We start from the raw sequence: 1,153,433 nt of genomic DNA on the forward strand, positions 1-1,153,433 counted from the left end.
GGGATAAAAGTTCATGTATTTAGTCTCTTTCCAGGGGCTGAGGGGAGGTCTGGTGTGGACCTCTAGTGTGTCAGTATGAGTCGTTTGGATTTTGCTAAATAAAGACATTTTTGTAGGGTGTCAGCATCCCTGTGCCATTGTGCATTGTGCTGCAGAGCGGCAGCAGAAAATGGCCAGCAGATCCCCATGCACATCAGCAAACAGTTAACAATGGGTAGGCAGCGAGTGACTCACGCCTGTCAGTAAGAGCTATCAGCAGGCAGGAAAAACCCGTCTCGCCTGTCCCACCACTCTCACACACACACATATATACACACCACACACACACAGAACATACAAACACACAGAGCACAAAACACCTACTCACTCACACACCCACACACACAAACAAGCAAAGAAAACATCTGATCTCACTTCCACCCAGTGAACCCTGTGGCAGTCTTTTAATATGTCAATTTCTACCAAAACTTCACGTAATATTCACAGGTATTTACTACTTCAAAGTGGGTAACACCACTGGATGACTCTATTTCTATTTAATCATTGTGTGGCATCGGTTATTACACATTTTGTGTTTTTGACAGTCCGTGAGGTTCTGAACACCACTGGAAGAGGTAAGTGTACTCGAACACACACCCTGAGTGAGATAAGGTTCATAGGATTCAGAGATGTGTCACACTGACACCATTTCGAACAGCTCAGATTAAATCTAATGGATAATAAATGCAGCATATACTGTTTAAACATCAACATTTATGAACATGTTACCTATTTAATGAGAACATAAATCAACACTATGAAAAAATAAAGTCAGTTCAACCTAAAATGATAAGCGAATCGATTACACAGCAGTCTTTCAGTTAACTCAGTTTAGTTTAATACAATTTCCCCCACTTACTGAATTTAGAATAACTGCTTCCTTCTCTCAGTCCCCAGGTCATGTAATGCTGTGGTGTTCCCAGAATTCAAACCCTACCATCTCCTCACAATCAGGTGTTTAGACAGATGTGTCAGCACAGAGCTGTGAATTTTTTTTATCCAGTATAGTAAGAATAAAGCTTTATAGGGACCCAACTGTCCATCTACTCTCTTGTCAGGTGAAGAGCCAACATAACTTCGCATCTCAGTAATGCCTCAGTAATGCTCCACAGTCAGAAGTTCACTATGTAATAAGGGCTAAACGTAGCCAACAGTTGGAAATTAACAAATGCAGGTTATTAAAAAAGTGAGTTATGAGAACTTACTTACTCATTTACAAAAATAACACACCAGAGCAAAACAACATTGCCCAAACATATGTCCATTAGCTTCTTCACAACTCTATTACAGAATTAATGTTCACTAGTAAATAACAGCAATGAAATCTATATTAATACTAACAGTTTTTGGTAGTCTAGTGGAGTGGCACATGCAAAAAATAAATAAAAAGGAAGGAAAGGAAAACACTACTCGAAATTACCATTAATTTGTATCTTTGTTATCATTTTTAATTTTTAAGACGGACTGCTTCATATATTAACACTGGAAAAATACAGGACTACTTGTCTGGTGAAAGAAGCTAGCTGGGCCTATATCAGAATACTGTGTCTTTCCCCCAATCCCCCCACACAAAAGAAAACTGTATGAGTGTATTAATATACTCATTCAGAATAAATCTTAAAAAAGGTATTGTTACAAAGTGTTTGTATGAAATCTAAAAAAGCATGCTGTGGACACAAAAACGCTCAGTGTAAAGTGATTTTTGATGAAATCAAGAAAATTATCAGATAGCCTCCACTGCTATTTTAAGTTTTAATCCACCTCACCTACAGTATTTTTTATCATGAAGTCATGAAGTTGCATAATTTCACATTACTGTAAAAATACAGGACTGCTTATGTGATGAAAGAGGTTCATAGTCATGAGCTAGCCACAGGCCTTAGTAATCATGCTAAGCTAATAGACCACACGGCTATCTGTAGTCTAGCTGCCTGTGCGGAGGGGGTTAAGGGTATTTATGAATTAATCTGTTTTGCTGCAAGTGGAAAAGGGGTTTAATGACCAGTTGCCAACATGCTGAAATCACCAATTTAATGCCTTTAATAGCCTTCACTGTGTGCTACGAGGCTATGAGTCATTAGCATTAGCACAGAAAAGCCAGAACTGACACCGCTGAGGTCAGATAATGGGCGTAGTGATCTGCTGATACGATGAATCATTTGATTTTGATGAGTTTTAGAATTTTTTAAAGGTCAGTCAGCTGGTTATCTTTCAGAAAGTGTTTCTGTCTCCCAGAGGATTAGACGCTGCTCCATCGCGTAAGTGCCTGGCATTCCACAGAGGATTTGGGCAGGAGCAGAGCAGGGGCTTTCAGGAGGAAACTAGTCTGGTTCCCATGACAGCTTCATGAATGTAGTGAGTATATAGAAAAAAAATCTCATTCATGGCAATGAAAGCTTAATTACATGTTCCAGTGTCTGTATAACTGATCATAAAGCAGCTCATACCATACGAACTGTACAGCAGCCTCTGTGAAGACAATAGTGTAAAACCAGATCTCATTAAGTGATCTCAGTCTCATTAAGTCTGCTTGTGTGATTGATTGTTAGAATTATAACTGAACTTTAGTTCTTAAGTTGCGGGTTTAAGTTGTGTACAATGGACTCTTGAGTCTCAGTTGGAAAATAAAGTTTGTTCTCTTCTTTTCCACTGTACCCTTTTGGTGTGTGCTTATGTAATATGAGGAAAATGTGTGTTAAAACTCCCATAACACACCACAAAACCCAGCCACATTCACACCCACACACAGCAAGCAACAGAGAGAAACAACAGAGTCAATGTCCAAAGGTTAAATCCCGCACTCAAGTTCACTGTAATGTTCTGGTTCTGCCAGTTTGATCAACACTGACCTCTAGTGGTGGAGTTCAGCAAAAGCAGATTTGTTTAGATACTGGAGGCTGTTACAACCACATAGACGACACAGTTTTTAATTAAGAGACCACTTTAGTTTCTGAATCAGTTTCATTGATTTTGCTATTTATAGGTAAATGTTTGAGTAAAATAAACATTGTTGATTTATTCTATAAACTACAGACAACATTTCTCCTAAATTCCAAATAAAAATATTTATTGTCATTTAGAGCATTTGTTTGCAGAAAAAATGAGAAAGGGCTGAATTAACATAAAAGAGCTTTCAGATATCAAACAATACAAAACAAAACAAGTTTATATTCATTAAGTTTTAAGAGTTCAGAAAATCTATATTTGGCGCAATAACCCTGTTTTTTAATCGCAGTTTTCATGCATCTTGGCATGTTCTCCTCCACCAGTCCTACACACTGCTCTTGGATAACGTTATGCCACTCCTGGTGCAAAAATCTAAGCAGTTCTGCTTGGTTTGATGGCTTGTGATTATCCATCTTCCTCTTGCTTATATTGCAGAGGTTTTCAATTAGGTGAAATCAAAGAAACTCATCAATTTAGGTGGTAGCTTATTTTTTTCTATAGCTGTATGTACAAATATATGTTTGTGAACACCCATTCTAACAGATGCATTCAGCTACTTTAAGCTGTAGAAAGCCTTTCCTGGACAATAGAAACAGTTACTCCAGCACAAGCAGGCTAAACTCTTGATACCCTTGATTTCAGTAGAAACAATGATGTCCCACAACTTTTGTAGATATAGTGTATTCAGAAAAGTATATCACTATTTAGTGCGCACTATATTTGTAAGCTGTAGTCAGAGAGCAGTCCATGACTGTCCATAGTGTGGCCTGCAGGCCTAAGAAGCCCTAAAGGAACCCTAACCCCATAATTGATGAATGCTACAATAAATTATATTGTGGTATTTTTTTTACAAAATATAATGCAAAGTTTAGTGTGAAGTGTAAACACATTACATATAGCGTAAAATGTACACTACTGTTTTATCTTTTGGTACACCATGTAGCCATATAAATGATTACCTGTGGCAGTAAACTATTTCATAATATTCTGTGATAAAAAAAAACATGTAAAAGAAGATGGTTTAAGCATGTTGGTATTTAAAAAAAACTATTTTTTTAACCAGGAATGGACAACCAGTAACAAGAAACATTATGAACTTAAGGAACACTGAGCAAAGATGTTTTCCAAGATGATTTCTGAGGAGAGTCTGAATTTGTTTTCATTCTAGGTGTTTCAACACACTGCATAACTGAGCACATTTAGGTTATATAAAATCCAACCCGTTCACAAACATGCCTCTCAGACAGGTTCCACCGGAGGCCACTTTAATGAAGTGTTTGAGCAGGGGCCAGTCTCTAAAACCAAGAGACCCCTGGGATTCAGGCCACTGGGTAAACAGTCTACATAAACAGGCCTCTGAGGGGGCGTACAGCGACAGGAAGTGCTGGAAGATGCAGGAGTCTGATGACCCTGGCCTGACACTCTGTGTTTTCACTGGCAGCATGCGCTGTGTAGAGAGACACACTCAGTCCCCAGACAAACGCTGGACACCACGCTCCCGGCCCCAACCGGCCACAAACCAAACACTTGCAGCAGACCATGTTACACCAGGGCTTAGAGTGTGTACTGAAAAAAGTGATTCAGGATTCAAATGGGTTCAGTGGTTGCACACACACAAGTATAAAAACTGTATCTATTGTCAATTATGTAAAGCTTAGCAAACTTTTTTTATTGTGTAAATATACATTAGTAATGTGCATTTATTTGGCTTTTTGTCTTCTGAATGACAGTAGCTCCAGGACCTAAAATACAATGTGGCATATTCACATGTACAATCTTTAAGAAATAATAAGTTACTACATAAAATAAGTTGGTTACTACTGATAATTAATAAGCAGGTACTGTCAATCAGTAACTAGTCTGATGAAAAAGAAAACAGCATAGACAACATATGGTATGTTTTTGTTTATGATTGATGGTTTGGCTTGTCTATAAGCATGATAAGCCTCATGTGTGCTTAATATTTTTATTTATAATATTTATATAAGCCTTCCAAATGTCTAGAATAGATTAAGCATATTTAGTCAGTAAAAGATTTAAATGGCTCTGCTTTCCTGGTTGTTTTCTATTATGCTGTTGTCATATTTGGTTGAAGCAATGTTCGTTCCATTAACCCTTTGATGACCTGTGTGTCATATTGAAATGAGATGATACACTAAATAATAAGTAATATTTTAGTAAATGATAAGTAATATATAATAGTAATACTAAGTAATAATTGAAAGCAAGAATTATAATGTACCAGATTTCACTTTTCGTCAACAAATATATGCCTGGGGTTAAAAGTACTATAATTAGTTCTAATTAGTAAATTCACTTTTTCTTTCAAGTATTAAAAAAAAAAGTTCTTAATAACTTTTTTATACATGCAATCTACTACAAGCATTTGTACTTTAAAAAACAGCAAAACAGGTTTCAGAATTTAGAAATTTTGGGATGATTGCTCAGGGGCTGTTTTCCTCCCCAAAGCATGAATTTTGAGATAAACAGAAAACAAGTCAGACGTGATCATTTCTCTCATGTCTCAGAAATGTTATTGTTCTGTGGAAACTTTGCAGAGGTTTTAGCCTCGAGGGCTTCTTCCCATAACTCTCCTGCCACTCACCTGGGAAACACGCTTGTGTCTACATGACTGCATTAGTGTCAGTATTTGAAAAGCAGCTTCAGTCTCTGCACTTCTCCTTTCAAGTCCTGTCAGAAGGTCTCAGGAGGAGCCTGCAGGGTCCTGCAGTGTTGAGACTGTTTAATATAAAAGCACAGAACAGAACGAGATGAAACCCTTATTATCTAAATCCCCTTTACACTCTCTATCAGACAGTGTGGGGTTTAACACCTCCTCTCACTGTTAAACTGCAAAATGTGCTTCATCACTTTTCGCACAGACTTATGATAATCGGCTCACTTCTAAAGTTAGAAACAGATGGCCACATCAAGCAGCTTTGGAGGTGCCCAGATAAAGCTTTCAGTAGTATTAAAAAAGGGAGTAATAATCTTTATTTACAGCAGTTTTACCATTTGTTACTATATTGCGAACCCTACCATTTAAATTTCATTTAAATGAATACTCTAAATTGATTTATATGTGTATGTATATGTATTGTAAAGGATTGTGTGTGTGCAAATATATGTATGACTGTGCCCAGATATGGATTGGCACTCTGTCCTGGGTAAATACTGTAGTGCCTTATGCAGTCCTCCAGATGGATGATTTTTTTTCGGTATGAATGGTTGTGTTTAAATATGTAAATTGGGTTTCTAGAAAGGCACTATATAAGTGTAACTTCATTTATTTATTCATTCATTTTATTGATCAGCATGGATATTTAGATTTTTTTTATTCTCAGTATAATCACTGGATGAAAACACTGTTACTGTTCTATAATGCTAATGGAGTGTGGATTTGCCTTCATTAACACTCTCATTTGTGAAATTGTGTTCCACAAATGTAGGAGGAGCCAAGTAGCACAAATACCAATTCTCTCACAGGGTTGTTGGCTCAATATTAAAAGCAGCTGAGGTGCCCATATTGGGTCATTGAGCACAGACCCTAACCCTTTAAAAAACTACTTTTTGAAAGAAAAAAAACATAAAAAAAAAAAATTGATAAAGTGGCCACCTTCTTTTGTTAGTAATGCAACTGTTTTTTTAATGGTTGATGGAACTGCCAAGTTGTCAATGCAAGGTTGTGACACACAGATAAACACGAAGACTGTCATGTTTATAAGCTCTTAATTGTTGGGTGGAGACGCAGTTGTTTACTCTGTGGTCTCAGTGCCTAACTGAGGAAGAACATGTAAAAGCAATAAAACACTTTCACAATCAGCAATCACTGCATTTATCTTATCAGCTGTTTAAACCACTGGACCTTGCTACTATGATGCTCTTGGAACATTTCTTGAATTTACAGTAAAGGGTGCATCCCAAAAGATATGACAGATATCAGAAACGGAAAATACCCTTACATATAACTCATTTATTTTAATCATTATCCATATCACTCTTATCCATATCAATATATCTCTGCACAGATCATATTCCCTGTCTCACGCAAAAAGTTTTTGTCTCCAGAGTGCAAGTTTACATTGGGAGGAAAAATGCAAATAGAAGTCACCATTAAAAAAGATGGTTCATTATGAAATGTTAATATAGATCACAAAAGCAGATCAAACTAAAGTTTACTTCAGTTTAGAATGGTTACTAAAGGTTACTAGGGTTCACTGAAGGTTAAATGGTCACTGTGTGCATAAATTTCTTGCTGATTTTTTAGGGGCAACACAAAAAATGAACTGTATTATAAAAAGTATAAATAATTGAAGCAAAAATACTTTATTTCCATCTTTTAGAGTTTCAAAATAACAAAATAATTTGTATTTAAGAGGAGGATTTTTTTCTAATTTTTCTTTTCAAAAGGCTTCTAGTTCTGTAATATTCATGGATCAAATAAACTGCACTTTTGATATTCATCCACAGATTGTCAATGATGTTTAGGTTAGCAGAGTTTGAGGGGCAACGCAAAATAGTTTTTATAGACTATTGTGATGTTTGCTTCCATAATTTGCTGGAATTTCATTGAATTCATTCTTTTCTCTACCAGGAAAATGCTCCCCCTGCCACAAACTACCCCACAAGCCCAAAGCATGATCATTCTACTCTGTACTTACAATTTGATGAGCAATTATTTTGGAATGTTTTTATTGTTATTTAGACTTTAATTGTACATTCATTTTTCCAGTGTAAACAGTAAACAGTTCTTTTAAAATGCTTTGTTTATAACACAGAGTGACAAGCTGCTGTACTGAATCAGAGTACTTAAAGCCTTGAAATTTGAAATAGCCTGCTTAAAATGCTTAACTGTATGCTTTTTGGAGATCATTTCATTTTAATAGTAACATAAATAGATTTTCACAATACACAGTATTTGTTGCAATACATAAATAAAAATAAATATAATACTGCATGGATTAAATGAATAGTGCACATTTGAATCAAATGAAATCTTTTTATCAGTTGTCATGAGTTATCACACGTCTGTTACACACCTTGTCACACTGTCTTCACAGACCAACCTAACTGCAGACAGTCTGACACTGTGCTGATAAAAAACTGCATGCATGTGCGGTTAAAAACCAGATCTGCTCTACATTTTTTCTATATGTGGGTCACAGACAGTAAGTACTCTCTTGTCATATCATATTAACATGATAATATTAGAGAGAGTTCTTATATTTCTATGTTTGAGTCATCTAACCCTATTTAATTCATTGCTGACTTGACTTGACAGGATTTAATCAGCAGGTTGATTTTATCAGTGAGCTTCAGCCTTCTTGTGCTTAGACAAATAGTCCAGTAGTGCAGTAATCCAGCATCACCAGAATATTCTTCTTTTCTAGATTATAATAAATATATCATCAACTATCAGATTAAAACATCTGCATAATCTGAACATCTGTCCCAAAAAACAATTGTATACAAATATCTACAGAGATTTATATCAATCCAACATTAATTGTTATCCCTATAAATAACCTTTGCACATTTGAATGTCTGTAAAGAAAATCTTATCAATATTTAGCAATACTCTTGTTGGCTGGCATAATCAGAGATATTATAGTAGCTCAGTAAATAAAAATGTAGGAATGTTAAAAACTAAATGTAATTTTTACAGTACTTGTATTTCTTAGTTTCTGTAATACATGATTCATTTGAAAATTCCTGCCTTTAAGAATAGTTTATTTATGTATTGTTAAAGGCCAGTTCCTTAATGACTTGTAACTTAAAAAAGTTACTTCACACATGGAGTAAAACACCTGATGGTAGATGCATTGCTGGTTTAACGTACGGGTACTTTGCATAACTCTGGTTCTCTGAAACATTTTTTTTGTGCCTGGGCATGAAAACACCAATGGGTGTGTATTAGGCAGTGCTAACTAACAGTCCAATCACATCCATGATTTTAGAGCCCCTGCTTCACCTAATAAACTGCAGCCATGCCCATCCATTCTACAGCATGCCCTTCCCCAAGTGAAATGCAAGGAGGGAAATATGATAAGATACCACTCTCATGTTTCAGAGAATCAAAGTTACACCAGTAACTACACCTTACCTTTCAACACCCAACCGGTGTCTCACTATAGGAAAGTGTGGGAAATAGCTCAAAATATTTCAAACTCAAGCACACATTCCCATTCATGTTGCAAGAAAAAGTGATTGGCCGCAACAATGAACAATGAGACACACCTACTGATTCTTTAATCGAACTCTGAAAGGAGCTGAGGAGGGATTTAACCCCTGAATGAGACAAAGATTGAGAATGAGAAGGACAGTCAAAATAATAATAAAAAAACTACCTTGTCTTATTTATAGGAGGAGAGTCCAAGGGGAACCAGACAAGGAGTCTCAAGATACGTAGCTCATTTTTTTTTTTTTACCTGTGAGCTGTGTGAATGTGCCAAATACGATTTTTTAAAATCAGATTTGAGTCACTTTCATATGTGATCCTAAATCGGATATGTATCTGATCCATGGACATGTGACATGAATGAACGTAACCAGTCAAATCAGAATTCATACGTCTTTTTGCTTACCAATGAGCTACATGCTTCTCTCTCGTATCCCGTTCTCTTAGTGCAGCTGTGCAGCTATAGCAGCAAAAACAGCAAAAGCAAACCACCTGACCTTTTTTCTCCTCCTTGACCAGAGCATGAACTTCAGATCAGCTGTTTATTCTCCACTCAAACAAAAGATGCTCCACATATGAGCTGCTAACGCATCCATTTCACCTTTATAAAGCTGAGTCGTCTTTCAAATGTGACGTTTTTTGTTGTTGGTGAAGAAGGCGATGTTTATACACGTATTAATGTGCGCATGTGAGGCGTTTCAGAGACAAACTTGTTCACATTTCACAGTACACACAGATACAGCTCACTTACATACTGTATGTGAATGTAAATCATCAAGACACCCAAATCTCATCTGAGCATAAAATCGTATTTGAGAAATGTGGCTTGTAATGTGAACGTAGCCTGTGTCTCTCTGCACTGGGGTTCAGCGAAGCATCATCACAGGGGTAATAAATAACTCAGCAAAAATCTCACAACATTTGGGATAGTTCCTCAGAGACGACAGATTGACAGAGCCTTCCTGTATAAATGGAAGTGATGTCACCGAATATTCCAACTGTTAAACTGGTGAGCCAAATCTCCTCCATGCCATTTAGAAAAGCTTGCGATGGTTTGCTTTATAATCTTTTAATCTGGCAGACTTCCCATCAAAAATATCATGCTCCACTCCTTGGCTGCCTGGGAAGTAGAACAGTTGAAGAGGAGGTTAGTTGCAGCTTAACTGCAAACCTCAATCATATCATTATCGCCAGGGGAGGAAGGCTTACTTAGTGTGCTAGCAGGCCATGGCATTTGAGCTGACAGGAAGATGGCATTGTTACCCTTGTCATCCTCTGGCTCCTCATTCAGAAGCCTAAAAGATGTTTAATGTCTCCTTTCCCACCTCTTCTTCACATTCTGCTGTGAGAAACTGCTGCTCTTCTGTCGAGAGGACGTTGGGGCTTTCATGGTGATGGAAACACTTAGAGGAAACAGCAATGCACCTTTGTCGCTCTAGGAAGGCTGCCGTCATAGTGAAAATGTGGCCACAACTACAGTTTATGGGCTGGCTTGAGCATGCTTAACACCAGATTCAGATCAATATAACGTTGTAACACATTAGCTAAAAGAAGCTATTAAAAAGAAGCCAACTCAGTTTTAGTTTTATCAGTCCACAGAGCCTTATTCTAAAATGAAGCTGGCTTGTTCAAATGTACTTTAGCATACCTCAAGTGCGCTGAATAGTTAAATGATGTACAGTGACACCATATTCAGATTAAGAAAATGTTGTGGTTCTCCTCTGCTTATCAGAGATTTTTTTTAGTCTGCCACTTCGGGCCTTAACTAGAACTGTGCCTGAGGTCTTCTCTTTGACAGCTGAAATCTCTGAGAGAGCTTTTTGAATCCTTTTCCTAAACTATGATGTTGAACAATCTTTGTTTTCAGGCCAATTGAGTGTTTTGTTTTGAGGCTCCCAGGATGCAACTTTTTAGAGAAGATGCAAAGAGGACAAAAACTTGCAGTTGGCTCCTAAACCCTTTCTCATAACTGGATTCACCTGTGTATGTAGGTCAAGGGTCACTGAGCTTACCAAACAAATTCTGTTCTCCAATAATTAGTGCTAAAGTTATTCAAATTTGGTTTATATAATTATTGCGCACTTTCAGTAAATCCTATAAACTTCATGTCACTTATTAAACATCACTGTGTTCATCTGCTATATAATATTTTTAACTGAAATTGCTTATCCAAACAACCAATGATTTATAAAGTAAAGTCAGGAAAATGATCAGGGATGCCCAAATTTTTCATACCACTGTATAAGGCCGAATTTAATTAACTTTCAATGGATAATTCATCAAGCACAAACAAGCTAATACTGTTTATAACTAAAGCTTGTTCAACCCAGAGACCCTCGACCGAATAACTGTCACATGAACACTACAGGTAGATCATTCTCCGTTAAAGCACTTGTGTGGTGTGTTATTGGCCCTTTGCTGTTTTGACCATTACATGTATTTCATCTGATAACAAGTGGTTTCATTGATTCTATTTAAATTCAGAATGAATAAAACAAAATAGTCATTCATTAACACAGATCTAAAAAGCTCCTAACCTCTGTTTTTGTTCTCTGGCCAACTAAATGGCAACTGTGTGTCATCTAACCTTTGCACTGTGAGCACGAGCCAGCTGTAATGAGACAGACCGAACAACACAGAGACTGACAAACCCTAATATTCTTCATTTGACTCCAGCTGAATAGAAAAGGCACTCAAACACATTACCATGCACGTGAGGTACAAACAATGCACTAATGCTGCAATCACAGCTATGATTCTCTTAGGTAATCACACTTTTTTATTGAACTCAGGTCTTTTTATTATGTAAGTTTCACTCATAGTTACAGAATTAAGCTTAACTCGTGCTATAAACAAATTATAAAAATACTTCCTGATCCCTAACTCAAGCAAAGTGCTGTTAAAGATGAGCTCCACTGATAAGATACAAACTTTTCTATTGACACTTTTATGGCCTCCATTTGAACTTTGACCTCCAGCGTGACTGAGGGATCTATAAGAAGCCTGTGAGGAGTATAACACCACAGGCACTCCCACTGCGCTTACAATAAGTGCAGCTTTCTTTCTTTCTGTGCTACAGGACTTTTAATCTGCAAACATGATCAGCCGAAATACCAAAAACGTTCTTGTGGTGTCTTTTGGATTTTTGTCCTTGTTCACCGCTTATGGAGGACTGCAGAGTCTACAGGTAATAACAACTCCATCCAGAAAATACAGAACAATGATAAATAAAAAATGTAGCTTAAGGTGCTGAAATGATTATTAATATATTCATTGTGTATGAATACATATGAAAAGTCTTAATGCAGTAATTACATTTGTAGTACAGGCTGAAGTACTGTAAGACCAAAAATAGCTTGTAAGTATTTAAGTACAAAATGTACTGTAATTATCCATTTAATAGACCATTATTAGGTAGATATTATATAGGTAATTATGTAAAAAGCAACGTCATTCTGAACTTATATATTTTATAACTTATATATATTTTGTAATCATTGTTATAAAATTTCACAGGCATTTTTTAAGAGGACCTAAATAACTGCAGACATGAGTTCATAGCTGCAGCCACAGAAAGTGTAATTTGGATGTTGAAAACACAGTAAATAGAACTGCATTATAGAAATTACATATTGTTATCGCTTACATGACTAAGAAGCCGATTACATAATGATTTATGGAATTTTTTTTTAAGGACTAATGCCAAAATAATGTCAGTTACTTCATAAAATATTGCAGGAAACCCAAATTTCTTGATCATATAAAGCACTTGTAATGACAGTGTATAGATTTAGAAGTATGAATTAGTTTAGTCTTTACATATTTTAGGGACATTTATTTTAATCTACAGCATCAATCTAATAACTAAGAACCAATAATTCAAATAAACTCTAACAATTAACAAACATTTGAAATAAAATGTTAATTTTGAATGTACGTGCATGGGTGCTGAAAACCTGTTGTTCTTTATGATGTGTCACAGAGCAGTCTAAATGCTGAAGCAGGAATGGGTGTGATATCGCTGAGTGTCATCTATGGAACCATTATTCTGTCTTCCATGTTTCTGCCGCCCATTATGATCAAAAATCTGGGCTGCAAATGGACCATCTTTATCTCAATGGCCTGTTACATCTCCTATTCTTTTGGCAATCTCTTCCCTGGATGGTGAGTGTGACCAAATCTGCTCATAAACGTGTATGATGTATCAAATCCATTGTACAGTTTATATTTTACACTAAAGTTGAACCATGAAGTAATTATTATGGGTAAAGCCCAATTATAAAACCCAAATATAACACTATTTTAATAAATAAATGACTATCAGTACTAGTTCACATTCCCCTCTTTCTAAGGCACATTGGATTATTGTTTGATTCTTACTAACTGGTTGCCATAATGAGGAATTAGTGGAGTTAGAGGACTAGTACAAGTAATTCAGTAAAATGACAATATACACTCATCAAACACTCTATACTGCTAAAAAGTCAAGTTCTTTGAGGAACATTTAAGGGGTTAGTCAATTTGAAGCTCTGGACCATTTAAGATGTGTTGAGGTTCCTCAAAGCACTTTAAGAATGCACAGGTACTGGGTACGGATTCCCTTTTCTCTCAAAACAGCTTTTTGTGAAATGGATTATGCAAGAATCTGGAAAAAGGATTCTGGTCCATGATGACAGATTTTTAGCAGCACTTTCATCTTCCATTCTACCACATTACTGGGTGTTGGATTAAGATCTGGTGACTGGTAAGATCACTGAGGAACAGATGAAAGTAGATGTTAGAAGAGGGTAAACTGTGGTCATGAAAGGATGCACATGGTCAGCAGCAACAATGTTGTGCCAATGAATAGATTACTGGCAGTGTATAATTGAATGTGTATTGGACTTCCTAGAGGCTTTTAAACTTAAATTCATAGCAGTTATAAAAATGATCAAACCAATCAATCCAGGAACAAACAATCATGCCAAAGTCACATAACATATTTTCCCTCATTCAGATTTCAGATGTGAACAGTACCTGCGATGCTGTCCCGTATATGCCTGATTTTGTGCATGATTGGCTCATTATATAATAGCATGGATTAGTGTACAGGTCTGCCTATTAAAGTATTTTTAGAGATAAAGTATGATAAAAGCACGTTTTTGCATTTGTAGGGGTAAAATTACTTTAAACCGTGTGTCTTTCTGTGTTTTATTATCATTACAGGCCGAGTCTGATTGCCACCTCAGCTATTCTGGGTTTAGGAGGATCTCCTCTTTGGTCTGCAAAATGCACCTACCTCACTATAAGTGGAAACAACCAAGCAGCAAAAGAAAACAAGAAAGGCCAGGACGTCATAAACCAGTACTTTGGCACCTTCTTCCTCATCTTCCAATCATCTGCTGTCTGGGGAAACCTTATGTCATCTCTTATATTTGGACAGGACTCTAACATAGGTAAGTGTAAAAAAAAACACATTCTGTGCTTGTTCTCTTTGACCAAGTGTGATAATTCAAGGAGTCGGTAGTTTAGTAGGTAAACCTACCTCACATCTACACATAATGGTCAGGTTATAAGAAACATCTGCCTCTAAAGTTCAGTTGTTTCTGCAGTTATTAGAAGCCCCTTAATAGCTCTTATAGCCATTAGTGGCCCATTTTTTTATGAGTGATGGCTGATCTATGGCACAGCAGCACATTGACATGATAGCAGTGTGTACATATCACTGGAGTGAGTGTTTGTGGAATAGTAGCATGTCACTTCTGGGTTAAGAACTGTATACTAACCTAGAATATCCAGCCAGCAGTGGTTCTGTGGTATAAACCTACAAAGCGTAAATAGTTGACAAAAAGGTGCCATTAAATGACCAATTCCTTTAAGAAAATAAACAAATATTAACCATTTCTCTTTTGGAAATTTGGCCGTTTTTTTTTTTACATACCGGTAAATAAAAAAATGCTTAATTTGTATTTATCAAATAACTCAAATAATAACTAAGAAAGGAAAAACAGTTGATTTACGATTATTCTTTGGAAAGGGTTAATAACTAACCTATTTTTGTTGGGGGCAAGGTGGAATGTTCACATTTAAAATAAACTTGTAACTCAGTCTAAAGATTATTTTTGTGTTTCTCTTTCTCCAAGCTGACATTCCTGAGGAGAATCTTCAGTACTGTGGTGCAGCTCTCTGTAATGAAAACTTCACAACCACAGGAAACTTCACCCAGCCAGAGCAAAACCTGCGCAACATACTGATGGGCTGCTATATTGGTAAATAGCCTCAACTTCCACCTTACTGGTCTTCATAGTTATTTTATTTATTTCTCATTTATTTTGTACAAATTAATGTAGGTTAGTTTTAAAAGAACACATTAGGATATGTTTGTTATTATAGTTCATATATAAAAACATTTTAAAAATCTATAAATTCTGTATGCAAGGTAAAGGCACTGCATGGCATAAAATAAAAGTGACTAAATTGAGCTCATGTCTGTAGGTGTGGGGGTTTTGGCCATGGTCCTTGTTGCATTATTCCTGGATAACATTGATGGAGAGACAGCTCGGGAATTTCGAAGGAGCAGAGGAAATAAGTCTTTCTGCAGCACCTTTCTGGCCACGTTTAGTCTTTTGAGAGATAAAAGGCTGTTAATGCTTATTCCTTTAACCATGTACAGTGGATTTGAACAAAGCTTCCTTGCTGGGGAATACACTAAGGTAAGCAAATCTGAAAATGTATTAAGCATGTAATATTATATTACATATAGGCAATTTGTTTTTACATTTTTTAATGTCAAACATCATTTCAATGTCAACACGAACATTAGCTCCACTGCTCAATGCTGGGGGATTTAAACCCCATTTACCCAACATGGTGCTGAGTAAGTCATGTTTTTCTGCTTTGGAGAGTTGTATTCTATCATCCTAACCACATTTTGTGAGTGTGAGAAGGATGAACTTCAAAAAAAAAATTGTTGTAGACAAAAATGCCTTTCATGACAGAATTTCTTGTTTGGCAGTGACACAATGCATGACCTCAGAGCCATTTTGCTGTATGCATAGTTTGTCTACGTACACTTTAACTGAACTTTACAACCTTTAAATTAAAAGTTTTGTAAACAATGGGGAGGATATAGTGAGAATTAGTTAATGTAAATAAAAAAATATTTTATGGTCTCTGCTTTCTGGTATGCTTTCTGGCAGTTTAAAAGAATGTATGGGCGCCAAGTGGTCCAGCAAGCTATAGTGCTGCCAATATGATCGGGAAAGTGATTAAATTAACATTCCTATGTTCTAGTTGAATAAAATCATGAGTTAAAGCAATAGCTTGGTTTAGTAAGCAATGCAAACAGTATACAAAATTCTCAAGTTAATGCCAACTGACAACTCATCAGAGTGCTGCTAAAGGTCAGCTTGTTTTAAATCAATGTCTTTATAATATGTGAGTCATTATTATATGATACAGTGACATCATTAACAATAAGACATTAGTAATCAATGTAATTGAAAAATGTATTGGAACTGATGGAAGTTCATATTACTGTTTTACTGTACAGAATTACGTCACCTGTGCACTGGGAATCCATTATGTCGGTTTTTCGATGATCTGCTTCGGAGCTGTAAATTCACTGAGCTCCTATCTGTTTGGGAGGCTGGCTCAGTACACTGGAAGAATTGCCCTCTTTTGCCTGGGTAAGACCATCTCTGATTAGACATCATAGCTATTGAGAGAACCTTTAAATGATTTTCCTAGATGGAAAGCTGTATATGCTATAATCTACTGTACCAATTTTACTTCAGTTTATTATTGTAAAATACAAACGTGTCTACACAATATAAATAAACATAAGTTGCTTTTCAGAAAAAGTAAAAATAATAATAAAAAACAACTAATATTTATTATAGTAAAATACAAAATAAAGCTCTGGTAGTAGGTGGGGATAACTTCATTCAACTATCATTAATTTTATAATATTAATGGAACTTAAATAAGTTGTATTACAGCCCAAACACTGAAGCCGCTTTACCGCTGCAGGTTTGTCGAGTGGTTCTGAGCTCAGAGAGGAGTTCAGTTCAGGTGTTTACTAACCGAACCGGGGTTAATCTCTCCGTACCCGGGGACACAGCGCCGCTCAGCGGGAGGGAGTAGCGGGATCTGCCTGAAGGCTCGCGGCCGGGCCGAGTCCTTAGCGCCGCTGTAGACCTATTCACTGCTAGCATTGTTAAGCTAACAGGTCAGAACCAGCCAGAAACAGAGCGGCGGCACGGCGTTTAAAACCTCCTGGCCCTGAAGTGGAAAAGCTTTAAGGCTGCAGCTCGCCTGTGAGTTTTAGTTCTGGACCGGTCCGAGAGTCCCGCACTGTGACGCTTCGCCATTTCCCACAAACCATAAATCGCGGGTTGTGCTGCTGTGAGCGAGTGGATTTTCATTAGTGGGCGGGGCTTATTTACAGCAGCCAATAACCGACTAGTTCCCACCCACCCGTAAAAAGAGGGTCTAAACTGATCCAAAAGCGCAGAGAGAGAGAGAAGCGCAAATGAGCAAAAATTATTGAAAGCGCAAACAGAGAGAAGCGCAACTGAGCAAAAAAAAAAAAAAATACTTAAAGCCCAAACAGATTTCTTCTGAATCAAAAACACAAAACGGAATATTAAACTCTCCATTCAATAATAAATACTCCGTTTACAGACATGATTGATTTTTTTTTATCAATAATAGTCATTTTGTTTTCAAATTTAAATTTTGTGGTTATGGATTATACTTTGGGTTCTCAAAACTGACGCCATATGTTTCATTCTAATGAAAAATCTATGTAAATTGGCTGGTAAACCAACATGTGAGCATTTTTACCTCGACTGACATCACATGTGCCATTAACTACTTATGCATTAAAGTAAAGAGTAAACTTAAAATTAAAAACCTAATCATTTGTAACTTTATATAACACCTCTAGCACATCACGTGAGGCAATCAACATTTTACACAGCTTAATTAATTGGCTCTGTGCCTAAAACTGAAAACAATAAAAACGTGTACTGGCTGGAACTCAAAAAAGACTGGACTAAAAACGTGTGACCCACATGGCAGATCAGGGTTAAAGCAAAATAAAAAGTTAAATTGTAAGCAATCCCACCATCTCACCTCTCTCCTCACAGCGGCTGTGGTAAACCTGAGCTGTGCTATTGCTCTGCTCTTATGGAGTCCTCATCCAGATCAGCTGCCTGTCTTCTTTGTGTTCCCTGCCCTCTGGGGCGTGGGTGATGCTGTATGGCAGACTCAAACCAACGGTAAGTCTATGCATCACCAACTAATATTGTTCTTTAGATAAGATTAGATTAGCTTCCAGTTTATTGATCCTAGAAGGAAACTCACTTTACGAGAAACCTTACGACATAAAGTTAAAGAGTCATTGGCCAATAAATTCTTGAGTGGCTTGATTAAGGTATATCGCTGACCAGCAGCTAAGAGACATAATAAAGGCCATGTGGCACTGTATGAGGTACAAATACAAATGAGGTAAGAATTTGTCAGGGTCTGTTTGCCTATTAAGGGTCAGCTTCACCACTCTTCACTTTGTATTTCTCCATGCAGCACTCTATGGAACTCTCTTCCCAAACCACAAGGAGGCAGCATTTGCCAACTATCGCATGTGGGAGTCCCTGGGTTTTGTGATTGCTTTTGCATACAGCACCTACATCTGTCTGTCCACCAAAATCTACATTCTTATATCAGTTCTGGCACTGACCATGGTAACTTACCTCTGGGTCGAGTACAACGAGTACAGGAATCCGACTCCACAAGTGAATTTAACTGACGACAAACTAGAGAAGGACTACAAAAGGATCACTGATTCTGGGACAATGGTTATTGCACAGACTAATTTGTAGGACAGAAACATAAACAGAAAACTAAATGATTTTTTACTAACATGAGAATTTTAGATTAAAACTCAGGATGACAGCTCTTAATAAAAAACAGCTGATTGGTTTAGCTGGTTTACCAAAATAATATACTTTGCTAATCTTGCCAAAAAGCATGACCAATCTAAAACCAGCCACCATTAAAAGATGGTCATAGCTGGATTTTGTAGTATTATCATTTTTTTCACATTATTTTGAAACTATTTTAAAGGAAATGTGATGTTATTTTTGTAGCCATGTCCATAATTTATCTGTTTTGTAAATAAATATTTGTGTAATTCAGTGCATTATGTATTTGTACAGCTGCTTGTAAATGACATATTACATGTTTGTGCTTTGATTAAAATGTGTTTGTGTTAAATAAAATCAAGAAACTATTAATAATAAAAATGTGGAACCTGATGGTTCTGTGTATGCACATGAAATGTATTTACTACATTTTTAAATGTCCTAAAATACAGGTTATGTGTGTGAAAAAGACTTGTAACCTGTCCTAAGTGTGCTGACAGTGAAATGAATGGTTACATGAGATTCTTGAGTTCTTTCAGATTTATTTTTGAATTAATCGAAAAATAAGCCTGAGATCCCCCTTTTCTATTTTCTATTTCCTGCTCTTTGTCTCACAGAGCAGGAAGGCGATTTGTTCTTGTACATATATTTTTGTGTACATTTTTGTTAGATTTAACGTGATAACACCATCTTCTCATTATGATAATCTTAGTTTCATTCATAGAAAAGTTAGTGCAAGAGTCTGGAAGAAAGGACCTGTGTCCATGTTGATTGAGGAGAAACAGACATGTTTTTGCAACACTGGGTTGCAACAGTGGTGTATGGTTACCAGTGATGGCAAGCATAAGCCACTGTTATAGACTCTGAGCACCAAGATGTGAAAAATATTAGTTATACATCTATATTGTGTACTAAATTGTCTTATTTAACTAATATTAAATCATTAATATTTGGCCATCTAACTTTGATTATTTTATTTACATTTAAGTACTTATCACTGGAAGCTACGGAACCTCTGATAGGTAAGTCAAGTCCTACACAAACATTTTTTATAACACACCAAAAACAGTTGTATGTTGTGTGTTCTATAATCACTTATTATTTTTGTACTACTGAGGTTTTGACCAGCAAGGAGCGGCAATTTATTTTTCCATACCCTTCCAGGCGCCTAGTTAAAAAAAGGCAAAAGGAGCTAAATGCTAGTGAAGGACTTTCAGGCACCTAATGAAAAAAGTGTTCAAACCATATTTGAACACTAGGGTTCAGCCTAACCCAACAGTGTTGGGCCTGAAAAAATAATAACACCAGCGCAGTTATCCAGCAACAATTAGGTAATATAGCTAGTTAGTTAATTAGGTTAGTGTTAATCAAATTAATGGTATTCTAAATAAAAACTGGAGCTAGCTAACTACAATACAAAAATAAAAAAAATCTATATAATATAAAAATATGTAATAAAAAATCCTTCTCTATTTAAATCTGTATTGTTTAATTAAAGGTGTTTTTTCTTGCCTGTTACATGACCTTTAGTAGAAGCTTGGTTTGGTCTCTCTGGATTCTTTTTGTATTATGAAAATAGCATATGTTATAAAATGTTACCCTAATTACATCTTCCTGCTTTATATCTCTTTACATCTTTATACTATTCTAATTAATCATGAATAAAAAAATAAATATTTTTGCATCAGCGCTGCAAAGGACAGTTTTTTTAAATCATGTATTCTATATTATATTATACATATACAGAGAATACATGTCCAAAACATCTCCTATATTTTTATTTCCCTACCCATGTCAATGTTTAAATGAATAATTAAAGGGCTACATTTTAAAATCAACAGATTTTAAAATCAAACAGAATATTATTAATCATTAACTTTTTCATTCTACTTTAAACAAAAACAGATATTTTCAAGTAACTTTTATTCTGCACTAAATTAATTACGGACCTGGCCACTGTCTTATGAAACACAACACTGAGACCTGTAATGTAATATATTTATTAACAGACTTGAAAAACTTGATTTAGCTACAGTCGCCATGGTGAAGAGAGGGCAAGGCAGACAACAGGCATCAACCTTTTTTTCCCAGGTCAAGCCTTCATCACTTTTTTTCCCACCAGTCCCTTAAAGAAAGGCCAGTCTGTTATCCTGCTTATTGTGAAGAACTGCCAATCTATTGAAAATGAAAACACAAGAAATGCTAAATTGATGTCTGGCTGTGGGGCAAATATGACCCACAAACAGCTTTTAATCAGCCCTCTATTATATAACTATTAAAAATACATTATTAGTGGCCCACTGGCACATTTTATAGATTAACCCTTTCACAAGATTTTCTTACACCAGACGGTTGCAGTAGAACATAAATGTATATAGTATGTTGTTTAAGAGCCGTTCATTCAAATGTCTGCAAATTAATTTACAGAACAGAATGTAGTGATGGTTACGGCAAATAAGTGCAAAATTGTCAGTGAGAACCACTGTATTCCAGAAAGATAGGAGTGTACTTTTGAAAACATGACAAATCAAACAGTATATTATTTTTAGAATACTGTTATGCTGTTAAATTCCATAGGTATCTGTGCTTCCTACAGGTACTTATATTTTTGATAGTGCTAAAAATATCTGTGTATACACTAAACAAAAATATAAACGCATCACTTTTGGTTTCCCATTTGTCATGAATTTTTTTTTATGGACACAAAAGGATTTTTTCTCTCATTTTGTTCACAATTGGGTCTAAATCTGTGTTAGTGAGCACTTCTCCTTTGCTGGGGATAAACCATCCACCAGTCACAGGTGTGGCATATCAAGCTGCTGATTAGACAGTGATTATTACACAGGTGTATCTTGGGCTGGCCACAGTAAAAGGCAACTCTAGAATGTGCAGGTTTACAGTGTGAGAATCTGGGAGTTAAGAAAACCAGTCAGTATTTGGTGTATTATGGAGTCAAAGTGGAGATACTCAAAGTGAAATATTACTGTAGTAAAAGTTTTACCTTTAGACTTCCACCTAAGCACAACAGCATTTGCCTTCAAATGTACTTAAAATATGACATACACAACTTTACAGTGCTTACAAAAAAAAATTAACAGCAACCAAATTTATTTCATTTATATTGCCCCACACTGTTAAATATGTATGTGTATGTGTAAATATGAAGTTTCAGTTCAAGGAAAAAAATCAGTCCTGAGAATTCAGTGGTGGTGGTCTCCTCACTGGTAAGATCATAGTCTTCTTAACCACTACATCTTTGAAATATGAGGACAGATTAATCATTCAAAACAAGAAAACACCACCAGAATCGTTTTAGGTTTGGATGGGTTAACATTAGGCAAATCACAGAGAATATCCAAAAGGTTGTAGACTCTATTCAGAAAATCTTGAGTTTACAAGATTACTAACTGATGTAGAAAAGAAACATTTCATTAATTTTGAGTAAATAAAAGTGATTATTCAATAATAAACTAGGCTAGTAAACTGAATCACTGTTTACAGAATCCCTGTTAAATGTTCTCCTGCTTTTTTTCCCCAAGGCCCGAGTTAGTTTGGTGTTAATTGTAAGGTTTTGGAGTAGCACACGGACACACAGTATCTGCTCTCTTAAAAAAAAGTTATTATTTAGTGCAACTTTTATTCAGTTCTATCTTGTAAGCTAAGCATTGAACCACTTACTTGCAGCAGCCTTGGTACACTCACAAACAGAACCAGCTGTACCAATTAGCCCTGTTATAGGGGAGATTCCCGCCTTAAGGAGTGGGACCTACCATTAATGAAGTTGGGGCAAGGGACACTATAGTATAATCTAATGTTTGTTCATTTTATTTGATAAGAACATTTATTTGTTTATGCTTCAATATATGTACAACCTGGGGTTACAGCCTTCGTGTTCATTTATTAAATTTTTCCATTTGAAGTGTATTTAAATGTTGATATGATAATATAGTTAATTAAAGCTACTCCAGTTGGATTGGCCTGAAGGGAGGGGCTAAGACTTTCTAAAGAGAAGGCACAGGAAGCACAAGATGAGGGGATAATTTGCTCTCTTGCAGAAGCAATGAAGCAATGAAGCAATGAAGCATCTGCTGCTTCTTCTGGTAAAAACTAGTGTATCTTTTTAAGTGTTAGTTAATTTTATTTTTTTCATTTATTACCCCTCTAGTGCTCCAATATTACAAAAAATGTGTATTGATGATAAAATTTGTATACATTTGTACGTGCAGAAAATAAAAAGATTTGTGTGATGTATTTTTTATTTTACCATTAAGACTTACTAAAATTATTGCCTCATTACTCCACAGGGTGGCGCTAATCAAAGTAAAGCTGCGGTGAAGATTATTGGTTGTTTAATTCTGTGAAACTCATTCCATAACTAATGACCGTGCGGGGAAGCGCTGCTCCTGAAAAGTAAAAGCTCACTTTCTCTGATCTGCCTTTTAAAGCTTTAACACAGACTACACTGCTCAACATCATCATACTGATAGAGTTTTCACCTCTTTAATTACTTTAATGATCCTCTGTGAAGAAGAATAATAATAAGAACCATAATAATTCAAAATGCAATCCAACCAGCGTTCGCTGTGTTGCGCCGAAAAGAGTCCCCTGCCAATCTCTGCAGCTGCGCTGTAGCATTATCTTAAAGCTAGCATTTTTCTCATTACGACTCTCAACCGATCTCGAAATTCTGAGGATCCAGTAATGTTTAGGAGTAAAATGTACACAGAGTAAAACTTACAGGGTTGTGAACATATTTAAAACAGAATGTGACAGAGGACAGTCTAATTCCAAACTCAGATTACACAACATTTTTGTCCCTCAAGATGTTCACTATGTCAGATTTAGAAGTTCTTTTGGGCTTTTGTGTTGTACTCGGGAACAGGCAACACTATGGCTGCGTCCGAAATCGCGTACTTAAGCAGTACGTACTGGATTGGGGTGAGTACGCACTGCTTGTCGAGCAAAGCAGTACGCTTTTTCAGTACGCCAGACCGCAGTACGCACGCAGCCTCGGACGCACTACATCCACCATCTTACCTCTGACGCCCTTTCACCTCTCACCCCTCCTAACCAGCGGCACACTTTACAGAGCTTTACCCTAATTAATTTAATTAAAATCCCCTCATTAATCAGCTCTTATTAATAAATAAACCCCCAAACTGTCCTATTTAATAAACACTGACTGTAAATAAAACTTAAAATGAATATTTCCTCAAATATGAAATATTTAATAATAAATATGAACAGACTGTTTAATATTCATGAAGTATATTAATAATACTTGCTTATGCAACAAAACAATTATCAAAAAGTTTCAAAGATAAATACCAAAATGTTAATTAATTCCTGCCTTTCCATTTCACCTCAGAATTTCCTTTTCTAGCATAAATATTTAAACACATGATCCTTATTGTTATACATTATCTTTTACTGACTGCATTAAACATAAAGGCAACATATATGCATTACTGATGTAAATAAAATATGCTAGAACCAGTCAGTTTCTGGAAAACTGGGGATCATATTTGGCAATAAAATGTAAATAAAAAAAATATTTGTTATTTTATTTAATATAATTTTTCCCTCACTTGCATATTTACACAAATACATTTCTCACAAAATACAAGAATGACAAGTCTTTAAAGTAGCTTTATTTATTTTTTTTATTCATTGTTCATTTTTCTCCCTCTCTTCATCTTCATCCTCTCGAGTAGGAAGGATAGTTGAATCTGAAACACACACAGATTAAAACAGTTTAGCTTGGTCATTAAACAAATATAATATAAATTCTGAACAACATAAAAGTCTTACCATCCTGGCTGGTTAGCTAGCTATTTAATAAAACTAAATAAAATGGTCAGATTTTGGTTATAATTTATTAATGTGATTTTTGCCAACCAGTCTGTCTGTCTGTTGAAAAGCCTCTCTGATATCAGCAGCCTTTTTTCTCAGATGAGTTTATACAGACTGATCAGTATTAAGTTAAAACTGCCCCAGCTCCTCAGCACTGCAGCAGTATACAGGGCTGTAGTGAGTTAGTAAACGCTGGTGCTGTAGAACAGAAGATTAATAAAGAGTTGTGATAAGTTTAATAACTCTGGCTAAGCTAACTGATCTCAGTAGCACAGGGCTAACGCTGCTCAGTAAAGCAGTTCAGATACGAAAATAAAGATATTCTGTCTGCAACAGCATTAATAACAAACCCACACCCCTATAACTCGCTACTTTAACTTAAACTAACCCTCATAAATCTTTCATTTACAGCCTGATATCACAAACAACCAAAACAGTTTATATATCTGAATCTCCTCACCTCATAAACTTCTCTCTCTCTCCACTCCTCTCCTCCACCGCTCCGCCGCTCACTGACGGGTCACTCAGCTCAGCGCGGCTCCCGGTGGATTGTGGGAAATATTAGCGGGTGAAGTGTGCTGGGCTTGTATACTTAAAAATGTCTCCCGGTGCAGTACGTCATCCGGGAACTTTTCGCGTACTCAAACTCGCCTACTGCGCATTCGGACACACTACCCGATCTCGCATACTGCTTTTGCATACTGTTTAGTATGGAAGTACGCGATTTCGGACGCAGCCTATGCTTTAGTCACCGACCATTCATCGTCCGCGTCCTTCCGTGAGTTCATAGGTCATCGCGGGGGAGAAGCATAGAATCTGACAATCATGGCTACAGAAGCTACACCCTTTGAGTGAAGGTTGCGCTTTTGTGCTCAAAAAACGTAAAAAGAAGAGGAAGAAGCGATTGTGGGTTCGCTCCTAAGTGACCCAAAGAGGACATCACATGCTTTGTGTACTACAGAGAGAACTTGAGGTATACTAAAGATGTAGCTACTTTAGCTAGGGTTTAGTGCCTGTAAACAGAATAAAGAATAAACAGAGTACAGGCAGGGGTATTGTTGCCACAGCTCAACAAACCTTTTTTTCCCATGTTTACATCTGTGCGCCACAGAACGCTCTGTCTTCCTATTGGTCAGCGTCAGGGAGCACGTCGCGGAGCATATCAAATTAGGTGATAAAAAACAAAAAAATCTAACATGGTAGTTTTTCCGTCAGATGCTCTGACAGCGTCGCTCACGTAAAATTACTGCTCGTTGGCTATATCACACTACGCGGATCTTTGCTCACGACACTGAAATTCGGATCCGACGCAGACAATTTGTCGGCTCTTACAAAATAGGGCTAAAATCGTGTGGTCTGATCCGGGCATTAGACGCAGAACCACAAATATGGGCATAAACAACATGGCGCCGACTACAAAATGATGACACACAAAACTTCAGTGGGCTATGGCAGAGGAGAAGGGACGTAACTGTAAGCACCTGTACATTTTTATAATAGAACTGCTGTGTGCTGAAACAATGCTTTAAGTTATTTTTAGGTGAGAATGTAGAGGTTCAGACTTCAGATATGGGGTTTATTTGTTAAGAAAGCGGGTAGGTGAAAATGTTGTCCTACGTTTTTGGAACAACGCTTTCAGCTCCTCATCAAGTACACAGCTGTACCAATTACACAACAACCGTCCTGCATCCTTCCTCCCGTCCTCGGGAGTCTGCACTCACGAGTCGAGCTTGCCAAGTCTGTACGGGAGTCCAGACTTGTGTACTTATGCATTGAGAAACAGCTATGATTCGGACACTCTGAGAAAAATGGCCTACTATAGTGCCCTTGTCACAGTTTAGCCCATGTCTGTCTCCCTCATTTGGTCTCTTGTGCTCCTGCCCCTCTGTTTACCTGTCATGTGTTCCCTGCCATGTGCTTGTGTTGTGTTTTTGTACCTGTTTCCGCCCTAGCCCCGCCCTAGTCCCGCCCTAACTATTAGTGTTCTCACCTGTGTCTTGTTTGTAACCCTGCCCCCTCGTTATCCAAGCCCAGGTGTTCCTCACTCTCCTCATGTATTTAAGCCCCTCTGTTTGAGCGTTCAGTGTTGAGTCTTTTGTATCCTTGTCCTCTGTATGTAAGTGTTCCAAGTTTGTTCAGGTTGTAATCTTTGTGTTCTCAGGTTATTTTATGTTTAGAGTTATATTTAGAGTTTCATGTTTCCTCAGTTTTTCTAGTCTTTGTCTTAGTTAGGTTTATATCCTTATCTTGGTTTTTTTTTAGTTATTGCGTTACCCGTGTTTTGTTTTCTGTTTTTTTAATCTAGTTTGTTTAAATAAATAATATTGTGCACTTACGTCCATTCCTCCATCCTCATTTGTGACATAAGACTCAACCTAAATATGGACGTAGCACAGTGGCATGCTACTCGGAAGGCGGACCTTGAATTTCTCCGGCTCCTCGCCGAGCAAATCCGAGGAGATATTCCGCTCCCAGCGCCTTTCCTCGGGTTGGAACCCTCCGAGCCTGCCCAAGCTGCACCCGCCGCTGCCCGAGCTCTACAGCCAGCTCCAGCTCAAGCACCAGCAGCTTCCGCTGCTCCAGCCTCAGCTCCAGCTCAAGAACCAGCAGCTTCCGCTGCTCCAGCCTCAGCTCCAGCTCAAGCACCAGCAGCTTCCGCTGCTCCAGCCTCAGCTCCAGCTCAAGAACCAGCAGCTTCTGCTGCTCCAGCCTCAGCTCCAGCTCAAGAACCAGCAGCTTCCGCTGCTCCAGCCTCAGCTCCAGCTCAAGCACCAGCAGCTTCCGCTGCTCCAGCCTCAGCTCCAGCTCAAGCACCAGCAGCTTCCGCTGCTCCAGCCTCAGCTCCAGCTCAAGAACCAGCAGCTTCTGTTGCTCCAGCCTCAGCTCCAGCTCAAGAACCAGCAGCTTCCGCTGCTCCAGCCTCAGCTCCAGCTCAAGCACCAGCAGCTTCCGCTGCTCCAGCCTCAGCTCCAGCTCAAGAACCAGCAGCTTCCGCTGCTCCAGCCTCAGCTCCAGCTCAAGCACCAGCAGCTTCCGCTGCTCCAGCCTCAGCTCCAGCTCAAGCACCAGCAGCTTCCGCTGCTCCAGCCTCAGCTCCAGCTCAAGAACCAGCAGCTTCCGCTGCTCCAGCCTCAGCTCCAGCTCAAGCACCAGCAGCTTCCGCTGCTCCAGCCTCAGCTCCAGCTCAAGCACCAGCAGCTTCCGCTGCTCCAGCCTCAGCTCCAGCTCAAGCACCAGCAGCTTCCGCTGCTCCAGCCTCAGCTCCAGCTCAAGCACCAGCAGCTTCCGCTGCTCCAGCCTCAGCTCCAGCTCAAGCACCAGCAGCTTCCGCTGCTCCAGCCTCAGCTCCAGCTCAAGAACCAGCAGCTTCCGCTGCTCCAGCCTCAGCTCCAGCTCAAGCAACAGCAGCTTCCGCTGCTCCAGCCTCAGCTCCAGCTCAAGCACCAGCAGCTTCCGCTGCTCCAGCCTCAGCTCCAGCTCAAGCACCAGCAGCTTCTGCTGCTCCAGCCTCAGCTCCAGCTCAAGAACGAGCAGCTTCCGCTGCTCCAGCCTCAGCTCCAGCACCTGCTGCTCCAGCCTCAGCTCCAGCACCTGCTGCTCCAGCCTCAGCTCCAGCACCTGCTGCTCCAGCCTCAGCTCCAGCACCTGCTGCTCCAGCCTCAGCTCCAGCACCTGCTGCTCCAGCCTCAGCTCCAGCACCTGCTGCCTCAGCCTCAGCTCCAGCACCTGCTGCCTCAGCCTCAGCTCCTGCTGCCTCAGCCTCAGCTCCAGCACCTGCTGCCTCAGCCTCAGCTCCAGCACCTGCTGCCTCAGCCTCAGCTCCAGCACCTGCTGCCTCAGCCTCAGCTCCAGCACCTGCTGCCTCAGCCTCAGCTCCAGCACCTGCTGCCTCAGCCTCAGCTCCAGCACCTGCTGCCCCAGCTCCAGCTCCAGCACCTGCTGCCCCAGCTCCAGCTCCAGCACCTGCTGCCCCAGCTCCAGCTCCAGCACCTGCTGCCCCAGCTCCAGCTCCAGCACCTGCTGCCCCAGCTCCAGCTCCAGCACCTGCTGCCCCAGCTCCAGCTCCAGCACCTGCTGCCCCAGCTCCAGCTCCAGCACCTGCTGCCCCAGCTCCAGCTCCAGCACCTGCTGCCTCAGCTCCAGCTCCAGCACCTGCTACCTCAGCTCCAGCTCCAGCACCTGCTGCCCCAGCTCCAGCTCCAGCACCTGCTGCCCCAGCTCCAGCTCCAGCACCTGCTGCCCCAGCTCCAGCTCCAGCACCTGCTGCCCCAGCTCCAGCTCCAGCACCTGCTGCCCCAGCTCCAGCTCCAGCACCTGCTGCCTCAGCTCCAGCTCCAGCACCTGCTGCCCCAGCTCCAGCTCCAGCACCTGCTGCCTCAGCTCCAGCTCCAGCACCTGCTGCCTCAGCTCCAGCTCCAGCACCTGCTGCCTCAGCTCCAGCTCCAGCACCTGCTGCTCCAGCTCCAGCTCCAGCACCTGCTGCCTCAGCTCCAGCTCCAGCACCTGCTGCCTCAGCTCCAGCTCCAGCACCTGCTGCTCCAGCTCCAGCAGCTGCTGCTCCAGCTCCAGCAGCTCCCGCTGCTTCAGCTCCAGCGCCAGCAGCTCCCGCTGCTCCAGCCTCAGCTCCAGCGCCAGCAGCTCCCGCTGCTCCAGCCTCAGCTCCAGCGCCAGCGCCAGCAGCTCCCGCTGCTCCAGCCTCAGCTCCAGCGCCAGCGCCAGCAGCTCCCGCTGCTCCAGCCTCAGCTCCAGCGCCAGCGCCAGCAGCTCCCGCTGCTCCAGCCTCAGCTCCAGCGCCAGCGCCAGCAGTGCCTGCCGCCCACGTGGTACCCACTGCTCCAGACCCTGTGCCCGCGGCTCCGGCCGCCTCTGACCCTGTGCCCGCGGCTCCGGCCGCCTCTGACCCTGTGCCCGCGGCTCCGGCCGCCTCTGACCCTGTGCCCGCGGCTCCGGCCGCCTCTGACCCTGTGCCCGCGGCTCCGGCCGCCTCTGACCCTGTGCCCGCGGCTCCGGCCGCCTCTGACCCTGTGCCCGCGGCTCCGGCCGCCTCTGACCCTGTGCCCGCGGCTCCGGCCGCCTCTGACCCTGTGCCCACTCCCAGAACTTTGTATGCCCCCAGGCCTATCCCCAGGCCTGCTCCCAGGTCACGGGCTCCTAGGCCCGCCCCAAGGCCCCCGGACCTCTGCCCAAGAACTGTGCCCAGGCTGGCCCCTCTAACTACCCCACAGACTTTAGCCAGTCCTGGGCATCCCCAAGTTTTGTTTGTTCCCATGTCTCTCCCTGTCCTGGTCCCAGTGTCTGTGTTTGTTCCCATTCCTGTCCCCGGTGGTTTTTCTGTTCCCATCCCGGTCACCGTATTTGTGTCAGTCCCAGTAAGTGTATTTGTCCCGGTTCCATCGCCCTGTCTTGTCCAGACCCAGTTTGTCCAGCCCAAGTCCTCTGTCCAGTCTAAGCCCCTTGCCCAGTCTAGGTCCCAGTCTCCGTCCCCTGTCCAGTCTTTCGTCCGATCTCCGTCCCCTGTCCAGTCTTTCGTCCAGTCTCCGTCCCCTGTCCAGTCTTTCGTCCAGTCTCCGTCCCCTGTCCAGTCTTTGTTCATGTCCCCTGCCCTTTCTGCATCCCTGCCCAATGTACAGCCCTCTGTCCAGTCTCAGTTCTCGTCCCCTGTCCAGTCTCTGTTTTTTCCACCTCCCCAGTCTCCATTCCGGTCCCAGTATGTTTCTCCTGTCTAGTCTCCTGTCTCAGTTCCTGCCCCTGTGTTCTTTCTCTGCTCTTGTCTAGCCTTGTCTTGTTTTTCTGTTCCCTCTCTCTCGGCGCCTCTGGTAGTGGCGCCGTTGAGGGGGGGTAATGTCACAGTTTAGCCCATGTCTGTCTCCCTCATTTGGTCTCTTGTGCTCCTGCCCCTCTGTTTACCTGTCATGTGTTCCCTGCCATGTGCTTGTGTTGTGTTTTTGTACCTGTTTCCGCCCTAGCCCCGCCCTAGTCCCGCCCTAACTATTAGTGTTCTCACCTGTGTCTTGTTTGTAACCCTGCCCCCTCGTTATCCAAGCCCAGGTGTTCCTCACTCTCCTCATGTATTTAAGCCCCTCTGTTTGAGCGTTCAGTGTTGAGTCTTTTGTATCCTTGTCCTCTGTATGTAAGTGTTCCAAGTTTGTTCAGGTTGTAATCTTTGTGTTCTCAGGTTATTTTATGTTTAGAGTTATATTTAGAGTTTCATGTTTCCTCAGTTTTTCTAGTCTTTGTCTTAGTTAGGTTTATATCCTTATCTTGGTTTTTTTTTAGTTATTGCGTTACCCGTGTTTTGTTTTCTGTTTTTTTAATCTAGTTTGTTTAAATAAATAATATTGTGCACTTACGTCCATTCCTCCATCCTCATTTGTGACAGCCCTAAATAGTAAATAAAGAGACATTTCAGTCACAGCCCTGGTATTTGCTTATTAGGAGTGTTTTATCCTCTTTAGTTACACGGATGCTGTAAAGTGTCATAGAGAATTGTCTTGTGATATATTGAGTATCACAGTATTGTGATGTCATCATTGTCATGGCCAATGTATTTTTATATCATATTGGGAGATTTCCTGTAATTGTAATGTCTTTCTTTAACCATTGCCAAATAATACTGGATTTTATCTTATCGTAAATTATTTTAAACTATTAAAAGGTTGCTCTCAGATCAGAGACTTAAGGATTTACAGTATTAATGAATTGATGAATCCAGCAGGTGGAACTCATCACGTTATTCTGGATTTACACAGCGCAAAAGCTGCCAGGAAACTACAGTACCAGTCAGAAGTTTGGTTCACTTCTTGTCGTGTTTTTTTTTCTTTAAATGTAATATTAAAGACTATATTAAAGCCAGACAGGAGCACATGTGGAATTATTTGGTAAACTAGACGTTTTAAATAAGCCAGAATATGTTTTATACTTTAGATTCTTCTAAGTACCACATTTATCTTTGAGGACAGATCAGCACACTTTCAGTATTTTAATCTCAGTGTCTTCATGAGGTAGAGTTATATGGAGATGATTTCTCAACATCTTGAAGGAGTTCCTGGAGGTGCTGAACAATAGTTGCTTTCTTTTCCTTTACCCTGTGAAGCTTCAGCTTATCCAAAATCACCTCAAATCACCATCTTAGTTGGGTTTAGATCAGGGGATTGTGGAAGCCAAACAAGCTGGTATCTACATAAGTCTGTATGTCTCCTAATTGTTTTTGTGTCTTTTAATATTAATATATAATATATAAATTAATTCCATTAATAAACAAAGAAAAACACTGAATGAGAAGGTGTGCCCATACTTTTGACTACTATATTTCTGAATATAGTCCTAATAAAAAAAAAATCTGAATATAGTCCTAATAAAAAACAGGGTTTTCCATACATTGCTGCTAAGATGTCTTGCTGTTACTATAGCAGTGTAATGATCATTGGAATGTGGTGTGTGTATCCTGGCAACCACAGATGACCTAAGTGGATGAACAAAAGAGGAGGAGGAACCTGTCAGACCTGAAGAGACCAGCAGAACACCTGTGGGAACAGCGTGAGCTCCAGGAGCAGGTAAGAGAGAGTCATCATGAGGCAATACCTGAATACTATACAGCTATCTCTAAACCAGATGTCTGATAGATAAACCCCTATGTGGGAATCAATGACCTGTCTGTTAAAAACTCTATGTGAAGGGTTATAAAGGTTCAGCTGGTTTGGGGTTTGATTTTAGACTGAATGGTGTAATCCTTCCTGTAAAGTGTTTAGTGGTATTCTAGAGTGTTTTTAAAAGATATAAAGATAGAAACCAAGTGTTTGCTACTCAAGTTTCCTAATTAAGAATATTTTCTCCAGTTTTTCAAAAGCACTTAAGATGTAGATGTAAGCAATATCAAAGTCTGAGCAATCTGTTGTAGAGAAACGTACCAAAACATACTTTATTACCATGTTGATAAATGCAATCGGGCTTATCCTACAGGAACCATGCCGTTTTATTTATTATTTCTATATTCATATACTACTCAAAACACCAAGCACCAAGTGAATCTATAAAGGTGTTTTCAGTTTTTATGTACAGTAATAATAAAGTATATTGTTTGTAATGATTCCCAACAACACCCTGTATTTACCTTTTCATTCAGAATGCATGTACATTAGGTGGATTTGTTAATGCTTAGATTTTAAAGGCATAAAGTCATCAGGTGTTAAGTTTCATTTTGCCACCACTGTGAACAATTCTAATGAGTTTCTGTGAGTTTCTAGAAAGGCTAATTTAAACTTAAAACACTTTGATTAAATTGACAAAATGGCACTGTCAGTATAAATTGGAGAATAAATGGAGTAAAATTAGATGATAGGTTAGATAGGTTGGAGCAGTAGCGACTCAGCAACTACATTTAATACCCGACTCACAAGCTGCCATTACTGGGCCCTTAACCCTCACTGCTGACTAATCACTGCAGTAATGGCTGCCTTTCACACTGGGCATGTGTGCTCATGGTATTTCACTGTGTCTTTACTGCATGGATGGGTTAAAGGCAAGGGCTTGTCTTGTCAAAAAAAAAACAGCCTGAATAACTTTAATTGTATCTGTAATTCAGCTTGGAACAAAAATCTGGGGAGAACCATTGGTGTAAATATTGAACAAAAACCTTTAAATCCTCAACAATGGCAATTTAACAGTATGAGAAAACAGAATGAGAAAAAAAAGTCAAAGTACAAAATACATAAGTCAGTATAAAATGTAAAGTTATTTTAAGACATTTACCCAAATAATTTATTAGTCCATTCATAATGGAATATAAAGAACTGTCAGATGCACATTATGTCAAAGTGAAAAACAGATGGGGACTTAAAAGGGGTATTGATTAGCTTTCTTTTCCCTGTCTGCTTTCTCTTGAAGGCACTGAAGTGTCCTCAATGGCCTTGCCTCTGGTATTTCGACTCCATGAGAAAGCACCAGAGGTGATTCGGGAAGTGCTGCTGGAGCGGGGCTGGGAGGAGTATGATTTGCAGGAGCACTCTATTGGCGCACCTCTGCCTTTCGCAACTTTGAATATGAGAACCTCTTACCCTGGCAGAGGCTGAACCATTACCCTAAAACGGCAAGCATTGCACGCAAGGACTGCCTGGCACGCAACTTGAGAAGAATGAGGGGTACTTATGGACCTGCTTTGTACGGTTTCAGCCCCACAGCTTTCATCCTCCCGAATGACTACACCAGGTTTCTGGAGGAGTACACCAAGACACGTCTGGAAAACAAGGGAAACACTGGAAAGCCAGGATACTGGATTTGTAAACCGGTGGATCTCTCCCGGGGAAGAGGCATCTTTGTCTTTGATGACATCAAGCACTTGACTTATGATTCATCTGTAATTGTACAGAAATATATAAGCAACCCTCTTCTAATTGCCGGTTACAAGTTTGACTTGCGGATCTATGTCTGTGTGAAGAGCTTCCGCCCTCTTACCATATACATGCACCAGGAGGGCCTAGTGCGTTTCGCTACGGAGAAATACAACCTGGCATCCCTAGACAACCTGTTCTCTCACCTAACAAACACCAGCATCAACAAATTTGGCCTTTTCTACAACACAGACAAAGAGCGGGTAGGTCAGGGGTGCAAGTGGACCCTGGGTAAATTCCGCAGCTTTCTTCAAAATCAAGGCATCAATGAACTTCTCTTCTGGCAAAAAATCAACAACATAGTAACACTGACCCTCCTTACAATCGCCCCATCCATTCCTGCCTGCCCTAATTGCATGGAACTGTTTGGCTTTGACATCCTCATCGATTCCAACTTTAAGCCATGGCTTTTAGAGGTCAATTTCAGCCCGGCACTTTCTCTGGACTGTGCTGCTGATACAACAGTCAAAAAAGGCATGATACATGACCTCATTGACTTGATGAATTACAGGAAGGTAGACGGTCTGAGACAGAGAAGACATCTCAGACAGAGACACATTCGAAGCTGCTGTCTTGGAAACCCATCTGTGCTTACAAAAAACCCAGCTGAATTTGTAACACCAAGGTCTGTGCATGTAAAGAAGAGGCAAAAGGAGAGGCGAAGGCACTGCAGCTTAAACGGTAAAAATCTTCCGCAGCCATCAGTGGAGAGAGGCAATAACGCTGTAGGCTGTGCTCTTAATCCGACCTGTCAGAAGTCAAAGCCATTCACTTGCAGGAACAAAAAATCACGTCCTCTTCTTAAACAAATAAAAAGCCCCTCTTGCTGGTCCAAATATGAAGACGTAGAGTCTGTTGAAGACTCTTCAACTAGGCACTCAACATCAAATGCATGCAGGCTACCACCCATCCATGCCCCCAAGTACAAGCCCTCAGTGTTCTCATGGGACCGGGGAACTCATGACAGGACCGTACCCCCCCATCGCGTGGGGGATTTCATACTGACGTTTCCTTTCAACGAGGTCACTCACAAAGCCTCACAGGACACCCTGGATGTAAGGACTGTGTTGCACGAGGTACATAAGCTCACGAGTCAGCTTACCTTCTCTCATATCCACAAAGAGAAGCGGGGGAGAGAGAACAATGGGTCTATGAAAAATAAATTTACAGCTTTACTCTGGGGTCCTAGAAACCCTCCACCTCTGAATGAATGCTTCTCCTCAAACTGAATAGATGGGTATAAAGCCTCCTCGTACTGGGCTGTGGAGGAGAACCTTTGGGAAGAGTTGGAGTGGCAGAAATAATTATCCATCATCATTACCAGATCTTACTAGGGTTCATGCCTGTAGCTAGATGCAATCCTATACTTACAACTGGGTTTCAAAATATACTGTTTGTATTGTATAATTTATGTTGAAACATAAAATATTAAATCTCAAAAATGTATAGACCCTTTCACATAATAGATATTTATTTGACACACAGAAAAAAAGCAGTAGCATATTGTTAAAAATGCTCTTCAATGCACAGCACAGTGATTTTATTCAGTTTTTGCTGCATATCATTAATTTACACTCTTCTTAAAGCATGTGTAAAAAGCATATTGTCAATATGATAAGAAAATGTGTCATGCTACAAAAAATGTCATATTGCCCAGCTTTATTCTTCTGAAGTTCTGAAGAATTGTAAGACGAACAGGTGTCTACAAATATTTGGACACAGCGGAGTTCTCTCCAGTAAAACCAGGGCATTGTAAGGTCATGAACGTCACAAGTCGTCACACGCATACTGTATCACGCTTTTGGTGCACAGAGCCAGCCTCCATGTCCGTGTCACAGCTTCATGAATAATGAGTTATTTGCTGCAACATTAGAGTCTCATTGATGCCAGGCTTAGTTAATTCTGACATATGTACAATTTATTTATTGAGTTCAGACTGAGGACAGAGTGTTATTTTAAGTTCATGTTCACACTACATCACAGCATGACTTAAAGGGCCTGAAGAATAAAGTCTGAGGTAAACACCCGCCAGCACCTCTATATTTTAATGTTACACACATTTGAAATCACAGTTAATAAAATGTATCATTTAATTTCATCGATGTCCAGTCTGGTTTTTGTCAGACCTTTTGTCAGTGATTATAGTGATTCCTTCATTTGTTTTTAAAGCTAACTCTTCCAGATAAGTATTTTATCTCTTGTCTTCCATTTAAATAGACAGTTTTAACAGTGCCATCTGGGTATATCCTCTGTTTGTACTGGGCGGTGTGGACCTCTCGTTGGCCGTTGGTGAACTCCACTGTTTTATCCCCATTTCTGTGGACACACCACAACAGGTAATGCATTTTACAAAAATGGTTATGAATGAATCTGAATTTACACCACAGATAAATAATAATAAATCACTTAAACATATTTTACCTTGACAGCTTGACAACAGTTCCATCAGGGAAAACGCTTTGCTGTCGGCCATCAGTGTATAGACTCTTCACTGTTCCATCAGGAAAGAATATCTCCCTCCTGCCATCAGGATGGTGCTTCTCTAGATAAAGAGGAGTCAATATGTTTTTATCAACAACCAGGTGGAATAATATATGAACATTTTACATATCTGTCACACATCTGTCTTACCTTTTTGGTTATTTGGAAACTGCAAAATCTCCAAGCCAGACGGGTAGGTTGAGTGAGTGGTTTTGGCGTCACAGTAATAGTACACCTTAAAGGAAATATTAGGTGAATCATCTCTCAGTCATTATAAGAAGAAAGCTGTCAAGTATTTCAGGAACCAGTGACAACTTCACGAGAATTTGGCAATATGTTAACAAGTGATGGATCTTCAGACGTTACTTTTGGGATGAGTTGGGAAATTCGCGATGACCTCACTTAAACAAATCTGCACAGCAATGCTCTAAAATCTAGTCGTCACATGCATACTGTATAGTAAAAAATCTTTACTGGACAGTAGAAAGAGTTACTTCAACAAAAAAAGCAGGATAAACTTTTTGTTTTAATATCCTTGATTTCATAAGAAAAAATGTATGAGCAGGTGTCCCAATACTTTTGTCCATATAGTATTTAAGTTCTTTCTAATATTTTCTAAATGTATGCAAATACTGGACTAAATGTAAAAGCTTAATTTATGACAAATACAAAAAGTAAAATGAATTTATTGTTTCAGTGCAGCTTCATAGGCTTAAATGAATTTGTAGAAGAACAATATATTTATGCAAATATGTTTTAGAGTAAATTTCAGAGTGATGCTACTTCAGAAAGACAGAAGAGTTATAATATTATAACAAAGGAATCAATAACAAATATTTTTGCAAGTTAAAATATAAAAATATCCGGATAAATTAGTTTGATAAGAAATACCAGTTAGGTACAGTACTGTTGTTTGTATATTCTGTATTTTTTGTTTGTGGTTTTCTTAATTTAGTCCAACACTGGATGCTTAATGTAAAACTTATTTTGACAACATTTCTGAGCAGAACTATATTGCAGGTCTATAGAAAATGATACATGACTGTAAAACCACTTCTTCTTAATGCAACAGCAGCCGTGAACACAAAGTAGTTCTGTAAAATAAGCACTACAGATGTGCTGATGCCATTATGACCTGCGTCAGGGCACCAGCACATAGACTTATTTGGGCATTTCTCAATTCAGCACAGGCTTGGAAAGTACTTGATAGTATTTAATTGTCTGGAGAAAAAGAACAGGCATAAATAACTTCTGGGTGGCCATCGAGTGGAATTCAAATAAAGCCTCTGGGTGAGCAGTGGTGCGAGTTAAGCCGTGTTCTACTATATGAAGTATTTAAGATCAATTTTGTTCCAACTCATATATTTCATGTGTGATATAATATAAAAAATGCACAATATTTAAAGTAAATTTAAATAATTAAAAGACTTCTTTACAATTGCATTCCTGCATTTCTTAAACGTTAAAACTTTAAAAGTTTCTTTAAAAATGATATGGTATTTTAAACAAGATTAGTTTTTAATTACTAATCATTTTAATTTTAAAATTTTAATTATTAATCTTTTGCTGTTTTAAAAATGCCCAAAGCAAGGTTCACCTATATTTTACACATTCTTCTTTGCAAAAAGCTTTAATTTCTGTAATTTGTTTGGGATATCTCATGCTGTATGAAAACTGTTCTTTTGAGGTATTTCACATATTTTTACTAAAGTGTTGGACTGTAAGAACATTGGAAACCTTCAGCTTGTGCCTCATGTCAAGGTGTTTAAGGATCATTATCCTGCTGTAGAGAGAGGATTGGTATGAGAGAAAAGTCATCACTTTGGTGCCCCTTTTGGAGCTGAATGCTATTTGGAGAATGATTATCTTATACCCATTAAAATATTCACAGTAACAGAAATGTTAACCAGTGGTTCTCATAGTTTGAATGTCAATCTAAATCTCAAACAATCTAAAAATAAAAATACTTTTAGTTTAAAAAAAACAAAGCTATGCAATGCTGATAAAACCTTATAGTGGGCTGTATTAAGTACAGTCAGCAATAAAACTGAAGTCTGATCAAGGCCTTTTTATTTTTATCTATTTCAGAGTTTTGGTCTTATATTTAATCCTCAAAGTAAGATGTAGTGCAAATTTAAAAAATGTACCCTTAACTGAGGGAAACATGACTTTTTTTGCCCAACTGATCACCAAAAGGCCAAACTAGTGATGTGCTGCGCTACTCTCACTTTGATTCCTCATATCACTGAGTACATACCACTGTCCCATCAGGCAGTAAGCGTTTAACATCTCCATTAAAGAATGTTACTGTGACTGATTTCTGATCCACACTGATCTCCTTCTTAGTTCCATTCCGGAAAACGATGACACGCGACCCATCTGAGAGAAGCTGTTCCACCTGCAGGATTAAAATAATTTTACATTTCATGCACAAAACTGCAATATATGTGTACTGCAACAAAACAATTAACTTAATTAAATACTGACACCCTTACCTTACCATCAGGATAGCGAGTCTCCTCTCTTATTACAGCTTTACTACATTGCACTGATACTGGTGTGTAGCTGCTCTTCTTGTCAGGACTCAGCAAACCTGCCTGAAATCATCAAAATAATAAAACAAACTCTTAAACTGTAGAGAATACAATATGCTCTATCAAAACAACAAATGTTTATAAATGTGTCCACAACACTTTGAATACATATTTATTTCTCATTTTGGTAAGTGTGTTTTTTAAAATAAGGGTTGTTATTTTAGTTTTTCTATATTATTAAAATAGCATTATTAAAATATTGGTTTATGTCATCACCTTAATGCTAATATATTACTAAGTACACAGGGGGATAGGGGGATAACCTAATTATGTAATGTTGTTACATGCAATCTGTTACTACCCAGGTGTACAGGTCACCGTTGCTCTTTTGTTTAAAGTTTTAACATTTGTTGCTTCAACTGGGTCACCTCTGAGAAATAACTGGTGCAGATATTAGAGGTGTGCCAAAAAATCGATTCACATAAGAATCTTGATTCTCATTTACTACGATTCAGAATCGATTTAAAATGTCCCAAAATAGATTCTGAGGGGCGGGTTTTAGACTGATTTTGGGCTGGGTATTTTTGTTGGACCTGGCAACCCTGGGGATAGCGCTTGTCCCTTCAAACGGAGATCTTCCAGACACACACAGAGCGTAGGTGTTTGAGAATCACCGGTAAGATGGCAGAACAAGCATTATATTACCTTAGATTAACGTGTAGTTTTAATGTTTTATGGCAGAATGCTTCATAACAAGCATAAAAAAGATCGCTAGTAGTTAGTTTCAGTAACTGTTAGCTAGCTAACTAGCTAACTTTCCAGTTCCACCTTAAATAACGCTACAGGTGGCAGCGGGCTGCAGCATTTAAGGCGGAACGGAAAAATAACAATAAGCTAATCAGAGCTAATTTCAGCTCCTCATCACAGAGGAATTAAGGAATGGACAATATGAATTAATTTCTCCACCTCCTGCTCCCTTTCTGAAGAAATACAACGACCTTAAATTAACTAGTTAATCAGCAGCTGCTCCTGAACTTTAGCGCTCCACTGCTATCATCACATCAGCCCAGCAGCGTCACCTACACACCACCGCTAGTAGCCTGGTAATAAATCAGTGTTATTTATTATTTATTTATTGTTCATTAACGTCATTGTGATATCCCAGTGATTCCTCTGTCACTAAGGACCCACATTCCTGCACATTTTATTGTTTTTGTAACACATTACCTGCTTCAGGACCAGTGTATATTTTGGAGGCTTTTTTCAATAAGATTCATAAGCCAGAAGCAGAAATTTTTATAAATCAAATCGTTTTGAATCAAAAATCGATTTTGAATCGAATCGTGGCCCCCAAAATCGGAATCGAATCGAATCGTGAGATAGTAAACGATTCCCACCCCTAGCAGATATATATAATTAAATATTTAGTTTTTAAAACTAACTAACACCAGCAACAACTGGGACTTCAACAGATTAAAAAATGTTCTGTATTGGAACCGAGTCGCTGCACTTTCCTCCGAGTGTGCTAACTACTCGACAATTCTGCATCAGCAGAAGTTCAAAAAGAGGCGGTGGTTGACTTCACATGTGTCGGAGGAAGCATGTGCTAGTCTTCACTCTCCTGGTGTTGTGGCATCACTAGTGATAGGGCATATATAGCTGAATAGCAGCTAAATGGGCGGGATAATTGGGAGAAAATAGAAAAAAATAGAAATGAATAGAAATTTATATATAAGAAAATAACTCTCAGTATATTACTTTGTGCAACCAAAGTGCCAAAGGTTTAACAATCTACCACGTAAGTATTTACTGTATCACGTGTTTAGTAGATACAGTACTTTTATGCAATCCTTTACCAGCTCTCAATACAGAGCAGGAACAGGAGCACGCAGTTTCACATTCTGCTTTCTTTTTACCCATGTACTGGTATTTGTGAGTAACTGAACAATACCTCCATCATGTCTGTAGAACCAGGCTCTGACTCAGAGGATGTTGTTTTCCCCATTGATGTACTGTGTGTTCCTTTTGACACAGAGCTCCGGCTCCTGTCACCTCTGACCCCGATCTGCCTCAGTGCAGGCCTGCATGAGCCCTGAGCACAGTGACACAGATAAAATAGCTGCCAGAGACAACCTCACGTTTCTTTATTATAAACTGAATCTGATATTATACAATAAGATCTTTGAGTATGAGTATTGAGTTTTGTGTCAAAGATCAGTGAAAGGTGGAAGGGCAAACCTTTCCTCCAGTATTACTCAATGGGATTGTTGCACTCTCATCTGGGCTATAAGTGGCTGTCGACGTTCTTGAATCTGAAGAGTCTCTTCCTTTTGAGAAACAAATAGTTATTAAGATTTACCCAAACAAATGAAATGTAATCAATTTTACTTAACAGCTCAACAGCTTGCCTAAACACAACAATTAACATTATAGGTCAGTGTCCTTTACACAAATGTTTGCATATATAGATATATTTGAGGAATGGTAAATGATAATAAAATAAATAATAAAAATAAATAATAATAAAAAATAAAAAAAAAGGTTCCTAGGGTTCTTAACATGATTAAGCTCTATGTATCTCTTGATCCTAGTCTACAAACTAGCTTTGGATATCTTAAGTAACTTTGAAGCACTGTTGTAAGTCGCTCTGGATAAGGGTGTCTGCTAAATACCATAAATGTAAATGTAAATGTAAATGCCTGCACAGCTTCAGATATAGAATGTCCCATCCATCTAGCACCAACTATCAGGCCTCACTCAAACTCCCATAATTCACACTATCTCGCCTCAGTTATAACACCTCACCACTCACCACAAATATGGGTGTTCCAAAGCTCCTGATTCTCCTAAGGTAACACTTCATGATCAAATTACATACTGTGATCGCGTGACTTGTGTCATGTCAGAGTATTAGTGTTTACTTTAAATGAAAAGATTATGATTTAGATTATGGTTTAGAAGAAAAAAATACTCAGGACTTACTCATAGACTGAGTCTCCCACTGTTTCTTTTCATGCAGAGTGTCACTTGAGTGTCTGCTCACCTGTGAATGAATAAATTAATTTGGAAATCAGTTATAACATTTATTATATGTACAAATGAAGCATTTACAGTAAATCTGAAAACAGTTACAGAGACAATTTGCTTAAGAAAGTTTGTTAAGTAATCTGTTATTTTTTTAGATTATTTTAGATAAAAAAAAAAAATCCAAGTAAAATGTACACTCTTAGGAAAATAAAGAGGCTAAACAGTCCCTAGAGTCATCCCTTGCTTGTTGTAGGGCTGCTGACACCCTTAGGGGTAATAATTTAATGCCTTTAGCTATAGAACTTGGGTTTACCATATTCTTACCAAGTTTTTTTTGTCCCCTTACACCATGTCACAATTTATCTGCAATCTGGATTTAAGCGTAATAGAGATACTCTGAGTGATTTAGATCATAAACTGATTTATGCAGATAAAGGCAAAATGAGAAAGCTTTCTTTCAGACAAGAAAGCAGCTGCCAAAATGCTGTTACTAAGCAGCAAACAAGTATTTGAAGCTGCTGGTAATGCAGTTGTGCATCAACCTACTATTCTGCCACCTCTAACCAGAGCTCACAAGTAGAAACAATGCAGTGGCCCAGACATACATAAAGACTAATTTTGTTTTAATCAAACAGACTTTTTCACTGATGAGTGTCGTGCAAGCCTGAATGGTCCAGATGGATGGAGTAGTGGATGATTGGTGGATGGCTGCGGCGTCAGCAAGGAGGGGGCGGAGTCGTGTTTTGGGCCGGAATCACGGGGAGAGAACTGGTAGCCCCTTTAGGGTCCCTGAAGGTGTGAAAATGACCTCAGAAAAGTATATAGAGTTTCTGACTGACCACTTTCTTCCATGGTACAAAAAGAAGAATCGTGCCCTCTGGAGCAAAATTATCTTCATGTTTGACAATGCACCATCTCATGCTGCAAAGAATACCTCTTTGTCATTGGCTGCTTTGGGCATAAATGGGCAAAAAAGGAGAGAAACTCATGGTGTGGCTCCATCTTCCCCTGAACTCAACCCTATAGAGAGCCTTTGGAGTATCATCAAGCAAAAGATCTATGAGGGTGGGAGGCAGTTCACATCAAAACAGCAGTTCTGGGAGGCTAATCTGACATCATGCAAAAACAATTCAAAAAAGTTCAATGGATGCAAGGATTGTGAAGGTGATATCTTGTTAAGATGTTTTTGATTGGAATAGCTTTTATTTTACTAAAAGTAAATGTTCAGTAAACTCTGAATATGCTGCAAATTAAAAAAAAATACCATTTAAAAATGTTTTAAATGTATAAATTGTTTTGAAACTCTGTTGTGTATAGTAATTTGGCACAGTTCATTTGAAGTATTTTACCTTTGAAAAAAAATACTGTGATCACTGTAAGGTTTGTTAGATAAATTCAATATATACTTTAATGGTGGACCACTTATTTTTAACAGTGTATGTAACTGACTGGAATTAGACACGGAAACTGTGCATAACTAACAAGTAGACTTTGGCTCTCAAAACATAATGAAACCCCTGCCACTGTTATGCTCCACATGATGATGCATTTTACTGACCCTGTCACATGATTCATTGAACAGCTGACTGGATTCATGAATTATAAAGACAGCAAACAATTGAAAAGTAAAATCAGATTTTAACTCTTATCTTGTGAAAGATGGCGAAAGGCGTATTCATTACACTGGTAGGAATTATTTATGAAATTCTGGCTCAATTAGCAGCGTGAAGCACCATGCATTATTACTGGAGTGCTTAACAAGCTCTTCAGACCACATTATACACTCGAATGAGTTAATCCAAATTAAATTTAGCTGTTGGCCAGGATTTGACAGGATTTGATTTACTGCTAAATACGTGTAGCCGGCAAGTCATTTGGAAATGAAAAAAGTCAGTTGCTAGTTGCCATGGTCTTAAGAGGTGTCTGCTCTATATTTTTACCTCTGCAATTTATTATTTACTGTTTAGTAACAACAGGGGAATTGCAATGTAAACTACAGTAAAATGCAATTTGTTATTATAAAATGATTACATTATTACCAAATTAATACCAATATGTAAAATATAGTGTTAGAGATACTGGTTCTTTTTGCTGGGATAAAAGTAACAACATCTACTCAGAAAACATACAATCAGAAAAAACACTGTAACACCTATCAGGCCATTGTGATGTATTGCTAACTGTGTTTGTATGATGTCTTATTTGTACTGTATACAAATTTGTATTGGTTGTATTTAGAAAAACAAAAAAAAAGGTCTTAGCATGCTGACTGTGTTCCCTGCTGTCGCTGCCTCCTTCCTCAAGCTGGGAGCAGGAGTGGAGCTCCTCCTGTAGGGAACTGATCCAGTACGAACAGCTATCTCTCTGCCTTCTGCACTCTGTGGAGGAACACATTCAGTAGAAAAATAGTGTGTGCAAAAAGCTGTGTGCAAAAAGCCTTGGTTTTCATAAACATAAGTTGTTTATATTCTATTCAAACCAATATTAGCAGCAGGGCTGGGCAATACTGTAAAAAAAACTCAATACCCTTCCAATATATGAATGGTTCTTGATTATTTTTAGCTGTCAAATAAAAACTAAAGAAAGCCTGCTGCAACTATTGTTTTAAAGAAGTCAAAACAAGGCACAGTCAAACTTCTATGATAATAATATCAAAACAAAAGGACGAATAGTATAATAATAAAATTAATAGTATAATTAAAACAGTTCGTTTGTGGTTTCCACACTTTCTTCTGAGGCTATTGTTAAGAATACAACTATTTATAAGGTCCAGAAGCTAAAATCCATAACTAAACATGAAAATAAACATGGCTGAACATCTTTACGTTACATATCAATTCTCAGCTACACCCTAAGGAAATGAAATGTGCTGTTTCTAAACCCAATCACATCCGCACGACACTGATGTCTCTGATGTGTTTGCATCATACTGGCAATGGCTATATTGGGTAATTCTGTTTTGGGAGAACAGAACAGCCTACACTGTTCTGTCACATGATGTGTGTATGGGCTGGGAGTATAATGCTGAATTCAAATCCCATTGACTTTATTTTAGACTGCAGCAATGGTGTTCCTGGGTCAATCTGACCGGGTACATGTTTAATTATTCAAAAGATGTCTGAAACCAAAAAAAAGAAGTGTGAATATTTTGTTACTAACTTAATTGCTAATTATTACATCAATATGTAGTGCAATGGTGTCCCATAACTCTAACAGGTAATGGTTGAATAAGGATAATTTACACTTTGTCTCTCTACTAAGACCAATATAAAAAATACTGCAGTTTTGTTTTAGATTTTGTTTTTGCAGGGGGTGGTTGCAAATATGTGAAATAAACCATTTTAATATTTTAGGTTGATTACACTATAATTAAGGTAAGCACAAGAAGTTTTATACTAAAAAAATACTTTAAACTATTTTTCCTAGATCCTCAAGGTTTAAAATGGGTCAAATTGACCTGTAACATAACACGAGGGTTAAATAATTAAATTACTGTTTTAACACTTACCATTTAAAATGTAAATTGCAATCAAGAATCATATACTTTAATAATATCAGTTAAAGTTAAAGAGATCAGATAAAATGAGAGAGGCAAGAAGTATGGTTCAGAATCCTTCCCCTTATTGTTTTTGTTCTGAAGACCAAAAAGGTGTGGCCTGGAAACAGTTGATCCACAGTAACGAGGCTGAGCAGAGTGAGCTTGAGCAACAGGCAAGCCAGTGGATGCAATGTGGGGCAAAAGAGAAATTCCACTTGTATTTGTTTGACTGCTCTCTCCACTTCTTCCTATTGTTTATAATCTTTATATCCAGTCCAAACACAGCATCAGGCCAAAACCTATTATCAGCCTGGATTCAATAAAAAAAGAATAGTGTGTGCCTGCTGACAGGCTTATATCTTGAATTAACTGCTATAAGTGCTGCAAATTTCTAAAATCTCTACAGAAACAGTCTAGTTCTTTACAAACTGAAGGGCAAAACAAAGCTTTGCAACGCTCCTATTCTCGTTGCTGCCATGAGGAAACTTGGCGGGGGTATAGTAGATCAGGTCCTGGTTGATACAACCACATCTGGCCTACAGTGCATGCAACAAAGTTCTGAGAGTGTGAATGGATTAAAGAAACTGTAAATAATCAAATGTCATTGTTAAAGAAAAGAATACATGTTTTTTTAATGTCATTATATCCAAAATTCAAAACACAATGAATGCTATCTGTTATGCCTACTGGAATTCTTCAGTCTCATGGCTTTAGCTATTGCAGCCACATAAATTTACACTTGGTAGTCAAACATCTCTCCTGTCTCCATGTGACAGAAACCTGGTTGCTGTGTATGGAACACGTAAATTCAGTAGTTATCTGTAGATTGGAGCCAAGTCCTACAGAAGAGTTGTGGAGAGCATCCTAAAAACTGCCTTACTTTCTGGTTTGGCAATTGCAACATCTCAAATTGCAAAACTTTACTGCGGATTATGAGGACAGCTAAAAAGGGGAAAAAACTTTTCTCCACATCATGGACATTTACACCACACACCATATGCACCAGTCACCAGCATATTGGACGACCCTGTCCATCCCCCACACAGTCTCTTTTCACTGATCCTGTCTGGTTAAAGGTACAGGAGCATTCAAGCCATTTCTTCAAACAGTTTCTTCCCCCAGACCACCAGACACACTCAACACACACTATACACAAACTGACTGTGTATACCTATACAGTAGGTCATGGCATGCTACAAACCTCTGCACTCTAACCTTACCACACACAAAGTACTTTATCAGCACTGCATAGTTCCCTCTATTAAATAGTTAATTGTCTAATGTCTGCCTTATTTGCCATACTCATTTTATTGTTCTAGTTTTATGTTTGCACTTTAATGTTTGAAGGTTGGCACTTTATGTTGTCTATATTGGCCTGTTTGTCCCATGTTGCACCATGGTCACACCACTGTGTACTGATTCAATAATAATAAAAGCCTCTTAACTTGACTTGAATTAAAAGCCCAATTAATTGAACAAAAAATGCATGCTGGTTTCAAACAGAAGGTTACAATCATGTAGCATTGTGCAACAGCCTCATGAAATTTGGTTAAAAAAAATATTATTTGTAAATATAAATAATTTTGTAATTGTTTTCAACTAAAGGATTTGAACCTGACAAAAGCAGAGATGTCTCTGCTAATTATCCAGAGATAAGAAGAGTAATAGGGTAACATTTCACCAGCGTTTTCAATTACCACTCTTAAATGTCACCAGTGATGGTTTATTTTCAAGCAGGTGTCTGGGTAAGAAATAATTGTTTGCTAGTATTGACCCACGCCCTTGATTGGGCAGAGAAGAAGAAAGAGGGGGAGCGAACTCAGAGTATTTGGGATGGAGTTCGGGGCAGCTTCGCTGTAAAGCGTGAAGCCGAAGCCCCAAAAATTAAATCAGAACTTTAGACCACTGCTAGGATTTAAGAAGCAACTGAGTGTTGGAAGTCCGACCTTGTAGTCTTTGAGAAAGCCAGAGGATGAACCGATGCAAGGGGAAGGCAGTGTGGAAGTCAAAGGAAAGAAAGGTAGGGAATAATTAAGTAAGGTATTTGAAGGTGCTGCCAGCCTATTCGAGTATAAGAATGAATGAGGTCCTTGGTGGCAGAAATCGGTTGAAGTGGAAAGGTAGTGTTGAGCGACTTAATGGAATGATGCACGTGTTGTACATGTAGTTTAAAGGCCCCAAAAGCAGCCACCGACCCGCATGCGCAGCAGGAGCGACCTGGTAAGGTAGAAGGGGTGCTCCTGATGGTCCAACAGAAGTGAGGGGGGGGGGGGCGATGGAGTGGGAAGACGGGGCGATGGAGTGGGAAGACTGTGTAGGAAGACGGGGCGATGGAGTGGGAAGACGGTGTGGGAAGACGGGGCGATGGAGTGGGAAGACGGGGCAAGGTAGTGGGAAGATGGAGTGGGAAGACGGAGTGGGAAGACGGGGCGATGGAGTGGGAAGACGGGGCGATGGAGTGGGAAGACGGGGCGATGGAGTGGGAAGACGGGGTGGGAAGATGGCAGCAACAGGAGATAAACAAAAGAGAGTAGGGAGGACAGACAGAATGAGGACAGTTGGAATGGCGGTGGGAAGATGGAGGATGGGAAGGGAGGACAGATGGACTGGTGTTGGGATGATGGAGGATGGGCAGGGAGGACAGATGAAATGGCGTTGGGATGATGGAGGATGGGCAGGGAGGACAGACCGACTGGTGTTGGGATGATGGAGGATGGGCAGGGAGGACGGATGGACTGGTGTTGGGATGATGGAGGATGGGCAGGGAGGACAGACCGACTGGTGTAGCGAAGATGGGTAAGGAGGCGAAGACGAGGGTGGCGGTGACAAAGGTTAGTACGGTGAGGGTGATTGTTACAACGGCAACGAAAGATTGGAATGAAGAGGGCGAGATTACGTCCCAGATGGTGGCGATTATGCGGGTGGTGAAGGTGCAAGCTATGAAGTTGCGGCGATGATGGCGATGACATAGGCAGAGATGGTGGCAATGATGCCGATGGTGGTGAAGATGGCCAAAGTGAGGGCAAGATGATGCCCAAGACGATGGCGGCGAAGGCAAAGAAAATGAAGACGAAGGCGGGAAGATTGCAGCGATGATGATGGCGATGACAGACAGAGATGGAGACAATGAGGATGGCCCTGAAAACTGTGGCAGAGGTGATGAAGGTGATGCGGGCAGAGATGGTGGCGATGGTGACCATGGTGATGAAGATGGCCATGCGAGGGCAAGGTGATGCCCAAGACGATGGCGATGAAGATGAAGACGAAGGCGAGAAGATCGCAGAGATGATGATGTCGATGACAGACAGAGACGACGACAATGAGGATGGCCATGACAACTGTGGCAGAGATGATGAAGGTGATGCAGGCAGAGATGGTGGCGATGGTGACCATGGTGGTGAAGATGGCCACAGTGAGGGCAAGGTGATGCCCACGACGATGGCGATGAAGATGAAGACGAAGGCGAGAAGATCGCAGCGATGATGATGTCGATGACAGACAGAGACGACGACAATGAGGATGGCCATGACAACTGTGGCAGAGATGATGAAGGTGATGCAGGCAGAGATGGTGGCGATGGTGATCATGGTGGCCAAAGCGAGGGCAAGGTGACGCCCAAGACGATGGCGATGAAGATGAAGACGAAGGTGAGAAGATCGCAGCGATGATGATGTCGATGACAGACAGAGACGACGACAATGAGGATGGCCATGACAACTGTGGCAGAGATGATGAAGGTGATGCAGGCAGAGATGGTGGCGATGGTGACCATGGTGGCCAAAGCGAGGGCAAGGTGACGCCCAAGACGATGGCGATGAAGATGAGGAAGATGGAGATGAAGGCGAGAAGATCGCAGCGATGATGGCGATGACAGAGACAAAGACAACGAGGATGGCCATGACAACAGTGGCAGAGATGAAGGTGATGCAGGAAGAGATGGGGGCGATGGTGACCATGGTGGCGAAGATGGCCATAGCGAGGGCAAGGTGATGCCCAAGACGATGGCAATGAAGACGAGAAAGATGAAGACGTAGGTGAGAAGATCACGCTGATGGGATGTAGGCAGAGAGTGCGGCAATGATGAGGATGAAGATGGCTACTACAATGACAATGATAGCCACGACGAAAACTATGGCAGCGACGATGAAGGCGATGCTGACAAAGGAGGCGGAGACGATTAAGGTGAAAATGGCCACGATGAGGATGAGATGATGCTCAGCATGGCGTTGATGAGAGCGAAGAAGGTGAAAGCAACGAATATGCAGGCCAGAAGATGGCGGTAACGGAGATGAAGGCGGTGATGTAGGCAGAGACAATGGCAATGGTGATGAAGACTATGGCTGAGATGAAGGCGATGCAGGCGGAGATGGTGGTGATGACGATGACGATAAAGAGGGCAATGACGAGAGCGAGATCACGCTCAAGACCATGGCGATGACGAAAGCAATGATGCAGGCGAAGCAGGTGAAAGTGATGAAGATGCCGGCGAGAAGATTGCGGCGATGATGGTGATGTGGGCAAAGATGGAGGTGATGATGGTGAAGACTGCCACGAAGATGACGACTACGATGGTGATGCAAAGATGGTGGTGATGACGACGATGGTGAAGATGGCCATGCGATGGTGATGATGGAGGTGAGTATGATGAGGGTGCCAAGGATCGTGGTGACGACAATGGCACAATACAATAGACAGAGCAGCGATGGTGGCAGAGATATGGAGGCAAAGACTGCAAGGGTGAAGATGCTGATGGCAAAGATGAATACGATGGTAAGATAAGTATAATGATGGCGAAAATGATCGCGATCATGGTGAGGAGGGTTATGATGGAAGCAGGGAGCATATGCGACCCACGCACTCTGTCCAGCTCAAAGGATAGACACCACGTTGGATAATTGTCTTAAATTCCGAAACGAGGTCAGCATTCGGAGGAACGCCAGTCCCGGGCCGCCAGCAAGCCGGCCCACGGCAGGGATATCACAGGCAGCTGGGGGTCTCCCGACATGCAGCCGTCTACACTGAAATTAGCAGCACGTGACCAGCAGGCGGCGCCAAATCAGCAGCAGTAATATCACAGTGGCCATGCTCGAGTACCGCCCAGTGAGGCTGCAGGGAGGCGGAGCCACACCAAGCCAGCGGGTCAGGCGGAAAAAGCATGCTGGAAGGGGAAACAGGAAAGGGCGGGCCACGGGAGCGGCGCGGGCGCTGGCAGAGGCAGTGGAAACGGCGTGGGCGCCGGTAGAGGCAGGGAGAGAAAGAAGATGCTGAGAGAGAGAGAGAGAGAGGAGGCGTGGCTACGCTCTAGAACGGCCCAGTGAGGCTGTAGGAAGGCGGAGCCACACCCAGCCAGCGGGTCGGGCGGAAAAGAAACACGGGCCGGAAGGGAAAAAGGAAGAGCGGGCCGCGGTAGCGGCACCGGCGTGGGCGCCGGTAGCGAGCTAGCGAGCGAGCGAGAGAGAGAGAGAGGGGCGCTGAACACATCTGCAGAAAAACCGCTGATCCACGGATAAGGAGGCACGCCGACAGAGAGAGAGAGAGAGAGAGAGAGGAGGCGTGGCTACGCTCAAGAACGGCCCAGTGAGGCTGCAGGAAGGCGGAGCCATACCCGGCCAGCGGGTTGGGTGGAAAAGAAACGCAGGTCGGAGCGGGCCGCGGTAGCGGCAGAGAGAGAAAGTGAGAGAAAGAGAAGGGCGAGAGAGAGAGAGAGGAGGCGCGTCCACGCTCGAAGCTCGATTATCGCCCAGAGAGGCAGTAGTAGGAGGAAATGCAAAACAGACGGCTCCAAGCAGTGCAGCGAGCCGCCGGAGGGGCGCGTGCAGCGCCGAAAAGGGTTGAAGAGGAGTCCGGCGAAGACGCGAGGAAGCCCTGTGAGTGTAGCAGGAGTGGTTCAGCGGAAACGCTGAGAGAGAGAGAGAGAGAGAGAGACCGCCGCGGATGACAGGGTCGCGGGGAGGCCTCGTGAAGGAAGCAGCAGCGGCGAAGAGAGAGGGAGAGAGACCGCCGAGGACGCGGAGATCGCGTGGAGGCCCCGCAGTGGCAGCAGGAGAGGATAAACAGCGGCAGCGTCGCTGGAGAGATGGCGGAAAGAGAGAGAACGCGGAGAACGCGTGGAGGCCCCGCAGGGGCAGGAGGAAGGGTTTAGCAGCTGCGGCAAGAGAGACCGCTCAAGGGCCGAGGAGACCATACGGGAGCTGCCAGACCAGGTAGAGGAGACGATAGCCACAGCAGCCGAGACAAGATAAAACCACTACCAGGGAAGGCAGCCTGGAGCAGAGGCAGTGGAGGAGTCAGGGTGGACGGGAGCAGCTGGTCGCAGGAGACAGACAGGTGCAGAACCATCGTGTGCCAGGTAAGGAGCGGTCGGCGACACCACATGCGAGGTTTGTTCAATGAGTAGGTAGAGAGGAAGTGACTGTTTAAATAGGGATGGAAGTGGGAGGAGTGAGGGCGTGGCTCACTCCCAAAACTTAGCCGTGAAGCCGAAGCCCCAAAAATTAAATCAGAACTTTAGACCACTGCTAGGATTTAAGAAGCAACTGAGTGTTGGAAGTCCGACCCTGTAGTCTTTGAGAAAGCCAGAGGATGAACCGATGCAAGGGGAAGGCAGTGTGGAAGTCAAAGGAAAGAAAGGTAGGGAATAATTAAGTAAGGTATTTGAAGGTGCTGCCAGCCTATTCGAGTATAAGAATGAATGAGGTCCTTGGTGGCAGAAATCGGTTGAAGTGGAAAGGTAGTGTTGAGCGACTTAATGGAATGATGCACGTGTTGTACATGTAGTTTAAAGGCCCCAAAAGCAGCCACCGACCCGCATGCGCAGCAGGAGCGACCTGGTAAGGTAGAAGGGGTGCTCCTGATGGTCCAACAGAAGTGAGGGGGGGGGGGGGGGGGGGCGATGGAGTGGGAAGACGGGGCGATGGAGTGGGAAGACTGTGTGGGAAGACGGGGCGATGGAGTGGGAAGACGGTGTGGGAAGACGGGGCGATGGAGTGGGAAGACGGGGCAAGGTAGTGGGAAGATGGAGTGGGAAGACGGAGTGGGAAGACGGGGCGATGGAGTGGGAAGACGGGGCGATGGAGTGGGAAGACGGGGCGATGGAGTGGGAAGACGGGGTGGGAAGATGGCAGCAACAGGAGATAAACAAAAGAGAGTAGGGAGGACAGACAGAATGAGGACAGTTGGAATGGCGGTGGGAAGATGGAGGATGGGAAGGGAGGACAGATGGACTGGTGTTGGGATGATGGAGGATGGGCAGGGAGGACAGATGAAATGGCGTTGGGATGATGGAGGATGGGCAGGGAGGACAGACCGACTGGTGTTGGGATGATGGAGGATGGGCAGGGAGGACGGATGGACTGGTGTTGGATGATGGAGGATGGGCAGGGAGGACAGACCGACTGGTGTAGCGAAGATGGGTAAGGAGGCGAAGACGAGGGTGGCGATGACAAAGGTTAGTACGGTGAGGGTGATTGTTACAACGGCAATGAAAGATTGGAATGAAGAGGGCGAGATTACGTCCCAGATGGTGGCGATTATGCGGGTGGTGAAGGTGCAAGCTATGAAGTTGCGGCGATGATGGCGATGACATAGGCAGAGATGGTGGCAATGATGCCGATGGTGGTGAAGATGGCCAAAGTGAGGGCAAGATGATGCCCAAGACGATGGCGGCGAAGGCAAAGAAAATGAAGACGAAGGCGGGAAGATTGCAGCGATGATGATGGCGATGACAGACAGAGATGGAGACAATGAGGATGGCCCTGAAAACTGTGGCAGAGGTGATGAAGGTGATGCGGGCAGAGATGGTGGCGATGGTGACCATGGTGATGAAGATGGCCATGCGAGGGCAAGGTGATGCCCAAGACGATGGCGATGAAGATGAAGACGAAGGCGAGAAGATCGCAGAGATGATGATGTCGATGACAGACAGAGACGACGACAATGAGGATGGCCATGACAACTGTGGCAGAGATGATGAAGGTGATGCAGGCAGAGATGGTGGCGATGGTGACCATGGTGGTGAAGATGGCCACAGTGAGGGCAAGGTGATGCCCACGACGATGGCGATGAAGATGAAGACGAAGGCGAGGTTTGTTCAATGAGTAGGTAGAGAGGAAGTGACTGTTTAAATAGGGATGGAAGTGGGAGGAGTGAGGGCGTGGCTCACTCCCAAAACTTAGTTATGACACATAACTCCACATAAAGCCATGTCAAGTACTGGAGTGATGGACAGTCACATGCTTGTTAATTTGCTAATTCATATATTAATTTCTTTTCAATTTAATTCAATTCAATTTCATTTCTATAGTGCTTTTTACAACAGAAGTTGTCACTAAGCAGCTTTACAGAGAAAAACAAGTCTATGCCTCTTATGAGCAGCACCACAGAGATGCCAATAATTGTGGTGACAATAGTGGCAAGGAAAAACTCCCTTACATTAAGAGGAAGAAACCTTAGAAATAACCAAGATTTAGACAGAGGAACCCATCCCCCTCGGGCTGACCTGCACGATACAAACAAACTCTATTTTTTAATGAAATTTGCTTAACTGTACTCCACCCACCCCCACACATGCAGTAGGGAAAATAATCATTTGACCCCCTGCTGTTTTTTTATAAATTTATAAAATTTTTTTACCATTTTCTCCCCGATTTACACGGCCAGTTACCCAACCCACTCACTAGGACCCCTATCACTAGTAATGCCCCAACACACCAGGAGGGTGAAGACTAACACATGCTTCCTCCCATACATGTGAAGTCAGCCACCACTTCTTTTCGAACTGCTGCTGATGCAGCATTGCCGAGCAGCCAGTACTTTTAATCTTGTAACATGCTGCATTCTCTATATGTCTAATGTAATGTATTGCATAGTCAAGGGCACTTGTTAAAGAACTAATGCCGGTTTTATTACAGTAGCTAACAGAACTGTGATGGGCCTTGTCATCAGTGGCCTCACTCTCTCTATAATGGTAGAATGTGTTCCCCTGGCTAGTGCATGATTAGTATAGTATGACTGCATCAGCTTGCTGGGCTCATGTATGCAGCTGCATATTAATGGGCTATTTTTTATAAAAAAGCACAAAAATTTGAACGATCAGTTGAGCAATTTTTGGGCAGTATAAATAACACTGTAAGCTATGTAATGTCTGCGGTAATGACTGTTTGTTCTCTGGAAAAGGTTTCTGTTTCAGCAGTAAACCAAAACCAGTGTGTTGTGTACTAATGTGAGACCACAACTGGGGCCACAACAAAACAGAACAACTCACACGTGTGCTGCAACCCACAGTAAGACACAACACTTTGACTGGTATTATGTGTAAGTGCATGTGTGTGTGTGGGACACAATTATTAGCCAACTCAATGTTTTGTACGTTAAGTTTTTATTATTATATAAATAATCAATTATTAAAGCTGTTAGTAACTGTGGCTGTGAAATAGACTTGAACAGACCACTTTTTGTTTTCTGTAATATTCCCATGCCGAATGGGATTAAACCACCACGTAACTTCCCACTAGGTACCGATAAATAGAAAATGATGCAAAAATAAGATAAACTAGATTTTTCCCCCACTATTTTTAAGATTCAGCAGCAGCAAACTATCTAAAGTGACTATCTGCCTAACAGGATACAGTAGCCTACATCTAAAAACATAAGAAATATTATTTTTAAAAGTTCTGTACTGTAGAACATACAGGCTTGCTTTAATATTGAGTGCTTTTACAAATACATCATGTCTAACAAACTACATACCTTGTTGCTGTGCCCGGGGCATCATCTGCAGTGCCATATAGACACTTTTAAAAGTTTAACTAGTAGAAAATGGGATCTTTAACACACACTTTATCAGCTAATCACTAGCTGAGTATCCATGCGTAGCTGTGTGAATTTCTTTTTTTATTTTACTCTGCAGCATCTGTTTCATCACAAGGCCAAGTTTAGATTGAGCCAAAGCTCAATTACTGAGTGTGCTTGTTCCTGGAACACTGGCTGCCCTCAAATACCAAGTTTTCTACTCTATGAATACAGAAAAAAGATCCTGCTAAGATTTGCTTCTCAGACAATGACGGAATATGTTTACTGTGCAGAAACTGTGAAGATCCTCACCATGCTTGGTGCTCCTGATTGAGGGGTGGATCTGCCACTGCTGTGGTTCTGTATTTTATACTCAGCAGACTGGGTAGACTGGTGCAGGAGGCGCTGGTTTTCTCTGGTGAGGGCATCCACACGACTCTGCAGTGCTCTGTGAACCTGCAACCACTCACTTTCTCTTTCTGTCAGCTGCCCTTTTAGAGACTGAATCTGTTGTCTGAGATCCTGTACACACACACACACATACATAATTTACACTATATTGTCAGAACCACCACTGATCTGGTTGTTTGTTATTGTAGTCAAATAATGCAACATCCACTCCTAAAGGTAACTATAACCGTACTAACCCTAAAGCTGACCTTAATCTTAAGCCTCACTCTATACAGAACATCATCGTCCAAACGCTGCTCTTTTACTATTTTCCAAACCAGTTTAGTCTAGTTAGGCTGGGGAGGACGGTTTTCACTGGAGTCAGTTTGTCATATTTTCCCATCATTGTGAAAACATTTAGTTCTCACAGAGAAAGTTGCACAAGAAGATACACAGGAAGTGTGACTGGCACTGATTACTGAAGATTTACAGTCATTTTTTACATTTCTCCACAATTCAGGCGCTGGGATGTAAACATAAAAATTCACAGGATTATGTTCTGTAATCCTAAAATACTGACTTCTTTACTTCTATAATGCGTTCTTAACCATCCCATGTAAAAATCTTCTGTGAAAGAGATTTTCAAAAGTACTGGTTCTTATGCCCACTACTATCAAAGATTTTGTATCAGTTTGTCATAAATTAAATGTTTTTTACTAGACCACTCTAAATAACTCTAAACATTAGAGCCCAGACCACGTTTTGAATATTGATTCCAAATAATTGAATAAGTTAAAATAATTGAGCAGTGTTTTTTTACTGTTGTTAAGATGCACATTACTTTTTCTGTATATATGACATTAAAATAAAAAATGACAAAAACAACTTGCATTTCATCATATTGTTCAAGAAATGGAATTAGAACTGGCTTTATGTAATATAATATTTAATTAAAGCAGATTAATTGTTAAAGGTTGAAACAGTATTTAATTGTAAAATGAGCTGGTTTTATCTTATGCACTTGGACAGCACACCAGCATGTTGAGATTGCATATTTACATATTCACACACTGTCCTGTGATGCACTCAGGATGATCACTATATGTCACTGAGAGACTTCATGAGTTAAAGTGAAGAACACAGTGCTGTAAGGAACTTTCCCACCTTTCCACATGTTTCACTATGAGCTCCTATAGGTAAAATATGAAGATATTTCAAAATGTCAGAGATTGTAGTGTAGAATATGATCATTGAATACACAATAAACTGCTTGTTTTTTACATTGTTAAAAATAAAGGTTCTGAATTTGTTATTGGATTCACACACACTCTTAATAAACGTTATTAATTGGTATTTAATCTTTGGAGAACGTGGTGCTTCATAAACTCACATATCTCGTGTATAGATTGTTTTGCGAACCATTGAAAGATTCTTTAGAGACCCAAAAATGATCTTCTATTGCTTTAAATAAGCCTTTTTAAAACGCAATATGTGTGTAATATTTACTTATTAGTAATAAACTGAATTTTATTATTATACAGAAGACTTACCTGGGACAGGGTGCCCTCCACAGGTGAGTAGTGTGAAGATCTTTGGGCGTCTTTATTAATAAAATGATCCATTTCAGCTCTATTCAAATGAAATCAGAGCACATTAAAAGTATATAATATTATTTATACATTGTAATAATAATGTAGCATATTATAAAAGTTTTATAAAATCTAAAACTACGTAAAATACAAAACTAGGAAAAGGAAGTTTTCTGATTTGTAAACCTATGTAAACTGTGTTGGAAATTGAACATTGTTGTATTTTATGTTTAATCCTCATTTAATGAAAATCAAAATTAATTGGGTTAAATTATGGTCTTTTTAAAGATCCCCTGTGCTTTAAATTTTTTTTCTTGAATGAATTTACAAAGTTCGTATGGTTTTATGTTCCAAAAGAAGGTATTATTGTTATAGTATTGTTTATTATCATTTCATGTGTTAATAAATTGCTATTCTAGAACTGGTCTGGGTTATTTTTGTAGTTCTTCGTACATCTGATATATTTGCACCCCACAGCGCAACTTCTGCATTTCCCAGTGCTTCAACAGCGCTGTGGTGCTGCTGTTTTGCTATATGGTTGTTCTAAACTAAACTAACATAGAATCGTTGGATTATCTGGATTAGTTATTTTATAGTGCTGTTTTTGCAATATTCAGTGATTACCCTGGTAATTTTGAACAAATCAAAACTGTTACAAAATTATCTAAACTGTATTAGAGACACCCATACTATAGATTCTATAAATTCTATGAATTATCCTTGTATCTGTAAAATACAAATTTCAATAATATTAAAGTTTATTTATGCTTCTCATTTTTTTATAATAGAACTCATTTTCTCTATGCCACACAGTCAACTGCACCAAAATCTTGGATTAGGTCATTTTATCTTAAAACGAAGAAAAAAGGAGACCAGTTTACCTAAGACATATTAAACATTCAACGATCTACTGTACTTATGATACAGTCTTAGCTCAGCCAGCCAAGTGCCCCGTAACCAACTCTTAAACTTTAATTGTTTTTTAGCAGGTTTTTCCTTATAGTGATAGTTATAGTATAGTTATATCCTAATAGTGTATTTACAGAATCTACAGCTAAATGTCAGTTACCACAGACAACGGCAATAACCTCATAACAACCTGATGACATTGTGACAATTGTTTCAGCATCTGAGCATTAGCTTCTTTTAAAACTGTTTTGAGTGGACAAACTGTCTCTTCAAGGAAACCTAATCACTGTCTATGATATCTGACAGCATGCTGCAGGTGCAGCAGACAAATATAAAATACTAAAATCCTATATCTTCTAAGGCACCTGATGAAAGTCAGTGCTTTGTCCTGCTCTGTTTTCATCTTGTCCATCATGAAGTTACTGGTAGCTGCAGCTTTCATATCCAAGCTACTGTTTCCCAACACTTTATTTAGCGTTTCACTTCCTGTAAAATGAAAGCAGAAGATAATTTTTATACAGTTCACAGTAGTGTAATCTACCATCAGTAATAGTGAACATCCAAAAACACATGTTTAATTTTATAATGATGATCCAACATATATGGTTTAAAGATATTGATCTTGTTTGTTAATCTATATATTAATATACATTATTCACAGCATGTGTCACTGACTGATGGCCAATATTGGATGCATTACATGAAATTCATTTTTTTTATATAATTTTATTTTTTCCCATTTTCTCCTCAATTTACATAGCCAATTACCCATTTAGAACCCAATTAGCCATTAGAACTCCCCCTATCACTAGTAATGCCCCAACACACCAGGAAGGCGAACATATACTTCCTCCGATACATGTGAAGCCAGCCACAGAGCTGCTGCTGATGCAGCATTGCAGAGTAGCATCACAAGCATAGCGGCTCGGCTCCGATACATCAGCTTACAGATGCCCTGTGTTGTGTGATGTGGGAAGAGAGTGCCATCTACCCACCCAGAGGGAGCAAGGCTAATTGTGCTCCCTCTGAGTGCCGGCGGCTTGACGGCAAAGCTGCATAAGCGGTAGTGCTTTAGAACGCTGGACCACTCGGCGCCCCATGAAATTCATTTTTTAGACGTTTGACTGCAGTTTTTCTGGGGCTTATATATTGTTAATACCACTATTGTACTATTGTACATATTGACTGAAACTGTGATATATACTGTAATATAAATGTATTACATATTGTCCAGCCCTAAATAGCAATTTGCACAAAGCCAAATTATCTTAGCTGAGATGTCGTTTTTTGTTATATAATAAAGAATGCAATCAAATATGTGGAATCAAAACTGACTGCCATTGAGGAAAAAATGCAAACGTCTACGTCTATTAGCATTGAGTACTTTGAAGGCCTAAAATATTTTTCCGTTTTTCACTTTAAAAATAATTCTTTATTTTAACAGTTTAAATATTGTCTTTAACACACTTTTTATTTTAAAATTGATTTAGTAAGATTCTGACACCATAGCTATTTATATTAACTTCTGCACCCCTTCTTCACAATTTGACCATTTGTATATAGGTGACCTTTAAAATAAAATGTGACCACAGTGTTTCATAAAGACAAACATTTCTCACCATTTGAGTGCTGAGTATTAAAGGCTTTGTCCCAGTGTTCTCTCTCTGCTTTCTCTTTTCTGGCAGATTTTATCTGGGGGAAAATCTTAGTGAGGAGGTTTGAGGAATCGCCAGTGGAATCTGTTGCTGTTTTACTTCTTGGTGAAACAGATCTTCTTGGTGTTACTGTGATATTATCAGACTCAGAGCAGTGTATACACTGGAGTTCAGAATCACTGAGCTCCTCAGAACCAGATGAGCTGGGAAAATGAGCTGAGATGAAGTGGAGAGCTCTGTCTCGGTCCAATGGACAATCCCCAGTCTCACTTGGGGCATCGCTGGCATAATCCTCATCAGATAAATACTGAATCTGACTGTCATAATTTGGTTTTGATGAATTCATGGGTGTTTCAGGTTTTAGAGATTGAGACTGGGCTTCATCATCATCATCATCATCATCAAGATCATCATCACTAATGCTGTCGCTAGAATCTCTACTAAGCAGCAACTGCATCATTTCAGCAGTCAGGCTTAACTCGTGCATGCTTGGTTCGGCACTGACAGTTGGATTATCCAGTACATTGTGTGAATGATCACACACTCTGACAATGCGGTCATTAATCTTCTTAAAGCTGACTCTTTTTTCATTTGAACACACTCTATGGTCACCTTTGCTGTCTGAATTTGTAGCAGAGCTTCGACTGAGTATTTTATTTTGGAACATGCTACTTCTTTTTGGTTCTTTGGAGGGATCTTCACTTTCCTGTGAAAAGCTGCTTTTAAGATCTGAAGTGTGAGACATAGGGAGACTCCTCTTCTTATCATTTGATGGATTTATATCATCAGGCCTCTGAACTTTGTACTTTGTTTCATGTATAGGAAGATTGTGGTTTGAAGGTTGTTTCACTGCAGATCTTTGATCTTTGGAGTATCTTTCTTCCCCTTTTGAGTTTATCAAGGAATCGATCAATGCTGGAATCCTCAATCTGTCTACTGTGCCATGCTGTATAGAAGAAGCAGAGTTTTCTTGCAGTTCAGCAGAGGTCATGTCCTTGATCTGCTGGCTTCTGGACTCAGGCTGGGTTTTCTGAATGCTGTCCCGGCTTTTCCAAAATCTAGATCTGCCATCCCCTTTACGAAGAAAACTCCTTTTCTCCGTCCCACTGACCTCAATTCTGATCTGTGACAGAGAGACACAGCACAATTACAGATGATCTATTAACACATATAACTGATGATTGCTTTAGGGTTCTTTATGTGCTTAAATAAGACACCTGAAACTGTCAGAGCAGGGATCTGAACCCATGACCTTTTAAACCCTGGATCATTTCTCCTAATAATAGACGAAACAAGACGACAAGAAAACTATATTTACCATAATTGTGTTGGACATACAGATGTAATGTAACCTCTATTACCAATCTGTACAGTGAATACACACATATTTTATTTGTTTGCATATACAATATAAAACATCAACAGGAAACAAAATATTTTCAGAAAAACAGCTAATTTGAAATACAGATCATTGATCAATATAATGTAACATTTTCTGTTTTTAAAGAAAACAGTGCCTCCAAATACTAACTAAGTTAAGTAAAGCTAAGCTAAGTAAACAAAACAAACACTGACAAACGAGCAAACGAGCGCTGGATGTTAATCCACAAAGATTTCTCTCCTGAAAACTATTTATTTGGATGAGTAACAGTGTTCTCAAGTCTCACGCTTTGAGCATGTGACACACGCATCTCAGCGAGTTCACACGCTCACACGCCACACATGGTATTTCTCACGCTTGCCAATCCATCGGCTGTATATTATAATGTACTCTCGTTGAGCCAATCAGAATATAGATCGCTCTGTTTTTAGGCAGACCTAGTCAAAGAGGGTGGAGTTTCAGCCAGAGTGTCAGGCACGAAGAACTGCCCGATTCAAAAGTTCTGAAACACACGTCGGTGAACAACTGAAGAACTGCGCGCACACCCACCAACCCACCCCCGTGTTGAACAACTGAAGACGAACAGCACACATCCAACCCCCCCCACCCCACCTACTTTGTTACAACTGAAAAAGAACTGCACGCACCCACCACTATCCCCCCCCGCCCCCCCGCCAATCTCACTCCCACCAAACTTCAAAACTTGAGAGCCCTGGTGAGTAAAGTGCTTCTGTTTATTTACAGTAAGCTTAGATTCCCAAATTGTTCCAGTACTAAAGCTGGAACATTAGCATTAGCGACTAACTGTAAGTGGGTTATGCTAATGTTGCTCCAGCAGTGCTAACCGGGGTTAGCAGCAGGCTACAGGCCGATAATACTCACCTGTGAACATGGAAATAGTGTTTAGCGGCTAATGCTAATGCTACTCCAGCCCCAGTGCTGGAGAACCAAACTGAAACTCCTGAATAACACTGCACTCCAAAGGAGTGGCTACTGCTCTACTGGATTATAAGGTGCACTGACTATTTTTGGGAAAATTAAAGGGTTTTAAATGCGCCTTATAGTGCGAAAAATACGGTATGCATACTCTCAATGAGTGATGAGATGGAGCAATATTTCACTAACTGTTTAGCTTTTGTTCTTAAAAAACACTTTTAGCAATGCAATAAGGCACATAATGAGCATGAACATTTTCTCTGCTTTAACAGCGGCAGTTCCAATATAGTGTGCAATATAGTGTGTAAGCGTTTGACTGCATTCTGCAGAGTATGCGCATGCGCAAACACACACAGTGGACAGTAAGCACACATGCATAGAGCAGTGGACAGCCAATGAGGGCTAAAAGTCTTGCTCAAGAGCCCAACAGCAGCAGGTTTTTGAATCCGGGAATCAAACCCACAACCCTGTCATCAATAACCTGTTGCTCTAATTGGGTTGTTGCCAACATTGCTAACATTCTCCAGTAGTCCTCTACTGATCCATTATGTGGTGGCACAGTGGTGGATTACTGGAGAATGTTGGCAGCAGGAACCTTTGTGGTGACCGGCAGCATAGAGATAAGAGAGATGAGTCAGCCATGGGAATGTCATGGATTCAATTCCCAGCACTGAGTAATTATTCCTATGCCTAATCAAGGTAATCAACGGGATGAACAAGTTTTAACTAAGTCTCCATTATGTTTTATACAAACTAAAAGACAAAAAACGATATTGTTGTAAATATGTGTATTTTAAATGTGAAAATGTTGTACTCGTTTTATATCACATAAAATTCAACATAAAATCTGTCAGTGTTCTAACGGTGTGTGAACCTAAGAGGTAAAGATCACACCTTTAAATAAAGTATATACCTGTTTATCACCTCCTGGAACTTCTTTATTCACTTTGAGCTGCTCTTCAACAAGATCTTCAAAAGTTTTCTCTTTCTCTTTTAGTCCTGGACGAATGGGTCTGAATAAAAGAAAAATATATATATTCATTTTAAGTTTTTATGTTTTCAGTGGACAACGATTACAGTTTTATAGTATCCCTAATTTTAACCTAAGCTGCGATTGAAATAGTTTACTTCTTAACTCATTCCTTATTTACTTTATAGCATTGGCTACATAATGAACTGGCCAAGATTTCTCTTATCCTAGGCCTAACCATGGTCTTAAAGCTTGTGGAAGGTTCTACTGCTTAAAATGAACCAAGCTTCATCAGATAAGATTTTGAGCCTCCAAAAACACGCATGTCTAATTTTTGAACACAGTAGCTGTCCTTCATAACATTTCCTTTATTAACATTTCATTATGTCTAAACTACTGAAATGCTTCAAAATTATTTACATTATCTTACATTGAAAGTTAGGAAATGATAAGCTTCTACTGTAAAGTTAATGTTTTTGAAGTGTATATTTTCTTTTGAACAGGCACAACAGAAGTCTATCAAAATAAAACTATTATTTTATTAATACCATATGTACAATTATTTACATAGTATAGTTATTACAAACTTTAATAGGCAACATTCACGTATTTCTTGGTCATATTGTTTATTTTGGTGTGCATGACCTTTCCTCTGGGTTTGCTGGCAGTTTTGTCCTGACTCCAAAGGGGCTGACAGAGCACTGCTCCTCCACAGGCTCTAAGCACTCCTCTTTGACAGGAGATAAGCTTCTCTGCTTTGTTCTGACAGGCTTCCAGGGCATGCAAGCTAAAACACAGGAAAAAAACTGTCTTTTTAAATGATGTGCTACAGTTAACTGTGCAAAAGATTACAAATCTGCACACATGAATAATTTTATCAAAGTATGAACTTTTCCTTTTTTCTTATCTCAATTAGAAACCAGACAGAATACGTTTTTGTATATATTTTTTGTGTGAATTGTTTTCTCCTAAATTTATAGCTTTTATTAGGTTGCCCAAATTTACAGCTTGTTGTGTTCTTAAGTTTAAACATCTAAGAGGAGCAATAAAGCAGGAGAAGGGGTCAAATACTCATGTCTGGATGTGAATCATTCTTTTTAAGTTCCAAACAAGCTTAGACTCGTCTGAACTGGTAACTGATGTACTGATGTAGGGAATCCAAAAATAGTATATAATGAAAGACAAAAAAATAGATCTATAGTAAGTTTGTTTGGAATATGTTTCCTAATGTTTAAAAAAAAAGAAAAACTGTAGAAAAAGTCTTATCATATTCATTAATCATCTAACTGTAATACCTAAAAACAAGCCAGAAAACATTATTAACATTCCTGCCTCTCATTGATTTCTTGCCCAAACACATATCTGTCATTTTAAATAACTGTACTTCATGTGCATTGACAAATGAAGCATTTACACTGTGTAAATGTCTTTATCTCTCCACTTGATCTTTATTGCACAATCGTAAACACATCATCTACTGTTACTGTGAAAAGAAAATCCCCAAAGAACCAGCTGAAAGAGGATCAGGAGAAAAAAAGTTAGGTTGTCTCAAAAGATGACAAACATGACACGGCCAGTAGTAGCTGGTGAAGATGATGATGACATTTTTCCATGGTGTTTTGGCTTTGGTCATTCTTGGGTAGGACAAGCTGCATATCTCTTGAGCCTGTTGTGACGTGCCTCCTCAGGCATGGGAAGTGCTCAGCCAACAAGTCTGAGCAACTTAAAACAGCAGCACTCTGAAGCACTCCACAGCCAGCAAGCTCCACACACAGCTTGGGAGAGACTGAACACTATGCATGCTGCTTTTCAAAGGATTTAAGGATATTTTTTGCTTTTTGTTGAGTTTGGAATAACAACTGCTTACATTTTACAACTCCTGGACCATTTAATTCTACACAAGGACAGACTTTGGAGCTCCAAGTGGACAATGGAAGCAATACACCCGAGTGACAACTGTACAGCCAGAAACCCGGATTTGTACATGTTCTACTTCTCTGTGATGATAGTGGAGTTTATCCTGGCTCTTCCTTTAAACATTTCGGTGATGTACGTCTTCATCTTCAAACTCAAATTCTGGAAATCTAAGAGCAACAACATTTTCTTGTTTAATCTTGTGCTGGCCGACATCCTGCTGCTCATATGTTTGCTAGTGAGGGCGGACAGCTTTCGCAAGGGTGAGAGACGCAGTGAAAATAATGTCACATGTAGAGCTGTTCTCTTCTTGCTGTTCCTTAACCGAGGAGCCAGCATTGCCTTTCTGACAGTTGTTTCCATCAACCGGTACTTCAGCGTGGTGCATCCGGGGATAAAGAACCCCCTAAAGGTTCTGAAACGATCCGTTATCATCTCCTGTCTGATCTGGGCCTTTCTGCTCCCTATGACCATACCAACCATGCTGAAGACCTTTGAGTGCTGCAACACTGATGAGGGCATGGAGGACAAAGTTGTCATCGACATCCTCAGGGAGGTGGTGTTCTTCAGCCAGGTCCTGATCCCTTTCGCTGTCCTCGTCTATTGCACCGTACGCATCATCAACAGGCTGAAGATGAAGTCGGTGGGTGACAGGACCAAGCTGCGAAGGGCAGTGTTCCTGGTGATCTCAGTCATGCTGGTCTTTTCTGTTTGTTTTTTGCCGTCTGCCATATCGAGAATGGTGCTGCTGATCATGAGAGGGAGGCAGGTACTTCGAGCGGAGGAAATCGCAGTGCAGGTGTACGACGGCCTTATGTGCCTTTCCTATTTGGATTGCCTGCTGGACCCAATTGTGTACTGTCTGAGCAGCACAAAGTTCAAAAATGTATATCTATCAACCTATCTTCCCTGTCTAGTGAAAGAAACAGATTCAGAAAATGAATGAAAGCGTGAAATATTTTTACAAAATTATTGAATGTAATAACTATAAATTGTAAGAAACTTGAACAAAAACAGTTTTAAACATGTTAACTACCTTTACAACAACAGAACTTTTAATTCAATTCTATTTAATAATCCTACAATTGTAATTTATGTATATGATAAGAAATATATCCCACAGATAGAAAGCACTGAGTCAATATGTGGCTCAATTGTTATCATTTGTGTGAACTGTATTACTAGCATTACTAGCAGTGGCATCTTGAATAACCACAGGTTTCTGTACATTTTTTAAGAGTTAAATGTAGAGATGTACATACTATACATAATAAGACCACAAGGAACTTAAGAGACTGTTGTATTTGCATTGTTTTGTCTTTCATTTTATACTCTTGTAAAAAAAAAAACTATGTACTGTAGATTTTGTGGTAAATGTTTTTTTTATATATTTTTGTTTGATATTATTTATAAATTCTAAGAATTGTAAATATTAGGAAATGAGCCATGTTTCTTCACAGAGTGCTGTGCCCGGTAAAACACTGGGATTCAAGTTTGAACACATTTGGCTACATTCTGACTGAAACAGATGGGTGGCAGGGTTGATTCTTTGCTCCACTGGGACAAAATGCAACAGTGCTTCAGCTGGAGGACTCCTGGAATTGGCCAATACATTTTCCACCCACAAATGTGTTATTTCATAACTGTTGCTAACTCTAAATAAACACTGTGTTCTTGTGTTCTGATGTAAGAACAAAAGCATGTCTTTTTCTCAGTTTCTTGGGAAAAACCATGAACTATTTTCAACAGACAACTACAGTGTTTATCTACAAAATGCAGAGCCCTGTTTAAACTGCTGCTCTACTGAGCTGAACTATGTTGTTGTAACTAATCTAAACTAGGCGGGTTGGCCACGTCAATGGCATAAGATCTTACCACTATGCTAACATTAGCTGAATTGCATAAGAAAATAAACAACCCTGGATCTGCCCTCACTGTGTGACACAAAATAAATATTTGAAATACAGTTTCTAATGAGGTCAATAGGTATTTTTGCTAGCATTTGTAAAGCTTCCTCAGCATTTGCAATGAAATAACAGTGTGCAAAGCATGCTTATGCTATTTCCGTGGGTTTTAAAATTTCTTTGATGAATAATTTTAAAATTCGAAATGTATTAGTGTCACACACTCTAAGAAAAGTAAGTACAGATTTGTACTTAAAAGGGTACAAAGCTTGTCGCTGGGGCTGTACCTTATATTGAGGTACAAAAAAGTACCTTTTAGTGAAAGTCCTTTTTTGTACCCATGTTTTTTTTGTGCCAGTAAAGATTAAAAAGATTAGAATCGTTAATATCAACTGAATATGGCTCAAAAACTTGATCGAAAATTGTCTGGCTTTAAAATAAAAAATGTGCAATTAAAATATATCTTGTTTATTAGTACAGTGATACAGAATACTGAATGTACCCTTTGGCTGGTTAAATGGTACAAATTTGTACTTATTTCTGTTAGAAATTACTTTGTACTTCAGAAGGAACAAATCTGACCCTGTAAAGACCAATATTGTACCTTTGAAGGTACAATTATGAAGAGTGTACCTTTGAGTACAAAAAAGTACTCATATCGTACCTCTGTTTTTTAGAGTGCATATACTCCACCTCCTCGCATTCCTGCTTTTTGGAGCATTGTAGAACCACTGTCACTAGATTTGAACATTTTCTAAAGCTGGGAGGGGTGCCTACAGAGATTTCATTTGCACAGGGCCCAGAAATATGTGGAACAGCCCACTTCTCAGCCAGCACCGTGTTTGCTCAGCGCTTAGCATTCTATTCAGACCGCACCAAACGGCTGCAGATCTAAAAGACCCCAGGGCAAATTTCAACAAGAAGAAGCAAGAGCTGATATGCAGAAAGAGCTGATATTGCCTGTGAGTGAATGAGCAATACTGTAACTGTAAAGATTATAAAATATACAGCATTTAAAAATTAAAATGTCATTAAAATGAACATCATTGATAAGACCTAGATCCTACTAGTTTGGTGTGATGACTGAAGCTCAGCACAGGCTACTTCTCCTGACTCCAATTTAACTCCAGTATGCCCCGTGGGGGAGGAATCTTTACTGGAATCCAGCACACAGTGAGAGTTTGGATCTGTTTCAGGATGCCTTCCAGGTGAATGACTCTGGCGCTGAGTTGAGAAAACGTGGGATAACATCAATCCTGAAACAGAAAGGAGACACCCCTGTCTGACTGCACCTGAACTGGACAGTAGAACTGGACAGAGTCTACTTTAACAGCAAACACAATTTAAACAAATGTGTATTGATTTGTATTTTTGTGAAAATAGATGGTAACATTATTTCACTGAAGCTGTGTGAGGTTTTCAGTTTCTGTGGCAAGCTTTCATTCCTCCCTGAAACTCATTTCAATAATTGGGTCTCGACTGAGTCATGTATGCAGCAAGTCTCTTCATGAAGCTTACTTTAATTAAAGTCAGTCATGCAAGGATTTACATGGGGTGGGAGTCTCCAAGGTTGATAAATATGTTCTTCTTAAATCAATGCATCTTAGATTTGCCCAACAGTAAAAATTATATTAGCACTGAATTGCTCTGTCCAAAATATTAAGAAAATAAACATATACCAATAGATTAATAATCTGTCCTAAATATTTATAAAATAAATACAATACAATAAAAATAATTAAGACTGGGCAGAGTCTTACACAAAGTGGCATTAATTAACTGCTTATTTTTGAAGAAATCAATACTGTTTTACACCAAAGGGTTGTTTAATGAAAACAAATATAATAGCAGCAAATGGTAGTAATGGCACATTCATGAACAATGATTCAATGTCCTTTTACTATCTGGGTTAGATTATTACTGCAATGAAATCCTTTGTGTAGAGAAACAGTATTAGTTCTCTATCACTAGAAAAAAAAGTTCAAAGCAGACATAAGGAGAGAATCCAGAATCAGTCCTAAGTAACTTAACAAGAAAAGATAAAACTGACATAAATTGTTGCTCTTTCTGTTGGTCTTTCACTATGTTAGGTCTCTAGAAAATTGTACTATGTGAATACACTGTAAACCTGGATGAGCTGAATTTACTTACATTATTTAAAGGAAACCGGATGCTTTAAAAATGGTAAAGTAATGCTTACGGACAATTCGAGTTAATTATATGTAAAATTGTTTTTTTTTTTTGTCGTTTCAATTAAAAAAAGGTTCAAATTTAGTCTCGAATTTAATTACATTATTATTTAAACATTTGACATATTTATAGAAAGCTAGATAAAGAAATAAAATGCTATAAGGTGAAAAGTAAAACACACAGCCAAAGAAGAGTCAACAGATCATAAAAGAATGCTTGCAATCACAGCCTACAATATAGAGCCCAGGCAGTTAATCTAAATATATTTGATTCACACGTGTGTTTAAGGTAGTGTGGGGAGAATGACTACACACTGATGGTGGGTGTCAGAAACTGGGGGGTACGCCCATTATGCAAACAGATTGTGCAAGAAGCCAACAGAAAAAGAGCTGACAAAAGACAACAGACAAAACTTAATTATTAGAAACTGATTTAACTTAAAAACACCATTTAAATGTATATGTGGAAATATTGGAAATATTTAATTTGACATAAAATAGATTTTTTTTTAGTTGAGTTCAAAACACATTATGGGTTTTTCGTGGGTGTTTAATTTATCCTGTTTTAAAATATTCATACATTCAAATATGTTCTCAAATTTGTACACTGTATAAAGAATTTCTAGTAATACAATAAAACCTCTATAGAGCTGTGAGATCACTTTTTTATATAAACTGGCTAAGAGTGGAGTTTCAGGTTTGTTCACATATATGTTACTGAGTGGAACAGAGTTAACTTTGACATTTCAGCTTCACTAAATGTTGCACAAAACTTCTTTGTCTTTGTTTTACTTAACATGTGCGTATTTATAAAAATTACATACTGATATCCCATGACTTTTGGCTTGCCTGCTGGGAATCCAACACTTTTTACACATGGTATGTCTGCATATTTAACCAACGGCAGATCAGCTCCACCTATTTACAACTAAAGTGAAGACGTGACTGTTAATTCTGGAAAGGCTTAACACTAACACTAACTGCTTAACAAGATGAAACACAGCTGTGAGGATTTAATAGCATTCAGCCACAACAGCTTTAGTAAGGTCGTTGAGGCACTAGATAGATGACCCGTTCTGCCACTGTAACTCATTCCTAATGTACTATACTGGATAAAGCTCCCTCATACCAAAGAGCACATCGTCGTTGTCCAATGAAAAACACTCTCCAAAACAGCAACTTTACAAAAAACCTTCTAAACTTTCAATGGAAGTCAATATAAAAAAATAATTGATTTCAGGTAATTTTGAAGAGTTTCCTTCGGTCTGTTCATCAAGAAATTGTACACAATTAGCACAGTGTAAGCGACGGTTGGTCTGTTCAAATTATGTAGTAAACTAAAAATAGACAAAAATGGAGATTTTGAAGTGTTTTTCATTGGATAGCAACGGCATGCTCCAGTTGATGCTTTGCTTCATGCCTTGGTGTGTAGCAGTGGACAAATAGCTGTTTTACTAAGCGTGAGGTGACGAAACTCAGAGATGTGGATCCATAGTCGTTCCAGACAAAAATAAAATCAAAGAGGACCCCCCATAAAAGAGGAAATTACCCCAGGACCACCAGAGAAACTAATCCCGTTCGGATAGGGCTTCAGGCTCATATGTGGCTCTTTACTAATTAAAAAGGGTGTCTCTTTAACTATAAACTATCAGTCTTAAAGGTACAATATCAAAAATAGCTTGTTTTGAAAAGCAGGAATCTAAAACTAAAATAACTCCCTATAGCAGAACGTTTTCAGTCTACCAAGATTCATAATCCCCACTGATCCACATTTTTGGGGGGAATGTTACACTGACCTTTAATGGTATAATGCATCATTTTAACCCGGCTTACAGTGTATGTGAGTGTGTGTGGTCTGTTTGTGTGAAGTCCTTAAAATAAACTTGATTATTTTGGAACGATACTGCTGACTCTTTAACATCTTGTACCTTCCACAGTGTCTGTACACAGATGTTACGCAGCATTGTAAGGTGAGTATTTCTTAATAACTGTCTCATTTGCTCATTACTCATTATGTGTAAATGCTTGAGTGACATGACCTCTTTCTGACCTACCTGGACTCAAGAAGGACAGTAATGCATTCTGCTGATCGCGAATAACTTTCTGCATCTGCTGTATCTGCAGCTGTAACACATGCGCATGCTGAACAAAGAGAAACAGACAATATTCAGGGGTACATTTCACAAATTTGAGGCAATATACTGCTGCAACCATTCCATCTGAAGATAGTTATAAAACAGTGACTGGAAAACACATTAAACAAACAGTATAACTTGTTATTAGATACTCTGAGGTGTTATTTTTATATAAAAGAGCAAAATGCATTCTGCCTCGATTAGTTGTACCTTTAAGCCATTTTCATATCATTTAATGTTTTTAATGTCTTTTTTTATGTAATTAAATTAAATTTAATGTTTTTTTTAATGTCTATTGTGGTGTTTATCAAAAAGATGCAGAAAAAAGGAAGCATTCCTTTATAAAACTTAATACTCGCAATACCGAGCAGTTTTTTTTTTTAACTTTAACCCTGTATTTCATTTTAACAGCTATGGTAAAAAGCTGCACATACTGACCTCCTGTGGTAACCCGTGTGTTCTGAGACTCTGACAGACACATGTGGTAATGTGTGGATCCAGCGCCCCCTGCTGGACACTCTGGTTCACCGCCTCTTCTGCAGAAATACAGCTACTGACTGGATATAATCCCTCAACAGGAGGATATTCCTTTCCTTCTTCACGTTTATCTCGGTGTTTTCCTGCGGTAGCTGTAGAAGACTGTTTTTCGGGTTCAGGAGGGGTAACAGAAGCCCCAGGTCGGGGTATTTTAGCAGACATTGCCCCTGCAGGTCACAATATCTAACTACTTTAGGTCAAAACAGCATCTGGAGAGAGAAACTGAGAGAAACCACCAGCTGGAAACACAGAAACGCCCCCAGACCAGCTCAGTCAAAACTAGCTAACAGTGTCTGACAGGAGGTAGTAGCCTCTTCAGCTCTGTAAGATTTTTGGAAGACCGACCTGTACTCTGCTGTTTCTTCGAGGTTGAGTAACCTGTTTCTGACCATAGCCTCTGTTAGCCGAGCTGCTCCTGTTTCAGTAGTTATAGAAACTGTAAACAGGCCCTGTTGAGACACACAGCCCAGCTTCTATTATTCTATTATTCAGTTTATGAATGTGTCTACACTCACTGAACCAAAGACCAGATACACTTTACTTCATTTGTTTTACTGAAGTCTGAGCAAGGCCCTCAGGGTGAGAGGTGACCACTCAGGGTGGGGTAGGGGGTGATACTAAAGAACCCAAAACAAACCCTCACTCATACAGACCCGCAGACACACTGTCTCTACTGCAGTTAAGCAGCCGTCTTTCTCCAAAACACGCTTAAATCATCCGCACGTAATATTCGCCGTTTTATAAACTATAATTTCACATAAGTCATCTGCTTTACAACATTCTAGCTTCTTTTTTATTGTCACATTACTGTCTTTAAAACATTTCCTACACTAGAAATGTTTCCTGTAAATGTTACAGAAATTTAAAGAGGATGTCCGTAAATTTCAAGTGCCCCTCGCTGCAGAACCACAAATCCAGGGGGTGGGGCTGGATCTGATCCAACTCTTCCTACGTCGTGTTTTCATTGGTCTGAAGCAGATCGGACTCTTCCCCATCCGGTTTTACTCACTCGCCTTTCGGAGTCAAGTAAACAATCACGAACGTGAATTAGTTTCGTTGGGTGATTTTACTTAATTGAAAATCTGATTGCTTCTGTTCTGTTCGCCGTTTTGATTGTGTATTAATATCTGTAATAATAAATGAACATGGTAGCTGGTAGATAAGACACTCATTGGCATCCTTTATTTTAATTATTTATTTTTTATTTTGTCTTTAGGCCCTTTTTATTAAAGATAAAAAATGAAATAGTTAATATTTATATAGGAAATGTACAGCATTTTATTAGGTTTGTAATCACAGACATGTTCCTTCTTTTAAATCTGTATTGTGTGATTTAAATGTGCTATGTAGCAAATAACATTTTGATCTATAAACGGTAAAAGTCTTAAGGTTGGGTTCCAGGATTTATTTGATAAGATAAAATAAGTCCTGGTCGGGAAACGTAAGCGACACGTGTTAAGTTTAACGACGAATTGAAATGCGATGACTTAAAACCAATGAAAAGAAGATATGGGTGGTCAGGAGGTCAGGCTCCACCCCTTGGATCAGATCCAGCCCCGCCCCCTGGACTTGTGGTTCTGCAGCGAGGGGTATCTCGTAAATTTTGGGATTCGGGGGATTGAGGGCCCTCTCTGGTGAGAATGTGTAATTGCACCGAGCATGCGGAAGAATCGTTTTAAACGGCGGGTGTGATGCGGTCTTCTTTCAGAGCGGATGAATCCGATTCCAGGTTAAATTCAGCCAGAGTGAGTGAGAGAGAGCGCGCGCTCAGTCAGAGGGAAAGGTCTTCAGAGGATGTAAGAGAGTTCTATACGGTTGTCAGATTTGTCAGTGTAAATACTGTATATTATTTTAAAATATGTTTTATTCCGATACACATTGTGATTTTTAGTTTAGGGTAAAAGCATCAGTAATGCAGGTTAATGTAAATTAATGTAAATTTCAGTGTGAAATAGTATTCTATGTTGTAAAGCATATTTTGTACATTTTAGATTGAATACTCTCACTGTGTAGAGAGCAAAATACTAAATATGGCGAAACGCACCTGGAAGGCATTCTTTGATGAGCGATCATGTGAGATTATTAAACAATCTTATTAAACAAACAGTCTTCACTAAGCAGCTGATAAAACACTAGCATTAAGTGTAAATAGACGGTCAGTTAGACTGTAGCTATTTATATTGTTTGCAATAATCATATATATTAGTGTCTTATTTATTTATTTATTTATAGTATTGTTAGAGCAATAAATACCAATTTAGTTAATGATAATTAGCAGAGGGCAAATGTTAATATGTTTTGTATTATATGTCTAGAATTACAGGAAGCTCTGTAGCCACTAGGGGGCGACTTATTGTCTATGTGAGAGGGAGAGAAAGTGAATACAGTCTGTGTAAACTGGGGCTAAGAGTTAAGGTGGCCCTGAAGTGCAAAACAAATTAACATGTCAGAAAACAAAATTACAAAAATTAAAACAAATTTACATACGAAAACAAAATTACCAAAGAAAAAAATATTTTACATCGGCAATATTAACTCTGCTTACTAAAACACAAAATCATTTTTTACAGATTATCTCTTATATCACTTACTTTATATACATAAACATCTCATTCATCATCTTTTGCTTTTTATTCATACATGCATATATTTTGCCTCTGATTTAGAAACAAAAAAACAGGAGTGAATTTCTACTTTTAACTAGTGTAAACAAACCTGTTTTGAAAATACACCTACCTATCTCAGTTGTACTTCACTGGTGGTGTTCCATAGACAAATTCTAACCACTTGTTCCTAAGCTCTGAATTACTGGGTAAAGCATAAAACACTGATGTGTTATTTGCACTAATAACACAGGAACAAACTGCCATTAAATTACTAGTAACAAGTTACAGCGAAAATTACATACTTACACTTTTTAACACTTTCTACAAAATGGATTTAAATGGAGGAACATATCAGGAACATATCAGAGTAAAAGGTAAATCTGAAAGTAGCAGCGGATACAAAAATAAAGATGAGTGATAAAAACGTGCAGAAAACAGAGCTTAGTTTTACTACTTTTCCTGCTACATTTAGGTTCACAATATCAAATTAGGAAAGAGGTTATAATGAACAGTGAAGGAACATGAAGTGAAATAATTAATTACAGGTTAACAGAGTTGTTAGTACTGATAGCAGCACCTTATTGTTAGAGTAGCTGACTTTTAATTAACACATATTTGAACTATATAAAAAAATCTGCTTTTGGATTAGAAGCAAATACTCTGGCATAAGATTCTGAACATTCTTTGTTGTTCTTTTCTTGTTCCTATACTGTTCGTGTTGTGTGCTTACACTTGCAAAACCTGGATGTTTTGTAAATGTAGTTTAGATAAGGTTGATTATTAACCTATTGATTTGAGACAGTCATGGAGCAGAAACTAATCTGAGGTAAACAATTTTTTGGTAGAAAATTATAATGACGTTAATTTAATAAGTAGCTTAAATGTCATGTTAAACCCTATTTAACAATGAAATCTGTAACATGTTAAATTTTTTATTGTAATTCTCTCACCTTCTCTCTCTGAGATGCTCATCTGTGACAGTAGATGTAAAGAGAATATATTTTCCCCATGCAGAAAAATCAGCTAATTAAAAACAGTTTAAAGCAAGTCAGATTGCACAAATGGCATTAAAAAACAGGTCAGATTCATATGATGACAAATCGTAATTGTGGGTTCGGACACAAAGGTAAACACAGGGTGACCTCTGCTCTATGTCCTTGCTGAGAGAATGATTGACAGAAGACTGAGATCTATTTGTCTTATTGACATGGTCTGAAAGAGTCAAAATCTGCACTGAAAGCATCTCCTGCACTGCTCTTCAGTGCTACAACATGGACTCAGGCAAAGCTCCTCTCTTGCTCTGCTTTCTCCTTTATACAGGTGAGCTGCTAAATTAACATAATACAGCAACACAGGCTATAGTGATTTTATAGTGTACTGTTGAAATGTCTATAAACGAGCTGAAGTTGCCAGATTATTGTTTTGTGAGCAAAGAGTAGTTGAGTGGCGTTCACGGTTTGAGTAATATTATTAACTTCTGTCATTAGCAGGTGTTTTTACAGGGCTGACTGAGAGTGCAGGTAAAGAACAGTTTTTCTCTTCAGAAATGGTAATTGTGTCCATGTTCACATATGTCCTCTTCTGTACTAAAGCTCTAGTCTGCCAGCAGGGTATTTTGGGGATTTTTTTGTATTTATTTCAACATAACCAAAACATGTAATCAGTTTGGGGGGGTGCAAACATATAAATATTTTAAATATATTTGTATTCTGTTCCCATAGATGTTCTGGATGCATACACTAAAACAGATGGTGCTTGGATACTCACTTTGATAAAAAATCATTACATTGTAAGATCAGTGCAAGAGTGTGCAGTTAAATGCAATACAGAGACATCATTTACATGCAGGTAATTTACTGTAATGTACGTGCTGAACCTCAACTGCAGTACTGACCTCTAGCTGTTATCCCAGTTGAGTCTACTCTAATATTGTTTGCAGGTCTTTTATGTACATTGAAAAAGATCAAGACTGCATAACAATACCAGCCAACTCTAAGATAGAGCCCATCCTCCGTAGAAGATCTATAACTCTATACGAGAAGATAGGTAAGATATTTCTTCTTCTTTACACGTATTCCTGCACATTCATTATGAACATTTGCATTTCCCTGCTGTAGTACACCGAACTGATTATGAGCTGCTTATGAGGTCTTTGGTTAAATAAATCAAATTAGAGTAGGTAGAGTGATTTACACAATAATGTATGCCATTATTTTTGTGTTATCACCTTTGTTAATGCTGTAGAAAAACATAAAAGTTTTTTTTAAAGAACCATACATAGCAGTTTTTCTATTATATAGCAAAACAATTTATCCTTGTAAATGGCCATTCTATAATATATTGTCTTTATGTATAAGAATTTTAGTAAAATAGTAAAAGTAGATGACTATTATTTCCTAGTCCCACAGTGAAGCCCTTGTGCTATCATTTGTCAATTTGCCCCTTGGTGTCCATCAGTTAATAAGTAATCTCCTCAAATCAGAAAACAGTTTGATCTGTGACACTAAACAAAGTCAAAAGGTGAAGAACATTGTCTAAACATGTCCCCTCAACCGGAGCATTGCACAAGTGGTTCATGTTCCATATGGTCAAAATAGACTTCACATTTGACTGTGCCATCTTTTTTCCAGAGAGCTCCTTACTTATTTAAAAAATATACTTATTTTTATATATTAATATAAATGCTGAACTTCCAAGGTCCCACAGTGGAAAATCCATGATATAGTTTTTTTTTTTTTTGCTAATGATTTGTGTTTTAGACACGAGTGTGATGTGTGCTTTCTCTTAAATTAATTTCCTTCCTATCCAGTGTATTTGCTGGAGTGTGTAATTGGCATTGGCACTGACTACAGAGGGACAAAATCCAAGACGAAATCAGGGACACTTTGTCAAAGATGGGAGAGTACATTCCCCCATAAGCCAAAGTATGTGTTTTTTCTTAAATTGTCAATTTTTATGCTCCAAAATGTTTCAGTCAGCAACTGAAAGTATGGCGAATAAACCTGTAATCTGTTATCAACTATATCGTTTTGCAGCATCACCCCCAGGTCGCATCCAAAAGCAGACCTGGAGTCAAATTTCTGTCGAAATCCAGATGGAGACAAGGGAGGCCCCTGGTGCTATACCACCGACCCGGCCAAGAGATGGGAAAACTGTGACATCCAAGACTGCACAGGTACAGGACCTACCCGCTTTTCACCATCAGTGAATTACATTACAGTACATTACAGTAATGTCATGTTCATAACATCTCTTGACACATGGTCCTTAATATCTGTAGAGGAATGCATGCACTGCAGTGGAGAGAACTACAGAGGCAAGATCTCCACCACTGAGAGTGGACTTACTTGCCAACGCTGGGACTCCCAGAAGCCCCATAACCATGGATACATGCCTTCAGTGTAAGCAAACAAAGGTTTTTACTACCCAATAATTATCTCACTTGTCCATTTTATGATGAAAACCTTGTGATTGTACTTAAAATTTTGACAAATTGCTTGAGTCACATTGCTTGAGTCATTATGCAGTCATGTTCTGTTTGTTTTACTGAACTTGTTATTTGGCAAGTTAGTTGAATCAGGCATCCAATATATAATAATATGTCTGTAAATGTTGTATTGTTACATGAGTGGATCCATTCAACACATACAGACACACTCATTTGGAGCACTGATCAGTAAGGATGTTTATTTCCCTCGCCCTGGACTGGAATCAAAAGGGAGCTCAGAGCATTTGGGCAGGAGTTTGAGGCAGCTTCGCTAGAAAGCGTGAAGCTGAAGCCCCCCCACAAGAAGAGATACGGGAAGGGAAAAGGAAAGGAGGAGGTAGAGAGGAAGTGAGGGTTTATATAGGGGGAAGCGTGGGAGGAGTAAAGGTATGGATCAATCTCCCAAAATTAAGCTATATTCATAACTCCACTCTATTAAAATGCCACCCTATTAAAAATGTATGGAATCGTCTGTAAATAGTGACTGATACTTAATACCTGACCTGATTTCACATACATTTTATACACTTAGGTAAAATAAGTGACTTTTTATACGTTATTGCTGTTCAATAACTTGCTTGTTTAGTTTGGCTACATCTGTAACCCTGCCTCAAGTAATAATGAAATAGTGAATGAATGAATTTTCCCCACATATTATTACTTTATATAAGTGGTTGGCCTCTTTTCTGCCCAGCATGCTCCTCAGTATGTTACTCTTGTTAAAATGTGTTTTCTATTGTTCTAAGGAGGTTTAAAATACTGTTTAAAACATATTCAGGTCTAATTTTTACATTATGTTGGCAGAATTGGAGTTAAAAAAAAGATACAAAAAAATTATATGAAGTTCAACACTATCATACATGCAACAAATATATGTTACTATGTGTTTTGTATGGTGCAGGTTTCCTGAGAAGTATCTGGAGGAAAACTACTGCAGGAACCCTGATGGGGAGCCTAAGCCCTGGTGTTTCACTGAGAGCCCCGCCAAACGCTGGGAGTTCTGCTCTGTTTCTCGCTGCAGTGAGCAGTTTTACACTTCTATTATCAGAAACACATGGTTTTAGTTCAATGAATACAACATTTGGCTTCATACACTGATCATGAACATGGACATGGACACTTATCACGGTTTATTAGATACCTTTGATACATATGATACATTTGACTCTTTATTTTCACAGCATCTCCGCCACCAACGATTTTACCTCAGCTGAATTGTACAACTGGAGATGGGAACACGTATAGAGGAACAGTTTCTGTCACAGAATCTGGAAAAACCTGCCAGTCCTGGGCATCTCAGCTCCCTCACAAACACTCAAGAACACCAGACAATTACCCATGCAAGTGAGTATTAATGTGTAATCAGCATAATGCTAGGCCAAGCTGTATTTAATTCTCGATTAATGGCCCCACAATGCACACTTTGCTTAATGGACAAATAGTTCATTAATGGTGTGCACCAATACATTTGCATGAAACTAAACATTAATTTGGGGTATCGTAGAAGATTTTCTTCTCTACTACATATAGACTACAGATAGACCAGTGTCCTACTTAACGTGATAATTCTCATGGGAAAACATATTATACTTAATTATGTTATTTAAAGATCAAGTCAACTCTACTTAACTTTATCTATCCACATTTTCACAAACATTTTATATACAAATAAAACAAGCATTTTCTATTGCATTGTTTTTTTACATTGATGTTGTTTGAGAACTTGCTTGTTTGGTTCTGCCGCATCTGTAACCCTAAAAGTCATAAAAAGATAGTAAGAATTTTCCACACATAATACTGTACATAAATGGTTAGCAGATATATTAAAAATATACCAACAGCAAATGTATATTTTATTTGTTTTTGAGTCTCTGCAACAGATTTGATCTATTGACATAGTTTGACAATCAAGTCCCTTCGGTCGTTTGTAATGACTTTTACACCATTGCAGTAATATGATAAACAAGGATATTTGACCTAAATATGTCAAATAAGTCTTTACATACTATGATAGCACTGGTATATTGAAAGTGTGGGCGTGTGTCTGTTTCAGAGGTCTTGATCAGAACTATTGCAGAAACCCTGACCACGAGAGAAAGCCCTGGTGTTACACAACTGATCCAGAGACCCGCTGGGAGTACTGCAACGTGGAGAGCTGTGGTAACGAGCCACGCCCTGGTCAGTTTCTCATACAATCTGGACTATTTCTTTTAGAATTAGCTATTATGCTTAGCATAGTTTCCACGTCACAGGGATGTGGGTGTTTTGGTGGCACTTCAGAGCTGATATGATTTAAATGTATTGCCAGATGAACCAGTTATCGCTCCAAACGAGGACTGTTATGAAGATAACGGGAGCTCATACCGTGGAGTAATGACAGAGACCATCAGTGGAAAGAAATGTCAGGCCTGGGCATCAATGGAACCTCATTCACATGTGAAGACACCTCAGAATTTCCCTACTGCGTAAGATGATTAAATGCATTTTTAAACCTATCTTGGGGTTGGCGCACAAATAGAGATTAGTCTGAACTTGATGCCATATATAGTACCAGTCAAAAGTTTGGACACACTTCTTTTTATTTAATGTGTTTTATTTTTTATAAAAAAAGTTAATATTGAAGACATTAAAGCTTTATTTTGTAAATATACAAAATGCTTTGAGGACAGATCTGCAAACACTCTTGGTATTTTAAGATCAGTGTCTTTATTGGGTAGAGTTACCTGAAATAGTTTTCTCAGAGTCTTGAAGGAGTTTCTGGAGGTGCTGAACAATAGTTGCTGCTTTTCCTTCACACTGTGAAGCTTCAGGTTATTCCAAATACTACAATCTCTCATTTCAGTTGGGTTTAAATCAAAGGATTGTGGACGTCAAACACTTTTGTTTACTACGTAATTCCATATGTGTTCCTTAATTGTTTTCTTGTCTTTAATATTAATCTACAGTGTAGAGAATACATTTAAGAAAGAAAAACATTAAATGAGAAGGAGTGTCCAAACATTTGACTGCTACTGTATATACTTAAATTAATATTGAAATAATTGGAACAGCAAATATGCAACTTTTAAATGAATGAACAGTTTCTACTTGCTGTACATCCATTTAAAACAGATTTATCAAATGTTTAAATCTAACAATTCAGTGCAATCTAATAACCAGCTGTCTTTTTCCTTAACTATATTTAGTTTATTTAGTTCTTTGATGAAGCAGGTAGTCTAAAAGGAAACCACCATGTTTACAGGGCCTGAAGTATTTTGTATTTGTATTTGTATCCAAACTGCAGAGACTTGAGAAGAAACCTGTGCAGGAATCCTGATGGGGACAGGGCTCCTTGGTGCTACACCACTGATCCCTCAGTGCGCTGGGAATACTGTAGAATAGAGCGCTGTGGCAGCACAACCGTATCATTGACACCTCCACCTGCCCTCAAACCCGTAGTTCCCCCAACACTCCTCACTCAGTCTGTACCCTCAGAGTTTGCAGGTGTGCCCTTTTGAAACGTAGCATGTAGCACTCTCGTGCTGTTTGTAGTTCTCATTCACACAAACCTTGTTAAATGTCTGACACTTTTCGCACTTGTTTGAAGATTGTAAGACAGGCAGTGGCATTAGCTACCGTGGTTCAGTATCCAAGACTGTTGCAGGAGTGACCTGTCAAGCTTGGTCCGCCAGCACCCCCCACCTTTCCAGTTTTACTCCTCAGGCACACCCAGACAAGGGACTGGATTCTAATGTAGGTAGTAGAACTTGTAGACACGAATAAGAAATATAAGACATGTAACTTATTGTATTAATATGCTTTTAACCGAATGGCTTTCCATAGAAATGCAGAAATCCTGATGGTGATGTAAATGGACCTTGGTGTTATACTACAGATCCTAATAAGAAATGGGACTACTGCCAGATTCCAGAATGTGGTAAGCACTGATTGAGTCTGATTGATTCAACATCATATTAAAGACTTTAATGTAATCTCCTGTTGACTTTTGAAACATGGGCTTTGCTATACACTGTTTTAGTTAAGACCAACTATAAAAGTAAAGTCTTTAAGTCTCAATTCATGAATATTTGTGGAAACCCCTTGAAATGAATCCATCCACCACTGTAAGCTGCAGCTAGTGTTGACACATACGTGCAAGCACACACACATTATCTAGTCCCTGTAGAGACGTATTGCCAAAAGAATAGGACTGTATGGAGCAGATAATACATAATACAAAGCTTGGGGTAGCCAATAGAGGGATATACAGCCCCCTGCTATTAATTTAAGGAGCAGTAGAACTGTGTTCTCTGAAGTAAAGGAGCTCCATCCAATATTTTAGATGGAGTTGTGGGAGTTTGGGAGTTGTGGGTGAGGTGCAGTAATGATCATCCACCCTCCTGACCTCACTAACACTCTTGTTGCTGAATGCAACCAAATCCACTCAACAATTGTAACAAAAATCTAAAATCTAGTAGAAATGCATCAAGAAGTGCTTCAATACATTTTGTCCATATTTTGGTGAAATCATATGTTACATATGTCATATATATATATATATATATATATATATATATATATATATATATATATATATATATATATATATTCCTGTTTAAAAGAGTAAACATGTTGTCACACTGTAGCTAAAATGGAAACATTAATTAAATTATATATTTATCTCATTGTTCCTCACACTGTGAACAACATTTCAGAACATAACAGAAAATGGTTTCTACAAAATCTCAGTGGTATTGGGCAAATTGGAGACCAATTTGGTCTTATGTGTCATAAGCCCTGAATCTCCAGTAAGTCAGAATTATGTCATTTTTTAGTAGTTACATAAAAATTAATGATGTGAGATTTATAGCTTTGGATACAGAATATCTGAAGTGCGGGCAGCCAGCAATAAAACCAAGGCGCTGCTTTGGGCGAATCGTCGGTGGCTGTGTCTCTAAGCCTCACTCCTGGCCTTGGCAAATCAGCCTTAGAAACAGGTAAGAAAGCACTACCCAAAAGGTTTTACGTGTGTAATGTATATTGTAGTCTATAACCTGGCTGCCTGTCTGTTCATTGAACTTGAAATACTACATTAACAGAAGAATAATATGTATCCTAAAAAACATTTTTGGAGAGAACTTTTTCAGTGCTTTGCTATATTTTGGCCTATAGGGTTGGTGTTCACTTCTGTGGTGGAACTTTAATTGATGCTCAGTGGGTCCTCACCGCAGCGCACTGCCTTGAGGCGTGAGTAGCACTTTGTGGCTCATGTAAAATTGTGGATTATGTATCTATATTTGTGTTCAGACTTCACAACACACACACAAAAAAAATCTAGTTCTAGGAGACCGTCTTTCTACAAAGTGTACATGGGAATACACACAGAAGCAGCGACGGAATCCTCCAAACAAATACGAGATGTGGAAAAGATTGTACTGGAACCAACTGGAAAGGATATTGCACTTCTTAAGCTAGACCGGTGAGAAAACCTCTTCTGTTGGATCTTTGGAATTTCATTGTGTTGGTAACTGTTTAATGCTGATGCAAAAGATATTATTTTTGTACTTACAGACATTAGCATGTAAAACCCATCTCAAATACTCGCTAATTAGGCCTGTCACGATAACAAAATTCTCAGGACGATATATTGTCCCAGAAATTATTGCGATAAATGATAATATTGTTATTTTAAAGCACCACTATAGAAAATGCTTTTTCCTGCTTTCTGGGCTCCCAAAGGTGCTTTAAGACAATATGCCACACTAACAATATACTAGCATAATAATACTATTACACAGTTAAGCTAACTTTATATTATTAAGAGCAGACATTGGGCTCCCAATATAAAAAATATTTTAATATCGTAAATAACTAAAACAAACAAAGTTCTGAAAAACTGCACGAAATATTAAACAGACTCTTATTCAAAAAATAAAGTAACAACAAATAGATTAAAGTAACATTTACATTGTTTATTTTTTACACATTGGCACTTTTTCTGATCATATATGTAACTATTATATGCTGTAAAACACACATTAGCTTAGTCCATATGATCGAAGACACACAGATAGCTCAGCAGCCCATAGCTCTTGCTACAAATGTATTTTTTAATGTAACTATCTGTTAAATTCTGAGCAAGAAACACCAGCATGTTTACCGTGTGGGGCTTGAGGCAGGATCAACAACAACAGGGGGAACAATTTTTATATTCAATATTCAGCTGGATGAATTGGGCTGGATGGTTGTGCTTTAAATAAGATCTCAGGTTAGTAAGTTAGAATAGCCAGCTTTTGTTTCCACTGTTGTGAAACCTTGTAAACATTCCGGCTGATGGTTCTCCTCGCTCATTTCGCTTAAAGCCAAAATACTCCCAAAATACTCCCACACCGGAGCCGCGGAATACGGCTTTAAAACTTACTCAAACGCTCTCTAAAGCTGTTTAGTTTTGAGAAAGTCCAAGTTGCCTCGAATCGTTCGCTAGCTAACACGTCTCCACACACACACTCCCCGCTGTGTGCGCGCGTATAGCGGCACCGTCACTGCTCACTCTCCCTGCTGCATAAATTCTGCACTGCACTCAGTTCCTAACCGATAGATGTCGCTGTCTGACAGATCCGGCGAGAGCCGGCGAGAGAGCAGCGGGACTCGCTCTCTAATGTAAACAAATCCACGTGGAAACACGCGGCTGTTATCGACTTCGGCAAAATTATCGCGATAAAAAAAAATTATCGGACGATAACTCGATAAGTTATTGCGACAGGCCTATCGCTAATTTGATAAGTACTTGATTGTTGAAATAAAGGACTTGTTTTACTATTTTGCTTCGCCATTTTTGGCACTGAAACCAAAAATTTAATTAGCAAAAAATTAACTTTCAAAGTAAATGATACCCATCAGAATCCAAGTTAAATGTACATTAACTACAGTCTAAATGTTGGTGATCTTCTTCTCTATAGTTTGTAAATTATCTCCACATGAGATATTTGCTCCTTCAAGCACAGCTTTGCAATTATCAAATAAAGATCTTTCTTATTTCAGTCCTGTAGTTTTAAATGAAAAGGTTTCGACTGCATGCCTACCAGACAAAGACTACATTGTACCAACTGGAACTGAATGCTATGTTACAGGATGGGGGGATACAAAAGGTTTGTATGAAAATGGTATTTATGTTGATCTTGGTAAAATTATTTTGATAATATTATTCGATTTCTTAATTTTTCACACACTTACTCTCTCTTTATGTCTTTACCCTGTTTATCAGGAACGGGGGGTGAAGGTGTTTTGAAGGAGACTGGTTTTCCCGTCATTGAAAACAAAGTGTGCAACCGTCCAGCCTACCTGAACAACCGGGTGAAGGACCATGAAATGTGTGCAGGAAACATTGAAGGAGGATCTGACAGCTGTCAGGTACAGAAAAAAATAAATGAACTACTTCCAATATGTGTAGCAGTGTCTTCATTTTAGTGTTATTGAGCTCTACTAAAGCATGAGTAGACTGATAAATCACTGTACTAATCATTATCTACTAATATTACTGAGCTCTACTAAAGCATAAGCAGTAGACTGATAAATCACTGTGCAGTTGAAAAGGAAATTAAAATGTATTATAAATGTATTCTCAATATGCATGCTATGTAGGTAATTGACAGTGTGTTCAGTGTTCCACCACTGCATATTCTACGCAATCTGTGTGTATTTACCACCCTTTCTCTCTCTCTCTCTCTCTTTCTTTCTTTTTTTCTTAGGGTGACAGTGGCGGTCCTCTTGTGTGTTTCTCACAGAAGACCTTTATTCTTCAGGGAGTGACTTCATGGGGACTTGGCTGTGCCAATGCCATGAAGCCTGGTGTGTATGCCCGTGTCTCCAAGTTTATTGACTGGATTGAAAAGGAGACTAAAGGGTAAAGGCCACTGAGTTAATTAAACGTGTACTCCATGTCAGTGTTTTTACATGGGAATCAGGAGATCCTGTTGATGTTCACCAATTGATGTTTGTGATTTTTTTTCCCTCCTTATTTTTTTTTTGTTTAAGTCTCATTATAAAGACTCCACTTCATGTCTACTGAATTTCCCCACACGAAGAAACAATTAAACTCGATACATTTAGCCTCTAAACAGTTTCTTTACTCAGAATACATTACAGTATGTTCAACCAGTAAAAGAACAACATATACATAATAACTAAGCAGGCCTTTACAGAGGAGAGCTTAGTAAATAAAATGTACATCCTAAACAGAAGTGAGAATTATTCAGCTTATTTTCATCGTTTTTTTTTTGTTTGTGCTCAAATCAGTATAAAATAATTTAGTGAAATTGTTATTTTACATTAAACTTTCAATTAAATATTCAGTAAGAATCTTCTGGAGCAGCCCCACAGCTCAGAGCACTGAATAGCAGACTGACCGTGCAGAAATTCCCATTGGGTTTATATTACAAAATACTTTTTAATTAGTTGTTGAATTAGATTCATTTAGATTTAAATGTATGCAGTACCAGTCAAAACATTAGATGCACATTCCCATTCAGTGTTTTTCTTTCATTTATTCTCTGCATTGCAGAATAATATTAAATACATGAAAACAGTTTATATAGACATATAAAATTACGTAGTAAGTACAAAAAAAAAAAGTTTATCCTGCACAATCCTCTGACCTAAACCCAACTGGAATGGTGATTGGGGATGATCTGGAGCTTCACAGTATGAAGGAAAAGCAGCAAGTATTGTTCAGCACCTCCAGAAACTCCTTTAAGACAGAAAATTATTCATGGTGACTCTCACTAATAAAGATACTGACATTAAAATACCCAGTGTGTGCAGATCAGTCCTCAAAGGTAAACGTGGAAGATCTAGAAGGGTCCCAAATATAAAACATATTCTGGTTTGTTTAACACTTTTTGTTTACAGAATAATTCTGCACGTCTTCCTGTATAGCTTTAATGTCTTCCATATTAAATGTACAATGTACAAAATCATAAAAAAAGAAAACACATTTAATGAGAAGAGGAGTGTTCCAAACTTTTGACTGGTACTGCATGTGTTATTAATTATTTAAGAGCAAATACAGTCCGCTTAGACAGTTACTGTCTCTTTGTTATTTGTCACAACTGAGGGAAGTAGATTCTCCAGCTGGTGACTCTTCATAGTATCTTCTTTGTTTCTGAAAGTATGATAATAACATATTTACATTGTTACATAATATCACAGCAACAGCTTACATATGAATAAATTACAACAACAAACAATAGAAGAACATGAACAGAGTACAGTGGGCATTTTGTAACTTAAGAGCATTTTTTACACATTCAATTGTTAGTTAAATCAATGTAATTTATTTGGACAGGTGGGAATACAGTTTGCACTTGTGTAGTTGATTTTGCACTTGGATGCAAAACAGCTACACAAAAACCCTTGAGAGGAAGTGGTCTTAGTCAACATGCAAATTAACTCTAGCGTAGATCTTTTGTGGTGATCTGACCCTGAACTACACCGAATCAACTACCAGGTTGTAACCAGGTTTAACCTTTGTTGAGACGTCTTTTACTTTACTGTGTGAAGACAAACCAAACCGGGGGGAAAATGCTCAAAGTTTACAAACCAGCCATCTGTGTGAAATTGTCTTTACTCTTACCGGTTTGGGTATTCAATGTCATCAATGGTTTCTGGAAGAGGCACTCCTTTGGTCTCGGGCAGTAGCAGCACCAGTCCACCAGCAACGAATGCTAGGACTCCTGTTAGACCAAATGTTCTATTACTGCCTGCATGTTTTTTTACACTCATGAAAAAAAAAATTCCACAACACAATACATTGAAGTCAGGTCTAGTTTATCTACAGAAAATGTATGTGGCTAATTTGTTTATATATTGTACTTTTATGGTAGAGTATCTAATCAGTATTGACACATAAGGCAAATTCCATTTTTCCTAAACTGCTGACTAACTGCAGTAGTGATCTGATTAAAGCACTACACTAATGCGATACATGTTGTTTATGTGCAGATTTACAGTAAAAACACACAGAGGCTTTCCCCACACCCAATGTCCTGTGCTCATATTTGCTGTAGCAGTTGCCAAGGTCCAGATTATCTGTCAGGGGCTTTCGAGGCATTGGTGACCACTCAGCGAGGTCCTGTATTTACGTGGCTACATTACCATCAAATTCTTAATTTATTATTTATTTTTAAACTGAAAAATGAACAAAAACAGTTCAGTTTGTTTACAGATTAAGTAAACACTGCACGCATGTTTAAGTCAGTCAGTAAATGTTAAACCATCATCTGACGATTAATAAATATTTTGCACAGATAATCAGGAGACTTCACTTAGCTAGCATGATAGCTAACATTTTGTTCACCACAGAACACACTCAAGTTTTTTAAACTGAAACTCCACTTATATTCTGTAAATGTTTAGATGAAAATGACAGCGTGACAGTGTGGTTAGAGCACAGAAATTGTTGTTTTTTCCCATGGTGTTAGGTTCTGAAGCTCACTTGCTAAACTAGCCTCTAGTACAGATACATGGAGTATCAGAGAGCTCAGTACAGCTGTTTTTAACTAACCTGAGTACACATAATATAAACTTATTTTTATATATAAACTTATTTTATATAAATAAACTGTCAAAGGGAGTGAAGTCAAAGGTATTGGCTAGATAACTAACTAATGTTAGCTAACAGACTTAATGCTAACACCACAGCACAGACTGTGTTCCAGCTAAAGGAGGCTCAAATCACACACTTTTAGATAAAGATAAAGCTTTAACATGCACAGAGGTGAATGATATCAGGAATGTTTTGAGGTACACCTTGCAAACTCTAATGTTCAGGGTTAGTGGCTTTCATTTGATTTAAACAGAGCACATTGCTAAACTTACAACATAGATGGTCTTCAAAGAGCAATGTCACATTTGGCAGAGAGTGCCGCCACCCTGTGGCCATCTTAAACACACATGAAAGAACTTTAGGTTACGACCGTAACCCCGGTTCTCTGATAGCATGAGTGAGGTATCTCACTATGGGATACGCCCCTCTCGCGTATTCCTCAGAAGCACTCTAACATTACGCCAGCCCTTACTGGCTGGCCAGGTCTGACGTCCGCGGGGGGAGGCACCCCCTATAAAAGCAGGTGCCCGAGCGGCAGAACGTCATTCAAAGTTAGCTATCTCTTCTCGCTCATTGCAAGAAGGGTGGTCCGGTGAGATACCTCACTCATGCTATCAGAGAACCGGGGTTACGGTCGTAACCTAAAGTTCTCTTTCAAGCATTCATTCGGTATCTCACTATGGGATATGCTTACTCCCGTATTGCCGGACAAGCCAACCTAGACGCTGCTTGACCTGACATCAGACTGGCGCGTCTTGAGCCAGCGCTGAGCTAGTGCTCAAAACAGCATGAGCCAAACGTGATGAAGTAACGTCAAGCCTGTAGAACCTCATAAAGGTTGTAGGTGATGACCAACAAGCGGCCGCACATAGCTCTTGTAAGGACACCCCTTTAAAAAGAGCCCATGATGTGGCAATACCCCTCGTAGAATGCGCACACAGACCATCGGGGGGGTTCAACCCTTTTGCTGAATAGGCCAAGCCTATAGCTTTTACAATCCAGTGTGAGAGACGCTGTTTTGTAATGGGCTTGCCCTTATGAGACCCGGACCAGGAAATAAATAGTTGATCTGATTTCCTGAATGACATGGTCCTGGTCAGATACGCTCTCAAAGCGCGCACAGGACATAGCATATGTAACCGCTGCTGTTCCGGAGACGAAAACGGCGGTGGGTGAAAAGCAGTGAGCTCCAACGGAAGACACGAATAAGACGTGTCCATAACCTTAGGAATGTACGCTGGGTTAGGTCGCAGAGAAACGTTAGAGTCACCTGGACCAAATTGCATACACGAAGAATGCACTGAAAAGGCGTGTAAGTCGCCAACTCGTTTGGCAGACACGAGCGCCATAAGCAGTGCTGTTTTAAGTGAAAGCATCTTCGAATCCACCTCCAGTAAAGGTTCGAATGGAGGTCCGGATAAAGCCTCTAGTACCAGAGGCAAATCCCACTTAGGAGATAAAGGTTTTGATACAGGGCGCAAGCGACGCACCCCGCGCATAAATCGACAAATGAGGGGGTGTTGCCCCAACGTTTTGCCATTAAGTCCTACGTGACACGCAGAAATAGCAGCTAGATACACTTTGATAGTGGAAAAAGCTCTACCATTTTCAAGAAGTGTTTGTAAAAATAACAAAACACTCCTTACAGAGCATTGGTATGGCACTTCATCTGTGTCAGTACACCAATCCTCAAACACACGCCACTTAGCATGATACAAAGTGCGTGTGGACGGTGCCCTAGCACTTTGGATGGTAGCTACTACATTCTGAGGCAGCCCACATGACGTCAAATTTAACCCTTCACGGGCCAAGCCCAGAGAGCTAGGCGCTCTGGGTGAGGGTGAAAGATTTCTCCCCGCGCCTGCGAGAGCAGATCCCTGCGCAGTGGGAGGGGCCATGGTTGAGCGTAAAGCATCTGCGTTATCTCCGCTAACCAAGTCTTTTGTGGCCAATTCGGTGCTATCAGAATAACTGATAGACCCGCCTCTCTCACTCTGATTAGAGTAGGGGATATCAGAGCTAGTGGAGGGAAAGCGTAAAGGAGGGCACGCGGCCACTCGTGTGCCAGCGCGTCCACTCCCAGCGGAGCATCCCTGTCCTTCAGTGAGAAAAACTGGTGGCACTGTGCGTTCTCCCTGGATGCGAACAGATCCACTGCTGGGAGACCGTACCGCTTCCAGACCATATTCACCACGTCTGGGTGAAGTTTCCACTCCCCATAGCGAGGGTGGCCCCTGGAGAGTAGGTCCGCCCCTCGATTTGACACTCCCGGCACATGCGTTGCTCTGAGTGAGAGGAGGTTGGCATTGCTCCAGATAATCAGTCTGTGTGCTAGCCTGTGAAGTTGTAGGGAGCGTAAGCCCCCCTGCTTGTTGATGTAAGCCACCACAGTCGTGTTGTCCGTACGGACCAACACATGAGAGTTTTCCACATACGGAAGAAAATGACGTAGAGCCAGGCATACTGCCCTGAGCTCCAGAACATTTACATGAGCCAAGCGTAAGCTCGGACTCCACTGTCCATTTACCGACCTCCCTTCGTGGGTGGCACCCCATCCCCATAGAGACGCATCGGTAGTGATTACTTTTCTGGCACTGATCGTGCCTAACGGTGCGCCCTGTGACAGGAAGCGCGGATGCTTCCACAGTCGCAGTGTCCGCGCACCCTGAGCTGACACAATAATTTTCCTGCGTGCGTACATTCGCGGGTCCAGACCGAGTTTCGCCACCCAGCGCTGAAACCCCCTCATATGTAGCCTCCCTAGGGGAATAGCAGCCAATGCTGACGCCATCAGACCCAAAAGTCTGTAGCACATCCTCAGCTCCACATAATTTCCCCTTCGAAACTGGGCGAGGCATGCCTGAAATGCCTCTACTCTGTCTGGGGAAAGCCGAGCTCTCATCGCCACTGAGTCTAGGGACAGTCCGATGAAAGTTACTGACTGGCTGGGGTTCAGCACACTTTTGGCCAAGTTGATTTGAAACCCCAGCCATGAGAGGTGTCTCATTAAGTATTCGGTGTGTGTCACGGCTTCTTCCTTTGACTTTGCAGCCAAAAGCCAGTCGTCCAAATACGTTGCCAGACGAATTCCATTCGCCCTGAGCGGCCCTATCGCTGCTTCTGTGCATTTGACAAAAACGCGCGGGCTCAGAGAGAGGCCGAACGGGAGTACCATATACTCGTATGTCCTCCCCTGAAAGGCGAATCTGAGAAACTTTCTGTGGGGAGGGTAAATGGGAATGTGAAAGTATGCATCTTTTAGATCGATGGTGGTGAACCAATCGTCTGGGCGTACAAACTTTAGCAGTGCTGAGTGAGTCAGCATCCGGAATTTGTACTGTCTGAGGTGTTTGTTTAACGCTCTCAGGTCCAGTATAGGTCTCATGCCCCCTCCCTTTTTGGGAACTATAAAATACCTCGAGTAGAAGCCGCTCCGGCTCTGCGTTGGAGGTACTACTTGAATCGCTCCTTTCTCTAAAAGAGAGGCTATCTCTGCTTCTAGAAAACTGGCAGCATTTCCCCTCGCCTGTGACCATATTATGTCTGAGAATCGAGGGGGGGTGTGTGAAAATTGGAGCCTGTACCCTTTCTCCACAGTTCTGAGCACCCATTGCGACGCGATACACGCGCGCCAGCGCGCTATTCGCTGTGTTACAGCTGGCTGCAGCGCCACCAGTGGAGCACTGCTGCCCTCTAGTGGAGGGCAGCACTGCCTCGCTCTGGCAGCTGCGCATGCGCGCGTGGCCGGCTCTGGTACAGAGCTTATGTGGCCCTGCGCCGCTAAGTGCACAGTGTTCCTTATGTTTTTCAACAATAGGGCATTTTTGTTTTGAAGTGCCCTCGGCCCGTGGCCTGGTTGCACAATGGGGTACAATTTTATTTTTGTTGAACACAGTGTGTTTTTGACAGTGGACAGGGGTTTTCTGAACTGAACAAAGTCCCACACTTCTGAACTGTGAGCCGCAACTGCAGGCTCTAGGGACTGGTCCCCCAGTGGGAGAGGGGCGTGTGTCTGGCAAACACGCTTTCCCTCCCCCGGCAGCGAGTTAGGTTGCCTGCGAGGCCCTCTTGCCCAGGCGGGCGCGAGGCGGCGCTTGTCGGCTTCCGTGCTGGTCCACTGGTGCAGCTGGCTTGTTACCCCATGCTCCTCCACTCTCAGCTTTGGGTTTTGCTGGTGGTCTGGGCTGTGGTGGGGTGGGTCGCTTTGGAATCCTGTAGCCAAGCGGAGCACGCGCTACCGCTTGTGCAAAGGATGGGCGGGGCGCTGAGGCAGGAGGTGGGTGCACTTTCCTGGGCAGACAGGTTTGCAGAGCCTCACCCTCCCGCTTCTTTTCCTCACAGCGGCGTTGCATAGCAGCCATAGCGGGGCCGAACAAGCCCTTTGGATCCACAGCAACATCCAGAAGCTGGACTTTTTCGCGGTGTGAGAGGCTAGACAAGTTGAGCCAGCGCGCTCTCTCCTGCGTGACCATGATACTCATCGCCCTTCCTGAAGCCTGGACAGCACAGCGATGTAGGCGAAGGCATAAGTCGGTCACCACGCACATCTCGTCCCAGAGCTTGTGCTCCGTGGTTCCGGCCATCTCCTCCTGAAGCTCAGCCTGATACGCCATCAGCATAGACGATGCGTTCAGAGCTCGCACACCGAGGGCAACGGATCTGTATGCCTTGTCGGTCATGGAGGACTGGAATCCGTCCGCCTTTGACGGGAAGCTAGGCGCGGATGTGGTCATGAAGGCTTTCTGGCCAGGATGGAGGTGGTGAGCGACCAGCGGCTCCACCTGCGGCAGATTGGACAGTCCATTCGCCTCCATTTCTGCGCAGTCCAGCGTAGCACCGCCCAGGACCGGGTTTTTCGATGAGAAAGGTTTCGGCCAGGTGCGGGTCATTTCTTCCAGGCACTCGGGGAATAGCGGAAGAACCTGTCTCTCCATACTTTTCACCCTGGGTAAGCGCTTGCCTTCATACCGAGAACCGGCCTTCTCGGGCAGAGCGCTGGGCCATGGAATGCCCAGTTTTCCTGCGGCGCGCTTGCATACGTCGTGCAGGCTCGCACCAGCAGCTGGGGAACCACCGACCTCGCCTTCCGCGCCTGAGCTACACTCGCGAGGGGCTTGAGGCATTGCTGCCTCCGTCGGTGGAAGGAACGGATCGTCATCGTCCTCGTAGGGGAGGATGTTGTCCGAACCGTCCAGTGAATCCAGCTCCGCGTCGAGGAGTTCATCCCGCTCCTCGCGCATGCAGCCGAGCTCGTCGAGCAACGGAGATACTTCATCCATGTGCTCGGCCCAGTTTGCACTGGTACTGGCTGCAGACACCTGAGGTTGACCCTCGGGAGCTGGAGGCGCCGCCATCATGGGGTCTCGATCGGTCAAACTAGCATGGCGTGCTAGTCGACGACGGAGACTTTTCATGGGCAGGCGGGCGCAGTGGATGCAAGAACCCGTGGGGGCTAGTGCGTCTTGGGCGTGTTGCAGCCCGAGGCACTCATTGCAGCAGGGGTGAGTATCTCTTGCAGAAATATTGTTCCCACATGAGCATAGCCGCCCCAGCTTCTCATCTCTCTCTGAGGGAGAAAGAGAAGCCATTGCTAGTTAGCTTTGCAGCTAAAGTAACTCTTAGCTTTCCGGCTAAGTGTAGTTGGCTAAGGCTAATGTTTGGTGACAAGCTAGCCGATAGCACAGGATATAGGGTTCAGCGTACTCTAGTTTGGTGACTAGCGAGTTGCACTGAGTGTTGACCACTGTTTGGAGACAGACTGGTTAGATAGTTGTTTGGAGACAAGCCTATCTTAATTGTGTCGAATGTCGCCGTAGTTAGGAATTAGCGCCCGGCGAGCGAGTGGTTAGCTCTGCTCTGTGGACAGTAGCGTAATTCCTTGGCAGCGTCGACTTGAGTCGCTTCTGAGCGAGAAGAGATGTTTGAATGACGTTCTGCCGCTCGGGCACCTGCTTTTATAGGGGGTGCCTCCCCCCGCGGACGTCAGACCTGGCCAGCCAGTAAGGGCTGGCGTAATGTTAGAGTGCTTCTGAGGAATACGCGAGAGGGGCGTATCCCATAGTGAGATACCGAATGAATGCTTGAAAGAGAACTAGCTATTTTGGATTTTATTAGCTAGACACAGAGCAGAAATTTGGCACGTCAGACACATCATATTTATAAAACACCATCCTAGTTTGGAGATACCGCTAAACTGTTCTAATACTGTGGTAAACTGTATTACCATTATCAGTGGCAGATTCAGGCTATTTAAAGAGCTAGGGTAGAAAAATAAGGCACCTTCTTCATGGTATGGGGCTTGCACATTCTAGAGGGGCTGTAGCTAAAACTAAAAAACATCAATAGATGAAATAGATGCAATTTTTTTTACAATCCCTGACAACAAATTACTCTGTCTTTTAACATATTTTAGAGCAGTTTATCCCATTATGAAAGTGCCTATAGGCAGGGGCGGATTTGGAAGTTCTGGGGCCCCAAGCAATATTTTTTTCCGGGGGCCCTGATCAAATGGATTATTTTGTATAGAAAAATGCAATATTGACTCACCTTGCACTATTTTCAATCTTCATACTACCCTCAGAATTGAACCATTTTTGTTTCAGGGTTGTGCCAAAGCTACCTTAGGCTACCTAAGCTTAACTTCGGTGTCAAACAAAAAAGAAATAATGCGTTTCGTTTTTGTTTTTTCCGCCAACCTTTGGGCCAGCAGGGGGCCCCCTGATCCCTGAGGGCTCCAAGCAATTGCATGGTTTGCGTCGTAGTAAAATCTGCCCCTGCCTATAAGGCACCACTTCACATTGTTACTACTGGTGGGCACTTAAAGAGGCCCCCAAGCTCACACTTTATCATGTTTATCATGTTAGCAACACATCTCATTTACTTACTCATTCACTATCTAGTAGAAGGTGGCATAGAAAGCACTTAATGGCACCATTTTTAAATCAAAGATCAGAAGGGCACCAATAGATGGGCACTTATCAAAATATTCATAATATTGAGGGACATTATCATATTTTATTGCAAGAAGGGGAATCCTTGCAGGCACTTAATCATTTCTTTCACTAGAAGAAGGGCAGACAGTAGGGCACTTAAAATTTTTTTGCCACTTCAGGGCATGGAGTTACTAGGGTGGGGCGGTTGCCCCCCTGTCACCCCCTATGAGTCCACCAGTGACCATTATACTGCATTAGAGTACACTTTGCCTTAAAAATCATGTTTCAGAACATTCATACTTACCAAAAATGATAAGTGGCAGCTCCAGCCAGATGACTGCTAATCTGTACAGCAGGAACGGGGCTATGATTCCGCCGATGTCACACAGTGTTGAACACACAGACACACCCAGATTCCTGCACCGACACAGTCATAATTAGTTACTAGGAAGGCTCTTATTTATCATATTGATCTCAAACCAGAGCACCAGTATGACATCACTTTGTGCAATATTTTAGAAACACATTGCTCTTACATTGTTTAGATTGGATGTACCTGATGAAGGTGGGGTACAGTTCGGTGTTTACAAATACCACCATTTCAAAGGCCATAGTGATGCCCAGCCTGCCAATGCAGGCCACCGCTGTCTTCAACCATAATACACCTGTGTAGATAATAGGTAAATCATGCACATGTATTGTAATGGATTAAATTTGTTAAGCTTTTAGTTCTCATTAACCTTTATTACTAAACTTACTCTCTGGAATGAATGCTGTGATAAGGCATGCAGCTCCAGACACTATGTTGGCTGCTGCGAATGGTAGGCGCCGGCCAATGCGCTCAATGGTAAAAAGGATGAGGAAGGCAGCAGGGAACTCCACAATCCCTGAAATGAGGAAGTCAATGTAGATGTTTCCTCGCAGAATCCCCAAACGCATGATCAGACCCTGATAGACCACCGCACTAGTGAACCTGGAGGAAAGAAGGGATCTTAAATCATTCAAAGCTCAACCTTAGAAATACTACCTTGCAGCTTCAGATGTTGGATGTTAGATACTGAAGCCCAGTTGTGTCCAATCTAACGTGCAAGAAGCTGGAATAGAAAGTAGAAGTACGTCTGATTTTACAGGTTTGGTCTCAGATTTTAAACAACTAATCAGGATCTACTGAGCTCCTGTTACACTGAAACGAATCCCTGCAACCACAAAAATCCCTTTGTGGATATGACTAGACATCTAGTGCTGTATAGACAAGCTATGGCTGAACAATATAGCAAAAATCTAAAAACCAATATACAGTATTTGATCATTTCGGTCAATACAATACGAATTTCCAAAATTAAAATGAACACTATAAAAGCTTCCACCCTTGGTCCACCTAAACACACATTGATAGAGCAGGGTGATATTGTAAAAATATTATATCAATATACTAAAAGACATTTTCACGATACTCAGTATTTATCATATTTTGACACACAAACTAAATGCATCAGAAAGATTCAGAAGGGTTATAGATTGATAACCCTTGCTGAAGTCTCGGGCTTGAAGATATGGCTAATTTTTTTACTACAAAATATTTCTTAATTTTCATCTGTACAATAATAATTATCCAATGATCAGTCAGTGAAAGATGTGGTAAATAATGTAAAATGAAATATTAGAAATATGTTCTGATTTTGAATTATTTTCCAGACCAACTGAGACAGACCTTCATCAGTGGTCTGTTTCTGCAGAGCTGCTCTTGAATGAATATTGACTAAATTTTAGTGGTTATTGACTCTGTAGAAAGTTGGTGATCTCTGCACACTATATACCTCAACATCCACTGACCCTGCTCTGTTATTTTATGCTGCCAGAGTGAGTTGCTTTTATTCCCAGTCACTTGCACTGTGTCATATATCACTGACAGTTGGCTGTGGAATATTTAGTAGCGAGCAAATTTTTATGACTGGACTTGTTGCACAGGTGCTACATCCTATCACGGTGACACGCTAGAATTCACTGGAGCACATGAGCTCCTAAAAGAGACCCATTCTTTCATTAACGTTTGTAGAAGTAGTCTGCATGTCAAGGTGTTTGGTTTTAAACATCAGTGTCCATTTAAGTGATTGGAACCTGAGATCAATGATTTCGATGGGTGAGCGAATAATTTTGGCAATAAAATATGGTAATTAGCTGTGGCAAAAACAGTCCAGTGATTAATAAAATAGAGAAAGGATGATGAAGTGTACAAGGGGCCAACAAAGGCAGTGATTAAGGAGTATAAGCTAAGAGAAAGTTCTAAACTGTAGATTGACTGCACTTCACATGTGAGCTGAACTTATCCAACGTACCAGTTGAAGCTGAGAATGAGGGTGTGCTTTCTTATCTTGGGGGTTCTGATCAAGTCCATAAAGGAGCCAGTGGAGGTTTCCGCATTATCATCTTTTAGGTTCTTTGGAGAAAGAAGAGTTATTTGATCACCTCATGCATTTTTGGTTCTATTTATGACTATAATAAATTAATCTAAAGTGTTTGTGTAATGATGTAATGTGTAAAAATGTCCAAGTCCAAGTCCAAGAGGTGTGAAATCAAATAAAACGCCACAGTTTATCTACACAAATTTGATTAGTCACAACCTCTCTTGTGTTTATTAGCACTATTCGTCTTAAAGAAAGCAAACATTAAATACCAAGTTACTATTGCTTGGTATCATCAAAGATAAGCAATCAATTATCACAAATATATTTTAAATAAAGTATTTCGCCAAAATGATTCTTTTACTTTACATATTACTAACCACACTCCACACTGAACAAAGGAAGCACCTTAATGTTTTGGGAGAGAGTCTTCTTATTCTCTTTGGCCATTGCCTGAGTGACCTCCACAGCTCTACTGGACTTGTTTTGAGAGAGAAGCCATCTTGGTGACTCTGGGACGAACCTGCAGAAACCGTCCGTGATTATTAAAACACACATCACAACAATCAGTGACTTCGAAACACAACCATATGAATGCTGTAATAGAACACCCTCACACCTCACCAGTAGTAGGACAGGAAGATGATATAGGGCACTGTGAAGGCCACCTGCAGCCAACGCCAATTGGGGATGAGGTAAGCAATGAGGGCCAGCAGGAGGAGGCCGAAGCTGAAGAACATCTGAAAGAGCACCCCCACCGTCCTCCTGTACTCCACCCCCACCAGCTCTGTGACTAAGCAACAACACAAAAGCCAAAACTGGGTTTAAAAAAAGCTCCTGCCACAGAAGAGGGGCCTTGTTTACCAGTTCTGAAAGACTGCTTAATGCTATTCCCAACATTACTGATCCAAAATATCAGTAAATGACGATGATGATGAAGTTTTGTAGATGTGCATGAGAAGAAAAAGGCACCTTGATTTGAGAGTACACTGTAAAACCCAGTTATGGTACCCAGATATGGTAACTGCACCACATGCAATATTCTCCTATATTAATGAATGTAGCTTTCACACCAGCTATGCATGTTACCACCATGTTACCAAAATAAAAAATACGCTTTGTGTCTATTTTTCACACGTGTAATAAAGAAAAAATACAGAATGCAGTACACACACAATACTGTGAATCTGTGATACTTACAAATTTACTCTGTTCATTAGCACCACCATGTGGAGTAATGAAGCAGTAACTAGAGTTACTCAAAATAGGGGGCTATTCTTAGTTTTGAGCACCAATGTTTCAATAAAAATATTTATATTTTATGGCATGTATCTATAATGCATTGCAAATGAAAACTATACAATATATTACAGTAGCAAGTTTGACCCACCCCTAATAATAACATATACTGCCCAGCCAAAAATAAAAAGGTCACATACACTAATATTTTTTTGGACAGCCTTTATCTTTGATTGCTGCACTCAGTCACTGTGGCATTGTTTCAGTAAGCTCCTACAATGCCACAAGATTTATTTCAATCCAGTGTTGCATTTATTTTTCACCAAGATCTTGCAGCATTAACGATGGTAGAGTCTGACCAACCGCTGCACAAAGTCTTCTCCAGCACATCCCAAAGATTCTGAATGAGATTAAGATCTGGACTCTGTGGTGAACAATCCATGTGTGAAAATGATGATCTCATGCTCCCTGAATCACTCTTTCACTATTCCAGCCCCATGAATCCTGATATTGTGATCTTGGAATGTACCCGTGCCATCAGGAGAAAAAATCCATTAATGAAATAACCTGATCTTTATTCAGTATATTCAGGTAGTCAGCTGACCTCATTCTTTCAGCACATACTGTTGCTGAATAAAAACTGAATAAAAAAGACCTGAATAACTGCAGCATCAACCCCACATCATTACTCCAGGTGGAGACTTTTTTGTTGGCTAGGCAAGTATATCAATAAACGGCCAAATAGTAACTTGTAGCAGCAGCACTACAAGTGTGGAAACTCTGTCAAGTTATGATGCTGTTGTGATACACATAGTTTGCTGTATAAAGAGACATTTAGAAAGAAAAGTGTCTACAATTCTGTTTTTTTTAAGCTGTTGGAGCCGTGAAGCCGTGAAGTATTTTAGCTTGCAGTGGCACTTCTGTTCAAAAGTCAATAGGTTTAAAGTAAAGATTAGCAGCATGCTTACTTACTCAGCACATATGCAGCCATCCAACCTCCCTTAACCCCGAAGCCATGAAGAGCTCTGAACACCACCAGTGAGATGTAGTTGGGGGATATGGCCACCAGAATTCCCGTAACTGCGTTCAGGATATTGGACAAAAGGAAGCTCATTTTTCTGCCAAACCTAGAAAGACACAACAGTTTATTTTCCACAGAACAACTGTAATAAGATTCATTCACCCTGTGTAATTTTGAATGAACCTGATTGTGCCATTTTTACCAAATGACAGAGGTATGTTAGGCTAAGTAGGCTAAAGCCCTGTCCGGACGGGATTAGTTTTTCAGGGGTCCTGGGGTAATTTTCTCTTTTATGGGGGGTCCCCTGTAATTTTATTCCTGTCCAGAACGACCATGTATGTGTTTTTCTCAGATGTCCTCTAAGAAAATTACAGGCTGAATTACCTACTGTTTTTTCTCTGAACTCCTTGGTCCTCTAGTAATTTCAGTCCCGTCCAGATGCACATTTCTGGGTTTCGTCACCTTGCGTTTAGTAGAATAGCTATTTGTCCACTGCTATGCACCGTAATTACACTTTTGGGCACGCGTTTCCAAGTAGATCCACCTAAACACAACACCTAGTGGAAATGGAGGAGCTACTGAACGTGATGTAATGTGACTGAGAAAGCAAAAACACTCACTGGTCCTGCTGTTTTTTCAATTATAGTCCAGATGCAGGAGTTTTATCACTGAATAGAAGTGTGAAATATTTTTCACAGACGTCCCCCTGAGAAACTAATCCCAATCCTGTCCGAATAGGGTTTAAGTCACAGTAATATGCAGCTTTGTCTTGTGTATGAGTGCAAACTAACAATACCTTGTAGCATAACCACAATAAATAAAGAAATCAAATGCTGAAAAAAAAACATTGTTTGATTTTTCTCTTTGCTGAGGACATTAAAGAATAAAAGAGAACAACAGAGTTCATACTTATCAGCCAGGTATCCGATGGTAATGCTGCCCACCAAGAAGCCAATGCCAAGCACTGCCTGAAACACGTCCACCAGCCAGGCATCATCACACACCAGATCAAACTGAAACACAGCACTCCTCGTCATCAAATATTACAATAATTCTTAACAATACATACTTCAAAATAAAGCCTGAATGGTGTTGAGCTTGAATGTACAGCTCTAGCAAGACCTGGGTCACACTTTATTTTGATGACCTCTATAGATGTTTGAAGCTGCTTGTTATGGTAACTGCCTGGTGAAACAGTGAACAGCAAAGGTGAGGTTTAGGGTTAGATTTGATATGATATGATGATATGATATCTAAACCATTCTAAATCCAAAGTCCTCTTTTGCAGCTGTAACAGCAGGTCTGGAACTCTGCAGTTAGTGAAATACTACTGATAGTTGATAGTGGAATTTGTAGGAGAGAAGCAATTTCACAAACTAACTTTTTACAGTGGTGGCATCCTATTCCATTAGCACACTAAAGTTCCCTGAGCTCTTTAGAAACACTCATACTTCCACTGATGCTTTTTCTCCTAATAAAAGAAAAAAGTGAAAGGAAAAGTTAAAATGTTATATTTCTCCACCAAAGAAAACTCCAGTCTTTTACGCATCTAATCATCTACCAGTATTCTTAAACAATACAGTGTTCTAAAGTTAGAAGTGAAGTTTAAGGCAAGAGTCTGCAGGATTGGAGCAGGTTAGTCACAACAGTTAGCCCACTAAGATTAGAGGCATGATGCCAACAGACACAGCTGCATTTGATTTGATCTGAGATGCTGGTGCTCTAGTGCAACAACTACTAAAAAAAAACCTCAATAAAATTTAAATACGACTTTTTATTACTTAAACTCTTATGTAACACTTATTTATATCATACGTGGACCACAAAACATTTTAAAAACAATATTTTTGGCATGTGAAACACTACCTTTTACATTTAAATGTATTTAAAAGTAATATGAACTTTATTCCATTTATTCTATATTTATAGTTTTAGACCATTTCAGTAAAAGCATTTTTTGATAAAAAAAAGTCCACTTAACATATAGCTCTTTTTTGAAACTGTACTTCACAGCAAAACTGGCTGCCCCTTAGAAATTAGAAAAATCATAAGCAACTTTTGTACAATGTTGTGGTGGTAAAATCCAGCCATGCATCATATGGAGTCCAGTCTTTATATATGCATTAAAAGGGCATAATAATAATAATAATAATAATATATATATATATATATATATATATATATATACATTATTATATTATATTATATTAAATATATCTAATAATATATTATATATATATATTATATATATATATATATATATATATATATATATATATATATATATATATATATATATATATATATAATCATTTATAATAATATAATAATACCCTATGCTGAAGTGTTCCCAAAAGAAAAAAAAGCATACAATCCCTTACCTCAGTAACAAAGGACTCTCTATGCTCGTAATCATAGTGCCAGCCATTCTTGCAGGCAGTTATTGGCAGTCCAGCTCTCTGCACCTCAGTGGTTTCACTGTCCAGACCATCACAGTTGAGGTCAGTGCTGTTCCAGTCCACATCATATCTCTGGCACTGACTGGGTCCCACACCAGCAGAGCTGTTGACTAAAGGTATGATGAACTGGCGGGCCTTCTCTGGACCCAAACCACAGTGCTTTTGAAGCTGCTCCAGCCCAGGATCTTGGCACCAGTGCTCCGGAGTGAAGCCCTGGAACACTACACCCACATATACACCTGCAAACGGCAAGGACACCATACACAGCAGTCCGAATATACGCTTCTGGAACCTGCCGAACTTGCCGGCCTCCTCCAAAATGTCGTCAAAAGTGGTCATGATGGAAGCTGTGTGTGTGAGTGCGAGCACACCAGGGCTGGCTCTTTCCAAATTTCAGCAACCAGGGGTATTTACACACATCCCAGTGCAGAGTCCAGAAATAAGGTTGACCCTCGAACCAGCCATGCTGAGATTGACCAACGATGTACTGAGGACAGGCGGAACCATGTTACTCTTTAATAGAGCAGACTTATATAATTAAAATTACATAATAGATCTGCCAAAAGTCACTGAATAGCTTAAAATGGCACATCCAGAACATTTACTTTTTTGTGTTGGCAGTATGAAAAGACATGCTTCTGCTGAATGAACACGTTCCTCCCATGTCGTGAGCCCCATAAACAGATATCGTCCTGAAAAACAGGTTTAAAAGCATGAGACAGAAACCATCACTTGCTTTCACAAATGCTTCTGTGGTCTCAGTTTAATTAAACATTTTATTCCATATTATATTCTAATCTCTTTTACATATTCATTTTTTAAATCACAAATTACTGTATAAAACATACAAATGTAGGTGCAACAATATGTAATAAATATGTATATAAAAATTTAATGAAGAAAAAATATTAAGTTTTTTTTATTGTCTCTGACACTTTTTCCAGCCTTTCTTTAACCTAACACATTGCTATGAAATATATGCTATAAGCAGTAGTAATTCACCCAAAATATATACATATATATATATTTTAACACAATCTAGCTGGTATATGAAGTATACATTTAATAAATTTAAATTTAATATTTACAAAGGATCAAAATTCAGTGGAGGCTTGCTTGCAAACTGATTCACATGAAATTGAACAGGGACAAACAAAACAAATAATGCTAAAGCTGCTAACTGCTAGAACTGGTAATATACCCCTCATAGAACAGCCATTTACTGAAAAAACAAACATCAATATCCAGTTAAATGGACAAAATATACAAGTATTTTTAGCATAGCTGGAACACAATTGATTAAAACAACACCCAATACCTATCTTCCCCCTAATATCATCCACTTTACCTTAATTTCTACCAAAATCTAAGCATTTATTCGATTCACAGCTCAACCTAGGTGTCTAAACATTAACTAGTATGATTTATTAACTAGTTTAAAGGGATTTTGGTGTGTTTTTAGCACAGAACTCACCTGAAAAACAGGTTTAAAAGCATAAGACGGAAGCCAGACTTGTTTCACGAATGCCTCTGGTTTGAGAAGAGAATTCAAGGCTACTGCAGCTTGTCACAGTTAATCACAGCATAAACAGCGCTCCAGCACCAGGAAACAGCAGGTGAACTTGCCCTAGAAATCCTTATAATTGAAGCACATTAAAAATAAGAGTGTTCCATGGCAGATTTAATTAAATTAATAAAAATATTAAATTAATTTTTTAACACAAATGTGACCACACATAATTAACTATTAACCAATATTTTGAAACATTTTCCACCTTCACTACATTAACATATGTACTGGATCGAATGAAGTTGAAGTGGGGTGAAATGTTGGGTGTGTTTGTGGAATGTAAAAGGGGGGAGATTCCCCAAACTAGTATGTGTGTGGCCCCAAAGGCTCCTATGGTGTTAAGATGAATGTGTGGCCTAAATTCAGGCTGGCTTAACACGGGGTAGGTAAGTGTGTGTGTTGGCATCCTATCTTGGTTGCATACACCTGCAAGAATCTGGTGAAATGGTCTACAATGAAAAGTACATATTCAAAGCCACCCTTACTTGGATTCAGGTTGAGAGTCATTAGACACAAGCTCAAAAGGTGAGGTGGTGGTAATGCTACCCATTGGTGCTCTTATATGTGTGACTGGTTTCTTTTGTTTTATACTGGGAGCAAAATCTAGTCACATATGCCTGTATTTCCCTTTTCATAAATGGCCAATAAAAATGCTCTCTAGCCAGGTTAGGGACTTTCTCTTTGCCCACATTCCCCATGTCATCATGCAAGTGTTTAAGGACCATCTTTTTGTACTGGGCTGGAAGTACAAGCTGGCATCTATGACTGGTTCTGCGATACAAAAGACCATTCCAAAAGAGTTTGTTCCATTCATGCATCATCCATTTGACTGCACCACTGACTCCTCGCTTTATGTAACTGGTCAGTACTTGTACAGGCTTGTTTCTTTGAGTTTCAATACTGGGCCAACAACGAGATCTAGATAAAGTTAATAATAGCATTAGCCTTGTCATCTTCTATTTCAATTGCTCCACTCAACAGGTTAGCAATTGTGGCCGGTATCTTTTCCCCACTCTGTTGCCACTTTGGAATGCTGCCCACCAAAAATGTCACTGGTATTGACAGATTTGGGTCACTATTGCCAGGCAGATTTAACCTGACCTGAACACAGCCATCAAAGAGAACTGTATCTTCATTAACAGCCAGCACATTTAGGGGTTTGGTGCCCAATAGTTCACTAAGTGGTCGAACTGTGTGATCGTGCAAATATATCCAGGATCCAGGATGTTGACTTGTGCTCCTGTATCAAGCAGAACACTGTCAGCATTCATGTAGCTCTTCAGCAAGCACTTACTACCCACTAACTCAGCAACCTTGTCATCTGTTGATGTGAAACTGTACACTGTACACTGGCATGGTTGAGCTCAGGCTGGCTCAACCCTGTCTGGTGCTGCAGGTATGGTTTGTTTTGTGGCAAGGGCTGGAAACAGCTTTTTCCTCTGGCCTGCTTCTTTAAACACCCCACAGCCCTGTGACCTTCTTCCCTACAAGCAATAGTGATTGCAGCTGTTCATTTGGGGCATCTGAAACTCTCACAGTACGTTGTGACAACGTCTTGCTCAATGTACACCTACAAAGAGGCTCTGGATTTCAGGCTTGAGCACTAAGCTTTTGTAGTCTTTTTGTTAGTTTTTTTTTTAACTGTAGTACTTCTCTCCTCTTTGTTCTTTGTTACAGACTCAAGCTGAGCACTGCAAGTTACAGTCACATTCTGACGTGGAGTCTAACCCAACCTACGCTGCCGCTCACTCTCGTCACTCTTTATTATTATCTTTATTATTTGTCTTAACTATATCTCATCTGAGATGTAGCGTCCAAACACAGACATAGAGCTCATACTCTATGTCTGTGTTTGGATGCATACATTACTTTTTGCTTCAAACCAATCAGTCTATTGCCTGGTGCTCATGAGCTCCTGGAAAAGCTCAGTAGTGCTCTTTTCACCCAATTGCATTGGAGAAAACTCTTAATCTCTGCCACAGTCAAATCAGCTTTTTTAACCAGCATCCTTAAAAAACTGTCCTGGTTTAATGATATGAAGCACACCTTGGATGATCTGTGTGTGGTTTGCTTTTAGTCCTTCATCAATTTGTTTATACAAACTGCTGTAGCTAATGTGAGAGGTGGTTTCACCTTATCAGACCCCCCATGAACTTTAAACTTGTAACTTTAAACTTATTGTAGGAATGACAGATCTCTAACTGAAACTACTGTTTCAGGTTTGTGGAGTGAGGAAGGTGTTTCGATCAAGGTTGGAGGTGTACTACCAGGTTGCCCTGTGTATGACTGTCTTATTAAGTTCAGAAGGGCCAGATGAAACTTTATATGTATGCCTTATTCTTCATAGCTAGTCAAAAACTGCTGGTATTCTGATATGCGAGTGCCGGGACTAGAGGCAGCCACTGGTAACCAATCACTGGTGGCATGTTCTCTTTTTGCATGTGAATGTAGTGGTGTGTGGCAAATTTAAAGTGTGTGATGGGGTCTGCTCTGAATAACATCAACTATAACCAAAGAACCCACTGGTGGACGCACGTCAGTAGATATACAGCACTGAATAAGGTCCCCTACAGCAGCTTTTCATTTCAGAAGATGTGAAAATCCCTTGTCTTCTAAGATAAAGCAAAGTATTACACTGCATATAGGTACAGATCAGTGTTCTCAAGTCTCACGCTTTGAGCGTGTGACACACGCACCTCAGCGAGTTCACACACTCACGCATGGTATTTCTCACGTTTGCCAATCCATCACCTGCATATTATAATGTACTCTCGTTGAGCCAATCAGAATATAGATAGCTCTGTTGTTAGGCAGACCTAGTAAGAGGGTGGAGTTTCAGTCAGTGTCAGGCGCGAAGAACTGTCTGATTCGCCACTTCTGAAACACACGTCGGTAAACAACTGAAGAAGAACTGCGCATTCCGCCCCATGAACAGGATACAGGTGTATGTGATACAAAACCTGTATTCTCTGCAGTAAAGTAACTTATTACATTCTGAAAATGTGTTTTAAAATCTCCTACAGGACACATGGATAAGCTACCTGTTCACTCTTTACTCCACTTAATCATTCCAGAGCAGTAACAGTAATCAACACAAATTCTGCATGTTTGAAAATAGACGTAAAAACTAGACAAAAATAACTAAACTAAAGCTTTGGAGGCCAAAAACTGTTTGATTTGTATTGATTTCAAAGAGTTACTTGACTTTTTTTTATTATACATTCTATTACAATTACGCAGTTCAGTAATGTTCCTTATCAAACATGAAAGCTTTTTATGTAATGCTTGAATAGAAATACTCAAGATTTAGTGGCGTAACATCAAGTAGAAAATTGACAAAAAATCCTGGCCTGTTAAGGGGTTAAATTGTGAATTGTAATCGAGAATCGCTCATATATTTAAAGAATGTCGAGATTATTTTTTTTACAATATCATCCAGCCCTAGTCTGCACTTAACCTAGAACATGCCATCACAGAGTGAAGACAGAATGTGCTTTAATAGCTGATCTCTTTTATTGAAATAATGCAATAATGTCTCAGCATCGACATTTTAAATACAAAAAAACAACACACAAACAAAGCAGTAAAGCATCTGACAAAACAGAAATCATAGCCGATCCAGAGCCTCAATTATTAAAAAAGAGAGACAACATCAGGAGAGGCTCTGGATCATCCACTCGTGATAAAAAAAAAAGTAAAATAGAAAAGAAAAAAGGCCGTACCGAACTTCTTATATGCATACATCAGTGGCAGACATTCCCGTTGATGCACTGGAAGAAATTAGTGACACAAACAGTCATCAGTCACACAGTCCAGCTTCTGCCCAGACGATAGACAAAGAGCAAATTCAGCTGGTGCATCATCTTCATCTTCATCAAAAGAGTCTTTGAGAAAACCCCAGAGCATGGGCAGTACCTTCCAGAAACGTACTCCTGATTTTAGCATTTTCACCTACAACAGACATGGAGTCGTGGCAAGAAGCAATGATGCATCTCGTTTCATGTTAATTCAATACTGGAGGATGTTTGTAATGGTTAGATTGGGAATGTGTGGTCAAGCCTTGTCAAATGTTCTCTCAAACTACTTCTGATCAAACCAAATACTTCTTAAACAACTCAGAATGCAAATCTATCAGAAAAAATGTTCAAATGTGCTTAATTGAAAATTTAGAGCAACAGCTAGTGGTGCCAGATTTGCATTCCTTATGCCAGAGAAGTCCTATCTCATAATCAAAAGCGCCGGGGTGGCTGCTGGTTTTTATTCTTAACAACCAGCAGTTTATCTGATTCCACCTGATTCTACAAGCTTCTGAGAGGCTGGAATAAAAAAACCTGTAGCCACACCAGTCCAATGTGGATAAGAGAGGACACCTCCACCATATGGCCATCACTTAAGAATAACTCAGCAAGTTTGCAACATTTTCCTTTGCAGTTTATAGGTATTACTGTATATAATTACCCTTAAGATGTAACCAAAGTTTATAGTGAATAGCAGGTTAACTCTGCAATCAGCACATGCATCACAGTCGTAAGTTTATGAAGAACAGCAATTAAGAGCGAAGGGCAAATGCTTTTGACTAAGTTGACTAAGGTGACTAAGCTGCTTTGCAAAAAAACACATTTCCTGAGTCACCCTCATTTAATGAACACACTTCCAGTGGATGATAAAACAACAAATTAACAAAAGACCAAAGTGCATTACACCCAAACGGTGTGCTGTAAGCTCATCTGTATGCATCTAGGTGTTTATATAAACTTTACATATTACGCCTGTGCAAAAAAACAAAAGAAAATTAATCAAATAAACTTAATTAAAAGAGAACTAACAAAAAAAACAATAGACGATACCCGATAAAACCATCACACTGTGATTGTAAATATGCTCAATTATAGACTGAGGCGTTTTAATATTGGGCGGAAAGTTGGCGGAGGGAAGGGAGGCATTAAACTGAGTCAAGCGTCCAAAGCCCAGCCTCATGGCACTAAAACCCATATACTGTGTGTAATGTTCTCTGTAAGGGATAGAGCATAGAGCATGCTTTTAGTTTGGCAGAAGGGACACTAAAGCAATGGAGGAGACATCCTCTTACTCAATAAATAGATGGATGGATTTAAAAAGGGACACAGCCCTCCCCCTGACACTATAGAGAAAAGGTCAATTTTAACCAGATTAACCACATTAATATGAAAGACAACTTAATGCAAATGCACAATGCTACATTTCCAGTCGAATAGAGAAAAATATTCTCTCTCAACACTCTCAGAAGGTTGTTTTCAACCCCCCAACACTGGATTTAGAAAATGTACCAAAACCATTAAATAAAGCCATAAATGATCTAGTATGTCTGATGGAGATTGAGCTTAATTTAGAGACACATAAATAACATCTCTGTACATTAAACAAATGCAAAAGTTCAGTTCAGCCCATAGAAAGAACAAAAAACTAAACAAAACACAAATAAAAATAATTTTTTAAATGATTAAAAAATAATATTTTCATCACAAAGGCATCGTTATAGAGTGGATGCATGAACCCATCTGCTCTTTGAAACACTGTACAGTAAACAGTTTACAGATAAATAGATTTTTCCCTTTAGAAAACCAGAAAGAGAACAAACTGTAGGAGCAAAAGGTTGGAGCGAAGTTGGACAGAGGTTCGATACAGGGAGTGGAACCAGTGTTATTAGACTTTGAGCAGGTCCTCATCGCTGTCCTCTGGGTCCAGCTGTGTTTTCCTCTGGAGCTTGGCCCCCGGTTTGGACGTGCTCCTGCTCCCAGTGTCCTCCAGAAGCCCCACCAGGTCCTCGTCGCTCTCGGCTCTCTGTCGGGCGGCCTGGAGCCGGGAGGAGGATGAGGAGGTGGGGCCTGTGCTCCGGCCAGAGTGGATCCGCACCCCCGGCACGGTCAGCACCTCGTCCTCGCTGTCCTGCTCGTCCAATGAGAAGGAGCGCAGGGCATCAGCGCTCACTGGCTTAGTGGTGACGTGGCCGTTCTCCTGCAGCCCTCGTGCTGGAGCCTCCACCTCTTCCATTAACCACTCCATCTCATCTTCACAGCCGTCCTCATCTGTGTTCACCTGCAACAGACAGAGTACTCTCATTCTGTACCTTATGAAATTCTAAGAACATGTACATTCACTCCCCCATAAACAGCTTTTTACATATAATCAGTTATCATCAATACCAATCAGCAGGTTTTTCTTTTTTAGTTTGTGACATTTAAGACTAAGCAGGTTTTACTGCTAAAAAGACACATACTAGTCTGAGACGCATTTACAGGAAACTTCACCTACAGGATTTACAGGAAATATCACCAAAAAAATGCTACTCTGCGAATTTGGGAGCGTGGTGTGCACACAGGAGAGGAACAAACTCATTCAGAGGGCGTGCTCTTTAAAAACAGACCATGGCGGCTGAACCCCACTATTCACTTCAAAACCCACGTCTACTGTTCTGAGATCAAAGTGCTAATAAACAGCACCAGAGTTAAGCTTTGCTCTAAAGATCAGTGTTTAGTTCAGCAGTAGACACGACCACAGGTGCGAGAACAGATTGGACACCGCTTCAGTCCAGGTTTACAGAAAATGGCAAGGCAAATATCTTGTGTGTGTAACAAACTTGGTGAAATGAAGTGATTCTAATTCTGAGATGCACTTTTTCCCCAAACCACACGGAATTTTAATATCACTTGTTGGCTACTTGAAGTGGAATTTATTTGGAAAATGTGTTAATGATCTGTTTTAATTAAAATAGTGTAATTTAAACTGTCCTTTAGTTGTTGATCTAAATGCTGCTAGAACTACTAGGCCACTCTATTAGACAGGATATGGGACTGAAGTGCCTGTGTAAAATCTGGAACATGTAGCTTTGTCTCAGAACTGTTTTTTTGTTATTACCTGATGGTATGAAAAATATCAAGATATATATATAGTTCATATCGCCACTCAGCAAAAAATAGACAATTATTTATCCATACTGCCCAGCACTACTATTAAAACACAATTTAGGGAAAGCTTTCACTTTATACAATGTAGGACACTGAAATTTAAAGATGACTGATACAGAATATACTCGAAATATTCATAAACTGCTGAATAATGTAGTTTAAGCAAAAAGAAGCAGTGTCTTTAAAATGTTTCAATTTCAGTGAGATGTTACCTTGGAGTATTTATAGGACACTTGATTTCCCTTCTTGCAGCAGCTGGTCACTTTCTGCAAAACAAGGCCCCTAAAAAAACAGAGCCACAAATCACAGAGCATAATTAACCCTCTATCAAGAGATGTTAAAAATAAAGGTCATTATAGGAGGGAGAAGGAGTTATGGGTATAACTGTGTATAAAAGTCTGTGTGTGGGTTTTTACCTTCTCTCCCGCTTGTGAAGCAGCAAAATAAGTAGACAGACTGTAAGCACTACAAGCAGCAGACTAAGCACTGTCCCCACAGCCTGACTCCGCCCTGACAGTCCAACACTGTCTTTACTGTTATCATCAATCTGTCTGCTTGAGGAGCTGTGGAGAGAAAAAAAAAAAAAAGTCACATGCTTAATGTTTCACCTCTTTCTGTTATGTAACAACTGAATGAACCCTGCACAGTTAATTATTAAACCCTCTTAATTAATATACAGAATCTTAAGTGGAGGTTAGACAAACTGAAACTTATACTATATGGACAAAAGAATTGTAAGACCAGTTCATTCATTTTTTCTTCCAAAATCAAGGGTATTTTAAAAAAGTATATTATATATATATACTTTTTTTTTTTAAATACCCATGATTTTGGAGGAAACAATGTATGAACTGGTCTTACAATTCTGTAGAGTGTAAGGAATGGCTTTCTACTTAAACAATAATACACTCAAGGTTGGTGCTATAATGTGTAATATTGGCACTGATGTGCTGCGGTCGTAGAAGTACCGTAGATCAGCTCAGCAGTGCCGATATTACAGGTTCCATCATTGCTGTTTATTAAAATAATTTGAAGTAAAGAGTACTAGAAAATATGATCTGTTTGCTTATAAACACTCAGCGAGTTTTATTGCTGCTCCGTGTGTAGCTGCGCTGTTTGGATTAAAAGTGATGCATCGTTGCTAGGTTACGCGTTTTAATGGCCAGTTTTTCCTTATGTGTACAATGTCCCTTTAAGAGACCCTTTCACCAAGTCCAAGTCTTATATGTGCTTTTGGTGTCTACTTAGTTTATGTATGAACTAATAAACGAGTGGAATACTGAAACAGTGAGTCAGAGTGTCTCATCTATTCCAGTGTGCTTCGTGTTTCACCTGCCCAATCTAGGCTGGAGCGTTACAACTGGCGCCCGAACAAAAACTAAGTAGACAACATAAGCACATATAGGGCGTGTTACTACAAAAATAAAATAAGCATGAGAAAGGAGCAAGCTATCAGCGTAAAGAGACTGTGTACACACAGCTAAATACTGGCCGTCACACTGTATGTGGCATACAAGTAATACATGGAGAGATTCGATTACAGTGCAGTACCGGCTAATAATGTTATATTACTCATAAAACGCCTCTCAGCCAATCATATTCCAGGGTCGGAACTAACTGTGGTATAATAGATTTAAAAGCACTGCTGTGAAGATTTAATTGCATCCAGTGACAAGAGTGTTAGTGAGGTCAGGATGTCAGATGATAACCACCCCACCTCAACATCTTCACATCCTCCACTCCCCAACTCATCAACTCATCTAAAAAGTATTGGATGGGGCACCATAATTACAAAGAACCTAGTTCCACTGCTCCCCAGCTTCATACCCCTCTAGCTTACATCTGAAATTAAGCATGCCGCCAATAAGTGCACATCAGCGTTTGTTTGGTTGATGCACGGTTACTTACAAAAGGGCGCACACTGAGGAGGTGTGCCAGACAAATAAGTACTGGCACCCATCAGTCTCCAACAGGAATTCTGGGATGCCTTCTCCAACGGCAGGGTTGCAGTGGAACAAGATTGCAGATGATACAGTTTTTGATGGGTCCCTGCCGCACTTAGATTCGGACGGCACCAGCACATCCAGGTTGTCCCCTACAAACACATTGTCAAACTAATTTAATACCAAGTAGCAGATATAACTGATTTACTGTACAAAAAAGTGTAGCATTTTAACCCTCTATAACAGGCAACAAAGCATATTTTGGTTATTACACCATTCCATACCACATCATACCTTATTTGTTATGTAATAATTTAGTTATTTAACTTTTAGGCATATCTACGTCTAGTACAATGATGTGTAGAAATGGGTCACAAATAAAATATGTATATGTGCAAGAATATCTAAATATTTATATTAAAAATATAAAAAATCATGTTGTAAGCTTACTAAAACAAGGTTTTTCCTTTGCTGTCTGAGGGCAACATTATGTAGATCACTTTGGTTAGGGTAATCATGATAAAGCAGTGGTGGTTCAAATAATTATCAAAACAAAAACTAATTCTGAAAAAAGTTCCCAAACAGACAATCTCCCAAATAAATATTGCATAGTGATTATTTTCTCCCTAAAAATATAATCCATGCCACAGAGGGTTGAACTGTTAAAAGAAACATATTATTAGACATTGAAATAATACTAAAAACTTATAATATGTGCATATAGTTTTTAGAGCTGATTACAGCAGTCACAAACTGTTCTGGTAGTGTGAATAAGATTTAAATGTGGTTAAAATGTGGCTTTATGTCACTGCTGCAATGCTGCTGTGAACTCTGGAGTCTTTTTACCTTTGATATAGTACTTGGCCCGGGTGGAAGAGCCAATCTTTCTGCAGTAGGAGGCATCCCTCTTCACCTGGCAGATATTAGCACCCAGGCACTGGGCCAAGGAGTTGTTGGTGATACCAGACAGCTGGATGTGGTAGATGTAGCGGTCACCGTTGGTTCGGATGTCTCCTGTAGCTTTGTGGAGTCTAAGTGCAAAAAGATAGAAACAACATTTAAAAGTTTAAAAAAGTAAAAAAAAAAAAAAAAAACTACATTCTTTTACTTTTAGGGCTGCTCATTTACTAAAAAAAATTAAATTAAATAAATAATGGCTAGCAACACCCCTGCATTTGATTTGGGTTTTCTATTTTGTTGCCATAAAAAAGCCACTACTTTTAGTGAGAGCTTGTACCACACAGTTAAGCTATGGTCACAACAAATTGTAAATGTATAGTTTGGCCAAAAGCTAGCTAAGCTAATTAAATTAAAAACTACTGGTACTTGAAAATTGTACTTAATGTTTGGCATGACCTTGGCACAAGTCTGCACTGTATCGTGCATAAAACACTCCTTAAATGAGTTAAGAGTGAATTTTTTGAAAAACACAGTTACACTGAATTAAGCTGCAATAATTGAATACCTGTAGTAGAGGGCTCCAAGGCTGAAGATGGCTCCTGTCTCTGGAAGCTTGATGGTGCCATTAACCATCTCCACCTCCTGCTGCTTCACAGCACAGGCTGCTCGAGTCTCCCACTCCACCCAGAATTCACATGCTGCCATATCCTCACTAAACAAAAACATTCAGGGAAAAAAAAAGTCACCTTTAAACTAAAACCCTGAAAGTGTCACAGAGTTCAGTGTGAAGCAGAACAAAAAAATAGTTTAACTGGATCACTCAACACTTGTTAACACATGTTAATCAACAGTCAGACCCAGAGATATATTTCGATTTATAAGTGACCTGTGCTGCACATTTTTTACTCAACTTAATCTTATACTATAAATTAATCTGTACAGCTAAATTTTGCCTACTCACCGCAGGAGTTTTGGATGGCCCACTGTGGTGCCGCACGTCAGTTGCACCACAGTTTTGGCTTTGTTAGAATTTCCACATACAGCATCGCCCATGGTGTAATTAACCTGAATATTTCCATCTGAGAGGATACAAAAGAGAGAGTTTATTTTTACTTATTTTCTTCATTGTGCATTATTAGGCTATGCACAGTGCAGGAGTAGACCTTTAGTGTGCTCTAAATGGGGAACTAACCAATTGCTACCATCGTCTGGGTGTGCACAAGTCCCAGATTCTCAGTCTTTCCATTGGCACGTCTGCGGCAAACTGCAGCTCCTTCTGGACAGTCCATCAGGCCACCATGGACTCCCTGGCACAGGTTCATGTAGTACCTGGAAGAATCGTGAGTTTAAACATGAGTAAAACTAATGTTTTTTTCTTTGTAAAAGAACAAGCATTTCATAATAACATGTCGACCAAAGCATTGAGCTTTAACAAAAACAAATCAATTACATTTCAATAGAATAATTACTGTTAAAAACATTTTTGTTCATGTGTGATCACATAAGAGACTAAGAAGAGATGCAGAAGTAACCGACAGGATTTCATAATCAACAGAACATCCACAACTGTAACTTAACAAATGTGAAGAAGTTAAAATAAAATCATTACCAATCAATCAAGACCCAAGAATATTTTAGAAGAAAAAATAAAATAAAAGTACTGCATGAAAAGTGGTCAAGAAGGGAAGTATTTATGTGGCAAACCATATATACCAACAGAGGGGTCAAGTAACAAAGTACACATATATTGTTACCTAACTTAAGTAGAACTAAAGGCTCCTGTGGTGCAGCCTAATCTTTAATGGCATTACTTTTACTTTTATACTCAAGTAGTTTTGAAACCACTACTTTTTCTTGGGTAAAAAGCTTGAGTTGATATTTCAACTTCTACAGAAGTATTTTAAACTCTAGTCAAATACTTTTACTCAAGTAATAATTGGGAATATTCTTGCTTTACTATTAGGCAAACTTGGTATTCAGAACCTGGACTTGGCTATGTTTTTTATACAATACATTCACTATGTTACTGGTGTGCGTGTGTGTTGGAACATTTAAAAAGAAGGCAAAATGAAGAAAAAAAAAAAACAGAGTGAGGGAAAAAAAAAGAGCAATACACATAGTACACAGTTTACTCACGCATCGTTCTGATTTCTGAACTTCCATGGTTCGGTGAGGGAGGACAGAGTGCGCAGGTCATAGGTTTGGTGCTGGCTCACCAGCTTGCACTCCATTTTCTTTGGTGGGCAGACCACATTGGTGCGCCACTGGAACATGCTAGAACAGCCCTGCGTTTCACTGATCAGCTGAGGTGTGCCTAGGCCTGCAGCACGATCACATGTGAATAGGATGGTCGACTGCCTTTTAGCAGTAACTGCAAAACACAAAAATATATTCACTTATTTACAGACACTGCACAGCAAACAGCTGTCAAAGAAAAACATCAATCAACAGGTCATACTGCTGCCTCTCAGCAAAAGCTAAAATCAATCTTACCACTGGAACAGAGGCCCCATTTCCTGTCTTTGTCAAAGCTGGCTGTGGTGGCACACCACTTTTTGCCTTCATGGTTGCCTTCAGTAGTACACTCCGTATAGGACTTTTTCATATGAATGAAAGGAAAAACACATGCGTCTCCCCCAACAGTCACTGTGTGAAGATAAAAGCAGCATTTAACAAATCAACCCAACATTGCAACTGTTGATACACGCTAAACTAACATGGTGATAAAGGATAAAGCTGATAAAGGGTATTCTAGACTATTTTATTGTATAGACCAAAACACACCAATATGGAATTCCTCATGTAAAAAAAATAATAATCTTTTAAATGGCTTTAAAACCATCTGACAGCAAATAATAATACTATACAACCAAATTTGAGAAAATAATACAAAATGTAATTAAACCACAATAGACACCACCAAATGGTGAGATTAATCTAGATTAATGTAGGCAAGAGTTAATCACACTTAACACTTAAAGTGTGTGTGTAAAATACAATACAGTTGTGTTGCAGACTTCAAGACCCCTGCTTTCTATCACCACCACTGTCAGTCCGTATATTAGACACAATCTTTTCACACCAAGCTACTCTGAATATTCATAAAATGAATTATCAATGATAACTGATTTAATAGTATGTAACAACTCAGATTTAAGAATTTATCTACCCTTAAAGCTTCAATCCCTTAAAATAAAAACAACCTATTAATGTGCATGAAAACCAGAGCCTAGACATCTTTGCTTATCATTTTGTTTTTGTACAGAAAATGGAGACAATCCACTTAATGGCTCAAACAAATAAATACAATTCCTCACCTGAAGGACAGGGGTCGCCACCTCCATACTGCATGATCACAGCCTGCTGCTCCCAGCTGTAGTTCAGACTCATGGCCTTGCTGATGCCAAAGGAATAGGCTGAACCACTGGACACCAGACACACTGGACTGTTCTCACAGCCTTTGTCCTTCACAGCACCACATACGTTGATCTTATAGGAGCCGGAGGAACCACTGACCTACAAAGTTTGACACAATGTACAGGTGTTGTCAAAAAGCCAAAGGTACCAAAAATAATAAGATGCAAGGTTTTTGTGAGACATCAGCAATATGAAAGTATTATATGTCTATAGAATATTTTCTAGAAAACAATATGCATGTATTTGAACTGCCCTCATAGGATATTTTTATTCAGAATATTTTAACCACCTCCTTTCTCGTCCTATTTTCCCACTTTTTACCTTCACTGACCACATAGTAGCACCAATCCTGTTCTCGGAGAACTACCTCCCTATAAACTTAATCACTAACGCTCAGAATCAAATCCCACCCAGGTTTTTTATTCTCAAATTATAATACCCAAGCACCCAGTTTCACTTAATCAACATGCAACAAATTAACTGAATTATAGTGACGTGTGCAGAATATACTATGTCCCACAAAAATGATCATAAAATCATTCAGTATAGGCCAAAAGCTACCTGAACATTCCTGGAGAGCTGTGTGAGATCAAAGGTGTACTGAAGTTGAGAGACATTTAGCGAGCAGCCGTTTGCGTGGACTGTTTCTGGACACACCACAGGAGTGGCCCATTCAAACACATACATGCAGTCCTGCTGACGAATCATGGCTGGAGAACCCTGCATTAACAAAAGAGAGAGCCACTCAGAAACTACACAGATAAAAAAAAAAAGAGGAGACGAGTGTGTTCCCACCAAGGGCGTAGGAGCAGGTTTGATATTGGGGGGGACACATTTGCCAATATGAACCCAAGCCCACCCTATAGTTTCTTAGAACAACATTTGTGGAAATTACTTTTAATCACAAATAATATTTTTTTTTCTGTATTTTGTTTTTTATTAGTTAACAAGGTGATTTTACAACCTAAACATGTTACTTCACATTACATTTACTGTTGTAAGAAAAAATTATGCATATACATATACATATGACAAAAATGATCAGTTATCACCTAATATTTAAAATAATATAACAAATTTGGTTATTATTATTATTATTATTATTATTATAATCATGTATTGGCATGTCAATTCTGTTGTATATTTACATTTTCTCCACTCTTTAAAAAAAATCCTACGCTTTTATTTTTCTATTAAGAGCTCTTCTAAAGATTGGTGTCCTTTTATGTAAAAGAATGTAACTTTACGTTTCATAAAGATTTTAATTATAAACGTCAGGACATGTAGCCTTACTGTGAACCCTGTTCTTACATATTCTACTGAATATTAACACTGTTCTACATATTCTAGAGCTTTCTCTGCTTTAAAGACATTTAATAAAGTAAGTGGTTGTATGATGTGTCTAATACACTGCTGGATATACATGATTAAACTCAGTAAACTCAGTAAATGACTGTTTATTAGCTGATCAGCTGGATCAGGTCATCAAAACACAATTTTGGGGCAGTGATCAGAGTTAAGAAACTGCTTTAAACTACAAACATAAAGTACTGTACTAAATTCTGACTATCCACTACATCTGGCTTCTAGATAACTAGTTAACTAAATGAATTTTTGTTCATTATTGCTCACAGTAAATCCTGTAATCCTAAATTAATAAAGACAGTTTAAAAATGAAACAGTAATTAGCTGATCAGGTACAGGGCAAGTTGAACATTACGTATATAGTTTATTTTTTCTTTAACGTTGACTTCCAATCTATCTAATTCCAAAGTTAAGCTAACTCACTAACACAGCTGCAGTTTATTAATCACAGTGGGTTTAAACTGTGTGCTGATTTAGAGTATTGTATTTTTAACCAGCTATCAGAAACATATAATCAAAGTTTATGTGGTTAGCCTATCGTTACCTTTCTTTTAGAAAAATCCCCGTATATCCAGATCTTAATCAGCTGAAGCTGCTGCAGCCCGATCCCGCTGCTAAATCTCACAGCGAGGGGGCGGGGCTTCCCCCACTAGCACACCGCGGGCCGTAAAACCAGCAAGCTGATTGGTTGTTTGTGCTGAGAGGCGGGACTTAATACCTGAACCGGCTCCGTGATTGGTCCGGTCTGTCTCCTCATTAATAGTACAGCTGATCTGAGCGAAACGATATAATTTTTGGGGGGGACAAATCCACCTGTTTCCAATATTGGGTGGGACATGTCCCACCCATCCCCCCCCCGGTTCCTACGCCAATGGTTCCCACACAGAACATAATAAACTCACCAAATCTGTGCCTCTCTGGCAGGTGAAGAGTATTTTGGAGGTGTAAGTAGCAGAGGGTTGAACAGCACAAGGTGTACTGCTGTTAAAAAAGATCTCCACCTAGAAAAACAGATCCATGTTCAATATATAAAAGTAAATATGAATCCTAATACTTCCCCCTATTTAAATAGAATATACAATTAACATACATACATAAAAAATTTATTTACCTCATCTGTGGCTCTATTGTATTTGGGACCAGATGTGATGCGTCCAATGTCCTGTGCAAGAAAACAATATGAAGATGGTTACCCAGATGGTTATCTAACCAGATCCAGCTTAAATGTAATTAAATCTATCTAAACTACACAACAACAAGTATTACATTGTAAAACAAAACTGTAAAACAAACTACACATTATATATAGTATATCTGGTGTAAATCTATTTATACAATTTAAAATGTATATATTATACACTGCTCAAAAAAATAAAGGGAACACTCAAATAACACAATAAAACTCCAAGTAAATCAAACTTCTGTGAAATTAAACTGTCCACTTAGGAAGCAACACTGATTGACAATCAATTTCACCTGCTGTTGTGCAAATAGAATAGACAACAGGTGGAAATTATTGGCAATTAGCAAGACACACTCAATAAAGGAGTGGTTCTGCAGGTGGGGACCACAGACCACTTCTCAGAACCTATGCTGTCTGGCTGATGTTTTGGTCAGTTTGGAATGTGGGTGGTGCTTTCACACTCGTGGCAGCATGAGACGGACTCTACAACCCCCACAAGTGGCTCAGGTAGTGCAGCTCATCCAGGATGGCACATCAATGCGAGCTGTGGCAAGAAGGTTTGCTGTGTCTGTCAGCGTAGTGTCCAGAGGCTGGAGGCGCTACCAGGAGACAGGCCAGTACACCAGGAGACTTGGAGGAGGCCATAGGAGGGCAACAACCCAGCAGCAGGACTGCTACCTCCGCCTTTGTGCAAGAAGGAACAGGAGGAGCACTGCCAGAGCCCTGCAAAATGACCTCCAGCAGGCCACAAATGTGCATGTGTCTGCACAAACGGTTAGAAACCGACTCCATGAGGATGGTATGAGGGCCCGACGTCCACAGATGGGGGTTGTGCTCACAGCCCAACACCGTGCAGGACGCTTGGCATTTGCCAGAGAACACCAGGATTGGCAAATTCGCCACTGGCGCCTTGTGCTCTTCACAGATGAAAGCAGGTTCACACTGAGCACATGACAGACGTGACAGAGTCTGGAGACGCCGTGGAGAGCGGTCTGCTGCCTGCAACATCCTTCAGCATGACCGGTTTGGCAGTGGGTCAGTAATGGTGTGGGGTGGCATTTCTTTGGAGGGCCGCACAGCCCTCCATGTGCTCACCAGAGGTAGCCTGACTGCCATTAGGTACCGAGATGAGATCCTCAGACCCCTTGTGAGACCGTATGCTGGTGCGGTTGGCCCTGGGTTCCTCCTAATGCAGGACAATGCTAGACCTCATGTGGCTGGAGTGTGTCAGCAGTTCCTGCAAGATGAAGGCATTGAAGCTATGGACTGGCCCGCCCGTTCCCCAGACCTGAATCCGATTGAGCACATCTGGGACATCATGTCTCGCTCCATCCACCAACGTCACGTTGCACCACAGACTGTCCAGGAGTTGGCGGATGCTTTAGTCCAGGTCTGGGAGGAGATCCCTCAGGAGACCCTCCGCCACCTCATCAGGAGCATGCCCAGGCGTTGTAGGGAGGTCATACAGGCACGTGGAGGCCACACACAATACTGAGCCTCATTTTGACTTGTTTTAAGGACATTACAATAAAGTTGGATCAGCCTGTAGTGTGTTTTTTGACTTTAATTTTGTGTGTGGCTCCAAATCCAGGCCTCCATTGGTTAATAAATTTCATTTCCATTGATGATTTTTGTGTGATTTTGTTGTCAGCACATTCAACTTTGTACAGAACAAAGTATTCAATGAGAATATTTCATTCATTCAGATCTAGGATGTGTTATTTGAGTGTTCCCTTTATTTTTTTGAGCAGTGTATATATTATGATTTCCATGTATCAATTATTATAAGAGTATGTGACAGAATTCAAACATATAAGACTATATTGGCGTATTATAGTTTCATTAATCATTCTGCAACATTAATTAATTTATAAAAAATGCCTGTAGGCCTTTCTAGACCGTTTTATGAAAGACTCTGATGAAATCCTGTCTGTAAAAAGGCAAATCTGGCCCACATAAACAGATTCTGATTTAATCACTTCAATAAAGTGTGAGAAATTGAGGAATGTATATACATGTTTTTGAAGACACGCTTAGTTGCATTATTTACTCACAATTGGATCTCCATCAGCAGGGTCCATACACACCGCTGCTCCAGGAGGACATGTGACCCCTGGAATGGGATTTAGAGGTTGGCAGATGTTGATGTAAAAGTCAGGGGACTTGTCCTTTTCCAAATCCTCATCTGTGGCGGTGTAGTACCCATTCAGGTGAATCAGGGGACTCAGGTCGAGCAGGTTTGTTCCATTAAAAACTGAACACTTCACCTAAACACAAACATAGAAAAGTCTGAGCAAGAAGACAGATAGTCAGCAGATCATATATAGTAAATGCAGATAGGGCCCAGCAGATTATTTGCAAATTATTCAGAAAATGTTGCAAGAACGCGAAATAACAATACTGAGTTCTCTAGGTCTGGGATTCAAAACCAAAGATCTAACTCAACTGCTAATTTAAACACAGAGATGCAAATATGAAAGAAACACTGCTACAGACATTGATGCACAGTAAAACACCACATTTCTTGTATTACCTGTTGCTCACAGGCTACAGGGGTGTGATAGGAGAAATAGTGGGTGCAGGTATCCTCGTCGTAGTCTACCAGCACAGGCACATCTGTGCCTCCTCCCTCAGATTTGCAGATAAAGCTGATGATGCTCTTGAGTCTCAGTGAGGGATTGGATTCACATATGTCTCCTCCCTCATAGGTGAGCTCCAGCACCTGGTCCTTATAAACCAGCTTCTTAGAGGCATTACCCCCATTCACAGCTGAGCTTGGATCCTTGATGCACACTCCTGCAGCACCAACAAAACAGTGTTAAAAATTCACTTACTGTCATCACAACATGCCATGCTATTAAAAAAAAAAAAAAGATTATATATATTATATCTTTCATCAAACCATTGAATAAAAAAAAAAAAAAAACACATGACAAATAGTGTAATTTGTAGTCCAGCTCATGCAGGGTTTATGCTTCAGACTTGCCTGTTCCTGGAGCACAGCCAGCATTTTTCATTGGCCCACACAGGTTGAGCCTATACATCTTTCTTGGGTTCTCTCTGTCATATACAGTGTATCCTTTAGATTTATTGAGCACATTCAAGTCAAAGAGATGTCCTGCACAGGGATAAAACAGAGGTAACAGCATTTAAGAAAGGCAACAAACAAAACATCCTTTTTTAGTAGAATTGTATTGCATTATTTCTAAATTTCCACATAATTTTGGTGTGCAAACAAGAATTGCATTAACTAATAGAATGACTCTTATTAGTTAGTTTTAAATTTTATTTGTAAAACAAATGCTACAGACGATACACATCGGACTATATAGCGCACCGGATTAAAAGGTATTTCATAAATAAGGCGCACTGGACTTTAAGTCACATTAAGTGGCACTAGTAAGAACGCCTACATCAAAGTGAGCAAGGGTCTTGCTCACTTCGTTTCCCTTCTAACGAGGAAGCTGGGAAGGGTGCCCGAGTAAACAAAACTATGAATTTTTATATATATAAAAAAAATCTTCTTTTAAAGTTTTCCCACATAAAGTCAAACGAGCACTGCATGTTAATCTACACAAATTTCTGTCCTGAAAACTTTTTATTTGGGTGAGTAAAGAGCTTTTGTTTATTTACAGTAAGCTTAAAATTCCAGTACTTTAAGTAAAAGTAAGCCTAGCCTGGGTTAGCAGCATAGCCCGCTGTGGTTAGCAGTCACGAAAAAAGAAAAATCAGTAATTAATAAATAAAAGACTCATATTATTAATTATATTAATATTTATTTTTCACAGAGTAAAATGTTTCTACATCAATTATTGTTATGAAGAAATATTATATAGCTTTATAATTTTAATGACTTCACAAAGTATGATGGATCAGACTTTATAATTTCTGCTCAAAGTGGACGATTAGTTCAGTCTCTTTAAAGCTCTACTGCCTGGACGCAAAATATTGTAGGTGACCGCATTAAACACCTTGTTCGAATGGCCCCTTTCCAGTGTATATAAAGTTGTACAGAAAACTAATTCACTGTATTAAAACTGGAAATTTCAGTTTCACCACAATACTCACCAGTGACTGGGTTAGTGACCTTACAGTCTCCATGCTCTGTGCGGTTAAGAGGGCAAGCAGCTGCTGTGAACCACATAAAGCTGTAGGTGCAGTCCTCAATTGCAAAGGTCTGAGTGGGTTCAGAGTCCTGCAACAGATGAACGTCACTCACGAAAACAGAACACACTTCCCTCACCACTTAACCATCTATCATTTCACACTGTCACACATGTTCAAAGCCTGCAGTTATCGAGCACACAGGTAATAATATATCTCACCACTTTCTCATGGTCACATTTGAAGCGGATGATGGTGGTTCTGTTTCGGTCTCCTCCAGGGCAGGAAGCCCCGTCTGTGTATTTCAGGACTAGGACATTGCTTTCCCACTGCGGGCTCTCCTTCGCCTCCCCCAGACTGACATACTCCTCACCATTCTTCAGACAAGCTGAAGCACTGCTTGGACAACCCCACATGCCTATAAAGCAGAAACACAAGAGACACAATGAATTCCACAGCTGACAGATCTGTATCCAACAGGACACCTCTGAGATGTGTTAAAATGGAAGATTGAATGAATAAAGCGTGCAATGTAATCATGTCAACAGGGACCAGAATCTCAAATTAATGTTTACAACATCTTTTAAAATCCATACCACAAGAAATTGATATATTCATAAGGATTCTTATTGTTGATATTCTTTGCGTCTTGATGCTTCTTGGCTGTGTGATTTAAACCAACTAGAGGGTAGAGGGTGACTCATTCTCAGATTTGCACTGAGCTTCCTGAACTTCAGTGGTGTTAAAAAGATTGTTTTTTTATGTGGGTGCAGAGAGGTTATCAGCTGTAGTCAATCAAGATTACTAACAGGAAATGATAGGTCTTGACTGTGGCACTGTGAAACAATATGCAAAACCTGAGAAAAAGAACCGTTTAAAACAATTTTGAAAGCCCAGTATGGTCATGATTTTTCATGTCCATAATTAGTGTACGCCAAATTCTGACTACGATTGTATATCTCTATGTGTAGCTACACCGTTCTAATGCAATAATAGCCACAAGTCATACTGATGTCTTTTGAGGGTTTATTTTTCTCTTCCTTCATCGGACACCGTGAAACCGTGTGCTCCTTTTAGACCCTGTGTTAGCTATGGTTGTTGTTCCCACTCCGCTGCTAAGTTAGTTGTCTCTCTGCCTCCAAGATGGTCCTGGCCCACAATTCCCCAGTTACCCGTGTAACTAACTCGCGTTACATGACTCCTTATGCTCCACAGTAAAGCAACACTGAACCAAGTATTCATTTTCCAATCAAATTTTACTTTAGAGACGTATATTTTTTAAACCTGTTCGTATTGATTTTTCGCCCTTTTAAAAAAACATAAAATTAAATGACAATGAATTTATAATGATAAATAAAAAACAAACATCCTTATTAACTTGTCACTCTGACAGTTACATTATGTATACCATTTTGTTGGTTCTGTTTAAATCAGTCAAGCACTTTTTTCCCTTCTGATAATGCTTCCAGGCATTTCTTATATCTTAATCTAATATTAGAGACAGCCTCTAAAAACTGAAAAGCTATTTTTTGTTTGTGTTTGATATAAACTCCCATATTTGTAGAATATTTAAAACTAAACAGTCCCACCATCGATTGTTATCGGCAATCGTCCAATCATACTGCAAGACAATCTGCATTAAACCCAAAGACACCCATATACTTTCTTGACTGACCGCTCATATAAGGACAAAACGAGAACACAATACTTTTTCAATCAGCTTTCTCCATCTGAGAACGATCTCTATCTGCTCTGCTATGCTTTACTTTTCATTAAAGAGAATCATCACTAGGATGCTTTTCAAAGAGTACTGACTCACCACTCTGTGGCACTAAAGATTTGCACACATTGATATAGTAGCGCTGATCCATGTTCCCAGACTGAGGCAGGACCACCCAGTTAGAGTTGTGCAGAGCCAGAGAGGACAGGTCATATGAGTTTCCATGGCCATCACTACATAAAGACAAGTGACAGTGAGTGATATGTAATCAAATCATAATGATACTGACATTCAACAGCACCAAAACCAAATTAAACCAAACAAAAGCAAAGGTTTATATCTCACATTTTTTCATTAGAAACCTCGATTCTAACAAATCTATTAAATCGGTGTTAATATGGACCAAGTTTTAATGTGTTATATGATAATGATGTGTCTGAATTAAATGCTTAATATTAACACAATTTCTTTCAAAACAGTGAAGCCTCTTCACACATCATATTTTATTCTTTTATTATAAAAAAAAACACTGGCAATGTTTATTAATTTAAGAAAATAGACTTTGATCAAGATTCAATTCATTGTGCAGTCATGACATTTATTAAATGTGATTTTTCCTCACTTATAGGTGCAGTCGGTAGTCTTAAACGGCAGACAGGCCAAAGCAGTGTGCCACTCAAACATATAGGTGCAGTCTGCTGTCTCCCGAATGAAAGCTGGCTTCCCCTGTAATGAACGAATCACACAGCATTTAAGAAAAATACACTTAAAAAAATAGAAAGCTATGCTGTCAGCTATGACCGATACATAAATACGGGTAGTTTGAGAAAAGAAAAACACATACTGGACTCTTGTTGTGGTCACAGGAGAAGAGGATGGCTGTTGATCGACTGTAAATCTTGTGGCAGGTTTCTCCATGTGTGTAGTTGATCATTATGACTCCATCATCAAATGTTAAGTTTTTAGTAGCCACCCCTGTTAGTTGGGAATGAGCATGTAGCATTAAATATGTCTTAATAGCAAACGCAGCAGCTAACTTACCAACATATGATGTATATAGAATAATATAATATAATTTACTGACCAGAAATCCTGTGACTCGATCCCTCTACTTGACAGGAGGCTACAGTGTTCTTTTCTCCATGCGGGCAGACTGAAGATGTAATGGGGCCGCACACTGCAAAGTGATATTCATACTGCGAACTCTTCACTTCGTAGTCGGTCCCAGCCAGCAAATTAAGGTTATACTCGTAGCCACTTCTGGGGTCCCTTACCTTACAGTCTGTGCCTAGAAGAAGAAAAAAATTGGGTTTAGAATTGGCACATACATCAAGATGCCATACAAAACAATCACAGAAAATCTTTGATACACAAAATATAAAAAACACTATCTAGATAGATTTTTATGTTATTAAAAATGTGCTTAGTTGGACAAAAAAAAAAACTATTCAACTGCAGTAAAAGCACTAGGAAAACTGAAAAATAGAGAAAAAAAAAATGGAGAGACAGCTTGATGTGACCTCAAATGAATTACAATTAATTGAACATTTTACCTTGATTACAAAGATTGACTTTTAAAAATACCACAAACACTTCACTTTTAATAGCTATAAACTGCATGAGATGCTTAGTTGGCTCTGTGTTTGATTTCTGTGACATGTTGCTTTAATGTCACAGATTGGACACTGTGGAGTCACGTGGCTACTAACATAACAGTATATATGAACAAACGAATACACACACAGAGGGAAAATATTAACACATTTAAAAATACATAAATTAATTATTTTAAAAAAAAATTAAATAAACTAAAGGGCCAGGACTATGCAGTTACTGAGTCAGCAGGACTTTTCACTTCAAACACCTTAGCACTCAGCAACCTGCTCTGTAGCTTTATGTAGTCTGACTATTTAAGACAGTGCTGGCCATAGTGAGTTGGTGTGATTCTTAAATTGTCCACTTTTCTCATGCCACTCACTCACAGCTGATCACAGCTGATTTGTGAAAGAAATTTCACAAACTGACTTGCTGCAACAACGGCAACCTGCTACAGGACCACGCTAAAATTCAGTGAACTCTTTAGAACATCCCATTCTTTCCCAGATGTTTGAAAAGTTAAGAGGTATAGCTAGGTACTTGGTTTTATACACAAGACAATAGGACAAAGCTTTGTTTTGTTTTATGCAATAAAATGTTGGGAAATTAAAACACAGGAGGTCAATAATCCAACGTGTTACAATATTAATAATTAGGGGTGTAACAGTACATGTATACTTTGCAAACAGTCATGGCACTATAGGAGTCCCTCTCCCTCCTTCTCTCCCTCCTTCTCTCCCTCCTTCTCTCCCTCCTTCTCTCCCTCCTTTCCAAAAAATATTTGTTGTTTAAGCAAATAAAGTAATGAAAGGTGAGGCTATACAGAATGCCCATCCTCTTTATTTTTTTCCCACCAACCGTACCGGAAACGTATTTAATTGAACCGAAACTTGAATTTTCTGTACCATTACACCCCTAGTAATAATGCTTTCAGCATCCATCATTGGAGTAACATAAAATTCTAGTCATGCTAAAAATGAATGCAGTGATGGTAGTCTTGCTTAAGGACTGGTATTGCATGGTAGGGCTGCCTTAGTAGAGAAATGGACTGCAGTGTGACTCAGGGAAGAAGTGGTGTGGAGTGACTGTGTAAGACACAATTTAATATAAACAAGTTCCTTTAAAACATGTGTGTATATATAATGTGACGAGTGTTAATATGACACTACATTATGAATCTCTAATGCATAAAATTATAGTTAGAAAATAATGAATGAAATTACTTTCCACCTACCAGTCACCCTTTTCACAGGACAAGCCTCTGAGGTCCTCCAGACGAAGACATACTCACAGCCATCTTTGCGATCAAATATAGGTGAGCCCTTTAATCAGAGGACAAACAAGTATGAAAGTAGAACAGAATTTCTTAAATAATAAATTAAATTACAATAAAATAGCATTTCTATAACCTTTGCAGGGAAGTAAGAAGCAATTACAAATTCTTATCAATGTGATGGGTGACTGAATAGGTAATAAAAATGCTTACCGGGCTGTCGTCACACTGGAAGATCACACGGGTTGAAAAGCGACCATTTGCACCACATTTATCTCCGTTGAGGTAGACGATGCTGATGGAGCCATCAGAAGCGGCCTGTAGGCTGGACTGCACGTATCCCAGGTTCAAACCTCTGCCATTAATCTGACCACAGGCTCCAATTACTCCAACTGTCAATGACAAATGAAGTTAGTGCTCCATCTGCCTGATTTTACTGGATAGTGCACATGATTAACTTCACTCTGGGAAAGTGTTGAAGCTGTTTGTTTAAATTTGTAGCACATCTTCATAATTTTCTTATTATGAACAGTAAAATGAAATCAAGACAACAGCAGAGAAACACAGACAGACTAAGGCTAAGAGTAACTTACTAGGGCAGCCCAGGATAAGGGGCAGAGGTTTGCAAACGTTGATAAAGAACTTCTGAGACTTGGCCTGATCTGAAGTGTCTAAGGGAACATGGGCCTTATTATCCAGACTGAGATCACTCAGGTCGTACTCATTTCCCTGAGAATCTGCAAGAATAAGAACACGTTAGGAGAGATGCAGAGACAAAACGGTCAGCTTTTAAATTTTTCACCTCAATATTATTAAGCAAAAGCAGAGCATATAAACCAGCAAGCAAAAACAAGTAACAACAATTTTGTTGTTACTATTTTACAAATATTTAGGTTCAAACATTATAAATAATCCTTTATTTTATTTTAGATAAATGTGCAGAAAGAATTCTGCATGTTAGTCTGTATGTTATCCATATGTTAATGCAGGTTTTAAATAATTTGTAATAAATCAAAATTAGAACATTTTAATTTGTAAAAAAAATAGGTTAAAAGAAAAAAGTCTGAGGCTATCAGAAAAATAAACATGTAAAAGTGTTTGAGAAACAGGAATAAAATCTAGAATGAAGTTCCAATAAAACTCAGTTGTATATAATTATTACTAATAAAAATCAACAAGCTTTTCATAAAATAAAATGAAGAAAAATATAAACCTGGAATAATATTCTCTGATTGCCACTGTATTTTATGTTTATCTACAGAAGCTATCATTGCTACATTTCAATTAAAAAATAAATGACCATATGTTTCGTTCAGCAAACATATTTTTTATGAGACAGTACACATGGAAAAAAAAAGACAAAAACCCCGTACCAGTCACACGGCAATCCACAGGTGCAGGCTCACATGCCAGAGCAGTGGAGAATTCAAACAGAACGTCATGCTGAACGTGTGAAGTTGTGGCGAGTTCCTCACGAATAAGCTTCAGTGAGCCCGTACTGGCATTCTGGTCACACACAAAGTTAATGGTGAAGGTGGCCCTGGTGCCTGGAACATAAGAGGAACAGTTCAGAAAATTAACAGACATTATCAATATTGATCAGGTGAAAAAGACAAATATGCAAACTCTTAACTTGCATTAACTCATAAGCAGTAATTTTTTTTATTTGCATTTAAATTATAAAAAAATTATACCCATCTGTTTGTCCAGCTCTCCTTTGTAAATCAGTGTGAGAAGCCCATCAGTGGAAAATTGCAGAGACCTCTCCACTCCTACAGGACTGTGAGGCTTCCCCTTCTCCAACACACAGCCTGCTATAGACTTACTTTCATCTGAACCACACTGAGACGCCTCGCCACATATATTCACCTGTAACAGTTACATATACACTTAACACAACGCCCCAATACTTTCATTTCCATTTTCATAAATTATTTTTAACATAAACATACTAATATATCTATATAATATCTATCTATATAAATTTGCTTTCTCTCAAAGAGATAAAAAAATATTACTATGAACAGATTTCCATTTGCAGTTGTGTTATATCCAGTTTTGGAGGCCAGGGGGGCAAGGTTGAACTCAAAGCCTGTGTTGGGGTCCTTCAAAGAACAGGTCTGGTCAGAGAAAAAAAAGAGAGAGAGAGAGAGAGAGAGAGAGAGAGAGAGAGAGAGAGAGAGAGAGAGAGAGAGAGAGAGAGAGAGAGAGAGAGAGAGAGAGAGAGAGAGAGAGAGAGAGAGAGAGAGAGAGAGAGAGGAAAAAAAAAAAACTTAGATATAATACACAATCTCTAGAGTTACATATGACAAATTAACCTGGGTCAGATATCTGTAATATGAACTACAATGTTAAACTCTGAGAATGTGATTTTTTTGCAACCTTCCTGAGTATGTTTACTTATGTAATGTCATTAGTAGAATTCGGAACTTTGGGAAACTTTGGTGATGATAAACAATAATTAATGTTTAGAGTAATGTGTCATATGAATTTGTTCATATTTTCCTGAAATGTTTATAAGAAATTATAGTATTTTAATAAATATGTATAAATTATATACTTACATATTTTCTATTTATTTATATTTAGTGTTATCTGCCTCAAAATGTGATTCTTTATGTATACAATATATATGTAGTTGTATTAAAAATTATATAGCATCCTTTAATAATTATACAGCATCCTTAAAAAAAATAAATCATCTATTCATCATTCTGAAATTATCTGACATTTCTTAAAATTCCTAAAAGTAAGTAAATGATTCAAAATATAATTCAATGCGTCTTGAAAAATAGTATGGATTAAGACCCAGTTAATTTAGAAATTTTAAGCAACAGACATAGAAGAACAACCATGAGCAAATCCAGCACTCACCTGGTTGGTAGCCACCGCAGTTGAGATCGGGCATGCTGCTTTTGTGTTCCACACAAAGTTAGTTGTGCAGTTTTGACTGGTCAAAAACCGTGGACCTGAAGACTGCACCTAAAGAATGCAAAAAAATCATTTGTTTAGCTATACAGAAACAACATGACTAGTTGTGACCCTGTAGGGACCAATTTGTAAAACAGAGATATGGTATTAATTTGTACTTTGTAAACTGCAATATATGCATTTAATGTAGATTTCCAAACTGCCAGACTGTTTTAGGTTTTCTTTCATATAAACTTAAATGACAAGAACTTACATTTGTTAATAATTACCAAATACTTAAAAACATTAAACTATAATGCTGCAGAGTGGAACAAAAAATACAAAAATAAACCCCCAAAATAAATCCAGGTCTAATCCTCACCGCAGATTGTTTAGAGCAGATGAGGTGAATGCGGGTTGTGTATGTGGTCATCACTCCATCAGCGTCACACGCTGAGCCGTTTGTATACTCCAGCATCAACTGGTTCTCCTCTACAATCACGGGCCCTTTTAGAGCCAAGCCCATGTTACTGACAGTCACTTTTTCAGTTGGCACCCCCTGTATAAACACATGTACCAAAACAATGAGTTACAGCCACAGAAATTGTAATAAGAACACTTACTCTTTTAAAAATGCCATGCCACAATATAAACAAAGGAAAGCCACAGTTCGAGACCAACATAAGAGCACCTTTCAAAAAAACACCAAAAACTTATATTCCCTGTTTTACAATTCTAATATACAAAGTTATAAATAAATAAACAATTAATAAAGGTGCTAATTAAAAGTGACACCACAGTAGAATGCATCTTTATCCAGACCTCTAACCCAACATTGCAACTAACCAGAAGGTAAGTATCTGCTGATAAAAGCAGTAGCAGCAAAGTGTCTGTTTTACAGCAGCAGATCTTACTTTTCTGTACAGAACTCTGGGAACAGACACTATTTTATTCTTTATTTAAGCAAGCAAGACATTAAGAACACTTTCTTATTTACAATGGCAGCCTGGCTACTCATCTGACCTGCTGAATCTCGTATGTCATCTCACAGACTGAGGCCAGCCGATCACACCCGGACACAGGTCTAAGAGGTCGACACACATTGATGTAATACTTCCTCCGATTGTTGGGGTCAGACAAATCCATGGCCTGCCAGTTGCTGGGCCCATTTGACCTTGACAAACTGCAGGAAGGAAAAGGAAAAGCTATTCACTGCAAGGCTAACTGAGGGAGAGGTTTAATGTTAAAAGATAAAATAGGCTCAGGAGGACTTCTGAAGTGGTGCATTTATGGTAGTATAATGGGGACATAGCTTTTGAGATCCAGAGATACATTTGTGTGTGTGTTTTGTGTTCGATATTGATTTGACCACAACCACAGATCGCAAATGACTTCACTTTTGTGCAAATTGAAAGCTTTATAGCTATGTATCTAAGGCAAGCCCCTTCTATACATTTCTTTCTGCTTTTGGGATCCAAGTCACTGATTAAATTATTATATAATATAATATAATATAATCGCTAGCTAGCTATTACCAACTTTAGCAGTAGTTCTCACTATTTAAAAACAGTAGATAGTCTTGAGTTTCTGTCAAGGCAGTGTGGCAGTGATTTCAATATTTTGCATCGCTCCTTTCCTAAAATATAAGGAGAGTTTTTTTGCACTTTGTTAAATATAAAAACTTGCTTGTATGATTGCTGCCACTTGCTATACATATAAAACAAAATAAAAAAAAACGTGTTGCCATTTTGTTTCTATTTACCTACAATTTAACAAAAAACACAAATCAAATGGTCTTCTATCTGTTATGTAAAAATCGAGAATCCTTCATACATTTGAAGAATATCAAGGTTTTTATTTTATTTTTTTACAATACCACCTAGCCAATTCTTCATGTTTATGTTTTATGTATCATTTGTCCTATTACTGGATACTTTTAAAGATTTTTTTTTCCAACATCAGCTGTAAACGGTGCTATACAAGTTAATTAGACTTATTGGTAACTTAACATTAGTCTCCTGTTTTAACAAATGCATTAAAGGTTGTGATTTCTAATGTTTCATAATGAATTAAACCAGTGGGCTTAGGGTTTCGTGAGTGCAACTGTAAACTGTAACAATAGTAAAGTGAGAAAAGCAGTGCTCACCTAGACAAGTCATACTGCTGTAAAGTATCAGGGTCCGTCACCACACACTCCTGGGGTCTTTCCGGACAGGCATAAGAAGTGTACCATCTGAAGTTGTAGGTAAAACCATCCTCAACCTAGGACAGGAAACAGATCACAACCCCAGATAATCACAACATTATTTTTCAATTGGCCGTGTAAATTGGGGAGAAAATGGGAAAAATTTGAAAAAAATAAAAATAAATAAATAAATAAATAGGGCAGTTGTCTTAGGTCTGAGCGTAAGCAAGCCAAAATAAGAAAAACACTATGTCCCTGTGGAGCACTATTACTCTGCAGCTTGGAAAAAAAAGCAAAAGTCCACTAAAAAGTGCTAATCTGTTAGCTTGCACAGCATTAATTCATCTAGAGAGTGAAACCTTAGTCAGCACACCCAGCACACTCACTCTCACTCTCACTCTCACTCGGGCAGTGTGTTTACCTGAAATTCAGGTTTTCCTGGTCCAGCCTCTCTGTCACACAGGAAGGAGATGTGTGTGGATCGCTGTGTGTGTTTTTTGTCGTTATACCGGGAGCCGTTCAGGTAGTCCAGCTGGATCATGCCATCGTAATACGACAGCTTAGAATTAAACTCGCCAAGGTTCCAGGACTTTGTCTTGCTGTGGAGGAAGGACACACAAGCTCAGAAAAACAAAAACAACAACAACAACAACAAGTTTTTATACTTTTAGTGAAATAAAGAATAGCCTTGCCTTTTGTCAACCTGACAGGCTCCTGCTGTCCCAGGACAACTCTCAGAATTAACACCCCCACAGACATTAATGAAGTAGTCATATTCATCATCAGATATATTGTAGTAACCTCCACCGGCCTTCCTTAGTGGCGTCAAATCAAATGAAAAACCTGGAAAGATAAAAGTACATATATTTATCTACCGTTATTGAAATGCATCCAACCAAGAGGAAGGATTAAAGCAGAACTGAATTAAATGGAATGTGTTATACATCTCCTTGTATTATTCAGGCAAATTAGTTTACTTCTGTATCTTTAAGACTGATACAATAAAATGACATCTTATGTTTGCACCGGAAGCACTGATTAATGGAAATGAATCATTCAGGAAAAGAGTCTATGGATTTTCAATCAAATGTTCAAAACTGCTCTAAACAGAAGTAGCTGTCATTCTTAAGTAAGAATTTACATTTCTGTCCATGCACACACACTCTACCTGAAACAACACAAAGACCATTTGATCTAAATGTGGTGTGGGGCAACCACATAATGATTCAGCATCCTAGACTGTACATTTGGCTGAATACTGTAAAAGACTGTATATAAACTACATACATTAATATATGAAGCACAGTGTGCTTACTGTGTCTGGTTTAACATGTGCTTTAAGGATTCTGCTCAGTATTTTTTGCCTTTGCTGATTAATTACATTCAAGATAATAAGAAAATTGGTGCACATTGGTGCAACGTTAAGACTTTGTAATAAACAGATAGTGGAGTTCGGTTTACCTGCAGTAGAGTCCTCCACTTTACAGTTATCTCCACTTGCTCTGGAAAGAACACAGGCCGCTGCTGTCTGCCACTCAAACTCATAAACACAGCCGTCAACGGACACACTCCTCATGATGGGGGCACTTTCAACATCCCCGGGCTTACACTTCAGAGTAATGATGGTCTGAATCTTTGTGTTTTTCCGGCACACATCTCCCTCAGTGTATACAAGCCTCAAGTTATTCCCCCGAGGCTCCTTCCGGGGTGAGGAGAGGAATTTACCCAGACTGATCGATTTTCCTTTTCCTGCAGAATAAAGGTGAGAGTTACTGTACCATTATCAACCTAGAAAAAAATTCAGCAAGACAAATCAACAGAACTGCTAACTACACTTTAGTGAGTGAAGGTATAGTTGCACTTACCCACAGCACAAATAGCTGCATCTTTGGGACAGGAGCTGGTTTCCTTCTGCTGGATGACCTTCTGGCATACGTTGATATAAAAACGCTTTTTTTCAGAGTCTGGAACATTAGCATCCACTGCATCCCAGTTCTGAATTGGATTTGGGGAATCTGATCCTAAAAGATTTGAAAGATTTGATGACATGGTACTTACACAAAACCATGATGTTAAATTTATAATTAAGAAATTAAGTAAAAAAAAATATGCTCGATTTCACACATTTACACATTTACAGCAGGAAAACAAATCCCACAAATGCCTGCTTTTTTGTGTGACATTCAGAATATGAACTCTATTGTGTGTTTTTAATTTATTTCACACATCACATATTTAGACACTACTGTGTAAAAGCCTTAGGCAGACACAGCATTTGTTCAAAACTGTTTCTCTCAGCATTAAGCGTTTTTTTTCCCATGTTACAATAGATGTTCAAAAAAATTAAGTGTTTTGTGAGTAAATTTATTGATATTCTGTTCAGTAAAACAGAGGTTTGGTTGCTAATTCCCCGTGAACTCCAGAAACAGAGATCAACATTTGTTTAGTTTCAGCAGCAGCTCACATCGTTTACTGTAATAAAGGACCTAAATACATAAATTACCGGTAGATGTTGGGTGGGAACTTGTAATGCTGTGCTTTCTAAGGAGAGAACTCCTAATGGTTAAACTAATGCACACATAACCAGTACCAGTATGTATCTGTACATCTTCTAAAATTGCTGTTTTTCAAACAAATTAACAATCACAGACCAAATGCCCAGCTTTACTAAATCTGCAAGATTTCTGAACAGTACTGTAAAATTACAGTCAAACATTCACTCAAATCACTGTTTACTCACTTGGATAGCGAGTGAGGGGAGAGAGGTCGTAATGCTTTTTTCCGTCTGTTACTCTGCACAACAAGTCTTTGTTATCGTTGACACATGCATAGGCAGTCTGCCACTTAAAGTAATAAGTGCAGTCAGTCTCTCCTGTAAACACTGGATGGCCATTCTCTGAAAAACAATACAAGATCAAAGCAATTATAAATGAATGGAAAAAAAAAATCAATATGAAAAGAAGCTGCACCAGCGCAGCTACAATGTCTCATACATTTTCTCATTCTCTTTAATGCTTAGAATTAGCATGAAGAGATTTAATATAATTTATTTCTAAATCAAAGTTAACTGAAACAATCGTACATACAGTTCCATCTAAACTTTCACAATCAGTGTCTACCTGGATTAAAAATGACCTTAAAAAAAAGAAAAACTACTTTGTAACTTTGTAACCAGCACTGTATTGACTAAAACTTGTCAGTAAAACTGACTGACCCTTGTCTTTCGACACTCAGCAGCACAAGACTGAATGGGAAAATGACTGACTGAGTGAGAGGTTGAGTCACTGACAGTACTAACCTGCAGTAGAGTTGCACTCAAAGTTGATGACGGTCATGCGCTGGAAGCCTGAGCTGCAGCTGCTTCCTCCTGGATAGATAAGAGTGAGTTCTCCGTCAGAGTACCTGGATCAGGACAGAAACCGAACACTGCTTCTTACAGCTTATCTGTTACAACAAAACAGTTTTACCATTATTTATGTCCACAGTCCTGCTTAATGCCTAATCATACAGTACAAATGACAGGCATGATATCTTATTATTTTTAGTTTAAATTCTTTGAAAATGTCATGATTAATTTATATTTTAAATATTATATTTTTGTAATCTTCATTTTCACCTTAAATGTTTAATCTTACTACGCATATATAAATAAGATCAGTATGGATGCCACAGAAATCAGTCATTTAGAATGGAATACAATTTCTGTGGAACTCATTCTTCTATATTTTTTGGTCTCCTATGTGTTTTGTCAATATAATGCACAACTTCTTATATGATTAAACCTTGTAACTTCTTCAACTTGCTTACACATCACATTGATCTGCTTTCTGAAAAGTCCTCAGGGGTTTAATAGTTTTAAAATTACAATCCGTCCACAATTTTGAGCTGCTTTCTAAAAGAAATGAGAAAGATAGAGTTGTCGAACCTCAGAATTTGATTCTCGTATCTCCCAGCTATCTTGTTCACTGTTCCATCATCCTTCACCTGACAGGAGGATATGAAACCTTTGGAGTCTTTGCATTCGCCAGCTGTGGTCCCCCCGCACACATTCAGATAGAAAATGTAGCTGTCCTTCCCGATCTTGGCCTCAGCTGTGTAGGGGGTTTCTCCAGCTGCATGAGACATTAGGACAGAATTTGTCATTCAATTAACTGTGAGAGGATGATCATAGAGAGGGAAAACCCTCCTCTAACACAATTACCAAATCGTTTAAATACATCAAATAGATGATTGGGTGAAATTTACATCAAACCCTAAATAGAGTCAATCTAGCTACTGTAGATACAGAAGCTTATAGCCACTAAGTATTGAGTAAACTGCAGGCCTACATCACATACTCATCTCCAACAGTACAGTTTTGTTAAGTAAATGTGCTTTCTGAAACTGAATGACATTAGGGACACGCTTTTGTGCCAATTTGTGAAACAACACATTGATGGTGCTTGTTTGAAGGAGTTCAATATTTCTAACATCCAGCACAATGTTATAAATGCAAATATCCCCTCATCCTAATTTGTTATCTGCACTGGAGGAGAAATTATTATTCTGGCAGGAACAGTTTCACTGGATATAACCATATGGGATTAAATATGTGCTTAGACCAGTAAGCGAACCAATGCCCAAGGACTTTTACTGGTGTAGCGCAGGATTATTTGATTGGGAATTAAACCCCAGTGTCACGAATTATGTAGTATTTTGGGCACGCGTTTCCACGGAGATCCACGTAAACACAACAGTGAGTGGAAATGGGTGAGCTACTGAACACAATGTCATGTGACCGAAAAAGCGCGGGGGGGAAGAAGGGAAGAAAGAAAAAAAAAAAAAAAAAAAAAAAAAATCACTGGTCCTCCTTAATTTTTTCAATTGCAGTCCGGACTCGAGAGTTTTATCACTGAGTAGAAGTGTGAAATATTTTTCACAGATGTCCCCCTGAGAAACTAAGCCGGTCCAGATAGGGCTTTACATGCAGGTAGTACTATTAATAGCCAGACTGAACTACTATAAAGTTGCAAACTTTAGTCATTAAACATCCATATGCCAATCAAATACTTTTGGGGAAAGTGGAAACTTCTATAAACTTGATTCCTCTTTTTAACAATAAATTTCTCCCACAGTTTTCAACATTTTAGTCCTCCATACTTCCTAACAGTGTCTTACAGCTGTGTGTGAGTTGTGTGAGGTCGACAGAGATGTCGTGCTGTTTGCTGGTCAGTGTGCAATTGTGGCTCTCTACGTAGTCTCTGTGGCAGGCATACTCTGTCACCCACTCAATCTCATAGCGGCAGTTCGTCTTGGCTGTCAGCTTGGGGTCGCTCCCCTGGAAAGGAATGGAGAAATCAATGTCAGCTTCAGGATGTGAACTTTGTCATCAGAGAAAAGGAATTATGTGGGGTAAAGATAAATGCAATCTTTCACATCTCCATATCCCCAGAGCTCTTAATGGGATACTTAGGTTGACTACAAATGTTTTAAAATGTTATATGTATACTGTAAGTATCAGTAAATTGAGGATGCTATACAAGCTCATGAATGCACTTGTTAATCATTTCCTTTATTCATACAAACATCATCATAGCAACCACAACTCTGAAAGTTATGAGTATCTCACCTGCTGTCTGCTGGTTGGACAGATGAAGGTGATGGTAACAGCAGGCTTGTGTCCATCACACAGCTCACTTTCAGCTTCACCTTCATACCGCAGCCTTAACCTGACATCCATAAAGCAGAAAGAGTCTGAGACTAGGGGCAAGCCATACATGTGATCATTTTTCACAACAATGTTTAAAAATAATAATTAATCCAGGGGTGATAGTGAAAAAAAATCCTGAGCCTGAACTTTTTTTTCCTGTTCCAACAGGGTGAGGAGGGGGGGGGGGGGGGGTTGTTGGGGAGGGACAACAGACTGCATATGTGACGTAACATAGGCATAAATGTTGACACATTATTCAAACATTTAATAGTCTGTGTATAACCTTATTGTCAAGTGACACATTTTAGATAACGTTTTCATTTTCATATTTACATTTTCTCCACTCTTGTAAAAAAAAGTGCACTTTTATTTTTTATTTTTCTACTGAGAGCTCTTCTTAAGATGGTGTCCTTGTGTAAAATAATGTAACTTTATGTTTCATAGAGATTTTTATAAACGTCAGGACATGTGGTCTTACTGTGAACTACAAATGAACAGAAGTCACATTACAGCAGTGTTTCTCAACCCTGATCCTGCATATTCTACTGCATATTAACACTGTTCTGCATATTCTACTGCATATTAACACTGTTCTGTATATTCTTCTGCATATTAACACTGTTCTGTATATTCTACTGCATATTAACACTGTTCTGCAGATATTCTTATGATTTTAGCCGATCTGATTCAGGAGTTTAGGGTTAAGCAGTTTATCAGAGCTGTGTGTGGATGAAACTGGTGAAACCGGTGAAACTGCTCACTTACAGGAAGCTGCAGTTCCTCATCCAACCACTAGCCAGAGCTGCAGCAGCACAAGCCCCCGCTGTCTTTACTCAGTCACAGCTACAGCCCAGCCACGGGCTACAGAGCTCAGCTCAGCCAGTCTGGAGCGTTTTTTTTTACACGTTTTTTTTAAGTTCATCTGTGTAGGAAAAGGTTTTAAAAACGGATAATACAGCTCTCTACAGTTCACCTTTCAGCCAAAGCAGCTAACAGCAGCAGTTGTCACGGAGGCACTGCTCGGATTACATTATAAACAGGTCAGTTAGCGCGCTGCTAACCTCATGATGTTTATAACTACGGAGTTTAGTGGACACACCACGGCTGCAAGGTTAGACTGTTGAAGGCTCCTGAAGACTATTAAAGGCTATTGGAGGTTATTGAAAGGGTTATTGGAGCAGAAATCAGTAAAGGCTGGTTAGATAAGTGATTCACCTCCTCGTCCTTTACTGCGGTGAAACTGCGACTAGCGCTGTCACAGTGATGTTTATTTAACGTCATTAAAACTGATTTTGTCAGGTATTGTCTTATAAATATTTACACAGAACTTATATCTCTCCTAAAAAGCGTTTATTTTGGTCACTAACATTCATGTTTATTTATTAGCAGCGTAAATTACCAGTGTTTGCTTTGGTGTGGATGTAATTAGGGGAATCTGTACCAGCCAGGTTTGCCAGGCACCTGTGTGGCATTAATGTGGCATTTGGCCCCGCCCAAGATCGGTATCGGCGATCGGCCCATCGTGGTGAAAGACGACCGGCGATCGGAATCGGCCCCAAAAACACTGATCGGTTCAGGAGGTGTAAAAAAAGGAGGTGAATTTTGGCAGTGCATCTGCGATTCTTTTGCTCTCTGCCCGTTTCTTTCGTTTAGCACAACCACTTTCATAACTCCGCTTCATTTTCACTGTGACAGCTGTCACTCTAGGTGAAAATCAAGATCAGGTGAAAATCTAGGTGAAATGAAGATCAGGTGGAAAACACAATTTTAGTTCAGTGATCAGGGTTAAGAAACTGCTTTAAACTACAAACATAAAGTACTGTACTAAATTCTGACTATCCACTACATCTGGCTTCTAGATAATTAGCTATATTCATTTTCTCCTGTAATCCTAAACTAATAACGACAGTGAAATATGTGAAATAGTGATTAGCTGATCAGGTACAGGGCAAGTTGAACATTACATATATAGTTTATTTATTTTCTAAAACCTTGACTCCCTATCAAGCTAACTCACTAACACAGCTGCAGTTTATTAATCACAGTGGGTTTAATCTGTGTGCTGATACAAGAAGTGTATTTTTAACCAGCTATCAGAAACATATCATCACAGTTTACGTGTTTAGCCTACCGTTATCTTTTTTTGAGAAAAATCTCCGTATATCCAGATCTGTTTTTAAATCAGCTGAAGCTGCTGCGTCCGATCCCGCTGCTAAATCTCACAGCAAGGGAGGGGCTTCCCCCGCTCCTCCGCAAAAAAAAAAAAAAAACAGCAAGCTGATTGGCTGTTTCTACTGAGAGGCGGGACTTAATACCTGAACCGGCTCTATTTATTTATTTTATTTATATATATATATATATTTTTATAGAGCCACGCTACGCCGGATTTCCGGCGCGGCGCCGGAACGCTATCACCCCTGTTAATCCGAGTTAAACAATTGCTGCTATTATGGTGCTCAATGCAAGCTTGCACTCCAGGTTCTTATTTAGAACTTTTAGCTGCCAAAATAAAGCTTTGAAATTGTCTGCAGCTGGATCAAAACTGTGAACCTACAACAGTGAACAAAAAGAATCAACCAACAAGAAAGCAGGACAGGATTGTACAGAACTACCAGCAGTTACAGTGTAATGCACTCATGCAACCACTGTCAGATGGCCTAAAGAACATAGTCCAACTAACGTTCAGCTGATAATTGATATTATCTTTTCAGGTGGAGTTTAAATGAAATAATCGCAAGGCCCAATAATAACAGAGGTTTTCCAAATGAAAAGAAAAAGAATCTGCTCTTTGTTGGAGAGTAAAATTAATGGGCTTGTTCAGAAAAAGCCCTTTAAATTTAGGCCTATGCTCAGATAACCGTTTATTGTGCTATCTAGAATAGAGTAAAGCTGAGTTTAACCGATACAGCACAGACTGAAGTTTTCTTTCCACACATTTATCCAGTGTATCCAACAAACCTTAAGATAAACAGAACAAGGCTACTGTCACACACTCCACAGCAGCCTTTATACACAGGTTTATAATGAAGTTGAGCCACTAGTGAGCAAATTGTGGATTTGCATTTACCTATCTTTAGAGATCAGCTCCAGAGGCTTCACTGGTTTACCCATGCTGAAGGATCTGCTGCGGTTAGTAAGACAGGCAGCAGAGTCTACAGGACACAGGCTCTCTGGTCGGTCTGCAAATGACAAAATATAGTGTTTGTTGAGAGGAAAAAAAAAAAAAACCTCTCTTCTAAAATATTCTGTAATTCTCATAAAAAACATAATACTAAAAATTATTAAAGATGATTTATATATACAAGTGAGAATGTGTTAGTCATAGCTTACATTTGCATGTATTTGTTATTCATACTCCTTCTGTGTTATTTGTTTACCAAACAGTGTAACTGTGTCATTGTTTTTTAACCTGGTCCTAGAGGCACCCTGCCCTGCACATTTGAGTGCTTTCCCTTCTCCCAACATTCCTCATCCAAACAATTAGTTTATCATTAACAAGCCCTTTTTTATAGCAGGAGGCTTGTTAAAAACAGGACATTCACAAAAATGCACAGAACAGGGTGCCTCCAGGACCAGGATAAAAAAACAATGACAATGTAGTATTTAATAGAGTTTTTCTCCTTTGAAAATAATATCTAAAGACACGTGGCAGACTGAGCGAATAAGGGTATCTGTCCTAAAACGCACTCAGTTCTATATTGTATTTGCTGGTCGATAGATGATAGATGACCAGACAGAATCTTCAGTAAAACATGCAATGCAAACCCAACTCACTCAAATTTCTGCATATGTTAATATAAAAGTCCACATCATCGTCTGAATCATCGACCAGGTAGCCGTCTGTCACTTTGATGAGAGGGTTGAGGTCGTGTTTTTTTCCATCAGAATCAAAGACGTAGCACGGCACCTTAACAAGGCAAGACAGAGCAAACAAAACAAAGAAATTAACTAGAAGCCTAAGGTTTCCACTTTACTGTTTCTATGTTTTTATGTGACACAAAAAACCTCATAAGAAAATTATTAGGATAAGTGTTATCTTAAGTAAAGGGGTCTGTTGTTTATACAAAAAGGTTATATACACACCCCTCCACCCAACCACAGCGTACTTACCTCATTTTGTGGTTTGAATTTCTCTCTTTTGCAGGCGACATATGATTTCCACTCAAAGTAATGCACACACTGCGAAACAGTGATGAACTCTGGTGTGCCCTTTGGTATAAAAAAATACATGAGAGCTGATGAGTGAAATGCTGTGCTGCAAGTTACAATCCCATTACAAAACAAGCACATAGATCAAACAGTGCACAAGGACGCGGTGACACTGTTTGAAAGGAGGATTTGGTTTATTTGCTGTGAACACAAAACACTCAATCTTCCTGTATTTCTCTTCTGGCCTAGAATTTTACAGCGACATTACATTTGTAATGTCAAAAAGCAGCTTTGTTTCTGAAATATAATCACTACTCATCTAAACATTTAGACAGGTTATCAGCAAGTGGCTGATATCTGGCATTAATGCATTTGTTAATTTAGCCTGCTTTTACCCTTGTTGCTACTCAAAGAAAGGCAAATAAAAGAAAAGTACATTCAAATTCTAGAGTTTATAAACTGAGTTTATGCAATATATAATATGCATTATATATTATATAGTTACATATTCTACACAATACTACCATACAAAAGTTTCCAAATGGATTTTGTCATTTTATACACAAACAGCAAGTGGGCTTTACTGGGCAAAGTGGGCAAAGCATTTCTAGGTATTTCAGGTGACTTAATAAAAAATAATTGGAATGCTGTGTAAAACATAAATCTAATTATAAGCAATATAAAATGATTAGCACATTTAAAGACCCATATTTTATTCACAATAGAACACAGAAAACATATTAGATGTTGGAAATAAGTTGAGGTGAGGCAACAAAACACTGGACAAATAAGTTGTACTAATAAAATACAGCTGCAATAAAAGCAACAGGGAACTAAAATACATGACTGAGTATAAAAAGATCTTTTTATAGAAGCAGAGTTTCTCAGGAGGAAAAACAGGAATCTGCAAAAAAAATAAAAACTGCCAAAAATGTTTTGCAAAAATAATTTTTAATGTAAAATTGCAAAGCCTTGCCACCATCTACAATACATAACTTCATCAACGCAATCAGAGAATCTAGAAATTTCTGTGTGCAAAGGGACAAGGTTGAGGGGCATGCTAGTGATCTTTGGGTCCTCAGGCAACGCTGCATAAAAAACAGGCATTACTGAAAATCACTGCATGGGATTTTATTTACAATGTTCTATTGTGAACAAATAAGGGATGCACAAATACATAAAGTATGGTTTATACTGCTTCACACAACATTTGAGAAAATGAGTGAGGAAACAAAACTGATGGTGTCAGTTTTTTACTAATAATCTCGTGATTACTCATCCAGCGGAGCACGCGGCACTTACTCCCTTGGTATGAGTAAGCAGAAATATTATCACCTCTGTACAGAAAGGGAACACTCAGGGGCTGCTAAAAGTATCAGCACAGGTGCTTGGATTACGATCTAGAGTTTGGGTCTCGGGAACAGGAAATAATTCAACAGAATCAGGTTTCATTTTTGCAGTACGATGAAACATATTCTTCCATCTGTGGCATTTCTTAGTCACTGTTAGCGGAAAGTGTGCAACTAAAGAGTTCCACAGGGTCTTACCATTGTTTTACCACACTGGAAACTGATGCTGCTCTGAACTTTGTTGGTTGCATCTTGGCACTTCTGAGTGCTGTTAAAAACAAGCACTCCATCAGAGGACGTCTGCAGGGCTAGCTCACCTAAACAGCAGCAGCATAACAAAAAACAGTAATCAGTCTACACACCCTTTAACGATATACATCTACATACAAACACCACTACAAATGTATAAAAAAACTTCAGCATATACCATTTTTTTTAAAATAATCTAAAAACAGGAGCTGTGTGAACAGATAAATAAGTCAACAGCTCTGATCCAAAGGAAATGACTCAATTTTCTTACTTGAAATTTGAGAACATTGCAGAACATCCAGTGATGTTTGAAGATAGAACAAGCATGAAGCAAAAGTCTGAAATCTCCTTTCATCCATATTTCTGATAGTTGATACTGAATAATAATTAATTAAGCATGTGTTTTTAAATAACATTACTAATGTCATTTTTTACGACCAGTAAAAAGGAATGATTGTCAACTTTTTTTTCTTATTTCAACAATTTTGAAAACTCCTATAAATAAGAAAATAATAAACAATTTAGTTTTTATTTTAATTATATTTTACTATAGATTTATTATTGATGTTGAAATTCTTTCTTTGTCACTTGAAGTCATTTACAGATCCGCTTTTTATTCCTAGTACCTGTAGCATTTCTTTTTTTTTATTATAGTGTCATTATTTACTTTAAATTAAAATCTAAAAAAATCGCTAGAGTAACACAGGACTAACATATCAGATGAGTCTCACACACTTTAGTGCAACCAACCAGTCTTTTTTTTTTTTTAAATACTGACACAGAATTTAAGATGTGTATTATAGACTTCCCTTTAAGTACCACAGAAAGTCCCAGAGTGCCAAAAAATATTAATATATGCCTTATGACCTCACTGTCAAGAAATGTCCTACATGTTCATAATTTACCCTTCCAGCCAAATGACCTGACTGACCCAGGGAAATAAACAGCCTGAGAATGTGACTCAATGAAGATGAATTTTGCTGTGTACTGTAAAGTGCCGGCCATCTAGAACCAGCCTTTGGTTTGCAAAAAAATATTATTTCTTACTGCCTGATTCATAGTGTTCCAATTCTCCTTAACCTAGAGCACTTTGCAGAGAGATATAATGTGGTATAGTTAGAAATCCTCAGACAACTGGAAAGTGCACTTGTCAAACAGTAAACGTGTGTCAGTGTATTATCGTTAGTCATATGACAGACATTACTGTTTACTATAGGAGACACCTGCTAAATGACAACTGTGACCTACTTACTGTTTAACTTGTGCTGTGATAAAATGAACAGCACAATAAAACTAAGCACCACACAGATAATAGGAATACTGTGTTCATAAAGCATAAATTGGCTTCTTGTTGTTGCTTGGGACAATTTATGGAAAGAAATTAACAGAAGCTGCAGACTTCTGCAAACTTCTGACTGCTCCTACAGCATAACCCAAAACCCCTCAATAAAACCAAAATATAATTTCAGCTTACTGAGAAGAACAACAGTTATGAAAGGTTGTTTACTACTGTGCAACAGGGCTGAGTAACAAAAATCCACAGTCTTACAACTCAACCAACACAGCTCACATAGCTTGATTGGATTACCTAATTTTGTTTTTTCTACTAATGCCACAAACCTAAATCTTAATTACTAATGTTAAGCAAGAAGTAAACTTTTTAATTCAGTTTCTTTACAACAAACTGAAACGCTCAGTCATTTCACTTAGAACTGTCTGGTTCACTGTCTGGTTCTGGGTAAAACGTGTGAATTCACACTAGGCGTGCTTCTATAGCGCATTTTTAGCTTTCCTACCTCCATTTTAATTAATGTTCCAGTGCACACTGGCTACGTCCTATATTACTTAGAATACAAAGGTATTGTGTCTTGCCACAGTTTATTGTGTCTTACAGCTAATTTGTTTCCCATATTTATACATGTGCATACATAAATAAAGAATAAACTCCAAAGAGGTTCAGTCCAAATCACACAATCAATTAAATAAATGCTTCAAAGCAGTACATACAATTATTTTTAACTTAGTGTTAAGATCTTGTTGACCCAAAGCAGCTCTTGTTCTGTACTGTGTAGAATGGTGTGATTTAGTAAAAACAAAATGTAGTTTACATTAGCTAAAATAGGTTTAAACTAACTGTGTATAATTGATAAATACATTCTTATCTATGGTCATGGGTACAATATGGAGCTGAATTATTAATAGCACAATTTATAGGCTGAGTTTGCAAATCCACCACTACATGAGCATTATATTCATGACTGTATAAAAAAAGACCAACCTTTTCATAAGATGAAGATTTAAACATTTTAAGTAAAACATTTAAAAGAGGAAGAGCATATATAAAAGAGGAAGATTATATATAAAAAGAGGATTATTATATGAGCCAAGCATTTTAAAGGAGAAAGATTCTACAAGAGGAACATTCCTGAAGCATGTTTTGAAGTAACATCAGCTTTAGCTATAGAATTTGAGTCAGAATGATCATTCAGACGTTGTTAAGATAATAGATTGATCTGGTTCATACTGAGGTCACTTGACTCTGGATGAGGAAAAACACTAAGCTGTGTTGTTCAGGGTTTGACCACCAGACAAGAACGAGGGCCTCATTTACAACCACGTTCACAGCATGTTATGGTCAGAGTTTGAAAGATAAATAATAAGTAACCAATTACATTATCACATGTGTAAGCAGAAATGTAATCTGGAGCACAGTACAACTCAAACAGGTTTTCAGTAGTCCTGGGGCTTATTTTAAGTTTCATAATGAACAGTCAATCTGTAAATAAGCCATTATCAAACCTTGCTGTGCTAATCCTTTAACTTAATTTTCTCTAAATTAAATCACATAGAATTCAAAAATTTGTATTTTACGCTTTTTAAAATACATACTTTAACAAATTACTAACATCTTTCCAGATATCATTCCTCAGGAAGACATAATAAAACAGAATCCAACAGGCTGCTTTAAAATAACTAATATAGTTCAGCATTTAAAAGAATATAAGCAAAGTTGATTTATTAAACTCATTTTCAAGGCTAGGTCTGTCGAAATCAAGTTTAAAAAAAAGCTCCTAATCCACACAAGAAAAAATAAGGTCAGTTTATATCCAGGAAAAACACACCCAAAAACACATGTATTTCAAACAATATCTAAAAAATAAAAAAAACAATTATCTTGCTCAGAACATTAGACAAAAACTTTACAGGCTACAGCAAATATGTTTGTGGGCAAATAGAATACAACAGACAAGAGAAACCTGAGATTAGCCACCAACATATCAGCACTTTTATGGAAATGGCTAAACAACAACAAAGAGAGTCACACTTTGACACATTTTCCATCTTCTATTAACTCATACATTCAAACTGCTAAGACAAGAAAATTCTATTATATTTGTCATGTAACTGCAACGAAAAAAAGTTAACTTCAGATACCATCCAATACCGACTGAAAAGCATTACTTTAAGTCAATTCTTACAACCAAGCAGCACCGGAGGAGCACTATTTCTGTTCTTCCTTTAGGCCTCCTAAGCAAGCCAAGTGTCTGTATGACAGACAGCAAAACAGTTTACTGGTCCATTTAGCCTTTTCCAACTTTTAAACAAACGGTATACAATTGTGGACATATCCATAATTATTGTGATTTTCAATTTCTGTGTATACTTATTTATACCACATTTATATACCTACTTTTAAGCACTCTTCACTAATGTATTCTCAAAAATAGTGTACTATACATACCTGCTGACCAGTTCCCTTTGCTGGCAAGATTCTGGGCACAGACTGCACTGCTGGCTCCACATTCGGTGTCGGGAGACGAAGCACAGAGCTTCATGGTGTATTTGACCTTGTTGTCCTGGTCAAAAGCCTCCCATTTATAGCTAGATGTGGAAATAAGAAAGCAGAACCATTACTCAGAACAAGGTCTTGGAAACGTGAGGAACATGTAGTTAATAGTTCTTGTGGGAAGTCACAAAATGATTACTACCCCACCATGAGACCTACAATGCATATCCAAAGATATTTATGGACCCCCACAAAAAAAAATTAAATCCTTCTATTATAAAGGTACGTTCATTGCTGACAGTAGATTTTAACCCAAAAGAGCCCTTGGTGATGTACGAGTCACAAATGCGTTAAAAGATGCGAAAAGTTTCTTACACCACTTTGTGTGTCATGTTAATAAGTTATAAAGCTCTTAAGTAACATATACTAAACATTCTGAGAGCATCACTACAGAACAGTGAGTGAATCTGGGTTCATCTATCTGACCTTTAGGGTTAGTGCTTGAGATAAAACTTGGTCCTTTTAAAAGTGTCTTCTATGCTTTCTTCCAACCATTTGAACAATTCACCTGCTTTAAATCAATGTTTATGGTTCATTTAACTAATTCTGACATTTCTAGAACATTTTTTTAAAATACAAGTTAGGAAATAGTGGTCATTAAATGTTACGTCAGGATTTTAACCATATAATATTAACAGGTATGTGGCCACAATAAGAAAAACATAACTGAGCTGCTCCCTGAATTTAATTGTAAATTTGGTACCAGGGTTTAGAAATGGGTCTGGGCTCTTCTGTGTAAACTGAACACACACACAAAAACAGTTTGTACAATCCCTTTAGATTATCTGGAGCTGTAGAGCAGCAACATTATGTACTTATGGTCACCCTGACCAACCCCCAACCATCAGGTAGAGGGGGTACATTCTGTGGTCTGTAATGCAGAGAAACTATGCTCTCTGGAGTGATTGAGCTACATCCCTTACCTCTTCGGTGAGTTGGAGCAGCTACCTAACCTCACTAATGCTCTCGTGGATTAGTAAACTGCCTAATATATCCATGATTTCAACTTTGACACACTGTGCATCACATGAGCAGGAAACGCTGCCTGATGCCTCACAAAGGCCATGTCAAACTGAATTAAGCGGAGGGGGCAGTGCAGCATCAACACTGCATGCAGCTACAGCTCAATCTATTTTTTATTACTGTTAGATACTAATGCATAATCTACATGCAATAGTTAAGACCGTCAGGCGCAGCAGCAGCAGCTAGCATCTTATCTACACCGGCAGTTGGTGAAGTGGGAGGCGTAGGCCGGCCAGTGCCCCCTGAGCTTTCTACAGATCTCACCTGCAAAGGTCTCGAAACCACGGGCTGCCATCGGTCCCCTCGGCCCGGCACACAGAGCGCCGCAGGGTGAAGAGGAGGAGGAGGAGGAAGGCGGCGTGGCGAGCCAGAGCCGGGCTACACGCTCCCATACTGCCCCTGTTCAGCTTCCTAAACACGACAGCGCAGTCAGAGCGCGATGTCCGACATGATACAGCAAGTCTGGATGGCAGGAACTGGCTGCCGCTGTTGCAATCACATGACGAGACGACACATGATAGTGGCCACGTGGTCTCGCTGCGCTTCGTCATCAGTGGCGTTCAGAAAAACACAGCGGGCGCATCCCGAATCGACATGCAGTGCACTACTTAGGTTGCACAGGTCCCGTATGTGAACATAGTATTAACGCTGCCTTCAAGTTAAATACGTAAATATTGTATAACACGAGATGATGAGTGCGCATAATCTTTACAATACAAACTGGCAGAAACTTGCATTTTTATAAAATATCTGTAAAAAAAGCTTTAAGTTTCTTTCTCATTGCTACACTAACACAATCAAGCACATTGTAAATATCTCACAGGCATATCTGTGCAACTTCTTTAAAACACCACTGTTGTTTATATTATGTCGGTGATTGTGTCACAGTAGGACTGTGATTTATCAACCCATCTACCCTGTAATCCTTTCAGTATGACACAGGACACAAACATGATCAATACTTCATAGTCTTAAACAACAGCTGCAGATTCATTCTGCTTTTAAATTTTTTGCAGTTTTAATTTAGGTAATTCAAAGGATTTAAAGATTCAGTTTATTAGTAAACCATCCCTCTTTTTTGCTGTGGCCTAATAATCAGAACCTTCTTTATAAAAGAAACTTACATCTACCTGCATAAAAACAGATATGAAATACCCATTAGCCCTAAATAAGATTTAATTTTCTCTGTGACTACAAAAGCTTTCCTAATAATGAAAAGCTTTATTTGCACTTATACTTTAACTATCTAAACTAATGCAATCTAAATCAACTTTTATTAGCTACAGTCATAATTCTGTGTATAATGCAGATAGAATGTTGTTATCTTGTTCATGAGTTTGTTTTCCAACATTGCTTAAATAAAATACTTGATTTCAAACATACATGAAAACAGACTGTTTCTCTAAGAGGAGTGTGCCCTACATAGTGCACGAGGGGGGGAGTAGACAGCCATTTGAGATACGCCCACCACAGTATTTTTTTTTTCAAACTGGCAGCTTAAAGCACCAGACAGACAACATTTTTGTTCACAAGCATACTAAATACTGAATATTAGGAATACAGAAATAATATAGTTTATAATATCATAATAAAAATATGCCCCAACATTTTTTGGAACACTTCTTATACAAACTATTCACTCCCCTTCAACCATGTCAGGATGGCCGAGCGGTCTAAGGCGCTGCGTTCAGGTCGCAGTCTCCCCTGGAGGCGTGGGTTCGAATCCCACTTCTGACAACACATTTTCTACTCCTCAGTTCCACACTTGTCTATATATTACACTTTTCTTTTGTAAAAACAGTTACCCATTTTCTGTGTTTATTTACTGAAATACATGCATTCCAGAAAGCTCTCAATGAACAATACAGAATTCAATTTGAACTGTAACACCACGTTACTTAGACAAAAAAGGACAGCTTCGTGCCCTAAAACATTAACAAATCAAAACATACACATTAAATTAACTTAAATCAGTCAAACATTCTTAAAATTACTCTTGATGATGATTATTCATTTAAATATATGCAAAAATGTAAAATTTCTTCTCCATGAAGAGTGGCAAAAAAACAACAACCCAACATTCCAAAAACACGTTATTTTAGGAATTCTATTATTCCAATTGTCAGTGGGCAAAGTAATGTTTATATTTATCAAACATTTTAACAAAATTATAACTATAAAATAAATCAAATACAACTGTTACATTATTAATTTTCAAACTCCAATTATGCAGTGACTCCTCTCAATACACCAGTCCAGTTTGTCCATGTCCTGACAAATTAAAGTAAGTTAATGAATACATTCAAATTTATTGTATACAATGGTCTATAAGGAGGCAGAGTTTTGCGGCAATTGTAAGCATTAATGTAAAAAAGGGTCACATTTACAGCTGGAATATGTAAATTAATACATGTATGTCTAATTAAGCATGAAGCATGCAAGGATATAAAAACTGTAATATATTTAAGATATTTTTAAAATTTCTCCACACAATCTTAGATTAAAAAGTCTAAGGTTTAGGCTTTATTAAAATGAATTTGAAGTTTTAACTTGAAAATTGTAATTTGTACTTACATCTCTTCATGCATCACATCAGTGTGCCTAAGAAAAAACATAAAAAAGACGAGCAAAATTAACTTAGCACTACTAATACAGGAACCACCAGGCGAAACCAATTCAAGATGAATGGGTACACTATTCAAATGAGGTACACTATATGGACAAAAGTATTGGAACACACCTCTTAAACATTAAATACAACAAATAAAAAAATCAATGCCATGAAATCTGCCTCAACAAACATGAGAAAGAATGGGTAATATGATGCAACTGTGAGCAACATTTTTATAAAATGGAAAAAATTAGTAACCAAAGCAACTCAGTCATTAAATATTAGACCATGTCAACATTTTGCTAATACAATAATCGCAGAGTGCCACACCTGCTGTAAAAGGAACAACAACACCACATTAATGTATATGAATTTACAATAGGATGTCATAAAAGCTCCTGCAGCTGCAATGTGTATTAGTCTCATTTAGTGTACCATATTTTTGCATTATAATGAGCATCATATCATAAGAAACACTATCACTGAATTATAAGGAACATTTTAAAAGACACTATAAGGAACTTATAGTTAACTAAGTTAAGTACATCTAAGCTACGTAAACAAAACTGTAATAAAAAAGACTTTCTTTTAAAGTCAAACGAGCGATGGGTGTAAATCTACACAGTTTTCTCTTGGGAAACTGTTTATTTGGGTGAGTAAAGCGCTTCTGTTTATTCACACTAAGCTTAGATTCCCAAATTTTTCCAACAATACACTGCAGCATTAGCTGCTTACCGCTCCAGCAGTGCTAGCCGGGGTTAGCAAGAGGCTACAGGCTGATAATACCCACCTCTGAACGGAAAAAATAGCGGTTAGCAGCTAATGCTAATGCTACTACAGCTCCGGTGCTGGAGAACTAAACTGAACCTCCTGAATAACACTGCAATTTGGCAGAGTGGCTTTACTGTTTCCTAATACCTGACTGGTAAAATTCATACATAAGACTGGATTATAAGGCGCACTGACCATTTTTGGGACAATGAAAGGATTTTAATTGCGACTTATGGTGCTTAAAATATGGTACTTCTAAACTAAACTAAATTAAACACCAGCAGCTTTGTTGTTCACAAAAACACTATGTGCATTAATTAAATTATTTTTTTAAATTTTATTCAGTTTATCATTAGACTGAAAAAGAAACATTTAAGAAAATTACCTAGGGTACTTACATTGACTTGAGTCAGATGATAAGTCATACGTTATGTGTCCCGACTCTGCACTGTCACAGTTTCTGCTGAAAGTGTACTTAGTTTCTCCCTCCAGACGACAGCCTTCAGCTATTTCTCCACTGGACTGGATGATGTTATCCACTGACCACATTTCCAAATCTCCTTGCAACAATTCATCATCTTTCCACTGGGCTTGTTCGCAGTTGCTGGGTCTACCCTCAGGAATACAGGCCACAGTGTTGATGTGCTGATGCTCTCTTAACTGCCCAAGCCTGTGCTGAAACCGGATTCCGAACATGCTGTCTGTGTAACATGCATGACTAGCATCGACCAGATCTTTGGCAATATTTCGGCCTTCCGTCACAACATCAATCTCCCACTGAGCATCTGAAACATAGTGCCTGAAGTAAATCTGAAGATTTCCTTGAGCCATGCATTTCTGGAAAAAGACCACAGCACTGTCAGACCACTGACTACCATTGGTTGATTTCACTCCTCTCAGCAAGCAGGGGTAGGTGATCTTGGGTAGTCTAGCAAGTTCTGATGGAAGTTTTTTAAGTTTGTTGACATCTTGCCGTGGAATATGTGCATAATGACCATAATCAACCAGATTTATGATCACTGAATCGTCATCACACTGCACCAGCTCTGCTCTGCACCATTTGTTCTTCTCACCACACCTTACCAAGCAACCTGTGCCACAAATCAGATGGCTCTCCGGCAATGGAGACAATACTTCTGGTAGGCCTTCCAGGATGTTTGATACAGCATTCATGGCGAGTAGCAAGTCCTCCAGGACAATGTAAAATTCACCAGGTGTGATTACTGCTGCAGCAAATCCAGAGTATTCAACATCCATTTGAACAGGCGCAAAGAACAGATGCTGTACCTGATCCTTGTCATCCATGAGGTCCTCTGTGTAGGTGTCTCCTAAAACCGACTGTTCGGACTCTCTGACATCCTGTTCTTCTGAGCTTTCATGTTCAGGATTCTTAACAGACCTGTCAGGAGTATCTAAACTGTTGTGTGATACACTGTGAGCTGTTTTCTCTGAATCACATGTTTCAGCTGGTTTATCAGGCTTCACCTGCAGATGCCCTTTTGATGAATTTTGCTGCTTTTGATCTTGTCCTTTGTTTGTATCTTTGTGTCTGATGTTTGTATTTAATTTTTGCAAATGATCTGCAGCTCTGCTTTTCAGTTTTTTCCCCAGGCTGTCTTTCTGGACCACTTTGTTGGTTGTTCTTCTTGTTTGCTTGTTCTTTCTGGTTTCTTCATTCATCCTGGGCTTTTCAGCTTGTGAAGTTACATGGTTCTGTTCCTTATTTTTAGCTACTACCTCTGTCATGTTCAGCTCTTGTTTTGATTTGCACTGCTCTGAAGCTGGAATCTCGTTATCTTTTCTGTCTGAGGGACAATGTTCTCCTGACTCTTGCAAAGGTTTGGTTCTAAAGCGCAGCACCCATGCATTGCCAAGATTTCGAACAAACTCAACTATCAAGGCTTTGTCATGTGCTTCCTTCATTAAACGATCAGTATCCTGAAATGCCTCAGGATTTGATAGTGTACATGGGATGCTTAATCTAGCATGTGTCAGGAACTGGCTCGTCAGCAGGTAAGCATTCTTTCTGTTGATAGTTGCTGTATTTCCATAGTCAACAAATTCAACTGTCAGAACACCACTGGATGCTATGTTGGTGACAACTGCTCGATATAATGCCATGTCATCTTCATATTTGGCTGCAACAAGGTCGCCAACATTTACTTCAGACACATGTTGCATGTTGTCTGTGAAAAGGCTGCTGTTTAGGTCCTCACCTATTTTAAGGATGGTCTGTTCATCCTTTTCCATTTGGATGAAGAACCTCTCAGCAGAGTTGCAATGAGAAATATACCCCACACCTCTGGAACCTGGTTTAATTTTGACATTTGGCAAATCCCTCATTTTTGGCAACACAGAGGTCTGTATTTTGAAGGTTCTTTTCATGTGGGATTTTTCACTTAGCACATTTCTACTGATTTGATTCTTTTTGCTCTTCTGGTCGTTTATTTCTTTGCTCTGGTCATCCTTTGAAAAGCGACTATTCTGGTTGTGATTTACATGGGACAGTTTGACTTTGGAAGCTTTCCTACAATGAGATTTTCCCTGCACTCTGCCTACAGATTTCACATGACCTCTATCCTTGGTCTTAAACTTTTTGCCCATGTCGGGCAAGTTCATATCTTCTTTGCTGCAGTCACTGCTACGCTTTCCACTAGAAACAGCATCTTTGTCTCCTTGAATGGCAAAAAGTTCTTTCACTTTCTCATTGATGTGCAGATTTCCATCAAACAGTTCACAAAGGAAATGTCCACTGTTGTTTTTTGCTACAAATTTGGCCTGAATTGCCCTGTTGATAATGGTCTTCTTAAGCCATGCATTGACTTCAGGCAAATGCTCTCTCTCTGGAACATCTGAGAGACTACACCTTAGAGCTTGCATAGGAATAGACAGTAAATTAACTGACTTCCTGGGTATGGGTAGAACGCTGTCTTTTTCAGCAACCTGCTTGTTCCCATAATCTACAAAGAACACATTCAGGTGCTGACTGGACTGAGCAGGCCAGGAAATTGCCCTGTACCACTTAGTGTCACCGAAATACTTGGCCAAACAAACCGGGCCAGTGTTGTCAGTGCTATGAGCCTGGCTCAACACTTTTTCACTTTCTTTTTGAATGCTTTCCATTAGCTCATCAATAATGATACTATTTCTGTCCAGCTGAAGATAGATTTCCCAAGGACCATCAACATGGGTAGCATATACCAACTCTTCACTTCCAATGCTGATGTTAAATGAGGAATAAACAAAAGAGCATGCCTGCGCAGATGGAACGAGCTCCTTTGGATAGCTGATTTCTACTGCAACTCCCTTTTCCACAAGGCACGAAGAGGCCTTCTGATGAGGTGTATGAAGGTCAACCACATTGCAGATCCCTTTATTTACCACAAAGAGCTGGGAATAGACGCTGCATGTCAGATTAGAGAAACTGCCAGAAACTAAGTCTTTGAAGAAAGTGCAAGCTTCTTTGGACCACACCTTTTCTTGAACTGGTTCGATTAAGTTGTACAAACTGCATCTGAATGCTTGTGTTTCAAGTTCAATAAACTCTGGCAGTAGTGCTCGAATGTTCTTCAAACTGTCTTTGACAACCATTCCGTAGTCAACTAGGATCACCTCAACGTCTTCATTGCTAACTTCTAGGGCTAATCCTCTGTACCACATATTATCCTGGTGAAACTTGACAGCACAGCATAGACTATGTGGCAGGAACACAGGAGAGTGTGTCTGGTAAAAATCCTGTAATTTATTAATTAATCTGTCCAAGTCATCCTTGTGTTTCTTGTTTTGACACCAAAAATCTGAAGGGGATGTGACATGTGTGCACAAAACGCTGATTTCAGATCCAAGCTGAATTTTTGGGGGTCTGAAAATGTCCTCAGCGTGAGACTCCCGAGTGTGGGCTTGCTTCTCAACTACAACATTTTGAGTACTGAAATGTTGCTCCTGCAACCTGCTGACGTCAGGTTTTTGTGCGACACTTTTGCAAGATTTTCTATTTTTTTTCTGAGGTGTTTTGTTTTTTTCATTTAGAAAATCAACAGGTGTTGCCGTCAGATCATTCTTCCAGTATCCAGCCAAGTTTTCCCTCATCATGAGCGATGTGATGCTCTCACAGTTCTCTGTCCCTTTCTCACACAGTTCCACAGCCAACGTGTCATTCCGCTTGTGTATAACATGGACCATCATTGCTTTATTTGAAATGGCTTTCCTGAAGAAATTATTTGTTGCCATCGTCCAGCAGTCGTCCAAAGGCATGGCATGTGCTAAGGAACAACTGATCACAAACGGTGGCTCCACAGCAAATTGACTGGGTATTTTCTTTATCAGCATGCTTGGCACTTTTTCTGTGTTCCCAAAGTCAATGAAAAAAACCTCAGCACCCTTTTCAAGAATATCCACCACAATAGCTCTGTAGTAATGCAAGTCTTGTTCATACATTGCACAGCAAAGTACACCAGGTTCTGGATCCTCAAGAACTTCCTCATTTAGTTTTAATCCACTGAAGTAGTCGGTCAGTTTATTCATCATATCCTCAAAACGATCATCGCACCTTGCAGTCCTAATCCAGAACTCATTTGGATTCTGGACAAACTCCACATAACCCTCAAACACAGAGCCATCTTGTATTTCTTCCAAAAGGAACAATTCTTCTGGGCTTTTCATTCCATTCATTTTGTTTACACAACACTCTGGGAAGTAATCCAAGATGTGCTCATACTTATTAACATCACTGTTTTTGAGCTCATCAAAATGCACAGTTTTGAGCTGTGCAAGCTCATCAACACTGCAGAGTGTGACTGGGAGGACATTCTGCTCTTTACTGCAACCGTCAACTGTGAAGACCACCTCCTTTCCCAGTAATGCACCCTTGAGAATGGCAAGTTGCTGGCACTTTGTGTTTTCATCACTGTCACTTTCACAAGAAAGTGAACATGGATAAGCCATGGTTGGTTTCAGGAGAAACTGAGATGGTAACTGAAGGACATTTTCAACTTTTACAAACTCACAGTACCCATAGTCCACAAACATGACTCTAACTTGTGAGCTGACTGGCAGGCACTGCACAAAACCTCTGTGCCATTTCTCATCTTTTCCCTTGACTGCACAGAGCAATCCCAAATTTTCAGCATCTCTGTGGTCCCTAGTCCTAGACTCGCATGCAATCGCTAGTTTTTCTGTCATCTCGATCAGGTCATTTGCCACAGATGAAGGCTGGCAGTAAAAAAGCTCAGGGTTTACTGCAGCTGTTACTCTAGCTTTTTCCTTTTGCCCAACAGCTAGTGTTGTTTGACTGAGTGATAAAATGTTTTCGAAACCTCTTAAACTTGAGGATTTGAAGGAGAATTCCTGAGCAGATCGCTTCTCAAGCAGCAAATCGGGGACAGACTGGCAACTTTGTTGGACTGGCATTTCTAGGAGCATTTCCACCAGTAACAGAAAGCTATCTGTATCCACAAGTCTGCCTAAGTGCAGTTGTACTAAGTCTTTAGTTATATCAGGTGCTTCAAGTAAAAAGACTTTGTATGGCAGGAGACCATGGATAAATCCTCTGATGTGAGTGCCGATCATGGAGGAAAAATACTTTTCTGACTCAGAGTCCCAGCATTCCTGAATTGGTAGCACATTAGCAAAGAACCCACACACAATCTTAGGTGGGAGCACAAGTAAAGCATCAGATATAGCAGCCAGATGGTCGGGACTAACTGTAAGAACATTGCCATAATCCAGAAGGAACACATCATGTAACTCTTCCTGTTTGTTCTGAACTCTTCCTCTGTACCACCGACTGGAGAGCACATCTTCCACTAAACAGAAATCACTGACTGACAAAGATGCCTGTGTTTTTTCGGCATTTTGAATTTCCACCTGAAGAATGTTGTAGTCCAACTCACAGATGGTGAGATACTGGCCTTGAAAATGTACCAATGTGTCCCCAGGATTGCAGTCAACATGTGTCAACTTTAGGTCCACGGGCCAAAGGGCAAATGGAACAGACAGCTGTGAATCCTTGTTTGACCTAAAGGGAAAAATTCATGAACAATGATCACCAGAACATTCATGCTTCTAAAAAGAAAAGATATGATTTACCCCAAACATACAGAAACAGTTTATATTTAACCGATTTATTGTTACGGTATTTTTTTAAACCAGCCATGTCACAACACTGTTCTCAATAAGTTATGTTATTTGTGTACATACTCTGTTACAATAGCATATTTTGTTGCCGTAGCAAAATTTAAAGGTAAATCTTAATTCATTAATTGCAAATAATGAAGAGTTTTTTGTATAAAAGAGAAAGTACATTGTTATTGGTTTTTTAAGATGCTGAAGTCAAAATTGAGCATTAAATCTCTTTAATTGCAGAGGGCTGAAGACCTTTTTTAAGAAAATGTGCATTTTTTACATTGTTTATACAAAAAATATATATATTAATAATTCATTTTCTTAATTTCCATTTCTTTTTAAATATCACTAGAAAATCGAATCTTGATCACAGTAACGTGAATACAATAGAATCGTGAGCATATCGTGTGCATCGTTACATCCCTACTATACAGGTTTGTACCCACTCTTCATGGACATGAATACCATTGTAATATTTGGCTTTCAATTATTTCTCTGAACTGTTTAAATTATGAACACGTGACCAAAATATATACATAAATATATACATAAACAGAAAGATTAAATTTTTTAGCCAAATTATTATCCATGGTGCTAAAGGGTCTAAACTGTCTTTTAACTTGCTAAGTGCTCTGAACTGTACCTATTAATAAACCTGACTATAGCTAGTAGCAGCTGAGCACCAACATGAACATGGTCTGATAGCAAAAAGAATCACTTTAAACAACTGTGCCTGGAAGGTTTGATTTAAATGGGTGAAATCTAAAATTAAATGGTACATTTACTCATGGTCACTATAAATATGTTTTTTATATATATATATATATATATATATATATATACATATACATATATATATATATATATATATATATATATATATATATATATATATATGTATATATATATATATATATACACTACCGTTCAAAAGTTTGGGGTCACATTGAAACGTCCTTATTTTTGAAGGAAAAGCACTGTACTTTTCAATGAAGATAATTTTAAACTAGTCCTAACTTTAAACAAATACAGTCTGTACATTGCTAATGTGGTAAATGACTATTCTAGCTGCAAATGTCTGGTTTTGGTGCAATATCTACATAGGTGTATAGAGGCCCATTTCCAGCAACTATCACTCCAGTGTTCTAATGGTACAATGTGTTTGCTCATTGGCTCAGAAGGCTAATTGATGATTAGAAAACCCTTGTGCAATCATGTTCACACACCTGAAAACAGTCTAGCTTATTACAGAAGCTACAAAACTGACCTTCCTTTGAGCAGATTGAGTTTCTGGAGCATCACATTTGTGGGGTCAATTAAACGCTCAAAATGGGCATCTGAAACTCGACAGTCTATTCTTGTTCTTAGAAATGAAGGCTATTCCATGCGAGAAATTGCTAAGAAATTGAAGATTTCCTACAACGGTGTGTACTACTCCCTTCAGAGAACAGCACAAACAGGCTCTAACCAGAGTAGAAAAAGAAGTGGGAGGCCGCGTTGCACAACTAAGCAAGAAGATGAGTACATTAGAGTCTCTAGTTTGAGAAACAGACGCCTCACAGGTCCCCAACTGGCATCTTCATTAAATAGTACCCGCAAAACACCAGTGTCAACATCTACAGTGAAGAGGCGGCTGCGGGATTTTGGGCTTCAGGGCAGAGTGGCAAAGAAAAAGCCATATCTGAGACTGGCTAATAAAAGAAAAAGATTAAGATGGGCAAAAGAACACAGACATTGGACAGAGGAAGACTGGAAAAAGTGTTGTGGACGGATGAATCCAAGTTTGAGGTGTTTGGATCACAAAGAAGAACGTTTGTGAGACGCAGAACAAATGAAAAGATGCTGGAAGAATGCCTGACGCCATCTGTTAAGCATGGTGGAGGTAATGTGATGGTCTGGGGTTGCTTTGGTGCTGGTAAGGTGGGAGATTTGTACAGGGTAAAAGGGATTCTGAATAAGGAAGGCTATCACTCCATTTTGTAACGTTGCCATACCCACTGGACAGCGCCTGATCGGAGCCAATTTCGTCCTACAACAGGACAATGACCCTAAACACACCTCCAAATTGTGCAAGAACTATTTACAGGAGAAGCAGGCAGCTGGTATTCTATTGGTAATGGAGTGGCCAGCGCAGTCACCAGATCTGAACCCCATTGAGCTGTTGTGGGAGCAGCTTGACCGTATGGTACGCCAGAAGTGCCCATCCAACCAATCCAATTTGTGGGAGCTGCTTCTAGAAGCGTGGGGTGCAATTTCTCCAGCTTACCTCAACAAATTAACAGCTAGAATGCCAAAGGTGTGCAATGCTGTAATTGCTGCAAATGGAGGATTCTTTGATGAAAGCAAAATTTGATGTAAAAACAATGTTATTTCAAATACAAATCATTATTTCTAACCTTGTCAATGTCTTGACTCTATTTTCTATTCATTTCACAACGTATGGTGGTGAATAAGTGTGACTTTTCATGGAAAACACAAAATTGTTTGAGTGACCCCAAACTTTTGAACTGTAGTGTATATATATATATATATATTTGTTACATATTCTGTATATAAAAGATTAAATGTTTCAGAATATTTAAGCTATTTTGACACTAATATTTATTATATTCCAATAGTCTTCTTGTCCTATGGATATATTTTATTCTTTATTTTTCTGACCATTGGGCTTGTCGATTTGGTTTATTATTTTACATTTTATACGTGTTTACTTTCCTCTGCTTGTATATGTAATGTACCTGAAACTCTAATGAAACTCCACAGGCAACATATTACGGTGGATAAACCTACCAGCAGAGGGCGCACGTGGCACCCCATCAGTCACCATTACCTCAATGAAAAATAACTTTGGTTTTGTTTTTATGTTGCAAAAAGTACCATTATTAATGTAGTAAAATAAAATAAATAAATAATTGAATAAATAAAACAACTATATAAATGGTCACACTAATCCTTTTTGTACTAACATTTAGTGTAAATATTCAATATATTTATTGAAATATAAAGTGTTTCAATGTTAATACTGAAATATTCCAAATATCAGGAACGCAAACAAATATTAATAACACAGGAAAAAAAAATTGCATTTACTTTACTGTGATTTACAGTGGTGTGAAAAAGTTTGGGCACCCCTGATCATTTTCATGATTTTATTTATAAATCATTGGTTGTTTGGATCAGTAATTTCAGTAAAATATATCAAATAGCAGACTAACACAGTGATATTTGAGTAGTGAAATGAAGTTTATTGGATTTACAGAAAGTGTGCAATAATTATTTAAACAAAATTAGGCAGGTGCATAAATTTGAGCACCCCAAAATTACATTAATATTTTGAAGAGCCTTCTTTTGCAGAAATAACATCCTCTAAACGCTTCCTATAGCTTCTAATGAGAGTCTGGCTTATGGTTGAAGGTATTTTGGATCATTCTTCTTTACTAAACATCTCCAGTTCAGTCAGGTTTGATGGTTTTTAATCATGAACAGCCCTCTTTAAATAACACCACAGATTTCAGTAATATTTCGGTCGGGTCTGAGATCATTCCAGAATGTTGTACTGGTGTCTTAGAATGCTGTGATATTTTTCCGCCATGCATACCGCACTCCAAATAACTCAATTTTTGATTCATCAGTACACAGCAACTCATTCCAAAAGGAAGCTGGCTTGTGAAATGTGCTTTAGCATACCTCAAACAGACTCTGTCTATTTCTGTTAGTGCTTCTTCTGCATTTCTCTCCCATACAGCCTCTCCTTGTGCAAAGTGCACAGAATAGCTTGACAATGCACAATGACACCATCTGCAGCAAGATAATGTAGGTCTTTGGAGCTGGTCTGTGGGTCACTGTGATTGTTCTCACCATCCTTCTCCTCTGATTATGAAAGACTTGTAGGTCAAGAGTCAATGAGCTTAATAAACAAATTTTGTGTTCCAATAATAAGTGCTAAAGGTTTTCAAATGACTAAAACAAGGGTGCACAAATTTATGCACCTGCCTAACTTTGTTTAAATAATTATTTCATGTAATTTCTCAAATATCACTGTGTTTGTCTGCTATATGATATATTTAGTGGAAATTACTGATCCGAACAGCCAATAATTTATAAAGAAAAATCATAAAAAATGATCAGGGGTGCCCAAACTTTTCATACCACTGTAGATGACACATTTGCACATATACATACATGTATTTGTATTTTTGTACCTACTGGCTGGACTACTGCAACGCGTTGTTGGCTGGAAGTCCACATAAATTACTCCATAAACTCCAGCTAGTTCAGAATGCAGCCGCAAGAGTGCTTACCAGAGCTAGAAAGTTCGATCACATTACACCTATTCTTTCATCCCTACATTGGCTACCTGTTAGATTTCGTATAGATTATAAAATACTTCTCCTGACGTATAAATCCCTCAATGGTCTGGCCCCGCATTATCTACAGGAACTCCTTACTCCTTACAATCCGCCACGTTCACTCCGCTCCCAAGACGCTGGCCTGTTATTTGTCCCGCGTATTAGAAAAAACTATGCAGGAGGAAGAGCGTTCTTTTATAAAGCTCCCCAACTTTGGAATAGCCTCCCTATTAATATACGGGACTCAGACACACTCTCAATCTTTAAATCTAGACTCAAAACATTTCTATTTGCTCAAGCTTTTGAGTAATGTCTCATTACAATTTTCTTCCTCTTAAAGCTTATCCAGCAAATATAAACCCTGTCCTAATCATCTGCTTTCTCTTTCTCTCCCCATGTCCTGAGCTGCTGCTACCAGTGCCCATCCCACTCCAGCAGAGTTTTCTAAAACCATTCTAACCCCTTTTTCTTCCCTCCCCTCTCTGTTCTCTCTCTCTATCTTTCTCACATGTGCTGAGACGCCTGGCCGGCCGGTCTTCCTGGATGTGTCCGTCTGTGGTTCCAGCTTTCAGGAATCAGCCCTGTCCTTCTACTCATCAGAATTATTTCACAACCCTTCTAACTTCTGCTTTTTTTTCTCTTCCTTTCCTTTCTGTTTTCTCTATCTATCTCTTTTACATGTATGGAGATGCCCTGTTCCTGATGTTCCCAGCCTGGCTCTCCACTGCCTGCTGTGTTGTTCTCCGGCTCTGCAACCCTGCACTTATTACCATTAACACACTCAGTATCTGTTTCTGTATTAGCCATAGCTCTATAGTTTGTGCCCATCACATTCTTATATTCATAAATTAGTACCTGTTATATTAGCCATAGTTCACATTAATTCTCTGTACTGTTTTTGTTCTGTTATTTGTTTGTTGTTTGTTTGTACTGAGCGGGTCAACCCGAGTAGGATGGGTTCCTCGGACTGAGTCTTGGTTCCTTCCAAGGTTTCTTCCTCTTAAAGGGAGTTTTTCCTTGCCACTGTGTCACCATAAAATTGGCATCTCTGTGGTGCTGCTCATAAGAGGCGTGGACCTGTTTTTCCAGTAAAGCGGCTTTGTGACAACCTTTGTTGTAAAAAGCGCTATATAAATAAAATTGAATTGAATTGAATTGTCTTTGCACCCTGTTTTTGGCACTGCATCCTTGTACATCTTACCTATGCTGCACTAAAGACTAACAGTATTTTGTTGTACTGTACAAGCCTGTATTAGTACAATGACAAAGTTTAAAAAAAACAGTATGTTGTTGCCTTTTTAGCTTTATTTGGTGTAACAAATACAATAACCGTGCATATCTAAATAAGATTTTTTTGAACATTGACTCTACATTTGTGAACAGCAATGGAGTTCATGCAAAATCAAACGCTCACCTGTCCACTTGTTTCCAGTCCATCTCAACGCCATTTACATGCAAAGTCCTAATGAACCTCCTTGCAATTGACCAAACATCTGCACACACAAATATGGCTGTCACTGAAAAGCGAAGTGACATTACAGAAACCATGCCAAAATAAAAAGCAAATGATCGGCTAAAATATTATCTAAATGCTGATTGCATATTTCAGTAAAAGATGGCCAATACCCATAGACAACTGAATGTTGCACACTCTAGTCACATGAATTGACCAGGTCAAAATCAGTCTACACCAGTTAAAAACATGGAAAAATAACTGTTGGAATTAGACAGAGGAGATGGAAAATTGAGTGTTTTGACACTGAAACATATATGGACAAGCAGCTTAGTATTTGAGAGACTGACCATGTTTTCTACAGTTATATTTCGATGTAACATTTTAGGGCCATGAACTGAAAAAAAAATGAACCGCGAATTTTCTGTACCGTTACACCCCCTAGCTATTATGTGATCAATCGTGGATTTTTTTATTAATGCCAGTTTTAAAAAAAAGTTCTGGACAAATGGGACGACTGACCATAGACCACATAGCTAGGTTCATGGATCGGATTGAATTTGCAGCGTGTGGATCGCCAGCACTGTCAGCGATCTGATTAAGTGTTACTTCACATTTTAAGCAAATTGCAAGGCATTATAACCACGTTCCACCTAAATATATAATTATATGTACTTAACTATAGGCAATTAACAACAGAACAGCATTTCAGCTAATTTACCCGACGTTACCTAAGCAGCTAACGCTAGTTGTCCTAGCTAGGTTACTCAAGGTAACTGCCCTGCTAACCTGCCTCGTTTCTACAGACAAAGATTTCACTGGCTTGGTAACTAACCCAGCTAGTGTTACTACTTTTGGTCACCATAGTTTTTTAACGAATGCTAGATATAAAATCTATTTGCCTTATGTTAATCACCTGCATTGTTTATCGCCGTAGGAATTAACTAATCGATTTCTAGCTGTGCGCTTAACGTTACATTTCTGCCTTCTCTCTCCCTCTTTTTCTTCCTCTGAGTGAACATACTTAGCGTTACATGGCTTCTAATTAGTATTACCACCTTAAATTTCCGTCTATGACTGATTGTACCATTTAAGATGGAAGAGGAATTTTAGCTAGCTTGCTGTTGCTACATGGGTGGCTTCTTATTAACATTTCCACCTTAAATTTCCGCCTATTTACCATTTAAGGTGGACCCAGAAATGTAGTGAGGCCTATAAGGATGAACTATTTAAGGTGGAACTGAAACTATAGGTACCTAATTAGCTTTACGTTGCTAAATAAGAGGCAATTTTCTGAGGGAACAAACAGACAAATACTAACGGTGGTTTAATGTTTCATGTAGCTAGAGTAGTGTTAGTAACGTTGTTGGCTAGCAACAGTTGTGGCTTTTTTTGCTAGCTAACTAACTTAACTAACCTAACTTACTTATCCTACACAGCTAGCGTTAGCTCGGTTAACTTAGTTAGCTAACTAACTTAGCTAAGCAACCTCTAGAAAACTCACTGAAGTTCGCCAGCTATTAACTAGTAATACTACGTATGTTTGGCTTTAAGGTAACTTTTAAAGCACTCACAAGAACAGCTCAACTTTATTTGATGCATTTTTATACACTTCATGCTTTTTAACGCTGATTTCGTTTACCTTTAGTGTGAACGCGGATTTCTCCCTGCGTGTACACTGCAGCTCACTCCCCCTGAATGCGGCTGTAACGGTGCTGCGCGAGGACCACAAGGATGGCGCGAAAAAAGGGCAGTGTGCGGTGAAGTGTGATGAAGTAACGTTAACATAAATATCATATTTATAATACACGTTTTTAACAGTTTAACAGAAGCTCAATAATTGAAAATACTAAAAAAAAAAAGCTAAAAAAAAAACCTGAACTCCAACATTTACATTTGTGCCACTTTCAGGAGCACTAAAATGTATTAAACTGCTATTTTGGAAATATGGTTTGTTTTTCTATGTGAAAATCACTTAAACTAATAGATACTGGCAAGACTGTTAATAATGAACACCTTATGCCAGATAACCAGACATGTATAAAATACTAGACACATAGACTTGAGTGAAAGTACAAGAGCTCTGTCAAAAAAGTGTCTTGAGTAGAACTTAAGTGGTTGTACTAAAGAATTCAAGATTTTGGTACTTAAGTATTGCACTGGATCAACAGATTTACTATTTACAGTAATTGGAAAGTAAAATTATTTATTTTCTTACAAAGCACACTTATATTGTTAGAAGACAATGCGTTTGACATGTAGGATTAATTAAAAAAGCTTAATTAAAAATGCAAAGGATTGTTGGTTTAAAACTTGTATTGGCTAAGCTTCACTGTTGGGTCCCTGAGCAAGGTCCTTAACCCTTACTGCTACCTGGGTGCCCACGTGAAAGCTGCCCATTGACTTGCTGTGTGCATTCAATGCAAGGATGAATTTAAGGCAAAGGTAAGCATGATTGACTTCATCTGGAAAAAAAAATGAAAAGCAGCAGAAGCACACACGTAGGACAGGTCCTGTTAGTCTGTAACAGATTATTGTGTTAATATTTTGTGCACTGTCCTGCTAAATCTGCTCTATTCAGATTAGCATTTAGAGTACAGTTTATAGTTGAAGTGTGCCAAATGCAAGTAGCTAGTAAAAAAAAAAAAAAAAAAAAAAAAAATATATATATATATATATATATATATATATATATATATATATATATATATATATATATATATATATATATATATATAGGAATGTCTTCCTATGTACTGGATCTACTATAATTAAAAATAAAGTGGATTGTTTGCATTTTTAAATCCTTATAATGTAAAATAAAAAAGCAAACAGGACATCTCCTCGACTATTTATAACCCCATCCCCACGCCATATTCATTAACGGAAAAAGGCCATCATAGCAACATTAATGACAACATGTAATTTGAGTGGTGGGCCATTCTCAGCAAAACAATGATATCAACATGGCTTGGTAAAGTCATTCTCTTACCCTGTTTAGTAGTCTGTTTCTAATCACATATGATCTTTTTTGGTGGACTCTCAAGCTAGTGGTGACCCTTAAATGCAAAAAAAAAAAAAAAAAAACAGTAGAAGGGGATAAAATCAGTAACCACAAACATACAAAGTGCATCTATATGGTAAAAACTTTCAGATGAAAAAAAAAAAATAGTGCTAAGGATATAAGGATGTGCATGATCTTGCTGCCCTAGCCCTGCTGAAAGCAGGCACTGCAGAATGAAGGCTCTGGATGGGGCTATAGTCCAGTGGAAAGGCCACAGAACAGGTTTGATGGAGACGATGGCCCCTCGGGTTAATCATTAATACACAGAATCTACTGCCAGTCTTCTGTAAATAAGATAAATGCCCCCAAGGCACTCACCTCAGTGACGTACTATTTCAGACACAGCACAGCTTTAATTAAGACAGGAAGGTGTAACGTATTCCAGCGGCTTGATGTTTGGATGTGGACAAAATGATTCTTTCTAAATTTCAGTTTGAATATTAGTGTAAAGGATGTTTGTGTACACTGTTTCATTTTGGTGTTAGTGATTTTTTTTCTCCAGAACCTGAGATGTGCACCATTACAGTACTGGACCAATGCATCAAACTGGAGTCTCTTTTTTAAAGTGTTTATTGAAAATATCTGGAACGGAGGAAGACTGAGTGTGTCCACAGCTCATCTTTTTGAATGAACCTGGTAACATGCCAATGAAAAGGAATAGTGGAAGTTCTGTGGAGAATAACATGTTTCATCAGCTTCAGCCACCACAGCCAAAGAGGACTTACAGTAATGCTGATGATTTCCACCCAGCAAACTCCAGTGAGCAGCAAGACCTTAGAAAAAACATGTTTTTCAAAGAAACGTTTGAGGAAGAGGAGGAGGATTCAGGAATTAAATCAGGTTAGTATTATCTTTTTCATATTTTTAGATTGGTCAGGATTAGAGCTTTAATCGGATCACATATTAGAGGCATGTTTATTTGTCTAACAGCACCGTCCATACACAGTGGAATAGATCTTATTTTGTCAGTTATAAATATATAGAAAGTTTTTTTTCGACAGTTCATATGATATACATAATTGTGCCACAGTAAAATATTTTTTTTATGGTATTATATTTTATGGTGGATGATGGTAAATTAATAAATGTCTAATGCTGGAATTTGTTATGTTTGTAAATCTCAGGTACAATGTTTATAAAACAAGAGTTTATAAAAATGGCATTTAATGCATATTAAGCTATTTTTCCATAAAGACAGCAGTAAGGAAAGTTGTTTATGATAAAATAATTATTACATTTTCAAAGCAGTATTTTAAAAAATGGCATTGATTAACCAGACCATTGAAAGTATAGTGCAATCTTTGTTTATTCATTTATTTGACAGAGGCAGAGGAAAGCAATGGAACCATATCCTCTGAAGATGACTTAGACCACCTTGAATACTCAAAGAACATTGCTCTGAAGCAAAGTGTCGAAAAGAAAAGCATCAGTCAAATCATCAAAGACAAGAAGAAACAGACCCAACTAACATTATTGTGGTACTTATTTCATTATCCTTATCCAGTTACACCAAGTTAGTTTTATCAAGCAATACTCAATAATATTACATTGACTTTACCTCAATTTCCATAAACAACTTATGCCCTATTTTGTACTTTTTACATTTTCATGAATTAGGCTTGAGGAAAACTATATAGTTTGTGAAGGTGTGTGCTTGCCTCGCTGTATCCTCTACGCTCATTACCTGGACTTCTGTCGGAAGGAGAAGCTAGATCCTGCTTGTGCCGCCACTTTCGGCAAAGTAAGCAGTGTTCCTTCAAATAGTAGAAAAATGATTTTAAGATTTTGTACACTGCAAAAAACAAAAGAAAATTTACATTTATTATTATTTACTGATTGTTTACTTTCTTTATTACTGTAGACTATACGGCAGAAATTTCCACTACTTACAACCCGGAGGCTCGGCACCAGAGGCCATTCAAAGTAAGACAAAGACAGATCACAGAGAGTGAGAGTGATACAAAAATGACTTTTTAATTAATTTGCCAGATCACCAGTTTTAGTCATGAACAGTGTTTAAATGTATTTTTTTATTGTTCCAGGTATCACTACTACGGTATAGGGATTAAGGAGAGCAGCTCCTATTATCATTCAGTTTATTCAGGAAAAGGTCTTACCAGGTAATTTTAAAGCTTCAACCAACAATGCATTTCTGCTTGTTTTTGCTCAGATCAGGAGATTCTAGGATTTAGAATTTTAAATATGTAAATTAATGCTTTATAGAAAAGTATAATGTACTTTTAAAAAAATGTAATAATTGCTATTTTTACTTAATGACTCTTTTATGCATTGTAACAGATTCTCTGGGAGCAAGCTCAAAAATGAGGTTGGCATTTTTAATAGTTGATGTTATGTTTATTGTTACTTAAATATAATGAGGAATTAAATATGAAATATTGTTATTTCTGTTAGTTCCTCAAAACATGTCTTCTTTTGCTAAATCACAGGGGGGCTTCACACGGAAATATTCACTTAGCTCTAAAACAGGAACATTACTACCAGAATTTCCAAGTGCACAGCATTTAGTACTTGATGACTCTGTTTCAAAGGAAAAGGTTTGTTTGCTGTTGTTCTAATGAATAAAATAGTTTATTTGATGTGTTCATCCTGTATATTTGCCGTTTTAATTAAGTGCTACTTTCTTTGTTGATGCGTTTCTTGTTTAGGTGGACACTTTGATAATGATGTACAAAACCCACTGTCAGTGCATTCTCGACAATGCTATCAGTGTCAACTTTGAAGAGGTACGCTAAAATTTTAACACCTACAGAAACAGTTAACTTGAACTTACTGTAAACAAAATATTTTTAAAAGCTTAAAATTTTATTATTAAATATATTACAGATCCAGAACTTCTTGCTTCATTTTTGGCAAGGCATGCCTGATCATCTCCTGCCTCTGTTGGAGAACCCAGTAATCGTGGACATCTTTTGCGTGTGTGACTCCATACTTTACAAGGTGCGTGTAATATGTTTGTGTGTTGGGACACAGCCGTGAAATAATATTTACTCATAAGAAACTGTTTGTTTTCTCAGGTACTGACTGATGTTCTAATTCCTGCTACAATGCAGGATATGCCAGAAAGGTTTGTTGAATCCCATTCTTACACAGAGTGTAAGAAAAAGACATTGTCAGACAGCATTGTTTAGCAACCTGCTGCTTAATTTATGAAATTTAAATATATAAAACTAATTCATAAAATGTTATATCAATGTTTAATGCTTTTCTATAATTTTGGTGCAATATGTCTAGTCTTTTGGCAGATATTCGAAACTTTGCAAAACACTGGGAGCACTGGATGGTGTCCTCTTTGGAGAATCTCCCAGATGTTCTCTCAGAAAAGAAGCTGCCCATAGCTCGTCGCTTTGTGTCCTCTTTGAAACGTCAGACTTCCTTCTTACACCTCGCACAGGTCAGGATTTCACTGTTGGGAAATGGAGAATTTGGCTTCTTCAATTCAGCTTCTTCTTAGTGAAAAACTGTAAACATTTAAAACTCATTTATAATGGTATAAAATGCTTTTAGTTCTAAAATAAAAAAGAGAAGATGTTACCAAAACTGGTGCTGGAGCCAAAAAACAAAAGGTGAAAAACTTCACACACTCAAATCCATGGTCATTTTATAGTGAGCAATAGTTTTGTGAAAAGAAAAATATTTTTATTTTATTTATGCTATTCTATAACTGTCAACGTCAAACTGACATGCCAAAAGTCATGGGACAACAATATGTAGCTTGATCATGAAGTGTTACTTTAGCAGAAGGCATGGGAACACGGTCACCTGTAAAAGTTGTAAGGTGTTATCTTGTGAGTGAGGTTAAACACATTCATTATTTTGTATAAGTTCAAATGAAAGTTTAAATGTTCAAAGTTGTGCGGGTATTTAACATTTCTTGATTAACAGTGTCACATGTGTACCAGGAATACACTTAGAAGAATGCTTTTTATGACATATTCCAAGACCACATGTGACACTCATTGTGGATCTTCTCAGTAGGTTTCTCTATTATGAACTATTTCAAACAAACCGGCAAATAAATTTGTTTACATTCCAAACACTCCATTGTGCAGACTATGACCCAAAAAATTGTTAGGTAATTTAGTTATTTTGTTTTTAAGGGTTGTTTTTCAATTTTTGTATGTAGATTGCAAGACCAGCACTTTTCGACCAAAACGTCGTGACCTCCATGGTGAATGATATTGACAAAGTAGATCTGAACAGCATCGGCTCCCAGGCACTGCTTTCAAATACAAGCGACCATGACTTGGATTTCTACTCTGAATGTGAGTCACTTCATACCATTATTTCACTGAGCTTTTGGAAATAGTGTATTATTAACATCTCTCATTGTGTCTGAAGACATTCATTCTGATACCTTTTCTCATCTTGTAGATGATTCTATTTCAGTGTTTCAAGAGTTAAAGGAGCTCCTGAGGAAAAACGCCACGGTAGAGTCTTTTATCGAGTGGCTGGACTCTGTGGTGGAACAGAAAGTCATCAAGGTTGGTTTTAACAAAGACACACAATCATTAAATCCATAGTAACATATAGTTAAAATTAAATCTCTACATTTTCTCGCTTTTTTCAGCCTAGCAAACAGAATGGCCGTTCGGTTAAAAAGCGGGCACAGGATTTTCTCCTCAAATGGAGTTTTTTCGGAGCACGTGTGATGCACAACCTCACCTTAAACAATGCTACTAGCTTCGGTAAGTTTCTTTCATCTTCCTTTTCTTGAGATACACCACCTGCCTCTTCTGGATTAATATTCAAGCTTCTTCTGGTAAATGCTGTAATTGCAGTTTAGGGTTTTACTTTTCCCACAGCGTTTACCCTCACTTCAGTTTGGCTACAAAAGCACAAGGTGCCGTAAAATGTAGTGACCCATCCTGAATAAACAGCTCTTTATCTCTCGGACACGTGTGCACTGATTAGGAAGAGTCTGTTCTAGTCATTTTAGCTTTTGATGGCCCTGCGGACACACACAAAGCCAAACAGCTTCACTTGGAGAAGCCAGCACATGACCTTACTGATCACACAGAAGGCTGGGATGGGAGCTATTGGAAGAAACAAGATGTTTAAGAAAAGCCCAGCAGAATGCTACTGTATTTTAACCTCTGACACCATTCAATCAGATCAGCCAGAAGTGCACTCCTTCACCTCTGCTTTCAGCTGCTTTTCAATGGCACCAGCAGCAAGTCTTTCACATTTAGCCTTGTACATTTAGAGCACTTTTCTTCTTCTTTGCTGCCACATATCTGAAGATTTTCTAGTCACAAGCAATATGTGAATGTTATGTTTAAAATGAAACATGAAGGATGTCAGCAAAGGGCAGGTCAAGCCTGTTTGCATTTCAGTTTTTCTGAGAGCTGAAAGCCCCTTTCCCACCAGGCCTGCATTCATACACTCTTCATCTGGACTTCATTCTGTTTCCATTTATTGGTCTTCCTGGCCAGTTTCTTCTGATATTAGCCAGTTGAGTGCTAGACAACATTCAGAGAAACTGCACTTAAGTGAAATAGTGAACACTCTATCAACATTTTGATTAATTAAATGTAGAAACGTTTAACAAAGTATTTAGCAAACACATTTTTTTTCTTATTATTAGTGGTGTTTGATGTGGTGAATAATTGGTGGTTACAGCCGTCACACAAAGACAAATTCAAGTAATTTTACACTGATTTGAATTTTGATGGTTTAATAAGAGAGAGAGAGAGAGAGAGAGAGAGAAAGAAATCTCACAGCTTTTGTACATTTTGTTTATTGTATAGTGAGTGTGGAAATGCAATCAAATGTACAATTATTCATGAAAAACACTGAGATAAAGTGGCTATTCAAAATTACATCATGAGATAACAAGAAATTGAACTGCACTGTAAAAAAAATCCAGTTGATAAAGGTTTGAAAGAATATGACTATCAATTTGATTGTTTAATCATTAACCATAACAAACGTCTGAGCAACAATAAATTGTATGTTGAATCAGCAAAAAAAAAAAAAACATTGGTAATGCTTTACAGTAAGGGTCACAAATAACAGTACTTTATTATTTGTGGCAATATTAAAGATTGTTAAATAGTTAAGTAATGTTTCAACTAATTATTAATTCACACTATATAATATTAAGACATTATTAAACATTAATAAATTGTAATGCTTAAGAATGTTGTAGATAATAACATTAACTGAGAAATTATAAGAAATGATTAATAATGTCTTAACTAGTGTCAGTTACCGGTAATAATTAGTTGAGATATTCTGTCGTAAGTACTGTTAAGTAATGTACCCCTTATTGTGAAGTGTTACCAAAACATTTGGGGAAATGTGGTACCATTTATTGTTTCACAGTTTAAGTTGAATTAAATGAACTCAGTTCTGGTTTTGTTGTCAAACTCTGATGCTTTTTTGTAGGTTTTAATTTAACATAAGGTTAAATTAGGTTAAATATTATTTTATTTTTTTTCCCTGATTCAGGTGTGCAAGGGAAAAAAATCACAGATTACAATTGTATAATAATATATCTAACTCTTTAATTTCCTTTTTCAGGCTCCTTTCATCTCATTAGGATGCTTTTGGATGAATATATATTGTTAGCAATTGAAACACAGTTCAATAATGACAAAGAGCAAGACCTCCAGAACCTCCTGCACAAGTACATGAGGAATGCAGGTAATGCAGTGTTTATTTCATTTCCATAAATGCTTCAAAACAGTTCCCTGTTCCCCTAAATGTAACTGTAATGTTTTGATAATAATGTTAATGGTGTTTTTCAGATGTGAGTAAAGCAACATTCACAGCTTCTCCTAGTTCATGCTTCCTGGCCAATCGCAGTAAAACTGGCATGATGTCCAGTGATTCCTCCGTTAAGAATGAGAGCCATCCAGAGTATGCGTATCTGCCCATGCCAGGTACGCCGCATGGACTGGGGGCCACTATGGTGGTGTATCAAGGAACGGAGCCAGACAGCTTCACTCTATCTGGTAATTTTCCCATTTAATTATCTGAAGTCTGAATTCTATCCCATTCACAGTGTCTTGGATGTGACAAACTAAGGGATACACCACAAGCTTTGAAATTGAATAAATGAATTGACCTAACAGTGTTTCTACACTTTAGATCATCCCATGAAGATGCACAGGATTATCTAAAATTAGAATCGTTTTATGCAATAATTTTATACATTGATCAAATTAATATTAATGGTTTGATATTATAGATAACTAAATTAAACTATTGCAACAATAGTATGGAAACGTATTTAAGTGTAAGTAAATATTTAAATATTTTCCAAACCCATATTAGCTGCGTTTTAAAGTTTTGAACAGTCTACTAAGGCTTCATGGAGATGTTATGTGGGAATGACACATATATGATAATGATATTGAGACACAAAACAGGTGTGCTTGTTATGAATAAATTTAAAACAAAAATTTTATCATTAAAATACATTTAAATTAGCTCTGCTTCATAGGCTTTGTTTTCTGCCATTTTTACCCAATGTTTTTAGTGCTATTTTTCTTTTTTCCTTTTTTGTTGGATGTATGCAGAGAATTGTGCATAACAATTGTAAGGGCAGCGAAGGATACATCAGTTGCATCCTTTAAATCACTCTTAACATCGTCTGTCCTCTCTCTATTCTCTGTTGAATACGGATGGTCCTTAATTTAGAACAGCCTTTTATAAAGTAATGGCAGAGAAATGTGAGCCACCTTGGCTACAGCCTTGACTATGAAGCACAGCTATTGTGCTGTTTAATCCTATTGTATGCTTTGTCAATTGTGTAAATCATTGCTGCTATGAGTCTTTGCTTTATTTTGTGAATATTAAAGCTTCTGTCTATATGTCTGTCCATCTCTCTATGTATTTTGTCTGTCTGTCTATTAAATGTGCCATTTTATTAATCAAGGACAACTGGACTACACCCAGAGCACTGGAACACTGATCACTCCTCCGATCTCTCCGGCCATGGCCAACCGAGGCAGCGTGATAAACCAAGGCCCAATGGCTGTGAGGTCACAGAGCAGCTGCCCCATCCAGCCTCACATGCCCTGCCAGGCTTTCCCTGAAGCCATGTGCCAAAACCTGCCCAACTCCACCTCCAGCTACTACCCCAGCTCCTCTGCCTACCAGACTTCCTGCCTTCCCCCAACCCACACTCCAACATCAGCGTACCAGGCTCGCGGAGACGGCGTGCGATACACATCCTTCAGTGGGCAGCAGCTGCCCAAGGACTGCTTCAGCAGCAGCTGCAGTGCCTTACCCTACAGCTCCAGAATATTTACCACTAGCTACTCGTGTTCTGCTGATCCCAACATGGAGGTCCAAGGAGTGCAGCTACTGGACACAGGAGGGTACAGCTCAGTAGGAGGAGGATGTTCAGGCCCAGTGTACACCAGCACAGCACACAGCGGTGAGAATATTAAGGTCTAATGTGACATTTTTTTTGTGAACAGATATTGACGTGGAGAATAATAAAAGCATATTTTAGCCATTCTGAGCAATAGTAAATCAATATCATCACTGTGACACAGAAAAGTTAAGGAATAAGCCTAATCTTGGACTGTACAGCACTGTAAATAGAGATTTTCCTTTGAAAGAGTTGTAGCATAGGACTAAGCCAAAACCTGTCTCGTAAAGCACCTAAAATTAAATATTTAAAGGAGAAGTAAATAAATATCTTAACCTTTAATTGAGTTTACTGTAAAAAGGATTTTATTCATTCAATCATGTTGGAGAATTTTTTTTGGTTCAATTAAACTTTATACAGTGCAGAACAACAACTGCCAGATTAAAAAAATTGTGAAAAATGGAGAAAAAAACGTTTTACTTTGAAATGTAAATTTTTTAAGGGTATCGTTTTTTTTTTTGTAAAATGTTTAATTTTTATTCATTTTATTGTAACTGACAGGCTACTATGGGAACAGTGGCTATGGGGACAGTCAGAGAATGGGCTCTCTGATTGACCAGCATGTGTCTGTGATCAGCAGCGTGAGCTCTATTCGCTCTGTCCCTGCGTACACTGACGTCCACGATCCTCTCAACATCCTGAATGACACGGGCAGGAAGGTAGCAGGTCCCTACTATCCCGAACAGCCTGCTTTAATGACACGCACAGCTGGTAAGGACAAACATTAGCAAAAAAAAAATTTTTGCATTGACCCGGCAAGATTAAAAATTAGGGCCCTTGACTAATTTTTAATGACAATTTTCTTGTTTGTTTTATCTTATTAACATTTTCTTTATTGAAAGTATCTTTCAGTTATCCAGTTGACCTTTATTTTAAGGTTTTTTCAGGCATGCACCGAGAATTTCTGGTAACATTTTATAATAAGGGTATATTAACAGTACTAAAAACAGAATATGTCATATAATTATTAATTGACACTAGTTAAGACATAGCAAATAAAACATTTTTATGTCTTAACTCTTAATTATTAAGCATTAAAGAATTGATCTAGTGGCAATTAGTAATCTGTTGAGACATTATTTAACTATCAAACAATGTTTATTACTGTCATAAAAAATATTAGTGACCCTTATTGTAAAGTGTTACTGAATTTCTTTTAAAATTTTAAAAACTATTAAACTAAACAGTAGTTGGGTTGCATTTTTTTAGAAGCAGGGTCAAATGTATTTTCTGTAATGTTTTTTGTAAGTAAGTTGCATTTACTACATAATTGACATTATTTATTTATTAACTGGAAAGTTTCCCTAGCTTGGATGCGGTACAGGTGCTCAAAAATAAGAAGCAGGTTCAGACCCAGCTTTGCAGTAAAACTACATTTCTTCTGCATCACTTCCTGTGTGCTATATTTTAACTGTCCCCAGAAAACATTTAAAAGTTTCATAAAACTATGAGTATTTTTACAATTACCACCGTGCCTTAAATGGCACTGTTCTTTTTCTGTCAGGGAAAAGTTTGAATTATTTCTACTGTTCATTTTGTGAGTTTTTGTTTTCTTTTTGTGTGTTTTAGGGTCTTCAATAGCCCCTCCTATCCCCTGCTCTGTCTCTCCCTGCATGTACAGCACTGCTGCTCAGTATCACCATTCCCAAGAAGCCCTGCTGCCTCACCAGAGCAGTGCTGAAGTGCAAGACATGGTGTCCTCCCTGCCCCCCATCAACACTGTCTTCATGGGGTCAGCTGGAGGACCACCCTGACTATTACTAAAATAAGACTGCAATATTGATTCTCCGCTTCTGCTAGACTGAGTCAAGGAGTGGCGGCAAGTCTATGATATAAATAGTTAAGGAGAGTACTTTTATCATATAATCATATAAATGTTACTTAAAATATTTTGTGTACTAAAAAAGTGAAGGTTTGATTTAACTTAATTTCAATACAGAATGTACACCATTTCCATTTAAATAAAATTATTAAAATACTGCAGGTTTTGCCCAAATTAAGCATTAAGCAAAGTGTTAGACTGCATTGTATTGATTTGATTCTGTATATTTTATTCAAGTTGAAATGATAAGCATCTTAATGAAGTTGTTTGAGTTACGATATTTTCATGCATCTGAGATTGTCTTAATAAATATATATATAATATATTATATTAAGTGAACCGTCCTTTGAATAGCAGAAATGTTCAAAGGATACCTAGAATTGTTTTAGCATCTTTAGAATTTGCCACATATATTTATTATATTTATACATTAACTGGTATGTAGGAGTCGTTCATTTTCTGGGTTCAAGTTTTGTCCAAAAGTCTGAGACCACTAGCAAAATGCATCCCTGCTACATAAATGAACAATGATTTATTTTAAGTCATATAATCAGAATAGCGATTTGAGTGAAAAGTAATACATTTTTCATAAAAGGTTTAAGGTAAATATCAGAATATTGCAGTATTTGGTGGATTAATTCTTCTATTCTTCTGCATGAGCTCAACAGGTTTGCATAAGGAGCAGATCTGATTTATCCGACAGTCCTTTTAGTATATTCTTCAATAGATTAGACTCTAACACAAATACGTCTGATCTTTCTCTGCATAGGCCCAACACAGTCAGCCTCACAAATGTTTTAAATGGTTTAATCTTATTTTTAAACAGTTTAAAAATAAATTAAAATGTTTTCTAGGTTTAATTAGAAAATAAAATATATTTGTGATGCTGTGATCTCAGACATTTGGACCCCCAATTTTTTATATGCACCAAGACAATTGAGAGCGGAACCTGAGAAACAGGCAGATAAAGAAGTAGAATTTGGATGCAGGAAAGTTCAGGACCTCAAACAGGCTGTCGTGTGTCATCCAGTCTTATCTTTACACTAAACAACTGTGTGAGAATACATGAGGCTTTAATAGGTAAGCCAGCCCCTCTGCGGTCCGGGCAGGAAACCCACCTGAAGAAGCTGTGGATCAAAGTGGGGTGTTATCTGCTCTGGGAGAGATTAGTTGATTTCTCCTTTGTACAGTGGGTTAAGATATGCCCTGATAAAGGTGTTGACCAAAACCAGAACCAATAGAGACGTTTAAGGCCACAAGCTGTTTATACATTGTGACCCTCCGAAAGGGAAAAGGGTGTTTTATCCTCTGCCTGTGTTCTCCAAATTGAGCTTTGTTAGTCTTTCAGCAGATGGAAGCTAATAAAACCATAATCAGTAACATTAGATTGGGCGCTGCATTTGTGTACAGAAATGATATGGTCTCAAAGCTGCTCACTGTATTTGAATATACGGAGCTGATACATGCCGGCTATGGGTTAGACGATGATTTCAGCATTTGTCCGTACTGTGTATAAAGGACGGAGAATTAATGATAAAACAGTCCCGCATTGTGCCGTCTTTTATCTACTCGAGGGGAAAATCCATTTCAGCCCTTGGACTGGAACAGATGGCATGAAATGTAATGATTACAAAATCCCGACGTTAAAATAGTTTAATTACAAAGTCAATAATGGTCCCAACAATTGCCAGGCCTGTAGTGTAAAAACAACAGAAGGCGGAACGCAAACTTTGGGACAATGTTTAACCAGAACTTTGCATTAGGCAGGGAGCCTCCATATGTACCACAGCCAGACCAAAGATCAACAGATCCGGTGCAATTACGCAGCACCTTCTAACCATCACCCTGACAGAGAGAGGGCTTTAGTGCTGCGCTGAGGCCCAGCGCTCAGTCACTGTCACATTTACTCACCTCCAGCCTGAGGAAAACATGAGTCACTCTCTTGTTCATAGTCACAATATTAGATTTAACTTTACTTATTCTAAAATTAAGTGCAGCACAGTAACAGCCTTTTCTTATTAGACACAGTACTGTGCAAAACAGAACATTTATTCATTTACTTTCCAAGCTATTAAAGAACAAGTTCTTCACATTTCAGGAGATATTTCTAAGAATATCTGATATAATCTAGTGCAAAGGTTTAAATAGCTCTGGCCAAGTGACACATTTTGTTGAATTTGTAAGACTAACACAGTAAGTTAACACATCAAGAAACTTAAATATGGAATTTGTTAAACTGCACATATTTCTTTATGGAATTTAACATACTGGAAAAGGTCAAGTATATTTAATGTGCTGTTATTTTTACCTAATATACAAAAAAATGTGCAGACCTCTGTAAAGAACGTGAGCTTATTATTTTTTTTTATTTTTCATTATTTGGAATTTGACTGCATCTGTTCAAGTAGATTATCTTATACAGTTTATTTAAATTTCTGGACACTCCTGGTCAAAAAAATATAGAGACAAAAGGACTCCTGACAACTGTACAAAACCTGTGCAGTCAGATAAACAGAAGAAAATCAGCCTACAGGTGTTTGGGTTTTTTTGTTTGACTGTGAGAAGACAGTTCAGTACTGTGTCTCTGAAAGAACGTAGAGTTAGTCATGAAGCTCTTGAGAGAGAGAGAAAACAGACAGCAGCAGACAAACATGATTTTAACTAATTTAATATATCTAAGAAGCTGCTGCTGTTGTTTTGCTGTGACCACCCTTAGAGTCCAGGCCTCAACAGCACGGAAGATGTCTGGAATGACTGGGATGGTGAGAACATATTAATGGGATGGAACATTGAGATGTGAATTAACCTCTGTGTGCATTTCTGTGCCCAAAGTCGGCAAATCGTTTAAAATTGGAATATTGGAATATTAGATTACATTAAATTAAGTACTGTGTGTCATTTCTATTTTATATATGATTTGTGCATTTACCTAGAATTAGACTTTACTTTCTCATCCCACCAGGGAAATTTACCATGGACATAATGTAATACAATACAGAGCAACATTAAACATTGACACCCATCACATTATTGAATGACCCAGCATTAGAAAATAAATGAATTAATGAATAAATTAATAAATAACCATGCCAAAAACACTGATTACCTGTTAGAATTAACACATGTGATAGGTACAGGTGCACATGTATTCCTGTATGTATTAAATCTGTACCTTGGCTTTCTAAATTTCTTTCCTGAAAGGAGGAGCTGATACTCTGGGAGAAAAACATGATCTGGATCAGAAATTATTCACTTTGCAAACCTAACAACAGACTCCTTATAAATCTAGACCTAATGAAATAAATGATAGATTTTCTTTTGCAAAGGACTATACCCTGAAAGCAGTGTAAAGTAGAACAGAGACAAAGCTTATTTATGATGATTTATGATGCGCTATTAAGAAATCGCCTTAATAGTAATAGCAAATAATTGTAAGGCATGTTATAATGAATATAAAATACATGCTGTTTTTTTTTCAGTTGTTCCAGCCATTAAAACATGTTTACATTAATGTCCGGGAGGTGTGTATACCTGAGGATACTTGAGAAGAGCTTATGAGTGGTGGATGGGATTGGGCTGGGCCCTGCAAGAAATCCTATGTACCATGCGCATGCGAAGGATTGTGTTATTCTTTCCTATATTATTTCACAATTAACAAAATCAAAATGCATTTTTATAAACATTTAAAAAATTCCAATATTTTTATTTATTAATTAATTTATCAGCCTTCGTTATTAATTCTAACCATCTTACACTGAATGATCGAGACTACACCACCGCAATTTGACTGCAGCTCGACTCTAGCCAGACTCGTGATTTTTTTCCAGACTCTGGAAATGTTTTTCTGCGACAGAGAAATCACTCGAAAATCGTTAGGTGTAAGGTCAGCATAAATGAGTCTGTATTAAAACGAAAGGTTGTTGATTGAGTACATCCTGTACTGTAAATTCTGCAGTGCTAGAGTTTACTTTATCAGCTTCCACTGTTCTCTCCAACTCAGAAACAGAACGATTGGTAGTACAAGGGTACACACAACCACTCAGATTACTCTTTGAATAGGCCGGGACAGCAAATGTATCACTGCATTAGCATTAACAGTGTTTCCTGTGCACTCGAGATGGCCGTGTTGAGGGGAAAAACTGTGCGTCAGCTGTAGCAACAGTTGCATGTGAGAAATTTGGCGGCATGTACAATACAGGCTATCAGCAACACCTTGCCTAATGGTGATGATGAGGAAAGTCTCAGAGTGGGTAGCGGTTACCACTCCTGTTCTTTCATATGACACATTTTTGATGCTGTGATCTAATGCTAAGTTTGTTAGATTACAGAATTAGATAAAATATAATGTACTGCTTAATAAATAAAAAAACAAGGGAATATTTTAAAAAAGCAAACTGGATCCCTAAAAATCTGGTTGGCCACCAACATGTAACAACACTCAAAGCTTTAATTATTAGGATAGAGGAGAGTTGTCTCTGACTTTTAAATGTTTTACACTTGTGTACACTGAGATAGCACATGCTGTATCACCTAGGACGTGAATCATGTCCAGTGACACGCACTATGTCCCATGCCTTCTAGCTTTGTACACACGACACTGTGGATCGAGGAATTGTACAGGCCCACACAATTCATGTAGCCTTGTCATTAGCATGCTGCCCAGCGTTCAGCCTCACTCACAAACTAACACCTCTCAACTTATACAGGTCTATTTCCAAGACTTTTCTTAAGGTAACACGTCACGGGCCCTGTTTTAGTGATCTATAGCATATCTGTCATTTGCGCATCCCACAGCTTGATTTAGGGTGTGTCATTGTGTCTTTGGTATCATGAGGGTGCAAAAAGTATGAACTAATTCTTTTTTGGGCGTAATGTGAAATAAACTAATCAGTGTGCCAGTTGTCATTCCCTTTAGGAGCCAGGTGAGCTCTGACTTTGGCGCGTTGATATCTTTACAGAGCGGCGCTTTTTCTTTAAAAATGCGTCTCAGCAAAGGATACTGACCTGTGTGTTATTTTTTCTTTATTCTGTTTAAGCCCATGTCAGTGTTTATGAGACCTCAGGCATACAACAGATTTCCCTAACTTTATTTACCTGCAAAGGTATACTGACAAAATAATCTGAAATTAATAAATTAGTGTTTATTATTGAAAAACTCAGTCATACACAATTAGAGAGAAATTTCAGGAAAATTTTCATAACATATAAAAAAGTGTCCATGCCCATAAATATGTTTATACATCTAAAAAAAATATTTACCAAAAAAATCCTGTTTTTAGTTGTCCAGTAGGAATGCTGTATTGCATTGTTTTTCATTTTCTCATCTTAGCAATGATTTTATTACTGCACTTAAATGCTGCAGTAGAGAGTGCAGTAAAACAATCTGTTCCAATACTGATAAGGCTTTGGAAATTTACATTTTTCAAAATCTCAGTTTATTTCAATAACTTCTTACTAGCTGTAAACTTTAAGAATTGTTTGCTAAAATCTTCCTCTTTTTTTAAATAATATGTTTTTTTATATAATGTACTAATTTGCTGTTGTTGTCGTTTTCGGTTTTTAGTTTTTAATTCATTTGTCTTAGTTCATTTGTGGCATTTGTTTATATATATATATATATATGTATATATATATATATATGTATATATATATATATATATATATACATATATATATATATAATATATATATAAATATATAAACTCATATAATATTATATGATACGACATGCTGTTTAGGCCCTGATAATTATTGAAAAAATTTAATCATGAATAAAAACACATGCATTTCACTGACAGCATTTTGACTGGCATGTTATACATTTGCTATAATTTAAAAGCGACTATGTGTCACACAGGAGTTTATTATTACTAGTTAAAACACAATGTGTGGTGCAACCACATTCAGTAAAAGGTTAGTTTGATACTAAGTATGTGTAAATAAGGATTTAGGATTTACACTGTGTTGTTTTGCCTCCTTCCACATGAGGGCAGTGTAGTGCTAGAAATCAGCCAGAACTAGATCTTAAAGCTTATCTTCCTAAAGACTTGTCTAGTCTCAGTCAGTTTATTCAGCCTGAACATATAGAGAAAAAACAGCAGCAAGCCAGTATTTTACTTTAACAAAACATTACCAGGTGTAAAACAGCATTTACATTATATTTACTTATAACATTTAATAGTCATACATGCACGACATAAAAAGTCAGTTTGCCACATAAAAGACATAAAACACAAGAAAAATGATTTCACTTCTGTGTCTAACTGACTAGCAAAAAAAAATCTCTTTGTCTTCATTGAATTTTTGTCTATTTGTCTGAAGAATACCAACAAATAGGTTTTCTCATATCATTCTTCCCCTCGATTACTATAAAAACAACACCTACTATACAACTTTGGAAGAGTGTGAGAAATCAGCTGGCATCACACATTAAATATTGTGTTTATCCATCAAATTTCAATCTAGAGTCATTATCTGTGACAAAGCATGCTGGAAAAAATAATAATACATAACAATATTAAAAGAGGTATTTCTCCAAATTAAAGTCAACTAAACTACTGTGGTGTTCATTTATTTATACTTTATTCTTATCATCTTATCTGATCCACTTTATTTAAAGTTATAATAATAACTGAGCTTACAGACACATTCTTCAGACACATTGTCTATGAAATTCTGATATTGTTCAATATTATGGAAAATATATATTTTAAGAAAAACATTGGTTTACTGCATCTTTTATAAACAGATTACAAAAATACACATTTTAGGCCAAATTTCTAATTTTAATCTAATTTCATTCACCACCACTGTGAACTATTTATTCTATGTTCGTTACTCAAGAACAGAGCATTTCACATCAATCCCACTCTCTTCACAGCTCCTTAATTATTCAATTATGCAGAATTCATGCAGAATGTCTGTGGAATTTCCCTTTAATTATGTGCAAGGAATTATAACTAGGTGTAATTCAGAAAATTAGTCATGAACACTAATGAAGGAAAATGACCCTTATGTGTCCTTTCAACCTTTCGAGCTCCTCGTACAGTTACAGAAGCCAAAGGCTGTCTATCAGTTTATAGGTTTTGACTAACGCAAAGCCCAAGAATTCCACAACTGCGTGTGCCTTAACCCGAAGCGAGCAGCAGGCCAGTGTAACTGTATTTGGAAAACAGCAGCAGACGTTGTAGGCATTTCTCTCATTGGTGGTAAATATCTGGGGGAATCTCTTTGCGTTCCATGCCAGGCACAGTCTGAGCTACTGCAGTGCTCTAGCAAAAGCCTTACTGCTCCCACAACAAGTGCACACAGGCCTCAGAGGAGCTGCAGGAAACCACTGCATATGCCAAACTAGCATTTTGTACATTTTGCCAACATGAAGAAAATGTCATCTGGGTATGATCAATGAACAAATGGAGCAAACATGACCACAAAAGAAGCACAAACTGCTGTTTGGAGAGGAGTGGACCAATAGAAAAATACTTTTAAAGAGTACTAAAATTAAATACTGCACTCAACATTATTGTTTTTTTTTTTATCAAAATTTGTTTTGTTAAAAAGAATACTTAGATTTTCCTTCTACTAAAAAATACACGTGTCTTGTAATAGGTGAAATTATTGCATTAAAAAAAACTAAAGAAAAGGTTTAAGACTTTTACATTTTAGCTTTTAGACTAGTTCATTTTAATGCATTCTCACCAGCTAAACTAATGGGGTTTTAATTGAATGAACTGTGTGTTTACTTACATAACCTGTGCTTCAGTTCAAAGGTGACAACCTTTAAAATGACAACTTTAAAATGACAACGTTCACGCTGAGCTAAAAAGCAGACGGCAGTCATATCCTCCTCTTTACTGCAGAGTATTCTATTTGAATATTCTATTTAATGCTTCTGCTGAGCTTTTAAAAGCCTCAAGGACGACGTGCTCTGGTGGTACACTTCTTTTTTGTATTTCTGTAACCTGTTTACAATATACAACGTGTTCCTTCTTTCATCAAATATTTACATTATTGGCTTTTTGAAAGGACTGGGTGATCAAATTAATGGAAAATCTGATGTTGTCGAAGGTTTAAGGCAACTATTTTGTAGGTTATACGTTCAAATTCATGGTGCTGACCTTTTCTTTTTACTCTTGCTGCTCATTATTGTCCAGCATGCTATCATTGAATAGCTGCCTCACTGTACATCACCGCACCCCTGCCTTTTACAGTAGAGTGCTTGATGGATCACTAATTCTCCTCTGATTGTGGTTGCATATTTTGATTGGTCTGTTCTACCTGATTTTTGACTTTGCCTATGCTAGTTTGGATTTGGATGTACTTGGATGTGATTTTAGTTGTAAGAATTTAAATTTAAAACACAAATGTTAATGTTTTATTTTTTCAAAATAATTTCATGCTGAGCAAAAAAAGTAAAATGTGTGTAAATGTCCTTAAACAGTTTGCCTGGATTTGAGGTACCACTGAACCAGTCAGAGAATCATTTAAGTGTTAAAGCAGGCATAGTTATATCTTTAATAAAGAAGATTGTTTTTTACTATTGTGGAGGTGCTTAGATTGGTAGCTCTCAGGGAGGTTGTTTCTGACTTAATCCCTGTTTAAATAAAGTTGGTGAACTGCACTATTGCTTGGTTTTATTACTCAGACCCTGTTAATGCTACAGTTATACTGTCACCATCCAAAAAACAAGAACCAAACAGTTTTTATCAAACAAACTATGTTTTTTTGTTTTTCACGTTTTAATTTGAGAAACTCAACAGCATCTTCTAAATGATAAATGTTCCATGGACCCCAAGTGTCTGTGTACACTTTATATGATTTAAAACAAAACTGAAAAATCCCTTAAAATTGAGGACTCACCAGGCAAGAAAAGTCAGAAGTCTCTTTCCCATTTTCAGAACCACAAAATATTTTACACTCCCCCCACATTTAAACAGGAAGCAAGTGACCTTGATTTACAAAAAAATGAAATAAAATAAAATAATGAAATGTGCAGATTTGACATTTAAAAAAATCTAGCATGTAAAGAAGTAGCGAAGTAAAGTTTTTCTGAGCAGAAAATAATGTGTTGTTTTCTGATCTTTTCTATTCACATCCAGTTCGGCCATTAGTCCCACCAAGTGGAAATGTAAACCCTCCACAAAACCACCCATGTGGCACTATACATATAGGAGGGCAGAACGCAGGATGAAACTCAGGTAAAAGTGACCATCCAAACATTCCTTCCCCAAAAAAAACAATACACTGTTTAAAACTTTGGAAGCTCAGAGCCACAATGCTAACAGACACACCAGCTGGACTCGATACGTTTGGAGCAGATAAATGAGCCGAGGGATGTGCTGTTAATTGTAGATGTTTAAAAATGATGTAACTATAGAATTAATGTGTAAAATGTTATTGTGGTGCTTCCTGGTAGAAAACATGTTTTCAGATAAAACCGTGGCTGTGTGTGTTTTGATGGAGTCTGGGAGACGAGGCAGCCTCTGTGTCACCCCTAAAGAACACAACTACAGTATTTCTGAGATGCTTAGGGTATGCAGTAGGTATGCAAATGTAGTGTAAGTTAGGTCTAAATCTCAGAGAGAAAGAGAACCCTGCATAATAATGGCAACCTGCTATGTAAAAATAAATTGCTGTATGTTTAGCCTCTGCAGCTTTGCATTTGCCATATGGTTAGAATTCTCATTCCACCTTAAAAGGCAATTAAACTTTTTATGTTCACATTTAAGGTGGAAAGTTTTAAGGTCAGAGTTTTAAGTAGAAACTGACCTTTCCTGCGATTTTGTTTTGTCCTGCTACTACCCCTTACTTGACATGTAATTAGTACATGTTTTTGCATTAATCAAGATCTGTAGCAGCTTAAAAACCTTAGTAAACAGTGTTAATGATGGTTGTATCCCCCTATATCAGTGACTCAAATTTAGGAAAAACCAATATTGCCACTGTGTTTTAATTTAGACACAAGTACATCCTATCCACCTATGGTCGTGTGCTATGGTCTTGGTGGTTGCACACTCGCCACTCAGCACTGGGAACTTGGGTTCAAGTCCCTATCTGGGTGGAGTTTACATGTTTCCCCTGTGTCTGTGTAAGTTTCCTCCCACAGTCCAATAACATACCAACTAGGTTCTTTAAATTACCCTATAATTGGTACTCTAAAACAGTCCTAGTGACTGTGTGTATGTGTGAATGTCTTTATGCCTTTATGCCCAGGTATGCATTGCCACTATGTCCTGGGTCTGTTTGGTTGTTGTGCCAAGTCAGTGATTGGCTGATTGGCTGCCACTTCTCGCTGGTAAGTGTGTGTGTATGTGTGTGTGTTAGTTGGTGCTGAGTGAGTTTTTTGAAGGTGCTATGTAATAAGAATACACTTTAAATTATATAATTTATTGTATTTCAGTATTTATGCTTAAATTATTAAACTTTTTTTCTCAACGCATCCCTGATATATGTTCAGCCTTACATAGGGGTTTACCTCCTACTGTATGGCCTAATAAACACGCTTTAAACACTAATGTCAGTGCCCTTTGTAAAAAATCAAACACAATAAAGTTAAAGTCTAATGTAAAATAAATTATGCAAATGCCTACTAAAGGGTGTTTATGTTTTATGGGAATTGTATGTAGTATGAAATTAAAATCAGTCCAACAGAAAAATCAATACCTCTTTGAGGGATGTAGTGCCTTTGCCCTTAACCGAAAGCCCAAATAATTGGGAGCGAATCCCATTGGCCTGTCTTAGACTTGTTAATAGTGTCTAAAATGAATAGTGCCTAATTGTGTTATCTGTTTTATGTAAACACTGAACGGTGTTCCAGCTGGTTCTTTTCTAGCCTCTGTCCCTGTATGATCTCTGTTTGACGTGCAGAATGAACCTTTACACACTAGTCCATTAGTGGGGAGAAGTGAAAGGGCCCTATTCACACACTTAATTTTAATCAGAGCGGGAGGTGAATTGTCCATTGAAGAACACTTGATGGAAATGGAATGAAAGCGCCTCCGATCAGATGGCTGCTTTCTTCTGTGTCCTCCCAGTTTCGACCAAGCCGTGACATCCTAGCTGTAAATTAGACTTCACGCAATTCTCATTGGGAAGCTCTGGGAGAGTAAATGTGACAAGTTGCTCTTGACTGTATTATAGCCTTTGACATTTTTCTTTAGGCGTGCCTGATTCGATTGTGTTCACAGGCCAACTTGGAACACGTCCTCATTTCTGTGCAGTTGTCATATTTGCCATCTCGACTACATGCAGGCAAACACACCGCAGTCAAGTGAATCCCTCGCCTCTTCCCTTCCCCTATTTTTTTGTTCCATGCCCTGAGCCCAACTGATCCATTTCAGTCAGCCTCTTTTGTGCTGATGCTCCAGTCTCTATGGCAGCCCAGATGAGCTTTAGTGGAGGTGGGACATGTGATGTCTGGAGAGACGGCCAGGTGTATAGGAGCTTTGTTGTTGGCTACTTCTTTAACAAGGTCTTGAAATATTGGGTGGACACAGTATTATATACATTATGACTAAGAGCCTTTATATCGTGGAAGGCCACTACCACATTCTCTGAAACGCACCTCATAACTGAGCGAATTTGAGTTATTTTGTACCTTAATATTATTAATTATTGAAGAAAAAACTAAACAAATCCTGGTGGAGGTATGAAGTTGTTATTATGTCATTATATGTATAATTATTTTAATACCAGAACATTTTTTCCCTCAGTCAACGCAACCTGTTCCTATGATGCTCTATCAAGCCTCTAGCAAAGAATAATTTAAGTGACAAGAATTCAACAATGTCCACACAGAAAATACAGCCCTTAGCTTTATACCTTTCAAGTAAATACGCTCGGGCACTTTTTCCCCCTTCATTCAGCTTCAGCCTTGAACAAACAAACAAAGCTTTGTGCTGCTGCACACAAAGCTGGGCATAACACTCCATAGGAAAGTGCCACATTTTATGAATGTTACTTCTGATAACATTATTAATAAAGGCCTACAAATACAAAAATGTCATTAAACATTTTTCAACCACTCCATTTTTTTATTTCTAAAGCAAGAAATATGAGGCATCTGCAGCAGACTGTTGGGTTCTTTTGAAATATTAATTACTATGGCAAACTCCCCCCAAAATAAGCTCAGGTATATACAGTACTGTGCCAAAATCAGACACCCTCAGTTTATTTACTCTAAAAATAATAGCTACAAGCTATTGTTTTTTTCAGTGTGGATACACATAGATATATAGTATAGGTACAGAGCAACAATAATTTTAACAGAAAATGACAGAAGTCTTAACAACAAAATGTAATGAGATTTTTGAGTTTTTAGCTTTACTATAGCATTTGTTCTTTTTTGAAGACTCACTCACATTGGAATCTGTAGGGAGATTTGTTTTATAAGTCTTAATTATGAATCTTTTGAGATCTGAACTCAGCCCTTCTTCTGAAAATAGCTGCTACAGGAGTGTCGTTTCTGCAATCTTTTTAATGACGGGTGTGTTGATCGTGATGGGTGCATCTACATCTTTTTAGGCCAATAATATTGAGTCATCTTTCTTAAGAAGGATGGACAGAAACACCCACTGATTTGTTAAAGCAATAATGTAGCTTGATTTCTTAAGAAACGAATTACTGTTTATTGAATGGTAGACAGTTTTGTGATATATCAAAAATTTTAAGCATTCTATTTTTCTCTCACGTAGACTAAAAATGAAAGGGAAAAAGAAAACGCACGTTTCTGATCCTCCTCCTGTTTCCACAATCATACCAACAGCAGCATGTGTGATTAAATGTCTAAATGTCTGATTTAAAATAAAACAGATAAAAGTACTCTGTAAAGGAGAACGAGGAGTCCAGCTTGCACTTAGCTTGCAGATAAAGCTATGAGATATACTCCTGCGAGATTTATGGCTTGCAAATGACTGAGATGTCAAAATAAAAGTTCTGTTTCTAATACTAATTAAACAAATATATTAGAGTAAAACTCTTATTAACCAAACATATTATATACATTATGTGAAATATATGCAACAGTTACATTACATACAGACAATACTAATCTGGCATCTCGCCTTTAATATAAACACACAAACAATCCAACAGCACCACAGCTAGCCTTTCTTCCTCCAGTCTAACCTGTGTCTGATTGTGAGCCTGCAGCATTAGCTTGTTAAATTAAAAAAAGACCAGTGTGCAGCAGCGTGGAGAATAAGTAATTGTATATTTGCACTTGGAGGAAGCTGCATTTTTTTAATTCTTAAAATTCAGTTAATGATCTACTTTCTTAGATTCTAACATTTTAGCAGAAATACACTTCTGTTTAAAATGTCAAACAAAACAAAACATTATGCTTTCAAATTTAGAGTTGCTTGGACTCATTTAAGATTGATTGAAGCCCCCTAAAATGGGCTGGCGATGCCCCTGGTCTGCATGTATTCACACATTTGCAGTCTCAGACATTGATGTGTTCTTGAGTGTGTGGCAGAAGTCTGTGTGTAGAAGATTTTTTCTGATCTTAGGAAGTAGTGATACTGTACATTGCTTATATCTTTTCCAATTAGAGTGTTTGCCGTCACTCTGAGATCCAAATGAGATCCAAACTCTGGTATTGAAAACTAGAGTGTTGTCTCAGTCCCAGGTACATAAGACCAGTAAAACACTGTACATATGTATATATATATTCTCAATAACACAATCAGGAATGCTGAGGTTTTAAAGAAAATGTATTAATTAATACACAAAAATTACATGGTTTTATATTAATGGTTTATAAACCTGATTTTTACTGTTTTTACTATATATATATATATATATATAAGTCTTGACATTTCAAACTATAGGTTTTCTTCATGCTCCACTCTGACTGTTTTTAGCTACTCCACCCTTGACGGTTTTAAAAGCATGAATCAAATTCTCATCTTCTTTTTTCAAACTCATAAAATTATTAGAATGATAATAATTCCTTGGGGGGTGACTGAAATGAAGCCTTCATAACTGCCATGAACAAAGAGCAAAATGATATATATATATATATATATATATATATATATATATATATATATATATATATATATATATATATATATGTATATATATTATTTCATATGAAAATTGCACCACAAGTTTAGGGAAATTTAAATTTGAAAGGTCAATTACCCAATTTCCGTTCACATGATCCCTCCATTTCACTAGAAATGACCCAAAACTAGGAGCATTTAGCATGTATGGAGGAAAGCGCAGAGACCCAGCTCTAATTAATCAGCTAACAGATGCCTGTGCTGGCCAACATCACACAAGGAGGGAAGTGCTGGGGAGAGAGTGCCATCTACCCACCCAGAAAGAGCAGGGACAATTGTGTTCTCTAAATGTAAAAAACATGCTACTCTCCAGAACTACAATTTCCAACATGCATCACATGATCACATGTTCGGACCAATTGCATCTCTTTCTCACGCTCATCATCCTGAGAACTCTAGAATTGTTTTCAGCTGTTGGTAATTTCCATGTGTATATAAACCTGGTTGTTTGTATTGCCACTGAAAAGCTGAAAACATACCAAGTGCTCTCTTACTGTTTGTATTTCTGTGTGTTGACCCTTTTTTCTCTCGTTTGATTTTTGGCTAGCCCTTTGACTGTATATTTGGCTCAGGTTTTCTCTTTTATCTGGTGATTTGGGTCTGATGTGTCAGTTTATTTTATTTTATTTTTTGGTTTTGACCATTGTGTGTTATGACTATGATATAATTCTTTGCCTCTTGTATTAAAACCTCATCAACTTTTACTGCAAGCATCTGACTTCAGTCTGTATCGTTACAGCCACACTAAATGTATTACTTATAACTATAGCTACCTCCACCCAGTACCACATCCTCACCATTTAATGAACCTTTGTTTAAGGTCTGTTCAGTGGGGATTCTTCTATCAACATATATCCCTACTGATGAATATTGAAGAGTTCCCAGTTTATACAGTTTTCCATATGTGGTTGATAATTTTGAACCTTGCTCGGTTATCTGGTTAGTCTTTTTTATTTTTTTATTTTTTCGCTCAGCTTAGTCTGCCTACATTGTTTGCTGCTTTTGACTTTGTCTGTCTGTTGACCTTCTCTTTTGACTTCTGTTTTTTGTGCTAATTGCCTGCTTGCACTTGGCTAATAAACCTGAAAAGCTCTCCATTTTAAAACACATTTACGGTGTGAAGAAGCTGCCCACGCCGCCTGCTCTTTTGACCAACAGACAGTCTCAACAGTGTGAAAATATTTTACCTTTCATGTAAAGCTAACTTATCAAGGATACATCTATATTGAAATTATGACTTTCACCATGTTTTGATGGGAGGCATTAAGAAATGTGCAGTGGCTCTGAATGAATTTGATTGTTTTTGGTCAAAGATTTTCCTGTGAATTAGTGAATTGAATTTCCGTTAATTCTCTGCTACCACATTTCCCCTAAGTTTCTACTTAATCCAGGAGTCTTTTGTCAACACAAAGTGATTACAGTGAAATCCTCAATGTCAGGGGCAATGCTTCTTTTTAGACATATCTACCTGCTTTCCATGCTCTTGTTTTACAGTCTGTATTGACTTACTACTCCACCTTGTCTAGCTTGACCTTCTATTATAAGTTGCTTAGAAACCCTGGAGAAAAGACTGAGATGCTTCATCCAAGTCTTTGTATCTCTCTGCTTTCATGCTGTTTTTGTCAGGCTCCATCTCGGTTCATTGTATGAAACCATCCCACTGGCTGCTTCCTGTCACCACCTCAGCTTTTGGTTTTTTAATATATTTCCTCTTCACACCTCTTTTTCCCCCACTTATTGTACATGTTGCATGTGTTAAATAATATTGCATGAATGCAGAAGCAGCACAGATGTGTTTTTTTTTTTTTACATGTTCCCTCAATAGCAGGTCTGACCCCAACCCGCCCATGTGCACACATATATTAAAGAAAAAGAAAAGAGCCCCCGTCCCATCCCGGCGGCTCAATGCGGACGCGTTGCCCCAACAAACAGCAGACGGAGTCTTCAGCAGGAATCGTTTTTTGATTTGCACCTGTTGCAGCGTGAGCGAGGGGAATATGTAGCATGCTGATCTTTCTTCCCTTAATGAGCCCATTTGTAGAATGCCTCCTCCGGGCCGGCGCCTTTTCCCTTTCATCCCACAGCCTGCCCTGCCTTTTGTGCTGCCCATCTCACCTAAAGGAGATAGCATTATATGAGCATTCAATTAAAGTCTTTGGAGACCGCAAAAAATGTTGGGAGTAGAGAAGAGGGAGGAAAAAAAACAGACTCATTCTTCAGGGAGGCATTGAGAAGCCTTGAAATGATTCTTAATTAGGAGATATGTTTAGATGTTTAATGAAGGAGATGCTGGGATAACGATATCGAGGCACCAGTTAACAAACACTCAGGTTATCCCGAAAGGAGCAAAGCTAAAATGTGAGAAATGTTTTTCAAATGGTGTATTTAAGCCTGCATAATTACGGCTTTAGAGGCGCAGAATGAATGACCTGTGTGACTTGTAGCTGCTGAATACCTGAGCAGCCCCCCAGAAACTGCTATGCCTCCTTCAGATGGTTCAGGCTGCTCAGACCGACAAGGCGGAATTTGCTCTTTCATTTCTATCACAGTGTCAAGGTACTCCTGAATGATTTGGGCCTTAATGAATCACAGGCCTTAATGCAAAAGATTAATTAATATAAATTCCGTTCCATAATGAGATCATTAGTATGTCTTCAGATGATATTAACGCGTTTGCGCGCATCACTAAATCTTCCAGTTTTTTATGTATATGTGGTTACAGATGATCCTCCATGCTACTTTTTTTTTAAACCACGGGTGGATTTTAGAGGAATAGTCCTTATCTCAGTTAAATAAAGGTCAACACACAGATTACATATTAGCGTCTGCCACAAGAGCCTTTGGCTGACCCCACTTGTGAAAAAGGCACACATACACACGAACACCCGCACACACATACACACACACATGCACACAGACACACTCAGCTCTTTGGTTCCTTGGTTCTCTTTTTCAGCTGTCCTACTAGAGTTACAGGGCCGTTTCTAACTTGGTGCCTGTCCGGCAGCATGGAGGCTCGGCCACATGACTGTTGATTCATGGGGACGCCCATAGAGCTGTCATTTTGAGGGCAGGTGTCGAGAAACTGGCCGGGCGCCTGAGCAAAGAAAAAGATTCTGACCTCATCCTGAAATACTGCAAGATGGTGGCCCGCTGGTCACAGGACCCAAGGTACTGACATAAAAGGGCTTTTCTAGGTACTGAAATGAAACCTGATCAAGTCTGAACACAAGTCATGTTCTGGAGTCTTATGAAGGGTCATAATGAATGACAGAAACGGTGGCTGTTTACTAAGGCTTTGTTTTTTTGAGCAACACTTGGAATACACTCTTTAATAAAGTATGTTTTTAAGTGGTTGGACTTGGGTGGTAGCTTTACCTCTAATGTTTCATTGCTTTATGACTTTTATTACTCCATACACTGTAAAATAAATGTATCTTCAATCAAATGAAAAATGTATATTGCTAGAAAGAAATCTTTTCTCAAATATTTCTTGCGAACTATTTTGTTGCTCAGACTGTTGTTATTAAGGCTTTTTGCTCAATCTGTTTGATAAAAATATTTATTCAAACTTTTGTGAGTAGGACTTTTTTTTACAGTGTAATTTGTAATTACTAATTGTTAATAAATACATGCAAAGCAATGCACACTGACTGAGATGTTCCTAAGTTATAACAACAGCGGGGGAAAATCCAGAAGCACAATAGTCTGAATACAGAGAAATACAGTTTCTTAATCCAGTTCTTAACCTGTTTTCCCAACTGTATTTCAGAAACCAGAGATCTGAAATGTAAAAAAGTATGTAAATGTAAGAGGTAAAAAGGGGGAGTTTAAAGTTGTTATAAAGCAAAAAACATGAATGATGTAACAAGTACACTGATAATAGTGATGTCACTGTTGTCAATATAATAAATACCTTTCCCTAGTAGGATGAACCTACCCACTGTGCATCTCTTGCAATGCAATACCAGAGTTTTAGCACTGCATTTACTTGCTGTATCTAGTTTTATTGAGATACCACTGGAAGCTGGAATTCCTGCCATACAGAATATGATCCAGCTAAGGCACACACAACATTATTTAGCACTTAGTGAATAACTACTGGCAACATATTTCAGAGCGGAACGAACCTATTACTCTCGGGGCTCGCTGGCAGAGGTGCCACATCACGAGGGGCGAATTCCTCAGGTTTGTTACTCAATTTAGTGTCAGATATTCATGCCGTCATTCCGGCTTTTGGCTTTCGGAGTCTGGCGTTGTCGGCTAAGCCGTCAGGGCCCATATGGGACTAGTTAAGTGAAACGAGGAGAGGGGTGGGGACCACACAAGGCTGCGTGATCCCTTCTCACTCTGCTCATTCAGTTTAGACTCTAGGATGGCGAATCAACTTCCAACTGTCAGTGACATAAACGACCGTGGCCCACATCCTGGAAAATTTTAATCATGAGAGCTGTTATGAGCCCCTCTCAGCCTCATCATACCCCCCCACCACCACCACCCTACCCTACAAACACACACACACACACACACTGATACGCTCACTCACTCACCCCTGAGGTCCTGCTGAAGGCTTGAAGGCATGGTGGTTTAAGCTTAAGATTCTCAAGATTCCCCACAACATTGCAGCAATGCTTCAGAGAGTTTCTGCAGCTTGTTATGGAAGATGCCTGGGATGGTTCCTCTAGTGTATATTTTCATTTAGTCTGAATGCTTGGCACACTCTCATCATAAACAGAAGCCTAGGTAGACATAGACAGAATAGTTGCTGTGCCCTCCCTGAGATGAAAGAAGCCCTTCATTAAGTTATCTCATTTACATAGCTGAGAGACAATTTTCAGGTCCCACACCAATTATTACAGTGTGTCTGGAGATTCAGATTCAGTCTAGAATCAATATAGACTAATGTACCACTGTGTCTGCAGGACATCCCAGCCAAGACTCTCCCTAAACTGTAAGGGGTGTAAGAAGTACCGTGTTAAAAATCTTTGACAACACTGATCACTAGCAAGAGACAAAGTGAAAAATCATAAGCATAAGTAATGCTTACTTTGAGACTGAATCTCTGATATATATATATATATATATATATATATATATATATATATATATATATATATATATATCAGAGATTCAGTCTCAAAGTAAGCATTAATTATTTTTATGTAAATATTTAATCATTCATTTATTACAGTAAGTTGTTTCATATGATTGTTTAGCAGTGTTTAATTAAATTTTAAATACCTGATTAAATAGTATATTTACATATCATATCATAACACTATAATTTGAAGGAAACACTAGAAACATTAGAAAACACTCATGTCTAAAAATGAACTAAACTGTATTTCATTCAATAAATGAAGCTGATAAACATATCTAATTATTATTTTTAGATGGAACAAAACAAAAAAATGTTTTTTTTTTTTTTTACAAATTAGAGATATAATATTAGATGTAGGTATTCACATTCACACACTCACACAAGTTTTCTTACATTTTTAATAAATATTTTGTAGGTGAGTTTAATAAAGCTTTAACCACTTAACCCATTCATGCTCTGAACTATAGTGCTACCATAATTTACAATATTTATAGGCCCTACAATATAACCCTGTTGGACCCCATAAATATGCTATAATTCCTTATCCTAGGGTTTAAAGACGTTCTGTAATGCTTATAAATGAGTCCAGGTATTGTCAAATCAAAGTAAAATATTTCAGTACATTATAAAATTGTTATTGGTTAGAGAATATGGTTTAAGATTAATATTTTAAAAAGTTTAAAAAATTGTATTTGAATTTTTTTTTGCAAAAATTTATTTTGAAATGAACCCTTGGAAGTAAACAATGCAACACTCTGTTAATCGGTTTTAGTTTGTTTTTTAGTTGTACAGAGCCCTCCCTGCAAAGGCTTTAGGATCATTAGTAGGATCAGCCTCAGGCTCTACAGAGCTTCTTTAAAAGTTTTGCCTGTAAATTGTGACATTCAGAAGCTTCCATACCACATTTGCTGCAAGGTGCTAAATGACAGGAGCTTTCACTGACTGCCTAATAAAAGTCACCAACACCATTCTGAGATGTACATAATCATCCAAACCAAAAGTGCTTAATTACACTAATGATTTAATATGATTCAATACAGAACAAAACAATTTGAAATGGTTTGTATTCTTCTCGTCCTGCTGACAGCGATTCCTGATCTGTAGTCCCAAGGTAGCTGTCAAACATATTGTTTTGCACCCAACTTGTGTGTATTCCATTCTCCCCGCGTCTGTCATGCACCTTGTTTCCAAGTATGGTCACTATGAGGGAGCTGTCACTGGGGGCCTTTGTGAGAAATTAATGGCCGACAGGGAAGGGCAAAGAAGTCGGGACAGCTGCCTCTGTCGCCACCTGAGAGGACTGCTCTGCTTCCTCCACTGTTCACTTCTCTAAATTTGTTTTTCTGCTAATCTGATTTTGCTGTCAGCAGCCATCTTTCATATTTTCAAAGATTTTTTTCTTGCTGTTTTTTATTTATATTTATATAAATATATTTACTTATTTATTTACTCAGCTGTTGTTATTTTATTAACAATAATAACCTGTACAGTAAACAACTGAACATGAACTGGATACAAAACCTATTTTACACTTTGGTTTGATATTTCAAATATTTTAGGAAAAACATGAAGTTGATATGATATATAATAATGATATATAATGACATATAATAAACTATAATGATCTATAAAGCATTAGCATTGTTGTTGAAATATCTTGAGATTTCCCCTATAGCTACATATTAGAGAACACATTAGATCTTGTATTATGCTGTTTTAGTCTATTTTAATAACTGAAATAATAATAATAAAAAAAGTTTAAGCATGTATCTGCAAACAGATTACTTTTACATGATTAAAATCATGCACACTTATGTACGTATATACAGCCTACACTATACACTGAGTGAGTTCTACAGCCTCCACACAGGCATCTCAGTCAATCAAGTGAAATGACACAGAACTTTAGGTTCCACTTCTCAGGACCCTCTCTTTGTAGTTTGGTGGGGCTTCTGCAGCTCTCAGCGGAGAATGTCAGGTAAGATGTTTGTCCATAAAGGAGGCGTTCACACGAGGTGCCTCCGCTCCAGCCGAACGTCCTTTCACATTCAGCTAGCCGTGGCAGTGGCTAAGTCATGCGAACACGGCGAGAATGGACAGCCGCCGATTTACACACATCTGTCCACACTGACCCCTATAAATACACCACAAGTGTGACTGGAGGGATGAAACCGGGCTGAAACTCTAGCCATGGCACGCCAATGGGCTTCCTTTTAAACAATCATATATACATTAAACACACAAAAGCAGATTTAGCAGCACAGTCATTTAGAACAAGTTTCAGAGCAAGACTGATGAAAAAAAATGGGTTTGATGAAATGTGTTTGGGCAAAAAAATGTACCGTCATTTATTTATTTATTTATTTATTTATTTATATTTTTTCTGTTAAATGAAAGCAGTTTGTCAAATAGTCGGGACAATGGGATTGAATGTGTGTTGAGGTTCAGCTCTTTCGTATTAGCACTGAATGATGGTTGCGATGCTGAGTTTTAATGCTGGAACGAGGGGGCTGTCTGAGGGGAGACGTGCTGTTTCAGAGCCCTAATGGTTCTGCATAAAAGAGGTGCTGAAATGTGAATCTCAATGGAGGGTTCAGGGAGCAAGGACGAGCCTGCCCATTTGGTCTGTACCGGCTTGTAAGGACAATCAAGTCACATTTATATTGTGCCACATTGTCGACTGCATGTGACAGCCTTCTTAGCTTGAAGCGTTGAGGCGTTCACAGTTCTTTGTTACAGTGTGTACGAGAGAGTCAGGCGGTGTAACGTGTATGATGTTTGCTCGGTTTGGGGGCATTCATAAATAAACCAACCGTATTTTGAAAGATGTCCTCGGTGAAAGAAGCACATTTGCTGATTTGTTATGCTCACGGAGACTTTTTGATTCCTTATTGATTTGTCACAGTTTATGTGATTTGCTGACAGATATTTGACATATTTTATGACCAATTTTTTAATTGCTAAATTTATTACATTAACACATCCGTATTTGAACACATTTTTGACATCCTTGTGAGAATGCTCTGTTAACACTCTTAATTGGCTAATATTTGTGGTTCATTTGAACAACTGCTGGTTGCTGAACCACATCTAAGGAATCTAACAGCATCTCTAAAGAAGGATTGGCCTGACAGTTAGCAAATATGCACCTTTATTTAACAACTTTGCAAATCTACATGAGAAGGCCTCACCACCACCCCTCCCTTAGTTCATCAACCCCCCCCAAAAGCTACTGATCCCCCCCCCAGCTGTCTCCCAGATCACAGCACAGGCTGGTGATGGATGGCACATGACCATGACACCGCCCCGCCGGCCTGCACGCCTTTGTTGGAAGTGAGCATGTGTTGTTACAAGCGGCCCGCCCTAATTTTAACTGCTAATGGGCTCTGCCCTGCCTGGATCCAGGTCCCTGCCAGAAATAGGCCTCTGACTGACAGTCATAGGTTTGACGAGGATCTGGGCCTCCAGCCAAAATACATTTGAGACGAGTGGAATTTCTTGCCCCTGTGAAAATGTGGCGCTAATATCTTCCTCCTCCGTGATATCTACCGTCCCGTGTCCCACATGTCCCACATGTCCCCTTGTAACCTGGGCGTCTTACCCCTCAGCCCTAAAACCTCTCCTCACCACCGGTTATAAATGCACCTCCTCCAGAAGAGGCCGCAGGAAGGAATGACCTCAAAGTGTATCAGATGCCAGGTGACGCTTGGGTGTTGACACAGGCCGAATATCAGGTGCCCGGCATGTTTGTCACTAAAACCAAACTAACTCGGTAGGCCACCATGGATGGCCAACAGATATAATGATGAGATTAGCAGGCAATTTCGTGAGCGAGTGCTATCAAAAGGGTGCTGTTTTAGATTAACATCTGAGAAATGCTAGGCAGCAAAGCTACATCCCTGCCAATCATTTCATCACTGATCCAAAGCGGTGAATTTCACCTAGAGACAGCCATGCAGAAGAAAAGGACCATGCTAATGGAACCCGGAGATGGAATATTTTATTTTTTATTTCTTGATGTCTTTTTTAACATCATTTGAAACCTTTAATTTCGGTCAAATACAAGACAGACTTTTCATTTCTTAATTTTTTAGCATGAAATAAAATGGAATATTATCCACTATCTTTTGTCCTTAGCTAATTCTAATTCTTAATGAACTATATTACTAAATAAAACTCCTTCTTATTTTCGTCAGTCCTGTTAATACACCTCTCTAGCACCCAAAATATATCAATAATGATTTGCAACTCTTCTTATACAAATATATTAATACATCAGGAACACCTGAGCTAGAAGAAGCACCAGTGGCACACCAGTCACTGAACTTTCAAGGTCTTCCCAGCACAAACTGTGCAAGTGCTTTCAGTGCTCCTGAGGTAGCCAAACAATGCTTTGGTACTATATAGTTATTCAAATGTGATTTAAATGGTTGGCCTTGCTATTCTTAGTGTTGAGAATAACTTGAAAAGCGAATGGAAATTGCATTTAACCAGACAAAATGACACATGACACTCTTACAGTCTGAGTTTGAACGTCTGGGAAGGAATTAAAAAACAAAATTAACACAGCCCATACTGAATAACAGGACACAATCAGTTTCTGTAATTAAATGGCCGTTTTGAATAGAAAAGTGATTAAGACTTACCTGCGCCTCCTTTTTGGCACATTGATATTGAGTTAACACGGAGGGCTAATCAGTTTTATTCAAGTTGGAGGTCATGAAAAATTTATTTTCTCTGTTTTTATTTTACCGTGGGCTTTTTTTTTGGAGATGTCTTTTATCTTGAGGTATCTCCAAACCAACAATTGTCTTTCTTTTAGATGTTTTTGTTTTTTTTCGGATAGGGTTTTTGACCGCACTGTTAAATCTAATTAATTACAGCTTATGTGCACTGATATGAAGTGCAACACATGCATATGGGCCTCTTTTTGAGCAGCCGTACTGTTAATTACAAATTATATTGACACATATTTTATTTTCAAACAGAACCTAACAATACATTTGTAATTCTATCTGCAGATATTTTAAAGCAAATGAAGATGACACAGTATTCAAATAAGGACAAAACTGCCTTTTAATGAAACATTCATCATGTGAATCATGTGAACTGTGAACTGTTTAGAGGTCATTGGCCACGCAGTGAAACTGAAGAGACGCTTGAAGTAAATGTACATGAAAGGATTCTGCAAACTAAAATCTACTAGAAGATACTGGTAAAAACATGCAATCATGCATAAAACAAGGAAAAAAAATCCAAGCATGTTGGATCAAATCTATCATGACACCAAGCCATGGATAGGCGATGTTTATGGCATGAAGCAGAAAACAGTTGTTCTTGCAGTCAGCTGACTGACCACCTTGGCCTGGATGCACAGAGTAAATAACTGAACACATTGCACTAAATCATAGTGAGGGCAGCTTTACATGAACGTCTAATCCAGTCATTGTTAAAAATACTTGCTAAGTTCTGGTGAGACATTCATGTAGAACTGCTAAGATCATTTTTTTACCTACCTACCTTTTAAATTAATCATGTTCACATAACCTGAATAGGGCAGGAATTTGAGATCACTTAATCTGATTAGGCCAAACTAAGTTTGAAACATATAGTATTAAGAACCACTAAGATTAACTTGGGTAAGATTAACTTTTCGGCATATTTTGAGTTCAAATAAATTGATTCGATTATACTGATAACAGTGACCCGGGTTATTACAATGAAATAAGATGAACTTTAGGATCTCCCTTATATTTGGCTAGTGTAACCCTGATGTCTAAAAAACACTTACCATTGGTTCCTGGGATCATCTGTTTGCATAATGGGTGTGACTTCAACCACTTTACTCGACATCAGTGTGTAGTCATTCCCCTGTCTTCTTCCCCATTCCCCTGTTCACAAATATGATGTATTGTAGTACAGCTGCCTGGCCTGGCCTCAGTGTTGACTGTAAGAGCCACATATCGATTTCTTTTCTTCTGAGAAACAGAAGACAGATTTAAAGTGTAATTTCTTTAGAAACCATGTAGTACTTGCTCTTTTTTGAAATACAGTAGGTCACTGCTAATTATATCTGCATGATGCACGTAAACTGTTCTTCTACCCTCATTGCCTGCATCAGCCATAAAAGAAAAAAGAAAAACGTGTGATTCAGGAAAAGCCCCCGACTGACGTCAACCTGTAAATTAGGATTCATGGCCCCGCCCACCTTGGTTTGTGAAGGGAGCATCACAGTCCTGTTAGCCAATCAGTGGTGATATATTTGCATTTAAAAATATTAATGTATAATAGCTAAAATCCTGTCGTTCTTACCCGCCCACTTTTTCAAGCAAACTAAAACAGCCTGAAACAGGAGCACCAGAGCACTTTTGCAGCAGGTTTCCACCACATATTAATATGACTGTAATCATAAAGGGCTATTGTTAAACTCTGTATTGATTTCCTCTAGAGGGAGGTCAGGTAAAGCATTGCTGTTTTGTGCATGTTTGTCAGTTTAGGAGTGTGAACTGTTCAGACTGTAATATTACACAAAGATAGCCTGAATAAATACCAAAAGCAGTTTTTAAATTATGATTTTATTTATTAAGAGAAAAAAACTATCCAAACCAACCTGGTCCTATATGAAAAAGTGACCTGCTTACAGAGATTAGTCCAAAAGGGAATGAACAACTCATCCAGGAGGTCCTAAAAGATCCTAGAAAAAAAATATTGCAAGGCAGAAAACACTGCTGACCAAAAAGTATACAAAGGCCCGTCTCACATTTGCCAAACATCATGAGGATACCCAAGAACTTTGAGAAATATTCTGTGGGCTGACAAGACAAAAGTGGAACTTTTTGTATATCCTGTTACATCTGGTGTAAAACTAACACATATTTTCAGTAAAAGAACATCATCCTGAATGTAAAACATGGTGGTGGTAGAGTGAACCTGTACAACAGGGACAGTGCACATTGAACAACATTTCAGTTTCGACATCAATGTAAATGTGCCAGAGTTAGCTAAAAAGCTAAAGATTTTCATCTGTAGTCCCTGGAAAAGGTTGATTTGAATATATATATTTTTTTTTTCCCTTAGTAAGTAAAATTAACATTTAAAACGTAGGTTACATTTGTCTAATATTAAAATGTTTCAAAATTACATTACAAAAAATGTAAATATGATATAAAATGCAAAAACAAAATAAAACTGGACTGGGCCAAAATACTTTTTCACTGTTAACCTCCTATTCTTCACAAACGCAGTCCAGTTCAGTTCTGTTAGCTAAAAAATGTCCCTTTTAACAAAAACTCTCTGAGAAAAAAGAAAAAGGTATAAACACTGATTACATCAATAGGAAGTCAGTTATGATTTTGTAACTGTAAATTTCAGACAGCAGGGAACAGCAGATACAGAATTGATGTATAAAGGATGGTATACAATTGAGTTCAGTCCTCAAGAGTTGCAGCAAGTTTGTGGAGTGCTGAATGCCTGCTGCAGTTGTTGAATAGTCTATGGTAGCTGCACTAGTCCTTGAAGTTTAAACTGTGATTGTTGATTTTGAATGGCTTTGTCTGGCTGGGCTGACATTCTTTTCATCATATGTTAGGTGCACTCTTAACTTTGTTAGGGCAGGACCTATAAATGTATGACCTGGTTTATTACAATGCAAGAATGTGACAGGAAGAACAGAGGTGTTTGAATGTGTTTGAACCCTTTGGAATTTTCTAGATTTCAGCATAAATATGAACTAAAAAGTCATCAGAAGTCCTTAAAGTAGATGAAGAGAATCCTGTTTAACAAATGAGACACTTGGCCATTTATTTATTGGTGAAAATGATCCAATATTTCATATTTTTGAGTGGCAAAAATATGTGAAAGAAATAAGGCGAAATTACAGTCAGGTGTTTCAAATCAGTGGGATGACAATCATAAACAGGAATCTATCAAAGTCTGCTCTTCATAAAACATGCTTGTAGAAGTGTATCATGGCATGAACAAAAGAGATTTCCATTATTACCCTCCCCAGTAATGGTTGACCAAAAAAGATCATTTCGAGAGCATGGCAGGTAATAGTTTGCTCTTGGAGCACAGGACCCAGGGTAACTTCTAAGCAACTGGAGGCCTCTTTTACATTGGCTAATGTTAATCTTCATGAGCCCCCCATCAGGAGAGCACTGAACCACAATGGTGTTCATGGCAGGGTTGTAAGGAGAAAGCCACTGCTTTACAAATGAACATTGCTACTCGTATGCAGTTTGTTATAGATCACACCATCTGGTGTCTAAAGGCCGGTAAAAATCAGAACCGTAGTAGATTTCCTTTCATCTTTTTTTTTATATATTTCTATAGACATGTGGGTAAATGCAAGAGGGTAGTGGAGTATGCAAGTCATGAAATTACATCTAAATCTAAACAGAACATTTACTATTTGTAATAAAGCTATATTGATATTTTTCATGTGGTAAAATAGAAAATCTAGTTATATTCATATATGTAGACATACAGTTTGAACATGTCTTATTATTAGTTTACTACATGGGGGATTTAATTATTTAAATGATCTATTATTATTATTATTATGCAGTTGTCATTAGTGTTCTAATATTAGAATGTATTTGTCAAAATTTAATATAAAACTATATTCATCTAAATAAATCAAAACCACTAATCATGTTTAATATTGCCCATATAACTACAAGAATGCCCCCAAAAATATATATATTCCATTACTGTTGCCTTGATGAAGATATTAAAGGGTTATGAATGGTTGGTAAAAGAGGCCTATTGTTTGCTGATATGCAGATGCATCAGACAAATTCTGCCTTTTTGTGAAGCTTTTCCTTATAAGAACACAAAAAGTGTAGAAAAAAATAACAATGTTTTAAAGAAATAGGAAAAAATATTCGTTACACCTTTATTAACTATTGAAAATAGACACATTAGGGTTTTCTGGTGTTTGTTGGAGTCAGAGTCAGTGTTCTCTGTGGCTAAGAGGCGTGTGGCGAGCGTGTCTAAAGCATGGTGTAGGGAGTATGAATGGAGACAGTGTGTTTGTGTGAGAGGGTATCAGTGAGTGTTCTGTGTGTGACAAGTGCAGTAGTAACCAAACTTACAGCTGACGCTGTGACGGCACTGAGTGAAAAGTTGATCCGGTCTGCATGGATTTCCACATTTCTCACCAACTCACAGGTCACAGCTTCTTCACTTCCCCGCAGCACCTTCCCCCCTGCTGATGCAAGGTTTCACTGCCGCCATTCATCTGTATCATATGTTCACCATGAATACCACCACTATAAGATCATCATTTTAATAGTTCCATAGATATCCACAATTTACTTCATGTGAGTCAAGTCTCAAGGCTTTGTAATTGATCCTTTTTAGCTTATTTTCATTATAAACTGAAGAAGCAGTTAATGAGTTTGCAAAATTGGAGCCTACTCCCTTTGGTTTGGTTTATTTGCAGCAAACTGCATCACAGCACCACATAGCAAGAAAGTAAATACAGGAAGGTCCTGTGTTTTGAACTAGTGCATATACTGTATCTGTCTAATTTAACTGAGCAATGGCAGAGATGGCATTAGTTCATAGTTGTAATAATTATCTGAGCAATATATCAAGTTGGCAACTGGCAATGGGATCGCTTTAGTTCAAACTTGGTCATAAAAAACAACAAATAGGTTGGATAGTTGGTAGTTGAGGCTGCGTGATGTTCTTACCACAAATACACCACTCCAGATTTTGTTTGGGGACGAACCAAGGCCACCTCTACTCTACAGTCTTTGTGCAGGTGGTCTAAGCCACACTTAAGCATGATTACTGTGTTCACACCTGCTCAAACGCATCACACCAACCATGAAAATAAACCAGAGTCTGATTTAACTAACTTAAAAGCACTGCTGTGAAAATGTGAAAATGAACCATTTTAGTTACTATTAGTCATTTTAGCCTCAATGCATTTTGTGTATCATTTAAAAGACAAAATGCTTGTTTCTCTATTATTTTGGATTTGGGTGTAGTGACTTTGATGATCTGATGTTTGGTTGTATTAAAATGCACCAGTGGCAGAACAAAATATATATGAACTAATAAACTGAAAAATCTCCCCATCAGTATGGTGCTGGAGCTCATAAGTATGAATCCATGTTTAGATTAAAGAGCCTGCTTTTTCACAACAACCCAAATCCATGTGCTGCCATAAATATATATTGTTTTACTCAAAATGAATTAAAAAGAAGTTAAAAAGAAGTTCTCTTTTCCAGTTGTAACACAAGAACTTGTTTCATAGTTTTCCAAATTACAGACAATTATTTGAGGTGGTTTAGACATTTATTTTCTTAAAATAAAAACTGCATTTAGTCCAGGTATCTCAGTTCTGTCCATCTGACTGAAGGATTTTCCGATTGAAAGGCCCATTATTTGGAGCTATATCAAATTTAAAAGTGCATTGAGCTGAAGAAAAATGGCACTGACTGTGTACTGTGATGAAACATGACACAAGTCACACAAAAGAAGAATGGAAATAAAAATACATTTTCAGAAATGTCATGTTTCAGTGTTTAGCCTGGAATTTCATGAGTTTATGCCATAAGTCAGTCAGTATGAGGTACAATTTCAACTCATTTTTAAGTTCCAAGTCTTTATCTCTGCATTAATCCAAAAGCAACATTGTTGACAGCTTACAAATCTATATATCTAAAATACTTTGTACAAAAGACACAAATCTACACACAACCTTTGCTGTCATTGCACTGTGTAAGCAGTTCTGATTGCCTCTCCACATGGTCAGCGGACTGTCAGTGCTCTGTAACAGTTAGCCCATATGCTATGCTCTGTGTGGCCAGGACAGGTGCCACACATCTCTCTAAAACAGACACTCTCTGTTTCGCATTTCACACTGGAACCCCCATATCCCCAACAGTTGCTGTGGTCACACCAAGTGCAGGGGTTCATGCTCATGTCACACCTCTACAATTCCACAATTGTACTGTACCTCATCAGAAACACGTGAACTGGCCCCTGACCATAGTTTCCTAATTAATTAAAACAGTATAAAGAAGTATTTTGCTAATGCGGCTATGTTACAAGTTATATATAACATGTTTTTTTTGTCTCAACAGATCTGAATACTCCACAATTGCTCAGCCCATGCTTGTCTCAGGCACACATCACACAACCAGAACCATGGTCCAAACAAACGCAGACCTCAGTCCACCTCCACGAGAAGTGTGGTTCACTGCTGGTGGAAGCACGTTTAAGATGGCCTGCACCTATCGATAGAGCACATCAGTTTTTTTTTTTATTTGTTTCCATGCCAATAATGTAACTGAAAGTAACAAGAAACCTAAAAAATGGGCTGGAGAATTGGACAATTTCTAAACCACAAACATTTTACAAGTAACAAACAAGTAACACTGATGAAGAAAATGCTCAAAAACTCAGCAACTAATCAATTCTAATATAGTTGGTGAAGTATTAAAATGCAATAGTGACTTTGGACGAAAGTGGTGTTGTTGATACTGGAGAGCAGCACATCACCACCGGACTCTGCTAGTTACAGCAATACAGCTGAACCAGGCTCTGTGAACAATGCCTCATTACTGTTGCTATTCTTGCGCCATTGGCTGCACAAGGAGAGCTTAGACTCAGAAAGTGAGAGGACAAATGCTCGGCTGAAAGATAACACTAGCTGACAAGCTTTTAGGATCTATTACTTCCAATGTCTGTTCCCTTAAAAACAACTTACACGTAAAAGTAAAATGTAGGCAAAATGACAAAATAGCACAGTTGTAAACGGGCCCAAACCAACGTCATACACTTATTTTTTATATGTTAAATATCCTTCAAATACTAAATAAATGCTTTCTTTGGCTGCTTTATTGGATCAATACAATTTATAGAAACCCAAACTCTGCTGTGGACTTCAGTGAATTTAGAGGGGTATGCTCAAGGAGAGTGCTACCGCTCTGAAGTGTCCACCGCACATGTGAATGTGATCACTATTTTGTTGAAATATTTCACACACTTTGCTCAAGTGCATGTTTGCATTCCTCACTCCCTTCAAACTTGCCTTGACAATGCTTTTGTATGCTGGTCCTTTCATCTCCTCTGTCCCCTGCCTCTCAGCTCCCCACACATGCCTTGAAGAGACTAGGCCAGATTACTTGCTAAATGGATAGCTAGGGCCAAGGGCCAAAGCCAGGGACCCCTAACTCTCCCAGTTTAGTCTTGAGACTGGTGGAACAAACTACCTTCCACTACCAGATCAGGAGAATCTCTCGCTATCTTTAAGAAACTCCTGAAGACAGAACTCTTCAAAGAGCACTTACTCTCCTAACACCTCTAACACACTAACTACTTCTAACCTCATTTCCTTCTTCCCCTCCTTCACTCCTCTATCCTATTATTCCCCTTTGACCTCCTTTTATCCCTATCCAAAGTTGTTTTTACCTTTAAACTTATTTTACATTGTACTTGACTATTGTAAGTCGCTTTGGACAAAAGCGTCTGCCAAATGGAATGGAATGTAATGTAATGTGACGGAAAACAGGAGGGAAGTAAAAGCTCGACATGAGACACTCTATTTCGCCCTTCTGTCAAATGTGTTGAATGCGCTGTTGTTTCAGCACGTTAGGTCCTATTAGCTGGGTATTACCACTCAACGATTCCTTGTCCTTAAGCTGTTTGGGTAGAAACAGAAACCCTGTCAGGTTACACAGTCAAAACCCCCCTTTGTTTCGGAGCTGTCAAATCAGAAATGGAGAGTTATGGCAAGCTGTAACTTAATCTGGGAACAGGTGTGGCACTGCCAATTTCGAAGTGAGAACAATATGTATGAAGTGTTATAATGAGCAAACAGTTGTTCGTCCTTTTACTGTACAGTCTTTAAATAAAGAATCTATTTAGATCCATTCAGGGAAATGTACACTTACTTATTCACACTTGTGTAAATGAAGGTATTACTATATTTACCAAACAATAAGCAATGTGAAAAAATCCACATAGTGTGGCTGGACAATGATGGCATTAGTTTACTGGTTTTCTTTAGTCATTAGTCATTATAGTAAAACAAACACAGTGACATCATGGATCACTTTGTTGTTCTGTTTGTATTATTGCCCCCACTACAGTGTGGTATTTTGTAGCCCCTTGTAGTCTTTCGCTCACAAGAGTGTCCTGAAGACAATGCCACTGGAATGCAGGCAGAACGAGAAGACACACTGCAACATGCATTCTGTTCCTCAAGTGTTACTTCCAGCTCAAGCCTGTGAGTCCTTTACTAATGCAAAACACAGCACTGTTAATTATGCCTAAACGACAATCTATTAAGACAAACAGCAACCAACCATGCTGTACTGTGTTGTATCACATTGTTTTAAGATTGATTATATGATATTGTATTGTGTGGTAACTTGGCATTAATTAACAACAGCATGTAGCATTGCGTTGTGTGTTGTAGCTACTGTTAGTTTCAAACACTGCGATAGATAGATAGATAGATAGATAGATAGATAGATAGATAGATAGATAGATAGATAGATAGATAGATAGATAGATAGATAGATAGATAGATAGATAGATAGATAGATAGATAGATAGATAGATAGATAGATAGATAGATAGATACAAAAAAATACTATCCTAAAAAAATAAAGGTCTGTATACAATGACGCACCTCCCAAAAATTCTGGACTTATAACATACTGGAATACTGGATAGTGGAATAACATTCCGGTAACTAATAAATGATATTTCAAAATCAGTTTAAAACTCTATTGACTATATTAAAGAACATCCTATTTGTCATTCTATGTAACAGCCATTATTGTTTGGTGAGAACTAAAAAATATCTGACATCCAGCACTCTGGACAGCGCTAGCTTGGCATAATGTGTGATGGACTCCACGAAGAGGTTACAGAGTGCCAGAATGCCAACCATTCCTGTCAAATTCCTGATTAAATCTTGATGAGCCTTAACCATGCCTATTACAGCTGCTCCACCACACAGCAAATGGATATGACAATACAAGTATCATTGCTGTAAGTGAGCAGAGCATCAGTGTTTTGTCAGTTGCGGTGTAATGTTGATTTTAAGCATCCTAATGATATATAGTGTCCTTTGACCCATTGAGACTATTTGACCTCTGACACTGGAATCTAAAGTGCTCGTGGTCACTGTGGAGTTGCTGTGGCCTGTTGAGGAGGAGAACTGAAGTATTCCTCACCATCCACTCTGTGAGTTTAACAGGTTGTACTGTTTAATATTTATGGTAAATAATTGACACAATTTGAGACATTTTAACCATTTTAAAACCTGAGCACTTTAATTTTTTTTATATAGTTTTATAATTTCAGAATTAGTTTCTCTAATGTTGCTATTTATACGTATATGTTTGAATAAAATGAACATTGTTGTTTTATTCTATACAGAAATAATTTCTCGCAAATTCCAAATAAAAATATTGTCATTTAGAGCATTTATTTGCAGAAAATGAGAAATGACTGAAATAACAAAAAATGTGCAAAGCTTTCAGACCTCAGATAATGCAAAGAAAGAAAACAAGTTCATATTCATAAAGTTTTAAGAGTACAGAAATCAACATTTGGTAGAATAACCCTGGTTTTTCATGCATATTGGCATGTTCTCCTCCACCAGTCTTACACACTGCTTTTGGATAACTTTATGCCACTCCTGGTGCAGCTCAGCTTGGTTTGATGGATTGTGATCATCCATCTTCCTCTTGATTATATTCCAGAGGTTATCAATTTGGTAAAATCAGAGAAACTTGTCATTTTAAGTGGTCTTTTATTTTTGTGTATATATGTTTGTATGTGTGTGTGTATATGTGTGTGTGCACATCAGACAAAACCACCCAGGATATGTGGGTGCAAGGAAGTGACCCACAAACAAACAAAAAACACACGAATGAATTACATGATAGAAATACTACAAACAATAAAAATAAACCAGACAGGCAGGATACCGTTAATAGTAATACTAATAACATCTATATAAATATAGATGTATATTATATTATATTTTCACAATAGAAAATAAACATGTACAGGGAGAAATATTCTAATTAATATAACGTATGTTTCCAGTCGTTTTTATTATTAATCATCACACCTCAGGGAGGTTTTTATCGTTTTCTAGCTGGAAGCTCCACGAGTCCGAGCGGTGTACGGTACGCTTCTTTCTGTTTTCCCGCCTGTATTCCGGCAGGCTCCGCCCACGTTCATTTGGATTGGTCCCTACTAGACCTTCATAACTTATATACATGGGCGAGTGGTTCGCTAATATGAAGCACCAACCAATCCGAGCGCAGCGTGGCGGAAAACGAGACGCTCTCAACCAATCATTGCAGAAGACGGCGTGACGTGCCGGAAAACGGGCGGGAAAACAAAACCCGGCCGGCTCCGCTGCGCCTGTGCTCAGTCCCGCCGCGCCTGTGCTCAGTCCCGCCGCGCTGTCTTACAGGAGAGGACATAAAACTTGCTCAGAGACTTTTTACCCGCAGCTCGACCCACCGCGCCTTTCTCCTCCAGACACCCAGAACTCCTCCGTCTCCAATGAAGCGCTACCTGGCCCTGCTGAGTGTTCGTGCGTGGTAAATTAGGCTCGTTTTTTGTCGCCATGAGCTGCCTGGATGTGATGTATCAAGTGTACGCTCCACCTCAGCCCTACTTCACCGCCACTTACAGCCCCTATCACCACCAGGTAGGACCCCAGCACCTCAGGACTCTTCAGGAGCACACACACTGTCTACAGGACTCTCAGGGCACACCGCGCTCCTCTCAGCAGCTCTTACTCCTCAGAAAAAAAAAACTTCACACTCAGGCCTGAGGCTTAGCTTTTACTCTTCGCTTTAAGATGAAATTAGTTTGGTGAACCTGCCAGAGTTTCATCTCACTAAAACACCAGCTATTACAACACCTTAAAGAGGTTCTTTATAATGCTTATTTAATAGCTTAATCATAAGCAGAGCTACGCATGAGCATACCGCACACAGCAAAAAAAAAAAGTCAATCTAAGCAATCTAAGTAATTTTAATAGTGTCTAATAATAATGTTGTCTAGCAGTAGGCTAATTCATATACACATATACCTTTAAAATAAATGCATTACTTATTTAAGTTCCACCAGCAAAAATACTCAATTATTTCGTTATGCTTATTGTTAAATTAGCTCCAGCAATTGGGTTGAATAGACTATATATTCAGGTACAACAGAGTAACTACCTTTTAGTGAAAGGGTTTTTTTACCCATGTTTTTTTGTGCCAGTAAAGATTATAAATATTTTAAACACTATCACCAACTGAATATGTGTCAAAAACTTGATGATCCCAAATTGTCTGGCTTTCAAATAAAAAATCTATAATTAAAATATATATTGTTAATTAGTACAGTGATACAGAATGCACCTTTTGACTGGTTTAATTGTACTAATCTGTACTTCCTTCTGTTAGTCTAAAGACTTTGTACTTCAGAGGAAACACATCTGACTCTGTAAAAAACAATATTTTACCTTTGAAGGTACAATTATGAAAAGTGTACCTTTGAGTACAAGAAATTAATTATATCATATCTCAGTTGTTTAGTGTGTGGATTACATTACCCTGGAGATGATTTATAATTATTTACTATTACTAGCTACATTATGCAGAGCCGTGACTTTACTGCTACACACTGTAGCACATAATACGTAGTGCTGCAGTCACTCTGATAGTGTTTAATTAATTCTTACACAAAATAATTATTTAAATTACATAAAATATCTTCTAATCATTGAGTTACTAGCAGGATACTCTGTTATTTATCCACTCCTACTTAGTGTTGCTGTAACTCCTATAACAGTGTAAATAAAAAAAAATATCACCTTGGTAGTAATTATTTACTACAACACTATGCAGAGTCACACACATGCTGACTTACACTACAGCCTACAGCACAGAAAACACAGTGCTGAATTCACTCTAATAGTGGTTAACTAATTCTTACACATAATAAGGATTCACATTACATCAGCTTGTAGGTCATTTATGTTTATTCATACTCATATGCAGAGCTGCAGGTTACGCAAGCTGATGTATCCTACACAGGCTACACAGCACTAATGTCACTCGCTCTGTGTGCTGAAGTCACTGTAGAGACTGCTGAATCATTTTTAATTATTTCTTAAAAGTGGGTATTAATCATTTTAAAAAAATTATTCACAATATCATTCACAAATGGAGAATATAGAGTACAGATTGACTTACAGTGTGCTGCAGGCTCTGCTGCAGAATACATAGTGCTGAATCACAATTAGAGTATTAATTGTAATTTAGATTAAATCATCTTTTTGTATTCTCACAAACATAAGATTATAATACTGTGCGACTGATATAATCTGATAATGTATTAAGATAAAATATCCAGTTAACTCCAACATTTGTTCTTATAATAATAATAATAATAATATAATATAAGTAATATGCAACAGTTATACAACTACATCCTTATAAAATCATTATCTTTATAAATATCCTTGAAAGTTAATTGCACACTTTTTAATCTGTCGACGCCTAAATCTGCACTGTTGTTTACTCTCAATGTCAAATAAAGTATGTAATATGTTACCAGCATGTATTGCGTCACCTGTGGGATGTTATTTATAATCTTCATTTGTAAACAAATGGGCTTACACTGTTCACATCAGACATGTTAGGTATTATCACATCAGTGTCCAATTAATTCTTAGTGTTAAATGAACTCCTACAGTGTTTACGATTACAATTATGGTTACATCATTGTTAGGATATTTATAGGTGCAGTCAGAGCTACATGAGCTGGCTGATATACTTTTAATACTGGAGATAAAACAGAGTTTCAGCAGTGGGTTCTTTTCTGTACTGGATAAACTGATTGGCAGATTCTTTTCTTAAATTAACTTTAGTTTTTATATTCATTCATAATAAGTTTAAATGTTTCAATATTAATTACCTATTGATAAGCATTTTAATGATGTGGAGACTGAATTAGTTAAAGGACAAAATAAAGCTGTTAGTGCTGAATACCTCAGTTCTGGGGGATTATAAAGAGCTGTTAAAACTGAAACGGGTGAAAGGAGAGAATGATAAAGAGAGGCTGATGGGGTGAACTGTCTTCTGATCTGGGTCACCGATGCTAAGCCCTGTTTAAAGTTCTGGCACTTTCCTAAAACCTCTCACAGCAAAGATGCTCTCTCCCTCTCACACACATTTATATGTGTGTATTTGAGCACAGGACTGGTTTAGTAGTTCACAAATTAGGCAGTTTTCAGGTTACACAAATATATATCCTGCTAAAAAAATCAGCAGGTCATTCAGAAAAAAACAAACCATATGTTGGTCAAGAGCAGGTTAATGATGTATGTTTTACAGCATAAACAGCTAATTTTGAGCTGTTCAAATAAAAAATAAAAAATTATATTTTTTCTGTGTTATAAGGCATTTATTTTGAAGCATTTCCTTATTGGGGAAAATTACAGTATATTTGTTTACACTTAATCACAATTACTAAAACTATGATAGGCCTAATGTACAGTTTTGTTTAAACGTGAGTTTATTCTGAAACATGTATATATTTTATATAAAACATAAATTAAAATATAAAATTAAACAGTATTAATTATTATTTTTTCATAAAGGAATCAATAAACTGATCCTAAATATACCTTTATAATAATCTTTCTTTTTTCTCTGTCTGTCTGTCTGTCTGTTAGAAACTCGCCTCTTTCTACTCGAAGATGCAGGAAGCGCAGGAAGCGGCGAGCGGCGGGAGCGCCTCGTTCTCCAGTTCGCACGCGCCGCCCGTTAAAGAAGAAGAGCCGCGCGACCCCGCGCCCGAGGCCGAGTACCTGAGCGCGCGCTGCGTGCTTTTTACCTACTTCCGAGGGGACATCAGCTCTGTGGTGGACGAGCACTTCAGCCGCGCGCTCAGCCAGGCCGCGGGACACGCCCACTCCTCCTCCAGCGGCGGCAAACCCGCGCGGGGCTCCAGCTCCTGGAAAGGTACTTTAATATTATTTGCTTATTAGAATTAAATTAATTACATTTACTAGTATTAATACTAATACTTACACTCTCCTGGTCCAGAGTTCTGGATATAGACCTATAGCAATATAGTACAGTACTGAGTGTCTCCAAATTAAAATTCACAAACAGAACTTAAACCTCTATTCACAACGGATTAAAACGGACTGTACAACCCTATCCACAAAGAGCCGGAGTGGCAGCAGGTTTTCATTATACAACCAGCAGCAACACCTGATTCCACTTGGTTCATCATTTGAGTTCATTTTCAACACAACACAACTGATCACAGCTGAGCTTCTGCTTTGCTGGAATAAAAACCTACAGCCACACCAGCCCTTTTCTGATAAGGTTGGGCCCTTTTTTATTTTATTGATACAAGAAGGAAATAAAATGTATCATGCTCTGTATAATTGGGGGCTGCTAATAATTTATTCTATTGTGATTATTATTTACCACCATGTTTTTGTTTTTTATTTGTCATTAACATGTATATATTGCTTGGCAGTTTGTGATTTACCTCTTTAAACACTAAAGAGCTGTATGATTGCAATAAGTCAATATTTTATCATACAATTAAGATCCTTTTAGTGTACGTACTTAAAATACACACTGTCCTAATGCAGTAAATGTCTATCTTTGTATTGGTTACAATGTTCACATACAGTATAATCTGACAGTACGGTTGGATGCAAATATATGCATCCCTGGACACAGAGTAGCCTCTGCAAAACAAACTTTTTTATGTTCTGTCTTCACACCTGGTCATTTTGTGTGACTAGTATCTGAATTGTGTAAAGTGATTAGATTTTAACCACATGTATTTACACTTCGTAGCCAAATGCACATTAGAGTAGTCTGAAATCTGATTGCTATGTGGGACAGAATGTGCACATTTCCTCACAGTAAGGCAGTTATTGCTGGTGTTTAGGTTCTAGTGAGAGGAGTTTTCCTTAAATGCACCGGTATAACACGTGTCTTAGACCATCCTGGATTTAAAATTAATGTTTGGTGTGTTTACACTTGTATTTGTTTGACATTTTCCACATGACAACTGTCTTGCTAGTTTTTCAGTAATTTCAAGTCAGGAATCTGAGGTTTTGCTTCTCTTAAAGTAGTTGATAATGGATTTTCAGGTATATTTTGGATCTTATTGTATGAGGCCAGACTCTTTTCCATTTATGTTTCTGGACTGCCTGCATCACATATTAACAGTAATCTGTACATTTATCTTTGCAGAATTTCTTATGCCACTGCCTACCATGTAACCCCAAAGTAAACATAAAGCTTTACAGTTGGCAAAGGGTTCTTTTCTTAAAACCCTTCTCCTTTCTCTAAGAAAACCTATTGTGAATTTTTAAAATTAAAACAGTACTTAAGTAACATTAAGCAGAATGTTAACAGTTTGGAGATAGAAAGGTTTGTTCTCACAGAGACAATATGTAAATCTGTCTTCTATCTTCTTCCCAGATGGTTCATTCCCAATGAGTCAGCGAAGCTTTCCTCCGTCATTCTGGAACAGCGCATATCAGCCTTCGGTCACAGCTTCTCTAAGCAGTGCTCTGGGTGCATCCCACTCAGAGCTTCCCTTTGGAGCTGACCCCTACTCCCCGACCTCCTTACACAGCCACCTCCACCAGACCACGCCGGAGCCATGGCACCCAACACACCATCACCACCACCACCACCCTTACTCGCTCAGCGGAGCCATCAGCTCCCAGAGCTCCGCCTACTCCCGGCCCTCCATGCACGACATGTACGGGACACACTTTGACCCCCGATACGGTTCTCTGCTGGTCCCTTCGGTGCGACCACACAGGCTGCCTGCTTCCACGGTGCCCGCACCCGGACCTTCACCCTGTGACATCAGCAAAACTGAGCCGGTCAGCTCTGCCTGGACTGGAGCCTTTACCGGGACGGGCTCGGACATGGGCCAGGGTCTCAGCCTGAATGTGGAGACAGGTAAGAAAAAAACTCCAAGTCAGAAAAAGTGAAGACAACATGGAAAATACAAATAAAAACATGCACTGTTAGTTCCATTACTTTGACTTTTGATTGCAGACAGAATTCAGTGTATTGTCTAGTCAGTTTAATTTTTAATATACATCCATTCCTGACCTGCAACACATTCCAAAAAACGTTAGGACAATAAAAATCACACATATCATATGATGATAGTCTTTTGGACTTAATAACAGTCTGGACTGTCCTTTTAATTGTACAGTGTCTATTTTTCTAAATATATACAGATTCATATACAGATTTGTGAAAGGCTTCATCTCAGGTGTCTCTGAGCTCCAAGAAGCCGATGCCACTCCTAAACATATTTAACTAAGGAATTTTTGTTAGCACAGTAAAGTTTCAAGTGGCATTTGTAAATGTAACTCACAGTTGTAGTGCTTGACAATGGTTTGCTAAATTGACTTGGCCAATGTTGCTCTATCAGCTATTAAGAAAAGTTCTTGATGAGATCTTTTTTTAGGCTTTTGTTCATGGCATTTGCGCACTGAAATTTCTCCCAATTCCTTGAATTGTTTAATGCATTTGTTCACTGTAGAGAGAAATATGCAACTCCGCTTCAATCTTTCTTTGAGAAACATGTTAACAAAAATGTTAACATTTTAATAATTCGCACATGAATGGGTGTATATTAATAAATGCATAAATCTAACGAGACAAAACCTGAAATCTCTTGAGTTTATATGGTCTGCAATCAAATACATGTAAAGTAAATGTAAGTAACATCATGTTTATTTATGTATTTTATATCATTTTTATTCTATCTCAACCTTTTCTGCTTGTAATTATTTATTAATTTATTATCCACCCTTAAAATGTTTCCAAGTGATTCTTGGCTTAGTTTTTTCCGTGTATTGAACCTATACAATACACCAAAAAGTGCAGGCATTTTAAACTTAAAGTGTTTTTAAACATCAGCTTAGTTTCTTTACATTCTGCCAAAAATCCATATTTATTGAATTATCATTGGAATCCCTTTCTTCTTACATATGGTTTTGTCTTTGTCTCAATGGGCCATGGACAGAGGTGAAGCATGATTTATTTGTTACATAGATCATAAAACCCTTAATTAAATAAGTCATCTGTTTTTAATTATGCTTTTAAAAGTAGTCCTTGAGTGCGTGCTTTTTGGCACCATTTATGAGAATGTTTGATTAGTACTTTGCAGTAATCCAGAGACACTCAGAAGGGTTGAGAGCACATAATGAAGCCTGAGGATGCTAACTGAATTGAAAATATATGTATGTGAAGATGGTTTGCTTTTGAATTCACAAGCCATTCAGATTTCAACAAGAGTGAGGTGCCCTGCCTTGTAGCAATATTTCAAATTGAAAAACCTTTCCCTTTGAAATTCCAGCGTGAGCAAAGTATGTTTATGAGGTTCTTTTTACTGAGACATCTTCTGAAGTCATTGATGTTTTTAAAGTCGTTGTTATGTGTAAGAATTTCCCTGATCTTTTAAAAGCCAAGGTCGGTGTGTTGTGTTATATCATGATGTATGTTGCAGACTTATTAATTGAGTTTTCAACCTCTGCCTTTGTGGCTTATGCTTTTCACCCTTTTCTTGTTTCGCGGCTTCCCACGCCTAAGAATTTGCTGTTTATTTCCCCCCACCTCTTTCTGTCTCCCTCTCTTTTCTTATCCTGCTTCTTCTGTTGTCTTCCTGTCCTCTCTTTCTTTCTATCTCTCTCTCTCTCTCTTTCTCTCTTACTCTCTCAGGTCTGCAGAGCCAGGATAAGAGCAAGGACTTATACTGGTTTTAGCGCCCTGCTGAACCTCCAGCCTTCCGCTGACTTCTTGTCTTTCTCTGCCTTTGTAGGCAACAGCAGGGCCCTTTTTCTGTAACAGATTCTGATTCTCACTTGCAGCTCGGCGCTACACGCTCTGCGGCGGAGGCATCCTGAGCTGAAATCATGCCAAAGTGGATGAACCCCCCAGGCCCAGGCTCCATGAGAGGCCCATACTGAGACACTAAAAGCTAACAGAGACTCCGGCTGAGAGATGGACAAAAAAACAGCATTAAACGGCCTTCCCGAAATACACAGCGGTGTGACCACGCGGCAGCTGTTCTCTCGCTGGCTCGCTCGCCGCTTGTTCTTTCTATCTCGCCGGCCTCAAAAGCTCTCAGCCTGTTCCAAAGTGGACACATGGTCCAAAAGAAAATAAAAAAGAACAAGCAACTTTGGCTTGGGAGGAGGGGGAAGAGACGCGCGAGAGCTTAAAAGTCAGAAGTGACCGGACGCCCTTTACATGGGGACCATGGCCAGTGCCAGAGGAGAGGCTGCTGTGTTATTGTGACTTTCTTTTTTTATTAGAAATTAGAGACTCTGATGAGAGAGCAGCATTCCCTGTCATGACAGAAGAGAGCAGGGGCTATTTGAAGCCACTTGACTCTATCTATATTGCTCTCAGCAGCTGTCATCGACAACTGTTTTGGAACTCCGCACGCACACTCACAATGGCAGTGTCACTGTGCAGTGTTTCGACCAAGCAGGGGCTCAGGATTTCATAAAAGGAGCATTTTGTCATTTCTGGACCCCCACCCACACAGGGAACAACTGGTTTGGCTTTTTTGATTTAAGGATGAATGACGGGGGTGGGTGAAAGGAAGTGCCTGTGGACGGACAGACACAGAAACACACACACACCACCTCTGTTTCAACTATCTGTGTTGCTGTATACACTATATGTGTGTGAATGTGACTAGTGCAAGGAACTGTGGACACATTGCCATAAAAGTCACATTCTTTTAATGTTGATTCTCTTTGACTGTCGGCCATCGCTGGCTCTGCACGACAGGTCCTAATGGTGTATTGTGGATATATTAATATATTGCATTGTAAAGTATTTCACATTGATAGTGCATTGAGGAGCCTTCAGTGTTATCTGTATTTCCTGTGTAATGTTGTATTCAATGGAACAGTGTAATTAAAACTGCAACTACATTCAAATGTGCTGAAGGCTTTCAGTATTTATCATATGCAGCAGTAAACGCATTTCTTTAACAGGTGAGTAGAGATGTTCATATTGACCTCATCTTATAAGTTATTCTATATAGTGCTACTACTATGACCTGTTGATTGATAAAGTCATTCAATCCAACCTTCAGATCTTTTAAAAGAATATGACACAAATGGAATAGTTTTCTTTCAGTCTTACCAATATACCATTGAGGTCTTTGTGTGTCCATTTTGTTGCATACATTATCAAGCGTAATAAATGCTGCATATATTGCGAATGCTGCTGCTATACTATGGGTATTCAGATAATTTCCAAGGTCAAGACAGCTGGGAGTTGGGAATATAAGCCAATATAAGAACAGTTTAAAGGACAGATGTGTGAAAGCAACAAGAAAAAACTTCTTAACTTTCAATGAAAGCCAGTGACTTGTATTGCATTTCTGTAGGTCTATTCATCATGAAATTCTGACACAATGAAAGAACAATGACCGTGCTCATATTATTTAAAAAATGTGTGATAGCAATGATATACTGTATTTCAAAACACCCTGTGCAGGTTATGTGAAAAGCGTTTTTTTCTGCCATGTGTTTTGTCTCTCAGCTGGTCTGTCCTTTTTGTAGTATGTGTGGTTTAGTCCTGGACAGCTGTAAATTAATATCAGTTTCTGACTGAGGTGATGAAAGAGGCAGCAGGGTGGATGGGACTTGTTTTAACTGGGGCGTCTAAAACAAAGATTGACTTTCTCAGTGTTCACTTAGTTTAGATAAGCATGTGTGAAATGAAAAGTAAAAGAAAATATCACAGATTCTTTTTAGGTGAAGCAAATAGCCTGATTACACTATGTAACTAAGTTAAATTTTGAAGCGAGTATTCCACACCTCATTTATAAAGCTAATTTCCCATCAGCATGCCTCAGCAGTTAGTTTTTAACAACACAAATACACAAATAGCCCTGATTCATATGTATATCCTTCTTATTCATAATTTTTCTCATATGTGGTCAGAGTTGTCTTCATTAGCGTATTAGTTTATTTATTAGCTATACAGCACATTTTCAGTCTGAACAGCTAAGATTAATGACTTACGTGCAACATAGTGTTGTGTATAGTCACAGCAGGGTTTTACAGGGAACAAGGAAAGAAGTGTGACAGATCTGAAATCTCCCGGGGGTCAAGAAACAACAACATATTTAAGAGAAAAAAAGAGAATAAAAAATCATGGATATTTTTATTCAGATGTTTTTTAAAATAATTGTCTTTAAACAATTTACTAGCTAAGCTGTTCTAGCATGTGACAGTCTCTTTACTCTGTGTATGAAAGCTGTGAACACATCTTCTGAGATGATCTGAAGGACTGAAATGTTTGTGCTTGACCAATTTTTCATCCACACATTTAGACCAAACATCAAATGATTTCTTGTAGATAGACAGTAATTGAGTGTAAAGCCTCACTTCAGACTTCCAGGACATTCCAGGTCATTCAATTATCACTCCATTATAGTGTACAAATTATATTTTATATTATTTATTTTCTAATAACATGGGGATCACATGGGGGGCACTATTAGTGTGGCAGTGGTAGTGATGGCCAGGCTATCATCCAACCCAATTAAAAAAAAACACCACAGCACTGTAGAAGAATGTTAATCGACATGTGTCTTCATACTTTCTACCAATCAAGCAATTAAACTGAGCACCCAGGGGGGGAGTTAGATATGTATGACTTATTATACACACAGACACACAACACCATGTGCTTTACCAGGGTGGAATGTTATGATAGTTATTCTTATCACATACCTATATCACATATTACGTGTTATTATCAGTTAGTTTTTCATTAGACAAAAATACTAATCAGGCTCCCGTGAGGATGTCTATTTTTATGCAATGTAATATATACTGATATTTAGTACATTAAGAACAGTTTTTCTCAAGTGCAGCATTAAACATTCTACTAATGTTAAGTGTCTTTCTTCAGCTGTTTGAAGTTGAGGTGTAATTGTAATCACATGGCAGAAAGGAACGGTGTTGTTGATCGGCCGGTGAATTAATTACAGAGCTCTTTTGCACCCTAAGCTGTACAAACACAGACAGAGCTTTTGAAAGCATTGCAGTGAACAGCTCTGGGCACAAAGCCACACACTGATCAGTGGTACTCAAAGGCCCTGACCTCATGCCAGCTCTGCTTGTGAGATGAGGTTTGAGGAATGCTGAATTGAATTTGTGAGGGGGACACAATTCAAGCTGTACAGGACCACCCTGCAGGTAGGCCTAATGCGTTATCTATTCTGTTTACAGTTATGCCCACATGACTTCCAATACAGCGTGCTATCATCATGTTGAAGCACTTCTCCACACAAGTGGATTGGGGTTATGGTCTGTGAGGGTCTGCATTAGAGGTGGGTGATATTTTACAATATAGTTAAACGCTAAAAAATACTTGATTTAATTTTTAAAATGTACTACTGCAACAAAATTAATGTTAATGTTTTGTTCGTAGTATAACCTTTTCAAATATTAAGCAGGAAGAAAAATATTTTGCAAAGAACAGTAACATTAGCTAATTAGCAAGTCTCAGAGTGATAGAAAAGGAAAAAGGCTAAACTCTGTAGAACCTTGACCCTGAAGAGTCCAGAGGAGATTCTTCACCAATTGTATTTTATTATTGTACTTAAGCGTTAATTAAGGATTTTTTTTTACTTTATTCAAGTTTTATGAAAACATAATTACGTATCCAAAAAAGAAACATATCTTACATTATTTTTATGTAGAAATTTTAAATACTTGTTATAAATCTTACAGACCAAAATATGTTTAAAATACTGTGCATTATTATATTATTATTTATAATGATTTCCTATCAGTAGAAAATAAGACTGCTTCTAACAACTTCAAGGAAAAGTGTCACAAAATTCACAGTTTAAATTAAATGTTTTTTGATAGAGCAAAAATAAACATGTTCTCTTTTGTATATTTTTTTTAGTTCATTTTTAGTGTATTTTTTCCATTATAATACAAATTAAAAAGAAAAAAATATTGGCTGAGGTACTGTTCTATGTACTATACAATACCAGTGCATACTGGATTGAGTGGAACTGAAAGATTCATTGAATTGTTACACCTGCACAGTATGTATGTGTGAGTATTTTTTAACATTTTGTTTTTTTGGAGATTAATGGGTCTTCCACTTTCTATGGGATGATTGTAAGTAGATTTTTACACCCCTAGAAGAAACTCAGTTTGACACCACTGTGCTAGATGTTAAAAGTAGTAAGAAGGAGTTTAAGCTACGGATCTTATCAGTTCTAATCAGTACCATACTTCATTTTTTGATAAGCTAGTATGACATTAATAGTATTCACACTCACCCATGTTCCCAGAAAAAAGAATAAACTTGTCTTATTAAACAGCTTTTACAGTAGTACGCCATAGAACTGCAGTACATTGGGTTAACCCTGTGAGGCACAGTGTTTGCTTTTCATTCCTGGGGGACATGTAACAATGTAGCTCACAGGAAGTGATGTAAGAACTGTAGTTTTTCTGCATTTTGCAATGAATTATTTGGGACTGTCTGATTAATGCATCCAAAATCTGTCAGAAAATGAACCTGATTCTCTTTGGCTTTTTTAGGTCTGAAAAAAAAACAACAGCATAGCAAAAAATTAGTAAATTATTTTTAAATAGATTAATTTAATAAATAGATTAAATAGATTAAAATATAAACTGCACAGCAGAAAATAGAAGATTCCTTACCTCACAAACTACAGTAGAAGTAGAACTGAAATTAATAGCATTAAAAATATTCAGCAATTAAGGACTGAATGGAACTGAGTGACCCTCATTCGCTTCTGCCCAACTCTGACAATACTTTTACCTGAATATGAGAGTGGGCTACTCTGTCCAGCTCTGGGAGTTTGTGTGATACTCGCTTATGCTAGCAGGCTGAGGCATGTAAACATTGCTAATGCCTGAGCTGTGGAGCGGCTCTATATGACATTCAGTCTATCCACAAGTGTCACATGGCTGGCGATTCTCACACCATCACTGCTGGCATTTTTCACATTAGTCAACATAGGCAGCGTGGATGTGGATTTGGAACTCCAGCAGCAGTGTACAGCAGGGTAGCATGACTATTCAGCACTAGTTAGCATTTCATTTTGTTGTTTTGCTCAAATCTATGGAGAGGAAATAGTCCACAAGATGCATTGCTTTTCCTCACTAACATTATTAGTGTTAAAAAAAATTATGCAAAACTACTATTAAATTATATTTCACTGCACTTGATCATTTTATTGAAAAACAATATGCAAGAATTTACATTTTCAACCAAACTCTGAATTTGTGCCAGAACCCAATCCTGAACTTATGGAAGGACAGAGAAATCAGTCAGAGTAAAACTTAAAAAGGGGAAGCGTCAGGTAAACAAATTAACCAACCACTCCCACACCACACCTTGAGAACCCGGTGCTCGGCTAGCTTCCACCTCCAGTGCGGACCCCAGACAACCGACCGGAGAACGATACTCTGGACTGATCATTTTGGGCTCAAAGGCAGTGTTCAAACTGGGTCAAACATACTAAAGCCCTGGAGAAAGCACACCCAAGACCGATAAGAGCAGTGTGAAAATGTCACAAGCGTGAGATCCGCTTGTTAAAATCTACTAAAATATGCAAAGAATGTACTCATCTGCCTTAATTTATAGACTTTGAGTGTGTATTTCCTCTCTTGTATCATATGATGAAATTCATTTTTTTCTGGTACAGCTATGAGTGCTGGTCAGTAGTGGGTTCTGATTGGACAGTGATTACATTTCATTTTGCCATGAACACCGCGCTGCTCCTAGACAAACTGCAATCCTGTTCATTATGATTTGCTTTTGAAAATTTGCAGTGCCACGCAGTGGATAGAATAAAATGCAGTTGAGGTAAGCTGAGCATTTTAAGAAATTTTGTCTGCAATTCTAACATAAATTTAGCGTTTGGTTTTGACAATATAAATTCTTGTCTATTGTTTTTTAATAAAGAGATCAAGTGCAGTGAAATTTAATGTAACAATGGATGTGCATTTCATTTTGGCACGTATTCTGCATGTTACTGAGGAAAAGCAATGCATCTTGTGGATTGCATTTACATTTTTCCACTCTAGTGTTTGCTTTTCAATTTGGAACTCATTCCTCTCCATACGTATCTACTGTAATTCCTACACTCAAATGGAAAAGTAATAGGAAATAATCCACACTCTTCATTTCTGTTGGAGTTAAGCAGTAGTTAAGGCAGATAATGCTATTGTGAAGGTCAGAGCATCAGTGACGCACTCAATAGCCTGAGGAATTGTGCTGATCCTCCACCTAAGACAAGCGCATTTATTAAACCTTCAGTACTGAGGCCTTCTGTAAAGCCTGGAGCTGTGTGTCCCCGAGACTGAACTGACAGCACCAAACTCCTGAACAAACAGCTGCTCCAACACACTGTCTCTGCATTCAGACAGTCAGATCAGCACACACTCATGCATTATTGTTTTACTGCACACAGATGGTTAGGAGTCACCTTAACCCAGCAGCAGTTCTCATTACCTCATCACTGCCTTACATGCAGTGTAACGGTTTAAGACTAGGTCCGGTTATTAAAATATATATTTTTATGTTTTTAATATAATTGTCTACACTTGTGTGAATATATTTGTAGTAACTAGTTCACATAATTCCATCTACTTACCATTTTTATGGATTTTCTGATTTATTTATTTTTAAATAATAATATTTTACTCAAGTATATTTATGCCATATCATCTTTGTGGGTTTAAGTGGGCTGAAGTGGGTTTAACGCTATTCTGAGCTTTAGCATTATAGTTCAAATTTATCTTAAACAGAGAAAAACCTAGATTTGCAAAGACTATCCACTACGATTCTAGTACTTGAGTGATACCTCAGAATTTACCACCTTTTTTTAAAGGACACTGGTATCAGGTAAATACAAGAACAGACAGAACTACAAGAATTAACAAAGAAAAAAACTACAAAACAGAAAACAAAAAAACAGCAACCTGACTGACATTGAATACCAACAAGACCAGACAAACTGAAACTGAAAACACAGGGGCTTAAATACACATAGAGGGAACAGGAAACAGGGAACACCTGGGGACAGAAAATGAGTGGGCGGGGCTATAAATGAACACAGCTGGGAGCAATAAAGAAATTAGCAGAGACAAGGAGAGACATGGAGAGCTAGGACAACAAACAATGGAGGGGAAAAACATGGAGGCTGACAATGGAGAGGACAAGGAGGTGGCAACTGGGAAGACACAAAAACCTGTGGGTCCTACGCTTTAGGACTGTGTCAGTGTGCATTTGTGATGTTTGGAGAGAGTTTGAATCATTCACTGCTTTTTAGCCCAAAGAGCCCATGGTGTTGTATGTGTCACAGATCCTTGTGTAAAGTTCCTTACAGAACTCTGTCCTTCAATTTAACTTTGTTTAATCTCTTAACTTTTCTTAAGTGAGATATACTGAACATCCTGAGAGCATCACAGTACAGGAACACACATTTTTTTTGAATCTGTGTTCCTTCATTTGACCTTACTTACAGCAATGTACTGTGCTTATAGCTCATCTCACCTACTAGCCACCAGTTAGCCGGTAACATTTATTTAAACTGCATTATGCCTAAATGGAAGCAAGGAAACAGATACAAAATAGCAATATTATTATTGTCATGGCGGACTGGGGTCAAGAACTTTCGATTTAGAACTTTATCTAATCTCCACCTCATCTAAAACACTGTTCTAACTTTATTAGTTAAAAAAACAGGTTAAAACACATCTTTTCTCACTTCAATAAACTTAAATACAAAATATTTATTTGTGTATGAGTTATTTTGTCTGTTTGCTAATTAATTCAATCTATTTAGGGTTTTTCTTCTTTTTTCTTTGAGGTAAAGTACTTTCTGTTTTTTTTAGTCCCCCTGCCCACTGTTTCTCTTTTTGGTCTCTTTCCCTTTTTCTTCTTGTACAAAATCTGTTAAGACAACCTCTAAACAGCATTCTTATTGAGGCCTTAAACTATTTACAGTCATGTGCCCACAACAAGAAATAAAACATTAATGAGCTGCTCACTGAATGTTTCTGATTCAGTTTCGAATTTGGTATCAGTGTTCAGAAATGGGTGTGGGCTCACATGGGTTAAGCAGTTCTCCTCTTTATAATGCTTTATGATGGACCCCACACACTAGCCAGCCGGACACTGTAGATAGGTTGGATCTGGTCTGTCCTGGTAATAAATTCTGAGTCAGTCATGAAGTCAGTAACATTAGGTTGATGTGTGTTTGGCAATGTTATATTTTAAAATCTGATATCTGTCATGTATTTGTAAAATTTGTAAAAATGTTTATTAAGACAACATATTTGAGCATCCAGTTCCTAGGTGTTAACTGTTAAAGTGTTGGGTATGATGTTACACTGTGCTTTATTATTTAGCCTACATGTCAAATGGAGCTGAACACGTTTTACAAAAGAGATGAATCCTAAGGTCTTGCACTTGAAATTCCTAACATAACTACAGCACTTTGCTACAGGCCTGGCTGTGGTTTCACACACACACAGAAAACAGTAGCTTGATCTTAGACAGTGTAGGCACTAAATGTAGACTATTTTACCTGTGTATGTTTTTTTCAAGGTTAGTTAAGGTAGTTGGGTGAGTAATTTAGGTAGCGTATACAGTAGGCCTCTATACCTCAGCTATGGGCTTTTGAGAAATAAGTGGTTTGGTGGAAATATGATATCTTTGAGCTTTTCTGCCTGCAGGTAAGAATTTAAATGGGTTTTATTGCCAAAATGTTGACATGTTGTCTTTAAGCAGAATGAGGTGCCACACGGAGAGCCTGAAGTCAGGCCAGTGTTTGAGTGGCACTTCACCTGCAGAGAACTGCAGCAAGGTCTTCTGTTTCTCTCTCAGAGGCATACGGCTGTGTTTACGTTTCCCATCATTTCCTTCTCGGGCTGCTGCCATGTGTAAACCTCCAGCAGCCGTGGTGTCCACTGCAGTGCTGTGTTCGGTCCAGCGGAGTGTAAATGAATGTGAGTACGCACATAAACACGAGACGTTTTCTTGGATTGGAGAGCACTGTTGAAATACAAGCTTTAACAAATCAACTGACAGCTAAATTAACAAATCAGGGAAAGTATCTCTTTTGCCACTCCTGCAATTACTGACCGAAACATGGACGGAGACGTGGGGGGGTTTGGGCTTTGGAAAAAACAGCTGTTGTGCTCGTCAGCCAAGTATTCAGTGCCTCTCTCTGCTAGCTGAATAAAACGGTTCAAAACACTCAGTAGTGTGACTTAAACTGATTTTATTTATGACACCTGTGGGAAATCCCTTGCGCTGTCACATTTAACGTGTTCCACTGTTAAACTGCGTGTCTTTATTGAATGTAATTCTTCCCGGTTTGCACAGAGAGGCACAGCTGACAGGCCCGTAGCCAGGGGGGATCAAAGGGTTCGTTCAGATCAGATGTAACTATGGCTTTTGATTGTCAGCTCTACACATGGATGGTATAGACCAATTTTCACATACATCATGCAGAAGTATAAATGTTTCGTTTATTCAGCGCCGGCCAGGGAATGCCATGATGGCTAAAGCATGATGTGAAGCTAAACCGAGGCAGCATTTGAAGTGGACTGCCACACATTGAGCCCACAGATTAAAGGAATTCTCCATCTCTGAGCATTAAGAAATGGAAAGACTAAATTATACTCATATGCACTGCAGTGCACTCACACTCACACGATACTTCCACATTCAAGAAGTCCTACATGTGTACACAGCAGTGCTGTGCTGGTTCATTTTTTGTATGTGTTAACCCTTAAAAGCCTCCCAGGGCTCAGACATGGGCCTGCATTTATGGCTTTTAATAAGGTTGAAAATAAAGGCAGTTTGTGATTCTTAACTATTTAAGTACAAATTAGGGAAAACTCACACTGTTACGTTTTAAGAACCTTGAGGAATTTTCAGGGGTTCCTCAAGTTGTTACTGTGGAGGAACATTTTAAGATACTTTGAGCAAAGTTCAAGCAAAGGTTTTCCTTTAGAAGATTCACCTTAAGTTTTCTTGAAGATTCCTCGAAGCACAAGTTTCATCACTAAAAGTGGCTCAAGGATATTATACTTAAAAAAAAAACATAGAAAAAGATGTTAAGTCTTAGAAAAGGCATTTTATTAGTCTACAGTTTGGACAGATAAACCAGCTGACAAATAAACCAGCTGACCAGCAACCAAGAAACTTACTTTACTTATAAGAAACCTCCTTATAGGCAGGTATATCCTCAGCAACATCTTTGCAGTGCCACCAGACAGTTATTTAATCACACAAGAATAAGCTCCATTATTGTGGAAAGACCAAAACTCAGATCAGAAAACTTATAATAGCTGAAAATAACTTGCTCTGGCTACTGTGCTTGTTCAGATCTCCACATCAGGGGAAGGCTTTCCCCCCTGTTTCTTGAAGTGCAGGACTTTTTTATCTGTCATGTTGATCATTACAGAAACTTCCATTCATATTTAAACCAGTGACCAGTCTTCTTAATCATAAAAACAGCTGTTATAGCATATTTAGCAAGCGGCAGCAAGCTACTCTCCTTATAGCTCATCTTGTTAACTAGCCACCAATCAATGTACTGTGCTTATAGTCCATCTCACTAACTAGCCACCAGTTAGCTGGTAACTTTTATTTAAACGGCATTATGGTTAAATTAAAGCAAGAAAACAGATAGAAAATAACAACATTATTATCGTCATGGTGGACTGGGGTCAAGGACTTTCGATTTGGGACATCTAAAACACTGTACTAACTCACTGTATCTGTATATGAGTTATTTTGTCTGTCTGTTAAATTTCAATCTATTTTGTGTTTTAGGGAAAGTACTTTCTGTTATTTTTACTTTCCCTGTCCAATCTTTATTTTTTTGTTTTTTTTTTCCTATTGCTTCTTGTTTAAATAATAAATGCAATTATAAAATTAATAAATAATGTGCTTTTATTTCCATATATGAGCTGTATATATAAAAATTGTCTCTTAACTTGTCTCTTAACAAATCTCTTTAGACAATTTCTTAACAGCATTCTTATTGAGTGTTGGGTATGTAATCTGATGAATCTACTTGAACTTGAAGAAATGCCTCATTAATCAGACCCATCTGATCACACCTGCTTAGAGCAGTCTTGAGCAGTTGTTTTCAGTGCCTTGCTAGCACACATCTGATTTACGAGACAGAAAGGCCCGCTGTGACCTTCTCAGGCAAGCTATGCGGTTTGCCCCCTGCTGCTTTAGAAGCCCTCGAAGGACACCGAAAGCTTGGCCTCTGGACGGGCACAGTTTGCCAACATTGCAGTGTCAAGTCTGATCTGTAGGATAAATTGTTCCCGTGGATTGTGATCACTATTTTTAATTTGATGGACATAGTGCTTCCACTGCCGCCAGATTCTTGAGAGTGTGTGGGTTGTGGTTGAGTGGTATATCTTCCTGCTAAAAGAGGTAAACCTTGCCTGACAGCAGCGGCTCCTCACACATAAATATCCTTAGCCCAGTGTGTTGAGAGTTTACACTAATTGGGGTGTTGCAACCACTCCATACTAGTTCTAAAACAGAAGCCGTTTTATGAGCTTGATACTAAATCAGAACTTTATCTTAACGGGGTGCCAAAGGCAGATTTAACCATTACTTTATAAATGCTGGTATAGATAGAATATGACTTAAACACATTTACATAACAGGTGTGAGACTTTGTTGGTACACATCAATTTATAGGACCACATCATTTTATAAAATTTATTTACAGTATCTGGTTAAATGGTACTTCATATACATCCTTAATAATAACCATTTAAAACTGTCAACAGTCTTGTCATGACCAAAAATAAATATGAGTATAAAGAGATATGTGGTAAATCTTATTTTGCATTATATAAAATCATGTCTGCTTAGCAATGTATTGAAGAGGTTCCAGGAAGGTTAGCCTGTACCGTTGTAGAAATAATTTTTCAGGAATTTTCTGAAAATGTGAGATTATAATTTGCAATAATGGGCAAATACATAGCTGAAAGAGTAAACTGCACAATACATAAAAAAAATATTTGAGAACATCCAGTCTTGGCAGCCTGAACATTCGAAAAATGTTAGCTGCAACTTTCAGAGAATGTTCTACTAGCCAAAAAGTGTTAGCTGGGAACTTGCATAGTCCTATATATCCATCATGAAAATATGCCTTCTGTGCCAACAGAATGTATTAAAAATGTATGATCTAGTACATATCTATTGTTGCTACACAGTACCAGTCAAAGGTTTGAACACACCTTTTTATTTACGCTTGTCTGCATTGTAAATTAATACTGAAGTCATCCAGATTATGAAGGAACACCTATGGAATCATGTAGTAACTTAAAAGTGTTAAACAAAGCAAAATACTATGTGAACCATTTATTTAATGGTTCTCATCTAAGGTGCTGCTTGGAATAATATGAAATATAAAACATATTCTGGTTTATCTAACATTTTTAGTTTACTAATTCCATATGTTTTTCTTCATAGTTGGGATGATTTTAGTATTAATCTATATAACAGAAAATTTAAAAACAATAAACGAACTAGTGTCCAAAACGTTTGACTGGTACTATATACTGGGTGTAGAAGCCCTCAGCAGGAGGGACCATTTGGGATTCAGCCTTATTTTGATGTTCATGATGAACATTCATATGAGTTTTGGATGATTGTTTTGGGGTGTTTCAGATGTCACATTAGTTTCGCATTAGAGACAGATATACTGTACTCAATATGAAAAATTTGAGACAGGTGTAAGTGTAACTTATAGGTATTAGAATACCTACACATTAAACTCAGCTGGTGACTCCGCTCTGTAACTTTACATGTTCTAACACTTAGTGACTGAGTTAGTGTGGTTTCTAAACACCTCAACCTATTAATAATACCACTCATAGCTGATCACAGTGAAATATGTAGGAGGGAAGAAATTTCACCAACTGACTCGCAGCAACAATGGCATCCTATTACAGTAGGAGCTGGAATTCAGTATAATCTTTAGTACAACTGTTTCTTTCACTAAAATATATTAAGGCAGTCTGCATGGCTAGGTGCTTGATTTTATAAACCCATGGCAATGACAATGAATTTAAAAACACCTGAATTTATTGATTATTAGGTGCGTCCCAATACTTTTGTCCACATAATATGAATCACCTTCCCACACAAATGTAAATCATCAAGTCAAGAAGTTTGGACTTAAGCAGACTAAAGCCTGTAATTTGAACACAACCAATGATCAGCTTTATTCACTCGACACTAAACCAGGGGCGGACAATCCCAGTCCAAGAGGACTGGATTTCTGCACACTTCTATGCTTTTCCATTTCAAGCACACCTGATTTCAACTCACCTTTTAACTGCTGCTTGTGATGGACTAATACCTGTGCATCCCAGCACTAAAGCTGCATTGTGGAAGTTGTGCAGACCAGTAACAGTTTCTTGGCAACATAAAACCTTAAAATGGCTTTTTCCACCACCGTTATGTTGAAGACATTCAGTGCATCCTCTCTTTTCAGTCTTCATGTAGTCGAGTTATTATTTGTTTCATGGCATGTCATCCAGAATGGCAGCCCATCAATTATCAGTGATACATCTTTGAAAATATATGTCCTTTCAGAACTTCCTGTTCACCCTGTCTACCAGTCTTGCTGGAGTGTAGGATGGAGACTTTGTACTGTAAAGCATCCAGAGAATTCAACCGCCTCTCTCTAGGTCAGCCACTCGAGTTCCGATTCAGTCCCCTGTTATCTCAAGATTATTAGAACTAACTTGTCATAAAAGAAATGCATTTAAAGACGCTACATGAAAACGTGTTTTAACCCAGTGCAGTCCATAATGCTCACACAAATTGTGTAACACTGCATAACCTGCATTTGCTACTGCCATATTCCACATGGTTCTTTCACTTTCACTGACAGTTCTGTATCTATCGGCTTGTCCAGAAATGCATGTGTAAAGCATGTCTGTTAAGATGAATTCTTTGTGTGAATTACACTTCCTGACAGCAGGGGGAGCTCAGAAGAAAGAAATTACATTCACTCAAAAAAACACAAGTAAACAGCTGTAGTTTTAGCCTAGTAAAAGTGCATCTCAATGTTTGTACTGAACTTTTAAATTTAGTCAACAGATAGTGATACACAAACTATACATACTAACTTTAACCACTATTGCATTTAAAACAATTGTACATAATGTCCTACATAGTTTCTCAGACACAAATATTTCAAATTGAATTAATTGTATTTAGTTGTTGATTTCAAATTTGTAAAAATCTCAGTTATACTGAGGTCCTCTTTTAAATACGTCAGTAATGTTTAGTGTGAAGTAGGAATGTGTGCTTGGAAGCTAAAGCGCTAGATCTCACACAATACCAGGATTAAGTATCAGCTACTCAGTGTGTCAACATCTCCATCCCTTCAAACGCCCGAGCACTTTTTCATGTCCTCTGACCTCTGGACTTGCAGTGATAATAGCAAACAAACATTGTCTTACCTGGCCAGGTAACCTGAGACCCCCCTGCTTCCTGCAGTGAAGCTCCTAAGAGCCCAGCTTCAGCCACCCCTGCCATTAGGCCTCTGCCCCAGGGTGATAAGCTTTATGGGATACAAAGGGGGAAGGGATACTGATGGGGGTCCTAATGGAACTCAACTGCATTAACCTGAAAGGTGCAGCTGCAGGGTGAAGAAAGGAAAACCTGACAGAAAATAAGAGGAAAAATAGCTGTAGGTGGAGGGGTGACTACTGAGGTGTGAAGAGGAGTGGAGGGAGTGGACATGAACTTTGTTATACAGTCAGGTCCAAAAGTATTTGGACAGCAGTTATTAAATTTTGAGCCTGTATAACACCTCAGTGGATTTAAAAACACCCAAGATGTGATTGAAGGGTAGACTTTAATTTAATGGATTTAACAAAAATATGGGGTAACACTTTACAATAAGGGTACACTTATTACCAGTCATTACGACACAATGTGTCAACTAATTAGTTCTTGACTCTAGTTAAAACTTTAAATCAATTAAAATGTCAGTTCCTATTATTTTGCTTCTAAACTGAAGAGCAGACACATATCTGAGTGGAGAATAGATCAAATATTTAGTGTTTAATGGTACCAGTGTGCTGGAACCACCGTCCCTTCTTAGCCTAATATATTCATTCTAAAAACTGGGGTGTCGGGTGGCTTTTCGCAGGAGTTCTTCTGACCATGGGTCTTTACGTACTTACGTCACACGTACAGCCTCTAAAAGAAGATCCAGCTCAGTTTTACTCAACGCAAGCGGCTGGTGGAGCAATGGAGATTTCAGAAGAGAAAACTCAGAGCTCAGAAGCTCATTCACTCATATTAAAAACATAGAAACAAAGGAGTGAAGTTTCTAACTGAGCTCTCTCTCTCTCTCTCGCTCTGACTGAACATAACCTGGAATCGGATTCATCCGCTCTGAAAGGAGACCACATCACTCCCGCCCAATTTAAAATGATTTTTCTGCATTTTTGGTGCAATTACCCATTCTCACCAGAGAGGGGCCTAAATCCCAAAATTTACGGACATCAGCTTTAAATTTTATTTATTTAAAGGCCCTATTTTATTGATCTATAGGACATCCATCAATTGTACACCATATAGCTTGATTTAGGGTATGTCAGTGTGTCTTTGCTATTATAACGACAGGAAAATATAGTCAGTGGTGCAACTGTGTTTTCTGTTGCCAAGATAGCAATAAACCAGAAATTTTCCTTTCAGACTACCATGGCCGTAGGTAAATTTGAAAACTCCATGGCTAATTAAATTGTGCAGGTGCAAGGCATGAACATAGACTGTTGGTGGGGTGTAAGCAATGAGCATTATAACACACTTTGCACAGTATGTATGATATGGCGTCTAGTGTTAAATTTGCATTTGGTATCCAATTATGGGAACTTCTGCTGTTCAAAGAGGTTGATGTGAGTTTAGGAGGCTGTCATTAGGCTCTAATAGCAGAAGAAGAAAAAAAAAACATTTGAGCCAAATCAACAATTTTGTGCATTATTAAAAATAAGCCAAAAAGCATGAGAGATAACACTTTTGAGCCTTTTAAAAATAAAAGAAAAAATAAAGCCTTGAATTAAAGCTGAAATTTGAACTACTGTCATATCTTAATTGCTCCATTTCAAATGTACTGTACTGAATATACTGAACATGAACGCTGGTTTATAATAAACATCTCAAGTCAAGCCTTGAAATGATGATGAACTGAAGAAGCATCTGAGTGGAGTGACCTCCATAGACAGAAAGGGTAAATCTGCATGAATGAGAGGGATGCAGCAGGTGACTGAAGAAGATAAATGATCATTCACAGCTACATCAATGTTTTGTGCTTCTGCAAATGAATTGACCATGGAAGAAGATAGCAAGATCATGCTGAGGACCTTCAGTTCCAGGAATTACAGTAATTAAGTCTGGAGTTCAGTTTCAGCCGATGGGCTGCAATCCATTTTGAGTTGTTAGCGAGACACGCAGAGATTAAGTTCTTAAATTGCTCGCTGTTTAACACCAGATGCAATATTTAGACTATGCATATTGACTTTCTACTGTTATTAATGTAAGGATAACGGGCTCTGAGTGGTCCAGCGGTCTAAGATCTGACAGAGTCATACTACTTGCCATCAGGTAACCAGAGTCTGAGAGATCACAATTGGCCTTGCTTACTCTGGGTGGGAAGATGAAGCTTTTTACTCTAGTGTGATGCTGGTCAGTGCAGGCACCTGTTAGCTGATGTATCAGAGCTGAGCAGGTGTGCTTTTCTCTGAGCGCGCTGACTACACCGTAACACTGCATCCGCAGCAGTATAAGAAGAGGCAGTAGCTGACTTTACGTGTATTAGAAGAGGCATGTGCTAGTCTTTACCTTCTTACTGTTAGGAACACTACACAACTATTAGACAATTATACAGTTATAGTAGCATTACTAGTGACAGAGGGAGTTCATGTGAGCATCCAGTAAGTAAGGTTGAATTTAAAACAAATTTTATATAAAAAAATGTAATTTAAAAATAACACTTCTTGTGAATTCCTCATTTTTAAAAACTAATTTAAATCATAAATTCACAGAAACCTCATAGGGAAAGAAAGGAGTGCATGATGAAAACAGCACAGTGTTGTGGTTGCTGTAGAAACCCTACAGCTTAAACTTTTATTATATCAGTTTCACAGTCACAGCCTTTTCTCATGCTTGATTCTAGGATTGCAGAGGCGGCAAGCGATCCAATGCAGTGTTGCCTAGTTAAGCTGGGTGATCCTTCTATGTTGTCAGGGTTGTTCTGGAGCAGGGAGAGGACGTGGAGGGCAGACACAAATGTAAGGTATTTATTAATAACAATATAAACAAGAAATCAAGCCAGAAATATAGAGAAATAAACATAGAAACAAGGAATACAAAGAAAACCAACATCCTAACAGACGTAACAACATACAAGAACCGACAAAGAAAACAGGAAATGCTGTGGTATAAATACACTGGACTGAACAGGAAACTGGAAACACCTGGGGAACAGGTAACGAAGGGGTGGAGCTACAAATGAATACAGGTGAAAACACTTAAGGCGGAGAAACAGGAGGAACGCACAGGATCATGCGGGGCATGGTACAGGCACAGAGGAGGAGTTAAGCATACAGAGACAGACTGAACAGGGCCAGGACGTGATATGTGGTTCATAATGCAATTAAATAAATATATATATTGTTGTAAGTGATATTTTTGGCATTATTCATTTATCTACTTTCATAAAAATACTATGCTATGTATAACATTAGTGACATCACAACTTTCACCCTGTTTATTTTTAAGGGATTAAAGACACTTACTGTTCAGAATGTTCAGATGTTCAGTAATTAATAACATTAATTTAATTAATAATTCTCATAATGTATCTTAGAAATAGATAAAAAAAATGAACTTCCATAATGTGTGCAACCCTAGATCAACCTTTTTTTTTATCAAAAAACAATTTTTACAAAAATTGTCCACCCTGTTGTTGATGCATGCATGACTTTGAAAACAAAGAGTAACTAAGCTGGGAAACAGGATTTCTTTATAATATGAAATCTTATAAATATGATAAAGATATTTATATCCAAATGTAAATTATTAGATCATTTTTTTCTAATAAAAAGGAAAAGGATCAGTTTTCTAATGATATCTGTAAAATAATGTATTTATTTTTCCTGAATTATTTCTATACATTACATTACATTACATTTGGCAGATGCTTTTGTCCAAAGCGACTTACCATAGTCAAGTACAAAAATAATAGAAGTTAAAGGTAAAACATTTTTAGACAGGGTTTAAAGGAGGTCGAAGGGAAATAATGGGATAGAGAAGTGAAGGAGGGGAAGAAGGAAAATACATACTGTACACATTAAGTATATTGTACTTACTGTTGTATTTAGAGACAGTAATGCTTATTTCTGCTTAACTCATACTGCACATGCTTTTATGAGGCCACTGATTGCACATTGTTATTAAAGAGATTCCTTCAATGCAGGGTCATGACATTCACCAAACCAGCTCTGACTCTTAGATTATTTATGCTGGATGGTGAAGCACTGTACCTGGACTGAACCATGCATTTCAATAGCAAATATGTCACCAGATTTGCCCTTGTGTTATGGAAAGCGGTCATGCGGGGGGAAGTATCAGAAGCAGTGTTTACTTGAGACATCTGGGGAAAAAAGCAGTCAATCAACAGCAATTAACTCTGATGTTCTTGTCTATGGTAATAAGATATCGTTTGATTTGACTGTTTAAAGTGTTTAACTGTATCCCTCCCAAAATGTTTTTTTTTATAGCCTGCAATAGAAACCTCTTTCTTTTAGACTTCTTTTGTACAAAGTCTTATGGCTCTCGTCCCTGTGGTGGATAAAACATTCATTACTCAGGGGAGGCGAGTACAGTACCAGTCAAAGATTTACGGACACTGCTTCTCATTTAATGTTTTTTTCTTTATTTTTATTATTTTCTATATTGCAGATTAATATTGAAGACATCATAGCTATGAGGGAACACAAATGCAATTATGAAGTGAACAAAAAAGTGTTACAAATAGCATATTTTATATAAATTACCACAGAGTTCAGTGAAAAACAGGAGATTCAGCCTGTAATTTTCTCAGAAGACGTCTGAGAAAAACACATACATGGTCGTTCTGGATGGGAATAAAATCACAGAGGACCCCCCCATAAAACAGAAACTGAGAAACTAATCCCGTCCAGATAGGGCTATATAACTATAACTTTACCTACATCATCAGATATTTCACACAGACTGAAAGTCTAAAAGAATTCTGAATTCTAAAAAATAAACGTGGAAGCTACTGTCACTGAAGTACACACAGTATTTTTTTAAGCTTTTCACTCCAATTTAAATATTGATTTAAAATGTTTAAATCTGACTGTTTCACTGTCTAAGCAGTAATTCATCCCTTCACATTACAGCAAGATCATCAGGATGTCAGCATGATTGAGAAATAACAGTGTCAGGTAAATAAGCTTATGGGGACCACAAGACTCATCTTAAGCAACTGACAGGCAATATGTGCATCTGTATCAACTAATGTAAGGGACTTACTGAATTGGGACCTGGCACTGACAGCACAGATGGTGCTAGAATTGCACACACAGGAGTAGAAAAACATTGGCCGACACGTTGCTGATCGTCACACCCGTATCGCTGGCGAGAGCCAGGATGTGGCAGGGTAAGCGGCGCTCAGTAACAGGTGGACATAGCGCCTGTCAGCCGGTAGGAGATTGATGCGCCGTGTTACTGCGCTGCTGGGTGTTGTCTTACGCCGCACACACAGCTGCACCACACTCTGAGGAGACGTCTTGTTTTTCACAACAACAGAAAGCTTAACCATTCCTTCCAAATAATAAACTTAAGCTATGTGGCATTGTTCTATTGTGTTCTGCAGGGATTTTTAAAACAAGGAAATAATCTTACAATAATTAAAACAGGCCCACCAGATAAGAAAATCATATTAAATCTTTTTGAAATAAGATACTTACAGAAGATTTAAACTTTTAGGCATAATTGGAATCAGCCAATTGTCTTGTATGTTGTGTTAACATATTATGTTCAAGAACCCAAAAGAAACAGAATAGTTTTAGCCTGGCATGAATAGTAAACAGAATAAGTAAACAGAAAGCCCATGCTCTGTACAATTGCGGAGAGCAGAAAAGCATCTGTAAATGCTCAACATGTCCAGCGTTTAAGGAACCTTTGCCCAACAACAGTAGTGATCTGTCAGCCACGAACAGAAAGCTGAGGTCGCAGTGAGAACAGGCTCACCCAAGCATGACAGTTGAAAAAAAATCATAATCTGGTCTGTTGAAGCTACTGTTCTGCTGAGGCACACAGATGTTGGGGTTGGACCCAATGCCCACCCCCCAACAGCTTGAATTTATGAACCCAACCTCCCTTGTGTGAACAGTGCAGGCTGAGGGAGGAGATACGTATGATGGTATGAGGAATATTCTCTTGGCACTCTACAATCCTGTCAAAATCAATCAGGCCTTAAATATCACAAACCTATAACTATGTGTATTGATGCTGACCATATACTGTAAATCCCTTAAAGACCAACACAGGTAATATGTTCCAGATATGGGCAGCACAAATGGTGATGACCATCGCTCATATACTGATGTAAGTGATGGTCCCCATCAGGGTCAGTGATGGAGCAGAAGGGGTTTAAACATGGAGTCTGGGCTGTACTGTGGTGATGGGGTCTTGATGGGATCTATGTGAGATTAAGGTGGGCGGTAATAGTGGGATTTAAAAGGCAAACTGTGTCCCAGTACAAATACATGTACACACACTCAAAGCCCATATCATCCTCTAACTGACCTAGCCCACAATACACCCATCTAAACCCGATAAAAGAGTGTCTTCTAACAGCTACTTCCAGCATGATAATGCACCATTTTCCAACATCTGGTGGAATCCATACCACCAGAATTTAGGCCATGTTGACAACCAAGAGGCCCTACCCAGCGGTGTTCCTAATATAGTGCACAGTGTATCTAGCAATTAAAACAGACTATTTTTTGCTAAAATGTATCTCTCTGCCTTTTTTACGAAGAAAAGACAACCTTCCAAAGTCGAAGAGAATATGTGTAAACAAAAACGAAATGTTTCCTAATGATTTTTGGTGTGGATTGAAAAGAACGAAAGAAGGAGGGGAAAATCACATTTGTTAAAATATTTGGACAATTTATTTACTTAAGCTTCATACAAGCAATCTGCCACATTCCAAAAAAAATAATCTTTCAGCTCAAACAGCGTGGCTGTTGGGTAATCAGTGAAAGCATGTCATCTTTTGTTAAATGTTGTTGTGCAACAAAGATCTGTGAATCAGTGCCACAAAGTCTGGACAAAATATAAAAATAATTGACGAAATGCCATCGGCTGTATGTTGAATAAAAATTCCATGGCGAATAAAGAGGCTCAGAGGGACCAAGCAGGACCTCAGAGGCCTCACTGCCACAAAAGCAAAGGGAAACACAAAAGTTTATCAGAAGAAAGACACTTAATTGCAGCAGCATCCTGCACATTTAATCCCGGAGATGCGCTAAGAGGGTGGTCTGACTCTCAGTTTGTCTGGTTTGTTTGGTTAAGGATGTCTTTAAGAAGTGCAGAGGTGCTGTGATATTTGAGGACTAGAATTTTAGCAATTTCAAAACACTGAACTTTGCTGTTTGTGGTTTAAATCAATGGTTTTTAGAGACACTCCAAATGGACAAAAGCTGTGTAAAAATGTTTATGGAGGCAAGACATATTTTTATTAAGTCCTGATTCCTTTACACCTGTTCCTTCATACTTCTTGTAAATTGGCAAGCTAACATTTTGAGGTAAAATATAATGTATTAAAATAACATCTGAAATCGAAATAAAGCACCAAATAAATATACTATACTTATTGTGCTTTGAACTGATTGTAATCAGTTGCTCACTCAGATACAGTACATAAATCCATTTCTACCAATAAAACTGTTTTAAACTCTTTATATTACTAGATGTGCTTCTGCCCAAAAACACTATATAACACCAAAATAAACACAAATAGAAATAAACACAAATAGCCATAATCACAGTAATGTGAATGTGCTGTTGGTCAGTAAACTTACTCGTATGTTGGTTGGAAGAACGCAATGAGAGGAGCACAGGCTTGGTTGCTGATTCTCTATACGTATTAGTTCCATTCCTTTAGCTGCTTACTGCACTTACTTTAAATAAATAAATTAATGATTAGATAAACTAGATGATGGATGGGACAGGATAATGTTGAGTTTAAATGTGCAGAAGAACTAGATGTTGGAAATACTAAGGAATACTAAGGAACTAATAAGAAAATATTAAGTACTAATTTAGTGCTAAGAAATATATAATAAATGCTTACTAGACAAAAAATACATATTATTTTCTCCTCTGACCTAAGAATCTTGCAAAAAAAGACAATGTATGACCATATTTTTGTGTTTTCCTTCAGCAGAAATAGCAGGAATAATCTTGAACTGTTTTACCAATTTTGTTTAGTTGTTTCTGTCCCCTAACAAACATGTATATTCCTGTCACGCCACCAAACTCAAACACACAACAGAGTAGACTGCTAATCCAATAAGAAAATATTTAATGCATGATTACAAATCTATAGTAAATCAAATTTACTAGAACTACTTTAAACCAAATACATTTTGCATTTTATATTATTATTATTATTATTATTATTATTATTATTATTATTATTATTAGTCATAGTATGAGTAATAGTAGTAATAAGTCCTCATTACAGATATTAACAATATGTAATTTTACTTGCAATATTGATTTTAAATTCTTCATAAACTAACATAAAAATAATTGATAAATCCACCTCCACCAGTGTATCAGAACAGCTGTTATCTTTCAACCTTGGAGCAAACAGAGGTATGCAGGTCTAACAAAGGCTCAGTGTGATCTTCAGGGAAGCTTCATTCACAGTTTTCATCTTAGACCTTATAGAAATGAACAAATGCATTAGATCTTCTCCTTTATGATAATGTCTTGCCTACATATCCACAGAATATCCATCACAGTGAGACTCTATGAGATGCCTTATTGGCTGTGTCTCCTTCTATGCTGAAGCTATTCCACTGCATTGCATTAAGGGATTTTTAAGCTGTTTTTTTTTGTATTCCTTGTTCAAAATGTGTAGAGCTAGGAGTCCTCTGGACAAAGATAATAAAATCAACTGTCAAAAAATATAAAATCCTGTGAATAAATATATTTTCGTTTTCTTGTATTCATATATAACCTTTCATCATTGGTTTCTGTAAATGAGGAAACAAATCGTTTTGACTGTGTAAAAGAGAATCTTACATGTGCAGAACAACCTTACATGTTCACCACTTTTCTCAATAATAAAAAAAAACTGTGTATAAATTAAAGACTTTACAGTCATGTGTAGGAACAATGCACTAGACACACTGACCCTGAGTTTTAGCACCATCTGGTGGACAAAGGTGTTGATTCTTAAATACTACGTATAGCTTTGGGAAAATACAAAGAGACCACTTTAAAAATATATATTTTACCAAATTGAAAACCTCTGAAATACAATCAAGAGGAAGATGGATGATCACAAGCCATTAAACCAAGCTGAACCGCTTGAATTTTTGCACCAGGAGTGGCATAAAGTTATCCAAAAGCAGTGTGTAAGACTGGTGAAGGAGAACATGACAAGATGCATGAAAACTGTGCTTAAAAACCAGGGTTATTCCACCAAATATTGATTTCTAAACTCCAAAAACTTCATGAAAATTTGCTTATTTTCTTTGCATTATATGAGGTCAGATATTTTTGTTATTTCAGTCATTTCTCATTTTCTGCAAATAAATGCTCTAGATGAAAAAAACATTTATTTGGAATTTGGGAAAATTTCTTTAGTTTATAAAATAAAACAACAACGTCCATTTTACTCACATTTTACTCACAACGTTCATCTTAATTTTTTTCCCAGAGCTGTATATTGAAACCCAGCTGTTGCCTAATATAAAAGACCAGGATGCAAACGAGATGATTCAAAATCTAAGCAAAATATTAAAAAGGTTAAAATAAATAAATAAATAAATAAATAAATACAATTTTGCTGTGACAATACTTTTGATATGTATCACAAGTGTGCATGTTTTAACATGCCAACAGTCCTGCACATTATATGAAAATAAGTAGGCTAACAACAGCTGCTCACACTATTCAAAGCCATTATAAACCAATGACCAAGACTGTTGGTTTGTGTGGAGTATTTTGGTAGGGTTGCTTATCTTTCTAAGCTACGTGAGATACACATTCTGTTAGCCTGCATGTAGCAACATTTGTATTTGAGCTCCAGTATCTTTAGAAAAATATATATAAACACAAAATGTTTTTTCTTACCTTATAAAAATGCTATTTCTTTCTCTAATAGAGAAATTATAATGAGCATAATCCTGAGTAGTATGCTGTTAGCATCTAGCATTTGCTAACCTAAGCTAAATAGCTTTAAAGCTCTGGTCAGAGTTGCCAGGTTCACGGTTTTCACGCTAAATTGGGCTTGTTTGTTCGAAATCCAGTCACGGGTGAAAATTTAGGGGTGGTAAAATGCGTTTTTTTTTTTTTTTGGCTACTTTTAAAAAATTACTGCGGCTGCCAAAAAACAAACAAAAAAAGTTTGTGTTGCCTTGAATGTTACATCAACACGGCGGGCAAACGTGTAAAAGACCACACTAAAATCAATCTTCCTTGATTACAACAGAGAGAGAGAAATCACAATGTATCCAGAAATCACCAGGAGATTAAAAAAATGTTAAAGAGGAGAGAAGAGAGTTTAGGAGGGGCAAGAACAAAAAAAAGTAGTCACTTTTTTTTTTTGCTAATTATGTTACTAATAAATGTTCTTGACTGGGAAATAAAACTGTTATAAAATAACTAATAAAACTCTAATGTTACAATATTATAAATAGCAATACTGATAGTATATCCCTTTTAAACAGAATATCAAGTCATACACTTATAGTTGATTTGCCATTTGCTTCAAATGTGTGACAGACATTTTGGGCTAGTTTATGCTTCTGAAGGGCGGGTTTTAGACTTTGGGCTGGATATTTTTGTGTAAAGAACTAAAAAAGGAAGCATGTCTTAGCTGTTCAATTACATTTAGGGAAAGGGGCAAAACTGGGTAAACTGGATTTGTAACCACTCCATGACCATTTCCACATCTTAAGGTTATCTAAAAAGCCTGCGGCCGGTGTTATTGTCTCTTGCTTGCTTTAACAGCTCTGTGTACAAAAGGACCATGTATCAAAAAGCATCCCACAGAGGGCTGTACCGCGCTGTATGAGCTGTTTGACCTTGCTGTTTCCCTGAATTCGTGTAATCTGTATTTCAATACTTACATTGACAGCGTTTTCGAAAAACAAAATAGTCAGCCGTGGTTTTGAACCGTTTGTCAATAGCTAACCTTCATGTTAAAAGGGTTCTACCAAGGTCTACAAAACATTCTCCCTTTGTGTTGTAGAGATGAACTTCCTGTGCTATGCCAGCAATCCTGCTTTTAATTAAAGAAAAATGTATCCGAAGGGCCGACACTTAAAGAGAAAGAATACATTTCTATTAATAGTGCTTTCACTTGTTTGCATGTTGTTGTTTTTTTGCACACTACTGTGAAAGAACATACAGTGGCGCCTTTGATAAACAAAAAAAAGTCTATGGAAAGGTGTGATACTTGAAAATTCTGTCAGGATAGAAATTAAAAGCACACTTCTCAATAAAACTACTAATAAGAAATAATATATTTTCTCTGAAGGAATGAGCTCACGTACATGCATATCATAAACCTCAAATCAAATTTTTACATATAATAAACATATTAAACAGACTTAGCACAGAGTGTTACTTTAGATCTACTGAGTAGATATAAAGCCAGAGGAAAACGATTTTCACAAATCACTTCAGGTTTGTGAAAAATAGTAGATTATGACTGTATTTTTGTTTAAGTAATTTTAATTTTAGCTAATAGAAACCAGTAAAACTAAAGTAAATTGTGCTTGACATCACAGTTTATAAACTTGTGCTTTAAATTACCACGCATTATGCATGTAATGAGATTTAGATCCTTATACTTAGATAAAAATCCTTATACATTTTTGTTTAAGATTATTAATCAATTAAACGTTAGAAACTTTTTATTAAAAAAAATTTCAGCCCTTTGGACAGTTATTAAACTATAGTTATTAAAATAGTATTTAAACTTAAGTCAACTTAGTTATTAAAATAGTTATCAAAAATAAATCAGTTTACGCTTTGCATATGAAACTTGATTAACCCCTTATACTCTTATACTCCAGTGCTAACTATCAGGTTGTGTGCCGGTCGCTTGCTCCTGCACTAACTGTGAACTATGCCTATGCTGGCTTTGCAGAATTTTGCTTCTGCTTTCTGTGAGTCGGTGTGACAGTTTCAGGTTTTGTCTCTGTTCCTGTCCCTGTCACCATGTTATGGTCAACATTATGATTACTGTTCTTCTTTCCAGTCTTGTCCAGTTTACATTCCAGTGCCCCATTTAGTCTTTTTTTTATCTTTTCCCCGTCTATGTTTAAGTGTTTTTAGTGCTGTTTCTTGCCAAATCTTCAGCCTCGGCCTCATGCTTGTGACTTTTCTCTGTAATCTCGTCTGTTAGTTATTTTTTTCTTCTTTACCAGCTCCAGTGGGGTTTGTTTTATTTACCTTGGAATTGCACATTTGGAAGGGGCCTTCTGTCACTGCCTTCTGTCTTGTTTGGTCCCTTTTCTTTGTCTGTTTTTTTATTTATTTATTTTATTTATGAACGTAAAACCTGTAAAGTCTACAAACATATAATTATGTGGCATTACAAATATTAAGGCAGCTATTTGAGCATATTTGAGTTAAGCTACTTTTTGGTGAGCTTACAATGTATGGTTTAATAAAGTTACCCTAACAATATGATGCATTACTTGTGAAATGCTTATGCAGTGTAAATACCAATTACGAAAGGGTGTAGAACTCTGAAAGTTTAAAATGTGTAGGAGAGCATAATAGATTTAATATCCCCATATTGGTGCATAATGTGCCTAAACCAAATGGCTACAAGAAGTCATGCCCTTCCTTGAAATGAACATACAGTACTGTGCAAATGTTTTAGGCACCTGTGGGGACTTCAGTAAAGAAAAAGCTTCTTATCTGTAGGGTAATGTTTATTAGCTCAGTAAAACACCAGCATTACAATAAATACGAACAGCAACCTCTCCTCATCATCTGAGTTTAATAGAGTTATTTCTAGTTCTCATCAGATCAACAACTGGTTTGGTAAATTGGTAAATTTGGTAAATCAGGTGAGCTGCTGATGAACTGAACATATACACATGCTGGCTGAGGAGCATCCAGGAGAAATCTGGAACTACACTTTGTTCTTCAGTTTGGCTCACAGGATATAACATACATAAATGAGAATTCCTTGTTGCGTTTTACTGTATTTATGTTTATTTGCATCTGTTTAAATCATATGTGGTGCTTTTTCAGGTAAAAAACTGAGATTGCTGAGATAAATTAATAAGGGTAATTTGCTTTGGTGCCTAAAACTTTTGTACAGTATACTGTATATAGAAGGTTTTGTATTCTAACTGTTCTATCAGCAGCTCACTTGGATTGCAATATCAAGTAGTCATGGTATGGTTTAACAGTTACATTCCGCAGAAGAATCCCTAAAGTCAACAGACATTTTCTCATAAAATGGATATTGTAGAACAGGTGGATGTGAATTGAATTCTTCATCAGGAAAGCATTTAAAAGATAAACTAACAACTGAAATACTGAAATACTGAAAAAAAGCCCCATGAAATCACCTTGAATAGAACATAATGGGCAGTGTTACTAAAATGTGGTTCACACAAGGTTTTAGCTTTTCATGACATCACAAAGCAAACATAGCCTTGAGATTAAAGTAGTACAAGTCTCAAGGGTTCTTATCATTGGAAGGAGACGTTTTAACATGTGAACCATAAATGAAATATTGATTTGGACTTGAAAGAAGCACAATTCAATTTTCCAAAAACCTTTCTGTCTCTATGAGGCAGGTTTTTATGACCTTAAACAACAATGTACATTTACTTAGGCTTCTTTAGAGAGAAGAGTAGTCAACATACACTTCAATACAAACTTTATACACCTACTTGTAGACCAGGGCTGTTAAACCTGCCTGCATTGGGCCAGAGTGGCAACAGGTTTTCAATTTAAACAGCCAGCAGAAAAACCTGATATTTCTTGTTTAATCACTTAACAACTTAAGGTTGACTGGAATGAAAACCTGCAGCCACACTGGTCCAATATGCTCAGACCTGACATCCCTGCTATAGATTGTACACTGTAAAAAAATGCTGTGAAATCTACAGTAATATACTGTGTTCCTGCACAAGTAACTACTGTAAATACTTATTTACAGTACAATATTTTACTCTGAATGCGGCCAAAACCACAGTAATTACCTTGAAAATGTCAAAATCACATTATCCTACTACTTTAGTAAATCACACTAATAATCCCACTACTGTAGAAAATCACAGTAATACACTGTAATAATCCACTAATGGACAATCAAAGGGGAGCAGTAGTCATTTGGATTCATATTGGATTCAACCCACCTACAACCTACAAAGAAGAAGAAGAAGAAGAAGAAGGAGAAGAAGAAGGAGAAGGAGAAGAAGAAGTTTGAAAATTGGAGCAGCACTGAATCCACCATGTAAGTAACACATTGCACAATGCTGTCTCTTGACTAACTACAATCTAAATCTAATTATATTTTTTTATGTCACAGTAATCAAAGTATTGAAATCAGAATAAGACTGCTAGATAAAAAAGCATGTTGCAAAAGAAACTAAGCGAGGGTAAATACTAATTTGACTGAAACGTTTGCCAGCTTGACCTGTTTACCTTTGAAAACTTGCTCTTAAATGTTCTTTGTTTGTCATATATTTATATTGAGAGTTTATTTTTCTATAAAAACATTGACTTGCCCTGAGAGCCTCTTATTAACATGATGTGCTTAACAAAACAGTTTGGTGATTCTCTATATTAACTTTCATTTTCATTTCTGTTTGGTTTCTTGTCAGAATGAATCCTGACTCCAGCAAGTGTTCAAGTTCAAGAAAATCCAGAAAACTGGAAGAACTGTAAAGCGGAAAACATCAGATATGAACCCATGCGTCATTTCTTTCATAAGAAATAGTTAAAGAGTGTTGTTCGCTGTTTGCTGGAACATTGTTTTTAAACATTTCAGTAATTTTCTCGCATTTATATTTTATTAACTAGAAATCCTCTGCTCATCTTTGTTCATCAAAGCATGTGTCCTAATTGTGTAATACACACTAATTATATATATATATATATATATATATATATATATATATATATATATATATATATATATATATTATATACCAATGTACATAATGTGGGTTTGGCTTGTTAGTACACCAAATTATAATGAACTAACCTGTTTTGTACTAACAGTAAGTGATGAATCATTCTTATGCCAACATAAGTCACTGCAAGTTCTCCAGCAGTTTTATTTATTTATTTATTTACTCCAGAAAGAAAGTTATTGAGCCTTTGCTTCTGCACTTCCATCATTATCTGCAATTATTTATGTGTTCTAGATGTGAGAATCTCCTTCCTTCCTAACCTACAGGTGGTTGTATGGGTAGTAAATATTTATGTATACTCAACTTTGACACTTTTATCTATACTACATACTTCTTATTTAAAAACTAGTTAGTATTAGTAATTATTGTGCAATCTGGACAATTATTACAAATTATTAGTAAAGAAAGTAAAGAAAAAGTATGATACATAAATGGAAATACCTTCACAGTAATGCCTGCATACATTATTTGATGATGTATAATGAATCAAATATACTACAGCATAAGTTTGGAGCACATCTGATTTCCACTGCAGGATCTGTGTGGCAAACTACACATAAGTAGCTTTTTATTGACAATTGTCTTTCATTACCAAGATTTGTGAACCTCACTGAAAGCTTTACCAAATATAAAATTTGGATAAATATAGGATAAACCAATGTAGAGGCTCTTTTAGGAAGCATTAAATGAACTAGATTTATCTATAATGATTCCCATTAGTTTGCAGCACCAGGTAAGTTCAGGCATTGTTGACAAAAGCTGTCATCACTGTTATTCTTTGTAACCTAACTGTGACAGGATTATTATGTTCACCTATCTCTGGCCTGTGCATGTAACTACCAGATTAATGCAGATGCATCTACTAGACATACCTAATTTTTTATCTTTTTTGTTTGTTTTGTCTTGTTTTTTTATATCTAATGGTCTTAATAACAGTATTTCAAAAACTACAGCTTTAGAGTTGTGCATGGTGTATTAGTTACAGGATAAATGGATACATTTGGTTATAGCCCTCTAGAGGGAGCTATGTCTTAAGAAATATTCCTTAAGCTTTTAGTTTCAGAACAGTGATTTCTTTCTCCTGTAGATTTACCTTTCTAGATTTCACCTAGAACACAAATCCATCTCATCCAACTGGACTTATGGACTTAATGTGTGAACTGAACTCTATAGCACTAATCTGAAAGAATGTTAATCTTAAAAAAATGTTCTGGCTCTGTAATCTAATCTACAGTCAATTCTAAATTTCACTGATATAATTCAGCATTATAATCTGTGAATAGTTTGCAGTAAAATACATTATTATATATGCTGTAACGCTTTATCAGATAATGTGAAGGTTTGTGCAACTAACATTAATGCCTAACTGATGCGATAGCTATAGAGCATTCTCTGTGTTCTGTATTCTCTGTGAACATCTAACATTGCTTGTTATTGACTCTTGTGTTCTGTTACTTCTTTTCAAAGAAAATGTTACACAGTGTCTTAAGCATATTATTCATATTCATGAGACAATAAGCATATTTCTTATTGTATCTGCTTAATATATGGTGAATACCATGTGTATACAGCATATGGACAAAATAATGAGACACCGGCTTAGTCATTGTTTGCTATGAAATCAAGAGTATAAAAAATAGTTTATCCTGCTTCTGCTGAAGTAACTCTCTCAGTTGCCCAGAAAAGTGTTTCTACTAGGAACATTTGGAGCGTTGAAATGAGATTGTGATTGCATCCCGCATCAAGTAAGGTATTGAGGTTAGGATGTTGGATGTTGGATGCTGAATACCCCAGCTCTTGCCCAACTCATCCCAATATAGTGTCAACAAAAGAAAAAAAGATGCACTAATGTGTTTCATTATTGGAGTGGGAGACAAAGCTCACCATGGTGCATCTACTATTGAGAGACATGTGGGTAAATTATTTTAATAATGTAGCCTGTTTAATATTACCATCCTTTATACCAGTATAAGTTGGGTTTTATCTGAAGTTGGTCAAACAATTAATTTGTATTCATTCATTCTTATATCTAGAATCACCTATTGCAGGGCAGGAATGACCTTCTATAACATTTGGATTAAATTAAAGCTACCGGTCTGCTTTTCATACACATGTTCTGTGTATATGTGGAGGCATAGACTGTATATAAAGATGGACGCCGTGTCGCCGTTCCCATTCATTCAATGAAAATGAAGCCAAAATCTTCCGCCATTTTGGCGATTCAGAGACCAGAGTCTGCGCAGTAGAGACCAGAGGAGGGAGAAAGACTGTGGAGAGACCGCCTACTCATTTAAATAACCCCGCCCCTGAGGGCTGCCTCGCGGTCACAGACTGCAGAGCGGGGCGGAGCGCAGCTGACGGTCTGTTATTGGTCCCGCCCATAAGCAGCCCTTTTACCATAACCACACCTTTTTTGAATAGAGCCGAATAAAGTTTTAAAAACCGAATTCTGTGGGGATATAACAATTTGACAATATAAGCAGAGGTTACACTAGCTGTTGCATTTAAATAATGGAGGTAGAATTACAGTATATTAGAAAAAAACGTGATTGAAAGTTGTCTGTTTTGCCATTGAAACCTATGGGGATGGGTGGAGTTACACAGCTTTCTGCAGCCGAACAGCAGGGGGCGCCCGACCTGTGGTGGCTTCACTTTTAAGAGACGATGCTCTGTCCAGCTATACACAGTCTATGTGTGGAGGTATATTGAATCCAGTAGCAGACTAGTCAGACCGTATAGTGACCGCAAGGTGGCGTCTTACGGCCAGTAAACGCTCAAGAATTAATTGTAGTGAGCGTGTGAGTGGTCGTGAGTACGTGCGCGAGTGTGTGTGTGTGCAGGGGAGGGGATATTCAGACAAACCCCGCCTCCTCTGGTGGGTCCGCCTTTCAGTTAAGCTGTAATGTAATACAGAATGTCGTGTGTTTATAACTTATACTAACAAAATAAATTAAAGTTTAAATTTTTGCTGTCAACTTCAACATTTGGTTTTCTTATATTACACACCTTTTATTTTTAATTACTTTATAAACTTTTGAATATTTAATTTAGCTTTTTAAGTATATCTTATCTAACATAATCATGAAATGCTAACAAAAACATACAGTGCTACTTTACAAAAGCTACATGTCATTTAGTATTTCCAAAACTATTCATTTTTGGTGGCATTTTAAATCTTGAATATAGTTTTTTAAATCTTTTTTGTTTGTTTTGTCTTGTTTTTTTATATCTAATGGTCTTAATAACAGTATTTCAAAAACTACAGCTTTAGAGTTGTGCATGGTGTATTAGTTACAGGATAAATGGATAAATTTGGTTATAGCCCTCTAGAGGGAGCTATGTCTTAAGAAATATTCCTTAAGCTTTTAGTTTCAGAACAGTGATTTCTTTCTCTTGTAGATTTACCTTTCTAGATTTCACCTAAAACACAAATCCATCTCATCCAACTGGACTTATGGACTTAATGTGTGAACGGAACTCTATAGAGCACTAATCTAAAAGAATGTTAATCTTTAAAAAATGTTCCGGCTCTGTAATCTGCTCTACAGTCAATTCTAAATTTCACTGATATAATTCAGCATTAAAATCTGTGAATAGTTTGCAGTATAATACATTATTATATACTACCATCGAAAAAACTTTTACTACACACTCATTTGTTCCCTTTATTTTTGGAATTTAAGCTCTTCATGTGGTCATTAACCGGAAATGGTACTAAATCCAGTGTACAATTGTTTTTCAGTAAACTGCCAATGCCTTGAAAACAAATGTAAACAAACTAAAAATGGATTTTCCTTCTTAAAAAAATGATAACCACTATATTAGTTTAATGTGTAGTTTCAATGTCTTATGGCCATTTTCTTCATAACAAAAAATAAATTATTGCTATAGTAGTTTGTCTCATTAGCTAGCTAGTTAGCTAACTTTCCCATTCCACCTCAAATGTTGCAACAGATTGCAGAGGCTGCACCATTTAAAATAGAACGGTAAAAATAAAAGAAAATAACAGTAAATAAAAGCTAATTTCAGCTCGCAAATTACAGAGGAATTAAGGAATGGATAATATTAATAAATTGTTGCACCACATGCACACATTTGAAGACATACGATGCCTTAAAGTTAACTAGATTAATTAACAGTAAAGGGTTGTTCCAATTCTTAGGAGGGAGGAATTCACCCCCTCCCCGTGTAACTCCAAAACAAAGGGAAGGGTTACACTCGAAAACAAGGGGTAGGGGTACAAAAGAGAAATGGGATTGGAACTACATCTGTGTTTCAGCAGTGAGAAGATGTAGGCCCAATCCCATTTCTCTTTTGTACCCCAACCCGTTATTTGTGAGTGTAACTCTTCCTATGGAACAGAGTTACAAGAAGTAGGGGTACAATTCTGCCCCTAACAATACTAGTTAACTTTGTGTCATCGTATTCAGAAAGAGGGAAGATGGTTCAGAAATGAATTAGTATTATCCAATTCTTCATTCCTCTGTAATGGGGTGCTGAAATGAGCTTTTATTTATTTTTTATTCCACCTTAAATGCTGCAGCCTTTGCTGTCTGATGCACCATTTATTGTGGAATGGGAGAGTTAGTTAAGCTAGCTACAGAGACGAGCGTCTAGCTAACGAATTAAAAATAAATATTTATGCCTGTTATGAAAAAATCATATTCATGTTCATATCCCCCCCCCCCCCCCCAAAAAAAAAATACTATTTCACATAAAAATGCAAATCGCACAGCAGGTGGGACATTAACCAATCGCATCGCAGAAGGCTGGGCCCTGTCAGCCAATCGCAGTGCGAGAGGCGGGACTTGTGTGAGTCCGGGCAGCAGGAACTCCACAGCGCTGTGTGAATGAGGAGTTCAGCGGCGGCGCCTCTCGAGAGCCGGGAAAATGGTCCCCTAAACCCCCTTAATGATTATTCCGGCGTGTTTACGGTTTACGGAGGTTTCGGGTTGAGATGTCCTCGAACGGCGTGTTTTATGGCCTGGTTTTCGTGTGTTCGACAGTTTTCTACCAGCTGGTCCTGACGGAGAAACCCGGTGAGTGAGCGCGGCTAACTGAGAGCTAAAGAGCTAACTAACCTAACTGACTGACTGACTGCGGGACTGAAGCTGTGGGATCAGATTTGAAGCAGTATGAGATAAACGCGGGATAGAAGCGTGTTTTGTGTGAAAGTCCTGTCTTTTAAATTCAGAGTAAAGCGTTACAGAAGCTACAGAGCTTTCTATAACTTGACTGAGTCCACAGCACTTGTTTGGAAATGTTAGGGAAAGCCGTTAAGCCGAGTTAACATAGTAACGTTAGTAGTAGTAGTAGTTAGGGGTTGACTCTTAACTTCGACTGTAAGTTATCTATCTGTGTATAAAACAGTGGTTTAAAGGAGTATATGCTGTTATTTCATTCATCATTGCCTGTTTAAAAGGAGTATTGTGTACCCCCTCAAAGGAAATTGGTCAAGTTGAATTGTAGAAATGTCTATCTTAATGTTATGGCACATTTTTGTGAATGAGAACTACCCTTAAACTATATAAAATTAGTATAAAGTCAGAAAACACAGTTAGTTAGGTTTAGTTAGGCTTAGCTGGCCTACATAATGAAGGTGAAAAGTTCCTCTTAACCTCTAACTAACTAGCACAGGTTACTGGCTCACCTAGCTAGCTTATAATAAGCCAAAAGCCTGTCCTGCTCAACTGCCTGAGCAAAACTGGCCTAAAACTGGTTTAGTCTGTGTTTCTCCATCATATGAATCTGTCCTACAGATTAGTCCTTTCCACTTAGTTTCCTGACAATTTTTTTTTTTAAGATTTTTTTCCCATGCCAGACATGACCAGGCTGACACAACAACATACCAGCCAACTCTATTGCTTTAGATCATTCTCCAGCTCTCTGCTTCCCTACATGTTTCACCTCCAGCCCTAAATCTAACTAGGGCTGCAACTAATGATTATTTGTGGTCGTTAACTAATCTGATGATTTTTTTTAATTACTTGATTAGTCAACAATTATTTCTGCCTTGTTCTCCATCTCTAAAAACAATTGAAACATCTGGACATGAAATTTAAAAAGGCATTTAAATGTATTTATGTTTTTTAAATGTGGAAAGTGCTGATATTTAGTGAGTAAATATGTATCTGTTGTGTTTGGGCACTTTTGGAGACACAGAATACGATGAGTATAACCGGTGTAAGTGAGCCATTTACCCATCTCCTATTGGGCTTCTGTTCCCAGCACTTTTTGTAATAGGGGACAAATTAACGATTAGTCAACAATGAAACTTGTGGTCGACAAACTTAAAAAGTAATCGACATTGATTTTATCGACTAATCATTGCAGCCCTAAATCTAACACACCTCATTTGGCTCATCAAAGACTTCTGAAAAAGCAGTAATTATACGGAGTCAGTAGGAAGGTAGAGCCTCAGGAGCAGGCTTACTGATCACTGTTTTAGACTGTTATCTTAGACTGTTACACTGACTGTGCTGCCACTCTGTCTGGGTCTTCCTCTTCCTCTAGGACACAAACTAGACTGGTTTAAATGGTTAAATCATGTACTCAGTAATCTGTTACTTATGTTTTGCTGTTACAATGCTGTTTGATGTCGATGTCTTTTGCTTTGGGAGTTTTCTTTACTTTCTTGTTACCAAAAAATCATGTGCTGCTCTGGGTCATTTTATGAAACTGCCTTGGGCAGATCAGCAATATTTATGTAAGTTAGTAGATCAATGAGGGCTCTGTGTGAGGAATCTAAAAAGGGAAAACATTTATTTTCAGTTTCTCTGTATTTTTAACCTCACATTTCTTTACTGCAATATGCCAACATGTCTTTCACTGTGATTAATGTTAAGAATCCTGATTTTTTATAATAGTTTACATTAGAGAAATAACAATTTGCATAAAAGCTGTGGAATCCAGTGGGTAAAAGACTTTCAATAAGCTATTGTTTTAAGACAGTATTTCAAAATATATACTCTTTTTTTTTAAATGTTTGAAAAGACACACCTAATTTGTAGTTTAATAGTAGTATATAGATTGAAAAAGTAATGCCAAAAAAGTGTTTGGCAAACATGAAGCAAAGTCACTTTGCCTGAACATGTGACTGCGTTGTGGATATTCACATTTTTTCTCTGTGACTGGAGGGCATCCAGGTGGTCAGGTGAAGAGCTGACAGTTTAAAACACGGTTCAGCTTCTTCTTTAAAGAGGCAACATGAAAGCTCTTAAGTAGGCTTTGCCTAATCATAGCTGGCCAGAATCAGTTGTTGCTTTGGCTTTTCTGGTTAAGGTTATTATTTTTTCATACACATTCTGCCATTATGCTGTTTAAAAATATTTTAAAAAGGTTCAATGAGCCTGTGTGTTTTATTTAACCTGTAAATGCACACAGACAAATATTGGCATTGGTTATGTTTCATATGGCACAATATGTCTTTTTCTGATAATGAAATAGACGTTACGATACTGAACTTTTAAATTACATTTATTTTAAGCTCTTTGATTAAGATGAGTCTTTAGGAGTAGGCTACTTAAACAGTCTACTGCTACACAGGGGTAAAACACACAGCTGATATTATCACATCATACAACACACCAAATCAATGTTATTGTGTTTTATTTTAGGATAGGTTAATCTAGTTACACCAATATATTATAACTGTTTCAGAATGTTAAAATTTTAAACTGTAAGCTTATACTTTAAAGCTTAAAGTGTCTTTCTAAGACAAATGTAAAAAAAAAATCCATCCTAGTTGTTTTAAGGAGCCAACAATCATTATATTTTGCAAATCTGGTGTGAGGAACTGTTTCAGAAAACTCTCATAACTGCTTTATGGCCTGTAGTTTTAACCAAACGTTTATTATTGTGTTGCTGTTTATAAAATATGGAAAACCCCTCCCTGGACAAGTTTGTTGATTTGATGAATTTAGAGACTTTCTCTGCTCGGCTGACTGTTTGATTATTATTTTGTTATTTTTAGATGTGTTTATCCATTAGTTCACAGTAGCTATTTAATTGAGGCTGTTTGTCAGCAGTCAGTTTGTTTCAGTCATTAAATATTCAATTCTTTAAACACCTTTTCTATGAGTAGGCCCCTCAGTGGTCTCTATGGGTGTGTGTGTGTGTGTATTCGTGTTACAGACATGACTTGAGTGCTTGCCCACCTGCCGACAGGTGTGTCTTTCCTGTTTGTGCTTTTCCATTGCGTCTCTGTCACGAGCCCATGAGCACATCTGGGCTCAGTTCAGTTGAGACCACAAAGGCCACTGTGTGTCCACCGGTACTTAGTTCTGACGTAACGATGCTAATGTGGGTGAGAGCCAGTGATGTTTTTACAGCCTCATTAACACAAAGCCAGCTTGATGTTCTCTCATACCTTTGCTGTGTTCTGAGTTAACTTAAGCTGTCAGAATGCACAGTTTAGTTGTGATGCATCAATAATGAATGAATCAATAATCATTTGAACTGTGTTAATCATTGAGTGTTTTATACTAGTATTATTGTCTTGATGTAAGAATGTTGTGTGGTGGACAGCAGAGACCAATGCATGGCAACACCTCAAAATGTGTCAGTCATTAGGAAGCACAGTGAAGCGGAGATTTAGTGTGTTAAAAAGATTTAATCTATATGAAGAACAACTTTAAAACAGTTGTTACTGAAAAGCTTTTGTGTATGTTTATCCAAATCTGACTCCTCTGATCTCAACAGCTATTCCTATGGTAAGATTTTTTTCTCAAATATGATTGCCTTTAGATAACATACTCAGGTTTCTGAAGATCTATACACGCAGTCACTTTTACGTATATATTTTACACTGGTTAAAACAGTGCAGAAAGGAAAGTCACGCTTCTTACTGGGGTTTGGACCTTAAGGTTTGGTTGATGCTCAGTACAATTGTACAATATTCATACCACCACAGTTCCCACGGTACAAATCCAACAGTTTAAAGCATAAGGTTACTGGGTGGCATGCATTGTGAAGTTGTAAACTGTAAATTGTTGTACTGTATTTACCCAAATAGCCTAATGCTATATTTTTAATACATATTTAATGAAAAGTGATTTTATGTGATCCAGTACTTACTGGGAAATTGTCTTGAGGGTTTTTTTTATTGTACGGAAACCTGCATATTACTAAGAAATATGCAACATACCAGATCCTGTTTTTTTTGTTTTTTTGTTTTTTTTTACAGTGCATTATAGTGGTATGCCATGATAAAAAGAGCTGGTTTGTGCCTTGCTGTTACTGTTTATAAAAGAGGTAATGTTTTATTTCTCTAGATGAATTGGAAATGTAGAAACTGTTGGCTTTTTCTGTGCATTCTTATTTACAATTTGGAATTTGACCTGAAGTGTGAATAGTCCAAAAATGAAACATTAAGGTAAAGATGTGCTGCTGATGTCCGTCCGTCCGTCCGTCCATCCATCCATCCACGTTAGAATCACTGATGTTTTTGTCTGTGATGCCCGCTGAGGACAGTTTGATAAGTGAAGCTGTAGAAGGGGAATGGAAATGTTAGTAAATTTTGGTGTTCAGTCAAATCTAGCCAGCTGTGGAGTCTTGTTTGGTCTGCACTGATGGCGGTCGGGCCAGTATGGGATTGAACAGAAGTGTTGTATCTGGATTTGGGCCAATCATTCAGGACTGGCTGAAGCTCTGGTAGTGTTTGGTGCTCTCACAGATGTCGGTGGGTCAGCTGTGGGAGACAGTGGCTTAACCTTACTGGAGCTAAAGAATAAAATGTGACGCTTGCTCACATACACATTCATTCTCACACACTGTAACCCCTCCCCCCCACCTCATGAAAGCCGGTTCTACATCCTCTGCTCCTCCTGATGGCCTGCTGTCTCCAACAGCAGCTGACAATTCAAAACACTCTACCTCCTCTGCCATCCTGGACAAATACTCAGGAGTAATCGCATTCCTCTTCAATCCATTGTGCCTGGATCCTGTGTTCCTTATTGCCTTATTGCCAAGACCAAGCATCTACGTTTATTTGTAAAAGTGTAAAACCTTTTTTTTTTATCTTAAGGTTCACATAGGCTGAACACAGTAGGTGAACATGCCCTATATTCGCACCATAGTTTGTGCTCCTAAGCTGTCAAAAATGTGCAAAAGATGAAAAAGGTTGGATTTGGGCTCCTGTTACTTGCTGTGTGGACATAATAATAGTGTATAACTATGGCATTGTTGATCCTCATGAAACATTAGGGATTTTTTTTGGTGGACATATTAGGTATTTGCTGTATCGTATGCAAGAATTTCACCAACCATTTTTAATTTTTAGCACATAAATGCTCTAGAATATTTTTTTATATGATTTTAGGGCCATATGGGCCATCAGGATACAACTTTTTTGCTATTTTGTAGCAATATCTTTTTATCATTAAATATCTACTAGAGACAGATTATATCTGCCCAGTATCATTTATTTTACAAGCCTGGATATATAGAGTGCAATATTAGTATCTTGACTTGTTTGATCATTGACTTATATTACAGTTTGGTAAAAATCTCAATTAGGGATGTGGGAGGGGCACAGGGTGATGTTTGGGTTTAGAGGCAGGGCAATGGAGGAAGCTGATTGGCTGCATATTGTAAGTGTCCATGTACCAGCCACACCTATAGCACTGCTGAACCTGATAAAATATGTTTAATTATTTCATTATTATATAAGGAACACATTTTAGCTATTAATGAAAAAAATATAGTTTTTTAATATAATTTTATTTCTAATTTTTCCCCATTTTCTTCGCAATTTACACGGCCAATTACCCAACCCACTCATTAGGACTCCCCATATCACTAGTAATGCCCCAACACACCAGGAGGGTGAAGACTAACGCATGCCTCCTCCAGTACATGTAAAGTCAGCCACCGCTTCTTTCCGAGCTGCTGCTGATGCTCCTTCTGAGCGCCGATAGCTTGATGGCAAAGCTACATGAGCGGGGGTTCGAACCTGCAAACTTTCACGCATAGTGGCAGCGCTTTAGACTGCTGGACCACTCGACACCGTATAGTGCCTCTTTAATGGAGGTGGTGTGCTCATGTTGATACATGTGTTTTTTTTTTTTTTTTTTTTTTTTCCCTTCATAATTTTCAGAACATCATGCATTGTTTAGTCAACTGCTGTACTGGTGAAGTGTACATTTTCAGTTAGATAACAGGTTCTTCCTTAAGGAACTTTCCTGTAGCCACATGTTCAGGGTGTACCATGTGACAACCTGTCTGATCTCATAAAGTTAGAACTGTAGGTTTAAAACCAGTGTTTTTTTGCTGTTGTTTTGGGGTGAGAATATTTGATATCTGCTGCATCTGATGTTGGTACAGAAACATTTATAAAATGCAAAAATCTGTAATAATTGCTCTGTATCAACATTAAAGTAAACATATATAACATGTATAAGTGCAGAAAATGCAGACACTTTGCAATAGTTTAGTATATCCTTGAACATTCTGTTATTTTATGTCAGTTTGTGAATTCTTTCTTGTAGGTGTGTCAATAAATCTTATCTTTGTTCTCCACAGATGATGGTTGTGGTGAGTCTACCTTGGGTCCAGACAGTGGTCATCTATCCTTTAAGAAGTATCCAGGTGTTTACCCAAACAACTCGTGGTGTCAGTGGAAGATACTCGTCAGCAGCAGCCTCAGAATAGTCCTCAAATTTGAAGATCTTTCTATTGATGGATGGGACTGTAAGACAGACAACTTAAAGATTCATGGGACAAAGCATGGTGAGCAGTTAATGTTTCTTATTTTGTTCATTTTGTTTTGCATTCACCAAGCTTTGTCGACTAGAACTTCCTTACATATTAAAAACAGCTGTATGTGTTTATTGTGTTTTAGAAATACATCCACATTAGGAAGACATTTAGTTCCTTTTAGTCTGCATTTCTGCTTTATTAAAAAGACCATTTATCACGACACACTGCTTTTAGATCCTTTCTCTGAGAATTGAGCCGTCCCATTGTTGCTTCCCACAAAAGTCTGTGTGGATGGGATTAGCACATGTTAACACATTGTGCTTCTATTTTTAGGAGAGGGTGAGGATCTCACCAGGTGTGGTGAACATGACTTTGTGTAATCAAATGGGTCAAAAATACCTAAAATTTTCTGTGGTGAAATATTAGGAGGTCGTGTTCTTATGCAGTGATGTTAAGACACTAGGCTATCAGAAATTATCCGGCACATGTAAAGAAAGTATTCAGGTCAAAATATGGCAAGTATTTTGCAATATAGCAAAATATTGCAGTGTGATACGTTGTGACAATGTCTAAAGGTATGATTAGCTATTTACCACAATATTTAGTTTGTGGGCAAATTTTAACATACTGAGTATACAGAAAAACATCTATCACCATAAATATAACAACTTCATTTTGCTCACTGCTTACATTTTACTTTGTCCCTCCTTTAATCTTAATTAGAGTGGCGAAATAAAGATTACCGCAAACATTTGCTTAAATAGTGTATGGCATAAGCTTGGTTGTCACTGATTTCCAATCATTCCTCACAGTCATTCCAACAGCCTGTGTGTGCGATTTTCTAAGGAGTTGTGTTACACAAAAGAATAAATCTTGCATGAGAAACTGTGTAAAAATGTTTATTTTTTTTATATTTTATATCGTAGCAACTATATTTTGAACTGACTGCAGAGATCAAAGCCTTAAGCAGATAAAGTAGAACATGGATTTAAAAATACTAGCAGGCTCGTCTCTCATCGTCAATAATGCTAAATATAAATTTGTATATCACCTGCCACTTTGGTGCATAATTTGTTGATTCCGATTTCATTCAATCAAGTCTGTCTAATGTCAATCATTTTAAATCTGTAAATGAGACCTAAAATCTATTGTTTGCTATAAAATATTTTGCTGCCACTTTTGCATTATGATTTTTCATTGTCCATGATGATAAGTGAATTCAATTTCCATGTGAACAAACATAACATGTTAAAAAAAATGTTGTTCCTGTACTGGCAGTGGGTGGAAAAATAATAAAGTTAATTACGTTAATTTTAAATCCTGCTACCAGCCGAACTTTATGGGTCAGTTCCCCAGACAGGGATCATCTAGCCGTATAAATCTGTGAAATCTCTATTTAGAATAATGTGTACTCCAAGACTTAGTTTAATCCCTGTTTGGTAAATATGTACATTCAATGGGAAACCCTCTTTTTCTTGCTATTTAAAAACTATTTTAGTCCAGACAGAAGTGCTAAAACAATATGCTTTAATTTGCTCATAACAGACAGTCCTTATTTGTAAATTAAGCTCTTTACACACAGGTTTAGTCTCATCGAAGTATGCTGATGTTATAAGGAATGTTTCATGTTTTCATAATAAAGGTGGTTTACTAAGAGGCTAATGCAAAGGTTTATGCATGCCTGGTCTTATTGCATGTGTTTACACCTAGATAAGTCCCATCCTCTGCCTAGAGCATCCTTTTCAACATATAATTTTTTTGTTTAGTAGCTTTAAATATCGCAAAACAAATATTAAATGTGTCGTTTCCAAAGGTAATGGCACAATATATGCTCTTCAATAATGTGTAATATGTGTATTTTGAAGTTTGTTTGTTTGTTTTATCAGCTTTGCCTAGTCTTATGCTGAAGATTGTATGTCAGTGTTGAAGAATAACAAAAAAACAGCCCATTAAAAAGTTTAATTGATAAGTAGAGGTTTAAATTTGATCATCTTAAATAAAGTAGCATCCATGACTCTAAATCTGGAAGGTTTTCTGAGGGATGGTGAGGAAGAGATGCTTGTTGAATAGTGATGAGTAATCTCCAGCTGGAGGCTACAGCCTGTCAGAGCAGTGAGTAGGAAAATATCACCTTACCAACATGTCAGGTAGAGCTGCTCCAGTCCATTCAACTGTGGCCTGTCACTGACACTCAAATAGACAGCCCTCGCCCCTCACATACTGCCCTATTGTCTCACCCTGCCAATTGTCTCCATTTGGGCTCCTGCTCATGACAAAGGAAGGGCCATTTTTCCTGGCCTGTCTGAAAGGCTGAGAGGAAGAGACGGTTCAGATGTCTGTATGCAATGTGCTGGAGCTTTATCGAGGCTGACAACAGAGCTCTAGCTGAGAGCCATTAGGAACTGCATGATTACACAGCTAGTCTATGAAGTGTCAGCCTGACTCACAAGTGACTGTTGCCTTGCTATTTGTTATTTACATTTTGAGTGTGAGGGATTTGTATCAAAGTAATTGGTGTCAGAATTGGGAATGGCATCTTTAGTGCTTACTCTTGCCTCAGCTGAGCCTGAATTCTTATGACCTTTAACAACAAACAGGGCTGTGATTTATTTGGAGATGTCCATTTTCTTTAAAGGTCACAGAGAGCAACATCATCAGTGCATCATTAGCATATCTGGTGTAGTCATATCAGCACCAGATATTTCACATTTGTTTGTGTTCCAGCAGCCCATGATTTTATACAAGCCTCAGTTGTTTACCAAACTTAAACTGGGTTATGGACATTTAAAACAATGTTTAAGAAATTTCAATGCTTATTGCTACATTTCATCTCCTGAATTGGGTTGGTTAAGCTGTTCGCTGTGTTGCATTTGCTTTCTCATCATGGACCTTACACTGACATGCCATGTGACTTCGAACAGAAACTAGTATCATTTTCCATGATTTTTGCATTGTCCCATGGCAGCTAAAAAATTCTACACTGACGTGTGTGTGTGTGTGTTTCATGCATTTTATTTTATTGTAATCTTTGTGTTCTGTTATCTCTCTGTTTGTAGTAGTGTACTGGCAGTATTGTGGGCGCCAGAAAGCCAATCCCACGCTGTACCTCGGTGTCAACCAGTCTCTTTACATTGATTCAAGTGAAGTCACTGTGAGCTTTCGCTCCAGCATCCATTCCTCAGGCAGGGGGTTCCAGCTGTCCTACTCCACAGTGGACCACAGAGGTAAGTTAGAGGCGTCTTATTGGGACAGATTTGGGGCAAATGTGAAGTACACTTCTTTTTGTAACATTTTGGTTTTCTTTTTGAAAGTTGAAACACAATATGAACCATTTAAAAAGCATGTCTAGTAGTAGTAGTATTGATATTAAATCTTCATATGCTTAGTTGTTTTTATGTTTTAATGAATGAACTAATTCGGCTTCATGCTTGGACACTTACTGTGATGTAGTTTATTTCTCATACCTTACTCAGGTTACAGCGTTGGAGTGTTGGACTATATATATTTTTTTATTTTAGTGCTCTTTTTCAGTCACTGTAAAAATTATATTCTACTAAATGAAATTCTTATTTGAGCAAATTTCAAGCAAAAGCTAAATTCTTAGCAGTTGTTTTTTTAGCGTTAAATAAATTAACGTTTCCCATTGGAAAACTTAAAATAAGCACAACATGTCTAGAATTTGACAAATGTTTGATATTTAAAATAGAGCAAACATTATCACTGGCCATAAAATTATTAAACTTGCGATATAATTATTTTATGATTTAACCCTATTTAACTCCTTAGCTAATTACTTCAGCTGCAAGAAAAAGTATGTAAATATTTTGGGATTACTTGGATTTCTGCACAAATTAGTCCTTAAATGTGTTCTGATCTTCATCTAAGTCACAACATCAGACAAACACAGTCTGTTTAAACTAATACTACACATAAAACTACACATAAAAGTATATGTTTGCATGGTTTTACCGAACACAACAAGTTTAATAACTGGTTGACCCTCCTTTGGCAGCAATAACCTCAACCAAACGTTTCCTGTAGTTGCAGATCAGACCTGCACAACGGTCAGGAGGAATTTTGGACCATTCCTCTTCACAAAACTGTTTTAGTTCAGCACGACTCCAATTAGCTCTTAGAAAAGTCACATTCTTTTTTCCCCCTCACTGTGAATGTTAACATGTTGTGTTCGATAAAACCATGCAAACATATTTTTTGTGTGGTATTAGTTTAAGCAGACTGTGTTTGTCTATTGTTGTGATTTATATGAAGATCAGAGCACATTTAATGACCAATTTATGCAGAAATCCAAGTAATCCCAAAGGGTTCACAATACCTTTTCTTGCAACTGTATGTGAATTATGTAAATCTTACATTGAGTATTTTTCACAGACTTCCTTAGTTGTATTCACAAAACAGTAATGAGTTGGACTAGTGGTTTGGATTTTAGTTCTGTTTCCACAGTTTTTATGATGAGCAGTTACTCAGAATAATTCTATATCAGATATCTTCCTCTTTCTGAGGCCCTGATTTAGAGTGAATCTCCAGCACACAGTCTCAGCTCCCCCCCCGTTCATCTACATGCATCCTGACTGACCCCTTTTATCTCCTCGCAGCTCAGTGGAGCGTGTTACTCTCACTGTGGTGGTGGCCTAAGCCTCGGTTTGCCTTCACTGCTCTGAGCGCAATCAGGGCCTGTGTAAATGTCTTCTCACCCAGCATGTCCCAACACACCACACCGCCACACTAATCTTACCCCTAGCTTGGTGTTCATGCCCCAACATATCCTCTCCTGTGGTGGGGATCCTTTGTCTGTGTGCGTGTGTTTTTATCCTAGATATGGTAAAGGAAGCAGGCTGTTCATCCTGTTGTGGTGTATGTGTATGCCCTGTCGTCCCTCCTGCTGTTTGTTGAGTTAGGCCTGGTTTCCGCTGAGGAGACACTTCTCAACTGCTTCTTTGTTGTCCCTCATTGTGTGGCCTCCTCTGCTTTCCTCCTCAGAAATGGTCACATGCTCTGACAAAGGCAGCTCTTTCTCCCATTCAAAATACAGGTAACTGATTTTGCATGTGTGTGTTTGTTGTGTGTTTTGTTAATGGCTAATGGCTTAAATGCTTTTTATACCAATGCAAATGTGTGTTAAATCCTGTTTCAATAAGTGTTTCATGACAGGAGAATTATTATTATTATTATTATTTTTAATAAACACAATATATTTGGGATAGATTAAGTATCTTTGTCTGATATATCATGCTTTAAAATGAAGCACAAATGGCTTTTTGTTACACCTGACTAGTGCTGGGCGATATAACGATATCGATTTGTTTCGCGATAATTTTTCCCTCGATGACGATGATAAGCCTGTGCAATAGAATTCGATAAACATTCATTTCCATTTCCGTCTAAGTGGCGCGGCAAACAACGAAAACACAACGTGTAATCAATCCAGAAGACGCTGGAGCAAATTAATAAATAGTTAAGAAAATTGTAATAGTTATTCTCATGCATGCAACAAAAAACCCTAAAGAATAGTGGAGTATGGCCCGACACACGCAAACAACCATAGTGTTTGTACTTTGGGAATAAACGGCCGCACTGTTCAGCACGTTTTAAATAAATTTTAAGTAAATTTTAAGCACTAAATGTAATTAATTCAATTTATATTAGGACCTCGGGGCAGGTGCTGCAAAAATGTGTATGTGGGGCGCGGATTAAAGGAAGAGGTTTTTTTGCGGAGCGGTAACAGGACAAAAACACCTTAAGAATGATGTCTAAATGACTTTCCTCTAATCTAATATAATTTAACATGGTTTAAGGATATAAAATAATTTCTAAACAAACGAACTTTTTAATATTGAGCTTATGGCCCAAGTGCAAAAACACAAAATCATTTATCATTTAGATTATCTGCCTGAACGCGAGCCCGAACCCGAGCTTGAACGCCAGCCTGACTCAGGCGCTGCATGAACTCGGGCCGGTCGAGAACACCACTTTCCTCTCAGATTAGGCGGAAGAAAATGGTCTTTTTTTTAATGTAACAAATCACACTGTGATTTTTGTGATATTTCCCCAATTACAGCTCAGCTGCGCGTTTAAAGCTCAACGCATGAATTAATCGGTGCGCTGTGCGCCGCGCGTGCTCGCGGGGGATTTGACGCGTCTGTCAAGCAAGTTGGACCGTTTTGGGGGCAGAGATTAAGAAGTACAGCAGGTACATCTCAGATTTGTAGTTTAATGCTCTACTAAATTACTGGCTTTAAAACTGGCTCATGATATGGTCGGTTCTGGCTGGATTTTTTCCTGCCTACAGGCTGCATTTGACGGAAAGCAGCTCCTCAGTCAGACAACAGTGTCAGCATACAAATCGTGTGCGTTTCCTACAGGACAAACCATTTAAAAGTGCAGATAAACTCATTAAAAAATCACACAGTGTCTGTCTGGCTTAAAATACTTTTAATAAGGTACAGCTTTTAAATTAATAAATCAACATTCATTAAAAATCCGTGAGAAGTTCTGTATGCTAAATGACAAGCTAAGCTAATAAGCTAATAACATTTAATAATAACAGAAAAATAGATATGAATTTGGAAAATAACCAACTAAAGTGAGCTCAAAATACAATAATAAATATAATCTAACGAATTTCAAAATATAAATTAGAAATATTGAACTTCAATATTAAATTCAACTTCAACTACAAAAAACGCAAGGACCGATAGAACATAACGAACAGAAAAAAATAAATTTGAAATTGGAAAAAAAGTTCAAAATGCTAAAAGAAATAAAACCTAACGAATTTCAGAATATAAAATCTAAATATTGCACTGCAGCAGTACAAAAGCCTAAGTGCTTAAACAAACAAACCAAAAAACAGCCTATCATAAATCATTTTTTGAGCCCGACCCAGCTGAGGAAAAGGTGGGAAATCTTTTTTTTTCCGGCTGGGTCTTGGAAAACTTTGTGGTGAATTAAAGGGGCCGAGTTGCAATTTTTGTTTTACTTTAATCAGTTTTTAATCCGTCTTTTTAAAAACAAATATTCCAATATTGGCTGCCAATCAGTGCCCAATATTCTGAGCTCAAAAAACGCTATTCGGGCCAGCCCTACTAATCTAATATAATTTAACATGGTTTAAGAATATAAAATAATTTCTAAACAAACGAAATATTTAATATTGAGCTTATAGCCCAAGTTTTTTTTTCAGTCATGGAAAATTGGAAAAAATTGGAAAAAAGCCCGAGTTCATGCAGCGCCTGAGTCAGGCTGACGTTCAAGCTCGGGTTCTGGCTCGCGTTCATGATTAATTTGTTTTTTTTAAAAACTAATATTGGAATATTCGCTACCAATTACTGCCAAATATCCGGAGCTCAAAAAATGCTATTCGGGCCAGCCCTAATAATTATGGAGATACAGAAAAAAATATTGTGATAAAACTTCCATCACTCCCTTATTCTCTCACTAATAAAAACAAACCTTTAAGTGTGACACAAAGTGATTTGATTTATATCGTGATACATATCGATATCGACTGATATGGAAAACTATATCGTGATAAGATTTTTTCCCATATCGCCCAGCTCTACACCTGACCTTTAATTCTATGTTAGAGCATCCCTAATTGAATTTGGTCACTTTTGCTTTTATTCTTATTTGTGTAAGACCTGTGAGCAGTCACTCGGACCTCTAGATCCTGCTAACGCTGTATGTCACTCTACCAGTGTGAGCTATAATTAGAGTAAGTGGCTGTTTCATTGTTGTCTCCTCCTGTAGGAAGTACTGTCCGGCCGGATGCGGAGCGGCGCAGGGCGACGTGGTCGGGGACGTTTCTCAGGGATACAGCCATGTGAGTGCTGCCTTATTGTTCTGTTCAGGGCTTGCGTGCTGCTCTTTGTTAGAGTGAAGATAAGATGAGCAGGTGTTGAACGATTGATGGATAACAGAAACAGTAGAGTTGATTGCAGAACTCAGAAAGAGTGCACTTATTGTGTACTTCCAGTTGTTTTTAAAGAACATGAGATTTATGAGATGGTTCACACAGTCATTTGGCAGACAAGAGTACTGTATTTCTCAAACTGGCTTATTTGCTGTGGCTTTGCGCTCTCTGGTCTGGAAGCTCCTCAGAGCATCCAGTGTCTTTACTGCATTTGGCCAGAGACTACAGGCCAGGGAAGGAATGCTTTAACTACCAGTCTCATTGTCTGTTGTCTATTCTGTAAGCAGAGTCTAAGGGAGAGCAGGGAGGTTTGTGTGTGCGTATGTGCATGCATAATTTCATGATAAACAATGGCTACAAAGAAAGGATGAAAAAATACTTAGTAAAAATAAGGGTTGGTGGTGCTGTTTGTTTTTGATTACTCAAAATAATGTTCAATTTATTGCTCTTTTATGTTCAAAGAAAAATGTAAATATGGACGTAGGACACATAGAAGTATGGGCCCAGTGCTTGTTAGAACAATTAAATCAGACAGATGTACAGCTCTAAAAGAAAAAGAGAGAAACCACTTAAAATTATTATTATTATTTTTTTTTTTTACCAAATTGAAAACCTCTGGAAACTAATCAAGAGGATAATGGATGATCACAAGCCATCAAACTGAACTGCTTGAAGTTTTTGCACCAGGAGTGGCATAACGTTATCCAAAAGCAGTATGTAAGACTGTTGGAGGAGAACATGCCAAGATGCATGAAAACTGTTCATGAACGCCAGGGTAATTCCACCCAATAATATTGAAATATTTCTGAACTCTTAAAACTTTATGCATATAAACTTGTTTTCTTTGCATTATTGAGGTCTAAAAGCTCTGCATCTTTTTTTTTTTGTTATTTCAGCCATTTCTCATTTTCTGCAAATAAATGCTTTAAATGACAATATATTTTTATTTGGAATTTAGGTTAAATGTTATTCGTAGTTTATAGAATAAAACAACAATGTTTATTTTATTCAAACATATCCTATTAATAGCAAAATCAGAGAAACTGATTTAGAAACTGAAGTGGTCTCTTCAGTGATTTTTTTTCCAGAGCTGTATGTTTTTCATGCAAATGTTGTTATAGGAGAATAAGTGAGCCAGCATAGAAAAAAATATTTTGTATAAAGTATAAAGTATTTTACATTCACTTTGTTAAAAGCCTTTTCCTCTTTCTGTTAAGTTGCTATATTGGAGATAAATGTTTTTTTCCCGGACAGCAACAATGTCTTTTATGGCAGTCACAACAAAAATGTTAAACAAAAATGTTAAAAACTATGCATTAGGATAAATACTGATACACACACTCAGAATGTGATGTTAGAAAAGCTATTGATTTGTTGTAAAAAAGACACACAGTTGGATGAACACTGGTATAAATTAGTGCAGTTCCACTAGCTGCTCTTCAGTGAAGAAATGTTGTTAAGAGGAACAGGAACCACTGAGCTTCCTCTAGAAGATCTTTATTCTAATGTTAGTTCTTTAATGTTTTATCTTATAAAACAAAGTGTACATATAAATTCATATTAATGTATAAACTGTACACTATACACATTGTACTGTATAAAATACATATAAAAAGCCTACATTTAATTGTTTGCACAATAGATAACACACATGAAAAAATTGGGTATAACCCCAAACTAGTCCATTTGTGCAGGTTTCATTGTTCTCCCAGTGTGGTGTTAACTCAGGCTGGAATTCCTTTATGTAACTCCACTGGATTCTTGCAGCAGTTTGGGTTTGAAGTTTGGGTCGGATCAGGGGTCGGCCAAACCACAATAGCTCATTCAGTGGGTCCAGCTATTATGTGTGTGAAGGAGTGAGAGCAGGAGACTGGAATGGGGTCATGAGCTTGGGCTTTGAGACTTCCCTCCAGCAGTTAAGACTTTGGAGTACATTCTTAAAGCTTAGTATTATGACAGCATTCTTCCTGTTTGTGGTAACCCACACTGACCAGGCACTTTTATGTGTCGCTCTGCATTGCTTTCATGCTGTTTGTATTGATTTGGGAGCTCTGAAGTCTGTTTATTTGTATTTCCCCCACAAACTCATTCTCCCGCCGCTTCACCTTAATCACTGATACTTTTGAGAGTCAGGAATTGCTACAACTAGCAGACCAGGTAGTACTGCAAAACAGAAATTTGATATGATGGCTAAGGCTCTCACTATAATCATATTGGTAGTCAAGCTATTAATGGATTTGTCGATTAATCAAGTGATGTGTTGGTTTTTAAGACCGAGCAAAGAAATGCAGGTACCTCAACAGTAACAAACCATTTTAAACATAAGGAGTCATATGATGTTCAAAGACTTAATTTGACATGAACATTTATGTTTTTAAAAGGCATTATTGATTGATTATAGCTGATAGATATAGCCTTATTTCTGAAGGCTTTGAGAGATTTTCTTTTTTTTTTTTTTTTTTTTTTTTTTAGACCCTTCAATGGTGACACAAATCCCTTAAAAAATCTCTTCAGTAAACCAAACTAAATATCTGAGGTTTAAATAAGACAGCCTCCTCCAATGTCCTCTCTAACCATGTTTTAATCTGCAGCCAATGTGCTTCACCATAATCTAATTCTAAGTAGAAATAAATGTGGGGCTGTCTTAACTTTTTCCTCTCAAGAAAATGACACGGTTGCCTTTTTAAAAATATTTTTTAAATATTCTTTATTGTGAGTGTTCATATTTCTACGTTTTAGATACCATAATTCCAGAAAACACAGTTTATCTGCTTTATAAAACCCTATTATTTTAGCAGTACTTCACTATATGGTAATGGCTACTTTAACTTAAAACTAGCTGAATACATTATTTACCTGCAGTGTCCACAAGCATTTAGACATACATGGGCAGTTTCCCAAACTAAGCCTGGTTTTGGATTACTCAGCATTAGAGATGGGAGATTTTCGTATTCTGCAGCTAGACACTGTATGGGAAGCTGAGCCATAGTTGTATATACAGTATGATACAGAGTATTTATAGTTATTTATAGTTATTTCATTAGAACATACTCTTTTACTCCTACTTATTCCACACCCAAATCATCAGGTGCTCTGTCTGGCTTGGAGGAACTCGTCTCTCTTGGGAGTAACCTTCAAAATCAAGCCCCGGCCTGTGTGTGTGTATGTGTGTGTATGTGTGTGTATATGTGTGTGTGTGTGTGTGTGTGTGTGTGTGTGTGTGTGTGTGTGTGTGTGTGTGTGTGAGAGAGAGAGAGAGAGAGAGAGAGAGAGAGACAGAGTGTGAGTGAGCAAGACGGAGCCAGGGTGGGGGTGTGGGTGGTGGTGTTGTACCACAAGGGTCAGCAGGATCTTATTGACATATCCATGTGAGAATGGATGTTCCACTCTGTTTTATTGTAGCTCCGCTGAGCCGTTCCCATCCTTCTGTTGCAAGCTTTGAGAAGCGGGTGTCGACTGTATTAGAGACGGAGGCGTTGTGGCTGATTAGCTCAGGTTGGCTTTTGTAATGAGTGGGTGGAGTAAAGAGCTGTTAAGTTACATGCAGCCCTCTCTGAGTACTTGTCGTAATTTTGTAATTTACCATTAGTGTCCCATGTAAACTCTGGGGTGTTTTTTTTTTTTTTTTCCGGGGGGTTAGAGATGGCATGTCTGTTTATGTGTATGGGTGGAAGGCTGATACCAGTATACAATTCTAAATTAGAGTGATTTAATAATACATTGTATTTAATCCTTTAACAAGTCTTGTCTAAAACAGCGAGTAGCAGGGTGATTCTGTGGAGCTCTTTGAGCAGTTGGAGTAGGACGATCTCCTTTTTAGATGTTGGTATTAAATAAAATATAAAAACAACTCATTTTAAAGCTCAGTAATTTTTTTAATGACAAATCGGATCTTTATTTTACTACTTATCTACTTGGCACTGTCTATTACTCTGCCATGAGTATGCTAGGCAATGTTCAGGCACAGTCACAAGAAGATAACACCTCACATATTATACAGATGTGGGCATTCCCCAAGGTATGAGGTAAATCTTATTAATGCAATTTATATGACCTTTTGACTTTTGGCAGGCCAGTATATCTAGCAGTGTATTTATATAGACTTTTTAAACAGATCATTCATTCATATCATATAAATCATATTCATATAATCCAGTGACTGTATATATAGTATAATAAACTAGTACATTTTACTTTGCATTTACGTTAGAATGCAAATTTTTCTTTTAAACATTATTCCTTTTTACTCAGACCAAAATCACATCAGCTTGAAGTGTCTTATTTGGGCCGACTACAAAGCGACCTACAGCCTCAGAGCTATAGAATGAATGATGCCACTGAACAGGAGTGGATTTGTCCCCAGTGTCTATTGAGTAAACTCACACACAGAACCTTTAACACTTAAGCCAGCTCTGTGTTTTATAATAATACCTTCATTCACTGTCCAAATGAAACTCATTTACACAACAACAGCTCGGCTCCTCTTTGTGTAAACACTGCTGATCAAAGTCCTGCTAGCCACAGGCTGCTCTGTGTGAAGGAGGTGTAAACACTGGGAGGTGGCATGTAGCTGCACGTGGAATTTTTAACAAGGTGAAAAGGCTGTAATGCATTACTGAGAATGTTGTGTTCGTTTTTAAAGGTCGTCCAGATTGGAAACTACTGTAAATAGCTAGCTTGTGCTTCCGTAGACAATAGAAAGAGTGTGATGTCAGCTGGGTGTTTACGTGTTGTTAGTAATTGTGTTGTAAAGGTCATACTCTCAGTGGAGCCTCTTGGCTTGGGGAAACACATTTTGCTATATTTCTAATCAGTTATCAAGCATATGTTCAAGAGCAATCTTTATTTTAAGTGCTTACTTTTATCTTAAGAGTGTGATGCATCAGTGCATTTGCTGGGTGAACTGGAAAAGATTGGGAAAACATATCCTAGTGAGTCTGGTTTTATGCTGAGGTACATGGAGGGTTGGGTCAGAATTTGGCACCAGCAGATTGAATCCATAGGCATAACCTGCCTTATGTCAACATTCCAGGCTGGTGGAGGTGGTGTAATGGTGTGGAGAATGTTTGTTTTCTTCACACATTTTGCTTATGCTAATCCTTTGGTATAATCCCAGTCTGTTTGAGAATTGCTTCTGATAATGTTCCAATCTCTTCATGGCCACAATTTACTATGTATCACTCACAATTTTCCAGCATGATGATTCTACACCATGTCACACACACACACAAAAAAAAGTCATTTCAAACTGGATTCACGAACATGGCAGTCAACGGATCTAAATCTGATAAAACACCTTGCTATGTTGTAGAACAGGTTCTGCATAATGTCAGCATGGACCAACATCTTGTGGGTTTCATGTCATAAGAAATCGAGACCAAAAAAGGCTATACTCTGACTTGAAACTATTTTTAATACAGTGCTCAGTGCTGACTAAACCTTCATGTCTTTTTTTTTTTTTTTGACAAAATTATTTGTTTGCTGGGAAGTGTGATTGCTTTGATTTTAAGTAGATATTTAATAATTGGTTAAAACCTACTGCAGCTTTTATTAGACACAGACAAACATATTGAAGTTTTAACATACAAAATGTGATGTAGTCTTAAGTGATAATATATGTATATAATATTTTTTTTTATCATAAATCACCTTGACATATTGCTTCTATTGTCTTCATAATTTCATGAACCATTGTCCTATGCTTTCATGGTTTCCAAAAATGCCTTCTTTTTTTTTTGTCCCAATCCCATTTCTGTTTTGTACACCTGCCCTTTTTTTTCGAGTGTAACCCAAGAGGAAGGGGAGAAATTCTCTCACTAAGAACCCTTCAAGCACCTGAACCCTGCTGGGCTGTTGTAATAGCAGTGGAGTGCTTAAGTTCAGTGTAGCTGCTGGTTAAATAGTTAACTTTATTTTTTGTTCCACCTTAAATGCTGATGTCTCTGCCGTCTGATGCACCCCTTTAAAATGGAACAGGAAGATTCGCTAGCTAGCTAGCTACTGAGATGCTACTAGCACTTTTTTAAATGTTTTTATGAAAAAAATGCCCAGAAAACTTTGAAAATGCACATTAACCTTTGAAACTAGGAGTTGTCATTTTATCAAATTTTTATTATATTTGAGGTTTTCTTTAGGTTTTTTGCAGCTGTATTGCCAGTGATTTTCATATCCCTTTGTTTTTAGTGCATGTCTCTGTGCAAAATCTCTTTTTAGTGCAAAATCTCTGTTTAAATGGCCATGTACTTCTAACACCTTCCCCTTGATCTACCAAGAATTGGGGCACCAATTGGCATGCTAATGCAAGAAAAAAAAAGGGTTGGGCTCAGTGGCCTTAGAGCTCCAGCACTGCAATTCTTACTGTGAACCTGATTTATGAGATTTACAATACCTTAAAAAATAGAAATCCCAAGCAGTTATGGTTTTTGCCTTGAATCAGGGAACACTTTAGCCAAAAGCAGTAGTAATGTAATCTAATTCAAAGACATGGCGTCCTCCTTCTGGGCGATAATTCTTGCAACTGTCAGGATAATTCTTTCAGTCCTTAATACCACAGCATGAACAGTGTAGGATGGGGAATAGGGAGTTGGGAGAGAGGGAACGCTATTGGCCAGAACACACACCGGAGTGTATTTATGGCCCCGACCGGTGGATAAATGATCAGGTTAATGAGACAGGTCTGAATGCAGAGCAGCTGTTTCTACAGATAAGACACAATGAGTCCTCTATTACTACATCATGCTGATGACTGGTCCTAAATACAGCACTGCAGACGATGCATGTTCACCCATTACTCAGAAACAGCATTAGGCAGTATGAGTTAATGTGGAGGAGCCTGAAAAAAAATGACTGGGTTAAGATGAAAAGGCAGATTCACTAGTGTGATAAGCTTTATTCACTATGTAGGTTGAAGTGAGTCATATCTAAATCATAGCTCATCTTATACAAACCTTTACAGTGAGTTGGGGAAATCAAGGAGAAATATTTTCCTATTTTTTTTTACCAAGGAAAGACATTTCTATTAATTTATAATGAACTGTGTTTTCTTACATTTGTGTAATATTAGCATGAAATTGAATGGTGTTCTTTTTAGTATGTGAGTCAGTCCAGGTTCAAGTTTTATTCATATTAAAAAGATAAAAAAATATATATGAACCAAACTTTAAAATTTGACCAGTAAGTTTGAATTGAGTGCAGAAATGAAAGACTCCAAATTTTAATAGTTGATGACTAAAACAAACTTGGGAAATCAATTTAGTAAATTCCTTTAACATCTTCTGCTGTGATGGACTTGTACCATATATTCTTAAATGTTAAGGTGAGCATTATCCTGAACACACTCACTACAAGATAAGAAACACTGATGCTTTTGGGAAGCTGGGCTCAGTATGATTCCCAACATGTGCTTTACCTGATGCAGCTGACTGGATAAAAATGATTTTGAACAGTCTTAATTCTAAAGGTTTGATTAATTTTTTTTTAATTAAATGCAAATTTACAGACTAGTGACTAGAAGAGCCTAGACTAGAGATGTTTTGCATTTTTCTGGCATACTGCAATTACTGTAATTGTCCCTCTCCAATTAAATTACAATGTGCCTTTCATTCCCATGTCAACTGTAACTCTGCTGCACACTCAGCAAAGATGAATGGCCTGTGATTAGCCGTGTTCTCTTCTGGCATTTGCAACATACCTCTTTAAATTAAACAGAATGCCCATGTTGGCACTGTTGACAAGGACAAATAACTGTAACTAAGAGTGCATGTGTAATGTTGTTTGTGTTTGTCTTTTGAAGAGTGCAGCCTTGGTTGCTACCAAGTTTAATTAAGTTTAAGTTTAAGTGTAGCATAACTATAAAAAAGCTGAAAAAGTTATTAGATTAAATGCAAAAACATATTCCAAGACAAATACAAATTCAAATAATACTAATGCTGCTCCAGCAGTGATAGCCGGGGTTAGGGGCAGGCTACAGTCTGATAATACTTAACTCTGAACGGGGAAATAGCAGTTAGCAGCTAATTCTAATACTGCTCCAGCCCCAGTGCTTGAGAACTAAACTAAACCTCCTGTATAAAGCTGTACTTCAGTAGAGTGGCTTTACTGCTTCTTAATACTGGCTGGTAGACTGGTACACTGGTAGAATTCATACATAAGACACACCAGATTAAAAGGCACCCTGATAATTTTTGGGATAATTAAAAGATTTTATGTGCGCTGCATAGTGCGAAAAATACGGTAAATTGTACAGAGTAATTTTCTATATATATAGAGGATAAATATGGTTTTGCACTTGTTTGCGTGTTTGTTTGCATACCTCTTTAAATTAAACAGAATGCCCATGTTGGCACTGTTTACAAGGACAAATAACTGTAACTAAGAGTGCATGTGTAATGTTTGTTTGTCTTTTGAGGTGTTACCTTCACACATGCTGTATGTCTGTCTTAGTAAAACAGAGAGGGCTGTGTGTGTGTGTTTTTTTTTTTTTTTTTTTATTCTGAAGACCCATGTTTTTTAAACAGCAACCCTTTCCTCGTTCTTTTATTTCAGACGTCCAATTTATGTAAAGCTGCAGTCCATGCTGGAGTCATCTTGAACCAGTTCGGAGGACCAATCACAGTGGAAAATCACAGTGGACCGATACACTACGAGGCTGTCCAAGCTAATGGGATCCTATCACAAAGGTAAGTTTTTCCCCATCACCTCGTACTCCTAAGCATCATAAGAGCTCTGCATTCTTGAATTAGACTGGATTGTAGTGTGATGGATGTTGACAAGATTATTGCCTGTGCTCTTTTGTTTAGTAACTCAAAAAAGGTGTGTTAAAAGAGATTCTAATTTAGTTCCACTACCAGACATGCCCAAAGACAGAACCATGATCATGCCCCAAAAGAAAGGTTTGGCTGAAAGTGATTCAGTAATGACTACAGCCCTACAGCATATTTCATAAGCCCTCGTCCTGGACAGGTCTCAACAGGTTTCATTTTTTTCTGTTGAGGATTCAGCTGTGTCTGCTCTTTATCTCTTGAGACATGAGTTCTTTCTTTGAGGTAAAAAATATTCTGACCGTTATCGCTCACTGTATGGGCCAGGCATTGCTTGATGTGGTGCTATGTTTAAAGCAAGCCTTACCCATGCCTTCATCAAAAGGTTTATTTTATCGGTGATATTAAATTCCTCAGTGTTTGTTTATTAAAACAGAAGACCTATGGTAAACTGAAAAGCAAGCAAACAAGTGCAAAACCATATTTATTCTATTCTATATATATATATATATATATATATATATATATATATATATATATATATATATATATATTCTAGCCATATTTGTGGGTTGGCTTTGTTTGGCAGAAATAACATGGTAAATTTTTATGCAATAAAAATTCTCCTGATATTCAGGTTTTTCCTGAAATTAAAAAAACTGTTTAGTCTGATGCCTGAAACCTGATGTCACAATCTAAGGTTACTCTAAAATTACTCTGTACCATTTACCGTATTTTTAAACCGTGCCTTTTAATCCGGTGTGTCTTATGTATGAATTATACCAGTCAGGTATTAAGGAGCAGTAAAGCCACTCTACTGTAGTATAGTGTTATACAGAAGTTTCAGTTTAGTTCTCCAGCACCGGGGCTGGAGCAGTATTAGCATTAGCCGCTAACCACTATTTCCCCGACCAGAGGTGAGTATTATCGGACTGTAGCCTGCCCTTAACCCCGGCTATCACTGCTGGAGCAGCATTAGCATTACCCGCTTATGGTTAGCCACTAATGCTAAGCTTACTGTAAATAAACAGAAACGCTTTACTCACCCAAATAAACAGTTTTTAGCAAAAATAAATAAATAAATTAAGTGATTTGCTATATGACTCTGGTAGGCACATACCCTCTTTGAATTTGTATTCGTCTTGGAATATGTTTTTGCATTTAATCCAATTACTTTTTCAGATTTTTTTTTTTTTTTTTTTTTTTAATATAGTTATGTTACACTTAAACTTAAGTAAACTTGGTAGCAACCAAGGCAGCACTCTTCTGATTCTGACGTGAAGAGACGTCTAGCCTTGTTATTACAGGCAGGCTTGAGGATGTGACATTTGAAATTTGTCTCTGCTCCCACCACAAATTACCTCGTATTGATTTTTCCCTTCAAGGTGCCTGAAGCACATACCAAAATCAATTGCCTAACAATTGTTCAGGAGAGGGACTGTTGTGTGTTGATCTCAGGGTTCAGTTTTTGCCACAGGCTAATCGGTCATTAATTAAAATAGAGCTTTTAAACTATAGTTGTGAATTTTGAATGGCATTGAACAAAAATGCCACAGGATGAGGATCAGGAAGTTTTTATTAGTCATGAGTGAATAGCTGAATTACTAACACTGAGGTTTCGATGTTAGTTGGAGAGAAGCCACACATCTGTTCAGATAAACTTACCTTCTTACCTATCTATCTGTCTTCACAGCACAACTAACCTGCTCTGCTCTTACTGAATATGGCAAGCACCTATTGGAAAGCGTTTCTGCTCTGAGAGGATCAACTTAATGATGTAATATTCTCCAGGGATAGCTTTTGTCTCATTGGAATGCAGGATCAATATGTGTTAACAATCACTTTCCTTGGTTTCGACAACCGAAGCTTTGGGTGGTTTGTCTGCATCGGTTTCTGATGTAAGGTTGTCAGGAGATTGGAATTTTGAGTTGCATAGTGATATCAAGTGTAGTATCATAAAAAGTTCATAGTATGGCTACAGTTTAAAGTATTTTCTTTGTGTATTCATTCATATGTATGTACTAAAGTAGTGTATCTGATTTTCAACTGTGTATCTTACTAATACAAAACTCCCTAGTTTATATTGTAATAATATATATTTAAGTGACAATGCTGTAAAAAAGGGTTCATTTAGTGTCTTGATTTGGAAATTGTACTAAAATACTGCCATTTAAGAGCAGAGAAAGTTTGTTGGCATTGAAAATCTCTCATCTTTCAAGAGCACTTAAATGAGCACTAGTCTTGCTCTTGCTAAAGATTTGTGATTTGCACTTAAATTGCCTTTATAATTAAATCTCTGTTATTTCCTTGGCATTTATATGTTTCTTAGTTAATGTGCATCTTTAATTAGCAGTGACAACTATTTGGGCTGTAGTCTGTTTATACTATTTAGGCGTTGCTTAAGTGGCATAAATATAAAAGTAATTTAACTTTGTTTGTTATATGATGCCGCTCTGTTTTGATGTTGCTCAGTGCATGTGTCTGTTGGTGGTCTGTGATCAAAGCAGATTGATTCCTGCTGATTTTTATGGGGAGTAAAACTGCTTTACTGCACAGGCAAACAGCTTCACAGCAGACTGAAATGATAAGAATGATAAAAAAAGTAATCCCAGCCAGGAAGCCTGTGAAAATGACACGTTCTTAAGTAATGACTGAGAAAGATGCAATTTCCCTGTCATGCCCCCTCTAATTAGACCCACACAGCTCTCTCGTGGAGCACAGCTTTGCCCCAGACCTCCATGGAGTCGGCGGTGAAACAGGCTTTTGGGGGGTGGTAGGAGGGCTTTTGGAACAAAGGCCTGCACCCAGTTTAGCTGTGATTTAGGAAGGAGTGTGTGGGGAAACAATAGAGGGTCTGCTCCTCTTTGGCCCCAGTGGGTGTTCCTCTCGCGTGACAGCTCCTACATTTATCACTGTAATTGTGATCATTCTCTCTTTCTCTTTCTCTCTTTTTCAGTGACTCTTTGTCAGACTCATTCCTCACGTTTGTCACAAATGGTAAGACTTTTGCATCAGAACATTACCTTTATATATTAAAAGTATATAATTAAGAATGGACCAGTAAAATTATTAACATTTGTGTGCATACATTGAACAGTTTTTGTGATTTTGCAGTTGTGCACCACCACAGTGAATTTGAAATCAGGCAGTCAAGATGTGATTGTGTGAAAAAGTGTGACAATCCTCTTTTTTATATACTTTTGTAAATACTGCGTTTAGCCATTACAAACATATTTCTTTAGTTCCTCCGTTTTTACAGATTCAAAGTAATTGTACAGTTGATTTGAAAATATTTATCGTCTTTCCTCATTTTTTCATGGGACATTAAATGAACAGAATAAAGCTCTGGAACTAATTTCAGGCTTTTAAATTTGCATTTAGTAGCTAGTAGTTAAGATATTCCATTCTGAATCAGTTTCTCTAATTTGGCCATTTATAGGTTAATGTTTGAGTAAAATGAACATTTTTTTGAACGTTTTATTCTATAAACTACGTACAACATTTCTCCTATAATATTGTCATTGAGAGCATTTATTAGCAGAAAATGGCTAAAATAACAAAAAAGATGCAGAGCTTTCAGACCTCAAATTATGCAAAGAAAAGAAGGTCATAATTATAAAGTTTTAAGAGTTCAGAAATCAATTTTTGGTGGAATAACCCTGGTTTTTAATCACATTTTTCATGCATCTTGGCATGTTCTCCTCCACCAGTCTTACACACTGCTTTTGGATAACTTTATGCCACTCCTGGTGCAAAAATTCAAGCAGTTCAGCTGGGTTTGATGGCTTGTGATCATCCATCTTCTTCTTGATTATATTCCAGAGGTTTCCAATTTGGTAAAATCAAAGAATCTTATCATTTTTTTCCAGAGCTGTATATTAGATGAGATTTATTAATATTCTCAAAAGTAGTTTTTCCACAGTGTCTCACGCAATGACACATCCCTGCACCTCCTTTATCTTTTAAAAGCTCTGACTACCTAAAACAGGTTTTAGATGATAATTTTAATTAATACTGAGCTATGTTAAGGAGAGGTTTTTGTTATTGATTTCTGTTGATGGTGTTCTGGAAGTACTTCATATAAAGATTTAAGTCTGTGATGCTCAAGTCACGAACATTGTCAATAATAATAAAATATAAATAATATATAAAATATTGCCATAAAACAGCCAATATGTTGCTGATATGGCACAAAACACAAACATTGTGGTGTCCAGGTTTGTCAGTTTATTTTATTTAACCGTTGGCCTGAAAGGGAAGTAGTTCAGATTATGTGGTAAACTGACTGGTATTGTATCCGTTGAGCAGAGTGAAAGCCTGCTGGTTTAACAGGTTGGTTGGGGAAGCGTGGGAACCTCTTATCAGCTGAATTGATTTATTTCCGCCTGACGGAGTCTGACACGGGAGGCCTTATCCCCAGTGCAGCTCTACCTGTACCAGCAGGCCCCAGGTGACTCAGAGATCGCCAGTGTGCCAAGCACCACAACAACCGTCTAAACAGCAGTCTGCTGCCAACGTGCAGCTCTAACGGCTACTTTTCACACACCTGTATGTCTGCTCTGCTTGTTTTTGTCCTTTCAGAATTATTTTTTTATTTTTATTCTTTTTGGCTTTAATTTTTTTCACAGAACTAGGTCTTTAAGCCAGTTAGTGTTTGGCATTGTCCTAATTTCCACTGGTCAGTATTGTATTGTTGTGTTGAAGCAGAATGACTGAATGAACACACATCCTGGGTGAAGCTGATAAGTGGCTAGCAATCAATAGACTTGACTGTGGAATTAGCTTAGACCACTACAATGCACTCCTGACTGTGACAAAGCCGTGGAGTCATCCCCCACTCAGCCATTTTTCACAACCCATTTTAATCAGGATTTCTTTCCATCTCCTCCGTTACCTTTTTCTCTTTCTCAAACAGTCATGCTTATGCTATATGAAGTCATTTTCCTGTATACTCAAGTCAGATGTGTGATGGGGTGTTAGTCAGATGTGGTCTACATACACTTCACACTCAGTGTAGTTTTGTTTCCCTGTGGAAGTAGGTAAGAATGTAGTTAGCAGAAGAATATCCGATTTCTGTTTCTTTGTTTCTTTGTTTCTGTTTTTTCCTAGCACATGTGACTCTGTTTAAGTGTACAGATGGTGGGTTTTTTAATAGACCCGCTCTTCCTGTTGAGTCACAGCTCACCATAAATTAGTTATTGCACCATATGCATGCTATTATGTCAGACAAACTCTAGGCACAAGCAGAAAACCAACATGCCCTTTTGATGTCTTTTTTTCATGTTTCTATAAGCCCACTGCTTTCTTGACGAATGAAAGCTGATGCCAATTGGACTGTTTTACACAGTCCACATTAGAGAAGAGCACAGACTATTAAGAAACGCTACTCATACTCTCTTCTCTTCTATCCCTCTCTCTCTCTCCTTTCACAGACTGTAACAGACAGACCATTCTTCAGCCACTTTCCACCTCCCTCTCGTGGGAGAAGAACAGTTTGGAGGGAACTCCGGTTGACCGGTCCCCCAAAGACACCAAAACTGTCACCCCTACAGGCATGTGGAGCGCTGACTGCAAACAGTGGCTGCAACTTGACCTGGGAGAGAAGAAGAGAATTACAGGTTAGAGTTACTGCAAGTGCACACAAGCATCTTCTGTCTTTGTTTTGAGTTTGAGAACTTTTGCCCAGTCTTCTTGTATTTTTTACCTATAAGGGCTGTGCCATTAATTGTGTTGTTATCGCAGTATTTTTCCTGATAAAAACATCACAAGAGCTGCGATAACGCCTTAAATAACAAACTCTTATTTGCTTTAGCCATGCAATCCACAGGGAACACACTCACACTTACATGCAAACACCAAACTACTTCTTAGCCTTGGAAAAATAAGTGCAACCAAGCCAGGGGGGTTTATTTATTTATTTAATTTTATCATATAATAAAATACAATAAGCGTACCACATAAAATATTATATCACAGATTAAAATGTAGTCTTAAATAAATTTTCATAGGCACGAAACAACTCAATGAGCCACGATAATAGTTTACTTTTACATTTACTGTAATTTATTTAATGGTTACCATTATATTATATGTAAAATGTCATTTATTAGTAGTACTAATACTAATACTAATGCAACTGAACATTGCACATATTAGCTATTATTCTAACATTGGGCATATTAATGATAATTCAAGAAAAACACTTGATGTATATTAAACACTCTGTATGATTGTGGGTTACTGTTGTTTTTGCAGTAGAAGATTGTGTGTATGTGTTGTGTGCTCATAGCTCATACTGATCTCCCCCACTTCCACTAAATAAAATCCTGTTCAGCTTCCCAGCATAGCTTAACGTTAAGACGTTTAGATTCAGATTATGGTAAAACCATTGTGATCTGAAAGGGATTATCAGCTCGATTGCAAGTATTAACACTATTTCAGCAACCATAAAGATTTGTGACTTAATCATTAACCGAATTCAGGTTTAAATGAAGTACATTATGATCTGTAATTCAAATAGAGTTAAAGCTTCAGACTGTGTTTTGATTGAGAGTGTTATACAGTGTTATACAGCAACAGGCATTTTGCTTTTATTTTCCCACAAAAAAATAATGAATATTAGGTCTGACCCAAACTGATTGTGTCCACTGTGCTGGTGGAGACAATTAGGAATTAAGCCTATTTATTCACACAGGAACTATCACCATTTGCTAAACTGTTGCACTATATAGTTTAAGCATAATTTATAATGTGTTTTTTTTTTTTGACAAACTATGCAGGCTGATTCTAAGGAACTATAAATATTGAGCTAGTCCTTCTAAAAGCACACATTGTTTTTCGTTTAATATCTTACATTTTTCTACTGTTTGATTATATAAGCATTCATTTATTATATTTTCTTAGAACATTTAACTTTGTATAATTTACGTAAATGTGGTTTTGTGATTTAATCAAGGTAAAGAGTGCTTTTAAAAGGCTTGTTTACAGATATTTGGCGTGGTGTTAATTATGTTAGAGTCTTCCTTTATTATCCAGCCTAATTCAGATTAACCAGAGGAAATCGAAATGAACAACTTCTTTTTTCAGGCAATAGAAGGTTAATGTTATCAAAACAGCAGGGCAGCCCCTTAAACCAAGATTAAGATTAGTGGGTCATTGAAAAACGTTAACCCTGATGGCCTTTGGGTTTTTTCTGCCTTCTTACCTCATTGTTTAGAATAATAGGCATGTGAAGCTTAATAGGATTAAATATCTGCCTGCACACTGTACTGTATGTTTAAATATATCCAGACAGCCCTTATAATTAGCAAGTTCAACAACTTTTTTTGGGTGCACCATGCTGACACAGGCATTTAGCACAGCTTGTATAATCTCTATAGGAAAGCAGCTGCACATGAACTTCACATCTAATGTAAAGCCCTCCCAGAAGCGGAGAAGATACTGTACTGCAGCCAATTGAACACAAGCTCTCTGTCAATTACCCAGCATTCAGTGGAAGAGAAAGTGTCTACAAATGTTTAGGCATATAATGTCCACACATCTGTTCAGTAAAGAGAATAAACAAGGAGTAATTATCCAGAGGGGCTTTCATGTGACCATCGAGGGAGTGCCCAATGTTACAACCCCAGAGCACATGAGGAGCCCTCAGCTCCCACCCTCCCGTGCTCTACGCCCTTTTGATGGCTGCATCCTTTTACTCGTTCCTGGTATTGCATAAGAAGAATTAAAAGACCTTCTATCTGCTTCCCCTGCAAACATACAGGCCTTTTCACAAAGGCACATTTAAATATAGGAGCAGGCCGGACGCTGCGTTTATTTTGAGCATGGCGTGTGTGTGTGTGTTCAGCACAGCCAAGCCAATTTCATGCTGCTTAAGGAGGCACATTACATTCAGAGCCAGAGAATGAACACTTTGTCTTTTGTACGGAAGCGTGGCTTTTATATGGGGTGGTTCTGACTGCAGTTAGCTCCTCAGAAAGAGGAAGCTGTGTTATCTTAGCAGTGGGTGCATAATATGGTGCAACTGAAGAATACAGCTCTTCATTCAGAGAAGATCATCATCCTAGACCTTGGTTAGGTCTTTTTTTGTCACATAGGAGTAGAAAATGGCTTTATAAAAGATTAATTTCAATGTCAAAGAACAACTTAGATAGCCAGTTTTCACACTGACACTTCATTACATAGGGATTTCAGTAAATAACAATACCAGAATATTGTTGTTGGGTTTTTTCTTCTAATGTATTCTAACAATTACTCAGTTCTAAAATGTCTGGCAACCAGATGTTTAGTGAACTGAACACAGAAAAACATTTTGCAGCTCACCTTTTAATGTTACATTAATGTTGCAATACTCTGCTTGCAGCCACAAGTCTTAATCAGCCACAGTTTGGGATCTTAAGGAGTTTAAGACTAAGAGTTCTATGAAAATCTAATACTTTTGACGAGTGATCACTCTGGAAGATCCAGAGCTCTTTGTGATTTAATGAATTCTCAACTTCTCATGAGACCCAGAAATCCAGCTGATCCAGATAAGGAATTTGATCTTGAAGGAAAGCTAACATCAGCATGTTGATATATCCATTGAACCCTAATGTATACGTCACTTTGTGACATCACTGCTGTAAAATAGACACAAATAAATCTGATTTACTATCAGAACATTATATTATTTTTGCTAAATCACATATCAGTTATATACAGCTCTGAAAAAAATTAAAGACCACTTAATGATGATGATTTTTCTTTGATTTTACCAAATTAAAAAAATATATGAAATATAAGCAAGAGGAAGATGGATGATCACAAGCCATCAAACCAAGCTGAACTGCTTGAATTTTTGCACCAGGAGTGGCATAAAGTTATCCAAAAGCAGTGTGTAAGACTGGTGGAGGAAAACATGCCAAGATGCATGAATTCCACCAAATATTGATTTCTGAACTCTTAAAACTTTATGAATATGAACTTGTTTTCTTTGCATTGTTTAAGGTCTGAAAGCTCTGCATCTTTTGTTATTCCAGCCGTTTCTCATTTTCTGCAAATAAATGCTCTAAATGACAATATGTTTATTTGGAATTTGGGATAAATGTTTTCCGCAGTTAATAGAATACAACAACAATGTTTATTTTACTCAAACATATAACTATAAAAGGCAAAATCAGAGAAACTGAAGTGGTCTCTTATTTATTTCCCAGAGCTGTATATATCACTACTGATTTCAAAGTATCTACGATTTTTTTTTTTTTTTGCAGGAATTTTAACTAAAGGTTCAACAACATCTGACTACTTTGTGAAAAGCTACAAAATTCTGTATAAGGAGAAAAGTCGCTGGAGGAATTACACTCACTATAACAGTTCTGAAGACACAGTAAGTCCTGAATCATTTGGTTGATTTGAACAAACTCAAATAAGCTAAATTGTTGCTCCTTTGGTTACACTAGAATACACTGCCTGTACTTGCTGTTGCATTTTTTTTAGATATTTGAAGGCAACGTGGATAATCTCAACCAGACTCGCTACACCTTCCATCCAGCCATTACAGCCCGCTACCTTTGCGTCGTTCCACTGCAGTGGCATCGAGGGACCGGCCTCACTGTGGAACTGCTGGGATGTGATGTCAGAACCACCCCAGGTGTGTTGTTGGTTATCTGTGGGTGAGACAAATCCTCAAGCCTCATTTGCTGATTCTTAATAAGTTAGTGAGAGGTAAAGCACAAGTGGGAAGATGGTCCTTAAAAAAAATTCCTTTTTTTTCCTGGTAGTGAGTTCATCTTCTCAGGTCACACTGGAGGCCTTTCCAGGAGAGGAAACGGACATCACTGAGCCTGTGCCTTCTCAGTCTGAACTAGGTACACATTTTCAACAGTTTATCTAGTAAATAGATCAAAGCCACTGTGAAAAATATGTATATAATATTTTATATAATATTTTAATGTTAAGTTAAATTTAAACATTGAATTACACACAGTCTTTCGTAGGTTGATTGATTATCAGTCCTGTGTGGTTTAGTGTAACACTGTCATTAAACTTCTTTTCCCCTCCTCCCCACTCCTCTTTGCACAGTTCAACTGGCCATTATTTTGGTGCCCACTATACTGGCTGTGGCTCTGCTGCTACTGGCTATCTGCCTCTGCAGGGCGCTTCACAAGTAAGTGCATTTACACTACTTGAGTCGACTGGCAAGATGCCAACACTATCTTTCCGTTGAAAATGAAGTATGTTGCGTATTGATCAGTAGATAATAATAATAATATGCCATTTTGAGTGCTGAATATTATCACTTATTTGAATGAATACTACGACTATTACAGTTACACTACTAATCGTATTAGCATTATTAGTATTTGTTTTTGTATTATAATTTTTAGGCATTAATTATTTACCAGAGATGGGTGTTTATGATTTTACATATACCTAATATTCAGTTGAAGGTAGAGAACAAAGCTCTCTTTTTCTGTCTCTCTCACAGAAAGAAAACCAAAGAGAACACCTACGACTCTGCAGATCCACCACATGCAGGTCAGTAAGACAAGGAGACCACCAAGCAGTTCACACTACTTCAGTCTGCACACACTTAAAACTCTTAAAAACTCTTTAAAACTCTTAAAAGCCCTAGAAATGCAGGAACTGGCAATATGGTGTCACAACAGCTGCACTATAGCTACTTACAAACAGAGTGCAATAAATATACAAAGCAGACTAGTGCCAGCAGCTGTACTGTGAACAGCCTCTGTATGCAGAGCTCACTTGCCAGTTGTGTTGATTTCTGTTTGGGATTTTAAGAGGTGTCAGTATTTGTTGAGCTTTTGCTCATAAAATAGTCTGCTGCAGTCAAAATCCTAATTGGTATAATATACAGCACTGGAGAAAAATTAAGAGACCACTTCAGTTTCTGAGTCAGTTTCACTGATTTTGCTATTTATAGATATATGTTTAAGTAAAAATAAATATTGTTTTATTCTATAAACCACCGACAACATTTCTCCTAAATTCCAAGTAAAATATTGTAATTTAGAGAATTTATTTGCAGAAAATGAGAAATGGCTGAAATAACAAAAAATGCAGAGCTTTCGGACCTCGATGCAAAAAAAAATAACAAGTTCATATTCAGAAACTTAATCAATATTTGGTGGAATAACCCTGGTTTTTAGTCACAGTTTTCATGCATCTTGGCATGTTCTCCTCCACCAGTCTTGCATACTGCTTTTGAATAACTTCTCCACCCCTGGTGCAAAAAATTCAAGCAGTTCAGCTTGGTTTGATGGCTTGTGATCATCCATCTTCCTCTTGATTATATTCCATTGATTTTTAATTTTGTAATTTAAGTGGTCTCTTAATTTTTTTCAGAGCTGTATTTATGTTTTGCACGACTAGTAAGAATACCAAAGTAGATTTCCTCTGTTCAATGAAATTGGTTTGATTGAATTTGGTTTGATGAAATTGGATTGATTTGAAAACCATGTGAAAATGTCCACAGTCACTTTATTTACTATTTACAAACACACCAGGGAATCTATGCAAGCCTTTGTATGTGATAATGTGTTTCATACATTCCAGGTTGCTGGAAGCAAGTAAAACATCCATCTGCCAGGCAGCAGTCCACTGAGTTCACCTTCAGCTACAGCTCAGAGAAAGACCACCTCCCAAAAATTGACCTCGTCACCAGCGACATGGCAGGTACTGTGACCAGTCTTCAGCGACACTGCTGTAATTTTTGTTCTCAGAATTATTTTATGTTACAGTAAGGTATTCATTCATTCATTCATTCATTCATTCAGGCTTTGTGTTAAGGCCTCAAATGACCATATTTACAAAAAAATCTGTTCCGCACTGTAATGCTCTGAGGAAAATAATGATCCAGTTTGGTCGTCCTACATACAGCACCTTATTTATAATGCCTGGTTTAAGTATATTTAGAAGGACAGAAATGTGAGTGGTTGCTGTGCTGAAGTGAATTTAACAGGCTATGTATTATGTCAAGATGATGAAAGTAATGAAGGTTTACATGCACTAATTACTATTTGTGAAAATGGTATGATTCATGCACACTTCTTTCTATGTCACTTCTGCCAAAGCTTGTTTAGTCATCTCAATTAGACTGAATGACAATAGTGTTCATGATGGTGTAACAAGGTTGTTGTGTACCTGATTTAATTTCATTCATTTTTAGATATATGAAACTGTAGTTATTAAGAAAGCACATGCTCATCAGCACATGCAAAGACCAGTGCCCATACTCCCCTGTACTGGAGTTTAATAGTGTTTTGATATACAGCTCTGGAAAGAAATTAAGAGACCACTTCAGTTTCTGAATCTCTGATTTTGCTGTTTATAGGTAAATGTTTGAGTAAAATGAACACTGTTGTTTTATTTTATAAACTACAGACAACATTTCTCCCAAATTCAAAACAAAAACTTGTCATTTAGAGCATTTATTTGCAGAAAATGAGAAATAACAAAAAAAGTTGCAGAGCTTTTAAACCTCAAATAATGCAAAAAGAAAAGTTTATATTAATAAAGTTTTAACAGTACAGAAATCAATATTTGGTGGAGTAACCCTGTTTTTTAATCAGTTTTCATGCATTTTGGCATGTTTTTCTCCACCAGTCTTACACACTGCTTTTGGATCGCTTTATGCCACTCCTGGTGCAAAAATTCAAGCAGTTTAGCTTGGTTTGATGGCTTGTGAGCATCGATCTTTCTCTTGATTATATTCCAGAGGTTTTCAATTTGGTAAAATCAGAGAAACTTATTTTCAGTGATCTCTTTTTTCCCAGAGCTGTAAAAGTCTGCCTGTCTGGATGTGCAATTACACTTTTGTGTCAATCAAGAAAGAAAGATCTTTCCACTCGTGATTAAGATAATGAGCTAAAAGTTGGACTTAGAAGTGTCAGTTGTAATTTTTTCTGTGAATAATGCACAGTCTAGTTAGAATATTATGATCGCCTCCTTGTTTCTACTCGTTCACTCACTGTTTTTTAACTCATCAAATAGAAGTAACTTGTAGGTTGTAGGTGTATAATTACAGACTATAGTCCATCTGTTTTTCTGCATACTTTATTATGCATCTTTTAACCTGTTTCTCAATGGTCAGGACCACCAGAGAACAGTTATTGTTTCTGTGGTGGATCTTTTTAGCACTGCAGTGACACTGACAGGGTGGTGGTGTGTTATAGTGTTTGTTGTTCTGGTAAAAGTGGATCAAACACAGTTGTGCTGCTGGAGTTTTTAAACACCTTAGTGTCCCTTCTGGACTGAGAATAATCGACCAACCAGAAATATCCAGCCAACTAATAAAAGCTGCTCTGACAATTGGGTTATATTCTGATATTGACTGTATATCAACCACTGATAAGTCATGCACCCCTTGTATAAAATATAATAAATTGTTACTGTTACTCAGTATCTTTGTATAAATGGTTTATTCTGTTGTTTTATGAGTTTGAATTAGTCTGATCTCTTCCTTCACAGATTACCAGCAGCCACTCATGCTGGGAGTGGGCACGGTCTCCAGGAAGGGCTCCACTTTCAGACCAATGGACACAGACACCAAGGACGAGGTCAACGAGACCGCCACTCATTACGACTACCTGCACACAGCCAATCAATATGCCCTACCACTGACCAATCAGGAGCCTGAGTACGCCACACCCATCATAGAGCGACATGCCTTTCGTAAGGATGGTTTTCTCCCTGATCCCAGCTACAGTGTACCAGGAGTGGTCCTCAGCAAAAGCCCCTCATTTAAAACCAAGGACAGTAGTAACTACAGAAAGGTGGTAGGGGGCATTTCTGGAGGCTATCAAACACCCCAGGTCAAACTGGACAGAGCGAACCATTCAGAGGGGGTGTACGACAGCCCTAAGGTCAGGAAGCCTTTGGGGGTCCAGAACGGAGTTTGTTCAGAATATCAGAGACCCCAGAAGAAGACCACCGCTCAGGAGAGCTACTCCACCCCACGAGACTGCGTCCGACTGGACACTACTGCCCCCTGCAGGCCGGACCCAGAGGGCAGCAGTCTGAGCGGACCCTGAGCGGACTACAACGCACTGTGATGTTTACCTGTTCCATGTGAACTCTGATAACTTATTTCTACAACTGATTACAGCACGTTTCCTGTTTATCTGTATATATGCAGCAGGATGGAGTAAGCTGTCTCAGTGACCGTGAAAGTGTGCACAATAGTGGCATATCATGCAGTGTTCTGTTAATTTTGTTGTTCTGTTAATTGTGATGTGTAAACAGATTTGTTGTGTTATTGAGGTTTCTTTTTCTTTTAAATGGGCTGGGTTTGCTTAATGTGATGCCTTGCCAGGTGCAGAGAAGGATTTTTGTTTTAATAATGAACAGAATACAGAATAATGAGCAGAGTATTTGGCAGAAATTCTAGCCTTGCGGTTTCTGATGGCTTTTATGCATCTATAATGTGATCCATCTTCTCTGTTGTCTGAGCTGCTGTTGTGCATTAATATGCTGAATTTAGGACCATCAGAAGTAGGGCTGGGTGTTTAAAGTCTATATTTTTTATAAAAACCGTCTGAACTGCTTTAATAATACAAAGTATCAGAACGTTCTGTACATTTTAAATAGTCTGTTTTTTTTTTGTTTTTTTTACTGATTTTAATAATCAGTCTTAGCACCATCTGTGAGACTATAAGCATGCTTATTCCAAAATTAAGACTGCTGATTGGATGTTTTAATGACATTCTAAAGCATGTTTATAGCAGTTCAGAAATATCCCCAACTCCAGTACCTGGTTTTTCAGTTTCCCCTTTTTTATACCCAATCATAGTTAGTCAATCCAATCAAAGTCCTTTCAACAGGAACATCTCTTGCCTCACTTTCTATTTGTCAGACTCTATTTGTCAGTTGTCAGTTGTGCACTTAAATCATCAGGCTAATTTCTCCAGATAACTACCATGTCATATTTGGGTGCCTCACAGGAACTTGGCTATAGTGAATTGATCTGATTATCCAGTGCTCCTAGAGAAGATCTGCTTCAGACTGCAGTCTTAAAAATAAGGTTTCTAAATATTTCTGGTTTAGTTGTCAATCTGAGCTTTTCTATTTATATAGAATGTTTACATTATGCCTAGGGTTTTGAACTTGATAAAAAATTAGATTGTTAGTTCTCATAATCTTATATTTTTTGCAAAAAAAAATTTAAACCACAAAGCAAGCATTTTGGTTTAACCTGTTAAGGAATTACTTACCTTACAGGAATCAGGTATACTTGCAGGAGTATACCTACGAGTCTTAAGATATAGATAATTCTGTATAATTTTTATAAAATTGTGCTGTATGATCATCACATATTGTAAAGCGGTCAAGGAGACAATATTTGCACCATTTTATGTGAATGCGCAAATTGTAAAGAAAAAAAAAAGTAGCACCTAAAAAAAATGGTGCAGTGAGTCTAAGCTGTGTCTGATTGGTGGGAGTCTTCATCACCAGCTGGTAGCAGGTTTCAGCTCATTGGAATATGACTGTTTCTAAATGAGGCCTTAATCATTCAGTCGGGATCTGTGGGCTTACAGATTATGGTTCATGCTGAAGCTCAGTGAGCACACTATTGCTATGTTCTGTCATCTTCACCTTTTGTGAGCTGTATCTCCCCGTACTTGAAATTGGTTGAATTGGTTTGTAGAAGAGTGTGGTTTAGATGCTGGTGGAGTTGTCATTGCCTCCCTGCTTGAATATGACTGAATTCAATTGCATGTCTGGCACAGCAGACTGGGCAGAACCCTGGGCAGATACCCCTTGAATTCATTTTATTTCTGTTTACAAATAAGGATTAATCTACAGTTACAGTAGATACAGGAATCACCAGCACAATCTGTTGTGCCCATCCTGCTATGTGACTTATTTGTACACTCCCCGTCTGATTTCATTTCTTTCAGTTCTGAACAAACCGAAAAAGGTGTTTACACACAGCAATCAGGTTTAGTTGAATCAGATCGAGATCACCTCTTTTAGTTTAGCATATTTTGGTTATTTGGTCTGGATCATGGTTCATGGCTCCTTTCACACCTGCTATTTTGGTTCAGACCAAACTGAGTAGTCTGAAGGTCTGGACCAAACAAGGCAGCTCTGAAAGCGTCCTTAACCTGTCCAAAACTGAGGCCACAGAAATATTTTACCTTTTAAAAGCAAATTTAATTGAGCAAATTGAGTTAGTCTTTCTTACCTTCTTCCACATCAACATAGTTCCAGTTTTCTGATTAAACAACGTTTTTCACACATCATTTATCCCACTGTAAATGGCTTTGTCCACATTTTAACCTAATAAATAAGCAGAAGTGTTACAGTCAGGTCAGTTTCCCTTTTAAAAGGTTTAGTTCTGCTGTTCAGCTGCAGGTGAAATTTAATAGGGATGTTAGTCAGCAGTACTGGGGTTTCCTCTTCTGTTTTTATTTTGGTCCATTATGCTTTGATCCCACTCCTCATTTGACATGTTCTTTTCAGAAAGACTTTTAGTAATATGTTTTAAAGACTGAGCCGTGTTGAGTGGTACTGCCTGAATCTCTGTATTTTGTCTGTGTACATAGTTTTGTACAGTTTTGAAATGTATATTGTGAAATGTGTTATTATATGTGGTTATTTAAAGCACCTACAAGCTGGGTGCGGCTGCTGAATAAAGACAGGTCATGGGTCTTCACTGGTATGCTTTCGTTATTGAGAAACGGTTTGAGTGATGGGCTGTTAGATGTCCTGCATTGCTGAGTGGATTCTTCTGCGCAGGCAGGTGTGTGAAGCGCAGGCCTCGGAGACTCCCACTGTTGACTTTCTGGTGGCTGCGTGTAAGCTGAGCGCTCAGTGCAGCCCCAGCAGTTGACCTGCCTTTGTCAAGGCCTCTTGGCAGTGTGAAAATGTGTGAGACTCAGCAGCAGCCGCTGATCATGAGAGCGACAGGAGCACACTGGAAGCTCCTGCATTCCACACACACTGCAGCACATGAGTCACTGATCCACACACACATATACACACACAAGATAAACATCATTCTAGAATCAGCATTGGAGACAGAACCACACTGATGTATGTTTTAGCTTTAAAATTGGCCAATGTTTTGGTTCTGTGAGTTTATCAGCATTTAAAGTCTTTCTGATTCTCCACCAGTCTTACACACTGCTTTTAGATAACTTTAAGCCACACCTGGTGCAAAAATTTAAGCAGTTCAGCTTGGTTTGTTGGCTTGTGATCATCCATCTTCCTCTTGATTATGATTGATGTTTTCAATTTGGTAAAATCAAAGAATCAATTTATGTAGTCTCTTATTTTTTTCCAGAGCTGTACATGTATTTTTTTGCATAAAATAAATAATGTGACATTATTTTGTTAAAATTGCAAATTCATAGTCATCAGTAGTAATAGCACCTATTAATAAGTTGCTACTCTGGGCTTGGCACACTGCAAACTGGACAGGACAAAATTTAAGAGAACTGCATTAATGTGTTTGTTCATTTGATCTTATTTACAGAATGCAGGAGTGCTGGGTTAGTGTTTGAGAAAAAACTAGTTGCTTTTAAAAGTGTACTTTTTGCTTCTATAGCTTGTCCCAACCATTCAAATAGTTTACATGCCATACAACTGGTTCTGGCATGATTTATAGAACACAATGTTAAAATACAAGTAATGAAATTGTTGTAATTTATGTTACCTCAAAACCAGGGTTAAATATTAACAGTCATGTTCCCAAAATAAGAAACAGAATTAGCTGTTCACTGAATTTAACTGATTCCGTTTTGAAATTGGTATTAATGTTCAGAAATGAGTCTGGGCTCCTATGGATTAAACAATATATGTGTAATGGGCTGGTTATTCATATGCTATGGTTTGTATTACATTACATCAACAACTCAACCAATTACATTCATTGATGTTTATTTGAGAGGAACATTTCTCATTTGATGGAAGCAGGATGTTACGTGAGGCTCTCTTTCTCTCTTTGTGTGTGTGTTTTTACTGGAATGTGACAGTAGAGTGTCAGTTTTGAACAGCAGCTGATGCCCAGTGCTTCCACTGTTCAGCCTGCTGTTCATGCTGCAGTGTCTTGCACTCACTTTAGTGGGCCCACCTGCCCTGTGCACACACACACATAACTAAACCTTGTATTAAAATGCATGCTCAGTCAAATGCTGGAGTAATCTCTATGTACATCTCTGCATGTGTTCTGTGAAGCACAATATCAGAAGTATGTCTAAGCTATTTATCTTTTCAATATTGCAGTCTGGTTAACAATGCTTTGTTTAAAGCTGATGTCCATAAGTTTTGGGATTTAGGTCCCTCTCTGGTGAGAATGGGTAATTGCACCGAGCATGCGGAAGAATCATTTTAAATTGGGCGGGTGTGATGCGTCTCCTTTTAGAGCGGATGAATCTGATTCCAGGTTAAGTTCAGTCCGAGAGAGAGAGAGCGCTTAGTCAGAAACTTCACTCCTTTGTTTCTTTGTTTTTACTATGAGTAAATGAGCTACTGAGGTCTGAGTTTCCTCTTCTGAAGTCTCCATTGCTCCACCAGCAGCTCGCATTCAGTAAAACTGAGCCGGATCCTCTTTTAGAGGCTGTACGTGTAACGTAAGTACGTAAAGACGTGTGACGTGGCCAGACTTATTTAAGCGTGGGAACATGTTAATTAAATCTAGCTGGGGAATAATAAGGCTTGATTTTCTGTAAATTAATGCCCATGAAGAAAACTGAATATTACATAAAATCTCCTTTAATCCAGGGATAATCTTTTCTATGCCTTGATAAGCCGTGGCCACACATTTTTTTTGTCACTTTAGGGGTTGCGTACAATGATGCTGACACTGTTACTGTTATTTTAAAATAAATCAAATCAAAACAAGTTTTTTTTTTTACAACTGATGTCACAAAGCCTCTTTACAGAAATTTAATCACAGGACAGAGAATCAGGCAAAACATTAAACATAAATATACAGAATACAGAACCCCCAGTGAGCGTGGAGACAAGGAAAAACTCCCTCAGTGCTGGAGGAGGAGGAGGAAGAAACCTTGGGAGGACCAAGACTCACATATACAGGGGGATCATCCTACCACTGGGCAAATGGCTTTTAAGTAAGTTTTTATACATCCACATATGTTTTCTATATTCAGTGTATAGCAGCACGGTAGTGGGGAGTGAACAACTAGTCCGAGGCAGGTGACATAAACTGGATGCTGGGCAGCTAAACTGTGGTGGGTGATGTCCATCAGTCTGGCCGAAGGGGGACAGGAGAGAACTGAGGTTCCCGCATCCCTCGGTATCGGGTCAGACAGGTGGGCGGTCAGTAACTCGGAGGAAGGCAGAGAGATAGAATTAGTTTAACCTGGATTTATATAAAACAGAGAATATAAAACATTATCAGAGTGTGGCAAATGACTCCGGCAGATCTAAATAAAACAGCCTAACTAAAGGCAGAGAGCCAGAAGGTAACATAGACATGGAGGCTCCCTGAAACACCAGCATCCACCCACTCCACCGTCCACAAACCTGAGTGACCGTGTGCAGTGGGAGAACATCAGCACCAGCATCTCAGTTTACCACTGAGATTCAATTCCCTATGTCCATGAACCTCTGGATCTGCAGCATTATCTAAAGAGAAAAACATTAATTATCAAAAGCTAAACTGAACAAGTACGTTATTAGTCTAGACTTAAAGATTGAGACTGTGTCTGAGTCCTGAACTTATTGGAGAACATTATTCCAGAATTGGGGAGCTTTATGAGAGAAAGCTTTTCCTCCTGCAGAGCTCCTATGAATTTTAGGAACTACTTAAAACATGCTACAGTATTAGCAGCTGATGCAGATGAAAAGTAATAAGCATTTCTGAGACAGACTTTGTGGTGTCAGTGGGTGTGTGAAGGTGTGTGTGTGTGTATGTGTGTGTGGGAGGGGGGGGGGTGGGTTGTCTGAATGCTTGACGCCTGGGTGTGGACTACAGTTTCCATGCAGCTTCCCTACTCGTTCTGCCCCCATCTGTGAACTCACGCCACCATGTGAACATCTCCTGCATCAAAGTGACACGAACACGCAGACAGGAGCTTCTGCAGGGCCTTCCCTCTCTGCCTGAAATTCCATACAAGTCTACTCATGCAGACCATAAACAGCAGGGGTCCTCAGCTCACCCTGCTGTCTGCTCTGTGTGTGTGTGTCTGTCTGCTGCTGTAACTGCATGCGTTCATCTCTAGCAGCTAGATCTGTGTGGACTCATAACACACTTTAACCAGAAGCTGCTGAAGTGCTTGTGAACTAGTGTGAAAGTACGGTGAAAGTATGTGTGTGGCAGTCAGTGGGCTATAAACTACAGACAGAGGTTAGGTGGGAAATAACATGAAGCTTTCCTTTAATCTGCTGGAGAATTTTAGGTGTGGAAAAACACATGATTGTACTTCATAATAATTGTAATTACACACATTGATAAAAAAATGCACCAAGAAGGTGTTGCTGGAATCAAAAGAAAGGGTGATGAATATGTGTGAATGCGATGATGATCTATGTAAGTGATTACAACCTTAGACAGAAAGGAAAAGTTGTACCATTAAATTAAGCCACTGTTGCTCTGCTGGCTCACCTCGCCTGGAGACAAGATGAGATACGGCTGGGTGAGGAGGCATACAGGTTCTGTATAGTATAGTATCACATGCTGCAGCTAGGATGATAGACCCTGCACACTCATACAGATGTCCCAAGTCTCCTGGAAGTCGAAGTAGGAGTATACCGCAGATCAAAAACGGCTCCCTGATGTCCGCAAGTCAGATCAAATCTCCCAGAATCTAGAACGCGCACACAGGCGACACAGACTTTTTTCCCCATGTGTGTGAAAGAGAGGAGGAGGAAGAGAAGGGCTCCCCATTGCATATTCATTAAGCGTATGCTAAACAGAGAGGGTTCTGATTGGCCTGTTCTCTGCAAAGACTCTGTGAGTCAGCCAGTGTTTAGTGTGGGCAGGCACTGGATGGGATGTGTTCAGGAGCATCATGGCTCCCATCAAAACTCATTTCATCTCAGACCACTATAAAGTAATTCCATGTCTGGAAAAAGTAGAAAAAAACAAAAAAAACTATGAAAGTCTTGCCCACTGTACAGTTTGTAATAGTGATTTTAGCATTGCACATCGGGGACTAAATGATTGCAAAAGGCATGTTAAAGTGAGTTAATGTGACTATCTATCTGTCTATCTATCTATCTATGGTTTTATTTGTATTAAGGGTATTTTCTGTTTATTTAGCGTTATTTATCAGTATATATTTATGAGGATATCTGTAGTATATATGGTGAATATTTATGCTTTTATATGTATTTAGGGTATTTTCTGTATATTTATGGTTATCAGTACCAGTAGCAGGTAGTAGCAGACTGTGGCTCCAGCCGCGAACAACAGGGGGCGCATCGCTCCGAGACCCTCAGAGGGAGGAAGGCTTTATTAAAAAAAAAAAAAAAACAAGAAACTGAAAACTGTGGGAAATTATTACACAATGGATCTCAAAATAAAATCTCAAACTAATCAATTAATTTATTACTTTATTAGCATCTCAGTGTCACCATTATCTCAACATAATGTCTTAGTATCTCAGTAGGATTTAATATCTAAAAATAATGAGAAAGCACTTCACTTAATAATGAAAAGTAAACATTTTAATGGCTTCTTTTATTTTTAATTTGTACAGAACTCCTGTACTTATATTTTGGAGTATGTCTCGTAACATGTCCATGAAATGCTTATTTATTTTAAATCATTTGGTTCTGAAGGTCCTGGTTCTGAAGGTTCCAGTGTTTTCCTGCTTCCAGCTCAGAGGATAATTCAGCTGAACAGCTGATTAACAGCCCGTTACTGAGGTAAAGTGAGATAATAATTAAAGCAGGGCGGTGGACCTCGAACACTGAGAAACAACTGCTCTAAACCACGAGTTACCATCAACTACCGTAGCTGTTACAACTGATAAATGGGTTCACCTGCATTCAGCACTACAGCGCCACCTGGTGCTGGATAAGCACAGTTACATATTTCACACAGTAAGCTTTCTGTTCCACATATCATACAGTTTTAATGGAGTTATATTTAATTGAGTTTTTCTGAAAATTTCAGAAAATAAAACTGAAAAACAAGCCTTCCACATCCAAATGGGCAAATAAATTTAAGTTTATTCAAATATTGTTATACAGTAACTACAGATATAAGACATTTATACCAAATCTCTTTAGATTGCAGAAATACACATCATGTGACACTAGAGGGAAAAGAAAAAAAAAATAAGAAGGAAAAAAAAAATCAAAAAACACACAAACCATATGAAAAACAGGTAAGGTTAAACCCTAAGAGAGCATTTGTTCCTTCAGGCTTCTCTCTGCTTGCTGGTGTTTCTTGTGGCATGCATTTTGCTCTCTTGTGGTCCTTACCTACACCACACACACCGCCCAACACATCAGTAACTGCCCAAGAGCTTTTCACAAAGCCCATCCACCCCACACAGACCCACATGTGCGGACAAGACGTGCTGTGAGCCAACAGCCCCAAACACTGCCTGCTTCTGAAAGGGCCTTGAGGAGCGGAGAAGCTTCTTTCTTGCTCAAGTTCACAAATTTCAGTGTCAACCTACAGGAACTGGATTCGGTTCGCTAAAGAAACACAGACACACATACATACAGGCTTTGTGTACAGATGAAGTTACACCTCAGAAAAAGAACTCAAAGCAGCGAGCAGGTCAAATACTGGATCTGAGTTTTTCTTTATTGCTATTTAGCTAAAATTCCTTCTCTAAAAATTCTACCTAAATACGCAGCAGTCGGTGGGGTAGTCACAGATAAAGATAAAGTCTGATATACAGATAAAGATGTAGAGATGTACTCTTAGGTTTATAGTCATCTGGATATGAATTTTCACATACATCACTGCAGTCTATGCTTTCAGGTATTGGAAAGTTTCGTTTAGGAGACACTAAAAAGAGAGCCGGCACAAAGAGTTAGTGGGAAGAGAAGAGAGCAACAAATATAACTCAAGAAACCTTAAACTTGAGGCATCTTGGACATATGTATCACAATATTTCCAGAGAAAGCACTAGAAAAGGAAAGTTAAAGTAATAATTAATCTAGGGAATATGTTAAAAAATAAATAAATTAAAGCTGGTTTAATGTATAATAAATTCAAGCCAGGGAATTCATATTAATTCACTTAGAAATGAATAGTTATTTTGTATATTTAATTAAGAGCTGGGCTAATATGAGCTGCTGGCCATACATGACTTTGTTCTTCTTTGTTACTTAATACCATTACTGTTTATTCATTTTACAGTTCATTCAACGGTTGGTAGAATATTTCAGTTAATTTGCACCATCACTGGCTACTGATTTATCATTGTCACCTACCGGATATATTTTGAACTGCAGTAAATATGGTGTATATATTATTGGTCATTATTGTTATGGGTAATTTTGAGAACAAGTACACAGGCACTTGTTTGGAAATGACAACAAGAACTTGTCACCTTTTGATATAAAAAAGCTGTTCCAGACAGCCCTGCTTATCCTAATCAACGGCATCTATAACAAAGTCAATTGTATTATAGAAACGTTTATCTTCCTGGATTTGGCGCAACAGGAAAAATCCATGTTGACTTTAAGTCTTCTAAGTTTTTCCAGTAAACAACTAATTTACACTAATTTACTAATTTTCTGTGCCCTCAAGGGTGGCATTACTTCAGTACAGAGTAAATAAATATTGGCTACAGACGCAGAAGACTGGGTCTAGGTTTGAGTATTACAAAGTTGTAATCCAGTTTATGTACTTAAAGTTAAAGTCCTGCTTCGTCAAAAAAGTAAACTCTTGGCTTGACCTTGAGACCACAAACACCTCTCACATACAATTTCCCTTTCACAGGCAGCTAAGCTAAGTGTACAGACTAAGGACTAATCAGTTTCACTATTTTTACCAAACAATTTTATCCACCTAGCTATTATTACCAGTTTTGCTTTGTGTTGCATTCTTAGAATCTTTACATACTGTGCATAAACTGTCCTGATATGTTCTTATTTTAAATACTTATCCAAGCAAACGCCATCATATTACTAACCTGCATACTTTTATATGCTATTGAACTTGTCCTTTAAACCAACAGAAGCCCACAAACCCGGTCCATCTGTGATGCAGATACTTACTGAAACCAGACGTAATGCAAAAAATAAAAAAACTGGATGAAACACTGACAGTGATGTCTATTACGCACTTTATGGTATAAGTGTATTTAAAACGGCTGAATCAGGACAAAATCCCTCAACCCATAAGAAGAGGTGAAGTCATTAGGTTTTCATTGGCTTTGAAGAACAGACCTCAAAGGAGGTCAGACTAGACAAAAAAAAAAAAAAAAAAAAAAAAAAGAGACATGTTTTACATATTATTTATGTTTGTCTAAGGTTATAGGCTGTAGGCTGACATCAACATGTTGCTAAATCCATCTAGTTTCAAACTATTCAAATAGGAGCAAACAGATTCTAGACCACCACAGCAGTACATTTTACCAGCAGGTATGGAAAATAAGAAAACCACCCACTACTTCATCTCTTTATGGCTGCACTATATATATATATATACACACACCATAAGAAAGGTTTATGTGTCTCAGAATCTGTTTACTGCTCATACAGAAGCTTGTGAACCCACCTAGCTAGACCTTCAGTATGCAAATGCATGCTGTGAGCATCCTGACCAATCACAGACAGTGTTTTGAGGCATCACAAACAAATAATTTTGGTCAAAACTAAGCAGGCTGATTGATTATTATGTTACAGGGGTCGGCTAATGTGTTTGTAGTATATTGTGAGATATATCACAAGTAGTCACAATATGGAATCTTTGCTCGTACAGTTAAAATAATGGTTCTTAAAAGGTTTCCTTAAGCAATGCCATAGAACACATAGAGTCACATAAATCAAGACATGTGGATCTTACATCACGTAAAGATTCTTTAGAACTTTAAAGGGTCTTTACACTCACATATCTCTCTTTATGGAAACAGGCTTTTTTCTGTGGCACTGCTGAATAAAAGCATTTAAAGAACCATTATTTTTAGGTGTAACATGCAGCCTTACATCTCTTACACCATCTACCAACCACAGCACATTCCCAACTTTCTTTCTTAACTAACCACAGACTGTGACGTGAAGTGTTCCTGTGCCCCTCTTCCATCACCATGTGAGAAACAGCCCCCCATTTCCTCTCTGTGTCTTCATGCAATCTCCAGTGGACTCTGAAATGGTCTCTTCTCCATATGGTACAAAAAGCATCTCGTATGTTACATATCATACACAGGTAGAGTCTCTATTTCGATCTCTTTTTTCTCCCTTGGCTCGCAGTCATCTCTTTACGAGGAGCTCTCTGGAGATTCAGCTGACTTGGAGGGCGTCTCCTCTGAAGGACTCTCGCTGGAGATTCCTGTATCTCCGTTCTCACCTCCATCAGCCCTCAGGTGCTTCTCCACAGCTGCATTGGAGAAGAGAGAGAAATTATAATGTGTGTTTAAAAAAAAAAAGAAGAAATTACTGAATAACACGGTATAGCAATGCAAGGAAATCATTCGGGATCAGTTTTTCCCAACTTAGGGTTGGCAAAGCAAGGACTAAATGAAATTTTTAACTGTGAATTCTTTGATTTTGGCTTAGTTTAAGGGTGTTTTCAAACCTGTTGTTCGTTTCTCTGGTCCAAATCAGTTGATGAGTTTGTTTACTTGGAGTGTTTTTACTGGCATCACACCAATATCCAAAGTCAGGGGTGCAAAAGCACCAGGTAAAAAAGTAAACCTGTGAGTTTTAACATTTTGCGTTTGTAAACTTCTTTTTTGCAACTGTGAAACTTAGAAGAATTGTGCATGCTGAACAAAATATTACTGTCAAGCCTAATTTTTTCACCTTTTCAAGTGTTTTCACAATTGTTACACGTTTCTCTTGAAGCTTTCTGTCTTGAAGCTGGTTAAATAAACGATACGAGTTAGATAGCTAACAAACCCATATTGTTTAAATAACCAGCGGCTAGTTTCACAGAGCTGAAGCCAGACTGACAGTGACTGAGTGCGGTTTGTTCGACTAGGCTTGCCCTGCCAACCCTTAGAGAATGAATTCTCAAAAGGACCATTGCTGCATAGCTAACCTGCATTGCTGCTAGGCTATCCAAATTAGCACTTGCTAGCGATCTAGCTAACTAACGAATATCGTTTAAATAACCAGCTTCAAGACTGAGGAAAGCGATCAACAAAAACGTGTGACCACATATGACATTCAGTGTGTAAACAGCTTAGAATGAAGCAGCAGCAGAGACAGTGTTTGTTCATAGCTGTAGTAATTACCTGGCTAATAGATCAGATAAAACTGCACCTAAACAGCCTTTTAGCTCCAACCTACGCTCCAGAATGTAATGATGGAAGATACCCACGCTTTATGACATGGAGTAAATAACGCTGGTGTGAAAACCCTGAAGACTGGGCTTTATACACGACCAGGTGTACTTTGCATAAGAAAATCACATTAAAAATGTCATGATGGAAAAACTATCAAATTTACAGTTCTAAGGGATTTCTTGATTGTGAGTGCATGTTATTAGTTTATTTGAATATAATTTAAAAACGTACTATTAACTTTATTAAAGGTTTATTGATAACCATTACAAAAAAAAGGCCAATGAGGACTTTAAGCCTTAACCTAGGCTAAAATATTCCAATGTTAGTTCCCCATCAGCATTAAAATGTAGTCCATAACTAAACCTAATGGATGTCACATAAGAAGGACTATGACATCCATATCTGATAATTAACAGTCAGTGATTTTCATATCAGTCAGACACAAAATCACCTATATATCTAAAGTTAGCCTGTTGTGTAAGCACTTACCCTGCAGTGTGGCGGACTCTGCAGGACCATTTCCATGACTAGAGGCTGAGGCATCCTCCAGCTCGTCCAGGTAGAGGCGGTAGCGATGGCCGCTGTCATCTTCATACTCCACATTTTCATCATCCGAGTCCACCTCCGGAGCCACGTACACCACTTCAAACTCAATCTCCCCTCTCTGTGACAGAGCAGAAACAGTTCTGGAGTGAGTGTGCATGCAAGTGGTACTGCAGCCACGACGGATTGTTCAGTGAACCAAACTGTGAACACTTTCACGCTCAAACACTTTCCCACACTGCACTACAGAGCACTCTGCCTGCACTTGTGTGCTACTCAGTGCCTCTAACTATGAGCAGGTGAGTGCGATTCGTCATTTGTCTAATAATGATAAACATTAAATACCGCAACATGTGTGTGGTTAGTATTAATAGAAAACCGCAATGAAAAAACAGCAATTACAGTTTGGTTTTAAAGGGGACATATTATAGCCGTTTTTATACAAGATAGAGTAGGTCTGTGGGCTACACAAAACATGTTCATGAAGTTCTTTGCACAAAACATTCCCACATAAAGAGATGTCATTAGCTCTATTCTTGCCAGTTTTTGTCACTTTTATATAAATAAGATGTCGTTGGCCACACCCCATGTTTACTGAGTGTTTAACACACTCACAAGTTAGCTTGTTCTAAATTGCAATTTCCCAGGCGAAGCATAGAGTGGCTAGGGTTAGCGCCTCCTCCATGCAGAGCACAGAGTGGTCGGATAAAGCCGCTGTGTTCTCAGCTTAGTTGCTAAGCTCACACATCTACTGATTTCCATTCACAAAACATACAGATCCCTCCATCAGACGAAGTCTAACGGCTAATCCTGATCAACATACTGTCCAAGGTTCTCAACCAGCAGACCGAAACGGCGGACCTTCAATGTTCTAGTGGGTGGGGCTCTGGTGGGGGTTGAGAGGTGATTGATGGTGCCAGGGTGGTTCTCTGCAAATTTCCTTATTGTGACATCACAATAATGGAGGCATACAAACAAAACATGATTTCTGGCACCAGAATCGTTCAACTGACTCAAAGAAAATAGATGGATGGATGGATTATTTAGTGCTTGAAGTGTTTATAAGGGCAGTCGAGAGCAAAGTGCAAAAACAAAAGCATGCAAAAAGTGAGTTTTGCTTAATATGTTCTCAATACATGATGTATTTAACAACAAATAATTAATTTAATAAAAAGATAAAACTTAACATTCTCAGGTAGCTAATAAAACAAAACACAAAGGTATGAACTATCTATAGCTGTTTGTTTATTAAATAGGATCGATTAACAGGAAGCTGACCAATTATATTTTGTAAATTAACCCCTCTCCTTTTTCAGTAATATAAAAACAAACATAATATATTGACTATATATTTATTTTAAACTTCCACTAAAATGTAAAAAAGATATGATAATTTACATTAATGACTTAAACTGCGAACATTTGCATACATTTTTGAAAGATAGACATAAGATTGCCTGGCACATGCTGGCCTATCAGAGCACAGTGCGATGCCTCGTCTGCATTTACAATAGACGAAAACTAAGCACACACTTCTCTCCTTTTATCTGGAAAATATGTATTGAGTGGGGTTATAACCTGCTGAGAAAGGATGGTGACTGCTTCCTTGTGCTTGGCATCTCTCAGATTGATGTTGTTGACTGCCAAGATGGCATCTCCCACGTGCAGCCCCCCACAGCGCTCTGCAGGCTGAGCAGGGTGGATTTCAGAGATCAGGATGGGAACACCATGCTCTTTACCCCCCTGAGGAAACACAAATATCATATTAGAATCTTACAAAGAGTTCATCACAAATGTACACAAATCTGAACCTCTGATTTGGTGAGGTCCATAAAAACCTAAGTGGTAACGTTGACAGTTCAATGTATTTGACCAAACTAAGTATTCTAAATGAAGGTTATTCTACATGAATGTCAATTCTTTGCACTCAATGACTGAAGTCTAGAATCCACTGAACAAATGCTGTGGTATGCTTGAGATCACAAACCCTTCCACTCATTCTTCATATTTCAATCTCAACTTGTTAGGCTTTTAAAATGTTTGCTATTTCTGAAGGCCTTGAATAAAAGCAGAAGTCTACACTTCAATCATCTCAAAGGCTTTAGTTTAAAAGCCACTGAGAGAATGTAAAGAGGCAAAATGACAAAAACAGTGTCACTTACAAAATGTAACAGTCTGGGCTTGATTGTAAATGTTCCAAATAGCAAATTCCATCTTGTGTTTGAGCCAACCTTGACTCATATTGCTGTATTTCTAGATTAATACTTTATACTTTGTAGACATAGACACTCAAACATAAATGTATTCTGAAGAATTTGAACATAAAACATGCAAATCCAATCTAGTTTCCATTATTAACTGCGGTATTAAAATCCTAAGATGATGTAACAAGATCAGGCCTATATAAACAAAGAACTAACAAGCTGTAGCCTCAATATAGTGATGGGATCCTGTGTTTGCTCTGGGCACAATGGTCATAAAACCCACCTGTCACTAGTACTTGGCTTATGCAACGCAATATTTCATTAACCCTTTCAGACCTGAATTATCTCCAGTGATGGACAAAAATGTAAGAATGTTGTTTTCTGTCTGTAATGCACAAAAAAGAACACACTAATATTCTACTATTAAATCTATGTAGCAAATAAATACAATTAACTTAAATATTTAATCGATTTTTTTTATTTCCATTGCATTAAAAGCCTGTGTGTAACAGTTTGTATTTTATATTGCCCATTTTTTATAAACAGCAAAAAAACACAATTAAGTGTTTTATTATAATAAATTATTAAAAGTTGCTGTTAAAAAGCTGTTATTTTGGCTCATTGGATCTATTACTATTTTTCAGTGCTGTGGGGGAACCAAGCTACTGTTCCATTGGTTTATAGTCTTAACCATTGGCTGGCTCATGGTTTATTCTGATGGACAACAGTTCTTAAATAGTTTTATGTGCAACAAAACATTTAACAATAAAGAAAAAATATATCATGTCCATTGTAATGAACACAAGGCCTGAAAGGGTTTAAAAGGTGGATGGAAAACACACTAAGATACGAATGGTAATGTTGAAAATGCACTCACTGTGATTGAGATTCCAAGACCCTCGTGATCCTCTTTGGCCAGAACCACTTTCCGTATGGGACCAACTCCTTGAGTCTTTTTCAGAGAATCTGGGTCCTGGTGAGAGAAGAACAGAGATTGATTGATTTATTCTGTAATTCTTACAGTTAATAGACTATATGGTACTGGAAAATAAGTGAGTGCACAAAACAATCACTGATCACATGGGTAAAGAAACTGCCTCCATTGCAACAGCTGCCTCATCATCTTAGTAAGCTTAGTTGCCCACTTGACACTTAAAATACTACTGGTATTAGCGGTGTTGTGCATGAACAGTTTACAAATATTGAGTGTAAACGTGACCATCATTCACACTCACTACTGAACGCACAGCCAAGCCAGAGCCTGTTTATAGAGAGCTTAACCACTTCCTAATAGGGGTGGGCGATATTGCTCTAAAATTATATCACGATATTTCAGGGTATTTTTGCGATAACGATATACTTGGAGATATAGGAAAACTAAAATAATTCATTAATTTCAGGAATATAGTATAATAGTATAACAGAATAATCATAACGTGGCAAAATATATATTATAGCATAAAATAATATAATGCTGCAAATAATATTGCAGAATATTTAGTGCATGCATATAAACTGCAAACTAAAACAATTATACAATAAATACACCTAAAGCTTCACAGTAAATAATAGACTACTTTTAAGACAGAACAGCCCTATTATCACGATATGGATTTTTAATATCATGATACTTCTGTGTAATGATATATTGTATACGATATAATATTGCCCACCCCTACTTCGTAATATCATAAAATGACGGCAAACTGCTAGAGTGAGTCCTCAATAAATGGAGGGAATGGAGATAAACAGCTAAAATGTAAAAAAATAATAATAATTAAATGTGAACTGGCACAACAATGGGTATTAGTTAGATGTTACAAATGACCACTATCAGTGTTTAACTCAGGCAAATTTGTGGCATCAGCAAATACAAGTACAGCCAACAGCTCTGTACTTCTATATATTGTTATATACACACTGGTGCTACACTTTTTTTTGCTCCAAGCTTGCACTAAACAATAGACTGGAAAACCAGAGATATAAATGGAATTAATAAAACTTACATGTCCAGCTGGAGATGGTAAGGGCTTCTTTGGATCATTGCGGCCTCTGCAGGCCCGGATGACTGTCTTGTGGCGATGTAGATGGATCTCAGCCTCCAGCTGGTTCCACAGTTTATCGTGAGCTGGTCCCTTCATGTCTCGACCCAACAGCTGAATCTGTTGAACTCTGAAAAACACAATAAAACTTAGTGATCTGCATTATTACTAACGTATTTTTCACACTATAAGTCGCACTTAAAATCCTTTAATTGTCTCAAAAATCGTCAGTGCGCCTTATAATCCAATGCATCTCATGTATAAAGTACGGTAAAGAAAATACATCCACATATTCAGTAACTACAAACTGCCAGCTGGCCACTATATTCAGGACAGGATCTCAGGGTGTTTCAAATACCTCCCAGCCAGCTCTTTGTCCAGGTACTTGGCTGCCAGTCTGGCGCCGTACACCTCCGCCTGCAGTACGGCGATGTGCCTGCGGAGGGCCTCGTTCTCTTTTTTAAGCATCCTGACCTCTGCCTCCAGCTTCACCTCTTTCACCTTCTCTTTCTTACTGGCCTCCAGTTCCTTCTCCTGTTGTGCAGGCACACAAAACATAGACACAGGAGTTAAAAGCAGTCAATAACAATAAAAACTGAAGCTAAACTGAAGCTAAAAAGCCACTGTATTACGTGAGAGACCTTGTAGCATGGTACACAAACACACACTTATACAAATGTATTTTTAATTGTGTATTCGCCATCACAGCCTCTGTAGATAATCAATTACAAAACACAATATTTTCAGCAAAACCTAATAAACAGTAAGGCCCAATCTTATTTTGTTTGTACCCCTACCGCTAGTTTTCGAGTGTAACCCTTCCCTTTGAAGCCCAGCTGCTACTTAACTAGCTAGTTATTTTTAAGGCATCTCTGTGATGAGGAGCTGAAATGAGCTTTTATTTCCTTTACAGTTCCACCTTAAAAGCTGCAGTTAGTTAGCTAGCTAATGGGACAAACTACCAGCTATTTGTTTATGCGTGTTATGAAGTAAATGGCAATTAAATATTAAAACAAAAAATAAACTAAACCTTTAACTACTATAGTGGTTAATGTAATCTTTTTAAAATACTTAAATATATGGGGTTCTTTGGTTGCTGGTCTCATAGCCCTCGGTTTTGAGTGTAAAAATACTTTACAATAGTTTGAAGAGTCATGTAGCCCTTACACTTGCACCTACCCCTCCAGACTAGCAAGAACCAGGGAACCCTATCCCTAGGAGTGCACGCACAAAAGTGAGACTAACGTAGGGCCAAGGAGTGAAATGGGATTGGGCTTAAGTTCGCCTTAATGTTTGGTCACCGTAAGTTTTGCAAAGGGTCCAATTTGAGCAAAACAGACTTAAGGCAAGTCATCAACTATAATAGGCAACTGTTATCTGAAAAACTAAAAAAAAAACCTAAAAAAAAAAAAAAAAAGAGAACTGATGCATGGTACGATAACAGATACCTCAAAACCAGTATATGACTGTAAAAAAAAAAAGGAAAGTGATTTTTATTTAGTGTCTAGAGAGTAAAGAGTGGCAGGGCACTGCTCCATCGTGCAGTGTTCCTTTCACAAACTTTATGTAGAAGTTGCATGAAGGAAACCTTACCTTAGACATAATCACACATCAATTAAAGAATGTTACAGAACAGAATTAAATTAAATTTGCTGAAATATTGTGTTTGATTAGTAACAGAGCCTTCTTGCTCATTAAATAAGTTAACGTTACAAACTTTTGCAAGAGACAGTATATATACTTTTTTGAGCACTTTTTTATTAACAACTGTACACCTATTCACACATGCAGTCAGCCAGTCATATGGCAGCAGTGCACTGTGTAAAATTCTGGACTCAGCAACACTGTCTGAAAGTCTGGTGGATAAATAAAGAAAAAAATATATACCATCAATAACTTGTAATAGAGTTGCCGGTCTGGAAAACTCACTGCCAGTTGTAAAAGTTTGTCAGAAGGGGATAACAAAAGCTAAAAACTGTGTAGTGTACCAGCAGAAGCAGAAGCAGACCAACACTTCAACTACACCCGAGCAAGCAGCTCAATACAGAACCATTAAATCTACCAGCAAAATACAAACATTTACAAGACAAAACACAGCTATTCACCAGTAGAGCACATCAGCTGGATTAGTACACAAGCACAAAGCTATGCTTCTATAACAGACACTAAATAGGATGGTAGTACAGACAGAACATTAAAGGCCTAGGGCTGTCAGGATTATTTTTAACACTTAAATTTTGCATCCTTTTATTTAATTATATTAAAACGTTATTAATAAAATATAACTGATATACAGCTCTGAAAAAAATAAAGTTATCCAAACATAAGTAATCCATATAAAGTAGCATAAAGTTATCTTAAAGCAGTGTGTAAGACTGGTGGAGGAGAACATGCCATGTTATTTCAGCCATTTCTCATTTTCTGCAAATAATTGCTCTAAATAAAAATATATTTATTTGGAATTTGGGAGAAATGTTGTCTGTAGTTTATAGAATAAAACAACAACATTCATTTTACTCAAACATAAACCTATAAATAGCAAAATCAGAGAAACTGATTCAAAAACTGAAGTGGTCTCTTTTTTCCAGAGCTGGATGTGTGCATGTGAATACAATCAAAAGCCAATTTGGCCATTTGCCTAGCTTAATTGTTGACCAAAATAATTGGTACATTAATTGATTACTACTATAAATCAATAGTGACAGCCCTAGAGTGGACATGGTTGAAAAGAAGTAACACAGAGCTGCAAAGCACTTACCATCTCCTCCACTGAGGGAACAGGCTTAGGGCCAAGGAGAGAAACAGAAGGTCAGAAGTTAGAAGTGCAGTGTTAAAGGGTCTGGCAGGTAAGAAGCATAATCATTAACTCTTCAGGCTAAATCTACTGACTCAGGTCAGCATGAGAGAACAGTTAAAAACAGAGGATCAAATCATTCAGTACATTAGCAGTAAGCTCATTCATTCACACTCTCTCTAGGATTAATATACAATCCAGTTTTATCAACAAAACTATATAACAGAAGCCATGCAGAGAGTACATGCTGTCTTAAAGGAACAGTTTGGCCACAAAGCAAATTTACACAATCATCAATTTACATTTTCTCCATCATACAGTGCTGTAAAAAAGTATTTACACAGATTTCTTTTTTTTGTATCATGCTTCCATTTTCCAGATCAACAAACAAATGTTAATATATCAGAAAAAGATAATCTTAGACAGCCTGAATAAATATTAAAAGCAGTTTTTAAATTAAAGGTTAACATCTATCCAATCCAACCTGGCCCTATGTGCAAAAGTATTTGCCCCCTAAACCTTGGTTGTGCCATCGTTGGTAAAAACAACTCCAATCAAGCATTGATAACCGGCAATAATTGGCATAGTTTTCTTAATTCAGCCACTTCTAGCATAAACAGCCTTTGGATCATTGTCCTGATGCAGGACCCAAGTACACCTGAGCTTAAGGTCACAAAATCACAGATGGACATTGTCCTTCATGATTTTCTAGAAGAGAGCAGAATTCAAGCTTTCATTTATTACAGGAGGATGTACAGGTCCTGAAGCAGCAAGGGAGCATCAGATAATTGCACTACCACCACCATGTTTGACCTTTGATATGATGCTATTTTTCGGATATTATTTGTTAGTTTTACGCCATATGTAACGGGACACACACCTTCCAAAAGTTTCACAGAATGTTATCCTAAAGTCCTGGGGATCATCATGACATTTTGTTCATCAAACATTAATTACTTTTTGACCAAGGGCTAGATTAGTCTGGATAGCTTTTTTTTTTTTCATTAACAAATGAAATCATCATTTTAAAAATGCTTTTTATATTTACTCAGGTTATTTTTTTCTAATATTAAAGTGTTTGATCATCTGAAAAATATAAGTATGACAAAAAACAAAAACATAAGAAATCTGTAAGAAGGCAAATACTTTTTTACAGCACTGAAGGCCACACACGGTTAAAATATTAATAATAATATACCTGACAAAATAAAGAAAAAGAACGGACAACAAACATATCTTGAGTGACTGGACTTCATTATATGAATTTAGATTGTTGAACAAGGAAAATGCTAATTTCCGAGCTAGAGCCCAGAGGGTGCCGAGTTTGTCATGTCTGGGATAAGAAGAAACAGTGTGTTTTATTATAGAACCACCACTTTAAAACAACTTGGACTAAATTCAACATATGGGAAGAGATCGGGTAGGCCAACAGCAGAAAGGGCAGCAGAGGAAGTGTGTGAGCGCACCATCCTGTCTTTAATGGAGCTGGAGTCCACGGTCTGGCCAGCTTTGGCGTGGAGCTGCAGCTGGAGGGTATGAAGCTGGAGCAGCTGCTCATGGACCTCCTTCTCCACCACGGTCTTCTCCGCCTGCACATCAGTCAGCTCTGACTTTAGATCCACCAGCTGAGCCTGCAGCACACAAACGCACACGCAAAAGAGAAACATAAGAGGAGAGTATTTAAAGAGCCTCACAGTAATTACTTTTATGTTTATAAGCGCATTAATTGTTAGTTATTGACCTAAGGCTATGTTCCCACAGTTGGTTAAACCAGTCATGATAATTACGTTATTCATTTATCATACAACGTATGAAGTTTGTCTGAAAAGTCCTACGTATTTAAAGGCTGCTGCTATTTAAAATGGTGTAACAATAATTATTATGCTATTTTATTAGCAACATAACTAGCACATAATGGTCTTAAAATGAAAATAATATAATTTATCGCAATTATTTCTGGGACAATATAACGTCAAAACAAAAACAGTTATCTTGAGAGGTCTAGGCCTACATGAAAATTACTTCTGAAATTTGTGTTTTTGTTTGGTTGCTCACATTGTCTTCTTAACATGACAGCCAGGGTTCAAACACATGTAAATTGTAAAAACTTCTCTGTAAAATTGAATACATGTGTGACAATTCAGTAAATACACATGTATCATGTAAATAAATGATGCAATTAATTATTTATTTTAGTTATTCTGAATATACATGCCTTTGTGTCACCAAATAATTTTCAGACGATTGTAGAATAGGACCCAATGGCTGCTTTTTCATTCTTTATCAATCGGGGATCCTTAGCCACCCAGTTTTTATATTTGGTTTTATGAGCCACTCATCAGAGAATTTAGATTTACCTATTATTAGTTCTGTCAACAATGATTTAAGACATTTTGTACAGTCCACTCCCGAACAGCACATCACCTGATAGTCGCAGCAGCAGTGAAATTTTATGAAACCTGGGTGGGCCTTAAAGTAAGTTGTAGAAGGATAAGAGCAGAGGGCTGGGCATTCCACTTCTCAATAATTCTGCCCTAAGAGGATGTACCGGTATGTTTTTCTGGGACAAGTACTGTGAGCACAGATGTTCTTATTTTTCCTCATGATAAATGCTATGTTCACATGATGTAAAAATCAGCTGAGAGACTGCTACTTTAAAACTTAGAGGATAAACAATAAAAACTAAGATGGCAGCGTTGAATTAAGTTTAAAGTAAAGAGTAAACATGACGGGGTTTCTATGGTTAGTCTCCAAGCCTTTCGTTTACCTGTTGTGAAAAAGAATGCCGGCAAAACTCAGCACACAAACTCAAAGAGAACACATGCTAGATAAAGAGACCCAATCTGTGTGAAGAAGCTGCTTTGATTTCTTTCCTTCTCTCTTTCAAAACATTCTTGAACTATCCCTGATTTCTTCCAGGAAAGCACCATGTTAATTTATTTACACTGCCCACACGTTCCTGCTCATCCTGCTTAACAGAAAAAAACAATGTAACCACAGTAATGGACAACTTACCACACTGAACTATTTAAATGTGTGTCAGCTTTAGGTAGAGAGCTGTGCAGTGGACATCAGAATTTTTTTTAATGTAATTTTTTTCTTTTCAGTATGAAGTAAACTTTATTTAGGATTTTAGATTAATATAAGAGTAAGAGTATTAAAAAAGTTACTTAATTTTAACATTTTGTGAATTTACATTGCTTGTTCATTAGTCAACATTTGTTTTTGGGCAAGAAAACACATTTCAGTGTATTACAATAAAAATAATTAATTGAGTAATTCATTAATTTGAAATGGTTGGTTGGTGACAGAGCGAGGGAGCGAGGGAGGGATGAAGGGAAGCCACTATTTGTAACTGTGAAGCAGCAAGTGACAAAGCCACAGCAACAAATGGAGCTGAGATTTGATCAACTTTATTCAAAACCAATTATGATGCGATTAAGAGACATGTACGCTGATTAGGGCTGTCCCTAACGATTATTTTTTAAACGATTATTCTAACGATTATTTTTTTCGATTAGTCGACTAATCTATTTATTGAGAAACATATTTAAATAACTATTATTTTACGTTTTAAAGCAAACGATAAATTACTATATTTATATATAACAACAACAACAACAACAACAACAACAACACAAGCCTACTAAACCAAACCCCACACTTATAATCACTTACATGTACAGCACGTTGTTTAGATCTATTACGCTAAAAGTGGATAAGCTCCCATACACCACCTCCGTGTGTTGTTTTCTGTGACCGCTAGATTTTGTGACCACTGGCAAGTAGTTCTCAGCAGACCGGTGCACTGGCCGATTCGAAACGTGTTCGTTTCTAATGTTTACCCCGACTGGCCAAAACAGTTAAGTTTAGGGCTGAGGGTAAGGTGTAGGTATAGAAAGCTTCTGTTTTGGCAATGAACGCTCATAACCGTGAGCACTGGTCACAAAATTCCGACGGTGACAGAAAACGGTGTGACACCGCAGCGCCGACGGCGCTAGCTAAAATAACTTAAGGCAGCTAGCTTAGCTAAACACCTGAACTTATGAATAATGCTACTGTTTCTGGAAACTGCGAAATGCCATGCACAAATATAAACCAAAAATGTATAATTTCTGCCTGTGGCAGGTTTAAAACCTTTGGTAGACAGCCTTAAGTCTTTTTAAGGACACCCGCGGAGACCCTGATGTAAACGGTAACTTACTGTGTGACTCTGTTGACATAGTGCTCCTGGATGTTTGCGCTTCAAGTGCTCCTGCATAGCAGTTGTGCTACTGTGATAGACCATCCCCATTTTGCACGTATGGCAGAGGACCACATTGTTGCCCTTTTGCGTGAAATGCTCCCAAACTTTAGATGCCCGCTGGCATTTTTTTGTAGCTGGAGATCGCTCTCCGTAGTCCATGCTCTCCACAGGCGCCGCCATGTTTACGACGCGCCGACGCGCGTTATGCAAATCGATGTATTTTCGTAATCGATGACGTCGACTATGTCGACGCGTCGCCCCAGCCCTAACGCTGATAATACCAAAAAATTCTTCAGCCCGATCACAGACACGGGGTTCCGAGGTTTGCATCTACGACTGTGTAAACTTCTGATTTCTACTATACTTTGTGCAAATCCACAGCACTGTGCTTCTGAACACGTCAAAGAGTATCATAACCACATTTTTTGCTCTTTACATTTTATATGAAGCATTTTTTAATAAATACAGGGCAATTTGGAGAAAAATAAAGCTCGGAAGAAAGTAGTGGATAGCTTGATGGGTAGCCTACTAGCATGCTAACTGGTCACGCTGATACACTATGTTCCTCACAACTATGTTTACACAACTTTTTGTATCCTTCCCCTGAACAACTATGTAGAACAATCTTTGTTTTTAGATCATTTGAGAGTGGTTTTGATGAGCCCATGATGCCACTCTTCAGAGGAGATTCAAATAGGAGAACAACTTGCAATTGGCCACCTTAAATACCTTTTCTCATGATTGGATACACCTGGCTATGAAGTTCAAAGCTCAATGAGGTTACCAAACCAATTTTGTGCTTCAGTAAGTCAGTAAAAAGTAGTTAGGAGTATTCAAATCAATAAAATGATGAGGGTGCCCATACTTTTGCACCGGTCAAATTTTGGTTTAATGCATATTGCACATTTTCTGTTAGTACAATAAACCTCATTTCAATCCTGAAATATTCCTGTGTCCATTAGTTATTAGATATATCAAACTGAAATGGCTGTTCCCCAACACCCAAATATTTAGAACTAAAAATTATTAAGATTAATAGGGGTGCCCAAACTTTTTTCATATGACTGTATATTAGTTGATTATATTTGTTTGGACTGCTGATTTTTTTTTCTACACTAATCAAAGTTAAAAAAAATAAAAAGATTACTAATTATTCTCTCTGAAACTATTATTAGGATTTCGAATATGAGACCTTACGGGAGAGAGTCCAATGAGAGATTGTGTAAGAGTTTCAATGCTTTGGGTGAAGATCAGTCACACAGCTAACACAAACAGTGCTGGCCAATCAAAACATGACAAGTCCCTAATACCAGTCCTGACCCAGCACAGACCAGAATAAACAATAATAGCCACAGATTTTAATACATAACAATACATATATTTATAGCTGCTGTATCGAAATACATTCATTACAGCAGGAGGGGGGATTAGACATTACTGTGTAGGAGCAGCACACACACACAGTTTAAAGCTCTTCTATGACACTAGATTATATTTTACTGCACACCTACATTATCCTCATTTTATTGGCTTGATTTTGGGTCAAGAGTAGGACAGTCACCTCCTGCACTTTACTTCAGTGAAGCACACTGCACGTCTTAGTTACTCAGGCATTTATGACTGGGGGAGGAAGCAGCACTAATGGCTGCTCATCCCTCCCACATGCTACAGCATATGTCTCTCAGAGGCACAGCAGCCAACAACAGCCCTCCAAGTGGCAAATCCCTGATTCAATTAACCTTATAAAACAAAAAAACAGAGCAAACACTGCATGAGGGATTCTTATATTTGGAATCTAAAACACAAAAAGTGCAATAAATGAATGTTTTTCTAGTTTATTGCAGTGTCAGCAATACCAACATGTGACTGAACAGCAGCACACTCCTGAATGATTTACACTGTCAGTAGTGTTCATTTTTACATCACACTGCAGAATGCTTTGCTTAGCCTTTAACTAAACTGGGCTGAATTCAAGTTAGCTAAAATTTAGACTATAAATAAGAGTAAAAACTATTTGTGAAACAGTGTATTCCTGTCAGACCTGAGTGATATATCATAATACACAATTAAACAATGGAAATAGAATAAAATACAATACACATAAAGTGATGGGCAAAGGTGATCAAATTCCATTTTAGATTCACAACATGAAAGAATATGCTAAGTATTATGATTTCTGCTACTCTTTCCAAAATCATGCCAAACAAACCTTTAATGGTTAATTTGATTCTGTATGTATATAGCTGGACAGAGCATCGTCTCTCAAAAGTGAAGCCACCACAGGTCGGACGCCCCCTGCTGTTCGGTTTCAGAAAGCCGTGTAACCCGACCCCTCCCCATAGGTTTCAATGGCAAAACAGACAAATTTCAAACACATTTTTTTCTAATATACTGTAATTCTACCTCCTTTATTTAAATGTAACAGCTAGTGTAACCTCTGCTTATATTGTATAGTTTTTATATCCCCACAGAATCCGTTGTTTAAAACGTTATTCAGCTCTATTAAAAAAGGTGTGGTTATTGTAAAAGGGCTGGTTATGGGCGGGACCAATAACAGACCGTCACCTCCGCTCCGCCCCACTCTGCAGCCTGTGACCACGAGACAGCCCTCAGGGGCGGGGTTATTCAAATGAGTAGGCTGTCTCTCCACAGTCTTTCTCCCTCCTCTGGTCTCTACTGCGCAGACTCAGGTTTCAGGATCACCAACATGGTGGAAGATTTTGGCTTCATTTACATTGAATGAATGGGAACGGCGACACGGGGTCCATCTTTATATACAGTCTCTGGTATAACCAAATCCATACAAATTGAAACACATAATAAATGACATAGTACTGCCTACTCTAACTAGAGTTTTTCCAGGAAGAAGACATGATATAATTTATTTTTTTAAATGTAATTTTCAATTCTACAATCTGAAGTAACCAGTAAGTGTGCTTTCACACAACTTACATGTTTGGACTGGATATTCACCTTTTAGTTTATCTGAACTAAAAAAAACAGGTGTTAATAGGTGCAACAGACCACAGTTCAGTCCAAATAACAAAAAAATTGGTTTGAACAAAATGTGGACTAAGTTCTGATCAACTGAACCATAGTCCAGTTTATCTGCAGTGTGAAAACAGTTTTTTAGATGGTTCCTACTTGTGGAAGTTGAGTCAAAACCTAAACCTGCTTCATGTGCATCAGGCAGAGGTTTAGGTAAAATGACAATTACTACTGACCAATCTACTGTAACTGTAGATTAACCCTTATTAAAAAATAAGTGATATAAATAATCAGAGGTTATGCTTATTTTGCTGCATGAAGCATGTCAGGCAAAAAGTCAGTATGACACTATCTAACAAATCTAACCTGACCAAATATATACAAATGAACTCTTGAAAGTGTGAAAATACTCTATATTTCACAAAAAGCCAGGAAATAACAGCCAGGACTATTAGAATAAGTACAAAAATGCTTTTATACACACTTGGCGGAACAATTTATACTATTTTATTTATAAAATGTTTAAGAAGGCATATGTTTGCTGTATACAGACTGGAATTGGAATGTTCTATTTTATTACATATACAGTATTACTGTAAATACTAAACCATGTGAAACCAGGTTTCAACATCTAGAACATTTAGTTCCACTACAAGAAAATATGCGCAACTGTAGACCCTGATAGGTCACACGAGTTTACTCTGCAGCATGAAATAAGCAAGTGTCCGACACGAAGCCTACTGTTATAATAATGCACAGGCTAATCTGGTGTTTAGTAAGGAAGTAGCCTAAATAGACTAGCTACTTAGCTGTTGGCACTTCCTGTTTCTTTCTTCATTTCCTAGTTAGTTATTAGCCTGGGTGCTTGCCTGGTTGGCTCTGCACTATGAGGAAACTCCCAACATGGAAAAACCAGGCAGAGAATGAAGTAACAACACTGTGTATGATTACGCAACTGTAAGTCTGGAATACTGGAGTACTGCCCATTACCAGCATAGCCCAGCCTTTCTGTTGCAGTGATCTGACGTAATACAATGTCTCCCAACTGCACTGAGAGGAACTTGAGTCATGCCACAACACCACAACACACCATCTCTGCTTCCATGCTTCCCTATTTCATCTATCCCTCATATCTTCTGTGGAACAAGACATGAGAGTATTAGCAGTACGGCTGTCATTATTGACTGCATTAGGAAATAGGGAATTTATTTTGGTAATTTTTTTCAAACAAGCAAAAATTCCAAAATACTGAAAATTGATAGTGCTTTTGTGTCACATTGTGAAACCAAACCCTTCATAAATTGCAAGCACAGCTGTCACACAGTTCATCATTTCCTGTTTTCCAGTAAAAGGAGCTTCTGCGAGTGATCTTTGCCCACATCATGTTGGCTGATCTAATGTCCCAGGAATATTTGCAGTAAGCAATCATTTTTAACAAGAAGAATAACGTCTGAACTACTCAATTAATACCAAAATTAAATACAACTACACCAATATTTAAAAAAAAAAATAAAGTCCTTAACAGGTCAAACACCTTAACGGGTTTTGTTCACTAAAAAAAACAAAATGGGTAATATTGAGGTCAGAAAAAATAATTGAGGTTGTGTTTGTGTATTGTACGCTAAAATGATAATGTAGTTATTGTGACAGCCTAGAAATTCCAGCAATACACACAGATAAACATATCTAATTTACACAAATACATGTGGTGTAGGATACAACCCACCTGGATCTGTGTGTAAAATGCAAAAAAAAATAATGAAAATAATTACAAGTAGGGCTGCAAAAAAAACTGTTAGTTTTTTTCAATTAATTACCATTTGAACCAGCGATACACTTTAGGTCACTATCATGTGATGGAGGTTAACATAGCAGCTCTGCTCCCTTGATCTGCACTTTGTCACCTGCTTTTTTTTTTTTTTTAAATCACTGTTGCCACCTCTTCCATGCCACTGTTGGCGTCATCACTGTGGTGCTTACTCATAAGAAGCTTGAACAGCTTGTAAAACACGCAATATAAATAACATTGAATTGAATCTATGTACTTTACAGCGTAGCACCACTCCAGAAATGTGAATACTGTGATTGCGTTCACAGGTAAACTGTAACGCAACACAGAAACACCAACATGCAACCCTGTACAGTGCCACATGGCATTTGTGTAGACTATACACCACAGACCCTGCCTTGAGAAAGTAAACAGGCTTGTTTGTTTCAGTAACTGTTTGAGAGAGTAAGGCAAATAGTCCACTTCTGGTGCATAACACAAAATTGAGAAACTGTTGCTTGTTTGACTTGAAGTGAATTTGATGATATTTTTATGGTTTATGGTCAATAGAATTGTGCTGCAAATTACAATATGTTGCTAGAGAATGGTTTTGTAGTAAAAGGAACTGGTAATATATTGTTCTATTTAGGTTATAATTTTAGCTTTAAGATGTATACACCTGAAATAAAAAGATTGAGAAGAAAAAAACCTATGTCTCTTATTATTGTAACTTTCCATTTATTCATTCATTCATTCATTCAAAAAAAGTATTTTTAGGTGATAAATGTAGATTAATCACTGAGCATGTAATTAATTAAATATTTTTTTTTATCATTTGACAGCATTGATACTCATCAAGCAAACATGCTAGATCATCATTGTAGACTCACAGATAAGGTAGTATTAGTGTTTTAATCATACATTCATGACAGTCCTGCAAAACAGCATGCATTAAGATAAAGAAGCTTTTAAGAGATTTATAAAGTGGTAGACACACGAGAGATTAGTCCAAGCGTTCTCCTGAGAATGCTGAAGCAGGAGGAACACATGAGGCCAACAGGTCAGATCTAATGGACACAAGACAGCTGAACACTGGTAGAGCTGACCTACAGCAACCAACACTCCACACTAAAGCTGAACAACATGGGAAAAAAATCCCTTACTTTGACTTAAGGGACATTCTACTTTAACAACAACTGTTTTTTTAGAATCATCATCCTAAATAGCATTAGGTCTGGTTTCTCCAGATTTTGTTCACAATGTGGATGGGGGTCACCAATCTTATCCACAAAGCAAGGGCAGGTTTAGCAGAGATTTTCATTTCTAACAAGCAGAAGTGGATCCTGTTATTCTTGTTTTATTAGTTGGTCCAAGCTGTCAATTATTCACTCTGGTCTGAGTGAAAACCTGCAGCCATACATGCCCTTTGTGGACAAGACTGGTAAACCCTGTTTTTGGTGGAACAAAACCGTGATGTTCTAGATACAACAAAAAGTACATAAGGACAGGACTAAAACTTTACTTGACCACAATCAGTGGAGATGTTCAAATTAATAACACTCTAAAACCATTAAATAAAGCATGAGTTCACAGTGTAGCAACTTAAATAGATCTTATAAATCCAGAACTTCAATGTGTCCACAATAACAATTTATGTGACACCAAAACCATACCAGTGAACCAATAGTGTCACCTGATTAAAGACTGGCCTTTATAAATCACAATAAATCTAAATTAATTTCCATTTTATTTAATTTTTACATTGGTTTTCATTTAATTATTTTAATTAATCGTTTTTAAAATTATTTTATTTTATGTTTTAATGTATTTTTGCATGACAAGTATAAGCTGACTTTTTATGAATTCTTTAATTCACATCATTTGGTATGATCACAACATGCAATAAAACTTAATTTGTTTGAGAGTAGATGTACACAATAAAAGCCCTACTAACAATGGCCAATATTTCAAAAATTACCAAAAATATTTATTTCCAACCAACTTCATGGAGGAAAGCTAAAGGATATCTGGTGATATCATGTTAGAAATACAGGACTGCACTTTTTCATATAAATTGCAAAATATACACATTTTTTTTTTTAATCAACCTAAAGACAGTAATTACCAGCTAATGACAATCCAATGGAAAAGCCTCAAGAGGAAAATAGTAGTGTTGACTCCAAAAGGTGCTTTGCATAGTTTTGTCTTCTTATCATTTACAAACACACACACACACTATAGACAGAGGACACAATAAACTGATCAGACCTGGCTGAGCAGGTTCTGCAGGTCTATTTCTCTAAACATGTATCTCTTTTGTACTAAAATAATAAACCTAAAGAGAGCATTGGCTGGTACACTCCAACACTATTGAGTTCTGATGTTCTCCAGCTCTGTCTGAGCTTTACTCACATTTAAGATGAGTAAGCATCTCTCTTTTACAATGGATCAGGATTTCAAATGTCAGGAATGCAAACCCCCTTACGCAAAACAGGCTCAGCTCAGCAGGAAGGGCAGGTGCATCACGTTTATTGTTAAACTGTAATACCTTTCCTTTTAAATGCCATTTTTAGAGATATATTAGACTGATAATAGCAGTACCTATTTCAATACAAGATTATGATATCTTTTCACACCTATGATGAACTGCACTGAATGTCACTTAAAAAATGTAAAAGGGCAATTGCAGAACGTTAAATATCAGAAATAACTTTCAGCAAACTATTTTAATGAGCGGTAATAAAACTGACATTGTGTAGAATCTGATGGTACTATTTATTGTATAATTCACAGATCAATTAATCATAGGCAGCAAAATCAGCACAAAACCATGTTAATTGCCAACATGGCTAGGATGAGATTCTAATTGAACTGCAGCATTTGATTTTTGTCAGCTGCTAGAGGACTAGGATTAAGGTTAGACTCTTTTTATAATTATTTATAAAAAAGAACAAGAAAATATATTGGCACACAACAAAATGTAACTAAAGCCTAACGTGAACTGAACTACAGGGCATTGGCTGCTGAATTATAAATGCCTGCATGAAGATCAAGAAACAATCTCAGTGCTAAACTTGGAGCAGTATTGATTGGGTCCATGAAATAGAAAAGCACCACCCAGTATCTACAAGAAGACTTCCAAGCATCCTACAGTAAGGAATGGTAAGAAATGGCAGTTCAGGTGAACTGTGGTAGTCAAAATGTGATCTGGAAAAAACAAAACACTGAATTGCTACAGTTAAAACACCCTCAGTATAAAGACAAAACTGATATTAGATATAAAAACACTTATCTGCAACAAACAGAGCTTGTGAACTGTATTTTCTGTCAAAGGGGTTGTAACAAAGCTTTTACCGGGTAAAGTGCATAAACCTTTGCCCAGGCCAAAATGGTTATTCTGATTTGCATATAATATATTTCGGCATAAAAAAGCAGTTGTACATTTGTAGAAAATATTGGCAGTATTAGCCACACATTCTGTGCTTTCTATTTATTAAAATAAAATACATTGATATATATATATATATAAAGTGTCATTTGTTTAGAGATGACCAAATGTTTTGTAGACAGAAATAAGAAGCTTAATCCAGTATTTATACGAATATATTCACTCATTATTAGTTGCTATTTTAATAGTTAGGAATTTTTATATACACAAGAATTCTTAATTGGAAGAAATAATTTACAGCATTTTTATGACATTGAAAAATTTTGGAGAACTGCTAAGGTCAAGATGAATTCTGGAAACAGATGTACATTAGAATTTGGTGACAATACAGTATAACCTACATACTCTGTGCTTATTAATTCCCAATAAGAAATGAATAAAGTGTGTAATTTGTAAAGTAATTTGGCGAGAGTTCCCAAACTTCCACTACTGTTCCACAGAACAGTAGTTTCCTCACACACTGCTGCTGTGTGGTGGGTTAGCTAGGATAGCTAGCTAGCTTCCTGTGACTCTGAACAGTTTAATGAATATTTCACAGTCTGTGTGAGTGTTAAAGCTACAGTGGAGTGGTGGTGTAGGCCCGGTGGTGTGTTGTGTTTTAATAATAACGCTAGCTACCTCCAGTTTGTGGTTGAGCTGGAAGACGGTCTGCGCTTTGTGGCAGAGCTGCGCGAAGCAGGAGCTGAGGCTGGTCATCTTCTGGCGGCCTTCATAGGTGATGTCGGCCTGGTCCGGGTCGATCTCGCCCAGCAGCAGATCCACGTCCACGAACGCCTTGTCGAACTCCTTCTCCAGAACCTCCAGCCAGCGGAACATCGACATGCCCGAGGCCGGAGCTCCGAGCGCGGCTCCCTGCGCGGCGCCCGCCGACATCCCCGCCCTGTAGACCGTCTAACACCGAGCGGATACCCGAGCACCCCCACAACAACACCACCAGCAGCACTGCAGAGCCTCGGTTCAGCGACCCCGCAGCCCTCAGTCTGTACAGCCCGGCTCTCTGAGTCCCTTAAGCTCAGTCTATCACAGTCAGAGGAGAAGGAGGAAGAACTTCAGCGGAGGAGTAAATACCGCTGATCCTCCTCCTCTAAACACAGCAGGATGTCCGTTTTCAGCAGGGATCGATTACACTGGTCTGCCACACGATTAGGCCTCCAGAGAGAGAGAGCGAGAGCAACAGATCACCGATATGATCGATCGATCTGTTTCAGGAACACTTCACTCAGTCCGCTGATCTCACACAATATTTTTACCAGCTTTTTTATTATTAATATTGAGCTTTTGTACTTTAAATGCTGCTCATACACTACACGACTTAAAAAAAGACTCTAAAAATACTTTTCTTATACTAAGGTCTGACACTCCCTCACGTCTAAAGACAAGTCACAGACTTTTTACTAACATATTTTGCTAAGACTGAGGATCACTAACTGTAAGACTGCAGCTAGATTCTTTCTGAGAATATTTCCCATCAAGCTTCTGGTGGAGGTTACATACAAGACATGTTACATATTAAGTTAAAAATAATGTGTAAATCAATACTGTGATTTATCAGAGACTCACATCAACAGTTTATTTTTCGGCCACACTTATTTCTTGATATTTTTAATAGAATACATTTTGTGTTCAACTCTTCTTATAAGCATACAACCTTGTAAAGCAATCAATCACAGTTTCACTGATATACATTTGCCTTTGTTTTAGATTAATGCAATAAACAACATCATTCTTGCAAAATGTGTATTTATTAAACTTGTTTGTATCAAAAATAACACTGCACAATAAGACACAATCCTGACTCTGGAAATTTTTCTGCAACAGTGAAATTGCTTGAAAATCGTTATGTCTAAGGTCGGCATAATACAATACAACAAAGTTAAACAGAAACAGCAATAGGCTAATTTCAAGATTCATATATCCAACAACCATACCTGTCAAGTTTTAGAAAAATAAGGGATATTTTCCTCTGTCCGCTTAAAGTCGTCCCACCAGCCCAACGAAGGTTCAGTATCTCTTACATTTTAAAGACAGGTTTACAAAAAATCTAAAATAACCACAAGTGAACCACTTACACACTACAATTAGATTATCAGAATCTGAAATGTTGTGGACATTCCTACATATATCATTCTTTTAATACAGCCAAATTAAAAATCATTTTCAAGATATTAAGATTAAGATTAAGATTTCATGTCTTTTTGCCATACATGCACTCTTTTATATTATATTTTTTTTATTTATTTAATAGATTTAAAATTTAACAAAGGGGGCACAAATTCTGCAAAATGACTGTAGGTGACCTAAAAATAGTATTATGAGCTTTTACTAAAAGGACATGGACCAGATATATTCCATCAGTAAAAATTAGTCCTAAGTGGCCTACACAATTAATCATTTTTAATTAATACTTCTTCCTTTTGATCACTCCACCCCTGATCAGTTCAGTTCATTTCGGTCACAAGCTGTAATTTTTTTTTTAATTTTAAAATGTTTAATCTGTGTGTTTTATTTCGGAGACGAGTCTTTTTAAGCAGCTATCAGAAAAATCTCATCACAGTTTACATGATTAGCCTACCGTTACATTTTTTTAAGAAAAATCGCTGTATATCCAGATCTGTTTTAACATCAGCAGCTCCGACTAGCTGCCTGAACTCACAGCGACGGGGGGCTTCCCCACACTGACCCTCCTTTGCAAGCTGATTGGCTGTTTCTCCTGAAAGGCGGGACTTTCTCCTTGAACCGGCTCCACGATTGGTTAAGAGACAAAGAGCGGTCAGTGCCCTGTCTCCTCAATAATATATATTTTTTAATTTTAATATAATACGGGAAATTTACGGAAAAATACTAATACGGGAGGACGGCGGGAAAGAGGAGTAAAATACGGTAGTTTCCCGGCCAAAACGGGAGACTTGACAGGTATGCCAACAACATAAAAAATAAAAATATAATAAAATAAAAAAGCAAACAAACAACAAAACCAACAAAAAAAAGCTAAAACTGAAAAGCTTCAAAGTATGAATAGATTTTTGAAATTTCTTATTTTTCGAAAATGTTTAATTTTATGGGCCCCATGTGGGTTTATGATGGGCTAAATGATGGGCCCCAACAAGTTTAACCATTTAGGACCCAACACATTTTGTCCTTAGTCTCTATGCGGGCCCCTTGAGCAGCATATGGGTTAATGACGGGTTTAAGATGGGTACAGTGTGGAACCCTAATGGGTAGCATATGTGGGGTTTTTATGGGCCTTTAATTTAGAACCAAAGTGGGTTTTACATGGGTAAAATATGGGCACAGGTTGGGCCATTAATGGGCAAATAGAGCTGAGGACACCTGGGGCCATTATGTGCACTGTATAATGGGCCCCATCAGGGTAACCCATTATAAAGCACTCTTTTTATTGTACTCGGTCTCCATGAGGGCCCCTTATGCAGCAGCCCATTTAGGTAATGAGTTGGGTTTTAAAGTAAAATAAAGGGTCATTAAAAACATACAATACAGCTTTATTGTATTACATTAAATTGTATATAGCTTTACTATCTAACCTTCTCTTCAAATCTAAAAGAAGATCATTCCAAAAAAAAAAACACAATACAAAAAACATGGATTCAAAGAGCAGATAGTAGGACAATTCTGAAGACCCTGAAGATTGTATTCCTTAGTAATACTTTAGATTTACCTACTGAAGGATTCTTAATTATGGCACTGCATTTATTAAATAATAAGTAAAGACTAGTTTTAGATATGTACTTAAAACCAGAACCATCATCTTAGGCTTTAAAGCATTTAAGCAAAAAAGTATTAATATTTAATATTTGTGTACATATACAATTATATGTAGGTTTATCCACCGCAGATTTTTGATCTTCTCATAGGTGAACAGTACGTGAACGATTAATTGCTTTACAAAAGCTGTGAAGTGAAAAATTGCACATTTATTAAAATATTTTACCTATGTTATTTTTGTAAGATACACAGAATATTCCAAAAAAAGACTAAACAAATACATTTATAACAAACAATGAGACTTCCTTTGAAAAGTTAACCAAAATTAATAATAAAAAACAAAATACAGTTTTGTACTGCAAAGATTTTCATGATTTTAAGATTTTTCTGTGCAGACAGTATCCTTCTTATAGCAGATATAAGAAGTCATCACAGTAAACAATATTTGTAGCAGGTAAGAGATTTTCAGTTCTTCATTGATGGGTGTTTGCTCATTCTTCCTTGTTGTTAAAAGCTTCTAGTTTTGGGAGATTCAGGGGCTGTCTTACATGAACTGCTTTTCTGACACCTGTTTACAGATGTTTGTTGAATTTTAAGTGCTGTGAGAGCCTTTGTGGATTTTGAGATGTGTTTAGAATCATGTTGTAAAAGTAATTCTCTTTTTCTCAACAGCTTTTGTTTTTACAGAAGGTGTGATTAATTCCAGATTTTAATTTCAATTGTTAATTATATCCATTTTCCCAGTCAAATTATATTACCAGTCAAATGCTCCCTGTTACACTGGCTGCATCACAAGCCCAAAACTTGATTGATCCACCCCATGGTTAACAGATAAAAATGGCTTTATACCACTGCATCATTTAGTTTTTACTTTAGCTTACTTAACTTAAACATACTTTAAATTGTGGCCACAAATAGTCATAGTCATAGTTTCTTTATTTATCTCCCAAGGAGAAATTTTGCTTGGATTGAGGGCATACTGCATTACAACACAAAACAGACAAACATACAAACAAAAATATATGTGTATAGTGAAGCAATACCCATTTGGTGAGTGAAACCAATTCCAGAGAAACACATTTTAGGAGTACCCCACACCCCCCATGTCCTTGGTGGCAATAAAGGGGCATTTCACCTTGACCTGATGTTTATACTGTTCTGTCCTTGTGGTCTGATAAGAGTAAATGAGTTTTTTTTTTTGGTGGGAGGTGTCAGATCTGCTCACCCATATAAATGGTGTGCACTTAATGTTTAAATGTTTGTAATAAACAGTGTTGATAAGGAGAGTTCCCAGACCCCAATTTTGCAGAAACAACCATTACATTTCTGTGAAGGCTTTGCACTGGATGTTGGAACGTTTGACAGTATTTACAAATTCAATTTATTAAAATAGTTATGTGAGCTGTTTTGGATCTCAACTAACAGATAAACAGAGAATCATCAAATGAGCCTGTGCTCTTCTGTGCATTTATCTAACCCTATCATTTCTATCTTTTTAATAACTGTACTCACCATCTGCACATACCGATCACTTTATTAACTTTATTACTTTATTAACTTTATTACCTCCTGGCAAAACAGGAATTAAAAGATAAATATACTGTAGTCTATGACTAGACTTAATGCATGTCTGTGAAATGGCCCCTATATCTCTCATTATTTATTATTGAATTAGGTTTGATATGGGTTGAAATAATCAACCCATAAAGTGTCCTCTGTGACAGACACACCAGCAACATCCATCTCCAAAAAAAAACAGAGTACTCAAAGAGAGGAACGAAGAGACAAAGTATCTGCTAAAAGTATTTAAGCAGAGGAAACTGCATTTGTTGTCTAGAATGGGCTGTAAACAGGTTATCACCAAGGTTCTCACATCTGCGGACAGACAGGACAATCTGTGACTGCTTTGCCAGTTCCTTGTCAGTGTTTTCCAACACAGATAGTGATCTAGGCCATTGTTCCCAATAAAGCGGAGAAGGCCTACACTCAGCAGAGCCCCAGTCGCTGAGCTATTTAAGCCACAGGTCTTCAAAATGCTGCTTCAGCACCAAGGCAGCCCCGGTCATCTACACAATGCGGACACTTCACATTCTCATTTACACCCTGCTCTTCCCTCTCCTCTCGCTCTGCAGCCAAGTGTGTCCAGAGAAATGCGTCTGTGAACAAACCGGATCAGTGCAGTGTTTCAGGGTACAGTCCATGCCCTCAGGCATCCCGAGAGATGTGAGAAAACTTAACCTGGGATACAACCACATTAAGGAGATCAAGGTAACTGTTCTTTTTTACTCCAGATCCATCTCATTTGCACCTGTTTAGCAACATTCTCTTGTTTTCTGTATTACTTATTTGGAGTGTTTTAAATAAGGCATACTCCACAATGATTCACATCTGGCACAAATTTTTTTCTCTCTACATTTTATTCAGTATTATATAAACTGTTATGTAGGATTAATTTTGAGTTTTTCATTTTTAATTTTAATGATAAGTATGTTTGCGTTTTGTTGGTTTAGTAAATCTACCTTTTGAAATTAAGCTTGTAGTGTACAATATGTTTTATATGTTTCCTCAGATTTAGAAAATATTTTCTGTTCCAAATTGTGTTTGTTTAAAAAAAATTATTGTATTATTGGCATTGTGATGTCATTGTAATATTGTCCTACTGACCCATGCACCCAATTAATAAATAAACCAGATATTTGAAGATTGCTCTCATATTATACATTTAAGTCAATTATAACTGTTTATTATAATTGATATATTCAGATACTTTTATCTTTTAGGTTCTAGTTTTGTCTAATTAAAAATAGCTTTATTCTTAGTTTGGTAAACCAGCATTATAGGTTTTCCACACCCATATCTACATGGTGTACATCATATTTTGAAAGCAGTTAACAATTAGTTAGGGCAGTTAATGCATAAGATGTATCACTATCAATAACTGCGTAATAAAGCAATCGTTTAATGCAGTGTTTTTCAAGCTGAAAGCTGCAGTGTTACTTCTGGGAGCTGTTGTTCCAATTAATTTGAATGTCAGTTTTTTTGCAAAAAGAAAAACATTGAATTTTGGATGGTGTTGTTGGAGGTTTTTACATTTATATTAGTGCTGTTCTTCATGAGGTTTTTGAGCAATTTTGAGCATATTACGTAATTTAATGGACTACATTGATTGTTATGCTGTACTTATTTTGATTTGATAATTAAATACTTGTTGTTGCTGTGAAATGTTAATGAAATGAGTAAATAGAGCCCACACTGTGTGTGTTTTTTTTTTGTGCTGTCCCTCATCCAGCACACCTGATGCAACTAATTAATTAACAAATATCCAATAACCTGATCTACATCAGGTGTGTAAGGATAAGCAGGACCCAAACCTATTGAAACAAATGTGATTCCTGACTTTGTGTTATACTGGGCTATTTTAAAGAGCCTTTTTTCTTTTTTCCTTTTCTCTTAGAATCGAGATTTGTCGGGTTTGCAAAGTCTTGAAGAGATCATCCTGTCTTCCTGTGGAGTGGAGCAGCTAGAGGGTAATGTTTTTAGGGCCCAGAGGCTTTTAAAAACTCTGGATCTCCAAAAGAACAAACTGAGGAACATTCCTCGTGGCCTGCCCTCCAGCCTGGAGAGCCTTCACCTGGGTCACAACAGGATCCAGACATTGCAGGAGTCCACCTTGCAGGGTCTAAAGAAACTCCGCCTCCTGAACCTCCAGAATAACCTCATCACTACTTTACGCTCCAGTACTTTCTTAGCTCTCACTGTGCTGGAGGAACTATATCTGGAGGGTAATAAACTCGAGGCCGTGCAAGGTGCCCTCAGGTTGCCAATGCTGACTCAGTTAAGCTTAGCAAACAACAAAATCCATTCACTGCCTTCAGCTTTCTTCTCATCACTGCAGCTTCTTAAAACATTAGACCTGTCCTCTAACCTTTTGACTAAGGTGCCTCATGACCTTCCTCAAGCTCTGCTTAACCTCAGCTTGGACAGGAACCAATTAAGAAGTTTAAAAAGTCGTGATTTGGCTCAGTTGCGTGATCTGGTTACGCTGACTGCCTGCTACAACAGGCTGGTGTCGGTGGATGGAGGCCTTCGCCTGCCCAGTCTGAGTGTGCTGGAGCTGGTAGGAAACCAGCTGCGTGTGCTGCCCGGGCGGCTATCAGCCAAACTGGAGAAGCTTGATTGTGGGCAGAATCACATCCAGGAAGTGAGCCATCAGCAGCTATCTGGACTGAAGCAACTGCGCCATCTTTTTCTGGAGAACAACACCATCCGACACTTTGAGAGCAATGCTCTGAGGCACTGTGCTCACCTGACTAACCTGGCTTTAGAGAAGAACCTGCTCTCCACGTTTCCAAACAGGTACAGTTACATCTGTGTTTTATACTAAGGTTAATGTAGTCTGATAAGAACTGGACAATAATTTAATATTAAAATAGATGCATTATTAAAGAAAACGTTAGACACAGAAGAAAGTATCTGATTGTGATGCTATTTGGATAGAAGATTAAGGTTATTAGGATTTTTTTTTTTCAAATGCACAGTAGATTTATTTGGTATGTCAAAAGTTGCAGAACACCCTTTAACGAAAAGAAAAATGACATATCTGACTGTCCCAGCAAGTAATGGGTGGGTAGGGTGACTATTAGGGTATGTCCAGAACATGGCCGCCATCATGAAAGATGCCATATTCTGTTTCTTGAATTAAAGGGTGTCATATGGCTTTCGCATTGCATATGCTTTCGCATAGTATCTGTGTCCTAAAGGCAGGCTCTTAAGACGGCAGCAGTGTGTGGACAAGCATTGTCCTGTTGCAACAGTGCAGCAGAGGGTTGCATTTAGAAAAGGTAGGGACACTGGTTGCAGGACATTATTAACAAAATGATACAAGGCATTCTGGATGTAAAACAAAAGCACGGATCACGTCACTGTTTATTATTCACAGCATCTGTCACTGGCTGACAATCATTACAGGGTGCTCTACATAAATTGACATGGCACATAATTAGGTACAGGCATACTGTGTGTGTGTTCTTTGCAGTTTTTTTTGCAGTTTTTTTATTGTTCATTACAATGCAGGTAATATAGTGTATCAACTGAAATTAAGAAATATATTGTGTAATAATTTTTTGGCCATATCGTCCAGCCCTAAATCTGATTGTTAAATATTCTTGTGCATATGCATATCTCAACAGGCTTCCTGAAACCCTGGTTCGCTTGGATTTGAAGGGGAACAATATAGCCATGATTAAGGAGCATGAACTAAAGTCTCTGAAGCGGCTCCAGGTGTTGAATCTGCGCAACAACAGGCTCTCATCGCTGCCTGCTATGAACCTGCTGCCCAAACTGAGGACGCTGTATGTTGACGGAAACCCCTGGAACTGCAGCTGTGACCTGTTCAAGGTCAAGAGGTCTCTGCAGGCGAGAGACGTCGATATAAGCTCTGATTTCTGCACTGAGGCTGTTCAGACATCAGTGGACATTTGGCAGGCGTATGTACTGACACAGGAGAAGTGTGAGGAGACTGAAGAGTCATTACCAGAGAGCCAGACTGAACCCACAGACAATGAGGACTACTATGATTACGATCTTTTGTAAAGTTAATAATTTGCCATCTGTTTTTGATTTTCCATGGATTATGCTTTTTGTGTTGATTTAAACATAATAAATGCATCATCCATTCCTACACAACACCTGTTTTAGTCTAATGCACACAGAAATGTGAATATTGAATATCCTGTACAGTGTCTATTAGTGTACAGTGTTTATTATGTGTAATTATAGAAGTACAAAAAGAATTTCTTGATTTGCTGTTTATTGCTACAGTCAAAGGACACTATTGAACGACCACTGAACATTACATCTGTGTCTCTGTCTCTGCCTTTAAGACAACATAACATTTCTTTTTTTTTTCACTCACTCACTCACTCACACTCACTTACTCACTCACTCACTTACTCAGTCTATCACAATTGTCCACAAGGGGGAGCTGTTAGTACTCGAATAGCTTTCAGTGACACCGTGTGTCTTCAGTCCTGTTCAGGGGAAAGTCTGTCACAATTTTGAACAGAGACGTCAGACTTTCTAAATGGTTTAGAACATCAAGCATAAAGTTAGGTTATAAAGTCAATAAATGTACCTCTTAATTTACTAATGCCTCATATTTCATAAGTTAGATTAAATCCTATATTTGTGGAATTTTGCCCTCACCTTTAACTGTCAGTACACACACACTTAACATTGTGAGCTATAGTTATTATTTCTTAATTACACTGATTAATTATTGAAATTACTTGGAAACGTTGCAGAATACTTTTTGGATGTAATATAACAATATTAATAATGAACATTGTATTAATTCTACACCTCCAGATATTGCTTAATTGCTCAATTTCAGCTAAATCTATTGCTGACCGGCATTCAACTGTGGACACAACTTCTCCATCAAAACATTCCCAGTATAATGGGAAAGCAGGAAAACCTGAAAACCTTCTCTGGATTTACGAAGCTTCCTTCAGTCAGTACCTTTGGTATCAGTTCAAGGGCGAGTTTAGGATATATCATTCAGATCATTTAATGTGGGGCGCTGAAATCAAGAGATTACATGAAAAAATGGATAGAGGAAACTTTTTTTTACTTAATAGACCACTGAAGTCATGGGTCATTCTGTATGGCTTCCATGTCTAAGCGGTTTTTCTCTATGAGGAAAATGAATGGGCTTTTCAAAAAAATCACCTGTCACATTCTGTGGTAAATAAATATGTTCTGAATCCTGTACGTTTTATTCTGTGCACATTTACCTCCTTAAACACTGGATTCTTTGAATTTCGAGATAGTTTAGGAGTCGTAATGAGAAAAATGCTAGCTTGAAGCTAATGCTACAGCAGAGTGAACTGATGTCCCAGCACAGCTGCAGAGATTGCTAGAGGAATCTTTCCAGCGCAACACCAGTGAACTTTAATGATCATCTGTGAAGGAGAAGAATAATCTTAAACGCGATCTGGCCAGAGTTAGCTGGTGTACTGCAGAATCGGGTCTGCTGCCGTTGTGCTGTGATATCAGTTAAGCATTAGCTTAAAGCTAGCATTTTTCTAATTACTACCATTAAACGGTCTCGAAATTCAGAGGATCCAGTAATATTTAGGTAAATGTACACAGAGTAAAACGTACAGGGTTCTAAACATATTAATTTATTACAGGATGTGACAGAGGCCAGTCAAGCCCATTCAAATTTTTCATAGACCTAAACCTCTGAGACGAGGAACCCCAAACATGGGCATAATGGCTACAAAATGACAACATGACTTTAATGGTCTATTGTTAGGCACAATTAATTGTGTTAAAAAAATAATAATACGTTACTGATTTCAAATTATTTGTGTGCGTTAATGCCTTAATGTTAACAGCCCTGATATACAGCTCTGGAAAATGTTCATTTTATTCAAACATATACCTATAATTAGCAAAATTAAAGAAACTGATTCAAAACTGAAGTGGTCTCTTAATTTTATCCAGAGTTGTAATTTATATACAGCTCTGGAAAAATAAGAGACCGCTTAAAATGATGAATTTCTTTTATTTTACCAAATTGAAAACCTCTGAAATTCAATCGAGAGGAAGAGGTATGATCACAACCCAACAAAACAAGCTGAACTGCTTGAGTTTTTGCACCAGGAGTGGCATAAAGTTATCCAAAAGCAGTGTGTAAGACTGGTGGGGAAAAAAAAGCTCTGCATCTTTTTTTGTTAATATCAGTAATTTCTCATTTTCTGCAAATAAATGCTCTAAATGACATTATTTTTATTTAATTTGGGAGAAATGTTGTCCGTAATTTATAGAATAAAACAACATCTGCATCTTTTTTGTTAATATCAGTAATTTCACATTTTCTGCAAATGAATGCTCTAACTGACATTATTTTTATTTGAATTTTGGAGGAAAAACAATAGTTTTTATTCAAACCTATACTTATAAATAGTAAAATCAGAGAAACTTATTATTTTGTTATTATTATCGTGGTCTCTTTTTTTTTTCCAAGAGCAGTATATACAGTAGATCAGTGTCGTCCTCTCAGCACTGGGCGTAACAGGAGGTCACGTGAGAGTGACTCTCTCAGAGTGAACCCTCTCGCTGTGGTGCTGTAGGATCTTTGCGCGCCTCGTCCAATCAGAGAGCTCCATGTAACACAGCGGGTTCAAAGTGGAAAGGCTGAGGAATGGCAGCCGGCAGCCTGTGGCGTTGGCGCTTGTCGGAGCGGCGTTTATGAGCGAGCTGTCCGGAAGCCCTTAGCATGCGGGGTCTGCTGAGCTCCTGACAGACGTGCGGTCCTATCAGAGCCCGAATCATGGCGCTGTTGTACGAGTTGGTGTGGCGGCTCCTGCACTGCCTGCTGCAGCTCCAGAGAGCGGCCGCCGCCTGGATCCGAGGCCGCGTCTGGAGGCGAGGCGGGCGGCTGTGCAGGAGAGCCGCGCTGCGGCTGCCCGGAGCTCTGGGCTTCAGCACCCAGAAGAAGACCGCCAAACCCCGCCGGGTCCGCTGGGTAGCGGACGGCAAGGCTCTGGAGAAGCTGCCCCTTCACGTGGGCTTACTGGTGGCCGAGGAGGAGCAGCAGTACACGGACATAGCCAACCTGGTGGTGTGGTGCATGGCGGTGGGCATCTCATATGTCAGCGTGTATGATAATGAAGGTAAGACCCGGACACTGAATGTAGATACAAACACAGATACAAAAAAATAATACACATATGTTATTAATTAATGAATGAATTAATAAATATATGAATGAATATAGGGAAGTCTGTGACCCGGTGAATCACATGCACTACAGTCACCAGACTTCAGCTTGTGGTTTTCTCTGCTTCCCTCTTAATGAAATCTACACCTGTGATCTTTAAACATCCTGTAAAAAGGCTTAAACTAGTTCTAAAAACATTATAACAGGGTCCATACCAGGGTCCATACCATACTGAAATTAGTCTGGATAGAAGTTGAGTAACTTTGTAATGCCAGTGGGAAAAAAGTGCCATGCAAGGAAAAGTAGAACTGGATTATGTTAATATACAGCTTTATCACTTAAAAAATATGAGTTTTTGATTTTACTGAATTGAAAACCTCTGGAATATAATCAAGAGAACGATGGATGATCACAAGCCACCAAACCAAACTGAACTGCTTGAATTTTTGCACCAGGAGTGGCATAAAGGTATCCAAAAGCAGTGTGTAAGACTGGTGACGGAGAACATGCCAAGATGCATGATAACTGTAATGAAAAAAACAGGGTTATGCCACCAAATATTGATTTCTGAACTCTTAAAACGTAATGAATAGGAATTTGTTTTCTTTACATTATTTGAGGTCTAAAAGCTCTGCATCACTTTTATTCCAGTCATTTCTCATTTTCTGCAAATAAATGATCTAAATGATAATATTTTTTTGGGACTTGGGATGGAATGTCTAGTTTATAGAATAAAACCGTTAATTTTACTCGAACACATACCTATACGTAACAAAATCAGAGAAACTGATTTAGAACCTGAAGTGTTCTCTTCATTTTTTCTAGAACTGTATGTTACTTTTCACAATAACAGTATTTTGTGGACGATGTATCATGGTGATTGTGATAAACGTAATAGTCATTTTAAGACTGTTTAATGCCATTGATGTAATGATGATGATAATAATATAGCATAACAAAATCATTCATACCCTTATATACTTTTTTACCTACTGCAATCCACACTATGTGTATTTAGATGCAGTTATTAAAGTATTGATTATTATGGGTTCTATCGGGGTTAGCACAGTGAATATAGCAGTTCTGTAAGTCTGTAAATTATGTAATTTGACTCTGCACCTAACATTCTACCTTATTTCACATGTGCACACTGCAGTGACTATTCTGAAAAGTCATCTAAACTTTTTCTTTTTCTGGAGGTCAACAAATATCTAAACTCAAGTATCAGATTAAAAAATAATACTATAGAGATTTAATAGTGTTCTCCTCATAGTTATAGGTTTATCCTGAGTACAAAGTGTTTTTGATTGGACCAATGCAAAGTAATCTTGCTCTTTGCTGTAATCATTAACCAGACAGGAAGTGTGCTTCCACAAAAAAAATCTGTAGGAGCCAGGAAATGACACACTGTATTTTTAGGTCCTTGATCATGTGATTGAAGTGTACAAAAACTGATTGATAACTGGAAATTTCACACATTTATGAACTTATATCATGGTTTGTCACATGGGTCTCTAAATATATTAAACTGAAAAACATCTTTGCATAATGTCAGTATGGGTATCTGCTGACATGCGTTTCCCAGTTTTGCTTCAAAGAGAAATTTGGTGATGTTTTGTGTATTGTGATGTTCTGTTTATGGCTCATCATCCACCTCATATCCAAAAATCCACAAATGGCTAAGTCTATTTGTAGATCTAAGGATGATTTACACATAATTAATATTGTAAAACTGCATGGGCATAGTTATGATTCGCTTAAAACTATAGTTACTTCATTTTAAATCGTTTTTTTTTTTGGTATGTGAAGCCGAAAAACACATTCATAAAGGATTTTAAATTGATTTACACTAGTACTTCATGTTTCAGCTAATTTGTAGGAAGCTAAAACCTTTAGTAGATTTTTTTTATTTGTATGTTAATGTTCCATCCAGGTGGGCTCAGGTTTAAAACCTGATCATATCCATATGACAATAGCTTTTTAAGAGTAGTAGGTTACTTCACATAACTTTATTGGTTATGTTGGGTATATACAGTTCTATATAAAAAGTGGTTTAATGGTATAATTGTGTTATAATTATAAATAAACCAAGTGCTTAAGAGCTTTTGAGTCATTGTATGAAAGGCTTTCTTTTTCTTTTTCTTCCCTATTTTCCTAGTTTCCAGTTATTCCATCTTGGCCTAGTTAAATCCCTCCTGGGATATTTCTCAATGACCCGGGTGGGTGGGGTGGTATAGAGTGCTTTGCAGGCTGGATTACCTTTAACCCGGATTAAGCAACCCTTAACGCTCAGTGTGGATGCAGTACTCAGTGCCGTGTTGTCTAGCATACATAAGTGTGACATATCAGTCAGGTGGAGGTTTTATCATCACGAGAGAGACTGATTTGGACTCGCTGTGTGACTCATGAGAGGTTATAATTAAAACTGAGCATGGTTGCTTCCTCATCAAGTTCTGTGTCTAAGTTTGTCCCCAGGCCAAGCATTACAGTGTAGAATTTTTTTTTTAAGGAAATAATAAAGAATTTCTCACCTTTGCTTGCTCTAGGAAGGTCTGTCTCATAACTGATACATCACAGATTTATATGCTAGCAGACTCTTGGTATTGGGCATTTTGACCATAGGCTGAAAAGCAGCATCCATTTAAACTGTTGCATTCTGTTGTACACTGTTCTGGTGGGGACAATATAAACTGTTTTATCTGAGCTAATTGGTTGAAAGTAGATTGCTGTGGGAATGTTACAGCAGTGACTGACCCCTTTTTTTTTGTTTGAAGGTGTCTTCAGGAGGAATAACTCCAGGCTAATGGAGGAGATTATGAAGCAGCAACAGGAGCTCCTGGGCTCAGAAAGCTGCAAGTACTCACTGGAATTCCTAAACAATGGAACAGATCCACACGGTGAGCATTCACACCCTTCTCAGACTTCTCAGTGGGAGTATACAGACAGGTTATGCCAGAAAAGCTGACCTGAAGCACCTGTTCTGACACACTTCACCTCGTTTATAATTACTCTTTATCAGTTATTACCCATCCTGCTCCAGGTGTGCCCTATCCGGCATAGGCAAATGTTTTAATTGTTACATACAGTCATACATACTACAGCTTTTTAGCAAAGTTTTAGAAAAATGACCAAAAAAAAAATGTGTTTTTGCATAGAAATGATTTATACTAAATATACAGTCAAGAATTTAGACTAGTTCTAGGACATTTTGCTGGCTTGTGTACAAATGTATTCGAACAATTTGAAGTGAGTATGTTTTTAGAGCAGAGAAGCGCTAAAAATGCCCCACAAGGTTAGGAATGCACAATATAGCCAATTATTATATTTTTATGTAATTTATTTATGGGTATCATATATAATTTGTAATATTGAATTATAAGACTGGATATTAGACTGTAGTTATTGTACGTTATACTGGTGTAAAATAGGAGTACTTTACTAACTAAACAGAAACTAAACAAGAATAAATTAAGATATAAACTGAAATCGGTTTGTAGAACATTTTAACATGAAAAAATTTTAACAAATAAAACTGCAACTAAAAATGTTAATTATTTCATAGCACATTTATTAAACCGCAGAAATATAATGCTACATTATCTGGTTTACAGATGACTTATGCATATCCACTGCTGACAAAATACATAAGAATGCATGGGTAATAAAGGTACTGCAAAGGGGCAGACCAGCTCCATATAAATTCTTATACAGATTTGGAATGTGATGACAAAAGCTCCTGAAGGTGTAATGTTGGGATGTCACGTTAGTATATATATATTTTTTTCTCTTATATAGAGCGTATTAGGTTTTGCGCTAATAAATCTGCTTTCCATCAAAGCTAGATGTGATTGTATAGTTAATTAATTATTTATTTAAAAATATGTGTTGGATTATTTGTACAGTTAAACATTTCAGTACCACAGAGAACTGCCCTCCTCAAAGAGATTTATTGCTGTAAAGATTTTTAAGGGTTTATTCTTGAGCCTAATTTTGTTCTGTGGAATTATTTGAGATTCTTCTTTTTTTTGTTTGTTTAAAACTAGAGCAGCACACAGTTTTAAGTGTTTCTCTGTATACAGATCTATTATTATTGACTTTATTTGTTCTACTGAAAACACACCATTGGTTCAGTAATGAATAAAGAAGTTGAAATGTATGATTATCTTTGAGCAGATATTATGGCACTGATTAAACTAAGCTATTCTAACTGGCTGACTGGTTTGTGTGTGTGTGTTCAGCGCTGTTGTGTCAGACGGTGGTGAAGGTGTTGTCTCCAGATGATGGGAAGCTCCGTATTGTACAGGCAGCACAGCAGCTGTGTAAGGCTGTGGAGAAGAAAGAGAGGACATCCAAAGACATTGACGTCACTGTGCTGGACTCTTTACTGCGAGGTGAGTGGCCACTAACCTGCTGACCGGCAGTGCTTGAGTTCTTTTAAACATTGGTCACACAAACATTTATTATCTGTTGTTAAACATTAAACCCTGTTCATTAGTATTAAATACTTTCTTAAATTTTTTATGTAGTTATATTGCATATATTTGTATTAGTCCCCCCCTTTAGAAACTTTGGTCAGTTTCAGTGACACCGTATGCTACTCTAATTGTTAATATTTATGTTTAATTTGGATAATAGCTCAATACCAGTAACAGAGGAATATTTCTAAAAAATATTTTTTTGATCCAGTCACCGCCTACAGATTGGGGTCCTTTAATTTGAACACTTCAGATTTTTGAACATGTATTTATTTTAATTAGGCTCCCAGTGATGCCAGATGTTATATGCTTTAGTTAACTTAAACTGTTCAAATATGCTGTTTTACATGACACGTACATAAAACGTTCTCTCAATAAGTCCAGCTGTCAAGGTGTGTGTGCTGATGGACCAATGGTTGATGCAATACACTCTATATATATATGTATATGTATGTATATATATATATATATATATATATATTTTAAGCCTTTATTTTCATTTTTTCTAATGGCACATTGCTGTATCTCACTGGTGTATTTTGAGTGTGCTGTATCGATCAGGGCATATACTAGAAATCTATAACTACAGAGTATAGCTATTACACAACTGATCTCAAAAAATGAGGGTTTGTCAGGTATCATTTTGAGTACAGGAATATGAAGGAAGTAGTAGTTTGAGGTTTAACCAAGCAAATTATTGATTCATTGTTTGCGTTTGCCTACAGGCGTTTTATTATTGCTTTCAGTCATCTTAAAGTATTTTGTGTGTGTGTCTTTGTGTCTGTGAGGCAGTGCTCTGTATGCCGACTGGGTGCAGCTGTTCTTTGCTAGCTGCTCTCTGGCCCTGCAGCTGTCCAGTAGCTGTGTTGAAAGACTCTGTAATGATTTGAGAAAGCACAGAGTTTATGGTGCAGACTGTTAAGCCTGTCAGACCCTCACTATTCTGCTCACACCTGACATGTATCTTTTATTCCCCACTTTAGAGTCGAAGAACGTCCCAGACCCAGACCTGGTGCTGAAGTTTGGTCCAGTGGATAGTACGCTTGGTTTTCTGCCTTGGCACATTAGATTAACAGAGTTCATGTGAGTATAAAGAGTGCATATGTGTGTTTTTAATGGGAGCCATGTATGAATGTGCAGTGCTGCGATTAAAAAAAAATATATATAGTACTGAATAAAATTCTAAATCTAAAAAAAATAGTTAAACCCATTTTGCTGCTATAAATAACCATTTTATTAGGTTCCTTAATGGCTCCCAATTGTCGCCCAGTGGCTCAAGTGCCGAAGTGCTGGCCCAGTCATCAGCAGGTCACTGGTACTGGCTGTATCAGACATTAATTGGTCTTCCTTACTCTCCCCATTCACTCAGATTGTGTTAACACCTAGTCACTTCATGTGTCTTGAGTATAAGGTTTATATATATGGTTAAGGACAAACCACATAACCTGTTCAAGTGTAAACTCACCAAGACTCATTTAAAACTGAAATAAATCTGATTAATCAAATCTCTTCAGGAGATTATCTGAGACACATTTGTGCCACACGTAATGGACGTGTAAACGCATCCATCTCTCCCAGAAACATTCAATCAGCAAAACACTTTCCAGCAGAACCAAAACACCAGTAATAATTACTGTGCAAATGCTTGTGTCCCAAAAAAAAAAATCCATATCAAGATAACTCAAAAGTTTTTTTGCATCTTAACCTCAAACACCAAATTTAAAACATATGTAGTGAGATATATTTCCCTAATCGTGCTAGAAACATTGAACAACTTTGCTCTGTCGGGATTTATAAAACCAAGTGTATGCCGCAAATAGCTGAATAAAAACCTTATCAAGATACTAGTCACAGGAAGTGATCATGTGAAAACAGGCTAAAACTAGTGTTCTCCTCCAAGCGTATTCATCTGTTATCTGATGTGGAGCATAAATATGGAAAGATGCTGTGAATCTTCTTGTGACTTGGAGGAAGATCATGCTTGACTTCACTCTGACAGCCACTCTGTTAGCATCGTAGAATCTCCTTATTAAAAAAAAAAGTGAATACATTTGTGTATACAAAAACGTGCAATTAACCATTAAAGCATTCAAAGGGTTCTTTGGACAACCACTGCCTTTACTAAAAAGGAGTTACGTGGGTTTGCTCAGTTTGCCATGTTGCTGCTGAGTGATTCAATGTATAATGTAGTACTTTTGGGAATCAGAGGGGTAATTATTTCTTTTAAGCTGTTACAGTATAATGTTGTGACACATTGGTTTTGATGAGTATCAGTATTGAGTCCCGATCCTGCCTGTAATAAATTGAGTATAAGTTTGTATGTAATATTGTACTAATACAATTTCTACGGTGGCACAGTGTTGTTTTTTACACTGAAACGAAAACATTGAAGTCAAATCAAAATTCAAATCAAATTTATTTGTATAGCGCTTTTTACAACAGGTGTTGGCACAAAGCAGCTTTACAGAAACATGATTACAGGACAAAGAATCAGGCAAAACATTAAACATACAAAATACAGAATACAGAACCCCCAGTGAGCGCGGAGGCAAGGAAAAACTCCCTCAGAGCTGCAGGAGGAGGAAGAAACCTTGGGAGGACCAAGACTCACATTAAAGGGGGGACCATCCTACCACTGGTCAAACGGCTTTTAAATAAAAATTTAAAAAGTCTTTTATACATCCATATAGGTTTTATGTACTCAGGAGTGTAATAGCGCCACTAATGGCTTGGATGTAATCTGTAGTGGAGAGTAAGATGGTCGATGAGCAGCTGATCTGTGGTGGTGGTGGAGAAGAGCTGACTTCAGAAACTTCCATCAGTCTGGCCGGACAGGAGACGCGAGAGCCTGAGGGTCCAACATCGGTATCGGGTCAGACAGGTGGGCAGTCAGTAACTCTGAGGAAGGCAGAGAGATGGAATTAGTTTTGACTGGATTTATGCAAAACTGAGAATATTAAAACATTATCAGAGTGTGGCAAATGACTCCGGCAGAACTGAATAAAACAGCCTAACTAAAGGCAGAGAGCCAGAAGGTAACCTAGACATGGAGGCACCCTGAAACACCACCATCCACCCACTCCACCGTCCACAAACCTGAGTGACCGTGTGCAGTGGGAGAACAACAGCACCAGCATCTCAGTTTACCACAATTTCCTCTGTCCATGAACCCCTGAATCTGCAGCCTTATCTAAAGGGAAAAACATTAATTACCAAAAGCTAAACTAAACAAGTAAGTTTTCAGTCTAAAGATTGAGACTGTGTCTGAGTCCCGAACATATTCGGGGAGATTATTCCAGAGTTGAGGCGCTTTATAAGAGAAAGCTCTTCCTCCTGCAGAGCTCCTCTGAATTTTAGGCACTACTAATAAACCAGCACCCTGAGATCTGAGTAATCGCGGTGGTTCATAATAGGAGATGAGGTCTTGTAAATACTCAGGAGCGAGTCCGTGTAGGGCTTTATACGTTAACAGGAGAATTTTATAGTCTATGCGGAATTTGACTGGAAGCCAGTGCAGTGCTGATAGTACTGGACTAATATGGTCAAATTTTCTAGTTTTAGTAAGGACCCTGGCTGCAGCATTTTGAACTAGCTGAAGTTTATTTAAGTTACTGCCGGAACATCCAGACAGTAGCGCATTACAATAATCTAGCCTTGAGGTAATAAAGGCATGTACTAATTTTTCTGCGTCATGCAGTGATAGGGCATTTCTTAGCTTGGCAATATTACGGAGGTGTAGAAAAGCTGTTCTAGTAACATTAGATATGTGTTTATTGAATGCTAGATCTGAATCTATGATAACTCCAAGGTTTTTAGCTGCTGAACCAGGGGTGGCTGAGAAGTCAGCCAGATTTAGCATTAAGTCTGATAATTTATTTCTAGCAGCTTTGGGGCCTAATAGGAGAACTTCTGTTTTATCACTATTTAATAGTAGGAAGTTGTGCGACATCCATGATTTTACATCTTCTACACAATCCTCGATTTTCTTTAATCTCACTCTGTCATCAGGTTTGGCTGATATGAAGAGCTGCGTGTCATCCGCATAACAATGAAAATTCACATTGTGTTTTCTAATAACTTTGCCCAGTGGGAGCATATATAATGTAAATAATAACGGTCCTAATATAGAGCCTTGTGGAATTCCAAATCATATATTTAGGAAATTTTTAGCCCTTTTAGATGAAAAATATCACTGCATCTGGAGAACTGCATGAATGGCAGCTGTTTGCTTGGTCCTCCTAAGTGGAGTCGGCTCTTGTAGTGTGATTATCTGTGAAGATTAACTGCTAAACCTGTGTGTGCTGCCTCACGCATTTCAAGACTCTACAGATTGACTGTTTAAAATGCAGATGGCTGCCTGAGAGTAGCTCCGTGGAATACTCACGTACTGTCTGTCTGATTATCAGGATAAACCTTTAATAGACAAGCCCCAAGAACAGATCAATATAACAATTACACCTGCAAGAGAAGGTGCGCTCATAGCAGTGTTTTTTACATACATTTATGTACTGTCTGGTGTGATTGATGTTTACTGAAACGTTAATCCTTCTTTATGTTTGTGTTGTATTTTATGAGTGGGATGATTTTTCTTGTTAATTCTGGGTCTAAAATCTTATCCTGAACATGTTTTATATATATCTGCTGTGTTAATCAGTTTATATTATCATGTCATTTGGGTTTTATGAGCTCTCCTGGTGTTACAAATACCTCGTTACCATACTATTGGGATTTTTAACACGTCATCGCAGGCTAAAGGAAAAGTCTATAGTCATTTGAATGTTTCTAAGTGTAGCCAATCATCCAAGACCACTTTTGCTTCCACAACATATTAGCTTGTTTTTTAAATAATTAATACCCCACTTGTTAGCGTCATGCAAACAAAAGCTTACAATGTTAAGTAATCTTTTAAATATATGCAGTATGTTGTGATGCATCATTATTCTACTTAAGGAATCTAAGGATGGGTGTAAATGGAAATTCCAGTCCCCACCACATATCAACACCCCTGATGTTTCTAACGATATCATATTAAAAATCTTCTTGATTAATTTTTTATCACTACCTGGTACCAATGTAATTTCTTTGTAATCAAGAAGTCCCTTAACCATTATGTAACACCCCCCTTTATCAATAATTTGTGATAAACTGGAAATTTATTCTGTTTGGGATAAGTATAGCTACCCCTCTTAATAAATGCTCTAAATGACAATATTTTTATGTAGAATTTAGGATAAAACAACAGTGTTCATTTTATTCAAATATACACATATTAATAGCAAAATCAGAGATATTGATTCTGAAACTTTTTACTATATTTTGTGGAGAAATCTCACAAAAATACACACCAACACAAACTCTAATGGCTAAATACTTCAGGTTACCTTGGAGGTATATTGTGTATTTCCCAGACTGTCCACTAGATGGTGGTAAATTCCCTCTCTTCACAATTCATTCATTTGTACTAAACCACCCTCTCAACTGCTTGTTCATGGAACGGTGGCTTCATGACCCCATTCATCAGCCTCTGTTTGTAGGTTGCGGTGTCTGATAGGCTGTGTGTTTGTGTCTCCTGCAGCTCTTTGCCTTCCCACAAAGACGTCTCTTACGAGGACTTCCTCAGTGCCCTGCGGCGCTACGCATCCTGCGAGCAGAGAGTGGGGAAGTGAGCCAACCTTCACAGTGGAGAACAGAAGTGAAGGAACACGGCAGAGAGGAGAAGAGAAGAGGAGGAGTGGGTGATCCCTCTCTCTTTCGGTTTACAGTACAAGCAGCAGAGCAGCAACAGCATCCAGACTGTACATCTTTCCACACATACACACACACACACACACACACACATACATGGCTCGCTCCAACATCTGTGACTGTGTGGCTCTGTGTGATTCTGTGAGAATGTGACTTTGGGTGTGTGTGTGTGTGTGTGTATGTGTGTGTGTGGGCAGTACCTGCGGGTGTGTGAGAGCTGTGCATGTGTGTCTTTGTCCAGTAGTTGTGTTTGTTTGTGTGCGTGTGAGAGCCTCTTCTGCTGCTGGGTGTATTTATTATACATCCTGCCAAGGTGACTGAGCATGGAGCTCCATCCACTGACCTAAACAAGGTCCAGCACTTCACTGCACTACATGGTCCAGACTCGGAGCGGCTCCTGTAGCCCCAGGACTGTGGTCAGTGCGGTTTAAGGACCTAGTGTAAATCTACTGTCTGCACTGTCCTCTGCTGTAGGCCTGAAGCAGTGTGACTACTTGAAGCACTGTAGTCTGGGACACGCTGAACTTCACGATGGATTTACAGCCATCCATCTCACCCGGCATGTCTCTCCTACGTCTGGAGGACTCATTAAGGACTTCCGTAATGAAGCTAATGCATTTCCAATAGTCGTGCTTCAAGCTAGAGAGCTGCTTTAAAAAAAAAAAAAAAAAAAAAAAAAAATACGTGTGCAGATTGGATCCCACATGTGTGGCCTCTGCATGGGAAAATGTGAACAGTTTTCAATTGCGCTGGGTATGATTGAGTATGTTGGTTTTGTGTGTGTGTGTGTGTTCAATCTGCAAATGATTGTACAAAAAAAACATGACCATATTCTACAAATTCTCTGGATTGTCATCAAAGTTCTGTATGTTCATAATTATTTGCTATTTTTTTTAATTGATCAATTTTTTTTTTTTTTTTAACTACAGTTTTTTCCTCTATTTATTGCTCCGTCCAGTAGTGCAGTCCTCACTTAAAAAAAAAGTGTTCAGTTGCTTTGCTGTCTTTTTTTTTTTTTTTTTTTTTGAGGACGTTGTCTTTCACAGATACGCAGAAGATTTGTGGTGAGAAACACTACAGACTTTTAAAGCGTACTGCTAACCACAGGGGCTTGATGAAGCCGAGCCTGTTCTAATGTCACTAGTCTTAACACGAGCAGTCTGTCAGTATGTGTGTTCACCACATAGGAGGGTTGGTACAGTAGTGTTCAGTGTGAATGCCCAATAAATGTTACTGAAACCTGAAACAGAAATGAAGTCTTCCCTCAGTTTTGCTCCTGTCACTCTCAAAAGGAATCATTCTTCTTGGAGAAAGAGAAACGTATGTTCCGTAAGTAAGGCTTTTTGACTACTATAAACATCCACACTGTCGTCATCAGATGCTGCCCTTCAATCATAATAGTCAAGGAAGTGTTGATTATTTCCCAAGCAGAAGGGTTACAAAAACAGCCAAAACATTAGGTGATATGTTTTCATTAGGATATATTGATTAATATTGAAGTTTAATATTACTTTTAAATATTCAGCTCAATACTAGCTGGTCATTCAGAGAAAACATAGCCTAAGCTATTTTTTTTTTAATATATAAATTAAATTAAATTGACCATCACCTTATGAACCAGCAGATCATGCTGCTCTTCATTGGCTTATTTTGGTCTTAAACCACACAATGTACCCTACCTACGTTCCTACCTGCTTTGCAACGTTATCACTCTGTTTTAAATAACGGGTCTGGGTTAAGTGTACTTAAGTGTGGTTTGGGACATCATATGAATAAGTGCTTGAAATCTCCAGCATTTAGCTTTAGTTTGGTTTAAGTTTTAATTTGTAATTAACGGAAGTGCAACAACACACAAAATATAGTAACTAACTAAGGAACTGCCATCAATAATATTTAATTTAGTATAATTATAATGTTGCTGTTTTATTATGGATGGTGTTTTTGTCTTATAACCCTAATTGCTGTTTATGGTGTGAAGTAATACTTCAAGAGCTTTGTACTGAGTGCCATTATCATGTCATATTTGGCACACCTAGAACATCCCCCTGCCTATTCTATTGTGAAATATGAACTAACGTGTAATGAGCAAGTAATATGCATGCAGAGTCTAGGTTCATTTATGCAATAAAGCAGGGGTTCCTAACTTTTTTGCAACCCACTTTTTCACAGCCCATTCAACTCACCATAAACCTTAGGTCTGGCCCATGATTTTATTATTTGCCTTTTTAAACCAAATAAAGCAACAACTCTATAGTTTTCAGTTCCTGTGTGCGTGTAAAGCCCAGGTGCTCGGTACTCACTGCTGTATTTTCTTAGTTTGAATTTATGATTGTTTTTTTTTCTGTTCTCTTGGTCAGAGATACAGTAGCTGCTTCACTTTTAGGAGATCCAGCTTCATACACTTCTGTTTTAAAGACCCTTTGTTCAACCATTTATCTATAATGTGTAAAACGCAAAACACAGGACAACAGCTTTAGTCAGACTCCCTAAAGTAATAATGTAACATAACTACCTTATTAATCTGCTAGCTAGCTCGCTCTGCCCGTCATGTGACTTTACTACGGTAAACCAATCAATGAGCTCCATCTAAACATGTTTTGTTTTGAAAATGAATTAATTAAGGGTCTGTCACGCTTAAAATTACATTTGGTGAAGGGTCTATATATTTAAAATCATGTTTGCTTTGCAAAATAGCAAAAAGGAATTTTGGACCACGACCGCTTGCAGTACCTGTGCAGCCCACTGGGGGCTGCGGCCCACAGATGGAAAAGCACTGCAATAAAGCATCAAGGACCCCAAAATATATCCACAGTTCAAGTCCCACCCTGCTACTTTCCTCTATTTAGGGCCTAATTCTATTTTTTTTTACCTGGTATCAGCTCGTGTCTTATATTAAGGCACCCCCGTTTTACTGTAGTAAAGTACATTAACATACCTATGCTGTACAGATTAATATAGTGGAGTGGTGCAGATCAGGAATTGAAGGCAGGCAGGATAAAACTATACAGATAAAGATGGTAGATGTGTTCCAGACCTAGTTTTTTTTTTTTAACTATTTCATATCATTAGCTTACATGCTATTTCCAGTAGAAGAGTTTTAATAAAAAAAATAAGTTTTGAACAATGTGAAGGATATGCAGTATGTGTGTGTTCACTTATTTAATGAGGGATAAAAGTTTAAATTTAACTTTAAAGCAAGGCTGCAGTGTGCCTATGAGAATGTTTAACTTTAGAGTTTAGAGTTTTTAAAATAGTCCATAAACACAGATCGATACGGAGCCCCTAAAGGGACGTGGGTAAGTGGTAAGTGGCTTAGTAAGTGGTGCTCACGACTTAGTATGTGGTGCTCACGACTTAGTATGTGGTGCTCACGACTTAGTATGTGGTGCTCACGACTTAGTATGTTGTGCTTACGACTTAGTAAGTGGTGCTCACCACTTTCTACAAAAAAAATAAATACACCACGTCCCTTTAGGGGCTCCGTAGATCGATTCATAAGGGAACTTGGTGGAGTAAGTGTGTAATGCTAAATGTTACATAAGAATCTTTAGGAATGCAAAGTTCTTATTTTCCTCCAATGCTAAATATGAGTTCTAAAGAAAGAGTATAAATATTTAAAATCAGCATTTTTTTTTTCTTTTCTTCATGCTGAAGTCTGATTACGTTTTACAGTTACACTTTGTTAAGAATAACAGGAGAGCAGCGTGTGTGTGAGTGATTATTAGAGCAGCTTGTTAGAGAAGAGGATTTTTTTTTTTTATTGCCTAAAGCTTCTTAGAGAATGTATTAGCTCTGAGCTTCTGCTCGCTCGATTGGCAAAAAAAAAAAAAAATCACAGTTTCTTATTTCATTCTTTCAGCCTTTTCATGTTAGGCAGGCTTACAGAAACCCAAATGAGAGTCTTTCTCTCTAGGTTTCTCTCTGTCTCTCTTCTTCTCACTATCTCTCGCTCTCTGTTATGGTCTCACTCTTATTTAGTGCTTGACTCACATTCTCTCTCTCTCTCTCTCTCTCATTCTCTCTTTCTCTCTCTTTCTCTTTTTTCTTTCTCTCAGTTTATTTATTTTTTTATTATTTATTTTAAATCACATTTTCTCCTCAATTTAGAATTACTCATTTCACTAATTAGGACATTACCTATCATTAATAATGCCCCAACACTCTGATACATGTGAGGTCAGCCACTGCCTCTTTTTCAACTGCTGTTGACGCAGCATCACTCGGTTGGCAGCACGTTTGGAGGAAAACCAGCAACCCAGCTCTGATACATCAGCTAACAGGAGCCAGTCCTGCCCAACATGACATGTGGAGTGATGTGGCGAGAGCGTCATCTACCCACCAGAGCTGTGCAAAATTCAAAATTAGGTAAATTAAGTTCAATGAATGATTTTGAATTTGAATTTGAGTTGAATCCATCATACAGGATGATTCATTGCAATTCAGAGAAATTCATATTCAAATTCTTATCACATATCAATGAGAATGCGATACACTTCCATCCATAAACATCCATTTTTCTTCCAAATGGAAGTACAGACATAAACATTAAGCATAAATTCACAGTAAACTTTAATAATTGTCAATATCTTAATTCCAAAGTATTCAAATGAAAATAATGCAATGCAATAATGTCTGTGTTATAAAGTCTGTTTTTAATTGTTAATTTGTGGCTATACAATAATTTATGTATGGAATCTGTGTAGTAATCATATGTAATAGTTGCTGTAAAACCTAATTTTTTAATACATCTCACCTTAATTAGGTATTATACATTTCTTAATATTTTATGGAATTCCAGTTATACTTCCTGAGATTTGAAATTAAATTGCAATTCCACTTCCTGTTTGCAATCTCAGTTCAAAATCAAGAACTGAATTGGAATTCACGGGTCATTCTCAATTCAATTCAGTATTTTTTACAGCCCTGCTACCCACCCAATCATGCTCTCTCTGACTCCAGTAATCCAGTAATCCTCGACTCATAGTGACAGTGCCTTAATCTACTGGACCAGTCAGAGCCCGTTGCAGTTTTAATTTTGACTGTGTTGTAACTATTTTTACTTTCACAATGTAGATGCTAATGTTAGATGTATTCTGTAAAGATTTCTAAGATCTGCAGAATCTGCTCATCAAAGTTTTATTTATTGGCTATTAACTGAGTGTTTAACTCCCTTTGCTGCAGTTACAGCCTTTACGCTTTTACGAAGATTAAGATTAATTGCATTTAATTATATTCAAAGTCAGTATTTGTACAGCTGTTTTATTATCTAAGAAGTGCATACATCTGAATACATGTGTTCGCAAGGAGGGCACCTTAAAGTGTGGTCTGAACGCTTTTAGACATATAGTGTTGTTTGTGTTCTTTGTGGAGGAAAAAAATCAAACATGACAGTCCTGAGCCCTGTTGATGTTTTACCTGTAGTTTAATATAAAATTAATCTGCAGGGTCGTGTTCAGGCTCTTCTGACAGAGTTGGCCACAGTGCTGTCTGAAGCTTTAAACAAGGCTGTGGCTGCTGTCTGTGCTTTTGTTCAAGGCCAGGCAGAAAACAACAACACTGACAAGAGCTGCACTCCTGTGAGCTGCCAAACACACAGCAAGGAAACAGCCAGGTGTGGAAGTGAGGGGTTTTAATTGTTCAGTACTGTCAGGAATGTGGAAATGCACTGGCAGTCTAAAACAACTGCTTGACCAGAGTTCTGATCTGTTGTTTTGAATCTGTCTAGTATGTTACTTTTTAAGGTGAAACTGTTTTCTGCTGGCAGTTCCAGTTTGAAGGTTATAAACTGAAGCACAGTAAACTGATAAGTAAACTCAGATTAAAGTTCTTTATAACGCTGCATGGAGGTTATGAGTGGGTGTTCATGTGGTGCTTTTTAGTTATATTGTAAGCTTCTGTATTTCCAAAGCAATTAAGTAAGAGCTTTTTTTAAGAAAATATTTTCCTTGAATAGTTTCCTTGAATGTGTGCATATCCAATAAACAGCATTCTGATCAAGTGATGTTTAAGAATTAGTTATTTTAAGTTATTTTAAGTGCTTGCTTAAATAGTATTACAATAAAAAATAAGTATTATCAGTAGTATTTACTGTAGCCACAGGAGTGTGACATTTGTGACAATAACAATATTATTCACATTTTTAAATGGTCAGTGAGTATAACACAAAATATACTATATACGACTATAAATATAATGTGTGTTATAGGACCTGAGGCAATGAGATGGCATGCGAACATTTTACACCCTATTCCCATTACAATATTTGTTGATTGTGAACAGTTTGAAAAAGTGAGAGGTCACTGTTGCCCTTTTTATGTGTTAGAACTCTTCACTAGGTGTTTATGATCTAATTGATAAACATTAATATTCATATGTTCTTCATAAGAATTGGCTTTTTGACTGAGGTATAACATAGGACAGCCAATACAAACTGAGCTCATTTATGGGGCAGCTACTTTCTAAAGACCAGAGAAGTGGACTTCTGACTGGAAGGTAACCAGCTTGATCCCCAGGGACCTGCGTCCTCGGCTGAGCAAAACACCCAACCCCCAAATGTGCCCCCGGGTGCTGTATTAGCTGTTCACCACTCACACACACACACAATGTATTCACTGCTCCCTGTTAAAAATGGGTAAATTTCCATTCTGCTGCTTTAAAATTGTTGATGCCTAATCATATACAGCATATCTGAAAAAATAAGAAACCACCTAAAAATGTTTCTTTGATTTTACTAAATTAAAAACCTCTGGAATATAATCAAGAGGAAGATGGAGGATCACAAGCCATCAAACCAAACTGATCTGCTTGAATGTTTGCACCAGGAGTGGAATTCAAGTTTATTCAAAAGCATTGTGTTAGACTGATGGAGGAGAACATGTCAAGATGCATGAAAACTGTGATTAAATACAGGGTTATTCCACCAAATATAGATTTCTGAAAACTTTATGAATATGAACTTGTTTTCTTTGCATTAAATGAGGTCTAAAAGCTCTTTTGTTGTTTCAGCCATTTCTCATTTTCTGCAAGTAAATGCTCTAAATGACAATATTTTTATTTGGAATTTGGGAGAAATGTTGGCCATAGTTTATAGAATAAAACAACAATGTTCATTTTACTCAAACATCTACCTATAAATAGCAACATCAGAGAAACCGATTTAGAAAATGAAGTGGTCTTTTAATTTTATCCAGAGCTGTACATTAGTTTTAAGCCCCAGTAACCCATTTCATTTTAATAGATAAGTTTGAGGTTAGAACAGTCAAAACAATGAATTATGCATTATGTTCTACGTGCAAAACACACAAAAACATCCATGAAAATAACACCTGAACAGAAATGGGATACATGCACTCATAGTGTCTATAGGTCAATGGTTGAAAGGCTGAGCTGAATGGTAATAAACCAAACTGAAAACATACTGTGATTCAGGCTATAGACTCTAATCCAGAAGTGCAGCCTGAGAGAAAGTGAAGAGAAAGAGAGAAAAAAACAGGCTCATGCATTTTGGTTTAGTGGGAAAAAACTCAAACCATTTATCATGTCATGTTGAAGTAGTTGCAGTTAATGGGCAGCAATAGGATGTGATCGTGCACAGAAATCTGTAAATTAACACCCCAGTAAAGAGCTAACAGACTGTGTAATACATCACACTGGCACAGCCTGTATTGTGGTGGATCAATTGATTGAAAGAGCAAATTCAACTGCAGTGTTAACTACAGTGACAGTGTGTGTGTGTGTGTGTGTGTGTGTGTGTGTGTGTGTGTGATGTGGATTCCCTTACATACACATCTCCATATCCTTAATATTTTAAAATTGTAACCCAATTGTTTTTCTATGTTGTTCAAGCTGGTTAAATGAGAATAATAGGCTGCAGTTTTAAATTGATTCTTAGTCAGATTTGTATCTGGACTAATATTTGCCAGGCTGTTAATATTTACATTGTTATTGTCCAGACACTACTGTATTGCTTTGGCCTTAGGGCAGGGATTACTGTCATGCTAAAAGATTTTCCCTTCAGGCTGAAGCAGGTTGTTGTTCATTATCTCTCTCTCTGTTTTGCAACATATACCCATTCACCCATCCTTCATTTATATAAGATGCTTGGTCCCCATTAAGAAAATGCATCACTGTATAATACAAAGTCTCCTAAACAAACAACCATCCCAGCAGTGAAGCATGGGGGTGGTGGTATCATACAGTGATGCATTTCCTCAGTGGAAACCGAGAATCTTAGAGATAGGGTTTAGAAATATTAGGTTTGTGCCACATATGGGCAGTTTCCCAGACAAGATTTAAGTCTAGTCTTGGGCTACACAAGGAAAATATATTCTGTGACTAGTCTTAATCCCTATCCGGGAAACTACTTCACAGAGTTTTAATGAAATCCAAAATTTTCATTTGTTGCTTACTCTACACTGTTCTCATGGGCAATTCTAGCTAGGTCTCTTGGTCATGATCATTATCACCCACTGCTGTGCTGTCCACTGGGAGTGGTAATGCCGTATATGACATATTTCCGGTAAGGATTGAGTAAAGTTAAATCATTATGCAGCTTCAGAAAATGAATGTCCCACCCACCTGGCACCCACTAACTGGCCTCACATGAACCTTACTGATAAAAATATATACATACTTTTCTGCTAATTCATATTTTAGCATTCATTTCTAAGTCGATTAGCCAAAATTTCAACGTTAAATTATTTCCATTTCAGCATTAAATTATTCTTGAATCAACGTTGATGTTATGGTAGAATCAACATTGGATTTGGTGTTGATTTTAAAAAGTGAATCAATGTTAATACCCAGCTGGCATTTCAATGTTAAAACAACATTGCCATATTAACATTAATTCATTTTTCAAAATAAACACCAAATCCAAAGTTGATTCAACCATAACATTAACGTTGAGTCAACGTTAAAAGGCCAGCTGGGCCTTGATTCACCTCCAGAATAATTCAGACTTTAAATCAACGTTAATCAACGTTAAACATGTTGATTTTGAAAAGTGAATTAACGCTGATATAGCAACGCTGCTTTAACATCATACATTCAACCTTTAATAAACTACAGCTCACTACAACTCGAAAATCCTATGGTTAACAGACTGTTAACAACAAACTTACATCACTGCAGTAAATCTGAGTATAACGAAAGTTCCCCACCACTACCAATATGATTCAACATCTGATCTCAAAAACACTAAAACAGTAAAACTAATAGAACATGAACATGGTGTTAAATTAAAAGCAGTTACTGCAGATAGAAGTTAAACACTGTTTCATTCCTCCATCCAACCATTTTTAGAAATAATATGGTAATGAAATGTAAAATGCTGAATCAAAAGGCAGAAGGTTGAGGTTTCAACGTTGAAACAACAACAGACATTACTTTAATCATATTTCAACCACATTTCAATGTTGAATGTCAATTGTGTGCCAGCTAGGATAGCTCACTAAAACTATGGTTAACAGAGTGTTAATAACAAACTTACTAATAACTTTAGTAAAGCTACAGATCATAAAGAATGTTACCCGCCGCTACCAATCTGATTCTAATTCAACATCTGATCTTATAAACGCTCAGATCATATAGATCATGAACAATCCCTCAGGTATGGTGAAGAATTGGTGCCAAATTAAAAAGCAGTTACTACAAATGGAAGTAAAACATATTTTTATCCCTCCATCCAACCATTTTTTGAAATTTTATGGTGATAAAAATTTAAAATGCTAAATCAAAAGGACATTATGTTGATTTAACGTTAAAATTTTAATGTTTGCAAAACCATTTAACATTAAATGTTGTTTAAACGTTGTTTCAATGCTGAAACAACAACAGACATTACTTAAATTCTTAAAATCTTATTTAAACCACATTTCAACGTGTTGAAGGTCGGTTGTGTTCCAGCTGGGGGGAACAGACAGCCTATCCAAGATCCCATTAGCAGAGACATAAATAAATGCAAGGACTTTGTTTTTCTTTGCTCCACCGTTTGCTCTGTTTTATTGATTTGAATGCAGAGCTATTAATAGTGCAGGCCTTGTTTTTTTTCTATAACAGGGTGTTTGTCCTGGTACAATAAGCCAGCAGAGCATCTACGCTCCAGTAACAGAATCACACTCTGCTCTGGAGATGATCATTCTTCCCTAGTGTATCAATGCACATGGCTTCAAATTTAAAATGGCTTCTGGCGATTGATAGTCCTTCAGGCTGCTGCACCATTATCAGACACTGACCGGTAGCACTCGCCTGCCTTATTCCTTTAATAATGCTCTTTCATTTACCATGCTCAAAGCAGCAGCTCCAGTACAGGGAACAGATGATAGCACAGCAGAACTTGTGTCTTTTTCTGATGTTCCGGTGAGATTTATGCTTTGTAGTGAGCTTGGTGCACTGGCTGATTCAGGACAAAGAGATCAATACAGAGCGATGTTAAAGGCAATAAACATGACCAGTACAATCAGCACAGTGTGTATTCAGTCTGTATGTGTGTGTTGGTGTACTGACTATACCAGGTTTACACCTCGGGGATATACACAGGTATCAGCTGCCTCAGCCCTCCCTCCGCTCCAGGCAGGGAAAATAAACTCGGTATGAGTTGAAATGCGTTTCCATGACAACAGAGAGGCGGTAGGTGGTCGGAGTCTGTGTGGAAATAACCTTTGTGGCCTAAGCGTGACCCTTAATTAAAGCTCCAGTCATGAAAAGCCTCAACATATAGATCAGCTTTTATCACCAAAACCAATATGGAGAGCTTGTGAATAATTACAGCCTGCCTAAAATCAATGTACAGCACACATGTTTACCCTGTTTCTGTCAGTCAACTCAGAATCAACGCAGATCTCCCTACCTGGGGCCTCGAGATCTAAATCAAAGCACAATGTACTTTTTTGTGCATTTATTTTCATATGGGTGTGAGTGCCCAAAAAGGTAACAATAGTGAAAGGAATAGAAATGTGGACAGGATGGAAAAGGAGAGGAGACCAGTGTAGTGAAGGGAGAAGAAGTCCAGTGTGAACACCAGTTTCACAGGTGTTGAGGGATAAGATGGTGGATGTAAGTGCAGGTATAATTTGTAACGTAAAACAAATAATTAAAGACTTAGAAAACTAAACTACAAAGATAAGACTAAAGGTAAAACTTGGACTGGCTTACCATGACATTAACAGGAACAAAACGAGAACAGGCAAGGACACTCACAGTTCTAAAACAACATAGCACACAAAAGACTACAAAGGGAACCCTGAAACAAAGGAGATCTATATACCCTCTAAAAAACACATGTATAGAGTATAGAGTATTTTTTTTAGGTGATTTTTGTTAAAATCACCTTTGTATTCATTAGAAGGGGTGTATAGTATAAGTGTAAAAGTGTAAAACTTTTACAAATTAAAAGATTGAAAGAATTATATAAAAATATAAATTACCCTACCTAAATTATGTTTAATAATGGAATGTACACATATACATTTTTTAAGTATGGCATTGAGAACAAGCACTTCTTTGAACAAATCTCAACTACACATTGTGCAAATCTGTGGAAATGAACAGATCAAATGCTTATTAGATTTTAAACATCATTGAGGGTTACCACAGTATGGAATGGAAGATCATGAAGAATTATAACACCAAGATTTTCCTGCCTAATATCTGTACATTCTGACAAATTTACATTATATAGTGTAACACTGGCACATGTTAAAAGGTACTCAATTGCTTATTTATGGCATTTACTTTTTCATTAGCCTTGTAGCTCCAGTTCAAAACAACACCAGACACCAAACAACTCTTGGCTAATCGATTGCATTCAGGGTAAGAGGAAAATTGGGTATCTTAATTTACCTGACTTTTTTACAGAACCTTCAGTTTAACTTAACTGTTTTGTAGCTGATTTTTCAGTGTGCTAAAATTTCAAACACATATTGAACCGCGTAATTATCTGAAATGCACTTAAGCCCCAGAAGCAAAGCACCTCAGCTGCGCGCGTCCCAGCTTCACTGAGCAAAATGTGTGGAGAACATCGGTAATCAATGTACCAATCTATTATTTTCACAATGTTAACCTTGTCTTCTTCCACACTAACAAGCTTCTAAATTTAGCTCTGTGACCCCATAGGTGAGACACACCAGCTGTGCACTGTCTACAACATCCAACAGCCAACATCCAAGTGCGCCTATGTCTAGTTAAGTTTTAGCCTTAATTAAGAAAGTCTTGGTTTAAGTGATTAAAGAGTGATTAAACTCTTGACGATGTGTCAACTATCTAAATTTAATTGTTAAATTGAAATAAAAAACAAGTCTTTTTTTTAACAGTTTTAACTGTTGTGTGTTTGTACATATATTTTTATATGTTAAAATTTTCTACAGTATATTCATATATCATGCAAGTGCATAACAACCTCATGTATGGCTTTTGACTCCTCTAACTGCAAATATCTGTCAGTAGTCAACTGAAGCCAAGTTTTGTGCAAAAAAACTATTGTTCATCCTTAATAAAATCTGATAGCCTTAGATGCTGCTGTGGAAGTGAATCCCTCCTGACACAATGTATAAAATTACAAAAGAAAAGGGTCCCAAAGCTGTCCTGCTAACTATTAATAGCAAACTATATTAGGATACACACTTAAAAAAAATGTATTCCATACAAAACACAATACACAATGCCTGTACCAAAAGACCTGCTACTATTTTCACTAAATATTTAAAGAGCATTTAGTTAGCAGCATTACTTTTAAAGGGTCTGATTTCGAGTTTTTCATTCTAACACTAAAAGTGCACAATCAAAGATACAACAGTTTTTTTTTTTTTACTGGTTATGAACATTTGGCTATTATACACATGGACCTTGGACAGCCCGACCACCCAATATCTTAGTGTTTTTGGTTTTACCTATGCTTTAACATAGATATAAAATTGAAAAACAGATTGTTAGATATGTGTACTATTATACAAGATAATATGCAGAACACCATTTTTGTTTTTATAGTCACTGTTTCCAGTTAATGACAAAATTTACTTGGCTACTCAATCAGAATCTATTCTGAATGAAATTGATAACTTTGTTAAAGTTTATTTTATTGTTTGACATTTTGCACTGTATTGTAGTTTTCATTGCAGTTCTCAGTCATGTTACTCTCATATAATTGCTCTGACATATAGTGCGTATTTTTTTCTACAGAACCCTTTTCAGAAATGTAATGGTAAGTTTAAAGAATCTTTTTAAAGGGCCAATTTCATTGAAAACCAAAATGAGTATATATGCTCTTTAAAGCTCCACTAGGTAGGATTGAGATTTTGTGCTCGTGGGCTCCCCCTACAGTTGTAGAGTGTAATAAATGTTTCAGGCAGATTTTAGTTTCTCTTTCTCGTTTTCTGGCTTTTCACAGACATATTCGGTCTCTTTCCAGCTTCTGCCAGAGTGTCTGTATGTTAGTTTGTAAAGAATGAACCAGTAGTCCTTGTAGAACTGTTAGAACTAAAGGTCAGAAAGCAGGTCGCAGTTCTCGCGAGCGTAGGTCACGGCCATCTCGGAAAACTTACAGAGTCTGGTTTGAGCTCAGAGGAGCTCCGGCACAGACACGAGAGCACCTCTATACCTCCTATTACACCTCAATTCAGCGCTGCAGTGAGTTTCAAGCTGTAATTTTACTTCTTTAAAAAGATCAAAAATCAAGGAAATCCTGCCTAGTGCTGCTTTAAAACGTATGAAACCTCCACATGATATATAGGTTCCATTCCAATTATGAGCTTTTCCTGGAACCACACATACAAGGAATCCAGTGGACTGATAGTTTTAAACTTTCACACTGGCTGCTAGTAAATTCAGAACAGTGTTTAGCCAAATTTTAACTTTATTCTCCCACTGAAAGTTTCAAATCTGCTCTTAGACTGGTGTCCAATAGGTAAAGAAAGCACTGTGGCTACACTTTCACAGCACAACAGCTTACAGACACCTTGGGAAATTAATTCAGTTGTACAACACTGTGCTAAGACAAAGTCTGTAGCCTTGTAGAAATGTAATGAGGTGGGATTTAATGGGATTTATTGGCATCATACTTCATGTGTGGTGAAGTCCAGATATTTATTCAGTTCCTCAGTAAAATCCTGGTGCACCCAGAGCTATTGTTGTTGAGGACACAGATGGAATTGATTGGAATTTATCTCTCATTGGTGAGAAAAAGAAATTACTCACAATGGAATCTTTTCTGTATTCACCTTGTTGATGAATCAATTTGGCTTACTGCATCAAACACACACAGTAGGAACAAGGTAGTTTGTGGATTATCATCAACTCTGGAGAAATATTTTTCCAGGTCCATTTGTGCAATTTGCAGCTTAGACCCAGAGCCCTACACTATTTACTTCCTGAAACACCTGATCAAAACGGTGTGTTAAAGCAGGAAAGCGCTAAAATATGCACTGCTTTAGCTGATAATTTTCTCAATCATTTCTCCAACCTCTCTTTATCCCTTATAATTAAAATGGCTGTTTTTATTAAGGCACCTTTAAGACTGATATTCTGTATGTAAATTACCACATTTCTAATTGACAGTCCTGTATTTAGCATGAATTAAAAACACTGCCATTCTTTAAACTGTTGCTAAACTGCTGTAGATAAATATACAGGATGCAAACACATTGGTCTTTGTGACATGACAAAAGCAAAATGATTTCAGTATAATGATTTATAGTATGATGTATATAAATATACCCACGTTTGTTAAAACCCATTTTAATAGATGAATTCAGCTACTGTAAGCTCTCTTTGCTCACAAAGACGTGAAAATGCACACGGAGAGCTTATCTGTTCTCTGTAAAAAAAAAGTACTGCCAATAAAATAGGACTCTCTATAGCAGATAAATACAAACCAATTAACATAACAATATTTTTTTCCTACAGGCAACTGAAAACCAAAGTAACTTGTTTTTCTCATGTGTCAATTAAGTGTTTGCCCTCTTACTTATGGCTATGGAATTAAAACCCCACTGTGCTGCATCCTGCTATCCCTTCAGGCCTGCTGTTAATACATCTGTATTAATAATAGAACAATAACAATATACAACAAAACTCAATACTCAAAAATAAAAACAAGAATTTCATAAATTGATTGGATATTTTTTGATGCCGTGCTCTTAAAAAATGTAGAATAGTTTTCTCTATTTTATACTGTATATATAAATCTAAAATATAAATAAAAAATGTATTACTTTGTATCTTCTGTAATTTGCATATTGAAAGATCTGATCACATCAGACCTCCAGAAACCTGAAAAGTGAACTGGACTCCCTCTCCTCCAGATATTCAGATATAATCACTGCAGGAAATCCTTTCTATCAGCTGCTGATAAAGCGGTACAAGGTGGGCTGCTGAAATTAAATTCATATCTTGTTCAGCTCCCTGCCCTGGAAGACCACACAGTAATGAAGCCTGAACTCATGGTTGATTAGTGAACTTGCCGCTGAGATTTCCTCTGGGCTTAGTGTTGCTAGCACTGGGGGAATTCACCTAAAGCGTTTAGAACTGAGACGCTAGAGCTTCCTCTCTCTCTCGCTCTCACATACAGTAACTAATTGGAAGTGACTCTGCAATAACCATTAATTATCATGTAACATCTAAATAATGACAATGGCTTTACTCAGCTAAATGGATCTGAAGCCACTTTCTTTTATTAGCAGCCTAATGTGTCTCTTTAAGTATGAGCTTGCAGGTTTACTCCTATTCATGGCAGACTACATCCTATTCAATGCATCAACTGAAACTAATATACACGGTATATTAGTTTCAGTTGATGCATTGAATAGGATGTTGGAAGTGTGTTGATTTATACTGTATATTATACAGTATAAATCAACACACTTCCAACAATCCACTTCGGGGTTTCTCAGGTTTGCCTAAGTGCAGTGGTTCCCTGGTCTAGAACAGCAATAATAGAGATGCTAGTCTACCTATTAGACACCAGTAAGGATTCACAATGATTTGTGATGAGTGAACCGCCTGGCACGCAGCCGACACAGAGTTAGTATCTAAGTTTGAGTATACAGCCCACAACATTAGTGCCAGGTATGATTAGTTAATCATAATGTGAGCTACAGGTTTACCTGGTAGCCTGGGGGAAATGTTCACACACTGATGGTGAGTGTTAAAAACCAGTATGCAAATAAAATGTGCCAGAAGCCAATAGAAAAGAATCAGCCAATGGAAACAGACTAAACTCAGTTATTATAAGTTGATTTAATTCAAAGTTTAAAAGTGTTTTATGTACTTTTTTATTTGAGTTCAAACTAATTGTTTGTTTATAGTGTTGAACTGTATTTCTCTGCATGGTTATTTTATAAATACACAGTGCAGCACAAAAGGATTTATTCCCCTGACAAATTTTGACTTAAAATTACATTTATTCAACCAGCAATTTTATTTTTGTCCAGAAATTACACAGGCATCTCTCAGAAAATAATAAGACGATGTACAAGAGGCATCATTGTGGGAAAAAATATATATTTCTCTGCCTTTTTTTTTTTTTTTTTACATTTGAACAAAAAGTGGAAGGCTTTTGTCCATTAACCATTTCTTCACCACTGTTTCTGTGTGTTTTGGGTCGTTGTTCTGCTGAAATGTAAACTGGTGCCCAGGACCAAGTTTCTTAGGAAATTGCTGATTCTAATTCTCTGGTAAAATAAACGGATTTGGCATGTTCACACAGCCATGAAAAAATCAGATCTAATCCACATTTAGCAAAAATATCTGTTTAGAAAAATACAGATTTGGCATGTTCACACAGCCATGAAAAAATCAGATCTGATCCACATTGAGCAACATATGTGATTTGAAAAAAACTGATTTCACATGTTCACACATCAATGAAAAAATCAGATCTAATCCACATTTAGTAAAAATATCTGTTTAGAAAAAAACAGATTTGACATGTTCACACACAGCCATGAAAAACTCAGATCGGATCCACATTGAACAACAAATGTGATTTGAAAAAATCTGATTTGACATGTTCACACAGCAATGAAAAAATCTGATCTGAGCCACATTGAGCGAAAAATCTGATTAGAAAAAATCAGATTTGGCATGTTTACACACAACCATGAAAAAATCTGATCTAAACCACATTGAGCAACAAATCTGCTTTGAAAAAATTGGATTTGACATGTTCACACACAGCCATGAAAAACTCAGATCTGATCCACATTGAGCAACAAATGTGATTAAAAAAAATCTGATTTCACATGTTCACACAGCAATGAAAAAATCAGATCTGAGCCACATTGAGCAAAAAATCTGATTTAAAACAATCAGATTTGGTATGTTCACACAGTCATTAAAAATCAGATCTGAGCCACATTGAGCAAAAAAACTGATTTGAAAAAAATCTGATTTGGCATGTTCACACACAACCATGAAAAAATCTGATCCGAGCCACATTGTGCAAACGAAATCTGATTTGAAACAATCGGTTTTGGCACGTTTGCACAGCCATGAAAAGAAAAAACAGATCTGAGCCACATTTAGCAAAAAATCGGATTTAAGTCACTTCAGCCTGGTAAATGTGAACGTAGCCTGAATCCCCCTCCCCTCGTATCCATTCACTGTGTGCGCTGCTCCCCCTCGCGGCGGCGGGGTGTGAGTGAGAGTGAGAGCAGCTGAAATTCAGCTCAGCTCGCTCCGGCAGTCAGAGCGAGCGGCCAGTGCAGCGCTGCTGCTCCCAGTATGAACACAGAGAGCTGAGACCAGAGCAGAGACCGACCGGGCTGCATCTCTCTCTCTCTCTCTCTCTCTCTCTCTCTCTCTCTATCTCTCTCTCTCTCTCTGTTTCTCTGTGTCTCTCTGTGTTTGAGTTACTGGTCGTCCTCCTGCTGTTTTTTTCTCTCCGCATGATGGAAAGCTAGAGCTGGAGCTCTGAGATGCCCTTCAGCGCAGACATGATCTCCGAGCAGCACAATCATCATGTCGTTAGCACCATCGAGACGGTCCCCTCAGACACGGCCACTGCCTCCCCCACGCTCCTCACCCGGCTGAGGAAAGTCTTTAACAGGTAAGCGGGTCTGAGCGCCGCTCCTCTCCTCCTCTCTCTGTCTCTCTCTGTCTCTCTTTCTGTCTGTGTGTGTGTGAGCAGGGGGTCTCAGTGCAGACTTGCCTGCTCTCGCCTTTTTCTCCAATTTCCCACAAACTTTTGTGATTCTGTGCACGTTTGTGGAAACGTCATTGCTGCACTAAGAGAGAGAGAAAAGAGAGAGAGAGAGAGAGAGAGAGGTGGCAGCTCTATATAACTCCCAGGCTGGTTGTTTCAGGGCTCAGGGCGAGTTCAGGCTTAAGCACGCATGTCTTCAGGACCACTGCTTTGGAGGGACAGTGTAGGAGAGACAGGCTGCAGGTGTGAGGAAATGTGAAATTCAGGCACACTGTCATTGTGTCTCAGAGCAGCAGCTACAGCAGGCTGTTCCATGCACTGATCTTCTCTTCTTCAGAATAAGTGAATGTGTGAATGTGAGTGGTGGTTACTGGGTGATTAACACTGTACATCCTTTTTAATACACATTTATACACCATGCTGGTCAAGCCCTGAAAGCAACGCATGAATATGAAGAGACATATGAAAAAACGAGTCCAAATTTCCTTTTGTTTTTCTCCTCTATTCAGAGTAAGGCTGGGAGATGAGAATCACTATTTTAATGCAATTTTCAAAGTTGGATAATTGAGATTGTACGTCTTTACATATACAGCTCTGACAACTTAAACAATATGAGTTTCTTTGATTTTACCAAATTGAAAACCTCTGGAATATAATCAAGAGGAAGATTTATGATCACAAGCCATCAAACCAAGCTGAACTGCTTGAATTTTTGCACCAGGAGTGGCATAAAGTTATCCAAAAGCATTGTGTAAGACTGGTGGAGGAGAACAGGGTAATTCCACCAAATATTCTCAAACATTCTCAAACATATACCTATAAATAGCAAAATCAGAAAAACTGATTCAGAAATGAAGTGGTCTCTTATTTTTTTTTGCAGAGCTGTAGAAGCTTCTGGTGCTTCTGTCAGAAACCTGTAAAAAATGGTGCCATCTGTTGTTAAGCTCATATAATAATAATAATAATAATAATAATAATAATAATAATAATAATAATAATAATAATAAACTTTATTTATATAGCACCTTTCATACATAAAATGCAGCTAAAAGTGCTTCACAATAAAATTAAACAAAAACAGCAAAATGTAAATGTAATGGTAAGAAATAAGACAAAAAATAAATGAAGTATAAGCAGAACTAGTAGAAAGCTAAGCTAAACAGGAAGAAAGCTAGTAACACTTGATGCCTGACGAATATTACTTGGTTCCATATTTTTTGGGGCATAAAAACAGAAATCTGCTTCACCAGTCTTTTTGAGATTCATTCTTGGAATGTTCAATAGAGCAGCTCCTGATGATCTTAACACACGATTTGGTACATATTTGAACATTAAGATATTTATTACAATATCGCCCAACCCGAACCATGTTGTATTAACCATAACCTATGCAATACATACATACACACACATACATTAGATTCTTTGGATCCAGCTTGAAGATGATTTACCCATTGTTGACACAATGCACAATGCTTGCTACTCCTCAGAATGTTCTGTGAGCAGCCTTACTACACGGCAAAAAAAAATATTGTGTAAGTGTGAGGTTAGTTTGCTTATTTTAATAATCCTTACATTTGTGTCCAAATGTATGCAAAATTAAGTTGTCTTTTTGTGATTTTTTAAAAAACATTTTACTAGAAAAAAATTGCTTACCCTATTGACAGATCTTTTTTTATTTTGCTTAGTATTTGCATATACATTCCCAGTTTATATACATTCTAATCTATTGGCAATAGATTAGGACACTCTGAGGTAGATAAGCCTGAACCTGACACTACTACTGGCCTAATGCCAGATAAGGGCTAAAAGAGGGATATAAAGGTCCCCCAGTATTGAGCGCTCCATCGAATACTTTAGGGATGAGGTGGGGTGGTGATCATCCAACAAACCTGTCATCAAATATAATCAAATTCTGACCTTAAATGCTCCAAAACCTCGTAAGAAACAAAGAATGAGCAAGTGTCCCTTTTTGTCCAGACAATACAGATTTTCACTGCTGGCTTATTGTAAGTAGTCTTAAGTGATGCACTGTTACCGCATTGTTGGATCATCTTACAATACTTATGTTAAATAGATATCAGTTATATATTGCCTACACTTTAGACACATTCTCCTTCAAGCATATCTGCTCATCTGCTTTTTGCTGTGGTGTCACAGATTTGAGTCCTTTTTGAGAAATGCACAGCTCTGCTTCTTATTCGACACGGCTGAAAGGTCCTGAAGAGCAGTATAAAGACCTCCTCTTTTGTCTTGTGGTGAACTCGAATCACTCACGAGGTCCTGCTGGAACCAGGGGATTTCTCAGAAAATGTCTATTCACACACACACACACACACACACACACACAAACAAGCACACACACAGCCTGGACCAAAATGCTCCCGTGATCCAGGCTTGAGGAGCTTCCCAGCCTGTGAGCCACCAGCAGCCTGTCTTTCTGGATATTTTTGCATGCAGTCTAATGAGGATGACAGGCGTATCACACACACACTTAACAGGGTCAGTGCCTGTGATTAGAGAGTGTCAGCATGCAGATGAACTACCTGCCACACACAGAGATGAGCTGTGTTGTTACTGTGTGTGGAATGGGTAAGACACAGAGACTGAGAGAAGGGCTGGGTGATGGAGTAGACGATTTGATTCCAGCTGTGGAATGTTTTGTGGGATGATTATAAAAAAATAGGCATTGGATTAAGAAACAGACTGACTTTTTTCTGTTGTTTGTGTTAAAGAAAAGAGGAAGAGAGAGTCAGACAGAGAGAATGAGAGTGCTGGGAAGCAGATTCCAGTTGTCTGTGTTTTTGGGCATGTGAGTGTGTGCCTGAATGGGTGTCAGTGTGTGAGTGGGTGAGTGAGTGAGTGAGTGAGCGAGTGAGACAAAGATTGAGTGCTGGAATAGACAGACAGATTCCATATGTCTGCATGTGTGTGTGTGTGAGATAGAGGGAGAGAGAATCTTGAGAGAGACAGACAAAGAGTACTGACATATAGATTTCAGGTGTGAGTGTGGCTGTGTCTGTGTGTGCGGATTTGTAGGTGACAGAGAAAGAGAGAGAGAGAGATGAAGTAGAGAGATTCTGGTTGTGTGAATGTATTTGTAATACAAAGAGAGAGAAAGAGAGAATCTTAATAGAGAGAGAGTGAAACAAAAAAAATGAGTGCTGAAATAGAGTGTGTGTGCGGATTTGTAGGTGACAGAGAGAGAGAGAATATCTTGAGAGAACAAGCGACAAAGAGTGAGTGCTGAAATAGACAGACATCAGTTGTGTGTGTCTGAGAGAGAGAGAGAGAGAGAGAGAGAGAGACAGAGAGAGGGAATATGGATAGAGAGAGAAAAAGGCAAAAAAGAGTGAGTGCTAAAATAGAGTGTGTGCGTATGTGTGAGTGACAGAGAGAAAGAGAGAGAATATTTAGAGAGAACAAGAGACAAAGAGTGAGTGCTGGAGAAGACAGACATCAGTTGTGTGTGTGTGTGTGTCTGAGAGGGAGAGAGAAAGAGAGAGAAAGAAACAAAGACGACAAGAGTAGACAGGCAATTGTGTGAGTGAGAGAGAAAGTGAGCGAGCGAGAAAGAGAAAGAGAGGGAGAGGTGAAGTAGAAAGATTCTGCTTGTGTGAATGTATTTGTAATACAGAGAGAAAGAGAGAGAGACAGAGAGAAAGAGAGAGAGAGAAAGAGAGAAAAGAGTGAGTGCTGAAATAGAGTGTGTGTGCGTATTTGTAGGTAACAGAGAGAGAGGGAGAGAGAATATCTTGAGAGAACGAGAGACAAAGAGTGAGTGCTGGAGAAGCATCCTGTGTGTGTGTGTGTGTGTGTGTGTTTATGAGTGTTTGTGTGAGAGTGAAGCCACGGAGGCTGACAGCTGGTGGTCCTGAATCAGATTTGAGCTCATGCTTGCTCTCTTTGCCATCTGCTGGTCCTTTTCATCTCGGCCACTCGCCTTTATCTCCACAACAATGTCCGGCGGTGTGGAATCCGTGCGGACGGCTCGGGTTGCCCACTGGGTTCTTCTGGGGCCACTGTAGCACTGTTTTCTACAGCCCCGGATGTGCCACAGCAGAACACAGTCATGGTGGGTGTTGATGAAAGCTGAGATCAGGCAGTTGTTCTGATTGATGTTTAGGAGTTAACCCCTTTAAACCTTTAATAAACATGACCTTATTATTCAGTGTAAATATCAGGTCTACTGCTATGAAACTGTTGTGTGGACTGTTGATGAGATCAGATGATCTATATAGTTCATAGTGTAGGTGGAAATCATCATTTTTAAAAATAGTTACTACAAAGCCATTTGTAAAAACAGTTTTGGGGCGCAATCCAACAGCCTAGAGATTTTTAAACTAGGGATGTCCAAGTACCTTAATGTTAAGTTTGGACTTACTCCGTAACATATAAGTAACATATGTCACCTCCTGGTGACAGTTTATTTAGTGATAAACATATGTTTTCTATTGCTGAGTTCTCACTCTCACTTAGTCTGTCTTTCTTTCTGTCTCTCTCACTAAAGGGTTAATTACACAATTATTTTAGTCTCCTTCTCAAAATACAGAGGAATACCAGCATATTTGTTATTAGATTTGAATCATAACTAATATACTAATATATTTATAAAGTTATAAATAACTTTTTAATATACACTATATGGCCAGAAGTATTAGTACACCTCTTCATAGTATTTGATGGAGTGCCATTATTCCAGAGAACCAAGTTCCACACACTCAACATCTCATTGCTGGAGGCAGCCCACTCCTGGCATTAAGCATGTTGCATATAGGTTGATCTGCTCCAGTCGTTTAGATGCACACATTAGAAGGGGTGTCCACAAACATTTGGACATACAGTGTAAGTGACTTTCTAAACCAGATGTTACTAGTCTTACCTGCAAGGGGCTGCTGTGGTTGTGGATTTCCATTCCGAACAAGCTGGAACTCTTAATCTATTGGTTGACCTTCAGCAGCTTCTCACATGTGCTGGAGTAAAAACCTACTGCTAGTGTGCCTTCACACTTGTCCTGTGTGAAGTTTGCTGGCTCATTCTAACCTGTTCTCCTTGTTTAAGCCTACTTTTTAAAATGCTTGTTATGATTTGTGTAACACTGGCTGTAAACACAGTGTCCTATTTTTGTTGTGAAAGTCCATATTTCATGACAGTGATAGATTTAGCCTCTGTTCTCATATTGCTTTAAAGAGAGACAGCTGCTCCTTTCTCTTGGGGTTGACATTGATTTTATCCCAGAAGCACCATAATACATTTTTAATCAGTCCATAACGTTACGGACGTGGATTTTCTGCACAGTTTTGCATGGAATTTCCTTTAAATATTGTCATATAACCCCTTTTAAATCTCAGACCTTAAATGAAGTAAAGCAATCAAAGTGGAACTGCTTTGATGCCAGAAATTTTACTCAAATACTTCAATTACAGCCATTTTAACAGACTCAAAGTTAATAATTTAGACTTATTTTAGATTTATAAACAGAATCCTTGGTTGCAGATTCTTTGCATTCAGTACCAGTTTGATATCTGCAACCTATGGCCATCTCCGGATGCTGAGTGCTGACTCTTAAGATGCTTTTTCTTTTTCCCCTTTGCAGCTGTCTTTAGATGCTGCTTGGTTGTGGTTCTATCTGCCATCAGTTCTGTCTTCAGCAGGTTCAAAGCCTGTTCAAAGCCTGCTCACTTGAATTTCCATCTCTCTGTTGTATTAATAAACACCAGTTACCCAGTTAAGGTACTGGGAGTTCTACAGGCCTGTGCTGTAACTGTGCATTTGATTATTAACCCTTGCTATCCTCTTCCATAATCAAGCTAATTTTTATTTGATAATTTCAATATTATTGTTCTATAACTTGATGAACATTTTTACTAGGCTAATCTGATCTTTCTGTTGTTGAGTGTTACCAATAGTTTGCATCTTGATATAAACCTCTTTGTTTACATTCATGAAAGATTCATACTTTAGACTTTAGCTCTGTTTGAACAGTAATAGTTTGACATGAGGAGATGACGTAATCTTATTATTATCATAGTTTTTTAGTGTTTTTAGTCCCGTCCAAATGCAGCATGCCAGTTATTTCTATGCTCTTGTGTCAGTAAAGATTCTAGTGCCTGTTACTTTCTGTAAAACAACCTGTAAAAATTACCTCAGGTAATAATAATTCCATACTAATTGGGTAATGCATGGGGTATACATTCATTCCTTTTTTTGCTGTAGAAAAGTTTTGTGCTTATAGAGTCATATAGAGTCGTTCTGCTTTGTCCTGCGTGGTTCAAATTAGGGATGCATGAATACTGATTGTGGTATTAGTATGGTAGTGTGTAAATCAAGTAGCCACTCCCATCACAGTCATTTATGCCAATATTTATAGTCCTGTGCAAACTGATTCTATATTTTACAGGTATTAAGTAGTTATATTACATAACATTACTTCACCTCCTCATGTAACTGATCCCATCCAAACAGGGTATTTGGTAGTGAGGAGAAGAATGTTCTTAACTAGATGTTGCAAAGAGTTTTTTCTTCACCCAGGAAATAATTTTCACTTATTTTCCTTATCTGTGTTCTGTGGTCATCCTGGCCTTTTTGTGTTGCAAGTCTCACAAGTGCAGCCCTATTATTTCTTTTTTAGAGAATACTGTGAGATCAACGTGTCACATTTGTTTGGGCCAATCTAGACAGGGGAATTGAGGGAGGAACTGATTAAAAGGCTCTATTGTTTAATAAGGCTCAGCTTATTAAAACTGCACATCACATAGTGACTTCTCTGTTAGCTAGTACCACACTGGGAGATTTTGGGAGACAGCACCAAAGCACAGAGCAAAAAAAAAAATGCACTTTCCTACTCAGAGTCCAAAAAGTTTAGCTTAGTTACTTGTTAAAAATAAATGAAACAAGGAAACTTTGTTGCTTGCTAGATTTCCCTGATCAATAATCAATAATTTATGAGGTGACACTCTAGATCCTCTAGCCCAGAGTACTAAACAGAGCAAAGTTGTATATGGTAATAAGTGTATAAGCACACCATAATTACCAGTTTCATATATAGTCATATATAGTCAACCCCTCCTATAAAGATTTGTAAGCCACATTCAAATACATTACCAGGCTAAAGACATGTAAATCAGATTTTCTGTGTTAATATTAACGTGAGATATGATTATGTTCTGGGCTTTGGGTTCGGATTAAATTAGATTTCATGCATCTTTTGCATCTTTTGTATGTGTTTAGCGCCGTCATCATCAGCCAGCATCAGGGTTGTGCCAAATTCTGACTCCCTGCCTGAATGCGATTCCCTTTTGCCTGCCTGCAAAGCATCACGCAGCAGTATGAGCACCACAGATTATGTTTGCAATTCCTGTTGTTTCTGTTTATGAATAACTGTTAGTATTATATTTTTTCTTTATCATAAAACAACAGGACATTACTTAAAAGAAAATTCTGGCAGAGAGATGGAATTTGGCACAATTTGTTTTTGAATGTGAACAGTCAAGCTCTGATCAAAATCTGGTCTGATCTAAGATTAATTACCTTGTGTACATAGCCTGACTGTTCTGGCAAACATGAGCACTCTCCTAACATCTCATGTAAACTCAATTGAGAGTGCATTGGTATATTTTCCTTCAAAGTCACACTACAACACAAGACAATTAATCATATTTTTTAGAATTTATTGTTAATTTACCCCATTTCCTACCCAGTCTGCTGGACCATTTAGAGACCGACTAATTATTTTAAGTTATACATGTTATACATTCTTTTAAGTTATACAGGTAACAAAACAAATCACATAATTTAAAGGAATGTAACCCATAACTAGGGCTGCAACTAATGATTATATTGGTAGTTGACTAATCTGGCCAGTATCTTTGGTCGATTAATCAATGATTATTTCTGCCATGCCCTTCGTCTCTGCTTGCCGTGGGTACACGGCCCATGTTACTAGCATTAAAATTATAGAAACAGCTGAACATGGGATTTAAATGTCCTATAAATGTCCAGAACATTGCCCTTTAAATGTAAATGGCTAAAGCTGGCAGAGCTTTAGCCAGTATTGCAGTACTCATGCAACTATTCTCACTGGTTAGCTGATTTCTACATAATGGGGGATGATGAGTAGAGAGAGAGATACACATAAATGCTTGCAGTTACCATTATATTCGTTTTAAACCATTTGAAATAAAGTTGAATGTCAGCCCTGTGAACACATCCTAAGTAGGTGTATGTATGGAGGGTAGGGTAGCCATGTGTTTTCACAACAAGAATTGTCCTTTTGGATTGAATATGAATTGAAATTTATTAGGAATATGAAGTGAACCTAAAGGACATTGATTGGAAACCTCTGGCTTACAGAACTGCAGTAGTGAACGCATTACTGCCATATTTTCTTCACGCTGGAAGGTTCTTAGTGATAATATGGGCACCGGGCACGGTGTGACACTGAGGTGTCTCTCAGAAGGGCTGTTAGATGGCACATTGAGAGCCATTCACTGGAGGAGCTGCCATATTACCCATGATCCTGCTGTGTGTAACACAGTCAGTGGCCAGGTGACATTTATTTAACATCACAAAGCAAATGCTTGGAAGAATTAAGACTTAGACTTCTGTAATTCATTATTAAAGGGAATGAAAATGATACAATGCTTGCATAGAGGAAGTAATAATAATAATTGCATAGAGGTAGCTAATAAAACAATTGTAAGCCTCTTGTGAAGGTTTGAAAAAAAAAAAGTCATAAAAAGAATAAGAAAAAGCTAACTAAATGGACCAAACCATAAATTGTCATCTTTTTTATGTGATTTATTTTCTTCTTTATCACTTAGAACTAAGCAGCCTATAACTGTAAGACTCATTTTATTTCTAACTTTCTCCCATTACTCTTCCAATTAAGCTAGGCCAATTGGCCCACCCATTCAGGAGCTAGTCATCTGTTAGTCAGCTCTATATCCACTTGTGATGCCACGGCACAAGTAGAGTGAAGACTAGAACATGCTGCTGACTCGGTTCCGATACATCAGCTCACAGACGCCTTGAGTGAGTGTGTGACATCACCCTTTGGAGTGCCAATTGTGCTCTCTCAGGGCTCTGGCAGCTGATGGCAAGCTACATGACTGGGAAATGATCTCTGTTCTTATTGGCATCCCTGTAGTGAGCATTATTCTAAAATCAGTCTGGGTATTCCTTTTTGCACATTAAAAAAAATCCTTTTTGCACATTCATTTCCATACATACACTGTATGTTTACAAGCTTTTTTGTGTTGTTTTTTGGCATAAAATACCACAGTTCATAAAAAGAGTAGAACAGATCCAGTAGAATAAATGTTTATTTAAAAAGGCAGATAAATTAAATTCGCTCCACAACCAAATACATTCAATATTAAAATACATAGTTATTTTGCTGTTACAGTTTTTAAAATCACATATTTTTTTTAAAAAGTGTCTTATCTTCTATCGCAACAGATTGTGACAGCTGCCTTTAACTTCACTTTGTACATGGTGATGCTCTGAGGCTCAGGGATCTGTGACAGGTAGTATCTGAAGCTACTCACCTTAGATGATCCGACAGGAAAGCGACGAGTTCGTAATGCTTCAGACTGGTTGTGTGATGTATCTCAGGCGGTAATAATCCACCACACGGTTAGTAAAAGTCTTGAGTGAAAAGGTCTCATCCTCCAAATCCATTACATTCTGTACAGTTTTTTTTCCATGGCTGCCTCCTGAGTAAAATTGGGAGGATGGGAACAAGGCAATTATGGCATACAGTAGAAAATGGAGGTGCTGTTTCATTCAATGGCGCTCTTTTGTTTCAATTACAGACTTGCCTGAGTTTTCTGTTCCGCTCATAATAAGACGTATGGCTGCTCTATTGTGCAATGATGGAACAGAACAATCTCTGTAATTGTAGCGGTGCGGGTAGTAATCAATAAAACTCTGGTAAGGGACTGCATTCTTTTCCGCTGGTACACAGATAAATGAGTGGAGAGACTCAGCCTGTAGGTCTCACTTTGAGAAAGAATACATTGTGTTTTAAAGTGGGTACTTTTTGTCTGCACATTGTAGTGAAGTGCTCACAGAGCTTTTAACATGTTGACTGTAATTGTCTCTAGAGAGAGCTTTATTATGTAAATCATTTTTGATTGTAAATCAAGATTCTGTTGTTATTCTTATATTTAAGAAATGCATGTAACAGTGAAATTGTGGAATTGGTTCTTTGCAATACAGCAAGTTAAAGTGTAGTTTACAAGGTTTGTGAGGTCAGAGCATGTTTGGTGGCTCCAGGAGCTGGAAAAAGCTTCCTAAGGAAAATCGTACGAAGAATATTCTGAAATCTTGTACCTAACAAAAAGTATTAGATTCATGATTTGTTCATGATGGGTTTAAAAAAAAAAAAATATTTATGGCTGTGCTCTTGTGGATCATGTTGTCTTTGTAAATGTAATCATTCCAAAATCCAAAACACATATTTAAAGAATAACTAATAATCTTAAAATGTTTTCTTAAGTAGGAAGTTATCTAAGAATCTGTTAAAAATAACTGTCTGGAATCTGGCTTAGTTCTGTTTCCATTTTGATTAATGACCCTCTGTAATATGTGAATTTTCCTTTTTCTCCTTGGCCGTCCTTGTTCTTGTTGTTAGCTATAGGAAGGAGTTACTGAATTCCCAGTGTTACAAAACTTATCTTTTACCTCATTCACCCTCCATTCTAGTCAGAGAACCTACCAAACAAAGCCTACTGTAACTAGCATGCTAAACCTAAATCACGCACCATAAACAAAGCTAGCAAGCTGACTAGTCCATCTGTCTCACTGTCAGTTTGTTGTCAATTTGTTTGTGTTTCTGTTTGTTTGTTTAGCAAGTTGGCCTTTTATTCTTTCACCAGTTTGTCTGTTTGCTTGTTTTTGTGTCCATTCATCCAGCCGGCTATGTTAGAAATAGGTGGGTGCTCCCTTGCTGCTCACCCAACTACAGTAAATCTTACATTTTCTAAAGAGTCACTCACTCTACCAACACACCAACCTCTGACCCCTCAACCTCAAAATAAAGCTAACTGATAGTGAAAATACAGCCTCCACACTGCAGGGTTTGTTTTAACACAAGGATACAGCTAATGGTACGTGTCCACTAGCATTTTACTTTAATGCATTCCGCCATGTCGGATCTCTCGACTCACCAAGTGGGTGTGTCTTTGAGGTTTTTGAATTCAAAAGAAGCAACAAAAGCAGGCAATCATTTAAGATTTTTAGTTTGTAATCAACCTTATTGTAACCAATAGTAACTAATAGTTCTAGAAATCCATATTCTGCAGTTTTTAGCTTCTTTTCTGTGGTTAACAGGCACCTTTGTGTTTGTAATGCTAGTATATGTGTGATGTAGTGGTCTACTCTTCCCCAGAAAGCATTAATGAAAAATGCTAGTGGACATGTGCAGCAAGACTGCGAACAACACAACCCAGCATGCACCGTGGCATGCAGCAGCTCTCTCCCTTGAATGAATAGGATGTGTTGAGACATTCCACATGTCCACATTCCTCTGTGATTCAAGAATCAAGAGTTATTGTTATACACACAGTAAAACAGGCAGTTACAGTGTACTGTAAAATAAAAGAGAAGTAAAAGGACAATGGACATATAAGAGGAACATTGCATAGAAGAAAAAAATTGTCACTGTACATAATTGCTCTGTCATCAGGAGGACAGTTAGGGATGTCCCACTTTACCCCTATCATTTGGCATCATGCTTATCAAAGTGTCACGCCTGGCCCTGTTTCCTGTCTGTCCTCGTGCCTGTGTTGTCCCACGTGACCCGTGCCCCTGTGTTCTGCCTGTGATTTTCCATTACCTCATGTCTCATTTGTAGCTCCACCCCTTCCCCAGGTGTTTCCACTCCCAGTATGTTTCCAGTTTAGTTATATAGCTTTCCTCTGTCACCTGTCCTGGTCGGTCTTTGCACTGTCTCCCGTTGTCTGTCCTTCTGCGTTTCTCTGATCTCAGTGTTTCCATAGCCTTAACCCGAGTCCCTTGTTCTGTGTTTATCTCTGTTTATTTTCTAGTTCCCTGTTTAGTTTTCTAGTTTATTCCCTTGCCCTGTTTAAGTTCATCCTGTCTAGTTTTATAGCCTCTGTTTCTTGTTTTTCTTTGTTTCTTGTTTACTTGTTTATTTGTTTATATTTATTTAATAAATTCGCCCTACCTGTGTTTACGTCCGCCTCCTCGTCTCTCTGCCTGGGTCAACCCTGACACAAAGTGTGTGTCTATTAGCTGGTGTTCTCCTCCAAACGTTGCAATAGCAGCAGTCAAGTAAGCTAAATCATTTTTAATTAGAAGAAATTTGCAGAATCCTAAAATCAGCACCCTTTACTGATATTAAATCAATTTTTGTTTAGATCAGAACAGATTTATAGCAAGCTAATTAAAAAAATGTTTTTCCTTACTATAACTGGTTTCATTGTAATTTTTGTGTTTTTTAACTCATTTTATTGCCTAGAGGATGCACATCCTTGTCCTGGCAACCTGGTACATAATAGTAGGAATGCATTTGCTTGACTGAGGGTAAAACAGGCCAAGTCTATTGTTCAGGGGCATCCAGCTCATTCACATGAGGGGTCTGAACTTCATGGAGACTCACAACCCTTTTCTCATTTCCTGTGGCACCATGACTGTGCAGTGAACAGCTGAGGGGTGTGTGGATGTGGAAGGGAACGTGGCATCTGCCCCTTTAAGACAAAGGCCTATAGAAAGTGTCTGGCTGGAAGGCTGGAGCTTTTTCTTTAACCCTTCAATTCCTGACAGAGACTGATTCTGTTTTACTTCTTGTTAACTTTTTAGTATTTATTTCCTATTTATTTTCTGTCAGCCTATGTGCAATAACATTGATCACTGCTTACCAAGATAATAGTGCTGGGGAACCATGCTTCCTCTAATCTTAGTTTTGCTAGATCTATATTTTTTAGTATATTTATTAGTATTACATTTTCTCTTGATTTTTTATCTTATATTGTTGTATATTTCTTGACACATTTGTTCTGCTCTCTGCACTGCTAAGGGATTAATTAAGGCTTATATTATCTAATCTTATTAATGTTAAAATGGACAAATATTTTAGCTATGTTTATCTTGAACATAGCTGCATGTGTTTTAAATATCTTTCTTGGTATGTGAAGAGCAGGATTGGCCTGAGTAATACATGTAAAATTGTAAACTTATAACCATTTATTTTTGACCAATCTTATATATTTAAAAAAGAGATTGACTTTTTGATTTGATTTGATTTGATTTTAGGTATTACTTTTAGGTGTCATATAGGTGATTCTGTGTTTTCCATACACTATACTTGGATGTAGGTGCTGCACAATATATATCGCTTTAGCATCACTACAATGTGTGCATGTGCAATGATCAGATTGCAGGATGTACAATGTCACATAAGGCAAATTAAATAATACACATCATGCTACAGCTCTTTGGTAAAAAAAATCTTGTAATTTGTAGTATTGCAGTATATTTTATATATAAAATGTATTGCAGAATAACCAAATATTTTTTAAATGTTGTACAATCCTAGTTGGGTATATTACCACTCATATTTTGCTTTACTATATCTTTAAGCTAATGTCATGAGTGATAGCCAGCTAGCTAGCGAGATAGATAGATACAAAATATTAGTGTTTATTAGTGTTTATGAAGACTTAACGCAACAGTTAATCTACAGGTACAGGCCATCTACAGTTATTCTGGCTAACAGTTAAGCCTTTTACACTGTACAATGCTGCAAGCGTGCTAGCGTGCCAGCAGGGCTTAGCTTTGCATGCTAGCGAAGGTTAGCATAGCGCTAGCCTTGTTTGGTACTTGGAAATCCGGCTAAAGAGTGTTTAGTTTTCTTGGTGAATCGACTAACACGCTAAGCTAATGCTGGATTCAGCCGGTCAGGTCTTACTTTAAATCAAGTACAGGCGAAAACAACACTGGAAAATAACTTAAAACAGTGCAAAATGTACTGGTTTGAAAAACATATTAAGCTGAGTGGAAATACAGAAGAACATTACTTACATTTCTACAATTCTAAGGATCGATCTTGAGTTTATATAAGTCGATATTGAATCATTCAAATAAAGATTGATTTGAATCTAAAAATCGATTTTTTTTTAAACACACCCCTAATAGATAGATAGATAGATAGATAGATAGATAGATAGATAGATAGATAGATAGACAAAATGTCTTCTGAAAGCAAAAAATGCTGAGCTGGACCTTCCAGGTGCAGCTGTCGCAGTGTTAACCTGTAGTTGGGAGATTTCTGGTTTAATCACTCTCTGTCTGGGTTTTTTATCACCCAGTGTGGTGCTAGTCAGCGTAGGTGTCTGATAGCTGCTGAAAAAGGATTGGTGTTTAGTGTTTTTTTCTCCAAATGTACTGTGATGGTCACTTTAAGTGCCTCACATTAGGTGCATGTGTACAAGAATGTTAATATTTATAGACGTGAAGAGCGAGCTGAGATGTCTACAGGTATGCACGCACGGTGGTTAGCTCTTGGTTGTAGCCTGTATGTTCTGGCTGCTGCTGTTATGCTGAATGGTGATGAGTGCAGTGTGGGTGCTCCACAGCATGATAAATGGAGCACCGAGCAAGTAGCTATCCATCCAGTAGCATCTCTTTCCTGGGGAGCATTCGCCCACCGGCCCATCCATTACAGTACGATAAGCTGAAATCATAAAGAATGAAGAATTAGAAGCAGGCCAGATACAGTGATGACTAAACCATCACAATACCCAAGAAGCTTCCTCCACAATGAGACCGGCTGTTTAATCATGGGCTCTAATTAAAAATACAGCCTAGTTGGAAGAACTTGCACTGCTTGGCTCAGCAGGGCGCAAGCTACAATTAAATTGGCACTTAAAGGGATAGTTCGGTATTTTTGACATGAGTCTGTATGGCATCATCATAACCAGTGTCGTGCATCCACACTGACTTACCCCCCACAGCGTCCTGTGAGCCGAGTTCTTGTCCAGTTTAGGTCAAAGCGAAAGTAGTCCGGCATGTTTGCTGGGGTCAGGAAAATAACTCCTTTTTCTTCCCAAAGCAGTACGTGTTCAAAAGAGTGATTTATTTACATCACAAAAAACTAACCCTGCAAAAGTCACGCCTCGTAAATCACTTGGGTCCTACTTTCTCTCGTTCCATATCAATGCGCGCAGCGCTGCAACCTGACAGCTAGCCTACGTGTTTGGGTCGCTTTGTTTACTTCTCGCCTCGAGAACATATCTGACTACGAGAGTGACGAGGAAAACATTGATCACCGCTCAGAGCCTACATTGTGACTGGAGTCATGGACTGGGCTACTCGTACACATCCACCTGTCCACGGAGTTGCTGACGATTGTAATAACAGTCAAGTTTTGACGTTTTGACAGCGAGTGATAAATGATTACTTTTATGATTATTTTCCATATTGCTTTGGAATAGCCCTGGTGCACCTTTACGCTATGAGCGAATGCTGTAGAGAACATTGGTAGGCTACAGTTTTATTTACCTGGGGTGCAGGGACAGCAGATTTCTTCGGAATCCGTTTCTTCATCTGTCGTTGTCCAGGACATGTGGATAAAAAGTCATCATCGCTGAAGTGCGCACTGCAAACACGAAGCTTTTTTATTTTTTCCACTTTTGTGTCCACATGGATGCCCAGCGCTAGTACCCAAAGTTTCCTCAGAGCAACATCAGTCACAGGAAAACGATGAAAACTCTGCGGAGAATCAGCCACATCTTTGTTGCTACAGCCTGGATAGTCACAAGTCCGCACCATTTTAACACACACACACACACACACACCTAGCTATATATATATATGTGTTTACAAAGCTTATAAAAGCCAATAGACTTCTCCCTAAAGTTAGCTCGTTTGCGTTGCTAGTCTGAACACAGCTGCTAAGCACTGCCAAAACACAGAACAAGTTGACGCGTGCGCAGCTCGCTGTCAGAATGACGCGCACTGATACGAAATGAGAGAAAGTAGGACCCAAGTGATTTACGAGGCATGACTTTTGCAGGGTTAGTTTTTTGTGATGTAAATAAATCACTCTTTTGAACACGTACTGCTTTGGGAAGAAAAAGGAGTTAATTTCCTGACCCCAGCAAACATGCCGGACTACTTTCGCTTTGACCTAAACTGGACAAGAACTCGGCTCACAGGACGCTGTGGGGGGTAAGTCAGTGTGGATGCACGACACTGGTTATGATGATGCCATACAGACTCATGTCAAAAATACCGAACTATCCCTTTAAGCTGCATCGTGAAAAGTCCTGATTAGAGATAGTCCAAGTTTAGAGTTGTTTACTACAGATGTGTTTTTTTAGCCCTCGACCTGTGAGCAGTTGTGTGTTTTAGATGTTTCAACACAGTTGGGCAGGTTTATTTTAGAGCACACTAAACTGTGCAGTGCGTGATTTTCTAAAGGATCTAGACAGCCTTTTTAACCTGTGAAGCAGGTGTTTGAATGGCTCACAAGCAGCTCTAGTATAATCTCAATGGAAAAGATTTGGTAGTTGAGTGGAAAGCTTTGGGGCAGCTGCACATGAGCCTAAGGTAACTGTGTCTAATGCCCCGAGTCACTAGAGGGGTGTAAAGCCTATAGTGGGAATAGTGGGACTATGTCATCTGTGATGAATGCCCTAATGGTTGTTATCCAGACCTAATCATTCAGTATCCTAGGTTAGTCTGTGTCTTCATGTATCCCCATGGCACTGCTCAAACATCAAGTATAAATTTGAGGAAGAATAGCATCAGTTATTGCATCAAAGGTGGACAGACTCCTAGTTAATACCCAAGAATATCCAGATAAATAAGCAGATGATCTTTGAATGTGTGGATTTGTATACTGTATGCGATTGTGGGGCTGGGCAAGACAGCTAAACACTCTAAAAAGAAATGGCCGTGTATGTCACAATACAGTATGATGAAAAGCTTAATAGGTAGATTGTTAAGTAACAGTATTTATGTGTACTACCAAAAACAAAGTCAAAAGCATGCTGGATATTTAAATAGTAAATATCTAACTGCATCTAAGCAACGCACTGTATATTTTTATCTATAATAATCTATTTCAAATTTTAGGCCTTTTTTACCCAGTTTGGAAGGCCAATTACCTAACCAGCTCATTATAACTCATAAGACTAGCACATGCATCCTATAAAAAAACATGTGAAGTCAGCCCCCACCTCCTTTCAAACTGTCCCTGATGCACCTTCATTGTAGCCAGCACACTCTGAGAATAGCACCCAGCATCAGCTAACAGACTGACTGACATCTCACTAGAACTGATAAAAAGAAAGAGCACCATACACCCAGCCTGAGAGAAAGAGCACAACCAGTTGTGTTCTCATGTGAAGCCAGCCACAGCTTCTTTCGAGCTGCTGCTTATGCTGCATTGGAGAAAAGCGCAGCAACGCGTTTTTGATACATCAGCTCACAGATGCCCTGTGCTGCAGACATCATCGTAGGAGTGATGTGGGGAGATAGCACCATCTACCCACTCGGAGGGAGCAGGGCCAATTCTGCTCCCTCTGAGCGCCGGCAGCTTGATGGCAAATCTGCATAAGCGGGGGTTAGAACCTGCGACCTCCTGCTCATATTGGCAGTGCTTTAGACTGCTGGACCACTCGGCGCCCCTCTACGACATAATTTGCACAATACTATCTTTGCTATTCCTCTAGAAATCAAACTATTGCAACCCATGCATGTATTTTTGTTTATACTTTTTTTTTCTTCAAATTTTATCCTATTTTCTCCAAATTTACACAGCCTATTACACAACCCACTCATTAGGACTCCCCCTATCACTAATAATGCCCCAACACACCAGGAGGGTGAAGACTAGCACATGCCTCCTCCGATACATGTGAAGTCAGCCACCACCTCTTTTCAAACTGCTGCTGATGCAGCACTGCAGGGTAGCATCACAGCACACTTAGAGGAAAGTGCAGCGACTCGGTTCTGATAAATCAGCTCACAGACTCCTTGTGCTGCGTACATCACCCTTTAGTGATGTGGGGAGAGAGCTCTATCTACCCACCCAGAGAGAGCAGGGCCAATTGTGCTCTCTCAGGGCTCCGGTATCCGATGGCAAGCTACATGAACAGGATTCAAATGGCAATCTCCTGATAATAGTGGCAGCGCCTTAGTCCGCTAGATCACTTGGAGCCCCTGCAAGTTTTTTACATTTTTTTTTTATAAAAATACGAACTTGTGCAGCAGGTGCGATATTACGATATTGCAATCCTTTAAATCTTTTACAGAATAGTTTAAAATGTATAGATATTTAAGATGTATTGCCTAGCCCTAATATGTAGATATAATAATGTCCAGTTCTCATTTTTACACACATCAAAATATGTGCTTTTATATATGCAATGATTACAGCTGCTGTGTTGATCATTCTAGACTAAACAAGTCTTCAGCAGCAGGTGTCTGCAGCTTCAGAGTGTGGGCAGCACTTGTTGGGTTGGCGAGAGGTCACTGAGTGCCTGTAATCACATCAGCGCAACAGTCCCTGCAGCTCCATCTGATCCCTTTGATTATGCTGCTCATGCAATATAAAATAGCAGAGGGAGCTGTCTTTCTTCTAAACAAGCAAATAATACATACCCCATGCAAAATATACGCTCCCCCTTATTAATTATCCTCGCTGTGTTGCTGCAAAGTCAAATATCATCGCTCATTTTACACTGGATTCCTTCCAGTGGAAAATGATTAATCAAGGTGAAGCCAAGAGTGACGTTCCAATATGTCAGTTTGCTGGTGAATGAAGGACACCCTGGATTCAATTTGTCTCTGCATATGCCGGCGGGACACAGCCAGATCAGCTTTGATATGAGCGATGGTGTATCTCAAAGAGAAATCATGTATTTCATTACGCTTTCTTCCAGATTTTTCCTCCACCGGAATTCATCACAGAAAGTGCCACAATGCCTAAAAAAGAGATTTTGATGTATGTTCTAGAAGTCTCTGGCTGTCTTCCCTGGATTATCATGAGACTTCAATGAAAGAGCCGCCAGAGCTATAAAAGTCCCGCCAGCGCTCAGGCTCTCCTGGATCCCCGCTGACTGCCGGCTTTTATCAGCCCGACTGAAGCAGTAAAAAGGGCCAGGAAAGTTAGTCATGCAACACTTCAGCTCACAGTGTAAGCGTGTGGACATGGCACTGTGCCCTTCTCTTCACCCGCCTCTGAGGCAAGATTAAAAACACAGTTTTACCTGAGCAGGTACTGAAAGAATACAGTATTCATAAAAAAGTGCAGAAATAATTGTGGAGTGCTGTCAATCCATGATGAATCTGAAGTGTGTAGTTATTAGTATAATTAGTTTAACATGGGGAGGTGGTGTAATGTATTTTTTCAACAGGATGTCTGTAAAATCTATTACGATTTGCACAGGATAAGAAATCATAGCATTAATAACTGAGATGGGAATGGCTAGATAATTTACTCATAATAATGTAATACTAGTAGCAATGAAACCTCACTTTCAAAACTGTCATGGTTCATGTAGGTGCATGTTAGAATGCCTGGTGTTATTAGGAAATCAGCATGACCAGACTGCCTTTTAATGGCGTGCGTAACGCCCCCAAGGTACGCAAACAGAGAAAGTGTGAATGAGGGGGTGTGCCAAGTCCTGCTCAATCGTAATTTGCCCAAAACCCTCCGAAAACCACACTGGAAAAGTGTGTTTGTTATTGATGGGATATCTAGCTGGATTTAGATAAAAAAAAGAACAGTCTGATGCAGCTTGAGGTTTCCTGTGCGCCCTGTTAGAATGCCCGGTGTTATTATTTATCTTTTGGACAGTAAAATCCTGCAAATTGAAGGTTTGAGGATCTCACCAAAGTGTGTATTAAGTTGTGAGAAGATGCTGAGTCAGTGCCAAGATGTGAAAAGATGCTGTGGTGCTTCATGTGTCTGAACTCGTAGGTCTTTCTTTATCTTCTGGTGTTATTGTGGAATGAAAAAATGCCTAATAAGTGAGTGAGAATTGGTCACAAGTAAAATTGGAGTAAATAGGTTAAAGTTATCCTCTGGTAAAACAAGTTCAGCTCCAATAGTGATTTAAAGAAAGTGGACTTCAGCTACTTGATATTGACTGACTTTTACATTGTGAAAGCCTGCTGTTAGAGAATGACTGTCCTACTTGAATTGCTTTTTTTTTTCTTTGCAGCTACAAGATTATTGTGTTCAGTGGATACTCCATGGCCTGTTTAAAATGCCTGTCCTGGGCTCAGTCTGTAGACAGCAGTATTAACTCACTTCAGCAGGAGTAGTTTGAATTGATTGCATCTCGGCTTTAATGTTTGTCATTAAAATATCAGACACCAGGCTGCAAGTCTTTGATAACGCATTCTGTGCACAGGCGAATGGGGTTTTCACACCGTGCTGGAAAGAAGGAAAGGATCAGGTGGAGATGGATGCTTTCTTTCTCTCCACTGGCAGCTGAATATGAGTAAGGCTGAAGCTTAAGCTACTAAGATTACAGAGGGGAAAGAGTGAAAATGAAGAGATATTCATCACGCCTCGCTTGTTAATTAAGAGGGCAAGGCTGAATGTGCCTGTCGTTAACCTCTTAAACTGCAGGCTGATTATTCAGCCGTTAATCTTAAAACTAATTCAGTAACTGCTGTGAATCATTTGGCATGTAAACTATTATGTGAGGCAATTTTCCCAGTTAGAGTATCTACATTAGTGTTTATTTGATTATAAAGAAGATGAGGTACAAAGATGATAAATATTTTGAGTTAAAAGAGTACCCTTTCAGCAAAACAAAAATTGTGAATGAAATATACATCCCTCTTCAGTCACTTTCCTTGTTACACTAATTAAACAAAACAGCTGAAGTACATATATATTCTTTATTCTGTATTTTTATTTGACTTTGTTTTCGTTTTCTATTTTTTAATTGCTGTCTTTTTTTACACGTTTGGGATTACTTCTTAATTTGGTTGTACTGCTATCTGCTCTCTGTCTGTCTGTCTGGTTATTAGGTCTGCACAATGTTGGTAAAACGCTGTTCTGTTGTTCTGCTATATATGTTGTGCAATAAAAAAAATATTTTCACAATAATTCTCCAGAAATCAATGATCTATCATGTTGTGATATTATTAATGCCATCTGTGTCCAGTATTGGGGTAAAATAAATTATACCGTGCAGATACATTATAATCTGCCTGTGGTAGATGGAAAATGAGAACAGTGTAACGGCAGGTAGTGAGGAGTGACGCACGCCGAGTAGAATGTACTCACAGGTTTATTTACAGACAGGCAAGCAAATGCAGCTAACAGTATAGCCAGGTAAACAAAGATCTCACCAAAGACAGAAGACGTAGTCGTATAAACAGTCCGAGTTCGTAACCGAGAAACAGTCCAACCAAACATCAAATCCAATAAGGGCAAAACAAAAGACATTAACCGGTAATCCGAAAACAGGGTCGTAACGAGAAGGCAATAACAAAGAACAGGAAGAAACCGCTTAGTACGCAACATAAGTCGACAATACCTCGCGAAGATACATTACACAGTGCGACCTTAAATACAGAAAAACAGAGAGCATAACCCGGATCTTCCTCAGAACACAGGTGAGTCTGAGCGCCGGAGCGTAACGTGATTGGGCGACGGCGAGCGACTGACGGTGACGTCATAACCCAAAGGATTCTGGGGAGTGGAGTCCAGAGGTGTGGAAGGAGAGTCAGGCTGCGTGACAGTACTCCCCCCCAAAGAGTCCGAAACGGTTGACGGATGAGGACGACACAAGGGAACCGCTCCCCCACACTCAGTGGAGACCCGGACAGGTGGCCTGGCAGCGGGAACATAGTGGACAGGAGCCCTGGATCTGGGACGACCCCTCCTGGAGCCGCGGATGGAACTGAAGGATCGGACAGAGCCAGCACTCCCGCGTCTACCCCTTCTAGGACCTGGAGACTCTCTCCTAGGACGACCTCTGGGGCGTGGTGCCGGACGAGACGGATGAGACCGGTGGAAGTCTTCCACCATTAAGGGATCCAGGACATCAGCCACTGGGACCCAACTTCGCTCCTCTGGTCCGTAACCCTTCCAGTCCACAAGATATTCCAGGGCCCCCCTTCTTCTCCTGGAGTCCAACAAACGTTCCACCGCATACACAGGACCACCCTCCATATCCATAGGTGGGGGAGGAGGTGACCCAAGCGAAGTCTCATCCAGAGGACCAGGGATAACCGGCTTTAACAAGGAGACATGAAATGAAGGACATACACGATAGTGAGAAGGTATATCAAGACGGTAGGTAACCTCATTAATTTTCTTAATGATTTTGAAAGGGCCAATATACTTAACTGAAAGCTTTTTATTGCCATCAGACAGCCGGAAATCCCTGGTAGATAGCCAAACTCTATCTCCTGGAGAGTAAAGGGGGGTCTCACGACGTAGGCGGTCCGCTTGTTGTTTTTGCCGTTCTAAGACTGCCTCAATACGTCTGTGAGTCTCCTCCCACACTTCCTCGCTCCGACGCATCCAATCATCAACAGCGGGGATGTTAGAGGGTTCGGCTGACCAGGGCATGAGAGGTGGTTGGTAACCTAAACAGCATTGAAAAGGAGTTAACTTGGTAGTAGAACTGATGAGCGAATTCTGAGCAATTTCTGCCCAGGGGAGATATTTGGCCCAGTCATGGAAATTATTATAACAATATATTCTTAAGAATTTACCCAGTTCTTGATTCATCCTCTCACATTGGCCGTTGCTCTGAGGATGATAACCTGAAGAAAGACTGACAGAAATTCCTAACCTATTCATAAAGGCTGACCAGACTTGGGAAATAAACTGAGGTCCACGATCAGAAACTATATCTTCAGGAATTCCAAAAATGCGAAAAACATGATTAAATAGAGCTTCAGCAGCTTCCAACGCTGTGGGTAGTTTACTAAACGGAATGAACCTGACACCACGAGAAAAACGATCAACCACAGTCATTATAACAGTTTGACCTAAAGAAACAGGAAGGTCGGTAACAAAATCGACAGCTAAATGAGACCAGGGTCTGGCTGGGATAGGTAAGGGCATTAATTTGCCTGCCGGTAGAGTACGCGGAACTTTACTCTGAGCACAAACGGTGCAAGAGGACACAAAATTGTGAACATCTAGACGCATTTTTTCCCACCAAAAACGATTTTCTAATAACTGAAAAGTACGTGTTTCACCCGGATGACCTGACGAAGGGGAGGTATGAGCCCAAGCAATGAGTCTGGCTCTGCATTGATCTGGTACGTAGGTGCGGTCTGGTGGGCATGTTTCAGGGGGAGGAGTTATTGAGTTAACTCGATCAATTTCTTCCGAGATCTCCCATCTAATAGGAGCCAAAATAATCTCTGGTTTTATGATGGGTGTAAGTTCTGGACCTTCAATCCCATTATCTTCAAAAATGCGGGAGAGAGCGTCAGCCTTTGTATTTCTGGAACCTGGTCTATACGTCACTACAAACTCAAAACGTGCAAAAAACAAAGACCAGCGTGCTTGACGTGAATTCATAGTTTTCATGGATCGCATATACTCTAGATTTCTGTGATCAGTGATGACAACGAATGGATGTAACGCTCCCTCTAACCAATGCCTCCATTCCTCCAATGCTAGCTTGATGGCCAAAAGTTCACGATCCCCTATACCATAATTGCGCTCAGCTGGGGAGAGTTTGTGGGAAAAATAGGCTACTGGATGTAGTTTACTAGGGGAGCCTAAACGCTGAGAGAGAACAGCACCTACTCCTACACTGGATGCGTCTACTTCCACAACGAACGGTTCTTTAGGATCTGGGTGTTTTAAAAGAGGGGCTGTAGTGAACACCCTCTTAAGAGTAGTAAAGGCATTGACAGCAGATTCGGACCAAATCAGAGTTCTGGTATTGCGTTTTAGCAGATTGGTGAGTGGGGCTGCAATAGAACTGTAACTGCGAATAAATCGTCTGTAGAAATTAGCGAAGCCTAGAAATCTCTGTAGTTCCTTAACTGACTTAGGTTGGGGCCAATCAACAACCGCTTGAACCTTCTTTTCATCCATGGAAACGCCCTGATCGCTGATCACATACCCTAAAAAGGTTACAGTAGACCTGTGAAATTCACATTTCTCAGCTTTCACAAAAAGCTGGTTCTGAAGAAGGCGGGTTAGGACTGCTCGTACATGAGAGACATGAGAAGACATATCAGTGGAGTAGATCAGAATGTCGTCTATAAATGCAATGACAAATTTGCCCAGCATGTCACGCAACACATCATTGATAAATGATTGAAAAACAGAAGGTGCATTTTTGAGGCCAAAAGGCATAACTTGGTACTCATAGTGCCCTCTAGTGGTAAAAAAGGCCGTCTTCCATTCATCTCCCTCTCTGATCCTTACCAAGTTGTACGCACTGCGAAGGTCTAACTTCGTAAAAACAGAAGCTCCACGCAATTGTTCAAGAGCGACAGGTACTAAAGGAAGAGGATATGGGTTGGTCTTTGTTACAGCGTTAAGTTGTCGATAATCTATACAGGGACGGAGACCACCATCCTTCTTTTTAACAAAGAAAAAGGGAGCAGCAACAGGGGAAGTAGAGTGGCGAATAAAACCCTGTGTTAGAGCCTCCTGCACATATTCTTCCATAGCTCTTTCCTCAGTTTGGGTAAGCGGATATATACGTGACTTAGGGGGTATCTGGTTATCAATTAGTTCAATAGCACAATCATAGGAACGATGAGGAGGAAGCTGGGTAGCACGAGTTTTACTGAAAACTTCACATAAATCTTGATAGACAGGAGGAATATGTGCAAGAGACTCTGGCTCTGGACTCTCAACAGAAGTGGATTGGAGTTTAACCTTAGGAACCTTCAAACAATGCTTCATACAATAGGATGACCAGGAAGTAATTTCCTTGTTAGACCAGGTAATCATAGGATCGTGCTTTCTTAACCATGGAAGTCCTAAAATTATTTGATATCGAGTGTCTTTCATAACAAAAAACCTGATCTCCTCAGAATGCAGTGCGCTGACGCTCATCTTGACAGGTTTGGTGGTGCTGGTGATGCTTCCTTGTCCGACTGGGGTCCCATCCACAGCAGACAGTTTTATGGGATCCTCCAGGTTCTCTAATGAGATCAGGAGTTGTCTAGCCAGCTGCTCATGAATAAAGTTTCCCTCGGCGCCGGAATCTATCAGAGCTGGGAACACAAAAGAAGAAGACTGGCAGAACAGTATTACAGAGATTATAAAAGATCTGGAAAACATGTCAGGATTGAGTCTGCTTACCCTTGTAGCGTGTGGAATCCGAGGGGTTTCCACACGCTTTCCCGAGCTAGTGGCAGGTGGTTCGTATGGACGGTCCGGGTTGCCACGGAAACCATGGGAGAGCCCACCGTGGGACGAACCGGAAGTTTCTTCTTGGCGTTTAGCTCGAGAGGGGCATATTTGGCAGTTACTCAACACATGACCAGCTCCGCCACAATAGAAACACAATCCAGCTTGAAATCGTCGCAAACGTTCCTCTCTGGACAATCGAGTAGCATCCACTTGCATAGGTTCCTCGTTGCTGTGACTGGAGACCACTGATCGAGTTGATGCAGAAACACGTGATACATATCCCGACATGCGTGGAGTAGTAGTTTTACGATTCATTACAGCGCCTTGTTTCAATTGATCCAGTCTAATGGCCAGAGAAATAAGTTCATCCAAGGGAAGTCCATCATCCTTACAGGCTAATTCAGCTAATACATCAGCCCTGAGCCCATTGCGAAACATGACCCGTAAAGCCGGTTCATTCCACCCACTACCAGCAGCCAGTGTACGGAATTCTAAAGCATAATCAGACACAGAACGATTTTCCTGACGTAATTTAACCAATAACTCCCCCTGAGATTGACCATAATGAGGGTGATCAAAAACTAACTTAAACTCCTTGAGAAAGTGTTCGTATGTAGCTCTCTCCATACTAGGCCAAACAGCAGTAGCCCATTCTAGGGCTTTACCGGTGAGACGCGAAATAAAAAATTAGCAAAAAATAGCGATATTTGTAACAAAAAACCCCTACAAGAATCCGGAGCACCATCATATTTATCAGGTTTACTCACCGGAAAAGCGGTTGCTGGCTGGGTGAAAGAGCTAACCGGAGGCGAGCTAGCAGAAGCTAAGCTAACGGGGTTAGCCACGCTCAGCTGGGCGAGCTGAGCAGCGATACCCTGGAGGCTAGTGGTAATCTGAGCTAGCTGGGAGTGTTGTTCCGACTGCTGAGTACTAAGAGCAGTAACCGTGTGAGTAATGCTCTCAAAAAGCTGGCTATGCTGCTCGAGAACCCTCCCCTGATTCCCGACTGCCTGCTGTAGGTTATTAAACTCAGCCATCGCTCTTTTATAAGGCGAGGTATTATGTAACGGCAGGTAGTGAGGAGTGACGCACGCCGAGTAGAATGTACTCACAGGTTTATTTACAGACAGGCAAGCAAATGCAGCTAACAGTATAGCCAGGTAAACAAAGATCTCACCAAAGACAGAAGACGTAGTCGTATAAACAGTCCGAGTTCGTAACCGAGAAACAGTCCAACCAAACATCAAATCCAATAAGGGCAAAACAAAAGACATTAACCGGTAATCCGAAAACAGGGTCGTAACGAGAAGGCAATAACAAAGAACAGGAAGAAACCGCTTAGTACGCAACATAAGTCGACAATACCTCGCGAAGATACATTACACAGTGCGACCTTAAATACAGAAAAACAGAGAGCATAACCCGGATCTTCCTCAGAACACAGGTGAGTCTGAGCGCCGGAGCGTAACGTGATTGGGCGACGGCGAGCGACTGACGGTGACGTCATAACCCAAAGGATTCTGGGGAGTGGAGTCCAGAGGTGTGGAAGGAGAGTCAGGCTGCGTGACAAACAGTGTTTTTTCCTTTTTGCATCCAGCAAGTTGGATTATGTTGCCGTTGGTTTAAATAGCTCTAGGTGACATTACAGGTCCTGTGATGTGATTACTGGGCATGTTATCATGTGCACCATCCATCCATCCATCCATCCATCCATCCATCCTTCTAATTAGGATTACAGATTCATCAGTATAAGAACTGGAAGATGGGGATTTGTAAGGAACTTTAGAGGGAGAGGACTACAAGATGTGAATTTAACACAATTTAAATCCACGCTATATACAGCTGTGGAAAAAAAGTTTCTTAGATTGTACCAAATTGAAAACCTCTAAATGTAATCAAACCAAGCTGAACTGCTTGAATTTTTGCACCAGGAGGGGTGTAAAGTTATTCAAAAGCAGTGTGTAAGACTGGTGGAGGAGAACATGCCAAGATGCATGAAAACTGTGATTAAAAACAGGGTTATTCCACCAAATATTGATTTTTGAACTCTTAAAACTTTATGAATATGAACTTGTTAACTTGTAAATAAATGCTTTAAATGACGATATTTCTATTTGGAATTTGGGAGAAATGTTGTCTGTAGTTTATAGAATAAAACAACAATGTTCATGTTACTCAAACATCTACCTATAAATAGCAAAATTAGAGAAACTGATTCAGAAACTGAAATTGACTCCACACAACAGGATACTCAATTGATAATATTAAACAGGTTACATATTTTCTGCTCTGGGAGAAGATCAGAGGACTGAAGATTGGACTATAGACACCAAACTTAAAACTACAGGACCATCTTTCAAGATCATCGTTTACAGTCACCCTGAAATCGGGAGCCTTTATGCAATTGTCAGGATAACAAATTAGACTTGATTATCTTGTAGTGTGGGCCAGGCACTGAAGGGACTTATGGTAGCTGAATGTTGCTGAGTGCAGGATTTTACGAGTCATACAATGTATACAGTTTGGAAATTTGATTTAGCTCACTGTTCCTAATTCCAATTAAACTGATTTTCTAATCTAAGGTGTGAAGCTTTAACATACAAAACAAGATAACATACAAAAATGTGCCTTACATTTGCACTCATTTCAATCATTGCCATAATCAATAAACAGTCATATAAGTTCATTTATAATATATATGTTTTTGAAAACTGAGCTCTTGATGAAGAATACACTACTGTGATTTAAGAACTGTAAGTCGACACCTGCTATGCTGGTAGCACAGTTTATTTTAAGGCTTCTGTAAAGCTAAATGTTCGCCTGTGCTGCAGCCCCTATAATATTCTAACACTTTTAAGGAACAGTGAGCATTAACTGAGTCTCTTAAATTGACAGGAACATTACGATACGAGAGTCAGAGATATGGAGGCCCTCTGAGAAAGTATAAGGCAAATCCTGTCTTCAGGGAAATATGTGGAGAGGAGTAGAATGTCACTGAGAGTGGTAAAGGTCCCTGTCTGAAGATGGCAGTCAGCCAGTATTCCACCACTCATTTCCCCCAGCGGTGTCTCCATGACTGCCAAAGAGTGATGTAAGGCAAGGAGCATCCACACATAATCAAGGCATTGATGTGAGAGGCACTATTTGAGCCCTTTTCCTCGACTCCGAGGGCTATTCAGAACAGAAGCACAGATCCTAGACCTTTCCCTCAGTTCGCCTTCGGTGTCCGCAGGACATTTTTAATACAGTGACAGATTGTTATACTGAGAGGCAACAGAAGAAATGTCATTAAGAGACATTTATGACTCGGGCCCATATGTCATCTTGGATGTTAGTGTGTGATAATTGATTGTTTTCAGTGTTAACTGCAGCTCTTCAGATGGTTTTGCTTGTCTGGGATGATGGAGAGCCTGTGGATGGTGTTTTCTAGTGGATTTGTGTCACATACCAGAAATCTACCCCATCAAGGCATTATGTGGAGGGAAGTGGTCATTTATGAGGGATATCTGGAGCTTTCACACATGATATAAAGCCATAACCACTGATATCTCAGCTGTAGTTTAATTGTATACTCTATAGTGGGATTCAAATGCACAGAATCAATATACAGAATAGAATAGCGTGTGGTATGAACCTAAAAATAATGTCACAGTATTACTGGTGATTTTTTTTTTGTAGATGATATTCTTAATGATATGATAAAACATTGAAAATATTTTTTATTGATTTCAAGAATAAACTGCTGCTAAAAAAATGTTATTAAGTTTTATTTAGTACGGCAGTTACAAAAAAATCAGTAGAAACAAAAAATGTGTTCATTTGGTAAAAGAAGTTATTTTCAGGCCCAGGCAGTGATAAAATACTAAGGGTAATGAGACAGTCCAGGTCAAAAAATGGCAAGGCAGTATTTGAGGGCAAAAAAGGAGAAAAATGGGAAATGCTTTGTAAACCTGGACAAAAAGACAAACCAATCAAATACTCGGAAATGCAGAAGTATATATAGTTGAACAGGTGAAATCAATATTCAGGTGGTCTGGGAGACAGAAGTCATGTGTTCGGTCATGTGAGGGAGGGAGTGATTGAGTGATGTCAGTGTGAGGTGCATTCTGGGCAATGGAGTCCAGAGCTGGGAGATCACAGGTGCAGGAGGAATAGAAATGCCATCGGTACCAGGTGTGACAATAATAATATTACAAAATAAATCATGTAATGTGACAAAAATAGCGCAATACTACAGTGCGGAATATTTAATTAGTACACAAAAACAATATGATAAAAATATTATTTTTTCACAGAAAATGACAAAACATTGTTTTGTGTCTGCTTTCAAGAGAGAAGCATTTAAAAAAAGAATAACAATATAATCAAATACAATCTGACATAGCACACCCCTAATACAGAACACTACAATTTTGTCCATTCATGTTTTTTAATGTTATGAATCTGATGAAAAGTTATTTGTCTTGTTGTGTGTACAGTACAGTCATTTACACTTTAATGTCCTTTATAATAAACTATCAACTAAATATTCTGCTTGTTTTGAAGCTAATATTCTTGCCAATATTGACCTTGAGTGCATTTTTTCCAGCATGCTGTGAGATGTGCAGGAACGTTTGACAGCACAAACCGTGCTAGTCTGGCAGAGTAGCAAGCTAAGCTCAGCTGGGCAACATGCATAGCTTTGCTGATGAATAGGGATCTGTGGCAGGAACAAGTGGGTAGAATCCTTGACTGGCTGGATCTAATTAGCTCGCTGGTCTTGCCTTAAACTACACAATTATTCTCAGTTGATTGACTTTCTCTTTAGCCCTGATGCCCCTGATGGAGTGTCTCCATACACCACCAGTGGTGGCTAATGAGGCTTGGGCTCAACTAAGTGGGTCAGGCCAGTGGAATGACCGCCGTGATCCCTCACCTGCTCCAAAGTACAGGAGGGAAGAAGTCCCTTAAGGGAAAGTGTGGGTGTATGTGTGTGTGTGTGAGAGAGACAGAGTGAAAAAAGATAACTTGAGTAGAAAGAGTATATATGGGAGAAAAACTGCGAGCAGTTACATGGTCTGAATGATACTAGGGAATAATTCACATAAATGCAGCATTTAAAAAAAGAAGTAGAAAGTTTATCAAGAAAAGTTTTCTCAAACAGAATTATCCGTACTCTGGCTAGGGCCCTAAGATATAGCTAATTACCTTTTAAAAGGCATGTTATTATTGTGTAATTTTTGTCACTCTCGAAAATATAGGGTAAAAAATTAAAATTTTAAATTATATTTTGTATTGAATATTGTAATGATTAATACAATACATTTTAAGTGAGTGGCACCACTAATATAAAATATTTTACAGGTAAATGTGTCTTGCGAGACTTATGCACAGGTAATCAAAACAAATGTTTGATTGTTTGGGGAGGCAAACAGCAGTGCTGATCTGCTCAAGTGAGCCACACACACACACACACACACACACACACAAACAAACACATACACACATTTGCCAATCTATATCTGCTGATTTTAACACTTTCTGTTTTTGTTCCATTGAGCCTCATGTTTCCACCAACACATTTCCTCCTTTGCAGACACATGAAGTGGGGATGCTTTGATATGTTGCAGAAGATTCAATCATAGGTTGCCAGGTCTATATAGAACACTCAAAGGGGTTTGCCAGTTGAATACATAACCCTCAATGGGGGGATTGTGACAATAGTTCTAAGGTCTAAATAGACTCATGAGAGCCAGCTGCAGGACTTGCTTATGTTCTGGATTTTACTGCATATGTTACATAATTCATAATCAGTGTAAAAACTGATTGACATCCATTACAAGATAATTAATTACAAAATATTTAAAAAATCACCTGCAATTGTTCATTTTGTGAGTTTCAGTCAAGAAAAAATATTTTTAATCATATATTTTGACTTTGAAAAAAATATATATTTTTTAGCAATAGTGTGATTAAATGTGATTAGTCATATAATTCTGATGAATCTAATTTTTTATCAATTGACTCAGCTAATTTTGTCACAAAACTGCAGCTTACTTTACCAAGGTACATGAAATATCACAATATTTCATGGTATTTTCGCGATAATGATATTCTTGGTGATATGACAAAACACTTAAGCAAAAAAATAATAATTTCAAGAATACACTACTGCAACAAAATGAAAATATGAAAAATATTTTTTTTATTGCATACGATATGATATGACACACCCCTAACTAAGGTATTAAAATAAATAATAATAATTTTATCAGATTTGTAACAGAAGTCAATAATCCAGAATGTCCTGTTACTAATAATACACTTCAAATATCTCCATATATCCAGGATTAAAGTAAAATAAATGATAATGGACAGATATAATCTGTCTCTAGTAGACATATAAGGGGAAATGAGAACAGTGTGATTTTTTCTTTTGCTAAAACCGTAAAAGAAAAAATAAAGTAGTACCCTGATGTGATAATTAGGGGTGGGTGATATAGCACAATATTTCAGGGTATAATATTGTTCCCGATATACAAAAATGTTGGCGATATTATCGCGTCTGATATGATATGACACACCCTTAGTCCATATATCCTTTTATTAGATCCCACCCCACATCTGTTATGAATAGAGGCCTTTCTAAACACTTTGCATGTAATTTGTGGTAATCTGGCTTCATAATGTAGTGTCATGCTCAAATCCCCAAAATTGGCTGTATAATGAAATGTGTAGGCTGTGGCTAAGCTCTTAGCTGAATCCACAGAGACCCTAAAATCCACATATTCTTCTTAAAAAACAAGAAACAATACAGTGAACATTTCTAGTAAGTTTAGTCCAGCAGGAGACATGGTGGAAAGAAGTGGAGTTTAGTAAAGGAAAGAAAGAGTGAATGGAGTAAAGTCAGAGAGAGAGAGAGAGAGAGAGACAGACTTCACCCTCAATGCCTCAGTAAGGACTTGTTCCATGCAGACATACAGTGGCTGCAGTTCATGAATGGCTGTATTTGTGAAGCAGTGCTTCTCCAAGGTCTCAGCCTAGCTTCTCTTCATGGGGTCATGAATGCTGGAACAGGAAGAACAAAGACATTTTGTGAGAGAGGGGGATGAAATCACACGCAGCACACACCAGCTCTGTGCATGATGGGCCAGAGGATAGCGCAAGTTCTGAAGCCCAAATAAGCCCAGTGCAGGGGTCAGTACCAGTCAAACAGCAGCACAAATACTGTATATCACTGAGCAAAACAGAACTGCATGTATGATCTGAAGTTTCAGGATTTGAGATGTTTCACTGTTTTTTGCTGTTCATAAATGATCTCCCACATGTTGATCAGTGGTGTAGAGAATGTGACAAAGAAATTATATATTTTTCATGGCTAATTACTTGTATTCCATCTTTTGGTTACAAGTGATCTAATTGACATTTACTGCATCATTTGTTGCCATAATTATCCTGTAATTATTACAACAATTATTCTATAATCACTTATTCATTTATGATAAACACTTTTTTCCCTCCATTTCTCTGTTCAATAATTTAATCACAATTATCCATAAAACCCTTTATTATTTACTTATTATTTATCTTTATATTTATCTTATAATAAAATGCTCTCAAAGGAAAAATGAATATAAAACAGTGTATGAAAATATAACATTAAAAATCTATTTTAATTCAAATTCAAACAAATATTTAAAGTGGTAGCATGAGAGACATTTCTTTAAATAGAGTAAAATTTAGGGCTTATACTATTTACAACTATAGTATGACTATGTAAGTTATGTGAACGTGAAATCTTTAAATGAGAAACAATTTAGTTTAATCTTCTCTGTATCGATTTTTTTTTATTTAGCCACATTTATTTTTTTGGTGGACACCAATAATGTAGCATTATGATGTATCAAGAAACATTAACAATACTCAAAATAATAATAATTTTCAGCTGGCACGTTTAAGAAAATACTATTGAAAACTGTAAAAATTGTTTTATTAAACATTTCACACTCATCAGTTTAGTTAATCAGAACTAATATATTTTCACAAACTCTAATGGCTAAATACTTTTACGCGTGAGCTATATAGTGTGTGTCCCCTCTCTCTATACAGTGTTTAGAGAGAGATTGAAATGACTGAAAACATATATGTATATACAGACTTTCTGGTATAAATATATAAATAAGTCATGAAATCATGGTGGATTGGTTAGGGATAATGCATTGGCATTTATGTTTTTTTTGTGTGTGTGTGTGTGTGTGTGTGGAATAGAGTTTAGATTCTCTGCCCAAACCCAAAGCCTGAAAGGCTGAGATTTTCACCACTTTTGCTTGGACCTTGTTGGGTCAGGCTCAGAACAATGATCTGTGATGTTGGGCTACTTTAATACTTTTTTTCTTTTATTTTAATGCTATTTTTATTTTATATAAAGCTATGGTGTGACGATCATAATATAGCAAAGTAAGAAATCAGGTAAGAATATTATAATCACGCAGCACTGGCCTGCATGAGATGCTCCACTTGTCCACATTGCAGTTTGGAGTTCCATTCCTAATAAAAAAGAGCCATTTTCAGCCATATTATAAGCCTATGCTACTTCTGTATTGCACTGTTCTTTAACATCATTCTGAACAGATTTCACTCATTCAAACACCTTTGGAATTATAGTTGCAAATAATATTTATTTAAAACAAGAAACAAACAAACAACAAACCAAAAACAGGAAAACTACAACCGAAACAGACGTATACACGTACAAGAACCGACAAACTAACACTGAAGACACAGGGGCTTAAATACATACATTGGGCGGAGCTACAAATGAACACAGACAGGGGCACGTGGGGGAACATGCACAGAGGGAAAAGGTAAACAAACACAGAGAAACATGAGCACATAAGGGAGACGACAGAGAACAGGGCAAACATGTGACCCTGTATAGCATAAGCCCCACCTATTTTGATATGGTGCTGAGGAGTGGAATAATATTTTATTGTTATCAGGACAAAATATCATCATATATCGCTACAAATATATACATATATATATTTTTTTTATTTTTTATTTTTTGTCTTTGAACAATAGTGTTAAAAAATCATAAAGCATCATGTTGTTTTATCTATGCTATATAACCCCGTTGTACTCTGATAGGATGCAGCCAGATATGGAGTTTTGATCACTGATATGAAAGACAGTAAATGGGAGACTCTCTGTCTGTCTGCTGGCATATGAGGTCACTGAAAGTTAACTCTGGGTATCAAATCAATTTCAGCATCATTAGCAAGCAAAGCCATCTCCCACTGAGGCTTGTTCCAGACGTCTGCGCTCTGCCGCTGAGGACTGAATCTGCTTTCAGTCTGAGTGTGGCGAGGGTGTTGTTATCTGCAGGCAGAACTGAGATGAGCTGTGTTGTGTAATGCCCTCTCACCAAAAAACACTTGATGCTGTTGACAGAGACGCTAATGCTCTAGAGCTCCCATTAGTGCGACTAGAGGCAGGAATCAGCTAAATGGACTCCAAAAGACTTTAAAATCCATGAATTATAAATCAACTTAGTCAAGTCCCAAGTATTGTTGTAGTGTTTTGAAGACACTTATCCCATCACGCTAAGAGGTTCAGAGGCGTGTACCAGATTTTAGATGTAGTTGACTAAAAAAAACAAAGTGCAGAAGATTTTACTGATGACTTATTTTTATTATTCACTGAATCTCTCGTTTGCTACTGCTTAATGTTTTTGCTTCTATTTGTATATAATCTCTAAATTTTATATTTTTTTGTAAAACTAAAAGTAACTCCATATTAATCTCCTTGCCAATTTTACATGCTTTTTTACAGTGCATAAAAAGTACTCTCAAACTAAGTACACTCAGCATGCGAGAAAATCCACTTCATTCCTTTTTAAACCCTTTGTACTTTTCAAATTTCCAGTTGAGCAACTCAGGCAGATTATTCCAATAAAACAATGTTGTGTCTTTTGTTCATTAAAATCATTTATTTATTAATTGTAATCAAGGTAAAATGTTTAATTATTAATGATATTGATTTATGGTTATGTTGCCCAGCACTAACACAGTGTAATATTATATAATAACAATTTAATTTCCTAGTTCATACTTTATTGAAACAATGTGATGTTTTTGTCATTCGATGAAATTGAAACCAGACTATAAACATATGTATATGATTTATTACTTATGTGTTATGTTATTATGTGAGTATAACTCGCTGTGTTGTTTTATGGGTTTGCCTCTTTTTACAGACTGAATATTCCTCTGTGTTTCTATGTCCAATATAGATGTGGGTGATAACACTAATGAACGTAAACACTGAAAAACTAATTTACACATTTGAAATGTTTCCATAACATGTAAGTCGTGCAGCACAATTTTTTTACTGTGATGCACCAATATGGGCATTTTGGGCTGTTTGCCAATAGTTTCTACTGCCTGTCTGCTTTTGCAGGTGTGCATAATACATTACATTACATTTCATTTGGCAGACGCTTTTGTCCAAAGTGACTTACAATAATGAAGTACAAAGTAATAGGAATTTAGATAACCCATTTTTAGATAGGGCTTAAAGGAGGTCGAAGGGAAATAAAGGGATAGAGAAGTGAAGGAGGGGAAGAAGGAAATGGGGTTAGAAGTAGTTAGTGTGTTAGAGGTGTTAGGAGAGTAAGTGCTCTTTGAAGAGCTCTGTCTTCAGGAGTTTCTTAAAGATAGTGAGAGATTCTCCTGATCTGGTAGTGGAGGGTAGTTTGTTCCACCATTGGGGAACTCTGTATGAGAACAGTCTGGATTGCTTTGTGTGAGTGTTTGGCAAAGCAGAAACATGGCCAAATGCAGAAAACTGGCCAATTCCTCTTGGCTCTGCATCACAGATAAATATATATATAATGCAGTAAAATGAATAAATATAGCCCTAGTTGTGCGATTTTTACATTTAAATGGTGTTGACAGTCATAACTGCACAGAGATTTATATGGAAACAGTGAAGCTTCTGTAGCTGTGAACCTTCTTTGCCGCCTTCCTCTCCTGGGTAGTGATGTATCGCAGAGGCTGAAGAGGTTGCCAGTGTGAGATTAAATATGCATGTTGTGAGGCAGGTAGAAGGATGAAGGGCTCTCCCCGACACACACGACACATCACATCCCCCCCTCCCCCCGATCCCACCTCCCCATCAGCTTGATGTCCGACAGGACAGTGGACGACCGCTGTCTCTTTTTAAATCCGCCTCCACAGCGGCTGCCTCTGCGCTCGGGCTCAGAAGCCAGCAAATTCAGGCCCACTGCTGGGAGACCAAACCCAGGTTCAAGGTGGTTGTGTGTTGATTTGTTGAATCGTGCAGTAGATATTTACAGTGGGCTGTGACGGCTCTGTTTGTCTAACAGAAGCAGGCTGATGGAAAATGGCCTTTCATGCTCACTGGAACAGCTTGCCGTGGCAGCTGCCACATTGCTTGTGGTAAATAGCGACAGATTTCTTTTGCTTGGAGGAAGATAAAAAAAGATGGGGTTTGTTTCTTCTTTCAGGCATTCTTGCTGCCTTTTTTCCCAGTGGCAGACGTACGCAATGTCTGTGCTGCACTATTAGGTGCACTTTGTAGACAGGGTTCTGAAAAACAAGACTTGCTCAAAAAGCGATTTGCGCAGCTAGCGTTCTAGTATTACGCCGGAATTGCTTCGTACTGCTTGTCCCATATGAAGACATTCAATTTCTGATTTTAAGCAGCCTGCGGGGTCTCTGAGTTTTCATTTTTGGAAGACTGCTGCTTAGCTGGAAAGGTAAAGAATTTGATGAATCATTTTGCCTGACTTGCTGCTTTCCACTGTGTTTTGGATATTGTAAGAACAGTGCACTCCAGAGGCAGGCCTGGTCTTTTGGAATCGTGATTATTGGTGGACTCTTGACTCCTGTAGGCATTTAATTCCCATTTGTACTACTACAGTCGCACCTCTGCTAGCCTTTTTGCTTTTGTGAATATTTGCTTTCTTGGTGTTTTTGACAAATACTGCAACTTTACCCTCTTTTACCCAAGACTGTAGGCAGTTTATTCTTTTGAATAAATTGAAATGTAAATGAAATTATGATTCCATCAGTTGGTCAGTGCTTACAGAGACTGGTTTATTAAAGAAAAATACTGTGAAATCTCAGTTAGGGATGCACTGAGACCACTTTTCACTTCTGATGTGATACTGCTGCAAGATTTTCAAGTATCTGCTGATACTAAGTACTAGGGGTGTAGCGGTACGTGTATTCTTTGCGAACCATCACAGTATGGGGGTCAAAGTTCGGTTCACGCAAACGCACGCAGAATACACGAGTACATGCAGTCTATAGGAGACTTGTGGAACCAATGAATGTAATGAGGAACTAATGGAATGTTCTTAATAAAGCACCACAATCAGGCTCATTGTTTGTTCCAACAAGATCTAAAAAATGGATCCTCTCACAATGACAGTTGGGGAGAGAAACCTGGTTTCAAGCATTTAATAAAAGAGCTCGAGTCCCATGTCAACATTCCATCCCAAAAAACAAAAGAGGATTATAATGAAGATTCATTGTTATTAAGTTAATAAAGGTGAGGCTATACAGAATGCCCAGCCTCTTTTATTTTTCCACAAACCAGACCCGAAACGTACCGAAAATCCACCAAACCTTGTTTTTTTTTTTTTTTTTTCTTATTTGTTCCCCATTTTCTCCCTAATTTTGCTCAGCCAATTAACCAACCCACTCAATTAGGACTCTCCTATCACTAGTAACGCCCCAACACACCAGGAGGGTGAAGACTAACACATGCTTCCTCTGATACATGTGAAGCCAGGCCCCACCTCTTCGCTGTTGATGCAGCTATGCTGAGTAACATCAAAGCGCACTCTGAGGAAAGCGCAGCGACTTGGTTCTAATACATCAGCTCACAGACGCCCTGTGCTGTGGTCATTACCCTTTGGTGATGTGTGGAGAGAGCTCCATCTACCAACCTGGAAGGAGCAGGGCCATTTTTGCTTCCTCTGGGCGCCGGCAGCTGATGGCAAACCTGCACGATCGGGGGTTCGAACCTGCGACCTCCCGCTTATAGTGGCAATGCACTCAGCACTGAGAAACAGTCATATCCTTATCCACACAAAAAATGTATGTATCCTTAAATTGGTAGCATAAAAATATTTAGAAATTACGATTAAATCGTAACAGGAATTATTGTGACAGGCCTAGTAAATGCAGTGTTTTATAACTCAAAAAAGATAATAAGCTTGAAAGAACAGCATTTACTGGTTGAGCATTTACTGGAGAAAATAAAAACATTTAATGGTTGAAAAAAATACATAATTATGAAAGCATGATAATCACACACTGCAGACATTCTGCTGACTTCAGTCAGGTGTCATCTAGTGGCGTGCACATGTGACAGTTCTGTCTTTTGCTGAAACCAATGCTTTATTGGTATTGGTGCAACACCAGTTATTTTACCAATTATTTTTAGAAGCTAGAAGCTCTTTTAAGCATTTATTTATCTACAATTTGCTTGCAGCTTGACCATGTGCCATAAAATAACCCCCAGTCTGAACTAAATGTTTTCATTCTCTGTAATCCGGCAGAGATCTCAGAGGCTGCACTGAGTGGGATACGATTGGATAATGTGTGTGTGTGTGTTTCTGTCCTGGGGAGCTGGAGTTCTCTGATCTGATGCTTTGGCTGCTGCTGCTGTCCTTGACGTTCTCTCCAGGACCTTTTGTCTCTGATGCTCTGCTTATTTCCTGACCTTAATTGAGATCCATGTGAAAGAATGATGCCTCTAAATCTCAGCACGGACCGATCCGCCCTAGTTCTCTGCCATATTGCCAGCTTCTGAGTTCAATTACACTGCTGCAGATGATTAGACCTGGGAAATTATGTATTATGAGTTATGTATTATGAAGTATGAGTATGAATTTATATGGTGGTACATTTCCCTTCAGCACTGCGAGGGGTTACATAAAAGCATATAAAAGTATGATTATAAACATTTAGGCTTACTTACTTATCCGGTCTCCCGCAGCAAACAAAATGAATGTAACCCGTGTACTTTTATTCAATCATCTAGATACTCTAATGAGAAATGATTTAAGCTGCTTAATACTATGCCAAGAAACAGTGGCATATTAAATAAGAGGGGAATTTAGGGTGATTGGGACACAAATCAATTGGTTATACACAGTTGAGCCATACAAGGTTTATTTTCCTGTATGTAGGAAATCCTTGAACCAAAATCTTCAAGGAAAATTGTTTGGCTATTTGATTCCATAATGAAAGCTCAAAATCTGTTTCATACAGAATGTGTCTACGCAAGATAAAAACAAGGAACTGTTTCTGCTAATGAAACATATTCACCGCCACCATGTTTAACAGTTGGTATGATATTCTTATTCATATGGTGGGATGCTGTATTAGCTTTACACTTTTACACATGATATAATGGGTACTTGTCGTTCCAGACTGTTCCACATTTAACTCATCAGTCCATAGGACACATCAGTCCACCAGGTTAGCAGTGGTCATGTCTAGCAACTCTCTGATTATTGCCATTTTTGGAGAATGTAACTTTGCTTTTATGCTCTTTTAACTAATGGCTAATAATGTCGACATGAGGTGCATCTCTGCATCTCCTTGTACTTTACCCTGATTGATTTTTAGAATGTTGTCAGCTTGACAAGTTGCGTTTCCAGATTTTATGCCATATTCGTCTCCCCAGTGTGGGCATGTGCATCCTGCAGGAGAATAAGCATAACAGATTAACCTCTGAGTCTTTTATTTTAGTTTATAAATAAGGGTTAATCTACAGTTGTGTACAGTTAAGCCTTTTCTTAAGCTGCAGAGTCATATATTGTCTAATATATCGTCTGAATGTGAATTTTTATACTGCAGAGAAACTGGGCCATGATTCAGCAGATCCAGACTGAGACCACCTCTTTAAAGGTGTTTTTACACCCATAGTTCATTTCTTGGGTGTGAATCAGTTGATGGGTGTGTACTTGGAGCGTTTGCTTTGGTTTGGTTTGGTTTCACACAGGCCCAAGTTGCATTCAGTGTGAAACAGCTTAGCATGGAGCAACAGCAGAGACAGCATTTGGTTAATATATCAGATTATTGCTGCACCTAAACAACCTTTTAGCTCAAATGAAAGACCAAAAGAGAATTTAATAGTTTGGTTAAATCAAGACCAGATCTCATTCTCAGCACAAACAAATTGCTCTGGAGTTCGTTTGAAACCGTATTGAGGCCACCTTCTCTAGCCGATCTCAGCACGGTTGTTTTGATCCGAATTCAAGTGCGAATATTGATTTCACACCTGCTCAAACGAACCGCACCAGGGGTGCAAATGAACCAGAGTCTTTTTTTTTTAACTGAACCAAAAAATGCTGGTGTGAAACATTTGTTCTGAGGCGAGGGCAGCACCTTTCACAGCACCTGCTATTTTGGTTCGGACCGAACGAATAAAAGTCCACAGAAATCCACGGCCAAACAAGGCAGGTGTGAAAGCCCCCTAAAAAGACACCCTGACTGGACCACTGCTGTCACATCTACTTTCTGCTTCCTAGGCTGCGTGTGCTGATGTGTGTTTTAAAAGTGTGAAGTGAAAGAGGACTGCGAGTGCAGTGCAGGAGTGTGAAAGGCAGGCCGGTCTGTTGCTGACCTTTCGCTGGCAGGAGTGTGTTTGTCTGAAGAAAACACAGGCATTGGAGCAGGAAATGAAGGGTAATAGAGAAGAAGAGTGGCTGCCTCGGCCTGTCAATAACACCCTAGGAACCATTGTCCGCTACTTATTACTGCACAAAACAACACATGATTTGAATTTTCTCACGCAACGTGTAGCACATCCTGAGTTCTGCCTCTGCTGCATGCCCAGCTCGGCTGAAATAATTAACTAAGGCTCCAGTTTTGAGAATCTGGCAATCAGTCTACCTTTCTCTTTCAGATAAGTGCAGTTTTGTCAGTTTAAATTATTCATGAGGGGAGTATGCCTGACTAACTCTTTATTACTGTTGAGAGCAGATGAATTATTCATGAAGAGAAGGCTTTATCAGATTATATCTAGAAAAGCACCGAAATAAAATTTGACTGCCGGAGAAGAAAAAGTCAAATGAGAGAAAAGCTACATATCAGTCATCTTGACTATGGGGAGCCACTCGTCTTCGGAAAAAAAGTAAAATAATCACAAAGTTCAAAGACCTCACGCCTTGTCTCATGTTGTACCTCAGGTTCTCCTCCCTGATAAATGAGGTCATCACCTATCTGATGCTTTCCCGCTGCACTTTGGGCTCTGTGTATCTTAATTACCGGAGTTTATAAGGGAGAGATAGCCGAAAGGCATACTCAAACTTCTTATCAGGAGAGGTCTCCTCTGACACTGAGTTGATTATTGGCTTTTGGCGTTTAACATGCCTTCATGTGCTCCTGTTTTAATAGGATGCTCTAATTTTATTTAATACATAATTACCTCTTAACCATACACACACTTCTCGCTGAGTATTTGTTCTAGTTTCTTTCATCATTACAAGGTGTTTTTTTTCTGTGTTTGACCATTTTTGGTATTACCTTTATGATTTTTGCCTTGCCTTCTGATACTGGCTTGCTGTGTTTTGATCTGGACTGTCTCACTACTCTGTTTGTACTACTGGTATGTTTGCTGGCTTTGCTTTTGACCTGGGCTGTTTTTGACCATTATTTTTTGGACTGTCCCTTATCAAAAAAGCCTCTTTATATTGTCTGTGCTTGTCTCATTCCTGCCTGGCCCTGACAGACAAAATGAATGAAAACCTGCAAAAAACAGTCTTCAAAATTTCAGAATTACAGCCATAACAGCCAAAAAAGGTTCTTTTGTTCAGATTGGGCTAATTTTATTTCATTTTTTTGGTGCACCACTACAAAATGCTCAGCTAACATTCAGTTATGTCTGAAGCTGCCACGTCAACTGCAGCTTTTAAGTCTGGAACTTTTCATTTACACTAATTCCAATGTTACATGAAAGTCACAATATAGGAGTATTTTAAGCATATACATTTTTAGCCCTCTGATATGGTCTGCGTAGCTTAAACTGAGAGCTGGGTGCTGACACTATCTTTGGGTTTCTTTAAATAATACAGCCACACATTTTAAGGTTCAATGTGCTGCTATTTAATGCCAAAATAAATTGCTTTGTGTTTTGAAATGAATTAATATAATGTGAAATTCTGAACTAATTTATTTAACTGGATGCCTAATTCCCACTGTGTGTCCAAATGTTTGTGGACACACCTTCTCATTAATGCATTCAGTTACTCTAAATTTGATCAATTGCTGATAAACATGGCAGAGATGTGCAAATGCACAAACACAGCTTGTCTGATCACTGTAGAAACTTTTTGCCAATATAAACATAATAAACATAGACCTACTGCCACCTTCCTTATGCCAGAGGTATACAAAAGAGTATAAAGCCCCCAGTATTGAGCTGTGGAGCAGTGGACAGAGTTGGGGATGTGTTGGTGTGGTGGTCATTCAATATCCACAACCCACAATTTAAATGGTCATTACCTGATCCAATGACATATACCTGGATTGTCCCCATCCTACTTTATCTTTATTTCACTGATCATATGAAGACATTCATTTATGTAAGAATTTTTTTATGCAAGTCGTGCCATTACCACAAGCAGAGTGCTCTGTTGGGAGCTGATTATGATTTAATGAATGTTGTACGTCATCATGCCTAATGCATGTCTACTAAGACATTTCATAACTAGTGAATACATAATTAATTTAATAACTATCTTTTCTCACTTGATTACATTACAATCTTCTGACATGGATTTGTTTAGGGGAGTCAGTTTATAGGAATATTTAAGGTTGTCCATTCATTAAGCTGTCGATTTTATTTGTCCTTCATGCTTTGTTTTCTGAGTTTTTAATGCCCACTTATAATTTAAGCAGAAGCATGGGAATGATAAAAAAGCTGTCATTAGGGTCTATACTAGGGATGAATGATATGACCCTAAAATAGTATCACAATATTTCATGGTATTATTGCGATAATGATATTCTTGTTAATATTAAAAACATTGCAAACAAAGTTAAAAATGTATAGTATAAATATTTTATTTATTTCCAAACAACTTAATACTCTCATTGTCTATCAAATAATAATAATAATAATAATAATAATAATAATGTAACAAAATAAACAATGTTCTTACTAACAAATCTAGCTCAAGACCAACTGGTCATCTAGAAAAACATATCTCTTACCCTATGTTTTTTAATATTTATAAAAATGTAGGAAAAAATCTAAACAACAAACTGACAAGCAGAATATTTAGTGAATGCATATAAACTGCAAACAATTATACTTAAAAAAAAACCCTTTTATCATGTTATGGATTTTTAAACTCTCGATATTACTGTGTCATGATAGATTGTGTACTATACAGTATGGCCCACCCCTTGTCTTTACCACCCCAGTTAGACCTGAGGTAGTTTGTGCTTTCTTGTGTCCTTCAGTTTTACTGTCTTGCACAGTCATTTCTTTTTCTATTTGGCCTAATGGCTCCCATTTCTAACAGCCACTTTCAAGCGGTATGCGGTTAAGAAAAATCACCATTTTACCAATCAGTGTATAGATAGGCTTGGTTAAATGTATTTTATAGTAGTGCAATACTATCATTTATTCATTTGTTCATTTATTTATACCTGTTTAGTGCCTGTATAACATTTTAAATGTTGTTGTATTTGTTAAAAGTAATTAACGTAGGAGAATGTGTTGTCACAGAAATACTGAGCACTGCTAAATCTTTGGCCTCCACCCATGGTTATTTCTGATGCTGCTTCTAGCCCTGGTGCCAGGCTCCAGTGCAGAGGTCCCTCCTCTTATCAAATGGGCTAAGCGCTGCGGCTCCATGCCAGTTCCTGGGCACTGCTCCCATATTCTGCTGCTCCAAGATTCCCTTCTCCACAGTCCAGCCAGCAAGGGTCAGAACATCCTCCCGCACTGGTCCTGCAGACTGTTGATGTTAGTGTAAACACACTTTTTACTGCAGAGGAGTGTCCAGTAGCTGGGGTGTGGCCAGGATATGTGTTAGGAATGGTGACAGCAGTACAGTAGTGATACGTAGATGATACGGTGCTTATCACTGGCACACTGTACACAGTGTCACTGCACTTAATTTACTATAATGAATGAAGAAAGTTTCTTGGCCATTTGGTGAAGTACTAATTTTAAAACTCCTAATGACATGATTTGCATTCCTTATGTTCAATTATTTATTGTAGCTCTGACTGGGTAATACTGTTGGTGTACTGAAACCAAAACATTACAATTACAATACCTGTGAAGTTTCCACTGGAAGAAAACATGCGAAAGCTTAACTTGCTTTCTAGATTCAGATGTCAGAAAACAGGCAATAGCAGTTCTACATCTCCACTCGTTATCTTCCTTTTTTCTCTGTAAATGAATAAAAAATCCCTTCCTTCAGAGTACTGAAATGCTTTTAGGTGCATATTTTTGTTACTCGTTTACTTTGTTACTTGTATTTAATTCAGCAAAATTAAGCAATTTTACATTAAAATGCTTTACACATGCTTGCTTCACCTAAATTGCAAGCAATATAAACAGCTTACATGGTTAATATTTGCCCTTTACCTTTCTTATGTTACATTTCTTTCAAAAAGTGCTACTCTTTTTTTATTAGTTTTTTAATAAAATGTAAAAGAAAATGAATTAAACTCAAGATATGATTAGAAAATTTGTTTAGTTTCAAATTTACAAATGAAGCAATGTTTATTAACCCCTGGCCAAACAGACTGTATGTAATATAAATGTGTGTGTGTAAATCTACATGTGGACCACACAAAAATGATTATACTGTGATGCACAAGGTCTCCTTTTATGTTCTACACTTTGTGAATTAACAAAATCATGCATTTCAGATGGATTTCTTACTTCTAATTCCCTATCATGACATTTGATTTTATTCATTGATGGTAATTTAAGATATGCCCCAATACAACCTGTAGTCTCACACTGAAAGCCACTGATTATTTGTGTTATGCCACTGATTATTTGTGTTATGACAATTTTATTATTTGTGTTATGACCATTTAGAGTGTTTTTAGAATGTCAGTATATTCAGTATAATGTCAGTAGATTCAAGTTTTATGGGTAGCAAACGCAACTAAAACTTATACAGGTTTCTGATTTCTGGCTCAAAAAACATTTGATCAGTTTTCATCAAATAAGTGCTAAAGAATGAACTGTTTAGTAAAGTAAATACACATACCTCTACTGAATTTCACTTATAAAGCAAGTTAATAACAAGCGATAGAAAGGCAGTTATATAGCTATTACCAAAACAACAATGTTTAGCCAGCGAGCTAACTAGGTAGCTAGCTAACTATCTAAACGTGATTTTAGAGAAGCTAGCAACTAGACAGCAATTCACTCTCATCTTGTTTTATGGCTAATATTATGAGAACTAAATATTAGCATGTGTGACATTTTTGTTTTGGTGGCAACTTTTTTTTTTTTTGGCCAGACAGTGTATGCCTTTAATAGGAACAAAAATCTAAAAGCATAAACAAATTAACAGTTTAGCTCCCCTTTAAGTACAAAACACTTATACTGCTTGTAAGCTGTTTTGAATATTAAATCCTGTGAGTTTAGAGCATCTTGAATCTTTTAAGAGTGTATTTGAATGTATGAAGAGGCTTTCAGTGGTACTGAAAGAAGCCAGGTTCAGTAAAGAGAAGGATGTAACAGTGTGTATGAGGGTAATTAGATGCTTCTGTTTTCCAGCGCCTCCCCGACGTGCAGAAGTCATGCTTTCACACATACGCTGAAGCTTTGATGAAAGTTTTATGTGCTTGTCTCACAGCATGTGTTCTGTGTTGTCAGTCACACCTCCTCAGCTCAGTTAAGAGCTGAATCCTCCGTGCTTCTTATCGCGTGAGACCACAAACCTTTAATTAACTCTGAGGAAGCGTGCCGGCGTATCGGTGTACCTCAGAAAGACATCCACAGTTGCGCTGTCTTTGGCCTATCAGCCCTCACCCACACTACTCTTTACCTGTCACGTTTACAAGGTTATTAAATTCATTTTGTATGCTGGTGCGTGCCTTATTACAGTAATTAAACACAACGCTTACTGATTAAAGACAATGATGAATACTGCATTTATCACCCTCTCCGGCTGATAGACGCTGGACTGACAGCTTCAGTGTGGTGGAAGTGGAAATCAGGCTGGAGGCGCTCAGAAGTGTTGGTGAAGCTGAATCTCCAGCAAAGCTTTCTTCCACAGCTAGGTTTCTCACGCGTTCAGATTACATGTGTCTTTATTAAGGATGTCCAGATTTGATTCAGTGGATATTATTGCCATTTTAAGACACATTTTACTGACATAATGATAATATAATAGCATAACAAGTAGTTTATATCCTTTTAAAGACAACACATTTTAAATAATCATAGATTAGGAAATATATATGGTATACACTGTTTTCTTCGCCCTCTGCAATCCACACTGTGTGTATTTAGACACAGTACTATTAACTGTTATATATGTGAACAAACACCCACATTTTTTTTTTACAATATCACGATTATCAAACATGATTGAGGTAATGTCCATTTATTGTATGATAAGTCGATCATGTAATCATCAAGACAGGCCAACAATCCTGGCATATTTTAAAGAATCGGGTATCAGCTATTTTAATTGCAATTTAGTACCAAGTTTTTCTTTTAACCACAGTGTTCAGAGCACCATGGTTCCACCAGTGTTCCTCAAAGCATAATTTTTGGACACTTTAGCCTAGCTGGCAGCATTAAAGATGGTAGGTTTAAGTTTAGGTTTAGCTTGAGTCCGCAGTGTGGAACTATTGTACAGTAGAAGATGAAAACATTACATTATAACTGCAACTATATAAAATGATGGTGAAAATTCTCTGTTTTACAAGCGGGAGAATCATGCACCATTCAGAACTGAGTAGTGGCTAATGCTAATGCTAATACACACACTTTAGAAAAGTCCAGAGTGTGTAACATCACACACACACACACACAAAGTGTTGTGACTGCACTCATTATATAAACTGTTATTAAGCGTCATTAGAACACAGTGTCAGGTTTCAGGCATCAGACCAAACATTTTTCCGGGAGAAACAGTAATACACCACTAATATCAATGTCCCGGCTCCTGTACAGTATGACAGATGGCCTGTTCTAAAATTATGGAGTAAAACATTAAAATCAAACTGTTGACAGTAATTCAACAGATAGGTTATAATTAATGGACAAAAATCCAATGTGAAATGAGCTTAAATAAAATATGTGAATATGTAGTCCAACCTATGCACAGAGCCTGAGGAAACACTATCATACAGTACATTATTATTCATATTATTATTATTATATTACAGAGATATGCTTGAACTCAGATCTCTGTAAAGCTGCTTCATGACAACATTAGTTGTGAAAAGTGCTATTTAAATACATTTGATTTGAAAGCCACACTTTTACAGTTGTGCAAAAGGAAAGGAGTAACAGTAACAAGTTTTAAAGATCTATTTAAAAAGCGAGGTGTCGGCTGCTGTTGATGAGTGTCACAGCTCTTGGGAAAAAGCTGTTAGCACATCTTGTTGTGCTGACTATTCCTGCGCTCTAGTAGAAAGTTATATTTAAATATTTGGGCCAGAGTAAGGGGTTGTAGCATTATATTTAAAGTGTAAAGGGTCAGTTGCTGTCTTGCTGTGCTGGATTGGACAGTCCTGAGACTTTAACCAGAGGGGTGATGTCCAAGGTGAGAAAGGTCAACTATAAACTTGCCAGTTTGCTTAAAGCCATGCCATTTTAAAGCATGGGCAGAGTACACGTGGTGATCCTCTCTGCTGTACTGATTGTGTGCTGAAGTTTGGTTTGTTCTTTAATTTTCACTGTTAGTAGTATTATAGTATATCTGTAATATATTAGCTGTTACTACAGGACTCCAATTCTTTTCCTGGAAGCATCATGAGATGTGGATTTGAAGAAATCCCAACCTAAACCTGAACTGACAAAAACTGTTTACTATAAAATATTACTGTCACGCCTCTGTTCTTTTTTGTCCCTTTTCTGATTTGGCTCTGTCAGTGCTCTCTTTTGTTCCCTGTGTGCTTCTAAGCACATTTTTTGTTTCTTTCCTGTCTCCGCCCTAACACTGCCTCGTAATTACTGTCTTATTTGCTTAGCCCCCTCGTTATCTTACCCAGGTGTTCCTTGTCTGTTTCTGTGTGTGTATTCCCTTAGTTTCAGTGTTCCTTTGCCGTTTTTTTGTTTCAGTGCTCCTTTGCCTGTTTTTGTACATGTTTCCATGTCAGTTACAGCTTGCTTCCAGTTTGGACAAGTCTAGTTCAGTGAGTCAGTTTAATGTTCAGATCTTCTTGGGTTGGTTTTTCCCTATATTAAATATGTTGCTTGCATGTGTGTCCTCCGTCTCATCCCTCTACAACCGTGACAATTACAACAGTGTGTAGTATACAGAATGTGCCCATGAAACCCAATATACTCGAAAACAGAAAGTGGTTGGTCATCCAATAATTTTTTTATACTGTTACACTTCCCTAACCACAGCAGTGCAACAATAAAGGGAGACCACACATGATATAAAGTCAAGCTAAAACTACTTTTGATTTTTATAGAAAACAAACCAAACTAGTTGCAAAACGACAGGGAGGGACCAGGCACACTAAAGGCAGAGCTTTTATCACCTCCAGGTATCCTCACTCAAAATCAGCCACACCAGGTTCCAGCTCCACCCTACTAAGGAAACAACAAAACCATGTATTGGAATCAGAAGCAAAACAAAACATTGACTGGAACCCAGCAGGGCTGTAATAATACTTTCACTCTGTTATTACAGATCTGTATTCTACATACTGTATATTGGGCAAATTGTGTTTTCAAACAAAATCAAACCTGTAATTACATTCTCCACCATTGTAATTAATACTTGACATTCACGCTCACAAAATGCTGTATTGTCCCTAAAATTCAACTTTTGTTAATTTTAGGCAGAACATTTGCTACATTCCTTTTTATGACAATTTAAAAACTGCAGTTGTTTGTTCAGTTATGGGAGATCAGAGTCCTCTTTCCTGTAGTTATGAATGTGTTTAGTTAAATCAGTTAAAATGAAAAGTGGAAGTGGAATGAAGTGGAGCATTTGAGTTATGTCTTGGCTGTGCAGCTGCTCTTCACAACAGCATGATAGTCTGCTGTCACGCTCGTGGAACACAGGCCATGTTGTTTTCTGCTGGTATGATTGTGAGAGATGGGTGTAAGGAAATGTGCTCCAGGGTCTGCTGATGGAAATGATATTTGCTGCTATTATACACCACTGAAGAGCCCTCCACCTGTCTCAGCCCAGTACACAGCTTTATGGCTCCATGTTATTCGGTCCCGGTCAGATCAAAGCTGTCTGCAGCAGCGGCCCCAGCACACTTTAAAGAGCAATTAAGATCTTAACCTATCAAGCCATTTTAAAGGTAATTACTGGGTGTCACTGGAAGAACAAAATGAGGTGCCTGCTGGCATCTCATTAAAAGCATCCACTGGTACATTTGCATGTGTATGTAAGTTAAGTGCTTTTAACGTGTGTCAGGGTAATTGTTTTCCATTGCAATTGTCAGACAGAGTAATACAGCTTTTTATTTAGGGGGGCTTATCGACCTCAATTCAGTGTTAAAAACATACACACAGATCTCACTTAGTGGACAGATTTAAGACAAGGGAACTGATGGTCACTTTAAAGGAGAGCAGTAATTCAATGAATGAATCAAACTTTAAAACTTTAAATTTAAACTCGTATATTGAGGGTAGCTCTCATTTATGATGTAGCCAAGCTGATTCATAGAATGCATACTGATGAAGATAAAAACAACATTTGAATAATTATTAAAATAAGTTATAAAACAATTAAGATAAATATAGGCAGATGCAATTTAAACGTGTATGTAGAAACTTTATACTGTTTACAAGTTACAGGTAGCATGGTTTAACTAGGTACATTTAGTGTACACAGCATCTGCAGGCACTCTCTGCACTAATTGTAAAGCGTAATTTGATTCTATATACACCTAGAACAAATAGTATATTGCTAGTATTTACACTGTAAGAGTTGATAGCAGCTGTCTGCTAAAACAATCAAAAATACAATATAAACGTAGCTTAAGCTCAATCATTTAGATAAATACGTTACTTCTAAATATGTTTAAACAAGCTTATGTGATTTGGTAGCCAGTTAAAGCAGTGTGATATAGGAAATTCTGGAACTAGATGTTGCATAAGGAAACTAGAGTGTCATGAATCACATGACAATAGTTAAATTTGTGAGCTGAAATCCAAGCAAACAATTAAAGTAATAAAAAATATAAAAGGTCAAAAAGTAACATCACAGATAATACATAAAGAAAATGTAAGTTTAAAGAAAAAAAAAGGAAGGGAAGTTAAAAGAAAGTTTAAAAAATCAACAGATGGAACATAACGCATATGATACACTTTTTAAAAACTTGGAATCTGCAAAAAAAATTGATGCATCTTATTGGAATTATCACAATGCATATAATAATAAAGGCAGCATAAATGCTACTTTGCATTCATTGAGTCTGAGAAAGCACAAGTGAGAATGCTCTCCCTGAGTTGGTACACTACCCTCATCACACGCATTGTGACGCTAACCAGCACAGGTGTCTGTTGGCTGCTGAATCAAAAAGCTGAGGATCTGGCGCTTTCCTCTGTGTCTTGTGATGCTTCATTGGTGGCAGATTGATGAAGCGATACTTCTGATTCTTTACATAAATCAGATGAGGAATGGGCTTGTCCTCACTCTACTAATGTTGAAAGCATTACTAGTGATAGGGGTAGTCCTAATGAGTGAGTGAGTTAAATGGCTCACTTGAATTGGGGAGAAATGCAGCATGGAACTTCTGTTATACAATACATAAATTCTAATTACTCAAAAATGAAACAAAATCTCCTCACAGACCAGATACTTGGTTTGATAGGGTTAAATCCCTTGCACTTGAACTACAGGAGCGCAGCCACATTCCGTAACTGCCAGGCTGAGACAGACTCTCCTGACAAATGCAGGAATGCAGAGTAAATGTTCTGGTATTTGTAATGGTGCTCAGATCCTTTCACCCCAGCACCGCAGCCTGCCTTAAAATCCCTCTTGTGTTGCAGTGAGAGCAGCCAGTCGACTCCCCTGCGCTGATGTTTTAAATAAAGCAGGACCGGACAGCGTGCAGATTAAAGCGTCTTTTCTCTCCCCCCTGTGAAAATTCACTTTGTGCTCTCCTAATCCCTTGATGAATTAGTTAAATGAAGCGTGCTCTGTGTGAGGCACTCGGTAAAGCTGGGACAGACCCAGAGACCCCACAGGGAGACCGGGACACTTTCCGACCCTTTATTAGAGCAGCAGAAATCTCTGGGGACTGACTCTAAGAATATATTTCCACAGTTTGGATCACGATTGTACATATTTTCTTTTATTTTTCCCATGATAAGCTCATTTTACATGTTTTCCCACTTCGTACTGTCATGTTGGTGAGGCAGTAAGAAGCTGACCACTTGTTTGCTGTGATTTGATCAATATACTCTGTTATATGTGTTTTGTTTAAAGAGTAAAAAGCATACAGATGTAGGGCAGTGTTGGGAAGTAACGGATTACATGTAACGGCGTTACGTAATCAGATTACAAATTATAAGTAACTGTAATCCGTTACAGTTACTGCTTCAATAAATGGTAATCAGATTACAGTTACTCTGCTAAAATTAAAGGATTACATTGCGGTACTTTCCTATTTTTTTGCTCTTCCAACACTGACAAAACGCAAATAACATTTTGCGGTGAATCGCTCTGATATGACAGGGAACTGTCTGCCCCTTCTCCCATCTCGCTACACACACACACACACACACACACACACACACACACACACACACACACACACACACACACAGGGAGGAGGGGCAGACAGCGGCTCCGCACACACAACGAGACGAAATTAACTGACATTTTGGTCAACGAATAAAAACGAGACGAAAATGTTTGGCAGGGACGAAATCCAATCAGAACTGATTTAGTTCTGTGAAAGGTAGTGACCAGTTAGGAAGAGATCCAATCACTGCTACTTTAGCGAAGGTGGAGAGGCGGGACAAGCGGGGTACTCATCCAATCAGTACCTGTTTTTCCTGCAGTAGCGCTGCGCGCTCAGTTACAAACCCGGGAATTAAACTGTCGATACTTACGGAGCTCGACTGGAAGTTAACTCGACAGTGTTCAGCAAGGAGAGAGAGAGGGGCGATATATTTCTCCTTTGACGTCGCAAAAAACAAGATAACGTGTAAACCGTGTGGAGCGACTCCATCTCCGGTAAAAACACCACTAATCTTTCAGCTTCTGCAGAGCAGAGTCACACAGATCTCCATGCAGAGATCCGCGTATTAATACTGATGTTATTTCATGAGCTGATGTGTTTAACTCGGCAGTGCACTAAAACACAGAACTGATACAGAACCCTAACTCATTAAGATCAGATCACCTGTTTAGTCTCACAGTGGGAAAGATACAGCTAGTGTTAAAGCAGGAACAGGTCAGAAAGAAACTCAATAATATAACCAAAATAAAACAATAAAATAAGTGAATCTATGAACCCAAAAGTCTGTGTAAAGTTCCTTACAGCACTTTCTCATAAGTTTCTCACTTTAACTCATGAAGTCTCTGAGAGCATCTCTACAGGACAGTGTGTGAATGTGTGTTTTTGATCTCATTTATAGACTGTAGCTCCAGTAGGTGTGCTGGGTTAGTGCTGGAGATAAAACTAGATCATTTAAAAGCTGTTTTTGCATCTACAGCTCTGTTTAAACTATAATTTAACTATTCAGTTGTTTTATGACCTGATTTCTAGAGCAAAATTTTAAATGTAAAATATATATAGTCACACACCTATAATAATAATAATAATAATAATAATAATAATAATAATAATAATAATAATATACATTAAATCATATATAAATATATTTCACATTCAAACATTAACAATATTACTCAATTGGTTATTAAACGTTTCATTTCGTATACGTGTATAGTTAATAATTCAAGGGAACTGATGAAAAAAGCATTTACATTTACACCCTTTACATTTTAGTTGACTAAATTTACTGTAATTTTAGTAGACTATATTCTTATGACATTAAGTTGACTAAAACTAAGTCGACTAAATTACTGAATTGTGACTAAAACTAAATGCTATTTTCGTCACAAAACTATGACTAAGACTAAATCAAAATTTGTTGTCAAAATTAACACTGGCAAACCTGCAAGTAGATAGCTTACAGTTGTTGTTACATTGTTTGGTTTTAAATTGTTTTATCATCAATTTATAGAAGTGTTTCATAAAATTGTTTGATGAAATGGTTTCATAAGTATTTTTATAGAGTGATTGAAAAGGCTGTTTTATTTGTTTATCTATTTGTTAACTGGAAAGAAAAATAAAAGGATAATATGCAATATGTGGTTGCTACATTCATACAGGCTTAAAAAAATGACAATATTGTAAGTAATCCAAAGTAATCAGATTACGTTACTCACTTGAAGTAATGTAACTGATTACGTTACAAATTACATTTTGAGTGATGTAATCAGTAATCTGTAAGGGATTACATTTTAAAAGTAACCTTCCCAACACTGTGTAGGGTCATTTATGGTCACAGGATTCAGCAAAATGATGAACAAGAATCAGTTACCAATGTTACATAAGTGCATTACATACCCTGTTATCTCAGGAAAAATAACATACTGTTTGTGAATTAATGGCCCATTTGATTCTCTGTTTTCAATGTATTGTCAATTTTATCTGAAACTGACAACTTCATATCTAAGAAAACGTTCTTTCATTAAACAAAACTATATTACATTGTATATTGAGCATGTTTGTTTTGTTGGTTCCTTAGCCCATTTCACACCCGAAGGTGTAAGGTGTGGTTTGTGTATACTAGGGGTGGGTATCATCACTGATTTCCCAGTTCGATTCGATTCCGATTCACAAGGTCTCGATTCGATTTTCAAATCGATTTTCGATTCGATTCGATTCTCGATTCAACATCGATTAATTTAGGGAAATTTCAGTTACCATAAAAATTGTAGTTTGAATATGAAATGTAATTATACAAGGAACACTCAAATTTCATTATTAAAATATTAGTTTATATTATGAACACTCAACACAAGTTACATTCTTTTTTAAATATAATTTAATGTATCCATCACATTATAACAATAAACATGTAATGTAAACATATATTTGGCTGTGCATAGCTGCAATATCAGAAAAGGCCTTGAAAGATTTTAATGGCCTGTTAAAGTGCAAATTACCGTTTTTTGTAACAAAACATTAAACATGCACATTATGTTTACAGTATTCATTACTGCTCATTACTGCTCTCTTACATCTTAGAGATTTTTCTGCAGGAAAAGGAGCTGATCCACATGTTGGGGAGTGAGACAGCTCCTTTGGGCAGTAACAATGTCCCCAGCTGTTGAGAAAACTCTCTCAGAAGGGACACTGGTCCCAGGGATACAGAGATAACGTTTGGCTTGGCGAGCCAAAAGGGGATATTCCCCTGCATGCAGCCTCCACCATGTCAGTGGATTTTCAGAAAGTGGAATAGGTTTTACTTCCCTGTATCGGTTCACTTCTTCCGTTGCTTTTACAGCTGGTGTTTTCTCTGATACAGTGTCTTTTGGGGTGTAGGATGGTCCAAGGAGTGACATCAATGCAGAAGATTCCTTTGGTTTCTTGGGTGGAGTAGGGGCATCACTGACTTCAACAGGATCAAGGGAGTTGTCTTCTTGCTCTACAGGCACAATGTGCTCTGCTCCATCATCATCAGATTGTTGCTTTTGAAAGAGAAAAATATTCAAGTATAAACTTCAATGGAAAATTGATTGGGAAATCCAGTCACACATTCTCAGAAAAAAAGGACAAAACAGTCACTGAGTACCACACCCCTGCATTACTGGGGTGATACACACTCCACTTTATATGAACACACCCCACTTTATATGAATATATAATTTGTATAACACGTGTTAATGGCATTAACCATTTTAACAATGCAGGGGAATTTATTGTTTAATATTCCTAACACAAAGGAAAGGGACTATTTTGAATGTATGTCTGTATACAGCTGTAGAAGTTTGCTTAACTTACAATAGATGCCTCCACAGGCTCCAGACCAGCAGCTTCAGTCACCAGTTTAGAAAATGTGTTGTCACGGGCCTCATCAGTCAAGAAAGGCAGTGCCTTGAAACGAGGATCTAATGCTGATGCTACATACAGCTTGTCTTTCAGCACCACATACCTAAAAAAAAAGAAGAAAATAAATTGCACATCAATTAATTACCACAATGCATTATATACATAGATTTGCCCAAATGCATGTATATGCACAGATTGCATGTATATTAACTGTAGAATGTAAAATTACCATGCATATAGCCCTTACTAGAAACCCACTGTATTGTCTTTTGTATATATACACAGTAGAATCCACAGTGTTAAAATCATAGTGTTAACATTTTTTGACTCCCTGGGAGTTATCCTATTCTGTGTACATTTATTTCTCCCCATTATAATGGATACCCTAGTCCCTCAACGCACAAGTTAAGTAAGCATACCTTGATTTCAAGTTGGTGTGTGCAGCTGTCTTTAGGTCCTTAATCACGGTGGAGTCGTGGGTGACATTGTTCATCTCCGCCAGCAGCTGTGCATGGAGAGGCGCAATAACGGATAAAGTTGGAGACTTTTCCTCCGACATTACCAGCGTTGCTGCCTTCAGAGGTCCGAGAGCTTTCACCACATCTTCTGCTACAGTTATATCAAGCTCGCTCAGTGTGCAGAGATCGCTTTCATTCCTGCGTACTTCTGGAGAAAGCAGAGCTGCAGAGATCGCTGGTTGCTGCTCCAAAAAGCGTTGTAGCATCTCCAGTGCACTATTCCAACGAGTCGTCACGTCAATCACCAACTTGTGTGCAGGCAGCCCCAGTATCTTCTGTTTTTCTTTGAGTTGGTGGCTAGCTGTAGTGCTACGATGAAAAAATGATGCAATGCGCCTCACTCGGCCAAGCAAGTGTGCAACAGGTGGAGTTTTGAGAGCTGCCTGTGAGGCTAAATTGAGTGTGTGGGCGAAACATCCAACGTGCAGCAAGTTGGTTAATTCCACAGCACGGGTCATGTTCGCAGCGTTGTCTGTGACAATAGCTGGATCTTTGTTTGCAAGCTCCCACTCTTGTATCGCTTCGGACAGCAGTTCAGCTAGATTACTGGCTGTGTGACTGGTTTCGATTTCCCTTGTCTGTAAAATATGAGACATGAGCCTCCATTCGTTGTCGATGTAATGAGCCGTAATTGTTAGGTACGAATCCATCGCTCTGGATACCCAGCTATCACAGGTAAGGGCAACCCTTTCTGTTGACTTAAGTGAAGTTGCGACGCCGTGCTTCACATCTCTGTACAGGTTTGGAATGGCCACTTCACTCAAATGTTTTCGTGTGGGTAAAACATAACGTGGTTCCAGAACATTAATAAGGCTTCGGAAGCCAACGTTTTCAACAACGCTGTATGGACGTATATCCTTACATATAAATGTTACCAGAGCTTCAGATATTTTTTTAGCACGAGGAGAACTTGAAGGTAGTTTCATCGCAAATGCTTTCTCTAGTGGAGTTTGTGTGGGTTCTGCCGTTTTCTGAGTATCAGGATGGTGTCGCGTTAGATGATTTCTCAGATTTGTGGTATTTCCACAATATTTCAGCTCCTTGTTGCACAGTTTACACACAGGTTTGCTTTTATCCAGCTCTTCCCTACCGCCATAGCTTCTGAATCCAAAATGCAACCACACGTCTGCCTTCAGGTTCTTGGGCGCCTGCACTCCTGCTTCAGCCATGCTTAACTGATCACCCCAGCCAGAGCGCGCTGCTCGGAAAAAAAGGATGGTCTCGCGAGATCTACGCGAGACGTTAAAGCTACGCATACACGGGGAAAAGGGGCTAGTTATAAAGATCGATCTCGGGTTTATATAAATCGATATCGGATCATTCAAATGAGGATCGATTTAAATCGAATAATCGATTTTTTTAACACACCCCTAGTGTATACCTTTGTATATCTTAAATAAACATTATACATTTAAATTTGTATGAAACTGTATGTTTAAATTAGCTGTTTACAGACTCGATTTCTTCTTAAATGATTTGATTTTGTTATCTGTCTTGATTATATCAAGTTGCAAATAACCTATTAGTTGCTTCAGTAACTTTAGTTGGATTTGATTTTTGGCCTTGATTATACATTGATTAAGAACACTGAATATAAAACACTGCAAGTAATGAATTTTGTGCTTTTGCTGCGTAAGAAAACCCAAGACTTCTACATGAAGACCTGACGTGGCTGATGTAAAAAGCTACAATGATTAATGTAGGAACTTATTGTTTGCAGAATGTCAAAAAAATAGCATCTTTATTTCAGCCTAAATTACATTAGGTTTACGTTACATTACATTTCATTTAGCAGACGCTTTTATATAGAACGAATGTTTGGATAAATAGGGGACATAAAAGTCCAAGACAAAATATTTTAGGCAGAGCCTTAGGGAGGACAAAGGGTAATATTGCAATAGGATCCGTGATAAATTCATTGTGTTAAACACTCAATAATAAGCTTTACTTCAAAGTTTCTATCAAAGTAACTTTCTGTGACTCGTTTACTGCGATATTTCTCGGTATTTAGTCACAAACAATAATTTTGAAGTAAAATCCGGTGTCTGACTTGAGCTCTGTGTCGTCTCAGAGTTTCCCTGTGGCTGTATGTACACAAGGTCATAAGATGATATTAATACCTGGGCTTGTGAACAATGTTTTAAAACATCTTGTAAGTTCCTCAAAGTTTTATCCTCAGATATAGTTGATCATGTTTAGTGTCTGAAGGTTGCTTTTCTAGTTTGGAGGTCCATTGGAAGTCCTAAGGCTAATATAGCTAACAAACAAGAGAAGTTTGTTACTTACAAATTATAATTTTGCAAAATACATGCCTAAAATGCTAATTAGTGCCTTAAGGCTTCCATCATTGTGTTTAATCAACGTTAACTTTATTTTTTATAAGCCTTCAGTAACTAACCTGTCATGACTAATAGCCCACATTTGGGATAAGGAGAAATATAGAAAAAATGTTTCCTGAGCTTTAAGCTCTGCACATGCTTTACACTACCATTAATGCATGCATTATCCAGAATATAGCGAGGCGAGAGCTGAGCTGAGTAATGAGGGTAGATGGTGCATGCAGAGCAGTATGGAATGCGCTCGGCTGAGACAGAGACGGCAGAGCGGTGTATAATTTATCTACCTGCTCTCTGTGCGTGCTCTCAGGTGCCCCATTAGTGCATGTTTAGCTGGGTGATTATCTGTTGGAGTAGAATCACCTCTGGCCCGGGCCGTGCTGGTGGCAGGGGCACAGATGGCATAGTGGGACACGCTGTAGCAGCTCCGTCTGGACCACGCCCAGCTGGGTCAGCCTCCAGAGTCACTCTCCTAAATATGATCCCCACTTTATGGATGAATCGTGTCTTTCATACACACTCGATGAGTGCAGCTCAGGTTCCGAGAGGCGTTTATCTGTGCGATTGTGAATGGAGTAAGCCGACATGCTCCAGGGGGAGGTGACCTACTTCCTGTCAAACCATCGTTTACTTAGCCTGTAGGATTTTTTTTTAAAAAGCTTTATTTTTAAGAACAGTATTTTTATATCCTTGGGATAAAGGGTTAAATGTATATTTTATAATGACTTTATACAGTCTTATATAAACACTTGGGCACCTTTGGACTAATGGCACATTTGACATTTTCTCAAATTTGAGAAGTATTAAACACAGCCTCTTTACTTCAATCATAAAGCACAATCTGCAGATACTCTGTCTTAATACAAGAACATTATAATGAATTATGAGGCCTGTGCAAATATTTGAGCACTCTGCAAAGAAATGCAAAGGCTCATGTTTTAGAAGTTTGTAGACCCCGAAAGGCGAATCAGACTTTATACATTTTACCAATTGTCATTAGGAACTGTCAGTTGTATCAAATGTTCCCTATTCCATTCTTTAAATGTTGTGTTGACAATGCTTAAAGGATCATTAAGGGTTATATTTTCGAACTGTGCAGTACGTTAAGATAATCTGTGTAGGTTGTAGCCTCCAAATCTTTCCACCACCATTCCTACAGTCCCATTTGCCATGTTTAGACAACATCATTCAAACTGTGTGCTGTAGCCATGGAAACAACTAAACTGGCTTTGTTTCTGCTGAGGAGGTAATCATTGAGCTTCAGTAAGGTTGCTAACCATAGCTAGGCACTTTACCACCACCACTACAACAATCAACAATACCCACTAGGCTAGGAAAGGCTATAAGAATGTACTGTAGCCTGCATGTAGGTTTAGCTGAATCTAAAAGGGTGATGCACTGTTTTACTGGAATGGAAAAGTTATAAGATTGAACCCTTACTATATACATACTGTATCCCTTTACTATATTTTCTTATTTTTGCAGTCATTTGGAGAAAAGCCAATGGGATTCTTCCTAAGACATCATTCATAGCATTCATTGGTATCAAATCAATGTCAAAGAAACACTTTTAAATTAAGAAACGATAAGTGCAAGCAAAACCTCTCATGTGGGTTTAAACTGCTTGCTAAAGGTATTGTAACACACTCTATCTGAGCATTTTACACTTCCTCCCGCTTGTCATCACAGAAAAAAGGAGGATAAAGCAAAAAATAAATCGCCATGTAAGTTGGATGGCATAGTGCCAGCTAAACCAGCTGCAAACTAACAAAAACAGCAGCAGTGACGCTCCAGTTTTCCTTGAAGTGCCTCCACTGTAACACAAATCCACACACTGTATGATCACTGTCTGTGCAGTTTATAAAGAATTTATACTGTCATTGTGTGAAATATACTGTATACAGTAGTAGGGAAATGTATGTTGTACTTTCAGATTGCTGTAACACAATGCACTGCTTGAATAAGCATAGCAGACATAATATAATAGTACAATTGGGATGTGTGACCCCTAACCTTAGCATTTTATTAAAACAACTGTGTGTGTGTGTCTGTGTGTGTCCGGGTGTGTGTCTGTGTGTGGGTGTGTGTATGTACTGCCAGACCTGTGTGCCGGGGGCAGCTGGCATCTCCCGGTGCCATGAGAGGAGCTGAGAGGAAGCAGGTGGATCAGGCTTAACCACACTCACACACTCCACACACTGAGCCTGCAGGCTTCTTCAGCTCATTACTGTATTCATGATACATACCCCCTGCTGACTCCCTGCAAAGAATGGCAGTGTAATTCTGACGACAGCATCTCTTCTCCCTACTTTTACCCTTCGTCTTTTTAATGAAAAAAAAAAAAATAATAGAAAAAAAAAAATGTTCCAAAATTGCCAGAAGAAAACTGTTTTTTTTTACTTTTAGTTCTAAAATTGTGCTCTATCCAGTAGCCTGCACTGGCATATCTAATTTATGTCTTATTTAATCTAATTGCTGTCCAATGAAAAACATGTATCTCGATAAAACCTTCTTTTCTTTCATAGAAAATCTGATTTGATCTAATCTGATTTGAGTCTATAACAGTTTCTTATTTATGCATATTAAATGTAAATGTAAAACACACTTCAAACTAAATCTCCTCCCAAAACTGTATGTTTTTGCAAAATCAATAATATAAAATCTTTTAATTTTCCCAAAAATGGTCAGGGCGCCATTTAATCCAGAGCGTCTTATGTAGAAATTTTACCCATCAGGTTTTAAGAAGCAGTAAAGCCACTTTGCTGAAGTACAGCATTATTCAGGAGGTTCAGTTTAGCTCTCCAGCACCGGGACTGGAGCAGCATTAGCATTAGCTGCTAACCGCTATTTCTGCGTTAAGAGGTGAGTATTATCAGCCTGTAACCTGCTGATAACCCTGGTTAGCACTGCTGGAGCGGTTAGCTGCTAATGCCTATTGCTGGAGAAATGTGGGAATCTATGGCTACAGTAAATATACAGAGGCGCTTTACTCAATCAAATAAATCGTTTTCAGGAGAGAAATCTGTGTAGATCAACGTCCAGCACTCGTTTGACTTTAAAAGAAAGTATTTTTTATTACAGTTTTGTTTACCCTCAACCACCACCTAGTGGCAAGACCTGCTGAATTGAGTGTCTCTTAAAATGTGCCTTATAATCCGGTGCGCCTTATGTATGAAAATAGACCTGAAAATAGACGTTCATTGATAGTGCGCCTTATAATCTGTTGCACCTTATAGTGTAAAAAATATGGTAAATTACTGTTTAGCAAAGTTAATAAAGTTACACATACCTGGACTGAATTTCACTCATGAAGCAAGTTAAATAGCAAGCGGTGGAAAGACTAGGTTATCTAGGCTAGCTATTACCAAAACAACAAGGTTTAGCCAGCAAGCTAACTAACTAACTTACTAATCAAACGAACATCCCCACTAGTCGCTTAGCTGTCCAGTAGCAGCCCACATCCATAAAAACAGTCAAACAAACACCTTTTCAACAATGACTACCATAGTGAAAGCACAAACATGCACAGAAAAAGAGAAATTGTTCCAGTGTTACTTACACCCGTATGTGACTTCTTTCTCTCTGTCAAAACTCTTTTCCTGTTCCTTGTTGCTCAGGCATGAGGTTTAGCTTTTTACTATCTGACTCTGTCATTATAAATCTACATGTCTACCACTATCACTATTTAATTTGCCCTGTAATTATCCATTATCAAATATGCCTAGTTTAACCCCAAACCATAGTCCTTGGATTCTGATCAGAACATACCACAAAACTGTTAACCACAAGTTATAGTCAAGAGATAATGTGTAAGATAATTACATACATAAGAAAGAGTAAATTCAACAAAAAATAAGTGTAGAAAATTATGAAAGGAGACAGAAAATAGGCCAACAAATCTGCTCTCACCAGATAAACAGCACTTTTTATCTTTGAGGGAGGGAGACTCTTCCAGATCTGAAAACATCCACATACTTCCACAGTGAGGAGACCACTCAATATAAAATATGCAAATGTATAGAACTGATAACAAAATATACATTTCTTCACAGTGCTTTTAAACCCCCTCCCCACACTCTCTGACTGCCTTTGGCTCTCCGTGTTCTTTCTATTGAGATCTACAGGGAAGAAGGCGTCTCTGTCAGTACCTGCCTTGAATGGGAATGAAATTAGCCCTTGATGGAGCCTGTATTTACTCCTTCACGGGAGTCTTCGTAGGTCAACCCGCTGATCCATATCGATCCGGACAAGAGTAATTTGGGGGAAAATGACATTCGTTTTCAGGCCTTCAAGTCTAAACCTGAAGGGAGGCAGCCAGAAATGGGAGTGGGCAGGAGGGAGTGGGCAAAAAGCAATCCTTGTAAACATTGTTTTTTCTCCCTAGCCACTCCCTCCCTTTCAGCCTCAGTGTGAAAACCCAAATCAACTCCATAATTAAGCTTTGTAGACTTTTCCTTTACTCTCTCAAAGAAAGGAATGTCAGCTTAGATTACTAAAGGAGCACAGCCTTTGAAGAATTGATCTTGATGTGTTTTTCCCATTTGTTGCATATGGAATTGTGATTTGTCTTTGTTGTGGGGAAAAAAAAGACTCATTTCATTTCAGCCAAGCTTGCTTTGTTTCTCCACTGAGGTCTGACAGAAAACAGGGTCTTCAGTATTAGGGTTTACTCACCGTGTCAGAATATTCTGTTGAATTAATTACAAGTAAACCTTAAAACAAATAGAACTATTACTAAACATTCCAAGCAAAACAGACTTTTTTTGACTTGTATTAATAGTGTTTTTTGTGTTATATAGAAGCTTTTTGCTTTATAATACTTAATCATATCATATATGGGAACAAAGTCTAGTAGATAATAGTTTTAAAGTCGAAAGTTTTGAATCATTTTTTTTTATTCTTGTACTTGGTCAGCATAGTGTCTCATGAAACCTTTTTCTATAGGCTGAATACATATTGTTAGTTTGGACCATGCCATCAGTATTTGTGTTATATATTGGAGGTAAACGTATAATTGTAAAAGTGGATCTCTGGGGACCTGGGCGAATGTTCAGCTTCTGCTTTGAGCTAGAAGGTCAGAAGATTCAGGCAACTTCCTCCTAAAACCCCAGTTATTTCTAAATTCCATTATACTTGATTAGTGTCATTAGTATTGTTTAGAAAGAAATGGCCAATTGATTAATTTTAATGTTGTTAGATTTTATATTTTGGTACAAATTAAACTATTGTTTAACTGGTTTGAAATAATAGTTTTTTTTATTCATTGTGAAATAAATCAAAACATCACTTAATGTTACATAAGAACAAAATGATTTAAAATAAATTAAATAGATATTTTTGTTTAATTGTATTTAGCAGGAGCAGGTACCAGGCTGTACTGTATTTCAGATGTTAAAAAATAATATTTTAGGTGTGACCTTGAGGCAACATACCCAAAAATAAACCACAGACATCTTATATTTATAATAGTTTTTTTAGTGGACATAATCACAGGCAGTTTAATAGGGGACATTTATAGGTCAGACACATTTGCAAACGGGCTAACTGCAGGAGTGGAAAAAGAGAGTGAAAGAAACCAAATAGGGTCAGAAGCTCTAGATATTCTGTATATCAAGTGTCAGTTCCACAAACCTTTCATATTCATACAGCTTTATTGTAAAAGTGGTTCTTCAGTGGCACCATTAAGGAACCACCAAAAGGAACCATGTAAGCATTTTTATTTTAATAATGTTTGTCCAGATGTTGTTAAAGTTTTTTGTTTGTTTTTGGTTGCATTACTAAACACAACAAGGACACACCGTTTTATTAATGTGAAGTACCAAAAGCTATTTAACTCGTAGTCTGACCCTTATGGAGAGGCTGCTAAATGTGAGTGAATGAATTATGAGTCAGGTTCATGAGATCCTTTACAAATAACAATGCTTTATTCTTGACTATGCATTCTCTACTCGTTTTTGAAATGTATACTGGTTGTAGGCTGGTGGTGAATAGCAGCAGCCGCTGAGGATTTGTAATGAATGAGTCAAGGTGAAAGGCATTTCCTGGTGGACATTTTGTTCCAGAAGACGAAAGCCTGGTTCTTTGCTCAGAGACAGTCTGACTCATCGGCTACTTTAAAAGGTTAATGATGAATGCACAAAACACTGAAATCGGTTGAATCATATTTCAGGGGTGAATTCAGAGGTTATTTATTTTACACAAAAGACACAGAAGGTGTTTGACAGTGCACAGACCTTCCCACCCCCTTTTTTTTGTTTTGGACAATCCATTGTGATATATAAGATGTAAACACACTTAGGCATAATCACTTTGCAACCACATGTTATTTTTTCCTTCTTTTATTGGAGACCAAACCCCCCAAACTTTTTTAAAATCTACTGTTTTTTTTCTTTCTGATGTTTTTGCTATTTTATTACCTAAATAAATGAATTACAGTTAATGCATGAAGGTACTAATTGGGTAAAATGAGTGAATATACAGTTCATGTCAAAAGTACCAGTTTCGACACACCTCCTCATTTAATGTTTTCTTTATTTCTTTGCAATTATGTATGGAATTACATAGTAAACAAAAAAGTGTTTGTACTCCACAATCCGCTGATCTAAACCCATCTGAGATGGGGATTTGAGGTGATTTAGGATGAGCTGGAGCTTCACAGCGTGAAGGAAAATACAACAACTATTGTTCAGCACCTCCAGGAACTCCTTCAAAATACTGAGAAAACTATTCCAGGTGACTCTCCCAGGTGACACTGAGATTAAAATACCAACAGTGTGCAGATCTGTCCTGTATATTTTTAATAATTCTGCATAACTATAATGTATTCAATATTCAATTTAGTGTAAAAAATCCTAAAAAGAAAGAAAACACAGTGGATGAGAAGAGATGTGTCCAAACTGTTGACTGGTACTGTTTTTTTTTTGTTTTTTATTTTACATATTTGTACTTTTCCTCAATAGCTTTCTAAAGAAACGAAAGGGTGCATTTGGGAATATTATGTTTGTTAGCATCCAGCTAATGTTTAGCTGCATATTTGTTTCAGAACTAATAGAGAACAAGTTAATTAATAACTTTTGTAACATATATTAATATAATATATATATTAAGTTGCGTGTGAGTCTTTATTCCTTTCCAAGTGGTAATCGATGGGCCAAAGGAAAGTGTACCTATACAGTTTCTGATATGATAATAAAATGTGATCGTATCTGAGGCTTGTATTATCCCGTTTTAAAGCACAAATGGAATGGCACAAAGTAAAATGCTTCCCTTTGTGATGATTTCTATCCCTTTTGTTTCTGAAGACCTAAATAAACTACTGTAAGTCCTTGAAGACCTTCTCCTTTTATTCTACGTTTTTTTCTACTTTGGAAACACACAAAAAGCGAGGTAACCACTTTAAAATCCTGTATTTTTTGTATTTGTAGGTTCTGACCCTGTTAAGGTTGGGTACACATTTGTCATCCTTGCTTAGAAAACCCTGTTGTATTTTTCTGGAGGGCAGTGAGGAAAGGCACCTTTGTAAGAGAGTTAGACTTTTGTTCTGTTTGCATCAGCAGACAAGCAGCGCATTCTCTACTTCAACCCTCACTTATCATCACATGCCTGTCCTTGACTGGGGAGTTTCAGGCTCAACAAATTCACACACACACACACCATGCACTCCATCCTCTCACCAGATCTGATATGCAGACAGCATGTGCTACTTTAGCTGCACCCATTGCTGATACAGATGTTTAGTTGCACTCAGTTTTATATATAAAATCAGTTCTTATAATGTGTATAGAAAAGCACGGTCAATAGAGCCAGACCCACGGGAGCAGTCACACAAAGTTAAGACTACAGTGTGCAATGGTAAAGGTCAGATAGATGGGTATTAAAACCCCCAGTGTTGGACTGTGCAGCTATGAGTGTTTGCGTCCTGATTAGTCCTTCTAATTAGAAATTAAAACACGAATGGTAGATTCTTTAAAATGATGCTGGTTAATTCCATCAAAATATGCATGCATAGACTTATCATTAGTTTATCTTTCTTTTGTTAGAGTGTGCAGGGAAGGATTTCTACTGGATTTCTTTGGAGCACTGCTGTGAGGATTTATCCTCATCGTCAACTTCACAACTCATCCCAAGTCCTGATTGGACCAAAGTAATTACAGAGAACACAGTTCTACTGTGTTAGGAGACCTCTGGTTCACATCTAGTGTTTGTAAATCTTTGCTTTTCAATGAAATACAAGTATCTCCATTTTTGTTGATTTTTAGTTTGCTTACATTGTGCAATAATATTTGATGAATGTACCAATAGAAATACATTTATAGAAGGTTAGAAGGTTTTCTCTCTCCTGTAATGTTGCTGTTTTGGAGATACTTGGTTTTCATTGGACAGTCGTGATCTGTTCTATTTAACTCTAATAAATACTTGAAGTGGCTAATATGGTTCCAAAAATAATATCACAATATTATTTTAAACAGTATTTTTGCAATAATGATATTCTAGGCAATATGCCATAGAAAAATATAATAATTATGTAAAAAAATAATAATAATGTAGTTGGGGCAGCTCTACCAACAGTATGATTACCTTTACTTGACTTCAAACCGGCTGAACCCAAGCCATAGTAATGCCAGTCCCAAACTGCTGTGTTACTGTTGACACTACCCAAAGGTATCAAAAATATTCTCATTCATTACTCCGGTAAAAGTATAGAACAAACTAAGTATCAACTCAAGTTTTTTTTTTTACTCAAGTAACAGTATGAAAGTAAATGTTTCAGAAGTATAAAAGTAAAAGTAATTAAAGTAGTAATTAAAAGTAAGAAAAAAAAAACTAAGACAAAATCTTAGAAAATTCTTTTCTAAAAGCCATAATGATTATAATGTTATATTAAAATGTTTATGTAAAAAAAATTGGGATGCTCTAGGATTCCTGTTTCAGCCTATTGAAAATGAATGTATTTCAGTAGAATGTAAATATATTAAAGTAGCTTAGTTGGGATATTTCACTTGAGTTCTCTTGAATCTCTCTGCCATGAATCATCTTCATACTTAGGCTAAATATATCTGCTATGTGTTTGCTGGAGTTTGACGTCACATGACGTGCAGGTGTGATGAATCTGTGTAAACAGAATGGAATGATATATGTTTATAATTTTCATCCAATCTCAATCAGATTCACTTTGTCTGAATGGAGAAATTTATCTGGATAGTTTTTTTTTAATGATAAGCAGTCAGAATGAAAACAACTTGAAATGAAATAGGAGTAATGAGGCTACATTTTTTAAATGTAAGAAGTAGAAATTTCATATAATTGTGTGAAAATTTAGGGAGTAGAAGTAAGAAGTTAGCTAAAAATAATTACTCCAGTAATCCAGTAAGTAGTTAGATAACTAAAACTTCTGCTTAAGTAAAGTAATAAGTATTTGCACTTTGTTAGTTGGCACCTCTGACACTACCAGAGACAGCTAGTCGCTGTTGTGGTCAGACAGCAAAAAGAGAGAGAGAGAGAGAGAGAAGAGGAGGGATAGAGAGGATGAGAGTGTACTACATACATACATATAAACGCCATATGCCTAATATTTTGTCAGGTTCTGTTGGTCTTAAGTTGGGTTACAGACCTCTAGTTCACACATCATCCTCTGAAGAAGAAAAATGTAGCTATTAGCCGCACCCATTAGCTGCATTGTTAGCGTTAGCTCATTAGCTGATTCTAGACAGCCTTCATTACTCTAGTGCACTGACTCAGACTTGAGCCAGACATATTCCTTTAATTATAAAATACCTTTCTAATGTATTGCTCGATCTGCTGCTGTGTTTTCATTCATGCTAAGCATTAGTCAGAATGGTCTTTCATTTACTGGAACTGCTAAAATGATTCCTTGCATGCCTGGATCAGGAGAAGCGTGTTCCTGTGTGAATGTTTCATGTTCGTCTTGTTGTTGACGCAGTGGGAGGGGGAGCAGGTGTATTCGAAGCTACAACAAACGTAGCGTTTGTTGTTGGATTTCCCCCTCAATCATTTTCTTTCTTGTGACAGAAAGAAAGACTTTACAGTTGCTATAATCTAAATTCATTTAAACCTTTGCCCAGGTAATGCCACTCTGGGCTGTCTGACACAGCCACAGAAAGGCAAAACGCGTCCATATTTCATCTGGAATATAATTGCTTCAGAGGAAAGCAAAGTGGTTTCTATCTAAATGCAAATTCTTACCTGTCTTGTAGTGTCGAACAATGAGATTGTGCATGTAGCTTTGGTTTCCTCCTAGATGCAGAGAAAGACTCAGATATGTACTGCGCTTCAATATTTAATCTCCACAGACTAACAGGACCAAAAGAACGTTGCTGCCTCAAAAATACTGAATACTTTATTTCATGTTTTACTGGCAGCCGCAGAACAAACTAGACAACACAGATGGTCCTGGAACATTGAAAATACTGTATTAAATCAGTGATCATTTATTTAAACATATATATATATATTTTTTACATTTTTACCTCAGAAATGCCAGCAAAGAGCCATCACACACTCACTCTTAACTAGTTTTAATGTATTTACGTGATGAACCTTCTGATGTACCGCATGAATGAAGCGAGACACATTACACCGCCTGTGGATAATAAATAGAACACTTAATGGACATCTTTTCACTGATAATAAAAAGAGAATCTTCTGAGAATACATGTAACACTATGCATTATACTTGGTCTGATTGGCTCAAAGCCTAAAGTTTGGAATTAGCAAAAACCTTATAAGACACAGTAGATACATTAGCTTTATTATTTATCAAAGACAATAAATTAAAAGTGGTTATGTTTATATAGAAAAATATATTTACTTGTTTTGCTTTAAAGCTACGGTTAAGCCTACAGTACGTACTGAACTACTCAAGCCACATCTCCCTCTGCAGTCTGTACAGACCATATTAACTCCATCTTACCCCCACAACCTCCCCTAAACTTGTTTTCACCTTTTTTTTCTTTTGATTCAGTGCAAAAGTTGGAGCAAATTTGTATTTTCTAGGTAGAGTGTGATGTATGTGTTTTGGGACGTTTTTGGTTTGATTCAGTCTTTCCATGGTGCAGATCTTTTTAATTGACATAAAAATCAGCCAAACTTGATAAAGAAGTGTGAGATACCCAGTCTGTTCATAACAGACCTGGGCATTCTACAACACTGGGGCCATACTCTGGCCCAAGCATAATAAATGTATCTCATTAATCAAGTACAAAAAACAGTAAATTTATTTATTATCTGATGTAACAGAAGTGACAATTATTGCTCTTCTCCAAGCGTGTTAAGCTGACTCAGAGGAGACACTTTACATGTCCAGCACAAAAAATATTTTAATGCTAGGATGAAGTAAATGAAAGGCTTGAATGTTGTTAAATTTGCAAAAAAGAGTGATGCAAAAAATGTTAAATAAAACGTCTGAACAGTGGCTGTGCACAGCTTCTTCAGAACTATCTAGTGCATTTGCACTCCCAGTTGTGTTATAGACATAGTCTGGGTAGCATTGAGATTTCTGCTCTTATAGGTGGCCCATGGCTCTTCCTCCCTGGCATTTTTGAACTGTAAACTGCTATATATATGCCACAGGAAGCCTACATCATCTAAAATGTGTTTGCAAAGCTGTAGTTGATGGAAACACAGCTTATTCAGCATATATTTTTGTGCCACAATTTTGTAATTGCTCATTACTTTAGAGAAATGTTTAGATGGAAACCCTGCATTCCTGTGCTATTATTTGATTTGCCTTATTGGTGTTTAATGCGGTTAAGGAAGTTACTCCCACTGCAATTGCTTGCATGCAGCCACACCGACAGCACAAGCCTGTAATTAAATGTATGTGTTAAAAAATGAGAATCTTAGCTGCTGCTGTAGTAGCCTAAGGGAAGGTGGTGGGAGCTGTAGGATATAAGCTCCATCACAGTAATGCTGTTATCACGGAACTGGCCATCACTCAATTACCCTTCAGACCAGCAGAGAGCTGCAGAAACGAATAGCGCTTCAATTAATCACAAAATGAATTACCAACAAGCCTGAGAAACACAGCATTGCTTTACATTTTGTAACCAAGTGAAGAAAACTGTTTTTCGAGTGTTTGAACTGTCAGTCTGGTGTCCAGTAATTGCTGCTGGAGTGGACAGGCGCCTGAGGCTATGCTCGACTTTATCTTCATCTGGTTACTCCAGCTACGTGGAACTACGTGAATGCTGTTAGAACTCTCTCCTTACAACTCAAGTCTCTTTGCGTCTGTCTTCTCATGGCTGTCCTTGGTGTTGTCGACTTATAATTAAATATTTAAAGCTTTAGTTTTGTGGAAAACATCTTCTACCCGCATGAAGAACACTGTCAAAACAGATAAACACATTCTGTCTGGTTGAAGACAATACATTTTGAGCTACTCCTGTACCCTATTCCCACACTCCAGTACACTGGGAGTACCTTTCCAGCAAACTGCTTGAGTATAAGTACATAATTTATAGAACTGCGGTTGGACTTCTTACAACATCCAGCATCTCTCAGCATAGATACTGAATTTTGGTGTCTCTGGTTTATTTACTCTCAGTCTAAAATAAAGCAATAAGCCTCGAAAGTAAGACATGTGCTCACTCTTGCTTGTGAAATACCATATTTACATTAATAGTGGTTCCTGTGAATTCTCTGTTTAAAGTCGAATTATATTAACTCAGTATAAATACATATTCTGTTACACCCCTAATAAAATGACATAAAGTGTACTGACTACAATCTCATTGAGGACTACACTGCCATAGATTGGACCATTGTTGATGCCTCATAGATGCTCACTTAATATTCAACTTTAATCCAACTGCATGTCTATAAAATGCATCCTAATGCAACTCTAAGTTGAATGTAACTGATTCTCTATAGAACCCAACCCTAAATATGTAAAGATTAGAGTCCGGGATAGAGAGGTGTAGAGTAGCATTTAACAGAGAATCATTTACTTTCATCTAAGACTAAAATTGTAGTTAATAGAAATTTACAATAGTTGCATGTTAGTTGAATGTTATTTGGCCATCTATACGGCATCAACAATGGACACGCCCAGTAAATTGTTGCCATTTTTTTTTTATATTTGCACATCAGAAAGTACAAATCTATTAACATGACTTGAGTGGACGGAACTGTGAACTGAGTAAATGTGTTCACGTCAAGTCAAGTAGATTTATTGGCAATATTACTCCTATGTACAGGAGATACGGAGGATTGAATCTACATAAGTACAGCAAGATAAAAATATAAATGATAAAAGAATAAGAGACACTAAATAGATGTACAATACATAATGTTACAGGTATAGAAAAACCTGAGATAAGAGACACAAGACAATAGTGCAGTAGTGATGGGGGGATTAAGAGGGAAAGACAGTACCATTTTAAACAGAACCCTTTTAACATTAGTGCAAACATAGAGGTATAAATGCTTAAGGCTGGTAAAGTAAATGAGTGCATACATCCTTTAAAGTTCAGTGGGAATTAATGTGGGTATGATAGTGCAAGTATAAGCAGTAGTGCATGTATGGGGTGTGTGATTCCAGTACCAAATTCCAGTACTGCAATGTGTTCAGTGTGTATTCTCATAACTTGAATCAATGTATTAAAACATTGAGTGTTAATAATTAGTTTTTTTTAAACAGGGTAGGTAGGCAGGCGCTGACATACGCTCGGGTTTAATCATATTCATGAAAAATATCATATTCCAGAGTTAATGTTCACATTTGGTTGATTCTGTATGAGGTGATAATAAGATACAGTGTGTGTATGCGCTCTCTCCAAATCTGTCTATTTTTCTCTTTAACTGTTTGTCTTCTGTCTGTGTCTATAGGCTATTACGTTCTCGCTTTCCCTCTGTACACCTATCTTTCTGTCTTTGTGTCTTTCTCTATCTTTCTCATACTTTCTTTACATGGCACTTTATCTTTTTTCTTTTTTATCTATTATTTTTTTATATCTTTTTCTGTATTACTTTTCTTTCTAGCGTTACTGTTTTATCTCCCACATACTCTCTCTATACTTCTCTGTCATTCTGTCTTTCTGTAGCTCTTCTGAGTTCTCTCTCTCTCAGTCTCTCTCTATATGTCTTTCTTTGTCTCCATGCGTTTTCTCTCTCACTTTTATTTCTACCTATTTGTGTTTTTCTAGCTCATTCTACCGCGTTCTCTTTCTCCCCATCCCTCTCTATATGTCTCTCTCTTTCAATGTGTAATGTATTGTACATTTAGTGTCTCTTATTCTTTCCTCTTTCTCTGTATTTATCTGCACTACGTTTCTCACTTTCTGCTTTTGCATCTGTTCAGCTGGTTTTATTAAATTATTTAAAACAGAAACATTTTCTCAGAAGTATTTATAGCTACTTCTTTGTTGACCACACACAGTGCAGTGGTCTAGAAGGTAGGAAGCTCAGAGAAAGTCTGAATCTCAGTCTCAGTGGCCACCTGTCGATGAAAGAGAGGAAACCATGCTGCTTATCACAATGGCAGCGAGGGATTGTTTACCTATGCTGACCCAAATATAAGAGCAGACAGGAAGTCCTCTGCCTGACAGCTCAGGAGAGACTGCCTTATGAGGTGCTTATGAGGTCACGGGGCTGACGGATATGAGATTTATAGGCATAAGGTGTTCTAATCATTCTCGGAAATAGAGAAATGGAAATGGAGCTTTTTCACTGCATGGGTCCTACAGTATATTACTCTCGTCACTTTAAGTCTTCTTGCTTTTTAATGCCTGATACCTGGTTAATTTTCCATTATTCAGTTTACAGAGCCTGGTGACGCATAAGCAGTTTTATTTAGCGATAAAACAAAGAAATGCTACTGTGCTACTGAGTTCAGCTAGATTACTTTTATTCATGCAGAAATTTAGGCTCTCTTGTCTACTAGAAGCACCTCACACCACCCTACACCTCTGAAACCCATACACACACACACACACACACACACACACACACACACAGTGTGCGGCTCATTTTCTCTATGAAACTCTCAGTTAAACTCAGTAACTCAGAAAATTACAATTTAAAAAGCATTAAACCTCCCTAAGATAAAATAAAGTAACCAAAAAGCTCTAGTCTGTCCTTATTTACATTTTAATAACCATTATTAAGAACTTAGTCAAAAGGAAAAGAGAAACGTGATATTTTTTGGTGATGAATACAGTTATGTTTTATTTATGGACACCACTAATTTACTAATCATTAGTACATTAAAGTTTGTGATTAAAGTGCTAAAAGTGAGTTTTTGTTTTTTTCACTGTGTTATTGTGACTAATGGGCAGTTCAGGTTGTAATTAGTGGACAGTTTTATTGATTGATAAAAGGAAAAAAATAAATAAAGACTCCTGAGTTTTGAGTAATTAAGGATTTATTAAATTTAAAGATCTAAATGTAAACGTAAGCAAAAAGTAAAAAAAAAAAAAACTGTGAGTGGTACATGTGACGGTCTGAGAAACGTATTTTTGTTTCCTCAGAGTGTGTGAACGCTGTTTGTTTGGGCTGATGTTCTTTCTGTGCTGTAGTAGAGTAATGACTGTTGTATTGTATGTATTTTCTCCTCCACAGAGAGCTCCTCCTCACTCTGGCTATGGGCCAGGTCCTGTCGCTGCTCATCTGCGGGATTGGCCTGACCAGCAAGTACTTGGCTACTGATTACCATGCCAACACTCCAGTGTTCCAGAGCTTTCTCAACTACATCCTGCTGTTCCTGGTCTACACCACAACACTCGCAGTACGACAAGGTAACGCAGAGCTGCTTTTGGGTGACAGTGCAGATATTCACAGCAACTAAAACTGATGACAAACATTTAAATATAAAATTAAAACTGGGCTTTAAGCCAACCAAAGGTTCAGGCATGTGTAATCATAGATACTGTAAAGCAGGGGTCAGCAATAGGCAGCCCATGGTCCAGATGTGGCCCGCAAGCATGAAACATCTGGCCTGTGAGGTTATTTGAACTATAATGAACGATAATGAACTTTAGTTTCTGCACGTTCTCGTTTTTCCACCCGTTCTTGGGCTCCCTTTCTCCTTATAAGGGCGTTTTTTTCCTGCCCGTGTCCCAATTCACTAGCCGGTGCAGTGGATAAAAAAAAAGGTATTGACGACACGGGTGCGATCCCGCGTGAGGAGCGGTGTGTTTATTTATTTAAGTCTTATTTAAGTCTTAAGTCTTAAGACTTATTTATGTAAGTCTTAAGGCTTCAATTTAAGATTTTCAGAAAACTTGGAAAGTTTTACCAAAGCAAAACCAAAGCAGTTATCTCTTATCCTAATACCTTTAAGTCTGACCTCTGTTGGGGCTCTCACAGAGCTCTCAAGAAAAAAAAACACTTCATTCGGAATGCTGTCACTGGAAACGCTGTCAGCATGCTGCTTTCTAAACACCACTCCAGAGCAAACACAGACAAACACCTGCCCTCCGCTGGGTCATGCTCGATTTTAGTCTTCCTGTTGGAGGACAAACAGCATTGTCTGTGAATTGTTTAAAGCCACTTGGAAGGGGATACAAATTAGAATCTCAGAGCAGTCATATCAAATACAATCATGAGGAATATGTTTCTTTTTGTTGAAGTGGGCTGTTATAGTGGAGTAGAGTGGTCCCTCTCCCCGAAGCGAGTTGCTTTTATCTTCATTACTGTTTCATGTGGCTATAAATGTCCCACCAATCACAGAAATGTTCTTCTGATGGATCTGTTTGTCGGTTACACGCATTGAGACACTGAGTGTGAAGAGCAGAAACAACCATCAAGGACATGCAGTCGTAAAGAATGTCCTTTCTAAAGGCAGACAGAGTGACCCTTCATAATAATATTACTAAGAATTTATTGCAGAGATGTTATAGGACTTATGAAGTGTGGTAACAGTGATGTAATGGATGGTATCAGTCATAATGTATAAGAACATTTAGCAAATAGGATGTGCGTATATTATGTTTTATAAGTGGGACAAAAATAATTTGATTTAATTGGAAAACATATATATAGCATTTATTTGTTGTCACTTGATATTACAAGCATATTGGCGTTTAAGCCAAGAACAAGAAAACTAACAGGCCTGCTTTTGTATGATGTAAGGATTCGTAATTTTAACAGAATTTTATATTTTATTTTATCATTAGCAGATATTTCTTTTCACAAATGTATTACTGAACTGATGTGTAGATTTAAATAATATTTCAATAATTTATATAATATATATATCTTTTATATATCTTTTATATCTTTTTACTTGGTGTAGGGTTAGAGGGTGGGACATTTGCTGAATTTAATTAAATCAGCTGCTATCTGCTGAGGGTTGTGATGATTGTGCTGTTCATTTTCACAGTATCAACTATACCCAAATGTTTTCCTATTTTAAGTTCCATACATTTCTAACTACAAATGAACACACACAACTTGTCTGGTCCCTTAACCAGGCACTACCAATAGAATAAATGTATCTGGAGCAGATTAACATTTAATTATTGGCACAATGCCTAATGCCAAAGAGTTGGCAAGAGGCATATAAACTCTCCTTCACAGTATTGAGCTGTGGAGCAGTGAATGTGTTCTCCTGAATGATGGTGCTCCATCCTGTAGGGAATGAAATGGGGTGATGATCAGCCATCCATCCATCCCTTTTCTGAACAGTAGAGACATTTGCTCCAAATAAAGCAGGATAATCTCTTTTCAGTACCCAAGATTTTGGAAGAAACAATAAATAAGTCAGTGTTTCAATACACATAGTGTCCTTTTAGGTATTCAGATATTTCCTACTTTTTGTTCCCATCAGAACTGATGATGTATTTATTAAACTCCAGGACAGAATGTTTAGGTGGCTTTAAATGACTATATGTACATTTATACATTATGATGTATGAAGACCCCTGCAAAAATATTATTTTATATTTGTCATATTTCTTTGGAATTGAAATTACACTGCATTTAAAACTTATTGTACCCAAGAGGATCAAACTTTCTTAACCAGACATTCTCTTGTACCATTGTCAGCACATATGAGACACATGGAAGAAGGTCTAATAGACTTTCATACATTTAAAATGTTTTTTTTTTTATTATGTTAAAGTGCTTTTTAAAAGAAGTGATAAAAACATATGTTTCCTTCCTTCAGTGTGAACATAAGTAATGATTCTTTTAGTCTGGCAGGTTCTGCCAGATGTACCTAAAATGTCATGGGAGGATGATAATTTTAGATATGCAGTACTGTTTTAAGCCGATTTCATAAATAGCTTTGTCAGAGCACAAAAATCATTGTGCAGCCTAAGTAGGTTATGGAGATGCTTTGATATATTCAGTACTCTGTTAATTAGGAGTCAATGAATAATTCACAGTTTTGAAGAATACAGTACAGTGGCAGTTGACTAGATTTCAATGATCTTTTTTCATTGTTAGTGAGAAACTGTGATCCTGAGTGCTGGAATGACCTGCTGCTTCTCCAGCAAATAGAGTTTTGGGAGTTTGGACTGTGCTGTTAGGATATACTAAAGAGGGAGGAGACTGTAAAAGAGGATATAACTCAGACTCACTTTGGATCTGGAGTTCAAGTTGCCAGACCATCTCTCAGATCAGTCACATTTAGTGTATACAAGCAGTATCTCAGTAACACAGTTAGTCCAAAAGCACGATTATTGGAACCATGTCCTGTGGTCTGATGAGACCAGAATAAACTTGTTTGGCTCATATAGTGTCCAGCGTGTGTGGCGGGGTCCTGGTGAGGAGTACCAAGAAAACTCTCCCTTTATCTACAGTCAAGCATGGTGGTGGTAGCATCATGGTGTGGGGATATGTGGGGAGCTGAAACCCAACATATGCTGTGTCTTTCTGAAAAAGAGCATGATCCCCTCCCACACTGCATACTACAGTTTTTCAACACAATAACGACCACAAACACACCTGCAAGATGATAACTGGTTTACTGAGGAAGCTGATGATAAAGGTGATGGACTGGCCAAGTATGTCTTTAGATTGAGCACCTCTGGGGCGTCTTCAAACAGATAGTGGAGGAGTGTATGGTCACCTGGAATAGAAGAGTATTCCAGAGCCAACCTGTGAATCTCTAGTAAACTCAAAGCTCAAAAAAGTTAAGGCAGTGGTGGAAAATAATTGGCACAAAATACTGACACTTTGGGCACAATTTGGCCATTTTCACTTAAGGGTATACTCTGCAACTCTTGTTGCCAGTGAACATATTGTTATTGTATGTGTCAATCAAATATTTACAAAAATATGAGGGTTGTAGTTACTTTTGTAAAATACTGTACATAACTGGCCCTTTCTTCGGATGAAACAATATAAAAAAAGGTTGGTGTTGACATTTCAAATTAAAGCTGTTTCCAGACACAGTGACCCGCAGTTTTCTGTTCACTTCTATTTAAACTTTTCCCTACGATGGGTGTGGTTTTCCTCCAATCACATGATGCACTCTCTGTCTATATTTAAGTCACCTACATCATCAACCCGTCCCCTACCGGCTTTTAACTCCATGTCTGAAGTAAGCTACAGGCTGGTTGAGTGGTCCGCACTGTACTTTTTCTATCGCTCCAAAACGCCAGAAACAGCAAAACGTGAGATTGAAAAATATCCAGAACAGAAAAAATTGGATTGGGCTGAGTAAACAAAACTGTAATCCATTGTATTTGTGTATGTTTGGAGACACAGAGATCAAGCTAAGTGTGAACTGAATGAGTGAGCTGCCTTTAACCCTCGATTAGTGTTCTTTTCTGAGTAAACAAGTAGATAACGGTCTTTGCCAGCAGAGAAACTGATACTGCTCACTTGTGTAGTGTAATACAATAAAAAATGATCGACACTTTGACACTGAAATTACAAGTTGACTATTTTTGTAGTCAGTTTACCATTGCAGCCCTACATTCCTTTCCCTTGATTTAATTATTCAAATTCACTTGGTGTTTTTTGTGGTGTTGCTCTTGGATGGTATCAGCCAAATAACTGAAGACAAAATGTTCATTGTTTTTTTTAGTTTCTACCACCATCCTACTTAAAAATGTTGGTTGTTTGTTTTCGTTTGCCATTGTTATAGTTGCCTGACCTAATGTAATTTTAATTAGACTTAATTATTGTTTTGTATGCTGTTAGACTTCAGAGTGGTCAGGCAGAACGCACTCATTATTTTATAGCAGGCGAGCCATCAAGGCCGCGTGTCTGCAAGTAGATGCGGCCAAATTGCTTTTTTCGCCTTTTGTTTTTGGCCAGTGATGGAGGAGTGTTGTTTGGTGCTTCAGTGAGCACAGCCTTACGCTACAAAAGCTGGGCAGCAAGCGTGTCCACCCCACACCACCCCACCGCACACCACCCAACCACAACTCTGCGGCACAAGTGTCTGTCCTCCCACTGTCCCGGCTCTGGGGCTAAGGCCTCGGCACAAGCCTCCTAATGCATTCGGATCAGGCACTACAACAATGACTTGAACTCGGCACACTACTAAGACTCCTACAGTGAATGCAGTCTACTCTCCTCACTCCAGCCCCCCGCCTTACACGCCTCACAGGCCTGGATGACCCTTTGCGCCCCTCTCAAATTCGATTTAAACTGCGGGGCTGCAGAATTGGGGTCAGCAGAAAAGAGGAAGAACTGGAGAAGGGCACGCTGGCTCTGCTCCAAGACACGCACCCTCACAAGCGCATCACTTATCGCCGGAAGCGACGAGACGTGAGTGCTCATATTAATGTGGCCGGCCAGTTATTAATTACACTGGCATAATGGCTACGGATGATAGGAAAGTTTCGGGCGAAAGGCATTCTGGCCCGCCTGCCGTTATTAGAGCTGACTTACATTACGGCAATTAAGAAGCACTGTGCTCCACTGATCAGAAGAGAACTTAGATCCACAATGTACGGCTTTTAATTAAAGCTATGAAAGCTTTTAGTCACTTGACAGGTCTGCAGGAAAGTCTCTTAGGTAAGGCACACCAACATTTGCTATCTTTTTTAATCGCTATACTTTATATCTTTTACTGCATTGAACTGACTCCAAAAACTCTTCTAATGCACACTGTTTGGAGTCGTGCTGTCTGGAGCAGCACAATATGGTGTGTCATATCATATGAAATTAAAGTTATATTCAGGAACATTTTTTTGGCACCATATGATCATTCCTAACTCTTTTCCTTCCTTAGATCAGAAACTTTTCTTCTTTTTAATAAGCTGTAGAGTTCTACAGTGTTGCTTATTGGATATTGCTACTGTAAGGAAGAGCAAGACACAAAGTAACACATTGTGGTTAACAGGGGTTTACAGAGTGGACTACACGTCTGCCACAAATTACAACATAATTCTATACTAATAGAAATAATTCAAAACATTATTTAAATTAAATAGGAATACTAAATATTAATAATATAATTATTTTATTTTACTTTTCAAATTAAAACTAAAGAAGGGTTCTACTCCTGTAAAGTTTGTGTGACTACAGCTCTGAAAAAAAATAAGAGACCTCTTCAAAATGATGACTTTCTTTGATTTAACCAATTTAAAAACCTCTGAAATATAATTAAGAGGAAGATAAATGATCACAAGCCATCAAACCAAACTGAACTGCTTGACTTTTTGCACCAGGAGTGGCATAAAGTTATCCAAAAGCAGTGTGTAAGACTGGTGGAGGAGAACATGCCAAGATACATGAAAACTGTGATTAAAAAACAGGGATATTCCACCAAATATTGATTTCTGAACTCTGAAAACATTATGAACATGAAAGTGTTTTCTTTGCATTATTTGAGGTCTGTTAGTTTTTGATATATCAGCCATTTCTCATTTACTGCAAATAAATTGGAATTTGGGAGAAATGTTGTCTGGAGTTTAAACTTCTGGAATTCTGGAATTAAACAACAATGTTCATTTTACTCAAACATATTCCTATAAATAGCAAAATCAGAAAAACAGAAGTGGTCTCAATTTTTTCCAGAGCTGTATATATTCACATGATTCATGATGGTGTTCTTAATAGCCATCAAGAGAGTGATTAAAATTTTATGGAAACAGTATAATATGGGAGCCTGGCTTACACATCTCAGCAATCCAACACACTTAAGCTGAAAAATGTTTACCTCCGGTTAGTTTGTGCCCGCTTGCTCTCACTGTAAGTTTTTTTTTTTACATGCTTCAATGCTTCAAAATGGTGCTATGTGTCAGAATGACAGTTCCCACACTTACACAGGTCAAATGTTTAGATTTCTCTTGTACAGAACCCAGAAGCTGTTGGAGCTTTAGGATCTCAGACTGGGAAAGCAGGAATTCATCTTGGATTATTCTGGTTGACATCCCAAGCATGGGTTGATACCTTTGATTTCCCCAGTCTATTAACCTGCATGCTGGGTGACATGATTAGATGCTTCTTTAGGCTGCTATTTGCTTGCTTGTATTCTGATTAGTTCCCTTCTAGTGCTGCAACAAAGAAATATAGCTCTTCTAAACACTGTATTGCTACAGTTATTAAAATAATATGCTGTAGGAGTGAATTATATGTGTTAAACACATGAAAACAGATGATAATTATATTATTGCTGTGGTCTAGACACAGGGCCCTGCTGCAAGAGGCAGTAAAAGTGCTCCCCCTGGCTCTCAGAGGCTACTTTTGAGTTGTGTGCTTCAGATTTTAAGAAAGGTTGAATCTTCAAACTGAGAGAAACAGTATGGTCATTTTCACAAATTCCCTACTATTTAGGCTGTTCACCAGTCAGCCGCTCTTGCCTTCATTTGAAGTGGTGTTATGATAAAGAAAACTGGACAGATAGTGTTTTTATTGCTGAATCCAGTTTCCTTCTGAAATCCGATGGTGGTCAGGTACATGTCTGGAGGTCTGGTGTCACCACTAGTAGTGATAAGAAGGACACTTACAGCTCAGATCGGGACATCCCGCATCCATATGTGTTAGGGCAGTGGTGGCTAATTGGTAAGATCAACAGACAATCAACAACAAGGTTGTGTGCTCTATACCTATAAAAACAAGACAGACAAGGGCTAAGGTGTGACATTACTAATGAGTGTCTGAAGTCTGCTAGGGAGCCAGGAAATTGATCATGGGGTTACTGTACATGACTTTGTGTCATTGTGTGACCAGTCCTGTATATACACCTAAATGTGAAGAAAACAAAGGACATGACTATTGATTTTAGTCCCATTCTAAACTCAGAGGTTTAGTGCAGAGGTTTAGAGCATCAGCTGATAGAACTAAATGCAGTAAGGTCTTATTTGTTTCCACAGCCTTTAAAATGTTGAAACCAAGCAAAAATATATCTGTACATTAAATGTTTATGATTTTACGTTATAAGTAGTGTTTTTTGGGAGTGCAGGGAGGGTTGTGTGTTGTTAATTGTGTAAATGTTGTGTATACTTCTCAGTTGTCTTGGCTGCAAACTAAATTTACTCATGTGGGGGACAATAAAGTATAAAGTAAAGTAAATTAACCCCTTAACATGACTTCGTATCGTATATACAGGTGTAGGTGATACAAAAATCTGTTTGGGCAGTAAAATAAGTTATTTATATTCTGAAAATTGGAGGATTTAAAATGTTCTACAGGACACTTGAAAAAGCTGCCTCTTCACTCTCTACTCCACTTAACAATTCCAGATCAGGAACTAACCCAAATTCTGCAGGTTTAAAAATAGATATAAAAACTATATATATAAAAAAAATTGAATATAAAACTGGATTAATTTTCAGAAAAAAATAGATTTTTAAAATAAAGTTCAGGAAAGAGCCAATTTTATAATTGTATTCATTATAGTTTGACATTAGTGGATTTACTTAAATATTGTTTTTATGTTTTCTATTATTTATATATATTTCTATTATTTTTAGTAATATTCCTTATTAAACATGAAAGCTTATTTTGTAATGCCTAAATTAAAATATTAATACAGTAATTAAAATAATAATACAATTAAATACAAATGCAATATTATAATAAAACAAGCTATAAGTTAAAGTATATTGTACTTGAACCTGTCAAACTATATAAAACGTCTATGTTACATTTTACCAACATTTTCTCACACCCTGCTTTTTCTACATTTGATGTTTGGATGGATGGATGGATGGATGGATGGATGGTCTGTCAATAATGTAGTTGTAATCCTTTCAGAGCTCCAACAAAACACACTGTGCTCTTTCCATGTTGAGGAGAGGTCCTCTATGCCCTGCTAATCTAAGTTTAGCGTAACAGACATGGGGTGGTGTCTCCTATTGCCATCTGCTCCTCAGCAGTGTGAAGGAAGGCAAGTAGGCCAAAAGCAGCTACTTTTCAGCAGAACAATGAGTGACCAGCATATGGTTCTCTCCCCTATTGTTTGAGGAATCAAAACCAAATAGACTGTGGTGCCAGCGCTCTCCTTCCCAATCTGTCAGCGCCGTGCCGTGGCCTGCCAAGTGGAGCTTGTCCAACAGAAACAAGCAAATGGCGTAAACTACTAAAATCACAGTAAAGCTAAAAACAGTTGCAGTGAGAGGACACTTGGAGAAATGGTGTGAGCGTTGCACAGGAGCTGTTAGTGGTTTCAGAATTTGTTTCAGGGCCAGATGCATTGAGTTCGGTTTTGTTCCAGAGGTGGTGCAAAACACAGTAGATACTTTATGTGTTATGTGGCATGTAATACAAAAAAAGAAGATAAAAAATGATATGGAAGATTTTATCCTTCTCACAGGCAACAGGTTCACTCTGGTAACTCTTAGAACCTCCACACTGTCCTCCATTAACTGTGCAAGCAGAAAACTATCTTGGCGTTTTCTGGTGGACATCACTAGCTTGGGTTAATATTTTTAATTTCCCCAGATTGTTCCCCTTGTATATGAGCTGAGCACTGGATTGAGCTACTGGTTCCCCTCTAATTATTGTGCTATTAGTGCTTGTTTCTGGACACTCAACCAAAAAATCATGAGCTGAAATAAGACCATGGGCCCTATCTTACACCCTGCCAACCGTCTATTTTTTACGCCTTTAAAATAGCAACAGAGGTTAAAAATTTGTCTACGCTGATGGGTGTGGTGGTCTGGAACTGCGTTGTGTGTTCAGGTACATTTCTGGTGTATTGCTATCTTAGAGGCACACAGCTCAGCGACACAAAACACAGGTGCGCCAATGACTGATTTGAACCATAGTCAACCGTCAAACGTCCATACCTATTATAGCTACGCAGATGCAAAGCACGCTCCGTATGTTACACATACACAAGGACACGTCACAGTGTACAGACCCAACTTTTTTTTTCTCATTTTCTCCCCAATTTACACGGTCAATTAACCAACCCACTCTTTAGGACTCCCCCTATCACTAGTGATGCTCCAACATCAGGAGGGTGAAGACTAGCCTCCTCCTCTGATGTGAAGTCAGCCATCGCCTCTTTTCAAACCTCTGCTAATGCAGTATTGCCGAGTATCATCACAGCATGCTCGGAAGAAAGTGCAGCGGCTTGGTTCTGATACATCAGCTCACAGATGCCTTGTGCTGATTAACATCAACCTTTGGAGTGATGTGGGGAAAGAGCGCCATCTACCCACCCAGAGAGACCAAGGCCAATCATGCTCTCTCAGGGCTTCGGTAGCCGATGGCAAACTGCATAAACAGGATAAGAACCGGCGATCTTCTGATCATAGTGGCAGCGTTTAGCCCGCTGGACCACTGGGAGCCTGAAACACCCTAAATCAAGCTGCACAATTGACAGCTTTCCTATAGATTGATTAAATAGGGCCAACCTTTTGTCACAAAACGTCCTTTCAGGAGCAGTACCCCAAACCAGGATTTGGCCTAGTCATTTTAAATGGACATTTTTCATTGAAAGGAAAATTTATTCCAGGACTAGGCTTAACCCTTGTCTGGGAAATCGACCCATAGCTAACTTTTGATCAACATACTGTTTTTCCAGTCTACAGGCATCATAACCTGACATTATAAAAGAATGAATGAAAGGCATAAACTATTACATACTTAAAGGTGGAAAAACTTTATGACAAACTTGCTTTCAAACACTAATTCAAAAGGGGACTTATGGAGAATCTATGGAGCTATGACTAGTTTCTGCAAGTCATAATAGTATCTACAACTAATAAATACAATTAGCAGACCTACAGAGTCATTATCATTATAAAGTGCCTTTCAAGGTCCCAGTCAGAATCACACATTTATTTTCAATTTAATGTAAAATAATTATGTTTTGAGTTTTTATTACAAATGTATAATCATTAACACATATATCTATACTATATTTGCCATCTTGGAGTTATTTTTTATTAATTTGTACTATTTTCTTTAACTGTGTGTAGGCGATTTTGCCATGTCCCTCTCACAATAGTGGGAGCAACTATGAGTATAATAAGTCATTAAATTAAACAAAATTAAAATGTTTTTTTTGTGGTCTTATTATTATTGACAAGAACTTTCATAAATGGGTAATTCTAGTAGTTATCAACAGATATTTAATATAAATATTAAGTAGTTAATACATGTCCCTCAAATCATTGTCCACCCTGTCATTATGTTGTAACTGGCCCTTTAATGCAGTAGCCGATGTCATCGGTGACATCACGACCACCATTTAGCCGATCTTCAATGATGGTTGACACATACGACCCCTTATCAGTAAGTATTTACACCTTAATTTCACAATTTTCTTCATATTGTCTTTCTTGTTGCATGGTGTCGAGCGTAACATGTCCACCCTATCATGGGGAAATATAAAAAAATATTATTATTTTTCAAAATTTTTAAATATTGTCATATTTATTTTGAGGTCACCTTCGCTAATGCTAACTCTGCTAGCTGAGGGGCCCCCATGTGCTTATCAATTGCTAATTTTAGCTGAAAATGTCCACCCTATCGTTGTCCACCCTGTCATTAATACTTTCCTGATAGGGTGGACATGATGCATGACAGGGGGGACAGGTGGATAGTTTTTTGACAATAATGACAATAATAACGTAATAAAATAACATTATACTATATTGTTTATGTTTCAACCTTCAAAAAGTGTCCCTGCTGGCATCTGATCAGTCAAAACCAAAATAAAACCAAATAAAAGTTGGAGGCCAGAAGTCATCGAAGAGAAGCACATCGGTGAATGGTGTGTAGTCAACTACGACAATGATGGATACCTTGCAGTGGCGATTGCTCTAAGACTGCAAGGGAAGCTCAGCTTCCCCTAAAATGTAAAAAAATAAGTGATTAAATATATACTGTTGTGTGTACATGTCCCTGATTAAATATGCGCTACAACGCGCTGAACTTAGTTCAGAATCAGCTTCTTATCACTGCTAACGCCGCGGCTTTCCTCTCACTCATTCCCGCAGCTTCACAGCACTGCTTTAAACAGTGCACAGACTTCAATAGCGGAGCAAAGCGCGCGGCCAAACGAGACGAGCCATTGGATAAATGCTGGGCTTTGTCCCGCCCATCGGACGCCCAGCGTCTCTGGGGGTCTATGGGGCAGTGGGCTGGCCTCGGCCGGCCCGGACGCTCAGCTTCTGCGTAATGATTGGATGATCTGTCTGAGACGGAGTCCCTTTTTGATTGACAGCGAAATGAGCGAATCAGCGATCTTTTAGTGTAAAAATCCATTTGATAGTCTTCCTTACGAAGAAAAACTTAGAGTTAAACAGCAGGGCAGATCAACTGCTCAGATTAATTTGGTGTAAAAGGTGGGAAAAGTAACAGGTATTTTCAGCTGTTCTGGGATGATAAAGTGAGCTGGCTGACTGGAAGTGCTGTAACAAATAAAATGTACTGATGGCCATTCCTCTTGATGAATCTCAGGACATAAATGAACAGGGGCCAGTAGTAAGTATTGTGTTATTATTAAAAATAATTTAAATAATTTAAATTAATAAAGTGATTATTTAAGGAAATTAAAAAGGAAATAAATTTACCTTAAATTTACAACTTTAAAGATTTTGCGTAATGTTTTTTTTACTGATCATTTTATGTTTATTTATGTCATAGCGTCGTTTTTTATGTAATTGTTCAATGTAAAGAATGGGTACCTTTTTGTTGTGTAGTGAAAACTTGAAAATAATGCCTTTTGTTTACAAAAAAAATAAATCTCAGGGAGAGTAGAATTTACGTATAAATAAAACTACATATGTTAAGATGTAGGCCGAAATTGAGCTTTCCCTCCTTGAAAGACCAGCATCCGCCACTGATACCCTGGTATCATTCTCGATGTAGAGGAGCACAGCGTGAAAGTTAAATGCATGCACAACAAAGGAATCAACAAATTCTGTTGGCCAAGTCCTCGTGATGACATCAACTGGTATGGGGATTGGCAGATTCTGTGCCTCATGCCGGAACCGCAACTAGTTAACAGGCGTGCTTTCTCAGTGGAGCCATCTATTTGGAAGTACATGGAGGACCAATTACAGTAGACCTAGATACGTGTCCTAATGTTCTGATGAGTAGGCCTACGCTAGATGTTTTTTGATGTTCTGTTTTGATGTTCTGTTGAGAAGCATATGTGTTCTGATGTTGGTGTATGAATTAACTGAGTACAGTTTGTACCTAACTCATCCTTTCTAATGTTTTTCTGTACTTAATGAATTGCATTTGTCCACCCTGTCATGTAATTTTCCACCCTATCGTGCCGATGTCCACCCTGTCAAATTTAAGTTTAATGAAAAAAACTAAATATGTATTGAATATAAATTAACCCCGTGTGTGATTTCCTGATGTCCAAATGATGACCAAACAAAACCACTAAAAAGTTTTGCTAGTTACGTTTGTTTTTGTCATTTTATTTTAAAAAACAAAGAAGACCTATGGCTATTGCTGTAGATGAGCTGTAATTTTATTCTAATTTTAGTATTTCCCAAAGACTTTTCCCATTATCTGAAATGTGTTAACTAGAAAGGGACAAAAGACCTTTCTGAAAAGGTATGTTTAATTATAATTATGTAAAAAATAACATATAGTTGAAGCTTACATTTGTCCCCGACAGGGTGGACATATTTTGCAATATGCCCATATTTTGACATTCTGTATTTAATTCATAAAAAGTGTTTAAGCTTGACCAATATGTATTTTTAACACCCAAGGGGCAGCTTAATAACATGATTATAAAGTGAAAGGGGAAATCTTACCTTTTTCTTATCGAAATTGCAATGTCTCAAAGGCACTTTATAATGATAATGACCCTACAGTTAATTGTCCCCTCAGCTTCAACACATAGATTACAATTAGCTTAGAACTTAATTGGTACTGCTAATTTCCCTATTGTTTACTGACTTCTTTCCCATGAGATTGTTCTACTTGTTAATGGCATGCAGTGTTTAATATATTGGTCTAGTTTGTTTTATTCATGCCTTTGCTTATAAATTGACCATTGTTTTTAATTAGATGGCAGAAGGGTCTCATATCAGAAGCCCAGTTTAGATCTGTTTTTGTTCACATTGGCAATATTAATTTCTGAGAGGGACATGTAGTTTTTTTGCTGCTGGATGTCCGTTCAGTCATTGTGCCCTCCTCTTCTACACAATAAGCTCAACAGAGATTCTTGTGCTCATTTTTTCCCAAAGCTGTATATACCAGTGGCGTGCAGTTAATGTAGTGGGTACCCCCTCTGATTGGTTAGAACCGCTGTCAGTCAGATATGCGTCTTATAGCAACTGAAAAACGTAGACTAATGCTTTGAATTAGTTGCTGTTTTTTATTTTAGTTAATTTATAAAATATATGTTTATAGTTTACAATAACTATAATATATACTTTCTTTTTAAATATTATGTAATGATTTACATGCACCTATTGTCACCCCTTCTCTGAAGGGTTAGAAGGGCTTGACTGCACACCACTGGTATATACTATATGCATGATTACAGTTTTAAAAACAAAGAGACCACTAATAAAGTATGAGTTTCTTTGATTTTACCAAATTGAAAACCTCTGGAATATAATCAAGAGGAAGATGGATGATCGCAAGCCATCAAACCAAGCTGCTTCAAGCTGAACTGCTTGAATTTTTGCACCAGTAGTGGCAGTAGTTATCCAAAAGCAGTGTGTAAGACTGGTGGAGGAGAATATGCCAAGATGCATGAAAACTGTGATTAAAAACCAGGGTTATTCCACCAAATATTGTTTTCTGAGCTTTTAAAACTTTATGAATATGAACTTATTTTCTTTGCATTATTTGAGGTTTGAAAGCTCTGCATCTTTTTTGTTATTTCAGTAATTTCTTTTTTCTGCAAATAAATGCTCTACATGACGATATTTTTATTTGGAATTTGTGAGAAATGTTTTTTGTAGTTTATAGAATCAAAGAAAAATGTTCATTTTACTTATTCAGAAACTAAAGTTGTCTCTTATTTTTTTCCAGAGCTGTATATATATATATATATATATATATATATATATATATATATATATATATATATATATACATATATATACATATATATACATATATATGTATATATATGTATATATATATATATGTATTACAATTACTAATTTATGTATATGGGACATTCATGCAGTTAATGTTGCTCCCCCATAGCGTTTGTTCTCAGTTACTTAATCTGGCATTGCTTCTGGTATTTATGAATTTCTGCCAAGATTTGTTTCCTGTGGCATGTAGAGAGGCTTGAAAAGACGTTGTGACCGGTAACCATTTAGATAATGCAAATAGCAGTGCTCATTAAATCCAAACATGTCTACCTGCGGGTTCACTGTGGCAATGCTAGACTGATTTAGGCAGTATTTGCACTACATTATGGATTCATCAGTTTTGCATTTGTTGTCATTTGTTTGTCAAATGTGTACAAAGATTCATTATCACTCAGGCATCTGAAATGAGTGCGAAATTCTGCGTTATTGTGGTTGAAGAGTAAACCAGGCGAGGTGCTGATGAAGATGCGTGATGCAATAGACTGGTAATAGCGTGTGGTATTTTCAGCACATGCAGGGCCATATTGAGCAGAAGTACAAGCTGCCACGTGATGCGCTTCATGTGCCAGGATGAGTGAGCAAGTGTGATTCTGCTCAGGAGTGATTCCATTAGACTTTTGGCAATCATCTGCCTCCTGGTGAATTGATTCCGATTGGGGAAATTTTGAAAGCTTTTTTCCCCCCTGTGTGTGTGTGAGAGAGAGAGAGAGATAGAAGATGCTAAGGTGTGTTGTGTTCCTCTCTGATTCGCTGGTGGTTCAGTAAACCTGTCACAATCCACTGCTCTTCATTATCTCCTGGGATATTTTGTGTCAGCAGCTGCAGGTGCAATGGAAGGCCAGCTGAGTTGTCTGTTGAATTGCCAAATGCAATTTATGCCATATGCACTGTATTATATACAAATGTATTATATTAACACTTGTTAATGTATTAACACTGTATACAAATGTATAATATTAACAATATGTTAATGTATTAACACTGTATTATATACAAATGTACTGTACATTTATACAAATGCCATATGCACTGTATAAATGTATTCAGTGCCTTGCAACCAATCTTTTTGTTGTGTTGAGTTAAATTTTATAATACTGGGGTTAATTAATTTACTTTAATGGAGAAAGAATTAATGAAGATATTTCAACAAGACAACACGAGATGGCACATTTATGGACAATAAATCCATGGTCCTCAAAGTGGTGACCAAGAACCTCTATGTATATAGTATTTTTATTTTTTACATTTTCAGTATAAACTTTGTTTATAAGTTTAATTAAAACATAATACAGAATATACCACAATATCACTGTCACTCAGTAAATAAAGTAACTACATTTCAGATATAAGCATTTTGTGTGTTTCCATTCTACAGTAGTAAAAAGTCGCAGTACACCCTTTTATTTTCAGACGCGAAACAAAAGGAAAAATTACGGTATGAATATCCCAGCAAGTAATGGGCAGTGTTGGGAAGGTTACTTTTAAAATGTAATCCCTTACAGATTACTGATTACATCACTCAAAATGTAATTTGTAACGTAATCAGTTACATTACTTCAAGTGAGTAACGTAATCTGATTACTTTGGATTACTTACAATATTGTCGTTTTTTTAAGCCTGAATGAATGTAGCAACCACATCTTGCATATTATTGTTTTATTTTTCCTTCCAGTTAATAGATAGAAAATAAAAATAAAATAGCCTTTTCAATCACCCTATAAAAATACTTATGAAACCATTTAATCAAACAATTTTATAAAACACTTCTATAAATTGATGATAAAATCATTAAAAACCAAACAATGTAACAACAACTGTAAGCTAACTATTTGCAGGTTTGCCACTTTCTGCAGGTGGATTTTTTGCCAGGATTATCTAGGGGTGTAAATCACAAGATTCATTACGATACGATACAATACGATTATTTTAGTCAGCGATACGATAATGTAAATTTGTAATGCAAATTATGTCTTTATACGATACAATTCGGTCCAATAGGATTTAATGCGATTACAATCTGTTCCTTTTCTAAGAACTCACAAATGCAAACAAAATATAATTTGAATGTTTTATTATTAAATGTCAAATGCTGTGTAATCATAAACAGTAAACAATAATTCACTTCAACACTTTAATTTCCATTATTTAAGTTCCATTTGAGAACATCAAATGCAGAAGAAAATGTAACAAAAAAAAAAGTGCCTGTTATATTTAGAGTTTACAATGTGTGTATGGATGTTGGTGATGAATAGTCAATCATTCTCTACATTTCCTGATTCAGTAGGGTCTTGACAAACAAATTACAAAATTTGTAATTTATATCACAATGCATTGAAGAGTTACACTGCATTATATTAGGTGTCCACCAGGCGTCTCCAAAGTGTTCAAAACCTCTCCAGTAAATCTGTCTCTATACAGCCAGAGTTTGTAATATTTTTGTTTGTTTGTGATAAAATAAATGAATGTAAGTCTATTTCAGAGTAATATTAATACTTTTTGATGAAATGACAAACAAAATCACACGTATGCGCGCTGTGGGCGCACTTATGTTTAGCAGAGGGAATTTGGTGACAGCGGTTAGGCATGCCCCTCCCCCAGCCATTAGGAGACCAATCAGGGCAAATTACGTACCAATGTTTTCGTCTAAGGGTGGACTATTGGTTGAAATAGGTGTCAATCACTTTTGTGACGCTGGAGAAAGGCTATGACCTGATTTCATTGGATTGGATTGATCCAGCGCTCACGTTATTGGTTCAAAAGACGATCACTCAAGAAAAATAGTGGTTTGTGGACCAATAAAAAACACAGAATCTAGAAGAGGACATCCTTAGCTTTGTATTCACGTACAACTTTATGTGAAAATATTACATTGTGTGGTCGCTAGGAGCTTGAGAATATTACGTTTCAGCTGCGCTGAAAATAAACGCATGTTTGTGAGGAGAAGTGAGCAGGCGAATAAAGGACTTTATGGATATTTTATCTGCGATTCAGTGCTGTATTGTGGATGCTGTGATAGTAAGTGAATTTTCTATAATGTAATATGATGTTATTTTATATACTAATAATATTTTATAAGGCTATTTTGTTGGGGAGGCGTGTTCCCCATGTAAACAATGTGAAAAAACAGGCTGTTTTCAGTTGGCGATTTCTGGCGACTGGTTTCATGTAGATGGTTGTAAATTTGCATGCAGGTAGTTAAATTAGTACTAAAGAATATGAGTTGGTTATTTGGTCGGTGTGTTTAGAATATTTGACGCTTATAAGCATTCTACTTTACATAGTCAGAACGGGCCCGCCGACGGGCTAGGGGGCGCTTCTGCAGGGAAAACATTCTGAGCAGGAGGTTGTGAATCATAGAATATTTTGATGTCGTGATTTATGTGAATGTTATTTGCGTTTTGTCAGTGTTGGATTGGAAGACCAAAAATAGAAAAGTACCGCAATGTAATCCATTTATTTTAGCAGAGTAACTGTAATCTGATTACCATTTACTGAAGCAGTAACTGTAACGGATTACAGTTACTCATAATTTGTAATCTGATTACGTAACGCCGTTACATGTAATCCGTTACTTCCCAACACTGGTAATGGGTGAGGCGGCCTATCTTTTAGGCTTTATTTAATCTCTGTTTAAGTTCTGAAATAAATGGGTATCCTACATCCTGTACACACAAATTGGCACCACTCCTTCAGAATTCAGAATTTGTCCCAAGTATCTAGCAAATCCAGACTTGAAATGTAATCATTATTTTAATGTTTGGGGTTTGTTTGTTTGTTTTTTTCAATCCTTAGCTGTAAAAAGCCCTTCATTGAAATGCAGGTATGGTGTGTATTAGGAAGTGCCTGGAGAATACAGGTTTTAGGCACCTGCACAAATTAGATTACAAAAGTTTTTTTTGTGTTGGTTATATTTTCCCCAGTAAAACACTAATATTAAAAAAGTACAAAACACATTAACAAAACTAAGCATTGATTTTAAATACAACTGTGTATTTGTTTAACTATTTCTAAAGCTCTATTTAGAGAGAACTAGTAGTAAATATAATTATGATTCACAAGTCTGGTTTGATTAGTCAGTGCTTTGTTAAGTTTAATTAGGTTCTGATTCTGGAGCAAAAACAAAAATGCACTGATCCATTCGTTTGACAGCTCAAAAGATATCAACATATTTGTTATATATTTTGTTCATTTGTTGAAACAGACTTATTTCCAATATAAAATTCTGTTTAATTATATGCTCGTCTACACATGATGTGCAATAATATACATGCCATATTTTGATTTTAGGAATCGTAGCAGCACCCATGTTTTGACACTTGATTTTTTTTGTAAAATAAAGGTTTTTAGATCAAACAAGCTGTTTTAAGGCAGCATCTTTCTTTAGACAGAGACTGGATAAATATATATAGAGAGAAGACTGCAGATTTTCTCTTTTGTCTGTTTCTAAGCAGACAAATAATCAATAATACTAACACACAAATGTCCACATTCTGGTCATACTTCTTCTTAGTCACACACACACAGTGTGCACAAGCTGTTCAGCAGGTAAATGTGTTTTTTTATCTGTTATTAAGTACCTTCATGAATCATCTTGTGATTACATCACCCGCTTATCGACGGCTACTGATTGAGTGTTGATTGAATGAGATGAGCTGTCAGAGGATACTAAAGCTAAGATGTTGTAGATAACATTCCTGCTTGCATGTGGTATCCGTATTATTCATCATAGAAATAATTACACTGCACAGAGCTGTGTTTTTTTTTTATACACTCCAGAGTGCTTTAAAATAAGACTGTATGTGCTTTGAAGAGCCCAGGCTTCAGAAAATCAGCAGCATTGGTGTTGTGGGAGGTTTGTGAACATGTCTAATGGTCTCTTGGAAAGGCCTGAATCCCCCTGAGTGTCTGTGTTATCCCTGCACGGCCTGCTGTAATTGCCGCAGAAGAAGTGTGTGTAGCCGGGGTAATCGTCTTATTATTTATTAATCCGACTGATGCTTTTATCCAGAGTGTCTCATGCTCTCGTGAGTGTTGCTGCCTTATTTTGACTGATGCCACCTAGGTGGGCATGGCAGAGCTTTGGCTGGTTTTAGATCTGGACAGCAGATTCAGAAGCTGTTCTCCCTGTGGATTGTTCCTGCATGAGCTGGTCCACACAGGCAGTTCTACAGAAGCTTGAGAAGAGAATAGAGCTTTATTATGGCTGTGCTGCAGCTCAGTGATAGCTTGGTTTTTATTGCATTGATGTTTTTTTAAGCTGTTGGTAATACTAATTTGGAAATGTGTAAGATGCAAATGGTATCTTTCATACGTTATCATCTTCTCTCAATCTCTCTCTTTATCTCTCTCTCTTCGTCTCTCTCCCACTCTCTGTGTGTCTCTATGTTTCTATCTTAATTTTCACTCTCTCTGTCACTCTCTTTTTCTCTCTCACTCTGTATCACTGTCTCTCTTTGTGTATCTCTCTCTCACTGTCTCTCTATCTCTCTCTTTCATTTTCACTCTCTCTGTGTCTCTGTCTCTCTCTCTCTGAATTTAATTTTCTGCACAGATGAAAATATACTAATGAACAATAGTAATTTAGCAGTATGTAAATTAATCATGAACAGTTACCTCAAGAAAAGATTTAGAAACACCCATGCCGATATTTAGAGATCACAAGTGCCGATATACAAAGCAGATATTTCATTTTCGTCACAACTGATTTTTAGCTTGTATTTTCCCTATTTATTCACAATAATAATTATACTCATTTCAGACATCTGAAATTACACTTAAATAGGTTAGTACTCAGGGGAGTGTGGCTGTCATCTGTGATAATAAATAATACAATGTAAGAAATGATTTTGTCATCATGTTAAACTTTTTCAAAGTAAAGTATCTAACTACAGAATTTGCCATTTACTCATTAAAGCAGCCACACCTGACATTTAGAGATTTAGCACCACGACACACATTTAATAATATCTCTATCATTTATACATAATTCAGTATGACACCCACACTAATAATAGGCCTGGTAAAAAGATGAATCCAGCAAACATTGGGTAAATTGGCCAATTAACTGATATTTAGAGCTTCTCAACACCACAGTATTTACTCAATCAATGAAATCAATGAAGGAGTTAAATAGGTAGCTAGCTATTTTGTGTAAATAACTGTCAAGGTTGGAACAATCCGCATTTAATCGAGTCCCAATTAATAATGCCTTCAAAACATGCAGTATATTGTATTAACGAGATGAACACATACAGTAATATAAATGCAAATGCTATTTTTACTAGTTAGGGAGCTAGGATTTCCTCACTGTTTAATTGTTTGGCTGTATTGAGTGTTTTGTTTGAGACATTTGGCTTCAGCACACACTGTTCTAGAAAATAAATCTTAAACAGAAGTTTGTCAGCTGTAGGTTAGCGTTAGCTAGCTGTTAGTGTTAGATAGCCAGTAATCTAGCTCGTTAGCGTTAGCTAGCCCGTTAGCGTTAGCTAGCCCGTTAGCGTTAGCTTGCACGTTAGCGTTAGCTTGCACGTTAGCGTTAGCTAGCATGTTAGCGTTAGTTATCCCGTTAGCGTTAGCTTGCCGTTAGCATTCGCTTGCTGGTTAGCGTTAGCTGGACGGTTAGCGTTAGCTTGCTGGTTAGCGTTAGCTAGCCCGTTAGCTTTAGCTTGCTGGTTAGCGTTAGCTAGCAGGTTAGCATTAGCTAGCACAGAGGCTACTAGACAGTAAAACTCCGTCTAACACAGAAGCTTCACTACTCATTACTAAAGCCAGTCGGATAAATTCACTTACCTGTCCAGTCTGGATCCAGTCGAAGCTGAAGTGTATCCGTTCTCTGCAGCTGTGTCTGGGGAACCGAGCTCCTCATCTCCTCTGCTGTGTGTCAGTAGGGTGGTGCAATGGACACTAGGGGGAGCTCTAATGACTCCACTGAAGAACAGCACACAGTTTCCCAGTGTGGAGCCTGAGGCAATCATCAAAAAATCTGCTTTGTGGGCACAGATGACCTTAAGATTACCTAAAGAATGGCAATAATCGGCCGGCTGATATATTGGTCAATCATTAGTTCTAGATTAACAAAACATTCAATTTCTAATGTTGTCCAGACATTTAAACATTCCTCAATCCAGAGTAAACAGTGCCGTACTGATCATGACCTGTCGCATCTGACTAGAACTGTCAGTTTTAGGGTGACTGGGATTTTCTGTGTTTAGTTTGCACCTTCTCCTCATGTCCGTGTGGGTTTCCTTCAGGTGCTTCAGTTTCCTCCCACAGTCCAAAGATGTGTCTTACCTCTAGGTGTAAGTGTGTGAATGACTGTATATCTGTCTGTCTTTCTGTCTGTCTGCGCTGAGACGGATTGGCGGCTGCCCAGGGCTTATCTTGCCTTCTGCCTAATAGCTGCTGTTGAGTAAAAAATTAATAAATATAAAGAAAGTCTTGACACCCATGCATCATATTATATCATATGGTTTGTCCACTGTCTACTCTCGCAAAGAAGTCTTTTTTATTAATACATTGGTTCTATATGGAACAAAGACAACATAATAAACACATTTGCAATGCTTTAATAGTGTTCAAAACCCAATTGCAGATGGTTCTTAATAGAACCTGTGGTAGGCCCCTGGGGTTAGGGGCGTGACCACTGTGACCCGGAAGGAGGAAGCTCACAGAGAACACAGACACGGGGAGTAAATGAACTCAAACGTACCTTTATTTTAAATGCCCTCCACCACACCCAAAAACAACTCAAAACATAATGCTAGCCCAGTGGGGCTCTATAGTTCAGTAGTTTCCTTAGTTTCTTTTGTTTTAGCGTCCGCGCAGCCTCAGCCCTCAGCTCCCCAGTCAAAGTCCTCTAAATGATGGCTGAGGCTGAGTATATATATGCCTGTCCCAACTGGCGGCTCAATCAGCCCTCATGCCGGCCAGCTGAGACAGGCATGGCTTTGCGCTCTGGCGTGGGGCGGACCCACAACTCCCCCGCCTCCTCACGCCACAGTCCCTCCCCCTAAGCTTCCAGCCACCAGGGTCGAAGGTGAGGCGTGACCTGGTGACTGGAGCGAACGAAGAGAGGGGGGTGAGGAGAGCGGGGGATGCAGTTCGTTCGCTTGGGCCCCCCCCTCCAGAGAGAGGCCCGTGGAGATGGCAGCCCACCTCCCAGCCTTCGTCCCCCAGCCTCGTGCAGCGGCGGCTCTCGGCAGCGCCGTGGCGGGAGGTGCGGCGGCTCTCGGCAGCACCGTGGCGGGAGGTGCGGCGGCTCTCGGCAGCACCGGCCCGGAAAATGGTTCCTCTACTGTCATGATATAAGTCAAAGAATCCTTTTCAGCACTGCCTTTGCTAAGCTTTTACTGAGAGTGTACCTCTGCAGCATGATAAAACTGCAAGTCGCTCGGAATAAAAGTGTCTGCCAAATGTCATAAATTTAAATGTAAATGAGGTATAATTGGCTACAGTACAAATTTATTCTCTCGTTTTCAAATCAGTCTTCTGCTGGTTTTATTCTAATGTACTTCAATGTAAAAGAGTTTTCAGCATGTCTGCTGGAAATAAACATTTATCTTTTGTAAAGAAGAATGTGCTGGGCCTCAGAGGAGAGCTAGCCCACAGCCTCATTATGTCCATTCATATTGCCCAGCTTCAGGTCAGCTTTGTCAGCGCAGGTCTTGTAGTTTACAGCAATAATATCACCCTGCCATTTTACAGATCCTGCCAACACTAATGCAAGTCTGGAACAGGAACCTACTGGTTTCCTAGAAGAATAATTGTCACTAATTTCAGCATGATTGAATATCTGCCAGCCTCAGACTTGGTACGTCTGCAGACTGGGCTGATCTTTGGCTAATGGATGCTGTATGAGAGAGCGTTCATCAGTAACAGCCTGGACAGACAGTCTGATCAATGCGGGCTTGCCGTGCAAGTAAATACACATCAAGCCTGAGACAAGGAAGCAAACATTAGGATGCTAAAGCTATTCTTCTTCTTTAAATACATCACTCTGACGCTATGTGTGTGACGTTTCATCATCTGTTCTGCAGGTCACTACAGGATCTTATATTACTGCATAAATACTGAAGCTCTTTCTCAGTCTGCTGAAGAGATAAAAAAGTTTGTCTGTAAAGTGAAGATCAATAAAATTAAATAACACACTTTTGGAGTCACAAAAAAAAAACACATAAGGCCTTTTTTACACTGCTATTCCACTTATGCTGCTGCCTAAAAGAGTAGCTGTTCAAAAGACTAAGTCCTATAACGCTAACTATTCTTACTGATTTTCTTACTGAAGTGCTGTTAATTAGTGGTGATAATTAACTCATTCATTGACTGGTTGATTGTTTCTGAGCAGCTGGGCTACAAAAACACCACCAATGACACCACCCAGCACTGCAAATAAATAACCCACCATGCAGAGAGAAAACAAAGCCAGACACATTTTAGTGTATACTAAACATTAAAGTGGCCATTTTTATCACTTCCTTTAGCATTTCCATCTAAATCTAATATACATTCTACTACACTACAGCAGGAAATAATGTAATATCCACAAATGCCTCTGTCAAGAAGACACGAAAACAGTGAAGCTGAAAAACTTATTTGAATTTTCATTTAGTAAGAGGAAAGAAAGGACTGTTTCAGGACTGCCTATTTCCATTTTCTGTTTATAACCTTTTAGCTCTCTTAGCTCAGATTTTCTGCTGTTTCACTTTCTGCAGTCCTCAGAGCCATTCATCCAGGCTTCAGGGAGAGTGGTTCTACCTCAGCTGGTAAGAAAGATGAACAACTTGTGGGGAGAATGCATTTACAAATGATAAATGCTCTTTAAAGTTCAGCTAGGCAGGATTGTAGGATTCTCTTTAAAGTGCCCTTGGCACAGAGCAGCACAAGGCCCAAATGTTCAGGTAGTGAGGGATGACCATGCATCTCGGGCCGAGGCAGCCGGACTGATGAAGAAACTCCTCATCATTACTCCACACGCTCCAACCGGAATGCTGCTGGTGCTGTGTCATTAGTAAGAATGAAATGCGCCTCTCCTTTCCTTTTTTTTCTTTTTCTATCTCTGAATCTTTTATCGTCTACTTCTTCAGCACATTTGCAGAGTTTACATACATTTAAAGGGCCCAGTGTGTTTTATTGTATTTTTCCAGAGTCCTCTTACAGAGATGATGGCCATCATCTGTGGTTAAAAGTACTACATTTAACCACCCCATTAAATCCACCCAAACATCCACATGTCTGCTTTTACCATTTTATGGAGTGGGAACTCGTTTATGAAGCTATGGGTGCTTACTTACTTGAGGCTGTGAGGTAAGATGTTAGCTTAAGAGTCCACTTCACTGAAGCTTCATAACCGATGTATGGGCATTTGTCTGGGTGCATCTCACATTTCTTATTTGAACTGTGTGGTAATCTGTGTGGGTTGTGGGCTCTGAACCCCCCAATGCAATACCCTCAGTCCCATTTCCACAGCCTGGGTTGTCAGGTAAAAACAATATCATGTGCTGCAGCCATAAAGAGTTATTTTAATAAATGGCTATTTTTCTGCTAAACAGGTCATCACTAAGCTTCAGTAAGGTTTATAACCATAGCTGGGTAATTAATTTACCACCACCATTAGCATAGTAAAGAAGGGGAAATTTGGACACTTGGGCAATTGTGTTTAATCACTGATCAGCTACAGAGTAAGACTTATAGTTGAGTATCATCGCTATGTGTCACTTTGATAACCCATGTGAGCTTCATGACTGGGGTGGAGCGGGTGGGGCGTTTTTGGGAAATTGGACTTCCCTCATTTATTACTGATTCTTCATTTAGGTTTTAAAAATCATCCTCTTCTTACATTAATTGTGACCCCCTGTGACTGAGCATATTATACTACTTCTTTGGTTGGTTTAGTATCCCTGTGGTTGTAAAATCTATATAAATTGATCTGCTGAAAAGATGTTCTAACAAAGTAAACAAACATGGCCCCACTTATTGTTATAAAAAAATAATAATGTAAACTGCTGAAGGCTGTTTCACAAAAGGCTGAGATCACAAAAAACACTGAATTCAAACCGGGCTTTTTTTTTGCCTGTTTTGTACAATATTCCCACCAAACTCTTTATTTATGAAATACAAGGGATGTGTTTTTTATTAAGTTATTGCCTTTTCAAACTATTGTCAGCTCCCTAAGTGTCTCTATCTCTCTCTTTCTCTACCTGTCCACTTCTTTCTGCTCGTTCTCTTTGAGATTTCCTTGGTGTTTAGACCTCCCCACACCTCCTCCCCAAACTCTTACAGATACCGGTTCATCCTCAAATCTCTGAAGATGTGCAGGCTTTGCTGCTGCTGGCAGGATGAGCAGGCACATGAAGTGTTGAAGGTCTATCTTTGAACAGGATGTTAGGGACTGCAGCGAATTCCATCAGCATGGACCTGCGTTCTTCAGGCTCAGTGAGCTCTGTGAACATCATGACTTATTTGCCCCTTCTGGTGAAGGCAGCGTAGCGACTGCAGTCAGGCTCTGTAATACGCTCCAGACTAACATATCTGCTCAGTCTGCTGCTGAAAGATGATGAAATGAAACACTGTTACTGTAATATTCTCATGAATGAGCAGTGAAATAGATAGAAGATGGAAAGTCTAGAATTTATATTTGTCAGGTATACCCAGGCAGGGAGACGAGGAGGCGGACACAAGTGCAGGTAGGGTGAAAATAAATAATAATTTAATAAATAAATAACAAGAAAACAAGTAACATGAAACAAAGATACACAAATAACCAATAACAAATCAAAGAACCTAAACTAAACCAACTAGAGATAATAAATAAACAAACAGGGAGTAAATAAACAAAGAAACAAACAAAGCTAAGAACATAAACAAGGAATAAACAAGAAACTAGAAACTACCAAAAATAACCAAAACTAAACAGGGCAGGGATATATATACAAGGGAAACAACAAGAAGCAAAACACTAAGAAATAAAAACAGAGAACAGAGAAACGCTGAGAGGACTGATAACACTGAGAGAGACAACATTGGAAGGTGCAAAGACCGACGGAGACAAAGTGGCAGAGGAGTGCTATTTATAGTAACATGTAACACACAAGAATAGGAAACACCTGGGGAAGGGGCGGAGCTACAAATGAGAAACAGGTGGAAAAGTACTGAGACAGGAGACAGGGGAGCACAGGTCACGTGGGGAAGACACACAGAGACACGAGACAAGGCCAAGACATGACAATATTACAGACAGTGACAGAGAAGTGGCTTGAGCAACTCTTCATATTTGTGCACTGATGTAGTTTCCCTATGTCTATGTGTGTGAATAAATTTGGGGACTATTGTTAGTACATAGAAACTGTGATTTGTATATGTTTATCCATTCTTCCAACCACCTATCCATTCATCTACTGCTGAATCTTTTTACCCACTCCATTCATCCACCCATCTACTCACTCACTAATCCATCTGGGGTTGTATTCTAGTATGAATCTGTTTTGATTGTAGTTTTTACAGTGTGATTGTACCCTGCTGAAAAGCTGGGTAAGCTGATTGTCTTATGTAGCTCTTGATCAGCATTGGGTTTGCTTTCATTTGATTGTTTTAATTGTTGGTTTAGCTGGACTTCAAGCATGATCAGCTTAGCCGAGTTAAACAACCACCATGACAAAACCTAACCATGCGATTGACCAGCATAATTAAGATGGTAGACCAGCAGTACCAAGCTGGTCAAACCATGTTACCAACCAGACCAAACAGGTAAACCAGCATGACCAGCATCACCAAGCTGGTTGACCAAAATGACAAGCATGACCAAAGTCAAATGTAACATGATGCTGGTTTAGAACTGGCTAACCAGCTAGGTCACCAGTATAGGGTATGTTTTTGACTGAATTAGCAACTTTTCAACCAATCCAGTATGAAAGTAATAATTGTGGTCTGTGAAGACCTTTAGCAGAGGTACTCCTGAAAGGTTTTTTATCTGAAGTATTTGTAGTTCTGAAAGTTTAAGTAGTTTTTTAAACTTGCAAAAGTAATCAGAGAGGAATTTTAATCCAGTATAAATCTGCAGTTTTGTCTTTATGTTGTTTTACAGTCTGGCAGAAGTAATCACAAAGGGTTAATAACCCAGAATGAATTTTCAGTCTTTGTATTTTTGACGGTCTGGCTGAAGTAATCATAGAGGGAAATAAATCCAGTATGAATCTGAGTCTTTGTAGTGTTCACAGTCTTGCTAAAGTAATATTGGAAGGATATTAATCCAGAATGAATCTGCAGTCTGGCAGAAGTAATTACAGAGGGATATTAATCAGATATAAATCTGTAGTTATTGTAGTTTTTACAGTCTGGTAGAAGTAATCACAAAGGGTTAATAATCCAGTATGAACTTTCAGTCTTAGTAGTTTTTAGAGTCTGGCAGAAGTAATCACAGAGGGATATTAATCCAGTATGAATCTGCAATCTTAGTATTTTTACAGTCTGACAGATGTAATCACAGAGGGATATTAATCCAGTGTGAAACTGCAGTCTTTGTAATTTTAACAGTTTTGCTGAAGTAATCTTACAGGGATATTAATCCAGTATGAATCTGCAGTCTGGCAGAAGTAATTACATATGGATATTAATCAGATATTAATCTGTAGTTATTGTAGTTTTTACAGTCTGGTAGAAGTAATCACAAAGGGTTAATAATCCAGTATGAATCTACAGTCTTAATAGTTTTTACAGTCTGACAGACGTAATCACAGAGGAATATTAATCCAGTATGAATCTGCAGTCTTTGTAGTATTAACAGTCTGGCAGACGTAATCACAGAGGAATATTAATCTAGTGTGAATCTGCAGTCCTTATAGTTTTAACAGTCTGGCTGAAAAATCACTGAGGGATAATAATCCAGTATGAATCTGCTGTGTATGTAGATATTGCAATCTAATACAGTCTGATAGCCTCATCACTAATAGAGGAATTACATACATGTAGATACAGTCTTTATTGCTGTGCTAATCGATAAGTCAGATCCCTAACAGAACTAGTCCAGCTCCAGTATAGAAGATAATTCTAAAAACCAAAGTAGAAAGTGTGTGCTGTCACACTGAGATATTAGTGGTTTGTGTTTTTGTAGTGTGTGTGTGTGTGTGTGTGTAGTCAGTCTTTGTATTTTGTGTGTGTGTGTGTGTGTGTGTGTGTGTAGTCAGGGCTGCTGGGCTGGCTTTATTAGCACTCTGTGACGTCCAGGACAGGCTCATATTCTCTCCCCAGTATCTGCTAGCAAAGCAATTTCCTGCAGCTTCTTCCCCAGGTGGATGAAAATGTTCTTTAGATGTATCCTATAATAAATTTGGATTCACAATTGTTAGGTGCAGTTATTGTTGCAGTATGTATTTATGAGACTTATGGGATAAAAAAGTAATTGTGTGCAGTTGATAATGAGTACTTCCAAACACAAGGTTGCAGTATAAATAGATTCAAATGTTGCAGTTATGGAACTGTAATTAGCTCTAAGTTTACCAAACGTTCTTGCTTTTATTTCCTGTTTAATAGGGGTAGAATGTTTAAAGTGACCTCTATCAACATCTTTAGGATCTCTAAGAAAATAGTAAACAGGGCTGGATAAAGTGGTCATAGCACACATCCAGTAAGCCTGATGCTCCTGCATCAGTGTGATATTAGTACAGGGGTCTGGGGGCACATGCAGCTCTTTCTAATTTTTCTTGTTTCTACACAGCATATTTATTGCATCATGGGTTAAAACGAAGTGATAATAAACATAATTTAGCAAAATAATCCTTTGCCAAACTTTTTAACACAGTTTAAACATAATAATCGTTATCTTTGTAATTAATTGTAAGTAAACATGTAGCTGCTAATTGTCTCTGATTTAGTCATGACTTACGCTGATTTAGTCTGCTGATCACATAGTAACACTGTCATTCAGCTGCCTAACACCCTAAAAGCTATGGCATACCACATATGCTTCATTATACCGTAGCATACAGGTGAAAACATTTTGATCTTAATGTAGGTTTTTGAGAAATGAACAATATTGGAAAAAATACATTAAACATTTTGTTTTTCTGTGATACACAGCAGCATTAAAAATATATATATTTTTAATCAGATTTCTCTAGAAGTTAATAATACAACATGGCTTAATATTAATAATGCCATATGTGAGTAAAAATGCTGGAATAGATATAATGTGCCTTAGTAGATATGTAATGGAAAAAGAGAACAGTGTAGATTTTGCTTTCGTATCAAACTGTAATAATTTAACATATTTAATTATTTGTTTTTTGCACATGCTTACATCCAACTAGTTAACCTATATCACTGTTCAGTTATTTCTAACTCAACTCGGTATGTTACTTGTACTGCACCATATTAAATAAATGTCCTTAAAACAGTGTATGGATAAACACTCTTTATAGCAGTGGATTAAATCAACCATTAATACTGCTGTTGTTTTTATAGCGTTCTAAAAACCAGACACTGTGAGAGACATTACACATGATAAGCCTGAAGAGAAACAGTTTGTAATTTAAAGTTGGGGCTCCCAAGATGGTGTAAATGTTGTTGAAATACGCAAAAGGACCCTTTTCTCTCAGCTGTCAAATTACACATGGTCACATAACTTATTCATTATTTGTGAATGATCAGACTTAACCTGCATGTCCAGCCATGCATTCTTCATGTGTCTCTACAGTTCTGTCGTTCTGGATTTAATGAGAAATCAAGTGAAAGACAAAGGGAAAATACATCTGTATAAATATGACTGTAATCTCATTTCAAACCTGTTCCAAATGTGGTTTAGATGCAATTTGCAAAACTTCAGCACCTAACCTCCTATCCACATGGGAACAGACTATGTCACACGTAAGATGCAAGGTTGAATAGGGTGTGGGAGTCAGTGGCTACCATTAAGTAGGCTTGAGTCCTGATATATTGGACAAAAACCTGTCATCCTGCACTCGTCCTGAAATGGATAGGAACTGAAGCTCCTCTCACCACTCCGAAATGCCTGAGAGGCAAGAAGGAGCTAATTACATTTCATCTCACCTCTACACATGGCTGTAAGCAGGCTGTGCTGGACTGAAGGCCTGTGCAGATGTCTTTGTAGTGTCCAATTACTGTTCCTCTCCAGATGGGCTGTGGGCCTCCCTCCACTCTCCCCCATTCTGAAGATTTTTTTGCCAATTATAATATTAGATAATAAAAACACAAGCATTTAGTCCATGTCAGAATAGCTCTTGTTGTTGCAAGTGATTAATGTGAACTCCTAGCTGGGCGTAAGTGAAAGCAAATACAATACAGAAAAGTCTCTCCAGAGATCTCTCTGCTGCCCATGGAGAGATCTTCATCTTGTTTACTCGTTTGTGGTGTTAGTTGATATTCACTTGCTTTCTGTACCGTGGGGTTTTAATTAATCCTGGATTAATGTTCAGCTCAATCTTTGAAATATGTTCTGCATTTTATTTTACAAAATAAAGGTCACTAATAGGGCTGGCAAGAACAGCAAGATTTGTATGTCAAGACTGAAATAGTTTTTGACGTTTCCAAACGAGTTCCTAAACATTTATTTCCAATTTATTTCCAAAAAGAAATATTTATTAAGGAATTATATGTGAAAAGAAAGTATACTTAAGAGCATTAAAAGTATGTTGAAAATAGGTAAAGAATACTAAAAGGGCATTTTTAATGTGAAATACTATGTAAAAAAATATACTTTCTCTGTATTTCCATAAAATGTTTTTGAAGAATATGCTTTAACTTATATGTTGTGTTGATAGAAAAAATATATAGTGGCATTAAATACTGCACGTGCACTTTAGTGTATTTTTTTCTCCCAGTAGTATTAAGGTGTACACATTATGTGCATCAATACGCAAAGTAGTACATTTACAATATACTTCAAGTGTATTAAAAAAGGTATTTAAAAAATACATACTTAAATCTACTTAAGTTTGCAGAAGTTGTACAAAAAAGCACTGAAAAGCACAATCTAATGCTTTTATGTTGTGTTTAAATATATCTTAATTACAACTGAAACATACTTAGTTGCCATTAAATAGTACATTTAGTATATATTTAAGTACATATTTTAATTTTAAAAAAGGATGTACTTTTCCATGTTAAAAATATACCTAATATACCTAATACCTAATACACTTTTCTTTTACAAGCGATTTCCTGATGTAGTCCAGTGAAGCCCCCAGACACAAGATATTATACAGCTTTTTGTTCATTTTTTTTTTCTATTTTATGTAATCAAAACTGGATGGAAAATACTGTGACATCTTTCACTATTGAAATGTAGCTGAAATAAAAAGAAATGGTCATGGATTCGCACTGTATTATATGACAGCAGTACTGCAGTGCTTGTCTAGTTTTAGTAAGGCATTGAACAGCAGGCATAGTACTAAATGACAGAAGCGGACTAATGGGCGCATTTTGGTGGAAAACAGAATAAAAATGTTTTTTACTTGAAAAATCCACAAATAGATTTAATTGGTATCATCAAATATTCCGCATTTAATGCATCTGGTGCAACTAGCTACAGAACCCCAAAACAGTTTTGTGACATTCTTAGCTCATTTTATTTGTTCAGCCTTTTAAGACCAAACTCACTGACTAATCCCAGAGAATGTTGATGAGGACCCAGAAGGGAGAATGGCTCAGTGGAGCCGAAAAGCTAATGCTAACCATATTAGAGAAGAGATAGAATGGCTGAGAGTAAGCCCTGTTGTACCTCTTTGTAGTGGCTAATTAGGCTAAAGGCTAACGCTAGGCTATCTGACTACAGTCTCTTCAGCTAGCTAAGCTCATACTGTGCCTGCTGACTCATAATATGTCAGATAAACGGCAAACATATATTAACAGTGTGTAGCAGTGATGGAGTGAATAAACAGAAATCAGCCATGGAGTAAGACCCAGTAATATCGTTATTTTCATAGCTAAAAAATTTAAAAGCTCTGTACTGATGATGTTTGTGGAGAGAAATGCAGTTTGTTGTGTTCTGTGTTTAGGTGAATCTATGATACAATAAATCAACTATGATTAACCTTTTACACATATAAACATAGTTTTAGTTTAGAATATATTACATATTACGGATACGATATGAAATAAGGAGTGTGTATTAAAGTTTATGTTCTCTGCCCTGAAGAAAATGGTCTGTGACATTTGTGGCGTTTGTTTTTTTAATGCTATATAAATGTATTTTATATAAAGCTATAGCATGATAATCACATAATAGCAAAGTAACAAATCAAACTGTGTTTTACAAAAAGGTTGCACAAGTTAGAATGTTATAATCATGCAGCTCTGGCCTGCGAAGTGCACACTGGAAAAAACATGCAAGCTTCTCTACTTGTCCACATTATGCACTTGACTTGCAGTGCTGTGTGTAGCTGTTCTTAATAAATATATATTTTTAAAATAATAGGTCTATACTTCTTTAGCGTTGCAATGTTAATTACCATCGTTCAGATTTCGCTCATTCAAACAGCGCAACATTTTTTTTTTAAAAGCTAAGTATTAACACTCTACACTCTATACTCTTACAAAAAAAATGTCAGGTTTAAATCGGGCACATATTGACAATTTATAGGTCTGGACGGGTCGAGCTTGGGCAGAACATGCACTGGCTCGGGCCAAGTCGAGCTAGATTTTTTGGGCCCGATCTAAGCTCTAGTGAAGCTCAAGTAAAGTTAGGGGTTTTGGGATAAGTCCATTGTATGATTAATATGTTGTATTTTTGAAGGATTAAACATTGGAACTTTTTCACATATTAAAAATAATTGTTTTTTCAAAGGAATCATATGTGTTTCACATTTTTGTTGTATTCTTTTGTGTTGTGAGCAATGATTTGGTCTATCTGGGGGACCTTAAGAACTGGTTTGAGAACCAAAATGTTTGGATATACTCCTAACAGTCCTAACAGTTCATCCCTGTGTATACAGTACATTGTGTGGGTATTTTAAACACTTTCACATCACTTTATCTTCTGTTTTCTTTGCAGGAGAGGAAAACTTGCTGGCAATCTTGAAAAGACGATGGTGGAAATACATGATCTTGGGCCTGATTGATATTGAGGCCAACTACCTGGTCATTAAAGCCTACCAGTACACCACTCTTACCAGTGTGCAGGTGAGTCTGCAGCCATTAGTTACTCAGCATTATGAATACAGGAGCTTATTTATGCTGCGTTCATAGCAACTGGGAACCTGGAATGGTCCACCTGAGAATATTCTGCTCTCCACCTTGAAGTGTTCGTGCAGCCTCAGCGATCTGTGTTCAGAAAAAAGTACAGTGAAGTACAGCGTTATACAGGAGTTTCCGTTTAGTTCTCCAGCACAGAGACTCAAGACTAGAGAAGTATTAGAATTAGCCGCTAACCACGCTAAGCGTTAGCTCTTTGGTCGTTCTGAGGTGAGTGTTATCAGCATGTAGCCTGCTGCTAACCCCGGCTAGCGCTGCTGGAGCAACACTCAGGGTTCCTCAGTGTAGCGCTGTCGAGTAGCATTAGCCGCTAACCGTGGCTAGCCTTAGTGGAAATCTGCAAATCTAACTTACTGTAAATAAATGGAAGCCCTTTACTCACACAAATAAACAGTTTTTAGGAGAGAAATCTGTGTAGATTAACATCCAGTGCACGTGTGACTGTTTGTTTTTTTAAGAATAACAGTTTTTTTTAGCTTAGCTTTACAGGTCTCACCACCCAGCAGTGAGAAGTGCTGAATAAGAAGAAAAAACATGATGACGCCTCTGTTCTTTACTAGTATTGCATATTGTGCCTTATAATCCGGTGTGCCTTATAGAGCGAAAAATACGGTAATATTGTTAGAAACCAAAAAATAGAAACATAAAAGTTCTGCTTAATGGCTTAGACTATACAAAACCATTAATTGGAAGATCTTCTAGAACTTAGAGATGTCTTAAAAAGTGTCAAAAATGTCAGTACATTAAGGATGATGATGGAAATTGCATTTGCATTTCAACTAAGTATGCAAAAAATGAAATAAACCAAACAAAATGAATACTGAATAACAAATACATTTAGAATATTGTCTTTTTACACTAACAAACATATGTTTTTTGTTAGTTTTTTTTTCTTCTGGCATTTCTGGTCAAATAATTTTGGTTGCTGAATATTCAGTGCATTCATAAGTTAAGCATAATACTATTCTGCCGAATTCTCATAATAATATTCAGTCTAAACATCGATTGTTACTGTTGAGGTTTGAGATCCTTAGCAGTTTTTCTGAGGCCTTAAAAGTATTTATATCGATATCGAAATTATATTGTATTGACTGAAATTAAAGAATATATCAATATATATCGTATAGCACTATGCACAACCCACATTTAACTAGAAGCGACTGTCCACCTGGAGGACTGCATCAAACACTGAGCACATCATTCAAATATATAAATACACACTTGAACCCAAGACCCTAGTGACTTGCTTTAGCATGGACACTGCTAGCCGAAGTACAGTGATAATTTTCTGCCAACAGCATCTGTGGTAGGGTGTGTAAGATGGGATGTAAATTAAAGCTCTCCTGGCTGGTGCCCATTGTGTTTGGCAGTAAACCTTCATTAAAACATTGTTAGTGGTGAAAGAGCCTTATTCACGGCATCGCTAACGGCCCTTGATTAGTGGCCGTAATTTCTTAATGATTTCTTAGAGAGTCCTATAGAGAGAGGCACAGATTATCATCAAACATTCTTTACATTTATTGTACACAAAGCTGCCATTGCTGGTTTGTTTTCAGGAGGCCTTGTGATTGTAGAGGAATAGACAGTGCAGTTGTATCTATGGCCATCTCTGCTGATATCACTACTCTCTTATCTCCCAGTTTAAGCATCATCAGGTGGAAATCAAATAGACATATATCAGACAGCAGATAGTGATAGGGTGAGTGAGAGAGTGATAGGAGAATCTTACCATCAGCAGGCAAATATCTCTGTAAATGAACCCAGAAATAACAAAATAATAATAAAATTATACTACTTGTTTAAATTATTAATTTTGGTGAAATCTACATCTGTACAAAACTAATTATATGTCCCCAAATTAAAACATTTACATAATATTGATATTTACAGTGTAGTAGACAGTTGCTCTTTGATGTATAAATATTAATTAGGCTATGAAACTTTGGTTAGGGCGAAAAATCCTCGAATGTTATTTAATAAAAATACTTTTTTAATTAAATTACTGTTATTGTGCCTCAGAATGAAACATGCTGTCCTTTTCTTTTTATTGACTCTAAATTTTAAGTAGATTAGCTTAGCAAATAAAGCTCCATCTATCAATATTCTCATACCATTTTCCTGAACAGGGTTGCTGTAGGTTTAAAGCCTATAATTGGGCATAATTGGGCACAAGGCAGATATACCCCCTGGGCAGGGTGCCAGTCCATCATAGGATACCACACACAACCACTCACTCACAGTTTTACATAGGGCCAGTTTCGCACGGCCAGTGAATTTTTTGTGAATTTTTTAAACAGCAGGAAACTGAAGCATGGGTTGAGCCCACAACCCAAGGTGCCAATAACTGTGGAATACACAAACTACTTGTTGTACCAACATAAATATGTGTGGTGACCATTCCGGAGTGTTACAGGATAATGTCCTCTCATTGTTAAGTCTGTGCAGTATACATTTAAGTTAACCTAAGAGAGTGTAGCCAGGTGCACTAGCATTAGCTTTTAGCTTTCTCACTCACTCTAGAGGCAGTGCAGCAGTATGAATATTGATCGGCTTTTCTGAATCTTCTCTGGTGTGGCTAGCATTAGCTTTTAGGCTCCAAATAGACATCCTCTCTTCTGGGTCTGCATCCATATTCTCTCTAATTATTCATTGCATTTAGTCTAGCAGGGATTTTGCTTGTTGTCTGAATGTATGTAAAGACTATTATTGCATTTAAAACTGTATTTGTATTGAATGCAACTGAGAAATACTGTTTTTACAACTTGTAAACTGCACTCAACAGCCATTGAAGCCCTTCATAAAGAGGTTTATGAGATATGACGTAGTCCATGACTTTGTACCTGTTCCTTATTTTTCAGATTTAACAATATGTTATGATGTAATTACACACCAGTGCTTAGCTTACTAATATTGATTACTCTCATTTGTGGACAACTCTATAATCACGGTTTAGAGATATTCTACACATCTCTATGATTAGTGAGCAGATCTTCTAACGATGACCCAAATGGTTTGGTCTATGCAACCTTCTGATGGACACCTAAACAAATAGGGTTCATACGGTCATGAAAAAAAAGGAAAAGTCATGGAATTTGAAAAAAGCAATTTCCAGGAATGGATAAGTGAAAAAAAAAAATTTTGGAAAAAAAAATCCCAAAAAGGTTTGGAAAAGTCATTGAAGTTTGGTCTACAAACCTTTGTTTTTCAGTTTATCAATGGAGAAAATCTATGTTGAGCTAACAAATACATCAGCTCAGAGTTAATTCAGTAATTTAGCTCTACACAATGGAGCTCTCAGGTCTGACACACATTTTATTATTAAAGATTGTATGTCAACATTCTGTCTGATTAGTTTTAATTAACCTATTTTAATTCATTTTAATTACAGTTTGGTTTTTGTTTTTTATTGTCCATGTCTGCACTGATGTATTAAAAATTGTATGGTCATTAAATTTGCCTGGAAGGCATGGAAACGTCATGAAAAAATCATGGAAATGTATTGGTTAAAATGTGAATGAACCCTGTCAAAGCATGTTAGGGGTTCTGAAACTAGCCTTGTTCACAAAATTGCATAATTGTGTTTGAGGTTCATTGTGTATTACTTGCATGTATAAAAATCTTAGTTATACAACCATAGTCATGCCATAGTCTAGGGCACCTACAGTTACAAGTTATGAAAACTGAACAAGATTACTGAAACTGAATTAAATGGATTTATTAAAAGATTTCCAGCTCTCTTGGTCACATGCTGTTTGTTTTGAAACAAACCTCTCTGAATTTAATCACTACAACCTTTTAACCTAATTTGCTCATTCTGAGCTTTGTGGTGTCTCCACAAGATGCTGCATGGTATGTTTCGTGCTGCTGCAGCAGTCTGTTCTCTGTGGTGCCAGTCCTATCCTTCATGGCAATTTGAGCTTGCTTCTCCCAGAAGCTGGAATCGATGATGCACACTCCCCATAGTCTCGTAAATGTGACGCAGAGCTATTGGATGCCTATAGCTGCTGTGGTGTTTGTGTGTGTGTGTGTATGTGTGGAGCTGTATAACCTAATTGTGTTGGTGTGTTAGCTCGCAACAGAGGTGCATGCTGATCTTTTGCAATGCCCTACAGAGCCCGAGAAACAGCAACCGAGAGCTGACAGGGACTCAGGGCCCCAAACATCTGTTTTCATAATGAGGAATGTAATTTACACTCCATGCAATATAACTTCATGTTGTGCTGACTGACAAAGTTTTGCCTGAGTAATATTGAGGGGGAACTATTGCTCAGTGACAAGCCAGCGCTGAATCTGACTCTAACACATCAGTCCGTCTGACAGAGAGGCTTTACTGGGCCTGTATTCTCTGTCCACTACCAGGAATGTGGAGCAGGGAAAGCAGTCTCCTGCAGTATTAAAAAGAAAAGAAGCAGCTTCACTGAGAAACTGCCAGACAACACAATTGATCTAATTCTTTACATTTCCAAATGAGAACACAGAGTGTACGGTAGATTGCTATGAGAGATGGGATATCAATATTGATGGGTGAAGCTATTGTGCTGAATTCAGCAGAAAGTTCTAGAATGGATATGGAAGGGAATAAAAAATAAATCTTAGCTGATGTTGTAACAGATCTATTCTGAACAGCATACATGCACAATTTAATATGATGTAATTGGATGTTGGTTTATTTCTCTTGGGTAGTGCTTCAATTAAAAAAAATAAACACTCAATTAAAAAGTTTTTACATTTTTTTAAACAAATACAGTACCAGTCAAAATTCATTCAGACTATGAATTAGCACATAATCAGAATCATGTAGGAACTTAAAAGTGTTAAACAAACCAAAAATACTCTGTGAAGCTTTTAGGGGGCTGTTATCTGGTGTGTTGTTTAACTTGCAGTTTCTAAGGCTAGTAACTCTGATGAGCAACAGAGGTAACTCTTGGTCTTTCTTTCCTGGCGCAGTCCTGATGAGAGCCAGTTTCATCATAATGTTTTTTATGGTCTATGTGACTCCACTTGAGAATGCTTTCAAAGTTCTTGATTTTTTTCGGATTGATGACCTTCATTTCTTAAAGTAATCTTTTTTCTTTACTTAGTTGAGCAGTTCTTGTCATAATATGTATTAGAACATTAATCAAATAGGGCTATTCACTGACTGTGTACAAACTCTACCTCTTCATCACTTTACAACTGATGCTCTCAAACACATTAAGAGAAAAGGCAAGAAATTCAAGTGATTAACTCTTGATAAGTTAACTGAAAGCCATTTCAGGTGACTCTACCTCACAAAGCTGACTGAGAAGTGCCAAAGTGTGCAAAGCTATCATCTAAGCAAGAGGTGCTACTTTGAAGAATCTAAAATATAAAACATATTCTGGTTTGTTAGTTTTTGTTAACTAAATGATTCCAGTTTGAATGTGCATCACTTTGTACCTATTAAAAAAAATCAGAATTAACACTTTTATCATTTTTAGCTCCACATATTATTAGCTCCATTTATGTTTTTCTGGATACACCCATGTTTCTTCATACACACCCTAAACCTGTGGTTTGTGTCACACTATCACCAAGCTGTCACACCTTAGCCTGTGTCTGTCCTGTGTTTTTCCCCTCATTTGTTCCCTTGTGCTCCTGTCATTTCCCAGCCATGTGCTTCTGTTGTGTTTTGGTCCCTGTCTCTGCCCTAGCTCCGCCCTAGCCCTGCCCTAGCCATTAGTGTTGTCACCTCCTGTCTCATTTGTAACCCCACCCCCTTGTTAATTCCACAGGTGTCCCTTGTGTGTGCCTGTGTATAAATGCCCCATGTGCTCCTTTGTTCTGTGTTGTGCTTTTTGTTTGAATGTGTCCTGTTACTCTGTCCGGATCTTGTTAATCTGTCTTGTTTAGCTTTAGACCTGCTATGTTTTTGTCTTAAGTGTTCCATGTTTGCTTTATGTAGTTTGTTTCTTTTTTTTTATTTTTGCTTGTTTGTTTCAGTCTTTTGGTTTATCATCATAGTTCATAGTCTTTTCTTTATATTATTTCATAGTGTTTTGTTCTTTGTTTAGTTTTGTTAAATGGAAAATAAAACTGACTTGCGTTTGCATGCTCCCTCCTCCGTGTTACACAAGCTGGTTGACCCACTTTACCAAGTGTGATCAAAGTCAAATTCACCGTACAAGAACCTAGTCAAGAGCTGGAGCTCTTACAAGTTCAGAATATGTCATGCCTTGGTGACTATCTTTTTAACCACCTTGATCATCAAACACCAAATTAAACCATATAAAACAAGCTACCAGCGAAAGCTAGTGTGCTAGTGAACATTGTTTATTGCAATGTCTGGTCATAAATTAACAGCTATATCCTTGCACTGCTGAAGAGACCGTTAAGACTTTAGTTAAATTACTGACAATAAATCATAAGTCCATAAACATATGTCTGTAATTGAGTAAGTATATTATATATGATGCATTTTACAATGTGTATAGCCTCATGCTTTGGACCCGCTAAATCATTGCCATTTAAACAGTCCGCCTTTTTTTAAAGTGTACAAGAACAAGCTAGGCCATAAATCCTGATATAGCAGACAATATCATGTAGGCTGTTAAAGATGATGGTTTTGATTTTTGATGTGAACATTGATGTGTAACATTAGTATTAAAGAAATATGATTAAGATTACGATGCATCTCAGAAGCGTCTGCAGAATTGCTCCAATACGCATTCTGGTTCATGCTGCAAAGGAAGTTGTATGGTACGCTATAAGAAGTATGGCGTGAAAGAGCTGGTGATATTTTCAGCTCTCAATTAGTCAGAAACGTTCCCGCCTTTCCAGCGTAACAAGACAGCTCATTTGATGAGTTCAGACTGTTTGCTAGTTATCTGAGGGAGCAGAGGGAGCAGATCAGTGTGCACACCCACTCACCAGAAATCCAGCAGTTTTGTTCCCTTTTCTGCTCATAAGGGAAAAGTTTGCAGCCGTGCTGAACTTGCCAGCGTCTTTGCTGATTCCCCGGAGGTCTGGGAGGAGAACAAGCGCAACATATTGCAATGATTTTATACAAATTCTAACAAGGTTAGACAACTGCTCATTAATATTAATATCCAGGCATGAGCAGCCACACACAGGAGCCGCAGCATAAAAGATTCGCCTATTAAGGAGAGATGATTAGTTGTTATGTGTGGTCATGGAGGTTGGCTGAGGTCCAGAATGCAGATGGAATGGCTCATTGTTGCACAGGATATCTCTCTCTCTCTTTGTTTCTTACTGTCTCTCTCTCTGTCTCTCTCTCTCTCTCACGCTGCATGCTCTATGGTTTTCTGTCTGTCTGTGTTTTATTCTACGTGCATTTAGATGTGACAGTCTAATTATTACGAAAGCTTGAGGCAGTCAGTGTGGAAGAAATAGCAGTCAGTATCTAAAACAGATGAGAACTGGACCAGTCGTTAAATAGTCTCACCTCTGCCAGTCTGACCTCTGTGAGTCAGTGGTAATCATACAGTTTTCTTTCATTTTCTGGTATTTGTGAGACTAAAACCCAAATGTCACTTGAAATGCAGTTATTACTCTTTTCACTGCAAAGGTATTGTTTCCCTGCTGAACTTCCCTTTTAATAATAAAAACAGCCCACAATAAATAAGTGTTCCTGACACACTAATTCAAGCATTTTAGATGCTTCTTGACTATTTTGTCATTTATACTGTATGAATCCTCTGTCTCAGCTCTGTCTGACTCTTGGTTTCTTTTTTATTGTGGGATATTCAATTACATTATTTTAAGCTAGAACTGTAAGAATTTCTAACATAACATTAACAACACAACCTGTTCCTCCTGTCCATCTAATCAGCTCCCCTTATCATATAGGAGCACTTCAAAGTTCTATAATTACAGACTGTAGTCCTTCTGTTTCTCTGTATACTTAATTATTCCTCCTTTCACTCTGTTCTTTAATGGTCAGGACCCACAAGACCACCACAAATTATTATTTGGGTGCTGGGTCATTCTCAGCACTGCAGTGACTGCACTGACATGGTAGTGCAGTGTGTAGTAAAACCACTCCAAATGATCCAGAATGCAGCAGCACATCTGGTCTTTAACCAGCCAAAACGAGCACGTCACCCCACTGCTCATTGAGCTCCATTGGCTACCAGTTGATGCTCGCATCAAATTCAAAGCTCTTACAATCGCCTACAAGTTGATGACAGAACAGCTCCTTCCTACCTGCACTGATCACTCCTGAAGGCTTACGCTACCTCCCGGCCGCTGTGCTCCCCCAATAAACATTGCCTCGCTTTACCAAACAAACATTCACACAAAGCAATCCAGACTGTTCTCATACAGAGTTCCCCAATGGTGGAACAAACTACCTTCCACTACCAGATCAGGAGAATCTCTCGCTATCTTTAATAAACTCCTGAAGACAGAACTCTTCAAAGAGCACTTACTCTCTTAACACCTCTAACACACTAACTACTTCTAACCCCATTTCCTTCTTCCCCTCCTTCACTCTCTATCCCTTTATTTCCATTCGACCTCCTTTAAGCCCTATCTAAAGATGTTTTACCTTTAAACTTCTATTACATTGTACTTGACTATTGTAAGTCGCTTTGGACAAAAGCGTCTGCCAAATGTAATGTAATGTAATGAGGTGTCATCGTGTGCTGATTTGTTTAGAGTGGATCAGATACAGCAGTGCTGTTGGAGTTTTTAAACACTAAGGAAACACTCACTCTCCACTCTGAAGCCCCTACCCAGCTGCTACAGCTTGTAGAGGTAAAGTCAGTATCAGAAGTTCATCTGTTGCTGCACAGTTTCATCAGTGCCCACAGGATGCTGCCTACAGAACGCTGTTGGCTGGATATTTCTGATTGTTGACACTGATATTTTAGTACAACTGTGACACTGAGGCGTTTAAAAACTTCATGATCTTCATAAAAGTATTTTTTATGGTTTAAGCAGAAATAGGTGTCACTTACAATTTGCTTCTTTTTTATCATGCCTTTTGTTTGTTAAAAAAATATTTACACAGTTATGTCAAGATTTTTTTTTTTATTTTGTACACAAGTTTGACATTTTTCTTAGCTCGGTAGCCAGAACTTTTAGAGTTCATACTGCTGAGGGCTGTAAGCCCTATGTTTGAGCGAGGGACAGAAAAGGGACTTCTTGCCAAGGCAGCAGAGTTTGACTGGCAGCGAGTCAGGGAGTTTGGCTAAGCCGACTTGAGCTTCAGCCAAACTCCCAATTTGCAGCTAATTCACTGCCAGTTCTTCCAATTTGATCCCAGTTCACTGCCAGTCACAGAGATAGTGGAGTATGCCTAGGGCATGATCCAGGAGTTTGCCTGGACCTGATTCTGAGAAAGGTCAAAAGAGATTGTCATGAAAAAAACTTGTATCTCTCAACAATTGCTATTTTACAGGATAGGAAAAACCCTATTATTTCATAACATTTTAGACCTTTTCTACTGTTCCATTCATCATTCAAGTTTAAAACAATATGAAGAAAAAGTGCCACATTACATGAAAAGTGAAAAACTACATATTGAGAAAGTCGTTTTTGCAGGACAGTGACAATGTGCAGGGGTATCTTTAGAAAAGTATCAAGTTGAAGTTATTATGTCTCAATAAAGAGATTTCTTAACTTGTTATATTTTAACTTGTTATATATGACACTGTAAAATGCACATAGACTTTATTATTTTGTTTTAGACTAAATTTTAAAAGCCATTCCTTCAGAGATCCACACAATAATTTTGAAATCTTTTCTCAAAACCTCAAACTTCTACTGTTTATACATTCAGCAAAGGACAGCAGCCGAGGTCTCGCAGAGTGCTCTCAGTCTTCCACGCACAACAGGCCATTTAGCTGTCTTGAAGGTTAATTTATTTGCTCATAGTCATTCGGAACTCGTCCCTGGAGGTGCCTCTGTGCAGCCGGCACTCCTGGAAAGCGAGGCTGATGGCTCCTTGGTGCCCATAAACCTCCCCCTTATACGCCTGTATCTGCTGCACTGTTACATCCAGCACAACAAAACTTCTCCATTGATATTTAGAGAGGCTTTATCCACAGATTCCAAAACAAGCAACTTCCCACTTTAAACACTTGTATATATTGATGTAACCCTAGTTTATTTTATAACCCAGCTTTGTGTGTGTGTGTGTGTGTGTGTCAGAGACAGATGGTCAATAGAGAGTACTGTAGCATGCAGGCAGTGTATATAATTTAGATTTAAATATTGCTGTGGGGTTAAGTTTTTTTTTTTTTTTTTAATTGTCAAAATGTTCATAAAACTCTAAACCACTTACCCAGTCCAGACAGAATATTATCACCACATCTTTTTTTCTACACTTACTCTTTGTTCACTGTTGTTATATAAAAGCACTTTTTACACATCAGTTTTTCTCTGCATACTATATTACTATTCTTCTTCTTCATCCTGTCCTTTAAAGATCCTTTAAACACCACAGGGCACCTGTAATTTGGTTGGTGGGTCATTCTCAGCACGGCTTTGACACTGGACCCCAATAATGGTGGGTTAGTGTGTGTTATGCTGATACGAGTGGATCAGACACAGCAGTGCTGCTGGACTGAGAATAGTCCACCAACCAGAAATATTCAGCCAACAGTGTCCTGTGGGCAGTGTCCTGTGAGCACTGATGAATGATTAGAGCATGATCAACACAAACTGTGCAGAAAAAGATTTAGAGCTTCTGTCTGCGACTTACATCTAAAAGGTGGAGCAGCTAAGTGGGACCATCTGTTGGATTGAGTAGTAAGTAAACACAGTGTTTAAAACATTTAGCAGCACTGCTGTATCTGATCAGGACATACCAGCACAACACACATGAACTTACCATCAGACATATCACTGATGAACAGTGATATGTGAACAGTGTAACAGTGAAACTACAAAGTTAAAGAACTATAAAGTGTCCTGTATGATTAGTGAAGCTGAAAATATGCACAGAGAGGGCAGAAGCAAGGAGGTGTTGGCTTGAATGTATACAGGGTAAAATTACTCAATTAGAAGAATGCAGGTTTTGTTACGGATTCTTTGTAAACTGTTTGGAATTATTCAGGTCAACTTCTCAGGTCTACTTGTCTGATTTACCTTAGTGAAGGACTAATTAGATACACTAAGGCCCAATTCCATTTCTCTTTTGTACCTCTACCCCTTGTTTTTGAGTGTAGACGTTTAAAGGGGAAGGGGTGAAATCCTTCCCAAGAGAATTGGAACACCCCTTTAAGCACCCAATACAGATATATAGCAGTGGAGAGCTAACTAGTTATCTTTATGGAATCGTATGTCCGATTGTCTTCAGAAAGGGGGGCAGGCGGTGCAGCAATTAATTGTTAATTATTGTCCTTTCTTTAATTTCTCTGAGAGACGAGCTGAAATTACCTTTTATTTTACTTCATTTTTCCCTTCCACCTTAAATGCTGCAGCCCCTGCTATCTGTTGCACCACTTTAGAATAGCTAGGCACTGAGATGAACTACAAGTGATTTTTTATGCTAGACAAAATACCCATAAAACAGTGGAACTACACATTAAACCATGGTAATATACTGGTTTTAATAATGTTTATCATGAAAAATATTTGATTGTTTCTTTGATCGCTTGTGCCGCTGTCTTGCCAGTGATTCTGATTGCCCTATGTTTTGATTGTGCCTCTGAAAAATCTCAGTTTGAGGCTTCATGTACTCCTAACACTTCCCCACTTACCCCTAAAGCCTTATAGGAATCAGAACACACCACCCCTAGGCAAGCACTCGCAAAACAGAGGGCTAGGGCTAAGTGGTTAAATGGGTGTTGGATGGGAAGTGGAGATACTGGCTTCCACCAGGATAGCTCTGCAAATGGGTGAATGAATGATGAACTGATATAAGTAAACAAAAATAAATGGAGTTAAACGTTTAATAAAATTGTTGTACTCATTGCTTTTACATATGACACCATTTGGTGTTTTTTATCTCCAATAATGATGATTTATTACTACCCTATAAAGCTTCTGTAGAGGTTGCATAAATTATTGAGATAATCACTGGTGCATTATTCAGTCTATAAATTTGCACAACCTCAGTGTCAGCCATCAATATATTGATGTCTTTTTAGTGCTGGAGTTTATTGCTTGTCTATTAAAGCCACTCATGCGTGTGTGATGTGCTCTGTTTGTGTCTCCTCAGCTGCTGGACTGCTTCGTCATCCCTGTGGTTCTGCTGCTGTCCTGGTTCTTCTTGTTAGTGAGGTATAAGGTGGTGCACTTTGTGGGTGTGGGCATGTGCCTGCTGGGCATGGGCTGCATGGTGGGAGCTGACGTGCTGGTAGGAAGACAGCAGGGCTTGGGTAAGGGAATCCAACAGCGTACACACACACACATACACACACACACACACACAGAGTACATCTCACACACCCTACTCCCCCGTGTAGTGCGACATTTCATATGCAGCCGTCCTCCACGGCCGTTGGAGCTGTGTTCAGCACTGACTGAGGTTTCTTACAGAAAGCCCGAGTCATTAAATATGAAAGAGGGATAGGGCTTGCCGGTATCTCACTCAGCCTCCCTGAGGCCCAGGTCTCATGAAAAGCATACCAAAGCATTGTCTGGACTCCAGTGGGTTAGGGTTTTTTGGAATACTATAATTTACCCACAGGGGATCTGTTCTTTAACAATACAATGCTCATTAGCTGCTGGTGTTTCATTGTGCTTAACTCATGTATAACAATCAGGAAAGAAAAGAGAAGAGAAGCAATAGGAAGGATTTATTTTGTTGAGCGGTTGATTCATCCTGGATCATTTCGGCGGAAACAAGCTTATTTGCACCAGCAAAAGCAATATTTGTTCTGCGAAGCTCAGCTTTGTTAATGTAAACTACGTTTTTAAATTATAGATGCCACAGAGACCGCCACTAACAGCAGTGAATTTGTTTAGTAAGACATATTGCAGTGAAATGCCTTTCTGTACAAATTCAGCCCTTTGCGAAATGACTAATGACTAAACACTAGTTTAATCATCTTATGGAGACCAAATAATACAGTGGTATAAAAAAAGTTTGGGCACACCTGATCATTTTTTTTTATTTTCCTTTATAAATCATTGGTTGTTCAGATCAGCAATTTCAGTTAATTATATCATATAGCAGACGAACACAATGATATTTGAGAAGTGAAATAAAGTTTGTAGGATTTACAGAAAATGTGCAATAATTATTTAAACAATATCAGGCAGGTGCATACATTTGGGCACCCCAACAGAAAATTACATGAATATTTTTGCAGAAACAACAGCTTCTAAACACTTCCTATAGCTTCAAATGAGAGTCTGGCTTCTGGTTGAAGGTATTTTGGACCATTCTTCTTTACAAAACATCTCCAGTTCAGTCAGGTTTGATGGTTTCTGAGCATGAACAGCCCACTTTAAATCACACCACAGATTTTCAGTAATATTCAGGTCTGGGGACTGAGATGATCATTCCAGAATGTTGTACTTGTTTCTCTGTATGAAAGCTTTAGTAGATTTTGAGCAATTTTTAGGGTCGTTGTCTTGTTGAAGTGTACAGCCTCGGCACTTCAACTTTCTCACTGATTCTTAAGCATTGTTCTCAAGAATCTGCTGATATTGACTGGAATCCATGAGACCCTTAACTTTAACAAGTTTCCCTGTACCTGCACTGATCACACAGCCCCACAGCACGATGGAAACACCACCAAATTTTACTGTGGGGAGCCGGAAAGTGTTGTCTTGGAATGCTGTGTTCTTTTTCCACCATGTAATTTCCAGTCAAAGCAGCCAAGTGTAGGTTCTTCATTTTTAATTTCTAAGATGATTAGATTTCACATAATTTGCTTACATAAAAAGTAGTAAAATGGAAGTGAAATAAAAATAAATGAAATCCCCCAGAAGTTTCCAAAACTACCCCCATCAGACCTCAAACTTTTATCTTTGAGAACGGCTTCAATCTCGTCTCTGATCTGAAAATATCCACAGGAGTTTCTGTCCATCCTTGTGAGATCTCTCAACACTGTGAATCTGATGAATATAAAAACAAAAAATTCTGCTTTAGTTCTCAGAGCAGTGGTCTAAGCTCCCCAGGTTTTTCAACATCGCTGAATGTGATTGTGATGTTAAGAAGCAGAAAATGTTCCAACATTTAGGACTAAACTTTGAAGAGTGAGAAAATACCCATGTAGATTTCCACAGAAAAACTGAAAGTAAGTCTTCTGTGAACAACATAAGTAATGATTGTAGAGAAGAGTGAGCGGTGGATGTAATTGCAGGTAATCTTTAATAAGTAAATAAAGCAAACACTGAAAACATGCTCGTCTTTGAATTAATCGATTCATTTGTGTCTGTTTCAATACTGTCCCAAAACAAGTTTTGCTACATTACACAGCTTTACAGCTTCTAAGATACGTTTTAATATGCGTCTAAGGAACTGCAGGCATCTGATCTGAGATCAAAATGTTTTGTCCCCAAATGATCTCAGAACTGTGTTTGTTGTCATCATGAAACATGGCAACATTGCCATACTTCAAAAGAGATGCAAAGCATTGTCTTTTTAGTGGAGAAAAAATCACACACACATCACATTGCTTTATTATTATTATTATTTTTTTCATAATATTTTTAATCATTAGCATTTGTGAAGGGATATTATAAAAGACCTATGTCTGCTGTTTGGGATCATTTTGAACTTGAACACAAACAAAATGTCACTGAGGTGGATGATGATTTGAATGTATTACAAGATCAAATCTTTTTCCGAATCAGGTGGTTCATTTAAAAAACCTACTTTTGCCATCATTAGATAAATCATAAAACAGGCAAAATAAACAAACAAGATTAAACCAGTTATTAACTGAAGCAAGCAGAAATTAACAGAAACATGCTAAACAAACATGACCTGAACAAACTGGAAACAATCATAAACTAACATTTAGACACAGAATTCCATACAAAGGAACACAGAAACAAAGGGAGTGTATGCACTCTAACAGACAAGGAACACCTGGGGAAGATAATGAGAGGGCTAGGCTACAAAAGAGACACTGTTGGGAACACTATGACAAGGATGGGCTAGGGCAGAGCCAAAACAGAAACAGAACAGGACCATGTATAAAGTAAGAAATTACCTGATTTATCACCTGATAATGATACATTTCCTTTTGTCTATATATATACTTAAAATCTATAAAACTTGAGAACTAGATTATAAAAAATCCAATTGGGCAGATTAGAGTATATTTGACTTTGAAATGAGCACATGAGTCATCATGATCAATTGTTATGTCTAACATTATATTATTCCTCTCCTGGCAGGAGACCATAAGCTGCTGGGGGACCTGCTGGTTCTGGCCGGTGCTACGCTGTACGGCATCTCTAACGTGTGTGAGGAATTCATTGTGAAGAACTTGAGCCGTGTCGAGTTTCTGGGCATGATGGGCCTCTTCGGCTCCTTCTTCAGCGGCATCCAGCTGTGAGTGTCACTCTGTAATATCTCTCCATCCTCCGACCTGCATTACTGGTAATAGTGTTTGCATTGTTGCACTGATGGAAACCTATGTATAAGCTCTGATGGAGCCAACCAACACGATCATAGGTTTTCATTGCAGAGACTGGAAGATCTTATTATATTAAAGCTGAAAGAGATAGAAATGACTTTAAGTGCAATCTAAGGTTAATTTAGTATAATATCCTTAATAATGATATGTATGATAAAACATTAATCAAAAAATTGCTTCTGGGTTTAAGCACTGAGTTTTTGGTCACAAAAAGTGGTAGCTGTGTAGCATGGGAAAGTGTAGCATGGCTGACCCAGAGTTCTGACCACTAGAGCCCTGACCACTAGGTACAGTGGTGCCTTATTGAGTTATTGATCACAAGGTTCTGGGTTTCGATACACATGCACACCAAGCCACTGTTAGTCCCTTGAGTAAGACACTTAAAACCCTTTCTGCCACAGGGGAGCTTTAACATTGCCAGTGGTGGTGGTTGTCAGTGGTGGTGCAGTAGTCAGAGCTCTGAATTATTGATTACAGTGTGTTCAAAGTGTTCAATACCCTCATCCACTAAACTGACACTTTTTAAGCACTTGAATGATGTAGCATGACGGAGACTGCACTCTGATACTGGTTTTCAGAGATAGCTTTGTGTAAGAGCAATGGATTGTTAACGACAGGGTTGTAGGTTTAATACCCATGTCCACTAAGCAGTCTCTATTAGGCCAGCTTTTATCTCCAACGACCCTGTAGCATGGCTGACCTTAGTATTTAGTGGTGCCTTATTGATTAAAACATAGAGTTATTGATCACAGGGTTGTGAGTTTCAGTACCCACAGTCACTAGGCTGCAACTGTTGGGCCCTTGAATAAAACCCCAACAGAGAACTTTTTCTGCCCAACTGGAGCTTTAGCATGGTCAATTTTCAGTGGTAGCTTAGTGGTTAGAGCACTGAATTATTGATTACATGGTTGTGGGTTCAATACCTTTTCCCCCAACAGGAGCTTTGGCATGATCAATGTTCAGTGGTAACCTAGTGGTTAGAGCTTTGGATTACTAATTACAGGGTTGTAGGTTTAATACCCATGTCCACTAAGCTGCCTCTATTAGGCATGTTCCTTACCTCTCACATCTCCAGGAACACTGTAGCGTGGCTGACTTTGGTTTTCAGTGGTGCCTTATTGATTAATCCATAGAGTTATTGATCACAGGGTTAGGAGTTTCAGTACCTAAAGTCACATTTAAGTTGTTGGGCCCTAAACCTAGACACTTAACTCTTTCTGCCCAAGGGGAGCTTTAGCTTGGTCATTTTCTAGTGGTGGCTCAGTGGTTACTGATTACAGGGCTGTGGGTTCAATACCCTTATCCACTAAGCTGACCTTGGTTTTCAGTGGTGCCTTATTGATTAAAACATAGAGTTATTGATCAAAGGTTTGTGAGTTTCAGTACCAACAGTCACTAGGCTGCAACTGTTGGGCCCTTGAGCAAGACCCCTAACTCTTTTCACCTAATGGAAGCTTTTGAATGGTCAATTTTCAATGGTAGCTTGGTAGTTAGAGCTCTGGATTATTAATTACAGGGTTGTGGGTTCAATACCCTCATCCACTAAGCTGAGATGTTTGGGCACTTGAATGATGTAGCATGACTAAGCCTAAACTCTGACACTGGTTTTCAATTATAGCTTTGTGTTAAAGCTCTGGGTTGTTAACGGCAGGGTTGTAGGTTTAATACCCATATCCGCCAAGCTGCCTCTATTACGCCATTAATCAAGGCCTCTACCAGCTCCTGGGATCCTGTAGCATGGCTGACCTTGGTTTTCAGTGGTGCCTTAGTGATTAAAGGATATTAATGATTAGTTATTGAGTTATTAATTACAAGGTTGTGAGTTCTAGTACCTATATTCACTAGGCTACAACTGTTGGGCCCTTGAATAAAACCCCAACAGAGAACTTTTTCTGCCCAACTGGAGCTTTAGCATGGTCAATTTTCAGTGGTAGCTTAGTGGTTAGAGCACTGAATTATTGATTACATGGTTGTGGGTTCAATACCTTTATCCACAAAGCTGCCAATGTTGGGGGTCTTGAATGATGTAGCATGACTGAGCCTAAATTCTGACACTGGTTTTCAATGATAGCTTTGTGTTAGAGCTCTGACTTACTGATCACAAGGTTTTGGGCTGCCCTTGAGCAAGATCTTTAACGCATATTTTCTTTATTTGAGCCATGACATGACTGACCTTGTGCTCTGACCCTGGGTTTCTAAGCTGGAATACGTGAAAAGTAGACTTTTATTGCACTACACTATAAATGCATAATGACAATACATGTACTTGATACTTTAAATGTAATGACATTTCGTTGCACATCATTATTACATATAGTACCAGTCAAAAGTTTGGACACACCTTGTTTTTCTTTCTTTATTTATTTATTTATTTAATTTATTTTCTACATTGTAGATTAATATTAAAGACACAAAAACAAAATGTGTAGTAAACAAAAAAGGGTTTGCACCCCCCCCCCCCCCACACACACACACACACAATTCCCTGAAAGCTACAACTATTGTTCAGCACCTCCAGGAACCCCTTCAAGATGCTGAGAAAACTACTCCAGGTGACGCTACCTTATGAAGATGCTGAGATACAAACACCAGGAGTGTGCAGATCTGTCCTCAAAGATAAATGTGCTACTTAGAAGAATCTAAAGTATAAAACATATTCTCATTAGTTTTTTGTTTACAATATAATTGAACATGTACTCCTGTATAGCTTTCATATAGGCTTCAATATTAAAATTTACAGTGTAAAAATTCTTAAAAAGAAAGAAAAAATTTAATTAGAAGAGATGTGTCCAAACTTTTGACAATTGCTGTATAAATGAAAAAAAAAGTATTACAATTTGTGGTAATTCCATTTTGCAGGTAATTCCAACTGCAGTGTGTGCCATTTTAACTGAATAGTAATTGCCATTGTCCAGAATGGTCCGGTAACCTCCTCAGGTGAGGTTTTCAGATACACACTACAGTCCGTGCTCCAAACAAGCTGCAGGCCCCTGTCAGTAGGAGGTTGTGAGTTCTCCGCCTAATGATTTCCTCCTCAGCTGTGTCTGCACTACAGCACGCTTCTCCTCCTGAAAGCTTCCGCTTCTGCAGCAGCCAGCTGGCCTTTGCTGGAACTAGCTGGAAACATCTAGCAGACCTCAAGCCAACTGGAAACATGTTCTCCCCCAGTCATTCTATCTATACGCCAGCATGGGCCACTTGGATCCCTCTCCTCCACCAACAAGCTTGCGGTAGCCTCGAGCTGAGGCTGAGACCACCAGCCGCCGTCTTCGGCATGCCAGCGAACTGAAGCTCACACAGACACACCAACATCTATATCCCGCTGTATTTACACAAACCCCAGGCGAGCTGTTTACTCATGCCAGCCGCTTACATCTCTGGCGTAATTATACTGAGACGCACTCAGACGTGAAAGGCTGGCCGCGGCTAATGCTGTACTATTGACGTAGCAATCATTACCGAGCACAGAATCTGCTCAGTTTAATTCAGCTGTGGATTATTTCAAAGTTAAAAGCAAGCCTCTCTCTGGAGAGAACTACGTGTTAAAGTCAATATGGCCATTCAGATCAAAATTATGAACATATGCGTTATTGCACTGGATGCGAGTATTATTTATGAGTTTGGCTCAAAACTTTGAACTTACTTAAGTTCACATTATTAGGCGGAAGTGACTCAAATCTGATTTTTTGCTCAATGTAGCTCAGATCAGATTTTTTTATGGCCGTGTGAATGTGCCAATTACGTTTTTTTTTTTTTCTAATCAGATTTGAGTCACTTTCATATGTGGTCCTAAATTGGACACGTATCTGCTTCATGGACATGTATCCAATTCAGTGACATGCAACATAAATGTGAATGGTCAAATCAGAATTTATGCATCTTTTTGCTTTTACGCATGCACTACATGCTTTTCTCTCATACCCACACATCTCTTGGTGCAGCTATTCTGCTATAGCTGCAAAAACAGCAAAAGCAAACCGCCTGACCTGTTTTCTCCTTCTCAATTTGAGCATGAATGTTAGACCAGCTGTTTACTCTTCAGCCCAGCACAAGATGCTCTACATATGAGTCATCTCTCAAATGACGTTTTTTTGTTGTTGGTGAAGAAGACAATGTTTCAGGGAAAGATTTGTTCACATTACACACAGATACAGATCACTTACATCTGTGAACCGTCAAGATATCCAAATCCGATCTGAGCAAAAAAAAATTTAAGCAATGAAGCTTGTAATGTGAACATAGCCATGGCTTCTGGAATATCATTCTTTAGTTTTGCACTGAAGCTTTAAAGCTAATGTAGCTAACAAGCAATGGAAGTATGTTTTACTAAAACGACATTCTGGATAATTGACTTCCGTTACAATCTGATGAAAATTCATGTTTTTTTTTTTTATTTAATTTTCATTTTGTTGCAATAGGGTATTCTTGAAATATTATGTTTTGTCATATCGCCAAGAATATCGTTATCGCAAAAATACCATGAAATGTTGTGATATTATTTTAGGGCCATATCTCCCACCTCTCATGAAGTGTCATGTTGAATATCCAGTGGCCAGTATGAGAGAATTATACCCAAAACACCAAATTGAACAGGCCTGCTACACATTGTAATTAATAGCATGACACCAGGGAGGGAAATGGCTAGTTGGGTCACAATTTGGCCATTTTCACTTAGGGGTGTACTTACTTTTGTTGCCAGCGGTTAAGACATCAATAGCTGTGTGTTCAGCTATTTTAAGGGCACAGCAAAATAACACTGTTATACAAGCTGTACACTGACTATTTTACACTCAATCAAAGTTTCATATCTTAAGTGTTGTACCATGAAAAGGCTTCACAGTGTGTTAGTCCCACTGTGTGTTAGTCGCACAGTGTGTTAGTTCCACAGTGTGTTAGGAAGCAGGTACTAATCCATCTAGATCTTTAAAAAGATTCTTAAAATCAGTCCTAACTGAAACAGGCAGCCGGTGTAATGAAGCTAATATGTTCTTGCTGTTTTGTTTGTGTAAGTACTCAGTGTGGCTGTAGCATTCTGAACAAGCTGCAGTCTGTCAATAGTGTTTTAGGTAATCCTTTGAATAATGCATTACTGAAAATCCAAAAGCATGGATTAGCTTCTAAGTATCTTGCAGTATGAGTAAAGGGTCTGACTAATGCTGTATTTAAGAATGCAAAAAAGCTGTTTTAAAGACAGTAACAATATGAGATTTAACCTCATATTAGCTGCAAGATAAAAGCCATGACTTAATGGCAGCATACAGAATGAAAACAGAAGTGGGTATAACTCAGAACCCTGTGGTACATCTTAAAGTGATAAAGTGAAGCACAACTAAATAACAAAGTGATATTTTGTTTTCCGCATTTCTACAACCACTTTAGGACAGTTCCAGAAAGGCCAACTCAGCTTTCAGATAATAATGATAATAAAGAATCTGATTTGGTCGTAAGGGGATACTGAGATGTAAAGCTGTTTACAGCGGCCTTTTCTTGAATGTCTCTACAGTGACCTCTGTTAAAGAATGTAATGACAGAGGGAAAGGCACTGTGGACATTAAAGCAGTTCTCACTTAATTTATTGTCAGATAAAAATGTCCCATGAGTTCTTGTTCATGTCAGTGTTTAAGTCGTTCTAGATTATGTGTAGATCCCATGGAGCATTATTGAGGTCAGACAACTCACTATTCCAAATAATTTTCGAGGAAATAGATGGCATGAGATCTGCGCCAAAAACAAAAATGGACCATCCAGACTGTTATCAGCAGCAATTCTAAAGCCTGGGTCTGTGTTGATATGAGGTTGTGTCAGTACACAGTGCAGCTTTCAGAACCACGTCTTGTAAAGGGACCTCCATTTTATTTTTTAAGAAGACAATGCAAAAACCACATACGGCATACATTAAAAAGTATATTTGCAGTCTTGACTTCTCCCCAGCAGAGAATGTAATAAAAACCCTGTAATGTTTCACATTTTAAAAAGGTGTTTGCAGGAAGAATGGGATAAAATAACACCTTTCTCACTTGGTGTCCTTAGTACCTAAATGCATTTTAAATGTTGTAAAAAAGGGATGACAATTTTACAAAGTGGTAAATGCTTTACAGTTCCACCTGTTTTTGCAGGGCTGATATGCAGGAAAGGGTATATTCTGTATGAACATATGAAATGAAGTTGAGCAGATGAAATATCTGGGGTTTGTGCTGTCTGCAGTCAAATAAATATCAAAGGAAATGCCAGAAACTCTGTGCTGTTTATTTTGTTGCATACAGACCTTTAAAGTATAGACTGGGGATATGAGTATGTGTGTTTGTACAGTCTGACTGTGTTCACACGCCTCTGAATAAGCAGATTTTAAGCAAAACAAAAAACAAAATCAGATTTGTGGCAGTTAACACTGTAAGCTGTGACGGCTGAAGGCAGTTAACACCGTCTCCCTCTCCGCTGCTCTTTCCAGCACCGCTGGCCCATCATCCGGTAACCCTGGTAACGGCTCTGAAACCCTGTGATGCTCTCCGGAGAGGCAGCGGTGCCTGTGTGGATTGTTTCTGGTGCTGTAATTGTGTGTATGTGTGTGTGTGTGTGTGTGTGTGTGTGTGTGTGTGTGGTGGGGGGTGGGGTACTGTGGCTGATTGCTAGCGGGCCGTGGAGACACTCTGCAGCGGGACGAATCGCGTCAATAGAAATCCCTCGGAATGTTCCGGGTGGTCGGAGGGATTGACCGTTCTGTGCTCTGACACCGGGGATTCATCAACCTGCGCTCCGTAACAGTGATCGCCCGCCTGTCAGAGTGAAGCATGCAGCCAGGGCTTCAGAGACCACGCCGTTTTTCTTTCACAGACGCTCAGCTTTTCCTCTCCACTCTGCTGCTTCACCTGTGGCTGACATGAATTGATGTATTTTTCTGTTTCAGAGCAATCATGGAGCACAAGGAGCTGCTGAAGGTGCAGTGGGACTGGCAAATAGGTAGGTCACACCCTCAGACATGACAGTTTTTGTCCTGTAATTGTGGCATCGCATAAAGTCACTGTATCACAAAAACATTGTTTCTTCAAAACAGCATTTTTTACAGGAGAAAGTCGAAACCCGCTTCACTTTCAATGGAAGTCAGTGTGAAAAGATATTATTCATAGTTGTCTTGGAGCATTCCCATTGATGTGTTATGAAATGTGGAGAATGTAAAGTAGAACTGCTTTTGTAAAATGTAAATGGAGACTGTTGAATAGACATCTTAACCTGTATCTGGAAATAATTCAGCTGAATTGGAAAAAAAAACATTCCATATAAACATAGGGAAGCAGTAAAGACTATTCAAGTTCTAATAGAACCCCTAATGGAGATCATTTAGTCAAAAAAAAAAAAAAAACATCCGTGGACGAGTGAAGTATATGCCAGACCCATGACCTAAAAACATGCCAAACCTAAAAACATGTACAAGGTATTTTTTAGCATAAAATACTTCCGCATTGTTGTGATTTATTTTTTTGTTTATTCTGTTTAATACAAAAGAAATACACAGATCAAGCACAACATCATGACTACCTCTTTGTTTTCTATTCCATTTTCTATTAGTCAGCTCCAATGAGCATATACCCAGCTAAAAGTGAACATTGTAAGAACGTTTAGGAACATTTTGAAAAGGTTCCAGGAACGTTCTGAAAAAAGTGACATAATAAAGATTTGCAAGACAAAGGTATTAGAAAGGTTCTCATATAACTTTCCCAGCTAGACAACTATTAAAAGTAACTTTCCCAAACAAACAATTAAAGCATTGACACATTTGAAATTGCAGAGATGTTACCAGAATGTTTTAAGCATCAAATAAGAACATTTAGAAATCTTGACAGATGGAGTGTTCTAATAACGTTAACTGTAACGATCAGAAAATGTTCTGCCAACCGAAAAGTATTATTATCTGGTATAAGCTCTTTGTAGTTCTATAACTACATACTAGTTCTTCTTTTTCTCTGCATACTTTATTATCCTCCATTCACTCTGTCCTTCAACAGTCAGGACCACAGTGAATCAATTATTAGGGTGGTGGATCATTATCAACACTGCAGTGACACTGACATAGTGGGGGTGTGTTAGTGTGAGTAGTGCTGGTACGAGTGGATCAGATACAGCAGTGCTGCTGGAGATTTTAAACACCTCAGTGTCACTGCTGGACTGAGAATAGATCACCAAACAGAAATATCCTGCCAACATGATCCTGTGGGCAGTGTACTGTAATCACTAATGAAGGACTAGAGGATGACCAACACAAACTGTGCAGCAACAGATGAGCTTCTGTCTCTGCCTTTACTGTATATGTACTGTATATGGACTGTGGTCATTATGTTATGCTCAGTGTATACAGTCACACATATGTCCTTTCTGTTTTGGATTTTTAGATCGATCTATCTATCTATCTATCTATCTATCTATCTATCTATCTATCTATCTATCTATCTATCTATCTATCTATCTATCTATCTAAGACAAGCATTGGTGTGTTTTTTGAATAGCAGTGCTTTCTGCCTTGCTGCTCTCCCATGAATGACACCTTCGAGTGCCAAATTCTTCTTGACGTCACTCTTAATTTTGGCTCTGAACGTGTCAGCCACAGGAGACAGCAGGGCTAAATAAAAACTGGTGTGTATTTTTATTTTTATATGTGTAGGAGGGAGAGGTGTTGCAGAAAGGGATTGATAGCATTTTCTTCTCTACTTTTCCCCAACATTGTTCACACATACAACACAAACTCCCATTCTAAAACGTGTGAGATCCTTTCTCTGTGTAGTGAACCTGTTCTGTTGCATGTGGGCCAGGATGGCTTGCTTTTACTGAGGAAACAATGAATTCTGATTTATATCAGAAAATGTCAGGACATCTGTCCATGAACTGAATCTCAGGAGGAGGTGGGCCATGCAGCAAGACAACGACCCTAAGCACACAGGTCGTTCTACCAACAAATGCTTCAAGAAGATTAAATTGGGTCACACCAGATACTGAAAGCAAAGTTTTGCATTCGAGGTCCACTTACAAATATGTAATATTGGATCATTTTCCTCAATAAATAAACTACCATATACCGTATAATATTTTTGTCACATTTGTCACATTAATTATGTTCACTTAATCTACTTTTAGGACTAGGTGTAAAAATCTGATGATGTTTTAGGTCATATTTATGCTATGTATGCAGAAATATATAAAACAATTCTAAGGGGTTCACAAACTTTCAAGCATCTCTGTATATCTGGAATACATTTCAAAAAGTAGCCCACACTCCCAGCACTGCACACAGAATTGTGGATGGCAGATGCTGCAGCATTCAATATTCAAGTCATATTTCACCATAAAATATTCAGGCTTGGTATTCAAGTTACCGTTATCTTGAATTCATTAAATTTATCCTGATTTTAAGCTCAGTATAAGCATTGCCTCATTATTTATTTTTCATAATCCAATCTGCATCTTCCAATTTTAAGCATCAAATCATAAGATATTTAAAAAATATTATTAAAAATTAGTCACCAGTGTCCAGGCAGGGCACAGTCTCCTGAGTGAACTCTCCACACACCCCAACAGCTCCACTTAAAGTGTCTGTAAAATCATCTCGTGTATTAACCGCCCCTGCATCACTCCTCCTCAGTTCCAGGCCAGCGTACAGCAGTCCGAGCTGATAAATGGCATTTGGCTGCGGCACAATATGGAGGTGGAGAGGCTGTCAGCTGTCCCATATTTTCAGTCTTTTCATGATGCCAAGGCTGTGACTTCACGCTCATCCCCAACCTCCTGCTGTGTGTTGTTGGAGAGTCAGGCCAAGCCAAAGGCAGCATTTGGGCTGCGTCTCTGGGGACTGAGTCTTGTCACAGCAACATCAGTGAGTCTGGAGTTGCTCGAGGGGGGACAGCACCATTAACTCCCACTGCTAGTGCAAACACAGCACCATGTGTTGAGAGTGTTCTGCCCTAGAAAAATAATAACTCACAAAACATGACAGTATAGTACAGTAAGTTTGGGGACACAGCTAATTTTGAAAAAAAAAAAAACATTGTAATTTTTCAACAAGTAAGAAACTTGGAGGCTTTGTTAACATAATACAGCCACAGTCAAATAATAATAAAACAAATAAAATACCATATTTTTCACACTAAAGAAGCACCTAAAATCCTTTAATTTTCCCAAAATTGTCAGTGCGCTTTATAATCCAGTGCACTTTATCTATTAATTTTACCAGTCAGGTTGTAAGGAGCAGTAAAGCCACTCCTCTGGAGTACAGCGTTATTCAGGAGTTTCAGTTTACTACTCCAGCACCGGGGCTGGAGTAGCATTAGCATTAGCTGCTAACCGCTATTTCCCCTTCCAGAGGTGAGTACTATCGGACTGTAGCCTGCTGCTAACCCCGGCTAGCCAAGCTGGAGCAGCATTAGTGTTAGCCGCTAACCATGCTAGCTCATTCATCATTTAAAGATGAGTATATCGGACTATAGTCTGCACATTTATCATGTTATACCAAGCAACGTGGGACAAACCGCTAGCTAATATCACTCTGACTTATCGGAACACTCAGGGTTCCTCAGTGTAGCTCTGTCGGGCAGTTAGCAGTTAGCCCCTATTGCTAATGCTCCAGTCTTAGTGCTGCAGAAATTCAGTAATCTAAGCTTACTGTAAATAAACAAAAGCACTTTACTCACCCAAATAAACAGTTTTCAGGAGAGAAATCTGTGTAGAGCAACATCCAGCACTAGTTTGACAAGTTAGTTAGCTACCCCCCCACCACCACCTAGTGGTGAGACCTGCTGAATTAAAAATTCCTTATTGTGTCTCTTAAAATGCACCTTATAATCCGGCGCGTCTTATATAAAATACGGTAACTATTAAACATCATTTACACATGAAACAACTGTCAATGTAGCCAGGTCAGGCTGTCCTAGGTAGTTCAGCCTAAGAAAGCAGAAAGTACCCAAAAAGTATATAAACCATAGACTGTGTATAGCTGGACAGAGCATCGTCTCTCAAAAGTGAAGCCACCACAGGTCGGGCGCCCCCTGCTGTTCGGTTTCAGAAAGCTGTGTAACTCCACCCATCCCCATAGGTTTCATTGGCAAAACAGACAACTTTCAATCACGTTTTTTTCTAATATACTGTAATTCTACCTCCATTATTTAAATGTAACAGCTAGTGTAACCTCTGCTTATATTGTCAATTTTTTATATCCCCACAGAATTCGTTTTTAAAACGTTATTCAGCTCTATTCAAAAAAGGTGTGGTTATGGTAAAAGGGCTGCTTATGGGCGGGACCAATAACAGACCGTCAGTTCCGCTGCACCCCGCTCTGCAGTCTGTGACCGCGAGGCAGCCCTCCGGGGCGGGGTTATTTAAATGAGTAGGCTGCTATCCACAGTCTTTCTCCCTCCTCTGGTCTCTGCTGCGCAGAATCGGGTGTCAGGATCGCCAACATGGCAGAAGATTTTGGCTTCATTTTCATTGAATGAATGGGAACGGAGACACGGCGTCCATCTTTTTTTACAGTCTCTGATATAAACATAACAGTACACAAAAAAACCTTCCCATTCCCCAAGATGGATTACAGGGGGAAAACCTTAATACAGTACACAAAAAACAGCTCTGATACATCAGCTCACAGATGTCAGCAATGCAAATTGTGCTTTCTCTCAGACTCCAGCTGCTGATGGCAAGCAGCATGTTCCAGAATTTGGAAGCTGCGATACTTGGATCATAATGGGAGTGCCTTAGACCACTGGGCAACTCAGAGCCCCAGTATACATTATTCTTAGTGCAAACATAGACAGTGGCTTGTTCAGTTTGTTAGTATTTACATAGAAAGATTTTAAAAAGTTTTGTTAAATTTACTTCAAAACTCATTTAACTTGAGCACTTGGTGTCATCGTACATTTGAATAGCAGCATATATGTGTACTGTATATATAGATATACCTTTACTTTACTTAAAAAAAATAGGTCACAGCATTTCTTTAAATGCGAGTGTAACTGAGCACCATAACTGTGAATGATTTCTTAACATCACAGTGAAAACTCTTTTCTGTTGGTTCCATTACCTGGTTTATTTTCAGTTTATGTTTAATAAATTCAGGGCGAGTGAAGCGAAAGTGCAGAGGAAAGGTGTCTGCGGGAGAAAAAAAAGCTTAAGAAAAGGTAGGCCTGGCTTAAGGTCATCTGGTGATATGTTTACTTGCTAATGTATCATATCTCAACCCACACACAGCAGCTCTGAATCCCTGTGGGAGAGAAAATGATTTCGCTGCTACATATCCTGATCAAAAGAGATAGAGCCGCTCTCTGAGACGATGCCCTGGAATGTGGCTAAATTTGTAGTCATTAGCGCCAACTAATTATAAAATTGTCCTGAATATTCATGATATTCAAATGTGCGCGCTGATGTCTCTTTAGCAGGGACGATTACAGCTCAGTTAGAGCCCATCCTGTGCACTCTCTGCATGCGATGCTCTGTTATGAAGATCTTTGGGCAGCATGCCATTTTCTGCTGGGTTTGGATCATTGGAGAAAGGACATGAAGCATTTGAATAACCCATGATGTCCTAGGCTGTGTGTGTATGTGTGTGTGTGTGTGTGTACACTTAAAAGTTCCAAAGTTACAACCATGAAATTGCTGTGTCCTCTCCAGAGACTGATACTTTTAAGCAATTTCCAAAAGCTTTAGAACTGGTGTAGCAGTGCTGAATTATACTTTGCAGTGCTGGCTCAGATCAGCATTTCCTGGGAACATAGCAGGGCTCAGAGCTCAGCAAACCCTTAGGCTTTGGCTGCTGAATACCACAATATGGTTGCATATTTAAAACCCATTACATTTGCATGCAGACATGACTTGACAACACTAAAAAACATATTGTGTGCAATCACAGTGATAAGTGTTTCACAATATATAATATATATATTTTACATTATTTAACAAACATTGAAGAAGTATCATATTTTATTGTTTGTTTTTCATTAATGTAAAGAAAAGTGGCTGTGGCTGTTGCAGTGACAGTCACGACTTAAACCACTGAATGGTTGCTGATTGAATTGCACATTCCCACTCGTTACACACACAAGGACACACAACAGTGCACAAACCCATCTTTTATATCAACAGTATACAGAAAACTGAATAAAATAACATTGCTTTTTATGTAAATGAGCTGCTCGTACACCTTCACAGCATGAAAGCGCAGGTCAGTTTCCTCTGCTGAGAAATTCAGATTTACTGCACCATTAAAATACAAATCTGCCAAAGTCAGAGCTCACATGGCTCTTAAAGGGAATAGAAAATGACACACCGATTTCACATTATTTCACATTAAGCATATTTTTTTCAGTCGTTATGATACCAATATAGATTTAGATTGCATATAGATTGCTAAAATAGGGCCCATAATTTTTTTTTTTTTTTTTGTCTTTCAAAGTGGGCTTTGGTGTAAAGACTATTTGATTTTTTGTAAAGAGTCTTTGTAGAGAGACTTACATAATCTGATTTGTTTACAGTGGATGTGATAGAAAGATATATATTTTAGCTAATATAATTTGATCTGTTTTAATGATATTATATGTATTGAATGTGTCCTGTTTTACTGACAATGTTACTGTTTGTCTACTGTAAAGAATCTAAAATATAAATTATATTCTTGTTTGTTTAACACTTTTTGTTTACTAAATAATTTAATATGTTTTTCGTCATAGTTTGGATGACTTCAGTATTAATCTACAATGCAGAAAAATGTAAACTAAAAATGTATTAAAACTGCAAGGTTGTCACATATGGTAATGAGGTTGGATATGTGTGCAAAAATGATTTGCTTTGAACGAAACAGGAACAAACTAAACAAAGCAGAGACAAAACAAAAAAACTGAAAGAATATGCAATCCAAACAGGCCAGCACACAACAGCTCAAAACACCTACATATCCAACAGTATATTCATTCAACTAAACAATAAACAGCTGACGAAGGTTATAGGAGGTTATAGAAGGTTATAGAAGAGCAGGGCTGAGAACAGTAAACAGCTGGACACACTCAGGAGTGGGTAGGATGAGGGCAGAGATGTGAACAGGTTGTCGAGCTCACTGCCAGTTAAACATATGGAAAAGATGGCACAAGGTTGACGTACAAAAAGAGAAAAAAAAAATGAAGACAGGGCAGCCATAAGGGCAAAGCTGGGCTCTTACTGGCACACAACTCATAAAACACAGTGTTTTGCATCAGGCAGCATATTCATAACATTTTTATATAATAGCTTTTCTTACAGAGATTTAAGAGGCATTACATTCTGACTGCACACACACCATAATCATAGCTAGAGGTAAGCTTTATGAAAACGTTTTTTTTCTTAAACTGTAATGGATGTATTGGATGTCCTCAGTGGAGAAAGAACATTGTCCAACTGCACATTTAAAAAAAAAAGATTGTTGTAAAAGATTTTGTTCTGTTTAATTCAAAGTAGTGCAAAACATTTTAATTAAAAAAAATTGCACTAAGAATAGGAGAGTATTTGAATGGTGTTTATTTTTAAATCTGCTGTTACTGATGCATTTTGTGTGCATGTAAGAATATTGTGTTAAATGTATGTTAGGTATTGTGGAAATGTTTATATATCTTTTTATATTAAACATTAGAATATATTTTTTTTTACAAATATCCCTAGTTGATGCAACTAAGACATTAAATTACATTACATTGCATTCTAGTTAAACCTTTTATCCAAAGCAACTTAAAAAATAATTGTGTATATTAGCAATAGAGGACATAGATAATAGACTAATAATAATAATAATTATTATAAATTTGTTTATATTGCACCTTTAATTATATAGCACATTTCATAGATTAAAATGTAGTTCAAAGTGCTGTTCATACAGACAGGTGTTTAGAACCAGTGCATTTTTTGAAAAGAAATAAAAGAAACCAGTAAACTACAATGAACAATGAAATTATGATGAGACATAATGCAAATAAAACACCATAAAATAAAATAAATTAGCTAAGATTGCAAAATGTTGTAGATATAAAATATTCAACTACATCAATAATAAATAAATAAAAACAGAATATATGATAATGTAAACTAATCATTTATTAAAACAGTTTATAGAGTTTATAGAACTGATGTTGCTTAAACTCATTTGGTAAGCTATTCCTTTTCTTTGGTGCATAAAAACAAAATGCTGTTTTCCCACTTCTCTTCTTATAACTGTAGGTATTTTAAGCGGACTTGCAGTTCTTGATTTTAAGGAATGCCTGGAACATACAGAGATAGACAATCTGTAGTTAGGGGTGTGACGAGATCTTAACCTGTCTCGCGGGGGGAAAAAAAATTGTTTAGTGTGGATTTTTAAGCGGGATCTGGCAACACAGCAGGAGTGCAACTAGTATTAGCGCAGGCAGTTGTACTAATCCCTTAGCTTTGTACTGTATTTAAAATGTATGTAAAATCAGTTTGCACTTCAAGCATAGTCTTAATATGACTGGTTGTGGTTATGCATAGTTAAATTAAAAGAGATTTATGAGAAAAAAACACAAACCATAGTCTTAATATGACTGGTTGTGGTTTGCACTTATTGTTTGCACTATAAGACCTAGAAAAGTTTTTTTTTTTTAATTATTTTTCTTATTTCTATTTCTTATAGAATCAATGTGTGAGAGAAACCACATTGCGTTATATGATTTTGTCAAATAAAACTCTAGTTTTCAAGCCATTTTTCATTTTTGACGTTTTCTTTAAAATTTTATTTTTAAATCTCGTCTCGTCTTGTTCTTGTGAACCCAGTATCGTGTCTCGTCTCGTCTTGTGATATTAGTGTCTAGTCACACCCCTATCTGTAGTATATGATGGTGCAATATCCATTTAAAGACTGACAGCAGTAGTTTACAATCTATCCTAAAAGAGACTGGAAGCCCATGTTAGGATCCTAGATCTGGTGTTATGTGTTTTCTCTTCTGTGTTGCCTTTAACACTCTGGACTAGTTAAGATACCACAATTTACATATACATTAATACAAAGTATTCCTATGCTGAGACTACAGTTGTGTAAAAGGCACTTATTACCATGCTGAACAGGGTATTGTAATAGTACAGCACCATTAGCAGCACATTCAGCATAGTATATTTAGTACAGTAATGTGTGGTTCCTGGAACACAGCGTGCTTGATTGTGAAAGCCAGTGATTTTTTATGCACATTTACATTTTTAGAGCAGAAATAAAGCAGTGGTTGGAGATGATTGCATGGCTGAATTTGCATAAAGCCCTCAGTTGTAAAAGAGGAAATTCCTGGAGGGACTGATTAACCAATATGTATAATATAATGTAGTCAACAAATGAACTACATTCTAATGACCATTCCATTAAGAGACTAACTCTTTAGCTAAACTAGGCTAAGGCTAGTCAGTGTTTTGACATACCAGATGCTCGCAGATGTAAAACCAGCAAAAAAGTTTAATGTTGGAAAGGCAATCCCAAAGATTAGTAATAAATCCAGGCCAGCTCAAAAACAAACACAGCGGGATAAGCCAAAACAAAGTCAGAAATTAGGCAGCATTAAAAAAAAACACAAAAGTAATGCCATAAAATGCAATAAACACAGCAAAGGGGTAAGACAAAAATAGTGAATCTAAAAAACAGAAAAAGGTCATAATTACACAACCATAATTACACTTTGGGCAAGTGTTTCCACGAAAATTCACATAAACACAACAGCGAGTGGAAATGAAGAAGCTACTGAACGCAATGTCATGTGATTGACAAAGCCTAAAAACTCACTGGTCCTCCTGTTTTTTTTTCAATTGCAGTCCAAACACAAGAGTTTTATCACTAGTAGAAGTAAAAGTAGAAGTGTGAAATATTTGTCACAGACGCCCCCCTGAGAAACTAATCCTGTCTGCTTAACACCCATTTCAGCAATACTTTGCAAAAAAAAACAAAAAAAAAAACTGGCCTTTAATACACACAAAGTCGTCAGGCACAGGTGAAGGTCATCAGAAATTAGTCACAGCTGCAGGAGATTAGAATTTAGGTAACAAAGAGCGTGGGTTGGTTGAAAAGTAGCATGTGACTATGGAGTGAGAGGGACTGGAATTCTGGGTAATGCAGTCCATAGTGTCAGTAGAGGAAATAGGTCCAGGAAGTGTGACAGCTAAGTGAACATAAGCTTGTTTTTTTTTTTTTTTTACAGTTATTAGAATAGAACTGTTTTACCACAAGCTTTGGACCTTTCGTGCTTTTAACTTAAACATAACAGGGAAAAAAATCAAACTTTGATTGGAAATGTTTAAATTATATGAAAATGATCCCCAAATATCTCCTGCTCTTCCCATCAGGAAAACCTGATCGTTCCCAGAATCACAGTTCAGAACAGTTTTACAGTTAGAGAGCATTAGCTCAGGATGAAAATGTATTGTCTAAGTGGGTTTGGTATAAAAATCGCTGCACTAATTCAATAGGTTTCAGATTTCCTGCAGTGGAATTGCTGAATTGGGAGTGACAGACTGTTTTGGAGCAGCCGATGTTTTGGATGTTGTTGAATAAGTGCTGTTTACCTTCTGTTTCTGCCTCCAATTCAGTGTCTTCATCTGCAGGAATAAAAGTCATGTCCTTTACAGATGCAGGTTGTGATGAATGGCTTTGCGAGCACAAGCAGATAATTCTATTATTTGGTTACATTCAATCTAATAATGCCTGTGCTAAATGAAAGATGAGCAGAATGTCTCTGACCCCACTGTCCTTCACAACTTCAGTGACTTTTATATTAAACTATTCTTTAGCGATGAATCTCAATTACATAAATTTGTTTGCCCTTCGCTTACATCAATTCATAGATACTCCCATATTCATATTTAAATGTATCTTAATACACATTTTGTTTCACATTACAAAGATTGCTGGCTTAGATTTGCATAATTAAAATGTATATACAGCTCTGGAAAAAATAAGAGACGGCTTATAAATGATACATTTCTTTGATTTGACCGAATTGAAATACTCTGGAATGTATAATCAAGAGGAAGATGGATGATCACAAGCCATAAAACCAAGCTGAACTGCTTGCATTTTTGCACCAGGAGTGGCATAAAGTTATCCAAAAGCAGTGTGTAAGACTGGTGGAGGAGGACATGCCAAGATACGTGAAAACTGTGATTAAAAACCATTGTTATTCCACCAAATAATGATTCAAATATTGAACTCTTAAAATTGAATGAATATGTTTTCTTTTTTGTTATCTCAGCCATTTCTCAATTTCTAAATGGGAGAAATAAATGCGAGAAATGTTTCCATAATTTATAGAATAAAACAGCAATGTTCATTTTACTCAAACATATACCTATAAATAGCAAAATCAGAGAAACTGATTCAGAAACTGAAGTGTTCTCTTAATTTTTTCCAGAGCTGTATATAAATATATAAAGCATTGTCACAAGAAGTGAACAGAAGACATCAGTACTACAGTGCTACTATAGTCTGTTGAATTTATGTGCAGACGTTTACCATATTTAGGCTTTTTTCTGCAGTGACATTAGATGATCAAATCAGTTTCTTCAGTATAAACATGGTCATTAGTTGTCACGCTGGTGTTGTTGCTTTCATACACAGAAGTAGAAGAGATAGAAACTCATCTTCTCACCCTCCAAACAGTCCATACCCGGTCAAATTACAGTGTAGAATTTTCACATTGCAACAGGAAAATTCAGTAACAGAGTAAGCTAGTGGTACTTGGGACCTTTGATGTTGGCTTGAGAATTTTAGAATGCTCCAGGGGACGTTTGACGGTCTCTGTCTCCGGATAGGACCGGCTCCGGCTAGGTCTGGTCTAGGAAGACATTCACTCAAGGCAGCCGATATCTGTGGTTGCAGTTGTTCTGTGGAGGTTCGAATGACGTAAAGACACGATAAAATCCAATTTGAGCTGCCATAGGGTACAGACTGAGACACTTCTGTACAAATCTGATTATAATAACATTTCAAACCACCTGAGAATGTGGTTTGGGTCCAATTTGCTGCATTTTTTTGGCTCTTCAGACTGTCAGAAATCAATATGGATACAATATACATAAGCCACAAATCAAATATGTGCTAGCAGGCTAAACATCACTTTAAAGTAATACAGTATTATACTATATTCAGGGCACATACAATTCTATCAACAGGAGGGAAAAAACTAAGAAAAACCTGCAAGTGCAAAAATCTGTGTAAAAAAGATGCTATATAGACTAATAACACTGCAGCTGAAAAACAGTTTTTAATATAAAACAGGTCTCAATTAGTGTTATGAGCAACAAAACATTTTATAATAAAAAATACATGATGCCCATTGTAATGAATGCAGTGTCTGAAAGGGTTGATTAATTTCCAGTCAATTATATTATTTTAAGTAAAAATATGATGACATATTTAAGTGTTTAGCCAATCTAATCATATCTTTATTACAACTTCCATTTCTTTCTAGAGACTGTCTTTCAAAGCTAATTTTATTCTGAAACCAATTGCAGAAACCCACACAAACCCCACTGTACCATACTGTACTGTATCTCTCTCTCTCTCTCTATGGTTGACCTACTAAAGCTTCTACAGTGCTACAGCTACAACCAGTTTAGCTAATAAAATGGACATTTTTTTGTCCTTTATAATTTTTTCATTTATAACGTTTATAACATCCTTCATATTTGTTCCAAATGTTTCAATATTGTTGTCACTGAAACCAACAACCAAAAGTACAGCATAAACCCTGTTAATACATTATTGTACAGCAAATGTAAAAAATGCAATCATTTCATAACTACATCTATAATTAATGATGTGATGATACCCCTTGAACTTTTACAAATTTTGGATGTATTTAATTGAGATTTTAAGTTATCATTTTGAAGTGGAACAAAAATGATACACATATTTAAAAAATGTAATCAAATAAAAATCTGAAAATTTGATGTTTAAAAGTATTCAGCCCCCCTATATCAATACTTTAAAGAGCCACCTTTCACTACAATTACAGCTGCAAGTCTTCTGGGGTTTGTCTGTACCAGCTTTCTGCATCTAGAGACTGAGATTGTTGCTCGTTCTTCTTTATAAAACAGCTCAAGCTCAGCCAGGTTGGATGGAGAGTGTCTGTGAACAGCAATTCTCATGTCTTGCAACAGAAGCTCAATGAGATTTAGGTCAGGACTTTGACTGAGTCATTCTAAACACATGAATATTCTCTGATCTAAACCATTCCACTGTAGCTTTGGCTGTATTTTTAGGGTCATTTTCTTGAATCCCCCCTCATTTTAAGTCTTTTACAGACTCTAACAGGTTTTCTTCCAGGATTGCTTTGTATTTAGCCCCAAATATCTTTTCATCATCTCTGACCAACTTCCCTGTCTCTGCTAAAGAAAAGCATCTCCACAGCATGATGCTGCCACCACCATGTTTTACGTTGGGGATGGTGTGTTCAGGGTAATGAGCAGTGTTACTTTTCAGCCACACAAAGCACTTTGTATTTAGGCCTGATCTGACCACAGCACCTTCTTCCACATGTTTCCTGTACAGACAGCACTTCTTATGTCTTTCTTTCAACAGTGGCCACTCTTCTATAAAGGCCTGATTTGTGGAGTGCACGATTTATAGTTGTTCTGTATACAGATTCTCCCACCTGAGCTGTGGATTTCTGCAGCTCCTCCAGAGTGACCATGGGCCTCTAAGCTGCTTCTCTGACTAGTGCTCTTCTTGCTCGAGCTGTACATTTGTACAAGTTTGTGGTTGTAAGGTGACAAATTGTGACAAAAGGTCAAGGGGTATATAATACTTTTGCAAGCTACTGTAATTAAGCAGCATTGTAAACTAGAGAAAGCCCTCCAGATATCCCCTGGTCAGTGTAAGAGTTCTTAATGAAGTGCTAAAACTGACAGTCTGTGGTGTGTGGTTTTTAGGACTCCTGTACATCGGCTTCAGCGCCTGCATGTTTGGACTCTACAGCTTCATGCCTGTGGTCATCAAAAGGACGAGCGCAACTGCGGTGAACCTCTCCCTGCTGACCGCTGATCTCTACAGCCTCTTCTGTGGCCTGTTCCTGTTCCAGTACAAGGTGAGTGAGTTCTGTCTGCTCTTACTGTCTGCCTGAGTGAGTGTGTCTGAGTGTTTGTGTGTGTATTTCAAAGCTCTGGGCTTTGTGTTCTCTTTCACAAATGGATTTATGGCAGCTTTCATTCTGAGCACGTCCTCCGCATTTCTATAGTTTTCATGTCCCTTTCTTTCGGTTTGTATTTTTTTGTGTGTTGGCCTTCACCCCTCTCTATATTAATGTCCACAGACAACAAGACTTCTGTGCATCCAATTTCTTCAGGTTTCTCCTGAAGTCAAGGGTATTAATCAGGAGTTGTCCCCTTTTTGCTGCAGTAAAAGCCTCTACTCATCTGTTAAGGCTTTTTACAAAATGTTGGATCATTACTTTATTAGATGATTAGTTTTGCAAATCTTCCTCATCCCAAAAGTACTGGATAGAGTTCCATCACTCCAGAAAATGCTTGGATATGCTGATGCTGGATATTTTAAGGGCGTTTTATCACCAGCACTATTTGGACTGGTAAAAATGGACTATGGTTTGTTTGCACTTTTGGTGCAGTTCATTTCAGCAGATGTGAAAACAGCAATCGCATTTGTGTGCGACCTAAAACAACCACACAGACACCCGTAAGAAGAGGTGGCTTCGGTCCAGTTCCAAACTAAGTCCGGAGCAGTTAGTTTGTGGTGAGAACGTGATCCAGTATCATTCTGAATCAACTATCAAATATACTCTTTAGGTTTGAGCTAAACCGCTGTTCAGGTGCAGTTTAACCTGATATATAAGTCGGTTAGCACAGAGATGAACAAATGCTGTCTCTTCTGTTGCTTTGTGCTAATCTGTTTACACACTGAACGCCACTTGCCTCTCACACACTTGCACAACGCCGTTGAGTGTGTAGACATCCCATTAAAAACAGTGTTTTAACGCACAGCTGCAAAATGTATGCATTAATTGTTAAAGCAGTTCACACTCACAATATACATACGTGTTGTTCTAGAATACAGAACCTTTGTGCTATATTTACTTGCTTACTCCCATGACAGCTCTGACCAATCAGAGAAGACAATGCATTCACATTCGCATTTTGGAGGAAGAAAAACACTCCAAGTAAACAAACTCATTAACTGATTTGGACCAGAGAAACAAACTACAGGTGTGAAAACTACCTGATTCTGGTTCTATCTGAATTATGTTTTTTTTCATCATGGAAACACCTTTTTGTAACAAAAACACAACTTAATTTGGCCATTCCAAATACCAACCAATCGAATTACTTTAAAATAAGTAATATAAACAAAGCTCTCTAACATACTGTATATATATATTGACCATGCCAAATTAGTTTTACTTGTTTATCCAACAAATCTGAAAAAGATGTACTCAGTTAATATTGCAGTTTTTACATAACTCACTCACAGTGATGATGAATGAGGGAAAATAGGACAAAAGGACATAATTTACTCATCAAGGTCTAACTAAAGATACCTAAATTCATCACCACGTTTTGGAAAGGCACTCCTTTCCAAAGGCAATCCTTAAACCATCAGTAGATGAAATTAGTTGTGGGCTTGGCCACGCCTGTTCATTTCTTGTTGTGTGGTTGTGCCTACAAGATAATGAAGTATCTTAAAAAGCTAATTTATTTGGGTTGAAATAAAAATACTGTGCATTAATGTTTATATGCAACACTTAGTTTATATGTATCATACCAGATTTTATTTATGTAGTCCCAACTGCCAATCAAAAACATTTTTTTTCAGTGTAGAGTAAAATGGCACTTTTAGTGCTGAAAAAAAACCCCACTGAATCAGATTCCAAAAATAAGAAATCTTATAAATGTCTATTTGTCTATTTATCTGTCCATCTATCCATTGATTAATCTAACCAAATCATCCTTTTTCACCTTCATAAGAGGGGACAGTGGGTGTCTCTATACCCTTCTGAGTTCTGAGGCTTTTATGGATTGCGATGGTGCCGTATGATCAGTGCACACTCGAGCCATTTCTCACAGGATTTCAGAAGCCCTCTTGTCTTTTGATGAGGCCACAATGTGAATTTCTATCTCTTGACACCATCATCACTTCTAAAGCAGCCACATACCAAAACCATTTGTCATGCAGTATAACAGACTGAGTATTTTAATCTCTTTCTGGACCCCCTATTGCCCCGACGCATGGACAGGGAGAACACTGAGGGATTAAACAGGCCTGTGTGATAATCGCTTTTATTCACTCCTCATCCGCCAAGCTGTTCTGTGCACTGGTGAAGTCAGATAGCTTGTACGTTTGCTGTAACTATGTTTCTGTCAGAAAGGGTTCAGTAATATGTGTCAGTGTACAGGTAATCAGCATTACTAGAGGAAAGGTATTTTAATAGCTTTTAATTCAGTTTTGATAGCAGGAATTCCTTGAACAAGGTTTTCCTGGAAGGTGGTTGTGGATAATGTTAGCTACATTTTGATGATCAATGGTGGTCCATGGTGGCTTAAAAAAATTGGTAATTTAGTCAAAAACATACCCCATGGTATCAACTCTTGACCGGTAGAGTTTATGGGCCCTATTTTAGCAGATCGCACAGCTGGATTTAGGGTGTGTTGGTTTGTCTTGTTGTGTCTATTGTGAGGCTCAAAACACGCAAAACGCACTAACTATTTTTCGTAAGTAATCATGGGTGTGTGTTTTGGGCATAATGTGAAATAAACCAATCAGTGTGCCAGTCGTCCTTCTCTTTAAGATCCAGGCACGCTCTGACTTTGGCACGTTCGCATCTTAAACACTGGCACTATTGCACATCTCAAAAGAGGCTCCTGCATGGCTAAGATATGTTTGGATGGTTGACTACTGATTGTTGTCAGGGTTTAAATCAGTCAGTGGCGCACCAGTGTTTTCCCCCGCCAAAATAGAAACACGCCAAAAATTAACCTGAACACACTTCACTTTCAGACCACCATGCCCATCAGTGTAAATTTATTCCTTAATTTCAACACTGTTGGAGCAGGATGAATGATAGGGCCCTGTTTTTTCCATTTAATTTTGGTGTTGCTGGTGGCAATTACAAGTCATGATACAGTATTATCACTATATGTTTCCCATTATAACAATAATATCAAGTTTCTGTGATACTCAATATATCGCAAGACAGTTTTCTATGATATTCATGCCATCTGTGTTACTCCAAAATAATAATCCTAAATAATTAAATACCAGATATTATGGATTGTATTTATTTATTTTATGTAACAACCAGTATCCTTCACTGCAGGTTTACCCTATTCATTTGATTAGAGCAACCATGCGGAGTAAAGAAGCAGTAATATTAATAACACAAACTGAAAATGAGTCTTAGGGAGTGTGTGGTGAATACAGTAAATATAATTTAAATATTACAAATAGTGCTGGACGATATGGCCAAAATTTATATCACGATATATTCCTTAAATTTCGGTCGATACGATATAATTTCGATATCGATATAAATACTTTGAAGGCCTCAGAAAACTGCTAAGAAGCCCTGCAATCCCTGCAGCACTGCGAATTTAAATTATTATATAACTGTGTATTTGCACTTTTTGTATGGCTGGCATCAGATACCCTCATTATATGCACATCTATCTACCTATCTATCTACCTATCTATCTATCTATCTATCTATCTATCTATCTATCTATCTATCTATCTATCTATCTAATGGAAATCTGTACCTACTACTGTCTGAAAATTTAATTTAAGCCTTTGAAACCTCCTTTCACAAAAACTTTAATACTTTAGAAATAAAAGTAGTCAAAATAAATCAATGCTCAATATTATTTGCATATAGCAAAATAATAACATGACATCCCTGTCAAACATAAGCCTATATTACTATTACCAATAAAAATAACTTTAAATTACAACAGAGGCAGAGCTTCTTATTCTTTGTGAACAAATTTAACAGATTAAAACAAAAGTGTAGGATATAGAATACAATAAGCCTTTATATACGTAAAAGCAACAAGATTTTCCCGTCAAATAAACAAACCTACAGGCTTTATCAACTATGAATAACTTAGTTACAACATAAGCTATAAAAGTGCTTCAGTCAGTATAAGAAAAATATTGTATGTAACTTAGTGGAGTTGCTTGAAGTGGTGGAACAGTTTTGATGTATTAACATTACCGCTGCTGGTCGGCTGCACTCTCCGGCACAATTTGCAGCAAAGCGGCAAGGGAGCGGACCCGCGGCCGGCCTCGAGGACCCACGGCCGAGCGAGCGGACCCGCGGGCGAGCGAGCAGACTCGCGGCCGGCCTCGAGGACCCGCGGCCGGCCTCGAGGATCCGGGGCCGACCGAACCGAGTCTACCTTAGCCTTGGATCCGCTCGTCCCGGCTCCGTTTGTCTCCAGCGCGAGACATTTTTGCTGCGTAGCGAAGCGGACCCGAGCCTAGCCATTTTAACCTAGCCTTGCCTAGCCTAGCCTATTTGGCTACGTGCCTGTGTGGTTACGTCATCACGCACTGACGTAGCCCAGCTACGGGGGCTGAATGTGTTGAGCTCTGCGGCGAGCTGACGCCAGTAAAAAACGCCTGTCCGTGATTCTAATACATATCGATATACCACAAAACTGATATCACCGTTATTGAAACATTTCTTATTGCGATAAATACCGATATCGAATTATTGTCCAGGCCTAATTACAAATATAATTAATGAATAACATAAATAATACTCTTCATATCATAGTACTGTTACATTATTTAGTCCAGATCATTCAATAACAGCAAATCAGGTTGGACCAGATTCTGTTTGATCTCAGTTAAAGTAGAACAAGAAATGGGACACTCTAAAAATAAAGATGCTACCAATGTTTCTTTGAGTGGTGCCATAAAAATACCATTTTCTTTCTATGAAGAATGATTTAAAATACACACAGTATCAGCATGAATAACCTTAAAGGTTTAATTAAATTGGTGTAAAATGGTGTAACATAAGGTATTTCTCAGACAACCCTATATAGGAGAAAGGATATCTTGCTTGGTCATCTGTGATATTTTTCGAGTAGTGTAATTACCAGAGAGGTGGCTGATCAGAAGTGCAGAAAGATGATTCATCCTTGCATTTTAATTACATTTTTTCAGACTTTCAGGCAAAATCCTACTCATTTTAGATTAACGTGATAGATTATGTAGAATCACATTAAATATGGAAGTGATGGCAGAATTTTGGTTGATAAATGAACATTCATTATCATATTATTTAATTTTTGTTTTGACTGTGGAACATGATGTTCCTTCTGCAGAGTGAATACTTGGATCGCCTCAGGCAGAGAAATTACTTTTCGGTATGTTGTTTAAAGATTGAGTGCACATGACTATTTAGTGGATTGTGGTGTGGAATAATTAATGTGCTGGAACTGGATGTGCACTAGAGTAAATAACTCCACTGTGGCCGGCACACACTGGCTAAAGATTACCTTTGTGCGATAAAGACTACTCATGTTCATGCATTGAATACATATGATCTCATATTTGCCAAGGACTAATATTCCTGATTGACCTTTTGTGCACGTGTGTGGTAAAGAATCTTCTGGGAGATGTGCGTTCCTATTTCTCTTAGTAATCTGCAGCTAATTGGAGACAGAGAGAGGAGACGTAACTCTCTGCTCAGAATTAAACTGTAGATGCAGAATCCCACGATAGTCTGAAATGTACCAAATAAATCTAAAACAAATGAAAAAGCCCTAAGAGCCTCAAGCTATTTAACACAAAGCTGCAGCCTCAGATTGTACTTTTATTACATTTTGATTAAATGTCATTGCTTTCCCTGTTTGATTTCCCACTTCGATTTATGTTTTTATATATATAATTGTATTTCAAATTTTTTCCTCATTTTCTGCCCAATTTACACGGCCAATTACTCAACCCACTCTTTAGAACTCCCTCTATCACTAGTGATGCCACAACACCAGGAGGGTAAAGACTAGCACATGCCTCAAACTGCTGCTGATGTAGCATTGCCAAATAGCATCACAGTGAACTCGGAGGAAAGCGCAGCGACTCGGCTCTGATACATCAGCTCACAGACGCCTTGTGCTGATCGACATCACCCTTTGGAGTGATGAGGGAAAAGAACACCATCTATCCACCCAGAGAGAGCAAGGCCAATGTTGCTCTCTCAGGGCTAGCCAATGGCAAGCTACATGAATAGGAATCGAACCAGCGATCTCCTGATCATAGTGGCAGCGCTTAGCCCGCTGGACCACACACAATGCCTGAGTTTATGGTTTATGTTTATGTTTATGGTTTAACTGTTACATTAACTAATGTGCATGTATTCTCGAACACTGAGTTAAACATTAAACTAATTTGTCTTCATCATAGTAACTCTAAGAGAAAGACTAATTAGGGAATGTTTTATAATTTACTATTACAGCTGTAAAGCATGGCAGTTTTGCTTGTATTAAAAAGTGTATCGCATGTAAACCTGTTGAACAATTATAATACATCCTAATATTTTGCCTTAGAATGAATAATGGGTTTATTGGCTTGTTCACATCACTGGCATATTTCTGAGTCTTACTGGATAGCATTGTTATACTTGCTGAGTACAGTGTGCAGTTAGCTTGCTGAGGAGATTGTAGTAGCATTGTATGGTAGCATTAGCTTTTAGCTTAGCACACAGCCAGCTCCTGCTTCATGGCTTGCTTTGTTGTATATTCACAGTGGTGGTTGCTTCAGGTTAAAAGTATGTAATTTTCACATACTGACCTCTCAATTATGCCAATGAGAATAGGAATTTTACATTCTAGGCCAACTTTTAAGGCCACGACTGCAACTATAACTAGACAAAAGGAGAAGAAACTGGTTGAGAGAGCCAGAGTGTCTTTTTGACGTGTCTTCCTGTTCATAATAATAATAAAACATAAAAAAAAATAATCTTGAAATGAATCTAGTGACAGTTTTGTAAAAAGTGACCCTGCAAGATCCACAGATTTTGCGAAATCTTTGCCTGTGAATAAAATGTCTGTGACTAGTATGTGAGTCGCTTTGGCCGCTTGCGATGTGCACGATTAGCTCAAACAAAAGCACAATAAAAAGACATTTCTCTGTTCAGAGTGTTACCATAGCAAACTAACATGTTGGCAAGTGATCCACTGAGGAAAACAAAACACGGTGTTAAAGGTTTTTCAGTGTTACACTGCAGTGAGCTGCCAAATTTTCATGTGTAGGCTATGTGCTAATACCTAACCTGTTGAGACCAGTGTGCCAGTTTACCATGATTTTTACAAAATGTATCTGAAAAAGAGCTTGCTTCGTCTTTCCCTTTGTTTCTGTGGTTCCCTGAATTTTTAGAAGCTCTTATGCACCATTTATATTATAATTTTGTGTTTTCACAAATCGATTACTGCAATTCTCTACTTACCGGTCTACCGAAAAAAAGATGATTGAAAAGTCCAGAATGCGGCAGCCAGGGTTTTAACGGAAACACGGAAGAGAGAACACATTACACCAGTTCTGGCATCATTACATTGGCTTCCAGTATCTTTTAGAATTGATTTTAAAGTACTGTTACTTACAGATTGTCTGTCTCTTTATGTTCCCAGTCGTTCCTTAAGATCTAGCACCTCCAATCTTCTTAAAGTACCAAAAGTTGATAAGAAGAGAAGTGGGGAAGTAGCTTTTTGTTTTTATGCTCCAAAGAAATGGAACAATTTACCACTTGAGATCAGACAAGCATCATCAGTAAATAGTTTCAAAAAGCAGCTTAAAACATATTTCTTTAAGCTTTGTTTTAATAATTAATCCATTTGTTTTATGTTTAAATTGTTTTATTTCACAGTCACAATCTTTTGTAATTTTAATTGTATTATTATTATTATTGTCCTTTTACAGTTTTATCATTTTTATTTTATATTATTTTGTTTTCTATTACATCTTATTTGAATGTTCCTTTTTATCTTTAATTTTACAGTTTTTTTCCTTTTCCATTTTTCCTTTTTTATTAGTGTTTTGATTGCCTTTTTCTATGTACAGCACTTTGAGCTGCATTTTAATGTATGAAAGGTGCTATATCAATAAAGTTTATTATTATTATTATTATTATTATTATAATGCTCTATGAACAAAAGCAATCTGGATGCCCCAGGTTTTCATAAATATAGAAATAATAGTGTCAGCGATCTTTGCAATTTTTTTTAAACATTTGCTACAGTTTTAGAAACATTAGTGTTAATGTGTCTAATGTTTTTACAGTCTTAGAGACATTAATATATTCGCAACAGTTTGTCAAGGAACCCCATTGCTATTTGAGTACTGCTACTGTTAACATGGCAGCGTGTCTCAGTGGATGTCAGAACAGAGTTTTTTTTTTTGTTCAGCCCTAACATGTAACTGCTAACTGCAGCATTACTCTAATCAGAATGTCAAAATGTACATCACTTTCATGTATGCTTGTTAGTCATTGTTGCTTGCTGAGCTGAATACTCTGTATGAATGCTGAGTACTTTGCATGTATTTAGCGCACCATCATAATAACCCTGGCTTTGAGCGTGCACTATAAACGTGCAGGGGGGTATGGAGCTTCAGAGGCTTCAGAGGCTTCATTGACATCTGCAGGTCCATTAATATTCATGTAACCTATGAGGCTGTTGGTGGGCTTGGTTTGAAAGGTCTCCTGTTTGTTTCTGAATCGATTGAATATTTCATACCAGTATCTGGCATAAAAGTGCAGGAGGTGATGGATGGTTGCAAATATTGTGGTCTGAATTAATGCCACAATGAGTTAGAAACTGATGCGCGTTCATGCATATGCAGTTATTGCGCTGAAAGTAGCATTAAGCTGTCTAATGAGAAATGATGAGTTGGTCCGGGCGTACATATTGTTTCAGATTCTACAGTTTGCTGGCTTTCATTTCGATGCACGGCTCATCAGTTTTATAGCAGGTGCACTGCGTTTGCATTGACATCTGCAGCATTTTCCTTGTCCTCTGCATACTGAAGTCAAGAAAACAGAGGTGCTGTATCAGCTACTTACCTGCAATAATCAGGGCCAAGCTAGGCACTTAAAGTGCCTGGAACAGTTTATTGATGCTGATAGAAGCTTTCATCAATAGTAACTGGCTTAAAATACACACAACATAGTCTTGTGTCCTTGAAGCTCCAGAAGGCTTTTTTTTTTCTTCTGCCTGGCCACAAAAAATCATCAGTTTAAGCTCTGGCTCTGGCATTATGAAGACAGATCACACTGAGTTATAGCTTGGAGTGTCAATCAAAAAATATTCTTGATTTTTTAATTCATTATGATAGTTGTTTTATTTTGATATTCAACCCTTTTTACAGAAACCACCACCACCATGTTTAACAGCAGAGAAAACCTCAGATCAGCTTAAAAATGATTGGCTTAAAATGTAATGTATACTCAGTGAGTAACCCCAGCATTAGATAATGTGAAACACGTATTTGTTCTAATGTTCCTGAAAGCTTTACACCACCAGGGTACATATATATTTTCAGGTCATTTTAACCCTTAGGATGAGATGAGTTTACAGAATGTTAATATTACACAATAACTAAATATTTGTGACAGTTGTGCTAAGAATTCTGATATCATATATTGAATAACTACTACTGGTTTGCTAGTATTTCTCACACCCATGGACTGGAATGAGTAGGAAAAAAGGGGTGAACTCAGAGGATTGGGCAGGAGTTCGCTGGAAAAGCAGGAAGCTGAAGCCCCTACAAGAAGAGATACAGGAAAAGAAAGGGCAGGAGGAAAGAAGCAGGAAGATGGGGAGGGGGTGGATACGAAGTTGTTCGACACGCAGGTAGAGAGGAAGTGAGGGTTTATATAGGGTGGAGCGTAGGAGGAGTGAGGGTGTGGATCAATCTCCCAAAATTAAGTTATATTCATAACTCCACTTGTTATTCCAACAGAAAACATGTTTTATTTTAAACTATTTCCACTTTGTTCATCAAATTCAGAAACAGACATTTAACTTTCCTCGATACTCTGTGTCACTCCGTGTTATTACCACCAATAGGATTGGACCGAAATCACATCCACATCAATGTAGAATGACCCACATGCATATTCTGCAAATATTTGACACGTTATTTTGCTTCCATGGCACATGGCACAAGTCATGGCACTATTATGGTCCCATAATAGCCCCATGCCCCGTGACATTTGGCATATCAGTCTCTGCTTGGTCAACTTCCTCCAAATGTAAGAACTATATGGGTCATTTACTACAAATTTAAATATAATTATTTATGCTTTACCTCAAATTTCATATCATATTAGAAAGATGAAAGCAAGTCCAGGCTCCGTGTAAATCATATTTTCCCATTGCTGCTATGGTAATGCTGATATCTCAGCGCAGGGTGGCTTTGCTACCCACCCAGAGAGAGTGAAGCTAATTATGCTGTTTGGTTGTGCCATCGTCTGGGATCGAACTCTCAATTTCACAATGATTGGGTGAACCCTCAGTCAGTTATTGCACTCAGGAGTTTGTAAATACACTTTAAATGCACTGTAACTTTTAAAATGCAGGAGCTATTTTTGCAGTGTATGCAAAGTTTCCAATGCTTTGAGCCCAGCCTCACAGTGTGTCTTGGGTATTAGAAGTGCCTTTACAACAGTGAACTCTATAGTTGAAATATAATAAAGTTGGACTGCTCACCGTTCCTTTACTGTAGGCCCAATAAAGCTCAAAATGCAATGAATTTTTATTTTTAACCACACCAGGGAGCTTGGGTGAGCACAGGCGTTTCAGTCAAAGCCTTCATCAGCATACAGCTATCTGTGGGACAGTGTAATAACTCTTCAGCCTATAAAGAAAGTATTCGGCTGAAAAATGACGTGTAAGATACCTCGAATATTGCAGTATGATTTATGGTGAGACATTTTTGCGGGCTAGATTCATATCCACACGCCTTATTGAAAATAGTTGCATGTCCATTCTCCTTAAGCTTTTTTTCTATTAGGAAAAAAGGACACAATTTCTTCAGCTTGAAATAGCACCCATTCTATCATAGTTATGCTGGAGTCTAGCACCAGTTGATAAATGTAAATTAGCATCCTGACACCCAGGCTGCTTAAGTGAAAATATTCCTCCTCACTGGTTATTGCATTTCCTCCATCTCATATATCTGCACTGCTGCAAGGCCAGACGCTCCAGACCTGTTTCCATGTGTGTTAATAAAAGGCTTGACAGAACTATCTGCCTAATTTGTTTTCTTGTGGTCTGCATTGATATGGCTCTCAGTGTTTACTTTAGTGCAGGTTAAATAGAAACCCAGCAGGCAAGATATTGCTATATGGAGATTGTTGGAAATACTGCTCTGCCTATTTTCCGCAACTGATTGATTCTACTGGTTGAGAATGTACCCTCTTAACCTACTTTTGCCTATTTACAGCCTAATAACAAAGATTATAAATCCATTAAAAATATATACATCCTTAAACAACCTAGTTGTTTGCCTATAGAAAACCTGGGTCATTCAAACATTTTACTGTCTTTTGTCTTTTTTACTTGGACACTTCCTTACATCCTGTTAAGACTAACCGGCACTCTCTTTTGTTCTGCCTGTTGGAACTTAACTAGTACATGTATGGTGTCCAAAGTTTTGCTTCTTTAGTTTTGCACTGTGCTTTGATGCTAACTTTCTCAGCTGAGCTGTGCCGGAGTGTTAGATTATTGATCTTGTTATTAAAATAATTACTTAGTAATATATTTAGCAGTAAATATAGGCTATTTTAAGCAGAAATATGACTCCGCCTAAAATAGCAGGCAGTGAGGCGGCAACACCTGCAGATGACATGAGTCTCCAAACCATCAATGATTGTGGAAACTTCACACTAGACTTTGAGCAGCTCGGACGGTGTGTCTCTCCAATCCTCCTCCAGAATCTGGTCTCTTGATTTCCAAATAAAATGCAAAATTTACTGATGATCAGTGATGGTTTGTAGAGTCATGTCGTCTGCTGGTGTTGGTCCACTGGGTTATATCAAGTCCAACATCAGTGCAGTGTTTTCCTGGTTGTCTGCTGACAACTTTTATGGAGATGCGGATTTCATTTTCCAGCAGGACTTAGCACACTGCCCACACTGGCACACAATAGTACCAATTGGTCTTATATAATATTGTAATTTTCTGAGACACTGACTTTTTCTTTTTCATTTTCATTGGCTGTAAGTCATAATCACCAACAATAAAAAAAATGAACACGTAAAAAAAGATCACTCTGTGTGTTATAATAATCTATATAATATATGAGTTTCACATTTTAGACTAAATTACTAAAATAAAGTAACTTTTTAATGGTATTCTACATTTTTGAGATACTCCTGTATCTGCACGGGTTGCAGTGGTAGCGGGGTTCGAGTCAGTAATTAACCTTTGGCACTTTTTTGTTTGTTGTTTGTCATGTTGCGAGTGAAAAGACATGTTAAAATTGAATTTGACTTGACTACATGTGGTTTGGATCAAATCTGCATTGCAGAAAATCAGAATTGACAAACACAGGCGTAGGCAGACTTACCTTCCTCCAAAATGTCAAATAACAGGCAAACTGTTATTAGTGGATGTATGATATAGACAACAAAGTGATTTTTTTTTTGGTTATCCTGATATCAGTGTGATTAAGGGAAATTAGTTTAAGCTCCTGTAAGGTCTTTTGGCACTCGGCCAGCGGCACACATTTTGTTTCCAAGGCTAAGAAGTAGTTAAGTGTGAGCACTCACTGTGCAGCTCTACCTCACTCTGCCTCCAGCCTATTTATGTAATGTGAGCGGTGTGAAGAGCTCCCTCTGTTGCCACATGGGGGTAATACAATTTGAGTGTTCTGTTATTCAAGATGTTGTTGCAGCTCTTTTGATATGCGAACAACAAAATACTGCTGTTCATATTACAGCACAGCTGCCTGTGACAGTTCCATCTGGGCTTAAATTGTGTTGTGTGCATTCATTTTGTGTTGCTTATAATTGCTCTAAAAGTATGAAGCCCCAGTTAGAAAACAAGTAATTTTTTGAACTTCTGAATGATTACAGAAGACTAAGGCAGAACAAAACAAATCCCCAAGCAACTCACTAAAGCCCTGCATGGAGCTTCCCATGTCAACACACAATTGTTCTTTCTCGCTCCAGTGAGTATATCTGTGTGTACGCTGTATATGTATTTGTGTAAGTGTTTTAACAAATTGTGTTTGTGCGCACTTCTTCATTGCACTCACTCTCTCTCTCTCTGCCTGTAGTAGGGAGATGCTGATAGCGTGTGCTCTCTGAGGGCATGCAGCTGTGGCTGAGCTCCATGATATAGCAGCTGAAGTGGTTATGCTGCTTACCCGCACTGGAGCTGTGTGTATGGGATCAGTGCTTTAAACCGTTTGGCATAACAGATGGGCAACCTGTGCCCAAAGACAGAAAACACCTTCATCATTTCCCACAGATCTGCAGTCTTGGCAGACAGCTATCCATATACAACACCTTGTCTGTACCTAGTAAATGATTACCATTTATTTAATCAGAAACACATAGATTCACAGTTAACCTAAGGGACCACTATAGGATCACAGAGGATCATCATCCTCAGCACAGAAGTGACCCTGATGTTATACTTAGTGTTTGATGGTTCATTACTCAAATAAGGTAAATGTGGTTAGCAGTGGTCCTAGACTAGTCTATTTTCAGTGTGTTGAGCAACAGTCAGTGCCTGCACACCTTTAATTCCACTAACAGTGCTGTAAAAAAGTATTTGCTCTCCTGCAAATTTCTTTGTTTTCAGATTTACAAACACATTTTAATATGAGACAACTATAAAATCTATCCAAATTAACCTCGCCCTCTGGGTTCATTTGTGACCTCCTGGATGAGTTGTCCATGCATTTTTGGAGTAATTTCAGTCAGCCAGTCACATCTAGGAAAGTTCTCCAGTGTTCTATGTTTTCTCCATTTGTGAATAATAGCTCTCACTTTTGTCTGATGTAGTCCTAAAGCCTTAAAAATGACTTGCACCTCTAAGTGAGTAGATGGCGCTCTCTCCCCACAACACTCCAAAAGGTGATGTCGATCAGCACAGGGTGTCTGTGAGCTGATGTATCGAAACCGAGTCCCTGCACTTTTCTCCGAGCTCGCTGTGATGCTACTGAGTAATGCTACATCAGCAGCAGTTCAAAAAGAGGCAGAGTCTGACTTCACATGTATCAGAAGAGGGGATTGATGCGGGAGTCCTAATGAGTGGGTTGGGTAAATGGGCTAAAAATTTGAAATATATATATAAAAAAAACTTTTTCACAGCACTTTATGTAGTAGAAATACATAGTACACTTATTGTGGATGGATTTTGATATGCTCTTGGCTTGGCACACATATAATCTTACCATTATTCAGGATTTAGACAGATAAGCAGCCTTACGCATATAATGTAATTTTATGGACACAACTTTTGGGACACCTCATTCATAGTTCCTTTGAAAAGAGTTGTCCTGCTTTTTTGTTGGACTATCTGTCTCTACTGTCCAAGGAAGAATTTATACTAGATTCTGGAACGTTGCTGTGAGGATTTGATTGCATTTATTATCAAGAGCATTAATGAGGTCAGGATGTTGGATGATAATCACTCAAACTCATCCTCAACTTCCCAACTCATCCAAAAAGTACTGGATAAAGCACCATCATCACAGTGAACACAGTTTCACTGCTCCACAGATCAATAGCTGTGGGGCTTTATATTATAGATGTATTTCTTTTGGACATACGGCTCTACAGGAACTAGTTGATTTGCACATATGTGTCAGCACTTGGTGCGATTTAAAGAAGCTGAATGCATTTAGTAAACTGGGTGTCCACAAACATTTGGTCATATAGTGAATGAAATTTTTGAATGAAACATACATAATTTATTTCTCACCCATGCCTGGCTCTGGCACACCAGTACATCAATATTTAAATATGCATCTCTGTGATCAGATCCTAGTAATTTCAGTTTCCTTTAGCCGAACGTGGCTCGAGTGTGAAACAGATCCGTCCCTCCAGAACTGACGAAATGGCTTCACGGCCTCATTACACCAACTAATTCCCAGAAATGGTGCTAGAGTCATGTCTTGGGGATTCCATTTCTGAATGTCACGTGTCTGTACTCCAGGGAGCACCAGTTATGACCCTAATGTGACCTACTTTTAGCTCTTCACTTGAAATAGAACTGACATCTACGTTAGCTGTCATCGGCCCATGTAGAACAGAACCTAGTTTAAAAATGTATGCTGGGATATGAAGGGGGCCACAATCTGTACTTTCCATTTGAGCAGCTTATTGTGTTAAGAGTTATGATATGAGTTATGTTTTTCTGTGTGATGGATTTGTCTTATTGATTAGTTTGATTGCTCCGATTTTTTGTAATATCAAATGAAATCAGGTTTATTTATAAAGCACTTTTTACAACTGATGTTGTAGCACATCAGCTTTACAGAAATGTGATATCAGAACAAAGAATTGTTGAACATACAGCACAGAACTTGTGAACAACAGAGGCAAGTAAAAACTCCCTTAGAGCTGGAGGAGGAAGAACCCTTGTACAGTCACATGTACAGTCAAAGTACAATAAAGGTTATTATTATATTAACTGAGGTCAAACACTTACATATAGTGTAGGGTGTGCACTGAGCATATGGAGTCTTATTTTATGAGATGTACTTGCTGGCTGGCCATCTATTTGCATAGGCTGCATCAACATAACTTTCACAGCCTACACATGCTACTGGATACTTCTACTATAAACTTCCACTTATCACAGAGGCAAGAACTCATCATGCAGATGTAGGTAGAAGCTCTTTGTAACTGTATTGATTAAAAAAAAATTGTTTACATGGTAAAGACAGTGGTTCTTTTTCAATATATTGCAATATATTAAACCGTAACCCTGGTGTTGTGATACATATCATTTCACAAAGTTATTGCTAAAAGACAGCCCTATAGCGGGTGTTTAGGTGTTTATGGATGTTATATCCACTTGCTAGTAATTAGTAATTGTGTGAACTTTAATAAATCTTTTGAGTTTGTTTGTATGTAGTTTTAAAGTAAATATTTTTTTACAATAAAGCTATATATTATTTTGTGTTACAAAATTATTTTGTGTTTGTGTTTGACCACAGTTTGTGCTTGCAGGTCATGAGGAGCCCCAGGCTATTATGAAAGAATGGTGCTTTGCATGACTACCTGCATATTTCTTCTTGTTTGGATGTCTAAATATTGTTTTAATAATCAGATATTTGAACAGCAACAGCAAATTGTCAACCTTCTATTAGGTATATTTCACGTCACAATTAATCTCACCATATAATTTAAAGACATAATTTAAAGTGCTTGTTTTTCTATAATCCTCAATTCACGTGTGGATGCATCTTAAAACAACATGTCAATATACTTCAACATGCAGGGGAAATAAAGACAGTACTGAGAAAATGCTCTGCTAGCTCCAAGAACCCCATCCTCCAGCATAAGCAGAAAAACAGCTCTTATATGTGGCTGATGTGTGATGATGTATGTGTAAAATTCACCAAGCTGTTTCTTTGTGTTTAGTTTTCAGGGCTCTACCTGCTGTCCTTCTTCATCATTTTTCTCGGGCTGGTGCTCTACTCCTCATCTTCTACCTACGTGGCGCAGGATCCCCGGGTGTACAAACAGTTCCGTAACGCAGGAAATGCGGTACCAGACACGCCGAATGTGGGGCCCCTGGAGCCTTCAGTTACCTACAGCAGCCTCGGCCAGGAGATTGAGGACGAGCCTCGCATTCGAGTAGCCTGAAAGGGTGGAGCTTTACAGATTCAATCGTCCACTGCCCCTCACACAGTCTGTAGAATGTGAATGATGATTATCACTGAATGATGTATATAACCACGTAGCAAACAATTACACTGTGATCACAAACTGTGAATAGGTAGCAGTGATCAATGACTTTCTCAAACCCCTGTATAGACATGATGCCACCTCGTCTCCCCCTCCCCCAGCAACAGTTTAGGTGTTTAGAAGGATTTGTGCTGACTGTTCGTGCAAAAGCGCCATTGTGATTCTTTTATTTTCTTATATGAGCACAAGAGGTTCAATGTATTTGAGATTTTTACATGTATTTTCTTGCTACTCTCATTAATATTTTATGCCTCTGAGTTAATTCTCTCAATCTCTGTCTCCTGGACAACTGCAATTCTGACTTTTGATCAGTTACTTATTGATTTGCCAAGAGCCAGTGCCTTGCCATGTACAGCTATTGTTGTTTAAACAGTATAACTGATCACACCATATCTGATCACTTTGCCCCAAGTGTTGTCTGAGGACATCATTTTGTGAGAAAGTGCTGCATTCTGTGCTAAAACAAAAAGGATATTAACCATCCGAAGAACAAACGTGAAACAAAACAAAATAAAACAATGAGTCTTTTTTATCTACTATGCTTAAACTATTCCACCAGTTGTCCCTGGTCGGTTATTCTTTTTTGAGTAGGCAAAGTTACTGATTGTCTTAGACTGTATTTTTTTGTTTTTAACACATGAAAGTATATGACACTTTTGTTTGTTTAATGATGAAATGTGTATTAGCGATTGATTATAAACTTGTACAAAAAAGCAATGAGAAGAGAGAAAAAAAGACGCTTGTCTTTACAGAGTTCTGTTTTAATTTGTTTTATGGCTGATCATCAGCTGCACTGTAGTCCTAAGTATTATCACATTTGGAAAAAAAAATCTCTGTATAAAGTTATTTTGAACAGATTCTTTAAAAAAATCATTTGACTTTTTTATTTGCCATTTAAATATTGGAATTCTTAATGTGTCCGAGTGGTCGCTTTAAATAAAGTATCTTTGTCTTAAAGCTGAAAATGATTGAATGTGTAAGATACCACTGAAACAGTCTTCTGACGCTCCAAAGTGACACTGCTGTAAATTTATCAGCACTAACTTTTAGAAGGTTACAATACAGCAATGTCATACTGTACTATTCAACAAGATCCTCTTAATTCAAAATGCAAAGGCATCAAACAATGCATTCAAACAGATTATTGAGTACTCACAAAATATTAAATATAATACAGCTTATATTGCATAAAGCATGAAGTAAACACACTATAAAGACAAACCATCCTGTGCAAGTGTACAAGCATTGGCTTATATATTATACTTTATGGCTAACACATAGTAACTTGTGACTAGGACAACATTATAAATAGTGAACTTTTACAATTCCCCATTCCCTATTTAACTGTAATGTTGACACTGACATATGAGCAAAATGTTGACAAAAGTATTGTAAATTTTGGAAATCGTAACAGTCCTAATTATATAATTCATTAAATAATCTCAATATCACAAACATATTTCACAAAGTATTCAAATAATATAGTCTAGAATAGCTAAATATTGCTCCTATAGGAACAGATCCAAGATGCCCCTTTATAAAAATCGAATATTTACTACATGTATCCATTTGTTAAAAATAAAAATAAATTACCAGTAAAGATTTCATTCACACTTTTAGCTAAATATTTATACATGTTTATACAAATCTCATATTGTCACTAACATCTCTGAAACTAGCTTTTTGAAATGTGTGCTTAAAAGTAAGAGACAGTAAAATAATACTTAAAATATGCTGTAACCTTATCGACTAGAAAAACAAAATGTGTTCATATTTAAAAATATATATAAAAAGTAAAAGCTAAAACAGGGTTCCACAGACCTGTAATATTTTATTAATGTGTGCTGCTTAAAAGGTAAATCAAGCTTTAAGGTTTTCATTTCTCTTATTTTTTTCTGGCTTTCCACAGACTTTTATATTTTATTTATTTATATTATATTTATTTATTTTATTCATGTAGTCATTTGTTTTCTTTTTTTTTTTAAATGTTACCTGAAAGAAAGATACAATTCTACTTTATAGATAACCACTAAAAGTAACTTTTACACTAACGTAAATCTTATTTTAACAGAAAAAAACAACAGTTTTATTTGTAAAATCAGAAAACAACACCAGTATTTCCTAATTAAAGTGTAGAGTAAAAGCTGAAGCCCCTGGTTCCCCCCCCCAGGTGGTACTTCCCGACCCTTTAATCCGGGTCCGGGTGAGGGCGCAGGTGGGCAGGGCAGGTATGGCGCATCCAGACACCACCTGGGAGAGCGAGGGTCTGCTGGAGCAGTTCTCCAGACTGTCCGCGGTCGCAGAGGAGGATCTGACCCCAGGAGAAGGAGGTGAGGGCGGTGGAGAGTCTGTGGTGGAGGGTGAGGGCAGCGCCGGGATGCTGTGTCTGAGTGATGAGGTTCTGCTGGTGATCCTGAGGTTCCTGGACCCCATGTCTCTGCTGAGAGCGGGCAGCACCTGCAGGCCGCTCTTCAGAGTCTGCTCCTGTAACTCGCTCTGGACCAGACACTTTCGGGTGAGATTTCTTACACAGATCACAACACATCGATATTTAAACATCTCCCGGATCAACAGCGCGCAGATCTCTCTTAACCAAACTAACCCAGCTAGCTAACTAGCGTTAGCTGACTACTGAACCTAGCTACCGTTCGGTTAGTTAATTTACCGGTAACTGGGCTCGGTGGCTGTGCTCGTGTCTGTTTGTGGGCTTTTAGTGAATTTCTATATAAGTTACTCATATATTTATCTGACTGGCCTATCTGAAGAGATATGTTCTTAATTCTTATTAATTTATCCGAATACAGTTTTTTACAGGTCACTAAATCTTGAGCTAAGCAAGTAAATTAACTTATATTGTATAACCCTAGTTAGCATTAGCTACTTAAGGCAAAAAAAAACCTTAAACTTATACCAGACATTTGTTTATATCTACGGATCTAAATTATATATTTTTTATTGGTTATACGATACGTAAACCTGTCCTACATTTTGTTACTTTGTCCTAAGTGTGTACAAGTCAATCAAAAGTAGTGAGCTAGGGTTAGCTACGATAGCTAGCTTTAACAAAGGTGTTTTGGTCGGCCATGATGAAAACCGTTGGTCAAATTTGCACGTTTTTTTAAGGTTAAACGTAGTTTTCTATGGTCAATGATTTTTTTTTAAAGAAAACTAAGTTTTATTGATCTTAGCTGTATTTTTCATTTACATTTTTGGTTTACGTGTAAATATTGGTGTCAGACAGTGGTTCATCTAGTGTTTAAACACTGGCCAGTAGATAACAGTGCTGTGCTGTTATTCAGTCCATCTCTTCTGAATACTTTGTACAACATAACTGATTAGGAAAAATGAGACAGAGTGTCTGGATTCTAAAGTGCACTTTAGGATCGTTGGCCGTTATGGACCTGAATGCATAGTGAGTCATCTGAGGGTGGAACTGGAGGACTGAAGTTGTGGTCATTTTGTAGTCTGTGGATTGGTTTTATGCCCTCAATTTACGTTCTTTGGTAAATAAGTTTAGAACTGTATGTTTTGTTCTGTGTACATTTCTCAGCAATGGCTGTTTTTGTAAATGTTTGTCTAGCTAAGTACTTTCTATGATTTAGCATTTTCACCTTATTTGAGGCCAACCTTAATGTGTAAATTTTACTTTTTAGTATGTTTTTTTTTTTTTTTTTTAAAGTGTGTGCTATAATTTATGTTGTGGTGTTTGTTTTTTCTCCTCTTTCCCCTTTTGCTCTTAGGATTCATTTCAGGTCAGCCTTCCAAATAGCACAGCTGGTTCTGTCGTCCCGGCCAAGACTGCTTTCCGCTTGGTGTTCATGTGGAGAACTCTCTTCCGGAACATTCACTGTAACCGCTCGCTTCAGGAGAAGCTCTTCACTGAATTCCCCTTTCCGCCTCGTTCTTACTGGACCCAGTGGCTGGTGCTGGAGGAGCGCGTACCCCTGCCCTCAGCTAGGCTTTCATGCAGTGATGTGGAGAAGCTCTGGGGCATCTCCAGAGACCTCTTCAAAGAGAAGCTTCAGGGTAGGCTGCTCACGTTCCAGCCAGACTGGTTCACGGAGAGTGTATCGGATAAGAAAATTAAATCTTGTTTTCCTGTTCAGTTGTTTATTATCTTTTTAATTTTAGAGAAAGAAGAAGGTGACACCCTCAAATTTGAATGGAGGGAGTTGTTCAGCTTTGCCCTCAGCCATCACGGCAGTGTAGCGATGGTATTCCAGCACGTTCTTGCCCAACACCAAAGCAGCGGTAAGTAATCGAGACTCTGGATATATCTTTGATCAATTTCATGGCTGTGTTCAGCTTTGTTGTTGTACTAGAGGTTTTGCGAAGATGCTGAGTTTCTTTCATGTTTTGAACTGTCTATGCTTCCCCTCTTTTCTAGTAATGTTTATGGATTAAAATTTAAGCAATTTATGATCTGCAAGCAAAACACCATTTTGTAAAAGTCAGTGTGAAGTTTATGAATTAATTATGAAATTCTATCTTTGTTTTTATGACAGTAGAAATGTATTTGTGCTTTTTATATGATTTTAAAGGGCTGGCCATGTAAGCTTTTAAATAAAATTATACCGGCACAAAGCTCTAATGTTTTGCACAGTGATGCACTTTTTCTCAGTATTTATAGCTAGGAAGTGGAAAGCTTTTGGCTTTGTTTTTGCATTTGTTTTATCAGTGTAAAGCATTAGAGGCATTTTGTTTCATTTGTAACAAGAAGAGCAACAAAAACTTCTTGTACTTTTTATGTGTAGAAATTACTGCTCTCTAGATTTCTCACTGCTCTCCAGGTTTTTAGTCAACTTTTCAATAATGTCTAATTGAAACACAGTTTTAAGGGGCTGCAAGTTTGAGTTGTGCAAAACCCCAAAAATGATGGCTAAAAATTTACTGATCTTGTTAATTTAACAGGGAAATGAGTGTGAAAATTGAATGATTATTTTAATGTATTTCAGGGAATCAATTAGGACTTGGCAGTATTATAAGTTACAATTACAATTGTGCCTGCTATACAGATTACCATCTGAACTGTGATCTAAATGTGCAAAGACAATCCACTATTGATTTCCACCTAATTCTCTTCTAGACCACTCTGAGCTGGAGTCTATGTATCATCAGTACACACAGTGCCGGTTTCAGTGGCTCTTCACCTACTGGCTTTTCCGTCAGCCCTCGCCATTGAACCGGCAGCTGCGGTCCATCTTCCTTCAGTGGAGGAAGCACAGCAAGAAGAAAGTGGCTACGTGGGGAGAAACGTTGTGTGACGTGAGATACCTCGCCTCTCTCCATCCAATCACTAGTGACTACTGGAGGGGCCGCCTGGCTCAGGGAGACGAGAACGTGGGTGAGTTGGATTTTTATAATGGACCTTGAGGGCACCTTGTGTACAATAATTTCCCAATAAGTTCCCAACAACCTTCAGAATATGATGACTTAATTTATTTATTTATTTATTTAAATTTTTTTGCTTACCCAATTCAGACCAGTAGAATTATACCTCCCCTGTCTAAGGCTAGGTTCAGACTGCAGGCAAATTTAAGGTGGTTTTGTATGCCAGGTCTGTTGAGATCAGATTTGTATCTGTACCTACACCACAATCCTGTCTGCACAGGTTGTTGTTGTAACAATATAGCCCCACCTTTACTGGGTTTTGTGCAAATACAAATGTAACTGCATTGCAAACAACCTCCAAATGTAGTGCAGAGATTTTATGTGTTAATGTATATAGTATCCAGAAAAAAAATGCATATAGATTGGCAGCCTCTGTATACTGCGTGCAGCGTGAAAACACCCTCCGGATACCAATCCACATCATTTGATTGGCTTCAACTGGAAGCTCTCGGCTAGCGTCATCTTTCAGAACTACCGTAAAACAGTAGCAAGGAGGACTATAAAGCAACAGCCTGTTGCCCATGTTTTCAGATTTGTGCTAAGCTAATGCCTCTGGCTGCTGGTCTTCAGTAGTTTAATCCTGGTAAGAGTTTTTATTTGTCTGCACCCTCACTGTTTCCTCGTTTCCTGTAATGGGTCGCCTTTTAAAGGAATGCTGCCATCGTGTGCCGGTTCTGTTGGTAAATTTATTATTATTTTTTAATTTTTAAATTTTTTGGCCTTTTATTTATTAACATTCTTTAGCCTTGACGCAATGGCTGGTATACCTTCCTTATCGTCCAGCTCTTTAGGTATACTTCTGTCCCATTCCTTCATCAGATATGTTTGAGTTGATTTAAATTAGGTTCCTGGGATTATTTAATACTCATTCTGAATATTTGAGGCTTCTGGAAGTTTTTAATTGATTGACCCATGTTATTCTGGGTTTTTGTAAACTTCATTGCTGTCTACTTCATGCTCATTAGGATTTTTCCCTGGAAGCTGGCTTACTTTTGCAGCAAAGGAGTCAAAGTTTTAGAGATCAAATAACATTCCCTCAAACTCTTTGGTCTGATTATCCGGAGAGATTAAATCTATTTTGGGGATTAGTTTCCCTGACTGTGGGAATTATCCTGTGGAAAATCCTTTTTAGTCTCAAATCTAGAGGGTGTAGTCCTCTAATCTTGAATGTTAGCTTTAAAATCAGCTACTCCTTCTTTTCCTGCAGGTATTCATACAGTGGGAAACTACTTCTCCATGTGCAAGTCACTGGTGGCATGGATTCTGGGCCGTGACTGGGGCAAATTGAAGCGCAGAAAGGTAAAGAAAAGAATTTCTCTACTTATCTTTAAGGAAATTGTGTGGAATGGAACCTGGGTTTTCACATTTGTCCTGAATAAATGAGTCTAGTGCCAAGGGGTCAGTCAGACCTGACTTTGAATTTTGTTTGAATGCATTGAATTTTTTTCATTTATATAGTATGAAAAGGTGCATGTGCACCTTTATCCCTCAATGGAGAAGTTAAAATAATAGCCTATTTTAAGATTCTGCTGCTAAATGTGAAATATGACAGAATATGACCCATTGTACTGTATTCCAGTGGCGTGCATCTCCTGCCATTATGTGTCTACAGGTCATTAGCTACTGCCGGTGATTTTCACCGGTCACAGCTTGAGTAGACAACAGGAAGCACAGCCTCCCATCTTAACAGGTGGCTAAATTTATTACAGACACATCAATGTGTGTCCCATTCAATTACACCTCATGTGTGACAACAGGCATCCTCTCTGTGTTACAAGGCAGTATAATAACATCTCCCACAAGCAGCAATACAGTGATGTGGTGGGAAAACTAGAAGTGATTGATGCTTTTGTTTTTTTTAGCGTGCATGTGGCATTTTGAAAATGCTCACAATTATTTTGGGCCCAGAGAGGCCACACAAAATCCCCCACCTCCCACCAGCAGCGTACTGGCTGCTATATTAGACCTGGAAAATGTTTATTTGACATTAATGCATTCAGGGGAAATTTTGTATTTAATTTAAGAAACTTATTTTATTTTTTTTTAAATTATTTTTGTATGTAGTTCAGCTCCTGTTTTACTGGTACAGTATTCATTAGCATTAGCACCCTGCGGAGATTTGGACAATTAGCAGTCAGTTTCATGGCCAAGAGTGGTCTGCACTCTCATTTACACATAACAGATAAAAAGCTGCTAAATTATGTTTTCAGTATAATCGGTAGCTTTCCATGGGAACTGTCAATACAGGTGGCATTAACCTTATGAATCTAGATGGTTGGAGAAATAGAAGTGAAATCAACAATTCTGGTAGTTTAAAAAAAACGTACTAAAATAAAAAATAAGGAACACTGGTGAGCTCAGGAGTGCTAAATACCTGGAAGACCTCATAATACAGTAAAAAGTAAAGAGAACATTATTCACAAATGAAACCGTCCATTCAAGTTAAATTTGCCACTCTATCCTCTACAATATTAGCTGTAGGCTGATTCTGCTGCAGCAAGTAATAATCCACAGTATGTATAATGAACAATTGTGGAATGATAGAAAACCACAAATAAATAAACCAAATGAAACAGAATGAAATTTCTGTACTTTCTGTATTTTCTGTTTAATATTGGATGAATCCATTAAAAGGTCAATTTACAAACCCGAAGTTTTAAATTACACTGGTTTCTCTTAAGACTTTGGAAGGAAATTAGCAGGCTGCTTTATATTTAAACTTAGCACAACCTTGGCACAACACCTGCGCAAAATAACTATACTATAATTCCTTCAAGTGACTGCAGGATATTTCTGAACAGAAGTTTCAACCCAAGCTTAAACAAAGTGAAATATAAAAAAACAGAGCTACAATGAATAGAGCACATAGGCTCTCTGGTCTGCTGCCAAAATTCTCATCAAAATAAGTAATATTCGTTACTGCAGGTTTACCTTATTCATTTTATGAGCGCTGATTGGAGTAATAAAGCAGTCATTTTAAGTTTGCCGGGGTTGGGCAATATTTTGTGATATCCATATTTTGACTTACCACTATTCAGTAATGAAACAATAATGTAACACGAGCTTCTTTAGTAAAGACAAAGCTCCACAAATAAGCTGCAACTAAAAGTGACTGATGTAAAGACCTGACAAGCATCTAAAGAGAGGATATTGAGTATTAAATTTTAGGCATTTACACAATGGAGGTTGTTTGGAGGTGTTTAAAATTATTTCTTTAGTTTAATTTATTTTTAAATGCTTTGTGAAGATGTACAGAAGTAAAATTACAAAAGCAGTTTTGTATTAGTGTTGCATCATGTGCTCGCAGGTTTATGAGGACACTCTGGATGGTGTGTACATGCTCCTGAAGAGGGAGATGCGGGAGAGCCTGGTAGAGCATGAGCGCTTCTGGCAGGTGGCTAAAGTCCAGATGAGCAGAGTGTGCACCTTGGAGGAGACGGCTACCAATTACGTCAACTGGAAGATGATCGAGACGCTTCCGTATTACAAGTAAGTGCTGATACTGAGTGCACGCACTCTCCGCGGGGTAAGTGGCGGAGAAGAGATTTTAAATGTGTACGAGCAGCTCGGTTACACAACAAGCTTCTTGGAGACAGCTTTAAAATTTAATTTTATTAATGAAACCTCTACCCCAGTAACAGCTTGACATTGGTTGCCTGGCTTTTTTTTTTTGATTGCGCTCCAAGGAGTTTTACATATTTTAAGGTCTTTGGCCAGATGGTAACTGGGCACTGCTATGTGATTTGGAAAGTGGGGAGAAAAGGGATGGGGGAGGGGGGGGTCAGTTTCCATTAAGAACTTATTCAGAAGACCTTGAGCTTGACTAGTGGTCGCTTATCGGGCGGGGCTTTGAAGCCGGCACAGCGCACAGTGTGAGAACTGGGACACTGCTGGCAGCTTCAAACACACAGCCTGCAGTCAGTCGTGGGGTGAGGATCCACGGCTAGTCAATGGTATCTGTTTGAAGTTTGAGGCTACTGATCTCGATACAAGTGGAATAAACCTCTTCTCTACAGACAGAACCAATTCTGTTAACATCAGCTAAGTACTGTTATTGAATGAGATGTTGATAAAAAAAAAAAAAAAATCTGCAACTTTTCCCTCATTACAGTTTAGCTGATGTACTTTATACAGAAACTACTTTTTGGTGTATCTAATTTTTAATTAATTAAAACTTTAAGGTAAAATGTTTAATGGATCAAGGTGACCTCTCATAATACTATGCTGCAGCAAACTCCTGTTTAATATTTTTAATTTTGCTCTTTAACTATGCAATAATGTATTCCTGCCACACTCTACAGCTGTAAATATGGATTATTAAGCCACATAGACTTGAACATTAACACTGAGCATGTGCCATCGCCTACTCACACTGATAACTCAGAACCTGTTCTACATTAGCTAAAGCTCTCAATCATCATTGTCCATTTGTTCTTTTTCTGTTCAGGGTTCGTACATGTGCTTGAAATCCTGGAAAATGCTTGAATTTTAACGTTCTGTTTTCCAGGCCTGGACAGTGCTGGAATTTTGGAGAAAGTGCTTGAGAAGGCTTGCAGTTCTAACTTAATTTACTTTACATTAAATAACTATCTGACTAAAATAATTAGCTTAAAAAAAAGATTGCAGAGCGTAAAATAAAGGCTTTCATTTCTTCTCCTTCTGCTGTTACCATACACAATTCTGGTTGTGTTTACATAAACATAATACCATCTCTTGCAGTGTGACAAAAAAGCAAATCAATAATTTTGAGTATATGTATGTATAAATGCCCTCATGAATTTAACATATTACAGTAACTGCTCAATCAAATAAATAGGATAAACATGCAGTTAAGAACATTGGTATTAAAATTCCTGTTACTTACTTTCATAGAAGTATTTTTTTTCTCAGTAGCACAGTCGCTTTGAAGTGTGGAGAATCGCAGTTTTGAAATCACCATTGTAATTCATTTACCACAGCTGAAAAGTGCTGGAAAAACTTGAAAATAGGCCTTGAAAGTGCTTAAGTTTTACCTTGTAAAAGGTGTATGAACCCTGTCTGTTAGTTTGTGCTGCTTCAATTAAGGTGGAACAGAAAACTTGCTAAACTCTGGGCACATTTTGCAGCTGTTCTTTTAAGGGGTTTTGCTAAGAATTATGTTCAGTTTAGTTGCTATATTGGAAGCTCTATTTAGGTTGTTGCAAATGTTGTAAAATGTGTGGTATCTTTCTTTAAAAAATCTTGAGTGTTTACTTTTCAGGTGATTTGAAAGTAGAGCAGGTGGTCTCTTGTGATTGCACTGCAGTACAATGGCTTATGATTACATTGTTCACCGGAAGTGTTAAGAAAAAATTGATTGCCTTGCAAAATCTTTTTACTACTGCACTGCTGTAAGGGTGTTAATTCCAATTGTCAGACATAACCAGTCAAATACATTTTGGAAAAAAAGCCTGAACCTGGCATTTACCTTTTTTTTTTGTTTGTGTGTTCTTAGAGATTTTCCTCGTTTGTAGATCTGGGAGCAGATTTATCCAAAAAACTGAAGGTATTTTAATGAGATTAAAATAACATGCACTGCAATTTCTGCTGTTCAGGTTGTACTTGGTGTCTGGCAATGGCGTCTACCTGGAGCACGTGAAGGGTTTTCTGCGCAGGAAGAGAATGGTCCATAACTGGATCTTTCTAGAAGAGAACGCCTGGCTGAGAGAGCTGCTGCCAGATGAGCTCTATACCCTGCTGGAGTTCGACACCAAGATCGCTCAAGGCAAGTTTACTGAGCTCTGTAGAGATCTGTGGCGCTCATGTTGCAACAAAATTGGAATACTCTGCAATACATCATCCGTAATCACGACTGCAGTGAAGCGTTTCCACTGTTAGAGCCTGGAGTAATGGTATCGGGTGTACTCACACTTGCTGATTATTAGATTATCGTGAGAGAGAGGCATCATCTCAGTTACCTAGAAAACCAAATTTCAGCCCACACAGAAGCCTGTCCATATTGAACAACTAGCCTGAAGTTTTAGTTATTCATTTTTTTTATTTGCCTTATGCGTATATCTAATAGTGCTCGCTTGTCTGGAAGCTTTATTGTTTGGGTTCGTGTTTAGATCTCACACGCAGCGACAGCTTGGTTTGATGTGTCCTCTTGCCTGATGCTGATCAGTCTCTGAGAGCTGATGGCTGTTGCTGAGAGACTGGGAGTAATTCAGGTCATGTACGTGAACCATAAGAGGAAAAATCTGATTATTTTCCCCTTCCCCGCCTGTAAGAACCCATTCATCACTTGAGAGTTTGTGACAAGGAGTCAGTGAAATGTTAATTAGAATTTATGACAAGCTGCCGCATGCCTCTGTGACCCTTGGACATGGTGGTCAGTTTATCAGATGGCTGCAGTCTCTCAGGTGATTTGTCTTGTTTACCAGCAAAGAAAAGCAAATGCATGTTAAAGGTCTGATTGGTTGTTTGGCCTACCCACTGCTTTCATTGCACTGAATGCATTGAATTGCACTGTATGTGATAAATGTAAGGAGTTGAAGTAAAAAGTCGTCTAAAAATAATGATTTTCATGAAATTGAAATTCTCATAACATGCCTTCTCTCGTAGTGGATATAAAACGACTTTAATACATAAAGCTTGTATATGAGTCATTGTGATTTGGTGGCAAAAGGTTTTTTTTTTTTCCTCCCTCCCCCTCCCCTTTTCTTCTATGAAGGTCATATTTGTGCAGATGTTCCTGTACAGTAGAACAGTGCACCTCCTATAAAGTGTTCTAAATAATCCTGCAGGTGTTTTTCAGTCAGACTTTAATTTTCAGAGTGCTAGGTATATTTATAAAGCTATAAAATATGCATCACCTGGTCTTTCCTAATGATTGTGAGCCGGCCATATTTAATTAAGGACTGAGACATTGGTTAACTCTCTTGGGGTGCTGGAAACTTTACATGGTATCAAAATGTACAAAACAAAATGAATACACAAGATTGTTTTAATTATGCCTCTTTGAGATAAGTTAATCTTCTATTTCCTTAACTACCCAAAATAGTATTTAATTTTGACCAGAGATGACCAAACGTGCCACTGAGGTGTTGGACACAGTTGGTCCTGTCACAGTATTATTGATTTGTCATACAATATATGGACATGCCCTTAATAATTTTGGCTGACCTTGATTTTTGCTCACGGTTTACTTGTATGTTTGTATACAAACCACTCATTTACATTATTGTATTTTGGAATGGAGAAAATGACAACTCCATGCACACAGTGAAGTGCGACAGGTGATGGAAAAAAGTGTGTATATATATCTCCCAAAATGTTATTGTGTGTGTGCGTCTTTTAAACTTTATTTTCCTAATTAAACCAAGTTTTATTATTTATTTTACACTTATTCTGTTTTTATTCTGTTTTATCTTTAGTTAAAATAAAGATTGATGGATATTTTTACACTACAGACAATAGTGAGTCATACGTGTCCTAACCGGTTTTTCCACCCTCTCTCTGCAGAAAGTTTACATGGGAACTCTGGCAGTGCGAAGCTGAGCAGACTGATCTGGCTGTATCTTCACTCTGGTCAGCAGCTCTATCTGGAGGCGGTGAAGGAGCTGGTCCTGCAGTGCGCTCAAACCCACTTCAACTACCTCACTGCCAGCGCTCTCTCCCAGAGACTGTGGAGACAACCTGTGGCTTAGACCAGACCAGACTCCTCCCACCTCACCCTGGACCAACTGCTTTCTAATAAGCCTATATATATATTTTTAAATGTTTTAAAGCTTTTAGGCAAACAAAACACGATTTGTGTGTATTTTTATAATCTTAATTTTAAATTTGAGATTTTTTTATTTATTTTTTTTAATTGGTCCAGTTTTTGTTTTTTTATTTTTGAGACTGGACTTTAGTTTACCTTTTGCTTGAGGGTCTGTTTGAGAGGGCTACAGGCTTGAAAGACTGAAATCACTTTTTTATATATTTATTTTTTTATCTGCACTCATAACTGCTAGAAAAGTTTTTTTTTTTGTGTGTGTATATAGATTTTAGGTAAGGATTTAAATAAGGGCTATGAATAATCTGCTGTTCCACCTAAATTGCCTTTTAATGGTTGTGATGTTTTAGCTTTGATAGCTGATCTGGAACAGGGAAAACAAGACAGGTTTATTAATATTTATTTTTTTTACAGCTGAAGAAAGATGATTACTTGTACGTTTTTTTATTGAAATGCAAAAACATCGCATTAGCCCTGAGACTATTAAAAGTCCTTTCATAATCTACTATCTGGTGCTATGTTCCTTTTTTCTATAAGAATATACATTCGTTAAGTTTTTTGGGGGGGCTAATTGAGCCAAAGCACAATTGGCATGTAAGCCAAGGTAGTGCTTCTGTCTGATGGAAACATTTCTTAAACGCTTGCTGTGTTTGGGTGAGCATTATACTTCTGAAAATAACAGCTGGAAGTTCTTCTGAGAGGCAGTACACAGGGCTGCAGAATGTCCTGCACATATCGCTGAGCTTTGTGTTCCTTGTATCACCACTACAGGTGACTGGCTGTCATGAGACTGCTCCCCAGATCATCACACCAGCTGTAGGGGCAGCATGTTGCGTGGCAGCAAGAGCAGGATTAAAGTGCTCACCACAAGACCTACATATTCAAACCTGACCAGATCCTGGTTTCATTGCTGTAGATGATGCAGTTCCTTTCAAACAAAGCTTAATGACTGCTTGATGAAGGGTTTGGATTGTGGGCAGTTCATCGGTGATTCACCTCTCTGAAAATCTGTCAGCTGGGCAACATCTTCTATTGTGTCATAGGGGCATATCTAGCAGTCTAAAGCTAGAGTTACACTAGCGCTTAGAGCTGGCTCCAAAAATCCAGCCCAACCCGGTGTTGTGCCAAAATCTGACTCCCCACAGTATCCGGCTCCCTTAAAGAGCTGAATTGGCACAACACCGCCCGCTGTAAAACTGCTGGAGTGGAAACGGCGCTTATAAATAAATAAATAAATAAACCGCTTTATTTGTAGCTTTATAAAGGGAAATGGACGAGTTAGCAGCTCATATGTGGAGCATCTTTTGCTGGAGTCGAGAGGAAACAGCTGGTCTGAAGTTCATGCTCAGATCAAGGAGGTGAAAGAAGGTGAGGCGGTTTGCTTTTGCTGTTTTTGCAGCTATAGCTGCACAGTTGCACCAAGAGACGTGTGGGTACGAGAGAAGAACGTAGCAAAGTGTAAAAGCTAAAAGATGCATGAATTCCGATTTGATCGTTCACATTACTGTCGCATGTCCATGTATCAGATATGTATCCAATTTAGGTCCACATATTAAAGTGACTAAACATGCTACATACGATTTTTTTCAACTCAGATTTTAAACAGCCATGAAAAAAATCTGATCTGAGACACATTTAGCAATAAATCTGTCACTTCAGCCTGGTAATGTGAATTTAGCCTAAGTGGTATTTTTAACCAACATCTCAACTGAATTTAGTCAAAGACAATCAAATCACAGGAGGATGCACAAGGTGGCAGTGTTCATGAGCTTATTATATCTGCAGTTTTGCAATTTTATTTCCATCTTGAGAACATGGCATGCATTTTTATCATGAAATGCTGTATCACTGCCTTCTAGTAAACAATATTTTTTTATGTGAATATGTACCACAGAATAAAAAAAAAGCATTGTCAGTTTTTCATCTAATGTCATGCAGCCCTAAGAGCCCTTTAAGTGTTATGCATGTACATTGTCAGCAATAAAAAAACCAAGCAGCCGATTTTACAAAAATATTTTATTCATTCTCTGTACAAATGAAGAGCAAACTTTTTTTTTTTTTTTTTCATTTTAATTTTGTACAAAATGGAAAAATACTTTACTTTTGAAGTTGGTACATAAATAGAGCTTTGGCATATGTAAAGTCTAGCTGAAAAAATAAAAGCTTAAACTAAGTTTAACCCAGTGAGGTCTATACCGTTCAGTAAAGCCAGCCAGTGGCCTTCAGCCCACAGTGAGTTCAGAGTCGGCCATGACAACCGTGCACTTCCCTTTGCTCACGTCTGCAATACAATCACTCCATCTCTGTACACCACTCCGCACGCCTGTTCACTTTAATAGCGCCTGGTAAAGTATAAACCAGGAGCTGCAGCAAGAACATTCCTCGTCAGGTTTCAGCCTCACTTTGCCTGAGTAGAAATATGCATTGTTTGTGGCTATGGCTTAACACGACTGCATGCCTTTCATCAGAATGTGTGGAGGTTACGTCCTTTCAGCAGGTTCCAACACGGCTTCTGCCTCTTCATTATCAAAGTCATGCCAACCATGGAAGTCTTGCTGACATACATATACTTTAAAAACACAGGATTCTGACTTTGCTGCATAGATTTATAAAGGCACAGTAAAAACGATGTCTGCTTAACTCTATAGTACTGAATGCTGGTAAATACGAGGTTGCATAGCACTGTGTGTGTGTATCAAAACCAGCTTCAGTGATCTCATCCATTCTGTACAGGTTCCATCCATCAGGACAGTGTTTAAGAAGAGCGGTAGAACACAGACATGCACGTGATGGACAATCCTAGCACACACTGACAAATATCCTAGTTTAAGTCCCATGCAAAAATATACTGAATATAACAGTTATATTGCTATCTAGAGATACATCAGCGGAATACATTGGTTCAATAAATATTTTACAAACATTTATCGTCTTGCAAATGCCTGTGCATAGATTGTCATGACCGAGTCGCTGAACTTTTCTTATATTACAGACAAAAATAATTTTATATGGGGCCAACATGAAAAGATCCAACTCTTAAGACCAGACAACTCAGAGAGTTAAAATCCCTTTTTAAAATAATAAAAGCAATGCAATTCCACTTTTAACTGTGGAGTCTTAACACTGTCTATAGAAAATACCTGAGAATCATTTTTGCATTGATGGTTTTTAGTTTTTTTACTAGGTTATTTTATAGTAAATCCTATGTATTCTTATCTTATGGTGTTTATAAAACTCCTTTGTGCGTTTTTCCCGTTCTGTGAGGGAGGAAAAAAAACTGGACATCTGTGTTTCTCCTCCTCGTCTTTGGAGCTTCATGAGGAAAAACATCCTCAGGACCAGAACAGTAATTGAGCTCATCACTAGCTCAGGAACTGCTGAGTAGTATTTCCTGATTAAATTTTTTTTGTCACTAGAACTAAAAACAATTCCTGCCGCGATTTACCTGAAATCTAGTACAGTTTTTAATCTGAATCAACAAACCTGCTCCTAAATCTGGTTGGCCCTTTTTGTGAATTTCCCGCAACCAAACAACCATCCAACCACCCAACCAACTGCACCCTCCTTCCTGGTTGTGGAACTTTTCAGGAGCCTGGATTGCTGCTATTAGTACTGTAGTCCTAAAGTCCTACTAGAAGAACAGTTTAGAAGTAACACACAGAGAGAGACACAGAGCAACATCACAGTCAGAATACAAGGTGCTGAGTGGAAGACGGTTAAACATGTGGGAAGTGAATCTGCCGTAGTGTTGACCTGCAACCAGCAGTTGATGAAGAACATGGACCTTGTCTTTTGGTCAACGTTGGACAGGGTTTGTGATACAACAGAAGAAACAAACTGGATCATTAACATCTTATGACAAGGCACTTAAATAGCTGCATTAACCGTTCCACCAACACCTTACTGTAACAGCTGAAGGAGGGCTCATTAGAGAACATATATTTCTGTGGTTCCTACTGCATTGCTGTGCATTGTTTCTGAACATCTGGACAGAATCCTCAAAGTCCACTGACTGTAATACCTAAGAAGGTGATCCATGATCCCAATAAATATACATCAAAAACTTTCAAAGAGTTCATATACGACCATCTTCAACAATCTGAAGTGGAGATGAGCGTTTAAACACAAAGCTACAAAGACTCCCACGTAAACTAGATTCACAGCTTGGTCCAACATTCAGTAGTCAGAGACCTCTGATTCTCTTTTATTATTATTATTATTATTATTAATATTTTTCCCTTTGTTGTCTTCTAGTCCTCAGTGGTTGGGAACGGGAGGCCTGGGAAAGCAGGCTGGACTGTAGGGGGTGCTTCACTGCGTCACGCAGTTCTCCCCCATGTCCTGTGCGTAGCGGTCGGAAATGATGGTTCGCAGCTCGTCAATGTCCTTCCTTAGCTGGCACACTTCCAGCAGCTTGGCCCGCAAGCTGTCCTCCACCGGCGGCTTCTCGCCTTCTTCACCTGAGCAGCTCATAGCTGAAACAGGAAACACAGAATCACAAATCAGACCATAATACCACAAACACACCGGCACTTTCCTACAGCTAAGAAAGAACAGAATCAGCCTGCCTCTTAAGGCAAAAGGTCAGATTTGTTTTACTTAAACTTGGTAATGTGAACACAGCCTTATGTCCAAACCGTCACAAGGCTACTCCTGCAAGACTACCTTTAAGTGTTTGGCTTCAGGAGAAAAGGTTCACCATTAAATGTACTACTTTTTGGTGGTACACAGAATTTTTCAGTAAACCATGCCTTTAACTGTTTTTCAGGCATCGCAGGGAGAAGTTTTTATGTTGATACACTCTCAGCAATAAATGTGTGTGTTAGACTGTGTGTGTCAGTGTCTGTTTACTCTGTAAAAGCTGTGGGTTGCAGGGATTGATGCAGTTTGAGCCCTTAGAGAAAGTGGGAGAGAGGTGAGGTGTGAAAGTATTCAGAGCAGTGAGACAGAGTGGACCGTTTAAACAGCAACAGCATCACCTCATGTTCTTTCCAAGAAAGCAGACGAGGACAAGCAGCAAGAACCACCTCAGAACATCTGAGAAACGCAACAACTTTATGGACAAAGAAAAATTACTCGATAATTGTAATTATCGTGACGGTCCTTGTTGTCACAGATGTAAGGTTATCCAACATCCAGACTTTACTAATGCATTTGCTATTGGTGAGTGCAATCAAATCCCCCAGCAATAGCTCAACGTCTAATAGACATCAGTCTCTGAACAGTGCTAACTTTAACAAACCAGAGAAAACTGTTTAATATTTTACTGATTCAAACAGTAAAACTCAGAAGCAGTAGTCTGACCTTTTTGAGAGATCAATTCACTCATAGCCAGAGTTAAGAAAATATGAATAAAGACAGAGATACTGGTTTGTGTGTCTGTCATTAGGTTCTCCATTGTAATTGGTAGATTCCATCAATGTTTTGTTAAAACTGACCAATGGAAACGTAGCAAATCACTAACGACAAGCCCATCTTTCAGGAACCTGTAAATCTTTATTATAATTAGCCTATTTCCCTTAAGCTCTAACTAAATATTTTTAATAATGGTAGATTGAGTTCTCCTTGTAAAATCACAACATTGGTAATTATACTGATTTCTTTATTCATGCTGTTTCTCACATATCCAAACCAAACATGTAATTACAACAAAAAATTTGAAACTAATTGGAATCAAAACAATTCAGGAAATCAGTGGTGATACCCAGCCCTAGCTTAACATTCAACAGAAGTCAATAGTACCGAAAGTCAAACCTCAGATTATTTTAAATCATTTATTTTGTTCCATTCATCACAATAATTCACACAAAGCCAGACTGTTCTCCTACCTATTTCCACAATGGTGTAAAAAAAACTACCTACCTACTACTACCAGAGCAGGAGTGTCCCTCGCTACCTTTAAGAAACTTATTAGGACAGAGCTCTTCAAAGAGCATTTACTCTACTAACACCTGTTAAAAAAAATACTTCTAAACTCATTTCCTGTTTCTCCTCCTCTTTTCTTCCTCTATCCCAATATTACCCTTCTGTTATTTATAATAGCATAAATACTATTCATTATACTCTCTCTAACCTCTCCAATCACTATAAAACTATAAAAAGTTGAAAGTGTGTGTGTGGGCTGTAAATGTTGTTATATTATACACAGTGTTTTGAACCCAGGACATGTGAGGACAGAGAAATGAGTGAAATGAGATATGGGGCTGTGTTTTGTGGTGTAGAGACTAAGCTGACTGAATGAAGCAGTGGGTGAAGTGCATGTGGATGGAGGAGCACTCACATTTGATGCCCAGCAGCAGTGCCAAGTTGGGCTCTTTGCCCTGGGCTCTCTGCGTGAGGATGCTGCAGAGAGCCTTTAAATCCAGCAGACACAGAGACATCTCCTTCAGCAGAGGCCCCGCCTCCTGCACCGTGGGGCCCGGTGACGGCCGCAGCGCTCCATCATCCACCTGTCTTTGGTTCTGTACACAAAACACACATCACACATGACGTTAATGACGAACATCAGCCCAAAGCTAGGCCCTGCACAGTGTGCTGTTTTCATTGCTTCAGAACACTTCATCAAACATTAATGTAGACTGGGAAGAGGGGTATATTTTATAATCGGGGAAAAAAAATAACAGGGTGCACAGTGTGAACAGTGCTGTTGATAAATATATTTATTGTCATTATATTTACACATTTGTAAAACAAACCAAAATCTGTTTTATATTTTAGAATCCTTAAAGTAGCACCTCTTGCTTAAATGGCAGCTTTGTACACCTGATTTTCCCAGTCGGTTTTATGAGGTAGTTTTCCTCTTAATGTGTTTGAGAGCATCCGTTGTAAAGTTGCGAAGAGGTAGAGTTGGTATACAGTGAATAGCTACATTTGATTAATGTTCTAATCCATACTATGGCAAGAACTACTCAACTAAGTGAAGAAAAAGGGTTAACTTGTGGCTTCTGAGGCTGGTAACTTTGATGAGCTTTTTCTGTGCAGCAGAGATATGGATTAGAACATTACTCAAATAGGGCTATTCACTTTATACCTACTCTGCCTCTTTACAACTTTAAGAGGACAGGAAATGTAAGAATTGGTGTGTCTGTATAATTAAATATATAGCTCAGTATTAAACCCATTAACACCACAGAGTAGAGGAAGTCCTAATAATGTACTTAACTGTAAGCTTGTAATCGTAATTGAGGTAAAGTGTTTCATTAATTAAAGCCTTCCCAATGCAAATTCACAGGCATTGCTGTTGTTTTGTGTTTGGTGCTCTTAACTGTTTATGAGGATCTTTTTTAGAGCAACTGCTGAAAACATCAAGCTATGAAGTAGTTCTCTGCTGGCTGAGATTTGTCCATTAGAGCCTGTTATTTTGGGATGAAAGTACATGAATTTATTGAGAGCTACTCAAGTTGAGTGGGACAGCTGCCGATGGCAGGGCTGAAATCCAGGATGTGTGTGAACAGAAATGTAATGTGCAAAGATGTGAGAGAGAGGGAGAGTGTGCGTGTGTGTGTGTAAGGGGATTGTGTGTGTGTTTACCTACTGATGCTGAACTGGAGCACTAGCTGTTGAATGGTGGCATGCTTTAAGCACTGATTCTAATGAAAGTTAAGAAACTTTACCAGCCTTATTTAATAGTGAGTGACACATCTAAAAAGTGTTCCTGAGTGCCCAAACAAGCGTTCAGTTTCAGGAGGGATGGTGAGGAGCCTCAACTTTGATCTCCTGCAGCATCCTGGCAAAGGCGCTGACGCAAAGCGAAGGTGAGGGGGCCTGCAGACTGCCTCCAATTATGTCAGATGATGAAAGGCCAACTACTCTTCAAAAATCATGATGCATTAGGGTTTGCTGCTGCTTCTACCACAAAGGGCACTGACTTACTAAATTATCAAACACTTTTCAGACACAGGACCCGTTTGTGTGTGTGAAATTTGATGACGGGTGCTACTGCAACCCAACAAACAGAATGCATCAGTTTCAGGTTTGAAAGAACCGGCCCTCTTGACTGCAGCCACTCTTTCACTGGCAGCCACTTGCCAATGACTGTGTATATGCACTTATTAAAGGTCATTAGGTCATCTTTATTTGGACATAAACGATCCTAAATCCATTCACAAGTGCCCAAAAATCGAGTCAGACCTCCCAACATATAGCTACGCATTTTATTTAATGGGTACACATTTTTACCTCCTAGTACTCTTGTACAATTCCATGTTCTAAAGTATGCATATCGTTTTTATCTTGCATTTCTCTCAAGTTTGTCTGTGCGAGAGTGTTTGCTACCGCTTACACTGTCACACTGTTTATCAGCGCAGACTTACATTAGCAGAGATGCTACCTATTGAACCATCTGTTTCATTTTTCTCAAGACTGTCGACACTCTCTCTCTCACTTTCACACACACTCCTCTTTATTTAGGTAAGAATATGCAGCTATACTTTAGTATATTTAGTTTATTTTCTCCAATAAAACTCCCAGTTAAACCCAGTGACTCAACATATATAACATAACATATATAACACTATTCTAATTTAAAAACTACCCTGAGATTTTATAATACACAAATCAAACAGAGATCAGTATAATATTACCCTAACTAAATTAATCTGTGTTATCAGTAAAATAATAATTGAGTTCTGCTAATGGTTTTGGTGTCTAAGTCTTCTAATGTCAAAAGAATATTAAAAATGAAGGTGAACTGAAAGGGAAATTATAAAGAAAAAAATGTGTTATCAATAACTACATGAATCCTAGATTTTTAAATGAAACATTTGATTTATTGAAATAAATAAAATAATATAAATGGTATGGTAAAGAGCCTTTTAAATAGCAGAATTCACTATGATAACTACACATACTTTACTTGAATGAGAAATGAGAAATCCTGTATAGAACAGTAAGATACATCAAGATGCATCTTATTGATAATCAGGTCACATCGCAAACCTCTAAATCGTGATCTAATCAAAACATAAGGTGCCTGGAGATTCCCACCCCTAAAGGTCATCATGACCAAATCTGCATCCACATGCATGTGTCTGAGTGAAAGAAAGTGTGTGCACATGTTCCATAGGGTATTAAACACTGGGGGGAACATCCCTGCTGATAATGGGCTTCGATGCCCTGTCAGCTGGGTAATTGATGTCCATAACACAAGGTCCCTCTGTTGGTGTTTTCAGCTGTGTGTGGCTCAGACTGTGCAGAACGGGCTCCGTGTGTGAGCACCGCACTCCGTCTCACCTTGAGACAGCAATGTGAAAAATCACACCATGAATTCTAATTGTGTGCTGAGGGCCAGCTGGGTTATTCATGACCCTTTCTTCTATGAAAAGAACAGGGGGAAGAACAGAAGACTCAGAAGAAAATGTAGTTGCACTAAAATGAGCTTTCAGTCAAGCCTAAACCTCCACATCTGATATTATTTCATAAGGTCGGCCTGCAGGGAGAGATGTGCAAGCGCTTTACTATAGGCCTGAGTGCTCATATGATAATAGTTCTTAAAATCTAACATTTTTAAGAACTAGAGCAGTGCATTTGGCTGATATGGGGATGTTAGGTTGTTGCTAGTGTGTTGCCGATTGGTTGAAGTGCTACTCCATGTAGTTGGTTTGGTGGCACTAGTTATTTTATGTATCATTGTGGCATTACAGGTTTTTAAGTTTGCTAATACCCAATTTCTGAAACTTTACAGTACTGTAGTAGAGTATTAAATAGACATAAAGTACAACTGGTACTACAATACCAGTTAGAGGGACAATAGCTCAGCGTCCTTGAACATATTGTTAGCACAGTTGTTTCACACTGATACTTGCTATATTGTAGCAGTTCAGATTAGATGACTTTCTGCCTAGCATCCTAAAAACTGGAAAAAAAAAAGGCCCAGACATAATCAATGCTTGTTGTATGTTCATTTCCTTACTGTTGTGCTCTTCTTCATTCTATCATTGTTCTATCTGTTTCTACATATATGTTAAGATTATATTGAAAATATATAACAGGGTTTGGGTAACTGGTACATGAATGTGGTGTTTGCAGGGCAGTGGTTCCAAATACTAACACAGGGTGTTGAGTTTGTATTGCTGTATGTAATGTAGGGAACTGTGTTTAGAGTTTGGCTATAACTGTGTTTTAGAAACGCTAACTAAGTCTAAGGCAGAGAATGAGCTTATAGTTTAATGTAGCAGGTCAATACATAGGCTATATCCAAAACTGTGCTACTATAGTACAATGTTATATTTTTTACAGCAAAAACATGTAAAAGGATGCACAAATTTCTTGCCTCTGTTCATTCATCTAAAAAAATAACATTGCTACACAATTTCAGACCCAGCACTCTTGAACTGGAACAGTGTGCATATCTCTAAAGTGAGAAAAGTTACGTGACAAAATCTGACAGAAAATCAAGAATAAAATATAATATAAATTGTATACAAATATGGCTGCTTTAATCAAAATAATAATTGTGAAACAGGTTTGATTTTTTTAAGTCAGTTATAAAGAACAACCAAAACACAAAAATACATGTGATCATTTTTACTCAAACCAGTATAAAAATGTTTTTATATAGAGAGAAGGCAGGAGTATGAATGTACCTGGTGTTTGCTTTTGGAGAGCAACTCCAGGTCCTCCTCTCTCTCAGACAGCTGCAAGTGGAGTTCCTGCGTGATCCCCTTCTCCTTCTGCAGCCTCTTCTCCAGTGCCTGAGAGAGAGAGAGAGAGAGAGAGAGAGAGAGAGAGAGAGCGTGCTCAGTCACCTCCTTCACTTAAAAAGAACCTTCTGGAGCTGATTATGTAAATTTATCAAAGAAAAAGTTGCATCCAACTTTTGTAAGAAACGAGAGATATTTCCCCTTAGTCCTTCTTATAATATTGGCCCTGGCAACACTGATATCTCTGGAGGATGCAACATGCAAACAAACTCTAAAACGATCAATGTTCTAACACTGTATTTGAATGGAACCTTATACGTGTCTCTCAGATGCTTAACTAACATTAAATTAACTTTAACCTAAATGTCTATAAATTAATAAGGTGTTACCAGTGGTTTTAACTGTCCAGCGACAGTTACAGATGACCTTACAGGCTTATGTTGGTCTCTCTACTTGAATTTTTTTTTTTTACATTCTGAATAATTCAAAGCTTATCGCTGTGCCAATATGTGGCAATACAAGCAGAATACTACTATTACACCTGCAATACAGCTTTCACAGCAGTTGAGTGCTGCTGAAAGAGAGAGCTATTAACTCTACTGTGCGGGGTCAAGAAAACTAAAAGCTCCAAGAGCACCAAGCAAAAACATCTTTCTTACCGTCAATTCCAGTGTGAGCTTATCAATCTGCTGCTTCTGGCTGTCGATCAGCTGAAAGCAGAAAGCATCATAAACTGAGAGCTTACCCACCACAACAAACACAAGCTAAGTGTGTGGGTGCAGGTGGGTGGCTGGGGAGGTGTCAGAGGGGCTCTTTATATAGAGAAAATGTTCCAATTAGCAGCAAGAGTGTACACAACAAAAACTGAAACAAGAATGACAAGAAAAAAATGTACGAGCAAATTTCCCCCCATTAATTCCATATACTGAGGAAATTAATGTTTGTGTTTGTGGTGGGGGAATTTTTTGATTCTTAGATGCATCTCGATTCAAACGTGGATGTTCTGAGTCGATTCACAAATGACAAAAAAACTATTTTCTACACAAAAGGCTGAACTCAGGAAGTATGGAAATGTAGCAACCCTGACACATAACAGTGATACAAAGACGAGCAACATCGGTCCTGTCAGCATCCCAGTCAGATATGCCGTTATATCCTCCCGAGTAAGAGGCGACTTCTCGACTTTTCTAGCTAAAGCGCTTTATTTTATATCTTAATTACTTTTAATAACAATACATTAGCTGCAATTTTCATTTCTTCATTGTACATTTTCTAAACGTTGTTTTAATAAATGTCACACAAGAAATACTTATTACTGCTGTCCTTCTGGTATTATAATTAGTATTTTAAGGGAAATTATTCAGATTTACTCGCACTTAAATATCAGGTAAGCCACTCTAGGAACCCATTTCTGTGTGTATACAAAGCATTACAAAGTCAATTAAAACATGTAACTTTCTTTTAACTTTTTCTTGTAACTTACATATCAAACACAGATCAGCCAAAACATTAGAAACAGCTCTGTATATACATTACACTCGTCCGCCATAAAATCCTAATCAGCTTCTTTCTTCTGTTTTCATTGTAGCTGTTTTTAATATTGTGGCTATAGCTTCCATAAACATTACCCTAACATTATTTATCCTACAATTTTGTATTAATCATTTGATTCATTGAGATAACTATGCCTTTTTTCAAGTAAATAGAAATCGAGTCAAAGAGCCTATAAAATAATAGGATCATAATCGTTTTATAATAGCATCGCAGACCTCTGACTCATAATTGAATAGTAAGATTCCCATCCATAGTTTGTTTAATGTTTGTTTATGGAAATGGAAATCTTTATCATTGATACGACTGATGCTGAAGCATTCTTTTCTCATACATGTTAAGAGTCCACCATGAATGAGCAAAACTATGCATTACAGAGTGCCCCTATCAGAGAAAACTGGACAGAAGGGGGAGGGGTTTATGATATGCATGCACTGAGACTTAAATTAAATTAAATTTAATTAAAGAAGTTGCCTATAAATTCTAGTCGTGGTTTTGATTTTTGGGGTTCAGTTTGTTAAAGAGTCCTGCAGTGACTGATTAAGTGCTACATGAATCAAACCAATCAGCGTAGTATATAATTACAGCTCTTCAAATGAAAATGTTAACACAGGAAACCTTTAAAATCTTGACCTTGACAATTCTAAAAACAGATCTACCATTACAGTCCCCCAATATTTTAAACAACAGCTTTCCTCTGGTGTGTGTAATGTGCACTGAAACGCACAGTGTAGTCAGGGTTATGGTGTATATGAGTACCTTGCTATTTTGACTCTGCTGTTCTAGCAGACGTGTGTTCTCCCTCTCCAGCTGCTTGAGGTCCAGCATTGGCAACCGCACTCCGTCCTCCAGACACTTCTCTACCTTTTCTTGCAAACTACATTAAACACAGAGAAAGTAAGGACTATTAAATGTAATAGAATATAATTTAACTGAAGTGTGAATTAAGTGGCTGTTGCTAGAACATCTTGCACATTACACTGAAATATCATACATCAACAACATTCTGCCATCTCTCTTAAGAGGGTATTACTGGCACCAAATTAGCATCTACAAATAGCTTGAGGAAATGATTCAACATGTAAACACAAGACATCAAAAAGAAAAATCATTTTTCAATCACGCAGAGCAGTCTGCTGCTCCAGTCTTCTCATGTGAATGCTTAAATGGGAGGAGTTTTAATGGTTGTTTTTGCCCTCTGTTGCTCTTCATGTTTTTAATAAGGCTGCAGAGCACACTTTTACGCACAAAGGTTGGGCAATATGGGAAACATTCATCAAATTTTAGGACATATGCCTATTACACAGAAGCACATACAAAATACACAATATTTTTCTGAGGCCTATTAGTTTAGTAATTTCTTGAGTGAGGATACCCAATACAGAGCCACTATAAACCCATAATAGATAGTTGATAAATTAATGCTTATATTCCGTGTCTATGCAGGTTTTCTGTATGTTATACACTGTAAGCCTGGATAAGGTGAATTTGCTTTAATTATATAATAGGGGTTAAATATGCTAATACAATATAGAAGGTTTAACCTGCATAATTTACTGTAATAACAATGCAATCAATATAGTGCATGTAGTCATATTGCCCACATTAAATACACACACACACACACACAGATAAGTGAAAGCTACCTTTGAACAGCAGCCACCAGTTCCTTTTCTCTCTTGCACTGGCTCTCAATGAGCACGTCTTTCTCCTGCAGCGTGGATCGGCTCTCCTCTAAGCTCCGCTCCAGCTGAGCCACTGTGTCCAGCAGTGCCTTTTCCTTACCCTGCACCTCCTCCAACTGTCACACACACACACACACACACACACACACACACACAATTCTTAAAAATGTTCACACAAATGTAAAGGTGTCTATCTGTGACGTTTCCTTTTCTTTTTTTCATTAATCTTTATTACAATATCAGCAAATAATATGTTACAATTACTTTTAAATTTTGAGTATATGCATAAACCCACAACCCTTCATCTCCCCATTCAACAGTCAACTCTACCACACAAATCTTCTTCCCTTACCATCCCACCCATAACAATAACAATCCCAGCCACATAGCCCCCTACCAGAGATGTGATTGCAACATGTCCACATACGTCCTATTTTAACAAAAAAAAAAAAATGCTGCATTAATTCTTGCTGATGACAATTCCAGAAATGTTCAGGAAGCACTGAATCCAGTAAGTACTGAAACGACTGGATTCAGTTTTCAACATTGCACTACATTCTTCTAACCAGGCTTTTTTCCCCATAATGGTAAGATGGGAGTCATAATTCTGTAGATTTACAGCAGGGTCCATTGAACCGGTTGTACCCCCATTAGTCCTTGCAGAGTACTAATAATGTTTTTTCGTCCTTAATCATTCTTAATCCATATGTATAAAAGATCTACTTGTTCCATGAGGGCAGAATAAGCAGTATGAATCGGGGGCCAGTCCCATCCGATGTAGATTGACCTCTGCTGGCTGAATTGTACTGTTTACACTACAAAACAACCCTCATCATGTTGTTAAGATACTTTTAATTAGAATAGCTCAGCCCATAGCTCCACACTCAGAGCAACAATCCAAAACAGGGCTCTAATTGTTATGCAGGTAACGTAAGGTTGTCACCAAACATTTGTTTTGAACAGCTAATATTAATTCTCCTATTCCTGCATTGATATGAGAATTACATTAGGTGCGAGTGAGCTGCTTCCTGCACGGTAAAGAGAACAAACTGTCATATTAGGTGTTATTTATTGACGCATTAGCACAGGCCCTGGGGAGCAGGCGCTCCTATATTGGTTTAGTGCTGAAATGTGTTCATTAGGCTCTACCTAACTCAATTGATGTCAAATTGAATTTAGGGACCAGTATGGAGGGTTTGGGCTATTACACACCGGCTCAGATAAGAACGAGAAGAGATGATTTTGCTGCTCTAGGTGGAATCTGTCATTAATGCTGCAGCTACTGCAGAAACTGAAGGGTCAGAGTTCACACAGCTGAGGGAGCCTAGCTTTCTGGTTTGCTTTATTAGAGCGCAGCAGGCTGGAGGCACCTGAACCTTCGTCCTCCTGCAGGAGAGAAATTTGGGGGTGTGAGTGTGAGTACCTGCTGGGCCTGTGTCTGCACCTCGTCCAGCGAGGGCAAGTCAGCCAGGTATTTCTCCAGAGTCTCGATGCGCTGCTGCTTCTCCTGGTTCTGCTCCTGCTCTCTCTGGCATTTCTTCTTCAGACTGCTGATGTAGCGGTCACGCGTCTTCATCTGAGTAAAACAAAAAACGTATAAACACACGTTTGTTCTGTATTTTGTCAGAACATTGGGTCTTATTATTAGAATGCAAAGATTTTGCAGCAAAGTTCATCTGCATGTAGATATGTAAAAATTATTCCAAAATTTATCAACTAGTCAATCATATATTTACACTGACATGACACATTAGGCTCTTCCTAGGCTAGTATAATATCCCATGACTTTTGCCACATCCCAGAAAAACTGAAGAACCCGGCAAATGACCTGCAGGATATGCATGTAGTTCCTTCTGCACTGAATATTGATGTGTTTTCTAGTCAAACTTAATACTAAATCACTGCAGTGCCCCTCCCAAACTACTCCTCCCATTTTTTTTTTTTTTAGTATTTTTTAAATTTGAGCTGAGGGTGAAGTGAGCTAAAATCAGGGAGTTTGGTTAGCCAAGTGTACAAAAGTGTTATAGCAATTGGAAAAAAAACTGTAAATAATTCAAGAATTTATTATTGAATGAAACTGGCACTGACCTTCTCCTCTAGTTTCTTTATGTCCTCTGTGTACTTCTGTGTGTTCTGTTTGAGGAACTCGTTTAGATGGATGACTTCCAACTCAGCAGTGGCCAGTTTGCGGCCCAGTTCACCGTTCTCACAGCACAGAGTGTTCCGCTCGGTCAGCGGAGGCTGCGGACTGTGACCAGATACAGGCCCGTCGTACTGGCACTCCTGAGGAAGAACACCAACCACAGGAAAAGCCACAGTAAGTTTAACACATTTAACTATCATTTATTTCATGGTGCACTGTCTATATTAATAATCAGCAAGGAATTATACCTTTGTTTTAAGCAGATAAGGATCTTCACAGCGCCCCCTCTGGTTCTGGAGAAACTGCTGTGCCCTTAACTCATTTTCCCTGATTCTGGCATGAAGCTGCAGAATTTGCTGCTTTTGCCTAAAAAGAAAATTCACACAAATTAGAATGCTCACTGAATCATAATTGGGTAAGAGTTGAGAGAAAATGTAATGGTAATGTAATTAGAACAAGAGATATATGCTGAATGAACCGTGAGGAAATACAGGGGAACACAGTGAACATAAATGGCGATTCTTCCTAAAGCACAGTGTAACAGCTCTTTATTCTCAGTGATACTGAAGTGCGCATTCAGCTTCCATTCTAATACTTTTAAGAACCACCAGCTGCAGGCACTCATTCTGATGAGGCAGGAAGAAACGTTCAGAGATAAAAAGTTGTCATATTTGTCGTTACACCCTGATTTATGCTTGTGGCACTTTGGCAGACATTTTCTGCCTCTCAGCAAAATATGAAAGAAGATGTCATTAAACAAGGGAAAGTCGCATCTGGAATACTAAACGCTTGGTGAAACAGCTGCTTGTAGCACCATCTTGTGGAATCTTGTGGAACTAGTGAAAAAGTATGCGTTTTTACAGCTCTGGAAAAAATTAAGAGACCACTTTAGTTTCTGAATACGTTTCTCTGATTTTGCTATTTATAGGTTTATGTTTGAGTAATTTGAACATTGTTGTTTTATTCTATAAACTATGAACAACATTTCTCCCAAATTCCAAATAAAAATATTGTCATTTAGAGCATTTATTTGCAGAAAATGAGAAATGGCTGAAATAACAAAAGAGATGCAGAACTTTTTGACCTTAAATAATGAAAAGAAAACAAGTTCATATTCATAAAGTTTTAAGAGATCAGAAATCATAACCCTGGAATAACCCTGGTTTTTAATTGCAGTCTTCCTGCATCTTGGCATGTTCTCCTCCACCAGTCTTACACACTGCTTTTGGATAACTTTATGCCACTCCTGCTGCAAAAATTCAAGCAGTTCAGCTTGGTTTGATGGCTTGTGATCATCCATCTTCCTCTTGATTATATTCCAGAGGTTTTCAATTGGGTAAAATCAAAGAAACCAGAGCTGTATAAATAATAGGCAAGTGAATGCACTAATAAGATGGGCTTGGTATGTATAAATCCTAAATCTACATTAATAAGAGACAAAAGCGATCGTTTTTTTTTTTTCTTCTTAAACAAAATCAATTTAAATTGTACAAACCTAATCATCAACTTTAATAATCATTTATATGATTCAAAACTGAGTTTTTAATAATGTAAAATCGACTTGCTTATATAGTTTCAAACACTGTGTAATAAACATAGACTATGCACACCTTCAGGACAGTTCCAACTACTGTTTAAGAACATACAACATACTATTGACACTATGTACAGATATTCTTTTATGTGTGTGTGTGTGTGTGTGTGTTTGTGTGTGTTCTCCTGCCTAGTAGCCGGATTAGTAGTGGCTTGTGCTCAGCGGCACGGCCTGCACTGCATTGGTCAGGGTTGAACTGTGCTCACTGTGAGTGCCAACATGCCCACATCAGCACAGCTGCTCAAGGTCACCACAGCAATCAAGAGGGCACGTTCTTGACCACATTCAGCCACACGTCAACACCCTGTCATTTATACTCTTACACACTCTGAAACGGGAGGCACTGAGCAAACCAGCTGGGCCTTTTCTTTATCAGTGATCTGTTGGGGGTAATGAGATTCATGAGATTCAAAGACTGATTGTAAAGTTAGACCAACTAGGCAGCAGGACAAATAGGCAGTTAAATTACACTGTGCTTTCCAACAACACCACATTAGTATTTATTATGTACAGTGTAGTTGATAGGTCCTGGGTCCCATATGTGCTTACTTATTAGAAAAATAATACTGTGTTCATACTAGTTAATGAATGCATACTTTGCATAGATTTTTAAACCTAAATTCCTTCCTAATTTAGCTTAGCCAATTAAGCTACCCACTCACTAGTACTCCCCCATTACTTACAATGCTCCCAACACTCCATAAAGGTGAGAACATGCATCAATAAGCAGTAAACAGACTTAAGAGGATGACTAGCTCTGATACATCAGCTAACAGACACTTGTGCTAGTCAGCATCACAGTGGTAGTGATGAAGGGAGAGCGTCATCAACTCCCCATCCAGACAGAGCATGGTCAACTGTGCTCTCTCTGGGCTCCGGCTGCTGATAGCGAAGGAGCACAACCAAATTCAGAATCCTTAGAATCCCTTAAGAGCTCGCTCTTGAATACCGGGTATTTACGAGGAAGATATTCAGCACTCGTCATGCATAACAGATAAGTGTTTTTGGCAGGCCAGTAACCTCGTGGTAAGAGAGGTGCCACAATCTCTGCCAGAAACCAGGAGGTCATGGTTTCCAGGAACTGTCAGGGTATTTCTAATTGTGTGTGTCATTTAACCATAGTTTAAGGTATTACTCTACCCAGACTGGGCAGAGTTAGGGAGAACTTCTTATTTCAAAATATATAGTGGTAGCTCTCTTACAAGTCTGTAAAGCGGAATCTAAGCTAGGCATAACAACTGCTCTGCAAACACTGTTTCTTGTTCTGTCATTATACTGTAGTAAAAACAGGTTTATGAAAAATGGCTTTTTTTAGGGTTTTGTAAATGAAAATGGAAAACCTCTTGCATAAAGTTTTTTTTTTTTTGTGAGTGTGTTAAAATGGTTAATGTATTTAAAGAAGTTGAACAATTTTCCAGGACTATATAAAACCTTAACTTTAGACTCTTTCGCTGATTATGAAAGTCCTCAGTTAGGGACAGCACCAATTCTGTATATGTATATTCTGTCTATTTTTACTCACCTGTCAATCTCCAGTTCTCTCTGTCTCAGTAGCCCCTCCTTTATCTTGACCAGAGTGTTCACAGGGAGACCCGTACCACCCAGCATCTGTTCAACACAGAATTTAAAGAATCCATTCAGTACATGAGTGATTCATTACAAACTGGCTTAACACAATATTTAATTCCTGTTGGACAAAAATGACCAAACATTTTGCCATAGATCCATTTAAAATAAAATATTTAAATAATGCAAATGATAAGTGACGTTCAATTGTTTTAATAGACAGTGAAATGTTATATATATACTACACCTGTATGAGGCATCTGATAATCCAAATAAAGTGATATCTTTGATTTTGTTTAATTTCTAAGGAATTGTCCTAAAACTAATTCCAATTTAGATACTCTATAGAAAAAGTTATGAAGTACAGAGCGAATGTATAAATCTAAACTGTATAGGTCCTATACAGATGTCCCCCAAGTTGATGTACACCTCCAGTCCACACTCCTGCCACTCACGTGCGTGTGAGAGTGAGGACTGACAGGGTGTCTGCTTCTTACTGAGTGACTAATCTCACACAATCTCTTGAGCACAAGGTGCTAAATGGCAGTGCTGCAGAGGAACTGTCAGACTGAGACTTCACAGATATGTCACATATGTCGTCATACCTCCTATGCAGTTAAGACCAGCCAGTAGAGTATTGCCCCACAGGAACACAATCACACACACACACACACACACACACACACACACACACACACACACACACACACACACACACACACACACAAACATCCTATCAGGTGTGAAATGTGAACAATGCTAATTAGAGGAGTATTCACTTTCATTATTTTTTGCTACATTAACCTAATAGCTCCCATTCAAAATCCAAGACACTCACGAGACACCTTGGACCCTATTTTAGCGGGCCGTTAACTGTGCACCATGCAGCTTGATTCACGGCTGGAAACGTGCAAAAGACATATACTAATTCTCCTAATTAATCATGGGTGTGTCTTGCACATAACAGGAAATAAACCAACCACCGTATCACTTGCTATTTCCTTTAAGAATCAGATGAGCTCTGATTTTGGTGGACTGCTATTTTAACAGTGCAGCGCTTCTGCGCTTTACAGCAGTGGAAACTGACCTGATTGTTCACGCTGTGAAGGTGTGTAAGCAGGTAATTTGTGGGAACAGCATTGTTATTTTATTTAGTATTCTGTTTATTGTTGATGTTAAAGTTGGGTGTGTGCTCGGAGCGCGCCCTTGTGTGTGTAGAGCGAGCAGGAGTGTATGCGCAATGGATGCATGTGGCACACATGCATAGCCAAGGTAGGAATGGACGTCTAAGGGGTGATTGTTGTCAGGGTATGGCATACCTGTGTTTTCTGCTGCCAAGATACACCAGAATACACCAGAAACGTACATATATTTGTAAACTCGGTTGCTGTTTTAAGGGCACAGGCGCAAGATGTGATAACAGACAGTTGGCGGGGTATAAGATAGTAATGAGCATCGCAACGTGCCTTGTGCAAGGTATAGGGCCCCTTGTCTTTACTGAACTGCCCAGTAAGTCAATGAACTTGTGTGTGATAGACTTTGATATGACCAGATAATACGCACTGTGCCTCAATGTAAAATATAGAATAAGCAACAAATGGTTATCAAACTGACTGAGTGAAACTAAATCTGGTCTACGCAGGCCTAGCTGAACAGAAGACAGCCAGACAGCGATACACATGAAAAAGGGGGTGTGGTACAGAATTGTCGCCATGCAGTCTGCTGGGGCTTTGTGTTAGCAGCAGGCCGAAGAGGGAGCCAGAGCATAGCTGTCATTCCCCAGCAGCTGAGCGCACGCCTCTAAACTCACAGCCTCTTCATGTACTTCTCACCACATGCCTGCTGTCCCCAGCTGGCCCTACACTGCACAGCACAAATCTCTACTCACTTCAATGTACTGCTTTAACTTAACACAATTCTTACTTTTTTATTGTGGCTAATACAATACCAGATTTTACCCTTTAAAGGATTGTCCAATACCAAACCATTAACAATACAAGCTGCCCCTACTAGGTATTATATTCACTATCTGAATGTCCAAATGTTTTGTGTACACCCTTTCTAATGAATGCATTCAGCTATTGTTAGTATTTTCAATACAATTAGACTCTGGAACAGATAAACATGAATCTATCGCCACGGCACCATTACTAATGTCAGGCGTGGGCTAGAGGGGTACTAAAGTGGCGCAGAGGAACTATTTTTTCTGGAATGCTTGTGCTCCACCCTGTACTTTTTTGATAAATCAAGGCATTTGGGGTGAGGTAGGGTTATGGCCGTCCAACACCCTGACCATACTAATGCACTTGTCACTAAATTCAATCAAATCCTCATAGCTTATGTGCTCAAAAGTAACAGAATCCATGATTTGCAGGTTAAACTTCAAGTCCTACGAATTCCATGCATTCTTTCAGGATTTCTCATTGCTTTTCTCACCATCACATCTGAATGAAATGAATATGTGTGCATAATACTTCATAAGCTCAATTAATGTTGCAGACAAATTGTGCAGTCAGATCATCAAACACATGGACATCATAAGCATTGGTATTGGCCTACTTGCCAAACATGTGTAGGAACCTGCTTTATTAGTTTCTGGGGGGGTTAAACAATATTCTTTCCAAAACAGCTACACCTCATCCACAATAAATGTAAACCTCCATATAGGTGAGTTGTGGCTTCACCATGAATCCTGATTCACACAGATGATAAATGTGCACTAGCATCACACCAGAAGCCGGCTCTTAATCCATCAGTTGATGTAATGTTTGTGTGTGCATACTCTAAAAACAGAAAATAGGTCAAAGCCCTTTTCACCGTAGATGGCCTTTTTGGCCTGATTCATCTTCCACTTGGTCTAAGGAGGCAGGGAAGGTTCTCTCACTCTTTCTGTATCTGGACAAATGTTCAACACGCTTCAACAGTGAAACAGTACTTAGAGCTAGAAACAGATTTAACCTGACAGTTCAGATCAGCTATAAGTGAAGCAATAATGATGCAACACTAAAAATGTTAGGACCTCCAGGTTTCAGATGCTTTGAAGCAAGTCTATTAAGGCAAAGAGTCTGCACTTGGCTGCGCTCCGACTAAATGACAGCCAGTGAAATGGGAGGTCTTGGGGTGGAAGGAAGGCTAAATGGAGGTGTGCTCTGTGTTATGCTCTGAGTAAACTCAGAGAAGGCTTATCCATTCTCCTCTACTGAGCAGCGCAGGATCTCCTGCCTCCAGGCCACGGCACAGAGCAGCTCCACTGCCAGATCTGACAGCTAATCTGCTGCCAGTTCCTTGAACTCTATCAGCCCTGCTGCCACTCTGCCCCACCACCTAAAAACATATGCACTGCTCCCGATTCAGAGTTAAAATATGTTCACCAAAATTATATAATGCTTATTAAGGTGCTTTATTTCTCAATCCAGTATTGGTTATTAGTGCTTTAACTCTTCTTCTGTCTGATATTTTAGCTAATGCTTACACTGTCCCTTATTCTGTTATTAAACTTAACTGTTCCCACATTGGTTGGACCTGAGGAGTTACACAGTTTTGCTTTTGAACAGCTCCTCCATCTGATATTCAACTGTTCCTTAATTTGTTGTTAAACAGATATGGGCTGAACTGTTCATTGACCCAAATGAACAGTTGAATAGCTATTCAATCTATTAGCAGTTGAAACTTTAACTGTTCCTCAATTTGGCATCAGAAGCTATGACTTCAATCTTCTGTTCTTCAGTCTTCTATATAGCATTGGTAGCTAAGGCATGAACTCCTTCTCAATTTAGTTCTGACAGCTAAGGATTGCTAAGGAAGGCTGAGACTTTATCACATTGATATTAAACAGCAAAGGCCTGAACTCCTGTCCTTTCAGCTATGCCTTGAATTGTTTCTCATTTTTTAGTCTTGCATTGGAAGCTAAGGCATTCACTGTTCCTCAGTCTAGTACTGGCAGCTAAAGCATGACATGTTTTTTAGCCCTCAGCTAAGCAGCTATTGCCTGAAACAAAAGCCACAGGCAACCTCAATGCAGCAAGCTGAACAGGGTGGCTATGGATGCTTCTATTGCTTCTAATGAGCCGACTTTCCAACACTAGCCAAAGGGCAAGACCAGAGCTTGTGTATGCATGCACACACTAGCGGCACCTGACAGCACCTGCAGTAAACAGTCCACAAACAGAGGAAAACTGTGAGCAAGGTCAGCTTTAACAGCCATCCTTCCACAGCACCTTCATTTTAATGAGCTGCTCCATATGCAATAGGCTACGATACTGAGGCGTAGTTAAATGGTGCCATCAGTTCCCCTGCCCTTTCCATTGTGGGTAAAATGGTCAGGGTAATTAACACTTGGTTGTGAAGCATGATAATGAACAATAAGAACTCCAGCATAAGGGCCAGCACAGACAGGGCTGGGCTGGGCAACAGTGGCCGGCCGCCAGTCGGCACATGGAAACAGGTCTGAAAGGGTGTCGGCAAAGCCACAGCTCAAAGGCTTAGAACGTCCAGCTCAGATGACGCACGCACGTTTGACTTCCACCTTCCCATTCATTACAGCTCTTTTACACACACAGTGGCCCTCCGCTGTGGCCGCTAACCTTTGGCATCCGGTGCATGTGTGTATGTCTCTGTTCTCAAATCAGTGCATGAGATTCAGTGAGGGGGCATTTAAGCTGGTGGTCTGAACCATGCCAAGAACAGTAATGTCCTGTCCAGGGGAAAAACAACAAGCGCATGCCACAGCAGTGTCCTGATCGCCCTTCCTCTCCTCGCTGCCGGCTCGTTTAAAAATGCACTCTTGGAACTTGCTTTGCTCGAGCCTGCCAAACGCCTTATAAGGAAGAGGAAACTCTGAGCTGTTTTTATCTGTGGAGCTATTAAAAAAAAAACGCTGCAAAACTCGGCAAGAAAGTTCGCAGCAGATCACTTCTTGAACAGGCCCATGCTCTACGAGATTAGTCGATTTTAGACTTTGAAGGTCAAGATTAGGAAAAGGCCAAACGGAGAAGGTCAATGGAACAAGTCTTCCAGAACCCACATACACACACATACACACTCTGGCAACAAGATCAAGAGAATACCTACATTAATCCTCTGATGGGGGAATGAACAATGAAAAATAGCTGAATACAGCTAGAGAACAAAGAGAGCGTGGACAGCAACTGAACATCAAATACACAACTTCCAAAAGACTAAGCTACTGACAGTAACCTCAACATCAACAGGATGAACCTCTCATTGCTGATGTTGCTTATGACTAAATAGTCTGATGGGTTAATTATAGTGAGCTTAAGTTCTGACAATTTAGTTGCTCAATTTACTCAATTTCAATACATTTCAGCACTATATTAAAGTGACAAGTAATGCTGTATAAAGTAGTAAATCTGTAATTACAATGACCTAAAGTTCTGACAATGTAGTGACTTAACTAATTTATGTCCAATGAATTTCAATGCAATAATATTTTAAAACATCATGCTGTACAAAATAACAATGGGTTAATTACAATGACCTGACAATTCAGCAGCTCAGCTGTTTCACTTTCAATAAATTTCAACGCTATTTTAAAGTGATCATTCAGCGAAAAGTTAAATACAACAGGTAAATTCCTTATGTTTTGACAATTTAAGAGTCCCAATTGACATGCTAATATAAAGTGAAACATCAGGCTGAAATGGACAGATGCAAAAAGCCAAAGTAATTAAAAGATCCTAGCAACAAAGAAACCAAGGAGCTGAACTTAGAATTACCCTAACCTTTACACAACAAAAGAGACAAAAAAGAAAAAAAAATAGAGAGTTCTAACTCCTCCTCTACATCTCTGTTTTCCTGTCATCCCCTCCCATTCTCCACCCCTTTGCTTTTTTTTCACCCATAAACTCTCAGACATACTCCACAAAGTTCCCAGAGCCTATCCTCACCCCACTGGACCGGAATCTGAACCAGAGCGAGGAACAAAAACACAAACACACAGGCTGGACCACACTGCTGAAGCCGTCTATCCACAGACTCAGGTAAGAAAGCTGACGTTCATCATCGGTCACCATTCCTCCACAATTACATTCTGCAGAACTCACTTGAGGGCAGTTGTGATGTTGCTTCTATAGGAGCTGTTTGTGTAAATTATATAAACTGAAAATTAAACAGAGATATATAAAATAATGTTTGTTTGCCTAAATCTTTATTTGCCATAACATGAAAGCGAGTTATAAGATAAGGTTCTTTAAAATTGCTCAGAACAGCAAACCAGAAAACGGAGTGATCTTTGACCTTGATCTGAAAAATAAAACCTGGCCTATTTACTGCATACAAATCATGTTACTTACAGAGCAGAAACTGATTTTTAAATATTCAAATATAATGGATTGCAGTACTTCTTCTATCTAGATGCTTCAACACCGAACAGACTCTGACTCAGAACAGGCAGACACGTTCTTCTTCACTCACTGACACAAACACAAAGCAGAGACACCAGGCTAACAGAGATGGTTACCTACATGGCGCCATATGTTTCCATTTAAGAGACCTGACCTTTTATTCATATCAACACAGATGGGCTGGCCACACACACACACACACACATAAAAAAAAGGCTGCATAAAAGACAAATGTTAACGACAAACTACAGGAGACACATTGAGGGAATGGTATATGCAGTAGGGCTGCACATTATATTGTTTAGCTTGTTTCACAGTGTGTGTACACAAAGGATGTTTAATGTCATGTAAGGGGAACTAAATTAAATGTTAAAAATTTTTGCTGTTTGATTTGAAACAGATTATATCTGCCCGATTTAATTCATTCACCTCCAATCTTGGATACTTAGGCACTATTAATATTGTGACATGTTGGGTCATTGACATCTGGTTACTTGCGGTGAAAAGTATTTTCTAATATTGCAATAAATATATACAAAAAAAATAAATTCAATGCCAGTTTTAACCAGTATCGAGCAGCCCTCACAGCAAGACTATTTATTATCACTATTTTAACAGTGCTGTGAATCTTTGACCTTAAAATGATTTGATGTGAATATAAATGTCTACAAAAGGATTCTATATTCTATTGTTACATGAAATAATATTAAAATCCCTCCAAATAATAAGCTAAAATTGAATCATGATTATTTTGTTATTTTGGTAAAAAAAAAAAAAAAAAAAAAACTCAATGTACGAACTTGAGAAATTGTTTACACAGTAATTGTGTCCATGCCATTATACCGAATAATGAATCTGACAGACTAACTGTAACTTATTTTAACATTCCAAACCAATGAAGCTAAATCACTTTTCAGATCAGTGTATCACAATCAATGCAATTTTGCACCACCACTCACCATACCTCACAATACTGCTGAAGGCACTAAAAAAGTAAGATAAGAAAGCTCTTTGAAAGGGTTATGCTGTGGTTATTACGTAAGTTATAATGTTCAGGCTCTTTTATTTAGTGGCTAATAAGTTGTCATGTCTAGGCCCAAAGCCTATACTGGTCAACAAGCCAACCTGATGCCCCCTGAAGGTCCAAACGCCCTGGAGTGCCCCCCACAGCTCCCAGTGCATTGCTGTGCCATGCCATCATGGAAAGTTGAGTGTGGAGGCCAGGCCAACCGCACGCCTCTCTTTGCCTCAAGAGGACTTTATTTGTGCAGGAATGTTGCCAGCACAGGGGGAAAACACATATAAACACACGCAGGCTTGGGAAAGCTCCGGCCAGCTTTTCAGAAGATTTCCTTCTTGGGTTCGGACCCGTCTTATTTTCGGCCTGCCTTCTTCTTCTTTTTTTTTTTTTATTCTCTTTTTGGCTCCTGGTCCATCTTTGGATGCCTTTAGCCAAATGATGCTCTAAAAAGCCCACAAAATAAATGGGGTCATATTAGCAGCACAGTTGGACATGTGCTTTGAGTAACCATGTAAGGGTCGGTTTTCCCCACAGAGTGTATCAGCATAGTTCACGGGGAACTTATCATACCCCGCCACTCTCATGCCTGTCCACTTGGGCTGGGAGAATGTTTATGGACTGTTGTGTTGACAGAAACCTCCTCGGCTAAAGATTTGTGTGTGCAGAGCCAGGCGCCTGGTGGAGGCGGTGCCAGATCACAGCGCACTGTCACTCACCAAGCCAAACACACCATCATATCACCAGCACAACACAACACCTCTACTACCAATAATACTAGAGGTTTACTCTGATGAAACTGTCTGGTGATTATAATCTATTACAATAATGTTCAATAAATATGCACTTACTGCTAGTTTAGCAGGTTAATCAGTGTGGCCTTCAAATACATATTTTAGAATGTTAAATGAGGAAAAACACACTACAGGCTGAATGCCATTGAGTGACCTGAGTTTGACCCCTCTGGTGTAAATAGTTTCTCCACTTACATCTGTGTATTTTAAATCAAAATTCTCACACTGAATTGTATTTAAAAACTAGAATTGTAACAGAATTGAAAATAGGCCAAATATTTATTCCCTAACTCAGTTCTACTCTGTGAGACATATGAATTATTAACTATTAATTATTTAAAAAAAACAACAATTTAACTATAAAAGCCTAAAAAAAACAAGTTGCATAAGGCTACATTTTTTTACAATTATTTCCAACAAACTACAGAACAAGTTACAGTTTGTGCAATCCATGATTCTATAACTCCTTTGAGGTATTGGTAGCCTATAGTATGTAAACTATAGTATGTGCAATGTGTCTCCATCACATCCACAACTCGCTCTCCATTACTTTCATAGAGCACTGGGAGTTTTCCCACACCGCTGATTTTTGAATTTTCACCACCATAGTCAGACACCAATCAGCTTGTAATGAGCTTACATGGCATTTGACAGGCCACAGCCTTCAGAGTGGACAGCAGAAATTTGTAATTATCAATCTTAGCACACATGCTTCGATGTTCTTTGCGTAAAACTGCATGATGTTTGTATACAGTATACAGACTGTTACAAATGCACATACTATGACTCATATATATACATTTTTAAGATGATATTGTGTAAACTGGAATTAAGGAATAGGCTCATATATTTATGGGGTTCAAATGGTTAAAAGATAAGAAAAGATCTGAAACAAACAACACAACCACAGTTCACTAGAATGCTTCTCTCAGAGCATGCTGAAAAAAAAAAATTGTGGAAATCCTGATAGCATGCACGCTAATCTTGTTATGTCTGCTTAATCTCCAAATCTGCGAGGACAGTGGTCCAGCCGTTAAGGTAGAAAAAAGTCAAGCTCTCTGCAATTAATTAAACACTTAACCTGTGAAATACCAACATGAAAGCCCCCCGTCCTTCAACATGCAGCTAAAGCCAGTGTTTGCCAGCAGTAGTTTAGAAACAGTCCTTCAGCCACAGTGAGGGAGGAGAGTGTTGAGTTCTTGATGCAGAAAAATCACTCAGTGTTCAGTAAGTGCAGGCAGCAGTTTCAATTAGAAATGACCCTCTGTGGTGATAGGCAAAGGTCAGTCCTAATAATAACCTTTAGTGTGCACCACGGGCATGGTAGATAGTGTCATGCGGGGGCTTTTGAGGATACAAGGCTTGTTCCTGCTCTCCCAGCAGTGCAGGGGATTTTAGGAGCATTCCCCATGGGGCTCCTCTCTGCCGCGGAGCCAGCTGAAGAACAGCAGTCTGAGAGAGGAAGATAAGCTTCCCTCCATCCAGAGTGTAGGGGGAAAGCTTCTTTGCTCCTCAACACTAAGGGGTTATAATTAAGAGTGTCTTATCTCTTCTGCAAAAAACATGATAGTTGCATCTAATCTTCCTATAAGCACAACATAAAGCACAGGATCGTCGTATATTCCCATAGCTCAGCTGAGTCCTAAAGAAAAGCTGAAATAAATCCAAAATCTGTGTATAGCACAGCTAAATGGTGCTGGTGGCAAAGTCACATTGTGATATAATAGTAAACAGTATACATTTACACAGAAAAAAAGTTAATGATAAAGGCTGTTGAATATAGACAAAGTACTTAGCATTAATTACTGTTATGCTTTTAAGTTAATCATTTTAAGTTTTTAAAGAACACTGACCAACCGCGAATTTCATAACAAAGGGATTAACTCATGTACTCCTTTTCAGTTGGACAGAGTGCCACAAATTTTAAATAAATCACATCACTGTTAAAATGTTTTTAGAGATTTAAGGTTCCCCTGCATAATTTTGACTGAATTATCAAAGGTGCCAAACCAAACACCAAAACCACATCAAGTCAGGACTGGTCAGGATACTCACAGCACAGTGACTCATGAAGAAACTATCTGGATATTGCATGTTGCTCTGTATCAACACTGTGAAGACAGGCCGATATAATAACTTAATATTAATATAATCAATATGCATTGCGATAGAAAATGTTTCAATAAAGATGATATCATTTTAAACATACAGTTTTTAGACTAACATTAACTACAGGGCACAATACACGAATAGGCCCATTATTATTACTTATAAGTTTTAAAAGTTCATTGTGGTCTAAGCTGTGTGTATGGCAGCTTTCCTGTGGTTTTTGTAATATTTAGATCAAATTGGAATTTATCACATCAACCGAAATTAAGAAATGTACAGTATTTTGGCTACATTCTCCAGCGCTATGTGAAGGCTGATCATGTGCAGCCAAAAAAGTAAAGATGAACCAAAGCCAAAGCAGCAAATATTTTTTTATCTCTGCAGAACAAAAATAACTTGCACAGCTCCTGACACACTTCTTTAAACCTCGATGTTCAAATAATGGCCAGTTTTAGTAATATTATCATTTTCTACAGAGTGCACACTCTCACACAAAACAAAAGAGCAGCCTCTATAACACTCAGTCATTTGTGTCCATTCCTAAAACGGATTGTGTTATTTTGGTCCTTTTCCAAATGTACTTTGAGCAGAGTCTGAGAGTCAGGATAAGATCACAGAACCCATCCAACAGAAACAGCACTGTTACGATGTGACTGAGCCACAGGAGAAAAGTGGTTTTTGGTGCTTTCTATCAATTTGATTCATCTATGAACTATCTGTCCTTGCCCTGGCACTTCTTATCAGAACCAAAAAGAAAATTCTGAGCACGGAATAGACAATTGCATGGAAAGAGCAGGTCCTTAAAGGACCCCTAAAAATATCCTTCAGGCAAAAACAACTCCACTGATGAGGTTACAAGGTCTTTTAGAAAGTAAACTTTCAGAAAGTCCACCAATGTCAAAATAGCACTCTAAACTGGGCGCTGGAAGTTTCTCCTGTTGTAAAGACATCTAACATTGGCTTATAACTTAAAGGCTGTTAAAACGCTAGACCTGTCACAATATGTAGTTTTTAACAATATTTTATCCCAAATAAACAACATTTGTTTTTCAATTATGCTATTTATAAAATTTAATTATAATAGTACAGTAGTGAACCCTTTTACAGAGCAATGAACTTTTACATATTGGGGATATTTAGCCATTGGAATTGGAGTAAAGACAATGTCTACACTTCCTAAATAAATAACATACTGGCTCATTCATGTAGGTGGGATCTCCCTACTAAGCAAACACAATAGGTAATATTGGGGCCTGCAAATTTCTTTTAGGTAATTTTCTTATACTGTACAATATGGTAACAATTTAATTATTGTGACAGGCCTACAAAGCACATGTATCAAACTGCAATCAATTAGTCTGCAATCTAAAATGACAGTTTTAATTGTAGTTGATTAAGCTATAGTATTTTACCTCCACCCTACTCTTTCTGTTTGTTATATGTCCAAAAAAAAAATCTAAACAAAGATACTGTTAGGTCCAGAAGTCATTTACACCCTTGTCTTAAACTTATATCCTGTGTTTGTGTGCATGCGTACTCATTCAGCCTCTCTGCTGGTCCCTCCCTCAGCTCTGTGGAGTCTACCGGCCCCTGGACCACCTCTGTCACAACGACAACCACAAGCACCTCCACTGCATCCTCCATCCACTCCCTGCATCCCACCACACTCCTTTCTGAGACGCTGTCCTCTCCTCCACACCTCTCTTTCCATCTTTCTCTCTATCTCTTTGTCTGTCTCGGCCTCTGTTGTATTACACCTCGGTGGCCACTGGTGTGCGCTGCTGCGCTGTTCTCTGTCCTCCGCTATGGAGAAGGTGCAGCACATCACGCGCGCGGCCATCCGGAGGGCGTCCACCATGGAGGTGCCCCAGCAGGCCAAGCAGAACATGCAGGAGCTCTTCATCAACTTCTGCCTCATCCTCATCTGCCTGCTGCTCATCTACATCATCGTCTTGTTGATGTGAGCTGGAGGAGGACGAGGGTCATGGACTCTGTCGATTAGGGGGGCATGGTGGGGGTCAGAAGAGTGTTTATAAAGGGGGGTTTAAGTGTATGGGAGCTAATCGCACAAACTCCACCTCTGTACATGACACACCTGTAAAGTAACATCACTCCTTAACCCTAAGAAGCCACAGTTATCAGCTCTGAAAACAGAAGCATGTTCTGATTTCCTATGAATGATGTATCATCCACTGCTTTATGAAACAAGTGCAGAAAACTGATATTTCAATGGATTATATGATACATGCATTACAAATTGAATATGAGTTATCATTGTGTATTCAGTCATGTTTTACTGTCACTGATATCAGAAGTGCAGTTATGAACCTATCGACACTGAATGTAAACTGAATGTACGGTACATGCAGCTAATTATGTAGCCACACATATTTAATGATATAATTATGCAGCACATCAACACTCCTGTAACAATAATATAGGCACCAACCACCTGGAAATTCTAGTTACCTCTTTACAACTGCCTAGTGATTTCCCAGCAAGCATATGGAATACAATAGCAACTCTAATGCAACACCCTATCAACCACCAAATACACTGTAACAAACTAGCATCACAGTAGCACTCATCTAAAGCAGCACAGCAACCACCTGGGTATATACTAGCAACCACCTCGAAAATCAAAAATAGCATAGCAGCCAATCAACAGCGACAACCCTAAATGCTAATATATCCAAGCTGCCATCTTACAGTTGTCTAAAAACACTCTAGCAACACTATAGCAACCCTCCAAATACACAACAAAAATCATTAAGAATACCACATCAACCATCTAGTAATACTCTACCACTTACCTCGCAACCCATAACAATGCAACACTTTAACAACCTAGCATCACTGTAGCACTAAAGCAGCACAGCAACCACCTGGGTATACACTAGCAACCACCTAAATCTAAAACAGCATTGCAACCAACCAATAGCAACAACTCTAATAGCTAAAATATCCAAGCTACCATACTTACAGCTGTCTAGAAACACGCTAGCAACCCCAAATACATACAGAAATAAACAGGAATACCACAACAACCATCTAGTAATATTCTACCACCTACCTGGCAACCACCCAAGACATACCTAGCAATGACCCAGAAATATCACAGAACCTGCATATCAACATATATCAACATATACAACATACACAACACCAACCACAGCAAGTACTCGCAACAAAAACCTAGCAACACCATAGTAGTATGCACCATAGAACAGCAACCACCTAACCACTGCCTAGCAAAGATCTAGGAACCATTTTTCCCCACAGGGCCAAGCTACCCTATCTCAAATATCACAGCAACTGTCTAACAATACAGAACAACTCCTCAAGCTTATTATTGGCTGGCATTAACAATGTTCTATCTTCTTCAAGTTATGTACAAACATATTTAAAAACTCTACATATGAGTGTTAGACAGGCGGTAGATTGAGAGGCAGAATGTTGACTGGGCAGCAGAGGATGAGGAAGCTGTCATCACTGCAGGCAACAGCTGTGAAGCTTTGGTCACTCTTGTCCTCCGTCCCCCTCCTCTCACTGCATGCTACCTCAGCTGGCAAATGGACTCAAAGTCACTGAGCACTGGGCTATCCATCCCTGACCCATCACAGTGTGTGACACGCTAAAATAAATATAATAAGACTGCAATAAACAGCACGTGATCTGAATGTCTGTGTAGAACTTTTTTTCTGTACAACCATCAAACTGCCCCACACAATGCTAATAAGCTAATCTATTTTAGGGTAAGAAATGGAATAAACAAAAACCAATTCTTTACAGAATGGACTGGGTCTGTGAAGCTAATGTAGCTAACAAGTGATAGAAGCTGTTTACACCCCACCAATTAGCACTGTGCGGTATGACACAGTTGCACAGTTATTATTTGCAGAATATGCTCTGACATCTGAATGCGGCCTGGGGCTAGTGTCTGTCATGATGTCGGAAACATACAGTCTGTTACAGTGCTAATTGGTGGGGTATAAACTTCTAGCCTTCCTCAGATCAGATAGCATTGTTGCTATAAATGAGCCCTATTCATAAACTCCTTTCTTAAAGTGTGGACAAAGCTGCTTTTTACTAAAAACAGCAATGATGTGCTTTCATTTGTCCTTGTCAATCGTGTTTAGCTCTTTCCACATCATGTGAAGGATCGACAGCATGGTGTAGCCTGGTCCTCTTCCCCGCACGCTGACCACCACCCGACCCGGTGACCTCCAGATCAGCCAGTGCTTCACTGCGAGCTCAAGCACTCCTCCAGCAGATTGGACAGCTCCAGCACAGATTTGCTTTCACACCATGGATCTAACCACCAACCGTGGGCTCAACCTGCTGCTCAACTTCCTGCTTATCGTAGTAGTGCTGCTGCTGCTGCTCATTCTGGTCAAGATGATGTGACCTGGCCAGCTGACCCACTACTAAAACATTAAAATGGCCTGAGGCTCATAGAGAGAGCAATGGGGACCCTTGCTTTATCTCTCTCTCTACCTCTCTACCTTTATATGCATTTTGTAACATTACCTACAGCAAGGACCCTTTTATTTAAAAAAATCTGGCACAAAAGTGTAAATGTAATATACACAAATGCCCATTGACTCTGGTCAAGCCTTTACAAGTGAGCCCAAATGAGTAACTCACAGGCATCCGCCTGCTCCATCTAGTGGATAATCCTCCACACTGCATTAGCAGTGTGCTTTAATACATCTAATAAAGCAGCCAGGATAAGTATAATTCTTTAAAATCAGGATTTTATTTGTCCCCCCCCCAGAGGCAGATTAAAGCTATAATATATACAGGCAACCCGCGCCAGCAAAAGAATTAGGGCTTCAAATGTAGGTGACCTCTTTCCACAAACCACTGAATACTACACTGGTAGAGTCCACAAAGTAAGCATAGGCACATAGTACGCCTGCAAAGAGATCTATTAGAAACTATTAGACCCAGACCCAAATATGGCGATTCTGTTTTTGATCAAATACACATCACCTCAAGCTATGGAAGTATGTCAACCACATGGAACATTGTTTTTTTTTTTTATTTAAATCCTTCACAACTATTTCACTACAATTATTATAGTTGTTTGGTTTGTATATACATATCTTCTATACAAATGTGTGTACATGCAGTCACAAAACCTTTGAAGACACAAGCACAGTTTAAACACTTTCTATTAAAGTGATGATTTCAAGCCAGCCAATAAGTACACAGATGTATGTGTGTAATTTAACAATATAGCAGTGGTACATTGTATGTAATGCTATAGTTAAGCAGGCTAAACTGCTGATTTTCTTTATTACTGATCGTTTCTGTACAACACTTTCTGTTTGAGTGATGAACAACACAACATCTGTTACAATAAAGCAGCTTCACTGAATAACCTCTACTGAATTTTCTCGAATGTTTCTGAGGTGTCAGAACGAGTAGATTTGTCACTGTAAACTGTCAGCCTGGATAAGTTGAATTTACTTAAATAATTGGGGGAAAACCGTTCGCTTTAAGATTTTTAAGTAAAGTCTTAAAAAAGGTGAACAAAATAGATTTTTTTTGTATTTAGTCATCTCTTTGAATTCATTTAAGCAAAATACAGATTTGAAATAGAGTGAACTGTATAGCATACAGCCAACGCAAAGTTAGCAGGTCAAAAAATTATGCTTGTTCTCATGCAACAGGGAGGCCATGAAGTTAGTCTTGATGCATGATCTGAAAGTTTACGGGAAGTCCTGGGAAAGTCCTTCACACTGATGGTGAGTGTCAGAAAAAGGGGGGACACCCAGTATGCAAATAGACTGTGCCAAAAGCCAATGGAAAAGGAGCTGCTAATGGCAACAGACTAAACTTAATAATTATATATAATATTATAATACTATTCAGCTCAAAGATCACCGTTTGGATGTATATGTGCCCACAAATGTTCACCTAATTTGAAATAGTTGAGTAATGTTTAAAAATATCCAATTTTACATAAACAGACTTAATTGTAACTGTAGGTTTACAGTGTACTAAGTAAAAAAAATACAGAGCCCCTAGCACAGCTAAATCAACCTCCACATATGATACTATATTTCACAGTTTGAAATAGTCAGTGCTTCTGCAGAGTTTTTTTCATGATGTACAAACAGGATTCTGTGCATTGAGAACCACAGAGCCAATATTTAAAGATCTACAGAAAAAATAACTGCTGAAGAGTGTTTATCTAGATATGATAAACAGACCTTTAATCCCCAATAAATATTCAATGAAGGGTGAACACTCCACAGATTTAGCAGTGAGGCTCTGCTCTGATAATTTCCAACTGAAGCTTCGAGACAGATGATTTTAGTATTACAAGTTCATAAAATACTGTTTAAACTCTTTTAAACCTTATATTCTAGCCATGAAAAGACCAATGAGGTCACTATTAAGCCATTCGTTATATAAAAGCATCAACAGATATGTGCAGGAAGACATATGACAGAAAGATAGTAGATAGATGCTTAGGTTTGACTAATATGTTAACCCGATATTTACTGTATTAGTTTTACTTTAAAAGAGCAGAATGTTCAGGAGATGCTAAACTACTTTACTTAAATATCAATAACTGTATTTTCATCCTACAGACAGGATCCATGTTAATGCAGTTTTCATTTCTACATTTATATTAGAAAAAAAATTGTATCTGCTTCGACAGCCAAAAAACAGCACCAGACCAGAACACCAATATAACAATTACTATTATATTTAAATGGATTCATGTAGATCGAGCTCGCAATATGAATTAGTCTGTGTCACACCTCAATCTGTCCACCAGAGGGCAACCTGGTCTTAATTTTAAGAATTTTTTTTTGTCTTTGAAATAATATTACCCTCAAAAAAAAGAAAGAATCTGTGATCTTAAGCCAACCAAGTGAAATACTCTCACCTAATATACCCTCTGTAAATTAAGCCTTTTTTTAAGACATTTAAAAATTTTAAGACATCAATGAGTGTTAATCTATATACAATGCGCATTTCTGTTATCAGACCTGTATGAGATGTGCTCAGGGTCTAGAGATCTAATGACTAGCCTATATTTACTTCTTTTCATATTTTCCTGCAAGAAAATGTACGAAAAAGGTGCAATTCGTTGTCCAGGTCCTTATGTGACTGCCATTCCAATAAAACTCTAATGCTGGACCTCTAACATCACTCACGTGTACCATGTTCAGTAAAAAAATCATGTATATTAAATACAACAGCTGTAAACGTAATGTTACCTGTGTGAGCTCAGCCTCCTGCCTCAGTCTGTCACGCTGCTGCTGCTGCTGCTGCTCCTGTTGCCAGGCATTGAGTCCACAGCCCTCAGGTCCTGGCCTGTACTCCATTTGCTCACTCAGCCACATCTGTGTGCGCACAGCTGGCTGGATGGGTGAACCGCCTACCGACTGGTGCCCCAGTGAGGAGCCTCTCGGACTGGGAAGCAAAAGGGAGCCTGAAGTGGTAGGTTTGCTCTCTGGTAAGGCACTGTAGCTCAGGTCCAACGTGCTAGGCTTGAGTGGAGAGGAGCAGGACGAGTCCGTCCTGGCAAAAGTGGTGCTGCTGCCCAGCTCATACCTTTGGGTGGAGGGGGAACCAGTACAAAGTTAAAATAATAAAGGAAAAAAGGTATTGTTGTTTTTGTTTGTGTTAGCAATGCAATTAGAATCATTACAATATTAATGATTTCAATGTTTAGGCATTGAAAAAATATTATAATATATGTACAGTGGCTTGCAAAAGTATTTGTAACTTTTTCACATTTTGCCACAAATTAAATGTATTTTATTAAGATTTTTATTAATGGACCAACACAAAGTAGCACATATTTGTGAAAAGGAAAGAAAATCGTGTGTGGTTTTAAAGATTATCAAGTACAAATCTGAAAAGTGTGACATGCAAAAGTATGCAGCCCCCTTTATTCTGAAACCAATTACAGCTGTGAGTCTTTTGGTGTATGTCTCTACCAGCTTTCTGCATCTAGAGACTGATGTACAAAGATTTTTGCGTGTTTTTCTTTGCAAAATAGCTCATGCTCAGCCAGGTTAGATGGAGAGCATCTGTAAACAGCCATTTTTATGTCTTGCCACAGATGTTTAATAGGATTTAGATCAAAAATTTGACTGGGCCATTCTAACACAGAAATATTATTTGATCTAAACCATTCCACTGTAGCTCTGGCTGTTTAGGGTCATTGTCTTGCTAGAAGGTTAATATCCTTCCTAGTCTCAAGTATTGTGCAGCCCCCAACAGGCATGATCAAAGCTTAGAATATTGGTTAGGTTTTTATAACCTAACCCATGCTTTAAACTTCTCCCCAACTTCATCTCTGACCTGTTTGGTGAGTTCCTTGGTTTTTAAGACGCTGTTTGTTCACTAGTGATCTTAGGGGTTTCAGAGTAAAGGGGGCTACATGCTTTTGCACAGGCCCGTAGCCAGGGGGGATCGAAGGGTTCGTTCGACCCCCCCCATCCCCCACAACCCCCCCTCAGCCACCCCAACCCTCTGTGTTTCGCTTTGTGTTTACCTCAGGACACTCAAGACACACACCCAACTACCTCCAGCACTTCCCCCACACTCTTACCTTCAAAACGCCTCCAAACTTAAAAAAATCCATCAATCCAGTCACCAGTAATTCTCACATATATCCAAACAGTGCTTGAAATAATTTGAGGCAGAAAAAAATAATATCAACTTTAACGCGTTATTAAAAGCGGATTATTGGTCGCTCCACGAATCCACACATATCTAATGAATTAGCAGACCCTCACAGACCAGACGGTATGCAAATGAGCTCTGTCAGCCAATCAGGTGCAGAGTTCAGCGAGCTGAAGGGGGGGGGGTGTGGGGGGGGCAACAATTTATATTATTATTAATTCATGTTTAAGTTTTAATGACCATACCGATAGTGTACCTCATGAAGTAATTCTTATCTATTTATGTCAATAGTAGAGAGATAGACAATAAAGGACAGCAACATCAGAGACAGACAATGGAGGGCAGCAACAGAGACAATGGAACAAAGCAACAGAAAACTGAGGTGAGCAACAGAGACAGACAATGAAGTCACATCACAGATGTAGGAAGTTTGAGTAACACTTACATTTATATCAAATTTATGTTAACAGTGGGCAGCAACAACAGATTCACAACAAACTTATAATAAATAAAATATGTCTAAATTAAAAGGTTTGAAGTGTGTTCGTGTATTTAGGGGGCATTGGAGTAGAGAGCCAAATAAAGTCCACTTTTGGGGGAAAAAGATCCCCCCCATCACAATGCTGGCTACGGGCCTGTTGCACATAACACTTTTCTGATTTTTAATTCATTATACATGAAAAGCATGCATCGTTTTCGTTCAACTTCACAATTATATGCTACTTTGTGTTGTTCTATCACCTAAAATCTACAGTCCACCCCCACTTCGTACCTGTAGCGTGGTAGCTCTGGATTGGTGGAGGACAGTTTATGCAGGCCATGGGTTAGTAGAGCGTCTGTGCTCAGGGGTTCCTGTTGCCGGTACCCGTAGAGCAGGCCCCGGTCCAAGGAGCCGTGAGGGTCAGCACGGTAGGAGGCTCTGCCAGACGGACTGCTTTTTTCCTGACCACTCAGTCGGGTGAGAGAAGACCAGCGACGGACAGGTCGGGGGTCCTTCATGTCCAGTGGGCTGTCGAGGGGCGAGGGAAGCTGGCAGCTGCTCCAGGGGCTGCTGGGGGCTGAAGGGGCGCTGAGCCGGGAGGCGGAGGGGGAGGGCATGACGTGGGCCGTGGGGATGGGGCCCTGAGAGCGGAGCGGTTGAAAGGACAGCGTCCCACTCGAGCTAGAGTGATCTGAAAAGATGAAAAGGGAAAAAAGACAGACCTGTTAGTTGTCTGATGGCAAAACATAATTCACACAGTTTTAGTGCTTAGTTTAGTGCAAATGCAACAGCAAGACTGAAACATGGAGCAGAGGACAGCCACATTGCTGTGTTCACATAAATAATAAATAAACATTAATCTGTAAAATGGTAAAAAAAATGGTCTGGCTAGGCACAGTGACTTTGCAAGATCAATTATAGAACAGAGCTCATTAGTAGATAGTTATTAATAGGTGAATGAGAGCACCTCCTGCAGAGCATGTGTGTGGGCATTTCTCAGCTACTTTGTTTCTCATGAATAAAGCATGATCTGTGTGCAATATGTCATGTATGGCATAACGCCAGCCTCAAGGGCAATACAGAGGGACTCTAAGGTTACAGTGACGCAGTATGTAATACATTCAAGCTATATACAAAGCACACACTTATACAAACACACATTTTTTTTTTTTAAGATTGGAAAGACTTTTGTTGGGTCAATGTGAAATGTGAGTTTGAACATGGCATGATTGTTGATGACAGACTTTCTAGAACTTTTCAAATCTCCTGGGACTTTCAGCACAACAGTCTTGTGAGTACTCAACATGTCATTACTAAACTTGATTGAAGCTAGGCGGTTGCTAAGGAGTTGCTTTGAGAAAAGAGACCATGCAATATCACCCCTTATTATCACATTAGTGTACTACTTTTTTTTACTGCTTTTAGCAAAAAATTCACACTGTTCTCATTTCCCATCATATGTCTACTAGAGACAGATTATATCTGTCCAGTATCATTTATTTTACTGTAATCCTGAAAGTATGGAGATATTTGAAGTGCATTATTAGTAGCATGACATTCTGAATTATTGACTCATAAAATGTAAAATGTAGAAAATTACATTTACAATGTATTCTTGAAATATTTTTTTTATTCAGTGTTTTGTCAGTGAACCTCTTGTGGAATCCAGGCCATAAAGAGTGCAGAGCAAGTGCATGTCTTCTACACGGCATTGAACTTCCAGACTTAAATAGGCCAGTATTGATCACTTACTTATGGCTTAGAAAAAAAACTTTGTTTGCACCATATAAAAAGAGACCTAATTCATATTCATGCAGTAATAAACCAATTAAGACTTCAAAGCCCTTTGCATCTCATTAACTGAAAGAGCTCCAGTGCAGCAGCAGAGGGGTTTTCTTTCCAAAAATAAGAGAGGAAGAAAGAGAGACAGCACCGTGTCCTCAAACAACCCACAATCCACTGTGTTCCCAGAGAACAGGATGTCTTTTCCATTCTCTCCCAGTCCTATGGACAGCAGCTCAAGAAAAGTTCTTCTTGAACTCATCTGACCTTCCAAATAAACTGAACCTCACTCACTTGCTCCTCAGCTTTCATCAGAATCAAAATTCACCTGTCGTACACAAAATTAAGAGACTGGAGAGATCTGGTTTGGATTTTTTGTTTAACTCTGAATGGCAGAGTGCAGGAAATTGTTTGTGTAAACACGACAATTAAATGCATGTGTGAGTGTTGTTTACTAGCTCTGGAACATTCATATGACACAGTTATTGTGAAATAGTGCAATATACTTCAGTAACCACTGGGGGGCGACTTTGCTTATTTTGGCTTGACATACCTTACAATTAAAAATCATACAAAGATTATAACACAGCTGAACTACATTTGGGTTAATGTATTCTCTTTTTTGAGCTTGTAAGAAAGAAAAATAAGATAAATAAAAACAACAAGAAGAAAATGGCCACAGAAATGTTAATAGATTGGGCTTGTGCAGCAACTGGGATTGGCTGCCAGCAGAGTATTAAATGTAGTCTGTAGTCTATTAAATTAACTGACTTCATCAATAATCAAATCAAAAATTCAATTTAATGATGGTAAAGTGGATCCACTGTCCTATTCATTCTGTACTTCATCCTTTCTGTACTTCTCCTTCCCTTGCCTTCTCTCTTTTTTCCATGAGTATAAATAGAAATAAAAGTATCAAAAAAAATTGAGTCGATTCATTAGGCTATATAATAATATAATCTAAATATATTCAGATAAGTCTAGCTAACCAAGCACGGCAGGGCTGCTTAGATGATAACGCTCACTATATTTGAATACATGTGCCTGACCAGAGAGTCCAGCTGTTTGGACAGAACAGCAGAAAAATCTACAGAAAGATTTACTGTACAAAACTTTTCAGAGCATAACTGGAAACAATTACATTCTCTCATTCCTGGACATGGGCTTCTTCTTGTCCCAGAAGAAGCAGTACTAAAATTGCTCTTACTGTAGGGAAACTGCTCTTCTGAGGCAGCACATGAGGAACTAGGATATGAGGACATCTTAACTAGAGGCACTATAGTGATTTATAGTCTGATAAATGGTCTGTAAATTCATTGACATTATTTATTCACATAATCATCTGCATCTATCGATTTGTCCATCCATCCGTCCTCTTATCACTTTCTGGTCAGGGTTACAATGGGTCCACCAGAGAAGCACCCCCTGGTCGGGGCATCAGTCCATCAAAGGGGCCAACAAATTAATTATTTATACACATCCTCACACATGTGTAATTTAGCATAGCCAGTTCCTCTACAACATGTTATGGTGGGGTGGATGGAGTGTACATTAAACACACAGCCCCAAACCCTTTTTTTTAAACAATGCTGCTGCATTAGATATCATCCACAAAGCATTGTCACACCTCCACAATGGACATCCTCATGCTTTTGAATTGCAATCTCACACGGTTCAGTATTGTCCTCTGTGAAAACTGCAGTGTAAGGAGTCTTTTGGACTGAGGACCATTACTCACTACTAATGCTGTCCACTGGTTAAGCATGACTATGCTGTCAGAAGGTCACACAAAGCCGGTAGGCCACTGAGCTAAAGGATCTGCCTATAAGCAGTCGTTCTGCGGGTGCACTGTCACATCTCTTAAGAGAGAAGAGCTGACCGGATTTGTCAGCATGTGACAAGGCATGAGGAAACATTACTGTCAATGTGGCTCTCGTCACATTACTGCCATTTACACAGTACAGTGTCCTTCGTCAGCAGTCATTCAGCCTGTTAAAAGTAACTCCAAAGTTAAGACAAACCAATCTCCTACTTACAGAATTAAAGTTTTTAAAGAATCATACATATGAAACTAACTAACCTTAAGAACAAACCATGCAGAATCTTTTAAAGACCTTATAATACCAATTTAAGTTAAAAATTCTGGTTGCAATATGACCAGAAATTCTTGTAATGCTCAAGATGACAACTGTTTATGGATTCAGTCCCACCCTTTAACTAAAAAAGAGACATGAGTGAAGGAATGTCAAATAAATTGTGGCCTGAAAGATTCCCTTATAGGAAGTTGATGTGATTGGTGGATCACATAATTGCATAATTGTGCTGGTCTTAACAATACTCGTGCTTAAATCTTAAATATTCATTATAGTTATACATATAGTGAAGGTAATCCAAACTAGGGGTCTGCGCAGGACTGCTTTTTTAATACCGCTCCTGCCTGCCGCCGTGTGTTTTTGTCCCGTTACCGACTGCTCCCGCCAAAAATCGCTTCTTTTAATCTCGCGCCCGCCCGCCACATACACATTTCTGCCACTCCCGTCCCGCGGTCCTTATAGGAATTCATAGACTCACATTTTGTGCTTTAAATATACTGCTGGTGAAATATTTCAGGTGAGAACGGGGGGGAGTGGGGTGATGGTGGGTCTTGCGGGTGAGTGCTGGCGGAATAATTCAGGTGAGAACGGGGGTGCTGAAAATCTCCCATCGGTGTGTGTGTGTGCGTGCGTGTCTCGGTCCATCCTCAGAGAGATTTTTCTTGAGGGTTTTTTGTTGCTTGCATGGGAATCGTAGCGTGGTTATTATCATTTTCTTAACTATTTATCAAATTGCGGGAGCGGGACTACATGTTAATATGGTTCTGCTCCCGTGTCGCCTGGATTGATAAAACCAAAAATCAACTAAAACTATAATTAAAATTGATTATAGCAGACCTAAAATAAAACTGATAAAAAATTATGACACAATTTTTAATAATAAAATGTGGGTCAGATCCTGAGAGCTCCATAGTGTAGAGCTAAATTGTTGAGCTGACGTTACCTTAAAATAGGTTTTCTCCATTGATAAATGGAAACGCAAATATTTATAGAGCAAATTTCCATGACTTTCTTTATTTTTCCAAAACTTATCCAGGCCTGGAAATTGCTATTATCAAATTCCATTACTTTTCCAGGTTTTTAATGCCTGTAAGAATCCTGAAGCTTTGTGATGCTTCTGGGAGAGTCTAGATTTCTAGATTTCATGATACAGAATCCAATTAAGTATTCCCAAAAACAAAGATTTTTCTAATGCCGCCTTCGTGTCCACCACTCTGGCCTTAAATGCCCACTTAAAATCAAGACTAGCTAAATTCCAGGGTCCTCAAGTTCTCTTCAGCAATGCTTCACTTCCTGTGGCCCACCTCAAAGTGTGCTCCACCTTACTATCCACCTTCTGAAGCCAAAACACACTGGCATTCAGCTCAGCAGCAGCCTGGACAATGCGGCTCCTTGTTGCCACTTAAGCAGCAAGTGTGGAGCAGCTGGAGAAATGAGAGTGCACATTCCACAGGGAATCCATGCTCCACACACCCACACACACACACACACACACACACACACAAAAAGAGCATGCCCCACCACACATTCAGTTATCAAACAAACAGACAGGCTAAAATGGACTACAGTGGATGGATGCCAGGCTTTAATGTAGGGGTATCTAAAATGTGTCAATATCCAAAGTCAACTCCAAAGACGGTCCCGTTATACAGGCAATATATTTCTATGGATATCTGCAAAGCTATGTGTCTTAATAAAACAGACTGGATGCATTCGTTGTAAATTATCTGAGTTCACAAATTGAAAGTGGAGTCTGTTTAATTTTGCACATTCAGTGTCTATTAAAATAAACAAACAAAAACGTATTTTACACTGCAGAGAGAGAGAAAGAGAGAGAGAGAAAAAAAGAGAGAGAGAGAGAGAAAAAACATTTGGTGGTTTTAGGAGTGGCTGACTTTATGTAAAAACATACCAGAGCTGCCTGATAAAACAAATAGCTAAAAGTTTTAAAGCCCACATGGGACTGCTGCCACTTTACATACTGCAATAACAGAACATGTGGAACAATAACAATACACACACACACACACACACACACACACACACACACACACACACTACTATGCACAATATCCAGGTTCACCACACTCTCTATTAATCCTGTCTGGCTAATTCATGACCTGAGGTTTAGAAGTTTCCAAATAAAGTCAAGCTCCACATAAATCTACTCAAAATCGCATACTCAAACACACACATTAAGAATTTTTACTGCATGCAACAGACAAGAACTCCAGTACAGAACCTTTATCATCCCGGTTCCATGTAAGGCATTCTTTCTTATACTGCTCACATCTGGTGTGGCGTTGGCTTGTGAAAGGGACTGCATGGTCATTCCAGAGCGGCTGGATTAGGCTCCCCAGAATAGCCTCATCTGCTTGTGATTAGCGCTGTGGTGAAGGAGCGAGGCAGTCGAAACCAGGCCTGCTGAGGCCTGAGGCAGCTAGCGCTCTGCTAACATACTCCCGCTACATACTCCCACTGCACACACTGCAGGAGAACAGGACTGCTAAACACAACCTCATAGCCAGCATTCAATAGCTACAGTCAGAAGCAGCTATAGATTCAGAGAGGAATCAATACAGAGAAGCAGTTCTGATCTCACAACCAGTGAATTTAGCTATTATTCTTTATGAATTGACTTTTAGAAGAAATTTATCCATCTTTGACAACAGGAGCATTTAATGTTCGTAAGACTAAGCAAAGCTGGAAGGGCTACACACTGGTCACACACTCTAATATTTGGTTTAACCTTCATTAGCTATGATTGTGACACATTTACTGTGGCGTCATTTCCACAAGCTTCAGCTTCAGAGTTGTGCAATATTTTTTGCACAAAATCTTGTATTGACAATGGGAGATTTATACACTTAGCCTTCTCCAGCGCATCCTAAAATTTCTCAGTGGGGTTAAGGTCTCCACTCTTTCAGAATTTGAGCCTGATGAATCCTGGTATTGTCATCTTGGAATATGCCTGTGCCATCAGGGAAGAAAAAATCCATTGATGGAATAACCTGGTCTATATTCAGTATATTCAGGTAGTCAGCTGACCTCATTCTTTTAGCACATAACGTTTCTGAACCTAGACCTGACCAACTGCAGCAACCCCAGGTCATAGCACTGCTCCCACACTTGTATAGTAGGCACTAGGCATGCTGGTGCATCCCTTTGGGCCCATCATTCTGGAGCATGGCAAATCTGGACTTAAACCACAAACAACATGAACTTCTTCTATTGCTGCAGAGTCCAAACTGAAAAGCTGTTTAGCTTCACTGATAAGTGGTTTTCTTAAGGTTACACAGCTGTTAAGTCCCAAGCCCTTGAGTTCCCTTTGCATTGTGTGTGTGGAAATGCTCTTACTTTCACTATTAAACATATCTGAGTTCTACTGTTGTTTTTCTACAATCTGATTCCAACAAATGTTTAAGTGATCGCCAGCAAATGACTCGTAACTAATACTGTAACAAATCTACTCAGAAACACTGTGAGGTGTTACAATGTGGGAAAGGGTTAGTATAGTGTTTGAGAACTTGTCTTGAGCGAAGAAGCACAGTAGCTCTTAAATAGAAAATTATTGGACAATAGGGCTGCCACGATTAGTCGACTAGTCACGATTATGTAGACTACTAAAATAGTCGACGACTAATTTAATAGTCGATTAGTCGTTTTTTTTTTTTCTTTGTTTTTCTCTCCAAACTGCTGCGACTGCCTTTCTGTCCCGGACGCACATGCGCAGTAGTGGAAACCGGGGTAGGTAGTGGACGACATCTCAGGACATTATACAGACAGGCTCTGGTTTCATGGCTACCCCGCTACAGAACTCAAAAGTGTGGGATCACCAGGAAAATAAAAGTGAAACGCGTGCAATGCAATATCTGCAATGAAGAACTTGCCTTCCTCGGCAGCACAACCGCGATGCACGAGCACCTGAAAAGGAGGCATGTTGTGGTTGATTAAATGACGAAGAAGCTAAATTGCTATTTAGCTGCTAAAATTAGCGTAAACAGAGCGTTAACTTAGTACTTAACTTACTCATCTTGATAGCTTTAAAACAGAGGTCACTAATAGGCGGACCGCGATCCGGATCCGGACCCAGACGTTGTCACAAATGCCGTCCCAAACCGATAAACTACAGAGAAGGATTTCATTCTGACAGTGGCTTCTGTTTTCAGTGCTTTTCGGTGCAGTAAACTCACAGATCAGTCATGTGTGGTGTAAAATCACCAAACGCTCTCCTCTGCCAATCAGATCTGTGCAGACCGCTGCCCTGTGTACGGTAATGTACACAATATCTGGACAGAGAGGCATTTTTTATTAATATACTTTTTTTTCATAATAGTTCAAACAACCTCACGGTTGAGATGTTTCATAAATGCCAGTGCCTTATCCTTATTTTACACAGTTGTTTACACTTTATGCTAAACAGTAAAATAATTGTCTGTTACAACAAGCTGCATATTTCATTAAAGGTTTAATGAACTATGATTTTAATTGTTTTTATTTTTAGTTAGCATATAGCTGAAATCTAATGATGGTTGTATAATAGCAGCTGCATTCTATTGTGATAAACTGTGTTTTATATTCAATTAACGTATGATCCGATTAGTCGACTAATCATAAAAAATAATCGGTGATTAGTCGACTATAAAAATAATCGTTTGTGGCAGCCCTATTGGACAAGTGTACTCAAGGTTTCAATCTCCAAGCTTAACGTTTCAAAACTGAAATAACTGAATCGCCAACTATAGGCTGATGCTCTGTTCTATCTCTAAAAATTACAGATCCACATGATGTGATTTACAGATAGTGGTGCACAGCCTATGTATTCTGGTATATAGACTGTATTTCTGTCTTGTTGTCCTTTAGGTCTACTTCATAATGACCCTGTGATGTTTGATGTGAGGTGGGGTTGGATGGTCTGATTAATGTGTGATGAACGTTATGTAAATGTAAGGCTGCAGACTGGCTCACACTGTTTCTCTGCGTCTGGACCGATGCGACGTGCGCTGCATACTGCAGTGTGATTTGTGTCTCTGGCTGTTTCTGCCAGCTGCAATGATGCTGTGCAACACTTTGTGCGTGTGTGTAAGTGTGTCTGTGGGATGAGGAGGGGAGGCTGTTGAAATGTGGGTCATGGAGAAACCCACAAAATCCTGTTTTTTTCCCTGGCTGGATGGAGTGCTAATCATAAATCTTAACAGTGTGTCTCTTGCTGTCGTACCCTCTTTTGACCTCTCTCATCATTCTCAAACATATGCTGGCTGGACGGATGGACCTCTAATCTTTATTTCAGCAGTATTTCAATTTTCATCCTTCCTTACAGAATGTTATGTATATGAAGAGCTTTTACTGTGTTTTTTTACTGTGATTTCTGCTCACTACTTAAGCCTTGGATACACTACACGACTTTAAAAGTCAGAGCAGACTATAAACAGACTGAACATATTACTCTACACAACAGTTTTTAGCTGTTTTATTGAACATAAACCAATGTAGAGCACACTGGGCATGATACACTACACAACCACACGTGCCAACATCAATGACACTTGTGTTACCTAGGAGATTCAGATGCCAAAATGAAAGTGTATGAGCTTGCTGCTCATGTGTTGTTGGATAAAGTGGTGGGTTGGGAAACGTGGTCAGCATGGTCTCTATACGTTGTATTGTCATGTTTGTATTATTTATTCTGCACTTTTCTTAAAATAAAACGTATTAATCTTTAAAAAATGGATTTTGCACAAGCCAAGTGCAGCATCACAATTATTGACCAGCAGGAGTAGCAGCTCTTCTCAGGCTTTAGTACTAAGTCAGGGTCTTACAGTCCTGACAGTGCAGTGTGAAATGCCACGCACACACACACACACACACTATGCACACCCAACTGTCTCACGTGTCTCAACAGCACATTGGGGTGAGTGTTCCTGGCCTTTCACAGCATCAGCCTTTCAGGCCACACCACCCAGAGTGACACTATTGGGCAAGAGACGCAATTGAACCCGACACCGACCAGAGCCCAGTCCAGTAACATCAACACTGGGCTTCTAAATTAGTCTCTGTGGTACAACGCCAACACACAGTCACACTGTTCAGTCACAGAGCTCAGATCTGCAGAGCAGGTGTGTTTATTTGAGTTTGGACGAGGGGGGGGGGGGGGGGGGGTTGAGTGACGGCACATGAAGCGGGTTACATAATGGTATCCAACAACAGCACAACCCAAAAGAATGTGAAGCCCAGCGTGAATAAGCAGAGAACCAGAGAGAGCTGCGTGCTCTGAATCATCTGCTTCACTTAGTGTTCCAGAGCAGAAGCTGCTCTGAGTCATACTTGATGCACCCCAAAAAATAATTATCACCTATTGCAGTACAATATCAACAAATCTAATTATTGTCTGAATTCCTACACTGACATATAGTGAGTATGAATCACGTTCAAATCCTGGGATATTTTTAGATGACCCTGAAAAATAAAAGAAAGAAAATGATAAAAACTTAAACACTCTTCTCTGTTTCTAGGGTAATTCTTACATAAGAGCAATTGAGTTGACCGTGTTAACCTTTTAAAGCCCTTAGACCCAGCAGTGGTTCTAGGCTTTTATCCACATATATAACATAGACACAATTAAGCATGTTTGCACTGCTTCCACGTGTTGACCAAACAGTCTCCCTTAGAATGTGATAACAAGTCATGGAGCATAAGAGGTTAAGGCAGGTCAGAAGGTCAGATGTATTTTGAGTCTGACTTTTTAAACAGAAGCTCACATTCAGACAACTCACAGGTGCATCTGATCTGCTCATCAAAAGCTTTGACACAAGCCGAGTGCTCGGCGACATCCCAACTACTAAACTAAACTACTATAACTACTATTCTGAAATACTAAAAACTACACTAATACTAATCAATCTTTCATTTAAAACTTTGTTCACATTATGAGGCAGAAGTAACTTGAATCAGATTCTTTTTTCAGGGCTGTGTGGACATGTCAAATTCAGATTTAATTCACATTTATATGTGGACCTAGATCCTATATATACACATATTTCTATAATGCCAAATGATGTGAATAGTCAGATTTAGTTGTATGAATCTTTTTGCCCGTTCACATGCTTTTAGTGTTGCCAATATGCCACCAGGCTGTTATTTCCAGTCTCACAGGGTCAGGCTCTAATCTGTACAATGAAGGAATAAAAAAAATACTCAAAAATGAGGGACAAACCTCATAAAAACCTAATAAAATAATAATAGGCAAAGAAAACTTAATTTTTTTGGCTTGTTTTGTTTCAGATGCCCTGACATATCTAGTGTTCCTGAGGTTTAAATAGCTTCCTGCTTTTACATATTTAAATTAGCCCAGATAACAAAGAATGCAGCTGTGAGAGGGATGGTTAAAAAATATGTAAAAATATACGCCTAACAGTTTTACTGTTTTATTTGTGTTTACTTTTGGTAAGGGAGGAGGCGTGGCTGGGTTCGATGGGTGCTCTGCACCTCTAAACCACAGATCCTAGATTTGCCCCCGTTTCTGGCTACTACAATTGCTTAGATCGGGCAGCTTCCAAGCTAGCACCACAGTATCATTGACCCTCCTCTGCTTTCTGTTTAACAGAAAGCTGATTGGCTCTTTTAAAAATTAAATAAGAAATTAAATAAAAAAGGAAAGCAACACAAATTAATAACTATTAATTCATTAAATAAATGAATAGACTTTGGACAAAAGTCTTTGCTGCAGATGTTTTAAGGTCAGCTGCGGGCAGACTAAAAGTGTTTATTACAGCAGCATGCCTAATAAGCCACCTCCCGCCAGGACAAATCAATAACAAAAACAGGATAGGGGCTGATGGGCCGTTGTGTAAGGTCACACTTGCTCTCTGGAAACAAAAAGCTGGCGAACGCTGAGCCATGTCCTATTGTGCAATCGGTCGCATGATCTCGGGTGTTAAGTTTGTGTATATGTGGGTGCGGTTGTGAGCAGTTCAAAGCCAGTGTATGACCACATACACAGTCTGGGGACACGGAGGTGAGTGAGGAGGGAGCATGTGAGTCGCTAGCGCCCCCGGTGGTCTTACCACATTAGCACGTATTTAGCAGCAGCTCTAGAATTTCACAGCCCTGCCCTTTGCCTTTTGCCTGGCGCCAAGGAGGCGATTATGGACGACCAAGAGAGAAACTAGGGGCTCACTAACTGCCATTCTCGTAAGGGACAGGGGCCAGAAATGGGTTAAAATAAAGCACCATAGCTAAGCAGAGGCCAAGAATATAAGATGGGTAAAGTTTGGACTTCTTAAAGTAGTGACATCTCCCAGTAACAGTGTTAGAGCTGGATAGTATTGGGGAGCGTCTCTGAATGTGTCTCGTTTTTCTCTTGATGGACAGGTGGAGATGGTGGGAGTAATATATAATATAATGTAATATTATTGGTTATTTTGCCCAACCCACTAAAGCAGATGTTTTAGAACTGTCACAAGCCATCACGTTTTAATGAAAAACAAAAACATAATAATTCTTAACTTCTGATGGTGAAAATACAGACCAACACATAAACTTTAAATGTTAATAAGCAAAAAGCTGCTTATAAGGTGGTAACTGTGTCGTTTTGGAAGCTCCTGAATGTTCCTGTAAGTCAGTCAGCTCACATAAACATATTTACAGACAGAACGGAAAGCTACTAGTGGTAAACAACTACATAAAATGCCCTCGCTATGAGCTACCATTACATCACTCATACACTGCATACCACAGGCCATGGGCCTCAGGTGTGAATGTCACATCCCAACTCAAATAGCACCATGGACAGCCCCATTACAGCCACGCTATTCATGGATTCATGCTTCCTGTGGCTCTCTGTACAGCCTCCTCCTCTGCCCTCTGTATAGCCTTTGTCAGTGCAGGCTATACATTTACAGTTACATATTTACTGTTGGATTAAGATTAGTTTAAGAAACAATTTTCCATTCAGGAACATTTTTTTTAAAACATATGGTCTATACATTGTGTTTACACTATGTGATTGACAAATGATAATATAAACAAAAGGAACATTTATTTAATAAAATTTTTAAAACAAGTTCCTTACTGTATTTAATCTTTTTAGAATCATTTTATATTTATACCAAAAAAGGACTGTGCATAAAAACTTAAATAACCAGTATTAGGTTAGCTGCTTAGCTGCCTGGAATTTTCTTAAAAAAAAACATCAATTAACAAATAATTTAGATTATATTAATACAATTATAAAAACAGACTTTAGCCTACTATAGTGCATTAACCTTTAACTGAAAATACAGTGCATTACTGCCTTTACATTTAAAACGTAACCTTAAAACTTAAATTGCTCACCTTCAACTGAGCTGTATGGTCAAATCCTATGTGATATAGTATGTGATAGATTGGGATATCTTCACAGCTCATGGGGAGTTAGCTGGAAGTTTGCTGCATTGCTCCAGATTCTGCTGGTCTGCTGCTATTAGGCGCTCTTTTAACTATTTTAGCTTGCACCAAATGGGCCCACGCATTTGTCATATTTCCAAAGTACCTCAATTTCATATTATACTTTTTTGCAAACAGTTTTGCTCATGTCCAGCTCTCTTTCCCTGGGACATTGCAGAATCCAAATTGTGCCCAAACACTGGCTTTCAGCAGCGACAGGGCGGAATCATGTGAATCATGCTCTTCTCCTGCTTAATGGGAGCGAACTCTATTCAGACCAAGGGAGCTGGCTAACTAGCTCAAAAAAACATCTTTACCACAATATAAAATGGATTTTTATGGGCATTTAAAATCGATCCAGAATAGGCAGGACTAGGAATCACAATCCTTTAAAGAATTCATTTTTTTCATCACCCCTGCTATATAATTTCCTTTTTTTCCAGTTACATTAATTATAAATGCTGTGTCATGAGGAGTGGGCAACCCTAGCTGCAGCACCTTAAGAGCAGTTATGTGCCTTGCTTAAGGGCATTTAATTCGTGATCTGTAAGTTCAGGGGATCAAACTAGGCACCTTCCAGTAACAAGGCCACTTCTTTAAATCCTCAGAAAATCATAATTTTTTTTAATATAAAAATATTCAAATTCAACGCTTACAGGCAGCATTCTTAAAAAACAGTTTAAACTCTTTGATGCATCAAGTCCTATCAGACAACATGTCAGAACAAAAATACTAGATAGTTTCTACTTTCACTTAGGCAGCATGCCTCCAGTACTCTACAGAAAAGTCCCTGTGACAAGCCAGCACTGGCAGCAGTGAGTAACCTCCTCCATACTGTTGTATCACTGACAGTAGATGAGCTGACGTAACAGAGCCAGGGACACGTACAGGCCTGCTGAAACAGGAGCAGAGCCAGGACTGTTAGCAAAGCTGAAACCAGAGCACAGAGAGATGAACAAGAGTGAAGGTGCCCTCTGATACAAGAACTTCACTCCTCCACACGATTGAGATCATGTCGAAACGTATGAAATCAGACCCCAGGCAAGCAAAGCCTTTTCAACATTTTTAGTTCAGCAGGAGAAGCTGATCCTAGTGGAGCACTCAGAGTGAACTGAATACCGAATGCTCTGAACTCAAGCCAGGCCATATTTCTACCCGTTTATGGTAGAATCAATATCAAAGCTACCTTCCATTTAGAACTTTCCGACTTGCAAACCACAAGCATCGATCAGTTTCCAAGGTCAACTTCCCTGTAACATAAGCTGAGGCTAAGTGTAAGTTATACATACATGATATAGTCTACATAGTAAAAACAAGCAGTGCCCACATCAACAAGGAACCAACTGTACACAAAAGAGTTTCTATTTATCTTTTTATTAGCTAGTTTTGGAGTGGATTCGTCATTCACCACGTTTTGTCCTGCATTTGTTAAACCCAATCCCTTCTCTAAATTTTTATCTGATATCATTTCAACCTGGCAAACTGGAGACACAGTGTTGGCACTCCATGAGGCCAGCGTTTCAGTACATATAGGCCTGAACAATATTTCGATATCGGTATTTATCGCGATAAGAAATGTTTCAATAACGGCGATATCATTTTTGTGATATATCGATATGTATTATTTACAGACAGGCGTTTTTTAGCGGCGTCAGTTCACTGCAGCCCTGAACATAGCCGGGCTACGTCAGTGCGTGATGACGCAATTATACAGGCACGTAGCCAGATAGGCTAGGCTAGGCTAGACCTGGGTCGCCTCCTCTCTGCTCCGCACCTAAAATCTCCCGCGATGAAGCAAAACCGACCCTAACCGCGCGGATCTCGGCTGCGCTCCTCTCCGCACCTGAAACCCACCCGCGATGAAGCGAAACCGACCCTAACCGAGCGGATCTCAGCTCCGCACCTAAAACCCGCCCGCGATGAAACGAAACCGACCCTAACCGAGCGGATCTCAGCTCCGCTCCGCACCTAAAACCCGCCCGCGATGAAACGAAACCGACCCTAACCGAGCGGATCTCAGCTCCGCTCCGCACCTAAAACCCGCCCGCGATGAAACGAAACCGACCCTAACCGAGCGGATCTCAGCTCCGCTCCGCACCTAAAACCCGCCCGCGATGAAACGAAACCGACCCTAACCCGCTCGTTTTCATCGCAGGACATTTTAGATTAAGAATGAGCGCATAGTTGAGGGAGGCAGGTCTAATTCAGTGGTTCGGCGTTCAAAGGTTTGATAAACTTCAGGTGTCAGCTTGCTCCAAATTGTTCTGGAGAGTGGAGCCGACCAGCAACAGTAATACATCCGTTCATCCACCTCAAGCAGATTCACTACACACAACATCTTCCTTATTCTGACTAAAACACTTTTGTAGTTTATGTTTATGTATCTAAGTTATTTAAAGTTTATATAGGTTTGTTTATTTGACAGGGATATCATGTTCCCTTTATATGAAGGCTTTTTGTATTCTCTATTCTGGTTGAAGCACTTTTGTTTTGATCTGTTAAATATGTTTACAAAAGAATAAGAAGCTCTGCCTCTGTTGTAATGTAAAGTTATTTATATTGGTAATTTGTATATAGGTTATAGGTTTATGTTTGACAGGGATGTCATGTTTTTATTTTGCTAAATGCAAATAAAAGTGAGCATTGATTTATTCTGATCATTTTTTATTTATAAAGTATTATACATTTTTTTTGTGAGAGGAGGCTTTAAAGAATTAAATTTATAATTTCAGACATTAGTGTACAGATTTCCATTGCAGGGATTCTTAGCAGTTTTTCTGAGGCCTTCAAAGTATTTATATCGATATCGAAATTATATCGTATCGACCGAAATTAAGGAATATATCGTGATATAAATTTTGGCCATATCGTCCAGCACTAAGTACATATACAGAAAAATAGAGTGAGCACCCTCTGAGATGACATTTGCAAAACTTTCTTTCAACATTCAATGTTCTAACAGTACAAATATAAAAAATATACAAATTTAAAAAAGTAAAACAGCTGACTCGATTCAGTCTTATTATCCCTAGAAGTAGGTCACATATAAAGTATATGTACACATTATCTGTTTAGCTTATCTTTATTTGAGCATTGCATTCAGTTTTGCTTAGCTTGTCCAGAAATGCATGTATAAAGCATGTCCATTCCTAAATCAGGAATAAGATTGATGTAGCTGGAAATTGATTACTTCCTTTTTTAAATCTAATTTCACACATAATCCTAAAAGCCCACTAAGCATGGCCTCCACCAAGTCACATAAAGTGGAACTGCATTTTAACTGCTGTTAACACATCACTGAACAGCTGAATACACTTGGAGAAGAATGTTAATTGTATACTGTTACGTCAGCTTACTGATTCTCTAGCGTCAGATTGTCCCTATGTACCCAAATAGAGCGAGCCAAATGCTCCCCTAAAGTCATATGGCAAAATTTAGGATCAAGCTTAAAGTCTTCCAAGGATAGGGTCACTGGATTTGCCTTGATAACCAATAACTTCACCACTTTAAAATCAAACATTGATAAATTCTATAACATCACACCTTTCACAACAAAGGGGGTTGCATGATCACTATGTAAACGTACTCAAATGGCAATTAATACAATATTCACATGTTTGGAGGGTAACCGTACTCACTCCTGTTACAGTACTGATACAGACTCAATGACTCAAATGACATTGAACAAATATACAGTATTTTGGCACCAGATCTATCTCCACTGGTATGCTATGCATGTCTGGTCAATGGGGGTAGACAGATGGTCTGTTTGTCTGGTGTACCAGTGCATTCTTAATCTGCCAGAGACATTAGGGTTAATGCTTCGCATAGTGAAGCAAGCTCAATCTCTATGAACGCCAGCTGGGAAGGGCGAGAAGTGCAGTGCTCAACCCAACCTGGAAAAACACAGGCCTCAGCAGAGCCTTAATAAGCACAGTGTTTTCACCCTGACTAGACTAACCATCAGCTCAGGGAGTTAGAATGAAGTGCTGAACCATCACAAGGCTTGTGTATGCTTGTTTACATGCACCCAAGAGAGAGGGATCACACAGATTAGCATTAGTGAACTGCACATCTTAAACTCCTCTTAGAACATAGCCAAAAATATGTAAAAATGTTTCTACTGTTATCATGACGAACAACACACCTTTCAGAGTACATAGAGGATGTTAGCAGTATATCAAAATACTACTCAACCACGTCTCATTACAAAAAGAAGTAAAAAAAAAACTGAACTGTCAAAGCACCAGCACTGGTTCTTTTGTGCCCTTTCCAAAACAATGTGTGACAAACAAAATATAAAAAATAATTATATGAGAATATAATATGAGAATATAACATATTAATAATAAATCAATCAGTTATCTGGAAATTTTAACGTGTTATTTTTTTTTATGCAGCTTACTTACGTGACAAAACTGACAAAGCCTGATGACACATTAGCAGTTATACTTGGTATAACAAAACAACACAGTGGTATAACAAAACAACACTTAATGTTGAGTTCAGAAGGTACATTAGCTTTTATTTATGCTTTATCTCTCTCTTTCTCTCTCTCTCTCTCTCACTTCCTCTCTCTCTTACACACAGATGCTCACATGTAAATGCACACACAAACGCACACACGGCTGTTAAACACAGTACATTACAATATTCACATTTAAATACAAATTATCAAAATGGTTTTACTTTTGATAATACCCATTATCAAAAGATTGATTCATTATGATTTTTTTTTTAATTGATTGACTGATCAATATGTCATGAAATAAAAGCACCTGCTACATAACCCCCTCTCATGGTTTAACAATGCACAGAATGTTGTTTTATAACTTTTATCTTTTAATCTAATAAAAAAAGACTAAAAGATTCAAATACATACAGCACTTATAATATGTAATCATCCCTATCTGAAATACTAATACACTGTTATTTTTTCTATATTATGTAAAGCAGAACTGCAGCAACATCAGCTTTTACAGAACTATAAATTACAACCTATAAACTACAAACTAAAAGTCATTGATATGAACACATGCATTTTTATACCCCTGATAGTCCTAGACATCGATCTCCCGTACTCAGCACCAGTCATACTGCAGTTCCTTCCTCCACTGGGGTCTAATATTCCCCCATCAGCAGCTTTTTAAAGCAATATGACTTCACTATGGTTCCTTATTGATCCGCATCCATTTACTGCATGAATGGAGCAACACAGACAGACTGGAGCTTAACAGGCAACATACTGCCTTTCTCTTGTCTTACACTCGTTTAATTAGGTCATTTCTTTTCCGCTGGGATGAAGGGAAAGGATCCTTTGACTCCATTTAGATCTGTTCAATAATACGGCTCCGTTACCCATCTGTAGTGGTGAAGGAGTGATCTACCATTCTCTTCATTCACTCTCATTCATCATATCTGTGGTTGCTTTCCCTTCCTGCAGCCATCCCTTTCAGCATGTCTAGTTTCATTTATAGGATTCAGGATCTGCATGTGACGGACGCTGTTTGGTCTGAGACCTTTACGCACCTCTTTTAATGAGGACTGGAGGCCAGAAAGCAAGGCCCCACTGTCTGCAGGGTTAAACTGTGTGCATGGCTGCTCGAACTCTCACTCAGAGGGGGGGTGGGAAGTAAAGTAAGCATAATAAAGAGGAACATATTGTTTGCTAATTATCAAGATACTGGCTTTTTTTTTTTACATACTGACATTGCAAAAGGTTGCAATACACAAATGTGCCCTGTTGCCAATCAGAGTGTAATAGATGTCTAGATGTCTGTCACCCTACCCAAATAGGTTGGCTTTAAACACATTTCCTAAATACAGATAAAAAGTACATAAAAAGCATAAAAAGTACATCAATCCAATTTTAGTTACATAATTTAAATTCATGTTAAAAAGAAGAAAATTAAAACTGACTTTTATATAATTTTAAGACTTTCAATTTATGCAGTCCTAGAATCAGTCCATAAAAAGGGCCAATAAAAATGTTCACAATATTTGGCGCTTACAAGCTCATTAGTTTTCTGGGGTGCCCGCCTGGTCCTTTTAAAATCAGGACCACCTTAAGGAAAATCTTACTGCAGAGCTTTGAAGTGAATGTGCCTGTGATACAGAAAAGCACATGCTACAACTGGTCACACCTGAGCCAAGAGAAGGGTTCACATGTGGTTCTTGTTGGCCCTGTCCTAATATCCCAAACACACACACTCACACACACACTCACACACACACAACTTTAAAGAGCAGTAAAGTGGTAGATGGGACAGGACCTTCACTTCAAGACCATTAGGAGGTCCCTACTGGAGTCTAACACCGTCTGTGCCCCCCGAGGGCCACCATAACCGAACCCAGACTCGCTCCAACACAGTAACTCCTGTTTCACACTGACCACATCAGAGCTATTACGACTTGCATCCAGTCTGTGCCATAATGGCTCACGTCCGATTCCCCAAAAGATGAAAGGCACTCAGCACAAAGGAAAGTCCATTTATTCAGCCTCTTTACAGCCAAGCTGAGCCTATGAAACATATGGAACAGTTCTGTTTAAAATGCTGTAATAAACCTGAAAAAGCCAAGAATAAATTAGTCCTGAAAATTTCAGGGGGGGAGAGGATTAGATGGTGAAGTCATTCAGTTTCCTCCTCATGCATTTCTGGAGTCTCTCACCCACATCTCTCTTTCCTGCTCTCGCTCTGTTCTTTTACATTATAAAATTACAATTACAGTGTTTTAAAACTGTATTCATAAACTGATCCATTTAGTCTGAAAAATGTAAATGTATGGATCCACACTTGAGTTATTTACATTTACAACAACATAACTTACAGATTAGCCTCAGTGTCATACTGAATCACTCTAAAAATTTCATTAGTTTTTCATTAAGTTCTGATGACATTTATAGCACCTTAATTACCTATATTGGATCAACAAAAAAATAACGTAACATCTTGCAAGAGTGTTTTCGAGCAGCGTAAACTTCTCGTAGAATAACATTGATCTAATCTAAAGTAGTTTGAGTGGTGAAATAGTGTATCAGACAAAGTAAAAAGCATTTTAAATAACATGAATTTAATACCTGCACTGACTAAATGTTTAATGTTAAGTGGCGTAGGATTTACTTGAAAAAAAAAACAACAACTAGTAAAACAGTAAAAACTACTTACAAAATTTAACAGACAATTTAGTACAAGTTATTTTGTAACACACTCACTGAAGTATATTTTAACCCATGCATCTTGCCTATTGGTTCCTGGCACATTTATTTGCATGCCACAACTAACTCACCATCAGTGTGCAGTCTTGTTCACCAGGGCTACTTTCACTTGGGTATTCAGTTATTTTACATATAATATCTGACTGCCTTGTCAAAAGTGCATGCTACGATTTTTTTACTATGAAGTGCTGGCTGAGAAGGAACTCTAAAGGATTTTGCATCCTTCATTAATAAACTAAATCTTTTACTAAAGAAATGTGGAGAACTTTTTTTTAAGGAAATTGTACTCAAACAGACTATTTAAAACGTTTTTTGTTGACCCAATGCTTTATTTTTAAAGTTAATGTAGTAGTTAAAAGAATAATGAATAAAATATGCTTTAAATTGGCTTTATAATACAAAAACAAAAAAATAATAAATTCAGTTCTGAGCTCAAGAAGTGTTACACTGTTTGCAGATTCTAAACAAACAACAGATCCAGTCAAGCATTCTAACAGAGGAAGAAAGGGATGGCTATTCCGTTTCCACAGAAACCCACAAAGAGTCAGAAAGCACTGAGCAAGTACTGCCTAATATCAATCCCTCAGTTGTCTAAGACAAAAAGATACTGAGTCAGCTCATCCAAACAAACTATCACATTCTTCAGAAAATTACCCAACTCCGCCCAGAAATCCCAATCTCGCAATCCAGATCAACTGTAACACAGACAGCCCTGCTTTCAACACAGTCTTGCTACTTACTCTGAATGAATATGTACACAGGATGTAAATGTATTTTATTTATGTTTACACACACATCTTTTATCTAAGTCTGTCGTTTCAGAGGGTTAGGGTTAAGATCCAGGAACACTTATTAATTAAAAAAGGGCAGAGCTGGATGTGCCTATGGGTTTACTTTAAGTATAATTAGAAAGCCACACATGGAGCACACACAAAGATCACAACTTGTTATCAGACACTCTGTCATCAAGGAGTCAAGAGTGGTTTTCTGAAACGTTTGTTATGATAGAAAATCATATCTGACAAATCCTAAACCTTTATTCATCGCCAAATGTGTTCTTTGAAGCAATGCCACAGAGGAATCACTTTTGGTTCCATAAACCTTTTAATTGAATGAAAGCTAGAGATATGTTTATGGAGCCTTTCACTGTAATGTTTTTTAGGAAACCAAAAGTGAATAGGTATTAGGGTTGCTGTTACATTACAGAAATGATAAATCATTACACATTGTCAAAATGATAATTCTTAATGGTAAACAATATTATGGTAAAAAGAATACACAAAATCATTTGAACACCAAGGTTAACCACAGAGGGTAGCATTTTGACTGTAATTTAATAACTTCTAAGTTGATTAAATGTTACAAAAGTGTATTCTAGTAGTTTATTCTAGATACATTTGTTAGTATGAAAATATTAATGGCAAAATCTTTGCAATAATTTGCAAATTTCACTGACAACTTCCAGGGTTATTATACTAACCGCCATCAATCTGGGCAGTCACAGATCCAGACCTACTAGTCACACTGGATATTCAGGCTCGTTGGAGGCTGAGGGAGCAGACTGAGTTATTCAGAATCTCAGGACTAACTAACAAACAATTTCTCACAGAAAATGCAAAACATCAGAAAATGATACAGCAGTGTGAGAACAATGAAACCATAAATAGACAAAAAAATAAACTAACAGTTTTTTTTCTGTGTCTTGTTTTGTGCAGGGCACAAAAAGCTAGGACACTTTTAACGGCTGCAAATGCATTATCAATCAGCCGGTCATGTGTTAGCACCCGAAGCCTGTCCTTAGAAAGGCAGGCCTGGCAGAACACTGTTGTTCTTCTAAAGGCTGTGAAGTAAATAAATCCCTGTTTATTTATTTTAACATAACAACCATTTCATCATAATTATTATTATTGGAAATATATATATATATTTTTTTTTTAAATACTTCTTTAACACAGTAAACAGCCAATGCTATTACAATTTGGGTAATATAGGCAGTTTTTTGTTACTGTCAAGAACACTTTGAGGCACTTCAACATTTTCAATATGGGTGGCTGCATTGAAAATGTAATAATAAACTTAATTTATATTCTTGTCTCCTTCTTCTTTTTCTTATTATTATTATTATTATTATTTGTCTGACTGGTTTTGCAGCTTGTCCCACAGTTCAAGTTATCTATACCATTCCCACACAGATTGTTTGGACTGAGTGTGTGATGTGGGTACACATTTTTATACAGGTACACAGGTACACAGTTTTTTCCATGCCTCAGATGTAACAAAGATACACTTATAACACCACAGCAATAACTTGGTAACACCATGGCAACCACTGTGGACAACTGCATAGCAACCCCCTGGGAAGCCACAGCAGCCATGTAATAACATCATTACAACTGTATGAAAGTAGAATCCACTTTACTTCCACAAATATTCTGTTTTTTTTTTTTTTTCGTTTTGTCCTCATATGCATCCTTGACCATTTCCAACAGTGGTTAAAGCGATCAGATTACACAATGCACTTCAAAGACACCCTGTAGCATGTTCACTCTTGAACTCATGTTGCCATCAAATCCTCATTATGCTACTAGAACAAAGTGGTAAAAATAAACAATCAGAACTGTATCAGGTTTATAATAGCTAATGCCTGAGTCATTCCAATATCCCTGGATTAAACCTGATCTAAACGAACAAGATCAGATTAGAACATCCACAATTACGATATGTTCTATTCATTATTAAGTGGTGAACAATGTAAGCAAACAGGGTGAAGCAGGGTAGTTACTGTTTATAGTGTATCTATGCTCGCAACAGTGCATATTATAATAACTCAGCTGACAGTCACATGTACACTTCGTAGCCTAAATAACACATGCAGTCTATTATTTTAGACAGTCTATGTGTAGTTAATGTCCTTGAGAAGTGAACCCATTGCTTGTTTCAGGCCCTAAACCTATCATTAGGCAGACGGGTTGGCAGCAGCTGGTGTGTCAATATGTTCCAGGGTGGGGGTTACGAGGGACATGGCAGGGGAGGTCTATCCTAAACAATAACCCCCTCCATCATGGCCTAACAACATTACCCCCCTCCTTGTCCTGTGGTAATGAGCGACTCCCAACTGGCTAATCAGACTGAGCACTAAGCAAATCTAGCCCAAATCTCATCCAAGGGAAGCTGAATCTTGCTGATGCTCCTCTTGGGAAAGGATATTAGATTAGGATCAGAAAGAGATTTGGTGACTGTTCGCCCTCAACCCCTCCCCAATTAAGTTAACCACTTTACCAAAGCACTGTAGCCAGACCTTCAGAATGGTAATCCACACCAGAGCGTGAGGTGCTGGCAAATTATATTTGCTAAAGGGGGAGGGACAGGTCCTTTTCAGAACCACCATCCTCTCAAACAGGACTAGAAAATGATCCATATGAATCCAACACACTGAAATAGTCTAGCACTAGCACAGGACAGTACACTACAGATAACACAATGGAAAGCAGGTAAATTCAAAACAATACAAAGCAACACAAGTACTGAATGTACGGAGCTTTGCTCACCCCTTCTGGGATCCAGTATTTTTAGGCTGCTTTGGGAGCATCTGTGGCATGCTTGCCTGCATGTCGTTGGCCGTCTCCATGTGTATTCTTGGCCAATAAGTCATGTGGTTCAAGTTGCCTATCATCACCGACGATCCTCACGCAGATACCCGACACCCTGCTGATGGCCAGCACTCAGCCTCCATTGCATAAGCACAGAGTGGAAACGGATGTCTCCATGAACCAAAATAAGACAAGAAGATCAGCAAGCAGATCCATCAGCAAGCTAATAAAGAGGACCCAGAAGATAAAGACGTTCAAGGCAACTGCTCTTCAGTACTTTTAGGACCTTTAAATGTTTAAAGCAACTTAAGAGAATACATACACTGAGTCATCCAAGTGTGAATGTTCAACAAAGAGGAGTTACAGTTGCCTCTTAGCACAGTAAAAGGTAGATAACCGTTGTGAATTTGCCTAACAGTTTGAGAGTGAACGTTCTCAGCCCTTTCCATCCCCCGTCAGGGCCACATGGACTCCAGAGGTTTAACCAAGAATGAAACCGTGTTCCTGCCTGCGTTATTCAGGAACACCCAAATGAAGCCATAGGCACCCCAGGGGTAATTATAGGAAGCTAGTCCTTCCACAGTGATGTATATAATTAGTGACTTGGGCCAGGAGATGGCCTGGTTCAAAACGAGAGGAATTTCCTGCAACTTGTTCTAGGTCACCTAAGCAGCTAATTTAGGTATAAAGGGGAGATTCTAAAAGACCACCTTGTGTATGAACAGAGATATTCCTGTTAACTGTTGACCAAACAAGGTTTGAGAAAAAGGTGACACTCCAAGGATTACATTTTACATCAGAGAAAAGTGAGGACTACTTAAGATGACAAGAATTAAACAATTCCATTTCAATTCAGTCTCCAGTGAGCTATATGTAAGAGAACATTAGTTTAAGGATGAAAGACAGACATAACATTAATAAAGGCATTTCAAAATCTAGTTCCCCTAGACCTCTCTGGAAAATAAATAAAGGAAAAATGTCCTGTGTTCTGAATTATTGCATATATCTGTGCAATTTAGGGTATAATCACACCTACATTTTGTTTATCAGATCTAAATCAGTTAAAAAGTTGTTCAACTCGGAACATTTTCCATTTTGGTTTGGTTTACATGAGAAAAAAAACACACAAGTGCAACAAAATGTATCACAACACATTTACTTGAGCACAATGTCTCTACTTATTGGTCAGAGAGAAAGAAAGTAAATACAGGAAGATGGTCCTGTGTTACAGACCGGCACATATTGCACTTTAGCATGGAGCAGCAGCAGAGACTGCATTAGTTTATAGCTGCACTAATTATCTGGGTAATAAATCAGATTAAACTACATCTGAACAGCCATGTAGCTTAAACTTAAGTGCATGTGATAGCTTTGTACATGTTTGACAACAAGGGAACAATGGCAGAAACGGCCAGTTATCCTTACATGCTCTGCTGCCTCCCACAATACAAAGCACACCTGACTGTGAGAGCCATTTAACCTGAAGAGTACACCTGATAGTTGGGTCAGATTGAGGTCAGATCATGTTCTCACTACAAACAAATCCCTCCAGAGATTATTTTGGACCTCCTCTCAGGGGTCTTGGTAAAGTTGCTTGGTCAGACCTGACATATCTGGCTTTAAGATGTAGATTATCCTTCATTTTTTGAATCAGGTGTGTTAAATAAGGGTTGACATTACAAGGGGATAAATATCAGAACCAGTATTATGCACCCTTGCTGTATGCCAAGGGTGTCCCAGGGGAAATGTTTGTAGTGAACCACAGGCCAAAAAGAGGTAAAAATATACTAAAGTTAAAAGGGTAGGGACATATAAAAATAAAACTATATTCTATTATCATGTAGTAAGGTATGATGGATTACAGTTAAAAGGAACAATCAGAAATTAATGCGAGTGTGTCAAATGGCTGCAGGAGTCCAAACATTAGATGCGAACCCGCTTGACACACAGGGGCAAGCAATGATAAGTCTTACTCTTTAACTGATCAGTAAATGTATCAGTTTGCAGTGTCCAAAATGCCCATGGTTAGCAAACCTTACTGAAGCTCAGTGATTACCTGTTTAGCAAAAAAAAATAGCCAGTTCAATCGTGTTCATGGCTGCAGGACACTGTTCGCATGCTGTCGTCTATACCGGGCAACCCGAAGCGTGAAAACAGGACTGGGGACTGGGTTCAGGAGGCTTAATCCCACACAGATTTCCGCAACGTACCACACAGTTCAAATAAGAACAAACTGCCTGAAGCTCTGCTGTCAAAACTTGCGTTACCTTAATACATGATGATACATCCTGATCATGTTATAAGTTACTACAGAAAATACAATCCTTAATGGTGCTTTAGAGGGGTAAATCTGCAGCAGACTAACAGTAGCACAATGGGCAGTCCTAGTCCATACATGATTAAGTCAAATCATCCCCAAATGCCTTACATCTGACAGGATGTTCACCAGACACTCCTTTCTACTTTCAGTTGACTGCACTTATCACACAGAGCCTAGCGCATGTTTACAACAGACAGTCTAACATACTAGCTAACCTGACCTATATTTAAAGCAACATCATGTCTGGAAGACTATACACTGAATTCACAAGTCATTTTTAGCCAATAGGATTGGGGATTCTCTATGCATCTTGGGTCACTTGTGCTGAGATTTGACTCAGAACTGGACAAACCAGAGTGACCCCAATGCAGGACATGTCCCCAGGCATAGACATATACTGCAGTCACTAATGAACTGGAATGAGGCTACCGTCTCATTACGCAATTCACTGGAGAAGAATAGCCAGCATCGGCATGAGCTGAGCATATTAAAAAGCAAATTATATAAAGTGTACACAGCCTTTGTTATATTTACAAAGATCATACAGAGACTTCATAACATCCATATGAAACAAGAGCCAAAAATGTATGGAACACTGGTCATTAACTTCTGTCTGTATAGTATCTTGAAGTTTGTCTATACCAGAAAACAGTATGCATGCCAGAGCATAGAAAAATTGAGTGTGATGGGGATAAACCAATTCCAAAGCATAGGCTAGATGTAGGCTAGTGATTATGTAGTGGCTCCCAAAATAACATCCTTTTCGTGTGGATTAGAGCTACTGTGTCCGCACACACACGATTCCTCCCGAAGGAAAGATTTCAGAAGAAAGAGCTTCAGAAGTACTGTAGAGCACCATGAGACATACAGAAAGAGGCTTATTCTTTAAAAAACGCATGTAATACTTTTATTGAAAGGTTTTGAAGACTGAGGACAGATCTCTGTACAACCTGTACTTCATTCTGTAATCTGATAGAAGTTAAATAACTGACATAGTGCTCCCTCACTATGTTTCGCTGGGAAAAAAATGGCCTTGCACATTAAGCTGGCACATCATATCCCAAATGCTTTTTTTATTTCATTTTAAAAGCCTTAATAAATATATCAAGCCTATAAGTCAATACAAACCAGCAGCCTGGTACCGTTTTCAGAAAGCACTCTGGCCTACTTCACTGCTCTCTTTCCTAAATCTCCTTCATCCACAGGATGGATGTTTTCTGTACCATTCAGTGATATCACAGCTCCTCTTCCTACGCAGTGATTACAGACATTTTCATGGCTGATCTGCCCTACTTCTGTGGCCAGCTCTCGCTGACTGCTTCAAGCCTGATCTCCACTAACGATAGCTTGTGCAAGGCTTTAGGAGGAAAACATTGCTTTTTGGATGCTCTGAGGCATCTCTTGGTTGTCACAAGCTTTAGCAAAAGCACAGTCATGACAGGGCCATGGACTGTGTGAGAAGCCCAAGGCTCTGGACATGACCTTGATCCTGCAGTCACAGATTCACTGATTTCACTGACGATAATGAGATCAATTAAGGTTCCAGTCCACGTGCCGTAATCAATGGGAATGAGCCAGAAGCTCATCAGCACGCCAGGCCTGAGTTGGCCTCCCTGAAGCCTACAGATCACCATCGATTCCCTCCACACCAAGGTTGTCCTGATATCACAGCTACAGTGACTTGACTTTGAAATGGAATGGGTAGTATCACAATAATCATAACCAAGTATCTGTATAGATAAGTCTAATTTCAAGTATTTTAAAGGTTAATGAAGAGGCAGTTAGCCAAGTTTGAGATCTTTTGAATTTTGTTGTGATTCTTTACTAGCACTCTCCTGATTATTTGTCACAAACAAAAGTACGTTGTTGAGTTTTTTTGCTACAAAAAAAAACTGCAGTTCTTGTTTAAGCATAAAATAATAAGGTGTTAATAGAAACTATTTAGACTGTCTCAATCTCATGTTAAAGCGAGGAGCTACAGAGTGCTAAAAAGTTATCACAAGCTAAAAAAACACCAAATAACTATTATTTACAACAGATACAATACTGTATGATACATTTCAATTCAACACAGTCTGACAGATTGTCAAAACAGGAATTAAAAGCATCAAAAGCTTATTTGTGCTATTGAAAACTAAATCAAGTGTTACCAAGCAGAATGATGGAGCTAGGTGAAGACAAACAAGCAGGGTGGGTGTTGACAACTGCACACTTAGGCCCAAGTCAGAACAAAGTGAGGGTGCAATGCTTTGTGGAAAGCGCAGCTCAAATCCCCCACTGCGCCCAGCACCAATTAAAAGCCGATGAGTGCCATAATGTACTCACACGGTTCCTACAGTAACCAAACCTCCATTGGGTAAACTGAAAATGCAGCAGGGAGAGAAAACCCACCCTGCTCATCAGTCAGCATCTGGCAAACAGGAGCAATGTCTAGCAGAGACTTTGCTGTATTATGATTCAAATGTGCACAGAGAGATGCAAATTTATACCCCAAGTCTGAACTAATTATAGAAACAAAACTAGGTCTTGCAATGATTTTTATTCCAGTGTGCCAAATGTTACCAGACTAAGCGCTTTGCATTTTGCTTTGTCTGACTCGTCCTAAGGCAGTTTAGGCTTGTCTTGTTGTGGCTGAATTAAGCTTTGGTCTTGTGGTCTACTGGACAAAGAGTCTATCAGCATGAGCACCAGAGGCACACAGGGAGGAACATCTGTCTTGTTGTTTGTCTAAGAGCAAATGCAGAAGTGCTAAAGGAGAACTTAACAACCCCTTGATCTCTCTGGTGTTCAGACTGGGCAGAAACGTCAACTTTACGAGCAGGCCACACCTCTGTTCTGCCCTCTTAATGTAATATGCAGTCTCACTGCTCAACAGAAAGATCTGCTTTGACAACCATGTGCATTATTATAGTCAAAATACATAAAAGTGAATATGAGAATCTAAAAACATTACCAGTATAGTCAGGCAGTTAGGAACAGAGGAGGGGAAATAATGAAAGAATGAGATAATTTGATATGAATCACTTTTTGGCCTGTTGTAAGATACCAAACTATGCAGCGCATACTTGGCAAAAGCGTTAAGAGTATACTCAGCCTTCTGATTATGGTACAAAACACCACCCTTAAAATAAACATAATCTTTCTATTTAGTATTTTTAGGTGTGACATTACTAGTGTTTTAGGTCTGGTCTATAAAGAGGTATCTTTAGGCCAAAACTGCACAATGACCAACATGCACAATGATCAAAAAGGCTACTTATGTTTGTGTTCAGCTTTAGCTAGTTTCTTTGTGCTATAAAACAGGCCTCAGTGGAAAAGAGCAAACAAAGAAAAGGCAACTGCCTCAATTCAACAAACTAAACCCAACAAGAACAGGAAATGCTCTACTTTTGTCATACAAGGCCAATTTAGAGTTGACTTCCTAAGATGCTATCTCAGGCTGTGCCTTGCTGTCTCAAAACAGAAGGAGCTGGGCTATTACTTATTTTTAAAACTTCTATCTGTATAGGCCATTTCATAACTGCAAGAATTTCATGAGTGCAAGAAGTGAACAGCAATGTTCGCAGCTCAAAAGCAACCTATAACCAAGGTTTCAAATCTTACTGTAGCAAAGAAATGGCCTAGAGCAAATCAGAACTTTGATTCTTTTGAAAGGTCAGTGATTGGTGCTGAGGCTTACCCTCCACGCTGTCAGAGCAGGATGTGCCTATGCCCGTGTCACCACTGTCCGAAGCGGCACTGTGACGTCTTCCACGATTACTGCTGGTAGTGGTGGAGGAAGAGCCCTGCCATGCTGAATCACAGCCTGGGACCCATCCAGGAGAGGATGTGCTCGAACCTAGAAAACAAACAGAGTACACAGTCACCACAGAGACAGTGCTCACAGCTACAAGAGATGCACACCAAACAAGAACAGCATGACCACTGGAGACAGAGAGAAGAGGTCATGACATCAGTTAAAGCATTCTTTTAAATGAGATAATAGAGGATGATTTAGGAAAATGAACTACTATATTACATTATAAGTTATCATATATGTACTATACCATGACACGCCATACCATACTCTACCATATAATACTGTATTTTGCCATTCTAAACTCTAGCACACTGTATTACAGAATGCTATAACATGTTATACCATACTGCACTTAGCAGGGCATTACACATGTTGTAAGGTGATATATCACAATGCAAAGTTGTAAAAATGTCTTTATTTTAAAACGTTTCTAACTGTTGTCTGTCTCGTCTGTGCTTCCTGGTGTTGTTAGCAAATCAGAGGCGATATGTTTGCATGTATGAATAATAATGAGCAAGAGCTAAAATCCTATTGTTTCAAGAGCATCCTGACATACAATAATACTAATAATAATTATAATAATAATAATAACGTTGCTTTAAGGTGCTAACTTGTTTGCCTTTCTTTTTGAAATGTGCCTACCAATGAACAGAAAGCTATAAATCCAAGCTGGTTTTACATCACTGCTGATATATAGTTTGATTCATTTTTATATGTCAAGAATTACTTTTTTTTTTTAGGTCAAAGTAAACCCTATGGCCAAACTGATACAGCTGTACTCTTCAACATCCACTAAATAATGACTAACAAGAGGTGCCCTCACCCTAAAGAAGCAAGTAGGACATTAAGAAGCAAGTAGGAAATGCTTGCTACATATCCGCAGCCACACTCGCTTAAGAGTAAATTCAAGAATTTCCCCACACATTCTGACCTCAGCTGCTCTTCATTAAAACACAGCAAGGACAAAAGAAGGACGAGTTCAGGTGTGGAACAGCGATCCAAACGGACACTCTTCCAATGGAGAGCATGTCCCCTTTATCTGCTAGCCTAATCTATTTTAGGGAGTAATCCGGTTAGGCACAGTCATTAAGGCTGTCTTCTTTGGGACCAGCCAGAATGCAGAAAAGGTACAAGGGCCTCTATTATAGGTACACTTACACAATCGTATTATTAGTATTTCAACATTAATTTTAGTATTAGTTTGACATCAAACTACATGGGCATTGAATGTGGACCAATTGCAGCATAAAACAATTAAATATAACTCAACCATTTTACAAATCTATCCTAAAACAGCACTTGCGTTGTGTGATAAGGTAGTGTTAGCTGTGTGTGGGTGTGGTGTTTCAGTGCTTTGAACTTAAGTGATTTACTTTAAACAAAAACAGCTAATTTTCTACCTTGGTAGAAACATACCAGTCCATTTTAATATTAGTATCCTTACCAACAAAAACACAGTATTATCTCATCTCTCTTTTAAGTAGGGACATTGAGTGTGGTTTGCAGATTACACACTGAAGACAAAGGCAGGAAAACAAGTTATCCCAAAGCACCTTTCCAACTTCTAACTTTCTCTCTTTCTCCAAAAAGTCAGTGTCAGCAAAACCTTAGCCCACCAAATTATCATTAAAGCTTTCGCTGGGCCATAAATCAACAAACTGTACAAGCCGTGCAGCTAGCTTTTTGCCTTGGGCGACAATACAGCAAGGCACAGCGAGTTCATTCAGGAGTAAAATACTTCAGATTTTCAGCATACTCTTTCAGGTCAGTCAGAAATGTACCTATCACTGGGGTAATACACCACCCTAGTACCAACCTGAAGTTAACATCCCTCTGGCTCTGATAGACAGAAATGAATTTGAATCCAGAGAAGAACACTGAGAATAGCTGAGGTGTGCCCCGCAAACTGGACTACTTGTCCATCTGGAGAAATGCCTTCTCACTTTACTTTTCGAAAGACTTCACCAACATTGTCCTGAGACAAGCTTTCAGAAAATTAATAAATCTAAGAGGAGTGAGGGGTCTAATGTAGGGCAGGGCGATATGAACTAAAACTAATATCTCAATATATATATATTTTTTTTTAAAAAGGTGGTATACAACATATATATCACTATTTTTCATCCTATAAGGTAACAACAGAAAGACACTTCTGAGACAAAGCTACATGTACCAAATTTCAGACAGGCACTTACATAGGCTTTGTATCAGTAAGCGGGAAGGTAAAGTTGTGCAGAGATAAACTGGGAAGTCTCATTTTAAATCACAAATGAAAATATAACGATAATTCTTTAAAGCTCAACTTATCGCCCAGCCCAGAAAACTGTGATGCAAATAAATGCTCTAAATGACTATTTTAATTTGGGAAAAAGGTTGTCCGCAGTTTATAGAATAAAACAACAATGTTAATTTTACACAAACATATACCCATAAAAAGCAAAATCAGAGAAACTTAAGTGATCTCTTAATGTTTTCCACAGCTGTATATAGATAAAGAGGTATCTTCCAACAAAATATGTACAAGTGTTATTAAAATTAAATTATGCTCCTTTACTTACTAATGGAGCTTAAGAGGTTTTTAAGCTATATGGAACTGTCAGAACTGCTAAACTGTGTCTTAAACCTGGATTTAAATGTAAAAACTAGAGTCTGTTCCAGAGGTTTCTATCTGGTCTTGGCTGACAGAGTTATTATTACACAGTAGCAACTGTGGGCTAACATATGTAAGCCATATAGGTTATTAAAATGCAGTGGTATTTTGTTACTTATTGGTATAAATTGTCTTTTATCTGAAATGTTTACAGCGTTAAAGCTAAGCGAGCTAAAATAACCATAACGTTGGGCTACAGACCCCAGCGCTCTAGCTGTGAGTCTGTGACAAAACCTCTAGAAAAGACTGAGGCGCAGGACAAGACACGTAGTCTTATCTATCTTATCGAGTAAAAATGATTAAAATCTTAACATAGCAGCGCCAGTGAGAGGTTTTCCTGTGGTGGGGAGACGGAGACAGTATGTAAACTTCTGATTTATCTCCGTTTATCGTGTTATTTTACTATGAAGGGGAAGCTTATCATGTTAGCGTTAGCCAAGCTAGCTAACCCCAGCGGTGGTGGTAGCAGCGCGGTCTCTCAGCTCAGCTCCAGTGAACAGAAGCTGCTGGCGCTAACAGGCTAAAGCTGTTCAGTCTGTTAGTGTGAAGACTTTAACGTTACTGTAATAACTAACAATTATTTATTGTTACCCGCTTTCGGTCTCAAAACCACACACACCACCCCTGAGAGCCACACAGTGTTTAGCTAGGTTCGAGTCCCTCAGGAGCTGCGGGAAGGCTGGAGGCTTTTAGCCCGAATGCTAACTCCACTGGCTAACAATAAAAAGACCGTTACAGCCGCGCGGCCAGATTTACCATATTTACTCCACACTGGATTTTAATCCTCCAAACGAATACAGAGAGATAAACTAAAACAAGCACATCCTGAACATCTTACCTGATTTAAAAGCGTCCAGTCCGTCCTCAAACTCGCTCCTGCCCCACATCTCGCTCGATTTCATGAGCTTTTTTCCCTTCTCTCTGTGTCTCTGAACAGGCGAGCTGTTTTTCTCAGTGCAGAGAGAGAGCGAGAAGTCCCCAAAATCCCTGAACCCAGTCAGACGGGTCTGAGGAGCACTCGAGCTAAGTCAGGCTAAAATCCATACTGTCGGTAAGACACTGCACACATACAGCTATTACAGCTACAAACCATAAAAAAACAATAAATAGAGAGAGAACGGGTTCCTGTTTCACACACAGAGAGACCCCGAGCTGTGAATCACTCGTGTGTCGGAAATCTATTGAACTAGAGCCGACTGAATCTCTCCAGCGACCGCATTGCAAGGACGTGGTCTCACACACTCTCTCACTCACACACACACAGATACACACACTCTCTCTCTCTCTCTCTGTGTCTCTCTGAGAGAAGGCGCAATCTGAGCTCCCGAGCTCCTCCCACTCTCCTGTCTGGCTGCAGACCAAGGACTCGAGGGAACCCGAGGCCCTGAGTTTCTGTACCTGAGTAACAGTTCACACATGTGAGGAACTTCCCCCTGAGGATCTCTGTGTGTTCAGTGTTCAGCTCCACAAAAACACACACTGACTCAAACACAGCAAAACCCAGTCACTCAACTCTTGGCACTGAGAGTGGGGACTTCTGCTCTGTTATAATGGGCCACAGTCACGAAAGTTGCGCCGGAGCTGGATACTTCAACAAGACAACGACCCTAAACACTAAACTCTGCTCAAAATCTACTAAAGCATTCATGCAGAGGAGCAAGAACAACGTTCTGGAATGATCATCTCAGTCCCCATAACCGAATATTACTGAAAATCTGTGGTGTGATTTAAAGTGGGCTGTTCATGCTCAGAAACCAACAAGCTTGACTGAACTGGAGATGTTTTGTAAAGAAGAATGGTCCAAAATACCTTCAACCAGAAGCCAGACTCTCATTAATTGAAAACTACAGGAAGTAGGGGTGTAACGGTACAGAAAATGTACGGTTTGGTTCACGCCGCTGTATAAACCCCACGGTTCAGTACGTTTTGGGTACAGTTGGTGAAAAAAATAAATAAAAAGCCTGGACATTCTGCATAGCCTCACTTTTATTAACCTCATAACAATGGAACTTCATTATGAACATATTTTATTTTTCACTCCTCTGTATGTTTATACAAGTTAACAGTAGGCTACAAACTGAAACAAAAACAATGTGCTTTGAAAATACTTCAGTAATGGCTTGGGACCTGTCTGACTGATCTCAATGAAAGGAAAAAGCAGTTAGGTTGAACTTACTTTACTATTAGTTCTTGATTCTTGAGTTCTTGATGCCGCTGAATATGCGTTAAACCTGCGCCACATCCTATGCGTATCAAGTGATAATGCACTAGTTCTGCATGTGTATTTAGCCCAATTTATACTTCTGCGTCAAACCTACGTCAGAGCCTACGCAGAGTGTGCTACACAGTAAAGCAAGTTTATACTTCTGCGTGCGCATATCACAGGCTCTGCGTCACTCTGCAGTTTAAACCGCGAAGGCGGGAATGTGTGGGCGGGAACTCGAGGCCCTGCGGACCAATCACAGCTGCGGCTGTCCACATCACGAAAAGCATAGTGCCTAAACTGGGCTTAAAGATGTGCTTTCACAAACATACCCTATAGCCGACACGCAGTGCCTACACAGCATTATGTTCGGTCCACCACTCGCTCTCCAGGTAGGACAGGTCCTCTAGCTCCTGTGTGTCTTTTCCACTCTTTTCCAATGCACTGTTTCCAGTCACCATACTCAGCTAAGTGTGCTCAGAGCTAAACTTCTCAGTGCAGGATAAAAGTAGCAAATTTTTTCTTTTTTTCCCTTTTTGAACATTTTAGCTACAATTACATCCCGATTTCCCACCCAGCCAAGGGCCAATAAGAGTTCTAATGCCTCGTTTTGTCTACATCGGTAACATTATTAAAACTGCAAATACCTCTGGATAAGGGAGGCCGCCAAACATCATAAAATGTAAATGCCTGCCAAACACACCAAGGCATTGACCCCCGACACAGCTGCTCCAAAGGAGTAATTTTATATTTGGCAGAGTAAAGCTAACTTTATAAAGAAGATAAAATAATGGAATAAATTATTTAGTTATTATTAAGTATGTACAATCATGCGTTTATCATGATTTATCATACTGTTCTGAGAACAACAGGCAAAGTGAGCTTAAAACAAATGACAAACATGTATTCATAGGCTGTTTTACATCCTTCATTGCTGATTCGGGTAAGTATAAACGTTTTAGTTTTGACTGAAACAAGCACAGATCTTTCAGACTCTTTTTTTGCTCTATTTTTTTTTTCAGATTGTCTTACCTGAGAGTTTATTACTTTAACTTAAAGATTTACACAGTCTTTGCAAGTTTTTTAAATGTAAAAAACTGTATTGGAACAATTACCTAGAGAAAAATTAATTAAGACTGCTATTTACTGCCGGAATTCACAGCAGATATTCACTCTCTATTTTAAGGTTGGGAAACAAAAATAGTAACCAGTTACCATTTATATTCCTTAGTGCATTCTTTCCAGAAGAATTTCAGCTAAACTATTTAAGGGTCATCAGCACCTGTTCTCTGACACAAGGTGATTAGCTGTCGGAAGTATTTCAGGTTAGAGAACTGACACCTTGAGAAGAACACGGTTATGCTCCTTAAATATTTAAATACTGAAGTGTCTTGCTCAATAACTACATGTAACACAATGCAAAATAGTCCTTTTGAATGTTAAGGGAAAATGTGTAATCATTTATGGTTGGAAACATTCAAAAGACCTTTAAGGTATAAAAACAGGTCAGTTTAGCTACAGTTCAAAAAGCAGTGCTGTAAGGAAACCACTTTTATTTCACTAAAAAAATCAAGTTGAACGAACCTCTCATATAATGCTAAATCTCAGTAAATATATGTATTTTTTATTTTATATTCCGCCCTACTTTTATAACTTAGGGACATGCATGTCATTACTGATTAATAATCTCGAAATGTTGATTTAAGAGTTTATAAATAGGGCAGTCAATATGGCAAAAATATAATTCCACAATAATTTAAGACATTTGATGATACAATATCAAAGATATTCTCATGAACAGGACTTTTAGCACAACTAATCTCAAAGACATTAAAATATTTTATTGCCCACTTTGTTATAAATGCACTGTAGGAAAGTACCCTCTTAAAAACGTCTTGTTAGAAATAAGAAGCCTTATGAAAGTACTTACTGTACATTTGGCTGCATTTGCATTGTGTATTTGTACATTTATAAAGTAAAAAAGTACTTGTGTTTTTGTTTAATTTGGCAAGTGATATGTACTTTTCAAATGTGTTGACCTTTCTCACAGATCATTAGTCCATAGGCATAGCTATGAGGCAATCTTCTGCCATGAAGCAATACAACTTTTCAGCTCTAAAATGAAAGGACAGAGAGAACATTAGAGTCCAGTTTGCCCAGCCATTGAAAGACTTTCTTTATTTTGCAATGTCACTGTCCAGTATGGAGACTGTCCAAAATATTGTAAGCAGACAGCAATGAGCTTCTGCAGAGGTTTCATATAACATTAAATTCACCTGACAGAGAAGGTGGTGCAGATTAGAAAGCTAAAAAATAATATGCTGTGTTTTGGTTATTTTGTTCACTTTCCTAAATGCATGCCCTTACTTATACAATTTCACCTTAGGTATAATGTGTCTTTAAGTTATTATTTTAGAAAATGTTATATTTCCAAAGACTAATTGAGATGTTGTGAGTTAGGTAACTGGTGATTCCACAGGAGTCTAAGATAGCATTATTGGTCACACTCACTCTGGATGGTTCCCTCTCTCCCCCATTGCATCCATTGTATGGTGTGATGCTAACTGGCATGACAACTGCAGGTAAACACAGTCATAAGCTGCCACTAAAGACTTGACAGTTTATATTTTCTAAGTGTGTTCAGCTGTCCAGAGATGTTGCATTAGTGGCCCTTCATGATGGGTTGTGTTAGACTTTACCCTTTTAGTGCTAACAAGGAAGAACTAGTCTAAACTGGGGAGAAAATATTTTTTAAAGCAAAAAAATCTACAGTATGTGGATCCTATACCCCTAAACTAATCTCATATTTCAAAAAATCCTCTCATTCCCAGATCACTAAATCATTTTTTTTTACAACATCTGTATTGCAAAACAGAGAATGTAGTTTGGACATATTTGGCATTGTTGTTGCTTAGTTCCTCTTTCAATGTAAAACCCTGTAAAACTGTGTCCAGTTATTAATAGTTAATTGGACATTTTGTTTTTACAGAATAAACATTTAAAACAGTAAATATTTTCTGGAAGTTAACTCGTAATGCAGATGGAAGCTAGCAATGTGATGAGCTGAATTTACAACTTTAATTTGCTCTAGATTCAGCATCAACACACATCAACAATAGCCCTCTTTCACACAAAGAAGAGAGAGCATGCACACATAATTACAACATTGTTCTGGTTCAATTACCCATGAGCCCACAATTAATCAAATACTGCTCATTTAGACTTGCATTCAAGTGCAATTGGTGCATAAAAAAGCCAATTCAACACATACAAACACATGAATTGTGCATCAGTGTTAGTGACACTATAAAAGATCATTGCAGTAAATGATCTCCTTGAAGCAATTATACACACAGGGCACAGAAGAAAGCCAGCTCCCAAACCTCGGACAGAACAAAGTCTTGATGTAAAAAAAATATATATATTATAATTTAACATATTTTTGTGATTTTCACCTGTGAGGAGGTACAATTTGCTGGTGATCAGACAAATTCAGATCCATACATTAAAATCTATTTGATACAAACTAATTTAGGCCAAATATAAAATTGATGTTGAAATTGATATTGAATTTATGGATCTGGATCTAAAAATATATGGATTTCAATTTGTTTTTTTATGTAGCAAATTTTATTACCACACAGGTTCAAACCCAAAAAGCATAATTAAATTCCAAATGTATAAATTACACCTTTAAATGTTTCAGCTGTATCACAAGCCAGGTGACTTTTCCTCAAATATAGAAAGTGACTACATTTTTGGATGTGTAATAAAAATATCCTGCAGATTTTTGCAGAAATACTAAAAGTGAGTCTCCTGAAAACCCTGATACAAATGTCTTCAACTAAGTCAGCTTTGGACTACCAGTGAAATGCTTTACAAAAGATAACGCCATGGGAGATTGCATAATAGTCCCCGTTTACATTATTAATCACATTTATTATGTGTGCCTTCTTGACAGCTGTCAGGAAAATGCCCTGACTGCACTTCCAAAACAAGTTCAGTGGAGAACTCCTGTCGAGCTGTACTTTCCTTTAAACTTACATAACATGCCCAAAAGCCATTACTGTACTTCCAGTATTTAAACATCCATCTACAGCGCAGGCTGGGTCTTGCTAAATGGCCACCTGTGAGTTTGGAATCTGTCCCATGTGGGTGTGTGCAGACACGCATTGAGCAGAGTGGGAATCCTGGCAGTCTAAGACAGTACTGACTGTCTCCACCACAGCAGCAGCTCTGGACAGCAGCCTCGGCCCACTCGACTGACACAGACAGACCACCCTTCACCACCCAGCACAAAGAACACACTCTGCTGACTACAATCCTACTGCTGTTAGTGCACAGCCAATAGAACCTCCCCATCCTTATTACACGCACCAATCAGTGGGGCACATTATGGCCTTTAGTGACACCTGCGGAGTGTCAGGGTGCTCACCATCAATATAACCATACAGGCCTGTCATGATAATTCAACTTATTGTACGTTATTTGCATATTGCTTATTATGTTTCACTTAGTAAGTAGGGCTTATTAACATGACTGTGTGCATGCATACAGACTTTGTTTAAACAGTGATTTCATTTAATTTAGAACATTTATAAAATGTTCTATTCCAATTCCAATATCTGCTTTTTCTTAATATGTACAGATTCAAAGCTCTGTAAAAAGTGTGTTATTGCACTATTATTCTATTATATTATCATCATAATATGACAACAATAATGTCTATCATTGTTATTTATGGAACAATATAATGTTAAAACAAAAATAGTTCTTGTAAGAACACTAAAACTATGACAGGCATGATTAATCAAACTAAGAAGATAGTAAATTTAGTGCTCACATAAACTTTTTGCACCTGCACCAAACAGGAACACCTTTATATCATGCTGCACTGATGCACAGATAAAAAGCAACGATGCCTGAGCTCTGTATGGAGCTCTTTAAATTACTGGACAATAAGAAAAACAGTAATAATACATCTGCGTAGCCTTTTTAACATGTTTTACCAGTATTTTATTTGCACCTTCACCTGTCCCTTTACATTTTATCACTGTGTGTGCCTTCTCCAGATATAATTCAGAAACTAAAAGTGAAGTGACCAGATGTAAACAGGGTCAAAACAAAACATATAATTGCACATGATGAACTAAGAACACTTTCACAAGGAAAGATACATTTCTAAATCCAAATGGTCTATATAGAACCTTTTCCTTTAGTTTAGTACCCTTGTAGAACCATTTTCATAGAGTTTAATTAACATTAGGGTTGCAACAAATGGTGTGGAATGACAAACAAATGGGGCTTGTGGAGTGATATGCTCTTTGTTAACGCAGCAAACATGTCGGTTGTAAGAAAACTTTTTGTCAAGTGTCAGAGAATGACCCAAGAATGGCTGTTTGCAGACATTAATCTCTTTAAAAAAGTGGCAAAATAATAGAAAACTTCAGTATTTTTAGGTCTTTGGCCAAATGTTGCAATTTTTTTCTGTTTTGTTTTTGGACAATTTTGAATGTGGTTTGTCAGGCATACCACATTACATGTTTATTTGTATTGTCTCAAGATATAACCTACATCTTAAGGTTAATATCTGGTCCAATTTAGGCCCAAATGTTCTGTTTTGTTTTTGGTCTACTGAAATCACAAGACCTCAATTTTGGCACCCCAGTCTAGATTATTTTCCTTCCATTAGTCCATTTCTGTTGTTTGTTTTATTGTGCTCAGATTGCTCAGTTGCTGATACAGTATAATTGATTTGACAGTCTTAGAAAGGACAAAATCCTTATGTCAGTCCCCAATTAATAACACACTGCTATTGCTGCTTTTAGTGATGCACACAAACTGCACAGTAAAAATGCTAAAACAACAATTCAGTGCCAGGAGAGATAACATTGCAATTAACACTAATTCTACTGTATTTGTCATCAACTCAGCAAACAGGCCTTTCAGTCATGATGAAAGATGATGTTTTGGTGGAACAAAGCCGCCTTTTTGGCTCCCGGCCCTAATCTCAGAGTAATGAGCACTATCACTACCAACAAAAACAAAACATTTCCTCTGGTAGGAGGGGGTCAGCACGGTTCAGTGTTTGGTGTTCCACATCAAACTCTACTTTAGCAGTAACTTTAACAGTATTTGATACGTAAAATTCCCAGCCACTGCCTGGATATATGTGTCAAGCGAGACCTTAAGCCAACAAGGCGTCCAGAATCAGTGTTTTTAAGCATGTTATCGAGCTCATGCAGGCATGCAGCAACCCTCCACTTCCTGTCTCATAGCCAGGAAGCCAGTGGCTCTGTGTGATACACACTGCTGCCATAGCACCAGAACCTCACAGAGGCCTCTGACACTGCAGTACACACAGTACTCAACAGCAAGCTCCTGCTCTTATTGACCGGTATACACTAGACTGCGTTCTCATTAACAGTGCATGACCAGAGGCAATAAATATAGGATTAAATAGCCTATATTAGTCTTTCCAGGTCAATAGACTGTGACTCTGATTATACTGCTGTACCATAGATTCTAATAGCACAGCATTTTCAAATCAGTAAAACACACATTGTAAAAACATGTTCTAGAGTTTGGAACTGGTGTAAAATGTTTTTGTTTTTGAAAATCTGACTTTGTAAATGATATATGTACTATATATGATATATGATATATGATATATGATATAAAATTTCTGTTTGTATATCTCTCCTATAACTACAATACTTTCTCAATTAACATCATTTCTGCAGGTCCATTTACCATTACATTTTAATTTATTTGAGAAATGTTTGGGTTTTTCAGTTTAAAACTATGGAGGAACCTTTAGGGTGCTTTGATGATACTTTATAAAAAGTTTTTTTTTAATGTTTTCTGAAGGTTCCATAGATCACGTTAAGGGGTTCCTTCAGTTTCAAACTGAAGAAGCACTTTATTATAAGTTAATTTAGCAACATATACTTTTTAACAGTGTACAGTAGAACCCTGTGGGACCCCACAAGCAATGCTGAACTAGTGGTTATCAATTAATTGGAATAATACATCTTTAAAGTTCAAGGGGTTTTAATCTTTCCTACGTCTTTAGCTTTGCATTATTTAAAGCATTTGAGCATCATAAAACCCAGTTTCAATAAAACTACTTAATTCCACTCAGGTTTGATCTTTTACGTTGACAAACTGACCACCCCTTTTTATCAGAAAAAAGTAGAAAAGTAGAAAAAAGTTAAATATACAGATGCACATTAGTGTAACTACATATCTGCTAAACCCCTTTAAAATCCAAGAGCCTAAATGTGCCCCCATACCTCAATTCCTCTCTCTCCTAATCCAATAACTAACATACTAGTCTCATATTAGCTACTGAATAACACACCTAACTGAAGTAACTCTCACAGTGTGCTGCAGTATCTAGATCAAGTTTACAAAGCTCTACATGTGATCTAGTCTCATACTGTGGACTCAGTAAAGCAGCTTGTCACCAGGTTTAACTGTATACCACGAAACAAAAAAAAAATACAAACAAATACAAAAATTGAATTAGACTTACAATTGTGCTTCTTCATCAGAAAGGCGCATAATGCAGAAGCAGCGGGAGGAAGTGGAGATGGTTGAGCATACGTTAGCTAAAGTGAAACTCGGCACAGGAACTCTCTCAGCCAATAAGCACACACACCACCTATTACACACACTTTTTAAAACCACATGGTGTAAATATCTATGACTCCTCAAAGTAGAGTAATTGCAGTGGTGTGTGGTTTAGTCTCTTAAAATCATTGATATCAGGGGTATTATTTAGCACAATTATAGTTCTGCAACAAATATAAACAACACATTTCTGTGAAATATTTTAATGTTTTAAATAAAAAGTCAGACTTTCTAAGTGTAACTAAGAGAACAAAGTGACACATGATGCAAAATAAAATGTGTTGATTTCTGTGTATTAACTAAAATTACACAAAATAAAACATTTTATATGTATCGTAATTGTTGCACATGGCAGACGTATGTGTTCTGTAGATGATTTGTTCACTTATTTATAGGCTACTTACAAAAACTACAGAATGTGACATTTTGCAACATAGGTGTCCAATGTGTCCAAACCTTTGATTATAAATGCATTTATATATTTTTTTTTTATAAGATGTGGGAACTACATAATTTCACTGGTGTAAAGTAGTATTAACCAATTGTTGTAGGAAACCTAAAAACAAGATTAAAATGATGTGCATATCTTGCAAATCCTATATTTAATTAAAAATAGTACAATACCAACTCTTATATAAGAAAAAAAGCTTCAAATTTGTATTGGGTTTTGAAAAATATATACCATTTTAAATTTGACACCTGCAACATATTTCAAGATATTGGGACAGAGTCGTGATACTGCTGTCTTGCATCACCTTGTGTTTTTAACAACATCCTGTACCTAACTGTAACTAAGGAGACCAATTTCTGTACTTTTGACAGTGAAATGTGAAATGTTTTCCAATTAATGCTTGAAACAGGATTTCAGCTTAATACTACAGGGTTTCCTGTGTCATATTTTCCATTTATTAATGAGTCAGGTGTTTTCAGTGAACTTGGGCTGCAAGTAAACCACTTTAGCACCCAAACTCTTTTTTCTACTTTGGTGTAACATGTGAAGAACATGGTTTAGCATTGTTGTGCTGAAATAAGGCCTTCATTGAAAAAGATGTTATCTGGATTGCAGTATATGTTGTTCTAAACTCTGTTTATATATATCAGTCAGCATTACTGGTGCTTGTACAGATGTGCAAACCATACATGTCACACCATTTGCATGTACACCCCCCCCCTCCCCCCCAATACCATCAAAACTGCTAACTTTCAAGCAGATCACACACTAGCATCAGGCTACAGCTAGCACACAAAACTATCCAAAACTATACATAAAGTAGCATAAAGCAAATTTTCTCCCAACTAGGGCTGCAACAACTAAACAATTAAATGTATTTTAAATTGAATTTTAAAATAATTTATAGCTAATTAAATAATCGATTAATTACACCTATGTTATTATACACATAAGTACAGTTACTATTCCTTCATGTGGGACAGTAAGCCAATCAAAGCTGTGGCAGTAAAGCATCATTAAACTGGAAGCATGTTGCAGCCATAGGAGAAGGAGATTCATGGTTGGCTCATAATAGATAAATCGAATAATCGATTATCAAAATAATCATTAGTTGTAGCTCTACTCCCAACACAATGGATCCAACTAGTCAGCTGATTAACAGCATATTATTGCCCCATTTTCTCATTACCCATCCCACTCAGTAGGACTATACCCCCTATCACTAGTGATGACCCAACACACCAGGAGGGTGAAGACTAACACATGCCTCCTCCGATACATGTGAAGTCAGCGCCACCTCCTCTTTTTAAACTGCTGCTGATGTAGCGCACTCGGAGGAAAGCGCAGCGACTCGGTTCCGATACATCAGCTCACAGACGCCTCGTGCTGATCGACATCATCCTTTGGAGTGATGTGGGGAGAGAGCGCCATCTACCCACCCAGAGAGAGCAAGGCCAATTGTCCTCTCTCAGGGCTTTGGAAGCTGATGGCGAACTACATCAACAGGATTCGCAATCTCTTTAGCCTGCTGGACCACTCGGAGTCCCAAACAGCCTATTTTTGAGTTAAGTGTGTTATAAAAGCATTACTAGATAGTTGATCTAGATGGTTGACTTTGGACAAAATTGTGTGTTCCATCAGGACAAGGACCCCCAGCACACTTTCTCCAGACCTCAACCATTGTGAAAATACGGATGAAACCAAGAAATGTACTTGTACAGATCTGAACTTACATACTCAACCAGAATTCTGCCTGAAGCTTGTTAACAGTCAAGGTGCAAATAAAAAAAAACTTTCAACCAAGCTCAACATTAATGTTCATGAGGATTGTATGTAAATCTTTGATCACATCTATTTGTGTGTAACAGTCTAGCCCCTAATCTCCCCCCCTACTGGTGGAAAACAATACAGTTTATAAACAATAAAGTCCTGCACATGTAGCCATGTGTGCTTCCATCCTATTAAAGCCCAGCAGGAGGCCTCCGGCCAGCCTAAAGTACTTCCTCTAATGATCAATGTCTGTCTGGGTCAGTGACAGAGTTATTAAGTGTTTGTTAAAGAGGTCTGGATTACGGATCTACAGGCATCTGCAACTAATCCAGAACATCACACCACCTTAGATATATCTGAATAGCCACATTAAAGCAGTGCTTCAGTAGTGTTTAACTCCAGCACTGTTTTCAGCCTGACAGTCTGACAGAGTCTGACAGTCGTCTGTTGCAGCTGCTCTTTAAAAGATGTTGAAAACTGCATGTTTGATTATGACACAAGGCTCTGTGTTTTTTTAAGGAAGCAGAATGTCACTCCCTAAAAGTGACAGAGTGCGTATTGCTCAATTTTGAAGAACACACATCCAATCCAAAGCAGAATCTAGCAGACAGATTATCTGATTACCACAATAGTACTTGAGGAGTCTTGAGATGAAATGTAAAGCAGTTTATCATTTCTACTATAACAATGAACACACAAATAGTGTTCAAAGTTCAAAGTTATGTTATGAGTGTGGATGTTAGATAAATTTCAGTGCTCTGCAGGGGGAAGGCCAGTATTTCCAGTTCCAATCAAAAAACTTGGTCCACATTTTAGAGATCTATAGGCAAGCTGTCAACAACGCACCACACAGTTTGATATATGGCGTGTCAGTGTGTCTTTGCTATCATAACAACGGGAAAAGTACATCTTGTGCAGCTCAAAAAGCACAAAAGCCAGATGTGCTCTGACTTTAGCGGATTGCTTCTGCGATTCTCAAGAGAGTAGTATTCTTATCATATATTTATTATACGTTTAGTGCAATCTGCATGTAGATGTACTTACGTTGTTCACTATACAGGTAGTAAAGACAAATTTGAGAAGGATGCAGCAGCATGCGTGAAATCAGCTATTCATAAAGATAAAATAAAGAAAAAAAATTCTACTTTGGGCGGGTTATTTAAAAAATCTATACAAATTTCAAATCACATGTGGACAGGGCCCGAGTGCAAATTCAAGTGGTTACATTTATTTTTTTTAAATCAAGATACAATGTACAGTAGATGCTATTCATATGTAGTGCAAATTAGGAAACATTCATTTTGTGATGTTTTTTTTTTGATGTACAGAAATAGTCTTTAGAATGAATGGAACAATGTTTATTCAGCATAGGAACTAGATACAGTCTAGAGCTATGAGAGGGCTGAATGACCGGTAGAGTTTTTTTTCTGCTAAGACACATCAAATGTAACTGATTTGCTGACTTTTGTAGATGTGTTGGAGGAGGGGAGACTTCAAACTGTGGAAAATAATGTCCGTCTGCACAACCCTAGCAACCGTCCTGTTGCTCAGCTGCTTCACCCCTGCAGAGCTCCCACAGCAAACATGTAACAACAAGATGAGGAACCCCCCTGTGTGTGTTTATGTATCTGTGCTATACCTGTAACACACACACACACACTGATCAGATGGCTAAATCAGACAGAATCACTTTAAACCCAGCTAATTCTGCCTCCAACCTATAGCTAGTGTAAATGCTTCTAAACCATCTTCAATAAACCTTCTATATTACTTAGCAACCAGCAGCCTGCTTAGTAAACAAAAAATCCTACTTACCCTCGAGCAGAGAATGTTATTTCAGGCATCACTGGAACAAAACTCAGATCTTCACACCAACCCGAACCACAAACTGACTGGAACAGAACAGATCCTTTCTACTCCCTCAAACATGTGTCTCTGACATAAAACTGCTGTTGTTTAGCTCACTGAAGCTGTCACAACAAGCTGTAGAAAAAGTTCCAGCATCTTAAGCATGCTTTCAATAATCCGTTACAGTCAACATAAAAGAGAGGTTTGATTAAAGTATCTGATTGAGAGGCTCATCAGATCACTGCTGAAAGGGGTTTTCCATCTTTCTTACTGTTTACTTATTACTGTAATATTATGCTCTATGCCTGAGGCACCAGTGAAACACAGGGAAGTTAATAAAAAGTTAAAACAGAAGCAGCATGACTGCTTTAGTCTTTTTAATATGATACAGTCGCTGTCCAATTTTAAAGGAGGGAGACAAAAGCTTCTTAACTTTCAATGAGAGTCAATGTTAAAATTTAAGAGTTAATTTCAGGTCATTTTGGAGACTTTCTGCTGGTCCATTTATTAAGAAATTTGGACACACTATGAGGAACAATTTGTGTGTTCAAATTTTGTAGGAAACTAAGAATTGACAAAAAAGGGAGATACTTGTTTTTCATTGGACAGTGATGATATTCTCTATAAAAACACTGGTACTGTGGCAGAAGCAAGACCAGATTTTTTAAATATAGGGCTGAAGATTAATGGTACAGTTAGCTGTGATTATTTGCATTTTCCTTCCTTAGACTTTTAATAATGGACATTGGATTAAAAAAAAAAAACACAGTAGGATTTTATTTTATTCAAATATGCTTGTTTAATTGTATCTTTTTTCTGAACTTGGCAAACTATGTTTGAGTACTAGTTAAACATCAATGCAAAAAAGAAAAAGATATATTTTTAAGGAAATATAAGGGTAGATTAAACTGTGTACGTGTTCACTTGTGTTCCATCTGCAGTCAGATTTTCCATCTTATCTTTCTGAAGTGCAGGGAAAGTGAAAGTAAGCTATAGAGGCACTTGTAAGACAAACCTACTTCTAACTTGCAACTCCATTTGAACCTGCCTTACTGAATTGCTGTTACTACAAGCTGCCACCAACAGCTGACACTTTCTGACTGCCAGCTACCGAAAAAAGCAACCTCTGTTATCGCATCTTAACAGGGACATGTTGTTATAGCAAAAGGGTGCTATTAAATTAGATTTAGTCAATAAGAAAGGAGTTCTAGTTGTACTTTTCATAAGCAGGTTTTACTTTATTGGTTTGCTTTTTAAGAGACTATTTAGTCTGGTTAGTTTTGTGGACTTAATGATGACAACTGAGGAAAGATGGTGCCTAAATAACCCTTGTCCCTCAGGGACAAATGTGAAGTCAATAAAGTTAAAGCTAACTCACCACTCACCACAGTTCTGTCTCTGGTAACTTCAGCTAACTCGCTGCGAATGTTAGCTAGCTCTCCGCTAACCTTATTTCTTTCCCTGGTAACATTAGCTAACTCGCTGCTAAAGTTAGTATGTGCTTTCCCACTGGTATTAAACACAGTCTGAAAATTTAATACCCACAACAAATTTACAGTAAATGTTAGACACTTTAAGGCCTTAATTATTCAGATTTCAATTTAAGACATTTTAAGACCCCCCGGGATCCCTAATTTAAACGGCTTTTTTAAAGGTAAATAAGCGTTTATCTGGGATTGCCATGCGGTTACCTCGTGTTTACTCCTCCCCTCCCCTGGGGCTTCTCAGGCAGCAGCAGCCTGCTGTCACTCACACAGACACAGAGACAGCGCTATGTATCTACTTCTTGAATAAAGAATCAAAACATTGCAACATGATGTGTTTGATATAATTGCCCTAAGTGACATTGCACATCCTGCCATGTAACTATTGCGTATGTGCACATCACGATGATGACGCTTAAGCGATATATCATGTGGAAAAATGACAAATCAATCCGTGGATTTGTCCCAAATACCAGAGGAATGATGTAAGGCCGGTATGAGGGGGTATATGCTAACTCAGTAACACCAGACAGACACAAAGTCAATATCACTTCATAATTAATGACCTTCATGCTTCAGCTGCAGGAAGTTAGGATCCATTAAGTCCTCATCTTACAGCTCTTTTCTCCTGACCACAGCTCTCCTCAGTAAGGAACACTGAGGACATACACACGGGACCCACCTCGCTGTCTGACATTGACTAGACCCTGACCCACTCCAACTGGAGACAGGATCTCGCTCGGTAATGGAGGCTATCAGTGTAGCCGAGCCTGCGATCTTCTCTGAGGACTCAGTGAAAGTTTCAGATATCCACATATTATCACATCTATCACAAAACATCAATACCTGCCTAAACAAACTGTATATTTAGATATGTGGATTTCCCTGAGCACCAGCATCAGTGGTGGAAATACTGAAGCTGTTACCTTTAATAATTACTGATACAATTAGACTCTGTTCACATTACCAAACAGAAGTGACTCAAATCTGATGTTTTGCTTTAATAGCACTGTATGGACATCACATCTTTTTTTTTATCAGATTTGAGTCACTTTCATATGTGGTTCTAAATTGGATACACATCCAATATGTGGGCATGTGACATGAATGTAAACAATCAGATTGGATTTCATGCATCTGTTTGCATGCACCAGTGTTGTGCTAAATTCTCTTTCACAGCCAGACTGGGATTCAACTCCTAATTAAACAGCAATATGGAAACAACAAATTTAAATTCATGTTGTTTTCAACATTAAAAAAGAACAATGCTAAAAGGTAGTCAGTTTCTGTCAGAAAGTATGAATTCAGCACATCATTTTAATCATTCGCCAGTGGTGTTCACTAAGGGGTGGGGGTTTTACTTAAACAGCTTTTGGTGCTTCACATCAATGATACTGTGCCCATGCTAAAATGTAGCACTTGCACCAAACACTGTAATGCACACTTTGTTTAGACAACATGTGATATTTGACTTCTACTGTTCACACCTACTGCACGTCTGTGTTTTCCTGCTTGGCTCAAACTTGAATTTGGTAATTAATGATGAATGATGCAGAAAAACAAACCAGTACAGAGCAAGCTAATGACACAGGAGGAAACTACACTGCAAACTCACTATTTGTCTGAACTCAAATAAATTTCTAAACATTACTTAACTATTTTGAGTTAAGTGAACATTTTTGGCCACATATACATTAAAAACAGAGATCTTTGATTCAAGTTGAACCAACTTTTAACAACTGAGTTTTTAGTCTGTTGCCATTGGCAGCTTCTTTTTCATTGGCTTCCAGGACAATCTATTTTCACACTGGGTGAATCCCCCAGTTTTTGACACTCACCATCATAAAAAATATTGTGTTTAATGTTACCACCTTGCTGGATCGACCATCCATACTAAGCCTAATATATTCATTCTAAAACATACTAAAACATCCTCTAAATGAGGATCTGGCTCAGTTTTACTGAATGTGGGCTGCTGGTGGAGCAATGGAGACTTCAGAAGGGGGAAACTCAGAGCTCAGTAGTTCATTCACTCAGTTGAAGTGAAGTTTCTCTTTCTGACTGAACCTGGAATCGCATTCTTCCACTCTGAAAAGAGACGCATCACACCCGCCCAGTTTAAAATGATTCTTCCGCATGCTCAATGCAATTACCTATTCTCACCAGAGAGGGACCTTAATCCCAAAACATACAGATAAAATTTTAATAGATAATCAGTTAGAACAAAAGTTCTGAGTTTACTGAACCTTTTGGGTTTTACAGTGTAGCGTTTGTTTGAGCAATACTTGAACCCTGCTTTTCTACCCTGCTCCTTTACAATGATCTTAAAAACATCCACACATGGAAAATGCATGTGCAAATACAACCCCAAATCATAAAATGTTGCAACAAGTTGAAAGGGAACAACAAATCTTTACGTTTTCATTATATTAAACCTAAGAACAGTCAAGTTAGAACTACTTGGGTAAGGGTTTTCTTCGGCAAACCTTTGTAAAGCACTACAGTACAGTTACATTCACAAATCTCCCTTAAAACTTTACAGAGCAAAACAGTGCTAACCATTTCCAGAAGAGGTGTCGACCTCTCTGGGCTCGGAGGCATCTGGGGTGAACCATCACGTTATTGATTCCAGATTTTTTTTGAAGAAAATAAATAAATAAATAAATAAACGACACTGTCTATGCTGAACCAAAGATGAATGGACCACCCTGACTGTTATCAGTCCAAAAGGCAGGGTCTAATATTAGCTTTGTATTGTCATTTTCTTTCATTTCCCAATGTTTCTGATTTTGCATTGTACTGTAAGGCCAAGTAATAACCATGTGGTACACTCACTAATACTTAGTACATCCATGTTGGTTTCAGTACATCATGTACGCACAATGTCTGCTGACTCCATGTCACTCTGATCTGATGAAGGAAGTGGTCACGTAATACTCTGCAATAAGAGAACTGTGACATGAAGTACTAACAGGGTATCGTGAAGCAGCAGGTAGTTTTTGCAGTTCTGTCACAGAAGAGAAATAGCTAGTGCTGATTCATAATCTGGCAGTGCAATAGTGCAGTTTCAGCAGCAGCAGCAGAAACTGGATGTTTCCCCTCTCAGACATTTAAAGAACATTTCCACATTATATGCAGAACTAAATATTACAGTTGTCTTTAAAAGACAACCCACATGAGTTTCAATTTGAATAAATTGAGAAATAAAACTAATCCACACTGTCTTGATCAAATAACAGAGGCTGCTATAGCTAAGCCTCTTTAAAGGTTATAAACATGAATACAGCAGAAAAAAATGTCTATTTAAAGTTGAAGTTGGGTTTAGGAACCTTCCGCAGGGAAGAATGTCACACACCATCTGTGTGGGCTATTTTCTGATTTTTATTTTTATAGCGAGTTTGGCCATGTTAGTACCGCCCAGAGGAAACATTAGCTCCACCCATTATTTTGCTTTGCACTCCCCAAAGAGACGAGACAATGACCGCCAACAAAAAAGCACTGTGTATGCACGATTGCAGGATGAGTGCAGGAAGAAATATTGAGGTGAAAGTGACCATGCAAATATTTCTCCTCCACTTTATAAAAAAAAAAGCGAGGGGCAACACTTGGCTGTAGGGAAGGATACTAGCGCTGCACCAAAATTTAATTTAACCAAACAAAACTAAACTTTTGTCCGAGAGCAGAATCACGAAATACCAAACTACATTTTTCACAGTGTGACGTGCCTGTCCCCTGATTTGTCACAACTGGCTCTAAACCGTGACAAATAAATGGAGGACACACAGTGTTTTAATGGCAAAAAATATTAATTTAATGAAGAAATTAGAAAAAAGGTACATTTCCAGACATTTATAAACGTCACAACAGGTTTTAATTAATTTTTCCACATTTTCTTGTTACTGACGTCTGATGTTGTTTGTATCATGTTTGAATGTTAATCTACATCTGAGTTAAGAAGCCTAGAGTAGTGGGTTAGCAAACTGTTATGTACAGGAGACAGGTGTGTTACTTTCAACTGAAACATCTTTTCAGCAGATAAGCAAATAAAACTGTTCTGCGCACATTTTCTACATATTTTCATTATGCTATATATTATATATAATATATATATATTTAATATATATATATATATATATATATATATATATATATATATATATATATATATATATATATTTATATTTTTATCTCTCACCTGAACTTGCTCTTTACTTTGGAAAACCAACCCCCACACACACACACAAACACAGTATTAGGAGTGGTGTATCACCTGTCTCATTATATCATCTATTATTCTGTAACATTAATTAGCTGATACACATACAGAGAGTACTACCATACCCCCTTTGATTTAAATATAAACACAAAACGACCGGCAGCACCACAGCTAGCCCCCCTCACTTAAACACTGGACAGTGTCTGCAGCACTAGCTTACTAAACTAAAAAAGTGTTAAAGAAGAATGCTGTTTAAATATTGTGTGCGTGTGCACCTAGCATGTAACAGCGTGAAGAGAAAGTAGATTGCACTAATTTTGTGTTTGTCCTGTTTAATGATCTACTTTCAAAGGTTTTAAAAGTTGATTTTACTTTTAGGGGTGCTGTGACTCATTTCAGGGGTGCTTGCATGTTATGATGAGTATTATGTCTGTGTGTTATCCTAATCTTGAGTTATGAAGCTCACAATACGACATGTACTGTAGTCCCCAGCACAGAGAGGGGGCGCTGTGGGCGTTTTTCCACTGGCATTGGTGCTGAAGCCAAGTTCCCGAACAGTTCTGTGCTGGAACCTGTGACGCGTGCGGCCAAAGTGCGGGGCCAGTTTGTGGAACACACACACATTCACATACGTAGTGAGTGACTCCTTAAAGCAGTGGAAACACAGGACATTTTTTAAAAGGTTTGCAGGAACCAAACCGGCTCCTGCACCAGCACTTTGCTGTTGGAAAAAACATATGTTTGGTTTTAAGTTGCTAAAAATTCAGTGCATCCTCTAAAGGGTATGAAACATTTTTTTTTTTGCCTGAGATGTTGGTGCTCTAGCATGATATCTAGTGGCAGAAAGAAACATATACCATAAGCAGAACCTTTAACACTTCACCAATACTTATGTACCAATATTTTAATACATTAAAAGGTACAGTATATTGCATTCCTGATACCCAGTGACATTATCTAGTATTTTATACATGCAGCTCCAGCCTGTATAGTTCTACAAATTCACATTTCATAATTCCACATTCTATCTTTTGCCAGACTCTTCCTCCCAGTCCACATTGAGCTCCTCGTCGTCTGCGATAGAGGAGCTAAAGAATGAAAAGCCAGAAAAAGGGCCTGCGGGTCCTGCTGAGCCTAAATCAAAACACTTCCTCTTTTTGGGGATCACTAACTGCTCCCCAACTGCCGGAGCTGCACCACAATCCCCGGTCTTTGTGCCGGCTGTGTGTGGCCTAGCAGATTTTTCTGCACTCTCTGTAGCTGAGTTCATTATGGGCTGGGGGTTGGTGTTTTTCTGCTGCTTTCTGTCCTCCACAGTCGTCACTGCAGTGTCCGACTGTTTGCTTTCCGCTGTGCTGGAAGCCTTTTCCATTACGCTGTCCTCGGAAACTGGTGAGGCTTTTGGCTTTTGTCCTGTTGAAGCTGTGGAGGACATTTCTTGGCTTTTCTCCTCAGATGAAATGAAAGAGAACCTGGAAAGTTTGGCCAGGGTGGAGGAAGCAACTTTGTGAATTGTTGGGGGACTGGGAGCTTGGGGAGGAATGGAGGGGACAGATTTAACAGCACCTGAGGTTAAACCAGAGAGTTTTTGTAGAAGCTGCTGATGCTTGTGCTCCACATTTTTACTTCCTCCACTTTCCTCTCTACTTAACTCCTCAGACGGAAGCTCCCTGACCTCGGCTTCAACTCGCTGGCGGAGCTTCTTGATTGCACTGCTGCCCTCTGCTGGCTGCTTGGAAAAATCACAATGTTCACTCTCCTGCACTTTCTTTAGATTTTTCTGTTCTGTAGGATGTTTTGCTTCTGTGCCACTTTTACTTCTCTCGCCTTTATCCACTGTGGGAAGCGTTTCATTGTTAGCACTGGTAGCGCAACCGATCTGATTTGCATGCTCCATTCTTTCTCGAGGTCTGAAGGTAAAGCAGGACAGTTTGCTGCGTAGGTCTTCCCCACTCTCTGCTTTGTCAGTGGATTGCAGCTCAATCACAGGAACATCGAGTGAAGGAGCTTTTCTTTTGGAGGGCTGCTTTTTGCCTGCCACAGGCGTGCTGTGGGAGGGAAACCTGTCCGTATAAAACATCTGCTCCAGATCATCACCAGCGTCTGTCCTCCCATCCTCAGCCGTCTCCTCTTCTCTCTGCAGGGGTTCCCTGCTCATCCCTCTCAATCGTTTGGCCCGTAGCTTTTTGGAGCTTTTCTCCAGCACAGAACTGGGCCTTCTCTCAGCCCCCTCCGTATCCCTGCCTGAGTCAGCCGCCGCTGCCGCCTCCACGGCCCCACCAGCCTCCTTCTCCCACGCAGAACGCTCGCCATGTGCCGAGCTGCTGTTGCTAGGCAACTCGGTAGGGCTCTGTGGTTTGGCAGGGTTCTGTGCGGCTGTAGTGACTGGAGACACTGGGGGGAAAGTGCTGTTTGACGTATTTGGGCTGGATAAACCATGGAACCAGTCGAGGCCTGGGTCAGATACAGGGGTCAGCTCACTGTCCATGCTGTGCACATGTGTGTCACTCTGTTGCTCCACTCCAGACCCAGAGTCATGTGCACTGTTATGCAAGAAGAAAAACAAAAAAGAAGAAAAGAGACTAGTTTAAAAATAGACCCCTTTCAGGGGCGTCTTCTTGTACTGAAATGAATAATTCTTATTATAGGCCTGTCACTGTAACTATGTTTGTTTGATGATAATATTGAATAATAGTACATTATGTATGATTTAAGGATGGTGTAACTTAAATGTTAATACCTTTTTAAAAATATATTTAAACACTGTAATAAAAAATGGGCTCGGTAAGCTAAAAAAACTTACGGCTGGGTGATATGGACAAAAAAAAAAAAAAACGCTGGTGATGTACAATATATACAGCACTGGAAAAAATTAAAAAACACTTAAAAATGTTTTTTTTTATTTTACTAAATTGAAAACTCTGGAATATAATCAAGAGAAAGATGGATTATCACAAGCCACCAAACCAAGCTAAACTGCTTGAATTTGTGCACCAGGAGTGGCATAAAGTTATCCAAAAGCAATAAGTAAGACTGGTGGAGGAGAACATGCCAAGATGCATGAAAACTGTAGTACTATAGTCTCAATATTACTATTTCACACTCTCACTGAACTGATTTTTCCTTTACCCTCTCTATATTGAATGTGATTAGTTACATCTGATAATGATTTATACACCTCTAAAGTTTGGTTTACCTGGAGAGCCGCTGAAGCTCTTTGTCGAGGATGTGGGTCAAACCCAGGCCCTCCAGCACAACCTGACACTGTGTTCTATACTGCTCTCTTGGGTTGTCAGGGAAGGAGGTGTGCAGTGTATTCACATTGCCAAGTAGTGCACCCCCCTGTGGCAAAGATGAAAAAAACAAACACTCAAAACCAAACCTCAAGTTTCTGATTAATCATACTTTAAAAAGTTCCAAAAACAAATAAGACGCACCTGCATAGAACACTCCATAACAGACACCGCCACAACAGCATCTTCCACTGTGACTATTTCCCTGAACATCAGCCTGGCATGAGCTGGGAAGGAGAACAAGAAAATGTTTAAATAAAAATGTGGCCTTTAAACCCTTAAATAAAACATAAGGAAGTTTTGTTTATTACATAAATAAATAAAATGATAAAACCGATTATATAATGAAACATTCTGGGTGGATTTATTACGTTTAGTACTAACTTTTTAATTTTATCAAATATTTTAAAATATTTTTTTCATTCTGAAGCCTGGATTCCATTTTTGACATGGCATAACTATACACAGGAGAATAACAGGAAGAATAAGGTGATATGGCATGAGAATCAAAGTAAATAAAAAGTAAAAAATAAATTAATGTAAAAAATGTAATAAATAAAGGAGATATACAGAGAGACAGACCCTCTGCGAGACGGCCGAGGCTCTCCAGCATGCGTATAGTGGTGCGCGCTGCGCTGCGGCTGTCGTTCTGTCTCTGCAGCTGGTAGTAGCGGGCCAGGATAGAGTTAGCCTCCTGAGTGATGTTTGGTCGCAGCCTCTTTATCACACAGAAATAGGCCCTCATCTTCTCCATACTCCATAATGATGAAGACTGACTGGGAGCACCTGAGGGAGAAAGATAACGACAGTAATGAGATGAAGAAAAAAAGGAGACAGTTATTTTTGGTGTAGATATATTTTTCGACCTCTGATAGAATTCACTGTTTCATTCTGGTTTTCTTTGATTCATCTCAAAATTTTGGGGAAGCAGTATTTTGTCCAGTGATTTTGGCTTCTACCAAACTACTGAGACTAATGCTTGTCTTGAATATAGCATTAAATTCCTTTGTTGTGATGCTATAATTAGAAAACTTTATAACCAGATTAATGGCTTTGTTTGTTAGAATCTTGAGATGCTTATGTGTATTGTCATTGTTTTTACTAAACCCATATTGATCCAAAAAATCAGACATATTAATTGAGCAGTTCATGAGTGATATTTGTATTGTGATAGAGATCACATGATCACTTATACTGTAATTATATGTAACATATGTAAGAACAATAACTTTACAATTTGTTCTTATTCATAACTTTCATTGTTTTATTGTAGAATTGGGGTCAGGACAGGTTCTATATGAGATTTTGATAAAGCAAGGCCATATATCTTATTTTTATTTAAATGCTTTATTTTAAATGTGTATTATTTATTCTAATTTATTCTTGAACTGTGTGTTTTTCTGACCGTGTTGTTGTGTGTCTGTTTATCTCAAACTTAGATTATTTTGTTTTACTCTGTTTACGGCATGGATTTGTGTGGATTTGGTAGACATGCTCTTTTTACTTTTGCTTTTGGAAAACCACTACACACAAAAAAATAATTATTTCACTGCAGTAATAAGACAAGATGTTAAAACACTGCTTTGGAGATTTTAATGCAGTCAGCCATGACAGAACTGAGTTTAGATTATTAGCTCTGGATCACATATGCCACCAAAGTCATTGGACACAGACTAATGGAAACTTGGAATTGGTCACCTTGTGCTTATGTGCAGGTCCTCCAGAAACTTCCATTTTACAACCGTAATTCCAAACAAAGTTGGGACACTGTGTAAAATATTTTTAAAATGTAAATAAAATATGAATGCAATAATCTTACAGATCCTCATGTTTCACTTTCAACTTCGAATAGGGGCTTTATTTGTATTGTGAATAAAATACGATCTATGAGATTTGCAAAATCATTGCATTGAGTTTATATTTATATTAATTTACATTTTAAACAGTTGTCCAGCTTTTTGGGATTTAGGTTGTATTATAAGTTTATTTAAATGAAAATTATAATTAAAAACTGTGTGCACAACTGAAGGCCCATGTCAGCAGTGGGCACTAAATCACCAATACAACTCTAAAAAAAATTAAGAGACCACTTTAGTTTCTGAATCAATTTTTCAAATTTTGCTATTTATAGGTTTATGTTTGAGTAAAATTAACATTGTTGTTTTATTCTATAAACTACTGACAACGTTTCTCTCAAATTCCAAATACAAATATAGTCATTTAGAGCATTTATTTGCAGACAATAAGAAATGGCTGAAATAACAAAAAAAGATTTCAGATCTCACAAATTCATATTCATACATTTTAAGACATTAAAATACATTTTAAGAGTTTAGAAATCAGTTTTCATGCATCTTGGCATGTTCTCCTCCACCAGTCTTACACACTGCTTTTGGATAACTTTATGTCACTCCTGGTGCAAAAATTCCAGCAGTTCAGATTGGTTTGATGGCTTGTGATCATCCATCTTTCTCTTGATTACAGTCTTTCAGTTTTCAATTTGGGAAAATTAAAGAAACTCATGGTCTCATATTTTTTTCTAGAGCTGTATAAGGAGGTGTCTGGTTACAGAGTGGACACAGCATCTATATATATATACAGTACATCACTATACACATATTGTATATAATGACTGTAAACAGTATTTTAACTTCATTAACACACCTTTGTTCTGAAGGATGAAGGAAGAAATGATCTTGTCCCACTCTGGATTCTTGGTGTCTAGCAGGACCAAAACTAGGTCAAAGCGGCTGAGAAGGGGGCTAGCCACAGCTACATTCACAGAGACGGACACATTGGGGTCGTACGGGCCCTTTGGGTTAGTGGCTGCCAAAATGGTGGTCCTTGTGTCCAGTTTACACACCATTCTGCATGCAAGACAGACAAGTTTGGTTAATTAGCGTAAGAGATCATAGCTAAAAAAAATATGGCTGATAACTACATCTGGTTAGTAATTAACTGATACTTAGATTATCTCTCCAGGTTAAATGAACCCAGCTTATACATTAAAAAGAAAGAGACAGTTCTCTAACCCAGCCTTGGCCACACTAATGCTCTGCTGCTCCATGGCCTCGTGTATACTGGTCCGGTCATGCTCTTTAATGCTGTTAAACTCGTCAATGCAGCACAGTCCACCGTCAGAGAGAACCAGTGCTCCTGCCTCCAGATGCCACTCTCCAGAGTCCTTCACAGCAGCTACAGTCAAACCTAAACAAACAGAGAAAACAGAACACCACTTCAGTTTCTGAATCAGTTTCTCTGATTTTGATATTTATAGGTATAAGTTTGAGTAAAATGAACATTGTTGTGTTATTCTATAAACTACAGACACAATTTCTCCCAAATTCCAAATAAAATATTGTCATTTAGAGCATTTATTTGCAAAAAATGAGAAATGGCTAAAATTACAAAAAAGATGCAGAGCTTTAAGAAAAGAAAACAAGTTCATACTCAAAGTTTTAAGAGTTCAGAAATCAAAATTTAGTGGAATAACCCTGTTTTTAATCACAGTTTTCATGCGTCTTGGCATTTTCTCCTCCACCAGTCTTACACACTGTTTTGGATAACTTTGTCACTCCTGGTGCAAAAATTTAAGCAGTTCAGCTTGGTTTGATGGCTTGTGATCATCCATTATTATTACTGCATCTGAATTTACACAAGTCAGGATAATCTCTCAATGCCATTTGTAAATATCTGCAGAATCCAAGATCATCAGTTCAAACAGCTATTAGTACAATTTGCTTGTTTTGCATCCAAAATAAAACTAGAATCTAATTAAAAAAAAAAAAAAAAAGCTTTTGAACCTCATGCCTGCCTTGTCAAATCAATTAGGGAATATTCACAGAAAACAGTGCACAGAAACAGTGATAAAGCACCTGCATTTGTGGAGCCAATGCCAGCAGTGAGGACTGAGCGTGGGGTGATTTTGGCTGCGTATTTCAGAAACTGAGACTTTCCTGTGCCCGGGTCTCCCACCAGGAGGAGGTGAGACTCGCCTGCAGAAATCAAAACAGCTTTAACAGTCCAAATCCACTTCACACAGAGTAATCCAGAGTGAGAGATTAAGAACACATACCTCTCACCTTTGTTCCTGAAGCATCGACTCGCTGAACTCCACCTGCCAAAACCATTCCAACGGCCAACTTCACAACATACATCCCAAATACTTGCGGGCAGAGACTCATCAGAATCTGATTCCTGCCTTTAGAATGTAAAAAAAGAAGAGAAGAAGATGACGAGTGTGCTAAATGAAGTGCAAATCTGAAAGGAAATTCATTCTGCAATTCTTTTTATTTCTGTAGATTTTTTTCAAATATTACCCCATTTTCTCACCAATCTGATGCTTATTACCCAATCCCCGTTCATATGAACACTCTATACCAGTAATAATGCCCCCCAACACTAGGAGGGTGAAAACTACCACATGCCTCCCTCAAAACATGTGATTTAATTAACGATTCTTGTGTTTTTTGGTAACACACTTGGACGAAAAAGATCAGCACCCCAGATCTGAACTTTTTTTTAACAGTACAGCAACAGCAACACAATGCAAATATTTTGGATAAATTGCAACTAGAAGTCATTACATTTAATAAGGTACTGATTGTAATGTTCTTATAAATTGATACTCAGTATAAGACTCTTTACTGTAAGATAGATAGATAGATAGATAGATAGATAGATAGATAGATAGATAGATAGATAGAGATAGATAGATAGAGATAGATAGAGATAGATAGATAGATAGAGATAGATAGAGATAGATAGATAGATAGATAGATAGATAGATAGATAGATAGATAGATAGATAGATAGATAGATAGATACTTTATTTATCCCGAAGGAAATTTAGGAAAAATTCTGTAAGATGCAGAAGATAAAATAAATAAATAAATAAAATTGTGTACCAGCTATAGGGTCTTGTTTATGATTTTCCCAGAATTCCTCAAATTCCTTTTGAAAGTCCTCTAATGCCACTGCTGCTGTAGACTGATCATTATTAATTTCAATGTAGTTGGCCTTCAGCACAATCTCCACATCACAGCGTGAGTCCTGATACAGAGGCTTCCAGCGCTGCCACAAAACACCATAGACTGTGATATCATCTCCTGTAAACATATAAAAACACTCATGTCATGAACATATCAGTTCACAGAGATGCAGTACACATATATGTACTGTCTAATCTAAATGTTTCCCTACTCAGAAGTTTTTACTGCCCCATTTTTCAACACTACATTTAATTTAGAATCATGTAGTAATATTTATTTGATTGTCCTCAGGTAATATATTGTGCCCTCAATCACTGAATCCCCTGCAAACATTTGCTGACCTTTCAGATCTTAATTCCTTTATAATGCAACCATAAATCAACAATTCAGCTTTGCTTTTCACAATCACGCTGATGTCTGTATTATTCTAAAAGTCTTATTAATCAGAAATTAGTCACTAAATGCATGTTTACCTGATTTGCACCTGTCCACCAGATCATCTTCTAAAATGACCAACATTGAACGAGGAATACTGCCCACAGACAGTCTCTGCACCTGCAAACACAGAAACAAATCTGCATCTTTTAGAAGAATGAAACAACAGCCCTGCAACACCCTTCTAGAGAATAATGCCCAAAACACACTCTCATTAAAAGCAGTTCAGAAGATTGCTGTAATTAGACACTGATTTCAGTGTAGCAATATTCCTGCATTCTCTAAGTAAAAGGTAGGACTGTGGGGTCATATGGAAAAATGCAGTGATGCACTTAGCAGTTACCTGTATTTAGTAATTCAGACCAGTTGAGGGCAGTGATATGCAATGCACAAATTAAATAAAAAAATTAGAAGCAACTTGTTTTTAGTTTTTAATATCCATAATTGTATTAAATTCATGCAGTATTGCATCAAACACCTAAACATTTTTGGTGAAGAGTTCATGATCCACATTGTATATTACTGTATATACAACTCAATACTATTAGGGCAAGTATAAATTTCTCACATACAGTATTTGCTTAGTATTAAGTCATAGCATTGATATGGAAATATAAGCCTAATTGGTCATAATATTAAGTGTGAGGGGTTAAAATGAAAGACCAGCAAACATTCGTTTTTGTAAGAAGAAAATATGGCATCAATACAACGTAGAAAAAGTGTTGTTTTCTAGTTTAGCATTTTCTCTGTATGTCAATAATGAAAAGTAATGTAATTTTTTTAACTGCTTTAACAACTGCAGTGAAACCTTTTCCACACAGGGTTTTAATATATTGGTCTTTAGATTGGATAAAAAGTTTGTATAGGGTATTACCACTACGTACAACAATAATTAAAGGAATAGGGACAGATACTGGTGAGCAGTCTCCTGGTATTCCTCACAGAGGCTCACCTGTTCTTGTATTTTGATCTCCTGATAGTCTTTGCAGGCAGCTGGTGCAGCGTCACTGTCTGCCAGGCAGGTGAATTTGAAGGAGTTGCACTCGTCCTCGCTGGGGCAGTGAGACGGAGGGGAGAAGCTGTAGAACTGCTCAAAGTCAGCCTGCACGGAGAACACGTGTCTGCACTTATTGCACATGTAGTCCCTCTCGTACTCCAGTACTTTAGTTACGCTGGTGCGGATGACCGTGCCGGTGACCGACAGGAAGTGGCCCACATCCCGGGCTTTAGGAATGTGGTCTCTACTTAGCTCCGGACACACGGGCAAACCTGTAGCATACAGACAGTTTAAAAGGTCATTCAAGATGCAAAATAGACTAAACCTTAAAAATGAGGCATTTTATATTATTTGTTACTTATTTAATATTTATTATTATATTATTAATTAATATTATTATTTTTATTCATTTATTTTATATACAGCATGTGTGTTTATGGACATAATTGTAAATATCTTAACTGTTGAATAGATAAAATAATGCACTGAGAATTCAGTCATAGATATATTAGTGGACAAATGTCTAAATGTATTTATTATTCTTAATGAAACATTATTTGCATGTAGGCATGTTACATTGTGAACAATATCTTGTAACAAAAATAACTGCAATAAAAATATTTTTGCCATTTTAAGGCCATTTAATGCCACTGATATAACTATAATATAATGTGTAAGTACTCCTAATAAAATCATTTTTAAATTAATAATAGTGTATGGTGCAAAATTTTCTATCCATGTCGCAGTCCACTCTGTGTGCATTAAGGCAATCTTATTTATGAACAGGTTATTGTGCAAATGGTTAAAATATTGGTGATAATCATTTGTATGTGAACAAATATTCAAAGGAACACAAAGTCGGCTTAAATTGTGGTCATGTCAATATATTGTATATTGTGTCAATAACAACTATTGAAATCTTGTGCCACAAGATAGGGTCACCATGAGTTACCAGTCTAAGAAATTTTAACAGTTAACAGGACCCCAGATAAGAAGTACCTAAATGCTTCACAGAGTATTTTGGTTTGTTTAACAGTTTTGAGTTACAACATGATTACTTTTGTTTCTGAATGACTTTAATATTAATTTAAAATGTGTATCAAAACTTGTGTGCCTTGTTTTAACTCACTGTACATTTTTAAGGCCCAGCTGGCCCACGTAGGAGCCCTCTGTAGTTCTGTAATTAGACTGTAGTCCTTCTGTTCTTCAGAGGACCTTTTATTAGACATAAAGGTCATGAAACTATGGGATTTACAAGCAATGTATGCTAAACAGGAAGTATTGCAGCATGTGTTGAGTTTGGTTTTAGACATATTATTAGACCTAGGGTACTTTTGGGTGCATAACTTACTTAGTACACTGTATATGGAATAAGGAGTAATTTTTAATTTATGCTATCATTTAGACAGAATTGACTGCTAGGTTGTAATATCTTAATATCTTGATGGAACAAATGGTACGTGCTCTTTTTCTAATGTTTAAATTAGTTGTGGCTCATTTGTTCATTTCCCTATTGCCTCACTCAACAAACACTACAAGCAATACATTGTGAGTGATTCAGTTTATCATGTCCAAACTGCTGCAATTCATAAAAGTGCTGCAAGATTTAAATGAAAGTGAAAACTAAGAAAGAAAATGCCTTGAGTTTTCGACAGAAACAAATCAAAAGACTGGTGCTGGAAATAGTTCTGATTTTATGGGAATTTTGCAAGATCTGGGTATTACTCAGACATATGAATTAAAGCGTTAGATTAGCCTTCATCTTAAAACACAAATTAATTATTTGCAAATAGTAAATTCCAAGTGTGATTACTGGCTGACCTTGGCCTGATCTGACTTATACTGAGTGATATGGGATTCTATGAGACATTCAGTAGTACTTAGTAGTTCAAATAGTAGCATAAATTTGAATTTCTACACCCCAGCCGATTTACACCAATTTTTTAAATTGTAGATTCACATCTTCATTGTGTCCACTAGATGGTGCTGTAACCTCACTTAAATCTCTTGTCCTGCTCTCCAGCACTGAGGAGAAAGTCAGGATGAAGGGAATATGCTGGATATATAAACAACAGATGTGACTAGTAACAATAATTAAAAAGTAAATAGTAAAAAGTCCTTTTAAAGGTCAGAGCTAATGAGAAAATGAGTTCTTATACACCAATTTCTTGTGCAGGAAACAAATGCAGGTGCAATAAAAGTCTGCTCATCCTGATCTGCCCTATCTGTGAGCCTGCAGACAGGCTTTGTAATTATAGGTGACACGGCTTCTTTTGCCTTCCCACGCGCCAAGAATAATAAAAAGCAAAAATGCTCTACTTCATTGCAATGCAATGCAATATTTCAACCCACAAACGTCATCAGGGGATAAAAGCCTTTCTCTCTGCTCCTCCCACGAGGCAGCTTAAACAACCTCCACATTTATACCAGGCGTTTAGTCTCTCTTAATGCTGAATTTCACCGGGCTACATTTCTGTCTACTGTGACCTTGATAGGTGCTGTAGCTCAACAGATAGAACCCTGACTCTGGAGTAAAGTGATCAGTATTGATTAAATGTTTAGCTCTGTAAAGATCAATCAAGTAATCTGAGTTTCACTGAACAAAAACAAAGCTAGAATAATAAAGAAATAATAATGCTGGATGTATAAAAAGTGTCAGTGTCATAATAATAATAATAATAATAATAATAATAATCGCTGTTCTACTCGAGAGCATATGCACGGACCCTCAGGGTGGGTACAGCTCTCCAGAGAGATGGCAGAGTCACCAGCCTCTGTCTCTGATGCTACATGAAAACAGAAATCTCCAGCAGCACAATCTCACACCTAACAATGCCCTTCACTAAAGCCCTGCTACAGCCCTCGCCTTCAGCACAATCACACTCAAGCTGTGGTCCGATAACGGCAGGCCTGGTGTGTGTGTGCTATTTATGGACCGTCTATTGCATTCTCACCATGTCCCTGAATGGAGCCAACCTCAGGCTATATATACTTCCCCTAGACGAGGACACAATAGCAAGCTTAACAATAACATCAAAAGCTCTGTGAGGCAACAGGCAGACTACCTGGAGACTGGACACCAGTACCAATACAATCATCACCAATACACCAGCCCTGATAAATTTACCAATACATCAATACAAATATACCAGTACATCTCCCCAACATACCAGAACCAAAACCCTTCCCAACATACCAGCACCAATACATTTCCCCAATATACCAGTATTGATACATTTAGCAATGTACTAGTGCCAACCCCTTTACCAATACATCATTACTGATACCTTTACATATACAGCTCTGAAAAAAAATGAGAGACCACTTAATGATGATGTTTTTCCTTGATTTGACCAAATTGCCAAAACCTCTGGAATGTTATCAAGAGAAAGATGGACGATAAGTCATCAAACCAAACTGAACTGCTTGAATTTTTGCACCAGGAGTGGCATAAAGTTATTTAAAAGCAGTGTGTAAGACTGGTGGAGGAGAACATGCCAAAATGCATGAAAACTGTGATTAAAAACCCGGGTTATTCCGCCAAATATTGATTTCTGAATTCTTAAAACTTTATGAATATGAACTTGTTTTCTTTACAATATTTGAGATCTGAAAGCTCTACATATTTTTGGTTATGCTCTAATAAATGCTCTAAATGACAATATTTTGTATTTGGAATTTGGGAGAAATGTCTGTAGTTTATAGAATAAAACAACAATGTTCTTTTTACTCAAGAATATACCTATAAATAGCAAAATCAGAGAAACTGATTCAGAAACTGAAGCGGTCTCTTAATTTTCTCTAGAGCTGTATACCAGTACCAATACATTTCCCCAATATACAAAGTATTGATAGTATATAAAGTATTGATACATTTACCATCGACTAGTGCCAACTACATTACTAATACACCAAGACTGACACCTTTACAAATATATTGACACCAACAACTTTACCAATATATCAGTACCAATACCTTTACCAATGTATTACCGGTAGTACTGAAACCTCTCTCAACAAACCAGTATTAATAATCCAGTACTTATATCTTTACTATGACACCAGTACTTACTTAGGGTGAACCAATTGAATAATTTAGTTTAACTACTGCATCAGGTGGAATTTGTATTCCAACTACGCATGTTGCACTATCCCAGCTCAAACTGATGCAGTAGAAAGAGCAAGTTCTTGAACTATTCATCTGCAGCTGGTGCAGTAAGGTGGATGTGAACGGAATAAAAACTCCCTGATCACTTTATTCAGTTCAGTTTCAGTAAGCCTGAGCTCTGATGCAATAAGCATTTGATGCGTCGACAGTAATGTGGGCTCAAGAGATTGTAAGAGAGTTTATTTGCTGAAAAATATATGCTACATATATTGCAGTTGCAGTACAGGTTTTACACACACACACCTTCAGGATAATGCTTTAATATTTAGGTCATTGTCCCCAAAGACTGAACATTTGGTTGGTCTTCCAAATGAGTAGGTGAGCCTGGCTCTGCCTCTGGTCTGGTTACAAATTTGACTACAATTTTGGTCTTCATTTTTATAGGGATTTTAACTAAAGTGGCTTTGTATTGGATACTAAAAATGTTCAGAATGTTTAAGAATGCTACAGTATGGGTTCATGTTCAACATGTAATAAATAAACTCAGTATGCATGCCTTACATTGGAGCCAATTAATTTATTTGTGCCGTCATGGCTATATACTTTAAATACACTGCTAGCATTTACTGGATTTTTTTTCTACTGCAGTAGCATACAGACATAACATCAAATTCTGGTTAACAATTAAGCCTAAACTTTATTATTCTATTCTAAGTGGTGACGGGGGGGGGGGCAATATACTAATTACTTGATCAGTATATTACTCATTTAATGAAGTTATCATTAAATATGCTATAAAATATAAAGAGTAATAATATTAAGAATAAATGCTTTGTCAAATAACAATAATCATACTTATCAAATATTCCAAAATAATGCAGATAAAAAAGAAGGCGTATTAAACCACTTTATAAGCAATCTAATCACTTCAGAATCACCAAATAGAGCAAAATGTACCAATTAAGCCTCACCTGAGATGCGTACATGCATGTTGCATTTGGGTTTCAGGCCTCTGTGCAGTGACTCTGTCTGAGAGATGGACGTAGCTGCTTTGTGAAGAGCACTGTCAAAAACAGGCAGCACCTCACTGGGGAGAGCATTGAAGTACTCGCCCACCTCCATGTTGGCTTCAAACAAGGACATAGCGTTCACCACCAGTGGATAATGAGCATCTTCATCAGGCTCCTGGAGGATCTGCAGGATGTCACTCTTATGGTGCTCTGCCACATAGGTCTCAAAGACCAGGCTTATGAGTGTCACTTGTTCCGGACTCAACAACATATTGTACCTGCAAGATAACCAGAGAGTGACTGGCTAATATTGAAAATCTTATTATTTATTACACTAATAAACTGGGATTAATAAAGCATAATCTGATTTTATTGATGAGCGTAAAATATATAAACAAAAGCGTAACAGAGTTTCCCTATACACTCCCACCTTCATCACCTTCACCCCTCAATCACTTGGTGAACAGTGTTGTGTCTTGTGTTCTCCTGTTAGCAAATCATTGTTTGTGCTTCTCTATTAAAATGAAGAGACAGATCCTTAAAATAAATAGAAACAGCTGATAAACAACAGTGTATGAAATACAATATAAACACATATACAATTCTTTTTGACTGTCTGTGTAACAGTACAGGAATTTCAGCAAGGTTCCTATTCAAATTTAACAGCATAATTCAACAATTAATCCACTTTTCTGCATGACAATAGCATTATTTAATATAGCTACTACTAGCGCTGTGCAGTATACCGGTTCATCAATCCACAGCTCATAGAAAAGTTCCTCTCGGTCAGCAAAAGTGAAGCCTGGATACTTGAAAATTTATTTCAAGAGCAGTAACTATAGCCCTTTTGAACATATTAATATGGTAGCTTAAAGGATCATTTTAATGCACACTAAACTGAATGTATTCGTTAACTGGAGAAAGAAGGAAATTGTGGCGGATTTTAATAATGTGATGCCTTGGCTTCAAGAATAACATTGTAAAGTCATATTAAACTTGTCTGTTTTGTGCCAAAGAGCTTTTGAGAAATATCTCCTTGAATACTTACATTTTGAGTATTGTAGGACCATTTATAGTGTTTATGGAACAATTTAAAATACGTAATTTTGAAAAGGAAGCCATGTTAAAGCCGTGTTTAATAAAAAAAAGACCACATATACCATGCAACCTTCAGAACCTTAAAAAATGCTGTGATATACAATTACAAAATAATGTATCCTGCTTTTAATAGAGCAACTGTCTCTACAATGCACAATGCTGGATGGCCAACCAGTGTAGCTACTGTGGCATGGCACATTTTACTTAGTTTAGGGAAAATTGTGCTTGTGTTTCTAAAAACACATATTTTATGGAGCCCCTAGGATGACATTGCGTAAAAAATAATAATGTGCAGCCACCACTTACTAAGACGTAGGAATGAAACCTTATGCATGGCCATGAGATAATTAAGTCGTGTGGACAACTTATATGGATAGGACTTAATTATCTCATTTCCACAAAGGTTTCGTTCCTACACGTTATTATTTATTTTTTTACATTTTTGTCACCGTATTAAGGAGCCCCTAAGACATACCTGTCAAGTCTCCCGTTTTGGCCGGGAAACTACCGTATTTTACTCCTCTTTCCCGCCGTCCTCCCGTATTAATATTTTCCCGTAAATTTCCCGTATTATATTAAAATTAAAAAAAACTTTATTATTGAGGAGACAGGGCACTGACCGATCTGTGTCTCTTAACCAATCGTGGTGCCGGTTCAAGGAGAAAGTCTCGCCTTTCAGGAGAAACAGCCAATCAGCTTGCTGGTTTCGCGGAGCGCAGAGGTATATCAGATTCTGATAATCTAAATTTAGTGTGTAAGTGGTTCACATGTGGTTATTTTAGATTTCTTGTAAACCTGTCTTAAAATGTAAGGAATACTAAATCTTGGTTGGGCTGGTGGGACGACTTTAAGCGGACGGAGGAAAATATCCCTTATTTTTAAATATAAAACTTGACAGGTATGCCCTAAGATGACATCAGGTAAAAAATAAACAATGTGTGGTCACGACTTACAAAGTTGTGGGAATGAGATCCTAAGATGTGTCCACAACTTATTAAGGCGTGGGAATATGATCCTAATGTATGGAAATTAGATAATTAAGTCGTGGCCACTTTCCTTAGTCAGTCATACTGTGTACAATCCTTGAGAGCTGCTTGCTTTGTTAGCTGCAAAACAAAAGGACCTTGTAGCAACACCTTAATGACTACGATTTAATAAACCCGTTCCACCACCTTAATAAGTCATGGCCACACCTTAATTATATTGTTCCCAAGCATTAGGTTCTCATTCCCATGCCTCAGGAGGCATTAATGCTGTCCATGCTTTAATAAGTCGTGGCCACACTTTTTTTTAAATTATTATTTTACCTTAGGGGCTCTGTATTTCAGTGTTTCTAAAAACGCACCTTTTTATGGAGCCCCAAGGTGACATTGTTTTAAAAATAATCAAGTCTGGCTACGACTTATTTAAGGCAAGGGAACAAGACCATGAGGTGTGTGAACGAGAACCTAATGTGTGGCCACAAGATAATTAAGTTGTGAGGACGACTTGTATGGACAGGACTTAATTATACCGCTACCATTAAGCAATAATACACAAGAGATAAACGTGTAATACCACCACTACTGTGCTGAAATTGTAGGCATGAGGCTGTACTGTAGATCAGCATAAGTTGAGGGGACTAATTAGGTATATGGAGAGGACTTAATTATCCCTTTACCATGCTTAATAAGTCGTGGAAACACATTAGGATATTGTTCCCACGCATAATATACTTATTTAATTTAGTTTGTTTACATTGTTTGTCACCTCGGCTCTGTAAAGCACAGCCTTTCTGAACCATAGAAATACTAATATACACAACATAAAACGGGGTTTATTGTATTAAAGCGAGAAGCTATAACAGTCGCTCACACACAATATTTATTTAGTGAGTGAATGTTTGTGAAAGCCCAGCTGGAGCTGAAGTGAGGGACAGTGGTTATTCTGTCAACAACACGAATAAACTACAGATACAGCGAACAGTGACCTTAAACACCCCACACTACACAAACCCCGCGCTCACAGTGTGGCTCCATGTCTGAAGGCTATACTGACCGTACAGGACTCTGTTATCAGCGCTGTTCTCAGACCCGCCGCTCTCTCCGCTCGGACATGTTTCAGATTTGGCGCTGGACGGACTCCCGAACTCTCCGCTCTGCGGGGAGACCCGTTTCACCCACAGCAGAACAGACCGTCACACTGTGAGGACTTATGACCACTATAAAACAATATCAGCTCTATAAAAGGATCGTGAATGTGAGTGGTGTAGTTTTGGTGTAAGTTTAGTGTCGCTGTTTATGTTCACTCCACAGATCAGCTGCACGGTCCCCCCCTCTGCAGCGCTCCGGTGGTTCGCTCCAGTGCAGAGCCCGCGGGTCAGACTCTCGCGAGATCTGCCGTACTGTAAAGATTTAACTTCCTTACAACACGTTTTATACTTTACACTCAGCACAAGAGGAGTCAGTATAATAAAATATTTACAATTTACAACCTCAAGCTCCACAACCATGAGGTAATTTTAGAAAATATATAAATACATAAATAAATACAAATAAAAACTGAACAATTCATTTAAAAAAATATTTATTCATATTTTTTATAGTAAATAAATTTAATTCAATTGATTTGATTAAAATTTAATTCAAAAGATTGGACATATTTTCTCATTTAGTGTTTAAATGGGACATAATTACAGGAATAGAATTACATAGTGTATAAAAAAAAGTGTTTGGCCTTTACGATCCCCTGGTCTAAACCCAACTGAGATGGTAATTTTGGATGAGCTTAAGCTTCACAGTGTAAAGAAAAAGCAGCAACTATTGTTCAGCACCTCCAGGAACTCCTTCAAGACACTAAAAAAAAACTAAGAACTAAAGTATAAAACATATTCTGTTTTTCAACACTTTTTGTTAATAGAATAATTCTGCATGTGTTCCTGTATAGCTTTAATGTCTTCAAATGAAATGTATAATGTATAAAATGATAATTCATGCATTGCATGGTTCCACTACTGCTGAAGGCACTTATTCATGGTGCATCTACTATATTATGGGTCTGAATGTACAGTAAATACAGATCTGGATTATCAGTATCAGGGGATAGTGAAAACGTAGCACAGTTTGGAACACAGCTCTGCTTTTTTACTCTCTACTGGTTTATCTAAATCAAGTTGAGCTGGTTCATTAAGTATAATTAAGATATTTTAGCCACCAATAGACTTCAGGCCTCAGTTCCTTTACCCTACCTGCACTCCTAGTGGTTACGCCTTTGAACAGACTCGAGAAAAAACATAGAGTATCTTCAATGCACTGGCAATCTGATCTGCTTATCTTTCAGTGTTGAGTGAGGATGCATCACAGAGCTTATCGCTCAGATAACCACTCTGCAAAAAGTTCACAGACTGTCAGGAAAGCATGTGAATCGTAATTCAGATTAAAACTCAGGTGATGAAAGTTTCCTGCTGAACTGCATAAATTCACTGAGTTTCAATTGACCTTTTACTCAAAAACGTGTTTGGGTGTTTTGCCATACCGTAGAAGGGATGTGTGCAGAGGCTGGAACTCTAACAATACATAGTTCTAAAAACAACCCCCACCTCCCACCTTCCCTCAGCTGCTAAAGGTTGCCATTTCATTTTCCCTTTCTTTTCTTCCACCTCATCTAAATCCGTGCTTCCTTCTTCTCTCTGAGCGGAACAGAAGCTAGTTAACCAGAAATAGAAGAAAATGAATCCTACCGCTCATTCCTCTACAGGGTTCACCCACACAATCAACAGGCCACACTCTGAATTAAATGTCACCATAATTATTTATTCTTTGAGCATACATACAGTATAATATAAATATAAAATATGCATTTTTATTTTAAAATTGGTGAGACATCATTGTATCTTTGTTGTTGACAACCATACAAACAGTTTAAGTCTACCAAAAGGGGTTATGCAGCTGTAACAAACTCTCATTACGGTGCCATTCTAAAATAAGAGACATAGAGAAGACGTTTACTCTATACTGTATTTAACAAAGAATAAATAGCAGCAAATGCACCACTCTGTAGAAACGGCATGAAATGCAACGTCAAACATACCTAGTAGCACTGTACAAAATAACAAGAGACCCATTCACAGTGGAGAAAAAAATAAAACAAATGGAATGATGGAAAAATGGATTTCTTTTTTGTCTGTTTTTTTTCCTTTAGATTTTTTTTTTTTGGTTTGGCTGACATGCTCTTGAGTTGCTAAAAGTCAGAAGGTGAAGTACTGGGCGAACCACTCCTGTCGTTGAGGATCTGGGGAGGTTACAGGTGACTCTTCTGTCTCAGGAGGGCTGTAAAGAGTGAGACAAAGAGAGAAAGAGAGAGAAAGAAAAACAGGAGGAGTGCAGTGGTTATACTGCAAACTGTAGTTTACTTTTTTCAGGCCTTTTTTCAGCTTTTGTACACTTCATGTGTTCATCCATCACTGTGACAAACAATACTGAAAGTATTTGTCATATTTCTCTGCCTCGTCCACCGTTCTGATAAACATGCAGTGTTTTCAAGTCCGTCTCACTCCGCTGCCTCTCAGCAGGAGCCTGTGGCAAACAAATTTTCAGTTAAAGAAACTCAGATTAGCCCACAGTGTTGTGAACTGAATACGCTCCTGAATCTGTTTCTCTGAGAGCCTCTTGCTTTAAAAAGGATAAAACTTTCTACTGGCACAATAACTGTAGTCTGATTGAATTAGGAGGAAAATGGAATAGTCTGACCTTGTGTGTATGGATTTAAGACCTGGACTGTGTTGGCCTCTCCTGGGTTCCTCTTATGTAATCCCTTTATGTAGCTCATAAAAGAAAACTCAATTTTTCTTCAAGGTGAAAAACGCGGTGCGTGAGCATTCGCTACACCCTCTGTCTGTCTGCTGAGTTCCGCCGTCTGTTTCAGCACTGAATTGTTTAGCCTTGGGTTCACATTTACGGAAATATAATTACTTCTCTGCTGAAACAAGAAGGCTCATAAACGCTTCTTGGCGAGAATGTGGTATTGGACCTTTACATTATGCGGAGGCTGTCTGAACCTTTACAACCGTACGTCTCACATACAGAGAATAGATCTATAAAGAGCTGTCTAACAAAGAGTTCCTTAGAGAAGGGGATCTTCTATAGGCTTCTATGTTTGAGTTCTACTGTCAAATGAATCGTTAGAATAGATTTTGGAAACAAATTTTTTGTCTCTGAATATTTGGTTACAACATGTAAAATTTTTTGCCTGAAATATTTGGAGAAAAAAACATGGTGCATAACGGAATAAACAGAACACTTCTCCAACTGTTAAGCATGAGGGTGGGTGCATCAGGCCAGTGATATGGGGAACATGGTACAGTTTATTCTGCATTTGATCTGTGTAGACTGAACTAGGAGAGCAGTCCGATCTATACTTGCTTTTATTTGTTTTAACTGATCCAAACTGACTAGTCTGAACACACCATAATAATAAAAAATAATAATAAAAATCACCACAATAGGGATGACAGTTTTTGTGTTCATCATTGAGGAGTTATGAATATAACTTCATTTTGGGAGATTGATCCATGCCCTTCTTCCCCTCCCCATTCTCCACCCTATATAAACCCTCACTTCCACTCTACCTGCATGTTGAACAACTTCGCACCCACCTCTTCCACAACTTCCTCCTTCTTTCCTTCTCTCTTTTCACAGTTTTCGAACCCCTGACCACTATACTAGCAAATAACATACTAGTAAACTGCACAAGCAAAGCAAAGACATGGACTTTTCTTTATGGTAGAAGATAAAAGATGTTTTTAATCACAACATTTAACAAAAATGTTTCGAACATAATGTTCCGATATGTTTGGTTGCTCAACTGTGTTGATAACAATAGAACTCTGAACGCTATACTCTGCTGATCTAGATCTGAGCTAACCAAATGTGTCAGCTTTGGAACTTGTTAAGAATCAAGTTCAATGAGGAAATGTAAAAATAACATAGTATTTATTTTTTCCAGTAATAAGAAATGGCTCAGATCTCAGAGGAGATATTCTCAGAAGTCTATTAGAAGTAATTTTATACTTGTCACCTCTATTTTGAGAGTGTACAAACAAAAAAGAAATCTAGAGCACCAGACATAGCTTACACTTTATCACTGCAGGTGTAGATTATTATTTCTTTTATTTTTTTGGAAAGTAAAAAGTTTGCAGTGTTTCTTGTTTTGGAGAGTTGTGGCTGATTGTTTGCTGGAGTCTTCTCTGACTGTCTGACGGATGTGTGAATCTCTCCCAGTGATTCAGCTCTGCAGATGCTGCAGGCCACACATGGGCAGGAGATGCCTCCTATATGAGAAAGGCTTCATATCCAAGTGTCTGGAGAGCCAGAGGAACAGTGAGTGAAAAGCAGCGAGGAAGGAGAGAGACGGCTCTTTACCTCTAACTAGCTAATAGAAGGTGCACACTGCAGATAATGGAGGAGCTAAAATAGCTCATAATACGAAAAAGGACTACAGATTACAATATAATCAGAGCAACACGTCAGAAACGGATGATTCAGCTGCATATTCAAACTGTCTGAAAGACAATAAGATTCCTGCAATTTGTAGTGAATCACTAAAAAAAGGAAAATTGAGTTTCTGGGCCTTCGTGCAGCATCATGAACATCACTCCACTCTGCAGATTTTAGCAGTTTACTGTGCGAGGGCTGACAGCATCTCAGCCTGGTTCGTTTAGCACAGGAGTCAGCCTGTACACTTACAGTTTTACAGATTAAATTTGGAGAAGTATCATATTTACTACAATGTTTCGACATGATGTGCTGACTGCTTTTTTTTGACAGTTTTAACTGTGGATGTAATCCAGTATGAATCTGCAGTGTATGTAGTTATTATAGACTGGTAGTATTAACTGTGGAGTGATTGTAATTCAGTATGAATCTGCAGTATTAATTGTAGAGTGATTGCAATCCAGTATGAATCTGCAGTGTTTGTTTTTACAGACTGGCAGTATTAACTGCGAAATGAGTGTAATGTAGTATAAATTTGCAGTATTAATTGCGGAGTGATTTTAATCCAGTATGAATCTGCAGTGTTTGTAGCTTTTACAGACTGACAGTATTAATTGTAGAGTGACTATAATCCAGTATGAATTTGCAGTGTTTGTAGCTATTACAGACTGGTAGTATTGATTGTGGAGTGATTGTAATGCAGTATGAATCTGCAGTGTTTGTAGTTTTTACAGACTGGCAGTATTAACTGCGAAATGAGTGTAATGTAGTATAAATTTGCAGTATTAATTGCGGAGTGATTTTAATCCAGTATGAATCTGCAGTGTTTGTAGCTTTTACAGACTGACAGTATTAATTGTAGAGTGACTATAATCCAGTATGAATTTGCAGTGTTTGTAGCTATTACAGACTGGTAGTATTGATTGTGGAGTGATTGTAATGCAGTATGAATCTGCAGTGTTTGTAGTTTTTACAGACTGGCAGTATTAACTGCGAAATGAGTGTAATGTAGTATAAATTTGCAGTATTAATTGCGGAGTGATTTTAATCCAGTATGAATCTGCAGTGTTTGTAGTTTTAACAGACTGGTAGTATTAACTGTGGAGTGATTGTAATCCGGTATGAATCTGCAGTATTCATTGTAGATTGATTGTAATCCAGTATGAATCTGGAGTGTTTGTAGTGTTTACAGACTGGCAGTATTAACTGCGGAGTGATTGTAATGCAGTATGAATTTGCAGTGTTTGTAGCTTTTACAGACTGTTAGTATTAATTGTGGAGAGATTTTTATCCAGTATGAATCTGTAGTTTTGAATTTGGAGATTTAAACTGCCTCTATATCTGAAAGCTTTTATGCTTTTTTTTCCATGGAAGTTTTTGACACATCTGAATCCATCAAATAATTATGGAACAGATATTCTGCTACTTTTAATATAATGTATGGAACTGGTTGAGATTTTAACCCCTTTGCCACCAACTTAGGAAGACATCAAAGATGAAAGCACCATGCTGAGAAACAATATATATGTTTACACCATAGACTGTATATAGCTGGACAGAGCATCGTCTCTTAAAAGTGAAGCCACCACTGGTCGGGCGCCCCCTGCTGTTCGGCTGCAGAAAGCTGTGTAACTCCACCCATCCCCATAGGTTTCAATGGCAAAACAGACAACTTTCAATCACATTTTTTTCTAATATACTGTAATTCTACCTCCATTATTTAAATGCAACAGCTAGTGTAACCTCTGCTTATATTGTCAAATTGTTATATCCCCACAGAATTCGGTTTTTAAAACTTTATTCGGCTCTATTCAAAAAAGGTGTGGTTATGGTAAAAGGGCTGCTTATGGGCGGGACCAATAACAGACCGTCCGCTCCGCCCCGCTCTGCAGTCTGTGACCGCGAGGCAGCCCTCAGGGGCGGGGTTATTTAAATGAGTAGGCGGTCTCTCCACAGCCTTTCTCCCTCCTCTGGTCTCTACTGCGCAGACTCTGGTCTCTGAATCGCCAAAATGGCGGAAGATTTTGGCTTCATTTTCATTGAATGAATGGGAACAGCGACACGGCGTCCATCTTTATATACAGTCTATGGTTTACACCTATAAATAGGATTTTAAATGTGTCTCTTGAGATTTCACTCCATACAGTTTAAACAATAATTTTGAACAAATCTATACTTTCATAAACAAACTTTTCACCCAAATCTTTGAAAGAATGCATTCTGAGTCAGTCGGATACCCTCACTCTGCCAGCTTCTGAAATCATTTACAGTCAACTCAGAGACTCGATTCTACTCACAAACATCTCTGCTGCAATCAGTGTTCTCTGTCAGTGATGCCTCAGTTCCAGAAAACTCAATTTAGTGCTCAGTTGAGCATGCATATTAGCCTTTTCATCCCCAGCTCAGCTCCGTCCTGCACCCAGACAAAGAGGTGATGGCTTCAACTATTACAAAGCAAACAGGAACAATACAAAAATGTCCCACTGGGCAGGTGCTGGACTGAGGTGTGATGCTTAAAATCAGTAGGAACTGGAGCATATTCGGGTTTGTAGGTCTGTGTCATGGCTGTGACAATCTGTCATTTGTTCCAAATCGTAAACCTGAATGCAGTTTGTACTTGGGGATTCTGACATTCATATTTTGGGATGGTTTTGCCATCCCAGAATCCTCTCTGATCAAAAGCGAGCATGATTTATTTTTCAGTTATTTTTCATAGCCTGTCAATGTTGCATTGTTTTTCACAGTCTGACTGTAATAAATGTGGATTCATTGTAATTCAATATGAGTTGGTATTTTCACCTGTTTTAACCTTTTATGAATTTGCAGTGCTTGTAGCATTCACAGTTTAATAGTAATAACTATAGGCTGATTTAACCCAGTGTTCATAGCTTTGTACAGTCTGACAGTAATAACTGCACGTTAAATTGTTTTTTGTATTTGTTTAACCCTGAAACTGTTGTAGTGTTATTGATACTAAATATGTCCTGTGATGTAACACTAACGTGGAGCTTCCTGTGATGTAACACTAATATTGCACCTTCATTGTGAAAACATCACTATCTAGGGAAGTCCACTTTTGAGAGGTCCACCAAACATTGAATTCTGAACTCTTAAAACGTTATGAATCTGAACTTGTTTTCTGAAAGCTCTGCATCATTTTTGTTATGTCAGCCATTTCTCCATTTTTGGGAGAAATATTGGCCATTGTTTATAGAATAAAACAACAATGTTAATTTTACTCAAACATAAACCTATAAATAGCTAAATCAGAGAAACTGATTCAGAAGTGCTCTCTAAATTTTTTCCAGAGCTTTATATTCGTAAACTTGAAAATGAGCAGTGAGCATTGTGACAGATAGGGCCCTATGACATACACTCACCTTAATAATGCTGGAATTTCACATTGTGTGGGCATTAACTTTATGGGTCCTTTCTTGTTGTGATGCTTGGATTTTTGGAAGACATTGCATTTTGGTTACTTAATATTAACCTAATCTCCACAACAAAAAAAAATTTATGCACTATTCTCGCCATTGTGCTACATCTAATTGGCATTGGCATTAAACACTGTCCTGACATTGAATTTTGTTCACAACCTACATTCAATCAGATAACAGCGTTTCTCCACATTGGTGACCAGCTGGGAAGGTGATTGGCACTTTCCTTTAAAGAATAGAACTTGTTGAACTTGCTTTTTTCCTATTCAGATTTTGTCTTTTTTGATCTTGCCTCTGCTAAAGAACTGTTGAGAGCTGTGACACAGCAAAATGTGGACTGTCTGGGGATCAACATGCCCTTGGGAACCACTGTTGAAAAGCACACACATGTATATGTACAGTATGTGGAGAGACGATGGTCCTGCTGCTGTTCTGCTGCTGTGTGAATTCGAGGTCACTTTGGTCCGGGGTGAGCCAGACAGGCTGTGAGTGAGTGTGTGTGTATGTGTGTGTGTGTGTGTGGTGGAGAGATGGGCGAGTCCCATGGCAATGGAGGGCAGCCCTGTACATCCTGTCTCGCCACTCCACCGCAAGCTCATTCACATTCAGCACAGCATGCAAGCAGAAACACACAGCAGCACCCCAGACGCAAAGGCACTTCCAGGAACGAGTGCAGCAGCGGCATCCGCTAAGCACAGCCATGCATGCACAACACACACATACACACACACATACACACGCAGCTCACAACATGCTGGCACCACAAAACCCAGTCAAAGGTAAAGTTTTATTAAAAAAATGGACAAGAAACAGTTAGAAACAGTTCAAAATGCAGTGCAAATCACATAGCCACACCCTCCCCCCACACACACATATGTACATATGCATACGTACACACACACACCAATACAGTGCATGGTGAAAAATGGAATTGAATTACAGTTTACATCCTCTTAGTCAGTGTACGTGGGTCATGTGACCCAAAGTGCAGTAATAAGTGCAGTAAAGAGTAATGGTGACAGGTACTTCAGAGAACAATTCAATTACAGTTACATCACATATGAGTTGTATAACTTCCAGCACAGACGGAAAACACAAAACCACAACACAGAGACAAAAAAAAACAAACAAAAAAAAGACACCAACTCCCAGCGTGCACTCGGACAGGGGGGACACATGCTCCCTTTTGCATTCCAATGCCATTTTCAAAAGCTCATGTATGGGATTCGGTAGTCGTAATGATACTCATACATGTATACAGTACTGTAGCACTATAAAACGTATCCCCTTTATACCTCTGGAAAGAAACCAATGGTGGATGAACTGGCTTACCAAAATTAATACTTAAATTAATTAATACTTGAGCAGGTTGGCTGTAAAAGGGGTGTTCATTCATAGTCATTCCTGGAGATTCTACCACACCTAGAATGTCTAGAAGTCTAGAATGTTGTGGTGTGTAAGATTGACGTGGTAGCTCTCCAGGACCAGGAATGAGGAATGAGACCCCTGGTCTGTAGGTTGGTTACCACCCCTCATGATAATCTCAGCATGTCTCCAGGACCAGAGAACCAGCACTCATATATACTTATAATAGAAATATTTAGCTGCACATGTTTAAAAATGCTCATCCTGGTCCCGAACAAAGAAGCTACGGTTTGATCTAAACTCTCCAGATACTGTGGAAGATCTCCAGGACCAGAGCTGGGCAGAAAAGAGAAAGAAAGAGCAGCACCAGTTCTTTCTTTATCTCCAGTCTCTCCCAGGACACGATCAATGTCTCTGAAGACGACAGGCAAAGACAACACAGCAGCACAATGATCATCAGGGATTTCTCCAAGCCCAGACAAGGCGTTCATTATTCAAGTTAATGACTTGTTTCAGAGCCGAGCGTTCGGTGCTTTCAATCTGTAATTCACAATTTCATGCCCGCTTTTGATCAGAGAGGATTCTGGGATGGCAAAACCATCCCGAAGCCATCAAAGCCATCAGTGTCACATTGGTTTCTTTCCAGTTTTTAGAGGTTGCAAGTAGAAAAAATGGGATACTATAAAGCACCTAGCAAAAGTCTGAGTGTAGAAAAAAATTGAACACAAAAAAAGGCAAAAACCTTAAGTCAGCTCTACAACAAGGAAAGATGAGCTTCGAGTTTAGTGTTGGTGTGCTTGTCCTCTGGCCTGTGATGTGGAGAGCGAGAGCGAGAGAGACAGAGATCACAGGCGTGCGTCTGTGGTGGAGAGGTGTGGCTCACCTCATGAATTTCTTGGGCTCGGTGGGAGGGGTCGGTGGGGGCAGTGGTTTGCTGGTGTTGAGCTCCAGCTGGTGAATGGGGGAGTTGGGGATAGGCTCGAGGCGATTGGGCTGGGGCTGGCCGCTCCCTGTCCCCGAAGCCTCCACATTGGCCCTTAGATTGGGCGAGCTGCTGAATCGGTTGGCTGATTTGTCATTCTTTCGCTTTTGCTACACAGAAGGACACAAAAACAACAAATATATATATATGTATATGTATATACATATAATATAGTTGTGAGAGCTGCTCTGGTTAATAGAGTGGGCTGACGCTCTCTGGTATGATCTCCTACTTTCATTCACAAGTTAAGCTCATGTGTTGGATGGTCAAGCTTGCACCTCTCAGCAGTGGAAGCAACAGTCGCTCTCAGCCAATCAAATCAAAATGAGTCAACAAAAGATGTGGCAAAAGGAAGAGGCTACTGAAAGGTTGCAGCTGACAAAGAATGGCTTGGAAAGCAAAGAAGAAGAATTGGATGTCTAAACAGGAAGAAAACAGAGACGCACACACACATACACACACACGTGTACACATACATGTAAACATACAAACATACACATACGCACATATGTAACGCTGACACTGAAACAGCTATTGGAAGTTATAGAACGGTGTTACTCAAATCTTGTCCTCGAGGGCCACAGCACTGCACAGTTTAGAGTTTTACCTGCGCTAGCTCACCTAATTCAACTCCTGTTTTGCCCTCCAGTCCTTCATAAGCTGAATCAGTTGTGCTGGAACACAGGAAACTAAAACTGTGCAGTGCTGCAGGCTAGCAGGACTGGATTTAGAACACAGATGGGGCAGCAGTGGACCACCTGCTCATGCGCACAGGCCTGTTGGTTTGGGGTTGCTGCAGCTACATTGAAATGGGACAAACACCTCCCTCCTCTGCCAGGACTAGGGATGCACTGATATGGGATTTCTAGGCCGATAACAACAACTCATAATGAACCCATAGTGATGGGGTGTATGCTGATAATATAACCGATGGGACAGTTTTTTTTTTACATTCGCATTTAAACCTTGTCTTAGTTGCTGATTAATATGGCTGGAATAATAGAAGATATTTGATAGCCACTTATGGCTTTCAGGGTGCAGTGATGAAGTATTTATTATCCATCAATCCATCTTCTTAACAGATTCTTCTTGGTCAGGGTCGATGTGAGTCTGAAGCCTACCTGGATTCTTTGGATATGCAAGGCAGGAGTACCCCAGTCCATCACAGTGAGTATACCATACACACACATCCATTCATACATAGGGTGACAATTTAGCATAGCATATTCACCTACCATATGCATTTTTTAAATGAAAAGAAAATGGGAATATGTGGATACTGCACTGAAACCTGCACTGATCAGTACAATGAAAGTGTCACACTTTCCTTATCATCAGTTTGATTATATAAAGAACTATGTGGATATTTAGTATTATGTTAAGTTTTTCACTTTTTTCCAGATAGCACAAATGGCTACTGTAGCTAGAGAGCATGGCAACAAGTTGTAATATGCAACAGTGGTCCTGTTTAATATGGATGTTTACAGTGGTACTTGAAAGTTTGTGAATTTGTTATAATTATGTTTGACCTTAAGTTTTAGCAGCTTTAAAACTTTCAAGCCCTACTGTATATGTACTGTTAAAATAAAAAATGGCCAAAAACACCCTTATATATCAAACGGTTACATCAGTAAACTGCAGTAAGTGTAAACCTAAAAATGTATAGGTGATTAATTCATAAACACTCATACCAAAATATTGTGTTTCTACACTCACTGCACTTTTTGAGCTCCTCTTATCATATAGAAGCACTTTGTAGTTCTATACCTACAGACTGTAGTCCTTCTGTTTCCTGTTTTCCCTGATATTCAATGGTTAAGACCCCACAGGACCGTCACAGAGCAAGTACTATTTGGGGAGGTGGATCACTCCCAGCACTGCAGTGACATTGGCATGGTGGTAGTGTGTTAGTGTGTGTTGTGCTGGTATGTATGAATCAGACACAGCAGTGCTGCTGGAGTTTTTAAACATTATTAGTTTGTGCTGTTCTGCCTCTAGTTCTTCACCAGTGATCTCAGGACACTGTACAAAAGATAATACGTAAAGGAAGTGTAGAAAAAAGGTGGTGGTAATAATATTCTGATTTGACTGTGTATAGGCCATAATTAAACTTTTAATCTAAGTCAATATGATGACAGGTTCATAAATAAGTGTGTAGGACCAAAACTACGCCACCAAGTTATCGGTTATAATTATCAGCTGTGAAACTGGTGAGTAATTTATCGGCCTCTGACACATCGTGCAACCCTAGTCCGAACTCATTTTCCCAAAAGCACTTCAGTTGATGTTAAGATCATCCAAAGCATTAGAGAACGTGTTCGAGCTGACACTCTAAATAACATGATGATGATCTTTGTGCTGTAGTGCTTTTGAGAATCACAGTGCTGATCAGTAAAACTCAGGAGAGCTAATGATGGGCTCCTCATTAATGCATGTCATGGGTAGACAGGAGTCTCATTATTCATACACACACAGCTGCTCTCTGAATCTCCACTAGTCCAGTCCTATGACTCTGCTAGTGTGTGTGTGTGTGTGTGTGTGTGTGTACGTGTGCTGTCTTTGACTGATGTAAGAATGGACAAGTGTTTGATAAGGTGAAGACTCTGTGAACTGCTTTCACTGAGCTTTTAGAGGAAAAGTAACTGGAATATCTAAAGGTTAAAATGAAAAACTGCACATGGATCCATTATCCACTATCTGTCCTCTATGTAGCCCAATCAGTCAAGGATTAGAAACTATTTCTAAAGCAAATACAAATCAGTATTCAGATAATTGTCTGCACAGCAGCCAGTGTTAATTTCCTTGCTGGTGGCACTATAACATATATTACATATAAATTCATCCTGTCTATAAACTGATTGTGACTTTCTAATAATTGTTTGGCCTTTATAAAGATGGGCACTTTCATTCACATGAATTCTCCCACAGTGCATATACAGCTCTGGAAAATTAATTAAGAAACCACTTCAGTTTCTGAATCACTGTAACAGTTTTTCTAATTTTGCTATTTATAGGTAAATGTTTGAGTAAAATGAACATTGTTGTTTTATTCTATAAACTACGGACAACAATTTTCCCAAATTCCAAATAAAAATATTGTCATTTGAAGCATTTCTTGGCAGAAAATGAGAAATGGCTGAAATAACAAAAAAAGATGCAGAGCTTTCAGACCTCAAATAATGCAAAGAAATCAAGTTTATATTAATAAAGTTTTAGGAGTTTTTGGTGGAATATCCATGTTTTTTTAATCACAGTTTTCATGCATCTTGGCATGTTTTCCTCCACCAGTCTTACACAATGCTTTTGGATAACTTTATGCCACTCCTGGTGCAAAAATTCAAGCTGTTCTGCTTGGTTTAATGACTTGTGATCATCCATCTTCCTCTTGATTATATTCCAGAGTTTTTAATTTGGTAAAATCAAAGCAACTCATCATTTTTAAGTGGTCTCTTATTTTTTTCCAGAGCTGTATATTCATATCAGATGATTTCAGCCCAATTATAATGAGGGCACTAAAAATGGACCTGAAATGTGCGTCCAAAACATCTCACATAGAAACTGTGATTTACATTGAAATTCTGTGAGTGAAACCGAGTGTTCATTTAAACAAGGTCTGACCCATGTATACTCCTACAAAACACTGTGGAGAGAGCGGGAATTAGCTGTTAGAATGCCGCCAGTCGTTTTTTTTTACGTTACCTGACCCAAAGTCCAATGTAAGCAGAGTTAACTGTTAACATCATTAATTGGATACCTGCACTGCATCACTAGGGCTAGTACAGTGAGCATCTAACAGTGCAGTTCTGTACAGGAATTTCATGTATATACAGAATACAGAAGATGCACACAGACAGACACACAGGCATTATATGTATATATAAACACTGTGGGAACAGTGTTAAAATAGGGCCTTTTAGGTCCATATTAATTGAATCTGCTCTATTGAACACTAAAATATGAATCTAATCTACAGCAATCTAAAAAACAGATGTTTCTAATCCTTGACTCAAGTGCAGTACATTTAGAACAGTGTGGAATCTCTTTCCCTGGAACAAAAATAAAAGTGTTACTCCACCCATCAGCAGATCAGCACACTGGAGATATATGTGTTAATGATTCATCAGTTACTGTCTTCAAGTGTGAATTGAAAACAGTAATACGATGTTGTATCTGTCTCACACACAAAAGAATGCTGAACAGATATGAGTGAAACAGTGCTTCAGTTAAAACCTGAAACCGAAAGAGAGGCAGGTAGTTATTTCTTACCTTGATGAGGGGGTTGATGACGCCGACATTGGGGCTGGCGTTGAACACTTTGTTGAAGTTGGTCTCTCTGTTCACGAGCTCTAGCTGGTAGAACTTTTTGTCATCCTGTTTAAGCAGGGAAAGGTCAGGTCATTGTGGACATTACAGTCATGTGTAAATTTAAGCACAAGCTTATTTAGTTTAAAAACAAGCCCTACGGCTACAAAATACTAAATGCACACTACTCAGACTGTCCTACAGTGTAGATTCCATATTGGCCAGTCCATTTATTGGTGACTGGTATTGCAGAAGAATAACCTACCCCTAACCTAACCCAAGTTCCTTAAAAAATCTGTTAAAAATTTTAATCTAAAATAGTTGTTTTAAAAAATGAAAATGTATTGCTTATTGCTTGCTAAAGACTTTTAAAAAGATAATGTGACATGACTAAATGCAAAAAGACCCATTACAGTTTTTTGCATTAGTGTCCTTACTGACTTTGAACTTGTGCTTAAGTAAAAAAACAGACCCATGAGAAACAAAGTAGCTACACATAACTACATGTACGTAAGTGAAAATGTTATATTATTTTTTTTTACAAACAAATATATCTTGCTTTGTAAGCCCTACTGGATATTTATAACGGTAGCAGGGACAAGTTTGGTTTTTACTATTTTAAGTTTTACTACAGCAGTCAGTTTGCCAAAGCTGGCTGCCAAGAAATCAGTTCACCAAAGCTGCTAGAGTGTTCTAATTTTACAATTCACTGGTGTTTTCAGAATTGCATTTATACTGGCTCATTTACTTTTTCCTCAGGTGAGCAAATGATCCGTGTTAGTGTGGTTGCTTAGTGACTTAGGTTTCCATGGCTACAATGTTAATACAGATTTTTTTTTTCTGGGTCATCTAAGTCCTTCCATTCCGCACTTAGCTTTATAATAATCAGCCGTCATGAGCTTACTCACCACCAGCTTCTTGACCAGAGCCTCTCTCTCGGCCACCATGTCCTTGAGCTCGGCAATCACCTGGAGGTCTTCCGGTCTGCTCTCTCTGTTCCTGAACTTCTCCTCCGTGCCCTCCAGCCTAAAAAACAGATCAAGAAGTTCTCTTTTTTCCCCACTCACATTGGAAAACACATTCAGCTGTCTGGGCTTTGCCAGGTAGCAGTGGATGAGAAATCTGACTTCTTTGGAACTCAGACTCAATTTGCCGGCGAACGCTGGCAGTCCTAGGCTTTGAGTGCTTTGAAAGCCATTAGTTTCAAATCAATGTGAAAGTAACATCCCACTTCACTGTCTACACTTTAATCACCCACCGCCCGTTTAGTAATTAAAATCAGCAGCACCTCTGAATACCTGTCTCTCTCAATGAGCCCTTCATCTCCACCAATCCTTTCATTCTCAACATGAATAGAGTCATTGTGAATCAATATCTGCTCAGCCGCTGGATTAGAGCTGGATATTTCATGTGCGCATAATGGGTGTACAGCAATCAGCGGTACACGGCTTCCTCTATGAATGCACCTTTATGATTGATGACTTTCCTCGAATGAAAGACCGGCTTAAGGATTTGTCTAGTGCTAATTATCTGGGTCTAATAACTTTCCTTACTACAAGAAACTATGAGCAAAACTTTTCAATTATTATACAACAGCCACGTTCTACAGCACTTTCTAAAAAAATTAAGTTACAGATAAAGTCTGAATGCACTTTAACTATGCCATTTATTCCTATTTATTAACTGAGTATTGATTCACACATCTACCTATAGACCCAACCAACCATCCACCCACCTATTTATTCATCCATTCTGTTTTCTCTACATTTTTCTAGAGTTTTTCTGAGGCTGCAGAACTGGGCAGTATTTGAACACTTCATGACCTTCACCCTGAACAAGTGATCCACACCGATACTCTGCACAAACAAACTTGAAACCCGACGAGACTGCAGCCAGGCCCTCCTAAATGAATCATCACTCCGCTGATTCTACACTCAGCACAACGCGACAACAACCCACAGTGACCACAGAACACAAAACCACAGGCCTGCTCAGATTACCCGCACTCAAAAGCCACAAATCAAGCAACGTGTGAGGAAACTCACAGCCACCAAATATGCATGAGGCTTAAGTGGGCTGCAATTTAATGCTGGTTGGAGAACTAGGTTTGGGGAAACTTGATTGTCACAGTGATTAATTGCATCAAGTACGGGACCGTCATTAAAGCAGATTTGTGTTACACTTAATTAGCAAGCTGCAAATCCCGGCCCTCTGGGGAAGCCCGGAGATGGCAGAGTTAGAAAACAGTGTGAAAGTTACCCGTTAAAGGCTGCTCCACTCGAGACCTCATTCTGTTTAGTCACTACAGGACTCTACTTAGCACTCATAAAGGTTGTGAATTTACATAATAGGATGCAAAAAATCGGATGTTATAATGGCACAAGCGTGCTAGTCGTGTTCTGCATGAAAAGAACATGATGAAAGGGAAAACAGTAAAATCCTCTCGGACTGAAATTTCAGAGGAAATTTACACACACAGGCAGTCACTGAACAGCTCATACGTACTCATTAGCACATTAACTGAGCTTCAATTCAATTCAAATGTAATGCACAATTATAAAACCTTCTGGCAGAAGAAAAAGAGATAAATAAGTTTTGTTTTTATCTACAACAGTAATGTGAAGACATTTTGAATGATGTAGGTGATTATCATCTAGTAGTGCAAACACACCAGACAGTTCTGGGAAAGCAGAGCGGAACCATTTTTAGATCTCTCGGGATTCAGCATTTTTAGAGCAACCTTTTAAAAGGTGTTATGATCTGACCGTCCATAGTCCCTTTGTTTCCATTTATTGGCAACACATGAATAATAACTGATAAGAGAATTATCTTTGCTTTGGACACTTGTGTGGAGTGTAGGATAGTATAGGGAAGTGTAGGGTTGTATAAGGTAGCATAGGAAGTATAGGGTAGTAGGGAATTATTTGGTGTAAGGGTAATTTGGTAAAAGCAGTTCATTTGTGTGTATATGCTGTATGCCAATAAAAATGAAACTAATGAAACCATTTAGTTATACCACAGGCCCTTATTGCTTGATCCATTATTCTAAAAACTTGTCACAATCTGATTTTCATGGTATTCTGACTTTTCACCTCGTCCTACTTTAAACATCCTTTCCTGGCCTTTTCTATTCCACTCCTTTTTTTGTTTACAGTTTTATTTAAAATTTTTATCCCATTTTCTCCCCAGACAGTTACCCATCCAACTTATTAGGACTCCTGCTATTACTAGATCTCGGATTTGATACATCAGCTCACAGACGCCTTTTGCTGATCAACATCACCCTTTGGAGTGATGTGGGAAAGAGTGCCATCTAACCACCCAGAAAGTGCAAGGCCAATCATGATCTCTCAGAGCTCTGGTAGCCAATGGCAAGCTACATAAACAGGATTCGAACCGGCGATCTCCTGATCATAGTGGCAGGGCTTTAGACCGCTAGACCACTCGGAGCTCCTATTGCACTCCTTTTTAATGAACATTTAAAAAATGTTTTTTTTTAGTACACTGATGTTTTTCATCTTTGCTGAATGTGTCTGTAGGATTGCTTTCTGGGTGAAGAAACAAAGAAATATTGCAAGCAGCTAATGAGGAGTAAGGAAGTTCAGCTGCTAGACTTAAGCAATTATTTTTGACTGGCAGAGTGTATGCTACATATTTTAATTTAACCTTTTTAAACAGAAAACTTTTAGATTCAGTTTTCTTACCATTTCTGGGTTGTTTTAAAACCAGATTTTTTTTATTATTTTACTTTTGAATATTTGGTGTAAGAAGGCTACTGTGTTCAAACTCTAATAGACTCATCCTCCCTTCAGAAGAAAGGACATTTGGGAGAAAGGATGTTATCTGCTGTGAATCAGCATTCACTGTCTGGGACGTGATTTCAGGCTTAATGATAATGCCTTTGTTGAGAGAATATAGAAACACTGCTGATCTTTTAGTCTTCAGAGTTCAAGACCGTATATTAAACTGCAGGGCTTTCCCATTGTAGGCTAGTTGTGCCTGCTTGTGAACTACAGCACATTTTCAGCAATCTAAGAAAAGACTGCTTAAGTTCACTAATCAAGCAGTGTATAGACTCAAATTTATTTTTATGTATTAGGAAGAATACTGAATCGATGATAGTGAAAGCCCTATTATTTTGATTCTCCTCTAATGTATAACTACATTTGATTTACCACTGAGCACATTAGAGTTGTCAACTCTGAGACCAGAGGGTGAAGTAATGCATTTGTTTAATTATCTCAATATTGACACTCATTCATACTGATTCCTACTTTTCTAACTTCATCTTGGGGTTATTTATGGTTATTTTCTGCCTCTGTGGTTATTTCTCACGCAGCTTTAAAGAATCTGACGTAAAGTTCACTGTTCAGACTGTTCAGACTCTTTTTCACCACATGAAAAAGTTAATTGCATAGAACAAGGCTGTTTAATTTAAAGGGCCTTTGAATTTAAAGGGCCTCTGAACTGGCATTTGCTAAAGTGCTGGTAAATACATGGGGAGGATTTGAGGAGCAGGATGAGCTATTTTTACCACAAGCTGTGTAGTAGTTGGATTTGAGTCTAGATGGTGCTCTCATTCAACTCAAGTTAAAATAGGTCATTTCTCCCAGAGCTATCCTGAGTCATAGAGCCCCTGTACATCTGTTCCGTGTTTATGCACACATTCTCACACACATCATCATTTCTTCTATTGCTTTGTGTTTGTACTGCGCTCTGAATTAAAGCGTGCTCATTGTGCGTGATAATTATGTTCTCATTTCATTACCTCTAAATGTACCGCGCTAAATAACAAAAATCAGTGAAATAAGCTTTCCATCTTGCTGTTTGAGCACGAGTGTGCATCATTATTATACGAGTAGAGGGTAATGGTCTGCAGGGAGGGGTGGGAGTATGTACCAGCACCAAGTTCATCTTAATTCTTTTCAACTGTATTTAAAGACATTTGGAAATAATGAAAGGGCAACAATTACACGGAAAAACTCCTACTAAAGCATTTTAAGCTATCTCTAACCAGAACAACTATTTAGTAAAATGTTTGTTTATTTTCTATGCTATTGTGTAAATGCTCTATTGATCATCAGGAGAACTGCACTTCTTTCTTTTGGTTATAAACTAACACTGAACAGTGTGTTGAGAACTGAGACCAACAGACACATTAGGGCTGCAAGGATTAGTCGATATAATCAACAATGTTGATTATTTAAATTTGTCGACTACAAATTTCATTGTCGACTATTCGTTAATTTGTTACAGTACCACATTAAACAAAAGCGCAATGGTAGATGGGTAAATGGCTTACTCACACAGGTTACACTCAACTTCACTCAAAGTCTGTCTCCAAAAGTGCAACAGACTACAAACACAACAGATTACATATTTAATCATTAAATATGAGTACTAAACATAAGTTTAGACAACATACAGACATTTAAATGCCTTTTTAAATCTCATGTTCAGCTTTTTCTATCGTTTTTAGAGGTGAGGGGCATGGCAAAATAATTGCTGACTAATTGAAAAAATAATAATCAGATAAGTCGACTTCCAAAATAATCATTAGTTGCAGCCCTAAGACATAGTACAAAAAAAATAGCTAATAACTATAGCTCATTCACTCTTAGCCTGGGATTACTAGTAGAAAAAAAAAAGAGTTTTCTAATAGAAATGCACAAACATTAACATTGTTTTTGCCAAAACCAAACCAAAGGCTCAATACAGAATACATGTTTGCCTTTCTTTCACCACTGTGTAGATTGAATAGCCTGAATGAATTTTTATCTTCTTTTTCAGAGAAAAAGCAATTACAAAACTACATGGTGTGAATATATACTGAGCACTTTTAAAGATTTTAAACATTTCAGCAGACAAACCAATAAATACATAAACCAATACATATTACCCTCCAGAGGGCTTTGCAAAGGGATGCAAACTCTGCAGCCTCTGGTTTAGCCACAATTGCTAAGAGTTAAAGCAGTTATTAAATGTCGCAGGCATCGGCTGGGCTGGAGCATGACACTAACAGATTTGAGTCCATTTGTGATTTTAAAATTATTTTATTTATTTATTTTTATTTTCTATTTTCTCCCCAATTTACCAACCAATTACCCAACCCACTTATTAGGACTCCCCCTATCACTAGTGATGACCCAACACACCAGGAGGGTGAAGACTAACACATGCTTCCTCTGATACATGTGAAGTCAAACTCTGCCTCTTTTTGAACTGCTGCTGAGCAGCATCACAGAGTGCTCGGAGGAAAGCGCAGCAACTCGGTTCTGATACATCAGCTCACAGACACCTTGTGCTGATCAACATCACCCTTTGGAGTGATATGGGGAGAGAGCGCCATCTAACCACCCAGAGAGAGCAAGGCCAATTGTGCTCTCTCAGGGCTCCGGCAGCTGATGACAAGCTACATGAACAGGATTCGAACTCCTCTGGCAATCTCCTGCTCATAGTGGCAGCGCGTAGTTCGCTGGACCACTTGGAGCCCCCCATTTGTTATTCTTAGACGTGTTTAGACTTGTAATTAATGTGTTTTTTTGAACACATATGTGTCTGCGTACGATATATATTACTTCCTAAAAGTGTACTTTTATTAAATATACTACACACAGCTACTTCAACTCACGCTACATTAGTACACACCTGAATGGCTGGATAATTAGTGAGGAGAGATTTTAAAAAGCCATTTTTTGGCTTATTTTTAAGCATTAATATTCAAACCGTTGGATGAGTGTATTTGAGACAGTGAAAAATAGAACAAGCTTAGGACACACACAGAGCTAGAGGGTGTACTCACAGAACCTGCAGGGCAGAGATTTTGTCCTTGAGCAGTTCCTGGGCCTTGTTGAAGTCGGACAGCATGTTCTGGGTCTCTCTGTTGTGCAGTGCGTTCAGCTCAGCCATCTCTCTCTCGTGCTTCTTACACAGGTCCTGCTCATGAGCTCTAAACAAACACACACACATACACACACACACACACACACACACACAAATAAACACTTCAATCACACTTCAGTCAGCTTTACTGCTTAATAATTTATACACTGCAGTTGTCTTAAAAAAAAACGTATAACACTTTAAAAGTTAAGGTTTTCCCCTTTTTCAATCTAGTTACCATGGAGACAGCGTTTTATGGTACGAGCTGTTTTTTTCCAGTTTAAAATCAATTTGTTCAATAAAATAAATCAAATTTTATTGCAAATTATGTAAAAACAATTATTGCACAAAAGTGTAGTTCTTCTGTTTCTCTGCTCACTTAATTATCCTACTTTTACCCTGTTCGTCATTGGTCAGGACCCTGCAGGACCACCACAGAGCAGCTATTATTTGGGTGGTGGATCGTTATTCTTAGCTCTGCAGTGACACTGACATGGTGGTAGTGTGTTAGTAGTGTGTTTTTAAAAACTGTGTTCACTCACTGTCCTCCACTCTTATGTGACACTCCTACCTAGCTGCGCTACCTCTCTCTGTCAGAGACAGAAGCTCTAAATTTGTTGCTGCAGTTTGTTTCAGTCAACCCCTGGTCCTTCATCATTGTTCACAAGACGCTGGTCACAGGATGCTGTCTACCGGACCTTGTTATTCTCAGTCCAGCAGTGACATTGGGTTGTTTAAAACCTCCAGCAGCACTGATGTGTCTGACCAACTCATAACAGCACATATTAATGACCGAATCAATGTCACTGCAATGTTAAGACTTGACCTACCACCCTAGTAATACCTGTTTTGTGGTGGACCAATGTTGTCCAGACTATTGAAGAACAAATGCAAGAGAAGGAAGCAGATTAAATTTGACCATAATAGAAATCTTGTGAGCTAGATAGTTTGAAGAACAAAGATTAGATCAGGATTTCTCCTGGATGCCCCCAGCCAGCTCATGAACTTGTTCACTTGATTTAACATCAATACACACTCATTTACCAAATCATGTGTTGGATTATAACTCTAAAGCCCTATGTGGACGGGATTAGTTTCTCAGGGGGATGTCTGTGAAAAATATTTCACACTTCTACTCAAATTGAAAATTGAAATTGAAAAAATCAGGAGGACCACTGAGTTTTTAGGCTTTCTCGGTCATGTGACATCGCGCTCAGTAGCTCCTCCATTTCCACTCACTGTTGTGGTTATGGGGATCTCAGTGGAAACGCACGCCCAAAGTGTAATTAAGGTGCATTGCATTGAACAAATAGCTAATTTATTAAAGGCGAGGTGACGAAACTCAGAGACGTGAGTCCGGACGGGACTAAAATTACCAGAGGACCACGGAGTTCAGCGAAAAACAGTAAATAATTCAGAGACGTCTGAGAAAAACATATACATGGTTGTTCTGGACGAGAATAAAATCACAGAGGACCCCCCACTAAAGAGAAAATTACCCCAGGACCCCCTGAGAAACTAATCCTGTCTGGATAGGACTTAAGTTATACTAGACTCTTATGAGGGGAACACAGTCAAGTAAAAGCATTACTTTTTTTTATAAAAAAATTTATTTGTACTTATTCTAATATTTGTGTTTTACTGTGTAAACAAACAGTCACTGCCCAGATACTGTATATATACACACTTTATTCTTTAAATATTAATTACCTGAATACTGTACTGATTCCCCTGCTGGCTGCTGCACTATTTTTTTACGAAACACAATAACATATACATATGCACATACTGCCTTTGATCCTCCTCTCCTAATACAATTCCATTTTTCTTATTCTTTCTGTGACTTTCAGATTCAGTTTTTTTCTATTTTTCCTCAACAACAGCTGTCCTTTGGCAGAAATGTGTGTATAATTCATGGTAGGCTCAGTGGAAGAGTATCACTGGCTGGTATAAGTTTCAGTGCTTTCTTATGTTTATTTATTAATTTCATTCATGATAGTCAGACATTTCCCCTCCAGAATCACTTCTTCATGTTGTGGGACAGGCCGTGAAACACTCCTTACAGCTTTAGCTTTAACTCATACAAATGCGTTCATAGATACACATATGAGTACCTGTATATGCGCACACATATCCCACTCCCCCACTAAGTGATTCATGCATGTGCGCCGTATACACTGAGTGAACGCAGAAGTAGGCTCTGCTGCCTTCCCAGAGTACTTCTCCTCCGGGGAGCAGAGAATATTCTTTATTTATTTGTTATTTTTAGCTCACGACTCAGGATCTCAGCTCCCATGTTATATAATTGGCTGTGAAACATGCCCTGTGCTTGGCACATGCATGTACTAGCAGCCGTAGCATATGAGCAATATGAACGCAAACGGATACAAACACACACACACACACACACACACACACACACACCTATGTAAACACAGTGTGTACACAACCTTACACACACAAATTCATCTCTACTTCTTCTTCATTTGTAATTTATAGCACAACAACCTTTGATTCTGATCAGAGGCTGGCATCAGTCTGCTGACATTACTTATTCATAAAGACTGAAATATTAATATCACGCACTGTGAAAACTTGACTCCCTCTCAGACTCTTCGTTTCCTCCATCATCTTAAAAAAGCAAAGCCACAGGTAACGCAGGTAACCGTGTGCATCAGCGAGATTAAAAAAGCAGTCTGAGTAACTGCAGACAAATATATGCACTGCAAATTGGCACACCCCTGCCATTTCTTTTTCCTGAAACGAATCAACATAATAGGGGTCATGACCCCAGCCCGATGCGCTAGTTAGTCGAAGGAAAATGTTGTGCAGCAGCTCAAAAGTTTTCAATAAATGCCACATCAATTTCTGCTCGTTCAGATTTAAAATATCCAGCCTTCTGAAATGAAATGAAGGCTAGAACTGACAAGCCTCATTACTGGCAGCTCCACTGGCTATTCTGAATATTAATGTGACAAGCTCGCCACAGGCAAAGACAACAGTGGGAAAAGTCACTCACTGTGTTTTTGGAGGAGGAAGCCAGAGAGGAAATGTAAGACTGTGATTTACTGTCTGTCTAGGTCTGAACGCTTTTAGGCCAGGAATTAGTACTGATCCTGAAAGCTCAGAGTCTGGCACGAGTTGCAGGGGTGTAAGAAAATACTGATAAAATAATGTATGGTGATAATTTGTTTTAAAAACAGTATTCATTTTTATTTATTAAATCACATGTAAAGATTGGTGTCAGAAAGTGTTTCATTGAATATTATGATTGCGTGTTTTTTTATATTTTGACAGTTTTTTTCTATTATTTGATTTCAACAATAGAATATACACTTCCTGGCCAAAAGAAAAGTTCACACACTCTAATATTTAATTGGACAGCCTTTAGCTTTAATTGCAGCATGTATTCACTGTGGCATTGTTTCAATCAACTTCTGCAATGTCACAAGATTTACAGTATTTTCATCCAGTGTTGCATTAATTTTTCACCAAGATCTTGCAGCAGCATTGATGATGGTAGAGTCTGACCACTGCACAAAGTCTTCTCCAGCACATCCCAAAGATTCTCAGTGAGGTTAAGATCTGGACTCTCTGGTGAACAATCCATGTGTGAAAATGATGATCTCATGCTCCCTGAAAAATTCTTTCACTATTCCAGCCCCATGAATCCTGATATTGTCATCTTGGAATATGAACGTATCATCAGGGAAGAAAAAAATCCATTGCTAGAATAATCTGGTCTATATTCAGTATATTCAGGTAGTCAGCTGACCTCATTCTTTCAGCACATTCTGTTGCTGAATCTAGACCTGAATAACTGCAGCATCAATCCCACATCATTTACTTACTTAAATCCAGGTGGAGACTGTTTTTTTTTGGCCAGGCAGTGTATCAACCTTACTTACAATATTACAACAAATATTGTGTATCATGATATGTATCCCCAAGTTTTTGCTAATACGCAGCCCCAATAGTTAAATGATTTTCTTATTAAACCACCTCGATTTAACTTATCTAAGGATTTAGAAGAAATTTCTGAGAAAAGAACATCAGATCTTTTCCACAAATAACAAATTATTCTTTTATGTGTAGAATGCTGGGCCAAATATGGTATGATTTAAATATTAGACCACATGGTCTTATTAATTCAATACAGCGCTATGGTAGGTGATTCATTACAAACTGATGCTAATCTTTCTCAATCTGTAATGAGATCACAGAAAAGCTTCTTTTTTGACACATGATCTTAGATTACATCTGAATTCTGGACACCTTTTACACTGACATGCTTCAAGAGTCATAGAATAGCAATATATAAACTGATGCTACGAATATAAAACCAACTGAAATTATAGTGATTATTACTACTATGTATGTACAAGTAGAAGCCTCTTAACTATAGTCCTTGATTTAGAAATAAATGAAATAAATTAAAGTAAACAGCATTTTCCTGGCTCTGAACAAAACAATCACTAATACTTAATGAAAATACATTTGAAGATATATTTTCGTAAATCATAGACAGTAGTCATTAGAAACTGTTGCTTTATAAAATAATATAAATAATAAAATGTGAAGCTTAAAGAGCTTGTCCTTAATGCCTTTACGCCGTATGTATGATTTATATATTAGCAGGATTTGATGCAACCTTCCTGTAGTCAGATGCTTGGTTTCTCCCTATGCTCACTCTGCACTGTTCATATTCACCACCCATACTGCACAGTCAGCTGTAGCAGGCAGCAAATGCACATCAGAATATAAACAAGAACAGGCATGAGTACTGCACTCCATGTAATTCATATTGCTCTCAAAGATATATGAGTAATGCATATAACAACATTCTTAAATCAGCTTAACTCAACTGCAATGTGATAATAAGAGTTTACAGAGAATCTTCAAGAACTAATATTTAATCTAAATCACTGTGTTTCACAATGAATGCAATTTACTGAATGACAGTCACACTGTAACTGCTAATTCAGTAAGACAGGTCAAGATGTACTACAGCAATGTTATTTAGCCCAGTTAGAGCACAGGGTGACCCTGCAAAATCTATGCAAACACAGAACACTAACTCTGTGCATGAACATCCCCACATATACCCCTATAAATACCTTAACACTCCTGTTATGTTCCGGGTCAATTTGACCCGTTTTAAAGTTTGAAGATCTAGAAAAACTAGTTAAAAGTATTTTTTCACTATGAAACTTCTATTGCCTGCCTTAAGTATAGTGTACAACATATAATATAATATAAAAATTCTTCATCTAACTAAAACTAAAACTAAAACAAAATTGCAATGTTATGTTTCAATATTATGTAAAACTACTGTTTTATATGTTGGTCTTTTAAAAGTAATAAAGTAGTGAAACATTAAAAAAGTTGAACATATATATATTTTTAACTGAACCATTACCTTTTAGAGGTAAGGAACACCATTGCACTAAATATGAATAGAATAATTAGTAATGGTGTAATAAAAAATAAATTTACACTGCTTGTAATGATTTTTTTTTGGTTTCAGATATCTTTTTGGATAATTAAACATGCGGTTCAAAATAACCCTGGAAAACCATTGCTGTTCCCGACAAATAAACATAGTAGGAGGGTAAAAAAATTAGAGGAGGAAGTTTGGGCCTGAAAAATTTGTTGGTTTGACCCCCTGCTTTTATTTGAGGTCATATTGATTTGAGATCATATTTCCTCATATCAACCTCATCCACAAAGATGCATACACTAATGATTTTTACACCTCTGACACACACACACACACACACACACACACTCTCACCTGATCTGCTGGTTGGCTTCACTGCGGATCTTCAGCACCTCTTTGCCCTTTAGCTCCAGCTCTTTGGTGAGGGTGCTGATGTTTTCATTTAAGGTGTGGATCTCATGGTCCAGGTCAGCAATGTGGTTCTTCCTGCGCGTCACTTCGTCCTGCAGTTCCGAGATACGACTCAACAGCTCTCGCTCCTGAAACACACACAGAGGCAAATTCTGCTTATTAAACATCAATGGGTCCAGAGTGTGTTTTTTTTGTTTTTTTATTAATATTTTTTCTGTTAATCAAGGGTTGTTACATGCATCTACCATAACGTGTTACAATAATTGTTTAAGAATGTTAAAAAATAAATAAATAAATAAATAAAAAACAACAACCATGAACCCCCCCCCAAGCCCCAAACCACAAACATTCATAAATAGAGGTGTTAGTTGACAGATGTAAATGTATTATATAATAAACACAAGGTATGCATATATATATATATATATATATATATATATATATATATATATATATATATATATATATATATATATATATATATATATATATGTTTTAAATAAACTTTTTTTCTTAAATTAAAGAGAATCTTTTCAGATGGAACATAAGAATAGAGTTATTTTATCCACATTGAGGAATTATGAGGCTCACTGTTCTTCCATTTGAGCAATACATTTGTATGCAGCAATTAAAGCCAATGTTAGCTCCATCCGTTAAGAGTAAGAAATCATCAGCTAGCAGGGTCAGCTAATGGCTCAAAGGAATCTCAATACCAGTTATGGTCTTGATAAGCCTCTGTACCTCCCTCAAAAACCTGTCAAATTAAGAGCAGGACCAAAGAGATCCTATCTAAATCTTGTATCTCGGACTAAACTGAGAGTATCTAGAATCTTGTTGAGTCTCTCAGGAGTGTAGTATGTTTTGTGAAGCACATTAAACAGTAGAAGTTTGTGTTTGCTATAAAAATAAGTCTGGCCAATTTGTTGCAAATGTGTTTCCAATTTTCTTCCTCAAAGTTGTGATTTAAATCTTCAGAGAGTGTTTTTGAGAGGAAAAACTTCACTAATGTAATTTTGTATCTTCACAATTGAGTCATTTCTATTCAGGACTCCCCAATCACATTATGCCTGCAGCACTGAGAGGGTGATGGTTAGCATGGGCTTCAGGAGAGGAGGGTCCAGAAAAAGTGAGGTCAATCATACTCTCTGGGATTCTTGGCAAAGAATGGCTGTGCCATTTCTGCAGCTCAAACTGGCAATGTACTTCAGAGGGCTGCTCTATATAGGAGCCCACTGCAGACATTACTTGGTACGGCTATTTATTTTTTAACTATGTTAGAAACACAGGCAAATGCAGGTGTTATTGTATTGTAGTAGGAATCAAACTCCAATCTGCCAATCTGTAGGTAGTAGGGGTGTGACTAGAATAATACACAAGACGAGACACAATGTTAGGTTCACAAGACTAGTAATAGCCTTGTAATGGATGTCAACACAGTTTTACTCTGATTATGAACTATGAATTATGTATCATATACAGTAAAATACAAAGAACAGTATGCAAGTACTGTAGCTGATTTTACCATAAATCCAACAACATCTCTCCTGTATGATCTCACATGAGTCTTATCAGACCTTAGAACTATTGTTAGAATCCCTCAATTCTATACAGAAATGGCAACCTATGACCGAATCTTCTGCATGGTGTCAGCATGTTGCCTTCACATATGTCTGCTATTCTGCATCAATCTGCATTAAACCACAAAGGCGGGAACGGGTGGGCATGGACACGGTGGACCATGGGATTAAATTAACAACATGTTAAAGTCAGCAGGTACAGAGAGGCAGGTGTGTGTGACCAGTCCTGCTATTTGCTACCCAAAATGATCAAACATTTGTTTTGGTTACCTGTGCAAATGTCTAACGAGACATATTTAACACTTGACAAGAAATTTTGTGCCGTTTTAATCTTGCGAGATCTCGTGACACTCCTTGCGGGTTGTAGTGTTACATATCTTTGCTAACATTGTCAGCTCAAATACTGTATGATTCTTAAAGGGCTGAGTGAGCATCACACTGAGCACTCTCTCTACCACTAAAGATGATCTTAATACTAACATGCTTTTGGGAATCAGTCCCCTTACCATTTAGTGGCTTAATGTGGAGGCTGTACTTTAGGCTGATGAGCTCTTGCTGTGAGCAGTGAGAGTCAATGTGCTCAAAAATAGCGCTATGCTACAAACACCAAGAGGGTGATTAAAATAATATTGATGTGAATTCTGGGACTTAGGCGCAAACCGCATTTAAGAAAACATCTTTTGCTCTGAAAGATTCAGGACATGCTATGATTTTGCAATGGGAATGCAAAGTATGATGGACTGTTTTTTTTTCATTAAAAAATGGTTTAAAATTCTACTCTATTCTCTTTAGCTTATGCCCAGGGCTCCTCTAGCACGTGGAAATCTGGAATAGCTATATGAACATCTCCGCCCAAAGAGATCCTCTTGTGTGTGCAGAGAAACCATCTTCTCTGATGCTTTATATAAGTCACTTAAACCCAAGACCTTAAAAAAAATGACAGCTTTGAAAAGTTCAGATATTCTGGTCTCGGGGACCAGCTATTTTCACCTCCCACTGCACTTTGAGGCTGAGCGGGGAATGTAATATTGATGGCTGCGCATCTCTGCTTTCGTTTTGGCCTCTATTTCTTCTGCTCCCGTACTGTATAGGAATAGCCCCCCTATGAATAAGTAAAGGGAGGGTGACCAGCCAGCCGTTGTGTGTTTGTGCTCTGAAAGACTCTTGAAAGATCAGTCAACTGTCTCCTCACACCATGGGGGCTAAGCATCCAGCTTTAATGCAGCGCTATCTTACCGCAGCTAATGGAGCGAACGCAGGACTCAGTGGGCCCGAGCGAGCAAGGGTGGGAGGAACTAACGCTCGGCCCAGAAGGCCTCCGAATGTTCAGATGTTCCATTTGAATACAGCAAAACAACGAGGCTGCAGTCTCATGAAGACAGAGCACATGCATACATTAATCTGATGTTTCCTGAAATGAGATGAGGTGTGAGACGACATATAATATTCCTGCACAAACAGATCCCTCAGTGGAAGACATGCTTTTCCTTGAGAAGCTAGTAGAAGCTAGTATTTTGGCTTATATACTGTATGTAATTATTATATTTCACTATTACTGAAATTGTATTCATACTGTCTTGATTTGACAGTTTTACACTGTAAAAATCACAAAAATTATACTATTTGTAAGATTTTATTAACAGTATAGCAAATTTATGTAAATACTTAGTATATAGTAATAATACTTAGTAAATAAAAGGTATTTTCCCCTTACAGATTTCGCTTGTTTTTGCATTTTTGTCATACCTGCATTTTTCAGAAACTTTGATATCAGACAAATATAACCTGAGCAAATATAAAAAGCACTTTTTAAATGAGGATTTAATTTAGTGCAAGGAAAAAAAATATCCACACCAATCTAGCCCTGTGTGGAAAAGTACTTGCTCCCTCATAAAATAGAACTTGTTAAGCAACATACAATTCAACAACAACATTTAATTCAACAACAGATGAGAAAAACATTTCTAAAGCTTTGGGACTCCAGAGAACAGTGAGAGATAATATTCACAAAAGGAGAAAACATGGAACACTGGTGAACCTTCCCAGGAGTGACCGGCCAACCGAAATTCTATCAAAAGGGTATGGACAACTCATCCAGGAGGTCACAAAACAACCCATAACAACATTTATAGAACTGCAGGTCTCGCTTGCCTCAGTTAAGGTCAGTGTTAATGATTCAATAATAAGAAAGAGACTGGTTGAAAATGGTCTCCATGGGAGAGATCAAAGCAAAAAAACACTGCTGACAAAAAAACAACACAGAGGCCAAACTCACATTTACCAACAAACATCTTGATGATCCCCAGGACTTTGAGTAAATATTCTTTGGACTAAAATTACAAAAATATCCTGTTACATCTGGAAACACATAATTTCAGAACAAGAACATCCTGAATGTAAAACATGGTGGTGGTAGTGTGATGGTCTGGAGCTGCTTTGCTGCTTCAGGGTTTGGATAACATGCTGTAATAGATGGAACCAGGAATTCTGCTGTTTACTAGACAATCCTGAAGGAGAATATCCGGCCATCTGTTCATGACCCCAATCTCAGACGTACTTGGATTCTCCAGCAGGACAATGATCCAAAGCACACAAACAAGTCCACCTCTGAATGACTTAAAAAAATAAGATGAGGATTTTGGAGTAGCCTAGTCAAAGTTTGTTTGAGATGCTAAAATAAGTAGTAGCACATCCATTAATAAACTGTATTATGGAACTTTTACTTTAATGTATGGGTGGGACATGGGTTGCTATATAGGTGAGACATTTCAGACATGATTCTTAAAAGACTAAGTGAGCATCACACTGAACACTGTTTTTATCAGTTAAGATGATCTTAACACCTATACGCTTTAGAGAGCTGAGCCCCTTAACATTTAATGGCTTAATGTGGAGGCTGGTTAGTTCTAGCTGCAAATTGTTAATATGCTTAAAAATAGGGCTTCCGAATGATCAGATGTTTCATTTGAATACAAGGCAGAACAACAAGGCTGCAGTCTCATGGATACAGAGCACATGCATACATTAATCTGACGTTTCCTGAAAAGAGATGAAATGTGAAAATGCATCCAATATTTCTGCACAAACAGATCCTTCAGTGCAGCATATTCAAAGACTTTTCCTGGAGAAGCCGCTAGCAAACCCCCATTAATTTACAGTATAAACCCGAGCTTTCAACATAATGTATCATCATTACAAGACAGAAAAGACAGAAAACAACTACATAAAACCGTGTGAAAGTGCTTGCATATTAAACGTATGCATCATCCCTCGATACATTTTGGAGGCACAGCATAGACACACTGAACTAGTCGAGTTCAGAGCAAGACAGAGAGAGCAAAATGAAGATGCTCTCCTAACATGACTGTAATTTCCACCATCCTGTACGGGGGAGTGTAGATTAATCAAACGGTGCTCTGCGTCTGCGGGCTAATTTTCCACTCCAACAGCACTGTGACTTTCTAAACTCTGCTCTTCCTATAGCGCACTGCTCAGCCAATCGCCATCTTGATGAACTTAATGAGTTCTGCTTAACCGAATTACAGTCTGCTCATCCAACTCCAGAGTTCCAGTAAATATCATTTCACACTCTACAATTAGCTTAATAGTGCTGTCACAGCATCTGTCCTTTACAGCTAAACACTTGTATCCCACAGAGGCCTCATCAGAAGGTCTAAGGCTGGAGTTATACTTGCTGTTTGGCCATGTGTTGCGCTTTGAATGTAGTGGTTCACATACTTGTCTTTATGCTGTGTGTGGAATTAGCAGTAATGGGAGTAACGGCGTTGAAATAAACGGGGGCAAGTAACAGAAAAGTAACGCAATAGTTACTTTTACTGTTAACTTGTTACTTTTATAGTGGAGTAACTCAGTTAGTAACTCTGTTACTTTTTTGGAGAAGTAACTAGTAACTAAAACGAATTACTTTTTCAAAGTAATGTGCCCAACATCGGCTATTAGAGGCTCTCACTAGAGGCCTGTAGAGCACTTGACACAGCAGCAAGAACACATCATTCAAATACAGGTAGCCTTACTTCAAAACTTTCAAATCACTGATAATGCTCAGGGTATGCACTGTCTCTGGCAGTTTAGTGTTTTCTGCACACTGGATACGTGTCACATTCATTTTTTTAGATGCACACAACCAACACACCATATGGACAGTGGATATGAGACATGAGGTAGCCATCATTGGTATGCAAACAAATGGAAAAATAAGTATATTTCTAGCTTTAAACACAGATGATGCCAATGCTTGAAGAAATAGGTTGAATAGCATAATATTTTTTACATTTTGTTTTGAATGTTCTTCTGCTAAAATCCACAATTTCTTGTTGTTTGTAAAATACAAATAGGTCTCTCTGAGTTGTATATGCATGCTGCACATGAAACTCTACCTCAACCTCCATTGTCTGCAGTAGCTAGTAAAAGAAAATGTTCAGAAAAACGTATCGATCAGGAAAAGCACTGTGTCTACGTCAACCCGTGAATTAGTATTCATGGCCTCGCCCACCTCGGCTTACAACCGCCCACAGGCAGAGCTGAAGCCGACACGTCTCGTCAGATAGGAGCTAAGCATGGCAAGAAACAGCATGGCAGTTTATTCCTGTGTTATTTGTGCAAATAACACATCAGTGTTTTATGCTTTACCCAGTAATTCAGAGCTAAGGAACAAATGGTTAGAATTTGTCTATGGAACACCACCACCAGGGAAGTACAACTGAGATAGCTAAGTGTATTTTTACACTAGTTAACGCTGTAAACAGAACGCTGCTTTACTCCTCCCCCGGACTAAAGCAGCGTTATATCGAGTCATCACTCTTTTTTCTACAAAAAACAAATCACATAGCATTCATTTATTCCAGAGATTACAACTAGACATTTTAAAATGAATGAGAAAAAGATGAAATGAGACGTTTAAATGTTGTATACATGCTTTATTTTCTGGGATGTCCCAGCCTTCTGTAAATGGCTTCTGTAAATCTTAAGTCTGATTTTACCTTTTTTTTATCCCATGCATACGAAAATTAACGAGCTTCAAATATTGTAACCATTACTGCCTATATACATTTATGTATTCTTCTATTTTGGCATAGATATAAAAAAGTACATTCACTAGAGAGCACTTCAGAGTCAACAGTTTCTGATATCAACAAACATGACAATGGAGGAGTATGCTGTAATAATGCACTTTTAAGTTTTTTTCTCATGTCCATATGGTAGTAGTTGCTTAAACTTTAGACTACACTGCCCCCATGATCTCCAGTGGTACTGTTCCCTTCTGTCTTTATCTGTAAGCTTTTAAAGAACTACAAAAATACATACAAAAAGTACTTAGAGCATTTAGAGAAGGCTCCATCCATATCCGTATTTAATGTTAAACCTAAATAAACCTTAAGAGACATACTTAGCCACCTTTGCTTAGTCCAATCCTAGTCAATGCAGGCACTCACTGAAAGTTAGTGTTCTCCTTCAAACGTACTGAGCTGTCCACTGATACTTGTATTGCCAAGCATAGATACTTATACAGGATACAGGAGTTTCAACCCAATTTGCAGCGATATAATATAATACTGTAAGCAAGGCAATATACTGCATTTATTTTTTAAAGCAAATTTTAGGCCAACTATCATCATATATAAGAAACACACAATCAAATGCAGAAATTCCAGCAAAAAAATAAACAAAAACCTGCATCCAAAGAACACCAGAGGCTTCACACACATTATGCTGTGTGTGCTGTCGACATGCATTAATTAATCATACTTAGGGCTTCTGTAACAGTTGGTACATACGTATTTCCAAACCCAGTCCATGGCATGAATTAGCATGTGCATCATCTCTCCTACTGGGAAGTGAGAGCTGTTTCATTAGCACACAGCAGTCTGGGGTTACCTGAGGGAGCGTGTGCTCAGCTTGAATTTTCTGCTACAAACGTGACTCACTGTACAGCTATGGTATGACAGCTCATACTGCATGTGTTGAATCTCATGCTGCATTCCACTAAAACTTACATGCTGGAATTTCTAGTTCCAAGTAGGACATTTTAACTGGAATGTTACTATAGGATTAATTTTCTAGTAGGAAAGTCTGGAGAGCCACACTAAGCCCGAGTTCAGAATCCAGGATAGTAAAAGCAGTAGTAGTATAGCTACAGTTTACTATCACTTCTATCTATTTGTGTTTTATTTAATCCAACCTGTTTAAACAGTACTGGCAAATTCATTTTCCATGGTGTTTAAATGTGTATAATACTGAATATTGTGTTGGTATGGCTAGCAATGCTAAACCTGAGACAATGCTAACACAAAAAAATGTCACAATGTACAGTAGGTACAGAAAATATAGTGATTTTGGTATTGTCATTTTAAGCTCATTTTATGCCACTACACTAATTGAAATTTAGATCATTAGAAATATATTGAAACTGAATAGATATTTCTATATTCAGTTTCTCTGATTTTGCTATTTATAGGTTTATGTTTAAGTAAAGTGAACATTGTTGTTTTACTCTATAAACTACAGACAACATTGCTCCCAAATTCCAAATAAAAATATTGTCATTACAGCATTTATTTGCAGAAAATGAAAAATGACTGAAACAACAAAAACAGATGCAGAGCTTTCAGACCTCAAATAATGAAAAAAAAAAAAAAAAAAAAGTTCATATGCATATTCATAAAGAGTTCAGACATCAATATTTGGTGGAATAACCCTGGTTTTTAATCACAATTTTCATGCATCTTGGCATGTTCTCCTCCACCAGTCTTACACACTGCTTTTGTATAACGTTATGCCACTCCTGGTGCAAGAATTTAAGCAGTTCAGCTTGGTTTGATGGCTTGTGAACATCCTCTTGATTATATTCCAGAGGTTTTCAATTTGTCAAAATCAGAATTTTTAAGTGGTCTATTTTTTTTTTCCAGAGCTGTATAAAGGCCAATACACTGTTCCAGAAAAAATCGGGATAAACAATATTTCTGTAATGTTAGGACCATTTCTCTTTCACATATAATGACACTACTATAGCATAAATATACATTTGCACATTACTTTTAAAGAGCAATGAAGTATTTAGATTTTGGAGCTACAATTCAAAAATATTTAAATATATTAAAAAATAAAACAAATCACATTTAACAACTGTTTTTAAACAAAGACAACATGCCAGCTTATTCACATCATATACCATAAATATATAAAGTGAAAGAGCAGATTTTAAACAAAGCGTACACAATGCTTAAAACAGCTAACAATAAGATCATGTCCATATATGGTACAATAAATTAATAACGATTAATCAAATACAGCCTGTATAGCTTTCTAACAGCCACTGTGATTCCAGCAGACCCCTGTGTGTGAAAACAAGGCCCTGCTCTCATTTAAAGGCTTTGTGAACTTCAGTAGGCACATTGTGCTGAATGCTTTCTCTCGTCCTGCAGAGAGTGGGGACAGAGGGAGCTCGGGGAAGCCTGAGTTCTCGAGGAATTCTTGACGTTAAAGAGCTGTCCTCTGGTTCATTACCTGGGACTGAATCCTTGAGCGTGTGGGGGTGTGAGTGTGTGCCAGCTGTCTAGAACTACAGCCCATCATCAGAACTGACTAGTGATATTTCTATTAGCACTTAAACACAGGAGGAAGCCAGGGGCAAGCCGGTATCTCCAAATACCTGGCCTGTAGAGCCTGCAGGAGGTATGCTCTTCTTTATTTGTAGTGGAGCACTGGCACCACTATTTCCAAGGTAGCACAAGTGCTTTATTCACATATGTTTCAGACTCAGTTATACTTTAGTTATACTTTCATACAAACACAGTGAATAAAGCTGGCTCTGTAAAAACTTGGTAGAATGATTAATGTGCTAAAATGTATGTGATAATGTTTCCGATTAACCGTGTGCTTTAACTTCTTAATATTGACAACACTAGTCTCTACTACTTATGAATTAACCCCAACTAAGACATTATTAATCAATGTTCAATTTTAATGCTTAAAGGAACAATCAGTAATAAATGCGAGTAAATGTGAAATGGCTACAGGAGTCCAATTTTCAAACACTGGATAGAGTTTTCTTCCCCAGACGCGAGGTTCACATGGGTTGCCATATTGACACACAGTGGCAAGCAACGAAAAGTCATACACTGTAGCTCATCAGTGGATATATAGGTTTTCAGTGTCAAAAATGCTTGTCTCTACAAGGCTAGTGGTGGTGGTAAATTATCAAGCTATGGTCAGCAACCTTACTGAGGCTCAGTGATTACCTGTACATGGCCTTAGCTTCAGCGCACTGTTTCTGTGCTATTGTCTATACCTGACCTAGTGTTAATAATGAATAATTCATGTAGCCTTATTATAAAGTGTTGCTACATTATTTTGAAGTATTTTTGAAATCATTCAAAATCAGTGATTTAATTTTAATTTTTCTTTTTAACTTCTTATCATATTATTAATCATAGTAATCAAGCAGTGGTGTCAGGCTGTGGTGCAGCAGGGAGGAGAAAATTGTGAATATGTTTATTACAAAACAGAAAACCAACAACGAAAAAGAAATAAAATGAGATAAACCATAGGAACAATGAATACAAAGAGGCTAAGAACTCAGGAAAACCTACAACCAAACAGATGTAACAACGTACAAGAACCGACAAACTTACACTGAAAACAAAGGGCTATATATATGAGAGGGGACAGGATACAGGAAACACCCAAACAAAGGTAACAAGGGGGCGGAGCTTAAACACAAGCAAAAGCATTCAAAACATTCCTTTTTGAGCTTTTAATTTTCATTCCAGTTCTCCTTCTTCAGTCCGAGTTTAGATATCTTTACTCACATGCCACGTCCACATGAGAATTGAACTGTATTTACTGGACTATAATAGACTAGAAAAGAAGAATTCTATCTTCTTCAATCCACCAGGGCGCAAAAATGTGCTTCTTGGATAATGTGCTCACAGCGTTTGCCAGAATTTCATCACGAGGGAGATTGTAATTAAAAAGAGCAGAAGACCAGAGCTTACATCCAAACTATTTCCATTATCATGAATGTCATGCTGGGGAACAGAACTAAAATAGCTTTAGTCCATGCTTACAGACACCAGTGTGTCATTCACTGTTCAGGCTTAGTTATACTTTCATAAGCACACAGCGCATAAACCTGTGTGAATGCCAGATTTAGCCTCTAAGAGCTTCAAAACCATCCATCTGTAGTGCTGCACATATCAGATTACAGACATTCAGGGGTGCATGACCACCTGCCATGAACCAGCTCCGCAATTGCGCCAGTTGTAATGCATCAAGCTTGAGCTTACCTTCATAAACCACATGAGCAACACATCAGTGGAGATTACTCAGTGACTCATGGTTTCAGTCTAATATTACTTTACTCAATTTAACCTGTTGACGTTTCATGTTTAATTACTGTAATACTTACTACTTAGCAAATAAGTGGAAATTAATCAGGTAACAGGACCAATAAATAAAAGACCAAATTTGCAAAAATAAGGGATTAAAAAAAGAAAGATTAATATCTGCTCTGATAAATTCATGATTATCTTGGCGTGACACTTTACAAAAGAAAAATGAGTTCCAGACCAAAAATAGCTTTGCCAGTTTATTCATCATCTTCTGAGCAAAACAAAGCCACAGACAAGGAAAAAATAAAGGAAAGGAAAAGTCATCCAAAATACAAAAGTAATACAAAATACTAAAGTCATCCAAACTATGAAGAAAAACATATGGAATTATTTAGCAAACAAAATAGTGTTAAACAAATCAGAATATGTTTTATATTTTAGATTCTTCTGAGTAGCACCTTTTGCTTAAATGACAGATCTGCACATCTTGGCTGGATTTTCTCAGTCAGCTTTATGAGGTAGAGTTACCCGGAACGGCTTTTAGTTAACAGCTGTGCTGAACCTGTGAAGAGTTAATGGCTTAAATTTCTTCCTGAAATGCCTCTTAATGTGTTTGAGAGCATCAGTTGTGTTGTGAAGAGGTAGAGTTGGTGTACAGTGATATTAATCCATATTATGGCAAGAACTACTCAAGCAAGTAAAGAAAAAAAGACTTTAAATCTAAAAAAACCAACAAGAATTTTTAATGCATCTTCTAGTGCAGTCGTAAAGACCATCAGAAACGTTATGATGAAACTGGCTCTCATCAGGACCGCCCCAGGAAAGAAAGACCAAAAGGAGTTACTTCTGTTGCACCGAATAAATGAATCAGTTACCAGCCTCAGAAACTGTTAAAGTTATCAGCACCTCAGATAAGAGCACCTATAGAGCTTCATAAAGTATATAACACTTTTAAATTTACTACATGATTCCTTATGTGTTCCTTCATAGACTCAATGCTTTCAGCATTCATTTACAATGTAGAAAAAAAAACATTGAAAAAGAAAGTGTGTCCAATCTTCAGTCCAAATTACAATCAGACCAAGTATCAGAGAGTCAGGCTGAGTGTTTTCTAGCATTCCCAATATGCTTTATTATGACTATGATGTATTCAATTGGTTCAGTTATTTGCCTTTTATAGCACAGCTGAGCATTTACCAGACGTTTTACTAGACAAGTTGCCATGAGGTACTACTCGACTCTGTCACCTCAAATGATCTGTGAAGTGCAGTTCACTCACTGCCTCTGAAAACGCAATATGAAAATAAGAACAGCAGTAATTATAGCCCAGTGGCTTTCCTCCCTCCAGAGAGAGATTAGGTTATACTAGTACTTTAAATGTAACAACACACACACACACACAGGCAATGAGGCATGCTCACAAACAGTCTGACCAACATGTCAAAACAAGCTGGTCACCCACAGGGCTCAGAGCACTGCCCCTCCGAGCTACACTTTGCTCGAAGGCCAGTGCCAAACACTGGCCCCTTCACCGCTCATAACATCAGCCTACAACACACACACACACACACACACACACACACGCAAACAAACAAACACACAGCACAGGAACATCCACTGCACTGCCACTCTGGGTGGCTCTTGTCCAGGTCAGAGGTGACTTCAAGTGGCCAGCGCTCAGTGTGACAGTTAATCCTGCTTAAATCGTAGGCTGATGTCAGCAGCACACTCACATTACTATGATATGTTTGCCAGTACTTTGTTCTCTAGCCTTTAACAAGCTAGACATGTTTTGCAGTTTTTGTAAACAAGGCACCTCATATTATATGCTTTCACATTTTGTGCCATTTTTAACTAGTCAGGTACCCTAAAGTATATGTTTCCAACCAGAAATGTAGCACTATAATGACATTTATACAAATTATATTGTGGCAGGTGAAATCATTTTAAACCTGATATTTATACAGCTCTGGAAAAAATAGGAGACCACTTAAAAAAAATGATTAGTTTCTTTGATTTTACCAAATTGAAAACCTCTGGAATATTTATCAAGAGTAAGATGGATAATCACAAGCCATCAAACCAAGCTGAACTGCTTGAATTTTTGCACCAGGAGTGGCGTAAACTTATCCAAAAGCAGTGTGTAAGACTGGTGGAGGAGAACATGCCAAGATGCATGAAAACTGTGATTAAAAACTTAAAACATAATATACTAGAAACATAATATATTAGGACATAGTAACTCACCCAGATGACATTTTCTCATTTTAAAATGTATACTCGATATTATGAACAAAATCCAGTCTAAACACAGCTTGTTTACACTTGTCCAACAGCTTCTGCATTTAGAAAACGACTGGATCATTTCCATGTACAATATTAAAATCAGGCTGCAGTGGAGTCGGAGCTGAGTGGGCGTAGACTATAAAATCTATGCTGTGTTGCTTCTTAAAACATGTTGCTGTGCAGAATGTTGCCGTGCATTTTAAGTGATTTTAAGTTAATCAGCATGGTAAAAAACAACAAAAAAAAAAACATTTTGCCCAGTTGCCATAACTAAAGCAGTGAAGACAGACTTGTGCATTGTACTTTATGGGCAACATATGGCTTTTTATGAACATAATTCTACACTGGAACACATTCAGACTGCAGAAGATGACTTAACGAGACAGACGGGAATGATATTGAGAGATGTGGGTGGAGCACTGGGGACATTAGACCATAAGTGCAGAAAAGCTGTGAGCATTATGCTTGATTATCCCAGGATTCTCACATATACATTTACACATATACAGTCTTTTTTCAGTCACTGACAAAAATAGTAAAACTTGGCATGCAGTTACCGACATGTAAATGATTAGAGGCGTGGCCTGGTTAGAACCTGGGTCTTGCCTTAAGAAGGTGAAAAACTGCCTCTCCTGCTTTTCTATAAAAAGAGGCTCTAAGGCTACTTTAGGTAGTGCACCTCTGGCTGAGAGATGGTTGAGGGAAAGACATGCCTTTACAATGCACTTAAAGAGACATTAAGGCTACTTTAGGTAGTGCACCTCTTGGTGAGAGATCGTTGAGGGAAAGACATGCCTTTACGATGCACTTAAAGAGACTTTTTACCAGTTGAAAAACTTTGATAGGAGGTACATCATTGGACTGAGAGATGCAGTAGTAGTTTTGACAAATAGCCTGCTATCTAAACCACCCAACAGCCTGCCAACTCTATCATGTCATCTTTGTTTGCAGTGCGACAAACCTGGAATGCTATGGACTGGAACATTATCAGTTTTAAGGGAGGAATCAGAGGAAGTTCAGATTGTGATCTTGCATTAATTTCTTCAATTTTGTCTTTGTTGTTGAGTGACACACTTCACCAACAGCTATTTTTTCGGCTGCTTTCTCTGTTAATTCAAGGAGGTCTGTGAATTTAGTTGTCCACACAGGTGCTGCCATTTAAACTGGTGGATTTTTTGCTGGATCTTTCCAGCATTGCAATTTTCCGTGTAGGAGCGAACCCCCCAGCATTGCTTTCATCTCTTACTCACAAACTGTAATCACTTCACACACATAAAGTCTTACTTGATCTAATAACTCCTTCTTGGTGCATTTGTTAATAAGGTTTTGTTAATAAGTATAAATATGCACATGTATATAGAATCCAGATATCAGAGACAAACTCTGTGAGCTGCTGTTGGAACTGAAACAATCCTGGAGTTCTCAGAAAATACAGTAACCTAGTTTAACTTCACCAAGTATTCTATATATACTAAACTCTAAATCACGAATCAAATTATTCATGTTAAAACTTTTCAGAACAGCATATCAGGAGAGAGAGAGAGAGAGAGCGTGTTTTAAAACAAAATACAACATTCTAGGTTGTGTTGAAGTGAATCTCATCTCGTCTGTGATAATCTACAGTGTATACCATATAATGACCTTCACTACTCTACTGCTTTCATTAAATATAAAAATTCATTCAACATAACATTTTACCAAAGGACAGAGGGGGAGAGAAAGAAAGAGACGAGCCTAGTGGAGTAATTTGTAATCTTGTCATGAGGCTCTGACTTCACTCAGCTCAGTCAAGGGCAGGAGAAAGGTGAGGCCAGGCCAAAAAAATCATAATACCTTTGGGAAGAAAGGTAATCGACTGCTGCAGGAAACCTTTTCTGCTCAGCCAATAGTAATCATTAGTAAGCCAGCTAAACAACATTCATCAGTGCGTGCACCAGCAGCAGCAGCAGTAAAAATGTATGAATAGCAATTCATGAAGAAATTTCAAAAGGAAACACTTGAAAAAGTGTTTAGGCTGTCCACTGTGAGTGGAAATACTATTTTTCTATGAAGCATTCCAAGTATGTAGGTGACACTGTGGATCGAGGAATGTTAAATTGTCAGGGTTTGCAGCAGGGAGGACGCGAGGCGTATGTAAACGCAGGTCATTTATTTACAATAAAAACAAACAATAAACCAAAACTAAACTCAAAACAAGATTCAAGAACAAATAGGACTACTAGAATTAACACTAAATAAATGACAAAACAGCAACCTGACTGACGTGGAACACGCACAAGACCAGACAACCTAACACTGAAAACACAGAGGCTTAAGTCCACATGGAGGGAACAGGAAACACCTGGAGACAGGAAATGAGGGGACGGAGCTACAAATTAACACAGGTTTGAGCACTAGAGACATGGGTGGAGACATGGAGAGACACGGAGAGCCAACAAACAAAGGAGGGGAAAAAACATGGAGGCTGAAATGGGACAGGACAAGGATGTGACATAAATACTCATGCAACTTTAGAAATTAAATGCTCCATCCATTTGGCACCCATCATCAGTCCTTGCTCCAACTCTGATCATACATTTCACCTTGCCATGAGCACGCTAACCTTTGCTTAATCAGGGCTAATTTTTACAAGTTCTTTCACATAGAGTCCAAGTGCTGCATACATTTGTTAACTGAAGTAAGTTTGGAGTAAGATTTTCTTTTGTTGTTCTTTTGTTGGTTGATCAATTAGAGCTCCATTGATTGCTAAAATGGAGAGACATAAGTAAACAGATATGGCAAGGTAAAGCTAAACAGCTGGGCAATGTCAGTGAGTTCCTTACAAATCCATATATTTCCCATAGTTCTCATTGTGTGACCAATAGCCCATTCTGGCAACTGATCACAGACTCATTTTTATCATATTTTTTCAAACTTCTTGGACCTATTTCTGCTACTGACACCAAAATGACCAAAATACTACTCCCTCACACCACAGTCACATGCTCCCTTTCAACCAATCATAGGCAGTTCCCACAACCGTTGTCACCTGAATTCTAATCTCCTGCAGCTGTTACTAATTAATGATTCCCTTCACCTGTGTCTGATTGATTTGTGTGTATTTAAGCCCTGTTTCTATTTAATTGAACTTTGCTAGGTATTGCAGAAACAATTGTGTAAGCATACTAAGCATTTATATCTGTATTTTGACCCTTTTCCGTTTTTTTTTAAACGTTTTCTTTTCTTTGTTCTTTTCTTTGCTCTGTTTGCTGGATTTTCTGCTTATTCATTTTTTTTCATGTCCCTGCTTTATCCATATGTGTTTGTTTTTGCTGTTAATGTTTTTGCTGTTAATGTTTTTGCGCTGGCCTGGCCTTTATAATTGTTCTTTTGGATTGCCCTTCAACATTAAACCTGTTTGCTGGTTTTACATGAACGTCTGTACTGTGCCCACTAAATTAAAATGGATTCTATGTTGAATATACCATTTAGTTCTAAAGAAAGTGATGGTAATATATATATTTTTTATACCTGGGAGTACAATAGCACTTCGTTTTAGCAAAAGGGGACATGCATACCACCATCCTCTTTATAGAATATGTTCTAGCAACATTAGAATACATAGAGGAAGTGTGTTCATGGTCATCCATCTCCTAAAATGGCTCTAAATTGAAGGATCAGTATTAATGAAACTGCAGTTCAGAAATTGTTTCAGGAGGAAGAGGCCTGAGAGAACGCTCAGCAGCTGCTTCAGCTCTGTTTCTGTAAACGTCTGAATCACAGCTGTAAAACTTTACACCACTCAGCATTAAATAAAACTGATGTGACCTCTGGAGGCAAGGCAGAAGAGGTGGTGGCTTACACAGGGAATGTGAGGAGAAATGTGTCTGAAAGACGGAGCCGTGACGCGCCGCACTGCATTCACAATCACATCAAATCTAACCCAGTCATCTAAAGTGATGGACTGACTGCATGATCACTGTGTGTGTGTGTGTGTGAGAGAGAGTGTGTGTGTGTGTGTGTGAGACAGAGAGAGAGGAATGGGGAGCAGTCATGTGGAACGTAGCTCCACTGATTAATCATCACAATAAAACTCAATTCTTCACACCACAGCTTTGCCCAGCCAATCTCATACAGCTCATTACACCAACCACGCGCAATGATCTCTCACACACTGAAACAATTAACACACACCAGAGAGAGAGAGAGAGAGAGAGAGAGGGGCAGAGAAACCATTTCTATTCTCTGAGATAGATAAGAGAGTAAGTGAGGATGAGAAAAAGAAGGAGAAAAAAAGTGAATATAACCAAGAATGAAAGACAAAAAGTGAAAAAGAGAGAGACAGTCACTTGAAAGAGAATCAGAAAAAGAGAGGGAGAAGACAGAAACAGAAAGAGAGAAAGAAAAGAAATAAAGCATGTAAATAAATCAGTAAGGGGAAACAGGGGGAGAGACAGACATTTCTCTTCTCTGTAATAAAAGACAGAGAAGATTAATAGCAGAATAAAGAGAGAGGTAAAGTGAGTGAAGACAGTATAAAATAAGGAAAATTATGGAAAAGAGATAGCAAAACACAGAGACATTAGATAAATTAATTAAATGAAGCATGAGAGAGAGAGACAGAGAGAGAGAGAGAGAGATAGAGAGAAAGTGAGAAAGAAAGAAGGCGGAAGTACACAGAGAAATATATGAAAAGCATAACAGGAGGGGAGATAAAGAATTGGCAATGAGAGATACAGAGTACTTGTGTGCCTGGGTCTGAGCGAGAGAGAATGAGAGAAAGAGGGAGAGAGAAAGAGGGAGAGAGAGAGAGAGAGAAGGTAGACTTTCTGATCCTCAGACAGGTCATTACAACACTAACAGTCCTGTCTAAACACCAGAGCTCATCACTCGCAGTAAGAACAGCTATCTAGAACTCAAACTAAAAGAATGCTTTTGTGCAATAAAATCAGCATACAGACTGGAATGTATCTCCTGACCATCAGGGATCCACAGCAGATACAGATCCTAACCAAGTATCAGCCAGGCTATGAAGACAAGCAGGTTTAAAAACATGAGTATATATGTTTTTATACACACATATTACTTGTGATTAGGGGCGGACGGTGGCGCAGTGGGTGGCGCTCCGGTTTTCTCCCAAAGTCTAAAGACGGCATGATCAAGCGAATTAAGAATTGGTTAAAATTGCCCCCTAGGTGTGAGTGTGAATGTATTTGTCTGTCTGTGTCTGTGCACAACCAGACCTGATTACTTCCAGACCTGTAGAATCAAGAAATCATTTAAATAGTACCAGTCTCACAACATGAAGCAGCTAAAAGAAAAGGCCTGATCCCAAGAAGAAATTCAGGAACAGATGAAAAAACACATTGAGAGCAATTATTCATAAACGGAGGTAATATGAAACATTGGTGAACCTTCCGAGAGCTGACTGTCCTACCAGAATTACTCCATAAGGGCATGGACAACTCTTCTTGGAAGTCCCAGAAGAACCTAGAATTGCAGGTCTCCCTTACCTCAGTTAAGGTCAGTGTTAATGATTCAATAATAAGAAAGAGACAGGAGCTTCCCTTGCTAACTTTAAGAAACTCCTAAAGACAGAGCTCTTCAAAGAGCACTTACACTCCTAACACCTCTAACACACTAACTACTTCTAACATTATTTTCTTCTCCCCTTCCTCCACTCCTCTATCCCATTTTTTCCCTTTGACCTCCTTTAGGCCCTGTCAAAAATGTCTTTTTACCTTTAACTTCTATTATTTTTGTATTTCGCTATTGTAAGTTGCTTTGGACAAAAGCTTCTGCCAAATGTAATGTAATGTAATGTAATTTTAGAAAACGAACATCATACTGATATGTCAAACATAGTGGTGCTCATGTGATACTTGTTCACACAGAAAATGTTTTTGTTAATATAAAAAATGTATGTTTAAAAAAAAAAGCAAAAACAAAAGAAATTAGACTTTTTAATTACTGGTATTTCTATTCACTGTTGCTGTCAGTTATTTTGTAATTACTATTGCTTTTGTTGTATTGTAATTTAGTTGTTGTTTTTATTGTTGTAATACTTTGGCAATATTGTTGTCATTATACTTATTCCAATAAACATCCTTTGAATCCTGAATCTTGAAACTTGAGAGAGAAAGAGAAAGAGAAAGAGAGAGAGAGAGAGAGAAGTGTTCTGCTATGTTGAGTGGAATAATTGTGTTAACTCCCGGGTGGTTGAGGTAAAAGACCAGCAGAGCTTTTGTTCTGCTCTCAGAGACAGCGGTCCTTTACCGGCTGCCTGAACAAGCAGTGAGTTAAAAAGATAAATAGCTTGTTTGGCAGCGCAGGCTTTCTTTGATTAATCTTCAAAAGGTACACGTGTATCTCAGAGATAGAAGATGAGCAATTTAACGTGGCTGTTCTGCCGTAATACTAGCATAAGGTCCACAATTAGAGAATGAAGACATTTAGCTCTATACTGTAATTGAGTTACATAAAATCATGTAATTGCATTGAAACTCCTTAATGAATTCCTGAAATCATTTGAGTTTCATTTTTACACTAAAAAGACCTGTAATGATTAAATCTAATGAGAGGAAGTTTATGCAGGATTGGTTAAGCATTTTTAAGCCTCATTACACACTGTGGAGTGCGTTGATGAGGATGTGGCGTGCTCCAAAACACTATGAGAAATTACCATGAGACAATTATTCATATAGAAGGCATTAGTCATATAGAAACATCTTTTTTGCACATATTTTCCATAAAATAATTCATAACATCACTGTGTGGGGTTTGCATAGTCCCAGAAGTTGGGATTTGCACACATATTGCTGCACCTTTCACAAAAAAAAAAAAAAGAAAAGGAAGAAAAAAACGTGTCACTTCAGGGTGGATGGACGCTGTCCCAGGTGCTGAAACCCCAAATTCAGCACCAGCATTTTGAACAGCAAGCTGACGATAGACTGTGTGTGCCTAGAAGGCGTAGCCAAGAAATCAGTTCCATCTGGTACCTTGTCAGCAGAAACAGCTGCAGTCACTCATTTTCCCTACTCAAAGCTAACGAAAGCACAGCACCTTGAAAGAGAAGCTGAATGGGATTGAGAACGCTTATTCATGCCTTTCTTTCTCTCCTTCTTGGAGACCAAAGACCCGTGGATGAACAAATAACACAGAAAAAATAAAGACTTTTTCGTCACTGCAGCTACACGGACTACTTGGGAGTGTTGAAAAGTTTCAAACAAACTTGGAAATACAAGTAGTGCAAACTTGCCTGTGAAGTCCAGGCATCAAACTTTGTACCCTCTTCTTCTGTAGACATGCCTGACTTATCTGCTCACAATACAAGTTTACATTGTGTGATAGTCCATCACAGATGCCTCAGTGCTTTTTTTTTAACATGGCGAAAATGGGTTTTGAGTCATTTTTGAATGTAACTTTGTTTAATAGTTCTTAACAAAGGTTTCCTAAGGTAATCCCATGCCCATGTGGTTCTATGGAGTATTGCTGAATGACGGATCTTGATGCAGTGCCGTCTGAGGGATCAGAGATCACAGGTGCTCAGTTTAAGCTTGTGCCCATGTCCTTTAAGCACTGAAATTAACTTTTTAAAGCACTGTGGGTACTGCTTTTGTATCAAATCATAATTATCATGATATATGACACACACACATTACCAAAAATATGTTTTTGCAACAGCATTGGTACTTGTCAAGTATGCTTTCTCTAATCTAATCTAGATTTCTTACCTTATTTTACACTCACTTCTTTACACCACCTATTTACAATTACATGATTTTAAGATTTAAATTGGTTTTACTAGTCCTAAACTTCCTTACAAAGCCCAAAATAAGGTAATGGTTCTTCACAATAGATATCCTTTAAAGTTTATTTTTTCTTTGATACCTGTTAGAAATCGAATCTAATAAGTTTCTATTACATACCAAAAATATTGATATCAATGATGATAGTAGTGATGGCCAGTTGTGTACAGGTGTGCATATTAAAGAAAAAATAAATAATTAAGTAAATAAATAGATTTGATATACAGGAGATTCGCACTCATATGAGTTAACAAACTTCGCAATGCTTCCATTAACTTTAAAAATACTCTCTGTACCTTTTCAGTACAAAATTGATCTTATTTTGCCCCTATTTTTCCAGGCGGTTGCACATTCCAGAAGACTAATGTCTCCAAACTTTGTTTGCACTATACGGTGCACTATCAATAAAGGTCCATTTTCTGGTATATTTTTAAACACAAGACGCACTGGATTATAAGGTGCATTATGCGACACTAGTAAGGAACAGGGGGTGTCGTCATGTTTTCCTTCTAATTCAGCAGGTCTCACTGCTGGATGGTGGTGGTGGTGGGGGCTAACTAAGTTAGGTAAAGCTAAGCTAAGTGAACAAAACTGTAAAACATTTTCTTTTAAAGTATTTTCTCCTGAAAAAAACTGTTTATTTGGGTGAGTAAAGCTCTTCTGTTTATTTACAGTAAGCTTCCGCAAAAGCGTGGTTAGTGGGTAATGCTAATGCTGATCCAGCAGTGCTAGCCGGGGTTAGCAGCAGTTTACAGGCTGATAATACTCACCTCTAAATGGGGAAATAGCGGTTAGCTGCTAATGCTAATACTGCTCCAGCCTCAGTACTAGAGAATTAAAGTGAAACTCATGTATAACTCTGTACTTCAGCAGAGTGGCTTTACTGCTCCTTACAACCTGACTGGTTAAAGTCATACATAATGCACACTGTAAATTTTTGGGGGAAATGAAAAGATTTTAAATGCACCTTATTGTGCAAAAAATACGGTAAGGCAAGCCACAGATACACAGACTTCTCCGAGTTTACAGTAAGCTGCTCCATCAGTGGGAGCCATACATCTACTTCATCTAACACCGGCTCTACCTAATCTGCAATCAGTCCAATGATAATATCAGGACAGCCTTTGCTGCTTTACAGTGAAACAGAATGAGCTACTGCAGAAAGAGAGCAGCAAATCTACATCCCTGCAGAGCTGGCAGACATGATCTGGAAGTTGGGCACACATTAAAGAATGTTTCAGAAACTTCAGGCCTTTAGACAGATTTGTTTAAAATGCGATAAGAGAAAACAGCATCATTTAGTGCTTACCAAGCTTCTGTGATAAACACCAGCCTCACCACAGCAGTGGGAGGAGGCTAAATCAACGGCTTCAAATGGCTCTTTTAATGAGAGAGAAACCAGTGACACATTAAAGTGTCGCTGGACATAATGACGATAGAGTAAAGAATGCAGCTTCTGCTGGATCAGCATAGATTAAAAATCAGCTTGCCTCTTCTTTAGCTTCACTTTAGTGTCTTTAACTGGTCACTTAGTTTCACTGGAAAGCCCAGCATTCCTTAATTATAAAACAAAAAAAATGTACTACAACAATTACTTAGTATATGCTAATTGAACATGTATTGAAAACACCTGGAGATAAAGAAGCTTTTTTGAGTAAGTGTCAGTGAAGACAGGATGATGGATGGTCACCACCCCACCTCATAGAACTGTCCGTCTCATTTCAAAAATCCAAAAATGGAGCTCAATCATTCCAAACAACACAGTTCCAAAGCTCAATGCTGGGGCCCTTCATACTCCTATAGCCCACGCTTTAAACTCCTTGGGCCCCATTTTAGCGATCTATAGCATACAGGTCAATTGTGCATTATGCAGCTTGAATCAGGGCATCTCAGTGTGTCTTTTGTATCGTAAGGACACAAAAAATATGACTTGTGCAGCTCGAAAAGCACAAAAGGCATGTACCAATTCTCTTAATTATTTATGGCTGTGTTTTGGGCGAAATGTGAAATAAACCAATCAGTGTGTCACTTGTCACTCCTTTTACGAGGCAGGTGAACTCTGACTTTGGCGTGTTAGTATCTTAGGAGCGCTGCACTTTGTGCATCTCAGCAGAAGGTGCTGATCTTCGTGTTCACGCTGTGAAGAGATACACCAGCAGCTCATTTAAGGGAACAGCAATGCTATTTTACTCTTTATTATGTTTATTGTTGATGTAAAAGCTGGATTTGCATCCGTGTGTGTGTGTTTAATGAGAGGGGGTGTATGCACGTTGAGTGCACGCAACACGCACAGCCCCTAGTCTCTAACCACTTCCAAACAGAGCGACAATATTCTAACAGATTTCTTTTTTTTATGATTTTGGTATGCTTTTTTGTTGTTTTTGGTCTTATTTAATTTTGAGTTAACCTTTTGAATCTTGGTATGTTTCAGCTGTCTTTTTACATTTCCTTTATTGTTTATTTTTTCTTATATTGTTTTTAGTTTTTAGCTTATTTATGTTTTACTTCTTTATGTGGTAAGTAAGGGAAGGTATTAATTCATCTGTTGTTGCCTTTTGATTTATAATTTTTATTACCTTTGGTTTTCTTATCTATGATTTTATGGTTTCTACTTTTAAACTTGTATTTTTTTTAGCTTATTTGCTTACTTCTTATTTAATAACATCATATATATATTATTAAAATGCTGGGTCATTTTTGTTCTACAACAATCCCTGTACTCTGTGTTTAAATAAAGATTGATTGATTTACACCTGGCATTCTACTGGCAGTACTTCTCTACACGGTCTAGATAAGATGTGGCTCTTTAAAGTCAGCAGTGTGTGCAAATTAAGGTCACTGAACGCATTCATTAAAAGCTAACTGTCTGCAAACCTTTGGAAATATAGTGAATATAATATATATATATATATATATATATATAGAAATATATATATATATTTCAATTTTGAGTAGTATCATAGAGCAAGAATAGGTCAGTAGAGTCATTTTAACTATTAAAAATCCTTATTTTTGTTGTATTTACTGATATTAACCAGAAACATTACCCATTAGTGTTTCTGCTGGTTATGCTATTGATGATACTGAGAATAAACAAGAATTTTCACACAGGGCAATCTAAAATCACAGGTTCAATTAAACTTCACTGCTCTGGAGAACTCCACTGAACACACTGAACACGCTGTCTTCCTGTAGTGAAGGAAGTATGGCAGTAAGAGAACATCTGGATGTGCTCTCTGCAGAGCGAGGCCCCGGGAGCATCAGAATTAATTAAGGTGATGTATGTGGGAGAGATAGCAGTGGAGGATAAAGGAAGAAAGGAGCCAGGCACTAGGATGTGTCAGCTCAATATACTGTATTTACTTCTAGATCTCCTGCTGACCTGTACTGGAGCTGCACATATTACACCTAAATCTAGACATTCATTTATTGTCTATTCATGTCTTAGATCTGTTTAGGGCTGATACCTTATACTCTTAATATTTAGCTACAGATTTGCAAACTACAGTAATGTGTATAATATTTAGCTACAGATTTACAAACTACTGTAATGTGTTTGTTCACATGGCTGTAAATGTCTGCCCTCACTACTCTATTAGATTCATTATTCTTCTGACAGATCTCAGATGTCGTCTTTTCAACCTCCTGTAAAAACTACTTCATCATTCAGATAAAACACGCTTGGAGGTAAATGCTAATGCTTTTAAACCTATCATCCTCTCTTGAATTCACACTCACAAATAGCTTAGATTTGTGCTGGGGATCTATGGCTCTAGAAGACTGGATTCCTGCCCAAGCAAATCAAAATCAATCCATCCAGTGATAGCTAATAATTCAAAATCAATGCAGCTGAACTTTCTCCTTTAGATCAATGCATCTTTGCCTTAATTGCACACCACTGTCCTATAGCACACCATTCAATTGCGCATTGCACAGCTTGAATTAGGGTGTGTTATGTGTCTATGTATCGTGAGGGTGCAAAAAATACACCTTGCGCAGCTTAAAATGTGCAAAAGGCCGGTACTAATTCTCTTAATTGATTATGGCTGTGTTTTGGGGCATAATGTGAAATAAACCATAAATCAGTGTGCCAGTAGTCATTTCACTTTAAGTGACTTTTTTTATTTCACTTGAAGTGACTGATTTTCTAAAATCTTAACAGTGCTGCACTTTGTGCGTCCCAGCAGAGGATACTGACCTGTTTGTTCACGCTGTGAAGGTGCAGCAGCTCACTTAAGGGAAGTGCAATGCTATTTTATTCTTTATACTGTTTATTGTTGAGTTAAAAGTTGGGGTTGCGCTCTGCAGCACACCTATAGGTACGGATTCTGACGACTGACTGTTGTCTTGGTTGTTTTCAGTTAGTAATGGCACGGGCGCAAGGCGTGGAAATAGACTCTTGACGGGGTGTAAGGTAGCAATGAGCATTGCGACGGGCCTTGCGCAGGGTGGGGCCCAAATCTTTTAGACAAAATATTTTGCATTTTTATATATTTAAACATCTACAGCAATGCATGTGAAGTTTGTTACATTATATAATAAAACCCTTGGTAATAAGGACGCTCATCTGCACAGTATGCAATAGCAGTACCGCTAAGGCCAACGCTGTGATAAAAAATTAACACACAACAGACTGTGTGCATTAATATTGTCACATACAAGTCTGACAGTGCATAAGCATGAAGAAGGGCAGTATGATGTATATCTGCTTCCACAAGATGAAACAACAGGCCCGCTGCCTCTGATTATAGGCAGTAATGTGCTTCCGAATAATTCAGACAAATGGATACGCTTTTATAGCTCAGCTCTGAGAGTTTTTCTGTTTGTGTGTGTGTGTGTGCATACATGTGTGTGTGTTCTCGCTGCCTCCTAAGTCCCAGCTGTACTCATGCTTCAATTGTCAGGCCAACTATCCTGATAAATACGTCTAATGTTTTGCCGCAGCAGTCTAGCTGAGGGACTGGGTGAGGAACAGAGCAAGTTTGCTCTTCTTCTGCCGCCAGCTGACAGCAGACCATGATTACTGGGCTTCACTTCCCGTGAAAAAGCAGCACATCTATTGGCTGAACATTCTGTGAGCTTTTCTGAGTTACTACCCCAGATATTAAGCCCCAAGCTGGTGTGTTATTTAATGAGCAGAAAAAAAATACGATGTGTAAGCATAGAGTAATGCAACGGCACAGAAATGTAAATGTGTTTTTTTTTTTTTTTTTTTTGCAAAATTTGTACGCTGGGAACTTGTGTGCATTTTTTATGATGTTAACAAACAGAATGCAGTGAGCGTGCAGCAGTGATGCACAGAGCCGGTTCTGTAGCACCAGTTTTAAGTAGTACAAAGTGTACAAGGCTGTCCAGAGGAGAGGTAGAAAGCTGGAATGCTCGAATGGTGTACTGGAAGAGGCACCTGGATACATAAAATGTAAAATGTAGATGCTTTATCTGCAGTGGTTTGACAAGGACAGTATGAAATAAAATAATATAATTGTAAAATAATACCTACTGTATCTGCTTGTATGTATATTAATCAAGTGGCAAACCTTTTGATCTAAGCCTTCAGATAATAATAATAATAATAATAATAATAATAATAATAATAATAATAATAAATAACAAAACGCACAGGCATAGCGTTATCATACATCAATGGTGCCCATTTCAAAAAATGAATTGCCACAGAATCATGATAGGATCATCATATTCTCAACACAAATTACACAACACTCGTGATATCAACACCGATGACAGCTCTTCCCATAGTTCCATTAACATTATTTAATTACAAGATATAACAAATCCTGTCACTTAACCCTCCTATTAAGTGACATGTTACAGGTCAAATTGACCCATCTTGAAGTTTGAAGATCTAGAAAAATTAGTTAAAAGTATTTTTTCAGTATGGAACTTCTTCTGCTTGCCTTAATTAGTGTAATCAACATAAAATATGAAAATGGTTCATCTCACATATTTGCAACCACCCCCTTCAAAAACAAAATAGCAATGTTATGTTTTTATGTTATGTAAAAGTATTGTTTTATATGTTGGTTTTTCAAAAGTAATAAAGTAGGTAAACATTAAAAAAGGTTTAACATGTATTTTTTTTTTAATGGAAAACGAGTGAATTATCCTAATTGAACCACTACCTGAGGTGAGGAACTACATTGCACCAAATATTAATCATATTGATAATAATTAGCAATGGAGTTAGTAATGAAATATTTACACTGCTTGTTAGGATTTTTTCAGATATCTTTTGGATTATTAAACATGCGACGGGTCAAAATGACCCAGGAACACCACTTCTGGTTCTGACCAATGAACATAATAGGAGAGTTAAAAATTTAAATTAATCCAAACAAATGAGCCAATAATACACTACCTTGAAGGACCAATGTAAACACCTTCACATCGTGTTTAAATCAATAAAAGCTACACATTTTAAGAAACCAGCTGACATCTAAAGAACTACTTAAAAATGAAATCCATCCTTCAAGCTTTTTTTGTGAAGTGATATATATAACGGCATCATACGTGCTGTTCATTAAGCTGCAGGTCTATGCGGCTGTCTCCAAAAGTTTTTAAGCTCACCATAGCTTGCAAGTGTGCTCTTGAATTCTGGTGACGTGTGGCAGATTTTATTTTAAATTGATAAGGCTAACAAATCCATCACTGGGTCATGTGGATGATTTATCAGTTGTAAAAAGCTGACAATTCCGACAATACAGACTATTTTTCTCAATGCAGCAGTCATCCATGTGTAGAGCTGGTCTTTTTTTTTTTTTAAATGCCTTTCCACAGATTTTAATTTTTCAATCAATTCCAGTGCTGGTGTAGACCTTTCCATTCTGTACTATTCCCTGCTTGTCACTGAAAGTCCTCTTGAAAAGGGTAAAGCTAATAAATTAGCCACCACTTCGCTCGTTTCCAACAACTAGCTACTAGCTAATAACTAGACTGCCTTAACAGTGTTGTTCACGAAAGAGAACATAATTAATGGGAGGTCCCATTAAGACATCAGGAGAGATCTTAGATGGTCACCAACTCTGGACTCTACAACTAGAGACCAACTGCTTGATCAACATGTGATTGGCCAAAAATACAGTAACTGTTCGTCAGTTCATTTATTCAGTTTTCTCATCCTAACAAATGCATTCAGGTACTTTAAGTCACACCCATTGCTGACACAAATGTATAAGTTTACATACAGTTTGTTTAGTCTGTATAAAAAAGAGAACAGAACTCTCTGGAGCAGATTATGCCAGATGTAGGCTAGAAAAATCCCCAACATTGAGCTGTGGAGCAGAGGAACGATGGAACTTCATCCAGTACTTTTGGGATGAGTTGAGGAGTTTGAAATGAGTAAGGGATGTGACCATCCAACATCCTGACCTCACTACTCTTCTTGTTGCTGAATGCAATCAAATCTGCACAGCAATGATCCAAAAGTTTTCCTGGATAGACTTCCCTGATCTGTTACTCCAAAAAACTTTTTAAACTATTGATTTCAGAAGAAACAATGAATAATCCGGTGTCCCAATACTTTTAAGAAGTCAGTCTAGAACTTCTTGCCCTTAATGCATTACATTTTCAATCTCTGGCTTGTGTAACAATGCTTGGCAGAACTATAAATGAGGGTTAATCTCATAAATAAGCTCCTAAATCAGGGTTGATCTAGCCGTCTGTCCATCTGTTTGTCTTCCTGATTATCGATGATGTAATCACAATCTGAGAATTCACTATGCTTCGTCTCAAAGAGATTTAACACAATAAATTACACAGGCCAAACAGCGACGCTGTGTTTAAACAGGGCTATAAATTGTGACTTTTTAAATATACGCAAAAATCAGTGTGTATGCTAGGCTATACTGTACTTTGCTACTCTAAAACACCAGGGCTTAATTAATGGGAAGCAGAAGGAAGAGCTGCCACAGCTGTAACTGCTCTAGCTGAAGTTAAATGGGTTTAGAAACAAACTAATGGCAAATCAATACTGGTTACCAGTGCTAGTTCATTATCTCCTCTACACAGGAAGCCTCTGTTACTCATCTGACATCTACTGATCTGAAACCAGACTGATTTCCCTCGGCTGTTTATTAATAATAAAACATTCTGTTCTGCACTCTTAAAAACAAAGTGGCTACAAAGATTCTTTAAGTGATGCCAGAGTAAAACAAGTTTGGAGGTTAACAAAGAAGCTTAAAGTCCCAAAAGTTATTAAAAAGTGCAGTAAGGAAACAGGGCTTTGGTTTTTATGCACCAAAAAAACATTGATTACTACTGATGTTATTGACTTTTATTATTAGCAATGCCGTTGCGTTGTTAGTTATTTTATATTTCCCCAGTTTTTTGCATGAATATTTATTTTTGTGGGTAGATTGTCTGCTCCTTTTTCTATTAAATCACTCTTTTAAATCTGCATTTACGTATAATATATAAATGTATGATACATAAATTGTTATTTATGATATTCACACTCACTCTCTTATATCAAAAATGGTTTCTGTATGGCATCACTCAAAGAAACACTTTCCATAGCCTCCATATACTGTGGTCATCTGTGGTAATACCGATGAGAGGTGTAGTATGTTAGAACTGGAAGAGTACTACTATATGGAAGTAAGACTGTATGAAGACAGTGGACAGGAAGCTCTGGTGAACAGCGCGGTGAATATAGAAGAGAGCAGAGTAAAGACAGACTTCCCAAGTCTCCCGGGATTGCGGGAATCTAACGCACATCAATAACGGCTCCCTGATGCCCGTAAATCAAATAAATTCTCCTGGAATGTAGAACAAGTGGCTCAAAAGTGTGTGATACAAACTTTTTCCCCCAATTGCATGTGTGAATATATATATATATATATATATATATATATATATATATATATATCAGTGTATATCAGTGGTGTGCAGTGAGGGGTGACAATAGGTGCATGTAAGTCATTACATTAAATTTTATAAGAAAATATTCATTATAGTTATTGTAAACTATAGGACTATATTTTATAATTAACTAAAATAAAAAACAGCCACTAATTCAAAGAATTTGTCTGCGTTTTTCAGTTGCTACAGGACGCATATCTGACTAACAGTGGTTCTAATCAATCAAACTGCTTTTTAAAATGGCTCTGCCCCCTTGTGTCTGCGTGCTGCTTCAGTCACATTCATGATTTTCACTACGGGGGCAGGGCCATGGCTGTCTGACCCCTTCTCAGTGTTCTGAGCTGAAGGGGCTACGCGTTGTTTAGTCGTAAAACGAAGCGCATGCTTGATTATTTCAATAGTTCGATAAGTATCATGGAATTACGACTGCAAATCAGACAGATATTGTGTCACATCATATCAAGGCTGTCCCTCAATGTGAAACTAATTCAAAATAATAAGCCACCTGACTGGTGAGTTTTTGTGTGCACTTAATGTTTTGGCTGCCCTGGCATTCTGTAGACATTTTGGCTGCTCTGGTGTACTGTAGGCGTACAAATGAGTGATCCTTGTTAAACAGCTGTACTTGTACGAAAATTAAGCATTGAAAACGTTGTTGTGGTCTATTGTATATTTGTCGTTTGTAGCTGTGTTTGTGGGCTATTAAAGTGTATTATGTCCAGACAGAGAATATGTAGTTATTGTAATATTTATCTATGTGTGGTTCGGTGGGGGTGGGGTGTTGCAGAAGGCGTACCCACTATATTAACTGCACGCCACTAATGGGATTACCTGTAACCGGCTCTGCTCCAGTGCGTTCTCCAGCTCCTGCTTTGCAGCCGCAGTTTCCTGTTGATGGTTCTGCCGCATGTGCTCTATAGCTGAGGCATGGAGGTGATTCAGCTCTGAACGCAAAGAGGCTGCAGAGGGAGAGAAGAAAGAGAGAGCGAGAGAGAGAGAGAGAGAGAGAGAGAGAGAGAGTTATATTTTAAGATGTGGAATTCTATGTTGTATTAAAAATAATCAATCATGGACTATTTCTAAGCACAAAAATCAGGCAAAGGAAGTAATTGCTTTCCTCCGACATCAGCAATTTTCTACCTCACTCCCATTAAGCCCACACTATACAGTTTCTCATACTTAGAAGCTGTATTTCCAAGAAAATGCGAGCTATAATCTCATTCTGGTGTGCAGGGTGCATGCTAATCTAATCAGTTTCAGAACATGGTGCCATGAATATAGTGTTCCACCAGGCTACACTTTCAGCTGGCATATTCTATAATATTTACAGTTTTTACTCTCTCGCTTTATTTTCGGCTGATATAACTTTTTCTCACTCTCATTACTTTGTGTTTTTTTTTTATCCAAAAGATCATTAAAAAGGACAACCACTGGGCCACTACTGACATAAAACTAATGATACATGGGCTGCTCATAATGCATAATATTATAGTTCTGGCTATGCTATCTCCTATATAAGTTTGTGAAAGTGCATTATGGATATACTGTACTGATTAAAACAGGGTACAATGGCCCTTTATCAAAGCTGTTGGACTAAAGCAGTTTAATAAAAATAGTAATAATTTAAATTAAAAAAAAAGAAAAGAAAACTACTTTTGTACACATCAAATTCTGTATACTATTTAATGCAGTTAATACACTCAGGGACTTGAATTGTACAAATGTCAAGTGGGATGTTAGGTTAAACAAGTAAAGGTAAAAAGGGGTAAGCAGATCTACTCTTTTCAGGCACAGGAAAATGTCACTGATATTTGTCTTGTACTGTGATAGATTCTTGAAGATGAATTTATTCATTTTTTCAATGGCTTTGGTAGTATAACATCTTGGGAAATCTCAAAAAGTAGAGCTAAAAGGAGATCACACATTGCATCTATTTCTTTACACTGGTTACCCTGTTAGTTTCCATTTTAATAAAAAAAAATATTCTGTAAGGTCCTTTGGCCCTTGCACACCATGTCCTTTCATCAGACTACATCTAAAAAGATTTTACTCATGAACCAAGAAGATCTTTAGATTCTCTGGTTCTTCTCAAAAAACCTTGTGTGATGTTACTTTCAGCCACTACGCTCCAAACTAGTGCAACAGGCCTTCAGGAAAGGTGAGAAGAGCTGAAAATAGGTTTGTAGTAAAAGCTATATTATTCACATTTTATGTAGTGTTTTATTTCTAGTTTATATATTTTATTACAGACCAGTTATATTTTAAATTTCATTTTGCTACATTTAGCTACATTTTATTTGTCTACTTAACATAATATTGTTTTCAATATTTCTTTCAACACTTTAATATACATCTTTTTTCCTTTTTTTGAATATTCTTCTTATAGTTGCCTTTTTAGCCAAATATAACATTCAAAAACATAGCACAATAATAATGAGACAAAAAATATAAATAAATACATAAAAATAAATAATTTAAGATAACACAAAATGACAGTTGCAGTGGAACACAAAAAAACATATCGTCACTGTCCAGTGAAAAACAAGTATCTCCAAAATGGCAACTTCACAGGAGAGAGATGAAACAGTCTTAACCCTTAAGTAGTAAGTAGTAGTTTTTAAAAAGTAATTTTGGAGAATTTCTATTGGCCAATTCATTAAGAAATGTTGACTCAGTGTAAGGGTCATTTGGTGTGTTCAAATTATTTAGTAAACTAAAAATCAACAAAAATGAAGATTGTTTTTCATTGGACAGCGACAATAATCATGTTTTGTCAGGATCACCATCAAACACACTGACATCATACATTAATCTTCCAAGAATTGTTTTATGGAGATTTCAACCATTGACCTAATGTGGGTGGTTCCATATGTTTCCATTTAGAAAATGTATTGTGTTTTGCATATAGGAGGCATATATTGATCATTTTTTTATTTACAGTTGAAACTGGCATTGAAATTTTCTGGGAATATACCGAAAATGCATAATGCAATGAGGCACTTGAATGAAGATATCTTTGTATTTTTAGTTAGAGATTTCTGTTTTAAATCTATTTTGTTTTATAATCTACAGTTTTGTGCAAAAGTTTTAGGCACCAAAGCAAATTACACGAATCCATTTATCTCAGCAATACCTGAAAAAAAAAGCACCACATATTATTTGAACAGATGCAAATAAACATACATACAGTAAAGTATGTTATATTCTGTGAGCACTTTGGACTCCTTCCTAATCAAATTGAATTCTGATTCTAAATGGACACTGGATCTTTATCACTTACCACTAAACAGTTTTAAGCCCAACAGCAGCAATTAAGTATTCATACAATGAAAGACATCATGTTTTAATGTTAAGTTTTTTTTTTTTTTACAAGAGCAAAGTTTATCACAACCATCAAAGCATTACATTACCATGATGCTGTCAACTACACCTGTGTTTCAAATTCTACTAGTGAATTATGGGTGGTATTTATGCAGTCAAGCATGTGGACATTCATCAAGTTCTTGGTTGACTCTGGTTTGACCCAGACAGTAAATCTGAAGTGCTCAATTGGTGAAGGTGATGAAAATATAAAAAAAAGGGTCACTATGAGGATCTTACCCAGCATGGCTTTTCCTTCATCCTCCAGCTCGAAGCGCAGGGTCTGCAGCTCCTGCTCGGACTGCTGCTTCAGTGTCTCAATATTCTGCCTGTGTGCTTCCCTCATCGACTGAAGCTCCATATGATGCTGCTGCCGCAAACGCTCCTCCAACTCCTACATACACACACACACACAAATGAGAAACACTTGTCAGCCTCTTGAAAACAGAGCAAATCTTCTCCAAATCATCTTTCAGAACGACAGAACACACAGCTGGGCTCTAATGGACAGGGTCCAGCAGCAGCATTAAAATGGAGCATGCAGATACTGGGCCATTTTATCAAGATGTAGCTGATGAGGGGAATTATATTACGATCAATGAGCACTTAGGCATATCAGCAGCTTGTTGAGGGTCTTGGACAGATGCCCTCTAAAACCAGCAAAAGCGAGCAAAGTATGTATTATGTCACTCGGTATTACTGACTGAAATGGTGAGAAGACTTGGACGTGGGGAACCTGCTGCCTGCCCCCCAGAACAAGTCTTTGGATGCAGTAATCCCTAGTGCTGTTAACAGGAAGAGGGATATGAGAGGGAGCAAATTAGGCCTCTGAATGCTTCAGTAAACATCGGAGCATCAGCCAATTGGCGGGACACTGCTGGAAATGGAAAGTGGGCAAATCCAGCTGTCGTAATACAAAGACAGCCATGCAAAACATTATACAAACAGACTGATTAACAGATAGTGGAGATAAACAGAGTTTAATGCACAGTGATTAGGCACAGGGGAGAAGGTCTGCATGCAGGGAAATGAGTGTAAATGATGGGAGAAAGCTTGCTTCTACTTATTTTAAACCTAAAAGGTTTCGTTTAAAAAGTGCTTCATGTTGAAACAGAGGGGTGTGTTGAAAGTGGTTCACACAGTGTGGGGTAAAATGTGTTAACACTGATGAGAGTTACATAGAGTTAATATATGACTCCACACGGTGTTAAATTAACTCTTAAAGAGGTAATTCGACTCTTAAAGAGATAATGTAACACTGTCAATTTTGCTTTGTAGTAAAAGCTATTATATCCTAATGTCATGTAGTGTTTTATTTTCTACATTTATACATTTTATTACTGACCAATTATATTTTAAATTCCATTTTATTTCAGCTACAATTTATAGGTCTACTTGACATAATATTTCTTTATTTTTTGTATTTTGTTTTTCAAATATTTTTTTTATATACACATTTTATTCTTATCTATTTGTTTATTTATTTTTTGCTGTTCTTTTCTAAAACAATGTAGACAAAAAGAAAGTGTTTCCAATTTTTCATCAGGTGCTTTTACGTTGCACCAATACTCAATACACCTACCAAACACAGCTGCACTCTGTAGGTGGAGAGTGGGCTCACTATACCTTCAAACCCCATTTACTGTATCTCATTCATCTTTGACACTAAAGGTGCACTGAAATGAATTTTAACCAAATCCGATCAAGGTGAAACATTTGGCCAAACCCTGAATATCAAGGTCAAGGAATACTTCTGTGCAAATCCTCTGCTCTATACAGTGGTGGAGCTGAGAACAGCAAAAATTACAGCTGCTACAGGACAAAGCCTTACATTCAGCTAATACAGATGGTTGGATCTGCTTTTATCTCCTTCTGAAATCTTTTCAGTTTCATTATTTCATTATAACAACTGCAAATGTTTTGTTTTAGTACCCTTAATGGTTTCTGCATATTTGGTATTACCTCCTGCAAGTATCAAAGCTTGCACATGCTTGCCTTGTACAGAACCTTTCAGCCATAGTTTGGAGTATTTACTCATTCCCCCTTTCATAAAGTATTTTCTGAGCTTTAAGAACTTCCTTTCTGAAACCTAGGTACAGCTTGTGCTTCTCAAAGTAGTCCATCCTAGATTTCCAGATGTGCTTGGCGACATGTTTCAGGCTTTGGCAGATGATGCTTTGAAAACTTGTGCCTTTTTCTGATGTTTCTTTTTAAAGTTTTTGAAAATGACATTTGTTGGGTTTTTATAATGATACCTGTGAAGAAGCCAATGCTGTAACAAGTGGTTTATGATCTAAGGGTGTTTTCACACCAGCACTATTTGGTCTGTAACTGTAAAAATGCTACAACAAGTGCAACAATATGGTAGTAGATCCTGACAAAACTGCAAAATTGAGTAAGCTTAGAAAACAACTATTACTTTTGAGATTTCATTTTCATTTTTTTTTTCAGTTTTGCTGATCACTGAGTCAAATAGAGCTGAGTACGAGTGTTCGGCTGGAGCATGTGTTCGTAACTGAATGCTGCAGGGAGAACCGAATGCCCTCTGCTCGGCAGAAAGTTGTGTAGAGCTGAAAAGGTCAGGCTATGTCAGTCTTTCGTACAACTACCAGGAGACTCACTTGCCTTTCTAATGGACCAAGGACACACATCCACAGAAATATATATTTATATACACATTTTCCCTCTCATTCTCTTTCTCTGTTTCTCTCTCACACTCTATCAGACACACACATAACTCACATAACACACATAACACAAAAAAAAACAGCATTGGCCTTATCTTAGTGTAAGAAAACCACTCGTGAGATTGCTGTTGGACTGACTCACGAGGTCCCTGGAGCTCCTCTCCTGAACAGACACACATCCAAAACACCCTCACTTTTTTACCACACTCAGTGTAAACATAGGAGCCGGCATCCCATAAGACAGGAAGCCATTAGCACCTCCGTAAGTGCTACTAGAGTGTCAGCGCATCAGCTACAGCTACACGGCTGTGTGAAAATGAGGAGAATGGATAACATTTCCAACAAATCCCTGTGGTGTGGCCACCTCTGCTCTAGAGTTGTTTTATATATCCTCATTCATTAGCGTGCCTTTCACATACAGCGCTGACCGATTCTCAGTCTACTTATACTCTCCCACCAAGCACAGGCCCAGACCCAGACCAATCAATACACACTCCAGCAAATGAGAGAGCGAGAGAGCTTCTGAATACTGCTAACATGACGCTTTGCAGGATTTGTTTTCTGAATGCTGAACGGGATGAGGGTCGATATGCAAGAACCCCTAAAACAGCATTGATTACCTCCAATGAAAAGATTGTAAACGACACAGGAGACAACGCGCTGCTGCAATGTGCACTGCATGCAAACCGAGCGCTATTAAATCGCAGGCCGGATTGCCCTACGGCAAGGTGAGACAAATCTGTCCCCTGAGTGTCGTAAAAGCTAGATTTGGTGGGCTCAGGGGCACACTTCTTCGTGTGCCTTGTTCACTCATAAAAAACGTGCAAAATTAATCTGTTTTCTTCCCTCGCACGCCGAAAGCCTTGATGCATTTTTTATGACCTCCATCGGCCTCCCGTCTCTGCCACAGCAAACTCACTGCAAGACCGGAAAGCACGGACCTGCACTGAGAGGACAGACTGAGCGTCTTCTGATTTTTTGTCTCCATATCAGCCAGCAGCTCTCTCCCTTATCCCTCTCTCTCTCTCTTACGTCCGGGCAGACCCACTGGGGCCATATGCTTTCAGCTGGTTCCCTGGCCAAGGTGGGCAGAGAAAATAAGCCAGTGCACCACGGCGGCCAGTGGGAGGCCCGCACAGCCTTTCCGGATAAATCAAAGCTGCTGAAAGAACTTTTTAAACGACAGTAAAAACAAGGAGAAAAAAAATAAACCCTCAAGGGATTCAGTGTTTTTTTTTTTTGTTTTTTTTTACTCAACCTCCTTCAGCTGTTGTAGTGAAAATCCGCAATGCTTGTTTTGATAAGGAAGCTAGAGAAGCAGGGGAGGAAAAAAAAAAGGAATGATGCAACATGATGCATCGATCTCAAGGCGATGACTCAACCGCACAGATATTGGAATGGCAGAATTTATTACAGTCCATAAAAAGAACACCCCGTACAGATGATCTACTGGTGCCAGAGTTGTTACAAACTACTACTACTACTAGGGCTGTGCCATATCGAATCATACGCAATAATATCATCAACATTTTTGAATATCATAAACGATTTTAAACCCTGAAATATCGTGCCATATCACCCACCTCTAATTTAAGAAAGGGGATTTCACACCGTTCTCATTTCTCATGATATACAGCTCTGGAAAGGAAATTAAGAGACCACTTCAGTTCTTGAATCAGTGTCTCTGATTTTGCTATTTATAGGTTTATGTTTGAGTAAAATGAACTCCTTTTTTGTTTTATTCTATAAACTACAGACAACATTTCTCCCAAATTCCAAATAAAAATATTGTTATTTAGAGCATTTATTTGCAAAAAATAAGAAATGAATGAAATAATCAAAAACAATATTCAGAGCTTTCAGACCTCAAATAATGCAAAGAAAACATGTTCATATTCATAAAGTTCAGAAATCAATATTTGGTGAAGTAACCCTGGTTTTTAATCACAGTTTTCATGCACATTGGCATGTTCTCCTCCACCAGTCTTACACACTGCTTTTGGATAACTTTATGACACTCCTGGTGCAAAAGCAGGTAAGCAGTTCAGCTTTGTTTGATGGCTTGTGATCATCCATCTTCCTCTTGATTTCCGATTATTCCAGAGGCTTTCAATTTGATAAAATCAAAGAAACTCATCATTTTTAAGTGGTCTTTTTTTCCAGAGCTATATATCTTCTAGAAACAGATTATGTCTGTCCAGTATCATTTATTTTACTTCAGTCCTGGATATATGGAGATGTATAGAGTACATTATTAGTATAACAACATTTTGAATCATTGACTTTTGTTACAAATCTGATAAAAAGTTTGTACTTTTTAATATCTCAGTTAGGGGTGTGCCATATCATATGCAATAATAGAATAACATTTTTATTTTGAGTAGTGTAGTGCAGTAGTGTATTTTTTTAATTCAATGTTTTGTGATATCATCAAGACTATCGTTATTGCGAAAATTCCATGAAATATCATAATATTGTCTTAGGGCCATATCACCCACCCCTAAATACTACTATTAGAAATCTACTGGAACTCTAAGATTAACATAAGGAACAAGTATTAGATTGAATGTAAGATTTAATAAATATTAACTAAAGCAAGCCCCAAAGTTGTGGTAGTATATATATATATATTGTTTGTATACTTATATGCAAGTTTTTTTATGCTTTCAAGCATGTCCCATTTCCCAAACATGCACAATTACAAGTGCGAAATTATACTAAACACATTCTACACCCCCACAAACTACAATGTCCACAAATGCAACCTGAATAAAGGTGCTATTAGGGTAGGCATATATTCCACAGCTGAATGTGTTGACGATGTTTTTAGCATGTAGTTTCATTAATGGCACAGAAGAACAGCTGGAAACAACCCGTCCTACAAAATATGATACATAACCACCCAGCTGCATTCTTAAGGAGCCCTCACACACGTTTAATGAATTCAGAAATGTGTTATTTTAGTGTACGCTTGAGTCCAATCACAAACCGCATTCAAGCTTTGGTAGGCAAGACCCCTGCTGAGAAAATGTGAGCCAGCAAGCGTTGGAGGGAATTAAAACAGTGAATCAAATCAGGAGAGCACAATTTAGACTATATTTATATTTGTTACTATTAAAACCATTTTGTTTTCCACAGAGTTTAGGAATTAAAGAGGTGATGGCTACCATCTACTGCACAAATGATGACAGACACATCACAGGCAGTTTATCCAGACTAAAAACACTTGTTCAAGCACTGCTTGATATCTGTCTTTCCCTGCTGCCTTTAGAAATCACATTTCACACAATCCATATTTTACTGAACCTTCTGTCATGTGAGACATTTCTAAAGTTCCTGTCAATGGACTTCTAGATTTGCTGCACCTGTTTGCCTGTGTATATATACTTCTGGAGTTTATGTGTTCCTTTGCGCAGTATTGCCAACACTTCCTCTCTGATAGACTGTTTGTGTATGATCTCTGTTCATTGTTGGTTTACTCTCTTAGTCTTTGACCTTTTGTTTTGGTTTCCCTTATTTGTATTGCTACCCTGGTTTTGACCTTATTGTAGTGTATCACGGTTTTGCATTTGTCTTGCCAATGTCAGTTTTGTTCATCTTCGTTATCCTGTTGTGTTGGATGCCTGTTTTTTTTTTACAGCATGTTAACATCTCGGTCAAACCTAAACAATGATGGAATAATTGTTTTTAATTATTAAAAAGTAACCTATTTGCTTTATGGATTACTTAACATAACAGTTTTGCCAAAACTCACTTTACTGGAAGCTTCGCTCCACCTTCGGGACTTGTTCTATAATTGTGCTGCTGTGACCCCAAACGTTTCTTCTGATTTCACGTTGTGTTCTTGAAGCTAGGTCGCACAGAGTGAACAACAAACCTTGATATTGATCATCTTTAGCTGATACAAACTCAGAATAGTGTCTATATTTCCAGCTAGAAAACATGCATCTCTCCCCTCCCTATAGTGCTTGTGTCTCTGTGTGGTCTAAAAGAGTGCAGGGTCTGTGAGGTGGAGTAATCTCACTGAACCTTGATATCAATGATATCAATAAACCTTACTTTAAAACTTACTTTTATATCGGCTAGTGTCTGATCAGTATGTCAAGTCATATATTTTTCACATATTATTTTCTGTTATTTATCAATTTTATTTTAGCACTACACTGTAATTTTACTGGCACTAGCATTGACAGGTTTCACTGGGCACTTTAGGTGATGATTTTGGTCACCTTTAAAAATAATTCAGTTTGTCTTAGATTAGATGAGATTTTCAAAATAGATTTTTAAAGATCCCCGATAGAGCAGACAGCGGAACCTCATTCTTCACCAAAAAAATCCACTAGCAGCCTCAGCCCTGGCTTTAAAGAGCACAGCACATGTCGAGCTGTCGGCAGGGCAAAGAGATTGCCAAAGATGGCAGCCATCTTGGCATCACCAGGGAGAAAATAGCAAGCGCTGCTTTTCAATTACTCCACCACCGACGCAGAGTGAGAGGGAGACTGCCACCCACCGCTGTAGCTTTTCTTCCACGCTGAAGCCCCTCTTACTTATTAAACAGCAGTGAATAAATCAGCCGAGGCTTGTCTTCTCTTACAAGGCTGGCCGTTTGCTTGTGCTGGTGCAGGGCTTTTGGAGCAGTGGAAAGCTATAAAAGGCCTTTTATGAGCCTTGCTGATAGATCTCCCCTCAACACAAGGATTGAAACTGATACTGAATAATGAAGCAGTGGATTGTTTTAACATCCCTGTAGGTGGGCAGAGCTATCTCAAGATTCTGCACTGGGCTCAACTTAGTCCATTTAAAGCACTAGAAAAACTATAAAACACTATTCCACAACCTAACTGTTCTTATAGTCCATCTAACTGTGTTATACTGTGGGTCTTGTGTATGTGCACAGCCAGGCTGCAGTGATCTGACTTAATACTGAGCAGTCCCAGTGATATTTCACCTACAGGGCTATTAAGATTTTACAGGCACAGTTTAAGGTGCTGGAGGGATAATAAGCAGATGTTTAACCAGTGTTATAGTTTATATAAAAGCTCAGGTCACTGAGTTGTCTGTCTGTGGTATCACATAAAACGCAAAGACCTTCAGATGTGCTGTAAACCAAATACACAGAGCTTATGAAAAAACTCTGTGCCATTGTTTTTGACATTGCCGTTCCATGCTTTTCATTTTTTAAACTTCTTCATAGCTATCTTCAAATAATTTGTTTTTTTTTAAGATGTTTGGGGATGTCTTTATAGTTGGGATACAAACATGATCATTCATCATTCAGGGTGGGTTTAATGTGGAAAAATTTTCTTTACAGTGGTGATGATACGAAAATACTGGCTATATAATAGGTGCTATTTTAGCTATCTATAGGAGAGTCATCACCCACGCACTGTGCAGCTTGATTTAGGGCATGTCATTGAGGCTTTTCTATCGTAACAAAGGGAAAAGTACACCTTGCGAGAGTCAAAAAGCGTAAAATGCATGTACTACTTCTCTTAAGTAATCATGGATGTGTTTTGGGCGTAACGTGAAATAAACCAGCATAAATCAGCATGTCATCTACCATTCCCTGCCATTGCTCTATATAAATAATCTTGAACTTGACAAAAAAAAAAGTCAAATGTTCTACAATCTCAACCGAGATTTCAGAACAATTTAGGTCAGTTCATTGCTTCAACCACCACAACTAGTAACTGATGTGGGAATCCTAGCTAGTGGATGGGAAGAGGCAAAATAGGGGGAGAAAACTCTGTTGAAAACCATATAAATTTTCTCCCTGCAAAAGCAGCTTTGTGTGAAATGCAGGTGCAACACACTTCTGAGTCATGCAGTGATGTCAGTGAGGTCATGGTAAAAACAGCATTGAAATGGAGGGTTGGTCTTGTTCCAATTTACTCCTCTGTTTCTCCCCTGCCCATATCTGGGCTGCAAAGAATTGCTAGTTATATCAGCCTTCAGGCAGTATATAATGTAATGGCTCTGCAGAGGTATATGGCCATAGAGGTCAGAGATATAGTGAAAATTTTAAAGTAAATAATTAAACACTTAAAATAAATAGCTTCAAAAACATGTTGCACTTTAATTCTTGAGAATAGTGTCTCTACAGTAGCTATTAATTTAATATTATGCACAGTCTGCATGATAATTCACCCACTCTAACCTGTAAATCACAAAGCACAAAGAGCGATTTCTATTAAGCAACGTAAAAGTGAGTAATACTCCCTGACTGTAGGGGGAGCGCAGGAGACAAAAATAGCAATTATTGCACGATACCAGTGAATTTTTGTCACTGGTATACAGTGCTTAAATTTAATTAATTTAGCATGGTGCAACAAGGTGGCTTAGTGGTAGCATGTTCACCTCCCACTGCTGGGGTCCTGGGTTCAAGTTCCTATCTGGGTGAGTTTCCATGTTCTCCCTATGTCTCTGTAGGTTTTCACAGGGAACTCTGACTTCCTCCCACAGTCCAGTTCACAGGTTAACTGGATATTCTAAATGGCCCAGGGATGTATGTGTGGGAATGTGTGCATGACTTTACTATATGCCCATTTATGGGTCAAAGGGGTCACTGGCCATGGGTCTGGGTCAATGCCTTAGTGAAATAGATGCAGTTTTCACTTTTATGCCTGTGGGGCATGAGTGTAAATGACTCTATATTCCTATATTCCTGACTCTATAATCCTATATATCCATCCGTTATTTAATAATTTCATGCTTTAGTCATGTTATTAGTTTTGCTGTCTGGAGTCATGCAACATTTGCTCCCCATTTGCGACTCGATTCCTTAAGGTTTTCTCCTCTTAAGGGGAATTTTCCTCATTCCATGACTCAGAAAGTATTAAACCAGTGCTGCCATTGGTTTGTTTGCTTGGGGCTCAGACCCAGATCTTTATAAATCTGCTCTGTAACCAAAAATAAAAAAATAAAGTCAAATGTTCTACAATTTCAACCGAGATGCCAGAACAATTTAGGTCAGTTCAATGTAAAGCACTCAATACACACATACATTGCTTCCCATATCTATCTGTCTATCTGTCACTAGCTATTCCAGCAGTATAGCCTGATACTGTCCCACCTCATAGCTCTCAACCGCTGGCCTGCAGAGAGAAACAGTTGCCGGCCAGGTCCAGCTAATCATTTCCTGCCTGACTGAGAGCTCTGCTCGCCCTGAGATATCAGAGACCAGGTAATGCGTAAACAGCACTTCACGGCCAATGACGGTAAGCACTCAGCCATCACTAAACCATGCGCAGGAGAGGAGAGGTGTGAGGGGATGTGTTATTCCAGGCTGCTGAGATAGAGAGAGAGAGAGCAGCTCACTAAGCTGAGACTGCAGAGGACCAGCCCAGATCTGCAGCAGATCTGCACTCCTCATTGATTGAGATTATGGTATTGTGGCTGGACAGTGAGTTTTCTTTTCTTGTTTTGACTGACACAATAAAAGCTAGAGTGACAAAAGTATTGGCACACCTGCATGTTTGTTGTTTTTTTCTAAATTAAGGATATTTAAATTGTTTATCATTCATGTCTTGGAGTATCAGTCATTTGTCTTGGTGCCATTCTACTAGATTTTGGAGCATTACTGTGTAGACTTGATTGCATTTAGCAACAAGAGCAATAGTGAGTTTAGGATTTTGGACAATCACTACCTCAAATCATCCCAGAAGTACTGGATGGAGCACCATCACTCCAGAGAACAAAGTTCCACTGGAGGCTTATATCCCTCTAGCTTTTCTTATTATTTCTATCTTTTTCCTATTTTTTTTCTCTGCAATGTAGCTAGGCTGATTGTCCCATATACCCCTTTATACCCTTCTAGCCCATGCCTGGCATTAAGTAAATTCATATTTATCTATTCTGTTCTTGGTAGTGGTGGTTCAGCAGTTAGAGCACCAAGAAATCAACGACAAGTTTGTGTGTTTGATACCTGTGTTTGAAGGGCCACAACTGTTGGGCCCTTAAGCAAGGCCCCCAACTCTTACAGCTCCCTGGGTGCCGCAGCACTTACTGCTCACTGCTCCGGGCACATGTGCTAACTGTTTTCACTTCCATAATTGGGTTAAAAGAGGGGGCCAAATTCCATTTGTGCCCGGCACAAGTATGGTATATATAATTGTCTTTAATTGATTGATTTTGTTCCAGAGCAAGCTGGAGCACCCTTTGAGCAAATAATGCCTTCATTAGTAAGGGTGTCCACAAACATTTGGATGTATAGTGTAGGTAGGAATGATTTGTAAATAGTACACAATGAACAGTGAACATTGTTCACTGCACACACACTTCCTCAGTCATACTTGGAAACCCATGGAAAAATATGTGTACATTAAAGGAACAATCAGTAAGAAATGAGAGTGATTGTGTGAAACGGATACAGTAGCCCAATTTTCAAACACTGGACAGACTGTTCTACCCCACTCACTCCTTTCCAGACATAACGCTCTTGCAGGTTGCCAGATTAACACATAGTGCCAAGTACCAACGTGTCTTACTCTATAGCTAATCAGTAAATATATATATACAAATAAAAGCTCAGTGTCCAAAAAGCCTGTCTCTACTAGACTATTGGTGGTGGTAAATTACATAGCTACAGTTAGCAACCTTACTGAAGCTCAGTGATTATTTGCTCAGCAGAAAAATATCCAGCTCACCCATTTCCATGGCTTCAGCACACTGTTTGAGTGCTATTGTCTGTACCAGGAAACCTGGGGTGAGGAAATGGGATTGGTGGATTGGTGATGGACAGTGACAGGTTGCGAGGTGAAAAAAGAAAGTACTGACTGAAGCTCTATTAATAGGAGCTGTCAGTGCTTAAATTTGGAATGGTTCTTTAACAGATGCTACATCCTGATCATTGAGATACTCACTTGTTCTGAGTTACTCAGAACATATAATAACATAATCCTGAGGGCTCTGTGTGGTCCAGCGTGCTAAGCGCTGCCAATATGATCAGAAGATCGCTGGTTCGAATCCTGTTCATGTAGCTTGCCATCAGCTACCAGAGCCCTGAGAAAGCACAATTGGCCTTGCTCTCTCTGGGTGGGTAGATGGCACTCTCCCCCCACATCACTCCAAATGGTGATGTCGCTCAGCATGAGGCGTCTGTGAGCTGATGTATCGGAACCAAGTCGCTGTGCTCTCCTCCAACTGCAGCAGCAGTTCGAAAGGAGGCGGTGGCTGACTTCAAATGTGTCGGGGGAGGCATGTGCTGGTCTTCACCCTCCTGGAGTTGGGGGATCATTAGTGATAGGGGGAGTCCTAATAACGGGTCGGTTAACTGGCCATGTACATTGGGGAGAAAATGGAATTGAAAAAAATTATTGAAAAGAACATATAATCCTTAATGGTTCTTTAATATTCCACCTGTAGCTCATTCTGTAGCACTGTTGTCTATATGTTGTCATGCTTGATGAAATGGGTACTATTTTACCTGTATCTACACGTGTAGCTTTGCTTTTTTATGCTGTGGTCTGTATGAGCCAGCAATAACATTTATATATAACAGCCAATAGACAAAAACAGTGGAAGAAAGAGAAGAGTTTGGATGTGTGAGACAGCAGGTTAAAAGCCCAGATTTCAACAGAGTGACATGGAGGCAGCACTGGAGGTGGTGATGGATGGGTGGAGGTACGGTGGGCAGACCTTGAGGTCGTGCTGGCGGGCCTCCTGCATGTCCTGGATTGCACAGCAGTGGGCCTCCCGCAGACGCTCCTCTCTGCGCTGGTGCTCCATCTCCAGCTCCTGCAGCTGTTGTCCCAGGTGTTCCCGCTCCTGACTGAACTGAGCCTGCAGCTGCTGCAGAGAACGCTGAGACTGAGACAGCTGCATCTCCAGACTCTGCTTCAGCAATGAGATCTGCACACACACACACACACACACACACACAGAAAAAATCTTACGTTATTATCAGCACACTATTCATCACACCTACATGACAGAAAACCTGCGGTCTGTGAATGAAATCCCAAATAAATCAATTTTAGGAATATATAACACTGAATGCACTGAATAGGAAAAAAAACACCAAGCAAACCCACAGTTCCATTTATCTTTTTATTTGCCTGGATCATCCGTTTGCCTCACCCCGGAGATAATCAGCAAGTGTGAACATGTTACTTATTTGTCATTTTTGGCGTAATCATTACCACAATCTTTTCGCACTGCCAGAACACTCTTCTGCTTTGTAAACCTTTGCACAGACACAATCCAACATATGTTATCAACACTGTGGCTGAGCAAAACCATTATATCACCCAGAAAAAATACATACATATTTACAATTATTATTATAATGACAAATAATACACAATAAAAACACAATGAAGTTAGAAAATATAGGGGGATGCTGAAGATTAGCCAGTAGTATAAGTCATCTAACATCTAAACAAGGAGAATCAATGCCAGTAATCAGCCTTTAAAGCCTCTAGTGAACACTAGCTTTACCTCTCAGTTAATGCTATTTAATGGTAAAGGAAATTAGATTAAGATCAGTTAACTTCTTAATACAGGCCTATAATACTTTAGGAGAAAGGCTTTAGTACAGTTTAGTGCTCCAGTGTTTGGGAATCAAAGGCTGTAAAGCTGGTTTAAATAACAAATAAAATGGTTAAAAAGAGTGCAGTGATAACTGTAGAAGAATTGTAGGTGACTTTGCTGCCTCCACCTCATATCTGTGCATTTAAAAGTTTAAAAAAGACACCTACTAATAAATTACAACAAAATATAAATTATATAAATGAATTACGCTCCACAAATACAATTCAAATACAATTCAAAAATAACAAGTTCAAGCTCTGGCTGAGCCACAGTTTTTGTTTAGTTTTAATGGAATAAAACATCTATCATTCAATATATTTTTGTCTTTTTCTAGTTTAAAATAACAATGGGGTCCAGATATCTAAATAGATTAATGTAATTTAAAGCAACCTTAAATGAGCCCTTACCTAAAAATTGTTTTTATATGAAAGGGCCATTGTTAAAATTCATTCTTGGCAGAGGCATAGGATGAATTGAAGTAAGCTCTGGAAAAAATTAAGGAAACACTTCAGTTTCTGAATCAGTTTTTCTGATTTTGCTATTTATAGGTTTATATTTGAGTAAAATTAACATTGTTGTTTTATTCTATAAACAAAATTCTCAAATTCCAAATAAAAAAAGTAATTTAGAGCATTTATTTGCAGAAAATGAAAAATGGCTGAAATAATCTCAAACAATGTAAAGAAAGCAAGTTCATATTCATAAAGTTTTAAGAGTTCAGAAATAAATGTCTGGTGGAATGAACCTGTTTTTTAATCACAGTTTTTAGGCATTTTGGCATGTTCTTCTCCACTTCCACCAGTCTTACACACTGCTTTTGGATAACTTTATGCCACTCCTAGTGCAAAAATTCAAGCAGTTCAGTTTGGTTTGATAGCTTGTGATGATCCATCTTCCTCCTGATTATATTCCAGAGGTTTTTAATTCTGTAAAATCAAAGAAACTTTTTTTAAGTGGTCTCTTATTTTTTTTCAGAGCTGTATATATTCCTCCACTTTCATTTACTTGATTAGAATGATATCTAGGAATTTGCTATCACAGGTCACTAAAGATACACGCTACATGCTATTCCCATAAAAAGTTTGTGTGTGTGTGCATGGGTGCACACTGACTGAGCCTCCAGTCAGGTCTCAGAGATGAAGCGGGAGTGAGGAATTAGAGCAGTAGATTCTCACTTTACACTGGTCAATATTGCTGTCTCTGGAGGATCTGTGCACAAGGCGGTGGATCTGTGATAAGCGCGGCTCACTGACCAGCCTGCAAGCCTCATTAGCAGACTCATTCACTGCTGGATGGTGTGAGGAGCCGCAGAGTGTGAGTGTAATTAAAATGGCTGACACTCCCACCAACATGCGAAGACGCGCGAAAGCAAGTGAAGTTCGCCAATTTCCATCTTATTCCCAGCAGGTCTGGAGAGGTCCTGAAATGACTGTCCCAGCTCAGCAATGAAGGAGCTGTCAGATGCTTTAAGGAGTGTTTTTCATGTGACAAAAGAAGATATTTGATTCCCTCAGTGCTCAAAACAACAACACTCAGGTTCAGTGTATTCAACAAGGTTGAGTATCCAACAAGGATAAAGACTCTAGACTAATGCCTACAAGTCTAATCCACTACTGTTGTCTACATCTACTGCCAACAGTAGTAGAAAAAAAAGAGAGCTATCAGGAAACAAACAAACAAACAAACAAAAAAAATTAAAGAGAAGCTTGTGGCAAATAAAAGAAGTGAAAAGAAAAAATGAAAAACTTTGTTTAACTTCTAGTAATCTTAACATTTAATATAAATGCTGGGAAATACATTTGGAAAAAATCAGTGCTGATTTCTAGAGACATTACATTATATTTTATAGGTCTCATTTCATGTTCTATGTAACTGTGTCAGTAAATAATGGCTACTCATCAAAGTTATCAGAGCATCTCTCTACAGTTCTGTGATTCTGTTTTAAAACACGTCATTGGCAAAAGCCAATCAAAACAGGCATGTGAATGAGCTGCATATTATTGACCAATGCCCCGCACCTGTCAGCACATAACAGAACACTCTTTAATGCGCTGACAGGTCAGAATCACAGAACACTGTATCAGATGTTACAAAAACTTCCAACTACTGTCAAAAGCAAAGGCAGGAAGGAGATAAGTGAAAGGAAATGCATCAAGGAAGTGTCAGAGCTTGACAGAAACTGCTTGACTGCTGAGGTGCTGACTTTAATTCTTTTTTTATTATTGAGTTCTGTATAAATACACTCTGAAAAACATTTTGTACTGACAGCATATTAGGCAAAAAGCGGAAAAAGGTAAATCTGGTGGTGCACAGTTTAAAATATAAATTTTATTTAATAGATTTTATGTAAATAAAGTAATCCAGAACTAGAACCAGAACCACAGGCCTTGTGTGAAGTCATTGCCTCTTCTTTCAGTTATTTAATTAAGCAATTAGGCATCTAATACAAATACTACCAGGTAAAATGGAAAAGGCAAAAAGTCCAGAGAGAGCACAAATGGCGCTCTTTCCCCACATCACTCCAAAGGGTGATGTCGATCAGCACAGGGCATCTGTGAGCTGATGTATTGGAACTGAGTTGCTGCGCTTTCCTCTGAACCTCCTCCGAGTGCACTGTGATGCTACTCTGCAATGCTGCATCAGCAGCAGTTCAAAAAGAGGTGGTGGTTGACTTCACATGTATCGGAGGAGGCATGTGCTAGTCTTCACCCTCCTGGTGTTGGGAAATCACTAGTGATAGGGGGAGCCCTAATGAGTGGGTTGAGTAATTGGCCGTGTAAATTGGGAAGAAAATGGGGGGAAAAAAGTCTACATCTACTGCCAACAGTTTTTCTTAAATTTGCTGTGGTCTCCAATAGAATGAATGCCCTGTCAGTTTTTGTGAGGTAGTTTTAGTTTTCCTGTTTCAGGCTGTTTTAGTCTGATGGAGGAGTGGGCGTGGAAGAACGATAGAACTCCCTCTACATCTCTACATCGTCATGACAACACAAACCAGATGTACACATTATTGAGAAGGACTGTGATTGTCACATCTTTTGCCTGTTTTCTGTCTACTCTCATGTCTGTTATTCTCACGTGTCCCGGCTTCTCTGTGTTTCTTCCCTGGTGTTTTTCCACTCACCTGTGTCCATGTGTAGCTCCGCCCCTCATTAGTCAGTCCCCAGGTGTTACCTGTTCTCTTTCCCGCCTTGTGTGTGTATTTAAGCGTCTCTGTCATTAGTGTTAGTTTGTCGGTTCTTGTGCGTTTGTACGTCTGTCACGGCTGTGTATATCCCGTCTGTTATTTAGTCTCTCGGTCTCTGAGTTTCTGTTTGGTTTATGTTTTGTTTTCTGTTCTATAATAAATGTTACTTGCATTAGCGTCCGCTCTCCTCGTCCCGTCCTTCACACAGCGTTACAGTGATGAGAGATTCATTTTAATCTGACTTACTTGAGCAGAGTTATTTAAACACATGTTAAATACTTACTGTATTAAATATCACTGGCATAAACAGGCACTGTCTGTATTTTTTCTATTTCTTTTTTTTTTAAATAATTCCTTTCTTTTTCCTGTCAGTTCAGATTCAGAGAACATGTCTACAGTTACCCTGAAGAACACTTTGAATAATAATGTCATTATAACTCCATAAAGTGTAGACCTCTCTGTCTTTTCACATTTTCAGTCAAGTGTAGCTGATTGTGCCTCTTCAATAAAAAAAAATCTTCCAATTATGGGTTTATGAGTGGGAACATGAGGTGATTTCAGAAAGTGGACAGAAGTGGTTATGTAACATAATCATAACTAAAGCCATATTCGGATGGAATGTGGAGTCATTTCTTTAACTACAGGACTGCAAAATGAATAATTTACACAAGATATGGAACCTCGATATAAATTACTGAGATGGGAGTGGCTACTCGATTTACGAACTGCTGCCACTCTTAAAACAATGTGCATAAGCAATCTTGTAACTCACTTACAGTAATAATTCAATTTTATTTAGAACATAAGCAGATACATATTTATAACACAAACTATGTAAGCTGTAGGCTACACTATAAAGTGATTTACCTAAAGCTGAAGCACAGCGCCTCTTAGAGGAGTCTATTAGCTTGTCTTAGCTCGATTTACTTGAGGTTTGCTACAGACTTGAAGGACTCTGTATTACAGAAAGCTTCAAAGGTCCATTTCCACAGGATATAATGGAATATTTACCCACATCTTAAATCAAATGAGATTAATATGATTCGCAGTCTGGGAAAATGGACTGACCCGGCGTATTCACTAAAGATAAAGATGTCCGATAACAATACTACCCCACCTCCCCAAGTAAGGCTTATTCTATCTGAATAGGGCTTAAGCCTGCAGTCTCTTTCTAGAACTTTGTATAAAAGAGCTGGGATCTACAAGATTTAAATGTAAACTGGGGTTCCAGAAGGATGTAACGATTTTTTGAATCAATAACCTGAAAGGGTACAGTCAGCCTTGGTGTACATGAATGTGTGTTTAAAGCTGAGCGTTTCACTCAGCACTGCTTGAATTAATTTCTCCTGCCCAGGCACTGCCTTGATGTTTATCGAACAGGTTTCTGCAATGTTGCCTGGAATAGAGTTCCTCCATCAGACTGTGTGCATAATTACTGATTGTTCAGCATGTGCGGGGGTGTGTGAGTGTGTGTGACCTGTGAGCACCTCACCTGCTCCAGCAGATCCTCCACTTTCCTCTGCCAGCTCTCTCGGGCAGTGCCCAGCTCCTGCTCTTTGCTCTGGGCCAACTGAGTGAGTGCCATCCTTTTGCCCTCCTCGTGATCTTCTCGCAGTTCCTCACGCAGCTTCTTACACTCCTGCCTGCAGAGAGACACACACACATACACACACAAATGTCACTGCACCCCTCTGTGGAGAGACATTCCCACTGTGCTGAATTCTACAGGTGCTGAATGCAGTAGTAGCTTCTATATGAGCATAATGAAGAAAATTGTTTATATAGTACAGAGTTTCTCTGAAATCATGTTCTATACTATATATCTAATTTTAAATGTCTTATTTTAATGATTGACTGTCACAAGCACAATCAGGCCTAGCAACTGAGTCAGTATGCCAGTTACTAGTGCAATAGTACCGCTACTATATAGCCATTGTAACAGGATATGTTATTTCTCTGGTCTTGATCAAGACAAGTAACTACTTCAAAAGTTAACCCCAAATCAGAAAAGGTTGGGATAGTATGGAAAATGTAACAATAAAAAAAATCTTATATATACTGTCCAGGTAAAACATAAAACCTCTTGGATCTGTCTGCAATGAAATAAAAGTCAAACTAAATGTAAGCCAACACTGTGTTTTTCTTCATTTGCATAAAAAACATATTTTCTGATTTTGAGTAGTTTATTTTTTGCTCAAAACCAAATAAGTGAGTAGTTTGTTTGATTTAGCCAATGCAATTAAATCAAATTGTAGTCATACTCTTGTTGGATAGCCCCTTTTTTGAGTAAATAGTCACGTTTTGGGGAAAAAAAAATTGTAGACAATAAACTGCTGATAGCAAATATAAAACCAATAGAATGCAATTTATTACTTATGTACATCATTCATTATTATTATAGCAATTAACTGATATAGTACAGCAAAATGAAAGTAATTATTTATGTTGTTAAAAAAGTTAAGAATGGCTGGAAGCAGTTGAAGATGTTTGGGTTTCAATCTTGAATATTCATAGTCCTGAATGTGTCCTGGTCTTGAGTAAAGCCCTATCACAACTCTGGATCTTGCACTGGAAATGTTTCATTGAAACTACAGCAGGTCTATCTATACTTTATCAGAGAGATTATATTTATTATATTTTATTTAGCTTGCCTAAAGCACATAAAGCACAACCAAAACAATACTGTAAAATATAAAGTGGTGCGTTTCCACGCCCAAATTTCAACATCAGGACATTTTGGTCTCTCTCCACTCATAGAGATCAGACTCTGGTCATTTGTGGCTAAAAAGAAATTGGATTGTAGGCACCGACTTCTTAAACTGCATTAACATTTTAAATGATGAACACTCAAGTCCAACAAAATCTAACCAAGCTTAGCAAAAGACTAATTTTATTCTTTTATAAAAGTAAAACATGACAAGACTGGCACATTATATTTGGGAGCAGGGAAGAAACGGTGCTTTCTCCTCCCTCAGCATTTAATGCTGACGTGTCCTTGAACAATACAATTGCTTATTCTGTGCTGAGGTGGCTGTTATTCTTGGTGATAGGACAAAACAGATCAAACATGTTAATGTTTTATACGGTAATACATCTTTAAACTTTCAGTAAAACAAAACTGTAAACTTGTGTCTAATAGGAATTACCAAAGGCTTTTACTTTGTAAGAAAATAACAAACAAGTAATGCTACACACAAAATAGTGTAACAACAAATATACCACAAAAATGAAGAGCAGAATATTTATTTCATGCATATAAATTGCAAATATAAACAATTATATAAAAAATAGCAAATAGTAAAATGAATAAAAAAAATAGACTGCTTTAAACACAGAATACTGCTATTGTTCACTAGTGTGTGTGTGTGTGTGTATGCACTGCTACAGTTTGGATAAATATGGAGGTTGCACTCTGTTGTATTGCTTTGCAATAGTGATAAAGGGTTCTTTCTTTCTATTATTTGAAAATTTTATGACCCGGCATTTTTCCCGGCACAGTAAGAACCGAAGCCCTGCTTTAATTCAACACGATTTACAACACAATGCAAACGCTCTGATTTTGAGAGAGTGAGTGAATATTTAATGTGTGGCGGGGTTTAAAGCTTTCAGTGGTCTGCAGTCTTATTTAAAGGAACGATGCACAGTTTCTGGATGAGACATTTGTTCAGTAAATAAAAAGAGGGGGGAGGAGGGAGAGGAAAATAAGGGAAAATAACTCTCCGCTCTGCGTCTATGCCGTGGAGGCTGCAGCCGATCATTAATGGCCTGTAATGGAGGCTGACACTAGCATAGCTCCTGCTGCTCAGCTCACCAGGCTCACTCTACTGCTCCCGCGTGGCTATCGTGTAGGTGCGGTAAAGGTACAGAGGAGGTTAACTGCCAAATTATGTGACATAATTGCTGGACATTTTGAACACGCAGTGGGGATTCTGCTTATTCATTGCTAACGGCTGTGAGCGTGTGAGAAAGAGGGAGAGAGAGGGAAAGAGAGAGAGACCTTGCAGCTCCACAGAAGTATAAATGCCTTAAAGCCAGACACTATTGAATCCCCACACCTTGTCACACTGTGGCAGTCCTTCAGAGGTGTAAAATCGTATCTTAATGGCACTGCAAGAAGAATCGGAAGCCTGAATGAAAGTCTGGACACATCTCCAGTCTCCTGAAAGTACTGCAGTGCTGGACGCGTGTGGGTGTGTGGGTGAAGAAGGTGTTCAGCATAGAGATTTCTTGCAGGCAATTCCCGTGAAATGCAGTTATGAGCTTCAAATCTCACCTTCAGAAGGTTGTGTTTGTGTCTGCTAAAATCTACAGCAGCCCATTATAAAGGTACTGACTATAAAAACTCATGTGTTTGTGCTCCTAACACCATAATCAATACAAGTTATTTAATCATGCAATGATTTTACTATACACAGCCTTTGGATCTGATGTGACAATCTGTTATTCTGGTTGATATAACATGGCCGCTAGGTAAGACTATTGAAGGTTTTTAAAGGGTTATTGGGGGCAGAAATCAGTACAGGCAGGTTAGATAAGTGAGCATGTCCACGTTCTTGCTGTGTAGAATTTCACTAGTTCCAACTATTTGGAAATTTAGCTAAAAGCTCTGTTTTATTGCTGTATTTCCAAAAAATGTGGAGTTTAAATCAGCTCTGGGCTCGTAATGACAGTTTATGAGGGCGGACAGGGTCAGGTTGTTGTTTTTTTCGCAATCTAAGCTCTAGCTGGAGCATTTGATTACTGTTGTTCTTATTAAAATATTATATTATTAGTTATGTATTAACAGTTAATATGAGCTATTTTAGCGGCTGATGTTGGAATACACATTCCTGCGGTGTTGGCATATAAATATAAAAATTCTGGTGTCTTAAACTATTTACACATAACCTATATCTCTTTTGAAAAGCGTTTAATTTGGTCAGTAACACTCTTGTGTTTATTTACTATTAGCATAAATTACCAGTGTTTGCTTTGAATGTAATTAGGGAATCTGTATCAGGTTTGCCTGGAACCTGTGTAGCATTAATGTGGCATTTGGCCCCACCCAAGATTAATATCGGCAATTGGCCGATCCCGATGAAAGACGATCTGCGAACGAAATCGGCCCCAAAAACACTGATCGGTCCATTTTTACCAAACTACATTATCTGATATCATTCAGATATTCCACTGTCTGATTTCATAGCACATTAAAAGTTACACTTACACTGCACTGCACTGTCAGACCAATGCACTTCCAAAGTAGGGCATTGGCAACCTGTGTCTGCCTCTGACAGACCAACAGATTTAGTCTAAAACACATACAATAAGAAAAACTGGAAAAACAATTGGAATAGATGACAGCCAAGCAAGCCAAAATCAGCACAGGCACATGACATACTGTACCAGCAGAACTTAGAATCAGCACTACAGGAAAACTTTAATGTCAAGAGGATATTGCTGAATCTGTAAATGATCTAATGCAAAATGTGTTAGATCAGGTTGATGCAATGCGAGAGGAGGCTCTGAGTAAATGAGCAAACGAATAGATAACATTGCAATGACTCAGCCAAACAACTGCTGATATTTATTAACGCTAAAACAGGAAACCTCACAGTGAAGGTCATGCATGCTGAAGCCAAGATTGAAGCCATTAAACAGCTAATGCGCATTGACGTGGATGACGTGGAGGCAGCTAACAACTAACCTCTGGGTCAGTAATGGAAATGAATGTCTGCCACAATAAAAAATAACAGCAGAGCAGAACATCCACTGATGCTAATGGTCCAAATCTATCAGCTCAATGCTGATCATCAACAATTTTACAAACATTTACCAATACCACATACAATTTCACAGAAATGACTTACTCATATTAAGTGGAGAAAAATTGACTAAAAATAACATCATGTTATATTAATCCTGTATAAATTATTGTGGGTTTGTATTTCATCACATCCTGTGGAAATTTTGTTTTTCACAGTTTTTCTCCGGTAGTCTATTTTCAAACATAAGGCACATTAAGCGACACTACTACGGATGCCAAAACTGAAGTGAGTTTCCCATCTAATGGGGAAGCTGGGGAAAGCCCCTAAGTAAGCAAAACTGTAATTCTTAAAACAAAAAAAATTATAATTTTTTTTTTAAGTCAGATGAGCACTGGATGTTAATCTACACAGATTTCTCTTCTAAAAATTTATTTTAGTAAGTAAAGCGCTTCTGTTTTTTTTACAGTAAGCTTAGATTTCTAATATTTTATCTAAGGGTGAGTTTTCAATTAAGTTTCTCCATTACTAAGCACCTAGCAGCAGCATTAGCATTAGTCGCTAACTGCACTGCTAGCGAGACGTAAACGTCGCCCGATAGTGCTAAACTGAGGAACCTTGAGCGCTTTGGTAATCCTATACGTAATCCTAAACGCTATACTTCAGTAGAGTTGCTTTACTGCTCCTTAATACCTGACTGGTAGAATTCATACATAAGGCGTGTCAGATTATAAGGCGCACTGAGGATTTTGGGGAAAATAAAATTATTTTAAGTTCCCCTTGTAGTCAGAAAAATACAGTAATTATGTTTTTCATGGCACAGATACCTTGGGCTGTGCCTTAGGTAAAAAACAAAAGATGATCCAAGATGAGCTCCTTTGAAGTCATTGGTCATTGTGTAATGTAGTCTACACTGTACATACATGTTTGGAACATGTAGCTGCTTTCAAACTAAATGTTCAAACTACAGTTTAAGTAGGTTTTGAGACTAATCATGAGTCCAAAAACTGATGTCTACACTGATAGAGCTGCCCTAGTCAACAGTAAGTGCTTTAAATAAATCTGGGTCTGGCAGATGCCAGAATGCTACCTACCATACTGTAGAAGTACAGTTCCAAAAGTTTAGTTTAGTGAAGAAAGGAAGAGGGACGATGGTCAGGGACTGATTTTCAGGCTTTTGGCTCTGCTTCTTAGTTCTGGTAAAGGGTTACACATAATTCTACAGCACATAAAGACATTTCACAGATTTTATATGAATCCAACAAGAAGGTCCTTTGATGTTCCAGCATGACTGTGCCACTGTATAAAGCAATTCCTATTTCTTTATATATGGGGGTTTCATAATTTCAAAAACTAGCTTTATTATGGAGTTGATCCCCATCCACCTCCTCCAATATAATTGTGACCAAAGCTTATAGAAAACCTTCCTGGAAAAGTGAAGGCCTTTCTGGGAAGAGCAACTCCATGTTAATCCCTGGATTTGAAAAACAATATCCAAACTTCATATACAGCTCTAGAAAAAATTAAGAGGCCACTTTAGTTTCTGAATCAGTTTCTCTGATTTTGCTATTTATAGTTTTATGTTTGAGTAAAATAAACATTGTTGTTTTATTCTATAAACTACAGACACTATTTCTCCCAAATTCCAAATAAAAATATTGTCATTTAGAGCATTTATTTGCAGAAAATGAGAAATGGCTGAAATAACAAAAAAGACACAGAGCTCTCAGACCTCAAATAATGCAAAGAAAACAAGTTCATATTCATAAAGTTTTAAGAGTTCAGAAATCAATATTTGGTTAACCCTGGTTTTTAATCACAGTTTTCATGCATATTGGCTTGTTCTCCTCCACCAGTCTCACACTGCTTTTGGATAACTTTATGCCACTCCTGGCGCAAAAGTAGTTCAGCTTGGTTTCATGGCTTGTGTTCATTCATCTTTCTCTTGATTATGTTCCAGAGGTATTAATTTGGTAAAATCAAAGAACTCATCATTTTTAAGTGGTCTCTTATTTTGTACCAGAGATGTAGGTGTGATAGGGGCCAGGTTTCTACACCAGTTTTCACCCTACAGTATTTTTAATACTTGATTGTTTTAAATATTGCTATATATCTATCAATTAAAAGCAGGGAAGAAACAATTTCAGCACAAATAATCAATAAAACTATGAGCCCTGAATCTGATTTAAGAACATTACAGAAATAACTGGAACGCTGAAAGTTGCTGGTTTGCTGGAGCTAAACACAGCTAGAGAACTGCTCTTATTCAGTTCATATTAAACAAGAGTTTCAGGTTCAGAGAAGAATGAATGTATAAAACAGCAACTGTTAATCTTTCACTTTACAATTCTGCTTCATATGAGGATACATTTCTTTCCACACTATGTCAAAAGTTTTGCCTTCAGTGCTCTGTAAACAGGGCTAGGAACCCTATAGCTCTCCACAATGTCCACTCTTTCTTTTTCTCTGCTCCCTGTCGGTTTGTGGACTCAAAGTCCTCTTTAGTCTGATTCTTATGGACTAAAACAAAAACTTGCACCAAGTTAAAGAAAATGAACATTCATATATGAACAATGTCTTTTATAAGGAGTCTAAAACTAATGGATTGTGAAACTGCAAAAAATTAAATAAGAGCATGCTTGATATTCTGCACTGGACTGATGCATTAAAATCATACCCACCAATCAGAGCTTAAATCTTTAGACCATGAAGACAACAACAAAACAGCTTATCTTGTTCAGAGCTGAAAACAATAGCAATAATATAGCAAGCAAGATGCTGACGAAAAAAACACAGGTTAATGAAATGAATACATGGTAAAGCAGGGTTAAAGGGCTGGGGAATGGTAATGAGTAATAAAATATTCAATTTTGGCGTTCTTTTTAGTGTTCTAAACATTTATTGATTCATTTGTAGTGTTTTGAATGCATCTGTTTATTTGTTTTAAATAAAGCTATTCACATATCCCCCCAAACCTTTAAATTATGCAAACCAGCGAAAAAAAAAGAAAAAGTAAAGTTTCTTTGAAGCATTCTCTTACTGTTTCTTTTCATCAATATTATACTCATCCTTCACCAACTAGTACTGCAGGTAATCCTCATATTATACCAAAGAATAGCTCTTACAGATACAGACCTACTGGATGAAAGAACCATCAAACAGTCTCTTTGTAAGAAAAAAAAAAAAAGATCCAGAGGACAATAATACGGCTGTTAAACCACATCTGAAGTGGGAACGTACAGTTGTGGTCAAAAGTTTACATACACTTGTAAAAAACATAATGTTATGGCTGTCTTGAGTTTTCAATAAGTTCTACAACTCTTATTTTTCTGTGATAGAGTGATCGGAACACATACATGTTTGTCACAAAAAACAGTCATAAAATTTGGTTCTTTCATAAATTTATTATGGGTCTGCTGAAAATGTCACCAAATCTGCTGGGTCAAAAATATACATACAGCAACAAAATTTGTCAATTTTGGTGATGTAGCGAGTTGTGTCAATCAAATTAGCTTCATGTCATGGCCTCTTCACTTCTTGTAAGTGATTCTGATTGACTACAGCTGTTGACTTCTCATGAGCCCATTTAAATAGGGCTCATTTGACCCAGTGATTAGACTCAGCTACAAAAGCTACAATGGGAAAGTCAAAGGAACTCAGTGTGGATCTGAAAAAGCAAATTATTGACTTGAACAAGTCAGGGAAGTCACTTGGAGCCATTTCAAAGCAGCTACAGGTCCCAAGAGCAACTGTGCAGACAATTATACGCAAGTATAAAGTGCATGGAACAGTTGTGTCACTACCACGATCAGGAAGAAAACGCAAGCTATCACATGCTGCCGAGAGGAGATTGGTCAGGATGGTCAAGAGTCAACCAAGAATCACCAAGAAGCAGGTCTGCAAGGATTTGGAAGCTGATGGAACACAGGTGTCAGTCTCCACAGTCAAGCGTGTTTTACATCGCCATGGACTGAGAGGCTGCCGTGCAAGAAAGAAGCCCTTGCTCCAGAAAAGGCACCTTAAGACTCGGCTGAAGTTTGCTGCTGATCACATGGACAAAGATAAAACCTTCTGGAGGAAAGTTCTCTGGTCAGACGAAACAAAAATTGAGCTGTTTGGCCACAACACCCAGCAATATGTTTGGAGGAGAAAAGGTGAGGCCTTTAATCCCAGGAACACCATGCCTACTGTCAAGCATGGTGGTGGTAGTATTATGCTCTGGGGATGTTTTGCTGCCAGTGGAACTGGTTCTTTGCAGAAAGTAAATGGGATAATGAAGAAGGAGGATTACCTCCAAATTCTGCAGGAAAACTTAAAACCATCAGCCCGAAGGTTGGGTCTTGGGCGCAGTTGGGTGTTCCAACAAGACAATGACCCAAAACACACATCAAAAGTGGTAAAGGAATGGCTAAACCAGGCTAGAATTAAGGTTTTAGAATGGCCTTCCCAAAGTCCTGACTTAAACCCCATTGAGAACATGTGGACAGTGCTAAAGAAACGGGTTCATGCAAGAAAACCATCACATTTAGCTGAACTGCACCAATTCTGTCAAGAAGAGTGGTCAAACATTCGACCTGAAGCTTGCCAGGAGCTTGTGGATGGCTACCAAAAGCGCCTAGTTGCCGTGAAAATGGCCAAGGGACATGTAACCAAATACTAATGTTGCTGTATGTATATTTTTGACCCAGCAGATTTGGTGACATTTTCAGCAGACCCATAATAAATTTATGAAAGAACCAAATTTTATGACTGTTTTTTGTGACAAACATGTATGTGTTCCGATCACTCTATCACAGAAAAATAAGAGTTGTAGAACTTATTGAAAACTCAAGACAGCCATAACATTATGTTTTTTTACAAGTGTATGTAAACTTTTGACCACAACTGTAATGCAGAAGGTCATGGACACAGAAGCGCAGGCAGATGACCTGAAGAAGTTAATGGACTTGCCTTAGAAAGAGACTGAGACCATTTCTGACCAAGTCCTTAGGTAGTAATGGAAATGAACAATGGAATAGGTCTAGAATGAAGCAGTTACATAAGGTTTAATAGCATTCCACACTAAATATATTAATATTTGCTTCTGTACCTTTTATTTTACATCACGTCTCCATGGTTACTATTGTGTGTATCATGTTAAATCATTGTAGCTAAGACTCCCTGTATCTTTAAAGCAGGAATTCAGCAGAGGAACATGATGGATGGTAAAGATAAGATAGAGGCCATTAAGCAGCTACAGAACATTGACCTGAATGTGATGGAAACTGAACCCCTGGTGAGAAAAAGAGAATAAATACAGAACATTATACAGCAAACCTTTTAATACAAAAACTCTCTGCTTTTTTCTGTTACCAATATAAGCCTTCTGTCACTTTCTGAACAGATATAGTAAAAAATACTTGAATTAAATACAGTATGAAAGCATAATGTTGTTTTTGCAATGCTTACTTTATTGTAATCCTTTTTATATTATTCTAGATTAATCTTTATATTCATTTTTCTGGTGGATATTTCGCAAGTAACTTGCCCCCAAAGCAACTGCCTGAAATACAATAGAAAAAAAAAACTTGTAGTTGCTACCTTGCATCCCTTTTGCAACACCACAGCAACCACTTAACACCAAAAGAAAAAGAAACTAAATGGGATACCATAGCAGCAAGTGAACAACCACTTAGGAACACATAGAAACCACCTTGGATGCCAGGGAAGCCACCCACCTACAGTAGCATCCTCATAGCACACGTTTCACAATACCAACAGCATTCAAAAGCATCCACCTGGAGATGCATAGCAACCACCTAGCAACAGTGCAGAACCATCTAACAACCATCATTTAGAAACACCACCACCACCATTGTGCAACTACTTACTGTAGCAACACCATATTAACATCTTGGGATACCATAGCTACCACTTAGCAACGTAGCACCCCCAGAGCAACCAACTGGGTTAGCAAAGCAGCCACCTAGCAACCATTAGAAACACAACAGTCATCAACAGTGATGGCAACAGGGATGAGAAACCACCTGAAATACCATAGCAACCACCTAACAACCTCAGGGATCCAACTTATGTGCATTTTTTAATTTCTAATTAATATTTAAAGAACCAATGTTGGCTTCACATTTTATCAATAGTTAACATATGCATATGTATTTTAATACTTATATAATATAGTTCAAAAGGATATATAGACAGTACAGTGTTAGTGATCTACTTCCACACAAAGAACATCTTTAACATCACATATTAACAGTAGAACATAAAAAAAGCCTCTTTATTTCCTTTTAACAACATAAATATTCAAAACTAAAAAAATAAAAACTATTGATCAATATGAGGGCACACTAAGGGGGCATGACCTTTTGAACATTTCGCTAACTCTGAACAATTGGAGAATATAAAGAGACGCAGAAGGTCACAGAGGTACAAGTGCAGCTTCAAGACCTTAACAAACTAATGGACATTAACCTGGAGGAAAACTACATTAGGACTGACCTCTCAGTAAATGATGGAAACACTCACAATACATTAAGAACGGTGAAATTACACGACCTGCACAGCTTGAAGTTCTTCTAATTTCTGCTCTGATACTGCTATGTAATATTAATTGCTTTAATGTTTCAGAAAGTTGCACCAGAAAATTCAGTTTCATCTATCTTTAAAGCAGAGCTCCAGTTGAAGAATATGACGGATGATTTAACTAAAGTAAATGTCACTGAACTGCAACTAAACAATGAAAGAGACAGAAAACTGACACTAACGTATGTGATAAATAGAAAGAAAAAAAGTGCATATCACAACAATTTCTCTTTTGTGTGAAATTTTAAACACATCAAGAAAAGTTGAGCTGATTTGTAGTTGAAAATGAGAAAGAAACAGCGTTATTACTGAAGATATTACATTTTAAAATTAAGCTAAATGTGAGAATAAGAAACAAATCATACACACAATTGTGCATCACTAACCCTGTTGAGGAGAGACTGTAAGATTGATTGGCTATGTATCAGAATCAGTCAATTTTTTTAAATATTTCTCTAATGTAGCCGATCCAATTCGTAGTGTTGTAGTCTAGACTGCTAGAGCTAAGTCAGGGTGAAGACCAAGGCCGGGAAAAACCGAGACCAAGTCCAAACCTTGTTGCTAAGGTTAGCTAGCTTGTCGCTAGCTTTAGTTCTCTTACCAGTAACAATACTGTGCATTTAGCTTGTCGCTAAGGTTTGCTAGCATACACTAGCTTTAGTAATTTCCCAAGCAACATTAATATTTTATTTAGCTTATTGCTACACATAGCTAGCTTGTTGCTAAGTTTAGTTATCTCCCCGATAACATTAGTATATTGGTTAGCTCGTTGCTACGGTTGGCTAGCTCATCACTAGCTTTAGCACTTTCCCAGGTAACTTTAATATTTTAGTTAGCTCGTTGCTACAGTTGGCTAGCTCATCACTAGCTTTAGTACTTTTCCAGGCGACATTAGTATTTTAGTTAGCTTATTGCTACGGTTAGCTAGCTTATTGCTAAGTTTAGTTCTCTCCCTGATAACAGTAGTATTTTAGTTAGCTCATCGCTAAGGTTAGCTAGCTCATTACTAGCTTTATTACTTTTCCAGGCAACATTAATATTTTAGTTTATTTAGCTTATTGCTACGGTTAGCTAGCTTGTTGCTAAGTTTAGTTCTCTCCTCAATAACAGTAGTATTTTAGTTAGCTCGTTGCTACGATTAGCTAACCTGCTGCTAACATTAGTTATCTTGCTATTTGCACTTACTTCTCCTTGTGCTATCTTTCTAGATGTCTGGAAAAAAGAATTGCGGTCCCCAATGTCACAATGATTTACATGAATAAAGAGTAGAACTCCAGTGAGCCGGTAAAAAAGAGCACATTTAACTTAACTTCACACTATTCAAAATGAAAAATGTTCATTAGATACTGAATGAAAGCTGATGTAGCTTGTTATTTCGTGCACACAGAAAGATGACTGATTCAGTCTGTTTGAATGAATTGTTGATGTTCAGTAAAGATATAAAAAAAGCTTAGTTTTTTAAAAACTTAACCTCAGGCAGAGGACCTCACCCCGAGACCAAGACAAGACCGATTCCAAACAAGGTTGAGTCCGAGACGAGACCGAGACCGCTCGTTTTTGTTCTCGAGACCGAGACAAGACTTAGGTACTACAACACTACCGATTCGGTTAAGGTTTATACAGCAACGCAGGAAGCTGCAGTTCCTCGTCCAACCACTAGATGGAACTCTAAAGCAGAGCTGCAGTCACTCACTTTTTAGCAGCCGGTCAAAGCTAATGTTGTGGTCTGACATGCTGATTCTCTGTCAAAGTGCCTTGCTGAAGCCAGCCAATAAGAGCAGAGCTCATCAAGTTATTCACAAGCTCACCATGAAGAAAAAAAAAATATCAGTGTTTTTTAATTCTCTAGCAAAACAACAGGACCACAAGTAGGCTTGTTAATTTGCATCACAGCATTTTACACCACACACAAAGGTTACATTCTTAGTACTTATGCATTTAATTCCAATCAAATAACACTCAATAGCTGCCACAATCTGTGAGCAGCACTGTGTAAGTTAAGTAAAATTAAGCAATTTATCATAATGAAAAAATAGGACAGCTGTTATTATTTATATTTCTATAACAGCAAAGTATGCTAACGATGACTAATGTTGGAGCAGAATCAATAACAGATTTAGTGACATTAACAAAACCAGACACGCAGCTGATATTTTTTCAGTAATTAAAAACAACCAGTTTCAGCACTGCTCTTTCCCAGAAGGGAACATTTCCTTCCATTACATACTTTATTCCTTAAGCTTTAGCTGCAGCCAAAGAAAGTACATCAAATACAAAAATGACAGATATTCATATCACATGTAATGCTAAGGAAAAGTATGCTGTATAATATTTGTATATTTGTTCATATAGGTGTTATGTTTAAAAAATGTTACTTTTGGCAAATGATGTACTCCAGAAAAAATGGTTGATTATTTCTGTTTTTTTTAATAGCTGAAATTAATATAGAAAACCCAGCCTGTGAATGAAGCTGAAAGCAATCGGATGAAGAGAAAGGCCAGAAGAGGAACTTAAGGGAAATGTAGGGGAATAAATGATAAAACAGACATGAGATGAATTGAAAAGGAGATGAAGAAAGAAGTGAACAGCAATAGAACATCAGCAGCCAAAGGCAACCGGTAGAAAGGTAAAGACCAGAGGTGAAATCACCAAGGATGTGGAAAGAGAAGAATACAGGCCTGAAGACCCAGAGAACCTGAGAAATAACACCTAAAACCAACCCTGATGAGCAGAGGAGGAGGGCAGAGCGAAAGCAGGAGAAAGGAGAAAGAAGAAAGACTACAGAGAACTCATCAAGTCCTTTCTGAAGAAGAGTTTGCTCAGACAGACACCGGAAAGAATTGAGGGCATTACAGAGTGAGAACGACCGAGAGCAGGCAGATGACCCATCCCAGACGAGTGAATGAGCACAAAGGAGCCAATTTAGTGCGACCCACAGAAGATGAGCACGGCTAGAGAGGAGCTGCCCTGCACTGGCTGAGAAACTCCAGAACCCAGAGGAGTTAGTTACGCTCAACAAATTCCTTTAGGCCATAGAGAACATCTCTTATAAGAGTGAGAGAGAAACAAGAAACCATCCTGCTCAGTTCACTCCTCACTCAGAGAGAAATGGGCTTGGTGAAAGACCATGTGGAGAAGAATGTACAGTAAAAAAGTCACTGGTGGCAGCATGAGGAAAGCTTCTGTAGAATGTGAAGAAAAGCGCAAAAAGTAGAAATGGAATAGATAATAGGTTTATTCACAGCTGATGTGCATTTCCTGGTCTACTCATGTCTATTTTTCTTTTTCCTAACAGCCATTTTTTCTTTTCTTAAATAACTTGCGGAGGTCATACAGCAGGTTAAAGAGACCCTAAAGCTGATCTTTTTTAATGTGTGATCTGTGTGACAATGTAAACAAGAGCTTAGATTGGGCCCAAAAAATCCGACCCGACCCAGCCCGAACCATAAACTGTCATTATGAGCCCAAGCCCGACCCGATCCGACCCATAAACTGGCTGTTTTCGGGTTGTTTGAATGAGCGAAATATGATCAGAATTATGTTAATTAACACTGTAACATAGAAGCATAGAACTATTATTTAATTACAATGATTTTTAAGAATAGCTACACACAGTGCTGCAAGTCAAACACGAAGGAGTTCACGTGCGCCCAGAGCTACGTGATTATAACATTTTTCATTATAGTTTAATTTTATTTTGTTTTTATGTTTTCTTGTACAGTTCAGTAAGTTTTTATTTGTTTTTAGAGTGGGCTTGCTAGTTTGTATTAGTCTTCACACATCTTATCAGAGAGATCAATCTAAGAAACAAGAGAGAGAGAGAGAGTTGCGTGTTCTGGTATGAGCTACTCACAGGTAAATGTTCTCACATACTCTCACATACTCACCTGTTTCTCTTTCATCTCCCTTGCGCTCATGTTCTAATCACATCCATTATTCTGAAGTTTCTCAGTGTTTTCTGTCGTATTTTGCGGCTAGCGTGAACGCTTTGAACATAAACAAACGCCACGGATCACGAGGTGTCGGTGCCGATGTTGTGCCGAATCCGACTACCTGCTGAATCCGACTCCGCTTCGCAAACAGAATCGGCACAACACCGCCTGCTGTACAACTCCGGGGTGAAAACATCGCTTATAAATAAATTAAACACGAAAATTAGGGTATTCGTGTCGGTTCTCGGGTCAGGTCGGGTTCGGAAGAGAATCTAAGCTCTAGTGTAAACAGACAAAATGTTTAAATTATCATATTATTAAAGTGGCCCAATTTGGAACTGAAAATGCCAGCTGATCTTTTTCATAATACGAAAATGATATGTTCTGATTTGGGCCACTTTTATATGTGGAACTGAAATCTGATTTCTGACGTGCGATAAGTGGAAATACCATTCAGATTAGAAATATTGGGATTTTTACATTGATTCAACTTGGCATTCATCCTAAATCAGTAAAAAAATATTGTAGGATTTTTTCATTCCTTTCAGGGAAAGTGAGGTAATAGACTTCATTAATATGTTAACCAATCTGTATTTAAAAATAGCAAAAAGCAAGAATAGAAATACTTGGCTGCACAGCATCAAGGCCCTTAACCATAAAAGTTAAAGTTAAAGTGTGAAGGCCTCACATTTAAAAAAATAAATGGTTATAAGTCCAGCTGACACTGGACATTCCTAATAGCTCCTGTGATGCTGGAGAAAGAAGATAAAGAAGATAAAACTGAAATCTAATGTGAAACATAAAATAAGAAATTGAGAATACACACTCAGTACTTCATGAACAATGAGATCATTGATAAACAGCAGAAGAGAAACACTGTAGGAACAAACAAAAAAAAAAACTACAGCATTTAACACAAATTAAAATAATACACAGTCTGCTGATCTAGACTTTAAAGACCTGATATAAATGCCTCTAAACAGTTGATACACACTATTAACTCCACTTTGTTGATACAATCAATAGATTAATCCCTTTTAATGACTACCCTACAGGAAAAGAGTAAACATAAAAACCTCTAAAACTAATAACAGTCTCGCAGTCTCCTCCATTTACGCTGCTTTTATTGGTCAGGGTTTTGGTTTTCTAATACAATTTTCTGCTTGTTTACTGAATACTCTGGTGGCTGAGGCTGAGGCTGCAAGGAATGTCAAAGTTACTGCCAACAGAGCACAAATACAGCACACATAATAGCTGGCAAGTAAAAAAAAAAACAGTTGGTGTTTATGCATATATGAGTATGTATGTGTTTAGTGCTCTAAGAGGAGGTATGTAATTTACGCACATTGAGCTTTACTGTGGGATCATCTACATTTGTGTTTGCTGATGCACTAAATGATGCTGAATAAAACAAATGATAAAGGTGTTTTTATGCAGATGAAAAGGCTTCTATCTAAGTTCCTCTATCTAAGCTCCCCTACAAACAAACATACAGAACATGAAGTAAACACATGGTTAATAAACCAATGCTGAAATCATGTTTGTGAATTATTTGTGAATGGTATTAATCTAGGCTTTATTATGGGTGAAAATAAATGCTAAGATAAGAAATCAGAAATTTGTAGCTAAAAAGATGCACATCATAATGATTGCAAAAAACACCATTATGGCATCACTAAAGCCTATTAATCCCCTGGTTATGGACTCAAAAACACCCTTTCAAGATGGGCACTATTTTCCAGACATAGCATAAAGCAGGGGTTTCCAATCTTTTGCAACTAACGACCCTGTTAGCCCACCACAAATTTTTCCACTGGGAGCTTTTCATTTTAGCCTCGGGGCGGCTGCAGACAAGTGGAACTTTCTCTGCTTAACTTCAAGCTTAAGGCTCTTTTGTTGCCAAAGACTCTGCTTTTAATGTGTATCCTTGATGTCTTAAATTACATTTGTTAACCTATATAAATTTTAAAAACATTTTTACAAAAGCACACCTCAGGCGACTCTGTTTGTGACGTGCTTGCAGAAAAAGCTTCTTTTGCATCACTCTCCCATACAGCTTCTCCTTGTGCAAAGTGCGTTGTATTGTTGACCGATGCACAGTGACACCATCTGCAGCAAGATGATGCTGCAGCTCTTTGGAGGTGGTTTGTGGATTGTCCTTGACTGTTCTCACCATTCTTCTTCTCTGCCTTTCTGATATTTTTCTTGGCCTGCCACTTCTGGGCTTAACAAGAACTGTCCCTGTGGTCTTCCATTTCCTTACTATGTTCCTCACAGTGGAAACTGACAGGTTAAATCTCTGCAACAACTTTTTGTATCCTTCCCCTGAACAACTATGTTGAACAATCTTTGTTTTTAGATCATTTGAGAGTGGTTTTGATGCCACTCTTCAGAGAAGATTCAAATAGGAGAACAACTTGCAATTTGCCACCTTAAATACCTTTTCTCATGATTGGATACACCTGGCTATGAATTTCAAAGCTTAATGAGGTTACCAAACCAATTTTGTGCTTCAGTAAGTCAGTAAAAAGTAGTTAGGAGTATTCAAATCAATAAAATGATAAGGGTGCCCATACTTTTGCACCGGTCAAATTTTGGTTTAATGCATATTGCACATTTTCTATTAGTACAATAAACCTCATTTCAATCCTGAAATATTACTGTGTCCATTAGTTATTAGATATATCAAACTGAAATGGCTGCATGATTAAGATTAATAGGGGTGCCCAAACGTTTTCACATTAAAAGGTTTTAGAACAGGTTTTAGGGCAACTGCACATTCTACACAGTTCACACAGCAAGCTAAAGAGGCCCAAATATTTTTTTTAATTATATGTATACTGAATCTGATATTTAGAATTCTGAGTCAAATCATATTTGGCATATGTGGCCCTGAAATGTGATACATATTTGATATTGATATGATGCATATCTGATTCTTTAATGGTTAAGAGAGCAAGTTTAAGATGCTTTTGAAAAACTGGGCCCAGAGGATTTAATTTCCTCAGCTTTATCCCCGTCTACTCTCTCGTCTTCTGTCTGAAGAGTGCTGACGAATTAACATTTAAAAAACAATCATGAAGCTAAACCCATTTGACGTGATGCTTGCTGGGTTGTAAACTGCATTCCCTGCTCATAAGAGAAGGCATACCATGTGGAATCCCTCGGGCTTGCCTTGACTCATTAATTTTATGAGGTGCTACAGCGCATGTTGTTGTTTTTGTTCTCTGGAGCGTGTAAAATCCATAATATGGAAATATAAGTTGAGGCAGAGGATTCTTAAACGTTGACGAGGAAGAGCCCATGAAGCAGTGCTGCAAAGAGATGGAATTCTGTCCCAATCCCAAACGTTTGTGAAATTCTGCCCTCACATACTTCAACACCCAACACCACAGAGACTCTATACTCAAGTCACATACTCATACCTCAACTGTCTTTTTTTAGAGCAAATGACTCACATTACAATTTCAAACTTTTCAATATTTTGGTCAATAGCAAACAGCTGCATGGGTCTGAACATCAGCACCATGCCTGAGATTAACTGTATGAGACTCATAGAGTAGAATCACCAAACACAACACAGTAACTGAGGTTTTCCACTGTTGATTAATAGTAAAGCAAGGCTGTTCAAAGATAAAAAAGTGGTGAAAAAAGGGCCCAAATTAAAGAACAACCTGCTGAACTACATTCTCAACTGTGATGTTCTACCAAGCATATCTGTCAACATACTGCATGATTATTACTTCTCTTCTCATTCATTGTGTTTCATTTCTTTTTATGATTTCTTTACATTTTAAATGTAATACTGAAGACATTAAAGCTATACAGAAACACATATTAATTAATTTTGTAAACCAAAAGTGTTAAACCTGAATAAACAATTGAATGAGGTGTGTCCAAATTTTTGACTGGTCCTGTATATTATTATATTATTATCAGCATATATTTGAATATCTATCTATATCTATATAGTTATAGAATGATATACATAGAGTTACATTCAGTCAACCTGACAATATAACTAATGTTACCGAACCATTTTAAATGATAGCTTCCACTGAGAAATAACTTGTCAGACATGTAAGATACATACAATTATTTTTTTCAATTTAAACTCAACAGATGTTTTATTACACTTCCCATAAAACGATGATGATTTAGAGTTAATTCATGTTTCCATAAGGCCATGCCTTTTTTTTGTAATAAAGTTTTTTATTAAAAGTTTTATAGACAACAGTTACAGAAGAACAGTGCAGTAAACAGTGTTTTACTATCCCTTTTAAACCCACCCCCATTCCACCCCATTCCTTTCCCATCCCACCCCATTCTCTTCCCATCCCACCCCACCCACATCCATTTTACCATTTCCCTAATACCCAAAGATTAACCATGGCCACAAACAAAGGCAGGTACACAATTAGACAGGCAGTACCTTTCCTGTATATAGAAATAAACACTGACTGTTAAAATAGATGCCTTTTATTAAATGTCTCTTTTGAATCAACAAGCTGTCTTTTATTAGGTACAATACCAAAAGTACAGGAAAAAGCATTGAAATAATTTATAATCAACCTTATGCCACAGCTATAGCAGACAGAGATTAAGCTAAAACACCAGAGTATTCCTTTAAGCAGCACTTTCACGTCACTTTCCCATTGTTGGCGTACTCATGAAACGGAATCCTAAATTAATGTATTAAGACGTTAACCGACCCGTCGAGGGAGTCGGGGCACTAATTGAAGACTTTCTGGTGGGTAAGAATAGGCTGCACACCAGTTGCGGACCCCTAATTGTGTTGAGAGATCCCCGTTGAGGTGCTGAGTCATTGAGATTCTGCTGGCTCGGCATGGGCCCTGCACTGGCTCCTCTCCACTTTAAATTCATAGGCGGAAGCTTGTATGGGTGCAAGACCCATAGCTTGAGTCCCGCGGACTCCTCAACTCATTAGCTGCCTTCCCCCTGAGCAATAATAGCTGGTCTCCAGCACTGCTCCTCTCACAGAGTCTCAACATTAGCTTGCAGCCTGAATATCACACCCAGGGGTACAGCAGCACCAATAAAAACAAATGCTTAAAGGAATTAGCTGATTGTGACAATAATGTGATAAATATCTTGCATTTTGTTCATTATAAACTGCCAGAGCTGTGAAATGAGATATGTCTTTAAAAAAAACAGTGTTCTGCTGGGGATAGACAACTAGTGAGAGCACTGACCTGTAATTATTACACAAACATGGAGATTTACAAGTGACTCTAGTTAAGCAAGACTAAAACCTGCTTCTTTATATCCAGCAGGTAAAGTCCTGCAGTTTCACATACAGTAAAAACACAGTTACACAGTAGACATACAGAAAAAAACATATTTAACAATTATATACTACTATATACTACTATACTATATATATTCTATACTTCATGCTAGTAAGTTTTTTCCACTAGTTTAAAAATTGTGTGAATTTGAGGTCAGCTAAGTAGTATGGATCTAAGATAGAAATCCCATGTTAAAAGCAGAGATATCAATTTTCTGATTGAATAATTAATAACTATTAACCACAGTGTATCTTCTTTAAGACAAAGATTTTAATAATGGGTATTTAAATGTGTATAAAAGTATCAAAGTTCGAAAACACTGAGTTTAACTGCGAGATTTAATGGAGAAAATAAACAGTATTGTAGCTCCATATTCCACACTCAATAGCTTGACAGGAGAAAATGTGCCAACCGCTGTGTATGTCTGTGTGCATGATCACACAAGTATGTAAGAGAGAGATAGACAGAGGAAAAGAGAGCATAAACTTCAGCATAAATAAAAGGTAATCTCCCTTCTGAACTCAACAGTGATTGTTGCTGTGTTATATCACTAAATTCAAGTGCTAATGCGTCAACAGTAGGGGTGTGACGAGACACTAATATCACGAGACGAGGCGAGACATGATACTGGGTTCATGAGAACGAGACAAGACGAGATTTAAAAATAAAAATTTAAAGAAAATGTCAAAAATGAAAAATAGCTTAAAAAAATAGAGTTTTATTTGACAAAATCATATAACGCAAACTTAACAGACTGGTTTCTTTCACACATTGATTTTATAAGAAATAGAAATAAGAATAAAATTATAAACAAAACTTTTCTAGGTCGTATATAGTGCAAACAATAAGTGCAAACCACAACCAGTCATATTAAGACTATGGTTTGTGTTTTTTTTCTCCTAAATCTCTTGTAAATTAACTATGCATAACCATAACCAGTCATATTAAGACTATGCTTGAAGTGCAAACAGAGACAGAACATGTTTTAAATACAGTACAGAGCTAAGGGATTAGTACAGCTGCCTATGAACGTGTAGGATTTACTTACAGTATTTACATATGGTTTGTGTCTTGTTGGTCACTCTGTTACCATTTATTGTTTCCACTGGAGCCAAAATGCAGCCAGACAAACAACTAAAAAGTAGCAGAAGCATGTTTTATGCAAATTCCCGAATTTTCCTCTTCTGCTGAGAGCTGCTCTCACTGCTCAGCCACCACACTCGCTGCTATTGCTACTGGGTTGCCAGATCCCTCTTAAAAAGTCCACGCTAAACTGTTTTTTTCCCCGCGAGACAGATTTAAGCTTGACAAAAAATATCATCACGTTTTTAATCTTGTCACACCCCTAGTCACCAGGCTCTGTCAATTGTGTCATGTGATTAATTTGTAAAAAGAAAATAAAGTTGAAGTCCCTTACTCTTGACTATTTTTCCTGCATCCAGTCATGCAACTGCCCTGTTCAGTTACTGTCTAAAACAGGGGTCACCAACCTGGTGCTGCAGGCCTATTCTAGAGATATTATTAATTATTAATAATAACATTTATTAAAGGTAAATTGAGCAAATTTGTGATTTCACAAGTGTATATCAAACTGGTAACCATTCACATTATTTGGTTTCCAAGAAGTAGCTCTCAGTTTAAAAAAGATTGGTGATCCCTGGTCTAAAATATTCCAGAACTTGATATGCATCCCCTGTAAATATATATATATATATATATATATATATATATATATTTTTTTTTTACCACATCTGTGAGTTGCCATAATGGCCATAACGGTTCATTACTGATTATTGCAGGTATTCCTTGACTAGTTTTTTAGCGTTATAATAAATTCTCACATGAATCACTCTCTCTTCTCTTTAAAGAGCTTTAGCACTTGTCTCGTCTGGAACAAATGTGAACATTTAACTCCTACAAAGTGAATCAGATCATCAGGGCCTTTGAGGTGGTGACAGATTTTCTATAGCAGTAAGCCCTGTTATACCCTAGGCCTATTAGTCATTAATGCAGCACGGAAGAGAGAAAGAGAGAGAAAGAGAATGAGAGAGAGAGAGTGTACTAAAAGGAACTTCTAGTTCATCCAAGGATCTAATCAAATCTAAAAATGTTCTTCAGACATAAAAACTATTTTTGTTTCAGGTAAATGGACTCTTTAAATACAAAAAAAACAACAACAACATCATCTTACCTGAGTGTTTCTGTCCACTTCAGCTCCAGCTCCAGAGCCATTTTGTCCATTTTTAGCTTCTCTTCCTCTTTAGTGGTGATAAGTTTAGCCTCGTGCTGCTGCTTCTGAGTCTCCATCTCTCCCTGTTGAAGACAGGTACCAGGTGAGTGATGATGAAGTGAAATAAATGATATGTAATGAGCTGACTGTTTAATCACAAGCCTTTTTCACAGATAGACCCAACATATGGGTTTACCTACAGCTGCAGGTTTATGATCATTGACTGTAACTCTCACCTACTGTAGAATTTATCAGACCCAGGGGACACAGAGGCCAATACAGGACTGATGAATACTGATGAAATATTTGGATGGTGGCCCATTCTTTTCAGAGCAGTAACAACATTGTAGGCTCGTAGGTACAAGTCAGACAAAGTAAAAGTCATTCTGATACAAAATGCAATCAATCAGTTGAATTAATTACCACTTCATGTTTTAGTGATCTTGTTCTTGGTTTATGGTTTCAATATATACAGCTTTGAAAAAATAAAGAAAGCACTAAAAATGATGAGTTTCTTTGATTTCCCCAAATTGAAAACCTCAATCAAGAAGACGATAAATCAAGAAGAAGATAAATGATCTTAAGCCATCAAACCAAGCTGAACTGCTAGAATTTTTGCACCAGGAGTGGCATGAAGTTATTCAAAAGCAGTGTGTAAGACTGGTGGAGGAGAACATGCCAAGATGCATATAAACTGTGATTTAAAATCAGGGTTATTCCACCAAATACTGATTTCTAAACTTCTAAACTCATTATTTTTATAATTTTATTATTATTTTTTTTGTTATTTTAGCTTTTCCTTGTTTTCTGCAAATAAATGCTGTAAATGACAATATATTTAACTGTTCATTTTACTCAAACATAAAAAGAGAAACTGATTCAGAAACTGAAGTCTCTTCATTTGTTCCAGAGCTCTATAATAATAATATATAATAATATAATACATAATATCATTATTATTGTTTTAAGACTATTGTACGTAATGTTCTTACACACAACAATGTATATACAATAGTAATACAACAATAATATAATATAAAGCACTTAACAATACCATAGCAACCACCTATCCATGTTCCATCAACTCTAACGCAACTACCTTGCAACTTGAGATACCAGAACAACCATCTTGCAACATCATAGCAGCCACCTAGAAACCATCTAGCAACACCATAGCATCTACCTAGCAACCTTTTAACAAACTCTTGGTGTACCATAGCATCCACCTAAAACTCTCTTGAGCCAATTAGAACCACTTAAGCTGTTCAATGTTTTTGCTTCCTTAAGAAAATGGACTTTTATAGTTATTTTATAGTTATTAAATAGTTTAGTTTATAGTTACTATATAGTTTTATAGTTATTAAATGGGACTTTTATTCATATTGTACTTATAACAACCTTTAAATTAAAACTGACTGGAATTCAGAGGCACGTTGCAACACCAGCCAATGTATGCTCACTAGTGATGTAATTTCTCAACACCACTGCCCCACACACACAGGAGAGGGTTCGGTTCTTTGTTTAGACAGGAGCACTCCAGTACCGGTCCATGAGCAAGACTTCAAACACTGCATGCTTTCAATTAATAAGTAATTCTGCAATCTTACACACTGCACAAGAGAACGAAGCACTGGGACGGTCCTCCTCGTTCACAGCCATCAATCACGCCCGAGAGGCAGAGAAAGGTAAGCCAGAACAGGAAATAAGAAGCAGTCTCTGACTCATCAATCCTCATTTGCACCCGAGCTGCTGCTCCACACACGTCTGCACGCTCGCACTCTCACAAATGGGGAGCATTATACAAGGTCACTGAGAGAGCTGAGCGGACTGGTCAAAAGAACAGGAAGTTCCAGTATGAAGAGCTCACTATAATGAAGTTCCTCTGCCACACCGCCACCAGAGCTCAAAACCCGCCGCCATCCATAATTCAGCGTAGCACCTGTCACGCACCTCACTCCAGCCATCTTATTACAGCTGTCATCAACATCAGTATTCATGAGAAAATGAGCGCGTGACTGACAGGCTGACAATACTTGGATGGCCTATGGATGACATTCCTAGAATTATTCCAGACAGCTATCTGTGCTGTGAAGCATCAGCCCAAAATATTCCCAACAGCAGAAAAGTCAGTGCTAGGGGTGGGCGATATAGAGCTAAAATAATATCACAACACCTCTGGGTATGTATGTGATAATGACCTCATGATTATTTTAAGTATATTAAGTATATTACTGTAATATAATAAATGATAGATTTTTCATATACACTGATCAGGCAGTACCGTATTTTTCGGACTATAAGGCGCACTTAAAAACTTTTAATTTTCACAAAAATTGACAGTGCGTCTTATAATACGGTGCGCCTTTTGTATGGATTTTACTCGTCAGGTTGTAAGGAGCAGTAAACACACACTCCGTGCAGCGTTATACAGAGTTTCAGTGCTATACAGAGTCCAGAGCCGTGCAGCTCCGAGGCTGAGCAGCAATAGCATTAGCTAGATGCTAACCGCTAAGCTAGCTAGCTTATTCACTGAGATCAGTATTATCTAAATTTTACTCGTCAGGTTGTAAGGAGCAGTAAACACACACTCCGTGCAGCGTTATACAGAGTTTCAGTGCTATACAGAGTCCAGAGCCGTGCAGCTCCGAGGCTGGAGCAGCAAATAGCATTAGCTAGCTTATTCACTGTTCAGAGATCAGTATTATCTAAATTTTACCCGTCAGGTGTAAGGAGCAGTAAACACACACTCCGTGCAGAGCCGTGCCGCTCCGAGGCTGGAGCAGCAACAGCTAGATGCTAACCGCTTAGCTAGCTAGCTTTTTCACTGTTCAGAGATCAGTATTTTCTAAATTTAGCACTTTTAATACTGCTGGAGCAGTATTATTAGAGTTAGATGCTAATCGCTAAGCGTTCACCGTTCAGAGGTGAGTTATCGGCCTGTAAGTCTGTGCTGCTTTGCCTGGCTAGCATTAGCTAGATGCTAAGCGCTAACTCTCTCAGAGGTGAGTTTTATCAGCCTGTAATCTGCTTGTTTACAGTGTTAAAACAAGCTACGGGGGACGAATCGCTAGCTAATATCTCACTGTCTTACCAGAACACGCAGGATTACTCAGTGTAACGCTGTCGTTTAAGTTTGGGTTAACTTTACTAGTTTAGGTGACTAGCTAGCGTGCTAGAGGATAGCTATGCTAACGCTGGTGCAGCAAGCCTTAGTGGACATCTGGAAATCTAAGCTTACTGTAAATAAACTGAAGCACGTTACTCACCCAAATAAACAGTTTTCAGGAGAGGAATCTGTGTAGATTAATATCCAGCACTCGTTTGACTTTGAAAGAGCTAGATTTATATATACTGAGGCGCTCCACCGGCAAGCGACCACCCCCGGTGGGGGAAGGGAAACATGGCGCCACCCCTGTTCACTTTGATATAGGCACACTTTCTAGTGTCACTTAACGCGCCTTATAATGCGATGCGCCCTATGTATGGAAAAATAGCAGAAAATAGGCGTTCTTTGATAGTGCGTCTTATAATACGGTGCGCCTTATAGTCCGAAAAATACGGTACATAGATGTATATATCCATTATCCATCTTTGTAGTCCTTCTGTGTTCTTCAACAGTCAGGACCCCCCAAAACACCACAGTGCAGGTAGTATTTGGGTAGTGGGTCATTCTCAGCAGTGCAGTGACACTGACATGGTGATGGTGTGTTGCTAGTGTGTGTTGTGCTGATACGAGCGAATCAGACACAGCAGTGCTGCTGGAGTTTTTAAACACTGTGGGGACACTACCCACAGGACAGTGTTGGTGCACTACTTTCAGTCTAGCTGTGAAACCGAGGTGTTTAAAAACTCCAGCAGCACTGCTGTGTCTGATCCACTCAACAGAACAACACATTGCAGTCACTGCAGTGCCAGGAATAAATAGTAAAATAAATACAAAAGAGACGTCTAAGACAGATTGTCACTTTTATTGCCATACGGATTTCTTAAAATTTTCAAAAATTCTATTTTCTGATATTATCGCAAACATATTGATATGGCTCACGCCTAGTCAAAAGATCCAATGACTGAAAGACCATTAAAACCAATTAATATGGAAGTGTTTTTAATACACATAGGTCCCTGATCCTGTCTCAAATAACTGTGTTGTTATACAAAAAAAAATTGCAAAAAAAATAGTAGTGATGCATTAATTTACTAGTGATGTCTTCACTGTTACAGATTCGTTACAGTAGTAGAGAATATATACAGCTCTGGAAAAAATAAGAGACCATTTAAAAAATTATTTGACCACATTGAAAACCTGGAATATAATTAAGAGGAAGAAAGATGATCACAAGCCATCAAATCAAGCTAAACTGCTTAAAATTTTGCACCAGAAGTGGCATAAAGTTATCAAATGCAGTGTGTAAGACTGGTGAAGAAGAACATGCCAATATTCATTAAAACTGTGATAAAAAAACAGGCTTATTCCACCAAATATTGATTTCTGAACTCTTAAAACTTTATAAATATAAACTTATTTTCTTCGCATTATTTGAGGTCTGAAAACATCTTTTTTGTTATTTCAGTCATTTCTCATTTTCTGCAAACAAATGATCCTAATGACAATATTTCTATTTGGAATTTTGGAGAAATGTTGTCTGTAGTTTTTAGAATAAAACAACAATGTTCATTTTAATCAAACATATACCTATAAATAGCAAAATCAGAAACACTGATTCGGAATCTGAAGTAGCCTCTTAATTCTTTTCAAGAGCTGTATAATTATATATATATACAGTGCCCTCCATAATTATTGGCACCCCTGGTTAAGATGTGTTCTTTAGCTTCTCATAAATTGAGTTTTGTTCAAAATAATATAGGACCACGATGGAAAAAAAAGAGTAAAATACAACCTTTAACTCAAGTAAATTTTAAGGGGGGAAATAAAATCCCTGACTAAGAAATAATTATTCTTCATAAAATCACCTGTTCCACAATTATTGGCACCCCTAACAATTCTTAGGAAATAAATTTAATAAAAGTATTTCTGTCACTTCTACAGTAGTTTACGAAGTTGATCAGAGTATGTAGGAACATTTAATTAGTAATTCACAACTTCCTGTTTCCCTGGGGTATAAATATGACGTGACACAGAGGCCATTTATCTTCAACATGGGAAAGACAAAGGAACATACCATTCAAGTGAGGCAGATGTGTGTTGACCTTCACAAGTCAGGCAATGGCTACAAGAAAATCGCTACTCGCCTACACCTGTCCATATCTACTGTCAGAGGAATTATTAAGAAGTTTAAAACAACTGGAACAGTGGTAAACAAGCCTGGACGAGGACGCAAGTTTATTTTGCCACCACGCACAGTGAGGAGGATGATAAGAGAAATAAAAAGTTCTCCAAAGCTCACTGTTACAGAATTGCAACAAATGGTAGCTTCTTGGGGTCACAAAGTCTCCAAAACAACCATCAGGCGCTATCTACATGCCAACAAGCTGTTTGGGAGGCATGCACGGAAGAAACCATTTCTCACTCACAATCATAAACGCAAACGTTTGGAGTTTGCTAAGCGGTACTGGGACTTCAACTGGGACCGTGTGCTTTGGTCAGATGAAACAAAGATAGAGCTTTTTGGCAACAAATGCTCTAAGTGGGTCTGGCGTAACACAAGAGCTGAGTATGCAGAAAAGCACCTCATGCCCACTGTGAAATACGGCGGGGGATCAGTGATGCTGTGGGCCTGTTTCTCTTCTAAAGGCCCTGGGAACCTTGTTAGGGTGCATGGCATCATGAATGCTCTAAAATACCAGGACATTTTAAAACAAAATCTGGTGGCTTCTGCCCGAAAGCTGAAGATAGGTCGTCACTGGGTCTTTCAGCAAGATAATGACCCTAAACATGTGGCCAAATCTACACAGAAATGGTTCACCGCACACAGAATCAAGCTCCTCCCATGGCCATCTCAGTCCCCAGACCTCAACCCCATTGAAAACCTGTGGGGTGAGCTGAAGAGGAGAGTGCAGAGGAGAGGACCCAGGTCGTTGGATGATTTAGAGAGAATGTGCAAAGAGGAATGGTCAAAGATCCCTCTTTCTGTATTCTCCCATCTTGTGAAACATTACAGGAGAAGATTAGGTGCTGTTTTGTTGGCAAAAGGGGGTTGTACAAAGTATTAACATCAGGGGTGCTAATAATTGTGGCACACATGATTTGATGTTAAATAATTATTTCTTAATGTGGGATTTTTTTCCTACTGAATAAATTCACTTGAGTTAAAGGTTGTATTTTACTCTTTTTTTCCATCGTGGTCCTATATTATTTTGAACAAAACTCAATTTATGAGAAGCTAAAGAACACATCTTAACCAGGGGTGCCAATAATTATGGAGGGCACTGTATATATATATATATATATATATATATATATACATGTATGTCTATCAGCTCCAGTTTTGACTCATGCAGTTACACAAGAGCATATCAAAAGCTATAAGGAATATATTAAAAATAAAGCAGTGATGTATCATCATGTTATATTACACAAGCATAACCACATAAGAGAGAAAATAATGTTACTGCTATTGAGATGAATTATGAAATGCATTATGATAAACAACACTATTTCCTATATGGCCAGAAGTTTGTGGACACCTGCTCATCCAATGCTTCTTCCAAGGTCAGGGGAGGGTACTGATCAACTGATGCCTTAGAAAATTTTTCCATTACATTTTGGGGCTTTGCCATGACAATTTGATTTATTTCTGCCACGGGAGAATTGAAGATGGCAGGTACTGATGTTGGATGATTAGTTCTGCCAATCTTACTCATCCCAAAGGTACTAGATGGAGTTCCACCACTTTAGAGAACACTTGCTCTACAGCCAAATGCTAATGGAATGGGGAAGGTTATATTCTCCATGTTGAGACTTGGCACTGGGCATGGTGACCTCATGCTCATGTGTAGGACTTTCAGAGCATCCTATTTTACTGGAAATGCTATTCCTAATTGATGAGCAAATATTAAAATAAATCTGACATTTATTTAAGAAGTCTTCAGGAAATTTGTCCAGATAGAAGATATAATATCAACTGAAAAACAGTTTTACTAAGTATCAAAATGCTCTGTCATTCAAAACTAATGTTAAATACAGTCGGTTCCCCTTGAATTGTTCACATTCAGCTGAATATATATTAAATGCAACTGAACTCTATGCTGAATGTAAATGATTTTGTATGGAACCTAACCCTACATCCAACTCGAACCCTAAGCCTAACCTCAACCATGAATCAACCCTAAAACCCAACCCTAGAGCAAACCTTGATCTAAATCTTAAATCTAACCCTAAATCTAAGATTAAAATGTTAAGATTAGACAAGGGTGCAGGGTTACATTCAATTAAGAACTTTCACCTTAGACTTTAGTTGCATTTAATATACATTGAAAGGATTTTTTTTGTCCCTCACTGATTTTGTAAGTAAGTTTGCTCACTTACAAAGACATGAACATTCTATCATTTTAAGGGTAGGTATATTTTAACAGAGGGAGATAGAATAAAACAAAATAAAATTTAATAATTTAATAATTTAATCACTCTGTCTGGACAGAGAGACCATGTCTGAACTGAGGAGGGAAATGCATGCGTTGAATTCTGACCTGCAGGGCTGTGAGTAGATTAGTGGTTTCCCTCAGTCTGGCACGTGTGGCATCCAGCTCCTCCAGAAGCTTCTCCTGGGCCTCCTTCAGGCTGGAGATATGACCCTTCGCAGATCCCAGACCCTGCTCTCCCTCTTTCACTATCTCCTGCAGACGGCTCACCTAGAAAAAAAGAAATGAGAGTTGAAGTAGTTAGATAGAGTTTGGGTTTTAGAGTTAACTCAAAGCAGTCCACAGATGTGGCTTCCCCCTACATGGATGCGAGTCTGCTTTATTAGCAATTTATCAATTCTGAATAAGGCTCCTTCAAAAGACACACTTTACACATGCATTTCTGGACAAGCTGAGAGATGCAGTGCAGGTTTTGAAAGTGAAGAAACACATGATTTGTGGCAGTAAAATAGAGATGTTTTCAGGCTTTTCACAAAAATGACACTCATTATACATCATTACACAGTGAACCTGTGCAGCTCCACCAAAGTTACACAGTGCAGTTATCAGCATTTCAGGCCAGGCATTGCAATGACAGAAATAACATCCTCCCTTTCACAATTTAGTTGAGCAAGTAAAACTATGAAAAATATAGATTATTTTAAGGTAAAAAATGGTAGTTAATGTTGCCTTAAGGCATCCACATTCCTTAATGTATTTGTTATATTATGTAAACCTTTGTTTTTTTCTCTAAATTTTGTACTGATACAATTGTATTAGCATTAACCTATAACGTTTTTTTTGCACATGCCTATACATAGCTTATTAAAGCATATAATTATGCTAAGCTTTTCTGTGTATATTTCGTCATGGGCACATAGTTTTCAATTAAGCTTTTCTACAGCAACCTCCAGGCTTTTATAGAGAGAGTAAAAAGAAAACACTTTTATTAAACAAAAAGCCGAAGAACAGAAATCTATAGCCATACACCAAAGGGTTGCTGTTTTGCAGTCTGCAGCAGTAGCAGCAGCAGTAGCAGGGCAGGGAAAAGCAGCTCTGAGAGCAGAGAGCCAGTTTAAACTCAGTGAGAGTAATGGGACGCTAAACATACAGCACTAAACTTAATCACTCAGAAACAGCCCCCGCACCCTACTGACCGCTCCACAGCTACTGAGCCACAGAGCCAGCTCCTGCTAAAACTGCTCTCAGCATGCACAGCTTCCCTGTAGCATTCAGAACACTTACACCACACACCAACCAATCACAGACATCTCAACCACTTCTGAAATTTTCAGTTTGTTTAAGTTAAGGCAGCATCTGTGCATGTGCAAATTTGACTCAAAGCTTTGTGTCTAGGGCTGGGTATCGAAATTCAATACCATTAAAGGCACCAACCTAAATGTCTCGGTACTACCAAGAACTGAAATGTAAAAAAAAAAAAAAAATTGGTGCCTGTTTTTGATACCTTTTCATGAAATGCACTAAATGTGGAGCCAGGTAAAAACAGTATGATGGTGACAGTATGATAAAGACATTACTTATGTCAGCCGTTAAATAAATACGTTGTGTGAGAATAATTATTGTTTTTTACATTTTTGGTTACAATTTAGAAAAAGGTATCGAAAAAATTTATTGTTTGGGTATTGGTACCAATTACAAGTATACAAGTATTGCATCGGTACCTGTATCAAACAATTAATAACGATACTTATCCGAATTCAAAGTATCACATCGGTACTGGTATCAAAAAATGTTAAATGATACTGGTACCGAATTCAAAAGATTGTATCGGTACCTGTCTCAAAAAGTTAAAAACAGGCGCCGAGTGGTCCAGCGGTCTAAGGCGCTGCCACTATGAGCAGGAGGTCGCAGGTTCGAACCCCAGCTCATGCAGCTTTGCCATCAAGCTGCCGGTGCTCAGAGGGAGCACAATTGGCCCTGCTCCCTCTGGGTGGGTAGATGGCGCTCTCTCCCCACATCACTCCTAGGGTAATGTCTGCAGCACAGGGCGTCTGTGAGCTGATGTACCGGAGCCGAGCCGCTGTGCTTTCCTCCAAGCGCGCTGGCTGCTCGGCAATGCTGCATCAGCAGCAGCTCGAAAAGAAGCGGTGGCTGGCTTCACATGTATCGGAGGAAGCATGTGTTAGTCTTCGCCCTCCTGGTGTGTTGTGGCATTACTAGTGATAGGGGGAGTCCTAATGAGTGGGTTGGGTAATTGGCCGTGTAAATTGGGGAGAAAAATGGGAAAAATTAGAAATAAAAAAAATTAAAAAAAAAAAAAAAAAGTTAAAAACAATACTGGTCCCGAATTCAAAGTATTGTATTGGTACCTGTATCAAAAATGTTTAAATAATACCGGTAACAAATTGAAAGTATCGCATCAGTACCTGTATCAAAAACTTAAAAATGATACTTGTACCAAATTAAAAGTATCGTATCGGTAACTGTATCAAAAATTATAAACGATACTGGTCCCGAATTCAAAGCATCGTAGTGGTACCCGTTTTAAAAAATAGAAAACGATACTGGTACCGAATTCAAAGTATCGCATCTGTAGCTGCATCAAACTAAATTTTAAGCGATACCCAGCCCTATTTGTGTCACATTAAGCAACTTTTAAAATAGAAATATTGATTTACCTGATGCACACTCAACTACAAAATGGATTTCCTTAAGCACTACCTCACACTGAATTCTACACTATTAGCACAATCACCCATTTATACCACTGACTACATATTTACTGCATTACTTAATCAGTAATATCTGCACCTTAATCTCACATGTACACATCTGTGTTTATTGTATTTACTAGGGGTGTCACGATTCTCTAAATCCTCGATTCGATTTCATTTTCGATTTGAGGGTCACGATTCGATTCGATTCTCGATTTTCTTGTTTTTTTTCTTGATATTATTTTATGCCTCATAAAATTTAAATAATATATTTATTATTATTATTATTATTATTATAAATATTATAAATATTATTATTATTATTTATTAAGATATATATGGTAATGCCATCTAGTGACTTTTTTTGGTAGCAACAGTGTGCACTATTAAAACAAGCAGTTTATCAGAGCTGTGTGTGGATGGCTGGTGAAACTGCTCATTACATGAAGCTGCAGTTCTTCATCCAACCACTAGTCGGAGCTGCAGCAGCAGCACAAGCCCAGCCACGGGCTACAGAGCTCAGCCAGTCCGTTTTTGCTGTTTCTGTAAACAAATAAAGGTTTTAACCCCACTAACCGGATAATACAGCTCACTACAGTTCATCTTTCAGCCCAAGCAGCTAACAGCAGCAGGTTAGAACAGCCGACACGCAGTCACTGCTCGGATTACATTATAAACAGGTCAGTTAGCGCGCTGCTAACCTCAGGATGTTTATAACTACGGAGTTTAGTGGACACACCACGGCCGCCAGGTAAGTCTTTTAAAGGCTACTGAAGACTATTAAAGGCTATTAGAGGTTATTGAATGTTTATTAACGTCATTAAAACAGATTTTGTCAGGTATTGTCTTATAAATATTTACACATAACTTATATCTCTCCTGAAAAGCTTTTATTTTAGTCAGAAACACGCTTGTGTTTACTTTATCTGAGAGAAAGATGTTTTTTTAATTCAATGGAAAGCAACAGGTGTAGTCAATTATAAGTTTAAGATTTTTAATCCACCTCACTGTGATCTATAGTCAGTGTTCTCAAGTCACACTGACACACGCATTTCAGCGAGTTCACACGCTCTCACCTGCGCGCACCCACCCCTCCGTTAGATACAGATACAAAACCTGCGCGCCCAACCCCCGCCCCCCCTCCCCCGTTGGACAGGTAAAAAACAGTGATCACACTCCCGCCGACACTCAAAACTTGAGAGCCCTGTCTATATTTCTATAAATCCGTTTTCAGTTTCTCCTCCGTGGTTGAAAGTGTTGGTGCCGCGCCATTTGCGTAGCACGCTGCGCTATTTGCGTAGCGCGCGCGGGAGGGATCGTCGATCCTCTTTTTGACTTCGATACTCGAGACCATGACCTCATTTCGATTCGATTTCGATAAAATATCGAGATCGTGACACCCCTAGTATTTACTGCTGTCTGCTGTACTCATTGTCTATGCAGTTTGGGTGAACGTTTTTGCCTTGCACTAATGTCAATCTAATGTACAGTATATCTTTGGCACTAATGTCTATCTGTTACTGCACAGTACAACAGTGTTTCACTGTACTGTAAACCCCAGTATTAGTACAATGACAAAGTTGCACTTAATTGAAATTAATTGAATTTGCTATGGTCACTAAAACACAAGCCAGATAAATTCAAATTTCTGTTGCGCTTTCAATCAAAACCTGTTGGTTAATGCCCCATAAGCAGAGCGACGCTGTCCGAGGTACTGAACTGTCTTGCTGTTCCAGCACCGCTATTATAGGCAGCCTACAGGACTACAGGAGTGCTTATCCAGTGTGCCAGAGCAGAAATGCATAGAACCGTGCTGCATATTGTTTTTTTTAAATGACAAAGAAGAAACTTTTTTTTTTTAGATTACTACATAATTTGAACACACAAAATGTCCAAAAAAACCCACTCTTTTTACATGGACTTCCATTGAAAGTTTAGAAGTTTTTTTCTCTCTCCTGTGAAGTTGCTGTTTTGGAGACACTTGTTTTTCATTGGACAGCGATGATATGTGATATTCTGTAATGACCAGACTGGTCAGAGTGCCCATGCTAACCTCTGTCCACTCCCAAAAACATGCACAATAGACACAACATCTCTGAAGCTGAAACAACAAAGTTGTTTGGTCTAATGAGTCCCAAATTTAATGTAGGTATAATATATGACTGAGTATGTGTGTGCTTTTTAATATGTGAAAGTAATTATGTATTGAAAAAGGCAAGTTGGTGGAGGTAGAGGATTGTAATGATGTGGACAATGTTGTTCTGGGGAAACATTCTGATCCACAGTTCTTCATCTCACAATATATATATATATGACTACTATAACGATCTGCTGCTAACATCCTGGTTGCAGATGCTACAGGAGGAAAGGGTTCATTCCTCTGCATATTATACAGGTGGCCATCATATTTTGGCTTTCGGTTCATGTCATGAAGTACGAAATATGAAGTTAGCAAAGACACTCAGCTACAGTGTGCTGTTAGCTACTGGTTGCTGTAGCCTAAACGTTACTTCAAAGTGTCAATGCTTGAAGTCCTTGTTATTGTAAATATTTATTTCAAGAAAAAATGTGTGATACTGTTTGCTTCTAAATATTAAACGGCATTTCCCTCACATCAGCCTGTATTGACTAACTAAGAAAAGGAAAATTAAAAACCTCTACAACTGAAGAGGCAAACTCTTAATGAGTCACATTAAACACAGAGCAAAATCAAGAGAACCAGACTGATTTTTATTAGAAAACCCAACACCGTGTCCACTCCTTTCAAACGAGGCATGAAGTTCTTGGCTCTATGGAGAACTAAATATCAATAGCAAATTAAGGCTTAAGTGTACAAGCATTATAGCTGCTCACTCTGATTGACAAACCACAGCTTTATCTAACTGCTAAAAGAAAGCTAGGCCACTGACTGACTTTCAGTCTCTGTTAGAGCTATAAAATAATAATACAAATAAAACAATACCTCAATAATTGGATGTGACTTTGCAGGTTCCCACAGTGCTCTATATGTGCAAACTAGTTAATGTGGCTGTAAGCAAAAGTAAGCTGGCTGTTAGGGGTGTGCCATATCGTATCGTACGTGATATTATCGCCAACATTTTTGAATATCGTGAATGATATTTTTCCCTAACAATATCGTGCCATATCACTCACCTCTAATTATCACATCACGGTTCTACTTTTTTCATGTTTTAAGCAAAAGAAAAAATATATTTCTACTAGAGACAGATTATATCTGTCCAGTATCATTTATTGTACTTTAATCCTGGATATATGGAGATATTTGTAGTTCTGTTACAAATCTGCTAAAATTCTTGTATTTTTTTATATCTCAGTTAGAGGTGTGCAATATCATACTCTATACAATAATAAAATGTAAGTTTTGTTTTGTTGCAGTAGTGCATTTTTAAATTTTTTGTCATATCGCCAAGAGTATCGCTATCGCGATATTACCATTAAAAAAAAAAATTGTGATTTTATTTTAGGGCCATATCGCCCACCCCTACTGGCTGTTCTAATATACAACAAAATTGGATGAAACTTGGTTGAAACTTGGCGCAACACACAACACAAATGTATTATTTCACCTATAAAAAGAAGTAAACAAAAAATGGCACTTAACACTAAATCAACTTAGGCTTTACATCATCTGAACAGAGGTTCAGCTGACTATATCAGAACTTGTGCATGTTTTGCTGTTCTGAAATAAGCCTTGGCCCACCTCAAAAAGATCTTCAGGTCTGTAGTCCTGCTGCCAAACAGTAAATTTGTGGAGTTCAAAAATCTGGAGTTAAACAAAAATGTGTGGAAGTGCTAAATGGTGAGTTTATTTTCCACTATAAACTACAAGTTGAGTTGAGGGGAACTCTTTTGCGCTGTAGTATTTCAGAGTTTATTCCAAGGTGTTGAGGAGCGTGACTGAACTCTCTAAAGGACGTGTCCCCCAATCCCCCAGCTTACCATCAATGTAAAGTCTTGCCCTCCATGGGGTATTTCATTATTTTTTTTATAGTGGTTGTTTGCCTAGCTAATGTGTTGTTGGCTATAAGAGCAAGTTACCACCTTCTGCACTGTAAAGTGTGGCAAAGTACTGGCAATAATATTAGTTTAATAAAACTAATTTGTTTGCATTATTTGTAAACCTTGTGAATGAGTTCATGCTAAAATTAACGGTACCACTTTAAAATAAGACTACCTTTATAAAGGGTTTATAAATGGTTTACAATTAATTAATAAATAAATTAATTTATTAATGCTTACTAATTAGGTTGTAAATGCCCTAAACATCATTAATAATCAGTTATAACACATCAAAAAGGGAAACAATATAGATGGCTGTGGGTTCACTATTTGGCAAACAACAGGTCATTGTTACCCTTTCTACGTATGTGTTATAACTGATTTTTAATGATTTTTAAGGCATTTACAACCTAATAAATAACCATTAATAAACTAATTGTAAACCATTTATAAACCCTTTATAAAGGTAGTCTTATTTTAAAGTGGTACCAAATTAACTGCAGCTAAGAGCTGTATTTTACTCTAGATGGGATAAATATGTTAACTCCCATCTGTTATAATATGTTAACAGTTCAGATTTAACTCAGTTCAGAGTTAAAAGGCCGACTCCCAGAAAAGAGTTACTTTAACTTACTTTATCTGTAAGAGTTTATTCGATAGTCACGCATATACACTTAAAATGATGTGATATTAACTCTCAGGGAGTTTATTAAAAAAAAAAAGTTTCTTTTTATAGGTCAGAGTATTAATGCATTTCTAATAATGAGCAGCAAAACTTCAGTAAAACTTCTAGAGAATATGAAGCTTTTGAAAAGCCAGGAGGACAACCTTTAACCACCAATCGTTTTCCCACTCCCGTTTCACATTATCTCCTCATAACACATCCCACTGTTCAGAATTACAGAGAATGGTGGATATAACCACAAAAGCTAGGTATATTGCTCATGAACACTGCAGTGAAAGCTCCAGTAAACTGAGGCAGGAACAGGAGATGTTCTCACCTCGCTGTTGGCCATGCTGAGCTTGGCGCTGAGCTCCTCTCTGAGGCTGTCCAGCTGCTCCCGCAGACGCCTCTTCTGCTCCTCCAGTGCACTGCGCTCCTTCTCGAACTGCTGCTCCATCTCCTGTAGAACCAGCATAACACAAGCATTAAAAACAGCACTGGAAAGGTAGCTAAGGTTAGCAAAGACTGTAAAGTCTATAATTTGTCAGAGCTTTTGAAAAATGGAATAATCATACATCATTCCATAGCATTGTTAAAAAAAAAAAGGTATCAATCACTGTAAAAGCTATGCAGCATTAAACGGAAAATGCGATTTCAGAGTGACGCGTAAAACGCGGCGCCTCCGGGAGAATGCTTTAATATGCAGGCAGGAAAATGAAAAAGGGGAGAGCAAAGTTTACTTTGCAAAGACAATCTGTTTCATGTGAACAGATTAATAAATGTTGCATTTGATGAGAAAGGTGAGCGCCGCTCCTGCGAAACAATATTAGAAAAAGGGAAAACAGAGCTATAAATTACCAGCGCACTGACATTCTTCATATGGAAGAGGGTCTTTAAGAGTGTCACCCACACATAGATATTTCTGTCAAAGGATTGACGCCAGTGCTTTCATATGCATGACTGAGGTGTCACACAGCACAGCAAGCTGCAATAAAATAAAACCTTCTTTAGAAATCTAAAAGAGATTGAATATCTGGTTTTCTGTTCCATGGGAACTGGTGTAACTATAAAATACCTGTATAATTATTGTAAATCAACGCCTCTGTAACTTTACCAGCTCAGCTTTGTCCACAGTGCTAGTAAATAAAGCCAGAATAGAACCATATGGCTACACTCAGGGTACGCATAGGTTACGCATTAGCCCGCCTGGTCTCTCTGGTGAACAATCCATGTGTAAAAATGATGACCTCATGCTCCCTAAACCCTGCACTCTTTCACAATTCCAGCCCCATGAATCCTGATATAGTCATCTTGGAATATGTCCGTGCCATCAGGGAAAAAAAAAAACATTGATGGAATAACCTGGTCTATATTCAGTATATTAAGCTATTTTCCTTAGATATTTGCTCTGATTAAGTTATGCCATTAATGTGGCCCTTTTGAAACAGATTAACTTAATCTTTTTCACGACCACAGGATGAGTCTTTCCACAGGGTTGTTTAACAAATGTGAAGCTACTCACTGCATCAGTTAGGGTTAAATAGGGTCACTTGTTGCCAGCTGAAACATAATCACACATGCAGTAATTATTTATGCAATGGGTGGGTCTTACATATTTGCTTAGTTAAACTCAGGTGGTGACCTTTTCTTTTGGCTGTGTATTTGGCAGTGCTATCTGTCTCCACACAGCAAATTTCTGGAGTAAAACAAAAATGTGTAAGAGTGCTAAATTGTGTGAGTTTATTCTCCAAATTAAACTACAAGTTGAGTTGAGGGGAACTCGTTGGTGGTGTATTATTACAGAGTTTATTCCAAGGTGTTGAGGAGTGTGGCTGAACCCTATAATGGGCGTGTCCTCCAATCCTGTGTAATATCTCTGTAATTAAACTTTTGAGAAGACCACTGTGAACAATTCTAAATCAGGACATTTCTCTAGAAGAGTGTTTCACACCAAATCACTATGAATTAAGGGAACACTTAAATCACACATTTCCATAAATAAAAGAATTGAGTACAAAATATTTCCTTATGTATATATTGTGCAATTTGTTGAGAGCAAAATGACTTAAAAACAGTAAATGGAAACCAAAATCATCAACCCATGAAGAGCTGGACTCAAATTTAAAAAGAACATTTAAGTAAAACAATGAAATCTCATCCAATTTCTGTGAATTTCATCATGGAACTCAAAATGTGCTGGGAGCAGCTGTGCTTAAAGGGCCGCAGGTCTCGCCTTCTTCTACCAGTAGTGACAAGGACACCAGCAAAACTAAAGTATCAGTCAGGAGAATACAAAACCAGGCCCTTTTTGTCATGGGGGTTGTCTTGCTCTTGCCTTTTTCTCTTTCATTTGCACCAAAGGAAGTGAACTTGATTCACAAACAATTATGCTTCCTAACTGGGTAGATACTGTAGATACCCCTGATACCCCTGAAGATCCTTGACTTTGTGGTATTCTGTGCTGATTCAGTGTCCGCTTGTTTTGAGCAGTGTATTTCATTTTTTGGGGGGTTTTTAAGTAAAAATCACACCACGTGATTTCCTAATGCTAATATGTACCCATTTCTTAAAGGCACAAAGAGTGAAGGAGGGCTGCACTTGTAGAGAAGTAGACATGTCAGAGAAAGACCCAACGTAAGGCTGATAAATAATTGATGGTTGGCAGGCCTGCGCGCTGAGTATAGCAGGCGAGCGTGCATAATTCACTGCATCCCAAACTTCGAAGCACACAAATATGCAAATGTGACCTCATGCATGTTTTATGGAGCCGCATCTATCAGAGTCGACTCGGAGCGAGGCGAGATCTAAACGCAGGCCGACCCCAACTGTGAAGTGCCTGGTGAAACCCGGGACCAAGCGGGGGCAAGGCAATGATCTCTAGACTGCCTGCTGTTATTCTTCCTCTCCAGGAAAAGAAAGCCTTCTTTGCAGAAACGACACACATCTCCAACCGCACTCAAAAAAATCTGGACATGGTGCAAAGAGGTTTCTCCATGGTACAAATATAATAAAAATACGCTGTATGTTTCACAATAAGGAGTTCTGCTAATCTTGTACCAGACAAACAATAATGCAGACAAATAAAATCTAATAAACAGGATAAATGTAATTATAAAAAGAAGAAAATCTATAAACTTAATTATTTATTTGACTTAATATCATTGTACATTTTTAGTAGAATCTGTGCAAGAAAGAGCCTTCGCACCAACTAGCTTTTGAGCAAAAGTTCTGGGGTCGCACATGTAAGCAACAGTTTTTGGACACAACTCATTGAGCATTCAGACAAACAACTTAGCAATACCTTAGCAACCAGTCCATTTGTATAGCAACACCTCAGCAACCAACAAATGTACCACAGCAACATCCTAGCAATACCCTTAGCATCTACATAGCAACATCTAAGCCTCCAACCCATAACAATACCAACTACCTAGCAATAACTTAACATCCACCTTGCACCATGCCTTAGCAATAAAACCATGCGCATAGTAACCACCTAACAACACCATAGCAACCAATCAGCCAAACCTAAGAAACCAACACCTATCCCACAGCAACATCCTAGTAACCACCAAGTAACACCTTTGCAAACAACTCCAATTGCTCCAAAAATATCACTTTGGAAACCAGCTAGCAAAACTTAAGTAACCAACACCTACACCACAACAACTTAACAACCTTAACAGGTGAATATATACAGTACCAGATAATAGTTTGAACAAACCTTAAATTAATTTTAGATTTCATTGTAGATTAATGGTTAAGTCCTCCAAACTATGAGGAAAAATATATGGAATTACAATCAATATAATGGCAAGAACTACTCAACTAAATTAAGAAAAAGATATGACCTACTTTAAGAAATGAAGGTCAGTCAATCTGAAAAAAAAAAAGAACTTTGAATGTATCCTAAAATTCAATCGACCTCAAAAAGACCATTAAAAACTTTATGATGAAACTGGCTCTCATCAGGACCATCCCAAGACAATAAGTTTCCTCTGTTGCACAGACAAAAATACCAGTTACCAGCATCAGAAGTTAACAGCACTCCAGCATTCCTTATGTGTTCCTTTATAATCTGAATAACTAATTTGGGAATTAATACTGGGGGAAAAAATTTTAAAATAAAAAAAACACTGAATGAGAGTTAAAACTTTAGTTTGGAACTGTAAATGTGCCTCTTTTGAAACCAGTGAATTCAAAAGAGCTCAGTTTTCTTGTTGGAGTTTTTTTAAGATATGGGATCCTTATTTGTTCAATGTTAAAAAAAAGGGTTTAAATCTCTGTTATATTTTAGGAATCCTGCAATTGCCCATTATTCTACAAACCCTGACGATACCTACGATGAGCTCATGAAAGCGCGCTGTGACGTAACTGACTGTGAAAAAGATATCCCACTGCCATATTGCCCACCCCTTATCCCCTGGTTCATGTTCTGCCACCGAAGACGTGACTCACAGCCCTGTTTTGGACGCGCCTGACAAACCGCCCAATGCTCCTCCCACCCGGCCCAGGGGAGATAAAGAAGGAGAGCGAGGAAGAGGAGGAGCAGCCCCGGGCCGGGTCTAAAATAGGCCGGTGGAGCGCTCGTCACGCTGCCTCTGTACACGTCGGTGAGTCATCGCCGCGCGGGCTCCGGCGTAAGCCTCTCTCCTTCATTATTCATCCGCTCCTCAATTTTTCACTCTGCATTTCCATTTCTGAGAGTGGCGGGAGCGCAGAGCGCCATGCCGGCGATAAGCCCAAAGCCGCTCACAGTTCTAATGAGATTCAGTGTTTAGTGCTGGGGCCACATCTGGGACTTCCCCCCCCGGGCCCCGCTCTCTGGAGGAGCAGACCCGGTGTGCCTGCAAGCGATAAGAGCAGAGAGGGCCACAAATCAGAACAGGTGAATCTCTAATAATAAAAGAGAGAGGAGAGAGAGGCAGGTTTGATTTGGAGAGACTTGATGCTCCCAGATTCACTTCATTCATATCCCAAACTGTGCTCTATTCACTAGGGTGGTTTTAGTAGGTTATCAAAATGGATTACACCAAAAAATAACTAACAGAGAGGTTTATGTTAGTGTGATCAGCGTTTGGATTTGGATTGGTCAGAACTTTTCTGACTTTTCCAATAAATGATTAAGTAGCTACTGGCGCAGCTAAAGTCAATGTCGATTCAACATGTTGCCTACACATTTAAACTCTTGTGTTTTTGAGTGTCTTCAACTCTGCATTGTGCTGCAGTTTAAACCATAATGACGAAAAAGTGCAGGCAGTTCAGCAGACCAATCACAGCTGCTGCTGTACAAATTGTGCAAGGATGTGGTTACATTTTGAGGAGGTAGACAATCAAGAAATGGCTACACTCAGGGTACGCATAGACTACGCATTACCCGTCTGGTCTCTCTGGTGAACAATCCATGTGTGAAAATGATGATCTCATGCTCCCTAAACTCTTTTTCACAATTCCAGCCCAATGAATCCTGACATTGTTATCTTGGAATATGTTCGTGTCATCAGGGAAGAAAAAATCCATTGATGGAATAACCTGGTCTATATTCAGTGTATTCAGCTGACCTCATTCTTTCAGCACATACTGTTGCTGAACCTAAACCTGATCAACTGCAGCATAAACCCCGCATCATAGCACTGCTCTGACAGGCTTGTACAGTAGACACTAGCCATGCTGGTGCATCATATCAGCCGCCTCTCTTATTATCATGATTTACCCGTCAATCTGGAACACGGGTCAATTTGACCCATGTTAAAGTTTGAAGATCTAGGAAAAATAGTTAAAAGTATTTTTTCAGTATGAAACTTTTTCTGCTTGCCTTAATTAGTGTAATGAACAAATGATATGAAAATGGTTCATCTCATATATGCAACCACCCCCTGCATAAACAAAAACTAAAACATAATAATTGCAATACTATGTTTAAATGTTATGTAAAACTACTGTTTTACATGTTGGTCTTTCAATAGTAATAAAGTAGTGGAACAATAAAAAAGTTTGAACATGTATTTTGTATTATGAAAAACGAGTGAATTATCCTAATTGAATCATTACCTGTTAGAGGTACGGTACACCATTGTACTATATATAATATTGATAGAATACTTTGCAGTGGAGTTAGTAAAAAATATATTTACACTGCTTATAAGGACTTTTGGGGGTTTTAGAAATGTTCTGGATAATTAAACATGCATCAGGTCAAATTAACCCCGGAACACCATTGCTGTTCTGGACAAATGAACATAGTAGGAGTGAAATGAATATACCTCAGAGTTCTAGTGTTGTTTTTCTTTGATCTGATTTCACCAAACGTTTAAGTGATGGCCATTTTTTTCCCGACCACATTCCTTCCACAAAGATAATGTTTCTCCACTGTCCTTCCTCTTTTTAATAATGTCTTGGACAGTTCTTCATCCAGTTTAAATAGTATTTTCCTTAGATATTTGCTCTGTTTGATGAATGCCATTAATGTGACCCTTTTGAAACAGATTAACTTATTCATTTTCACGACCACAGGATGAGTCTTTCCACAGGGTTGTTTAACAAATTGAAGCTACTCACTGCTTCAGTTGGGGTTAAATAGGGTAACTTGTTGCCAGCTGAAACATAATCATACTGTGTATTTGCCAGTGCTATCTATCTCCACACAGCAAATTTCTGGAGTTAAACAAAAATGTGTAAGAGTGCTAAATTGTGTGAGTTTATTCTTCAAATTAAACTACAAGTTGAGGGGAACTCTTTGGTGGTGTATTATTACAGAGTTTATTCCAAGGTGTTGAGGAGCGTGACTGAAGTCTATAATGGGCGTGTCCTCCAATCCCAGCTTACCATCACTGTGAAGTCTTGCCCACCAGGGCTATTTTCATGGGGTATTTTATGATATTTTATATGATGGTTGTTTGCCTAGCTGGTGTGTTGTTGGCTATAAGAGCAAGTTACCATTTTCTGCACTGTAAAGTGTGACAAAGTGCTGGCAATGCACTGAGAACTGCAATGCAGGATTAAAGTTCCCATGCAATGAAAAAATACACACTGGCATATACTTATACTTGTTGATACTGGCTGATACTTGTGAAATTGTTATTGTGATCAGTAATGATGCCTTTCGTTGTCATTTTTACTCCTAAATGTTCCAGGCTTTTAAAATGTTACAATTTATTTGTTTTAATAATATTAGTTTCATAACACAGATTTTTGGACTAATTGTTAACACTGTGAAGGAGTTAAGGTTAAAATTAACTCCAGCTGAGAGCTGTATTTTACTCTAGATGGGATAAATATTTTAACTCAACAGTTCAGATTTAACTCCTGAACAGAGTTAATAGGCCAACTCCCAGAAAAGAGTTACTTTAACTCTGTTATAGAGTGTATTTGATGGTTATGCATATACACTTAAAATGAGTTGATATTAACTCTCAGGGAGTTTATTCCAAAAAACAGAATTTGCTGTGCAATTTTTTTGCTGTGCTATTTTGTTTTTCTGTGCAGAGCTGAAGAAAATGAAGCCTTATTTGCATAACTATTTTGTGGCACTCAAACACTTGTTTTTATGAATTTAATTAGTTGAATAGAAACATGTTTAGAGATGTGGGTGCATGGCCTTTTAGTGTGGTTTGTGATGGAATGCGAGTGAAGGAAAGAGAGGAGTTAAGGAAGAAAAGTAAAGACCGCTAATAAGACTCAGCAAACACACACACACGCACAAACACACACACACACACACACACACACATAAATACACAGTCACACAGTCACCGCATGAGTCAGTGTTTGTGTTCAGACTGTCGTTTTCCCATTAGAAGTATCCAGGCTGACCTGAAAATTAACTTGCATTTGTGGCCAAAGTAGCTGCTAATGGGCATTGTCTATCCGCTCTGTTATTCAAAGTGAAGCCTTTAATTCACCCTTACTCATCAAAAGGGCAGTAAACAGGCTGCTGCATGTGATATCTAATTGCTGGTAGATGATAGGGTTTGTGGACGTTTCGGAGTGTGATGTGAGGCTCTGTTGGCAGAAGCGTGGTGGAGAGACAGATGACAGATTGCGTCTTGGCTAGGCCAATCACACGCGGCTTTGTGGGCTCCTCTTTTCATATGCTATCAGCTGAAGATATCAAAACAGACAGGCTCGTCATGTCATTTGCAGATTCTGGTCTCATCTCCACAGATGAGGAGGAAAAAGCATATTATTTAGCATATGGCGTGGTGAACCTTTGAGAATAGTGAGTGTATGTGTGTCAGCTAAAGGAGAATGTCTGTTGGGGAGAAAAAAAGAGAAAATTTAGCTTGTTGCTTTTAATACATTTAGTCACAGACTCAGAAAAGTGGAATCAGTCATATAAATGTTGGTTCTATCATCAGGATAACAGACGTTTGATCCTCAGCAATGCCTAAAGCATTCGTGGCATAGCTGGCCTTACTTTCTTTGGGTTGGCTGTGTGGCCTATATTCTCCCAGCATTATTTACAACACTATTTGGTGATATAAGAATGGGTGGTTAGTGTTCTCCTCTAAGCGTGTTGAGCTTCAGTGTTCCTGTGAACCTGTGGTGTCCAGAAGAAAGCATGTGCAACCTTTTAGGCTCCAATCATGGCAGCATGCATTGTTTGACTGGATTGCATTGGTTCCAGGAAGGCTAGGCTGTAATCTTACAAAAATAATGTGGTAGGAACATTCTGGAAACATGTGACAATAATGGCTTGCTTGACAAAGTTAGAACATTTACTATACTAAATACTAAAATTATGAAAACGTTTAAAAGTACAGTTTCTGTCTCACTATAAGATGCACTTAAAATCCTTTAATTTTCCCCAAAATTTTAAAGCGCGCCTTGTAATCCGGTGCACTTTATGTATGAATTCTACCAGTCAGGCTGTAAAGAACAGTAAAAGTCACTCCGCTGAAGTAAAGTGTTATAAAGGAGTTTCAATTAAGTTTCTCCAGCACCAAGGCTGGAGCAGTATCAGCATTGGCCGCTACCCGCAGTGCTAACACTTAGGGTTCCTCAGTGTAGGGCTGCCTGGCGGCATTTACTAGCACTATGTGCTGCCAACCACGGCTAACGCTGCTGCTAACCGCCCTGCTGTTAACCACGCTGTTAAAAATATTGGAAATCTAAGCTTACTGTAAATAAACTGAAGTTTTAAGGAGAGGAATCTGTGTCGATTAACATCCAGTGCTCATTTATCTTTAAAATAATTTTTTTTTTTTTTTTAAGAATTTGAAGGGAAACATGGCAACACCCCTGTTCCATACTATTGTCTCTTAAAATGCACCTTATAATCCTGTGCGCCTTATGTAAAAAAATAGACGTTCATTAATCGTGCACCTTATAATACAGTGCATAAAAAATGGTAACATTCCCAAAACTAAAAATGAAAGCATTGACACAAGTGACATTGCAGCAAAGTTATCAGAACATTTAAAAAAGTGAAACAAAAATGTTCTAAGAAAATGCAGAAAACTTGACAGATTAAACATTCTAAGAATGTTAACCATGAAGTTCAGAAAACGTTCTACTAACCGAAAAGTGTAACCTGGGAGTAGCTGTTTGGTATATCTGTATAAATCATATATGAGATGAATTAATAAAGTAAGGAAATAAACTGGGCGTCACAAATGTTACACTTAATGAACTTTATATTACGTTAACACAATAATCGCAATTCCAGAATTCTTTAAAATATTTTTTGTGGTTTTATAGTGTTAGTTTGCCAGTGTGCGTGTTTGTGTGTGTGTGTGTGTGTGTGTGTGTGTGCGTTTAAATTATGGCCTGAAGGGCCTGCCTCTCATCTGATGTTCTTTTCTTTCTCACTGTTTGGCCTCCTGGAGATAGAGCAGCTGGCACACACACACACACACACACACACACACACACACACTCACTTTTACACCCATGGAGACACACCAACAAACAACACATGTCCAACCTCAGACATCCACAGTGATGCATATACACACACATACACAACACACAGCTCCCGTGATTGCTTTGCTTTCTTCCCTGGGCCATGGCCACAGTGAAATTGTAAAGAATTTTCCTCTCAGTTGTCTATTCTTCTCACCACAGACATGATCCAAAGAACTGCTATGAGGATGTGATGTGATTTTCAAATGATACCACTGCATTATACAGCTATGAATAAAGAGGCCCTGTTGTCCAACTAAAAAAGTTATTGCTAAAACTCTAAAACTGAAGTAAATCAATGAAGTCAATCAGAAGAAAATTGAAGTCCGTTTCTGAAACAGCAGGATATATAAGAGATGATAGATAGATAGATTGTTTGTGTGTGTGTCTGTGTGAATGTATACGTCTGTCTGATATCCTGCTAGTAACCTTGTCTAACAAGGTCTAATAATGGAGCATCAGCACAAAGCGACAATAGAGTTTAAGGCAATGTAGCTGCCTGCCTGAAGAACACAACTGCTCTCTCTCTCTCTCTCTCTCTCTCTCTCTCTCTCTCTCTCTCTCTCTCTCTCTCTCTCTCTCTCTCTCTCTCTCTATCTCTCTATCTCTCTCTCTCTCTCTCTCTTATGGGCAACGTGACAACTAGATGACATGCTTCATGCTCCAACCACTGAAGTTAGGAATTCACGTCATTTACAGTGATGGACGCAGCCGTACGAAATGCGCTCCCATTCTGCTCCTAACGACATCCCGCTCATGCATCCTCGTAATGCTGTTTACATCCAGGCCTGATTGATTGCAGCCCTGCCACTGCCAGAGATCTTCAGCTGGAACAGATGAAATGAAATCCAGACACATTTTCTCTCTGTACAATGAGCTGCTGTTTCCATCTCCATTAAACTTCTTCCGTGAATTTGGCAGCAAGTTCTTTCCAGTTCCAACTTATGCTTAATCTTTTTCCGTTTTTTTATTTAAAAGACCGAGTTACAAAAATTCACTATAGTGAAGGAGTGGCTAAAATTTGAACCTCAAACATGAGGAATTTGGCATTTATTACACTTTCTATTTAGCTTAGTGTTAATCCTTATCATGTCAGGCCTCTCATATAGTGTGTTTACTTTGTTGACTGAGCACTGAATTACACCCACGTCAGCAGCAACCCTGTAAAATGTTCTGCACTTCTGCCTAGTCTAATCATCCATTCGCTGACGGCTGCAGCGGATGGACTCTTACTTCAGTGATCGGATGGGAAACAACTGCATCTCTTTATAATGCACCTTATTTACGCCGCACTCATGTTGAATATCCACCAGTTTAAATGGCAGTGCCTATGTGGACAACTAACCTCACACACCTCCCTGATTTAACAGAGAAAGCAGTTGAACCATAGGCAGCAAGTAAGCGCTGGATTCTGGATTCCGGCTGTTTTATTAAAAGGCTACATTAACTGGATTGAGGGTTATGTGCGGGATGGATGGAAGGAAGTTAAGTAAAGTAAGGTAATTGCCTTTATTTGCTGTATTAAAAACTTATGTGTTAGTTAGTTGCTAGCTAGTTAATTACCAAGTAACTTAGTGTCTGTAGAAAAGATACCTTGTAATTCTACATATAACTACAATCCTCCTTACAGGCTTCACTGAACTGAACTGAATCTGTCCAGTCAAATAACATGAGCACAGCTTCCAACTTTCACATTCCAATCAGTGTCTTAAAGGAACACTCTTCTGTAAAGTGTTCTGAACTTACTTTTGTGTCCACGTTAATCTGTAATATCAAATCAGACATAAGTTGAATGTCAACACGACCATTAAATTCAGCCAAACACAGTCCAGATAAGCATGCAAGTGTAAGACCAGGCTTCCCACAGTAGGATATTAACTAGCATTAGCTAGCTAAGCACGCTAACACTGAAGAGCTACGGCTTGACTAGACTCTACACTCTAAACTCATTTTGATGTTAAACTGAAAAAATAATCAGTTCAGGGTTAATTAAGTCACAGCCAGAGATCCAGGTTTAGCTAGCTTGCTGACTCTCTCTGCTAACATTCATCTGGCTAGATTAGCTGGCTGGGAAATATTAATATAGCTAGCCTTAGCAAAAAGCTAGCGCAGTAACATACAATCTTAAATTGAAATGGCGATCTCTACTGATTTTGTGAATCCATTCACGGTAAAGTCCAGGATCTTTGAGGAAACTATGGAAGGTTTGACCTCTATAAGATTTATTTCTTTTTTTAAAAAGTGCTTTTAGGAATGCAGCAGTGAGGCAGCATTGCTAGCACCCAGTGGTCCAACACTAGTTCCGTCCCCCTTGTTTAGATACAAGATGGTGACGTACGTGATTAAAGCGTAAATTGCATTTAACATGCCTTCATCAAATTTAAACCACCAAAACAGAAGAAAAACTGAGACAGTGAGGATTATATTTTTTAACTGGACTGCCAGTTGAGTAAAGTAAACTAAAATAAGGGAATTATTTATAAATTATTTGTTCACTGCTATGACATACGATGCCTTAAGTCCTGTAATTTCTTTATGTTTAAACTTATTCTAACTGCATTTCTACACTTGTGCCCCCTCACCCTTTCAATGGTTCAACTAATTAACTTTTACATCAGCTAAAGCAGCATTCAAAATCCATTGGGGAAAAGTGCAGCTTTCGAACTGTGTAGAAGAAAAATACATTTTCCTAACTGTAACTCACAATTCCCTTTTGGAAAGGTTGTGTTTCTCTTCAACATGAACCAACAGTATATTTTATAATGGTATAATATAGATATTTGGTAATAATATAGCTAAATGTAGGGGCATATCTGAATAAACAATAAGTCTAGGTACTCTTCTGTCATTGTATTTTATTTAAATCAATGAATCATTATGTAAATAATGACCTGCTGAAGATGGATAAATGCTGTAAATTAATAAACTAGGACGCTTTTAATCTGAAAAATCAAGATTCGTACTTGTCAAGAATTCAACACAATCCTGTGAAAGAAAGACTTTTAACCCCTCAACAGGCCAGGATTTTTGTCAATTTTCTGCCTGATATTACACCACTAAATCTTGAGGATTTCTATTCAAGCATTACATAAAAGGCTTTCATGTTTGATAAGGAATATTACTGAAAATCATAATTGTAATTGTAATAGAAAATATTAAAAATATTTAAGAAAATCTGCTAATGTCAAAATATAATAAATAAAATTATAAAATTGTCTCTTTCCTGAACTTTATTTTAAAATCAATATTTTCCTGAATACAAATCAAACAGTTTATGTCCTCAAAACCTTTAGTTTCATTGTGTTTGTCTAGTTTTTACATTAATTTTCAAACATGCAGAAATTGGGTTGATTCCTGTTACTGATCTGGAATTATTAAGTGGAGTAGAGAGAAACCAGGCAGCTTCTCCCAGTAGGAGATTTCAAAGCCCTCAAATTTTCAGAATGTAAATAAATTATTTTACTGCAGAAAAAAAGGTTTTTGTATCACCCACACCTTAAGCTGGTGCTAAAGAACTTTCTACACACTTTTTAGGACACTTTCTAAAACTAGAGCAGACAGTGATAGCTTGGTGTCAGCTGAGGAGTCGGAAAATGCAATTTTCAAAAAAGAACACAATAATAGCCCTGTCATCTTTAATTTGGACACAAAAGTGCAATTATTCTAATAAGCAAAGAGAGAACTGTCAGTGTCACATGAACGTCGGGAGCTGTTTTTGTGTCTGTGATCAAGCTGTTCAAGAGCCGAGACAGGGCCGTGATTTTCCTGAGCCTCAAAGCTGTTCTGTCTCGTGTGTAAAACCCGTCACTGTGCTCTGAGAATGACACGCACTATAGTAATATATAGAGCATAATATATTCTGCTATTTGTACAGGAATTATGTCTGTCTGCCACAGAGGCACACGGTGTTCCACAGCCTAATGTGCCTCACAGTCTGATATATTAGAAGCTAACCTAATGTGCTTCTAATATACAATATTTCATATCACACAGCAGGTGTACAAGTTCTGATATGTTAATTGTGTCTTTCTATGGTTCAAATTTGGGTCAGGATTGTGGTTTGCGTCATTTTCACACCTGCTGTGTTGGTTCAGACCAAAAAGAGAAGTCAAGAGCAAACAAGGTAAGTATGAAAGTACTTCTACTAACTTGCATACATACATCAAAGATAGCAATTACTATGTTTAAATGCTCAAAACAGCCTTCCTAAACATCTATACCAAACAACTAGAGTCCAGCCAGTATTAGCCTTTGCCCAGTGTCTCAATCATCACAAAGATCTTAGTTGAACCCGTACAAAAGCTCCATGCATTTACATAATCAACTCACACTCAAGTCATGTGTATGAGGTGAATGAATTTGATCAGAAAAAGTCGTTTTTTATGTGGCCTGTTGTTTAGGCTGCAGAAAATCAGATATTGAAACACACAGCAACACTGACCAGTCAGGTTGTAAGAAGCAGTAAAGCCACTTCACTGAAGTACAGATTTATACAACAGTTTCTAAGCGCTAGCTCTTTCGCCGTTCAGAGGTGAGTGTATCGGACTGTAGCCTGCTTGTTTACCATGTTAAAACTAGCTACTGCTTATTGGAATACTCAGTGTTCCTTAGTGTAGCGCTGTCTGGCTGCATTTACTAGTACTAACCGCAACTAGTGGTTAGGGGCTAATGCTAATGTTGCTGCACCCAGCCTTAGTGTAAATCTGGAAATCTAATCTTAGAGTAAAAAAAAAGAAACGCTTTATTCACCCAAATAAACAGTTTTCAGGAGAGAAATCTCTGTAGATTAACATCCAGAGCTCAATTGACTTTAAAAGAAAATATTTCTTTTTTTTTATTACAGTTTTGTTTACTTAACTTAGCTGTACTTTAGTTACCCCCCTCCCAAAAAAAACACTACCACCAGGTTGCAAGAAACATGCTGAATTAGAAGGAAAACATGGTGACACCCCTGTTCCTTTCTAGTGTCACATAATGTGTCTTATAATCCAGTGCGCCTTATGTATGAAAATAGATCAGAAAATGGATTGATAGTGATAGTGCATTGATAGTGCACCTTATATGGTACTCTAAATTCCCCTTGTGTGTGTATATGTGTGGGTTAATATGAACAGTATGTGTATGACTGTAAGCTCAAGTCATGGTCATTTCATAGCAATCTTCAGTTGAGAGTATGCTGTGTGTGATTGGCTGCCGCTTCCCGTCAGTGTGTGTGTGTGGAGTACTGCTTGTAAAGCATCCCTGGGTTCCTTGAAAGACGACCCACAGTGAAAAAAAAAAAACACTGAAAGCAAAAACGATTTTAACATTTCGAAAGTTTTCCAAACTCTACGCAGTGCTGATTTGTATGTGTGGTGGTGCGCACTCACAGCCAGGAGTCTGTTCTTCTCTTTCTCAGAGCTACTCTGCGTGTTCTCCAGGGCAGCCCGATGCTTTTTGGACAGCTCCTCCAGTGCCCGGCTCTGCGCATCTTTAAAGTGGGCCGTGTCCTCCTCGTATTTGCTGCGCAGGTTCAGCAGCTCCTTCTCATACGCCTGCTTCTCCTCTCTGAGCGTCTGCAGGGGAGAGAAGAGCAACAGGAGGAGGAAAGCGTTCAGACTATGTTTGACTGGACTCGACAGCTATATGGCAGGTCTGCACAATGATGATAAGCACAAGCTTTAACTACAGTGGAAGAGAAGTAAAAATGCAATATATAAAAATAACTGTACGCTTTAGAAGACACATGAAAAACGACAGACAGTCAAGTGCATAGCCCACGGCCCTCCATCAGGCCCGGGAACATCACGTCACTGAGAGCTGCCATGCACGTGTGAAGGTATGCTACACACAGAGGCCTGTTATTCTGCATGTTCCGGATGCAGCATAAGGGAATAACACTGACAGTGAAGAGAGATGCCTCAGATCTCTCCTGACATATCCTGCATTGTTAGTGCAGTGCAACCAGCCAAAACCAAAAAAAAGAAAAAGATCCCATTAAGGCAGCAGCAGGAGCATCCAGCACAGCCAATGCCACGCTGCTGCTTCCATTCAGCACCATGTTGTCATAGAAACGCCTAACTCAAGGCTGTGTTCATAACACATGCTTCTCCTCTAAGTATAGACACACAGAGAGAAAGAGAGAGAGAGAGAGAGAGAGAGAGAGAATGATGTTAAATCCCCCAGCATGCCATCCAGCCTGCCAGAGGTCAGCAAGCCTCTACTGACAGCATTTTAATGGTTCAGATGGTGGACGGCTGCTGTAAGCTCAAATACATTAAGAATCCAGATCAGGCCTTTTTCTTTATTCAAATCGAGGCTATTTTAATTAGTGAAATAAAACGGCATAAGCTCGTTAGGTTATTAGATTTGGGATATGCATGTATATGTTATTAAAATGTACAGTACCAGTAATATATGTGTTTCTGTACAGCTTTAATGTCTTCAATATTAAATTTCTATTTTAAAGATCATTAAAAGAAAAAGAAAAACACACTGAATGAGAAGAGGCGTCCAAACTTTTGACGGGTCCTGTATGTAATGATCTCTGTTTATAACGACTGCCCTATATTTAAGCAATAATACACAAAAGGGAATGCTATAACGTGTAATATTGGCACGCAGGCCGTAGAGCAGCACAGCAGTGCCAATATTTTATGTTATAGCACGAACCTCCAGTGTATTATTACAATTACACCACAGTTCTATTATTGTTGTTTATTAAAAGATTTTGGGTTAAAGAAGACAAGAAAATATGTTCTGTTTGGTAATAAACACTCTGTATGTGGCGGAGTAATACATGGAGAGCTTCGGTTACAGTGCATTACCGGCTGATAACTAGCACTCATAGAACGCCTATCACATTGCAGGGTCGAAACTAACTGTGGTATAATGCACGATATAAAGCAGTCTGAGCTAAATCACTCAGTATAACTTCAGTGTAAATGAGTAGAGCCAAACTGGTGTGAGCAATTATTACAACTTACAAGTAATTAAATCAGTAACTAATAAAATATACTGTGGCTATATTTGTGACAATAAAAAATCTTTCACAGGTCTTCTACAGCCTACAAACTTAATTAAAGAGCTGTTTTTATTAGTTACTGTTCAAATAAATAAAACTCGAGTAATATTAATTATACAGCTTTGGAAAAAAATAAGATACCACTTACAAATGATGAGTTTCTTTGATTTTATCAAATTGAAAACCTCTGGAATATAATCAGGAGGAAGATGGATGATCACAAGCCATCAGACCAAGCTGAACTGCTTGGATTTTTGCACCAGGAGTAGCATAAAGTTATCCAAAAGCAGTGTGCAAGACTGGTGGAGGAGAAAATGCCAAGATGCATGAAAACTTAATTACCGGGATTAAAAAACAGGGTTATTTCACCAAATATTGATTTCTGAACTCTTAAAACTTTATGAATATGAACTTGTTTTCTTTGTATTATTTGAGAGCTGAAAGCTCTGCATCTTTTTTGCTGTTTCAGCCATTTCTCATTTTCTGCAAGTAAATGCTCTAAATGACAATATTTTTATTTGGAATTTGGGATAAGTGTTATCTGTAGTTTATAGAATAAAACAACAATGTTCATGTTACTCAAAAATATACCTATAAATAGCAAAATCAGAGAAACTAATTCAGAAACTGAAGTGGTCTCTTAATTTTTTCCAGAGCTGTAAATATTTAAATTGAATAAAATTCATATTTCTTTGTTTTCTTTTTTTTAAAAACACAGTTTGATACATTTTGAATTATTATTATTATTATAGATTAAAATGATCACTTAAGTCACTAAAAAAAGCTGCAGAATCTCAAAATTTAGTGAAAATTTCTGAAAGATCTAAATATAAACATAAAGAAAAGCGTTTCTACTGATCCATTTATTAATAAAATTTGAAAAAGTGCTAGGCACACAGTATGTTAAAAAGTAAATAAAGCAAAAATGGAGACAGAATTTTGGTGTGACACTTTTATAGGATTAAAACTGAATTTACAACTGAAAGAGGTTCAATTAACTGTGCATATTAACTGTTGTGCTTTATTGAAATTACTAGGGGCAAATAGAACTATATGAAGAATGGGAGCAAAGGACACAAATGAATAACTTTATATAGTGAATTTTCATCAATCGTACCAACTTATACATTTCCCCACTGAGGTTTACAGGGTGCAACACACTGATTTTGTAGACTGCTGTGTACTTTATACAGAAGAAGGACACTGTGCATGACATTTACATGGAATTACAGTTTTTTCTGAGAGATTCTGGGTTACATGTATTCTGACCTTTCCTCAAAGATCTACTTTAAATTCACATTTTGAAAATGTAAAAAACAACTTTCTCTTATCCAGCACTTAGGACTGGAACTTCTCGTTCTGAGAAAACACAGTGCATATACTGAAATCTATTCATGGATGGTGGTTGTGAACATTAAAAATTAAATACAGTCTAAATGCTGTAAGACATCTAAAAAGCTCAGCCTGGGAGAAAAAATGCTGAAAACAACAGAAAGCTTTTCTATATAAAGAGTCCTGTGCACTAGGAATGATTTAATACAGGAATAAAAGACTGTAATAATGTCCAACAACTGGAAACAGAATTTCTTTTCCAATCACCATTCATCTTCAAACTGCAATGTTTGTGGAAGTCCTAAACCTGCTCCGTTTTGAATAAATGGAATCTATTGAATTAAACAAGGTGGACTGGCTTTAGGGCTGATAAAGGTTCAGCAGGCAGACACAGACTTTAAAAATACTGATAATGTAAGAGAGGAACTCATGTGGAACTAGAGTTTGAGAAGAAGCTTCAGTTCAGCATTTTACACAACTGCAGGTGTGTTCTCTCTATCTTCCAGTCACAAATACACAAATGTATACACACAAACAGACAGTTGCATTCAAATGTATGGACAATAAATAAATATATATATTTTATCACAAATATATCCGGTGATTATCACACCGGATATATTTGCTTAATAACAGTATAGGACAAACCACATCCGAACAGAGAATCCTACCAATTACTATTTAAACATCAAACAAATCAAACAAACTGTAAATTGGGACTGAATAATAAAAAAAAAAATCAGCAGATTAACCTGTAATGAAACTAATCATTAGCTGGATATAAAACAGTTTCACCTCACATGCTATTTTTTTTCAAAATAAAGACATTTTACATATACTTCCATTAATACTCTCAGTCCTGACATTGTCAGTCTGCCTGCTCCAGACTCTCGGACTCACACAACAAAGACTCCCATTCCCTGCATGCACTCACACCAGGCTTTCCTGACTCTGCTGATCACGTGACGCTACGATGTTCACGCTCTCCCAACTTCTGATTGCTCACATCCGGTCTGTTCAGTATAAATATCCCTCTGTTTCCTTAGCTCCTCACAGAGTATTGAATCTATGATGTGTTTTTGTTGTTGTTGTTTTCATTTCTTACCGACCCGTTTAGTGTTTTTGACTACTCTCGTTCTCTCGTTTTCCATGCATTTTTTTCCCTGCTTGACTTTCGGTGTATGACCCCATTTTGCCCTCTACACTCTGTTATGTTGTTCACTATTGCTGCCTTTTTGTTACTGACCCTGCCTGTCCATAACTACCCCTGTAAGCCTAGTACCTTTGGTATCTGTGAGTGTTTGTTCTTGGTTTGGCTTTTAGCTTTAAATATAACAAAGCTTTTTTTTTTAAAATGCCATGTTTTTAGTTTTTTAGGAGTCACTATATAATTTACAATTTATAATAATAAAAACAACAACAACAAAGAAAGTAGAAAGAATTGTAAAATATGAAATACTGTGTTACAGTGGAATAGTGATTTTTTTGAACATCAGAATCAACGTTTTTTAGTCACTAATGCATTCTCTAAATGTTAGTAGTTGATTTTATATAATTGGTCTTATAAAGAGAGTCATATTGAATGCTTTCTTAACTTTAAATGGAAAGCATTTTACTGAGACAATGTGAAGAATAACTGTCAGATTCACATTATTTTAAATAGAAAATGGCAATTTACTACAATGTTTTGCTTCACAGCTATCATATAGCACACGCACACACACACTTTTAAATAAGCATAAAGTTGAAGTTACTGATAAATACTTTTTTTTAATATTGTTAAACATATGAGTTTAAGAGGTTAAGCAGTTTAATAGCTCCCTGCTGTACATATGTATTGTACTTTTTTTCTTGAAAATACTTAACACAGCACTTTATGGCTCGAGATACAGTGCAGGCACAGTGTGTACCTCTCAGCGCAATATCACACATCAGCACATCACTGCACAGCTATTATGAAGTAAGTGAGGAGTTACAGTGCGAATGAGACTCGGGGGTTTGGTCAGTACCTTCTCCAGAGAAAGGATCTGCTGTCTCTGCCTTTCGTCCAGAGCCTGACTCTTATTCTGCAGCGCCCCCCTCTCCTCCTCCAGACGCACCACCTTGTCCTTCAGCCGTGACTTCTCTGATTCCAGGTCCCGGATGGCCGCCTCGTGGGTCATCTGCGTGGCCTGCAAGCTGCCGATCTGACCTGAGGCACACGGAGAACACCATCAGAATCAGCGCTTGCTGTAGGGCTTTAAAAATGTATCACCAGTTCATCTGGACTGGAGGAGTCTTGCAGATCTGTCATTTTTGCCCCAGGATCATATTGAAAACATTGAATTTTAGCTGCATGTTTTGGGCCAGTAGTGGCATAACCTGACTATTTAAACTGTAATTTCAGGCAACTTACTAACAAAATATTAAAATACACTGTAACAAAAATGTATATATTGCTTATTTGGATTAGGGTTAGGTCTCCAATGATTAAAAGTAAAAGCTGCTGGCAAAAACACCCTTGGTCATATACCAAAAAGCCAAAATATTATGACCACCTTCCTAAGGGAAGGCCCACAGCTGTATGCAAGCTGTGAGGTGTTATCTTGTGGGTGAGGCCAGGGTGCTCATGGCAAGTTGACATGTATCATAATTATCAGTGTCAACACATTGATATTCCAACATCCCATACATTGAAATATGTCCCACACTATACATGGTTTAGTACACAGTAGATTGTTCAAATAATCATTCCTGAGGGATAATATACCAATATATCCACTCACAACACAAAAACATACAATTTACAGTACAGCAGAAAATAAATACATTTCCATAAACTTTTGAACAACTTCTATTAAACATGACAACATCATTGAGAGCAAGATATCTACACTGGAACTTAATATTAGCTTAAAAAAGGCTAAATACATTTTACACTAGGTTGTTATAGTGGGATAATTTTTTTTACAGCTGTCTGGTAATAAAAGTATTTCACTTGTCAAATTTGCTCAGGCCTCCATACATAAACTACTGTATATCCTATACCTTCATAGGTGCAATAATTTCCAGATATTCAATGTTATTTGCTGCATCTGCAAAGGAAGTATAAGTATTCAGATTCATTAACTCAATAACTCAATTGACTCAAACTAGGGTTTAAAATACTTCTGAAGAAGTTAAAGTATTAACCTAATCTTTGTACTCAAGCAAAAGTGTAAAAGTACTGGTTTCGGAACTACTTAAAGTATAAAAGTAAAAGTAATATAATGTAATGTAATTAAATTCACTCTTCTGGATGAAGAAATTTATCTGGATAGAGTTTTTTTTTATAAAAACAAGCAGAAATTAGTAGTAAGATAATTAGAAATAAGAATTTGTAAAGAGCAGAAAGTTGATTAAAAAGTCAGATAAAAAATACTAAAATACTTTTTTTCTACTTAAGGTAAGGTAAGGAAATATTTGATATTCGTTACTTGATACCTCTGCACATCTGTGACTGGTCATAAAGTTTAAGCTTTTTGATGCATAATTAATTTCCACCAACTTCTTCTGAAAAAATTAAGAGAGCAGTTTATAAATCAGTTTCTCAGATTTTGCTATTTATAGTTTTATGTTTGAGTAAAATTAACAGTGTTGTTCTTATTCTATAAACTACAGATAACATTTCTCACAAATTCCAAATAAAAATATTGTCATTTAAAGCATTTATTTACAGAAAATGAGAAATGGCTGAAATAACAAAAATATGCAGAGCTTTCAGACCTCAAATAATGCAAAAAAAACTAGTTCATATTCATGAAGTTTTAAGAGTTCAGAAATCAATATTTGGTGGAATATCCCTGTTTTTTTTTTAATCACAGTTTTCATGCATCTTGGCATGTTCTCCTCCACCAGTCTTACACATTGCTTTTGAATAACTTTATGCCACTTCTCTGATCATCCACCTTCCTCTTGATTATATTTCAGATGTTTTCAATTTGGTAAAATTAAGGAAACTCATCATTTTTAAGTGTTCTCTTATTTTTTCCAGAGCTGTATATAGTCTGGTATGGCTGTTCTTGGTGAAAAGTTAAAAGGTAAGCAGTAATGGTGGCATTTAGGCCAGAGGAGAACAGGGCCAGCAAAGCTGCAAGGCCAGCTGAAGCCTGGCTCCCCGGGGGAATGTTCCACAAAGTGTTGCCAGGATACCAGCATGTCATCTGTCACCCTACAACTTTCCCTTCAACATACACACGGGTATAAACCAGCTCAGAAATGTTGAATTTAAGTACTGTATTTAAAACATACAACAGTTCACCTTTTCTGCTTAAATTGTGAAAAGACAGTAGATTTAAAAATGGTGAACTGCTGTTCTCTGTGTGACCTGCATAACCTTCACTCCTGGCTGTGGGCCTTTAACGCAATTGATAGAGATATGGATAAATGTCCTAATGGGCCCTGGCCTCCTCAACATTCACACTTATTTCCATGCCAGCTGTAGAATTTAGATGTGAGACAAACTATTTAAAAAAAAAAAATAGAAAACTATTTCTGTATGCTCACCAGGAAATTCTTAAGTTTTAATAAGCCTGATGCATTTTAAAAACAAGTCCCATGGACTATTAAATGCTCCATAGACTTGTATGTGAATATGAAAAAAATATATAAATATTTAAATATATAACGTTTTTTTCTGTATACATTATCAAAGTTTGGACAAACCTTCTCATTTAGTTTTTTTTCTTACATTGTAAATACTGAAGTCATCCAGACTGTAAAGGAACAAATAAGGAATCATGTAACTTAAATGTGTTAAACAAACTTAAATACTCTGTGAAGCATTTAGGTGGGTTCTTATCTTGCAAGCTCTGAGGCTGGTAACTCTAATAAACTTATCCTGTGCTCTAGGCAACTCTTGCTCTTCCTTTCCTGGGGTGGTCCTGATGAGAGCCAGTTTCATCATAACATTTTTGATGGTCTTTGTGACTGCACTTGAGGATACTTTCAAAGTTCTTGCCATAATATGAATTAGAACATTACTCAAATAGGGCTATTCACTCTATACCAACTCTACCTCTTCACAACTTTACAACTGATGCTCTCAAACACATTAAAAGGGACAAAAAAAATCAAGTAATTAACTCTTGGCAAAAAGTTCAGCAGAGCTGTTACTTGAAAACCGTTCCAGGTGACTATACCTCATGAAGCTGACTGAGAAAATCCAGCCAAGATGTTCAAAACTGTCATCTAAAAAGAAATGCTACTTTGAAGAATCCAAAATATTAAATACTTTTTTGTTTACTAAATATTTCCATATGTTTTTCTTCATAGTTTTGTTTGAGTTTAGTATTAATCTACAATGCAGATGAAAAAAACAGTGAATTAAAGGTATGTCCAAACTTTTGACTGGTACTGTATACTATAAATGTTTTTTTCAATGAAAAAACAAAACCACAATCAACAATATATTTTTATGTATAGAAAAACTGAATAAATCTCCAAGAGTTTTAGTGATATTGTGCTGACTGCTGGTTGTGGATTGTGAAATACAATAAATATGGTTTATGTTTTTGTCTAATGTCCTAAACCCTAGACAGATATTAATGGCATAATTAAATTTCTTTATGCGTTTTTTCCATTTGTCACTGGGGGAAAACCGCCCATTAGGTCTTTAGTATCTAAAAATAGTTTATTAGAGTAGGGACTATTCAACATTATACAACACAATGTACAGAACGTACCTCTCCAGACAGAATGCACTAAAGGCATCAGGGAGCACATTCATAATCATTTGATCATTTTATGTAATAGCTTTCTTTGATGTAGCTTTCAGAGTCTGATTTCTGTCACTACTGCTGTGAATAATTCTAACTAGGAATCTAAAAAGGTTCTCTATAAGAGCATATTGAGCATATAACTGTTCTCCCCAGCCCTCAATCTCAGTCACACTATAACTACTAAATAGTGTATCATTATCTTTACATAGAACTGACACTGAGCATACATACAGAGTGTTTATTATTATTATTATTATTATTATTATTATTTTGATTAAACATTTTGATTAGGCCTGTCACAATTATTACACTATTAACTACTAGGGGTGTCAATTGATTAAAATGGATGGGTAGATGGCGCTCTATCCCCAAATCACTCCTAGGGTGATGTCTGCAGCACAGGGCGTCTGTGAGCTGATGTATCAGAACTGAGCCGCTGCGCTTTTTTCTCTGCATCAGCTGACTTCACATGTATCAGAGGAAGCATGTGCTAGTCTTCACCCTCCTGGTGTGTTGGGGCATCACTAGTGATAGGGGGAGTCCTAATGAGGGGGTTGGGTAATTGGCCGTGTAAATTGGGTAGAAAATGGGGAAAAATTAGGAAAAAAAAAAATAATAATAATAATTAATTTTTTTTTCATTTTTAATTTAATTTAGTTTTAATTCCTGATTCCAAAATGATCATACATGCTTTAACTATGATGGCCCTACTTATGTGACCTCAATATATATTGACACATTGTTATGCTATTATATCACCATTAGTGACATTAATGGCATAAAATAGTCTCAAAATAACAATAATATAATGAATTTTAAGCAAACAAAAAAGCAAAACAAATATTTTCAGTATAGGCCATTTGTGACTGATGTGTTTGTTGACTCTTCTCTTCATGGTTTTTGGACTTTGTTTGGACTTTTTTATGTGGTTTGGTTTATGATCTCCTCTACCTAACAGTTGCTCCCAATCTCAGTTTTTCTCTTTAGGCTGATGTTTTTGGATCACTCTATTATAGCATAGACTATCTATTAAATCATCTGTCATCTGATCGGTCATCTCAGTGTTGTATCAATAAAAATCAATGGGCCCTCATCTTTTCTTTTAATACTGTCTGATTCTACTGATTAAATGATGTGCTATAAGTGAGGTCGTGGTATTAAACAGACATATCAGTGGTTCCAGACTTGAAGAGACATAATAAAAAATAGCTGTGCTGCTGGTTTCAGCATATAAATTTAAATTTAGAACAGAGTGCATAGATGTGTCAGTGTAGATATGTCAGTAGTAAGTCAGAGATACAGGGAACAGTGTTATCTCACTGGCTTTGAGGAGGATCTCGGTGGCCTGCTGCTGAACTCTGTCTCTGGTGGCCTCCAGCTCAACCTCCGCCTCCTTCTGTCGGATGGCTATGATCTCGGCGTCCTGTGTCACCTCATCCAGCTGTTTGTGCAGGTCCTACACACACACACACACACACACACAGACACAGAAAAACAAAAAAGAGAAACCAAACCAATCAATCAGATGAGCAGTGCATCATTGTGAGTGACGTGGTTGCTGTCTCATTCTCACTTTCCACACTTTCACTCTCTCTCTCCCACTCGCTCCTATCAGCTCCCACTGATTTGCGCTGCCTTTCTTTATTCCATCACCAGCTGCACTCTCTCTTCATCTCTCTCTCCGTCCAGCTCTTTCTTTTCTCGCTCTCTGTTCTCTCCACCTCACCCTCATTAATTGTGAATGCCCATATTATCTCTTCCTCTTCTATTCTCTACGGTAATTTCTCCTGCGCCCCTCACTTTCTTTTCCCTTGCTGCCTTTTCTCTCCGTTGCTGTCATTTTCTCTCCTATTAATCAAACCATCGCTATCTATCTCCTGTCTCCTCCCCTTTTTCTCTCTGTCCGTCTTCCTCCGCCTCTCTGCTCTACTGTGCCACGCTTTATTAGCCGTTTTTCCAGTCTCTACTCTGGCACATGCACGCACTCATTCACACAGGCTGCGTATTCCGGAGAACCGAAGACGAGCAGACGCGTCCTCGTCTCTAAATAGACAGTTTTTATAGCACCCTGCGAGTGTTGTCTCCGCTCAGCTGCTCGTTATTCATAAAATAACACACGTCGGGTTTTATAGTTCACAAAGGGCTCCGTCATTAAACAGAGCATTGCACTGTAACTAAATGCACCTGAGACAGCTATTCTTCTTCATTCTCTTTGCTGGACAGTGAAAAGTCCTTTTGTCTCCACGCACTACTGTACATTAACACCTCTCACAGTTTTACTGAAGCTCTGAACAGAACATAAAATCTACTATATAAAATATATTTAACTTGTTATTGCTGCTGTGATTTTATGGACAAAAGAACAGAATTCAATATCGGAATAGTACACAAACACAATCAGTCAATCCAACTCCATTAGTTTTTTTTTTTCACTAGTTAGTAGGCTGCAAAAAAATACTGATAAAATGATTTTGGTAAAATATTGATTATTTGTGCCCCTTGAACTTTTTTCACATTTTGTCACCTTACAACCACACACTTATTTGTATTTTTTTTGAAATTTTAAGTTATAGACCAACAAATCCTAGCACATAATTGTTAAGTGAAACAAAAATGATACAAAATTAGACAATTTTACACTTTAATCAAATAAAAATCTAAAAAAATGTGATGAAAGTATTCAGCCCCCTATATCAATTCTAAGTAGAGACAACTTTCGTTGCAATTAGAGCAGCAAGTCTGTCTCTAACAGCTTTTTCACATCCAGAGACTGAGATTTTTGCCCATTCTTCTTTACAAAATAGGTTGGATGGAGGCGTTTCTCCAGAGAGCAATGATTCAGCATTTAATGACATTAATAATACGGTACCACTTTAAAATAAGACTACCTTTATAAAGGGTTTATAAATGATTTACAATTAGTTTATTAATGTTTACTAATTAGGTGGTAAATGCCATAAATATCATTAATAATCAGTTATAACACATATGTAGAAAGGGCATCAATGTTGTCACCTGTTGTTTGTCAAATAGTTAACCCACAGCCGTCTATATTGTTGCCCTTTCTATGTATGTGTTACAACTGATTATTAATGTTTTTAAGGAATTTACAACCTAATTAGTAGCCATTAATAAACTAATTGTAAACCATTTATAAACCCTTTATAAAGGTAGTCTTATTTAAAAGTGGTACCAATAATACACTCAAAAAATTAACAATTGGAGTAATCAACTATAATCTGCCTTTGATGAACCTATCATGAAAAATCATTAAAAAGGTACTAAATTTTCTTTTAGATTCTACAAGTCTGTGGCATTATACGCAAGGTAAAATTAGTTTAATTTTTTTTTCTTTAAACATGATCAAGATTTATTTTTGATTCTTTCCATTCTTTCTCTGCATTGCAAAAATTATAGGACTGTACATGGCAATGTACATGTACTGCAATCTGACTATTGCACATTGTGCACGTTGCAATAAAGATGCTTAAACTATATACTGTGGATATAGGGTTTGTGAATATATTGTTGTCTTGCAGCACTCTATTAATGCTACAAAAAGTTGAAAAAGTTGGATAGTTTAATAGTTTATATTAAAAAGATTAAAAAGATTTTTGCTGTGTTTGCTCTGACCGGAAGTTTACATTGTTTAGCCCTCCCTTTAGATCCCAGTTTTGATTGGAAAAAAAAAAGTCATTTTTTTATTACTAAGATTGTGTGCATATAGCAGTGTGTATTCATATCATTATATTTTTCTAACATTTAATTAGAAATAAAATATGCAATATAATATGGTCATATTTCCCACTGAACGGGAATATATTGCAATTCATTAATTCATTAACCTTGTATTGTAATATATGCTGTATTAACACATTTTTGCCAATACACAGGTCTACCAGTTAAGGTCTTCATTCTTTGGAGATAAAGTCTTTAATCGGTGGGGTTTTATGTTTCTCCAGGCTCCTCTTTAATCTAGGGTCGTGAAAACCCAAGCAAAGTGAAACGATGCCAAATTAAAGCTAATCTCATTAAATAGCACATCCACCCTTAATATCAGTGGGTCTCTCACCCTCTCAGCACATTTGAAAGTCTGTTGATAGGGTGCAGATAACAAATGAGTAAAAGTGAAGCATAATGAGGAGCAGGCAGATAGAAGTCGGCCAGTAAACGGCTTTACTCATCATACATCACCACAACCCCCACTGGGAACTGCAGCTTTTGGAAGGTCATCGCACACTAATGCTAAAAATAATTTGATCATAAATTAGGTTTTAGATGCAGCAGAAATTAATTTTCATTTACTTGGGTGAGCAAAGGCCAGGTTTACAACAGAAACAGTATAGTAAATCTCCAGAGGGGTAAATAAACTACCAGATCAGCTTGACTGGAGGATGTTAGATGGATTAAGAGGAGAGTTGAAACATGGTGTGACTAGTTAATGATATTTTATGCCATCCAAAAATCCGAAGATGATTTAAAGGCAGGAAACATTATGACAGTGTGCAGTGAAATGGCTCTAAAAGAGCCTGGAAAAGCCTGACAAATGAGAAACTTTAAGGCTCCTCCCCTTTGATGACCTGGAAAAACATCCTGCTCAAACCAACCTGGCACACCCATTTCACACTGCCTCTTTGTTTTCTAACTTTGTTACAATTTCTCATTTATCTTTGGAGAAAAGTAGTTTCTGTGTTTTTTGGTTTCTTTCGTTTTAGGTTTAATTAGAATGTGTCATTTATTTGTAAATTTAATATTTGTAGTTTGTAATTTTGGCATATGCTCTCCCGTTAGGTTGTAATTCCCATCTTTATCAATAAAATAAATCTGGTTTATACTTGCACAGTGTCCTGCGATTGGTCTGGCAGAGGGTCTGGGGAAATAAGCCTACATTCATTGTCTGTTGCAACCTGACCCTAGACCGTGTTGTAACAAGAAGCAGAATTCTTTTTTAAACAATATAATGCAATGAATGGTGCTAATTGTGAACAAGAATAAAAAACATCTGTTTTGTCATCCGGTTGACTTTAAATCAACAAGTTTTCACCAGATTTTGGGCCGACCAAGAGAGGTGGTCTCGGTCCGGATCATCTGAACCACGGTCCGGTTCGCCTGCAGTGTGAAAGCGCTTTTCTGGATGGTTCCAACTTTCGGACCAATTACAGGAAGTTGAGCAGGTGTTCCTCAAGAGCCAACAGCAGCAGAAGAAGAAAAATAAGCGGAAAAGCAGAAAAAATGAGCCGTGGATACAGTTGCTTCAGGACAAGCATGTTCGTTTGGCGAATTTGAACTAACCTAGGATACTGTGCCTGAAGTTGCTGCTGCTGGTATAAAAAACAAAATAGCAGCACTACTATGGAGACGAAATGAATCTGTTCAGCATCAGGTTAAGGAAAATGCATCGATACGTAAGTGATGATGAAAGGATGCAGGAGTATCACACAAAGGTCTTTGGTGCGCTCCCTAAACTGCAGTGTGAAAACAAAAATAAGCGGACCAAATATATACAATGTAGCAAACACATGAACCTTGGTTCAGACCACGGTCCGGACTTTCAGGTGTGAAAGCACCCTAAATCAACACATAGATCTGTTACCCAACCTAAATGACTCATGACTGCTGAGGAGGTCAGGTGAAAGGTAGCACTGACCACCTTGCTGCTATTGCTCTGTGCACAGCTTCAGACTGCTCAGTATCTTTAGAGTACGGCTGCAGCTGCCTGCTGACTTCAGGCAGATGCTGTGTTTCAGTAACCTGACCTGTTTGTTTTGTTTTCTGCTAATGAAAAAAATCCAGTTCTTCTGGCACAGATGCCACAACTATCACCATCTGCACATTTCTCCATCTGATTAACATGGATTAACCAAAACTGACTGGGATGTGCTCCCAGGGGCAAGCCAATTATGAGACATAGGCTTTGAAAATGTCACAGTGACTTCAAATCGATTCCATTAAAGAGCAACTTTCTGCAGAGTGAATACAGCAGCAGCTGGAGCGAGCTGCCGCTTTGTCTTTGCAGAAAATACACTTGAATGTGGCTGCACAATATGGCCTAAATGCGGCATCGTTTGTTGGAAATGTTTCAAATTGTCTGCATAATTGAACTGGCAAGATAAAAATAAGTAGTTGAGATTGTTTGATAAGAAATGAACAGTTCTAAAGTTATTATTATTAATATTATTTCTATTATGAATAGTAGTGGTGAAGACAAACAGATGCATTTTAATGAATGTTGAATGTTAAAACTAGTCAAATGCCCAGTGTTCATAGACAGTGTGGTGCCAAAATGAAATGTGGGTCAGAGTATTATGATGTAAAATATAATATCTATAGTGGAATTAGAGCATTCCCAAAGTCAGATTTTTTAATTAGTAGTAATATAAACAATATGCAAGATACGTAAGGTCTAAGACTAAATAGCTAGTAAACAAATAATAAACAAATGCACATAATAGACACCAAATCCCTTTACAAGTAATTATTTCCATCAGTAATATTTATACGCTACATAATTACACTTGTTACTAGTTATAGCATTATTGGCAGTGTTTTTCTAAAATGGGCATGTTAATGAGCTAATACATATTAATGACCAGTGCTTAGGGACGGTTGCTAAAAACATTTTATGAAAAATAGCTATGAATTAAAATATATATATATACAAACGAAAAAAAGAAAAGAAAAAAAACAAGATGCTTAAAAAACTTTAGGTTGTAAAGATTCTCTAGACAGTTTTAATTAGTGTTTAGGGTTTTGGTGTCAAATGTATATTTTATACAAAGGGAAAAACAATTATCAGTCAGAATTAACTGAGTAGTATTGAGTAGATGCCTCTGAAAGGTATGTCACAGAATTACAACATAAAATAGTAGATAGTTTATAGTTTATTAAGATGCCTGGTTTCTGAAAGATCTGAAGAAAAATTATCATCAGTATTGTAAAGAGATCTAAGTTGCTTAGATCTTTGAATGGCTTTAAATTATGAAGAATATTCACTGAAAAATCACTGCAATTCACTTCAATAACTCAACCTTTCACATCTTGATTTGACTCAGTAATATTACAGTGGTATATAAACTTGCCCACAGGACATTATAAACTGTGAGTCTGTGAATTGTCAAAAGCCTTACTGGCACAGTATAGCCACATTTTCCAGCATGAATTTATAGAGATTAACACTGTATTAATTAGTGTTGTGCAGAAATCATTAAGCAATTTTTATAGTAACATGTCATGTAAAAACGAAATACAACAACAACTCAATGTCTAAGACGAAACGTTTGGAAGATTTATCTGGACAATTTATTCGTTTCTGCTGTACCCAGCCGTTCTAACAGCTCTGCACCCCATTCGCTAATTACAGGCATAAATAACGTCTCCATTTATGATCCAAATTCAGAAACAGGTTCCAGGGATTTCATGGCTGCTCACTTATTAAAAGGGTGACTTTGTGTTTGTTAAGGACAAATTAGGGACGCATCTGTGCACTGCACTGTTTAAAGTGTGACTGGATTCACCTGCTCTCGACCAAATGCGCATCATGGCCAAGATAACAATACAATAGTTTAATCATTTTCAGGTTTACCAAACATACCAACACTGAATTCTTTATTATTTATTAATTAAATAATGTTCTTACTGCTATTGATGCATATATTGTACCTTGATTTTTGCACTATAAGGCCCACTATCAATAAGGGTCTATTTCCTGGTCAATTTTCGTACATAAGGTGACCTTTTATGCGACATCGGTAAAGAACACGTGTCACCATGTTTTCCTTCTAATTTAGCAGGGGTGCGTTTCCCGTACAACGACGGAGCCTAGCATTGAACTAACGTGGTACGATGCATCGTTAAACTAACTAACATCTGAAGTACGACCGTTTCCCGAAACCATCGTACTTTCTTGGTACCACAGAAGTCTGAACTATGTTGGTTCGAACCACCGTGGTCTTAACTAAGGTGTTTCCAGATGTGTTCGGCCAGACTTTCCCAGCAGAAAACGTGCAAAACACACAATCTTTAAAATATTATGCCAAAAATATGTTACTAATGTATCATTTAGGCTATTTATATTGTAATTATCACCAGAACATAACGGACAACAATACTATTAATAAAATAACAATGAACTGCAAGTAAAATGTAGACAATAATTGCTATATATTCATTATTATTTGTAACAGACAGTGTTACTTAAAAAAAACATACACATATTTGCTATTGCAATATATTTTTTAAATAAAATAATCACCATTCTGAAGAAGTCTTATTAAAATGAGACATGAGAAATGTGTGTTACTCAGTGGTTCAGCAGAGCGCCTACGACGTGCAGCGCGCGGTGTTCTGTCGAATTGTGCAACCCATCGAGATGTGCTTCTCAACACCAGCGCCCATGTGGAAACATTTTTTATTTATTTATTGTTTTTTTATGGTAATTCTGTTATTTTGGTTGCATTAAACAACCAGAAACCCCTTGCCATTATTTCAGAGTATTACAAATGCGTAAATGACAGCTGATGATAATGAAAGTAATTATAAGTTAGCAATAATAAAAAAAATAAGGTTTATAATCACCCTAATAACCCTAAACTGTCTCCTGATATTTTGATTCAGGCTTTCCAAATATTCTACCGAAAGCATGTTTAAATATGGGGCTTTTTCTAGCAATTTTATATTTAAAAATTAAATATGCACTAGGATAATACGGTTTGACAGGGTAGCAAAACTCGACAGACACTGGATGGAAGCCTAGTTCGAATCCCAGTCGTGGTTTTATTCTCTTAATGTTTTATTTCATAATGGCAATTAATGTTATTATTTTACATATATATTAATGTAGCCTACATATTTCTACGTATTTCCTGTAATATATTATTTAACAAATACTAATTGATAACATTTGTATAGGCCTAGAAACACGTTGTATTGGCTAAATAATAAATTTTCTTTATTCACACTCTGTCTGGCCCTGTTACCTCCAGAGGATAATTAGGTAATTCAAAACACCTGCTTATTGCATATCTTATTCACAGAGTGCATATAGCACAATGGGTTTAAAAAAATAATTATTAACTATTTCATAAATGTTCACAGCACAAGTTATCTTTACTCAAGAGATGCCTGCTTGAATAATTAACATACATCTTTCCAAGACTGTAAAATACATTTTAGCTAAAGAGCACTTCTCTTTTCACTACACTGAATTCATGTTTGCCAAATAAAGCTAAATGTTAAAGACATACATTAAAAAAAGGACTGAATTTTATTATTTTACCTGGGCGCACATGGGTAAAAGTGAAGTGGCTCAATTAATGTAATTAACACAAACATTAAACAAATAGGTACACTTGATATCTTAAATCCTCGTGCAGCAATATTAATGTGATTTATCAGCTTTCTGTATCCTACCGTCCACCGTCTGCACTAATCACCAGCAACTAAGCTCTTAACGACAGGTCTAGAGCTGTAGTTGGAACGACGCAGCTGAACCACGGTAGTTGCGAACATTCGCTGGAACCACGGTTCTGGGAAACACCTGAGTAGCTTAACTAAGGTTCGCACTATGCAAGTTACTAACGTGGTTACCTCCATAGTTCCAACCACGCTTTTGGGAAACACCTGCGTCGCAGCTGCATCGTCCAGACTATGTAAGTTGCTAACGTAGTTAGCAACTACGCTTTTGGGAAACGTACCCCAGGTCTGTAAACCTGTAAATGTAAGCTTAGTTAAGTAACCAAAACTGAAATTCTTAAAAAAAAAACATTTCAGATGAGCCAGACAAGTCAAATGAGCTCTGTTAATCTACACAGATTTCTCTCCTGAAAACGATTTATTTGGGTGAGTAAAGCACTTCCGTTTATTTATAGTAAGCTTAGATTTTCAGATTTCCACAAAAACTAGAGCATTAGCATTAGCGGCTAACCACTAGCGTTTAGCACAGTTACCGGGTAAAGCTAATACTGTACTGTAAAGCTGATAATAGTACCCTCTTGTTACCTATCCCCAGGTGACTCCGATTTCCGTTTCCCCTCCATGTGTATTTATACCCCAGTGTTTCCTATCTCCTTTGTCGGTTATTGTACTTGTTAGTGTTAGTCTGGTTATGCATTCCGTTTGTTTTCCTAGTTCCCTGCTCTCAGTGTTTCTTTGTTTATTTTTTTCTCTGTTTGTTCATTTTGTATGTTTAAATAAATTACTTGAATTTGTGTCGCTGTCCGTTTCCTCTCCTTGCTACTGTGACAATCCTGACAATAAGGCGCACTGACAATTTTTGGGAAAATTAAAAGATTTTACGTGCGCCTTATAGTATGAAAAATACTGTACATACGAAATTGGTATATTTGCACATGATGGGAAACATCTCAAGAAGTATTTAATGTTTTTAAACATTCACTTTTCTATACCATGTGATGTTTTTGATATTTTTGTCTTAAACTGACATCTTAATGAGCTAATACATATTAAGCATATCCCAGTATTCTGGGGGAAAAAAAACTGCATTACCCTCTTTAAATTAGATTCTTCAAGAGTTGTTTAGTAAAAGCACCTAATCTATTTAGAACTTTAGAAACTGTTTACAACTTGAAGCAATCTTTGTGCGATTTGCAGCTGGATAACTAGAACAAAGGAACCCTGTATGTAGTTAGCTTCTCTTACTGTGCACTGAGCAGAGCAACAAAAAATGTAATAAAAATATATATGGTGAACAAACTCTAACAGCACAGTATCAAATGAAACAATATCCTTCCATTCTCTGTCAAAAGCTGCAGCAAGACGGAAAAAGCTTCGTACTGTGAAATTTACTGTCAAACTCATTCAGGGGATATTTGGCTGTTATGAATAGCTACCGGCAAGTGCAAATGAGGGGAAATCAGGGAAGTGCAACATATCACACAAACAGCAAAACACACCAGCAATCCTTCTTTATGAATGAGCAAATGTGTTACCAAAACAACCTGATAAATAAACCTGATAAATCTGATCTACAGTGGCTTAACAAATACTGACTGTCATAAATTATTCCGGTTAATTTACTCTTATTTTCTAATTACATAATGCATCCATATTATTTTTCACATACACTAATCTGGCCCATGTGCACGTAGGGCCCTACGTTTTTCCATGATGCCAAAAACACGGACAAAATCATGGAATAAAAAAAATAAAACATGGAACACACAGAAATACACAAAATAAGAAAATGTGCTGCAGCCTAGTGCTGGTGTTCTGACATTCATAACTGAAGACCAGAATAATTTACAGACATCAAGTACACATCTTATCAAACAGCAGTACTTAAAATGAAAAAACTTAAATGGATTTCATAGGGCCCTATACATGGATCTTGTTGGAATTAAAGATGTGTCTGCTTGGCTTTCTTTGTTACTCAAGTCTGAATAAAAAATAAAAGAAAATAGTATTTCATGTTTTGTCTGGTAAACTGCATTTAATTTATTAACATACATCTATTTCTATATTTAAGCCTGCAATACATTCTAAACCATTTGTGATTTAGGGCTAGTAATGAAAAATAAATTACAATATGTACAATATGTACAATTGTTATGGGCATTGAAGCTTTTACTTATTCTTGTGTATACAGCTCTGAAAACAAGACCTCAGTTTCTGAATCAGTTTCTCTGATTTTGCTATTTATAGGTTTATGTTTGAGTGAAATGAACATTGTTGTTTTATTCTACAAACTACGGACTACATTTCTCCTAAATTTAAAATAAAAATATTATCATTTAGAGCATTTATTTGCAGAAAATGAGAAATGGCTGAAATAACAAAAAAGATGCAGAGCTTTCAGACCTCAAATAATGTAAAGAAAACAAGTTCATATTCATAAAGTTTTAAGAGTTCAGAAATCAATATTTGGTGGAATAACCCTGGTTTTTAATCACAGTTTTCATGCATCCTGGCATGTTCTCCTCCACCAGTCTTACACACTGCTTTTAGATAAGTTTATGCCTGCACTCCTGCTGCAAAAATTCAAACAGTTCAGCTTGGTTTGATGGCTTGTGATCATCCATCTTCCTCTTGATTATATTCCAGAGGTTTTCATATTGGTAAAATATAAGACATTCATCATTTTAAGTGGTCTCTTATTTTTTTCAGAGCTGTATATACTGTATATGGATTGCATTCAAAACAATCCGGCTCTTGAAGTCAGAAATGCTCTGGCTATGATTAAAGACTTAAAGTGCTATTCTGATCACTGCTATTATACTCCTGAGGAAGAGATCCTGTGAACAATACAAATAGGGCTCATTAGCAGAACAATAGAGAAAAAAAGAAACTAGTGAAGCTAAATGTACTAGAGAGTGTTACCAGCTTTAATTAATATCAACTCATTTTAACCCTTTGCTTAGATCAAACTGTGGATTATGTGCAAATTATCTCTGAAAGATCAAAGCATTTAGTCTTGCTTTGTCTCTGGCACTTACTGCTCCTTCCCTTGCCTCTTGAATTCAATTGGAAATTCCTGAGGATTAAAGGATTGCTCTTAAAATGAGAGATAAAATAACTTGAAAAAGTCTGCGCAGACGACGCTGAGCACTCTACCACCTAATTACAGAAAAATCCAAGTACTAGATATGATCTGTAGTGACTGTGACTCCTATCTCAAAGTACTGCAGGTGATTTACATCCAAACATCTAACATCACCTAAACAGGGGGCAACAAAGACTGAGAGGAGGAGATTCTTTCTGTTGATACCTTGATGTTGTTCTCTGAAGCAGTGAGTGACGCCTGCAGTTTGTGGGATTTCTCCCGGCTCTCCCTGGACTCGTCCTGCACCCTCTGTAGCTCGGAGCGCAGTTTGCCCAGCGTCTTCTGTAGCGCCGCCTCCTGAGCCTGGAACTCCTTCCTCAGCTCTGCCTCGGTCTTCTTCCAGGCTAGCAGGTTCTCAGCAGTCATCTGCTGAGTGCGTTTCATGGCCTCCAGCTCTCGCTCGTAAAAGGCCTGAGCCTTGTTCAGCTTTGCCTCGTACTCCTCCACCAAACGCTTCTTGTCCTGCTTCAGCTCCTCCACCCTCTCCGACAGAGCCTCCACCTCCTGCTTGTGGAGTTGCCCTAGTTTCTCCTGGTCTTTACTGTAGTTCGCGTTCTGGCTTTGATGGGAGCGAAGCATCTCCTGGACCTGTAACAGAAACAGAAACTTTAAAATACTGGAGCATGCTATTATTAACTACGATAAAGATCTGTCTATCTATCTGTCTGTCTATCGGTCTGTCTGTCTGTCTAATTTGTACACATGAATGTTGAATTCTTCTATATATACACATATCATAGGGTGCTAACATCAAAACATCAATAACCAGTCAATAAAGAACAAGTTATTTATATTTAATTTTTTTATTTATATTTAAAGTTTAGATACAAGACTGCTTATCTTTCTCTGCATGGTTGATATGGTATTGTATGTGGTTGTCTTGCTTAGTTGGTTCACATGGTGTTTCTAGGTAGTTGCTTTGGCATCCCAAGGGGTTGCTGTAGCATCGTTACCATGTGTCACTAGATAAAGGCTATGGCTGAGTTGTTACCTTGTGGTTAAGCTAAAGTGTGGTTTAGCTAAGTGGTCATTTGGGGGAGACTTTGGTGTTGCCAAGTGGTTGCTATGGTGTTCTTAAGGGGTTGATAACTAATTTTGCTAAGTGACAGTAAGATGGTTGCACATGGTTCCAATTGTGCTTGCTGTGATATTGCTAAGTGGTTGCTAAGTGGTTGCTATGGTTTCCAATGTGTTATTTTTATGATATCCCATGCGAATGCTATGCTGTTGCTAGGTGGTTACTAAGTGATTGCTTTGATATGCCATGTGGATGCTATGTTTCTGTTAAGTGGTTTGTAGGTGGTGGATATGGTATCCCTGGCTGTTGCTATTTGCCTGCTAGCTGTTAATAAGGATTTCCCAGGTGGCTGCCAAGGTTGTAACTAGGTTGTTGACGCTCAATGGGTGCAACAGGGTGACAAAGTGATTGCTACAGTATTTGCAGGCAGCTGTCATGATGTTGTTTTGTGGTTGTTAAGGTGCTGATAGGTGGTTGCTAGTCAGTTGCAGTAGTATTCAAGGTGGTTGTTTGTTGTGGTTTCTCATGTGGTTCCTTGAGTGAGAAGCAGAACATGGTCCACCTTCTAAAACTGAATTTTGCTGGTGTGCAAAAACACACTACTAAAAGGGAGTCTTCTAAAAGGAATGGAAGCTGTTCCTCACTTACAAGATAACACCTCACAACATATACAAATGTAAGCACTTTCAACCCATCCCCTGAGGTAATACTCTATGATAACTGTATATACTGCTATAATGTTTGGCATGTCAGTGTATAACGTATAATGTAATCTGAAACAAAGGGTATTCATTAGGGGTGTGCCATATCGTATCGTTCACAATAATATCGTCAAAAGTTTTAAATATTGTGAACAATATTATACTCTAAAATATAGTGCCATATCACCCACCCCATTTCCCATTATATATCTGCTAGAGACAGATTATATCTTTCCAGTATCCTTTATTTTACTTTAATTCTGGATACATGGAGATATTGAGTGCATTATTAGTATCATGACATTTTGGATCATGGATTTCTGTTACAAATCTGATAAAATTCTTGTATTTTTTTATATCTCACTTAGGGGTGTGCAGTATTATATTGTATGTAATAATACAATACAAATTAACCCATATTATTAGCCAATGACACAATGAGGTACACATCAATAATGAGGACACAAAGTGGATGGTGGCAGGAGAAGAAAAACAGTATGTATCTCTAACTATTATTGTCCTTTAAATGGATACTTATTACATTATTATGTTATTATATTAGCATTCTATCAGCTGCATTAAATGGTTTTAAAATCACAATAATATAGTTTTTTATCGTAATTATTTTTGAGACAATTAAAAAAAATGGCACACTTCCTGTTTTGTGCCTTTTCTGGTCTGTCTCTGTGTTTTGTCATTGCTCTGCTTGTTTTGTTCACTGTTTGCTTCTTAGGCTCTGTTTTGTTTTTGTCTGGTCTCCTCCTTTGTCTCCGCCCTAGTGATTAGTGTTTCACCTGTGTCTCATTTGTCGCCCTGCCCTCTCGTTCTCTCCCCTAGGTGTTCTTTGTCTGTCCCTGTGTATAAGTAGCTCTTTCTTTTTTTTAGTGTTTCTTTGTCTGGTGTTGGTGCATGTTTCTATGTCAGTTTCGTTTGACAGTTTTTTATTTTAGCTTGTGTTTGCTTTTGCATCTCGTTTCTTATATTATTTTGGTTCCTAGTTTTGTTATTTCTTAATTAAATGTTTCTTATATATACACTATGTTGTCAAAAGTATCCTCTTTTTTTAAGGCTTGAATGGAGCTGCTCGGCCATGGAAACCCATTCCATGAAGCTCTCTATGCTCTAATGTTCTCAAGATAGTCTGAAGAGTGAGTTGCTGTTGCTCCTATTCCCTTCCACTATGTTTTAATAGCACTGACAGTTGGCTGTGAAATATTTATTAGGAAGGAAATTTCACGACTGTGCTTGTTGAACAGGTGCTGCATCCTATCATGGTACCACACTGGAATTCACTACAGCACATAAGCTCTTGAGGCTCTTGAGGTTTGGTTTTATACATCTGTGGCCATGGCATGGACGTGATTAGAACCTGAGATCAATGATTTGGATGGGTGAGCGAATACTTTTGGCAGTTAGTGTGTTTCTGCCTATATGACAGGCCTAGAAAACATTAAAAAAACAAGTTGTGTAACCCTTTTGATACACAACTTTACAGGAAGCTTTAGGATTCTAAATACAGTATATTGGCAGTGGCCACCCAAGCCGGTTTGTATTTGTTTGTTACCACCTGACTGGGATTAGTGTGGGATTAGTGTGCAGAGTCAACTACACCATTATAAAGCCACTAAACACAGCTTTGCTAACCCACAAGTTTGTTTAAGCACCCTGTATTTAACTGTAGGCCGTGCTTTTACCTCCTGCCGGTGTGAGGTGCGCAGCTCCTCCAGAGCCTGCCTCTTCTCCTGCTCGAACTGGGCCTGCACCTGCCCGAAAGAACGGAGCTTCTCCTCGAAAGAACGGCGCATCTCCTCCACCTCGCGGGACATGGTGACCACGCGCTGCGTGTGCTGCGCCTCTGTGCACAGCTGCATGTCCTCCACGCGCTGCCGGTACGACTCGAACTCGGCCAGCGCCTGTCGCTTCATCCGCTCGTGCAGCTCCATGGACTCCTCCAGAGACTGGATGCGCCGCTTAAGGTCCATCTCGTCGCTGATCTTGCTCTTGTACTGCATGATCTTCTCCCGTGTCTCCGAGAGGATCTGCTGCACCTCCTCCTCGTGCGCCTCCTTCAGCGTCTGGATGGCCGCCTCGTGCTCGTCGTTCTTCGTGTTGAGAGCGTAGATCACCTGAAGAAGAAGAGAAAGCAGCATTAAAAAAAAGAGGTACACAAGCAGAAGAACGCCGACTACTGTCTCTGCTGAAGAGACCTTTACGTTATCAGCACCCAACTGAAGGCTACATGTGTTTTTACAGAGTAAAAGGTCGAGAAGAATCAGTGTGGAACAAATGTCATATCAAAGGTTAAGTAAATCCTACTGTTGACTAAGGACATTTGTCCTGAGTTTGTTCACATCAAGACATGCAACCGCCCAGCACACGAGGGAGTTACTGACCTTTAAATCCAAAAGATTGACTTCAGACTAAGAAGCTGCATTAATCTGATTACAGAGCGCTTTATTTCATTATGGAGACGGGTTCTGGAAACAAGTCTTAAACACACAGCTGAAGAGAAAGCAAAAAAAAAAGCTGTCTAATCTCCATCCCCCTCTCTACTGACTACAAAAAAATACAAAGCCCTGCCTCACTACACACTTTCTCACCCAAAAGACAAAGTTAATAATTAATCTCTTTCGACACACGGCTGCTTCTCATACTCTCGTTCCTCACATCGCAAACAGCACACAAAGGGTGAAAAACACAATTTCAGACAAGTTTAAATATGAATGTGCTCTGCTGAAAGGGAGACTTTCTGAAAAAAATCTCTTTCTTATGTGTATCAACATTATTTCATCTTCTAAGATCCCGGGTTGTTAAATTTGGCGCAAATCCCTCTAGGCGCTCTTTGTTTGGAGACATGGATTTGCAATATATACATTATGAATCAGGGCTGGGGCAACTTGTTGCAATCAGTGACGCAATCAATGTCATTGAAATATGGTGATTTGCATAACGTGCGTCGACGAGCAACACTGAAAACAGGGGTTGTGTGCCTGTTGTGTCTATCACACTAAATAGTGTGCAAAAAAAAAAAAACAGAAGTATAATGAGAAGCATGTTCACTAGTATAGTAAAGTATATACTTAGGAATGTACTAATCCAACACATTATAAAAAAATAAGGATACCACTTAACTAAATAAATCCAGAATGTTTTATTATATAAATTATATAAATACTCATAATACAGAGGATTTACATCAGTATTAATCAGCAGCATTTCTTATCTTAACTAAGTGGCTGCATTGTTTATATAATATAAACACATAGAAAAATTGTAATCAATGCCAAGTCTTTATTAATGTCAGAACTGAAGTATGTACTCAGTGATACAATGACTGCAAATACAGACTGGATCAGATTGGGGGCAAAATAACATAATTGTGATGATACTGATTATGAAAATACGTTAAAATTAGTTATTTAAAACAGTTGACAACTAATTTAATAATTGATTGGTTATGCCTATCTGATTAATAATAAATTCATCAAAAAGTAATCAGCAGATTAATGGATTATCAAAATAAACTTTAGTTGCAGCTCTAGTAAATAGTGTGTTAAAATAGTGCAACACTATTAGATTGATGTTTAATGCAGTAAGTATATAATATAGTAAGTGAAGAAGTGTGTGATTTGGGCACAGGCATGAATTTCTCCTGAAAAAAAAAAAAAAAACTTGCCCCCAGGTATCGAAAATCTGTAAAATCAGTGTCAGTATGTTGAACAAAGACCTCTGGTGATGTGTAAGCATAGGAAAAGAAAGCAAAAGATTGCTGCTGTGCACAAGTGTGTGTAGTGAAAGCATCCTGAGCCTGTGGTCAGCACAGTGGCATAACAGCAGCGTAAAGCTACTGTGCAGGTCATGTGCTCCAGCATGCATGTGTTAGTATTGTAAGTATTGTGTATTCATTGCCCTATGCTAAAAGTAATTTCTGCAGCACTGCTTTTATGATAATGTAACATTGTTACATGCATTCCCTAAAAATGTGTTACTAAATGTGCGCGGCTGGTGGAGCAATGGAGACTTCAGAAGAGGAAACTCAGAACTCAGTAGCTCATTCACCCATAACAAAAACAAAGTGTGAGGTTGAAGTAAAGTTTCTCTCTCTGACTAAACATAACCTGGAATCAGATTAATTTGCTCTGAAAGGAGACGCATCACACCCGCCCAGTTTAAAAAGATTCTTCTGCACACTCTGTACAATAACCTATTCTCACCAGAGAGGGCGCCAAATCTCCCAAATGCCAAAACGTACGGACATCAGCTTTAAAGATTAAATAAATAATTTTGTATTAAATAAAAACATTGACATTACATTTCAGGTAGAGGTTGCTATTAAACAGATTAACACAGATATTTTCTGGTGCCGAATTATTTCCTTCAGTGCTTAGTGTGTACTAAAAAGAGAGGTATTATTTTATTCAATGATTTTAACTGAGAGCATACAAAACAACACCTTTAGAACAATCTAAAAATGAGTATTTACAACAAGAAACTATAGAAAATATAATTGTTAGGTTCAGTACAACTTTATTATGAAAAAAAAAAACAATTATTTGAAATGCTAACTCCCTGAATATCTCTAGGTGTAGAGTATAAAAGTCAGATCAGATATTAATGAAATGAAACAGGACATGGCAGCTCATTGCTCTTTTGAACAGAAATAACAGCAGAATTATTAAGCAGAAAATATGACTTCAGACACTGAATCTGGCACTCTGTTCGTCACGCTCCGAGTTCATTTTCATAATTGTCCGGACATCTGATTAGGAAAGTGCTGCAGCAGAACAATGCACTTATCGGCACTGTAACTCCTATTCTGTCTGAGAGCTGCTGGGGGAAACAATGGCTAGGCGACAGAGCGGGGTGAGGGTGTCATCATCTTATAAATGGACTGTCCACTCAGATCGACTGAAGAGCAGTCATTATCTTTATTGTCCACTTTCGCACTGAACACGTCCACATTCTCCCACCCTGCGCTGATGAGAGAAAGCTGGTAGGTTTCTGAAGGGCTACAAAATGGAATCCAGCTTTTATGCAGTGACTGTACTTTAAGTGTATTTGCTGAAGAGCAGTAATACTGAGTGATTTCCTGTGCTTCTCTCAGTCACGATGTTAAAGTGACCTCCTGATCATGGTAATGCAGCCATTTCCAGGGGTTAGGAGTGCCGGAGTGAACCAGAGTGGAGCTCTTTGCTGTTGTTACTGCAATACTGTGTAATACTGATATTGCAGACGGATACAATACGCACATACATCCTCTGAAATACAACAAAATCTGTTATTGCAGACTTATGAGCATTCTAATTAGACTTTGCTGTGCAATGAAAAAAAACCCTCCAAAACAGCAACTTACTTTACAAGCGAGTGATTAAACACTAACTTTTATTGGAGCTTAATGTAAAAGCTGATTATTTTAGGTAAGTTTGGATAATTTTTCTTGGTCCCTTTATTGAGAATTTGTGATACATTATAAGGGACAGTTTGGGTGTTTAAATTATGTAGCAAACTAAAAAAATTACAAAAATGAAGATACTTGGTTTTGTTCCTAATACTTGTTCTCTTAGTGAATTTTAGTGATTAATTGAGCAGGTGTGAAAAGTAATTGCACTCGGGTGCGAATCAAAACAACAAACGAACACTGGAGCCGTTCGCTTGTGGTTAGAACGTGATCCAGTTTAGATCCGACCCAGATATCAAATATACTCCTTATAATTGGGCTAAACTGCTGATAAGGCGCAGTTTAATCTGACATATTAGGCAGATAACGCTAATTACCACAGCTATGAACAAACGCTGTCTCTGTTTATGCTGTTTACATGAGCAGTATGTGCAGCGTTCACTATATCATTCGCACTGCACACATTTACGCACTGAAACACAGAATCTTCTCGCTATATTTACTTTTTTGCTCATGCACCAGACAGCTCTGACCAATCAGAGGAGACCATGTGCTGGCGTGATTTATTGTTGCACATTTTGGCACGTTTATGTTTATGCCTGTGTGAAACCAAACCAAACAGAGGGAGAAAACGCTCCAAGTAAACAAACTCATCAACTGATCCGGACCATAGAAACCAACTACAAGTGTCAAAACGCCCTTAAGTCACTTGATGACATCACGTGTTTAAAATCATATGATAATTTTTTTTTACCCCACTACTAGCACTAAAATTCCCCATCCACCCATTTTAGGGATGCACTGCAGGGCAGAAATGCATAAACTGACCAGGTCCAGGTCTCTGCTCCTGGCAGCCTTACTGTGATGGATGGTGGATGTGAATGGTTGCTGGTTGTTGGCAAACCCTGATGTTCAAACACTTGATATTACACTGAACAGAATGTCTTTAGGATATGATGCATTGTCATGATTTCATTGTGATATCATAATGTATTGATGCATTGATACATTAATTTAATTTGACGTGATAAACCCACTGGCCAACTGGCAACAGCTAAGCTCCATTTTATCCCATTCCCCTCAAATATTGCCTAGTTATTTTTTTCTTAGCCTTTTTTAATAGGTTGCACATTTATATTAATTTGTTTGTATGATTCTGTAAAGTGGCCCGTTCTCCTCCACTGCCAATACAAAAAACCTACAAAAACCTGCTTACTTTTGAAGGTATAATCACATCATTCACAGTTCAGTTCTGTTTCTGGACCTTAGTTAAGTTTGAATAGTGGATTATCACAGATTTACTTTTTTTTAATTATCACAAAAAATGTTTAAGTATTAAAAAATAAATAATGCTTAAAAAAGAGTATTATATGGATGATTTTTTACAGCAATGGGAAAATCTGCTTTTAGCTACAGTGAATGGGAATACTAGTAAGTGTCATGACTGGACAGAGGTCAGACACAGGCAGATTAAAAAAAGGAGAGAGGCTTTATTTACAAGACTAGTATAAATGCAAAAACAGGTACATACCAAAGAAAGCAAGGCCGGACAACTTAACAAATAAGGGCTAGGCAAAAATCCAAAGTCACAAATAGAGTAGCAAAGGTAATACACGAAAAGTCTAACAAGAGCGACAGGAATGCTACTGATGCTAGGTGGCTAGTCAAAACTTGGCAAGGAACTGAACAAAGGAGAGGGTATATATAGAGAGATTACCAGGTGAAAACAATCAATTGGTCAGGTGACTAAGACTGAGTGAGTGTCATGTGATGATGATTAGGAGTGTCAGTGACATTCTGGGAAATGGAGTCCAGATCAGCTTGGAAGACAGAGGGAAGCGTGACAGTAAGTTACTACTTTACGGCTTAGTTCTTGCTAATTTTTCCTTTTCATTATGTTTTCTATTTCATTATCATTTAATTCATTGCTTATCTTATTTTTTATTTCAGCTATCTTTTCATTTTTAATTCGCTTAATTTTGTTTTCTTCTTAATGGTAAAGCTGGCTTATTTTCCTTTAATCTATGGTGATTAAATACAGCTATTTTTTCTTTCAATCCTTGTTTAATTTTAAATGCTCACCTACATTGAAAATAAGGTCCATTTTTACAGTACCTCCTAGTTAAAATGAAATTAATTTTTTTGGATTTCTTTTTTTGATGTGTGGGTTCATAGTTTGTAGACTAATAGCAGTTTAGCATTCTCGGTATAAACTGAGAGTGAAGAGAACTGTGAGTCTCTGGGAAGATCCTATTACTGAAACTGTTTTTCTATATAGTAATTCCAAGATATCACTGCAGCAGAGAGCTTCACACACTCACGCAGAATCTGAATGATATTGTTCCCACAATGTTGGCACCTTTGAAAGAAGCGGAGCTCCAAAACATTCTAAAACCTCATTTACTCCTCTTTCTAAATCTGGCACAATGTGTGCGCGTATGATTATGAACAATACTGAGAATTGTTTAGCAACAACAGTAAAAGTTTAAAGCTCTGTTCTCAGGAGAGGTCGGGGGTCCTTGAGTTTTTCTCATGTCTCCAAAATTACATCACCACCAAGGCTCATCTCTTCCAGCACTGCGCTGCTGCTGCTGTTTCTGCTGTTTTTCTCTGGCTATATTAAAATTCAACATGCACTTTGAACTGTAAACACACACGCACACACACACACACACACACCACCTCAGAGTATGCTGGGGGAACTTAAGTCCTCCACAGTACTGCACACTAAATTATGGAGGGAAAAAATCCCTCAAAGCCTTTTTCCTGGACATCTCACCACCAAGGGAGCATATCAGCACTTGTAGCATGGCAGGTTCAGAGGTCTATACCGCAGGGAGTTCGGTCACAGTTGATCCCACAGTGATGTGTGATGGTCTTGGCAGTGCTACACACACATACACACACACATACAGCCATACATTGAAAGGAAAAAAAAAACACACACACACATACACAGCTAAAACACGGTAGCTTTCATTACAGTGCTTGCAAGCAGGTGCCAACTGGCAACCTTGGGATATCGATTTGACTGAGCTGGTCAACTATGTTGGTTCAGTCTTTAATCCTGAATAAGTCCAGCAACTTTGGCAGGCAGTGTGACTTGTGCCAGAACAGAGCTGTAATAAGACAAATCCAATAACGTCCCCTGGCACTGGAGTGGTAATCACTTTCTCCAATCTCGGAGCTATTATGACTGGCCTCTTATCAGTCAAAAGGACCTGCTCCAGGATAATGATAATAAGTGACATTTTGCTGAAGGACAGTGAGAGAGTAACATATTGTCCAGTGAAATGCAGCTTTCAGTAAATTGGTCCAGATTACCCAGGGGCAATGGCAAATGCCATTGTTTGGCTATAGCCGCTGTCTGCTTCAGTGCCGTGCCGTGGGATTAAAATGGGGCGCTGTTATGGTTCTTTACTCTTGAATGACTTTCCTGGAGAGTGCAAGTCAGGACGATCCTCGTGGGTTGTCGCGCAGCATCCTCCTCCTGACATACTTTATCATTCAAGACACAGTTTGAGCACACTGGATACGCAAGAGCATCAAACAAGCCAGGAGCCAAGGCATTAGCTTGAGGTTACTATGTTAGCTCGGGGCACATTAGTTACGTAGTACCAGCAGTCAAAAAGACTTAATGGTTTTTCTCTGGAGTAAAAGTGGACATGAAACATTTCAGTTTGTGCAAGTTTTCTAAGGGATTAAATATAATGGAATTTATTTGGGGGGGATTTTTTTTTTATAAAATGTTTTCACACTAAATTATAATATATTTATGTTTTTTACAAACTGAATGAAACGTACATGATTTAAGTGGATATTGAAACACCCAGGCGCAGTTTGGTTGATAAACCATTCAGTTTGGAAGTTAGACGGCTTGCTGGGTAGCTAGCTTCATCTAGTTAGCGTTAGCTAGTTAGCTAGCGTTGGCTATGTATCTGGCTATCTATGGTAAGATAGCTAGATACGTAGCTAACGCTAGCTATGCTCGTTCCTTGCAGCTCATAATTGTTGCTTTCATAGTACCCTTATTCGGATGGTCTGTACATCACAGCTGGTCAGAGGAAAAAATAAAAACGGAGGAAAAAACGGAGGACTTCAGCTTTTTTGTCCGGAAAACTACTAATGCTCCTGACTCAAAAACCCTCTCCTCCACATAGTCCTCATCTAGAAAGTGCTCGATAGATTTCTTATTATTTTAATTCAGTTTCACTGACAACTGTTAAACTTATACGACTTGTTAGAGTGAAAATAGATCTTAAGAATTACCGGTATACTAAATACTTGAAGTGTTTCATGTCCACTTTAAGCATCTGCTATGGATGTATGTGTCCTGGACAGTCTGCCAACAAAACAGCACAAGTACTTAAGTGGCAAGAAGCATAATCTTGTTTTTTCATCTTTATCCATAGAATCCAAAAATAAAGTAACAAAAACAAAATTTCCACATGTCATTGTGCAGAAACACCTAAAAACAAGGAGCTATTTTTATAGTATAGGATTTTTTGGTACCACTTTAAAATAAGCCTACCTTTATGAAGGGTTTATAAATGATTTACAATTAGTTTATTAATGGTTATTAATTAGGTTGTAAATGCCTTAAAATCACATGCCCTTTCTACGTATGTGTTATAACTGATTATTAATGCTTTTAAGGCATTTACAACCTAATTAGTAACCATTAATATCCTAATTGTAAACCATTTATAAACCATTAATAAAGGTAGTCGTATTTTAAAGTGGTACCGATTTTTTTTATCTATAGAAGTGATAATTTGAAGCAGTCATGTGGAAAAAAAAACAATCACAAAAGCCAACACACATTTCCCTGAATAGTTTTCATACATAAATCAGACTGAACCAGGTTCCCCAGAGATCAGTTTTCTGAGTTTCGAAAACAGCTTTTTCCGCAGTAGAAAGAAACAACTAAAAGGAGATCTCCTTAATATCTATATAGACAACACGCTTAGTGTAGATCTCAGTGATGAAGAAAATGTAATATCGTGTTTAGATTTGCCACAATAATAACAATCATTTACATATTTAGAAAGCCTTAATATGAACTTTATATGAATTATTTCTCAATGATGTCTTTTTAGTTTTTATGCTAAATACTACATACTGCATTCAAAAATATGTGCTACTGTTTGTTGTTTAATTTTGCTGTGCAAAATGCTTTCAATTCAAGCAATAACAGGTTCTTCAATAAAAGCTAAAATTGATTGGACAGTTTTCTGATTTTTTGCTTTGAAAATGCTTTGCTAGAGTTAGAAAGCTTTAGTTCTTAACTGAATGATGCTAGTTTGCTATTTTTTGGCAGTAGTGGATCAGTGGTTAGTAGCCTGGATCAACATTAACATTAACGTTTAAAACACTTTTGTCTCCTTTAGTCTCATTCTTGTGTAACACTATTTCTCACATTGCTGACATTGAATAAAACGAAATGCACTACCTCAGAAACTACAAGCTGGTTTTGCCATGATGGCCCTCACAGTTCCCTAACCCCAATTAAAAAACTGTTGTGCCGTACTGCACAGTACTGAGCATCCGATACAGCCAAACTGTTTTTTTTTTTTAAAGTTAACTTTATTATTCTATAAAATATTATAAAGTACTTATTTTTGATCTCTGTGCCTGTATTACATACCGCTGTATTACAGGCCATATGGCCTATACTTTAATATGTTTACCACCAGCTGATTAAAAAAAATATTACTGCACACCCCAGTGGACCTTGAGGAGGAGCCAGTGATTTTTACAGCTTGTAAACATGCATTAAGTAAGAAAATGGATTTAATGAGGTTCACATACAATGTTAATTAAAGTAATTATATTGTGGGGATGCACTAAACTGTAAGCTGTACCTCCAACCGTGAGGTAATTAATGCAGCTGGAAAAGTATGCATTGAGACAGAATAAAAGTTAATGAACAGCAGTCTTCAATGATCTGAAAAAAAAACCTACATTCTCCCCTTTTTACCAAGATAATCTACTTACACATAACTTTCCAAAACCTGACAAAGCACCCAGTGCATAATTGCTTAGGAGAGAAGTGCTCCTTTATTGTTATTGCGCAGCTGTAAGCTGTGATCATGGTCAAGCATGCTTTACTAAAGAAAGCGAGGATTCCCCAGATCTTGCATAAGAGCATTTGCGTGTCCTTCATTATAAGGATGGGTGGTTATTACTTCACAACTTCATTATCGTGATGAATATTTCATGCAGCTCACACTGATCTGCAATATTCATTTCCATTCTTAGACTAATCTCATTGGAGGCTGACGAGAAACACATGCACAGGTCCTCTAAACATCAGTCATGCACAGCATGGTGCTATTGTATTATAGCTATTATGCAAGCATCAAAACTGATGTGGCTCGACAGCACTCCAATCACCTGCTCTCGGAATTAGAATCAGGAATCCTGTATTAGATACTAAATCTTTTAATAGACTTCATAATTCAGCTTGCCCTCAGGTAACTTCTCAACCTGTAGAATTCATATGACATTTCTACTAGTTAATACTGAGAAAATAAACAGCAACTGCTTCCAGGCTAGGGGTGTATCTTTTTGTACACGTGATATACTTTTTTTAAACTATAAAAAAAATTCTGTATTGTGATTATAGTGGTATTCTTTCTTTAAAACAGACTATTTTGTATTTGTTACACTATTGAGTATAAAGTTTTAAGGGTACGTTTTTGTAAAAGACAAACGGTCCTTCACACTGTACCTAAATTTCTTGAAGAACAGACCAATAGAAATACTTAAAACATTTCCATAAAATTAACTCTTTTTACAGTGACTTTAATTGAAAGTTTAGAAGGTTTTTTTCTCTCTCCTGCAAAGTGGCTGTTTTGGAGATACCTGTTTTTCATTGGACAGCGATGATATGCAGCAATAAAATGGTCTGGATTTTAATACTATGTTAATATGTTTTTTTTGCTACATTTCATTATTTTTATGTTACATTATTATTTTTGCTACAATATAATTGTTTAATATAAAACAATTGACCAAAATGGTTCTACTAAATGTTCAAAACAACTAAATAAACATTTAACATGTGTTTTGTTGCAGCAGTATTTTTTATATATTACTTGCATAACAAAGTGACTTTTCATTACTATCTCATTAATTACTATTAATGTGAGTTATTTTTTGTATTTAATCACATTATCATTGGTGCCAACGACCACAGCCCCACCCCTTAAAAAAACTGTAAATGAAACTGAGGAGAGTTTCCAGAGGGAACCCTGTGGGGTAATTAAAAAAAAGGTTGCTTCACGTAAACCATTTGTGGCTAATTTATCAGACAGATCAGATCAGAGTTGTTTTGAGCTCTGCATTCTATGCTTTAAAAGGTTAGTCTACAAAACAATTCTCTTTCTTTCTGGCTGTGGCCAGTCATTTGTAAGACATTTTGAAACATTCTGAAAATGTCAGCAGTAATAACAAAAAAAACTATTGCACAAACAAAAACAAAACAAAAAAACAATAGACCAGATCGCAAAAACCCCACAGAAAACACAAAGCATAGTGATGAAAATTGTAGGCACAAGGTCACTGTTATTCCAGCCCTTCTTTATCATTATAGACATGTCCTTTCTTAGATCCAGTTCACACCTGGTCACTTCATGTGACTGGTACATAAATTGTGTCCTGATAAGATTATAACCACATGCATTGACATGTGGCAATTAAATGCTCTGGTTAATCAGGATGAAGGCAATTGTGTCTCTGAGAGTTCAAAATATTTGCACTTCTATAAAATGAGCTTCAAATGCATCTCAGGTCACCTCTGAAGTGAATGTATTAGTATCTGAAATGCTCATCAACTGATCCAGACCATAGAAACCAACTACAGGTGTGATATTGCCCTTCGAGGGACTGGTCAAGAGAACCAATCTCTGGTCCTCCTTAAATCTGTGGTCTGGTGTGGATTTGGGTGACTGGTCCGTCATTCTGTAACTTGATGCTTCCAATGTTCAAGTCAGTATAATAATACCTAATGCATAATAAAACCTAAGTTTGATAGAACTGAAGTGTGTTTACTGACTCAGTCTAAACGCTTGTCTTGTGCTAGACTGCATTAATAAAAATCTGCTGGTTTGGCTCTTGCATGGTGAAATGCAGAGCATTTAAATCTACAAATCAGGAATAATCCCTGTACAGAACAACAGTCTAACCAGATATACTGGCAATCCCAGAACTCACACAATGACTTCAGATATCACATTATTATTACATTATATTAATTATTCCAGTTAAACAATCTCTCCTTAATCAATATCCATTTTAATATAAGTCACACAAGAAGCAGCCATAATAAATGCTCCATTACATTGGAACATGCAAATAAGTAAAAGACCTTTTCAGTAATCTTCATTTATGGATAGGCAAACATGTCACTGTGACGCTATTCTCTGTTAACATCACTGTAATTCCTGGCAGAGAGACTTAACACTCTGGTCCATTATATTTATGTATTAGTAGATGATCCAGTAGTAAGCCATAACATTCTAATCATTTTTCATCTTTTTATCTGTATCTGCATATCAGTCATGTTCTATAGTAAGATATTCAGTCAAAACTAAATCTTAACTGACTACTTTTGTTGCATGATAAGTGTGATCCACAGGGCAGGCTCAGTCAGTGAACAGCAGGTGAGGCATTAACACAGAGAATAAACATGCAGATTAACTGGGAACAGTAACACTGGTTTATTCCACTCATATAAGAGGCCCTCACTGTTGCCTTGTCCAGGAAATTGAGGTACTACCGTATAGCCCAGGGGTAATAAATATAAAGAACTCATGCTGGGTCCAGAGGTTTTATTGCGAGCAAAATAAAATATTCAGAGAAATCTCTTCTTGCAATCTGTCTGAAATGTTATTCTGCTTTCGTTCTGCTCTTCAATGCTGTTCAAAAGAGGTTTAAAAAATTTGAATTAATGACAACCAGTGATTTTAGTAACGCATTACTCTAATCTGACCATTTTTTTAAGTAACAAATAATCTAACATTACTACTTCCAATCCAGTAATCAGATTAAAGTTACACATGCAACAATACAGCGCACTTTGCACAAGGATAAGCTGTATGGGAGAGTGATGCGAAATAAGCCATTTCTGCCAAAGAAGCCAATTTCTGCATTTATGCAAAAGCACACCTCAGGCGACTCTGTTTGTGGCGTGCTTGCAGAAATGGCTTCTTTCGCATCACTCTCCCATACAGCTTCTCCTTCTGCAAAGTGCGTTGTATTGTTGACCGATGCACAGTGACACCATCTGCAGCAAGATGATGCTGCAGCTCTTTGGAGGTGGTCTGTGGTTGTCCTCACCATTCTTCTTCTCTGCCTTTCTGATATTTTTCTTGGCCTGCCACCTCTGGGCTTAACAAGAACTGTCCCTGTGGTCTTTCATTTCCTTACTATGTTCCTCACAGTGGAAACTGACAGGTTAAATCTCTGCAACAACTTTTTGTATCCTTCCCCTGAACAACTATGTTGAACAATCTTTGTTTTTAGATCATTTGAGAGTTGTTTTGATGCACCGGTCAAATTTTGGTTTAATGCCTATTGCATATTTTCTGTTAGTACAATAAACCTCATTTCAATCCTGAAATATTACTGTGTCCATCAGTTATTAGATATATCAAACTGAAATGGCTGTTGCAAACACCCAAATATTTAGAACTAAAAATGATTAAGATTAATAGGGGTACCCAAACTTTTTCATATGACTGTATATTCTGTCTTTTTGCCAAATAGTTTAAGCTTTATGAGGACGTTTTCAGATGAGTTGTGACGACTCCTCTGGTTCATCTGTCACCAGGAAGATCAGGTTATTAAATTTGCCCAGATTCTGTTGTGAAGGCAGGTGGAAACAGGGCTCATTTTGCAGTGGCCAGCAGTTCTGGCAGTGCAGGCGATATTTGCTTTTTTCGTATTTTGGAAATTGAGGTTAGACTATATCTGACATTGGGCTAATGTAGGTGGACAGTGATTGTCCTATGTTAGACACTGCCACTCTCCATCTCGTGTTGCTGCCAGACACACTGACATACTTTCTACTTTCTAGCCCACACTGAGAGAAAGAGAGAGAGAGAGAGAGAGAGAGAGAGAGAGGGAGAGAGACAGAGAGCGCAGGATACGCAAATCCTTTTACGACAACGGGATGATTCCATCGCAAATCTCATACACCCAAACACACAGAAAAGCTCGGAATTGCACGCACACACGGACAAACCAATGCCAAAGCGCACTGAAGGGATGAGACAGGGACTCAGGACACGGGACTAATCCATGATAGGAATTGTGGAGTGGAGATATGTCTCAGTGGGTGGGAATGAGCGTTTCATCTGATGATGATGATGATGATGACGATGATGATTAGGTTAGATTAAGATCAGTCTGTTACATGTTACAAGCCCTGCCAGATGGAGTCAGCTTATGGCATCAGGTTCATGAGTGAGGATTCAGTGTGTAATTTTGACAGAGATAAACTAACACCCCCCTCAGCATCCGGCTCCCACAGGTCTACCAGTAGGGAATCTTGCTTTTACATCTTACTTGCTGTGAGCGCTAAACATCCCCTCGTAACTCACTAGCACCGAATGCCTCGCAGTGCTTCTTTGCTTGAGGTGGTACACTCTGAATGCTGAGCTGTGAGAAATACTGGCAGCACTTTCGCACCGTTCCTTACCTTTTAAAGCATGAGTCAGCATGAGTCTCAGTGATGTGGCGAGGAGTAGGATCTGGGTCATGCCAACAGGGAAGGCAGCCTCACACACTAATCGATACAGGATCTCCTAACAGCTAGGGGGCAAGGAGCCTCCCCTCCTAATGTACCCATGGGATCTGTGCAGTATCGTTTAAACACAGTGCGGAGAAACCCACACACGTATATGATACAACTGAATTGGCTGACCCAAAAAACCTTGATTATTACTCAATAACATGTAGAATATGTATTAGATGAGTCCTGGGTACTGGCTTGATACTGTGAAGATTCAGGATTCTGTGAAGATTCAGAATACACTTAATCTAGTTTAGGAAAAGCTTAATAACTATCCGATAGGCTGGATCAGGTGTGCAGGGGCAGGGAATACTTAATACAGTGCAGGGCTTTGGGTCTCCAGTAGAACTTAACATATTTGTCTATACCTGACTCTTTACTGTTCAAATCTGTCAAATAGTGGTTAGGCACAGTTCTGATTCAGATTCCATGTTCACACTTGCCAGATATTGGTCTTGATTTGTACTTCTGCTTTAGGTGTACTAGCTTTACTCTCTACTTCCTTTCTAACAAATAATCATACACTGTAGCTACCACTTCTACATTTTTGGGAGATTTTTGGATTTATTGGGAGGTATTTTATTATTGAAATCCTAGTTGTAGACAAAACTATTTCTTATTCAATTGAAACTCTCCATTCAAAATGCTGTGTAGTCCAAGAGCAAAGAGTAAACTTTTAAATCCCTCTTTGGAAATCTGGCAGATAAAGGACATTTATATGTGACGAAATATCTAGAGTCTAAAAAAAGCACATTTTATTTTTTAATCTAAAAAATTATGCTAATGGAATCAAGGCCAGAATTAGCCAACAGTATATAACCTTCATTCAGATGAAATGCCTTTGAGAAACTGTTTAAAATCACTAATAGATGACAAGATACATTTGTTTAAACTTATTTTTGGATAAACAGACAATCTGGTCATTGCAGCCACTGTTGTGTCAAAGTAGTTTAACAGGTGCTATCAGTAAACAAATCATGTTTTCCTTGGTCATGATTCAGTCTCATAAAATTTGTTCATATATGAATTAAAGTGTACAACAATGTAAAACACTTACTTTATACAAAGAAACGTAAAACATGTATTTCATACATATATTTCAGGGTTCACACTACAGCTCCCGCCCACTGGAGGTGCTGTTTTGCCATGTCTGCCATGTACTTCAAGAAGAATTGAGAAAATACTACAGCTACATTCACACTGCTTTTCTACATTACAGATTTTTTTCAAAATGGAATTATGGATGAAAACTCAATAAGAACTGGGCCAAGTAAGGGAAAGCATTAATTAATATAAAAAACAACAACAACATGATTTTACATTTAATAGTCAAATATATCTCTAATAGTTCCAATTGAATTGGTTGTGGAATGTGTCTTGGAATGACAGATGTGTTTACATTGCTATTGCTGCTTTAAATGTAGATTAAATGCATCTTATATTGCCTCCTAATGTGGTTGGAGCAAATTGGGTGTGTTTACACTTGCATTTTTCTGTGGTTTGGTTTTATCCAGATATAATCCTAATACTCAAAAAACATGCGGTGAACAGAGTACTACTAATTCCTCTTGAGACCAAAAGCCCGTCTTGTGCTTTGAGTATTATTTTGCTGAGCTCATGTTGAGCATGGTCTGAAAAACTGGTGCTGTTAATCAAGTACAAATTTGGGTTTAGACAGAACTTCATTAGCTTTGCTAAGCTTTCCTAGATTAAGGAAAAACAACAAGAACTGTCATTACATTACATTACATTACATTTGGCAGACGCTTTTGTCCAAAGCAACTTACAATAGTGAAGGACAAAAGGAATAGTTGGTAAAAACATCTATAGACAGGGTCTAAAGGAGGCTAAGGGGAATAATGGGATAGAGGAGTGAAGGAGGGGAAGAAGGAAATGAGGTTAGAAGTAGTTAGTGTGTTAGAGGTGTTAGGAGATTAAGTGCTCTTTGAAGAGTTCTGTCTTCAGGAGTTTATTAAAGATAGTGAGAGATTCTCCTGATCTGGTAGTGGAAGGTAGTTTGTTCCACCATTGGGGAACTCTGTATGAGAACAGTCTGGATTGCTTTGTGTGAATGTTTGTTTGGTAAAGCGAGGCAATGTTTATTGGGGGAGCACAGCGGCTGGGAGGTGGCGTAAGCCTTCAGGAGTGATCAGTGCAGGTAGGAAAGAACTGTTCTGTCATCACCTTGTAGGCGATTGTAAGAGTTTTGAATTTGATGCGAGCATCAACTGGTAGCCAATGGAGCTCAATGAACAGTGGGGTGACATGTGCCCATTTTGGCCCATCATGGGGTTAACTCAGGACAGGGCTAAAACTTGTAGATGTTACTAATAGACTTAACTCAGTGATGTCAGGGAGAGCTAGCATGACAGCTAGAAGAAAAATAACTGGGTTGTGTTTTGAAAGTCTCTTGCAAGGGATTATTGTGTAACTGTAGCTCCATCTAGGTGACAGTATTGCCTGAAAGTCAAGCCTAACTTAAGTCTGAAGAATGGCTCGTGTTGGTTTTCTTAAAACAGGACTTTTTATCTTCCAGCTGGCTGGCAAATGTTAGCATTCCTATTAGCATATTTTGTCAGTAGCTGCCACCAGTGAGATAGGACTCACACTGCAAGTCTAAACAGGCATGAGAAAGGAAGCGAGGGGGGAATCAATCCCAGTGCTCTCTGTCAGAGAACTGCCAGCAGCCTAGCATGGGCAGGGCCTATGGGCCTGTCTGAGTCACTGTCTTGATGCTGCACCTCGAAAATGCACACTGGATGCCTGTCAAAGCGGGACTGGAATACCTACATAGAAGAGTTAAAACAGAGGAAATTCCATTAACTTCCCATAAATTCATTCAATTGAAGTTTGCCTTTCAGTATAAAGTGTTTATCTGGCTTTTTCCACACATTTTCGCTGTGAGTGCTGCAGCCTGACACCAGATATAAGGCTTCTTTTAACCGCTTGCATAACACTGTTTGGGGTAACAAAGTAATCAAGCGAAATATAGGCCTATTGAGACTGTTGAGTTTTTTATTCTTTATTGAGTTCGGTTAAATAATATGAGGCTTGACTGATTGTTTATAGTCAATTCCTCCGATATAATAAGATGAAATAATGGAAGCAATACTCTTCATTATTAAGCCACTTCTGGCAGGGTTTGTTCCTATGATGAGCTTCTGCTGGAACCTGTAAAAAGATGGCCTTTAATTTTGGTCTTGCATGGTAATGCTGGTTGACCAATAACTTGGTTATTATGGTCATGCTCGGTGATGTTAGTAATGCAGGGCAACAAGCTTGGAAATGCTGATCATACTATTCAACCATAGTCAAGCTTGGTCATACTGGTTGTCTAGTTGGATCAGGTTGGTCATGCTAGTAGACCAGCTAAACCACCAAACTATATATATATATATATATACACACAGTGGTATGAAAATGTTTGGGCACCCCAACAGAAACATGACATCAATATTTAGTAGAGCCTCCTTTTGAAGAAACAACAGCTTTTAAACTCTTCCTGTTGCTTTCAATGAGAGTCTGGCTTCTGGTTGAAGGTTTGAAGAATTTTGGAACATTCTTCTTTACAAAACATCTTCAGTTCAGTCAGGTTTGATGGTTTCTGAGCATTAACAGCCCACTCTAAATCTCTAAATCCAATATTTAGGCATCCAATATTTGAAGTATCCAGCTCTGACGCAACTTCAACTTTATCACTGATTCTTGAACATTATTCTCAAGAATCTGCTGATATTGACTGGAATCCATGCGACCCAGTACCTGCACTGATCACACATCCCCCACAGCATGATGAACCACCACCAGATTTTACTGTGGGGAGCAAGAGTTTGTCTTGGAATGCTGTGTTCTTTTTCCTCCATGCATAAATAACCCCCCTCCAAATAACTCAATTTTAGTTTCATCAGTCCACAGCACCTTATTCTAAAATGAAGCTGGCTTGTCAAAATGTGCTTTAGCATACCTGAAGCGACTCTGTTTGTGGCGTGTGCGCAGACAAGGCTTCTTCTGCATTACTCTCCTATACAGCCTCTCCTTGTGCAAAGTGCGCACCTGTAAATCCTATAAACTTAATTTCACTTCTCAAATATCACTGTTTGTCTGCTATATGACATATTTTATCTGAAATTGCTGTTCCGATCAACCAATGAGTTATAAAGGAAAATTAAGAAAATGATCAGGGGTTCCCAAACTTTTTCACACCACTCTGTATATATACACACATTACGAAGCAATGTCTTCACAGTCTACTTCTTTTCTGAGACTGAATCTTTTGCTAACAGGATTACAGATCACAGCACTAGTATTTAGGTAGGGCAGCCCACATTTTCACCTAAGTGCTCCAGTGTTTTTCAGCCTCCGTGAGAGCTCATACAGGCACTGGGGTTTGGGATGTAGGCCAAGTTAATTAAATATCAAACCCCGGCCTTGAGTAGCATAACAAATCAAAAGGACACAGAGATTTCAACAGAAATCAGGGAGAGAAAATACACTACATCTGCTGCTCAACCGCAGTGTTTTAATATGGCCCACTTAGGGAGGCCAGAAAAGATTGAGACCCATCTGCCTCCTCAGTGCTCGCTGCTGTAGAGACCTCCTGACAGAAAGTGAAGCTTCTTAGCTTTCCAAATCTCTCTCATTTCACTCTTTGCATCACTGCCTTACAAATGTTTCCCAGTTGTGCAACACCAATCTATCCTTAGGCTTATGAGAGCATTACATTTTACTATAAATAAAAATTCTCCAGAGAGTAGATTACAACATTAATTTCCCTTGCACCTAAAGACATATAAATAGGTTGCTTTAATGAGAAAGACTGTAAAAATCTTAAGAGTACTATCAAGACCAAGCTGATCTATTCAAAACATGAAAACAGTGTGATTAAGGGACAACACCATTCAAATATAATGCACGCAGCTAAAGCATAGAAAATATTAGCACTATGTGGACAGATTTGTGAACATAAACATATAAATAGGGGTGTGACGAGACACTTATATCACAAGACGAGACAAGACACAATATTGGGTTCACAAGAACGAGACGAGATGAGATTTAAAAATAAAATTTTAAAGAAAACGTCAAAAATGAAAAACTAGAAAACTAGCTTGAAAACTAGAGTTTTATTTGACAAAAGCATATAACTCAAACTTAACAGACTGTTTTCTCTCACACATTGATTCTATAAAAAATAAAAATAAGAATAAAAAATGAAAGTAAAACTTTTCTAGGTCTTATATAGTGCAAACAATAAGTGCAAACCACAACCAGTCATATTAAGCCTATGGTTTGTGTTTTTGTCTCCTAAATCTCTTGTAATTTAACTATGCATAACCATAACCAGTCATATTAAGACTATGGTTTGTGTTTTTTTTCTCCTAAATCTCTTGTAATTTAACTATGCATAACCATAACCAGTCATATTAAGACTATGCTTGAAGTGCAAACAGAGACAGAACATGTTTTAAATACAGTACAGAGCTAAGGGATTAGTACAACTGCCTATGAAAGTCACGTGTAGGATTTATTTACAGTATTTACATATGGTTTGTGTCTTGTTGGTCGCTCTGTTACCTTTTATTGTTTCCACTGGAGCCAAAATGCAGCCAGACAAACAACTTAAAAGCAGCAGAAGCATCTTCTATACAAATGCCCGAATGTTCCTCCTCTGCTGAGAGCTGCTCTCACTGCTCAGCCACCACACTCTATCGCTATCGCTACTGGGTTGCCAGATCCCTCTTAAAAAGTCCACACTTAACTGTTTGTTTGCAACTGCGAGAAAGGTTTAAGCCTGACGAGAAATATCGTCCACTTTAATCTTGCGAGATCTCGTGCCACAAGATCTCGTCACACCCCTACATATAAATGCTTGAAATTAGAAAACTGAATTTGTAATTTAAGCACCTGAGCTGAGTGAACATGCCAACGTATGTTACATGACTCTTAGTGGTTTAATGAATCAAGGATAATCCCTTCAAATCAATCCCACAGTTCAGAAAGCATGTGAACTGGGAATAAATTTAAATTCAAAGATTAACCATAATTTTACTGCTGCTGTTATTTTTACAGTGATGATTCCCTCAATCTAGCGCAAAGCTGCAGTGAAACCATAAGCTCTCAGTCTCTCACGTGAATGAAGCATGTAAACAATGTGCCAAGTGAGCCATAAGGCAATAAATCAGCCAAAATAAAAGTAGCTGATAAAGTCCAACAAACAGACTATGTTCAAATAAAAATACTAAATGCTAAAATTAGTGTCTCACATACTTTCTGCTGATCCTAAAAATGATCATGTCTGAACCTTGAGATCCTAAACATTGTACCCACTCTTAAACACTGTTAACACAAAGGGGCACTGCCTGAAAATAAGAGCAATCCTCATTAAACTCAATTGTCACAGGTTTTTGAACAACACATGAATGCAGTCTTACAATTCTATAAACATCTTTACACATATTTTTAATAATCAAAATGTATTTTAGCAAAAACAGTATTAACTGTGTTCTTAACTGTTTGTGAAGAAAAACTGAAAAATAAAACAAGTTTTAAGAAAAACCAAACAGATTTCATAAGACCTTATTGGGCTACATACAGAGTCGATGCTGTTCAAAGCTATATGTTCAAACATTCAGATTCCTGCATGAATTCTAGGCTAAACCAAGGCATTACACACCTCCTGGCTCAATACTAAATGAATTTTACTCCAAGGTTTCACTGAATCAATCGCATATACGTGGCAGCTACATTGTTGATATAAAAAGATGAACATCTGAAAAAAGTACTAATATTCAAAGAGCCATCAACGTTTTATGAAGCTATGTGAACATGAGATATGAGATATTGTAATTAATCCTAAAGTGTGTAGTGTACGGTAGGACATACTCAACTTACACAAGAGATGATCTTGCAGAAAAAGGTAATAGTAGCAGTGCTGCCAAAAGTAATCTGTTCATTTTTCTGTTCTTTTTTTAATAGCCTGTATAGAAATCGCTAAAAGTCATCTGGGTGAAGACAGCTTGACAGACGATGCAGGAAACTATGAAGCATATTTGCTCTGGTGCCTCTCAAGGCCCAGAACAATCTGCTATGCGGCAAGCATGAAGGCCAGGTCCCGGAGTAGAGCCACAGGTGCGACTCCAGACCTTTCTGCCTGTTTGCTATGTCTCTCAAGAAGCCCCTCAGGGTGTGCAAATGTCTGACAGGAGCTTTATGTAATCGTGGAAGGGGCTGGAGGAGAATCACTGATTCTTCACACACAGGGAACAAAGCCATTTGCTAGGCATAAAATGAGCTGAGTGAGTTTCATACGTCACTGTTGCCATACTGAAAGTTTTTATTAACGTGAACTTTAAGTGTGAAGTAATGACGGAGTATCAATAATAGCCACCTTTACTATTACTTTAATCATTTCTTTTAAAACTAACATACAGCTCTGGAAAAAATAGGAGACCACTTCAGTTTCTGAATCGGTTTCTCTAATTTTGCTATTTATAGGTTTATGTTGGAGTAAAACTATTGTTCTATACATTTAAAGAACATTTCAAAATAAAAAAATATTGTCATTTAAAGAATTTATTTTCAGAAAATGAGAAATAGTTGAAGTTTATATTCATACAGTTTTAAGAGTTAAGAATCAATATTTGATGGAATAACCCTGGTTTTTAATCACAGTTTTCATGAATCTTGGCATGTTCTCCTCCACCAGTCTTACACACTGCTTTTGGATAACTTTATGCTACTGCTGGTAAAACAATTCAAGCAGTTCAACTTGGATTGATGGCTTGTAATCATCCATCTTCCTCTGGATTATATTCCAGTGGTTTTAATTTGGTAGAATTAAAGAAACCCATATTTTTTTAGTGGTATCTTATTTTTTCCAGAGCTGTATAAATGTCTAAATATTTGTTGACACCCTTTTTAACACATGCATTCATCTACATTAAGTTGAACCTATTGCTCTTACACACACACACGCACACACACACACGGCTTGTCTAGTTTTGCCAGTGGACTAGGACACTCTGGAGTAGATTAACATGAACCTATTGACGCCGTGCATAATCCAATGCCTAATGCCAGCTGTGGGCTAGAGGGGTCTAAATCCCCTCAGCATTGAGCTGTGGAGCATTAGAACTGTGTTCTCTGGAATCCATCTAATACTGCTGGGATGAGGTTGAGAGGAGGGGATGAGGTGGGATGATGTTGCTGAATGCAATCAAATTCTCACAACTTTTCTTGACAGGAGAGACAGTTTCAACAAAATAAGGATAAATCTTTTTTAATAGCCTTGAATTCAGAAGAAACACTACATGGAAGATAAAGAAGTCATTTTGGAGCATCTCTACTGGTCCATTTATCATAATATTTTGATAAAATATAAAAAAAATATGTACTATATTTCTGTCCTGTTTTCTGCAGTCTTGGTTAAAACACGTATAATAACTTTGACATAAGTTAACGTTCTGTAGAGGTGTAAGAAAATATAATAATGTGAATATAAAATGTGGATAGAATTATAGCAATACGTATATTACCTTGCTTACAGTAACACAATATATAGTGATATATTGAATCGTAACTCCTGTATCGTAATATGTATGAGACAAATTCTTGCCATTACACAGTCCTAACATTCTATGCACTGAATTGCCAGATAGATCAATCAATCAAATATGGTTTTATTGACAAGCCAGATCAGTACCAGGAGCTCTTCAAGCTTCTAGTATGGCTCGGCTCAACACACCATACCTCAAGTCCCATGGAGGACAGCAGGGGTGTAATAAAACATTGTCGCACAATGCATCACAATGGAAAAATGTAAGGATGTGCATCATGGGAACATACAGTTCTATTTTTCTGTTTATGAAATGCTATGCAGTTGCATTGTCACAATCCCACTATAGCAGGCCAAAGAACCAGTGGGCGTAAGCAAAGTGCAGAGGTTATGTCAGTCATTTCTGACTGAAGCCAATCACACAAGTGCTTTTTTTCCACTATGTGAGGGTGGAGGGCATTTTGTGGTCACTGCACAAGTTTTGGCTCTTAGGGCTTTGACTCTATTGGGCCTGGAGAGATGACGGATCCTCCATTCAACCCTCACAAGCTAAAAGCAAAAACAGAAAAACAGATTTCCAATAATGTAGCGGAGTGCAGCGACATTAAAGTAAAAGTTCATCAAAAAACGTAAAAATACTTTAGTAAAGATACTTAAAAAACAATTTAAGTTGAGTAATGACTTATATTCCCTTTGTTACTGTTGTCTGTTTACACAATGATATTTTTACTCTAGACTGCCTAAATAAACATTGTGTAACGCCAGACAGATAGGATTGACGCTCGCCGAGTAAAAGGTAAAGACTGTTTATTTACAGAGTAGTAAGCAGAATAACACAGCCAGAGAACAGGTTGAACAACACTCACACTGGTAGCAGGAGACATAGTACAGGAAATAGTCCAAGATCCAAAGCCAAATAGACAGTCTGATAATACAACAAATCCGATAAGGGCAAAGACAACAGGCAAAATCGTAATACAGAAAAAAGGGTCATAACAAAAGGGCAGGCAGAAAAACGTTTGGAAAAACGCTCAGTACGCAACATGAGTCGAGAATACCTCGCAAAGTACATATGCTAACAGAACCCTATATATACAAAACCTAGAATTACTATGAACCGGAACAACTTAGAACACAGGTGACTCAGAACGGGGGAGAGTAACGCGATTGGGTGAAGGTGAGCGGCTGACGGTGATGTCATCGCCAGTGGGTTTTTGGGAAATGGAGTTTGGGAGTGTAAGAGGAGAGTCTAGACACCGTGACACATTGCTAAATAAAACAGCACAGTCATTAGTGTACACTTAAAACTGTACGGGATGTGTTCATTCATTGTTTTATTTGTACACTTAGGGGAAAAAAGGAAGAAAAGGTCTCCATGTTTTTTGTGATTCAAAATTTATTTCAAACATTATGAGAAACTCAAATAGTAAATCTTTCTCTCTACAAAGAAGCTGTGGTATTTTGGAAGTAAACAACAAATACAGTAATTGTTGTAGATTGCTCTGGATAAGGGCATCTGCTAAATACCTCAAATGTAAATGTTAATGACATCACAAATGTGATTTTTTAATTATAAAGATAATGTAGATGTTTTTATATGTTTTTATGATATGAGAATGCAGTCTTGTAAAACTGATTTTCAAGCCCAAATACAGGCTGGGTTGTCTGATTTGCAATTACATTTTATTTAGATGCTATTTTTCAAATACTGGCCTGGGAGGAGCAGCATGGCCATGTTGTTTGTGTGTGTGGGCCTACATGACAGGAGTCATGTTAAAGTTGCATGAAAGAGTCCGCGCTTTCTGACAAGATACAACAAGCACTGGCAGACATGCGCGAGGCCCCGTGGAGAGTAAGTGTTTCTGCTTTTTGATGTGGTTCAAGCTTTCATCCCACTCCGCTCTCCCAAAAACCCACAGCCACACTCCCTAACCCTCCACAGAAACCCCACTCCTTCCTCTCCAGCTCACCTGCTGGTGATCCTCCTGCAGCGACCATCAAACCCACACTGCACACAGCTCTCCCCCAGCGACAGACAACGCGCTACTACCTCACATGCGCAAGCCGTGTGACCGCGCTCCATCGCCATGGTAACTACGCGTGATCATAGTCCTTTGATAGATTCCGTACTATGAGCTGAAAGTGGGGAGATTTGCTCTCCTGTTGCTGGATACGTGTTCTTGTGGGGTTGTTATAATGGATGGTGGTGTGGCACACTGTGCACGCTGGTAGGGACTGTAAGAACCGAGCTTCAAATCAGAGACCAGCCTGATCTCCTGCTGGGCTCGCTGAACTACTGTTTAACCCCCAACTAATGAGGCAGGAGCTCACCAAAGACGCTACGCGCCTGCCTCTGATTCCCCCACATCAAACGAGCAGAGCACGAGCAAAGAGCTCAACGTAACAAACGTGATATACATTTACACATCTATCGAGGAGCCCTGTGGATGTGCTGCACAGCTCAAAATCACATTTACTGCAGAACCAACCTGTTGTCTGTAGTATAAATAGCCTGTTGCTAAGCCAACAAAATTAGAGAATAAAATACCAGAGGGAGAACTCTTGAAATTGTGTCTTTAACCCAGTGTCACCGCTAATGAAAACAATGCTAAAGAGTCTGGGCTCGAGCTTGAACAGAGTCTGCAATACACCCAGTCCACAACTGCTTCCTCAAAATGTGCAATTATGTTTTAAACTAAATCTAAATGAAGATAAAATCCATCTAAATGTCGCATATTCTACTCAGAAGATTGCAGGGAAGTGGGGATACTCTGAAATGATTTTTTTTTTTTTTGGCCGAAACTCAACGAAATGAATTTTTGGCCGGATACCGAACACAGTAGTCTGTGCCAATGTTTTCTCAACTGAATAAATCACATTGCCTATATATTTTTAAACCATTTATTTTTTATTATTACTGAACAGAACAAAGCAATAAATATTTACTTAAGCAGTTAGCTATCCCAGCTAACAATTTTCGGTTAGGACAATGTTTTCTAAACGTTCCAGTTACATTTTTTAGAATGTTCAATCTGTTTTGTTCAATCAAGTTTTCCGGATGTTTTTTTTTTAATCTGATAACGTCTTTGCATTGTCATTCGTGTCAGTGCTTTATTTATTTTATTTATTTTTTGTTTTAGGAATGTTACTTTTAATGTTTCCATAACATTAGTGTTTGTCTAGCTGGGAATGTTGTGTGAGAAGCTTTCTAATAATGTTTAGATGCAAACCAGTATTATGTCCCAAATTTTCAGAACGTTCCTGGATCAGTATTTCTGTAACGTTACAGGCAAAATTCTGCCAATTCTGCTTTAAAAAACATTAGAGGAAACATTTCTTTATGACTTTATAAATTATTTGCTGGTACATATTTTTGACTGTAAAAAATTCTGTGCATCCCTGCTGAAATCTAAAATGTGATCAGGCTTGTTCTCTGCACTGCAATGTACAATATGCATATTAACCACATGATTGCACTGCAATATAATAAGTAGAGCTGGGTAATATGATATTTTAACATATTGTGATCATATCATTGGTGCTTAAAGAGCACTGACCCAACTGTTCATTTCTTTACAGAGAGTGTTAAAACTTGTGTTTAATTGGACAACATGCAGCTTAAATTAAATTAAAATAATGTACTTTTTAAAATGTGTTTAAGAATGGTTACAATGTTGCTGCTAACCATGCTAAAATACTGAAAACAGCGCTAGTAAATACCGTCCGACAGTGCTACACTGAGGAACTCTGAGTGTCCCTGTAATCAGGTAAGGCTACAGTCTGATATGCTCACCTCTGAGCGGCAAAAGAACTAGCGCTACGGTTAGCAGCTAATACTAATACTGCTCCAGCCTCGTGCGCCAGATTGGGAAAAAAAAAAAGAAATTTAAGCGCACCTTACAGTCTGAAAAATACGGTACCTCAGAGGAGACTATAACACAATGTGATAAAAAAACTGAACTTTCTGTTCAAATTCATACTCTTTGTCTCCATGTACAGAATTTGTACTGAACCATGAGGTCCAAACTGTTACCTTGTTAACTGAACCCTGACTTTCTGTTCCTCTAACAATGACATTTTCTTCTGGACACTCTCTTACCCTGGACAACTGTGTTCTCATCTCAGATCAAACTCAGATTTTGACAGTATAGCCTACAGCTCAGAGCTCTTCCTGTATCCGTCCCATATTGAAAAAGCTACTTCACTGCTCTAGAATGATTAATTGAGCTAATTAAAAACTCTATCCCCTTTGCACATCCAAATCGCTGGTCGAGATGGCATTTCCATTCGCTCTCACTCAAGTTGATGAAAAATCTGGAAAGTTTAAAATAGACCTCCACCTCGGAGGGCAGATAGCAATTTTCATAGCACCTCTTAATAATTTGGTCTTAATAATCTTCATTTATTAGCCTTATACTTTCTTTTTAAGCTTCTCAAGCAGCATTATGTATCTTGTTGTCAATAAGCAGAGACAACAATGGGAATTCTCATTAATTTATTTTTTAAAACATTCTTCCCACATATTCCCACCCTAGCAGACTGCTGTTGATTACTTTTTTTTTTTTTTTTTTTTTTGATCCATTTGGGCCCAATTAACAATGAAATAAAACTTTCAAAAATGTCATATAATTTCCACAGTGATTTATCCAGTTTCACAGGAGCCTGTGCTGCAAACTTTTTCCAGAACTTCTGTTGTCAAACTTCATCAGTTGGCTACCGCAAATAAGCATCTTCAGACGCATGATACAGGTCACCAGCTAAACCTGTTAGATGAGATTCATGTCATGTGCTATATTCTCCCGGTATATTTAGAGCTGTGTGGGTGGACTGTAATTGCAGACCACCGCAAGTGAAATCAGGGAATTTAAGCACTTTGGTGCCTTTGTGATTGGCAGCTCTGACCTCACAGCGAAGAGCGGCAAGTTACCGTGGCAACTAGACCCAGCTGCCAGCCTGAGGAACGTGATGAATGGTGAGCGCAGAAGCAGGTTTTCCTCCGTGCTGCAATTTACCTCCCCTGTTTTTATCTCTCGCCGCAAGCTTTGATTGAGTTAAAATATTCAAGCAGCCTATAATTAAACATTTGGCAAAATCAGTTGATTACGCTCGTATTAGACACGTAGCGCCGGTTAGTTGACAAGCTCATTAAGCAAGTTTGTGGAGACATCTCTCAAACTTTCGCTTGAGATGAAGCTTCCACTTGTTTGTTTAAAATAGGCAGGCTCATTACATGTGGAAAACAGCCATAATTGTTCATTTCGCAAACATATAATCTGATTTATTAAAGATACAGCAATTTTATAGACAAGATTCATCTGCATTACGTTCCTCTACTAAATTTAGATGCATCTAAGCAAGCTATTCTAAACAGCTCCTCTTTTAATCCTGTTACACGGAGTAAATGGTAGAATTTAAAGCTGTCACTATCTAGATTTGGTGGTCTGTCATTTTTATTTTGAGACAGATGGCAGAGGCCAATGCCAATTTCTTTCATCTCTACCCAGGCTGTGTAGGTGGAGTTACATTCTTTCTTCAAAGAGGCCTGAAAGAAGTCAAAGTGGCATAATGTGTGTGCTTGAAAAAGAAAAGGCACCATTCCCTGGGGACATGTATACTACTACTGCTGGGCAATGACTTCAAATCCATATCTCGATTAAAAGATCGATTTACCTCCATAATGATTAATTAATAATTCTATTAGCTGTTAGAGCTGCTCAATTTGCTTAGTGTTTGAGTTTTCCTCCATGATGCTTCCTCCATGAAGTCGTAAGCTGTGTTTTAATACTAGTGGCTGCTTTTTACGTCATTAAAGGCTGTACCAAAAGGAAGTGCCCTCCTTATAAAGATGAGAAATGCAGGCAACCTTCAGAGGGATTTGATGTATCCTTCCCAGCCCTCAGTTGCTCTCAATTCACTGCTGACATACAGGAGAAAAATTCTTCATATTCTTTATTCTTCATCATTCTTTCTGCTGCAGACATCTGTAACATCTGTTTAAACATGAGAGAAACCAAAACTGCTTTTGGTTTTCCGTATAAAGTCTGGGAAATAGTGGCAGTCCTTCACTTGCGCTCTCAGACTCCACATCTATATCTGACTCTGCACAAGCTTTTGCACAAGCATGTGTGTTTTTTGCCTAGCGACTCTCTCATTGGAGACCATTTGTGACCAGTCTCTTTCATATTATAGAATCATTAACACTGATCCTAACTGAGAACTGAGACAAGTGAGACCTGCAGTTCTTTAAATATTGTTCTGGGTTCTTTTGTGACCTTCTGGATGAGTTGTCCATGCCCTTTAGGAACATTTTGTTCAAATGGCAACTCCTGGAAGGGCTTACTGGTGTTCCATGTTTTCTCCATTTTTGTATAACAGCTCTTACTGTGGTTCGCTGGAGTCCCAAAGCTTTAGAAATGACTGCAAGTTTTACAGATCTGTTTTAAGCTGCTTCATGTTGTCAGACAGGTTCTATTTAGGTGATTTCTTAAATCTTTGGGTCTGGTCATAATTAGGCTTGGTTGTGGCTAGTGAATGTGATTAATCACAGCTTTTTTTTTCTCTTAATAAATAAAATCCTAATTTAAAAGGGCTTTTTATATTTATTCAGGTTATATTTGTCTGATATTTAATTATATTGTTTAATAATCTAAAAATATGTAAGTATGGCAAAAATGCAAAAACAAAAGAAATCTGTAAAGGTATCAAATACTTTTTCACATCACTATATATAAAACCCATTGCAATAAATCCTGAGACATTTTATTGTCTATCAAAAACAGTTATTGTAACAGGCAAAGTCCCCACAAAGAATTCCTGGCATAAGAACAAAACAAAATGAAGAGCTCACTGACTTTTGACATGGTGCTGTCAGAGAATGCCACCTGCTATTTTGAGGTGGAAATGTTTAGGAGCAACATCTCTTTGGCTATGAAGTGGCGAGTCACATAACTGAACAGAACAGGACCTCTGAGTGGTAAAATATGTAGTGCATAAAAATAATCTGTGCACAGAAGCAGCACTTCAGACTTCAGAGCTGTAAAAACGGCCTCTGAAAGCAACGTCAGCTCAAAACAATAGAACAGTTTCTGCAGCATTGTGCCAAAACTTTCCTGGATCTCCAACTCTGCTCTTCCTCTATGGATATTTTTATATACAGGTCATTTAAAATGAACCAGAACTCTGGTAATCTGTTAAAAGTGAACCTGAAAAACACTTTCTGTATTCTCAATACAAGCAAAATCTAAAGAGTAAGATTAATTAGACTAAGTTTAATTCAGCTACTCTTCAACACTGATGAGATCTTATATCACTTACTGTTCACACCATAGCTTCTTTACACCTCACTGAGTACTTACTCTAAATTGTAAATTGTAATGTTCAAGTTCATCATATAACAGGTCCGATTTGCTGAACCACGCTGAAAAAATTAAATATTCCCTTTTAAATTCTATTGTAAATGATATTTCCTGCCATTTTATAAAAACAGTGCTTACTCAAGGTTCTGCATTGCTTAAGCGCTAGCTTTTTAGTCATTCAGAGGTGAGTATTATCGCCCTGTAGCCTGCTGATAACCCCGGCTAAAATTGGTGGAGCTGCATTAGCATTTGCTGCTAACGGTGCTAGTTCTTTCGTTGTTCAGAGGGGAGTATATCGAACTGTGGCCTGCCCGTTTGTTAAAACAAATTACATTGTATATTACATGGTAATATCGCCCTGGCTTACCGGAACGCTCAGAGTTCTTCAGTGTAGCGTTGTCGGGCAGCATTATCCGCTAACCGCTAGCGGTAAGACGCTAACGCTAATGCTTAATTCGGGAATCTAAGCAGAAGCGCTTTATTCATACAAATAAACAGGAGAGAAATCGATGTAGATTAACATCCAGAGCTTGTTTGACTTTAAAATAAAGTATTTTTTATTACTGTTTTGTTTACTTATCTTAGTTTTACGTAACTTAGTTAGCCCCCCCACCCCCACCACCCAGTGGCGAGACCTGCTGAATCAGAAGTTACTTATAGTGTCTCTTAAAATGCCTTATACCTTATGTATGAAAATAGACCAGAAAATAGACCGTGCCTTACAATCCGATGCGCCTTATATATATATGCGAAAAATACAGATACAATAGAATCAAAACATGGAGAAAACATGCACACATGCATGTGGTGTTTGGATGTCCTCATACCTTTGGTCATGTAATAAACATGAAAACACTTTTGAAGTCATAGATGCAGAATATATAAAAGGTGACGCATGCTGCTTACTGCTGCTGTTACTCACCACTTAGCGGCAAAATACATTTGCAACACAAATGTCTCTGTAAATAATTCACTGTGATGTGTGTGGCTTGACCTCTAACTGGGACAAAAAAGAGGCTGTCTCAGTGTTCAGTGTCCTGCTGCCTTTGTGAATATAATACAAACTATTTTTGTTGTAAAATATGAGGTGTTTCAGGGTAAGGCTGGCAACATTCCACTCCAACTAAAGCTGGCACAAAGCAAAGCTACAAATAGCTAGTGAATGAATTGGTGCCAGTATCTCTCGCTTTGTGTTAAACAGTGACACACTGAGAGGGGTCAGGGGGGTAAGGAAAAAAAGTCAAAATGAAAAACAGAGAAACAATGCATATGAATACAGAGCGTGGTACAGGTTGTGTGCTGGAGTGAGGCAGTAAGAGTACAACACAGAGGAGAAACACACTGCAGTACAGAATCAGGCCACATGACTCACCAGCCCAGAGCCTCATGCCGTGTTCTGAGCGGCTATAACCTTCCTCACATCATCATACACTTAGCTCTCTCCAACCTCCAACCACCACTTCCAGTGTTTAAGCACAAGCAGGTACATCTGCAGGGCTGAGTGCAGTCCAGCCTGAACAACGGGCCACTGTTCATTTCACTCCCTTTCTAAACTTCACTCAGAAAGGTCAAAGTGATCTGCTAGCACACAATGTTTTTCAACTTCAATTTACCACAAAACAGCATCATTAAATTCAGTAACCCATGTCATCAGAGCATCTCTGCCAGTACGGGTCTGTAAGGTCACACAGAACCATTTGCTCTGATCAAAAGCGCTGAATGGATATGGTCAAAATCCATTATCTTTTAAATTATTTAAACAGTACAGATTTTTTTTTAATACTGCAGATTTATAATAACAAATAATGTTGAAAATATATTGTGTTGGCTTTAGATAATAGCTGTAGTACCTTTCTGGGTGATAAAACAGGTTAATCTGCACCTGAACAGCCATTTAACTCAACCATGATAGTTGAATCGAAGCCGGATCACAATCTCACCACAAACTAACCGTTCCAGAGTTAGTTTGGGACCAGATTGAGGCCATATCATTGTGCAGTGTTCACTTACACTTGTGTACTTATTGTTCCCCTACAATACTTAAATGTGTTTACAAGTTACTATTATAATGTAGCCAAAAGACAAAAGATGGGTTGGTAATATAAAGAGCTTTTTCGGTAGTTTATATAAGGTTCTTTTACCTCTCAGCAATTTAACCTTGACTTTTAATGTAATGTCACTACATAGGTCACATACTGGCAACTTCCGAATTCCCTACCTAAAACACTCTTCCACATCACTGTGTGTGTGTGTGTGTGTGTGTGTGTGTGCGTGTGTTTGTTTGTGTGTGCATGTGGTCACACACTCACAAACAAACACAAAGAGGCTGCACGGTCACCTGGTCTCAGACAGAGCTTCAGGGGTGATGAATGAAGCCAGTCATCGTTTGTCCCTGACCATCCACTTGTGAAATTGAGTGTGAGAGGTGATCTGGGCCTGGACTGTAGAACAGCTGTGCAGCCAGTGACATACGCATCCATGTGAGGAAACCACAAGTACATAGTCTTCAATTATGCAGTCCAGTAAATAAGATTTTCATGTGCATCTTCTCAATAAATGCAGAGCAAAAAATGCCAGCAACATTGACAAGTCAACATGAGGAAGGCATGGGTGAAATTAAATGATATTATTGACATAATAAATAGCATATGTTGGGTGTCATCAGCATTTAAAGCTCACCTTCCGTCGTTTTTTCTTTCATTTTAAAATGTCTAGTTGTGGTCTCTAGTATGAATGAATGACATGTGAGCCGTTTTTGTAAAAAAAAAGTGCTCAGGTGTCTCTGTATACAGTTGTGATCAAATTTATTCAACCCCCAATGCTGTGAAGGGTTTTATGGAATTCAGTGCACATTTGTAATTGTGTTCATAATGAAATCTTACAAGGACTTGCTAAAGAACTAAATGCAACTAAGATAGCATCAGTTGTTTTTGTCATAAAGTATTAAATGGCCTATTTGTGATTTCTTCATTGACACAATTATTCAACCCCTTTACGACTACCACTCCTAAGAACAGAGGTTCATTCCAGTGTTTTCAATTAGGTATTGAAAACACCTGTGGATGTCAACGAGCAGCAATCAAGCATGATAAGCACCAATTAGGCAGATTTAAAAGGACTGTGATACTCAGCTCCTTCTAGACATCTACTGGTGTGTTTACAAGCATGGTGAAGACAAGAGAATGGTCCCAGAAGACAAGAGAAGAGGTTATTGCTCTTCACAAGAATGGCAATGGATATAAAAAGATTGCGAAGTTGTTAAATATTCCAAGAGACACTATCGGAAGTATCATTCGCAAGTTCAAGTTAAAGGGCACAGTGGAAACGTTACCTGGTCGTGGCAGAAAGAAGATCCTGACCGCGACTGCTGTGCGCTACCTGAAGCGTAATGTGGAGAAAAATCCCCGCGTGACTGCTAAGGAACTGAAAAAAGACCTGTCAGATGTGGGCACTGAAGTTTCAGCTCAGACAATAAGGCGCGCACTGCATATCGAAGACCTCCATGCCAGAACTCCCAGGCGCACCCCCTTGCTGACTCCAAAGAACAAGAAAAGTCGACTGCAGTATGCCAAAAGTCATGTGGACAAGCCACAAAGGTTTTGGGCCAGTGTACTGTGGTCAGATGAAACTAAATTAGAACTGTTTGGGACAATGGACCAGCGCTATGTTTGGAGGAGGAAGAACCAGGCATATGAACAAAAGAACACCTTGCCTACTGTGAAGCATGGCGGGGGGTCAATTATGCTTTGGGGCTGTTTTGCTTCTAATGGAACAGGAAAGCTTCAACGTGTGCAGGGTACCATGAATTCCCTTCAGTACCAGGAGATCTTGGAGGAAAATGTGATGGAGTTAGTCACAAACCTGCGGCTTGGGAGACGTTGGACCTTCCAACAGGACAAAGATCCGAAGCACACATCCAAGTCCACTAGAGCATGGTTGAACATGAAAGGCTGGAACATTCTAGAGTGGCCATCGCAATCACCAGACTTAAATCCAATTGAGAACCTCTGGTGGGACCTAAAGAAGGCAGTTGCAGTGCGCAAGCCTAAGAATGTGACTGAACTGGAGGCTTTTGCCCATGAAGAATGGGCTAAGATACCCATAGGTCGCTGCAAGACACTTGTGTCAAGATATGCTTCACGCTTGAAAGCTGTCATAACTGGAAAAGGATGTTGTACTAAGTACTAAAAAAATTATGTCACTAGGGGGTTGAATAAAACTGATAATGATGTGAGCACAGAAAAGACATTTGTGGTTATTCCATCATAAATATTATGTTATATTTGTCTAATTTATCAGTGCCTCTTTGATATAATTGTAAATAAGATGACTGAAATGATCAAAATCAATGTCAAACTGGCCAAAACACTTTATTTCAGTGGGGGTTGAATAAATTTGATCACAACTGTAGCTCTTTTTTAATGGACTGTTTTAGGGGTGTGTCCAAAATGACCGGATTCCAGCTTTGCTCATGAATATTCATACATGCAAACAGCATGCAAATATCTCTCCTCTGATTGGCTAGGAGCACTGCGACGCCCCTCCGTCCGCTCTGCCGCTCACTGCCTCCCACCTCCTAACTGATGAGCGGTGATGTTGCGTCGCTTCAGCTCCGCCTCTGGGAGTTTCTCGAGCCAAGGTGGGCTGGTCTGTGAGTTTCTGCCTACGTAGGCAGAAAGATAATTCAAAATTCACCCGTTTTTCGGAGGGGGGGAGGGGGGATTTCTTTGCTTAGCTCCTGCAGACAATGGGGGCTGCAAAACAGTTTAATGTGCAGGTGTACACATTCAACTCGGAGAGACCTACTGTATTCCACAAAAAACAAGAAAAATCGGATTTTCGCGGAAGGTGAGCTTTAAGTAAATCAAACAAAACAAACTGCATAGAAATCAACAAAAGAAGAGACAAAAAAGGGGGATTCATAGACTGTTGGTGCATTTCATCTATTTCAAGTTATCAAGCCAATTTAGACAAAACTATTATCTCCCTTTCTAAAAATCTTGCAATTTTAGACAAAATGGAAATCTGAATGTTGTTATTTACATTGTACATTTACATCAGAATTTCCAAAATGTACATCGAAAGTTTAGAAGTTGTTTTTTTTTTTCAATGTTTTTGGGTGACAGCAACAATATATATAACCTAAATATCTTGTGTAGTTATTGTAGTTAATCTGCAGTTTGTCAATGAACATAATTTATTATCTGATCATAATCACAATCCTTCCTCGGGATATTAAATAGGGGTGGGATAAAATATTGATATTGTGATGTATTATGTTTTGCGATACAATTGATACATGCTATTAAATGTAGACATGTTTTTTGAAACATAGGTACATTAAACTACCTAAGACTCGCCCCTTTCAATTTGATTCAATACTCCACTTGTTGGCGCTAATCAAATGAATACGCTAGGAGTATTTTATCCTCTTCAATATCGCAGACGCTGTAATCTATAGTGGATAATTGTCTTGTGATATATTGAATATAACAGAATCACTGTATTGTGGTATAATTGTTATTGTAGGCAATGTATCATGATAATATTGTGTCATAAAATGCCCGGTGATTTCCACCCCTGTTGTCAACACCTAGCTTTTTGTTCAAGTGAAATCTGAATGTGATCCAGTTGTGTACATTCTGTTCTGCTACTAGTCACTAGTAAGTGTGTATATTCACTGTCACGAATGAGTTAAATGCTTGGGCTAAACTCTGTGAACGCTGTGCTGCTATGCAGTGGCTATAAAGGATGAACTTAATCTTAATCTTTCCTACAGCATCCGTTCATGAAGAGTGATTGGGCCAATGTTCTCTCTGCCCCCTCACTCCTCATCTCTCTCTCTCTCTCTCTTGCTCCCTCTCTCTTTCTCTTTTTTCCTTTCCCTTCTGATTAAGAATGTTTCAGAGAACTCTCTAACTCTTGTAACTTAGTCCTGCATCAATCTTAACTTGTGTTTAGCCCCGTGGGGAGAGTTGTCTCGGCAGTAAAAACCAGAGTACACCACAAGCAAAGTTTCAATGTTTCTTGCTGGTGCACATGTACTTCATCTTTCTTCTTGTATTTCTCTCAAAGACACTCTATTATTCTCTGTGGATATCCCACCTTTAGATATAATTCTCTAAACTTTAAACAATAAAAGAAGAAAAAGAACCATTGTTGTGATAAAAACTGACATTTTTCTATGTATGCGGGTAACACAGCAGTATGGACTCAACAGATTAAATAGCTGACTCTTGTATCTACTGTAACTGTAGATTAACTGCAAATAATCAACATAAATAAAAGGAATATTTTTTTTATCTGTCACACTGTTACATTCTTTCTGCTGCATGATGCAGGTGCACATAAAGGGGGGTTTGAGGGTGGAATTCTGGCAGGAAGATGAAATTCGGCATCGGGAACATCTGGAAAGGCAACTCGACAAATCAACATCACACCAGGGTCCGAAGGAAGCCCTTTCATAAACCAATCAATGTAGGTGATGATGACGAGACGTATGAAAATGTTTTATTCTGCTCACAAAACTGCAGAGTGAAACCAAAACTAACCGTACTACATAAATACTATATAACATTTGTAACACACTGGCTCACACTGTGGTGAAAACTGGCTAAAAAACCCTTTAGGCAGAGTCGACCTCCTGTTCATACTTTTCTCTAAATACCCTACTGAGGTATTCTTCATAGCAGAAACTCTGTTTTCAACACCTTTGAAAAGGCAAACACTAAACCCACCCTCCTTCTTTCAACAGAAGACCCCCAACCTGAGTCTCCCCTGAATGGAGGTCTAGGCCAGCGCTTCAGACAGAATCCACAGACCTAGAAAGGGATCAAAGCTACCGAGGCTACAGCTGAGATGGCTCTTTGAACATGTCAAAATGAGCGAAAGGGGTCTCCCATGGGCACGGCCACGCCACAGGACATTCATGCGCAGAGTGAAGATGAGCCGAGGTGCTTTTATCTGGCAGACTCGCCTCACTGCGAGCCGACTGCAGGCTGAACACGTCCGTGGTACACAGCAGTGGCACCACTCCACGCTCCCACCAGCAGCCCAGTTCTATAGCCTCCAGCTAACTATCAGCCAAGAATACAGCTATTAAAATCATATCCTGAATCATGCTTTATGAATATAGTAATGAACTGCAGATCTTGAGGAAAAACTGGTTTTACCCTCTATCAGGCCAAATCAGCTTCAGTTATACAGAGGATTTTCTGACCTTTACAGTGGGTATTACAGTACAGCTCACAATAAAACAAAACATAAATAGTAAAATGATAACTGTAGTTACACATATCCTGGCACTAAAAGAGCAATAATTTTGTCAAAAAAAAAAATAGTATTACACAAGAAATACAGTGTTGTAAACATCTTATGCCTTGTTCACACTACGATTTTAGCCCAGTTTTTCTTTGATCGCTGACAAAAAAACGTTTTCTTGGATGCAAATCAGACACACTTGAACCTTGAACAGTCGTGTAGTGTACACTGCTGAAAGACCCTCGACGAGTTACAGACACTCGACAAATCTTAGAAAGTAGAATAATGTACTTTACAAAAGCAAAGCAAGCGTACAAAAGTATTTCTGCCGCTGCGATCTGACTCGTTGGTGACCTGATGCTAAAGTTACATTCAGAGAACATTTAAAAGGTTTATAACTGAAGTTTAAAACCTTAAAAAAATGACATAAGTACATATTTTTTATTTCAGAATAAAAATTGACATACATTTTAAAACTAGGATTTTGCTCAGTTGCTCCTTGTGAACCCCTTCATTTTGGACTCACTTCAAGTAGTTATTCTCCACTGTATAGATTATATGGTCTGGCATCGCTAGTCCTCAAGTGCGTTTAGTTTCGGCATGTTGTCGTGTTTTTGGAGAGCAGCCAGGTGAGTCGATTTCTTGTTGTGTATTCATCACCCTATGTACCAGTCAGTCATGTAGTATAAAAACCACAATTGAAAAAATGTGTCTTTGGACAAAAGTAAGCCAAAAATTTGGCCAAAAAAAAAAAAAAAAGGTTAGGATGCTTTCAGTAGCGGCACCAGGATCACACATATCTGATCGGCAATCGGCCAGTGTTTCTCTAATTAACACATCCTGAGATCTGATCGGATCACATTCGTGAGTTAAGGAATACAGCAGATACTGCAGCTCTGTTCAATAATCACAGTTTAATGTCACAGCTAAGTGAATCATGTACATGGAGTGATGGGAGATTTTGGCTCTGGATAAGCAGCCCTTGTGTTTCTATGTTGGGCTCCACACTGCAGTTCTGTGAGGGGATTCACAGACTCTCTTAGCTGGAGCTTGGAGTACCACAGCCATTTTTAATGTGGTTGATTCGTAATGTGGTTTGTTATGATTTTTAGTTAGTTACTGTTGTTTACAAAAGTTTACAGATTTTAAAATTGCTATATGTATATTAAATAAAATGTAACATTAATTAAACTGCCAAATTGTGTTTAAGGGCACAAACTAGAGTTTGAGTATTTTCTTTAACTGAACTATTAAAAAGAGCTTTTTAAAGCACTTTTAGTCAACAGTAAAATAGTAAAATGTTTTAATGTTTTATTTATTCTAATGAACGCAGTGGAAATTAAATAGTCATGTCTATTTCTCTTCACAGCTTAGAATTTTTGATGGTGTCCATTTATATAAGCCTGGGTGAATACAAACCGGGACCATGAGTTTAGCCTCTATATGACAATGAAAAGAAAAAAGGATTTTAAGCCACAGGGAGAGAATGACTAAGCTATTTAGCACCATCCTCAGGGTTGGCCTGAAAAGGCTGAAAAACTCTGGACTTGTGTCAATGAAAAAGCCATTGGTAAAGTTATTAAAACAGCAATAAAATCTCTTTCCTTTTTAAACATATGAGCGATTCTCAATTATGAGTTGGATTTTTTTAGATAACAACTGAAAAGTTGACAGTTTTATTCTATTTTGTATTTGTATTTTGTGCCAGCAGCAAACAGCCCTGTCTAGAGCTAACAAATGTGAAATATGCAAGTTATTGTTTCTTTTACATTTATTTTCAAGGAAGTCAAAACTATGCAAGCACAATAAAACTTGTGTAAAAACAATTTAAAAAAGGTTAATATATCTATATTTATTTAAAACAGCTTCCTTCAACCTCACACACAGCTTTTATAGTGAATAGGGGTGGGCGATATGGCTCTAAAATATTTTCACAATAACGATACTTTTGGCAATATGACAAGACACTGAATTAGAACAATGATTTAGAATTTTATTATTGCATGCACTATAATGTGGCTAACTGAGATTAAAAATTTTTTTTTTCAGAAGTCAGTGATCCAGAATGTCATGATACTCATAATAATGCACTTCATATATCTCCATATATCCAGGATTAAAGTAAAATAAATGATACTGGACAAATATAACCTGTATCTAGTAGACATATAATGGGAAATGAGAACAGTGTGAATTTTTCTTTTGCTAAAAACAGTGAAATAGAAGTACCCTGATGTGATAATTAGGGGTAGGAGATATGGCACAATATTTCAGGGTATAATATCGCTCACGATATTCAAAATTTTGGCGATATTATCACGTACAATACGATATGGCAGACCCCTAATAGTGAACAAGGTGCATGTTCTTTACAGGGTTCTGAGAGAAGAACAAGTCTATCTATTGAGATTCCCTTTGGCAACTTATATATGTAAAGAAGTACAATCTCAATTATCCTATTTTGGGAATCGCATTAAAACAGTAATTGATTAATTGAACTAATTCGATTAACCTCCCAGCACTAAAACAGCACAAACAAAAGCAAGGAAAAAAGGAAAAGACGTGACCTTGCTTTCTGCCAGCAACAGCAGACTCTCAGCCTAGAACATAAGCAGACTTTAACCATAAAATAAAACCCAGCCGCTATTGGTTGATTCAGGTGTCAAGTGTAATTGAAATTGCATGCATCTTCCGGATGGGCCAAATCTGCCCTGTAGCAGCAAGAGAGAGCTGTGGAGAGAGGAGAATGATTACAGAAAGTAAAGAGCTGATGACACTAGTGCTTCTGGGCCCTGAGGGGCACACACACGCACACACACAACCACACACACACGTACGCACACTTCTATGAGTGTTGCCATGGATCAAAGCTACATTAGGGGTCGGCGCTCTGGCCCAGAGCAGATCAAAAACACATTGCGTTGCTCTCGTCCTCACCCCAGGAAATAATACATCTTACTCTAAACACAGGAGCTTCTCTGTGCATTTGTCTGCTACACCACCATCCTCTCATTAGCTCCTACTTAAAACCTCCTGAGGAAGGAGAGAAAGCAAAAGAGCAGAGAACAACAAGAACGATGCAGCACTGCCGAAGCTGCAGGGGGATATGAACACTGTGAGCAATATGCTATCTCGATATTGTTTATCCTTTTGGCAATAAACAATCTATACCAATGAGACAACACATTTTTAAGAAAACACTCTATAGCTTTAAAAATAAAGCTGCTTGATGAAAGGTTTGATGCCACAAAGAAATCACATTTAGTGAGGTGTGTCTGATAAACAGTAAAGGTAACGGTGGGCAATATGTTTTTTTTATTGTATCATGATTAGGCCTATCACGAGAAGATTTTTTTTGTAGAAGATATATTGTCCCAGAAATGATTGCGATACACAATATTTTTGTAAATTTAAGAGTATCAAATGCAAGATATAATGATAACAGAAAAGCATAAAAAGCAATTAAACACTTTTTTAAGACAACACAATGTTAATTAATCATTTATTAAGATTAATTTGGGAATTATATACTTATTTCTTCACCTGTTCACTATTATATATCTAAACAAACACACAAATAAACATAATATCATGATTATCAAAAATGATTGAGGTCATGCTTATTTATTGTACGATAAATCGATATTGCAATTATTGTGACAGGCCTAATCATGATAAATGTTCTTTTCATATAAACAATATATATTTTAAGCATATTAAGTAGGCTATACCATCAGTGTTTAAAGAACATTGACCCAATAGCACATCTGATTACAAAAAGTATAATTAAATGAGGGACAGGCTATTTTTAATTACAATGAATATGGAAGAATATTTGAATGGTGTTTTTTAAAGATTTGATGTATTTTGAATGAGATCATGTGTATCGAGAAAATATCATTTATTGTAAACATGTTTTTAAATATCGCAAGATAACATTTTAAACGTTTGACCCACCTTTAAAGAGTTGTTTGTAAGTAGAACCACTATTGACAGCAATACAGTGGTAATCCAGAGAGAGACAAACCACGAAGCAGGGACATGCTGCTGGGTAATCAAGACTCATTGATAGGCCAGAGCCACACTAACAGAAGTGATACTATCACACAACTGTGCAACACTTCACAACACACCTACACTTAGCTGAGCAATATAACTGATACTTTGTTTAGGTTTTCATTATATCACATTGCATATCAACATTACTCTTTGGAATAAGAAGAAAGTCATATTGCAAATGTCATACATAAGTTCCTAGGAAAAATCTAAGGTTGTCTGGTCTGATCAAGAATATGTGTCTATCTAGAACAACAAGGCAGAACCTATATGTTTTAAAGGATTTGTTAATATCCTAATACCTAGTTATCTTCACAGGTATTGTAGTATCTGTTTGAGTGGCACAGGGGTGCTTATTCCTGGTCCTATTATGTGACCTAACACACCTAGAAACTCAGGTCTATGACATAAACATGTCCCTGAAGGCCATAATTACCTGCATCAGGTGTACTCTCCAGAGTGCTAGCCAAGCCTTTATTAAATGAGAAGTCAACAAATGTCCCTGCTGACATAAAATTCCACCAAATCCTACAAAACCTGGTTTCAAACTTTCACAATAATAGGTGACTAAAGATACCACTTTAATAAAAGATACTCCACAAATTCCACAGTAAAATAGCTCACTGTCCTTGGATGTACGTTTACATGGTCTGATAAGTTAACATTTAAGTTAGTTTAGTTAAAACCTAAAAAACACCACAGGCATCTGCAGCTGGAAGTACCAGAGAGCATAAGTGATCTCGCTCTCCCCCTTCTTTCCTCAGCATGCCATACTGGTGCTAGCCATTCTAAAGCTGTCTCTGCATGTATCATAAATATTATATATTTTGCTTCGCCCTAGGTACTGTTAAAGCTCCACTAGGTAGGATTTCCAAGTTTTTTTATATTTTTTAAAGAAGTGAAATTACAGCTTGAAACTCACTGGAGCGCTCCATTGAGGTGTAATAGGAGGATTAGCGGTGCTCTCGTGTCTGTGCTGGATCTCCTCTGAGCTCAGACCTGACTCTAAGTTTTCTGAGGTGGCCGCGACCAACGCTCACGAGAACTGCAACCTGCTTTCAGATTCAGATTCAGATTACTTTATTTGTCCCCAAGGGGCAATTTAAAAGGGCATAAAGAGTAGCTCAGAGAAGGGCACGCACTCCCTCCAACAAATACTACACACAATACACAGACACAACCACAGATACACCATTAGATTAATGTACCATCATCAGTTCATTTGAACAGTCATTTTTCAGCATTTAAAAGCTGGACTGCCCTGGAGATGAAGGTTCTTTTCCTCCTCTGCGTTTTACAATACGGACAACGAAGTCTGCGTCCAGAAGGAAGCCAGTCAAATTCGGGAAACAAGATATGAGAGGGGTCCTGTACAATCCTGTGAGCCAACTTCACAGTTTGCTGATCACATAGGGTGATAAGAGAACGGATAGGTCGTTCAATGATTTTAGAGCAGACTTTAACCACATTTATCAGACAGTTTCTATTCTGCAGGGTGATGGAATGAAACCAGCAAATGAAGGAGAATGTTATAATATTTTCAATGAAGGTATAATAGAAGGTGGTAAGAATGTCCTTATTCACTCCAAACGATTTCAGCTTCCTGAGCAGGTCCTGAGCAGGTTCTACAAGGACTACTGGTTCATCCTTCACAAACTAGCATACAGACACTCTGGCAGAAGCTGGAAAGAGACCGAATATTTCTGTGAAAGCCAGAAAACGAGAAAGAGAAACTAATACGCCTGAAACAATTACTACACTCTGGAACTGTAGGGGGAGCCCACGAGCACAAAATCTCAATCCTACCCTACCTAGTGGAGCTTTAAGCAACACAGAATATGAAACAGTATATGGGTTTGATTTTAGGATTTTAGAGCAAGAAATATTTTATATAATTTAAATCATATAACACATAAAGAATTAATATAATATTACACAGTGCACAATAAGACAATATTCAGTTTGCTTCAATCCTTCCATAATAAATAATGAAAACAAAGTAATACAACAGTTCTGAAGACATCAGCCATTTAAGTGTCACTACAGGCACCGTGGATTAAATGGCAAACGTTCTGATGCACCATATACGGCATTAAATTATACATATACGGCATTAGAGCTAATGGAATTTTGACTTCAAAAAAGCACTTAGATTATAATGTCACCATGATAAAAGGACTAGCTTTGATCAGTGGATGATAATAATCCGCTGACACTGTAGTGATGCCTTATGATTAGACTAAAGAGATAAAGGGTGAAATTAAATCAAAAAGGCGAGTGACAAAAGAAAGTGAGAGAGAAACAGGACATGAACACTTAGCTGTCTGCTGGATTCTGCTTTAAATCAAAAAGCAGACAGTTACAGAGCTAAAAAAAGTTGAAATGGGCAGCCTGCATGCATTTCGTAAAATTCACTGGAGCCAGTGAAAGTCCAAAGGGTAGAACCCTGAACTGGAAAACAATGTTTGAAAAGTCAAACCAGAGCAGCAGTCTGTTCTCTACAGAAATTAGAATATGGAATTCTGAAAAATGTTCTGCATTCACTAAATATATATGTAATATATATATGTAACATTAGGCTATTTAATGTATGCAAGGATTAAAAAGTGGCAAAATTAATAAAAACCTTTAAAAATTGTGTGCAATATGTGGTATTTGGCCTTCAGACAATTTTTTTTTTTCGGCCACAATTTTTCTTTTCAATGCATTCCTACTGTTTTAGTATTCAATTTAGCACTCTTGGTCTGCAGTTGGCAGCACAGAGGCTCATTCACTGTAAAGCGCTGCCCCTGGCTCTCAGCAGGTATGAAACAAACACACATTTACATTCACTAACCTTCTCCAGCTAAATCTTACCAATCCTAAAACTCCACTACATCTCCTCTGGAGAGTTTTCAGTGTTTGTGCCCAGAGTGTTAACAGTCAGAATGAGTTGTAGGGGCGGGCTGATAGAAAAGCTCTGGCACTGCATGGTTCATGAGAAGTTGGCGAATTCAGGCACAAATTGAACATTCTGTACACAAACTGAGAAACAGTCGTAAGGCACACAAACATTGGCAGTTTCCGTATGGAACAGAGTGCTCTGTGGCATGAAGCCTACATAGCGCTGACTTTACTTCAGGCTAAAAATAGTACAGAGAGACCTGACTAGGGCCTCCATTCATCACAGTTCCAGTCAGCTTCCTTTGGCTGAAAACTGGAAAGGACACGCGGCTCAAAGTGAAAGGGCGCCCTATCACTGACTGGCTATTTACCCTTGGAGACTTAGCCGATGTTCTGGCGTGATAGCACAGAAAAGCTGATTGCCTTTGTGGACTCCAATTCAAAGAAGAAATAGAGGCAACCCCATTGAAATAACAGCACCCAGTGAAATTTTATCTTCATAAAGCAGATGGTGGATTTGTCGAGATTCTTTTTTGCTCATCTTCAGAAACAGCACGCTTTGTGCACTAGAGCCTGAGTAGAGTTGGCCAAGGTCCTGACCAGGTAAGCCATCACAAGTCTGCTGCTGAGACGAAGAGAGCCTAAAGTGTAGTGGATTAACCAGAGGATTTCTTCATTGCTTGGACACAAACACACACTACCCCCACTTTACGGCCTATAAGGAAACTTCGAACCCAGAACACTCTAAAAAAACCTTGGAGTAATCTTTTTTTCAAACAACCTTAAATTTCAAAATGACATTTACTGACTATTTCTTCACTCAGCCTCGCCCGAGAGCCCTAAATGCGAGTTTAGGGTAAAATTCTGTTTACATTCCTCCAAGTCATAAACCTCGGAGTTAATGTAAACATTTGGAACATTTGCAACACATTTGCAACATTTGCATCACTAGGACGGGACTGCGGACTTAAGAGAGTGTCAAAACTTAATTAATGCCTTGGAAATTGTTAATTCACCAAATGTTGTACCAATTTAGGGGTTTGTGCCTAGTTACTTCTGCAATCACTTAGAAATAAGATTAATGAAATTAAGAGAAATGTTCTAAGCTTGGAAATTCCATTGACCGTTTGTAAGTGAGACTCTCTGCTCTCTGTTCACCAACCTCCCCCACCGTCGTAAATTCCGATGCCAGCCGCTTATCTAAGCATTCAGCAAAGGGGAGGAATTCCTCACTCAGAAGATTTTGCTTAAAATACATATATATTGACTATATAAAAAAGGTGTTTTATAGAATGTTTACTAAATAATGGTATATGTGTCTGGTATATGGTATATGTGTTTGGATGTGTCCTGATTGAATTCTCCTACACATTCAAGTCTGAATCAACAAGGTTTAATTAGCATTTGATAATTTAGCTTTATTTGGTTATCAGTGGTTTAACCATGTATTATCTTTTAAGTGATTTAATTGGGTTTAAATAATAACATGACTCTTGATCTCTTTCTGACAGAGTACCATCCATCGTTGTATTTCTAAGATTATCTTGAATATTACATGTTTGTGGGCAATATATATATATATTACATTTATTGTGATTCAATTGTAAGATTGTTTGTTTCCTGAATTTATCCTCACAAACTGATATGCTGAAAAATGTATTTTGATCCACTGTTTAATTGAGTTTTCTTTTGGTTTGATCTATTAGAAAAATGCTGAAGCATGCTGACCATGTGAGCGAGGGGGAGTTTATGGCCCTTTGTGAATCCCCACCAAAGTTTGAAATTGCTCCTAGACCAATCAAAACACAGACATTTGGGCCACAGGGCCAATCATAGCTCAGGGGCCAAACAGGCCACAGAGACTAATAGTAAACTGGGCAGACACAGTTCAGTTGCCAGTTGAGTTTTGGGAGTTCAGGTCAGAGCAGTTAGAGAAGGAGTTGGAGAAGATGAGTTGAGGAAAACAGTTAGAGGAGAGAGGTTAGGGAGCCCAGAGATGGAGAAAGGATAGACTGTTAGTTTAGTCATCTTAAGTTAGTTTTCTTAGACTAGCGCATTTAATCTTCAAGTATATTAATCTTAGCTATCCTAGTTAAAATATCTAAGGTTATTTTACAATCTACGAAGCCAAGCATTATTCCATCTAAGTTTAGCTAAAGTACAGCTGAAAAAGAGATCCGCCAGATCCAACCCAGAAACCTGCGGTCCGGAGGCCACCAGCAAGCCAGCTGAGAGCGAAGGGATTTCCCTGTGGGTTCTCATGGGGCTCCGTGCTGACACAGGAAGTCAACCCACCCTGCAGGCAGGCTCACGTGATCCTTTTTCGGGGTGAAGCATCAGACGACCAACCCAGGCGGATGTCACCAAGGCCCACTTCAACAACTCAGAGTAAGGCAGAGCTGGGTTTAATCTTTCGGCAGATGGTGTTCTGTTGGTCATGGTCTGGGTCAGGTCTTTAATAGAGCGTCTTTAGTATAGATGACTCATTTTGAGTGTCTTGGGTGGAAATAAGAATTGGTTTCGTAGACTTAAAATGCCTTAGACCCTTATTTAGAAATATTCACTTTATAGTTCTATTAATCTTTATTCCTTTCATATCAGCATTATAACATGTTTGTTCTTTTATTTCTCATTTATCATTCTACACTATGATTTGATATGTAATGGCTACATTTAGTACTTTTTAATGAATTATTTACTCATATCTGTGTGATTTAATAAAATACTTTTATTTTACAAAACCTGTAATTTCAGTGTGTTTTTCTGGATAACTTGGTTATGAAAATTTCTGTCACCTGTAGAAACCACACCCTGAGATGTCTTGTGTTATTAATTAATTTGATTAATTAATTTATTAATTAATCTAATTAAATTAATTTAATAACTGGCGCCCAATTAAAAATATTTCAACATCTCAATTAGCACCAGGTATTAAACCACTGAGCCCGCTACATAATTGGCTCGCCAACGTGGGGCAGGATTATATTCTTATTGGTTCTCCGCCGCGAGACCAGAATATATACACATTTCATAACCAGTTCCAGAAAATAGCGCTGTAAGTTGCAGAATAAAGTGTATTTTGTTGTTATTATTAAATGCGTTAGCTGCTGGCTAGCTGGCCTAGTTGGAGTTAACTGCATAAACCCAGCGTGTTAGAAACACACGCACATGTTCTACACGTGTTTTTGTTTACAATTCAGGACTGGCCAGTCCCCCGCTGTGTGTGGTATGCGAGCGCTCTTGAAAACATTACGCTTATTTGTAAAATAAGCTTGGTTGACACACCGCCGTGTGTGGGTAACCTTAAACCCGGGTGTATATACGTGTATATACGTGTGTACTTACATAAAGTTCGAACTGTTTCCGGTAAAATAGACATATTTTGCCAGTGTTGATCTGATAAGGCCTTCGCGCAGGTCTGAGTCGCGGATCTCCGGCTCATCGACTCCGCGCTCCAGTTAAAACTGCCGGTTTTTGCGCGAAATCCGTAAAATCCTGCAGTACTGGACACTTCCACGTGCGTAAAAGAGTAGCTAACTTTTACGTAACACCACCCTGAGTGGCAGGAAGTCTATTGTGTGCGTGATTAAACTAACCACGCCAGGATGTAAATCCTCTTTGCTCATCTTGTGAAGTGTGTTGCTGCTGTGTTAAACTTTAGGACAGCCGTGCCCTTCTCCTCTGCTATTCACAGTCGACTGAGTCAGTCAAATCTGCTGACCAGGTCCCAGACCCAAGGGGCGGTCCTTAACGTGGCATCATCAGTGGGCGTGACCACTCCCACCAGTCGGCCTCTGCCACCATCTGGTGGACAGCCTGACTATTTACACTCAAACTCAAAGGGTGTTTTACTACCCCTCACCACTAGGGGGGGTACACTGCCACATCGCCATCTGGTGTTTGATTTGGTTAACTGCATACAGTGCAGAAAGGTGCATTTCATTTGTTTGACCACCAGAGGGAGCCACTTAGCCATATAGCTGTGTCGCCACCTGGTGTTGTACTTGTGTAATTGCTATCATCCTGTAGAGTGCATTTAGAGTTTCTGTCGCCAGAGGGTGCCAATTTCAAACAAACTTTTCGTTAAGTTAATAAAGGGAATTTGCATTGTGGTTTGGTTAAATGGTTTCTAAATAAGTAAACAAATAACTGCATTCATTTAATCGGTTAATATTAAATAGTTAAATTTAAGTTTCAGGTCTGCTCTCTCAAACATTACTCTTTATGTTACATTGAACCAAGCTAAATAGCTATCTCCATTGAGTAACTAATCACAACATAAAATAATTAACTGGTCATTTTAATCAATTTGATTAAGTAAAGTTAATTAAATTTTTGTTAATTAATTATTTTCAATTTAATTCAACCATCTTCAAATAAATTAAGCTTAATTATTGATCGATTAAGATCAATTATTAATAACTGATTGAAATTAATTAATTAATTAACCATTAAAAAAAAAAAAAAAAAAAAAAAAAAAAAAACCTATCCAGTTATCAGTTACTCAACCATATACCCAGCACACCTGTGCTTAATACATAGTTAAATTCTCCCATCCTGTACATAGTTAATAACTATACCCATATTTAGATTTAGACATTGTGTATAGTGCCCTACAGTTATTAAACTGTTCACTAGCATCACTGACAACAAATCTAACTATTCTTTTAAAATTAATCTACTAATTGTAACCTTAGGTCGCCCACTTTTAACAGATTTTCTTCTTAGAAAAGGCACAATGCTAATTGACTCGAACATAAAATAAACTTGTTTGTCATCAAAATTGTTTGATTCCACGTGCTTTACGTAAATCAAAATGTGTGCCACCGAAAAAGCTCTTTTAGAGCTTACAGCTGGTCTACCCCCAGGACTTACCATCCCAGTCCAACAAATGGACAGTGGGGGTCTCCATGCGCTAATTGCCAAAAGCCTCAATGAGTGTGTATCTAAAATCCTTGAGGGCAAGCAACAAGTGGATCCGATTTCCCTAATACTGTGGAAACAACTGCTGTTGTCACAGGATCAACTTGCTGCTTCCTCCAAAACCATTCAAAATCTCCAAGCAGAGATTGTGACTTTAAATGATAGAGTTGCAGACCTAGAGAACAAAACTGTACAGTCTGAAATTAACCAAAGAGACCTCAAAACCGAAGTGCAGCTGCTTCAAAAGGAAGCCAACATAGCTACCCAACTTGCAGCTCAGTCACAGGAAAAACTAAAACATGCTATTGCAAGACAGGTTGAGCTACAAACTGAATTAGCACATGCTAACAATGCAGTCAAATTAACTCAAGACCAAACAGAGTTAACATTTGAGCTGATGATGGAGGGAGACTCCCCCATCAATCTAGCTGGTAAATCAGGAACCCCTGGGGTTCCGGATCCTAAGCAACAACCATCCACAAATACAATCCCTCTAGTCTCCCTTAAAGGTGCTGAAGCGCCAGTAGAACCAAGGTTCACTCAGCGTTCCCAGCCACATGGGACCTCTGTGCTACCTCAAGCACCCTCTGATAGAGATTTGGACAAAATTGCGCGTAACATCCCACGCTTTGAACCAGAACCGGACGGTTCTAATGATGTCCACCAGTATCTTCGCGACATTGACTTCTTCTTACGCCGTTTCCCCAAGGCCACGGTAGATGATAAAATCTCCCTCATTAAGGTGTCCTCTAGTCGGGAAGTTGGACGTTTCATTGAGCGCCAACCACCCCAGGTTAAGAGAGACTATCCTGCTCTTTGCAAGGCTTTGGAGAATGATTTCTCCAACCACCTTGTTCAAACCGGCCTTGCTGCAGCTCTTGCAATAAAGCAGAGTCGCCAGGAAACACCCCTACAGTACTATCACCGCCTCAGGCACGCTTATTTCGGCTATAGAAATGAGCCTGGAATGGAGGAAGAGGAAGTTTTCAAAACATTGTTCGTGAGAAACCTCCATCCCTCCACCAGTCACTCTTTTGGAGTCGCAGCCTGCCCTCGTACGCTAACAAGCCGGCAGCTGCGTGATTTGGCTCTCAGAGGATTTGCTAAGTTCCAACAAAACATTAATAAAAAATCAGAGTCAAATGACGTCCTGATAATTAATGAGCAGTCCTCCCACGTCAAGCAAAAAGGGGCACACAAGGCTCCAATGCCACCTAAGACCCAGTTAAACCACAAGAACCAGAGAGTGTTCCACTCTTGGCGTCGCTCGTCCCTACATTGGGCCAAGCAAAGTGACCAAAAGCCCTCCTATCGAAGGAAAGGTAGGATAAAACGCAGTTGGAATGGCAAACACTCACAGCACCAGGCTCGAGCACAGAGCTCCAGCAAACTTCAATCTCCGCTCAGGAGAAAGAGCCCAAAGCACCACAAACGTTGGTGTCCACCTAAAGGGCACAAGCATGAGAGATATCCAACTAACCTGAGCACTAAAGACGGCAGTCTGCTCAGACAATTTCGTAATGAAATATGCAAGCAGGACAATGCTGAATCTGAATTCTTGCCAATTGTCCATGCTCCAGATCAACCTGCTTGGGGGGGTGCGAAATCCATCCACCCCAATGTAGCCTTGGTTGTACAGCCAGACGCTGAAAACAACCACACTGAGGAAGCTTCTTTCCTCAGCCTGGAGGATCCACCACCTAAACAATTCTTGGGTTTCTTAACCGAGAAAGGTTCAACACCAAAATTCTACCTAGCCACCTGGCTGGAAGATGTGTTCGGGTATGAAGCTCTTTTGGACACGGGATCAGACATTTCTTTAATGTCAAATTCACTTTTTGACCAGGTGAGGGCGACAGCCCGCCGAAACAACAAAAAGATACCTCTGAAAAAGTGTGCTCTTCACCTTCAACCATATTCGCACACTGGTATCACTCTGCATTCTGCAGCCCTGGTGCACGTTGCCATCGGTCCAATGAGCCTCACCCATCCAATTCACATTTCTCCATTGGAGAACGTCCCATTGCTCTTTGGCAAAGACCTCCTTGACCGGTTCAAACCATTGATTGACTTTCAGCATCGTAGAATCTGGGCACAGGTTTGCGAACCCCTGCCCTGTCCTAAGGCACAGGATAGAGTTCAATGCTATCATGTTGCTAGCAACATTGAGCCACACAAGCTCATTGAACCTTCAAATTCCACGGGAATCAATGAGAAGCTCACTGTCAGGGTTCTGAAACCACCATCCTCAGAATCCCCTACCATGATTCTAAAACAAAACACCTGTTCATGGGCATTGACTCCCTCTACGGCTGTAGATGAGTACAACCCAAAAGCTGGAAAGTCATTCACTCTTAACACAACGGTCAACGGTGAAATCTTTGTTCCATGGGCTGACAAGTCAGCTGTTCACAGAACACCTGCAGGTTCCTTGCCACGGACTAACTGTGATCCTCTGTTCGTGCACCAAAAGGATTGTTCTCTTCTTGTTCCTGCACCAGTGGTTCCAGACAAACACAGTCCCTTGGATTCTTATGAATGTAAAAACATTCCCACCATCTACACAGATGGATGTGCTTTTCGGAATGCTCAGATCAAATGGAAAGTTAACATGACAATTGGTGCATGTGGCAACACTTTTTTCAGAACACTGGCATTTCAACTTGATCCACTTGCCACTTACTGTGCGTCTTTCAGGATGCTCAAGGGCCTGTTTGTTTATGCCCCAGATACACACGCTTCATCTTCATTCGTGGTGCCTCAGCGCCATGGGGGGGAGAGCCTGGCCCAGGCCCTCGATCACCCATGGGTGGACCACAAAATGATGGGGGAAACACACCAAGCATTCCCACAATTGACATATCTGCCACTTGTTGGAAAAAGGCTAGTGTGTTTTCATCCCCAATCTTCAGAAGATCTGTGTGGTATATGGCCAATTCCACAAATGGATTGGGTCGAAAGACTCATGAAATTTGTTCGAAGGAACAAACATCGCATCACTGTGGCAGGTGCATTTGCCAGATGGAGGGGACGTCCCCCAGACCCTATTGAAATGGCTCAGGCCACAACTTTTTCGCTGAACCACACTTTCTCAGGTGTTGGTATATCTCACCGTTCTAGCGGAGAACTGCGGAAAAACCCAAAACTGGGAAAAAGCACGCTTGGATACCAACCATTGTGCTACACTGCTGACAAGCTACTGGTGAGGTCCCAGCACAGCACTGGCAAAACAATTCGCGAGCTCAGGTCTCATTGGTTTGGTCCTCATGCAGGGGCAGGCAAACTGCCTCGCATCTGGAACCAAATCCCGCATCGTCAGTGTTTTATTAAACCGATTCTCAAACAAGTTCACTGTAACCCAATTAAACTATGCAAAAGCCCCATGGGACAAGTCGGGACCAATAATGCCCTAGGTTAAATCATAATACGGGGCTAAATACCTAGACACACTGAGTGTTCATTGTCCACCATATTCTGACCTGACGCAATTGTTAAATTGAGAACGTACCACACATTCACTGTCTGGAACTCACCTATCCAAGTAGCATAACTCACAACAAATTGGATATTTTGTTAAACCTAGTGTTTGAATCACCATTTCAAACCATTAGCATAGCAGTATAATAAATACATGGAGAAGGGGGGGTGCCAATTTTTTTTTTTTTTTCCTCTTCTCTTCAGGTGCCCAAAACATATTTTGTTTCCCTTCTGACTACGTTTGTTCCGCTATATTGTTCTCAATTGTTGACTAAGTAGTGGCTAATTATTGAAGCATACCTTATGGGTAGGTTGTCTTGATAAAGTTATAAAGGAACAAATAGCTAGCAAACTATTTGTGACCCTTTCATATGCTTGTTGCCACCCTATCACATTAAATTAACTATTTTATTCAGAACCAAAAGCCAATAGCTACAACAAAAAAAAAAAAAAACTGATCATCAGAGAAATTGTATATCCATTAGACCAAAAACTCTGTCAGCGACCTTGTAGTAGATTGTCTTAAGAAAGCATGACCAACAAGACACCAATTGCATGAAAGATGTACCCTAACGTGCTCTGTCTACAGAAATCCACGTTGACATCGACCGATGACCCAACGTCCAGTGGCCCATCGATCGATGGGGGGGGAATGTAGTGGATTAACCAGAGGATTTCTTCATTGCTTGGACACAAACACACACTACCCCCACTTTACGGCCTATAAGGAAACTTCGAACCCAGAACACTCTAAAAAAACCTTGGAGTAATCTTTTTTTCAAACAACCTTAAATTTCAAAATGACATTTACTGACTATTTCTTCACTCAGCCTCGCCCGAGAGCCCTAAATGCGAGTTTAGGGTAAAATTCTGTTTACATTCCTCCAAGTCATAAACCTCGGAGTTAATGTAAACATTTGGAACATTTGCAACACATTTGCAACATTTGCATCACTAGGACGGGACTGCGGACTTAAGAGAGTGTCAAAACTTAATTAATGCCTTGGAAATTGTTAATTCACCAAATGTTGTACCAATTTAGGGGTTTGTGCCTAGTTACTTCTGCAATCACTTAGAAATAAGATTAATGAAATTAAGAGAAATGTTCTAAGCTTGGAAATTCCATTGACCGTTTGTAAGTGAGACTCTCTGCTCTCTGTTCACCAACCTCCCCCACCGTCGTAAATTCCGATGCCAGCCGCTTATCTAAGCATTCAGCAAAGGGGAGGAATTCCTCACTCAGAAGATTTTGCTTAAAATACATATATATTGACTATATAAAAAAGGTGTTTTATAGAATGTTTACTAAATAATGGTATATGTGTCTGGTATATGGTATATGTGTTTGGATGTGTCCTGATTGAATTCTCCTACACATTCAAGTCTGAATCAACAAGGTTTAATTAGCATTTGATAATTTAGCTTTATTTGGTTATCAGTGGTTTAACCATGTATTATCTTTTAAGTGATTTAATTGGGTTTAAATAATAACATGACTCTTGATCTCTTTCTGACAGAGTACCATCCATCGTTGTATTTCTAAGATTATCTTGAATATTACATGTTTGTGGGCAATATATATATATATTACATTTATTGTGATTCAATTGTAAGATTGTTTGTTTCCTGAATTTATCCTCACAAACTGATATGCTGAAAAATGTATTTTGATCCACTGTTTAATTGAGTTTTCTTTTGGTTTGATCTATTAGAAAAATGCTGAAGCATGCTGACCATGTGAGCGAGGGGGAGTTTATGGCCCTTTGTGAATCCCCACCAAAGTTTGAAATTGCTCCTAGACCAATCAAAACACAGACATTTGGGCCACAGGGCCAATCATAGCTCAGGGGCCAAACAGGCCACAGAGACTAATAGTAAACTGGGCAGACACAGTTCAGTTGCCAGTTGAGTTTTGGGAGTTCAGGTCAGAGCAGTTAGAGAAGGAGTTGGAGAAGATGAGTTGAGGAAAACAGTTAGAGGAGAGAGGTTAGGGAGCCCAGAGATGGAGAAAGGATAGACTGTTAGTTTAGTCATCTTAAGTTAGTTTTCTTAGACTAGCGCATTTAATCTTCAAGTATATTAATCTTAGCTATCCTAGTTAAAATATCTAAGGTTATTTTACAATCTACGAAGCCAAGCATTATTCCATCTAAGTTTAGCTAAAGTACAGCTGAAAAAGAGATCCGCCAGATCCAACCCAGAAACCTGCGGTCCGGAGGCCACCAGCAAGCCAGCTGAGAGCGAAGGGATTTCCCTGTGGGTTCTCATGGGGCTCCGTGCTGACACAGGAAGTCAACCCACCCTGCAGGCAGGCTCACGTGATCCTTTTTCGGGGTGAAGCATCAGACGACCAACCCAGGCGGATGTCACCAAGGCCCACTTCAACAACTCAGAGTAAGGCAGAGCTGGGTTTAATCTTTCGGCAGATGGTGTTCTGTTGGTCATGGTCTGGGTCAGGTCTTTAATAGAGCGTCTTTAGTATAGATGACTCATTTTGAGTGTCTTGGGTGGAAATAAGAATTGGTTTCGTAGACTTAAAATGCCTTAGACCCTTATTTAGAAATATTCACTTTATAGTTCTATTAATCTTTATTCCTTTCATATCAGCATTATAACATGTTTGTTCTTTTATTTCTCATTTATCATTCTACACTATGATTTGATATGTAATGGCTACATTTAGTACTTTTTAATGAATTATTTACTCATATCTGTGTGATTTAATAAAATACTTTTATTTTACAAAACCTGTAATTTCAGTGTGTTTTTCTGGATAACTTGGTTATGAAAATTTCTGTCACCTGTAGAAACCACACCCTGAGATGTCTTGTGTTATTAATTAATTTGATTAATTAATTTATTAATTAATCTAATTAAATTAATTTAATAACTGGCGCCCAATTAAAAATATTTCAACATCTCAATTAGCACCAGGTATTAAACCACTGAGCCCGCTACAAAAGCATAAAAAACAAGATGGACAAAAAACCTCAGTGATATGGGCTCTTTTTAACAATGCCAGGCATTCCTCACGGTATCGAGCAGCAGGAAAGTGGTTGGAGTCTTCTGCATGATAATGTGGCTGCCATTTGGTAAAGTGCACCATAAAAAGGGAAGCCGTAGAATGCAGGAGTGACAGAGAGAATGCGACAGACAGTAATGTGAGGGTGAGAGAATAAAGAGAGAGGACGAGAGAGAGAGAGATTTGGTAGAGCTGTGTCTGAGCCGCAGGTGGAAGGTTTGCGAGTCAACAGCCATTAACACTGAACTTTGTGATGTGAAAGGCCAAGTCAGATCGGTTCGCTCTCATTCTAATTGGGACGTTTCCAGCTCTGTTATCCTGGACTTCAGGGAGAGAGAGAGAGAGAGAGAGAGAGAGAGAGGGCGTGAGGAGAGGATTGTGGAGGAGAGGAGAAGGGCTGTCAACATACACACGAGAAGAATGAGGTGAGGGTGACGGCTGAGGTGAAGGTGCTGTGGGTTCAGTTAGGCCTGACGGTGTCAAAAGAGACTAATGCATGTGTCTAATATTAAATACATCCACACTGCTTTAGCCACTTTTACTGGAAGCAGTGTGGTCCTACTTGGAAAGTCAGCGGTATGTAATGTAATGTTAATGAGGGAACCAGGAGAATAAATTTTCGCAGTGAACAGTGATTATATTACAGTTCTTTAGGAAAGGACTGGGGATGCATGAAAATGTTTTTTGCCGAGTAAAATACAGAAAAACAAACATGTTTATTTTACCTTTTACCACTTTTTCACCACTGCATAAGTTAAATAGAGACATGTATTTTTTTTCTTTTTTTAAAAGAAAAAACAAATACAAAACAACAACTGAAACATATTTATAGAACACTGAATTTTTTTTTACATCTCAGCTGGTTGCGATTCAACCACACAATTGAAAATGTTATCATTCTGTATAAATGATTCAGCCTTTTCATCTATTTGTCCGCATACCAAAATGTTTTTTTTTAACATATTTAGCTGAATAACTTCGGTTGCCGATTATTCAGTGCATCTCTCAACATAACTCTTTGTATCCTGTAAAATCACATTTTACAATTTGATTGAATCTAATTAATAATAATAATAATAATAATAATAATAATGCAATTGAGATCATTACAAATTTCTGGTATTGCATGAATGTTTGCATATTATGGTTCTTTGTTCAAATAAAGAATAAAATAATGCTGCAACAATGAAATAACTGGCAGGGTGGGCCTCACTGTTACATGAGCCTTAGTACTCCCAAAGGTTCTACCTCCAGCTCTGAGGGAGCTTTTCTATGCCACAATCGCTTGCTGGGGGTTCTGCGTTCTATGTTTAAAATGTTGTCTGATTCTTCATTCTGCTACTACATTTCTGTAAATCTGCTTTACAAAAACAAACATCAGTCGTAAAAAGTGCTGTATAAATACATTTGATTTCAGTTAATTGAACTGTGATATCTCTCCTTACTAGGGTTGTCACGATACCAAAATTTTGACTTCGATACTGATACCAACTGTAGTATCACGATTCTCGATACCAAAACGGTACTTGGAAGAAAAAAAACAATAAAAATATCTGAACATAAAATGTTTATTTTTGACTGAACTGGATTGAACACTGAACAATCGGTGCAAACGTTTTTATTCTAAAATGAAACATTTGAACAAAAAACAAGTTTCGTTATTATAACCTTAACTATAACATAATTATCTAAACACTTCCTAAAAACTAAAACTAAAACCAGAGGTAATGGTAGCCTGACTATGTGAACCTGACGGGCGGGCAGAAGTTAAGTTCTGAATAAGGAAAATAAAGAGACAGAAGAACATTACAATGTTATGTTCATTTTAACACTCACTGCTCCGTTTTATTAATCAACCGTTTACCGTTTTTAATAAGCCCATGTTCAGTGTAACGATCAAGCAGGCTACGTGCCTGACCACAGATTTGTGATGGAAACGCGAAAACGTGAACATCTTGAGTTCATGTTTCACAGCCAATGGGATAATGGAGAAATAGAGAAAACCACGGGTCCAAAACAAAACTCCTGCACACTCCTCTCCGTGTTAACGTGATTTACTAGCAGTCGCTAGTAAATCTTAGTAAAGCTACAGACAGAGTGTATCTTGACTAACTCCACTAACCTGTCAACTTCACAGCTCTTTGTAGAGATCAGGGTGCTTGTCTGCTAAATGAATGAGCGAAATATGATCAGAATTATGTTAAATAACACTGTAACATAGAAGCATAGAACTATTATTTAATTAAAATGATTTTTAAGAACAGCTAAACACAGTGCTGCAGGTCAAACGCGGAGGCGTTCACGTGCGAGAGAGAGAGAGACAGAGAGAAAGAGACACAGCGAGAGAGAGAGAGTGAGAGAGATTTGCGTGTTCTGGTGAGAGCTACTCACAGGTAAAGGTTCTCTTTTATCTCCTCGTGCTCATATTCTTGTCCCACACATAATTCTGCAGCTCCCTCAGTGTTTTCTGTCGTATTTTGCGGCTAGCGCGAGCGCTTACAACTAACACCGCGGACCGCGAGGTGCCGCCGCGCTTGTGCCGAATCCGCTACTGAATCCGACTCCCGCTTCGCGGACAGAATCGGCACAACACCCCCCGCTGTACAACTGCGGGAGTGAAAACAGCGCTAATAAATAAAGTAGTTTAGTTTCACTTTCAGTTTTCGTTATTTTATTTAAAAATAAAAATATAAATAAAAAACAGATGCCTACATCTCAGACTATTTTCCCACACTTCACTCCTCGCGCCCGTTTTGTCCACAAGTCGCGGACGAGAGACATCTGTTATTTTAGCCGTCGCCATTCTACACTCGCTGCTGCTCTGCTGGCTTGCGCGTGAATCGATTCATTTGTTCAGAACACTAAGTTTATCTGAATCCTGCCACACCGACTGCTGCGGTGTGAATCAGTTTTCTTATGAACTGAATCAAATCGCGCCTACTAATTTGACTCATTTGAAGCTAGTGACTGGGCTATATACAGTATCGAAAGCATCGAACGCTAAAGAACCGAATCGTTTGTGATGACGTAGTATCGAAAAAGAATCGAACCTTCGGTACACCGTGCAACTCTACTCCTTACTGGCTTCACTTAACAGAGCACAAAATATGTTAATACTTAGATAAAAGCTATTTTTCCTATTTCTCTGTGATTAACTTTTCTGCTCTAATTAGCCATTTCTATTCACTGACTCTCCTCCTGATTACAAACACTGGAAAAGCGACTTTTTTCAAAATGTTGATGTCAAATGAAAAAGTACACTAATGTTTCATTTAGAATCTCTCTATAGAGACAGTGTAGTACATAGTATGTCAGTCAATAGTGCACTATATAGTTTGTCATTAATACATGGTACACAGCAAACTCCAAATGTAAATTGGGACAGAAGAAATTAGGGAAAACATTTTCTACTGTAAAATTAATTTTATATTTGTAGACATTTTATTCGGTTCTGAATCAATAGCATGAGGAATAATTTGTCATTTTTGTTTTGTTCAAAACATTAACATGCATTTGGGGACAATAATCCCATAATAAAGTCCAGGAAATCTACACTAAAATACATAATGTAATGCATAGCAATCTAGTACAAAGTTCCAAAGTGAGATACCGCCTGAGACTGAAGCTCTTGCTATCCCTCCCACCATCATCCTCAGCAGCACAGTGAGCGAACCAAGCTCCCGTAGAAAACGTCAAACAAAATGAACGCAGCCGGTGCAGTGAGAGATGGAAAAATGCTTATCTCTGGCTCTGCTTGCTAGAGGTTTGTGTCACTTTCGTTTTTTTTTTTAGCCCGACACAATGATCCAGTGATGTGATAACACTACATGATCAGCGAGGGTGGTGGGCGGCGGAGCCAGCGGGGTAATAGGCAGCTTCCCCGGAGGGATCGGGCCTGGCTCTCCTGTCTGCACTGCCCCGGTTCAATAATGCATGCAGCCCCATCATCCAATTGGGCTGCACTGACAGGAGAAAAAGACCAAAGTGAGGCCAGCAGCTGCAGCTGCAGCAGGAGATACACTGATTTATTTAGGCTTATCTTGTTTCACTGGTCTAATTCTCTGTATTAGACAGTAGGAGTCGGTTTTAATGTAGGTTTAATATAAATCTTATGCAAAAGTTTGAGCACTTCTCGTCATATTACACATTTCTTAAATACTCCTTCAATATCAGGACTATGTACAGTCCTTTTGGAAGGTAATACAGATAATGAATGTTTTACACTATTTCTTTACACTGTTCTGCATTTTTAATGGATTGTCCTGCATGCACAGCTCGTTTACGGTATATCCACAAGTGTACTGTGATATTTAGGTTAGGGGACCTCCAGAAGCTTCTCTTCAGGTATGCCATAGAAGGGGTAAGCATCACAGGGCATCTCATGGTAGGATATTATCACAATACTTTTCCCACTATAGCAATACTAGCACATTTTTGTGATTCTGAAATACTTTATATGTTGCAAGACAATTCTTCACAATACTTCACACCATCTGTATTACTGAAGAGGATAAAAAATCCTAAATAAGCAAATACCAGAAATTATAGATTTATTGGTGTCAGCTTCACAGAAATTCACAACCAATATTCTTCACTGCAGGTTTACCCGGTTTATTTAATTAACACCACAATGTAAGGTAATAAAGCAATAACTTTAAGAAGTCAAATTTGTGGCCAAGTATTTCATTTAGAGTGCCTGTGTTTTAGTAAAAACTTTGATATTTGGCAACATACATTACACTCAAAATAATACAATATGTAAAAAATACAGTCCAATACAGTACAGTTCCAATCCATGGTGCATTTTAGGTATGTTTCGCATCTTTATCCTGTTTTAAAGACAATCCTTTTCAGCTTATTTTCATGATACTTTGTATTTAGGTTTAGGTTTGATTACCTCGATTGGCAGTGTTGGTTCAGTGGTTAAAGCACTGGGTTATTGATGACAAGGTTGTGGGTCCAATACCCTCGGGGCACGTGTGCTCACTGTATGTTCCTGTGTGTTTGTTCACTAGCATGTATGTGTGTGTTCAAGGCACAGATGGGTTAAAGGTGGAGATCTAATTCCAGCTGTGCTCAGCACAAATATGGTTAATATGATTGACCTGTCTTGTAGATGCTGTATTTAATAGTTCTCAATGAAAAAATGACAAAATGTATAATTGGGCCAAGGGTGCCTGAACGTTTTGAGAAGATTGGATACTTCTCAATTAAAATATGACAAAATGTGTAATTGGGCCAAAAGTGCCTGAAAGTGTTTAGAAGAGACTACGTGTTCGAAATATAATTTTGAATCATATATTAGCCAAAATCCAATTCTGGACTCCATTAGTCAATAATGTAAAATGACAGAAATGAATGCATTCATTGAACAGCATGTCTGTTTACATTATAATCTAACACTTCCCCTCACAACTCCTCGACTTAGGGAGTTTATGAATCATAGGAATTGTCATGATATGTACGGAGGTTGTAATGACTAATTACACGTGTTCATGCATAATAACAAAACAGCCGGAGTGAAGTATGACGCAAAACACGCTGTGTTTGTACTGAGATGAACAAATCACCTTTACCCGCAATTAAGCACAATCACATTAGTGCAAAATTATGCAGCTCTAATGTGTGTGGTGGGAGGGGGCCAGAGACATCACTGAATGTGCTTCAAACGAGATGATCAGAGATAGAAGAAAAACAAAATTTTAAAAAGTTTTAGATTTAATTAAATTAGCTGACAAAGTTTACTGACTTGAACAAAGTTTGCCTGAACTGAACTAAAAGGGTTTATACCGATTAGGGCTGGGGCGACGCGTCGACATAATCGACGTCATCGATTACAAAAATACATCGATTTGCATAACGTGCGTCGGCGCGTCGTAAACATGGCGGCGCCTGTGGAGAGCATTAGAGGTTAGATCGGGCCCAAAAATTCCAACTGGCTGTTTTCGGGCTGTTTTAATGAGCGAAATATGATCAGAATTATGTTAATTAACACGGTAACATAGAAGCATAGAACTATTATTTAATTAAAATGATTTTTAAGAACAGCTAAACACAGTTCTGCAAGTCAAACGCGGAGGAGTTCACGTGCGAGAGACACAGAGAGAGAGAGAGAGAGAGAGAGAGAGAGACACACAGAGAGAGAGAGAGAGAGAGAGAGAGAGAGAGATTTGCTTGTTCTGGTGAGAGCTACTCACAGGTGAAGGTTCTCTTTGATCTCCTCGTGCTCATATTCTAGTCCCATTCATAATTCTGCAGCTCCCTCAGTGTTTTCTGTCGTATTTTGCGGCTAGCGCGAGCGCTTACAACTGACACCGCGGACCGCGAGGTGCCGCCGCATTTGTGCCGAATCCGACTCTCTGCTGAATCTGACTCCCGCTTCGCGGACAGAATCGGCACAACACCCCCGCTGTAGAACTGCGGTAGTGAAAACAGCGCTAATAAATAAATTAGTTTAGTTTCACTTTCAGTTTTCGTTTTTTTTTTTTTTAAATAAAAATATAATTAAAAAACAGACGCCTACATCTCGGACTATTTTCTGGAGCCCGGGTCGGATTTACGGGCGGGCCTCGGGTCATGTCGGGTTCGGGCAGAGAATCTAAGCTCTAGAGAGCTTGGACTCCGGAGAGCAATCTCCAGCTACAAAAAAACGCCAGCGGGCATCTAAAGTTTGGGAGCATTTCACGCAAAAGGTCAACAATGTGGTCCTCTGCCATACGTGCAAAAGGAGCACTTGAAGCGCAAACATCCAGGAGCACTATGTCAACAGGGTCACACAGTAAGTTACCGTTTACATCAGGGTCTCCGCGGGTGTCCTTAAAAAGACTTAAGGCTTATCCATTTTTAGCGTTATAGATCTAAACAACGTGCTGTATGTAAGTGATTATAAGTGTGGGGTTTGGTTTAGTAGGCTTGTGTTGTTGTTGTTGTTGTTGTTGTTATATATAAATATAGTAATTTATCGTTTGCTTTAAAACGTAAAATAATTATTTAAATATGTTTCTCAATGAATAGATTAGTCGACTAATCGAAAAAAAAAATCGTTAGAATAATCGTTTAAAAAATAATCGTTAGGGACAGCCCTAATACCGATTGACATCTAGTGTTTTTTAGATAAATACTTTTTAATTTTTTTTTAATATAATAGTATATTTTCCATACTGTGGATTGTATACAGAACACTTATATATGAACTGGGTGATTAATCAAGTTTATCGATTCATTCGAATTTACAGTTAAAGATGATGTTTTCATTTTCACCACCGACGCTCCCATGTGGGCTCATGTAGATTAGCCCCTCCCTCCTGCGCTACTCCTCCTCCTTTAGCAAGTCAAGCCCAATGGGGAAAGTTCTTTACTTAATAGCATCTTCAATTGTACTTGTGTCGTCTTTTGTCACTTTTGTCAAAAAGGGCACCATTTTATTTATTTCTATTTGTTTTTTGAGGTTGTTTTTATTTTTTATTTTTTAAGTTTGAGGGTGCATTGTGTCATAACTTAGCTTTAACATAACATACATGTTATATGTTTAGCATAACATAGCTTAACTATGTTGGAGAAACCTTTTTAAAAGTTACTAGATGTTCTCTCTGTTTACAATAGATTTCTGCTTGTTTCTGGTTTCACTTTAACCACTAAAGAGAAATTTAAGTAAAACTAAATAATGAAAAATATGTTTTTAACCATTTCTTTGTCATCAGTAGTTTAAGCATGGGGATTAAAATCGAAAATCTGATTTTTAAAAAATAAATTGAATAAATAATTTATTATGTATATATATAAATAAATTTATATACATCATTTCTTTGCCAATCGACTGAAATCGACAGATTCTTTACTTTACCAGCAATAAACTACTGAGAATAGAACACTTGGATAGGCATTTTTTGCAGGGCTTTTTGTAGGAGATCAGCAATAAATGGGTAACTATTTAGTAATACAAAACTAAGTCAAGCAGGGCATGAATCTCAATACCGTCTCAAGGCACACAGCAAAGACCATTCCCTTCTACAACAACACAGACCCTGCTGCTGTAGTGCGAGAAGAAAGCTCAGTGGGCCAAACACAGGGTTAAAAGGGCTCTGACTGCAGTGTATTATACCCACTGGTTCTTCTACCAGCGTAAAGGCAAGAGTGCAAGGGGAGAAAAAAGCATCAGATCACGCAAGAGCGAGCAAAGCTTTGATGTTCGGCGTGTCCAGACCTGCGCTGACGTCCCCTGTCCTGCACTGACACTGTCATCGCCTGCGTCTGGCACAATCATGCTCATGCTCATCCCCCTATTAGAGCTGCTTCTAATAGTAGTGTGGAGGAAGCCACGCTGTATTCTACTCCAGTGAAGAGGTGGAGAGTGTTGAGTGGCAGTAAAGAGTGTTGACAAAAACCTAACTAAATACCATGCCTGTCTTAAGTATGTTTTTTGTACCTGATGATGGAGCCTTTGACAGAGGAATGAAAAAACTCCACGCCTGAAAACAATGTTTCCAAGAAGCTAAAGCCTCCAGGAAAGGCTATGCTAATATGACTACAGTAACACAGGGACCACATCAAATCAAACTGCTAAATCATCTGGGCCAAATCAGCTTGCCTGTTTACACCTGATTACATCACACAGCACCAGCTTGCATGCTGCCGAAAGAGTCACACGTTTTCACTAATTAATGCACAGACACAAGCCGGAAGCTAATCTAAATGAGATCTGACGAGGCAATGTGAAAATCAGAGGAAACCCTGTCAAGGTTAATGCAACCTGCTACATTTCAAACAGTCACGTTCACCTCTGACTGCTTGCTCATTCCATTTCCAGCCCCTTAAATGAGCTTTTTTGCAAACAAGAAATAATTAAAAACATCTGAGCCCACAGGTAAAACTCATAGAAAAGGTACAGTACCAGACCACAGACACACCCCTTTTCATTTAATGGATTTCCTACATTGTAGAAAATAATACTAAAGACATAAAACTATAAAAAAGCATGTATGGAATTTAAATGCGGGAGATAACGTCATTTTGTTTGTGATACATTATCCATATGTGGCGTCAAATATCAATATATTTTTTGAAACACAGCCGCTCCATAGTCTCCCGAAAACTTGCCCTCAATTTGACTTGCTGTTTCTTTACTCCATTAATAAATAATTCCTGGTACTGGCTTATTTAATGTAGGTCTGTCACAATAATTGCATTATCCACGTATCTTACAGTATATGGGCATAACTTCAATAAGCTTTGCTGATTATAAATTTATTTTAAAAAGTTATTAAACTGAACACAACATTATTGTACCTTCCCTACCAATCGGTAGTGGTATATTTAGATAATATGATACATTATTGGTCACTGTGTCTTATATTAGTATGCTATTTAGTTATCATCCATAAAACACTGAATTCGTGCGAACATTTGACTGGTACTGTTAATAACTATATAAGGAGTAAGAAGGTATTTGAAATTCAGTCAGAAAAAGGCTCTATTAAATATACTTAAACAGGCAGATCCATGCAGTAGACAAGGAGCAAACTGAAGCAAGAATAAAATCTAACAATATATTCATAAAAAGTTCAGTACAGAAGAATTAAAGGTAATAGTGGAGGACACCAACAGCCAATAGGAAGCTAATCCTCCTTGGAGAATATGCTAACTGTTGCGACTACCTTCTAGACTCATTACAGTATTGCCAGTAACTCTCTGTGCCATAAACCATTTATTTTTGGGGATTTTGGTAGAAATCCCAAAGGTAAACACATAATTTGCATCATATAAAACTGATATTTTAAGACTTTCTGAAATTTTGAGAAATGAAATTATGTTACTTTATACAACAGACACATTTTTGACTGTTTTTATTATTGCTTTAAGCAAATAAATATATAAAAATGTATATTGTTTTTTTTCTCTTGATGAGTATGCAAAAGGGATCAGTACATTTACTATAGTGAGTGCGCACAACCTTGAATTGTGGATGCATGAATGTAGAAATGCAATTATACAGCAAAGCTTTTGCAATTCAGCATACGCATTGTCTTACAAAAGACCTAAAAATGGATGCCTTAATCCTGTCACCTCACATTGACAGTGCTGACTTATTTTCTAAACAAACCAGCTTAAAACGAACTTACTGTGGTGCATGAAATTCCTAAATGCTCTCCCTTCCAAACGTGTCACAGCGAGGATTATAGTTACAGCAAATATAGTTATTTCCAAACAGCGGTTGGAGAAGAAGGAGTTGGGAGGGGGCAAAGTAATTTCATCTGGTTCGTGCAGATAAAAAAAGTTTCCTTCTACAGAGCCTCTGGCTCTGGCTGAGACACCTAAGTGGTGTAAGGAGTAAACTACACAAACAAGTTCTAATTGGGTTGCAAGGAAGCTCACACTTACAGTAACGTGAGTGAAATCCGAAAGGAGGCCGTGCCACCGCTGCGTGTTATCTGGGTGAGTGTTCTGCTTCCTAAAGGACACGTTACAGCCATTTCTTTGTGTACGCTTTCTCGACAGAAACCCAGGCCTAAGCCATCTGCCAGTCCCCAGGATAGCTTGTGGCCTTCCAGATAATTTTTAACCCCTGGATTAAGACACACACACACAGGTGCAGGCTCTATTAGGGATATTTTTGTCCAGCTTCACACTGAGAGCCGCCTGCCACTTCAATAGTTAGAGGAGAAATGAAAAAAAAAAACTTTGATGAATAAACAGCATCTTTCTACCATCTTTCAGAATCCAGACATAAAAGAGGGAAAGACGTGGCTACAAGAAACAGGGCGCCTAATGAAAATGCTGACGACCTGTGGCTAGTCGGTCATGCTTAATAATGCAGCCATCAATCTTGCGTAATCAGCAGAGAAAATATAATATGCTTAGGTTACATAACGCAGAGGGACACTTCCTTTTGTTTCAGAGCAGTAGTTTAGAGGTAGGGTCCTCAGCTGGACACAAGCCACAAACATTCACGGCCAATGACAGCATTGATCCAATACCAGGTGCTGGTATCGGGCTGATATCAACATACAGTGCTGGACTGGATATGAACTGCATCTGATCCTGTAACAAATACATCCTGAAACAACACTCACTCACACTGTGATGATGTCAGCTGTGTTTTTCTTCCTGTGAGTTTAAGGAGTGCGAGAACAGTTTGAGGATGATAGATTCTGATGTTAAGTAAAGAGCTTCAATTAAAAACAGCTCTTTCTAACGCTCACTTGTTTTTTAAGAACAAATATCAGAGGGCCAATTTCACAAGAGCTTTCCTAAGAATAGACTTATTAGGAATCTCAAAATGAACACTCACAAGTTCACACTAATATTCTTAAATGCAATTTTCCATAAAATCTTAATAATCTAAAGTGCAAATAAACATTAAGAGGCAGTTTTGTAGACAAGGATTAAACCTAATCTTGGACTACACAGTATTCTGAATGAAGATTTCTATTGAAAGAAATATGTAGTCTATGAATAGGCTTAATCCCTTTCTGAGAAACTGACTGAAAAACTGTCACGGATGACCCAGGCAGGGAGACGAGGAGGCGGACACAAGTGCAGGTAGGGTGAAAATAAATAATAATTTAATAAATAAATAACAAGAAAACAAGGAACAAGTAACATGAAACAAAGATACACAAATAACCAATAACCAAAACAAATAAGGGGTTAATGATAACAAAACAGGGAGACTAAAGAAACAAACGAGTAACTGAAACAAGACTAAAATAACTAAACAGAACAAGGATAACCAAATAATAAAATAAACCAAATACTAACAAACAAGGAACTAAAACAAGACAGGATTAACTAAACTGGGCAAGGGAGAAAAGAAGCAAAATAAACAAGGAGCTAGAAGTAAAACGAGATAAACACTGAACTAGGAAACGGGATATGAAAACACAGAGAAACGCTGAGAGACAAAACGACATGGGAAGGTGCAAAGACCGACGGAGGACAAGGTGGCAGAGGAGGGCTATTTATAGTAACATAAAACACACTAGAATTGGAAACACCTGGGGAAGGGGCGGAGCTACAAATGAGAAACACATGGTGGAAATCTACTGACAGGAGACAGAGAGGCACAGGTCACGTGGGGAAGACACACAGAGACATGAGACAGGGCTAAGACGTGACAAAAACAGTTTTCAACAACATTTCCATACAGATACACCTTATAGGAATTTATTACAAGTGATTTATCGAATTAACAAATATTTAATGCTGCTAAATTACTTTTTTATGTTCCAAACCTGGGTAATTATTCGCTTAGTGGTTAAATACAGATCTGCTGCCTCAATTGGTGATAAAACAGAGGGGTTTTTTTTTCCCACGATTACAAAGCAGTGGGCAACGACCTTCCTAATGTTACCACTGTCACTGGTAGCCTCTGATTGCAAGTTTTTTACTATGACAGTTTCCTGAAATTTAAAAATATATATACCATAACTCCTGTCCCATGGTACCAATATATCGCACTGCAAAGATCTAGCCAATACACAGCTCTACTACTTGCTAAGTAAGTAGAGAAAAATGCAAGAATACTCTTGAACTCAAAGAATCTAAATCTATTATTATCAGAGCACTATATACTTTGTAATAGAACAGTATTTACATCTATTTATAGGTTCAAAATCTGAAATGTAGTCCTGACTCTGTTTAGACAATGTAGTTTTATGTTTTATGTAGTCAAAGTTTGGACACACCTTCTCATTTAATATTTTGTTTTCCTAAATTTTAAATGGTTATGAAGGAACACATAAGTAATCATGCGGTATCTGGGGCTGGTAACTCTGATAAACTTATCCTGTGCAACAGAGATAACTCTAGGTCTTTCTTTCTTTTTTTTTCCTGGGGTGATGAGAGCCAGTTTCATCATAATAAAAAAATTTGATGGTCTTTGCGACCACACTTAAATATACTTTCAAAGCTCTTAATTTTTTTCAGACTGAGTGAGCTTTATTTCTTCATTATTTTTTAGTTTACTTAGTTGAGTAGTTTTTGCCATAATATGAATTAGAACATTACTCAAATAAATATATATTGTTGTGACGCCAGCATTTTCATAAACTGTCATTTCACCGTACACATGAGAACCCTAAAAACTGTTTTAAAAAAAATCTCCACCTTGGACAGCGCTTTAAAAAGCTCAATTACATATTAATTAAACACTCAGATCCATAAGTGGACAAAGAGCAAACTGAAGCAAGAATAATTAAACATATTTATAAAAAAGTTCAGTACAGAAAATTAAAATAGTGGAGGACACAAGAAACAAAAGCCAATAGGAAGCTAATCCTCCTTGAGAATATGTTAGCTGTTGCATATCGTCAGAAGACAAGACATTACCCCATATACAGTATTGTCAGTAATTCTCTGCCACTGTGACTAATTCCTAAATTCTTGACTGTGCTTTCTCCTGCAGTGTATTTTTATGTTTTTGACCTTGGCCGAATTGTTTTTTGCATTACTCATTACAAGACCAGTGCACTGACCTGAATCATCAATATACCCCTATGACTCTTAAAAAAGTTTCCAGAGAGTTTCTCATGCACCATCTTTTGTGTGAATTTCTGTTCGCAACCAAAACAAGGCACCTGGGTGAGATCTTTCAGAGCAAATTGGGCAGTAACGGGGAGCGGGCAGCAATGGGGGCCTTATATTTTATTTTTAATGAATTCTACAGCCTCAGAAGAAAATGTTAATTTGGAGACTTTTATAAATCAAAGGTTAATCAGTGTGCGCTCTACATATTCTGGACTCTTAGAAATTATTGTTTAAATAATAAAATGAACTGAAAATATCTGCATATGTGTGCTTCAAGAGCACATGCATTAAAATAACATGAACACGCTAACACTAAACATTCAGAGACTATATCGAACCAATAAAAATACTGTATTGTGTTTTATCAAAACAAAAAAGAAAGAATGAATGATTAACAATCTCTGATAGTACAGAAATCATTCATGCAGCCAGAGTATTTGTGAAGCTGGTCTATAAAGCTTGTGTTTTTGTGTAAAAGCTACTAATATGAAAGATTTTTTTTTTGTTATCTCAAAAACTGCATTGTAATAATGACAATGTATTTATTTAGCCAACTCAGATTTGTTTGTTCGTACAATACTGGTAATTTAGTTCAGACTGTTAAGAAGCTCATGTTGAGATAACTACTTTTACTTAACAAAAAGCAAGTGTACGTGCAGAACTGCAAAAAAATAAATGTAAAATGACAAACATTAAGACAACATGATGCATTAGGTTTTTTTCGGTTGCCCTTTGCAACTTTATTTTGTTTAGTTAATTTAAACACTAGTTAAATTAATGTTTTAAAATAAATAAATACATCTATTTGGACCAACGATGTATTTTGTGTTGCTCCAGGTACACAAGTTTAGATGAATTTTAAGAATATTCTGCCTTAACTAATTAAAATTAGCTATCTGCCAAAAACTTGACAGTACAATAAATGGCAATGTAAGAGTAAACACTGCAGTACTCAGCCACCATAGTCAAGCTGAGTAACACTAAAAGTAGTAACTTATGACCAAGGTACCTAAAAGAGTGAAAAGGGGATGGGGACATAACCAATATGCAGATAGATGATGTCAGGAACTACATGTGGTAGTGTTGATCAAAACACCCATGTGTGCAAGCCTGAGAAGCCCTGTAGCATTTGTATATGTAGCTTAGTATGCATGTGCAAAAGCTTTATTAACCAGCCACACTGTCTAACACAAAATTGGTTGTTCAGGTAACAGAATATCATGTTGCCATGATATCAAAATGAAATCTGTCAGTCTGACATGGATTTGCTAGTTTATTCAAATTAATTCAGATGTAATTATTTCAGAAATGAAAATACTAAATCAGATGAATGAAATGTAGTTGATTTTTTTTATGTGAATTATAGCATGATAAAGCCCTGGCTGAAGTGGCTGTGGGTTTCAGACCACCATTTCACAGTCCAGTCAGGCTGCTGGTAGTGGTGAAAAATCCTGAGAGGAATCACTGTGTGAAATCTATTAATTACATTCCGTGTTTAACCTGTGATCCTCTCAGAGGAACAGTTTTTCCACGCTAAGACGTTATGATAAGACTATCTATATGATAAGACTAAGATGTGTGTAAACTAGGCCTAATGCTTAGAAGGCTGTGCCCTTGGAGCAAGTTCCCAAAAAAATAACCTTGACTACCCTTGTGAAACACTGCTGCCTGAGGAGTTGTCAAGCCATACAAAGCAATGCAATGAGGAAGCCTTCCATCACAGATACTCTATCTGTGTGTAGACACAGGCACAGGGAGGACCCGTAAAGAGACAGATCTTTAAAAAAAAAGCCTCAAGTGATGCTTTGAATGAAATACAGCGCGGGAGACAAAACTGCTCTCTAAGCTTTTTTTTCATACTATCAAAATTTACTTCTGTTTTAAGAGACATGGCCTCAGCCTCCACGTTTGATGCTACTGTGACAGTTCCTGCTGCTCCACTGCATATCCAGAGCCCTGAGGATTTATTTGTTATCCCAGTCTGCTGACTTAAAGAACATGAGCGAAAAACACAACATATGGACTAGCAGTATAGCAGGCGTGGTGAGAAGGCGTTGGACTTCTGTGTGTGAAGACAACAATGTAGGCTACACATTTTCAAGCTGGATCATAAACTTGATAAACATGTAGTATATTTTGAGCAAAGCTGGGCAATATATCAATATTTCATCGTATTGTGATACATTTTCTTATCGTATAAACAATGTGTTTTAATAGGGAAATTAAAATGTTTAAACACTGACCCAACTGCACACTTCATTACAGAGAGTGTAAAATCTTCTGTTTAATTGGATGATGTGCAGCAAAAACTAAACAAAAACACTGTATTATGCATGAAAGTGTATTTGAATAGCAGAATCAGCCACATTGGACTATAATAAATACTGTGTATTGTGAAAATGTCTTTAAATATAGTGATAAAATATTTTTACTATTACCCACCTTTAACAGTAAATGAACCTCAAGGCCAATGACTATACTGTTAATAATCAATATTAGAATTATATTGCATCGACCGAAATTAAGAAATATATTTCTTGTACATTATATTTCACATATTAAGCCATTTCTGTAGGCATTATGCTTACTTTTTATATTCATTATAGTTATATATTAGTTTTAAATTCATGATAGCAGATAATAATAATCATCAAATTATCCTGAACATGGATAAATAGAGAAGATATAACAATTATGTAGAATGTATTATCCTAACTGGTTCGACTTTCTACTATGTGTTGATATGAAAATATTACTACAAAATATTTTCATGATTTTGGATAAAACAATATCTACTACAATATCTAATCTCTAAAGGTGTGTTAATGTGATATCTGCTTATTCTAATATGCCACTTATATACACATATAATGTGTATTAGGACTGCAACTAATGATTCTTTTGGTAGCTAGAATAATTTAATGAGAATTTCAATCACTATAAGTCAATCACTATTACTGTCATCTTCTCAACCACCTGTAGGCATGGCTCCTTACCACACCTGCACACCTGTAAAATGCTACCGTAGTGTCCAGAATTGAATATAAAACATAGGCTTAGTAAATTAAATCAAATGTTTTTTTTGTGACTTAAGAGAGTGAGCAGCTCTTACTGCTCCTGAAAGCTCCGCGTAGGTTCTAGCGGGAAACTCGAAATCACGCCACTTTTCTCAGCCAATCACCAACTCCCACCTGTCCTTAAAAGACCTCCCTCATACCTGTTCTCCCCTGCTTGCAGACGCTGACATACGTTTTCGGGCGCCGGTCGTTGCCGCGTGGCTTCATGGTGTTTCTGCCATTTGTCATTGCCTGCTCTCAGTTTGTCGTTTTCGCCCGTCTGCGTGGCTGCTCGTTCGTAGTTGGCTCGATTTCCTGCTCGTAGGATCCATGTTGGTTTGTATTGCTCTCTGTTCTGTCGCTGGCGTTTTGGTTGGATCCTCGCTGTGTTTGCTGTTGGCGGTCTGGGTTCCTGTTTTGCTGGATCACGTGACCGTGTCGCGCTTGCCTTCGGGGCTTGCTGCTCCGATGCTTTGTCTCGGCTCGCAGCCGTGTGCTGAATCGTGCTGGTTGTTTCGGCTCAGTGTCGATTCTGTGGCGTTCTGGTCTAGTGCTGAGGCTTTTCTCGGCGGTGTTCGGATAGTTGCTTGGTGTTTCTGCGTTTTCCACGGCTCTGTCCGGTGCCTGTGGCTGAGTTTGTACGCTTCGCTCGAGAAGTCTGGGCTGGATGGCTGTTTTTAAACCCGCTCCTGCTGGCACCCGATAGTTTTAGCCCCGCGCCCGCCCTCCGTTTTTTACGTTTCTGCCGCTCCGCACGCCTGCTTGTGTTGCTTACGTTAGTGCTCGAAATTAACTTGGGTTTTTTTATTGAACCAGCAATGTGGCGCTGATAGCCTGCTCCCTTCCTACTGTCCACACACACATGCCCACGCCTCAGTGGAGCTGACCCTTCAGGCACTGCTTGCAAAGTGTTTCGTTCATGCAGCACCAAAACCTAATTTGATCGATGATAAATAAACTTAGTGTACTTGGTTAATCCTCGTTCGTTGTGATCTCATTCTCGCGACGCTCCTATGGTTCGTTTATCGGTCTTGGGCTTTACTGTTGCTGAATGTTATTGATGTGTCGTTCGCGATTGATCCGGCTCAGGAGCCGACTCTTCGAAGTCACCTATTGGAACCGGCTCTATTATGGGTGCCGTTTTCTCCATTTTATATACCTTCGTATTTTACACATTAATTTAGAAGCACTGTATTTGATATTTGTATTGTGGCACTTTTTTTTGTTATGGAGCTGCTTTAATATTTTTTCGTATTGGGTGATTTGTATTGACTGTTTCATTTGTTTTAAGTTATTTTGTCGAAGTGGCGCTATTTTGTAAATTTCATAATTGGTTGTAATACGTTTTTTGTTATAAAGCATTGTTATGCAGCTGTTTTGCTCGTCGCCAGTGCCTATTGCGCTGCTTCTTATCTCGGACCGTACCCGTTCAATTGCTTTTCTGTACTCGCTTCCGTGCTGCTTATTGTCTCGGGCCGTGCCTGCTCTACTTACTGCTTTAATGTCTCGCTTTCTGCGCTGCCTATTATCTCGGGCCGTGCCCGCTCTAATGCTTTAATGACTCGCTGTCCACGTTGTTTACCTCGGGCCGTGCCCGCTCTAATGCTTTAATGACTCGCTGTCCGCGTTGTTTACCTCGGGCCGTGCCCGCTCTAATGGTTTACTGTACTCGCAGTCCGCGTTGTTTATTATCTCGGGCCGTGCCCGCTCTAATGGTTTACTGTACTCGCAGTCCGCGTTGTTTATTATCTCGGGCCGCGCCCGCTCTAATGGTTTACTGTACTCGCAGTCCGCGTTGTTTATTATCTCGGGCCGTGCCCGCTCTGCTGGTTACTGTACGCGCAGTCCGCATCGTTTATTATCTCGGGCTGTGCCCGCTCTAATGCTTTACTGTACTCTCAGTTCGCGTTGTTCATAATCTCGGGCCGTGCCCGCTCTGTAATGCTTTAATGGCTCGCAGTCTGCGCGGTTTCTTATCTCGGGCCGTGCCCGCTTTCATGGTTGCTATATTCGCAGTCCGCATCGTTTATAATCTCGGGCCGTGCCCGCTCTAATGCTTTACCGTACTCGCAGTCCGCGTGGTTTATTATCTCGGGCCGTGCCAGCTCTAATGCTTTACCGTACTCGCAGTCCGCGTTGTTTGTTATCTCGGGCCGTGCCCGCTCTAATGCTTTACTGGCTCGCAGTCCGCGTGGTTTATTATCTCGGGCCGTGCCAGCTCTAATGCTTTACCGTACTCGCAGTCCGCGTTGTTTGTTATCTCGGGCCGTGCCCGCTCTAATGCTTTACTGGCTCGCAGTCCGCGTGGTTTATTATCTCGGGCCGTGCCAGCTCTGATGCTTTACCGTACTCGCAGTTCGCGTTGTTTATTGTCTCGGGCGTGCCCGCTCTAATGCTTTACCGTACTCGCAGTTCGCGTTGTTTATTGTCTCGGGCCGTGCCCGCTCTAATGCTTTACCGTACTCTCTGTCCGCGTTGTTTATTGTCTCAGGCCGTGCCCGCTCCGCTGCTTGATTGGACTCGTGTCCGATGCTGCTTGTATGTACAGTACTGCACAGGTTCTCGATTACGTGATTCGTGGACTGCACTGACTCCGTACCTGGTCTGATTCTGGTGATTTGCTGCCTTTTATTGGGTTAATTTTGTGTTGCCTGTGCTATGTTTTGTTTCATGGTTGGCATGTACCTTTCTTGCAGAAATTCTACTTTTACGATTCCGTGTTTTAACATATTCATCAACGCCGTGGGCAGCGGTTGCTATTGCCTTAGAACTTTTTTAGTGGCCGAAGTTTTGCGCATTTACCGATCACGAGTTGCTTTGACGTACGGCTGTGCAAATTCCGTGCTTCAATGTTAAGTAGCCGATCCGGTTTGTCGTTGCTTTATGTCTTATGGTTTGTGCTGATGTTAATTTCCCTGGTCCTTTGGTTTTGGGGGTGTTCTCCAAGGACAGTCTGTCCTTGGTTCTGCATTTGGTGCTTCCTGACATTAGTTTTGACATTAATTTCGCTTCCCCTGTTATATTTGCTTTGTTCGCATCATGACTTACAAGGTGTCTAATAACAATCATCAGTAAAATGTTATAGCAGTCAATGATAATGGAAAGTTTAATTCTCGGGCCGTGCCCGCCCTAATACCCACTGGACTCGTAGTCAGCGCTGCTGCGATCACGGGCCGTGCCCGCTCTATTAACCTGGACTCGTAGTCCGCGCTGCTGCGATCGCGGGCCGTGCCCGCTCTATTAACCCTGGACTCGTAGTCTGCGCTGCTGCGATCGCGGGCCGTGCCCGCTCTAATAACCACTGGACTCGTAGTCCGCGCTGCTGCGATCGCGGGCCGTGCCCGCTCTATTAACCCTGGACTCGTAGTCTGCGCTGCTGCGATCGCGGGCCGTGCCCGCTCTAATGACCACTGGACTCATAGTCCGCGCTGCTGCGATCGCGGGCCGTGCCCGCTCTATTAACCCTGGACTCGTAGTCCGCGCTGCTGCGATCGCGGGCCGTGCCCGCTCTAATAACCACTGGACTCGTAGTCCGCGCTGCTGCGATCGCGGGCCGTGCCCGCTCTATTAACCCTGGACTCGTAGTCCGCGCTGCTGCGATCGCGGGCCGTGCCCGCTCTAATAACCACTGGACTCGTAGTCCGCGCTGCTGCGATCGCGGGCAGTGCCCGCTCTAAATACCCACTGGACTCGTAGTCCGCGCTGCTGCAGTCGCGAGCCGTGCTCGCTCTTATACCCTCACCCATCTTGTTCGGGATACCTGATGTTTGAGTAAGTAATTTATGTACATATATATCTATTTATTTATATATCTATTTAATATATCTATTTAATTGCAAACAACTGGAGGCGGTTGTAAGATTTTTATACAGACGTCAAATGAATATACTGTTATAACGTACTGCCACGACAGCTCGCGCTCGCTCAAATATCCTACTCCTTATGCTCCTAGATATCAACACGGGCCGTGCCCTTTCCTATGCTCATAGACTCATAGTCTGAGTTTTTTCTGCACAGCGGGCCGTGCCCGCTCTTATTCCCTTTGGACTCGTAGTCCGCGTTTTGCTGCACAGCGGGCCGTGCCCGCTCTTATTCCCTTTGGACTCGTAGTCCGCGTTTTGCTACGACGGCGTTCAAAAGTTGTGCCCCTCAAAGGCTTAATGTATTGTTAGTCCGCAGTGTTTTCTCATGCTGATCACGTCAACGTTACGCTTATCATACGCTTCTAAAATAGCCTCAAGCAGTGTATACAAGTACTTTGTATACAACGAACCTAATAAATGTATGCTATCAAAACATGAGCGCAACTACTGTAATACACACGTACTCAGCAAATAACACTTTAATCTTGAACGCCTTATTCAAGCTTGTTTATAACTGTTTTCCTTCCAGAATACGTGAACCAGGTAAAGGATCCTCCTGTGGGTAATTATCTTTTTATATTTTTGGGGATAGGCTCCGCCCCCGCCGTACAAGTACGGCAGGATCTGCGAGGTTCCAGACGCTGCGGACCTGGGCTTCGACGGGGCGTTCGCCAAAGACTCTATATACACTATATTCACTATTACTAATTGTCATACGTGTTTATTGGGATTAAATCTTTCTTGCTGCACTTTGTTTCTAGAGTTTTCCTGCTAGAACTGAAAGCTCCGCGTAGGTTCTAGCGGGAAACTCGAAATCACGCCACTTTTCTCAGCCAATCACCAACTCCCACCTGTCCTTAAAAGACCTCCCTCATACCTGTTCTCCCCTGCTTGCAGACGCTGACATACGTTTTCACCCTCCTCCTTCCCCACCGCCTCCAGTTCGGTCCCGCCGGTTGCCCAGGGGATAGGCTCCGCCCCCGCCGTACAAGTACGGCAGGATCTGCGAGGTTCCAGACGCTGCGGACCTGGGCTTCGACGGGGCTTTCGCCAAAGACTCTATATACACTATATTCACTATTACTAATTGTCATACGTGTTTATTGGGATTAAATCTTTCTTGCTGCACTTTGTTTCTAGAGTTTTCCTGCTAGAACTGAAAGCTCCGCGTAGGTTCTAGCGGGAAACTCGAAATCACGCCACTTTTCTCAGCCAATCACCAACTCCCACCTGTCCTTAAAAGACCTCCCTCATACCTGTTCTCCCCTGCTTGCAGACGCTGACATACGTTTTCACCCTCCTCCTTCCCCACCGCCTCCAGTTCGGTCCCGCCGGTTGCCCAGGGGATAGGCTCCGCCCCCGCCGTACAAGTACGGCAGGATCTGCGAGGTTCCAGACGCTGCGGACCTGGGCTTCGACGGGGCTTTCGCCAAAGACTCTATATACACTATATTCACTATTACTTATTGTCATACGTGTTTATTGGGATTAAATCTTTCTTGCTGCACTTTGTTTCTAGAGTTTTCCTGCTAGAACCTCATGTTGTTTCTGTCCCCAGCACTTTGTGTGTTGTGGTGGAGTTATAAACGATTGGTTGACAACTTAAAGTCGTCAAATTTTTATGATCAACATTATCGATTATACCATTATCATTGCAGCCCTAATGTGATCATAATTATGAGGGTGTAACAAAACATTATGGTGGGGTTGGCAGTTCGGTGCATGTAGCTGCATGGAGAATACACAATAAAAACTTTTAGGGTAAACACAGTGATTTCATTTGTGCACACGCCACCCGGAAACATTAATCTGCGTTATTGAATTTGCACTGCATTGTCATGGTTACTGTAGTTTTGTTTTTAGGAGTTTCTCATACGCACATCTTTATCTTACATAACTGTTGGTTCAAACTAAGGAAAAGAAACCTAGGTTAGTCTTGTGTGTTTTCATTTGTGTGCATCACTATCCCCTTTGTATATAGTCTGTTGTCAATCAGTTCTAAAATGTTCTTAAGAATATTTTTATGCGCTCAAGGTTACAAGAGAAAAATATGGTAGATATTTGTGCATGCCTCACAGATACTGCCTGTGCCAGACAAATCTCTAAGCTCAAGCTTAGCTCATTTGTTTCACTATTCTTCAACTGCAGCTGTACTTCTCAGCTGGGTATGAAATCATTGAGCTGGACTTTGGAGGTCAGTGAAAGGGCTTTTTAGAAATACAGGAGTTCTTTCCTTTTTATACTTTTTTTCCATACAGACAAGCATGTAAAGAAAGACAACAAATATAATATAAAAATAACAGGGTCCCACTATATGCACTAAATGCCTGGACTCCTAAGAAATGCTGCATATTTACTGCCTAAGCTAGATCAATACAGTCCTTTGGCCAGCACCTCTTTTTCTTACAATCTGCCAACTGGTCAAACATCTCGGGTCTGTCCGTTGGTACAGGGGTGATAAGCTGCTAAAACTCAATGAGCTGATGCTGAAAGTCTTTTAATTCCGCAGAACTGCACGGCTCATTTCTACCTAAAGTAGCCTTACTTATAGGACTATCAGAGCCTGTTTGATTAAGCCAGCCAATCATCGTAGCTCGACTGTGGCTGCATCATACTCTAGATATTTCTCTAACTATGACTTTCAGTCATTTAAGCATTATAAGGATCAGGTGCTGATCTTAAGGTTTGATGATCAGATCTGGATCACAAAGATGGATGGAACCCCATTACTCCAGAGAACACATTTCCACTGCTCTACAAGCCCAGGGCTGAGGTCTTTATATGCCCCCTTACTGACTGACACCTTTGTGCTGTAAAAGATTCAACACCTGTATAATCAATGAATTCTATCCCAGCCTTTACACTCATAAGGTGCTACATGGGTGGAAAGTGGGTGTGGTGAGTGTACATGTGTGTTTTTTACTGTGCCCTCATCATACAGCCCACAATAATCTAATATGCCGCCAATCTAAGCACCGTTTGCAGTGTACAACCTAGCAGAACCTAGGTTTAACACAATCCGGGTCCCATCACTGGCCTTCATGAACAAAATTGTTTGGTTCCTAGCTGGGCTACAGATACAGATAACTTCATAGACATGCTATTTGCAGATTATCTAGTTTACCTAGCTGACTGCATTCACTAAAGCCCTATCTGGACGGGATTAGTTTCTCAGGGGGACGTCTGTAAAAAAGAATATTTCACACTTCTACTCAGTGATAAAACTCGTGCATCAAGACTGCAATGTAAAAAACAGGAGGGCCAGTGAGTTTTTAGGCTTTCTCGGTCACATGACATCACTTTCAGTAGCTCCTCTATTTCCACTCGCTGTTGTGTTTAGGTGGATTTCCGTGTGCCCAAAAAAGTAATTATGGTGCGTGGCAGTTGACAAATAGCTATTTTATTAAATGAGAGGTGACGAAACTCAGAGATGTGTGTCCAGACAAGACTAAAACAGTGGGAAATTCAGCCTGTGATTTTCTCAGAGGACATCTGAGAAAAACACATACATGGTCATTCTGAACGGGAATAAAATCACTGATGACCCCCATAAAAGAGAACATTCCTTCAGGACCCCCTGAGGAACTAATCACACCCGGATAGGGTTTAAGAGTGGAAGGTTGTTATGTATGTAGCTAGTTAGTTATTTAGACATTATAATGAATGAAGCCAGTCTTGACCATTACAACTACTCTAGCTAGTGTGATGTGACAGTGCTTGTAGTGCTTTCTCTGGGATGTTTTCTTTATTTTTTCTGTGCATGCTCAAGTAGGCACTCAGACAGACAGACCCATGCACACTGCACACACACACACACCGGTTTTTAAAGATGAGTGAGAGCCTGCCTCACCTTTGTGAGCTGTGCGATCTTCTTGCTCATCTTGAGGTGGAGGTCCTGGGTGTACTCCAGGGTTATTCCCGACGGGAAGGAGGTGGTGGTGGAGGTTGAGGTGGAGGTGGATGTGGACGTGCTGTATTTTCCAGCAGGGCTGTAGTATTGCTGCCAACCCGCTCCCGTCGCCATCTTCACAACCCTTCACAGCGCTGTTACTATAGTATGAACGTGTTCAAATCAGAGGCTGAGAGAGCGCGAGGCTGAGAGCGCGCAGAGGCTTCAGGGGGCTGAGCTGCTGCTGCTGCTGCTGCTGCTGTTTCCCGGTGAAGGAAAGCAAAAAACGGGCTACATCAACAACACAGCGACATATCTAAGCTAATATCGCTCTGCTCGCCCATAACAGTCATTTTTTCTCTCTTCAGGCTGGTTGTAGTTTACTAGAGCAGATACGCAAACGCTGGCCGTATGGTAAATTCTGGTTTTACTGAGACCTAGCTGTAATACCGTCCTTCTGTGTAGCTTTAGCTAGATTATAAATCCAGTAGCTAGCTGAGCATTGTTGTTGTGCTGTTGTTTGTTATTATTTTAGCCGTTTAGCTTAGCTTCTTTACCTCTGGGTGCAGAGGATGTTCCAGCAGTTTCACAAAATTCCTCCGCCCGCCCGCAGACACCGAGGCTTTAAAAGGCTGAAATACGCTTCATATTCGGGTTTTCACCCCATGAGTCGTTAAAATCCCAGCCAGAGAGTCCCCCGGGGTCCTGTTTTCTGTGAGAGAGAGACACACAGGGACGGACGGCCGGGCTGTGCGAGGTTTTGCTGCACTGCTCAAGTCTGTGAGCTGTTACCATGGATCGCCTCAACAGTTTACATGACAGCAGCCACTGACGACACTAACGGCACCTGCTTTCGGGCAAGTCCCGCCCACCGCCTCACAGATTGGCCGGGGATTGGCTAGACAAAGGCCGGTTTCGCGGCTCGGATTGGATAATAATTCAGATGACTGTTTGAGTCTACAGCCAATCGTAACTTAGAAAGGAAGAGCTTTTCCGAATACAGGCGTGAAATGAAACACTGACGCCCGTTTTCTCCTCCTCCTCCACCTCCTCCTCCCGTGAAGGTCCATTGATGAGATTTTTTTTTGAGGATGCGATGCGACACAGCGCCTGCAGCCAGTCCTCCTAGCTTTTATCAAACTGTGCTTATATATTATTTATAGAATATACAGTACATAGAACATATACATATAGACAGGCCTTTAATATATAGTCTTTTTTCTATATTGTAAATTAATACTGACAACACAATCATCCAGACTGTAAAGGAACACGTAGAAAGGGATTATGTAGTAAAATTAAAAGTGCTAAAACATACCAAAGTACTAACTTGATGAGTCTGGTAACTCTGATGAACATATCCTGTGCTACAGATGTAACTCTTGCTCTTCCTTTTCCGGAATGCTCCTGATGAGAGCCAGTTTCATCGTAATGTTTTGATACTCTTTTTGACTGCACTTTCAAATAATTGCAGAGTTCTTGATTTTGTTTAGATTGACTATTCACTGACTTTCATTTTTAAACATATTTTTTTCTTTGCTTAGTTAAGCAGTTATTCACTAACCAACTCTACCTCTTCACAACACAACTGATTCCCCTTAAACACATTAAAAGGACAAGAAATTCAAGTAATTAAATCTTGGCAAGGAACCGATGTTAACTGAAAAACATCGGTTCAAGGTTGACTCTACCTCATAAAACTGAGTGAGTTAATCCAGCCAAGGTGTGCAAAGTGGCTGTCACCTACCTTAAAGAATCTAAAATATAAAACCTATTTTGAATTATTTTTTACATTTTTTTGTTTGCTAAATCAAGAAATATATGTACTATTGGTACTGTATGTAGGTACTAAATATTGCACCTTATTAGTGCATGGTAAAATTTTCTCTCTCAGACTCTGGCTGCTGATGGTATATTAGCATCACTTTAGATTTGAAGTCACAATCCTTGGGTCATAGTGTCAGCATGCTAGTCTGCTGAGCTACTCAGAGCCCAATATTATGGTATATTAACCCTTTCAATTACAATGGACATTACTTATTTTTTTTCACATGTTTTGTTGCACAGAATATATCATAAACCAGCCAATGAAACAGCAGCTTGGCCCCGCCCACTGCATTGGAAAAAAATATGTAGCTCAACCATTAGGGCATATTAGCACTACAGAAAAAAATTAGGCAAGCTCAATTGGACTAATTCTTTGTTATTTTAATACAGTATAATACACATATTATTAACAACAATAATACACAAATAATTAATATCAGTTACATTTGTTTTATTTCAGTCCAAGTCCTATTCTACCAGTCTAAACCTAAAGCATAAACCTAAAGCCTAAATCAATGCAGAAGTTCTGAGTAGGCCGCATTGTTCACCAGAGAACTAATTTGTCAAGAAGACAAGTGCAGCCTGCAAGGAGAAGGAATTGAATATTTTCTAGTCAGTAAGTGGTTGTAGACCTCAAACTCAGCAGAGAGCACTGGTGCTGAGCACATAATCATTCTCAAATAGACAGTAGATTTCCCACTGAAAGTATAAAAAACACAAGACGCCATTATCTACAATAAATTAGGGTTGAATGCCTATTCTCTTTCAGGCTTGCTCCTCTACAGGAATCATGCTTTTTTTTCTTGGGCTCAATCCTCCTCTGATAGCTTTACAGTGCAAAGCAGACTTTAATAACTCACTCTGGGCCATTCTGCACTCACACTGTACCCAAACAGTGAAGTCTGTAGGTAATTGGACAGTAAACAGTTTTTGCTGACTTGTCTCCGGACTCTACAATCTCCGGAATCTACAATGAGTCTAACAATTTGTATATAAGTTTTAATCTTTAATAACAGTAAGTTGGCTTTTTCAAGCCATTTTAATAATTTGGTGTCTTTCAGACTGCAGCCTAACACTACTCCTCATAATTTACTATTTTTACAGAGTCTGGTGACGTACTAGCTGTTTTTTTAAATACAGCATCACTACTGGGTTCAGAAGATAGATTGCTTTCATGTATACTGGTTTATACTGCTATATAATTAACATTTCTCTCTCTCTGCCTCATGTGAACACACACACACAGCTGCTGCTGTTGTTGAAAGTGGAATATGGTGATAGAGATCATTTCCTCAAAGCTTTTTGTCTCCCTTCACAAAAATATGGGGAGGTATTAATAAATACAATTAATATTTTAAGCAATTTACACCACTAATATAAATGTAGTTTAATTTTGCCAAGCTAACACTGATTATTTTACTTACATTAAAACAGATTATTAAGACACCAAAAAGAAAGTTTGTGCTAAACTTTTTTTAGAAGTTTTTTTTTTAAGTTTGTGCTAAGCTTCACTCTCCAAATTAATTGCTTACATATGCTAGTTGCCAATAACTTCTGCCTGTAATAATTGGCAAATGCGACTTAGTCAAAGCTGTGTTAAAGTGTTAATAAAACAAAAAGGTAAAAAATAATAAAGTAATCATTTTTTCAACAAACTTCACTACCTACAAATTTACTTTGAAGTTGAGGCACGTACAGGCCTGGAGTGGCTAATCGGGAGATTCGGGAGGATTCCCGATGGGCCGGCTCGTGTCAATTTCGAGTTTGGGCCGATTGGACGGAAAAAATAATTTTAACACTTATCTGTCCCTGATCTAATCTTATTCTTGCATTCATTTCCATTCAACTACGTATGCATTCTCTATTCGTCTGACAGCACATCCCCTACTTCACAGTAGATTAGATGGGTTCAACCATGTGAGGGAATTCTCATCTCCCAAATGTTTGAGTTGGTTGTGCCCACGAGTGGTCTTTTCTGAAGCGATAAAATTAAATATAGCAACAGAATAGCACGAAGCATCAGTCGGCTGAGATGGAGGGTAAAAAGAGGCCAGGTGGAGCCGAAAAGGACAGATAAAAAAAAAAGAAAGACGATGGAAGAAGAAGCTGCCGAATGTGCAAAATTAACAAGCTTGTTTTCCAGAGGACAGACTCCAGCTGCAGCCGGTAAACAGAGATATGGAAATAATCTTGAATTGTCAGCTATTGCGCCACGTTTGCAATGTCGATTTAGCATAGTTTATTTTATAGAGCCCAATACACATCATTAATAGTATATAATACATATGCAAATTCCATGAGATGGCAGTCTGTGGGGAATGACTACACACTGATGGTGGGTGAGATGTGGGAGGACACCCCTAATATGCAAACAGCATGACCAACATCAGGTGAAAACCCCTGCTGAATTGCTCCGTAGATCCCGTTCAACTAAAAGGTCCAACTGAGCATGTGCAGTAGAGCAGAGTTGTTGGCTTGGCCTCAACTAGAGCTCAACTACAATTTGTAAATTTTGCAACACAAATGATTTAGTTCGGCCAATTTTTAACAAGAAATAAAATAACGTTAGTTGAGGCAACTAGTTTGCTGTAATTTAGAGTACAATTCAATTAGATTTTTTTGTTCAGCTGACTTAAAAATCACCTGAAGGGAAACAATTTTAAGATTTGTTTTTTACAGTGTGCATCAAAACAGTGGTCCATTTCATCCCAGCCCATACGAGGCAGTTTTTCTAACCTCCAGATGCTGATGCAGTTTTCAGGGCAGAGCTGCTTCTGCAGGAAGCCACGGCAGAGGTTCTTGATGCCCTGGATGTCCAGTTTGTCAGCAGCAATCAGAAGATCCACAACGTTCTTAGACGTGATGTCGGTCTTGTGGCAGTAGGCGTATTCTATGATGAGCTCCATTATATCTGGAGACACATCTAGAATGGTGTACTCCCTCTGCTCAGAGCACGTCCAGTGACTGCTGGTCATCAGAACTCTGGGAAATTACAGAGACAGATAAACATCAATCAACACAAGGAATCCTCTGAAAAGTTCATAAAAATCAGTGTTAATTCTGACATCAAATTTTGATTTAGGTTTAGTCATAATTTAGTAATCTGAAATATTTTTTGTTTAAGTCTAGTTTTAGTCGACAAGTATCACAAGTTAGTAGACTAAAATGTAAAGGGTGTAAATGTAAATGCTTTTTCATCAGTTCCCTTGAACTATTAACTATACACTTATACGAAGTGTAACATTTATTAACCAGTTGTGTGCTATTATTAATGTTTGAATGAGAAATATATTCATATTTATATAGGAGTTAATCTGTCTCAGTAACATTAACTTTACAGAACAGCAGTGGTGTGTTTTAGTACACAGTCGAGTTAAACACACCATCAGCTCATTAAATAACATTTGTATTAAAACGCTGATCTCTGCATGGAGATCTGAGTGACTCTTGTCTGCAGAAGCCTGAAAGATTTGTGGTGTTTTTACCGGAGATGGAGTCACCCCACACGGTTTAAACATTGTCTTGTTTTTCACAATGTAGAAGGAGAAATATATGGTTTCTCCTCAATATTATGCCCTGCTGACACTTGTTTTTGACACTGGTTTTGTATCTGAGTGCTGCATAAGACCGGAGTCAAGCTATCCGTGCTTCGGAAATTCCTAGTCAAGTCATAGACTGTGTATAGCTGGACAGAGCATCGTCTCTCAAAAGTGAAGCCACCACAGGTCGGGCGCCCCCTGCTGTTCGGTTTCAGAAAGCTTTGTAACCCCACCCATCCCCATAGGTTTCAATGGCAAAACAGACAACTTTCAATCACGTTTTTTTTCTAATATACTGTAACTCTACCTTAAATTCTTAAATATACTGTAATTCTATTCTTAAATGCAACAGCTAGTGTAACCTCTACTTATGTTGTCAATTTTTTTTATCCCCACATAATTCGTTGTTTAAAACGTTATTCAGCTCTATTCAAAAAAGGTGTGGTTATTGTAAAAGGGCTGGTTATGGGCGGGACCAATAACAGACCGTCAGCTCCGCTCCGCTCTGCTCTGCAGCTTGTGACCATGAGACAGCCCTCAGGGGCGGGGTTATTCAAATGAGTAGGCGGTCTCTCCACAATCTTTCTCCCTCCTCTGGGCTCTACTGCACAGCCTCGGGTATCAGGATCGTAAACATGAGAAGATTTTGGCATCATTTTCATAGTAACTGTGTCTCAATTTAGGGGCTGGATCCGTCAAAGGACGCGGTCTACGAAGGTGTGTCCTTTGAAGGATGGGTAGGCTGCGATAGCAGTACTGAAATGGGACAGTCTACGCTATGGAGTATTTCCTGTTTCCTGTTTGAGATTCTACCCGCCACAACCAAAGTCAGAGCTGAGAAATGAGCCAGAGATTTTGATTCTCGTTTTGTTTCAGACCACAAAATACCAAATTAATAAAGTCCACGTTAATTAACTTTGCAGTTACTTAAATATTTTAAATGTGAACGAGCGGAACTGAACATAAACAAATAAAAGGGCATTTGAAATGAAGTTGGAAAAAAGAGAATAAATTAGAATAAGGTATTATGTTATATTATTTATCATATATATATATATATATATATAATATCATATAGTATTATATATTTTATATAAATATAAATACTATATATATGTAAACTAAACAATACTTTTAAATAAACTAAATAATACATTACTACATACACACATAAATATATATATATATATATATATATATATATATATATATATATATATATATTATTTAGTTTATGCAAATAAATATACAAGTATTTATAACTAAATAATACATATATAAATATATATATATTAACTAAATCACATAAATGAAATAATATATAAATAATATTTATAATATCTATAAGTATTTATATATCTATAAACTACATAATACTACATATACTACACAATACAGCCGACTCCTCTGCTGACGCCGCCCTTTTCGTGCTGAAATAAGACGGCACACATTGAATCTTGGGATACTGTAGGCTGTGAAGGATACACCCGGTGCATCCTTCCTTTCAGAGGAAAAGTAGGCTGCATTCGTCGGCCGCATTCGAAGGAGTCTTTGAAATGGGACAGCCTAGTCGCACCACGGTGACGTAAACGGCCTTCAAATGCTGTTTTTCACTGTTAAAATCCACCATCTACAGGCGGCCGCGTGTAACTGCAGCAAGAACGCTGGATAAAAAAGAAGCTAAAATTCAGCGTTTTGCTTAATTTAACTGAAAACAACAATATTATATAATTCAGTAGTTAGGTATATGTAAAATAAATGATTAGAATTAACTTATGAATTATAACTGTTAAATAGCTGTTGTTCAGCCTGGTTAGCGTCTAGGCTGAGCAGAGGCTCCAGCTGATGATGCGTTCCTCCATAGCCACGCCCCTCTCCTCTCCCCACGCCCCCACGTCAAAAAGGGGTCAAAATAGACTCGCAAACAAAATGGAGGAACACAAAGGAGGGAAAGTATTGCAAAGAGAAAAAAGGAACGCAAAGTGCAAAACGCAAAGAAAAAGTGTTTTTGCAAAAGATTAATTCTAAAAAAAATATTACAATTGAAGAAAGGTAACTTATGTTCTCTTCTTTGTTTGCAAAATTAGATTTTTTTTGCAATTCGTGGACATTTTTTTCGTGACAGTTTTATTTTCTCGTCAGCATTAAAGACCCCAATTTGACTCCAATTAGCCCCTCCCCCGCTGTGAGATTAAGCAGCGCGATCGGAATGCAGCAGATAATTTTAAACCAGATATGAATATACAGCGATTTTTTTAAAAGAAAGGTAACGGTAGGCTAACCATGTAAACCATGTAAACTGCTATGTTTCTGATAGCTGGTTAAAAATGCACAAATCAAAACATACCAACTCTGCGCTTAATAAAATACAGCCTGTGACAGTCAGTTAGCTTAACTTTGGAATTAGCTTAGTTTAAGAAAAACAAAACTATATAATGTTCAGCGTGCCCTGTACCTGACTAGCTAATAACTATTTAATTTTCATTCATTTAGATAATTCAGTCAGCTAGAAGCTGGATGTAGGGGATAGACAGAATTTAGTACAACACTGGGTAATATTGGTAGTTTAAAGCAGTTTCTTAACCCTGATCACTGCCCTTAAAATTGTGTTTTCCACCAGATCCAACTGATTAGCTAATAAACAGTCCTTTACTGAGTTTACCTGTTAAAATCTCTTAGCCCCCTATGGATCATAAATCAATCATTATGTATGTCCAGCAGTGTATTAGACACATCATACCACCACTTACTTTATTATGTGCATTTAAAGCAGAGAAAGCTCTACAATATGCAGAACAGTGGGAGTATGCAATAGAATATGTAAGAACAGGGTTAAGAACACTGATCTAATTTAACTTCTGTTCATTTGTAGTTTACATTAAGAACACATGTCCTGACGTCTAACGTTTATATTAACTTCTGACAAAAATCCCTATGAAACGTAAAGTTACATTCTTTTTCATAAAAGGACACCATCATAAGAAGTGCTTTCAGTAGAAACAATTAAAAGTGTGGGACACAATGCTAGTCAGTTTGGAGAAAATGTAAATATACAACATACAATACATAATTAATAATAATAATAATCAAATCTGTTATATTATTTTAAATATTAGGTGATAACTGATCAGTTTTTGTCATATGTATATAATTCAGACCTTTCACGTATATTTTTTTTCTAGCAACAGTAAATGTAATGTGGAGTAACATGTTTAGGTTGTAAAATTACCTTTATTTGGATGTAACTAATAATAAATACAGAAAAAAAGGATTATTTAGGATTAAAAGTAATTCCGCAAATGAAACTATAGGGTGGGCTTTGGTTCATATTAGCAAATGTGTCCCCCCCAATATCAAACCCGCTCCTACGCCCTTGCAGTACATTATCTATTTGATATAATACCATAACAATCCCATCAGTGTTTAAGAGAGAGATAGAGAGGCAGAGAGGGAGAGGGAGAGAGAAAGAGAGAGTTTTATATTAATATTACTTTTTTCAAATAAAATTTCTTATGATTTTCCCATAATGCCAAAACAGGTCCACTACCATTTGAAAGAGTCTGTCCTAGGCTATAACTCCTGCAAGTCTGGGCAAATTTTACTGTATTGTTTATTTTATATTATATATATATATATTTTTTTTATTAATGCTTAAAATAAAATTTCTCATGATTTTCCCATATAGCCAAAATAGGTCCACTACCATTTGAAAGAGTATGTCCTAGGCTATCACCTCTGCAAGTTTGGGCAACATTTTACAGTATTGTTTATTTTATATTAATTTATTTTTTTTATTCATGCTTAAAATAAAATTTTTCATGATTTTCCCATAAGTGTTGTTAAGAATTAACAAAATTTTGGGATATGAACCACACCTGAATTTCCCGAGCTCCTCCCTCTGGTCCTATATGTATACCTTCCAGATGCTCACCTACGTGACTTTCGACCTCGCACCCGCCTCCACCCCATCACCACCCTCATCTTCGTCACTCATCTTCATTACTCACCTAGCTGCGGGGGGGACCTGGCTTGAGAACCGTCTCAAGCTGTTCTGAACTGTACCCCAAGCAACATCATCACATTTCCCCTCCCCGCATCATGTAGGTGGGGTTCATTATAGCAAATGCCAAAACAGGTCCACTACCATTTGAAAGAGTCCACCCTAGGCTATCACCTCTGCAAGTTTGGGCAAATTTTACTATATTGTTTATTTTATATTATTTTTATTGTATATTATTCATTATTAAAAAAAAAAATTCTTATGATTTTCCCATAATGCCAAAACAGGTCCACTACCATTTGAAAGAGTCTGTCCTAGGCTATCACCTCTGCAAGTTTAGACAAATTTTACTGTATTGTTTATTTCATATTATTTTTAACTTTTATTATTCATACTTAAAATTAAATTTCTAATGATTTTTTTTTTCTCATGATTTCTCATGAGCTTTAGAACCCTGTGCTGTTTCTGCCCAGTGATGTAAGCAATGGCGTTACCATAACAACACAGTTACAATGTTACAACACACACACACACACATACACACACACACACACACACACACACACACACACACACATTTATGTATGTATATACGTACATGTGTGTATATATATACACATGTATGTATAGGTTTAAGGTTAAGGTTTGGGTTGGTGCTGGGTTTAAGGATTAATTCGTGGTTAAGGTTAGGTTGTTTGTTTTTGTATTTATTGATTTATATATTTATTTATATTATTTATCTTCAATTATATTTATACATGTTTACTCAGGTAAATTTATAACCATTATTCAGACTGATGTGTTTTTAAGCTGGTTACCTTAGTTACAGCATCTCCATTATCTATCTGCATTATCTATAGTGTCTATGTTCGTGTTTAACTCTTTGATAACCATGAAGCCTTGACGCTAAATGCTCACTTACATGAATTTAAATTTTGCATCAATATTGGTGCTAAAGGTTTAGCACAAACTGTATGTGATTTTTCCTAAAAACAGTATTTATATCCATTATCGATCTGCATCACTATAGTACAGTATTAGTCAACATTAAATCAGCCTCCGTGTCCTCTCCCTGCTCCCGCACAACCCTGACACAACTTTATCAGATAATCTACAGTTAATTATTTATTACCATTAAATCACTAGACAAGAGTTTTGTCTTTTTTTTGTATTTATTTGTATGGTATGTGTTACGATATCTGTCTTGTTCAAACGTCCTGCTGTACAGAATATTCTGCAATGTTCTGCATTCCTCTCAAAACAGAGCATTTGAGAGCACTGCGGCCCAGCACCATATCCTGGACACAATACCTGCAAAAAAACCCACAAAAAAAACATCAGAAAAGCTTTACATTTGTTTAACAGTCACTGCATGAAGCTGATTAGGAGCACCAATATCAATATAATATTCCATTTTATTCAAACACTGTGCAACAGTACACTTATCAACATTTATACTGAATTAACATAGTATTACACACATAGAGGAATATTAACCTTCACTTTAAAGAGCTTCTTATACATTTTGTACTGTTTTCTTTAATAAGGGTTGTTTTTTAAATAGAATTCTTAGTTAAATAACACAATTGAAGCTGTTTAATCTGCATGTAGGCTATTTAGCTATTTTTATAAAAATATCAGTCTATTTAAACGTTTCCAAGAATTTCTTGAGTACCTTGAGATACTCCCGCTCAGTGATCTAATAACAACCTTCTCACTGTTTAATTTTTTTAAGAAACTGAAGTCACTTCCTGCTGCACGTTTAGCGATTAATCATACTAATTTCATATAATATTTCTCCATAGCTAGAGGTAACGCTTAAAGCATTAAGTCATCTGTTATGTTTAATTATCAGGATAATTAAATTCATTTTAGAAAATTGAGATTCAGCATCTGGAACCTACAACTCTACATTAACCCGGTCACTGTCCACCCTGTCGCACAGCTTTTTTTTAGGAATCATAAAATCAAATGTAAAAAAAAATCTAAGGTAATAAAACTAATAAAATGCAACTACAGATGAATAAATAAAATTAATCACATAAAAGAGTAAAATAAAAATAAACAATAACTAAAAAAATCAGCTAAAACAAACTTAAAAAGAAGTAAAACAGTGGCAGGCTGTCTGAAGCTGAGCTTTAAAGTGTTTGTAATAAATTCCAGCTCGCTGGTGCTCTGTAGCTAAAAGCAGATTTTCCCAGTTCTCTAAAAACTCTCAGTACCTGAAGGGTGATCCAGTTACTGGAGCGAGTCTGGTAGGTTGTGTTATTTTTAATAAGCTTGCTGTAATAAGGTGGACAACGTGTGCATGACAGGAAAAAAAATATTAAGTAAAAAAAATGATTGAGTCTAATAAATATGATAAATATAAATAAAAAGTAATTTTTGAAAGTTATGAGACACCAGGCAGCACAGTAATGTGATAATGATGCAGCACATTGTGATGCTCACACACATTAACACTGCTGCAAGTTGTTGAATGTTGACCTTATGAGGAAAATGAGATAACGGTCATTTATGCTTTATATTGATGGGCTGATATACATACCACTCATTCCTTAAGGCATCATAACATTCTGTACTGGCGATGGCACCAACACCATTATGGCCACCAACCACAAACAACCGGTCGTTCAACACCTGGAGAAAATACAAATGGAGAGGAGAAAAGATAATGATGAAGAACAAGAAGAGAAGACACTGCAATAAATAATATCTTAGCTAGTGAAATACTCTAAAATGTGGCATATATGTCAATTTGTTTGTATTTTAAGATCATTAAAGCAATAATATACATATTAAGAACTTATTCATAAGTTCCTTGTACTTGTTTTGCATTATTTAATCTACTAAAAATGAGATAAAGTCAGATAATTTATCTTAATCCAGGACAAAAATGCAAAAATGGGTAAACGCATGCATACGCTGACATGCCACATATCATGGGATGCGGCTTAGTACAATACGTGTCCTATGACTTTTGCCATGTCCTATAAAAGCTAAATGACACTGCACTGATCTGTGGGATATGTGTGTAGGGTCTCCTTGTCGTTCCGCATGGACAATTCTACCCAGAAGTCACTGGTCACCATCATTACAACCCACTGCGCTACTGTCCACTGTGGTGGTAATACCAGCCTTCTGTGATGTGTAGTATTCCACACTGTACGCACGTTACTCTCTGGATCAAGGATTGGTAGATACTCCATTCTTCAACCCCTCTCACAAGATAGCACCTCACAACATATACAGGTGTGGGCGATCCCACTTCATAATCACTTCAGAATTGACATATTGCTGTCCAATAACTTTTAACATTTTAGTGTGTAACTGTAACAGATAAAAAAGGAAAATTAATTTTTTGTACTACCTCAATTCCAAAATTGCAGCGACGCTCAAACATTGGGGTGACTGTTGTCCATTGGTCGAATTTGGGGTTATAGAATTCAACACTATTTAGTTGCCCAAATCCATCGTAACCTCCAACCTGAGCATGAAAAAAACAAGAATTACAGTTTTTATTTATTTATAATTTTTTAGCTTACTACCTACGCCACATTGACACTGTAGACATTTAGCATCAGACCCTTATGTAAGAACCAGCCTAACAGGCTCCTCCAGCAACATTCAAATCAGTATTAAAGATACAGTAACATTCTTTGATAACCGTGAATCCTTGATGCTTAATGATGACTTATATGAACTTAAACTTAGCATAAATATTGGTGCTAAAGGTTCAGCGCAAACTGTATGTGATTTTTCCTAAAAAAAAATAAATAAACAATTATAGAAAATTCAAAACTTGTGAAAGAATAGTAAGAGCTCACCGCAAACACCAGCTCGTTAAAAGCAGCAACACCCAGTCCACTCCTGCTCGACTGCATAGGGGCAATAGAACTCCAATTATCAGTCAGCGGGTCAAAGCACTCAGCCCTGGACAGACACTGCCGGCCGTTGTAGCCTCCGCAGATGTAGATCTGGAGGAAGTAGCAAGACAAGATATGTTTTTAAACTCTGAGTTCATCAAAATTCCTAACAATTACAATTACAATATACAAGAACATTTTAGGCAACTGAAAAATGCAGTAATAAGTAAGTAATATTTCGTAACAATGAATTTTACAATTGTTTATTGGGGAAAGATTTGTGCAGAGTGCAAAGCTAAGTCCCCCGTGTGGAGGCCGTTCTTGAGATTTAATTGCAGTTGGAACTGTTTAAAACTGACTGCTATGTTAATACCCCAACAGCGTGCCTTTACCTTCCCGTTTATGAAATGTAACTTATGCTACCATTAATTGCCATGCCAACAGCAATTCTGAGCTGGATTAATCACGTAGCGTTGATGTCAGTCTTGTTGTGTGTTATGTAATGTCTGTATGTTACTCTGTTAGCGGCATTTTACTACTGTTGGAACTCTTTACCTTACTTACATAAAAACACACACAATCACACAAAACTTATGTTGAGGCGGCAGTAACTTAAATTTAGCTTAAAGTTACTTTCAAACACACGTAATCCATAAAGTAACTAAATTACTTTTAAAAGGGGTAATCAGTAATCAGATTAACTTTTCAAAGTAACTATACAATCACTGCATGTCATAAAGTCATCCCATTAAATGAAGTTGAGTTTATTTAAATTCATTACCACATTAGTTTTCTGTTGCTTGAATGTAAATATTTTACTGGAATTCTTTGGATTAATTGAGATTAATTTGTGTTTTTTTTTTGTGCTATGACTGCTATATTAATATCCCCACAGCGTGCCTTTACCTTCCCGTTGAGGGCGGTCGCACTGGCGTCGCTTCTGACCAACTGCATGGATGTGATGAGGCTCCACTGGTTGGTCTTGGGATCATAGCGCTCCACTGAGCTCAACCTCTCCCGGCCACTGTGGCCACCCATGGCATAGATGAGGCCATCGAGCACGGCGACAGTGACGTAACATCTTTGCAGCTGCATGTGCCCCACTTGGTGCCAGGTTTGGGTAAGGGGGTTCAATTTCTTTACAGTGTTGAAGTACACTCCACTGTTGAAACCCCCCAACACATAAAGATGCCCGTCTAGAACGGCTGTTCCGTAATAACCTCTTGGGGTTTCATCAATATCCACCCAAGAAAGCGGTGTCCAGCAGTCTACATTTGAGTTATAGAACTCGACAGCATTGATGAAGCCACCGTTCCAGCCACTTAGGGCGAACAGGCAGGAGCCAGGTATGCGAGGCCGGCTTACAGGATCTTGGGAGAAGCTGTCGGTCGGTCCATTCCTGCAGATGCGGAGCAAAGATCCCAGGACACGAGTGATGATAGGCTGACATTCCTGGTTGGAGCAGACCAGTGGGTCTTTCATCACAAATTCCAGGACGTAATCAGGATTCATTAGGCCCATCCGCACCTAATCACACAGACAAAGAAGTAGCAAAGCAGTGATCAATAGACTTTAATTCTAGAGATAAACATTCGCCACAATATAACAGTTCATGTAGTAATACCCTACTGTATGTGCTAAGCGTGATACTGGAGACTTCCACTAGGGGCTCCACTCACCACAGTGGCAATGACAGATCATACAGACGAGGATTCAAATCAATGAATTCAAAATCAATATCATCATATTGATGCTGCTGAGTGCTGCACTGCCCCCTAGCACTTTTTTGTGTACTGCACCTTGTGGATGTATGGCATTCATTTTCAAAGGTGCGCACTACCAATGCATCAAATCAATGAATTCTTTGGATTAATTGAGATGAATTCAGATTTGTTTTTTTGTGCTTTTTTGAACAGGTGTCATTTTTTGCCAACACATTCTTTAAATATCAATATTTCTATTTGGAATTTGTGACTTTGGCATTGGTTCATAGAATAAAAGGGAAATGTTCACTTAACTCAATCATATGGTCATACAGTAAATTAAACCTGAGAAATTTTGGGGCACTGCGGTGGTCAGTTTTTTTAGAGCTGTATATTGATATTGAATTATTGTCCAGCCCTAATAAGCCTGTGTTTGGAAGTACTGTCCTATCTGCTGGACTATTCCTGCTGCAGACGGCCTGCTACCCTCACCTTCTGCAGTAAAACTGGGATGTACTTTGAGCGGAGCTGAGGGGCGTGGTCAATCCACATCATCACTGCTTCAAATACCGTTTCCTCCTGCTTCACACTCAGCTTACTGTTATCGAGGATGTCACTCAGCTGCGACAGGGTGAGCTCCAAGAAGTTCTCCACCGGCTCCAATATCACCTCCTCAAAGTGCTGCAGCATGTAGCTGTATGCCTTCTGATACAGGTCATGACAGCTGTACAACTCAGTGAACCTGCAGCGGAGAACCGGGAGAGTAGAACTTTATATACTTAAGCAATAGAACATGAGAGGGAGTGCATTATCATTAATAACATCATGGTGATGATTTACAAAAACACACGACCTCGAGTGATCTATTTCTTTTATACAACTTTTTTTTTACAAAATGAATAAAGAAAATAAATTAAAGAACCTCAAGAAATTCAGAATGAATATGATTTAATTCAGACTGTGCCTTCCGTCAAAAAGTAGTTCCACAAGCAGTGAACTGGGTAGCACTTTAAAATAGGCCTACCTTTATAAAGGGTTCAAAAATAGTTTACAATTAGTTTATTAATGGTTACTAATTAGGTTGTAAGTGCCTTAAAAATCATCCATAATCACTTATAATACATACGTAGAAAAGGCAACAATATAGATGGCTGGGGGTTCACTATTTGGCAAACAACAGGTCATTGTTGCCCTTTATAACTGATTATTAATGATTTTTATGGCATTTACAACCTAATTAGTAACCATTAATAAACTAATTGAAACCCTTTATAAAGATAGTCTTATTTTAAAGCGGCACAGTGAACTAAAACAGAACTTTAACTGAAAAATGGAGTATGCTTTATACAGAGGAACACCACAAAGGTTAGCTTGAAATCAGAATTTTGAATAAGCGCAGATAATAAACTTTAGGAGCTCACCAACTTAAACTTTTTAATTTGTGTTTTTAGTTGGCCTGATTTAAGTTTTACAAAATGTGCATTGTATAAGTTTTGCTGACTATCCTTTAGGAGCAACTAAAAAATTAAGTTGTGCCAATGAAAAGGTGTACATTACTTTAAGCATCTAGTGGGTGCAACACTATATTTTGGTTAATTTAACAAAGCAACTGGGGACTTGGAATTTATTTAGTCTATTTCAAACCTGTTACCAGCTGGACTCAGCCAGCATATAGCCTTCAACACTGAGACCAGGCTGTTAATAGTATATAATACATATGCAAATTCCATTATATGGCAGTCTGTGAGGGAATGACTACACACTGATGGTGGGTGAGAGGTGGGAGGACACCTCCCACATGCAAACAGCATGACCAACATCAGGTGAAAACCCCTGCTGAATTGCTCTGTAGACCCCGTTCAACTAAAAGGTCCAACTGAGCATGTGCAGTAGAGCAGAGTTGTTGGCTTGGCCTCAACTAGAGCTCAACTACAATTTGTTAATTTTGCAACACAAATGATTTAGTTCGGCCAATTTTTAACAAGAAATGTAATAATGTTAGTTGAGGCAACTAGTTTGCTGTAATTTAGAGTACAATTCAATTAGATTTTTTTGTTCAGCTGACTTAAAAATCACCTGAAGGGAAACAATTTTAAGATTTGTTTTTTACAGTGTGCATCAAAACAGTGGTCCATTTCATCCCAGCCCATACGAGGCACTTTTTCTAACCTCCAGATGCTGATGCAGTTTTCAGGGCAGAGCTGCTTCTGCAGGAAGCCACAGCAGAGGTTCTTGATGCCCTGGATGTCCAGTTTGTCAGCAGCAATCAGAAGATCCACAACGTTCTTAGACGTGATGTCGGTCTTGTGGCAGTAGGCGTATTCTATGATGAGCTCCATTATATCTGGAGACACATCTAGAATGGTGTACTCCCTCTGCTCAGAGCACGTCCAGTGACTGCTGGTCAGAAGAACTCTGGGAAATTACAGAGACAGATAAACATCAATCAACACAAGGAATCCTCTGAAAAGTTCATAAAAATCAGTGTTAATTCTGACATCAAATTTTGATTTAGTTTTAGTCATAGTCCTGTGACGAAAATGGCATTTAGTTTTAGTCATAATTTAGTAATCTGAAATATTATTTGTTTTAGTCTAGTTTTAGTCGAAAAGTATCACAAGTTAGTCGACTAAAATGTAAAGGGTGTAAATGTAAATGCTTTTTCATCAGTTCCCTTGAATTATTAACTATACACTTATACGAAGTGTGTCACACCTTCCAATGCTTCTACTGACTTTTCCACCTTCACAAACTCCAACTCCCAGAATGCACCTCTCAATCCTGTGTCTCAGCCAGCCAATCAGCACCTGATTGTTAGATCTGCTTCACCTGTGTTCTGAGTAATTACTGGGGGTTTTCTATGTATAAATACAAGTCTGTTTGTCCGGTTTCTCGCGAAGTATTGCCCCTGTTATTCAGCTGCATACCGAGCGTTATTTCTTTGATTATCTATTTCCGTGTATGACCTATTTTTTGGCTTTTGTCTCTGATTTTGTCTTGCCCTTTTGGTTAGTTCATTTGGCTGTTTTGTTCTGGTTTAGACCCTTATTTCCTGTTTATTGTTTATCCCTTTTGGACTGTGATTTGGCTCTGATGTTTTGGTCTGTGTTGTTTGTGTTTTGTACTGTTGTTAGTACTCAGTTTAAGCTTGTTGGTTTGGCTCTGTTTATTAAAACCTCTCCTGATTTTTACTGCAAGCGTCTCACTCCTGTCTGTGGCGTCACAAAGTGTAACATTTATTAACCAGTTGTGTGCTATTATTAATGTTTGAATGAGAAATATATTTATGTTTATATAGGATTTAACATATATTATTATTATTGTAAGTATGTGACTGTTGTTCTAGGAATCAGGTCAGAATTAGATGTATGGAGTGTAAAATCTTTAATTAAAGCATTTGATTGGTTAAATATTTAGAACAGAGCTGCCTTTCTGCCTTAATTTCAGTATCCAATGTGCCTTTTGTGTCCTATGGGGTTAATGATTAATAATGTTCTGACTAGTATCAATTAATGATTAGTTAAGACATTCTTTTAATTAATTTATAATTTTTGGAAGTTTTTGAAGTTTTACCAATGACCCACTACCTAAATAATAATAATAGCTGCTCTGTGGTGGTTTTCTCTCCTATGGGGTTTTCACAGGGTGAAAAATGAGGATAATAATAAAGAATACAGAAAAACAGATCCAAAGAAACAAGATGGTCATAATGTTGTTGTATTTTGTATTTACCCCCATTCAGCCATATATTACAACCACCTGATTAATACTGTATAGGCCCCCCTCATGCCTTCAAACCTTCTCTGATTTACTGCGACATGGGTCCGGCACAAGGTGGTGGTCATAATGTTATGATCAGTCAGCAGCTCGAGTGAAAACTTAATATTAATCATGTGATTATCACAGCTGACATTGCTGTGGCTGGACGGATTACGAGGCGTCGTCCGTCTGTCTTACCTGAAGTACTCGCTGCACGCACACAGGATGAGCTTATGGGCTCTGAACTGAACCCCGTCCACTTTGAGGACCACATCGCACAGTGTGTCCTCCAGCCGCAGCTGATTCCAAATCTCACTTTTTGAATCGTTCATTTCTCTCAGCACAGATCACAGATCACTGCTGCTCTCTAGTTAGTGCAGCTGCATTTAAAGGATCCAGCAGGAGGACAGTATGACATCACAGAGCTTTAGAACCCTGTGCTGTTCCTGCCCAGTGATGTCATCAATGGCGTTACCATAACAACACAGTTTTATATTTATATATATATATATATATATATATATATATATATATATATATATATATATATATATATTGTTAAGGTTTAGGTTGGTGCTGGGTTTAGGGATTAATTCGTGGTTAAGGTTAGGTTGTTTGTTTTTGTATTTATTGATTTATATACCTTAGTTACAGTATCTCCATTATCTATCTGCATTATCTATAGTGTCTATGTTCGTGTTTAACTCTTTGATAACCATGAAGCCTTGACGCTAAATGCTCACTTACATGAATTTAAATTTTGCATCAATATTGGTGCTAAAGGTTTAGCACAAACTGTATGTGATTTTTCCTAAACACAGTACTTTATCTCCATTATCGATCTGCATCACTATAGTACAGTATTAGTCAACATTAAATCAGCCTCCGCGTCCTCTCCCTGCTCCCGCACAACCCTGACACAACTTTATCAGATAATCTACAGTTAATTATTTATTACCATTAAAGCACTAGACAAGAGTTTTGTCTTTTTTTGTATTTATTTGTATGGTATGTGTTACGATATCTGTCTTGTTCAAACGTCCTGCTGTACAGAATATTCTGCAATGTTCTGCATTCCTCTTAAAACAGAGCATTTGAGAGCACTGCGGCCCAGCACCATATCCTGGACACAATACCTGCAAAAAACCCCACAAAAAAAACATCAGAAAAGCTTTACATTTGTTTAACAGTAACTGTATGAAGCTGATTAGGAGCACCAATATCAATATAATATTCAATTTTATTCAAACACTGTGCAACAGTACACTTATCAACATTTATACTGAATTAACATAGTATTACACACATAGAGGAATATTAACCTTCACTTTAAATTCAATTCAATTCAATTTGGAACTGTTTAAAACTGACTGCTATGTTAATACCCCAACAGCGTGCCTTTACCTTCCCGTTTATGAAATGAAACTTATGCTACCATTAATTGCCATGCCAACAGCAATTCTGAGCTGGATTAATCACGTAGCGTTGATGGCAGTCTTGTTGTGTGTTATGTTATGTCTGTATGTTACTCTGTTAGCGGCATTTTACTACTGTTGGATCTCTTTACCTTATTTACATTAAAACACACACAAAACTTATGTTGAGGTGGCAGTAACTTAAATTTAGCTTAAAGTTACTTTTAAACTCAAGTAATCCATAAAGTAACTAAATTACTATTAACAGCCTGGTCTCAGTGTTGAAGGCTATATGCTGGCTGAGTCCAGCTGGTAACATTTTCATTGTTTGCAATCTTATATGATTGACCATAAGGCAGGTTTGAAATAGACTAAATAAATTCCAAGTCCCCAGTTGCTTTGTTAAATTAACCAATATATAGTGTTGCACCCACTAGATGCTTAAATTAATGTACACCTTTTCATTGGCACAACTTAATTTTTTTAGTTGCTCTTAAAGGATAGTCAGCAAAACTTGCACATTTTGTAAAACTTAAATCAGGCCAACTTAAAACACAAATTACATGTTTGGTTGAGTTTGTGAGAGTTAATATTTGAAGTTTCAATACATATTAAAAATTAATTATCTGGGCAAAAGATTTCAGTTTGGCATGTGGTTTTCTTCAAAACTTAAAATTTTGAGTTGGCCTCAAAATTTGAAAAAAAAAAAACAAAACAAACTAGTGCAGTAAGTTGCCTTGACATTTTGAGTTTTCTCAACTTTTTTATTTTTACAGTGGCATGCTAATTTGTACCTAAAATAATGTAAGTCATTACAGTTCATACAACAGCTAGTTTCGACCGCACAATCTGATTGGATGAGAAGTGTTCTAGCCTTCTCATACTAAATCTGTATCACTCCTCGGACGCGTTGCAGAGTAACGGCATATACACACAGAACACACATGTATCATCGCCTCCACCAGCAGTAGCAGCATTAGCTTAGCACAGGCTAGTGCCCAGCCAAGGCACGCTTGTCCGCAGCCTGCTGCTTCTGGCTCGTCTTTTGTGGTAAAAATGGACGGAAAATCCATCCATCAGTCACCTCGGCCGCAGTCTGACAGCTACAACGGTAACCAGCCAGTCTAGCCTAAGCTAATGCTAAGCTAAAGCAAGCTACGTTAACCTAACCACAGTCCTGCAGGCTAGCTAACCAACACCACCTAGCAAAACAGGCAGAAATGCTCACAAACTCGCAGCTTTCACATGAAGACGACTCCACGGAGCAGAAGAGAAGAGTTTCAGCACTTTTTCATGCTCCTAGCGTTTACCATCTAAAAATAGAAAATCTGAAAAGCGCCAAAAACATTTTCCTGGTTTTTACCATACTTTGGCCATTACATGTTCAATTGAAAAATTAAAGTGTCTTAAATGAATTGTGTAAAGGCTTCTAAGTAATATTAATTCAAAAAATTGCCTGTGAATTATTTAATAATAGAGTGAAAGGCCTTCAAATGTAATTTCAGGCGAAAATTGGTAAAAATAGGCTTAGAGCTTAAGCATTAACCTCTTAGCACGCCCTGGCCCGCCGGCGGGCCAGAAATATGTCATAATTAATATCTGGCTGTGTTTATGAATAATTGTAGAGACCAAAAATGCAATTTTAAAGCTTAGAATCTCTGCTTGTCGGTTATCTAGCCTATTTAGCTGTATATCCTTTTAGAAAATAAACATTTAGGGCAAAATATGCCTTGTTTATTAGAATTATCATTCATAATTTCCATATTTGCGTTTTTTGTACGTATTATACATCATTCAAACCACCTAAACCTCCAGATTACGCAACAGTAAACCTTTTTACTATAGGATGTAAACCTTGATACTTTAGGATACGGTTCCTGAATTAGAGCCGAAAGAGTGCTTATACTTTTTTACCGCAGCTTTAAAAACAGGCTCTTTGATCAGCTGTGGTGACTTCAGGACACGCGCTCACCTTAGACTCCTGTTTTAAACTCTGCTCCACAAACCAGCAGATCCAACAAACCAGTCTCCAGTAATCCTCATTTATCTCCCAACAGTGCTCGAAGAAATTTGAGCCATAAAAATGAATATCTATTTTAATCTGCTGTAACACAACTTCCCTTTAAGATACCTGCATGGAAGGAAAAGTCTCGTCTGATCAAATATGTGTAGGCCAATCAGGTGGCGAGTAGAATATACAAAAACAATTCTTTACTGCAAAATAAGTTATAAATAAGTATGGGAGCAGTCCTATGTCACCGCATTATTATGTCACTGTGTTGGTCAGTGAAGAAGACAGTGGTTATGAAGAAGAAAAGGTGTGATAATTGTAATTAATCACGTAATTCTGTTTTACCTATTAAGCAGAAACATATATCTTCAAAATGGCAGCATTACAGGAGAAGGAAAAAAAACCTTCTTAACTTTCAGAGAAAGTAATTTTTGTGCATTTCTATTGGTCAAAATATGAAGACCAACAGCCAGATTCACAGTGTATCAAAAAGACAAAAATGAAGCTACAGGGTTTTTGTGTAACAGTGTAAAAATGCAGCCCTTGTATTAATACAAATGAGGTATTCTGTGCGACCTCACAGTAAAACTCTTTGTTTTTAAGCATGATGCTTCTTGCTGCCTTCAGGTTGATGCAACCTTGGTGTCAGAAGTGGACTGTGTTTGCCAAGCTGGAAAACATACCTAAAGGCAGGTGGTGAAGAAGATGTAGTGACGTCTGGAGGTAGTGTACTGAAGCCATGTGCCTGCGCCCCCTGCCAGACTGATCTGACCAGCAGAAGACCATGAGTAAAACATTATGGTGAGGCTCAGCAGAGTTAACAGCACAGATCACAGCCATCCAGCAATGTTTTTTAGACACATGCTGGCAGCTGGTGTTGAACAGGCTGCTGCTCTCACAGCAGCAAAAGCAGCAGAGGCTGAGAGGAGAACAGATTAGCATGCTGGTGGTGGAACTGTACATGAGTGCTCTGCAGGCATTTGTAATGTTAAAAAAAAGGCTGCACCGGATGGGGTAGCACTGGAGAATGTTCTGAACGTGCTCCTACATTGAATTGTAAAATCTAGCGGTATGAGCAGCTCATATTATCCTGACAGTCCATCAACAGAAGCGATGTCCAGGTGTGATGGTGAAAATGAGACTACTGCATGAATTCTGTCTCTTGCACAAACAGGATGTGTACATGATTGGCCTATGTTTCCTCAAAAAGGACATGCTGGATTCCAAGAGTAGACAAGTCAAGCTGTTGAATAGTGGATAATGGATAAAGATCCAGAACTCCCTGCTGATGTGGCCCTCCTTTTCCTCTAGGGAAGCCATTACCTCTGGAGAACCTGAACACACCATGCCAGGGGTTTCCTGGATACCCTGATATTTTCAAGGGCTTTGTGCCACCAGTTTTTAAATGAAATGCCACCTCAGCTTACTTCAGCTTGGTTGATTGTCTTTATCAGTCAAGATGTCAGTCATTCACCTTTTTGACCATCACCTTTTATATCTGCTTTAATGGTATGTTACAGGCCATTGCAATGCCTGAGATGCTTCCATGTTATAGAATGAATTTTTTTAGTCTTGAAATAAAGTATTTACTGTAGATGTATAAGCAGTTACGATGCTTAAATAAAGGTAATTTTTAAATTTGGATTCCCATGTATCGTCTCCATATCCGTCCGATCTCATCTCAGCCTGGCCTTTTCTGAGGTGACTTACATGTTAAAGTAGACTCTCCAAGGTCTTGAATGTGTATTCTTCACTTAAGGGTAATAACTGCATCTATTAGTATCTAATAGTAGCACATTTACACATATAGTTTGGTTTCTTGACCTAGTTTATCAGTTTTTCCTTTTAAAATAATTTTTAACCATGGTCTTCCATGGGTTTTCAGGCTGTTTATCTAAGTTCATCAGTATGAGCATGCTTAATATACCAAACTAAAGTTCATTTTGAGACCTGTTTTTTGATTATGATTTATTTTAACATTTTCAGGATTTTCTGGGTCAAAAGAAATGGTGAAAAAGCGCATGGTGGAGGAGCTAGGAAAGGCAAAGTCACTGGTTCCTGGCTTCTTTGGAGGGACACATAGGAGCTAAAGATTTCTGGTTGGCACAACTGCATGTGGTTTTCTTCAAAACTGAGTTGGTCTCAAAACTCAAAAATCTAGTGCAGTAAGTAGCCTTAATATTTTGAGTTTTCTCAACTTTTTTTATTTTTACAGTGTAGGATAGACACATCAGAACGAAGGCTTTGCTACAGCTAGCTTACCAGCCTGCACCGAGGAGTACTGCTCAGCGTGTATAGACAGTAGTACAGTACATGTAAATCATCACAAGTTACAAGTCCAGAGATGAATATAATGCATCTAGAATCAATCCTAGAACATTTGTTCACTTTGTCTTGTACATTTGCCGATAATAAATGACATGCAGAATTGTTTTTATTTACTCATAACTCTCTAAAGGAGTAAATTCTATCTAAAGTAGTAAAAATCTATTATCAGGGTTTTCAAAAACATTCAAAAAATCTATACAAATCTATAAAAATCGAAAACAAAATTCCCCACTTTGTAAAAAAACAAGCTTTCCCAAACTTTGAATGGTACTGAGCCAGCAGAGTTATAAATATTCCAAAATTATTAATGGTAATTTACAGTATTGTCCAAATGTTTTAGGCACCTGTGGGAATTTGGTAAATCAGGTGAGCTGCTGATGGAACTGAACATAATATACACATGCTGGTGGAGGAGCTTTCAGGAGAAATCTGGAACTACACCTTGCTCTTCAGCTTGGCTCACAGGATATAACATCATTAGTTAAAAGTTAGAATTCCTTGTTACATTTTACTGGTATATGTTTTTTTGCATCTGTTCAAATCATATGTGGTGCTTTTTTTTAGGTAAAAACACTCATTTTGCTGAAATAAATGGATTAATTGAGTATTTTGGAGTAATTTGCTTTGGTGCCTAAACTTTTGCACAGTACTGTATATAGGAGCCAGTAGCTCTATAAATACTCCTAAACTTTTAATTATACTTTACATATGTGCAAGTCTAACTATTACCACTCCCAACTCTGAATTATACTGTTTTGATAAGCCAGTAAAGCTTCAAACAGTCCCAAACTTTAAATGATACTGTGTAGATAAGCCAGTATATCTACAGATACTCCCAAAGTTTGAATGGTACTGCATGGCTGGGCAAGCAAAACTATAAAAACTCCCAAACTCAAGTTGATGTTCTGTTCTTTAACTGAAAAAGTTCAAGTCAATTTCAGAAATGGTTTTACTTGCCTTGGGTCAATTTAAAACTCACTGAGTTCCAGGCTTTTTTTTGTATGAGATAGCACAGCGGAGTTGCACAGCAGAGTAAATGCTGAACAAACACTAACAACTCTGTCCAACTTTAAGAAGTCTGATATCATACTCAGAGTCAAAGCGGTGCCGTAGGCATTTTCACCATGCTGCTGTTTGCAATGGGACCCGATGCACTAAGTTAACCAGAGTGATGTTGGGTTGATTGGAATTATTTTGAAAATAGGGCACATCCCCGTTTATCTGCCTGCTGATAAATAATGCATGAATCTTGCTCTGACTGAGTGTTCTCCTCTGGAATGTTACTGAAATATGCTCTTTAACTGCTTCTAACGCCCACAAACAGCACACCAGCACTCCATCTAGGCCAACCAAATCATCGCAGAACTCCTCAGCCACTAGCTGCACCACAGACAGATGAAAGATGTGGGTGAAAAATGCACCAGGGACTGTGGGCATTGTGCTCAGGGGAGGGATGACAAACTGCCTCCACTTTTTCTCCTCACATGGAAGACTCGACAAAGTAGGACTGCACAATACTGTTATCTTTATGTTAACGTTTACTCACATTGCAGAAGACACCAGTGAGCAAATTAGCAAAGTAGCCCAAGTATCCTGACTATGCCTAAAAGCTTGATGTATGTTCTGTGAATGCTTCAATGAACCAGGGCAGACACATTAGCCTAAAACATAAATTGTTTAGTTCAGATTTTTTTAATGTGTTTTTAAAATACCTTTTGAAACCAGAATGTACTTGTTTTATATGCAGTTGATTTCATGTACACATTGCTTCAAACCCCAATAAATGCAGTCCAAATACAGAAACTAAGCGTGTGTTGTTGGTTCTTTATAGAACTGCTATCTATCTATCTATCTATCTATCTATCTATCTATCTATCTATCTATCTATCTATCTATCTATCTATCTATCTATCTATCTATCTATCTATCTATCTATCTATCTATCTATCTATCTATCTATCTATCCCAACTCTGATTTATCTGTGCCAAATTTGATGAATTGATTCGACTTTAATATGGCATTGATTCAACCGTGAAACCAAGAGACTCGGTTTCACCTTGTTCAGATCATGCAAGTATGCAGCAGACTAAAACAGGCCTGTTGTATCCTATTGTTCCTCTCAGATCTAATTAAATACAACTGGATGCACAATATAGAGGAAAACTCTTGTCTTGGCTCTGCGGCTCCTGTTCTGTGATATTAGACTGAGTCTCTTCTAGTTAAGGTACTGCTGCAACAAAATAAAGCATAAATCCACTAGAAAAAAAACATGTACTTTGTATTTAACTTGTAAGTACATGTGTTGCTATATGATGGCCTAGTAAACAGCTAAACACGTAAATGCTGCGATTAAAGCGTGTACTCCTGTGGTGGTCTCTGCTGATTAATAAAGTAAGCATATAGTGAACTGCTATTTTTTTTAGACACATCGAGACGACCCTCTTCCTGACATTTCTGCAGCTGGTCTTAAGAAGCTTATAAGAGATTCCGCAAAGCGAATGCACTCAGCTCTGGGTAAATGCCTCCTATGCTGCTCAGTACATAGCCAGTTTGACTGTGACTCATGCCTGTTTAGCATATTGCTGTGGCTCAGAAACACTGGCAAGTTCAGCTAGATTAATGTGTGCACCTCATGGTCGTCTAAAGTCATCTGTATCTCCTGTGTCCTTGGCTCTTAACCAGGTGAAATATATTTATTTATATGATACTAGAGGGAAACTCATTTACTATTTGTGTCAAGCAACCCACATTTTTGTCATAGTTTCTTTTTTTTTATCATTACCTGAGAAAAACTACGCATAGCGCTCTTACTTCCTGAACATTTACCAAAGCATAAGATGGAATTTACTTACTTTATCAGACATTTTAATTTGTTTGTGTTTGTGTTGGCACTCAGGTACAGGAAGCATTTGGCAAACATTGAGGATATTTTAAACGTCTACTTGAATCCACATGTGTATGTCTAACCACAAACCCAGGGCATGACTTCAAACAAATGAGAGGGAGCAATTTGCAAGGCGCAAATTCAAAGCAGCCACTAGGGGAAATGGTAAGCAGAATTTTGATAAAGTTTATGTATAAAGTTCACCCTCCATTTTAGAAAGTTCTATAGCACGTAGCTATGAGAAGAAATACGGTAGGGATTAATAGCCAATTAACACTATTCACTATTTTCACAGACATATTACTGGTATAATTTATAAGCTATTAGCAGCATTATAGCTAGCTTGCTAATAAACATCAGCTAACACAATAAACATGTTTTATGTTTAAAGGTAATGATGAAATCTCTTCTAAAAAGAAGTCTTGAGGTAATATTAATTTTCATTTTGTCATTGTTTGTTAGAAAACCCATTGTTTTTTTAATTAGCATAAACCACTAGTGTTATCTAGCTAGCTAGCTAGGTTAGCTTAACCTAGGTAACTGAAAGTCTGGCTTAGATATTGGTTATTTGCTTGAAACAAGGTTTGAGTTGGTTAAGTAACTCTTAAGTAAACTTAAGCTTAGTTTAAGAAGTTGAAAGTTTTGTATTTTCTTTCTTTTTTTTTTTTTTTACCAAAATCACTAAAACTACTTTTTATCTGGATTTGACTTCATGCTATTGTATATTTTATTCTCAAAGATTGATCCTGGAAACTGGAAGTGACGTTAGTTTCAGCACATAATAAAAAACACAATAATTTGTGACACAAATTACGAATGGAAAACGCTATTGCAGATACTTATAATTGATGAAAAATATTGTCTATAATAAAACAAAGTTAAAGTTTTCTGGATTAAAAAAAAACATTTAATTGAAGTACCAACTAGCAACACTAATTGACTAAATCTATGTGCATGCTGTGAAAATGTAGACCAAGGAACACTGTAAACCCATAAACCCATTTGAACTCTGCCTGTTTATTAATGGCTTTGCAATGTATTGCCAAATTGGTTAACACTGACTTTTTTTACTTTAATTTAATACTCATTTAGTCTAAAGGAGAAAAAAAAAAGTAGGATTTTGAGAATCGAAAGTGAGAATTTACTTGTAGTTAAGCCAAATAATGTTTTAATCAGTTGACACCGCTTCTAAATTGCAAAACTGGGAATATTGATAGTAAAGTTTGTCTATAAAGACCAGCTTTTTATGTTTGTGTTAGTAGAAGTTAGAAAGTATAATCAGTGTAACAATTAAGACATTACTGAAATAAACATACATATTGTATTGAATCATCATCATCCTAAAGAACAGATAAAAGAAAGCATTCATTTTATGTTTGTTTTATGAAGTCTATGCATAAACCTGGGATAAAAAAAAAAAACACAAATATATGGACACATTCTAGTCCTAGTTTCTGAAATCCAGTTTTCCAGTGACATTTCTGCAAAGCTGTTGAGAGGGTTGAGTTTACACAAGATGCAGTACAGTATGTTTCCTTAACTTTAAATTGGTTAAACTTTTCTACCGTGTATGAATGTGAATGTAAAATATATATGAAGATGAATCATGAGAGAGCAATCTTGCGCTGTGAGAATCTGTTTAATGCTGAATCTGGATTTATTTGATATTATATAGACTTGCAGTCTGGTTCCCCAGAGAAGATCCCATACATGCTGGAATTAGATTAGCTCCAGGATCTATAAGAGCAGCTGTGTATATCTCCTCCTCTGCAGCTCCACTGATTTAGCTACTGGGGGAGGTAAAATGGTGGGTTTGGAGCTCAGGAGCTACATGTCCAGGCAGGACTGGAGGAATCTGGATGAAGCTGAATGTCTGACAGGAGAAGGTAGTGTTTTCCCCCCTCTGCAGCTGCACTGATGATGGAGAAACCGCTGCTCCACCAGACTAAAGAGAGCAGACTGCCTTTAATGAAAGCCTGATAGCTCTGTTTGAGGTCATGACAGAAGCAGGTGGAGGAGATGACAAGCTGGAACCCATCTTGATGCTCCTCTCTGACAGAAGCAAAGCAGCAAAATTTGGCAAAGCAGTGTTTAATCACAATAATAGTCTTCTCCCAGAGATGCGGCGTGTGATAATGAAGCTAATCAAAGGCAAACACGGCGACGGGCCATCTTGTGATGTCATAAGGATCACAGGAGCTACGTGGTGCTTTGAATTCCAGCCACAACTCCGACAGTTTTCTCACCTGTCCAAAAGATAAGCACAGCACAGATTTGGCCCAGGATGTGCGTATCACACTGCGTGGGCTGACAGCTTTGCAAGGTCAGACACAGCACACGGTACGTTCTTCAGTAAGATCCAGCATCAACACATTTTTGTTTCCTCCAAAGCAAGGAAAAGTAGTTGTGCCCTTTCTTCTCCCTCTCTCTGTTAACATTTCAACCTCTCAGGGCCTGCCATTGCATAGCAACTCTCCCCACTGCCAGCACTGTCCTATTTTCCAAGGACAGGGCTCTTTTTCCTTTTTTTTGGCTTCATATTTCCCTTAAAAAGATTCATTTTATTTTTCAATACAAAGAGCATGACGACATCACCTTACAAAGGTTGTACAGAAAGTATATTAGATTTTGTACTATTGAAAAGCGTCTATAGCCTGGAGTTCATAGATCCAGTCAGGGCCAGAAAATGGAATAAAAAAAAAAGAAAAGCAATCCAGTATTTTAAGATTTCCGCTGTTGTGTTTCAGCCAGATGGAACAAAATATTATAAAACATTACCTGAGCCCTTCCCACAAATAACCATCTATCAATTATTTGCCCCTCTCAGTTATCAGAAATCAGTTATTTTATTTAAAGTACCTGCATGAATTAAGAAATATAAGTCCAAATAAATCACATGATATAATGATTTTTTATGTAAAAAATACATCTTTTTTAAATAAAGAAAGAATAACTGATTTCTCTAAAAAGGGAAAAATGGTCCATATATGGTCATTCGTTGAAAAGGCTGATTTTTGTTTATTTTGCATTTTCTTTATGTAGGCCTAATTATAATGCTGGAAAAACAAAGCTAAAGCTCATGGTATAAAAAAGCTAAAGGATGGTTAACACAGGTGAGCTCATGGGTGGTAAAAGGGCTGGCTTATAGTAAGAACACTAACATGATGGCAAACAAAGAGCTACAAATTATGAACCGAGTGAACAAGCCAGATTCAAATTCCACTAAACCAAAAAAATGTACACAGCAAAAACAGGAGAGTTGAAATTTCAGAGTTAAACAGCTGAGAGTTGATTTTCACTCTCAAAGTGTAATTTTAACTCTTTCAGATTTAAAAGGTGATCAGGGTTGTTATTTGACAGAGTTGAATATTTCAGTGTTAATCCCACTAAACCCAATAAATACTGGCCAACTCCACAGAGATTTAATTAAACTCCGCCCAGTTAAACACGTTATTTGCATAATGGGTGTGTCCCCCAGATCCTAACTTACCATCAGTGTGAAATCTTGCCCACCAGGGCTACCTTCCAATGGGTATTGTGTTATATTTTGTTTAATGGTTGTTTGTTTAGCCAATGTATTGTAGGCTATAGGAGTTACCATCCTTTGTACAGCAAATTGTGATAAAGTGTTGGTAATGCAATACAATGCAAGAAATACAATGGAAAATTACACGCTAACCTGTCCTGAATAATAATTAATTAATAAAAAGTCATATTAATTGACTAATCTTCTTCTCATTTATTTTTTTTAACTTTTTCAGTGTTAGTGTAACAATTTAGGAAGTTAAAGGAATAAAAATGTGATTTAAAAAGGAACTCTGGCAAGGTGTTAAATGTTTAACTATTTTGAAAGTGTTGATTTAACTCCAAAGAGTGTGGACCTATATAAACCCTGAGAAAGAGTTAAAATTAACTCTGTGTGAGTTTATTTAACACTTGCCTTTTTGCTGTGTAGATTAGCAAAATTACTTTTTATTTATATCATGAGTATTAAAAACCATTTATATATATATATATATATATATATATATATATATATATATATATATATATATATATATATATATATATATATATATATTGTATTATTCACCAAAATTTTATGTGATTTAATCATGATTTTTACTTTAGGTCAAAAATAACAGACTAGATCCTTTTTTATTGTAATATCTTAGGGACGTTTTGATGCTTTTTAATTTAGAAAAGGTTGATGTGTTGAGATAATGGAGATGTTTAATGGAGGAGATAAATGCAAGAGTAGCTCCATATTCAACAACAATTCCTCCAAAACATGTGTGTGTATGTGGGTGTGAAAGTGAGTTTGTATGTGAGGCGGGGACTAAATTGCAATATAAATAAAAAAAAAAGTAAATAAAATATAAATAAAAGCGTAAACTTCTGAACGGCTTCTGTGGCAAATCTTGCCAAATAAAAGGAAAAAATGTGTAAACTGTGACTGTTTGGCATCTTCATGGAATTAGATGAAAAACAAAAAGCTCATACTTTTTGTCTAGATTATTTGGAGCATTTTAACTGGTCCATTTATTGCGAAATTCCCCATCTATTAATAAAGATAAAAGATACAAGGTTTTTGCATGACATTGACAGTGTGTACATATACACAGAAAAAAAACAGATTGCTGCACATCTCTGAAAGAAGTTATATTTTAGGTAGATATGTAAATGATAACAGCTGTGCTCTGATTGGACAGATTAGGTTCTTTCCACCAAATGGAAGTCTGACTGCTAGAGATGCCTCTATGAAGACATTGTGCATAGCTGACAGACTTTAAGAGAGGGCACATCACTGAACTGGGAGCGGCAGGATGTCTGTCAGCCAGCCAATGTTGCCTTTATTTTCAGTGGTGCTGTGAGATCTGATGACGGCAGTATTTAAGTAGCTGTGAGTGTCTGAGTGAATGTGTTTGTGTGTCTGTCTGTGTCTGTGTGCCCTGAGATAGATTGGAAAGATAGATGGATGGATGGCCTTGTGGTGTAAGTATTCCAATCCTTTTTTTTGTTGTGCAGCGACACACTGGCTCAGCTGCTGGTGTGGTGACACTTGGTCACATTTCACATCACACTCATGAGCCAAAGCAAGTTTGCTACATTGATATTTGGCGTCTCCCACATTGTTACTCACACTGAGCTTTTCAGAGTGAGTAGCGCGTGTCCTGCTGCCACAGTAGTTTGGTGTGAAATGATGAGTAATGACAGTAAAACCCACAAGCAGACAGAGCTTGATATACATAGACACATGAGTCACAACTTTCACTCTAGAACTGTACGCTTTTATGGATACAACATAAAATCAAAACAAAGTTTGGAGCCACCTGCTCTCTTAATGTTTTTATAACGAAATATAAGTTATTCATAGAGACTTTGTATCCCTGTCATTAAGTTAAAGCATATACTCTTCTGGAAAATCTTCACATAAAAGATTTGCAGCATTATTCCCCCGAGAACACCCCCACCCCTCCACCCAATACCCGACACCCTGAATACATTCAGCATGGTCAAGTAATGATATTGGATGGTTAAATCTGGATCACAAAAGTCAAAAACTCAATATAGAAGTACTGGATGGAGCTCTGTAACCCCAGAAAATTCAATTCCACTGCTCCACAGCTCAATTCCCCTCCAGACAATGACTGAGCATGGTTACAAAGGCTCATGTGAAGCTTCATAGCGTCCTATTGCATTGGCAATTCCTTTAAGTGGAGATTGCAGAGTAACAGTGTGCAATTAAATACCTGTACATTAGCCCACTATCCTCAATCGAGAAGCTAATTTTGATTTTTTTAGATTCAGAATAGTCCACAAGGTCACAAGTAGCCCTCCAAAAAACGACACTGCTGCCCATCTGCAGTTTGCAAAGCTCACATGAGCAAGCCACAAGAGTACTGTGTTTTATGAACAGAATAAACCAAATCATTTTTTTGTTTATATAAGAAGTTTGAAATTTAAAGGAAACCACTGCATTCCATTATAAAACTTCTTCCATTTTATCTGTGGTAGTACCATTGTTTTTGGCCTGTTCAGTATATTGTTAAATCAAAAAGCTCTAAAATTGTAGCTTTACAGGAGAATGAAAAAAAACGCTCGTAACTTTCAACTTAAGCCAATGCAAAAAAATTTAAGTCATTCGCCATAAAGTTTTGACACAACATTAAGAACAATGTCAAAAAGTGCCAAAGTGAGGAAGTGAAAAGATGTTTTTTTATTAGAATTTGTATTATTTTTTACTACCAGTAAACAAAGTAACAAAAAATAAATACAGACATTGGTAGTGCTTCAATAATTCTGTGAAAATAAAACATTTAGTAACCAAAGGTTCTTAAAGACATTTTGGTTGTAATTACCACCTTGATTCTGGTGTTTGCTTTCATGTAGGCCACCAAAAATTGCATAACTGCTCCTGAATGGTTTTCTCTCAGCACAGTCCCTTGGGCTTTAATCATCTGGATGGAGCTTTACCCTCACAAGAGCTGATCTAGGATCAGAGCTCCAAGCAGTCATAATGATCTTGACCTTCAGTCACTGAAGAGTCGTAATGGATTTCCACTCAGTGGTCTCTCTGGGGGAAATGAGAAACCGGACAATTTATTTCAGGTCTCTGGACAGATGAACTCCTGAGGTCTCTCTCATTAGTCACGTCCCCAGAGAGACATCTCTGTCGCTTTCCAGAGCCCTCAGAATTTATCATAAACCTTCTACCTATTCATTGTGATAATTACTACTAATGTTTCTGCACAGAGGTGACTGTCTTTTGGCGCATGTGTGTGATGCACTATCAGCATGAGTGTATTGCAACTTTTTTAACTCTAGAAGACTCTACAACAGACCCTTCTTCCACTCTGACTGTGCTTTGAGAGCATCGTGCATTAATGACCTTCATATTTTTCATATAATAAAAGTGTTAGTGCCAGTAAACATCTCTCTTTCAGGTATATTCATCTAAAAATACACAGTGTGTGTTAATCATAATAAAGCCCTTCATTAGTTGGCATTGTCTAACAGACCTGTTCTTGGCTGTTAGTCTAAGAATGGTCCACCTTCAAATAAACCACTCTGAGACTGACCACTAATAGATGGGAGAGAAGAGTACTTCTCAATCCTGAACTTTATGGCCTAAAAAAGTGTTTTGGAGAAGTCAGATCCAACACAACTGGCTGTAATACTCAACTGTCCATGAGGGGTTTCATTATCTGGATCAGTAGTGTTAGATTAGGCCTTTAGTCAAGCTTTGCAGAGTGATGGACCACCCAGACCAGGACTGCAGAAGAACTGAAGAAGTCTAAAGGGAGATTTTGTTTTCACTCCTTCAATGTTCAGTCTTAAAAGTTGAAGCATTTTCTGTTTCTTAATTAATAAAACAAGTAAAATGTGTCTTAAATTGTATGTCAGTTGTTAAATATGCCAGAAATAAACTTTGCATTTCCAAAATATTAATTTTACAGTTGAAGAAACAAATAAGATACATAGAAAGACTGCATTTATAATCAAAAATGCTGAGTGATCTCCACACTGAAAAAAATAGTGCGCTTGATCTACTTCAAAAAAATCATGTCAACTTTTTGCATCAGATAATAAGGTAGATCAAGAGCAGTCATTGTATTTACTACTTAATTTTCTCCAGTAGTGCTAACATACTTTTTCAAATAATTACAACTTAATTTTCTCCAGTAGTGCTAACATATTTTTTCAGGTAGTGTCAACTTAAAAGAGTCCATTGACACTACATGGGAAATTTAAGTATTGTCAACTTGATTTTCTCTTGTACACTGCTGACTTAAAAAGCTGAGTTAACTCAACTTAAGTGTTTAATTTGTCCTTTTAAAAAAATGATCTGTTTAGTCAAATAAACTAACAATTCATCTTTATTTTAACACACACTTTCAAGTTAATAAAACTTTAGTAATAATCACACAACTTATCATTTTCAGTTAACCATGGGTATTTTCAACATACTTAGTATATTATTATTTAACTGCCAACACTGACAGTACAATAATGGAGCAGTACAGGAGTAAACTGGGTAAAGAGTGAACTCTGTAACTCAAAGCCAGCATACTGTGATCACTAATAACACAGAATAAAGTTTATATGCTCTTACAGCTCTACTACACTGAGACCTGGCAATAAACATGTGTATTATAATTATTGCACGCCCAGGATAAGGTAGCTTTGGACAACAGACAACACAAAGATGGTAAGTAAGGGGGAGGCCACACCCAATATGCAAATATATGGTACCAGGAGCCTATAGGAAAGCTGCATGAACCAACACTGTAGAAAGAGCATTGACACATGTAGTGACTAAAACCCAAGTAAATATAACAAGATTTTTGTTTGTTGTGCAGGTGTGGCTAAAAAGATTTGTTGGGATTACATAAATACATTATATTAAGGAAAAAATACCCAATGTCTTGTATTATGAACAAATGTGAAGTAATTAAAAACAAGATATATTCATGTAAAGGTAGAAACATATTTTTTGTTGTTAATAACACAGATTTAATTATGTTACATTTACTAATGCTCAGATTAATTTTTTTCCGTTGCGGGTACAGATGACAGGGTCATTTCCTTGTACTGTCTTTGGTTTGTAAGGGTGGATTTGTATCTGTTGACTTCCTCTACCTTGAGCTGACCTTCACTGCATGATGTAACCCACCATGCTGACGATATACACGGATTAACCTAGATCAAGTTACTCACTGCACGTATTCTGCCTTCTGTAATTCTGCCACAATACAGACAGTAAATCCAGTGTGTGACTCTCTTCCAGAGGCTAACTAAGCTTTAAACAGAGGCACAGGCAGGCAGACAGGCAGGCAGACAGGCACGCAGGCAGGCAGGCACACTCTCTTTTCTTTTTGTTATTCTCTTCTGCAGGCTTGTTTAGTCAGGGTCACTGGATGGGCTACATGCTGTGTGAGGATGCATTCTGTCTGCGCTCGGCTGCTAGCTGTAATTTATGCTGCAGAAACAACAACACAATTAAAATATTATAGTACATCCTTTATTTATCACTTGTTTGAGCTAAACAGCCTGGATGATGTAGAGAGATGTACTGAGGAAGATTCTTTGATCCTACATTTTATCTTTAAACATACTAACATTATAAATATAACAAATATAAGCATCTAATGCTTTGATTAAAATTAGAATAAACCATTTTTAACCCTTTGATGCCCAACATGGGTCAAAATGACCGCATTCATTTTCTATGTAACTTCATGTATGGCTAAGTGTTTCTATGATACATCTTAGCAATAAATTAATTCAGTCATTCAGAATTTAAGGTATTCTTAATTTAACTTATTTTTGACCATCCTTATTTATTTTTACCTTATCTACTTTTTGAATAAAATCCCTTTTTGTATCACTACCCCTCTTATGTACACATGGGTCAAAAATGTGACCTGTGTGTGTGTAAAACTGATGTGCAAATACAAAAGCTTCTTCATAAAGTCATAAAGGATAATAAAAATGAAGATTTGTGCTGAAGAAACACACAGCCATACATGAATTAACATAGAAAATGAATGCAAGCCGTTTTTGACCCATGTGTGCATTAGAGCGGTAGTGATACAAAAAAGGCTTTTATTAAAAATGTTAAAAAGGATAAAATAAATTAAGCATGCACTATGATCAAAAACAAGTTAATTGAGGGATAACTTAAATACTGAATGATTAAATTAATTTATTGCATAGATATAGAAAATTAAAACTCCGGGTCACTTTTGAGCCATGTTGCGCATTACAAGGGTTAAAGTTCAAAGAGTTCAAAAGAGGGCTAGGCTGCACTATTCCTAATATCCTGAAATTGTTGGCAAAGTTGTCATAGAAAAGTTTAATTCATTTGTTTTATTGACATTTTTAATAATACTTTTCTTTATGTAATTCATCCACAAGAACATCCGCAATTTGCTGATGTAATGTTTGTCTATTTAGTTTGAAGTGAAAGGTGAATACTTATTGATACATAATAATTGAAACATCTGCTCATTCATTGCTGCTTCTGAAATCAAAGGCATTTTTAAAAAGATTGTGTTCTACTTTTGTGGGAGTAACTGTCTTTACTGTCTGGGAAATACCTTTCTTGCAGTATGGCTGTGAAAATCTAGTAAAAAACATTCGTTAGGTAAGAATTTTGGATGATCATTACCCTACCTCATCCTCAACTCCTTATATCATCCCAAACCCAAAAGTATTGAATGGAGCACCATCATTTCAGAGAACACAGCTCCACTGCTCTACACCTCAATGCTGGGGGCTTTATATCTCTCTAGCCAGGTCAAGTCAGGTCAAGAGGCTTTTATTGTCATTACATTTGAGTTCAGGTACACAGTGTAACAGAATTATGTTCTTCTGGAGCCATTGTGCAACATAAAACAACAGTTTTTTATGTTAATCTTCCCTAAAAAGTCATATTCCACTGGTTGTATTTCTTAACAGAGGCTAGACATGCTGTGTGTCTGTGTGCATCTGTGCATATCTGTGCAACTTAAAGTAACTGAATGAATTTATTAATGTATTTATATTCAGAGTTATGAAATCCTATAAACATCCTGTAAACAAAGCTAAACCAAACATTAAAGCTCTGTTAAACACGTCTGCACACGTCTAACTGTCTGTAAATAGATCATTTTGTATTTTTTAAAGCTGGGTGTGATTTTAGGCAGGTGTATGGAACCTGCTTGAAGCCAGTGGGTGAATAATAGCTTCTATTACTTATACGTTTCACTACCCTCCAGTATAAAATTATAGCTAGAAGAAGTAAAGTACATGGCTTGACTGATTGATTGCATTTGGGATCACAGGGGAATTATGTAAATTTGATTTGTTTAGTTGAAATTGTTGCATTGAAAGGGATGTTATATTTGATGTCTTGAATTATTTAAATGAAAAAGCAGTATCACCATCAAGGGTGAACTCCTCTGTGATTAAAATTATTCAGTCATTAAAATATAAATGTTATGGTAATGAGCTGCCCTGAAGCCTGAAACCAGACAGTGCTGGAGGTAGCCTTGAATAACTAAAAGACATTTTTTTGCTCGTCATATACATCCATACTGTTTATTTTATAATTGCTTTAACACTTCTAATCGATATACTGTATCAACATTATACCTTAATAAAAATACATTTATAGAAAATTATTTCTAGTATATAAACATTTGTGGGCCGTTTCCTGGACAGGGATTAAGTCTAGTCCTAGATTAAATTTCAATTGTGGTCGGTGTGGTGCAGTGGATAAGAGTGCTTGGGGCAGACTTTTAACACTACATCAGGGGTGTCCAAACTTTTTTTGTTGGGGGCCAGAAGGAGAAATATATTTTAAGTCACGGGCCACACTCTGTAATAAAACAAATAATAAAATATACCACTTTAAATAATACTTTTTTCCTGATTATTTCATTTACACACCATTTTACTTGACTTACTCTCTTCATCTTTGACAGTGTTGTGTAAACTGAGATTTTTCAATTTGATGTTTAATTTCATTTACGGCAACTTTTAGACTCTTTGGCCAGTTTTTGTGCGCTAGAAATGCGCACCCTCTCTGCTTTTAGACTCTTTGGCCCGCTTTTCTGCGCTAGAAATGCGCACTCTCTCCGCTTTTAGACTCTTTGGCCCGTTTTTCTGCGCTAGAAATGCGCACCCTCTCTGCTTTTAGACTCTTTGGCCAGTTTTTGTGCGCTAGAAATGCGCACCCTCTCTGCTTTTAGACTCTTTGCCCCGTTTGTCTGCACTAGAAATGCGCACTTTCTCCGCTTTTAGACTCTTTGGCCAGTTTTTGTGCGCTAGAAATGCGCACCCTCTCTGCTTTTAGACTCTGGCCAGTTTTTGTGCGCTAGAAATGCGCACTCTCTCCGCTTTTAGACTCTTTGCCCCGTTTGTCTGCACTAGAAATGCGCACTCTCTCCGCTTTTAGACTCTTTGCCCCGTTTGTCTGCACTAGAAATGCGCACTCTCTCCGCTTTTAGACTCTTTGGCCCGTTTCTGACACCTAGCTTTCAAACTTTGAATCTCATATTATAAAAACCTGCTTAACAGCGGGCCAACTTTCATTCTATTTCTAAAATACCCCGTGGGCCACTCCAAAAAAGGAAACGGGCCGTAGTTTGGACACCCTTGCACTACATCTATCCACCTCTGTAATAGAAATATCCATCTTATCAAGAGTGACTTACAGGGATAACAGCTTAAATGCTGTAAATGTAAATTTACCTTTCAATAGGAAATCTCCATTCAGAATGCTGTGTAGTTCAAGACTAGCCTCAATCCCTGTCTGTAAAACCGTGCCTCAGGGAGTAAATTATTTTTTATTGGTTCTTTAGTTCTTATCAGTAGTCTGGCTCACTGTGGGTCCAGGGCCTTCTTAGAAACGCTGAGTGAAAGGCAGGAATACACCTTTGAGAGAACTACAGTCTATCATAAGGCACTTACTGCACACACCCATTCACTCTCACACACCTAAACTACACTCGTACCACATCTAAAGCTGCTTCAAAGAGTGCTTCGAGTGATGCCACGGAAGAACCACTTTTTAAACCATTCCTGGGTTTCCCAAAAGCTTCTCAGCACAAAGATGATTCTAAGATGGTCGAGTGAACATCATACTGAGAACTCTCTCTCTCACATCATGTTAAGATGTTCTTAATGCTAAGATGCTTTTGGGAAACCTGGCCTATATTTTTTAATGACAAATGAGTGTGAAGAATCATTAAAAGTCTAACTTCACTTTTTAAAATTTTTAAACACAAACACATCTCTACAAATATGCTTATATGCACTGATTGGCTGATTGGCTGTTGGTTTTATATAAAGAAAACATGCGGGTATGACATAAATCAATTATGTTTCTGCATCTAAACATGGATACACAATGTTTTTTTCAACTCAATTATATGAGCGTAAAGATACTTCATGTTTCTTGTAGATATTTTGTATTTATTAACATTAAAATGTCTACACACAAAGTATGTTCTGATATTATTTCAAGGCCACACCCACAACTAATTTCATTGGCCAATAAAGGTCTGGGGCTTACAAGTGCCTTTCTAGGGCGTAGCAATGCATTTAAATTTAGCCAGTGTAACCTTGATGTGTTAAATTAAAAATCAAGCTAGATTTTTGCACACCGAGCATGTTGTCCACTCCTTTACTCACTTTCACTCAGTAGTCATTTTCCCAAGGTTGCCATACCCCCTATGTCTGCTTAATTCACTTTAGTTTATATGTTGTGCCTTCTTGGTCCCAGTGTTTCCACTTTTTTGCTGCTAGAACGGGCTTTACATTGGTTGAATGCTACTTACACAACTCTAATACAGATTAATTCCATCATCCATCACCTGTAAAGACTGTGATATTAACTGAATAAATCTACTTCAGCCATTTTGGTGACCACAATGAGAATTAAAGCCACAACCTACAGTATCTGACAGATCATGCACTAAAAAGATGACATTCTTGTTTTTTTACACATAGGTGGAGAAATGTTCTATTTGTCTTTATCAGTTTATCTGTGCAGGAGGCAATGCAGTTATTATTTTATTTTTCACACTTTTTTATTACGCTTGGACATTTAGTTTATCTAAGTTGATGATAAATCATCCTCTTGTTTGTTAGGACTCATGCTGCTAACACGTACACTCTGCTGGACTCTTGGCCACAGATGGTTTGGGTGGATTCAGACTCACAGTGTTCTAATTGTGCAATGAACCCTCCACTCAGAAGCATGGATTATGATGTTTTAATTATATTTACCATTTAATTTAATATCTGAACATGGGTTATTTATGATCAGTAATTTAATGTTCTGTTTTGTCATTGTTGAGCTGTGGATTTGTAATGCTCCCAACACAAGAGTTGTGAAGACTAGCACATGTCTTCTCCAACACACAGCACCTCCTTTCAAACTGCCACTGATGCAGCATCACCAGGTAGCAGCACACTCTTATACATCAGCTCACAGATGCCTGTGCTGACCAACAATACATTAGGAGTAAGGCCAATTGTGCTCTCTCTCTCTCTCTCTCTCTCTCTCTCTCTCTCTCTCTCTCTGAGTCCGGCTGCTGATGGCAAGCAGCATGGAATTCAATGGGTTCTAACACAAAGATATAAACAAAGCAGCTATATAAAAGACGCCCCCCTAAAATTTAGTTTAGTGTCTATCATGTATGGTGATTACTTAAAACTACCCAAAATCATTCAGCCAACATTATCAAAACCTCTCTTAGCATGTTAAAGAACATAAAATGCATTTCTTTTCAAACTAAATACAAACACAAAACTAAATACTAATAAAAATGCTACTATCAACACTTTTAATGTTCTAAAAAGTTTTTTTTTTATTTTGGCACCTAAAAGCTATTAAAAAGGTCATGTAATTCACATACAGAATCTTACAAAATTCTTACAAATTTGTAGCAGTGCATTATTTTTAATTTAGTATAATTTTACAAAGAAAAATAACAGGGAAACACTGCAAATATATTGGAAACGTATATATATATATATATATATATATATATATATATATATATATATATATATATATATATATATATATATATATATATACTCACTCCAATATCTAGACTCTAACTCAACTATTTTTTAATCTGAAGCACATTACATTTTAGACGAAGAGCAAGAATTTAAGGATTAATGGAGGCAGACAACAGGCCAGCTTTGCAGGATGGATAGTTGTCCTGCAGCTGCAGTTTTCTGGCTATGAGATGGTGAATAATGAGAGTAAAGCTAATGAATAGATTGCTGTCCAAAACCCATCTATCTTAAAATGGTAAATAGGGAAGACAAAGCAAAAAGTTTCCTGAATGTTTCCTTTCAATAAACCTTAATGTACCACCTTTGTTTGCAGCGTTGCAACGACTTTCATACTTAAATTCTTTGTATATAAATTCACAGGGCTCCAGCTGTGAAAAGGTATGCTTTAATGACCCTTATGCCAAAACAGAGAGCAGTTCTGTGAGCCAAAACCAGGAATCAATACCATTCAGTTCAGAAAATATTACCTAGAAAACCTCATTAAAATTCCTTCCTTTTGGATCCTATATGCATTTAATAATAATTCCAAGAAAAAGGATAAAGTGAAATTCAGCATCTACTAAAGAGGAAACAATTATGCCCTCAGGATTCTGCACACCTTACGGTTTTCTAAAAAAAAAATAAAAAATACTAAAGCATTATTGTATATTGTATCCCACCACTGTCAATCAGAGTATGTCATCTAGAACTTTTGATATTATTTAAAAGTTTAAAATTGGGGGGGCTGTCTACTAGAAAACACCCAACTTGTCTGCACTGTACTCGAAGAAGTATTGAGAAACAGTGTCACTACAGCTAAGTCTATTTCCAACTTTTCTCTGTTTTGGAGCTTCTAAAAAGGGAAGTAATGAAAGGGAATTCCTCCAGTAACATTAACTAAAAATTCCACATTCAACTATGGTTATTTTTTGGTTGGGTTAAGTTTAACGGTTTTGGTTAGTTTAAATTAGATTAAGATAAGAATTACCTTCTGTAATAATAATTGGTGATAAAATTGCACTGCTGGTTTTGTACCACTGTTTCTTTAAATCATTAAGTGTAAAAAAAGCAAACTACACATTTTAGCTAACGGATTACATATAGACAAAGGGGAAAACTATTTAAATATAATATATTTATCAAATATAACTATGGTGGTAACTAAGGTGTAAAACTAAATAAACTGTAGTCATTATGCATGCATACTATCATCACATTAGTAAACAGTCTGGTTTAACTGCTATAGTCCTGACCTAGCACTGTTGTAGCCATGAAATATATAAGCTACAATACAAAAAATATTTATACACTTGTGTGGAACAAACAATAGAGCATGTATGGGTTTAAAGATGTGTGTGTGTGTGTGTGTATATATATATATATATATATATATATATATATATATATATATATATATATATATATATATATATATATATATATATATATATATATATCTATGCGCGTGTATGTCTGTGTCACAGCCGATATAACCTAACATGGTGTTTTGACATCAATCTGAAAAGGCTGCACAGCTCTGTATAAGATGATGATACTGAAATGTCTTATCAGGGGTGACAGGGTACATTTAAAAGCACTGAGTCTGAGTCACACTGCTGAGATCCAGCTAACCACATAAGCATGCAATTATGACTAAATGAAGCCCTGTTGAATCCAGCTATTTTATATCCTTAGCAATCAATCTCATTAGACCTAAACTATGTTCTTGGCTCAACTAATGAGGACACTTGGGTATCCACTTGAAAACTTTATTTAATTACAGGCTAATAAATATGAAACACTTCAGATTTAACCTTTCTTGATTAGTGGTGAAATTCTGCAATTCTGTAACTTGAGCTGTACTGCCACCTTGTGTTTTATTTTCTACATTGAACACACTGGAATCTATCAATATAAGAACAGAGCCGAAAATCAAAGCTGCAGTTTAAAAACCATCATGAATCTTATTTAAAATTTTTTGGAAAAACTGATTAAAAAAATCTTAATTTAAGATATTACTAAATGGGGCCAATTTACCATTCCTGTATGACAACTGTGAGGTCTGATCACATCAGGGATGACATAATCTTTTAAAATATTTAATTATACAAGTAGGGGACACTCTTTGTGGAGAGCAGACATTTTTGTGAAGTAAAAAAATAAAAATAAAAACGGTGCATTTTCCCCCCATATATATATATCTGTTCGATTGTCTTCTTGCTAACAAAAAATGAGCCACATGTGAAACCCCCCCAAAAAAGTTATTTTGGAGGTAAAAATGTTTTATTTTCTACTGGATGTATTTTTCGATACTGTCCTAGATCAAATGTATAGGAATCAAAACAAGTATTATTACACAGCAAATAGTTAAGTGTTGAATCAACTCCCACAGAATTGATTTCATCCCATTCTCAGCTTAAATAAATAGCTTCAAATAAATAGCTTCACACTCATTGGAGTTAAATCAACACTTTTCAAAATAGTTTAACATGTAAGACCTTGCCAGAGTTCCTTTTTAACTCACATTTGTATAGTGATTATATACTGTCAACAAAAAAAAAAGATTTTTAAGTCAGCTAAACAAGAAATAATGAATTGCACCATAAACTTTAGCAAACTAATTACCTTAATTAACATAACTCAGTTTCTTGTACAAGGTTGACCTAGCTAAATCATTTGTGTTGCAAAATTTACAAATTGTAGTTGAACTCTAGTTGAGGCACTACTGCACATGCTCAGTTTTACTCTGTAGTTAAACAGGGGGCTATTGAGTAATTATACAGGGTTTTCACCTGATGTTGGTCACGCTATTTGCATATTGGGCGTGTCCTCCCACCTCTCACTCACTATCAGTGTGTAATCATTCTCCACAAGCTGTCTTCCTTGGGATTGTTAGCTGTGTTATTTAATAGTTAACTTGCTGGTCTCAATTAACTATTACTAACAAAGCAAGTTGCTGTTTTTGTGTTGCTCTGAGTGACTATGTTGGCTGTGCCTGTTTGGTTACATTTGTATTGGTTGATAATTGGTTGATAATAAGACAGACGTGTAGTGGTCTTAAATTCTTAGTTGTTAAATTTAAAATAAAAAAAGTATCTTTCTTTATTAATGAATTTGACAGCGTTCAGCAGAAGTAACGTGTAGCATGTTGTGCTGGATTGTTCTGGTAGCAATGTGTTTGCATTTCTTTTAGAAGTCACACTTTCTCAAGCTACTGAATGTTGAAGAGTGTCTATACAACACAGAAAACAGCAGCAGCTGACACACAAAAGAAATGTAATGAGTTAAACGGTCAGGCAAACGTGAATTCTGCTTATGTGATATAAACCAATGAAAACAGCACAAGAAAAATCTATGATATAAGCCAGTAATTTATTCAGAAACAGAACGTGCAGTGTGCTACCATCTAGTGGGGGAGTTATGGTAATGCAAAAAAAAAAAGATTTTAGAGCTTTTGTAACATTTTAGAAACTGGATATGTTTTTGAATTTGAAAGGGATGTTTTTGAACTTGATCCAGTCAACTGATAATTAGTTTAAATGAGATGTTAACATAAATGCAGGAATTATTTGAAAATTAGTTCAGTGTTTTTTTGCCTGCATTAGTTACAACACCCATCCTAGTTGGCAGTTCAACATTTATTAAATATTTTATTTTTATGCCCATTATGGAACTAAATGTTGCCAGGAACCAATAGTGCATTAACTTTTAACATAAACGATACATGCTATTTAAAGTCAGCGCAACTCAACCAAATTGAAAAAATTAAACTGTTATATTTGGCGTGAACTCAGTTAATGCTTGGGTACAGTTCGGTACTGCTTGAGATGGTCTCGAGCCTGGTCCCCCCGGGGCTGAGGTGAAAAATGAAAATGAGGGAGGTGACGGGGTGGTACCGGAGTCGGAAATTTCTAGTCAAGTCATCCGCGCTTTAAATTTAGATGCGCGTATAATTTTCCCATAATGCCAAAACAGTTCCACTACCATTTGAAAGAGTACAACATAGGCTATCACCTCTGAAAGTTTGGGCAAATTTCACTGTATTGTTTATTTTATTTATTTACTTTTTTTTGTATTCATGCTTAAAATTAAATTTCTCATGATTTTCCCATAATGCCAAAACAGGTCCACTACCATTTGAAAGAGTACAACATAGGCTATCACCTCTGAAAGTTTGGGCAAATTTCACTGTATTGTTTATTTTATTTATTTACTTTTTTTTGTATTCATGCTTAAAATTAAATTTCTCATGATTTTCCCATAATGCCAAAACAGGTCCACTACCATTTGAAAGAATCTGTCCTAGGCTATGACTCCTGCAAGTTTGGGCAAATTTCACTGTATTGTTTATTTTATACACTGCTCAAAAAAATAAAGGGAACACTCAAATAACACATCCTAGATCTGAATGAATGAAATATTCTCATTGAATACTTTGTTCTGTACAAAGTTGAATGTGCTGACAACAAAATCACACAAAAACCATCAATGGAAATCAAATTTATTAACCAATGGAGGCCTGGATTTGGAGCCACACACAAAATTAAAGTGAAAAAACACACTACAGGCTGATCCAACTTTAATGTAATGTCCTTAAAACAAGTCAAAATGAGGCTCAGTATTGTGTGTGGCCTCCACGTGCCTGTATGACCTCCCTACAACGCCTGGGCATGCTCCTGATGAGGTGGCGGATGGTCTCCTGAGGGATCTCCTCCCAGACCTGGACTAAAGCATCCGCCAACTCCTGGACAGTCTGTGGTGCAACGTGACGTTGGTGGATAGAGCGAGACATGATGTCCCAGATGTGCTCAATCGGATTCAGGTCTGGGGAACGGTCGGGCCAGTCCATAGCTTCAATGCCTTCATCTTGCAGGAACTGCTGACACACTCCAGCCACATGAGGTCTAGCATTGTCCTGCATTAGGAGGTACCCAGGGCCAACCGCACCAGCATATGGTCTCACAAGGGGTCTGAGGATCTCATCTCGGTACCTAATGGCAGTCAGGCTACCTCTGGTGAGCACATGGAGGGCTGTGCGGCCCTCCAAAGAAATGCCACCCCACACCATTACTGACCCACTGCCAAACCGGTCATGCTGAAGGATGTTGCAGGCAGCAGACCGCTCTCCACGGCGTCTCCAGACTTTGTCACGTCTGTCATGTGCTCAGTGTGAACCTGCTTTCATCTGTGAAGAGCACAAGGCGCCAGTGGCGAATTTGCCAATCCTGGTGTTCTCTGGCAAATGCCAAGCGTCCTGCACGGTGTTGGGCTGTGAGCACAACCCCCATCTGTGGACGTCGGGCCCTCATACCATCCTCATGGAGTCGGTTTCTAACCGTTTGTGCAGACACATGCACATTTGTGGCCTGCTGGAGGTCATTTTGCAGGGCTCTGGCAGTGCTCCTCCTGTTCCTTCTTGCACAAAGGCGGAGGTAGCGGTCCTGCTGCTGGGTTGTTGCCCTCCTACGGCCTCCTCCACGTCTCCTGGTGTACTGGCCTGTCCCCTGGTAGCGCCTCCAGCCTCTGGACACTACGCTGACAGACACAGCAAACCTTCTTGCCACAGCTCGCATTGATGTGCCATCCTGGATGAGCTGCACTACCTGAGCCACTTGTGTGGGTTGTAGAGTCCGTCTCATGCTACCACGAGTGTGAAACCACCAACATTCAAAACTGACCAAAACATCAGCCAGACAGCATAGGTTCTGAGAAGTGGTCTGTGGTCCCCACCTGCAGAACCACTCCTTTATTGAGTGTGTCTTGCTAATTGCCAATAATTTCCACCTGTTGTCTATTCCATTTGCCCAACAGCAGGTGAAATTGATTGTCAATCAGTGTTGCTTCCTAAGTGGACAGTTTAATTTCACAGAAGTTTGATTTACTTGGAGTTATATTGTGTTATTTGAGTGTTCCCTTTATTTTTTTGAGCAGTGTATTATTTTTAATGTATATTATTCATGCTTAAAATTTAATTTCTCATGATTTCCCCATAATGCCAAAAGAGGTCCACCACCATTTGAAAGAGTCCATCCTAGGCTGTGACTCCTGCAAGATTATATTATATTGTTTATTTTATATTAATTTTCATTTTTTAAATCCATGCTTTAAATGAAAATACTCATGATTTCCCCATAATGCCAAAACAAATAAAACAAAAAGTACAACAAAGTCAAAGTGTCAAAGTTCTCCTTTTTCTTTGTGGTCTTGTGAGGTAGCCAGTATTTCCCCTTGAATCCTGTGGCCTGGGTCAATCCCCTAGCCAAATGATATTTCATTTTGGGTCCACTTAACTGTTCCACCATTAGACTACTCAGCATATTTCTAAACAGTCTAGTCTAGAAATCACCTGTTAAAGACACCTGTGCTAGATAGATAGATAGATACTTTATTGATCCCCGGGGGGAAATTCTTGGCATCCAGCAGCAGGTTACACAATACACAAAGTTAAAAAAGATAAAATATAAAATATAAAGATACATATAAATACAATCAAATAAGAAATAGAATATACAGTGTAAATGTACAGTCTTCGTGTGTGTGTGTGTAATGGAGATGGAGAATGGAGGTAGTGCAGTTGAACACAATAGACAGTGAACACCAGTTGATGTGCATAATGTGAGGATAACTGATGTCAGCCAAACAGAAAGTGCAAATACACAGTTATATAATAATTTAAATTAAATTAAGCAGTGCAAAAGATACGTAAACAGTGCAAAATATACGTAAACAGTAGATGAATTAACTAGTGAATGAACTACTAGTGCAAAATATGGTAGAACTATAAAAAGTGTTCTAGGCATCAGCAAGTCTGAGAGTGTGTCCATAGCTGGGGGTGTGTCCATGGTGTGGCCAGAGTGGCCGGAATGAAAATGTTTCACAGAGTCTTTAGTTTGCTGTGCTGAGATGAGTTGAACAGTCTTATGGCCTGAGGAACAAAAGACTTTCGGAGTCTGTCTGTGGAGCAGGACTGGGACAGCAGTCTGCCGCTGAATGAGCTCCTCTGCCTGGTGATGGTGCTGTGCAGAGGGTGGTGAACATTGTCCATGAAGTTCAGCAGCTTACTGAGGGCTCTTCTCTCTGCCAGTGGTGAAACAGGGGGTCTGAGTTTAAAACCATCACCATAAATCCAATACCTCAAGTGCAAGGGGCTATCTATAGTGAAACCTGCAGAAATACGGAGTGCTGATAGCCTGAGGAACTGATAGGACTGCCTCACACTGGCCCTGTGATGGCTTATTGGAGAATGAATTTACATCTGATACTAGCAAGTATTAAAAATAAACAAAACAGTGAAATTTGCCCAAACTTGCAGAGGTGACAGCCTAGGACATACTCTTTGAAATGGTAGTGGACCTGTTTTCAAGGATTCAAGGAGACTTTATTGTCATTCGCATCACGTGGTACATGAGGTGGAACGAAATTGTGATCTCACGATTCAGTTTACACCCAAGAGCTGTTGTTAAAATACATATATAAATAAAGTAAGACAACAACATAGAATACAATACAACAATACAATAAAAATAGAATATAACAAAATAGATGAAGAAAAATACATAAAAATAATATAAAATAAACAAAACAGTAAAATTTGCCCAAACTTGCAGAGTCATAGCCTAGGATGGACTCTTTCAAATGGCAGTGGACCTGTTTTGGCATTATGGAAAAATCATGAAAAATTTTAAGCATGAATAAAAAGAAAAATAATAAAAAACAGTAAAATTTGCCCAACTTGCAGAAGTCATAGCCTAGGAAGTGGATCTGTTTTGGCATTATGGGAAAAATATTTTAAGCATAAATAAATAAAAAAATTGTTATAAAATAAACAATACAGTGAAATTTGCCCAAACTTGCAGAGGTGGACAGACTGTTCCAAATTGTAGTGGACCTATTTTGGCATTATGGGAAAATCATGAGAATTTAATTTTAAGCATGAATAAAAAAATATTAAAATTTATATAAAATAAACAAAACAGTAAAATATTAATATAAAACTCTCTCCTTCTCTCTCCCTCTCTCTTAAACATTGATGGGATTGTTATGGTATTATATCAAATAGATAATGTACTGCACAAAATCTACAGTGAGGTGAGTTATTTTCTGGGCTTAATGTATGTCTGAATTAATATAACTGACTGAAACGTGTCGCGTCTGTTTACCGCAAAATCACGCGTATACGCGCATCAAATTTAAAGCGCGGGTGACTTGACCAGGAATTTCCGGATAGCGCGGATAGCTTGACTCCGGTGTTTGTGTGTGAGTGTGTGAACACAGTGGCTGCGTCCAGAAACCCCAAAAGTGTCTCCTTTTTCCTACCGATCCTCCTACTCTCTTCCGTGACCCGGAAACTGATTTCGTGACGCCATCTTGCCGCCTGTCCGAATACCGTAGTACACGAAAGAAGCCGCTTAAAATCCACCTGTAGTAGGCTTCCAACAGAGGTTACATCAGTGTATCCTACTCCGGAAGACTTTTAAGGATTTTCCAATGACATCACTGCATCCACGCACACAGAGCACGCGAAAATGGGGAAGGCAACGCCCAAATATACGCCATAAACATATTAATTAACTAAGTTCCTTATCTAATTAAACAGCCAGTAAAGCAGTAATATAATTTATAGTTTAGATAAACTGTATGCTCAGTAAAACTATATTTATGACCCTATGTGTATCATGTTATACATATAAAAACATATATTATTTATAATATATATATGATTTTAATTAATTCATTTATTTACTTATTTATTTTAACTTAGGGACTGATGAGGAAACTGAATCCCTCATAAGGCTGAGGTCAGACAGGGCTGCCAGAGTCACTGGTCAGAGATGCGGCCTAAAATGCGGCTGGGAGTAAACAGGATTTTATTGGAATATCTGAATTTTTAGCTGTGTGTGATAGTAATGTTCTGAAACGTGCTGAAAGTGAGCATTGTGATTGGCTCAGTTCAACGGTAGTCAACATCCTATCTAAAAGGGATCAGCTGTCCCATTTCCCCAATTACAGCTCCTTCCCTCCATTCCTCCTCCTCCTCTCCTCTCCTCGATTCCTCCACCTTCTTCCGGGGTAGGAGAGAAGGAGTAGCAAAAGTTTCTGGACGCAGCCAGTGTAAACACAGCGCGAGGTCTTCCCCAGATAAACACTCAAGTTTAACTCACCCCGGCAGCAGCACCACCCACCCGCCTGTCGCAGGGCGGAGCTACACCCACAGCACACATCCCCATAACACTTACACAATAAAAAACATTAAACTATTGGTACTTCCACAGTTATTTACTGTAAATCTACTCTGTTTACAGGCTTAATATTTCTAAATTTCAGCAGTATGTGAAGGCATCACAATTAACCATTGTTTTAATTCTGCCTTATGATTGGACTGTGAGGTCACATGATGCAGAAATAGACCACTGACCTCCTGTCCTGTTGTGTCCTCATATTGTTGTAGTTGACGCCATGATATTTATATATGCCCATATTTGACGCATACAGCTCTGGAAAAAATAAGAGACCACTTAAATTTTTTTTATTTTTGATTATATTTTACCATATAATCAAGAAGAAGATGGGTGATTACAAGCCATCAAACCAAGCTGAACTGCTTGATTGATTTATTTTATTTTTTTGCACCAGGAGGGGTCTAAAGTTTCCAAAAGCAGTGTGTAAGACTGGTGGAGGAGAACATGCCAAGATGCATGAAAACTGCAATTAAAAAAACAGGGTTATTCCAGCCATTATTAATTTCTGAACTCTCAAAACTGTATGAATATGAACTTTCTTGCGTTGCATTATTTGAGGCCTTAAAGCTTTGCATCTTTTTTTGTTTTTTCATCCATTTCTCAACTTATGCAAATACAATCTCTAAATGAAAATGACAATTTTTATTTGGAATTTAGAAGAAATTTTACCCGTAGGTTATAAAATAAAACAACAATGTTAATTTTACTCAAACATTTACCTATAAATAGCAAAATCAGAGAAACTGATTCCAGAGCTGTATTTTCATTTTTTGAAATCGTACGGACACTCTAAGGTGACATTATGTAAACAAAAATAGCAATAATAAGAATGTGTGGCCACTATTTATTAATGTGTGGGAACAATATCCTAAAGCGTACCATAACTTTCTAAGGCATGGGAATAAGATAACTCAGTCATGGGGATGACTTATCCCTTCCAGACCCTGCATCCATTACAATGGATATTATGCATTTTCTTTTTTTTTTTTATTGCACATAATGCTGCCCATACACTTACACGACTTAGAAAATACTCTGAAAAGATGTTTAACAGACTAAAGTCTGGTTTGGGTGGATGGATGGGGATGGAGTATGGTTTGGATGTTTGGATGGGGATAGAGTATGGTTTGGATGGAAGGATGGGGATGAAGTATGGTTTGGATGGATGGATGGATGGATGGGGATGAAGTCTAGTTTGGGTTGATGGGCATGGAGTATGGTTTGGATGATGGATGGATGGAGTCTAGTGTGGGTTGATGGGCATGGAGTATGGTTTGGATGATGGATGAATGGATGAGGATGGATGAATGGATGGAGGAAGGTATTGGATGGATGGAGGAATGTAGTGGATGGATGGTTTATCCTTAAATACACAAAAATATGAAGGTCAGTAAAACAATACCAATAGTGCAACAAAGGAGCTACAAACCAAGTGAGCAAACAATAGAAATTTACAAATGAACATAAACAGATAAAGTAACAGATAAAAAAAAAACACTTACACAAACACAAATCCAAAAGGGTACAAATCCTCAGACCATGCCAAACAGCAAAAATAAAAATGGCCGACAGTGACCTTTTAAACTCTTAAGCCCCACCTTATCCTGCTGCAAAGGATTATGGTCGTATTGTGGTTGTATTTTTTTTTTTTAACCTTCTCCCAGGAAATTTCCAACAGCTTTGTTTGTACATGGGAAACCACCGAACCTGCCTGGGCATCAGGCACCAAGATGATGGGTAGCGGCCCAGGGATGGGATGAGAGACGCCTGCAGATGAGGACCCCGAGAACAACTCGGAATCAGAGGCATCCAGGTCGATGTCCATTGTATCAGTGACTGAGAACTCGACGTCACGTGAGTTTGTTCGTCACAGAGGTGAGTTATGACTTGGAGGTATATATAGGGCGAAGGGGTGGAGCTTGTGATTGAGGCGCGCTCCATATCCCAAAATTTTGTTAATCCTTAACAACACTATATGATAGCTGGGTCCTGCTGGTCATATGATTGACAATAAGCCATATATGTAATAGTCATAAATTCTCAGTTGCTAACTTGTAGTGAACATTTAAATAAGACAGTTAAAACCCCTTGACAATATTTTACATATTTCCTCTTGATTAATCAAAATCTTCCAGCAGGTCTCATTACTCATGAATACACTTAGTGACTAATTAACAAATTAATGAACTTAGTGATAAATTAAGATAATTACAATTTTAATCTGACCTTTGGTGACACGCTACCAAACCTATTATTCTGCCCTTTCTCTCATTATCTTGCCAGCTCTACAACACTATAATATTCACTCATAATATCATATATGTTTTCCACTGCTTGAATTAAAATGATCAAATATTTTTACCACTGCATTTCATAAAGAAATACCTGTAAAAAATGACAAGAATCTAGCAATGCACATAAATTCAGTCCATCACTTTTTTCAATGCAGCTGGTAAGTAGAGCTTTCTGGTTGCTCCTCAGCTGGGGTTTGGGTTTGTGTCTCAGCTTTCTGGAGTGTTTTCTCCTGCAGGCTTGTTGCTACCTTCTCAGTGTAGACAGAAATGACAGGGTGGCAGTGTGTACAGTATTACACCCAGCGAGACATCTGCCTGCTTTAGAACCTGTCATTCTCATCCAGACACAATCAGATACTCCACAATGCTGAGTGTCTGACAGCTTGACATGAGGAGGTGGCAGGATGTGTGCGTATCGGAGGGCATTGACATTTGCTGCTGTTTCTTCTACAGTTTAGATATTCAGTGATGCTGTATAACAGCACACATTAGAAAATGATTTCCATTACAGTTTAATACATTGAGCAAATTTCCGTACTAATTTTAAAGAGTTGATAAATGTTTTATAAAGCAGTTTTTAATGGTTATAAATTAGGTTTTAGATAAGAAAGTGCAGCAGAGGGCTATTGTTTTATAATATAATAATCTCCACTATAAAAAAACAAGAAATAATGGACTGCACTGAAAAAAGGTGTATCAACCATGTCATTAATTTAAAGTGCATATTTATGTTGGTCTAATGACAAATTATGAATCTGGTGAAACAACTTAAAATAAATAAATTAACTTAAATATTATATTTTTCACTACATTTCAGAGGTTATCACATCACGTCAGATCAACAGAGTTTTTCAGTCAGTCAGTCTTCCCATTGGTTCCCGTCACCACTATTACACATAAAGGGCGTGACATCCCTTCATTGTGAAGTTATTCTCCTCAGGGTACCTTCTCTTAGCTACTGTGGAAGTTTAATTGACTGGCTAAATACTTATATGCACTTTGGTAGTTTGTGAGAGCCAATTGCTGTGAGCACGTTTGTTTTACTGATTGTTAAAATAGTTTTTGTGTTGTCAGTTAAGGAATACAAGCCTGGGTTGATTATTTGCAATTTTGTCAGGTTTTAATTTGTAATTAGTAATAGAATATTAAATCCATTTTTGAGCATAGTTTAAAAGGTTTTATACTTGTGACTATATAAAGTATATAAATAAATAATGCATTTTGGCTAAAAAAGAAATTACAAAAAGGTAAAATTGTTTGACTAGTTTATTCAAAGGTAAAACTATACATGTCTGTAATAGAAAATAATAGTTTTTCTCTAGATAAAAAGGGTAATTATAAATCATTTTTTAAAAGAACTTTTTGGTACTTGGGTTGAATAATATATTGATTGATTTTTAATCTAAATGTTAGATTCTAGCTAAATTATAAACATAAGTTGAAATAACTTTTTTTTTGGTTGGTCCAAAGTACCTTTTTAGTGTGGTTTTTCAGTCTAGTGTAGTAAATGGGGTCTTTATGCAGGGGTTTTAACCTGATGTTGGTCACGCTATTTGCATATTGGACGTGTCCTTCTACCTCTCACTCACCATCGGTGTGTAGTCATTCCCCACAGGGTGCCTTCTCTTGGGTTTTAAACAGGTATTAAGTGGTAGTTAAGTGACTGGCCTCAATGTTGAAGGCTGTAAGAGCAAGTTAGTATGCTTGTGTTGCTGAGTATATTGCTCAGGCTATGTAATGTCTGGGTCCAGCTGGTCACATTCACATTGCTATAAGCTTATGTGACTGACAATAAGACATATATGTAATAGTAATAAATTTAGAATTGCTATTTTAAGTTAACAAATTCATTATGTGAGTTTTTTAACTAGCTCAACAGTTTTTTCAAGTATTACTGGCCAAATGAATTTAGTTTATTTAATATATATTTTTCACATCTTAAGCAAATTTTTTGTGAAAGCTTTAAGCCAACATACTATGAGCAGTTAAAACCAGAAATATAAATTAATTTTACAGCTTACAACATAGGCAACCATCACATATATTACACTAATGAATGCCCAGGATAAGGTAGCTTTGGGCAACAGACAACGCGAAGATAGTAAGTCAGAGAGAGGCCACACCCAATATGCAAATATAACTTTTTGTGTTTTAGTCATGCATGATTTAGTGTTTATGCATGATTTTGTGCATGAGTTCATTTAAAAATCCTCTTTAGTCATATTTATCAAACTATGGAATACAAAAACAGCAGATCATCATTGTCCAAAGTCGAGTTGCTAATACCTACTACAATTTTTTTTTAAATTACCAATTATTCCTCAGTTGGAGCTGTCTCCGGTATGCAAGAAGGAAGTCTTATAATCACTGCTCTCTTTCTCTAACCTTCAGTGACTTTAAGGGCAATCCAATTTACTGCAGTCATTTCATCTCTCTGTCAGCATTCACTGTAATTTGATTTGTTTTGAAAGAGGTCAGTCGAATACTAACTGCATCTGCACAGTGTGGGGTCATATGGGGAGGATCAGGTGTGTGTTCATGAAATCAAATAAGAGATCGCCTACCAAAGGCAGAAGAAGATTAGGCCATAGAATTGGAAGAGAGGAGAATTGCACAACTGTGCTATTTTTAGCATCAGGCTATGAGCCAAATCAGCCACTCTGAATGGGTAACCAGAGTACATGTATCACTGCAGTGTACACTGTATGCCTGGATAAATTGAGTTTACTTAAATTATTTGTAAGCACCTAACTCAAAATAGTTGAAAAATGTTTGAAAAATTTCAATTTTTTTGTAAAACACAACGTAGTTATGTTACTTTCGTAACAGTTTACTTTCGTAAACAGCATTTTGATGTTAGTCATTTCAGTATTTATAGTACAAAAGACTGCCATATGCAGATTAGTCCAGGGACGTGCACAGGAATCTTGAAGGGCAGTTGCTCTAACCTGAAGAAAGGGCACCCCCCCCCCCCCAAAAAAAAAACTCTCTCTCTCCTGTATTCGTCTCTTTTCCGTGGGCATTTCGAATTTTCTGCATTAACGTGCATGTGAATAATTTGAATAGTGCTTTATGTCCGTCATTCATCTTGCTTGATAAAATGAAATGTTATCAGCTGCATGTAACTTAGTTTGGTCCCTCCCGAGCCATGTAAAACGTTGACTGCAAGCTAGCTGGCTGTCGGTTTTTTTTTGGTACCTAAACATGGCACAGTAGGTGGCTGTCAGATTATTTAGGATCACTAAACGTCCTAAACTCGACGACATCGGATTTTAGAGAAGTTGATTGTGATCATGTCTTGTAATACTGTGAAGGCTACATTTCAAGCTCACCTTCGGGGCAGTTGCTCTACTTCCACGGCATCTTCAAACTCCTCTGCTAGTCGGCTGAAGCGCCGCCCCGTCGTGTGCTAGGTTTTTTTTCTTCTAGTGAAGCGTGCTCTCTCGAGGTGTCTGAATCTGAATGATTGACTCTGAAAACTTTGTTTTACGAAACTTAAATCAAATTTGCGAATTATAAAGAAACTCTTGTTGAAATGAAATCATATTTGCCTATATTATTTTTTCCCTTCCCTCGGAAGGGCAATATCAGCCAAGGACGGCAAAAGGGCATTTGCCCAAGCACATTGGGTCATAGCATCTGCACGTCACTGGATTAGACATGTAAACACACTCTCTCTGATCCAATCGCAGTTTCACACTGTAAAAGTAATCTTATTTAAATTTCGGAAACCGATTGCCTTGAAAACGTTCAAGAAATGTTTCTTTTGTTTTATTTACAAAATTTGTTGTTATACATAATAACTCTAAATTGTATATTAAAAAAAGTTTCTTGTAAATTTTACAGTAAATTAATGGCAAACAAGATGCCAATAAATTATTGTAAAATTACAACAATACACTGTGGAGAACGATTAAAGCATATTACTGTCTAATAATTGTGAACAAATTACAGAGTATTACAGCTTTTTTAGAACATATTTGGCATAAATAAGCACATAACAATATTGCAATTTTCACATTCTAACTTGCACTTAAAGACATTTACACTATAACCAAGCAATCAACCCTTACATAAAGCAAAATTGTTTTCCCAAGGGAAGGTAGCACTGGTAGGCAAGAGTTCACACTGATGGTGAGTTAGTGTCACAACAGAGCAGCAAAAATCCTAGGAGTTTTTATGAAATTTCCCAGTTGCTTTTCTCTCAAATGTTACTATTATACAGGCGACAACTGGTTTCATTAAGAATATAAAAATACATTGCATTCTACAGTCTTACAGCTTTGCTTAAAATATAACCCACTACCAAAGTGATGGTAGCCCTGGTGGGCACGCTAATGGTAAGCTGCACACTGATGCAAACAAATGATTCCAGTAACCGATAGGGAAGATTTATGGGTAAACATGATGCTGCATTGTTTAAGAAAAGCTGCTAAGGTAGAAGAAGTAAATTATACTTCTGTTCTAGCTTTGTCGTTTTCCCTCTGGAAAGGCTTTGAACAATTCCTGTCTAGGCCTTTTTAGGCTTTATACACACCGCTTCAGTCTCACAAGTGTTTTAGATTAATTATTATTTTTATTTTGTTGAATTGCACACAGACAAAGTGAGAGCAAATTGTTGCTTCAAATTTAATGAGTTGATTCTATGTTATATTTTTATTATTCCATAAAGTTTCTGCATGGGCTAGATTTGGTGTTTTTGCTTGGTGTTCAGTGTCACAATACAGCAGCAAAAATCCCAGGAAATACAGCTGGTCGCTTTCCTTTCAAACAGGCAGCTACGGGATTCATTTGAAACCCAAAGATGCCTTGCACATTACAACAACTTTATGTAAAACATAATTAACAACTCAAGTGATGCTAGCCCTGGTGGACATGAATGCACACTAATGGTGAGCCTCTTATGCAAATAAATGATTCCAGTAACCAATAGGGAAAATGTATGGGTTAACAATGCTGCATCAGCAGCAGCTCGAAAAGAAGCGGTGGCTGATTCACCTGTATCAGAGGTAGCTTGTGTTAGTCTTCATCCTCCTCATGTTGGGGCATTACTAGTGATAGGGAGAGTCCTATTGAGCGGGTAATTGGCTGAGCAAACTTGAGGAGAAAAAGAAAAAGAAAAACATAACATGAAATAATATATATATAAAAAAATGCAGTCATTTCAATCTCTACAGCACCCACTCAGATTCAACTGGGGAATCAGCCAATGATGTGTCCCTGCCCATTCTGTATAAGTGAGCATTGTAGCATGTAGTTAACACAAAAACACACTCAAGAGCAGAGAAAGATCCCATTTGCACCCATGACCTTCAAAACACAGAGAAAGAAACAACATCTCTCTTTATAGCAAAGGTGAATTGATGGTGAGCGAATGGGAGAAGACACAACCAGTATGCACAGAGATGGTGCCAAAAGCCAGTAGGAAAGAGTTGCACTACCAAAATAAGACACTATAAAAGTAACCATATTTTATTGCATTTATCTCCAACAACAGTGAGACTTTATTTAATTAATATTACTTTGTAGAAAAGTTTTCAGTTTGATATTTAAAAGAGTTATCACTTTAGTAATAATATGAGTTTTTACAAAAAATGGCCAGTGAGTGGAAGCTCAAGGTAAGGGTTTTTAAAAAAGCGGTTGATTATGGACATTGAAACTGGATTTTAAAGACAGAGGGATGTACCAAAGAACAAATATGTTATTATTTTTGTCACAAAAAAATGATCAGTGAATCCCCCCAAATGCTACTGACACAACAAAGTAATCCTATATTGCTTTTATAGTGAGCTACAACGTTAGCTAAGCTTTGTGTCTAGCTTTGTAGTTTTCCCTCTGGAAAGGCTTTGAACAATTCCTGTCTGGGCCTTTATAGGCTTTATATGCATATATAAGTCTTTTAGACGAATTTTTATTATTATTTTGTTGAATTGCACCATGAACACATCAGTGTAAGGAGGCTACAATCCAACCACACACACTTTGAATAGAGGCTCTAATCTCTGTGTTTAATTACAGCATGTAATATTAAGTCAAAGCAGAGAATTCTGCAAGCTTATCGACAAATAATACATTTTTATCCACAGTAATTCTGAATGAAAGCAGTTTTTAACATGTTCTCGCTGTTCAATTATTTGTCTGACCCTTTTGAAGTTGAAGACATCAATTATTTATCTGGGCTGAAACCTCAAGAGAAGGATTATGTCCATTTTGTCTTTGAAACACATAAAAAGAGAAATCCTTTGAGACGAAAAAAACAAAAGCAACTCACATAGTGAATAGTTTCTCCCAAAACTAATTTTGACAAACATATAGAAGAATAAAAAGCAACCATAAAACTGTAGTTTGAAAAAAGGATTTTAATAAATATATCATAGGTCTTTGCAGCTATGAATTATTGGTAAATCAACTGATTTTGGCAGGAGGTTCTGTTTCAGACACCAACTACAGCCTAGGAGGCACACTGCTTTTTAATTACATGTGTAAATAAAGTGTAAATCTATAAATGATGCTTTAGTGCAGTGGATTTTGAGCTTTGGGCTGCAGAAGTACTGCAAGGAGGCCACAGACCCAAATTTTCATTATTTTTTATTCTATATTGTACAGTAAAGTAAAAATTATTTCAATATAAAGACAGTTCAGCAAACGTAATTTAAGATGTGACTGACATTCAGTTAGTTATTTATTATTTGCTAAGCAAAACATGTTTTATGGTCGAGTTCGTTGATTGGTTTGGCACAGTAGAGTCTAATGACAGACAGAGACAGCTAGTACACTCTAAAAAGTAATTCTGTGTTTTAGTCAGGGGAACTAATATTATTAAGTTGAGTGAACTCACCGGCCAGTACAACTCAATAAAATGAATAAAACTTTAACCTGAAAATGTAAAAATGTTTGTTGAGTCATTGAAAAAATGTTATTTCAACCAACTTTTAGTCACTACATGTGTCAATGCTCTTTCTACAGTGTTGGTTCATGCAGCTTTCCTACAGGCTCCTGGTACCATATATTTGCATATTGGGTGTGGCCTCTCCCTTACTTACCATTTTTGTGTTGTCTGTTGTCCAAAGCTACCTTATCCTAGTCGTGCAGTAATATATTGTATGTGTTGATTGCCAGGTCTCAGTGTTGTAGGCTGTAGGAGTACGTTAACTTTATTCTGTGTTCCTAGTGGTCACAGGATGCTGGCTTTGAGCTCTTTACTGAGTTTACTCTTGTACTGCTCCAGTATTATACTGTCAGTATAATAACAATAATATACTACATATGTTGAGAATAACTAAGATTAACTAAAAATTATAATTTATGTGAATATTGCTAAAGTTTTATTAACTTGAAAGTGTGTGTTAAAATAAAGATGAATTGTTAGTTTATTAGACTGAACTGAACATTTTTAAAAAGGACAAATTAAACACTTAAGTTGTTTTAACTCAGTGCATCAAGTTGAAACAATAAGTAATTAGTATTTGAACAACTTGTTTAACTTAACATATTAAGTTGATATAAAGGTTTTTATCAAGTTGAGTTAACTCAGCTTTTTAAGGCAGCAGGGGAACTTATGTTGCTGAGTTTAAACAACTTGAAATGTTTTACAGTAGATAGAAACAAGCCTAGTTGTTACTGAGGGTCTGCGTTTGTTCTGTGGTGTGCATTTTACACATTATATATGAATGGTTAAAAACAGGGTCTTTGAGAAGATCTTGACCATCTACGAGTGAAGCAGCCACTGTTTTTCTGACAGGACAGAGAAAAGCCAGCATAAACTGAAAATACAGCATTTAGTTCCAAGTAACGTATTTTTTGGACTATAAGGCGCACTTAAAATCGGTTAATTTTCCTAAAAAAAAAAACATCACTGCGCCTTATAATTCGGTGTGCCTTATGTGTGAATTTCACCACTCAGGTATTGGAGCAGTAAAGCCACACAGGATTTATACAGTAGTTTTACTTTAGTTCCCCAGCACTGAGGCTGGAGCAGTATTAGCATTAGCTGCTAACCACGCTAAGCGCTAGCTCTTTTGCTGTTCAGAGGTGAGTATATCGGACTGTAGTCTGCGTGTTTACTGTGTTAAAACAAGCTACATGGGACGAAGCGCTAGCTAATATCTCCCTGGCTTTCTGGGAACACTCAGGGTTCTAAATCTAAGCTTACTGTAAATAAACCGACGCACTTTACTCACCCAAATAAACCGTTTTCAGGAGAAAAGAAATACAGTTTTTAAGAAATACAGTTTTTGTTTACATAGCTTAGCTTTACTTAACTTAAGTTTCCCTCCAACCACCCAAAAATTAGGAATCCTTGCTATAGTAGTTTAATTTATAGACTGGGCAGACTAGTGTTTTGCCCTGTTTGTACCTCCAGTAGTGGACACAAGAGGGCAGTCTTATCTCACTGTTAACACTGTCACAGCCTCCACAGCCTCTGTATGAAAAGCAACATTGCAGGCTGCATGAACTCCAGAGCATTAACCATGTCCTATTGGGGCAACTGTAGGCAGATATCAGGTTTGAGGTAAGATCAGTTGTTCTCTTACCCTCTTCTCTTTCATGCAGTGGGACAGAAGGATGAGAAGAAAAGGATGGCAGCACCTTTTTAGAGCTTTAGAGCTTTATTATCTAATTAGATCTTTATTACACCTCGTAAATTCTCCTGCCCCTCAGATCGATGAAGGATTGATTCAGTTCTCTGTGTTTTCTGTGTTATGATTATGCTGAATTACTGCCAGGTAGAATCAGCCTCAGAGAGGATGTAAAATTGACTGTTATTCAAGCCTATCTCCTGCCTCAGTGCACATAGTTAAATTCACTTAGACCTACAGCACATTCCTTTTTTTACTAGACACCATGAAAAATCCTTTCACTGCTTTGGAGCTTTTATTGCAGACAGTGCTCATATATCCAGCACGGCCGTGCAATTATATCTACCAGAGAGCACATTTCTATTGATACATTGTGTTCTTTACAGGTATTATTTGATACGATGGACTAATATTAAACACAGTCCTGTATAAAAACCTGGTCATGTTCGATTTTACAAGTCAGTGGCATTGACTACTGCTATTCCAGTATATATGGCATTCTAAGGTCGTCACTGTTAGTCATATAAGCAATTCAATAATTAATTAATTAATTAAGTAATTAATTAATTAATTAAGACTTTTACAAAAATAATATCAATAATAGTGATAAAAATAATACATTGGATCTAGTATGTTCTTTGAAGTAATTATTAAAATTATATTATATATAAAGGCAATCCATCGCAGGGCAACATAGAACACTTATCATATGTTAAAACTGACTGAGACATTTTACTATTTAATGAAAAACATGAACTCTCATGAATTATTGCCAGCAATGCATTTCGATTTTTTTTAAAGTGTAAAAAACATCTGGAAAAGTGTTACTAACTGGTTCTAAAAATAACTTTTTACAGATTAAGTGCCTCTCAAAAACAAACCTGGACAGAGTTTCACCAATCTGCAAAAAAATGCATGTCATCAAGTGCTTCCTAAATTAGTTTTTTTATATAGAATGGTCAAATGTTTTACATTAAGCATTTTATAAGTGTTGTATGTAACTCTTAAATATAATTGCATTGTGTAGGCAACTTCACCAAAGTAAATATAACCTTTATAATATAAAGTTAATATTATTTATTTGCATAATGGGGTCTCCCATTAACACCCAATAAGGGATAAAAGGTTTGCTGGTGTATTTTTTTTTTATCATTCTCTTAATATGATTACCATTTGTTAGGGCAATGTTAGCTTGTGCCTTTGACCTTTAAGAGCGACACAATTTTCCAAGACCCAATTCGCAATACTATGTTTCCATTAAGTGAGAAAACTAATTCAGCTCAAAGATCTTTCATTGTAGTTCTTAACCTGCATAAAGTCACACATCACAGAAGCAAAACAGCAACTTTCTCTTTAGACCTCCAACACTGGGGCAAGACAGTCAGCTGCTCTTAAAATAAAATAAAATAAAATAGAACAAAATAAAAAGAAAAGAAAAACTTAGCCAACTACCCAAGGGAAGGTAGCCCTGGTGGGTAAGACTGCACACTGATGGTGAATTAGTGGTGGGGGATACATCCATTATGTAAACATATAATGCTGGGAACTAATAGGAAAGATGCATGGGTAAATATGGTGTTTAAATATTTAAGTTAAATCTATTAAGATAAAAACTAAAAAAACACTTTAGCATACGATTTAAGTTGAATAAACTGACTAGGACTGAAAAAGAACATTTTGTAGATTCAAAGTCTCTCAGAAAAAAAACATGGGCAGAGCTTTGTCTATCTGCAGGAACAGCATAGTGTCATCAGATATTGCCATTAAGTTTTAATCAAGTAATTTTTTTTTATTTTATGAAATGATAAAATGTCTCACCTTAAGCAACTGATAAATATGTTTTTCTTTACATTTATTTAGTTTTAACACCATATTAACCTTTTTTGGATTGGGATAAGAACACTAGAGTCTGTAAGACAGAATATGTTTGCTAAGTAGTTTGATTTGTAGCACTTCAACACTTCTAGTTATCATCCCATTTAGCATATAAGTCATGACCCAGATTGGGCCCACAGTAAATTTTTCCTTGGTCCACATAGTGAGGAATGACAGTATCCAAAATCTGGTTGCCAGACCACAGCTGACACTAGTACAGCTTATTGCCCAAAATAGAGCTGTTGTACAAACATTACACATAGCGTGCTGCACGCAGGCCACATGTGGCCTAGGATTCACATTCCATGACAAATCTTCAGATGTGTCCAGGCCTAGTATACACCTGAACTGAAAAAGAGGTCAAAATATAGGCTGGTGTGTGCACAGACAACATTACAATCAAAATGAGAAGCTACACAAGGGTCAAAACCACAGTAAATAAGAGAATGTGGCTTTAAAGGGGCACTAACCTGCCTGGTTTTAGCTGACTCCACCCCTATTTCAAATTTGAAATACAAAACAATGGGAGGGTGATTTGGAAGGGATACTGGGTGATGTATGGGTTTAGTGGGACAGTAAGAGGTAGCTGATTGGATGAGCTGCAGCAGCAACAGCAGTGTGTCTCTGATAGCAGTGAGACCCAAATGGTTGGACTTCAGCAGCAGAGGGGCAGCCTGGCCAGATGCCGGTTGACCCAGCATAGGGTATGATTGAGTGTGCTGGTTTAGCTGGTGTATAAGCATAATCATCTTACCAGGCTAGACAACCAGCATTACAAAGCTTAACCATGCTGATTGAACAGCATTAACAAAGAGCATAGGGAAACAAAGAGGGAGGTAGGCCTGTATATGCTATAGATAATATGTAAAAAAAAAAAAATAAAATAAAAAAAAAATGGACAGACCACTGTAAAAAAAAAAAAAAAAAACACAAACTCTCTTCATTTGAGTAGTTTTTTGGACCATAATTTGAAATAAAAATAGCCTAAATTGAAAAGCTGAGACACAAAAAACAAAGTAAGTTTACTTAACATTTGCAAGACATCATTCAGAGAGTGAAGAGATTCTATTGTTTTCTAGCATAATTTATTAACTCTTAGTCTGTGAAGATAGTTTACATTGTTGTGACACAGGATAAAACAACTTTGAAAGCATTTTACCAATCTAATCTCTTGTGACAAAACAAAGCACAAGGAGAAATGAACTGCTCTTAAACAAAGAAAAGAGCACCTTGCAATTATGGCCTAGAACACTACATGAAACACAGGTTAATACCCAAGGTAAGGTATATGTTGACTATATATTCAAAAAAGTAGTCGACTAATCAGAGTTTCCAAACCAAATACTGAAGAATAAAGAAACTCAGGAGGTTGCTATTTTTAGTTCTTTATTGTAGTGCCATTTAATGCTGATAAACAACAGGAATTAATCAAGAAGGGGTTAGGCAGCCATGGCCCTGCCCCCGGAGAACAAAGTAACAAAGTGTGGATCCAGTGAGAAACTGAAGCTGGAATGAGCCAACCCAGACAGGTGTAGTCCAAAAACCAAATACCAAACAATTGGTTTAGCAGGGCTTTAGGTTATTTGTTTAAACAGAACCGCCAAACAGACTTGTTACTTTGTTCTGCTCGTTGCATAACTAAGAACAGCAAAAAAAGTAAAACTGATTACCCTGAAAATTATTAATATATATATATATATATATATATATATATATATATTTTTTTTTTTAATTTATTTTTAGGATAGATAAGTTGTACTGACTTTTAGCATAATAACTTTAAATTTGTCCCCTGTCCCTGGTGGACAAGACTACACACTGATGGTCAGTTACTGGCAAGAGCTACACCCATTATGCAAATAAATAATGTCAGCAACCAATAGGGAAGATGCTTGTGTTAATATGGTGCTACATTACTTAAGTTAAAGGAGCACTAAACCCCCAGATTTTTGCTAACTAAACCCTCACTTCAAATAAAAAAAATGGGAGGAGGATCTGTTATTACCACAATACAAGTGTTTTTTGAAGGTTAGGAAAGGTATCTAAAAAAATTTAAGCAGAATTTGTGTCAATATGTTTCAATACTTTAAAGGAAGACATTTCAGCTATTAATGGAAAAATTATGGTTTAGGGTTTAGTGGATCTTTATATCTACTCAGAGACAACAAATAAAATACACCTTAGTAAGCTAAAGTCTTTTGATTGTGACTTAAATTAATTAAAAGACTTAATCTGAAGTGTTAAAAGTTTAATGTCTGGAAAGTTCTCTTGCAACACTCCTCTGCACATGCGCACTGAAGAACTTGAAAGAGAGGAGTGTAGTTTACCAAACTGTATAAAATTATACATGTCTTTCATACAAAATTAGAACTTTATTAAAATGACACAAGTTAAATCACTAGGACATAATGAAATAAGTAATCTGTTTCTTACTGTATGAGAGAAATGAGCTGATTATTGCTGTAAATTTCAAGTAAACATGAGTAATCACGACAGCTGTAATGAATTCAAACATTCAGGCATTTTTATTCAGTGTTATCAGTAACGACAAGGCCATGCATAATGCATTGTACGTCTGTTTTAGAATATACTGTCAGTACTGTCAGCTCTGCCTGCATCTTCCATACACCAACAATGCAGTAAAGGTCTCCGTCCTCACTGGGGAACTGAGCTTTGACATTTTGAAGAGCAGAGCTATTCTCTTCCGATGCGATGCAGCGTCCCTCTCTGTCACACTCTCAGACCACATTTTATCATTTTATCACTGTCTAGAGCCTCGAAGAGGATGGATGTCCCCCTGGAGAGGCGTCTGTGGGCGTACCTTCATGCTTCTGTATATATTATTGTGTGTGTGAGTATGATGGGGTCTGTGCATACACTAGAACTCGTATGTGTATGTGTTCTGGTAGAAGTGGGTGGGTATGAGTAAAGCACAGTGATACCAGTGGAGGAATTCTTTATTATTAATAATGGAGTGTTGTGATTACAAGTCCCCAGGCCCTATTACTCAGTGCTGAGGTGGAATAACTCACCACAGCCATGAAGGTCAGTTGCAGACATGTGGGCATTGCGCTCATGGTAATAAAAAGTGCTCCAATTTGTACCTTTAAATAATATGTTTTTTTTTTAACCTTTCATGTATATACACTAGGGGCTGCATGATGAACACTTTTATATGTTGACTATATATTCAAAAAAGTAGTCGACTAATCAGAGATTCCAAACCAAATACTGAAGAATAAAGAAAAGGTTACTATTTTTAGTTTTTTTTTATTGTAGTGCCATTTAATGCTGATAAATAACAGGAATTAATTAATACATGTACATGAATACTTCATATCATATTCAAATACCAAAAAGTAAACAATTTTCCTTGCAGTTTTGCAATTTGTACAGGGATCACATTACACAAAAAAAGTATCACTCGAAAATTAACTTACTTCTGCAAAAGTTTTTTTTTTTATCTTCTACAGCACATCTTCTTCAGGTTCTTAATGGGGTTCAGGTCTGAATCTGAAGAATCCTGGTATTGTCATCTTGGAATATACCCGTGCTTCCATTGATGGAATATCATATATTCTATATTCAGTATATTCAGGTAGTCCTCATTGTTTCAGCACATACTGTTGCTGAACCTAGACCTTACCAACTGCAGCAACCCCAAATCATAGCGCCGTCGCCACAGACAGGTACAAAAGACACTAGGAATGATGTGTTCATCACTTCAGCTGTTACTGTTCTTACCCTGATGCTTCATCACTCTGGAGCACGGTAAATCTGGATTAATCAGACCACATGACCTTCTTTCATTGCTATAGAGTCCAATCTTTATGTTTCCTAGCAAACTGAAGCCATTCCTGATAGTTAGCTTCACTGATAAGTTTTTTTCTTAAGGCTACAGAGCTGTTTAGCTCCAATCCCTTGAGCTCCCTTCCTATTGTGTGTGTGGAAATGATATTACTTTCACTATTAAACATATCCTTAAGTGTTGTTAAGTTTTTCTTTAATTTTATTTTATTAAATGAGCACGATCATTCCATATTTTTTACTAACCACATACCTTCCTGGATTGTGTCCTTCCTCTTTTTAATAATGTGTCGTACAGTTCTTAACCCAATTTTAGCAGTTTCAGCGATCTCCTTAGATGTTTTCTCTGATTGATTCATGCCAATATTTTGACCCTTCTGAAACAGATTAACATCTTTTCCATGCCCATAGGCTGAGTCTTTCCATGTTGTTGTTTAACAAATGTGAAGCTCCAATGGGAGGCTCTTACTTATTTGCATATTTGAATCCAGGTGGTGACCTTTTTTTGGCCAGACAGTGTGTAACAGTGTGTAACAATGTGTTTGTTCACAGAATTATTTCCAAGGCAACAGATTCAGCTCTTTTAAAAGAAGAAACACACCAAATGTATGGCCCACACTAATATTGATGGTACACCACAGATCCAGCAGATAGAGATTAGGATGAAAAATGCTGGAATATTGGTTTAATACCAATCTGAGCTCTGTTTTTGTTCTGTGAAGCCGATGATTTAGAGCACCATGGGGGTTTGCTTTATGAAATGCCTCTTTGTGCATTCAGTACACGCAGGATGGTGGGCTACAAAGTCATGCAGTGTTCTTGTAAATGTAGTTTTTTAACTGGATGTTCTTTGTTTGTAACGTGTATTGTCACAACTATACATAATGATACTTAAATTAATTTAACTAATTTGAAAGGATATGCTACTCATATACTATTGATAATATACATAAATAATATTGATTAATACTGGTAAAAATGTTTCCGTTGTGTTTTCCTACTTGCTACTGTATTGACTCACAAATGGCTACTGTCACAGAGCATTGTTAGTGAGGTCTTTATATGGGTGTGGTTTGTTATGTGGTTTATTACAACAGTTTCATGAAAAAAGCAACATCAAGACCTGTGGATAAAGAGTTTTTATGGGTTTTTCCAAATATGTCAGCACTCAAGCAGGCACTTGATCATGTCGTGTGCATGGTGATGAATGTGACCTGCAACATTCAGCAGCCCAAACTGAATGGATTCTCTGTGGGAAAAAAGATAATTCTTTACAATAAGGGTCACAAATAACAACACTTATGACAGGAACACACACTGCTGAATGTCTAAGTAATGTCTCAATAATCATTCATTAACAATAGATAAGACATTCTATAACATTAATTATTGATGCTTAATTAAGACATTAGTTGTAAAAAATGTTCCAGTGATTAATAACATCTTAATTAATGTCAATTAATAATTAGTTGAGACATTCTTTTATATGTACTCTTAATTGATGTACCCTTCTTATGAAGTATTACCAGAAACAAAATGTCACTATTCAGTATATTGTGATATATATATATATATATATATATATATATATATATATATATATATATATATATATATATATATATATATATTTATCAATATATCTATTTCTCTCTATCTCAATACTGCAAGGCCATATGTAGCCATTCTATATAAAAAAAACAATTACAGCATATAGACACCTCACCATAGGCTTAAAAATCTGTGTGAAAGTAAAACATTATATATAAACTATAAAACATTATATACTGTATTTTTTAATTGATACATTATTATATTGATATATTCCCGTATTTTCTGTTCCCTTATTACAGAGGATTTGTGAGACTCATTGGCAGCTTTAATGAGACGTTTCTTCCTAACACCCTTAACACTAAACTCTCATGGATTTATTTGGTGTGGCGGTGATGCATAAATCAAGGAGCCACTGTATAGCGAGTTCCAGGAGGATAGTGATTGTTCTCATTTTCAGTATCATTTAACAAGGTGTCTCATTAAACAGTCATCCTGATAAATGTTTATTATCCTGTTTATGTGCAACAGCCACAAGTGCTAACGACAGCTAAGTTAACATCCAGTTAGGCATCCAATAACGGCCTTAAAATTGATCCCTTAAAAGTGCTTCGTCCTCAGAGATGTTTTCAATTTATAGGATTATGGTCAGTTAATCTGATATTACTTCATGGAAGGAGATGCTGTTGTTTTTGATAGTGTATCTCTGTAATAAATCACAAGGAGGTGATAAACAATGTATACAATATTACAACAACATTAATCTCCAATGCAAGATGTGTCACGTCTTGGCCTCGTCTCGTGTCTCTGTGTGTCTTCCCCACGTGATTCCTAGTTTAGCCCCTTGTATATATTCCCTGTTTGTTTATCATTATTATTATCTCTAGTTTGTTTGTTTTAGTTCTCTGGTTCCTCTCGTTTGTTTTCTGGTTATTTTCAGACGTTTAGTTTATTCCCTAGTTCATTGTATATATCTCCCTGTTCCGTGTTTTAGTGTTTACTTGTTTCTTGTTTCTTTGTTACTTGTTATTTATTTATTAAATTATTATTTATTTTCACCCTACCTGCACTTGTGTCCGCCTCCTCGTCTCCCTGCCTGGGTCACGTCGTGACAAGATGCTTCTATTAGATTTTATTCTATTGTATTTATATTAAAATATATGATACAGCTTTAGTTTTATCTGCCTTTAGCATCAGAAACTGGAGTATCAGTATTAGACAGTACATTGTTTTATAATAACTAACAAGACCTACGCATAGACAAGGCCGTTATGGGGCTTTAAGCAGAATTTAATTTGGGGCCCGCATTCCTCCACCTCATTACCAGATGCTTTCTTATTCCATATGCTACACTGTGTGTAACGTACCCACTATCATTAGCATTATTTGTAATTAGCTTACATAATACTGGTGTTATACATGGTAATTGTTTCTTCCTGTTGTGTCTATTTTTCTTGACTTGAGTGCTAGATAGGAGCTTCCTATAGGCTCCTGGTACCATATATTTGCATATTGGGTGTGGCCTCTCCCTTACTTACCATCTTTGTGTTGTCTGTTGCCCAAAGCTACCTTATCCTGGGCGTGCAGTAATTATACATGTTGATTGGCAGGTCTCAGTGTTGTAGAGCTGTAAGAGCGCATTAATTTTATTCTGTGTTTCTAGTGATCACAGTATGCTGGCTTTGAACTGCTCTTTACTCTTTACCAAGTTTACTCCTGTATTGCTCCATTATTATACTAGCAGTACTGAGAGTTAAATAACAATATACTAAATATGTTGAGAATACCCATGGTTAACTTAAAATGATAAGTTGTGTGAACATTACTAAAGTTTTATTAACTTGTGTGTTAAAATTAAGATGAATTGTTAGTTTATTTGACTAAAAAGATAATTTTTTAAAAAGGACAAATTAAACACTTAAGTTGTTTAATGTTGTTAAGCTTTTTAAGTCAGCAGTGGACAAGAGAAAATCAATTTGACAATACTTAAATTTCCCATGTAGTGTCAATGGACTCTTTTAAGTTGACACTACCTGAAAAAGTATGTTAGCACCACTGAATAAAATTAAGTAGTAAATACAATGACTACTCTTGCTTGATCTACCTAATTATCTGCTGCAAAACGTTGACATGATTATTTTAAGTAGATCAAGCACACTATTTTTTTCAGTGAATAGGTCCATTCATGTACTGGTAGGCTGCACACTAGCCTATTAGTCACCAGATTTAATTAACCCTTAGATGCATAAGTGGGGTCAAAAATGACCCCGAGGGTTGTTATTCTTCAAAATCTCTGAAATTAAACGTTTTTACACTTCCATATTCCAGGTATTCCTCATAAAACATGTTTGTGACTTGAGGCCATTTGAATTTTTTAAAATGTTTTTATACATTTTAAGAAATTGCAGTTTTTGTGTCACTACCCCAGTTTTCCATATGTGGGGTCAAAAATGACCCTAAGCATTTCCTACAGATTCTCAAGGGTTTTCTTTGGGAATCTTTGATTCTTGCCAAATGTGAGTGTCAGGATACATGTTCTGTCCCACTTACACATCTGATACCTGCATTCTCACCACCAGGAGGTCAGCAGCAGCATACATGTAAGTATTATCTTTATTTATCAACTCCATGCCTTTTCTCTCATAGAGTATCATGTTGGTCAACAAAGTAGACAATAGTTAGCTAACTACAAAATAATCTTAGTAGTAATGTTAGTTCTATGTTTGCTGGCTTACTTAGCTAGCTAACATTACACTAGCTTAGTAAGCTAGCTGATATTACTGCATTTGTTATGTAGAGACTCATTGTATTCATGATTCTGTATAATAAAAGCTAACCTATTATATCATTATTGATTGTGTGTGTGTGGGCGCACATGTATGTCTGTGCTTTTACTTACATATAACAGACATCCCAAGTTGCAAAAGTTGATTTCAGGGAGCCCATCCCCCCCAACTCACCAAATGATAACGAAACTTTAATTTTATATTAATTAATTTTACGTTTTTTTTTTTTTTTTTTTTTTTTAATAAAATTTAGAGTATTCAGAGTTGAAATAAAATGAGTTTTATCTTTTTTCTTTTTTGGAATGCCCTGCCTCTGCTTTCCTGCCTATGCTTTTTTTTTATTTGACAAACATTGACAGTAACAATATCACAAGAAATTGCACAAAATCAAAAACATTTCATATCATATTACAATAATTATTAATATTGCCTCTGCCATGATCTGCTTTCTCTCACTCTCTGAACAAATCCCATCTGGGAGGGGGAAAAACACTGCCCGCCCACACTAAAAACTGATTGGCTGTCTCGCAGACTCTTTGCAGAGAACAGGCCAATCAGAGCCCTCTCTGTTTTCTCTCTCTCCTTCCCACACGCGACTAGAGAAGAAAGTCTGTGGCCTGTGTGCGCGTTTGCGGTCACTCGTTCTGAATTCCGGGAGATTATATGTGACTCGCGGGCATCCGGGAGCCACTGCCGAAATGCGGCAGACTCCCGCAGCTTCAGGGAGACTTGGTTTGTCTGATATAAATGCACAGACATTTACTTAGATAGCTACATATTGATTTATTGTTTTGTGTGTCATTCAAACATTGTCTGTTTTATGTTTTCTCATCCAAACTATCATGGCTACACAGAGGCCAGCTAGGAGACCCGAAGACCTTGCTTGAGATATGATCCTGAACCCATCGAATGATCGATGAAGAGCCCATCGGTGGGATTGACTCGGGATCTGACATCACAGATCAAAGGAGCTTGTAACTCCTCACATAAAAGTCGACTGGAAGGTACCCCGAACCGACCAACCTACATCACTGAAGCAATGGAAAGGTATGGAGTGAAAAAAACTGCAAACCAGCAACAGGGAGAGAGGCAAAGAGGGCAGACACAAGAGAAAGAGGTGCCAGATGTGTCCAAGAAACAAAGATCACAAAGCCACCAATTGCTGTTGGAAATGCAGTACCCCGGTGTGCAATGATCACAACCAAAAGCCAATAGTTTGTGAAAATTGCACACAGTTAATAGAGAAAATAATTTTGTGCGGGCAAATGTGAGTGGACAGTGTTCTGATATTATGTATGTTCATTTTCTTTTTTGTCCTGCAGACACATGGACATACTAACAATAATTTTTAAAGATTTTGATGTTATTTCTTGTGGAAAAATGTTACAAAAGTTGTAAATATGCAATATGTTAAATGTAAAATCTGTCTTTTGTTGACCCAAATATAATAAATATAATCACCTTTAACCAAAATTAAGGGCATTTTTTGTATTCATTGCAAAAACACTTTGATTCTAATTGGGGTCATTTTTGACCCCACTCATGGAAGAGTGTAGGTATTGGTCATCCATGCATCCAAGGGTTAACATTGCCCATTATTAGCTTCTATAACAGCCTTGTTAGTCTAGCACACAGTGGAGTTCAATTAATACCTACTATATAATACTATATGATAGTCCTAATATGTTTGATGCACCCAGGTCTTTATTTAACAGCTTATATTTTCATTTCATTTGGTAGCCTGTATAATGTTAGCTACTGGGCACATGTTGTTAGCCAGCCAGCTAACCTATCCACAACAAAAACTGACCCAAAGGCTAGGTTAATGATTATAAAAAAATGTATTATTATATTGGACATGCAGACCTACCTTTGTCTTGCCTTTTTTTCTCTTCTTCCAGCTTCTTCTTTTCCTTTTTTCAGACTTGGCATTGCTGGCTTGCACTCACTTCACTTCTCACATTAGTTATTGATCACCCAAGTGGTGCATATCTGCATTTGCCCAATAGTGGCAGCAGCCAACAGCAGGAATCCATTAACCTAGTATTGGCCTGTCACATGTAAAAATAATATAAAAATCATATTAATGTGTATAATGCCACTTCAATTGTATTATGCAATGTTATTTCAAAAAGTATATTTTTTTATCATGATATGTTGATGCTCCTGGGGGGCCCCTGGTGGCATGGGGGCCCTTACTGGTCACGTAAATCAAATTTGCCTTGGGCCGGCTCTGAGCACAAACAAACTGTGCATAATAAAAATGCTGAGGCTTGAATCAGAATTGAAAGGATGACGGTGGTGGATACTGCTGCTGCTGCTGATGATGACAAAGATGATGACGGCTCCAGCTCAAGCCTGGAAAATTCAAAAGCAGAGAGTTCTATGCCCAGACGTAAATGCCCATGTCACTCTGAGAATGAACATGCCTTTACTGAGCACTGAGGGAGTCGTCACACTGGATCCACACTGAATCATTCCCTCAAATATTCAACATCTCACACAGGAGACTAAAAAACCTACATCACAAACTTTTATACCTGGTTCTGGCCTTGCTGTAAGACAGAAATCAAAGTAAGGTATTGTTTGTAACATGAATGACCTCCGCCTACACAGCAACAGAGCGACTGAAAGAAAACCAACAAACCAAGGACACTGTAATGATTTAGCTGCAGAGATAAAATGCATGTGTTGAATTTGTTTATGGAGCATTTCCCAATGTGCAGAATCATTACACAAAGCACGGGTCAAAAAATGGGCATGCAGAACTAATGTAGAGAAATCCATACTCATAAATAAGTAAGTAACAGGCAAATAAAGCCAAGGACCTAGAGAATGTGGAGAAACTTGTGGAGGTCAAAACTATAAGAATTGAATGAGATTGTTCAGTCTTAGTACACTAGGGCTGCACAACATTCCATTTAAGCATTGTCATTGCGATGTCTGCATGTGCAATATTCACATTGCAGGATGTGCGATGTTACTTAAGGCATTTAAATCAAACACGTCATGTTGCAATGTTTTGATTCTTGACACAAGAAGTAGATACACAGCAGTCTGTGTCTGGTGCTGAGAAGGGCGAGGGGGAGCGTGAGGGGAAGCGGGGATAAACATGAGGTAACCGCATGGCCTTCTCATGGCTGATGTAAACTCAGCGGAGACATCCTGTCTAAAGCTGTGCACGTCAGTCCAGCAAAGTTTTTCGCAGATATTTCCAGTTACAGCTGGAATCACGCTTTTAATACCAAAAAACGCTCTTATTTACCTTTGTAAAAGCCATTTAAATTCTTGATTATTGTTGTTTTGCTATTTTCCTCGTGTTTGTAGGGCTTGGCTGACTCTAAAGCGCTGCATTGTTTAATATTGTGATATATATTGCTAAAAACAATAACAATGCAATGTCACAATATTTCCAATATCTATATATATATCAAAATATATATAAACTAAATCATTTAAGGCCACAACACTTGAAACTAACTGTTGTGTTAATTAAACTATTGTTGTGTGAACAAAATCAGTTACATTGAATAAGTTAAATCTAAATAATGCATATATATATATATATATATATATATATATATATATATATATAAAAGAATTCTCAATATATTCGCGTGCATTGCCAGCAAAGCACTGAGCCAGCATACTGTAACATCAAGGAACACAGAACAAAAGTAACTTGCTCTTACAGCCTATAACACTAAGACCTGGCAATCAACACATATATTACACTACTGTAAGCATAGGATAAGGTAGCTTTGTGCAACAGACAACATAAAGATGGTAAGTAAGGGAGAAGCCACACCCGATATGCAAATATATGGTGCCAGGAGCCTTATGGGAAATCTGCATGATCCAACACTGTAGAAAAAGCATTGACACGTGTAGTATACTAACAGTTGGTTGAAATCACATTTTTTCATTGGCTCAACAAGCATTTTCATGTTTTTTTTTTTAGGTTGAAGTTCTTTGAATTCAGTTTATTGAGTTATATTAGTAGGTAAATTCACTCAACTTGATAATATTATTTCTCCTGACTAAAACACAAAAATCGCCTTTTAGAGTGTAGCTGGATTAGAGTAACCTGGGAAAAGATCCGGTATATGTATCAATGAGTGTCTATCAGAGAAGGCTGTATGTTTTTGGTTGATGACAGTAGGGACAAATGTGTATTGAAGTGTCAAATGCGGAACTCTTGTCCACCTGCTACCCCAACAATAAACAAAACACATTTAAACACATAAATCCCACTTAAGAACCTCAAGAATCAGAAATGGCAGCTGCTGAACATCCTAAGAGCTCCCTCATGACTTGGCACCCATACATTATTAATATTATTAATATTATTTTTCCCTGCCTATTGGCAATGTAGACATTTTAAGGATGAAAACAATGTAATTATTTTCAAATGAAATACAATGTAATACAATGAATAGTGCTGCGAATAGATTTCCCATAGTGGTCTTTTTCCATGAATGGTTGGGAGGGTGAGGGGTTTTTATAGTTTTTATAATCTGACAGCAATAACTGTAGAGTGAATTGTCTTCTGTAATTGGCTGACACTGTTCCTGAGTTCCCTCAGTAATAGTACTCCTGTTCTAATCTACATCATGCTAATAAAAATCCTGCTAATAAACACAGGCAATATGTGTAATTCTAATTAAGCGTGTCCAGTGGTGTAAAGCTGCCGGAAACCTACAGGGAAATTACACCGATACTTTAACCTGGACCTGTTGGCCACAACACCAACAACACTGCTCAACCAGTTTTACACACACTGGCATGCCATGACCATATCTGTGCTACTGCTGTGCTGAGAGTGGTTCCCCACCTCAATAATATCTGGACAGAAGGGGTCCCATGGTTGCCTTTTCCATTGATGGATGAGCTAGAGGGGGGTGATAAATTGCAGCATAGGGACTACAGCCAGTAACTGTAAACTGATAACATAGCCAGTGGATATACAGTAAGTGTATTTTCTGAATTTTGTAGATCACATGAACTTATGAAATCTACACCACATGTGGCTCTAAATTGGCAGAATATATATTTAAATACTGAGACATATTGTAATATTTTCTGTTCAGTAACAGCACAGAAATGCACAGTTTAATTTAAAGTTATTAAAGGAATATCTGAGGACATGGAAAGAGATGTACAGATGCTCTTGAGATTAAATGCTATTTTTCATAAGGTTTCAAGAGGGAATTTGTACCACTAATGGTAGTAAATAAGCTCACAGATACAACCAAGGTCTCCCTCATTAGCTGCACTTTTACACAGCTTTATTCTTCACCCATAGTGAAACATAGCCTCTGGACTCTCTTTATCAATTTACAGTCCTATATAGGGTTATACTCTTTCTGAGACTTTTTATAAGGATTAACTGCTGTAATTCCAGGATATTCACAGTTGTGTGTAACACTAATTAAACATAATTACTGGCTGCAAAAATCTGACAAAGTGTTTTGGCATAATTGGGCATATCAACACAAGCCACACAAACACACCTATAGTACCAATCTAATGTTTGGGCACATCTTCTCATTGAGTGTTAAAATAATTAAGGGACACATATGGTATTATGTAGTTAACAAAAAAGTGTTATTCCTACACAATCCCCTGACCTAAACTCAACTGAGGTGGTGATTTGAGGTGATTTGGGATGAGCTGGAGCTTCACAGAGTGAAGGAAAAGCAGCAACTATTGTTCAGCACCTCCAGGAACTCCTTCAAGACGCTGAGAAAACTATTTCAGGTGACTCTCCCTGTCACACCTTAGCCCATATCTGTATTGTTTTTCCCTTGTTTGGTCCCTTGTGCTCCTGCCCTCTGTTTACCTGTCATGTGTTTTCAGCCATGTGCTACTGTTGTGTTTTTGTCCTGTCTCTGCCCTAGCCCCACCCTGTCATCAGTTATTTGTTATTCAAATGAGGGAAAAACAAGACAGATATGGGCTAAGGTGTGACAGGGAGAGTCACCTGAAATAGTTTTCTCAGCGTCTTGAAGGAGTTCCTGGAGGTGCTGAACAATAGGTGTGACACCCCCTCATGAAGACACTGAGATTAAAATACCAACAGTGTGCAGATCTGTCCTCAAAGATAAATGTGGTACTTAGAAGAATATAAAATATAAAACATATTCTGGTTTATTTAATACTTTTAGTTTACAAAAAAATTCCACATGTGTTCCTATTCAATGTTAAATTTACAATGAACAAAATCATAAAAATAAGGAAAACACCTTGAATGAGAAAAGGTTTGTCCAAACTTTTGACTGGTACTGTACAATACACATATGTATCTACTCACTATTGGTGAGGAAGAAAAAATAAAGAGCAGGGGGAGAGAAAAAGGATTACTCTCAGTGTAAAGTCTCTTAATCTTTAGAACAATACTTTTGTAATATATGAGCTGTTCCAAATTACATTTTACTGACTAAAGTGTTAATAAATCACATTTTTAAAACAGAAATTCAACAAATATGTAGTTCAAACAGGGGTGTCCAAACTTTTACATTAGACTATATATTTCTAATAAAGGGAAATATCAAAATAATATTGGAGGCACATATTTTGCCTTTTATTTTCAGTTGGTTAATGTGTTGCAAACTGATGATTTTAGATGATTAAATAAGTAATTACAAGGCAAATTAAGGTTTTCTTAGCTGCCCTTGTTGTCTATTGATGTAATAATAATATATGACTGCAGTCTTCATGATTAAGGATCTTCTAGCATGTTTTCCTGGCAGCTTTTTTAACTGATATCTGAAAGTGTAATCTTCAATCTGAAGGAAATAAGAAAAGGATTTGGAGCACTATATAAAATGAAGCCAGCCGCATGGCTACATAACTGCTCTTTTCATAACTGTATACAGCTACTTTCTTTTTCAAGAAAACAATATTCACAGAAGCCCATTAACATTTAAAGTGCATACATCCTGCTGTGGAATGAGACGGTACATGTTGTTATTTTATTATAAGTAGCATTTTTTCTTGTTGTGGAAAAGTCAGACGTGCCGCTGTTCTTATTCTAGTCTACTGCTAAAAGCATTAACAGAATGTACCAGTGAATTCAATAATAGACAATGGGAAAAAGAGCAAGCTCATTTATTTGAAGAAAGTGGTGTTTTTGCTCTCTTGGGGATAAATGCTTTTTCAAACCAAATGTTGCTCTTTTGGAACGACTGCCAATGTTGTTTTATATTTGCTATTTATGACAGAAGCTTTTACAATTCATAACACTGATATGCTAAGTGCCTTTCAATGCTCTAGTCCTGGAGATATTGTAGTGGAAACAATATTTGACAGGTTTGCTTATATATTCAGCACAGGAAAGAGCACAAAATATCTATTGTTGGAAAAATATACTTAAATATATGTTTATCTAGAGGTAGTACAACAATATTTTACATCATGATAAATGGAAATAAAAGCATATAGAAACACTTTAGGAGTATTGTATAATTACTAATTGTAGTCATTCAGTTTCAGCATACTTTGTTATTCACTCTGTTATTTAATTGTCAGGACCCTGCAGGACCACCAGAGTGCAGATATTATTTAGGTGGTGGGTCATTCTCTTGGTGGTGATGCGTGAGTGTGTGTAGTATTGGTTTGAGTGGAATATTTACACTGAAAAAAATGATACTTTGGACCAACTTAAAGAAATTACTCTAATTTGTCACAGCTAAATGTATTCATTTTTCTCAAATTATATTTATAATTTGGTTGAAATGTTATATTTTAATTCACATTCAATAAAAAAAAATATCTTTACCCAAAGCGAAAAATTACTTACAACAGCGTCCTGTAGCCAGTGTCCTGTGATTACTGATGAAGGACTTCAGGGAGGATGACCAACATAAACTGTGCAGCAACAGATCAGTCAAGAACAGGGTAAAATGATTATTATAAAGTATACTGAGATATAAAATAGCTACAGTCAGTAATTACAGTGGCTTGCAAAAGTATTCATACCTCTTTTTAGTGATAGACCAACACAAAGCAGCACAAAACTGTAAAGTTAAAGGACAATGATACATGGTGTTTAAAATGTAAAAAAGAATCAATCATCAATCGCCTTCAGTAGTCTCTTAATTAGTTTATAGAGCTCAGCTGTGTGTAATTTAGTCTCAGTATAAAAACAGCTGTTTGTGAAGACCTCAGTGATTTGTTAGTGATCACTAGTGAACAAACAGCATCATGAAGACCAGGGAACTCAGCAGACAGCTCAGCAGGGACAGGGAAGCTGGTCAGAGGTGATGAAAAGATGGATAGGACTGAATACAGGGCAATCCTGAAAGGAAACCTGTTGCAAAAGACTTAAAGCTTAACATACAACCAGAGAAACAGTGAAATGGCTTAGATCAAAGGGTTAGAAATGTGTTAGAATGGCCCAGTCAAAGTCCTGACCTAAAGTTGCGTTTCTGTGGCAAGTAGGGGTGCAGAAAAAAATTGATTCAAGCTCGAATCGCATTTCTAACATTGAGCGATTTAGAATTGATTCAAATTTTTGTTTTTTTGTGTGTGCAGCTACTGTCGCGAAGCTTTTTTAATTGTCACGCGGAGCTTTTTAACTATACAGTGATGCTCAGCTACTGTTGTGCGGTGCTCACCTACTGTCCTGCTGTTAAAGAGCTCCGCAGGACAGTAGATGAACTCCGCGAGACAGTTAAAAAGCTCCGTGCAACAGTAGGTGAGCTCCGTGGTACAGTTAAAAAGCTGTAAGTGTAGGTGCAGTAGCAGAAGGTGAGTGTCGCGAAACAACAGCAACAGGACAGGGAAAGTTTTTGCTCTTACTGCCTCTTCCTATTAGGCTACAGAGGGGCGTGTAGTGTCGTGTTACAGTGTTTGTTGTTGCGCCGCTAAAGTATGGAGGATGAAGGAAAAGAAAATCCAACCGATTTAAAAGGATCGGGAAAAAATCTAATCATGACCGCAAGAATCGATTCTGAATCGAATTGTGGGATTTCCAAAGATTCGCAGCCCTAGTGGCAAGACATGAACATTGCTGTTCACAGGTGCTCTCCATTCAACCTGGCTGAGCTTTTTCTGTTTTGCAAAAAACAATCGGCAAAAGTCTGTGTGCATCAGTCTATAGACTTCTAGAGCTGGTAGAGACATACCCCAAAAGACTTGCAGCTGTAATTGCAGAGAAATGGCTCTACTATTCATATATACTATTGTCACATTTTTCATTTTTTTATTTGATTAAAATTGTGAAAACCATGTATTATTTTTATTCCACGTCACAATTATATGCTACTTTGTGGTGTTCTTTTATTATTTAAAATCTCAATAAAATACATTTAAGTTTGTGTCTGTAAGGTTACAATTACAATTGCATGTAATACCTGTATATTATTTTTTAACCTCTGCATAGAAGTTTAGGTAAATCCTAACATACAGTCATCTAAAGACTACTGTTGCCTGCTTCATGCACTGGTCTAAGCACACCTGCCTTTGTTACTAGGCCAGCGGTGTCCAAAATTATAACAATTACAGTTCCCCTTAGGTCTAAAGTCCCACCTCTCTCAGGAGAAATTTCTTGCCATTAATCAAAGGCTGTGGAAATGGAGTAGCGGCCTCATTTCTGTGTCAGGCGGCTTAGCTGGAAGCTGACAGGTCATTCCACCTCAGTGTGCCACGAGCTGCGGATGCCCTTTGGGTTTTTAAACAGTCATGTCATTAAGGCGGGAAGTATGTAGACAGTGTCATTCTGTTGAGAGCAGCAGCCTCTGTGGCTGCGAGAAGCTCCTCTCTGCTCTGTGCTGTCATGACACTGCATCTGTACTTCAAAGTGACAGCTGTCTCCATGTTGAATAATCAGTACCGAATGACTCAACTTCCAGCAAACACACTCACTTGGGGAGTAGGTCACACATGAATACCTTCAACCGAAAAACGTAGAGGTTCAGGGAAAAAAGCACTTGCTTGTCACTTTTTTACAAACCCCTGCCTTCTGGCTCCACCTTGCTGATTCACAGATACAAGACTGTAGCATGTGTAGATTTGTGCACCCCAGGTCAAGGTTTCGGTTATGTAATCATGTACTTTTTGCATTTAAAGGAGACACATTGACATAAAAAGTAATATGTGGCCAATATTACAATCTGTAATTCTCTTTGTAGTTTAAACTATGGACGTTTTTCAATATGGAGTACACAAGTACTCGGCCAGACTTTTATTCTGTAATTGGATCAGCTGCCCACTTTACGACATCACCCTCTCAGGGACATGGAAAACATTGTTCCTAAAACATAGAAACACATTTTCACATAGCTGCTTTCCTAACAAATAAGCCACATATCTAAAGTCTAAACCACTACATTCTTACCTAAAAATAACTTTATTTTATCACACAGCAGTACTATTTTAAAAACGCATAACTTACCGGCATGTACTTCCTCTAAAACCAATACTGCTGTGAGATGCATTCTGGGATATTAGTAAGAAATTCACACAAGTCACCTTCCCTGCAATAATGTGGGAGGAGCAAGAACACATCCAGGTATTTGTAATGTACTTGGCTAACTGTAAACTGTGATACTTTATGAGACCAGCAGACCACAGAGAAGCTTTTTCCCACAGACCATCACACTTATGAACAGTTGATCAATACAGTACAGGCCAAAAGTTTGGACACACCTTCTCTTTTTCAATATGTTTTCTTTATTTTCATGACTATTTACATTGTAGATTCTCACAAAAGTAATCAAAACTATGAATAAACATGTGGAGTTTTATGTACTTAACAAAAAATGGTTAAGTGTCCCATTTATGAACAGGTGCCCACCAGTGGCTAAATGTGATATGGCGCCCTATAGGTGCCCTCACAATGAGGAACTGTATTTAAATACTGGTTATTTAAATACAAAAATAAATAAAAATAAAATAAAAATAAAAACTGAGGAAATAGCTAAATTAACCTCGCAGTGATGCCTACATTTGTAAACACTCCAGAAAAATACTTAGTCCAGCACCTAGCATAGAGAGTGACTGATAAATATGTGGCTTCTGATGAACTACAGTCAGTAATTGTATGTGTATAATGCACTTAAAAGGTAGTTGGACACCAAAAAGAGACTAGCAGGATGGGTTTTTAATAAGTTTAAATAAAGAATGAATGTGTCACATTACGTGCAAACACTTTAGAATGACCAATTTGGTTTCTAGGGTTCACTTCCATAAAAAGCCGAGGTGAAATCAGTCAAGTGCACTAATGCCACTTTATGCATAATTGAGAAAGCTCAGGTTCTGGCAGCACTGAATGCCAAGATTGTTATTTAGCTTGGACAGTTTACCCCTGAGAATGGTCCCTTTGTCCCTCTTCAAGGACACAACGCAGACTGTGGAAAACAGCGCTGTAGTCATGACCACGAAATCTGCATTGTAATGAGCACTACTTAATGTTACTACCAAAAGCATCCAAACCATCAACTGCATTATGAGGCAATGTGTCCATAATCACATCCATTATGTTCCCCCCAGCAGTCTGGACCCTGTGGCCTTGAAAGATCCTTAAAAGCTATTGTTCATTATCTGAGGAACATAGCAATCTGTCGTTCATTACATGCTGTAATGCTACTCTCTAACTTAAAGTGAAGACTCAAAGCGTATTTTACTTATTTATAAAAGTGTACAAACGTTGCGATCCCATTTTAAGCATATGGTGTTTGGTGAATCTATAAAAAACTAAACAACGACAACAACAAACATGCCAGTCACCCACACATTTACACTAAAGTATTTTTTTACAATACACACAGTAACTGCACCCCAGATAAGTGGAGATAAACGCTTTACATTTTGGTTTTCCAAGTAGTTTGGTTTGTTTAACACATTTACGTATATCAGATGACTCATTATTTATTCTTTAATAGTTTGGATGACTTCAGGATTAATTTACAATGTAGGAAAAAATAGAAGAAAAAAATACATAGTTAAGCACTTTTTAGCTACCATGGGTCACCTGTCCCATGACTTTTGGGGTGTAAACACAGTTATGCATCTTTTGTATTATCAGTCTTAGAGAGTCCAAGCTGTGGATGGCACCAAACAGAATAAACCACAATCAGCCTACCTTATTCTTACAATAAGGTTTCAGCTACAAAGGCTAACTACATTACTCGATTCCAATTAGGGTGGTGCCCAATCTCTAGTCTAGACTACACATCACATTTTCCTATATTAAATTTAGCACTTAGTGCTTTTTTTTTAACACTCTAGGCGTTAAATGTTACAATCAGTCCTTTATAAGTAAACTGAGAGGAATCCTACCTGATATGAATGCATAAACAGATCTCTGGAATTTGTTGGAAAGCCCAGGTGGCAGAGATAATCGAGCCACGCTTGTAAAGCAAATTAGAAAACGTGCTGGTAAATTCTCAGCTTAAGCACAACCTAACGCAAGGCAAATAAACGCTTATTAAAAAGTCAGGGAATGCACAGGAGATGCAAACTTTTGCAAAACCAAGTTAGTCTAAATGCTGATAAAATCAAACATAAGCCCTCGCTAATACAACAGATGCAAAACAAACAAGCAAACCAAAAAGCAACTAAGCACGGCTAAAGGCACAGCACAGCACACAGAGCGTGTGATGGCAGTTCTTCTCTCTCCTCCAGACATCTTGACTGCTCTTTTTAAGGCTTTTAATGCTCGTTCCCAAACATCTGGCTTTTCTCTATAAAAGCAGGAAAAGTAGCGGCATAGAACACCCTCAAGGTTTATGGTCTTAAAACACAACAAGCGAAATGCCGGAGGAAAGTGTACCATTAGCATCTGCTAAATGGCCTCACTTCTCTGTAGAGTGTTATGTGATATTCTGAATAGTCTTTTGCTGGCTCCTGGATCCTGCAAAGTACTTTTGATTAGTTCCCATTCACCGCCACGAGCCACACGAGTGATTCCAGGCTTATTGCTTTTGCTTGTGTCATTCTCCGCTATTCATCAAAAGTGCTCAAAAAGCGATAAACACTCGCTGATACCGGGCTGCTACACAGGAACGACAGTGAATGGGCTTCTTTAGTTTTCCATAGCACCTGGCATCCACTTTGACTCTCTTAAATAGCTGGAGCAGATGGTTGATTGTGGCCACAGCGAGGGTGGATAAAGCAGATTTAGCGCAGGGCAAGACTACACAGGGAACAGCTGCTCCAGGCCTGTGTGTTCCTGTAACTGAGAATACATTTTCTCATCAATGGGAATTCATATTAAGGGGATATTGTTGCAGGGAGTGATGACAGTTGCCCCTTGCTCCCTTACGGACTCCCTGAAAGATTCTGAATCAGAGCCATTTTGGAAAACATTCTTTGGTTTGAGCTCATAATCCAAAAGGGCATAATTACACATAAACCTGAGCTATTGCAGCACCCACATGAAAGCCCCTCAGCTGGCTGCCAGGTTTTTAGTTACAGGAAACGACTGGAAATGCCATAATGGGAAATACTAACACAAAGGCCCCTAGACAGATTCCGGCGGAATTGTTCAACAGTCATTTGCGTCATTTACAGCATTTATCTTGAACCCAGTAGAGTTTTACATTAACATGAACTGATCTCAACACATATATGGTGATTTTTTACACATTACTTCTTTAATGTGGATGTGTCAAAGTTTCTTCAGTACTTGACAGGTTCATGTTGACAGGTTTAAACATTCATACAGTTGTCAGCATAACCTACCTGTTTCAACAGTGAACATTAACAGACTATTAAGTTGTTCTTGCCAGAAGAGCTGCTTTTACTTAATTTATAGATGAGATATAACAATCTGGCTGATTTAAAACACCTGCAGAAGTGTAGAGGTTTCTGCACTAAGCTCAGGTTGGACCAAAAATACCAGGAAAGAAGGTACTAGGTCAGAGACATGGATAATAAAGCCTTGAAAGTGGCACAAACAATAAGAGAGGAGAGGTTTGTGAATGGCTATTAATGAGTAAAAGAGAAGAAAGTTTATCATTTTTTTAAATTTTTATATTTTTTCTAAACAAGCTTCTTAAGAAATACAGATAGTAACTAAGCATTAATTCTGTTGTCCCAGATCTTTTTCTAATGATTCCACCAACCAATTCGAAGCAGGCTGGACTAGAAGTCATTACAGACTAGTTTGGGTTTGAATTTAGCCCAGTCCCATTTCACCCCTTGGCCCTACCACTTAGCCCTGCCCCTCTGTTTTGCATGTATTCATATAGAGGCAAAGTGTCCTGATTCTTCAGATTTTTCAGGGCCACACTTTGAACAGAGGGCTTTGAGAATCACTGGCGAGATGGCGAAATAAGCGACCAAAGAAACCCTTACATTTGAGCATTTCCTTGTCATAAATTACAGTAACTAAACACTATATAACTATAAATATAAACACTATATTACCATAGTTTCATGTGTAGTTGCAATGTTTTATAGTCATTTTCTTCATAATAATCTAGTAGTGCATCTCAGTAGCTAGTTAGCTAGCTAGCTAACTTTCTTGTTCTACCTTAAATAGTCAAATGGCTTTAAGTAAATAATAATAATAATAATAATAATAATAATAATAATAATAATAATAATAATAATAATAATAATAGAAAGCTAATAAAAGCTCATTTCAGCTCCCCATGACAGAGGAATTAAGGAATAGATTAATCGCTGCACCTGCATCTGTTACCTTTTTGAAGACATACGATGCCTACTAGTTAACCAACAGCTAGGTTACTGAACTTCTACCTAGCTCCACTGATCTGTATTAGAGGCTTAATGGGGTTTTTTCTTTCTCTTGTAACTGGGGTAGGGGTACAAAACAGAAATGGGGTGAGAATTGGGCCTTGGCCTTGCTCTCATTTGGACCAGGTCTTGACTCAATTTGAACTACTCTTGGTCTAGACTCAGACAAAGTAGACTTAATTACAGCCCAGAATAAATAGCATCAGTGTTTAGAACATTAAAGCAGTCTTTGAGCAGCTTACTACTTTACAGCTCTGGAAAAAATATGCGACCGTTTAATAATGATGAGTTTCTCTGATTTTACCAAACTGAAAACCTTTGAAATATAATCAAGAGGAAGATGGATGATCACAAGCCACCAAACCAATCTGAACTGCTTGAATTTTTTGCACCAGGAGTGGCATAAAATTATCTAAAAGCAGTGTGTAAGACTGGTGGAGGAGAACATGTCAAGATACAAGAAAACTGTGAATTAAAACCAGGGCTATTCCACCAAATATTGATTTCTGAACTCTTAAATTCTGAACTTTATGAATATGAACTTGTTTTCTTTGCATTATTTGAGGTCTGAAAGCTCTGCATCTTTTTTGTTATTTCAGTCATTTCTCATTTGCTGCAAATATATGCTCTGAATTACAATATCTTAATTTTACTCAAACATATACCTATAAATAGCAAACTGAAGTGGTCTCTTATGTTTTTCCAGAGCTGTATATTTGCTCTTTAAATCTTTGTACATGCAGGATTACTTCAGAGGAGCTACTGATAGTCTAGGGAGAAAGGATAAATGCCCAAATAACTACTAAAGCGTAACAGTACACTTGTTAGATGTTAGCAATCAGCAGCTGCTTTGGAATATTATTATCTTCACCACTTCACTGATTGCATATACGTAGATATGAAAATGTGTGATGTCCGCTGAGTATTTGAAACTATACAGGCCTGTGTTCATTTATTTATCAGCACATGCCAGAATAAGCTTCATTGGGGAAGAAAGTAGCCTGTTGCTAGAGGGGGAAAGGCTAAAAGTTTTCTAAAAAGAGTTTTTGAGAAAAGATTCATAGCAGTTACACTTCTTGCAGAAACCTTGAATCCCAGCGAGCAGTCTCATGAAAGTGCATAGGCTAAGCAACCACAAATTTTGATGTCCCTTGGTGATCCCTCTCATCCTTGGTCTACAGCTGTAGAGGGCCCCTTCAGAAGTGAGGGAGATTTTTTAAGCTACGTTTTCTCTTGTACGTGTGCCCCTGCATCAATAATGGATGTGTGAACTGCACTAAACACTCTTACCTTGTTGGGCTTGGTGCAGATAGAGGGAGTAGCAGAGGTAGCTGAGAGAGTTGAGGCTTGCAGTGGAGCAGAAACCTCTTCAAAGTGAACCATTTCTATTCCCCTTTCTACTTTCAGCCTTCACTCCTCTCTCTCATAACCCACCCTGTATCTGTCTGTCTTCAGCGCCTGCCCTCCTCTCCATATATCCTTAATTGCTCTTATCTCTCCCCTCCCATCCTTTAAGGCCTTCTTGTCTCCCTCCGCTCCTCCTCCAGCCCACATAGCCCATATTTCCCCAGCTATCTCTATCACTCTTAATACCAATTAGACCACGAGGAAGAGGCTGTCACAGGCTAACAGCTTCCGCACGCTTCGTTGCCCGCAGCATCCGTGGTGATTGACAACAGCTTAGCCGGCAGAGGCTTCTTCTGAGGCACAACCGACCAGTTCAGCAGGCCCGCGTCGTCCCGAGAACGTGCACACCTTATATTGGCTCATCAGTCAGAGCTTTGAAGGGCCACATTCATCTCTGCTTTGTAATCATTACAGCCATGACATTGTTCCCATATTAAAAGGATGGAAGCAGTGACCATTAATTACAGATTTCACCACAGACAGTTCAGATCAATCTAATGAAGGATATTGACCCCCTGTTCGAACACAGGGCCTTTAGTGAATTTGCATTTCGCTGCTGTTGTGATAAAACTAGACCATGTGTCTGTGAAACGGTAAATTTGTAGGCAGCAAACTTACTTAAACTTAATGCATGTGAATGAAATTAAACTTTGGGCCATTTATAGTTTCAATTAATTTAAGCGCTGTATTTGTACATTAAATTATTACAGCAAATAACTGTTAAGCAGTGTTTAGTTGTAAAACTATAGAATGCAATGCATCATGGGACTAGGCCTGTCATGATAAGAATTTTTTGTGGACGATATATTGTCCAAGAAATTATTGCGATACACAATATTTTTGTCATTTTAAGACTATAAAATGCCACTGATATAATGATAACAGAAGAATATAAAAAAGTAATCATACACTTTTTAAAGACAGCAAAATTTAAATAATAACTTATTGTAATTAGTTTGGGAATTATACACTTATTTTTCACCTACTTTAGACCATACTGTGTGTATGGAGTCACAGTTATTGAAGCATGACTGGCTAAAATACTGTTCACTGTTATATGTGTGAACAAACATACAAATAAACACAATAGACATATATATCACGATTATCAAAAACTGAGGTCATGTTCGTTTATTGTACGATAAATCAATATTCCAATTATTGTGACAGGTCTACATGGGACGCCCAGTTACTACAACTGCCACCATTATATACAACAGTAGCATATACACACTAAATCTACCATATGCAGAAAATTCTGTGAAATGTAAAAAAAAATTCTACTCAATAAATCTGAAGCAACAATTTGCTTTCACTTTGTTTGGGTAAAGCTATTATGGTGGCTCCGAATGGTCCACCAGACTAAGGCGCTGCCACTATGATCAGTGGATCGCCGGTTCGAATCCTGTTCATGTAGCTTGCCATCAGCTACTGGAGCCCAGAGAGAGCACAATTGGCCTTGCTTTCTCTGCGGGGGTAGATGTTCAAAGGGTGATGTTGATCAGCACGAGGCGCCTGTGAGCTGATGTATCCAAACTGAGTTGCTGCGCTTTTCTTCCGAGTGCGCTGTGATGCTACGCTAGTTGGAAAGAAGCGGTGGCTGACTTCACATGTATCAGAGGAGGCATGTGCTAGTCTTCACCCTCCTGGAGTTTGGGCATCACTAGTGATACGGGAAGTCCTAATAAGTGGGTTGGTTAATTGGCTGTGTAAACTGGGGAGAAAATAGTAAAAAAAATAGAAACAAAATTATATATATATAACATTACTTACTATTTTACACAAAAGGTGCCTGAAGCACCTCCCCCTTTCCAATCTAACATCCTATAAATACCATGGACTTCTTTTACATGTCACTACTAATCCTGTGAACTCCTGTGACAAGTTGAAGATGTCCAAACTCCAGCCTAAAGTTCTCTGAGTTTTCCCCCTTCTCGTCTTTCTCTTCCCGCATAGCCATAAGCTGATGGCATGTTTTGATCTAGCAAATTGATGTTTAAATGAGGCCAGCTAATTAGAACAGATATTGTTTGTACAAAATGGGTCTTACAGGCACAGTAAGACAAGCAGCTCATTTAGCATCTGGTGTAAAGAAAGTCACATTTTTGGCTACATAAACCCATGTGCCTTCATGGTGTCTTATGCAGCGGTGGCTCACTTTGCATATGCATCAGCATAGGCATTCAGAGCAAAGCCTGCACATGTTCAACCCCAGGAGTAATACATGCTGTGCATCCCAGAGAGACTCCTCAATGGCCAATAGAGATAATCCAGAATTCATTACAATGCGCTTCTGCAGTAATCTGGGCCTTTCTGTAGAAATCCAAGACAATAGTTAAACTTACTGTGAACCCAATTAGAAATTGTCTCAGGGCAATGTGCAGGGACTCCTATCAGACTATGCCCTGCGGTTCACAGCACTTTTGGGTAACAGTGGCTTTCCATTAACCCTCGTCTTACTGTGCTCACTGTAGAAAGTCAACTCGTGACAAATCTATAATAGCTACATTCCTTAATGCAGAACGCTGTGCAGTTGCAGGCATACAGTCAAATTAATACATACATACAGTGAAGGCAATATCATTGCAATATTTCAATACAACTACACAGCAAAATTCTTACTGAATTAGCACTCTCAGTGTTTATTTGTGTCCAGCTAGTGTGACCAGAAATGAAAATGGCACCAATTTACCCAAAAATGGTTTGATGTTCATTCAACATTATGTTATTTTGAATAATGTAATAACAACATGTATAACACAGCAATATTGAATAGATAAATTAGAGGACAATGAAGTCACAGTACATATACAGACCTACCTGCGGAAGTCATGGGATAACAGTCTGTACAGTAAATTGACTACAATTTTCCCTGGCTTGGAAATGCGCACACCTTCATTTATGTCTAAAATTTATGACTGATTTTGGCTCTGCATGCCACCACACTGGATTTGAAATGAAACAAACTAGATGTTCTTGAATTGCAGACCTTTAGGGTTAATACAAGGGTCTAAACAAAAATATCCTGTGAAATGTTTAGGAATTACAACCAGTTATATCCTCCTCATTTCAAGGGCGCAAAAATAATTGGACAAATAAATTTTTACCATAAATAGAATGTTAATTTTTAATACTTTGTTAAGAATCCTTTGTCTGGAAGTCTGGAACCCAGGGACCTTACCAGACACTGGGTTTCTTCTCTATTATGCTGCTTTGCCAGGCCTTTACTACAGCTGTCTTTGGTTGTTGAAGGTTGTGGGTCATTCTATCTTTAAGATCTGGTGATTGATTTGGCAACTGCACAATTTTTCCCAAATCTTTCCCTTATCCATCATTGTTGTCTTCTGTGGACGTCCAGGGCTTATTGAGTTCCCGAGCTCACCACTGCACCCTTTTACCCCAGGATGTACCAAACTGTTGGTTTGGCCAATCCTAACATTTCCACTCTCGTTTTGATGGATTTCTTCGTTTTTTAGACTAATAATGGTCTAAGGCTCTCTTCCATTGAGAGCCCCTTTGACTGCATATTGTGGGTTCAGAGCAACAGCTTCCAAATGCAAATGCCACACCTGAACTCACCTCAACACTTTTTAACTGCTTAACTGATGATGGATTAATGAGAGAATAGCCCGTGAAGCCCATAAAATAACTTTTAAGACCATTAGTCCAATTACTTTTGAGCTCCTGGAATGAGGAAGCTTTGTAGAAAAATGGTTGCAGATCCTAAATATTTTATAGGATATTTTTTATTCAACCTCTTGAATTAAACCTGAAAGTCAACGCTTCAGTTGCCTCTCATTTGTTTCATTTTAAATCCAGTGTGGTGGAGAGCTCAACTCATAAGAATCGTGTCACTGTCCAAATATTTATGGGCCTAAATGTCGAGGCCTTTTTGAGTTTCCAAGCTCATCATGTGTTCTTTAACCCCAGAATGTACCAAACTGTTTGTTTGGCCACTCCTAACATTTCTTCTATCATTCTGATGCATTTCTTCTTTTTACAGCCTAACGATGGTCTTATGCTCTCTTCTATTTGACCGCATATTGTGGGTTTAATGCAAAATGCTTCCAAATTCAAATGCCAAACCTAAAATCAGACCTTTTACCTGCTTAACTGATGATGAATTAATAACGGGATTGGCTCATGGAGCCCATAAAATAGCTTTTGAGATCAATTGTGCAATTACTTTTGAGCCCCTGAAATGAAGAGGCTTTGTGGAAAATGGTTGTAATTTCTAATTATTTCATAGGAAATTTTTCTTCAAGCTCTTGAATTAAACCTGGAAGTCGACACTTCAGTTTCGTCTCATTTGTTTAATTTCAAATCCACCGTGGTGGCATGCAGAGCCCAAATCATAAGGATTGTGTCACTGTCCGAATATGTATGGGCCTAAATGTAAATAGGAGGTGTTTCCCTTGTGGGTGAGGCTGAACACTGGCCAGCATGTTCATGGCAAGGCAACATGAATTATAGATCTAATTATCGATTATTGAAACAAAATTCTGATTCTAATTCTCCACTACACTCTTCCTGTCTTTGTTAGTTTGGGATTAAGCAGACATATACAGAAATCAATGAGGTGTTTCTAGACTGCTCCTCACAGAGGTTCCTGCTTTAAAGTGCCAGGGTTTAGTGTTGTGTTAGAGACAGTAGCGTAGCTGCCACAGTGCTAAATGTAGTTAACAGGTGGCTCTGTGTTAATGATGTGATTTAAGCAGGAGCTCAGTTCAGCTACAAAAACTAATCACACTTGTTGCAGTGCATAAACATATCATCATCAGTGTACTTTTCTGAGACAAACAAATTAACCTTACGTACTTTGTGTACAAATAGTTTTTTTGGATATTGGGAAGAAGGATAACATTTATAAGAAATGGTAACCTATGAAAATGCTTTCCTTTTTTTTCCCTTGGTTTTTGTTTTTTGTTTCTGTTTATTGATTCTTGTTATTTTTCTGTAACAATCAATATACACTACCGGTCAGAAGTTTAAAAACACTCCCGTTTTTTCCCCCTTATTTTTGCCATTTAAGCTCTTCAGGTCCAGTCAGTAAATGGAAATGGTACCAATTCCAGTGTACAAAATTTACCTGTAAACTGACAGGGTCTTTAAGGAAACTAAAAAACTAAAAAATAGTATAGTGTAAAAGTGTTAAGAGGGGTGTTTTTTTAGGAAACAAATCATTGGTTAACAGCTTAGAGCTGGTAAATTGCAATGGAAATAAAACTGGTAGAGAAAGAGGCCTGGCTGAGCCACATGGCAACTCCTTAAACTCAGCTTAACATTGGAATAAGTCTCTTCAGTTTCAGCAGTGAAGAGAAGAATTAGAGGTCTGACAGGTGAAGTGCAGAAATAATGTCATTGCTAAGACAGCTTGACCGGTAGTGTAGAATAAGCTTTAATAATGTGCTATACAAAATGTTCTAGCTCACTATTCTTCATTCACTGTCTTTTGCAAGATAACTGATGCATTAAACATTGGATGTAGATGCTAATTTAATCCATTTTGCTCACCTCTTTATCCCCATTCTCAATATAATACAGCCTAACTTTCCACAAAGTGCCTGATTAACCTTTTTCCGTAAGATGTTAGACACTTAAGATAGAAGAAGAAGAAGTGCTCAACACTGGACTTACTAACCAAAATTAGGATACCATTGCATCTTAAAATAAAATCACTTTAATACATGATGCAGTTTGAAGGAAATGTAATAATCCAGTGGTAATCCAGCAGCTTTAGGCTTCTGTTACTGTGTTAGCTACTGTATATTGGTGTTGCTTTAGAGCCTGACACTGGGGATCTTGCTGTGTACACTCATACCCACTAAGTGTATGACAGGAAAATGATGAGCTGACTCTAAACAAACTGAAATCCTTGTCAGTCACAGCATGTGGGCCTGGCAGCTGGAGATTCTCATCTGGGAGCAATGGCATCAGATCTGAGGCGAGGCTGACCTTTAATGCAGGAGCTCGGGTCTGAGCGATCTGCATGGCTCAGTGAGCCTGGAGACCATACGGCGTCTTTATCTGCACAGTAACACACCCCTGAGCTGACCTTATTTACCACCCCCTCCAGTCTTACACACACATACACACACACACACACACATTCTCTTTCTTTCTATTCTCAGTTCATTCCAGCTCTATTCTTTTGCTTGTAGCTGAGGGACTAATCAGGCTGAGAGAATGGTAAGATGTAGTTAGAGATAAAGAGATAATCAAATTTGCTCTTACATATCTGGCAGTGGGAAACACTGACAGTTACGTGGGATGCTAATGTGTGCTGCAGTTTTGCTCACATAGTTTTGCTCACATAGCCATATACACTAATGGTGCTGTGTAGCCGCAAACAGAATTGCACACATTCGTCCAGTGTTATTACAGAAATCTCCATTTTCCCACCTGCATGTGGAGAGCTTTAACACGGTCCTGTTTTCCTGATGAAATGTTGAATATGATGAGATTTTGAGGGCACAGTCATTATCTTTGTCCCTGTAAAAGTTTGGAAAGAGCAATCTCTCTCTGGGTGCAGTAGACGGTAAATAGGGCTCAGGTAATAGAGTTTAGGCCATGTGGCCGTGTGTGGGAAATGGTAATGGTAACTCAGAGGGCTCTGTCTAACTGATTACAGCCCCATATTGCTTTGCTACCCGAGCCGGAGTGCATGCAAATCAGACAATGTAGAAGACAGACAGGAGAGCTGAGAACTGAGAGCATGAGTGGAATTTCTGAGCAGTGTCAGTGCCCTTTGCACACTGGCTACCCCACTTAATAATGAAACCGCAAGAATGTCCAACAGAATATAGGAGCATGTTAATCCGAAGGCTTTGGAGGAAATTGGGACCTGATAAAACTTTAAAGTTAAGGAACAGAGTGAGCATAGACGAGAACCACTTTTGTATTGAATACGCACGTAGTAACATTAATTGTTTTAATGAAAAGTTACGTCTCAAGACATACTATACATTCATTTCCAAAACAACGTTTTTTTTTATTCTCAAAAGCATACACTCAAATATGTCTGTTGTGACGTAAGGAGGCGAGGGAACTGTGGGTCCACCCCATGCCAGGATGCGCAACCCCGGTCGGTCCCAGCTGACCCTCGTTGGACTGTGTTTGGTCTGTGTTTCTCTGTGACTCCAGATTACTGGGTCACGGTGGCCATGCCCCTACCTCCAGAGACGCAGTCACGCTGTATTCTGACGTAATCATTATTTGTGCTGTACACATAAGAATTTGACCTCCGCCACATCAGTGCAGTGCGCATACTATATGTACACACTAGAGACACAACGGGCACACATGTCCAGAGAGATGGGCAGCCCTAGCTGCAGACCGCAGAAGATGGTTAGGTGCTGTGCTTAATAGCAATTCAGCTGTATCCTAACAGATCAATGGATCAAACCAGCTTTCTGGCCATAGCTGCTAGAATATGTAATTATTATTAGTGATACAAAGACAGTGCTGCTTACTGAATTGGGTGAGTATAAGAGTTATTTGATTTTGCTGATCTGTGTGCATTTATTCTGAAAAAAGAATGTAGCATTTTTATTCAGTTCCCATCCATAAAGCTCATAAACAACCAGAAGCAAAATCAGGAATTATGAAGACACTAATTATTTTTCTTCATCTGTTGCTGAATAGTTGACTATAGTCTTGCTCAAACTTCATTTTTGGTTCAGACCAAAATGTCATAAAGTCATAAAGTCCAGATCAAACAAGTAAAGATAAGAAGGCAATGTCAAACCACATCTAACTAGAACACATTTATGGAGTGTAATAAAAACATGAACCATGGTTCAATCATTGTTCTGGTATTTCAGGTGTGAAAATGTGTGAAAAAGGCAATTACTGCATATGCAAACAACAAGACATTACTGTAAAACTATCAGAGAAACAGCTACCAGTCTATACCCTGTTACATGTATTTGCAAACTGTTGCACAGATCACCATTGGTTCCTCGGCTCTGTCAGTTTGTCAGCCAATTTTTTACCTACTGAAAGACCTTAATACGAGAACATTTCTTTGTGATAACTTTTTTTAATCTAGCACTTTCTTTCAGCTGTCTGTTTCCCCAACAAAGAACAATATCCGAACTAATGCACCATTCTCATGTCTCTGAGAGGTGCCATTGTGCTAGAAAACCACATGTGCACACAGAGAAAGCCATAATAGCTTTATAATGGTTTTTACAATAATGACCATCTGGAAAACAGAAGAAAAAACAAAAGAAAAGACACAAAACTATGATCGGCTTCTGCCTGTTCACATGAATCATTGCAGGGTCTTCAGTGCTAAAATCCACAGCCTCACCTTAATTACTGCAGCATTTAGCCCTTCAGCTGTTATATTCAAACATTCATCCACAGATTAACAGTTTATCCAAAGCCAGGTTACTATATTAACTATAGAATGAGCTTCTATAGAGTCTAATAAGCAGAGTAAGACAGTCACTGCAGGTACAATTACTATTACCTGGGCATAATCAGCTTTGTACACTGGTATGCTAATAAGTACACGAATGGAATATGCAAACTCATGGAAACAGACTCTAATTAGTCCACATACAGAAACACACTGTGACCTGAATTATTCATTGTGTGTTTTTCTATCTCCAGGAGTACTAATGTTTGAGAATAATTTCTAGTTAGGAGTGCTTCCTTACAAAACAATCTAATCCAAAACCTTGTGGCAGAAAAAAAAAATAACAGAAAAAAACTTCTAATGAAATCAATCTCTTTATTTCTGCTGTAGAACGAAAACATTTAGTTTTTGCATTTAAAGATAAATATGAGACACATTTCAGCTATTTTCACGTATTCACACCTGGATCTGATACACAGGCCAGAAGTTAGCATCTTCTGAACCCACCCACTTTTCTTGTGAGCTAAAGTATTGGAACAGATACATTTATACTACATTAAAATGAATAAGACTTAACATTTTACATTACATTACATTTGGCAGATGCTTTTGTCCAAAGCGACTTACAATAGTGAAGTACAAAAGTAATAGTTGGTAAAAAACATCTTTAGACAGGGCATAAAGGAGGTCAAAGGGAAATAATAGGATAGAGAAGTGAAGGAGGGGAAGAAGGAAATGAGGTTAGAAGTAGTTAGTGTGTTAGAGGTGTTAGGAGAGTAAGTGCTCTTTGAAGAGTTCTGTCTTCAGGAGTTTATTAAAGATAGTGAGAGATTCTCCTGATCTGGTAGTAGAAGGTAGTTTGTTCCACCATTGGGGAACTCTGTATGAGAACAGTCTGGATTGCTTTGTGTAAGTGTTTGTTTGGTAAAGCGAGGCGACGTTCATTGGAGGAGCGCAGCGGCCGGGAGGTGGCGTAAGCCTTCAGGAGTGAGTGCAGGTAGGAAGGAGCCTGTTCTGTCATCACCTTGTAGGCGATTGTAAGAGCTTTGAATTTGATACAAGCAGCAACTGGTAGCCAATGGAGCTCAATGAGCAGCGGGGTGACGTGGTAGGAAAAGCCATTGCTTTGCTGATGACACCAAGATATACCTGTCATTCTCTCCTGATTATTATTCGATCTCTGTATCACAGTGTCTCTCAGACATATCCTCATGGATGAAGGAACATCACCTTCAACTAAATATTTGGTTGCAAATCTTTTGCTTGCAATAACTGCATAAAGTCTGTGACCCAGTGACATCACTAAACGTTTTCTGGAGGTTGTTTCTGATGTCACTTGTTAACAGCTGTTTTACAGTCTTTCTTTACAGTACTCAATATTTTTGTCATGAGCTGCTGTGGTATTCCATGGTCTACATGTTCAACCTCTGTTACGTAGTACACCAGTGATGACTTTCTTCTTCAGAACATTGCAACTGTTAAACTAATTCTTCTGTTCTAATTTTTCTTCTCTCGGCTTCACAACATATTTTTTTTCACACATAACTCTTTGTGTTTTTAAATGTTGGTTACTCCTCTATCAATGCACTTTCTGAGGATTGGTCTCAGTGTTCCAATACTTTTAAAGGGGACTGTAGCTGCATATATTTTATATATTTCATATACTAATCTCACAATATGCACATCAACTGGTGTTCATTGTCTACTGTATCTATCTATCTATCTATCTATCTATCTATCTATCTATCTATCTATCTATCTATCTATCTATCTATCTATCTATCTATCTATCTATCTATCTATCTATCAAATATCTGGTGTCTGGTGATGTCACCAAGGGTGTCACTCATTGCAAATGGATTGTCTATAGCATATTATATGACACATTTATTCAACACTATTCATCTTCATTTATTTCTTAAACTACTTTCACTGCTTTTCATTTAGTTGCTACAATTCTTAGAGTAGAACTATATTTGCTGTTTGGCCAAAGGTATATTTACATAGACATCTTGCTGCATCATACTTGCTACATATGTAATGGAGCTGCCTGCACTGCCCCTGGCGTTTTTGTGTATACTGCAACTTTTGTACAGCACATTAATTTATCAGGACATGCACAATTAACCAAACAGATGCAGCACAAGTGTACACAACCGTCATGTGTACATGATCATGTAGTTAACAGCAGGTATAGCTCTAGCCCTAGGGTACAATGATGTTAGGAAATGCAAGAGTTTAACAATACACAATACTTAGTTATGTTCCCTTGCCTTAACATCAGTTCCAAACCAGTAAGATCTGGATTACCCCAGTCTCCTATAATGTTTATGCTCATTTTAGTACACATGTACTATATATGAATAACTGGGTTCTCATTTATTTTATTTTTTCATTTAGTTGACAGGGACAATGCTCATTAATCAACAGAAAACAACTGTAAATAAAACTGTAATAAACCGTATAGGCTTATTTTCATCCGTAGTCCCTGGCCAGCTCTTACTATGGCAACCTAAAATAAAAACAATAAATTACGTGCAAATAATAAAAAAACAAATATCCATCATACACAATACAAATAATACAACACAATAACAATAAACACCACAATATCCTTTACAATATAGAACAATGTTCAGTATTCAGTATTTAGTATTTAGTAGGCGGTGGTTGGAGTTTGTATGTAGGATCTAAGCTGGAGGTCTATTGGTTTTGCTGGTCAGTGTCTCAGTGATCCTTACCTGACAGATGTGATTATGTTATTCACCTTTTATATACAGTATACAGTTTAAAATATATAAAATATGCACACATATACAGTTTACCCATTTGTCTTGTATTTTAAAAATAATTTTCTGGAAATCATGTCAGAATTGGTTATATAGAATGTAAAACATTTCCAGCACTAACCCAGCACTCCTACATTCTGCTGATTCCTTTAAATTCTCACCCATTTACTGTGAGAGCTATAATGAACTTTCCACATATGTCATCATGGTCTCTTTTGGATTGTATTTGCTGTATTTCGTATGTCTGCTGATTAGGGGTGTGCTGCATCGCATCGTACCGTACGCAATAATATCGCCAACATTTTTGAATATTGTGAACAATATTATACCCTGAAATTCAGTTATTCATTCGTCTTCTTTTTTTTACACTTCTGTGTTCAGAGCCCACTGAATCCGAATCACTGGGTGCCAGTCCTAATAGGACACAAATCAGTTCACAAAATCATACACGACCAGGACCTTACACCCCATCAACAGTATATTTTAATGCCTTGCACCTGCACCGTTACAATAGAGCCAGAGTTTACAAATAAGTCTGTCAGTGGTCTGTAAAACTATTACATAACAGTTTGGTCTTTTATAACTTTCCATGCTCTGTTTTGGTTATGCTGAATACTCTGGAGTAGAATACAGGGACATTCCAGGATTTTGGTACATTTCAGGGGTGGTCACTTCTGGAAATTTGATCTTCAATTTGATCATTTTTAGTCATATATTTATTAAATACAGGTAATAGACTATCAAAAAGTTTGATTCGTCAAGCTCAGATATCAAAGCAGTTTTTTAAATTAGATTATGCAATATATTTGGTAACTTACAGTAACAGGGTTGCAAATCTAGGCTAAGTTGTGGTTTACCCCAGGAACAGATGCTAACTGTAAAATTTAGCTATATATACAAGATCAAGGACAAACATGGTTATATAAGTATATAAAGAAAAATTTGACTATTACTATTACTATTAGTCTTACAATATGAGTAACAGGGTTGCGTTCACTGAGTGACACACACAACTTGGACAAATATATTTGGAAAAAAAACTTGAAAATTGTTAGAGCACTTACTCTTGGTCTTGCCATGTGGGCAGAAATGTCCTTGTGATGTAACTTCCTTTGTGCCAGTAGACAAATATTTTTAACTCTTTCTCTGCCAGGTAAACTTCCTTATGGTAACAGAGTTGTGCACATGTTGTGGGACACAACTTAATAGCATAAAAACTGTAACATGCAATACAATGTAGACCAAATATGCTTTTTCATAAGTAAAGGAGATGCATATCAACAATATACAAGAGGAAGTAACTTATTTAGAGCTTATTTTAATTGTTAAATTTGGCAAAGGAGTTGGTCACACAATGTGTGGGACAAGAGAAAACGGCCATTTTTTGAGGTGGTCCAAAGGTATTCAGTCTTTTGAATAATATCTAAGGAGCTTATTTTTCCACCGTATTTTACAGTTTGTCTTATAACTATATATATATAAGTACATTTTTCACAAAAAATAATAATTTAGATATTTTGGATATGTACATTTGAAATTTAAGTGGTGGGACAGGAAATCCTGGAATGTCCCTACAACAGTGTTCATGTCATGTGGTTCACTGCTATATACTAAACTTTCATTATTCATCTACACCTAGGAAAATACAGTTTGACATTTTAGAGCCCCTTTTGTTTTCGTATCATTACAGTGTCCTGGAATAGAGAGATGCGCAGTGACACAGTCTGTATTGTTATGAGACATGTATCTATGAATATACTAATTGGCTGGCAATGTTCTTATCTTCTGTACATCATCCAGATTCCTTTAGGCGACACTATCAGAGCCAAGGTTGCTAAAGTAAACAAGTTCAGTATGTTCCGTGTAATTTCACAGTAACACAGGAGTTATAACCCTTCTCTTGGAGATCTGTTTTTTTTTTTGCATGGACAATTTTAGCCAGATGTTGCTGGTCATGATCATTACAATCCACTGTGCTGTTCACTGTGGGTGGTAAAGCCCTCTATAACCCTCTATCCATCTGATGTACTGATCCCTCTCAGCTCTCACCCTGCATGTGTATTTATTTGAAGAGAATAGTTCTTCATTAAAATGCAGGCCTTCCGCCTTTGCCACCAGTCACTTGGAACCCATTTAACACCAAAAACATCCGTTGTTTTTAGAGCAGGCTAAAACGGAACGGCGAGATTCCTGTTCCTCTAAGAATAGAGAAGGCTGAGAGTGGGCAGTGAGACTAAAGAGCATTAGAAAACTGAGGCTTTGATCATAAAAGCAGCGCTTTCTCTCTAAATCCACTGCTGAACATGACAAGTAAGGGGGAAGGAACGAGCAAGAGAACTACAAAAGTGAACTCAAGCACACAGTGCTGGCTTTCTCCAGAGAGGTTAATCCCAAATTTAGACTGAAAGATTTCATTGCCAAACAATGGGCCTTATTTATCAAGCATCTCAAAGTAAACATGCTCTCAATAGATCATCATAATATCATCTCTCAATAGCTGTCTAATAGAATTTAGTAAATTTTAACTGAAAAAAAAAATAACGTACAGTTTTCCCTCCTACCCTATTTGTAATTGATCAGCCAAGATGTGCATGTACAGTTTTTTTTTTGCTTTACACTAATGACAACAGACACTGGGATGAAGGAATGCGGGAAAATGATTTATTTTATTAATACCAATAACATCAGTCATTTTCTTTATTTTTTTAGCTAAATACAAATGGGATAAATCCTTATCATATAGTGTAATAGTGTCACGTCCTGGACCTGTTTCCTGTCTGTCCTCGTGCCTGTGTGTTTCCCACGTGACCTGTGCTCCTGTGTTCTGTCTCAGTACTTTTACACCTGTGTTAATTTGTAGCTCCGCCCCCTAGCCCCAGGTGTTTCCACTTCCCGTGTGTGTTATATAGTCCTCCTGTGTCAGTGTTTGCTTGTCGGTCTTTGCACCTTCACCTGTCGTTTGTCTTTTCCACGTTGATCTGTATTTCATTGCCCTAGTTCTTAGTTCCGTGTTTATCTTGTTTATTTCTTGTTTTATCCTTAGTTATTTTCTAGTTCCTTGTTTATTTCCTTGTTCTGTTTTGTTTTCTTTATTTTGTTTTAGTTATTAGTTTGTTTCTTTGTTCACCTCCCTGTTTGTTTGTCTTTAGTATGTCTTGTTTGTTTAGGTTTATGTTCTCTCGTTTCGCTTGTTGGTTTTGGTTAGTTTCTTTGTTCTTTTTCTATTTATTTGTTATTTATTTAATAATAATAATAATAATAATAATAATAATAATACTTTATTTTTATATAGCACTTTTCTAAAACCCAAAGATGCTTACAATTATTGGTACAAAGATACAGATATACAATACACAGACAATACAGGTACAACATTTACAGTGGAGCTCCAACTCAGCAGTACTATAGTATGTGAGATCAAACATAATGTTAAGCAGAAGAGAGACCATAAGCAAGAGAGAATAGATGAGTTTTAAGATTTGATTTAAATATGGGAAGAGTGGGAGATAGCTTAACTGCAGTTGGAAGAGAATTCCATAGTCGGGGAGCGATCCTGGAGAAAGCCCGATCACCGAAACTACGACGATTGGATGACGGGACATTTAGAAGCCCAGCAGTAGAGGATCTGAGAGAATGGGAAGGTTTGTAGGGATGAAGAAGGTCAGAGAGATAGGGAGGTGCCAGGTTATTTAAGGCTTTATAGGTAAGTAGGAGAATCTTAAAGTGAATCCGGTGTTTAACAGGAAGCCAGTGAAGATCTTGAAGAACAGGTGTGATGTGATCGTGAGTGCGAGTGTAGGTGAGCAACCGAGCAGCAGAGTTTTTAATCATTTGGAGTTTGTGGACAGAAGAAGAGGTAATGCCAGCCAATAGGGCGTTGCAGTAGTCTACCCTGCTGGAGATGAATGCGTGAATGAGGAGCTCAGCAGCTGATTGAGAGAGGGACCGTCTAATCTTAGCTATGTTACGCAGATGGAAGAAGGCTTTTTTTACAACAGTGCTTACATGTGCTGTGAATGAAAGAGTGGAGTCGAGGACGACACCCAAATTTCGAACCAGTGCAGATGGTGAGAGCTGTATGTCACCAATTTTGAGGGAGAGAGGGGGAGTGTGGTTAAGGACCGACTTAGTGCTAATCAGTATGAGTTCAGTCTTATTGTCATTTAGCATGAGGAAGTTTTGCTTCATCCAGCTTTTGATCTCAGTTAGACAGCTTTCTATATGTGCAGTGGGTGGATTATTGATTGAACTGGTATTGATGTAAATTTGGGTATCGTCCACATAGCAGTGGAAATTAATGTTGAAGTGACGCAATATACGTCCAAGGGGAAGTATATATATGATGAAGAGAAGAGGTCCAAGGACTGATCCTTGAGGAACCCCTTGTGTAATCACAGAGGTAGAGGAGGAATAGCCACAGAGTGTGATGTACTGTTTTCTGTTAGTTATGTAGGATGAAAACCAATCCAGCGCAGTGCCAATAATGCCAAGTTCGTGCAGCCGTGACAAGAGGATGGAATGGTTGATTGTGTCAAATGCTGCACTTAGGTCCAAGAGCAAAAGGATGCTGAGAGACCCAGCATTTGCAGCTACCAACAGATCATTCACGACCTTCACTAAAGCTGTTTCAGTACTGTGAAATGGTTGGAACCCAGATTGAAAAGGTTCAAAGAGACTGTTGGTTTTGAGATACTCTTTCAGTTGGCTGGCTACAGTTCTCTCAAGAATCTTAGACAGAAAGGGGAGATTGGAGATAGGACGGTAATTGTTAAGGTCCGAACAGATGGGACCTGTCCAAGGAGGAGTGACTGATTAATAAGAAGGGTGAGATGGGGAAGAAGTGAGGGTAGGCAGGCTTTAGTTAGGTTGGTAGGAAGTGGATCAAGGGCACATGTTGTAGTCTTGGAGGACCTAACAATGTTAGAGATGTAAGATGAGTCGACACAGTTAAAAGCACTTAGGGAGGAAGAAGATAGGCTGGACAGAGAGGGGCGGGTGGTATAAGAGTGATGGGAAAAGGGTTCAGAGGAAGCAGAGATCAGAGATCTGTGTATATTTGCTATTTTTGAATTAAATGAGTGTAAAAAAGCATTGCAGAGTGTTGTAGAGGGAACAAGGGTGTTGTCGGGGGCTTTAAAGAGTTTTGTAATTGTTGAAAAGAGGTACCGCTGATTAGTACTATGCTGATACGCTAATAAATTCCCTTACCTGCGTATGCATCCGCCTCTATGTCTTCCTGCCTGCACTCATTGACAAATAGATTCACAGACCTAATTTTAAGCATTTTAACACTTTGTTTGCCTGGAGTGCCTGAAACTCATAGGAGCTCAGACCAAGTTCTGAATACTGGTATAAAATGAAAATTGAATTAGTTAAATTAATTGAGGAGCTCAATCATGTCTTTTTCTTATGTGATAGAGGTCACATGACTGTAAATATGTTAAAATCTTGATGTAAGATAAATTCCATAAGAACAGTTTCATAATTTTTATTATATGCATATACAGTACCAGTCAAACGATTGGAAACACCTTATATTCAGTGTTTTTTTTTTCGTTATTTAAAAATGTATTTCTGCATCTGATAAATACTGGAGTCATCCAAATTAAAACATAATAAAACTTATGGAATTATTTAGTAAACAAAAAAATGTGAAATACACTAGAATATGTTTTATATTTTAGATTCTTCAAAGTAGCACAGCTTTGCACATCTTGGCTGGATTTTCTCAGTTATCTTTATGAGGCATTGACATGGAATGGCTCTCAGTTAACAGTGGTGCTGAACTTATCAAGAGTTAATCACTTGAATTTCTTGTGTTTGAGAGCATCAGTTTTAAATCTGTGAAGAGGTAGAGTTGGTATACATTGAATAGCTCTATTTCAATAATGCTCTAATCCATATTATGGCAAGAACTACTCAACTAGGTAACTAAAAAAATAAAAAAAACTTTTTGAAATGAAAGTTAGTCAATCCAAAACATTTAAAGAACTTTGAAAGTATCCTCAAGTGCAAGGACCATTAAAAATATATAATGAAACTTGTTCCAATAAGAAACATCCCAAGAAAAGGACGTGTTCCTCTAAAGTCTGGATGACTTCAGTATTAATTTACAGTGTAGGGAAAGAAAAGTTAAACATTAAATGAGAAGATGTGTCCAAGCTTATACTGTATGTACCTTGTATTTTAAAATGTTGTTTTTCAGAACTGGTTTATATGGAATGTTGTAAAACATTTTATGAAAGCAGCTGAATTTAAAAAAAGTTTAAATGGCTGGAACAGACCTGTAAAAGCAAATAATACACTTTTAAATGGAGCTAGGTTTATCTTCAGCACTAACCCAGCACTCCTACATACTGTAGATAAGAGCAAAATATCACACATTTAGTGTGAGTGCTGTAAGGAACTTTCCACATGTTTTTGCTGTGTTTTTAATGCCTGCTGTCCAGGGGTGTGCCATGTCGTATCGTACACAATAATATATGTAAATATATATATTATACCCTGAAATGTCGTGCCATATCACCCACCCCTAATTATCACATGAGGGCACTACTTTATTGTTGTTTTTAGCAAAATAATGATCTACACTGTTCTCCTTTCCCATTATATATCTACTAGAGACAGATTATATCTGTCCAGTATAATTTTTTTTACTTTAATCCTGGATATATAAATATATTTGGAGTGCATTATTAATATTATTAGTATCATAACATTCTGGATCATAGATTTCTGTTACAAATCTAATAAAGTTCTTGTATTTTTTAATATCCCGGTTAGGGGTGTGCCATATTATATAGTATGAAAGTAATAAAGTTTTATTTTCATTTTCATTTTGTTGCAGTAGTATATTCTTGAAACATATATATTTTTTTAATTCAGTGTTTTGTCATATCACCAAGAGTATTGTTATCACGAAAATACCATGAAATATTGTTGATATGATATTATTGTAGGGCCATATCGCCCACCTTTACTGCTAAACCCCAAATTCACCAAAGACAAATGGCCAAACTTAGCAATGTGTAAAAACAGGTTCTTGGGTATTCAGTCAGAGGAACTTCATAAACACTAAATAATGACAGTACAGCATTTTTCTGGACATGAATCATTTATATTTGTAACATTTTATGGGTCATATAGTCTTTAGTGTAACAATATTTACTTCATATTTCAATCACTGCCTAGACAGATTGTGATACATGCCAGTGAAGAATAGCCACTAGCCCGTATGCTAGCCTCTTCTGCAGTAGTTCTGGATAACAAGCCTGTATATTTTCAGTTATAGTCCAATAATGCATCCAGACAGACCTGCTGCTGAGCTGTCCCAAACCCACAGTCCATAAAATGGGACAGAAGGTGAATGCTGTCCACCCAGCACCTTTGGGATGAGTTAGAGTGATGTTTATTATACATGACTAGTCACCAACATCAGCACCTGACCTCTCCACACGTAGGGTCCAGAGCCTACCCAGAATCATTAGGTGCATGGCAGGAATACCTCCTGGACAGTTGCCAGTCCACACACACCCCTTCACTTTCACACTCAATTTAGCATGACCAATTCACCTGCCATGATTTCTTTTTTGTCGTAAACCGACGAAAGCCAGAGTACCCTGAACAAACCCACACGGACCTCACACCAACCCCCTCACAGACAGCCACCACAGCCAGGATCAAACCCACAACCCCAGGCTCCCCGGAGCTGTGCGGCACACACGCTACCTGCTGGGCCGCCGCGCCGGCCTGCTGTATGAAACATTAATTAGAGTGTCAGTGCTCATGAGCTGTGCAAAGTACTGTACTCAGTCTCAGTCTGGACCGAGGAGACTAACGCGGAGGTCATGCTGAGAGATCCGATCGATGATGACAAGCCCACAAAGACAGTAGAGCTCTCACACACTGGGCCAGCTCCAGGCTAAAGATTAACTTAGAAATGGTAAAATTGGCTTTGATGAAACTATAATGTTAGTCCTGTGAAGACCGCAGGGCTGAGTGTGGATGTGACGCTCACTGCTTCTGACAGGTGCTGAATAGAACACAATCTCTAATTTATACCTTAAAAGTCTTCAGCAGATAACATATTACATCTTTCCCTTTCTGGTATTATATGATTATCTTATATATAATAATACATAATGAGTATGACAAAAAGTCCTAAAAGTAATGTCTCTAAGTAAAAAGGTCTAATAATAAAGTCCTTGTGTGGTTAAAATTCTCATATTACAAAATTTGGCTGCCAGCTCTGGTGCTCAGGTGATGTACAAAAAAAACCCTTTAAAGTAGCATATCTGACATTTTCCTTGTATTTCTGCTTCCTTAATGGTTGATGTATAAGGATTTTAATTGTTGTTTTTGATATTAAGACACACACCCACACACCCCTGCCACCTCAAAATAACAGTTTCCCCTGAACACAATTGAGGGGAAGTTGGAGAATAAACTCACACAATTTAACACTTTCACACATTTTTGTATAACATTTTTCAAACTCCATAAATTTGTTGTGTAGAAGCTTTGCACCTTTGGAACTTGTTCTGTAAGTGTGCCTCTTTTTGAAGCTAGGTAGCTTCTTTATTGCCAGCACAAAGTAAACAAACAAAAATCTCTCTCTCTCTCTCTCTCTCTCTCTCTCTCTCTCTCTCTCTCTCTCTCTCTCTCTCTCTCTCTCTATATATATATATATATATATATAGTTTTTGGGAGAGTGTGTGAGACTTTCTGTGTGTTACTTCCACAGTGACTTAGATAAGTAACTTTAATCTGATTACTGGATTAAAAATAAAAACATAAAAATGTGCAAGATTACTCGCTACTGAAAAATGGTCAGATTAAAGTAACGTTTTAATAAGTTACTGACATTCTCACGCTTTGAGCACCTCAGCGAGTTCACACGCTCACACGCCAAACATGGTATTTCTCACACTAGCCAATCCATCGACTGTATATTATAATGTACTCTCGTTGAGCCAATCAGAATATAGATTGTTGTTAGGCAGACCTAGTCAAAGAGGGTGGAGTTTCAGTCAGAGTGTCAGGCGCGAAGAACTGTCCGATTCAAAAGTTCTGAAACACACGTCGGTAAACAACACCGCCCCCCCCCCCCCGTCCCCCCCCTGTAGAACAAGTGAAGAAGAACGGCGCGCACCCTCCAACAGAATTTCACTCCCACCGAACTTCAAAACTTAAGAGCCCTGCCATACATACTTACATACACTTGTGAAGAGGACAATAAAAACACAAAGTCACCTTTAAACCTTTAAAGCCTCTAAAAAAAAATCACAACCCTTCTTTTAAACAAAACTTGTAATGAACCCAATATCACAGTTGTATTTCCTTTTAAGTCTTATTAAATTAATCTAAAAATTAAAGAAGCTTAAAACCCTGCTCTGGCTATATCTTCAGTTGAAAAACTACATAACCTGGTCAACATTAGCAGTTGGTTATGTGACAGTCAATTAATGATTGGCTTCGGGCCTAGCGCTTCTCATATCAGCACAGCAGCAGCTCCAACACACAGACAAACACACTCATGAATGCGCCTCAAAACCCATCTGGACTCTATTGAGACTGGCTGATAACATGTAAGAAATAAGGGAGAAAATATTGGCAGCATTAAAATCTGAGGGGCTGTGTTTCTGGGTGAAAATACTCCTACTCAATTTAGAAAGTTATTACCTCCATATTGCCCATAAACCTGTCAGTCTGTGCTAGAGGCTGCTGAGTTACTCACATGTGTGACCTATCTACAGCAGTCCAGGCTTCAGTCCTGTTAGAAAGTGATGGAAGTTGACTATAATTTAAATGTACGGTGGTTGTAAAACAAAAGCTACTGTAGTTCTATACACAGGACTGTACATTAAATATATTCATAAATATGCTTTAAAAAGTGCCTTTGATTCTGTAATCGATTACAGAATCTCCTGACCTAAAACTGACCAATTTAGATGGTGATTTGAGGTGATTTGTGATGAGCTGGAGCTTCGCAGTGTAAAGTAAAAACAGCAACTATTGTTCAGCACCTCCAGGAACTCCTTAAAGACACTGAAAAAACTATTCCAGGTGACTCTCCCTCATGAAGACACTGAGATTAAAATACCAAGAGTGTGCAGATCTGTCCTCAAAGATAAAAATGTATAAAAGATATTCGACTTTGTTTAACACTTTTTGTTTATATATAAGTCCACACATGTTACGACCTCTGGTTGCATTTTTCTTTTGTGTGCCTACCTGTGCTCTTTGTGTGTTTTTTTTTTTTTTTTATTGGGTGCAGAATCTTGATTAGCCACCAGGGGCACCCTGTATATAAAAGCACCATGGAAACCTGACCCAAGAAAAAGCCATTCAGTACTCCTTCTCTTTCCTGACCTGTTTTGTTTCTGTTTGTTGTTAGTTTTGTTACAGTTCTCATTTACTTTGGGTAAAGTACAGAGTGAGTGCCATTTTGTTTAACTACCTTTTCTTTTGTTTTTTGGAGACAATGAAATAGGGTAGTTTAATTTTTTTGTTTTCTTTATTTTGCAGGTTCAGCTAGTTGTCTTTGTTTGTTATTTTGGCCTATGCTCACTGCTGAAGCCATATTCCCTTATTTTTGTCATTAAAATTTGTTTTATTTTTCAGTGCCCGGTGTTTGGTCAGGCAGAGGGTCTGGGGAGTGAGTCCACACTCATTTTCTGTTACTGCTCAACAGACTGTTACTGTTACTGTTTCTGTTACTGATCAACAGACGATGCCATCTCTACTGCGCTCCACCTGGCTCTCACCCACTTGGACAACAAAGACTGCTATGTTCGAATGCTGTTCATCGACTTCAGTTCAGCATTCAACACCATCATCCCTCAGCATCTGATAGGAAAACTGAGCTTGCTGGGCCTGAACTCCTCCCTCTGCAACTGGGTTTTAGACTTCCTGACTGAGAGACCACAATCAGTCAGGATTGGAAACAACACCTCCAGCACCACCATACTGAGCACCGGCGCCCCCCAGGGCTGTGTGCTCAGCCCACTGCTGTTCACTCTGATGACTCATGACTGTACTGCAAAGTACAGCTCAAACCACATCATCAAGTTCGCTGATGACACAACTATAGTTGGCCTCATCAGCAAGAACGACGAGTCAGCATACAGAGAGGAGGTGCAGTGGCTGACGGACTGGTGCAGAACCAACAACCTATCTCTTAACGTGGATAAAACCAAGGAGATGGTTGTTGACTTCAGGAGAGCTCCAGGTGTCCACCACCCGCTGAACATCAACGGCTCTGCTGTGGAAATTGTGGATAACACCAAGTTCCTCGGTGTTCACATTGCAGAGAACCTCACCTGGTCCCTCAACACCAGCTCCATAACCAAGAAAGCCCAGCAGCGCCTCTACTTCCTGCGGAGACTGAGGAAAGCACATCTCCCACCCCCCATCCTCACCATGTTCTACAGAGGCACTGTAGAAAGCATCCTGAGCACCTGCATTACCGTCTGGTTTGGGAATTGCAACACCTCAGACCGCAAGACCCTACAGCGGATAGTGCGGACAGCTGAGAAAATCATCTGAGTCTCTCTTCCCTCCATCACCGAGATCTACACCACACGCTGCATCCGCAAAGCCACCAGCATTGTGGACGACCCCACCCATCCCTCACACGGACTCTTCGCTCTGATGCCGTCCGGCAGAAGATACAGGAGCATCCGAGCCTCCACTACTAGACTCTGCAACAGCTTCATCCACCAGGCAGTCAGACTTCTCAACGCACAGAGACAGAACTGAACCCCCACCCCACCCACCACTCACCCAACACACTCGCACAAAACTAAACTGTACACCCCCCCTTTACACAAAACTAAACTGTACACCCCCCCCCCTTTACACTCACAAAGAACTGAACTTCACCCAAACACACACCCAGTCAGCACACAGAGGCTGACATGACTTTATTTGCTGCACTCTTAAAAACTATAAACTCTACCTCAGTAACTGCTGTGATTATATATGTTCTATATGTTACAGTATGTCACACATCTCTGCACCTTATCCCAACTATACACTTTATTATACCGTATCGGTACTGCACTGTCCTGTCTTTAAATTGTCTTGTCTTTTGTATTTATTGTATTTATTGTTATTTAGTGTTATAATTTTATAATTTTATGTTGCACTGTCGTCACTCCTGCACTTTATGTTGTCTATTGGTTATTGTTCATTGTTGCACCATGGTTCCGGAGGAACGTAATTTCATCACACTGTGTACCTGTACTCAGATGTAATGACAATAAAAGCCTCTTGACTCTTGACTTGACTCTTGCCTGACACTAGACCGGGTCGTAACAGTGATCAATGTTACATTTGATTAAATTTACATGTGTGTCCAAAATTATGATTGGCACTATACATTCAACTAAATATCTATTAAATCCACTTTAATAACCCTAAAGCTCTGCCTAACTATTAAACTAACCACAACCTCAACTTAAATAAAAAAAACAAAACAAAAAAACTGTCAGGAGTGCATAGCAAGGAGAACCAGGGGGCGGACGTAAATGCAGGTAATGCGGATTTATTGCAAAAAAATAAATACATACATAAAAAAAAACAAAAGAAACACACAACCTAACAGACGTGTAGCACGCACAAGAACTCACACCATACTGAAGACAAAGGGGCTATAAATACACTCACACACAATGGGAAACACCTGTTGTCACTGAAGAGGGGGAGGAGCTACAAATGGATACAGGTGGGAGCACTAAAGACAGGAACGGAGACAAGGGGAGAGCCATGTGCTCTGAACAATGAAAAACAAAGGAAGGGAATAAACATGACGGCTGATGAGGGACAGGGCAAAAACGTGACAGTAGGCCCTCCCAAATGCGCAACTCCTGGGGCGCATAAAAAAAACAAACAAACAAAAAAAAAACCCAGGCGCCGGTAAGGAGAGAGACAGGAAAACCCGAAAAAGTGAATAACAGGACAAGAGAGGGGAACAGAGACCAAACATAAGACTAAACACGAGAAATACCAGAAATAAAGTCACTGAAGCCTCAAAGCCACGGGCACGGAGGCTAAGAGAGGGCGCTGCTGCTGTCTCCATAGCAAAGGTGGCTATAGAGCCACGGACACGAAGGCTAGGAGAGGGCGCTGCTGCCATCTTAACAGGGATTTAGCAGGGGTGGCGGAAGCCACAGAGCTACAGAGTTCATGGAGACCGGCGCTGCTGCCGCTGTCGTCGGTGCGACGGGGGTCGCGGACACGGGGACCGGCGCTGCTGCCGCTGTCGTAGGTGCGACGGGGGTCGCGGACACGGGGACCGGCGCTGCTGCCGCTGTCGTCGGTGCGACGGCGGTCGCGGACACGGGGACCGGCGCTGCTGCCACTGTCTTCGGTGCGACTGGGGTCGCGGGCACGAGGACCGGCGCTGCTGCCGCTGTCGTCGGTGCGACGGGGGTCGCGGACACGGGGACCGGCGCTGCTGCCGCTGTCTTCGGTGCGACGGGGTCGCGGGCACGAGGACCGGCGCTGCTGCCGCTGTCTTCGGTGCGACGGGGGTCGCGGGCACGAGGACCGGCGCTGCTGCCGCTGTCTTCGGTGCGACGGGGGTCGCGGGCACGGAGCTTACCCGCTACGTCCAGGGTTAGGTGAGTTCTTCTGTCAGGAGTGCATAGCAAGGAGAACCAGGGGGCGGACGTAAATGCAGGTAATGCGGATTTATTGCAAAAAAATATAAAAAAAACCAAAAGAAACACACAACCTAACAGACGTGTAGCACGCACAAGAACTCACACCATACTGAAGACAAAGGGGCTATAAATACACTCACACACAATGGGAAACACCTGTTGTCACTGAAGAGGGGGAGGAGCTACAAATGGATACAGGTGGGAGCACTAAAGACAGGAACGGAGACAAGGGGAGAGCCATGTGCTCTGAACAATGAAAAACAAAGGAAGGGAATAAACATGACGGCTGATGAGGGACAGGGCAAAAACGTGACAAAAACACCTAATTCTAACACTAAGAAGAATCAACTGAGTTACAACAGAGAGTTTGTTAACAAGTGGAGCATCTGTAATCTTCTTCTCATATACAGTGATAATAATATCAGTGATCAATAATAGATAATAAAATTAAACAGTAAATCAATAATAGTAATAACAAAAACACAAACCTTTTGATAAATATTTCCAGACTTTATTTTTTAGCTGGTATTAGAAAACATCCCCGTCATTTAAGCTACGCTGCTTGAGGACGTTGGCATTTTCACTAAATGAAACCTCTTGCGTTCATTTGACAGGTGACAAATGAGTAGTCAAAACAAAATTAGGAGGCAGGATGAGTCCTGACAGTTCAGACACTATCAGCAAAAGCAAGCGTATTAACACTGATATTAAGCAAGTCTCCATGCTTATATTTTCAGCTGCAGCACAATGCTTGTCAAAGTGTGGAAAAATGAGTTTCAGGAGCCACAGTGCGCCGGTGAATCCCTATAGCAGATAGTGAAACAATAGTGCAGTGTGCTTGATATCTTAAGTATGCGATTAAACTACTGTAGGTGTTTTCAGAGTTACAGACCCAGAGGACCTGAGGCAGGTGAAGTTAATGCGGGAGTGATGTCATTACCTGTAGGAAAACTATATTTCAGAATGATTTTAGTATAAGATATGATCTTGATAAAGTCTTAGCATTACACAAGAGATGATCTCACTGAACACTAAGATTATGTAATAAGTCACTAAGATAGAGTGGTGAGTGTTTAGAATATGGATGAAGAGAATGGGCAGGGTGTGGGTGCTAGGTGCGTTTGTTCTCAGTGTTCTTGTAATATTGTCACATTATTTTTCTGCAGGTCTGAGTTGGGGCATTAGACCATTAACATTATGCACTGTGCTTTTGGATCCTTGTCGCATCTGATTACTGTAGTTGTTGTTGTTGTTGTTGTTTGTTAAGTGAATAATAATAATACAATCTGCTAAGCCCTATATGCATAACTCCAGTTTTTAGGTGCAGGATTTATCATTTATTATTATCAAACAGCTTCATTTATACAAAACAAGTTTATATGCAACTTTATATGCAATTACAGTAGTTATCTAGATGCGTTAGCCTAAGCCAGGTAAGCCTAAGCCAGAGCTTCAGTGGAAGTAACATTATAATTCTCTGATACGTTGCATATGTGAGAATAGATGATGCAGCAAACTGGAAATTAAAGGCCACTTGAATTGCCCTCCAGTGTGTAGTAGAAAACCTGAATTAAATGTCATGTTCATTATGTTGAGGCAATGTTTCAGCAAAGCAGGTCAAGAACATTATTTATTAAGGTCTTGTTTGTGACTCTTTGTAATGGTGAACTGATCTTATTTTATGAATTATTAACATATTTCACAGAATACACTTTAATGAATTAATGTGATGATATATATGTATATGTAAATGCTTGATTATGTGTTGAGTGACCAACACTATCATGTGTGTAGTCTAGCCAACAAAGGCTACCTTCTCTTGGGTATTCAGTTAATATCCCCCCCCCCCCCCTCAAAAAAAAAGAAAATATGAGAATTGCTAGTATATTTTGTATTTGGATTAGCTTGTATTTTGTTCATTAATAGAAGATGAAATATCTCTGTATTCTTTTGCTAGAAAAGTAATCCAGTCCAGAGTTCTTTATTGCAGAGCATAGCCTGCATGAAGTCACATTTCACAGTAAAGAAATTGGTAACTTGCTCTTTTGGCCTACAACACTGTCAACCATTATATAAAACAGAACTGTTTACCCAATGGAAAGTAGCCTGGATTCATATGGTGCTACATTATTTAAGTAAAACTGAAAGGCTGTATTTAGTCATACACACCTTTCACACTAAATTAGAATTTTGCTTACATTAGATGAGATAAAACATTAGGGTATGATGAAACGGAATGAAGTAAATGCTATTTGAGATTGAAGTGATGTGAATATTCTAATGGAGTGATATCTGAAAAAGTTCTTTGAAGCACATATCAAAATGCTTTCACTGTTGGTTTAAGAATAAACTTTGAATCCTATATATACAGTACTACTAGTCCAATAGCTTTTAGATAAAGCTGAAGTTCCTTTTTTTATTAGAGCTTGTTAATACCGTGTTATTGAGAACTCTTTTAATGCTTCCTGCACTTGAGCCAAAGTTGACCGATGACGCTTTTATATCACTGCACTTTCTCCAGCTGTCACTACTGAATTAAATGGGATGGCCTGTCTATGAAGACATCATGATTGACCTGAGTGGTGCAAAATGCCTTATGTCTGTGGTTTATGAAGTGGAGTAGCTTTTGGAAGCGTTTTCCTTCACACTCTTAAATCGATCTGCTACAGATTAACCTTATCATCCCTTGCAATCTTTCTCAGGCCTGTCAGGGCATCTGGGTTGGTTTCACAGAGGCGTCCCCTCACCGCCTCTTTACACTCTCAACACCTCTTCCTTTGGAATTCATTTGGGTGTTTGTGTGTGTGTGCAGTCATGCCTGTCACTATGATTCATGTGGTGATGGTGAAGCCTGCACATCCCGTTACAGACGTCCTTGGACTATATCAGCGGTGTTATTTTCCCATCGGTCCTTCTGGAGCCGAGTTTAACCCTTTGACGCTGAATAACTTTTGACATTATGAAGAAAAAAATTTATTTTTTTTCAAATTCCAATCATAATCAAATCAATCACCTCTGCTGTTTTCAAACACAGAGCTGGTATTGATTGGACATTTAGGATTTGCCTTGTTTTTGGATTAAAGACATTTCAGTGAAAAGTGGGAGTTAAATAACTCTGTGAGACTTATACACTATTGTGTGTGTTCTGTGCTGTACAGCATGTCATCACTGATCACTTCAAACACAACTTTTTAGAGACAACTTTATATCAGATTTATATTATTTTCATCTCTCACTGAGGACAGAGCTGCAAAAGAGCTGCAGAGCTGGTGAAAGCTTCACTAACCACTGGAAACGTGTGTCTCAGCATGCAGTGCTTAACAAAATAAAGAACACACAGAGCTAATGGCTGTAGTGGAATGAAAGCACAGAACAGCCATTACCAAGAACAGCCTGTCTAGACAAAATCAAAACACACGAGAATAAACAGACGACAAGCAGCAGATTCCAGACTTGACTCAGTCTAAATTTAGTTTGAACAGAGCAAAACCAAGTGGGCACAGTGTTTTCATACATACAAGTATTACACATCATTAGCTTCATTTTCAGCTCTACTCTGAGAATAAACTGTTAAAATGTCTACGGTTATTTTCATTATATAAATTTTCTCATGTCTCTCACAATACTATCAAATCAAAACAAATTAAATTAAATGTCTTGTCACATCAAGAGTACAGGTGTAGAAGAAAGAGAAAAACTTGGGTGCAAGTTCCCCCAGTATAAAGAGAACAACATTTACAACAAAGAATTGAATAAGTAAAATAAAACAAAAAAAATACATTTAACTGAACACCCTACACAATAACTTATACATTTACTATAACAGGGCAATGAGACAATATATTTCTAAAAAATATATTGTAAGATTCTAAAAGTTTATTGGGTATCACTTTATTTGGTTGGTCCATTATAGTCCGATATACTCGCATTTGATTGGCGAAATAGCTAGTGCTTAGCGGGTAATGCTGATGCTGCTCCATCAGGGCTAGCTGGGGTTAGCAGCAGGCTACAGGCCGATTAGACTCACCTCTGAATGGCGAAAGACCTAGTGCTTAGTGTGGTTAGCAGCTAATGCTAACACTGCTGGAGAACTAAACAGAAACTTCTTTATAATGCTGTACTTCAGCGGAGTGTGGCTTTACTGCTCCTTACAACCTGACTAGTAAAATTTACTGACAATTTCTGGAAAAATGTAAGGATTTTAACCCTCATAGTGCAAAAAATACAGTAATTTCAACTGAAGGCAATGCCTGCTTCTCTAAAACTTAATCAGAAATCACCACAAAAATATATAAACCAACAATATTTATTTCATCCAGTTTTATTAATAAGTGTGTGATTTTTCAGTGATCTCCTACAGGGCTTTATACAATCTTTCTATCTCTTTAGACCTCCAAACTTCATGTGGCCTTCAAATTGGCTCAAAAACAGTAGAGCGAAGAGATCCATCCATTCATTGGCTGAGCAGATCCATCCAAGCCGTACATCACCAAACACAAGGCAGGTGAGTGGATACTTTTGTCAATATAGTGTATTTGAGCAGTATCTCTCCTAAGAGGCAAAAATCCCAGTACAAACAAACCAGAAGAAATATTTCAGTCCTATACCGTTGCTGTGCAATGAAAAACAAATATCTCTGTTTTTGTTGATTTTTAGTTTACTACATAACTTGAACACACTAATTGTCCCTTACACTGTGCCAAATGTCTTGATAAACGGAGGAATATAAATACTTCATACTGGATTAAAAATAACTCTTTTTACATTGACTTCCGTTGAAAGTGTAGAAGGTTTTTCTCTCTCTCCTGTAAAGTTGCTGTTTTGGAAATACTTCCTTTTCATTGGACAGCTTTGATATTAACCAGAGATGCATTTTTGACTTCAAAGTGTAAACACATGTGGCTAAAATCTTATGATGATACAACCCACATACTAAGTCACCTGGGGGCTCATGTACTAAAGGTGCGTACGCACAAAAACATTGCGTACGCCATATTTCACGCTCACGGTCTGATGTACTAAATTTGACTTGAACGTGTGAAAGTGCGTTCCCCCACGGAAGTTTTGTTTCGGGCGTACGCCTTTTTTTTGTGCGTATGTATTGTGTTTTTGTCATTTGGCGACACTTAGAGGCGATGCATTGAAATTACAACTATTAAGATATCCTTTATGCACACATTGAAGTAAGCATTATTGGGTAAAATAAAGTAAATTAATCAGACAGTTTCATTGTCTTACAGAAATAATCGTTTAACGTGTTTCCACTTAGCCTAGATCAGGTTTGCGCTGGAGTTGTTGGAGATGCAGCGTTGGCATTACTGGAAAATACTGCTAATGGCCGAATTCATTGAGCGCGCATTTTCCGTGACCATTATGTTTTTTTGGCCCATGATGATGACTGGCTTATAAGCAGTTTTAGATTTCCAAGAGCATAAGAAAACAAGCTAAGTGTGTGACGTGTGTCTTTTTGGTAGGCAACTCATTTAAAGCATTTAAATGAAAGCATTTATCTTAGAATAATAAAACTTAAAACATGGGTAATTATACGCTATGCGTATATAATAATATTATTATTATTATTATTATTATTATTATTATTATTAATAATAATAATAATAATAATAATAATAATAATAATATAACATTATACTCTGCGTAATTGAGGGAGGAGTCGTGGCAAGTGTGCTGCTTTCGTGCATTTGCGCTTGATTTCAAGTTGATTGTGATGTACTAAGAGAAAGTACGTGGAATTCTGCCTACGCACGGTTTGATAAATCCGGATTTTTTTGTGCGTACGGAACTTTTCAGATCTGAGCGTACGGAACATTTTAGTAGGAAGTCCACGCAAGTCTTAGTACATGAGGCCCCAGGTGAAAATGGGGTCATTATGTGTCTTGTTTGTCTAAGTAAGATCTATTGAAACGCAGCTTCATAAATGGGAACAATCTATCTCTCATTGAATTAAAAAATAAACAGTGATTTTCATCCTCCAGCCAGTGTGTGAAACAAGAGCGTGCTACTTTCCTATTCAAAGCCTATACAGATATTTATACACAGCCAGGTCCACACAGCTGAAGATCAAGAGAAAGCACAATAAGGCTTTGATTATGGATTCGTCATGATGAATAGATAGTGATTTAATATGAATGTAATGGGGGACACCAGTCTTCATCCAAAAGACCAACATCGGAAGGCTATCACTGCTCCCTCCATGGCGTGTATGATTACATCTGTCAGTAATTAGTTATTGCTTTCTGGTTGGTACGATTTAAAGCTGTTGTTTTTAGTTTAGGTTTCTCTTGTGTGAGAGTGTGCTGTCTGCACATTTTGCACATCAAATTTGGACCTGAATGTTTGCTAAATGAAAAATGTAAATGTGAAATGAGTTGTGTGAATAATTGACAGAGCCTGACCCGCAGCTCCTCTGGGATCTTCAATAATGCATACTGTCATCACTGTACACTTTCATTTGTAATAGAGGTGTGCTGTGGCCATAAATCATTGATCAGCATTTCCTGGATTATTTTAGCACGTCCATAAATGGTGCATTGCTGCATTTGTTACTGTTACACTCAATCAGTAAGATCTTTTACTCCAGTTCACACTTATGCACACTAATTTGATTTGATTGATTATCCTTGAAGGACTCTGATAGAACTTATGTTTAAATAAAATTGAATACACAAATCATCCGGGAACCAATGGCATAACTAAAGCCAGATGCAAGTGTCCACATATTTCTACAAACATAGATTTTTTTTCTTATGAATCCACAAAAAATGGCCCTGTATGGAATTTGGAATGGAATGGAATACAGTGTAAAGACACAGGCATAAAACCTGATTTGTACAAGAAAAAAAGAGGTAACATTTTACGTGGATTGTCCATTTTTAATACCATGTATCAACTGACATTAAACGTAATGTTTATTAAATGTAACTGAAATCTTAGATGAATGTAAATTATACGCTGTTCAATGCAACAATATACCTCTAACCTTAAACTTTAAGAATAAGGTTTAGGGACAGTTTTAGGCTGGTAGGGTTATGTTTAGGTTTTAAGAGTTAATAATAGTTAGAGTAAAGGTTAATATGAAGATTAGGTGAAAGGTTAGATTCCATTAAGAACCATTTACATTTATGATTTTATCATATATTCTGTTGAATGTCAGTTGAATGTTAGTTTGGTTTAGCTAAAGTGATACCAAAAAGCATCTGTGCAGTATCTGGATTGTATCCTGATTATACCCTGGATTGTATCTCCATAAATGCAAATGCATTTGCACCTGGCAATCAAACATGTCAGCAATTATTCAGATGGAAATCCAATTGATATATGGATTGAAATATGCAAATCCACTTGCTAGGTGGGAACCATCTGTTTATCTTTTCAGATTTTGCTCTGTATTATGCTAAATATAAATTTCATGAAGACTCCTTCTCTAAAGGCTGCCAGTTACGCACACATGGGAAACAAAACTAACCATCCAACCACTTTTCAGACTTATGCATTATGAGGCACTGTGCCAAAGACAAATTAAACGCTCTCTGTTAAATTTCCAAAGTGCACAATCCAGTCCAGTGAGAAACAGGTTGCTCTTTGTCACACATAACTAATTTTCTTAGCAGGTTCCAGTATGTTGGCTAATGGGCTACAGCACCTCTGTTGGTCTGGGACCCTCAAGGGCTAGAGTGGTGTAACGCTGGCTGAATTCATAAAACCTCAGGACCCCCCCACTGGCATTAGACTGGAGACTTACTTCTACAACACAGTATTTCAAGCCCACTGAAAGATTTACAAGACACAAATTATACCACTTGCTGTATATCACCCACATTTACAATCTTTTAAACAATTTACTGCCCGGCTTTTAACAAGGTATAAATTACAGGCTAGTTTTTTGTGCATATTAAAGCCATAGCAGCTTTAATAGAGCAAAAGCTATTATAGACTGGTGGGATCCTTTACATGATTAGAGTACGCACATAATGTCTGCATGTATCACATTAACACTATGAAAAGTATTATTATTATTATTATTATTAAGAGTAGTGTTAGTGTTAATAGTAGTGTTACGGGATTCATGTTTTATGTTTTATTCATGTGCAAGTGACACCTAACTAGGACTTCAAATGGCTCATTTAAATTGCTATCACTGCTATAAGATCATTTTATTAATACATTCTAAAGGTAATGCATTCATTATTGTCCATATTCTCTCATTAGAACCCATGTAAATGGATGTAGGAGGACTCAATCATGGTGCTCAGGCTATGTGCAAACCCACACAAAGAAATCTCAGTAACACAATAAACCCTTTAGCCAGCATCTACATTAGAATGAGAAGCCGGTATATTTTCCTCCCTCTATTTCTGCTGTTTCTTGGGAAATCAAACGGCGAGGCAGACAGACGCTTTATGAAAGAGTCTGTATTCAGCTCCTGACGGTTCATGGATTTGTCTTGTTGGAGACAGAGGCCAGCTGTCAGGCATCTACACAGAGCTGTTCATTTACAAACAGTCGGTAAGTGAAGAATATAATGAATTCCTTGCAGAAATAGGCTGTTATGAGTGTGCTCAGTGGTACGGATTCTCAGGTTTTACATAGAAAGCAAGCAATAATGCATCATGAAGAGGTAAATACTCAAATGCTTAAGTTTCCTGGGAAAATATCATGGTTGCCTCAAGAGCCAGGAAGGAAAATCCTTAACCTGCAAAGGGTGTACTCTGGCCTACGCTTCTTTAAAACACCCCAAAACACAAGCACATCTGCTGAGCATTCAGACTGGTGGTTAGAGAGGCATACTGGGGCAAACATCTGGCAGAGAAAGCTGCTTCACCCAAAGAGCTGAGGGAGCAGAGGGAGTTTGCGAATATGATCTGATGTCAATGTGGTGTAAGAGCGCTAATGAAATCTTCTCCCTGACGACTCTGTAGACTACAGCATTAGCTCCAGAAACACCCTTCTACAGAGAGAAATTGCGCTTTTTCATCATTTCAAAAGACATAAAGTGCCGAAGAATCTCAGAAGATGCATAAAGTTATATTATTATGCCTTATCCTTGGGTTACATCATACTTTTTCTCAGGGCGCTTTGAAGTTCTCCCGCTTGGTGCTAGCTTCCACAAGCACAAAGCGATTCTCCCTTCACCTCGCCCATTTTCTAATTGGTATGGAAGAAAGAAGCACTGGGTTTGTGAAACTGAGCCAGGGCCAGAAATGCTACTGGGAGCCATATGTCCCTTATCCCATCCCAATTAGTCTGACAAACCAGCAAAGGGATCTTTGATATGCATTGATTACTGACCTTACAGCAGCAACACATGCATATTCATGCGTGACTGAAAGCCAGTCACTCAGTGCCGCCCTCATTAATGCATCATCTGCCCAGCGGTGGCTGAAGGGCTGAACTGGCAGCCAACACTGTCCTTGTGAATGGAGCTCAATTAAAGTCTGTGCGGTATTTTAGCCAAACGTCCTGGGATTTTGGTGGGCTAAGGCCAATATTAATGCATATTCATAATGCCATCATTTCAGTGATAAAAAAACGTCTCATGAGTGCTGCTTCTGTTCTCTAGCTGGAAAGGCATTCAAATGATGAGTTCCCTTTTGCGGCTGTAAAAAAACTGGGGTGGGTATGCAAGAGCATGTGTTTAAACTGATTAGGGTTCAAGGCGTCTTAATCCAAACAGAGTCAAATTTACATAGACCTACTATTTCTTGTTCATTTTCAGGTTATTTTCACAGAGTGAATGTAGTGTTTTATTTTTATCACCTACTTTGCAACAGCATATTTTTGTTTCAACCGAAGACATATATGCTGTATTTTTCTTATAGTTGAGGCTTATTAAGGGAAATAAAGCTCCACTTTGTGCCTGCTTTTTGTTTTTTTGCTGTTGGTTAAATTATGTCCTGCAAAAACATCAGAATTCACATTATTGCACATTATTGTACATTATTAATTATTTAGTTTTTATTTAGAAAGCCTCAATGGCAAGTTGGCTCCAATCATGGGTCCTGTTTTAATATTATTTTCAGCTGGACCTGCCAAATTGTCATTCAGAAATGCATCTTGCCATTATTACATAAGTGGCTACTTGAAAAACTCAAAAAACTTTACTTTGCTTTTGACTCCATAACCACTTTGGGAACAATCACATTGACTTGCTTAAACCCTCTTCATACACACAGTATATGTCATATTATTATTAGTTCTGATAATATTGTTTGTTTTAATGCTGAGATATGAAGCAGTAGATATGAAGTTATATGTTAACTATGCAATCTAAATTCAATTCTAATTTAATACGTGTATTGCTTAATTATACCAATTGTCAGTAAATTCAAAATTGTACCAGTTAAAACGTGATGTGTCTTGTTTTTTATGGTTTGGAAGTCTTGTGTCTGCAACCTGAGACAATTGATCTTGAGGTTGGATTTAATAACTGAAGGTATTTTGCATTCAAGTGGAACTTGCTTGTACAGTAGTTATTCTATTACCCATGAGGCTTTTTCAGCTTCCCTTGCTATCACATTAAACTCCCCTACTATATTGTCAAAGAGGAGACTTTTGGACCTTTAGGGTGATACACTCATTAATTAATTGATTTAAGAAACTGTTCTTTTATCCAAAGGCTTTTATGTAATTGGAAGAGGTCAACTGGTTCATATCCTGTTGTGTAATGGAGGTGAAATATTAAATTGTTTAGCTGAGTGTTTTTACAGTAAACATGGTGGTGTCACACCTTTAGCCTTTATATGTCATGTGTGTTTCCTTTTTTGTTCCTTCTGTTCCTTTCCTGCCTTTCAGTCTGTTTAGTCTGTGTTATTGTCTTGTCTCCACCCTAGCCCGCACTAGTCATTAGTGTTGTCACATTGTGTCTTATTTGTAACCCCGCCCCTTTGTCTCCTACCACAGGTGTTCCCCATCATCTTCGTGTATATGAGACACGCTGTTTCAGTGTTCCTCGTGTAGTTTTTTATGTGCTAAATGTGCCATGTATGTGTGCCAGGTTTGTTTGGTCTTTGATCCTAGTGTTGTTTCAGCTATTCAGTTCCTTGCTTTCTTAGTTTTGATTAGTCTTTGTTATTGTCTTTAATAATTCATTGTCTCAGTCTTGTTTATTTGTTATTTGCATTTTCAGTGTTTGTTTTCTGCATTTTGCTCTATATATCGTTTTTGTTGTAGGTAAATATACCTGCATTTTCATTCACCCTCTCACCCTGTTCTTCATGACAGGTGGATTTGTATTTAAAAAAGTGTTTTTATTTATAATTGTTTTGGATCAGCACATTGGTTGTTTTTAAATTTGGTGCCAGATTGCAGCCTTACAAAGCATTTTTCTTTGAAGAATATTTGAAACAGAAGCACTGTATTGTCAGACTGTGTTGTGTTTTCCTTTTTGTTGCTGTAATGAATGCATTGCATGAGTGGCAATTAGGAATAACGAGGGAAACACAAAATGAAAATGAGTCCTACAATGACTCCAACCCCCCCCCACCCCCACCCCCCAACATCACACATAAAGGCTTATGTTAAAATGTAAAAGCTAAAAGGAGCCTGGCTAAAAAAACAGTGTTTGCTACATAGTAAACTTTCTTGTTCTACATTTGTTCTGATGAATGCATATTTACAGTTCTGTAGCTGAGAACAATGTTGTATTGTCTTCTGATGTATCCCTCATCACTCATTCATGAATCTGAGGTTCAGCCTGAAGGAGTCTCAATTAAAATGAGATTTTTCGAATGTGTAGTTTGCTTATTCAATTACTTTGCGAACACTCAAAGAACAAGAGCCTTTCCTGCCAATTCCTAAGCCGACCTGACTAAGACTAGAGACCACGGGTTGGTTCTGGCAACCAAAAAGGGGTGATTTGGTTGAGAAAATGCATGGCTTATAGGCTAAAATTAATAAAAACCTGAAATACTTTGGCTACTACAATAGAAGCAAAAAATACAAGCTGTGATGCTTAAATTCCTAACTTCCTAAAACATGTCCAAACTTTTGCGTATGGAAAGTTATGTTGTTTGTTATGAAAGTCAGAGTATGTGTGTCCTTAGACTAACTAGATTGCCAAGAGTTCTTTATATTTTATTTTGCAATAGTTTATTCTCTAAAATATGTTTTTTTATGTATGTCTTAACAAGAAATAAGGGAAACTTTTGCTTATTATTTCTTATTGTTTATGAATGACTGAACGTGGTTTCTCTGCAGGTCTCGAGAGACTTGGTTAGACTGATTGGAAGTGTTTTTGTTAGACATAAAAAGAAAAAATAATATCAGATACAGGTATATGTGTCTAAATAGAGCTGTTATTTTTAGTGGTTGTGCTGGCACAAAGGAGAATAAATGATATGACTGATCTCTTAGATTTTTTTTGTTTCCCCTAAACTGAATAAACCATGACCATCCACTTATATTGTCTTGAGAAAAGATGGTGAAACCACAGAAGGCTTAATGAGAAGTAACAGTAAATGCCTCCGAATTCAATGTCAGTGCTTTCTGACTCTGTGAAGAGGAAAAATGCTCATTTGAAATGCATGGCAGAGCACTTTGTTTTATCGTGCCATTATGCCGTTCGGTCTCACCCTCAATTTTTTTAAAGCTATTCATAGCAGTTTTGACAAGACAATTATTACTTGTCACTGTGTCCTTTTATCAAATGTTTTCTATTTTACATTCATCACAGCAAATCAAAATACATTTTTATTTGGTTTCTTTTGTTCTACATTAAAGTTATATGCCTGTGCACCTGATTGGCTTACATAAGAATAACACTAACCTCACCTCAGCAGCTGTCTGACTATGTCGCACCTGTTCCACCTGCCAGTATACACTGATGATGTGATCAAAGCCAGCCTCAATAGTCCTTGATTAAGGACGAACTTGGGGCTCCCTGATACAGATTAATTCTGGCATTTACAAGGGTCAGCAGAACAACGGACCTCATAGCCTCTGGGACTGCACCATAAGGGATAAAGAAAGAAATTAAGCAGAAGGAGCAGCTGATGATGAGGACAGAAAGCAGATTGGAGCAGAGCAGAGCCTGACCGCACCACTGGAACTGGAGTGGGGCGCTGGGCAGCTGGACACAAGCAGATTCTAGCCAATGCTGCAGGCCAAGGTTTCTGCCATCTGTTCACAGCAATGTGGGTCACTTCAGCCCCCGAGTCTAAAGATGGACTTGGCAGCCTAAGGAGCACACAGCCGACCTCAAGTGGGCCTAGAACGGAACAAGTGGGCCTTGAATCGGTACACCAATACGTCTGCTCGGAGACCTCATCTGCTCAAGAAGCACCAAAGCTTGGCTCAAGGGTAATAAATGAGAAATGGACCCAGCATGCACCGCTATATCAGGTCAGATGGCCCTTATCCAGCCCTTGCAGACCCCCACCCAGGCCACATATTTATTTTCTGCCAACTCTAGACACACCCCATTAGGTCATCACACAACCATGTTAGAGTTATTACCTGGCTCTGGTGTTCCAGCAACTATAAAGTAAAAGCCCTTGAGGACCATGGATAGAAAGGCCCTGATTTACAGAAGGAATGCCATTTTTGGACCAGTAGAAATACAGTACATCCAGGGGAAATCAACAGCTGACCCAGACTGGAGCCAAGTCCTGCACAATACATCAGCCCAGTACAGTCATTTACGACAGGAGAGCCCAAACATGATGTAACAGTGACCCCATACACAGCAAAAGTCCAGTGCTGAATTAGGTTTTACAGTTCCAATTCTGCTTTTTTCACAGTTGTGTTTATCTAACTACTCAAATTGATAAGCTAACTGTCATGGCTGGACAGGATCCCGACATGCACAGATTCAAAAAAGATACTTTATTAAATCATGAAAGCATCAATACAGGAAGTAGTCAAAATAAGCAGGGTCAACACCAGTAAACAGCAGCAAGAGGAAGCAAACATACAATAAACGATAATCAGTCCAAGGTCATACACAGGCAAATATATATATATATATATATCAGAAATATCAGGGTCAGAAAAGAGTCGGAATGGAGAGTTAACACAGGCAATAGAGCGGTAAACCAAACAATACTCAGCAATGAGTGAGTAAGGTCATTGTGCATATATATATGGTGGATGGAACAAGTGAAATCAATATTCTGGTGATTGATATCCTGGTGGTGCCGTGTGCAGTCTCATGTGATTGCGTGATGTGACGAGTGATGTAAGTGCGAGGTGCAGTCTGGGTATCGTATTCCAGAGGCTGGAGATCGCAGGTAAAACTGACTGTGGGAGAGACAGGAGCACAACGTCAGGCATGACACTAACATTAAATTTAAAATGAGTTAAAATAAAGTGGAAGAAGTTGAATCAATCGACAGGACTAACATGAATAAAGTTCAGCTTGTGTTTTTGGTTCTTAATACTGGATGAAACATCCCTGCTTCACCTCTGCCAGTCTATTTTCTTATTGCATATGAAATTTATTTTCACACGTCCATTATGCTAATAATAGATCCCAGGAACCAATAAACCAATAGTAAAATTCAGAAAAACTCTGCTGTTTTTGCTGTGTAGTATATAGGCATTTGCCCCTGAAGCTTTGCTCTCATTTCTCTCTGCGTTTCAGATCAGTTTGGAGCAAGCGCTCTCCTTCACAAGCCAAAAAACTTCCTCCAGCCCCACTCCAAGCTGCCTGCTGATTTCTGCCTCCATTCAATTAGCCTCATTTCAGCTCATCAGTCAAAATGGCCTCAGAGATCCAACCTGCTGTCACTCTCAGCCTGGTTCTGCAGAACAGACGCAGTCATATCAGAGAAGAGCACTCAAGGTACTGGCCCAGTTTCTGTAATCCTCTCTTCTCCTTCCCGGGACCAGCAGGGAAGTTGTCCAACCTCTCTGTGAGACTTTCTGAACATATTAAAAGAAGCCATAACTTTACTAACATTTAGCTGCATGATTATGTACACTTGTGATCAGGTATTTACATACATATACCGTAAAAATGGTATGTTTTTACACTGTACATCATTGACACAGATGTCATGGCAGTGTTGGGCTTTCTGAGTGATCTTAGTGAACTGTGTTTTTCTGGTGTGGAATAGGTGTTTTTTTAAACCAAAGGATCACAAGTATATATACAGCACTTTTTCTTATCACCGTTACTACAGTTATATCAAAAAGTTATATCAAAAGTTAATGGGAAAAAAATGGGAATAAAAGATTGTTAAATTACAGTAATTTTCAGTGGAGAAAGATTCCAGCATATTAATGTATAATAAGTAAGTTTTGGCATACACAAATACACTAATAATTCTTTACAATTACCATTATGTACTTTACATGGTTTGGAGTCTTTAGTTGCCAGTGAAGAAACTCTGCAAAGTTACTGAATTGCAGTTCTCAGCCAGCATGAAGTCATGCTGGAATCCAAAACAGCCCATAATAGGAAGATAAATTCTATATCTTACCATTCAATTGGGCAGAGTAACAAGGCCATGCATAGTTCCATTAAACGGATATTATTTAGAACAGGAGAGAATGTAAAAACTAACAAACAGACAGTAGTTATGTCATTACATTTACATATACGACGTTTAGTTGACGCTCCTATACAGAGCGATTTACAAGATTATTCCTATTACACAGGCGGAATATTGTAGTGTTAGCAGTCTTGCCCAAGGACTCTTATTGTTGTAGCACGGCATAGTCACCCAGACCTGGAATTGAACCCCAGTCTTCCACATGGTAGCTCAGCGGCAGGTGGTGTTGTTATCCACTGCACCACACCAACGACTGGTGTAAGTGGTTGTAAGTCATTAAGTACCAGCTCAAAGGTGAAGACCCTTATCCACCCTTTAACCCAACACCATGAGGGTTAATAATGATCTACCACTGCAAATACTACAATAAAAAAATCCCATTTATTTTCACAAACACATAACCCCCCTCTCCCCACCTCAACAACATACAGCACTTCACACAAAGCACAAAAAAAACATCTGGACACTCCTCTGATACCCTCTCAATACTCAGTACTACCACAATTTTGAGTGTTGGAAGAATTGCACCATGCTGTTCACTATCTATGAAAAAGAAAAAGAAAGGTGTTTTAGGGCATAACGAGATAAAAGATGCCCAGAGAGGCTGCACATGTGAAAAACAGCACACTAAGTAGTAAGAAAAGGATATTTTAGATGACCTGGAGAGCTCATCCGACAAAGCCAGGGGCAATGCTTCAGTACATCCTTTGAAAAACGTTTCGGTAAGCTTGACTACTTTTGTTCATCTATACACACACACACACACACAAGGCACTGTCCATGGTACTAAAATGCACCGTCTTGACTGTAAAGTTCTCGTAATGCATTTTGCTTTTTTAAAAGAAAGGTTATAACATGTATTTCTTTTTTAAGCATTTTTCACACATCATCGAAGCCAGCGAAGGGAAAAATGTTAGCTGTCAAATCAAGTAAACATTTATGACAAGAGAACGGCATAATGCATAAACATACACATTCATAATGTGCACAGAGCCTCAAGGGCAAGAAGACATTTATCTGTCTTTAAAATGTATAGTAGCACAACATCATTTTGAAAGTGAACCTTCTTCTGACATCAAGGATATTAGTAGAAAGTTTTTTCCTCCCGTTACTGCAAATATAGCCTTGACTGTTTTTTGGCTTTACACTAGATTTTGGAACATTACTGTGAACATAAGTTTGTTTCAGGCACAAGATCATTAGTGCTAAGTGCTAATGTTGGTTGATTAATCATAATCACATATGTATTAGATGGAGCTCTATCACTCCAGGGAGCACAGGTCCATTGCTCCACAGTTTAATGATGAGGGAGGAGTATCTTATGCCACTCTAACTGACACTTAACTTTGGCAGGGATGGGACAGAATGTTAATATCATGATATATTGTATAGTTTTCATTTGCATTAAAGTCACTGCTTTAATAGGCCATGTGGTGGCGCTAACTACTGAGCCAACACTGCTCCTAGAGATAATCAATCTAAAACTGAATGCTAAGTTATCTGTGAAAATACTAAAGCTTTTCTTTTGTGATAATGATGCTAAACATACCAGAAAATGCACCATGGACTGGGATGGGACAATATATAATATTATTTATCATATTATATTGTTTTGATTACCGTATTTTTTGGACTATAAGGCGCACTTAAAATACTTACATTTTCCCAAAATGTTCAGTGCGCCTTTTAATCCGGTGCGCCTTATGCATGAATTTTATCAGTCAGGTATTAAGGAGCAATAAAGCCACTCTGATGAAGTACAGCCTTATACAGGCGTTTCAGTTTAGTTCTCCAGCAGTATTAGCATTACGCGCCAAGCGCTAGCCATTCAGCTGTTCAGAGGTGAGTATATCAGGCTGTAGCCTGCACATTTATCGTTTTAAAACAAGCTAAGTGGGAGGAACCACTAGCTAATATCACCCTGGTTTACCGGAACACTCAGGGTTCCTCAGTGTAACTCTGCCGGGCGGCAGTTAGGCAGCATTAGCATTAGCCTTAGTGGAAATCTGAAAATCTAAGCTTAATGTAAATAAGCACAAAAAAACTCAAACTTGTCTAAAAAGTTTTTTAAGAATTAGTTTTGTTTACTTAACTTAGCTTAGCTTTACAGGTCTAGCCACCCCAGTGGTGCTAAACTAGAAGGAAAACATGGCGACACCCCTGTTTCTGACAAGTGCTGCTTAAAATGCGCTTTATAATCTGGTGCGCCCTGTGTATGAATATAGACCAGAAAAAAGATGTTTATTAATAGTGCGCCTTATAATCCATTGCACTTTATAGTATGAAAAAATATGCTATATTGTATCAGTATATGATGCCAAATATCAATATTTTATTTAAATCACAGGCACTCTAAACTCTCTAAGACTTGCTCCGTAATTTGACTTTCTAAAGTTACTGCTTCATTATTCCACATGGTGGCACTAATCAAATAAACAGGGTAAACCTGCAGTGAAGAATACTGATTCTCTTTGAAACTGACACCATTAAATACTTAATTAAATATTAAATACAAAATTCCTGGGATTTAGTAATTTCTGAGTACTTTATCCTGTTTAGTAACACAGATGCCGTGATATATTGAGTTGCACAGAATCACAGTTTTGTTATATCATCAATACTGTGGGTAACATATAGTAATGAAATCCTATTGTGAGACGCTTTGTGATTCTCACCCCTGAACATTGGTAATGGAAACCTTGGCATGGGGTAGAGTGTGTTCATTATCTTTATTTACACACAAGATAGATAGATATAGATATGACGGTTTAAAAGACTTCTGTAGAAGTTAAAGAATCAACTTAAGCTTTTTACTCAAGTAAAAGTCTAAAGCTGCTGCTTTCAGAACTACTTAAAGTATAAAAGTAAATGTAATGCAAGGGAAAACTGGTTTATGACTATAATGTTTTATTAAATGTTAATGTTTAAACATTTGGGATGCACTGTTTTAGGTGCATATGTGCCCACTGAAAATAACTGCATTTTAGAACAATGCAAATATATTAGCTATAATAGTGGGACATTTTGGGATTGCGTATAAACCAATAGGGTGTCAGAATTTTATTGTTTATCCAACCGCAATAAAATTCACTCTATCCGGATGGAGCGATTTATCTGGATAGGGTTTTTATTATGACAAGAAGACAGAATGAAAACAAGCTGAAATTAAACAGGAGTAACAAAGCTATTTAAAATGTAAGGACTAGAAAGTTCAGATAATTTGAACATTTAAGGAGTAGAATCAAAATGTCATCATAATAATCCAATAATAATCCAGGAAAGTATAGATAACTAATATATCTACTTAAGCAATGGCAATAAAGTATTTGTACTCCATTACTTAACACCTCTGTCTTTAAGTGTATCATTTCAAATTCTACTTGCGGAGAATACGAGCATTTTCTGCCATGCACACAGGGGCCGCATTTACATAAATATGTTGTGGCTGTGTCTGTGTTCTTGAGAGAACATGGCAGCTACCACCTCTGTACCGGTGTCACACTGACATCAACCTCAAGCTACGAGCTCTACATCGTCTCAGTGGATTCTGTATGTAAATGACTTGGTGTGATGACACCACACAGTACACACGCTGAAGCTCCAAGTAGTTCATTTCACAGCAGAAGAGCATTAAGCCAGGATAGAGCTAATGGAAAGAAAAGCGCATCTTCCCTACATACTGTGATGCTTGAAGGTGGAACTACAATAAGAAACACACTATGTATGGATTTAATACTATTTTACCATACTCATGCAAACGCTGTTAAATAAAACAAATGTGGGGAAAAAAACATTAAATTCTGATGAGAAATACAGGAAAATGATGATATGACAAAATCTGTGTTTAATATGACCACACATGAAAAATAAGAAAATAAAAAAGATAAAATTGTAATATTCAAAGACTTACAAGAAGAAATAATCTAAGATTAGATCTTTGGGCACAATGCCTTGTGAAATTATTTTGGTTTCATAAAAAGAAAACCAATCTAACCACTTGGAGAGCACTGAGGACTGATTTAAAAACCACAGGCACAACATTTCAGCATTTTCTTTTTTGTTCAATGAAAAAGAAAAAAAAAGATTTTAAAATGGTTTGGTTCTTGCACTTCCTACTGCTTTGTACTACAATATTTAACATTTTTTAACTGTAATAACTTTTTTAAATGAAGGATTCTGTCACAGTTGGAGAGGAGGCAGAGGCAAGTCATTTCAATGAAATAAAAAAAAACTCAAAAACAGAAAAGTAACTAGAGACAGAACAGAGGACAACTATGAACAGACATAAAACATGCACAAGACCAGACAAAAGAAAACTGAAACAAAGAGTCTATATGCACACAAACAAAGGAACACCTGGGGAGGATAACAAGAGGGCTGGTTAACATATGTGACACAGGTGGAAACACTAATGACAAGTTACTGCTTCATTACTCCAGGTGGTGATGCTAATCTAATGAATAGGATAAACCTGCAGTGAAGACTATTGATGGTCATATTTGATTATATATTGATTATCACAGAATCACAGTATTGTTATGTTATTCTTATTACTAACAAGAAACTAATATTCTGGTTTTAAAATAATATGGGTACTACTTTAACATAAGGCCCATTTATAAAGGGTTGATAAATAGTTTATAAAGTAGTTCATTCATTGTCATTTATTATGTTGAAAATACTTTAAAAACAATTAATAAACAGTTATAACACATACATAGAAAGAGAAACAGTGAGCTGTCTTTTACCAAATATTGACACTTTCTGTTAATCCTGTTAAACCTCAGATCTTTCTAACACTTTAGATGTTTATTTTGTCTTTTCCATCAGTCATTAACAACATTAGCATATCTAACAAAATGATATATATAAAGTCAGTTTAGTGTTTTAATATGTTGGTATACATCACATTATGATTGCCTAAATAATAAATCTGGGTAGTTAAGTGGTTATAAACAGTTTAATAATTTAATATGCTAGTATTTATCACATTATAATTGCTTAAATAGATAATCTTATTAGTAAAAGTGTTATTAAACATTTATTAACCAATTTATTAACAGATATGTTAGTGCTGACTGATGGAAAAGACAAAGCTAGGTAAGCATCCAGAAAGATCTGATATTTGACAGTATACTGTAAATGAATGTGGAAGCACTATTTTAAAACAACAGCTCACTGTTACCCTTTCTATTCAAAAGTTATAACTGCTTATTAATGTTTTTTTCTAGGTATTACAAAATGATTAATAATATTAAAAAACTAATTTATAAACCATGTATAGACCCTTAGGAGCCATATTTAAAAGTGGTAATGGAATATGATGTTATTAGTAACTGGATAGTAAGATTCAGTGTTATTTTATACGCTAACTATACCTATACTATACTATACTATAACTATAACTATATACGCTGTGTTCTTTACGAGCATAACACTCCTGCAGCTTTCCCAGCATTTAATGTGAAAATGAGTTTGCATATCAGCCTTGATTATGGTGATTATGATTTAATTACTTTTTGTGGAGGGTCTTTGCTGTAAATAACGTTCCACAGTCAGTTTAGAAATGTGCTGATACCTGAGGGAAGGGTATAAACTGGAGGAAACTCCAGCTGTGTCGGGAAGATAGGACATGAGGCCTGCATGTAAATGGCTAAGCTTGCAGAAAATATCGCTAATACTTAGGCAAGTTCTTACAGAATTAGCTTCCAATTATCATTAATAACCAGCATTATGTTTACATGTTGGAGACATTGAAGTTTTTTCTGTCTGCAGTATATTTAGATTTGTCATTATGCTGATTTTTGGCCACTATGATCTGGATGAAATGTAAAACAAACAGTATCTGTGGCATGTGCTCAGACGCTGAGCCCTGGAAACACAAATAAATAAAAATACAAATGAAAGAATAACAAATGTCTCAGTTTGACATTCCTATTTCATTGGAATATTGCTCTCAAAAAACAGCAATAATAATCCAGAGAGAAACACATTAACTTCGTGTTATGTATTGCATGCTAATGTTGTCAATGAGAAGTGTTCTTACTTGCCTGGTCTATCATAGATAGAGCTCTTCTTGACTTTTGGAGTAGCTCATTTCATATTCATTTACACATTAAAATACGGAAAAGTGACAACACTGTTGACCTTAAAAACTTGTTCAGTTCTGCCCTTTGCTGTGTTAAGTGAATAATTAATATTCGGATGGCACCACACATTAAATTGCATTAAAGTAAGACCAAATGAAAAAACGCTGTTAAGCACACTTGTGAGAAAAGTGACCATGTTTTAGGATAATGAGGTTAAACTTCAAAACGCAGTAAAATGCAGTTTAATAGAAGTTCTGTTTCAACACTACAAGTACTAAAGAAAGCATGTGCATCATTAAGATAGCAGATATTGCAGTATGTGGTACTTACACCAGTGAGAAGCGGCAGCAAAAAACACACAGCAGACTCTCAACCAGAATATTTACACAACAGAGAAATTTTCCATCCAATCCAGTATCAATTTTTCATTTTTTTTAGTTTATTCAATTTACATGATCCCCATGTTTTTTTGGACTGTGGGAGGGAACCGGAGTCCCCGGAGAAAACACCCCCCAGACATCCAAGACCCCTGTGCTGGGAAGCAAACATGCTAACAACTAAGCTACTGTGCCGCCATGCACATGTGCATGTAGATATTGAATGCTCATTTTATTAAGCATGCTAATCAAGCTTGTTAAAGGTTAAATATTAGGTTAAGCTCATTTTATAAACATGAACATTGTTTCCAGACTTTCCCATAAGCTTCAGAAAGATCCATAACCCAAGCCCACTTGTTAGAAGAATGACCATGAATTAGCCATAGAAAGTGGGAGCATATAGCTGACCGTAAGATGACCTGGACAGAACTGTGTAAGGTGGAACTACACCATTTCTTACAAGTTCTTAGTCCAGTCAGTGTATGATGTCCTCCCGAGCCCTGCTAACCAGGTTTACCTGGGGCCAGGTGGACTCACCGGCGTGCGAACTCTGCCAGAAATGGGGATCTTTAGAACACATCCTCAGCTGCTGCTCAAAAGCTTTGGGAGACGGTCGTTATCGGTGGCGACACGACCAGGTTCTGCAGTCAGTAGCAGACACCATTTGCACAGGCATCAAGAACAGCAAGTGCCAATGCCCCTCCAAAAGAACCATCAACTTTGTTCGAGCAGGTGAGAAGCTTCAGCCCCCAAAGAAGACCCAAGGGGGCCTGCTTGCAACAGCAAGGGACTAGCAACTACTGGTCGATCTTAGAAGACAGTTGAGGTTTCCAGACATCATTGTAACAACTACACTCCGGCCAGATATGGTCTTGATGTCTGGGGCTACCAAGCAGGTGCTGTTGCTAGAGCTAACTGTGCCCAGGGAAGAACGAATGGGTGAGGCAAATGCAAGAAAGAAGGCCAAGTATGCGGACCTGGTGGCAGAGTGTCAAATGAATGGGTGGAAAGGTCCTCGGACTCCTAGGGATCTGTGGACTGCATAGGAAAAGAGCAGCAAAGAACATCATGGAGGCTGCAGAGAAAGCTTCTCATTGGCTCTGGTTGAAGAGGGAGGATGTGTGGCGTAGTGCCCTACCTGGACACAAGTGTGGGCCTGATCACTCCAGCCTCGGTCACCCGGGTGTGGGTGTCTGATGTGAGACCTGAAACACCCCCGTGACCCCGGGCACATTACTGAAGATGTGTCCAGGTTGCACCATGAGGTGTATCGTAGTACAAGAAAATGTTTTAAGTTTGTAGGTCTAACAATACCTTTAAGTAATTTTATTGAGTGCAAATAAATTCAGTCTTATAAAATATTCTATTAAAATGCTAAATAATAAACACTTCCACTGAGCTATGTTCAAGGACATCATGGTAATCAGGCAGGTTTGGAAAAGCAGTTCTGACTCTGGCATGTTGTGACAGCTCTCCATATCGTTCTCCAATCTAATGGCTCTAAACTCAATTTAACTTTATGTTGTGCACTAGCTGAATTGCCACTCTAATCTGACAGATGTTGACAGGTAAGTAATCACTGCTAAAAGGTTAATCGATACAACAGTTTTTACCCAGTGTGTTCATAGTGGCTCCCAACATTATGTAACATGAGGTACCTTTGCTTTCAGCAGGTTTTACAGCCCAAGACATACATTTTTTCTGAATGAAGTCAACTCTAAAAGTAGAAATTACTGAAATTACTTTTTAAATTTTTTTACCTGTTTTAATCCCAAATCATGCCCTATTAACTGCAATCCTTCTAAAAATTAGTGACACCCTGAATGTGCAAACTTGTTTGGCTAAGCTCTGCTGTAGCACTTGCAACAGTAAATTTGCTTCTAGCAGGCTGGGATGTCTTAGTGTTGTTAAGAAATAACAAAATTTGGGATATGGACCACGCCTCAATTACCTGAGCTCCACCTCCGTAGACCTATACTGTATATACCTGCCAGTTTCTCCTGGGAGGTGACTGACAACCTCGCACCCACCACCACCCCATCACCACTCCCTTATTTTTACACCATTCCCCAAGCCCCCCATCCCTGTACCACTAAGGTGCGGTTCGTTATAGCAAATGGAAGGCTTTTAATGTCATGAAATTACATGGTCAATGTCAGAAAGTTACCCAATTGTCACTTTCTTGTTTCTGGTTGTCCTCAGCTAAGTACCAGTGAGACCCAGTAAGTGTTTTTATGTGCTGGTTCATACAGAGTAGTTACACCTCATGTTAAGGGAACTTACACTATAAAGCACAAGCTGTATTTTAACCATTCTCTTGTCTTGCGGGTCAAAAGTGACCCACTACCCTGTTTAGCTGTAGAAAAAAATTAAACTATTCTTAAACTGTCTTTTCCCAACTTTAAATTCCCCATCATTAGTAAGAGGGATACTTTGTTTTTGTTTATGTTTCCATGTGAGCTGTCTTATAAGTCATTTCTGAATTTCATGAATTATAAAAAGAAATTAAACACCAGAAAAAAGTATAAAGGCCAAACACAAACTCTGTCTGTTGCACACAGCATCAAACATCATAAGATTGACTCCAGGTCCAACAGTGTATTCAGCTGCCATTTCATCACACCAGCCATCAAAAAAATAATCCTGAAGAATACACATTTGGAGGATTCAAAATTCAATTAGGCTGCTTTATTTTAGGGCTTTGGTAGGGCAGGTAGGGCAGGTTTGACCCATAGGATCACACAAGGTTGATCTAAGGTTTTGACACATAGATCACACAAGGTTTAAAGTATTACATGTGAAAGTAACACATAAGAAAATGACATTCTACTACAGGCAACTTTATGTAGACGTAGTATCGAGTCTTTAAAGCACGAGAGGAAATCTATAAGTGTTTATTCTCAATGATTACATGGTTAGAAAATAATGGCTGCTATATGTCACATGATGTACTGTGTGTTAAAAGAAATGTGAAAGCTTCCAACAGTAATAAAGAAAATATACAGGGAGACAAGATTGTCCTAATCGAGTTCTTTGATGCAAGAAAAGACTCACAATGCGAGGCAGAGGAGAACGTATCAATATTCTTCTCACATAATTACAAATCGTTATGTAAAGCAACACACCAATCAATAGAGGAGAAAATGTGGATGTGGTTGTAGCGGGTGCCAATAAAAATGAAGTGCAGGATGTCCTCCAGTGGAGTAAGTTGGGTCAGTTAAAGTCAATATGCAGACACACAGGGGTCTGTAGTGATTGTGCTGACTAAGATGCTGCAGAGATTCGTAGTAAATGTTTATTGAGTAAGCTCTGCTGAGACTGCACTATACTCCAGTGACATAATGAAGGAATATACTGGAGAGCGGACTTGTCTCCATACCGTTATTGAACAACTCCCACTACAGAGCCAAAGGTACAATCCTGAAAGTAAAAATGCTCCAAAAAAGCTTGCTTGGAGTGATCCTGTCTAATATCCACAGTTGGCCCCATGGTCGACTTTCTTTACAGGGCCAAAAGTAGTTCTTCTATGTCTGGTTTAATAAACAATAACAGGGTCTCACAGGAGCAGACCTCACAAATAGGCTCTTGCCCCAACTTATCTTCCAAACTTTTCTCCCAGTTCCTTTAAATTGACCTTTGGATACTGTTTAACTTTTAGAACCTTTATGCTATTAAAAGTCAGATAATAAACAGTTGATTACTGCTCAACTACACCATATCGGCTTTATTATGCAGAACAGACAGGGAATACTTTTATCATCGCAAATCTTTATTTGCAGATCATGGGGATCAGAGGATTTGAGGTTGGAGAATAATGTTTATAATACAGGTTGTGCAGCAAAGAATGGTAAAAGTAAAAAAAAAAAGGTAAGTTAAAAAAAAGGATTATGTGCAAGTGTGTATGTATATGTGTTTATTATGGTATATTTAGTGTTGTTTAGTGTTTAGTTTTGGTAATTCCAATAGTTAGGCATTATACAGCCTCCTGGTGTTAGTGTGGTGGATTAATAAGGGTCCTACCAGTGAGCAGCCAATTGAATTAAGAACTACTGCTGGTAAGAGGTCTTTTCCACATAACCATTATAAGGTCTTTGGATCTGTGGGACCAGTTTTAGCTTAATAAAAATGATACCAATAATTGCATTTTCAAACTATGGTCTTGGTTCATTTTCTGTGACGAACATAAATCAGAAAACATTTTCACATTTTTATTTTGACATGTATTTGATATATAAGGTCTTTAGGTTCAGGGCTAGTGAAAGTATGAAAATCATATGCCCTGTGCACCCACATTTTACCTTCCTCATCTCGGGTCCTCTTAGTGTGTGTGTGCGTGTGTGTGCGGTGGGGGGGGGGGGGGGGGGGGGGGGGGGGAGAGACAGAAGAATATAAGAAATAAAGAAATAAAGGGTTTTGATGGTGATGCAGAGTAAGACGTTTTAGAATGTGTGATCCACACTGTCTGACACTGAGTTTAAAAAAGGAAAAGTACATATGCAATACACAGTGTGAAACTCTGCCCCTTAACTGTAGTATAGTCTGGTTTTAACATGGCCGTGTTGAATAGAGTTAATGTGTTTTTCAGTGAGATGTTACATATAAACTTACTTGAATAGGTTACATTTGCTTAAATTTAATTTAAATTAATTTTAGTAAGTTTTGGAAATTTATTTGTACATTTGTTGATTATTTTGTTTGTAAAATGGACAAAAACGAGAGGCATTTTTATTCATAAATGTAGTTTAACAAAGATAAAGGAAACACATGTATATACCAAATGTATTGTTTATATTACTTGTAACTGAAATAATGAAATATGAAATAAATATCTGCTAAGTATTTTAAGAAAATAAACATTTAATAATTTTTATTTAAAAGCCCCAAAATGCAATGGGTCCTGAGACCGAGCAGGACTCCCAATGTAACATAGAAATGAAAACCCTATAAGGGTTAAGTTGCTTAATGGGACAATGGCTTGGCCTAGTTTTCTGAACCAGTGACATTAAATTATTTGTCAAACTGTGATTCCTAATCCAGAGAAATCTGCTCTGCACCTTTAGCACTTTAATACCCTTTCCCCAAAAAACTGTTTAACTTATTTAAACATTTAATTGACATGTAATGTTAGGGTTGCAGGGGTGTGTTAAATCAGGGAGTCCTCTAAAATCCACCAGGACCAGGACTGAAAAAGACTGCTTCAAACACTATTTGCATATTACATAGAGAGTTTTTTTGAATGAATTCACCTATTTTTATATTTTTGCAAACAACAGGAGCTTATTTGATACTTAGTATTTAGTGACAACAAAGCTGACAAATCAGCTGAGTCCCAGCAACCAGAACACATTAAAATGACGTCTGCTTTGTCTCATAAGCTTCTGCATCTCAAAAACCAGAGCAAACTGTCCAACAGCCTTCAGAGATTTTGTATGAAAATGCAGAGTGGACATCAACACTCAACGATAATTAAAGCTAATTAGGATTATCTTTAATTCCAGAGTTACTTAATCAGATGACTAGTACTTTGGATTAGACTTGAATACATTTTCTCTCTCGCTCTCAATGATGGCAGCAGATTTAAACAAGTTAGGAGGGACAAACACACTGTTAACCAGATATTTATTTTGGTAGGGTTCATATGTTGCCGTATGGCAGTTTTATTACACATTGTTTCCATCTTTCACAAACCTGTAAATGAATTGTACTGGGTTTAATGATAGAACATCAGTGATTACAGATCAGGAGATATGAGTGGAACATCTTTAAGTGTCTTCTGGTATTTGTGTTTTTACAGTTATAAAAGCATACATCATTCGAGTACAGGTTTTGCTCGAATTTGGCTGAATTTGAATAACTCTAACACTTTATCATTCCTCATTTAAATGTGCGAGTGCTGTGGTTATCTCACAGGCCAGTGTGCAGGTGCTCAAATACTTCCTCTGCGTCACCTCTGCCTTTGATTGTATGATGTCCTAGGGGAAGAGCCTCAAAGAGTGACTGCTTCTGGGCTGGTGTCCTTTTAGCATGGAATCTAAGCCAACGCTACTTTGCATAGCCTTTCATAACACCGGTCTCCTGGCACACAAAGCGATATATTTCTTTGTATAAAATGTGAATTGGTCGGGCATGTTTTCCCATTTGCCGGAGTTTTCCTGACCCAGCCGAACTTGCATACATGCTCCATTTAAAGAGCTCCTCTGCAGCAGCTGGAAATCGCATGTGAAGTGTAAATGGGGAATGATGGGGTTTAATTGGTGATGATAAATCAGCCGGTGCGGAGCTGGGAGCTGACAGCACAGCAGGTGGGGAGCTGCCGCAGGTACTTCTGCTGAGTGAACTGGTTGCTGAGTGCACCTTCACACATACATTTTCTACATGCACCCTCAGGCCAGCGAGATAAAGCATTTATGAAAAGCACAGGTGCTTTTTGCGCTTTGGGGCTGTACTATATACAATAAAAAAAGACAACTTTTGTTCAGCCAAATGTGTTCAAAAAATTAACACAAAATTTCCACGGCAATTCTGTTCAGTTACTGTTAGAAATCTTGGCTTAGGTAGAGAGGGGTGCTTGCAGATGTGGATATGGACTTGGACGAAATTATACAATAGAAATGGTAAAGATAACCTAAGAGTGACATTTCTGATCTTTGGGAGAAGCGTCTTTATTCTGGAGTGACAGTCTTCTTCCTGCTTCTGCTGCGTTTAGGAATGCCCTGTGATGGTCAAAGAGATCCAGATGTAAACACTAAGGCATCTCAAAAAATTACCGTGTCATTGAAAAGTTACTTTATTTCAGTAGTTTAGTTCAGCCAGTGAAACTCTTTAACATCTATATTATATAGATGTATTACACACAGAGGGATCTATTTTGAGTCTATATTTCTTTTATCGTTGACGATTTTGGCTTACAGCCAGTGAAAACCCATTAATCAGTGTCTAAATTTAATATTTTGTAAGACCATTTGGTATTTTTGACAGTGTGGCCAGTGTGCCAAGTCCTGCTGGAAAATGAAATCCACATCTCCATAAAAGTTGTCAGCAGAGGGAAGCATGAAGTGCTGTAAGTTTTTTTTTTTTTTGGGGGGGGGGGGGGGGGGGGGGGGGACACTGCACTGACTTTAGACTCGATATAACACAGTGGACCAACACCAAAAAATCAAGAGACCAGAGTCTGGAGGAAGAGTGGAGAGAGACACACAGTCCAAGCTGCTTGAGGTCTAGTGTAAAGTTTCCACAATCAGTGATGGTTCCCCTAAAGAAAAGGAAAAACAATAAACAAATGAACCCTACGCAGGTTTGAATCTGGGTCCAATATATTATCGCTACCCTCGCTAGTGGATTTGGACGTAGCTGCAGATAACTGCCGTATAAGGAGGCACTGAGAGCGGGTGGAAAATCTCCAAAAGAAAATCACACAGAGCATGAGCGAGAGAAAGAGGTAAACAAAAGCTAGTCAGGGTAGCATGGTTGCCCCTTATACTACTAATACTGCAGCATGATGAAAGACACAAAAATACTTCCCAACACTAAACAAGGAGGAGTGGAATGCTCTGCTCCATCTCCTCCAGATACAAGGAGAGAAGAGGGAGAACTATAGGGCAACGTCACTCTACCTAACCTGCAGCAAAGGAGGAAGCAGGACTTCCTGTGAACAGAGGAGTAGAAAAAGAGATTTAACAAAAGCTCACATAAAAACAGGCACAGATTTGCTGTTGATGGTACATCAAAGATCCAACACTGAGCAACTGATCTACTTTTCTTAAATAATCGTGTCCCCAGGTGTTGGTAATCAGCCTGATCAGTCATCATCAGGGCTGGTCTGGAGCGCCCTCTGGTGCCTGGGAGCACGCCTCAGCCAGGCACCAGCACTTACAATTGTTGTGTACTTCTTATGCCCATATCCCCTATCACTATCACTGAATTAATTCTAAGTAGTTATGCTACTAATAATGGTTAACTGTTAATTTTTACCAAATTGGTGTTTATAAATTGGGGTCAGGTTAAAATTATTTTCTAACCTAAACCTAAGTACTGGAAAGACAAGGTCGGTTGTCTCTCAAATACAATGATAATTCATGTCGCCTTTCCCTGCTAGCCAGTGTTCAACATAATTTACAAGCTAATACTCTCCCCTGTAGTAACACTCCAATAACACAAAATTTAAAGTACATACTGCTTCCCAATAACTTTTGCCACACCAATGTAAAAATGTGTCAGTGTCAATGAGTGTGCATGTTTCAACACAGCAAATGCAGACTGCAGTTCTAATAACCCATCGAAACTCAAATACTGTAGAAGCAGCATTATTTAGTATAAAAACACTGCTGAGCCTACTTTGGAAACCCATGGACTGACAGATTAAAAACAACGATCTGAATCTGAAGAATTAATTATTGATTAAAGATTAAACTGCATTTTAATGACGGCATCAGCTGTGGAAAGCATTAAAAACAGCCATTTTATTTCATGACCCTGAAAGAAAGCGCAAGTGAAATGAGACCCCTTTCATGTCACAGTCACTATATAAACACATTAATAGAAAACAACCAAAGACCAGCAGAGGTAATGCTGTACGACTCCTATTACGCCTCCTCGATGACCTTCACGTGCCGTAATACAATTCCTGCCAATGCCAATACATACATTCAGAACACTGCTAGCTTTGGCTTAGTATTCATTAAACACTGGCATCCGCTAACATTTCTTCTGGCTGGTTTGTAGATGATCAGGACAACATTCTTCTGGAGAGAACAGAAGGTAATATGTTCAGGAAGATCCACTGCATTTCATTTCATTCTCATGATTATTAGACATTTAGGCAGCTGGCCAGCCTTTACAATATGGTGTGGCCGTTGATCTGTTTATCTTAGAGCAGCCAAGTGCATGCTCTTATTGCAGTCTAGGGGTCCACAGGGGCAGACATATAAGCAATGTTGTGCCTGCAAGGTGAGAATGCAATGCCTATAAATTCTGGTCATATTGTAAAGTATTCATTAATAAAAACTTAAAGTGTACCAAATATTTATGAATAAGATTATTCTTGGCACCCATGATAGATGTTCTTTTATTGGCAATGGTGAGTTCACTGATTGTGTGTGAAAATACACCTGGCCAAGGCCCCTACAAACATTTAGAATGCAATGTTAAATCATCATCATTTTAAATGCAAATTTGGAAAATAGTAACTTGCTCAACACTGTTTTCCGGATGGGCAAGACTACACACTGACGGCATGTGGCTGATATGCCCATAATGCAAATAAATATCACCAGTGGCCAGTAGAAAAAAAAAACTTTTTTGAGTACTAAGTAAATGCTAGGTAGACATTACTATATTTAGTGTCTGAGCTGATAAATTTAGGCAATGTTCATTCAAAACTCTACCCAAAGAAAAATAAATATTTTGCTTTAAATTGCAATAAAATACTAAAGGTTAATCAATAGAAGAAGAGTTTAATCACACTTCTCAATATCTTGTGAACAAATGATCAAGTGTGACATCAAGTTGTATTTTTATAGATACATTTTATTTTTGGTTTACTTGTTTAAAAAGTCAAACACATTTTTTTTACTTACTGCTGTGGTGGGTCATTGCAGGCTTTTACACACATACACACACAAACACACACACACACACCTAGAAGCAATTTAGAATAGTCAATACTAAGTCAGTTTAGCATTTTAAGTAACCTACCATTCCACACAGACACAGGAAGAACAAAACCACAGCCCTGCAGCTGTGCAGCATCCCTGCTGTAAACAGTTTAGATCTGGTTTTACTTCCAATTTTTCAGCCCTTTTCACTGTAAATGCTGTAAATGTTTTCCATCTGTTAGTATGGGTGTATTCTATGCAAATATTGCAATAATATTGGGCATATGTCTGTTTAAATAATTGTATTGACACTTGTGTTTAATGATATGTGATGGTGAATGTGGAAAGTACATTTTCTTTTACCCTACGATCAAACTCCAGAATAACAAGCTACTTTTATTTCACAACTGCGCCCTCAGCACAGGGAAATACATGGCAACATAACATTTGCATCGGCTAATTTGTCAAAATATTCTCTTTTTTAAATTCACAGTTTACTGTAGTCACATTTTCAAAACTCTAAATACACATAATCTGTCTGTTGTGGACTATACTACTGATATAATTCATTTTGCTATCTAGAAATAAGAGTTGGCTTAATCGTTCGCTGGAATAAAAGAAATCGTTCGCACGAATTAGAGAAATTGTTGGCATGAACTGCTACATCGTTCGCTCGATTTAATTATATTTTTTTAACCCACGGCCCCTCCCGGGCTCTGTACTAGCCAGCAATAAGCTAGCTAGCTAGCTAAATTAATCAGAATAAGCAACAAAATACAAAACTTTTTACTTAATAACTAAGATAAGGTTAGATACAAGTTACCTAACTGCCTCAAACTTTAATTCAATCAAATAACTTAAACTGAGATCCACCAAAACACTAGCTTAGCTTATTCGTTTTCAGTCAACAGTGTTCGATAGATAATAATTCTCACACTCTGTCTTAAATATTTATCTTAAAATGTAGAGTTAAATTGAGTGATGGGCCTTTTATACATAAATAATAACCAAATTCTGCTTACCATTTCCTATTGTCTCCGTTTCCCCATCTGTGAATTTGCGCCTTTTCGCTCCCTCGCATTCATTGGTAGACATGCGCAGATGAGTTCTCTTTCTTTTTTTTTTATTAAGGGGTGAAAATAGCCTTGCTGTGTGGCATGTGCTATTTGCACCCGGGTGCAAATAGACACTCCGTTTTAATATACCCAACTAAATTAAATTAAAATAAAGATCTATAAATTGAAGTTGTTCTAACAATAGTTTTTAGTTTTACCAACATAAGCCCACTTACTTTCCACTCAAATTAATTAATTAATTCTCAGACTTTAAACATCTTCATTTATTAAGATAAAAAAGTCACAGTTCTCACTTATTTTTGTGTGGCATGAACAGAGTAGCAAAATAGCTTGCTTGGTTATACGCTTATTTCTTTTATTATTCAGTTTACCATATTTTAAGTGCCTCTCCAGGCTAGATAGCTAGCTAGGTTAGCTATATCATCCCCAGTCCCACACACCGAGTCCCCACGCTAGCATTTAGCTCGCTACAAAATGCCTCTCCGGGCTAGATAGCTAGCTAGGTTAGCTATATCATCCCCAGTCCCACACACCGAGTCCCCACGCTAGCATTTAGCTCGCTACAAAATGCCTCTCCGGGCTAGATAGCTAGCTAGGTTAGCTATATCATCCCCAGTTCCACACACCGAGTCCTCACGCTAGCATTTAGCTCGCTACAAAATGCCTCTCCGGGCTAGATAGCTAGCTAGGTTAGCTATATCATCCCCAGTCCCACACACCGAGTCCCCACGCTAGCATTTAGCTCGCTACAAAATGCCTCTCCGGGCTAGATAGCTAGCTAGGTTAGCTATATCATCCCCAGTCCCACACACCGAGTTCCCACGCTAGCATTTAGCTCGCTACAAAATGCCTCTCCAGGCTAGAGGTTAGCTATATCTTCCCCAGTCCCACACACCGAGTCCCCACGCTAGCATTTAGCTCGCTACAAAATGCCTCACCAGGCTAGATAGCTAGCCAGGTTAGCTTTATCATCCACAGTCCCACACACCGAGTCCCCACGCTAGCATTTAGCTAATTAGCGCACTACAAAATGCCTCTCCAGTCTAGAGGTTAGCTATATCATCCCCAGTCCCACACACCGAGCCCCCACTTTTAAGTAATATAAACTTGAACTTACCAGCTGTGAAAAACAGGCGTTTCCAGGCTGTCTTGTCCTCTCTTCTCCTGTCTTCCCGCGCAATCCATGCAAGACTTTTACAGTGCATTACTGTGAAACTGCTTTGAACACGACCCTGCTTGCAGTTGTGCTCATCCATTACTGTTAATTCCTGTAATTGTTTTGCACAACCACGATGCACTCTAAAATACAGTTACATATTGTAAAAAAAAAAAACAGTACATTACTGTAAAAAAATACTGTAAAAACTACAGTAATTTTTTACAGTGTACATTTCTGTTAAATGTGGTTTAATGGATGGAATCTCTGACTAACTCCAGATGTGGATACGTAAATCAATAGTAATCAAATAATACTGTGTTCTTACTTCTCTTACAGGTGAAATAAGTGAAATACAAATTTAATACTTTTGTACACTTTTATACTGTAGTCCTGCCTGATTCATCAGAGTTACATAGTACAAGTAGCACTGTGATGTGCTCGGATATTCTCTCTTTTACAAATCAGTTGAACATTAATATGATCTTAACACACCTAGGAATGCTGTGATACATGCAGTTGTGCTCAGGCATATATGTAAATGAATACATATGTAGGTCTGAGTAGACATTGGGTCCTACCTTACACCCCTTACACCAATAGTCTATTTTCAAGCATTGGGTCTGTGTTATTTAAATAGCCACAGTGCTTGTAAATATATATTTACACTAATGAGCGTAGTGGTCATGAGGTGTGTTTAGGTACATTTCTGGTGTATTGCTATCTTGGTAACGGAAAACACAAGTGCACCATTGACTGAAAAAAACCTAGACAGATGTCAACAGTCGGACGTTTGTTGCTATCTTGGCAGTGAATGCAAGGCCCAGTGGGTCTTGCCACAAAAGGGTGTAAAAGTGTTTCCTCCACTGCCGTATAAAAGGCTTTCTCTTTGATGTTTTGGACCTCTTGTTGAGAGATCGTTGAGAGCTAAGCATGCCTGTGTGATTCACTCAAATACATTTTGGCCAATTGACAGACTTTCAGAGGAAGGCACATCATTGGACTGAGAGAAGCAAAATGGATGTTTTGACAAATTGCCTGCTATCCAAGCTGCCCATCACGCAGCCATCATCGTCTTTGTTTCCAATGATGTTAAGAATGGGAAACCTGGATTACAGTATTTTTTGCACTACAAGGTGCACTTAAAATCCTTTAACTTTCCCAAATTGTGCCTTCTGTATGAATTTTACCAGTCAGGTTGTATGACAAAAGCCACGCCGCTGAAGTCCAGCATTATAAGGGAGTTTCAGTGAAGTTTTTCTCCAGCACAAAGCAGCATTAGCGTTAGCGACTAACTGCAGTGCTAGCTCTTTTGCCATCCAGAGGTTAGTATATCAAACTGTAGTCTGCATGTTTACCCTGTTAAAACAAGCTATGTTGTATAAACCCCTAGCTAATATCGCCGTGGCTTACCAGAACACTTAGGGTTCCTCAATGTAGTGCTGTTGGGTGGCATTTACTAGCGCTAGCACTGCTGTTAACCTTGGCTAGCACTGACGCTAACCGATTACCCAATTTAACATCAATCAAGCTTTTATAGGACCAGGATCTACAGGCCCAGCTACAGAAACAGCTGTGAAACCTGTATGGCTGCAGGGCTCCTTGCTCAACTACCAGAGGTAGCCCAACATGGCAGCAGAGCCTCAGTTTAATTAATGTTTGCTCTACTATTGTTAGTCCTCATAATGCAGTAGTTGCATGGACTGGTAGAGGGAGCTGCAGTTGTGTAAAATTTCTCAGCCCCTCCGGCTGTGTGAAGCAGCAACACACACCCAGTCTGGCATGAGTGATGATTCAGGCGTGGAGAGCTGAATCTAATCCCATTGATCAGCAGCAGCGCAGAAACAAACAGGCGCAGCTGGATCCTGCGGGGGTCTCTTCTCTCCCGCTACAACACAAACAGTCCCCTACTCACTCTGCCCGCAGGACACGCTGACCTTTTCACATAATTGTCTTGTCAGAGGAAGATGATGCAAAATTCCCCCCGCCAAATACCCTGCTTATGTTTAAACTGTGATACTGCCGGGATTTAGGATTTAGGGGATTTTTTAAAGTTTTGTTAATTTTACGTCTATAATGACACTGCTAAAATTATGTTTGTTACAATAATCACAGATACAAGCAAAAAATCTATCATGATTGTTTCAGTATTTAATAGGTTTTCGTTTGGATGGTTTGTGAATTTAATGAATTTGCTTTTCATGCCTTTAATCCTGTAAAAATATTAAAAAGACATATCGCCCCCTACAGTTACTCTAGGGTACAGTAGTCTGTTGAGGCAAGACATCCAGCAGCCATGTGTTACCTTTAATGGCAGGTCTTCAACTGGCATTTTTAGCAGGATAATGCTCACCCACACATGGAATGAGGTTTTCAATTATGTCTTTGCCAGATTGCAATGCTTCCTTGTCCTGCCCTGTCACCAGATTTAGTACCAATCGAAAATGGGACCAGTTAAAATGTCAGCATTGGCATCATATGAGTGTGCAGCATCTGCAGGTTATGAGAATTTGACTTTATTAATGCCTTTAATGGTGTAAAAAAAACATTAAAAAGACATTGCCCCTTAAACTTCATAGCAGTCTGTCAGTGTAAGACATTCTGCAGCCATGTGTTGCCTCTATTTGCAGGGCTTTTAACCCACATTTTTCAGAAGGATAATGCTCACCCACACACAACAGGGGGGTTTTCAAGGTATGTATCATATGCCCTGTCACCAGATTTATCACCAGTTAAACATGGTCATGAGCTTTGGTATCCTATGAATGTGCAGGATCTCCAGGTTTTGTACATTTACTGACTTTACTTTTTGCTTATAATTATTTTAATGGTGGAACAAAACAGTACAAAAAATACTGCCCCCTAACTTCCTGTAGTTTGTTGCAGTTTGTAGGAATTAAGTTATTACACAAACATTGACAAATAACTGCTAAGATTTAGTTTATTGTATTAATCAACAATTCAAACAAAAAAATCAATAAAAAGTGTGTTAATATTCTGTATATTTTATTCTGGCTATTATGACTGCCTGACATATCTTTATCATATTTTCATAATCATTTCTTAATTGACCTAAATGACTGCCTCTCACACATCTCACAAGCACTTCCCATACTCTACGATGGCATGATGTTGTTTAATCACACATTACCATAACCCTGTCCTGCAAACTCTCCATGGAGCATAAATCTGATAATAGCGCCATTGTCCCTGGATGAGCTTTGAGCATCTAGGACCGATTTGCTTGCAGATAAAGTTATTTTGTTTGTGGTTCTCTATCAAAAAAGAACAGTATTCAAACAGCATTCAAAATAGATAGCCAATAAATAACTTCATGCACAGCAGTACCACAATCACTATTGAATTATGACAGTTTATATCTGATTATTCCAGTGGTCGTTTCAGTGGATTACATTGTTCTTGCATCTACAGTAGTTTTATTCATAACATGTATATCCCTTGATATGCTATGAAAAGTCAGATAGACGCTGAAGTGTCAAGAACTGCATTTATTACTGGTGAGTCATTAGGATAGGACTCTCTCGAGCAGAAAAAGCATGAACTTTATTGACACCATGACTAATGTCACACAGGGGCTCCAAGGGTATAAAGCCCCCAGCACTAAGCTGTGGAGCAGTGGAACTGGGTTCTCTGGAATGATGGTGCTCCATACAATACATTTGGGATGAGCTGGGGAGTTGCGTTGGTGATCCATCATTCTTTACATCAATGCTCCAAAACCCAGTAAAAGTAGACAGTAGAGACAGTAACTCCAACATAAGAACTTACCCCAACAAAACATCCCTTCCTGTAATGGCACTGTTTTTAAGAAAAAAAAAAACAGATTCTATTTTTAAATCTCATTTTCTGCACTTAGCAGATTATTGAGTGCATGTAAACGCACTCTGTGTATGGGATGCAATACTATGCGAAAGCCTTAAGCACCTAAGCAAAATGAATTACCTGGGAAATAAGTAGGTTTGCTTTAAACAATCACTCCTTTAATTCGAATAAATGCAAGCAAATATTGATGCAGTTAACAGTAACACAATTACATTACCCAACATTACCCATATGACATTTTAAATATTTGTACAGTACTGTATTTTCTTACCCAATAACTAATTTGTGTTTCAAGAGTATGATAACTCTGGAACATATTTGTATTAACATACATACATAAATGAATAAATTCTCTGATACTGAAACTTAGAGAAACTTGTGAGAATTGTAGAGTTACATTTTTATTTAGGTGTTGATAGAGGGAGTTTTAATAAAGACATGCTTTGGTTGTCATTTGAAATATATATTATGTTGCATTGTGTCTTCTGCTTTGCTGCTTTACTGCCAGAACAAAGTGTCCACACCTTCCTCCCAGAGGTTATGTCAGAATAGATCTATTTTTGTATTAACTCCTGAGGGAAACTGCAGTTGCCCAAGGTACAAGAAAAATAACCAACAGGCTAGTCAGGATGAGACAGGTGCAAAGTATCAAAAAAAGATGAGTTTAATAAACAAAACAAACAAACACACACACGGTAATCCAAAAATCCAAGTGAAACAGGTGTGTGATGTTCACAGGCATTAACAGAATTAAGTCTAGGCTAATACGTGTGAAATGACAAAACAAAAAAAAGGTTGAAACGCAGGTAAACTAAATGAGCAGAGCAAAGACACAGTGAAAACATGCACTGAGGGTCAATACAGACAAAACACACAGTGAAGACGAGGTATTTATAAAGGGAAATGCAGATGGGAACAATCAGCAAAACAGAACGTCTGTGAAAAATATTTCACATTTCTACTCAGTTATAAAACTCTTGCATCCGTACTGCAATTAAACAAACAGGAGGACCAGTCAGTTTTTTGGTTTTCTCAGTCACATGGCATCACGTTCAGTAGCTCCTCTATTTCCACTCGCTGTTGTATTGATGTGGCCAAATAGCTATTACTTTAAATGCGAGGTGATAAAACTCAGAGATTTCAGTCCAGACAGGAATAAAATTACCGGAGGACCACAGAGTTCAGAGAAAAACAGTAGAGACGTCTGTGAAAAACACATACATAGTCATTCTGGACAGGAATCAAATCACAGAGGACCCCCCTGTTAAAGAGAAAATTAACCCAGGACCCCCTGAGAAACTAATCCCATCCAGATAGGGCTTTTGTTATATGAAAATGTAACAAATATCAGGATATTTATGAATTGAGATGATCTCACACCGGTTCTAATATTCAACGTATATCATGTATTTCATGTGTCATGAAATGTTGTAAAGCTTTCTCTCTTATGTTATATGCTTATGTAAAATATAACATACACACATCCACTGTAAGAAACATGACATTTATGTGTTAATCAGCCCGAAATGATTGCTGTGTAAAAATGGATGACACATTTACAGTCACTTGTTAAACATTTCTATATCAGAGCAGCAGAAATAACTCAATATGTTGAAGCGTGAACTCTCTTTCATACTTAAAACTTTCTCTCTAAACTCCAGTTAGCTGCTTGTCTGCATGAAGTCTCAATAGATGGGTGATTACTGCCTGCTGGAGGCAAGGCTTGGCTTCATAATAAACCCATTTTGATTCTTTGTTTATATAACCAAGCCAATCTAACGCTCCGTGCTCATTTAAGAGGACATACACATCAATACACACACATACCCCATGGGGTTCTTCTTTCATTCCAGTCTAAAGACAGAAATTAGCCATGAATTAATCAAACTGAACTGCAAGTGAATACTCTATCAAAAGGCACAAACTGTGCATTCTTACCTGCCTGTCGATCTCAGCAGACTGAGAAAGCACCAAAATTACAGCTTTCCTAAAATCGCAGGGGATTTATTTTCCAAAAAGGAGTGTATAATTTGATCTGTAGGGTGCAGGAAGAGATAACATCATTCTACCAAAGCCATTTTTTGCTGTGTTTTTAGCTCTTTATATCCTTCGAAACTTCTTGAGGTTTTGCTCTTGGCTGGGTCCGGCAGCTTTCTTAGTGCACATTTATTTACTGTGAGAAGAAAATAATGTACACACTCTAAATAATTCAGCTGCTCATATTTTTTTCAAACTCGTAAACAAGACATTGCACTGTGGAGCACTCAGGGGATAAGGGGTGGAACAGAATGTAAAGTTTTGTCTTAATAAAGTCTAAACTGGCCAGCAAGAACACCAACTGTGTGCCTCAACCTCTAGCCTCACTTTACTGACCCTATAACCATGCAGTGCTTACCAGAGTATAAAGCCATGGCTACAACCCTGTCTGTGTTACATTAGTCGTAGCAGTGAGGCTGGAGACACATTGAAATAGAGTCTAGTAAATCTGTTGCTTTGTCTGCAGTATTTAATGATTGACAAATGATTACTGACCAGTTTAGCTTAAGTTTATCAGGTGAGTAGCTTTTCATTTGTAAAACAACCCTGTAGATAAATTGTAGATAAATAATCGTAGATAAATAACACCAGAACTTAAAAAATAGAATGTTTAAAAGTGAAATTAAGAGCATTTCAACATGCACAGTTCACACCCTTTATGCCAACTGTCTACCGTACAAGCCTTTTGGGGGCGGAGCTATGATCTGGGATTGATCAGGTCTAGGTTTAGCAATGTTACATGCCCAAAGAATGAGGTCAGCTGACTACTTTAATCGGATGGCACAGCAGCTTAGTGCTTAGGACGTTTGCCTTCCAGTTCTGATCTTCTGGGTTCAAGTCCCTCTCTAGGTGGAGTTTCCATGTTCTGGACACAAACGAATTATAAAATAAACAAAAAACAAAAGTGTTTGACCTCCACAATCATCTGACCTCAACCCAACTGAGATGGTGATTTGGGATGAGCTGGAGCTTCACAGTGTGAAGAAAAAGTAGCGACTATTGGTGAACTGATACCAATGCCAAGAGTGTGGAAACCTGTCATCAAAGCTAAATATGGCTATATGCAGAATCTAAACTATAAAACATGTTCTGGTTTTGTTTACAAAATAATTATGCATGTGTTTTTTTTAGCTTTAATGTCTTAGTATTAAATTTACAATGTATAAAGTCATAAAAAGAAAGAAAACACGCTGAATGAGAAGAAGTGTGCCCAAACGTTCGACTGGTACAGTATATAATAAGAAAATAGCAACAGGGTTTATCTTCCAGTTTACAAATTTGTATGCAGCTTTTAATGTAAGGTGACCTTACAAATGCTAAAATTAACTTTAATTAAAGCTCTTTTCTTAGCCGGGGAGCTAATTTGTTCTGCTCTTTGTAAAGTGCTTGACCTTTTCTTTTTTGTTTTTAATCTACTGCCTGCTTCAGGAAGGCCTGGTGGCAGAGCCTACACTGAGGTTAGTGCTCAATACAAGATTCTGCTTCTTCATCTTTATCAGTAATCCATACACATTAGCCCTACAGTTCTCCTTACACGACCTCGAAGCTGTTCTCATAACTGAAGCCCTCGGCAGACTGAGATATCCAAAGTAAGAATGTTTCTAGGCACAGAAGTGTATCACTATTAGAAAATGAGGTCAAGAGTCTTCTCATTTGCTGCCATCACTAAATTTCAGATGTTGATAACATTGCTTGCTGCTCTTTGAAGTGAACATCAGTGCTGACGGGTAAATGTACAGCCCTTTGCTTCTCTCTGATGTGCCGTAAACACTGAAGAGACATTTTAGAGCTTTCACTTTTTATGACACGGACACAAAAGTGCACCCCTGCCATTAAATCAGAGCAGGACCAAATGATGGATTTCAAAACTGCTTTTAGACAGCCATTTTGGTGTGACCTCTTTTGACTGCTATTGTCACAGTACTTACAGTCCGACTACCTAACGTGGGCAGACTGCTGCTGGTCTGATTGAGGACAACAACAATCATTTGGTAATTTTATCAGCAATTATGCAGATCAGCCTTCTGCTTAAAAGATAAAAAATAGCCTGTATATATTTTTTTTCTGATTGAAAGCACAATCTTATTATGTGTTTATTGGATATGAAATATGCATATATACATGTATATACAACTCTGGAACAAATAAGAGACCAGTTTCTGTGCTTTTGCTATTTATAGTTATATGTTTGAGTAAAATCAACATTTTTGTTTTATTCTATAAACTACAGACAACATTTCTCCCGAATTCCTAAAAAAACATTGTCATTTAGAGCATTTATTTGCAGTAAATGAGAAATTGCTGAAATAAAAAAAAGATCTTTCACACCTCAAATAATGCAAAGTAAACAAGTTTAGGTATCAATATTTGTATCAATAACCCTGTTTTTTAATTACAGTTTTCATACATCTTGGCATGTTCTCCTCCACCAGTCTTACACTGTCACGGTCTTGCTCTGTTCCCCTGTGTTTCTCCTGTAATTTTCCGTCTCGTGTGTCTAATTTGTAGCTCCGCCCCTCGTTACCTGTCTCCCCAGGTGTTCATTGTTTCTTGTTTAGTATAAATAGTACCTGTTAATCTACGTTTGCTGTCGGTCTTTGCACCTTTCCCCGTTGTCTGTCACGTCACGTCACGTCACGTCACGTCACGTCACGTCACGTCACGTCACGTCACGTCACGTCACGTCACGTCATTGCTTTCTATTTACTCGCTGTTGTTTATTTATCGGTCACGTTATTTCTAGTTACGTTTATTTTCTGTTTGTTTCTTTGTTTATTTTGTATATTTACGTATTTATCCCGTATATATCCACTGCCCTGTTTAGTTATTATCAGTCTAGCTTTGCTTTTGTTGTTCTTCCTGTTTGTTTGTTAGTTTATCTCTCGTTTGTTATTGTTACCCCTCGCTTGTTTTGGTTTGCTTCTCTGTTCTATGTTTACTTGTTTATTTGCTTATTTGTTTAATAAATCTTGTCTTACCCGCTTCACGTCCGCCTCCCGTCTGGTCCCGCGTTACATACACACTGCTTTTGGATAACTTTATGCCACTCCCGGTGCAAAAATTCAAGCAGTTCAGTTTGGTTTGATGGCTTGTGATCATCCATCTTCCTCTTGATTATATTCCAGAGGTTTTCAATTTAGTAAAATCAAAGAAACTCATCATTTTTAAAAATACATTTCCAGAGCTGTATTTACAGGTGTGCTTCATAAAGGATTTTTAATATATGTGGCAAATTTCAGAATGTAAATGAAATCACATATGATGTCTTTTTAACATAATTCTAATAATAATAAGAGTAAGAAAAAAGCTATGTAGGCCTTACTTATCAGACACTACAACAAGAAACTCACTGACACTGAATTTTTTTTTTTCAAATTCGTGTAGTTATTGGAAATTAAAATTATAATAAAATTAATAACCATTGATAAAGCTAAAGAGCTTGTTTAGTGCTTTGTTTTCTCTCCCATAAAACAACTACATGGTTGTCTCATTTCACAGCTTGTGGGTTGGTAAATACTATAGATGTTATACATGTTTACACATAACCACTGAAACTGTCTGATTTGAATAGGTTCCCTTTAAATTGCTTTTGCATTCATTCACTGTTCCTGCTTAAAAACAGCAGTTTTCAGCCAATGTGATCCTATAAGAATATTATGGTGCAAGGCCAATTTATACTGTGACTTTCTAACACATTGATGCAGCTGTTATCAGAGATCAAGATGTGAGTTTCTACTGACAAGAGAAAAGAAGGGATGTGTCAGATACAGTAAGGCTGCTATTTATACAACCCCTAAGATCTTTTATTGCAGTGACTCTGTGCCATTGTCTGCCTATTGAAGCAGAAGAAGCATTAAACTGACAGTTTAAAAATGATGACCAATCATTGTGGGCACCAGATAGATTTAATACTTAATATGAAATTATTTAAAACAATAAACACAGCATATACTGTGTATAAAATACATAAACAATAAAGAATACCCCAATCCAGTCTAAAAAATCAAGATCAAGGATACATTCGTTTTAATTTTATATCATCAAAGGATAAAATACCAGATCAACCTTAGTATAGCCGATACTATAGCCGAAATTAAAATATAATATATAATGTTAATATACCATTAACTACAGCTGATGGCAGTAAGGGGTGCTTTTAAAAGTGATTTTTTTTTGTATTTTAATCTGTCTAAATGTCTGCCATAGGGAATATAAAAGTAAAAACACCAAAATACCAGTTTAGGGTTTGCACAATTATGCTATGTATAAAGCAAAACAAAAACAACAACAAAAAAATGTCCTTAAATCAACAGAATGAATTGCAGAAAAAGGATATCCCTATTAGCATTATATTGGCACAGTCTGATCCACGTTCAATTAGGAAGTCTAAAGCTTCTCATCCTCTCGCTGAGTAAATTAGATCTCTTTTCATTAGGCCTGAGGCTCATTAGGTCCACAGTGCTGTAGTGCTATGGATTGTTTGCTAAGTTGTTTTTCACAGGTAATTGGCTTCTCTAAGCCACAGACTAAAAAAGCATAATTTATCAGTAATTTTATTTTATTAGTTTAAATTAACTGAAATTAGTGTTTTTAGTTTATGTCATTTAAAATGTTTGTGTATCCATGTGATATTTTTTCTCTGTACCTCAGTAAAGTTACTCACAAACTTCCATTTACTCATTCTTGTCTCTTGAGTCTTGATTGAAAGTATGACTTTACAATTCACACTTACTCAGCCAAGGGAGTGGATCTGTGAGCCAGAAAGGCCAGAAATTGCTGAGTGCACAGCATTAACAGCTTGTGCATCTCCCTGGCCTCCTAGAAAATCTTGTGTTCACAGTCACAGACTCCATGGACTTCATGACAGACCTCATGACTTTTAGTCACAGACTTTTAATCAAAGACTTGTTAGTCACAGACTTTTTAGACAGACTTTTGTGTATTTATTAAACTTGTTTGTATTAGAAATAACACTGCACAAATAAATAAATGTGGAAAATAAAATTACTGTAATGACTTTAAAATGTTACCTGTGTTTAAAATACTGTACATTTAAAGTAAGAACCATATAAGGCATATTAACTGCAAAATGTGTCAAAATCAAATCATTGGTAAACAGTCATGTAAAATATTCTTGCCTCTTCTATTGGTTGTTAACATTGTTCATGTCACTAATTGCGTGAGGCAAATATCAGAATAATAATAATATTATACACGGTTGATTTTGTCGGAATGCCCAGACACGATCACGACTGACTAAAACTTCCTTTCTATATATATATAGAAGGGAAATATGGCGACACATCTGTAAAATACGGAATACATAACTGTTTATTACTTTCAATTGTGGTTATGATTTCGCATAGGCTCTTATATCTGTAACTAAGTTAGCAGCCAATATATGACACTGAACATAATGGCATTACGCAGGCCTAGCTCTGCCCTCTCACATAGACCTGCCTTGCCACCCTTGCCATGGCTCTCCTCTGCAATGTTACACTGGCTCACACTCTGCCCATGTGAAACTAAGTACACTAAACACTAAACAATAAGTAATAATATGTAGGGCAGTAAAATTTGTTAACACTTTTAAAGTGATATTTCCTAGTTTGTCACTAGGGGGTGCCAAAGTCAGGCAGGAGTGAGAGTTAAGCATAGTAGAGGATCATGGTAGTTTTTTTTTTTTAAGAAAGAAAACAGCCAGCCTGCAGTAAAGACTTACATTGTCTCCTGTCTGCATATTTCCCTTTTTATTAAGGTTAGTAGACTAAATAGCTACAAAATAATGCTAAATATGTAAAGTATACATGTTTAACTTTGGTGATCTGGTGATAGAAAATACTTATCAAAGTCATGCTAAGCAGTTGAGCTAACCAAGAAGAAACAGCCTGTTAGCACTGTTTTGTTATAATTTGAGCTCCCTAGTACACTGTTTAATTTATTTTCTTTTGCTAGTAATTGTTTATGGGTCTGAACAAGATGAATATAAGTTCAATCACAGTGGGTTAAGTTATATAAATTACAAAGATTGTTATGTAGTTAATCTATATTAGGCTGATTTAAGTGTATAAATGTGCTGTTGTTAAATGTGTTTTTGGATATTTTGTGATAATAATGTTATATACAAAAATAGGCTGTGCTACATGTGTATGTACGTATACTGATTATACTAAGAGAGGAGAAATAACCTCAGCTGAACTAAAGCAAGTACAGATGTATTTATGTTTTGTAAAATTCTTATGTTAAGTGCTACAGTTGTTAAATGCTGTTAATTGTAATCAGATGATATTCTAAGAAATCTTTGAGAAAATGTTGTTTCTTAATTGATTTGTTGAACATGAACGTAAAGTAATTGAAGAAAAGGATAACATTCAGATTCTAATAAAGAAGGAAAACAGCCAGCCTGCAGTAAAGACTTACATTGTCTCCTGTCTGCATTTTTCCCTTTTTATTAAGGACCCTTACCGTATGAGGGACCTGTAACACCCACATGGTGACTAGCAGCCCAGCAGCTCTTTCTTCCAGTGCTACAAGACTCTGCCCACACCAGAGGTAGGTATACTCTCAGCTAAGCCCTGGCTCCCTCACAGTACAACCTTTTTCAACATGGTGGAGCAGTAGCCAGTGGCAAAGTTCTTTTCAAATATAACTTATCTAAGTTATTCTAATATCTGACTGGTGTTTTTATGAGTTTTCTTTCATAAAGTCTAGCATTATAGCATTTTGCTATCATAGCATTTTGATTCGCAATTGAGGTTATTCAGTGACTATTTAGCAGTTTTTAATATACTGAGGTGTTATCATGTATGCTAGCAGATTTTAAAGCAGGGTGCTGTTTTAGATAGGTAACTGCTAACAAACCTTTTAGCTCAGTAGCTAAGTAGCTTGAGTAGTGTATTAGTTGACTAACGAGTTAATCGACTTTTTAAATTTAAAAGGCGTTTGACCAGTGGTAGGATGGTCCCCCCTTTAATGTGAGTCTTGGTCCTCCCAAGGTTTCTTCCTCCTCCTGCAGCTCTGAGGGAGTTTTTCCTTGCCTCCGCGCTCACTGGGGGTTCTGTATCATGTATATACTATGTTTAATGTTTTGCCTGATTCTTTGTCCTGTAATCATGTTTCTGTAAAGCTGCTTTGTGCCAACACCAGTTGTAAAAAGCGCTATACAAATAAATTTGATTTGATTTGATTAATACCTTTAGCAGTCAATCCCAGTTATACATTTCTAATACAGTTTGTTAGCCCTGTAGCATTTACAAGATAGGTAATGTAAATGTGCAAAATAGGGGCAACCAGATGGATCTAATAAGACAGAAAACTCAAGACAGATTTAGATTTAGTTGGAAGTGAACCATAAACTTGATCAGTACTGTTTTTTTGCATATTTTAAAGAGATAAGGTTCTTCTGAACTGGCTTTGCTTTTGTGCTTTGACCAGATAAGCTTGCACACCGGGATCACACATAAATAGCACACAAATACAATTTTCATATCTCACTTTAGCAGGTCTCCCAGGTTCCCTCTCCTTTTTGTTTTGCCTTACATCAGTACAATTACCTTTCTATCCTTTCCCTCCACCTTTCTTTCAAGTGTTTAGTTTCTTAGCACTCTCATTATCATGCTCTTCACTGTATTTGCATGGACACTTTCAGATATGTCTGTTTTCATCAACAAGTCTTTTTTTAGGACTCTAGCATCCAGCAGACGTTTTGAGCTGGCTAAGCCCTCTAATTACCTTCCATGTAACCGTGCACCATTTAACAACTCCACTTCCACATTTCCTGTAACCATTTGACGAATTCGACATTTCAAAGGGAATTAACAGTTTTTTACACCATAAAAGGGAATTTAACCAACATGGTTGAACCAAAATGGGAGGCCTTTTAGTATGCAGTACTGTGACTGCCAACACACAACACAGCACTTCTCCTCTGAATATTCAAACACATGCAGACTTATTCTCAGCTCTGGAAATCCAACCTCCTGCCCCCACACTGCTAAATACAAATGTTGGCATATGCGGTGACTCCGAATGCAATTACAGCCACGTATTTGCCCATTTTGAGGAACTAAATGAAAGCTGTACACTGAAGTATTAAAGCTTGTTCAACTGACTGAGTCACTGGTGGATTCTTCCAAAAACACTAAAGCAATTAACAAATGTAAAAGTGCAAGGCAACGTGTGTCTGCAAGTCACAATCAAAATTGCTAAATGTCATAATTATGTTAAAGCAGGAATCTCCAGTGAAGTATAGGCTTTAGGAGAAGGTCTGATGATTCTACTGCATTTATATATAAGAGAATCATGCTTGGTGTATTAAAACCCTGTACTTTGTCTAGCAATAGTTTTATTTAGAGCTGTTGATAACACTTTGATGTTCATCATCATCATCATTTTTATTCACACATATATGTTTGAGCATCAAGAATAAAATCATTTTTAACATTTAAATCATGTGAAAAGGGACGCATTAGGAAGCTGAAGAGCTTTTGAATGGGGCCCAAGCACAGAGATACGTATAACCCCCCAATCCCCCCAACTCACATAGGCCCTCCAATCAACATACAGTAACAAAATACAATAACCTATAGTAACAACAATAATAATAATAATAATCATCATCATTATCATAATAATAACAACAACAACAATAACAAAATACAATAATGTCAGCATACAATAATAATAATAATAATAATAATAATAATAATAATAATAATAATAATAATAACAACAATAATACCACAAAGACAAACCCTCCTAATAATTCAAGAAGTCATGTTCTCCAATGACTTCACTTCATCCACCCAAATCATATTCTGCTTGCACATTATTTTACAGAATGGTTCAGTTTGCTGTTATTTAATAATTCAGGTTTTATGCAGGAAACAAAAGGAACTAAAACGGACCAATAACACATTTTTACTTTAGTAAACACAAGCAAGTAAATTCTCTGAATTTGGTTATTAGAAGATGAACTTAAGGCTTCTGTATATGCACATCACACAGCACAGTAACAGATTCTCAGAGGTTTTTTGTTTCTATTTAGAAATAAGAGTTCACCTAAAGTTATATTTGGGTATATCAAGGGTAGTCAGATTTCAGCACAACACCTGTTCTTTTTTCTTATGATTTGTTTCAACGTTGATGATAACCTGTAATTGGTCCTAAAGTTCGAACCATGTAGATAAGACCGGACCATGTTCCAGTAGTTACAGACCAAGACCCCTCTCTTTCAGACCAAATTATAATTTTTTTTATTGTATGATAAAACCCTAATATTCCAACAAAAGCATGTACTACTGTTTAGTCTAACACTTCAGTTACAGACCTTTTTTTTTCTTCCAAATTAACCAACAAGTAAGATAAATATAATCTATGTAAACTTGAACAAATGCATGCCCCCCTTGCCCACCTTAAAGGGCAAAACACTAAGCTACAAGGAAGATTGAAAACCTGTTAGAGTTAGAGTGCTTTTCTTAACATCAAAGTACCCAATGCAGTCCATGGATCAGGTGAACACAAGCATTATTTCAGTCAAATACACTGTAAAATGTCTTCATTGATGTTTAGGTTTTTTTAAGCTCAAATAAATACTTTAAATTTATTATTTTTGTGGAGTTGAATAAACCCAATTCAAATGCTTGTTTATTAATTCATTAATTTCTTTAATGATATGGGATGAAACAGTTATCATGGCTTTCATACAGACAGGCTTTCAATCAACTAAAAATGATTAACTACCCATGAATTGTAATGCAAACAACAAAGGCGTAGCCTGGATTTCCAGGTGATGATGTTGGACAATCCAAGATCATCGGTCATCAGTCAAGGTCATCAGTCCCCTCACATGGGGAAAGGAAAACATGTTTTATATTCAGGACACCTCCTTCCATTGAACCAAACAACCACAGATGTGACAGAGCAGACCTGGTCTGCTCTTATCTAAATCAGCCAATTCCAATTTAATACCAAGATTATATAATAATCCAAACCATCTTTAAAATCTTTAGAGTCTTGCAACCTAATCTGTGCTTTTTCCACTCTTTTCAGATACTTTACAGATAAAAAACAAAATTAATACATATTTTAACTGATTTTCATGACATACCTGTCTCATATTGGGCCATGGGTTATGTCACCACAAATACAGTAACATGACTGATAGTAGAGACAAGGTGCAAAAACTGTTTTGAGCCTGTTTATCTGTTTTTGCTGTTTTTATATTCTCACAGAAGTTCTTCAGAGAGCGTCTAGCTGAGATAATAAGATATAGAAACACAGTGATTGAGGCAGTGTTACTTCATCTGTGCCTATGAAGAAGAGGCCCAATCAAAGCAGAGCCAGTCTTCTGAAAGAATTTTTCACAGAACTCGATGAACTGCCAGTGCTGCATGCACCCTTGCTTTCACAGATATGGAAATAATAATATCACATGTGTAGCATCGGCAAGGCTGAGACCATTGTGCCTGGCTGAGAGAAAATATAACACCAAAAAAAAAGGACCACAAATGATGTGCACATCGTACACATCATACATAATACAAGACACCATGTAGCGTGAGCGGCAGAGTTTCATAGAGTGCACTGAGCCCCTTTAGTAAACAGTCTTCTTTAATGGGGAGTGGAATCAACTGTCTGCTGTGAGAAGATTGCACATGCTCAGAAATGGAACAAGGAGCTTATCAACTGCTACACCGCTGAAGATTCTGTTACTCTAAAAAACAGTGTACAACCCGACTGAGGAGGAACAAAACATTTATAATCTCCATTTTCTCTGAACCAATTGGAGTCAATTGTCTGTTCTAGAATATGGGTGACATAAATGCGGCAGTCCTATGAAACCCCATGAATTCCAGTTAATCTTCTCTGAATGAAAAAACCCAAACAATGCACACACTGTATTGTACAGGTTTTCTCAGATTTTTGGGAATAAAGTAGAAAAGATAATACCAGGGTCTTGTAATTTAAGTCCTAGACATATAGAAGTAATTGTCCAAACAAGGATTCGTCCTAAAATTGTGGAATACACAGCATTTTGTACTGAGATTTATCATTGAAAGGAAAAAAAATAGTGTATAACTAGGCATAATCAAGTTTATTTTGTCCCATTTCTTGTGCAAACACATCCTAACTCTCCATACATTCTCTTTTTGGAGACAGTTCAGGACTGCAGGCAGGCCAGTCCAGTATACATATCTTTCTATTGCACAGCCATGCCTTCGTAATGTGTGCAGCATGTGGTTTTGCATCGTCTTTTAAAAAAAAAAGCATGGATTAATTTTTTGCTGGAAAATGCAAAAAAAAAAAAAAAAAAAAATCATATTAAGGGCAGCATTAAAAATGTCATGTCATGTGATTAGTTAAATCAGATGTTTGATGAGGACAACCACCAAACTTTGCTGGAGACTGGCCCTCCAAGACTGCAGTTGTCATGCACCCCTGTATTAAAGCGTTCTCAAATTACATTGCTGTGTGTACTTTTACGTCTAATAAAGTTCGCTGCTTTAGTTTTGAGCTGTAAAGATAATGCAAATAGCAAATAATAATACACACAAGTTGGGCCATTTTAAGATGCCCTGACTTGGTGGTTTGATGTGATGTGTGATATGACAGCTGGCACAATGCTAACAAATAGCCATAGCTGTTATTATTTGTTAGCAACATTAGCCTTATGTCTCCATTGAAAAACAAAAGCCTTCCCAGCTGGCATTTCAACGTTGAATAAACGCTGAATCAACGTTGACCAACGTAGATGTTATGGTTGAATCAACATTGAATCAACGTCGATTTTGAAAAGTGAATCAATGCTGATGTAGCAATTTAGTTTTAACCTTATATGTTCAATTTTTTATAAACCATAGCTCAATAAAACAAAAAAATCCTGTGGTTTAGAGAGTGTTAACAATAAACTTACATCACTGCAGTAAAGGTACAGAGTATAAAGAAAGTTACCCTCCGCTACTGATCTGATTTAACATCTGATCTCAAAAACACTGAAGCAGTAAAACAAATAGAACATGAACATGGTGTTAAATTAAAAAGCAGTCACTGCAAATAGAAGTAAAACACTGTTTCATACCTCCATCCAAACGTTTTTAGAAATTATATGGTGAAGAAATGTAAAATGCTAAAGCAAACACACAACTATTTAACATTAAATGTTGATTCAATGTTGAAACAACAACAGACATTAATTTAGTCATATTTCAACCACATTTCAACTTTAAAGGTCGGTTGTTTGCCAGCTGGGTTAGTGGACAGACACCAAATATATCTTGGCTGATCGACAGTATTTGGTTAAGACTGAAGTGTCTTTTAAGGACAAGAAGCCAGACAGTGGAGGTGGAGGATGACTGTAGATGAGTCTGAATGGTGCCGGGCCCCCCTGCTGTGGGAATAATTCTGCAGTGGAGAATGCTAACAGCAGCCCCCTGCTCCTCTGCGCTCAGTGAGAATCAATACAGCTGTGTGTTCGCCTGCTACAACCTCTTGTCCTGCAGTTAAGTAAGTGTAATGAAGAGTCCAGACTGGAAAACAGAAAGTACTCCCCCAAGGCCAAATGACCGTCTGGAGCCTGGCTTCTCTCAAATCATCCTTGTTTTACCTCGTTACTTACGGCGTATGTTTCCTTACAGCCGATTGAATGTGCAAGTCTACAGTCTGGCTGTTGATCCTCTTATTTTGTGGATAAGGTGTTTGCATTTTAGTTGTATTTTAGTAGATCAGGTTTTCGAAGCCCACGCAGAGCTGCAAATGACTGCAAATAGACTGAATCAGCAGGTGGCCTCATGGAAAGATGTGTAAAGAGCTTTTCTCCTAAGTGCTGTTGACAAATCTCTAGACTGGGATGTTCACAAATTAGGAAAAAGGCCAGGTCAAGTCACAAGTCCTTACCCAGCTTACAATGAATGTTATCGGAATGTTTAGTAACGTTTTGAGTAGGTTCCAGCAAGGCCAGCCAGTAACACTGAAAAATATTCTAAAAGAATGTGACATTATAAGGCTCTCATGTCCCCTGTCCGGCCAGACTGATGGAAGTTTCTAAAGTCAGCTCTTCTCCATCCACCACCCACCACAGATCAGCTGCTCATCATCCATCTCACTCTCCACTACAGATTACATTCAAGCCATTAGTGGCGCTGATATACTCCTGAATATATAAGACCTGTGTGGATGTATAAAGACTTTCTGAAATTCATTTAAAAGCCGTTTGACCAATCGTAGGATGATACCCCCTTATATGTGAGTCTTGGTCCTCCAAAGGTTTCTTCCTCCTCCTGCAGCTCTGAGGGAGTTTTTCCTTGCCTCCGCGCTCACTGGGGGTTCTGTATTCTGCATTTTCTAAGTTTAATGTTTTGCCTGATCATTTGTCCTGTGATCATGTTTCTGTAAAGCTGCTTTGTGCCAACACCAGTTGTAAAAAGCGCTATACAAATAAATTAGATTTGATTTGATATAATAGTTCGCATCACAAAATGATTAAAATGTTTCTGACATAATCGGACATTAAAAGTACCATTTCCAAAAAAGTTAACAGATTGACAAATGTGACGCTACAACATTCTACTGACCAAAAATTGTTAGCTGGGAGTGTCTGTAACAAAAGGGGGAGCAGACGGGTAAGCAGAGCAGGCGGGAGGCGGACATATAAGCGTGTAAGACAGACTTTAATAAATAACAAATAAACAAACAAATAAACAAACAAACAGGGGAATAACGAATAAGTATATGTACATAAAGAAACACAGGGAGTAACGTAAAACAGATAATAACGAAACAGGGCTAGGGATATATACAGGGATAAATACGTTCATAAATACAAAACAAAGAAATAACGTGACTTGGAAATAAACGTAACAAATAACAGACTAGAAATAAACAATAGCAGTAAATACAAGAAACGTGGAGTGAGCTATAACATAAACGTGGCGAGACACAACACGGGAAGGTGCAAAGACCGACGGATAAACATAGACAAAAGGGTACTATATATAGTAACATAAAACACTGAACACCTGGGGAGACAGGTAACAAGGGGCGGAGCTACAAATTACACACAAGTGATGGAAAATTACTGGAGAAACACACTAGGAAACGGGGAAAACACAGGGAAACATAGCGAGGGCGTGACAGTGTCCCATAAACAGCAAGAGAATTAGCGAGGTCACAATGTTGGATGATCACTCAACTCATCTCAAAAGTAATCGAACATAGTATCTTTAATCTAGAGAACACAGTTCCTCAGCTCCATAGAGCATATTAGTTTTAGAAGAATGGGATTTACTTGTGGTGGTATTGCTGAGTGATATTCATTTTGATGTTGGGTTGGAGGGTGGATAAGGCCTTCATCAGTGAAACCCCATTTTATGAAAACGTCAACTCATTTGATGGACTTTTATGCACTTGCATGCTTTAGGTAAAGTTTGCTGTATGGGACTATGACCTGGTATTGTAACTCCACCCCTGGTGATGTTACATCATGCTTACACTAGCGGGATGTTATAATGCATCACAAGAAAAGAGTTTGTGTCCCGATACAACAAATCTTAAGCTGGCTCACAAAAAAACAGTACAAGGCCTGCTAAGGTTAAAAATTCAGACTGTAGCCCTGAAGAATATTGACTGAATGCTTAACACACACACATTTTTAGGTTCAACATTTCAGCCCATCTCCTCAAATATTTCAGCTGAGTGTATAATCACCACCTTTTATATCACTGCATCGGCTGAAGGATGAAGAAAATGGCCTGTTTTCCTGCTAAAATACCGTTCTTTATTTCCCCTGAATTACACAGGATGTTATGATGATAAACAAAATAATGAATCTTTCACAGACATTATTGTTTCACTCAGATTAGCCCTACAATAGGTTGTGAAAATGTGGAGGAAATGGTTTTCAGATTTGTGTGGTCCTTTCATTCAATCCTTAAGAGGATTTCCAGCCTGACTCTCATTAATATAAATAATTACAGAATTTATCTGACTTTTGGCAACAGCCACACATCAGAGGCAGACAGAAGCAGCTGGGAGGGATGGAATTTTGGCAGCAGCAGTTTGGAGAATCGTATTCATCCCTTCTTCTTCATTAAGATGTATTATAAGCTTCATTTGCCAGCCGTGACTTAACCAAAACATGTATAACAAATGGAGGTCAAAGAAACTTCCAAGTCTGCGATGTCTAAATAACAATGTCCATGTGTTTATTTCAGTTTATATAATTTATTTCCTTGTAAAACAAAACTATTGGGGTGGTTGTAAATTTAGTTTGATGAGGCTTGACGTTATTTCATATACGCTGCCTGGTCGAAAAATGTCACAAACTGTAAAATTTGATTTGACCGGCTTTAACCTTTGATTACTGCCCGCATTCGCTGTGGCATTGTTTCAATAAGCTTCTGCAATGTCTCAACATTTATTTCTGTCCAGAGTTGCATTACTTTTTCGACTAGATTTTGTATTGATGATGGGAGATTTGTACACTGTGCAAAGCCTTCAACAGCACATCCCAAAGTTCTCAATGATCTGGACTCTCTGGTGGTCAATCCATGTGTGAAAATGATGATCTCATGCTCCCTGCACTCTTTCTCAATCTGAGTGCCAATAATACTGGCATTGTCATCTTAGAATATGCCCGTGCCATCAGAAAAATATCTTGCTGATTCAGTATATTCAGGTAGTCAGCTGACCTCATTCTTTCAGCACATAAGGTTGATGAACCTTGACCTGACCAACTGCAGCCACCCCAGATCATAGCTCCACCCCCATAGGCTTTTTACAGTGGACACTAAGCATGCTGGTGCATCACTTCAGCCACCTCTCTTATTACCATGATGCTCTATCACTCTGGACATTTTGTCCCCAAGCCAACTTAAGCAGTTTCTGCCAGTTAGAAACTGATAGATTCACTGATAAGTGGTTTTGTTTAGGCTACACAGCTGTTTAGTTCCAGTCCCTTAAGTCTATTGATGTCTATAAGACAGACAGTGGTAATGCTCCTAAATGTGTGGCTTTAACATAAAGAACCAAAAGTTAGGCTATTTTTGCTTGGGAAAAAGACAGTGCCTTGAGCTCCAGCAAGGTCTCTACCATAATCTGTTTGGTGAGTTCTGTTTATTTGAGCTGTGACTTTTTCTTAAAGATTGAAATATGCGTTCAAATATTGGATTTGTCAGGTTCGGTCAGGTTCAGAATTCTTAAATCTGTGTTTCATCATTGGATTTACTTCTGAATATGATTCAGTTGAATATGGGACAGTTACAGATTTAAAACTATATTATGTAGTATGAGTCAGGTCCGATTCAAATTAAATTTAGTCAGGCTCAGGTTGGGTTTGGATTCAAAACCTGGTCTTCTGGCTCAGAGAGAAAGTTCTCGAGTTTTATTAGCTACAGCAGCCCTAAGAGTCACCTCCCACACTAGGAGAAAATTGGTAAACAGTCAAAGTCAGCAATCCATATTGAATTGCTGTTGCTCACTGTTACCCCCCTGCAGCGCTTTACATTTCTCTGTAGAAATCAACTTGGCAGAGAATGGAAAATTACATAATTACACACCAGTTGCACACTAGCTTTGCAATCGCAAGGTAGCTTTTTACAAAGCAATTTAAATGAATTACAGTACAACCTTTATTTGCTGTTTATTTGATTTCTAGAAACTGTCCTGTAAATAATTACTATATTATTAAAAACTTACCTTTAATTTATAATTTCATTTGGATTTGATATTAACTGCAGAATGATTCATTTAAAAACCCTGTCCTATCTGACCAAAGAGATGCTAGGAACAAAATTTAAGTCACATATACAGTGCAGGCCAAAAGTTTGGACACATCTTCTCATTCTCATTCCCTCTTCAATGCGTTTTCTTTATTTTCATGACTATTTACATTGTAGATTCTCACTGAGGGCATCAAAACTATGAATGAACACATGTGGAGTTTTATGTACTTAACAAAAACAGGTGAAATAACTATTTTTTTTATTCTAAAAAAAACTCTCTTGGCATTCTCTCAATGAGCTTCAAGAGGTGATCACCTGAAATTATATTCCAACAGTCTTGAAGGAGTTCCCAGAGGTGTTTAGCACTTTAGCTGACTTGTTAAGTACAAAACTCCACGTGTTGATACATAGTTTTGATGCCTTCAGTGAGAATCTACAATGTAAATAGTCATGAAAATAAAGAAAACGCATTGAATGAGAAAGTGTGTCCAAACTTTTGGCCTAACTGTAGATCCAGAACTCCAAAAGTAGACTGAACAAAATTACTGACACTTTTTATCACAGTAAACTGAAAGAAATATTTGGACTTCAGTCATTTCAGTCAGTTCATTCATTTGTATTTGTAGAATCAGGAGCTGGCAGTATTCAATCAGTTTATATGTAGGAAACAATTGGCTCAGTCTTTGTGTCTGTGGACCATACAAAGCATGGAGCATACAAAAGAAAGAAGAAAAAAAGAACTGTCAAAATATATAAGAACTAAACTATGGGGAAAGAAGTACAGATAATGCTAAAGTTACAAGAACTTCTCCTGATATCTTGTTACTGTGTTCACTGTGCGAAAACTCATTAATACATTTACAGCCTATGACACTGTACCTAACCTCCCTGGAAGTGGGCAGAGGAGAAAAATTGGTTGAAGATTGCAATGAAGGATTATTTGAATAGTGGCTTAAAGAAGTTAGTCAAACTCCAAATTCCAAAAGGTGGGGACACAGTTCTTCTTGGACAAGCTCTTCAAAATAGAACAAAAATAGAGTTGTGCGTTATAGAATCTGAGGACCATGCAGAAATGGTTTAAGACAAACGGAGAAAACAATAAGAAAATAATCTCGCTGATTAATTAATATAATTTTTTTCTGGATTTTTTTAGTTTGTAGACGTTTAAACTTTTATTTTATCCAGATAATGCTCCTACATTCCCAACATAAAAATGGATGTAAAACTGGTATAATTCTGATTGACATTTAAAGAGTTAGAGAACTGTCAATCTTTTGAACTTGTCAAATGTTTACAGCTGATTGTATTTAACCTCCCTGGAGATGGACAGAAAATAAAAATATGTAAGACTGCACCAAAAGATGGTTAAAATTGTGGCTAAAAAAAACCTCAATGTACTTCCAAATTGTTTGAGATAAAATGAGAAAAACGGTCCTTTCTGTTGCACTGCTTAAAGTGTTCCCTCTTCCAGCCAATAGCATCACTCAGCATCATGGACAGAAGAACTGATCCTCATACCAAGCCTACTTCCTGTAGTCCATCTAGAAGGGAACTTTTTGGACTTTAATTTGCCACATTTACCAATGTGTGGTTGTAATTATCATAAACAATGATTATTACAATGTTTATTCATGTATGATTTAATTTTGGCTTGAACAACAAATCTCTCCATTTGATTAAACCCTGAGTGGTCGCTATCTGCTACCAATGCCACACAACAACTCAACTGTGGCTTAGTTAATGTGTTTTGTTTATACTAATATTTAGCTATTCTGTAGGAATCCCACACTACATTAGCAAACTAATAGACCTAATCACAATCAAACAGATACAGATAAAAAGATGGTAATGAAATAAACAGAGGAATCAGTGGTAGAGAGGAAGAGGGCATCAGAGGTCGCAAAGCCATCAATAAGCTGCAGACGAGTTCTGTTATGTGGATTACTCATCAAATAGGGGAATTAAGGAAATCGTATGCAGAATTTTAATACCAGGAATCTCCAGTGAGACAGAATTGTTGCTGCATGTTAATCTTAATGTTGATTACAGAAATATGAGTGAGAGAACAGAAGATTAAATAAGAAAAAGCAAAAAAAAAAAAAAAAAAGAGCAAAATATCCACCTCAAAAAGAGAGAACAAACTGAATAGACAAATCGTATGAAGCTGCAGGTCTGTTGTGCACATGCTGAATCCATAAACAGGACAGGCTACAAAAAAAATTCAATTTCCCTTGTTATGAGAAAGTGATGGCCTAAAAATAAAGTAGTTTTATTGTCAATACTGCAATAATGTACAAGACATACAGGTTACTCTTCTTCCCCAAAATGACAGCAAGTACAGAAAGTAAGATTATAAAATATAAAAGAATGGGAGGCACTATATTTACAATACAACAGGGACCCATATTGCACAATAGTGATGGGGGTGTGTGTGATTAAGAGGGAATGACAGTACAAGTATAAACAAAACCCGTATAAACATTAGTGCATATATAGTGTAAAATAGCTTAAGGATTATAGCTTAATGCAATTTAAAGCTCCACTAGGTAGGATTGAGATTTTGTGCTCGTGGGCTCCCCCTACAGTTGTAGAGTGTAATAAATGTTTCAGGCGGATTAGTTTCTCTTTCTCGTTTTCTGGCTTTCACAGACATATTCGGTCTCTTTCCAGCTTCTGCCAGAGTGTCTGTATGTTAGTTTGTAAAGAATGAACCAGTAGTCCTTGTAGAACTGTTAGAACTAAAGTTAGGAAAGCAGGTCGCAGTTCTCGCGAGCGTTGGTCGCGGCCGCCTCGGAAAACTTACAGAGTCTGGTTTGAGCTCAGAGGAGCTCCGGCACAGACACGAAAGGACCCCTATCCCTCCTACTACACCTCAATGCAGCGCTGCAGTGAGCTTCAAGCTGTAATTTTACTTTAAAGATAAAAAATCGAGGAAATCCTACCTAGTGCTGCTTTAAAGCACAATCAGAGTTTGTGGGTCAAAGCAATTTTAAAGGCAAGTTTTATGAGGTATTATCTTGTGAATGTGCTAGAACACAAGAGTTTGAGCAAGATCTGATGATGAGTTCAGATGCACGGGACATTACATTTCTAAAAGTGTGAAATAAAGTATAGATAATGCTAAAGTTACAAGTTCTTCTCCTGATATCTTGCTACAGTGTCCACTGTCTGGAAACTCATTAGAACATTTACAGTCTATGACACTGTAGCTAACCTCCCTGGATGTGGGCGGAGAAGAAAATTGGTTAACGATCGCAATGAAGGATTGTTTAAAAGTTGGCTAAAGGACCCTGAGTCAAATTCCAAACAAATTTAGGCTGACCAAGACAACAGCGTCAGCTTTAACAGTGTCTCACCATCTGAATGAGATAGAACGCTATGGTGAGAGACCTAGGGTGACCCTACTGATGACAAAGAGACATAAAAAAGCAAGAATTTAATACACTATACTTTCCATTCTTGGACAACATCCTGAAGATAGATTAGATCAAAATAGAGAGCTTTTTGGATAAAAGTACATTATCAAATATGGAGACTACCAAAACATTTTGTAGCACAATCAAGGGTCCAGTCTTAAAAATGTGTTAAAAGTGATAATATTCCAAAATTGCTTAAGACAAAAGAAGAAAACCATCAACGAGTTAATCATTAATAAGCTAGAGACTAGAGTTTGAGTGAGATCTGATAGTGGGTTCCAGATAAGTGGGATATTATTACATTACTACAGTTGTGCAGGTAACATTTAACATTCCTTGATCCACAGCGTCACATGTGTTCCAGGAATACATGTGTCCCTACGTGTTCTTCTAACACGTAGCCGCCCTACTACGTGTCCACTTGACCCAATTCCTTCAAACCTACTGCAAACCACTACTTGCACCTGCAATCATTCCGGCTATCACTCACACGATCAATGCCTCTTTAACTTCTGGTGTATTCCCAACTGCTTTCAAACAAGCACACGTGACACCACTGCTTAAAAAGCCTTCTCTCAACCCCGCCCAGGTTGATAACTACAGACCGGTCTCACTACTACCCTTTCTATCTAAAACACTAGAAAGAGCAGTTTTAAATCAGGTCTCTGGCTTCCTCTCCCAGAATGACCTCCTGGACCAGAACCAATCTGGTTTTAAAAAAGGACACTCTACCTTTAACTTCTATTACTTTTGTACTTCACTATTTGGCCAAATGTAATGTAATGTAATGTAACATCAGACAAGGCATTACCACCCACAGTGGACAGCACAGAGGGGTAATGATTGTGACTGGCAGCATCTGGCAATAATTGTCCTTGTCAGTGCAGCATTCTTTAGCTTTCAATGAACATGGCAAAAGTCCTGGGAATGATATTTGGTCCCATTATGTGACATGTGGGATGTAGGGTTGTCACAATACCAAAATTTTGACTTCGATACCGATACCAACTGTAGTATCACGATTCTCGATACCAAAACGATACTTGGAAGAAAAAAAAAACGATAAAAATATCTGAACATAAAATGTTTATTTTTGACTGAACTGGATTGAACACTGAACAATCGGTGCAAACGTTTTTATTCTAAAATGAAACATTTGAACAAAAAACAAGTTTCGTTATTATAACCTTAACTATAACATAATTATCTACTTCCACTTCCTAAAAACTAAAACTAAAACCAGAGGTAATGGTAGCCTGACTATGTGAACCTGACGGGCGGGCAGAAGTTAAGTTCTGAATAAGGAAAATAAAGAGACAGAAGAACATTACAATGTTATGTTCATTTTAACACTCACTGCTCCGTTTTATTAATCAACCGTTTACCGTTTTTAATAAGCCCATGTTCAGTGTAACGATCAAGCAGGCTACGTGAATGACCACAGATTTGCGATGGAAACGCGAAAACGTCTTAAGTTCATGTTTCACAGCCAATGGGATAATGGAGAAATAGAGAAAACCACGGGTCCAAAACAAAACTCCTGCACACTCCTCTCCGTGTTAACGTGATTTATTGGCAGTCGCTAGTAAATCTTAGTAAAGCTACAGACAGAGTGTATCTTGACTAACTCCACAAACCTGTCGACTTCTCAGCTCTTTGTAGAGATCAGGGTGCTTGTCTGCTAAATGAATGAGCGAAATATGATCAGAATTATGTTAAATAACACTGTAACATAGAAGCATAGAACTATTATTTAATTAAAATGATTTTTAAGAACAGCTAAACACAGTGCTGCAGGTCAAACGCGGAGGCGTTCACGTGCGAGACAGAGAGAGACACAGAGAAAGAGACACAGCGAGAGTGAGAGAGAGAGAGAGAGAGATTTGCGTGTTCTGATGTGAGCTACTCACAGGTAAAGGTTCTCTTTTATCTCCTCGTGCTCATATTCTAGTCCCACACATAAGTCTGCAGCTCCCTCAGTGTTTTCTGTCGTATTTTGCGGCTAGCGCGAGCGCTTACAACTAACACCGCGGACCGCGAGGTGCCGCCGCGCTTGTGCCGAATCCGCTACTGAATCCGACTCCCGCTTCGCGGACAGAATCGGCACAACAGCCCCCGCTGTACAACTGCGGGAGTGAAAACAGCGCTAATAAATAAAGTAGTTTAGTTTCACTTTCAGTTTTCGTTATTTTCGTTATTTTATTTACAAATAAAAATATAAATAAAAAACAGATGCCTACATCTCAGACTATTTTCCCACACTTCACTCCTCGCGCCCGTTTTGTCCACAAGTCGTGGACGAGAGACATCTGTTATTTTAGCCGTCGCCATTCTACACTCACTGCTGCTCTGCTGGCTTGCGCGTGAATCGATTCATTTGTTCAGAACACTAAGTTTATCTGAATCCTGCCACACCGACTGCTGCGGTGTGAATCAGTTTTCTTATGAACTGAATCAAATCGCGCCTACTAATTTGACTCATTTGAAGCTAGTGACTGGGCTATATACAGTATCGAAAGCATCGAACGCTAAAGAACCGAATCGTTTGTGATGACGTAGTATCGAAAAAGAATCGAACCTTCGGTACACCGTGCAACTCTAGTGGGATGTCAGTGTAATGTGTGTATGAATTTATGTAAATATATGTATGTATTAATCTTCTGTTCTATTTTAAATCCCTGGAAGACTGACAGAATATATAGCTGATTCATTATTTCAGGCTATATAATGAGCTGCCAATTATATAGTTCCTCAGCCCCATTTGTATTGTGTTTTACGGTTTCTGTTTTGCATGAGGAATTCGTTAAATATGATAATTATGTTTTTCTGTTCCGTCTTTAATGAGCACCAGTTGGATTGACTGAAATTGGCTTCAAACTTTCTGAATAGGGTTGCTCTGTGTCTGCGAATGCTCTTTTGAAAAATCTTTCTGATTAATTCATAATGCAGGTGATGACAGTGTGAAAAGCACCAATATGATTTGGCCATTTTTTTAAACCTGACACTAAGTAAGTGTAGGTTCTTAATGGAAAGAATTTAATTAAATTGAGATTTACTGTACATTGTTGAGTTCAACATCACGCTGCCGTCTCCAACTCCCTCCTCTTTCCTCGCCCTCGCTCGGGCTCTTTGTGCAGCCTAATTAAACTCAAACAATAGGGACATTTGTTCAGCTCTAATAGGATGTCTCCACTTTGTGTGTGTGTGCTCTGCAGATAAAACATCTCTCAGCTTGTAGCTGGTGACAGGCGGGAGCTGAGTGATGGCAGCTTCTCAGATTGGTGAGATATCCGTTCACATCGTCAGAGCTATTAAGTGGATGTGGCGCAGTCTGTGTATAAAGCATCAGCTCGGTGTCAGAGGAGATGGGTCTCTGTTGTCAACAAACTGCTTCCACTCTATATATTTGGTTAAACACTTTAATAATGTAAGCATTAATATTGGTGAGAGTAGTGTCCAATTGTCTTCTGTTTTTAGAAAAATAGATGCTCATCTTCTGTCTATACCAACCTCTTTTTTTTTCTTGCTAGGAAAAAGGCTATTCTTATATCTCGGCCAATCACCATTGCCAAATTCCACCAGTCTTAAAGGTTCTGATATTTTGTTGCGTCCCTCCTTCTTCCCCACTTCCTCTAGGTTGGTTCTTCCCATTCTCCCAAGGGTTAGGCTCCGCTCTTGTCAGCCAGGGTGTGGCCAGTAGAGCCTGCACCAAAGACTTTAATTTAAATTCATTTTGTTTTTGGTGAGAACTTAATCCAACCAATTATCAAATATACCTTAAATCCTCATAGTTCAGCTAAATGTTTTTTCAGTTGCAGTTTAATCTGATTTACTGCTCAGACAATTACTACAGCTATAAACAACGGCTATCTTTGCTGTTGCTCCATGATGAATTGAAAATTAAAGTGTTGCGTATTTCACAACACAGTATCATCTTCCTGTATTTATTTTCTTGCTCCCGCCCCAGACAGGTCTGACCAATAAGCAGTGAGAACATTCTCACATGATTTGTTTGTGAGTCATTTTGTTGCACCAAACCCAACCAAGGAAAGGAAAATGCAAACTCAATAACTGATTTGGACTCGAGAAACTATGTGTGTGAGAACACCCTAAAACTTTAGATAATTTACATATTTTTCTTCTTGTATGTGCTTTGAGAAACATTACAAAAGAATCAATCTTTCTCTCATCTATGATTTGAACATCTAACAGGTGTCACAGCTGTGCTAAAAGCGCTCCTGCTTCTCCCACACTCAGCTCTACCTGCGATCTTTAGACTGTGATACCCAGAATGCACCTCACACTGACATCACTCCCTCACATGACATTGCACAAGGCACCACCAGGAAGTCAGTCATATTTCTCCTGTTCCCCCACTATATATACACCTTCACTTGCAGAGTATTGACAGATTTTTCCTTGTACAAAGCTTTTGTATTTTCCAACCCTGTATTTTGCCTCACCTGTGTATGACCCTTGGATTGTTTCCTGTTTATGGAATGTTTACTCATTGTTGCTGCTGTTTACCAGTGTTGACCTTGCTCATTTCTTACCACTCTCTGTGCCCCACCCTTAAAGATCTTAAAGTGCATCTTAAAGTGTTCTGTTTAGCCACGACAACAAAGTTTTAATGCAGACATTGCAATATGTACAACCACTATATCTACTGGATATACATCATGTATAAATCCTGAAATGATCCATAGGAACATATTTTGAATGTCCAATTAAATAATACTAATTAAAAAATAAAAAGTATTTAAAAAAAAAGTTTAACATGGAGGGGCCTATCTTACATCCTGCAGAAGGCCAAATGCGATGCTGAATGTTATCTTACACCCCACCAACAGTCTTTTCACGTTTTCTGCCTGTATTGTTTAAATCGTCGCTGTCCAATGAAAAACACTTATCTCCAAAACAGCAACTTCACAGGAGAGAGAAAAAACCCTCTAAACTTTCAATGGAAGTCAATGTAAAAATGTTAATTTTAGGTCATTTTGAAGTATTTCTATTGGACCGTTCATCAAGAAATTTTGGCTCAGTGTAAGGGACAGATTGTCTGTTCAAACTATGTAGTAAACTAAAAATTGACAAAAATGGAGATAAATGTTTTAATAGGACAGCGACGAAATAGCAGCGGTGCTTGTGAATAGATCAACGCTGATGGGCGTGGTGATCTCCACGTGAGGTCATTACTATCTTTACCATGGAAAACACAGGTGTTTCAGTGGCTGAATACTACCTAGGCAGATGTCAACAGTCATATGTTCACTTTTCCTGTCATTACAATAGCAAAGACATGCACACACCCTAAATCAAGCTGCGTGGTGCACGATTGACGGCTCACCCTGAGATCGATCAAATAGGGCCCGGGGATTTTAAGTACTGATCTTCCTGTCTCTCTAATGCTTGAACTTGTGGCATTAGAAAAAGCTACAACTGTTAAGATCTGAATAGTTCTTTCTATCCTGAGACTGATGCACAGGCACAGGGTGCCTCTGAATGATTAAGCTGTCACGAGGAACTTTCATTCACCATGATTTACTAAGCTGTCCAAGATGCTTCAGAGAGTTGAGCCAAATGAATGCCTTTGTTGAGATAATTGATCTGGATTGTATTAGATTATCTCTGCTCATTGAGAGACCTGGGTGAATATGAAATGAGTTCCTTTTGGCAGGATTCGCCATCCTTGCCTTCCGTGAATTGCAACGTAAAGGACGGGCTAACACCCCCTGCCATAATCACTGATAAACAGTCTAATAAGATGTCTGCTGAATTACTTTCTTTACTGTCTTCCTCTTTAAAGCCGAAAAGACTTTGGTCAAAGGTTCAAGATAGGAAATGGACTTTATGAAACATTCATCAGGCTGCTTCAGCTTCGCTGTATGCAATAAAGCTCCAAGCCAATAATGGCTCAGCCACAGGACAGGCCGGGGATTTACAGCTCAAATTTGATTAACTTCTTTCATTTAGCCTGGGAATGAGGCCAGTAATATGAACTGACGATGGCATTCATTCCTGATACACACATACACTCTCAGAATAGCGCGGAGGGGCTAGCAAGCAGTGTCTTAGAAGTCAGGCCGAACCACCGCACTTTGAAACACACACAGACACAAACCAACCTCAAATCAAAAAGAATCTGTAGGATTATTTATGAGTCATGCAGTGGGTGGCATAGCCAGGATTTCATTTCAGTGGACACCTGTTTGAAAGCAGGTTGGTATTATTGTAAGTATCTATATCCCAGAAGCATTGTTACAGTGAAGATTCCACCATCACTTAGCCTACTTCAGTCATGCTACAACACACATACACAAAATGATTCTGGCCCACTAGCTGTATGGATTGATGGCCCTAAGGCAGACCACTCCCGGTTGCAAGATGTGGGGCATCTACACATCAGATTAGGGCCATCTGTCAGACAAAAGTGAACCAGAAGTGAACCACAAAACTGAGCCTAAGCAAGACCAGATTGTTACCACAAAAATATAGCACATATCTGACTCATTAGATAACAAAATTATTCTGGCCTACAGCCACTATTTCCTTCCAGACCTTTTTCAGCATATCCTTAAGCAGTACACTCATGGTTGCCAGATATTATCCATGTGCATTATTCTACACATCCACCCACAAGGAGGGGGCCATGTTTGTTTGCTTTGTATTGGGATTTCTAGTGTGACAGTGGAGCATTGTTAAAGATTACACCCACAGTGATAATAAATGTACAGAATAAATCATATAACATACTCAGTTCGTTACAGGGTGTCACATTAATAAAAAAAAAATGAGAAGAAATTTGCTTCTAAAGTGTTTAAAACTCAACACAGAAAGATTCCAGTGTTGAGGTGTTCCATCCACCACCTTCCACAGAAGATGAGTTTCTTTGAAAGGTGGTGGATTACTCTAGCTAACCACATATTCTTCCAAATAGCTGTAATTTTAATAACTTTTCATATTTTAATAGTCTGTTAAACTGCCGGGTTTTCATAGTTAGCTACTTTATTTACTACATTTACTTTAAATATGATATGACTAAAAAAAAAACATTAAATATGAACTGACCAGATATAATAACACAAACATGGGAAGAAAAAAAGTCTTGAAATACTTTAATAAAAATACAAAAAAAAAGAAACAAATATTTAGCTCAGTAACAAACTGAAAACAACCATGAACCAACATCTCACTCACACAAAACAAGACAAAGGAACACTGAAATAAAGGTGCTACTTACACAAACAGACTGACAAGAAAGGTCTGGCGAAGATAACAAGAGGGTGGGGCTACAAAGGAGGAACACGGGGGGGGGGGTGAAAATCACATTACAAAGAAAACAGGCAGGTATTTATATACAAGATGGTTACCTATTTTTTTTATATTAATCTTTTTTCATTTTAATACTGTAACCCACATATAACCCACATCTTAAGGTTGGTATCTGGTCCAATTTAAGCCTAAATGTGTGGTTCACTCGTGGCTGGCAAATAGCCCTGTTCTTGTGTGTATATGGCCCACATCTTGCAACTAGGTTTGGTCTGCCCTACTGCCATGATTCTATTTAGCAAGTGGGCCAGATGTTAAGGGATAACTATAGAACTAAATCCTAAAAAAAATAAATAAATATCTTGGCAGTCTTAGCCCCAGTGTTGTGGTTCAATTTTGGTTGACACTTTGCACTATTAGTTTATTAGGTCATTTATCTATTAAATATTATTTAAGTTTCATGTAGTTTGACTGGTTTGAGATGGTTTTGTGCCATTTTATATACTCTTATCCATAATGAATAAAGAGAATGTCAGACTTTGTGCCTCACACTAATCCCATTAACAGTTCAAATTTCACTATCTTGTAACTCAAAAGAAGAAGGAGTTCTTACTTGGCTCTTTTGTACAAAATGGCTTTAAAAAAAAATCACCGCATTCATCTTCATGTTGATATGTGTATTAAGAACCATTGCCTTTAATAAAACCATTTTTGGAGTGTTTGATGAAACCTTAAGGTGACCCAGTAAGATATACTGCTGCACTATAATTAGACAGAGACTTGTGGGTTTTATCACAACACTATTAAAAATGCAGGTGATAATTAATGGAGCATCTTGTTTTTGTAAACAGGGAGAGGTGAAAGCAGCACTGATGCAAAACAAAATCAATCTCCCATCAGGGCTGAAAATGATTTCATTTTGCAGCTACCCGTGTGCATGGAAATGTGGTCAATAGAAGGAGCTCAAGGAGGGCTCGGGTGAACAACAATAAATAACCCACCTTCATAATTAAACACATCCTCCGTAGAACCACTGTGCACTCAACTATTACAGTACAATAGAAAGTTTGCTAGTGTTTTGTTGGAATGAACTCCAGTAACCTCGACCAATCAAAGGGGGCCGATCTGCAGTGCATAGCTAGCTAGATTGTTAACAGTGCGTCCTTGCCATGTTTTGCAATTGCAATAGTTGAAAGGCTGCGTGTAATAAACCAGCAGGGGCTTAGAAGCAGAGATTCTGCTAATGAACATACAACGATGTCCACTCCTTGAATGGAAACACGATAGGAAATGGGCTCCAAGCTTGACTTCAAAGTATCCACTCTTGATGTTGATCGCACTGTTTTATCTTCATCCAGCAATCTGAGGAGAATGGCATCAACTACAGAGAACAGGAGATCCACAGAGAGAGAGAGAGAGAGAGAGAGAGAGAGAGGGAAAGAGAGATTATGGTACAAGACACTGAGAGAGAAAGGAAGGAAGGGAGAGAAAAAAAATACAGAGCAAAGGAAAGTAAAGAAGTAAAGACAATGGCTGACTGAATCTGTGATAGATACACCTGCATGCAAAGGTTTTAGTGCAATATATTCTATATGTTTAAATGTTTGCGGACACCCCTTTTAATGAATGCATTCGGCTACTCATTTAATCCATGTGGAGAACAACTACCAATGGAAAATTATTCTCTGGAACAGATAAGCATGATCATAATGGCACCATGCCTAATGACAGGCATGGACTCAAGAGGAATATAAATGCCCTAGCACTGAGCTGTGAAACTCTGGAATTGTGATCCCAGGAATGATGAAGCTCCATTCAGTACATTAGTTCTAAGCAACTGCACATAGGAGCCCATGATATTTTTTATTAAGTTCTATTTATTGGTTTATTAATTGATATCCTCTGCATGAGGTTTACAATACACAACATGTGGCACAAGTGAAAAGGTAGTTTTTTTCCCTTTATATCCCCTTATTAAAAATGTGGAAGTAATAAACCTTGTATTGACTGTAGTAGGTAAATCAGTGGTTATATACATAGTGGGTCAACGAAACTAAAACTAAAATCCCTTGTAGAATTTGGATGATTTGGATGTATTCAAGAACAGGGTCCCATGTCTTGTTAAAGACCTTAAAGGTTCCCTTAAAGTTGCGTTGTTTCTTTTCACATTTAAAGGAGCCCATGGCTGTTTGTTGGAATAATGTTTGAGGAGTAGAAGATTTATAAAGTTTTGAAATGTCCATATCTTGCTTCATTGGCATCCATCTGATGTTCCCCAAGGACACCAAGGATCCACAAACGTTAAGTAAACTTCCACAAACTTTATTGAAACAATATGATTTAATGTTGCATGTTTAGATGTCCAGGGTAGACATATTTATTAATGCTCGACTACATTTTCAGAAAAGAAAATTGTACACACATTGTGTTACATAAAATGTTTATAGGTTTTTGCTCTTGCTAAGACTTGAAAACTTGTACATTTTAGAACAATTTTGGGAAATACTAACTCAAATAGCCTTTTTATGAATATGGTACACTAAACTATAAGCTCATTTTGTTAGCTTTTCTAAAACACACTTTAAGACAGACTCTAAACACAGTGCCCTACATTATTTACAGCAGTACAAAATCAACACCCTGTGTTTGTTTTTGGAAATACTGCCCTGCAAACACCACACTCCTGTACCAGTTACCCAAACCCAGTTATACCCAGTAAAGACTCTTCTTCAGGTTAATCTATATATATATATATATATATATATATATATATATATATATATATATATATATATACACTACCGTTCAAAAGTTTGGGGTCACATTGAAACGTCCTTATTTTTGAAGGAACAGCACTGTACTTTTCAATGAAGATAACTTTAAACTAGTCCTAACTTTAAACAAATACACTCTGTAAATGTGGTAAATGACTATTCTAGCTGCAAATGTCTGGTTTTGGTGCAATATCTACATAGATGTATAGAGGCCCATTTCCAGCAACTATCACTCCAGTGTTCTAATGGTACAATGTGTTTGCTCATTGGCTCAGAAGGCTAATTGATTATTAGAAAACCCTTGTGCAATCATGTTCACACACCTGAAAACAGTCTAGCTCATTACAGAAGCTACAAAACTGACCTTCCTTTGAGCAGATTGAGTTTCTGGAGCATCACATTTGTGGGGTCAATTAAACGCTCAAAATGGCCAGAAAAAGAGAACTTTCATCTGAAACTCGACAGTCTATTCTTGTTCTTAGAAATGAAGGTTATTCCATGCGAGAAATTGCTAAGAAATTGAAGATTTCCTACAACGGTGTGTACTACTCCCTTCAGAGGACAGCACAAACAGGCTCTAACCAGAGTAGAAAAAGAAGTGGGAGGCCGCGTTGCACAACTAAGCAAGAAGATAAGTACATTAGAGTCTCTAGTTTGAGAAACAGACGCCTCACAGGTCCCCAACTGGCATCTTCATTAAATAGTACCCGCAAAACACCTGTGTCAACATCTACAGTGAAGAGGCGGCTGCGGGATTTTGGGCTTCAGGGCAGAGTGGCAAAGAAAAAGCCATATCTGAGACTGGCTAATAAAGGAAAAAGATTAAGATGGGCAAAAGAACACAGACATTGGACAGAGGAAGACTGGAAAAAAGTGTTGTGGACGGATGAATCCAAGTTTGAGGTGTTTGGATCACAAAGAAGAACGTTTGTGAGACGCAGAACAAATGAAAAGATGCTGGAAGAATGCCTGACGCCATCTGTTAAGCATGGTGGAGGTAATGTGATGGTCTGGGGTTGCTTTGGTGCTGGTAAGGTGGGAGATTTGTACAGGGTAAAAGGGATTCTGAATAAGGCAGGCTATCACTCCATTTTGCAACGCCATGCCATACCCAGTGGACAGCGCCTGATCGGAGCCAATTTCATCCTACAACAGGACAATGACCCTAAACACACCTCCAAATTGTGCAAGAACTATTTACAGGAGAAGCAGGCAGCTGGTATTCTATTGGTAATGGAGTGGCCAGCGCAGTCACCAGATCTGAACCCCATTGAGCTGTTGTGGGAGCAGCTTGACCGTATGGTACGCCAGAAGTGCCCATCCAACCAATCCAACTTGTGGGAGCTGCTTCTAGAAGCGTGGGGTGCAATTTCTCCAGCTTACCTCAACAAATTAACAGCTAGAATGCCAAAGGTGTGCAAATTGCTGCAAATGGAGGATTCTTTGATGAAAGCAAAGTTTGATGTAAAAACAATGTTATTTCAAATACAAATCATTATTTCTAACCTTGTCAATGTCTTGACTCTATTTTCTATTCATTTCACAACGTATGATGGTGAATAAGTGTGACTTTTCATGGAAAACACAAAATTGTTTGAGTGACCCCAAACTTTTGAACGGTGGTGTATATATATATTTGTTGAAACAGATAGAAAATAAGTATAAGAAAAGGAAGAGGAAGAGCACAAGAACATGCAAGAAGCATTAATGATATCTGGGCCACTTTTCTGTCCTACAGTACTGTAATGTTAGGTTTCAGAGAGTGAAGGAGCAAGAGATGTAACTGTGTAAATTACTTTACACTTATTTTTTTTGTGTTGTGTTACATCATATGTAACAAGCATGTTTCAGTGCTGTCTATGGCCAAAAAATAAACATTAACCTTGTTATTTTGTAGTTTTCCTCTACAATGGCTCTTGCTGTTCTTGTTCTTGCTGTTCTTGTTGTAAATTTGGGAAGCATTAAGAGTAATGCAATTTCAATTCTCTGTATGTCCTGTACATATGCAGTATTGACAATAAAACGACTTGACTTGACTTGACTTGACTTGACTTATGTGCTAATTGGCCTGAAATTAGTCTGCATTATTGTGAAATCTTATGTATGTATGAGTGTTTTTTGACGGACCGGGAAATTGAACACTTAAAAAGTAGCTAGTAGTGTTTTTTAAGTTATTCCATGTGTAGCTTTAGCTTTAGTGTATAGCTGGTGTGTATAAAACTCTGTTCAGTTGATTGGTGTGTGTGCTTTATCCAGGAGTGTGAGACATTCAGCATGTTGTGTATGTGGGTTTTGCAGCTGTGTTTTAAGTGTGCGCAAAAAAATAGATAGTTCTAGAAATTGGGTCTTACAGTAGTTCTTGTATACACTCAACTATTCACAGTAACAGATATTTCGACCAGGGGTGTCCAAACTTAGTAAGCCACAGAGAGAGAGAGAGAGAGAGAGAGGAACTAAAGAAGAGCCAGAATTAAAGGAATAAACAAATTAGATAGCAGGAGAATACGTGGCAGCAGGAGAGAATAAGAGACAAAAAGAAGGGGATTGAAAAAGAGAAAGAGAGAGAGATGAGTGAAAGAGAGAGAAAGGAAGACAGCGGGAGAAATTAGAGTGAGAGCGAGAGAGCCGCGCTCCATCTGTAAGCCCCTGTGAGCTCATTTAGCACTCTGGCTGTTGAAGCGTGACTGCAGTGGGCTGTAGCTGTACTTATATTAATGACCCAACAAAACCACGCGCAGAGCACAGCACAGACAGTCCTGTGGTATTAGACTGCTGCCTTTGAAAGCTCCACAGCCTTTAGACGTTTTTCTCCGCAGCCTTCATCAATAGTGCAAGCCATGCCTGTAGTCAGGTACACGCAGCTCTGCGAGCGTGGCTTACTAAAGCCCAAAGAAAGATGAAGAGTGGAGGCTTCCAATGCGTGTACCTTAATGTTCCAATAAGAATGTTGTTATTGCTCCAGGCATTCATCCTCTCCACAGGTTATGAGCACTTAAGACTACTTTTCAGCACCTGTTGCCCTTTGAAGATCTCCAGTGTGTGTGCATGCATGTGTGTGTGTGTGTGTGTGTATGAATTTCTAGATGCACACGTTTCTTGTCATACATTACCAAGAAGTAACTAGACTCTGTCATAGTCTATATAGAATGTTTGATGGCATTTCAACAATAGGGATGCTCTTTCATTTGAATAAGGTTCCATGTACCATTTTCTGTGATCTTGTCTTGTAGAGAACTTTGAAGTCTTGCTCTCAGAGCCTCAAGCCTAATTGGTCGCCCTCAGAAGCATAAATGTGCTCCGTTGTGTACACACAGGCTATGCCATAGGCAGTGTGTTGACTTGACTCAGAAGTGTAAACCAGCCTTTACACATAAACATTGAATCCAGCTAAATACTGTGCCTCAAAATGGCAATTCAACGTGGAAACTACTTAATTGTAAGGTGTTCTCTGACCTTTCAATGTTTATTTACGGTTAAATAATTGAAATAATTTTACAATTAAATTAACGTTGTATAATGTTTTGATTTTGAAAGATGAATCAATAATGATATTCTGACATTGTCTAAATGTCTTACTTTTCAACGTGTAAAAATCTAAAAATGTATTCTACACTATATACTCTTTAAAAGTATGGTTCTTTGAGGGCCACTGTAAAGACAGTGGTTCTATACCGAAACCTCAACCCTCAAAAAACATTTTCAGCTGAATATTTTTTTTTTTCAGATTGAAGCAGAAGTAAAATAATTCTAAATAATACAGTTTACTTTCTAGTATTTTAAATTAGGCCTTTGCCAAAATGACCAGAAATGTTACACAATATATAGTGTAGTTAGTAGTCTGTAGAAAAATCTGTTCAGTAGATTGGTGTGCGTAGAGTTTGGATGTGAAAATAGCATTATGGCAAGAGTTTACAGACATTTGGGAGAAGTGTTTTTTTGTTGTGCTTTATCCAAAAGTGTGAGACATTCAGCATGTTGTGTATGTGGATTTGGCAGCTGTGTTTTAAGTGTGGACAAAATAATGGATAGTTTTAGAAATTGGGTCTTACAGTAGTTCTTGTATACACTCAGCTATTCACAGTAACAGACATTTTCGACCAGGGGTGTCCAAACTTAGTATGCCACTGACAGAGAGAGAGAGAGTGAGGAACTAAAGAAGAGCCAGAATTAAAGGAATAAACAAATTAGATAGCAGGAGAATACGTTTACTTTCTAGTATTTTAAATTAGGCCTTTGCCAAAATGACCAGAAATGTTACACAATATATAAAAATATCGGTCTGTTTGTACAAAAAAACAGATGCAGAATGTAAACAATATAATTTAGAACAGAAAAAGCTTCCTAAAAATACTATAAAATGACATAAAATTAAAAAAATCTCAAATTATCTAATGCACACTTAAGACACAAGTTTAATTTACATTTACAATGTTATTCTAAAAGCCCTTTGAGGCATTAAAGTATGGTTCTTTGTCAGTCACAATTCCCTTGTATCTCCAGTTAACTGATAAAACATGAATCCAGATTTCAATATGCATTAATATTATCCTTCCAGCTACAATATTAAAGTATTTAAATGGTTATAGTTACTGCTCTGGAAGTAGTTTCGCACTTCATATCCAGAGTTTTAGAAAATTTTATCACTTGCTAAATCGCTGGGGAACTTTTTTTTTTGAGCTGTGGATCGATTGCAAAGTTCCATTTGTCTCTTTTCTAGGTGAATAATTGTGAAAGCTTTGTCTGTTTGCTGTTTTTCAGTTGTACTTTTTATTGGAGCTCCTCCAAGAAATGGCTGTTCTCAGATCAGATGATCTTTCATCAGGCAGGACAGCGCGAGATGAGCATTTTACTCCAATGCACACTTACAATAACCACACCTTTTTGAATAGAGCTGAATAACGTTTTTAAAAATGAATTCTGTGGGGATAAAAAAAATTGGACAATATAAGCAGAGGTTACACTAGCTGTTGCATTTAAATAATGGAGGTAGAATTACAGTATATTAGGGAAAAAAACGTGATTGAAAGTTGTCTGTTTTGCCATTGAAACCTATGGGGATGGGTGGAGTTACACAGCTTTCTGCAACCGAACAGCAGGGGGCGCCCGACCTGTGGTGGCTTCACTTTTGAGAGACGATGCTCTGTCCAGCTATACACAGTCTATGCTCCAAAGGGCTGAGCTACTGTCCTCTCGCTCCACAGTCGCTGAATGTATTAGCGTGTTATGCTAATTGACTAGTGTTAGCTAGCGAGATTTACCAGTGTGCTTCTTTGCCTGTGTTCCACAGCGCGCTTCGCAGCACTGCTAGCGGTATGGCAGTATCTGAAAAATGCATCCGGACAGGAAGTTAAGACCGGTATAATTTTTGAAGTGGTCTTATGCTAAAAATATAATAAAATATTCCAAAAATCATATTAACAATCCATATTAATTATGTTGATTCCAATCTAAAATGTATTAACTTTTCCACAACCATATACAGTATTATTACAATATTATCATTTCTCTTGTACTTTTTTTAGCATTGAAACAACAACTGACATGGTTTCACTCACATTTCAACACTGCAGGTCGGTCCTGTGCCAGCTGGAATAGTATTAAAATTTGTGCGTATGTGTGTGTGTGTGTCCTCATGTGCTTCTCTCTCTTCCTCCTGTGCTGCAGCTCAGGACTTTCCGCTGGCTGCTGTGTTGGGATGTGCTTACCAGCAGCTTCTGGCTGAGCGAGACGAGCTTTTCTGCTTCAGCTGAAATCACCAGCCTAATCGCTTCCAGAGGAAGCTGTGTGGATGCCCCGAAGGAGAAGGACGACTGAGGAAAAACGAAAGCAGGAGAAAGAGGGACTGGAGAGATGAAGTCATTCCCAGGAGATCTCTCATAAAACCTTGCTTATTATGTACATGCACCAGCTAACGAAGCATTGCAGCACCAGAGAGCCGTAGCATCACTGCATCAGTCTGAACTGAGCACTGTATTTATCTGCTGGCTGGAGGCGTTTTTAATTACAGATAGGAATACTTAATCTAACACACTTTACCGCACGATTGCCCATTTCTTTACCGAATGAGTGATTGCTTCACGCTTTTCCCTCAGTTTTCTTCCACTGCAACACATCCATCATCTGACAGGCCGGCAGTTTAGTGGTCTCGGAGGATACTCCAGAGCTTCTTGCTGATTCTCACTTTGCCACCACGTGAGCAATGAAGAGTAAGCAGTCATTCTGATAGTCAGCATGTGCATTCTCTCACTCTTCTGGGAAGCAGCCTCATACTATAACGTATTACCGTAAAATATTGACTAGGGCAGCTTCATCCTGTCAAAATCAATCCCCCGGAGATGCGTATTGTTCACACCTCAGGCTCTGCAGAGAGAAAGAGAGAAAAAATACTTTTCAACTCTGGATTCTGCGAAAGAAGATGCTTGCAAAAAGTTTTTTTTTTCTTTTTTGCAAAATAATGCAGGATGTCTCTACTTTTTTCACTGCACTACTACTGACCTCTAAAGGCTAATTATTATTATTATTATTATTATTATTATTATATAGTAGAAATGGACTGTAATGCTATGTGCTATACTTGCCTTCACAGTATTGGACAAAATAGTACTGGGCCTAAATCACCATCCCTTTCTGAAAGAGAAATTTCTTCTTCAAACCTTTATACACAGAGATAATTAAGTGCTTTACAGAGATTAATTAAGTGATTACTTTAAGTTCAGAAAAAAAATGCAAGACATTATAATTAAAAGAATAAAAAGTAATGAAAACTATGAACAAAAAGAAAAACTAGAAAAAATTGAACATGAAATTTTAAACTTAAATTAAAACAATTAAAAATTGAAATACAAGAAATAAATCAACAAAAAAACAATAAACAGTGTACAACAGTTAAACATTTATGCTTTCAGAAATAAAAAAAAAAGATTACAGTATGAGCACATCTCGCTTTATAAAAGTTGTTAATTATTTATCCTTATTCATTAATTAGGTTGTAAATACTTTCAAATCCATTCATAAGCTGTTACATACACATACATAGAAAGGTCAATAGTGACCTGTCGTTTGCCAAATATTGATTCCACATTTATCTGTCAAACCTCAGAACTTTCGGATATTTATTTTACTTTGACCTTTCCATTAGTCATCATTTATCACTATTAATCTTTGTATCAACAGGATAGTGTGAGAGTGTCAGTTGGGTAATGCAGCAAGACAATGACCCAAAAACACTGGAGTAAATCCACTACAGTGCAGAAAATGCAATGCAGAAAAACATGAAATATCAAAGGATTCACATACTTTTTCTTGCCGCTGTATAAGTAGACCCCTACTGTATGGACACTATGCAACACTGGAGAGTGCAGAGAGTAAGTTAACAGTTGCGTTGACATGAGGCTCAGTCGAAGCTTCAGTTGTGGGCATGTCCATATCTAGAATTGCAGAAAAGGCCCTGTGCCCTTACATTCATTACATTCATTACATTCATCTCCTGATGAAAAAAGGATTGAGAGGCTCAAAGTGGGATCAGCCTGAGAGGCAGAGAGATGATTGACAATCATTAGATCTCCTATTCGCAACTCAAAGAGACATATTCAGGTCAGGTCAAATGAAGAGAGTCCTGAAGCTTATTTTACCTCAGTCATGTCTTGCACCATACAATAACCATTATAATCAGGATATTTAAGGTCAGTTTTTCAAAAAAAGCCGAATGTATAACACCAGTTCCAAAAGTTGGGTTGTGTAAAATAAATATACATGTAAATAAAATAAAATAATGCAATGATTTGCCAGTCTCATACATACATATTGTAATGGTGATACATGAGTGACGTATGACTCTGGCAATCACAATCCAGCACCCAGTTAAATAAACGTATGTTTGGTTGTTCCGAGTCGTTACAGTTTAAGAGACTTGACTTGTGGCTTGTCGTTCGTAATCTGACGACTCTTGGCCTCCCTTAAAGGGAAGCCTTGGGCTAGCTTACAATAGACTCTTTAAAAGTTATCTAGTCATGCATCACTACAAAGGTTCTAAGTTCAAAAGAAAGAAGGTAAAAACAGACGAGTGCCTTGAGTTAAAAAAAGGAGAAGACGGAGTTCTTCAAAGTTCTAAGATGCTCTTTTATTGTCTTGAAAAATCAGCCAAGTTCAGCCAGAAGGATCCAATCTTCTGATGAGACAAAGAGTTACATGCTTTTTTATACAGTATTTGGGCAAACCAAAGGTGGGGGCTTTAGGCTCCACCTTTTACCGTTATATAACCATATATCGGTTGAACATAATTGTTCCCAAACATGATCACCTTTAGGGAGGTTTTTTCCGGTCAAGGTTATGGGCATTATGCCATTAGTCCCATAATTGGATTTAATTGTGACCAAATCAACATGGTATAGTTTTTTTAAAAATGTTGACCTTCACTTTGTTTGCTGTTCCCATGGAGTGGGAGTCTATGTGGCCATCTGGTCTGTCTAATGAATTTAGAGATATGCTGGCCTCTATTTAATGAGTTTAGAGATATGCTCCTCAGTCATCATATAGCATGTTCCGGGGAGCGAGCCAATTATGTCCTGTTATCTTATAACAGCTGTCTCTCAGATATATTAGGTACAGGCCTAAACCTGTTACGGGAGAGAGCAAACAGAGGATGAGCGAACTTAATGAACTTGCTCATATGAGGCCAGTGTGCTTCAGTATATGAAATGTAAACGTATGCTTCTTCAATATCCTAAATTAGGCCCCACAGGCTCTAGCATTGAACACTAAAGGTTGTTTGGTTCCTGTTGTAACGCTCTTAATCTTGATTAAACAGTTAAACTGCACTATACTTCGTCATGGGCCTTATTTCCCCACACCTTCACCATTGCACACAGCGACAGGCCCATACGTCCATGCTGGACAGCACTGTAGAAAACTGAACATTGATTTTTAAAAGGTTGCACTTTTAGTGTTTTCATGTACCACACTAAAAAATGCCTAAAAAGTTGGGACGACATTTATATTATGATGAAAGTGAAACATTTTACCATTTTTTGGAAACATTAACTCATTTAGTACTGGAGGGTAGCAGAAAATCTAAAAAAAAAAAAAGACTGGAAAAGTAAGTAGTACTTATAAAATAGAGCGGCAATATAAAAAGAATTGCCACTAACATGACTGGGTATAAAAAGAGAATTTTTAGAATAGGATTTCTCTCAGAAGCTTAATCTGCGTTTGGTGGCCGTTTCCAGCTTTTTAAGAGCTCTATATGAGTTCAAGTTTTCATGAAATAGTAAAATGCCTCAATTTCAACAAAATATAAATGTTATCCCAACTTTTTTAGGATTTGTTTTTTGTGTGGTACATGAAAACACTACAAGTGCAAACTTTAAAAAATCTTTCAAAAATCAATGTCCAGTTTTCTACAATGCTGTGTTCACCTGAAAGAAATACTTTAACCCAAGGTCTAAACAATATTATTATATGGTATTATATTATTATATATTATATTATTATCTGGTTTTATAGTATAATATATAACGTTTATACATGTATGTGGGACCTGAATGTGAAACAAGTCAAGTATTAAGAATGCCATTTTCTTTCCAAAACAACCCCAAGAAAACAGTCCTGCATTGCTGGTGATATCTCCAGTGTCTGGATTGCTGCAGACTGATCCTGAGGTAAGGCTGCTTGTGTTAGAGAGGTGAAAATCCATTGCATGATGAAGGGCGATTTGGCGACATGGTTGGCTAACCAAGCACCGTGTCTGGGGCTCTTGTCCTCGTGCTTTCATTAAGCCTCCCTGACTCTCTTTCTGAATGATTTATGACCCGCTCGCTCCCCCTCACCTGGGCCTCCAGCCACACAGGTCCCTGAGCAAAGCATTGTGGTGCTGTCTCTGTGCCTCTATCCACCTCAGCCAAACTTCATTTCAATAATTCACACTGCTTTAGCAGTGAGGATTACGTTTAATTAAGCAGGCCGGCGGCTTTGTAAGGTGAAGATATGTAAATAGCTTGTTTGGTACCCAACACTGAAAAAAAAAACCCTTTAAAATCACATTTACACACATAAAAATACACAAAAAAAGACTCAACCAACTGGAATGAAACTTTTGGACAGTGGTGCCAAACTGTGTTTGAGTGAAATAAGAATGACAGCATGTCATCTTCAGTGATGAGTTCAGCTTTTGTCTTGATGAAGATGCACACTGAATGTCTGTGGAGGCACTGTGAGCATCAAAATCATGGGGTTTGTTGTCACAGAATACATCTTGTCTCATTACTATATCTTGTGTCATGGTGTGGGCTGTCATTTTTTTATGATGGCAGACGTCATTATTACAGGAACTTTGAAAGCTCAGTGTTATGTTAAGATGGGTCCTTCAACCAGTGGCCCTACCTTTTCTGAATGTACACTCAAATTTGCCCATATCTGTCATATTTTTAGCATTTTATGTTCTTGGTAACCTTCATTTTCCTTTTGAAAAGCATCGCAACTATATTCGGAATTGTAAGTGCACCTATAAAAGTTTGACATCTCTTTATTCAGTGACTTCTCTGAATTGACTTCATCCCCATTTGCCACACTAAAAACTTTTGCACCAGATACTGAAACATGGCTGTGAGGATTTGATTGCCCTCAGCCAGGAGAGTGTTAGTAAGGTCAAATACAGATGTTAGATAATTAGTCCTAGATCACAATGCTACTCCAATGCTGATCCTCAAGGTCCTTTATGGAACTCAATTTCTTCACAGAACAGTCTATGGCTCCACAGCCCAGCGTTCAACCAGGCAAATTGGGCATGGTGACATTTTATCTTTGTGTGGCTACTTCTAAATGTCACATTCAGCATTGTGTTTGAAATAGTCACTAAACAACAACCCAACTAAATTAGCCATGACAATGAAGTCTGAATAGCTTTTTATTTGCTTGAAAAGTAGCTTTATGTTACAAGGGGTGGTAAGTTTATTAAGTAGGCAACAGTTTAATGGTCAGTTTTAAAGTCTTTTTATAGGAATTCAAACACAATAATTAGTTAATTAAAGACATGGGCTTCAAGAACACACTTTTCTTCAACTTACATTTACAATTATGGCATTTGTGACATTACTATTCAGGATGACTCACATTTGTATGATGATTACTAGCATGCAGATGTAACATTTTGTTTAGGAGTTGCCCAGACACTCTTAGTGGTGTGGTGAGGTGTGTTTGCCTGGATTGGAAATTAAATTCTGGCATGGAGAGGACAGTGTTGTTGCAATGTTCTTATCCACTATACGACACCAGTAGTACTTTCATAAAAGTAAAAAAATCAATTTGTGTTTGAAAAGGTGAGGGTTTATTTAGTCCATGCATTATTAGTTCTTGTTAGGAGGTGAGAAAGCTCTGGATATATCGTCGCTGTCCAATGAAAAATAAGTATCTTCAAAACAGCGACTTTACAGGAGAGAGAAATAAACCTTCTAAAATTCAATGGAAATCAATGTAAAAATAGTTTATTTCAGTTAATTTTAAAGTATTACTATTGGTCTGTTCATCAAAGAATTTTGGCACAGTGTGAAGGACAGTTTGTCGGTTCAAATTATGTAGTAAAGTAAAAATTGACAAAAATAGAGATGCTTGTTTTTCATTGGACAACAACAATATACAGTTCAATTTTTTTATCCCACTGATTGTTTTTTTCCACTGATGTGGAACCGGCACCATGGTTCGCAAAACAAATTTTGAACCTTTCGCCACGTTTCCACTAACAAGAGTAGGTTCTAGAACAAGGAACGTCCATTCACAGCGGGAACTAAAGAATACTATATTCTTCAACACAACCGTGTTCACCTTCACTGTGCAAAGCCCTCTGTTGATGACGTATGTTGTGACATTTGACGGTTCCACTAAAACTGGTGGAAATGCCAGCTGGTTCACTGCAAAGCACCATGGTTCTTATAAGCCCGAACAGAACTGGTTCAAAAAACAGAGTTCTTTTGGTGGAAAAGTGCTCTGAGGGGGTGATCTGGCTTACTAGCTTAAATCAGACTCTGCCCAGAAGCTCACAGTTTCAGAGTTCTCTCCATTTAATATCTTATACTTTGACCATTTTACCTCATTTAGGGGATAGCGGCCTTATTGTGTGGTTTGGGGGTGGTTTTGTGTGATACGTTATGTGTTTAGTTTAGTTGTGCTGGTTTGAATATTGAAGACTTATACACCTTCCCAGTGTTAGTTTGAAAGGTGAATAAGGGTTTTTACCAGTAAACCACCATTTAAAGATAGAGCTATACTCATAAACTGGTGTTTTTTGTTGTCTTTCGTCTAGTTTTATCACAGCAATCAAAGACAATGGCTGTGCCTCATTACTCCACCGCCATAGATTCTACAATATGGTAAGGGCATGGTCTTAGCTAGCAGACTCTACTCAAAAAAACAATGATATATTCAGGGCAATGAGTTTACCAGACTCTTTAGGGCAAGTTATGCATTTCTCTGTTAACATTGTAATCATTTAAGACAGATTTTTCTGATTCTCAAGTGGAGGAAGTGAATTTGCAGCTGATGCTTATTTTAGATTGTGAAAATGTGTGTTGGTTTCCAGCAACAGTGCCGTGCTCCTCAATCCTATAACCATATTAGAGTGTGACTCTGTTGCCTCTTTGTGTTAAGGCTGGGTTTTAAACAATAAATCAGAGGTGCCAGTGCTCCAACAACTCATGATCCCTCTAGATATTATTTAGTAAGATTTGTAAGGATTTATCATGTTTTAAATTGCACACACACTCTGTCAACAAGGGTCGGGAAGCTTTACTCTCACCGGCGCCCTTGAAAAGACTTGTTTAAAAACACAGAGCCAGCAAGGTTAGAGGGCATTAGCATTTTAGAGCTCAAATATCTCCACTCGACTGGGCTTTACTTAAATTTCCCTTGTGAAAATCCACCTCGCCCAGACTCTAATTTATCATCATTGAACAGTGAGGGATATTAATGCTAATGCACCGGCCAATATAAACTCACTGAAAGCCCTTCTATTTGGATCCTTGTATCTCACAGACTTTCTCACAGAGCTGGGTACACTCTGAAAAACAGATGACAAAAAAACATTCCCTCGAGTGAGACCATTAAAAACTGGTCCTCAAACCATTTCCCAGTTTCCAGTAGATACTGCTCTTTTACAATTTTTTTTCCATCTGTTGCAAATAAGATTGAAGCAAACCTTATTGTCTGGAGATCCCAGAAGACAGAATTGAGAATGACTCCCACACAGCAACCACTTTGAGTTTCCTAAAAACCTTCCAGCATTTCTTTAGAAGTAACAGCAAGGCAGCACGTATCAAGAGTCTGAGGTGAGACAGCAGGTTAACATATTGTAATTGCTTAGACACTCAGAACCCTCTGACATTCCCTTAACTAATGAAGATGTGAGTCTACATCTGTTCTGCTAATTATATATTAAACAAGTCATTAGATTTGTTTAATATACAGTATCAATTTAGCCAGACTTTTTTGTTTTGTTTATTTTTTTATGTCAGTCATTTTTATTTAAAATACCTGTGGTTTGTATGAACTTGTGGCCTACAGAAAAAACTATTGGACGGTCCTTCATGGATGCCTTATAGATACTCACCTAACATTCAACTGCCTTTCAGCTAACCCTTGTGAAGTGGAAGTATACTCAAGAGCATTAAAAGTATGTTTAAATTAGGTAAAGAATACTAAAAGTGCATTTTCAATTTAAAATACTTTAAAACTACAAAAAAGTAAAAAAAAAAAAAAAACTAAAAACTACACATTGAATATACTTTCTCTGTGTTTCCATAAAATGTATTTTTAAGCCTTACTTTAAATTATATGTTGTGTTGATAGAAAATATATACAGTGGCATTAAATTCTGTTAAAAGTGCACTTTAGTGCAGGATTTTTTTTCCCCAGTAGCATTAAGGTGTACACAATATGTGTGCATCAATACGCAAAATACTTCAACTGTGTATCAAAAAGATATTTAAAAAGCACATGTTTAAATCTACATAATTTCACAGAAGTTGTACAAAAAAGCACTCAAAAGCACAATTTAATACTTTTTTGTTGTGTCATTAAACATAGCTTAATTACAACTGAAATATACTTAAGTTGCCAAAAGTTCCAAAATAGTACATTTAGTACGTATTTAAGCACATATTTTAATTTTAAAAAGTATATACTTTTCCATACTTTTATACTTTATACACTTTTTTTTTACAAGGGAACATTAACATAAATGTCCATTAAACACAACGGAACTATCAACTGAATGTAAATGATTCTCAATGCTTTTGCTAGGGTTATGGTTATGTATAGGGTTACATTCAGTACAGAATCATTTGCATTCAACTAAGGCCATCCAAGTAAAGTGTCACTGAAATCATTAGTAAGTACAGACTATTTTGTTTTTTACAAGTAGTTGTTCTTAAAAAATGGTTTGAAGTCATTACCACCTGTGGCCCATCTCACAAAGTAATGGTTTCTTACCAAGTTTAAGCTTCACAAATCTTAAACTGCAAAAACAGTTCATTTCTTGTGCAACTGTGGGTACCATATTCTTCTGGGGTAATTATTTTCATTTTATTTTATACAGATGATTTCAATGAGAACTGATAACTTATGTGATTGATGAACTATCATATAGAAAAGAACAATGATAACCCCCACAGCTGACATGACCAGTCAGCTGTTCATAACCCACAGCCTTTTTTTGACCCAAACTCCCAATATTAACCTTCCCTGAAGCAGGTTAGGTAGGCAGCAAGAGTTACCATGGGGTTTAACCAGTACAAAATTATCCACCACTCAGATTAGATTCAGCTAGTTTTTATACATTTGTTGGGCAATTAAGAAATACTGTTCCAAGAGACATTCCCTCAATCAGGGTCATATGTACAACTGAGGTTTTAACACTTCATTCTTGTGTTTCAACTGTAAGGAATGTTCTTAAACAAGCTGAACTTTGCAAGGAACAAAAAGTAGAATATAAATAATATACAGTGTGTATAAGTCGCAGGAAGGACCTATTATTTCTGAAATGAAAGAGAAACTGATATAATATGATATATCTAAATACCTCAGCAAATAATGGGTGAGGGGGTGCTTTCTTTAAAGCTATGTCTGGAACATGACCACCATATTGAAAGTCGCCATAGCACTATTGGCGTAAACTGCATTCTCATCATCAGTCCACTCTTCCAGAAGCACATAACGTACTTGCATTACTCTAAGTTCACTAAGTTGGAGTGTAAGTGTGGCAGCCAGTTTAATTCCACTGAATAGCCTTCTATTGAATTTCAGAATGGGAAAGTGTGACGGAAGCACAGCCTGATTAATTCATTTCTGTAGGCTCCTGATTAACTGAAATCCTGCAATTTGCAACGAGTGCACTGCTCTGATCCTCGTTATGCGCTCTCATTTAAATTAAACTTCTTCAAAACGGAAGAACATTCTCAACAGCACTGATATGATAAATTAAATTAAATCATAGATGCTGCATGCCTCAGATTAGCACAGCAGCATTTGTGTGTAATGATGTCTCTTAGTGTCTTAATATGAATTAGCCCACATTACTATTAATCATGTCTGAAAAGCCAAATGAAGCAGCCAGGTTCTGCTGCTCCATCTGAGCTTTACTGTTCAGTCAGGCTATTTAAAGCAGGGTTCTTCAGTCCTGCTCCCTGAAGTCCCCTGCCCTGCAAATGTACAGCTTTACCTTCTCCAAGCACATGATTCACCTAATCAGCTCATTAATAAGTGATTAAACACTAACTGCAATGTGCGCTACATGTGCATTGTAAATGACTGTGTAAATAATTTGAGACAATTTTGATTTTGTTTAACACACAGATTTGAAATACTTTGAAATAGAAAATTAGCAGGAGAAAGAAAATGCTATTGAGTGGAGAGTATAGTGTATAGCCAACAACACAGACGCAGGCAGTTCATCATAACATTCATAACATATCATGGCTGTCCAATGTAAAACATGTATCTCCAAAACTTCAACTTTACAGGAGACCTATATGAAACCTTCTTAACTGTAAATGAAAGCCAACGCAAAAAGAGCTTATTTCAGGTAATTTTGGAGACTTTTATCAGAAAATTTGACCAAGTGTAAGGAGGATTTTGTGTGTTTAAAAAATGTAGTACTCCATAGTTTTTGACAAAAATAAAAATACTTGAATTTCATTGGACAGTGACAATATTATCTATAAGTTTACCTAAGGTAGCCTGGGGGGGAGCTGAGAATCACACCCTGTGTGCAAACAGATTGTGCTGAAAGAAAATAGAAACAAAGTGCTCATTGATAACAGACTCAACTTACTTTTTATAAGTTGATTAAACTCAAAGTAGTCAAGGAATGTTTGGAAATATCCCATTTAGGTAAAAGTTCTAATAAATGGTGGGTGGAAAAATCCGGCCCTTTCACAAAACCCATGTTTTCATGTGATGTCCAATAAGTAGGTGGTACTGGCTCACTTCTCATAGGAAACTGAGCATGTGACTAAATAGTCATTTTCATCAGAACATTATTAAAACCTTTTTTCACATAACGTTCCTAGCTGGACAAATGCTAAAGTAGCTTTAGTAATACTAAAAGTAATATACCAAAAAGTAAAAATGAAAACAGTGACACATTACTAGAATGTTTAAACTGTTAAAGAAAAATGTTCTAAGAACTTTAACTGTAACATTCAGAACATGTTCTACTAACTAAGAACTGCTAGCTGGGATAGACCAGGTGCTTGACATCAGAACAAATAAAATCTGTCATTTTTCACTTGCCGAAAATACAATTTCTGTCATAAACTGCATTTGCTTCAGGGTGCTTTCAGTTGTTTTTCAGTCAGCTATTTTTTCTGCTTCGAGGGTAATAATTAAAAAACAAAGTGGAGGCCTCATATTCCACTCTGGATGTGTGAAACGATGTACTGCTCAGGGTTAACTGCCTCCTTAACCCCGGGCTAATGAAGCTCCTCGCTGCAGGCTGAAACTAGTCTGCAAACTTTAATGATGTAAAGATTTTTTTGGAGTTGAGAAAACTCCAGTTTAGAAAAATGCTTAAAGTAGTGCACAAAGTAGTGATAGCTGGATTCTGAATTAACTGCACATGGTACAGCATATTTTGGTATAGAAAATAAAAGTTTAATTCCGTGTATATTAAGTTAACCTCTTTACACAAGACCACAAGTGGCTTTTATTTAATGACATTGTTGCATTGTTGCTCTTAATAATGAAGGAACATGATCTAACAAAGCTTAAAAGATCCAAAAGGTTTCTATAAATATTTTTCATTAACATCATTTAAAAAAGAAAAACACTGTGCAATTAACACGTTGGCATAGAAAACAAAACATAGTGTATCCAACAAGAACAAAAGACTCTTTATATAAAATACTATTTATTTAGTGGTAAACACTACGTATGGATTTCTACTTAAAGTATACAGGGAAATTATTCCATTAACATGTTTTTTTTTTACACAACAACATAACTCTTCTGTTGATGTTACATAAAACAAAGTGCTCATTTGAATGACATTCTATTTTTTTATTTCTCATTGCTTGCTTGATTTATACAGGTTTTTACAGGCCCCTCATAAATGTTGTGTTTTGTATCATCATATATTATGAAACCATTATTGAAGTTTATATATATATATATATACATATATATATATATATATATATATATATATATATATATATATATATATATATATATACACACTGTTTTGTCAGTCAAAATGAAAAGTTAATTTATTAAAGCAGAACTATGCTTTAGGCTTTAGGTAAATGCTATGCTTATCATTGATTAAACTTAATGGATCAATCAATCCCTCAGAGGAACAACAGTGACAGCTTATTCATGAGTTATTTGGAGTGCATGTAACTCTAATTGTGTTTAAAACTATTTTTTTTTAAACTGGTATTTAAAAAAGCATGTACTGTGTGACTAGATCTCTTGAAGCAAGTGTAGTTCAAAAGTTCAAATGATGAAAAAGATCAAACTATAACCACCATCTTTACTAAACTTAGTTTGTATTTTACTGACCAAGACTTTAGGGGGCGTAGAAAAAATACCGGTATATATATATATATATATATACATAGCACAGTTGCACAGTAAAAAAGAAAAGTCCTGAACTCCTGATTTATATGTATTTTTGTATGTAAGTACTGTATGAAAGTGACTGTGTTTAGAAAACTACATTTTCAAAAGCATAACATAACATAACATAACATTCATAACAGAACTAAACAGCTATTTTAATTTCTGTATTCAAAACATGTAGTCTTTTACACGTCACAGTGTGCACTTTTTTAATCAACATGGGGCTGAGTAAAAAGCCAGCATTTTTAGGCCCTAAAGAATTTACTCTGTGAAAAGACAGGAAGGAACATTAAGAAGAAAAATAATACATATCCAGCCTTAATAAATGATAGCTTTTAAGGGTTTTTGTCACTATAATTATTGTAATTCAGGATTAATGCATGATTAATTAAGAATGCAGGCATGTTGAGTGATGTTTTTAAATTAATTAGCTTTTTCATGCAGTTCGTGTCCAGTTAAAACTGTTGGCAAAAGCCACTTTAATTTAATTACTACCTCCCTGCTGTTCATTTACACTGGGGCTGGGCAATCTCATTTCATCTATCTTGTCATTTTACGCTAATGATGAGATAGGGGGTGGCTGGGCGTGCTTAAAGTTGAGTAAAACTAAAGCTACTCAGAATGTAAAATAGGGATCATGGAATTCATTGTTTGGCCTTAAGTTTCAATATACCTCTACAAATTTTCTAAACTGAGCAGTTTTAAAGGTGAACTCCAGTGTGAAATGAACTTTTGGTGTAGTAAAACATGATAAAAAGCACTTACCTTTGTTGAATAGCACACCTCTGTTCTCCCACAGCATTCTGAGATCCAGAAATTTTGTGCGTTTTGCCCAGCACTTTGTACAGTTGCCGTATCGGGGCATATTTGACCCCAATAAATAGTTTTTTACACCATTATCCAGGCTCAAAGTAGCTCCACACCTCCCTGCTAGAATCCGGAGAACTCTGACATTTAAAACAAGGCATCAAAAACTTAAAAAGTGCACAAGAAACTTATTAAAAACACTGTTTGAATCCCACGCCGCTGGCTTTCAGATCTGTGCGCCGCCATCATTGTACTGATAATGACAGACATATATACATACATTGACTTCACAAAGCGTAACAGCCGGCACCAGGAGGTTGGCTATGCGGAGTCCATGTATGTATATGTCTGTCATTATCAGTACAATGATGGCGGCTCACGGAGCTGAAAGGTTTATTTAATGTGCATTCACTACTGACACAAGAATTTAGCTGAACACACTAAGAATAGGTTGTATAATACACAGAGGAAACTGTTTTTAATTACTTCGTATATTACATTATGAATATTGGATGTTGAGAAGATGCCCGGAATACTCTACCTCATACGGTTCCAGTGTTCCAGTGAGAGACATTTGTGTTTTAGTGGTGAAGCCTTGGAGAAAATAGTTCAATTTAAAAAAAGGTTAGCTCCTACTAAACTTTAAAGCAGTTATCCTCACTTTGAAATGACCTTCTCATGTTTAAAAAAAATGCTGAACTTTAAAGAAACAGATCAGCAGGCTTTTTGCTTCATAAGTTCATGCAGACTTCTCATACTTTTCAGTTATTATAGTTGAAAAGCAGTTAAACTGTGCATTGATATGCAGTGTAAGCATCACAAGACGAAAGCGATTTTTGGTATTGTTGCTCATTTTACTCTCTCTCTCTCTCTCTCTCTCTCTCTCTCTCTCTCTCTCTCTCTCATGCTCTCTCTCTCTCTCTTACTCTATCTCTCTCACACACAACAGACACTAAGCCACACACACTTGCTTTTCATGCTGCTTACTTCATCAAAAACGTCTATAGATAAATTAAAGTGTTCTGCAGACGGGCTGCTACGTTCCTGGCGCTCATAATGTGAAACGGCTAACCTGCAGTTAATATGATTAGAAAATGAAAATCACTGGAGCATTTCATATCTCCTCTAAGCGGCAGAACCGGCAGGGCTGAGGTATTTAGCAGAGGTAAGTGTGGCGAAGCCTAGGGGGTCAAAGGATATATAGTAATGTGCCACAGAATCATTTCTGAGTTTCATTGCTTCCAGCAATGTGTGAAAATAGTGCTAAAGTGAAATCAAAGAGACAAGAAATGATAGAAGTGAAATTTTTTTAAAGAAAAATGGAAAGAAGGACGTACCTACATTTACTTAGATTTTCTCCATAATAATTACAGAGTCTCACTCTTGAGGAAAACTCACATGATCAGAGACATGTAACCTATTCAATAAATTGAAAAAAGTCTTTCACTGTATTGTGATCTTGTGTGACCTTCATCTTCACCTTACTACACCTTAATACTGCATTATATAAACTATGTGTATGATAAAGGTATACTTAAAGAGGCACTAAACCCTGAACTATACATTTTTTTTCCATTAATAGCTGAAATGTGTTCCTTTGAAGTAATGAAAAATACTAATAGGCCTACTGCTGAAATTTTTCTTAACCTTAAAACATTTCCTAACCTTAAAAACGCTTTTATTTTGGTACATTTCCGCCTCTACAGGCCTCTCGCATGTTTAACTGTGCTATAGGCGTGGGTGATGCGTCCGTGTACTTTGGTACAGACACTCACAATATGCAGATCAGTCAATCAATAATAATACTGCCCCCTGCTGACGTCCAACCATCTCTGTCTCACTGCTATCAGAGGTACACTGCTGCTGCTGCAGCTCAGCCAATCAGCTCTCTTTCCTTCCCCGCCTCTAAACCCATACATCACCTAGTGCACCTCCCAAACTACCCCATGCATTTTTTTTGCCTTTTTCAAATTTGAGCTGTGGGTGGGGTCAGCTAAAGTATATATATATATATTTTTTTTTTTGCTAAAAAAAAATCAACTTAAGTTATTGTGATAAATGTGACAAAAAGTTATTTTCTGAGCATATTGTGGATATTGTCTGTGCTTAAATAGCTTAAACTGTACATTCTATTACAGAGAGCATACTTAATGTTGTTTATAATTCAAGGAACATTAGTAGGTAGTTTGAACAGTAGATGTTGGAACACTGCATTGAGGGCTGAACTCCATTCAGCCTTCACAGCATTTCTGAGGTCAGGTTCAGACCTTCTCTCAGCACAGACTTGTCTCTGCCGATGCTACAATAGTATTAATACTGTCTTGGGCCTTCTTTTGATCGCAAAGCAAACTGGGGCCCCTGGTGTTTCATGCCAACATGTTAGAATCATTCATTTGAGATTCCTGTCTTTTCTGACTGGATTGCATCATGTTATTCCAACATATTTCAGAAGCACTTTTAATGCTGTGAATCTCTATTTTAAACCACTCCTAATATTTTCTTTTAGATTTAGATCAAGTGAATTGAAGGGACATTAAACAACAACAAACTCATTGTTATGTTCATGAAACCAGTTGAAGAGGAGTTTTGATTTGTAGGGTGACGAAAAACTGAAAACTGAAAAACACAAAGACTCCCCAGACTCTCAACTACAATTCATTGAAACACGAGACACTGCGGTATTCCGGTTCACCTAGCTATTGTTTGCACCTGGACCTTTGAGTATAAATACCACTCAGTTTGCTTTCAACTTTGCTGAGTATTGAATCAAAGGTTCCCTAGCTCTTCTACGGTGCGTTTCTCTTTTCATACTGACTTTTTTGACCCATTTCTATATTACCGATTACCCCTTTTTGCCCTGCCCAGTTTATTGCTGGTTTTCTGTTACTGACCTTGCTAGTATTTTTGACCTTCCCCTTCTGCTGGATTACCTGTGTACCTGACCCTGCTTCCTCCACTTCTATTGGTAAGATGCTGTCATCTTGTTGTTGACCCTGCCTGTCCTAGACTTTCCTTATATTCTTGTCTCCCTTGTTAATAAACTATTTAAACTGTTTAACCCATATCAGTGTGTGCCTTTCCTGGTCCTGGTGTTTGTGAAAAATTCCATGAATTATTCAGAAATTTAATTGAATTCACTGCTGGAAGTAGTCATTAGAAGATGGCAAATCATTGTCATAAAGGGATGTACATGGTTAGCATCTATATTTAAATGGTCTTTTAAATTCAAATTATAAACTATTAGTATAAAAAAAGGCCATCATAATACCTTCACCAGCCTAGACTGACAACAGCAGATCTTTTGTCTGTGTGCAGTGATTGAGATTTGTCAGACTAATGTCCACAGCAGCCAAATCTTCTGCTGTTAAAGCTCATCTTCCTCAGTGTTTGACTTGTGAATTCTGGCCAATCAGTCCTGTCACTCACTGTTCTTTACTCTAACCTGCCTGATTCTAAATAAACTAGGATGAAAATTCTTGAACCCATCTGCCCTAACAAGCATGGCATGTTCAAAATCACTGAGATTACATATTCCACACTTTGAGGGTTGATAGGAACATACAGTATGCTCACCCATAATAAGGTTGATAATTGCATTCCAAAAGTCATGAGATAGCAGTGGGTAATTGATCTTTGATCAAGTGTTACCTGAGGGAATGATAGTGAGGATGAGTGAGGCTGAAAACTGGCCAACAGGTTTGCTAAATTTGTTGGCAGCACGGTACGATTGTGCTTTTTGTTTGTTACTGGTTATAAAACTAAAAAGCATGCATTGTGTATATATATGTCATAACATGTAACATATCTCTGCACCCTAAACTCACCACTCATCATTCAGATCAAATTCAAATGTTATCATTCCATAGAATGAATGTTATAAGGTCACAGTATGATCATTGAACTGGTTCTCTGAATTTGTTGTTGTCAGTCGTTTTAATGGTTGTTAGGGGTATTGTAATCAACCATGAGGCACATACTGTGATGACTTGAAAGTTCAGTAGAAGTTTTTTTTGCCATTTATTTATCATTCAGGCCAGAGGCGTGCAGACATAGACATCAGCTCTGCCCTTTATCAACCAAAGTGCCCTTTTGAAACTTCGTTATTTATCTATTTATTTTTTATTATTATTAAGATTTTACTGAGGCCGGTTTGAAATAATCTTTTGAAAACCTGAGCAATTAAAAACAAGTGAAAACAGAATGCCCTGAAATCAGCACGCACACACGACCTCTCTCTTCCTCTGTCACGTGACCCCGCGCGGTCGCGTGCAAGGCACACTAGATGCTGCAGCAGCAGTTCAGTTCAGCGAGTCTTCAGCACAGCACGCACGGCAACAGATAGGCTTCTTCTCCCCCGTGTCCCACCAGCAAGGTAACATACACATCAAGTAAAATCCTACCGTTTGCCCTCTAAGCCCAACATGAAATCATTTTGTTGTGCAGTAAAATGTCTCATACAGCACCAAACTACTAAGCATCTTTAGCCGACTGGTCACCAGATAAACTAGCCGCTTTAGCCCAAATCAATGATAGATAACTTTTTTATAATGAAGTGTTCCACGTGCGCTAAAAAGTGCCCTTTTTCCCCCCTGAGCACTTGCCCCACAAAATGTCTGTGCACGCCACTGATTCAGGCCATTTTTGCTTCATGTTTAACTTTTTTTTTTCACACAACTGTTTACTTGTCAAAGACACAACATACTTTTTTAGTTGATCCTAAAGAATAGTCAGCATAACTTACAATACACATTTCTTAAAATCTACATAAACATAAAGTGTTTTTTTGTGAGTTGGTGATACCTAAAATTTGATATTTTTATAAAAAAAATATATTCTGAACTAAACATTCCCAGTTGGCAAAACTGGTGGTTTTCTTCAAAACTTGGCATAAAAACTCAAAAATGTAGTGCAGTAAGTTGCCATTTTTACACTGTAGAATTGTCTCTCCAAGCAGACAAGCATATGTCCCACTGTCCAATGTAGTATTCTGTAGCTTCTGTGGGAAGCATTGGAACAAAAGTTATGAGACACGATAATAGTCCCATGTCCCATTACATGTGGCTGATCAGTGTAGTTACTCGAATCAGGAGTGGTAGATAAGGGAGGAGTTCTCAGCACTGATGTGCTCTGTCGATGATATAGTACTGAGGAAGTATTGCCATTTAACTGCTACAAAGAAAGGTTTACACACCTGAAGAAACAACTGAAAAATATTTTCACTGTTATTGTATATGACAGTCAGTATTGTGCTATTAATTGAGACAGTGACATTTTTTCAATACCATAGATACTTACTGATTTAGTGCTTATCATTAATCCAACAGGTGCTTTATCCATGACTCATTAAATTGCTCAGCACATCATTTGCATGCCTGCAACATGTTGTTTTTTATTATCTGTTCTGTGGGGTATTTGTCATGTGGTGGTTTTATTGTGAGTAAAGTGAATGTTGAAGTCCTGTCTTCAGCTGCATGCATTTCATTCCCCACGGTCCCCAAGCCATGCCCGTAAACTCCCTCTACACTAATTATGGATGTGGGTCAAGGGACCAGTTGATTAGTTTCCTTCATTTGGAATGCTCTGCACATCTTCACCAAAGAGAAACACAATGACCAGCTGGCTATCATGTGTGGACATTTACAAGGAGATGTGCACCTAGGGAAATTATTCCTTGAGCAATAAAACCAAAATAAGTAAATCAATGATGCCACTACTGTATATAATGTGAAGTCTTTAAACGTAATTTGATTATTATCAATATTTTACACTTATTATCTTATTTGACCTTCCACCATTTCATTTTTTCTCACAGTAAGCTGTTCTGAGTCTATAAGCTCTAAGGCAATTACCTTTAGCTCCCTCTGTATGCCACACTACAAGGAACTAGTAAGGTAATTTAATTTTTCCTCTTGTGATTTACCTCTCAAATGCATGTTAGAGGTAATATCAACTGGTGGAACGAGTGTTCCGCATGATGCTTGCTTAACCATTTAAGAATCCTGTGGACTAAGATTCTTTTTTAAAGTTTAGATGTAAACCTAGTCTAACACTGGAGCTATACTAGACCTGAGCGCCTCTGATCATGGACATAGTTTGACCTGTTTAAAGGAGAACTCCAGTATAAAATTGACTTTTGGTGTAGTAAAACATGGATAATGGTGGAAAAAGCGATTTATCGGGGCAAATTATGCCCTGTGTCACCCAGTCTGAAAGGTGTTTGGACTAACTGTTAAATTTTTTGGATCTTGGAACGCTGTGGGAGAATGGAGGTGTGCTATTCATGAAAGGTAAGTACTTTTTATCATGTTTTACCACACCCAAAGTCAATTTTTAGTTCTCCTTTAAGGGGAGATTTTTTGGAGTAACACTATTAATCCTAACCTTGCACCACGCAGCTTTATTTAGAGGGTGTCAGTGTGTGTTTGCTATCATAATGCCAGAAAAAAAGTACACCTTGTTCAGCTTAAAACATGCAAAAGTCATGTACTAATTATCTTAATTAATCATGGGTGTGTTTTGGCCATGACGTGAAATAAACCAATAAGCGTGTCACTTGCCATTCCCTTTAAGAGCAAGGGGCGCTCTGACTTTGGCGGATTGGTATTTTAACAGCTCAGCGCTTCTAAACTTCTCAGCAGAGAAAAACTGAGCTGTGCATACACACTGTAAAGGTATGCGTGCAGTTTTTTCATGGGAAGAGCAATGTGTTTTTATTCTATATTTGGTTTATTGTTGATGTAAAAGTTGGGTTTGCGCACTGCTGCATGTCCTTGTGTGTGTAACATGTGGGCATAAACACTGTGCCTGCATTGTCAGGATAACAATGAACGTCTGACATTTGACTGTGGTCTAGGTTGTTTTCGGTCAGTAGCACACCTGTGTTTTCAGTTGCTCAGATAGCAATATGCCAGAATTTACCTGAACACACCTCACTTTCAGACCATTACACCCATTAGCAAAGATATATTCACAAGCACCTTTGTTAGGTGGGGCCCTAAAAAGGGTCCTTAGGCTTATATGCTGTAAGTATTTAGATTAGTTAAATATGTAATTAGACTTTGCACAAAATGTAAAGTAGGCCATGTGACGAGTCCTAATCAGTGGATTAATATGCAAAATATAAAAATGCATGTTTTTGAACATGCTAGTTTACATGCTGTCATTCATCCAGCATCAGCTGAGGAATACCTACTTTACCTCAATGCCTGTGTGACCTGACAGTAACGCCTTATCTAAGGCTGCATTTCTGAAAGGCCAGAGGAACAAAAGGCTGCAGCTGAATTTATTACTGAAAGGAAGAGTCGATGTCAAAGAGAAGGCAGCCATGCTGTAATGAGAGACTGGACACAGAGCTGAGTGAGATAACCTTTCAGAGGTACATCAGAGAGCCTTTCTCCCTGCCTGTGCATCTTCAATACAGATGACCCCTTTTTACCGAACGCTAAGGCAGCATTAGATGAAGGTCTTGGATATGTTTCAATAAAGCTACTGAGCTGCTTTGCTCTTGCCCTGCCTTTGTAAGCAGATGTATAGCTGGCAGCATTCTATATATTGTAACAAACAGCCGACTAACAAATCTCACAGTCATTTCTTCAGCAGTTATTTCTGGAGTTTTGGGTTCATTGAGACTGCTGGTTATATAGCTTCATATAAGCACTAGTGAAAGCTCATAATTCTACATAATGATGTAATACCACATGCTTTTTGTTTAGTTTTTTTTTGCATATCCATGAAGGCCAATTGTAAAACAGTAAATAAAACATTAATTTAGTTTCCACTGTGACAAATATGCAGTTATGAATTTAAGTATATTGCGTTACTGGTATTGTCAAAGTGAATTTACAGTACATTGTTCCTTTGGTAGCTGCATTCCCTTCTAAAATGCAAAAATGCTTTTTTTAAAATAAGGAACAATAAGTCAAATAAGTAAAAGGAAAAGTAAAAGACTTTATATTCAATTATATAGACAATTTGGTTGTAGTCACAAGAGCATTAGTGAGGTCAGGATGAACTACCTCATCCAAAAAGTATTGGCTGGAGCACCATAAATCCAAATAGCACAGTTCTACTGTTCCACAGCTCAAGGCTGGTGCTTTAGATCCCTCTTACTCATACCTAGCATTAGGCATGGTGCCAATAGGTTCATGTTAATCTACTCCAAAGAACCATATTCCATTGGCATAATTTTTTAAAGGGACTAGACTAGACTTGAACACATAGGGCAGCAACTACACCCTGCACAAGGCAAATTGCAATGCTAATTGTCTATTTTTATGGCTTCTTCCTGTGTTCTTTTAAATAGAAATGGTGGTAAATTAATATATCTATGGCAATTATCGTGGTGGTCTAAAGGTGAGGTGTGTTCTGGTAAATTTCTGCCTTATTACTAATACAGGTGCACCAATGATTAAAAACAACATAGACAGACGTCAACTGTCAGATGTTCTTTGCTATCTTAGCAGTGAATTGTCAGCAGTCACATCCTCATTGTGTGTATTGCCCTCCACTCATAAACACACAGTAGTGCACAACTCCATACCATGTGCCTGTTGGCAGTTATGCCAACTTTTACTTTAACAATAAATCTAGCTCTTAAAGGGAATGGCTAGTAACATGCTGATTGGTTTAATTAAGAAAATTAGTGATAATTAAATTATTCAGTAAGATACTGTTATTAGTACATGCCTCATGCGCGTTTCGAGACATACAAGGCATACTTTTCCCATCATTATGATAGCAAAGACACATTGATACACCCTAAATCAAGCTCATGTCTCTCCTATAGATCGTTAAAATAGGGCCCATAGTTCAGTTAGTCTAATACCTTTAAAACACATTAGAACGTTTTATATTTAACATTTATTCATTTGTAAAAAATAATAGATAAAATTCTGCATTAAAAAGGCACATAGCGAGTTTGTAGGTTAGCATTTGGAATTGCTGTTCCTAAGACCATCAATTAGAGTTCTGCCCTGCTATACAGGTAGAGTGGTGGCCCAGCTGCTGAGGGCGTTAAATAATTACAGCTTCATAGAGTCAATGGGAGCACATGTATGCCACATTAACCTCGTATATATTCTGCACAGAGTCCCTGACCTACTGTACACTTTGGTGATGTGAGATTTAGACGATGATTTAGTGTAACAGTTTCCCTGCTCTAAAGAACCATAATTACTGCTATGCAGGAATTTGGGTATATGAGACAAGATATCTGTAGAAAATGAAAAACAGGAAATATTAAGATTTTAACCTCCTATCGCTAAGTCCACTTTTAAGATACAGATATTTCGAATGGGAAATAAAACTCTGTGACTCTGTGTATTTAACCTGCGATTGCCTTTGATCTTATACATATTCACTTTGTGTGCTTTTCGATAGGCTTTGCCTTTTGTCATTCTGGCAAATAAGGAGTGGTTCTTGGTAATTTGCCTAAATAAATAAAGATAAATCGATACAAAATATGTGGTAAAACGTTACTTGGCTGGTCCATTGGTGACGCCTCATAGATGCTCAACATACATTGAAATAAATGGCCATTAAATGCATTTTTTTTTAAGTTAGTTTTAGGGTTAATGTGTTCGGTTAAGAATTTAGGCTTGCTTAAGGTTAGGATTAAGGTTAACATAAGCATTAAAGGTCTCATTTCATCGTTTTTTAATTCATTTTAATTTGTGGTCTCTAGTATGAATGAATGCCAGCTGAGACGTTTTTGCAACAAAAATAAAAGTGCTCAGGTATTTTTATTTAGATCCCCCTCCTCCCTGCGGCATATCTTAAATGGAATGTGCAAATTTAGTGATACCAATTTTTTTTCTTTTGATTTCTAATCTCAAGCTCTTATCACCTTTAAGGTGTTCAGATGTTTTAAAGCAGCTCTCGGCCTTCAGAAAAATGTATTTGAGTTGGTTAAGTGTATTTCCGCTCTGAAACAGAGCTCCCGGGTGGTTTTTACTTGAAATCTTTCTCGTCACTAAGCTTTAACACAGTCCTTGAGAATTTTAATGTATGGAAAAGCTAGTAATGGAAAAGAGCATTGAAGGTGGTGCACCCAAGGGCACATAATATATATATATATATATATGATTTTAATGTATACTGTCTGTATTGATTCTGCAGCACACGTGGTTATAAATGACAAATAACCTTGAACCTGTCAGCACAGTCTTCAGTTTTCATGATGTCTAATGCTTTTAGGCCTACAGATGGATGGAGAGAAAGAGGATGAGAGAGTCACATATTATATTATATGTTTGCTTAAGGAGAACTGCGCATTTGTATGTTATATACTATTGGTGTAAAAAAACATGAAAGAAGAAAAAAAGGAATACTGAAGAAAACTGTGTGAATATAATTCATTTCTTGTCCTCTTGTTTTTATTACAGTTTTTGTAATGGTTTATCTTCATGGTTCAGACTCTTTATGTTAAAGTATTTGTATGAAAGGCCCTCCAGCTCTTCAAACAATTATTTTAATTGTATTACCCAGTAGTGTGATTTGTCACTCTGATCCTGTTTGCACATCATGTCCTTTAAAAGACAGAGCCTCTATCTCTGTGAAATACCTTGACTCACTGCCTTTCAAAATAAAAACAAGACATCACTGAACAGAAACAGTCTTTGTGAGGCTTGTGAAATAAGAATTCATCTAATAAATTACTTTTTGAGTTTATTTGGATTAAATTGCGCTTGAATTAGATTTTGTTCACATCATGAGAGCATATACAGTATAAATAATGTTTTATTTTTTAATAATTGAAGCAGTCATTACTTTGCAGTAAGAGGCAGGCTAACATAATGCATTGCCACACTGCTCTTTCTATGGTCACCAAAATGTACACACGCAGATACCAAACACACAATGTTTATTCATAAAGGGATCAAACTTACAAGGATAGTCGGAGACAGGCAGGGTCAGTAACACAATGGCAGTAATAGTAAACAACAAACCAGGTAGAGAGCCATCAAAAGAGGGTCGTACATGGCAAAAAAGTCAAAAATACAAAAATGGGTCGGTAACAAAAGAACAATCAACAAAAAAAACGCTAGGTAGAAGAGCTAGGAAAGACAAAACACTCATACAATGGGCTATATATACACAAGGAGGGTGAGGACTGGTAAAGAGGAAGTGGGGTTACAAACAAGACACAAGGTGACAACATTAATGGCTAGGCGCGTGGCTAGGGCAGAGACCATGTGCTTGCAAGTAGAAAAACAGCAACAAACAGAAGATATTTGAAGATAGTGAAAGCTCATTGGACAACCACAGGTCCCCAACATTGGTCCTCAGCCACACTGCTAGGACACAAATGGTATGTAGGAGCTTGGCTTTCATCAGTCTAGATGGATGGTGGGTAAATCTGAGTCATACATGAAGCTTTAATGACTCTAGGTATAGATTTTGTTGCTACCATTACAATCAGAGGTTTATCAGGGTGTTTAATCAGATGTTGGTGGCTAGAGGAAATCAATAAAGGGTGTACAACAAAGGAGTGACATGTCTGAACCTAAGAAGATTGAAAATAAGTAGAGCTGCTGTGTTCTGAATCAGAAGAGGGGCCTGATGGCAGGCATCAGGGGACCAGTCCAGTGACGAAATGTTAATACAGTCATGCTAGAGCAGACAAGCATCTAATGGCCTGCATTGAAAGAAAAGTGAAGAGAAAAAATCTTAAGAAATCAGGATTTACAACATAAACCAAGAACAATCACTGATAATCCATAATAGCTTCTACAGTTATAGTAAAAAGTGTGTGAACTCTTTGGGATTACTTGGATTTCTGCATAAATTAGTCATTAAATGTGTTCTGATCTTCATCTAAGTTACAACAATAGACAAATACAGTTTGCAATGCTTCTTAAGAACAACAAACTCAAAACTGGTATTTGTTTTTTTTTATAGGGGCAGGGCAGTTTTAACCTACACATTCAATCTCATCACATCCTGGCTCCAATTAGCTCTTAGAAAAGTCATTAGCTGGTTAGCTGGTTGGTATTAGTTTAAACAGACTGTGTTTGTCTATTGTTGTGACTTAGATGAAGATCAGAACACATTTAATGACTAATTTAGGCAGAAATCCAAGTAATCCCAAATGGTTCACATACTTTTTCTTGCAACTGTTATAGCTGGAGTGATCAGAGAGTTCTCAAAATGAGTTCTTTTTCTCTTTAAATTACCTGTTTTGTTTTGTTTTTTGATGACCCAAGATAAATCCTGTTACATTTTGCTTAAAATTGCAGGTTAAGTGAAGTAGTCGGTGTACAGCTTGCAAAGCACTGGCAACAAAAGTGAGTAAAATTGCCAAACTGTGCCCAGTTAGCCATTTTCCCTTACCCGTTTCATATGACTCGTTAGAGTTCTCAGGTGTGAATGTGTAGCAGGCCTGTTAAATTTAGTTAAATTCTCTCATACTGGCCACTGGATATGCAACATGACACTTCATTGCAAATAACTCTCTGAGGATGTGAGAAACAGAACTGTTGCTCTCCTCAAAGATGGCCTATAGGCTATTTAAGCAATAGAACATGAGAGGGAATAACACACAACCTCGAGTGTTCAATTGCTTTTATACAACATTTTTTTTTACAATATAAATAAAGAAAATAAATCAAAGAACCTTAAGAAATTCAGAATGAATATGCTTTAATATGGACTGTGCCTTCCGCCAAAAAGTAGTTCCACAACAACTGTAACAGAACTGAAACTTAACTACAAAATGGCATATAGTTTATACAGACTAACACCACGAACGCTTGAAATCAAACTTGGGAATAAGCAAAGATGGTAACTTAAATGTTAGGACCGTGAAATAAAGCTAAACTCTTCTCTTCTGTGCAGAGGAGTTGCCTTCAGGTGCGTTTTTTAAGCATTTCTGCTCGTTTTGCTAGGTGTTATTGGTTATCTAGCCGGCTGGACTGTGGTTAGGTCAGTGTAGCTTGCTTTAGCTCTGCATTAACTTAGCTTAGCCTAGCCTGGCTAGTGGTTACCATTCTGGCTATTAGACCACGTTAGCCGAGGTGATTTTCTTTCCCTTTTTCCACAGAAAATGAGCCAGCCCTGCGGGCTGTGGTTAAGCGTGCCGTGGCTAAGTGCTAGCCTGTGCTAAGCTAAAGCTACTGTTGGTGCCGCTGGAGGTGATGATTCAAAACTGTCCTGTGTATATACGCCGCTACTTAGCAACTCATCGGCGGTGTGATACAGATTTAGTGTGAGAAGTCCGTGTTGTTATCACAAATATCAGCACGGCTAGAACACTTCTCAACCAAACAGAATATGAGGTCGGAACTAACTGTTTTATAAAATAGAATATCTAACACCCTAAAGCTGAGAAGTATGATGGCCAAGGTCAAACAGCAGTTTTCCAAAGACGGGTTCTGTTCAGAGTTTACAGACACAACCACAACTAGAAACAAGACACAGGGGAGTAAAGGATCTCTCTGTAGCAGATTGTATCAATATCGTTAAAGATAAAGCTGCTAAAGCTTTTTAATAAAAAGTTCAGTCACCAAAGACATTTCTGTTTTACTGATTAATTACTGAATTAATTAAGTAAAAATGGAGCTGGCTGGATTCAATAGACTGCAGTAAAGAAGAGAAATAATTAAACAAGCCTGACTAAGGCGAACCCTAACCTTAACCCTAAATGTCCAAGAAAGTTACAATAAGTAGGGCCTGCGCTCTTTTCTAGTGTCTATCCAGACAAATGTTACCCCAGGAAGGGAATGTATCTCAGCATATAGGCTAACCTGTCAACCTCCACCAAGGCAGTTATCAGCTCTCAAATAAGCATATGGGTAAAACAGAAGAAATCAAACAATACACTTGTGTATGGTCTTAGATAAATAGATAACGAGGGATAAAGAAAAACAGAACAAAAACATGGGGAATGAAAAAACACTGTAATGGAGTAAAATAAAGACAGGAATCAAATCAAAACCAAGCACGTCACAAACAGAGTCGCCTGAGGTGTGCTTTTGCACAATACAGCGCTTTTGCACACCTCAGGCGACTCTGTTTGTGGCGTGCTTGCAGAAAAAGCTTCTTTTGCATCACTCTCCTATACAGCTTCTCCTTCTGCAAAGTGCGCTGTATTGTTGACCGATGCACAGTGACACCATCTGCAGCAAGATGATGTTGCAGCTCTTTGGAGGTGGTCTGTGGATTGTCCTTGACTGTTCTCACCATTCTTCTTCTCTGCCTTTTTGATATTTTTCTTGGCCTGCCTATTCTGGGCTTAACAAGAACTGTCCCTGTGGCCTTCCATTTCCTTACTATGTTCCTCACAGTGGAAACTGACGGGTTAAATCTCTGAGACAACTTTTTGTATCCTTCCCCTGAACAACTATGTTGAACAATCTTTGTTTTTAGATCATTTGAGAGTGGTTTTGATGAGCCCATGATGCCACTCTTCAGAAGAGATTCAAATAGGAGAACAACTTGCAATTGGCCACCTTAAATACCTTTTCTCATGATTGGATACACCTGGCTATGAAGTTCAAAGCTCAATGAGGTTACCAAACCAATTTTGTGCTTCAGTAAGTCAGTAAAAAGTAGTTAGGAGTATTCAAATCAATAAAATGATAAGGGTGCCCATACTTTTGCACCGGTCAAATTTTGGTTTAATGCATATTACACATTTTCTGTTAGTACAATAAACCTCATTTCAATCCTGAAATATTACTGTGTCCATCAGTTATTAGATATATCAAACTGAAATGGCTTTTGCAAACACCCAAATATTTAGAACTAAAAATGATTAAGATTAGTAAGGGTGCCCAAACTTTTTCATATGACTGTACCAGCCACAAAACACAGGCATTTAAATACAGTTTCACTTCTTCATCACATTACAAGTCTCTTGTTAGTACACCCATCCCATGTACTCACAAGAGATGCTGCACAAGACATGGTGTTAATTAATCATCATTCACATTAAAGATTGCAATTAATCACTTCTTACACTAATGAATTAAGCAATAAAGTAAAGTGACACAAGAAAAAGAAAACAGTGCTGTAATTTCCCTAAGGCTGTAGCCTCTCAAGTCCTCATTTTGGTTCTTATTTTCCCGAAAACTAGAATTCATCAGGCAAAGCAAAAAGCCATGCACTCACTCCACCTCTTATTCGTGAAGTGCTGGCGAGAATTCAATAAAAGAAGTTATTAAAACTTTCACTCTTTATGCCACTGACACTGTTACAGTACGAAGCCTTAGGTAAAGCTGAGGCATATTGTTTTTCCTAATGTAGCTAATAATTAGAGCTAATTATCACAGAAAATTTCATTTTATATCAGTGTATGAAACAGTGGAAATTCATTGGGAGAATAGCGGATGGTGGCTAAATGAAAAGCGTGAACCAGCAGGTGGGTAGGGGTGGAAAACTTGCACATGTTTTGGTCTGGCAACCAACAGGACAAAGGGACTTTGAAACAAAAGGTGTGAATTATCATACTGAAGGATATTCAACACTTTGAACAAAAAGTAAAGCCGTGATTGACAGTATGTGCCATACAGTCAATGGAGTACTTTTCAATATACTTGCCAATGCACTTTCTCATTACAAATCAGAGAGAAAAGTTTGGTGTTTTTGCTGTTTCAAAGAAATACATTTGCTTTACAGTCTTTGTAATATTTTGATGACATCTTGTTTTAAAGATCGTATTCTCACAGTCATGCCAAAAAGTTGTAATTTATTAGTTTGATGATGAATGAATCAAAAGAAATACTCCACAATTGACTTTGAAATTGACTTACTATTGAAATCTGAAAAGGCTTCTTTCCATCTCCTGTGAAGCTCCTGTTTTATTTTTGAGGATAAAAATAAAGTCAACCAACATAAGTGCATGCTAATTCATGTCAATGGGGGAAAAATGTCACAGTTCATGTCGGTTTTACAACATCCACTTAAACCCAGAACAACTGCAGCTGCCAGCTGGGTGACACCTACATCTATTCTCACCTCTTTTGCTAAATGAAGAACCAACCAGCTGTTGCTTTGTGTAGATCTGTAGATCTAGATATAAATGATTCTGATAACCGTTTTTGTTTTACAAAGAGCCAATGAACTTCTCAGAAGTCTAAAGAACCTTCATTTGATGGAGTGGTTGCTTTTTAATATGGGCCTAAAGGTTTTTTACAATCACGTATCTATACAATGTTTAAAGACAGGTTATTTCAAATATAATATTCCTACGGTCATGCAAATGTGTAAGCACATAACATGCACACCAGGGTCGTCTCCTGGCCTGGGCTTTTGTCCTGAGCATATGTTAATGAGCTTCGAATGTTTGTTGCAAAGCTATAAAATTTCTGTCATGTTTACTCCATCCGCTTCTCAATCAGTGCACTTCATATATAAGCATTAAAAGACCCGTCCCAAATCACTCCCTGCACCCTACACTGCCCCTCACAGTGTACTCTCTATTGACATTAACAACATGCAGTGCTATAGAGGCGAGAGACCTACAGGGTTTTGGACATGTCCATCTTCACCACCTACAACAAGTAGGTCTTGTGTTTGTCTTTTTTTTTTGTCTCATGTGTTTCTGTCCTCTGTTCTTCTGTCATGTGTTCCTAGCCCACTAGTTTTGTTGTTGTCTTCTCTCCACCCCAGCCCTGCCCTAGTCTGTAGTCTTGCTGTTTGTTACCCCACCCTCTCATCTCCTTCTCCAGGTGTTTCCTGTTTCCGAGTCTGCATAAATACCCCAAATGTTCCTTTGTTTTCTGTTTTGCCTTTTGCGTTTGACCTTCAGTCTCTGTGTTTGACCTTCAGTCTCTTTGTTTGAGCCTGTTGTGTTAAGCTGCTTAAATTTTTTTATTCCTGTTAGTTTGAGCTTCAGTTCTGCCATGTTTGTGTAAGTTTCTGGTTTGTTTTCTTTAGTTTGTTTGTTTTCTTTTGTTTAGGTTTTTTACTTTGTTACAGTAGATCTTGTTTGTTCGTTGTTTGATGCTTTTTGTTTCTTTAGTCTTAGTGTTTGTTCTTTGTTTGTTTTTGATATGTCAAAAAATAAACTTCACTTGCATTTGCATCCTGCCTCCAACATGTTGCATAGACACAAGAAAATTGGAATAAATGGCATTGTTACAATGTTACAAAGATGCATTGTTGACATACTCTTTTGCAAACTTTATTGAAGGATAGATTCACTGGAGAAAAATCTCTGGGCAATGTTCATAGTAACAGCTAGTGATGGATGTTTTTTTTTCCATGTTTTTAGAGTTTGTCACTTCCATTTTCTGTTATAAGCAGTGTGTGTTTTCCCTTTGTTTCTTTTTTTTTATTCAATAAGAAAGCAATAGTCAATAATGTTGAATTCCAGCAGGCTTTGTTCATTTGTCAACAAAAAAAGAAAAGAAAAACTTCATAGTATGCAGGATGCTTTAAAAAACACTGCAAGCCTCTGCAAACTACACATATCCATTAAAACTTTACATTAATAAGAATCTGCCTTTATACAGTATACTGCTAGAACACAACATTGGACTTTGGAGTCAAAGTGCCTTTTTCCTTTTTTCATGGGAAGCCAGATTGTTTCTGCAATCAGTTCAGGCATTATAATCACCTGGGAATTAAGGCTATCCAACATCTAGTGCAATCTTCTGTTTGTAAAGGGCTTCTACAGACCTCCTCAGTTATACATACTAACGACCAGACCCAATCCTCTCAACACTGAGGCGCACGGGGCATTTTCAGCAGCGTACTATTAAAAGGCAGGCCATGCTGGTCCCTAGTGTCTGAGTGCTAACAGCACTGAGTTGTTTTCCATTTAGCATGCAGAAGTGCACAACCACGCATTCCGCATGAAGGAGTTTATTGACGGTTCTTCTATTTCCTTCCACATCTGTGATATTTTTTTTTCTTTCCCAAGCTAAGATACAACACTGATGAGATTGAGAAGAATAAATCTCATTGGCAGGGGAAAAAAATAGCAGCTGTGTTGAGCGAAAGTGCTGCAGAGAAATTAGACATTTACAGATTTTATCCATCTTTGATCACGAGAACAGACAGCGTAATCCTCTTGTGGCCCTGCCTATTCTACACGGCTTAAAAGATGCATGACACGAGAATACAAAGGCAGAGGAAAGGTATTTTCAGCAACAATGTTTTGCAGGAAAGCGGTTTCAGAATGATTTCTGAACTGTTTGGCATCACTTGAAAGATTCAAAGATAATGGAAAATGTTCAGTGGAATATTGTATACTTTTTGCGGTTTACAACAGGATTCTTAATACGCACAGCATCAGATGAGACTGATACATCATTGTCACTATAAAACCACCAATATGCTTGTGTTATCCGTGCTTTCTCTCTTATAACTTCTAATCAGGTTTTCTAGCAGCATTTCAAAAAGTTTGTGAACACACAGCTACCAGAGTAAACAGGCAAAGACACAATCAGCATCAATCAGCAAAACAGGCTACAGTTCTAAATGAGTCACATGAATCACCAGAGCGGAAAAACTATGGCTCAGACTAGTGCAGTGTGGCAATACCTCGCAAATAGGAAGGCTGAGAGTCCAGGTATATGAGTAGACTGAATAAATGAAGGTGAACAAGTGACAGATGTGACAGTGGCTTAGTTGGTGATCATAACTCTGGGGAAGCTGAGCGCTGATAGGAAGTCCTGACTGGAAGAGTGGCAGGGCCCGGTGTAATTACAGTCTCTGTGAGTTCCCCTTCACAAATTTAAAATAGTACATCAAAGAAATGTCAGTTCCAGTCAAGCAGCTATTAAGTCCAAGTTCTCAGTTTTTCAGGAGATATTTCTGAGCAGATTAAATGTGAGAAAATCCTCCTGCATAAGGACGAGCCACCTCAAAGTAAAATACGTGAAAAAACAGGAGTTTCTGGAACTGAAGCTCAAAAATGATGAAAAGATCCAGAGAAAATGGGACCCCTATTAACAGTGCAGGACCTGATAGACCTGTCATCAAAACTACACTCATCAGACCAACAGCACTTTCATCTTTATCAGAAAGAAGACAAAATGGTCAGATCTGAAAACATCTACAGGTTTTTGTGTCCACCTGTTCATCTGAGAATACAACTCTCACATAGTGTGGATTTGATTTGAAAGGTTTGTGATGATGGTCAAGATCTCTCTGAGAAAGGCAAGCAGACAAATCAATCAAAGAAGTTGCTGATGTTACCAGAGCAAAAGCCTGATCACCACAGAGTCTAGACCTCAACATTAGTAAATGTGTTGGGGTGAATTTGGGCAGTGAGAAGCAGAACATGCTCAAACTTCCATGACTGATCTATTTCTGAATAGCTACCCAATGATTCATATAAGTATATTTTAGTAATATGTAATTTTCCAGGGCAGGAGTGTCAAACTTGCCATATTGTGCCAGTGTGGCTGCAGGTTTTCATTCCAACCAAGCAGACGTTCTACTTGATTAAACAAGTGGAATCAGGTTTTGCTTCTGTTTGTTTTGAAAAAACAAAACAAAAAAAAACAAACAGATCAGTGTGGATAGGTTTGGCACCCATGTTCCAAGAGTCAAAGGTGTAGCCTTGTCTACTAGACTGGACTTGGGGTGTAACTAGGGTTGCAGCGGTAACCGGTTTCACGGTATACCATGGTATCAAAATGCACGGTTATCATACCGTGTGTGTTTGCTTATTACCGGTAAAACGCAAGCCAGCGGAGAAACTCACCCGCGCATGCGCAACTCTGCTCCGCTTCAGCTGCTCAGCACACAGCGGTGAGAACGGCAGAAAGTGCATCAGAATAAACAAATCTTCGTCCGCCTAAAAAAAGGCTAAACTAAAATCAGCAGTGTGGGACTATTTCAGAGACCCGCCGAACGCACCCGAGGATGGTTATCTGATTTGTAATCAATGTGACTGTAAAGTCACAGCTAAAGATGGACATACATCAAACCTGTTCTCCCATCTCCGAGAACACCACCCCGCCGTGCAGCGCAAAGTATGTGTTTAGTTTAAATTTTAATCTGAACCTAAATAAAACCTCTTTGTAGTCGTGCACAACCAATGCGGTAAGCGCCCGCAAAAGCGCTGAGAGCGCTGAGAAATTTGGGCACGCAGGTACAGGCGTGAAGTGCGTGCTACGACGGATTCACATGTCCGTGTAAAGGTCCTGGCCGGACTGGATGTGAAAGACGCCATTCATTTACATGCGTTAATTTTCAAATTCTGACGTGCCTGTTTTTCATATGTTAAAACCAGACTCTGTGTGAAAGCCTTAAAATAGAAATCTCTATTGTGAGGATCATGTCAGAAATAAATCCCCTCTTTCTGCAGTATCTGGTTATATACCAACTTGGCAGTAAAACGGACGTTTACAACAGTTGTTGATCAGACACTGACCCAGGCTCAGTTTATTAAATATTTTAAATAATATTTAAATAATTTAAACTTAAATAATTGTACTGAATATTTTAAATACAGATATTTAGTTCTTAGAGGACATGTAATGTGTGTGTGTGTGTGTGTGTGTGTGTGTGTGTGTGTATATATATATATATATATATATATATATATATATATATTTTTTTTTATATACACTCTTAATGCCCTTAAGAGTAGTGGAAAAACCCGGTTTCCTTTACCTGATGGTGTACAGCTTATTTATACAGACATTATCTATATAATTGTTCCAGGTTTCTACAATAAATAGTTAATTGAACAAAAAACCTTTGTTGTAATTTCTTTAAGGGTCAGTTTAATAATATATGTAACAAACTGTGATACCGTGATAACCGTGATACCGCGGTATTTTCTGAGACGGTTATCATACCGTGAAAATCTCATACCGTTGCAACCCTAGGTGTAACGAAACATGATGATGAGTACAAACTTTTACTGAATAGCCCCCCCCCTCCCAACATTCTGAAATACAGCACTTTTAGCCGATGCTCCAACAGGCTTTCCAACAGCTAGTAATAGGGGCATAGTGTTGCAGATGCATAAAACAAAATTTTTTTTTTTTTTAACCATTAACAAGCTCAAAGTAGCTCCACAGTTCATTGGTAGAATTCTGACATTTAAAACATGGCGCTGAGAACTTTGACAGGCATCAAGTAGTTTATTGAAAACATTGTTTATGCATACAGTACCTTCAGGTAGTTCTCCGGTGCTCAAGTGCTGCCATCTTGAAATTAAGTCACAATAAATTGTGATAAGCCATGGAAATACACAAATTTCTGCTGTTCCTAAAAATAAATCTCGCTAATATTCATGTATTTCCATAGAATTAATTTTGCACTCTGTTCTCCTATCCTACCTATTTGTTTGCCCTCGTCAGTCGATTTATCATTACTTAATTTCATATAGGCATTTTTAAAGTTCTCATTGCTATGTTTTAAATGTCAGGGCCTCATAATTCTACCAATGAAGTGTGGAGTTACTTTGACGTTTTTAATGGTGTAAAAATAGTAATTTCTCTGCATGGGCAACGCTATGCCCCTATCAATAGCATTATAAGTCTGTTGGGAGCATCGGCTAAAAGCGCTGTATTTCAGAAAGCTGGGGGTGAACAGAGGTGGGCTATTCAACAAAGGTTTGTACTCATTACTATATTTCACTACACGTCAAGTTCAAAAAGGTGGTCTACTGTTTAGGTAGGAAACATACAAGTATTTATCAGACTGTAACTACTATAACTGCAATAACAAAAAGTTGAACGTTTAAATCTTTTAATAATATGTATGTGTTTGTGTATTGATTAAAAGAGGGTGAAAATATTCAGAAAAATAACTGACACACCAAGTCACCATAGCACTGAACTCTGCATAACATGCTAAAGGCATTATCTCAGTTGCAAACACGTTTGCTACACCAACTCAGTGTTGAGGTTTGTGGGTGGCTGTTGAAGAATGCTGGGTTGTGGTCTAAAGATGTGCTTACTGTGCGAGCTCCACACTGCTGTGGCCTAATAGCTCTGCTGAGTCACACACAGGCCTCTGGAGCAACGACAGGGTACTGAAGCAGAGAAAAAAAACAGTCATATTTCACACACACACACTGCTTATAATGTGCACACAGAGCCCACACAGCTATAACTAAGCTGGGCGGGTCAGAGGGGATGGACGTCAGGGGAAGGCACTAAAAGTAGCATGCTGTGTGATTCTGATCTGCCTGCCCTGGCACCTTCAGTTGGCCTCTGTTCTAAGCTGACCCATTTCGATGAAATTTTCATTAGCCAAACCCCCCCCACACACACACAGGCACACACACATATCATGCGTGCAGCGGCTCTTCAGACAGAACGAGAAGATACTTACATTTCAGTGGTCAAAGAAGCAAACATAGCTCTATAAATGCAGATCTGGCAATCTGACAGACATCTCTACAGGAATAGTTTGGAAAACTAAAGTCTTTTAATTAATACAAAAGGTATTATACAGCAACATACATGATCTTTGCACAAGAAAGTGCACCCCGCTTTCAGCAAAACTCAACATGCAATTTTATCGCAAGTGCTTTCCCCACTTCCCTATAAACTAGCTCTCAGTGGCTATTTTGAGATTCGTACCTCCTGATGAGAGATCACTGACTGCTAGACATGCCTACAACCATCATACAACCCAGTGGTGGAGTGGGAGAATAATGGGCCATCAAGGGGCCACAATATTTTAGAAAGCTTACACAGTAAACTCAATGGAGTCTATTTTGTGGCTGGTTTTAAATAAAAAGTTCAATATGCAATCAAAATTTTAATAATTAAAAGAAAAAGGTCTATGTTGCAAATTCAAAACGGAAAAAAATAAAACAAATATATATATAGTTAGTAAATATACTTGGTTACTTTATTATTGCTTGCAGTTTTTTTTATTTTCCCAGTCTTTGCCTTCATTATTGTTTTTTGTGGCTTTTCTATGGATTTTGATTATGGAATCTCTTGTTTGCTTCTGCTTCATTTATTGTATTTTTTATGTATTTAACCCGCAATTTTAATTGCAGATTTTATATTTTTGTGTAACTTTGAGACGGGTGCATAATTGGACTAAGGGAAGCAGGATGGTGGTTTTGATGAATTGCCCACCAGTAAGCCAGTTACTGTCACATTCATATGCAGTGGTGTCTCTAATGGAATTACTTATATACAGTATGCCATTATTATATTCACACATATAAAGATTATTTCCATTCCATTAGCTCCTTGGTTGCGGGTGTAAAAAAGTACAGAAAAACATTACTTGCTAGCAACTGAGACTATGGCCTGGTTTCCCAGACCCTAATTAAGTCTAATCCCAGAATAAATGGGATGTTTATTGATAGCGCCATTAGGCAGACTAAATTATCATTGCAATTTAGTACAAGACTTTCCTTAATCCATGTCCATGAAATTGGCCCTGTGAGTAACCTTGGTGAGACAGGATTAAGCTCCAACATTCAGCCTGGAGGAAAATGAAGAGTGTGAGACATGTTGCTCTCGGGGGCATCTTCTCTCTGTCCTCCAGAACGGCAAAAACGGAATATGTTGTCATAAATAATATTAGTTTTTCAGCTATGTGGTTACTGGTAGGTTGGGACCGAGCCACCTGCCAGATCAGAGCACTTAACTCCTGAATGGATCACATATCGATCTGAACACTGTAATTCATTTTACATAACCACCGGCAAACACCATCTGCCCACCTGCACTGGACTGTGCCCTGCAAACTGCAATATCCTCATGGAGATTAACAGCAGCATGGTGTTTTTTAGTCATGCATGATTATAGACACTTTATTAGGCATTAGCTTTGCAACATTTGGATGCTGGATTATGATTTTATGGTATTATTTTTCTTTTCTTCAGTACATTGTACTTTCGCAGTACTACCCCTTTAAAATTTTTTGATATCTTTTTCATCAGTTGTTTCTAAAGCTATTACATAAGGGAACATAATAGCAACATTACAGATGTCCAAAAGATGCTTCCTATTATATTTTTCCTTATTATTAGCATTAATCATTTTGGCCCAAAATAAATTGTGGTGAATGCACTTAAAGGGCTAAAACACAGAATAAATATAGGAATAGGAATGAATTGGCCAGGATATTCCTTTAATTTTTAAAAGTAGAATAAAGTATTTTGATTAAACAGCAAAGAATACTGACCTACACATATCAGTTTTTCTACATTAAAGGTGTTTTAATGCAGTAGAGGTGCTAGCATTACTGCTAGTGTGCGCTGAGTGAGCTGATGCTGGAGTTTAAAAGGTTTATAAATGTAGTTTAAAAGCTGTAAAATGCGATTTGTGGTTCTGAAACATTAAATATTGTTCTATATTGAGGACATGAATACAAGTTTCATTGTGAAAATTAGAGTGGTATATGACAACATTTATTTTGGGAGTAGCAATGATTTTACAAGGGTGATGGATGCACTGTAAAAAATAAAACCGTAAAAAAACGGTCAAATTACTGGCAGCAGCGGCTGCCAAACAAAAACCCTAAAATTAAAGTAAAATACTTTCATTCATATGAAGTGCAAAACCAGTAGATTCACATGCATTTTCATTAAAGGTTTCACATACATACACCAGTATTTTACAATTACATTTCTTCAATAAAGTGATTTTGATCAACGTTCTGCAGGGAAAAACTGTTATTTTACAGTTTTTCAGAGCATATTTACAATTAAATTTCTTCAATAAAGTGATTTTGATCAACGTTCTGCAGGGAAAAAAACTGTTATTTTACAGTTTTTCAGAGCATATTTACAATTAAATTTCTTCAGTAAAGTGATTTCAATCAATGTTCTGCAGGGAAAAACTGTTATTTTACCTTTTTTTAACTAACTTTATTGTCTTTCAAGTTGTGAGCTTTATGATTCACAAATTAATGTGTATTTGACTCATTCAATGACATTCAGTAACAAACTGTATGATCTTTTCAGAATTTCTTTATTAACAGGCTCTCTGCTCATTTAAAGCAATAAAAAGTGCTCAGAGAGTGAAACCACTTATATTAGCACAGTCTAAAACCCAGCCAGGTGGATAAAACTGCTATGAAACTACATCATGGTGAGCCCTCTAAACTGAACATCTAATTAACATAGCCACGCCCCACAGACAGTTTGTAATTAACAGAAAATGTCTGTAATTTGACAGAATTAGACTGTAGTAAAAGAAAAGGGATAAATAGTGTAAACATTTAGAGTTATTTTCTGTAAAAATAGGATTTTTTTTTACAGTGTGGGTAAAGGGGGTTTTATTGAAAAAAGTGAACTAGTTCATTTTTGGAACTGTGAACTTAGATCATTTATTGTTTTTTAATGATCTATGAATGTGAACTAGTGCATTGAAATCAATATGAATTGAATATCAAACTAGTTCATTTTAAATGTGAATTAACTGGCACAACACTGTCATATGGCTCCATTAGGAACCTCTACAACTTCATGCTGAGACGTCTTGCACGTTGAATTAGGCATGCGTTGTACACTGCCTCTGTATGTGTACCTCTATCCATCTACCAAAAACAATTATTCATTAATTAAAAATTAATCATTTTTGATGATGAGTGTATAAAGATAGTAAAAAAGGGCAAACACAACGGTTGATAACGATAAGAGAAATAATGTCCTAGTGGAAAATCTGCAGCATATTTAAGTTGAAGAATAACGCTAATCCTGAGTTGTAACAGGTCTGTGTGGCAGACCTTTCGGCTGGTGCATTGCAGGCCTGTCTTCTCCCTGCGCTATCACTTTGCTTACACAAGATAAAAACAGGGGCTGTGTGAAGATGAGTCTGATAGTGCACGTGGTGTGGGCTTTCGGTGGGGATTAGCATGCTTTATCGCGGTGATAAATGCACGCACATTTCTTACCCTGCTGCCATAATTGCGGCTCCTGACCTTGCATCTCGTCAGCATCTTTTCTCCTCCATTGGTTTAATCAGACACAGAAATGCATTGCTTTGTGTAAAAAAGGATTAGAGAGCTTCCAGGATCTCAGCGGATTTTACACTTCAGTCTATGTAGGGGGAGTAGTCTTGGGGAATTAGCTTCGGCCGTCAGAGCAAAGCTAAGACTTAATGTAGGGTCTTGAGTAGAAGACGTGACAGCGGTGACCCGGAGGGGGCTAATTTTAGCATGCGCCCTCGTGGGCAGAGGAAACATCAACTAGCGTGGAGAGACTAGACTCTACTATGGAAGATCATTGAGCGGGTAGCGCTCTTCCAGCTGCCTCTGGTACCAGGAGCATATTTACTATAATCATGATGTTAATCCTATTACAGCCCCGAGTCTGGGTTTTGTGTTTTCTGGCACATTCCAATCATCACTGATCAGATAACAGCAGCTTATAAGACATGATAACAGGAACTGTCTCTGCACCTGCTAAGACCAGCCAAGTCCAGTTTTTTTTGTTGTTGAATTTATAAATACACTGTGGGGGAGTTATCTCAGTGAGTTTACTGAAAAGATAATAATGCATTATTTCTGTGTATATTCTGAGGCTAGCTGTGAAGATGTCCTGTTGTGTGGAGCTTTGGTCCTTTCATTTCATGACTTTAAGCTAGCAGGTAGCCTGTTTTTAGACAGCGTCTCTCTCTGAGATTGTCTATTAGTGAGAGAATTAGAGCTCATTAGCAGCCGGTGGGCTGAAGGCCGCTCTCCGCTGTTTACTGCTGCCTCTGCTCATTTCACTTATTCACGGTGAGTCAACATGAATCATCCCTGCCTCAGGACACTGGTTGGTTGTTTGCGCCATAAGACTTTAAACTGTAAATACATGCTCTCACTTGCATTTCAAAGTAACTACTAATGCCCTGGACATGTTGACGTTCTGTGAGAAAGAAGTAACTCAAACAGATTATTAATCTTATTTTTTTTTGCTGTATTCATCATCTAATGGTAAACACTTCTGTAGCACAACTGCTGATGTATGACTTCAGTATTTAGGCTGCAGCGTGACTTATTAGGCTATAAAGAAAGCTGAAGTAGCTTACGCTTCTCAAAGCCACCAGACACATATTGTCATAAAAGATTAGTCACACCTTGTCGTATGTTATTAGTTATGGAGCAGAATTACCAAAAGCTAATTACAGGCAGTCTGGTGGACATGGCCAATTTACTGTGTTATTTACTCAGTGTGTAAGAATTTCCATGCAAATGAACACAGGCACAACTTGATCATTTACATCTAATCATTGCAGTAATATTGCAGTTTAAACCTCAGGTTGGCTCACATGCTTTCTGTATGGAAGCCTGTTTCTGGCAGGAAGAAGAAAAAAAGTGTTTTTTCTTCCTCTGCCTTAGATTCAAATAGAGACTGATAAACCACACCATTTTAAACTATTAAATAATGTATTTTCAAGTTAAAAAAGTAATCTTTTAAAAGTAAAAAAGCTCTTTTTTCAACTGTTGAAATGGCTTGGTCTTTGTAAAACATAACATTTTCTTTTTACTATTGAGTCTGGTTTCTTGCTTAAAAATGTATGATTTTGAAGTTTGAACTAATCATGCAGTTAAATAAATCGTGGCTGTAAAATTTTGTTCACAAGTATCACAACCCTCATAAAACAGGAAAATCTGTATTTGAGAAGGGATTTCACATAGAATATATGTTATTTATGTTAGATTATTAATAGTATGTGAAATGTTTCAAGCAAAACTTATGTTCCAAAACATTGTATTGGCTTCTTGGTTCAGAGCTCCAGTGGACTAATGTGATGCCACCATGATTAGGATATTGTTGGTTTGAATCCCAGTCATGCTTCTTGCCATCAGAGGCTGGAGTCGTTAAAAAGCACAATGTGCCTTGCTCTCTCTGGGTGTGTAGATGGCGTTCTCTCCCCATATCACTCCCATGGTGATGCTGGTCAGTACTGGTGTCTGTTAGATGATGTATCAGAGCTGGGTCGCTGTAGTTTCCTCTGAGATGTATTAGAGGAGGCATGTGCTAGTTTACACCCTCCTGGTAGTGGGGATTGCTAGTGACAGGGGGAGTGTAGCTAAGTGAGTGGGACAAGTCGTAAAAAATTTACTATTGGCCTTAGTAAATCAATAGTTTCAGTACTTTTTACATATGCAATGTAACAAACGCATACAGTGTTGTTGTTTTACTTACAGTGGTCAAAATGGCACAATTTTTTTTGTATAAATCTATTTAAAGATGTCTATCAAATCTCAAAGAGATATCCACATGATTTTTAGTGCCTATCTATTATGTTATTCATATACTGAACTGTAATATTAAAATCTTCCTTTCCACTCGTTTCCATTTCATTTATCTTCATAAATTATATTATGGTTGAGGTAAATTTGGGGTCGGGGTCCTAGATGCACCCAGTATGCTCAGCACCCACCCTCTTTCTGTCGTTATGGTTATTAAAATGGCCAGTAAAAGGTTGTAAAATGCCTGGCTTTTGCTTGAGATATTTATCAGCAATGAATCCAGTCTCTGAGTTTACAGATGTTACTGATGTTATAGTGAAGAGAATTGAGAATTCCTCCACAGCACCACATAGACAAGTAATTTAACCACCTTCATCGTGGCAGGGTTGAACATCCACAGTTATAATACTGATGCTGCTCTGGAATATGTTCCAGCATATCTCAGCAACAGGAACATCCTCATTTTCGACAATGATAAAGTGTGATTGAGAGCGTTTTGTTTATTTCTGTCTAACTGTTTGGGCATGACCAGAGAAAAATTGCAGCAATTTGAGATCTGTCATTTTGGTGTTTTGTCTGGTAAATCAAGCTGTTTTGGTCTGCTGCTAAGAGCAAATTGGTCCATTATACTTCTAGCATGACTTCAGCCCTCAGTTTAGTTAAATTAATTCGACAATAACAAACATGCTGGCTGTTCCAGGTTGGAATTAATCATGCCAGTTTTGTAACTGCTTTCATAAGAAGTATAACTTTAATTTACCCACTTTAATTCAGTGAGGCTATCTATTCAAATCCTCTACTACTCAGTGTAAAACGTTTTAATTTAAACGTACAGTAAAAAAATAGTGACTATACAGGAAATAGTTACAGTAAAATACTGTAATACATTTTCAGCTGTTTACCATCAATTTTGTTATGTAATACTGTTAGTGTTAGTGCTGACTTTTAATTACATTACCATAACTTTCAGAAATGGAAGAAAAAGGTAAGAAAGCTGTTTTCTGTCTGTAATGCACAGAAAAGAAAACTCTAATATTCTACTACAAAACCATCTCTAAACAGAAAATGTTCTAATTCACATTAATTTAATCACATTTAGCTATTACTTTGCCTCAATGCCTCTGGTATTACTATTTTTACAATACAGTGGGTGGGTTCAAGCTTCTCTTTCATTGGTTTATAAACTAGTTCATTGGCTTGTTCTTGGTCCACTCTGATGTTCAACAGAACAATTTATAAATAAAGTACATGATGTCCATTGTAATGAATGTAGGGTCTGAAAGGGTTAACAGATGCCACTTTTTCCAGCAATAATAATAAATCATTGGCACATCATTTTACATTACTGCAAGAGTGGTCAACATGACCTTCAGCAGCAGAGACAGTGTTAACTTGCTCTTACAGCTTACAGCACAGAGCCCAGGCCACCAGCTATTATGTAATGTATGTATACATGTATTCCTTAGAGAAAGTAGCTCAGGACAGGAGGACATGCCCAGTATGCAAATAGATGGTGCCAGGAGTCACTGGGATGAGAAGGAGGGGGTAGCAGAGGAGGGGAATGCTCAGCTCCAGCTCCTCCAAACTTGGGAGAGAAGAGGACAGGGAAACTTGCGAGGGGGGGAGGCTAGGGAGCAACGTCACTCTACCTAACCCTCAGCAAAGTAGGAAACGGGACTTCCCATGGGCAGAGCAGTAGGAAAGAGAAGGAGAGCCAGAGCTCACGGAAAAAAACAGGTAACATTTGCTCTCATGCACAACAAAGTTCCGGCACTGAGCAAACTGTTCGGCTTCCTCTCTGGAGTGCCCTCTGGTGCCCGGGAGGGTGCCCCATCTGGGCATCAGCCCTTACAACAATACCACACTACAGCATCTTAAACTGACCTAAACTGAGGACTTAGGCATAGATCACTCTAATGAGCAGTGGACTGATACTTCAAATTAAAACTTTCACCCTACCTGAAACCAATGTGGACAAAAGCCAACTTCCATGGCACACGTTTTGGAAATGCATTTACGAATTAGAAATTATTTTCTATAATATTTAATTCCCTGTTAGACATTTTGCACAAACCCCTTGACCCAGACTCAGACCTAGCTCTTTTAGGAATTAATAACACTAACAACACATGGTATTTACATATATCACATTGCTAGAACATAGACTGATGTTACTGAACAGGAAACAACAAAAACTATCTCAGCTCTGATGAAGAAGATTATGAATCATCTTAAACTGGAAAAGACTTTTACCTGTAATACCAGCAGGTAATACCAGTAAAATGTAACAATTCTTAGAAACAATTTTTAGAAACATTTAGAATACTTAGAATATTTCAGTATTTTCAACTGAACCTGTCAGAAAGCGAAATGAATATGTAGATATGATATGAAAAAGATTTATTGATGCTGTTGTGTTTTTTGTGTTATTTTTTATTTGTTTATTCACTGAAACATTTGTGATACATGTTAATTGCACTGGAATAAATTTATTGGATTAATGTACTGTATGTATTAATGTTTATGTATTAAAACCCCAATAAATAGAGTTAAAAATGAGATCTTGCTGCTCATTTTTTTATTTTATAGTATTTCATGATGAAGTTACAGGTGTGCTTGGAAATATTTACAGTCTTCGTCTATAAACCAGTGATCCACTCATGGTCTCTGTGGTGTTACTGTTTGACTTCAGAGTGAAGCCGGGGCGCTTGAGGCATTTTATTTCCTTCTTACAGTATTAAGCGGTCGGTAGGGTGAACTGATTATTGAATGATATCAAAAATACTATACTTCCCAAAAGGCTTAGAAAACTCTCCAGAAAGCAATTGCTTTAACTGAGAGATATTTTTGTTGATGATAGCTGAACCTGATATGTGTTTACCCAAGATATCATCTCAGTGCTTTACTGAAGCACAGATACCGTTTCAGACTGTTTAAAATGCCCTCAAGGTTTTAGATCTTTACTTGTTCTCTACTGCCTTTGTCAGCTTAAATGACCCCTGAGCCCACTGGTGGTTCTAGGGGTGGGGCCACAGGGGCATTGGCCCCAGCTGAAATTTGATTGGCCCTGTAAGGTGCGCCCGTCCTGTCACTCATCATAGTGATAAAAAAAGAAGTTGAATACAATTCCAAACAATAAGACCCAAACACTAGCAGCACTAATGAGATACATAAAAAGGTCTAGTGTGCTTAAAGCTTATGTAGGGGAGATATTTTGTTGTTTTAAACTGATAGTATTTGAGAAAAAAAAGTAAAAAAGTGTTTAAAAATAGACGAAAGGCTGGATTTAAGAGCATTTTGTCTATCCACAGTCAAAATGCATGTAAAATTGGTGTTATGCCCTTAATTCTGTGCAAAATATTTGACACAAAAATACAAAATCTACAATCAAAAATCTAGATTAAATAAATATAGAAGCAAAAAAAAATAATAATAAGCAGAAGCAATTGAGAAATGTTTAGAAGCAAAATCCACAAAATTGCAAACATAAGCAAAGCAAAGGCCAGCAAACGCTATAAGCATTTAATTTATTTTCAAATAACTGCAAGGATAAATAAAGTATACAATTATTTTTTTTAATATATATCTGCACATATTTTTAAATGTGCAGCATACAGTTTCCTTCCTGCAAATAAAAATTAACTCCATAGATTTTACTGTATAAGATTTTTTAAAAATATATTCAAGTGTTTAAACATGGTGAAATAATACTTGGCCTCTCTATAAATAATTAAGCCCCTTGATGGCCCCTTAGTAAAAAAAAAAAACCTAGATCCACCACTGCCTGAGCCTCAAGGATTGTAAGAAAAAATTAAGCTTTTGGTACAATCGGCAATTGCATCTGGCCCTATTTCACATTTATTTCCAATTTATTGGGAACTGATCTGATATAACTAAGTTAAAAGGTTTAGAGCAAATAAATGACCTGATTACAGCGTGTTTGAACCCAAACATCAGTGGAGTAATGTGTTTTCTTCAGCTCCTGCAATCTTCCCAGTTCTAGTGACGGCAAATTAGGTTTGTGTGGTGCTCTCCATGGTGCTGGACGTGCTGTATTGTTATCATGTTTCATCCATGCTCCTGGCAGCTCTCGGCAGTAGGGTCACACCCAGCTGAGAGCAGACAATGACGGGGGAGTCAAACTCATTTCAGCTCCTCAGTGCCGTAGAATGGAGCTGAACAAAGCCTGCAGTACTGAGCTGCGGCACCCGCCAGTGCGCCGCTCCCCTCCACAAACCCAATTTTCACTTTAGTGGCCCGATATTTCCCTGTTCCATTGAAATGACAGCTGTATGTTGTTACCGTCTATCAGCTCACGGCACCACTGCTGCTTCCTTGCTGTATTTTTTTCCATCAGTCTTGTTATATTGAGATGCAGCTCAACAGCAGTAAACCAAGGACAGGTGGTGAACTAATTTTGGATCATATTAGTGGAACGTAGTGGTTTGTCTGTGGTACATCTCTGTGGTTATATGTGCTAGAGTATTTTCAGCAATAGTGTCTGAGTCTTAAAAGCAAGTCAAGCGGATCAATGGTAAATGGAGATCTAGAATTTGAACAGGCCAAAAAAAAAAAGTGAACAAAATGTTCATACTTACTATTTCTCACAAAATATAAATGTTCCCAATTGAAAAAGTTATAGAATAGCAGTATGTACATTGATTATGAAGCAGTATCTCTGCGGACGTCTTGGAATTGCCCATTCCTGTATAAGTTGTGAGGTGTTATACTTGTAAGTGGGATTGACTGCTGGTCAGCATGCTCATGGAGCTTGAGTGAGGTCTGATAGTCTGCAGATGGATGGTAAATTCAATTTCTAAAATTGTGCTGGAATTTAACATTCCTTGATCCGCAGTGTCCCGTGTGTACCGAGCAGACATCATAGAAGGCATTACCTTCCACAGTGGACAGTGCAGTGGATGTTACTGCTGGTGAAGTAAGAAGTGTCCATGTCAAAATAGAAAAGTAGTGACTCTGGTAGAAATCATCCATGTCCACATGGACATAACAAAAGTCACGGGACACAATGCTATTCTAGTCCCATGACATGTTGTATGTAAGTCTGAGAGTTTAAATGTACTATATCTGCAGATATTGCTTACAAAGTATACAAAGTAACCCCCAACTAAAACTATATTGTATAGTTAGTATAGCTTAGTACCTTGTACAGCATTTATTCCAACTAACATAATATTGTTTCATATAACTTCTCAGTTATAAATTAGACCATTAGACCAATTAAAGCAGCTATTTTCCTAACTCGCATGCTTATATAGTAGAATAACATTTTCAGTTATTTTGCTTTAGTCCTGAGACGGACTTACACCCTGTACTAGAAGCGTCTCGGTGCTCATTGCTACCTTACTCTCCACCAACAAAAAAACAGAATAGAAGATAAAGTAATATTGCTGTTCCCATAAATGAGCTGCTCGCGCACCTTCACAGTGTGAATGAACAAGTCAGTTACCTCTGCTGAGAAACACAGAAGCTCTGCACCATTAAAATACCAATCCGCCAAAGTCAGAGCTCACTTTGCTCTTGAAGAGAATGGCAAGTGACACACAGATTGGTTTATTTCATGTTATGCCCAAAACACACCAATGAATTAGGATAATTAGTTCATGCATTTTGCAAGTTTCAAGTACTTTTCCTATTGTTTCTATACTGACACACTGCAGCAAAAATGTGTCAAGGTTGGTGTTTTTTTTTTTTTGTTTTTTTTTTCTCAAGTCTGAGAGTGCGTCTGAGTTAAGAGAGGGAGCATGCCACTCGCGTCCCAGTCTTTAAAAGTATGCATGATTCTGCACATCAGGTTATTGGTGTCTGTGTTTTATGAAATTCGAACATTGAACACATCTACTGTTGCTTTTCAAATATATTGTTGAAGTTTGCATATGAAAAAGATTAATAATATAATAATAAACTGTTTCATCTCAGAATCTGTCTGTGAATCTCATCTTTGAGGAGCTCATGTTTTTTGCACAATCGTTCATTTGATTTTGTCACAGGCCCTGCTGTATATTTCCCCAAACTACGCTGTCTTCCTCTGTTTTATGCTCTTTCATCACACCCAAAATCAAGCTCTCTTTGGATGGAGCCCTGTGGAACATGCATTAATTCACACTCAGAGTTTGAGATCGGCCTACGCAGGCCTGCATGCATTTATTCCAATGTCCTCCGTCCTTCTGTCAATGAATAATATGCACATTGTGTTTAATCTCTGCTGGAATTTAAATAAGTTATCCTTTTTTGGGAACACAGTGTTGAAATTATTCAAAGGGAGGAGAGAATAGAGGAAGTGGAATTGATGAGGAGCACTATTGAGGAGGTTGAGGAGACTCTACAATGTCTACAAAATCCATAGCGTTAAAATCATAGTGTAAACACATTTTGATTTATTGGGAGTTATCCTAAGAACCTTCAGTTTTAAAACATTCACAGAATTGGTGTTGTTTCTCAAATTTAACAAATCATGGGCAAATTAAACTCCACAAATTTAACTCCCCATGTTTTCTGTCTCACAGGCTCTGCCTCTTGATTTTGCTTCACTCCCAGCATGCTTTGTGGCCACCCTTCTTCTTTGTTTATGGTCATTAGAGATTATATGCTGTTTGTGAGGGTCATGTGTGTGTATTTATATGTAATATTTTTGTTTAGGTAAATGGGATTTAGTTTATTGGTGGTTCTACTGGTGGAATGCTAACCACTGTCTTGGTGTTGGGTTGGAGGATGGATAAGAGTCTTCACCAGAGAGCTGTTTGTTTGGCAGTCCTTCACACTCTCTCTTGTTTTAAATAATAATAAAAATAACTTTTTAGGATAATATGTAATTTATTCCGCAGTACAACTTTTAGTCTACATGTGTTTTTATTTAATTTTGATGAATGCTGAATGTTTTCCATAGATACTCATACTCATGAACACATTTGACAGTTGTTTTACCTGTGAAGCAAAAATCTTTTAACACTACTAAGTGTTATATAGAGTTATTATATATTGTGTTGAATTAACTTATACAGTTCATTCAGTTTTTTGTTTTAATACTGTAGCATGTAGAACCCTATGTTCTACATATGGACAGGGTTGAATGCAGCTCTTTAAGAATCAATTTAACATTTTTAATTTTAATGTGTATTGATCAAGTTCTAAGAACAGAAAGCTGAGGCTGCAGCGGGCACAAGTTCAAAATTTGATGCTTTCAGCATAAATCCATGAGACACAACCTACACAACCTCTGTCTCAACAGTCCAGGCTGATGGAGGGGGTGTAATGCTGTGGGGGGAGTTTTCTTGAAACATTTTGGACAATGTGCATCCCTTCAATGTAACAATTAACATGACAAAAAAGCATCTTAACCTGGTTTAATGATCCTGATGAGGAGTTCAGTGTTTTTCAGTGGTTTTCACATTCACCAGATCTGGATACAACAGAAGCCCATTGGGATATGGTGGAATGGGAAATTCACAGCATGAAAGCGCGTGTGAAAATCTGCAGGAGCTGTCAGCATGGAGAGCATCTCAAAGAAATGCTTCCAACATTTTATGAAGTCCGTGTTCCGAAAAAACGAGGCTGTTCTGAGAGTAAAGAGAGGCACTAGCCAGTATCAGTATTGAGCTCCTAATAATAAACCAGTGAGTGTATGACCTCCGTTATGACTGTCTGCTCTATACTGCGAGTCATTCTAACAGCAGAATGGATTGAAATGAATAAACTAAACTACATTCAAACTGAAATCATCAGGGATTTAAACAGAAATACACTTCAGACACTTCAGGGTTTAGAATATGTGGATGCTTCGGAGGGCTGCAGTGATTTGTTTGCTTCCAAACTACCAGGAACAACATTGTGTTTAATGTTTAATTAATTTAGTTTAATGTTTAATTTAATTGGCCATTTGATGTCATGTTTATTTATACTGTCATGTAGAATTTATTTTAAAACGTTATTGTGTTATTGTAGATATACAGGTCATAACTTTTTCTTTACAGCGATTGCTGAGTTAATTCTGTAAAACTACTGTAAAATGATTTACAATGCCATATTGCAAATTTACAATAATTAACTGAATACATATTTAAAACCAAAATGCATGTTTATAGACACAAAAGTAACGTATTCGCTTGAGAAAAAGATCTTTGTGAAAGATGGAGTGCTCGTGCTTTTTGTGCAGAGACAAAAATGGAAAAGAAACAAGTTTTACAGCTACATAAACATAATATAACAAAGTCTGATCAAAAAATATATACCAGAAACACAACTAACTGTAGAACAGAGTAAAAATTTTCTTTCTCACATTAAAATAAAATACCTTTTTTAAAATTACGTTATGCACAGAACACAATTTAAAATCGTATTTGTAACGCCAGGTAGTGAGGAGTGACGCGAGCCGAGTTAAAAGTACAAACAGGTTTATTAGCAGGAAGGCTAACAGATACTGCTAAAAAAAAGCCAGGCAAACAATGATCTCACCGATAACAGAAGACGTAGTCAAAAATACAGTCAAATCCAGAAAGGGCAAAACAAAAGACATAAACCGATAATCCGAAAACAGGGTCGTAACGAGAAAGCAAAAACAATACACAGGAAAACGCTTAGTATGCAACATGAGTCGACAATACCTCGCGGAGTTTGTTTACAAACGGCCGCCTTAAATACAGGAAGCTAGAAGGGAATGAACCGGAACTAACTCAGAACACAGGTGAGTCTGAGCGTCGGAGCGTAACGTGATTGGGTGAAGGTGAGCGTGTGTTGTTGACGTCAAGGTTCATGGGATTTTGGGAAATGGAGTCCGGTAGTGTGGAAGGAGAACACGGCGGCGTGACAGTATTAAAGAAAGAAATCTATATTTTATCAAGTGAAACCATGGTTGTCTTGAAAAACACTTGTGGAATTCTAATTAATGATTTCGTTCTATATAGACCAGAGTTTGGAGTTGTATAAAGCATGACACTCAAAAGGTTATCATACCTTACTTTTAAATTTCTAAATATCTTATTCTTTTTGTATTTAGGGTAAAATATTCAAGTGATATTACTGTAGTATTTTGGAGTAATATGAAGTCAAACTTAGGAATAATTGTATTCAGTTTTGCATTAACCAGGTTTTATAATCCTATAAAACCAGAAAATCATTCTGATGATATCAGTATGAAATTATACTACTGTAGCATTTCAAAGTAATAGGAAAAATGGCCATTTGGTTTTGCGTAAACCAGAATTTGGTATGAATTATGGGAACTATTGTGTGGGGGCCACATCAAAGCGTTTTGGTTTAGGGCACCCAAATGGCTAGCACCGGCCCTGTTGTCGATGGTGGTTGAAATGTAATGCATATATACAGTAAAGTGTATATTTTACCACTATTACTGGGATATTTATTCCTGTTCAATTACAGTAAAACATTTTACAGTTTTATATTGGAAATGTCATGGTGCTTTACTAGCAACTAAAATTGCTAGTAATTTGCTGTGAACAAAACAATGCTTTTTATAGTTTACAATGTATGAGAAATCATTTGTAACTCCATTTATAGTTGTGACATCACAGCCATGATATATTGAAAACGATTAATTTATTGACAACCAATATACTGTTTCACAGCTTTAAAAAAAATATTTAGCGGACAACTGTTTGCTTTTTGGTCCTGATGCGATGCCTTTAAAACCTGAAACGATGACAGTAAACATGTGGTCTTGGGGGGGAATCAATATAGCCGATGCCTCTTGGGCGGTTTTCGTTTGTCTTCCTCAAATATAGATGCAGCGTTTGGCCTCAGAGCAAGCGTTTCTCTGAGTCCTGGGAAAGCGCCCTGTCCAATTCACACAGCTCCTTGAGGGCCCTCCTCAATATTTATGCGCAGCTCCAAACTATTTACTCGCGTTTTCAAGAGGGGAAACTTGCCTCGCAGTTACATCAGCCATCCGGCACAGTGATATTTCTGCCTAGTGCCTCAGTATGAAATTACCCCACGTCAATCACTTACACTTTAGGAGCCGGGAGATCTGTAGGGGGCCCTCTATTGGCCGATGTGTCTCAGATGGTGAGAGAGGTCCAGGAGATCTGAAGGTCTTGTCAGGCAGCTTGTTTTGTTTGGCTAGTCTGATTTGAAGCCCAACAAAGTTGTTTGTGCTCTTTGTTTATGGGTCTCTTCTGAAAGATCTCTCTGGATTATTATGAAAGTTAATAGGGTTTCTTCTCGCTCTTCGGCTCTGCTTTTCTATGCTCTCTTGCATTAGACAAGGGAAAGGAGAAGGATAAAAGAAAGGAGTTTCTGTGCTGAGAGACTGAGCTTAGATTGGTCATGATTGACAGTCTTGAGCTTTTTGATGTGCGCATATGGGATCCCACTTGTTACGCACAATAACATGGAGCACGGTGTCTCTTATGAGCTTGTTTTGTATGAGCTTGGTTGTGTTCATTCAATATAGGCCATGGCAAATAGTGGAAAGCAAGATAAACTTTCCTGTAATTATTTATACCGTCATTTATGTTAATCATTTTAACACCAAACACATCCCAAGCCCCCTCTTGTCTCTTGTTTGCCTTCACATATGACGTGTTTGGAATGTAAATGCACCACTGCCTCTGTTTTAACAAAGCAACTCTTGTCTATGCTCCCTTGTCTATGAAATATGTGTTCAGAAACAAACAGAATGGTTTGAAGGATTTCCCATCTGAGTGGCACTGCCAATCACTGCAGGCCTTCAAAGTTAGTTCTCAAACCCATTCTTCACTTGAATAGAATATACAGTACCACTCAAAATTTTGAGCACACCCTAAATTCGATGTTTTATTAAATTATTGTTTTATTTAATTATTTAAAAGGTTCTGCATTGTAGATTAATACTAAACTCACCCAAAATTATGGAGAAAAAACTAATGGGATTATTTAGTAAACAAAAAAAGGGATATATATGTTTTACCAGAATATATTTTCTAGTTTAGATTCATAAAAGTTCATCAACATCTTGCTTAGATGAACAGTTTTGCACATTTTCTCAGTCAGCTTTATGAGGTAGAGTCACCTGGAATAACTTTCAGTTAACAGCTGTGCTGAACTTGTTAAGAGTTAATTACCTGAATTTTCGTCCCTCTTAATGTGTTTGAGGGCATCAGTTGTGAAGAGTTGGTATACAGAGAATAACCCTATTAGAGTAATGATCTAATCAATATTTACATATTATCAAGTATCAAGAATTACATAAATAAATAAAGAAAAGAATTACACTTTAATTTCTTTGTACATTAATTAGTAACTCAATTGTGGGGTAATACTTTATAATACTGTTCCATAGTTAATAGGTAACTAAGCAGGAACTAAGCAGTAACTAAGTAATAGTGCTGCATTTACACCTACATATTTTCTATTAACTACCAGGGAGTACTGAGTAATTACTGTGTAGATAGTACAGAACTAATATTTATAGTAGTTCACTATTAACTCCACATTCATTTACTGAGACTTACATATCTCCTGGAGAACTACTTACTAATTATGTCTCCTTTATAGTAGCTACTAATTAATTACTGCTCAAATCAACCTGGGGAACTATAGATTTAAACCAGGGTACACAAACAATTATTCGATCAGTGGTGATTTTAAAGGCATTTTTGAATAAAGCAAGTAGTAACCTTAGTTACATTAGCATACCCAGTATCTTCCACATATTAGCAATATATAGTAAAATACTACAGTCTACACACTGCAAAAAACTAAATCTTAGCAAGTGAAATTTTGTAAATTTAAGGCAGTAAACCTTATTTTCTTCTCTCATAAGACTTTTTGTCTTACTAAGCAAGTGTTAGATTATTTTGCTTATTTTAGGGATAATTATCTTAATCATTCTTACTTAAAATTTGCACCTTATTTTAATTAATGTGAACTCAAAATAAGCACAATCAAGCAGCAATCAAGTTATTCTGATTCTTGTGTCCAAAAACAGTGACTTTTTTGCTTGATTTAGGTGTTACTTCACTCATTTTGAGACTTTGCCATTGCTTTTTGTAAGAAATCTTACTAAGAAAATTTAGCTTACCCCATTGGCAGAATTTTTTGCTTATTATACATATATTTGTCTTAATTTGCCTATATTTTGTCTAGTTTTTGCCAATGGATTTTTTGCAGTGCAGTAGTCTGCGTAACCTGCATTTCAGGAAGAAACATTCTGATGTAATATTATTACATAGGAGACATTAATTAAAGTTCTCCAGAAGGCATCTAAGGCTCTAGGAATGACTGTAAGACTGTAATCATTTTTGTTTTAATGATCACTGCTTTAATATAAAGCTCCAACCTTATAAAAGTTCATCTTCAGCCTTGCAGGGCCCATTATTAGAGTAATTACGGTAATTTCACAGTGCTGGACCGCTGGCCTCTATCAGTGTGTTTATCTGCTGTTGCTGCAGGTTAATCAATCAGTGGTGATATTAAAGCCAGTATCACTTTTTTTTTCATACATTAACAATACTTACCATAGTATTCTCAGTATTTTCCAAATATTAGACACATTTTTGTAATGTTCTGTCAGTGTGTTAAAGGTGTTTATAATAAAACTGTGCTCCACTTCAGTCCTCCTGGAGATGTGCTCAGTAGAAGTGATGGCTCACATACAGCTTTACTGTAGGCTGTGTCCTACGTTCTTAATTTGGTGGAAATCATATTTAAATTAATAAATATTTGTGTTAGATAACGGACTAGTTGTCCCTGTGTTCTTCATAGATAATTAATTAGGTGTCCCTGCCTTATTATTTAGGAGTTAACAGCTGGTAACCCATTACTAATGACTGATGAGTTACTGTGTTCTTCTTTACTGTAGATCATGTCACAGTACTATAAAGTGAGAAACATTGTAAATAATTACTAACTGAGGAGTTACTGAAGATCAGGACACAGTATGATAAAGTGAAATATACCAACACATATATAACCTAGCTAACTTAGCTAACTAATGCTAAAACACATATATAACCTAGCTAACTTAGCTAGCTAATTCTAAAACACACATATAACATAGCTAACTTAGCTAGCTAACTAACATACACATACAGCCTAGCTAACTTAGCTAACATTAGCTAAAACACATCCTAAAGCTGTTTAACAACACACAAAGTGCCCTGTCCGATCTGGGGCTTAACTAAGCTGGAAAACATCCCAATAACTTGATTACTAGTTTATTTTCAGTCAAATATAGAAGAATAAAGTCCTGAGAGACCGAGCTGGAACATACCTAACACACCAACATACCTAGAGCTGGGAGACGCAGTATCAGGACTTCGGAGGAAATCTTGCAGTTACTGAGGTCGAGCAGCTTTAGCAATATGTCTTTACTGAACTCGGTAAAGACAGCGGTGAAGATCAACCGACAGAGCTGGGAGAACTTCCAGTACGGGAAGACCGACCGCCCCAGCAGGAGCGAGAAACGTCCCCACGTGTTAATGGACGGACATGGGGACGCTCCTGCACTGAAACAGGCCAGGCTCCAGCTGGAGAGAGGTGCGTTATGGGACAGATTTCAGTTTGGTTAGCATGTTTAATTTCTCTTAAACTAAATCAAATGTTCTCACAAAAGTTTTAAATGTTGGTTTTAATACAGTTCTGTTTCTAACCTGTTTCTAATGTCACTGATACGCTGCAGATACTGTTGTTAGCAACAGCGGAACCTGTGGTAAGAGGAAGCTGGAGGAGACATTGGAGGATGAAGCTCCAGTGATGAAAAAGGCTTGAATCCAACTGGAGAGAGGTGCGTTATGGGGCAGAATTCAGGAATCTGGTTTCCATGTTTGGTTAAGCTGCCGTTTTTTTTAAGACTAACATCATTATCAAATACCACCTAGCAACAACATAGCAACCAATTAACTAATTCTGTGTAGGCAGACAACACTAGTGATGTTACTGGTGAATTGGTGAATACAGCATGAATTGTTGTATTGCAGTACTTCTTTAACTGTTTAATTATATTATATTTAAGTATATATTTATTATTTTTAAAACATTATTATTTTCTTTTTACAGCTCCTCCCACGGTATGGATCATAGAGGACAGCTATATTCGCCGTGGGGAGGAGATGGCGAGGAGCTCACTGGGAGGTGACCTGGGATTGCAGGCTGAGATCAGCTGGTTCGGCTGGGGAGGACTGAGGTGGCGAGTTGTTCCGTTCTTTAACCAATCTGTACGAGGAAGAACGGCTCCGGATGTGCTGATCATCCACTGTGGCGGGAACGACCTTGGAGGGATGAATGTCCTCCATCTCACCGCAGAGATGAAGGTTGATCTGCTTGATCTCCACCGTCGTTTCCCACACATGAAGATCATGCTGTCGGATATCACCCCAAGACGCCAGTGGAGGTCCAGCACTCACCCCAAGAGAATCGATGCGGCCCGGAAATGGGTAAACCGTGAGATGGCCGATTTCATCTTGGGAGTGGAAGGGGGTGTTATTTATCACCCGGATATCCTGTTTCACAACCCTCGGCTCTTCCTCAGAGACCAGGTTCACCTGTCTCCTTCAGGCAATGAGCTGTTTTTGAATGACATTGCAGAATCCCTGAAAACCTTCATCTAATAAAGGTGATTCTGCTGAAATCATCTGTATTCCTCTGAATTTATTCAACACTGAGAAACACCAGGAGACTAAGGACTTTGCAGTGCAGTGAAATCAACAACTCAGTATTAGATGCTAATAAAGGTTAAAATTTTATTTTCTATAACATTCCAAATCTGTAAACTTAAAAATAGTTTATTTTTTGTACATCAAATGAATTAGTGTAACAAAATAAATACAATAAATACCAAATTCTAGAGATTGGGTAGATAACACAGTTCACAGTAGACTTCATCAGCCTAAACATTTCAAATAATTAATTTTAAACAATTCTCAATTACTTACTTAAACTCATATGTAAGCTTTAAAAAATCAATATTTGCAATATTCATCACAGGTTTACCCAACTCATTTCATTAGCGCCACCATGAAGAGTAAAGATTCAGTAGGTTCAGGGAGTTTAAAGTGTCTACGTTTCAATAAATATAACTAAAGCCCTTCCCGGACGGGAATAGTTTTTTAGGGGTTCTGTGTTTTTTTTTATGGGGGTGTGTGTATGTGTTTTTCTCAGATGCTTCTGAGAAAATTACAGGCTGAATTACCTACTACCTTACCTGCTATTTGTCCACTGCTGCGCAATGTAATTACATTTTGGGTGCGCGTTTCCACGGAGATCTATGTAAACACAAACTGTTTAAGTTTTAAGCCTATGTTTTAAAGGCCAGTTCACTCTGCAGTAAAGACAAAAAGGAAAATAGCGTGTAGATGAAGATGTTTCTGACTAGTAGAAATGCTTATAAAGTACCTCAGCCTTGCCTAAGGCAACAGCATTGCCTGTCGTGAACTGAAGCTTCAGAAGTTAACATTTTCCAGAAGGTCCAGTTTGAGGGAAGGCAAAACAATCAACACTGGGTTAAAGTATCCAAGCTTTAACCTCAACTTTTGGTCAAAGTTCATTGAAGGAGCAGAGGGGAAATAACTGCATTTCATATATGCAAAAGAAACTGCAAAATGGCTTCCTTTATCAGAATGCAAACTTTTTAAAATACTGTAGACACGGTTCATCAGAACCATCAGATATCCAACCATCAGATATCCAGGAGGGAAATTTTCCAGCTCTGGAACAAATTAAGAGACCACTTCAGTTTCTGAATCAGTTTCTATGATTTTGCTACTTATAGGTATACATTTGAGTAAAATGAACGTTGTTGTTTTATTCTATAAACTAAAGACAACATTTCTCCCAAATTCCAAACAAACATATAGTCATTTAGAGCATTTATTTGCAGAAAATGAGAAATGGCTGAAAAACAAAAAAGATGCAGAGCTTTCAAACCTCAATGAATGCAAAGGAAACAAGTTCATATTCATAAAGTTTTAAGAGTTCAGACATCAATATTTGGTGAAGTAAGCCTGTTTTTTTAATTACAGTTTTTATGCATCTTGGCATGTTCTCCTTCACCAGTCTTACACACTGCTTTTGGGTAACTTTATTCCACTCCTGATGCAAACATTTAAGCAGTTCAGCTTGATTTGATGGCTTTTCTAATCTATCTTTCTCTTTATTATATTCCAGAGGTTTTTAATTTGGTAAAATCAAAGAGACTCAAAATTCTTAAGTGTTTTTTTTTTTCAGAGCTGTATATTTGGCGATGGCCCCTTCATTAGCAAAGCTCCGGTCACGTCTAGACCCAAGCAGATCCTGCTGAGCTGGGAAGGCAGGCGACAAAGGTTTCCCCATTTAAACTGGCGGAAGAATGAGGGCAAAATGTAACGTGTCAGTTTTAAACATCTTTCAGAAAACACAACATAGCTTTCTAAATATCTATCTGTTCCCATTGCTGTACTTTTCCTTTCAACAGTAAAGGTAGTTCAATAGGGTAAAGAGTTTTAGCACCAAAGGTTTCTTCATATTTTCAGCAGGTGAAGGAAAGTTAGAATTTGAAGGTTAAAAATGCATATATGTAGAGTTGAGTAATATTTATTAAAAAATGCACAACAGCCAGGCAAACGTCTTAGCATAAGATACATGAGTTGGAAAAAATACAGTTTATCAATGTAATTCTTACAGAAGTCAGTCTCCAAAATTGAAAATCAATGCAAAAGCATATGTTTTGAAATCATAGTTAATTTCACTCATGCTGCTACATTTGACAAGCTTTTTATTGGGCATGTTTGCCTCAGATAGTATCAGAAGTCTGCTACTACTAATGATGTAACTGATAAATAATTCTCAGTAATCTGCTCTTTATTTGCTAGATAAAGAAGGCTTTTTAATGCTAGGTTGGGACTACTTATGGTTGTTTCTATGGAAATTCAGACATGGCTCATCCTTTATTAATATGGTATCTACTCTTTATAGTATTATTTTTTAGAGTGCAGTTGTTCAGACAGATGCTTACAGATCTGCACCATTTAATCTACAGTGTGGTACCTGCCAAGACTCTCCTTTAAACCTCCTTCTGTGCATTAGCTCAAGTGCTCCACCATGCATATAAAACCTATTGTTATAAATGGAACACCTGTAGCTTTATTTGCAAACAATGATCTTCTTCTCATGGATAAAGCATTTCATCTTCTTATGCTCTGGCCCTGTTTTCTTCTTTTGGTCTCAGATTATGAGGTCAATTTGCATAATCCTGCTGTGATACCCCTCTACATTATTACCACTTATGATTATAGTAACACTCCAAGATTATATGACCATTTCCAAAAATAGATTTACGTAACAGAAGGTTGCCCTTAAAATAAAAATGTACTTAAACAGTGATGCCTAACAGTTTGTGAACCCTATTACTGCATAATTATGACGTGAAACATCATCTGATTTTCACACCACAGTTTAAATTTAGTTAAACAAATGAGACTAGTGTGATCCCCCAATAACTGCATCTAAACGTTTCCAGTAACTGTTAATCAGTCCTGCACACCATGACTCCAATGACTACATCAATGAAACATTGAATTCTGAATTATGTCCGAGAATTCTAAAGAAAAATGTCAGGATACCTGTCCATAAACTAAACCTCAAGAGAAGTTTGATCATGCAGCAAGACAATGACCCTAAACACACAAGTCGTTCTACCAACAAACGGTTCAAGAATAATAAAGTTCCTGTTTTGGAATGGCCAAGTCAAAGTCCTGATCTTAATCCAACTGAAATGTCCTGAATTGCCCTGGAGCGAGCAGTTAATGAGAGGAAACCCTCCAACATCCCAGAGTTAAAGCTGTTCTATACAAAGAAATGGGCAAAAATTCCACCAAGCCAGTGGCAGAACTGATCAACAGAACTGTTTGTTTAAATGGATCCTGGAATATTTCTTGTACCATGTATTTTTTTAAGCTTTACACATTACAGTCTTAAGATCATATCCGCCTTCTTGTAAGGCTGTAATCATCCTCATGTTCCCAAACATTAAGCTATATTATTGGCCCTTTTAAATATAGGCCATTCAGGTGTGGCTCTTTAAGAATTATCAGGTACCTTGAAGGGATATGAAGCATATATAGCTAAACCACATCATCTTCAGGATATGATAAGAAATTCTGAACACTTTTCATAAAATATGACCCATTGATTAGTCACCATTATCTAATATTGAAAGAATTTCAAAACACATAAATCAAAAATTTTCTGTTCAGCAGATCTATTCATGCTTTTTTCAGGGTTGTTTTTTTTCCAAGGTATAAAAACACTCTCTCCAAAAAAAATAAACTTTTTACAGATTTGATTAGCATTTCTTGTTTGTGAGTTCCTTGTAAATGCACCATTTTACTTCACCAAATACTTTTTTAATTGATTAAAGTTTGCATATATACATATTTAATGCTTTTCTTCCTATGATGAATCCGAGTATCTAAGTTAAATCATAGGATTATAATAATAATTATGATCTTTAAAATGCTATCAGCTGAAACGAGCTGATAGTCAGTTATGTAATTTAACATAGCAGCTGTCTCTTTAAGCTTTGGTTTAAGGTGGTCTCAGGTTTGTCTGATACATTCGGTCTCATTATAATGACCTGTTTATTTTTTTAGAATCTTACAAGCTTTGCTTAAGCTGGCGGTCACATACTAGGGGATTTCTATGGGGTCACAAGAAATTAATTAAGGGCGAAACTAATTAAGGGCATTTTTCTTAACAAAATATATCCAGAATTTTCCTTTCACTTAATCAGATTGACTCATTTGCTATTCTACTTGATCCTCTGACATAACTAGATTCAAGTTCCTGCATGTCATGGTCTCATCCTGTTTTGTCTGTCTCTGTTTCTTACCTGCCCTTCCTCTTATTTACCTACCTCTGCACGTGCCCTGTGTTTATCCCGTGTCTCGGCCCCTGATGCTCACCTGCCTATTTGTAGCTCCGCCCCCTTGTTACCCATTCTCAGGTGTTTCCTGTTTCCTGTCCCCTTCTGTGTGTATACATGGTTCTCCTCGTTCCTGTGTTCCTCATTGGTGGTTGTACGTCTTACATCAGTCAGGTTATGTGTTCCTCTTGTGCCTATGTACTCATGTTTCTTTGTTTCTTTAGTTTTTGGTTCCTTGTTTGTTTGTTTTTGTCTATTTTTATCTATCAACAAAAAAAATAAAGTGCGTCTGGTCTCCTAGCCCCTTTCCTGCTCCCACCTGACTCTGCATGTGCATCATGGATATGCACTTACAGGTTTGCTTAAAAAGCAAAGATCACGTTTTTGAGGGTAGACCAGAATGATAGAAATGGTCTGATTTCAGAAACATCAAGAAAGTCTCTTCAAAAATACTTTTTGAAAAGATTAATAACCTCTGGTTTAACCTAACTGAAAGGGCACTCTTGGATCATGTGTAAATATATATCTTTTTAAGTTCTTGCCCAATAGAGACACTGATACACAATAATGTTTTGTTTACCAGAAATGTCTGATTTATTATTATTATTATTACTGGACTTGAATGACGGCTTCAACAAAGAAGAAGGGATGACAACAATCATTTAGATAGTGCTGTATTGTTCAGCTCCTCTCACTGATATCATGTGTCATACAGTGTCAGGACTGAAGAGCAGTAACTGAAGACGGACTCCTCTGTGGAGCGTTTAAAAAAAGCTGCAACAGGAGCCGCTGCTGATAAAGCCTGTCTGCCTGCCTGATCATTTAATAGACTTTGTTAAAAACACAATGGCTTCCTGCTTCCAGATCAGACTCCTAATAAAGACGTCTGGGTTTAAGGAAATCAATGATACCTCGAGCGTCATTGAGCAATAATAAAAAAAAAACTGACACCGTTTTAAAAAAAGTTGAGCAATAATAAAAAAAACTGACACCATTTAAAAAAAAAGTTGAGCAATAATTAAAAAAAACTGACACCGTTTTTAAAAAAAAGTTGAGCCATAATAAAAAAAACTGACACGTTTAGAAAAAAAAAGTTGAGCAATAATAAAAAAAACTGACACGTTTAGAAAAAAAAAGTTGAACAATAATAAAATAAAACTGACACCGTTTAAAAAAAAAATTTGAGCCATAATAAAAAAAACTGACACCGTTTAAAAAAAAAGTTGAGCAATATAAAAAAAACTGACACCGTTTAAAAAAAAGTTGAGCCATAATAAAAAAACTGACACGTTTAGAAAAAAAGTTGAGCAATAATAAAAAAACTGACACGTTTAGAAAAAAAAAGTTGAGCAATAATAAAAAAAACTGACACCGTTAAAAAAAAAAGTTGAGCAATAATAAAAAAAAAACTGACACCGTTTAAAAAAAAAGTTGAGCAATAATAAAAAAAACTGACACCGTTTAAAAAAAAGTTGAGCAATAATAAAAAAAAAAACTGACACCGTTTAAAAAAAAGTTGGGCAATAATAAAAAAACTGACACCGTTTAAAAAAAAAAAGTTGAGCAATAATAAAAAAAACTGACACCTTTTAAAAAATAAAGTTGAGCAATAATATTATAATAATATAAGATATTATAATAATATCTTTTATAATTACACACATTAAACTCCTGCTAACAGCGTGAGCTGTGCTAAATCTGTATAAATTACTGAGTTAGGTAAGCTAAACCAGCTGTCTAACTGTGAATTATACTTACACGAGCAGTAAAATCCCAATAACAGTGATTTCTCCCGCTGGCCATGTTTCCTGTGGGTTTCCGAACTCAAGATCCCATAATCCTGTGCGTGTTAGCTTTAGCATTTAGCTTGCACTCTTTTTTATTTTTCATCACTCTCTTTTTATTTTTAAGCCACCTTCTTTTTCTTTTTCTGTTGCAAGTTTCAGGATTTAGATGGTGCTTTTTCTGGGAGAAACAGCACCACCGTCTGTGCAAAAGAATGAAGTGTTCTCTAGGAGAAACCGCACCACCCTCTGGGCAGTTCTTTCTTCTAATTTATTTGTGTGCTTCCTTTTATTTTTATTCACTTCTCTTTTTTATTTTATTGCTCCTGTAATTATTTTTTTGTGTTTTTTTTAACTGTGTTTTTTTATATATTATTGCTCAACTTTTTTTAAACGGTGTCAGTTTTTTTTTATTGCTCATCTTTTTTTTTTAAACGGTGTCAGGTTTTTTATTATTGCTCAACTTTTTTTTAAACGGTGTCAGTTTTTTTATTATTGCTCATCTTTTTTTTACTGTGTTTATTTTTTTTATTTTATTGCTCATCTTTTTATAAAAGTGTGTTAGGTTTTTTTTTATTTCTGCTTTTTTTTTGTTTGTGTTTTTCTTTTTATTTTTAATCGCTCCTTTTATTTAAGTGCATCTCTTTTTTATTTTCTTGCTATTTTTTTTTATGTGGTTTGCCCTTCAGGGCCACCGTAGGAGTGACCTTGACATTACTGCTGAATAAATTCATAAATTAAAGACAATAAGCTAACTAGGTACCTAGAATCAGAGTGACAGTGCTGTCAGCTTTATTATAGCAGTATGACAGATGTCTTATATGGTCCAGTTAGATTACCAAGACTTTCTAGAACAGTGTTTTTTGTCATCTATGAAAAACAGCTAAACATAAAAGAGTTTTTTTTTTATGTCCATAAGATCTGGAATTGGTCAACTGACACACAGCATTTTTAAGAGACTTCTGTTTATTCTGTGTTGTTTTATCAAATCAAGCTTTACAGAAATGTTGTAGAATCAGACAAAATATTGAATCCCCAGTAAGCAATGGAGGCAAGAAAAAACTCTCTCAGAGCAGGAGGAGGAACAAAGCTCCCTTGTACTATCATATGTACTATCAAGGGTAATATATAAAGGGAACCCATCCTCCTCTGGTCAGACAACTTAAAAAGTCGTTATTCATCCACATATTCAGGTGAATAGCAGTTAGAACATTGCTAGTTAGAGTTCATGTAAACTAAATGTAGAGGAGAAACAGTTACTAGTCTGGACAGTGGCCAGCTGATCTCTTGTGAGTGACCGGGAGCCTGACTTTCAAAGACTTCCATCTGTTGGGCCAGATAGGTCAATAAGTTGGAGGAGTGCAGAATGGAATGGAATTACTTTTAACTGGGTTTAAGGAGAACAAAAAATGTGCAACATTATCAGAGTGTGGTTATCTAATGACTCCATCAGCCTTTATCCAAGGTTTTAATGCAATATGACTTTGTGAGTCAGCAGGGCTATAGGTCATTAAAGAAAATCCAAAATAGGGAGGTTTTATCCTTAGCCTCAGCAATCTCCCCCCCCACACACACACACACTCCCCTTGCCTTTCCTTTTTCTCTCACGCCACACACATGGCCAGGACAAAAAAATAAAATGCTATTTCTCCTTTCTCCAGCCAAAGGCTCAGTCATGTGCTGACTCATGAAAAGTCTTCCTCACAAATGAGCTGAGTAATTGCTTTAACATGCCTTTAGAACATCATCTCCAGCTCCTTTGGGTGGATGATGTACTGTGCCAGTCCATTAACAGCTAAGCAACAATACTGCCACTAAACAATCACACCCGTTGTTTACTGCTGGGACAGGTGGTTGAATGGTTAGGCATTTAGCCAGTGGTTTAATGTCAGCGCTTGATGTTATGGTGTCTAAGGCAATTAAGCTTTATAGCTAAGCTTAATCGCTCATTACAGTAAGCCTTAACTGGTCATTACAGATCTGACTGACTGACTTACAGACTGACTGAAGCTTTCTGCTGAAGCAGTCTGAGCATAATCAGATCTAAAAAGCTGTAATAAAGCCTGTCTTCACAATCTTATCAGGACTGCAGCTACAGGAAGTCTGAGGTCCATTTGGACACAATCAGCAGCCCACCACACCCCACCCCACCTAATTTCAGCCCACCCCACCCCGTTCTACCTAATTTCATTTGTTGCGTATGCCACTCCATCAGTAACAAGAATGTTGCAACAATACACTATTGTTTAAAGGGGAACTTCTTTTTATTCTTCAAAATGTCTGCATAGTTTATTCAAAGAAGGTTTAAGGAATTTAATGTAGCAAAACTTGCTGGTGCACATTTCCCTACAGAGGTGATGATAAGAATCAAAATGATATGATTGCAATACCTATATTTTTCTGATTGTACCTTTATATAGGTATATGTAAAATAAACATTGTTGTATTATTCTATATAAAACAGACAACATTTCTTCCAGATTCAAAATAAAAATATTGTAATTTAGAGCAGAAAGTGAGAAATGGTCAAAATGTCAAAATATAAGATGCAGTGATTTCAGACCTTTATCTAAATTTGCTGAAATAACACTGATATTTAATCATAGTTTTCATGATTTCATGTTATGGCATGCTCTCCACAAGTCCTTCACACTGATTTTTGGTAATATTTTGCCTCTCCTGACACAAGCATTTAACCAGTTTAGCCTAGTTTGAGGACTTGTGACCATCCAAATTCCTCTTGATTACATTCCAGAGGTATTATTATCATCAGTGTTCTCAAGTCTCACGCTTTGAGCATGTGACACACGCACCTCAGCGAGTTCATTACGCTCACACGCCACACATGGTATTTCTCACGCTTGCCAATCCATCGGCTGTATATTATAATGTACTCTCGTTGAGCCAATCAGAATATAGATTGCTCTGTTGTTAGGCAGATCTAGTCAAAAAGGGTGGAGTTTCAGCAAGGAAAAGTGGCGCTAAGAACTGTTCGCAGCGCATCCAACAAAAGAAAAGAAAGAGTGATTCAGGGAGCATGAGATCTTCATTTTCACACATGGATTGTTCACCACAGAGTCCAGATCTTAACCTCATTGAGAATATTTGCGATGTGTTGGAGAAGACTTTGTGAAGCGGCTGGTCAGACTCTACCATCATCAATGCTGCTGCAAGATCTTGGTAAAAAATTAATGCAACACTGGATTGAAATAAATCCTGTGGCATTGCAGAAGCTTATTGAAACAATGCCACAGCGAATGCTAACGGCAGTCCAACAAAAACTTAGCGTGTGTGACCTTATTTTTGACCAGTGTACAACACCAATCTAAATAAATATGTTTTTAATATATTTTTTGTGTTGTTGTTAATAATGAGTACCTGGCAAATATCTATTAATAAAGCTGTTTAACATATGCATATGCATATTAATATGCGTATTGTATTTCTGTAATTTAGCATACTGTTTTTAGTTTTTTGTTTGTGCTTTTTTACTTTAATTTTAGTTTTTTTATGCAGCCTACCTTGCTTGCTTGTATAGCAGTTGTCCATGATATTTCTAAATAAATAATTATGTAAGTACAACATTGTGTTTTAAGGAAATGGAGGAAAAAGAAATAGTTGGGCCATCAGGCTTCTGTCATATATATTTGCTGGTTGTAGTAACATTTCTTCCCTTTGTCTGTTTATAGTAATGGGGAGTTTTTTTTTAATGAGCTAGCTTTAAAAAGGAAGCCAGTTAGCGGTTGTCATTTTTCAGCACAGTGATGACTGTGGGAGATAATAGCTGCCCCTGGGAGTTGTAACCAGACCCCTCCCAAATAAAATTCTGACTACATTAGTGGACCACATAATTAATATTCTGCGGTGAAGACCAGCATAGATATACAGCAAGACAGGACCTCTATGCTGGCCCTTAGAGTGTACAAGTGTTTGTAACTACTTTTCTGTGTGAACATTCCACTTTAGAAACTAGACCAGTGGTCTCTCAGCTCCTTTCACTGGCTGAGTTATCTTCAAGAGCTGAAAGGAGAACACATTTAACACAGACAAATCCTTAAATAGAGTGCTTGAGAAGTTTGCTTAGGCAAAGAACTTACTTAATGGTGTTCATAAAGTTCCAAAAACATACCTGTATAAAATGCACAAAATACTTTGTATTTTCTTTCTATTTTTATTTGTTTTTTCTATAATCAGGTATAATCAGTTAAGAGAAATTTTATGTGCAGAATTTGTTTTACACTGGAGCTAAAAGAGCTAATTCCAGATAAAAAGTCTGGAACTGGGAACCAGAAAATTGTGTGAAGGTCGAACATACATCAGTGATGGGCTTCATGAGAGGCAGTAGTGGGATTAAAAGGGATAAACATGGACCTCTTTTGGCTGCACTCTGGACTTAGAGCCTAGAAACCATGTGTAAATAGACTATAATGAGAGGCCCAGCCAGGTCTCAGTAACAAAACATGAACAAACCCACTCAGAGACATGTCCATCTGGAACACACCTAGTCCACATTTCTCCCATGTGAGCCCCACAAGATAATGTTTGTATGAATGAAGTAACACTTATATAGCACCTTTGTAGAAACCCAATGATGATTTGCAATCATGTTTTACAAATATCACAACTATTTACTCTCAGCACTCATCCACACACACACAATGGTGATAAACCAGCCAATCACGCACAGCATACTCTTAACCGGAAACAACCGTCCACCTGGAGGACTACATTGTTCATCTGAGGAGTTTACCCAGCACAGTGTCTATACCTGCCAATTTATATTTGGGCATATCAGTCATATATACAGTATTGTGCAAATGTTTTAGGCACCTGTGGGAATTTTAGCAAAGAAAAAGCTTCTTATCTGTGAAGTAAGTGATTATTAACTTAGTAAAACACCAGCATTACAATAAATACAAACAGCAATTTAACAAAAATCAGTGCTTTTACAGCACTGTTTTCCTTAAAACATCTCCTAATCTCTCCTCATCTGCGTTTACTGAGAGTTATTTCTAGATTTCATCATATCAACACCTTTTTTGATAAATTGGTAAATATGGTAAATCAGGTGAGCTGCTGATGGAACTGAACATATACACATGCTGGCTGAGGAGCATCCAGTAGAAATCTGGTACTACACTTTGTTCTTATGCTTGGCTCACAGGATATAACATTAATAAAAATAAAAATAAATTAGAAATCCTTTTATATTTTACTGTATGTATGTTTATTTCCATCTGTTTAAATCATATGTGGTGCTTTTTTCAGGTAAAAACACTCATATTGCTGAGAAAAATGGATCAGTGTAATTTGCTTTGGTGCCTAAAACTTTTGCACAGTACTGTACATTCACACACACACACACACACACACACACACACACACACACACACACACACACATGCATGCATACTTACACCTACACACATGCACATGAGGACAACTTAGAGTATTCAGTTTTTATGAGTATCTAATGTATTTTTTCTCCAGGTTGTTGGACTGTGGAAGGAAACTGGAGTCCCCACTGGAGACTTGAACCCAAGACCCCAGTGCTGGGAGCTGAATGTACTAAACACTAAGCCACTGTGCCTCTCAGTGCTGAGAATGTCTTCATATTGTTGGAGGGTGATGGCTAGCTCATGATTCCTTCTCCGAGAGATCTTTTAGATCTAATGCTGTCATTGGGCAGCTGAATACATGTACTGTATAGAAATATATATTTTTTTTATTTAACGTTTTTAAACATTCTGGTAACGTCTGGCAACGTATTTTGTGATTTTGGGAATGTTACTTTACTACTGTATTCATAGTGTTTGTACTTGTCTTTCTGGAAACATTATGTGAAAAAGGTTCTAATTACATTCTAAATCAAACCATTGCTATATAAGATTTTTCAAAACCTTCCTGAAACCTTTTCAAAACATTATCATTAGCATAATTATCTGTCCTCTGTGCCCTTTATTTTTCATGACAAATATGCCCCTAAACCATAGCTGAGGAACTACCTCCCCTGTATTTTCACTGACCTTTGTTATATGAAGACACCTCCTAGAATCTCTCCATAGACCCTGTCCTGTCTCCTCCCCAGGCTGTTCTCCATGGGTCACAGCAGCAGGTCTGAGAGGGTCAGGTAGATCTCTGGTGGACGCTGCAGTGCGGTCTGACCGGCTCCCTGTAGATCTGCACAGTAATTCGATTAAAGGCCCGCAAGGTTCTCAGGTCAGCCGGCACCAGCATAGTAATTTATCTTATTTAAAGAAGAGTCCAGCCCTGCTGGCAGACCCAGAGGACACAAGCAGCTAGCCAACATCTCTGTCAGAGCAAGACACACACACACACACACACACAAATGTATCCCTAATGGAACATCCTGATTCCGGCAATGGATCAACCTGACTGTAGTGAAGTTGTAATGAAATTGTCCACTAACTTCCAAACTTCACTTTGTGCTTTCTCATCCCTTACAAAATACATCTGAGCCTCAGGCTCGTGAAATTGGCTCCATTGCTCCATTTTGTCGATGCAGTCAGAAATGCAAACGATATATATAATAATAAACTATATACTACATATTATAAATGTCTTGTCCAAAAACTTGCTAGGAAATAAAAGTAATTAGACCATGCTTTTTACACTTGTTTGCATTAAAGGGGCTGTAGCCTTATGTTTTATTGTTTTTATTGACGATCAAATAAAATAATATTAATACTGATTAGATTCTGATTTATTAAAAAGTTTTTTTTCCTTTTGTGTTTGATTTGACACTAATGTGACTATGTTGAAAGACATCAGGTGATGTCAGGTCCTCATTGTTTCAGGTGGAATCAGAATCAGTAACTCACACTCTTCAGCTGCACTTGACTTGATCACTGGGAGGGTTCAGTTTTAGAACTGACTGTGTTTAATGATAGTAAAGTAATTTATTTTTAAGTAAGAAATTTATTTTGAATGAAATGATGTATAAATTATTATTTCATGGCAACTAAAAAGTTGTCATTTTGGAGATGCAAAGTTTTACAGAGTTTTCTGTTACTGTCACAGATCTACTCCCTGTAGATTTTTGAAAACATATTCAAAACTGGTCCTCATTAGCAAAAATCATCATTAGCGAATAGCTGTCTCAGATGTAGATATTATTAAAAATATCAATACAGCACATATGAGTTCTGAATCTGCTGACGGGCACAGTAATTAGTGCCATTAACAGCTACATGGCTGAGGTTTGGCTCAAATAAGCAGTGTAGGTGTAAATGCCAGGACTATTCTATGATGGCCAAGGTCACCTGGGCCAAACATGCTTGCTGTCTGCAACATTTCTATACAAATTGAATTTGAAGGTCTTAGTAAAAAACAAAAAAAACTTTGTAAAAAGGGTTGTAAAACAGTTTCTTAGCTTTTACCTAGACCAAACTCTTACTAATGAACATTCTTACTAATTAACACATGAAATACAACTTAAAATATCTAAAAATGCACTTAATACCTAAACTGCATTGTTCCACACCTTTATAATAATTATAATTGCAGGCCACAGAGTAACGCAGGTACTTCTCCTATACATACAGCACAGACAACTCTCCAACATCTTCTTCCCTTTACCAACTCTTGTGCAAGAGAGCCACTAAAATAGCTGTGAGCATCTGTTTAAAAATTTAATTAAAACCCATTGGCAGATTAATGGATTGCACTGCACGCAGAGTGTCCTATCTTGGCACACTGCACTGTTAAGACATTAATGTCCTTCACAACAGCGTACCTATTTGGGAGTTGCATTAGCAAAAAAAAAAACCCTGCCTGCTTTTAAACAAAACCATATTGTGGACTTTTCAGCATGGAGTGAAGCACATTGTTCTCAATTGTCTGTGTTTATGCATTCATCATTAATAACTCTGGGCTAATTGTATTTTTACTTTAAAATAACAACTTCAAACTTATGATGATGATGATCTCCTGACCTGTAACTTAGGCTACTTCAGCATGGCAGCAACTGCACTATGTAACTCTAGTAAAGTGGGTAGTGTAACACTTAGGAGAATAGTGTAATGCGGCATAACCCAAGTCATACTGTAGGTGTGTATATTGCTGTAATGCTACTTTACTACTGTATCTCTGTACACACATTTCACTTACACATTTACTGACAGTAACACCACTGCATCTCTCATCTTGCCCAGAAATGCATGTTCTACAATGGAGGCTAATTGCACATTTTAATTCACTAGAAATGCTAATTTTCAACATAATGTAGCCAGGTGGTGAATTGAGAATACACCTTTAAAATGTGTGTCTGTAACTTTAAGAAACACAATCAGAAGTGTTGTCACCCTGAGAGAGGAAAGGGAGGAGCTAAGAGCATGGTAGAGAAGGAGGCTCAAGCTGCAGTGAATGGTGGTGCTCCATTTTAGGATCCATCCAGAGCCATCCTAATGAAATAAGAGGTAAAAAATCAGGAAATACTGAACAATATAAGGTTTAGTTGGCCTATAACAGTAGTAGATGCCTATTTTGCCTTTCTAAACATGTATTTTGGATGAATCACAACCAGATGCGGGCAGATGGCATTGTTTTAGTGGGGTAGTGTGCTCCTCGTGTTCAAGCCTTGTATTTTTCTGGGTTACAGAAGCTGTTTGTCCAAGTTCTCTTAAAGAAATGCTCAAGTCTTGTTGAGTAAAGCTGAGTAAATCGAGGTGAGCTTAAAAACAAATATTAAAAGAGCTCTGTTAATGGTATTAATGTGGTATTAATGTTATTTATATATTTTCTGTAATTAGTGCCACTACCAAATACTGTACTGTGTTCTAAGTTAGGGTTTTACAGTGTATTAATTTTATTTTTATTGTTTTAAATACAACTAAATCAGAATAAAATACCCGGAAAAAAAGTTATTTTGTCATTTGGTGTGCGTCCTTTCCCCGGTGACAAAAATTGGTACCAGGAGTGGGGTTTCTGATAGTTTGGTTAGGTTTCTTAGGTAATACATTAGAACACAGTACAGTTGTTTGGTAGTGGTGAAGTGTCGCAGGTTCGAGAGGGAGAGAGTGGAACCAGGACCTGGTGGTGGTGATAGAGGACCTAGTGACCAGACGTCGGACTGCAGACGGAGTTGCAGAGACGGTGGAGTGGAGGACTCATCGCTGCTGGCTGCTGCTGTACATCTCCCTGGACTGATCCAAAAACCTTATCCTTTATCTGGCAAAGACTATTTTTCCTAAAATGTCTGACCATTCAGAAGAGGAGAGGGACTCTGATGATGGGGTTGAGCCAGAAGAATCGGACATTCAGAAACAAATTGGTGAACTGAACAGAAAACATGCTGTAGCAATGGCAACCATTGATTCCTTGAATAGGATGCCTGACAGAACATATGTCTATGTGCCACGAGAGCGTCACATTGCTCCGTTCACTGGTGATTTTGAAAAAGATGGAAGACTGGTAGATGATTTCATTGAGGAAACTGAACGTGTCTTACGTGCACGCAGTCAGTCTCCTCCTGAGCAGTATGACTTTGTTCTCTCTTTGTTGCGAGGGGCTGCATTAGAAGAGGTACATTTACGAAGTGCTAGTGAAGTAGACCAGGTTAGTGACCTGTTCACCTACCTTCGGGAAGCTTTTAGTGATAGGCGTAGTGGGGCTCAGCTATTGCATGACTTTTACAGCCGCAAACAGAGAGAGAGTGAAGGCTTACTGGAATTTTCACATGCCTTATCACAAGCACTTAACAATGTATTGAGACAAACACCTGATGCAGTACCAAATATGAAGGTAGTATTGAGAGATCAGTTTGTCGAGGGAGTTCGGGACCCTGCACTTAAGAGAGAGCTTAGGAGGTGGGTTAGAAACAAACCTGATTCCTCGATGGTAGAAGTACGTGAGGAAGCTTACCTATGGGATATGGAAGAGCCTACTCTTAATTCAAAACCATCCAGAACTAGAAGTAAGGTGTCTGATTCTGAGAGGGGTGCATGCTGTGCTGTAGTCAGTGTTAGTGAACACAAATCATTGACTTTGGATGACGTCATGCAGGTTGTTACTGAGCAGGGAAAGCAGCTTAGTGAGCTAACGCAGGCAGTAATGGAGTTGACCACTCAGAAAACTCACACGTTCAAACCCGTCTCTAAGGCAAGAGCTCCACTCAGATTTACAGATGATGGCAAACCTATCTGTCTGAAGTGTCAGAAGGAGGGACACATTGCCAGAAATTGTCCACAAAAACAGCATACTAAAAATCCATCCTTTACTGATGCACAGGGAAATGAAAGGCCCCGATTGCTGTGAGTCGGGCAATTCAGGGGCAAACTACAGACTCACCTAAAGCCAAGTTTAGCCAAGGTCAGGTGTTGGAGCGTGCGGTAGGAACTTGCCCTACAATAGATGTTAACATTGGGAATGTTCCTGTTTCATGTTTGCTGGATACAGGCAGCCAAGTAAGCACTATTACAGAAGAGTTCTTCCGCCAGCAGTTAGGGGGAGAAGAGGGGGATATGCTTTCAACCTCTGGCTGGCTTAAATTAACCGCCGCCAATGGATTAGATATTCCCTACCTGGGCTATTTGGAGTTAGAGATGGATACCATGGGTATTAAAATCCCTGATTGTGGATTTTTAGTCGTGAAAAACCCTGAGAGTTCTCAGTCATCCCTACCTGCTATCATAGGCATGAACATCATCAGTCGTTGTCGTCAGTTAGTTCAGGCTGAATTTGATAGAACTTTGGATGCAAAGCTAGACTCAGATTGGAGGACTGTTTTCCAACAGATGCATAAATGTGATGTTGACAAGACAAAGATGGCACGAATAGCAGGAAAAGATTTTGTACATGTCCCAGCTGAATCAGTAGTCACTGTCATGGTCAGAGGTTTCTCAGACAAGTCCCCAAACCAAGGTTCATGGTTGTTGGAGCCTGGTAAACTACCATTACCAGGAGGTATTGTAGTCATGCCTTCTTTGGTTAAGGAACACAGACATCAGGTTCCAGTGCAAGTAGTTAATCTCTCTAGAGAGGATGTGTGGCTCAATCCAAGAACTCGCATAGGTGTCTTATCACCTGTACAGTGCATTACCAATAATCAGCACTGTGAAGTAACATTTCAGCGCATTTCAGCCAATACAGAGCAGGTGTCAGTGGATTTAAAAGAGTCTCAAGATCATCAAAAGGTGTCTGATATACTGAGTAAGCTGGATGTAGGTGGCACTGAAAAAGAACAAGCAGAGTTAAGGGCCTTACTTGGTAAATATTCAGATGTGTTCACTGTTGGAGATGATGAGCTAGGCTACACAGAAAAGGTGAAACATGAGATTGTGTTAGTTGATGACACTCCAGTGAACCTTCCATACCGTTGTATCCCACCGACCCAGTACAAGGAGGTCAAAGATCACATTTCTCAGCTTCTAAGGAAAGGAGTGATTCAGGAGAGTACCAGCTCCTATGCTTCACCTGTGGTAGTAGTGAGGAAGTCTGATGGTAGTATACGACTCTGCGTCGACTATCGTAAGCTAAACTTAAAAACTAAGCGAGACGCATTTCCTTTACCTCGTATAGACAAAAGTTTTGATGCTCTGAGAGGTGCAAAGTTCTTCTCATCTGTAGACCTGGCTAGTGGATACCACCAGGTTGCAGTACATGAACGTGACCGGCACAAGACTGCATTCACAACCCCATATGGGTTATATGAACATTTACGCATGCCGATGGGGGTTGTAAATGGACCTGCTACATTTCAAAGGTTGATGCAGGCAACTATGACTGACCTAATTTTTCAAATAATTTTAGTATACTTGGATGACATTTTAGTCTTCTCTAGGACATTTTCAGAGCACGTTGAGAGATTAGAGACAGTACTGAGACGACTCCAGGAGACAGGTCTCAAAATCAAAATAGAGAAATGTCATTTCCTTCAGGAAAAGGTAAAATTCCTAGGACATCAGGTCTCCGCAGAAGGTATAGCGACCGACCCTGATAAGGTAGAAGCTGTGAAGCATTGGACAGTACCTACCACTCTGAAAGCTTTACGCTCATTCTTAGGGTTCTGTAGCTATTACCGAAGATTCGTGCAGGGATTTTCAAAGATAGCTGGTCCACTGCATGATCTGGTAAATAACTGTCTAATGGTTGGACCTCCCTCTAGAGTAAATGAGCGGTTGTTGAGCTTATGGAGTACTGAGTGTCAGACCTCTTTTGATGTTTTAAAGGAGAAGCTGGTTAGTGCTCCGGTGCTTGGGTTTGCAGACTTCACTTGCCCTTTCACTGTAGAGACAGATGCGAGTAGCCACGGTTTAGGAGCTGTCTTATGTCAGCAACAGGATGGTAAGGCGGGTAATAGCATACGCTAGCCGTAGGCTTAGAAAGGCTGAACAAAATGACAAGAACTACAGCAGTATGAAGTTGGAGCTTCTCGCCCTAAAATGGGCCATAACTGAGAAGTTTAGGGGATATCTGCTGGGTGCAAAATTTACCGTAATCACCGACAACAACCCATTATGCCATCTCAACACAGCCAAGCTAGGAGCTGTTGAGCAGAGATGGGTAGCGCAGTTAGCTGCCTTTGATTTTGACGTTCAGTATCGCCCCGGCCAGAGTAATAAGGCTGCGGATGCCCTCTCTAGGCACCCTTTAGCAGGGGAGCCGAACATTGCCTCTGAAGATCTGGAGTATGATGGTTGTGTGGCTATTTGTAATTTGATCAACAAAGGAACCACACTAGGGCAGGAACTAGTAGATGTTGGGCTGGAGAGGTGCGAGGTTCGACAAATTCGAGCTAGTGAGGCAGGTCACCCTTTGGCTGGGTTAGATCAGGAAAATACACCTACTTTACCAGGCTATTCTAAAGATGAGTTGCGTTCTTTTCAGGAGCAAGATCCTGTCCTCAGCATCTTTAGGTCCTTTTGGGTCAGAGGGACAAAGGCAAACAATAAGGAGAGGAGAGACTTGTCTAAATCTGTACTGTCACTTCTGAAGCACTGGGGTAGAATTAGAGAGCAGGATGGTCTACTGTACCGAGTGGTGGAAGATCTGAGACAAGGTGAATGCAATCAGTTACTGTTGCCAGCTTGTTTAAAAGTACAAGTTCTTGAGAATGTACATAACTCTATGGGTCACCAGGGCATAGAGAGGACAATGCAACTGTTTTTGGGTTGGGATGTATGAGGATGTTGAGCAGTGGGTAAAGAAATGCCAACGTTGTGTACTTACTAAAATGCCTCAGCCAAAGATACGTCCACCTATGCAGTCATTTTTGGCTACCAGACCATTAGAGGTAATTGCTGTAGATTTTACTCTGTTGGAACCAGCTACAGATGGTAGAGAAAATGTTCTGGTTATCACAGATGTGTTCACGAAATTTACACAGGCTTTCGCGACTCGAGACCAAAAAGCAGACACAACAGCAAAAATCCTTTTAAAGGAATGGTTTATGAAGTACGGTGTGCCCGAGCGTCTGCATTCAGACCAAGGCCGTAATTTTGAAAGTGAATTGATTGCTGAACTTTGTAAACTGTATGGTGTAAAGAAAAGCCGTACCACTCCTCATCACCCTACCGGAAACGCCCAGTGTGAGCGCTTTAATAGGACGCTACACGATCTTTTGCGCAGTCTCCCTCCAGACAAAAAGCGTTGTTGGCCTGAGCATTTATCTGAAGTTGTGTACGCATACAATGTGACCCCTCATGCCACAACGGGGTATTCCCCTTATTTACTGCTTTTTGGAATCGACCCGCATCTGCCAATTGATGCTTTGTTAGGACAGACTGCAGAGGTATCAGCAAAAGCTGACTGGTTAGCTGCTCACCAAAGGCGACTGAAAGAGGCACATGCTCGAGCTAAAGAATATTCTGAACAAAAAGCTGCCGAACGCATAGCTTTCCAGAATGACAAAACCTATTGTCCACCAGTTGGTGTTGGTCAAACTGTGTATCTCAGAAACAGACCGCAGGGACGAAATAAAATACAGGATGCCTGGCAATCTATTCCTTACAGGGTAGTAGAAATTCAAGGGACCACTTACTCTGTTGAGCCAGTAGAGGGAGGCCCAGTGAAAAGGGTTAATAGGGTTGACATTAGGCCCTTTGTATTTACTCCCGTTCCTACTCCTAGAAAGAAAAGTAATCTTCCTAGATCTGAGACGACTACTGTTAATGACACTGAGTTAGATCCAGAATGTATTGAGGAGGGTGTGGTTTTGGAGGAGATGTGTGTTCCAAGGTTGCAGATAGAAATTGACCGTCATGCTGTTCCCTCTTATGACAGGACAGAGTCAAGTCTGACCAGTGTTGAGGTTGGTCCTGAAGCAGAGACAGTGGAATCAGATACTGGGTCCAATCTTGAGGTTCACTCATTACCTGTGCCTACTCCTCGTAGGAGCAAAAGAACTAATGCAGGACATCATTCTAACCCGCATCATGAACCCAGATCCATATTAGAGTCCGTCCCACTTGATTCAGTGACAGTTTCACAAATTTTATCCAGCTTGGGTACAGCATTTTTCAGAGAAGCTGTGAAAGAGGTAAAGAAATCTTATGAGGTCACCGAGGACGTTGACTCCTGAGCAGGGGAGAATGTAGCCAGGTGGTGAATTGAGAATACACATTTAAAATGTGTCTATAACTTTAAGAAACACAATCAGAAGTGTTGTCACCCTGAGAGAGGAAAGGGAGGAGCTAAGAGCATGGTAGAGAAGGAGGCTCAAGCTGCAGTGAATGGTGGTGCTCCATTTTAGGATCCATCCAGAGCCATCCTAATGAAATAAGAGGTAAAAATCAGGAAATACTGAACAATATAAGGTTTAGTTGGCCTATAACTGTAGTAGATGCCTATTTTGCCTTTCTAAACATGTATTTTGGATGAATCACAACCAGATGCGGGCAGATGGCATTGTTTTAGTGGGGTAGTGTGCTCCTCGTGTTCAAGCCTTGTATTTTTCTGGGTTACAGAAGCTGTTTGTCCAAGTTCTCTTAAAGAAATGCTCAAGTCTTGTTGAGTAAAGCTGAGTAAATCGAGGTGAGCTTAAAAACAAATATTAAAAGAGCTCTGTTAATGGTATTAATGTGGTATTAATGTTATTTATCTATTTTCTGTAATTAGTGCCACTACCAAATACTGTACTGTGTTCTAAGTTAGGGTTTTACAGTGTATTAATTTTATTTTTATTGTTTTAAATACAACTAAATCAGAATAAAATACCCGGGAAAAAAAGTTATTTTGTCATTTGGTGTGCGTCCTTTCCCCGGTGACAATACTGCTCCTTTAAATTGTCATTGTGACACAAAAAGCATCCACTGAAAGGGCTACAAGACTGCAAAAGTTTAAAAGGACTGCAAAAGGTTTTAGAATATACAGTTTTCTATACGCAGAGATTGGCCACCTTAGAAGTTCTGTTTCTATACAGTTGCTTTCAAACCAGCAATCAATCACTATCCTTTCAGTGCATTATCATCATCATCCATAATCACTGATTCCCTGAGCCATCCATCTTATGAAGCTGCATGCTTTTTTATTAGATTGTGTACAAAAGTTTTTTGACAGCTTATTTGATGACTTGGCTCTCCCTCTGATGGCGAGAGCCAGGTTTATTTACTCAGAGGTGTTGGGGCTTTATTATAGACATTTATCAAAGTGATCAGGTGCTGTAACTGCACTGACGTATCGTAATCCCATGATGTTAATTTTCGTCTGATTTAATAATCTGCGCTGTCTATGAACAGAGGAGCCTTCTGATTGCTTTCCCTCTGTGTCCTGAAAGTGTCTGTAATGGTCCTGTCTAACACAACTGCAGTGGTGACTCATGGTGTTACCTGCTTTCATCATGTTCTACTGGAGACACAATAATCCTTTTAGACAGCATTAAATAGAAATATCCCCTATGTAGCAATGCCATTAATTAGTTATTGTGCTGCTAATTGCAGAAACATTTCTTAGTAAAAGTTTGAGAATAAAGTTAAACATAGCATATAAGGAATAATAAGGAAAAGTCTGCGTTCGGTAGGTTATTTCTTTGTTGTAAAAATGTTTTTGGCAATAAGTCTTACCATACTGATCGAAAGCCTGTTAATTTCCCTTTTAAATGGGGCCACATTTGTAAGAAACATACATTTGTGAGATAAGCAGCAGAGCCAAGTATGTGAATTGTGTCCAAACTTCTTCTTCCCTCATTATTTGAAACTTAGCCTTCAATTTGGTAGCAAAGCTTAATCCAAATAATGCCCCAACTTGGTTTTGAGGAACACAGGTTTGAAGTTGCCCTGTCACACGGGCTTTATCCAGATCAATCGAATGTGGCATGATGATTATTGAAGCAGATGCCTACGGACCACTGTAGCAGAGCCCAAGCTCACAGGTACTGCCAATCTATTGCCACCAGAAGCTCTAAACAAGAATCAATAAAGAACAGCAGAACTGTTTAAACTGTTTGTCAATGGCAGAGAAGATTTGGAAAATTGTTTTTGTGCAACCCACATACACATCAGCTATACTGCTCATCCCACAAATGCAATTTCCTTACAGGTATATGGGACCATTTAAAAGGGATTTTAACAGGTTTTCCAATGGTATAAGATTTATTGCCAGGAAACATTGTTACCACAAATGCTAAACAAGTGCCAGGGTGGTTCTATATGCAGGTTTCCTTATTGTGAGTCACAATAAGGGAGCCATCCAAATGGCTTTTAAAAGCATATGATTCCTGACAGCAAACTCTTTCAACTTTTATTATAGAGACTGACAAAAGTTTTTCCTTGCATATGTGGTTATATCAGCTATTGTTAAAAATGGTTCTTATTCTAGTTTCATATAAGTTATCAAACATCAAGGGTAGTCCCATTAGGGTTGTGCCCTTGCCATTTAACAGATCGAAATTAAAATGTAAGCCATTTTTTTCTACTTTTTGTATGAAAACTATGCAGAATATTGCTACAGTTAAGTTTGTTTCATGTAGAGATTCCCAATAAACATGTTTATGTGTGTTTGGAACAGGGGTGCTCCAACTGCAAAGAAAATAAATGTATTGCTACCAAAGAAGATTGCAAATGTGTGTAATTATTTTTCTTAAGAAATAACCAAAAAAAAAAAAGAAACAAACAAAAGTTTCT

General features: G+C 38.1%; 22 protein-coding genes, 3 long non-coding RNA genes and 1 other non-coding gene across 33 annotated transcripts; 13 read left to right on the forward strand and 13 right to left on the reverse strand.

Annotated features, from left to right (window-relative positions):
- The first annotated feature begins 12,134 nt into the window (after positions 1-12,134).
- Positions 12,135-20,030, forward strand: unc93a (unc-93 homolog A). The gene is made up of 8 exons (XM_007255359.4): positions 12,135-12,350; positions 13,146-13,327; positions 14,369-14,598; positions 15,286-15,411; positions 15,638-15,855; positions 16,695-16,830; positions 18,295-18,426; positions 18,731-20,030. The coding sequence occupies exons 1-8, from the start codon at positions 12,261-12,263 to the stop codon at positions 19,024-19,026; spliced, it is 1,410 nt and encodes a 469-aa protein (XP_007255421.2). The 5' UTR covers positions 12,135-12,260; the 3' UTR covers positions 19,027-20,030.
- A 4,669-nt stretch (positions 20,031-24,699) lies between these two features.
- Positions 24,700-25,661, reverse strand: LOC111192732 (uncharacterized). The gene is made up of 2 exons (XR_007440943.1): positions 25,382-25,661; positions 24,700-24,797 (listed from the first exon to the last, which is right to left on the reverse strand). It is a non-coding gene; the product is annotated as an uncharacterized LOC111192732 (long non-coding RNA).
- A 478-nt stretch (positions 25,662-26,139) lies between these two features.
- On the forward strand, positions 26,140-36,405 carry ttll2 (tubulin tyrosine ligase-like family, member 2). The gene is given in 4 exon segments (XM_007255360.4): positions 26,140-26,394; positions 32,379-32,474; positions 33,805-33,918; positions 33,921-36,405. Coding segments are annotated over 2 exon segments (1,713 nt in total). The 5' UTR covers positions 26,140-26,394; positions 32,379-32,474; positions 33,805-33,821; the 3' UTR covers positions 35,537-36,405.
- On the reverse strand, positions 36,256-75,065 carry si:ch211-140l13.3 (centromere protein J). Its single transcript, XM_049484180.1, is given in 21 exon segments — positions 36,256-36,465; positions 36,467-36,623; positions 36,729-36,849; positions 36,939-37,023; positions 39,046-39,186; positions 39,284-39,385; positions 41,274-41,414; positions 41,561-41,649; positions 42,305-42,365; positions 44,620-44,727; positions 55,989-56,198; positions 57,617-57,695; positions 58,930-59,050; positions 60,184-61,342; positions 63,450-63,549; positions 64,152-64,293; positions 68,392-68,580; positions 71,568-71,655; positions 72,087-72,352; positions 72,531-72,634; positions 74,922-75,065. Coding segments are annotated over 19 exon segments (3,417 nt in total). The 5' UTR covers positions 72,348-72,352; positions 72,531-72,634; positions 74,922-75,065; the 3' UTR covers positions 36,256-36,402.
- Positions 65,218-67,386, forward strand: gpr31 (G protein-coupled receptor 31). Its single transcript, XM_007255364.4, has one exon. The coding sequence runs from the start codon at positions 65,437-65,439 to the stop codon at positions 66,364-66,366; it is 930 nt and encodes a 309-aa protein (XP_007255426.3). The 5' UTR covers positions 65,218-65,436; the 3' UTR covers positions 66,367-67,386.
- A 911-nt stretch (positions 75,066-75,976) lies between the features above and the next one.
- On the forward strand, positions 75,977-86,374 carry plg (plasminogen). Of its 2 annotated transcripts, none has more exons than XM_049484184.1 (20): positions 75,977-76,111; positions 76,279-76,311; positions 76,513-76,639; positions 76,731-76,837; positions 77,601-77,715; positions 77,827-77,966; positions 78,072-78,192; positions 79,180-79,298; positions 79,460-79,622; positions 80,332-80,456; positions 80,587-80,743; positions 81,562-81,761; positions 81,865-82,010; positions 82,101-82,194; positions 83,128-83,254; positions 83,430-83,504; positions 83,596-83,736; positions 85,299-85,405; positions 85,522-85,667; positions 86,006-86,374. In XM_049484184.1, the coding sequence occupies exons 1-20, from the start codon at positions 76,063-76,065 to the stop codon at positions 86,162-86,164; spliced, it is 2,451 nt and encodes an 816-aa protein (XP_049340141.1). In that variant the 5' UTR covers positions 75,977-76,062; the 3' UTR covers positions 86,165-86,374. The 2 variants fall into 2 exon arrangements, with proteins under 2 accessions (XP_049340141.1, XP_049340143.1); XM_049484186.1 differs by having other exon boundaries at positions 75,992-76,111; positions 76,282-76,311.
- On the reverse strand, positions 86,272-103,380 carry slc22a2 (solute carrier family 22 member 2). The gene is made up of 11 exons (XM_049484191.1): positions 102,836-103,380; positions 101,364-101,467; positions 100,406-100,560; positions 98,819-98,987; positions 98,603-98,717; positions 98,129-98,229; positions 96,551-96,765; positions 96,349-96,457; positions 96,097-96,209; positions 87,889-87,988; positions 86,272-87,417 (listed from the first exon to the last, which is right to left on the reverse strand). Exons 1-11 carry the CDS (start codon positions 103,250-103,252, stop codon positions 87,330-87,332), a joined length of 1,686 nt encoding a protein of 561 aa, XP_049340148.1. The 5' UTR covers positions 103,253-103,380; the 3' UTR covers positions 86,272-87,329.
- Positions 103,381-107,974: 4,594 nt separating this feature from the next.
- On the reverse strand, positions 107,975-150,895 carry igf2r (insulin-like growth factor 2 receptor). Its single transcript, XM_049484201.1, has 48 exons — positions 150,594-150,895; positions 149,202-149,341; positions 145,409-145,527; positions 143,823-143,921; positions 143,487-143,619; positions 142,780-142,891; positions 139,632-139,731; positions 139,181-139,340; positions 137,949-138,135; positions 137,322-137,425; positions 136,764-136,919; positions 135,889-136,044; positions 135,485-135,772; positions 134,716-134,866; positions 134,445-134,622; positions 133,985-134,100; positions 132,862-133,021; positions 132,221-132,397; positions 131,803-131,910; positions 130,947-131,048; positions 130,623-130,797; positions 130,302-130,475; positions 129,522-129,665; positions 129,142-129,320; positions 128,890-128,977; positions 127,144-127,347; positions 126,904-127,034; positions 126,682-126,785; positions 126,159-126,292; positions 124,561-124,757; positions 124,304-124,430; positions 123,222-123,353; positions 122,769-123,031; positions 122,290-122,502; positions 120,164-120,214; positions 119,955-120,053; positions 118,249-118,407; positions 117,588-117,786; positions 116,764-116,916; positions 116,407-116,641; positions 115,463-115,599; positions 115,232-115,349; positions 114,836-114,982; positions 114,217-114,401; positions 113,336-113,522; positions 111,844-111,990; positions 111,640-111,709; positions 107,975-110,558 (listed from the first exon to the last, which is right to left on the reverse strand). Exons 1-48 carry the CDS (start codon positions 150,878-150,880, stop codon positions 110,166-110,168), a joined length of 7,578 nt encoding a protein of 2,525 aa, XP_049340158.1. The 5' UTR covers positions 150,881-150,895; the 3' UTR covers positions 107,975-110,165.
- A 1,088-nt stretch (positions 150,896-151,983) lies between these two features.
- trnal-cag (transfer RNA leucine (anticodon CAG)) lies at positions 151,984-152,066 on the forward strand. The gene has a single exon. It is a non-coding gene; the product is annotated as a tRNA-Leu (tRNA).
- Positions 152,067-152,130: 64 nt separating this feature from the next.
- Positions 152,131-167,357, reverse strand: tdrd15 (tudor domain containing 15). Its single transcript, XM_022662845.2, has 5 exons — positions 167,279-167,357; positions 165,598-165,676; positions 154,110-159,727; positions 152,904-152,930; positions 152,131-152,600 (listed from the first exon to the last, which is right to left on the reverse strand). Exons 2-4 carry the CDS (start codon positions 165,618-165,620, stop codon positions 152,917-152,919), a joined length of 5,655 nt encoding a protein of 1,884 aa, XP_022518566.2. The 5' UTR covers positions 165,621-165,676; positions 167,279-167,357; the 3' UTR covers positions 152,131-152,600; positions 152,904-152,916.
- A 1,088-nt stretch (positions 167,358-168,445) lies between these two features.
- On the forward strand, positions 168,446-179,216 carry rfx6 (regulatory factor X, 6). 2 transcript variants are annotated; one of them, XM_022662838.2, is made up of 19 exons: positions 168,446-169,540; positions 170,025-170,178; positions 170,318-170,441; positions 170,562-170,623; positions 170,743-170,820; positions 170,999-171,026; positions 171,148-171,255; positions 171,367-171,444; positions 171,545-171,658; positions 171,736-171,785; positions 171,953-172,112; positions 172,845-172,983; positions 173,093-173,202; positions 173,289-173,406; positions 175,244-175,366; positions 175,471-175,677; positions 176,604-177,107; positions 177,606-177,815; positions 178,674-179,216. In XM_022662838.2, the coding sequence occupies exons 1-19, from the start codon at positions 169,342-169,344 to the stop codon at positions 178,856-178,858; spliced, it is 2,751 nt and encodes a 916-aa protein (XP_022518559.2). In that variant the 5' UTR covers positions 168,446-169,341; the 3' UTR covers positions 178,859-179,216. The 2 variants fall into 2 exon arrangements, with proteins under 2 accessions (XP_022518559.2, XP_022518563.2); XM_022662842.2 differs by having other exon boundaries at positions 173,108-173,202.
- Positions 179,217-213,527: 34,311 nt separating this feature from the next.
- Positions 213,528-222,635, forward strand: vgll2a (vestigial-like family member 2a). Of its 2 annotated transcripts, none has more exons than XM_007255367.4 (4): positions 213,528-213,793; positions 216,818-217,106; positions 218,598-219,089; positions 221,015-222,635. In XM_007255367.4, exons 1-4 carry the CDS (start codon positions 213,710-213,712, stop codon positions 221,053-221,055), a joined length of 906 nt encoding a protein of 301 aa, XP_007255429.3. In that variant the 5' UTR covers positions 213,528-213,709; the 3' UTR covers positions 221,056-222,635. The 2 variants fall into 2 exon arrangements, with proteins under 2 accessions (XP_007255429.3, XP_049340166.1); XM_049484209.1 differs by having other exon boundaries at positions 220,866-221,107.
- Positions 222,636-255,510: 32,875 nt separating this feature from the next.
- On the forward strand, positions 255,511-295,725 carry dcbld1 (discoidin, CUB and LCCL domain containing 1). The gene is made up of 15 exons (XM_022662832.2): positions 255,511-255,723; positions 262,205-262,411; positions 265,438-265,605; positions 267,380-267,431; positions 270,149-270,221; positions 278,856-278,989; positions 282,027-282,067; positions 284,503-284,688; positions 288,319-288,434; positions 288,545-288,698; positions 288,829-288,915; positions 289,130-289,214; positions 289,536-289,585; positions 290,624-290,743; positions 292,538-295,725. Exons 1-15 carry the CDS (start codon positions 255,642-255,644, stop codon positions 293,098-293,100), a joined length of 2,118 nt encoding a protein of 705 aa, XP_022518553.2. The 5' UTR covers positions 255,511-255,641; the 3' UTR covers positions 293,101-295,725.
- A 5,465-nt stretch (positions 295,726-301,190) lies between these two features.
- gopc (golgi-associated PDZ and coiled-coil motif containing) lies at positions 301,191-326,602 on the reverse strand. Of its 2 annotated transcripts, XM_007255370.4 has the most exons (9): positions 326,103-326,602; positions 314,501-314,665; positions 312,999-313,022; positions 310,599-310,774; positions 310,205-310,370; positions 309,076-309,171; positions 307,573-307,737; positions 305,941-306,115; positions 301,191-304,541 (listed from the first exon to the last, which is right to left on the reverse strand). In XM_007255370.4, exons 1-9 carry the CDS (start codon positions 326,355-326,357, stop codon positions 304,423-304,425), a joined length of 1,341 nt encoding a protein of 446 aa, XP_007255432.1. In that variant the 5' UTR covers positions 326,358-326,602; the 3' UTR covers positions 301,191-304,422. The 2 variants fall into 2 exon arrangements, with proteins under 2 accessions (XP_007255432.1, XP_007255433.1); XM_007255371.4 differs by lacking the exon at positions 312,999-313,022.
- Positions 326,603-331,269: 4,667 nt separating this feature from the next.
- LOC103032288 (nephrocan-like) lies at positions 331,270-334,892 on the forward strand. The gene is made up of 3 exons (XM_007255526.4): positions 331,270-331,475; positions 332,662-333,563; positions 334,397-334,892. Exons 1-3 carry the CDS (start codon positions 331,281-331,283, stop codon positions 334,797-334,799), a joined length of 1,500 nt encoding a protein of 499 aa, XP_007255588.3. The 5' UTR covers positions 331,270-331,280; the 3' UTR covers positions 334,800-334,892.
- Positions 334,893-337,370: 2,478 nt separating this feature from the next.
- On the forward strand, positions 337,371-349,407 carry nus1 (NUS1 dehydrodolichyl diphosphate synthase subunit). Its single transcript, XM_007255372.4, has 5 exons — positions 337,371-337,888; positions 340,710-340,832; positions 342,174-342,326; positions 343,394-343,493; positions 347,986-349,407. The coding sequence occupies exons 1-5, from the start codon at positions 337,546-337,548 to the stop codon at positions 348,074-348,076; spliced, it is 810 nt and encodes a 269-aa protein (XP_007255434.2). The 5' UTR covers positions 337,371-337,545; the 3' UTR covers positions 348,077-349,407.
- Positions 349,408-365,811: 16,404 nt separating this feature from the next.
- slc35f1 (solute carrier family 35 member F1) lies at positions 365,812-528,780 on the forward strand. The gene is made up of 8 exons (XM_049484229.1): positions 365,812-366,195; positions 440,339-440,514; positions 474,161-474,288; positions 486,509-486,668; positions 489,646-489,802; positions 496,792-496,844; positions 510,804-510,958; positions 527,489-528,780. The coding sequence occupies exons 1-8, from the start codon at positions 366,065-366,067 to the stop codon at positions 527,711-527,713; spliced, it is 1,185 nt and encodes a 394-aa protein (XP_049340186.1). The 5' UTR covers positions 365,812-366,064; the 3' UTR covers positions 527,714-528,780.
- A 1,228-nt stretch (positions 528,781-530,008) lies between these two features.
- si:dkeyp-114g9.1 (F-box protein) lies at positions 530,009-541,326 on the forward strand. The gene is made up of 8 exons (XM_049484247.1): positions 530,009-530,330; positions 531,556-531,841; positions 531,947-532,066; positions 532,902-533,159; positions 534,414-534,505; positions 536,514-536,695; positions 538,780-538,953; positions 540,693-541,326. The coding sequence occupies exons 1-8, from the start codon at positions 530,046-530,048 to the stop codon at positions 540,871-540,873; spliced, it is 1,578 nt and encodes a 525-aa protein (XP_049340204.1). The 5' UTR covers positions 530,009-530,045; the 3' UTR covers positions 540,874-541,326.
- Positions 541,327-542,963: 1,637 nt separating this feature from the next.
- Positions 542,964-622,210, reverse strand: cep85l (centrosomal protein 85, like). 2 transcript variants are annotated; one of them, XM_007255378.4, is made up of 14 exons: positions 622,159-622,210; positions 609,649-609,807; positions 579,837-580,236; positions 577,648-577,984; positions 560,080-560,165; positions 557,212-557,329; positions 556,909-557,103; positions 556,244-556,396; positions 554,782-554,936; positions 553,895-554,012; positions 552,244-552,294; positions 551,528-551,635; positions 547,225-547,405; positions 542,964-545,419 (listed from the first exon to the last, which is right to left on the reverse strand). In XM_007255378.4, the coding sequence occupies exons 1-14, from the start codon at positions 622,172-622,174 to the stop codon at positions 545,256-545,258; spliced, it is 2,241 nt and encodes a 746-aa protein (XP_007255440.3). In that variant the 5' UTR covers positions 622,175-622,210; the 3' UTR covers positions 542,964-545,255. The 2 variants fall into 2 exon arrangements, with proteins under 2 accessions (XP_007255440.3, XP_007255439.3); XM_007255377.4 differs by lacking the exon at positions 622,159-622,210 and adding an exon at positions 613,257-613,721.
- On the forward strand, positions 566,013-575,792 carry pln (phospholamban). 2 transcript variants are annotated; one of them, XM_049484262.1, is made up of 3 exons: positions 566,013-566,122; positions 571,976-572,417; positions 574,546-575,792. In XM_049484262.1, exon 2 carries the CDS (start codon positions 572,212-572,214, stop codon positions 572,368-572,370), a length of 159 nt encoding a protein of 52 aa, XP_049340219.1. In that variant the 5' UTR covers positions 566,013-566,122; positions 571,976-572,211; the 3' UTR covers positions 572,371-572,417; positions 574,546-575,792. The 2 variants fall into 2 exon arrangements, with proteins under 2 accessions (XP_049340219.1, XP_049340210.1); XM_049484253.1 differs by having other exon boundaries at positions 571,976-572,366; positions 574,546-575,181.
- A 10,632-nt stretch (positions 622,211-632,842) lies between the features above and the next one.
- On the reverse strand, positions 632,843-639,001 carry LOC125799031 (DNA helicase MCM9-like). The gene is made up of 7 exons (XM_049474668.1): positions 638,974-639,001; positions 638,351-638,525; positions 637,983-638,185; positions 635,901-636,104; positions 635,463-635,545; positions 635,222-635,367; positions 632,843-634,568 (listed from the first exon to the last, which is right to left on the reverse strand). Exons 1-7 carry the CDS (start codon positions 638,999-639,001, stop codon positions 633,050-633,052), a joined length of 2,358 nt encoding a protein of 785 aa, XP_049330625.1. The 3' UTR covers positions 632,843-633,049.
- On the reverse strand, positions 633,750-650,240 carry LOC103041384 (DNA helicase MCM9). The gene is made up of 14 exons (XM_049484269.1): positions 649,995-650,240; positions 647,290-647,396; positions 646,821-647,137; positions 641,697-642,013; positions 640,783-640,864; positions 640,226-640,426; positions 639,401-639,519; positions 639,194-639,313; positions 638,351-638,525; positions 637,983-638,185; positions 635,901-636,104; positions 635,463-635,545; positions 635,222-635,367; positions 633,750-634,568 (listed from the first exon to the last, which is right to left on the reverse strand). Exons 3-8 carry the CDS (start codon positions 647,128-647,130, stop codon positions 639,257-639,259), a joined length of 1,086 nt encoding a protein of 361 aa, XP_049340226.1. The 5' UTR covers positions 647,131-647,137; positions 647,290-647,396; positions 649,995-650,240; the 3' UTR covers positions 633,750-634,568; positions 635,222-635,367; positions 635,463-635,545; positions 635,901-636,104; positions 637,983-638,185; positions 638,351-638,525; positions 639,194-639,256.
- Positions 650,241-651,727: 1,487 nt separating this feature from the next.
- fam184ab (family with sequence similarity 184 member Ab) lies at positions 651,728-886,747 on the reverse strand. 2 transcript variants are annotated; one of them, XM_007255382.4, is made up of 19 exons: positions 885,889-886,747; positions 805,564-805,995; positions 802,316-802,738; positions 790,915-791,050; positions 785,866-786,047; positions 780,891-781,076; positions 765,956-766,078; positions 758,329-758,490; positions 750,643-750,764; positions 728,377-728,527; positions 722,807-723,019; positions 710,724-710,877; positions 707,955-708,082; positions 677,190-677,374; positions 671,316-671,462; positions 665,422-665,539; positions 664,478-664,582; positions 660,113-660,321; positions 651,728-652,264 (listed from the first exon to the last, which is right to left on the reverse strand). In XM_007255382.4, exons 1-19 carry the CDS (start codon positions 886,060-886,062, stop codon positions 652,183-652,185), a joined length of 3,432 nt encoding a protein of 1,143 aa, XP_007255444.3. In that variant the 5' UTR covers positions 886,063-886,747; the 3' UTR covers positions 651,728-652,182. The 2 variants fall into 2 exon arrangements, with proteins under 2 accessions (XP_007255444.3, XP_007255442.3); XM_007255380.4 differs by lacking the exon at positions 660,113-660,321.
- On the reverse strand, positions 879,458-880,666 carry LOC125804778 (uncharacterized). The gene is made up of 2 exons (XR_007440958.1): positions 879,758-880,666; positions 879,458-879,704 (listed from the first exon to the last, which is right to left on the reverse strand). It is a non-coding gene; the product is annotated as an uncharacterized LOC125804778 (long non-coding RNA).
- Positions 881,043-881,786, reverse strand: LOC125804774 (uncharacterized). The gene is made up of 4 exons (XR_007440957.1): positions 881,696-881,786; positions 881,478-881,530; positions 881,368-881,421; positions 881,043-881,314 (listed from the first exon to the last, which is right to left on the reverse strand). It is a non-coding gene; the product is annotated as an uncharacterized LOC125804774 (long non-coding RNA).
- Positions 886,748-896,454: 9,707 nt separating the features above from the next.
- LOC103032605 (kelch-like protein 10) lies at positions 896,455-904,977 on the reverse strand. The gene is made up of 8 exons (XM_022668066.2): positions 904,820-904,977; positions 903,032-903,277; positions 901,355-901,604; positions 900,066-900,686; positions 899,121-899,270; positions 898,664-898,780; positions 897,842-897,933; positions 896,455-896,604 (listed from the first exon to the last, which is right to left on the reverse strand). The coding sequence occupies exons 1-8, from the start codon at positions 904,951-904,953 to the stop codon at positions 896,502-896,504; spliced, it is 1,713 nt and encodes a 570-aa protein (XP_022523787.2). The 5' UTR covers positions 904,954-904,977; the 3' UTR covers positions 896,455-896,501.
- Positions 904,978-1,153,433: the final 248,456 nt, after the last annotated feature.

This window comes from Astyanax mexicanus, chromosome 1 (genome assembly GCF_023375975.1).
Source record: "Astyanax mexicanus isolate ESR-SI-001 chromosome 1, AstMex3_surface, whole genome shotgun sequence".
NCBI lineage: Eukaryota > Metazoa > Chordata > Actinopteri > Characiformes > Acestrorhamphidae > Astyanax > Astyanax mexicanus.

Excerpts from the sequence above, each read along its gene's own strand:
- unc93a (XM_007255359.4), top strand. The coding sequence starts at position 12,261 with ATGATCAGCCGAAATACCAAAAACGTTCTTGTGGTGTCTTTTGGATTT. Across the intron at positions 12,351-13,145 it reads GAGGACTGCAGAGTCTACAG|AGCAGTCTAAATGCTGAAGC; the intron begins GTAATAACAACT and ends GATGTGTCACAG. Across the intron at positions 18,427-18,730 it reads ATGGCAGACTCAAACCAACG|CACTCTATGGAACTCTCTTC; the intron begins GTAAGTCTATGC and ends TTCTCCATGCAG.
- gpr31 (XM_007255364.4), top strand. The coding sequence starts at position 65,437 with ATGGAAGCAATACACCCGAGTGACAACTGTACAGCCAGAAACCCGGAT.
- plg (XM_049484184.1), top strand. The coding sequence starts at position 76,063 with ATGGACTCAGGCAAAGCTCCTCTCTTGCTCTGCTTTCTCCTTTATACA. Across the intron at positions 76,838-77,600 it reads AACTCTATACGAGAAGATAG|TGTATTTGCTGGAGTGTGTA; the intron begins GTAAGATATTTC and ends CTTCCTATCCAG. Across the intron at positions 81,762-81,864 it reads TGTACCCTCAGAGTTTGCAG|ATTGTAAGACAGGCAGTGGC; the intron begins GTGTGCCCTTTT and ends ACTTGTTTGAAG.
- slc22a2 (XM_049484191.1), bottom strand. The coding sequence starts at position 103,252 with ATGACCACTTTTGACGACATTTTGGAGGAGGCCGGCAAGTTCGGCAGG. Across the intron at positions 101,468-102,835 it reads GAGAGTCCTTTGTTACTGAG|TTTGATCTGGTGTGTGATGA; the intron begins GTAAGGGATTGT and ends GCTGTGTTTCAG. Across the intron at positions 98,718-98,818 it reads ATCTTCCTGTCCTACTACTG|GTTCGTCCCAGAGTCACCAA; the intron begins GTGAGGTGTGAG and ends CGGTTTCTGCAG.
- igf2r (XM_049484201.1), bottom strand. The coding sequence starts at position 150,880 with ATGACGAAGCGCAGCGAGACCACGTGGCCACTATCATGTGTCGTCTCG. Across the intron at positions 123,354-124,303 it reads GGTCACTAACCCAGTCACTG|GACATCTCTTTGACTTGAAT; the intron begins GTGAGTATTGTG and ends ATCCCTGTGCAG. Across the intron at positions 111,991-113,335 it reads TCCTCAGTGTGCGCCCTTTT|CTCCTCAAGCAGACAGATTG; the intron begins GTAAGTAACCGT and ends TTCTCTCCACAG.
- tdrd15 (XM_022662845.2), bottom strand. The coding sequence starts at position 165,620 with ATGGACTGGAAACAAGTGGACAG. Across the intron at positions 159,728-165,597 it reads GACTGGAAACAAGTGGACAG|GTCAAACAAGGATTCACAGC; the intron begins GTGAGCGTTTGA and ends TTTTCCCTTTAG.
- rfx6 (XM_022662838.2), top strand. The coding sequence starts at position 169,342 with ATGCCAATGAAAAGGAATAGTGGAAGTTCTGTGGAGAATAACATGTTT. Across the intron at positions 173,407-175,243 it reads AAACAATGCTACTAGCTTCG|GCTCCTTTCATCTCATTAGG; the intron begins GTAAGTTTCTTT and ends TTCCTTTTTCAG. Across the intron at positions 177,108-177,605 it reads CACCAGCACAGCACACAGCG|GCTACTATGGGAACAGTGGC; the intron begins GTGAGAATATTA and ends TGTAACTGACAG.
- vgll2a (XM_049484209.1), top strand. The coding sequence starts at position 213,710 with ATGAGCTGCCTGGATGTGATGTATCAAGTGTACGCTCCACCTCAGCCC. Across the intron at positions 213,794-216,817 it reads ACAGCCCCTATCACCACCAG|AAACTCGCCTCTTTCTACTC; the intron begins GTAGGACCCCAG and ends TCTGTCTGTTAG. Across the intron at positions 219,090-220,865 it reads CAGCCTGAATGTGGAGACAG|GTCTGCAGAGCCAGGATAAG; the intron begins GTAAGAAAAAAA and ends TTACTCTCTCAG.
- dcbld1 (XM_022662832.2), top strand. The coding sequence starts at position 255,642 with ATGTCCTCGAACGGCGTGTTTTATGGCCTGGTTTTCGTGTGTTCGACA. Across the intron at positions 284,689-288,318 it reads AGAGAAGAAGAGAATTACAG|GAATTTTAACTAAAGGTTCA; the intron begins GTTAGAGTTACT and ends TTTTTTTTGCAG. Across the intron at positions 290,744-292,537 it reads CGTCACCAGCGACATGGCAG|ATTACCAGCAGCCACTCATG; the intron begins GTACTGTGACCA and ends CTTCCTTCACAG.
- gopc (XM_007255370.4), bottom strand. The coding sequence starts at position 326,357 with ATGTCGGCGGGCGCCGCGCAGGGAGCCGCGCTCGGAGCTCCGGCCTCG. Across the intron at positions 310,775-312,998 it reads TTCCCTCAGTGGAGGAGATG|GAGAAGGAACTGGAGGCCAG; the intron begins GTAAGTGCTTTG and ends CCTGCACAACAG. Across the intron at positions 304,542-305,940 it reads AGAGTCCGCCACACTGCAGG|CTGTGGAGAAGCACCTGAGG; the intron begins GTAAGTGCTTAC and ends TCTCCAATGCAG.
- LOC103032288 (XM_007255526.4), top strand. The coding sequence starts at position 331,281 with ATGCGGACACTTCACATTCTCATTTACACCCTGCTCTTCCCTCTCCTC. Across the intron at positions 331,476-332,661 it reads ACCACATTAAGGAGATCAAG|AATCGAGATTTGTCGGGTTT; the intron begins GTAACTGTTCTT and ends CTTTTCTCTTAG. Across the intron at positions 333,564-334,396 it reads CTCTCCACGTTTCCAAACAG|GCTTCCTGAAACCCTGGTTC; the intron begins GTACAGTTACAT and ends ATATCTCAACAG.
- nus1 (XM_007255372.4), top strand. The coding sequence starts at position 337,546 with ATGGCGCTGTTGTACGAGTTGGTGTGGCGGCTCCTGCACTGCCTGCTG. Across the intron at positions 337,889-340,709 it reads CAGCGTGTATGATAATGAAG|GTGTCTTCAGGAGGAATAAC; the intron begins GTAAGACCCGGA and ends TTTTGTTTGAAG. Across the intron at positions 342,327-343,393 it reads GCTGGACTCTTTACTGCGAG|AGTCGAAGAACGTCCCAGAC; the intron begins GTGAGTGGCCAC and ends TCCCCACTTTAG.
- slc35f1 (XM_049484229.1), top strand. The coding sequence starts at position 366,065 with ATGCCCTTCAGCGCAGACATGATCTCCGAGCAGCACAATCATCATGTC. Across the intron at positions 489,803-496,791 it reads TTCTTCAGCGGCATCCAGCT|AGCAATCATGGAGCACAAGG; the intron begins GTGAGTGTCACT and ends TTTCTGTTTCAG. Across the intron at positions 496,845-510,803 it reads GCAGTGGGACTGGCAAATAG|GACTCCTGTACATCGGCTTC; the intron begins GTAGGTCACACC and ends TGTGGTTTTTAG.
- si:dkeyp-114g9.1 (XM_049484247.1), top strand. The coding sequence starts at position 530,046 with ATGGCGCATCCAGACACCACCTGGGAGAGCGAGGGTCTGCTGGAGCAG. Across the intron at positions 530,331-531,555 it reads TCTGGACCAGACACTTTCGG|GATTCATTTCAGGTCAGCCT; the intron begins GTGAGATTTCTT and ends TTTTGCTCTTAG. Across the intron at positions 534,506-536,513 it reads GCAAATTGAAGCGCAGAAAG|GTTTATGAGGACACTCTGGA; the intron begins GTAAAGAAAAGA and ends ATGTGCTCGCAG.
- pln (XM_049484253.1), top strand. The coding sequence starts at position 572,212 with ATGGAGAAGGTGCAGCACATCACGCGCGCGGCCATCCGGAGGGCGTCC.
- cep85l (XM_007255377.4), bottom strand. The coding sequence starts at position 613,320 with ATGAAATCGAGCGAGATGTGGGGCAGGAGCGAGTTTGAGGACGGACTG. Across the intron at positions 609,808-613,256 it reads ACTGGACGCTTTTAAATCAG|GTTCGAGCACATCCTCTCCT; the intron begins GTAAGATGTTCA and ends TTTGTTTTCTAG. Across the intron at positions 554,013-554,781 it reads CTGGTGGCTGCTGTTCAAAG|TTTGCAAGAAAAGGTAGAGA; the intron begins GTAGCTTTCACT and ends TGTTTAATGTAG.
- LOC125799031 (XM_049474668.1), bottom strand. The coding sequence starts at position 639,001 with ATGGCATTGAGAGATTATCCTGACTTGT. Across the intron at positions 635,546-635,900 it reads CCTCGGCCGTCTCGCAGAGG|CTCATGCCAGGCTGATGTTC; the intron begins GTCTGTCTCTCT and ends TCTCCTTCCCAG. Across the intron at positions 634,569-635,221 it reads GAGCTTCAGCGGCTCTCCAG|TGCACATGACTCTGGGTCTG; the intron begins GTAAACCAAACT and ends CTTGCATAACAG.
- LOC103041384 (XM_049484269.1), bottom strand. The coding sequence starts at position 647,130 with ATGTTGTTGAGTCCGGAACAAGTGACACTCATAAGCCTGGTCTTTGAG. Across the intron at positions 639,520-640,225 it reads TAAACAAGACCCTATAGCTG|GCAGGAATCAGATTCTGATG; the intron begins GTACACAATTTT and ends TACATTCTAAAG. Across the intron at positions 639,314-639,400 it reads TCGATGCTTCAGGAACAAAG|GCGAGTCTCACCTCCTCCTG; the intron begins GTGAGAGGTATG and ends TGATTTCTGCAG.
- fam184ab (XM_007255382.4), bottom strand. The coding sequence starts at position 886,062 with ATGGCGACGGGAGCGGGTTGGCAGCAATACTACAGCCCTGCTGGAAAA. Across the intron at positions 786,048-790,914 it reads CGAGATCCTCCTCAAAGCCA|GTCAGATCGGCAGCTTGCAG; the intron begins GTGAGATAACAC and ends CGTGTGCCTCAG. Across the intron at positions 660,322-664,477 it reads TCATCAACCCCCTCATCAAG|CAAAAGCGAAAGAATGACAA; the intron begins GTAAGAAATAAC and ends CCTTCTGTGTAG.
- LOC103032605 (XM_022668066.2), bottom strand. The coding sequence starts at position 904,953 with ATGAACGATTCAAAAAGTGAGATTTGGAATCAGCTGCGGCTGGAGGAC. Across the intron at positions 903,278-904,819 it reads GCGTGCAGCGAGTACTTCAG|AGTTCTTCTGACCAGCAGTC; the intron begins GTAAGACAGACG and ends GTAATTTCCCAG. Across the intron at positions 896,605-897,841 it reads GATGCCTTAAGGAATGAGTG|GTATTGTGTCCAGGATATGG; the intron begins GTATGTATATCA and ends GTTTTTTTGCAG.